The sequence below is a fragment of the Pelophylax lessonae genome, assembly GCF_965119305.1.
Source record: "Pelophylax lessonae genome assembly, chromosome: 2".
Classification (NCBI taxonomy): Eukaryota; Metazoa; Chordata; class Amphibia; order Anura; family Ranidae; genus Pelophylax; species Pelophylax lessonae.
The window spans coordinates 673,422,601-674,576,033 of NC_138769.1; the positions used below are offsets into that span (position 1 = coordinate 673,422,601).

General features: G+C 43.4%; 2 protein-coding genes across 2 annotated transcripts; both read right to left on the reverse strand.

The window, feature by feature from the left end:
- Positions 1 to 21,438: 21,438 nt before the first annotated feature.
- LOC309546743 (indolethylamine N-methyltransferase-like) lies at positions 21,439 to 30,084 on the reverse strand (the record flags this gene model as incomplete). Its single annotated transcript, XM_082246438.1, has 3 exons — positions 21,439 to 21,862; positions 26,070 to 26,277; positions 29,937 to 30,084. 3 exons carry the CDS (start codon positions 30,082 to 30,084, stop codon positions 21,439 to 21,441), a joined length of 780 nt encoding a protein of 259 aa, XP_082102564.1.
- Positions 30,085 to 68,898: 38,814 nt separating this feature from the next.
- Positions 68,899 to 600,717, reverse strand: ARHGAP42 (Rho GTPase activating protein 42). Its single transcript, XM_082244686.1, has 24 exons — positions 600,030 to 600,717; positions 434,871 to 434,966; positions 397,043 to 397,104; positions 308,928 to 308,999; positions 266,220 to 266,321; positions 242,898 to 243,008; positions 177,577 to 177,681; positions 165,180 to 165,309; positions 145,441 to 145,541; positions 134,976 to 135,085; positions 129,410 to 129,488; positions 124,204 to 124,243; positions 121,584 to 121,646; positions 116,687 to 116,761; positions 110,746 to 110,830; positions 107,949 to 108,007; positions 103,698 to 103,803; positions 101,456 to 101,615; positions 91,463 to 91,607; positions 88,622 to 89,005; positions 84,091 to 84,238; positions 80,696 to 80,758; positions 72,236 to 72,315; positions 68,899 to 69,946 (listed from the first exon to the last, which is right to left on the reverse strand). Exons 1-24 carry the CDS (start codon positions 600,181 to 600,183, stop codon positions 69,858 to 69,860), a joined length of 2,619 nt encoding a protein of 872 aa, XP_082100812.1. The 5' UTR covers positions 600,184 to 600,717; the 3' UTR covers positions 68,899 to 69,857.
- Between the last annotated feature and the right edge of the window lie 552,716 nt (positions 600,718 to 1,153,433).

The following is a 1,153,433-nucleotide window of genomic DNA, read 5'->3' on the forward strand; positions in this document are numbered from 1 at the left end:
AGTTTGGGGGAAGCCTTTTTTATGTTCCAACATTACTGTGCGCCTATGCCCAGAGCTGTGTCCATAAAGACAGGGTTTGACAAGTTTGGCGTGAAAGAACTTGACTGGTCTTGACCTCAACTTTGCTCAGTGGCAGAACTACCAGGGTCGCAGCCATTGCACTTACAACTGGGCCCTGGAGTCAGGGCAGGCCCTACCATGGGTCCCGGTGGGACCATGGGACCCAGGCAGCACTAAGAGAGGGGCGGCCCCCGGCCGCCTCTTCTCTTCTTCGGCTATCACTCGATTAAAAAAAAAAAGGTCCGGAAATAGCCGAACATGTTCGGGCTTTACCGAGCGGCGGTGGGGCATGCGCGGTGACGTATTGGCGCCGGGCAGCACCATTTTTAAATCCTAAGGCGCCTTTAGGAACAGGTAAGTGAGGCTGCTCCACACTACCTGCCATTATGCGGGGCTGCAAGCATACTACAGAAGATGCAGTGCTGCACTCAGCCCTGCATTCTCCTGTACCATGCCCGCAGCACTGCAGGGCACTGTGGCACTATAGACAGTAGAAAGCCTGGTGCGCTCATCTGCCAAGTGTCTACTGCTCTGTCCTGCTTCTGCTGTCACTCCGTACACACTCACACCCCTCTGACTGCTTTCATAGTCCTATAGAATGTGGGGGCCTCGTAGAGGGCGTTTTTTTTTATGGGGGGGGCAGCATTTCATTCTTGGAGCCAGGCAGCACAATGTCTTGGGCCAGCCCTGCCTGGAGTTCTGTCACTGTGGTGGGGCCCACCTGCCCCCTGTTCTCCCACCGTGAGGGGCCTGTCAGCCCATTCTGGCTGTACTACTGTTAGGGGCTCACTCTCCCACTTGTCCGTTCGTTCTGCCGCATGCATGGTGGGGGGGGGGGGGGGTGTTTGGTAGGCCGCTGAGGGGAGGCTGAGCTGAGCCTGGACATTATATCACTTGAGTCTGGACCGCCCCGATTATCCTCTCCAAAGAGAGAGAGAGAAGCTAATACATGCACGGAGGCGGAGGTGGACACCAGCTGACACCAATAGAGTGAAGGGAGAAGCTCTCCCCTCTGCTAGGAGACCCCATGACACAGAGGCATCCCTGGAGGCACGGGAATGCTGAGGAGAAATAGACTGACTAAGTAAGTGACAAATTGCCAGTGCAACTGATCTCAAGCTCCACCACCTCTGCCTCTTACTGATCCCACCCCCCTCACCACCACAGTTCTCATAGGGATGAGATCTGTGGTGGTGGTGGGGGAGGATGGTACCACCACTGCCACTAATCCCACCCCCCTCACCGCCACCATTCCCACCCTCCCTCACCACCACAGCTGCCACTAATCCTACCCCCTTGCCACTGATCCCACCCCCCTCACCACCACTGCTGCCACTAATACCACCCCCTCATCACCACCGCCATTGCTTTCACCCCCCCCCCTCACCGCCACCATTGCCATGGATCCCACCCCCCTATTCACCACCTCCGCCACTGATCCTGCCCCCCCTCACCACCACCACTCTCACTAATCCCACCCCCTTTATCACCACTGCAACCACTCCCACCCCCCTCATTATCACTGCCAACACTCCCACCCCTCACCAACACAGCCACCGTTGCCACTGATCCCACCCCCTCACTATCACCACTGCCACCGATCCCACCCCTCTCACTAATGCCACTGATCCCACCCCCCTCACCACCACTGCCACTGATCACACCCCCTCACCACCACCGCTGCCACTGATCCCACCCCCCTCACCACCACTGCTGCTGCCACTGATCCCACCCCCCTGGCAACCACCACCGCTGACACTGATCCCACCCCCCCTTCACCACAGCCACTGCCACTGATTTCACCCCCCCACCACCACCGCTGCCCCTGATCCCACCCCCCTTTACCACCACTGCTGCCACTGATCCCACCTCCCTCACCACCGCTGAAACTGATCCCATCCCCTCCCTCACCACCATCACTGCCACTGATCCCACTCCCCCTCATCACCACTGCTGCCACTGATCCCATCCCCCTTCACCACCACCACCGCTGCCACTGATCCTATCCCCTCTCACCACCGCCACTGCCACTGATTCCACCCCCCTCACCACCACCACTGACACTCATTTAATCATTTAAACCCCCCTTCACCACCACCACCGCTGCCACTGATCCCACCCCTTTCACCACCACTGCTGCCACTGATCCCACTCCCTTACCACCACCGCTGCCACTTATCCCACCCCCCTCACCACCACCACTGCTGCCACTGATCCCACCCCCCTCACCACCACCACTGCCACTCATTTCAACCCCCCTTCACCACCACCACCACTGCTGCCACTGATCCAATCCCCCTTCACCACCACCGCTGCCACTGATCCCATCCCCCTCACCACCACCACTGCTGCCACTGATCCCCCCCTCACCACCACCACTGCTGCCACTGATCCCACCCCCTCACCACCACCACCACTGCATACAGAATGCATTATTTATTTACATATCAGGAAATACAGTGAAGCACACATACAGATAAGTACACCGTCCATAAGGGGTGTTGCTAGGTTGGACAAAGACCAGGGGCTTCAGCCCGAAGGTAAATTTGATAACCCCTCCCACATTTTAAAGTAACTTATAAATAAAGAATTTACAAAAAAATAAAAATAAAAAAAAAAAAGGGACAGATTTAGTGTTCTTTTTCTGCTGTCACTTCTCTATGGGTTTATGTTTCATTGAAAATGTGAAAGAGAAGCAAACTGTTTGCTCGGAGCTGTAACGTTTAGCTGAATTTTACATCCTACCCTCCTATGTTACTATAATTTGTCTTTTTACATTTTTTGTTAAATTTGTTTGCCTATTTATGCCAAATAAAAGAATAAGACATATCAGTTGTGTTCAGTCCAAACATCGTGGCTCTTTTTGACACTGATTCATCATTGTATAGTATTGTGGAAACAACATTTTTGTTGTTGAATTTGTTTGGGCACAATTTCAGCACAAATGTAAAGTTGGTGTTTTTATAAATGCCAGTGCATTTCATCAATCAGTGTTAGAATAACTGTTTCAAGTAAAAGTCCAACTCATTTTTATAGAGTGTGGAAAGTTTTTACTGCTGTCTAGACCAGCCTTTTTCAGCAGGGTTCAATGGAACCCTAGGAGTGCTCCAGAGGTTGGTAGGGGTTTCTTGAACAAAAAGTTAACACTAACCTCAAGGATCTCATTGGGCTTATAGTTCCGTCTCGCCAATGTAATGTGGTCCTTCTCCCACTAACCAACAATCTAAGGGGTTCTTTCTCCACTTACCACCAATGGGAAACATTTCAGTGACCAGTAGTGTAAGGGGACACTTTAGCATGGACCAGCATTGTGATGGAACACTACAATTTTCACTGTCTTCATTTTCTGGCCATTATTATATGTTCCCTTTAATTAGTATTACTGAAAATAATGTTGTTTATAGATCAGCCCTTGGTCAAATTATTAAAGTATGTCTTTTTTTGTTTACCCCAATGTTCCCTGGGTTGTAGATATAGTTATCAGGAGCTCCCTCAGACCCAAAAGGTATTACTAGGGTTCCTTAATGTTAAAAAGGTTGAGAAAGGCTGGTCTAGACAATACAATCTATCTAATGCAGTTCTAGAGTTGCCGGAGTCTTGAAGGAGGAATAACACTCCACTGTAAACAGTTAGGTAGCCTGATGGTGGGAGTCACTGCAGTGACCGAAAGCAGGGTAGCTTAGTTGCTGAAGAGAAGAATGGTGCTCCTAGCTAGGGCGTTTTTCAACCTTTTCTCCATCATGGCACCCTTTAAAAATATGCAAAATCTCAAGACACTCCATTTTAAAATGTAAAAATCGCAGATGTTACTTATCAATGGGAAACCTGAGCCTGGGATGATGCACACAATTGCCTTGATTCGCCTACATTTATCTGGTGAAGCAAAGGGTTCACTACCTCAATGACATGTGAGAACCAGGGACAGTTATGGAAAGGCTAGTGGGATCTGATCATGGACCAGTAAGAGAATTGCTTAAACAGTTAGATTTATGGATTGCAGGAGGAAGTGAGGTAAAACAGGAGATGATCATGGATAGGGAACATGAGAACTGATTGTTTCTGAGGAGTGCAGGGGAGACACTGGTAAGACTGGTGATAGTGTTCATTAATGGCGCTTTTCCACTGCATGGAACCGTACCGGTTCGGCACGCTTTTGTGCTTTTCCACTGCTGGTACCGCATGGTATAGGGTCGGAACGGTTCGGTACGGTACGGTATAGGTTTGCTTTTCCACTGCATGGAACCGAATGGTACGGTACGGTACGGCTCTGAAAAAACAGTACCTACTCGATTGTGGTTCCAACAGGTACCAAACTGGTACCATATCCCACAATCCTTTGCATGCAGTCACTACTAGCCACTGATTGGTCAGATAATCCCACCCACCCCGTTGTTATCCCACCCACTTAACTTAGTACTACTTTAGTGGAAAAGCAAACCTATACCGTACCGTACCGAACCGTTCCGACACTATACCATGCGGTACCAGCAGTGGAAAAGCAAACCGGGCCAAGCAGGGCCGAGTAGAGCCGAGCCAGTACGAGCCGGTACTTGCAGTGGAAAAGTGCCATAAGAGAGGATTGCAGAGGAGGAACAGGTCACTGACTGAAGAGTGAACAGAGAGGAGGCAGAGAAGGAACTGATCATGGAATGGAGCAAAGGGTCATGTATGAACTGTATTTTTCTTTCTCCTGGGATACTAATGGCAGTTCATTTCCTTTGGGCTGTGGCTGTTTGCACTAGACATGACACCCCTTTGACAAGGGGTGGAACTTACCTAAAGGTTTTGCATTGTGGGATGGGGCAAGAATAAGCACATATTGGACTATTGCATATTTAAGAAAAGCCAGGTGGAATTTCACATGACCCTGTCACCACATGGTCAAAACCAAAATTAGTGCAGCCTGTAACAGCCTCCATTTGCCGGAAATGCGTGCTCCACCTCAAAGTCCCAGTGGCAGAATCTATTGCTTACTGGGTGTGGACAAGACAAGAGGAAAGACCTGCAGACTTACATGGCATACTTAACAATACCCACAGATTTTCTGTGAGGTTTAGGTCAAGCAAGTTTGCAGGCCAATTAAGCACAGTGATACCATATTCATTAAACCAGATATTGGTACTTTTGGAAGTGTGGGCAGGTGCCAAGTCCTGCTGAAAAATGAAATCAGCATCTCCATAAAGCTGGTCAGCAGAGGGAAACATGAAGTGCTCTGGAATTTCCTGGTAAAGGGCTGCGCTGACTTTGGACTTGATAAAACACAGCGGACCAACACCAGCAGATGAGATGGCTCCCCAAATCATCAAAGACTGTGGAAGATTCAAACTGTACCTCATGCAACTTGGATTCTGTGCCTCTCCACTCTTAGTCCAGACTCTGGGACCTTGATTTCCAAATGAAATGCAAAATGTTGCACAGTCAGTGATAATTTGGGGAGCCATGTCATCTGGTGTTGGTCCACTGTGTTTTATCAAGTCCAAATTCAGAGCAGCCCTCTACCAGTAAATTCTAGAGCACTTCATGATTTCCTCTGCTGACCAGCTTTATGGAGATGCTGATTTCATTTTCCAGCAGGACTTGACACCTGCCCACACAGTCAAAAGTACCTGGTTTTATGATCATGGTATCACCGTGATTGATTGGCCAGCAAACTTACCTGACCTAAACCTTAAACAAAATCTGTGGGATATTGTCAAAAGGAAGATGAGAGACACCAGACCCAACAATGCAGGCGAGCTGAAGGCCACTATTAAAGCAACCTGGGCTTCCATAACAACTCAGCAGTGCCATAGGCTGATCGCCTCCATGCCACACCGCATTGATGCAGTAATTCATGCAAAAGGAGCCCGGAGCAGTTATTGAGTGTATACTATACTGTACATGGACATACATTTCAGTTAGCCAACATTTCTGTATTATAAATCCTTTTTTATTGGTCTCATGTAATATTCTAATTTTCTGAGATACTGAATTTTGGGTTTTCACTAGCTGTAAGCCATAATCATCAAAATTAGAGGAAAGAAATGCTTGCAATATATCACTCTGTGTGTAACGCATCTATTTGAAATATATGAGTTTCACTTTTTGAATTGAATTACTGAAATAAATAAACATTTTTATGATATTCTAATTTTATGAGATGCACCTGTATATGGCTGGTTCACATCCACAGGCCACAGTTTAGTGTATTTTAAAGGAAACTATGGGGGCCCATCCATGCCTCCTAATATGTATTACCACATGCACTGCAACATGCATTCGTAGGTGTGAATGGGCTCTAAAGCTACCCATAGACTGTTGGGGGAGCTTTTGCCTATTCTGAATGGAGTCTCAGTGTGCCCAGCTGGATCCAGGAGAATGACTTCAGGAAAGAAAGACAGAGATCTCATGTGTGTCTGGAATCAATTCCAATGTATTTATTGATCACACAGCTTTTATACCTTAACGGTATAGTGGAGAAATACATAATGTCAGTTGCATATAAAGAAATAACTTTAAGCAATCTTCTAAGCAATGCCTGCGGTTGTTCTACTAACACTTGAGATATTATAAGCAATGTCTGTGGTGTTCTACTAGCACTTGTAATATTTTAAGCTATGTCTGTGGTGTCCGTGACAAGAAACATGAGTCATTTCTGTTAAGTAACGTATAGGCTGAATTTCATCTCTTTGCTGAAAGAGATTTCATAAACTTAAAGCACAAAGCTGCATAATATGAAGTATAGAGACAAAATGGTGGAGCTCAGGTCCCTATCATAGACAATAGAGGGTAAGTTGATGTGCAGGAACAATAAAACAACCCTGTTTTAGACTGCATATCACCTGCACACTGATCATTGTAGTCAAGGTTAGGAGGGGGATCTAGGATCGCAGGTTGGTTGATATCAACAGTCATTTTCCTTAACCTTCCTAGCGGTATTCCTGAGTGTGGCTCGGGGTTAAATTTCAGTGCCAAAAACGGTAACCCCGAGCCACACTCGGGGTACCGCCAGAAGCATCGCTGGATCCTGGTAGAGGGGTTACTTACCTTGTCACCGGGATCTAGCGATGTATGCGGGCGGTGTGCGGCGGCGGATCTTCCTTCCTGATGCTCTCTGTGCCCCGGCTTCCGTCTCCTGCGACGTGACGCTCGCAGGGGGGTGGAACCGGCGGCAAATTCAAATGTAAAACACACCAAACACACTGATACTTTGCAAAATAAAATAAATTCACATTAGATTGCCCCCCAGTGCCCTTTCCTGCAGTTTTACTGTACTTTTTATGTATATATATATATACACACATATATATGTATATATATATATATACACACATATATACGTATATATACAGTGGGTACGGAAAGTATTCAGACTCCCTTAAATTTTTCACTCTTTGTTATATTGCAGCCATTTGCTAAAATCATTTAGGTTCATTCTTCTTCCTCATGAATGTACACATAGCACCCCATACTGACAGAAAAACACAGAATTGTTGACATTGTTGCAGATTTATTAAAAAAGAAAAACTGAAATATCACATGGTCCTAAGTATTCAGACCCTTTGCTCAGTATTTAGTAGAAGCCCCCTTTTGATCTAATACAGCCAGGAGTCTTTTTGGGAAAGATGCAACAAGTCTTTCACACCTGGATTTGGGGATCCTCTGCCATTCCTCCTTGCAGATCCTCTCCAGTTCTGTCAGGTTGGATGGTAAACGTTGGTGGACAGCCATTTTTAGGTCTCTCCAGAGATGCTCAATTGGGTTTAAGTCAGGGCTCTGGCTGGGCCATTCAAGAACAGTCACGGAGTTGTTGTGAAGCCACTCCTTCGTTATTTTAGCTGTGTGCTTAGGGTCATTGTCTTGTTGGAAGGTAAACCTTCGGCCCAGTCTGAGGTCCAGAGCACTCTGGAGAAGGTTTTTGTCCAGGATATCCCTGTACTTGGCCGCATTCATCTTTCCCTCGATTGCAACCAGTCGTCCTGTCCCTGCAGCTGAAAAACACCCCCACAGCATGATGCTGCCACCACCATGCTTCACTGTTGGGACTGTATTGGACAGGTGATGAGCAGTGCCTGGTTTTCTCCACACATACCGCTTAGAATTAAGGCCAAAAAGTTCTATTTTGGTCTCATCAGACCAGAGAATCTTATTTCTCACCATCTTGGAGTCCTTCAGGTGTTTTTTAGCAAACTCCATGCGGGCTTTCATGTGTCTTACACTGAGGAGAGGCTTCCGTCGGGCCACTCTGCCATAAAGCCCCGACTGGTGGAGGGCTGCAGTGATGGTTGACTTTCTACAACTTTCTCCCATCTCCTGACTGCATCTCTGGAGCTCAGCCACAGTGATCTTTGGGTTCTTCTTTACCTCTCTCCCCAAGGCTCTTCTCACCCGATAGCTCAGTTTGGCCGGACGGCCAGCTCTAGGAAGGGTTCTGGTCATCCCAAACGTCTTCCATTTGAGGATTATGGAGGCCACTGTGCTCTTCGGAACCTTAAGTGCAGCAGAAATCTTTTTGTAACCTTGGCAAGATCTGTGCCATGCCACAATTCTGTCTCTGAGCTCTTCAGGCAGTTCCTTTGACCTCATGATTCTCATTTGCTCTGACATGCATTGTGATCTGGAAGGTCTTATATAGACAGGTGTGTGGCTTTCCTAATCAAGTCCAATCAGTATAATCAAACACAGCTGGACTCAAATGAAGGTGTAGAACCATCTCAAGGATGATCAGAAGAAATGGAAAGCATCTGCGTTAAATATATGAGTGTCACAGCAAAGGGTCTGAATACTTAGGACCATGTGATATTTCAGTTTTTCTTTTTTAATAAATCTGCAACAATGTTAACAATTCTGTGTTTTTCTGTCAGTATGGGGTGCTATGTGTACATTCATGAGGAAGAAGAATGAACCTAAATGATTTTAGCAAATGGCTGCAATATAACAAAGAGTGAAAAATGTAAGGGGGTCTGAATACTTTCCGTACCCACTGTATATATATATATATATATATACATACATAGGTATATATATATATATATATATATATATATATATATATATATATATATATATATATATATATGTGTGTGTGTATATATACAGTATACATATATATATACATACATACATACTTTATAGTCATTTGTTATATTATAATTTATGATTTTGTGTTTCAAACTTTATCATACCCGAGATGTTATAAAGAAGAACGCACAGTAAAAAAAAAAATCATATGTAAATAGTTGGTTTGGGCTGCTCATTTTTAAGAATTGCATGCAAAATAATGGTACCGCTTTCAGCACCTAAAATCGGAAAGAATCATACCGCCAGGGAGGTTAATATTGTATAGGATGGTCAGACATGTATTTTCTAATACCCATCACTGCTGCTTTTCAAAATAAAAAGCCCGAAAGATATAAGAAGAGATTATTGTGGGCAGGGCTGCCATCCTATTTGCAATAAGACGTGCATGCTCTTCACAGAAAAATGATGTCTCTGGAAATTGTTCAGCAGAACATCTTCATAACCAATGTGCAATGCAAAATACACTTTACGTAAATAACTCAAACCATTAGAATAAGTGTTTATTAGCTTTTCAAAGGCAATAGTCACAAATAAGCTTGAATCACCATAACATCGCCATCACATTTGCTTTTTTATTTTATTTTGCAAAATGGCTAAATACACAGTTGCAGCACATACGGTGTATAGAAACTGTTTTACCTGTTGATTTGTTGAAGGGTTTGTTCACCTTTCTCAAAAAACTGTACATGCAGGTAAGGGGCATTTGAACATGAAAACAAAATGTGGAGCATTGACCAAAGTTGGATAAGCCCTTGCCATAGGTGCAGGCAATTTACCTATAGTCCTGGAACCTGGCTGAAAAACTCGCAGAGGTTGTATCTCTCTGTCTTGCCTTGGTGCTAGGACCTCGCTAAGATGATTCCAACCATTACTGATCAGCCCCACCATCACAAGAGTGAGTTTTCTCTCCAATTCAAACCCCCACTCATGAATGGTTCGCTATCTCCTCTGAAGCAGCAGAGCTGAGCTCAGAGATACTGTGATGTGAGAAAGAGTGAGCGTGAATGGGGGTTTCATTTGGTTTGAACGCACTCCTGTGATGATGGGACTGAGCAGTTATAGACAGACATTGTCCTCGCTATGAAGCAGGAGGGGGGTGAATGCCATCTCTGGGAGTTTTTCAGTCCGGCTTTGGGAGGTATCTAAATGTCCTACACCCATAGAAAAGGCATATTTTAACTTTGGTCAAAACTGCACAGTTTGTTTTTATCGACAACGTTTATGGTAAAGGTGAACACACACATCTGTGACCCTGTCCTTCCTCCCATGTTTCCTGTAGGGCAGCAAATTGTTTAGACCACTGTTTCTCAACCTTTTTTCAGTCAAGGCACCCTTTAATATTCTGTACAATCTCGAGGCATCCTATTCTAAAATGTAAAAAAACAAAACTAATAGTTTTACATAACGCAGCAACAACACATACATAGGCATGCACAGGGGGTGTGCCAGGTGTGCCTGGGCACACCCTAATCACTATGTGCAGTGCCAATTCCCCCTACTGCCCAGGCTTCCCCTGTGTTGGTCTCCCTGCCCCACAGTGCTGATGGCTTCTCTTCTCTTCCCCAAGCTGCTGCAGGGGATGTTTCAGGGTGGGGAGTGGGGGAAGGTGCTAGTACATATGTCATTTACTAGCACATTCCTTTTCTAAATAAACACAGTGAACACACTGTCTCACTATGTTTATTCATAACTGAAGCATAGTAAACTGTGTTTATTATGCTTCAGTTTGTGAATGAACAGGAAGCCGCTCAGCACAAAGCACTTCCCATTCATTCACTGTCCAGTGCAGTTGAGGCCGCAGAGAAATGCATGTGTGTTTGAGCTTTGGGGTGCACACCCTAATGCATTAGGATGTGCTGGAGCTGGAGAGATTCCAGAGAAGAGAAACAAAATTAATATGGGGACTGGAAGACCTCAATTAAAAGGAACAACTACAAGCGCTAAATGTATTCTCCCTGGAGAACAGACGTTTGAGAGGAGATATGATATCAATATACAAATATCTCAACGGCGATCCCAGCATAAGTATGAAACTTTTTAGTCTCAGGGAGTGTAAGAGGACAGGGGGCCACACGATAAGACTGGAAGAGAAGCGGTTTAACCTTAAGCTGCGTAGGGGGTTTTTCACTGTCTGAACGGCAAGGGTGTGGAACTCTCTTCCACAATTGGTGATGTCAGCAGAAGTATGGATAGTTTTAAAAGACTCTTGGACGTGCATCTTAGCAAACACCATATACGGGGATATGGGACATTATTTTTAACACGCACACAGACACACCAACACAGGTTGAACTAGATGGACTGTTGTCTTTATTCAACCTTACCAATTATGTAACTATGCAACACCTATGTACACATACATAGGACACCCAACACTAGAAGTGATTTATTCTTCCAAAGCAAACACTCCTTTGCACACTGGTACTGACTGACTAGTATTCCAAAGTTACTCTTCTCCCTTAATTTCTCTACCTTACTCAGCTAATATGACCTGATGGAGAGGGCCAAACAAGGATGCTGTGCATGTGCCATGACATAACCCTTATCCTCTAATGATGTCCTTGGTTGTTAGGACTCTGGCGGCTAGACGGTAGAGATGGCCTTGCGGTTCGCCTGGCGGTTGGTTCACAGCGAACTTTGCTTGTTCGATACCCGCCAGATTTTCGGACACATGGCTTTGTTCGTGGCGGCCATATTTGTTTACAATGGGGAGAACTTTGACCCATGACACAGCCGTCAGGTGGAACGGGACAGCAAATTGAAACATTCCAGCACATGGACAGTCCCCCTATCCTATAAATAGACCCGATCTGGCGGCCATTTCACATTCTGCTTTTTGCCAGTGTAGGGAGAGGTCTGCTGTGCTCGTCAGGGAGAGTTTGCTAGACACATATAGCGCTGTGAAGATCCACAAAAGTCCGTTCCAGGGCTGGTATTTCGGTATAGGCCTTCTACAGTCTCTTTTCAGGTTAGGGACAGGTATCCTGTGGTTGCTTTAGGGGCAGTTAGAGATTGGCTGCAGTCACAAATCGATCCGTCAATGTCCACAAAAGTCCTTCTCAGGGCTGGTATTTCGGTATAGGTCTAGTATCTTTTGAGCTTAGGGAGAGGTATCCTGTGGTTGCTTTAGGGGCAGTTAGAGATCGGCTGCAGTCGCACAGAAATTGCTTTATCAATGTCCACAAAAGTCATTTAAAATGCTCCAATGTCGTTTTAGGGTCTATTACAGTCTCTTTAACATGAGGGCCAGGTATTCTGTGGTTGCTTTAGGGACAGTTAGAGATTGGCTGCAGTCGCACAGAAACCGCTTGGTCAATGTCCACAAAAGTCATTTAAAATGCTCCAATGTCGTTTTAGGGTCCATTACAGTCTGTACAGTTAGCTGTCAGGTAAACGCATGTGGGTTAATTTTTGGGACCTGGAATGGCCGACACTTACTTCTTTATCCTGTGAATGCCTAATTTTTCAGACTGGAAATGAAAAACAATGGGTCTGTAAAGGTTCCGCCAAATTGTGGAATGGATACGGACCCATTTTACAGATGTGTGAATGGACCCTATATGTATTAGACAATGTATTTACCGGCTGCTGTCAATTCTGGCTGATTTATGAAAAAAAAAAAATTATATTTTTTGCTGTAAAAAAAAAATAAAAAAATTTAGGGCAACTTTTTCAATTGCAATACTTCTGTTATGACATTGTCCATGTGCTGGGACTATTTGTGCACAGCTAGTACATCTTTTGTGGCTGCAAATATGACCTAAAGGTTTTTAAAGTTCGCCTCCCATTAAAGTCAATGGGGCCCGCCGCAAACTCGCGGTTCGTGGACTTTTGAGAAAGTTCGCGGCTGGCGTTCGCAAACCGCCCCGGCCGATGTTTGTCCATCACTTCTAGATGGTTGCAATGGTTCACAATGCTAAAAAACCTAAAAAAAAATCGGCGCTAATTTATAGAAGATCGATAAACTGCGTCCGTACAGATGGACAAAAAATAAAAAATATAAAAATATATAATCTTGTAATAAAAGCTAGATAGGTTAAAAATGGTGAATGATACTGACTAAAACTGTGTATTGATAATGAAACAGAATTCAGCGCTAATTCTTAAAATGATAAACTACATCCGTGCAGATGGACAATTCTATATGTTGTGGTGTATAATAAAATTGATAACTCCAAATGGTGCTGAACAAGTTAAAGCGGAGTTCCGGGCACAAAAAACGATTTTATTTTTTTGTGCCCCTCCGCTAGGTAGACCTGACCTGAAAAGGAATTGGATAGTTATTTTTATTTTTTTTGTTTACTCACCTTTTTATTGAAGATCGTAAATACTCACCTCTGACTGCTTCCTCCCTCGGAGCCGCGGCTCACCCCGTCACTTCCTGCGCTGCGATGATTCCTGGGAGCTAAACGTCATTGCTCCCAGGAATCAATGCGCCGCACCGGCCCCGCTCGTCACTTCCAGGCGACGCCGCATTCCCCCGCTAAACAGCTTCTGGGCATGCCCAGAAGCTGTTTAGGAATGCGGTGCCGCGCCGGAAGTGACGAGAGGGGCCGGTGCGGCGCATTCTGGGAGAAGAAGACGCGGAAGAAGACGCAGAAGAGGACCGCGCCGGCTTCAGCTGCCCACAAGAGAGATGGAAACGCTGTGGAAGAAATTTTATAAGTAAGTATTTCTTCTAAAAGGTAAGTGCGAACCGGGACAGATCAGGGGCTAGCCATTGTGGAATGTGCTAGCCCTGACTGTCCCGGGGGTATGTTCATCAAAAAATGACATCTGTGCCAGGAACTCCGCTTTAAGATAAAAATATACTATAATAGGTGCAAGTGTTGGTATGTGTAGTGATAATGAGACAACTGTCTCAATATGTGACAAAATGTTTCAAATGTTGTCAAAATAAATAAACAAATGGATAATACATGTGAATGAGCAGTAGGTGAAAAGAACACTTCTACTATTCCTACAAAAATCATGTATCAACAAGGTGAAGAAATGCTAAAAATCTATTTCAAATAAATCCAAATATAATATAATATGTGCCAATATATATATATATAAACTAATTAGATGCAAATGTAAATTAAAATATATTGCAAGATGTCCCAGTCATGTGTAAAATAAATCGTGCTGAACAGTGAATATCTCAATCAATGTAAAATCTGTTAATCTTATGTATAAAAATGATTGTGCAAAAAAAATTTTTTTTAAAAAAATAAAGTCACTCTTATAAACAAAAAAATGCCAAAATGATCAATATCGATAAATCCAAAATAAATGTAATATCCCAGTGAAATAGATAAGGAAAATAAAAATTGATGTGAAACAAATCAATCCTATTATGCAGATGAAATCAATCGTATTGCACTGTGTATGTCCCAATCTAATATATGTAATGAAAATCTGTGAAAAATTGTCCACTCCTACAAAGCATAAGATTCCACAATAATGTCCAAGATCTGATGCAGGAAAAATGAGGTAGACCAACAGGTAAATTTCCCAATCTTGATGCTCTAAAGTGTGTAGTGGCCGCTTACCTCTAAGACACAAAGTGTTGCACGCTGACAACGCTAATAGCGGTACACAAAAAAACCTCTGGTTACGGCCGTGAACACGAAGGTGACGTCACCTTGGCTCCTCCCGACGCGTTGCGTCACTAACCACGTGACTTTATCAAGGGATTGGGACATACACAGTGCAATTGATAACGTTTTTTTGTGTACCGCTATTAGCGGTGTCAGCGTGCAACGTGTCTATGTGAGTGCATTTCTTTTATTTAAATAAACAAATGTTTACTGAAGATATTGCACCATGAGCGATTGTTTCTTTACATCCCCATGAGATCGATGCTTTGGGCATAAGAGGATAGAGAATCCGTACCATCATAGGCGCATCCCGCCATCCATCCATCAAAGAGAGTGGTCTGTGGAGCGGCGCTGGAGCAAAGCCCTTTTCAGTATCGGATTACACACATGCTTTCTTTGTGTGTGTTAGAGGTAAGCGGCCACTACACACTTTAGAGCATCAAGATTGGGAAATTTACCTGTTGGTCTACCTCGTTTTCCTGCATCAGATCTTGGACATTATTGTGGAATCTTATGCTTTGTGCTCTTATGCTTTGTAGGAGTGGACAATTGTTTACAGATTTTCATTACATATATTGGATTGGGACATACACAGTGCAATACGATTGATTTGTTTCACATCCATTTTTATTTTCCTTATCTATTTCACTGGGATATTACATTTATTTTGGATTTATCGATATTGATCATTTCGGCATTTTTTTGTTTATAAGAGTGACTTAATTTTAAAAAAAAATAATTTTTTTGCACAATCATTTTTATACATAAGATTAACAGATTTTACATTGATTGAGATATTCACTGTTCAGCACAATTTATTTTACACATGACTGGGACATCTTGCAATATATTTTAATCTAATTAGTTTATATATATATATATATTGGCACATATTTTTATATTTGGATTTATTTGAAATAGATTTTTAGCATTTCTTCACCTTGTTGATACATGATTTTTGTAGGAATAGTAGAAGTGTTCTTTTCACCTACTGCTCATTCACATGTATTATCCATTTGTTTATTTATTTTGACAACATTTGAAACATTTTGTCACATATTGAGACAATTGTCTCATTATCACTACACATACCAACACTTGCACCTATTATAGTATATTTTTATCTTAACTTGTTCAGCACCATTTGGAGTTATCAATTTTATTATACACCACAACATATAGAATTGTCCATCTGCACGGATGTAGTTTATCGTTTTAACCACTTAAGCCCCAGAAGATTTTACCCCCATTCCGACCAGGGGGTATTTTGCGATTCGGCACTGCGTGACTTTAACGGACAATTGCGCGGTCGTGCGACGCTGTACCTAAACGAATTTGGCGTCCTTTTTTTCCCACAAACAGAGCTTTCTTTTGGTGGTATTTGATCACCTGTGCGATTTTTTGATCACGCGCTATAAACAAAAAAAGAGCGTCAATTTTGCAAAAATAACAATATTTTTCACATTTTTTTATATGAAATTCCCCCCAAAAAAAATGTAAAAATCAAAATTTTTTAACATTTTCGGCCAATTTGTTTTATGCTACCTATGTTTGGTAAAAAAAATCGCAAAAAGCGTATTTTGATTGGTTTGCGCAAAAGTTATCGCGTTTACTAACAAAGGGAAAGATTTTTGTCATTTTTGTTGTTTTTTTTTTAACGCGTAATGGCGGCGATCTGCGATTTTTTTTGCGGTACTGCGACATTGCGGCGGACAGATCGGACCCTTGACTGACATTTTTGACACTTTTGGGGTTACCAGTGACATTTCTACAGTAATCAGTGCTATATATATGCACTGTTACTGTAAGAATACACTGGTAGTGAAAGGGTTAACTTTATTTGGGAGGGAGGGGCTGTGTGTGTCCCTAGGGGCGTGCTTTCTACTGTGATTGGCTGTGGCTTCAGCTGTAAGGACACTGATCAACGGATCTACATAGTAGATCCATGTGATCAGTGTCTTTGCAGCGAGGAGAATGACAGGCAGCTTGTTTACACAAGCTGCCTGACATTCTCCCTCTCCCCCGCCGATCGCCGAGTGGCCGGCGGACATCGGGTCCGCTGGTCACACGCGCGGGGGGGTCCGTGACCACGCGGGAGCGGGAGCGCGCCTCCGGGGGCGCGCGCTCGCTCCCTAGACCCTCACAAGCAAGCAACGTAGCCCTACGTTAGTTTGCCTGTGAGGGGCTGACCGCCGACGTAGATAGTCGTGCGGCGGTCGGCAAGTGGTTAAGAATTAGCGCTGAATTCTGTTTCATTATCAATACACAGTTTTAGTCGGTATCATTCACCATTTTTAACCTATCTAGCTTTTATTAGAAGATTATATATTTTTATATTTTTTTAATTTTTTGTCCATCTGTACGGACGCAGTTTATCGATCTTCTATGAATTAGCGACGATTTTTTAGGTTTTTTAGTATTTATTGACAGTGGGGACACTGATTAAAATTGGCTGCTTTTTCTTTCTTTCCTTTCCTTTTCCTTCTGACCCCCTAATGGACATTTATTCTCAGTTCAACAATAAAACTGAAGGTCGAAGGGGTGCAGTGGATGTTAAAGTAGAACTAGACTTTATCTGAGCACCACAAACTGAAAATGCTATTTAATGTATTTTTAATATTCAGCACAAACTCACCCATCCATCCATGTCCCCATGTTTTATTTTGTTGAGAAGTCGTTTACAAAAACAACCCCTAGAATTTCTGGCAGCTTGAGTAAGGGCAGATAATTCAAGTAACATTTAATTCCTGAAATCTATCTGCCCTAAGCTTAGACATGTAGGCAGGAGGGTGTGCTTAGCTGAGAAAACCCCTCCTCCAAAAGAAAAACAAAAAGCCATGAAGACTCCTAAGATGTGTGACATCATCTTGGCCTAGGCCAGAAACCAGGAAGCAACTGAAGAAATGTAATGAAAAAGGGCTAAAATAATTAATTACCTGTACACTTTATTACCAAAGGTATTGGGACGCCTGCCTTTATACACACATGAACTTTAATGGCATTTCAGTCTTAGTCCTTAGGGTTCAATATTGAGTTGGCCCACCCTTTGCAGCTATAACATGGGAATGTTTGACAATTCTTCCAGAAGTACATTTGTAAGGTCAGGCATTGATGTTGGAGAAAAGACCTCTTTCTCAATCTCTGCTGTTATTCATCCCAAAGGTGTTCTATCGGGTTGAGGTCAGGACACTGGGCAGGCCAGTCAAGTTCCACACCCCAAACTCACTCATCCATGTCTTTTATGGACCTTGCTTTGTACACTGGTGCGCAGTCATGGAACAGGAAGAGGCCATCCCCAAACTATTCCCACAAAGCTGGGAGCATGAAATTGTCCAAAATGTCTTGGCATGTTGACGCCTAAAGCTGGATACACACTATACAACTTTTGTTGTTAGATTTCCTTTAGATTTACCGTCAAATATGTAGTGGAAGGGCCTGCCCGATTGCATACAAATTGAAAGTGTTTAGATTTGGCCTCATATTATATGGTTTTGGTAAATCTAAGATAATTGTATAGTGTTTATGGCCCATTAGGAGTTCCCTTCACTGGAACTAAGTGGCCACGCCCAACCTAATCTAATTGAGAATCTGTGGCAAGACTTGAAAATTGCTTTTCATAGACGCTCTCCATCCAATCTGACAGAGCTTGAGCTATTTTGCATAAAAGAATGGGCAAAAATCTCACTTTAGATGTGCAAAGCTGGTAGAGACATCCCCAAAAAGACTTGCAACTGTAATTGCAGCGAAATGTGGTTCTACAAAGTATTGACTCAGGGGGGCTGAATACAAATACACACCACACTTTTCACATATTTATTTGTAAAGAATTTGGAAAACCATTTATCATTTTCCTTCCACTTCACAATTATGTGCCACTTTATCACATACAGTAAAATCCCAATAAAATGCATTTACGTTTTTGGTTGTAACATGGCAAAATGTGGAACATTTCAAGGGGTATGAATACTTTTTCAAGGCACTGTAGTTCCACTTTAAAAGGAGTCACAAGACTCTTTATATTTCAGGTTCAGAAAAGATGAAACCATCTCCCTGTTTGCTCCTCTAAACAAATGATAATGGACCCCACACTGCCTTCTATACTGTATTTTATTTGTAGATTTTACTTAAAATAATGACAAGACCCCAGGAGTGGAGCTTGTATAAAAGGGCATCATTCAAGGGTGCAGTGGTCATCGTGATATTTAAAGCTGATGTCCATGTTTCCAGTGACATTAAATAGTTTGACATTAAACGCTTCACTAAGTACAGTACATGTAATATCAGCTTCATACAATACACAATGCTAGGTTTCCGCTGTGAGAGAGAGACGTGTTGTCTCACACCCAGAACAAAACAGAGCCTGGCTGAGTGGTACTGAACTGCTATTCTTAGGCAGTTATGTATTCTGTGAATGAATACAAAGCTTACTCCTGATTGGCTAAGTGGAAGGAGCGGGCTAAGGCTGTCACGCTCTCAGACTCAGAGGGAGCTTTGTATTCATTCACAGAATACAAAGCTGCCTTTGAATAGCTGAGCACTGCTCAGTCAGACTCTGTTTTGTTTCAGGTGTGAGACGGGAAGTCTCTGTATCACAGCCGGAACCCAGCACTGTGTACTGTATGTAGCTGAAGCTACATATACAGTGCTTAGAGCTGCTGCAGCACTTAGTGAAGGAAATAGTTAATTTAGACCAGCTTGTTCTAAACTATATAAGGTGACAAGAAACATGGACATCAGCTTTAAATACAGCCCTGCCTGTATGTCTGCATAGCAAACAGAGGGTCACAACACCTTCTACACTGGCAGCTCTAGCACCCTAGGCCATCCTCAATGTGGCCTAGCATGAAGTCAGGCCCTAGTCTTCATTCATCGCAATTGACTTTACTCCAACAAAATATCAGAGCATTGACCTGCATTTAAAGATGTATTCTGCAGGCTCCGTGGCACCGACCTTCCCCTAGAAAACACACATAAAAGTAAGTACAGTAAAACCTTGGATTAAAAGTAACTTGAATTGAGAGTGTTTTGCAAGAAAAGCAATTTTTTTTTTTATAAATTTTTACTTGATAAACAAGCAATGCCTTGATATACAAGTATTGTCACATCACAACTGAGTATAAAAGAGAAGAGAGGCACCTCTAAGTGTAGCACTATGGTTACATTTAATGAAGGTACAACATTTAGCAACTCACATGGTTGACAATAAAACAGGCACATCTAAATATGCAGGCATCCGGGGTAAGGCTGTCAACATAGACCGTCTTCCGCACCGCCATCAGCGTCACCCCTTCCACGCTGCGATCCTCAAGCGCTTCAAGCCTCACTTTCAGATCGCTCTCCTGCAGAGTAGTCTTCCCGGTCACGATTGCAGACTGACAGCGGTGAGAGTCGGCGGTGCGGAGGACGGTCTATGTGGACAGCTTTACCCCAGATGCCTGCATTTAGATGTTCCTCTTTTAATCATCAATCATGTGAGTTGCTAAATGTTGAACCTTCATTAAATGTAACCATATTACTACACTTAGAGGCGCCTCTCTTCTCTTTTATACTCAGTAGCTCCTGCTGGATTTGGCTTCTCATCCCCTTGTGGAGGCACCATTCGTGGATGGACATTTTATAGTTACACAACCTATCACATTACAATAATCTTTTTATATGGACTACAAACTGAATAAATGGTTGTGGAACGAATCATCCGAGTTTCCATTATTTTTTATGGGGAAATTTGCTTTGATATAAGAGTGATTTGGATTACAAGCATGTTTCATGGAATGAATTATGTTCACAATCCAAGGTTTTACTATACCTCCCTTTCCTGCCGAGCAGATTACAAAAAAGCTCCCTCATTGCAAATCTAATTTCAGCTTTCTGCAGCCATGCAAAAGCTCTATAACTCTTCAGATAGGGCCTAATTCAATTCTCTGGCTATTTGTATATGCTTTCCTATAGTTGTTTAATCCTTTAGGTTATGTTTTTAGAGAAATATTTGCTTACATTTAGGTATATTTTAGTGCCGGTTCACACTGATCTGATTTGGACCCCGACTTGTCAGCATGACAAGTCGCGGTCCGTTGCGCTCCCATTGTTCGGTACAGGAACGGTTCTAATAGGAGCGACACAAGTCGCTCCGACTTAGAAAAAGGTTCCTGTACTACTTCGGGGCGACCTGGAGCGACTTGCATAGACATTCATTTTATGAAGTCCGTGCAAGTCGTGCCGAAGTCTCGCTGCACGCGACTTCACAGGTTGCCCCCTAAGTCGTGCCGCTGCAGTGTGAACCGGCACATAGTGTTGCATAGGGTATTGTATAAAAAAAAAGATATGCAGAGCTATTTGGTTTGCGAAACTGCATGTACAATCATTCTGTGTGAATGCTGGCAAAAATCGAATGTTATTTGGCTTGGTTTTCTCTCCATTTAGGATGTTTTTCACTCATAAGATTACTGTGAATAAGAGTATAACTTTATTATATAGACTAAATGGAGCTGAATATCATAGCAAATAAGTATTTATTTCCTATGAACATCAGCTCCATCTAGTGGTTGTAATGTTGTATTTTCCAAAATACGCTATTCCTATGAATAAAGAACATTCGACCTGAAGAGGAAACAGTTTCTAGTCTGAAACGTTTCCAGTCCAGTTTCCAGTCTAGTTACGATTTTGCCAGCATTCTCACAGAACAAATGTATATGCAGTTTCAGAAGACACATTTTGTTTTTTTAAATAAATGCACCCCTTATTTTTTTTTTACTGCAACAACAAAGAGTACGTGTGATTGGTCACACAAATGACTTCTCATAGCAGACTGGTACTGCTCAGAATGGATGATGGAAAAGCCTGCCTCCATGATCGATTTTATCACAAAGTCGCTATCCACAGACAGAACAGAGTACTTGTGGCAGTCGATCTTGTAGAAGGTCATGTTAAGGGGGACAAACATGACAAGGTGACCTCGGATAACCAGGAGTGACCCCACCTTACTCAAGTTAGCAGTGTAAGTCTCACGATCTTTGCTAACAGACTCCAGGTAGAAAGAAGAGAACACACAGTTCACAGGATTCAGTACCGCTGGCTCCACAGGGTTGTCTTTGGAGAAATCACATTTTAAGACTTGTGTAATGGCTTTTCTCAATTTTTCCTCCTCCTCTTCCCATGTATTCCTGCAAAAGGTAAAGTAGATCTAAACTTCAACTTTAGGACATTTAGTTTGCTAAAGCACTGTGTATTAAAAACAATTATGTTTTTTTTTTTTATCATAAAAAACAATTTTCACCATTTTTGCATTTTTTGTTGCATTTCAGCAGCCTCTTTTAACTACTTCCTGTCTACATGCATACACTCCAGCATCAACTGAATGGAATTTCAGGGTAAAGAGGAAGTAAACTCTCCCTTTTCTTTTTCCCTCCAAGGTAAATGCACAATTTGCTAGTATGCATTGCATACTAGCACATTATGTGAAACTTACCTGCAACGAAGTCTGAATTGTCCCTGCTGGAGGCCACATCTATCTTCGCCCGTCTTCCTTCCGTGTCTGTGGACTTGAGCTGTATTACCAGCCAGAGCAGCGTGACGTCGCTCCCGCACATGCGCACGGGAGCAGCCGGTCACGGCTCTGAGGAAACGGTACGGGCGGCCGTTCCTTTGGAGTGCATGATGTCATCGGCTGTATTCAATGTAAATATCTACTAAACAGTGCAAGTTTAGAAGATATTTAGAGCACCTATAGGTAAGCCTTATTATAGGCTTTCCTATAGGTAAAAGTCATCAAAGTGGGTTTACGACCACTTTAACCACTTGCCGACTGCCGCACGACTATTTATATCTGCAGTCAGCCCCTCACAGGCAGAGCGACGTAGGGCTACGTCGCTAGCCTGTAAGGGTTTTGGGAGCGAGCGAGTGAGCGAGCGAGCGCGCGCCGCCGGATGCGCGCTCCCGCTCGGTCACGGACCCCCTCGCGCGTGTGCCCAGCGGACCCGATGTCCGCCGGGCACTCGCGATCGTCTGTGACAGCGGGAGAAAGGCAGGCGGCTAGTGTAAACAAAGCCGCCTGTCAGTTCTCCCTGTGTAAGAATGGTGATCAAACGGTTCTACTATGTAGGACCATTGATCACTGTTCTTACACATCAAGCCACAGCCAATCACAGTTAGAAACACGCCCCTAGGACACACTTAACCCCTCCCTCTCCAATACAGTTAACTCCTTCACAGCCAGTGTCATTTTTATAGTAACAGTGCATATGTATAGCACTGATTACTGTAGTAATGTCACTTATAACCCCAAAAGGGTCAAAAATGTCAGTCAAGGATCCGATCTGTCCGCCCCAATGTCGCAGTCCCGCAAAAAAAATCGCAGATCGCCGCCATTACGCGTTAAAAAAAAAACAACAAAAATGACAAAAATCTTCCCCTTTGTTAGTAAACGCAATAACTTTTGCGCAAACCAATCAAAATACGCTTTTTGCGATTTTTTTTTACCAAATATATGGTAAAAAAAAATTGGCCTAAAATGTTAAAAAAATTTGATGTTTACATTTTTTTGGGGGAATTTCATATAAAGAAATGTGAAAAATATTGTTATTTTTGCAAAATTGTTGCTCTTTTTTGTTTATAGCGCATGATCAAAAAATCGCACAGGTGATCAAATACCACCAAAAGAAAGCTCTGTTTGTGGGAAAAAAAGGACGAAAAATTTGTTTAGGTACAGCGCCGCACGACCGCGCAATTGTCCATTAAAGTCACGCAGTGCCGAATCGCAAAATAGGCCCTGGTCAGGAGGGGGTAAAATCTTCCGGGGCTTAAGTGGTTAAGCTTCCTGCTAGTGACACTGGTGGACCATGTCTGCACAATGTTTGTCAATACACTCCAAGAGGTGCATGCGGCAGAATGACAATGCAGGAGCACAGTTGAGAGACAGTTACCATCCCATAACAGGAAGTACCAGAATAAAGACCTTCATGGCAGGATCGGCAAATCTTATTTAAATAAAAGCTGTACATTTTAAAAGATTGAAAACAGTTTTTCAAAATACATTAACATAATAATTCTTAGTAATTTGTCTTAAAGCCTCATTCACATGGGTGTATCTACAGTGAGGGAAAAAGTATTTGATCCCCTGCTGATTTTGTACGTTTGCCCACTGACAAAGAAATGATCAGTCTATAATTTTAATGGTAGGTTTATTTTAACAGTGAGAGACAGAATAACCACAAAAATATCCAGAAAAAAATGCATTTCAAAAAAGTTATTAATTGATTTGCATTTTAATGAGTGAAATAATTATTTGATCCCCTATCAATCAGCAAGATTTCTGGCTCCCAGATGTCTTCTATACAGGTAACAAGCGGAGATTAGGAGCACTCCCTTAAAGGGAGTGCTCCTAATCTCAGCTTGTTACCTGTATAAAAGACGTGTCTACAGAAGCAATTACTCATTTGGATTCCAATCTATCCACCATGGCCAAGACCAAAGAGCTGTCCAAGGATTTCAGGGACATGATTGTATACCTACACAAGGCTGGAATGGGCTACAAGACCATCGCCAAGCAGCTTGATGAGAGGGTGACAACAGTTGGTGTGATTATTCGCAAATGGAAGAAAAACAAAATAACTGTCAATCTCCCTCGGTCCTGGGGCTCCATGCAAGATCTCACCTCGTGGAGTTTCAATGATCATGAGAAAGGTGGGGAATCAGCCCAGAACTACACGAGATAATCTTTTCAATGATCTCAAGGCAGCTGGGACCATAGTCACCAAGAAAACAATTGGTAACACACTGCACCGCGAAGGACTGAAATCCTACACAGGTCCCCCTGCTCAAGAAAGCACATGCACAGGTCCGTCTGAAGTTTGCTAATAAACATCTGAATGATTCAGAGGAGAACTGGATGATAGTGTTGTGGTCAGATGAGACAAAAATCGAGTTATTTGGCATCAACTCAACTTGTCATGTTTGGAGGAGGAGGAATTCTGCCTATGACCCCATGAACACCATCACCACCGTCAAACATTGAGGTGGAAACATTATACTTTGGGGGTATTTTTCTGCTAAGGGGACAGGACAACTTCACCTCATCAAAGGGACGATGGATAGGGCCATGTACCATTAAATTGTGGGTGAGATCCTCCTTCCCTCAGCCAGGGCATTGAAAATGTGTCGTGGATGGGTATTCCAGCATGACAATGACCCAAAACACACAGCCAAGGCAACAAAGGAGTGGATCAAGAAGAAGCACATTAAGGTCCTGGAGTGGCCTAGTCAGTCTCCAGACCTTAATCCCACAGAAAATATGTGGAGGGAGATGAAGGTTTAAGTTACCAAACATCAGCCTCAAAATTTTAATGACTTGGAGAGGATCTGCAAAAAGGAGTGGGAGAAAATCCCTCCTGAGATGTGTGCAGACCCCCCCAAGGCTCTGTTCTATCAGGAGATGGTTTGGGGACTGTGGGAGACAGGAATGATGAAATAAGACAGGATCAAACAGCCTTTTTTACACAATGCAGAGGATTAACCACTTAGGTTCCACAGTGAGTATAACAAGCATGCTTTACTGCATATACAGACTGGTTTTCACTGGGGGTATAGTAACTCTTTAACTACTTGCCTATTGGGTCAATTCTGACACTTCTCATATATTTGTAAAATCAACATATTTTAGAACCCCCAAACAGTATATATATATATATTTTCAAGCAGAGGCCCTAGAGGATAAAATGGTGGGCGCTGCAACTTTTTTATATGCACAGCGGTTTTGCAAACACACATTTTTTGGAAAAAATAAAAGATGATGTTATGCCGAGTAAATAGATACCTAACAAGTCATGCTTAAAAAATTGCGTACATTCGTGGAAAGGCGCAAAACTATGGTACCTAAAAAAACTCCATAGGCAGCGTTTTTAAAGACTTACAGTTTACCATTTTAGAGTTACACAGGAGGTCTGGTGCCAGAATCACTGCTTTCACTCCATTTACATATGCATGTGGGATTTACATATGTTTTGTTTGCATTTGCTTGTGAGCACCGGGGGGGGGGGGGGGGGGCTGTATGCACTTACATTTTTTTTATTTTATTTTACACTGTCCCTTTATTTATTTATTTTTATCAACTCTATTGCTATCACAAGGGATGAACAATATCCTTTGTGATAACATGGGTCGTGACAGGTCCTCTTTATGGAGAGATCTGGGGTCTATTAGACTCCAGATCTCTCCTCTGGCCTCCAATGCAGATATGATATGACATTCACCCAACGTAGCCAGTTTCGATCTCATGATCTAAAGGGGCTTGTAGACACAAGAGTTAAAAGTTTGATAAAATGACAATGTTAGGTTGGCAGTTATAGATATAAAACAAAGGTTATCAGATCTTACCTTTCCCCCTTTTGCACACTTATAAGCTTGGCTGCATGAGACCAGTGAACAGCGTCCGGGTCATTTTTCAGCCATCTCTTTATTTCGGATATACTGGCATCCGCTGAATCCAATACAATGATCTCCTTGAAGTAATCAGTAAAAACAAACAAATGGGCAAGGGTCGGGCCAGCGACTAAGTCAATCATTGAGCCTCCCTTCAGAATACCTGCAATCGGTGATATGAATATTTGTGAAAACAGAGCATTTGTTTTGTTCAGTTTTAGACGATTCAATAAATTAGCAAACTGTAAATGCCATCCAGGAAAATACAGTATTCTTTGGGTGATCATTTCAGGGGTAAAGGAAAGGGAATTTGTACATCCTGTATATTATTGTATTTTATTTTGTATGTATTACACACTACACTCATTGTGCACACGGCGCTAATATTGTTTTCATTACGTGTTTGCATTCTTTGGAGTCCTGATTAGAATTAGCCTGCACATGTTACGCCCCTTCTTACCATAAAAGTACAATTGTTATATTGATGTAATACCTACATAATCATGTGTATAAAAGCCTTCAATTGCTTTAAATAAAACAGAACAGTTATTTTGGAAAGATGCGGAGTGTAACTTTTGTGTCTGTTCCCTACTGCAGTAGTTATTAATTTGGAGCCACTAATCAATATGAGGATAGGAGTTGCCTATTTATAAAATATCCAGAACACAGGGCTATTAGGATTCTGCCCATCTGTATGGCACAGTTACCCCTACCCATCCTCCCCCCGTACTGTGCTGAGCAGGGTTGTTATTTATCCAAAAATGTGACAAATGATCAATATCTGTTAAAAAAAAAAAAAAGCCACCCACAGTCAGCCATATGTTTATTCGATTGATTCTCATTATATTTACATTGCTTTTTCAACACTGAATGTTTTTTTATGCTATGCCGCACCCTATGGAGTGATGGATCTCACCACACAGCACCGACGTTACCACAATGCAGTTCTGTGACTGGGCCCTAACCGGCTGTGTTTAACCACTTCAGCCCCAGAAGGTTTTACCCCCTTAATGACCAGGCCATTTTTTGCGATACGGCACTGCGTTACTTTAACTGACAGTTGTGCAGTCATGAGACACTGTATTTAAATAAAATCGATGTCCTTTTTTCTCTATAAATAGAGCTTTCTTTTGGTGGTATTTGATCGCCTCTGCGTTTTTTATTTTTCGCGCTATAAACAAAAAAAGAGCCACAATTTTGAAAAAAAAAACAAACAATTGTTTTTCTTTTCTGCTATAAAACACATCCAGTAAAAAATCTAATTTATTCATCAATTTAGGCTAATATAAATTCTGCTACATATTTTTGGAAAAAAAAAAATCCCAATAAGCATATATTGATTGGTTTGTGCAAAAGTTATCACGTCTACAAACTATGTGATATTTTTATGGCATTTTTATTTATTTATTTATTTTTTATTAGTAATGGTGGCGATCAGCAATTTTTAGCAGGATTGCGACCGTGCAGTCGAAAAATCGGACACCTAACTGACACTTTTGACACTTTTTTGGGGACTACTGACATTTTAATACAGTGATCAGTGCTAAAAATATGCATGGTTACGATACTAATGACACTGGCAGGGAAGGGGTTAACACCAGGGGTAAACAAAGGGTTAAATGTGTCCCTAGGGGGTGCTTGCTACCTGTGGGGGAGATGCTCTGACTGGAGGAAGACAGAGATCTGTGACCCTGCTTAGCAGGAACACAAGATCCCTATCTTCTCCCCTGTCAGAATGGTGATCTGCCTTGTTTTCTTAGGCAGACCGCCACTCTGCCTCTCTCGGGAAGGATTGTGGGTGGCCGGTGGAGAATGGGTCCACCTAGTGGCTACTGCACAAAAACATGTACAGGTACGTGATTTCACATGATAGAGCCAGGGCCGTCTTTAATATTGATTGGACCCTGGACAAATATTTTTTTGGGCCCTCCCAAATCCACTTATCAATTATTTGCAGGCAGTGGGGGCTCAAGGGGCAGCTGCTTTGGGCCCCACAGCAATGACTGGGCCCAGGGCAGCTGCTCCTTTTGCCCTGTGTTAAAGATGGCCCTGGATAGAGCCACTTTGCCGCAGTAACGAGATCCACCCACTCAGCAGGCTCTATGGGCTGTCAGGTGTAAATGGACTGCTTGTCCGTTTCCATCTGACTGTCATCTGATCCGATCCACCAGACAGATAGATGGGGAATGGATTCCCACCTGTCTGTTTTTAGCGAACAAGATTGCATCGAATGTTGGCAGGTGTTAATGGACTCATATGTGTTCACATCTGCTGCTCCATAGAGAGCAGTGGATGGTCCGATTGATTGGGTCCACCTGAAAAACTAACAGGCAGACCTCATCGGTCCGTCGGTGTGGAAGGGGCCTAAGAGAATGTTTCCTCCCCCTGCTCCACCAATCACTCTCCTTTCCTGCTCTGCCTCACTCTGAGCTCCCATTGTATATCATCTTGTGAGTGAGTACAGGCAGGGTGGTGTCTGTTCTTAGGGTTCTGTACAAATTAGAAAACCAAAGTTCCTGCGCTTGAGAGAAATGAGTGCAGCATTTTTTATTGGTATTATTTATGACTTTTATTTAACCGCTTTACCACTGCTCACTGTGCTGCTACTGCAGCACAGTGGCTCGCTATTGTCTGGTGACGTAGGTCTACGTCACCAGACATTCCCCTCTCTCGGCGGCGTGCGCCGCTGCTCTTCCCCGATCGTCTGGGAATCTAGTTTTGAGATCCGCCCGCCTGTGTAAACAGAGCGGGCGGATCTCCTAAGTGACAGGCAGGGTCAGATTTCAGGGTTCAGCATAGCTGAACCTGCGATCTGTCCCTGTGTCACTCAGTCACCTCCCCCCACACACGTCAGTAAGCACCAGGCATACATTAACCCCTCCCTCTCCAATAAAATTAACCTCTTCCCTCCCAGTGTCATTTTTACAGTAACAGTGCATATGTATAGCACTGATTACTGTAGAAATGTCACTGGTACCCCCAAAAGTGTCAAAAATGTCAGTCAAGGGTCCGATCTGTCTGCCGCAATGTCGCAGTCCCGCAAAAAAAATCGCAGATCGCCACCATTACGCGTTTAAAAAAAACCCACCAAAAATGACAGAAATCTTTCCCTTAGTTAGTAAACGCAATAACTTTTGCGCAAACCAATCAAAATACGCTTATTGTGATTTTTTTTACCAAACATATGTAGCAGAAAACAAATTGGCCAAAAATTTAAAAAAAAATTGGTTTTTACATTTTTTTGGGGGGGAATTTCATATAAAAAAATGTTAAAAATGTTGTTTTTTCAAAATAAATGCTCTTTTTTTGTTTATAGCGCAAAAAGTAAAAATCGCACAGGTGATCAAATACCACCAAAAGAAAGCTCTGTTTGTGGGAAAAAAAGGACGCAAATTTCGTTTGGTTACGGCGTCGCACGACAATTGTCAGTTGAAGTCGCACAGCGCCGAATCGCAAAAAGTGGCCTGGACGTAAGACAGCAAAATGATCCGGTGGTAAAGTGGTTAATGAGTTGCATTTACTTGCATTTGTGGTGCGATCTAGTAAGTTTACATGCAAAAAAATGCATGCTGTCTTTTTTTTTTAGATGCACCACATTTGTGTAAACTTAGCTCATTAGAATCCATTTCTTTTCCTTGCAGATGTAATAGTACTACATTTAAAAGCATGCGCGACCACATCTGGTGTAAATGAGCCCTTAGCCAGCTGGAAACCATTGTCATCATTTAATGCGATCTTGATACAGTACACCATCTGTCCCACAAGGAGAGCGAGATACTATGCAAGGTGCTGATGATGGAAATAAAATTATTTTGAACATACCGGAGCTAAATGTCCTTGTCAGCATCCGACCTGGCTGTATCACCAAAGCATCAATAAACTCTTTATTTTCAGGATCATTATATGTGTCCATAAGTGCTATAGGGTCATATAGATCATCGTGGTAATCCTTGTGTGATGAGCTGTCCATATCAGATTTCCTAAATGAAGAAGACACAATTTAATAGTAAAAAAAATGGGCCCTCACTTTAAAGGGTAACTCCACTTTCGTGGGGAAAAAAATAGCAAATAAAGAAAAAAATAATATAACGTATACAATTGTGACACAAGTCATATTTTAATTGAATATTATTAAAAGTTACCTTTCCTTTTCAATCTGCAGCTATGAAATTTTCTGAAAATGCAATGCAATATGGTTATCTGGAGCTGTTCTGTACACAGAATGTATACTGACCACACCCCAGAAACATCATTTCCTGCTTGTGTGATTGGCTCACTGATTTTCCGATATGTTTACACAAATACAAGTCAGATTTCAGGCATCCCCTGCAATTTCATTTTTAGTGAGATACTTCAAACAGGAACACATCTAAAGGGATGCAGGCCCAGCAGATTTCCTCATTAGTGCTCTGCAGGTGCACAGCTGCTTGATAATTATGAAACCACATCTATTTGACTCACTCAGCTCAGAGGAACAAACATTGATTATTCAGATTAACAAAAGGTAGGAATCTGCAACGGTTGTTATAATCCTTCTGATGTACATACAGTATCTCACGATAGTGACTACAACCCTCACATTTTTGTAAATATTTTATTATAACTTTTCATGTGACAACACTGAAGAAATGACACTTTGCTACAATGTAAAGTAGTGAGTGTACAGCTTGTATAACAGTGTAAATTTGCTGTCCCCTCAAAATAACTCAACACACAGCCATTAATGTCTAAACCGCTGGCAACAAAAGTGAGTACACCCCTAAGTGAAAATGTCCAAATTAGGGACAATTAGTCATTTTTCCTCCCTGATGTCATGTGACTCATTAGTGTTACAAGATCTTGGTGTGAATGAGGAGCAGGTGTAGTAAATTTGATGTTATTACTCTCACTTTCTCATGCTGGTCACTGGAAGTTCAGCATGGCACCTCATGGCAAAGAACTCTCTGAGGATCTGAAAAAATGAATTGTTGCTCTACATAAAGAGAGCCTAGGCTATAAGAAGACCCTGAAACTGAGCTGCAGCATGGAAACCATAACCATACAGCGATTTAACAGGACAGGTTCCACTCAGAGCAGCCCTCGCCATGGTCCACCAAAGGGGTTGAGTGCAGGTGTTCAGCGTCATATCCAGAGGTTGTCTTTGGGAAATAGACGTATGAATGCTGCCAGCATTGCTACAGAGGTTGAAGGGGTGGGGGGTCAGCCTGTCAGTGCTCAGACCATACACCGCACACTGCATCAAATTGGTCTGTATAGCTGTTGTTCCATAAGGAAGCCTCTTCTAAAGATGATGCACAAGAAAGCCCACAAACAGTTTGCTGAAGACAAGCAGACTAAAGGCATGGATTACTGGAACCATGTCCTGTGGTCTAATGAGACCAAGATAAACTTATTTGGTTCAGATGGTGTCAAGTGTGTGTGGTGGCAACCAGGTGAGGAATACAAAGACAAGTGTGTCTTGCCTAAAGTCATGCATGGTGGTGGGAGTGTCATGGTCTGAGGCTGCATGAGTGCTGCCGACACTGGGGAGCAACAGTTCATTGAGGGAACCATGAATGCCAACATGTACTGTGACATACTGAAGCAAAGCATGATCCCCTCCCTTCAGAGACTAGCTGCAGGGCAGTATTCCAACATGATAATGACCCCAAACACACCTTCAAGACAACCACTGCCTTGCTAAAGAAGCTGAGGGTAAAAGTGATGGACTGGCCAAGCATGTCTCAAGACCTAAACCCTATTGAGCATCTGTGGAGCATCCTAAAACATAAGGTGGAGGAGCACAAGGCCTCTAACACCAGCCAGCTTCGTGATGTCGTCATGGAGGAGTGGAAGAGGACTTCGTGGCAACCTGTGAAGCTCTGGTGAACTCTGTGCCAAAGAGGGTTAAGGTAGTGCTTGAAAATAATGGTGGCCACACAAAATATTGGCACCTTGGGCTTGGGCCCAATTTGGACATGTTCACTAAAGGATGTACTCACTTTTGTTGCCAGCGGTTTAGACATTAATAGCTGTGAGTTGAGTTTTTTTGAGGGGACAGCAAATGTACAATGTTAGGCCCCTTTCACACAGCGGACCATTCAGATCCACCTGTCTGTTTTTTTGGCGGATCTGAACGGATGTCCCATGCATCTCTATGGGGCATCGGATGTCAGCGGAGACATGTCCGCTGACATTCGATCCGATCCGTTAAATCTGGATGGATGAAAACCCTATTTTCCATCCGTCCAGTGGATGGGATCGGATGGGATTGGATGAGAACGGACAGACGGTCCATTCCCATCCTATTCCCCCATAGAGGACAGTGAGGACCTGACAGCTCTGTCTCTGCACAAAGGGTGGAGACAGAGCAGCCATCTGCCTGCTCAGTGGGGGATCAGCGGATTGATCGCTGCCTGAGAAAAACGGAATTCGCCGACTGACTGTTACACTTTAATGGATAAGTTCACCTTTTTGGGCAGAATTTCAGTTTTTATAATAAATTAGAAGCCTGGCCCAGCCATCACAAAGTGCCTTTCTCTCACTCACCTTATCCACTTTAGGTTTAAAATCCTGCCAGTTTATTTAAATTTTTAGATGTATTCAGAGAAACCAGTAAGGCCCCTTTGACACAAGGGTTTCATCAGTTCAGCCATGTTTTTTTCAAAGAAAAAATGGATAAAGTTTACAACATTTTTTTAAATCTTCCAGATAGAATCCATAAAGCAGTGTTCCATTTAGGAAAAAAATAAATAAAAGTCAGCAGCTACAAATACTGGCCAGCATTAGACCTCATTAGCACACCTTCACCCATCAACTACGTTTTCACAACACTCCTGGCATTCCTCTACACGTGCATTTGCCTGACTTCTCCAGGGCCCCTTGAGGTGGGCTCAAGTTATTAAATTCCCTGGGGCCTCATGCAGCCCAAGGGCAGGGACTGACTGGCAACTTTCAGCCAAGGGGACAAATACAAACCAGAGGCCCATGGTGCAGCGGCTCGGCTCACCTCCCATTCTCTCTCCTCCCAGGCCTCCTCCGAACCCCCATTCCAGGCTGAAACTCCGCTCCAGGTACTCTCTACTCACCGCTCGAATTTGGTTTCCTGACCTGGCCAGCAGGGGCTGTTGGGTTGAGCTGGGACAGCTCGGTCAGGGCTGGCCGGAGGAGGAGAGCCTCCAGTTGGGCATGGAACTGGCCTCTGCTCAGACACAGCTTACACCATGCATGCTGGGGTCGGAGGGCTGTGCTTTGTGCTTGTTTTTATCCCTCACTCAGTAGGTCAGTGGTGGGGACTTTTTACTTCTCTTCACTAGGAATCCTTTAGGCATGTCTGTGACAGAAGCGGTGCATTCTTTTTATGGGGCATTAGCGTGGTGCGGGGGCACCCCTTGCCCCCTGGCCCAGTCCTCCCCTGCCCAAGAGACACCCCTGATGTAGTGTAAGGGCCTGCCTGATTAGATACAGAGTGATTGGATATATAGTGTGTCCTCCTATTATATAGTTTTAGTAAATATAAAGAAGAGTGTACATTCAGATTGTATATTGTATGACCACATTTATACACCTAAAATTACTAGTTGTGCTTTCATTGTCATTAATTGTTAATGGCACACCAAGCACAGAGGCAAACACACATTTTGCCACATGAAAAAACATGTGACAAACACAGTAAATAAATGTTCAACTCGCACCATGCCAAAATGTAACATGAGCTACTTTGTCATGTGTAGCCCAGCCAATTGAATTTAACGGGCTGCCCTATGTGTGTTCCTGGAAAAACGAGCCAAAAAACATGCGCTCCCACTACTCTAGGCCTGAAAGTGAAATTGGTGCGTTTGCCAAGAACATTGGGGCTCCAATCACATCTGTGTGTTTCCAAACACAAGGCAACCTACACAGAAAATACGTGCTTTGTCATGCCGTGCTTGTGAACCCTAAGTACGGCAAATCCACCAAAAACTGCGGTTACGCACCATGCTCCTCTCCAAAAAATGTTCTGGAGCTTCTCTGGGGTGACTGTTGCATGTAGGGCAGCCCATTCAAGTGAATATGCGCGAGGAGTGAAAACGCTCCAAAACACCCAAAACAAACGCATGTGGGAATACACGTGGTGAACACACCCTATCACACCCTCTTCTGTGACGCAACAAAGAAGTGAAGACTTCTGGGATATGCCCTACAGGAAGTGAATGCTGAGAGACAATTTACAGGAAGTGATGGAATCTGAAAATCCTTTGAAAAATTCAAATAAACTGACAAGATTTTAAACCTTCTGTGGATAAAGTAAGTGAGAGAAAAGCACATTGGGATGGCTGGGCCAGAGATGGCATTGGAAAAGGCTTCTATTTATTATGAAAAGTGGAATTCTGTCTGAAAAGGTGAACTTATCTTTTAAGTTAATATGTACTATCGGGTATCCTGCTCATGTTTGTTGTCAATCCCCCTTTTTTAATTTTTGGAGATTAGGTGTGTGGATCGTTTAAACTCAAGACGATTTCTATCCAGACAAAAAAAAATCTGTGGACTTTACTGGCAGTAAATGGGGAACTCATAAATCCTTCTAAAATTGATACTTTATTACAAAGGCCAAAATTGACATCAGGCTGGAAGCCATAAAAACAAATACATAGCACAATTACACCATAACAATTTCAGCTCGTGACTTACTGACCACTACATAAATAATGGATTAATATATTCAACTACTGTATCTAGTATGTATGTAGGTAATAGTCGTGGCCGTAAGTCCTCATGAGTCAACGTGTTTCTCTGTTCTGCTTCCTTAGGACGCATGAGAATTCAGCAGCAATCACTAGACATGTGAAGGAAACACAAAACAGTATAAAGTTATACGTTTTTCAGAGCTTGAACTAAACTTGATAACTATTGTCATTTGGAATAATTCTTGTCAAGGCGGCCGATGTGTCTGGGTGGATGTTGCTTCTGCTGGTCTGGTTCCCCATTTGGGTCTCCACTTTGGGCTTTCTCCTGTAACACCTTCCTAGATAGATTTAATGTTGGCTAACAGTGTATTGTGGAGCTGTTTTTTTATAGGTAAATTTAGCTTGTCATGCTGTATTCAGTATGGTTGTAATTGTTGTGTTAGGTAAATTAAATTGATCACTGTATTCAGTAAAGCTGCATTTGACTAGTTAGGTCTGCTCGGTGTTCTCAATTGCTGTAAGTCTTTTTTAGTCCCTCTGGTATCCAGAAAAGCTGTGACAACTTTCTGGATCATAGGTTTGGAGCTATGTAGATGGCAGCATGAATATTTATGCAGCCCTGGCCAATCCCAGGGATTAGGGCCCTGATGGCATGCTGGGTGTCTGTATATATTCTTTGAGCATACAGGGCTCTGGGTCTTTTCCTGGAGAGGATCAGTCCAGCCTGGAGGACTTGCTGCCCTCCAGGGCAATGCTGTCACATGCTTGCTGTCTGTGAGGCCTCAGGTAGGCGACCTGAGGGCCTGAATGCTGGGATCCTGGAAAACTGACTAAGGATCGGCTGCTGAAGATCTGGTCTGGTATCACTGGAGATAGGCATCACTTGGAAGTTGGAAGGAGGCCACCAGCCATCCTTGGGCCTTGTGTGAATACAGAAGGTTCTGCCACCCCTTTGGTGTTAGAGAGTGTCAGCTGTGTGTCTATTTACCACTTGCTGACCGGTCACGTTGACCGTACTGCGGCACAGTGGCTCGTTATCGTCCAGCGACGTAGTACTACGTCGCTGGACTCCTCCCCCTGTAGGCGGCGCTCGCGCCGCCGGAGATGCGCTCCCGCTGTTTTCATTCACAGCGGGAGTTGGGCCAGGGGAGGAGCGGCGGCGATCGTCGGGGAATCCAGTTTGGAGATCCGCCCGCTTGTGTAAACAGAGCGGGCGGATCTCCTAAGTGACAGGGAGTGACAGATTGAAGTGTTCAGCATAGCTGAACCTGCGATCTGTCCCTGACTCACTCAGTCACCTCCCCCCACACACGTCAGTAAGCACCAGGCATACATTAACCCCTCCCTCTCCAATAAAATTAACCCCTTCCCTGCCAGTGTCATTTTTACAGTAACAGTGCATATATATAGCACTGATTACTGCAGTAATGTCACTGGTAACCCCAAAAGTGTCAAAAATGTCAGTCAAGGGTCCGATCTGTCCGTCGCAATGTCGCAAAAAAAATCGCAGATCACCGCCATTACTCGTTAAAAAAAAAACACCAAAAATGACAGAAATCTTTCCCTTAGTTAGTAAACGCAATAAATTTTGCGCAAACCAATCAAAATACGCTTATTGTGATTTTTTTTTTACCAAACATAGGTAGCAGAAAACAAATTGGCCAAAAATTTAAAAAAATTTTGATTTTTACATTTTTTGGGGGGAATTTCATATAAAAAAATGTTAGAAATATTGTTATTTTTTCAAAATAAACGCTCTTTTTTTTGTTTATAGCGCAAAAAGTAAAAATCGCACAGGTGATCAAATACCACCAAAAGAAAGCTCTGTTTGTGGGAAAAAAGGGACGTCAATTCCTTTGAGTACGGCGTTGCACGACCGCGCAATTGTCAGTTAAAGTAACACAGCATCGAATCGCAAAAAGTGGCCTGGACGTAAGACAGCAAAATCCTCCGGTGGTAAAGTGGTTAAAGGGGACACTGGCTGGTGTCCTGAAGAGCTTAGTCCACTCAGCTTTCTATAAAAGAGACTCTGCTCTTGTGGCACTAAAGAAAGGAATGTGAGTTTACCTACTACTACTATTTCAAATCTGTTGAACTGTCTGTTGCAAGCACAAACTCTACTACAGTTTTTTTTTCCAAGAAAGAATACATAGTCCTCAAGTTGTACATAATTCTTGTTTTTGGAGTATTCCTTTCAATTCCCTCATCCCTATCCAAGTTCTCTCAAACTAAAAACAACACCCCTAGGCTGGTCATTGAAGAAATGTGTGACTGAGCTTGTGTGCCTGGCTGCAGGGCAAAACATCTGGGAAAGACCTTAGCAATATTCCAGCGGCTCCCCAGGGAGAGTGCTGCTGCTGCTGCTGTTAATAGGGACAGTTGTTAGATAGTGTTCTCGGTCCACTCCTGCTGTAAGGACAGCATCCTGACAGCACCCCAAAAAGCCCTTTTTAGGGCTGGTATTTCAGTCAATTTTTTTTTATTATTTATATATATATCTATTGTGCAGTTGCCTGCCTGCCGTGTGTGAGAGGCCACAGACCCACCACAGACTGTACTGTGTGCACACCACACTCATATCGGGTGGCACAGTACCTTGCAGTTTAAAAAATATATTTTTTTCCTCTGTCATAATTGCAGTTGCCTGCCGGCTGCCAGTGAGTGTCAGGTCCACAGAGTGTACTGTGCCCACTGCAGTGCCCACCACTGATTTATACGGTGGCACAGCACCTTGCAAATTAAAAAAATATATATTTTTTATAATTGCAGTTCCATGGCCTGCCAGTGAGTGTCCGGTCCACAGAGTGTAATGTGGCCACTGCAGTGCCCACCACTCATATATACGGTGGCACAGCACCTTGCAAATTAAAAAAATATATATTTTTTAAAATTGCAGTTGCCTGGCCTGCCAGTGAGTGTCAGGTCCACAGAGTGTACTGTGCCCACTGCAGTGCCCACCACTCATATATATGGTGGCACAGCACCTTGCAAATTAAAAAAAATATATATTTTTTATAGTTGCCTGCCAGTGAGTGTCAGGTCCACAGACTGTACTGTACCCACTGCAAATGGACTGTTTGCGGTTGTTTGCGGTGCGTTAAATGGGGAGTTTGGTCTGTCAGAGTTTGGTCTGTCACTGTGAAGCGGGCGTAACCCTTACACTACCTGATCGATACAACATCATACCTGATCGTATACACACACTGGATGTTTTAAAGCACGTTATTCCAAACAATTTAGGAATGTTAGGTGATTTATGCCCTTTATGGATTAAAACCCGACTCTGCGTCAACTACGTAATTTTCCATTGGAATTTTGCCATGGATCCCCCTCCGGCATGCCACAGTCCAGGTGTTAGTCCCCTTGAAACAACTTTTCCATCACTATTGTGGCCAGAAAGAGTCCCTGTGGGTTTTAAAATTCGCCTGCCTATTGAAGTCTATGGTGGTTGGCGAACGGCAAATTTTAGGTTTGCGATGTCTCTATTGAGGCTCTGCAGAGGCTCAGAGGCCTACACCATGTGCTCAAGCTGGATCCTGGGCTTGTCCCTTTGCAAGGGAGTCCTTACCAGCCTTCCAGGATAGAGTGATGAACAGACTTTGCTGTATTACTAAGGAGGAACAGAAGCTTGCTGTCCTATAAGCAGATTTCAGGAAAAATAAATCTCTGCATACTAAGACCAGGAGCAGTAAGAGGGAAAAATCCAAGCTGAAGTCTCTGGAGGAGGCATTGAAACAGCAGGAGAAGTTGGTCGCCTCTCTGAAGGAGAGCAGCGGTGAGTTCAAGGAGAAGTATGAAAATGAGGAGAGATTCCAACAGATGAAGGAGGGTGCCAGTGTGAGTACTAGCCAGAGGGTGGATGCCACAGCAACGGCGACAGTACAGATGGGGGGTAAGGTAGTGGCTTTTCATGGTGGCCCCAGTTCTACCCCTGTCTCAGGATCTGTCATGTCTAAGTCAATATCTGCCCTCCTCCCTCCCCAGCAGCCTGGGTCATCTCAGGAGGAGGTTGAAGAAAATGGCAGATTGCTGCAAGCCATTGAGGAAATGGAAATTCCCTTGAGGGGCAGGAAGTTTTGGTTTTCCACCGACTCGTCAGATGAAGATGAGGAGGAGGATGTCATCCCTCAGCCTGTAAGGGAGAAAGTTACGGAAAATTTTTCATTTAAGTCTGATCAAAAAGGCGACAATGCTACAGTGTCTGCAAATGGTGGACATGCTGGAACTGTTTTAGTTCAGAAAAGTGCTGGTGAAGGAGTGCCAATGGAGAATCTGTCTCCGTTTGTGGAGGACTTTGCTGTGATTGCTGCCACAGACAAGATAGCATCTGTCAATGGATCCTTGCAATCGGCAAGGAATACAGGAGGAGACGGCGAGAATCTAGACAACAATGTTTCTGCTGGCTGTGAGAACAAGGAGCAGGAATCCCACATGGACACTAAGACTGCAGAGAAGGAGTGCCGTATGGACAATAAAACTGCAGACCAGGAGTGCCATATGGACACTAAAACAACTGTTGGTTTTTTTAAGCATAAGACTTTTCCTGATAATGGGACTGCTGGTAATTGTGGTACTGGGACTATGGTGAGCGGGACTGCTGTGTCGGGGAGGGGAGGAGGGAGGATCAGGTGGTGGGTAAATTAGGAACTTAAATTCGGAGGTTTCTATGCAGCCAGTAAATATAACTAAATCCACAAATTCTGTGCCGGGTTGGAGCAATGCTAGGGCTGTGTCGGGACAAAGTCATGCTGCTGCTGGAAGGGAGCCATTTGTGGTTCCCCAGTAAGTGTTATGCCTCGTACACACGCAACGATTATCGGCCGACCGATCGGCTGTCTTTTGTCCAGTGTTGTTGTGTTGGTTGAAATGTGCTCTAGACTGCACACTAATTTTTTCGGCCAACAACAACCAACTTCAGAAGTGATGTCATGTGCTGGTTTACTTTCCGTGTGTTTTTTCTTCTCTGAGCATGCCCAGTCTTGCTCATCTGATTTTTGTCTGCCGAAATCTGTACTGACTGACGAACAATCGGCCGTTCTGATTATAGCATGCACACCAGATTTTGTTCGGCCGAAAAGTCGCAGTCGGTTGTCGGAAGCATCATACTAACAAGCCGACAATCGGACGATCGGACGTTAGCCGAAAATTCATGGCCAACAATCGTTGCGTGTGTACGAGGCATAAGAAAGTGTGGTTGTCAAGTCTGTGTCTGCAACTGTTGTTTTTTTTTTTTTGAGTAGTGAAGGCAATGGAGGGTGCTGGACCAGCGTGTAAAGTTGTGCCAACCCTCCTCCTCGGCATGGCAGAAGTGTGGCTGGAGGTCAGCAGACACTGAGGGGTGGAGTGGAACACAAGATCTCTCTTTCTTCCTGTCTGTCAGAAGGATGGTCTGCTTTGTTTACATAGGCAGACCGCCTTTCCGTCATTCTCCTGAACGATCGCTGGTGGCGGTGGCTCCCACTGTGTCCAATCACAGCGTTTCTAAAAAAATCACGTACGGGTACGTGAATTTGCGCTTAAGGGCCGCCCTGCCGTAGTAAATGTATGTTGGGGCGGTCCTTAAGTGGTTAAAGTCACTTCAGGAAAATAAAACCCGGATACTCAAAGAGCTCCCTCCTAACTGCAAAACTATAGGAAGTAAGTGGATTTTCAAAGTAAAGCCAGACGCAGAAGGGAATATCCACAGCTACAAAGCCAGACTAGTTGCCAAGGATTACTTCGAGAAATTCGGTGAAGATTACGATGAAACATTCGCTCCCTTTGTAAAACACTGCATCAAGAGTGCTTCTTAGCGTTGCAGCCGGGAAGGGCATGCAAGTAAACACTTAGACGTTAAAACTGATTTTTTAAACAATCTGCAAGGATGTGGAATGAGAAAGTGAAGTAAAGCAGACCCCTGTCTCTACTCCAGGATTTAAGAAGACAGATGGGTATACATCCTTATCTATGTCGATGATATTCTACCTTGTTTTGAACAAGAAGATAGTTCACAAGCTGAAAGACAATTTTGAAATTAAAGAGCTAGGGAACATTACTATTATATAAGGAGCATTACTATCTGGGAATCCAAATAGAGAGAGAAGAAAATGGAAGTTATCTTCTCAACCAGTCTCAGAACATCTCCGAAATCTTGGAACAATTCCATATGCAAGATGCAAAGGAAGTGAAAAATTATATGCAACCAGGCTATCAAAAGGGTAGCACGTTATCTGCTTCATTGCTCAACAATGACATGTATCGCAGAGCAATTGGTAAGCTGCTATATGTTGCTGCTGTGACAAGACCAGACATAGCCCCCCTGACCCCTGGGGTGACTCAGCCCCATGTGTTACCCCTGTACACCTAGATAGGAGGGGCGGCATATAGAGGAACTGATCCCCTACATTTCCTTCCTGCAGCAGAGAGGGGATTGAATCCTCTATATGCAGCCCCACCGCCCCTCCTATCCAGGTGTACAAGGGTGAGGCATGGGCCCCCTGGAGCATGGGGTTGGAATGAGTTGCAGCAGTGGTGATAGTGATGGGGGGAATGAAATAGGATCAGTGGCAGCAGTAGTGGTAGTGATGGGGGAATGGAATGGGATCAGTGGCACAGTGGTGGTAGTAGTGGGGGTGTGGGATATAATTAGTGGCAGCGGTAGTGGGGGGAATGGGATAAGTGGCAGCAGTGGTGGTGGGGTGGATGGGATGGGATGAGTGGCAGTGGTGGTTTTAGTGGTGGGCAGACCGGATGAGTGGCAGTGGTGGTGGTAGTGATGGGGGGATGGGATAGGATTTGTGGCAGTGGTAGTGGTGGGATGGGATCAGTGGCAGCAGTGATGGCGGGATGGAATCAGTGGCAATGGTGATGGGATGGCTGGCAGTGGTGGTGGTGGGATGGGATCAATGGCAGCTGTGGTGGGGGGATGGAATCAGTGGCAGCTGTGGTGGGATGGGATTAGTAGCAGTGGTGGTGGTGAAGGGGTGGGATGAGTAGCAGTGGTGGTGGTGGAGGGGGGTGGGATGAGTGGCAGCGGTGGTGGTAAAGGAGGTGGGATGAGAGGCAGCAGTGGTGGTAAAGGGGTGGGATCAGTGACAGCAGTGGTGGTGAAGGGGGTGGGATCAGTGGCAGTGGTGGTGGTAAAAGGGGGTGATCAGTGGCAGCGGTGGTGGTAGGATGAGTAGTAGTGGTGAGGGGGGAGATGAGTGGCAGAAGTGGTGGTGGTGAGGCTGGGTGGGATAAGTGGCAGTGGTGGGGGTGGTGAGGGGGGGTGGGATCAGTGGCAGCAGTGGTGGTGAGGGTGGGTGGATCGGTGGCAGCAGTGGTAGTGGGGGGGTGAGATCAGTGGCATTGCTGGTGGTGAGAGGGCGGTAAATTCAGTGGCAGCGGTGGTGGTAAGGGGGGTGGGATCAGTGGAGGTGGTGGTGGTGAGGGGGTGATGAGTGGCAGCGGTGGTGGTGGTGAGGGTGGGATCAGTGACAGAGCTGGTGGTGAAGGGGGTAGGATCAGTGGCAGTGGTAAAGGGGGGTGATCAGTGGCAGCGGTGGTATTGAGGGGGGTAGGATGAGTGGCGGTGGTGGTGATGAGGGGGGTGATGAGTGGCAGCGGTGGTGTTGGTGAGGGTGGGTGGGATCAGTGGCAGCGGTGGTGAGGGTGGGTGGGATCAGTGGCAGCAGTAGTAGTGAGGGTGGGTGGGAACAGTGACATAAGTGGTGGTGAAGGGGGTAGGATCAGTGGCAGTGGTAAAGGGGGGTGATGAGTGGCAGCGGTGGTGGTGGTGAGGGTGGGTGGGATCAGTGGCAGCAGTGGTGGTGAGGCTGGGTGGGATCAGTGACAGAAGTGGTGGTGAAGGGGTAGGATCAGTGGCAGTGGTAAAGGGGGGTGATCAGTGGCAGCGGTGGTGTTGAGGGGGGTAGGATGAGTGGCGGTGGTGGTGATGAGGGGGGTGATGAGTGGCAGAGGTGGTGTTGGTGAGGGTGGGATCAGTGGCAGCGGTGGTGAGGGTGGGATCAGTGGCAGCAGTAGTGGTGAGGGTGGGTGGGATCAGTGGCAGCAGTGGTGGTGGTGGGGGTGGAATAGGTGGCATTTGTGGTGGTGAGAGGGCGGTAAATTTTAGTGGCAGCAGTGGTGGTGAAGGGGGTGGGATCAGTGGCAGTGGTGGTGGTAAAAGGGGGTGATCAGTGGCAGCGGTGGTGGTAGGATGAGTAGTAGTGGTGAGGGGGGAGATGAGTGGCAGAAGTGGTGGTGGTGAGGCTGGGTGGGATAAGTGGCAGTGGTGGGGGTGGTGAGGGGGGGTGGGATCAGTGGCAGCAGTGGTGGTGAGGGTGGGTGGATCGGTGGCAGCAGTGGTAGTGGGGGGGTGAGATCAGTGGCATTGCTGGTGGTGAGAGGGCAGTAAATTCAGTGGCAGCGGTGGTGGTAAGGGGGGTGGGATCAGTGGAGGTGGTGGTGGTGAGGGGGTGATGAGTGGCAGCGGTGGTGGTGGTGAGGGTGGGATCAGTGACAGAGCTGGTGGTGAAGGGGGTAGGATCAGTGGCAGTGGTAAAGGGGGGTGATCAGTGGCAGCGGTGGTATTGAGGGGGGTAGGATGAGTGGCGGTGGTGGTGATGAGGGGGGTGATGAGTGGCAGCGGTGGTGTTGGTGAGGGTGGGTGGGATCAGTGGCAGCGGTGGTGAGGGTGGGTGGGATCAGTGGCAGCAGTAGTGGTGAGGGTGGGTGGGAACAGTGACATAAGTGGTGGTGAAGGGGGTAGGATCAGTGGCAGTGGTAAAGGGGGGTGATGAGTGGCAGCGGTGGTGGTGGTGAGGGTGGGTGGGATCAGTGGCAGCAGTGGTGGTGAGGCTGGGTGGGATCAGTGACAGAAGTGGTGGTGAAGGGGGTAGGATCAGTGGCAGTGGTAAAGGGGGGTGATCAGTGGCAGCGGTGGTGTTGAGGGGGGTAGGATGAGTGGCGGTGGTGGTGATGAGGGGGGTGATGAGTGGCAGAGGTGGTGTTGGTGAGGGTGGGATCAGTGGCAGCGGTGGTGAGGGTGGGATCAGTGGCAGCAGTAGTGGTGAGGGTGGGTGGGATCAGTGGCAGCAGTGGTGGTGGTGGGGGTGGAATAGGCGGCATTTGTGGTGGTGAGAGGGCGGTAAATTTTAGTGGCAGCAGTGGTGGTGAGGGGGGTGGGATCAGTGGTGGTGAGGGGGGTGGGATTGGTGGCAGTGGTGGTGTCATCCTCCCCCACCACCACCACCACAGATCTCATCCCTATCCCCCCCCCCCATCAACTCTGTTGTAGAGGTGATGGGGATGAGATCTGTGGCGATGGGGGAGGCAGGATCAGTAAGAGGCAGAGGTGGTGGAGAGGTTGGGATCAATTGCACTGGCAATTTGTCACTTACTTAGTGAATCAATCGATTACCCCTCAGCATTCACGTGCCACCAGTAATGTTTCTGTGTCATGGGGTCTCCTCGTAGAGGGGAGACCTCCTCCTCCTTCACTCTGTTGGTGGCAGCTGGTCAGCTGACTTTCCCTTTTAGTGTCCACCTCCGCCTTCCTACATGGATTGATTTCTCTCTCTCTTTGAAGAGGATAGGCGGGGCGGTTCAGACTCAAATGATGTAGTGCTCAGGCTCAGCCTCCTCTCCGCGCGGTGGAATGAAGAGACGGGCAGGAGGGCAAGCCTCTACCAGTGGCACAGCCAAAACGGCGGGCCCCACACAGTGGTGGAACTCCAGAGCCCAGTCACAAGTGCTGCTGCGACCCTGGTAGTTCCGCCACTGTAGCCGCAGCAGTGGGCATACTATGCAGGAAAGTCTCAGCTCCCTGTCAGCGAGACTGGAACGCAGTAAAAAGAGTGATGCAGTACCTCAAAGGAAAAATTCAGATGAAGTTACATTTCCCATCAAATCCAGAACTGGTTGGGTATCTGGATGCTAATTGGGCCGTGGACTGCACATGTGGATTCATCTTCCAGTATGGGGAAGGAACCAGAAGTTGGTCTAGTCAAAAGCAGGTAACTGACGCTCTATATTCAACTGAAGCAGAGTACATTGCAGCACCACACAAGTGTCAAGAAATGATATGGATTCATCAACTTTTTGTGGGACATCATGGTAGACATGTCAAAACGAATTCCCATTTTTGAAGACAACCAGGGATGTATAAAGCTTACGCAATCAGAAAAAGTCAATCTTAGGACCAAACACATCAGTGTCAAGTATCACCTACTGAGGGATAATCCAAAACAAGATGATATTGACATTCAATACTCCCCGTCAGAGGAGATGACCGCTGATGCACTCAAAAAGCCTTTATCGAAGGAACATCATATTTATATCCAGAAGAAGCTGAATGTAATTTGACAAAGCAAATAGTGTTGAGAAGTGGTGTTGGAAGAACAACAGCAAGTTGCTTATGTACTGTGACTACATATATGTCTATACAGCAGGTGGCGCTGTAGTGTTAGTGTAATGTGCATGTAAATCTATGGTATGATGTAAAGAGGGGAAGTGCCTTTCCTCAGTGTTCTGTTGTGTTCCTGTTTCTATGCTGTTAAGACATGTTCTGCTATCCTTTATGCAAGTAAGGTTCTTTCGTGTATTCAAGAAGCTTCCAGCACATCATAATATTACTCTACCAATAAAAATGTCATTTGTGAGGCAGAATTCAATGATCTCTACTCTTCCCAAATTCCTCCTCCTAGCATGAATTCCCCCCATCCCCCAAAACAGAAAGCTGTGTGCTGCCCGACATGTCCTTAGCAACTGATGATGTCATCAATTGGTGGGACTTGGGCGAGTGGCCTGCCCAGCTTTCTGTTTTGCCGACAATAGTACACAGCAGCACGGGGCGTGTTCTCTCTCCTCTCTGTGCACGGAAGTTTATGCAGGGTCACACTTAGACCGGGATGTTGCGGCACCACCCCTATGGACTCTTTGCGGCACCTCAGTTGAAAAACACTGATCTGGCCAGTAATACACCTCCTATATTACACAGAAACCACTCTTGATGAAAGAGCCCAAGGGGCACTTTGGGACAGCATCATTGTCAGTCTGGGGGGAAGATGTTTTAATACATGTAGTGCTACCCCCACAGGGGTCACTGATTTCAATTGGTTCTTCTCCAAAAAGTACAGAGGCCAACAGCCACCCAAGCAACAGTTAATTTACTCCGGCTCTAATAAACAGTGTCTAGGCGGTGTCTTTTTGTGACTTATTGCTGATAAAACTTGTAACAAGAGAGGGGTTGGGGGTACGGGACACCAAAATAGTTATCACATAACAGTTGGAGAATGGTCTTTTCTCTGAGTCTGAACTCTCTACAGCTAAATACCATAAGCTGACCTTTTGAGCAGGCTAAAACCTAAAGTCTCTTCGGTATATGCGATCTTGTCCTTAGAACTTGTTGAGAAATGGGACTGTCTAAGGTCTTATAGCTGAAGACCATAAGTTAAATCTCAGAGCAGTCTAAAGCCTCACAGCTAAAGACCATGAGGCCAATCTCTTTAACGGGCAATCTTCCCTTTAGTAATTGTGAGTACTGGACAATCTTAGCCTCACAGCTGGGGGCCATGAGGTAAGTCTCTGTGGCACCTTGTTACCTTGCACAATTGCAAAGCTGTATGTAACCAGTGCAACTTCAGGAACACTGCACAGTACAGGAAGACACTCTTTATTAAGCTCACAGTCCAGGACAATGCTGAAGATGGGGAATGACCAGTGCCTGAGATCCTATGAGAGCAGTCTCAGTCTGAGCAACATGTGGCATATCCAAAAAGCACACAGTCACCAGGAATCAACTCAGGGTTGTTGCTAAGAACTCCCCAGGACAGCTACCATTTTCCAGCTTTCTCCAGACACCTCCAAGTAAGTGGAACAGTCCTTCTCTAGAGGAGATCCCTTTGGTGAAGTTCTGCAATTAGTTCCAGGTCCCCCCTGCTGAGAGAACAGTAGCACACCCAAAGGCTTGTCTCAGAGGGGCAACAGCCCCCTCTAAGGGTTCATGTACACAGAGCAGTTTAAAACCTCTTCTGAACGCTGGAAACTGACAGCTGGAAGCCAACAGTGAAAAATGTCCATTTTACAGCTTTAACATACTGAGTTTTTGCGGGTTTAGAAGCATTATGAGCATTTGATGGTAGAAGCTTTTTTAAAGATAACCTCAGGAGACCCTCCCAAATGCCCACAATGCATGAAAAACAAATAATTTATTATTTATTTCAGCCATTCTGTGAGAAAAGAGAGAGCAGCAGCAGTATGCTTGTAGATAGCTGTCCTATTTTTTTGTGTTTTCATTATAGATCCCATCATGAGCATGTCTGAGGACATGCTCCTGATGTTGCTGTTACTGAGGCTCTAAACACATAGAACATTTTGTGAGAGGACCTGTGATGAGACCAATCTCACCACTGGGCATTGGAGAAGCCTGGTTGCTCGCCTCCTGCAATGTGACTATGGACCCTTTCATCAGCCCATGCTAAACGTAAACCCCATGGCGATTTGACTGTGTTTGTGGCATCTGAGCGCTGTTTGGATATGTTGAGCGCTCAGATCCAGGCTATCTGGGGATGGGTTGAATGTGGGGGTTCTGTTCAGTAGACTGGGAGTTATGCATTTTTGTGTCTTTTTGTGTTTCTTTAACCATGTGGCTAATGGAGTCTTGCCTCTATCCTGGAAGCTAAACCTTATTCCTGTAAACTGTAAGGCACAGGAAGTGCACTCCTAATATGGTCATTCCAGGAAGTTCAATGAGGAGACGGACTGTCTGAGCTGGCTCTCCATTCACCTATTGTCGGGTGTGCTAATGAACTTGCCTGCTGTCTGCTAAGAGATGTATTGACACTCAGAGTAATGTGCATTGAGGGCTCGTTAGGGAACCATTGTTCTGTGTCTGGCTATTGTGTACATTGATTACCCCCTGGGGGCTTCTGTCTCCTTGCACATGGCAGTCCTTCTGGTCAAGCTATCTGACCAATCACTGCTGACTCATTTTCAAGCCCTCATTTGCATGGCTGGAGAGGACCTTATGGGGAACTGCAGGTACTGTGCAATTGACCAATGGGAAAGCGGTTGTTGGGGGCAGGATGTTCCAAATTCTGTATAAAAGTGTGCTGTGTTCTTCCAATAAATGTTGTTCCTATTTTACCCTCAACACAGAGCCTTGTCTCGTTATTGGGGGGATTTATTGTATACTGTTCCAGTTTGACTGCTAGGAGTGTAAATCCTTCATATGTTTTTTCATATTCAGCTGTATGCAGCATTCATAAGGTTCCAGCTACACTGTTTGCATCATTCCTTAGTTTCCAGTTCGGGAGTTTGGTGTCCTGCAAGTAGCTGTGCCTGTAGCTCTGGAAGGGGAAGATCTCCTAAACGGTTTTAACGGTGTCCGGGGTGCCGTTACAGGACCAGATTTCGTTGCTACTGGACTCATCCATTGATGCAGGCAACAGCATGTGGTCAAATTTGTGTTTTTTCAACATTTTTATATGTTCAAAAGTATCAGAAATGGTTTCCCCTTTTAAAAATGCTTAAAACCCAAACGTGCATAAACGCGGGTTACTGAGTTTACAAGTATTTGGCGTTTGAAATGCTGGTAAACTATAGTCCTGAACGCGATTTTTCTGCTTTCAAAAAATGCCAGTAAGCTCAACTGCCTCTAAACTACTATACATGACTGAGTGTACATGTACACAATACATAACATAGTGGAGAGTTCAGGGTGCCAAATGCTCCTAAACATCAATTTAGCAGCTGCAGTGTATATGAGGCCTAAAACTAGAAACTTCTCCTTGCTAGGGAAGACAATCTCTCTAAGGCTTCAGACTATTTATCAGCATCCCCAGCCACCATCTGGGCATACCTCACCAGGTATTGGCTAGTAGGCCCTGATTAATATTCAGGCTGGTTTATTTGAAATTTCCCTCCCTACGCTCTAATAACTTCTTCCAGAGGCAGGAGGAATGAATTAAACCCCCAGACTGTGAAACCATGAACAGACAAGAGCAAACAATCACTGCTCCCTTGACTACAGAAGGAGCCAAAAAGTATTAGCTGGGGTTCAGCCTAAATTTGTTAGTGTAATTAGCACCCCCCTAGTTAGGCTGTTAGATAAATTTAGCTTTGGCTCACCCATCACCAACTAAAACATTTCAAATGTTTTCAGTTACTTCCTCGTTTCCAGGCCTAGGCAAATGATGTCATGCATCCCAGGAGTCTTCAAGAGAGGAGAATGGGCCTTCATACACACCATCCCGCCTAAAGGAGGGGCAGATAGATTCCAGGAAGTACACAAATTATCTGCCCTTACTCAAGATGGCTGCGGCTAGAAATGCTAGGGGGGTGTTTTTCAGAGTGATTACTCAACACACTAAAGCATAGCGACATGGATGGATGGGTGAGTTGACTTTGAATGCTAATAACAAAAGATATTACTCACATTGATCAATGCCTGAATCACACTCTTAGCATTGCTTGTTAATCTTACTACCAGCTGCATATTCCTTGTAGTCTGGCTAACGTATTATTTGCCACATGGGCATTGTAGTAAATAAACCTGTGTCACAGGAGATAATATTTTATATTTGTCTTCTTTCAGCTGTAGAAAATTAAATACATTCTTTTTATTTACTTCTAAAGTTTTACAAGCACAACATCTCCCACGGGCAAAAAAATGAACCTAATGGTTATAAATAGAAAAAGTCTGCAAGAAAGAGTTTTTTTCATTCATTGAGTTATGGCGTATACTTTAGCTGTATTTACATGTTGCCATGGAGATTGGATACCTGGTACTTGGAAAACATTGCATCCCTGTAGAAGTCAATGAAATGTAGGGAGCGCGTGGGGAACAGGAGGCAGTGACTGCATATGCTGTATTGTGCAGATGGCAACAAAGAGAGCAAGTGATCTTATAATTGTATTTCAGGCACTGAACAATGTGAGTGCTTCTAAAGTTATTTTATACATTGGTGATATTTTTACCTGTTCAAACCACACACATGAGGTATCGCAGCAAACATTAGAGGGAGAGCAATAATTCTAGCACAGGACCTCCTCTGTAACTCTAAACAGGTAACCTATAAAAATGTGCGAAGCGTAGCCTATGGAGATTTTTAAGTACCGAAGTTTGGATGCCATTCCACAAGTGTGCGGAATCTTAAAGCGCGACATGTTAGGTATCTATTTATTGGGTATAACATCAACATCATCTTTCACATTATACAAAAAAATTGGGCTAACTTTAGTGTTTTGTTTTTTAAAAAATCGTGTTTCAAATTATGCTGCGCAAATACTGTGTGACATAAAAAGTTGTGACAGCCACCATTTTATTCCCTAGGGCAGTGATGGCAAACCTTGGCACCCCAGATGTTTTGGAACTACATTTCCCATGATGCTCAACTACACTTCAGAGTGCATGAGCATTATGGGAAATGTAGTTCCAAAACATCTGGGGTGCCAAGGTTTGCCATCACTGCCCTAGGGTCTTTGCTAAAAAATATATACAGTATCTCACATAAGTGAGTACACCCCTTACATTTTTGTAAATATTTTATTATCTTTTCATATGACAACACTGAAGAAATTACACTTTTCTACAATGTAAAGTAGTGAGTGTACAGCTTGTATAACAGTGTAAATTAGCTTTCCCCCTCAAAATAACTCAACACAAAGCCATTGATGTGTTTACTGCTGGCAAGTGAGTACACCCCTAAGTCAAAATGTGCAAATTGGGCCCAATCAGCCATTTCCCTCCCTGGTGTCATGTGACTCATTAGTGTTACAAGGTCTCAGGTGTGAATAGGGAGCAGGTGTGTTAAATTTAGTTTTATCGCTCTCACTCTCTCATACTGGTCACTGGAAGTTCCAAATGGCACTTCATGGCAAAGAACTTTCTGAGGATCTGAAAAAAAGAATTGTTGCTCTACATAAAGCTGGCCTAGGCTATAAGAAGATTGCCAAGACCCTGAAACCAGCACAGTGGTTAAGACCATACGGCGATTTAACAGGACAGGTTCCACTCAGAACAGGCCTCGCCATGGTCGACCAAGAAGTTGAGTGCACGTGCTCAGTGTCATATCCAGAGGTTGTCTTTGGGAAATAGACATATGAGTGCTGCCAGCATTGCTGCAGAGATTGAAGGGGTGGGGGGTCAGCCTGTCAGTGCTCAGACCATACGCCGCACACTGCATCAAACTTGTATGCAGGGCTGTCGTCCCAGAAGGAAACCTCTTCTAAAGATGATGCACAAGAAAGCCCGCAAACAGTTTGCTGAAGACAAGCAGACTAAGGACATGGATTACTGGAACCATGTCTGTGGTCTTATAAGACCAACATAAACTCATTTGGTTCAGATGGTGTCAAGCGTGTGTGGCGGCAACCAGGTGAGGAGTACAAAGACAAGTGTGACTTGCCTACAGTCAAGCATGGTGGTGGGAGTGTCATGATCTGGGGCTGTATGAGTGCTTCCGCCACTGGGAAGCTACAGTTCATTGAGTGAACCATGAATGCCAACATGTACTGCAACATACTGAAGCAGAGCATGATCCCCTCCCTTCGGAAAATGGGCCGTAGGGCAGTATTCCAACATAACGACCCCAAACACCATTCCAAGATGACCACTACCTTGCTAAAGAAGCTGAGGGTAAAGGTGATGGACAACCTTGCATGTCTTCAGACCTAAACCCTATTGAGCATCTGTGGGGCGTCCTCAAACGGAAGGTGGAGAAGCGCAAGGTCTCTAACATCCACCAGCTCTGTGATGTTATCATGGAGGAGTGGAAGAGGACTCCAGTGGAAACCTGTTAAGCTCTGGTGAACTCTATGCCCAGGAGGGTTAAGGCAGTACTGGAAAATAATGGTGGCCACACAAAATATTGACACTTTTGGCTCAATTTAGACATTTTTACTTAGGGGTGTACTCATTTTTGTTGCCAGCGGTTTAGACATTAATGGCTGTGTTGAGTTATTTTGAAGGGACAGCAAATTTACACTGTTATACAAGCTGTACACTCACTACTTTACAATGTAGCAAAGTGTCATTCCTTCAGTGTTGTCACGTGAAAAGATATAATAAAATATTTGCAAAAATGTGAGGGGTGTACTCACTTTTGTGAGATACTGTATATAATGTTTGGGCAATCTGAGAAATTTTGATTTTTACATGTAGGAGAGAAGTGTCAGAATTGGCTTGGGATGGAAGTGGTTAAAAAAACGTCATTTAGCGTGGTTAATATTATTTCCCTGTGTAATTCCATTTTTGTTACACATAATCTAATTTCTGAATTTATCAGTTTTGGTTTCTTTGTATGTATGGATTACATGGGTTGTTACTGTTTCATGTCAATAGCAACTTTAGAAATATATTTATCTAGAAAAATGGTGATGTGTTTAATACTTATTTTACCTGCTGCATATGCAGCCCTATGTAAACATGTTAATGTGCTGAGAGCGTGCTCCTTGTCTGCACCCAGCACAGTAACCATAGGTACCGGAAAGGTCCTGATGCATACTTGGGATTGGTAGTTTTCTGATCATGTGAGCGCCATGACTGCTAACCTCCTGGCATTTAGAACCTATTAAAGGGCTGGGGGGTGGAGGCAGGAAGTGATTAATATATACAGTGGCTTTCCAGGACCCTGCAGGTTATCTAAAGAAACAGCACAGTACAGTAGTAGCCTGCTATCATGCTTACTTTGTCAGATTGAAACATCAGACATTTTTCTGACTTACCTTACCTGTATGTGTAAATTTCAACTTGAGCTACTGAACTCTGTAAACAACAAAGGAGACAAAAGAAAACATTTGAAAGGGAGAATAAAGCTAAATTTGCTTAAACGTTTTTCTTCATTTCGGATGGAGCAGGAAAACACTTGAGTGATTATAAGACTATTTAGTGCCATGAAGGGGGCAATAATGATTGCTTCCCAAAACCTAGAGTACTCATAGTTCACTATTATTATTAACCTTGCTAGAAAGTCTTAATGCAACCTGAGGCTGATCCCTTAGTTGGCCATGCAATTTTCATCACAAACAGCAGCAGGGCCCACCAACAGAGAGGACATGGCAAATTAATTGCTTTCTTGGAGAGGCACTAGCCCCTCGTATCTAGATTAAAGAGAAACTTCAGCGACAAATCATGATCTCAGGGTTTCAATTATATGTTTTACCCTTAGGTGCCCTGAGGAGTTTTTACTGCTATCCATGGTGTCATTAGTACTACGTCACTTTGCGCAGGAGGGGCTAACTGCCGCAGTAAATATACTGTGGGCGGTCGGCAAGTGGTTAAAGCTGCATATGAGCACCACAAGGCAATAACAATATTTAATTCATTTTTAATATTCAAAGCAAACTCTCCCATCCATCCATGTCTTTATGCTTTTTTTTATGAAAAACACCCCGAGCATTTCTGGTTGTGGCCCTCTTGAGTAATGGCAAATTATTCTTGTTGCATTTACTTCCTGCCCTTAACTCAAGTATGCATTTAGCGGAGTGTGCTTAGCTGAGAAAACCCCTCCTCCTTCCCTCTCCTCCTGAAGACTCCTGGGATGTATGACATCATTTGCCTAGGCATGGAAACCAGGAAGTACAGTAGCTAAAGAAATGTAAAAAAAAAAAAGTTTAAAACAAGTAATAACGATATCCTTTCTTATCTTTTTAGTAGTGCTAGCAGCATGAGGATTAAAGATAATCAATGTTGATTGGGAGTGTAAAGTTGCACTTTAACCACTTAAGCTCTGGAAGGTTTTACCCCCTTGTTGACCAGGCCATTTTTTGCGATTTAGCACTGCGTTACTTTAACTAGCAATTGCGCGGTCATGCGATGCTGTACCCTAATACAATTGATGTCCTTTTTTGCCCCACAAATAGAGCTTTTTTTTTGGTGGTATTTGATCAATTTTGAAAAAAACACAATGCTCTTTACTTTCTGCTATAAAACCTTCCCAATACATTTTTTTTAAAAATCCATTTTTTTTATCATTTTAGGCCAATTTGTATTCTGCTACATATTTTTGGTAAAACAAAAACCCCAAAAAGCGTATTTTAATTGGTTTGCGCAAAGGTTATAGCATTTACAAACTATGGGATACATTTTTGGACTTTTTATTTATTTTTTTGTTTTTATTAGTAATGGCTGCGATCAGCGATTTTTAGTGGGACTGCGGCGGACAGATCGGACCCCTAACTGACATTTTTGACACTTTTTGGGGACCAGTGACACTAATACAGTAATCAGTGCTAAATAATATGCACTGTTACTAAATAAATGACACTGGAAGGGAAGGGGTTAACACTTGGGGTGATCAAGGGGTTAAATGTAAGCCCAGTGCTTTAAGTGGGCCGGTATGCACTGGTACTTAGTACCGCCACTTCCAAATATGGCTTTTGAGCATACCGCCACCTCTCCGTGCGCCTTAGCATACCAGTACGCTCATTTTGGACATCTACGCCCTCAATTGCCCCCCCCCCAGAATATTTCCCACTCCAGAGCCAGACCAGTCACCACCAGTGAGTCCCCCTGCTCCAGAGTCCCAGCCCAGGCCAGGGGGGGGGGGTTGCTCTGTGGGGACCCTGATGTGGGGTGGGGACAACAAAATTTATAGGCTATAATAGAGTACCGGCACCTCTTTTGCGCCACTTAAAGCACTGTGTAAGCCTAAATGTGCTTGCTAACTGTGGGGGGGGGCTCTGTGACAGGCACACACAGATCGGTGTTTCAGCTTAGCTGAGACACACAATCTCACTGTGCCTGTCTGACAGGAGAGCCGCCTGCTTTGTTTACATAGGCAGATGGCTCTCCTGTCAGTTTCCCTGAAGATCGCGGGAGGCCGGCGCCGATCGAGCCCGCTCCTACCATGGTCTGGCTCCTGCTGTGTCTAATCACAGCGGGAACGCGGCTCCGGTGGTGCAGCCGAGCCGCCCTGCCACAGTAAATCTGCGTGGGGCAGTCGGCAAGTGGTTAAAATTTTAAAGTAATATATATAAGTACCTGAAATAAAAAAATAAAAATAAAAAAAATAATAGATACATTGTTATTCTTTTGGACAAACTAGACAATATTGTTTCCAAAAATTATTTAATTTTCTATGGCCCCTATAGACAAGAAGATGCAAAAAAAATGTTAAATGTTTCTTTTTTTTATTTTGATCAGTGTTTTTTCCCAACGAGTGAATGCATTTATGCGGCCTCAGAAAAGTGAGTCTTTTCCATAGGGCCGCATATATGGACTGCCATGCTTGTGATGAGAGTGAGTTACACAGCACGCTATCTACACAGCAACCGGGTTCTCCATGAGTCCTGGGTATTGTACTAATGATCCTGAACTGGGTGGCCTTGTTCCAGATCACCTGAATGCTGTGATAGCCTCTGACTGCCTATCACAATGATCAGTCACGGTAAAGCCCCCCTTGTGTTATTTTCTTCTCTTGAAAAGAGAAAAAAATACATTTTACACTAGAGGAAAAAAAGTAAACAAATAAAGGTGAAAAAAAATAGCTGTATCAGGGTTTTATCTAGGTCCGTTTCAGGAATGAGTAAGGGTCAAGGTTAGGATTAAAGCTTAAAGCGGAGTTCCACCCAAAAGTGGAACTTCTGTTTTAGGTAGTAATAACCCCCTGACATGCCACATTTGGCATGTCATTTTTTTTTGGGGGGGGAGCATGTACCTAGTTTTGACAGGTACCCGCTCCTACTTCCGCTCGGAGCGCCACGGCGCCCTGAACGGAAGTTCTCCTCTCCCCCTCCCTCCCTGCAATCTTCTGGGACATGTCAGAGGTCCCAGAAGATTGCCGGCCAATCAAGACGCGCAGCGCAACTCGCGCATGCGCAGTGCGTACCCGGCTGTGAAGCCACAAACTGCCCACACCAGTGATGCTGGCGCCGCCGAGACCAGAGGGAAGAGGATCAAGGCTTCGGGTGGCCGCATCGCTGGACCGTGGGACAGGTGAGTGAAAAGGCTGGAACTCCGCTTTAAGGTCAAAGGGATAGGGGTTTTATTTAGTATTGGTGTCAGGATCAGTGTGTTTTCGGTAGGATAAAAAAGCAATTGTTTCGGATACATACAACAAATAATATACACATATGTGGCATCACTGCGATCATCAGGAAAAGGAGAATTTATTTTAGGCTGTTCTTTGGTGGCCAGTTTTTCTTTGATAATAATAATTTCAAATTGCTGGCTATCCATTACTATTTACCACCAAATGAAAGTCCAATTTGTCCTGAAAAAAACCCAAGGTATAATCCACCTGGATACACTAAGTTGTTGCGATGATATGTACAGTTTTATTAGCACATATTACAGTTGCAAAACTGTGTACAGGAGTTAAGATTTGTTTTACCTTCCATTATGAAAGGGTTTAAGTAGTTTTGCTGTAAAAAAATATATATATATATATAGATGTAGCACCCTAATAGATAGGTGCTAGGCAGGGAGAATAGTTTGCTCTGCCAGCTTAACAGAGGAGTAGCAGGTAAATCATACTCTGCTCCATCTGCTTATCAGGGGAGCCTGATCAGTAGTTTGGCCTGTTACATGTGCTCAGGGTGTGATTCATCTGGGCTGAGGGAGTGTCCCCACTGTATTCAATAGGGGAGCATGTTGGACAGTGGAGGGAACACAGCCAGTGACACACGGGCTTTTATGGCTATCCCAGGGGGTTGTCACAAACAGTGGTGCATCCTGGGATATGTTATAAAAGCCAAGGGCACATGTGACAGGGTGTCTTTGGGTGGGAAGCCAGGTCCCAGGAGGAGGGTGACGGCTGTCTCTCCTCCTGTCTGTATGGAAGGTGGTCACAGCGGTCGGCCTAGTGAGCCAAGAGTGTGGTGCTGAGCCAGGAGGTCCAGGAAGCTGACAAGTGGAGTTGGAGACAGAGCAACCTTGGGAAAAACAGTGTCTGTGAGTACCGGGAAGCTTGCCAAGGGTCTGCATAGGAAAGGGGACCGCTTCAGTGGAGAGTCAGTGGACAGGTGTCAGTGCACACAGCAAGTGAGAAAGGGTGTGCCAAGTTAGAACCCTGAAGAATAACTTAAACAGGATCACATTATCTATATTCACTTTTGTGGCAAGGTGAAGCAGCGGCTTTGCTGCGCACTACACAGCTAGTTGTCCTCAAGATTGTGCATAGTTCATAGTCAGAGTATCTCACTCATCCCTTCTCCTATCCCAGTTCTAAATAAAAACACAAAAAAAACAACATCCCCTGGATTGATTATTGACTGAGCCAAGGACTTTTAATGCTATTTAGAAGAACACACAGAGCGCCTCTAAGTGCAGTATTTATTGATAACAATGGAAGCACAGAATGTAGTAACTCACATAAAAAGTGTGGTATCAACGGCTTGTAATGGCTCCGGTGGTCCGTGGAGGGAGGCTGTAAAGTCCAGGTGTACCGGAAAGATGGATGTAAGCAGCCGGTGAGGTGTAACCGGTAGACGGGAAAGGCCGGCCGGGCATCTTCCGGGTTCAGCTGATGTCCAGGGACCAGGTCAGAACACAGCGTATGCCACGTGACGTCACCGGAGCAAACAAAATCTTTTTTGATCCCACACTTTAAAAAAGAGCACGTATGCCCATTGCAAGCTTGGCGCATGCTCTGAAACGCGTTGTGTCACCCTTTGCTCCGGTGACGTCACGTGGCGTATGCTGCGTTCCAACCTGGTCCCTGGACATCACTGGAAATCCCTGCAAATTAAGGGAATCCATTGAGACCTCCCAGGTCACCAGAACGTATATCCTCATTAGAAGATTTCCCCTCTATTACTGTTCTGGGGACAACCCAAAATTTGCGATTTCCTTCACTTTTACTTTTGATAACAGTAAACAGGACAAATAAAGGGCGTGAATTTCCTTAATGGGGGCACAGACAAAAATAAGTATTCTAATCCATCTCCGCGTTATCCAAAACTAAAAAAAAAGTTTAGACTAGTTGAACTTTTAAATGTGTCTCGTTAAAATTATCAACTTTTTTTTTTTTTTTTTTACACCAATCAATCTAAAATATCAAGTATACCATGGGTCTATTTTCTTTTTATGTCTTTTACTGTTGTTGTCAGGCTTTTTTTGTCCTGTGCAAGCTTCTAATCCTCCATCGATGCACCTCACTACTACTAGTGTAAAGCAAGTATTGCCGATCTATCTAGTCACATGATCTGCAGTAGATGTGTATCTAAAGTGGGGGAGAAGTCCAGACTGTGTGTGCTATTAGTCCACATCCTAGCAGCAAAACATGTACAACTATGGACAGAATATGTATCTGTGGACTTTTTGTGGACATATAGAAGAGGAACCATAAAAACTACCTTATTTTGTACCATTAAAAAACAATTACACAGCACTATAAATTACTCTCTCCATAGGGGCTAACATGGTGCTGGAGAAGGCTCTTGAAAGTCCCTTGGACAGCAAGAAGATCAAACCAGTCAATCCTGAAGGAAATCAACCCTGAATAGTCACTGGAAGGACAGACCCTGAAGCTGAAACTCAAATACTTTAGCCACCTAATGCGAAGAGAGGATTCATTGGAAAGACACTGATGCTGGGAAACATGGAGGGAAAAAGGAGAAAAGGATGACAGAAAACAAGAAGGATAGATGGCATCATCGAAACAATGAACATGAAGTTAAGCAAGCTCCAGGAGGCAGCGGAGGACAGAAGCCTCTTGGAGCCTTGCCCATTATGGTCAATGAGGTCACAAAGAGTTGGACACGACAAAATGACTGAACAACAACAACAACAGGGGTTCACAACATGCAAAGTTTCTGATTACAGTTCACATGTGGACTGAACCCATTTCAGGAATCCTTCTTCATGAGCACATGTGACAGAATCAGTACACTGGAACCCACTCCTAATTTTTAATAGAGTAATATCAGCCGGTAGGGTAGACTGGAATTCATATCATGTGTACTGTGTGTTGCCCATAGAGGTGCAAATGTGTAAGCCAAGGTGAAGCCTTTGCCTCCCAGATGGAAAATTAGGGTACATTCAGCAAATAGCATAGGTGTGCGCACAGGCAGGGCTGCTGTTAGAAATCGCGGGGCCCCGTACAGACTACCTGGCAGGGCCCCCCCCCCCAAGAAAATATAAAAGATATATTTAGCTAAAATGACAACAAAATCACTATTATCAGACACAATAACAGCATAACTCACATAATGCATGCTAAATCTAAAAGAAAAACGATGTTAATAAATAAAAATGAAGATGAGATGAAAAAAATTTACAGGCTGGGCAGTTGGAGCTCTGGGATCAGAGAGACAGAGGAAGAGAAACAAAGTTAGAGATAAACTTAGGAGCAGAGCAAAACATTAGAGCCAGTGCTGGGAGGGGGGCCCACAAAGGGAGGTTGGAAGGACAACTGTCTCTTTCTCAACAGATAAAAGCTGATAGCAGGGAGAGGGACAGAGATCAGATTCAGGTGCTGGAGGAAGATTTCTGTATTTGTTGTCCATCACTAATCCCCCTCTCTGTGTGGGCCCAGGCCCCCTACAAGAGGGCTGGTGGTCCCCCCCTATCAGCGGCCCTGCGCACAGGGCCTGGGCACACGCTAAGCACCCCATGTGCATTAGCATTGTCGCTTTGTGTGCCAGCGGGAAGATAGGAAATATTTCCCTCTTATCGGCTCTGCCATAGGAGAAGTGTTTATGGACTTCTCTTTCACTGTGCTGGGGGCCATATATATGTAGACACACACACACACACGTGTTTTTGAGCAATGCAATAGGCTGGACACCCCTATGGTAAACAGCCAATGGTCTTGTGCATCTTAAAATAAAAGGACCAACTTCCCAATGGGAAACCATCCAGACCCAATGTAAGTAAGTCACCATAAAGATAGCATGGTAGTCAAAATAGTCAAGGCACAAATATTCCAAAGAGGGGGCTTTTGATAAGTATCTTAGAAACAAAGTCAGTTCACATGAATCCAGCCTGTGATGTACAGTAGATGTGTAGTCCATCTCAAGAGGGCATGGAGAATGAGAAGAGCAGAAAATAGCTGGTCATTGAGAGATGAAATAAAAGAAGAGAGAGATAGAAGAAACATTTGTCTTATATTTAGACATATTGCACTTAGAATATATAAAAAAATGTGAGTTTAGTGTCACCCTCCTGAGAAATCTGTAGTGTAACAGGGAAGTTCATTCCGTCTGCTGCACTGCTCCTCATACTATGAATAGGATAATATAAACCTCAGAGACTTCTATAAACAATCCCTTGTGATAGTTAATTACCTGTCAGACTTTAGCTGGTTGTGTTCTGGGTTACGGAGGGTCTCGTCCTCTAAATAAACTCCTGTTTTCTCCTAAGTAGTTGGTAAAATCCAGCAGGAGAGGGATAAATGATGCTTTGCACTTTAGGCAATCGCTGCGGACACGCTCACACTCGGGACACTTGGGGTTCGCACTTGGGGCAAGCTGTGCATGCGCATGTAGTGAATGATGTAGTACTTCTCAGATCCTCAGTTCTACACGTTTCAGGGGTGGACGTCCCCCTTCCTTAGGAATTTGACATCAAATTCCAGGGGCATGCATGGCTTTTCCCTCTGACACGCCACCTCGCTGACACCCAGTGGAACGTGTCTGCAGGGAACACTAAAAGTAAACAGAATCATCCTTCATTCTCCTGCTGGATTTTTACAAAGAAAACAAGAGTACTTTTACGGATGGAGCCCCAAGTAGCCCAGGACAGAACTAGAAAAAAGTTTGACAGGTGATTAACTATCATGGTGGATTGTTCCTATTAAAGCATTTGTTACCCCAAACTTCATATCCCTGATATGTGCCTGCTATACCATGCACTTGTATGAGAAAGTATCCTGTTCTTTTTGTATTGCTTCCATTATGTGAAATCCCTGGTGTTCCTTTGCTTTCCTATAAAACAAAAAAAACTGACCACAATAAGCAGGAGAACACAGCGTGGTCAGTTGCCATAAAGAATCTGTGGGGTATTGTCAAGAGGAAGATGAGACACCAGAGCAAACAATGCAGGCGAGCTGAAGGCCATATTCAAAGCAATCTGGGCTTCTGTAACACCTCAGCATTGCCACAGGCTGATCCCCTTCATGCCACGCCACATTGATACAGTAATTCATGCAAAAGGAGCCTCAACCAAGTATTGAGTGCATACTATACTGTACATGGACAGACTTTTCACTAAGCCACATTTCTGTATAATAATCTTTTTTTTTTTTTTTTTTTTTTTTTTTATTGGTCTTATGTATTATTCTATTTTTTTTGAGATACTACATTTTGGGTTTTTATTAGCTGCAAGCCGTAATCATCACAATTAAAAGAAAGAAATGCTTGAAATATATCACTCTGTGAGTAATGAATCTATACTGAACAGAATTATAAAGGCAACACTTTTGTTTTTGCCCCCATTTTTCATGAGCTGAATTCAAAGCTCTAAGACTTTTTCTATGTACACAAAAGGCCTATTTCTCTCAAATATTATTCACAAATCTGTGTTAGTGAGCACTTCTCCTTTGCTGAGATAATCCATCCACCTCACAGGTGTGGCATATCAAGATGCTGATTAGACAGCATGATTGTTTCACAGGTGTGCCTTAGGCTGACCACAATAAAAGACCACTTGTGCCACAGTTTTATCACACAGCACAATGCCACAGATGTCCCAAGGTTTGATGGAGCGCGCAATTGGCATGCTGACTGCAGGAATGTCCACCAGAGCTGTTGCCCGATAATTGAATGTTCATTTCTCTACCATAAGCCGTCTCCAAAGGTGTTTCAGAGAATTTGGCAGTACATCCAACCGGCCTCACAACCGCAGACCACGTGTAACCACACCTGCCCAGGACCTCCACATCCAGCATCTTCACCTCCAAGATCGAAGACCAGTCACCCGGACAGCTGCTGCAACAATTGGTTTGCATAACCAAAGAATTTCTGCACAAACTGTCAGAAACCATCTCAGGGAAGTTCATCTGCATGCTCATCATCCTCATCGGGGTCTCAACCTGACTGCAGTTCTTCATTGTAACCAACTTGAGTGGGCAAATGCTCACATTCAATGGCATCTGGCACTTTGGAGAGGTGTTCTCTTCATGGATGAATCCTGGTTTTCTTAGATCTTTGAGTTCAGCTCATGAAAAATGGGGGCAAAAACAAGTGTTGCATTTATAATTTTGTTCAGTATATATGATTAACTTTTTGAATTGAATTACTGAAATACATTGATGATATTCTAGTTTTTTGAGATGCACCTGTATGTCCCATAGTTGAGAAGTTGGCATGGTTTTGAGTTAAGGACCATACTCCTCAGAGGTGCTCTCTTGGTCTGCTCCCTGGATTCTATTGTGTGATCTTCTGCTGTTGGTGTCATACAACCTTGGTCCTGTGAATTTTTTCCTACTTCTTTTGGGATTTCATGCCTACATACACATGAGACATGTACACTTCAAACAAATATGATGATATATAAGAAGAGGCACCCATAGATCCTGTTAAGGGATACGATTCTGTGGCCTCTTGAGAGGGTTACTTCTGCGATTCTCCAATACAGTAGTGTTTTTCATGGCTGCCTGTGTGGTGATCTTTGGGTGTTTCTCTACAAATTCTTACTTCACCCGAGGAAGAAAGCAATTTTGAGACATGTTGGGTTAATAGAGAATTATACCCAATATATGTCTATCACTGGATGTACAGTGTTTCCCCGAAAAAAAAAGACCTACCCTGAAAATAAGACCTACTGTTATTTTCGGGGAAGGCTGCAAAATAAACCCTACCACTAAAATAAGCCCTACTTTAGTGTCTGTAAAATCCTACCATCCACTTTATTACTGTGTTATATAATGCCCAGGGTGTTTCTGTAATCTAATAGTGTGAAATACCTTCGGTACAGCGCCGCTCGGCTCTCAGCTGATCTCCCGCTCTGCTCTTCTCCTCCTCTCATAGCCATCAGTAGGGAATCTCAGCCCCTCCCCTCTGCAGTGTTCAGAGCGGGTCATGGAAGCACATATTCCTGTATCTCAGGTCTCTCCTCCCTCTGCTGGCCGCTGTCGGTATCGTGCACATTCCTGTATCTCAGCTATCCCCCTCCCCCTGCTGGCCGCTGTTGGTATCGCACACATTAATGTATCGCGGCTCTCTCCTCCCTCTGCTGGCGCTTCCGTGACCCCCAGCTGTCAGCGGGGGGAGAAGAGAAGGAGAGCAGAGCGGGATAGGAGCTGAGCGCTGAGAGGCACTTTACCAAAGGTATTTCACACAATTATATTACAGAAACACAATGGACATTATATATCACAGTAATAGAGTGGATGCTTGGATTTTAAACCACATTTACTAGGTTCACACAGGGGATTCCTGACAGGCAGGGAGGGAGGAGACAGCACATTACAGATAAGACCTACCCCGAAAATAAGCCCTACTTTGTCTTTTGGTGCCAACAGTGATATAAGACCCGGGCTTATTTTTGGGAAAACACGATATATGCAGCTTGATGTGTGGTTTTTAATGTATTTTCTATTATATACTTTTTCATCAAAACGTTTTTATGGCTTTATTTGTGAATATAAGAATGCCTTAAAGTCCTATCCTTCCATTATGTATATTTTGCCTTCATGCAGCAGTGTAGCTATACCAGTAATAGCAAATGCATGATACAAAAATCATTTTTTTCTCTAAGATAAACAGCTTATTTAGGCTTTGTGTGCAGACAGGTAAAACAATAGGTTACAAATTTCACCATCACAACTTTTCTGCTTATAAATATGGTTTTATTCAACAACTTATACATAACATTTTATACATAGGAATATATGTACAGCGTGTTTTCAGGTGCAATTATTTACAAAGATAGCAATTTATATTTATATAAAATTAAATTGTATGTGTGGGTTAATGGAAATCAAAATTTTGAGAGCCTCTAAATCTGATAACATAGAAGTAATAATTTCTATGTGAACAAAGAAAGGCTGTATTAAAAAAAAATCCTCAGTGGTTTATACAATAAAAGCTGTGTTGATTCCAATAATTATTTTTAATTCATGTTACACCTCCCATCCTGCAGGTGGCGACATTGTCCAACAAAGACCACTTTTGTCCTCCATGATTTTTTATGGGTACATCCACTGTAGAGACTTGACATAGCCCCCCTTTCCCCCCCCAAACAAAACAAAGAACAATACATTTCCCTAAATATCAGATTCTGTTCACCAACTCCTGAGATCCATACTTAATAAAGCGTAAGTCCTGCCAAAAGATTTCTTTTTTGTTTTGGATAGATCTGGGAAGGATTAGAACCCCTGGCAGTTGTCCCATGAAACCATTGTCACGGCGACTGTCTATAAGCATAGCTCCCAACTGTCCCTGTGGATGGACTGTCCCTGATTTGGAACACCATCCCTCTGTCCCTCTTTCCTCCTCATTTTGGTCTGATCTATAACGTTGTATATAAAATTCCCTTTTTATCTTTCAAAAAGTGTTTCACAGTGCTAAACCTTTTATCAAATTTCTAAATTGCTGCATTTCTAAATTCCAAAAGCAAATATAAAGGAGTAGCAGTGGTAAAAAAGCACTTGTGGGTTTAACTAACCATTTTTTTTGTAGAATTTGCCTTTAAGGGGGCATGGCAGGGGTTTGTCATATCCCTACATACTTTTGCTAAAAGGTGTCCCTATTTCTCATTTCAAAAAGTTGGGAGGTATGTATAAGGAGAACTCTCTCTTACAAACCTCTGAATAGTAGTTCAATCCTGACAGGGGTTCTTATCCTTCTCCATTCAATTAAAAAAAAAATCGACTGGACTTACACTTCAACATTTGGACAGGGCTGGCTTTTCTGCATTGTCAACACAAGCCATGGCCTAGGGCATAATGGCTACCAGGGATGGCAGCCACCCATACGTCATGCTGTTAAATGTACCAAAATCTTGATTATAATTAAAATGCTCCAGACACCCCCTGTGTGCCAGTACCATCTAGATTTGTCTTCATTGTTGCAGTCCCTGCACAGATAATGTTGGGAAGTTGGTGGAGTAGTCTATTATGTGTTTACATTTCACCCACTTGGTTCCATCTACTTCTAAGTAGACGGCTAAATTGCACAGTGGTACATTCATGGGAAAGAATGGGCTTGCCTAATGCACCAAAAAGGTGCATGTATCACTTCTTGAAGGGTAACTCAACGCAATAGTGTGAATAGGCCCCAAGTTATTGGTTCTAGATTTCCTGACACAAATGAGAAAATTATAACTGCTGATCTTTATATTTCGATAATACTACTGGGAAATATTTTTTTGGGGTAGGAAGTAATGGCCGAAGATAGTAGCCTAACTTAGAAGGAATTATAAATTCAGTCCTGAGTTCAGTTTTGCTGCCACATGCCTCATGATGTGAAGCACATCTGGACGTGGCACGGGCACATTGAAGTTAAGCCACATTGTATCCAGCAGTTAATAAAAATAAATGTTAAAGATATACTGTACATCACAGAGGGGTACATTCACAAAGCAGGGGCCATAACCCCACTTAAAGAAAAAAAAAAAAGGACCACCACAGATGTGCATTGCACTCAGCTGGCTTCAATAAAATGTATTCAGAAAAAAGCTGGGAGGAGAGCCCAATCACATGACCATTCAAAGTCATGTAACCAGTTGCCCTCCAAACAAAAAGTTCTGCTCTATACTGAAACCTGCATGTTATGAATGATCTGCAAAATGAAGGTCACAGTATGCCATAATCCTTCAGAGCATAATGGAGAGCAGACAGCGATATCTGCTCTCCATAATAAATTAGCCCCTGAGCCTGGGTTCACACAGGGGCGGCTTCAAAGTTGCCCGACTCTCAAGCCGCCCAGTGCAGCGAGACTTCTCAGCGGGGCATGCAAACGACTTCTCTAATAGAAGCCAATGCAAATCGCCCCCAAAGTAGTGCAGGAACCTTTTTCTAAGTCTGAGCGACTAGAGTTGCTCTGATTAAAATGGTTCCATTGCACAGAATGGAGCGCGACTTGTCAGGCGTCTAAGTCACCTGACAAGTTGCCCCAGTGTGAACCGGGACTAAGTATCTGCAAGGAGGGTTGATTCCAATATGTGTAGCACATGTGGCAAATACACTGGTCTGCCTACAATCTAAAAATAACCTTAACCACTCCCTTTTAACAGTACTTCTGCATAGAGGCTATTGTAAGCAGTTTATTGCTTAAACTTTTATGTCATAACTCTTCGTATGGATGGTAGCTGAGACAACTGAAAAAAAAAAAAAACACTTTCAGTTTATCTTCCTCTATCCCTATGTTACTCCTTAGCTAGAATTATTATGTTTTTCTATTGACGGAGCCCACTGACTGCCAACAAAGAGTAATATTTCCAGCCAAACAGGAAGGGAGGGATGATGTCAGTGTGTTCAGGTAAACTAAACACAGAGTTTTCACAGCTGCTATCTAGGGATTGCTAGAACACTGTGGCATGAAAGGGAGCAATAAAGGGCATACAACAGTCTCTATGCATAGGTACTGTTATATGGGATAGCGAAAGGAATGGCATGTGTTTAAAGTAAAACCTGTTCTGAAACAATAAGGAGGTTGCCATTGTTAATCTCACTTTCCAAAAAAGCCAGTTGCCTGGTTTACATTAATTCATTGACTGTAGGTATACAGATAAGATGCTTGTAACCCTAACTTTCTAATATGCTCACTAATGGTCAGTGACTTGGAAAGTATTGGTGTCAGATAGCCAGAGAACAAGCATTATTAGAAGGAGATCAGCAGCTGCACCCTCTATGTCCCTTCAGTGCAAGTCTTCTTTATTTCTTAGCAATTTTCTAAAAAAAATTTTTCAAAATATAAGACATTCAAAAACACCAAATGGGGGTGAACCGCAAGTATAAAAAAAAAACAAAAAAAAAATAGCACCTCAAAACCTTTGTCAACAATATTGTTAGCAACTTCAATAAAAATGACAAAAATGTTATTGTCTGAATGGATTCAAGCAACAAGAAAAGAAGAGTGATTACTGACAAAATGCTACAAGCAACATCAGGGGAAACTGAGTGCCACAAATAGCTTTGCAAGCCTCTGACTGGAGTGACTACTTCATAATATTAGCTGAAAGCTGCTTAGACAGCTGACTGAGGCACAGAGAAGACATAGGCACAGAATCATGCTGAAAAATATTAAAACATGTCTTTTGTGCATGAAGCAGATAAGCAATATGTCCTTACAAATGCATCTTAGGGATCTGCTGCCCTCAACTGTCTGTATTTTTAAATGGCTTTTTGTTAACTACCACAGAGTTGGTTGGTTTTAAACAGGTATTTCCTATCCCTGCTAGTTGGGTTAGAAACCCCAGAGGAAGGAAGTGGAGAGAGAGAGAGAAGAACAGAGACCACATGTCCTGCCCAAGGGAAAGCTGCTGCTGAATCCAGGCAAGAAGCAGGGGTTATTTGGTAAGTGCTCATATTTTTAATAGTTTACTATTGTTGCCTATAGCTTCTGGTTATATATAATATCGAATTGGGGAGAGAAGTATATCTGTTCCTTTGGTGTACACACACACTATACCAGATAGCTAAGTCTGTGATACGGTGTGCGTGTGTAGTAGCCACCTTGCTGTATGTTTTTTTAAGATTTTACTCTGTACCATAACACAGTCACTAAATCTTCTGTTGTATTATATTTTTATTAGCAGTTTAACCACTTGCCGTCTGCTCACTCGAGCACTACTGCGGCAAAGTGGTTCATTATCGTCTGGCGACGAAGACCTACTTCGCCAGACACTTCCCTTTCTTGGCGGCGCGCTGCCGCTGTATTCAGTCACAGCGGGAGTTGGGCCAGGGGAGGAGCAGCGGTGATGGCCGCTGCTCTTCCCGGATCGTCGGGGAATCGAGTGTGGAGATCCGCCCGCTTGTGTAAACACAAGCGGGCGGATCTCCTAAGTGACAGGCAGGGTCAGATTGCAGGATTCAGCATAGCTGAACCCTCGATCTGTCCTTGTGTCACACAGTCACCTCCCCCCACACACGTTAGTAAGCACCAGGCATACATTAACCCCTCCCTCTCCAATAAAATTAACCCCTTCCCTGCCAGTGTCATTTTTACAGTAACAGTGCATATATATATAGCACTGATTACTGTAGTAATGTCACTGGTACCCCCAAAAGTGTCAAAAATGTCAGTCAAGGGTCCGATCTGTCCGCCACAATGTCACAGTCCCGCAAAAAAATCGCAGATCGCCGCCATTACTCGTTAAAAAAAAAAACACCAAAAATGACAGAAATCTTTCCCTTAGTTAGTAAACGCAATAACTTTTGCGAAAACCAATCAAAATACGCTTATTGTGATTTTTTTTACCAAACATAGGTAGCAGAAAACAAATTGGCCAAAAATTTAAAAAAATTTTTATTTTTACATTTTTTTGGGGGGAATTTCATATAAAAAAATTTAAAAAATATTGTTGTTTTTTCAAAATTTACGCTATTTTTTTGTTTATAGCGCAAAAAGTAAAAATCGCACAGGTGATCAAATACCACCAAAAGAAAGCTCTGTTTGTGGGAAAAAAAGGACGTAAATTTTGTTTGGGTATGGCGTCGCAAGACCGCGCAATTGTCAGTTAATGTCGCACACCGCCGAATCGCAAAAAGTGGCCCAGACGTAAGACAGCAAAATGCTCTAGTGGTAAAGTGGTTAAATTGTCTGGGAATTTGTTCAACCTTCAGGACATGTTTGGCAAATTTTCCATGAAATGTTTTTTTCATTATCTCGGTATGGGATTATCAGATGGTATGGTATATGAAACAAGCTGTAACCAATTTGTCACAGAGGGACAATCCAACTGAAGGATATGCCATACAGTCACTGGTAAGCCTTTTTTAGCCTGCCATGGCTGGTAACTCAATAAGATGCTATTAAAGTACACCAGTGCTTTAAGTGGCCCAAAAGAGGTGCTGTTACTCTATTATAGCCTAAAAAAAATGCTGCATCCTCCACCCCCACATCAGGGTCCCCGCAGAGCACCCCCCTGGCCTGGGCTGGGACTCCAGAGCAGGGGGACTCACTGGTGGTGACTGGTCTGGCTCTGGAGTGGGAAATATCCTTGGGGGGGGGGGGGACAATTGTGTATACCGGCCCACTTAAAGCACTGAAGTACACCTACATAAACAAAGCATTCCTAGGTGCAGAAATTTCTCATGTTGCCATAAGTAGTCAGCCTAATATCTTTAGCTGCAAGACTTGACTTTACCTACCAGTAGGACCTTTTCAGCTCTTCAGCACTAGGGTCATTTGTTCTTTGGTTCTTGTCCTTACTGGCACAAATCCTTACTTATCCAGGTGAACTGGCTATAGTAAGTTGTATGTAAACCTGTGGCTATAATGTAGACATGCAAATTATAGAATGTATTGAAAGCATAAGAAGGTGTCTGCTCGTTGTTCAGGCTTTTGCCTACCAATTCTTCTGCTCCTTGTATATTGGCAATAATGGCACAGAGTTAAGGCACTGGAGAGGACAGGCATGAGTCAGTAACCACAAAAGCTGTCACTGTTTGCATCTTAGAACACCAAGGTATACAGAGGCCCAAAGAGCTCTACAAATAACATTATAATCTGTTAAATGTGCTGGTGTATATAGATTGCAGAAAACATAACTTGTCATGGAATCTTCTACAGACAGGACATTTGCATTAAAATTAAATCTCATACACATCAATACCTATAGCCTTCATGGAGGGCAAAGTTAGTGATTTGTTGGCAAAATAAATCACAATTAAATACCCACTTGTACATACAACGTGAAGATAAAATATAGTTATTAAAAAAAGTAAATTACTAATGCAAAGAATATGCACTTAGGTCAACAATCTACCCTCACAATCCATGTCATTCAGAGGTCAACATTGAGTGAGTTAGGTACCGGATAATGGGATCAGTGCAATTCCATCTTGAATTGAGTACCGAATCTCTTAAGCTTCTGGTCACTTTGAACACATACGCAGAAACATGACCATATGATTGTATACAGTATAAGTAAAGTCTTTAACAAGTCTTGGTGGACCACCCTGCCAAGCCATCCTTCAAACAAAGAGGCCTACAAATGCCTACACCCTTCTTCATCTGGCTCATCGCTGTATTTGCTTCTTATTTGTCAACATGGATACCATGAAAATACGGCTATCCACCAACATCATCAGAGGTAGACAACATAATTCTCTGGAACTAATCCGGTTTTGCCCTCGTAGGTTGCCTTTAACCAGCCTGGCTCCACAGACCTGTGCACTGGGTAATATGGAAAAGATGGAGATTAATACGATTTGACACGTGAAATTGGTCAACACAATCAAGTTAAAGTTCAAAATCAGGTTTCATGGTTTTTTGTGTCTTTATAATTGTCTTTTTTGGTTGCAAAGGATTTAAAAAGGGGAATTTTTACTTACCTGTACATGTTGTATCTTAGAGTACAGTACAGGACACAGGCAAAATATTAATAGACCCTGGGTTATAGGCTAATACGTTCAGGTGATGCAAAGTATCCCAGGAATAGGAGGGAGGGTGTCCTGTACTGTACTTAAAAATATTAATTTACTGGTGAGTCAAAAGTCTTCTCGTCTTAACTGTACAGTACAGGACATGGGTAAAGCAATCATAGACCCTGGAACAACCTCAAGCAATGAGGTTAGGCAACAACTAGGGAAACATAACTGTGCCAACAGGTCTAACAGAAAGGGGCAAAAGGTCCAACATCAGAGTCCTGCTGCAATATCATTGCGGCTGAATGCTGCATACACAGAAGACTGGACAATTACCTGGTAGAACTGAGGGAATAGGATGAATAGCTTTGGTACAGTGAACAAGTTTGAATATAAATCTTTTAACCCGTCTTGAGGGGATAATGGCACAACTACTCCCTGGGTGAGACAGTTTAAGAGCATTCTGTAAATCTCACTGTCCTTGGACAGGTTTTGGTTGATTTGAGAGAAGAAACTGGTGAGGGGTTAGGGTTTTGTACTCTATGTTGTACCCCTTGAAACCACTAATTGAACCCACAGGTCTAGGATGTCTGTGACCCAGAGAGAGGCAAACTGTAACAGACATCCTCCCCCCCTCTCTTGCGAGCCACAAGATTCTGCACATGGTAATGGATATTGGAACCATTCTGGAAATTTGTCTTATCACATGTTCTAGGGGATTCACACAAAAGAGCCTAGCAGAAGGTAGTTGCTGTAATTTCTCTGGTAAAGTACGGCCCTGAAACAGGATTATGTTGGTCCACTTTGCTGCAGTTTGACATACTGGCATTGCATTGAGAGCTGGTTGCAGGACTAGGCCTGCATAAGTAAAGAGAGCCTTTAATGCCTCGTTTACACTGAGTGGTACGGTACGGTTCGGTTCAGTACGGTACAGTTAGGAACGGTACACATTGCGTTTCCACTGCCAATAGTAAACTTTCATGATAGGCGTGGTGTAGCAGGAAAGCTGTGATAGACGATTCTCTGTCAACCAATCAAAGTTCTGCAGAGTGTAGCTCCACCCTGTTGGTACGGTACTAATGTGCTTGGTACCCCAACGAAAGGGTCCCAAAAAAGTGGTACGGTACGGTTCGGAATTAGGGTACCATTCACAATGGAAACGGCATAAATAGCGTACCGTACCGAACCGTACCAGAAAGCTCAGTGGAAACGAGCCATAAAAGCATATCAAACTTCCCATCTGGGATGTTTACTGAGATGGGAGGGTCAACTACAGGCACGGACCACATTTTAGTGAACACTTTTTCTATTGGAGTCCGGCAAAGATTTTTTGGAGGGTGAAAATCTTTTCTGGAGTAGTCCATTCATTATAGATTGCGCATTCTATTTGTTCATAAACTGGGAACATCTTTATAGATTTACAGGTCTCTTTGTACACAAAGGGTCCTGGTGAGAATTAAATATTGTAAGTAGAGTGCCAAAGCTTTCGCACACAGCAGTAGTGAGTCTATCTACATTAGCAGGCATGAAGGGCAGAGTCTATTTACACTAGCAGGCATCTAGGGCAGGTATATCGGGATCTGACTTCGCAAGAGATAGAGGAGCTAGAAAAGGGGCATGGTGTTTTGTAGCCCAGGACAACGGTGGATTTATTAAGACTGTTAGTTGTCCAAAGAATTGTGACATAGATGCAGAAAACTATGCTTTTGTCAGGTAGGCCACTTGTTGCATGCCTAAAATAGTTTTTTAATTAAATTTCAATTTTAATTATATTTTATTTAGTATTTATTATACTATTTTCAAACAATTCGTCCAAAACAATAGCAAGGGAGCTATTCATTGTGATTACCTATTACCTAACTGTCTTGAGTGCTCCTTCGCTATAAAAAAAAGACAAATACTGTACAATCATCCCCAATTCAAGAAGAATAGATCAGAACAGTTACTAAAGGCGCTCATAATTATACTGAAATGAAGAAGAAAATTATGTAGTAGAAGATGGGATGTAATAGGACAGATTAAAGAAAATAAATGTTGGCTATGTAACATCCTGAATAAAAGAAAGCCCAAGTGATCCAGTATTAGAGCACAGACTTACCGTTGGAGAATATCGCCCCCTGGGGGAAGGAGAGCTCATGGCTGTGTTCTGCTTTACACGAGTACATTGCTTTTGCTTGCCTTAAAAATGTCATGAAAATAGGAAGTTAGTTAAAAAATGAAAGCATACAATAAAGTAAGCTACATGCACAATAAAATGTTATATTTAAAGTGTAAAACACTTCTGTTTTTCATCAGCAAAACTGATTGGAAATATTGCTCTGTACATTTCTACTATAATAAAAAAAAAAAAGAAAGAAGAAACGTTCTGTCATTTTTTACAGCATGTATGAAAATAAAACTGGCTGCAATGAGGACGTCTATTATTCTCTTGTGCTTCATACACATAAAGAGCAACTCTAGACAAACAGGCAGAAACACAACTGCAACCCATACATAGAAACCTTGCAAAATAATTGTGCTGTGCATGGGATCCGAAAACCTGTGTTGTATTATACAACTGTATATTATAAAGAGGGTGGCAACATTTTTAATGTGGTGCTGCCCTTCTTTCTGCCTGATTTTTTAAGTAAATCTGTACTGAAAAAAATATGAGGCTGCCAAATGCAGTTCGCATACCCAGGGCCAGTTTGGTCACACACCCACAGGGTCAGTTTGGTCATTCACCCACACCAGGGTCAGTGTGGTCATTCACCCACACCAGGGTCAGTGTGGTCATTCACCCACACCAGGGTCAGTTTGGTCATTCACCCACACCAGGGTCAGTTTGGTCATTCACCCACACCAGGGTCAGTTTGGTCGCATATTCACTCCAGGGTCAGGTACCAATTAACATACCAGTATGATATTAAACAAAGAGAACCATATTTAAAAACCACAGAGACATGAGCAGAACATTCATACTCCATGCAGATGTTATTTCTGGTAGGATATGAACTCAAGATAAAAGTAATAACCATTTAGCTCCCATGCATTTCTAAAGCACATATTTATTAATAAACATGACATTGAAAATACAGAAATGAGCTAATGTTCCCATGTGAAAGACATTTCCCAACTAGGCATATAGCGTTCTGTGCCCTGATAGAATCACTGGAGTTGATTTACTAAAGGCAATTAGACTTTGCAAGGTCAGTTGCAGTAATATTTCCACATAGCTTAGTAACTAGGATCAGGGCTGGCCCAAGACTTTGTGCTCCCTGGGTCCAAAAATGAAATGCCGCCCCTCCCACAAATAAAACAATCATGCCCACCAAAGGGCCCCCAGATCAATTATTTTATATCATGATCACTACAACTAAAATAAACGTACCAGGAAGTAAGATTTACATGCAACAGCACCTTGTCTATATGCCAAATTTTATGACATACCACCATGTTACACTCCCCATCTTGGCACCCTAGGGCATCTATGGGTGCAGGCTAGGGCAGTAATGGGGCGGGCTAGGGTAGTATAGGAGCAGGCTAGGATAGTATAGGGAGGGCTAGGGCAGTATAGGGGCTGCTGACGGAGCTCTCGGCTTTCTGTCTCCTGTGGGTACCCAGTCCCCGGCAGCACACACAGGTGAGCTCGGGTGTTTAACAGCCGGTGTTAGACTGTGTAAAAATAAAGGTAAGGGAATGGCACTGTCTACTAAATATAAATTTATGTAAATGGTGATGTATAGTGCAAGAGATGTGTACAGTCAAATAAATACCAAAAATGGATAATGAATAGCACAATAAATAAAATACAATAGCTAAAATATGTGGTAAAAGTGCAATACAAATGAGTGGTAAACAAGTGTTTAGTGACAAATATCAATCAATAAAGGTGACCAAGTGCTATCAGAGAAATAATATGTATAGGTATCAATATCCCAAATGAATCCATAAAGTGACCAAGTGCATACAAATAAATATATAGGTAGCAATGCCCAAGGTACACTAAAAGTGGTGTGTTAAATAAAATGACAACAGATATGAGCAAATAAATGAGAAAAGAAATGCATATATTAGTGAAACCAAAGTATAAAAGTGACTTAGTGACAGGATATTAATCCAATAACGTGACTCAGTGGTATAAAAAGTCCACAGGTGGATAAAGCGACAAAAATCTTCCGTATAAAATATACACTGGAGGTGACCCCGTGGTGGGTAGTGAGGTGAGGGGCTTGGTGACCCCTAAGGTAGGTAGCCAACTCACCAGAAATACCCACCCCACACAGGGGTATAGAGCGGGTATTAAAATGATGGTCTCTCAAATGGATCCTGGTTCCCTCTGGTGATCCCAGATAATGGATATACCGGAAGATCCCTGTAGCGTTCTGGGGTGCACAGGGGTTCCTAAAAAGGATGACCGGGGTCTTGTGGGGTCCGTATTTCAAATGGGGTATTAACTCCAGTAATCCAGAACAATCGTCAGTCAGTCTCAGCGGGACCGGGTGTATACAGGTAGGCCAAAATACAAGTGTAAGGCAAGCGGTGTACAGATCGCTGGAACGCAATGCGTTCCACGTCAGTGCCGTAACCGGAAGTGATGCGACGGCGCTGTACGCGTTTCGTCACCCAACGTCTTCAGCAGCCTACGTTGGATGACGAAACGCGCACAGCGCCGTCGCATCACTTCCTGTACCGGCACTGACGTGGAACGCATTGCATTCCAGCGATCTGTACACCGCTTGCCTTACACTTCTATTTTGGCCTACCTGTATACACCCTGTCCCGCTGAGACAGACTGACAATTTTTCTCGATTACTGGAGTTAATACCCCATTTGAAATACGGACCCCACAAGACCCCGGTCATCCTTTTTAGGAACCCCTGTGCACCCCGGAACCCTACAGGGATCTTCCAGTATATCCATTATCTGGGATCACCAGAGGGAACCAGGATCCATTTGAGGGACCATCATTTTAATACCCGCTCTATACTCCTGTGTGGGTGGGTATTTCTGGTGAGTTGGCTACCTACCTTAGGGGTCACCAAGCACCTCACCTCACTACCCACCACGGGGTCACCTCCAGTGTATATTTTATACAGAAGATTTTTGTCGCTTTATCCACCTGTGGACTTTTTATACCACTGAGTCACTTTATTGGATTAATATCCTGTCACTAAGCCACTTTTATACTTTGGTTTCACTAAGATATGCATTTTTTTTCACTTATTTGCTCATATCTGTTGTCATTTTATTGAACACACACCACTTTTAGAGTACCTTGGACATTGCTACCTATATATTTATTTGTATGCCCTTGGTCACTTTATGGATTCATTTGGGATATTGATACCTATACATATTATTTCTCTGATAGCACTCGGTCACCTTTATTGATTGATATTTGTCAATAAACACTTGTTTACCACTCATTTGTATTGCATTTTACCACATATTTTAGCCCATTGTATTTTATTTATTGTGCTATTCATTATCCATTTTTGGTATTTAAATTGACTGTACACATCTCTTGCACTATACATCACCATTTACATTAATTTATATTTAGTAGACAGCGCCATTCCCTTACCTTTATTTTTACATTTCTGATATAGCCTTTTGGCTATATTTCTGGGGGGGCTGCAGCCTACTTATACACACACTACATATTCCTTAGCGCGGAGACCAATACCTTCATCAGGTATTAGACTGTGTGTCTGGCACTATGAGTATGCGTGTTTAGGGCAGCAGGGCAGCCTTTTTACAGGGCAGTGGAGCGGCCGAGGGGGCAGTTGGAAACAAAAAATCTTTGGCTTCAATTTGCTCCCCCTCTCAAACTGCTGCCTGGGTCCAACTGGGATAAAGCTCTTTTGATTTCATCATCCAATCACGTGCAAAAAAAATGCAGTTTTTTTTATTTTCCTTGCCTGATTGGGTATTCTTTACAAAGTAAAGCTTTACCACATTCACTAAGCTCTGTGGAAAATGAGTGCAACTGTTCTTGCAATGCTCACAATTTATTTACCTTTAGTAAATCATCCCCATTGTGCATGTTGAGTTGTGTTACCCCAGCTAGGCAGTATTGTGAGCCTGGAAATTATTTTGAATTGATTGCAACTATGGAGGAGCTATACAATGAAACTCAACATTGCTTTTCATCAGGCTGACACATGTACAGTATGTACTCTATGTGCCTGCCAAATACCGTGGAGCTGCAAATCCCAGCAAGTGAATGGACAAGTGACTATCCGGAGCTTTGGTCATCTACCTCTATACCCGAATAAAAAAAAAATAAAAAAAGTCCTTCTCCTCCTTCACAGGGAACATGCTACTCTAGTAACCAAGTATAATTACCCCCAGAAGACATAATTAATTGTGAGAATAAACAAATATTAATAATTCATGGAATAGCTGGCATTCACAGAAATGATTTCCCATGCCTCTCTGACCTCCCGTTGTCAGACACATTCTGCGCTGTGTATTTTATGTCAGAGTCATTTTCCTGTTAACCATTTAATTTCAGTATCATTAAAGCGCGGTTCAACTTTTGTAGTCAAGTTTTGGAAACCTCCACTATATGTTTGTTATATATTCCTATTCACACAGCATACCTATAAATAATAAATAAATTCATTTTAAATTGTATATTTTTATCAAACTTTATAAAAATATTTTTTTTTGGAGCAGGATTATATATAGGACTCTGAAGGCAGCTTCTATTGTTCAGAATATGTTTCAATTAGGGGACAGATTAAAGACAGTTTCAAAGCCCAACTCCGTAAGTAAGGCTGGCCATACACTATACAATTTTCTTATTCAATTTCCTTTAGATTTACCTTAAACTATGTAGTGCAAGGGCCGGCCTGCCTGACTGCATACAAATTTAAAGTGTTTAGGTTTGACCCTATATTACATGGTTTTGGTAAATCTAAAGGAAAGTTGAACAAGAAAATTGTATAGTGTATGGCCAGCCTAAGAAAAAAAAATCTTAAATGCTTATGTCTGGAATTAAGAGAAATTATTACTTTATTCCAGCTGGGCCCCTTTATCAGTGCAACCAATCCCCATAGCCTCCTCTGTAAGCCTCTCCTGGCCATGGTCACACTCCTGCCTCCCAAACATAAAATACAGGGTAATAGCCCTGTATTGTACATGATGATGCCCACAAACCAGGAGCTTCTAGGAGAAGATAAGAGTGCTGGAGATGGCCAAAGCAGGGGTGTATGGTAAGTAATAATGGCTGTTATCATACCCCTTAGACTTAACAAGCATTCAACTTTGCAGTATGGTGGAACCCCACAGCAAGAGTAGATTTATTTTTCTTCAAAGGGGCTTTAAAAGTACATTAATATAGAATTTACTACCCAAGCTTCTTGAGGTCACCCTTTGTTGAACAGGCAGTGTGCACACCAAGTTTTAAAACCGATAATGAGATCTGCCAGCACAATACAGACAGGATTATTCTTGGTAATCATCACCCCCCCCCCTCCTTGACATTACATAGAATCATTTTATACAATAAAAGGCAATGTTTCAAATATTTCTTTTATATTTTTGCTATGCGAATGGGAACATATAACAAATACAAAGTAAAAAAATTGTCCCAATTTGGCTGCCAAATCAGAAATACACTTTAAGACTAGATTCACACCTTTCTATGGACATGTTCATGAGTTACCAACAATTGTGCATTTTTATGAGCTGCCACTATCATCAACTGACCCAATAATATTCATTAACGCATCAAAAAAATTGACTGGGCACACCAGCAAATTATTGAAATGGGAATTGGCACCATTTAAAACAATGGCTAACCTGTGTTCCTGCATTGGCGTGTGTTTAAATATATAGTTGTGAATGGGCCCTAATTGTTTTGGTTTTACACATCTAAATTAAAGTACAAATAAAATATTTACGATCACTCTCCCAGGGCAGCTTTGACAAAGATTCTGGATGGCAACAATCAACTTACAGCCAATGACTGGAATTCCATATACACAGAATCATATCCAGAGCTTCTAAGGCCTTATGCACAAGGGTTCATCAGGGACAAACAACATAAAATTCAGTTTTTTACCATGCCCGTGAAGCCCAGGTGCTGCATACAGCTGCCTGTAGACATGAATTGCTGTGTAAAGGTGCACAGACTTACTCGTGCAAACTCACGTATAGGGTCTGGACATTTACAGAATACGTCAGAGTGTAGAAAGGTGTGGTTCAGCCTCCCTTCTGTAGGTAGTGCTGTTCTTGCAGCTGCTGTGAGGAGCTTTTGATCCTCTGAGGCCTCCATAGGTTTCATTAGGGAACAGTCGTCTGATTGGAGGCTGCTGCATTGAATGACCTCCGCAGCCATCTTTAATGAGGGCAATGCTAATAAACAGTGCTGCTCCACTGCAGTTGGTGCGCATTTGCAAAGTGGATAGTGTCAGGACAGGATCCCCTCTGGCTAGGGACAGTGCTAGGAAAAGGTTCCGGTGTTCTATCAGAAAACCATACCCCATCAGAATTCCATACCTCCGTCATTTCCAGTGCGGATCAGCTGTGGCTTCGCCATGCACCAGCTGTAGCCGCGTCACACATCCTAGTGCGCATGCGCGTAATAGGTAGGGAATTTAGATAACATCGTAACGGATCATGCAAAAGTCCTACTGTGCATGCGCACAAACGGGTCAGGCAGCGGCATCTCTTATAACAGACATCCATCCGATCTCCATGCCCCACACTGCACCGACCTGACACTGCACCGACCGGAAAATCCGATCTCAATGCCCCACACTGCACTAACCCGACAATGGCATATAGCTATCAAATGGACAGTGGGCATGCACGTGGAGGTAGGGAATAGGATTGTCCCATTGTCGGGTCGGTGCAGTGTCGGGCCGGTGCAGTGTGGGCCATGGAGATCGTATGCATGTTTGTTATAAGAGATGCCGTGGCCCGACCCGTTGGTGCGCATGCCTGACTCGTTGCGATGTTATCAAAATTCCCTACCTAGTCCGCGCATGCACACTAGGATGTGTGACAAGGCTACAGCTGCCGCATGACGAAGCCACATCTGATCCGCAAACCGGAAATGACGGAGGTATGGTTTTCTGCTAGGGTATGGTATTCTGACAGAACACCGGCCAAGGAGGGATAGTGCAAGATACTACACCTGGCTCCACCATCTGGGAACCATACAGAGTTAGGACGAGGACCTTCCTATCTAGTTTCCAAAGGTGTCTGAACCACTGTTCTGCCTAACAGCCACACCCCCCCCCTCCCTTCATCAGATGCTGTTTTGGTAATGTAGCCTACCAAAGTGTTCTCTTAAGTACAAAGACTGCATTAAAGTACTGCCAATGTTGTTAAGCACTGTTATACCTGGGTTGTCTGTAATATTGAAGCTCTGTTACCATAGTGCAGGGGTGTCAAACTCAATTTAATCGCAGGCCGCATTAGCATTATGGTGACCCTCAAAAGGCTGGTTATATCTATAGGATTAGATGTCCAGAGCCCCCCACGCCCCCTTACACCCTTACATGAGATGTCAAGAGCCCCCCCACCATCAGACGTCAAGAGTCATCCACCCTTACTTACATCACAATGCACCCCCTTACCTTGTGCTACTGCCAGGAAGAAGATGCGGGAGGATCTGGGAAGAAGTGCAGGGTCTGAAGGAGAACTAGAGGAGGGCTGGAGTCAGCTTCCAGAGTCTGAATGCTGAGACCAGGGGAGGCAAAGGCAAGGTGGTGTTGCGGCTGCACAGAGAGGTGCAGGATCTGTAGGAGGAGTTCTGCCCTCTGTTGTGGACTGCTGAGAAGGGAGGGGGGGTGATCTTGCAAAGGAGTTCTATCCTCTCTGCTGCCGGCTACAGAGACAACGTGGGGGCAGAGACAAGGGGGTGCTGCAGCTGCAGGAGAGGTCCGAGGGCCACATGAAATGGCCTGGGGGGGCCGCATTCGGCCCGCGGGCCTTGTGTTTGACACCTGTGCCATAGTGTTTGGCACTATTGTTGCTGTCATCCATGTTTTAATTGTTACTTCTACTTTACTAAATAATAATTGTGTCACCTTAGTTGCTCTCTGTGGTCATTTACTCCATCTCAGGTACCAATCAACTGGCCCAGTCCACAAGTACGCCATACATTGGTGTATTTCAGCACCAAATTATACCACTGTACAGAGGCTATGGCTATGTATGGCTCTATGCAGCACTTGGCCTTCCTAAATCAGAGAAAAAAGCCAGAATTTCATGTTGTAGGTCCCATAACTTAGTGAGACCTCATGTAAAACTCCAGTCCAATCTATGTGTCCTGTGCTATCCCAAATAAGGACTCTTTGAATCAATTCAGCTTAACCTTTCATTCTTAATCCAGAAATCCACCCAAATTAGCACTTTGATGTTTAGCAACAAAAACATTTCCACTGTAATCAGCAATGTGTTCATCCTCTAAATTGTGCCTACACCGAAGCTTATATACAATCACTCCTAAGAGGAATACTGCATGTGAAGTACTGCAGTACAAAACCCCCTGTGCTGTTCTCCCATACATCTATGAAATTACCCCAGACTGTACAATCTAATAGTAGATAATCCTTACCGCCCGATTGTGGACTGTTTCAGTGACCCCGCACTTTCAAAGAGCTGTGCTCTGGCTGCCACTCTGGATAAGAAAAAAAAGAAAAGAAGAACTTGTATTCAATTATAACATTTTAAAAGTATTGGTTTAATAAAATGTAGTTTTGTTTGTATTTTTTTTAATCAAAACTGCAGCTATGTATGTGGAAGGGACACCAGTGTATGTACTCATATCAGCCAATGTAAACTACTTTTAGACTGTCCGTGTTAGTGCCCAAGGGTGCATGATGATATTATCCTCTAGAGATCCTGGGAGGCTTTAAACATGGGCTAATTTGTAAGTATTGAAAAATAAGGGCTGGCCCCACCTCTCACTGGCTCTCTATAGATCCCTTATGTGAAATACAGCCTCACTGACTAATAGATGACTGTGATTTAATATATGCATATTAGATTTCCCCAACTTTAGGGGCTCTGGGGCACTCAAGAAGGAAATGGAGGATTTGTGCCAAGCAGCTTTCCTTCTACATAGTAACCATATGGGGGGTCTCTTATTCAGCACTGCCATCATTCACAAGATGTTTTGCATTCTTCTCTGATTGGACAAGGTGAAGAACATTACACCATTGCTATGACACCAATTAAATAGTCCCAAGGGTATTTGGGCACGCTATGTTTGAGGTAAATGCCCAGGCGTTCACCAGCAAAGAAATCCATACAAATCCAAAACTGGTACAGAAGCATTCACGAGTCTTGCAGAGGAGACAGATCAAGAGACAGCAGCGTTTTTATTGTTGATGTTTCGATAAAGCTCAGTTCTTGAAAAAGAGGAGATCTGTTTTCTCTGCAGGAGCCATGAGTGCCTCTATAACAGATTTGGATTTGTAATGTTTAAATTAATGTAATTTTTTTTCTCTTTTACTACTACTGTATCTGACAATTACAGTATTAAACAGAAGCACATTGCCATCTTCAGGTTGCAGTTCTATTGTGGCTGAAGCAGGTCATACATGGGTCAGTTTTTATTGTTCAATTTGCTGGTTGAAAGAAAAAAACTGTCCCATGTATGGCCAATAGGGATGATCGAACCTTTCAAAAGTTCGGTTTGACCAGAACACTCGAACTTCCCGTAATCAAAAAAAAAACATTTTGAAGCCCTAAAACACAATAAATGCCCCTAAAAAGTGCCTAGGGTTCTGGGTCATGCCCCAGGAACTATTAATCACACAAAAAAAAAGTTCTTAAAAATTGTCATTTTTGATAGAGAGCCAATTATTGAAAAAATTATTGAAAAAAAAAAAGAGATTTCTTTGGATTTAGTGTCTGGGGGGTCTAAAAAGTGTACCTGTGAAGTTTCAGCTCTGTAGCATGTCCAGAACCAGAAAAAAAAAGTTTGTTTGTATTAGAATTGCAATAGAACAGGATAGTGGCTCCGCTATTTTCACGCCTTGCCGGTTTTGTAGCAGGCGTTTTTTTGGGCATTTTTTGGGGGTCTTTGGAGGCAGGCATAACATCAGAACTTCTGTGTAGGGGTATATATACACACACATGTAGGGGTATACACACACACACATGTATGTATATATACACATACACATATATAGGTGTGAAAGTAGCAGAAACCTATGCTTGCGCTAATGAAATAATTAACACCCATAAGGCTTCTCTGCTATAACACCTATATGTGTGTATGTGTATAAATACATATAAGTGTGTGTGTATATATACCCCTATACAGAATTTCATATATTTTGCCTGCCTCCAAAGACCCCCAAAAAATGCCCAAAAAAACGCCTGCTGCAAAAACACACCTGGGCGTTTTTGTAGCTGGCGTTTTTTTGGACATTTTTTGGGCGTCTTTGGAGGCAGGCATAACATCTGAACTTCTGTATAGGGGTATATATACACACACACTTATATGTATTTATACACATACACATATATAGGTGTTATAGCAGAGAAGCCATATGGGTGTTAATTATTTCATTAGCGCAAGCATAGGTTTCTGCTACTTTCACACCTATATATGTGTATGTGTATATATACATATGTGTGTGTGTATATATACCCCTACACAGAAGTACAGATGTTATGCCTGCCTCCAAAGACGCCCAAAAAATGCCCAAAAAAACGCCAGCTACAAAAACGCCCAGGTGTGTTTTTGCAGCAGCCGTTTTTTTGGGCATTTTTTGGGGGTCTTTGGAGGCAGTCAAAACATCTGAAATTCTGTATAGGGGTATATATACACACACATTTATATGTATTTATACACATACACATATATAGGTGTTATAGCAGAGAAGCCATATGGGTGTTAATTATTTCATTAGCGCAAGCATTGGTTTCTGCTACTTTCACACCTATATATGTGTATGTGTATATATATATACATACATGTGTGTGTGTGTATATACCCCTACACAGAAGTTCAGATGTCATGCCGGACTCCAAACATGTCCTCAAAAAAGCCCTATAAACGCCTGCAACAAAAAGCCGGGTGACAGGGGCGAAGCCACTATCTGGTTCTATAAGTGTTCTAAGAGAAACGATCTTTTCTCTATAGCGGTCACCCTGACATGGAAGGGTTTTGTCACCCTGCCATAGCAGTCAGAGTCAGTTAACCCTACACTACGGTCCCCTTACACTTAACACTTTCCCTACAGAAACTAGATTATTAAATCTAACTATAGTGGAAAATAGTACCCTAACTACACTAGATATTCCACTTTCTTCCACAGCCCTGTATTAAAATGGTAGAGATTTGGCAGGGCTATCTTATATACTGGGGGGCGTATTCACTAATAATTGGCCTCTGGACCCCCTAGTCACTCCAATCACATTCCTAGCATTCTCCTGCCCCCTCAATTGGCTTTTACTGATGGTTCTGGTCCAATCACGGGCTTTTAAAGCCCACTTCCTGTCCCATTGCATTTTGGTCGGTTCTGGTTGCCGAATTCCGAACTTTTTCAGCAAAAAGTTTGGAATTCGGCCGAACCTCGAACAGTCAATGTTCGGGTCGAACCGATGGTCGACCCGAACCGTTCGATCATCCCTAATGGCCAACCCACCAGTTGAACGAAAAAAAACTGACCACATACTAACCACGCATTCAATGCGGTTGTGGGAATCGACCCTGCTAAGTCACTGTATCCTGACAGCAGGGAGACTCTTCCGCCATCAGAATACACTTATCAGTGCTGCAGCCTATTATGAGCAAAAATATACCAACAGGGAGGTTGAACAGAGGTCGATTGGTGAAACAACTACAATGACCACACATGGGTTGAAATTAAGCCAGTTCCTGTTGAATCCATGTATGGCCAGCTTAAGCCCCCAGCCTGCAGGTGATCACAACCTCATAGCTCTCATAGCTTATGCATAAACTGTATAACAGCAAACAGGAAATTGAGCGCTTACACTGATCCTGGCCTCTGGTAGCCATTACTGGAGCCGGTGTCCAACCTCCGTCTCATCACCTTTGGCGGCAACTCTGGAAATCCCTTTCCAATGTCTTTTAACTCTACAGATGTTAGGCTCTGAGTAGATGGACTTCTGCTCTTAATACCTAAAGAAAATATAACATCTTCAATACATTTTATTTCTAAGTATTTTACCTCCCAGCACTAAGCTTTACTAGCTTTTGGCCAAATCATCTTCATAATGACCTGCTGGTCTCCTGAAAAAAGGCATCACTTAAAAACTGTTTCCATTTATCAATAGATAACCCCTCTATTTTTGCTTATTTTTCTGTTTTTGTTGAGTTGACCTATGACTACCTCATCTGTCTGTCAACAGTGGCAACCAAACATATGAACACAGAGGAGGAAAGGAGATCTGTTAGGAGTCAGCCCTCAGTTGAATCAAAAACCCTGTGAGGGCACTTATATACAATCATCCCTGTGATTTCATACAGTAGCTGTAATCTGTAAATGCAGACTGGGGATGGAGCGAACAAACTGCTAAAGTAAGGTAGTCCCTACATGACTTAGCCAAGTTCTGCCCATCCTTATATTACACAATTCCAGTCCACATCCAGATCAATCTCTGATGTCTTCCTTGTGGTTCTAATATGTAGACATGTGCTCCCTATACATGAATGGGCTGCCTACTTCTAGCAGTTTGTGATCTCCACTGATTACATGAGTGCAGAGTAGTATTTAGATCATAATTTATGGCAGAGGTAAGTGGTTAATTAGCAAAGCTGCTTGGTATCCCTGGATCTGGTAAAAAAGCTGAAGGTGTGCTTTCCTTACTGAGCTCTTACTATGAGAATATTGGTCTATACTTGCATTGATTGAGACACCCAGACTTAACCACTTAACGCCAAATCACATACATGTACATCATTTGATTTTAAGTGGTTATACTGGGATGATGCCTGCAGCTACAGGCATCGTCCCAGTATTGTTTTTTACAGGAGGCGATCAGCTTTTACGTAAAAGCAATCCTAGCAGCTAATTAGCGAGCCCGAAATGAAAGTCGGCTTACCATAGAGCTCTTCGAGGACTGGAAGGTCTATGGTATAGGAAACCAGATGTGAGGAGCATTGTCTTTTCATCCGGTTTCCCTGTATGTAAACAGCACTATTTTTAAATTGTGAAAGCATCTGAACACACCAATACTGGTGTGATAAGATGCAGAGGAGACATCTGGGAACTAATAGACCCCAGAGCTTTCCATAAAGAGTACATGTCACTGCCATTTGCTGTCACAAGTGATGTTTTCATTAAAAAAAAAAAAAAAAAAAAAAGAAAGAGAGGAACAGTGTAAAAATCAAAAAAATAAATTATAAAAAAAAAAAAAAGATCCCACCTCCCCCTGTGCTTGTGTGCAAAGACTAGTCCAGTGGTCCTCAACCCTGGCCTACAGGGCCCACTAACAGGCCAGGTTTGCAAGATAACTGAAATACATCCCAGGTGATATCATTTGCTGCTCAGTGATTGCAGTATTCTAGTCTGCATCTCCCCAAGGTAATACTTAAAACCTGGCCTGTTAGTGGGCCCTGTAGGCCAGGGTTGAGGACCACTGGACTAACCCACGTATTGGACCTGCACCCATGCGTAATCAGTGATATGGTAAAAAGGTATTGAAGCAAACCGTCAGACCGTCAGAGAGAGATCAATAATTCTAGCACCGGACCTCCTCTGTAACTCTAAACTGGGAACCTGTAAAGGCTTATAAAGCGTTGCCCATGGAGATTTTAAAAAGTTTAGTTTGCCGCCAATCCACAATCGTGCATAATTTTAAAGCGTGACATTCCACGAGCGTGACATGTTAAGTATCTATTTAATCAGCGTAGCACCAAAAAATGGGTGTTATACTGTGTTTGTGCGCATTCAAATTTATTAAAGTGTATTTTTACCAAAACAGTTGCATTCAAAAAACTGCTGCACAAATACCGTGTGACAGAAAAAAATTGCTAATCCCCATTTTATTCTCTAGGGCCTCTGTTAAAAAATATATAATATTTGGGGGTTCTAAGTAATTTTCTAGCAGAAAATACAAATTTTTTTACTTTTAAACAAAAAGTGTCAGAAAAAGGTCTGGTCTTCAAATGGTTTTTGGCGTAGGCTGAATTTGACCCTGCAGGATCTCTATCCTGTATGCTATATTTATAACTCCTCCAAGGCAGCTTATTGTGCACAAAAAAAGCTCCAGAAAATGAAAGAATTTTGCTCTTTGGGTGGCCCTGTTTGCCATCTCCTACCCAACATCCCTCAATTTAAAAATCAATGGAGCCCAGTGGAAAACTGTCCAACTAGATGCAGCTGCTGTTTGGGTATTTTAATAGCTAGCAGGGTCGGCTGTCAAAATACAGTAGCCACAGCGAGAGACTCATCCATTCATGCTGTGTAGCATGGATGAAGGAATCTGTTAGATTCTTTTCTGTTACACCACCAAGCTAAACAGAAAAAATTCTATATGTCTAATCTTTCATCAAATCAGTAGCTTATGAATAAAGTTGATAGGGTTAATTTACTAAAGGTAAATAGTCTGTGCATTGCAAGTGCAGTTGCTCTAGCTCTGAGGGGAACATGCAAGGAAAATAAAAAAAATGCATTTTTGCTTGCACATGATTGTATGATAGAAATCAGCAGAGCTTCCCCTCATTTCAGAGCTTCCCTTCAGATCTAGAGTAACTGCACTTCCAGTGCACTTCTAGTGTACAGTATATTGGCCTTTAGTAAATAGACCTCCCTGTATGGTGTCACCTAAATCATTCACTGTCATTATCTTCTGTGTTGCATTCTGCATCAAATTACAGCAAATTATTTTTGTGGCTGAATAAAGATAGTTTGCAAATCATTGAAGCCAAATCAATAAACAGTGTAACTAATACAAATATTTTTCTAACAGAACTGAATTCTGACATTATACAAAATGTAATGTTAGAAAAATAGGCTCTCTCCTACAAATATCAGAATTCAGCATTGTATTGTACATATTGTTATTAGAATAATATTTTTATACAGGCTTTATATAGATATGATAGAAGTATAAGTCTGGGTTCACACTAGGGACGCTCCGGCTTCGGGGGCGACCTGTGAAGTCGCGTGCACCGCGACTTCGGCGCGACTTGCACTGACTTCATATAATGAATGTCTATGCAAGTCGCTCCGAGGTCGCCCCGAAGTAGTACAGGACCCTTTTTCTAAGTCGGAGCGACTTGTGTCGCTCCTATTCGAACGGGTCCTGTAGCACTGCATGGACCGCGACGGACCGCGACTTGTCAGGCTGACAAGTCGCCTGACAAGTCACGGTAGTGTGAATGGACACTTAAGGCCCGTACACACGTACCGATCGTCGGCATACAAACGTCGGTGGACGAAGGATCTGCCGATTGTACGCGTGTTAGTATGGTGCCTCCGACAGATGTCTGCGCACAATCTGCGGACAAAAGTCTTTCTTGCAAACATGAAAATTTTTGTATGCCGACACCAGAACGGACGATTGTTCGCCTGTCAGTACACAATTCGGCCGACAGACCGCAGATTTGCAAGACTGGGCATGCTCAGAAAATTAAAAACACAGGGAAAGTTAACCATTACATGACATCACTTCTGCAGTCAGCTGAAGTCTGCAGACAAAATTCTTGTGCTGTCCTTGTGCTGTCTTTGCACTTTTCAACAGACACCGACATCCCGGGGAGAAAAGAGGAACATTTGTATGCCGACCATCGGTACGTGTGTACGGGGCTTAACGCTTGTGAATCAAACATAATGAATGGTCCGAACCACGCCAATTTTTCCATTGCTTTCTTCTATTTGTTCCAGGTTTTTCACTTCTCTCTCTCTTTCCTAGTAATGCACTGCTTGTCTCTTAACTGGCCTTTAAGGGTCTAATTACAAAAACTTTGCAATGTTAATGCCTCAGCATTTGCACAGCCGCTACGTAATGGGACTAATATGGATATTTCCTATGATCATCAACACCATAATGCTGTGTTTTCCTGGTTGTAGTATTTCAGGAAAATACTGCATTATGGCCACTAGGTGGAGGTGATGATCATAGGTAATACACATATTAGACATTTTATGGAAATTATTTGCAATGGCTGTGAAAATGTTGAGCCATTCACACAGAACATTTTTTTTATAAACAGACCCCTAAGCATGTGCATACTTCTAAGTAACAGAAGCAAAGCCTTAGAATTTAAAAGCCATCTAGTAGGATAGAAATATGGGGAGTGTGTTCTTCCTCTGACACAGTTATGTGTATTTTCTTTAGTAGACAGTCAAAGGCCACCTGGAGTCTAGCTCTTGCTGTCAACAGCCTTGCCATATAAAGTACAATCTCCCAAATTCTAAATGTGCAGTTTGTGCCCTAAGGTAGTTGACGAGGTAGCTGTCAGATTTCAGGGGGTTGTGTAAAATAAAGTCACATGTGGTGTGTTCCAATAATGCTAGCTTACCCAGTACCGACAACTCAAAAATCATCAAACACTTACCTTCTGTTGAAGTTAAGGAGCGAAGTGAGGGGGCCGCAGAGCGCTTGAGCCCAGAAAGCTCATAGTGTCCTTTTTTGGTGAGGTCAATCGGTGGTGAAACATTTCCAGGGCTGGTCACAGAAGACACACTATGACAATCTGACTCCACATCGGTTTTTGAGGCATCCTCTTTGGAGCTCGACTCGGGACTTGTGGTCCAAAGGCTAGAGCTTTTTTTGCCATTAGAGGAAGGCGTAGAGGTCACCCATGGAATGCTACTCCCTTTCTTGTCTCTTTGTGGTGAAGAAGCTGACCTTGAATTTACATTCTGTTCTGAGGAATGTGAAGATAGCGATTCAACACTGCCCATAGGAGTGCTGGTTGGACTGCTACTATAAGAGTCACCTGCAGGAAAGAAAAAAGTAGATATCAGCCCTCCATGTCAAGACATGCAAACACTTCTGAGAAGGCTGCATTGCATTTCCTGATTGTGAAAACAGTGGACCATGAATGTGCAATGAACATTAAAATGACCACCTGTAGTCTCTATCAGAAGCCCATGGGACAGTATGAAAATGCAGAAGCACAATTCGAAGACAGAGTTGTCACCTTATATTTTATTGCTGGCAATCCATTTTATTCCCATGCCAGACTTATATGCATCCACAAATTAATTTCTGAGGATCTTAGAGAGTTCTATAGATTTTGGCATGATGATATCACACATGCCAATAGCAAAGAGAACACCAACCCTAGATGTCTAAAGGTTTAAATAAGACAGATTCCACTTGCATACTCCCTAATAAGGTTATAATTACTGGAACCTAATCTGGAACCCCTTGATTCATTTCATGGATTTGAAGTAGTGGTAACTGTAGGGGTGCCCTTACTTTCAGTTTGTTTGACAAATCTGTATTTTGATCATTTAAATAATAAAAATGAATACATCATGAATTACTTGTTCATATATATTAGCCTTATTTGCAGGCACCATCTGAATAAAGATCTAATGTTTGCCTGTTCAAGTCAACAATTTCCATAGGATGTACTCACTTTTTCACATGACTGTTTATAGATATATATTACACCTATAATGTATCTAAATTAGTTTTCAAAATGCTAAAATTTTTTGGTAGTATGTGTAAGTCTTCCGAGTAGATTCATCAGGAATCTATAATGGTTTTATACATATTTTCTTTTCATATTTTTTCCTCTTTTATCATGCAGATAAAGATAAAATGTTGCATATGAATATTTTTGTATTCTCATTTCAGCCATCAGATGAAATTCCTTTTTGCATGTTTTCCAGGTTATCCTTAGTTGTTTCTTTTAGGGGCCTTTTGTTTACAGAACTCAATATCGGAAGTTGAATTTTACCCAAGTGAATGAGTCATAGCAGTGATTTCTCACTCTCTTATCTCCTCGAAAGGAAGGTTCAATTAGGTACTTTGAAGACAAACAGCTTCTTTTATGCAAAATCTGTACAGAAAACCCATAATACTCTAAATTTTGTGTCATAAGTTCAGTGTACAACGAATATTCTTTTGTAAAACAAAAGTTATAAATAGCTAAAAAGCAGATATAAGACAGTTTAAAAGTATGTAAGTTTAAAAATGAAAATAAAATTGTCCCCAAATCATTATAGTCTCCCTTTAGTAACAGATACCCTGTATGACATAGGGGGAGATCTACCTAAACTGGAGCACTCAGAATCTGGTGCAGCAGTGCATGGTAACCAATCAGCTTCTAACTTCAGCTTGTTTAATTATGCTTTGACAGTAAGCCCCCGTTGCCGGTTTTATGTCAGAATACCGCTACTTATCAGATTCTGCTATGGGTAGTGCACAGATGTCTATTGAAATCGCTCCTGAGGTCGCCAAAAGTAGTGCAGGAACCAAATGGGCAGTAGCCAGCATTCTTTCAGAATACCGCTACCTATCAGATTCTGCTACCGGAAGTGACGTACGGACTAAAACAACTTACTGCGCATGCGGTCCAACATGGCTGCTATGCGTTCCAGTAGGTTTCCTAATGTGACAGAACATGAAGCAGAGGCGGACATCTTCTTACAGCCAAGCAAGTCCTGAATTTTACATTAATTTTAGCAGTAAACTCACCTTACAGAATAAATAACAGTATTACATTTGTATTATTATTGTATTCTAGTAAGTATAGCAAGAAACCTGCAGGTAGAAGGTGGCGACGGCCATCTTGGTACACCCTGCACTGCTCAGTGAGAAACTGATTATAGAGTGAAATAGACTATTTCACTCGGTTGCAGTGAAATAGCTTATTTTAGTATATAAGGTGAGTTCACATCTAAAATAAATGTAAAATTCAAGACTTACGTGGGTGTAAGAAGATGTCCGCCTCTGCTTGGTGTTCTGTCACATTAGGAAACCTACTGGAACGCATAGCGGCCATGTTGGAACGCATGGCACAAGCGCAGTAAGTTGTTCTAGTCCGTACATCACTTCCGGTAGCAGAATCTGATAGGTAGCGGTATTCTGATAGAACACTGGCAACGGCACTGTCCCAATCGGTTCCTGCACTACTTTTGGTGACTTCAGGGGCGATTTCAATAGATATCTGTGCATGAACCCGCGCAGATGTCTTTCAAATCATCCTCGAACTCACACTGAAATGCAGGCTTGAAATCGTGCAAGTTCAGCTGAACTCGCACAATTACAAACCCGTGTTCAATGTGAACGAGGGCTAAAACCTAGAAGCTATTTGGTTACTATGCACAGCCGCCCCAGATTCTGTGTGCACCAGTTTTAATAAAATCCCCCCCCCCCATAATGTTAGCTTTATAAACGGTGGGGGTGTCCCGATTAAGTCAGCTATTCTAGTCGCACTCACTGTCTTGATCAGCCAGACACGGTGTATATCGCCCCTTGGGCTTTCTTGGTCCAGTGGAAAGACAAATGGCTCTGGTTCTCCTGGAGAAGGAACGTTGTTGTGCCTGGGGGAGAGGAACATTGGGGTCCGGAGCTGTGTGAAAGATCTGTGCAGAGTAAGATTCATTATTAAATGGGAATGCAAACTTCACAATTTTAAGCAACAACCATTCACATTTTAGGAAATTGTCAAAATAGCTTTCATTTCCATTTTCCGAAGCAGGAAAAAATGTCAGCTGGAATCATCTGAACAATTGGCCTCGTGTTTGCCGTATTTGGCACACTAAATATACAGTGAAAGCTCTAATGAATAGGATTGTACCTGTACTGGCTGCCTTCATTTTATAAAGGGCTGTGCAAACTGTTAACACAATATAAATCCTTAATAATAATAATAATAATCCTTTATAATAATAATATAACAATACAGATTGTCACATTGTAAAATGATTACAGCCACACACACCTACACAGGTTGAACTGGATGGACTTTTGCCTTTATTCAACCTCAACTACTATGTAACTATGTAACAGTTCTCGCAGTGGCTCCAAAATGTCACTTTTTCTATGGCAATGAATAGAAGTACTTTTTATTTGATTTTCAAGGTGAAGGCGCCTGGTTTTGATGTATGGCCCTATATAAAATGAAGATACCTGCTGCCCTTTTTATTTCAATGGTACCAGTACCAACAAAATTCCAAATCTTATAATAATAAAAAATGGGCGCTGGTAATGTTGTGGGCTTGTAAAATATATGTTGTGATTGTGGGTAAAATATATCTTCAATGTGAGTGTAGACCTTATATATATAATATCATTACCCAATAAATTGTGACCAGTGTATATATAAAGGTAGACACAAAAAAATATTTTAATACCTTATTGTGTCAAAATTATACTTATGATATTATCACATCACATATTATATTATCACATATTATAAATTATCACAGGAAAATGTGAAAAAATTGTGACTTTTGGTGATAACTAAAATAATACAAATGTGTGACACTTATAATTATATGTGAAAACTGGATTATCATAATATCATTAAAACGCATATAATTGACAATAAAATCTGTGATTTATAAAAGTATTTGTGCAACTGGTGAAATAGTCTGTGCATATCTATTATATCTATACACACATTTGTATTATTTTAATTATCACCAAAAGTCACAATTTTTTCACATTTTCCTGTGATAATTTATTAAGTTGACATCATAAGTATAATTTTGACACAATAAGTTATTATAATAATTTTTTGTGTCTACCTTTATATATGCACTGTTTACAATTTATTGGGTAATGATATTATATATGGTCTACACTCACATTGAAGATATATTTTACCCACAATCACAACATATATTTTACAAGCCCACATCATTACCAGCGCCCATTTTTCATTATTATAAGATAAGTACTTTTTACACTGATTTTGAAGGCTGGTTCAAACCAGGTAAATTCCAGTGTGTTTTTATTCTGCATCCAAAATGCATGGACAGAATTTAACATGGATTCCAATGGACCTTGTTCACACCAGTGCAGTGCTTTCCTCTGCAGCCCACAAAAGTAGAACATGTTGCATTTTTTGTTTGATTGGAACACATCTAGAACATGGCAAAAGGCATAAAACCGTATTGGAATAAACATGTCCTCAATTGCAATGTTAATTTTGATGTCAAATTTCTATTTAGTTTTAGTCATAGTCTTTTGATTAAAATGCCATTTTAGTTTTAGTCGTATTTTAATCATCTGAATTGTTTTAGTTTTAGTCTTATTTAAGTCTACTAAAATCTCAATTACATTTTAGTCAACTAAAATCGAATGGGTTTAGTTAAATTGCAATGCATTATTTAAGCATTTCTCTAGAATTTCCAAACTCATTATATATTCCTGGATTAGAAATCTAATAACATGTTAATTATTTATGGTATTAAGGTATGCAGATACAGATTGAGCCATTGTGATATAAAACCAGTGTTAATTTTGATGACAAATTTCGACATAGTTTTAGTCATAGTCTTGACTAAAATGCCATTTTAGTTTTAGTCGTATCTTAATCATCTGAATTGTTTTAGTCGTATTTTAGTCTAGTAAAATCTCCAGTACATTTTAGTCAAGTAAAATCTAATGGGTTTAGTTAAATTGCAATGTATTATTTAAGCATCTCTCTAGAATTTCCAAACTCATTATATACTCCTGGATTAAAAATCTAATAGCATGTTAATTATTTATGGTATTAGGGTTTGAAGATGAATTGCAGACACAAATTGAGCCATTGGGATATAAAACCAGTGTTAATTTTGATAACCAATTTCAAATTAGTTTTAGTCATAGTCTTTTGACTAAAATGCCATTTTAGTTTTAGTCGTATTTTAATCATCTGAATTGTTTTAGTTTTAGTCGTATTTTAGTCTACTAAAATCTCCAGTACATTTTAGTCAACTAAAATCTAATGGGTTTAGTTAAATTGCAATGTATTATTTAAGCATTTCTCTAGAATTTCCAAACTTATTATATACTCCTGGATTAAAAACTGAATAAGTTAATTATTTGTGGTATTAAGGTATGAACATGAACTTCAGACACAGACTGAGCCATTGTGATATAAAACCAGTATTAATTTTGATGACGAATTTCAAATTCGTTTTAGTCATAGTCTTTTGACTAAAATACCATTTTAGTTTTAGTCGTATTTTAGTCATTTTGAATTGTTTTAGTTTTTGTTGTACTTTAGTCAACTAAAATAGTGTTAATTTTGTTGACGAAAATATTTTCTTTAACAGAATGAACACTGCTCAATTGAGATAAAGAAAAAAAATGGGGAGAGGGGCATGCAGAAACGCATCTGAAACACAGAAAATGAGGTGTGAACTTAAAGGATAAGTCCACCCTAAAAGCAAAATCCCTGCATCTATAGACATCCATGATCTAATACTAACCTATCTAGCCCTATAAGAAGAAACTAGTATACTTACCTTTTTTGAAGCTGATCCGACCCGATCTCCAGCGGAGGAAGCTCTGCAGAAGATGCAGTTGACATTGGCTGTGAAATGAATGGGATGTGATGTCACCCCTAGAGTTACTATGGGGCTTCCGTTGTCGGCTGTGTCCTCTGCATCCGCCTACACAGCAAAGCCATGGCTGACATCTAAGCGTGGGATCGGTTCGGCTTCAAAAAAGGTATGTGTATGGATTTCTTCTTTACAGGGCTAGATAGATTGGTGTTAGATCATAGATGGCTGTAGATGTGGGGATTTTAGTGTTAAGGTGGACTTTTACTTTAATGGCGTGCTGGTGAGACCTCTGTGTTTGGTCTTTGCTTTGGATGGCACCCCCCGTCTCCTCGCTATAGCACCTATAATATCTATAGCTATAACAGTGCACTGGATGATACAAATACAGACTGTTATATTTGGCACACACATGAAATCTTCATCTACCCTATGTGATCGTTTTTTTTTCTTACCTGTGCCATCAATTTTCAATCCATTGAAGCTCTGCTTTAGTCAACATCTTCAGCATTTAACACATTTGGGAGTTGCAGTTGCAACAATCCACAGGGGGGTGCAGGCATTTTGGTATGCCTAATCCCCCCCCCCCCCCATCTGCCTTTTCCCACCCACAGCCGCTATATCACTAGTGTGCATCCTCAGGGCTGCAGGAAAAATTAAAAAAACAAGATTTATGCTTGCACATGATCGGATGATTGAAATCAGCAGTACCTCTCCCCGAACACTAAAGGCCCGTACACACGATAAGAAAATCGGAAGTAAAATTTCATCGAACAATTTTCTGATTTTAGGATTGTTAGTATGGTGCTTTCTGCAGTCGATTACGAATTTTCAGATGACAAAAAACTGGATGTGCAGGCTATAAAATTTTTATAGTATGTAAACACAATGTCTGATTTTCATTTAACCACTTAAGCCCCGGAGGATTTGACTGCCCAAAGGCCAGGCCCTATTTTGCGATTGGGCACTGCGTGAATTTAACTGACAATTGCGCGGTCGTGCGATGCTGTACCCAAATGAAATGGATGTCCTTTTTTTCCCACAAACAGAGCTTTCTTTTGGTGGTATTTGATCCCCTGTGTGATTTTTATTTTTTGCGCTATAAACAAAAAAAGAGCGACAATTTTGAAAAAATAACAATATTTTTCACATTTTTTTTATATGAAATTCTCAAAAAAAAAATTGTAAAAATCTAAATTTTTTAACATTTTAGGTCAATTTGTTTTCTGCTACATATTTTTGGTAAAAAAAAAAATTGCAATAAGCGTATTTTGATTGGTTTGCGCAAAAGTTATTGCGTTTACTAACTACTATGTCATTTTTATTGTTTTTTTTTTTTTTAACTAGTAATGGCGGTGATCTGCGATTTTTTTTAGCGGGACTGCGACATTGCGGCAGACAGATCGGACCCCTGACTGACATTTTTGACACTTTTGGGGTTACCAGTGACATTACTACAGTAATCAGTGCTATAAATATGCACTGTTACTGTAAAAATGACACTGGCAGGGAAGGGGTAACTTTAATGGTGATCAAGGGGTTAAGTGTGTCCCTAGGGGCGTGATTCTAACTGTTAGGGGGCGTGGCTAGTTAAGTAAACACAGAGACATGCGATCCTATACAGCAGGATCATATAGCCTCTGTGCCTACTTCAGTGAGAATGACACACGGCTGTGTTTACATTAGCCGTCTGTCTTTCTCCCTCCCCGATCGTGAGTGACCGGTGGACATTGGGGCCGCCGGTCACTCGCGCTAGGTCCCCAGGGAACGAGCGGGGGCGGGAGCACGCCCCCTACAGGCTTGTGGGCGAGCAACATAGGTCTATATTGCTTTGCCCAGCAGCGGCTGACTGCCGCAGTAAATCCTCGTTAAGCGGTCAGCAAGTGGTTAATTAGTACAGTTTTCGTCCGAAAAAAATCATAAGAGCAAGACTAGGCATGCTCAGAATACATACAAAACAATTCAACACATGACATCACTGCTGAAGTTGAATTCTGTCGTATGAGAATTTTCGTGTGAGAATAACTTCTTCACTTTCCATATGAGAATATCATGCAACAAAAAATGGATGACAATTCATCCGATAATCTGATCGTGTGTACGAGGCCTAAGATAAGTGAAAATTCCCTGTACTAGCTAAACAGCCTAAATGCCTTTAGTGTGTCAACTCCAACGTCTCATTAAAATGCAAATTCACCTCTATGGCAGTTGGTGTTAAAATGTGTTTCCCATATTGTAAAAAATAAGTTTTTGGTAACAAGCTTTGTATTTCTATTATGGAAGCAGCATGCGGTCTTTCTCTTTTTTCTTCAGAAACTACAAAACAAATTCTTCATGAACAAAGTGGACACCAGCTGTGAAATGAAACTGGTTATTTCCTTTTTATTTATTTTTTTTTTTGTATTAGGCTCCATGCACACAGGGCGTCATAAAAACGTGCTCCAAAGCTGTTTACATAACGCCGGGAAACAGCAGCTGTAAAAACGTGCTTTCAGTAGCTTTTCCTACTAGCGTTATTGCACGTTTGGCCACAGTAGCTGTTAGCAGCGTTTTTTTCTGCCTCCATTCAAAATCAATGGTTCCCTATGGGAGCCTATTGATTTGAATGGAAGTCACACCGCAGGTCGGATCAGGGTGATCCGACTTGCGGTGCGACCTGCACTGTGAGAATCTTGAGGGGGAACTCCACGCCAAAATGGGGAAAAAAACGGCGTGGGGTTCCCCCCCAGGTTCCAAACCAGGCCCTTCGGATCTGGTATGGAATTTGAGGGTAGCCCCGCGCCGAAAAAACGGCGTGGGGTCCCCCCCAAAATCCATACCAGACCCTTATCCGAGCATGCAGTCCGGCATGCCAGGAAAGGGGAGGGGACGAGCGAGCGGCCCCACCCCCCCTGGATCATACCAGGCCACACGCCCTCAACATGGGGGGGGTGTGGGTGCTTTGGGGCAGGGGGGGCTCTGCACCCCGCACCTCAAAGCACCTTGCCCCCATGTTGATGAGGACAAGGGCCTCATCCCCACAACCCTGGCCGGTGGTTGTGGGGGTCTGCGGGCAGGGGGCTCATCGGAATCTGGAGGCCCCCTTTAACAAGGGGGGCCCCGATCCCGGACCCCCTCCCTATGTGAATGGGTATGGGGTACACTGTACCCCTACTCATTCACCCCATAAAATGCAGTGTATGGAAATGACGACAGGAGACGTTTTGGAAAATTTATTAAAAATCTTCATCCGGCTCTTGTCCTCTCCGGGGGTCTTCTCCTCTCCGAGGGTCTTCTGCTCTTTTGCTGTCCGCCCTTCTTGTCTTCTCCTCTCCGGGGTCTTCTGCTGTCTTCTTCTCTCCGGGGGTCTTTCTGCTGTCTTCTCTCCGAGGGTCTTCTGCTCTTTTGCTGTCCGCCCTTCTTGTCTTCTCCTCTCCGGGGGTCTTCCGCTGTCTTCTCCTCTCCGAGGGTCTTCTGCTGTCCGCCCTTCTGCTGTCCAATCTTCTTGTCTTCTCCGCTCCGGTCTTCTGCTCTTTTGCTGTCGGCTGTCGGCTGTCCTTCTTCCTCCGGTCCTCCTCCGACGACGTCTTCAGCGATTATGCCGGCCTCTGGTCTCCGCAGCTTATTATATAGCCATTAGGGGCGTGGCCGCCAGATGACGTCATCGGGAGACCACGCCCCTTGTGTCACAGGTGACGTCACCTGTGACACAAGGGGGCGTGGTCTCCTGATGACGTCATCTGGCGGCCACGCCCCTAATGGCTATATAATAAGCTGCGGAGACCAGAGGCCGGCATAATCGCTGAAGACGTCGTCGGAGGAGGACCGGAGGAAGAAGGACAGCCGACAGCCGACAGCAAAAGAGCAGAAGACCGGAGCGGAGAAGACAAGAAGATTGGACAGCAGAAGGGCGGACAGCAGAAGACCCTCGGAGAGGAGAAGACAGCGGAAGACCCCCGGAGAGGAGAAGACAAGAAGGGCGGACAGCAAAAGAGCAGAAGACCCTCGGAGAGAAGACAGCAGAAAGACCCCCGGAGAGAAGAAGACAGCAGAAGACCCCGGAGAGGAGAAGACAAGAAGGGCGGACAGCAAAAGAGCAGAAGACCCTCGGAGAGGAGAAGACCCCCGGAGAGGACAAGAGCCGGATGAAGATTTTTAATAAATTTTCCAAAACGTCTCCTGTCGTCATTTCCATACACTGCATTTTATGGGGTGAATGAGTAGGGGTACAGTGTACCCCATACCCATTCACATAGGGAGGGGGTCCGGGATCGGGGCCCCCCTTGTTAAAGGGGGCCTCCAGATTCCGATGAGCCCCCTGCCCGCAGACCCCCACAACCACCGGCCAGGGTTGTGGGGATGAGGCCCTTGTCCTCATCAACATGGGGGCAAGGTGCTTTGAGGTGCGGGGTGCAGAGCCCCCCCTGCCCCAAAGCACCCACACCCCCCCCATGTTGAGGGCGTGTGGCCTGGTATGATCCAGGGGGGGTGGGGCCGCTCGCTCGTCCCCTCCCCTTTCCTGGCATGCCGGACTGCATGCTCGGATAAGGGTCTGGTATGGATTTTGGGGGGGACCCCACGCCGTTTTTTCGGCGCGGGGCTACCCTCAAATTCCATACCAGATCCGAAGGGCCTGGTTTGGAACCTGGGGGGGAACCCCACGCCGTTTTTTTCCCCATTTTGGCGTGGAGTTCCCCCTCAAGATTCTCACAGTGCAGGTCGCACCGCAAGTCGGATCACCCTGATCCGACCTGCGGTGTGACTTCCATTCAAATCAATAGGCTCCCATAGGGAACCATTGATTTTGAATGGAAGAAAAAAAACGTATAACGTGGCTTAACGCACGTTAAGCAACGTTATGGAGCCTTTAGCAGCGTCAGACGTTTTTTGCAGCTTGACGCTGGAGCTCCTGAACCCACAGTTTCTGGGTTTTTTTTGGAGCTGTAAAACGCCTATGCCACTTGGAGCTCCTAAAAGCTCTATGTGTGCATGAGGCCATAGAATAACATGGATGGGCGTTCTGCAGCTGCAAAAAAAAACGTCTGACGCTGCTAACAGCAGCTGTAAAAACGTCCAGTGTGCATGAGGCCTAAAAATAAGGATTTGTTTAAATTTGGAACTGTTATAAAAGATTTATGTGATTTCAGCCTTCAAGTATTTAATTATGCTGTGACTAAAATGTTTATAATTCAGAAAACAAAGGACAAAATGACAAAGTTTTGTTCCCGCAGTTTAAGGGAATGTATAATGAAAATCATTTTTTTTTTGCTTTCTTTTGAAGGTGAATATGAATACATTTGTACAGACGCGATGCGAATGACAGCGGCTTCCCGCTACTGATTATTACTGGTGTGAGCGACTTCGCCCAGCCAGCGATTACCTGTGATGATCGCTGCTGGATGCCTGTGCAAATATAGTGGAATGTGTTAATATTCCTTTCTAGGTAAGGTCCCAGCTGGTAGTGTACTTGATTACACAAGCAGCAGCCTCGGTCTAGATTCGCACCCTTTCCATTGCATTTATTTGGCTTTGATGCACATTAAATGCACCTGAGCTGACATGTATTGCAATCAGTTTTTTTCATGCATTGCATTGATGTGCATTATTAATGTGTGGGTTTTTCTGCACAGCAGAAGCCAACTTACACTCATTTTCTTTGCTCAACATGCGTTTCAGCACGCTGTAATGTGTTGAAGTGCATTACAATGCAGTGCTTTTAAATGCTTTTAAATGCAGTATGTTCCAGTTTAACAAGTACACACCCATGCACTATAATAAAATCACTGCCAGAGGGCCTAAGGCATTCTCTCTACTAAAAATGTCCCTTTGTCTGTGTTGCTTTTGGAGTGATTTCGCCTCAGTAGCGGCTGCTATGTAAGAACTGGTAGGAAGAGAGGAAAGATCCCTGGTGCCGCACATCCACTGAGTCCTGTGATGGTAATGAGAAAGATAATCACAGCCTGTGCTGCCACAAGGCTATGACCCCCAACAGGTTTCGCTCCTCCCCCGGAGCTTATCCCATGACTAAGCTCTAGGGGCGGAGCGAAACGCATTGGAACCGTGGCCTGGCAGGAGCCCAGGCTGAGGTTGGCTCTCTCATTACCACCATCAGACTCCGTGGATGTGTGGCACCAGGGATCTTTCTTCTCTTCCTTCCAGTGACTACAGGACCCGGGACGAGCTCCATCCCTTGCTGGCACTCCTGCACACTACTCCCCACAGTGATCGAGCCTGAGCGGCACACTGTTGGTCAAGGTAAGAACTGGCAAGCTGCTTAACTTTACCCAAATCCTTCAAACACTGGGATCCATGGTTAAGAGGCCCCCAGATCAGCACCAATACATTGACCGTGCTAGAATAATTGGGATAGCCTCCCACTTTGGGATAGCCTCCCACTTCTGTCGTACCCTTTGACTTTGTGGCCTAGACCTACCAAATTGCCATTTGCGGAAGTCTGCACAGCCCAGCAGTAACTATAAGAGATTGTCTGATGCTTCATTTAGCGATCCCTATCTCTCCGTTCCCACTTTTCTTATTCACACAACCTCTCCTTAGCCTCTGACCACACACTAACGCTCTAAGTTTTGTTGTTCTTCGCATTAAGGTGATAAGCATATGTGAAGTTTTCAGTATCTTTGATGGCATGCAGGTTTCACCCACCAAACCTGTATTTTGTTATTTCTGTAATTACTTGCGGAGGTTGCACCCTCCTACAACCATGAGCCTCTGGGTCCTCTCATTGCTGATAGCATTGGTACTTTGACACATGTACATTGACATTTGTACTCGTAACAACTACTTATGTACTTTTTCCTCCTTACACTTTTAAATCAATAAAATGATAAGTAACCAAAAGAACTGGTAAGCTGCAATTCATAAATATAAAATGTGTTCCTGGGCTTTCATACTCATAAACCAAACATACAGGTACAAATCTTTCACTGTGCTGACTATACCTTTTCATAATGCTCTATTAAAATTTCCACCACAATATTCTGGAACTTGATGTTCATCATGGCTGCTACAGTTTCCTCTTGAGCTCTCATCAAAGTCGGCCCAAAGATCACCCCCAGGTTAGAAACAGTCATAAGATTCTGTTGGCTATGCAGTGAAACCCTATGGGATAAAATATAATTGTCACAACATAATATATCGTGCCTAGAGTAATTGATCACATTGGTGAAACTTATGCTAAATGAGAAAAACTGCAGAAAAGTGCTTTTATGGATTTTTTTTTATTATTATTATTTTAATTTCAGGTTCAAATAAAAAGGAATGCATATTCTAAATTTTCTTTAAGAAATTCAGACACTTCCTTGGTGTGTCAAATCTTGCCCCTCCATCCATCCTAAAGAATTTTATGAGCTCTGCCTGTCAGGAGTTTATTAAGGAAAATTAAGAAGAATTCAGAAAAAATCTGATTGGTAGTTGAAGACAAGAATTGCACTTTTAAAGTAAAAGCTACAAAACAAATGGACAAGAAGGCGCATGCACCTAGTGCAGTACCAATAGCGTTTATTAGCGATATAAAAACTGCTACATATGGATACTCACAAAGTAGCAACTAAAAAAGGCCAATGAATCAAAAGATGCCATATAGTGCAAACATAAATACTCCAATTGCACCATGTAGGGGTGTCAAGCTGACGTGTTTCCGGGGGCACACTCCCCTTCCTCAGATCTAGGCCAATAATAATGGAGTAGCCAGTACACCAGTGTATATAATGCCAGCAGGTGTTATATACATACTGTATCACTTAAACATTCCTGTGTTAGATTCCCTAGGTAATTTTTAAGGGATCCAGCGTGGAGTAGTTACCACTATTGCGTTTATTACCCCACACATCCAGGCAGGTTTCTATGAATGCAAAGTGCTGTAGGAATGGGGGACAGGCAGATTAATAAAAAGGTCCACCTCCTCCATAAATAGAGTGCTTTCAACTAATGGATGCTATAGTACAGCTTCCTTGACTGGAGGAGGGGGTAGAAAAGGTGGGCATAGTTGTCAATCTTGACAAGCGCCAAGGACAGGTCCAGTACCTGTATTATTCCCTGCAGCACATGAAGATTACAGCTGTGGGGGCATGGGGGGAGGGGGGCAGAACACTTTGGATTTCTACGAGGACAGTTGGCCTTAGCACAAGGGACACTCCTCTTTAACCACTTGAGCTCTGGAAGGTTTTACCCCCTTCATGACCAGGCCATTTTTTTGCTACTTTAACTGGTGATTGTTTGATTGCGTGGTCATGCAATGCTGTACGCAAATTACATTTATATCATTTTCTTTCTACCAAATATACCTTTCTTTTGGTGGTATTTGATCACCACTGTTTTGTTTTTTGTTTTTTTTTTAGATATACACAAGAAAAGACCCAACATTTTGAAAAAAAAAATAATATTTCTTATTTTCTGTTATAAAACATATATATATATATATATATATATATATATATACACATTTAATATATTTAGGCCAATATGTATTCTGCTACATGTCTTTGGTAAAAACAAAATCCCAATAAGTGTATATTGACTGATTTGCGTGAAAGTCTACAAACTATGGTATAAATACTGGAACTTTTTTTTTACTACTAATGGCAGTGATCAGTGACTTATAGTGGAACTGTGATAGTGTGGCGGGCAGTCTGATACTAGCTGATGCTAAAGGGAACTGACTAACTGCCATTCACATCTCCAGTGACACTAATACAGTGATCAGTGCTAATAATATACACTGTCTCTGTACTAATGACACTGGCTGGGAAAGGATTATCATCTGGGGCGATCAAGGGTTAAAATGTATGTCTAAATATGTTTGCTGTGTGTACCGTGTGCCGAACTTACTAAGCAATGTTCATTGATTGGCTTGTGCTGCAGTGAATGACAGCACAGTCTTCTGGGTCTGCACGGGCATGCGTGAGCGCGCCTGGACGCATAAGTACATGTTTGGGCCTATACAAGCTGACCTGCCGCAGTAAATGTACTGTGGTGGGTCGGCAATTAGTTAAATTTAATACTGTCCCTTGTGCTGATTTTTAAAAACAAAAAATGACTTAAACCTAGATTTTCACATTTAATGTACACATAGAAGTCAAAAACATAATTGATACACAAGTTCAAAGAGTATCACTTAGTGTATTAGAAAGAAAAATGCATTTAAATCTGGGATAAGCGATACATATATGAATGTCACAGTACTTGACAAGATGCTTGATTAAGATGTCCATCATCTCTCGGTTTTTCTCAGGCAGTTTGTGAACCAAGGCATGAACCGCTTGAACTCTGTAGTTCTGATCATCTGATTCTGTGAGGAAATAAGAACTCCACTGAGCAATTTTCACAACTAACCGGATAGGTTAACTCTAATTTGATTATCAGGAACAACAACACCTTGGACGGTGAGAACATTTCAAAATAGGGAGAACTGTACATGTCATGATGTCAACTCTTCTGATTGCCATAGCTGCCAATGGTTGGGTCTCCTCTATTCTTTAATACCTTCCTTCAGATAAACACAGATTTACAGCTTAACTCTTCACCTTTAGCAGATAAGGAATCCAGTTTTTATTTTGGCTAGGGGATGGGATAACAAAAAATATTGGTTACCTTAATTCAGTGTCCTGAAATCTTCTAGTGATGACTGGCCCCAAAAGGCACTCTTTTATGGCTCTCAGACCAGTAATGTCATCACTGATCTCACCAACATCAGAACATACAATTGAGGACCATAGGCACAGGAAAGGATTAGGATGCTGATATAGGTGCCCGTCCAAATACCAGCACTGGAAATATAAGGGCTTAATAAAAGGGGAATTTCGGCTTTATGCCCCCCTCTTCTAATTTTGGAACTTATTTTGGGAGGGGAATAAATGCTTCCACTTCTGCTTGGATCGCCGAGGCAATTCCGACCATAACCTCCAGAGACATGTTGTAGGTCCCTGAAGGCTGTGGGACCATGCACAAGGAGCAGCGCTGCTTGGGAATGCACAGTGGGAAGACAGCTGTGAAACTGCAAGGAGACACAGCCGGATTCCCACAGCAGGGCCAGTACAGAGGGGGGCAGGAGGGGTACCTGCCCTGGGCGGTGTCCAAATCTGTGATGGGGGTGCACTGGAGCTTCTGCTGCTTCTCCTGCCTGACAGCAGTGACTTTCATTCTCCCTCCTGTTACTGCATAAAGTATCGATTCCCCAACTCCTCCATTCCAGCAACTTCAACTCTGCCTTATCTCTCCTGCACCCATTAATTACGCCTCGTTCTCCTTCCCGGCTAGGTCACTTCAGTCTTCCCTGTTGGACACCAATATGTCTGGCTCATACCACTTCCAGCATGTCTTTTTACCTTCCCGGCACAATCGTAAGTCAGCAACGATTCTTCTGCTCCTCTCTGCAGTTCACATTAACCATTCACCTTCTTCTATCAGCGGCCCCCTCCATATATCTGCAGTGCATTGAATTACATTACACAGTGCGATTTCACAAAAGTGCATCAAAGTCCTGTGTGCTGCATATTTGACGCGGTTTCAGAAAATGCACTGTGTAAAAGAATTCATTGGGAGCGCACTTAAAACCCAGGTAAACCGCACACAAAATCACACTGTGGCCAAACCGCAGTGCACCAGCGTAAGCCCCCTATAAGGCTAGGTTCACACCTTTCCACACATTTGTGACTTTCCTGACACACAGAAACACGCTATCCACACCGACACACAAAAACCCATCTGCTAACACATACATCAAACCACATAGTGTCTCGTAAGTGAAACATCTGGAGTCTGTTTAGAGCCCTGATATTCATCAAAGCCCCCCAACAGGGCAGTTCAAAGTGTAAACAAAAAAAAAAAATGATTACATTCTAAAAACTATATAAAAAAATAAATAATTAAGGGCTTGGTCATGTATTTTGGTCTTTGAAAAGTGATCAGCATTCAGATTTCTCTTCAGAGAGCATTTGACAGGTGATGAAGAGCCATTGTATCCCCTCCTTTATGCCTGCTTTAACCCCCCCAACCCTGCACTAGCATGCTGCAACCATGTGCATTGTACAAAGTTGTGGGGCACCATTCACTTCAATGGGTCAAGTTCAACAAGGAGTATCATTCATGCGGCAGTAGTGAAGCAAAACAGCATGGCCGCAGCATGTGTACTTCCCAAAACTAACCCTCTGCAGTTAAAGGGTGTAGCAAATAAGGCACCTAGGGGGTGGCAGTTTGCCCCCTCCTGGTCATCATAATTTAACCACTTATGGCTATGTGCGCCACATGCCACTTTCTCACTGAAATGTTCCTTATTTCAACTTCAAAAGTCGGATGATATGTTAGTACTATCTCAGTGCATATCTTAAACATTACATGCATATCAAACCTTACACCATTATTAGCCCTATCTAAGAGGATGGGGGGGGGGTGGCAGCTTGCCATGTTCGCCCTGGGCACTGTATGACCTAGCCCTGGCACTGTCCCACTGAAAACATGCCAGTCCTGGGGGCCGGCATAGAACTGGCCCGGGTGAGGACAGCACTGGAAAGGTAAGTGTCCTTTAGTTAAAAGTCAGCAGCTACAGTTTTTTATTTTTACCTGCTGACTTTTAATTTCTTTCAAACAGGATGAAGAACCTCTATAACCAATGGCTGTTGCAGGACAGCAGGTTAAGGTAAGTATTGCTCTGTTTCATCCCATACACTAGGAAAACATGTGCTGCTTCCTTCAACTTTCTGTGAATTTAGGCTTTAAAGCAGACAGATAAAAAAAAATGAATATTCTATCTAAAGATATTGTAATAAAACCAGCAGCTTTTGCTCCAATACTCAACTTAAATCTAGAGTTGTCTTTCTAACATTATGGTGACCTATGGCTTATGGTGACTTGTGACTTATTTTTTCAGATGCAATGAGCTGTCACCATTGAATGGAGACCTAAAAGGACCAAATACTCATAGAAGGAGTCAGTAGAATGTGTTTCATGGGAATGTGAATAGATCTGTCAGTCTATAACTCTCACAGAACTATAAATGTGAGACAGTTAGGCCCCATGCACACAGGGTGTTTTTGCAGCTGCTGCCACAGGTGACGTCATCTGTGACATAAGGGGGCGTGGTCTCCTGATGATGTCACCGGGAGGTCACACCCCTAATGGCTATATAATAAGCTGCATATACCGGAGCTGGCATAATCACCGGAGACAGCGTCAGAGGAGGACCAGAGGAAGAAGAAGACCAGAGGGGAGAAGAGCGGAGGGCAGAAGAGCAGAGGGGAGAAGAACTGAAGAGTGGAGAGGAGAAGACCAGAGCAGAGAAGACCGGATGAAGATTTTTAATAAACTTTTCAAAACGTCTCCTGTCATTATTTACATACACTGCCTTTTATGGGGTGAATGGGTAGGGGTACAATGTACCCCATACCCATTCACATAGGGAGGGGGTCTGGGATCTGGGTGGCCCCCTTGTTAAAGGTGGCTTCCAGATTCCGATAAGCCCCCTGTCCGCAGACCCCCACAACCACCGGTCAGGGTTGTCGGGAAGAGGCCCTTGTCCTCATCAACATGGGGGCAAGCTGATTTGGGGTGGGGGGGTGCAGAGCCCCCCCTGCCCCAAAGCACCCAACCCCCCATGTTGAGTTCATGTGGCCTGGTATGGTCCAGGGGGGGTGGGGCCGCTCGCTCGTCCCCTCCCCTTTCCTGGCCTGCCGGGCTGCATGTTTAGCATAAGGGTCTGGTATGGACTTTGGGGGGGACCCCATGCCATTTTTCGGCGTGAGGCTCCCCTCAAAACCCATACCAGACCCAAAGGGACTGGTTTGGAACCTGGGGGGGGGGGGGACACCCACGCCATTTTTTTTTCCCATTTTGGCATGGCGTTCCCCCTCAAGATTCTCAAAGCGCAAGTCGCACCGCAAGTCGGATGATCCTGATCCGACTTGTGATACGACTTCTATTCAAATCAATGGGCTGAAAGCCGTATCAATGACGGCTCCTAGGCAACCATTGATTTTGAATGGAGGCAGAAAAAACGCTGCTAAAAGCCGACGTGGCCAAACGCGCAATAACGCCAATGGAAAAAGCTACTAAAAGCACGTTTTTACAGCTGCTTTTTCCTGGCGTTAGAAGTGGCTCTGCAGCTCGTTTTTTCTGACGCCCTGTGTGCATGGAGCCTAAAAGACAGAAATAAAAATGAGGGCATTAAGTAAGTAAGAAAAACGACTCTTTATTATGAAAATACAATATATAGTCTACAAAAAAATTCCAAAAAAATACAGACTTCACTGGTCAGACAATGCAAAGAGCTATGAGGGTGTATAAAGTGCAGTAACCCACATCAACCAATCAGAACTTATCTCTAAATCTGCCTGCAAAAATCCTAAATCAGACTGGTTTCTCTGTGTTACTGAAAGTCTCACATCCTTATTCAAACTGTGGCTAGATTCAGCTGTAGTTACTAAAAGCTGATGTACTTACTGACTGCTAGAATAAAATCCTTGTGTAATTTGTACGTCATGAGAGGTTCAGTTAGACATCTGTTGGCACAAAAAAATCTAATTACATCAAAGACATAAATTTCATGAAGAGCTTTCCAATTCAACATATCTCTGGGGGGACTGGTTCACATGTATGTGATAATGCAGCATTTAGTCTAGGTTCACATCTATGCGGGCTGAGTTTGATGCATTTTTCTGGCTCGATTTGTAGTGCGTTTTGCATTTTTAAACCCTTGTTTTTTTTTTTTTTAATGTGTTTTTGCCTGCAGTTTTCATGCATTTTGTGTTTGTTTCTTTTTTTTCCCCTTTAAAAACACTGTATATAGCTGATTGCTAATTAGCAGGCTGGGAAGCCGGCTGCCACATTCTTAACATCCTATGAGTCATCAGCTGTCAGCAGGGTTCTCCGCTGACAGCTGAATGTAAAAAAAAAAAAGAATTGCTGGCAAAAAAAAAAAAAAAAATTGGTAAAAAAAATATCAGGCCCTTCTGGTTTGAATTTGGAGGGGAACCCCATGCCAAAATTAAAAAAAAAATGGCATGGGCCCCCCCAAATCCATACCAGACCCTTATCCGAGCATGCAGCCTGGCATGTCAGGAAAGGCAGGGGATGAGCTAGCGTTTCCCCCCCCCCAAACCATACCAGGCCCTCAACATGGGTGGGTGCTATGGGGTCCACCCCAAAGCACCTTGCTGATGGTGAGAAGCACCTCTTTCCTACAACCCTGGGCAGTGGTTGTGGGGGTCTGCAGGAGGAGGGCTTATCATAATCTGGGAGCCCCCTTTAACAAGAGGACCCCCAGATCCCAGCCCCCCAGAGGCATCACCCGGTACCGGCGTCCATAGCCAACGGTCGGCTGTCTTGTAATGACAACCGATGCGGCTGAGAAGCCGCTCTGCTATCATTACAAGGAGTGGGAGGGGACATCCTCCCCCTCTCCCGCCGCCTCCGCGGCTCGCCGGTGGGAAGGGAGACCCGGGCATCCTACCTGCACGGCCGCCAAAGACTCGATCAAAGCCGCATTCGGCTCTAAACGGGTCTCAATGTAAAAACCCGGAATTTATGTCATGACCTCCCATCTGGGTACTCGGCACCAAATTAAAAAAACTGACAGCATTCAAAACAGCCAAGCTTGGTGTTTTGAATGCTTTTCAGTGCCGAGGAGGGGTTTGGGGTTTTTTAGACCCCCAGATCCCTTCACAAGGAGTACCTGTGAAAAAATAAAAATAAAAAAATAAATGTCCGAAAATATTGGCCGATATCCGATGACCAAAATATCAGTATCGGTATTAGCATTAAAAAAACGATATCGGTCGATCACTAAAGGGGACCACTCCAGAAGCTAGGGTCAGCGGACAGGTGTCAGCACACCGGTATTGAGAGTAAAGGGGTTGTCAGTTTCAGAACCCTAAAGAGAGTAACTAAAGCAGGGACCTTTTAATCTATCTTCACTTCAGCGGCAAGGTGAAGCAGAGGCCTTGCCGCACACTACAGCTAATTGTCCTCAAGATTGTGCATAGTTCATAGTTGGAGTATCCCACCCATCCCTTCTCCTATCCCAGTTCTCAATAAAAACACAAAAAAAAAAACAACATCTCCTGGATTGACTATTGACTGAGCTGTTTGCAGAAATCTGTAGATAACATTTAAAGTAAGCAGAAGAAAATATGTACAAGCAGGACTCTCAGATGGCATTGTGATCTGATGTAAAGCATCAACATATTCCTTAGAATTTTCCATCATTCTCCCCAACTGAAATTTAGGGGTGACACACATAGGCCTGATTCTAATTAGTAACAAAAGGTAAAAAAAGAGATTTGCGCATCTCCCCACAAGAACAGATAGGGCCCAACTTGTTCACTGTGATTGGCTGCCAGATTAAATGGAAACTGTCAGGAAAGGTTTTACCTTTTACGGATCTCTTCAACCAATCACAATTCACTGATCCGTTACCAATAAACTGGAAAAGCAATTGCATTTGAAGTGTGGCTGCACAATGTATAATATACAATTATTGCTCATACACTAAACAAGGGGTAGGGAACCTTTGGCTCACGAGCCAGACGTAGCTCTTTTGATGGCTGCATCTGGCTCGCAGACAAATCTTTAATAAAGGGGGCGTTTCCAGACGTGAGCCGCGCTGGACTTGTAGTCTACCACTCAATCCAGTGCAATCTGCGTAGCTGTGCCCAGTGCCAAGGAGATTTCTGCACCCATCGACGGTACACTTTGTGGTCTACCCACTGCTACCCTCAGTTCGTCTCTGGGTGACCGGATTGCCACACTATGGACCCCTCGGCCTACTCGTGGTACCGCCGCCGGCTCGTGTGCTGTGCATCTGAGGGCCTTGGCAATCACCGCCCGGTAAGGAGACCTGCCATCCGCTCCCTGTGCCCCGACAGACAGTGGGAGCTGCCTCTCAAATATACTTCTGAGACCTTCAGCGGCCGGCTGCCATTTTCTCAGGGCCTATACTCACCTCCACCACTCGCAGGCCTGCAGGCGTTTCACCACTCCGGCCTCATTGCATACCTGCCTGATCTGCTCTCTTCCCGACCGGACTCCAGGCACTTTCACAGGGCTCCATCTACTCATTGTATAGCTGCGGCCCATGAGTATGAATATTAAATAAAGGTTCCCGACCCCTGAAATAAAGTGTATGGCTCTTACGGAATTACATTTGAAAATATGTGGTGTTCATGGCTCTCTCAGCCAAAAAGGTTCCCGACCCCTGCACTAAACTGTAAAGCAACAATGCTACAAGGAATGTACTCACCTGAGGTAGTTTTTCAGAGCGCTGGTTATCGTTTTATTGTCCCATAGCTCTAAATCAAGATCCATATCAGGAGGTGCTTTAGGAGCTTTAAAATTAAAAACAAAATAATAAAAAAAAAGATTCAGATTGATGAGTGGTATAAATCTGTCTTCAGCAAGTCTATTAAATCTGAAATATAAACCCGCTTATTAAACAAACATTTCCCTAAACTGTAGAAATCCTCCACAGGGAGTAAATCCAGCCAAGTCTGACCTGCGTCCTGCTGATGGCTGGCATAGAACAAGTACATTGTGATGTTTAACAACTTTATAGCACACGGGGACAATGATATAATATATCGATCAGCCATAAATTTATGACCTCTGACAAGGGAATAACAGGAATAACACTGATTATCTCATTACAATGGTATCTGAAAGTCGATTGAATATATTAGGCAGCAAGTAAACATGTTGTCCTTAGGCCTCATGCACACGGGACATTTTTACAGCGGCTGTTTTTGGAGTCAGACGTTTTTTTCTACAGCCATTAAATGCCCCAGCATGTTATCCTATGTGTCGATGCACACATTTGCTGTTATCAGCAGTTTTTGTCAGGGGCAGTTTCTGGCTGTAAAAAAAACCCGGGTTTTTAGTGGCGTTTTTCAGCTGTAAAACGCTCTAATGTCTATAAACGCTGACGAACGCCAAAAAACTCTGCTAACTGGCGTTTTTTGACGTTTTTTATTCCATTGCTATTTCTAAGCCTGGGTTATGTTTCAAGGTGTCGTTCATGGAACATAGCCTGGGTTCACACTGGTGCATGCTAAACACCCCATGTGATTTGCACCAAAAACGCACCGCATTCCTGTGCACATCCCATGTGATGTCTGTGCGATGCAATTTGAGCCATATATTTTGTATGGCTCAAATTGCATCACATTTGCACCAAAATGTTGTAGGACCCTTTTTTTCCACACCTAATCGCATTGCATGGGTCTGAACACCCTTGGGATGTGATTCTGGCAAGCGCACTGCATTTTGCAATCTGTTTCGGGGTATTATTCATGGAACTCGAAGCCCTGTTGACATTGTGCTGATTTGGCATGCGATTTGTCATGTTGAATCGCATGTCAAGTCAGAGCCTATTGCTGGCAACAGCACTGGTTCACAGTGAGGGCGGGTTTGAAATCATTTAGCTGAGAGCACATGACTTCAAACTTGCATGTCAATGCGACTTCGAGGGCGATTTGACAGACATCTGTACGGGTTCATGCACAGATGTCTATTGAAATTGCCCTGAAGTCACCAAATGTAGTGCAGAAACTACTTTTGGGAATCTGTTCCATGAACTACACCCCAAAACAGATTTCAAAATGCAGTGAGCTTGATAGAATCGCATCACATGGGTGTTCACACCCACGTAATGCAAATTTGATGCAGGGAAAAAAGGGTCCACATTTGCACCAATATGTTGTAGAACCCTTTTTTCCCTCTAACTACACCCCTTTATTGAAACAGTATTCCTTGATAGTATTGGCCTCTTTCAGCAGGATAATGCGCCCTGCCACACTGCAAAAATTGTTCAAGAATGGTTTGAGAGACACGACAATGAGTTTGAGGTCAAGGTATTTGGCCTCCAAATTCTCCAGCTTTCAGTCCAATTGAGGATCTGTGGGATGTGCTGGAAAAACAAGTACGATTCATGTAGGTCCCATCTCGCAATTTACAGGGGTTAAAGGATCTGCTGCTGGAGGCTTGGTGCCACATACCACAGCATACCTTCAGAGGTCTAGTGGTGTCCATGCCTCAACCGGTCAGGGCTGTTTTGGCGACAAAAGGGGGACCTACTCAATATTAGTTGGGTGGTCATAAATTTGTGGCTGATCGATGTATATACAGTATATATATATTTATTTATTTCAGGTACTTATATAGTGCTGTCAATTTACGCAGCACTTTACATACACATTGCACATTCACATCAGTCCCTGCCCTCAAGGAGCTTACAATCTAAGGTCCCTAACTCACATTCATACAAACACATAGTAAGGCCAATCTTATACAGGATCCAATTAACCTACCAGCATGTCTTTGGAGTGTGGGAGGAAACCGGAGTACCTGGAGGAAACCCACGCAGGCACAGGGAGAACATGCAAACTCCAGGCAGGTAGTGTCATGGTTGGGATTCGAACCAGCAACCCTCTTGCTGCTAGGTGAAAGTACTAACCACTACACCACTGTGCCACCCATTTATATATGAGACTGTGCCACAAGTAGTATTCCAACATGATAACGACCCCAAACACACCTCCAAGGCGACCACTGCCTTGCTAAAGAAGCTGAGAGTAAAGCCCAAGCATGAGAGTAAAGGCCAAGCAAGACTCCAGACCTAAACCCTATTGGGCATCTGTGGGGCATCCTCAAAAGGAAGGTGGAGGAGTGCAAGGTCTCTAACATCCACCAGCTCCGTGATGTCGTCATGGATGAGTGGAAGAGGACTCCAATGGCAACCTGTGAAGCTCTGGTGAACTCCATGCCCAAAGGGTTAAGGCAGTGCTGGAAAATAATGGTGGCCACACAAAATATTGACACTTTGGGCCCAATTTGGCCTTTTTTAACGTAGGGATGTACTCACTTTTGTTGCCAGTGGTTTAGACATTAATGGCTTTGTGTTGAGTTATTTTGAGGGGACAGCAAATTTACACTGTTATACAAGCTGTACACTCACTACTTTACATTGTAGCAAAGTGTCATTTCTTCAGTGTTGTCACATAAAAAGATATAATACAATTTTTACAAAAATGTAAGGGGTGTACTTATTGTTGTGAGATACTGTACCAGTCCAAAGTTATAGAGATGATGGCCAGCAAAATATTACTTTCCAAGATACATTTAATAAAATAAAGCACTTTTTATTATACATTTTATATTATTTTATTATTATTTATATTTTTATTATGGTATATATCATTTTATTATTGTTTTATATCATTTTGGTATAGAGGGGGGCCCCTTCTGTTAGGGGGGCCTGGGGCAATATTCCCCTTTGCCCCCTTATAATTCTGGCTCTGATGGCACCTATAATGTATATGGGGGGGGGGGGGGGAAGGGGTGCTCAACTGAGAAGCTTCAGTAGGAGTTCATGTGCACTTGAAATATTAGCTGTAATATTCATCAATCTGTGTCCTGCATCTCCTCTCATAATGCCCATCTTTTCAGCATTACATTTAAAAGCGACTCTCGCTTCAAAAAGTTTTGAAGATGTTTTTGAATAGTCTATTCATAAAAGCCACGCTTACAAAATCCATATCCTGCAAGAAGAGGCTTGTACTGAGATATGACAATGTCAGCTTGCCCTGAATATTATTTCATGCTTTTACAGCATTCTTGAATGCACCATTTTTATCTAATTAGATGCGTATAGTCGCCCCTTTGCTTTAGCTAGCAAAGTGTAACAAGGTCAGGTGTGCAGACCTATTTTTTACCCAAATGTCCTAAATGAAACACTGATTCATAGGTCACTCTCATTCACAGTTAAATCACCAGTGAGATTATCTTCCAGTTTTTTAAAAGTTTTTTTTTTGTTTTCTTTTTTTTTTTTAAATATAATTGTTATTCAATGGAAAAAATGCATTGACACAGAATGATTAAAAAATATTTTTTTCTTTCACGGCTGATGAACATTAGTAGAACCCCAAACCACCAGGAGTGTAGCTTAATAGTTCAATCCACCTAAAATTATTATTTCATCTCTAGGCCTCTTATATTTATGAAGAATTCCAGTGGTGAGAGCTCTGCCGCTGAAAAAACAAGCAGGCTGTGATACAGTACAGCAGCACCCAGGACAAGGGGTGAGCAGGAGGGGGCAGTTGCCCTCGGCACTGTGGTATCATGTGAGGTGTGTGAAGTGGGAGGGGGTGTGCCACAAGGAGATTGGGGGGGAGGGGATGAGGGGATTTATGTTGGAAGGGAGCATTTGGGGGCCAGCAGGGGGTAAGTATTGTTCTAGGAGAGGAAATTGGGTGGTGCTAAGAGTGATGATCTAGGGGAAATTGTGTTGGAAGGGGGGGATGGGGGAAGATAATTTGTGCTAGGAGGGGGGATTTGGAGTGGGGGGGAGAAGATGTGTACTAGGAAGGGACATTTTAGGGGTAGAGGATTTGTGCTAGGAGGGGGGGATTTTGTTTGGAGGGAGAATTTGAGCTGGGGGGGGGGGTGTGTGAGGGATGGTGGCAAAGATTTGTGCTGAGAGGGGAGTTTCAGCAGGGGGGGCGGACTTGTACTGGGAGGGAGGGGAATATATGCTTAGGGGGTGAGCATGCAGATTGGTGCTCAGTGTTTTTTTTTTTTTTTCTGGGGGGGGGGGGGGGGATTTTGATCATAATTCTCATACATCTTGGGGGGGGGGGTCAGTTTGACATATTCGCCCTGGTCTCTAGATGACCTTGTCCAGGCACTGGCAGCACCCATCCATAACATGTTAGATGTTTTGAATGAATTTAAGCTGAACTCCACAAAAAATGTCTTTACAAATCCAGATACTACCTAGTGAACGTAGAAGCTCCATTATTAGTGCCATCAGTAAGTTGGGGTTGCACACTGTGCATAGCACACCCTTAAACCCTGCACTCTGTATACACAACACCCCTGAATCCTGCGCTCTGTATGTAACACACACCTGGACCCTGCACTCTGTGAATAGGGCACCCTTGGAACTGCACTCTGTACGTAGCGCACCCCTGAACCCTGCACATAACACACTTCTGAACCCTGCACTCTGTATGTAGCCCACCCCTGAACCCTGCACACTGCACATAACACACTTCTGAACCCTGCACTCTGTATGTAGCCCACCCCTGAACCCTGCACACTGCACATAACACACTTCTGAACCCTGCACTCTGTATGTAGCCCACCCCTGAACCCTGCACATAACGCACTCCTGAACCCTGCACTCTGTATGCAGTGCACACGAGATACAACCGCCCCTTTGAGGGCAACCATACTGTTGATGAAGCCTGTGATGAAGCTGAGTTTGACACCCCTGCTTTAAAGGAAAATTATGTTGTCTTTTGCGAGCGGTTGTCTGTGTACAGAGACAAGAAGTGTGGAAGAGCATAGAGAGCAGTTTCCTCTGTTACAAAGAAGATGCCATTTAGCATGAGCCATATACACCAGCAGGGGTAAAACTGGGGAAGGGCATCAGGAGCAGCTGTTTGAGCAAAGAGAACAATATCACATAGAAATAAACAGATCTTTAAAAAAGCTATTATAATTTACATGATTCTTAATAATGATTATGGCATTCAAATAACAAATGTAATGTAATGTGGCAAGGAATACCAAAAATATATACAACGTAAGAAATAGGATAGCATGTCCTGCTTTATTTCCTCTATTGTGCCAGAAGGCCACTGCAAGATCTGTGCCATGGGAACAAATATCCCTAGATAATTCTGCCTACTGGGCTGTTAGTATGTGGGGGTTCTCTGATAGGTCAGCAAAGTCAGGTGAACCCTAAGAACATTCCAGAATCCAGGGGGGTCAATCAGGATAGGTCAAGAAAGGTCACCTGACCTCCTGGAAGGTTTTGGAATTCTTGGGGTCCCCTATAAAAAGGGGCTCTGAACACAGTTGGTTGCAGGTCGCCAGAAGGAAGTAACCAGGACAGCTCCCCGCCCCCCTTGTCGCAGCATGTTATGTGGTGGGACCCCTCTCCTTTTAAGAAAGAGCAATGGGGAAATTGATAACCTGTGTTGAAAGTAAAGGATTTTAGGCTTGAGCCGTACTACTGTTGAACTACTGTATGTCCTTTACTGGCTTTATATTACGCAGGCTTCCATTTTTTTTTTTTTTTTATTAAAAAATAGGAAAATTGAATCTATATAATTTCTATTATTTTGGGATGCGTGCCAGAAACATTCCCATGTCCCCTTATATGTAGAGCAAAAAATACTTACAAAAAACTGTATTCATCAACTTCTGAACTTTAGAGTTCACACCTCCAATTCTGTAGAGTCCCAAAATAGTGATACCTTCAAATGAAGACATAAAATATGAAAATTCTATAAAAGTACTAAAGAGCAAAGAAGTTTTTTTTTGATTTGCATACTCAAAGCGAATACTTCCAGTACATAAATAAAATGCATGCTTCCCTAGGTACACATAAAACAATTCCCCTTTAATACAGACTGACTCCCCTTATTATAATCTGAATTCCTATGTGATTATGACATTAAAAGCTAAAACCGGGAAGTGTTGTTTGAAGCGGTTTGCTTTGTTTACAGAGATCTCACAATAGGTTTGGCAAGATCCTGGAATTTGGTGATGGTTCCATGGTCTGCGTTAGAAGCAGAATTTGTGGTATTTTTTATATGCAGAAGAACAGTAAACAAGTTTTTAGGGCAAAGCTGGTGATGAGTTGCTGGAGCACAGCTAGGAAATAGGTCGCTGTAGTGGAGCTAGAAGATAAGCTACCTGAACAGAGATAGAAGAAGAGAATGAGTTGCTGGAGCAAAGCTATATGAGATATATCACTGTAGTAAAGCTAGAAGATAAGCTGCTGGAACAAAGCTTGGAGAGGAGTCGGTTGGGCTGAGTAAGGAGATACGTCGCTGGAGCAAAGCTAGGAGATGAGTTTCTGGAGCAAAGCTAAGATATGAGCTTCTAGAGCAGAGCTATTAGAGGAGTTGCTTAAGCAGAGCTTGGAGAGGAGTTGCTGGAGCAAAGCTAAGATATGAGTTGCTGGAGCAAAGTTAAGATATGAGTTCCTGGAGCAAAGCAAAGATATGAGTTGCTGTAGTAGAGAGCTAGGAGATGAGTTGCTGGAGCAAATGAGTGGTTACAGCAGAACTAGACGATGAGTTGCTGGAGCAGAGCTAGAAGAGGAGTTGCTAGAGACAGCTAGGGATGAATTGCTGGAGAAAAGTTTAATTTAAAGAATAATTTCAGGTATAACTGTATTATATATAGAACTACTCGTGCAGGGGCCACTGGTAATTGGTTCCCCTTCTCCTGAATAGCCAGGCAACACGCATTCTCCGATTGCATCCAAACAAAAGATTCAGTCCCTTGGCTTTGTTTTTATGTTTTATTAGAGGTGACAACTTGGATGGGGTAAGGGGTATATGGGATGCCCAACTTGAATCAAAGAACAAAAACCAGGGACAACTCCCTGCCTATGTACAAGGTCTTGAACTGTCCTCCTTTCCAGACACTGACAGTCTCTGAAGAAAAATGCAAAAGCCTCTTAAGGACTAGTAAATCTCAGTCCCTTAGAAAGTAGCACAAAATATTGTTGGTTGCATACAGGAGTATCTCCAATTCCATAGTAGACACTGATCCCAGTTCTACTGACTACCAGCCCACCTGGTTGCTTCTTTACAAGCCCACCCGGGTGCTACTGAAGATCTTCCAGGGCAAGGGAAAATAAATATTTAGGTACAATGCTGTCTTCCAGAAAGGGTTGCTACATGTGGCAGTCTTTCCCCTTATAGGTCCCTGACTGTGCTGATGTACTCACACTGTCCTCTGCTCCCACTGCTTCTTAGGTAAGATTCCTTTCAAACTGTACTGCTGTCAGGATCTTCCCAAGGCAGCCCAAGCTCCAGCCCGAAGGCAGAGCCCCCTCCCTGGCAGGGGTTCCCCTCTAGGGCCACCGACAGTCCCCTCAGAGCTCCATCTTCCACTGACTCCCTGCTGGCATGACTCATCCATATTTAAGGACTGGCTCAGCCACCATGCCAGGCCCACCACCTGGGGAGTGGCCAAACTCCACCAAGTATGCAGATCAACCCTCCTGGCCTCCACCCTCCAGCTTCTAGAAATTTCTCCAAACTTCCAGAACCAGGGGAAAGCACTGGGTACCTGCTTGTATGATTTATCCAGTCCGACCTGCAACAAAATTTTGACCCAGATTCAAGACTCATTTTACCATGAGCTAATAAATTTGCCTGCACTATTCTAGTAGCACACTCGAGGGTGTTATATATGTATAGTTACATTGGTCCAGCTAGGCCAATGTAACTATTTATACATCATTTCTAGCTGATGCCACTGGAAGATGGAAATCGCTGAAGAAGACACCCTTGCTAAGTGGCCAGCCCAACGTATTGTGAACACAGGAGGTTGACTGCTCAGTGCAGGCTTCATTAGGAAAAAACTTTGCAATTTCTGAATGAATGCAAAGCATTCTCTGATTAGATGAGGCGGAGAGAGTGATGTCACTGCCCCATCTCTCTGTCTCATTCAATAAGAAAACACTTTGCATTCACTTAGAAAATGCAAAGCATTTTCTGAAGGGTGCCCATGTCAATCAACCGAGCTCCTGTTTTCAGTAAGAAGGAGAGCAGTCACTTGGTGTGAAACCCAGAAGCAAGAGTAGATCTTTGGAATAGCAGTATTTTATTTCAGTGATCTCTAGCTAACTGGGACATTGACCAGGTACTGTATATGCATAGTTACATTGGTCCAAGCTGGATCAATGTATTTATGTATAATATAGCCATGCCTGAAATTATTCTTTAGATCGGAATAATAATATGCTCCAGAAGCTGTTTCAGATAACTCTTGTGCATTTTAAATAGCATGGGCCAGTTTGCAATTAATTTTGTAGTAGCAAAACATGAACACTAAATAAAAACATCTGAATGACTTGAATAAGAAATATTTTAATAGAATTTCTTTCCAGGATCTGTAGTTCCTGGAAATCTCAGAGCACATGTCTTGTGAAACATCTCACGGTCAGATCATTCCATATTCTCTTTTTGTGATACTTCTCAGCTCTGTGAGCAAAATACCCAAAAATGTGGAAATATGTAAGCCCTGCTGAAACTTCATAAATGCCTATTAAAGGTTATTTAGAGCTACAGTCAGGACTCCCGTTAAGTTCCCTATGCAGCACTCCCAGACTGGAGCCATAGGGCGTCTAAAAGGATTTGAGAAAGCTACTTGGAGCTTTTGAAATGCTTATTAAAGGTATGCTGAACAACATGCTTCTCTGACTAGCATTTACCGACAAGGTTTAAACAATGTCAAGATGCTCTTCTTATTGGTATTTACAGACAAGGTTTAAACAATGTCAAGCATAAGGAGCCCTACGGCTGTTGCTAATATAAGTAAGCCTGGCCTGAAATATTTCATTATACCCAAACACAGGCTATTACTAGCAGTTGGCAGACAGCCTTGACATTCCAGAAAACCCCCTCAAAGTGGATTTTCCAATAAAGACCCCATGGTTTACTTGCACCTACAGGTAGGCCTAAAATAAGGCTTACCTGTAGGTCTAGTAAGTGTCTCCTAAACGTTCACCGTATAGAAGATATTTACTATAGTAGCAGCCGGTGACGTAACTGTTAATGGCATGCCATCCATTGAGACAGCTGTGATGCGGCCACGTCTCCCGCATGCATGCACCGGTTTAACGTCATTGAGGCTTGAAAGTCAAACAGCCGAAGCTGTGAACCTGGAAGGAAGACCAGGCAAAGATGGAAGTGCCGGGAGCTGTGACGAGGGCTGCCTTCTAAGGTAAGTTTTTCATATTGTGCTAGTATGTGATGCATACTAACACATTATGCTATTATCCTGTAGGAGCCCAATTTTTTGGATTATTATTTTGCAGTTTACTACTTCTTTAAAGTGGCCAAACATGGCCATACTCTGGCTGAACAAAAAATAAAACATTTGAGGTGGATTGGAGAATCCTCCCTTATTCTGACAGTGGGGACATTACCCAGCTGTCAGAATACACAGATCAGTGCTGCAACCATTGGCTGCCGCCACTGATCGAGAGGCTTTTATCTGACAGGGCGGCTGAACAGAAGTCGATTTGTAAAGTACATTGGTACATTTTTAGATTGACCTCTGTTCAACTGCAGTAGCCACACATGAATAAAAATTTGTCTGGTCCCTGTTGAACTAACTGAATTTTGATCCATCTATAAGCACCTTTACTCTACTGTGATAATGAAAAGCAGGGGTGTCCAAATGATTGACCTTCCAGGGCCACATTGGAAGAAGTGGAATTGTCTTCGGCCACACATAAAATACACTAACAATAAGGATATCTGATGAGCAGAACAAAATGGACAGATCACAAGTTATCGATCACTGATATAGGTAATGTACCTATCTGAGTTATAAAATGCATAAATGGGTGTACTTGCGTGCTGTTATGTTGTGCTACTGAGTGCTAGAAGACTACAAAACTAAAAACTTACAAAGTGGATCGCTCAAACCTATACACGCTCTCTAAACGTGTATCAATGTGCAAAATAATAAAAAGTGGTGCCGCCTTCCCAAATGTTAATGTGCTAGTATCCATTTAAATCTGTTTGCATAGTAATCAAACCATATATTGTATACCATAGACAAGACAAAACAATCAGTCCATAAAGTGTACATATGAATTTGCTTGCATAGGCTCAATCTTTCATAAAAAACAGGCTTGTGTTCACATAACATTAATATCATTTAAGTAATAAAATTTCATTTTTTTGTAATATTTTTTATTATAAAAGTAAAAGAGGGCAACATAAATCTAGTGATATTTGATGGTTGCAGGGGAGGACTGGGCCAGGGGGCAGGGGGGCAATTACCCCCTGGGCCGCTCTGATGCCTCGTAAAAAGGCTGCACCACTTCTGCCACAGACTGCCACAAAACTCCATTTTTTTTTCAGCTGCATCTGTTCGCTGACTATAATTGCATTTTTACAACCCCCCCCCTCGAAAAGCAACATTTTTAAGTAAATTCACAATTTAGTGTCAAGCTGCATCCACAGCTGTATTGGACCGCATGCAACCCGTGGGCCGCAGGTTGAACACCCCTGATGTAAAGGAAGCCCCATATTAAACCCTCACCTCGTAACTCCACAGAATCGATACATTTCTTCACAAAGTTGAAGCCAGCTTCATTTAGGAACACTGTACAGAAAAATGAAAAGGTGGTGTTAAAACAGAATTTCCGGTTAGAAGTGCAATATTAAAACACTTATGCATTTTTTTTTTTTTTAAACAAATAAACCACCAGATTTGAAAGAAGTACTCAGTGACTTATAAGCCTGGCCATACACTAATAGATTTTTTTTTTTTTTTTGCTTAGCTTACAGACTGAATGAATGTCACATTTCGCACAGTGTATGGCCAATTTAGGGTATGAGGCTACTCTTCCCAACTTTCCTCCCTCTAGCGTACTCTAGCTTATCTCATAACTGTCCATGAGTGTGTGCATACTTGGCAGTTATTAAAACAATTATTTGCTTCACTTATTGATTTTCTTAATCTTAAAGTGGTATTAAAAGGTTGAACTTTAAAAAAAACAAAAAACAAACGTGTTATATTTACCTCCTCTGTACACTTGGTTTTGCACAGAGCAGCCCTGATCCTCCCCTTCTCAGGTCCCCCACCAGCGCTCCTGGCTCCTCCCCCATCACCAGTTCTCCCAATAGCAAGCTGCTTGCTATGGTGCTAAGGGGGCACTGGGGCGTGCTCTATACTTAGGATGATTTGGGGGGGGGGCAGAGATATGTGCTAGGGGGCACTAAAGAAGGGGATGACTTCTGCTAGAAGGGGGGTTGGATATGAAATCCATCCTCCCAGCACATATCACATATCCTCTTCCTACCTCCCCAAATCAAAGACATGCTGGCAGAGAAAGCAATCGCGGCACCTGGGACCCCAGGCACCCCGCAAGAGATGGGGAGCAATTGCCCCAGGTGCCGAAGCTAATGCCCCCCTGCTGGGAAAGTTAGCAGAGCCAAGTGCTGGTATTTGTTCCGGCACTGGGCTGCAGGACTCCGGGCTAGTTCACACCATGAATTGCACAGTGCATTCTTGTGTGATTCACATGCGATACAGGTGCAGTGCAATTTCAGCTCATTCATTTATATGAACTGAAATTGCGCCAGACCGCACCAAAAGTAGTGCATGCACTACTTTAATAAAACTGTATCACATGGTAATACTGTACCATGCAACCTGGTGCAGACAAACGCACTGTGTTTGTGACTTACTGTACATTTGAGGTGTTAAGTTAACAAGTTTTTGTGCTGGGGGGATTTGGAGAGGGGGAATTGGGTGGGAGAGGATTTGTACTAGAATTGGGGGTTTTGCTGGGATAAAGGATTTGGGGGGTTAAGACTTGCCAACTGCCATCCACTGTCAAATGGGAGTGCCGTTGCATGTCTCTGAAGCAATCTCATCTGGCAGAAAATAGCTGTAAAACTGGTAAAATTGGACCTCCAGTGAAGCTAAATCAGAGAGGCACACAAAAGACACTTCTCTGGCTAATGAAATGAAAGCAGATATCACGCAGTGTTTAATTTAGGCAGGAAATATCCTTTTAAGGGCTCATATAGGTGGGCGTTGACACTCATTCTGCTTGCTGAGCAGCTGCTTTCTGCGCCTGCATTGGAGATGCTCACGGGCAACCTATAAGGCAAGTGGAAGCAGATGCAGCAGCTGCATGGACACAACCGCACGTCAACATTTGACATGCTGGCATGAGCAGGTGCTCAAGTGCAAACACTTTGCGTTTTAATCCGCACACCCTATCCTGCACGCGTGACACATTTTGACATGTTACTGCATCTGTGCAGCTGCTGCATCTGCTTCCACTTGTAAAGGTTGCCTGTGTGCAGTTTAAAGGCAGATACAGACACAGAGGCTCAGCACACAGGACACCTGACAACGCCCGCCTGAAAGCAAAACAAGTTCATTTGAGGTATTTGGGAAGTTTGTTCTCAAAAAGAATAAATTCAAAAAAATCACGAAACATGTGGTCTTAGTTATTGATTGGAGGAAGGAGAGTTTTCTAAAAGGGGGCTGTAATTCTGTAAAGCATTTTAATTTTTAGGTAGATTCACATTACTCTATATGGTTTTAAATGTTCCCAATCAGTGCAGAATAAAGAGGAACTCTAATACTGTCCTACACAGCCATAGGTGGGCGCAGGGGGTATGCCAGGTGTGCCTGGGCACACCCTAATCTCTATGTGCATTGCCCCCTGTTGGAACCCCCCCCCCCCGCTCTGCAGTGCTGCTGGCTTCCCTCCTCTACCCCCGACTTCTGCAAAGGGATGTTTCAGGATGAAGAGCAGGGGAAGAGGCTAGTAAATAGTTCCTATTTAGTAAATAGTAAATAGTTCCTAATTTACTATGCTTCAGTTTGTGAATGAACAAGAAGCCATTCAGCACAGGGAACTTCCCATTCATGTGTGTTTATGCTTTGGGGTGCACACCCTAATGCATTAGGCTGCGCACACCTATGTGCACAGCTTTGACAGTCCTAGTGTTAGCATTCTAGCAAATACCACTGGTGTCCGCTCATGAAATGTATTTTTAATTTCGTTTCATGAAGAATCCACTAGAGGGCGTGTGATACATTCTGATATATTCTGAGCCAGTTTTCAGCAGAAAAGATAATAAAATTAGCACATTAACAGTAAAAGCAATCAAGTCATTCATCATTTATTCATACTTACTTTCTTCTTTTTTGCTTATGATTGCTGGGAGTGTGTAAATCTAAAAGAGGAAAATAACATAAAACAAAATATTCATTCGTTTACAGGAAGCGTACTGAAACATTTTTTTTTTTTAAGTAAACCCAATCACTAAAATCCCATATAATCTTTAACATATTGATGTCAATGGAAAAGTCATGTTACATTGTTTTTAAAAAATATGCAGCTTCCATTAAAATTATTCCTGCTAATCCTGTCAGGAAGGTAATGGTTAGGAACTGCTTGGTATGGGTGACAACCCGCTGTCCCTGTCTCTCGGTTGCTTTCATGCGTTGTCACCCTTTTAACGCAGTTCTGGTGGAGAATATAAGTGGACATGTTTGTTTTTTTTTTTATTGGTTGAGCCAGATGGACTTGTGTCTTTTTTCAACCTGACTAACTATGTTACTATGTAGGATACCTGAGTACCCAGAAGGATGATGTGGTTCCATCTGCTGACCGCAGGTCACTACTGAGGTACATAGACATCTGACACTCACAGAAGCATCAAATGCTGAAAATCTCGATGGAGACTGTGGTTCTTCAGTCTTTTTGCAAGGAACTGCTTTGGGATTTGTTTTTCGGTGATGACAGTGTCACTTTAAACACTAGAGGGCCTAATGCTAAAAACCTTTTGCATTATGATCAAAAAAGATATAGCAAAAACATAAAATATTAAGAAAAAAAAATACGTGAATAAATGTTACATCAGTAGTTGATAATACACAATACTTATACTTTCTGTCTGAAAAGCTTGAACATAAGCTTTTTTTTTTTTTTTTTGCTTAGTGAGAAATAAACAGAGCGCTATTAATCTGGACAGCATTGCTGTGTCTTGTGCGCCAATTACATAACGGAACCCAGCAGGGAGCCTCAGAGGTATTCTCAGATTTCTCCCACTCGATTAAAGGGCTCTTATCGAATGTACAGTCTTTTAATAAATACACTATTGTTTTATTACAAGAAAACACACATTCCTTCTAGTAGATAATAGGTCAAACTTGCAAGCCATTCTGAGAAAAATAAGGCTGCTATAGGTGGCTGAGAGTCACAAAACCCATTTCCACCCTACTGTAGAACAGGAGGTGAGACAAAAGTCTCAGAGTTTTTTTCCTCTCACTGCTGGGTTTTCCTTTCATTAATCATACATATATACAGTAGGGAAAATAATTATTTGATCCCCTGCAGATTTCGTAAGTTTGCCCACTTACAAAGAAATTAAGGGTCTATATTTTTTATCATAGGTGTATTTTAAATGATAGAGACAGCGTATTAACCAAAAATCCAGAAAATTAAAAAAAAAAAAAAAAAATCCTATACATTAAGTTGTAGTTCAGTGAGTAAAATAAGTATTTGATCCCCAAGCAAAACAAGACTTAGTACTTGGTGGAGAAACCCTTGTTGGCAAGCACAGAGGTAAGACATTTCTTGTAGTTGGTGACCAGGTTTGCACACATCTCAGAAGGGATTTTGGTTCACTCTTCTCTTCTCTGAATCCTTAAGGTTTCTTGGCTGTCGCATGGCAACACGAAATTTCAGCTCCCTCCATAAATTTTCTACAGGATTAAGGTCTAGAGACTGACTAGGCTACTCCATGACCTTAATGTGCTTCTTCTTGAGCCACTTTTTTGTTGCATTGGTGGTATGTTTTGGGTCATTGTCATGCTGGAGGACCCATCCATGACCCATCTTCAGTGTTTTGGCTGAGGGAAGAAGGTTCTCATCCAAGATTTTACAATACGTGGCCCCATCCATTGGCCCCTCAATGCGGCAAAATCAGCCTGTGCCTTTAGCAGAGAAACATACCCAAAGCATCATGTTTACACCCCTGTGCTTGACTGTAGGGATGGTGTTCTTAGGATCATAGTCAGCATTTTTCCTCCTCCAAACACGGCGAGTCGAGTTAATGTCAAAGAGCTCAATTTTGGTCTCATCTGACCACAGCACTTTCTCCCAATCCTTCTCTAAATCATTTAGATGTTTTTTGGCAAACTTCAGATTGGCCTATACATGTGCCTTCTTGAGGATTGGGACTCGCCGTGTTTGGAGGGGAAAAAAAGGTGACTATGACCCTAAGAACACCATCCCTATAGTCAATTACGGAGGTGGAAACATTATGTTTTGGGGTTGTTTCTCTGCTATACGTACAGGCCGACTTTGCCGTACTGAGGGGCCAATGGATGGCCACGTATTGTAAAATCATGGATTGAAAACAATGGATGAGAACCTTCTTCCCTCAGCCAGAACATTGACGATGGGTCTGGATGGGTGCCCCTGATGATGTCACGTATGCCGAAATGTGTCAGAAGAGCTACGCACACATGCTACCATGCATGATCGGTCAATGTCGGCCATTGTGACTACTGGACAAACAATTGTCACCATCATATACTTCTTTTGAAGCTGCTGAAGTGAGTGTTACTCTTTTTTTGAATAAATTATCTCACCATTATTACGCTATGTGAGCCGTTTTTATTACATGATACCCGGGTCTCCTGAGCTTTCCTTTTGTGCATACGTTGTGGTGTGAGGATGCAATTCATGTATATGTCCCCATGGTGCCATTTGTCCGGCTAAGGAAATGATATCCCAGTGATCTGGATCTTGGTTTATTCATTTAAATAAAGCGAGTGAGACCACCCTTACTAAGGGGTCACATTGCACACGGTAAGCGCAGTGTGAGATCACGAGCTGGTGAAACCACCAATATTTTTCATCACTATTCAAGGAGCTTGGGTTCTTTTTATCACTTTGAAATGCTTCAATGGGATTTTATTTATAGTATATGGACATTCATATGTTCACAATATCATTTATTTATAGAGATACCACAGGATACCTTCAGAGGTCTAGTGGTGTCCATACATTGATGGGTCAGGGATTTTTTGGCAGCAAAAAGGGCACCTACTCAATTTTAGGTGGGTGGTCATAAAGTTTTGGCTGATCTATGTATCTGTCTAACAGTCACCCTCTCCGACCAAAAGAGCCCACACCCCCACTCCTTCCCTGGACCAACGCCCCTCTTTTTCTTCCCCCAACCCCCTCCCTCCTTTATCACCCAAATTCCTTCTTTTTTTGCTTTGTTTTTCTACTATTACTCCCCACTGTCTTCTATCTGTCCATACACTGCCCACTTACCCCACCTTGCCATTCACCCTCCTGACATGTGAAAAGCTTATTTACCTAGGTATGGTGATAAACCATCATAATACCCCAACGAATCCTGACATTGTGCCAATTCTCGGGCCCTCCCACCTAGCTGTCATACTTTCTATTAACCCATTTAGGAGATTATATAGATATGTGCTTCATACTAGGACTATATTTTTATTTCTGATCTCATACCTGAATTGTGTACTATTTATACCAAAATCTCAGCTGACATATATTTATTTCTCTGAATTTTCTTGCACTCTCTGTACCAATCTGTTTGATCATCTCCTGTTCTAAACTTTAATTAAAAAATAGATATTATGGAAAATCCTTCTGTTCATTAACTTGTAAATAACCAGCAATTATAAAACTGACCCCAAGAAATACAACATATGGGAAACAAAAAAAAAAAAATGTAATAATAAAAAAAATACTGTATATACATGGACAGAAAATTATAGAACGGATAAAAATGCACTTATATTATAAATGTATAATCAGTATTTGTATATCTGTGTTTATAAAGGGGCTCTGACAAACTTGTCTTTGCCTTCCTGCCCCAGAAACAGCGTTGGGGCATTGGTGTTCTGAAAAATTGGAAGGAGAAAATTTCACTGAATTATGCCTACCCAGATACTGCCATATCAGATACTTCCTCCTGCCAGCCTGGATGCCTGTCCTATGTTCAACGCCAGTGAACAGCATAAAAAAAATGATAGCATGGTCCATGGGGTAATTTTATCATAATGCTTAGTGGCAATTAAATCAATTATCTTTTAATGATCAAAATCAATGTCCTTTAAAAAAGTACAACATAACACATAGAAGCCAACACTGAATAGTTAGCAAGTGTGTGTCCACTGTAGTGAAGGACAGGTCCCTCAAAGCTACACATCACTGCAAATCCACTAATATAGAATGCGGCAATCTCGGCATGGGCTTTAGTCAGGCCATGCTCTGCTTACGGAGCTTAATCATGGGGATCGCCATGATTAAGCTCCAGGGGCAGAGCAAAATGTGTTAGGGTCATGGCTGGAACCCAGGCTGAGACTGTCAGATACCTCTCCAATAATAAATTTGCAGTGATGTGCAGCTCGAGGGACCTCTGCTTCACTATATGCTGATGTTTGGAGCTGAGAAGAGCTCCGTTCCCGGCGGGACCTCGCAGCAGTTGGCGATTGATTGGGATCCTCTAGGTGCCTGAGCGGCACCTACATGTGTGCAAGGGTGTGTCCATTGCCACACTATTGCATGCTAAAAGGTTTCCCTTCTTAGCAGCTTGGGAGATATGTACTCATGGTATTGGATAGTGTGGTGAGTGGTTAGAACCTCTGTCATTGCTCTTTGTGTTCCCGCTAGGGGGATTCCCTATTTTTATTTGCCCAGGTGACCATTGTTATCAGAAAGTAATAGAAAATCCTATTCCTATCTCTTTATAGGTATATAGACTTAAGTAGAATCCTGACTTCATAACTCTTGGGGCCTCCAGACGAGATGTATTTATTGGGGTTGGCCCAGCTGCTATGGCCATCACAAAATCAAATATCGATTTCACACTCCTCAACTGAGTCTCCATTAAATCTTGGATAAATAAATTCTATATATTTTACTCCTATGTGTCATTCTACATGATATAGTACGGTACCACCTGAAAAATTCCATTTAGCCCTCAAACAATTTTTCCATTCTACTCTAACCTGTTCTGTCTTTTTCTTGGAGGTATTCCTCCTACTGCACTTTAGGTCGACAGGCTCTACCACCTGGGTCTGTCTTCCTCTTCTTCTTTTGGGGGGGATTACCACCATTCAAAAGATGAGTCTCTATAATGTTTAATGGATATATATTTGAGGAACTAGCTGTGAGACGGTAACACTCTTAATATGGTCTTGTAGACACAAATTACTGTAGAAAATTTCCCCACAATTCACAATTTCTATATATAAGCTGTCAAAGGATTCAACATTCTGGTGCCTTCAAACAATTAACACATTTGTTTGGTAGAGTTGGCCTGAAGTTTTTAAAAAAAGGTTCTTACTGGCTCTTTTCCATCCATTGCTTCAAGCCATTGTTTTCTGTTGGCCTCAGACAAAGCCTGAAGTGTAATAATCCCCTGTCTGTAGGAAAAAATACAAACAATTATTAGGAGATGAAAGGATGAGAAAAAAATAGTTGCATACAAATAAATACGTATGCAACATACATTCAACAGGAGGTCAGCCATCTGTTATATCCCTCATCTCTCTCGTTACGGTCTTTCAGCAGAGGTTCCTAAAACAGGAGGTTCTACAGAGATGTACGGAGATCAGACGGATTTGTGCAAATCTGATCTTTCCCATGAATTTTGATGTCCCCGTCCTACTGAATGTGTGAATGCAAAATGATCCGATCCTGAGAGAATCACATAATGGAGGAATCCAGGCAATCAATGCTCCTGGAGTTCATAATTATGTGTATATAAGGCAAATCTGTATGCATGTATATAAAATATTTATTTGTTAAAAGAAATATCAGCCTGTATTCGCTTTGTGCAGTAATTTAAATAAATCTTTACCTGTTAAAAAAAAAAAATATATATATATATATATATATATATATATACATACAAACCCGATTCCAAAAAAGACACTGTACAAATTGTGAATAAAAACAGAATGAAATGATGTGGAGGTTTCAAATTTCAATATTTTATTCAGAATACAACCTAGATGACATATCAGATGTTTAAACTGAGAAAATGTTTCATTTTAAGGGAAAAATACGTTGATTTTAAATTTCATGGCATCAACACATCTCAAAAAAGTTGGGACAAGGTCATGTTTATCACTGTGTGGCATCCCCTCTTCTTTTTATAACAGTCTGCAAACATCTGGGGACTGAGGAGACAAGTTACTCAAGTTTAGGAATAGGAATGTTGTCCCATTCTTGTGTAATACAGGCTTCTAGTTGCTCAACTGTCTTAGGTCTTCTTTGTCGCATCTTCCTCTTTATGATGTGCCAAATGTTTTCTATGGGTGAAATATCTGGACTGCAGGCTGGCCATTTCAGTACCCGAATCCTTCTTCTACACAGCCATGATGTTGTAATCGATGCAGTATGTGGTCTGGCATTGTCATGTTGGAAAATGCAAGGTCTTCCCTGAAAGAGACGACGTCTGGATGGGAGCATATGTTGTTCTAGAACTTGGATATACCTTTCAGCATTGATGGTGCCTTTCCAGATGTGTAATCTGCCCATGCCACACGCATTTATGCAACCCCATACCATCAGACATGCAGGCTTCTGAACTGGGCGCTGAGAACAACTTGGGTTGTCCTTGTCCTCTTTAGTCCGGATGACATGGCGTCCCAGTTTTCCAAAAAGAACCTCAAGTTTTCATTCGTCTGACCACAGAACAGTTTTCCACTTTGCCACAGACCATTTTAAATGAGCCTTGGCCCAGAGAAAACGCCTGCGCTTCTGGATTATGTTTAGATATGGCTTCTTTTTTGGCCAATAGAGTTTTAGCTGGCAACAGTGAATGGCACGGTGGATTGTGTTCACCGACAATGTTTTCTGGAAGTATTCCTTAGCCCATGTTGTGATTTCCATTACAGTAACATTCCTGTATGTGATGCAGTGCCGTCTAAGGGCCCGAAGATCACGGGCATCCAGTATGGTTTTCCGGCCTTGACCCTTACGCACAGAGATTGTTCCAGATTCTCTGAATCTTTGGATGATATTATGCACTGTAGATGATGATAACGTCAAACTCTTTGCAAATTTTTCTCTGAGAAACTCCTTTCTGATATTGCTCCACTATTTTTCGCTGCAGCATTGGGGGAATTGGTGATCCTCTGCCCATCTTGCCTTGAGGGACACTGCCACTCTGAGAGGCTCTTTTTATACTCAATCATGTTGCCAATTGACCTAATAATTTGCAAATTGGTCCTCCAGCTGTTCCTTATATGTACATTTAACTTTTCCCGCCTCTTATTGTTACCTGTCCCAACTTTTTTGGAATGTGTAGCTCTCATGAAATCCAAAATGAGCCAATATTTGGCATGACATTTCAAAATGTCTCACTTTCAACATTTGATATGTTATCTATATTATATTGTGAATAAAATATACGTTTATGAGATTTATAAATGAGTCCATTCCTTTTTTGGAATTGGGTTTGTATATATATATAAATCTATCTATATCTATATATCTATCTATATCTATCTATCTATATCTATATATCTATCTATATCTATATATCTATCTATCTATCTATCTATCTATCTATCTATCTATCTATCTATCTATCTATCTATCTATCTATCTATCTATCTATCTATCTATCTATCTATCTATCTATCTATCTATCTATCTATCTATCTATCTATCTATATCTCTATATCTCTCTCTCTCTCTCTCTATATATATATATATATATTAAAATCTCCCATCCTGGCAAATACAACAAAGAACACAAAAAATGACAAAAAATATTGTTCAAAACACACCAATTGAATTTCTTTACTGGAATTCATACTTAACTTGCCATTTAAGTGTAACACAATTATCTTTTTAATGCTGCAACTGTTAAATGAGTTAAATACAGAGATATATGAATTTTAATCTGGCCATTCCTCCTCATCACATCACCATAAAGGAGGTTAGAACCTTAAAAAGTATTAAACCCAAAAACAAAAAATGAACATATTGCAAATGACCAATGCCTAAATGTGATGTCTGCAATCATTTTCTTTTTTTAATTTAATTTTTTTTTTCAACTGGAGATCTGGCCAGTACTTTTCCCGTTTAGGGTATCCCCACTGTACTGGACAAGTAAAGGATACACCTTTAGCCAGCAGCTTTGTTAGTTTGTAGAGATGGTAGCGTTGACTGACAAATGAAAGCCAAACTCCAGCTAACACTTTATAAGCAGTTATAGCAACAGGTTTTTTTCTTCCTTTTTGGGATAAATGTTTTACATAAATGAACAAAAGCCGATTAATGTAAGCACCCCTGTCAGTGTCAAATTCTTTGCCTCAACCTTCTAACTGCTATGTTAGCTGGACAGCTTTGTCTGTTAAAATAAGTTGAACCATAACTATTAACTTAATAACTTAACATTAATAATAATAACTTAATAACTTAACATAACTATTAACTTAATAAATTAACTTACATAACTATTGCTTGAAAAGATCTATTAACAATGTACTTTTATATTGATGTTACAAATGTTTTTTTTTTTGTACTTAAGGCTCCGTTCACATCTAGGCGTTTTGGGGCGTTTTTGGGGCGTTTTTCTGCTCTAGGATCAGCTCTCAAAACGCCCAACAAGACAAATCCTATTAATTTCAATGGCCCCTGTTCACATCTGAGCGTTTTGACGCTGTATACAAAACGCCCAACGCTCAAAAAAGTACATGAGCTTCTTTTTGGGCAGATTACAGGCGTTTTCCATTGATCTCTATTCAATCTAAAAACGCCTGCACAAAAATCGCGGTAAAAATCGCGGTAAAATCGCGGTAAAAAACGCCGCAAAAATCGCGGTAAAATCGCGGTAAAAAACGCGCGAAAAACGCTACGCTCAGGTGTGAATGTAGCCTGAATATACTTTCAATAAACGTTTATAATCAAAAAAATAAATAAATAAATAAGTTGAACCATAACAGACTTATTAGCTGGATAACTAAGTAAAAAATAAAGCAAAATAGCCAAAAAAAAAAAGGAACACTGTAATACAGCCATCACTTTTAACTGCAATATAATAAATTTTTCGCTTTGGGTCTAATACGGTAAGGCCCATTTTTACACAGGGGAGATCTGATTTGTTCAGCAGGGGATCTGTCCCCCGATCCCCTGCTGAGCAGAGTGGGGGAATGACAGATCCATGTCCGCTCAGTTTATACAGAACGGACACGAACAGAGTCTGCTCAGCTCTATGGGCGGTCGGTGTATATGGACTGGCTATCCGTTTACATCAGACTACTTCCAATCCGATCTGCCTACATGGAGGAGGATGGATTCCCTTCTGTTTGTTTTTAGCAGACCGGATTGGATCCCAGGTAGGCGCCAACAAGTCTGTTTACGCCCACTGGGTCCATAAAGATTAATGGACCTTCCGATCAGGTCTGCCTGAAAAACTGACAAGTGGACCTGATCGGAACAGTCATATGAAAAGGTCCTTAACCACCACTTGACCACTGCAGCAGATCGGCAGGTTCCCACGATTTGCCCTACCTGTACGGCACCTCGCGGGAGCGATCATGGAGGGCACGCGTGCGCCCCTTCGCCAGTGGGGAAGCTGATCTGTGAGGCCAATCAAAATACTGTTATTGGAATTTTTTTTTACCAAAATTATGTAGCAAAATACAAATTATATAGCAGAATGTGAAAAATATTGTTTTTTTTCCGAATTGTCGCTCTTTTTTTGTTTATAGCGCAAAAAAATTAAAATCGCACAGATGATCAAATACCACCAAAAGAAAGCTCTATTTGTGAGAAAAAAAAAAGACATCATTTTTATTTGGGTAAGGGGTAAAATCTTCTGGTCCAGAACTGGTTAAAGTGTATCTAAACCCAAAATCAAAAATGGAATATACCGTATAGACCTGTGAGTATACTGTAGAGACCTATGCAGGATCACAGGTCTTTATGTTCATTTCACAAGTCCCTCCCCCATACAGTTAGAAAAACCTCCCTGAGGCTCACATTTAACCCCCTGATCGCCCCTGGGTTAACCCCTTCCCTGCCAGTGTCATTATTACAGTAACAGTCCATATTTATAGCACTGATTACTGTAGTAATGTCACTGGTCCCCCCAAAAGTGTTAAAAATGTCAGTTAAGGGTCCGATCTGTCCGCCGCAATGTTGCAGTCCCGCTAAAAATCGCAGATCACTGCTATTACTAGAAAATAAATAAATAAATAAATAAAAATTACATATATCTTTCCCCTAGTTTGTAGACACGATAACCTTTGCGCAAACCAATCAAAAGACACTTATTGGGATTTATTTTACCAAAAATATGTAGCAGAATACAAATTGGCCTAAAAGGATGAAAATTTTAGATTTAACATTTTTTTTTTTTTTGTTATGTTATGTTATGGAATGTTATATAGCAGAAAGTGAAAAATATTGTTTTTTTTTTCCAGACACAAAAAATAAGAATCGCACAGGTGATCAAAAGAAAGCTCTATTTGTGGAAAATAAAGGACATCAATTTTATTTAGGTACAGTGTACCACAACTGTGCAATTGTCAGTTAAAGTAACGCAGTGCCGAATCGCAAAAAATGGCCTGGTCATTAAGGGGGCAAATCCTTCCGGTCCAGATTTGGTTAAAAAGAGCAGCTCCCATGATGCAATGTTAGTTTTTCCTGCTCTGATCCTACATGAGCTTTCACGCTAAAAAGGTAGAAGAAAGGCGCAACAACCTAGGTTGTGATGGCGCTGGATCCTGGATATGCATAGCAGATGCTCTCCTATTTTACGAAGGAAGTATAATATGGTATAATATAGTATATATAGTATGATATAAAATGCTTCTCATTAAAGAAAATCCCTCCATTAGAGCAGCGAGTAATCTAAGTACTGACACACTGCATGGAACATTTGTACAAACCTTTCTATGACTTCTATGTCAAAGCAAAACCGCTTGTCTATAGAGTCTGTCTTCCGTCTTATGCACATCTTCAGCTTGAACATCTCTGGAGCGCTGGAGACCAGTCCGTTCTGGTGAAAGGAAAGAAGAACGCATAAACATAGATCTTTGGATAAAATACTTTCTAATTTTGATAGAACATAGAAGTGTTAGAACCTTCATCAGTCCCCACTGGGGAAATTCATCCTACTTATCCTGAGAAAAGTGATAGGAAAGCCAAGGTTGTCAGTGTAACCGGACGTGAAGGAAAATTTTCCAATGGTCACACCTGTTCCAATGGCAAGTAAGAGGGGACTTCACTCTCACTTTGGAAAGATTTCCTCTCACTTCCTGTTGTGTCAAATGTAAAGAAAATACCTCCACTAAGAATACGACCGCCAGGGTACTGACCCCTCCCTACTCTATCCAACACTAGTGCTGCCATTAGATAACACCAATAACAATCATCCTTGCATATGCAGTATATGTGCAATATTACATTTTTCTCCACGCTGTTTCAAGAGTTTTTTTTTTTTTTATTTCAGCTTAGTTTTGAAACGGACAGAGGTAAACTTGAACTCTAGGAGAAACTGACAGCATTTAAATGTAATTGTTGGTTTCCGTGGATATACTGTACAGTACATGTGCATGGGAACACAGAGTAATCTATTTTATATTTAAAAAGTTATCAATGCGTTTAGAAAATGTTAAATGCCTTGCTTCTGTGTACAGTTTGCAAACATATAGGTTAATGAAGCGTCCATAATTGTTTACCATCGATACAGGTGGTCCTTGCTTAAAGCCCAACTTTCAGGTAAAAGTGTCACATCATAAAAAACTATCAATAAATGGTGTATTTTATGCTGTTCATACTCATTCAGTCACTATGAGATTTGTTTTTGATATTATGCAAAAAACCTGGTTGATCCTGCTGCTCTCTATCGCCACCTTCTGTCCATGTCCCCAATGCAGCTAGGGATTTTGCAGAGCAATGTTGGCAGCTCTGCACATGCTCAGTTTTCAGTGAGTTTCTATGATGAGCATTTCCTCCCTATCACATCTGAGCAGCCCTTGTGACTATGAAGTCACACATGGGCGTATACACAGTGGTAAAATGACAGCCCACTCCCTCCCTCATCCTCCATGCCAACTAATCAGCTAAACACAATGGGCGTGGGATATTACATGTAGATTGATGGAGGCTTTACCTCCTTTTTCTGGAGGGGCATCAATGTAGATTGATGGAGGCTTCACCTCCTTTTTCTGGAGGGGCATGACATAGCCTGTAAATGGCAGAAATCCGCCCACACCATGTTATTGCCTAAAATAATGAAGATCTGATTTCAAATGTATCTTTGTATGACATTTTAAAACAGTTTATTGATATTTATTTATTTTTTACTCTGTATCACAAAGGCCGTTTTTTTATTTTGATCATCTGACCAGCAGCAGACGACTAGAAGCTCCTCCTGCTTATGTTTCCCTGCAGACAGGCTGAGAAAGATCTGGGTCATGTGACAGCTGCATATTGGTTAGGAAAAAGGAACTTCGATATTTTTATCTTAATAAAATAATTACAGTGCCATCATCCATATACAGAAAGAGAAGAAACAATGTAAATTAAACAGTGTGTGTTTAGTATAACCTAAATCAGCTAAATATATTTATGGTTTATTGGCACAAAAAAGTGAGTGTTAAAAAAGCCTTTTATCTGCCAATACTGCAGAGAAGGACCCATGATCTGTATGTGAAAGCAGCGACCTCTCTGCAAAGGTACACTGTGCCCCCTGCTGAGTCAGAGATAGAGATCTTCAGTTGTGTGAGCGCATGAGCTTTGCTGATTGGAGATGTCTTGTGCTTACTCAGGGGGTGTGTTAGACGTTTTTAGAGAGGCCACTGCTTCCAAACAGACAGAATGGGTCCTTCTCTGCAACATTCTGACAGGAGACAGGTTTTTCTATTCAGGCTGTGGCTACTTTCTAAAGAAAACACACTGCAAGACTTTGGACACCTTTTCTATTAAAGCGTGTGGAATGTATTTAGCCAACTTAAACTGAACATCCAATTAGATTCTAACAATACTGCTCAGTGACTTTGTATATACACTCACCGGCCACTTTATTAGGTACACCTGTTCAATTGCTTGGTAACACAAATTGCTAATCAGCCAATCAAATGCCAGCAACTCAATGCATTTAGGCATCTAGATGTGGGGAAAATAACTTGCTGAATTTCAAACCGAGCATCAGAATGGGGAAGAAAGGGGATTTAGGGGACTTTTAACGTGGTATGGTTGCTGGTGCCATACGGACTGGTCTGAGTATTTCAAGAACTGCTAATCTACTGGGATGTTCACAAACAACCATCTCTTGGGTTTACACAGAATGGTCCGAAAAAGAGACAATATCCAGTGAGCGGCTGTTGTGTGGAGGAAGATGCCTTGTTGTCAGAGGTCAGAGGAGAATGGGCAGACTGGTTCGAGATGACAGAAAGGAAACAGTAACTCAAATAACCACTCAATACAACCAAGGTATGCAGACTACCATCTCTGAACGCACAACACATCGCACCTTGAAGCAGATGGGCTGCAGCAGCAGAAGACCACACTGGGTGCCACTCCTATCAGATAAGAACAAGAAACTGAGGCTACAATTTGCACAGGCTCATCAAAATTGGACAATAGAAGATTGGAAAAATGTTGCCTGGTCTGATAAATCTTGATTTCAGCTGTTACATTCAGATGGTAGAGTCAGAATTTGGGATAGACAACATGAATGCATGGATCCATCCTGCCTTGTATCAACGCTTCAGGCTGATGGTGTAATGGCATGGGGGATATTTTCTTGGCACATTTTGGGCCTCTTAGTATCAACTGAGCATCGTTTAAACGCCATGGCCTACCTGAGTATTGTTGCTGACCATGTTCATCCCTTTATGACTACAGTGTACCCATCAGTGGTGGCCTGTCGATAGGGGGCGCGGGGGCGCCACCCCCCACTCTGTGGCCAGTAAAAAAAGAAGATTAAAAAAAAAAATGTCCATTTTCAGCTCACTAGGGGCGCCGGACCTAGTGGTGGGTATGGGGGGGGGTGGGGTTTTCCACCCCACGTGCGGCGGGCAGAGGCGCCGATTGGCTGCCTTCTGGGGGTCATCGGGGCGCAGAGCAATGTGCCCCGACACTCCCCACTTTACTGATGTCCTGGCTGTGATTGGTCCAGACTCCAGCCTGGACCAATCACAGGAGGACATCCCGGGACGTGACACGTGGGGACGGTGCACCACCCCGGTGTCACGTGATCACCTTCCGTTCCCGCCCACCGGCTCAGAGAGAGGAGAGCGAGAGCCGCGTGAGGACTCGACTGACTGAGGCGAGAGAGTCGGAAGTAAAGTTTGTTAGCAGTCGCAGAAGAAGTCTAGAGGAGTGAGTGACCACCTCAAGTGACACTGTCGGACAGCCGCTGAGAACGTTCTTAGTCCCAGACTCCCCACACACTTCTTCACAGACAGTCCGGACTCCGCAGACTCCGCACTGCAGGCAGGCCACAGGCGCAGAGCCAGCCCAGAGACACTACTCCCGCAGGCCGCAGACGCAGACAGACCCGCACTCAGCAGCAGCAGTGAGCCGGTAAGTGATGCCTGGGGGGGGCCCGGCCCGCACACTGTCCCAGTCTGGTGCTTTGAAGGGGGCACGCACGCACGCTGGTCTTTCTCTGCATTGATGGGGAGGGGGGGGGGCGTGCCAGGCAGACAAGCTGGTGGTCACTGCCGGTCAGGTCACACAAATTTGCCATTGATGATGGGGACACGGCAAGCTGGTGGTCACTCAGTCTGCATTGATGATCATGGGGGCACGGCAAGCTGGTGGTCAGTCTGCATTGATGATCATGGGGGCACAGCAAGCTGGTGGTCAGTCTGCATTGATGATCATGGGGGCACAGCAAGCTGGTGGTCAGTCTGCATTGATGATCATGGGGGCACAGCAAGCTGGTGGTCAGTCTGCATTGATATCATGGGGGCACAGCAAGATGGTGGTCAGTCTGCACTGATGATCATGGGGGCACGGCAAGCTGGTGGTCAGTCTGCATTGATGATCATGGGGGCACGGCAAGCTGGTGGTCAGTCTGCATTGATGATCATGGGGGCACGGCAAGCTGGTGGTCAGTCTGCATTGATGATCATGGGGGCACAGCAAGCTGGTGGTCAGTCTGCATTGATAATCATGGGGGCACAGCAAGCTGGTGGTCAGTTTGCATTGATGATCATGGGGGCACGGAAATCTGGTGGTCAGTCTACATTGATGATCATGGGGGCACAGCAAGCTGGTGGTCAGTCTGCATTGATGATCATGGGGGCACAGCAAGCTGGTGGTCAGTCAAAGTCACGCAATTTTTTACCGCGTTTTGCCGCACATTTTTCTTTTTGCGCCCCCCCAAAACTTTTGAGCACCAGCCGCCACTGGTACCCATCTTCTGATGGCTACTTCCAGCGGGATAATTCACCATGTCACAAAGCTCAAATCATCTCACCACTGGTTTCATGAACATGACAATGAGGTCACTGTACTCCAATGGCCCCCACAGTCACCAGAGCTCAATCCAATAGAGCATTGTTGCGATGTGGTGAAATGGGGGATTGGCATCATGGACGTGCAGCCGACAAATCTTCAGCAACTTCGGGATCCTATCATGTCAATATGGACCAAAATCTCTGAGGAATGTTTCCAACACCTTGTTGAATCTATGCCATGTAGAATTAGGCAGTTCTGAAGGTAAAAGGGGGTCCAAGCCGGTATTAACAAGGTGTACCTAATAAAGTGGCCGGTGAGTGTGTATTCCTTTAGTAGTATCTGACTATCATGGATTCTATGGGTCGGCAATATTGGAACTATGTCTGATAGATTTGAAAGCCTTTTCCATAGAATTCTCTCATTTAATTTTTTTACAGGTAAGTCAACAGGTCTTTCCTCAAGCCCCCTTCCCAAATTGCAGAATATAGTCATATATGTGCATAGCAAATCTGAACACACATAAGGCCAACAAGGATATTTTTTTTGGTTAATTGATTCCACAGAAGTCAACTAACCAACAAAAATTATGGAGGGTGTGTGTGGGAACCCATCAAAAAATCTATGCAGATAGTATCCTTGCCAGGGTCGGCGCTACCTATAGGCAAAGTAGGCACCAGCTTAGAGCGCACATCAGTGGGGGATTGCGCCTGCCCCCCTCTCTTCTTCCCTCTCTCTCCCCCCCCCCCAGCGCCTATCACATTTGGAGCAGCATACCTTCAATCCCAATAGTCCTAAGTCGACAGGTGTACGGCCGCAATGAGAGCGAGTGTGAGTCCATGAATGGAGCTGTCAAATCGAAGCTCTGATGTTGGGGATGGGCGGGGCTAATATGCGGAGCCATCTATTTAGCCAGAGTTTACACTTTGGTGGATGGGAAAGAAGGTGGCAGGGGGTAATTCAGGTTGATTATACACAGCTGTGGGTGTACATGCAGTAGTTGATCCTGCCCTCTGCCACCTTCTTCCCTGCCCACCAATGTATAAACTTTGGCTGTTTTGTCTATGCAGGGGACAAAGGGGCAAAGCCCCGAATATCAGCCCCGCCCTTCTCGACATCAGAGCTTCGCTTTGACAGCTCCACTCACAGACTCACACTCGCTCATTGCGGCTGTACAACCCGCTGGCTTGCCGACCAATCTCTGGCTGTGCTGGATAGAGGTTTACACTGCTGCATGTCCTGCTATAGGCTGCTCTCATTTATTATCCATGATCCATCTGATGCCGCCATTCTTCCCTCAGCTTCTGTATGCTGCTGATCAAGATTTAAGGATGTAAGTGTACTATGTTTAATTAATTGGTGTCTTTGCAGTTTAACAAATTCCTGAACCTTGCACCCTGTACAACGCATTCAGTCCTGAACCTTGCACCATGTACAACGCATTCCTGAATCTTGCACCCTGTACTATGCATTCCTGAACCTTTCACCCTGTACCACACATTCCTGAACCTTGCACCCTGTACACCACTTTCCTGAACCTTGCACCATGTACAATGCATTCCTGAACCTGCACTCTGCACAATGCACTTCTGAACCTTGCACTCTGTATGAAACACACTCCTGAACCTTGCATCTTGTACGAAATGCACTCCTGAACTGTGCATCCTGTACGAAACGCACTCCTGAACCTTGCAGCCTGTATGAAATGCACTCCTGAATCTTGCACCCTGTAGAATGCATTCCTGAACCTTGAAACCCTATACAATGCATTCCTGAACCTTCCACCCTGTAGAATGCATTCCTGAACCTTGTACTCTGTACAACGCATTCCTGCACCTTGTACTCTGTACGAAATGCACTCCTGAACCTTGCACCCTGTACGAAACGCACTCCTGAATCTTGCACCTTGTAGAATGCATTCCTGAACCTTGCACCCTGTACAATGCATTCCTGAAACTTGTACTCTGTACAAAACACACTCCTGAACCTTGTACCCTGTATAATACAGTTCTGAACCTTGCACGCTGTATGAAATGCACCCCTGAACCTTGCACCCTATACAACGCATTTATGAACCTTGCACTCTGTATGAATCCTCCCACAGTAAGCATACCACACTCATGGGCAGGGCAAAGGGGGTGGAGTCAGAGACAGAGGCAAGGGGGGCGGCAAAAAGGGGTTTCGCCTAGGGTGTCCAAAATCCTTGCAGAGCCCTGATCTTGTCCAAAATTTGAACCAAAGACCCCAATGCTGCAAAGCATAAATTCTAACAACTAAACTGATCTTTGCTCCCTGTTATTTGCACAAGCCTATCTGCCCATTTGCCCTATTTGCTTTAAACAGGCGATGCATGTAGCAGCCTGTTGATAGTTGACCTTTCTTAAACTGGCCTTTTAATATTAAAATGTAAATAAGGCATTAAAGCTTTTTTTTTTGCATTATGCATTTTGTTAGTTTTAGTATTCACAGGATATAACACACACAACTCATGCAGATGTGATTTATTCACTCAATATCACATTTTATCTCACTTTACTGCTAATCTACACACACAATTAGTCTGTTTAATGTTATTCTTTACTGCCGCACCGAGACGCTAATAGGAATTATAGATAGCGGAGAAAAGATATGACTGTGTTTTATGTACCCAATTCCAGGTCTTTTTTATTCAGCGACTTGCTAAATTTAATAAATGATTAATCAATGAATTAATTAGATCACCAAAGGATTAAACAGATACTTTTTACTGAGCAATTTCACATAACGCACATAGTGCTGTTTTATTTACCAAAGAGCCTGTATTGTGAAAAGTGAAGAATAATTTTTAAAAAAGTAACAGCTCCCTTGGTGTGATACAGGGGCTTTGCCACTAGGTGGCAACCCTTTCCATTTTACTGCCCTTAAACATTTCACTGCTGGCATTTCTCCATTGTTTTATGCATATTTTGTAACACACATTTTTTTAACCTGAAAATAAACTTAAAACCCCAAACATTATACATTTTCAGAAAAAGGAGGAACCACAGAATAAAAACACGGATGTTTTTATGTTGCATGATATTATTGCAAATGATGTCTATATTTTCAGTAAAAAATACTAAGAAAATAATTTTGAGCACACAAACACAAAAACATTTCTGTCAATTATCAAAGAGACGGTCAAGTAAGTAGACACTACATATATCAAGACTTAAAATGTTATCTGGCTGTGAACGCTAACAAACTAAAGTACCCCAAATTTTAACAGAGATGGTGCTATAAAACCTTTACAACTCATAAATTGAGAGCTAATTGCAAAGAATTGCCCAAGTTTTATTCCTCTTACTACTGTGTGTGTGGTGATACCAAATATATGTATCGCAATCTTCATTTATGTGTGACCATACATTTGTGAAGGAAACTTCCGGTGCCACCCAAGTGTCCCATCTCCAGCTCTGGTGGCTTACACAAAGATGGTTCTAGCGTGGAAAAAACCCTTTCTGGCTCGATGCATGCAGTCAAAAGAAAGAAAAGACCCAAACGCCGCACACCAACAAGAACTGAATGTACTATGAATGAAAGAGGCTTAATACCAGCTCATAACTAAGCCCTGGGGGCAGGGCGACACGCGTCAGGGTGTGGCCTAGGCGGAGCACAGCTGAAGCCGCTTTCATTCATAGTACATTCAGGTCTTGTTGGTGTGCAGCCACTGAGTCTTTTCTTTGACTTTATTTATGTGTGCGCTGTAAGTGCATTTGCGTTCACACTTCTGTGCATGCAGGCACAGGGTAGCTTTACATTTTTTTCAAAATGTATTTTAATTTGTTTGAATTTTTAAACAAGAACAGGTGTGCAGGCAAAGAGGCAAGGGGAACCAAAAAAAAACAGCCACAAGTCGCCTATGTGATCCAATTTCTCTTTAATGAGTCATCAGAGGTCTTTTTTGGCCTGCTGGTTGTCACATGGAGTTCACTGGGCAGTTGTACAGCTGCCTGATCACTTTCGTGCAACCCTGATACATATGTCCCTATGCACTGGTGGGGATGTGTGTACCAGAGGTGCATGGAAGCGATCAGGCGGCTGTACCACTGCACGATCGACTCCATCTGACAGCTGATAGATGGTTTGTCATATTTATACACATTGTAGCAGTTACGAGTTTGTGTAATCAAATGATTACTATTGCCTTTTCATATAAATATACCCTGCCACTGCCGCTTGGCTTCCCTCCAGATGAAGCCACGTGCGTTGGTGGCGTAACACGTAGAGGTTGAACCTGGTGGCTCAACCTCTACGTGTTACATTTTACATTTTAATATAAGCTTGTTTTATACCTAATAAATGTGACTGATTTTTATTAAGTGAGTTCTGTGAGGTGCATTGAACTTAATAACCCAGGTACTGCACTATTGGAGGCTGTTTTTTTCTGTTTGTTGCCTATGACCTATGTGTAAGCTGTGTGGAGCCATCTTGGAGAGGGAATTCCATTGTTCCGAAAGGAACCTGAAAACCTGAGTTTGGTCCATCAGATTGATCTGCTTTGTTGACTCTTAGGGGTCTATAATGGAGGTGAGGCAGTGCAATCACATATTTTAGTATTGATTTATTGCGGATGTGGTAACACATTTGGTGATTGCAGCAGCTGCACCTTGCAATTTCCTAATTTCTATCACTAGGTGGCAGCGTGCTACTACCACATTTATATACGAGTGTGTGTAGCCCACCCAGCTTTATTATTTATTGCATTGGCCTTTTTTTTGCATTATATGTTTTTTTTTATAGAATTAATTTGCACTGGCACTATATATATATATATATATATATATATATATATATATATATATATATATATATATATATAAGACACCTACCTATTTAGTAAATTTTTTGTCACTAGTTACTATTTTTACCCTGATTTAGAGGCAGTGCGATCACATATTTTAGTATTGATTGATTGCGGATGTGGTAACACATTTGGTGATTGCAGCAGCTGCACCCTGTAATTTCCTAATTTCTATCACTAGGTGGCAGCGTACTACTACCACATTTATATACGAGTGTGTGTAGCCCCCCATTGACATATGCCATATGTTGGTGCAGCTAGCAGGTTAAAGTATCCATGAGATCCAATTTGAGAATGTTAATCAAAAATCCTAATAGGATTGTTGATTGTCACTCTAAACAAGCTGCTAGCAGGTTTTAGCAAGTTTCTTTGCTAAAAGTACTAGCAGATCTGCTCAAAGCCTGCCATATACACCATTACAGTACAGGCTGGAGTCCATGTGAACAAGGCTGCATATACAGGGGAAAGGCGACATATCGCCTCCCAGCTGCCTGTCAACTGTTCTCTCCATCTGCAGATCCACTGCAGATCACTTACAGAGGTGCGGCAAGGGCTGCTACCTGTCTGAATGAGGCCTAACCCTCAGTGCAGGCCACATCTGACAAAAACAGACCTAAAATCAAATGACATATTAAAGTGTATTTCCACTTTCACAGCCAAATTGGGATAACACCTACTTAATATTTGTTGCATGTCCCCATACACATAGCATAGCTTTATAAAATGTTTGTAAATTGCTGCTTATCTTTTAACTTGCTCAATGGAAACCTAAGAAGAATACAGCGGCTGCTTTTACTGACTACCTTCTAAAAATATGCTTTGTCCTGCTGTCTTTACCTGGAATACTTTCTAAGCCATTGAGACCGGAAGCAACATGTAGCTAAGGAAAGTCCGAGTGGAATTAGAATCCTGATTTATATACTGACTCTGGGTTACTGGCTCAGAAAATACTCAAGGTCCTGGATCAAAATGACACCCGGGAGACTAACATTTCCAGAGGGAGAGGTCAGCGGTTGGTAAGCCTTCTACATTACAGGCCTGCTTTACATTGATTGTCTTCTGCGCTGTTTGGGTTTATGATGGAACCTCAGTTTTTCACAACAAAGGAAGCCATTACTTACCACTTTTCCTCCTGATTTGGTTTCTGATACACTCATAGTAAATGTTTTGCTGCTTTTGTCATAAGTACAGTAATGCCGCGTCCATGTAAATCCGAGAGGTCCTATATAAAATAAAAAATAAAAAAGGTAGAAGAAGTGTCACATCACGCTGTTCTGATGATTTGTAGATTTTACTGTATATGCAGATGTTGCTGTTAGTGCAAGGATATGTCATACCTGCCAACATATTTGTGCAAGCCCCCAGGACACTGTCACCTCTACCCATAGCCCATGATAACCCACTCTCCCAGCGGTTACAATATCCATTTGGGGAACCACATACTTGCCGCCGCAATCCCCTCAACTAATAAGCTTTTAGGAGTTACTGCGCATGCTTGTAGGCAGGTGCAGTCTATTTTCTCCACCACAGCGGCAGTGCAGAGATAGGGAAGTCAGGAGGAACATGTTTCCTCTATGGTTTTCTGGGTCACTGGGGTAGTGATCCAGTTGGATGCTGACAGCTCATGTGACTCTGGTGGCCATCTTGGGTCAGGCAGAGTCTGTTTAAGACCCTGGCTCCTTGGTTTGGCACCCTTTTAGCGTGTGGATAGTTTAGGGACAGGTTATCCATCTGTCAGGGACTGTATAAGTTGTAGGGAAAGGTTGCAGATGAGCAGGGAAAGTGTGGGGTTCCACATCTCTTCCTGAAAACCTACCCACCTGTGCTTGGACCAGCCGGATTGACTTTCCCCCCCTCCAGATCGCTACACGCTGTCTTCATCCGTAAGTGTCCCCAGTTGGGCGGGCTTGTTGTGAACAGTTTTTCCTTGACTTCAATACAAGCTATTTCAATAACATCTGGACTGAGTGTGTGTTATTGCCACCACACCACGCTACACCCACCCACATGCTGAGTAACTCAAATAAGGATGATGCTGTAATCATAGGACACAGCTTAAAACATAGCATCGTAGACAAAGAGCACCTAGATGTAGGAACATTCAAGCAAACCTGGGATGGTTGGCATCTATGACATCTTAGCTTGTGAAATGCAGGACCTCCGTGCTTGATATGTTTTTACTGAGCTCTGTTCACTGCTCAATGAATGGGCCTAAACTAGTAGTACACCCACCTAGAACCTAGAGCGGCGGTTGTCAACCTGTGGGCTAAAGGGGGGCCCAAATGTGGCACCTAACAGCACCAAAGGGCCGCACATAATATTCAATATATTAAATGCTTGAGAGGACCGTCAGAGACTGCAGACCTAATAGTGGAAATGATGGTCAGACAGTGTGGAAATGTTACATTCTTGGCTGGGGATATGCTGCAGAAGACAATATGAAACTGGGGACATGTTACATGTGGCTAGTAGAGATCAATGCTATTACCCTAATCAGTCTTCCCACTACAGACTGCTATGGTCTGAGGGCCACACATTATATACCAAAGGGTCTGCATGAGGCCCCCAGGGATCAATGGAAATCATTTAAAGAAAGAAAAAAATACTCCCTAATTCCCTAATGCACACACTCGATATGGATAAGAGAATTTTCTCAACTGAGGTATTTTATACACTGAATACACTGATCAGCACTGCCGGTATAGCCTGCAGTGTTGATCGAGTGGGGAACATCCGGCAGGTTTTGTTCTTCAGAAGTTGATTGGTTCCATATATGGATCAGTCCCTGCTTAGCCAGCCAAACTTCAGTCCATGTATTGCCAGCTTTATTGTCTTAAACTAGCTTTGCAACTTTGGCATGTTTTAGTAAAAACCTCTGCAATTACTTAAGCTGGCTATACACTCTACAATCTAATTGTACAACATCCTTTAGACCACCATTGACTATGCAGTACAAGGACATGCCTAATTAAATACAATTGGAATGGATTGTTATGGTTTGTCCTTATAATACATAGCTTTGGTAAACCGAAAGTACATTGTACAGATATTGAACAATCATATTGTATAGTGCAGGGTCAGCCTTAATATATCGAGGAGAATTGCAACTTATTTTTACAGGAACACTGGGCCTTCATTTGGTGGTAAAGGTTAATAGATGTCTCCGAATTTTATTTGAATTATCAACTTTAACCTTGATCCTGACCTGACCTAGATGAACCCCTGATCTAGCAATATTATCTTACAACCCATGTGGCTGCTCTGCAAGACAGAACCTCGGATTGAGTCATAAGCCAGGAGCACCAGGACTGATTTTTGTGTGATAATTGCAATATATTGTTTCAAGGAATTATTTTTAAAGAATAATTATTCACGTTGTACATACTGTTTTTCGTTATCATCACTATTTGTTTAAAAGGTCAAGAGTTTTTTGGTAACACCAACACTTGTTTATGATGACAACACTGCAGCGCACCAGACTTTTTTCACTAATATTATCTTTATTTTATTTTTTTATTTTTTTATTTTGTTGGCATACAGTTCTGTGCAAAGGTTTTAGGTAGGTGTGAAAAATGCTATACATTAAGAATGCTTCCATATAGAAGTGTTGATAGTTTATTTTTTATCAGTTAACAAAATGGAAAGTAAATGAACAGAAGAGTAATCCAAATCAAATCAATATTTGGTGTGATCACCCTTTGCCTTCAAGCCAGCATCTGTTCTTCTAGGTACAGTTGCACACAGTTTTTTAAGGAATTCAGCGGGTAGGTTGTTCCAAACATCTTGGAGAACTAACTACAGATCTTCTTTGGATTTAGGCTGCCTTTAATTCTTCTGTCTCTTCATGTAATCCCAGACAGACTCCATGATGGTGAGATTAGGGTTCTGTGGGGGCCAAACCATCACTTTCAGAGCTCCTTGTTCTTCTTTACGTTGACAGAGGCATAACTAGAACCTTCAGGGCCCAGTGCAAGAAACCATGAAGGGCCTCCCTGACTCCCCCCCCCCCCACCTTCCATCCAAGCCCCTGGCTTCCAGTTCCTGGAGGGCATCCATGGACATCCTTCCAGGACCCTGCCTCCTCAGTAAATGCCTCCTCAGCAGGACTCTGTGCTGAGAGTTTCTCTCTCTCATACAGTCCAGAGCCTGCACTGACAGTACCCCCTCCCTTGCACAGATTAGAGAGGCTGAGATGCTCTCAGCTCAGAGCCCTGCAGCCAGCAACCCCGCTGGGGCCCCCCTGAAAGTGGCAAAACGCCAGGGCCAGGTCGTAAGTGTGACCCTGGTAATTTCCGCCACTGTGCTGATAGTTCCTAATGACATTGGCTGTATGTTTGTGGTCTAAACTTACAAGGAACCTCCACAATGCTTAAATGTAGACACTCATTATTGTATTTTAATTTTTTGACTTATCAGTCCAAAGCAACTGCTGCCATTTTTCTGCACCACAGTTTCTATTTATTCATGCATAGTTGAGTCGCTTAGCCTTGTTTCCACAATTCTTCCATGAAGACCACTTCTGGCCAGTCTTCTCCAAACAGTAGATGGGTACACCTAGGTCCCACTGATTTCTGCCAGTTCAGATGCTGAACATCTTCCAATGTCGAAGGGAAGCATGGTGTGGTTTTCATCTGCTGTATTATTTCCCTGGCCAACCACTGCATCTATGATCCTCAACATTGCCCGTTTTCTTGTGCTTCCTCAAAAAAGCTTGAACAGTATATCTTGAAAGCCCAGTTTGCTTTGAAATCTTTGCTGGGAGAGACCTTGCTGATGCAGTATAACTGCCTTGTATCTTGTTGCTGTGCTCAGTTTTGCCATGGTGTATGACCTGTGAAGTGAAACTGTCTTCCACAACCTCACCTTAGTAGTAGAGTTTGGGTCCTTTCACGCGAGCGGTGCGCTCGGCGGACTCCATTTTGCTCATCGGGGATCGATCCGTCAATCCCCGCTGAGTAGGCGGATGACAGCTCTGTCTCCGCTTACTTTTCAGAGACGGAGCTGTCAGAGCCCCGCTCTCCTCTATGGGAGATCGGATGAAAACGGACCGCCTGTCCGCTTTCATCCTCTCCTTTCCAATCCAATCCTCCAGACGGATGGAAAATAGGGTTTCCATCCATCCAGATTTCACAGACGGGATCGTATCAGAGAGCAGCAGGTGCCAGCGGACATGTCTCCACTGACATCCGCTGCTCCATAGAGATACATGAAGCATCAGATCAGGTCCGACTGAAAAACTGACAGGCGGACCGGATCGGAAAGCCCGTGTGAAAGGGGCCTTTGGCTGTTCCTCACCCATTTTTAAGCCTCCTACACAGCTGTTTCTGTTTTGGTTAATGACTGTGTTTCAACCTGCATATAAAATTGATGATCATTAGTACTTGCTTGGTGTAATTGGGTAATCATTACCTGATAAAAAAACCTAAAAAACCCTGACTTTGTGCAAGTGTGTGGGTATAAGAATCGGTGCTGGTTTGAAGCCAAAAGGTAGTCACACCAAATATTGATTTGATTTAGATTTTTCTTCTGTTTGCTTACTTTGCATTTTGTAAATTGATACATTTTTGCACATCACTGTACTTCTCTTCTAGCAAAAAGAAAAGATACAATGTTTCTTATTCTCCATTCAAAAGGAGAAAGAACACAGGGCAGGTTGTATTGTTACTGATCACTGTAATTGTACGTTTTAATTTCAGAAACCGCGGCTGTCCATGAATATATAGAGAATGTGCGGCATGTGGGCATTAAAGTCCACCCTCTTTCCCACCGCACATATCTGACATGTACATAGCTAGAGCTGAAATAGCCTTTAACCACTTGCCGAATGTCTAACGACGATTTACGTCGGCAATCAGCCCCTCACAGGCAAATCGGTGTAGGTCTACGTCGCTAGCCTGTGAGGCTCTAGGGAGCGAGCGCGCACCGCCGGAGGCACGCTCCAGCTCGCTCACGGACCCCCCCCCCCGCATTTGCGATTGTCCGTTACAGCGGGAGAAAGGCAGGCGGCTAATGTAAACACAGCCGCCTGTCATTCTCCCCTGTGTAGGAATAGTGATCATACGGTTCTGCTATGTAGGACCGTTGATCTCTGTTCTTACACCTCAAGCCACATCCAATCACAGTTAGAAGCACGCCCCTAGGTACACACTTAACCCCTTCTTCTCAAATAAAATTAACTCCTTCCCTGCCAAAAGTGTCAAAAATGTCAGTCAAGGGTCCGATCTGTCTGCCGCAATGTCGCAGTCCCGCAAAAAAAATCGCAGATCGCCGCCATTACTCGTTAAAAAAAAACAACAAAAATGACAAAAATCTTTCCCTTAGTTAGTAAACGCAATAACTTTTGCGCATACCAATCAAAATATGCTTTTTGCAATTTTTTTTTACCAAACATATGTAGCATAAAACAAATTGGCCTAAAATGTTAAAACATTTCGATTTTTACTTTTTTTTTTGTGAATTTCATATAAAAAAATGTGAAAAGTATTGTTATTTTTGCAAAATTTACGCTCTTTTTTTGTTTATAGCGCATGATCAAAAAATCGCACAAGTGATCAAATACCATCAAAAGAAAGCTCTGTTTGTGGGAAAAAAAGGACGTCAATTTCGTTTAGGTACAGCGTCGCATGACCGTGCAATTGTCCGTTAAAGTCACGCAGTGCCGAATCGCAAACTACCCCCTGGTCTTTTAGCAGCCAAATCCTCCGGGGCTTAAGTGGTTAAAGTCCACCCCCTTTGCCACCGTACATATCTGACACGTACATAGCTAGAGCTGAAATACCCTTTAATGATGAATGGCATCTGTCCTGCAAGATATAATGCAAGCAATGCCCATATTATCTTTGCCTTTATGCCAAGATTTACTAAACAACGCAGTATACACCTTTGCCGCTGCCACAGGCAGTTTGACGAAATCACCACTAGAATCGCTAAGAGGCTGCCTGCTTGTCCCAATGGAATCGTGTTCATGTCAGTGACAAAGCAACATCTGGCTGTGTATGGCTATAGAGGGAGCAATTCCATAATAAGGACACACAGGTGGCCCCTTTAATGATCCTGCCCTAGTGGCAAAATCACCTGTCTAACATCAGCCCAACTAAAGTGATAGATGTGTGACCAGTGCTCAATGGCTGTTCAATAAACTAAATCATAGCCAAGTTGCCTTCAGTATTTTTATGTGTAACCGTTTTTCTTTTTATATATATAAAAAAAGAATATCTAATGTTCTTTAATTGGACCGTAGTTCTTCCCAAGCTATAAAGACGATATCTCTGTATCAGGCTATTTCTTCCCTTGAATGTAGTCATTTGGCTATGGATCCCAGCCATCTTGACCTCCAGCTGCACGAATCTCATCAGTATGAGAAAAGTGGCAGCTTAATGAGCTATTCTCCCAGCCACAGAAGTGTAATAACGGCATCCCCGTCCTCAGTTCCAAGACACAAGTAGGACAGCACACACACAACACAACCGGCACACAGCTGTTTCCCCCCCATCGGGGCTCATTAGCTGGAGCTGAGGGCGGATGTGATAAGCGGCGTGCAGGTTACAGGTGTCCGCATATTGATTCCAACTCAACTAAAACACGTCCTGTCTGTCCGGACCATAAATCATTCTCTAAAGACGCTCGAAAGTGACACATTTACAAGTTAAGGCAGACCGGCTGTGTAACCACAAATATCCAAAAGGTTTCCACACCTGTCTCTGAATTCTGAAATAATTCCGCTTTTACTTTTGGGGATTTTTTTATACTTACGCTGCAAACAAGTTTACCAGCAGCGACTCCTCTCCTATAATGTGTAAACCAAGTGACGGCTTTTCCCCTTTCCTTTCCGCATGGACTCTCATATATACTATATATATACAAATGTATACAGTAAAACCTTGGAGTGAGAGTAATTTGGTTTGAGAATGTTTTGCAAGACAAGCAAATTTCTTGACTTGATAAACAAGCGATGCCTTGATATACAAGAAGCGTCAGTTCACGACTGAGTATAAAAGAGAAGAGAGGCGCCTAAGCAGGGCCATCTTTCCGAATGGGCATGCCCGGCGGGTTCCCAGGGGCCCCACTTGCCAAGGGGCCCCACACACAGGGTGGCAATGATCTGTCCCCCCCAGGCCAGATTAGTTTACTTAGTGGTCTAGGCCCCCCCAGACCAGTTTGTCCCCTGGGAACGGGTGTCGGCTGCTTTGCTGTGGCTCTGAGTCTCCGCTGCACTGGTTGCTAGGAAGGCAGCTAAATGGTATCTAGCAACCAGTGATGTCCTGAGCAGAGGGGACTCAGCATGCACAGGGAAGAGGATCCTCCTCGGCTCGTCCTCCTCTGCCCCTAGAATGGCTCCACCCACCTCCGCCCTTCATGTGCTGTGCTGCTGTGGAAGGTAATCAGACTGCTGCAGAATTCTTGATTTTTCTCTCTCCTTCTCTCTCTCTCTCCATCCTCTATGTGCCATCCTGTGTGCCATGTGCATCCTCTGTGTGCCATCCTGTGTGTGCCATGTACATCCTTTGTGTGCCATGTACATCCTCTGTGTGCCATGTACATCATCTGTGTGCCATCCTGTGTGTGCCATGTACATCCTCTGTGTGCCATGTACATCCTCTGTGGGCCATCCTCTGTGTGCCATGTACATCCTCTGTGGGCCATCCTCTGTGTGCCATGTACATCCTCTGTGTGCCATGTACATCTTCTGTGTGCTATCCTCTGTGTGCCATGTACATCCTCTGTGTGCCCCCCCCCCCCTGTGTGCCATGTACATCCTATATGTGACATCCTCTGTAAGCCATGTACATCCTCTGTATGCCATCCTCTGAGTGCCATGTACATCCTCTGTGTGCCATGTACATCCTCTGTGTGCCATCCTCTGTGTGCCATGTACAGTATATTCTCTGTGTGCCATCTTTTGGGTGCCACCCTCTGTGCGCCATGTACATCCTATGTGTGACCTCCTCTGTGTGCCATGTACATCCTCTGTGTTCCATCCTCTGTGTGCCATCCTCTGTGTGCCACCCTCTGTGTGCCATCCTCTGTGTGCCATGTACATCCTATGTGTGACCTCCTCTGTGTGCCATGTACATCCTCTGTGTTCCATCCTCTGTGTGCCACCCTCTGTGTGCCATGTACATCCTATGTGTGCCATCCTCTGTGTGCCATGTACATCCTCTGTGTGCCATGTACATTCTCTGTGTGCCATGTACATCCTCTGTGTGCCACCCTATACCTGCCATGTACATTTTATCTCTGTGCCATCCTTTACCTGCCATGTACATCCTCTGTGTGCCATCCTATACTTGCCATGTACATCCTCTGTCTGTGCCATCCTATACCTGCCATGTACATCCTCTGTCTGTGCCATTCTTTACCTGCCATGTACATCCTCTGTGTGCCATCCTCTGTGTGGCACCCTAAACTTGCCATGTACATCCTCTGTCTGTGCCAGCCTATACCTGCCATGTACATCCTCTGTCTGTGCCATCCTTTACCTGCCATGTGCATCCTCTGTGTGCCATCCTATACTTGCCATGTACATCCTCTGTGTGCCATCCTATACTTGCCATGTACATCCTCTGTGTGCCAGCCTATACCTGCCATGTACATCCTCTGTATGCCATCATCTATGTGCCATCCTATATCTTTCCTGTACATCCTCTGTGTGCCATCCTATATCTGTCCTGTACATCCTCTGTGCCATCCCATACCTGCCATGTACATGCTCTGTCTATGCCATCCCATACCTGACATGTACATCCTCTGTCTGTGCCATCCTATACCTGCCATGTACATCCTCTGTGTGCTATCCTATATCAGTCCTGTACATCCTTATATTGTCCAAACGTTGTGTTAATGTTTAAACACTGATTTTGTTGGAGGTACCAATAAATATCGTCTTATCGATAATTTGCATTTTTATTCTCGTGGGTGATTGTGTAGGCCGGGCCCCAGTGCACTGCATTGCCCGGGGGCCTATAAGGCTCTTAAGATGGCAATGCGCCTAAGTGTAGCAATATGATTACATTTAACCACTTTACCACCGGAGGATTTTGCTGTCTTACGTCCAGGCCACTTTTTGCGATTCGGCGCTGTGCGACTTTAACTGACAATTGCACGGTCGTGCGACGCCGTACCCAAAAGAAATGTACGTCCTTTTTTTCCAAAAACAGAGCTTTCTTTTGGTGGTATTTGATCGCCTGTGCGATTTTTACTTTTTGCGCTATAAACAAAAAAAGAGCGTTTATTTTGAAAAAATAACAATATTTTTAACATTTTTTTATATAAAATTCCCCCCCAAAAGAATGTAAAAATCAAAATTTTTTTAAATTTTTGGACAAAAATTCGTTTTCTGCTACCTAGGTTTGGTAAAAAAAATCACAATAAGCGTATTTTGATTGGTTTGCGCAAAAGTTATTTCGTTTACTAACTAACTAAGGGAAAGATTTCTGTCATTTTTGGTGGGTTTTTTTTTAACACGTAATGGTGGCAATCTGCGATTTTTTTTTGCGGGACTGAGACATTGCGGCGGACAGATCGGACCCTTGACTGACACTTTTGAAACTTTTGGGGGTACCAGTGACATTACTACAGTAATCAGTGCTATACATATGCACTGTTGGCTCCATGTACATGGGACGTTGTTAAAAGTCCTTTTGAATGCTGGAATTTTTAGGACGTTTGAAACGTCCGTTCGGTCGCGTTTGTACCCGCGTTTAGCGGCGTTTGCGGTCGTTTGCGTTTAGAACCGTTCCTAGAGGTAAAAAAAAAATTATTCCCCTTTAAAATGGAAAAACGCGAACGCTAAACGCGGGTCATCGCGTTCGGACGCGTTCAGACGCGTTCGGACGCGTTTGTGCGTTTGAAACGCCGGGAAACACAAGTTCCAACGCAAATAATTGCGTTCTAAAAAAAGTCCCTGAACGCAACTGCCTGCAAATGACTGTAAACGACCTGGGGCTTCTGAAAAAAACGCCCAACTGCTCCTAAACGGCCATTTCCAGCGTCCCGTGTACATGGAGCCTTACTGTAAAAATGACACTGGCAGGGAAGGGGTTAATTTTCTTGGAGAGGGAGGGGTTAATGTATGCCTGGTGCTTACTAACGTGTGGGGGGGGAGTGACACAAGGACAGATCGCATGTTCAGCCAAGCTGAACCCTGCAATCTGTCACTCCTTGTCACTTAGGAGATCCGCCCGCTTTGTTTACACAAGCGGGCGGATCTCCAGACTCGATTCCCCGACGATCGGGGAAGAGCAGCGGCGATTGCCGCTACTCCTCCCCTGGCCCGACTCCCGCTGTGACAGAAAACAGCGGCGAGCGCCGCCTGCTGGGGGAGGAGTCCAGCGACATAGGTCTACGTCGATGGACGATAACGAGCCACTTTGCCGCAGTACGGTCAACGTGAGCGGTCAGCAAGTGGTTAATGAAGGTTCAACATTTAGCAACTCACATGGTTGATGAATAAAGCAGGCACATCTAAATATGCAGGCATCCGGGGTAAAGCTGTCCACATAGACCGTCCTCCGCACTGCCTTCAACGTCATTCCTTCCACACTGTGCTCCATGAGCACTGCTGGTTTTTGCTTCTAGTCCCCTTGTGGAGGCGCCATTTGTGGATGGACATTTTATGGGTACACAACCAATCACATTGCTAAATCTTTTTATATGGAATATAACCTGAAAGACTTATAAGTAAATGGTTGTGGAACGAATCACCTGAGTTTCCATTATTTCCTATGGGGAGATTTGCTTTGATATAAGAATGCTTTGGATTACAAGCATGTTTACTGAACGAATTATGCTCGCAGTCCAAGGTTTTACTGTAATATATATATATATACAGTATCTCACAAAAGTGAGTACACCCCTCACCTTTTTGTAAATATTTTATTATATCTTTTCATGTGACAACACTGAAGAAATGACACTTTACTACAATGTAAAGTAGTGAGTGTACAGCTTGTATAACAGTGTATATTTGCTGCCCCCTCAAAAGAACTCAACACACAGCCATTAATGTCTAAACCGCTGGCAACAAAAGTGAGTACACCCCTAATGTGGAAATGTCCAAATTGGGCCCAAAGTGTCAATATTTTGTGTGGCCACCATTATTTCCCAGCACTGCCTTAACCCTCTTGGTCATGGAGCATGGAGCAGGTTTTCTTGTGCATCATCTTTAGAAGAGGCTTCCTTCTGGGACGACAGCCAATTTGATGTAGTGTGCGGCGTATGGTCTGAGCACTGACAGGCTGACCCCCCACCCCTTCAACCTCTGCAGCAATGCTGGCAGCATTCATACTTCTATTTTCCTAAAGACATCCTCTGGATATGACGCTGAGCACATGCACTCAACTCCTTTGTTCGACCATGGTGAGGCCTGTTCTGAGTGGAACCTGTCCTGTTAAACTGCTGTATGGTTTTGGCCACCATGCTGCAGCTCAATCTCAGAGTCTTGGCAATCTTCTTATAGCCTAGGCCATCTTTATGTAGAGCAACAATTCTTTTTTCAGATCCTCAGAGAGTTCTTTGCCACGAGATGCCATGTTGAACTTTCAGTGACCAGTATGAGAGAGTGAGAGCGATAACACCAAATTTAACACACCTGCTGCCCATTCACACCTGAGACCTTGTAACACTAACGAGTCACATGACACCGGGGAGGGAAAATGGCTAATTTGGACATTTTCATTTTGGGTTAAATGCACCTGAGTTAAATATATGAGTGTCACAGCAAAGGGTCTGAATACTTAGGACCATGTGATATTTCAGTTTTTCTTTTTTAATAAATCTGCAACAATGTCAACAATTCTGTGTTTTTCTGTCAGTATGGGGTGCTATGTGTACATTCATGAGGAAGAAGAATGAACTTAACCTCCCTGGCGGTATGATTATGTCAGGAATTACATACCAAAAGCGGTACAATTGTTTTCATGGAAATTTGGCGTTATGTATTATAGGCCTACAATTCTTAGTAATTACTGACTTAAACCTGACCAAAACAAGACTCTAGTAGACATCCCAGATGTGATAATTTTGAAACACAAACGCATGAATTATAATCGAATCAATAATATAATTTTATTATTTAATATATAATATATATAATAAAATTATATTATTGATTAGATTATAATTCATGCATTATATATTATATATAGATATATGTGTGTGTGTATGTGTATATATATATATATATATATATATATATATATATATATATATATATATATATATAATATATAACGCATGAATTATAATTGAATCAATAATATAATTTTATATATATATATGTGTGTGTGTGCATATATATATATATATATATATATATATACACACACATATATATATATATATGCATATATATATATATATATGCATATATATATATATATATATATATATATATATATATATATATACATATATACACACCGGTATATATATATATATATATATATATATATATATATATATATATATATATATATATATATATGCATATATATATATATATATATATATATAATATAAAATGTGTTTTGTGTTTTGTGCAACGTTTTTTTTTTTTAATTTCCCTCCCTAGTTCCGCTCCCATGCAGCATTGCTGCTGCAGGGAACGGAACTAGGAAGTGATCGTACCGACGGAGGGACGGAGGAGCGGCGGGACTCTCGGCTGGCGATCTCAGCAATGAGAGATCACCGCTGGATCGCCAGGATAAGGTAAGAGAACACCGCTGCGCTCTCTGCAATCCACCCCGAGCGTGACTCGGGGTTACCGCTCCTGCAATGAAAAATCCACCCCGAGTCACGCTCGGGATTACCGCCAAGGTGGTTAAATGATTTTAGCAAATGGCTGCAATATAACAAAGAGTGAAAAATTTAAGGGGGTCTGAATACTTTCCGTACCCACTGTATATATATACACACACACACTATATTACCAAAAGTATTAGCAAGCCTATCTTTACACACACACATGAACTTTAATGGCATCCCAGTCTTAGTCTGTAAGGTTCAATATTGAATTGGCCCACCCATTGCAGCTATACCAGCTTCAACTCTTCTGGGAAGGCTGTCCACAAGGTTTCGGAGTGTGTCTATGGGAATGTTTGACAATTTTTACAGGAGCGCTATTGTGAGGTCAGGCACTGATGTTGGACGAGAAGGCCTGGCTCACAGTCTCCGCTCTAATTCATCCGAAAAGTGATCTATCGGGTTAAGGTTAGGACTCTGTACAGGCCAGTCAAGTTCCTCCACCCCAAACTCGCTTATCCATGTCTTTATGGAGCTTGCTTTGTGCATTGGTGCGCAGTCATGTTGGAACAGGAAGAGGCCATCTCCAAATATCCCATATCCCGAAAAAGAGAATTATTTTTCATTTTAGGACAATGAGCAGCGCCATACAACTCACTCCTTTACAATCCATTAGCCAGGTGCACATTCAGAGTCACTGGTGTAAAGAGCAAATACAGTATAGCCATAATGTTATAGAACCAAAATATTATAATTATATTACTAGGATGAAAAAGCTATATTTGCACTCTATACCAGCAAACCGGCATGTGCATCTGACCAATGCTATGTAAAGGAATAATTTGTGTGGCTCCACTCTTCATTCTGAATTAGTTCTCTTATTTTTGGTGAAAAATGATGGAACGAGAAATATAAATACCTTCTTTTCTAAGAAGGCTTTACTGTGCTATGTACGGATTGCAGCAATTTTAATTGCTTTAGTCCCTTCTCATTGTGATCTGTATGAGTATACTGCCATATATTTATACATATCTATTCTTTCCCACTTATATGAATGTTTTCTGTGTTGTATTGAACTGCATCAGGTTACTATTGTTCTGTAGTATGCTGACATTTAGTGGAGGTTTTGGGACACTACACCTTGATTACTCAAAGAGATTGTTAAGGTTTTTTTTTTTTTAAATGTCATACTCACCTGCTCTGTGCAATGGTTTCGTACAGAGCCGACCCAATCCTCGTCTTCTGGGGCCTCCTGCCGGCGCTCTTGGCTCCTTATTCCTTCCAAGTGCTCCCATAACAAGCCACTTGCTAGGGGGGGGGGGGGGCACTCGTGCTGGATTGATCCCAGGGCAGCACTGTGTGTGTCTATTGACACACACAGTGCGGCTCAGCCCCGCCCGCCCCCCGCTCTCAAGATTTGATTGACAGCAGCAGGAGCCAATGGCTCTCCCTACTGCTGAGCCTCCTGTGAAAAAAGTGGAGTGGACAGGAGAGTAGCACTGCTGCAGACGGGCACATGCTGGACTGGGATCAAGCACAAGTAAGTATTTAAAGGAGGGCTGGGGGGAGCTGACGTGGAAAGGTTTTTTTTTTTACCCTAATGCAGAGAATGCATTAAGGTAAAAAACCTTTCACCTTTACATCCACTTTAGATGATCGTTATCTTCCTCTGTTCCCCCTGCCCCGTTAAAGCAGAACTAAAGGCCCTTTCACACACGGATTCCGTCAGGTGGCATCCGTTTTTCTCAGCGGGGATCAATCTGCCGATCCCCCGCTGAGCAGGAGGATGACAGCTCCACCTCTGCTCTGTGTGCGGAGACAGAGCTGTCAGGTCCCCATACATCTCTATGGGGGAATCAGATTGGAACGGACCGTCTGTCCGTTCTCATCCGATCCCATCCAATCTGATCCACTGGATGGATGGAAAATAGGGTTTCCATCCGTCCAGATTTGACGGATCGGACGTCAGCGGACCGTTCAGATCTGCCTGTAATTTTTTTTTGGGCGGATCTGAACGGTCCACCTGTGTGAAAGGGGCCTAAAGTGTAAATTTAACAAAATGCAAGCAAGCAGGGTTTTTCTTTTTCTTTTTTTGTTATTGCAGAAGAGAGATGCCTGCTGACAGTCTTCTAAAGAATGTACACTGTTTACACAGTTTACTTTCCTGCACAGATTCTTTGTGCTGACATGAATGAACTCTTGCGCGAGAGTGACATCATCCCGCTCCGGCCAATGAAGACAACAGCATCCCAGCATCCGGAAGAAGCCGAGAAGCCAGGTAGAAGATGCTGGCAGCCGCAAGGGACTTTGCACTATTGAAGGAGACCTTCCCAGTTTCTTCCATGTTCCCTCAGTCATTGTTAGTACTTCGCAAAGACAGGGCTTAGGAAGGTCATTGTCTTCTTACACTTCAAAAGACTGTAAAAACATGCTCTGTACTGCAGTTATCTGAAATAAATTGCATTGGATTAGAGATCGACCGATTATTGACAAAGCCGATATATCGAAGGCTGATCTGCACTTTCCCCGATATATCAGAATTGGCCACCAAGGTGACCGATATTGCCGATATTTTGGAAAGTGCTTGTACCAGAGTGATGCCTGCAGCTAGAGGCATCACCCCGGTACCGGCATCCATAGCCGACGGTCGGCTGTGTTGTAATGACAACCTATGCGGCTGACAATATTTTTATTGGCACATCTTGGGCCCCTTAATACCAATTGAGCATTGTTTAAAAAGCCACGGCCTACCTGAGTATTGTTGCTGACCATGTCATCACTTTATGACTGCAGTGTCCCCATCTTCTGATGGCTCCTACCAGCAGGATAATGCACCAAGTCACAAAGCTCAAATCATCTCACCACTGGTTTCTTGAACATGACAATGAGGTCACTGTACTCCAATGGCCTCTACAGTCACCAGATCTCAATCCAATAGAGCACTTTTGGGATGTGGTGGAACGGGAGATTCGCATCATGGATGTGCAGCCGACAATCTGTAGCTACTGTGTGATGCTATCATGTCAGTATGGACCAAAATCTCTGAGGAATGTTTCCAACACCTTGTTGAATCTATGCCATGAAGAAATAAAGAAGTTCTGAAGGCAAAAGGGGGTCAAACTGTGTACTAGAAAGGTGTACCTAATAAAGTGGCTATTAAGTGTATATCAGGGTTGGCTTTACAAAGATACGTCTATTTTCTGAGGTACACCCATTCCCATATAGCAATTATTAATTGTGTATTTCAGGGTTTGGTTAGATTTTTGCTCTAGCTCAGAGCAATAAATACCAGTATGCTTATCTCCTGGTTTTTTTTTTGGTCATGGTTTACTGTACTGGCATTAGATTGTGATGAATTTTAATTGAAAAAAATGTTACAGCTATTTCACAAGGAAGCTTAACCTTCAGCAATGCATGCCATCAGAAAACACAGTAAGCCATTAATAGGAGCAGAGGACGCAGTAATTGCATGGCTTGTAAGATGTAAATGAGACACAGAAAAATAAAAGGAATGTGTTAACATGCTGAACACCCTCTGCAAAGCCTGGAGCCGATCATGCTGAGCCGTACTGGTATAGGCAATGTTTCCTCGTGCCGTTCACTTTCCATAGCTTACAGCAAACATTAACCAGCCATGGAAATGTACCATTTACCTGTCTGTAAATAAAGGGATGAAAGACATCGATTAGCCACTTAAGGACCGGAAGGTTTTACCCCCTTAATGACCAGGCCATTGTTTGCGATTCGGCACTGCGTTATTTGACCGACAATTGCGCAGTCGCGTAACGCTGTTCCCAAATAAAATTGATGTCCTTTTTTCCCCCATAAATAGAGCTTTCTTTTGGTGGTATTTGATCACCTCTGCAATTTTTATTTTTTGTGCTATAATCAAAAAAAGAGCAAAAATGTTGAAAAAAAAAAAACAAGATTTTTTCTTTTTGCAATATAACATTCCCAATAAAAAAAAAAATTATAAATCAAATGTTTTCATCATTTTAGGTCAATTTGTATTCTGCCACATATTTGTATATTGTATACAATGTATTGTATATTGATTGGTTTGCTCAAAATTTATCGCGTCTAAAAACTAGAGGAAAGATTTATGTAATTTTTTTTTTAATAGTAATGGCGGTGATCAGCGATTTTTAGCGGGACTGCGACATTGCCTCAGACAGATTGGACACCTAACTGACATTTTTGATAGTTTTTGGGGGACCAGTGACATTACTACAGTAATCAGTGATAAAAATATGCACTGTTACTGTAATAATGACATTGGCAGGGAAGGGGTTAACCCATGGGCGATCAAAAGGTTAAATGTATGCCTAGGGGGTGTTTTCTAACTGTGAGGGGGGTGGGCTTATGGAATCAACACAGGGACCTGTGATCCTAAGCAGGAAGAACACAGGAGCCCTGTGTTGACTGCTAACAGAACAACTGTCTGTGTTTACAATGGCAGACCGCAATTTTGTCTTCTCGGGGAGCGATCGCGGGTGCCCGGCAGCAGTGGCGGCGGCTGGCCCCACAAATCAGCTTTCCCTCTCACAAATTGCCCCACACACCGGACACCCCTACGCTCGCTCCTGAGGAGTGACATATGGGTACAGCAATTCACGCAGCCGAGCCAGCCTGCCGCAGTATATCTGAGGCGAGCGGTCGGTAAGTGGTTAAAGCGGAGTTCCACCCAAAAGTGGAACTTCCGCTTTAGGGAGTCCTGACCCCCCGACATGCCACATTTGGCATGTCATTTTTTGGGGGGGGGAGCGGGTACCTAGTTTTGACAGGTACCCGCTCCCACTTCCGCTCGGAGCGCCGCGGCGCCCTGAGCGGAAGTTCTCCTCTCCCCCTCCCTCCCTGCAATCTTCTGGGACACGTCAGAGGTCCCAGAAGATTGCCGGCCAATCACGGCTTGCAGCGCGACTCGCGCATGCGCAGTGGGTACCCGGCTGTGAAGCCGCAAACTGTAACAGCCGGGTGCCCACAGCAGTGATGCCGGCGCCGAGGGAGAGGATCGAGGCTTCCGGCGGCCGCATCGCTGGACCGTTGGACAGGTGAGTAAATGGCTGGAACTCCGCTTTAAGAGACACCTAACTGATAAATGCTAAATGTTTGTACCAGTCAACTTTAAAGAGGAACAAAACTCTTTCAATCAACAATAATTATTAATCTTTAGGCCTCAAACACATGATGAGAATAGCAGAAAAATGATTGTTCGTTTTTTTTGCATTTGCATGCTAGTCTTAGTTTGAAAATAATGATTACGCAAATTCCGAAAATTCCCATATGACAGAATACAACTTCAGAAGTGATGTAATTTGTTGTATTGTATTGTAATGTATTCTTTCATTTCAGAGAATGCACGGTCTTGGTCACTTAATTTTTTTCGGACAAATACTGTACGGATTAAAGGAAAATCATTAGTTCTGGTATCGTACGAGAACATTTTTCACGCTTGTCCCTTTGGATAAATTTGCATGAACTGTCATGTTCTGTTCTTAAAAGCTGTGTAGTAACGATCAAATTATCATATGATCTGTTCGAAAGCGGCATTTTTCATCCAATTTTCTCAACGTAGGTACTAGGTATTATGTTTCTAGCATATCTTCAATGGCTTCCTGGTTTCTGACCCAAGCTTAAATGAGGTCATACGTCCCAGGAGTCTTCGCTGGCATTTTTCTAACATCTGGAGGATGAGAGGAGGGGTTTTCTCAGCTAAGCACACCCTCCTGCTTGAATGCCTGAGCTAAATCATCTTTCCCTTACTCAAGATGGCCGCGGCTAAAAATTCTACGGGGGTGTTTTTCAAAGTGTACACGTGTGGCTGCAGGGTGGGGAATGCCCAGTACAGTGTCAGCTTCCTGGTAGGTTTGTTCAGGTGGGTTCAGACTAGGATCCGAACACGCCTAAACTCATCCCTACTCCACTGCTTTGCAGGAGCGCATTCTCTGGATTCCTCAGCTTTCCCAGGATCCAGTGAGAAGAACCATTGACATCATGGGCGTCCGCAGAACTTTTTTCAGGGGGGGGGGCATCATTATAAGGTCACACATGCTCCGCCCCTTTTCAACAATGTCATGAAGGGGAGGGGCTTAGTCATTTTACTTATTTTGAGTATTTATTTGTAAAGAGCAAAAGGCAGCATTTATTTTAAAGCATTTGTTAGCCTAAAAAATATATATATATTGATCCTGTTCCCTTAAAGCATGTTATACAGCACAGTGCTTTGCTGTGTAATTTTGCCCCTTCAATCACCTAAAATACCTGGCTGATCCTGTATGGTTTTGTCCTCCCCTCTGTAAACTGACCACGGTATACCATGGCTGCTGAGCCCTGACACTGTGGTCAGTTTACGTGCCTCCGTCATCTGCAGCCCTCCTGTCCTCCTTTGTCCTCTCTCCCCCTTCCCTCCCTGCCTGTCTGTTCCTGTGTCAGTGCCCCCCCTCCCCCCTCCCCTCCTGCTGCTGTAGTTTCATTTAAAGTTTCATATCCTGTCCACAGTCGGTTTAATAATCCTGTGTGCCCCTGTGTCTGTGTTTTATAAAAATAAGCCATTCTTTACAAGTTTTCAGAGCACCACTCATCGCTCATGTGACCCGCCACCTCTCTCCTCCTCTCCCCCTCCTGAATGACATCAGTGAGGAATCCTCGGCCCCGCCCACTGAAGGCACCTGTCAGATGGGAAGAGGAGAGAGCCGACGGGTCACGTGAGCGACGCTCGGCCCTCTGAAAACTGGTAAAGATGGGCTTATTTTTTTTCAAAACACAGACACAGGGGCACACAGGATTATTAAACAGACCAAACAGGATGGTATAAAGTGGCTTAACAACCACTTGAAAGGGGAAGTTGAGATTCCAGGGGGGGCATTTGCCCCCCCTTGCCCCTATCTGCGGATGCCCATGATTGACATGACCCTAATCTAGGTGGGCCTACCAAAAGCCTGGGTGTAAGGTAAGTACTAATAGAGCCTGCCAAAATCCTGGGTGTAATGGAAGTATTTTTTAAAATATTTCTATGTAGCTGTGTGAGTGATATTTCAAGTCACTAACCCATTTTCAGTTTGGCAGAAATGAAAAACCAAGCTCATGAAGGAAGCCACAGAGCTACACCTGTGAGACTCACTTTTTTCCTGGACGTATAAATATCCCTCCATTGTCCGCTGACCGGGCGGTCTGTAATCTTGGTCTGCAGCTTTCATCCTCTGCATTAGTCGATCCATTTCCTGCCGAGTGCTTTCAAAGTTATTCCTTGTCTGAAAAAGAGTTTGATCTGATGATTTTTAGCTCTTACACCAATACTACAAAGACAAATCATGCAAGACGGTGGTCACCCAGCTGTGCACCAGATGACCTAGAGGTTGAAGGCTTGCATTAAGAGAAACAAATTTATGGACAATGGAAATAAAAATGTAATGGAAATTTAAGACAATTTTGTAATTCTTCCTGAATCCTGGTGTACTTACACACTTACATACAGAACACGTATGCTTACTTATAGTAATATAAATTAGTTAAAGTGATTCTGATGCTGTTGGAGAGATGTTTTAATATACTGATTCAATTGTTTCAAGGTATTTCTCAGCACCAAATCACATTTGTAATTCTATTTCACTTTTTATTTTTCATTCTACTGTAAATTCTTCATGTAAGCAGAAAGAAAGTACAAGGTTTACGGAGAAGAGCTGCAAGACTGTCTGAAGCTGTAATTACAGTCAGCTGTATTCTCTTCACTACTTCTCTGCACTGGTTGGCTATACAATCAAATATACTGCTCAAAAAAATTAAAGGAACACTTTTTAATCAGAGTATAGCATCAAGTCAAGTAGACTCCTGGGATATTGATCTGGTCAGTTAAGTAGCAGAGGGGGTGGTTAATCAGTTTCAGATGCTTTGGGGTTAATGAAATTATAGGGGCACTAGATGGGCAACAATGAGACGATCTCCAAAACAGAATGGTTTTACCGGTGGAGGCCACTGAAATTTTTTCCCAACTCATCTTTTCTGACTGTTTTTCACTAGTTTTGCATTTGGCTAGGGTCAGTGTCACTACTGGTAGCATGAGGCGATACCTGGACTCTATAGAGGTTGCACAGGCAGTACAACTCCTCCAGGATGGCACATCAATATGTGCCATTGCCGGAAGGTTTGCTGTGTCTCCCAGCACAGTTTCAAGAGCATGGAGGCGATACCAGGAGACAGGCAGTTACTCTAGGAGAGATGGACAGGGCCAAAAAAGGTCCTTAACCCATCAGCAGGACCGGTATCTGCTCCTTTGTGCAAGGAGGAACAGGATGAGCACTGCTAGAGACCTACAAAACAAATCTCCAGTAGGACACTGTTGTGAATGTCTCTGACCAAACAATCAGAGCAGACTTCATGACCTCTAGTGGGCCCTGTGCTCATTGCCCGGAACTGTGGAGCTCGATTGGCATTTGCCATTGAACACCAGAATTGGCAGGTCCACCACTGGCGCCCTGTGCTTTTCACAGATCTTAAAAGGAGCATGCCCCGACATTGTCAGGCATGCATACAAGCTCATGAGGGCCATACAAACCATTTTTAGTTGCTTCAATTAAATTTCATCAAAATGGACTAGCCTGCTGCATCATTTTTTCACTTCGATTTTTAGGGTGTCTTTGAATTCAGCCCTCTGCAGGTTAATCATTTTCATTTCCATCAAACAATGTGGCATCCGTATCATAAGCACAATATTTTTTCCCATTGAGATCTGATGTGTTTTCACTGCTTTAATTTTTTGAGCAGTGTATAATTATAATAGTATATAATATAATTAATATACTGTATAATTATAATATTGCCTGCAAAAACAGGCTACTTTTCATCTAATATAGAGGTCTCCAAACCTTCTAAATGTAGGGCCAGCTTACCATCCTTCAGACTTTATGTGGGCCTGATTGTGGCCAGTGGGGATATAAAATAGGGATGCAGCTATACCTTTTTTTTTTTACAAGTACAGATATTTTTTTTTGGTACTTGCCGAACAGTGGCGGCTGATGCTCAAAATTTTTTGGGGGACGCAAACAGAAAAATGTAATAGGCATTGCTTTGCGGCACAAAACGCTGTAAAAAATTGCGTGACTTTGGGGGGGGGGCAGCAGGAAGGGGAGCAAGTTCTCCACCATAAGGATTGGAGGGTCCCAGTCTTATTCCTGCTCTGTTATCTTCCCCTGAAAGGCCTGAAGCAACTGGCCAATCTCAGCTGTTATGCTTGTCAGGTATTGTTGCTACTTCCAATGCTTCTGCCTCATCCTATGTCACAAAGGATGACTTGGCATCTGCCTTGGCTAGTTTGGAGGGTAAAATAGCCACAATGATTGCCTCTGTATCGCAGGGGGGAAAGAATTTGGATAAATCTGCCCCTCCTGAGTCCGAGCCCAGCAGGGATCTGGCTGAGCACCTGGACACTCAGGCCTGAGGGGCGACCCATGGGTTAAAGTGGGTAGAGGATATTGAGAAAGTAGCTGTGAACGACCTGGAAGAGGGGCAGGCTGGAGATTCCTCTTCAGAGGAGTCAGGCTCTGAGGAGCCATTTTCAGCATCTCACTCTCAAAAGTTGCTGATTCAATCTCTTACCGAAATGGTCCAGGCTGGTATTAAATTGCCTCCCTTGGAGGTATCAGAAGCCTCCTTCTCTTCATTGGGCTCCTTACGCCCTCAGCAGAGTTCCCAGGCTTTTCTTTTACACCCTCTACTGGAATAGCTGGTGTTTGCGCATTGCAATCACCCTGATAGGGTGTTTATGCCTCCAAAAAGGATTTCCTTGATATATCCTATGGAGGAAAAGTTCAAAAGAAAGTGGTGTATGCCTTTGGTGGACGCTGCTATTTCTTCTGTGAATAAAAATTTAACCTGTCTGGTTGACAATTACTAAAAGCCTAATTTGCCGTTGCTGGGTCAGCGTTTCAGACAGCAGTAGCGGCAATAGGAATTTGCCAGTCCTTAAAAGATCAATTTAAGGGGTTGGCTAGGAACCTGCCTACCCAAGGGGAAACTACTTAGGAACTGGCGGAACTTCCTTGTGCCTTGTCTTTTGCAACAGATTCTCTCAAAGGTTCCATTCAACAGGTGTCTCGCTTTGCACTTCTCTCAGTACACATGAGCAGGGTCTTGTGGCTGAAGACTGGGTAGGCAGAATTGCCATGTAAGAAGTTACTGATGGGATTCCCATTCTATGGGGAACATCTATTTGGTGAGGATCTGGATAAATATATCCAAAAGATTTCAGGTGGAAAGAGTGGGCTGTTGCCTGTTAAAAGAACGAATAAAAGGGGGCATGGCCTGGCGCAGCATAAAGTGAGACGCTGGTGAAGTGAGCTCCGCCGGATCGATATCCTTACCTGAATATCCTGGGGTCCCACGGCCGTTGAACACCCCGATTACACTCACCTACCTTCCGGGCACCCGCGGCGACATGTCCCCGCCGAAAAAACCCGCGGAAACGGTGGCAAAACTTGATAGATTCCGCCGCCAGGAGAAGGACACTACATCCCAAAATGGCGCTGCCCAGGAACACGAGGCAGGAGCGGCGGCGGGACAGGACACTGCCAGGGTGCTTGAAGCGATATCGGTCTGCCAGACGACCCTCACCGCTAAGATCGAGGAGGTCAAGGTGGACATATCCCTAATCAGGCAAGACATGCAGAAACTTAGGGAGCGTGTCACTGAATCTGAGCACAGGATCAGCGGGCTTGAGGACTCCCTCCCCCCCCTGCAGAACACCACAGACAGGCTGCAGCAGCAAGTACATCAAATCCTACAGAAGCAAGACGATATGGAGAACAGGCTGCGGCGCTGCAACTTACGGTTTATCGGCTTGCCTGAGGGATCAGAGGGCGCTGATCCTACCTCCTACCTTGAAAACCTGTTGATCCAAACCTATGGTAGAGACTCCCTATCACCCACTTTTGTGGTGGAACGTGCCCACCGTTTGTCGGGCCGCCCGCCGCCACAGGGAGCACCGCCTCTCACATTCATAGCAAAGTTCCTAAACTACAAGGACAGGGACGCTATCCTGCGACTGGCACGGGTGAAGGGGAACATACCGATGGGAAATGGAAGGGTTGCGGTCTTCCCGGATTTTTCTGCGGAGGTTCAGAGGCGGCGTAAAAGTTTCCAGGAGGCCAAACGCAGACTGCGTATTAAGAACTTGAAATATGCCATGATGTTCCCGGCTCGCCTCAGGGTGGAAGGAGAAGACAGGGTGCACTTTTTTGAGGACCCAGAGTCTGTCATCACCTAGCTGGAGCACCTTGAAGCCCACGGATGAGGGGGTCGCTGACTTCTCTACCCGACTATCCCCTGTGTTGATACCTGGCTGCTATGAACTGACCTGTCTACTGCCTGGAATCTTCCTGTGTGGAGTATCCTAAATCGCATCCTTGGAACTGTCTACTCTCTTCATGTCAACTTTCTCCTGTGGACTAGGTCTGCTATCTGGCCTCCCTCGGTGAGCCACCGGTCTGCTGTCAAGATTCATTATCGCCGCCCGGCGATTACCCAGTTTTTGCCAGCGGACCCATGATCAGACGCATGTTCCGGCGGAGCGTTGCAACACCAAGTTTGCCCCTTTTTTGTTTTTGTTTTTTTTTTTCTCCCCTTCATCTCCTTTTTTTCCTTCCTATGTTCCATTTGCCTTTTCTCCTCATTTTTATTTCTTCCGTCTGCGCCTCCTGCGGAGCGGACATCTCTCACGGACTGTGCTGCCCAGCGAATTTTTTTTCGCCCCTTGCACCTGTAGTATCAGGTGTATGTTCCCTGTTTCATTTTTTTCTACCCTTCAGTATGCCCCTGTTTGTAACTGGTCGTGCCGTCCCTCTGTGCACAGCGCCTTTCGGGGGGCTGTGTTTGACGGGCGAATGGACCCTGCAATCCTCCTTTTTTTGGTCCTTATGCTGTGTTAAGACTGTCTCAGGGACTCTATTTTTGTTGGTTTTTTTGGGGATCCAAGCCCGCACGAGTTGGGGATGGTGCAGGGCAGGGTGGGGGGCTGAAGTTTTGCAGTTAGTACAACAATTTTGTATATACAAGTACGGACATGTTATTGATGTTTTCACTAAGGTACCACTCGTGTATTTTATCATGACCATGATGTGCCCTCTGTGGCTCCCTGTCTACAGCTGTCCTTTACTGGGTAGCGAGGCTGTGACTGGGATCCCGGGAGCTCAAATATTTGTTTGTCTGGTTCAATGGGTACGGCCACCTTGAAAATTTCAACGTGGAACCTACGGGGTATGAGGGATAAGATTAAGAGGACGGCCATATTTAACACTCTCAAGCAGCTGCGGGCGGACATATTGGTATTAGTCGAGACGCATCTTGATGGCGGTATGCAGCTGTCACTCAAACGCCCATGGGTGGGGTGGGTCTACCACTCGGCTTACACCTCCCATTCCCGAGGAGTGGCTGTATTGGTGGCGAAGCCCATTCATTTTCAGCTTCTGGAGTCTCATGTCGACCCTCATGGTAGATATATTTTTCTACGGGTCTCTATATTTGGTGAACCTATGCTCATACTGGCTTATTATATACCTCCTCCGTTCTGTGGCTCTGTCTTGCTGGAGGGCTTTACCTTTATGGCTCAGCACCCGGCCTTGCCGGCTGTGTGGGTCGGTGACTTCAACAATGTCCTAGATCCCACCCTGGATAGACTAGGTACCGCACTCCAGCCACGGGCCACGGTCGGCGGCACTAGATTTGCCAGGATGATGGATAGTTTTGGTCTTCAGGACACGTGGCGTGCACTGTACCCCTCCCAGCGATCGTTCTCCTGTTTCTCGGCCTCCCATCATACTATGTCTAGAATTGACCTGATACTGGTGTCCCGGCCCCTGCTCCCTAGATTACTTAAGGCTGGGTTTTCCCCTAGATCTCTGTCGGATCACTGTCCTTATTGGGTGGTGTTGTCTTTGCCCCACAGTCGGCCGCCGCTGACATGAAGGCTCAACCCGGCGTGGTTGACCCTGCTGGCTGAGGACGGCGGGCTTGCAGACTCCTGGTGTCAGTTCTTCGCAGACAACGACCGCACTGCCTCCTCGGGGGCCGTGTGGGAAGCCTTCAAGTTGCACGCCAGAACCACCCTGCAGTCTCGAGTCAAGGCTATTAAGGCAGACTCGGCGGCGGCCTACTCCCGGGCAACGGCCAACCTCGCCTCGGCCGAGAGCGCTTATTTGGCGGACCCGTCTCAGGCCAATGAATCACAATACAAGCTGACATCCAAGCTGGTGTCCCAGTTAGAGTATGAACGAGCGAAGACGAAATTATTCTTTCAGAGGCAACGACTGTTCGCTCATGGCGAACGTGCGGGAAAGCTTCTTGCTTACCTAGTTCATTGTGAGGACCGCCCCCGGTTGTAATCTCCCTGACGACTGATTGTGGCGCTCCCCTGACCGACCCCCCACAGGTTGCGGACAGGTTCTGCACTTTTTTCAGTGACCTTTATACCTCTCGTGCCCCAGCTGACCAGCTTCGGACATGCACTCTTTTCTACAGACGGTCCATTTTCCGCAGTTGTCACCCGAACAAGTGGCATTGTTGGAGGCGCCACTCACCGAGCATGAGATTGCGGAGGCTGTGTCCAGGTTCCCTAGATCGAAGTCCCCGGGGCTAGATGGACTCCCAGTGGAATTTTATGCCCAATACTCGGAGCTCCTTTTACCCAAGCTCCTGGCACTTTTTAACCAATTCTTTGAAGACCGAGAGCTCCCCCGACAATGAGAGAGGCGCTGATAGTTCTTATCCCTAAGCCAGGTAAAGATCCCCACCTTCCGGAATCTTATCGCCCCATCTCCCTCTTCCAGGTAGATGTGAAAATCCTTGCTAAAATTCTGTCTATCCGCCTCAATCAAGTTATACTGACCCTCATCCACCCTGATCAGGCAGGTTTTATGCCGGGTAGGAACACTTCTTTTAATCTGCGTCGCCTCTTCATGAACCTTCAAGCCGATCATGACAATTCAGGGAGGAGGGTTGTGGTGACACTGGACACGGCCAAAGCTTTCGATTCGGTTGAGTGGCCCTTCTTGTGGGCATGCCTCGGGAGATATGGCTTTGGACCTAAATTCACGAGGTGGGTTCAGCTACTATACAGTGCGCCGGTCGCAAAGGTCCTGGCTAACGGATGGACCTTGTCTGAGTTTTCCCTTTCCAGGGGCACCCGTCAGGGGTGTCCCTTGTCCCCCCTGCTCTATGCCCTGGCGGCGGAACCTCTAGCAATTGCCATTAGGGACCACCCTGATATCCGTGGCTTCCGTAGAGGCTCCCTCACGGAAAAGATCAGCATGTATGCAGATGATACCCTGCTTTATCTGGAGGACCCGAATAACTCCCTGCAGTCAGCCCTTTTCCTTATTGAACGCTTCGGGAGATTCTCCGGCCTCCAGATCAATTGGGATAAAACACAAGTACTCCCTATAGACGTTGCCCCTTCAGCAGTGACTCCTGCGAACCCGTTCCTTAAATGTGTCCCCCGGTTTAAATATCTGGGGGTACAGGTGACAAAGAACCCGCGGGACTATGTCACGGACAACATCCAGCCTCTGTTCCCTCTGATAAAATCCAAAATTCAGGTATGGTCCAAACTGCCCCTGGGGGTCATGGGTCAAGTAAATTTGATCAAAATGGTTCTCCTCCCCAAAGTATTATATGCTGTGTGGCACTCCCCAGTATATCTAGCCCTGAAACATTTCAAACAACTGGAGTCGCTCCTCAAGGCCTTTGTCTGGGGATCGAGCAGGCATAAGATCTCATGGAGGAAGCTTAAAAACCCAACAGATCTGGGGGGTCTGGCGCTTCCGGATTTCAACCTTTACTATCTGGCATCGCAGCTCTCCCAGATGTTTCATATTGACAAGACTGATAGAGATAGGTTCCTGATCTTGTTGTGCCCGGCGTGGACTCATCACTCCCAGGACCCACTGACTGCCATATTACGAGGTACACGGGGAGCGGTGGAGCAAATGGACCCTGCGTCCTTGCTCTTCCATTACAGCCGGGTTTGGGAGGTGGTGATGCACAGGCTCCAGGGCCCTTCCCTTCATGACTCCACCCCACTGTGGCACAATAGGTCTCTTCAGGAGTTCTGCTCACTGCCTGACTCCTCTTTGTGGAGCGGGCGGGGTGTGTTCCTGTTGAGACATATAATGGCGGGGGGTACCCTGAGGTCTTTCTCCGACCTGCGAGAACAGTTCTCCCTCCCTGCCCACATGTACTATAGGTATTTACAACTGACCCATGCGTTCCGCGCCCAGTTCTCCGGGGCTCCGCCGAGCCTGGACTCTGTGTTGCTACTAGACCTGATCAAATGCCAGGAACCTTCTCACTTAATTTCCCTGTTTTACACCGAGCTGCACAAGCCCTCATCTACTGTGATAGCATATGGCCTGAAGGACCGCTGGACTAGGGAGGTAGGGCCTATAGAGGATGAGGAATGGGGAGAGGCGCTGGAGACCTGTCGGCAGGTGTCACCGAAATTGTCGGATAGACTTACCCAAACGTTTATTATCCATCAGGCCTACCTCACACCTATCAAACTGTCCAGGTTCCACTCTGACCCGAACCCTGACTGTCCACTTTGCAAGGCGGATGCGGGCACCTTTTTCCACCTACTTTGGAGCTGTCCTCGTATTGGAGGGTACTGGCAACAGGTGGTGGCCTTTCTTCACGATAAGATGGGTTCTCCTATACAACTGGACCCCAGGCAGTGTCTCCTTGGTGTTTATCCGGACGGGGAGATGAACAAATTCATGACTATCTTTCTGCAGGAGACGCTGTTTGTGGCCAGGAAATTAATAGCCAGGACATGGATGCGTAGTGACCCTCCAACTTTTAGTGCATGGCTACGGGAGGTTAACACCATTGTCCCCTTCCACAAACTACTTTATAAGCATAGGGGGAATCCTGCCAAGTTCGATAAGATCTGGGACAGATGGGTGAGTTGCCCGGACACCAATGTATAGGATTGTCCAGGATATGGCTGTTGCCACACTGGGCCCTGAGTTCGCATGTCCTCATACCATTGCATCAATATTTGCTACCGGGCATGAATGGACTGTACCTAACATACCAGATGCATATGTTCCTCACATGTCATGATGATTGTTTGAAGTGAAATGCCTGTATTGTTGTACACGATTTATGATGTTGGCTGTTAACCGTACTGCTTTTTTTCATTGCTATCCTGTTTGTACTGCACTTGTTTTTCAATAAACTCGCTGTTTGGAAAAAAAAAAGAAGGAATAAAAATCCATCTTTTAAGGTCCCTAGTGTTCCTGTGCCTCCTAATATGTTGTCTTCCAAACAGTTTTGACGGCCACAGCCATCAGAGTTTAGGAGACCTCAGAGTCAGGGTCAGAAAAAACCCTGGGTCCAGAGGCCTGCCAAGACAGGCTCCAAGTCTGCTTTATACGCCCCCACTCACACGGGTGGGGGGAAGGCTTCTTCAATTCTCAGAGGCTTGGAAATAGGTAGTACAGGACAGGTGGGTCTAGTCCGTGGTGGCTCAGGGATACAACATAGAGTTTCGGGAGTTCCCTCACTCCCTCACAGTTTCTAGGTTCAAATGTTCCCACAAGTCCATTCCTTGTTCCAGGCCCTAGAATGCTTGTGGGTACAGGGTGTGATTGTGGAGGTTCCGACCAGTGAAAGGTTCACAGGTTTTTACTCAAATCTATTTACGGTGCCAAAACCAAACGGCGAGGTGAGAACCATTTTGGATCTCAAAACTCTGAACCAGTTTTTGATCGTTCGGTCCTTCCACATGGAGTCAGTTCATTCAGTGATAGTTTCTCTGAAGGATGGAGAAATTTTGGCATCAGTAGAAATCAAAGATGCATACCTGCATGTGCCAATTTTCAGGCCCCATCAAAAGTTTCTGCGTTTCACAGCGGGGTAGTGTCTTTTTTAGTTTATGGCCTTGCCATTCGGCCTAGCCAAGGCTCCCCGGGTGTTTACAAAGGTCTTAGCCCTATTATCTATTTTCTTTCAGAGACCGATAGCGACACAATTGTTGGTGTGAGCATTTCTGCAAGGTGTGATTCGCATGGTTCCGCCGGTCAACCCGCCCTTATGTCCCTGGGACCTAAATCTTGTGCTCTCTGTGTAACAGAAGCAACCATTTGAGCCAATCAGGCATATTCTCTTGGTTCTCTTGGTAAGGAAATTTGCTTTTTTTTTTGGTTGCTGTAACCTTGGCTAGAAGGGTGCCAGAATTAGCAGCCCTTTCTTGCAAGGAGCCATTTTTGGTCCTGCACCAGGACAGAGTTGTCTTGCGTCCCCATCCAGCCTTTTTCCCTAAAGTGGTTTCCAGTTTTCATCTAAACCAGGATATCACTCTGCCTTCCTTTTTTCCGAATCCTCAAACCACAGAAGAAAAATTAATACATTCTCTCGACGCAGTACGGGCAGTCAAGGTCTATTTGAAAATGTCAGCACTAATTCGGAGCACTGATGCTTTTTTTGTCCTGCCAGAAGGGCCTAAGAGAGGCCAGACAGCAACAAATTAGACTATTTCTAAATGGATTGGTCAGGTCATTGTTCAGGCGTATGGTTTAAAGGGTTAGGTCCCACCCTTTAGGTTAAAGGTGCACTCTACCAAAAGGGTAAGTGTTTCATGGGCAGTGCATCATCAAGTGTTTATGGCTCAGATTTGCAAGGCTGCTACTTGGTCTCCAGTACATACATTCACTAGGTTCTACCAGGTGGATGTTAGAGCTCGAGAGGGGGCTCAATTTAGCTATAGTGTGCTACAAGCAGCAGTATAGATCCTTTTTTTTATGGGGGCGGTCTTGGGATTACTGTGTTTCCCCCCCCCCCTCCCCTCAAGGGCATTGCTTTAGGACATCCAAGATAGTCATTATTATGGCCTGCTCTGTGTCCCGTGATGTACGATAAAGAAAATTGGATTTTTCCTACAACTTACCTGTAAAATCCATTTCTTGAAGTGCATCGCGGGACACAGAGATCCCTCCCCTCTTGTCTGGGATCTTCACTGCTTGCTACAAAAACTGAGTTTCTTCCTGTATGGAAGGGGTTATATAGAGGGAACTTCCTGTCTATTGTTTTGCAGTACATACACCTATAGGTGGCGTTTAAACTAAGAAGTCATTATTATGGCTTGCTCTGTGTCCTGTGATGTACTCCAAGAAAAGGATTTTACTGGTAAGTTGTAGGAAAAATCGAATCATTTGTGATTTGCATTTTTATATAAATATGATTAAATTATTTTAAAAAAATAAATAAATTCAGCTGTTCCCTGCTATCCATAGCTAAAACCACACTAGTACCTAATAGGGCTGGTGTTGAAGATGATTTTGATAGTCTAGTCAAGGGGGTATGGGGGCATATTAGACAACCTGTTGGGGGTATGTAATCATACAAAGCTAAAACATGACTGTTTTAATAGAATATTTATGTTTAATACTCAAAATATTAATTTGCGGACATGGCTGGAAAAGGAAGGGGTGGACACTGTATGAGTGATGGGTCACTTACTGATACCCACCTTCCCCCAATTTTTTCCTCCATCTTAGCCGGGAGTCTTATTCCCCTGAAAGCTGTGTGTTAGCTGGTGTTGAAGCTTAAGCAGGGTCAGCTTTTTCCTACTCCTTGTGTGATAATGTTTAGGGTTGGGGATTGGCCAATCAGGCCCAAAACACTAAATCCTAGGAGGAGGTCATATGCTCCTTCATACCAGGAAGGGTCAAGTATTTACCCATGGCTCCAAGGGTTTAACCTATGTTAAGACTCCTGACTTCAGAAGATCGAAGCAATGGAAAGGTAAGTGCATGAATGGATCTTCTAAGGCTCCATGTACACGGGACGCTGGAAATGGCCGTTTAGGAGCAGTTGGGCGTTTTTTTCAGAAGCCCCTGAACCCATCTACATTTTATCTTATCTGTCCATGTACACCAGGTCATTTACAGTCATTTGCAGGCAGTTGCGTTCAGGGACTGTTTTTAGAACGCAATTATTTGCGTTCGAACGTGTGTTTCCCGGCGTTTCAAATGCACAAACGCGTCCGAACGCGTCTGAACGCGATGACCCGCGTTTAGCGTTCGCGTTTTTCCATTTTAAAGGGGAATAATTTTTATGACCTCTAGGAACGCTTCTAAACGCAAACGCTGCTAAACGCCCGCTAAACGCAGGTACAAACGCGACTAAATGGACGTTTCAAACGTCCTAAAAATTCCAGCATTCAAAGGGACTTTTAACAACGTCCCGTGCACATGGAGCCTTAGAGAAGGACCTAATACTTTGCCCTGAAAATGATATAGCTGTCCAGAAAAATTAATTCTTGGAGCAATGCTTCCTCCCTCCTTACCCTCCAGCCTAACCCCTCCTTTTTGGCATAATGTTTATTATACTATTATACAGTACACAGGGGCTTGCTCTTTAGCTATTTTAATTATCATTTTCAAACCTACTTTTTAATTGGAGTCCACCTTTAAAGAACAAATGCCTTACGTCAATATAAATTTCAAAGGCTCAATTATTCACGAACTTACGTTTTGCAAATTGAATTGCAGCTGCTCTTTGTACGGTGTAAATTCTCTGGCCAGCTCGTATCCCTCATGATAGAAGGTAAAGAGACCCTGGAGGAACGCCAGAAGCTGCGAAGGTAAAAAATAAAAATAAAAAAAACAGGCAATGAATACTCCAGACTGGATAAGGTAAACAGCAGAGCCTCAGATTTACTACAGATAAGCAGCCACTTGCAATTAATGGTATATCATTCGTTTTAAAAGAAGTCGGCTTCAAGGTTCAATTAAGAAGGGGAAAAAAACGTTAAATATGACTTTGGCATGAAGATGAGTAGCCGGCAATTCGTTCCATAGGGAAAGTGTCCTTAAATCCATGATTTCGACTGCAAAGAAAAACGAATGTTATAATTCAACATTTCACCTCAGCAGCCATCCGCAAATAAATTATTTCAAGTGCTCACTGGTTAGATTACAAGATTTTGTTAAGCCTGTAATTGTGAACCATAAATATCGCTCGTCCTCAGCGGTGGAGGACATATTGGTTATCTGCGAGTTGTAAAAGCTGGCAAGCTGGAAAACAACATGCATTTGTCAAGAGGAAGACAGAAAACAAAATACCCAGGGTGGATTTTATTCTGAAATTTGCATCTCTAGAAATATACAAGTCCACAGGAGCACTATTATATTATTATTTTATTTTATTGTATTTTTATTATTTTTATTATAGTTCATTATTTTAAATGTTAAAGCATACAAATACAATATTAGAATATTAATACATATATTTTAAGTAGAACTATAGGAACCATGTTTTATTTCATTAGGGATAGAGCAAAGGTGGGTTATTTATAACCCCGTCAGATTTCTTTTTTGCCATCTGTGTCCCATTGTAGGGGTTTCCCTTCACCTCCTGTCCCATAGCCAAACAGAAAATGAACAGAAATCCTTGTAAATTAAGGGAATCCCTTGGGGATCCCCAGGTCACCAGAACTAGTGTCCCCATTGGAAGATTTCCCCTCTATTACTTTTCTGGGGACAACCCAAAATGTGGGATTTTTTTTTATACTTTCACTTTCAATGATAAGAGTAAACAGGACAAATAGAGAAGGTGAATCTACCTAATGGGGCCACAGACAGCAATAAAAACGGATAGGGGATCTAATCCCTCTCCACTCTATCCAAAACAAAAACACAAGTTTTGCCTTTAGTTAAACCTTAAGGTAAACGTAATGCTGTACATATTGTTTGGTGTATATATATATATACACACACATAAATTTGCAGGGCTTTTTTTAAGCGGGAACATGGGGGAACGCAGTTCCGGCACCTCCAGCACTGAATGTATGTAATAGCAAGGGGTGTAGGGTGTGCTGGAGGGTCTAATAATGCTGAATGCTGGGGAATCTGTTGTCACTGGTGGGGACTTGTTTTTGTGTGAGGGTCTAATTTTGCTGGTGGAGGATCTATTATTGCTGGGGGGGTGTCGTATGTTGCTAGTAAGGATCTACTGTTGAGGTAGAGGTATATTGTTGCTGGCTGCTTGGAGATCTGTTGTTGCTGTTAGGGGATCTATTGATGCTAGCTGCTTGGAGATCTCTTGTTTCTGCTGGAAGGTATATCGATGCTAGCTACTTGGAGATCTCTTGTTGCTGCTGGGAGGGTCTAATGTTGCTTAGTTGGATCTTGCGTTTCTCGGGGTGGTATTTTGTTGTGGGTGGTCCATTGTTGCTGCGTGGGGGGTATTTTGTTTCTGGGGTAGGGTCTATTGTTGCTGTGGTGTTTTATTGTTTCTGGGGTGGAGTCCATTGTTGTTGGGGGGGGGTCTATTATTGTGTGAGGGATCTATTGTTGCTGTGGTGGGGTCTACTTTTGCTGAGGGATCTATTTTACTGCTTTTCTTGTTATTAGACCAGAATAAATTCCATATAAATTATTTAGCACCACAAAATAATACTTGGGACAGTACTGAGAGGAGGGTAGGGGGTGGAATCAAGGCACGGTGCTCAGAGGAGGGTAGACACATGGGGGGGGTGGGGCTCAGAAAGGGAGAGTTCCTGCACCTATTTTCTGAGAAAAAAAGCCCTGTATATGTATATATATATATATATATATATATGTGTGTGTGTATATATATCACAGATTCGGTGAGCAGCACTACAGCATTTGTTTTGTTGATTCATGTGCAAAGCAATCAAGCCATCCCACCGGCTACATATATAGAGAGAAAAGTCCACAGTCCAATACATCTGCAATGTATTTTGGTTTGAGGAAGGGCGTCATCCTACTAGCCCGAAACTGTTACATGATGAAATACTCTGGAATTGTACTGGTATGTACTTTTTGGATGTTTTTCCAATAAAATAAATTATTTGTGCAGCAATCACTGTGGACTTTTCTCTCTATATATGTATATATATATATATATATATATATATATATATATATATATATTCACTATATTAGCAAAAGTATTGGGACACCTGCCTTTACACGCACATGAACTGTAATGGCATCCCAGTCTTAGTCCGTAGGGTTCAGTATTGTGCTGGCATACTCTTTGCAGCTATAACAGCTTCAACTCTTCTGGGAAGGCTGTCCACAAGATTTAGGAGTGTGTCTATAGGAATTTTTGACCATTGATCCAGAAGCGCATTTGTGAGGTCAGGCACTGATGTTGGACAAGAAGGCCTGGCTCACAGTCTCTGCTCTAATTCATCCCAAAGGTGTTCTTTCGGGTTGGGGTCAGGACTATGTAGGCCAGTAAAGTTCCTCAACCTCAAACTTGCTCATCCATGTCTTTATGGACCTTGCTTTGTGCACTGGTGCAAATAATTTGGTTGAGGGGGGATTATGGTGTGGGGTTGTTTTTCAGGGGTTGGGCTTAGCCCCTTAGTTCCAGTAAAGGCATCTGCATACCAAGACATTTTGGATAATTTCATGCTCCCAACTTTGTGGGGACAGTTTGGGGATGGCCCCTTCCTGTTCCAACATGACTGCGCACCAGGGCACAAAGGAAGGCTGAAAAAGACTGGTCTAGCACACTGTGCATATTTGGTTCCTGCATTTCTCTACTATGGCTGCCAAGTGACACCCTCTCTGGTGCTCTTGAAATGTTAGGATTTCATAAATGTGGCAATGGCACATTCCTTGTCTTTCTCTCTCTCACTACAATGCTGGGCAGTGCCTGGTCATAATAAACATGTAGGGTAGTAATTGTCTCACCCATCTTAAGTTGATAAGTTGAAATTTCCACATCTGCTTCTTATGTGAATGCACTAAATGGCACAAAGCTATGCCTCTTTAAATTGTGGCAAGCATTTTATTTTAATTTATTTTTCATTTAAACCAAAAATAGTAATGAATTCTATGTATCACCAACATCTTCTACTAAGCTGTTCAAAAGTAAGAACATAGAAGGGCTATACAGCTAGCATAGACAATAAACACCAATACAATCTGAATACAATCTGAATCAACAGATTCCAAATCTTACAGTCTAAGGCTGGCCATACATTATACAATTTTCTTATTCAATTTCCTTTAGATTTACCTTAAACTATGTAGTGCAAGGGCCTGCCTGACTGCATACAAATTGAAAGTGTTTAGGTTTGACCTCATATTATATGGTTTTGGTAAATCCAAAGGAAAATTGAACAAGAAAATTGTATAGTGTATGGCCAGCCTAAGGCTCCTTGCATCCAGTGCTGATGCCCATACACAATGGGCTATTCCATGTTTCGGTTATCCATTTTTATCCATTTTGGATTATCCATCCCCAGGCAGCAGGACTCAACCGTACCTGCACCGCCTGTCACATTTGGACAAGCAGCCACTGCGTCCTCATAGACATGAATGGGCTGCCTGGACACAGCACCTGCCGGCTAGGGATTGATAACCAAATGGCCCATTTGCCATGTACGGTCATCAGTGCCTTTGTGAACGAGGCCAAAAAGGAAAAGGGACAGCTACACATCAATGCAAGCATTCAAGTATGTATTATTGTATGTGTTAACATGCATGTACCGCACCACACTGTGTATGTGCACCACAATGTACTGTGCAGGGCTTTTTTTCTCAGAGAATAGGTGCAGGGACTCTCCCCTTCTGAGCCCCGACCCCCATGTGTCTGCCCCCTACCCTCCTCTGAGCACTGTCCCTTGATTCCACCCCCTACCCTCCTCTCAGGACTGTCCCAATAATGCTAAATAATTTATATGGAATTTATTCTGGTCTAATAACAAGAAAAGCAGTAAAATAGATCCCCCCCCAGCAAAAGTAGACCCCACCACAGCGACAATAGATCCCTCACACAATAATAGACACCCCCCCAACAACAATGGACCCCACCCCAGAAACAATAAACCACCCACAGCAACAATAGACTCTACCCCAGAAACAATAGTTTCCCCACGCAGCAATAGACCCCCCACGTAGCAACAATGGACCACCCACAACAAAATACCACCCTGAGAAATGCAAGATCCACCTAAGAAACATTAGACCCTCCCAGCAGCAACAAGAGATCTCCAAGTAGCTAGCATCAATAGACCTTCCAGCAGAAACAACAGACCTCCAAGCAGCTAGCATCAATATATCCCCTAACAGCAACAACAGATCTCCAAGCAGCCAGCAACAATATACCTCTATATCAACAGTAGATCCTTACTAGCAAAATAAGACCCCCCCCCAGCAATAATAGATCCTCCACCAGCAAAATTAGACCCTCACACAAAAACAAGTCCCCACCAGTGACAACAGATTCCCCAGCATTCAGCATTATTAGACCCTCCAGCACACCCTACACCCCTTGCCATTACATATATTCAGTGCTGGAGGTGCTGGAGGTGCCGGTACTGCGTTCCCCCACGTTCCCGCTGAAAAAAAGCCCTGGTACTGTGTAAGGCTTCTTTCGCATGGGAGACATAATTTCCTGATTTATGAAAATCAGTGGTGGCTGCCAAACTTAGCAAAGATTCACGGCAGTGGAATATGTACAATCACCTCCTGCTGCTATGTCCGCTTGTAGGTGGGTGGTCAGGCTGGCGGTAGAAATTCAAATCAACTGGCTGTTTTTACTGCCCCCTGGCTGTCTATGTGAACGAGCCCTAAGCGTGCTGTAGTTCATTGCTTTTCATTTTCTATGTAACCCTAATGCACATACACAGAGTAAAAAAATGCACTAGTCTATCAGTGCACTGTAAATAAATGCACCTGCCCATCAATGTAGTGCAAATGAAGCAGGTGCTTTTTTTTATCAATTGAAACACATTGAAGCCCCAATAAAATGAATGGGCAATGCAATGAAATGTGCATGGATGCGTTGAAGACGTGCATGTTGGTCTGATGAAGAGAAACTTGGCTCCCTTCCCCTCTGTCCCTGCAATGTTCCCTAATATAGCACATATGAAGATATGCCTATGGACTGTGACTGGCCTTCGGGTTCTGGCAGAGCCCTTGGCACAGGAGATTTCCAGCATGCCAAGGTTTTTGCAAATGTACAGGGAAACCGTTTGCATGCAGACACGCTGGAAACCCCCATTTGTGCAAATATGCCACAAGGCTCAGTCGGGATCCAAAACCCTGCGGCACACCTGTGCAGGCACAGAATCTGGGAGGGGGGTGAGAAATATAGATGTGCTACTTTGCGGCACAAAAAAAATATTTTAAGAATCAATATACAATTGTGAATGGGGGAAAGGGAAAAAGTAAAGTTAGTTTAGGGCGAAGGTCAACTTTAAGTAAAAACATAATACACCTTCAGCAACAAAACAAAATACCACTAGATGGCAGCAGGTTATAGCATACAGAAATTCTAGCTTTCCAAGATGGCATAAATGCACCAAAATCTATCAAATAAAACAAATGCTATTATCCCCTGCTATTTCCCAGCAGGAAAGATTATGAGGGAGTTTGTTTAACCTCTTACTAGAGCCCTCAACCTAGTTTATTAGCGGAATCTTCAAGTGGGGCTGTCTCCGAAGGCTGTATCTCTGTACCGTGCAGTATTATAGATAGGGTATAACCAACAAGAAATAATGTAGAAAGGGAAGACAGGGCAAGGCCCTGATTGAACGTGAACTTCTTTTGTACATACACTAACAGGCATGGTCCTGCGGGTTTTTATTATATATATATATAAGGTAAAGAACTTCAACAGCACTGTAGGCAATACACAGCCTCAACACAAACAGCAACATGATAATAGTTTAGGTTTCATATAAAACACATGGTGTATGAATAATCCTCAAACGCCTTCTGGATAACTGGCCAGCAGAGAGTTACTAGAGGACAAAATTGCTTGAAATTCCATTTACTTAATATGTAATGACCAATCACATTGCACACTCAAGCCTAAAGTGTATGTAGCAGAACAATAAACGTCTCTTACCTACTCCCTTTCGATCTGTATATACAGAATTAAAAGTGTTTTGTTATGTTTCCTTGATCAATGCAACAAAAATACCCGTTAATCTTGTGTGCTCTCTATCTAAGCTGACTGTTATCAATTACACTGTTCTCAACTATTTCTGAGCGATACAAAACCACATCCCTCTATGGTGGGGATCAGCAAACAGTAGATTGCGTTATACCAGTAGATCGCGGCCAGGTGATTGGTGATCAGGGTCTCGGCTTGCTGACCCGCCATCCCAGAGAATCAAACAGAGTGCAATCCAGAGGGACTGCTTGTAAAGTTAGAGCTGTAGTAGGGAGCAAGAGCCACTTAAGCCGATGCCTCCTCTGTAGTGCCGGCTCCTGTCCCATGAGGAGTGATATGTTGCCTCCTTACCATCTGATTTAAACCCATGATTGCAGTGCAGTGAACGTGACTGCAACATGGTAGTACAACAATTAGAGCTTTACATCAGATGTGGGGAGGCGACACTGTGCCCAGTGATATTTGACTTCTCCCATGTTGTTCAGGTGGATCTCCACCTATTTAAGGTTGCCTATCACTGCTCTATGGTATAGAGCAGGGGTTTCCAAATGTTCTAAACAAAGGGTCAATTTAATGTCCCTTAAGCTGGCCATGCATGGATCAACATTCAGCCAATTCAGCAGGGACTGGCTGAACTTTGATCCATACAACCGGCCTGTTGGAAAATGTTCTCTGGTGATGCCGGTCTCCCCGCTGTCTGAATACAGCGACACAGTGGGAGGGATTCCCCCATCCATATCGAGTGCATAGATGGCGGAATAGAGTCATTTTCCTTCATTCAAACTGCTGGTTGAACGAAAAAAAATGTTTGGACAGCCTAAAGCTAGGTACACACTGGCTGAAAATCAACTTTTGCTCAGTGTGTACAGCGGTCTGTCTAACAAGCCGGTTTAACAACTGGCTTTTGTCGAGGACACATGCTGGAAAACCAGCATCTGATAATCGCTTACAGCCAATGGCTGCAAGTGCGGATCAGTATGTTCTGGTGGGGGTGGGGGGCTTAGAATGTGGCCACCAAGAGTAGAAAATACCCCAGCTTCAGTTGGAGGAGATAATGTCTCAGTCTTGGTAGTTAGTGGGAGTAACAAAAATGACATAGCATCTGTGGTCAGTTGGCTGAGGAATAGTGCCCCATCATTGGTATTTGTTGGAGGAATGGTGCCCCATCATTGGTATTTGTTGGAGGAATGGTGCCCCATCATTGGTATTTGTTGGAGGAATAATGCCCAATCATTGGTATTTGTTGGAGGAATGGTGCCCCATCATTGGTATTTGTTGAAGGAATAGTGCCCCATCATTGGTATTTGTTGGAGGAATAATGCCCAATCATTGGTATTTATTGGAGGAATAATGCCCAATCATTGGTATTTGTTGGAGGAATAGTGCCTCATCATTGGTATTTGTTGAAGGAAAAGTGCCCCATCATTGGTATTTGTTGGAGGAATAATTCCCAATCATTGGTATTTGTTGGAGGAATAGTGCCCCATCATTGGTATTTATTGGGGGAATAGAGCCCTTTTGTAGATGTCGATAAGAGGAATAGTGCCACATCATTGGCATTTGTTGAAGGAATGGAGCGCTGTTGTAGATGTCAGTGGGCGGAATAGTGCCCAAACGTTTTTATCAGTTGTAGGAATATTGCACCACTGTTGGTGTCAGTGGAAGGAATAATTCCTTACTGTTGGCATCAGTGGAAAAAAATGGTGCCTCATTGTTGGTGTCAGAGAGAGTAATAATCATATCAGTGGGAGGAACATTGCCCCAAGGGGCAGGTAAGGGCAATCAAAGGACCGCATCTGGCCCAGTTTGGAAATAAGTGATATGGAGAATAAGAGAGAGGTGGGATTTCCATAGTCTCTTTTTCTGTTTTGCTACAAATGGGTGAATGAGAATTGGGTTAGGGTTAAGATGCAGCCTATGTACAAAGTAATTTATTCAGAATAGATAGAAAAATAAGTCGCGCTGAGTGATATGGAATAAACAAATCAATGTCCAACAATCAAATGTCCCAAAATAAACTTGAATAGTGAATGGTGTTGAAAAACGAGAATCTTGAACAACCTCCAAGGTCTCTTAGGAAATGTGCTTACCGAACGACCACTAAAAATCTGCAAGATTCATATGTCGAGGTGTATTCACAGGCCAAGGAGATTGACTGGAATTCATATGTCAGGATCCTCAATGGGTGATGTCATATATTAAACATGAAAGAAAAAATTCTCCATAGTGTGATACCGTACAGATATTAAGTGAAATATAGTGATCAACTGTATGAATCAGATTGGATTCCACCACCACATGTGTGCAAATCCTTGACCAAATGTGCAGCAGCTTACCAAATAAAAAATTAAGCCAGTGAATAACCCAGTGTTGGGAAAGGATAAAGGGGAAACCACCACCGAATGTGAAGCCTCTTACCAAATGGAAAATAAAGTGAGCAGAATATGGTTATCTCAGATGTACCAAGAAGCCAACACGACACCCAAGAGCACTGCAAGCCTCTTACCAGATAATAAGTAATATGCACAGTATGGTCACTTGTTGCGCTTCCCCATCATAGATAGACTCCGGGACCAAATGGCATCAATAGATAAATGCTGTAGGGTTCTCAGTAACAGGGTATTGAATACACCAGCCCAAGTAGAAAGAAAAAGCGCCAATAGTGTAATATATTCTCACACATTTATTATAAAAAAGGAAAAGCACTTACAAACACAGGTTAAAATTTGCGAAGGATGAGCAGTGCAGGCACAAAATTAGCTCGGCCTTCAGTCAATCAAAATGACCAAATGTTAAGTTCATTCTGCACGGCCGCTGCTTATACAATGTTTATGTTTACATTTTCCTCAGCCCTAAAATTTCCTAGTCAGAGATGGCAATGCATATGGCCATGTCAAATACGTGTTACACATGTAACCATTTGCACAGAAGTTTACATATATACAGAGATGTATAGTAACGAAGTAGAACTACTTAAGTACTGTACTTAAGTACCGAAATGCGGTATCTGTACTTTCCTAGAGTAGAATTTTTTTCTCCTACTTCTACTTTTACTTCACTACATTTTTTCGATGATTTCAATACTTCTACTCAAGTATTTTTTTTTTGTGCTGCATAGTTACTAGTTACTTTTAAAAAAATTACCACTGCCAGAACAGTAGATGGCAGGTTGCATAAAGCTCAAAAAAATGTGTATAATGTCATTTGTAAATCAGCGCATACGAAAATAAAGGCTGTGTATAATAAAAGCTGCTATACCAAATCTTTCCAATAAAAAGAAAATATGAAACAAACAAATAAATGGTGCTACAGCGCTTAAAGTGCATCAAGAAACTGCTAAAAAACACAGGTTAATCATTTGAATAAATCATTTGAAATAATAAAAAACAATATGATGTTCAAACTTTTGACTTCTTTCTTTAATAACTACATAACACAGTACTTGTACTTCTACTTTCAGTACTTGAGTAGAATTTTTTTTTCAAAACTACTGGTACTTTTTACTTTTAGTACTTAAGTAGCAAATTTTTTGAAAAAACTACTTGCAATACTTAAGTAAAAAAAATGTTGAATACTTTAGTACTTCTACTTAAGTAACTTTTTCTGCGAGCACTTCCACTTCTACTCAAGTCACTTTTTGATCGAGCACTTGTACTTTTACTCAAGTAGAAATTTTGAGTACTTTATACAAGTCTGCATATATACTATATAAAATACAGTAAAAATTGTTGATTTTCCAAAACAATTTTTTTTTTTTTGCTTTATACTAACAACAATGCATCTGTGTGAAATGGCCCATAGCCTAAAATATTACTGCAATCATTTCTGTACAAAACCATATGGGTCTGAACATAGCGTTTTATATTCCCATGTGAATGAGACCATAGGGTGACAACATTCTGTTTCTGTGTCACTGCACAGACATGGTCCACTGTTGTAATCTGTATGCCATCACTATAACGCCAGTAGACTGGAAGTTTCTGCATAGAGGCAGCAAGATACCATAGGGATATGCAACAAAGAATTTGAAGAAGGTGAAAACAGCATTTTATGGGAAAAAGAATCTCCATTGTTCATGATATAAAATGCTTTAGCAGGCAAAATGTCATTCAGTTAGGGATTAAATCTACTTTAATGTAGTTAGACATTACTTCATGATTTTCCAGTTGTGTGTTAATCACCATGCATGCTACTTGTGTAGCTTACAGATATGGAACCATTTGTTCCATCTGTTTTTCTGCCAATTACACCAATGAATCAAAAAAGGGAGCTGCTAAAAATCACCTAGACAGCTCTAGCTATCTAAAGTCACCAGGGCCACAATTTATATCAGTTTTTACTGTGCGGAGGTGAAGTTTGGCTTTTTCTGAAGACCTACAGTCATTTTAAAATGAAATACACTCCATGGAAATTGTTGACTTTTTCACTACATTTGAGTAGGCAAACATTGAATCTCTATTTAAAGTGGTTGTAAACCTCAAGAAAAACAAAAAACAAAACCTGTAAGACAAAGGCTTAATGAGCTAGTATGCCATACTAGCTCATTCTAAAATAAAAAAAAACCTAAAAATCTAAAAAAACCTTAGAACTAAGCCTTCCAGTGGCATCCGCGCACCACTGAGACGGCTGACATCTTCCCCGGTGTTTCTTCTGAGTTCGTGGGCTCCGGTGGTGTGAGTGGCCGGAGCCTCGTTGACGTCACTCCCACCCATGCACGCGGGAGCTGCGGTTTGCGGCACGGGCTCTTAAGGTCTGGCAGGGAAGCTGGACCTTCAGAGCGCATGCGCCGATGGCGTCACTCCCACCCATGCGCGCGGGAACTTGATTAGAGTCCACCAGTGGTAAATTCAGTTGATTGCACATGATTTGGAAAGGCACACACCTTTCTATATAAGGTCCCACATTAACAGTGCATGTCAGAGCACAAACCAAGTCCAAGGAATTGTCTGTAGACCTGCAGCGTTAAATATTAAGAAAAAAGAAAATAAGGAAAGCCTTTTTTTTATCTTTCAGCAGCTTAGCAGATGCCCCCTACTTATTCGTATGTGGTGGTGCAGTGTTAATTTTGCTGTAAAATTTAGATTTACTTTTAGTCATAGTCTTGACTAAAACGCAATTTTTGTTTTAGTTGTATTTTAGTCATCTGAATTGTTTTGTTTTAGTTTTAGTCTAATTTTAGTTGACTAAAATAGTGTTAATTTAGTCGATGAAATATTTTAGTACACAAAATTAACACTGCTTCCCATCCTGTCCCTGTATACGTGTTGGTGCAATCTCTTCTGATGGTGGATGCACGCACTTTGGCACCAAACAGCTGCAAGAGTTAGCTGAACACCCCGTAAAGATTTTGGGATACTTTAAGACCACTTTTAGCATCAAACAGTCAGCTCTTTTATCTGTAGCCACTATTTCAAACAAGATCTAATGTTTGCCTGTTCAAATACCTTGAAAAAGTCAATTTCCATGGGATGTGCTTACTTTTTTACATGACTGTAATTCCATTAGGAAGACTAAAACATCTGTAACCACAGGCCTCTACTGTTACGATGCATGAAGGATTTTAAAAGAGAGAACATAACTCAAGCTCATAAAGGCATGAATAGTAGACTGCTGGCCAAAAGCAAACAATCCATACAAAGATTTATTTGGATAGTCAGTGCCTACAGCAATGTATTTGTTACATAACATACAAGTAAGGCCGGTAACACAATGCTGGAGGCACAACTGGAAAAAATTCAATATTTAGACCCTGCCAAAAAATGCAACCTTTCTAATCACTTGCTGGTCAAAAGTGCTAAACGGTATAATCAAACTAACATTATTATTATTATTACTACAGGTGCTTATATAGCACCATTATCTACACAGCTCTTTACACATATACACGATATTACCAAAAGTATTGGGACACTTGTCTTTTCAGACACATGAACTTTAATGGCATTCAGGCCCAACCCCTGAAAAACAACCCCACATCATAATCCCCTCTCCACCAAATGATTTGGACCAGTGCACAAAGCAAGGTCCATAAAGACATGGATGAGCGAGTTTGGGGTGGAGGAACTTGACTGGCCTACACTAGACCAAATCATTTGGTGGAGGGGGGATTATGGTGTGGGGTTGTTTTTTCAGGGGTTGGGCTTGGCCCCCTAGTTCCAGTGAAGGGAACTCCTAGGGCATCAGCATACTAAGACATTTTGGACAATTTCATGCTCCCAACTTTGTGGGAACAGTTTGGGGTTGGCTCCTTCCTGTTCCAACATGACTGCACACCAGTTCACAAAGCAAGGTCCATAAAGACATGGGTGAGTGAGTTTGGGGTGGAAGAACTTGACTGGCCTGCAGAGTCATGATCTCATCTCGATAGAACACCTTTGGGATGAACTAGAGCGGAGACTGTGAGCCAGGCCTTCTCGTTCACATCAGTGCCTGACCTGACCTTCTAGAAGAATGGTCAAACATTCCCATAGACACACTCCTAAACCTTGTGGACAGCTTTCCCAGAAGAGTTGAAGCTGTTATAGCTACAAAAGGTGGGCCAACTCAATATTGAACCCTACGAACTAAGACTGGTATGCCATTAAAGTTCATGTGCATGTAAAAGCGGGCTTTCCAATACTGTTGGTAATATAGTATATATTGTACATTCACATCAGTCCCTCCCCAGAAGAGTTGAAGCTGTTATAGCTGCAAAGGGTGGGCCAACTCAATATTGAACCCTACAGACTAAGACTGGGATGCCATTAAAGTTCATGTGCATGTAAAGGCAGTCTTCCCAATACTGTTGGTAATATAGTATATGCTGTACATTCACATCAGTCCCTGCCCTCAAAGAGCTTACAATCTAAGGTCTCTAATTCACATATACACATACTAGGGCCAATTTAGACAGGAGCCAATTAACCTTCCAGCATGTCTGGAGTGTGGGAGGAAACCCATTCAGACCATGCGAACTCCAGGTAGGTAGTACTGTGGTTGAAATCCAACCGACTACGCCAGTGCTGCTAGGTGGAAGTGCTAACCACTTAGTCACTGTGTTGTCCCTGACATGAAAATAAGATTACTGTAAAGATAATCTACAACAAGATAAAGAGGGGAGGCCATGGGTAACTGTTAAGTTAGTCATGCACAACTTTAACTTCAGCTGATTTCTACTGACTCAAGCTGCGGGTGGCCTTGTTGACACCACCAAGCTTGATAGAAGTCAATTATAAAATTGGCTGAGCTGGGTGGGAAATTATTGACTGCATCCTAAGAAACTGTAGTCACTGTTCAGGTATGCATGCAGTCGCAGGTATTGCACCTGTCTGAATACAATAGCTGGCAGTGCTGTTTAGCGTGGATGGGGGAATTCACTGATTTCTCTCAAAAAGCCCACAGGACTGAACAAGAGAAATTCACATGTGTATGGCTAGGCCAAATGTGTACCTCTGGTAAAACTGTTTCAGAATACCGGATGTACATTTATCGGGCCTTATTTAGAGAGAGGTGGTGATGTCATAATCTTCACCTCATCCAATCAGAGAAAGCTTTGCATTCATTGAGAAGGGAGGGAGTGGTCTCTTGTGGTCACAATGCAGCAGGGCATCCATTTGGCATGGGACCCAGAAGCTAGTGGAGATCACTATAGTAGTGGCGATTTCGAGCTCCCACCTGCCTCCCACAGGTGTGACACATACATACATACTTCCATTGGTCCTAACTGGTCCAATATAACAATGCAAACAAGGCCATACCTAAACTTTAGCTTTATCATAATGTGTGTTAAAAACAGAAAACTATTTTTCCTTTTATGTAGAGGTTACTTGTAAGAGTAGTTTATTTAGGGTGTTCATTCGCTGTTTTTTTTGTTTCAGAATAGTCAATATTTCAGCATAAGAATAGGTCCAGGATAGACTTCCAAGGCCCTTAGGAGCCATTTAAACCAACTGGATCTTTAAAAAAAAAAAAAACAACAAATCACTGCGAATTTCACTGAATTCTCCATATTTTAGCAGAAACTTTGGGAAATTAAAACTCTCAATTTCTCACATCTCTATTAGTTAGAAGCAGATGCTCATTACCACATGCTACAACTTGCTAATATTATGCATTTCGAAAATGATGTTAGCTAAATTTAAAGTAATACTAAACATTATCCCTTCTATTTCTGTATGCGGATGAAGGCACTGTAATTATTTTAATAAAAAAAAACAAAAACAAAATATAAGTATCTTTTTCCTAATCGATATACAGCTGTCACATGGCCCAGATCTTTCCCAGCCTGTCTGTAGGGAAACATAAGCAGGGGGAGCTTCTAGTCCTCTGTTGCTGGTAATATGTTAAAAAAAAAATGCTCATACAAATATATATTTAAAATCAAATCTTTATTATTTTGTGGAAATAACATGGTGTGGGTGGATTTCTGCCAGTCACAGGCTGTGTCACACCCCTCCAGCCTGTGTCTTAAAATAGGAGGGAGGTGAAGCCACCAATAATCTACATGTAATATCCTGCCCCTATTGTGTTTAGCTGGTTAGTGGGCATGAAGGAGGAGGGAGGGAGTGTGCAGTCATTTACCACTGTGTATACACCCACATATGTGACTCTATATTCACATGGGCTGCTCAGATGTGATAGGGAGGAAATGCTCAGCATAGAAACTCACTGAAAACTGAGCATGTGCAGAGCTGCCACCACAGCTACAAAATTATTGGCTGAATTAGGGACATGAACAGAAGGTGGAGACAGAGAGCCGCAGGATCAACCAGGTTTTTTGCAGAATACAGAAAATGAATCTCATAGTGACTAAGTAAGTATGAACCGCATGTAAAACACCATTTGTTTACAGTTTGTGATGTGGATTTAGTGACACTTTAATGGATTACCAGAGGAATTCTGGGGTGCATGGCTATAAGCATACCCCCAACTTTCTGAGATGGGAATGAGGGACACCTTTTAGTAAAAGTATGTTTTTTTAACCATTACTTTTCCCTTATACTGGCTTTTGGAATTTACAAATGCAGCAATTTAGAAATTTGATAAAGGGTTTGGCGCTGGGAAACACTTTTTAATAGATAAGTAGTGAATTTTATATACAACTATATAGATCAGACCAAAATGAGGAAGAAGGAAGAGGGACTTTGTTCCAAATCAGGGACAGTCCCTCGAAATCAGGGGTAGTTGGGAGCTATGATAAAAGGCCTTGTTCACGTCTATTGGGAGTAGCGGCTGCATGAACAAAGCCACTCTGATTTTAACATCCATGAGGGTATGTGTGTCCCTGATGGCACACAGTGTGAGAATCAGCTGCTTCCAAAAGTCATGAATGGGACTGCCTGCTCAATGATGCATGGAACACCTGTGCACCCTGTGCAGGCAAACACATGGGTTAAGTACACTCCAAGTGAATGAATCTTAACCCTTTGGACTTGATAAAACACAGTGGACCAACACCAGAAGATGACATGGCTCCCCAAATCATCACTGGCTGTGGAAACTTCACACTGGACCTCATGCAAATTGGATTCTGTGCCTCTCCACTCTTCCTCCTGACTCTGGGACCTTGATTTACAAATAAAATGCAACATTTTCCACAGTCGGTGATGATTTGGGGAGCCATGTCATCTGCTGGAGTTGGCCCACTGTGTTTTATCAAATCCAAAGTCAGCGCAATCCTCTACCAGGAAATTCTAGAGCACTTCATGCTTCCCTCTACTGACCAGCTTTATGGAGATGCTGATTTCATTTTCCAGCAAGACTCGACACCGCCTACACAGCCAAAACTACCAATACCTGGTTTAATGATCATGGTATCACTGTTTGATTGGCCAGCAAAGCCGCCTGAACTAAACCACATAGAGAATCTGTGGGGTATTATCAAGAGGAAGATGAGAGACACCAGACCTAAGGCTCCGTTCACATCTAGGCGTTTTGGGGCGTTTTTGGGGCGTTTTTCTGCTCTAGGATCAGCTCTCAAAACGCCCAACAAGACAAATCCTATTCATTTCAATGGCCCCTGTTCACATCTGAGCGTTTTGACGCTGTATACAAAACGCCCAACGCTCAAAAAAGTACATGAGCTTCTTTTTGGGCAGATTACAGGCGTTTTCCATTGATCTCTATTAAATCTAAAAACGCCTGCACAAAAATCGCGGTAAAAATCGCGGTAAAATCGCGGTAAAAAACGCCGCAAAAATCGCGGTAAAATCGCGGTAAAAAACGCGGGAAAAACGCTACGCTCAGGTGTGAATGTAGCCTAACAATGCAGAGGAGCTGGAAGCCGCTATCAAAGCAACCTGGGCTTCGATAACACCTCAGCAGTGCCACAGGCTGATCGCCTCCATGCCACACCACATTGATTCAGTAATTCATGCAAAAGGAGCCCAGCCCAAGTATAGAGTGCATACTATATTGTACATGGACAGACTTGTCAGTAATGTGAAAAAACTAATTTATACCCGCGCTTATGGAATAAAATAGCTAAATTATAAATCTCCAAGTGATCAAATGGTGTATAAATTCAGTGCAAAGAAATAATATAATTATAAATGAGCAGCTGCTGCGACACTAAGAAAATCTTAGGAATGATATACAACACAAATTTAAAGCAGCGCTAGCCCTTAAAATTGTATAAATAAATAAATAACACTAGGTATCTCCTAGGTAAAAAATGTGACACTCTCAAGTAAAAAATGTGGATATTAAATTTGGTTAAACAATTTTTAGAAACAACTATATATTAAATAATGTGAAAATGACAATATTTCGGTGCTAAAATACATATACACATTTACAAGGTGAAAAGGTGCCCCTCTTGGTTCGCTACTCACCACAACGCCAATATTTAAGAGCCTCAACAGTATTGCAAATAAGCCTTGACACCAGGATAATTTCCTCTGTACGCCTTTCACTGTATATATGGGTCCGCTTGCGCATCCACCATTAAAAGAAATAAAGGGCGTATATAGTGAAGTAAGTACCTAAGGGTTTATTTCTGCTTAGCAGCTAAGTGCATACTTACAGCAAGTAAAAGATAATTAGGCATATACAAACAGTGCCTCATGGTTACGCCGCTCGGCGTGCGTTCCACGGACAGGAAGTGATGAACCGGAAATGACGTGCCGCTCCGTGCGTGACAGGAAGTGCGTCAAAACGTCACTTCCTGTCCGTGGAACGCACGCCGAGCGGCATAACCACGAGGCACTGTTTGTATATGCCTAATTATCTTTTACTTGCTGTAAGTATGCACTTGGCTGCTAAGCAGAAATAAACCCTTACGTACTTACTTCACTATATACGCCCTTTATTTCTTTTAATGGTGGATGCGCAAGCGGACCCATATATACAGTGAAAGGCGTACAGAGGAAATTATCCTGGTGTCAAGGCTTATTTGCAATACTGTTGAGGCTCTTAAATATTGGCGTTGTGGTGAGTAGCGAACCAAGAGGGGCACCTTTTCACCTTGGAGCACTTTATTGTATAACCGGCACCGGAGCACCTTACTTTGATCACCTAAGGGTTATCATTTCATATTTTTTATGGACTTTAGCACGATGTCACAGCTTTTTATAATTATATATGTATTTTAGCACCGAAATATTGTCATTTTCACATTATTTAATATATAGTTGTTTCTAAAAATTGTTTAACCAAATTTAATATCCACATTTTTTACTTGAGAGTGTCACATTTTTTACCTAGGAGATACCTAGTGTTATTTATTTATTTATACAATTTTAAGGGCTAGCGCTGCTTTAAATTTGTGTTGTATAGACTTGTCAGTAAACCAACATTTCTGTATTAAAAATCCTTTTTTTAATTGGTCTTATGTAATATTCAAATTTTCTGAGATACTGTATTTTGGGTTTTCAAAAGCTGTAAGCCATGATCATCAAAATTAAAAGAAAGAAATGATTGAAATATATCCCTCTGTGTGTAATACATCTATATAAAATATAGAAGTTTTACTTTTTTTAATTGAATTACTGATATAAATTAGCTTTTTGATGATATTCTAATTTTATTAGATGCACCTGTATATTATATATTGGCATGTTGTACATTAGCCAAAGCATCTTGTGTTATCAGATTAGGTCCACTAGAGGCTGCTATAACTGCATAGGAGTGGAATGAGTGTAGGTATTCCACTGAATTCCATTATGCTTCAAAAATTCACGATACGCCAATTTAAAAGGATATGTATTTATTTATACATGCACTGTAAAAAAAAATAAAAAAAAATGTTGTTTGTGTATAAATGTCAACATGACAATTAGATTGGACAAATTAAAATGTAAAGGAAGCCATCTCTAATGAAAGATTTTCAGTAGTGACCTAATTAGCATGATGGACATTCCTGAACAAACAAGAATTGCCGTAAAAAAAACAAGCAATACATCTTGTAGAATTCACTCCCACTTATACAGAAAGAATAATTCATCTTACTGACCCAGATAGATCATCAATACACTCATTGTGTTCGCTGCCATTACTGGCCACTGGAAAGTGAAGGGCTAGGAATGAAGTTTTTTGGCTGGATCTCTTTTAAAGCACTTTAAAGGATTTTGGTCTCATTAAAAGTATGATATCATGACGAGCTATATAACAGATAACTAATAAATGTCCGAGTTGTAACATAAAGAGGTCACATAGAGGGGTCCTCTAACATAGTTGATTACAGTATATAGGGGACTGGAGTCTGACTGGTAAACTACAGTGGCTCCTACAGATAGCAATAAAGCGATAGGCTTGTCTCCAATAATGGAGATCCGGAGAGGATCTCTTAAGTTAAACTCTTGCTCAAGGAGTGTCAATATGACAGGCCTGCCTCTTTGGTTCTGGAAAGGGATTATGGGAAATATCACTCCTCGTCTGACCTTTACCAGAATTGCAAACAAGGTAGAGCAGTTAAGTCAGTTGTAGGCCTGGTTGACAGTACGGGTTCCTTAACAAAGTCTAAGTCGGGGATCCTGGAAACCGCCAGGTCATATTATGTTGACCTCCTGGGCAGGAGGGACCTTGATAAGGCAGCCATTAAAAACCTCCACCGAATGCAGGGCCAGAGTAACCTTAAAGTGCTTGTAAAACTCAGCTGTCAATCCATCTGGCCCAGGTGACTTCTTAACCTTCTTAGCGGTATTCCCGAGGGTGGCTCGAGGTTAAATTTCAGAGCCAAAAGCGGTGACTCCGAGCCACACTCGGGGTACCGCCAGAAGCATCGCTGGATCCTGTAAAAGAGGTTACTTACCTTGTTGCCGCTATCCAGCTATGTATGCGAGCGGTATGCGGCGGCGGATCTTCCTCCCGATCCTCTCCGTACCTCGGCTTCCGTCTCCTGCGATGTGATGCTCACAGGGGGGTGCAACCGGCGGCAAATTCAAATGTAAAACACACCAAACACACTGATAGCATTCCAAATAAAATAAATTCTCATTACATTGCCCCCCAGTGCCCTTTCCTGCAGTTTTACTGTACTTTTTATGTATATATATGTATATATATATATATATATATATATATATATATATATATATATATATATATATACACACACACACACGTGTATATATATATATATAAATATATATATATACTGTGTATATATATATATATATATATATATATGTATACATACATACATACTTAACTTATTTATAGTTTTTTATTATATTATAATTTATGATTTTGTGTCTCAAACTTTATCATACCCAATATGTTCTAAAGAAGAACGCACAGTAAAAAAAAAAAAAAAAAAAATGCAAATAGTTGGTTTGGGCTGCTCATTCTCAAGAATTACATGCAAAATAATGGTACCGCACCACTTTCAGCACCTAAAATCCGAAAGAATCATACCGCCAGGGAGGTTAATGGCAAGCTTATCAATAGCCATACCCACCTTATCTGCAGTGATGTCCTCTGCCAAACTCCCCAAAGAACTGCCATTTCCCAGGTCTGTTGATGTTGGCTGTTGGGGTCTACTGTTGCTGGGGTGGTATTTTGTTACAGGGGGATCATTATTGCCCATGGGGTCTATTGTGAAAAGGATTTTCTGTTGGTAGGAAGAGGGGGGCCTATTGCTGCTGGGTAGGCTATTGTTGCTGGTGGGGTCTATCATTGCTAGCGGCAGCGGATCTATTTTACTGCCATTCTATATATTAATAACAAATTCCATAAACGTTTCCTAGCACCACAAAATAATAATTAGTTCTGTATTCTCTAAAAGGGGTGGTACTGGGAGATGGGTGGAGGTGGAAACAAAGGACGATGCTCCGAGGTGGGTAGAAGGTGGAGACAAGGGGTGGCTCAGAAGGAGAGAGTTCCTGCACTTGTCCTCTGAGAAAAAAAGCCCCGGGCATCCCTTATACCAGGGATTCTCAAACTACGGCCCTCCAGGTGTTGCAGAACTAAACATCCCATGAGGCATTGTAAAACTCTGACATTCGTAGACATGGCTAGGGCATGATGGGAATTGTAGTTCCCGAACAACTGGAGGGCCATAGTTTGAAGACCCTTGCCTTATACCTTCAGAAAGAATATGTCTGTGCCCACTTACCTGCTGAGTCATGCTACGTTGCAGACCAATTCATAAAAAAGACTCCCAGTGCATCATGAGAAATAAACTTTTTTACCGTAGGCCTGCACTAATATGATGCATTGAGGAAGAGGGACAACCTGGATTTGTTCTCATGTGTTCCTTTTCCCAAGGGCGTTCTTTAATTCCATTGTTGACCTGTGATTAGACCTCAATAAAACTGATCTCAATATATCCCAATGGTCAGCTGGAGGTACATGCATTTGCACCGTTTTCATCTGGGTCTGTTCAGGTTCATCAGACCAAATACAATCATTTTGCGTCCAGGTCCGCTGTTGCAGACCTGAACAGGAAGGAATGGATGTCAACATTTGTAAATGGCTACACATCCATGTACACCTGAATTCCCCTTTGGGCACCGAGATCGTCCATTCCTTTTTTACCTGGGGATTTAGAGGGGATTATCCCAAGTTTCTCATTTTGACTGCCCATAGGATCTACATGGGTCAGTTTTTCTGGTATGTCAAGATGGAGGAAAAACAGAACAGAATCGGAATGCACATGGATGTTACAAAGGTTACAAAATCTGTTTCCGTTTTGATATGATTCAGCAGGGATTCCATTGCAGTGCATCCCCTTTTGCACTACAAAAGCTAGAGGATGATGAATGAGGTGATATACTTACCTTATTACTTGCTCCCACAAACTTAATTCTCTGTGTACAACTGCCCCCCCCCCCCAAGGCTGTTTCTCTTCATTGCTCAACTGGTAACAGCTCTTGGATGTCACCCCATATAACGCAGAACACATAGTACATAGGCCCAGTGGAGTATTTAGGTTTTGTGCTGACCTAGGCCTGACTAAACTTGTGCACCCCCTAATTTAAATATGACCCACCCCTTCCTATAAATGCCACACCCCTTCCTGTTTATGACCCGCCCTGTCATCTGTAAACCCCAGACCACAACCACAGTCTATCAGTGCAGCCTCATCAGTTCCCATAAGTTCAGCCTCATCAGTGCAGCCTCATCAGTGACCATCAGTGCAGCATATTAGTGCCCATCAGTGCAGCATATCAGTGCCCAGCAGTGCGGCATATCAGTGCCCATCATTGCAGCATATCAGTGCTGCCTTATCAGTGCAGCCTCATTAGTGACCATCAGTGCAGTTTATCAGTACCCACCATTGTCGCCTCATCAACGGCCATTAGAGCAGCATATTAGTGCCCATAAGTACAGCCTATTACCTCCCATCAGTGCAGCATATGAGTGCCCATCAGTGCCTGGGGGCAGAGGAGAGTAGGCGGAGCATTTGGCTGCAGTGCCACACTTATTAGCATTGGCGGCCGTCGGGCCAGTTGTATTAAGTGTGGTCGGCGGCCTGCGGTCTGTCAAAATGTCCTGACGGGCCGGTATTATCATACTGGTAGTTAGCAGTGTGACCGCTTTATGGGGGAACCAGACAGATTTGCCCAATTCACCACATAAGACTGGCACTATACAAAAAGTGTAGCGCAAGCCGGCGTGGACCCTTTTCGTGCTGGGAGGACGCTGTTTTTTTTTTTTCTGTGCAGGGTGCAGATTTTTGCTACCCCCCCTGGCAAAGTGCCGCCCTAGGCCTGGGCCTTGTTGGCCTAGGCCAAGATACAGCACTGCATAGGCCACCGAAGTCCACCCAAATACAGCGGGAAAAGTGGACAGGTATGGAAAGCACCAGCTTCCGGGGGAAGGAATATTCTTACAAATGATCCCTCTCTCTTCCTTCTACCTATCCTATAGAACTGCGCGATTAATCGATAAAAAATCGCTATCTCGATTCAACCCACCTTTACGATCTTAATTTGGCATTTCTACGATTCATATAACAAGTGCAGAGCCATTCTCTGCTCAGAGCTGTAAAAAAAAAAAGGCAGCTGACACAGTTTATCACAACTTTGCACAGCGCTAAGATAAAAACAGCATTGTATCATTTGGTTCTTTTAGATCAAAGGAAGGATGAACTTGGTCTGCATATGAGGGCAATTTAACCACTTAAAGGAGTTGTAAAGTTTCAAGGTTTTTCACCTTAATGCATTCTATGAATCAAGGTGAAAAACCTTCTTGGTTGCAGCTGCCCCCGAAACCACCCATTATTCTTACCTGAACCCAAATATTCCAGTAATGAGCATGAGCCCAGCAGCTCCAGTTCCATTGGCTCCCACTGCTGTCAATCAAATCCAGTGACATATGAGTGGGGGGTGGGGCCGAGTCCTGCTGTCTGTGTCAATGGACATAGCAGCAGGACTCATTAGCGCACCCGCACTGGGGTCCCCATAGAAGGCGGCTCTCCATGGGGCCACCCGATGAAGAGGAGGAACCAGAAGCTAAGCCGGGGCACCCCAGAAGGGGAGGATCGGGGCTGCTCTGTGCAAAACCCTTGCACAGAGCAGGTAAGTATAACATGTTTTTTTATTTTAAAAAAACAAAAAAAAAAAGAACCTTTACAACTCCTTTAAAAACAAAGCCTTTTTCTGACATTTTTTGCTTACAATTTAAAATTAGTATTTTTTTTGCTAGAAAATTACTTAGAACCCCCAAACATTATATATATATTTTTAGCAGAGACCCTAGAAAAGAAAAATATTGGTCGTTGCAATATTTTGTGTCACACTGTATTTGCGCAGCGGTCTTTCAAAAGCAATTTTTGGGGAAAAAATACACTTCAATGAATTAAAAAAAAACAGTAAAGTTAGCCCAATTTATTTGTATAATGAGAAGGATGATGTGACGCTGAGTAAATAGATACCTAACATGTCATGTTATAAAATTGCACATACTCCTGGAATGGCGAAAAACGACGGTACTTAAAAATCTTCATAGGTGACGCTTTAAAAAATTTAAACGGTTACCTGTTTAGCATTACAGAGGAGGTCTCATGCTAGAATTATTGCAGAGACCCTAGAAAATAAAATGTCGGTCGTTGCAATATTTTGTGTCACACTGTATTTGCGCAGCGGTCTTTCAAAAGCAATTTTTGGGGAAAAAATACACTTCAATTAATTAAAAAAAAAATAAAAATAAACAGAAAAGTTAGCCCAATTTTTATTTATAATGTGAAAGATGATGTTACGCCGAGAATCCTGATCTTTATTCTAAGCAAAAAATAAAAAAGGTAATTCTCATTTTATCCAGAATCGTGCAGCTTTACTATCCTGTATACTCAGCTATATGACGTCACCTATACGTTGTGACTTCATCCATTGGCTCCCATGGCCCCGACGTTGTTGGCGTTCCCTTCTCCCCCTGCACAGGGCTGTCTTTAACACAGGGCAAAAGGGGCAGCTGCCCCGGGTCCAGTCATTGTTGTGGGGCCCAAAGCAGCTGCCCCTTGAGCCCCCAAATAGTTGATAAGTGGATTTAGGAGGGCCCAAGAAAATTTTTGCCCAGGGCCCAATCAATGTTAAAGACGGCCCTGCCCCTGCAGCACCCGCTTATGGACACAGGGGAACCAGAATTGCAGGATCATGGGACTGGATTTAAAAGAGGTAAGTATACAGATCTTCATTTATGAAGGTTAGGCTGGATACGTAGGAGGAGGGGGAAGGGAATATTTTTAGGAATAGCTGGAGTTAGTCTTTTCTTCCACTTTAAGAATACATATTCAGCCCACTCAAAGTATGACACGTGTGACTTATTCATTTTGCAGGCTTCCCATAGATTTTTAAAACTGTTGTAGTCAGAGCAAAGTACTAAGGGGCACAAAACCACAAGTATATTGTAAAGCATTTTCTAAGCATCTATGTATGCAGACGCAGTGGAAATGTCATCCTTGAGTAATTACAGTAGCCGCCAAGCCAACATATTCCAGAAGTGAGATTGCTGTGCAGCACTTAATAACCGGGGAGTCAATTAAGGCATGAACAGTGCGATCCACAATGCTTCTCGCTGTGTCCACACAATGACCTCCCCGGAATGGAGATTATTTATAACATTATTTTAAGCAGATAAATAGCAGTAAGTGGGTTTGGCCCAGTAATTATGCTCAGCGTAGGCTAGTAATCTCTAGACCTATTGATTATAACGGTGTCATGGAAACATATTACATGTATACATTACACCTAATTAAAAGGCTGCTGTAGCAATATATTTGTAAATGCATTGATAATATGCATGGAGACAGAAATATATGCTAGTTGGAGAGATGGTGATATAATCTGACCACTGGGACTAGCCATTTACTGCATGTAAACAACATAAATCATCTATACAGAACTCGTAGGCTACAATGTAAAATGCAACAGCCTCAGAAAGCCCTACTAACGTACATCATTCTGCACAGTAAAGGCATGCCCGAAGCTATGAAAGAAGTGAATAAGGGGGAAGGGCATACATGATTGGGTGGAAGGGGAACCAGGCAGTGTGGGGTTAATTGGGTAATCCGGTACTTACTGAATTGGCCAAAGAAGCAGGGTGTTTGGAAAGAGTCTGAGGCCAGATATATGGAAGATCCAGTCACAGATCAGAAGTCGTTATCGGGTAAATGTCCCCCCCATTCACCCTTATTATTGGTTCATGATGATTAGATATTGGTAGTAGCAGAAGTTTTGACAGTATGGGGATCCTTGTAGGTGGTGTAAATATGGTGCTTTAGGGAAAACGGTAGGGACCCATCTTTGGTATGTGTTCTCTAGTTACATACAGCTACAGTTGGTAAAGTTGAATAAAAAAAAAACAGTCCATCCAGTTCAATAGGTGTGTGTGTGTTTATGCCACTACCATTTCCAGTATCTTTGTATATTGTTATCGCCAAGATGCCCATCTAAAAGTTTTTTTTTTTAAATTATTGACACTAACCACTGACACCACCCACTGTGGAAGGGAGTTCCACATCCATACCGCTCTAACAGAAAGAACCCCTTACGCAGTTTAAAGTTAAACCCCTTCTTGTCAGACTTTACTGAGTGGAGTGTTTTCTTGAAAGACCTGAGATTGAATAATCTCCCTGTGCTAGAATCACCATTTAGATGTTTGTATATTGTAATTCTATCTCTTCTTAAAGAAGAAGAACAGCCAAAGCCTGCTGTCAGCAGAGACACTCCAGGCTGGGGAAAGATCGCATATGTTTGGGATACAACGAGGAGCCTGGACCGGCACCTGGCTCAGCCTCTTAGGCAGCTACTGAAAGCCTGAGCCAGCCGTTCCTGCCCTCTCCACAGGCCAGGCCCTGACAGTCACTAGCTCTCTGCTCATGGAGCACTGAGAACTGAGCGATCAGCGGTGTTTGATTGCTCGGTTCTAAGGTCTTAGGGGGGGTGGAACCGGCGGCAAATTCAAAAATGTAAATACACTAAATGACATGATACAAAGCTGTGATCCTAACAGATCACACTGTATCATGCCATTTCACCACAGGATTGCACCTGGTGACTTTTCCAGTGCCCTGCCTGTGTTTTTCCAGTTCTTTGAGCCTGGAAAATAGAGAACGACCATGGTGTCCAAAAAGCGTTCTTTTTGCGCAATATCGCTTTTAGACGAACTGGAAAACAGCGACAGCGAAACGGAGCTACTTGAAGAAATGAGCGATAGCGATTCATGGGAAGATTCGTCATCAGGTACGGAAAGTGACGACAGTGACGATTCTGATGTCTCTTTCTGGCACATAGCTTGTAGAATTTGGGAAGTATATCAAATGATTCTTCAGAATTTCCAACGGAGCGATGTGCCAGAAAGAGACATCAGAATCGTCACTGTCGTCCCTTTCCGTACCGGATGACAAATTTTTCCCCGAATCGCTATCGCTCAGTTCTTCAAGTAACTCAGTTTTGCAGTTTGTCTAAAATCGCTTTTGCGCAAAAAGAACGATTTTTGTACGCCATGGTCATTCTCTATTTTCCAGGCACAAAGAACTGGAAAAGCACAGGCAGGGCACTGGAAAAGTCACCAGGTGAAATACTGTGGTGAAATGGCATGATACAGTGTAATCCGTTAGGATCACAGCTTTGTATCATCTCATTTAGTGTATCTACACTTTTGAAATTGCCGCCGGTTCCACCCCCTGCGTCGCAACGGTCGCAGGGAGGGAACCAGAACAGAGCTGGAGGACAGCGGGATAACAGCGGGAGGACAGCGGGATGACGGCGGGGGAGGACAGCGGGAGGACGACGGGGATCTCAGGGGGAAGTTGAGTTTTAAAATATGAAAAAACAGATTTTCATGCAAAACAATGTACCGCTTTTAGCACCGAAACCCTGACATAATCAGACCACCAGGGAGGTTAAAGGAATTGTTCATTAAAACCTAAAGTCCAACCCCAGCCACAACTTTTACCGTATATACTCGAGTATAAGCCGACTTTTTCAGCACATTTTTTGTGCTGAAAAAGCACCCCCTCGGCTTATACTCGAGTGAGAAAAAAAATGAAAATGGAGAAATGGCAGGAACGATCAGGAATTACTGTGTATCTCACCCCCGACCCTCCCGCCCCGTATCCGCCGCCGTTAATACAGTAATATGCTGGAATAACATGACCCGCCGCCTGACCGAGCGGAGGAGACAGTCAGCGGAGAGTCAGTAGACGAGCTGCGCCCGCACGTCACACCGTGGGAGGAGCCAGTGCTGGCACCCGCGCTGCTGAAGAAGAAGTAGTGAAGAAGTGAGCTGCCGGGCCGGGAGTGGGAGGCACTGAGGGAACCATTACCCGAACACCTACCACCATTTATTTACCGGTATTTATTATTTATGATTACGGTAACCTGGGTTGGAGTCTTTTTATTATCGTGTGTTCTCCATGGCATCCAGAATCAGCCCTGTAATGACTAAATAAAAGCAAGTAACATCCCCAAGGACAGTGATGTGCTTTCCTCTGTGATGCCACCTATTTGCTGGTGATGGCTCTTTCTGCCACTGATCAAAACTGTTACTGGTATGTGAGTTGAGGGGGGGGGGGGGGTTGGAGGTTGGAGGTGAAGGCCTAATGCTGGTTGAGAGGAAGGGGGGGGGGGGGGAATGGAGGTGAGGTGAATGCCTAATGTGGGCTGAGGGGGGGTTGGAGGTGGAGGTGTAATTTTATTGGTATCTATTTTTATTTTTAAAATTTACCAGTAGCAGCTGCATTTCCCACCCTAGGCTTATACTCGAGTCAATCATTTTTCCCATTTTTTTGTGGTAAAAGTAGGGGTCTCGGCTTATATTCGGGTCGACTTTTTGTTTTGGATAGAACAAAGCAGGGTTAGATTACAGTACAAAGAAAAAGTACAATGTGGGGAGCATTTTAGAATTTACAGTACTATATACATAATGGTTATCAACGTGCAAGAGTCTATTGTGCCATTTAATCTATGGATTACGGATAATCTACATTAATTTGGAATGTTTCTGGCTGAACTCTAGTTGAGTCTGTAAACTAAAAAAAGGTTTTAGTTTGGGGAAAGAATAAGCTGACAACGGATAATAAAACTGACATTTTGTTTATCTATCAGGCTTCATCATAGCAAGGTTTAGGAATTAGAAGAGGGAAATAAGTTAGAAGTTGGGGGGGGGGGGGAGGCAGGGGGGAGGGGTTGTAGTATCCAGCCATAGGCAGAATGGCCGGTTCTGAAAGGTTAGTCCTCTAGACTTTAAAAAATTAGTAGCCAATAGAAGTCAAGGTTACCATGTTTTAAAATGTTTTTTTAAGAGTGTTGTTAAAAAAATTTTTTTTGGTGATAAAGATTGCCTTAATTTTAATGCCATCAAGTGCCAACAGTAATGCCAACTGCCAACAGTAAGAATGATGATAGAGTATAAGTCTACTAGCCACAAAAAGGTAACCCTTAGAGGTAGTGCTGGGATTCCAATGGGAGCAAAATAATGCTGAGTGTGAAAATTGCATCTTTAACTAGCATGTATTGCTACATTGGTGTGATGTTATTCCATTCATTTGAATGCCACCACTTTGCTCCCCATTACATGTAATGCACTTTGCCATGGGTTGCCGTAAAGCAGTAAAGCATGCGCTACTGCAAAGTCATTGTATAAATGGGTATGACCAACATGTGTGGAACAGCAAGAACACGTTAGACTTACATCACACTTCTTAAATATACAGGTAAACTGATTAATGGTGATCTGGGGTATAATACCAGTGAAATAGGAGGGCCTCACATGTTTTTTATATACCATATACGTCGGCGTATAAGATGACCCCCTAATTTTCCAGTTATAACATAGGTTTTAAGCTATACTCGCCGTATTAGACTACCCCCCTACCTCATGATGGGGTCTTTTCTAGCAGCCATTTACACCCACTAATCAAACAGGAGTATAAAATGTGAACCTTAAGAGGAAGAGGACTCCAGGTTCAGGAGCTGGCCCCAAACAAACGTTCCTAATCTGTCAGCCCGCTGGATGTGCGGTAATACTGTATGTATCGTAGCTTCGGCCACATACAGTATACTGTGCTGAGCCAATCACGGTGAGCAGCAGGGACTCAGATACACGGGGCAGGCGGCCAGGGCTGGTGCTAGACTGTTTTACGCCCTAGGCAAGATGAGCTACTTGCGGCCCCCCAAAAAATAAAAATAAAAAGGGAAGGGTTTAAAAACTGCTCTATGTCATATCCAGTGACCCTGATCTGATGGTTCCTCCATGTGATGCTGTCATACGCAGTGACCCCAATGTTCCTCTATGTCACATCAGGGGTCCCTGATGTTCCTCCATGTCATACCCAGAGACCCTGATGTTTTTCCATGTCACACCTGGGGACCCTGATGTTCCTCCATGTCACACCTGGGGACCCTGATGTTCCTCCATGTCACACCTGGGGACCTCAATCCCCCATGGCACACCCAGGGATCCCAATTCCTCAGGGCACACCTGGTGACCCTGAACCCCTGTTACACTTGTGACCCCTCTCCCCCATGTCACACCTGGTGATTCTGATTGCCCATGGCATACCTGGTCACCCCAATTCTCTTTCACACCAGGGATCCTCCATGTCACACCCAGGGACCCTGATTCCCTGTTCTGGGGACACTCACTGGGCAGTATGAAGAGAGTGGCCTGCACTCTGCCCTCCTTCACCGCGATCCTGCTTATTCCTTCTCCCAGGACACTCCTCTCCTGGACCACAGTGCTCACCACAGCTCCAACCGGCTCCTGGTGGAGGGAGAAGCAGCAGTCAGAAAGCTTCGCACCTCCTTCATCACCAACATCCTCAGACCATTCCGGTGCCTCGTCGCTTCTGCTCCAGTAAAGGTGCCGCCCTCCAGTGCAGAGCTCCGGCTTAGGCTCAGCTCTCCTCCACTCCCTGCTTAATACCGACCAGGGAAATGAACGGCTGCCCACCAGCTCAGTGTAGAGAGTCACTTCCCGCCCAGGGTTTAGGCTGCTAAGCTCCAGGAGGAAGAGGATCATTATGCAGGTAGCACTCCGGTGGGCTCCTTTCCTGCCCCTTAGGGCTCACCCAACAATGGTGGAAAGCCAGGGCCTGGTAGTTCTTCCACTGCCCCAGACACCTGGCATCTTCCTCTGTCCATCCTTCCTCCCCCACTGCCACCCCACCCCTCAGCTCACAAGGATCATTCATGACGGAGAGTGAGTGCTGACTCGTGGATGCGCCCCTAGGTGGCAATTCGCCCTAGGCGGCTGCCTAGTTTGCATACTGGAAGCACCGGCTCTGCAGGCGGCTCTGATTGCCACCTGACACCCACGATCACTTGTAAACACAGCTGACCGTTCTTCTCTCCGCAATTGTCACAGAGTGCCTGTGATCCTTCTATATAGGATCACAGGTCTCTATGATCATTTCACAATCCCCTCCCCCCACATTTAGAATCACTCCCCTAGGCTCACATTTAACCCCTTGATCCCCCACAGTATTAACCCCTTCCCTGTCAGTGTCATTATTACAGTAACAGTGCATATTTTTAGCACTGATTACTGTAGTAATGTCACTGGTCCCCCCAAAAGTGTCAAAAATGTCAGTTAGGGGTCCGATCTGTCCGCCCCAATGTCACAGTCCCACTAAAAATTGCAGATTGCCGCCATTACTAGTTAAAAAAAAAATTACATAAATCTTTCCCCTAGTTAGTAGACGCGATAACTTTTGCGCAAACCAATCAAAATACGCTTATTGTGATTTTTTTTTACCAAAAATATGTAGCAAATTGGCCTAAAATATGTTAAAAAATTTAGATTTTTTTTTTTTTATTTGGGAATGTTATATAGCAGAAAGTGAAAAAGGGCTTTCATCCGTCAAAAAAAAAAAGGTGTTGATGTAAGCGGATGAAAACATTTACATCAGTTTTTTGATAGGAATGTATTGATGTCTGTTTTTTATCCGTCAACAGATGGATGAAAAATGGACAAACGGACAGCATGTATGAAAGGGGACTAATTCTTTATTTTGTACTAAATCACTTTTCACCCCCATGTTAATTCCCAACTCCAGCTGACGGAATGATCAGATGAGACACTCCTGGCCTCAGACCAAAAGAAACCAGCCTTTTTTAAACAAAGGTAAACAATTAAAGAACAGATAAAGGAAATACGTTGCGGGCAGAATTAACAGCGGGGATTTAGATTGAACTATAAGGAAGATCTTTTGTCTTTTCCATACATCTGTTCTCCCCTGTGTGCCAACCTCCTTCCTTCACTTTTAAAATGCAGAACAGTGCAAGCCATCCGTCATGTTCCTGCCCAAACCTCCAGTTTATCCAAGTCCTTCTGTGGAGAAATCACTCTCTGATTTTATAACCTTGCATAATTGAGTCCCATCAGCAGGAATTAAACATTTGCTTTCAATGACTAGCTCAAGGTCAATAATAAACATGTTAGGAAGCTTCACCCAAGCTTTAAATCCGACATCGCCACATTCACCGCTCCAGCCGCCTGTGCCTCCTAGTACAGGTAATCTTCTTGTAGATATTACACAGGCATCCAGTACTTAGACATGTATCATTGGGTTTATTGTCCATTTATTATTAGCTGTGCCGCCGTGTAATGAGTACATTATATTTCAGACTGGAAGTGGAATTTGCAGCCAAGCGTTTGTGTTTTGGGTAGCGAGGCAGAGCACTGGAACCTTTGAGTATTTTCATCATTAGAGAGATCCCCCTCACTTCCTGTTACAGAGACACAACAGGAAATGAAATGAAAGAAACTGAATTTGTTTCTTATACATACATGATGTTTCCAAAATATGCTGTAGACCCACTTTAACCACTTCTGGATCGGAAGGATTTGCCCCCATAATGAGCAGGCCATTTTTTGCGATTCGGCACTGCGTTATTTCGTGTGACACTGTACCTAAATAAAATTGATGTTGTTTTTCTTCCCCACAAATAGAGCTTTCTTTTGGTGGTATTTGATCACCTGTGCGATTTTTCTTTTTTGCCCTATAAACAAAAAAAGAGCGACAATTCTGGAAAAAAAAAAAAAACAATATATTTTTCATCCGTTAAAAAAACGGATCAGATGAAAAATGGATGAAAACGGATGACAACAGATAAAAATGAATGACAATGGATGAAAACGGATGACAACGGATGAAAATGGATGAAAAACGGATGAAAACGGATGAAAAACGTATGAAAATGGATGACAACGGATGAAAATGGATGAAAAACGTATGAAAACGGATGAAAAACAGATGAAAACAGATGACAACGGATAAAAACTAATGACAATGGATGAAAACGGATGACAACAGATGAAAACGGATGACAACAGATGACAACGGATGAAAATGGATGAAAAACGGGTGAAAACTGATGAAAAACTCATGACATCGGATAAAAAAACGGATGAAAACGGATGAAAAACAGATGGAAACGAATGAAAACGGATGACAACAGAAGAAAATGGATGACAATGGGTGACAACAGGTGAAAATGGATGAAAAACAGATGACAAATTGATGACAACGGATGAAAAACAGATAAAAAAATAGATGACAACGGATGAAAAACGGATGAAAAACAGATGAAAAATTGATGACAACAGATGATAATGGATGAAAAACAGATGAAAAATTGATGACAACGGGTGAAAATGGATGAAAAACAGATGAAAACAGTTGACAACGGATGAACATGGATGAAAACAGATAACAACGAAATGAAAACGGATGACAACGAATGAAAACGGATGACAACGGATGACAACGAATGAAAACGAATGAAAACGGATGACAACGGATAAAAACAGATGAAAACTGATGACACCGGATGACAACGAATGAAAACGGATGACAACGGATGACAACGGATGACAACGGATGAAAACTGATGAAAACTGATGAAAAACAGATGAAAAACGGATGAAAACAGATGACAACAAATGAAAACGGATGACAATGGATAAAAAACAGATGAAAATGGATGACAACAGATGAAAAATGGATGAAGATGGATGAAAAACTGATGACAACAGATGAAAACGGATGACAACAGATGAAAAACTGATGACAGTGGGGATCGATCCAGCAGGGCAGGTGAATGACAGGTCTATCTCCGCTTACTTTTCAGAGACGGAGCTGTCAGATCCCCGCTCTCCTCTATGGGAGCGGACATGTCACCGTTGACATCCGCTGCTCCATAGGGGTGCATGGAGCATTCGATCAGGTCCACCTGAAAAAACTGACAGGTGGACACCGGATCGGAAAGCCAGTGTAAAAGGGGCCTAAGGATGAAAAACTGATGTTGACTGAAAAAACGGATGGCAAAAAGACGTGACTGAACTGATTAAATGAATGGTCCGTATATGTGAAAGGGGCATAAAAAAAAAAAAAAAGAAATCTGTGCAAATTTCTCAAGCATTAGCACAGCCATCTTGAATAATCCCTGTAATTTGCCTACTATGTTTATTTCTTATGATCGTCAGCTCTGACTAGTGGCCATAATGCTGTACTTTCCTGATTGAGGTATTTAAAAAACACCACATTATGGCCACTAGATGGAGCTGACAAATCATATGTAATAAATGTATTAGGCAAATTGCAGGGATGCGGGGATTATTCATGATGACTGTGGGAATCCATGAGACTTTTGCAAAGCAAATTTTTTTATACGTTGACTCCTCTGAGTATTTACATTTGCAATCGCTATACATTTATCATGTGTTATCATTCATTGAGGGGGAAGAGAATGAGGTCTGCGTTTGGGGGTGCTGTTGCACATTGCAAAGAAAACACATTAGAACGCGTTGGAAATGTGTCGTTCCAGCATCGAGTTTTGGTGTGAACCAGCACTTCAAAGAGAAGTATGGAGTTTTTTTTTTTGTTTAAGAATCATACTGATTCTTATTGATGCTGCATCTGTCCTCTGCCAGCTTCAACACTGTTGAGCTGTCTGCTCTGCCCCCCTGCGCTCACTATAGCGCTGGGCAGTGGAGGGGGCAGGAGTGTCTGGCTCAGGCTCTCAGTGGCACATAATCTGTGCATGCACAGTAGATTTCAATGTTTGCACAAAAATGCCACTGGGTGCTATACCACCCATCCACCAGAAGCTGGCAGCATTTGTGGGCATACGTGGGATTCCGGCCTTCATGCAGAGATGTGTGGCCCATCTCTTCCAGCTCCTAAGTGCCTGAAAGAGACTGGTGGTGCATCTGCTCACTCACATTTTTTTTGTTGTAAAGGGTGGCATGGAAAAAGAGTGGTTGGGGGTAATTCTCGAGTGGTTTAGCCCCACTTTACAGTGGTTCTAAACTCAGAAGATTTTTTACATTAATGCATTTGGGTAAAAAACATGCAGCTACCTCACCCCAATCCTGATCCAGAGATTCCACAATAGCTGCAGCTCTCTGGGTTCTCTCCCTCCTCATTGTCTCAGACATAGCAGTGGGAGCCCCTGGCTGCTGCCAATCAGTCAGTGAAGAGGAAGTGGTGGGGGTGGGTTGGTGGCGGGACCAAGCCACGCTCTTTGTGTCTATGGACACAGACAGCGGGGCTCAGGAGCAAGCACACACAAGTGCCCCCATAGCAAGCATCTAGCTACGGGAACACTCGGCAGGGGGGAGGAACAAGGGGCACCAGCGGGGAACTCAAGAAGAGGAGGATCAGGGCTGCTCTGTGCAAAACCATTACACAGAGCAGGTAAGTATGGCATGTTTGTTATTAAAAAAATAATAAAAAATGTACAATTACTTTAAGGACTGCTTTTTAATTGTAAATAGCACATCATTTCCTAATTAAGATCATACTGGTGCTGTAGGTCATGTCAGGAATTTACTGTTAAGTTCCTGAAAGGTCCAGTTTAATTAATTAGAAAAAAACCAGTAAGAGTAAAAAAAAAAAAAAAAGACGATGTACGCAGCATGTGAATGGAACATTATTCTATGGAAAAGAAAGAAATGCATATTTCACAGTGGGTGTCCTTTAAGACAAAGAATGTGTTTCAGGGCCGGTATCAATCAATCAGCAATCACCTTTCCATTGTTCTTCAGGTGACCTGGTTATTGGGGGTTCCTGTCCATTTACCAGATGGCCGCTCTCCTGCCTTATCAGTCTAAGCAATGATATGAGAAATGTAAATGTGTAATTATTTTGATTAAAATGGACATAACCATAGGGCTGAGGGGCTTCTATACCATGTAAATATTACTGAATATTATAGAAAAAAATCCCTTTTCTGATAACCGTGGCTTTTTCGTTTGTTTGAGAAGAATGGGCATAATAGCTTTATGATTTCATTATTTGAATATTATTTTTTCTCTACCTTTTAATATTAATGGGATAAGTTGGTCATGCTGGGTTCACACAATAGTGCAATAAAAATGCATTTTATCGTGAATCTTTAATGAGTGTTTTAGCACATTTGGCTGTGTTTTAATGTATATATTGCTGTGGGTTTGTGAATTTTAATGTGTTCTGAACATGTTTTGCCATGTTAAATGATTCAGGAAAACATACAAAATTCCATATCATGCAGTAAAATATACCACACATTTGGGCCTAGTAATACACTTATAGTGCCCTCTGAAGAGCGATTTGTGTTTGATTTACTCTTCTTCAGAGCGCATTTGACAGGCGGCGAGAAGGTGTTGTATCACCTCTTTAATGCCTGTTTTAACCTTCTAAATGCCAGACTACCAAGCTGCAACAGTGTACATTGGGCGAGGTTGTGGTGCCCTTCCGTTGTGGCCTAATTCACTTGCATGGGTCACACTTTGTAGGCAATAGTGCCCGCTGAAAGAATCGGGGTGTATAATTCTTTTTGTAGCTGTGAAGCAAAGCATTGCAGCTGCAGCATTTGTACACCCCAGGTTGCAGCCTTTGCAGCTAAAAAGGGAGCTGTTGAGGAGCGTAAAAATAGGAAGTTCAACCACATGGTTTTACCGCCCCCCCCAACCGATAATGTAAACAGCCCCCTAAAATACTTTTTAGGAAGGCACCCAGTCTGAATCCAGCAAACTTTTTTTAAATAAACAGGTGGATCAGACTACAAGCGTTGGAGTTTAAAGGGTTTGGGTAAACTTGTCATGATGGGAAAAGAACAGGTTCTGCCACGGCTTACCTCTTTTTCTGAAAAATGCTAGTTGCCTGGCTGTTATGCTAACCCTTAGGGCTCTTTCACACGGTCCGCCTCCGTAGGCGGATCTGTGCTGCTCAGCGGGGATCGATCTGCGATCCCCGCTGAGCCGGCGGATGACAGCTCCGTCTCCGCTTGCAGTGCGGAGAGGGTGGTGTCACAGCCCCCGCTGCTCTCTATGGGGAATCGGATGAGAGCGGACCGCCTGTCCGCTCTCATCCGATCCCATCCGATCCGATCCCCAGGACGGATGGAAAATAGGGTTTCCATCCGTCCGGATTTCACAGACAGGATCGGATGCGGATGGCAGCGGGTGTCAGCGGACATGTCTCCGCTGACATCCGCTGCTCTATAGGGCTGAATGGGGCATCCGATCAGATCCGCCTAAAAAACTGACAGGCGGATCTGATCGGACCGCCCGTGTGAAAGAACCCTTAAGCAGTTCAGGTCAGAGCAGCGGAACATGGGAGAGTTGCCTGCTTTCCTATACCCAGAACTGATTTATTAGAGCAAAGATGGAGGAGTGTGGTTGGGTGAGTAATGCTGGCCATACACGTACAGAATTTCGCAATTTTCCCAGAAGTCTGTACTAAGATACAAGGCAGATTTCTGGCATCCCCTGCAACAAAAATGTCATTTGAGATACTCCCAATAGGAACACGTCTAAAGGGATGCAGGCCCAGCAGACTACCTCATCAGTGCTCAGCAGCTGCACAGCTGCTTGATAATTATGAAACCACTCCCATTAGACCCACTCAGCACAGAGGAACAAACATTGATTTCTTCAGAATAACAAAAGGTAGGAATCTGCAACAAAGGTTATTATAATTCTTGCAATGTACAGAGATCACCCTGAGGGGAGTTATTTTTCTCAACAAAGTGGAGTTACGCTTTAAAATACACCTCTGATAACAATTATAGACTCTTCATTTCTATGTAAGTGGGAAAAACTTGCAAAATCTGCAGGGGACCAAATGATTATTATTACCACTGTACAGTAAGGGGCCTTACAGATGAGCTTTCTGATCAGATGTGCCTGTCAGTTTTACAGCCAGATTTAAGCAGAAGCTCAATGTTAGTCTGCTCCAACTTTCCCCAAGTCCATCTAGGTGAGAAAAAATAAAAAATTTTGTCCTATTCCATTTTTTTTTTTTGCATCTAAACATGGTAGATAGGACGTAAACGGATGAAATTGGACACAAGTCCATTTATACTGTATCTTTCAGCCCATAGACTTAACATGGGTCTATTACAAGATGCAGAAAAATACTAAAAAGACGTGGATGTCACAAAAGTGACATCTATTCCGTTCTGCTTCGATTCAGCAGGAGGATCTATCTGTTCGCACTCTGGAAAGACCTTCGCACTGAAAATACTGGTGCTCCTGACACTGAGACCAAATGGATTGAAAATTCTGTGCCCTACATTAGATCCTCTGTAGAACTCCGAGGAAGACCCTTTGGTGGACAAATATGCCTATAGCAAACCCAAAATAGAAAATCAACTCTCAAAGTCCAATTCAAACGTCTGCACTGACAAATTAAACATTTTCCAGCACTTGACAAATAGTATTTGCTAAATATATAAAAAATATTAATAATTTCCAGCACTTGTACTGAGTTACAAGCCAGTCTACAGCATTTGTGTTGATTTTAGTCAGGAATAAACAGCTCTCAAGCATCAGATAATATGTTGTGCTTTGGCTAGCTAATGGCCTTCAGTTGTTGTGACGGTACCCACCGTCACTGGGAGTGAGAGACAGATACTTAATGGTTTGGATTGCTTCAAGTGGGACAGTAATATTTGTCAACAATATATGTCAAAGAATATATGAAGACCCTAGGCCTAGCTGCCTATTGCCAATAAGGCTTCACACAGTCAGACTCCTAGCAGATGATATCATCAGCTCAATCACCTGTCTTCCACACCTCGTAATTATGCTGATTTACTCTGTATTTAGACTTCTAATAATGTGTATTCCATGTACTTAGGAGACGGACAGGCTGATACTGAGGGTCTCTTGCCATTGGCTGCATGATAAGGTGTTCTGTTTTTATAATTAGGATAATGTGTCATTTTGTATTTTGTTTTAGCTTTGTTGCCAGGCAGTCTTGTCACCCCAGTCTGGTTTAAGTATGCTGAGTTAATTAGCATGTGAATGGTAACCTTGTCTAGATGGGATTAGCCATGAGTCAGCTGTACCTCGTTAACTAATCATTGTGTGATGTTTTGGATAAATACTCAGGCCATTGTTCATGTAGTGACTGACATAATTTTCAAGTGTATAAAAGTCTGTTTCTTGTTCAATAAAGGAGTTGATGTTTTCAGACACATACACAAGCTATGTTCAGGCTAGTTTTTGTATGTAGGGCGGATGGAATATATATCTATGTACTGGACTGTAGGAAGCCGTATACTGACGGAAGCCCACAAGTACAGTGTGGGTCGGGATTCCGTTACAGTTGTGTCTCAGCATCTCCCTCATCAGTCAGAAGAACACGTGTTCTAGTGAACCATGATTCTCCCTCACCCTAACCTGCTGGCAATGCAATAAAGTCTGAAACGGGGCCTTAGCATCAATCAAAAACCAATTTTGGTGGGTACCAGTAGATCCTCTGTAGAAAGTGACTTCAGGACCTCAGCTGAAAAAGACCTGGTGAACTGACCTGCCTATACCAAACCCAAGATGGAAAATTAGCTCTCAAAGTCCAGTTCAAAGTCCATTGCTGCCCAATGGAGTGTGACCTGAGTACCAATCAAAAATCAACTAAACCAATTTCCGCAGGTACCAATCTGAGTCCCCTTGACCATCATATACAATCTTTTGCAACATCTGTACCTGATTTGGTAATGCAAAGTAGCCTGCAGATGTCACTGTCACTATTCTTCTCCACAAAGAATTTAATTCCTAACATTCTGACATATTGTTCTCATGTAGTAATGTGACATCGGAATACAGTATTGTCTTTCGCTTTTACATGACATACATGCTACAGAATTAGAAAACACAAACGAGTGATCTTTCCACCTTCGGCACTGTTAAAATATTTTACGCTGAACATAAACTGTATTGTAATTAAATGTTTAAAAAGGATCTTTATGTTACTTAGTAACTGCTGCTGGAATATGTTTTAGCTACCTTCTATGTACGAAGTAAAACATAATGGGGTTAATGTTCACAAACTGTAGTCGCCTATGCCTCTGAATCCGATGATCATTTTAATAAGCGGTTTTCCCTGATAAGCTCATTTTGGGAATTTTTTTTAACCATATTTTGCCTTAAATTGCAAATGTTTGTGACATTTACTGTAAAAGAAAAAGTCACATGGAAAAATTAGTGCGAATTTAAAATAGTAAGAAGAACAGACCCCAAGCTGTGTCTTAAAGCATCAAGGTTGGATCTCAGACACACCACCAAAATGCACACCCCCTTTCCCAAATCCCTCAATAGAAATAGTTAACAGCATCAGCATACATCAGCTGACAAGATCAACCTGACTATAATCATATGACTAATTTGGCTACCTAATTAAATATTTAATTAAGGACACTTTTTTGAATGTATTACTGAAATTGTATCTGACAATTGCAGTATTTATCAGCAGCACACACCTATTCAGACTGCAGTGGCATCTGCCAGCCTAAAGGCTTATTTTGTAATTGAGGTCTCCCACCTGCACAAAATCGCTATGTCATAGCTGACATGGTGATTACATAATAGGCAACCACTCTGGTTCACAATCGTTAGTGGGGATCAGAGCTAGCAGTGACAGCCCCAGGTGATAGGCAGCAACTGTACACAATGTAGGCTGCTAGCTGTGAAAAAAGTGATATTGTTTAATGTTCCCTCCACATAGGGGAAAGGTCATCTACATATTACTGGCAGGAAGCAGTTAAAGTGGTTCTCTGTGCTGCTCCTCCCCCCCACAGCCCCTCCCTAATACCTGATCCAGCAATGTACACGGGAGCCTCAGCTGTCCCGAGTCTCTCTCTCTCATTGGTTGGTGCACATCAGATTGGCTCCCACTGCTGTCAATCACAGCCACTGAGCCAATAGGGAGAGATCGGGGGCAGGGCCAACCCACTGCTCTGTGTCTTTTGAATGCATAGAGTGGAGCTCTGGAGCGAGCACCTGTTAGTGCCCCCATACCAACCTGCTTGCTAATGAGGGCACTGGTCAAGCCAGGTGCACCAACGGGGGCCTGAGAAAAGAGGATTGCATGTGTTCTGTGCAATATCATTGCACAGAGCAGGTAAGTATGACATGTATGTTATAAAAAAAAAAAAAAAAAATGTAATATTACTTTAAGCCTCATTAAGATGGCTTGGGTACAGGCTTATAGGTAACCCCACAAATAGGAGTACTTGTCAGTTTTTTTTGAGAAGTTTAGTACCGCACTCCATAGATTTCATTCACTCCAGTAGAAAGACCATACGTCAATAAGTGAGTAATATACCAACTTTTCGATGAGTTAGGTTTGAGCCATACTTGCCTGGGGTGTTGGGCCGACTACAATGATTTTGAAGAAGAGTCTGTGCCACTCTGAACTGGCCACAGTGCTGAAGACAAGTAAGTTATGTGCTCTTATAAAACTAGAGGAGGGGGATCAGGGCCCACTAAGGTGAGTATGCTATGGGCAGTGTTGGGGGTAACGAGTTACAAAGTAACTGATTACAGTAACTACATTACTTTTTTTGGTAACGAAGTAACGTAACTAGTTACAATACTAATATTGGTAACTACACTACTTTACTAGGCTATAGGAAGTAACTGCACTACTTTACTAGGCTATAGGAACGCGCTTTCCTGCGTTACCCAAGCAGTGCGATACAATTGTTATTTCGAAGAATAGGGAGGGATGAATTTTATGACTTTTTGTTGCACTTTATGTTTTATTCTGTTTTTTTCAGGTTTTGTTCTCATGTTTCCCAAAGCCTGTGTTTATACAATAAACTCTATGCAGAAAGAGTGTCATGTATCTTCTTCTACACAGTCAATTAAGAAAGAGGAAAGTAAAGTAATAAGTAGTGAAGTTACTTTTCAAATGCAGTAACTAGTAAAGTAATCTCATTACAATTTACAGAAGTAACTAGTAACTAGTTACATTTTTTGAGTAACTACCCCAACACTGGCTATGGGGTTGATTTACTACAGGCAAATAGACTGTGCACTTTGCAAAGTGCAGTTGCTCCAGAGATAAGTAAATGAGCAGAAGCCCTGCTGACTTCCATCATCCAATCATGTGCAAGCAAAAATGCGTTTTTTTTTTTTATTTTCCTTACATGTGATTGGGTACTCTTTGCAAAGTGAAGTTTTATCTCATTTACTAAGCTCTGGAGTAATTGCTCTTGCATAGTGCACAGTCTGTATGCCTTTAGTAAACTAAACAGACACTAATAGAAGTCACAAGACTGCTATATACTGCTGATGAGAAAAGGTATTTAGCAGTTTATATTTAATAAAATAATTGCATTTCCATGTTCTGTGTACTGTCGGAGACCAGATATAGTGAATCCCAGCTCCTGGGTTTAGTAACACTTTGACCACTTGCCTACTGGGCACTTTTATCCCCTTCCTGCCCAGGCCAGTTTTCAGCTTTCAGTTCTGTCACACTTTGAATAACAATTGAGCGGTCATGCAACACTGCATGAAACTGTTATCATTTGTTTTTCACACAAATAGAGCTTTCTTTTGGTGGAATTAATCACTACTGGGTTTTTTTTTATTCTTTCTGCTAAACAAACCAAAAAAGACCAAAAATTAAAAAAAAAAAAAAAAAAAAATAGATAAAATCATAGTTTTGCTATACAATTTTGCAAACAGGTAATTTTTTCTCCTTCAAAGTGCGCTGATGAGGCTGCACTGATAGGCTTCACAGATAGGTGGCACTGATGGGCACTGATAGGTGGCACTGATGGGCTCTGATAGATGGCACTGATGAACAGCACTGATAGGTGACACTGATGGGCAGCACTGATAGGTGGCCTTGATGGGCAGCCACGGATAGGCAGCACTGATAGGCAGCACTGATGGGCACTGATAGGTAACATTGATGAGAAGGTACTGATTGGCAGCACTGATGGGCAGTAATTGGCAGCACTGGTGGGCAATGTTGGGACTGCACTCATAATTAGGACATTAATAAGTGCCGATGTTATCGGCTCTCTTCTTCTCTTCTCACACTGTCAGCGTGAGGAAAGAAAATTAAATCCAATAACTGTCTTGTGTTTACATCCGCGATCAGCTGTTATCAGACACAGCTGATCGGGTGGTAAAGGGCCACTGTGATTGGCTCTTTACCCTGATTAGAGCGCGATCACAGGAGGACGTCCATGTACGCCCCTTCCGGCAAAGCAAGCCCGCGCTGTAGCCATCTTTTGGCTATAGCGTGGGCAGAAATTGGTTACGGTTTCCAGGTTTCTGTGCCAATAGGCCTCTGAGATGTATTTCTGGCCCTTCTCATAAGCCTATAGAGAGACTGCATTGCGGGTGCTGCGAGGTGAAATTCGGCTATTTTTCACCTAGAAGATAAAGTACGGTAATTCCGGGCACATTGTGTGGTCAGTTGATGTGAGGGCTTACTTTACCAACATATATTACAATATGACAATCAGGCACCGTGGTATAAGCCTTTGTTCCTTATGGAGTGATTCGGAAGATCTGGGAAGGCTTGCTGTTCTGTTTAATTGAACTAAAGGTGGCCTAGCCCTTCTATTCAAACAAAGTGAAGATTGGCGTTTTAGTTTTCGATATGACAGGAATTTCCACTTTGGCCTTTAGCGTTGTATTATGCCTTTGTGCCATGCTGTAAACAGTGTGTCCATAGAACAGAACAGCATGGTATTATGTACGGAAATCTGGACATCACACAATGAAGAGAGAAAACTGCAAAAACATAAAAAAAAATGTCAGATCCTCCGAGAGTTAAAGCCGAGCTAAACTCTCTCAGTCAACATTAACTAGTTTTACTCCTTATACTGCTACCCTTAGTAAATAGATAGGAAGCTTTATTATATTTACTTGTTTTAAACTTTCTTTTCTTTTTTTCAGTTGCTGATTTCTGGCCTAGGACAAAATGATGTCCTACATCCCTGGGATCTTCATGGGCATTTTTTTTTTATACCTTTCATTTGGAGGAGTGAAGGATTGGCTTTCTCAGCTAAGCACACCCTCCTGTCTGCAGGCCTGAGTTAAGGGCAGATGGATTCCAGGAAGTAAATGCTACATGAATCATCTGCCCTTACTCAAGATGGCCTTGGCCAGAAATGCTACGGGGGTGTTTTTGAAAGTGTTTTCTCAAAAAAATAAAGCATGGAGACATGTATGGATGGGTGAGTTTGCTTTGAATATTAAAATGATTTTAAATTGGCTGTGAACACCCAATGCGATCCGATTCTGGTGCAGACCAAAAAAAGGGTCCTGCGCGACCTTGGTCCGAATGCGAATTCAGCCATGAAATCTGTATGGCTGAATTCGCATTGCACAGACATCGCACAGCAGTGCGCTGCAAATCACATGCGATGTCTGACATTGCATATGTGTGAACCGACACTTATTCTAACGACGTATCTCTATTTTCCACATCTGACAGGTTTATTGTGCTCCAGAAAGTTAGGTTTTGGAGCTCCTATCTGCTTACTGTGGTCTCAGTTTCTTCAAAGAGTCTCTGAAACTGCCATGTCCGCCCTGCCCCTCCCCTCCATCTGTCCATTTACAGAAGCCTTGGTAATATGGGAAATGTGGTATGATGTGGTAAATGTGTCTAAATACAAAGGCTTCTGTGAATGGGCAGCAGGGGGAAGGGGCAGATTTGCTGTGTGTGCTTTTCTCCTATTACAGCCGGAATGTGTTCTCTGGAAGTTGAATAAACCTGTCACATATAAGTTCACATATGCTGCAGCCGCGGCTCACTGCAGGGGACCCGATTTGTCCCTGTTCACTAATTCAGGTGCGAATCAGGTCCGAATTTTTGCCTGAATCTAAACCAAAGATGCACAGGACCCCTTTAGAATGCAGACCGCAGCTGCCCTAGGGCTGTGTGAACCGGCTCCATTGGGAGCTGGTCACACTCTCCTGTCAAGCGAATTGGATGCAGGGAAACCCGCATTCAATTTGCATATGTGTGAACCTGGCCTAATAGAGAAAAGTCCTGGAGGTGAGGGCACCTATTAGAGGAGCTCCACCCAAAAGGGGAAGCTCCGCTTGTTTGCACCCCCCCCCCCTCACCTTTGGAACTTTTTGGGGAGGAAGGGGAAGCGGATATGTAGTTTTGACAGGTACCCGCTCCCACATCTGGGTCAGATCATTGCTACGATCTACTAGGAAATATGGCCCCTCCTCCTTTCCTCCGCAGCCTTTTGGAACACACACAAGTCCCGGAAGACTGCACAAAGTGCAGCGCGACTCATGCATGCGCAGTAGAAAAACAGCTGTGAAGCTGGAAGGCTTCACTGCCGGTTTCCCTTACCTAAGATGCCCGGCGCCTGCACCTGAAGCCAATTGAAAAGCAAGGTCCATAAAGACATGTTCCCTCGGCGTCTCTTCCCAGTTCGGTGGCTCCGACGCTGTGAGTGACTGGAGCCCCGATGAAGTCACTCCCGCGCATGCCCCGCAGCCTTCTGGGACACGCACAAGTCCCAGAAGACTGCGGGACCATTCACAAAGTGCAGCGCGACTCACGCATGTGCGCGGGAGTTCACTTTCCGGCAAGGAGTCGGCAAGGAGCTCTGAAGGTCCGGCAAGATACGCTGGACCTTCAGAGCGCATGCGCCACTGGTGTCAGCGGCTGCATCCAGGGTGAATATCTCCTAAACCGTGCAGATTTAGGAGATATTAATTTTACCTACAGGTAGGCCTTATTATAGGCTTACCTGTAGGTAAAAATTTAAAAAGCGTCGTATACTACAGCTTTAAATTTCGTGTGCGTGTAACGGTAGGCGTAACAATACTTTTGACAATATAGTGTATGTGTATTCAGCTGCTTACCTGGAATTTCGTTTTAGAAAGAATGAGATGTTTATTTTATAATAGATGATATGCTGATCTGTGATATTATGCATCCTGCTCATGAACAAAAAACACCTGTTAGTAATTAAAACCACAATTGTCGCAATTATATCCTGTTACATCTAACCGGAGAAGAGAAACCGAAAAGTTGTGTGTGGCTGCACGGCTAGAATTAACAATTGACAAGTGTTCAAATCCCCATCTCAAGATGCTATTTTCTACTTTACACTAATCCAAAGTGCCTGAGGTGATACTAACCGTTCTATCAAAGAGATTTCAGTCATGCTTTATAAAGCTGATATTTTGTATATGACACAGAAAATCAATGCTGTATAAATGGCGTTCATTTTATTCCTGAACTGTACCACGCTGGCAGTTTATATAGAGAGACAAAGGCATGTGAGCCCAACAATTCGCCGTCAGTTACATTCTGTGACATTATTGGAACAGGGGGGTCCCTCATCTAGGATTTTCATCACATTATGCCTAAAATATCCAGAATCTGGCCTATTGTTACCCTCCATTGCTGTTTGGTACTACAAATATGCAATTTTGGAACAGACGCAGTTCTGAACAGGGTAAACATAATCCCTGGAATTCATAAAGAGCGTCGTAGAATTTCCTTAGAAATGTATCTCATGGTAGTGCAACAAATGACCATACCTGGGAACTTCCTGAAATTGACCCAGCAATGCTTAAAGCATAACTCCACTTTCGTAGGGTAAAAAAAACAGCAAATAAAGAAAAAACAATATAGCGTATACAATTGCGACACAAATCATATTGTGATTGAATGTTATTAAAAATTACCTTTCCTTTTCAATCTGCAGCTGTTTGTAATTTTCAGAAAATACAATGCAATATGGCCACCTGGAGCTGTTCTTTACACAGCATGTATACTGACCCCACCCAGGGCGGTGCTAGACTATTTTACGCCCTAGGCAAGACCAGCTACTTGCGCCCCCCCCCCCAAAAAAAGGAAAGGGGTTAAAAACTTCTCTATTACATACCCAGTGACCCTGATCTGATGGTTCCTCCATGTTATGCTTTTATACCCAGTGACCCCCCATATTCCTCCATGTCACACCCGGGGACCCTAATGTCCCTCCTTGTCACACCCAGGGACTTTGATGTTTTTCCATGTCACACCCTTGGACCCCAATATTCCTCCATGTCATGCTGTCATACCCACTGACCCTGATGTTCCTCCATGTCACACCCAGGGACCCCCGTGTTCCTTCATGTCATGCTGTCATACTCAGTGACCCCAATGTTCCTCTATGTCAGACCCTGATGTTTTTCCATGTCACAGTTGGGGACCCCATTTCCCCATGGCACACCCAGGGACCCCTGCTGATTCCTTCTCCCAGGACGCTTCTCTCCTGGACCACAGTGCTCACCACAGCTCCAACTGGCTCCTAGTGGAGGGAAAAGCAGCAGTCAGAGAGCTCTGCATGTCCTTCATTACCAACCTCCTCAAACTATTGCGGTGCCTCGTTGCTTCTGCCCCAGTAAAGGTTCCGCCCTCCAGTGCCGAGCTCCGGCTCAGGTTCAGCTCTCCTCCGCTCCCTGCTTAATACCTACCCAGGGAAATGAACGGCTGCCTACCAGCTCAGTGCAGAGAGTCACTTCATGCCTGGGGTTAAGGCCGTTCAGCTCCAGCTAAAGAGGATCATCATGCAGGCAGCACTCTGGTGGGCTCTATTCCTGCCTCTTGGGGCCCCTCCAACGGGGGTGGAAAGCCAGGGCCTGATAGTTCCCCCAGTGCCCAAGACACCTGGCATCTTTCTCTGTCCCTTCTTCCTCCCCTACCGCCACCTCTCCCCTCAGCTCACAATAATCATTCATAATGGAGAGAGAGTGCCGACTCCTGGCTGCGCCCCTAGGTGGCAATGCGCCCTAGGCAGCTGCCTAGTTTGCCCAGTGGAAGCACCGACCCTGACCACACCCCAGAAACATCATTTCCTGCTTGTGTGGTTGGCTCACCAATTTTCCCATAAGTCTGCCTGAGATACAAGTCAGATTTCTGGCATCCCCTGCAACAAAAATGTCATTTTTGGTGAGATACTCCCAATAGGAACACATCTAATGGTATGCAGGCCCAGCAGCTTTCCTTATTAGAGCCCTGCAGCTGCTACAGCTGATAGATAATTATGAAACCACTCCCATTTGACTATGCACTATGTTCGCTGCCCACCCTGGACCCCTGCACTATGTTTGTTGCCCACCCTAGACCCCTGCACTATGTATTTTGCCCACCCTGGACCTCTGCATTATGTACATTACCCACCCTGGACCTCTGCACTATGTACATTACCCACGCTGGACCTCTGCACTATGTACGTTATCCATTCTGGACCCCTGCACTATGTGCATTACCCATTCTGGACCCCTGCTCTATGTATGTTACTTTATCCACATTTTGTTATGTTACAGCCTTATTTCAAATGGATTAAATTCACCTGTCCAATTCCTTCTGATCAGATCCATTAGATGGATGGAAAATAGAACCACGATCCACCTGGATATTGTGGGCAGGATCGGATTGGATAGAGGCGGATGTCAGCGGACATCTGTCTGCTGACATCCGCCCCACCATAGGGGAGACTGCAAGGTCTGATCAGGTCCACCTAGAAAAACTGACAGGTGGACCTGATCAGACAGCCAGTGTGGAAGGGCCCTAAGGATACAACATTACATGATGAGCCACCTAGGCACTGAATTGTTTTTAATGCATTATACTTCTAAGTTTTATGCAGCGCTAGTAAGCATAATGCACGTATGGGCAACTAGCAGTAGGTCTGCTTTTAATGTAAGGATAGAACTACAATCTATACATAGAGTTTTTTACAGTATTAAATATCTAGATGAGAACACCTATATTGTGCTCAACTTTCCCCCAGCCTTGTCCCGTATATTTCCAATTACCAATGCCGGCAACCTTGGCCAAGCTTGAACATTTGCAAGCTGAAGCATCTCACATCAATATATTTCTCTAGTCCTTATCATAAAACCATCTCTCATCTGAAATGAAGAGTGATCAGCAAATGTGACTATAGCAGAACGCTCCGAGTCTTTCATTTGCTGAGTCTACTTTCTGTATGCAATGCCCTCTAATCCGCTCCAAACACCAACAAAGAAACCCCTACTGCTGTGATTACTGTGGATTAAAAGGCAGTGTGCGGCGGCACGGGTGAAAAATCAATATTTCATGCATGGCGATGCTGTGCAGAACTTGCCAAGTTTAGACTGGAGCACAATGGCTCATTGACAGATCTAAGAAATATAGGGTTGAAAAGTGAAGTATGCCTGGTTTGTCCTTCACTCTACAGAACTCTCTTATTTCTCTTTCCATTACTTCTTTTTTTTTTTTTTTTTTAGCCCTGTAGAGAGCTTATGCCTTCAGTCAGTCTGGGTAATATAGATAATACTGACAGAATAATCCAAGGAGGTTTATTATTGGCTATTTTATATTTTTTAAATCCCTATTTACATTTTTTTTAAAAAGGGATGTCCACTTTTAAGCAAGTCTTAAAAATCCAATTGAGGTAGAGACCTAAATATGAATCATGTATGTGCCTCGGTGTCCACTCTTCTCTTCTGCATTATCTTTAAAGTGATTCTGTTTTAAGGATAATAAAGGGCAAACACAGCTACCCTGTGAAAAAAAAGGTGGTAAATACTTACCTTTCTAATGGAGGCGTTAAATCACTGAAAGCACAACTGTTATTCTGCATGTCTGGGATAGCTGAGTAGTATATCTACTTCTTGATGCCGTGGTTCCTCCTGCCAATCGCTACTAATTGCAGGATACAGCAGTGATGTAGCAGCTGGCAGGAGGAACTGCAATGCCTTGCAGGGGACCAGATGTCCCATACACTTGGAAGTGCTAAATAGCAGTGGTGCTTATAGCTCTGTAACAGAGCAAAGATTTTCCTCACCATCACATTCAGCATATTCTTTAACAGGATGGTTGTGTTTGCAAACAAGGTCACTTTGGCCCAGGGGGTCTTCAATCGTTCTAAGCAAAGGGCCAGTTTACTGTCCTTAAGACTTTGGGGGGGGGGGGGGCAGACTGTGGCCATTGGGGGTAGAAAAGGTCCAGATGTCAGTGGAAAAAAATGCCCTACCTTTGGTGTCAGTGGGAGGAATTGTGCCCCGGCTTAGGCGTCATTGGAGGAATTTTGCCCCATTATTGGTGTCATTGGGAGGAATTTAGACCCATTATTGGTGTCATTGGGAGGATTTATGCCCCTTCGTTGGGGTCAGTGGGGGGGGGGGATTATACCCCATTCTTGGTATCAGTGAATGAAATAATGCCCCAATGGCTATATAAATGCAAGCAAAGGGCCGCAGTTTGGAGACTAGTGCTTTAGCCCTTTCCAGCTGATGCTAGCTGACCCTTTAATGGGTTCTTAAAGATACTGAACACACCCTGTTTAATTTCCTAATTGATATACAGTTGTCACATGACCCAGATCTTTTCCAGCCTGTCTACAGGGAAACCTAAGTAGGAGGAGCTTCTAGTCCTCTGCTGCTAGTCATATGTTCAAAAAAAAAAAAAAAAAAAAAAAACAACCTTTGGGATACAGAGAAAATATAAATAAGTAATATATACTGTATAAACTGTTTTAAACTGTCATACAAATATATATTTAAAATTAAATCTTTATTATTTTTTTGGCAATAACATGGTGTGGGTGGATTTTCGCCACACCCTTCTACAGCCAGTGTTTTAAATGTAGCACCCTCCTAGGTAGGTGCTAGTGAGAGAGTATAGTTTTGAACTCTGTCTGCTTACCAGCAGGATCTGTCAGTGAGGTCTGCTCATTGTGCTCAGCATGCTATTTATTCAGTCTGAAGAGTGTTTCCTGCTGGTCCAATAAGGAGGCATGTTCGACAGTGTGAGGAAACCTGACGAATGGGTGCATAGCCTTTTGATACAGTCCTGATTATTGGCAGAGGGCAGGTCGCCTTGGTGCATTCTGGGATACTGTATAGAAGCCAGGAGCACATGTGCTGCGGAGTCTTTGGCTGGAGAGCGGAGTCCAGGAGGGAGGGGGAGGCTGCCTCCTCGTCTGTAGAGGTTCCATGCGGTCGCAGGAAGTTGTCCTGAGGACCAGAGGAGCGGTGGAAAGGAGCTGAACCTAGGGGTCCAGGAGAGCTGACTGAAAGGGGGAGACACTGGAGACCCAGGGACTACAGTATCGTGAGTACAGGGTCTCGTGTCAATGGGCCTGACCTGAGGGGGGGGGGGGCATCCCTGTTAGTAGGACAGTCAGTGGACGGGTGTCAGCTGAAGAGGAAAGAGAGGATACTAGGGAGAGTGTCCTGAAGATAACCATTTGTTCACCAAGCCATCTTAAGGATAAGAGACTTAATCCACATTCATCCAAAGTGACAGCATGAATCAACAGCCTGGCTGTTCCAAATCTATAGTAAAGCAGAGACGATAGGAGTCCTCAATCACTGTGAATAGTTAAAGTTGGAATATCCCACTATTTCCTTCTCCTATCACCATTATACAATAAACTACAAAAACAACCAAATATCACTGGACTGATTATTGAAGTGTGAGTCAAGGAAAATCAAGGACTGGTCTTTACTTATGGTTGGGTGCTGGTAACTAGGGATGATCTAACGGTTCGGGTCGACCATCGGTTCGGCCCGAACATTGGGTGTTCGAGGTTCGGCCGAATTTAGAACTTTTTGCCCAAAAAGTTCGGAAATCGGCAACCATAACCGACCAAAATGCAATGGTTCAGGAAATGGGCTTTAAAAGCCTGTGATTGGACCAGAACCATTAGTAAAATCCAATTGAGGGGGCAGAAGAATGCTAGGAATGTGATTGGAGTGACTAGGGGGTCCATAGTCCAATTATTAGTGAATACGCCCCCCAGTATATAAGATAGCCCCCCGCCAAATTCCTAGCATTGTTATACAGGACATGGAAGAGAGTGGAAGCAGTTCTGCTAATTTTACTTTAAAAGTGTCATTTAGCATTTATTAGTGTGAGGAAAGGGATATCTAGTGTAGTTAGAGTGCTCTTTTACACTTTAGTTAGCTTCAAAAATTTAGTTTCTGTAGGGAAAGTGTGAAGTGTCAGGGTGACCATAATGTAGTGTAGGGTTAACTGACTGCTATGGCAGGGTGACCGAACTCTTCCATACCAGGGTGACCGTAATGTAGTGTAGGGTGAACTGACAGTGACTGCTATGGCAGGGTGACCAAACCCTTCCATATCAGGGTGACCGCTATAGAGAAAAGCTAGTTTCTCTTGTGTCACTTTCGCTGCAGGGATATGGCTTCACCGCCGCCAGCATTTTTGGCTGCAGGCGTTGCTAGTGCTTTTTTGAGCACATGTTTGGAGTCAGACATGACATCTGAACATGTGTATAGGGGGTAGATATACATACACATGAACATGTCTGTATATATACACCTAGACATATATAGGTGTGAAAGGAGCAGAAAAAACGACTTGCGCTAATGAAATAATTAACACCAATATAGTTACGCTCCTATCACACCTATATATGTCTAGGTGTGTATATACATATAAGTATGTGTGTATATATACCACTATACACAAGTTCAGATGTTTTGCCTGCCTCCAAAGAACCCAAAAAATGCCCAAAAAAACGCGTCAAAAAAAAGAAAGCCCAGGTGTGTTGTTGCAGGCATTTTTTTTGGGGGTTTTGGAGGCAGGCAAAACATCTGAACTTGTTTATAGTGTACCTGTGAAGTTTCAGCTCTGTAGCATGTCCAGAACCAGAAAAAAAGATAATTTTTCAGTAGAGCAGGGATGGTGGGACCCTCCTTTTACACCTATATGATCTTTTTTTGGGGGTTCTGGACATGCTACAGAGCTGAAACTTCACAAGTACACCTTTTAGACCCCCCAGACACAAAATCACACCAAAAAAAGTTCTTAAAAATTGTCATTTTTGATAGATTTTTGATAGAGAGCCAATTATTGAAAAAATAATAAAAAAAAAATTAAAAAAAAAAAATTCTTTGGATTTAGTGTCTGGGGGGTCTAAAAAGTGTACCTGTGAAGTTTCAGCTCTGTAGCATGTCCAGAACCCTAAAAAAAAAGATTGTTTGTATTAGTGCAATTATAGATTTGTAATATGGCTTCTTGCTTTTCACACCTTGCCGGTTTAATAGCAGGCGTTTTTTTGGGCATATTTTTGGGTTCTTTGGAGTCAGGAAAAACATCTGAACTTGTGTATAGTGGTATATATACACAAGTTCAGATGTTTTGCCTGCCTCCAAAAACCCCAAAAAATGCCTTCAACAACACACCTGGGTGTTTTTTTTTTTTTGGCGCTAGCGTTTTTTTGGGCATTTTTTTGGGTTCTTTGGAGGCAGGCAAAACAGCTGAACTTGTGTATACGGGTATATATACACACATACTTATATGTATATATACACACCTAGACATATATAGGTGTGATAGCAGCAGAAATATATGCTTGCGCTAATGAAATCATTTACACTAATATGATTACGCTCCTATAACACCTATATATGTCTAAGTGTAAAATACATATAAGTATGTGTGTGTACACAAGTTCAGATGTTTTGCCTGCCTCCAAAAACCCAAATAAAATGCCTGCAACAACACACCTGGGCGTTTTTTTTTTTTTTGAAGCTAGCGTTTTTTTGGGCATTTTTCTGGGTTCTTTGGAGGCAGGCAAAACATCTGAACTTGTGTATAGTGGTATATATACCACTATACACAAGTTCAGATGTTTTTCCTGCCTCAAAACCCAAAAAAATGCCCAAAAAAACGCCTGCTATTAAACCGGCAAGGTGTGAAAAGCAAGAAGCCAACATCCTGCGCTGAAAGTGTTCTAATACAAACAATCTTTTTTTTGTTTTATGGTTCTGGACATGCTACAGAGCTGAAACTTCACAGGTACACTTTTTAGACCCCCCCCCCCCCCCCCCCCAGACACTAAATCCAAAGAAATTTTTTTTTTTTTTTTAATTTAAAATTTTTTTTTTATTTTTTCAATAATTGTCTCTCTATCAAAAATGACAATTTTTAAGAACTTTTTTTGTGTGATTTTGTGTCTGGGGGGTCTAAAAGGTGTACCTGTGAAGTTTCAGCTCTGTAGCATGTCCAGAACCCCCAACAAAAAGATCATATAGGTGTAAAAGGAGGGTCCCACCATCCCTGCTCTACTGAAAAATTATCTTTTTTTCTGGTTCTGGACATGCTACAGAGCTGAAACTTTACAGGTACACTTTTTAGACCCCCCCAGACACTAATCCAAAAAAAGTCATGCCTGCCTCCAAAAATGCCCGATAAATGCCTGCAAGAAAAAACGCCGTAGAGAAGCCGTATTCCTGTTCTAATAAAAATTATAAGAAAAATGCTAATTTTTGGGGGTTCTGGACATGCTACAGAGCTGAAACTCCACAGGTACACTTTTTAGACCCCCCAGACACTAAATCCAAAGAAATTTTTATTTTTTTTTAATTTTTATTTATTTATTTATTTTTTTTAAATAATTATTTATTTTTTTAAATAATTGGCTCTCTATCAAAAATCTATCAAAAATTACAATTTTTAAGAACTTTTTTTGTGTGATTTTGTGTCTGGGGGGTCTAAAAGGTGTATCAGCTCTGTAGCATGTCCAGAACCCCCCAAAAAAGATCATATAGGTGTAAAAGGAGGGTCCCACCATCCATGCTCTACTGAATAATTATCTTTTTTTCTGGTTCTGGACATGCTACAGAGCTGAAACTTCACAGGTACCCTTTTTAGACCCCCCAGATACTAAATCCAAAGAATTTTTTTATTTTTTTTATTTTATTTTTTTTTTAATTTTTCCAATAATTGGCTCTCTATCAAAAATGACAATTTTTAAGAACTTTTTTTGTGTGATTAATAGTCCCTGGGGTATGACCCAGAACCCTAGGCACTTTTTAGGGGCATTTATTGGGTTTTAGGGCTTCAAAATGGTGTTTTTTGATTACCGAAGTTCGGGTCCCATTGATTTCCATGGGGTTCTGAAATCCGGGCCAAACTTTCGGGTAGTTCGGATGTTCTGGCCGAACCGAACTTTTGAAAAGTTCGATTATCCCTACTGGTAACCAGGGGGAACCTACGGAGTGAATATCCAGCCGTTCCTAAGGGGGCAGTGCTACATAAAAAAGAGGGAGGTGAAGCCTCCATCAATCTTCATGTAATATCCCACTCCCATTGTAGTTAGCCGGTTAATGCGCAAGGAGGAGGAGAGAGGGAATGGGTTGTCATTTACCACTGTGTATACGTCACATGTGTGACTCTATAGTCACATGGGCTGCCCAGATATGATAGGGAGGAAATGCTTAGCACAGAACCTCACTAAAAACTGAGCACGTGCAGAGCTGTCAACATTACTCTGCAAAATCCCTAGCTGAATTGGGGACATGGACCGAAGGTGGAGATATTGAACAGCAGGATCAACCAGGTTTTTTGCCAAATACAGAAAACAAATCTCATAGTTACTGAGTGAGTATGAACAGCATGTAATACACCTTTTATTGATAGTTTTTTTATGATTTGACACTTTAAGTGCCTGGAGGTGGAGGCAGGCTTCCCAATCATGTGATCACTATGATTAGCTGTCATGCGTTCAGGAGCCTGTCCCTGTCTCCTGATTCTAAACAGTGACTGGAAGCTGTCGGTGAGAGTGCGGTCACACTGGTGGGGCGCTATGTAAGTGTGCTTTTAACATAAACAAGGGACACCGGCTGTATGTGTATATAAGGCAGCTCACCAGTAAGGTGCACCACTGTGCTGCCATGTATATGCAGGACCATCTCAACCCTGGAAGCTTCCTGAAGACCGAAGGTGGAAAAGCCACACACCAGAGCCCAGTCACTATACAGAAAGGTGATGATACGGCTATGTTCCTCTAAAATGTTTTGCCCCACCCATGGGGCTCAATCATACAGAATTCAACATGGTTGAGGCGAAACATGTCAGGGGAGTGTAGTCAGGAGGAGCTTAGGCTGGAGCTGTATCTTCATCTTCCTGTAACATGACTGGGCTCTAGTGTGCAGTGTTTCCACCTTCTGTCTTCTGATTTTCTTCTGCTAGACTGAAGGAACTTTTTGTACGGCGGCACATGTTTGTGTTCTTTAAACTGCAGGGGGAGGCTTTGTAGTGCTTTGAACGGAGTTCTTTGTCTGTCTTTTTCTACCACAAAATTAATGTATTTCACTGCAGGAAAATGTCTTTAAAGTCTGAAATTTTCAGTTTTTAAAGAGTAGTAAGAATTTTTTGTCAGGTTTATTTCTCTCTGTCCTTGCAGAGATTTTCCTGCACTATATGTACCTTTGACACCCGTAAGTAATGGTGGAGTACATCACCAAGACAGGACAGCATAGTCAGCAGTTAAAGCATTGCCTGAAGCTCTAAGTTTTTCTCACTCTATGAATTATGTGTTTTTGTCTGTTTTTCTGTAGGAGAGATTTCCCATGACTTCCCATCCTCCACAGGGATGCAAATGGTAATAAAAAGCTAAAAAAAAGCCACAATCTGTGGAGGGGCTGGAAATGTTGATAAAAAAATATCCGCCATAAATGCATCATTATTTTAGGACTATGTTTTTTTTTTTAGGCATCCACCTATTAGATCCAAGCTATCATCTGGGTGTTGGAGCCAATCCTAAGTACCTTTTTATCTGAGCTCAAATTGTCTATGTGGAAGAATTTCTTAAAGATATTTATAAATTTGTTATAATTTTTATCAAATTATTTAAAATATAAAGTATATTCTTAGCTTGGGTGCTTAGGGAAAGATGAATCATTGTGTCACGTTGTAATATACCCTGCATCCAATTATTGTCTAAATCTTGTCTCCTTCACTGCCATAACATTCCCAAAATATGCCCCATCTTAACCAATGACACCATCAAACTACTAATTTACTCTCTTGCTTCAACTACTGCAACCCCCTCGTCAGCCAACCTCGACACTGACTATCCCCTCTGCAGTCTATCATGAATGCTTCTGCCAGGCTCATCTACCTATCCAAATGCTCTGCTACCCAATACCCCTTTCTCCCAATCTCTCCACTAGCTTTTGCATGCCAAAATGTCTAAATCCTAACAACTACATACAAAGCTGCACACAATCCTGCCCCATGCTATATCACTAACCTTGTCCTAAAATATCACGCAAACTGTCCTCTCCACTCCTCCCAAAACCTCTTGCTCTCTAGCTTCTAGCTCCCTCATCACCTCCTCATGTTCCTACCTCTAGGACTTCTCCCTAGCCTCCCCCCCCCCCAATTGAAACTACCTACCCCAAGTTGTCCACCTGTCTTCTACTCTGTCCACCTTTAGGCGATTTCTGAAAAATCATCCCATCAGGGAAGCCTTTCTCACCTTTAACTAACCTCTGAACTTTTACTTTCTCCATCAACTCACCCCCATCTTCATTACCTGTTGTACCACTTGACCCTCCCTTGGCTCCTCCAAACTCTCTTGTCTTGAATTCTAACTGTACTGTCTCCCTTTAAACTGTAAAATGCCAAACTGTTGGTGCTATATAAATCCTGTGTAATAATAATTAACAGATGTGGTGAAATGGGATCCGTGGACTTCCTTTTTCAATGTAAAAAATGTATTGGTACACTGAAAGGGTGGACATTACATATGTATTATTTTTTTATGGACAGGCGTGTGACGAATTATATACAATGTTTTTATATTTATGGTAATTGTGGTGTTTGACATGTGCCTAATCTTGAAAATGAATAAATAGGTAGATTTTCAATATTGATATGGGGTGGTGGCTTTTTAAGCCTTTTTGAGTATATTCTGCTGCAGGCAATAAAACGAAGGCCTCTTGATCCCTTTAGGGAAAGAGAGCCTTGACTGATGGGGGCATGGCCAGGAGCTAGGATTAAGCAGGGGAGTAAGGATTGGATGGAGTTTTGGATATGGGGCTGGGGCTGGGCCTGAGCTCCGTTAAGAGGACCATCCCAAGGGAATTCTGGGTCTTTGAAGAAGAAACGTGGTGAAGTGAATCCGTCCTGTTTTTCGGTTAGTCTGTCACAGCTTTAGTGGCGGTTTTTGACCTTGCCAGCAGTATAAAGTTCCGGTAATGGGCTATGCCCTTGTTTGTAAATTGGGGGGTAGGCTGTCTGCCATGCACTGATGGTAAGGACAGACCTTCCTCCCTTCCCCTTTTTGGAATTTAAGTTGTTAATGACTAAAGCTGGATACACACTATCCAACTTTTGTGGTTAGATTTCCTTCAGATTTACCTTTTCTATGTAGTGCAAGGGCCTGCCAGATTGCATCCAAATTGAAAGTGTTTAGGTTTGACCTCATATTATATGGTTTTGGTAAGTCTAAAGGAAAAAGTCTTCAGAAAATCTTATAGTGTGTATGGCCCATTAGAGTGCTCATAGTACAACTGCTCTAAACGTGTACTGGTTTGGTATTGGAAACTAAATAAAGCTGTGGCATTGCCCTTTCCAACTTAATCATGTTAAGTGCGTTTTTTTATATGGGGAGGGGGCAAGGAGGGGTTTGTACTATGTTATCTTTGTTTTTGGGCCTAGGCGCCTCAGCAGTCAAGCTGTATGAGATTTATAACCTTTCCCTTCCCCTAACGCTAAATACGAATATGGGCCGCATCACCTGCCATTTTCTACATGAGGCTCATACTCGCCTTTTTAATCCATTAAGTTGCCTCCACCTACAAGATGTGCCCTATGGAAGACCATATTCCTCTTAAGCGTATTTACTGTAGTTGTAGACAGGGATAACCGTATGCTTGCACATTACAGCATTCTATGGAATTGCTATACTGCAATTACCATATGTAAAGAGTACAGAAGGCTGACTTTAGACAAATAAATTACAGAAATGTGGTCGAAAGCCACCCATTATCCAGGAAATGTAAGATTTCATTTCTTATAAAAGTGAGTAACATTTTACATATTAATCTAGCGGAAATAGGACTGTCTTTAAAATAATAGTTAACAGTTACAGATTAGATTACAGATAACACTATGAAAACGTCAGCTTCGTTGCTGATAATTATGAAGACGTGGCAGACAGGAAGCCCACAGGAAGGCACAATGATATTCAAAAATAATAATAGATGTATTTAACAAGACAGGACAGAGAGTAATCGTATGAGAATACCAGTTATGTGCCCATGCTTTGGTATTCTATGCATTTATTCAAGAATTATTGCATGTATTTTTTTAATATTTGTAGTAATATTACCTTAGATCTAGGTTTAATTTATCTTTGCATAATACCCTACGAGCCAGAAATCACTACTGCATTAATTTGTGTCTTTTATATCTGCCTATAGTTCATGTTTAACGGCTTGGCGACTGCCTAACATAGTAGTACGGCGGCAGATCGGCCTCCCTGCGCTGGATCACGTACCTATTACATGATTTGCACGCCCGAGCAGGGGGCACGTGCACACGCCCGCCGACCCGGCTGTGCTGTAATTCCTTACAGCACATGCTAATCACCGAGTCCCGCCTGATGACTGACTGTCGGGACCTGCTGATTGGCTCAGTCTTTCACCGAACACAGCTCTGTGATTGTAAACTATACAGAGCTTTGTTCACGGACAGGGGATCTTGCTGTTTTTTTCATTCCCTGCTAAGCAGGACATAAAAACAACAAGATCCTTAGTAAAAGTAGCACATATTGCACACGTTACATGTAACATTATATTATAGTTAGGCACATAGTTAACCCTTTGATAGCCCTAGATGGTAACCCCTTCCTACCCAGTGTCATTAGTACAGTCACCATGCATATTATTAGCACTGGTCACTCTATTATTAAAGGCAATGGCAGTTAGTCAGTTCCCCCCAGCATCAGTTTCAGATTGCCCGTCGCACAATACAAAATTCTTGGCCTTTACAAATAATAAGGTCTCATCTGCACTGAAGACATGGTTGCTGGTACGTACTTGGAGGAATATTGCCAATGCATTGAATTTGGCACATTGGCACAGTTTACTGTTATTTCTTTTTGGTTAGAACTTTATTGAAATGTCACAAGCAACATTTTAATAACTTCTATTGGCCACAGCTCATGCTATGCTGAAAAAAGTACTGCATGCTGTACTTTTTTCAGAGCACACCACCAAGCTGTGCTGCCTTATAGGGAACAAGGTTTTATGCCTTTTACATATAAATTATGAAAAAAAGATCAACTTATTATTTTTGTTATTATTTTATGTAGAGGGAGCAGACAGTCTGAACAGTGCAGAACAGTGACTTTGCTTTCCTTTTATCCAGTCCAAGTCTATGGGTCATCCCGAACCCAAAAGGATTCATTAAAAAAATACATAGCCTCTAGGTGGCTTATTATTAATAAATATTTCATCTCAGCACTTCAGCACGCGCATAGCTGATGTACATATAGCCACTAGCAGCGTCTATTTGCAGCATCTCTAAATAGAGTAGCATCATTAGAATAAGGTACAACAAATAAGCAAATGTTCAGTTTTTTTTTCAAAAAATACCCCCTGGTAATGAATACAACAATTTGAAATGCATTAAAGGGAAACCAAGCTCTAAAAGCTGTCCCCAAATAGGCAAGCAGAGAGCAAAGAACTGGTCACCAGTCACCCAGCAGCTATTTATCCACTGCCGACTTACCATGCTTTGTTCTGCACTGTGTCTCTTTGTGGACGTGGCAATCTTGATAGAGGCAGGACATTGCTTACTCATATCAGTGCCCCCAGCAAGAGGAAAAATGAATAGCATGCAAGCAGGTGAAATTAGCTCATCTGCCACTAGGTGGCTCTGTCCCAGAATGGTGCTGGTAATAGAGAATAGCGTGATCGGGTGCTAGGTCCCTTTTAGCTAGAACCCTCCTGCAGTGATGTCATGTGTGAGCCAGTGCCCATATACAGTGAAGGGAAAAAGTATTTGATCCCCTGCTGATTTTGTAAGTTTTCCCACTGACAAAGAAATAATCAGTCTATAATTTTAATGGTAGGTTTATTATTATTACCAGTGAGAGACAGAATAACTACAAAAAAATCCAGAAAAACGCATTTCAAAAAAGTTATAAATTGATTCGCATTTTATTGAGTGAAAAAAGAATTTGACCCCTACGCAAAACATGACTTAGTACTTGATGGCAAAACCCTTGTTGGCAATCACAGAGAGTTCAGACGTTTCTTGTAGTTGGCCAAAAGGTTTGCACACATCTCAGGAGGGATTTTGTCCCACTCCTCTTTGCAGATCCTCTCCAAGCCATTAAGGGTTCGAGGTTGATGTTTGGTAACTCGAATGTTTAGTTCCCTCCAGATATTTTCTATGCGATTAAGGTCTGGAGACTGGCTAGGCCACTCTAGGACCTTAATGTGCTTCTTCTTGAACCACTCCTTTGTTAGCCTTGGCGGTGTGTTTTTGGTCATTGTCATGCTGGAATACCCATTAATTTCCAATGCCCTGGCTGAGGGAAGGAGGTTCTCACCCAAGATTTGACAGTATATGGCCCCACCCATCGTCCCTTTGATGCGGGGAAGTTGTCCAGTCCCCTTAGCAGAAAAACAAAGCAAATTGTTTCCACCTACATATTTGATGGTGGGGATGGTGTTCTTGGGGCCATAGGCAGCATTCCTTTTCCTCCAAACACGGCGAGTTGAATTAAAGCCAAAGAGCTTGATTTTGGTCTCATCTGACCACAACAGTTTCACCCAGTTCTCTGAAGAATCATTCAGATGTTTATTAGCAAACTTCAGACGGACCTGTGCATGTGCTTTCTTGAGCAGGGGGGCCTTGTTGGCGCTGCAGGATTTCAGTCCTTCACAGCATAGTGTGTTACCAATTGTTTTCTTGGTGACTATGGTCCCAGCTGCCCTGAGATCATTGAAAATATTCTCCCGTGTAGTGCTGGGCTGATTCCTCACCATTCTTATGGTCTTTGAAATTATATGAGGTGAGATCTTGCATAGAGCCCCAGACCGAGGGAGATTGACAGGTATTTTGTGTTTCTTCCATTTGCAAATAGCTGCTTGGCGTTGGTTTAAAATCTTGTCCCTGACATCCTTGGACAGCTCTTTGGTCTTGGCCATGGTGGAGAGATTGGAATCTGATTGCTTGATTGCTTATGTGGACAGGTGCCTTTAATCCAGGTAACAAGCTGAGATTAGGAGCACTCCCTTTAAGAGAGTGATTCTAATCTCAGCTCGTTACCTGCATAGAAGACAAGAAGACACCTGGTAGCCAGCAATCTTGCTGATTGATAGGGGATCAAATACTTATGTCACTCATTAAAATGGAAATCAATATATAACTTTTTTTTAAATGCATTTTTCTGGATTTTTCTTGTTGTTATTCTGTCACTCGCTGTTAAAATAAACCTACCATTAAAATTATAGACTGATCATTTCTTCGTCAGTGGGCAAATATACAAAATCAGCAGGGGATCAAATACTTTTTTTCCCTGACTGTACAGGCCCAGGTTGGGAGAAACAGTGCAGATAGGGCATGGGAGCCAGAGATTGGACCATTAGGCAGATGTTGTCAGCAAGTGGAGACCCTGTAGAGGGCTGGAGAAGCGCTGGGTGTAGACATCCTGATTCTTATGGTGGAGGAGGCTACAGTGGGTCACCCAAGCCAAGTTTTCCTTGTAGTGAGGCTATCTCCCTGAAGGATCTGGGAGAAGTGTACCCAAGCCAGAGGTGAATGAAGTGATCCTGTCTCAGACAGGCTACCTGTATGGAGCGGTGAGCTGGATAATGAATTAAAATTTATTTAATTATTATTAATTATTATTAATATTATTATTAATATATATAATTAATAATAATATAATTAATAATATAAATAATTATTAAAGCTTACGGTGAGGTTCGTCCACTATATGTGACAAAATACTGTCAAATGACTCCGGATAGTATATCTATGTAATGTGACTGAAATGCAATCTTAAAGTAACATCAATAAAGTGCAGCAATCCTAACTTTTCATGTAAACAATCCATCAATGAGATATAAAGGTCAATGGCCGGGAATGTCATGAGGAGGCCTCTGGCAAGGAGGGCAAGGAGATGGGCATAAAATCTCAAGCAGGAGGGTTGTTGTTCTGGTAGGAAGAAGCGGGGCAGGGACTTATACTCTTTGGCTCCAACACTCGGCCATTTACAAGCCCACTTACAAGTGCAGTACTAATGTCACCAAATCTTGTTTAAAAATCTTTAGAGACAACTAGTCAGAGGCAGCAGTGCCCTAGATCTCACAGTGCAGATACACATGAGTGCCTAGGCACATTCACATACCAGTTAGTGCACTGCTATTTTTCAGGAGGAATTCAAGACAAAGGGTACTTTTTAAGGTATAACTTAGGAATAATTAACATGTTAAATTGGAAGTTCAGCTAAATTCTAACTACTTTTAAAATGCTCCTCCCCTCCTAACACCTATTTTGACTAACTTACATAAGAGTGATCAGTATATTATTTTCAGACCACTCCAGTCTGGTCCCATTTCCCCCCTGTGCCAGCCAGCACTGGCTATAAAGTAGAGGGCGAGTAGAACTCGACAATTGCTGGCAATGGCTGGGAGTGGTGACGTCACCCATAGGCTCCTGCTCCTAGCCCATCCGTTGTCGATGCTTCAGCCTCTCCCCTGCAGCCACCGCTGATTGAGGAAGAGGAGTGGGATTTAGTGACGGGAGTGGTGCAGTCTGAAAATAGGTAAGTATACAGATCTTTCTTTTATATATTAGTCAGAATAGGCGTTAAGAGGGAAGAGGGAGCATTTTTAAGAGTAGCTAGGTTTTGCTGGGAATTCTACTTTAACTATGTCATAGGTAATCTTCACTTTTTGAGTTCAGGTACCCCTACAAAAATAAAGAGGGTTATATAAATTACTATATATACAGTGTATATACAGTGGGTACGGAAAGTATTCAGACCCCCTTAAATTTTTCACTCTTTGTTATATTGCAGCCATTTGCTAAAATCATTTAAGTTCATTCTTCTTCCTCATGAATGTACACATAGCACCCCATACTGACAGAAAAACACAGAATTGTTGACATTGTTGCAGATTTATTAAAAAAGAAAAACTGAAATATCACATGGTCCTAAGTATTCAGACCCTTTGCTGTGACACTCATATATTTAACTCAGGTGCTTTCCATTTCTTCTGATCATCCTTGAGATGGTTCTACACCTTCATTTGAGTCCAGCTGTGTTTGATTATACTGATTGGACTTGATTAGGAAAGCCACACACCTGTCTATATAAGACCTTCCAGATCACAATGCATGTCAGAGCAAATGAGAATCATGAGGTCAAAGGAACTGCCTGAAGAGCTCAGAGACAGAATTGTGGCAAGGCACAGATCTGGCCAAGGTTACAAAAAGATTTCTGCTGCACTTAAGGTTCCTAAGAGCACAGTGGCCTCCATAATCCTCAAATGGAAGACGTTTGGGAGGACCAGAACCCTTCCTAGAGCTGGCCGTCCGGCCAAACTGAGCTATCGGGGGAGAAGAGCCTTGGTGAGAGAGGTAAAGAAGAACCCAAAGATCACTGTGGCTGAGCTCCAGAGATGCAGTCAGGAGATGGGAGAAAGTTGTAGAAAGTCAACCATCACTGCAGCCCTCCACCAGTCGGGGCTTTATGGCAGAGTGGCCCGACGGAAGCCTCTCCTCAGTGTAAGACACATGAAAGCCCACATGGAGTTTGCTAAAAAACACCTGAAGGACTCCAAGATGGTGAGAAATAAGATTCTCTGGTCTGATGAGACCAAAATAGAACTTTTTGGCCTTAATTCTAAGCGGTATGTGTGGAGAAAACCAGGCAATGCTCATCACCTGTCCAATACAGTCCCAACAGTGAAGCATGGTGGTGGCAGCATCATGCTGTGGGGGTGTTTTTCAGCTGCAGGGACAGGACGACTGGTTGCAATCGAGGGAAAGATGAATGCGGCCAAGTACAGGGATATCCTGGACAAAATCCTTCTCCAGAGAGCTCTGGACCTCAGACTGGGCCGAAGGTTTACCTTCCAACAAGACAATGACCCTAAGCACACAGCTAAAATAACGAAGGAGTGGCTTCACAACAACTCCGTGACTGTTCTTGAATGGCCCAGCCAGAGCCCTGACTTAAACCCAATTGAGCATCTCTGGAGAGACCTAAAAATGGCTGTTCACCAACGTTTACCATCCAACCTGACAGAACTGGAGAGGATCTGCAAGGAGGAATGGCAGAGGATCCCCAAATCCAGGTGTGAAAGACTTGTTGCATCTTTCCCAAAAAGACTCCTGGCTGTATTAGATCAAAAGGGGGCTTCTACTAAATACTGAGCAAAGGGTCTGAATACTTAGGACCATGTGATATTTCAGTTTTTCTTTTTTAATAAATCTGCAACAATGTCAACAATTCTGTGTTTTTCTGTCAGTATGGGGTGCTATGTGTACATTCATGAGGAAGAAGAATGAACTTAAATGATTTTAGCAAATGGCTGCAATATAACAAAGAGTGAAAAATTTAAGGGGGTCTGAATACTTTCCGTACCCACTGTATATATATATATATATATATATATATATATATATATATATATATATATATATATATATATACACACATACTGTATATATAGACTAGAGCATATATATATATATATATATATATATATATATTATACTAACTTGTTTCTTGCCTTGTGTAAGTATTAAACCAACATGTTGGAGCTTACACAGGATTATGGACGCCCGCATGTGATAGCACTGGGCCAACCACAGGGCACCAGTGCTATCACATGGTGGAAGGGGATTTAGTCACATGCTAACCAATACCTGTTGGGGAGGGATAAAGTGACGGTCTTACTCTTTGCCCTGGAAAAATTTCACTTTATGGTAATAGAAATATTTAATAAGAATTATACTTACAGGCTCAACAAATTCAAACTTCTTCTTTTCTTGTACCTCTTGCACTTTAAAGATATACTCCAGGGAAGCATTGTAGAAGTTCTGGTGCTCTCTGTCAATTAGGGAGTCAGCCTACGACAAAACAAATGAAGGCAATTTGCAGTGAATGTAAGATTTTGTACTTCAGTCCGCTCTCGACATAACAAACACCATAACATAACAAACACCATTCTCTGCACACTACTCAAGTCAATAGTTGGTTCCTATTACTTATTTCATTCCTGTGTTTTCCCGATGTCATGAAATAAAAGGGCAAAGAGATGGAAATACAAGACACGAGGCGTACTACTAAACTAGTAGATTCAGCAAAGGCTTAAATGTTCAATCAATCTGATCCACTCACATTCAGCTGACTTTGTACAAAAAATACACGATAGGTATAGAAATTTTACAGAAAAGGCATGGCACTGGCTTGTATTGAAGAAAAAGGCTGGAATGAGCAGGGAATTGTTAAACCAACATCAGGTTTAATTTTTTACTGTCAGTGTCCCATTCTAGGGAAATCTGGAAGATACAACACAAGTGAGAGGGAACCTCTCCAAAGTGAGGGGGAACTCCCCCCTTAGACCAGTACAGTTGTCCCTATTGAAACATTTCCTCTTATTTCCTGTATCAGTGACAGTAGTTACATTGTGGATTTCCATCACTTTCTGTCTTGGTGACAAGGGTCACCTGTACTAATATAGAGGGTCAATCTGCCCAACAGAGACAGAGACTACAACAAAGCCCAACAAAGGTTCTAACCATTCCCTACACTTTCTAATGGCTCATGTCGACAGGAGTTTTTGTCAAACGCTGTGTTTTTCATTTGAATGCATGAAACTGTGTTCTAATGTAAAACGCAGTGTTTGACAAGCAAATTCTCTGTTTGACCTACGTTACTTGCAGTTTGAAAGCACCTCAGTAGGACATGATGCATCTAAATTCAGCCTCTGAACTGTTATGTCTACTGTTTTTTTTTAACTCAGCATTTTGCTGACCTGGTTCCTAACACCTCGTACACATGCAACGATTGCTGGCCGTGAATTTTCGGCCAACGTCCGATCGGCCGATTGTCGGCTTGTTAGTATGATGCTTCCGACAACCGACTGCGACTTTTCGGCCGAACAAAATCTGGTGTGCATGCTATAAAATTTGTGTTGGCCGTCAGAACGGCCAATTGTTCGTCAGTCAGTACAGATTTCGGCAGACAAAAATCTGATGAGCAAGACTGGGCATGCTCAGAGAAGAAAAAACACACGGTAAGTAAACCAGCACATGACATCACTTCTGAAGTTGTTTTTTGTTGGCCAAGAAAATTTGTGTGCAGTCTAGAGCACATTTCAACCAACACAACAACACTGGACAAAAGACGGCCGGTCGGTCGGCCGATAATCGTTGCGTGTGTACGAGGCATAAGGAAGCAGTATGTGCTGGCACTGGCCCATTGCTTACATGGTCAGGAATTCTTGGCTGCATAGGCAAAGGGGCGGGTATAGCAGTGACATCACTGCCCAAATATGGTCACTGGCAATATGTAGGCAATGATATTGACCAGATTTGGTCATGGCCATATTTGGTCAATTATGTCACTACTATCCCCGCCCCTTCTTTATATAGCCGATTACTTATTTTGGGGAACTTTGGAGGGCTGTGTGTGTGGTTTTTTTTTTAAATAGAAGCCAGAAGGGAAATTCTATTTGCCAGTAATTTAAACCCCCTTTACTTTGTAAATGTCAGTGTTGTAAAAATGCACCCGGCAAAATGGAATTTTGAACATTTTTTTTCAATGTTACTTGTTCCCTAGAGCAGTGCACCCCCACCTTCCACCCCTATTTATGACACCCATTTGCCTACTAGGCAAGACAATGAATAATTTGATTTGACAGACTTGGCTCCCATTAATTAAAATGGGGTTCAGTATCTAAACTTCTTTGAAGTTACCAAAATTATCTGCTGGAACCCGACCAAGGGCAGTTTGGCTCATCAAGCTCCAAGCACATGTCAAATGCAGGAAAATAACCCCCCATCAGCATGAGCCCTAAAACTGCTAAACTCCTGGAATACAGCTGCATGCACAGATGAAATACAAATGGGATCTGTTCTATCTGCAAAAACAATATCACTTTCTGTCCATCTAGTTGTGAAATTTACAAAGCACTTTTACACAGTACAGCCCTGTCGGTTATAGGAGGAGACTTGACTTCTATCTGATACTGTTAGGTAACAACGACAGGTCTTGCTACTTCCCCAGGCTATGACTGGACAGTGAAAGAAGAACCAACAGACTGATTAGCTCATCTCTCTGTAACTCTGCTATGCCCTCCTATCAGCATGTCTCTTTTTATCACATGGGTACTGCAGCACAATTGATTGGTTCCATGTGTTGCTTTTTCCTCTCCCAGTCTGAGCTCGCTGGGAACTGCAAGTGGTTGATTCTGTATACTACTTGCATTTAAAAATGACAGGTAACTATATATTATTAATTACAGAGCTGTATTCATTTTTATATCTGCCTGGAGTTCAGCTTTAAACCTTCACTTGTATGATGTAACACATATCTCCAGGTGCCTGGTCAAATGTCTTATACAGCTTCCCATTCCCCAAATTCAGGAATGCTGTGCTATTTAAAGTTTGGCCACCCCCTTCTGCAGCTTGAAACTTACTATGGACCAATGAGACAAAAGTGGCAGTGATGGGTCAGTAGTGAGGAGCAAAAGGTGGGAGGTGTGGGGCCCAGCTTAATACTCACTTTGAGTATAATAAGGGTGCCCGCAGTTCCTAAGCTGGCCATAGTTGGATCAAAATATGGCTGGCTCAGCAGGGAACAGCCACATTTTGATCCATCTATGGCCTGGCTATTTCTGTTCCAGAAAAGTTGATCTAATGAACTGGCTTGTTTAAAAATGTTCCTTCCATCAGCGCTGCAGCCAAGCATCAGTGTATATCAGTGATCAGTGTAACAGTGCAGCAGAGGGGGATACAATGTGCTATTGTATTCTGACAACAAAAAAAAGGATTCCTCCTTCAACCTTGCTTGTGTGGATGGGATGGGAGAACCGGTTTGTTTAAAAAAAATAATAAAAAAATCCATGTATGACCAGCCTTAACGTGCCATACATGGATTGAAACTTGGTTCAGCAGAGACCAGCCAAATTTTGATCCATGTATGGGCCCCCTGGTTGTCCATCGATTGACTTGTGTACAAAGAGCTTGTCTGTTTTTTCCTGAATGATTAGTGCTGCAAGCTATAAGCCTGCATCACTAATCACTGTGTTCTGCTGGCAAGGAAAAGAAAGAGAGAGAGAGCGCTCTAAGTGCAGACAGTCTTTATTAATAACAAGGCATAGGTGATATAAACTCACTAGAAACCAAAGTCATCGAGCTGTGTCAAGTCATGGACATCAGGAATTTCTCTGGGAGGTGCCATCCACTCGTGTGCAGCAATTCAGAAGCTTGATCGCTGATCAGAGGAGAAAAGGAAGCCGGCTACCTCCTCCAGCAGTCGGCGGTCAGCGTCTAAGGCATCGGCTGCGATGTGCGGTGGAAGCTGGAACGCGGCCTCGTCACCAGGGAATGTATGGTGTGTGGAATATGCACGGTATGCACGACGCGTTTCTGAGCATGCGCTGGGTCACGTACGGCCCTGCGCGCTCTTTCTTCAGGTGCTGTGAAGCCGTGTTTATTCCAGGGAATATATATGGTGCACAATAAAGGATAATTGGACACAGCCCAGGAGAAAGGGAACCTGCATGCTCAGAAACGCGTCGTGCATACCGTGCATATTCCACACACCATACATTCCCTGGTGACGAGGCCGCGTTCCAGCTTCCACCGCACATCGCAGCCGATGCCTTAGACGCTGACCGCCGACTGCTGGAGGAGGTAGCCGGCTTCCTTTTCTCCTCTGATCAGCGATCAAGCTTCTGAATTGCTGCACACGAGTGGATGGCACCTCCCAGAGGAATTCCTGATGTCCATGACTTGACACAGCTCGATGACTTTGGTTTCTAGTGAGTTTATATCACCTATGCCTTGTTATTAATAAAGACTGTCTGCACTTAGAGCGCTCTATCTCTTTCTTTTGTTTAGTTCAGAACTCCTCTTGTCTGTGGAGAGCAGCTCGGTGCCTTGGACATTTTCCATCAGGACTCTGTCATTCATCAATTTATGGTATTTTTTTTATCTCCGTTTTTTCATTTGCGTTTTTTCATCTGCGTTTTTTTTTTTTTTTTGCAGTTTCTATTCCTCATGTTCTCTTCCCCTCCCCCACCCGTTCTAACCCATTTACTCTTCATGTGCTGGAGGTTTTGTTAGCGCTCCTACATTGTTGTTGTTTTTTTGCTGGCAAGGAAGGCTCCCCACTGGCAGAACACAGCAGCCAGGGCTGGCCCAAGACATTGTGCTGACAGGGTCCAAGAATGAAATGCTGCCCCCCCAAAAAAAAAAATCACGCCCAACAAAAGACCCTCACATCCATTATTTTAAATAGATATAACCTTTAGAAAATATTATGTATACCATTATCTTCCTCCATAACTCACCCCCCGGACCGGTCCACCAAACACCCACGGTCAGTCCTCACTCCTCCTGTCACTCCTGTGTCTGCAGTGCCCACCGCCCTAGAAGATCCAGCCTGCCCTGCGTGAGATGGAGTGCGCTGATGTCTGAGGTCATTGTGCTCACCACAATCACGTGAGGGGAGTTCCCCGGAGGAGACACTCCGCCTCCTCATACTCATCAGTTTGCACTACGGGCGGCAGTATGAGATGGGGAAATGCCACCCGTAACATGCCGCAAACTGATGACACACAAAACTGCTGTAAAATCTTGGGAGTCAATTTGCTGCCTCTATCCAAGTACTGCCTTGGTCCAATGGACCCAGCGAGACCCATGGTAGGGCCGGCCCTGACAATAACGCTGCAGGAGGGCTTACCCCATCAACATTAAATGTGTTGATGGGGGAATTGAGCAATTTTTTTTCCTTCCACCCATGGTGAAAGAAAAGAAAATTGCATAATCTCTTGCTGATGTCTCACTTAACCACCTAAGCCACCTTAACCTAAGCCCCGGAAGATTTTACCCCCTCCCTGACCAGGGGGTATTTTGCGATTCTGCACTGCGTGAATTTAACGGACAATTGCACGGTCGTGCGACGCTGTAACTAAACGAATTTGACGTCCTTTTTTTCCCCACAAACAGAGCTTTCTTTTGGTGGTATTTGATCACCTGTGCAATTTTTTGATCATGCGCTATAAACAAAAAAAGAGCGACAATTTTGCAAAAATAACAATATTTTTCACATTTTTTTTATATGAAATTCCCAAAAAAAATGTAAAAATCTAAATTTTTTAACATTTTCGGCCGATTTGTTTTATGCTACATATGTTTGGTAAAAAAAATCACAATAAGTGTATTTTGATTGGTTTGCGCAAAAGTTATTGCGTTTACTAACTAAGGGAAACATTTTTGTCATTTTTTTTTTTTTTAACGAGTAATGGCGGCAATCTGCGATTTTTATGCGGGACTGCGGCGGACAGATCGGACCCTTGACTGACATTTTTGACACTTTTGGGGGTACCAGTGACATTACTCCAGTAATCAGTGCTATACATATGCACTGTTACTGTAAAAATGACACCGGCAGGGAAGGGGTTAACTTTATTGGAGAAGGAGGGGTTAAGTGTGTCCCTAGGGGCGTGTTTCTAACTGTGCAGGGATGTGGCTTGAAGTGTAACAGCAGAGATCAACGGTCCTACATAGCAGGACCATATGATCTCTGCTGTTACACAGGGAAGAATGACAGGCGGTTTTGTTTACATTAGCCGCCTGCCTTTCTACCTTCACAACGAACGATCGCGAGTGACCGGCAGACATCGGGTCCACCGGTCACTCGCGCGGTGGTGTCCGTGAACGAGTGGGGGCGGGAGTGCGCCTCCGGCGGCGCGCGCTCGCCCCCTATTGGCTCACAGGCTAGTGACGTACCGGTACGTCACTTTGCCTGGCCGGGGCTGACCGCCGCAGTATATGTACTTGCGGCAGTCGGCAACCGGTTAAAGTCCCACATAGCCTATATTGTTCATTGCATAATCTCTGGCCTGCTTTAGATGACTGTTCACACTATGATACATAGGGGTACATTTAATAAAAATGGTGCACAACGAATCTGGTGCAGCTGTGCATAGTAACCAATCAGCTTGTTCAATTAAACTTTGACAATAAAACCTGGACGTTAATTGGTTACTATGCAGAGCTGCACCAGATTCTGTGCGCACCAGTTTAAGTAAACCTCCCCCATAATGTAGCATATCTGACATGTTGCAGTTGAGTGTCCAATTCTGCTTGTAGTAATCCAGTTCTATCCCACACCTCTAAAAAGTATTTCTTTAAAAGAACAATTACATTTTGGTGGTTGGACCGCCAAGTACTGTCCGTTGTGGGAGGTAAAGACTCCACGCTTTTACCACAAAGATGTGTCCCAAACAACTCAACCTCTGTTAATCCACTAAAACACATGAGCAACATATATTGAGTGATACTGAAAACTACGGAATGCTTTTCTGACCACCAAGAGCATCTAATCCCTATTGTTTACCTCTTTAGAAGCTTTTGGCTGGTGAGCTCTGAAAAGCACGTCGTTTGTTTGTAAAACATTGGCCAAATTCAAAGACATCAACTTTACCAGATGAGGGGGGAAAACGTCCCATTTACAAGTAGCATTTATTTTCTTTTAAACAAGAAAACACATGTGCAGTATTCCCTATGCTCCGAGAACATGGTTTCTCAATAGCATCCATATGTACATAAGTGAGGATAGGAGTTTTGTGTTTAATCAGATGAAAGTGTCAATGCTCTGCATATACCAACAGCAATAACATCACCTCACATGTTACTTTTGATATTGCAGGTTGTAACCTTCCAAGCCTGGATCTGATTTCTGAGGCGCGGCCTAGGGTGGCAAAAGCACCTAACAACAGACCTAGACTGATAAGCAACAAAAAATACTTCACAGACACTTTAAACCTTCCCGAAGTGTGCTTAACCACATCCCGCCTGCCCTATAGCAAAATGACTGCGGGATTGTGGTTGTATTATCCAGACCGGACGTCATATGACGGCGGCAGGATAATATGCTCTGCGCGCCCCCCCGGGGGTGCGCAGAGCAGCGATCGGTGATGCGAGGTGTCAGTCTGACTCCCTGCATCTCCGATCTCGGTAAAGAGGAACTGACGTAGGCTCTTTACGTCCAATCACGGCTGGTCACATAGTAAACAGGAAGAGCCGTTGATCGGCTTTCCTTAGTTCGTGCCTGACAGGCATCAGATCATTGATTACCAGTGCAGACCCTCAGGGGGGGTGCCACTAGAACCACCAGGGATGCCCACCCATGACCCCAGGGATGCCCACCTATGACCCCAGGGATGCCCACTATGGCCACCAGGGATGGCAATCAGGGCTCAGATTGCCCTCCCCATCAGTGCTGCCCGCCAGTGCCCTCCCTATCAGTGCTGCCAACCAGTGCCCATCATTGCCATCTATCAGTGTCGCCCACCAGTGCCCATTATTGCCCACCAGTGCCCATTATTGCCCACCAGTGCCGCCTATCAGTGCCCATTAGTGCCCATCAGTCCCGCCCATCAGTGCCCATCAGTGCCACCTATCAGTGCCCACCAGTGCTGCCTATCAGTGCCCATTAGTGCCCATCAGTGCCACCTATCAGTGCCCCTCAGTGCCACCTATCAGTGCCCATCAATGCTGCCTATCAGTGCCCAGCAGTACCGCCTATCAGTGCCCATCAGTGCCGCCTATCAGTGCCCACCAGTGCCGCCTATCAGTGCCCATTAGTGCCCATCAGTGCCACCTATCAGTCCCCCTCAGTGCCACCTATCAGTGCCCATCAATGCCGCCTATCAGTGCCCAGCAGTGCCGCCTTTTAGTGCCCACCAATGCTGCATATCAGTGCTACCTATCAGTGCCACCTATTAGTGCCGCCTATCAGTGCCACCCCATCAGTGCCTCCTCATCAGTGCCTGTCAGTGCAGTCTCATCAGTGCTCATCAGTGCAGGAAAAAACGTATTTATTTACAAAATTGCATAACATAAACAAAAAAAACTTTTTTTTTTTTTCAAACTTTTCATTCTTTTTTTATTTGTTTAGCAAAAAGGAAAAAACCCAGAGGTGATCAAATACCACCAAAAGAAAGCTCTATTTGTGGGGGGGGGGGGAAATGACATAAATTTGGTGTAGGTACAGTGTTGCATGACCGCACAATTTTCATTCAAAATGCAACAGCGCTAAAAGGGGAAAATTGGCCTGGGCAGGAAGGGGGTGAAAGTGCCCTGTATTGAAGTGGTTAAAACTCATACAGTGCTTTGAAAAAGTATTCATACCCCTTGAAATGTTCCAAGTTTTGTCATGTTACAACCAAAAACATAAATGTATTTTATTGGGATTTTTTGTAATAGATAATCACAAAGTGGCACATAATTGCAAAGTGGAAGGAAAATGATAAGTCCCCGTTCACACTAAGGCGACCTGTGAGGCGACCTGTAGGTCGCCTCCCATAGGGAAGCTGCGGACCCGTTCTAATAGGAGTGACACAAGTCGCTCCGACTTAGAAAAAGGGTCCGGAGCTTCTTTGGGGCAACCAGGAGGCGACCGCCATAGACTTCAATGTTATGAAGTCCGTGTCGGCCGCTCCGAGGCCGCGGCGCGCTGCTCGCACCGCGACCTCGGAGGTCGCGGTGAGAAGTAGCGTCGCTTGTATGTGAACGGGGTTTTCAAAATTTTTTACAAATAAATATCTGAAAAGTGTGGCATGCATTTGTATTCAGCCCCCTTTGCTCTAAAACCACTTATCTAAAATCTAGTGGAAGGCAGAAAATTGGTGTTAGGCACCAACAGTACCCGCACAGTGGAAACCAATATGTAAATTAAATTAAATTATGTGAATCCAAAAGTGTAAGGAAATTAATCCTGATTGGGAGCCACAACATAAACGTGAAAACGTGAAAAGTGATAAAAATAGTAAATCTCAACTACCAATACGAACGCCTACTGCATGCTAGGACAACCTCGTCCATAGCATCCTTTGATAACAAATGGGCGGCATGGGCCTTATGATACCCCACACAGTAGACCCAATGTTGATGTTTCTTCTGGCATCCATCTTAGTAACGTTGTTTATGCTCTCATTAGACACTGCCGCTCTAGTTTCCTAATGATTATTCTTACACAATGTAGTTTGTATTATTGAACGAGTGACTGTATATTGTACAATGTTTGTAAGTTTTGTTTTGATGCAAAATTCAATAAAAACTATTTGAGAAAAAAAAAAAAAAGTGATAAAAATGTTATAGTGATATATAATAGCTGCGCTCAACCAATCTTATACACTTTAATATTGAGTGCAAATACCAAAATTATCTCTCAAACTATATAATAAATCAATACCAGCTAATTGCCAGGTGCACTAGTGTTAAAGTGCAAGTGCCAAAAAAATTAACACTTAAATATGAAATCATAAGAAAAAAAATCAATATATGCTAGTTGCCAAGTGCACATAAGGATATGCCCAAACACTTAGTGGTATGTGCAAAAGTAAATATAAATATATATAAATAAGCGAATCTAATGAAATGCAGTTATAAATAGTTATTAAATAATTCAATCAATAAAAATGTTAGGTCCTGAGGTGCAAAGTGAATGAAAAGGTGCAGTGTGCAAATAAGATACAATCAAATATGGTAATTGGGAACCGTAAAAACAAAGTAATCAATCCAATAACACCATCCTATAATTAAATAGAGTCTCTGAAAGATCTTGTAATTGCAATTCTTAAGGTCTCCAACACCTCCACCAAGACACAGGACCACCCGGTGTGCACAAAAATGCTTACCAGAATGAACAGACCCCTTGTTAAAGGAGGTCAGTTCAGGCTGTGATTCACAAATTGTAGACAGGGTAATTAGTGGGCGAGAACCAGTAGTTCAATATCCAGTAAGTAGCTCCAAAACAGTTTGCACCATCCACCTTAGAGTATCCTCAAAGCCATGAAATATATCCCTCGATTGGCATAATAAAACAACAAAGAGGGCTCTTATGGTGAAGTACATAGGTATAAGATTTATTTAATATAAAGGATGCACTTACAAAGCGGTTTCTTTCAACCCGACATAAAGAGAAATAAAAGCCCTGGAGTCCAGGTAGGAACGCCGCTTCCGCGTTCCAAATGCGTTCCACCTGGAGCCGGAAGTGGCGTAGTAGCGTGGTTGCGATCCAAAGTCCCGACGCGTTTCGTCAGCACGTAGCTGTCATCATCAAGGGTCATGTGATCGCACTCCCATCTTAGCTATAAATACTAGCCAGTCTCCATTTGATAACCAATCCGCCTCCGTTATTCAGCTGAATACCCAGTTATATTATGTACATTTATGAAAGAATCCAGGCCTTTTTTACATAAGGAATCTACTTAGCTGGCCAGAACCAGCTCTTGAGGAGTCTATTCCACATTTCCACAACTCTTACTGTTAACAAAACCTTTCCATATTTGGTGATTACGTTTCTTTTTCTCCGAGGTAAAGAGTGCCCCCTTGTCCTTAAAGTGAAGAACTCAACACCAATTTCACTATATGGACCCCTTCTGTATTTATACATGTTGATCATATCCCCCCCGTAATCTTCTCTTCTCAAGCGAGAATAAATTCAGTTCCTCCAATCTTATCTCATAGCTGAGCTCCTCCATGCCTCTCGGTTTGTTTGCCCTTTATTTACAGGAAATAAAAACTGCGTTAGATTCAACTATTGAAGAGTTAAGCTGTCTGTGGATGGTGCCAAGTCAACATTTGAAACAGAACAACTGATGAGCTTCAATATATTACATTTTTCATTTTGGGGTTTAGATACTCTTTAGATCCTAATGGTTCCTTACAGTTTTATTAATTAACAACATATAGTACAAAAGCGGTAGTTCTGCCACTTTGGAACTGGTAGAAAACAACACGGTATACCCCCACATTCCTATTTAACGAAGAGCACTCAGTCCACCTATCACTGTCTATGTTGTAACCTGATTAGTGTATGCACCAATGTGATGAGGATGTGTGGCTGACAAATGATGTAGAAATCACTGTATATTTGGCATACTTGTCTTTGAAGGAGCAGCAATTGCACTTGGCTGGGCAAGTAGCCATATTTGGAAATTAAGAACAGAAGCTAAACTGCTAAGATGCTTGTTCATGTCTGTTATATAATTAAAGGCGTACCCAGTAATTACATACTGTATACTCACATCAGCCGACACATTCATTTAAGCTTTGTTATGACAGTGATAAGAGTTTTTCAGATAATAAATAAGACAAATCATTGACATAAACCATATTATACTTGGTCCCTATTTATCGGCCCTTTTCACTGTCTGGAAAATGTATTTTGTGAATGTAGACTATACAGATGGGGATTTTATTTACAGTTGAGGTTCAGAGAGGCAGTTTCATGGACTCTAATGTCTAACCTGACATGTTACTTAAAATAACGATAAACCTTCCTACCTGCACCTACATAAGATGTGCATTGATCATGTAGTCCGGGGGTCTCCAAACTTTCTGAAAAAAGGGCTACTTTACTGTCCTTCAGACTTCAGGGGGGCCAGAACTGTGGACAGCGGAGTAAAGAATGTCCCAGCGTCAGTGGGAGTAAACAAAGCCCTGTCATTGGTTTTAGTGGGAGTAATAGTGCCCAAATGTTGGTATCAGTGGAAGGAATAGTGCCCCGTTGTTGGTGTAAGTGGGAGAAATAGTGCCTTGTTGTTGGTGTAAGTGGGAGAAATAGTGCCTTGTTGTTGGTGTAAGTGGGAGGAATAGTGCCTTGTTGTTGGTGTGTGTGGGAGGAATAGTGCCCCGTTGTTGGTATCAGTGGGATGAATAGTGCCCCGTTGTTGGTGTAAGTGGGAGGAATAGTGCCTTGTTATTGGTGTAAGTGGGAGGAATAGTGCCCCGTTGTTGGTGTAAGTTGAAGGAATAGTGCCCCGTTGTTGGTGTAGGTGGAAGGAATAGTGCCCCGTTGTTAGTGTAAGCGGTAGGAATAGTGCCCCAGTATTGGTAACAGTGGGAGGAATATTGCCCTGTTGTTGGTGTAAGTCAGAGGAATAGTGCCCCATTGTTGGTATCAGTGGGAGGAATAGTGCCCCATTGTTGGTATCAGTGGGAGGAATAGTGCCCTGTTGTTAGTGTAAGTGGGAGGACTAGTGCCTTGTTAGTGTAAATTGGAGGAACAGTGCCTCATTGTTGGTGTAAGTGGGAGGAATAGTTCTCCATTGTTGTTATCAGTGGAAGGAATAGTGCCCCATTGTTGGTATCAGTAGGAATAATAGTGCCCTATTGTTATTGAATAACACCCCATAATTTGTGTCTGTGGGAGGAAAAATGCCCCACCACTGGTGTCAGTGGGAGGAATGGTGCCCCATCATTTGTTCTCAATTGTGGATGGAATAGTGCCCCAAGGGCCAGATAGAGGCATGCAAAGGGCCACATCTGGCCCCAGGGATGCAGCTTGGAGACCACTGATGAAGCTCAATGGTGTCATTTTTTGCACTGTACACACAGCCTATAGTAAAGTAAATCTTCACATTTCCGTGTCAGCAGTTTCTGTGTGTGTTCAAACATTAAGGCATGCCACATATCACTGCACAGGTAATGCATGACCTCTGTATGTAGTCTGAGAACTGACAGTTCCCGTGAAGAAACTACATATCCCACGATCCCTGGGTCTCTCAGTCTAGTGCTCTTCAGCTGAGAGCCGAATAGAGATTAGATCTGACACAGGCACAAATAGGTAGAGCAATTAACAGAGAGCTCACCATGCAGTCTTTTTTATTACATTAGCATTCTCAGATTTGTGATGCAACACAGAAGAAAATGGCGAGGCATGATTGGACAGTACGTGACCTGCAGCAAGAAGTTGCCTCTCCCATTAGTGAATAGGGACAAGCGAGGTGAATGAATATATAGACATAGAATGCTTAGTATCTCCACCAATACCAATACCAGTATTAGTGCAACGCTATTTACAAGCTATTGCTAGCTTGTACAAGCCACGGATCAGACCAATCTTGGTCTGATCTGATACTGTTAAGGGCTGAGGAGACATCTGGGGTCTAATAGATCCCAGTTGTCTCAGTAAAGAGGACCTGTCACTGCTTATTGCCATCACAAGGGATGTTTTTAAAGAAAGTGTAAAAATAAACGAACGTCAGAGCTAGAGAAATAATTCTAGCAGCAAACCTCCTGTGTAACCCTAAACTGGTAACCTGTAAAGGCATTTAAAGTGCCCTCTATAGTGATTTTTAGGTATTGTAGCTTGGCTCTGTTCGACGGGCATATGCAATTTTAAAGCGTGACATGTTAGATATCTGTTTACTTTGCGTAACATCATCTTTGATATTTTACCAACAAAATTGGTATTATTTTGTGTTTATGTGCACCTAAATGCATTAAAGGATATTCTTTCCCAAAAAAAAAAAACCCTGCGCAAATACTGTGTGACAAAACATTGCAACACTCACTATTTTATTCTCTAGGGCCTCTGCTTAAATATATATATAATGTTTGGGGGTTCTAAGCAATATTCTAGCAGAAAGAAAATATTATTTTTACATGTAGTAGAGAAATTTCAGAAATGGCCTGGGTGGCAAGTAGTTAAAACAAACCACAAATTGGACCATACTATATAACCAAATATATGGTTTTAAACGCCAGTTCCAGTTTTCTTTCATAAGCCACCCCCCCCCCCAACCCCTGCTTTTAAGTATAGCAGAGAGAAAAGTTGGGTGGGGTTCCCCTGTTGACAGAGGTGTTAACTGAAGTCCCGGCAATTGGAGCTGTCCAAAAAAAAAGCAGCAAGGCAATGTTTATCAACAACATTGCTCAGCCACTGAAACACTAAGATAAAAAGAAACATTGTTTCTTTTGTAACTTTCTGGTTCTTCATCTACAGATCAAAGGGATGAACTTTGATCTGCAGATGAAAGCCAGTTTAAAACAACCTTTCATGAAAAAAAATATTTAATTTGTTTTATTTTTTTAAATGTTCCTCTGTTTAACCCCCTTATTAACCCTTAATTTACTAATTTACTCTAATCAGCCTTAATTAACTCATCATTCTCCTCCATTTAATTATTTTCCTGCTGATTATTCTTTTGTTCACTTTTATTTTATAAACTTTTAATAATTAAAACTTTTTTTTGTGTATGCCTTGCTCGTTAATATTTTCATGAGTATGGTACTTATACTTGTAAAAAAAATGGTATTGGTGCATTCCTACATAGCAGGAAGGTTTTTATTTTCACACATTGAAACACTAATCTAAGCATTTTTACCAGTATGCCTAAATTCACATTTAGGGAAACTGTGCTATAAATAATTGAACACCCCTCTTAGGATAGCCTGCCATGCTGAAATACTTACCTTGCTCCCAGTTCCAGTGATCTTCCCTGTGGGGCACTGCTCGGTTCCTGCCAGCCTGTCTTCAAAGTATGTATGTGCTTTGTGACCCTATTCATTCCTTCCTATTAGTTAGCGGCATTACTCTGGGTGGCTGGAATACAGATAACCAATGGAAACTTATGGGACCAAGGCAATTGTGCACACAATGAAAATGGGCCATCAGGGCAGCACAGGAAGGCTGCACCAAAGGGGGTGGGCAATTACATACTTTGGGCTCCCCTGTGGCCAAGCACATGATTGGATGAGGAACTGGTCATATGACCTCAACTAAAGGGGACATCAGAGTCCAGGCAACTTGCCATCTGTCTAAATATAGTATCAGCCTCTTAAGCAGCTTCAGCTGAGATTACGGGATTAATTTATTAAAGGCAAATGGGCTGTTCACTCTGCAAGGAAATGTTTACTTTGAATGGGAATGTTCCTTTTGCTTAGTGAATGTGGGTGAATTAATTTTGCAAAGAATACCCAATCTCATGCAAGGAAAAAACGGAATTTTTGTAAAATCTTACCTGTAAAATTCCTTTCTCTGAGTCCTCCGACAGTCGCCGCCCACTTCATATTCATCACCAATGGGGTTATGTCCTTTATTCCGTAGGAGTAGCTAGGCAATAGAATATGTTAGTACAAAGACTTTTAACATATCCCACCCCCAGGGGGTGGTCCCCTCAGTACATAACCCTCCACTTCCTGTATCCAACTCAGTTTCAGTGGAATAGCAGTAGAGAGTACATCAAAACCCCAAAAGAGGGGCGGGGGCGGCGACTGTCGGAGGACTCAGAGAAAGGAATTTTACAGGTAAGATTTTACAAAAATTCCGTTTTCTCTTACGTCCTCCGACAGTCGCCGCCCACTTCATATTCATCACCAATGGGGATGTCCCAAAGCAGTGTAAACATGAGGGGTGGGAAGAACACAGCCGCGCCCAAGGCAACGCCGTCTCCCCATCAGAGAAAGGAACCTTACCAAAGGAAGGAAACCAGTTGGGCATAAGAACAAAACACTCGCTCAACAGGAGCAAGAAAACCCAGGGAAAAAACAAAAAATCCCAAAAAGCCAAAGAACCCGTAACAAGGGCTCTAGGGAACTGCCGCACTAAGAACCTTGCGGCCAAAGGAAGCATCAGCCGATGCTTGAACATCTACTCTGTAGAATATCGTGAAAGTGTGTACGGTCGACCAAGTCGCCGCCTCACACACCTGGGCCACAGAGGCCCCATGACGACAGGCCCAAGACATACTCAGAGATCTGGTAGAGTGCGCCTTCACAGGTACAGGGGGAACTTTCCCCCTCAAAGCATAGGCCTGATCAATGGTCTGTCTGATCCATTTGGCGATTGTAGAAGCCGACGCCGCCATGCCCTTCCGAGGACCTCCCGGAAGAACAAACAAGGCATCCGACTTGCGAGAAGACTCAGTCGATGTGAAATAGACTCTAATCGCCCGGACAACATCCAAGGAGTGAAGCAACACCTCCGTCGGATGCTTTGGCTTCGCGCAAAGCGAAGGTTTGACAATGTCCACATTGAGATGAAAGTCCAAAACCCTTTTTGGAAGAAAAGAAGGGTTAGGTCGCAAGACCACCTTGTCCAAATGCACAACCAGACACGGAGACTTGTAGGACAAGGCTGCCAGCCCCGACACTCGTCGAGTCGAGGTGATAGCCACCAAAAAGGCGACCTTCTTGGATAACAAAGACAGCGAGATCTCCCTGAACCTTTCAAAAGGAGCACGCTGCAACACTGATAGAACTAGATTCAAGTCCCAAGGGGTAAGAGGTTCCCTCCTAGGAGGGATCAGATGACGTACCCCCCGCACAAAAGTGCTAACCAAAGAATCAGATGCCACAGGCCGTCGAAAAAGAACGGCCAAAGCAGACACCTGACCCTTGATCGTGGCCAGCGCCAGACGCTGGTCAACACCCGTCTGAAGGAAGGGCAACACCCTAGACACCGAATAAGTGTCAGGAGAGAAACCCCTGGATACGCACCAGGCAAAATACGCCTTCCAAGTACGGTAATAAACCTTCCCCGAGGAAGACTTCCTCGCATTTATTAAGGTGTGAATGAACTCAGGGGAAAGACCCCTGTTCTTCAGGACCTCGGTTTTAACAGCCAGGCCGTCAAGGCCAGCGACTGTAAAGCAGGATGGAAGATCGGTCCTTGCGACAGAAGATCTTTTCGAAGAGGCAGACGCCACGGGGCGTCGATTGCCAGATTTACGAGGTCTGCGTCCCAGGACCGGCGAGGCCAGTCCGGTGCCACAAGAATCACCGTGGTCGGTTCCGCGAAGGAACCTGGATAGCAATTGAATCGGCGGGAACGCATACATCAGTTGGTACTGATGCCACGGGGCAACCAACGCGTCCGACGCGTCTGCCCGAGGATCGCACTCCTTGCCACGAACCGTGGTACTTTGAAGTTCAGACGAGACGCGAACAGGTCTACCTCCGGAAGACCCCACCTCGCGCACAACATCTGGAAGACAACCGGGTGAAGGGACCATTCTCCCTGGTCCAGGGTTCGACGGCTCAGATAATCCGCCTGCCAAATTTTCACCCCCGGAATGTGACCTGCCGATATTGCCAGGACATGCGTCTCGGCCCAAGACAGAATCGCGGCCACTTCTCGAGCCGCCCGGGCACTCCTGGTGCCCCTTTGGTGATTGATGTAAGTCACCGCCGTGGCATTGTCCGTCTGCACCCGAACCGGGTAGCCGTGAAGATTGTCCGTCCAACGACGAAGACAGAGGAGTATCGCTCGCAGTTCCAGAACGTTGATCGGAAAGGAGGATTCCTCCGTCGACCAAACACCCTGGGTGGACAGAACGCCCAGAACACCACCCCAGCCCGACAGGCTGGCGTCCGTGGTGATCACCGTCCACGAAAGGGGACGAAAAGACTTGCCCCCCGATACTGAGGGGGATAGAAGCCACCACAGAAGATCCCTTCTGGCCTGAGAACTCAATGACATCTGGAGATCCAGAGACTGCGGACGCCCGTCCCACCTGGACAATATCTCCGCTTGGAGATCCCGCGTGTGAAGCTGGGCGAAGGGAAATCGCCTCGAAAGCCGAGACCATCAATCCCAGACACCGCATGCACGTCCGAATGGACGAAGATGGAACGTCCCTGAGGGACCTGACTGCCTCCTGAAGAGCTGCGAGTTTTTCTTCCGGCAGGAAGACCTACGCCTGGACAGAGTCCAGAATCATACCCAGGTAAGAAATCCGAACCGATGGGCACAATGTCGACTTTGGAAAGTTGATCGTCCAACCAAACTCCTGCAGAGTCTGCAACGTGACGGACAGATCCTTCTCCAGACTCTGGCTGGTCGCAGACCGAACCAGAATATCGTCCAGATACCCCAGAACCGAAATGCCCTGGGCCCTCAACAAAGCCAGAACCGGTGCCAGCACTCTGGTGAACACCCTTGGAGCAGAGGCGAGACCAAAAGGCAACGCCACAAATCGGTAATGATCTTCCGCTATGGCGAATCGAAGGTACCTCTGGTGACCCTCGAAAATCGGGATGTGAAGATACGCATCTTGCAAGTCGATGGAAGCCATGAACTCCCCCGGAACCAGGGCAGCCACCACCGACCGCAGGGATTCCATGCGGAACTTGCGCACCCGCACAAGGCGGTACAGCGCCTTCAAGTCCAGAATCGGACGCACCTTGCCCTCCTTCCTGGGCACGGTGAGCAGATTGGAATAGAACCCCCAAAATCTGTCCCGATGAGACACCGGGACCACCACTCCCTGAGCCCTCAGGTCCTGCACCGCTAGATGCAGGTCCCGCAAACGCTCCGGGGATAACAGAAGACTTGAGGGAAAAAATCTGCTCTCCGGCCGAGAGAGAAACTCGATCTAGTGGCCAGATCGAACGATTTCCTGTGAAGTGGGTGAGGGCGCCCCTTCAGGCCGCACTGTAGTGGGCCGCAGAACCGGATTGGCCGGACCTTTGCTTACCTGCCCACAGCTTCTTGCGGGAGCCTTGACCCTTGGACAGCTTGTCCCAAAAATGTGACCGAAAGGCACGAAAGGACCCCTGAGGGGGCCGAAAGAAATCATTCTGTTTTCCAGGAGCCGTCTTAGTCTAGTGGGATTGAGGTAAGAGCGTGTTCTTACCCCCCATGACCCCTTTAATTAGGGCATCCAGGGCTTCGCCAAAAAGGCAAGAACCATCAAACGGCAGATTGGCCAAGGTCCTACGTGAAGATTGATCCACAGACCAACACTCCAACCAAACCAGGCGGCGAGATAACACCGCCACACTGTGTACACGTGTATCCAACGGAACCATATCCAGGTCCGCATCACACAGATACATGACACCCTGGTGGATTTGATCCACCATATCCAAAGTCGCCTGGGGGGCAGAATCAGCCCCCAGGACACGCCTAAGCACCTGCGTCCAGTTCGCGACCGCCTGGGCCGCCATAAGTGAAGCAATAAAGCTTTCAACATAGAACCCATAACAGAATAGGTACGACGGACAAAGGACTCCATCCTCTTGTCCGCGGCATCCCGGAACACCGGGGTGTCTGCAGCAGGAATCGCAGTGGACTTGTTCAAAACTGCTAACGCCTGGTCCACCGGAGGTGGGACACACCAACGCCCATCAGTAGCGGGCGTAAAAGGATAGCGCAGCTTAAACCTACTTGGCACAGCAAAAGGTTTGCGTATATTACGCCATCGTTCTTTCACAGCGCGCTGAAAATCATCAGTGCATGGAAACATCTGCGATGATATGCGCCTTTTCTGCGTCCCATAAGCCGCCAAGGCAGCAGGAGGACATGTGTCCTCCTCCAAACGCAGAGTTTGCTTGATAGAAGCAACCAATTCATCCATGAGCGCAAGCTCTTCAGACGAGCCAGGGGGAGAATTATCAACCCCCTCTACCTCAGCCTCCATTACTGACCCTATAAGGTCCCGGGAGGAACGAGACCCCGATAAGGAGATCTCTGCCCCAGCAGCCCCAGTACCATCACCCTCTTGAAACAGAGGAAATTGAAAACTCTGGGCCTTTTAGAGGATTGAGCAACCACCAGCATTTGCACCTGAGTCGCAAGGCTAGCCCCAATCGCAGCCAAATCCCCCCCCCCCCGGGGGGGGGGGAAACCGCAGTCCCCTGGCTTCCCCCTAAATTGGCAGGAAACTAGTATTCCTGAAAATCCATGCCCTTGTAGCAGCAAAAATAAATGGGTGACCGCCCCTTTAAGAGAGCGCTGCGATCGTAGCCCACTCACACTAAGCATCCCACACAAGGGACCCCCACAGGGACAAGTATACCAAGGCAGGATACAGGGAATAAAAAGAAATGAACCTGGAGAGATCGGTGCTGCTGCTGCTGCCTGCGGTGCTCCTGAAGGAAAGGAAATGCTGGCATACAGGGCGCTCTATGAAAGCCTATGGAGGCTACAAGAAAATGGCCGCCATGCATGTAAAACATGCGGCCGGAGCGATCGCAGTCAAAATGGCGCCGTTTGGCGCCGAAACTGCCGCTCCCACACCCCATGAGGGAGAAGTAAAACACACCATCTGCCCAAAAAAAGGAACATGGTAAACCGCCGCAGCGGCGCTGTAATGTGCCCCAAGCATGAGAAACTCAAGCCCCACAGCACACAGCCGTTCACACAAACAGAAAACTGACACAGAGTGCAGCCAGCCCCCCCTCCTGCAGCCCACAGCTTGCAATGTGAGAGATAGGGAAAACGTAATAGTGTGAACACAGGGCAAGGTACACAGTCCCAGACTGACACCCCCCAGACAGACAGGTCCCCACATAAATGCACTTACCTCTCACATGGCGTGGGGGACCCGCACAGGCGAACAAACCGCTGCACATGAGGCAGGGAGAGTCGCATCCAGGACGCATCAGAAGGTGGGTTGAGAAACCGCAGAGCGTCCGGTGAGGTAGCCACCTCACCTAGCATCCCTGCACCGAACAGGGATGGGTCGTTCAGATAACTCAGGAGCGATACCTGACTGAACGCTCGATGGCGGGCTGAGAAGCCACTGACCCACAGCCTGCTACCAGGGGGGTCAGCCCGAGACGCAGCCCGCATGATCCTCTTCATCAGAAGAACTAACTAACGCTGGTAAAATAACAGCTAACAAGAAAGAGAGAAAAAAACTCAAATAAAATCCAAAGAAAGGAAAGAGAGCTGAGACAAGGTGCCCCAGCACAGAAACTTCCAGCTACTCCTGACAGCTAGACAAATGAAACTGAGTTGGATACAGGAAGTGGAGGGTTATGTACTGAGGGGACCACCCCCTGGGGGTGGGATATGTTAAAAGTCTTTGTACTAACATATTCTATTGCCTAGCTACTCCTACGGAATAAAGGACATAACCCCATTGGTGATGAATATGAAGTGGGCGGCGACTGTCGGAGGACGTAAGAGAAACAGTAGTTTTTGCTTGCACATGATTGGATGATGGAGCTTCAACTCATTCATTAAGCTAAGGGAATTTTCCCTTGAAAAGGAAACAGGCTATTTGCCTTTAGTTTAAGTGATTGCAAAGCTTTGGATTTTGTATTATTAAATTAAAAACATGTCATATTTGGTACAATGGTTTTGCAGAGAGCAGTCCTGAACCTCTTCTTCTGGGGTCGCCCGCCAATGCTCCTGGCTTCTCCTTTTCAGCTGCTTCCTATAGGGGCACCCATGCGGGCCTGATCCTGAGCCCCCCCTGTCTGCATCTATAGACAAAGACAGGGTGGCTCAGCCCCTCTCCCTCATCACAGAATTTGATTGACAGCAGCTGCTGCTGTCAATCTGTCCAGGGAGGAGGGAGAGAGAGGAGAGAGCCGCTGCTCTCGAGCACAGCGCTTGATTGAGAATGGGCTCAGGTAAATATAAGAGAGGCTGGGGAGATCATCTGGCACAGAAGGCATTTTTACCTTAACCACTTCAGCCCGGGAAGGTTTTACCCCCTTAATGACCAGGCCATTTTTTGTGATTCGGCAATGCGTTGCTTTAACTGACAAGTGCGCAGTTGTGCAACGCTGTACCCAAATACAATTGACGTCCTTTTTTTTCCACAAATAGAGCTTTCTTTTGGTGGTATTTGATCACCTTGCGCTATAAACAAAAAAAGAGCGTCAATTTTGAAAAAACACCAATATTTTCTACTTTCTGCTATATAACAATAAAAAAAAATGTAAAAAATCTATTTTTTTTATCAGTTTAGGCCAATTGGTATTCTGCTACATATTTTTGGCAAAAAAAAAAAAATCCCCAAAAAGTGTATAATAATTGGTTTGCACAAACGTTATAGCGTTTACAAATTACGGGATAGATTTATGGACTTTTTATTTTTTAATTTTTTTTATTAGTTATGGCGGGGATTAGCAATTTTTATCAGGACTGAGACGTTGCGGCGGACAAATCTCACACTAAAAGACACTTTTTGGGGACCAGTGACATTAATACGGTAATCAGTGCTAAATAATATGCACTGTTACTGTATAAATGACACTGGCAGGGAAGGGGTTAACATTAACGGTGATCAAGGGGTTAAATGTGTTCCCTATTTGTGCCTAATAACTGTGTGTGTGTGTGTGTGTGTGGGGGGGGAGAATGAATTTAACAGAGGCAGAGAGAGATCGGTGATTCAGCTTAGGTGAATCACACGATCATTCCCTGCCTCTGACAGGAGAGCCGTCTTGCATTGTTTACATTCCAGACGGCTCTCCTGTCAGTATCGCCGAAGATCACCAGAGGCTGGCGGCGATCGAGCCCGCTCCTCCGGCGGTCTGCATCCCGCTGTGTCTAATCAGGGCTTTTACGCCTGCAGAAACCACGTGCACATAATCACGTAGATCTACGTGATAATGCACAGCCGAGCTGCCCTGCCACAGTAAATCTGTGGTCAATTAAGTGGTTAATGCATAAAATGCATTAGGGTAAAAAACCTTAAGACCCCTTTCACACTGACGGACCAATCGGGTCTGGCTGGCAGTTTTTCGGGTGAACCCGATCGGACCATCTATTGCTCTCTATGGAGTGGCAAGTGTGGACACATTGTCAACATCCGATCCAATCCTGTCTGCTAAAAACAGACAGATGGAGAACCGTTCTCCATTTGTCTGGTGGATTGGATCAGATGATAGTCAGATGGACAAGCAGTCTCTTTCCATCCCACAGCCCATAAAAGACAGCAGGCTCTGTCCGTGTCCGCTCTGCATCAGTGAAGCAGACACGGACCTGTCATCTGCCTTCCCAGCGCGGATCAGCGGAGAGATCCCCTGCCGAGCGGGCAGATCCCCAGATGGCCTCCGCCAGTGTTAAAAGGGGCCTAAGGCTTTAGAACCACTTTAAAAGAAACCTAGGTGTCCAGTGCCTCAATATACAGTATCTGCCCACTAGACTATGTGCAGTTTGAGCCCAGAGTAGCTCTTTCTGAAGGACAGGAAAGTAATATAGGACTATTTTCACCATTTTAAGGGTCTATTTTAATAATAATTTGTTCTGAAAATTTTATTCCTTTTTCCATAAAAACTGTAAAACCATACTTGATTATGCATGCCGCATTCTAATTTATGTTGTGCTCTAGCTCCCCTCCCAGCTGCCATCGTCTCTTTCGCTTACTGACCACCATGTAATTAATACATCAGTTCACTGCTGGAGTCATTTGTGCAAGAAATATTACCGTACTCATCTTGTACTCCCATCAGCCCGGATAAGACTTTTCCAGCTCCCCATACACAATTACATAGTAGGCATAGACACATGATTAAACCAGGGAAGACGGCATTTGAAGTCTGTGCCAAGACCAGAAAAATTAAAGAACAATGTACCTCTTGTAAATGCGCCTCTTTCTTCTTTGATGACAAATTCAAGTGTTTCTCTAAGATGGAATAATATTTCTCACTCTCTTTGTCAAACTTCTTCTTTCCTTCCTAGAACATAAAATACATTAAAATTCAGCATGAAATAACAATTACAGACTAACAAGCTTAGCGTGCCTTCCTAAAGGACCACTAAAACCAAAATACAAGTCGATGGAATATGCAGCAACATTTTGTAATATGTAATAAAGAGTGTACACCAATCACTCCCAACCGGAGACACAGGTCTGCAGTGGATGCATGGCGGGACATGCTATGCCTTGTGGTTCCACAGGTTAAGGAGAGCCACAGGTTGGTTGAAGGCTGATGCACATGATCACACACAATTATACTATGACTTCAGAGGCTTGTACCATTGTTATTTAATTGCAAAAAGTCTAGTCATCTAAACCAGTGGTCTCCAAACTGCAGCCCGGAGGACTAGACGCAGCCCTTTGCTTGCTTTTATCTGGCCCTTGGGACACTATTTCATCCACTGATACCCACTATAAAACAATAGGGAATAATTCCTGCCTGGCACCCCCCCCCCCGGATTGACCACGATGAAGGGGCGCAATTACGCCCAATGACTCCAATAATAGGGCACAATACCTCCCAATGACACCATTGATAGGGCACAATTCCTCCCAATAAAACCAATGATAGGGCACTATTCCTCCCAATGACACCAATGATAGGTCACAATTCCTCCCAATGACACCAATGATAGGGCACTATTCCTCCCAATGACACCAATGATAGGGCACAATTCCTCCCAATGACACCAATGATAGGGCACAATTCCACCCAATGACACCATTTATAGGGCACAATTCCTCCCAATGATAGGGCACAATTCCACCCAATGACACCAATGATAGGGCACAATTCCTCCCAATGACACCAATGATGGGGCACAATTCCTCCCAATGACACCAATGATAGGGCACAATTCCTCCCAATGACACCATAGATAGGGCAAAATTCCTCCAAATAAAACCAATGATAGGGCACAATTACACCCAATGACACCATTGATAGGGCACAATTCCTCCCAATTTCACCAATGATAGGGCACAATTCCTGCCAATGACACCATTGATAGGGCACAATTCCTCCCAATGACACCAATGATAGGGCACAATTCCTCCCAATGACACCAATGATAGGGCACAATTCCTCCCAATGACACCAATGATAGGGCACAATTCCTCCCAATAACTTCACTGATAGGGCACAATTCCTCCCAATGACACCATTGATGAGGCTAAATTCCTCTTATTGACACCAAAGGTGGGACATTGTTTTTTCCCACTGACATCGGGATCTTTTCTACTACCAATGGCCGCTGTCTTGACCCCCAAAAGTCTAAAGGACAGTAAACTGGCCCTTTGTTTAGGAAGTTTGGAGACCCCTGATCTAAACCATCAGTGAAGAACTATAATTCAGTGAGCCCTGCTCTTTAACATCTAGTTTTAAAAAGGACTTCAAATTTTTTGGGAGATAGAGCCGGTTTTCCGTCCGTGTTATCACCGGTTCCCAAGATAAGAAGAAGGGTAAGGGCACATGTAGATTGCTGTTGTTTGATGTGCCATTGCAATGAACTTCGGCAGATTCCCATTGACTTCAACCAAGTAGGTGACAATTCAGCACAGTGTGTTCTACTGAGGTGTGTTTGATCTGTAGGTAAAACTATTCAAAACTATTCAAACTAAGCTAATTCGAACTAAGATAAAAGCATTCAAACACATGCGTTTGAGGAGAGTTAAGGCGTTTTTAGACATGTTCAGGCCTGTCAATCATTTGAGCGTTTATGCATTTCATTGGCCAGAATATTGCTACTGTTTAGGCGTGTTTAGGGCTGGTTCACACCCAGGGCCGCTGATAAGGCAGTAAAAAGGGGGGACCATGGCAGCTTTATTGTTATTATCTGCCCTATTGATTAAATAGATTTTATTACAGCACACTCCCACTCCTACTTGTTTACCAGGGCTTAAAGGGGTTGTAAAGTCAGAAGGTTTTGTTATCTTAATGCATTCTACGCATTAAATGAAAAAGCCTTCTGTGTGTAGCAGCCCCCCAACACCCCTAATACTTACCTGAGCCCCATCTCTATCCAACGATGTCCATGAGTCCCTTGGCCATCGATTGGCTCCCGTGGCTGTCAATCAAAGTCAATTGGCCAATCAGGATAGAGAGGGGGCAGGGCAGCACCATTTCTGAATGAACACACAGAGCCGCAGCTCGACTCGGGTGCCCCCATAACAAGCTATTTGCTGTGGTGGCACTTGACAGGAGGGAGGGGCCAGGAGCTGCAACAAGGGACCTGAAAAGAGGAGGATCCAGGCTGCTCTGTGCAAAACCAACTGCACAGAGGAGGGAAGTATAACATGTTTGTTATTTGAAAAAAATAAATAAAATTAGACTTTACAATCACTTTACAATCAAAAATTATATTTCCCTGGGTCCCATCAGGTCAACAGAGGGGCCAAGGAGGTTGGAGCATATAATCAGGGTTTGGAGGGGTGCGGGCATCAGGACGGCTGTAGGGGACCCCATCATTTCTAACAATGGCCCTGTTCACACCTACACTTTTTTTTTTTTTGTGCTTTTTGCAGAAATGCACTACATTCCATTTAACATGTTTATTTATGGGGCACGTTCACATCTATGCTTTATTTCAGCCACTTTATTTTTGGAAGGGGTCATGGACTTTTTTAAATGCAAAACAGTGCGTTTTTGTCAAATAGACTTCAATAGGGAGGCTGCAGAAAAGCATGAAGGGCCAGTTCCCACCACATGCAGTCCAGGGCATTTTTTTTTTCTGCATCAAAAACGCAAGTATAGTAGGTTATATGGTTTTCAGTGACATAGTTCACACCAGTGCAGTCAGTCCCAGTGTGTTCCAGTGCGTCCCAGAAGAAAGGGTAGAACATGCTGCATTTTTTCTGCACTGGACTGTACTGGAACACAGTGCTGTATTTTGGCCAAGGCCAACAAGGCCCAGGCCTAGGGTGGCACTTTGCAGGGGGGGGGGGCGGCAAAAAAGAGCCCCCCCCTGCCTCCAACTGAGACTCTATTGGCCATTGGTTGCTAGTCCTGCCTGGCATATAGCAACCAGTGACATCATGGCCATGACTCCCTGGCCCTGCCCATAATTCAAAGTGAAGGAGGATTTAACTTCCTTCTCTCCATCTCTCCCTCCCTCTCTCTCTCTCCTTCCCCCTCTCTCTCTTCCCCCCCCCCCCTCGGTCTGTCTCTCTCTCTCTCCTCCCCCCTCCCCTCTCTCTCCCCCCCCCCTCACCCTTCTTCTCCCCCCTATCTCTCGCCTCCATCCCCCTCTCCCCCCTCTCATAAGATCTCAGGGGTTCATGCTGGTATTTGCAGTCCTTCAATTGCAAGGAGTCATATCCGTTAAATAGGAAGGGGTGGGGCAAAATTACATAAGAGGGAGAGGAGGGGCGCCCAATTTTACTCTTGCCTAGAGCAGCAGAAAACCAAAATACACCACTGCTGGAACGAAGCTTCACAAATGCACCAAAAATATACTGGAACACACATGTCCGTATTTTAGGTTAAGAAAAAAAAGGGGGGGGTGACTTGGAAGCGACTTCCATTAAAGTCTATGGGCACAAGTCGGATAGAAGTCGCCTTGAAGTAGTACAGGAACCTTTTCTAATGTCAGAGCGACTTCAGTATTGCTAATTAGGACAGCTCTCATTGACTAACACAGGATTTCACATGTCATGCGACTTGGGGTGTCACAAGTCGCAGCAGTGTGAACCGAGCCTTAAACACAAAGAATGAGAAGGAAACCTTCAAATGGTTCATGATTATTTTTTTGTTCCTAATTCACATCTGACATGCTGAAGAGAAGGGCTGACCACACACAGATTCTGTTATTTGAATTCTTTTATACATTTGTAACTGCTGGGAGGACGAGGCTCTCGTAAAAAATTGGGTTTTCCCAAAGAAAAGGAAATTTTCCATAAAAAAAAGTCATTGTGAAACTATATTATAATATGTGACCAGTATATATATATATATATATATATATATATATATAAAGTTTAAACAGTATTTGCAGTGTTCTTCTTTAGCAGAACAACCAATCATCTCTCTCCCACTCAAATGAGAGTGGAATAACGATGTGGAGAGAGAAGACACAATCGGAACTGTATAGATCCACATATATATAGTATATATACAATGTTATAATGAAGCATGCTAAACTGGTGACTGGAAAAGACATTGAGGTCATATGATGAAATGCACAGTATGAATCAATTACTTCACTTGAAAAAGCTTCTCATTAGGAAACAATGTCATCATGGAGAACTTTCCTGCTTTTTTCCATCTTTTCTTTTTAGTTTTAATGAAAGCTGGATGCCACAATGCTGACGTACTATCCAAGGATAAAGAAGAATGCAGCGGAATAGAAAATGGCACTGCTGATATTTGAAGAACCTGAGCTGGCTAGAACTATCTCTTGGGTAAGTCTATTGCACATTTTCACAGCTCTTACTGTGAAGAAGCCTTTCTATATGCAGAGATTAAACCTCTTCCGCCACGCCCTTTGAAAACTTATTAAACTGAACAAATTTGCACCAAGTTTGTCTTTTTGGACTGTTTATGTATTTATACATGGTGATCATATACCTCTCCCCTTAACCACTTGCAGACCGCCTGCCCGCAATGTAGTGCGGATGGGTGGCCAGTATAGGCAAAGTGACGTACTGGTACATTGCTGCCTGTTTCCAGGTTTAGTGCGCGTGCATGCCTGCCCCGCCAACACCTGCTGTGATTGTACACAGCGGGGATCTGTCAGCAGGTCCCAGCCATGATTCAAAGCCGGGACCTGCTGATCGGTTGTGTCCAATCACAGCTCAGAGCCCTGTGTTGACAATCAACACAGGGCTCTGTACCGAAGGAACAATCTCTCTGTTTCTTATCCCTGAGAAACAAAGAGATCATTAGTAATAAGCAGCACACATTACACATTACTAGGCATGCAGTTAACTTTGATCACCCTAGATGTTAACCTCCTCCCAGCCAGTGTCATTAGTATAGTGACAGTGTATAGTATTATCACCGATCACTGTATTAGTGTCACTGGAGCTAGCCAGTTCCGATTCAGTGTTGGCTAGTGTCAGATTGTCCGTCGTACTATCACAGTCCCACTATACTGTCGCTGATCACTGCCAGTATATATACCATAGTTTGTAGACATTATAACTTTGACACAAACCAATAACTATACACTTATTGGGATTTTTTTTTTTTTACCAAAGACATGTAGCAGAATACATTTTGGCCTAAATTTATGAAGCTTTTTTATTTTTTTGGATATCATTTATATGGTATTATAGCAGGCATTTATTTATTTATTTTTTTTTTTATTTAATTTTAGTCTTTTTTGTTTATATAAGAAAAAATAAAGGACCCAGTGGTGAACAAATACCAATAAAAAATAGCTCTATTTGTGTAAAAAAAAAATGACACAAATTTAGTTTGGGTACAGTGTTGCATGACCGGGCAATTTCCAATTATAGTAGTGCAGTGCTAAATAGTAAAACATGGCCTAACTGTTCCCACAAAGTTGGGAGCATGAAATTGTCCAAAATGTCTTGGTATGCTGACGCCTTAAAGAGGATGTAAACCTGATTTTCTTTTTTTCTTTTTTTTTTCACCCTGAAAGAGAAACACATAATGAGCTAGTATGTATCGCATACTAGCTCATTATGAAATACTTACCTTAGAACGAGCCCCCGCCGTGCCGCCCGCTTACCTCTATGAGGGGCGACATGTTCAGTCGCCCGTCTTCCGGGACCGCGGCATCCGGTCATCTGATTGGCCGGAGCCGCGGTGACGTCACTCCCGCGCACACGCGCAGGAGCCGACAGTCACGGCACCAGCGGCCGTTCCTTCAGAGCGAATGCGCTAGTGACGTCAGTGGCTGCATGTCAGGTAAATATCTCCTAAACGGTACATGTTTAGGAGATATTTACAGTACCTATAGGTAAGCCTTATCATAGGCTTACCTATAGGTGCAACTTGCAGAGGAGGGTTTACTTCCTCTTTAAGAATTCCCTTCACTCGAACTAAGGGGCTAAGCCCAATCCCTGAGAAACAACCCCGGCCCACACCATATTCTCCGCTCCACCAAATAATTTGGACCAGTTCTCCCCTGTGTAGGAATGGTGATCATACGGTTCTACTATGTAGGACCGTTGATCACTGTTCCTACACCTCAAGCCACAGCCAATCACAGTTAGAATCACGCCCCTAGGGACACACATAACCCCTCCCCCTAAAAAAAGTTAACCCCTTCACTGCCAGTGTAATTTTACAGTAACAGTGCATATGTATAGCACTTATTACAGTAGTAATGTCACTGGTAACCCCAAAAGTGTCAAAAATGTCAGTCAAGGGTCCGATCTGTCCACCGCAATGTCACAGTACCACAAAAAAAATCGCAGATCGCTGCCATTACGCGTTAAAAAAAAAAACAACAAAAATGACAAAAATCTTTCCCTTTGTTAGTAAACGCGATAACTTTTGCGCAAACCAATCAAAATACGTTTTTTGCAATTTTTTTTACCAAACATATGGTAAAAAAAAAAAAAAATTGGCCCAAAATGTTAAAAAATTTAGATTTTTACTTTTTTTTGGGGGGGGGGGGATTTCATATAAAAAAAAATGTGAAAAATATTGTTATTTTTGCAAAATTGACGCTCTTTTTTTGTTTATAGCGCAAAAAGTAAGAATCGCACAGGTGATCAAATAGCACCAAAAGAAAGCTCTGTTTGTGGGAAAAAAAGGACGTCAAATTAGTTTGGGTACAGCGTCGCACGACCGCGCAATTGTCCGTTAAAGTCACGCAGTGCCGAATCGCAAAATAGGCCCTGGTCAGGAAGGGGGTAAAATTTTCCGGGGCTTAAGTGGTTATATTTCATTTGCATGTAAAGGCAGGCATCCCAATACTTTTGGTAATATAGTGTATAAGAAGATCTTATCTGTCTGTATGTGGCCAGAAATCTTCTCTACCATCACTTCTTGGCGGCATCATCCTGTGAGAAGTTATTGGCCAGCTCCGTGATAAGCAGGGTAGGCACCTGATACAGGCGAGCGGCACTCTCCAGTGTCTCCTCCCACTCTGATAGAGAGATGTTTGACCCATTAAACTTAAGCACTAGGACCAAAGCCGCTCCTATTGGTGCCAAAGTGGCCCCCGCTCCTCCTTCTGTACCAGCTGGGAAGAGAGGGTATCCTGCTGACTGCCACCAAGAGTGAGGCTCTATGTACACGGGACGCTGGAAATGGCCGTTTAGGAGCAGTTGGGCGTTTTTTTCAGAAGCCCCTGAACGCAGCTCCATGTTATCTTAGCTGTCCATGTACACAGGGTCGTTTACAGTCATTTGCAGGCAGTTGAGTTCAGGGACGTTTTTTGGAACGCAATTATTTGCGTTCGAACGTGTGTTTCCCGGCGTTTCAAGCGCAAAAACGCGGCCAAACACGGCCGAACGTGACCCAATGCGATGACCCGCGTTTGGCGCTCACGTTTTTCCATTGTAAAGGGGAATGATTTTTTTGACCTCTAGGAATGGTTTTAAACACAAACGCCCATTAAACGCCCGCTAAACGTGGGTGCAAACGCGACACAACGGACGTTTTAAACGTCCTAAAAAAAATAAAAAGTCCAGCATTCAAGGGACTTTTAACAATGTCCCGTGTACATGGAGCCTTAGCAGGGTGAAGTGTGATGTGTCAGCGCACAGTAAACACACAGAGGCCGAGGTGAATGAGAACAGTGTATTAGGATTTTTTTATTTTTTTGTTTATAGCGCAAAAAATAAAAATTGCAGAGGTGATCAAATACCACCAAAAGAAAGCTCTATTTGTGGGGAAAAAAAGGACGTCAATTTTATTTGGGTACAGCGTCGCACGACCGCACAATTGTCTGTTAAAGTAACATAGTGCCGAATCGCAAAAAATGGCCTGGTCATTAAGGGGGCAAATCCTTCCGGTCCAGAAGTGGTTAAAACTAGTCTTTATACATGTAAGAGAGAGGCATTGTTCCCTTTCTGAGTGGTGGTTGGGTGTCTCAGTCACTGTGTGTGGCCCAGGATATCCATGCACTGAAATAAATATAAAGGCAATATAATAGTAAGCAGTTTCAGAATGATAGAAGAACAGATTTCATTTCTCGCCTCTTCAGAACCCTGCAATGTGATTTTTCGGAGATAAAACTTTAAGCACCTGCTGTTTCAATTCCATCCACACAGTCTGTTTAATATGGGGGAAGTGAGGCAGGCTGGGCCGTTTAGCACATTCCAGGGCTGAATGTTGGATCCACTTCTGCCGCACATCGTTCTGTTATTGCACTTAATGCGAAAACAAAAGGGAATTTTCCTTCGGCTCTTGAAATCCAATCTTCCCTGAATCTTTCAGGAGTCTTGAGGTCACTTGTTAGTCATCAAAGAAAAACATCTAAAGGAGAACTCTACCAAATACACAGCTGGAAAAAGAAACTTGCCACCTTTTTGTAAAAAGCAGTTGTATACATTTTAACCACTTTAAGACCGGAAGGATTTGCCCCCTTAATGACCAGGCCCTATTTTGCGATTTGGCACTGCGTTATTTTAACGGACAATTGCGCGGCCGTGCAACGCTGTACCCAAATAAAATTGATGTTTTTCTTTTCTCACAAATAGAGTTTTCTTTTGGTGGTATTTGATCACCTGTGTGATTTTTATTTTTTGCGCTATAAACAAAAAAAGAGCGACAACTTGGAAAAAAAAAAACAATATTTTTTACATTCTGCTATATAACATTCTCAAAAGAAAAAAATTAAAAATCTAAATTTTTTAACTTTTTACGCCAATTTGTTTTCTGCTACATATTTTTGTTAAGAAAAATCGCAATAAGCGTATTTTGATTGGTTTGCGCTAAAGTTATTGCGTCTACTAACTACGGGAAAGATTTATGGCATTTTTATTGTTTTTATTTTTTAACTAGCAATGGCGGCGATATGCGATTTTTTGCAGGACTACAACCTTGCGGCGGACAGATCAGACCCCTAACTGACATTTTTGACACTTTTGGGGGTACCAGTGACATTACTACAGTAATCAGTGCTAAAAATATGCACTGTTACTGTAATAATGACACTGGCAGGGAAGGGGTTAACACTGTGGGTGATCAAGGGGTTAAATGGGAGCCTAGTGGATTGATTCTAACTGTGGGGGGGGTGTGGCTTGTGAAATGATCATAGAGACCTGTGATCCTATATAGAAGGATCACAGGACCTCTGTGATCATTATAGGGAGAAGAACGGTCAGCTGTGTTTACAATAGCTGACCGTCCTTCTCCCTCAGCGGGGAGCGATTACGGGTGTCAGGCAGCAATCGGAGCAGCCTGCCCCGTGCATCGGAGTCCCCACTGCCGAGTGGGGGCAGGAGCACAGCGGCGGCAGCACACGCTCACCCCCTAGCTGCAGGCGCGCGACTGACGTAGGTCTACGTCGTTTCACACAGGTGGGCCGCCCTGCCGCAGTAAATTGGTGGTGGGCGGTCCGGAACTGGTTAAACAGAAGGGATTTCTGGGTAATACTATGTTGTAAATGATGTGTGAATTCCTTTGAAGCCCAATTGAATGTTGGTTTCAATCAGCTAAATACATTTTAGGTACATCAAAACAAAAGCATTCAAAGTCCCACAGATTGTTTTCTGTAGAAAGTAGCTACAGTCTACTTTAAGCCTATTCTGGACCCTCGCTCTCATTGTAGAAGCAGCGGTCTCTCTACAGAAACACCTCCTGCTCAGTCCGACCTACAGCTCTACAATCAGCAAAGCTCATGATCCCTATTTATTGGCTGTGACTTATCAGGGTACATGTTGGACTTCCGCAGAGAGACTGCTTCTACACAGACAGCCAGGGGAGGACTGGGCCAGGGGGCGGGGGGGGGCAATTGCCCCCTGGGCCGCTTTGATGCCCCGTAAGGCCTCTTGCACACTGCAGCTTGAAAAAGATCATTTTTTTTACTGAGCTAAAATACAGCCCATTAAATGTAATGTGCTAATGCACACAGGCGTGTAAACAAGCGCTGTGCATTTTTCAGTAAAAACAAAATCAAAAAATCTGCATTTTTGGTCAGTAATTTAGGCCTCATGCACGCAAAAAACCATTTACAAATATGCAGAACAAGAACGTAAGATTATGTTTCTGGGCATTTGCGCGAAAATGCATGAAATTACATGCAAATACAAATACATACAAAAAAAAAAAACTGATGATAAAGTAGATGCTCAAACATTAGTATCCTGTGCAAGAGGCCTAAAAAGGCTGCATCGCTTCTGCCACACACATGCCTAAAGGATTCCTTCTCAAGAAAAGTAAAAAGTCCCTGCCGCTGATCTACTGGGTGCGATTTTTAGAAAAGGGCAGAGCGCAGGACCCCTCCCCCACACCAGCATGCATGGTGTAAATTGTGTGTGAGCAGAGGCAGGTTCCATGCCCCACTGGAGCCCCACCCGAGCTCCCCCCAACCACCCCCTGCTGGCTAGGTCAGGAACCCGTTTTCGGCCTGTGAGTATAGAGTACCTGGAGCAGAGCTTCAGATTTGAATGGGGGTCAGGAGGAGGCTGGGAAGAGGGAGAGTGGGAGGGGGCCGAGGTACTGAACCATGGGCCTCTTGGTTTGTTCTTGCCCCTTGGACCAAAAGTTGTCAGTCAGCCCCTGCAGACAGCATGGGTTTTTCCCTGCAGAATGCTGGCAGGTGACAGGATTTCCTACTGAAGCTGTGGCTTTCTAAAGAAAAGCTACTTTTAGACTTTAAACCTCAATAAATAGTGCAGTGCAACTGGTAACAATAAAACAATGTGATATGTGATGATCAAAAAATGTAAAGTGTCAGGAAAAAATATTAAACAGCAAACAATGGGGTTGATTTTCTAAAGGCAAATCCACTGTGCACTACCAGATTCAGAACTGGCTAAAAGGGCGTGTCCAAAGGGTGGTAATAAATAGCACATACTCAGACTGGTCTGGGGTGGTAAGTGGGGTCCCCCAAGGCTCAGTCCTGGGACCAACCTTGTTCAATTTATTCATAAACAGCATTGAGGACGGGATCAGTAGTTCTATATCATTTTTTGCAGATGACACAAAATTGGGCAGGGCAATAACTGCACAGCATGAAGCAGATATCCTACAGAATGACCTGGACAAAATAACAGAGTGGGCAACGACATGGCAAATGAGGTTTAATGTGGTTTAAGAAGTGTAAGGTTTTGCACTTGGAGACTAAAAACATAAAAGCACAATACACTTTAGGAGGGGAACCTTTGGGGGAATCAAAAATGGAGAAAGATCTGGGAGTCTTAGTAGAGGATAGACTAGGCAATAGCATGCAATGTCAAGCGGCAGCTGCCAAAGCCGGCAGAATATTAGCATGCATAAGGAAGGGATGTATTCCAGAGATAAAACTATAATCCTTCCACTTTATAAAACTCTGGTCCGAGCACATCTGGAGTATTCTGTCCAGTTCTGGTCGCCAGTCCTCAGGAGGGATGTGTTAGAGCTGGAGAGAGTCCAGAGAAGGGCAACTAAACTAATTAGGGGATTGGAGGAACTTAATTATGAAGAGCGTCTGCAATCGCTTGATTTATTCTCCCTGGAGAAGAGACGCCTGAGAGGGGACATGATAGCAATTTATAAATACCTCAATGGTGATCTCAGCATAGAAAAAAAGCTATTCAGTCGAAAGTATTGCATGAGGACTCGAGGGCAAACAATGCGATTAGAGGAGAAGCGTTTTAACCTCAGGCAACGTTGGGGGTTCTTTACTGTTAGGGCTACACGATTGTGGAATTCTCTACCACAAGAGGTGGTTTCTGTGGGAAGTATGGTGGCTTTCAAAAGACTCTTAGACTTACATCTCAAGGATCAGAACATTCAGGGCTATATGAGATTATTACGGCCACACACACCCACACAGGTTGAACTGGATGGACAATTGTCTTTATTCAACCTCAACAACCATGTAATACTATGTAAAGTGCACTTAGAAGTGCAGTCGCTGTAGATCTGAGGGGGAAATCTGAAATGAGGGGAAGCTCTGCTGATTTCTATCATCCAATCATGTGCAAGCAAAAATGTGTTTTTCTTATTTTCCTTACATGTCACCCTCAGATCTTACAGTGCCCTTGTAGTGTAGAGTGGATTTACTTTAGTAAATAACCCTCACAGTGTCCAATAATTCCTGATAAATAAAGTCAGTGGGGTTGATTTACTAAGGCTGGAGAGTGCAAAATCTGGTGCCGCTGTGCATAGAAACCAATCAGCTTCCAATTTTTATTGCAAAAGCTTAACTGAACAAGCTCAAGTTAGAAGCTGATCCTATAGATCCTACATAGAAGGATCACAGGAGCTCTGTTTACACGCTCACCCCCTAGCTGCAGGCGCGACCGATGTATACCTACTTCGGTATACATTGCGCAGGAGGGCTGCCCTGCCGCAGTCTTAGGACTCCCTGGCAATTGGGTCTCAAGACCCACTTCTTGTTTGGCCAGGAGGAGAAGCAATGGCCCCGGCTCTTCCATTGGCAAGCTGGAGCAAAAAGCAGCGGGGAGGGGGGGTTGAATGGCAACAGCCTCTTTAGGCTTCCAGGAGCCCTACTCCAGATCCAGCACTATTTTGTCACGGGCCTCCTAAGGAAAAGCCACTGATCGCCGCCTTCCCGCCCGTCTCCCATGGGGTGTTGGGGGGCGGAAGTGCGAGTGAGGGGGCCAGGTTTGTTTGCCACCCCCCCCCCCTCCACAATATTGAGCACCAGTCGCCACTGATCCCTATAGACTTACCTGAGTCCTATCTCAATCTAGAGCTGTACCCATATGCAGAGGCACCAGTCTGTGTTCCTCTCCTCACAGGACACACATACAGCAGCAGGAGGCATTGGTTCCTGCTGCTGTCAATCAAATTCTGTGAGGATTGTGGGGTCAAGCTACTCTGTGTGTGTCTATGGATGCACAGAGCCCGGCTCAAGAGCAAGCCTGCAGGTGTGCTCTTATAGCAAGCATCTTGCTATGGGGGCACACCCAGAAGAAGAGGAGCTGAGAGTGCTGGCGAGGGACCCCAGAAGAGGAGGTTTGGGGTAGCTCTATGCAATAGCATTGCACTGAGCAGGTAAGTCTAACACGTTTAATATTTTAACTTAAATAAATAATCTTTGACAAGGGCTTTAATTTTGCTCTTATTTTTCTCTGAGGCATGTTGATTCACTGGTGTGGTAATTACATACTCATAAAGATTTATAGGCTGTTTGAAATATTTACTGGAATCTGAGTTGTTTGTTAACATAATTTATATATGTGGTCTGCAGTTAGCGGTTTCTGGAATCTGGAGAGTGCTCAGTAATGTATTTGAAAGGGCAACAATACAACAATAAAAAAGCCCCTAATAAGAATCATGAAGCGAACAATGGGCAGGGTCTGCTGTGGTTGGCCTATAGAAAACCCTACCCACTTTTCAGTAGCCTGTAGTGCACCTAATAGGGACAGCAGAGGTGGAGGATGTGCACTTAGGATGTCAAGTAGAGTTGAGCGGACACCTGGATGTCCGTGTTTGACGGGTTCGGCCGAACTTGAAAAAAAAGTCCGGGTCCGTGTCTGGACTTTTTTCGAACTTTACCCGGACACCGAACCCTATTGAAGTCAATGGGGACCCGAACTTTCAGGCACTAAAATGGCTCTAAAAAACCAGTGGAAAGGGCTAGAGTGCTGCAAATGGCAGCAAAATGTAGTTAAGAGCATGGCAATTGCTCTTAAAAAAAATTCCCCTTTAAATTTGTAATTTTTAAATAGCAGATTAGAACAGCAATCTGTAGTAAAATATAGCTGAACGCTGCACACAACAGACTGATAAAAATATATTTTTTTCTCCCTCCTCCTCCTCCTCCTCAGTGGGCTCAAGTGAGGGCAAAAAGATTGTTCACTGCACCACCCCCCACACAGCAAAATCGATGTAGATCGCTAACGGACGATTGTTCTGTCCTGTGTCTCCTAATCTCTCCCTGCCTAATCTCTCCAGCCTGTCCCTAAAATGCTCAAATGTCTTTCCCTGCCTACACTCCGACCTGTCCCTGCATTCTTTTCAGCACAATGTTGTTTTACCCTGTCTGTCCCTAATCAGCAGCAGCCAGCACTGTTTTGTGTGCTCTCTCCCTACACTACAGCAGACTGACGCACTGCGCTGTGTCTCTCGAGCTTATAAAGACCTGGGTCACATGCTTCATCTGGCCAATCACAGCTACTAATACATTAGTAGGCATGGCTGTGATGGCGCACACCAGTTAAACGCTTGTTGATTGGCTGTTGAAAGCCCGCCATTAAAAGCGCGCCATTACATACAAAACAGGAAATAAAATTACCGAACACGGATTTTAAACCCGCACATACAGTAAAGTTTTCAGGTCCGTGTCCGGGTAACAAAAATCCAATTATCCGGTACGGACCCGAATAATACAGTCCGTGTTCGCTCAACACTAATGTCAAGTTCAATATGCCTCTTGCTAAGAAAACAATACACTTATATACCAATTGTTAAAATTATATATACCCTTGTATTCACATCTTGCACAGTTACGCACATTAAAACTCTCATTTTGCTGCAATGCCCTACAATTGCACTGTAAATGTGCATGGTCATTCATTTTGAATGCTTTTCAGTACACCCCAACGTATACAAATTAATATACAGTGCATGTGTTACGATGTGATGCCTTACCCAAAACAAGTGCAGGCACTTTTTTTTCTTTTTAAATTCAGTTTTCCACTGAAAAAGTACAATTTATCAAAACAAAATCACCTGGTCCAGTGGCACAATTATAAACCATATTTACAACTTCCTTAGTAAGATAGAGAAATACAATGTTCATCAGCAACGGCCCACCATCTTTCCTTCACTCAAGTGATAAAAAGAGGAACATGTACCAGATATACAGAGCCCCTGGATCAGGGTTGGTCATTCTGCATAGCCAAAGACCAAAAGGGCGCCTAATGCCTCGTACACACGCAACGATTATCAGCCGACCGATCGGCCGACTTTTGTCCAATGTTGTTTTGTTGGTTGAAATGTGCTCTAGACTGCACACAAATTTTCTCGGCCAACAAAAAACAACTTCAGAAGTGATGTCATGTGCTGGTTTACTTTCAGTGTGTTTTTTCTTCTCTGAGCATGCCCAGTCTTGCTTATCAGATTTTTGTCTGCCGAAATCTGTACTGACTGACGGAAAATCGGCCGTTGTGTTGACGGCCAACCAAAATTTTATAGCCTGCACACCAGATTTTATTCGGCCGAAAAGTCGGAGTCGGTTGTCGAAAGCATCATACTAACAAGCTGAAAATCGGCCGATCGGACGTTGGCCGAAAATTCACGGCCAACTATCGATGCGTGTGTACGAGACATTGCTCAATGTAAGAAGACACAGGGCACAGTCAAGGGAAGCCCTACAGACCTCCAGCTGGGAGCATTAAGCATTATAGGAAAAGAAAGGAAAAAGGTTTGGGACTTTAAATGAGGTGCATGAGAACAACCGGCCTTTAGTAAATATATTATATAATATAAGCATTATAAGAAGCCAATTCAATATATTCAGAGGGCCCCCATCTCAAAAGAGGGATCCACCTAAGTGGGATCCAAATTACCATCTCCAACTACATCCCTACCTCCATCATCTACAAACAACAGGGTGAGGATGCAGAGATACATAAATACACACACACACACTCACTATTTATTTATTAGACCGCACTGAATCTAATCAACTGCTCCAAACCCCAGTGAACTTCTTGGGACATTTCATTCATAATCAGCCTTATAAAGATGAAGTGATGAGTTTATCAAACCCTTCCAGGAGGCCACTGTTGAAGGATTTGGCTTTTTCCAGTTGAGGGTGATCATTCTCCAGGCATAGAACATAAAATGCATAGCAAAGTTCTAGATGCGATGGTAGAAGCTGTTTGTTTTTTATGGATTGAAGCTCCATTGAAGGACAATTCAAAGTAAATGGGTGCCTTAATGCAACAAGGAACAATGAGAAAAAAAATGTGTTGCCGTGCTTAGAGTGATGGGAACAGTCCCCTTATATAAACACTAAGAAAAGCTATTTTAAAAAGATATAAGCAGTGTTAGATGAATAAAGGGAACTTTCATGGGATCCAAGAACACAGCCATTCTTAAGAAGGCACTAAGCATGGCGCTCTGTCATTCTGTAATAAACATGTGTTGACTGAAGCTGTGAATGAGTGTGCGATTACTGTCTGGTGACTGTGAGATATTCCTTTCCAGGGCAGACACCAATTACAGGTATTCATGCTGGCCACAAATGTGTGCAAAGTTCTCCTAGCTGGCTGGGAATCTGATAATTACATAAGTACAGAATAATTCTGTTCCTTCCCAGATAGAAAGGATAACTTGCCACAAATTTGTGGCAATGTTGAATTGTAAGTCTGTCATCTTGTTGCACATTTTCACTAGAAAGTTGTGTACTTGCAAAGCATTGAAGCACAAGTTCTAGTTGGCGCTTTTCTAATTTGTAGAAAATCTGTGTGGCAAGTCTCTAGCAAGGGCAAAGTTGCAGTGGTGAGTTTACAGCAAGAGCTCTGAAAGTCTAGAACACAGGTGCCAAACACAAGGCCCGCGGGCCGAATGCAGCCCCTCAGGCAATTTCATTTGGCCCTCGCACCTCTCCTGCAGCTAAAGCACCCCCCTTGTCTCTTCCCTTACCTTGTCTCTGTAGTCTGCAGCAGAGAGGACAGAACTCCTTTGCCAGATCCTGCACTCCACTGTGCAGCTGCAGAAAGGCTTGTTTTTGCCCACCCTTTCCCCTTCTCAGCAGTCCGCAGCAGAGAGGAGGGCAGCACTCCTCCTACAGATCCTGCACCTCAACACCACCTTGCCTCTCCCTCCCCTGGTCTCAGCATTCAGCAGACTTTGGAAGCTGACTCCAGCCCTCCTCTGGTTCTCCTCCAGACCCTGCACTTCTTCCTAGATCCACCTGCATCTTTTTCCTGGCAGCAGCGCAAGGTAAGGGGGTGCATTGTGATGTAAGGAAGGGTGGGTGACTCTTGGCATCTCATGTAATGGTGTAGGGGGTTGTGAGGTGCTCTGGACATCTAATCTTACAGATATAACAGGCCATTTGAGGGCAACCATAATGCTGATGCGGCCCGCAATGAAATTGAGTTCGACAACCATGGTCTAGAACATGAAAATTCAGCCACAGTGACCCCTGTGGTGGGATGAATATTGCACAACATAACTGAACCAGAACTTGCAGCAGACTTGCAGAATGTTTGCAAAGAAAGTTGATCTGGAGTCATGCAATGTGGACTTGCTGCAATTGTGTAACAAACTAGTGAAGCCTGGCAAGTTTAGCAATAGCTTAGCAAGTAATTTTCAAACTTGCAGCACATTTGCTTGCTATCTGGGTTAATATCCTGCTTGTATGGAGGAGGTGCAGTGCTGAAATACTCTGGAACTCTGTCTCTAGGGGTAGGCACCAGGTGGATACCAACTATAGGAGACCAGAGAAATATTCCCAACACACACATTCCTGGAAAAAGCTGTCACGTAAGTTGGTGCTGCAGCGGCCACCACCTGAAGACCAGATTCTGAGCAAAGACTATGGCACCAGTACACCAAGGATCTCCAAAAAGGTTGCAGTGCTTTATTTGACAAGCACATCACCGCAAAAAAAACAACATTCCGGGGCCTTACAGGAGCCCTTCATCCAGCATATAGGAGAAGCTCAGTTGGTGGAGTACATGTCAGCAGGTAAATATTTACAACAGGCCAGCCTGACATAGGCCATACCTTGCCTATCCCCCTTGAAGGGTGCTACCCACCCCTGGGAGCCCAGTATGGGAATCATGAACCTCAGAACACTGGAAAGCTCACTGAGAAAGAACAAACTCTTCCCTTTTTCAAAATTTCTGAACAGGCCTGCCAAAGCCTGCTGTCTTAAAATAAAACTGGTCCTACTAACATTCTGCACCAGAGCCTAATGGGTTTTAGAGTCACTTCAGTCAGACTCTTTGAAAGAATCAGTAGATCACATTATTACCAACTAAAAATACATTAAGTTATTAGTGCTTAATATAAACATTGATTTAATCATTATTGTTGACCTTTGCTTGAGTCATTCGAATTATATCTGCTGTGTTATTTAATTATTTCAAATCATAAAGCATCTAATGGAAAGGCTGGAGAAAGGATTCTGTCCAATGGCGGATAATAGAGTATCGTGGAGGCCTCATTACATTTAATACTTTACAGATTATTTATTAAGCTGAGATAACACCAGGCTGCGGTATCCCAGTTTAATAAGTAATCCCAGTTTCATATTATGATCTAGCTTTGATTCTGATCTTATAAGTATCATGATACTAAACCGAGATGATTACAGAGGGTCATGTGCAGTTCAGTGTAACAGACTGACAAAAAAAGTGGAAAAACTGTTTATCTTTGAAGAAAAACTATATCTGGTTTTCTTTACATGCTCCTTCTTTAAAGTGAACCTGTCATCTACATACAAAAGAACTTGACACCTCAGTCTGTTTAATAATGACAGGCAAGTTCGATCGCCCAGTGACTTCTTATCTCTCTTATGGATTCCAGCAGAAGAACTCTGCCCCAGAATTCCCAGCTCTGACCCTGCTGTGGCCAGCATGTAGGGATTCTCTATTATTTTAATTTCAGTAACTGTAGCAGAAAGTGTGAACCTAGTAGAGAACAGACTATAAACGATAATGTGAAAAAATTACTTTTTCCAACTTTTAGTGATGCCGTAAAGCACTGCGTAAACTGTTGGCGTTATATAAATCTTGTATAATAATAATACCCAAATATTATCAAGACCTCTCGACAGATGTGGATCTTCCTCTGCGCAGATCACTTTTTTTTTTTTTTAGCTATTTTTGATTCCACAAACTATCACTCATTATGCTATCTGTACCACTATACCTACTGAATAACTGGGCATATTTACTGGGGTCACATTCAGTGCGCTAGTCACATGGGTTGGAGCCTTGGAGCCAGGCTCCAAGAGAACTTGTGCTGTTCACTTTCTATGGTGAAATGGAAGGACCCTCCATTACTTTTGGATCACTATTCTGTAGCACAAGCTGCGTATTCAATATGTTTATGTTTATCCCTGGGTGAGTCTACCTTTTAGGCTTCATTAGGACCACAGTGGTAGTAGAAGGTAGATGGATAGACAGTGGTGGCTGGTGCTCAAAATTTTTTTTTGGGGGGGGGGGGGATCGCAAACAGAAAAATGTAATAGGCATTGCTTTGCGGCAAAAAACGCTGTAAAAAATTGCGTGACTTTGAGGTCGCAAAAGTGTGAAAGGGGCCTTCAGTAATTAAGGTATAGTGTGCCCCCTTTCAATGCAGGGAAACCAGCGTGCCCCCTTTCAATGCAGAGAGACCAGCGTGCCCCCTTTCAATGCACAGTGACCAGCATGCCCCCTTTCAATGCACAGTGACAAGCGTGTCCCCTTTCAATGCACAGTGACCAGCGTGCCCCCTTTCAATGCACAGTGACCAGCGTGCCCCCTTTCAATGCACAGTGACCAGCGTACATGCCCCATTCAATGCAGTGACCAGTGTACATGCCCCCTTCAATGCAGTGACCAGCGTACATGCCCCTTTCAATGCAGTGACCAGTGTACATGCCCCCTTCAATGCAGTGACCAGTGTACATGCCCCCTTCAATGCAGTGACCAGCGTAGTTGCCCTCTTCAATGCAGTGACCAGCGTACATGCCCCCTTCAATGCAGAGACCAGCATACATGCCCCTTTCAATGCAGTGACCAGTGTACATGCCCCCTTCAATGCAGAGATCAGCGTACATGCCCCCAATGCAGAGACCAGCATACATGCCCCCAATGCAGTGACCAGTATACATGCCCCCAATGCAGTGGCCAGTATACATGCCCCCAATGCAGTGACCAGCCTACATTCCCCCAATGCAGTGACCAGTATACATGCCCCCAATGCAGTGACCAGCATACATGCCCCCAATGCAGTGACCAGCATACAAGCCCCCAATGCAGTGACCAGTTTACATGCCCCTAATGCAGTGACCAGCATACATGCCCCCAATGCAGTGACCAGTATACATGCCCCAAATGCAGTGACCAGTATACATGCCCCCAATGCAGTGACCAGCATACATGCCCCCAATGCAGTGACCAGGTCCTCATCACACCTGAGCTCAGGGATCCAGGACCCTCCTCCTCCATTGCTCTGCGCCCCGATGACCCCCAGAAGGGCGCCAATTGGCGCCTCTGCCAGCGGAGGGTGGGGTCAAAAACCCCACCCCCCCCATACCCAGCACTAAGTCTGGCGCCCCTAGTGGGCAAAAAATACTTTTTTTTTTAAAATCTTTTTTTTCTCCCTTTTTTTTTTGGGGGGGTGGCGTCCCTGCGCCCCCTATGGGCAGGCTGCCACTGTGGATAGATAGACAGACACATGACTAGGGCTTTTTTTTTCTCAGAGAATAGGTACAGGTACTCCCTATTCTGAGTCATCCCTTGTATGCCCACCTCTGAGCACTGTCCCTTTGTTCTACCCCCTACCAATCTCCCAGTATTTCCCTTGTTAGAGAATACAGAACCAAGTATTATTTTGTGGTGCTAAGTAGTTTAAATGGAATGTGTTAAACTAGAACTATAGGCAAAACTTTTTTTTTTTTTTTTTTCATTTTGTACAAAGCAAGAGAAGGGTATAACCCCTGTGAGATTTTTTTTTTTTTTTCTTTTCAACATCTGTGTCCCACTGCGGAGATTTCCCTTCCTGTCCCCATAGCCAAACAGGAAGTAAGAGGAAATCCCTGAAAATTAAGTAAATTCCTTGGGGACCCCTAGGTCACCAGAACTAGGGTCCTCATTGGAGGTTTTCCCTCTATGACTTTTCTGGGGACAACACAAATTTTGGGATTTTCTTTTACTTTCACTTTCAATGATAATTGTAAACAGGACAAATAGAGAGAGTGACTCTGCTTAACAGGGGAACAGACAGCAATATAAAATGACAAGTGTTCTAATCCTCTTCTACTCTATCCAAAACAAAAAAAATTGCTTTTAGTTAGACTTTAATGAAAGCAAGAAAAGCAGGAAAATTAATCCCCTGCAGCCAGAAAAGAAAATAAGACCCTCCCCCCCAGGACAATAGAGTCCCCTAAGCAATAATAGACCATCACCAGCAATAATAGATATTCCAGCAGCCAGCATCAGTAGACCTCTCCTTCAACAGTAGGTACCTACCAGCAACAATAGATCCCCAACAACAATAGATTCTCCCTAGCAACAATAAGCCATCCGCAACAATAGATCCCCCCAGTGGCAAAAGATCCCCTAGCAGCCAGCAAGGCCCTCTAGCACACCCCTTAACCTCTTCCCATTAAATACATTCAGTGCTGGAGGTGCATTCCCCCACATTCCTGCTGAAAAAAAGCCCTGCGCCTGACCATCACGCCAACATGCCAGAGTCTGTTGGACATCCCATTTAAAAAACAGGCACTAATATGGAGTTACCCCATGCCTGGTTCTGGCTGTAACAGCCTCCATTTCCACTCCTCTGTGTAGGCTTTCCACAATTTTGGAGTGTGATTGTGGAAATTTGTGCCCTTTCAACCAACAAATCATATATAAGGCCTGACTACCAATCGACATCCCAAAAGTGTTTAAAGTGGTTCTAAAGGCAGAAGGTTTTTTACTTTAATGTATTCTATACATTAAAGCGGAGTTCCACCGTATAAAATTTTTTTTAGATAAAAATACCCCCAGGACAGTCAGGGCTAGTGCATTTAATCAACGATAGCCTCTGAACTGTCCCCTGTTTCACTTACCTTTTAGAAGAAATACTTACCTTGAAAATGTCTTGTCCAGTGCTGCCATCTCAGGTGTGGGCAGCTGTAGCCGGAGCATCCTCTTCGGTGACGTCGGAGTCCCAGAATGCTCTGTTCATCACTTCCGGTGACGCGCCTGCACCGAAAGTGACGAGCAGGGCCGGTGCAGGCGCATTGACTCCTGGGATTGATGACCTCATCTCCCAGGAGTCAATGCAAGGAGGAAGTGAGGGAGGAAGATGAAGGAAGGTAAGTATATTTTATTAAAAATAAGGTAAGTGAAACAAAAAAAAATTTTTAATTATCCAATTTTTTTTCAGGTAAATTAAAGCAAGCGGACGGTGAAAAAAAAATTTTCAGGGTGGAACTCCACTTTAAGGTAAAAAACCTTCTGAGTGCAGCTTGCCACAGCCCCACCCCCCCTTTTATTTGCCTGAGCCCCATTTCGATCAAATGATGTGCATGAGAGCAGCGGCTTGGGGTCTCTCCCTCCTCATTGGCTCGACACAGCAGTGGGAGCCACTGGCACTGGGAAGGATGGTGTCCTGGGGTATTTCCTCCCAGATCTGGACCAGATCATCATTGAGCTCCTAAACAGACTGAGGTGCAACCTGGCGGCGTCCGATGGACCGAAACATAATGTCCCAGAGGTGTTCTATTGGATTTGGGTTAGGGGAGTGTGGGAGTCATTCATTGGTATCAATTCCTTCACTCTCCAGGAACTGGCTGCATACCCTCGCCTCAAAAGGCCGGGCATTGTCATGCACCAGGAGGAACCCAGGACCCACTGCACCAGTGTAGAGTTTGACAATGGGTCAAAGGATTTCATCCCAATACCTAATGGCAGTCAGGGTTCCATTGTCTAGCCTGAGGTGTGTGCGTCCCTCCATGGATATGCCTCCCCAGACCATCACTGACCCACCACCAAACCAGTCGTGCTCAACGATGTTACAGGCAGCATGACATTCTCCACGGTTTTTCCAGACCCTTTCACGTCTGTCACATGTTCTCAGGGTGAACCTGCTCGCATCTGTAAAAAGCACAGGGCGCCAGTGGTGGACCTGCCAATTCTGGTGTCCAATGGCAAATTCCAATCGAGCTCCACGGTGCCAGGCAGTGAGCACAGGGGCCACTAGAGAATATTGGTACCCTCAGGCCACCTTCAAGAAGCCTGTTTCTGATTGTTTGGTCAGAAACATTCCCACCGGTGGCCTGCTGGAGGTCATTTTGTAGGGCTCTTGCAGTGCTCATCCTGGTCGTCCTTGTACAAAGGAGCAGATACCGGTCCTGCTGAAAGGTTAAGGACCTTCTACAGTCCCGTCCAGCTCTCCTAACTGCCTCTCCTGGAATCTCCTCCATGCTCTTGAGACTGTGCTTGGAGACACAGCAAACCTTCTGGCAATGGCACATATTGATGTGCCATCCTGGAGGAGTTGGACTGCCTGTACAACCTCTATAGGAGGAATCGCCTCAGGCTACCAGTAGTGATACTAACCCTAGCCAAATGCAAAACTAGTGAAAAACAGTCAGAAAAAATTAGTAGGGGAAACAAAATGGCAGTGGTCTCCACTTGTAAAACCATTCCTGTTTTGGAGGTTGTCTCGTTGTTGCCCATCCAGTGCACCTGTTGTTAACTTCATTAACACCAAAGCAGCTGAAACTAATTAACAGCCCCCTCTGCTACCTAACTGACCAGATCAATATCTCAGGGATTTATTTGAGTTGATGCTGTACTCTGACTAAAAAGTGTTCCTTTCGTTTTTTTTTAGCAGTATATATATATATATATATATATATATATATATATATATATATATATATATACACATATATATATATATATATATATATATATATATATATATATACAGTGCCTTGCGAAAGTATTCAGCCCCCTTGAACTTTGCAACCTTTTGCCACATTTCAGGCTTCAAACATAAAGATATAAAACTTTAATTTTTTGTGAAGAATCAACAACAAGTGGGACACAATCATGAAGTGGAATGACATTTATTGGATATTTCAAACTTTTTTAACAAATAAAAAACTGAAAAACTGGGCGTGCAAAATTATTCAGCCCCCTTACGTTACTACTTTGTAGCGCCACCTTTTGCTGCGATTACAGCTGTAAGTCGCTTGGGGTATGTCTCTATCAGTTTTGCACATCGAGAGACTGAAATTTTTGCCCATTCCTCCTTGCAAAACAGCTCGAGCTCAGTGAGGTTGGATGGAGAGCGTTTGTGAATAGCAGTTTTCAGTTCTTTCCACAGATTCTCTATTGGATTCAGATCTGGACTTTGACTTGGCCATTCTAACACCTGGATATGTTTATTTGTGAACCATTCCATTGTAGATTTTGCTTTATGTTTTGGATCATTGTCTTGTTGGAAGACAAATCTCCGTCCCAGTCTCAGGTCTTTTGCAGACTCCATCAGGTTTTCTTCCAGAATGGTCCTGTATTTGGCTCCATCCATCTTCCCATCAATTTTAACCATCTTCCCTGTCCTGCTGAAGAAAAGCAGGCCCAAACCATGAAGCTGCCACCACCATGTTTGACAGTGGGGATGGTGTGTTCAGGGTGATGAGCTGTGTTGCTTTTACGCCAAACATAACGTTTTGCATTGTTGCCAAAAAGTTTGATTTTGGTTTCATCTGACCAGAGCACCTTCTTCCACATGTTTGGTGTGTCTTCCAGGTGGCTTGTGGCAAACTTTAAACGACACTTTTTATGGATATCTTTAAGAAATGGCTTTCTTCTTGCCACTCTTCCATAAAGGCCAGATTTGTGCAGTATACAACTGATTGTTGTCCTATGGACAGAGTCTCCCACCTCAGCTGTAGATCTCTGCAGTTCATCCAGAGTGATCATGCGCCTCTTGGCTGCATCTCTGATCAGTCTTCTCCTTGTATGAACTGAAAGTTTAGAGGGATGGCCAGGTCTTCGTAGATTTGCAGTGGTCTGATACTCCTTCCATTTCAATATTATCGCTTGCACAGTGCTCCTTGGGATGTTTAAAGCTTGGGAAATCTTTTTGTATCCAAATCCGGCTTTAAACTTCTCCCCAACAGTATCTCGGACCTGCCTGGTGTGTTCCTTGTTCTTCATGATGCTCTCTGTGCTTTAAACGGACCTCTGAGACTATCAAAGTGCAGGTGCATTTATACGGAGACTTGATTACACACAGGTGGATTCTATTTATCATCATTAGTCATTTAGGTCAACATTGGATCATTCAGAGATCCTCACTGAACTTCTGGAGAGAGTTTGCTGCACTGAAAGTAAAGGGGCTGAATAATTTTGCACGCCCAATTTTTCAGTTTTTTTATTTGTTAACACAGTTTGAAATATCCAATAAATTTCGTTCCACTTCATGATTGTGTCCCACTTGTTGTTGATTCTTCACAAAAATTTACAGTTTTATATCTTTATGTTTTAAGCCTGAAATGTGGCAAAAGGTCGCAAAGTTAAAGGGGGCCGAATACTTTCGCAAGGCACTGTAAATATATATATATATATATATATATATATATATATATTTTTTTTTTTTTTCTCTTTCTTTCCTGTAAAAGCTTTAGTTAACCTTTGCAATGAACAGGTAATTGTTCCGCCTATTAAAAAACCCTGAATTGTCCAATACTTTCATTTTCTAATTGAAGCTTTCATTGCAAAACACCAATTACTATGAAGGAATGTAAAGAACCCGTTGCTTTTGAAAAGCCACAAAGTATCGGCTTGAAAAGGAAAGTCCAATTTTGCTTTATTTCTTTCAGTAGTGTTTAAATACGCCTCTGTTTCCTTTGATCTACGCTGAATGTCAGTCAAGGTCAAGGGGCACTTGAAGGAAATAATGTTTAACAGGCAGGATGGGGATAAAAAGGAACCCAGGAGTTTGGCCTACGCAGAGATGAGCTCATCAATAATACCAGCTGTGGGCCTCAGGCTGCACTGACCAAATAAGGAAACTTTTTACCAGTCCCATCCCTCAGGAGTTCCCAGGATTCCAAGAACTCATTGTGGTGACCATTTTTTTTTGTGTCCCTGGTTCAATAAATCAGACTTAAACTATGTTCCACCAGCTACTACTAAGCTAGTCCCAGCATGTAAGGCTATCACAAGCCTGGGGAGACACAGACTGTCTGAGTTTGCAGACAAATTTTTCAACATTAAAAATGTTTCTCCAACCAGCTGCAAATTTGCACATCAGCTGTTTTCTTTGGCAATAGTGGCATAGAAGGTCAAAGAAGACCCAACTGTGACTACATTCTAAAAGTACAACTAAAGGCTCCAGTATGACGTCTAAAGAAGTCCCAAATCCAGTTACTATGTGATGCACAAGCCTTATGAAGTAAACAAAAAACCTTCTTTGCCTTCTCACACACTTCCCCAAACAAACACTGCAGCTCACAGTAGGAGGGTTTCAGCAGTAGAGGCAGTGTTGTCACTTCAGAAAGTGGTCAGCGGGACTAGGTGTGGCGAGGTGCTGATTGAGAAGCTACAGGCGTATGAATAAGCAGTGTCAATGCCACACCCCCTGCAACATTTGTTCATCCCACTATAGTGTAAGAAAGTACAGCCTATTTGAGAGTAGCAACTCTGCTCTGAATACAGAAGCAGTGCAGCGTTGTTGCCACACCATCACAGGAAGAGGAACTTTCTGGATTTTGCAGGCAGCAACGAAAGGTAATTGTGGGACTTAATAGGGTAACTTACACTGGAATTACAGGAAAATTAGGCGCCTAATATAGGAGCACGGATGCTCCGAAAGCTAGCAACGCCCATCTTTCCCTCCGCCTCACAGGAAGTGATGTCGGGCTGACAGGAAGTAGGAAGTGGAGCCCCACTGAGAGTCCTCCACCACCACAGCACCATCAGACAGGCTGCCAGACAACAGCCTCCACGCACCACCGACACCCCGCTCCCCTCCTTTCTGCAACGGTATCAGGACAAGAAGATGGATGATCCCATTCACCTACTGTACCGGCCTTTACTTACCTAAGAGTAAGTCACTATGTGTTTTTTGTATTAATAAACCTTATGCTTCACTAAGCTGGCGCTGCTTTCTTTTTGTTTATTCTCCTCAGAGCCTCTCCTTGCTCAGGCTGGCAGCTGCTTTTCGTGGGCCCCCTCCCCCCTTCCACCTCATCCCTTTTTATATTTTTCTACCCATTTTTTACTTTCTATATTTTTACCTCTTTACCTCATGGTATGCCACCACCATCAGAGAGCGCCATGTAATTGACTTCATCTTGGAGCCAGAGTTAGTGCTCAGAGCCTCACCCCCCCCCCCAAGGGTGTTAGGGTGTGAAGGGTTCAGTGGGAGGTGCACGTCTGCACCGTGCTGTCCAGGACAGGATAGGCCAAGGCTCGACTGAGAGTCCATGAAGGACAGAGCCGCTGGGAAACTTCAAGAAGAAGCACAGAGCTGAGGTGCAGCAATTGTGCATGAACACTGGGATGTGTTTGATGGTCAGGAGGACCAACAGGTACCAATCAGAGCAGTAAAGCTGCCAAGAGAGCCAGGAGGTTATTATTATTATTATTATACATGATTTATATAGCGCCAACAGTTTGAGCAGCGCTTTACAATGTGAGGGAAGACAATACAGTTCAAAGCAGGAGAAAGTAGAGGGCCCTGCTCGTTAGAGCTTACAATCTAGAAGGGAGGGTCAAGTGAAACAAAAGGCAATAACCGTGGGGGATGGGTTGATGGAGAAAATGGAGGTACATTTGTTAGGTGTTGGTAGGTTGAATCCTGTTTTGGTTGTATGGATGGTGAGAACCCTCTGTGTGGGAAGACATACCTGTATGAACTTTTCTCCACAGTTGCAAGGGGCGACAACAGACACTTTTGCACAAACATCTTCACTCCAAATTGGAGCCACCAGTTTACTGTGCACTCGGACACCCCCTGCAGGCTGAACAAACTTTTTAAACACAACTCCTTTCAAATCAGGAAAATGTTGGCATGCTGTACCTTTCAGACTTTCAGAAACAGTCTCTGGCAACTCAAGGTTTTTGGTATTCGAGGATCTGGAACTTTGCTATTTCTTGCATGCATCAATCCACCAATTGTGACAAGTTGGGGTTTTGTAGCTCAGTGGTAGGGTCAAAACAGTGACCACTTTTATTAAAGAAAGTCAAAAATTCATACAGGTATGTCTTCCCACGCAGGGGGTTCTTACCATCAATACGCCCAAAACATAGGATTCAGCCTTCTGGCTCTCTTGGCGGCTTTATTGGTCTGATTAGTACCTTTTGGTCCTCCTGACCATCAAACATGTCTCAGTGTTTGTGCACAGATGCTGTGCCTCAGCTCTGTGCCTTTCCTTGCAGCTTCCCAGCTGCTCTGTCCCAGGGCCTTGGTCTGCTCTGTCCTGGACAGCATGGTTTAGACATGCACCTATCTGTGCTCCTTTTACACACTGACCCCCTTGGGAGGGTGGAGCTCTGAGCTCTCTGGCTCCAAGATAAATGCACTACACCTGCATCATTAGTGTTCCTACTTCCTAAAAAATCTGGCCTAGACCACCATATTAAACAGTGGCACAAGCTCACCCTGCCATATTCCCCATTGGCATAGCTCCTAATTGTCCCTGATTATGTGGAACAGTCCCTGAATTGGAACAAGTTCCCTCTGTCCCACTTTCCTCCTCATTTCTCCCTAATTTTGGTCTGATCTATATAGTTGTATATAAAATTCAATATTTATCTTTCAAAAAGTGTTATATAACATGACCAATCACAGCAGGTCGCATGACAGTTGTAAACAATGGATGGCTTCCTTTCATGCCATCCATTGTGTACAATTATGTTGCTAGCTGTGATCGGTCAGTGTGATCACATGGTACAGACAGGGCCAATCACAGCCCTTCTGTACCATGGGATTAGCTCTGGCCAATCACAGCTAAACAAAACAAACTGAATGAATCAGTTTGAGTAAAATGCTTGCTCGTAGCAATTAAATATACAAGAAAAAAACAAGCGCTCTGAGTAATAAGTTAGTCGGGGTGAAGTAGGAATGCTAAAAAAAAAAAATATAAACTTTACACTTGACAAAAGAGTGCGCATGCCCGATGGGAGCCAAGCGCGTGCTCTGAAACGCGTGGTGTCATCCCATAGCTTCCGGTGACGTCACGCAGCGTACGCTGCGTTCCAGCTTGGTCCTCTGGCGCCCAGCCGCATCCGGAAGACGGACGATTCCCAGGACAGTGTCGTTCCGCCCTTCAGACCGGCTCTCGGCATCTCTACTCCTCGGGACCCCTGGATTTCCATCAGCCTACCACCGGAGCTTTCATAGCTTGTCTTTTTCCTTTACTATGTGAGTTGCCATTACTATGTGTCTGATAATTGTTCAATAAATGCTGCACTTAGAGGCGCTACATTTCTGTTTTCGTAGCAATTAAATACACTGCTATAAGCAATTATAGTGTGTAAAAAAAATAAAAAAATACTGATCACTTCTCGAGAGTAGTACAATGTTACTATGATATCATTATATTGCTCTGGTCACAGTGTGTTAAAAAAAAAAAATGTCAAAAAAAAAAGAGAAATGTAAGATTAATAAAAAAAATTGAAAAAAAGTTTTTTTTTTTCATAGTGTCAACAGTCAGTGTCCCTGTTCACCGCTACACCAGTTATATGATGAAGACAGTATGTTAAAAAAAAATTCTGACAAAAAAAATACAGCTTCAAAAAACTCGCCATACCTCTTACTAAATACCTTGGACTGTCTATGTTCTTCAAAGGGGTAAATTGTACTGTTTTGGTGTTTTCAGGCCTCGGCACATCAGGATTGATCAATTTTCAGATATATACCATAGATTGTGGACTCTATAACTTTCCTACAGACTAAATAACATACACAGATTTTGGTTATTTTCACCAAAGAAATATAACAGAATACAATTTGACCTAAATTTATGAGGAACAATTATTTATTTGCAAAATTTTCTAACAGAAACAAACAAAAAAAATTTTTTTCTCCAAAATTTTCAGTCTTTGCTTGTTTATTTAGCAAAAAATAAAAAAAAAACCTAGTGGTGGTGATTAAATACCACCAGAAAGCTCTAGTTGTGTGAATAAAATGATAAAAATTTGGTTTGGGCACAGTGTTGCATCACCGCGCAATTGTCATTCAAAGTGCGACAGCGCTCAAAGCTGAAAATTGGCCTGGGCATGAAGGGGGTAAAAGTGCCCAGTAGGCAAGTGGTTAAACGCATTTACCCGTGTCATGTGTTTTTTTTTTTCCCAAAACCTCCTGACTAGAACACACTGGTGATGTTTTTTTTTTTTTTTGTCAGCCTGTAAACGCTCCTCTTCCAATATGCCTGTAGGTGCCTATGTGTGCATGGACACATAGGCTAACATAGAGGTACTTTTACAGGGTGAAAGACCAAACCATTAAACACCTGTAAAAGTGGCGTGTGTTTAGGAGGCCTTATATATGAATTTTATCTGTGTACAGTATTTCGTTATTTTCTTTAAAACGTCTAAGGCTTCCCTTTAACCACTTGCCGACCGCTCACGTTGAGCCTACTGCGGCAAAGTGGTTCGTTATCGTCCAGTGACGTAGGCCTACGTCGCTGGACTCCTCCCCTTGTGGGCAGCGCGCGCGTGCCGCCGGAGGCTCGCTCCCGCTGTATTCAGTCACAGCGGGAGTCGGGCCAGGGGAGGTGCGGCGGTGATGACCGCCGCTCTTCCCCGATCGTCTGGGATCGAGTGTGGAGATCCGCCGCTTGTGTAAACAAAGCGGGCGGATCTCCTAAGTGACAGGCAGGGACAGATTGCAGGATTCAGCATAGCTGAACCTGCGATCTGTGCCTGTGTCACACAGTCCCCTCCCCCCACACATGTCAGTAAGCACCAGGCATACATTAACCCCTTGATCACCAATAAAAGTTAACCCCTTCCCTGCCAGTGTCCTTTTTACAGTAACAGGGCATATTTATAGCACTGATTACTGTAGTAATGTCACTGGTACCCCCAAAAGTGTCAAAAATGTCAGTCAAGGGTCCGATCTGTCCGCCGCAATGTTGCAGTCCCACAAAATAATCACAGATCGCCGCCATTACTAGTTAAAAAAAAAACAATAAAAATGACATAAATTTCCCGTAGTTAGTAGCTGCGATAACTTTTGAGCAAAACAATCAAAATACGCTTATTGCGATTTTTTTTACCAAAAATATGTAGCAGAAAACAAATTGGACTAAAATGTTAAAACATTTTGATTTTTACATTTTTTTTTGGGGGGGGGGGGGGGAATTTCATATACAAAATGTGAAAAATATTGTTATTTTTTCAAAATTGTCACTCTTTTTTTGTTTATAGCGCAAAAAGTAAAAGTCGCACAGGTGATCAAATACCACCAAAAGAAAGCTCTATTTGTGGGGGAAAAATGACATCAATTTAATTTGGGTACAGCATCGCAAGACTGCGCAATTGTCCATTAAAATAATGCAGTGCCGAATCACAAAATATGGCCTGGTCAGGAATGGGGTAAAATCTTCCGGTCTTAAAGCGGTTAAAAATACGCTCATTGAGAATTTTTTTGTCAAAGACATGTAGCTAAATACATTTTGGCCTAAATATATGACAAAAATTGAATATATTGGATATTTTTGAACTGTCAAAGTAGAAAAATATTGTTATTTTTTCAAAATTGGCGCTTTTTTAATTAATATCGCAAAAAATGAAAAGCGCAGAGGTGATCAAATACCACCAAAAGAAATCTCTGTTTGTGGGAAAAAAAGGACGTAAATTTTGTTTTGGAGCGGCCTTGCATGACCGCGCAATTGTCAGTTAAAGTCGCACAGTGCCGAATCGCAAAAAGTGGCCTGGACGTAAGAGAGCAAAATCCTCCGGCGGTAAAGTGGTTAACAACCACTAGTCAGAGGCTTACAGAGCCATGATGAAATGACACAGACTAATGATTGATTTCCTCACTAGAGATAGTTGGAGATATTTTCCCAGGACCATTGGCTCGTCTTGTAGATGGAGGCTTAGAATCGCTCACTCCATCAAACACCACAAGAGCAGAAGATAAATATTTCCATTCATATAAATATATACATTCATTGCATGGCTGCTAAGCCGTACAGTCCTCCAGGGACAAAGGGGAATGATTAAACTACTTATCGCCCAGTTCACAATCGTAGCATCAAATAATTGTGTTTTGCTGCAACATTAAATAACTCTACAGAGGGGGAACTGAGTGATGGCTGGAAACATCCAAATAGCCTTTATTATTCCAAGATAGTGTAAAGACCATTTATAAATGTGTTCTGCAGCATTACCTCCATGACACAGCCAAACACTGCGCTGTGCTGAGACCGATCGGCTCACCTAGGTGCTTCCTGCTTTCTCATATAAATAGTGAGCTACAAGCTACAAGTTGAGTGTTTAACATAGAAGCCAAGAAAAACAAATGATAACTACTTTTTTTTCTAAGATCTTTACATCTTATCTGAATTCCTGAAACGAAAAAGGGCATAAAGTAACAAAAAAAAGTTCTGCAAAACAATTAAAAAAAAATGTATGTTTGGCTAAAACTTTTATTATTTCTTTCAGTTTTGGATAGAATAGGAAAGGGTTCAAACCCTGGTCAGTTTATTTATTTTTTGGCTGTCCCTGTCCCATTAAGGAGCTTTCCCTTCATTTTCTATCCCAGAAACACAACGGGAAGAGAAAGGAAATCTTCCTTCTTAGACAGTTAACCGCATAAAATGTCTCTTACCTGCTATTCTATTGACAATTTGAACGTTTTGGATGTGCTATCATTGTCTTATAGAGGTTGTAAACCCACCTCCCAAACTTTTACCTATAGGTATATTAAGGCTTACCTACAGGTGCTATAAATATCTCCCAAACTTGCACCGTTTAGGAGATATTTAGAGTGCATACTGCCGATGACATCATTGGCGCATGCGCTCTGAAGGAACGGCCACCCGTGCCGTTCTTTCAGATACCAGTGCCATGAACGGCGGCTCCCACGCGCACGCGCGGGAGTGATGTAATCGCGCCTCCGGCCAATCAGATGCGAACTTGGAAGCAGGACGGCCGGACATGTCAGCTGTCCTATCTCTGAGCGGGCGGCACGGCGGCACGGCGGGGGCTTCGTTTTAAGGTAAGTACTTCATAATGAGCTAGTATGCTCATTATGCCTTTCTCTTTACAGGGCTTTTTTTTCTCTTTTTTTTAGGGACTTTACTTCCTCTTTAATAAAGCAGACCCCCCCCCCCCAACTTTCACATCAGCATTTATTTCTGCATGCTCATGTGTAATTGCCTACATAAAAAAAAAAAGAAAATTCTATTTACTTACCATTTTTCTATTGCACTTTCTGGTTTCCCTGACGGCAGTGGTGACTTAGCCCTGGCTGCACAGATGCCCCCTGGGAAGGAAACATCACCTTTGCCTTCAGGGAACTCCCAAACTCCCACACCAAAAGATCTTGCAGTGCTATCATACTGCGCATACGTGAGATGAAACGCGTGGAATACAAAACTACATTTATTTGCTGGGAACATTTGCAGATGCTGGTAGTGTTGTATGGTACATGCGTGAGATGAAGCAGTATCTAGGACATTTTCAAAATGGCGGCACGGGGATCCAGGCAGCACAGAGGCAGGACAAAAATAGATATACTGTATATGAAGAAAAAGTTACATGGACATCAGTAATTAGGATTGTTTATGCCCTCCCTATTCAGATATACAAGCTTTTAGAGTGGGGGGGAGGGGGGTGGTAGGAGGGTCTTTTTAAACAATGGTCACCCACAGAAATAAAAACTTGGTTCTAATCCTTCTCCACTCTGCTAAAAAAAAAAAAAAAGTATATATTAATATATATATACAGTATATATATATATATATATATATATATATATATATATATATATAATTACAAGTACTTATATAGCCCCGTCAATTTATGCAGCACTTATACAGTATATTGTACATTTACATCAGTCCCTGCCCGCAAGGAGCTTACCATCTATATATATATATATATATATACACACACACACACAGTCAAGGCCAAAATGATTGGCTCTGCATTTCTGTCAGATAATGCACCACTTCACCCAGAAGGTTGTTGCAAGTACAAATGTTTAGGCATTCTCATGTTTACTTCTTTTGTTTGTATTGGTATGACACAAAAAAAGTGGAGAAACAAAAAGCCAAATCTGACACATTCTACACTAAGGCTCCGTTCACATGTCAGCGTATGATCGCGGGCAGAACCGCCGCGGTTCCGCCCGCGATCCGGAGATTTATTGCAAATCGCGGGACGCCTAGCGTTGCCCGTTGATTTGCAATAGCCCCCCAAACGCCGAGCGATGTTGCAGCGATTTACGCCCGCCGAATCGCGGCAACATCGCGCAAACAAAATCGCAGGACGCAATACGCTCCAAAGAAGCTTTTGTACTTTTTTGGAGCGTATTGCGTCCCGCGATTTTGTATGCGCGTTGTTGCCGCGATTCGGCGGGCGTAAATCGCGGCAACATCGCTCGGCGTTTGGGGGGCTATTGCAAATCAACGGGCAACGCTAGGCGTCCCGAGATTTGCAATAAATCTCCGGATCGCGGGCGGAACCGCGGCGGTTCTGCCCGCGATCATACACTGACATGTGAACGGAGCCTTAACTCCAAAAATGTACTGGACAAAATTATTGGCACCCTAAATGTAATATTTGGTAGCACATCCCTTGGAAAAAAAAACTAAAATCAACCGCTTCCTGTAACCCTCAATGAGTTTCTTACACCTCTTCTTTCTCCAACTGCTCCAGGTCTCTCAAATTGGTAGGGTTCATTTTCCCAACTGCTGATTTGAGATCTCTCCACAGGTGCTCTATGGGATTTAGATCTGGACTCATTGCTGGCCAGTTCAGCACTCTCCCGGACTTTGTCTTAAATCATTTCTGGGTGCTTTATGACGTGTGCTTTAACCTCCACCATGTTTGACTGTAGGGACTGTATTCTTTTGTTTAAAGGCCTCAATTCTTTTTCTGAAAACCGTAGAATGATGGGCTTTACCAAAAAGCTGTAATTTTGTTTCATCTGTCCACAGCACATTCTCCTAAAAGGTTTTTGGCTTCCTGAGGTAAGTTTTGGCAAACTCCAATCTGGCTTTTTTTATTTTTGTCTGTGAGCAGTGGGGCCCTCCTTGGTCTCCTACCATAGCGTCCCTTTTCATTCAGATGGCGACATATAGTGCGAGCTGACACAGTTGTGCCCTGTGCTTGAAGGTCAGCTTTAATTTGTCTGGAAGCAAGGATCTTTATCCACCAATCGAACAAATCTTTGTTGCAATCTTTGATCAATTTTTATCTTTAGATCAACAAACTATAGAATCAGTGCAAATCTACCCTTCAATCTTATAATATCCTATAATATCTAACATAAAAGTGCAAGCGCAATGGTCTTAATGGATAATATTAATTGTGAAAAATTATGAAAATATAATTTCTATTGATCACTGCAAATATATGATAGTAAAAATAGTGATAAAAAAAAGTGCTATTAGCTTCAAAATCTACAATTTTCTTCTTATCTTTATTAGTTGTACAGCAAGCTTTACACTGATGACACCTATAAAACCCTTTCATGTTGGGGAATAATTGGATCTGTTGGGGAGGGTCTAAAACATAATTAACAATCCTATTACGTACTGATCTTTTTTTCCTATAAACAAATTTAGGGTGTGTAGGAATATTTTTCTCAAAACGTCATCCTGAAGTAGTATGGGTCAATGTTTTCTAATGGCCCCCTCAATATTTTTTGATTGTAGATTGTAATCTGTAATAAAACTAGAACGCTGGACATTACTGTGCATGCTCGATTTGCGCTCGCGGCTCTGATTGTGACAGCCGGAGGCGAAGAGCACACACATATATGCTGGAACACTTAGTGTCTGGAAGACACTTGTTCAATGTGAGTTTTTTTACCTTACTGTTAATAAATGAGGAATTTGTTTTATGGAATTACGCTATGCGGATTCATCTTTCCTCCCCCAATAAGGTACATCTCTACCTGCTCTCATGAGAGTGTCTGTATTTCGGGGACAACATAGAGTGGATTGTGGACCTGTTTGCTGGATATATATATGGAAAAGGCACAGTAAGTGGTTCTAAATTTTACCAGCCACTCCATTCTGGTGAGTCAGTTTGCGGTGATTGGTGAAAGGAGCACACAGGGTGTGGTTTGGCACGCAATTTTGACAGAAGATTTGTTGCACAGAATATATTCACCTTTCTGCACTTTATTTGAATGCTTCTGGGACCTTTAGAAATATTAATTTTTTTTTGATTTTTTAACCACTTGCCGACCGCCGCAAGTAGATATACCCGCGCGGTCACGGACCCCCCCGCGCATGTGACCGGCGGACCCGATGTCCGCCGGTCACTCTGTGATCGTCGGTGGAGAGGGAGAAAGTCAGGCGGCTAGTGTAAACAAGCCGCCTGTCATTCTCCCCTGTGTAGAAACACTGATCATACGGTTCAATTATGTAGGACCATTGATCATTGTTCCTACAGCTCAAGCCACAGCCAATCACAGTTAGAATCACGCCCCTAGGGACACACATAGCCCCTCCCTCTCAAATAAAGTTAACCCCTTCACTACCAGTGTATTTTTACAGTAACAGTGCATATGTATAGCACTGATTACTGTAGTAATGTCACTGGTAACCCCAAAAGTGTCAAAAATGTCAGTCAAGGGTCCGATCTGTCCGCCCCAATGTCGCAGTACCGCAAAAAAATCGCAGATTGCCGCCATTACGCATTAAAAAAAAAACAACAAAAATTACAAAAATCTTTCCCTTTGTTAGTAAATGCGATAACTTTTGCGCAAACCAATCAAAATACGCTTTTTGCGATTTTTTTTACCAAACATATGTAGCATAAAACAAATTGGCCGAAAATGTTAAATTTAGATTTTTACATTTTTTGGGGGGAATTTCATATAAAAAAATTTGAAAAATATTGTTATTTTTGCAAAATTGATGCTCTTTTTTTGTTTATAGCGCATGATCAAAAAATCGCACAGGTGATCAAATACCACCAAAAGAAAGCTCTGTTTGTGGGAAAAAAAGGACATCAAATTCGTTTAGGTACGGCGTCGCACGACCGTGCAATTATCCGTTAAAGTCACGCAGTGCCGAATCGCAAAATACCCCCTGGTCAGGGGCTTAAGTGGTTAATATTTATTTCATTGGACTTTTTCATTGATATGGGTTGTCCACATTTATTTCACTGGATTTTTTCACGACATGAATTGATTTTTATAATACATTTTTTAACTTTTTTATCATTTTATTTTTACTATCATATTTTTTGCACTGATCAATAGAAATCATTTTTTCATAATTTTTCACAATTATTATTATCCATTAAGACCATTGCACTTGCACTTTTTTGTTAGATATTATAGGATATTATAAGATTGAAGGGTAGATTTGCTCTGATTCTATAGTTTGTTGATCCATTTCATGCTGCAGATAGTTAGCTGCAACTACATATTATAGTATTCCTTAATCACAGTTCATAGCCATTGATTGCTCTTGGTGCCAGATCTCTTTTTGGTATAATTTTTCTCTTTAGTCCACCTCCAGGGAAATTAGTTACAGTGCCATGGGCTGTAAACTTTTCGACAATTGGGCACAGTGGACACAAGAACATTAAGATTCCTGGAAATGGACTTGGAACCTTGAGATTGTCCATGCTTTTCCACAACTTTTGTTCTCAAGTCCTCAGACAATTCTTTGCTGCTCTTTCTCTTCTCCATGCTCCATGTGGCACACAGAGACACACAACAGAAAGGGGAGTCCATTTTCCACTATTTAAACTGGTTGCTGGGGTTCTTTCTATATTGTCATCACCTGTTAATTGATACAGGTAAGTTTAAATACAAATTGCAGGAGCTTCAAAAACTTGCAATTATGTCTTACAATTTTGAGAAGGTGCCAATAATTTTGTGTCCACTCCATTTTTGGAGTTTAGTGTGGAATGTGTCAGATTTGGCTTTTTTTTCTCTCCACTGTTTTGTGTCATACCAATGCAAACAAAGAAATAAACACGAGAATGCCTAAACATTTGTAATTGGGGCGAAATGGTGCATTATCTGACAGAAATGCAGGGGTATCAACATTTTTTGGCATGATTACCGTATATATATATTTATAATAAAATAAAAAAAGTCCTGTTTGACAAATTTCCCAGCCAAAAAGATATCCCTATCTCCAATATTTTAGCTTTCGCCTGATTATCTGAGTCAGAATCTAACCATTAAAAGACTTAGGGCTCTTTCACACGGTCCGCCTCCGTAGGCGGATCCGTGCTGCTCAGCGGGGATCAATCTGCCGATCCCCGCTGAGCCGGCGGATGACAGCTCCGTCTCCGCTTGCAGTGCGGAGAGGGAGGTGTCACAGCTCCCGCTGCTCTCTATGGGGGATCGAATGAGAGCGGACCGCCTGTCCGCTCTCATCTGATCCGATCCCTGAACGGATGGAAAAATAGGGTTTACATCCCTCCAGATTTCACGGACAGGATCGGAAGCGGATGGCAGCGTGGAGGTGTAGAGCTGCATGGAGGATCCGATCAGATCCGCCTAAAAAACTGACAGGCGGATCTGATCGGATCGCCCGTGTGAAAGAGCGCTAAAGCTGGATGCTGCACCGCAAGCAAAAACATTGGTTTACTGCAGTGCCATTCATTCCTAATAGCACCCCATCAAAGCTTGCCAACAGCTGTGCATTGCAATGCACGGTAACACAATACATGGTGCATTTATGTTGGTTAGGTTGCCTGTTCAAATGGATTGGCTGCCTTAGTGCAACACATATTAACCCACATTCATTACCATACTGCAGATGTGTGAACCCAGATTTAGTTTTTGCAGTTAATGCTAAGTTCACCCTTTGCAAAAAATAATGAATTCACCCATTTTTGCAACAAAAAAAAAAATAGATTTTTTTTTTTGCAAATAAGCCTGCGAAAAATCACAATCATGGTTAGTGGATCCTGGGTCCAATGCACAGGCTCCTGGGCAAACTCTTCCTCTAGCTGTAAGTTCCTACATTCAGATGGAGAGCCGGAGGTAGTGTCAATAGACTACGAGTGTGGTGATCCACCATTCCATTGTCCTGCAGTGACAGATGGGGACTTGTAATCCATTCATTCACAGATTTCTGTGAATAAATGATGAGGCTGTGTGGTTGGATCCCAGTGCAGCCATGTAAAAATAAAAATTGACAGCTATTGCAAGGGAGAAGAACCCCAATGCAATGTCAGAAGAGAGGCAAGTTTGAGGGGAGGGGTGCAAAGTTAGGGAAGGTGGGTACACTTGCAACCATGTTACACCTTACATCCTAAACATGGCAGTAACATGTAGCATTGTCTAAAAAAGATGGAGTTATTCTTTTATTGTAGCTCTCTGGACCTCACTCTGTAAGATTTAATTTACAACGCCACCTTCTGGTAAGGCTGAGATCTTTAAATCTATTCTTACTCTTCTCCCAATAGACTGCAATCTGCCAACAAGGGATAAGTTAGTAATTTGATAAAAACGGATTTTGATGCAGAATTAAAGATTTCGCCTTCATACGAATTTTGTTGCCCTGAATTTTACCATGTGGAAATTTGCATGAAAAAAAAAAAATAAGTCAAGTGGCTTTGTTTTCTACCAATGTTGATAAACAAAGCCAAGCCACTGTATTTCTTTCTAAGTGCACTCAATGTGCATCTAGAAAAAAAACTTTTTTCTACTTTTTTTGTCCACTTGTCTGTATGAAACATTGTGGTAGGAGTTCCCCTGTTTCTTTGTATCTAACTTCATGTTACCAGATACCGAGGGACTGTATTGGCACTTTTCCACTGCAAGTACCGGCTCGTACCGGCTCGGCTCTACTCGGCCCTGCTTGGCCCGGTTTGCTTTTCCACTGCTGGTACCGCATGGTACGGTGTTGGAACGGTTCGGTTCGGTACGGTACGGTATGGGTTTGCTTTTCCACTAAAGTAGTACTAAAGTTAAGTGGGTGGGATAACAACGGGGTGGGTGGGATTCTCTGACCAATCAGTGGCTAGTAGTGACTGCATGCAAAGGATTGTGGGATATGGTACCAGTTTGGTACCTGTTGGAACCACAATCAAGTAGGTACTGTTTTTTCAGAGCCGTACCGTACAGTACCGGTCGGTTCCATGCAGTGGAAAAGCAAACCTATACCGTACCGTACCGAACCGTTCCGACACTATACCATGCGGTACCAGCAGTGGAAAAGCACAAAACCGTGCCGAACCGTTACGGTTCCATGCAGTGGAAAAGCACCATTTGCGACCAGGATAGTAAAAAGGAGCTTCCCTAACTTTCAGAAGCCATTTAAAATCCACCTTAAGTTTTACCTTTCCTGCAGACTCCAATGCTTGCCAAAATGTCAAATTTTGTTGAAATATCCAGATGTTTTTGCAAAAAAATGTTGGCAAAACAAGAACTCAATATTGCTCTTTCCTAATGTCCCTGCAGGGTCTACTATACACAGGAATGCAAATTATTTTCAATGCCACAAGCTGAACCGTGTATACCTTAACATACTTTTGGAATACAATTAGAAATGAACAATAGGCAACAGCACCAAATGTGTACAATTTCTGCTTTTACATTTTTTATTTGCCTTGTTTGTCTACCTCTAGAGCAGCCTTTTTCAACCAGGGTTCTGTGGAACCCAAGGATTCCTCCGGAGGTTGCTAGAGGTTCCTTGAGCAATGAGCAATTTCTGCCTCGTAGATAATTAACCAATATCAGCATTGATTTTTTAGATTCTTGTAGGGGAATTTTCTTCCCAATGACTGCAACTGTAGGGATTATCCTCTCCAGTTACCATACCATGAATCTACTTTGAGCTGTAGATATAATTATTATTAGCAGTGGTTCCCTGAAACTGGACTGTTAGGCTGGTTATACATTACACAATTTTCTTTATCAATTTCCTTTAGATTTACCTTCAACTATGTAGTGCATGGGCCTGCCTGATTGCATACAGATTGAACGTGTTTAGATTTTTATATTATATGGTTTTGGTAAATCTAAAGGAAAACTGAATAAGAAAATTGTATATTGTATGGCCAGCCTTAGTGCAAGGGTTTCCTCCATCTTAAAAAGGTTGAGAATGTCTGCTCTAGGCACTTGTGGGTGAATTTAGCAGTAGAATGAGGAGGTGAGGCTACTAAGAGCAGTCACATGAGACTTTGTAGCTCAGATCACATGCAAGTTATCTCTTCTTTCATTAACTGTGGGACTGTACAGTCCAAATCTGCATACAAAGCAAACTTTATTCTCCCTGCAAAGATTGTTGGCCAACAGTATAATTGGTATAAATTATAGAGCAATGAACCATATTTATACAGATTCCAGTATTACACAACAGCAAAGGGATGTCGTATATACTCGAGTATAAGCCAAATATTTCAACACATTTTTTATGCTGAAAAAGCCCCCCTCGGCTTATACTCGAGTCACTTACCTGTTCTCCCTCGGGCTGACCGAACTTCAGCAGCGGCCCTTCCGACATGTACACTGCGCCTGTACGCACTCGGCCATTCTCAGGCAGACGGCGCATGTGCAATGCCGGGCGGCGCCATTTTTAAATGTAAGGCGCCTCGGTATTGGGTAAGTAAGACCCCCTGCACAGCCTCTGCATATCCTGCACCATGCCCTCAACCCTGCATCCTGCCCTCAGCCCTGCATCTCCTGCACCATGCCCGCAGCCCTGCATCTCCTGCACCATGCCCACAGCCCTGCATCTCCTGCACCATGCCCTCAGCCCTGCATCTTCTGCACCATGCCCACAGCCCTGCTTCTCCTGCACCATGCCCGCAGCCCTGCATCTCCTGCACCATGCCTCCAGCCCTGCATCTTTTGCACCATGCCCTCAGCCTCTGCATCTCCTGCGCCATGCCCGCAGTCTCTGAATCTCCTGCACCATGCCCGCAGCCTCTGCATCTCCTGCACCATGCCCTCAGCCCTGCATCTTCTGCACCATGCCCTCAGCCCTGCATCTCCTGCACCATGCCCTCAGCCCTGCATCTTCTGCACCATGTCCTCAGCCCTGCATCTTCTGCACCATGCCCTCAGCCCTGCATCTTCTGCACCATGCCCTCAGCCTCTGCATCTCCTGCACCATGCCCTCAGCCTCTGCATCTCCTGCACCATGCCCGCAGCTCCTGCATCTCCTGCACCATGCCTGCAGCCCCTGCATCTCCTGCACCATGTCCGCAGCCTCTACATCTCTTGCACCATGCCCGCAGCCTCTGGTATCTATTTTTGAAATTTACCAGTAGCTGCTGCATTTCCCACCCTAGGCTTATACTCGAGTCAATACGTTTTCACAGTTTTTTGTGGTAAAATTAGGTGCCTCGGCTTATATTCAGGTCGACTTATACTCAAGTATATACGATAATTGAAGTCATGTTAAAATCTGTACTAAAAAAAAAAAAATATACACCTTTGTTCACATCAGTCAATCACACAAAGATCGATATATATGGCAGCAAATTGTAGGGACCAATCACTAGGAATATGTCATTGCTCTGACTACCATGATGTGACAAAAAGGTGAAATATGATTGGTTTCTGCAGGGTATTGCCCATATAATGTAAATGATGCTTTCTGTGCATTTAAATATAATAAGCTCATTGGTCAGACTGGATAAGTTAAAGCGAAATTTTAAGGAAACACACATCCATCTTGAAGGAAGAATAGTGCAGCTAGCTACTTACTTTGGCTGCCCCAATCTGCTCCTTGCGAAACTTTTCAAGTGGTGATATCAGGACATCATTAGCATTCTGGATCTGAAAATGAAAAATACAGCAATTAGAAATACAATAAACGTTTACTGGAAGTCTAAAAAGGATCTACAGGCAAATGCAAAAACTTAATTTAGTCCACTTATTATTTCAATCAAAGATCATTAAAGTGTATAGGAACCCAAACACTGAACATCTCTTATTTTCTCCTTTTTGGTATCATTAATATACCATTTAAAGTCTTTCAGTATACCTGTTCCATAAGTGCCAACATTACCCTTTAATTCTGCAACAAATCCAGTAAGCTTGTAACTTCTTGTTCACTTTGCTACAGTGAAATCCTCACCCTGCCCAGTGCTCTTCTGTAGAGTTCCAAATACCTCCCTCCTATGTTATGTAGATGAGGAGAGGTCAAGGTTTTCTATAGTCTAAATCAGAAACATGTAACCTAGGAGTGATGACACGGATTTTCCAGAGATACAGTACAGTAAGTGATCATTGTCACTCTAGAACAGGAGACATGATAGCGGCAGGATAACCAGGAAAAAAAAAGAGGAAGAAATGCCTGAAACCATGTTCTACAACAGGGGTGTCAAACTTTTATCGTAGGCCGCATCAGAAATATGGTTGCCCTTAAAGGGCCAATTGTATCTGGTGTGCACTACGTACAGAGTGTAGGGTTCAGGAGTGTGTTACGTACAGAATGCAGAGTTCAGGATTACACTATGTACAGAGTGCAGTGTTCAGGAGTACGGTATGTACAGAGTGCAGGGTACAGGGGTGCGCTATATACAGAGTGAAATTCCAGGGGTGTCCTATACACAGTATACAGAGTTCAGGGGTGTGCTATTTACAGAGTGCAGGGTTTAGAGCTGCATTAAATACAGAATGCAGGGTTCAGAAGTGCAGGATGTACAGAGTGCAGAGTTCAGGGGTGTGCTGTGTAAAGTGTGCAGCCTAAACCCCCACCCTCACCAAAGTTTCCTCACATCTCTCTCTTTTACCTGGCCCAGCTCTAGTACCTCCCTGTGTAAGCGGCTCTACTACCCATGTATTCGGCTCTAGAACCTCCCTGTGTAGGCGGCTCTGCCTCACCTTGCATGGAGATCATTCTCTCGCTCAGATATTGGAGATCTGTCCCCACCTTGTCGTTGAGACCAAAGCTGTCCCATGTAAACACAGAAGGCTTCTGTGTTTACAAGTAACAGCGGGGGGGGGGGGGGATAGGAGCAGAGGATGAGAGCTGGAGGTGGTGGAAATGGAGTTCTGCCACCTTCCAGCTGCAAAACTGCATGTGAGGGCCACATGAAAAGGCCTGGTGGGCTGCAGTTGGCATATGTGCTCTACAACATTACACACACAATTTTAGCTGACTAAAAGAAGGCAAGACACTAATTCAGCTGCAGAACAGAGGACTCTGAACAGGATCACAAGAGTGGCTGAACAGCATTGCAAATGTCCCAGTAGATGCATTTATATATACACTATATTGTCAAACGTATTGGGATGCTTTAGGGTTCAATATTGAGTTGGCCCACCCTTTGCAGCTAAAACAGCTTCAGCTATTCTGGGAAGGCTGTCCACAAGGTTTAGGAGTGTGTCTATGGGAATGTTTGACCATTCTTCCAGAAATGTATTTGTGGGGTCAGGCACTGATGTAGGACAAGAAGGCTTAGCTCGCAGTGTCCGCTCTAATTCATCCCAACGGTGTTCTATGGGGTTGAGGTCAGGACTCTGTGCAAGCCAGTCAAGTTCCCCCACCTCAAACTCACTCATCCATGTCTTTATGGACCTTGCTTTGTGCACTGGTCCAGAACATTTGGCGGAGGGGGGATTATGGTGTGGGGTTTTTTCAAGGGTTGGGCTTGGCCCCTAAATTCCAGTGAAGGGAACTCTTAAGGCATCAGCATACTAAGACATTTTGAACAATTTAATTCTCCCAACTTTGTGGGAAAAGTTTGGGGATGGCCTCTTCCTGTTACAACATGACTGCGTACCAGTACACTAAGCAAGCTACATAAAGACATGTATGAGCAAGTCTGGGGTGGAGGAACTTGACCGGCCTGCACAGAGTCCTGACCTCAACCCGATAGAACACCTTTGGGATGAATTAGAGCAGAAAATGCAAGCCAGGACTTCTCGTCCAACATTAGTGCCTGACCTCACAAATGCGCTTCCTAGAAGAATGGTCAAACATTCCCATAGACACACTCCAAAACCTTGTGGACAGTCTTCCCAGAAGAGTTGAAGCTGTTATAGCTGCAAAGGGTGGGCCAACTCAATATTGAACCCTATGGACTAAGACTGGGATGCATGCCTGTAAAGGCAGTCATCCCAATACTTTTGACAATATATTGTACTTACAATCCAGCTGTTTGATGTTCCACTTTAAATTACGAATATTCACTATCTAGACAAACTGAATACAATTGTGATTGTTATTCAATGATTGATTTAATTTACTAACTTTGCTTCACTTCTTTTTTTTTATCCATAATCTTCTATGTAAATTATAAATTACGGTTTTTGCCCTAAAAATTCTCCATGGTCTTTGGAACTGGGGATGCAGCAGGGGTGTGTCCTTTGCCTACATACTTTGTACTATAAGGTATTCCTTTTTCTCATCTCAGAAAGTAGGGAGGTATAATGACTTTTACTGTACATTAATACGTCGGGCTGAGCGCTAAAGCACCAAATAAGTTACATAATGAATCCAATTTGCAGGAAAACAACTTCTATTTGCTGTGGTATTCCCTTCAGATTGCTCTCTCTATAAAAGGCTCAATATATTTTACCTTATTTTACGCCATGTCAAACCCTCTGCGCCTTGGACTGCCTGTATCACAAATCTCACTCGGCACATAAGTGGCGCTCATAATTTCTATACAAAGTATTGATTGAAAATATGGATTTTTCTCCCCCTTACATGATAAATATACAGCTGAGATGACAGATTTGTGGCAGGGCCTCATAACGAAATAAAAACTGTACACTTTCTGGTGAAAACACGTGACCAAAAAATGTCAATGTAACGTGCCGCATTCCTCTGAAAAAGGCATTTCCTGCCTTTGCTGACTATTCCACACAGAAAAGGCCGAAGCGCTAAATGTAGTATTTTATGAACTTAGGGCATTGACCTTCATTTCAACATAAACTAAAATAGACACAGCTGACCTCCATGGGAAATCTGTCAGAGAGGACAAGGACTGCAAATCAGAAATAGGAAGGTTCACTGCCAACTGTACCCAAAATTCCAGGCACAGGCCAAGAATGTAAAAAATAGCTTCAATATTAAATATCATTTATGGTTACTGGGGTTTATTTTGATAAAGTCTGGGCTCTGGTCACATTACATTTAGCCTCGGTTCACACTAGGGCGACCTGTGAGGCGACCTGGTCGCCTCACAGGTCGCCGCAGGTCGCCTCCCATAGGGAAGCTGCGGACCCGTTCTAATAGGAGCGACACAAGTCGCTCCGACCTAGAAAAAGGGTCCGGAGCTTCTTTGGGGCGACCGCCATAGACTTCAATGTTATGAAGTCCGTGGCGCGCCGCGATCTCGGAGGTCGCCCCGGGAAGTAGCGTCGCGGTAGTGTGAACCGGCGCTTAGATGATTTTCTGGGGGAACTCAACAACTCGAACACATTTTAACCACTTTGCCGCTGCTCACTGGAGCTCTACTGCGGCAAAGTGGCTCGTTATCGTCTGGCGACGTAGACCTACGTCGCCAGACATTCCCCTCTCTCGGCGCCGCCGGAGGCTCACTCCCGCTGTATTCAGTCATAGCGGGAGTCGGGCCAGGGGAGGAGCGGCGGCAATCGGCGCTGCTCTTCCCCGATCGTCGGGGAATCGAGTGTGGAGATCCCCCTGCTTGTGTAAACACAAGCGGGCGGATCTCCTAAGTGACAGGCAGGGTCAGATTGCAGGGTTCAGCATAGTTGAACCTGCGATCTGTCCTTGTGTCACATAGTCCCCTCCCCCCACACACGTCAGTAAGCACCAGGCATACATTAACCCCTTGATCACCAATAAAAATTAACCCCTTCCCTGCCAGTGTAATTTTTACAGTAACAGTGCATATTTATAGCACTGATTACTGCAGTAATGTCACTGGTACCCCCAAAAGTGTCAAAAATGTCAGTCAAGGGTCAGATCTCTCTGCCGCAATGTCGCAATTCCCGGGGGGGGAATTTCATACAAAAAAATGTGAAAAATATTGTTATTTTTTCAAAATTGTCACTCTTTTTTTGTTTATAGCGCAAAAAATAAAAATCGCACAGGTGATCAAATACCACCAAAAGAAAGCTTGGTTTGTGGAGAAAATAAAGGATGTAAATTTCGTTTGGGTACGGCTTTGCATGACCGCGCAATTGTCAGTTAAAGTCGCACAGTGCCGAATCGCAAAAAGTGGCCCAGACGTAAGACAGCAAAATCCTCGTTTTGGGTGGTAAAGTGGTTAATTCAAGGTATAGTGTGTACATATAGTGAGCCTGAAAAGTAATATTGCATACCTCCCAACTTCCTGAGATGATAAAGAGGAACATCCTTTGACTCAAAGGGGTTGATTTACTTGTAGCACTGCCCCCTTGAGAGCTTCTGGTTTTTCACACTTTTGGATTCCCCTGGGTTACCCGTAGCAACTGCATGCAGAATCTTAAAGCGGAGTTCCACCCGAAATTTATACTTACCTCCATCTTCTCGCTCCCGGTCACCTGAAAAACAAATGGATAATCGCAATTTATTTTTTTTTTTCACTTACCTTTTAGAGAAAATATACTTACCTTACTTCCTTCTTCCTCCCCTCGGCGGCCACGGCGATTCGTCACTTCCTGGCTTTTGCAATGATTCCTGGGAGCTGAACGTCATCGCTCCCAGGAATCATTGCGCCTGCACCGGCCCCGACGTCAGTTCCGGGGCGCGCGCGTCATTCCCTTCTAAACAGCTTCTGGGCATGCCCAGAAGCTGTGGAGGGATGACGCGCGCGACCCGGAAGTGACGTCGGGGCCGGTGCAGTGCATCGTGGGACCGAAGAAGGAGGAAGAGGACCGAAGAGGACGCGGAAGAGGATCGAGCTGGCTTCAAGCTGCCCACACCCGAGATGGCAGCGCTGGAGAAGACAATTTCAAGGTAAGTATTTCTCCTGAAAGGTAAGTGCAACCCGGGACAGATCAGAGGCTATCCATTGTGGAATGTGCTAGCCCTGACTGTCCCGGGGGTATTTTTATAAAAAAATGTATAACTAGGGTGGAACTCCACTTTAACCACTTAAGCCCCGGAGGATTTTCCTGCTAAACGACCAGGGGGTATTTTGCGATTCGGCACTGCGTGACTTTAACAGACAATTGCGCGGTCGTGCGACGCTGTACCTAAACGAATTTGACGTCCTTTTTTTCCCACAAACAGAGCTTTCTTTTGGTGGTATTTGATCACCTGTGCGATTTTTACTTTTTGCGATATAAACAAAAAAAGAGCGTACATTTTGCAAAAATAACAATATTTTTCACATTTTTTTATATGAAATTCCCCCCCAAAAAAAATGTAAAAATCTAAATTTTTTTAACATTTTCGGCCAATTTGTTTTATGCTACCTATGTTTGGTAAAAAAAATCGCAAAAAGCGTATTTTGATTGGTTTGCGCAAAAGTTATCGCGTTTACTAACAAAGGGAAAGATTTTTGTCATTTTTGTTGTTTTTTTTTTTAACGTGTAATGGCGGCAATCTGCGATTTTTTTTTGCGGTACTGCGACATTGGGGCGGACAGATCGGACCCTTGACTGACATTTTTGACACTTTTGGGGTTACCAGTGACATTTCTACAGTAATCAGTGCTATACATATGCACTGTTACTGTAAAAATACACTGGTATGGAAGGGGTTAACTTTATTTGGGAGGGAGGGGCTGTGTGTATCCCTAGGGGCGTGCTTTCTACTGTGATTGGCTGTGGCTTGAGCTGTAAGGACACTGATCAACGGATCTACATAGTAGATCCATGTGATCAGTGTCTTTACAGCGAGGAGAATGACAGGTGGCTTGTTTACACAAGCTGCCTGACATTCTCCCTCTCCCCCGCCGATCGCCGAGTGACCGGCGGACATCGGGTCCGCTGGTCACACGCGCGGGGGGGGTCCGTGACCGCGCGGGAGCGCGCCTCCGCGGGCGCGCGCTCGCTCCCCAGAGCCTCACAGGCGAGCGACGTAGACCTACGTCACTCTGCCTGTGAGGGGCTGACCGCCGCAGTAAATATACTGTGAGCAGTCGGCAAGCGGTTAACACTTAAAGCGGAGTTCCACCCAAAAGTGGAACTTCCACTTTAGGGAGTCCTGACGCCCCGACATGCCACATTTGGCATGTCATTTTTTGGGGGGGGGAGAGGGTACCTAGTTTTGACAGGTACCCGCTCCCACTTCCGCTCGGAGCGCCGCGGCGCCCTGAGCGGAAGTTCTCCTCTCCCCCTCCCTCCCTGCAATCTTCTGGGACACGTCAGAGGTCCCAGAAGATTGCAGGCCAATCACGGTGCGCAGCGCGACTCGTGCATGCGCAGTGGGTACCCGGCTGTGAAGCCGCAAACTGTAACAGCCGGGTGCCCACAGCAGTGATGCCGGCGCCGAGGGAGAGGATCGAGGCTTCCGGCGGCCGCATCGCTGGACCGTTGGACAGGTGAGTAAATGGCTGGAACTCCGCTTTAACTTTCTTGGCTCAGTCAATGAACAGTCTAGGGGTTGTTGTTTTTGTTGTTTTATTTGATATTGGAATGGGAGAAGGGATGAGTGGGATACTCCAACACTTGAACTATTCACAATGCAGAGGCCTTCTATCTGAGAATGCGGCCAGGCCGCAGCTTCATCCTGCCACTAGATGAATCTGAGATAATGTTCCTTTTAGTACTTATCTTCAGGGCACACACCTAGTACCCCCTTTCTTTCCACCAGCTGACACCCGTCCACTGACTACTCTACTCCGGAGTGGTCCCCTTCCAGGTCAGGCCCTTAGGCATGATCCTCTGTACTCACAATACTGCTTTCCAGGTTCTTCTCCAGTGTTTCAACTCCTTCAATCAGCTCTCCTGGACCTCTGGGTTCAGCTCCACACTTCTGGCTCACCAGGCCGACTGCCTGTGACCACACACCAACTGCTGCAGAAGAGGAGGCAGCCGCCACCCTCCTTCTGGGACTCTGCTCACCAGCCAAAGACCCCAAGCACATGTGCTCCTGGCTTTTTATACTACACCCCAAAATGTACCGATACAGCAGTCTGTGCCCATCTCTGGGGCTGTATCAAAGCCTGTGTACTCATTGGCCAGGTTTCCTCCACTATCCAATGTGCCTCCCAATTGGATCAGTTGGGAACACTCCCTCAGACCAAATGAATCACACACTGAGCACATTGAGCAGACCTAACTCACAGATCCTGCTCCCTGTTAAGCAGAGAGAATATAGAATTTACCTGCTGCTCCTCTGATAGGCAGACAGAGCCAAAAACTATATTCACTCTCTAGCACCTATCTAGGAGGGTTCTACATACTAAAGGCAAATAAGACTGTGCACTTTGCAAAGTCCAGAGATTAATAAATAAGGTAAAGCTTCACTTTGAAATAAGTACCCAACCATGTGCAAGGAAAATTAAAAAAAAAACAGCTATTTTGCTTGCACATTATTGGATAATAGAAGTCAGCAGAGCTTCTGTTCATTTATTAAGCTCTGGAGCAACAGCACTTGCAGAGTGCACAGTCTATTTACCTTTAGTAAACCAACCCCAAAGTATTTAGGGAAAGAACACACTATTGTCGTGCCCTCATCTCTATCCAGCCCACAATTATCTTTTCCAGAAGTCCTGCAGAAATCTTTTGCAACCAGTGATTCCAATAAACCAGCCTTTCTCAACCTATTTTTAGCTCAGAGGATCCCCTAAAATAATTTTTAGGTTTCAAAGGACTATACTAAAGTCAAATAATTTTGAGTCAATGGCCTCTTCCATTGGTGGTCATTAGGAATAATACAACCCTCACAGACAGCTAAAAAAAATAATTCTTGCTTTGCCAAGTGCTATTGGTACTAGAACTACGCAGGCACCATCAAATGGAAGGTCAACCAGCCACAGCTGGTGGCTAAGAACCCCTGGAAAACTCTGGAGCCTTGGTTGAGAATGGCTGTTATAAAGTATGATTTGCTGTAGCAGAGGAATACGAAACGCCACACAAAATATCTAATTGTGGCACATTACATGTCACATAACCTATCATGTTGCCGCACATATAATTTACTAGGTGCAAAAACCATGATCTTAATTGTCTTGCGCTGGTATCCTCTTGGCACAATACTGTATACCACCGTTTGGCCAAAAATTGCTAAATTTATTTTATAAAAAAGTATTTACTTGGTGCAGATCCTGTGATTTTTATGTGTAATGTCAACTTTTGGTATTTTTTAACATTTTTCGCACTAGTAGCATCTTTTTGTTTAAACCCTTCAATTTTTTTGGTGGATTCCATAAATCATTGTTCTGTACGGAAAAATGTTGGTACACCATCAATAGTTTTTTGGGCCCAATGTGTAAAGGGACAGATTACAATTAAATCATGCAGGTCGCTGGACGCATGGATCTTAATGGGTTTTTTTTTTTTTTCAATCACCTGATTAGAGCCAGAGGCTCTAATAGGGTGATGCAAAGGGTGGTCCCGGGACGCAGAGCAGTGCGCTCAGAGCCCACCCATTTTGTGACAATAGCGAATGAAAATTCGCTATTGTCACACTGATCCTCCTCCTGGCCAATCAGGAAGCCGGTCTAATACCGGCTTCCTAAATGGCGGCATGGCAAACCCCATGCCATTGCCTGAGGAGGAGGTGGGAGCGGGAGGAGGACTCAAGAAGACGCGCCGCCGGAGTGAGAAGAAGTCGCCCGCTGAAGTCGTCGCCGAGTGAGGAGAAGCCGCCCGCCGGGACAGAAGACAGAAGCCGTTGCCGAGTGAGAAAAAGCCGCCCCCCGGGACAGAAGCTGTCGTCGAGTGAGGAGAAGCCGCCCGCCGAGACAGAAGACAGAAGCCGTCGTCGAGTGAGGAGAAGCCGCCCGCCAGGACAGAAGACAGAAGCCGTCGCCGAGTGAGGAGAAGCCGCCCGCCGGGACAGAAGCCGTCGCCGCCGGGCTGCTCCAGGGCTCCAGGTAAGTGCACTGGTCTGGGGGGGGGGGGGGCCCACACTGCATTGAAGAGGGCATGCATTGATGGTAGCATGCTGTGGTAACTCTGCATTGATGGGGGCACGCTGTGGTAACTCTGCATTGATGGTGGCATGCTGTGGTAACTCTGCATTGATGGGGGCATGCTGTAGTAACTCTGAATTGATGGTGGCATGCTGTGGTAACTCTGCATTGATGGGGGCACGCTGTAGTAACTCTGCATTGATGGTGGCATGCTATGGTAACTCTGTATTGATGGGGGCACGCTGTAGTAACTCTGCATTGATGGGGGCATGCTGTGGTAACTCTGCATTGATGGGGGCACGCTGTAGTAACTCTGCATTGATGGTGGCATGCTATGGTAACTCTGTATTGATGGGGGCACGCTGTAGTAACTCTGCATTGATGGGGGCATGCTGTGGTAACTCTGCATTGATGGGGGCACGCTGTAGTAACTGTGCATTGATGGTGGCATGCTGTGGTAACTCTGCATTGATGGTGGCATGCTGTGGTAACTCTGCATTGATGGGGGGACGCTGTAGTAACTCTGCATTGATGGTGGCATGCTGTGGTAACTCTGCATTGAAAGGGGGCACACTATACTTTGATTACTGAAGGCCCCTTTCACACTTTTGTGACCTCAAAGTCATGCAATATTTTGCCGCGTTTTTTGCCGCAAAGCAATGCCTATTAGATGTGTTCTGTTTGCGCCCCCCCCCCCAAAATTTTTAGCACCAGCCGCCACTGATGGGACCTGTCACAGAATATAACTGCAGTTGTCTGGCACACCTCCCAACCTTCTGAGATGAAAATAATGGACAGACTTTGGCAAAAAGTATGTAGGTAAAGGACATGCCCCTGTCACACACACCGGGTACATCAGAATAACAAACGAAATGTTCTAGCCCAGCCTTTCGCAGCATTTTTACTATAGACGAATCTCTTGAAAAAATGTTCAGGTCTTGGCGAACCCTTGCAAACAATTCTATCATTATAGAACATTAAGATGATTAGTAAGTTGATGAGCTGATATAATAATAAATGAAAGAATATGAAATGTGGTGCTTATGGTATATTTGAAAAACAGAGAGGATGCCAAACTTTAAAAGACAGTGAAAACTGTAGGATCCCTTTACATTAGAGAACAATTAAAAAGTGTCATCTTACTCAAAAGGCTCCTCTACTCCTTTGTCTCTATCGCTGTCTTCCTATCTCCGCAAATGGTCCTTTTAGGTCTAGACATTGATTTATGGCCACTACATACTCAAACCTTCATATCCCACATCTTTATTGCCACACGTCTGGCGATCGCTAGGCATTGGAAGTCGTTAAATCCCCCTTCTATTTTGAAAGTGATTCTAATTTTGAATGACCACTGCCTAATGGAATACTTGTATGCAAAGGCCCACCTCCAAATTCCTGCATTCCTTAAAAAATGGGCTCCTTGGCTTGAACATCCTAACTGCTCACCTCTGACTTGACTTATTATAATTAGTACCTGTGTAGCTTACTAATATAGTTCTGGCACCTACCAGGACCATCCGCTTACATACACTCATATATGCTTCTGTCCTATTACATTGCAGGTGGCATGTTCTTGGTTTCGTTTTTTTTTTTTCCTTTCTCAAGCTTCTTTTTTCAATACCATATGCTTAAAATTCCTCCTGTTGTTATGTATAAGATTTTGTCTTGTACCCCAATGTAACTGTATGAACATTCTACGTGAACTTACGTTTATGGAAAACATGTTTAATCTGTTTTATCAGAAAACTTGAAATAAAACTGAAAGTTAAAGAAAAAAAAAAAAGTGTGCTCTTACATTGGTGAACCCCTTACATTGGTGGTCAGTCGAGAAGTGACTCCTAGCACTGAGATTACTGTAGAAGCAACATATTACATTGGTGGTCATTGTAGAAGTGGTCCATTACATTGGTGGTCAGTGTGGAAGTAACCCTTACATTAGTGGTCACAGAAGAAATGCCTCCTTATAGTGGTAGTTCACGTAGGAGTGCCCCAGGTACAGAAGTGATCTGTTGAGATCAATCTGTTGCTCAAGGAACCCCCATGGAACCTCTGAAGAAACCCTATAGTTCCAGGGAACGCCTGTTGGGAAAGGCTGATTTATAGGTTGGGTGAAAGGTTTAGTGTAGTAAAACACTTTTGGTAGTTAAACAGTACATTTTAAATGTTATCTATAAATCACACCAAAAAAAAGAAAAACCGGGGAAAGTCGGGTGCTCCAGTTCTAAACTTTGTTAGTTTTCTTTGGTCTAGAGAAATGAATGGCTGGAACCCCTGTCAGTTTTTTTCCTTTTTCTTTTGCTCTGTACTGTTGGAAATGTATTTAGATTCTCTCTAAAGAGGTGTCCCTATTGAAAGATCCAGCTCCCATTTCATGCTTCAAAGACACTATAAACGTATGGATTTTCCATTACTTTCTGTTTCAATGACAATGGTCTCCAGGACAAACAGAGGGATGATGCTCCCTACAAGGGGACACAAACAGTATTACAAGCTTCACAGTGATTAGAACTTTTTAATAATTTATCCAAAGCTAAAACAAAAACATTTTGGCTTTAAATGCACTTAAAGTAATTGTTGAAGTAAATTTCCCTTTTGTAAATGCTTGTTGTTCTCTGTTTTGTTACTGTGTTATGCTGGCCATAGACAACCTAAACTTTTTCCAGTTTCTGCTAAATCAGCCTAAATTCAAGCCATGCAAGAATGACCCAGCTTAACAAACTTGATTTAGAAATCTACTAATTTCGGAGGGAAAGAGGAGTTTGTGACGTCACCCGCAGTCCATCAGTCCGGTCGGAGGACGGAGCCTTGCTCGCTTCCAGCCGTGCTGCAATCACCTGCACTCATTATCCAGAAAGATTACCGATTGTTTTATGCTCCTGGTCTGCTGACATCAAGTAAGAGGCTTTTTACCTGTTGTAAATAAAGTTTTGAAACTTTATTACGCTATGGTGCTGCCTTCTTTTTACTTTATATGGTGGATCATATACTGCTGAGTATCGCGAGGATAAGGAATCCATCCATTGCTTAGTGGAGTCTTGGTGGCTGTACCTGGTCCTAGTGCATGTCTTCAGATGCCAGTGCGTGGTTACAACCTATGCTGTATGTATTGCAGCTTTCAGGTGAGAGGCTAGCAATACCGGTGGAGGATTTTCACAGTGTGTGAGCTCTCTTTGGATTAGGACATTGCACTGTGCACTTTCTCTGGGCTGTTTTTACATGAATGAACTTATCAACTCTTACATATTGGGACTTTCTGTGCATATTTTATCCCATTTCCATGGATTTTTTTAATAGTTCTATGGATCGTATTCAATTTTAATTTATTTATTGTTGATCCTTATTGCATATCTAGCGCTGCACCATATTCTCTATTATAGGAATCTACTAAGCCAGGAAAAAATTATCGATTGACTATGGACTACATTAGTGCCAATGTATTCAGGCAGGTAAAGCAGCTGCTGAGTTCACCAGTGTAGGGGGAGATTCCTTTATTCGCACTGTTTAGCATGGATGGGGACCTATGATTGATTTCCTATCATTCGTCCCGTAGGCTGAACAAGAGTACATCAATCTGTGTATTGCTAACTGTTTATTAACAGTTTGTAGATTACCAGTATAGAAAGTTCTGGTCCTCGCTTAGCTTTCTTCGATCTCTCTGCTTAAAGTGACAATAACCTCTGGTTTAAAAAAAAAAGTATTTTTAAGTATAAATACGTGTTCTTAAAGTGAAGCTCCAGTTCAAAAAATAAATTAAAAGTTTTAATATAAGGACACTTACCTGTCCAGGGATCCCACAATGTTGGCAACCCGAACCAGTTTGTCAATCGGCTTCGGGTGCAGGAACCGGCATTGTAAGTAAGGCTCCGTTCACATAATGGCGTCTCGGATCCTGGGCAGAATCAGCGCAATTCTGTCCGCGAACCCGAATAAGTACAAATCATTGGACGCCCATGCGATTCCCGTGACTTGCAATGGCACCCTAAACACGGCTCGATTTTGCAGCGATTATCGCCCGACGAATCGCGGTAAAATCGTGCAAACAGAATCGCAGGACACCTGTCGGCCAAATAAAGTACAATAACTTCTTTTGGGTGGCAGGAGTCCCGCGGTTCTGTTTGCGTGATTTTACCGTGATTCGTCGGGCGTTTGGGGTGCCGTTGCAAGTCACAGGAATTGCATGGGCGTCCTGTGATTTGCAATGATTCAGGATCGCGGGCAGAATCGTTGCGACTCTGCCCGCTATCCGAGACGCCAATATGTGAACGGAACCCAAGGGAAACTGGCAGTGAAGCCTTCAGGCTTCACAGCCGATTTCCTACTGTGCAGCCGGGATAACAGATAGGGGAAAAGGAGAGATTCAAGAGCTCACAGAGAAAATTACCAGGAGGCTGAAAAACACAGTAATAAGAGATTTAATGAAAATTAAATTACAGGACCATTAAAGCGAATGTAAAGGTAAAAAATTAAAGAAAAACAAAACGAAAAACAAATCTATACCTACCTGCTCTGTGCAATGCAATTGCACAGAGCGTCCGCAAACCCCCACTTCTCTGGTCCCCTGCTGGCACTCCCAGGCCCCTCCTCTCTGTCCACTGCCCCCATGGGAAGTTTGCTCCCAAGCCCGGATGCTGACAGTGGGACTCAAGCCCGACACCCGCTCCCTCGTCACTGGCTTTGATTGACAGCAGCGGGAGCTAATGGCTACCGGTGCCCCAGCAAAGCCCTTGAAACCCGGAAGTGAAGGGAGAGAAGAACTGCAGACGTGCACAGTGCTGGAACCAATGAGGGTTCAGGTAAGTAAAAGGTAATAGGGCTTACCTATAGGTACTATAAATATCTCCCAAACTTGAATCATTTAGGAGATATTTACTGTATACTGTGCTGACAACATCATTGGCGCATGCGCTCTGAAGTAATGGCCGTCCCTGCTGTTTCTTCAGAGCCCTGTGCCATGACCGGTGGCTCCTGCGCGAGTGACGTTGCGCAGCTCCTGCCAGTCACACATTGGGAGTCCACGGACCCAGAAAGAAGATGGGTGAAGATGGATGCGGTCTCCAACAGGGATAAGGAGGGCTTCGTCTGCAGGTAAGTGTCACACAATGTGCAGGTATGTAATGCATACTAGCACATTATGCCTTTACTTTGCAGGTCAGAAAAAAAAGAACAAAAAAAAAACACAGATTTTATTTCCTCTTTCATGGCAATTCCCTAATAGCACTTAGCAATCATTTCAAGAAATGTCATCAGGCTCTTGCAAACATAGTAAACAATACCAAGTTCATTTCAGAGTCCATTCAGATGTTTTTTTTAGTATTAGCAAGCAACTCCCCAAATGTCATTATACTCATCTAAACATAGCCAATAGTACCAAGTCTGTCCCCGGACTTGTTTTCATCTTTGTTTTGATTTGGACTAATAGCCATTGTGAGTGATCGCTGTTTTATTGGATAAATATATTGTGTAATGCATCACAATGCTGCAACTAGGTGATCCTCTGGGGAGAAAGTAGAACAATTTTCTTCTTTATATACGGTACGTGTATGACTCAGACTTGAAAAGCAGTAGTAAATAACAATCATTGTGCTACACAGCAAAGATATTCAATTAAAGTGTTACTAAATCCACAACAGTAAAATCACTCTGTATATGCAGTAAAGCATGCTTGTTATACTCACTGTGGAACTTAAGGGGTTAATCCTCTGCATTATAAAGGCTGTGTAATCCTGTCTTCTCTGATCCTCCCCTTCTTTAACTGACTCCAACCTATCTCCTGATAGAACAGAGCATTAGTAGTCAGGCTGCACATGCTCAGTTCGGTGTGTATTGCTAGAGAGTTTTTTTTTTTCTTGGGAGAGTGCATGTGATTATCACAGGGCCAATCAGCACTGTCCAGACAGTGGGTCATGGGAGAATGAAAACTCCTCCTACAAGCCTTAAGCAGACACTGATAGAAGTCACAAGACTGCTATATACTGCTGATGAGAAAAAGCATTTAGCAGTTTATATTTACTAAAATAATTGCATTTCCATGTTCTGTGTACTGTGGGAGACCAGATATAGTGAATGCAGGGTACTGGGTTTGGTAACACTTTAAGTAAATGGCTGGGAAGCGGGCATGCTGGGTTCATCACCTTACCAACCACCCAGTGGCTGCCGCCCCACTCTGCCAATCCCCCCACTGAGTTTAGATCGCCCAATGAGTAAAATTCAAATACTATCTTCACTAGCTGTGAAAATGTGGAATAGACTCCCTCCCGAGGTGGTTCTGGCCAGTTCACTAGATTGTTTTAAAAAAAGTCTGGATTCTTTCCTGGGTGGACATATTATAAATGGTTACTAATATTTATAGGTAAAGTTGATCCAGGGAACATCCGATTGCCTCTCGGGGGATCAGGAAGGAATTTTCCCCCCTGCTGTAGCAAATTGGATCATGCTTTGCTGGGGTTTTATCGCCTTCCTCTGGATCAACTGCGGATATAGGATTGTGTATATGGGATTGTATGGTTGGGTTTTCATTACTGTTTTTTTATTTTTTTTTTCCATCCAAGCCAGATGGACTTGTGTCTTTTTTCAACCTGACTAACTATGTAACTATCGACAACATGCAAAGCCTTGCAAAACTTTGCCCTGAACAACATCACCTCCTCATCTCAAAATATCACCCCAAGCATCCTCTACACCCCTCCAAAGACCTCCTGCACTCTAGCAAACTAGGAATAAAAAAAACTTAAGCAGCCGCAGCTAGGTAGGCAAACTAAATTATTATTGGTGTGGGCGAGCCTCTGCTATCTATACTGTGCTCTCAGGTGAGCCAATATAGGTGAATAAATGTACAGACAGCGCTTGTTCCACCATAATATAGGTGAATAAATGTACAGACAGTGCTTGCTCCACCATAATATAGGTGAATAAATGTACAGACAGTGCTTGCTCCACCATAATATATGTGAATAAATGTACAGACAGTGCTTGCTCCACCATAATATATGTGAATAAATGTACAGACAGTGCTTGCTCCACCATAATATAGGTGAATAAATGTACAGACAGTGCTTGCTCCACCATAATATAGGTGAATAAATGTACAGACAGTGCTTGCTCCACCATAATATAGGTGAATAAATGTACAGACAGTGCTTGCTCCACCATAATATAGGTGAATAAATGTACAGACAGCGCTTGCTCCACCACAATATAGGTGAATAAATGTACAGATAGCGCTTGCTCCACCATAATATAGGTGAATAAATGTACAGATAGCGCTTGCTCCACCATAATATAGGTGAATAAATGTACAGACATCGCTTGCTCCACCATAATATAGGTGAATAAATGTACAGACAGTGCTTGCTCCACCATAATATAGGTGAATAAATGTACAGATAGCGCTTGCTCCACCATAATATAGGTGAATAAATGTACAGACATCGCTTGCTCCACCATAATATAGGTGAATAAATGTACAGACAGTGCTTGCTCCACCATAATATAGGTGAATAAATGTGCAGACAGTGCTTGCTCCACCATAATATAGGTGAATAAATGTACAGACAGTGCTTGCTCCACCATAATATAGGTGAATAAATGTACAGACAGCGCTTGCTCCACCATAATATAGGTGAATAAATGTGCAGACAGTGCTTGCTCCACCATAATATAGGTGAATAAATGTACAGACAGCCCTTGCTCCACCATAATATAGGTGAATAAATGTACAGACAGCGCTTGCTCCACCATAATATAGGTGAATAAATGTACAGACAGCGCTTGCTCCACCATAATATAGGTGAATAAATGTATAGACAGCGCTTGCTCCACCATAATATAGGTGAATAAATGTACAAACAGTACTTGCTCCACCATAATATAGGTGAATAAATGTACAGACAGTGCTTGCTCCACCATAATATAGGTGAATAAATGTATAGACAGCGCTTGCTCCACCATAATATAGGTGAATAAATGTACAGACAGTGCTTGCTCCACCATAATATAGGTGAATAAATGTACAGATAGCGCTTGCTCCACCATAATATAGGTGAATAAATGTACAGACAGTGCTTGCTCCACCATAATATAGGTGAATAAATGTACAGACAGTGCTTGCTCCACCATAATATAGGTGAATAAATGTACAGATAGCGCTTGCTCCACCATAATATAGGTGAATAAATGTATAGACAGCGCTTGCTCCACCATAATATAGGTGAATAAATGTACAGACAGAGCTTGCTCCACCATAATATAGGTGAATAAATGTACAGACAGCGCTTGTTCCACCATAATATAGGTGAATAAATGTACAGACAGCGCTTGTTCCACCATAATATAGGTGAATAAATGTACAGACAGTGCTTGCTCCACCATAATATAGGTGAATAAATGTACAGACAGCGCTTGCTCCACCATAATATAGGTGAATAAATGTACAGACAGCGCTTGCTCCACCATAATATAGGTGAATAAATGTACAGACAGCGCTTGCTCCACCATAATATAGGTGAATAAATGTACAGACAGCGCTTGCTCCACCATAATATAGGTGAATAAATGTACAGACAGCGCTTGCTCCACCATAATATAGGTGAATAAATGTACAGACAGCGCTTGCTCCACCATAATATAGGTGAATAAATGTACAGACAGCGCTTGCTCCACCATAATATAGGTGAATAAATGTACAGACAGTGCTTGCTCCACCATAATATAGGTGAATAAATGTACAGACAGCGCTTGCTCCACCATAATATAGGTAAATAAATGTACAGACAGTGCTTGCTCCACCATAATATAGGTGAATAAATGTTTTCTCGGACTGTGTTCAGATTCAATGGTTCTGGTCGGACGTGACTTCCTGTCTTGCTGGGGTGCTGCTGACTCCGATTCCACTGACCCCGAGGGTCTGTCTTTTGGGTTTGGTGGAGGAGGTGGTGCCCTCGGTAGCTCATAGAACTTTACTGGTTATTCTTCTCTTTTATGCTAAGAAGGCTATCCTACTACATTGGAAAAAAGTTAATCCCCCCTCGCTCTTGTTCTGGAAGGGCCTAGTAAATGCAGTATTACCTCTTTATAAGGCAACCTACGCTTCCAGGGGTTGCCCAAAAAAATTTGAGAAGGTATGGAGGGTGTGGGTTGAGTCTTTGGATACTTTAAATGAATTACCTCTACTTTGTTAGGCTAAGCACTGGCTTCCCATTTAGCAAACTAGTTATCTCAGCCATGATTGCTTTTATGGTTTTCTAAGTGACTAGGACAGTCTTGTATTAACAGTGTTTGAGAGCTTTATTTCCTCAGGTTGGGGTCTGGCTGCGTGCTTTTTGGCGCCGGCCTAGGCCGACCCATTTGCCTCGGTAATCCTGGACTCTTTATTGGATTGCTGGTGGTAGTTTGGGGGAGGGTGGTGGTTAGAGAGTAGTTTTTTGTATAGTTAGTGCACCTGCGGTTGTCACTGGGGTGCTTTGTTTTTCTTTTCTGTTGATGTCTGTTGTTGTCTTTTTTGCAAAAACTAATAAAAATTATTTTTCAAAAAAAAAAAAAATTATTCGTTTTTATTGAATTATCATCATGCTGGCATTTTTTTAGGCGTATATTTTTTCACTTCAGATTTTATTTGCTCATTTACTGCATTTGATACTAGCACATCATCATTTTACCAATTTAATATTCTATATCTAATTATCAGCACGCCGACACCTTTTTCGATCTTTTTTTTTCCCCCACCTTAGATCATCGTAGCCTCATTTTGTATTGTCGAAGCAAAGGTCCACCTTCTCCATTAATAGACTGAATTTTATTGATGGAAGCTCTAATACAGCTTCTATGAATTATGGAAGGGGGCAGAAAGGGTGGGCGTAGTCGGCACTCTAGATGAGGGTCCTATGATAGGTCCAGCAGCTGAATTATCCCCTCAGCACTGGACAAATACCAGTGTGTGGGTATGAGGGGGCACAGGATGGATGATCTCAACTAGGACAGCAGCCACCAGCACAAGAGCCACTTCTCACTGAATGTAACTACCATCCAGGGCCAGATTAACGTAGGGGCTATTGGAGCTGCAGCTCCAGGCCCCTACCTTTTATATAGGCCCCGGGTTGGCCATATTCACTGTTACCGCTCTTCTGTCACTTGTAAACACAGAAGTCTGGCTTCTATGCTCGCTTCCCCAGGCAGCTCCCTCAGAACCTCCCCACACAGCGCGAAGGCCGGACAAGGAGGGACAGTTGCCGATGCATGGATGTGTTTATGGGCTTCAGAGACAGCATCCCATGTTGAATTAGGCATGCATGGCTGCACCCTTCCTCCTCTGGGTGCATGCCAAGGCACGGCCCTTAACCTCCCTGGCGGTATGATTATGTCTGGAATTACATACCAAAAGCGGTACAATTCTTTTCATGGAAATTTGGCGTTATGTATTATAGGCCTACAATTCTTAGTAATTACTGACTTAAACCTGACCAAAACAAGACTCTAGTAGACATCCCAGATGTGATAAATTTGAAACACAAACGCATGAATTATAATCGAATCAATAATATTATTTTATTATTTAATATATAATATATATAATAAAATTATATTATTGATTAGATTATAATTCATGCATTATATATTATATATAGATATGTGTGTGTGTGTGTGTGTATATATATATATATATATATATATATATACACACACACATATATATATATATATAATATATAACGCATGAATTATAATTGAATCAATAATATAATTTTATATATATGTGTGTGTGTGCATATTATATATATATATATATATATATATATATATATATATATATATATATATGCATATATATATATATATATATATATATATATATATATATATGCATATATATATATATATAATATAATATAAAGTGTGTTTTGTGTAACGTTTTTTTTTTTTTTTTTTGAATTTCCCTCCCTAGTTCCGCTCCCATGCAGCATTGCTGCTGCAGGGAACGGAACTAGGAAGTGATCGTACCGACGGAGGGACGGAGGAGCGGCGGGACTCTCGGCTGGCGGTCACAGCAATGAGAGATCATCGCTGGATCGCCAGGATAAGGTAAGAGAAGCTCCGCTGCGCTCTCTGCAATCCACCCCGAGCGTGACTCGGGGTTACCGCTCCTGCAATGAAAAATCAACCCCGAGTCACGCTCGGGATTACCGCTAAGGCGGTTAAGGCCCTTCAAAATCCTCAGCACCAAGCCCACGATGCTCTTAATCCGGCCCTGCTACCATCCCTTGTGCTGAAAAGAAAATGAAATAAACTTTATCTTTAACTCAACAAGCAAAAAATATACTTATGTTCGACTTTACACACAGCACTATATTACTTACTGGCAAGTACCATAGGGTACAGGCATAAGGCTTCTACTCAGGTGTCTCTTCTCAGTCACTAGCAGTCATCCAAACCTGAATTAACAGCTTTGGACTGAATCTCCTTATCCTATTTCACTCTATAAATGGTTATCGTGAATCTTAACAAGATACAGTCTTATGTGTCCAGGGCAGAGCAAGGACACTTGTAATAAACGTCCAATTAAAATCTCAAAGAATAGAGTGATGAAAATAACTTTAATTACTGCTATTTGATGTTATCAAGCCAAGTGTGGTTCAGTGCGTTCTGAAATCCTTACAAGGCAGTGAAACTCCTTTTGAACAAACATGAATGTCCTAGTGAAGACACCAAGTCCTTAAAACATCGCATAAACATTGACACAAAGGTCTTCTGTCAAGGACGATGTTTCTGTAGTTAACCTCTTAAAGAAGATCTCCAGTCTAAACAGAAACTTGTATACTGTTACTAATGGCAGATCTGTTTATCTGTCTTAACATTACGTGATAACAAGATGTAAGGGCTCCTACCACTGAAAACTGGCTGATCTACCAAAGCAGAATAATGTCATGTTTTTAGGAATAGTTAGACTTAGGTTTTTTTTTTTTTTTTTTTTTTTCACTTTAATTTCTATAATATGTTTACTTCCTATTATCATCAAATTAATATAGTGACCATTTTCCTGATTGAAGTATTTCAGTAAAATACCACATTATGGCCACTAGATGGAGCTGATACTTAAAGGAAATATACATATTGCACAAATGATAGCGAGACAGCTGTGTAAATGCTTAAGACATTCACACAGCAATTTTGTTTTTAAGAATAGATCCCTAATTCCTGTGAGTATGTGTTCATTAAAAATCATTGAGACATATTTATAAAACAGCAGGGCTTTTTTTCAGCAGGAACGCAGGGGAACACAGTTCCGGCACCTCCGGCACTGAATGTATGTAATAGAAAGGGGTGTGGGGTGTGCTGGAGGGTCTATTTATGATGCTGGCTGCTGGGAGATTTATTGTGACTGGTGGGGATCTGTTTTTGTGTGAGGGTCTATTGTTGCTGGTGGGTCTTATGTTGCTGGTAGGTCATTTGCTGCTTGAGGGTCTATTGATGCTGGCTGCTGGGATATCTGTTGTTGCTGCTGGGGGTCTAATGTTGCTCGGGTGGATCTTTTGTTGCTGGGTGTGGTGTTTTGTTGTGTGCGGTCCATTGTTTCTGCGTGATGGGTCTATTGATGTGTAGGGGATCTATTGTTGCTGGGGTGGGGTCTTTTGTTGTGGTTGGATCTATTTTGGAAAGGGGGTATATTGTTGCTGGGGGGGGTGGTCTAATGTTGCTGGCTGCAGAGGATCTACTTTGCTTTTCTTGTTATTATTACCAAACTCCATACAAATTATTTAGTGCCACAAGATGATACTTGGTTCTGTATTCTCTAAAAGGGGCAGTACTGGGAGGCGGGTATGGGGTGAAACTAAGGGACGGTGCTTAGAGGTTGGTAGGGGGCGGAGACATGGGGTGACTCAGAAGGGTGGAGTTCCTGCACCTATTAACTGAGAAAAAAAGCCTTGTAACACAGTAAAAGTAACATTCACCAAACATTCCCTGCAGGTGAATCAATCACTGTAATTTAAAACACATGCACCAGGAAGATACACTTACAGTGACTGTTTAGTGAATATCACATTTGCTGCATTATAAATATACCACAAATGTACTTTGAATAGCAGCCTCTCGCAATCTCGTGAACAGCAGAGGGAGAAGTAGCACAAGGGGTTGTGCTTATGTGCTAACAGGGAATTGAGCAGAATGATAGAGGGATGAACTCATCCATCTGTTGCTTCTCCTTCACTGTCCAATCAAGCTGGAAAAATGATGCAAAGTGCCAAACTCAAAAGAAAAATGTATATTCCAATAACATGAAAAAGGGGGTCCTGCGAGCAACCTCTAAATAGTAAATGTATAAGCAATTTGCTGCAGACACTCCACTTCTCATAACAGTGTGAACAAATCAAATAAATTAATAGTGTTGCGCAAATATATTAAATAATTTAAAACTAACAAAAGGTATAAATAATTGTACCATCAAAATTGTATTCTCACATAAATCTGATAAAGGTCAGATCAAAAAAACGTGCAATGGTGCTCAACCATTAAAGTGCAAATGCAGTAATAGTGCAAACATAAATTATATAAGTAATAAATGTGTAAAACTGTATAAATGTGCAAATAATGCAAAAAAGTCCAGTAATAGATCTACGTGAACAATGGTGCTGAAAAAGGTATAGTCCTAAAACAGTGAATCAGCCCACAGCAAGTGGCTAGTGCTTCCCAGTGACGAGTGACCAGAGTGTCACAGTGAACAGCAACCGTGCACCCCCTTGTGAGTGGGTGCTCACCTTAAAATATATACTTTGAAGCGTATATACAAGAGATCCTAATGACCATCCATCCGGATCCTAAAGGGCCATACATACTATAAGATTTTCTGAAGACTTTTTCCTTCAGATTTACCTTTTCTATGTAGTTCAAGGGCCTGCCAGATTGCATACAAATTGAAAGTGTTTAGGTTTGACCTCATATTATATGGTTTTGGTAAATCTAAAGGAAAAAGTCTTCAGAAAATCTTATAGTGTGTATGGCCCATTATGGCTCCTCTCATCCAAGATAACCCAGGCTGGTTTATCGTATCACTCAATGCATACAATGTCACATATTATATAGCTAATATTCATGATCATGACCATGATTTCGATGCCAAGTTCTTAGAGGCCCAATCTTCCCTTCAGGGTGCATCTGGTATAAAGGCAGACCTGGCAATTTCTTGTGAATAACAAAAGGTTGTGGGCGCCAATTAAAATTTGGGATTGTAGTATGCGGTGGACTAAAGCAAAGACACCCAAGCAGGATATTGAAGAATACAAAGGTTCACAATGAACTAGAAACAGGAAAACATGGTCATGAATATTAGCTATATAATATGTGACATTGTATGCATTGAGTGATACGGTAAACCAGCCTGGGTTATCTTGGATGAGAGGAGCCATAAGGATCCGGATGGATGGTCATTAGGATCTCTTGTATATACGCTTCAAAGTATATATTTTAAGGTGAGCACCCACTCACAAGGGGGTGCAGGGTTGCTGTTCACTGTGACACTCTGGTCACTCATCACTGGGAAGCACTAGCCACTTGCAGTGGGCTGATTCACTGTTTTAGGACTATACGTTTTTCAGCACCATTGTTCACGTGGATCTATTACTGGACTTTTTTGCATTATTTGCACATTTATACAGTTTTACACATTTATTACTTATATAATTTATGTTTGCACTATTACTGCATTTGCACTTTAATGGTTGAGCACCATTGCACGTTTTTTGATCTGACCTTTATCAGATTTATGTGAGATTACAATTTTGATGGTACAATTATTTATACCTTTTGTTAGTTTTAAATTATTTAATATATTTGCGCAACACTATAAATATATTCCAATAACATGTTCCACCTAAAGTCCACAACCAACATGTTTCGGGAGGGTCCTAGGAAAGCCCAAGGGCTAAAATAAACACATACATTTAGAAAAATGTAATAAATAAGTAAATATAAATGTAAATATAAAATATTCCCATTCCAGCATAAGCCCAGTCATGACCGGTCCTCTTTAAGCATGCCAGCCCTGATTCCCTTTCAGGACATAACCTTCTTGTAATAAACTGGTAGATCACCACAGAGAACAAGGTGTCCCAACGTTTACGACCTCTACAAATCAAACCCGTCACATCAGGAAATATCTCTGCTCTCTGGAACATTGTAATCCTTGCCATGCTTTACAATAAATATGGTTTTATATCCTCACAAATATTGTCAGGTCCTGGATTTGACATCTATAAAAAAGTCCGACCTGCCCATACACAACAAACCTGCTTTTAAACCATCAAAGGTCAATGTGTGGGGATGGAAAGCCGAGGACCAACCACATATGAGGAGGCATAGGTCACCAGCGCTTATTTCCAGATGTCAGACACAAAGAATAGGCCCATCAGAAGGGGGAGAAGCTTGAGACTGCATTGGCAATGCATTGCAGACATTAACATTTTAAGAGTTCTGCCCAAAATCTTAGCTCTCTTATCCAGGAACTATGGTTTTAACAGGCAGAAAAGGTAATTTAACCAAAGGTACAGGCCCATCAAGGAAAAAGAAAAAAAAAAAACAATAATAAAGTAGATCTAGCCCTGCCTGGATCAGATTAAAGGCTTGAGTAAGCAGGTGTTTCTGCTAAAAACTGGCTTTTGCATTCAAACACAAAAGCACTGGTGGGTAGGGGCACAGAAGTGCCCAGTGTAGTTCCCCAAAATGACCAGTAGATGTCACTATAGTTAAGATAGGGAACCCTGTAGTGATAAGTAGGTGATGTAGGTTCCTAGGTATCTGCTAGAGGTCCTCAGAGTAGTGAGTGGGGCGTGCCATAGAATGTCAGTGCCAACTGTACCAGTGTGGGGAATCTGCATAAATAGTCTGGAAGGAGTCCACCCAGAGTCTGTTAGAGTCACCATCCAAAATAGCAGGCAGACAAAATCACAATTTGTGGTAAAGCAGGGGCCCTCAAAGGCCCAAGATCTCTGCATGCTGAACACTCATGGGAAGTTGAATGGTCCCTCTTTTAACAACAGGGGGTTTGGAGAGAAAAAACATTTTGGGTATCTTTCTCCCTTTGGGAAAGGATGATTTGATTTTGTCTTCTTGCTATTTTGGATAATCTGAATATGAAGTTACACTTTAATCTCTTACAGCCCACATATGCATTGCAGGGTTAGTGGTCCTTATTGCTGACTGTACGCATATTTATGCCACGCTAGCGAAATTTCAGCACAGCGACTAGCTGTCACTGACTGCTCCTGGTTATCGTTTATAATAAGGGTTTCCAATCATGTAACCGCTACAACCGCCAATCACAGCGCACATACAGTATGATCATAACTATGCCTCCCATATTTCAGAGCCCCTAAACCCTTTCATTGCCATCGCCATAAATGTTACGGCAGCGACAGCAGGGGAATTTATAGAGTGTGTGTACCTTCCACAAGGCGACTGTCAGCTTTTCAATGAAAGGCAGATGAGACATCAGAGGTCAAAAAGACCATGTACACTGATGTGAGAGCAATATTCTGAGGCCTATTACTCACAGTTAAAGTGGTTGTAAACATTCTATGCATGAAGGTAAAACACCTTCAGAGTGCAGCTTCTCCACCCCCATTATACTCACCTGGGCCCAATCCCAAACCAGCGATGTACACAAAAGCAGAAGCTCTCCCTCCATTGGCTTTCACCTTTGCCAATCACAGCCAGTGTGAAGGGAGTGGGCGAGCCATGGTCTGTGTGTCTTATTGACACACAGAGGTGGTTCAGGAGCGAGCACACACGAGTGACCCCACGGCAAGGGCACTCAGCAGGGGGAGGGGCTAGGAGTGCTGGTGGGGGACCCCAGAAGAGGAGGATTGAGGCTGTTGTCTGCAAAACCATTGCACAGAGCACTTAGGTATTTTTTTTTATTTTTTTTATTGCTTTTTGAAACAATTTAACTCTAAACAGATGACCTGTTGGGGTTTTTAGCCTGTCCCCTATAGAAAAAAAAGTTGTACTGAAGTTTGTCATCATTTTGCCGGAACACTCAAATGTAAACCTTGACATGTTGGGTGTTTGTTTACTTAGTACATCCTCATCTTTTATATTTTACCAGCAATTGGGTAATACATTGCATTTGCATACCCTAAAATTAACTTTAGTGTATTTTTTTACTGAAAAGTTGAGATTGATACCATTTTATTCTATATGATGTCTATGTTCAGAAAATATATAGTGTTTGGGAGGGTTTAACTAATTTTCAGGTCTTACATTTTTTTTTTTATGTAGCACCACCCCCGCAGGAGCTGCTGATTAGATTATTGGGTCTACGTCCTGCCTAACAACCCACAGAATTGGCTCGAACCCTCCCTAGGCACAACTGACCCAGAATAGGACTGGAATACCAAATGGCTACACAGATTGGAATATAACACTTCAATAAATAATAATGACCTGTTACCTCTCTCCAGCTGCAGTCCTTCTGGGTAATACAAGGTGACCACACACAAGCTTGCTTTTAAACAGGAAAGTTATTTACTGTAGATCAAATAAACAGTTTTGATACAGTAAAATATGACTTTGTAAAAGGATATACTGATTAATTAATCAAAGATAAGATAAATACTGTGATATCACTCCTCAAGGGCACATTAATGGTTTCAGGGAATGTCTCAGAGCCTATAGGACCACCATCTTAATCACTATTATACTTTTGGAAATAAGGCTCAGCATTCAGTTAGACACAGTACCAGACAGTCAGACCTATCTGAGTCCGCTGTTTCTTCTCTATATCTTCGCTAGCAACGTTGGTGCACTCGCGATTTGTAATCCACATTGAGGATGGGTGATCAATAGAGAGAATGGCAGCAAACAGTTAGTAGTCACCACGGGGTGTCTGTGCAGGATTGGCGGTAAAACTTCTGTGAGAGATGTACTGGGCCTTCTGGTATATTGCCTTCTACTACTCTAAGGCTAATCCTGACTAAAGTTACTTCTTTGATAGATACAGTCAGTTTTTGGGCAGGTGCCCTCTCACCAACAGGACTGTCTCCCAGGAAGCCTCCGCTGCTGTCTCAGTCTCCGGCCTCTGTCACCAGCCGCACTAGGTATTTGGGGTGGATGAGTCTGGTCTCTGTAGAACATCGATGAAACCTCCAGGAGGGATCCTCTACTGGAGATGAAACACTGCAACTTAGTCACTTAAGGCCCAGGAGTTTCGGCCTAGCATGCAGCATCAGCCCACAGCGCTGGCTTCCTGCTTGTCTCACTGTGTCTTTCCCAAGAGAGTGAGCCTGGCTCCTCCCTTCCTTTATAAAGCTTCCCCCAGAAGGCTGTGCGGTGAAGCAGTGCACCCTGGTACTCCAAGAGAATTATAGATGATGTAGAAAATCACAGAACAGCTGCAATGTGTCATTTTGGCCACTAGATGGAGCCGAGTTCCTTCCAAATGTCAAGCAGCAGTCTTTTACAACTTGTGTAATGGAAGACCCCGCTACATTTTAAAAAAACAAGTGTGCAAAAATGGCAAAAGGTCAGCAGTGGGGGCATGGCTGGAGGCCAACCGAGATGGCTACTTGCTGATCCAGCTCCGGACACAGGCGGCTATCCTGGGCACAAGAGAAGAGAGTTCCAGCCAGAAAACACAGCCACAGATACTGTCAGATCCCCACAGCTCTGCAGATCATGTCTAAGCATAGGAAGGAACTAACGGAGCTCTACCCGAGGCCCAGCAAGACAGCCTTTCAAGATGGCGCCAGCGCGCACGAGGCTACATCCTGCGGCAGCCCAGCCTCATCACAGCAGCAAGGAAACGCTTCAGAGGACCCAAGCAGACACCCACAAGCACAAGGCATCAACTTAGTGACTTACACACCAACCCAGCAAAGTCGAACCCTGGGCTGTCCCAGGATCAGATAGATAAGGTGAGACCCACTTCAATGATTTCTTCTAATATACAGTATCTGCTCTAAGCAACTCCATTGCAGCTTATCCTACATAACCAGTCTGTGCTGGACACAACACTGAGAGATATGCTGCTCACCTTACAAACATCCATCCACTCTGACATATCCAGAATGCTGCACCACTTCACCTCTGAAATATCTTACATGGGGGGGGGGGGGGGGAGACACCAGCATAGAAGCTAAAATGGGAAAGGTGACTTCATCCTTTAATGATCTAGTAGAGGCACATGGAGAATAGGCAGAGGATAAAGAATGAAAGCCAAAATAACAGATTTAGAAGTACGTTCCAGAAGTAACTACTTAGAAATAGGAGGTATATCAGAATCATTCAACCAGCTGCCTTTAAAGAAAATTTCACCCAACCGCTGTCAACATTCCTTCCTGATACCCCTCCAGGTGAATTAATAATTGACCGCATTCACTGGTTGCCTAAACTGCCTCATTTACCAGAAACCATACCAAGGGACCCAATAGTTTGTATTCACTTTTTCCACGTAAAAGAAAACCTGATGAGAGCCACGAGGAACCCAGCTGCCTATCCTCAACTATATGTATTAACTTGGCCTTCTTTGCTGACCTATCTAAGTACACTATGCTACACCAAAGTGCTACTCGAAAAATCTGGCCACTATTACAAAACCCCTCCGCAACCACCAAATCCCGAATAAATGGAGCCATCCGGTGAAACTGGTGAATACAAAAGATAACAAGTCCTTTTCCATCCGCACTTTGGATGAAAGCCTGTCACTGTTGCGACAATGGAATATTCTAGAACCTCTAGAACAACTACCTCACCACTATCAGCCTCATACCCACAATCGTGGCAATTGGGATGACTTCGACCCTCCCGACGGTATAGCAGAAGTTAGCCCATTGAATTAGATATTAGATATTAAGGTACCTCATCCCTAGACAAATTCGGAAAGGTAGCAAAGTGTGGGGCCAGGATGGGATTTTAAGGGTACCGTTATATAACTAATAAGAGAGATATATCTACAAAAATAGCTAAAAAGTATATAATTTTATTATATCACATAGAATGAGAAAGATACAAATACAAATACAAGGACATTACTGTTACAGGATAACATGATACATCATCATAGTAACAACAGAGTTAGTAAAATATCGTCAGAGATAATTTCCTTGAGATTGTGGACAGGACTCGTCAGAGGTCACAGTCAGTCTGGAGGTGCCAGAACTGATGTGTGTCCCTCTAGTCGTTCCAAATACCACTACCCGACATGTTTCGCGGTAATACCGCTTCTTCAGGGGTACAAGGGATGTAACTTGATAAAAAGCCACTAAAGAATGACAAAAATAGATACATAGTTATCATACATATATAAAAGCGTATGTACATATACATGTTCGTTTTGCTGTTTCGAATATCGGTGTGTGTCAAGTATCGGTGTGTGTTTAAGTATCACATATATGCTTTGGCCTGCATGCCAGTGTAGATCACTCTTCTTGTATACTCATGTAAGTAAAATGCCTACCATGTGATCGAATAAATGACGGACTAGTGTCAGAAGTAGGAGGGGCTTATCGCCAACTGCTCCATACTTGACACACACCGATATTCGAAACAGCAAAACGAACATGTATATGTACATACGCTTTTATATATGTATGATAACTATGTATCTATTTTTGTCATTCTTTAGTGGCTTTTTATCAAGTTACATCCCTTGTACCCCTGAAGAAGCGGTATTACCGCGAAACATGTCGGGTAGTGGTATTTGGAACGACTAGAGGGACACACATCAGTTCTGGCACCTCCAGACTGACTGTGACCTCTGACGAGTCCTGTCCACAATCTCAAGGAAATTATCTCTGACGATATTTTACTAACTCTGTTGTTACTATGATGATGTATCATGTTATCCTGTAACAGTAATGTCCTTGTATTTGTATTTGTATCTTTCTCATTCTATGTGATATAATAAAATTATATACTTTTTAGCTATTTTTGTAGATATATCTCTCTTATTAGTTATATAACGGTACCCTTAAAATCCCATCCTGGCCCCACACTTTGCTACCTTTCCTCCCGACGGTATGACTACCTGAACCCCTGCAGCTACATTGCCAGCCAGTTATAGAGAATATGATTTCTATGAATCTCCATTTTAGACATTATATATAATAAAAAGCTATAAAAAATATAAAATAAGCTAAATAATATTAAACGTTTATATGCATTCGATCCAAAAGGGTTGTAGAGAATAGAAGGACTGTGTAATTTGGATACAAATAGGAGATAGTTGAACATGATGAAAACAGTAAGGAGATTCCATCCCACCTGATTGGGAAAAAACAAAAAGTCTGCCATGTTTGAACCAATCAAAAGACAAAAATACAACCAGCTGACTTTACTATGACTGTTACCATATGATCTTCCAGCCTGGGGCATGCTGTTTTAGCCATTGAACAAGTGCAATGTACAGCCCCTTCCAGGCACGTTTATTACGGCAGGCATTAGGATGACGGCTACTTAAATAGTCAAAGTTTTCATAGTAGATTAAACTATTTAATAAGCCGATGCCTCTCGCTCGTTGCTGTTGTGCTGTTTTCTCGGTCTTGCACTGCATTATACTTCCTGTCACTGGGCTTTTGATATTTCAAGTGGTTCTAATAAACTGCCACCAGGGATTTCTCATAAATCATTCACAGATCATTACTAGGAATGCTTTTATATGGCAGGAAGAATATTTTCCAGGCCGTTTCCTTCTCTTGTGAAACCTTAAATACTTCATTGAATTCTTTTCCACAGACACTTAATTGCCGGCTATGTAGACTCGTCAAGGCAGTGTGAAATAGCTGTCGAGCTTATTAATGGCGGTTTGTGCCACTTTGTAGATATTAGATAACATGGCATTTAATGGAAGCTAAAAGCCGAAGCATGGATTGCGCACAACTGGATAAATAAGTTTTTCTATCTGCTTCAAAAGTGCCGGCGCTTTAATGTTGAAAAATAATCTTTATGGACTCGTGTGTTGTATTGTTTATACACAAGTAACAATGGTTCCTTTGATTAAGGGTTCTTTACTCTTGTTTTACAAGGATAGTTATTAGATAGAGGGAATTTAGTTAATCCTTTCCTGCCCCCCCCCCCTGATGGCCTTTTAAAGCGGAACTAAACTCTCTCAATCAACATGAACTATTTTTAATCCTTGTACTGCTAGCATTAGTAAATAAATAAAAAGGTACATTATATTTCATTTTTAAACTTTTTTTTACATTTCTTCAGTTGTTTCCCAGTTTCTGGCCTAGGCCAAAATTATGTCATGCTTCCCAGGAATCTTCATGGGAGGAGGGGCTTTCTCAACAAAGTATTCCCTCCTGTCTGCATGCCGCAGATAAAGCGTAACTCCACTTTTGTTTTGCGAAAAAAAAAAACATTCCCCTCCGGGTGATCTATGTACATTACAAGGATTATAACAACCTTTGTTGCACATTCCTACCTTTTGTTATTCTGAAAAAAAATCATTGTTTGTTCCTCTTTGCCGAGTGGGTCTAATGGGAGTGGTTTCATAATTATCAGTCAGCTGTGCAGTTGCAGAGCACTAATGAGGAAATCTGCTGGGCCTGCATCCCTTTAGACATGTTCCTATTGGGAGTATCTCACTTAAAAATGACCTGATGCCTGAAATATGACATGTATCTTAGGCCGACTTTTGGCAAAATCAGTGAGCCAATCACACATGCAGAAAATGATGTTTCTGGGGTGTGGTCAGTACAGAACAACTTCAGGTAGCCATATATATGCATTACATTTTCATAAAATTACAGCGGCTGCAGATTGAAAAGGAAAGTTCATTTTTAATCACATTCAATTACAATATGACTTGTGTCGCAATTGTAAACGCTATGTTATTTTTTCTTTATTTGCAATTTTTTTCCCCCAAGAAAGTGGGATTATCCTTTAAGGCCAAACAGATTCCAGGAAATAAATGCTACATGAATCATCTGCCCTTACTCAGGATAATCACGGTATAAAAATGCAAGGGGGGGGGGTGTATTTTAAAAGTGATTTCTCAGCAAAATAAAGCATGGCAACATGGATGGATGGGTGAGTTTGCTTTGGATATTAAAAAGGAATTAAATAGTGTATCCAGAGCCAAAGTTTCTGGTCAGCACAGCAACAAACAGACAGCTCCTGGTCTGTTAATGATCAGTGCTGATGGGATGGCCTCCTGATCATGTGACCACTGAAAGCCAATCACAGTGATCACATGATCAATAAGTCTATCCCACCTTCTGTCGTTAAAAGGGCAACCAGGAGGAGATGGGAAAGGGTTAATGAAATTTCCTTTATCTAAAATTTGTCCTGTATGGTAAAAAAAAATACATATTAGTCCCTGGGGTCCAGCGTTGCCTTCCTTGCACCTTCCTTCTTGTGCCGCTCTCCTCCCGCACCACCATCTTGAAATATCCCACGAATGTGCAGACATATTACAGATTTCTGCCAGGTTCCAAACACTTGGAAGAGATCAAGGAAAGGAGTTCTGTAAGTGAAAGTAAAACTACAGTGGAGACAGGCAACTCCTGGAACACACATCATTTAAGGGGGGGGGGGGGGGTTCTGTTATGTACGCCACACAGCATCATGTAGCAGCAATTATTTGTACATGATTACACCTTTTCTTACAAAATTGGACAATCAGTGACTAGAGCTGGACATAGACGCTTTCAGCCGGGACCGCCCTAGATTCAAGTCATGTATAGGTTGGCTGAATGTACCCAAGTTGATCGATCAACTTGGGTACAACCAGCCTGCAGGATTTTACATGCGATCACAGTCTGTTGATGGGGTAATCCCTCTCACGGAGCCATTGTGTTCTCCAAGTGGGGAAAAGACAGTGCTGATTGAGGAATCAAGCGATTTTCTTTCCTGAAACGAGCAGTTGCATGAAAGAAAATTGCTCCATCTACAGCCGGCTTAAAATGTACTCGGGTAGGTAAGAGAAACTGGTTTTCTTTAACAACTGTAGAGATAAGATATCAGTCACATAGGGAGTGCCTTGCTTTCAGTTTAACATAGTGATAAGATTATTTAGTGCAGGCAGATTTTTACACATAAAACAAACCATTTAAGTGACACAAAATTAAAAAGGTAAAATTATATTCAATTACAGTATGTACTCTGAACTCAGAAAAGTCCCTACTAGCTGTCAGCCTCCTCCAAATTTTCAAGTTAACTTTTTTTTTGCTCCTATGATCTAACTTCTATTTAGAGCAGGCATGTCCAACCCACGGCCCGGTGTTCCGTGAGAATTACCTACCCTGTGAGAATTACCTACCCCTCGTCACTTCCGGCCAGAAGCATCTGAGCAGCGCAGCAGTGCGCATGCTCAGAGCGCCGGATACCTAATGGCAGAACAGAGGAGCATGCGCACTAGTATAAAACGATCACGGTGTACCGTGAAAAAAACCTACCGACGCGGCACTTACCTAAAACAGCAGTGCTGACATACGAGTCATCCCCGCACCTGTCCCGGTCACTTCCCTGCTCTCGGCAAGTAAATATAAAAGCGGCTTTCGGCTCAGTGATTTATGTTTTCATACAGCCGCCGCCGCTTTTATATTTACTATCCGAGAGCAGGGAAGTGGCCGGGACAGGAGCGGAGATCACTCGTATTTCAGCACAGCTGTTTTAATGTACCCGCTGCATTACATACAGTGCGGAGTACCGGAAGTGACGAGGGGTAGGTTTTTCTCACGGGTAGGTAATTTTCACGGAACACCGGAACCGCAGGCAATGTGGCCCACCGCTGGCAGCTCATTGACACCCGCAAGTGTTGTGCGATCTCCCGGCTGCCATGGGAGACTTAGGATGTCTGCAGTCAGTAACAGAGCCGCTGCTTCCTGTATAGTTCCAGCTCTGTCACAGGCGGAGTGATATGAAATGCACTCCACCTCTGACAGGAGCCATACAGGAAGCAGAGGCTCTGCTCTCTACTGCAGTACTGGCATGACCAGCATTACCCACCAGCAGTGCCAGCAGTACCCACCAGCATTACCCGCCAGCAGTAACCACCAGCATTACCCACCAGCAGTAACCACCAGCATTACCTACCAGCAGTAACCGCCAGAAGTACCCGCTAGCAGTAATTGTCAGTAGTTACTGCCAGCAGTACCCACCAACACTACCCCCCAGCATTACCCGCCAGCATTACCCGCCAGCAGTAATCACCAGCAGTAACTGCCAGCATTACCCACCAGCAGTAACCGCCAGCACTACCTGCCAGCAGTAACCGCCAGCACTACCTGCCAGCAGTAACCACCAGCACTACCCACCAGCAGTAACCACAAGCATTACCCGCCAGCAGTAACCGATAGCAGTAACTGCCAGCATTACCCACCAGCAGTAACCGCCAGCATTACCCACCAGCACTACCCCCCAGCAGTAACCACAAGCATTACCCACCAGCAGTACCCGCCAGCAGTAACTGCCAGCAGTAACCGCACCAGCAGTACCCACCAGCAGTCTGCAAAATAAGTAGAAAAGGTATGTTCATTAGCGTGTGTAAATTGTTGCAACATGTTTTTTAATAACTAGTTGTGTTTTGTCATAATATGTCATGTCCTTGTTCATACATGTATGAATAAGGACATGACATTTTCTGGCTGCCTAAGTCATATGTGCTAGGGGTGCAACTAGCCCCAAGCACATAACTGTAAATATCCCAGCATGTGCAGTGTTTCTGACTCCTACCACCATCACCACTTCAAATCACTGAAGTGGTCATGGTGGTTAGGGTGGTCCTTTAATATCTCTCAGAAAAAATAAACCTCTGTGTACTGATTCCATATTATTTGATCATCCTCTAGTTGTGTTAAATTAGTGCGGGGTGAGGGCAGAGATGTATAGTAACTAAGTAGAACTACTTCACTACTGTACTTAAGTACCGAAAGGCGGTATCTGTACTTTCCTAGAGTAGAATTTTTTTCTCCTACTTCCACTTTTCCTTCACTACATTTTTTCAATGATTTCAATACTTGTACTCCGATATTTTTTTTTTTTTGTGCTGCATAGTTACTAGTTACAATTTTAAAAATTACCACTGCCAGAACAGTAGATGGCAGGTTTCATGAAGCTCAAAACATGTGTATTATCAGCGCATGCGAAAATAAATGCTACTGTATGTATAAATAAAAGCTGCATTTGAAATAATAAAAAAACAATATGATGTTCAAACTTTTGACTTCTTTCTTTAATAACTACATAACACAGTACTTGTACTTTTACTTTCAGTACTTGAGTAGCAAAATTTAAAAAAAAAACTACTTGCAATACTTAAGTACAAAAAATGTTGAGTACTTTAGTACTTCTACTCAAGTCACTTTTTGATCGAGCACTTCCACTTCTACTCAAGTCACTTTTTGATCGAGCACTTGTACTTTTACTCAAGTATGGGTTTTGAGTACTTTATACAACTCTGGGTGGGGGGTGGGGGGAGGGGCGTCGTGGAAAGGGTGCGGCAGCGTTTTATTACTTATATACCTTAACTATGGTACAGTATATATTTTATATGCGGCTCAAGAACATTTCTCGTCTACACTCAATGTGGCCAGGAGAAGTCAAAAGGTTGGACACCCATGGTTTAGAGGATAGCTACATTCGTTCTCCATTGACTCACTGTATGCATAAATGTAGTCACTTAAACAGCAGAACTCCAGTTAAAAAAATAGCTAATTAAAAGTTTATAAAAAAAAAAACAGCTTTCGCTCCAATAGTCACCTTCAACCCAGAGTCTTTACAATTCTTCTCATTACTACTAGGTGTCCTCAGTTTACCTGGCTGAATGAAGCCCAGCATCAGTCAACCCATATCCTCGGGCCATCATAGACCCACCCCAGCCTATGACTAGATAATAAAGATTGCATCTGCACATGAACTGATTGGCTCCTTGTTCTACTTCTTCCTCTCCCACTCTGAACTCTGCTGTACAAGGACTACAAAGGGCTGATACCAGGTCAAATTCAGGTACGTTGCTTCCATTAAGTACATTCCATGAAGAATTAATGAATAAAGACCTATATTATTTTGTGTATTTTTTATCTGAATATGGTTCAGGTATAACAACAGACATTGACATACGTGGGCTGTCTGAGTGTAGCAAGTCTATGCTATGGAGGTGGGAGGGGGGAGCGTCGAGGAGACACCTTATTTTGGGCGGAAATCTATAAATTGGGTTTTTAAGCTCATCAAATCAACCTTGCCCCCATGGGTAATTGTCCAACGGGGGCCGGCTTTTGCCATAAACATGGGACTATTTCCCAATCCAGCCAAAAACCTGACAAATCAGAACATCATCCCATAGCTATTCACACCTCTAGAGATAAAAAGTAGATTGTCCGTGTCAAAAAAGTAAATACAAAGTTACTTAACCAACCTAGCCATACTGTAAATTTAATAATCATGTAAATGTGTGTAAAATAGATGTGAAAGTCATCTTTATTTATTTGCCTATTTGCCTACAAAAGAATCTCTGTCTGTAACAAATCTATTGTCAGATATTCATAATTAAATAGTGTCTGACGTACCGCCATAAAGCACATAGTTTTTTAAAAGCCTATCTGGGGGGGGGGGGGGGTTACAAAAATAAAATTGAAAATGAAAAAAATATGCGTCATCCAGACTCCTGACACTGAGCAGACACAGAGCTATATAAAAACTCTGAAAATGGCTTTGTGTTTTCTCATACATGAAAGACATTTCAGCAGAAATAATAGTTTGTATCACTGAAAGACCTTGCTGAAAATCCAATCCGAGCCTGGGGAATGCACCAGTGCCCTGAACACTGACTCACACTTTACTCCTTCCAATAAACAAATCTTTGATTCAAAGGTGATTAAAAAAATGGGAATCCCCCCCCCCCCATCCCAATTACATGAAGAATGACTAACTTATATGAACAATACATGGAAAACTAAATACCTTATCTTTCCACACTGGGATTGTTCCTCCAAACTTGAGAAAACTATGGGTGTAGGAGGGCATTTGCCCCATTGATTTAATAACCAATAGACTCCGACAGGGCTAGAACATGTCTCATTTTTCACATACACAACATGCTAGGGTGTATGGTCATAGTGATACATACCGATGTCTGCATTATGATATGACCTGTGATGAAATGAAAAATTATGATGTGAGATGAGCCCGGGGGGATGCCAAGATGCAATATGTATCAGAAGCTCTGTATTGTTGTTATGGCAAACTGCAATTTTTCACCCACTGGTTCCTCCTGCCTACTTTCACTTCACTAACCTTTTTCGCACCTTCCAAATGTCCATCATTTGGAGAGACTGCCTCTCTTTTTGGAACCAAATCCCTCTGTCCTTCTTTCTTCTGCAGTTGCCCCTCTTTTGTTTACCTGATAGAAAGATCTCTATAAAAAAATGTATTATTTAAATACCCAAAATTTTAATTTGTTCAGCATTTGATAGAAGATACAATCAACAAAAATGTCAATTGTATTTCATCAGTTTCTGTAAATGGCTCCAATGATATATACAGGGTATACTCACATGGAAGTTAATTAAGCAAAGATTAAGACCACATGGTAAAGGTTAAGAGAGATGACATCTAGATCTCGATGCTGCAAAAAATCCCACAGCAAGAATTCCCCCAGGGAGCTGAGGGTAGATGGGTGGCCAGGAGCCGGGGCACAGAGGCGGGACCCCCACTGCAGGACTCCTATAAAGAAATAGATTGAACCCCTTGTACGTGTTGGATTCTGTGGGTTGGATTCTAGCCTCCATCACATGCATGATTCTGGGTGGTCCTATTGGGGGGGATCCGGGTATAAGAGGGGGCTTTCAACCTGCAGACCCTGTCTGATCACTTAGGTGCATACAGCAGCTTTCCATGCTGATGTGCTCCTTGGATTTTTCACTGTTCCCTTTCCAATAAGGTATGACTTTCCTATTTGGCACTTTATTATCTATGATATATTCAGTACCTATCCTGTTACTATACACAATGATATGATTAATCTCTACTTTTTATGGTGGAATATATACCTGGCATATACACTTCTTTTGGTATCTTATATATACCCTTCTTGTACAATTACCACTTTTAAGGTTATTACTACCTTGAGATTGTAAGCTCTAACGAGCAGGGCCCTCTAGTTCCTCCTGTTTTGAACTGTATTGTAACTGTATTGTCTTCCTTCACATTGTAAAGCGCTGCGCAAACTGTTGGCGCTATATAAATCCTGTATAATAATATAATAATATACTACTGTATACAGAACACTTCTATTCACACACTCATACATGCTTTTCATGCATGGTAATTCCTTATTTTTTTCTCTCCTTTTGCTCACGTTTGTTTTCCCCACTCACTGTTCCATTGTTCAATTTATTCCTTGATAGGGGTCCTGCAGTGGGGGGTCCCGCCTCTGTGCCCCACCTCCTTGTCACCCATCTACCCTAAGCTACCTTGCAGTGGAGTTTTTCGCAGCACTGAGATCTAGATGTCATCTCTCTTAACCTTTACCACGTGGTCTTAAAGTGATTCTAAAGTCTACTTTTTTTTTTTTTTTTAAATAACAAATATGTTACTTATACTTACCTCCTCTGTGCAGTGGTTTTGGATCCTTCTCTTCTTGGGACCCTCTTCTGTGCTCCTGGCCCCTCCCTCCTTTTGAGTGCACCCCAGCCGAGTCACAGCTCCCTGTGTCCATTCAGACACAGAGTCGCGACCCAGCCCCATCTTCTCTCTCTACTGATTGGCTGACTGATTTTGATTGCCAATCGCATCACGTTGCTGTCTCAGCCAATGAGGAGGGGAGTCACAGGGAGCTGAGAAACTCCTGCAACATCGCTGGATAAAGATGGGCTCAGGTAAGTATTAGGGGGGCTGAGAGGGTCTGCTGCACACAGAAGGTTTTTTTTTTTTATCTTCATGCATAGAATGCATTAGGATAAAACAAACCTTCTGCCTTTGCAATCCCTTTAATCTTTACCTATTTAACTTTCATCTGAGTATACCTTGTATATATCATTGGACCCTATTTACAAAAACTGATGTACGATCAAATACAATTTTGTGTTCATTTTTGTTCATTGTATCGTCTGTAAAATACTTAACAATTTAAAATGTATTTGCATACTAACATTAATCCTCCATGTTTTCTCTATAGATCTTATGATATAGTGTTGTACCTTAAAACACTCTCCAGAAGAAGCGCTAGAGCGCGAAACAAGTAGAGAATGTTGTTGCTTTTCAGTGCACCTTCCGCCACCACAGGAGTTACATCACCAAAAGCCTGTACTGTATTATTGTATGGCCCTAATATTAGGTCAAAAGGCCTTTATTGGTTTCAATATTGATACTACGTGGTTGGGTGGGGTCCGCTAATGATCTATTGAACGTGAATTTGTTGCTGATACATTTTAAACAGTGCTTGTTTATATAAGTATTTTGTGAACAAAGAAAGTTTTAAGCTGTTTTCGAAATAAAACTATATTTTTATGACTTATTGTCATGGTGTTGTGCCAGTAAAGTCCATTTTCTATGCAATAGCATTTTTTGGTCTCTCTGTATGGTAGGACGTGGCACGGTCACATATTGGTGTCCATAAAGCCATCTTATGGTGACACTGTTTATTTATAAATATGCATACTAACATAGCTTTTTAATAGATGTACACATAAACCAACTGCGGCTGTCTCCTGATGAAGTGGGCGCTGTCCCGCAAAATGCAAAGAGATTACAGCTTCTGCAAATGAACAATGATTTACTAACCACGCTGGCATTTATAATGTACATTGGTGAAACTGTGTTTTTATTTCTACACAATTAATGTGGACTTGTATTCGTTTTTTTTTTATGTGAATTGAAACTGAAATAAATTTTGTATTTTTATACATTTGTTGTACCATTTAACTTAGCACCACTTCTAAAAGTCCTATAGGCAAACTAGGGGACTAGGCGCTTCTTAGGTCTGAGCACGGGGGGGGGGGGGGGGGGGGGTGTCACTGATATTGGAACAAAAAAATTAAAGCAATCTCCCTAGCAGGAACAAAGACGGACTTCAGAGTTCAACTTTAACCTTGCTAAACCTTTGCACAGGTATCTGATACCAGACACCTGATATTGTCTGTACTGGTGGGTAAGGTGATGGTGGGGAGGTCAGTGGCTTCAATGGCCTCATCCGTTGTCAGTGGCTTCAGCCATTGGGTACTGTATAGCCATGCACATCCAGAATTTGCCTTCGGATATCTTTGGGAAGCTTAAATATAAATTACAGTGTATTTCCAGTGAAGATCTATTTCTGGTTATTGCTGTAATATTCTCCATAAAGAACATTTTTTTAAAATTTCAACCACCTTTAATTCACAGGGAATTGCAACTAATATTGAAAATAATTGACCAAAAACCAAGCAATTAACTGACTAGAGATGAGCTAATGTTTTTTTACTTTAAACCTTCGGTGTTTAGGCTGGTTTATACGGTATATGACAGATTCCCGCTATCACTGGTTCCTAAGAAAGGCTAGTGTTACCATTGGGATAAGCTATATCGTCTGGGTTTTTTTTTTTTTTTTGCGAGTTTGTGGGTTGCATGCATAGTGATTGACGATGGATTTACAATGTCTGAGATTTTTATTGTTTAATAAAGGACACTTCATTCGTCAAACATTTGGGTGTCTTTATTTCAAGATTACTACTTCTTTTTTTGTAAATGAGCACTCATTCATGTGGGGGGCTGGGCTAGATTCTGGGGGGTCCCCTATTACAAAAGGGGGCTTTCAGTTTCTGATAAGCCCCCTGCCTACAGACCCCCACAACCACCGTGTCAAGGTTGGGGACAAGCTGCCTTGCCAGGGGCACCCCCCTCATACTAAGGGCATGTGGCCTGGTATGGTTTAGAAAACGGGGGCGCATTCTAAACCCCCCCCCATTCCCCCTCTACTGGCCAGGCTGCATGTTTGAATTAGGGGTTGGGTATCGTATTTTAGGGGGAACTCACGGATTTCTTTCTATTGAGGTACCTTCTTAAAATCCATACCAGACTCAAAGGGTCTGGTACATATATTTTTTTTTTGGGGGGGGGGGTCTCTACACAATTTTTTCATTCTTGCTGTAGTATGTGCTACAGCAAAAATGACATTTACAATAAAAAAAAATGTTACTGTTTTAATTGCCAGTGTCTAAAAAAAACAAAACAAACAAAAAAAAAAAAAATCAGTTCGCACTTTGCCTATCCAGGTTCCTATTTATGCCATGTGACAGTTTCAAACAAAAATCCTCCACTACATTTGAGGAACTGAACTTTCCAGAATAGCTCAGGCAATAATGTATACTCCTAAGGATTCAGACGGACTAGGTGTGCCTGATTTTAGGAAATATGTGGCTGCACAGCTCGCCCAATTATGCCAACTTCATAGCCGACACTATTGACCGGATTGGGTTTCCATAGAGGCCCAGGCGTGCTCTCCACTTACATTTGATCTTGTTCTTTGGATTCCACCAAAATATTGTAAAGCTATACTATGCCCTACGCTCTCCCACTCATTACATGTGTGGGAGACGAGCTGTAGAAGATGGCCTCTGCGCACTGCACACATCCCGGTAGCTCATCTTTTTGGCAATCCCCTGTTTTCACCAGGCGTGCAACCTTAAAGGTTTGGTGGGGGCCCAACAAAGGATTGTACAGTATAGGCGATTATTTAGATCATAGGGGCATATACCCCCCCCCCCCTTCCTATTTCACAGGAAGTCTGGAGATGCCTCCCACCGAGAGCCTACATTTGCAACAAATGTACTACTTTCTCAAATAATTGCAGAAGGTAAGCTCTGACAGCAGTTCAGTGTTCGAAAACAGATGCATGCAGGATGCTGCTCTGCGAAGGGGCATCTCCATGTTATTTGTCAACTCTACTGCTAGATTATTTTACCAGGTAGCATGGTAAAGGGATCTTTCTATAACCCCTGAGGTTGAGGATTGGTGTTAATGGAGTACGCAAATTAATAAAGGTATCCTTAATGTTGCCTTGATTGAGGCAGGCTACAAAGTACACGCCAGATGGTATTTAATGGTATTTAGAGCGCTTGTTACAAATGTACCCAGGCACAACGGCTACCTGTTTCAAGGGTTGTGGATAGATAGACACACTGTTGCATGTGTGGTTGTCGTCGTGCCCCAAGGTTCGTCATTTTTGGATGAGGGTTCACTCATTTATTTTTTCAGTCATGATGGTCAACATCACCAAAGATGCAAGTATTGCCCTACTAAATAAGCCTGTTGAAAATATTCCGAGACATCCTCAAACATTAATTTACTTCATGTTTATAGCAGCCAAAATCGCTATAGCAATAGAGTGGAAAAGCCCTGTCATAGACATTGCGATAGTAAAATGAAAACTCACATGGATCATGTTGACTGAAAAGATTGTGAGTGTCGTACAAGATAATCAATTTATTTTCGACAAAATATTGTCTCCTACTTACAGGTCCTGGATGAACTAATCTAATCGTACGACAAAGCTGATGCAAAATACCCGGACAGATCCATCTCCTTTCCTCTCCTCTTCTTATCTCTTTCATTGCTTTCTTGACTCCTGCCAGCTTGGCATCACACTCTATTAGCTTTTTTTCTCCTTTTAAGTTTGTTACATCTGGGGGCCTTGAGTCCCTTATGTGGGACCGTTACAATGTTTGGTAATGAGTAGAACTTCGTGAAACATGTTCACTGGATGTGGGCTTTCCAACCTGGTGGGCCTACTACCCGTGATTATGTTTTGCGATGGTCTCAACCTCAAAGTTTTGGGTTTTACTGTACCATATAATGATTCAAGGGATGATCATATGGATGACCCCCTCCCAGTGTTTATAATGTTCTTGTTTTTCTACATCCATGTTATCCTATCATTTTAATCCTGTTCACTTCTGTTGCTGGCCAGATGCTCACCTGTGATCTTAGAGAAGATCTAACTCAATGATTGTTCGCTGCTCTACACGGTGCTCCTTTTACTTTTATTCTTTCAAAATAATAAGAGAAACGATTGAAACAGAAAAAGAAAACACAGCACACAAACCTCTCCAAAGGACCTCCAAAATACATAGCAGACCCTTGGAGAGGTCAGTGAGTTCTTTTTAAGAAACAAAAACAAAAAAAACAAAGAAGCCGGTAATGACAGCCGTCACAAAGTCATTTGCTGGTAATGTAAAACTTTTTTCTTTGTAAATGTCAGCATTGCTACAGCACTTTCTGTACATCACAGAGATGCGCCCCTTCACAGGCAGGATAAGGACAACCCCAGGCATGTTATTTAAAGCAATTTGCCATTTTAATGTTTCACTTTAAGCTTTAAAAAGCCATCTCCTGGCTGAATGGTTCGGGTTCAGCGCCTGAACTTTTTTTAAAGTTCCCTAACCTCTGCTTGAACTGAACCAAGGGCAGTTTGGTTCATCACTAACAGTAACCACCAGAATTCCATTAATGGTGAAGTCAGAACTGGACTTTGTATTGAACGGAAAAGTGAAACACACAGCAAGCTCATAGAAAGCTTGGATTTTAATGCTGAGTTTGATCAGGGTAATTTTGACTCCATCTCCTTGTGGTCAATCAAACCATCAGTTCATGTCCTCAACTGCTTTAGGATTCATCCATAAAATGGAATTAAATGTTTAAATCGCCTTATCAAATTGCCAAGGTTTAGGCTAGGTGAGCAGTTACATTTCTTTGGAAGATAAAGGGCTGGTTCACACCAGCAAAATCAGTAGCTAGTGTGCATTGTGTTGGTGGCAGTGAGGAGGGCTGAAAACAGCATAACGCATTGAAGTGGTTTTTTTTCCCCATAACGTCACCAAAATGTCACAAAGTGACATTTTATTCAGTTCTATTCTCTGCAGCAGCATTACAATGCAGCGTACCACATCGCAACATGCTTTTAACCACTTAACTTCCCTGGCGGTAATCCCGAGCGTGACTCGGGGTGGATTTTTTAGTCCAGGATCGGTATCCCCGAGTCATTAGATTAGATTAGATTAGTTCATCCAGGACTATGTATATATATATATATATATATATATATATATATACACACACATATATATATATAATATATAACGCATGAATTATAATCTAATCAATAATATAATTTTGTGGGTAAACCCGCATCCAATTTGCATAAGTGTGAACCCAGGCTAACAGTTGAGTGGCAATAAAACCCTTGGGGTTAGGCTACATTTTACTTCTCTCTCTTTAGCTGCAGAGGCATCAGCTGGGGGGTGTACACATGCCATGGCCATGGCAAGATTTATACCCCTATCACTTTTGGAGGGTGTAGTGGCCGCTGAATACAACCAAGGCAAGTGGGCAAGGGGCCGTTCTGCAAGCACCCACATTCACATGTAATGCACATGGTTGCGGCATGCTAGTGTGGTGTCCAAGGGGTTAAGCAAGCGGTAAAAAGCAATACAACACCTACTTACCGCATCTGAAGAGCGATCTGTGTGAATGAGCCCTTACTGATTTTTGCTGGTATTTATAGCAACATGAATAACTAAGGCCCCTTTCGTGCGGGCTTTCCGATCATGTACGCCTATCAGTTTTTCAGGCGGACCTGATCGGATGCTCCATGCACCCCTATGGAGCAGCGGATGTCAGCAGTGACATGTCCACTGACAACCGCTGCTATCTGATCTGATCCTGTCCGTGAAATCCAGACAGATAGAAACCCTATTTTCCATCCGTCTGGAGGATCGGATCGGATGAAAACGGACAGGCTGTCCATTTTCATCTGATCTCCCATAGAGGAGAGCGGGGATCTGACAGGCCTGTCTCAGCACAGTAGGCGGAGACGGAGCTGTCATCTGCCTGCTCAGTGGGGATCGGCGGATTGATCCCCGCTGAGCAAAACGGAGTCGGGCAGAAAGCTCGTTTCAAAGGACCCTAAATCATGTTTCCCTAGGCTTGCAGCTGGTCTTGATTCACTAAACAGCGAAGTGCTTCTGAACTAGATTTACTAACGTGGAAATGAAATTGATTTGCTTATTTCAAATATCCAATCACATGTAGAGGAGTTTAAAAAAACAGAGCTTCTTCTTTTTACATTTTTGTGGACTTGGGCATTTTCTCTCTTAGAAGGTATAGTGAGCACTCCCCAAAAATGAGCCAAAATCAAATAATATTATAGAAGCAGCAGTATTACTCCAGGAAAGAAAGACACCAAATTAGTCCTCAGGAAGACAGATGTTGAAAGAAACTAGTTTGTATATTTTACCTGAGACCCCACGGTGCAAGTTTAATGCACAATACTCAGGATGGCTTCCGGACCTACCAGGAAAAAGTGGAGTTTTCATTGAGTCTTTTCAGCCTTCTCGAACAGAGTGCTGATTGCTTCATTCTCCAAAATACAGAACTTCCTCCAACACCTTCTCAAAGGAAATCCCGGATGTGCAAGAGCGCACAAATCTTACAAGAACTCTGCTTGACAGGCCAAGGTACACTAATAAAGCTTGTTTAAAGGGTCAGTCTTGTGTGTGGCCTCTCACCCCTCTGTGACACCTCTACTCCCAGTGAGAGCTGAGTAAGAAAAATAATCACCTTGCAAGGGCTTAAGAAAAACATTTCAAAAACTGAATTAAAGCTGAACTTTAATCTACTTATAGTTTGTCGTTCCTTGTTCCTCCCTTGCCTATATTTTTTAATAAAACCTTTACGTTTCCATTACATACTATATTTTAGACCCAATGATGTCATTACTGGGTTTATATTCTTCTCTATGCAATGCAGACATATCACGGCTGGGGGGATGCAGGGAGGAAAGGGCTAGCTCAGTAGTGTTCTATCTTTTTGATATGGGGTTTCTTAAGTGCACCCCTGACATCACCAAAAGGCCAAACATAAAATTCAGTGAATATGCATTATCAGCGACAGCAGACAAAAAATAAGCTATAGTCAAAGGCTATGGATATAGAGATGGTCAGAGAATGTAGACATAATACAAGAGATGGTCAGAGTCTATGGACATAATACAAGAGATGGTCAGAGACTGTGGATAGGATACAAAAGATGGTCAGAGACTGTGGATAGGGTACAAAAGATGGTCAGAGACTGCAGATAGGATACAAAAGATGGTCAGAGACTGCAGATATTATACAAAAGATTGTCACAGATTGTGAACATGATACAAAAGATAGTCAGAGACTGCAGATACGACACAAAAGATAGTCAGAAACTGTGGATATGATACAAAAGATGGCCAGAGACTGCAGATAGGATACAAAAGATGGTCAGAGACTGCAGATATTATACAAAAGATTGTCACAGATTGTGAACATGATACAAAAGATATTCAGAGACTGCAGATACGACACAAGAGATAGTCAGAAACTGTGGATATGATACAAAAGATGGTCAGAGATTGGGGATATGACACAAAAGATGGTCAGAGATTGTGAACATGATACAAAAGATAGTCAGAGACTGCGGACATGATACAAAGGATGGTCAGAGTCTAAGGACATATTACAAGAGATGGTCAGAGATTGCGAACATGATACAAAAGATGGTCAGAGACTGTGGATAGGATACAAAAGATGGTCAGAGACTGTGGATAGGATACAAAAGATGGTCAGAGGCTACAAATATTATACAAAAGATAGTCAAAGACTGCGGATATGAAACAAAAGATAGTCAGAAACTGCAGACATGATGCAAAACATGGTCAGAGACTGAGGACATGATACAAGAGATGGTCAGAGACAGCAGACATGACACAAAAGATGGTCAGAGACTGCGGACATGATACAAAAGATGGTCAGAGACTGAGGACATGATACAAGAGATGGTCAGAGACTGCAGACATGATACAGAAGATGGTCAGAGACTGAGGACATGATACAAAAGATGGTCAGAGACTGCGGACATGATACAAAAGATGGTCAGAGACTGAGGACATGATACAAGAGATGGTCAGGGACTGCAGAGATTATACAAAAGATTGTCAGAGACTGAGGACATGATGCAAAAGTTGGTCAAAGACTGAGGACATGATACAAGAGATGGTCAGAGACTGAGGACATGATACAAAAGATGGTCAGAGACTGAGGACATGATACAAAAGATGGTCAGAGACTGAGGACATGATACAAAAGAAAAATAGCAAAAAAAGTGGTCTCTCTCTGGCTTGCTGGAAGTTCTAATGGCCACTGTGACAAACTCAAAGTGTGCAGTAAAATCAGAGAATGTTTTCAGTACAGTACAATTGTGCTAGGCTGAAGGTAAGGCTGGAGTTCAGCTTTAAAGGAACCCCATAGGAGCTTCATCTATGGAACCTCATATTCTATATCCCATTCAAACTTTTTCTGCATACTGCCTGAAATTTCAAATCTGATTGAGAAAAACAGGCAGAGACCAGTTCTTTTACAAATTCTCTATTTAACTCTATCTGCAGCTCTGTTAGCTTTGTGTTTCAAGCAACAGAAGATGGAGGAAGGCATAGATGAGTTTTATAACTGCTTTAAAAGACAAATTTGGAGCTGGAGTTCCAGTTTAACCAGTTTGGATCCCGTAAAAAGCTGCAATAAAACTGTAGCCAGCCCCATGACAATGACTCACAGCGGCTGATTCATGTATAATGAATAATTGAATTGCTCAGTGTTGTACAGCTCCTGCGCTCTCATGAGTACCTGTAATCACAAAGTACTCGCTGAAAAACTCAAGGTTATAGGTAACACAACTGGATTTGCTTCTCTGAAAGTCATACCAGGAATATATAAACCATTATTAAAAGATAATATTCCATTTATGATTTGCCTGCATTCTGCCCTCCACTGTCTACAAAAGATCTCTGATGTCAAGGCAAATACTGTCCAGGGAATTTATAGGAAACCTTTAGTATTTCTGAACAGCTGATAGATAACTGCTGCACCATAATTTAAGGAAAACCTGTCACTTTTTAACACTGCTAAAAAACTAAGATTAGGATGAAGCCCCGGTACTCACTGCTACCACTTGCTTGATTGCCAATGAAACCACTTGCTAGATGCCCAAATAACCATGCAACCCTGGCGTGCATGTAGCCTGCAATTTGCTGGTTCCTATATGAATACCAACCCACAGTATCCCTCAATATGCAAAATAGGGAACTTTTCAATAGATTACTGAGACCCCACATTCCATTGTGGGATGTGTTGGAAGCAGTCTTCAATTCTGACTTTTCAGAAAGTCAGCATTTGCAGACCACTAGTGCCTGTGTTTTGGGAGCTCAGTCTAACAAGAGGCTGACAAGAAGTGACTTAGTGGGAAATATTTAGTCTCGGTCCTTGTCCTACAATCTAAGATCCCTACTGAAATCGGAACGAAGGTCAGAATTTTAGGGAATGCGAGCAGGCAGGCCCTTTATTACAGAACAGACATGCAATTTCTCTTCTGTAGTAAAATAAATATATCTGCAGTCTTCTTTAGCGTGTACATCAGGGGTCTTGAATTAAAATTTGCAGAGGTCCGGTCATAAAAATTTCCTGCCAGTAGAGGTCAGATGTTAGTGCTATAAAACATCACGGCCCCCCTTGTACATGTAGCACCCTCCTAGATAGGTGCTAGGTAGGAAGGATAGTTTTGCTCTGCCTGGTTATCAGGAGAGCAGCAGGCAAAACATAGTTGCTCTCTCTACCTATCAAGGGAGCATTAAAAATAGTTAGGCCTGCTCTATGTGCTCAATGTGCAATTCATGTGGGCTGAGGGAGTGTCCCCACTGTATCCAAAGAGGAGGTTCGTTGGACAGTGGAGGAAACATGGCCAATAACGCACAGGCTTTTGTAACTGTCCCAGTGGGTTGGCATAGTGAGAGGTGCATCATGGGATAGGGTATAAGAGCCAAGGGCACATGAGGCAGGGGATCTTTGGGCGGGAAGCCAGGTCCCAGAAGGAGGGTGACGGCTGTCTCTCCTTCTGTTGCTGTGGAATGGTGGTCACAGGTGGTCAGCCTTGTGAGCCAGGAGTGTAAGGCTGAAAACGGAGGTCCAGGAAAGCTGACTGGTGGAGTTGAAAGCAGAGTGACTCTGGAAAAACAGTGTCCATGAGTACAGAGAAGCTTGCCAGGGGTCTGCCCAGGAAGGGGACCACTCCAGTGGATAGAGTCAGTGGACGGGTGTCAGCACACACAGTAAGAGAGAAAGGGGGTGCCAAGTTTAGAACCCTAAAGAGACAATTCAAGCAGGAACACTTCAAGTATTAAAGTATCTTCACTTCAGTGGCAAGGTGAAGCAGCGGCCTTGCCGCATCCTAAGTCAGTTGTCCTCAACATTGTCAATAGTTATTAGTTGGAGTATCCCACTCATCCCTTCTCCTATCCCAGTTCTACAATAAACTACAAAACAACATCCCCTGGACTGTTCATTGTCTGAGCCAAGCATTTAAAGTGATAAGTTTCCATAGACTGTTGCTACGGGTAACCCAGGGGAATCCAGAAAGTGTAATTCTCAGCAGTCCCCTAGGGGGCAGTGCTACACACATCATCGTCTTCAGCGTACCTTTCACATTGTACTCCCCTTTACTTCACAGTCCCACAGTGTCCATTGTGCCCCTAACACAACACAGCGCCCCTTTTAATACAAACCTCCTTTGCACAGTCCTACTGTACCTTTGACAGGGCAGAAGCACTAATCATCCTGCGATGTCCTCTCCCAGGGTGGGAGATGCTGCAGATCTGGTTAGAGGATGGAAGCTGACCAAGCTATTATGTTAACAAGAGGGTGATTAACCAGCTTTATATGAAAAGACTCCCACTCTCTGTGCAGATCTGCAGCACCTCCCGCCCGCTGTAAGAATGACATCAGTGGCCGGGTAAGAGAAGACATGGCCATGGTCTGGACAAGGACAGTCACTCTGTCCGGTTCCAGACCGTGGTCCGCCATTTGGCGTACACTAGACTGTGCAAGTGCAGCTCAGTTTACATTCCGGCACAGATCCTGTGTGCTGCAATGACTGAACTACTATGCATGTGTGACATCACCCCACACTGGTCAATGAAGATGACCGCAGCCCACCACATGGAAGAAGAAGGCAAGAGGCGTCAAACCATTGATGAAGAGGTAAGTATTCCAGGCTTTCGTTGTACTTTAACATGTGTACATACACTTTCTAGGGCCAGTTAGGAAAGGACCCAATTAACTTACCAATATGTCTTTGAAATATAGGACCAAACCCACCCAAGCAGAAGATGAACGTGCAGACTCCATGCAGATAGCATTCTGACCAGGACTGACAGGGCAGAAGTACTAACCACTAAGCCACTGCTTGTTATTCCATAATAATGGATTCTTTATACAATGACTTAACGTACAACTAATACATTTTGGATAGAGAAAAGGAAGGGTTATAACCCCTAGAGACAAACATGTAAGTAGTGGCGCGAGCAGAAATGTATCTAATTTTAAACAAAGTCCATCATTAGTCCTTTGAGCTCTAGGCTCTGTGTGTAACTGAAAAAGAAAATACAGTCCACTGTATCAGAGCCAGCCTTGTGGGGGGAGCAGAAGCGGTCTCCAAACATGATGTTTGTAGACCAGGTTATAACCCCTGTCAGATGTTTTTTGCCCTCTGTGTCCCATTGGGGAGATTTACCTTAATTTCCAAATCCATAGCGAAAATAGGAAGTCAGGGAAACCCCGGTTGTCAACATGGTCACCAGAACTAATGTCCCCATTGGAAGATTTATCCTCTAGTTTTGCCTTTTGGTATGCTTTATTAAATCACTACACAGATGAGTACTATCATTTAAAATTCTTTGGACTCTACTCAAACATGTCCACTCCTCAATTTCTTAGGTAGCTGAATGCCAATAAGATTCTAAGCAGTGTTTGCCACCCATTGTAAAGTATTATGATATGTCACAATACATTTTATTGCTAAGGCCCCTTTCACACAGGTTGACCGATCAGGTGCGCCTGTCAGTTTTTTAGGCAGACCCAATGGCACCATCCATTGCTCTCTATGGAGCGGCGGATGTCAACGGACAGCAGCCAGTCATAGTGGCATTATCTGCAGCGCTTGGAAAAAAACCCCAGTAGCGGTCCTGACTGAAGGACTTGTTCCAGTTCACACATGGTGGATGCTTGTAACATGATTTTATCATCTTTATGTCTGTGAGTATGCATTTGGCTTTTTTTTTTAAATTTTGCAAACAGTGACCACGGGTAATGCACTAGGTGTTTGCGCCTCCTTTTTCTTTTTTTCTATATAACTTTAATTTCTGTCACCCCCTCCTGGTAAAATCTGGTATAGCTACGACCAATGGCAGCTGGACAGTAGTCCTGTAAAAATGGGTGCAGGAGATTTCCATTTGTTTAAAACCACCTTTGAATACATATTATATTTTTTAATATATATATATATATATATATATATATATATTAGTAGATTTATCAGTATATATATATAATATTATCTTTATTAGCATGCCTACATAGAATTATAATCTCATTTGGTAAATACTTGGAGCAGTAAAATCAAAGCCTTTGATGTATTTTTAGAAGTTCAGCACAATATATAATGTGCAACACCATTCATTTAAACATACATGAGAGTAAAGTCAAGACAGCTAAACAGAACCCTACATAAATATACCAAGAGCATGCTGTTTATATAAGACAAAATGAGAATCCTCTCCAAAATCTTTTCTCACGATTAATTCTAACCTCAGATCAGAAGAAGCAGAAGTGTTGTATCTAAACATCCAAAGAAAACAAATTCTCTTTAAAATATTATCCATAGATGCTGAATGCTAGTGTGCATTTTATAAAGGGTATAAATATAATATTTATAACAAATGACTACAAATAATCATTGACATCCTGACAGCCGATGGAATCCATCCAACCACAATATTTCCAAGTACTTCAGATATTCTTCATTTTACATGGAACTAGCACGCTCGGGGCTGTGGCTCATTGTGGATGCTTGGCATTGTGGAGCAATTCATCCTTAAAGCTTAAAGCTACAAGAGAAACAGTGAAGTCGTCCAAGTCAGATCTCTGAACACTTACCTCCCCCTTTGCTCTCCTATTCTGGAACTAATACTCTGTGTTTGTATTATGGATAACAAGGCTCTAAGGCTGCTAAGTCACTCCTGGGAGGGGGAGCAGTGGAAGTTGCTAAGTCACTAGTGAGAGGGAGCTAAAGTATAACTAAAGGCAAAATCTTTTTTTTTTTTTTGGATACAGTGAGGCAGGATTAGAACATCTGTCAGGTTTTTATCACTGTCTAAGCCCCCTCTTTAGGGAGATTCATCCTCTATATTTGTCCTGTTTACCAAAATCACTGAACGTAAAAGTAAAAGAACATTTTGGATTGTCACCAGAACAGTATTAGAAGGGAAATCTTTCAATGGGGACACTAGTTTTAGTGACAACCCATAATTCCCTCACTTTGGAAGGATTTCCTCTCACTTCTTGTTTCAGATATAGGACAGAAAATGAAGGAAAATCTCCACAGTGAGATGCCAAGGGCAAGAAAACTGGCAGGGAGTTATAATCATCTCTAAGGCTGGCCGCACATGGAGCAAATTTCTTTCCTGCAACCACAGGTTGCAGGAAAGATATTTGTTTGATTCCCCCATAAAGACAGACAGATGTGGGAATCCATCCTGCCATTGTCTTCTCCCAGCAGAGGGGCAGGGGAAGCTGTATCGGGTTGAAGTCAGGACTCTGTGCAGGCCAGTCAAGTTCCTCCACCCCAAACTCGCTCATCCATGTCTTTATGGACCTTGCTTTGTGCACTGGTCCAAATCATTTGGTTTGGACCAGCGCACAGTAACTTGAATTGTCCTGGATGGCAAGTGGTTAAGAAAAGGATCCCATCATCATTGGTGGTCAGTGGCACTTTAAGACCCCCTTCCCCACACTAACTTCACTTTGATCAGCCATGATCTTTCTTTCTAACGTACTTACAAATATTCAGCTTATTCACAAATGAGTAAAGGGGAACTTACTTTGTTGTGATTGGGCTGGATTTTTGTAAACATGACACTATATTTTACACTTGTGATAGTAGCGATTGGTTCAAAAGTGATCACAAAGTACAGAGCCACTCTGATATGCTCTGTACATTGTACTTGATCTCAGCTGTCCAATAATATAGATATACAAAAGGTCCTTGAACACAGCTGTATAATACAATGCATTTAGATCCATACTGCTCACAGTTTTAAAAAAATCAATTTTGGACTGTATTTTACTTGGTACGCAGGTAGCATTTGTGCAAAGGTTTACATGCAAAACAATTGCCATATGTACGGCTGCATGCCTAGTCATTTGGGAGATATAAGCATAAATAATGTGGTCAGCTGCTGCAGTGCAGCCACAGAATAACTTCAGCATTCTGTCATTCTGAAAGTATGAATGACTGTGTATATAGTGTACATCTCATATCAACAGACATATGTGTGTGTATGTCCTCTTGAGTTGTGATGCACTATGGACCACTTTTTATGCAGGATCTTTCTGCGAGAAAAATCCTGCGTAATGTTCTACGCCCATTTGCATGAGGCCTTTGGGCTAGGTTCAAACTGCTCCAATCAGATTCTGATTTGACTTTCACTGTGATTATGTATTGGAACTTGCTACTCTGATAGTGGTTTGCATATTCTTTGGGGCCAAAATCATGCTGGAATTACACCAAAGTAGTATAGGAACCCTTTCCAAAATCACGCCGCAAGGAGTCGCATTGATGTGAATTCCCTTGACATGTGATTCTGTGCAACTCAAGTCACATCTGAAATCGCACCTGTGTGAACCAGACCTTAATTGTTCTGTTTTGTTTCCCTGCATGGGTAAAGCACAGGCTTATGTTAACCGGTTCCGAACCGCCAACTGCATATATACTGCGGCAGGCTGGCCCTTCTGCAGGAAACGATGTAGGGCTACACTGGTCGCACGCCGGCAGCTAGTGGGGGAGCGTGTGCCCCCACGGGCGCGCTGGCGCCCCCACTCGGCAGCAGGGACTCTGATGCATGGGACAGGTGGCTCCGATTGCCACCTGGCACCCGCGATCGCTCCTCGCTGAAAGAGAAGAATGGTCAGCTGTTGTAAACACAGCAGACCGTTCTTCTCTCTGGAATGATCACAGAGCGCCTGTGATCCTTCTATTTGGATCACAGGTCTCTATGGTCATTCCATAAGCCCCGTATTATTACAGTAACAGTGCATATTTTTAGCACTGATTACTGTAGTAATGTCCCTGGTCCCCCTAGGGGTCCGATCAGTCCGCCGCAATTTCGCAGTCCCGCAAAAAATCGCAGATCGCCACCATTACTAGTAAAAAATAAAAAATAAAAAACAATATAAATGACATAAATCTTTCCCCTCGTTTTTAGACACAATAATTTTTGCGCAAACCAATCAAAATACGCTTATTGCGATTTTCTTTTTACCAAAAATATGTAGCAGAAAACAAATTGGTCTAAAATGTTAAAATTTAGATTTTTACATTTTTTTGGGGGGGAATGTTAAGAGCCCATTCACATTGAGGCGACACGACTTCGGGGGGCGACCTGTGAAGTCGCGTGCACCGCTGTGCACCACAACTTCGGCGCAACTTGCAGAGACTTCACACAATGGAAATCTATGCAAGTTGCTCCGAGGTCGCCCCAAAGTAGTACAGGACCCTTTTTCCAAGTCGGAGCGACTTGTGTCGCTCCTATTAGAACGGGTCCTGTGCTAATCAATGGACCGCGACATACCGCGACTTGTCAGGCTGACAAGTCGCGCTAATGTTAATGGGCTTTTAATAGCAGAAAGTGAAAAATATATTTTTTTTATTTCAGAATTGACGCTAATTTTTTGTTTATAGCGCAAAAAGTTAAAATCGCAGAGGTGATCAAATACCACCAAAAGAAAGCGTTATTTGTGGGAAAAAAAGGACATCAATTTTATTTGGGTACAGCGTCGCACGACCGCACAATAGTCTGTTAAAATAATGCAGAACCGAATCGTAAAATACGGCCTGGTCATTAAGGGGGAAAATCTTCCGGTCCAGAAGTGGTTAATATACTCATAAAAAATAGATATAATTCCCTTTAAAAATCACGTTGGCCATCATTGTTACCTGAATGGTTCTCTGTAGAAATTTAGCACAGCTGAAAGTTGGAACTGGCCTTGCAGTTTTGCTGTCTAGCTAAAATCATCTGTTAATGGGATCTTTTATTTCCTTTTTACGGTTTTCTTTGATATGTCCTCTATAAAGGAAACTTTACTGTGCTTCAGATTAGCAATTCAAACAGATCTACAAAGTATCATTTTCTGTGCTCGACACTAATTCAAATCCTCAAGGGCCAAATAAAATTAGCTGGTCTTATACGTGCCCTACAAGTCGTATTTGTTCTATTTACAATATATTTATTTTGTGTAAATTGATAACACATCATTCAGCTACAGCATTTTCCCACCAAGCAAAGCTTAGCATTTCCCATCCGCAGCTTGGCAGGGGGGGTTATGTACACAGAGCGTTCATTCAATGGACATATGTTTTCATTTTCATCTGTCAGCCCCCAGAAAAAATAGATGACATTTTCTTACCTAATTGGATGAAATGGTAAATTTTAAGTCAGTGAGAATTTCCTAGTTTTCTATGTTCATAACAATTATTACGATACATAAGAAATTGCACCTGTCCATCCTGCCTAGACCCTGCAATCCACCCCTATAAGTCCAGCTGCATTTACCCCGGCCATTGCCTGCCAGGATGTGACTGCAATTTTTCTCACCATCATCTGTGATATGCAGTGGCTTTTATGGGGCTATCTCCTTAAATGGGAGACGCACAGGATAGAAGTCTAGGACCACCCACTTTATAGAGAAAGACCAGAAACATGTGATGTTTATGGTCTCCCATATCCTCATAGTCTCTGACAGTCACCATTAGGCTAAGGCAGTTTGAAAGGCATTACTGTTTAGCATCTACCAAGCTTCAAGGGCCTCTGACACTAGAAAATAAAACTAAAAATTGCTTCAGATTTGAAGCTGGGTTTTCTTAGCTTCTATGGGGCCATTCTTCTGATACTGGAGACATGTACAAGGAGGCTCCAAAGAATTCTAGAACAACATTCTGCATAGAGGGAGACCAAGAGCATGTGATGTGTATCCCTACTGTATCCCTGTATGCCCCATACTGTCTGTCTATTACCATTAGGCTAAGGAAGTAAATGGTTCAAGAGGCACTACTGTCAGTGCTGTATCTTGGCCTAGGCCAATAAGGCCCAGGCCTAAGGCAGCACTTTGCAGGGGGGGCAGCAAAAAGCTGCACCCTGTACGAAAAAAAAAAAAACAGCCTCCTCCTGGCACAAAAAGGGTCCCCGCCGGCTTGCGCTACACTTTTTGTATAGTGCCAGTCTTATGTGGTGAATTGGGCTGGAGGGCAGGGTCCAGGAGGCAAATCAGTATGGTACCCCCATAAAGCGGTCACACTGCTACCTACCAGTATGATAATACTGGCCGGTCAGGACATTCGGACAGACCGCCGACCACACTTAATACAACTGGCCTGATGGCCGCCAATGCTAATAAGTGTGGCACTGCAGCCAAATGCTCCGCCTACTCTCCTCTGCCCCCAGGCTATGATGGGCACTCATATGCTGCACTGATGGGCGCTAATAGGCTGCACTGATGGGCACTAATATGCTGCTCTGATGGCCACTGATGAGGCGGCAATGGTGTGTACTGATAAACTGCACTGATGGACACTAATAAGGCAGCACTGATATGCTGCACTGATGAGGCTGCACTGATGAGGCTTAACCTCTGGGCACTGATGAGGCTGCACTGATAGACTGTGGTTGTGGTCTGTGGTTTACAGATGACAGGGCGGGTCATAAACAGGAAGGGGTGTGGCATTTACAGGAAGGGGTGGATCATATTTAAATTAGGGGGTGCACAAGTTCAGTCAGGCCTAGGGCAGCACAAAACCTAAATACGCCACTGACTACTGTTACTTACGTACCTTGTGCACAGCTTAGGGACCTCTGACTCTGGAAAAAAAGAACCACAAAAATTGCCTCAGGTATAAAGCTGGGCTTCTTTAGTATCCCAGCCATGGCCTGCCAGGATGTGGCCACAGTTATCCTCACCACTAGTTGTGATATCTAGTGACTTTCATGGGACATCTTCTGAGACTAAAGACACACAGGAGGAGGCTCCATAGAAGTCTAGGACCACGCACTACATAGAAGGAGGCTGGGAACATGTGATGTTTATGGCCTACCATATCCCTGTGTCCCTCATACTCTCTGTCGGTGTCCATTAGGCTAAGGCAGTAAATAACTTGAGATGCACAGGAGGAGACTCCATAGATGTGGAGGACCACCCTCTATAGAGAGGGAGACCAAAAACATGTAATGTTTATGGCCTACCACATCCCTGTGTGCCTCATACTCTCTGATTGTTACCATTAGGGAAGGCAGTAAACAGCTTGAGAGGCATTGCTGTTGTTTACCAGCTGACTGAAAAACAAAAAAAATGCTTCAGGTTTAAAGCTGGGTTTTCTTAGCTTCTATGGGTCCATCTCCAGAGACTGGACACATGCACAAGGAGGCTCCAAGTCTAGGACCACCCACTGCATAGAGGGAGACCAGGAACATTGGATGTTTATGGCCAACTGTATCCCTGTATGCAGGGCCGGGACAAGGGGTAGGTAGGGGGGGGGGCGCTACCCTGGGCACTGTAGTATCATGGGAGGTTCAGGGGCAGCACAAGAAGAGTAAGAATTGTCCAAGGATGGGATCTTTGGGGTGGTGTGCTAGTAGTGGTGATTTGGGAGGGGGGTATTTGTGTTGAGAGGGGAGATGGGGGAAGAGGATCTGTGCTAGGATGGGGGAATTTGTGCTAGAAAAGGTAATATAATGGTGGGGGATTTGTGCTATGAGGATAATTTTTTTCGGGAGGCTGATTTGTGCTTGGATGGGAAATTTGAGGGGTAGAGGGTTTGTGCTAGGAAGAGTGATTTTTTTTTTTTTTTTGGGGGGGGGGGGGGATGGGGGGAATTGTGCTGGGGGCATATGTGGAATTAGAGGATTTGAGCTATGCATGCAGAATAGCAGTCAACTTTTTTTTGGGGGAAGGTTATTTTTCCCGATACATCTTGGGGGGGAGGGCGCAATTTGGTATGTTCGCTCTGGGCTCTAGATGACCTTGTCCCAGCACTGCCTATATGCCTCATACTCTCTACCTGTTACCATTGGGTTGAGGCAGTAAACAGCTTTAGAGGCATTACTGTTGCTTACCTTTTTCCCAGTTTAAAAGGACTCTGGGGTTGATTTACTAAAGGCAAATAGGCTAGGCAGGGTTACCAGAACTACCCTTGTAAGATTTCCCCTATGTTGTTGTTCTGGTAACAACCCAAAAGTTGTGATTTTTTTATTTCACTTTTGGTGAGAATGGTCATTAGGACAAAGAGAGAGTGTAAATCTCCTTAACAGGGACACATACAGCAAAAACAAAAACTGTCAGATGTTCTAATCCCTCTATCCAATGCCCCGTACACGTATTCCGAAAATCAGACCACAAATCAATTTTTTTTTGCATGCTAGTTGCATATCGAACATAAGGAGATTACTAAAGTTATGAAAATTCTCGTATGACAGAAATAAAAATCTGAAGTGATGTCATGTGTTGTAAGATTTAAGTGAACGGATTTACATATACCCAAATGACTGAATAATTTTTTGTTACTTTTACCCTTTTTATTTTACTTTAACATGTGTATCAGGATTTGTAAATCCTTTCTCAACATTAGTTCTTTTTTTTTTTTGTTTCACTCTGTTAACTTTCCCGTGCTTTAACCACAAGCTGCAAAATTATCCAGAATAAGTTCCATATGGTGCCTTGGAATATGTGTCTTCCTGTCCAAGGCATATCTAGGTAAAATAGGCCGAACAAAGAAGTTAGCGTTTTACAGCTGTACGCTGGTCCGCACACTAAGAGACACTTCAAACACTAACAAGATCATTCTGTACTGGCTGACACCATGGGAGAGAGCGCATTAATATTTCTTTTTGATTTCTATGAGGAAACTTTTATCCAAAGGGTCGGTTTCACCTAAAATGATTCCATTTTAGTGGTCACCAGTGAGTGGAATCACACAATGAATTCTGCAATCTTCTGCTAACCCCGGTCAAAACTTTTGATTTCTGTCTGTGACCTCACTGGGGTCTTCAGGAAGCTAAATAAAATATCCATATTCATTGTTTATCCCATGGAGCGATAAGTCTATAAATAAGGTTGGTAGGTCAACACCAGGTAAATGACCACCTTCCATCTTATTAAAGGGTATCAGCAGGTTCCCGTACAGGGCCGGCGCCAGCAATAGGCAGGTTAGGCAGCTGCCTAGAGCGCCAGGGTAGGGAGGGCGGCAAAATAGTTTTTTTTTCCGGCAGTGGCATGGCGTGGCATGGTGTGGCAGTCTCCCGCCTTTGGCCGGCGGCTCGCAGACACCCGCAAGTGGCGTGCAATCTCCCGGCTGCCGCGGGAGTCCTGGAGTCTTATGATATCTGCCGGAGGGGAGACTGAAGGTGATGGAGCCGAATGCTGTAGCAGGAGGATGACGTCACCGCTGTGAGCCGACTGACACCCCGATGCTATGGGACTGCTTGTCCAAGCACCACACAGTGCCTTCAGTAGCGGTGTGCGCCCCGTCCCACTGCCATACCAATACCATCGGAGTGTCGGTCGGCTCACAGCGATGACGTCATCCTCCGGCTGCAGCATTTGGCTGGACATATTCAATGGAGCTCTTGTGGAGTTCAGTCCCGAAGAGGCGCGCAGAAGCATCTGTGGAGTCCCAAAGCCTGGACTCGATCCCCTCCAACCTCCTCTCTGCTCCAGCATCAGCAGTAAGGCCCGGAAGGAGCAGCAGAGCACCTCCAGTATCAATAAGGTATTGGGCATCATACACTGAAACAGACCTAACTGCAGATACAGACTGGAATGAGGGGGCAGAGGAGGGACTGTGGTTAGGGACAGGGTTTGAGGTCTCTCTCTCTCTCATCTTCCCACCCTCTCTGTCACCCACCACAATCTTTGTCCGCCTCCCCATCTCTGTCAACATCCTTTCTCTCTCTCTCTCTCTCTCAGCCCCTCTCTCTATCCACCACCCTCCATCTGAGCCCCCCAGTGTCTCTCTCAGCCGCCCTCTCTGTCATCCACCCTCTCTCTCAGTCCTACCCTCTGTCCACCACCCTCTCTCTAAGCCCCTCTGTCTCTGTCTCTCTCTAGGCCTTCCCCTCTGTCCACCACTCTTTCTCTAAACCCCCTGTCTCTCTCTCTCTCTCTCTCTCAGCCCCCCTCTGTGTCTGCCACCCTCTCTCTGAGGCTCCTCTCTCTCAACCCCCCTTTCTGTCCGCCACCCTTTCTCTGAGCCCCCCTGTATTTCTCTCAGCCTCCCTCTCTTTCTGCCACCCTCTCTCTGAGGCCCCCTGTGTCTCTCTCAGCTCCCCTCTCCATCCACCACCCTCTCTACGAGCCCCCCCTCTCTCTCAGCCCCATCCTCTGTCCACCATCCTCTTTCTAAGCCCCTCTCTCTCTCAACCCCCCCCCCCTCTCTGTCTGCTACCCTCTCTCTGAGCCCCTCTGTGTCTCTCCCAGCCCCCCTCTCTGTATACCGCCCTCTCTCTGAGGCACCCTGTGTCTCAGCCACCCTCTCCATCCGCCACCCTATCTCTGAACCCCCTTCTCTTTCAGCCCCACCCTCTGTTCATCACCCTCCCTTTGTGCCCCCCTCTCTCTCAGTCTCCCTCTCTCTCAGTTCCCACTGTCTCTCAGCCCCCAGTGTCTCTTAGCCCCCCTTCTTTCTCAGTCCCCCCTTCTCTCTCAGCCCCCCTCTCTCTCAGTCCCCCCTTCTCTCTCATGCCCTTTATTTAAACACAGCCCCCCTCTCTGTCAGTCACCCCTCTCTGTTAGCCACCCTTCACTCTCAGCCACTCTCTCTCCAGTAGAGATGTAGTGCTCTTCAGTGTGTAGAGAGGTATCTAGAGGTGTAATCAGGATAGGGGTATCTAGGGAGATGTAACCAGGGTAGGGGTATCTGGGAAGGTGTGATCAAAGTGGGAGTATCTGGGGGGGGGGGGGGAATGATCTGGGAGAAGAGACGCCTGAGAGGGGACATGATAGCAATTTACAAATACCTCAACTGTGATCAGAGCATAGAAAAAAACTATTTAGTCGCAAGGAATGCATTAGGACACAAGGCCATACACTGCATTTAGAGGAGAAGTGTTTTAACCTCTGGCTATGCAGGGGGTTCTTTACAGTAAGGGCTACAAGACTGTGGAATTCTCTACCACAAATGGTAGTAACTGCGGGAAGTATGGCTACTTTTAAAAAACTCTTGGACATACATCTCAAGGATCAAAAATGTAACTATGAAACTATATCCACAGTCTCTGACCATCATCTCCTCTAGTATATCCATTGTATATGACCATCTCCTCTAGTATATTCATTGTCTCTGATCATCTCCTCTAGTATATCCATTGTCTCTGACCATCTCCTCTAGTATATCCATCATCTCTCACCATCTCCTGTATTATGTCCTCAGTCTCTGGCCATTTATTTTATCGTGTCTGCAATCTCTGACCATCTCCTGTATTTTGTTTACAATCTCCTACCATCTTTTTTATCATATCCACAGTCTCTGACCATCTCCTCAACTATATTCATCCTCTCTGACCATCTCCCCTAGTATATCCATCGTCTCTGACTATCTCTTTTATTATGCCCACAGTCTCTGACCATCTCTTTTATTATGTCCACAGTCTCTTACCACCTCCTGTATTATGTCCATAGCCTCTGACCATCTCTTGTATCATGTCTACGGTCTCTGGCAATCTCTTGTATCATGCCCATAGTCTTTGACCATATTGTGTTATGTTCCTGCTGTCTCTGACACTAAAGGTTCACAGAATTTTGTGTGTGGCCCTTTGTGATGTAGGTGGCCGCGCTCAAAGGCCCTCCATAACAAGAAAGTTGAACACCACTGCTATAACCCTTCCATGCCCTATTCAAAACTAAATAACTCTTTTTTTGGCTTGAGGTAGGGCTTTAAAGCAAAGTAGAGCCAAAGCTGTTTTGGCTATGCTTCTGCTATAAATCACAGGCTGACGTCAGCTGACATCACTCTTCCTAACTACCTGGACTGGCATCTGGCTCAGCCTCTCAGCAAGCCAGTGAGCGCTGGAGGGGCAGAGCAGAGAGCTGCTAACTGACAGTTATCATCTTTTTGTAGGCTTAAGACCAAGCTGAGCTATCAACATCCTTTGATCGGTCAGTTCTTGGTCTTAGAGGCGGTGGGGGACAGTTGCAGCTGGGATCAGTGCTGCAGCAAACTAGGTGAGTATGAATGTTTATTTTTTTCAAGCCATACTTCTCTTTTAATTGAGGATATTTCCAGGCAGTATTTTGTATCCCTCTTCCTGTCCCTCCTAACTAGCAGTGATAAAATTGTCTTTCTCTAAGCTAGGCTTCCCAATTAATAATTTATTCTCCATAATGCTAAACTCATTGTAGGAGTGTGATGCTGGCTTTGTGGCGTGTGCAGTTGTAGAGCAAAGGACTCTGGCAGTGCAACCACATCAGGCTTCCCCGCTGTTCAGAAATGATAGACAAGCCATATAAAATGCAAACAAATTAAAGTTCTCCGTAAGCTCTGTCCATAAAAATCTATTATGTTTCTCGTGTATTCGAGTATTATCCAGTTACGGTATTTTATTACTACATCAAAAAAACATAAAGCACAACTGAAAATGTAGCTGTAGCAATCCAAACAGTGGAGACGGCTCTACATATCAAGCACTCCTCCCTGTGATGCCCACTGACATCCACAACAGTTCCCAGAACAGAAAACATGGTTACTAAACTGTTACCTGTAAAAAGTCTCTGAAAAAATGACGCCAAGGTATTATTGTGGCCAGTTTATCATTGTTATACAGTTTTAAGCTAGCAATGATTTTAGGACAAACAAGCTATAAAAAGCTGTATGCCATCAAAGACTCCAACATACTAAAATACAAGAAAAAACAAGCGCTCTAAGTATAAGCTAGATGGGATGCTAGCTATATGCTAAAGTAGAACCAAAAAGTACTGCTCTACTATGGGTATGGGGGACAAGAACAATTCAATGAAGTATAATACAAGGGAGTAAAAGTCCAGTAAATGTCCAACAGGTAGAAATCAATGTAAAACAGATTGCTGCTATAAGGGCTGCTCCATAAACACAGTGAAGTCGGTGCTGTGGGAGAATGCAAGAAAAAACAGACAGAGCGCCTCTAAATGCAGCATTTATTGGTAGGCATCAAATACATAACTGTAGCAACTCACATGGTAGACAGTATAAAAGGCTTGGGAACTCCGGTGGTATGTCCGATGTAAGTCCAGGGGTCCTGGAGAGTGGGATACCTAGAGCCGGTCTGAAGGACGGATAGACGCTGTGCAGGGAATTGTCCGTCTTCCGGATTCGGCTTCGGCTGGGCGCCAAGGACCAGGCTGGAACGCAGGGTGCGCTGCGTGATGTCATCGGAGACTGTGAATGACACAACGCGTTTCAGAGCTCGCGCACGGCTCTCATTGGGCATGCGCGCTCTTTTTTCAAGTGTAGAATAACCTGTGTAAAGAGCACACATGCCCAATGAGAGCCGTGCGCGAGCTCTGAAACGCGTCGTGTCATTCACAGTCTCCGGTAACATCACGCAGCGCACGCTGCGTTCCAGCCTGGTCCTTGGCGCCCAGCCAAAGCTGAATCCGGAAGACGGATGATTCCCTGCACAGCGTCTATCCGTCCTTTAGACCGGCTCTAGGTATCCCACTCTCCAGGACCCCTGGACTTACATCGGACATACCACCGGAGTTCCCAAGCCTTTTATACTGTTTTTGATGATTTGAGGGGGGATATGATATCAATGTACAAATACTGTACTGGCTCCCAGGAATCATTGCAAACCGGAAGTGACGGCGCGGGCCGCAGCCGCCGAGGAAGGAAGTGGAAGAAACAGTGAGTATTTCCTTCTACAATAACAAGGTAAGTAAAAAAAAAAATCGTAACTATCCATTTCCTTTTCAGGTGAATCAAAGCAAGCGGATGGCCACAAAATCGATTATGTCAATTTTGTGGCCGGAACTCCGCTTTAAGTGCAAAAGTGGTAATACACTATAATTGTAGAGGTATAGATCAGTGATTAGGCACTGTGTTAGGGTGGAATGCATCAGATGCTTTTAAGAAAGCATTGGGTTGAATGTACGGTGTTTATATTTTTTTATGTGATGTAAAAAGTTTCTCAGCCAAGTGAATCAACTATAGCTATAGGGCAGTGATGGCAAACCTTGGCACCCCAGATGTTTTGGAACTACATTTCCCATGATGCTCATGCACTCTGCAGTGTAGTTGAGTATCATGGGAAATGTAGTTCAAAAACATCTGGAGTTCCAAGGTTCACCATCACTTCTTTAGGGCATGCAACGTCTCCGAAACTGGCACACAGTCCAGGGGTCAAAGAACAGACGCCTTCATCTGGGATCTCTCAGACAGGCATTTTGCCAAGACAGGTTCCCTTTATGACACCAGCAAAGACTGCCATTGCTGGGCTGAGCTGATGATTGGGAGAACATAGCCTTTTAATTCAGTAGGATTCAGTGACATCCCTGAGGCAAAGAAGCACTTTAAGGCAGTTTGTTCTGTTGCTCACTGTTTTTTATGAAGTCTTCGTTCTATGTCAGTAATAAGATCATCCAGCAGGCCTGCCAAGTCTCTGCACCTTCTAAATAATACACAAAGCTTCCATTCCCTTTTCACACTTCATTTATCTTTGAACAAGCTCAGTCCAATCTAATGCATTTCCAAATACCACGTGTAAAATATTCATAGACTGTTATTTTGTCACCAATAAAAATAAAATGCGATGGTTTGATTTCCAGCCCTATACCATCCGTATAAGAGCCCACACTGCAGCTGTGAACACATTGATAATAAAAGGGCATATTTCTTAAATATATCCAGAAGGCTCCCTTCACTATTGTCATAAAAAAAAAAAAAATAATCCAAATAGAATAAACACTGCATGATGTATTGTTAGTGAGAACTTAGCTTGACGTACACAATATGGCCAAACTAATCTGACTTTCACCTTTAAGGGATTGGTGGACATCCGCATGAAAACCATGGACATTAAGGTGACCCTGCTGGCACTAAACTTAAATAAAAAAGGCACTAACCATGAAAGAAAGTGGTATTCTACATAACTGTCTGTCAGCCTGTTTTTTAAAGGTTCACTCTGTAGCAGGGCTCCCAGCACCTATCCAAGTTGACTCCTCCGGCTGGTCAAATAAGTGGTCCCCTCAAATGACCACTGTGGTTCTTCCTTCTGACCTCTTGCAAGTATAGGATGCAATAGTGGGGTAGAGGGAGGGAACCACATTGCTCAGAAGCATGGACTTAGATCTGCACTGAGAGCTCTGTTATTAAATGCCCTTTGAGCATCTAGGGAAAGAGCCTTGACTGATAGAAGCACAGCTCTAGAAGTGGGCGGTAACATAACTCAAAGTAGCAAGTAGCTCCATTATGATTGGCTACCAAGACATTAGGTGATAGGTTAAAATCCAGGAAAGGCTACACTGAGGCACCTTCTACTGACCTAAGGAATATCAGCCTTTCAAAGAGTTGCCAGCTGTCAGGAGTGTTTAGCACTCCTGCTCAATCACAGCTGCTGGTCTCAATCTAGCCTCCTGGTTTTGGCCCTGATGCACTTTCCCTGTCTGCTTGTTCAGGTGACTGATGTAGCCAGTCTCTGAGTGGAGACCAAACCTGATTTAAGACAGCCAAGCTTTCAGTCTCATGCTTCTTATAGTATGTTTAACATGTGCTTCAAGCTCCCTGTTCGTCTGTGCTGTCTGCTAGTTTAGATTCCCTTGTTAATGACCTTGGATTGAAAATTGAATACGCTCTGAACTCTGCCTGCCTTTTTGACTATGGATTGACCCCGACTATTCTGAACCTTCCCTGACGTGTATCCGGACTGTCAATGCAACACTCTGCCTGTCTGCCAACTGCAAGTACCTGTTTGCTCTGCTTAGTTCGTGCCTGGCAGCCAGGCACTATAGCATTGTGTATGCTGGGGGGCAACTGAGTACCAGAAGGACTGCTTGCCTTTTAGGAAAGGGGGCTGCTATAGGTGAAGAACACAGAAGCCGGCTATAATGCCTGACCACCTACGTTAGGGGAAAGTGTGACACCCGCCCACCCATCCAATTTAAGGATGTATGGCCAAGCTTTATTGGCCATGATTAGGCCTCAAGGGCAGGGCAGAACATGTTGGAGTCATGGTCTGGATGAATCAATTTGAGGCTGCATTTACCTGCAAACCACTCAGGCCAGGTGAGATGTGCGGCGGCCGGGCTATCTCTTCCTATTTCTGCCGTATGCTTTGGGTCCGGATGGACCTTTCCTCAACCTGCACTCTCACTAGTCAGCAGCATCTAACTAATCAGACCTTGATAGCCTGAGCAGGGACCCTTAAGCATTTATTGTGGGTCAAAGCTTTATTGGCAGTTTGATCTTTCCAGCGAAATTGCACTAATGGGCTATGAATTTTAGATCAATCTAAAGCCTGCCTGGCACTAATGATATATTGGGGTATTGTTCATGTGTGCTTACACTATCACTGTGACTGGCCTTGGTTAAGTTGTTATGCTGGAGAATTTTCAATTAAGCTTTGGCACTGCCATTTCAAATGTCTCCATGTCATCTTTGGGAAAGGTTACTTTCTGCATTTGGTCGTGGCTTTAGGCCTATGCTTTTGAGCAGCCAAGAGTGAAAATTTAGCAAATAGTCGAATGCACAGGTATGTATAATACTCGTTCTTCACAGGTCTTTTATTTTGATAACCCTGTGAGAAGGTCACTTTAAAGGGTATGTATACCCTAACAGGTAATTTCTCCCTTTTGGTCTTGTTACTATACCATTGAAAGTGTTTTGCCCCATCTGTCCAAAGAGTCCAAAATACTGATCTTGTTAGCTAATAATTGTCTGTGCTCTCTGCCTGTGCTGTATTACTATGAGTTGGGATTGTTCATAACTATCTCTGCAGATTACAGAACCCCTTGCCTCTTTGTTATTGAAAAGATGGAGAGGCACTTGTAGATCTGTTAAAGCGGAGTTCCGCCTTCCCCTCCAAAATTTAAAAGTCAGCAGCTACTGTAGCTGCTGACTTTTAATATTAGGACACTTACCTGTCCTGGAGTCCAGCAATGTCGGCACCGCAGCTGATGTTTCCTTCGGCAGTCGGGTGCCGCTGCCGCCGCCATTGCCGTTAAGGGAACCCGGCAGTGAAGCCTTGTGGCTTCACAGCCGGGTCCCTACTGCGCATGTGTGAAGCCAGCTGCGCATTTCTATTGGCTCTGCGGCGGGGGAAGGGGAGGAGGGGGCCGAACTTGCGAGACGGACGGCAGTGGCGCCATGTCCCGGAAAATGGGGAAGGGTACCTGTCAAAAACAGGTACCTATTCCCCCTCCCCCCTGAATGGTGCCAAATGTGGCACTGGAGGGGGGGGGGGGCAAAAGAGCGGACGTTCCAATTTTGGGTGGAACTCCACTTTAAATGATGACAATTCTGCTTCTCCCTGGACACAGTGCAGCTGTCACCCTAGGACAGAAAGTATGTTAAGCCTCGTACACACTACTAGTTGGGTTGAATGAAAAAAAAAAAAAACTGACAGCTCAGGTTGGTGCCACTGTACTAACCATCTGATGTTAGTACAGTGATCTCCTCTGCTGTGCTATTGTGTTCTAAAAGGGTGACGGCCCCCTTGCCAGAATAGTCCGGTCAGCGCTCTCAGCCATTGGCTAAGAGAACTGATCGGGACCTTCTCTGGGTATGATCCTTCAGCAGAAGCCGGACGAACGGCCAGATTCTGTCGGACCGGCTGCTGTACACAGTCAAAACTCTGGTCAGAGATTTCCTTTGAGATTTCTTACAAACTGTAGGCAGCAAGTAAAAGAGCAGTGGGGGGCAGCGATTCAGATGTGGATTATTTTAGCACTGTGTCTCTGTGTGTAGCTGGCCTCCTTGGGGGTTTGCTTCCTTGGTTCAGTACCAGCAAGGAAAAGGGGGAGTAGCACAGTAGTGGCATCACCAAGTCTCACCCCAAATTTCCTGAGATTAGTAGTCAGAGGCAGAAGTGCCTTAGATATCACACTACAGATATACAGTTGTGAAGGTACAGGAGTGCCAAGCCATTCTCACAAACCAGGAAGTGTGCTACTATTTTTAGGATTATTTCAAAAAAAAGGTACATTTTTCAGGGGACTTCTTAAAGCGGAGTTCCGGCCACTATTTTTTTTTTCAATAAAAATACCCCCGGGACAGTCAGGGCTAGTACATTCCACAATGGATAGCCTCTGTACTGTCCCGGGTCGCACTTACCTTTTAGAAGAAATACTTACTTTGAAAACTTCTTCTCCAGCGCTGCCATCTCAGATGTGGGCAGCTGAAGCCAACACGTCCTCTTCTGCATCCTCTTCCGTGTCCTCTTCTCCCAGAATGCGCCTGCACCGGCTCCGCTCATCACTTCCGGTGCGGCGCTGCATTCCTCCACAGCTTCTGGGCATGCCCAGAAGCTGTTTGGCAGGGAATGAGGCGCCGCACCGGAAGTGACGAGTGGGGCCGGTGCAGGTGCAGGTGCATTGATTCCTGGGAGCGATGACATTCAGCTCCCAGGAATCAGTGCAAAGAGGAAGTGACAGAGGGAGGAAGTGGAAGAAAGGTGAGTATATTTTTCTTCAATATATCAAGGTAAGTAAACAAAAAAAAAATCGTAACTATCCATTTCTTTTTCAGGTGACCAATAGCAAGCGGATGGCCCAAAATTGATTATGTCAATTTTGTGGCCGGAACTCCGCTTTAAGCACAATTGACATTTCTAGGCATTCCCTATAAGACAGCAAACTTTCACACAAAGTATTACCATGTGCTATGTGTTTTTTCTATCGTGTAACTTTTAAAAAACTCAGATATAAAAGTCTGGTGAGAATTAAAGAACTGGATTGTCTTATTCCTTCTTCATATGGTCTCACAATCTCCACTGGCAGCTGTGCTTAAACACTATTCCACTTTTAACGTCTCCTCCGCAGGCCAATTGTAATCATTCTATTATCTTCTGGCGCACAGATCAAAGGTTCTCCCTTTAAACTTGTAGAATAACACGGGGAAGTATATGGGAAGTATATGTGCAAGTCCTGCGGTAGTTGTTAAATTTGGGCTCTCGCTAGCCTCCTGGATTCTCAAACACTTCTGTCAGCCTGTGTTCTGCTATTCCTCCAAATTACAAAGTAGTTCTATCTGAGCTGAGCTGAGGTAATTGCCGAGTGTGGATAGATGATGGGCCTCTCTGAAGGTTGAAAGAAGGCTAACTTATTTCAGCGCAGATGTTCTGACTCGGAAAGACTAAGATATAATCGAATGATCAACAGTGGCAGTTTCTCACCTTATCTCTGATAAGTCCCATTACTATGTTTCCAGTTCCAGTCAAGAAAAAGACACTGGTAACCAAAATCATTCCAAACAGTCAGTACAGGAGAAATGTAATCTGTGTTGTCTAACATAAATCAACCTCAAACATAGGCTCTGTACATGGCATTGCTGCCCCACGCCTGCTGGCTGCCATGATCTAAACTCATTTTTCCCCTTAGCTGCCTCTTAAGGGAACACACCTAAAAATCTTCAGAATATGGGTATTAAAGTATTTGTATATTCCAAAAAGCCATAAATTATGAATAAATAAATGAAATAATAATTTACAAAAAGCACTTATGACCTCTGTTGTTGCAGCCACTGTGGATTAAACAATCCTCAAATTTTACAGCAGAACCTCTGAATACACTCTGCAGCTCTGCTACCCCTCTAAATTGACATTAGAGACTAGAAAACTGCTGAATGGCTAATAAAATATGGTAACTAAACTCCTCAGGAAACTAAACGGGTGGGATATTATGTGTTTACCCTCGCCTGGAGAGAGCACCGTGTATGTGAGTGGTAGTTGTGTGTGGTTGTGGTTTGGTTGGCTTACCCTTTTATCTTTTAATTTGTTTGTTGGCTGGCTCGGACTGCCCTTTTACATTACTATGTTTCCAGTTCCAGTCAAGAAAAAGACACTGGTAACCAAAATCATTCCAAACAGTCAGTACAGGAGAAATGTAATTTGTGTTGTCTTACATAAACCAACCTCAAACATAGGCTCTGTACATGGCATTGCTGCCCAACGCCTGCTGGCTGCCATGATCTAAACTCATTTTTCCCCTTAGCTGCCTCTTAAGAGGACACACCTAAAAATCTTCAGAATATGGGTATTAAAGTATTTGTATATTCCAAAAAGCCATAAATTATGAATAAATAAATGAAATAATAATTTACAAAAAGCACTCATGACCTCTGTTGTTGCAGCCACTGTGGATTAAACCATCCTCAAAGTTTACAGCAGAACCTCTGAATACACTCTGCAGCTCTGCTACCCCTCTAAATTTGCATTAGAGACTAGAAAACTGCTGAATGGCTAATAAAATATGGTAACTAAACTCCTCAGGAAACTAAATGGGTGGGATATTATGTGTTTACCCTGGCCTGGAGAGAGCACCGTGTATGTGAGTGGTAGTTGTGTGTGGTTGTGGTTTGGTTGGCTTACCCTTTTATCTTTTAATTTGTTTGTTGGCTGGCTCGGACTGCCCTTTTTTAATCTGCCACTGATCTTGGTCATTTGGAGATGAAGGCCTTCTTACCTTGTGGGTAGTTTACCCTTGTACTATCTCATTGCTCTTTGGGCTCTGCGTAGCTAACTTTACTACCATCGCTCTAGTTTTAGATGACAACTGTTTTGTATAATGCAAAATCTTAAATAAATAAACGCTTAAAAAAAAAAAATAATAAAATAATTCATCAGGAATAGTCCTTTAAAAATTCTAAAAGAAGCTCTTGGATATACTGCTTACTCACTGGCAGAGTTAACCTGTCCTCAGACTTCTAGTTTCCTGGTAAATGCACTTGAGATACAGCAATTTCATCCAAGATGTTTCCATCTTAACATCTCTGAGAAGTGGCAGCCAATCTGGAAATGTTCCAGGAATAGGAAAGAGATGGTGAAGCATCCAACTTAGAGGACAGTGACCTAGGCTCACCTGCTTATGATTCCAATAAAAATGACACTGTTATAGTTCTTGAAGCAACTTTACTGTAAAACTAGACTCACTGGTAAATTAAGAAAGTAAAACTGAATATTGTCCTGATCCATGCAACAACCAAGGGATGGAGTCTCAGATATCCACATCGGTCATGTTGAAGACAAGATTCAGCTTGGGATTGTGATATCACTGTTCCACCTCTTCCAGTCAGAAAATGCTTTGCATTCATTGAAAAAATGCACTGCTAGCTAACTGGTGCCCAGGGGAGGACTGGGCCAGGGGGCAGGGGGGCAATTGCCCCCTGGGCCGCTCTGATGTTCTGTAAAAAAGGCTGCACTGCTTCTGCCACAGACATGCTTAAAGGATTCCTAGTGAAGAGAAGTAAAAAGTCCCCACTGCTGATCTACTGAGTGCGGGTTGAAGATAAGGACAGAGCACAGGCTTCCCTCCCCAGCATGGATGGTGTAAACTGTATCTGAGCAGAGGCCGGTTCCATGCCCCACTGGAGATTCTCCTCCACTGGCCAGCCCCAACTGAGCTGTCCCAGCTCCCCCAACTGCCCCCTGCTGGCCAGGTTGGGAACCTGGATTAAGCCAGTGAGTAGGGCTTCAGTCTGGAATGGGGGTCAGGAGGAGGACTGGAAGAGGGAGAGTGGGAGGGGGGCTGAGTCGCTTCTCCATGGGCCTCTGGTTTGTACTTGCCCCCTGGGCCGAAAGTTGCCAGTCTGCCCCTGCTGGTGCCTGTGCCAAGCAAGAAACCTACTCTGTTCACTAAGCAGTATGACAGAGGACCCTGAAGCAAGCGACGATCACTGTAGTAGTGGTGCCTACAACAATGATTTCCAGCTTCCATGAGAAGGTACAGGTATGACGTATGCATACTACCAAGCTTTTTAATGCAAAATAGCCATAATCAGAAATATCATTCTCCATCAAAAAGAGCAACGTTGTCATTAGCCACACAACACTGCCATTACTTCCCCAACTTCTCTGTGAGGGTACAAAAAAAACAACTCATTCATCAAAGTAGAACAACATGACCAAGATGTGTTGGAAATCTAGTTGCAAATAATAGCTAGCTTTTCATTTTTTTATGCAAAAGACAAATTAACTTTCACAAGTGTTCTACAAACATCTGTTGGATACATTGTGGTGGTGTAAGCATCTTTTGAAATTTGCCAGACACTCCCAATAGGACATTTTCCTGGAGACATCAAATGACTTTGGGTGGATACTGGGAAAAAGTATTATCTAATGCTTTGTTTGTGGGCCCTTAGTATTCATGTCCCTATTGCACTTCTTTCTGGAGATGGACCGTAGATAAAGGGTGCTGTAGCAACTGCCGAATGGTTAACGGAATGAAAGATAAAGGAAATTTGTCAACAGCACACCAAGGGTCCAAATTTTTGTTTGCGTAATCACATCACAGTGAAATGCAAGGTTTTAGGTTCCTGTAAAGTTTTATGTAGGCAGTCTTCTCTGCTGTCACAAGTATTGGGAGGATACTGGATTGTATCTGCGCATACAGTATAACCACTCCTTTATCTATCAGCAGACCTGGACACTTTGCTACCCTGGTTTTATATAAAGGGTGGGTCAAAAGTACAGTGGTACGGAAAGTATTCAGACCCCCTTAAATTTTTCACTCTTTGTTATATTGCAGCCATTTGCTAAAATCATTTAAGTTCATTCTTCTTCCTCATGAATGTACACATAGCACCCCATACTGACAGAAAAACACAGAATTGCTGACATTGTTGCAGATTTATTAAAAAAGTAAAACTGAAATATCACATGGTCCTAAGTATTCAGACCCTTTGCTGTGACACTCATATATTTAACTCAGGTGCTTTCCATTTCTTCTGATCATCCTTGAGATGGTTCTACACCTTCATTTGAGTCCAGCTGTGTTTGATTATACTGATTGGACTTGATTAGGAAAGCCACACACCTGTCTATATAAGACCTTCCAGATCACAATGCATGTCAGAGCAAATGAGAATCATGAGGTCAAAGGAACTGCCTGAAGAGCTCAGAGACAGAATTGTGGCAAGGCACAGATCTGGCCAAGGTTACAAAAAGATTTCTGCTGCACTTAAGGTTCCTAAGAGCACAGTGGCCTCCATAATCCTCAAATGGAAGACGTTTGGGACGACCAGAACCCTTCCTAGAGCTGGCCGTCCAGCCAAACTGAGCTATCGGGGGAGAAGAGCCTTGGTGAGAGAGGTAAAGAAGAACCCAAAGATCACTGTGGCTGAGCTCCAGAGATGCAGTCAGGAGATGGGAGAAAGTTGTAGAAAGTCAACCATCACTGCAGCCCTCCACCAGTCGGGGCTTTATGGCAGAGTGGCCCGACGGAAGCCTCTCCTCAGTGTAAGACACATGAAAGCCCGCATGGAGTTTGCTAAAAAAACACCTGAAGGACTCCAAGATGGTGAGAAATAAGATTCTCTGGTCTGATGAGACCAAAATAGAACTTTTTGGCCTTAATTCTAAGCGGTATGTGTGGAGAAAACCAGGCACTGCTCATCACCTGTCCAATACAGTCCCAACAGTGAAGCATGGTGGTGGCAGCATCATGCTGTGGGGGTGTTTTTCAGCTGCAGGGACAGGACGACTGGTTGCAATCGAGGGAAAGATGAATGCGGCCAAGTACAGGGATATCCTGGACAAAAACCTTCTCCAGAGTGCTCTGGACCTCAGACTGGGCCGAAGGTTTACCTTCCAACAAGACAATGACCCTCAGCACACAGCTAAAATAACGAAGGAGTGGCTTCACAACAACTCCGTGACTGTTTTTGAATGGCCCAGCCAGAGCCCTGACTTAAACCCAATTGAGCATCTCTGGAGAGACCTAAAAATGGCTGTCCACCAACGTCTACCATCCAACCTGACAGAACTGGAGAGGATCTGCAAGGAGGAATGGCAGAGGATCCCCAAATCCAGGTGTGAAAGACTTGTTGCATCTTTCCCAAAAAGACTCCTGGCTTTATTAGATCAAAAGGGGGCTTCTACTAAATACTGAGCAAAGGGTCTGAATACTTAGGACCATGTGATATTTCAGTTTTTCTTTTTTAATAAATCTGCAACAATGTCAACAATTCTGTGTTTTTCTGTTAGTATGGGGTGCTATGTGTACATTCATGAGGAAGAAGAATGAACCTAAATGATTTTAGCAAATGGCTGCAATATAACAAAGAGTGAAAAATTTAAGGGGGTCTGAATACTTTCCGTACCAACTGTAGGCATACATTACTGATCTGATCATTTTATTTTATAGTAGGTATACATTACTGATCAGATTGTGGTATTTTATCATAGGTATACATTACTGTACCATACCATTTTATTTATTTTTCATTTATTAATTAGTTCCTTTTACTTTACAGATATTGAGAAGGATATGGCCAACAGTAGGTAAACAGTACTGATCAGGTCATGTTTAGTCCTTTAGATGGAACATCCCTAGAACCTTTCCCTGACACAGTGAAATTAATGCCTCTTAGGTGCTCAAAATGTCCTTCATCAATGTTGCAACAATATGGATATATAACCAGAAATGTCCTCTGTGCAAAAATGAGAGAATCAATAAAATCAATTCAGAATCAAGTTGCTGCTAACACTAAAGTGCGTATTCCTACACCCAATATAATAAGAAGTCAAATCTTTTTTCTACTTCTTAGCGCTGTAACATAGCTGTTTCATGTCCTCCAAACAGTTATAAACATTAACACACAATTACCAGTTCAATGTCTATAAATACTTGTGAGATAAACTCTTTCAACTCCTCTTCAACTCTTCCTCTAAAAAACCTTGACAATCCCTTACTACAACCCAAAAAAGGAAGTCCATAGGTGTCAGATCAGGTGAACGTGGCAGCCAGTCCATGCTGCCATCATACCCAATCCAACGCTGCGGGAAGGCATTGTCAAGGTCATTTCCTACCGACAAATCAAAATGTGTAGGGACCCCTTATAATAGGCAATAATGTATAATATAGATTTAGCACTACTCCCTTGGAAGCTGCTGATTATGGGTTCCCCTGGGTTACCATTAGCAACAACATGACAGTTTGACATTTTTCCCAAGTGTTTTAGCTCAGACAGAAAACAGTCCAGTATCTTTGTTTTTTTTGTGTTTTTATTTGGAACTTGGATAGGAAAAGGGAATGAGTGGGATATTCCAACTTATACAACTATGCATAATTTGCTGGGATGGCTTAATGATGCTGAGTAACGCTAGTCACGGCTAGGCCGCTGCTTCAGTTTGTCACAAGCTGTGATGCAGGACTGAATGAACTTTCTGAGATAATCTGTACTGCACTGCTGAACAACTTCAGGGCCCTTCTTGGCACCGCCTTTGATCCTGATATTCAGGGTCAACTACACGGCACCCCTTTTACTGTAACACTCCCAGTGTGAGCTAGCTCCTCGATCCCCTAACCTCTCTAGAGTGGTCCCCTCTCTTAAGCAGACCCCTAGGCAGAACTCCTGGTACTCACGATACTGTTTTTCCCAACTGCCAGCAACTCCACTTGTCAGCACTCTGGATCCTCTGCAGCTCAGCTCCACACGCTTGGTTCACAAGGCTGACCGCTTGAACCACCTTCCTCATACCTGCAGGAGGAGAGACAGCCATCCACCTCCTCCTGGGACTTTGCCAGGGCCGGATTAAGAGCATCATGGGCTTGGTGCTGAGGATTTTGAAGGGCCTTAAGGGCCGTGCCTTGGCATGCACCCAGAGGAGGAAGGGTGCAGCCATGCATGCCTAATTCAGCATGGGATGCTGTCTCTGAAGCCCATAAACACATCCATGCATCGGCAACTGTCCCTCCTTGTCCGGCCTACGTGCTGTGTGGGGAGGTTCTGAGGGTGCTGCCTGGGGAAGCGAGCATAGAAGCCAGACTTCTGTGTTTACAAGTGACAGAAGAGCGGTAACAGTGAATATGGCCAACCCGGGGCCTATATAAAAGGTAGGGGCCTGGAGCTGCAGCTCCAATAGCCCCTACGTTAATCTGGCCCTGGACTTTGCTCCCGCCAAAAGATGCCCTGCCACATGCTCCCTCCAGGTTTATAGCCAATCCCAGGATGCATTGCAACAATGCCCACCCACTGAGACAGCCACAAACCCTGGTGTCCTACTGGTTAGGTTTCCTCAACTGTCCAATAAGCTCCATTATTGGATACAGTGGGGACACTCCCCCAGGCCCAGTAAATCACACCTGGAAACATGTAACAGGCAAAACTAACTGAACAAGATAAGCAGAATAATAATTGATAAGCAGAATGGAGCCAAGAGATGCTTTTACCTAGCACCTGTCTAGGAGGGTGCTACATAGAAGTAATGGAAAATATGACTTTGAAGGTGGGAGTTAAAGCACATGACTGAAAATTTGTATCCTTTTTTCTTATTTCTGATACAAAATTAGCTAAAAGAAGAAAATCTTCAGGGCAGCCCATAATGCTCAGTTTGTACCACCAATAGTATAGTAAAGAAGAAAGCAGCGCTGTGGAAGTAAAAACTGACTATTAGAGAGGATAACCCACTGAACACAAGCCAAAGAAAACACAAGAATGCAGAAAGCTTCCTGTAGGTCGCTGACATTCCGCTGTGTGGCTGTACGTAATTACATACTGCATGAGATACCGACAACTGCCCGAGCAGCCTCACAGCATTTTTTTTTTTCTCCTCTGGCTGTCTCTACTAAGTAAAAGGTTTAAAGAGCAATTCCAGGCAACAAGTGATAACAACACTAACCCTAAGATACAAGTATTGTGACAAGCTTAATGTATTAAGGGTACAGTGTATAGGCTTGGCGTACATTGTACACCAGTGTGCTGCTTTTCTAGCCTCATAAGGCTCAGGACAGAAAGTTCTTGTTTGCTATCACTCTTTTCTTTGCCAGATGTGTTCTTGGGAATTCATTCAGGCTTTAGATGTTATTTGTGTTAATGGAATATTATTTTGCGTTTTCTTTCAGAAAAGGTCCAAATATCACCATTCTTTCTTAGAAAAGTGGGCACCTTCTAAGCATCATCATAGACAAGTACCACTATGTCTCTCGACGGCAGATTATCTAAACTGTAGCCAATGGCTAAAAAGTACCAATAACCCCATGCTGCAATGAGATCACTGTATTAGGAGATGCCAGAAAATATCTTGCATCAATCACAGACCAGGAAGAACTGGGCACTTGAATTGGCTCCTTCCACAACACAGTGTGATCTGTCGACTTCCCAAAAGCCTGCTTGATAAGGTTCACCGAATGTTTACAAAACTTGTACAAGCTGAGTACTGAGTGTTTCTTGTAAAAATATTACATTTAGCAAACATTTTAGAAACAATAATATGCAGAATTTCTGGACCCACACGTACCAATTGGTATATACAATCCTTAGAATCTCCATCCCCCCAAATCTATAGGAGATGCTTCCCCCCAAAAAAGGGGGGTCAAAGTAACCTGCATTTTCAAACCATAAGTTTCGCTAAAACAAATACCTACAGCTTTAGCCATATCATGTAGCTGTAATGAAGGATGTCTTATGTGTGCAGGGAGCTGGATCCTGTAGAAACCTTCAGTGGAGTGATGCCTGTCCTCTTTCTGTTCATTCTGAACTTCTGGCACTGCAATGGGTAACAGCTTCGGGTGTTTGAGCAGAACAGCAGTACAGATGGTCCAATTTGGAAATCCCCTCCTTCCTCCTCCTCCTTTGAGAAACGTTTTTTAACTGACCCCAGATAGCAAGCAATTGAGCTGCAAGTTTGAAAATAACTTGCTAAGCTATTGCTAGATTGCCAGGTTTCACAAGCTTGTTGCACAATTGCAGCAAGTCTGCATTGCATGACTCCAGATCGACTGCAACTTTCCTCTTGCTAGAGACGTTGTCAGGTCATCTGTGACCAGGTGACAACTGCACCCTGTTGGAGGCAGGGGTGCAACGCAAGGTAGTGAACCTGATAGCAGACTGCCGCGGATGGACCGGAATGTGAACCCAAGATTCCCCAGGGCGCGGAGTCTAAGACGTAGCAGGTGTTCACCAGAGCCTCTAGTGGTGTGGATGGATTTGGCTGCAGCTGGGCCCTGGTCGCGGCCCCTGGGGTCCCCTGGGTCATGCTCCGTAGGGAGAGAAGGGAAGCAGCCACTCAGAACACACGGAATCGTGATGGGTAAGCTGAGGTCGGGGTAACAGGCAGACGAGGGTAACCAAGGGACAGGCCAAAGGTCAGGGTAACAGGCAAACAGGAATATTCAGAGACAAGCCAAAGTCTGTACACAGAAAGGTAGATGAAGCACACGCAGACAGGAAACAAGAAACAAACACTGTTGAACAGCAAAGCAGACCTGCAGTGCACTGGTTAATATAGACTTCCTGTGATGACCTGGGGTGGGGCAGGAACAGGAAGGAGAGATGATAAAAAGGAACCAGAAGTGAAGTCTGACCTCTAATACGGACATGAAGGAACAGGTAAGCTGCAAAACACTATTGCAAGTCCATGACAGACTTGCCACACAAATTTGCTACGAATTGGAAAAGTGTTAACTAGAACCTGTGCTTCAAGTGCTCTGCAAGTGTACAACTTGCCAGTGAAAATGTGCAGCAAGTTACCAGGCTTACAATTCTACACTGCCACAAATCTGTGGCAAGTTATCCTTTCTATCTGGGGTTACACTGCTTGTAACACAATGAGTGAATGGTGGAGAGAATCCTGTGAGTGATAAGACTTTCCCCCTTTCACAGATTGTTTTACAAGCAGTGTAATCAATGAAAGACCATTTCTCAGTGGATTAGGAGGAAGAAGGGTGTGTGTCCATTGGGCCATCTGTACTGCTGTTCTGCCTGAAGACCACAGATCCCCAGAATGTATGAAACAGAAGCAGGGAGTTTTTTGCACTGCAGGTCTTCAGGTATAGCTTTCTTCCCAGCAAGAACTGTAGTGATGTCATCAAATGATGTTCCAAATCTCTTAAAACTAGCAGTAAGAAGCAGCAGTGCCTCAACCTTTACATATATAGCTATGAGGCTCAAGGCACAGGAAGTCTGCTGCTGTTTTTCAGGAGGAATTTTGGGCAAAATGCAGATTTTTTTAGAGTAATGCTTAAGCACAATGAGCATTTCCAGATGTTCCCTATACGATAGGAAATATTTACTTTTTGCGTTCTGGTCCACTGTAAAATATACATCAATGTGCATTGTATATCAAAAGAACTCTCCATGCCAGTAACAAGTGGTTATGGCTTATTTCTGCTTATTCTGCCACAAACAATAAGAAATGATTTGAGTATTTTCCTGTCTGACTGATGCAATGATGCTGAAATCATTTTTAACATTTTCATGACCCAACACTCAGGTTTCATGTTACACTAACGTCATTTCTATCAATTAACCTCTGATTGTATATATAAGACATGGCAGCACCATTTGACATACTGGTGATACAAGAATAGCTGCCTGGTGGAATATAGTCGCTTGCAAAAGATGCAGCTCTAGTACTGTCACTTCTTCAACACCTATGTCAGCAATTAGGAACTGAGTCTTGTTCTTGGGGTGGCTATAGCCTGGTTATCTGTTAATTTGACAATCAAACTATTTATAGCTACCCTATGTTTCCTGCAGAGATCTTCTTGTCTATGAATATTAAAAAAATAAATAAAAAATGGATCAGAATGGCTTCATTCCCATGGGAAGCTGCCACCACCCCTCCTGGCTCCTGTCCCTAAGAGTTCATTCCTTAACCACTTAAGACCCGGAAGATTTTACCCCCATTCCGACCAGGGCTTTTTTTGCGATTTTTTACTGCGTGACTTTAACTGACAATTGCGCGGTCGTGCGACGCTGTACCTAAACGAATTTGACGTCCTTTTTTCCCACAAATAGAGCTTTCTTTTGGTGGTATTTGATCACCTGTGTGATTTTTACTTTTTGCGCTATAAACAAAAAAAGAGCGTAAATTTTGCAAAAATAACAATATTTTTCAAATTTTTTTTATATGAAATTCCCCCCCCAAAAAAATGTAAAAATCTAAATTTTTTAACATTTTTGGCCAATTTGTTTTCTGCTACATATGTTTGGTAAAAAAAATCGCAAAAAGCGTATTTTGCTTGGTTTGCGCAAAAGTTATTGCGTTTACTAACTAAGGGAAAGATTTCTGTCATTTTTGGTGTTTTTTTTTTTAACGCGTAATGGCGGCGATCTGCGATTTTTTTTTGCGGTACTGCAACATTCGCGGTGGACAGAACGAACCCTTGACTGACATTTTTGACACTTTTGGGTTTACCAGTGACATTACTACAGTAATCAGTGCTATACATATGCACTGTTACTGCAAAATGACACTGGCAGGGAAGGGGTTAACTTTATTGGGGAGGGAGGGGTTAAGTGTGTCCCTAGGGGCATGCTTTCTACTGTGATTGGCTGTGGCTACTAGTGTAGGAACAGTGATCAACGGTCCTACATAGTAGAACCGTCTGATCACTGTTTCTACACAGGGGAGAATGACAGGCGGCTTGTTTACATCAGCCGCCTGACTTTCTCCCTCTGTACCGATGATCGGTGAGTGACCGGCAGACATCGGGTCCGCCGATCACACGCACTAACTTCCCTGTGAACGAGCTGCGGCGGGCGCGCGCTCGCCCGCTATTGACTTACAAGGAAGTGACAGGCAAGTGATGTACCGATACGTCACTCTGCCTGGCCGGGGCTGACCGCCGCAGTATATAGTCGTGCGGCGGTCGGCAACCGGTTAAGATCCAGAGGAATTGCTCTGAGGTAAAGGATTTCTTCTCTCAAGCTCAAGAAAAAGAGAGGTTCTGTGATAAGGGATACTCTTCTGAGTATTTACAATCTTTTGTTGAGGAAGTCTTCAGAGTTGATCAGGACTCGCAATTGATCCCCAAGGAGAAAGTGGAATCATCAAGTATCAATAATTTTGGTTAGGCCTTTATTATGTCCTTTTCAGACCAATATGTGAAAATTAAAAGACTGATTTTCAAATATTGGTACATTATTAAAAATTATAGGGTTTTAGGCCCACGTGTGTCAGATAACCCCCAGTTATATTCTGGAAGGGCTATACACTAAGAGATAAAATTGCCCCCAACTTGGTAGATAAACCTATTAAACCTGCCCTTGAATATTTGAAAGGGATTTATCTCTTCTGGCAGTGTATTTTGCAAAATAGTCCAATTAAATAATGTACGGAGTAATATTTTTTTCCTCGCCCAGTACACCTGTACATCCTGTGTGGGCAAACATGGCCCGTCACACAGGTGGTTGCTTAAAGTGGTAGTAAACCCTTACATATAATCAGTGAAGTGACTGGCCTCAGGTTAAATTAAACACAGAGATTAAACACATCCTCCTACATAAGTTGTACCTGTTTATCTGAAGCTGTCTTTTCCCTACATCCATTCAAAGATCAGAATTTACACAGGATTTCTCAGCTCTGAAAAGCAGGGGGCGGATACCTGAAGTTACATCAGTGTGAAGAGCTTTGATAACTGATTGGAGGAAATAGACACACCCCCTCCACACAGGAACAGCTGTCAATCTGCTGGAGACCCCTCCCCTGTCACCTTTTTTCTCTTGGTCTTGATTCATGCTAATAGCAGAGGAACGAGGCAGCAGACAGAAAGGACACTTAGTGCTCTGGACTGAGACAAGCACACACTATAGAGTGATATACTTTGTTCATTTTTCATGTCTGAGGTATACAACCACTTTAAATATTCTTGTGTGAACAAGCTGGCCATACATTATAAACATTTTTTATTCAATTTCCTTTAGATTTACCTTTAACTATGTAGTGCAAGAGCATGCCAGATTGCATACAAATTTAAAGTGTTTAGGTCTGACCTCAGGATATGGTTTTGGTAAATCTAAAGGAAAATTATACAAGAAAATGTTATAATGTATGGCTAGCCTTAAATATAACGCTGAAATGGTTGCTATGCACAGCTCCTCCAAATTCTGGTTGTTTCAGTTTTTACAATTTCCCCTCTATATACTTCTAAATATGCAACTTACTTATAAATTTAAATATATCTTGATCTGCAATATTCTTCCATTGATTTCATAAGCAATAATTTTTCTTTTTTTAAAGAAACCTGGGAATCTACTCAAGTAGCATGTCTATGAGCTTTCCAATAGAATTCAACAATTTTTTAGAATTTCTTACAGAGATTCAAACTGAAATCGAACCATGTATGCAAGCCTTAGTAAAGGGAATGTCCACTTTGCATGGCAAATAAGAATCTGTGTTAATTTCAATCATCCAGTCGTATAAAAAAATAAGATTTTTTTTTTTAATTTGTCTTGCACATGCTTGGATATTCAAAGTGAACACAATTCACGTTTTCACTAAGCTAAGTGGAAATTGATTTTACACGTGTAATTCTCATTCAGCTCATCGAAATTTGCAAACGAATCTAAAACACAAGTTTTGGGTGGACTGACCCTATAAACATTTATGAATGTTTAATATTACGAAGCTGTTTAGTCCCAGTATTACTGTCTGAGGTTGACTGACACCATATGTGGAGTTTTTAGAGAACAATAACCAAAGGAAGTGATAGGATGACAAGGGAAGTAGCCTGACCACATCTAACGTGACTTATAAGAAGGTGTGAAGAAGTGGGATGTTCAAGTTTCACAATGACTTTGAGGGGTGCATATATGAGCAGTGGGGTAGCCATGTTTTGTTACTTACTTACAAGATACTAAATTAAAGAATTGCGGGATTGCATTTCTCTTTACGAGGCAGTTTTACTTTGGAATCCAGTTTCAGTGGCTATGGTGGGTTTTAATGGTATAGGCGCAGGAAATGTGGGTTGTCAGTGAAGTCCAGCACTACATCTAAGAGCTTTAAGCAGTTGTAAAGGCTTTTTTTTCTAAAACAGTGGTCTCCAACCTGTGGCCCTTTGTTAGCCTTTATCCATCCTTGGGGGACTATTCCTCCAAATGAAAAAAGGCACAATTACTCCCACTGACACCAACTATGGGGCAAAACTACTGCCGCTAACGATGGGGCATTATTCCTCCCACAGACACCAACAATGGGGCACTATTCCTCTCAGGGACACCAACAATGGGGCACTATTCCACCCAGGGACACCAACAATGGGGCACTATTCCTCCCACAGACACCAACAATGGGGCACTATTCCACCCAGGGACACCAACAATGGGGCACTATTCCTCCCACAGACACCAACAATGGGGCACTATTTCTCCCAGGGACACCAACAATGGGGCACTATTTCTCCCACAGACACCAACAATGGGGCACTATTCCTCACAGGGACACCAACAATGGGGCATTATTCCTCCCACAGACACCAACAACGGGGCACTATTCCACCCAGGGACACCAACAATGGGGCACTATTCCACCCAGGGACACCAACAATGGGGCACTATTCCTCCCACAGACACCAACAATGGGGCACTATTCCTCCCAGGGACACCAACAATGGGGCACTATTTCTCCCACAGACACCAACAATGGGGCACTATTTCTCCCACAGACACCAACAATGGGGCACTATTCCACCCAGGGACACCAACAATGGGGCACTATTTCTCTCACAGACACCAACAACGGGGCACTATTCCTCCCACAGACACCAACAATGGGGCACTATTCCTCCCACTGACACCAACAATGGGGCACTATTCCTCCCAGGGACACCAACAATGGGGCACTATTTCTCCCACAGACACCAAAAACGGGGCACTATTCCTCACAGGGACACCAACAATGGGGCACTATTCCTCCCAGGTACACCAACAATGGGGCACTATTCCTCCCAGGTACACCAACAATGGGGCACTATTCCTCCCAGGGACACCAACAATGGGGCACTATTCCTCCCAGGTACACCAACAATGGGGCACTATTCCTCCCAGGTACACCAACAATGGGGCACTATTCCTCCCAGGGACACCAACAATGGGGCACTATTCCTCCCAGGGACACCAACAATGGGGCACTATTACTCAGACGGACACCAACATTGGGACAATGATTCCTCTCATGGACACAACAATGGGGCACTATTCCTCCCATGGACATCAACAATGAGGCACTGATTCCTCCCACGGACACAACAATGGGGCACTATTTCTCCCACGGACTCCAACTATGGGACACTATTCGTCCCACTGATACAAATGCTGGGGCACTACTCCTCCTCCTACTGACCACCAACCCTGAGGCAAGGTTTATTCTCACTGATGCTGAGCCCGGGACATTTTCTACCCTCACTAGCCACGCCCCCATAACCACTTGCCGACCGCAAAACGTATATACACATTGCGGTTTGCAAGTGATTTACTGGGATTATGGCTGAAGATATCAGCCATAATCTCGGTACCGTTTTTTTCTGCAGGTGGCCCGATTTCTCATGAAACCAATCCGAGCGGCTCATGAGCCACTGGAACAATTTCTGAAGCGGTGGGGGGACTCCCCCCTCCTCCTGCAGTTTACCGGTGTTTCTCGCAGTTACCATTTCCGCCGGTTCGCCCGAAAAATAATCCGACGGCGCGGCCAACTGCTCCCATAGGCAATCAAAGAGTTAACACTCTGATCGACTCTTTGGTCTTGGAGGACTGGAGCAACGTCATGACGTCACTTCTGGTCCAGGATGGAAGAAAATATATATTTTTTTAAAGCGAAAGATCAAGACTATTTTTAGTTTTTTTGATCTTTTGCTGTTAAAGGTAAAGAAGAGATTTTGGGTCTTTTTGCCCCCAGATCTCTTCAAAAAGAGGACCTGTCCTTCCTATTTCTATTACAAGGGATGTTTACATTTCTTGTAATAGGAATAAAACGTATTAAAAAAATAAAAATAGAAACTAAACAAAATAAAATGTAAAATAAATACTATTAATAAAAAAAAGTTTAAGTGCCCCCATCCCTACGTGCTCACGCACTAAACTGAATGACTACGTTAGTCACGCATGCATATGTAAATATTTACTTGACATAACATCATCTTTCACATTATACAAAAAAATTGGGGTAACTATTGTGTTTTGATTTTTTTTTTCATTAAAATGTTTTTCAAAACCGCTGCGCAAATACCATGTCACATAAAAGATTGCAACAATCGCCATTTTATTTCCTAGGGTCTTTGCTAAAACAAAATGTATAATGTTTGGGGGTTCTAAGTAATTTTTTTAGCAAAATAAACTGATTTAAACTTGTAAACAAAAAGTGCCAGAAAAGGCCGGAGGTTAAATTCTGAAGGACAGTAAACTGGCCCTTTGTTTGAAAACTTTGTACACCCCAAATAACAAACATGTTGTACTTACCTGCTCTGTGCAATGGTTCTGAGAACTGAAAACAAGTGAAATTACTTTAACCACTTCAGCTCCGGAAGGTTTAGGCTTCATTCACATGTCAGTATAGCGATCGCGGGCAGAATCACTGCGATTCTGCCCACGATCCGGAAATCATTGCAAATCGCCTGTGCGTTGCCCGTGATTTGCAGTAGCACCCCAAACGCTGTGCGATGTTGCCGCGATTTGCGCCTGCCGAATTGCGTTAACATCGTGCAAAAAAAATCGCGGGACGCATGACGCCCCAAAGAAGCTCTTGTACTTTTTTTGGGCGTCGTGTGTCCCGCAATTTTTTTGCACGATGTTACAGCGATTCAGCAGGCGCAGGCGCAATGCACAGCATTTGGGGTGCTATTGCAAATCACGGGCAACGCACAGGCGCCCCGTGATTTGAAATGATTTCCGGATCGCTACGCTGGCTGGCCGACATGTGAATGAAGCCTTAGGCTTCATGACTAGGCCATTTAATGATATACTGCACTGCGTTAATTTAAATGACAATTGTGTGGTCGTGCGACACTGTACTCAAATAAAATTGATGTCCTTTTTTCCCCACATATAGAGCTTTCTTTTGGTGGTATTTGATCACCCCTGCAGTTTTTATTTTTTGCGCTATAAACAAAAAAACCCGACATTTTTGGAAAAAAAAAAAAACAATATTTTTTACTTTCTGGTATAAAACATCCAATAAAAAAAATGTAAACAATCTAAATCAAATTTCTTTATCACTTTAGGCCAACATATATTCTGCTACATATTTTTGGTAAGAAAAAATCCCAATAAGCGTATATTCATTGGTTTGCGCAAAAGTTATAGCATCTACAAACTATGGTATAGATTTATGGAATTTTTTTTTTAATATTTTTTTTTTTACTAGTAATGGCAGTGATTACTAAGTGACACTTTTTGGCGACTAGTGACACCAATACAGTGATCAGTGCTAAACAAAAAACAGTCACTGTACTAATGATACTGGCAGGGTAGGGGTCAACATCAGGGGTGATCAAAGAGTTAAATGTGTTCCTAGGGAGTGCTTTCTAACTGTGTGGGGGATGCTTTGACTGGGGGAAGACAGTAATCTGTGGTCCTGCTTAGGATCTACATCCTCCCCTTTTAACATCTTGTTTACATAGGCCCAGAGGATCAAGGGGTCAGCTCACATAGAGTGTCAGATTAAAGGGAGTGCCGTATAGAACCCTGAAGAGTAGGGACAAAGGGGGTGCTGAGTAGGACCTTGAAGAGCGATTCACAGTACAGTACAGTTCATCTAATTCTTCTTCACTTAGTGGCAAGGTGAATCAGGGGCCTTGCCGCTCTCTGGTTTATTTAGAAGTCCCAGCAATTGTGCATAGTTTGTTCAGTTGGAGTATCCCACTCATCCCTTCTCCTATCCCAGTTCTCCAATAAAACAACAAAAATCCAAACCCCTGGACTGTTTTCTGACTGAGCCAAGTATTTACAATATGCTATATTGCCAAGTTGTTGCTATGGGTAACCCAGGGGAATCCATAACCAGCAGCTCCCATGGGAGTAGTGCTACAACTGTTACAATTTTGGGTGGGTGGGTGAAACCACCTAATTTCTGTCGGTGGGTAGATAAAACATGCTTTTTTTTTTTTTTACACAAAGCCACAGGTTTTCATTGTACACCATTACAACTTCTAGCTGCCAACCTCCTAACAACCAATGACATTATCAATTCATAAGGAGGATGTCAGTTGCCTGCATATCATCCTTGTTTGACTCTCCCTTGCCTCTTTCTATCAGCTTTGGGGTCTCATTAGCTGAGTGATGGAAAAAAAACCGAGGGAACAGAGAAACATTGGAATACTAGTCAGGTTGCAAAAGTGTATTTGCCTTGGAAGAATAAATCACCTCTAATGTTGGGTGTCCTACGTGTGTTGATGTTGCTGCATTATGTAAAACTATCAGAATCGTTTTTACATTTTAGAATTGGCCCCCTCAAGCCTGTCCATAATTTTGGAGGGTGCCTTGAGATTGTTAATGATTTTAAAGGGTGCCTTGACCAGTGTTAGGGAATGGTGGACACACACCCCCTTCTCTCATGCTTGTGCATGAGAGAACTATGTAGTCTGTCAGTCACATGCGCCTGGGGGGTGTGGCGACACAAATTTTTGTAATGTGCCGCTTTTTAACCCTGCAAGAAAGCGGAGAGAATTTAACATTGCTGGATGCACTTTTCTGGATGCACTATTTTTCAGGTTTACAACCACTTTAAGGTTTCAGGGTCACCTTTAATAACTAATATCAGTTTTATGTTCACCAAAAAATAAATGTTAAACAAATATAGTTTTCTGTTTGAATACAGTAGTCCTTTTAGGACAAAACCAATAGCAAAGTTAATAAATGACCGGTTGCCATGTGTCACAGTACATTTACACAGTATCAGTACAATCACTGGGTATGATGCAATGCTCTTACCAATCTTCTCCTTTCTTCCTCCACCGTAATGAGTAGGCGAGCAAACTCTTTCAGAGACTGAGCTGGAAGAAAGGAAAGCGAGTTAAGTGCACCTATTCATTAGCTGACAAAAAGGGACTTGTAATGAAAGTATAATCTGCAAAACAACATGACTGGGAAAGTGCTGGATTATTAAAAATGCAAACATTTCATACATTAGTTCAATTTAAGGAGTGGGATAGCAGGCAACCATACAGAGCAACCTAGCTTCCCTTATCAGACGAAGAACTAGGAGTTACCACTGAATCTCTATGCTGTACACATTCCACTTATGGGCTAATACAGAAAAACGCTGCAATTTATTCATGTCTTCCAACCCACTAAGAGCTTGTGGAAATGGGCAAAATGTAGCGTGCATTCATCCAGGCTTGGAGATCATTTTGAGAGTCTTCTGAGGTCACTGACAGATTTAATTGGCCTGCAGTTGAATTTCAAGCTGCGTCAAGTTGCTATTGCATTTCCTTTGACTTGTATTGGGAGAGATACAAACCCTCCAACACAGGTACCAAAGCTAATCATGTACATTAGGCAGAGATGCGGTGCAGTGAGCTGCAATCAGAGATGTATAGTAACTAAGTAGAACTACTTCACTACTGTAGTTAAGTACCGAAAGGCGGTATCTATACTTTCCTGGAGTAGAATTTTTTTCTCCTACTTCCACTTTTACTTCACTACATTTTTTCAATGATTTCAATACTTCTACTCCGATATTTTTTTTTGTGTGCTGCATAGTTACTCGTTACAATTATAAAAATTACCACTGCCAGAACAGTAGATGGCAGATTTCATGAAGTTCAAAAAAATGTGTATAATGTCATGTGTAAATCAGCGCATACGAAAATAAATGCTACTGTATGTATAAATAAAATGGTCTACATATCTGCTGTTAAGGGGAAAGAGAACCTCCCCCAACCAAGGAGAGTCACAAGCGTACATAGACCTTTTTTCTGGTAAGAGGCTGATTTTGCTTTTTTCACTGGAAGTTGAGAGCACAGGTTTTGCAGTTTTGTTTCACTGGAAGAGTCTATTTGGATATTATTTTGCACTTACCTTCATCCGCCGGGTAAGGGGGAAATCCACAAGGTGGGGGGAGTCTGCACCTATTATTTGGAATAGCACCTGTTTGATTCCTGCACCTTTGAAAATATATTCATCTTGTTTTGTCACATATATATGGTATTATGGAATTATATATATGGACTTTTTATTGACTTTGATTTTATACACTCTTCCTTTATTTTATTATTGGAATATATTGTTGTATATCACATTGGTTTATATATGATTTTGCACACCAATAAGCTGTGGAGAAAAAAAAACATGCAGGGAAGAGAAGGAGGGATGCTTTAAAGGGGAAAGGGAGGCACATACTTTATCTGTTTTTGTTTACAAAAAGTTACAGCCAAAGGAATTGTGATTGTCCCTTAGGTTAATCATTTGAAATAATAAAAAACAATATGATGTTCAAACTTTTGACTTCTTTCTTTAATAACTACATAACCCAATACTTGTACTTTTACTTTCAGTACTTGAGTAGCAAATTTTTTTTAAAAACTACTGGTACTTTTACTTTCAGTACTTGAGTAGCAAAATTTAAAAAAACTACTTGCAATACTTAAGTACAAAAAATGTTGAATACTTTAGTACTTCTACTCAAATCACTTTTTGATCGAGCACTTCAACTTCTACTCAAGTCACTTTTTGATCGAGCACTTGTACTTTTACTCAAGTATGGGTTTCGAGTACTTTATACAAGTGTGACATTAGAGCAACCATTCTTACGCATGGAAGCTAGGGATCTTCAGGAGGTTGCTGGGGGTTAAGATGTGGATGAATGACCTTCCATCTAACGGTGACTGCATGGTTCTAGGTCCAATGTCCCTTTTTTAAAGCCAGCAGCATGACACGTATGATTTTTTTAGTGATCTATAAGGGTGGCATTCTGACTACCTCTGTAAAGTGGGCATTCTTCCCACCGACTACCAATGAAAGGAGAACTGACCCCTGATGAAATAATTTTAGCAGATGTTCCATGAGATCCGAAAATTATTTCAAGGGTTCCTCTAAAGGTTAAAAAGGTTGAGCAAAGCTGACCTTACACTTGTAAATTTTCAAAATCATTCATCCGAGCATTTGATGGAGCTTTCATCAACTCAACTAATTTTCTAATTACTTTTCATTCGAGTACCATGTCAATGTCTCCATTTTTGATTGGTGATCTGGATTAACTTTTACTAGTTAGGATTTTTCTTGATCCAATTTAATGGATAGAAATTTGTAGAGTCAATAAACATTTTCCATCCTTCTTCGATTTTTTGGCTCACTATGCTTGAAAGTTATTGATGAATCGGCCACGTAACTTTTAAATAATCAAAAGAATGTTCCAAAATTGGGAGTTTTCCAACGAACATCCACAGGTGTAAGGCCAGCTTAAGGCTTCATTAAAGCATGATTAGTCCATCTCACAATGCTTTTATGGCCAGTTCCTCGTCTAAATTCAACCGTTGCTGCTTAGGGCAATATAGAAGGGAGGGGAATATAGTAACATGAAGCTAACCCATTGCCAAGGAAAACAGTAGCAACTGGGAAATATTTTCAAACCATTTTAAACTTGTTGGGTCATATCCCCCCCAAACACTCGTTAGGTGCTCTCATGTGCTGCTCTATAGACACAGAATCATCACCTGATCAAGCCAAAAAATGCTGGCCCAGCTATCCTCAAATGCACAATGTATGAAAGTTGCAGTGTCAGTGTTCTGCTAGATTTTAAGACGTTATAGCAGACTTTTCCAAGCTTTTTACCCTGGAGGAACTCTTGAAATATTTTCAGGCCTAAGGGGACCCGTGCTAAAATTTATTATAGCAAATGGTGATATAGATCTGTGCCTTTCTTTCCTAGCTTCCAACCCTTCTCTGCTGCTATATGTACATCTAAAGGTATAATATTATAATTCAAAATATAAAGCACTTATATCTATTTTTTCCCGTAATTAATAACTTATCCTTATGCATAAGATTCCCTATTGTACTAAGTGACTAAACAAGTGCTAAACATATTTAAATATACAATATACCCAACCATTATACAATTACAATACATCCAATCAATTTAAACAACACATAAATAAATAAATAAATAATAAATAAACAATAAAATCTAATCAATAATGTCCTTTCTGTGTGAATAAAGTGCAAATTCAGAAATACACAAAAAGTGCATATATGATCATCTGTGTCAAGTCCACACACAATTCATTCATACAACATATGATATGAAGTGACATGTCCTCCATAAAGTGCAGCAAAAATGTGTCTGAAGGGATTTTCAGTAGCTCCTTTATATGGGACACAAATAGGGGTGTGAGCATAGTAGATTTTGCATGCTCCTGCTCTGCAAGATTTTTAATCATAACCCTAAAATGAAATGAATAATACCAAAAACAAACGCAGATAAAAAAATGTAGTGTTCCATAATATTGGTGGCCAGTGCAGAAGTGCCCCTGTGCATTTGTGGGGGTATAATCCTGGCTGAGAAATATTGTGTTATAGGTTTCCTTTCATAGCTGAGCTGTCCATAGCAGGTTTTATCATCACCAACTGCTATTGGTAACATCATAGGTGTGCGCACAGGGTGTGCCAGGTGTGCCTGGGCACACCCTAATCACCTAGGGCACATTAGCATTATCGCTCTGTTTGCCAGTGAGGAGATGGGAAAGATCTCCCTCGGACCTGCTCTGCCATAAGAGAAGTGCCACACACTTCTATTTCACTTTGCCAGCAGGGAGAATAATGTATCGGGGCCATGTACATGTAGGCAAACACATGCATGTGTATTTAAACTTTGGGGTGCACACCCTAATGCAATAGGCTGCGCACACCTATGGGTAACATCAAAGGCTTTTGCTTTGCAAACCTTGTTTGTGATGTGTAGATAATATGTAATGAATGGTGCTGTGCTGCTGAGGTATACAAGACATCTCTATGTGTGTTGTGCAAAATAGGAAATGTGCAACACTATAAGTAAATAAATTGCAAAATATAAGTAATCAAACATTGTGCAGTTCTGCAAATAAATACATGAAATTTCGAAATGCATAAAATTAAATGTCAAATCTTCAGTGACTGGTGTGTATATAAACAAATTGCTGTTAGGTAACTAAAACATGAGTAAAAAAAGAAAAAAATCCTCCACCATGACAAGATTGCTAGAAAAAATTCCTTAGAAATGTAGCACCCTCCTAGGTAGGTGCTAGTGAGGGAAATATAGTTTTGAGCTCTGTCTGCTTACCATAGGGGCTGCAGGTAAATCTATATTGTTCTCTGCCTACCAAAGAGCAGGATCTGTTAGTGAGGTCTGCTTATTGTGCTCAGTATGTGATTAATTTACTCTGAAGAAGTGTTTCAAGCTGGTCCAATAGGGAGGCATGTTGGACAGTGGGAGGAAACCTGACGAATGGGTGCATAGGCTTTGATACAGTCCTGGTGATTGGCAGAAGGCAGGTCGCCTCTGTGCATGCTGGGAGGGAGGGGGCAGCCGCCTCCTCCTCTGTAGAGGTGCCATGCAGTTACAGGAGGTCGTCCCAAGGGCCAGAGGAGCGGTTGAGAGGAGCTGAAGCCAGAGGTCCAGGGAAGCTGACTGAGAGGGGAGACACTGGAGACCCTGTGGCTGCAATACTGTGAGTACATGGACTCGTGTCAAGGGGTTTGACCCGAGGGGGGCCCCCCCTGCTCATAGGATAGTCAGTGGACGGGTGTTAGCAGAGAGAAAGGATACTAGGGAGAGTGTCCTGAAGATGAGAGATTGTTCACCAAGTCGTCTTGAAGGAAACAAGAGACCTAATCCTTATTCATCCAAAGTGGCAGGATGAATTAAAAGCCTAGATGTTCCATACTTAAAAGCGAAGTAGAGAAGATAGAAGTCCTCAAATGCTGTGAATAGTTAAATTGGAGTATCAGACTATTCCCTTCTCTTATCCCCATTATAAAATAAACAACAAAACAACTAAATACCCCTGGACTGATTATTGGAGTGGGAGCCAAGAGGAATTAAGCATTTGTTTTTGGATGTGTGCTGGTAACCAGGGGGACCTGCAAAGTGAATATCTGGCAGTCCTTATGGGGGCAGTGCTACATTTGGGGGCTTGTCCGGGATGTACCCCTGGGTTACAGCAACAATTGCTACTGGCAACGACCGAGTGGTCACACCAAGTAATGCCATGTTTATCTAAGAAATGTGGTGGAGTGTCAGTGAAGGAAGTAATATCTGCTCTACAGTGATCAGTGAAAGTGTGCTGATAAGTCATGATGGTAGAATGGTTGTTATGAGCAACAACCGAACATTTATCAAAGAAACAGTATGTTTTCCCAAGTAAAGTGCTGGAGGAGTGTTGATGGAGAAGGAATGTGCTGTATTGCACAGGAGAACTGTGTCTGCTTTACAGTAATCGATGCAAGTGTTGATAGAGAAAGCAGTGACCTGGGACGCAGGGATCGGTGCATCAGAGGTCATGTCTGTACATGTACTGTAAAGAAAAATGTTGGCCGTGCAGTTAATGACAGTGGGACAATTTTCATTGGCAGTATGGGAGATTGGTTGGCTTGCGAAGGAAAAAGTGCAACTGAGGCCCAAGTACAGGGGAGCCAGAGAGTCAGCTACTGTATTCTGGAGTCGTGGGCGGAGTCGCCACCCGCGAGCTGCCAATCTGAGTAGAGAAATAGGGCTGAGACATCACTTCCGCAATTGGGTGTAGCTGAGGAGCAGACACATGTGTGGAGGAGCAAGATGATGGATGCCGGAGTGAGCCTAGCGCAGGGGCTATCACATGTTTTGGCGGAGTACCTGAGGAGTCAGCGGAATCACCGAATTCGACCCTGTGGGACAAAGGAGTGCGATTGGTGTCCATCAGGAGACTGGCATTGTGCAGCGGAGGGGGACAAGGAGCATCTTGGGTTGGTATGTAGCCGATGCTGGAATGTGTCTATGCAGCTGCGGGCATGGAGTCAGTGTGGGTATTGCGGTGACATGCTGATGCAGGCGGTGCGGAGTCATTGTCGGCCCAGAAGGCTGAGTGTGAGCTGGGAGACAGGAGTCAATCAAGAATTACTGGGGCCTACGATGGGGATCCCTGTGGGCAGAGGAAGAGGAGTGTTGAGAGCACTGCTGAGGCCGGGACCAGCGGCGCAGACCTACCCCTATCCCTTTACCATTAAGTGTGAGAGTCAATCACCTAAGATGCAGCTTCTCTTTAGAGCGCTGTGACACCTCTGTGCTTTCTAGCCTCTAACCTTAGTACTACTTTGATTACAGCATGTAGTTGTTATCTCAGTGTGGTGGTCCTTCTATCTCGGCTCACCTCTAGGGGGTCCTCTAGTGATCCAGCTAACAAAACTCTATTGCAAGTGTGGTCTCCTCTATGATAATCCTAAGTATCCACCCTCAATGTCACCCATGGTTATATAACTATGTGAAAGAGACTTCCCATAGTGCATTACCATTTTAAAAGTATTTATTAACCACTTCTGGACCGGAAGGATCTGCCCCCTTAATGACCAGGCCATTTTTTGCGATTCGGCACTGCCTTACATTTAACGGACAATTGCGTGGTCGTGCGACGCTGCACCTAAATAAAATTGATGTAATTTTTTTCCCACAAATAGAGCTTTCTTTTGGTGGTATTTGATCACCTCTGCAATTTTTATTTTTTGTGCTATAAACAAAAAAAGGGCGACAATTCTGAAAAAAAAAAAACTATATTTTTCACATTCTGCTATATAACATTCCCAAAAAAAACTATTTAAAAATCAAAACTTTTAAAATTTTAGGCCAGTTTGTTTTCTGCTACATATTTTTGTTAAAAAAATTGCAATAAGTGTATTTTGATTGGTTTGCGCAAAAGTTATCGCGTCTACTAACTACGGGAAAGATTTATGTCATTTTTATTTGCGTTTTTTTCCCCACGAAAGTGGAGTTACCCTTTAAGATTAAAAACTGTTCTTACTCACATTCAAAATAATAAAACATCACTTCTGGCATGCCTCCGCTCACGCCCGGGTCACGCAAGGCATACTGGATGTGACGTCAGATTGACTCGCACACTTAATGGTGAAGGGATACACCGTTGCTTATTGGATTTATTTATTTATTTTTGATTCATGTTTTAGTTATCTTGCACTTTATTTCTGCACTGCAATATGTTTATATATACACGAGTCACTGATGATTTGACATTTGATCATCTGCATTCAGAGATTTTGTGTATTTATTTGCGGAATTGCACAATATTTGATTACTTATATTTTGCACTTTATTTACTTATAGTGTTGCACATTGCCTATTTTGCACAACACACATAGACATTTCTTGTCTACCTCAGCATCGCAGCACCATTCATTACATTTAGAGCCCATTCAGACTAGCGCGACTTGTCAGGCGACTTGTCAGTAGGTCACGGTCCATTGAGTAGTACAGGACCCGTTCTAATAGGAGCGACACAAGTAGCTCCGACTTAGAAAAAGGGTCCTGTACTACTTTGGGGCGACCTGGGATTGACTTGCATAGACTTCCATTATGTGAAGTCTCTGCAAGTCACGCCGAAGTCGCGGTGCACAGCGGTGCACGCGACTTCACAGGTCGCCCCCCAAAGTCGGATCGCCTCAGTGTGAACCGGCTCTAAAGCGGAGTTCCGGCCACAAAATTGACATAATCGATTTTGTGGCCATCTGCTTGCTTTTCTTCACCTGAAAAGGAAATGGATAGTTAGGACTTTTTTTTTTTTTACTTACCTTGTTATTGTAGAAATAAATACTCACCTTTCTTCCACTTCCTCCCTCGGCGGCCGCGGCCCACGCCGTCACTTCCGGTTTGCAATGAATCCTGGGAGCTGAACGTCATCGCTCCCAGGAATCAATGCGCCGGCACCGGCCCCGCTCGTCGTCACTTCCGGTGTGACGCTGCATTCCCTGCTAAACAGCTTCTGAGGAATGCGGCGCCGCACCGGAAGTGACGAGAGGGGCCGGTGCAGGCTCATTCTGGGAGAAGAAGACACGGAAGAGGACGCAGAAGAGGATCGCGCTGGCTTCAGCTGCCCACAACAAAGATGGCAACGCTGGAGAAGAAATTTTAAAAGTGAGTATTTCTTCTTGCAGGTAAGTGCGAACCGGGACAGATCAGAGGCTATCCATTGTGGAATGTACTAGCCCTGACTGTCCCGGGGGTATGTTCATTGAAATATTTTTTTTGTGGCCGGAACTCCGCTTTAATATCTATACATCACACTAGCTACAGGTAAGCTACTAGGTGCTTGCAGCAGCTTAAAGGGGAACTCCAGGCACCTATAGAAAAATAAGTCAGCAGCTACAAAAAGTGGGAACGGAAGTTGGAGCAGGTACCTGTCAAAATTGGGTACCTGACCCCCCCCCCCCCCCAAAAAAGTGCCAGTTGTGCAAGAGGAATGGGGAACAAGTCCTTAAGCAGAACTTGCCCTTTAGGGTGAAATTCCGTTATTTATCTTACCCCTTTCTACTAGAAGTGATAGCACGGGAGTACTCACCACACCTTGTTTATGATCCGCTACCTTTTTCTTTTGTTCCACATTTTTATGTCTTATATATTAAAAATAAGAAAAACTGAAAAAGCATTGCTCTTCTGGGATATCAACACCACCAGCCTCCTCACTCTCTGAACATTTGTCACAAAGAGGGTACACCAATGGGGATTAGCTATTAAAATGATTGACAGCAACATAATTGTCTCATTATGTAATAACGTAATTTTCCCAGTAAGGGAGAATACTTCATCCTTATCAGGTTAAAAATGAAATGACTCTGCTGTCAATCTGGAATCAAGAGGGGTGTGGGAGTAAGAATGTAAGAGGTCCAAGCAAATCAGATCATCCAGCAAACCAGACGTCTTTTCAGCTATCTGATTATTTGCTGTACAGGATGCCAGGGTTGGGTCCAGGATGGCAGGTATATTTTCACACTATTTGGGTTGTGGTCCCTTGAAGAGGGATGGTTTGAAGTCAGTGTTGAGTACTCAGGGGTTCTCACACATGTAGGGTGAGGGGTTGCGGGTAATCTGGTTGATAAAGAGAGGCTGATTTTCAGTATTCTCTGGATTGCTAAATCCATTTTAGAGACCTGGAATTTCGGAGACTTGAAGAGTTTTGGGTGGGAAGAACCTCCAAACCCCAATTACAGGAACTTTAGTCTTAAAGGGGTTTCTTAATTTTAAAAAAGTGTGCTGTCCCTTTAAATATCAAACAAAATCATAAATCAATACCAATAATTGAAAGACTTTATAAACCATGTACATAATTCATAAAGGTAAGTAATCACTAAAAAATTCCTTATGTTATACTTATCATTGACTATGTGAATCAATACTCATAGTTGATCAAGGTGCAAAAACTGTAATTTTCAATACAGACTGATTATTACAAAGAACGGAATATCAATAAAAGTAAATAGATATTAAATATAAATATAGTTTATATTGCAACATCCAAGGTGCCTTTCAATTGCTCAGTGTTAAAAATATAAAGGTGCTTCCTAAAAGAGGTTCTCAAATGTTGAGGCCTCCTACCAGACAGGAATGTTCCCGAACTACAGGGATCACATGCACTTTGTATCCAAAAGGAAGACCCACACTCTTACCATCAGACCCTCCAATAGCTCTGTGACCCTGTCATTAACGTGGTAGTAAACCCTCATTTTGATTTTTACCTACAGGTAAGGCTATAATAAAGTTTACCTGCAGGTAACATAAATATATCTTATAAAAATGTACTGTTTAGGAGATATTCCAGCAAGCAGCAGCTGGCTGCTTTAGAGCTGTGTGCCGTGGTCGAGACTCCTGCGCGCAAGCCATTCAACTGCTGGAGCCCATGAACCCGGAAGGAAGACCAGGGGAAGGTGGAAGCCCTGTCAGCACCACTGGAGGGCTTTGTTCTAAGGTAAGTATTTCATAATGTGCTAGTATGTGATGCATAGGATTTTAGGATGCATAGGATTCATAGGATGCATAGGATGCCTTGCAGCAGACTTTTTTTCTTCCAATGCCGTGGTTTACTACCACCTGAAGATACAGTGGTGATGTCCCAACAACAGAATTGTACGTCTTAGTCTCTACTTAAATCAACCCTTTTAATTGTTTTTGTTCCTTCTTACATACTGTATATCAACAAGAAGAAAGATGTGTGCACCCTGGTCATTTTTAATACAGAACTTAATAGAGCGTATCCGGGAGAAGAGCTGGTAATGAACACTGCTTATCCTCTGAGCGTAGGGTGCAGAAGCTGTGGGGAGGGGATTTACCTGGGTACATCAGAATCCAGAAAAGGAATGGGTAACAGTTGGAACCTGGCTGTGAGAGAAAGTGCTGGACACACCTAAATGAGCAGGGTGGCTAATCTTGGGATAGTGCCATGGATGCTGAACTGTGGAAACTTCCTCTTTGGGACCCTTGAAGCAATGTTTGTCATTAAACCATAGTTACAGACTATTTTTTGATGGGTTTAAAGTATTTTAATCTGAGTTCTCGGGTTATACCTTAAAGCCAAAATCCTCAAAGCTATTTACATGTTCAACGGGATGGTCTATTTCCTGATGTCCATGCTGTGGATCTTTCTCTCACTATGTTTGTCCCAACAGCAATTTAGTGTCACACATGCCTGGGCAGTTTGAATATGACTGGTGGAACTTCTAAGCACCCATTATTACATTGGGCTATGAGCATCCAAGAGACAGCTTAGAGCTTGCAGTTGGTGTCTTTGGGAATATCTCTCCTAAATTAAAAAACAAAGAGGGTTCCCAGATTTTCAACAAAAGGAAATTGGGCATACTAGTGCATTTGGCTGTGCGTGGAAGAAAGGAGGACAACCATGGAGCAAAGAGACAACTGGCTTCAAAAAAGATCGGTGAGTTTAAAAGAGAAGACAGTTGGAACCTATAGTGCTATGTTTTGTGTGTTATCAGGATTGTCAGATCCAGCATGGATATACAATGTCCCTATTTTGATATACATGTAGTTATTTGAAGCTAGCAATTTAAAATTAAATACTGCTTGTCAGAGCAATAAAAAAACTCTTTTCAGCAAATTTACATTTGGCATCTATTTAAAGAAAAAAAATTACCATGTAAGTTAAATGTCAAAAAGAACCTCAGTAGGAAACTCATATGAGAAAATTACCAGACAAATATAATAATCGTGCTTAAAGGGGTTTTCTTTGGAAAGGTTCCTTGATGGTGCTATTCAGGCCTTGGGCTGCTAACTTTAAAGCCTAACCCTAGCCAAAAGGGACACAGAAAAAACCAGCAGACATTCTTAACATTACCCATGCTATCCAAAATGAGATAACAAACGTTCTGGCTGGAGTTGGGCTTTGATAAAAAGGTTTTTTAATTTTTAGTACTTCTGTAAATTTAAAAAGCCTATTGAAAAGCACAGTAATAGTCATCTGAGCACAAGTCACCTCTCCTTTGCTACTATAGAGGTACCCTTTTCTTACTCCAGTGCATGTGGAATGGACAGAAAGATGTAAATATTGCACTGTCCCAACCAGGACAGCCAGCATAGAGAAAGCATACCCTGCAGTGTCCTGGATAGTTTGGAACTACCTCAGTATTTAAACAAATCCCTCAGGGTCCTGTGGATCTAGGAGCTATCTCCCACAGCCAAACACTGGAACACTTGTTGCAGCACTTGGCCCTTGGATGTATACTGGTACTGTTGGGCAGTCTGATCTCTGATAATATCCACATAAAAATTGTAGTTTATATGTAAACCATCTCACTTCAACTAAACCAAGTACACAGCTCCCTGCAATGCTCAATTATTGGGCTAGCATCTTAAGGCACTTTTCCACTGCTGGTATCGCATGGTACGGTGTAGGAACGGTACGGTATAGTACGGTACTGAGGCGCTTTTCCACTGCATGGAACCGAATGGTACGGCTCTCAAAAACAGTACCACCTCGATTGTGGTTCCAAGAGGTACCATACCCGGTACCATATCCCACAATCCTTTGCATGCAGTCACTACTAGCCACTGATTGGTCAGAGAATCCCACCCACCCCGTTGTTATCCCACCCACTTAACTTTAGTACTACTTTAGTGGAAAAGCAAACCATACCGTACCGTACCGAACTGTTCCAACACCGTACCATGCGGTACCAGCAGTGGAAAAGCAAACCGGGCCAAGCAGGGGCCGAGTAGACCCGAGCCGGTACTTGCAGTGGAAAAGTGCCATTATATTTGCTGCTGGCAATAATACATCTTAACAAATTCATGATGGGATAATGAAAAAGCTACAGACAGAGGGCCACGCAGACAACAGCCAATGGTACATGAGCTGTACTGAAATCAGTTTACATGCAGCTCGCTCACTTTATTCAAGCACTCAAGGTTACAATATTCTTTTCCACTGAGAAGCGACCCTTGCCTCAGCGTCTACTAAAATGAAATGTTTAACAAATGAGTACTCTCTCGTATATTCCCCAAATCTCTATCTTATATGACAAAATAGGAATGAGAACCTAAATGCACAGATAAAGTCAGGGCCAAATCATGCTTTCTAGCATGTAAAGTTACTATAACTAATGTGGTCCAAGAGAGATCCATGAACTTTGAGATATTTACTAGGTGATATCAATGTCCTTGCCTGCCACGATAAATGTTTTCCAGTGTCTCCTATGTTTGTTGGTGGTGTCATACCAACACTGGCACAGTGACACACCTTTGATGGGAATGGCTGCAGATAGAACCATTTTGGGACAAAGTTTTTAACACATTTAGCTGAGTGCCTACATCTAATGCTCCTTGAAACCCCCACTTACTCACTATGATCAGAGGCTACCTGTCAACTATAAAAATTGACTTCTTTATATCTTTCTCATAGCAGTGAGGGCAGTCATTCCCAGATACTGGACAACCAAAACTACATTAACCATGCAAGAATGGATACACAAACTCAACCTACTGATGGGCATGAAAACACTGCCTAACTATATGATAGATGTTTTCAATTCTCTTCCTGATTGCTCCTACAATAAAACTTGGCTCATCTAGGGAGTTCTATCATAAGAGCCTCCAACTGTGACCATGGGGGTTTCCCTCCTTCCCAACTACTCAGGAACCCCCCCCCCCACCCTTCCTACTCTACACTATTTCTTTATCTATTTTTCTTGCTCTAATAATTTCCTCAATTCATAATCATTTCACTTCACTGTCAGCTCCTTTTTGGTGTAACCTGCTTTCCCTGAGGTGGTCCTATCCAATGAGAAAATCAGTCTGCCATTCAAGTCCTCATGCCTAAAAATGACATGAACAGGTCACATGGTTCACTGACAAAAAGCGATATTACATCGTAATACAGAAGCATCTGAGTGTTGCTTTTGTTACAATACAAATCGGATTGGCCACTGTGATATATCGGAATGGAGCCAGATACCTTGCTTCTATTTATTGGCCTCTCCTACTCTCTATTGTGCATTTTGCATTTGATTGTTTATATTGTAAAATACAAAAAAGATTATAACAGTAAAAAAAAAATGAAATTTTAAATTCTAAAGTTTGCCATACATATATAGGCTAGGGTTGCCCCAATACCGGTATCGGTGCCGATACTAAGCATTTGCACGAGTACTTGTACTCGTGCAAATGCTCCGATACCTAAAACTGATACCTTTGTTGTGTGATTTGAGCCCATACAAAATGAATGGGCTCAAATTGCGCTGCAAAGAATCATGCGTGTTTTCCCACATTCCCATGGGGATATCCCCTTGACTAAGCTCCTGGGGGGCGGAGTGAAATGTGTTGGGGACGTGGCCTGGTGGGACCCCAGGCTGAGTTTGTCTCTCTCTCATACCACCATAGGACTCCATGGATGTGCGGCACCAGGGATCTTTCCTCTCTTCCTTCCAGTGACTACAGGAGCTGGGGCGAGCTCCATCCCTTGCTGGCACTCCTGCAGTGGATGCAACATCATCCGCACTACTCCCCACAGTGATCAAGCCTGAGCGGCACACTAAACAAACCGTGGGTCCCTGTGTGAACCCAGGCTTGTCAAAGTGACTTCAGCCTGGGTTCACACAGGAGCGGAGTGAAAAACCGCATGTGATTCAGATAGAAAAGCCTATTCAATTTGTATAGGCTCAAATCACACCGCACAGTATTGATAATTGGTATCGGCGAGTACTTGAGTACAAGTATCGGTACTCGTACTCGTTCTTACAAAACAGGTTTTGGTGCATCCCTAATATAGACTTCTTTGGTTCAAGGGAACATAACAAAAAAAAAAGGTTTCCCCAACTACAAATCTCCTGCTGCCGCTATTCCGACAGCCCTCGCTGCAGGCTGCAGCCTAACTGGTTTAGCTTAGCTTTAGATAGAGCAGGGAATAGTTAATATTTTTGTGACACCCAATGGGGAGATTTTCTCTCTCTCTCCCTTCCTGTCCCTGTAACATCTATACCAGGGTTTCTCAATCAAGGTTTCGTGGAACCCTAGGGTTCCTCCTAAGTTGCTAGGGGTTCCTTGAGCAATAGGCAATTTCTGCCTATCAGACAAGTTTCCAATGACACAATTGTTCCTTTTAGCTATCTGTAAAGGGGTAATTCTTCCCAATGACGACAAGAGTAAGGAGCATTCTTCACACTGACTGTCACACTAATGTGTCATGAGTTGTAGATTTAAAATTTTTAGCAGGGGCTCCCCAAGACAAGGAATTTATTTCAAGGGTTCCTTTGTGTTGAAAAGGTTGAGAAAGGCTGATCTATACAAATGATAAGAGGTTCAGGATGGCAAAGGCAGCGCTAAAAAAGGTTGCCAAAAGTTCTACCCCTTTACCATTCTACAAAAATGTTTTTGTCTCTTTCCTTTTGGAAAGATCATAACTTTCTGTTCTACAAGAGGCTCTAACCCTTTTCCACTCTTTTATTTACCATTTTTTACTACAGTTGGTTAAAGTAGTTGTAAACCTCAAACATAAAATTTTAACAAATCATATCACTCAATGTGTACATGTCTCAATTAAGAGGACTAATGTCATTTCTGTCTGCTGCTTCATTCCTCTGCTATCAGCATGAGTCACATCTGACAAGTTTTCCTGACATCAAGAGAAAAAAGGTGACCGGGGAGGGACCTCCAGCTGATTGACAGCCTCAGCTCTGTTCCTGTGTGCTGTGTGGAGGGGGGTGTGTCCCTTCCCTCCAATCAGCTCTCAAAGCTCTCCTCACTGAGCTCTGCAGAGTGTGACTTCAGCTCTCCAGAACCTTTTTTGACAGCTCAGACAGGCTTTTTAAATTTTGGACTTTAAACGTTTATAGGGAAGAGAAGACTGCAGATAAACAGGAACAACTGTAAGAGCATGTGTTTCATCTCTGTGTATCACCTGAGGTCAGGCACTTACATAGTAAGTGAGGCTGAAAAAAGACACCAGTCCATCCAGTTCAACCTATGATGTGTGTGTGTGTGTTTGCTGTTAACCATACATTGTATACCCCTGTATGTTGTGGCCTTTAAAGTGCCCATCTAATAGTTTTTTGAAACTATCAATGCTCCCTGCTGATACCACTGCTTGTGGAAGAGAATTCCACATCCTTACTGCTCTGACAGTAAAGAACCATTTACGCAGTTTAAGGTTAAATTGTTTTTCATCTAGTTTTAGTGAGTGGCCCCGTGTCTTATTGAATTCCCTTTCTCTGAAAAGTTTGTTCCCTATGCTAAGGTCACCAGTACAGTATTTGTACATTGATATCAAATCCCCCCCTTAATTGTCTCTTCTCCAGAGAGAATAAGTTCAATGCTTGTTGTCTTTCCTCATAGCTGATGTCCACTCATATGTTTATGTAAGGGTTTACAACCACTTTAGAAATCACATTGAAAAGGATGTCCATGAAAAGAATGGGAATTTAGCTATAATGTTGTAAAATCACTACAGGGTAGTAGCAATCCCTCAAAGAGGCTCTGGAGGGAGTATGCACTTTTAGGATTTTGTGGCTCTTTGAAGCATTTGCTGTCTTGTTATGTTGCTATGTCCTTTACCTGTCAGTGCATGCAGTGTTTTTGTCTTAAAGCTTCAACACACCAGCACAACCTTGCTTAACCTGTACCTGTGTTTTTTCTACAGGATCCTGCAAAATCACAACCTGTATACAAAATCTGTATACATTTTTCTTGTAAACGGCCTGGAGTCAGAAATTCGGAAACAAATATCTAAACATTCTGCCGCAAGACCCAGGGAGACACTTAGTCTAGAGCGTGCCCTACTCTCTCTGCAATTCACGTCACGATGCATTTAGCAATATTATTCTATGTACATTTGCATTTTAAGGCTAATCTTTCATAAACATTGTCTTCTAAATCCAAGATCTCAAGGATTATTATTGAGACACTAATGCAGCATTGAGTAAAATTATACAAAGCATTCAACAGGAGGTTCAGCGAACATGTCCAAAAACCTGCAAATTGCGAGCTTTAAAGCGGTATTAAAGTGATACTAAAGTCTTAGTTTTTTCATTTAAAAATAACAAACATGTTATACTTACCTCCTCTGTGCAGTTGGTTTTGCACAGAGCAGCCCGATCCTCCTCTTCTTGGGTCCTTCGCCGGCGCTCCTGGTCCCTCCCCCCTGAAAAGTGCCCCCACAGCAAGCAGCTTACTATGGGGGCAACCAAGCTGAGCCACTGCTCTGTGTCCATTCAGACACGGGGCCGTGGTTTGGCCCGCCCCCTCTATATTCTGATTGGCTCACTAACTTTGATTGGCAACAACGGGAGCCAATGGCGCTGCATTGTTGTCTCAGTCAATGAGGAGAGAGCACTTGCCAGCCAAGACTCTCCTGCAACATCGCTGGCAAGTATTAGGGGGGCTGGGAGGAGCTGCACATAGAAGTTTCTTTTTATTTTAATGCATGGAATGCATTAAGAAAAAAACATTTCTGACTCTAAAACTACTTTAAACCTAAAAGCAACAACTTAATTTTGTTAGTGTATCTAAATCTGCTAGTACATCTAACAACCCCCTTCCCCCAGACTGACAATGCTACTATCCAAAGGTGCCCCGTGCTCCTTGATCCAGAGTAAGGGCAGTTTAATACAGGAGGTGTCCTAAAAAAAGAAAACAAATGCAGCCACCACATCTAAGAATTGGTAAGCTGCAATAAATTAAATTGTTTGTTTTTTATTTTGTTTGTATTTATTTATATAGTACATTAACATCAGTCCCCACCCTCAAGTCCCTATCCTCCTGCCCTTAAGGAGCTTACAATCTAAGGTCCCTAACTCACATTCATACATACACATAATAGGAGGACCAATTTAGACAGGAGCCAAATAACCTACAGGCATGTCTTTGGTGTGTGGGAGGAAACATCCAAATTGGAGGAAGGAATTAGGAAATACAGCTCTGAAGACTATCCAAAACTCCTTTTTCAAGGGACCAAAGTAATTGGACAATTAAACCAAAAGCGGTTTCATGGCCAGGTGTGGGCTGGCTACTCTTTTGTTATTTCTTCATCGATTAAGCAGGTAAAAGGGTTGATTCTAAGTGTGGTATTTGCATTTGGAATCTATTGCTGTGAACCTACATCATGCGTTCAAAGGAGCTGTCCATTCAAGTTAAACAGGCCATTGTAAGGCTTCAAAAATCCATCAGAGAGATAGCAACAACATTAGAAGTGGCCAAATGAACAGTTTGGTACATTCTGAGGAAAGAAGAATGCACTGGTGAGTTCAGCAACATAAAAAGGCCTGGACTTCCAGGGAAAACAACAGTGGTGGATGATCACAGAATCCTCTCTATGGTAAAGAAAAACCTATTCACAACATCCAGACAAGTGACTGATACTCTCGTATCATTGTCAAAGTCTACAATCAAGAGAAGACTTAACAAGAGCAAGAACAGAGGGTTCACCACAAGGTGCAAACCATTAATAAGCCTGAAGAATAGAAAAACCAGATTAGACTTTGTAAAAAAAAAAACATTTAAAAAAGCCAGACTAGTTCTGGAAAAGCATTCTTTGGACAGATAAAACTAAGATTAATCTGTACCAGAAATGGGAAGAAAAAAGTGTGGAGAAGGCTTGGAACAGCTCATGATCCAAAGCACACAATGTCATCTGTAAAACATAGTGGAGGCAGTGTGAAGCATTGGGCATGCATGGCTTCCAATGGCACTGGGTCATGGCACTGGGTCATTGGTGTTTATTGATGATGTGACTGAAGACAGAAGCAGCTGGATGAATTCTGCAGAGTTTAGAGATTTACTGTCAGTCTAGATTCAACCAAATGCAGCAAAGTTGATTGGATGGCACTTCACAGGACAGATGGACAATGATCCAAAACACACTGCAAAAGCAACCCATGAGCTTTTGAAGGAAAATAAGTAGAATAATTCTGCAATGACCAAGTCAATCACCTGATCTCAACTCAATTGAACATGCATTTCACTTGTTGAAGGCAAAATTAAAGGCAGAAAGACCCACAAACAAAGAGCAACTGAAGCCAGCTGCAATTAGAGCCTGGCAAAGCATCAGAAAGGAGGAAACCCAGTGTTTGGTAATGTCCATGGGTTTCAGACTTCAAGCAATCATTGCCAGTAAAAGATTCTCAACAAAATATTAAAAATGAACATTTTATTTATGATTATATTCATTTGTCCAATTACATTTGGGCCCCTGAAAATGTGTAAAAAAAATGGTTGCAGTTCCTAAAATTTGAACTTGATATTTATGTTCAACTCCCTGAATAAAAGCTGAAAGTCTGAACTTCAAATTCATTTGGATTGTTTAATTTTATTCTGGTGGCATACAGAGCCAAAGTATGTAAATTGTGCCTGTGTTTTAATATATATGGACCTAACTGTATATACAAAACTACTAAACATTGTTCTAAAATAGCACAATTCTTCAGACAGATAAGTGCAATAGTCCTAAAGGATTACAGAGTGTGATAGAGTGACAGAGGGACTTTGGTCCCAAAGAGAGACAGTTGGGAACTGTGAAGCCTTTATGTGGTTTCAGCATTGGCTTGGAGCATGTGAGAGTCATGACGTGTTGGCTCGGTTTCTCCTGTTTTGTGGTTTCTAGTACAAGATGGGTTTTCTGGACAACCCTCATTAATCATTTTGTTAGAGTGAAGTTTATGTACATTTTTTAGGAAAAGTTTTACAATGCTTTGAGCTGCCAAAGTCATTTTTACATTCATCGTGAGATGACAGTTTAAGACCATCAACACCCAATAACATCTACAGTATACATGTTTGAAGAGGCTGGGATGTACCTTTAGAGCTCTCATTACAAACCTAAACTCTTTTGGAGGTCTTAACAAGTCAGCAAGTTAATTTGCCAAAATAGGAATGAAAAGCAGATCAGTTGGGATCGGTATCTGTGCAACTTCTACTGATGGTTTTATCTGTCCCAATGAACCTGACACAATATTGGAATTCATAGCGAGGGAGGCTACATTATGAAAACAGTGAACAAGTAAATGAACAAATGCCAGATCAAAATAGAGTTTGCTAGTTTACCCCTTGGGTAACATTCTACCATACAACCATTTGGCCTTGTTCATATAGGCAGTAAAATGGGTAGTTCAGCCACATTTTTACTGCCCCCTAAACCGCCACCGTTACCTCCAAAGGAATTTACTGGCTGCTCAAGTGAGTGCACACTGCTAGAGCCCCAGTGCTTTGCATTACAGCAATTTTAACTCGGCTAACAAACTAGTCCATTAAAATTATCATTTTTTAAATACTGTATTTTAGGGAGTACTCAGTGAAAGCCAGGCAAACAGCAAACTAATATTTCTCATACCTAAGGCCATCTTCATATAAAAATATTAGTAAAGATCTTTTAATGCAAATAATTTTGTGTAGACATACGGTACATTCTACATTCCTAAAGCCGGCAATAGATGAGTCAAAAATCGAACGTTTTGCGGATCTAAAGATGAAAATGGCGCATACGATTGTGCCATCATTTGTTTTGTTTCTCTAAAAGAAATCCAGCATGTGTGGGCACTTTCAATTGTGGCACAAAAAAATCATGTGTTGCAGCTGGCACATTAATGGTGCAATAAATGAATGACCTGACCATCGACACAAACGTTTGTTTGGTTTTCGACCCATCTGTGGCTGGCTTAATAGTATTGAGCTCCTGAACAGTATGAGATTATTAGCACATAAATGATAGTTTACAGAAACCCAAGTTTACAGTAGCCTTACAGACAATATAAGGAGACAATATCTCCATGCTGTGATTATGTTACCCCCCTTGTCCTTATCAGGACCAAATCAATAGAGCGGAAGCTATGTACATGTCACGGGTTTTCCACTAATTTAATACAGATGTCTCTTCTCAATGGCCTGGTAATGTTATATTCAATGAAGCTGTGTAGCAGATTATTTAAAGTAATCTGTGGGATTGATCAATTTAAGCCCTGTACACACGATCCGAAAATCGGATGAAAAATACCACTTTCGAATCGAAAGGGTAGAGCCTCTGTCAGGATTTAATGCTGCCTGTGTAGCTATTGTGGAGATTTAGAGCCCATTCAGACTAGCGCGACACAACTTTGGGGGGCGACCTGTGAAGTCGTGTGCACCGCTGTGCACCGCGACTTCGACGCGACTTGCAGAGACTTCACATAATGGAAGTCTATGCAAGTCGCTCCGAGGTCGCCCCAAAGTAGTACAGGACCCTTTTTCTAAGTCGAAGCGACTTGTGTCGCTCCTATTAGAACGGGTCCTGTACTACTCAATGGACCGCGACATACCGCGACTTGTCAGGCTGACAAGTCGCACTAATGTGAATGGGCTCTTACCCTCACTTCCTATCAGGCCAGGAAGTGATAAGAAAAATCTTTAACACAAAAAAAAGCAAACACACATTTCTTTATCGTACATCACAGGAAATAGAGCTTCTATAGTAATACAAACAGGGTTATGTACCACCTACAGCTGACTGGACAAAAAAAGCCTTAAGCATAACTCCTCCCCTGCAAGAAAGGCTATCATTTTCTTGTCAGTGTATGAAGGCAAAAGTTCTACAAAAAACCTTCATTTTAGCCTATTTCCGACCTTCCCGTAGTTCCTTTGACGCAGAAGGTTGTGTTCCTGGTTGCTATCACTCTGGCTCATAGGGAGGGCTCATTTTGGAACTGGTGTCCTTTTTCTGTAGGAAGCCCTTTCTGGCACTCTACCATGACAAGATGGTTTTTTAACCACAACCATCTTTTTTGCCTAAGGTGTTTTTGGCCTTCCATCTCAACCAGGATATTGCCTTGCCTTCTTCTTGTCAAAATTTCTATACACTTTGAATGTGGTTTGTGCTATCAGGGTTTACTAGAAGCCCACTGTGGTGATCTTGCAAATGGATCCTCTCTTTGCCCTTCCTGAGGGCCCAAAGAAAGGACATGCAGCCACAAAGTCTACTATTTTCCCAAAACTTCTGAAAAGTTACTGTTAAAGCCCAGATCTGGGCAAAGTCTTGTTTTTATGTTTCTCCCTCTCCTTTTTAACCCATCCTGCCAGGTGTAATGCTTTGCTTACCTGGTGAAGCTACAGTGCATTGCGAAAGTTTGATGGGAAGATGGATGGAGCCAAATACAGGACCATACTGGAAGAAAACCTGATGGAGTCTGCAAAAGACCTGAGACTGGGACGGAGATTTGTCTTCCAACAAGACAATGATCCAAAACATAAAGCAAAATCTACAATGGAATGGTTCACAAATAAACATATCCAGGTGTTAGAATGGCCAAGTCAAAGTCCAGACCTGAATCCAATCGAGAATCTGTGGAAAGAACTGAAAACTGCTGTTCACAAACGCTCTACATCCAACCTCACTGAGCTTGAGCTGTTTTGCAAGGAGGAATGGGCAAAACTGATAGAGACATACCCCAAGTGACTTACAGCTGTAATCGCAGCAAAAGGTGGCGCTACAAAGTATTAACTTAAGGGGGTGTAGTGTATTAACACAGACAGGCTGTACAGGTTGCTTCTTTATTCACTGCACATCAGCATGCAACTAACTTCAGCCACACCCAGCTCCCAGACATATACATAATTGTAACATTTTGCAGACAGCAACTTAACCCGTTGCTTACCATACTACATTCCCTCCTCTCTTTGAATAAAACATAACATGCACAACGTATTAATAAGATTAACAAAATGCATAGATGAACAACTAAAAATTTAAACTATAAACTCCTGACTATACACATAGTCCTTAAGGTAGGCCGGTGGATTTGTTGCTCGTTTTTCTCTTGGCCATTCCGATGTGGATGGTTGTGGATTGAAGTCTGGATCACTGGCAGTATCATCACTACTCTTTGCCTGTTCGCCATCTTCCGATACTTGACCTTCTGACTCAATAAATTTCTTCACAAATGAGGAATTACGCACTTTTGTGTGTCCATCTAAATCCTCTAAAACCACTTGAGTACCTCTTTTCTCCTTTACAACATAAGGCTCAGGTTCAAAGGACGGAGCCAGTTTGTTAAACCGATCATTTTGAAGCAACACCTTATCACCCTGTTGAAGGCCACTAGGTTGACAATGGCGGCGGTGGTTTAAATACTGTTCAGCCCGGATCTTCCTTTCCTCATCAATATGCCGAAAAGGGTTCTGACTTGTAGGAGGACCCCCAATGTCTGGCAATTTTGTCCTGAATTTGCGACCACAAAGAAGTTCCGCAGGACTAACGCCAGTGACAGTATGCGGAGTTGTGCGATAAGCCAAAAGAAAACGCCACAGTTCCTTTTTCCAGTCTCTTCTCTCTAAATGAGCAATCCGCAAAGCTTTCAGCAAGGTTCGATTCTGGCGTTCCACTTCCCCGTTAGCCTGTGGCCAGTATGGAGTTGTACGATGATGTTCAATAGCATTTGATTTCAGATAATCCTGAAATTCCTGAGAAGTAAATTGGGCACCATTATCACTCACAATCCGTGTAGGCAACCCATGAGATGCAAAAATGCTCTCCAACCCCTCAATTACAGTTGATGATGTAGCTTTAGTGAGAACTACCACCTCTTGCCACCTTGAATAATAGTCCACAACAACTAAAAGATGGTGTCCAGATGGAATATCGCACAGATCAATGGCTAAATCTTCCCATGGTCCCTCAGGTAGAACAGTGTGAGTTACTGGTTCTGGTTTAGGTTTGCTGCCCACCAACTGACATGCTCGACATGAAGAAACCAAACGTTCCACATCCTTGTCAATTCCTGGCCACCAGACTTTCTCACGTAATCTTTGTTTGGTGCGTACAATGCCTTGATGGCCCTCATAGGCTAAATGTAATGTACGTTTCCGTAAGCCTTTAGGCATCACAATACGATGGCCACGTAGAACTAGTTGTCCTGCAATACTCAGCTCTTGTTTGATTCTGTGATAGCTTGGGTCACAATCCACCCAAACCCCTTGTCTTACACATTTTCTCAACCGAGCAATTTCCGGATCCACAGATGACAATTCTTCAACCTCCCGCGGTGTCAATGCCTGAGGCATGGCGTTAGTAGCCACAAAACGAATGTACTCTTCTGCCAGGTTATGAACAGGTGCAGAAGACTGAGGCAATCTGGAAAGTGCATCTGCCGCATTAGTCGGTCCAGGTCTGTACCGCACTGTAAAGCGATATGGTAACAATCTGAGAACCCATCTCTCAATTCTGGCGGATGGTTTTGAGCGTGGCGAATATATCACTTCCAGAGGCTTGTGGTCTGTGATGATTTCAAAATCAAGGCCGTAGAGATAGGTGTGAAACCTTTCACATCCCCAAACAACAGCCAAAGCTTCTTTCTCGGTCTGAGAATAACGTCTCTCTACATCAGTGAGGGATCTGCTTGCATACTGAATAGGCCTGTAATCGCCTGTGCATTGTCTCTGAACCAAGATGGCGCCTAACCCCACAGGGCTAGCATCGACAATAACTTGGGTGTGTGCAGTAGGATTGAAATAAGCCAAAGTTGTGGCGCAAGTAAGCCGTCTCTTAAGTTCATCAAATGCACCTTGTTCCAAAAAGCCCCACTTCCAAGGGACTGCTTTGCGAGTCAACACTCTCAAAGGTTCACTGACAGTCGCCATATCTGGAATAAACTTGGCACAGTAATTCACTAGCCCAAGAAAACTGCGTACTTCTGCAGGGTTTTCAGGATTTCTGGCATCAGACACAGCTTTAATTTTACAGTCCTCCGGACCAATGCCCCTGTCAGACAGCACATGGCCCATAAAAGTCATTTTATTCATTTGAAATGTGCACTTCTTCTCATTTAATGTTAACCCTTTCTCCTTCAAGCGATTTAGCACTGCACGGAGACGTTCATCGTGCTCCTGTGTGTTTGTTCCCCACACAATTATATCATCAGAAATGTTATGCGTGCCTTCACAACCATGTAGCACTTGCTGAATCACATGTTGATAGGCCTCCGGTGCGGACGATACGCCAAACATCAACCTCTTGTATCTAAAAAGACCTTTATGGCTTGCAAATGTAGTGATGACTCTAGATGCTGGGGTCAATTCAATCTGATGATAACCCCATTTCAAATCCAGTTTACTGAAGACACTTGCCCCATTCATTGCATGTAGAACATCTTCAATAGTGGGAATTGGATGTCTCTCTCTCTGCACAGCTTGGTTAGCACATCTCATGTCCACACAAATCCGAATATCTGTGCCCTTTGGTACAACAACTAACGGCGATACCCACGGAGTGGGCCCTTCCACAGGTTCAATAATGTCAAGGTCTAGCAGCTCTGCCAGTTTGTGCTCAACAGGTGATCTCAGGCTATAAGGAAGTCTGCGTACTGGCTGTGCAATAGGCTTTACATGTGGATCAATGTGAAGCTCCAACTGAAAATCCTTTAATTTTCCAAACCCAGAGAAGCAATCTTTAAATTCCTCTTTCAATGCAGAAATAGCAGGAGACACCATATTCACTCTTGCGCTGCCTACATCACGGCCAATCTGTAACACCCCTAGTGCCATTGCGGTTTGACGACCAAGCAGAGGCGACCCTGTGCCATCTACAACATAGAATTCGGTCTGCAATGGAGGACCAGTCTCATGTGTTTGAACAGAGGTATAAAATTTGCCTTTAAGTTGCAGTGGTGTACTGGAGCCATAAGTATAAATCTGTTTAGTGGTGTTACACAATTTAAGGTGATTTTCTCTGCCATTAAGACTGTGCCAAGAAGCCAAGTCCATAACATTGCATGTAGCTCCAGAGTCAATCAACACTGACACATCTGTATTTCCAATCTTAATGGTTAATGTCCCGGCTTGCAGAGAACACAGGGAGAATATAAATTCACAGTCAGGAGCACTCTCTTTATCCTCAGCTATAACATTTACTTGTGCAGATTGTCCTTTGGTTTTGTTATCTCTGGTTGTACTTCTACACACAGCTGCAAAATGACCTGTCTTTCCACAAGCAAAGCACATTTTATTCTGTACCACAGTGCAGTCCTGACTTGTGTGTCCCGCCCTGCCACATTTATTGCAGGTGATGTGTAAAATCCTCTTTGGAAAACTCTCTTTCCTACTCCAGATATTCCTATTATTATAGGTAGGTTTGGAGACTGTATTGACAGATGCAGTGTTCTTGGTTTCAATATGCAGAGCCTGGAGCTCAGACAGTTCAATGGCTCTTGCAATCTCCTGCAGACTAGTAAGTGTGAGACTAGGTTCTCTCAATAATCTCCTCCTGAGGTGCACAGATGTGCATTTCTCTATGACCTGATCTCTGATTATCTCCTCAGTTACAGTCCCAAAATCACAAGACTTTGCCAGATATTTCAGCCTAGTCACATAACTGTCTGTGGTTTCTCCCAGTTCTTGCACAGCCTGTCTAAACTTATATCTTTCAAAGGGAATATTTTTCTTTGGCTCAAAGTACTCACTCAGTCTATTCATGGCTGTCTCATAGTCGGAATCTTCCCCTGTTGCTCCCAGGGTTTCAAAAATGTCCTGAACTTGAGGTCCAGCTAGATGCAGCAACATGGCTCTCTTCTGAGCAGGTGCAGTCACTCCTGTGGCTATAACATAGAGCTGAAATCCCTTCTTCCACTTGTCCCAGCGCTGTGAGAGACTAGTGTGGTCTCCAGACACCTCAAACGGTCCGATAGCCGGTAAATCCAGAAAGCTAGCCATCCTCGTCGCCAAAATGTAGTGTATTAACACAGACAGGCTGTACAGGTTGCTTCTTTATTCACTGCACATCAGCATGCAACTAACTTCAGCCACACCCAGCTCCCAGACATATACATAATTGTAACATTTTGCAGACAGCAACTTAACCCGTTGCTTACCATACTACAGGGGGCTGAATAATTTTGCACGCCCAATTTTTCAGTTTTTTATTTGTTAACAAAGTTTGAAATATCCAATAAATTTCGTTCCACTTCATGATTGTGTCCCACTTGTTGTTGATTCTTCCCAAAAAAATTGCAGTTTTATATCTTTATGTTTGAAGCCTGAAATGTGGCAAAAGGTTGAAAAGTTCAAGGGGGCCGAATACTTTCGCAATGCACTGTAAATATATTCACCTGAGTCCCCCCATCCAGATTCCTTGCTGACACAGTTTCTGCCTGCAGGGCCTGCTAATCTAGCACCACATGTTAACCTTCACTGGTCAATTTCCTCTACTCCTCTTGGTCTGATGTCAAATCTTTTCTGGGTCCTGAGAGATGCCTTTTGTTGACCAACCAATGGACACTGGTAGATCACGTGACCATTGCTTAAAGAGGAATTGAACTCCGGAAGGACTTTTATGACAGAAGACACCCTGTTGGAGTCTTCTGTCAAAACAGCTTCTCTCTGCCTGACAGCATTAATGTACACTGAGCCACACATGCGCACAGATTGGCCAATTGCGGTCTGGCCAATAAGGCAGCCAAAGAATCTGAACCCAGAACGAAGGCCAGGAGAAGAAGGAGGTGCTTGTGACAGCTGAGTATGTTGTGCATATATTAGTGCATTATGGCATACAGTTCCCGGGGGCTCATTTTAATTTTTTTATTCCAGGTTTAATTCCAGCGTAAGCTCGGTCAGATGTCAGATCTCTTATGGATCCTGAAAGGATCCTTTTGTTGGCCAAGCAATGGGCACTGGTTGATCATGTGACTTCTGCAGTATTGAACTCCAAAAAAAACAAAAAATCGCTAACAGGTAGGATTTTTATGACAGAAGTGCTTCTCTTTTGCTTGAGGGTTAGAACGTCTGTCACTGGAGAGATTTCCCTTCTGGGCTTGGTGATGCAGCAAGAAATATGAAAAAATGTCTGCAAAGTGAGGGTAATTCACCTCTTAAGAGTTCCACCCGTTTTTGTGCTTATTAAAAGTCAGCAGCTACCAAAAGCCAGAGTGAAAGTGGGAGTGGGTAACTGTAAATCTAGGTACCCCGCCCCCCCCCCCAAAAAAAAAATGACACGCCAAAAGCGGATGTTACATTTTTGGGTGGAACTCTGCTTTAATCAGTAAGTCCCCATTGAAAATTACCACTTCACCACTTCTTCTGGGTACAGCTAGAACATTTTTGATTTCCCATGACTTTTTTTCTTGGAGACAGTGATCACCAGAAGAAATCAGAGAGCGTGAGTCTACGTAACGGGGATACAGACAGTAAAAAACCTAAAGAGATTCTAATGTTTCCACATTCTCTCCAAGCACTCATACAATGCTATTTTAGTCAAATATTTTGTTGAAGGGATATATTAAAAATATTTTTTGGAGTGAATGGGTAGGGGGAGACTCAGTATTGAAAAATACACCGTGGCACTATCCCCAAATAGAACTAGAAGAAGGAGGCCCCCAACACTCCCCCAATTGGAGGAAACGGCAGGAGAAGAATGGGGGATTTTAGAGTGCCTTAATTATATAAAAACATAATCAATTTATTATTCCATCAATTATTAAAAAGGCATACAGGTTATCAACATAACATATACTATCAATCCAAATCCAATACACTCATACAGCAACCTTTATGACTTTTTAATACATGATGGAATAATAAATTGATTGTGTTTCTATATATTTAGGGATCATATTATTAATTACATGTGGTATACCAGTTGTTGGGCACTCTAAAATCCCCCCGTTCTTCTCCTGCCTTTTCCTCCAATTGGGGGAGAGGTGGGGGCCTCCTTCTTCCTAATATATTAAAAATAATTTGGATAAACAGTTTATAATTATGTATTTGCATATTTTACTCAACATCAGTGGTCGCCAAACTGGGCCCACAGGCTAGATGTGATCCTTTCCTTGCCTTTATCTGGCCCCCTGGGGCACTTTTTTTCCCACTGATATGATGCATTATTCCTCATACTGAAATCAACAACGAGACACCATTTCTTCAACTGACACCAACAATGGGGCATAATTCATCCCACTGACACCAATGATGGGGCACATTTGCTTTCACTGACACCAACATTGGGGCACCATTCCTACCACTGATACCAACAATGGGGAGCTATTCCTTCCACTGACACCAATGATGGGACACCATTCTTCCTAAGCACAGGTGCTATGCAATTTTTTTTTATTCCCAATGACCATCAAGCCTGAGAAATGGTTTACTCCCACTGACACTGGGCATTTTCTTCCCTCACTGTTCAAATCCTGGTCTCTCTAAGTCTAAAGGACAGTAAGATGTCACTTTGTTATGAAAATTTGCTCTAGATATTTATCTCCATAGCTTCTCCGTGGACCATTGGTTTGTGAAACGTGCAGATAACTGTGCATCTCCCATTGAGCTACCTTCAGAGTGACTCATGACAACTATGAGTGGCATCTAGAAATGATTGACAGTCACATTTACCATCTTAGGCTCCGTTCACATATATACAAGTTAGAATGCGATTTGAACGGCATCCCATTTGCATGACTTGTGAATCAAGCCGGCTTTCTATGGAGCCAGTATAAAATAGCTGCACTTTTAAAAAGAGTCTTGTGCGTTTTTTGAGCACTGCTGTGCGGTTCAGATGCAAGTTTCAGGCTCATTGCCTTCTATGGGAATGCATCTGAATTGCACATCGGATCAGTTTTGAACGCAAATTTGAGCCGACAAAAAAAAAAAAAAAAACACGTGGGGGATCCCCCCCAATCTATACCAGGCCTTTTTGGGTTTGGTATGGATTTTAGGGGGAAACCCCCACGTAAAAATGTTTAAAAAATCAGCGCGAGGCCCCCCTTAAATCAATACCACACCCTTAGCCTTAGGTCCACTGCCCCCCCTCCCCAAAACACCTTGTCCCCATATTGATGGGGAAAAGGGCCTCTTCCCCACAATCCTACCCGGTGGCTGTTGGGGTCTGTGGGCAGGGGGGTTCTCGGAATCTGGAAGCTCCCTTTAACATGCTTAACATGGGGCTTTGCTGCATCAGTGATGTCGCCGGGTGGCCCAGCCCATCAGCTATTTAGGAACTTTCACATGGCGGAGCAGGCAGACGGTGGGAGCCTTCGGCGCAATCAGACCTTCTTTTTTTTTAACATTTTTTGGGTCAGTGGTGGTGGTGAGCAGTGTGATTAAAAATGGATCTACATTGAGGGACATTGTTTTTTTATTTTTAATAAAGGAATTGTCAAACACTGTCTCTGGTTTTATTTCTTTTTGACACCTTTTTGTCTGAATGTATAGGGGTACAACATACCCCATATTCATTCACATAGAGGAGGGAGTAGGATCTGTTAAAGGGGGCTTCCAGATTCCAATAAGCCCCCTGCCCACAGACCCACATAACTACCGGCCAAATTGTGGGGAGGAGGCCCTTGTCCCCATCAACATGGGGCCAAGGTGCTTTGGTGTGGAGGGGCAGAGCCCCCCCTGCCCCAAAGAATCCCCCCATGTTAAGGGCATGCAGCCTGGTATGGTTTAGGAGGGAGGGTGCTTGCTCGTCCCCCCTTTCCTGGCCTGCCGGGCTGCATACTCGTATAAGGGTCTGGTATGGATTTTGGGGAGGGGGGGGGGTGAAGGGACCTCTCTCCAATTTTTTTTTTATTTCGGCATGGTTTCCCCTCAAAATTCATACCAAAGCTAACACGATCCGTAATGAATTTGGGGGGGGGGGGGGGGGCCCATGCCATTTAAAAAAAATGTTGGTGTGGGGTTCCCCTAAAATCCATACCAGACCTGAACAGGCCTGGTATGGATTGGGGGGGGGACTCCCACAATGTTTTTTTTATGTTTTTTTATTTTGCTGGCAATGGTTTATTTTTTCTACATTAAAGTGGAGTTCCACTCTATTATTTAAGATACAATAAATCAAATGCACATCCCCTTTATATTGTAAAATGGTAACATTTTTTTTCTTCTAATTACCTTTATTTAGGAATCTCCTGGAGCACTTCCAGCTCCGTCCGCCCAGGCGATTACGTCATTAGGCACTTCCCATGGACACGATGGAATATTGGCGTCATGTATCCCAGCAGTCCATGGGAGTAACTTAATGTCGAAATCTCGTGCTGTTTCCTGAACGGAAATGACGTGAACGGGAGGAGTTGCTATGGCAACATGTCAGGAGGAAGGAACCTCACATGGTGGCATTACCACGCAGGCGCGAGATCGGGAGGTGCATGCTGGGTAGCCAGCTGCACCTAATCTCGGAAAGAGATACAGGAGGGCTTCAGATGCCCACAGTGGACATGGACCCTGCCAGCTTCCGAGATCAGGGTATTTATTTTTTATTTAAAAATAAATTGGAAGGACTACACTATATATACTATAGTATAATAGAGTATTTACAAGAAAATGACTTGGGGGACTGGAACTCCACTTTAAGCTGTAAGCTGATAAGTCATCCGTTAGTGACGTGACGGGCAGCTTCCCAGCCCACTCCTTAATAACCAGCTAATGTGAAAGACATCGGTGGTCGCTGTCTGCAAAAAGTCACATCTGAACAGTATTTAAAATTTGAGCTAAACTGTTGTTTAGGAAGTTCACAGTGAAAGCAGAGGGAAATTCACACCGGACATGTGTGAACCTAGCCTAAGTGACATAATGATAGGCATGAGCAATTTTGTCCTAATCATATTCGATGGGTGGATATGGCGGTAGCATAAAACCCTGCATTACAAAAATAGCACATGTATTTTTATACTAAACTTGGATTGTGTGAATTTTTTTACATAGCATAAGGTTGAAGTTTTAAAAAGGATGAAATAAATTATATATATATATATATATATATATATATATATATATATATATATATATATATTATGTGATTTATTTGTAGAATATCTGAAAAGTTCCTTTTTTTTTAATTTATTTCCATATAATTTGGAATGTTGGTACGGTAGAATATTCTTTAATAATAATATGCCATATGAAATATTCTGTTTGATGTACTTTGCAATGTATTGAATAAAAAAATCAAATTAAGCTTCCAAAACTTTGCAATAAAACTTCATATACCTATTATGGGACCCAGTGCAACACACAGATCTAAAAACATGGAATTTAACACAAGTGGATGAGAAAAAAGCTTCCAGCATGGGAATGGGCGGTGTTGAGAAAAATCTGTAGAGTGCTGCGTGAAATTAGACTATAGAGAATAAGAACTCGAGAAGAAATATGCAGAACCAGACAATGTAAAATATAAAAGAATACCAAGTTGAGATGGGTTGAGTTGACGGGGCGCACAGGAGAAAAAAGGAGAGAGGTGTGAAGAAAATTTGTAAAGGAAAACCAGAAGGCAGAAGAGGTGTCAATAGGCTTAAAAAAAAAAGATACAGTATATAGAAGATGTTGAATGAAAGGGGTTGTAAAGTCTTAAGGTTTTTCACCTTAATGCATTCTTTGCATTAAGATGAAAAACCTTCTGTACTATAGCTCTCCCCAGACCCCCCTTTTTCTTGTAGAGAAAACGAAAAGAGGACGCACCAACCTTGCGCATTACCCAAGTGGATAGAAGAAATAAACCTACAAACAAGCCAGTCATAAAAGCATTTCAAAGTCCACAATGGACACAAAGCAAGCAGGTCACCGGGACCATGTCCAGCATGCCGGGGGACCTTCCAGATGGCTGACGTGTTTCGAGGTGAGATCCCCTCTTCCTCAGAGGATCGGTTCTGGGACCCCAGAAGAAGAGGATTGGGGGCTGCTCTGTGCAAAACCATTGCATAGAGCACGTAAGTATAGGCATGTTTGTTTGTTTTTTGCTTTTTTCTAATCAAATGTTTACAACCATTTTAAATTTGAAACAGCTGGGTCATAGATACACATACCTCAAGAGATAAATGTTCTATATGGGATGTGGCACAATAAAGCAACATAGACAACAACTCACCCTAGCTTCACCGCCTCTGAGAAGATAAAGAGCTAAGTGTCGGTGCTCAGACTGAACGTCCAAACCAAATGTTACATGAATAAAGCCGGCACACAAAAAGGCTTCTTCCAAGTAAAATTCTTTATTTCAGCATGGACAGTGTTGACGACATAAAAAATTCTGACGCGTTTTGGCTTTACGCCTCCCTCATAGCTATGAGGAAGGCGTAAAGCCGAAACGCGTCAGCCTTTGTCATGTCGTCACTGCTATCCATGCTGAAATAAAGAATTTTACTTAGGGTTCTTTCACACGGAGCGGACCGCATTGCGATCCGCTCCAGCACTTTTTTTTTTTACGGAGCGGATGACACTTGTGTCATCCGCTCCGTATGTCCGCATTTCATCCCATTCGTTTGCGGATGATATACGGACATAATGTAAGTCTATGGGCATTGCGGATGCCACCGCTGACATCCGATTTTGCTTCCTTTCCGTTTTTTGAACGAAGGAAAAATAGGGTTCTGTTCCATTCCAAAAAACGGAACAGAACTGAAAGGAAGAAAATCGGATGTCAGCGGATGGTATTCCGCTGACATCCGCAATGCCATAGACTTACATTATGTCCGTAAATCATCCGCAAAAAATAGGATGATTTGCGGACATTCGGAACGCCCGTGTGAAAGGGCCCTTAGAAGAAGCCTTTTTGTGTGCCGGCTTTATTCATATAACAATAAACAAATGGTAACATGCGATAACAAGCTTTTTTATTATCTAACCCTGGTTCTCAACCAGGGGCCATAAAGGTCCACAGGTGAAAAACATGGAACAGGGGAGCCACAACATGAGCTAAGGAGGCAATATACAATTAAAGTGTATGATACTGCAAAATATTGTCTTGCTCGATCTGTATCAAACTACAGAGCAATGCATAAGACCAAGCAAGTTTACAGCAAGGCTAACAATATTTTTAGGTAAACAACAGTGCAATTTCCAAAATGTCACAACAACTTTTGACAAAGGTAAAAAGATTATTTTATGGCATTTCCCACATCATACAGTTGAGTAGGTTAATTGTTAACATATATAGGGAAACATTCCAAACAGAAGTGATCTTCACTTATCTCTTAGTGGCATGGACTAGACATAATAAAAATATGATTCTGTTCACCATGCTCAAGGGTCACATTATTCAACTAATATATTATATTAACCACTTCAGCTCCGGAAGGTTTTACCCCCTTAATGACCAGGCCATTTTTAGCGATTTGACACTGCGTTACTTTTACTAACAATTGCGCAGTCATGCAATGCTGTACCGAAATACAATTGATGTCTTTTTTTTCCCCACAAATAAATGTTGGGGACTTGAACATTTGTTCATTATAATGCGGTTATTGTTATTCTAGACGTTATATTTTTAAGGTTGTTGGATTGGGGGGGGGGGGGTGGTCCTGCCCTCCTTCCTGTGGCCCAGTGTGCTTCCAGAGGGGGGTCCGGGGGGGCGGAGTCATTACTCTGTCCCTTCAAGAGTTGGTCGTATTACACCACGCAATGTTTACGGTAATGGTGACTCTTAATATGTAATTATGTCCATATAAGATGCGCAGTTCTGTGATATCCGATATACGCTGTAGAATGTATTATACACCTGAAAGTACTTAAGTTTTCATACCTTTTTGTATTATTGTTTTTCTTTTGTGAAAATTCTCAATAAAAACTATTAAAAAAAAAATCTATTTTTTTTTTATCAGTTTAGGTAAATTTGTATCCTGCTACATATTTTTGGTAAAAAAAATCCCAAAAAGCGTATTTATTTGGTTTGCGCAAAAGTTATAGAATTTACAAACTATAGGATAGATTTGTGGACTTTTTATTTATTTATTCATTTATTTTTTATTAGTAATGACGGCAATCAGCAATTTTTAGTGGGACTGCGACATTGCGGCGGACAGATCGGACCCCTAACTGACATTTTTTGACACTTTTTGGGGACCAGTGACATTAATACAGTAATCAGTGCTAAATAATATGCACTTTTACTGTATAAATGACACTGGCAGGGAAAGGGTTAATACTGGGGGTGATCAAGGGGTTAAATGTAAGCCTAAATGTGCTTACTAACTGTGGGGGGTTCTGTGACAGGCACACAGAGATCAGTGTTTCAGCTTAGCTGAGAAACACAATCTCACTGTGCCTGTCTGACAGGAGAGCCGCCTGCTTTGTTTACATAGGCAGATGGCTCTCCTGTCAGTTTCCCTGAAGATTGCGGGAGGCCGGCGGCGAATGCACCCGCTCCTCCTGCGGCCTGGTTCCCGCTGTGTTTAATCCCACCGGCAGGAGTGCGGTTCCAGCGGCAAGACTGCGTGCGCAGCCGAGCCGTCCTGCCGCAGTAAATCTACGTGGGGCAGTCGGGAAATGGTTAAAAGCAACATTGTTTATACAATTGTGTATTGTAAACTGCATTACTGAAATTATTTTAAATAAAAACATACTTTATATTCCATTTACAAGCTACGTTTGTAAGTGACAACCTTTTCCACTAGTAATGTCATAGTGGACCGGTAGCACAGCAATTATACAAGTGCTGAGGCATTTATCTTTTTGTTTTGTTCTTTTTTTTCTCCTTTCATTAAACACTAGTGATGTGTCTTTGCCTACACATTTAGGCACTTAAAAGTTTTTTCTAGCTCATTAAGTTGGAAGGAACAGGTTGCATCAGTAAAAATAAGTCAGCTGCTACTGGGCAAAGATTAGTGTTCCAGCTCTGATCTAGTATGGGCTACAGAATTAGCATTATATAGGGAGGAGGTGAGCAATGGCACATAATCTCAATCCCAAAATCCCATAATTTGAATATTATCTGCTCTACCACAGCAGTAAAATAAATAGCTCCCAGTTCTAAAACAACAATGGCCTTTTTTTTTTAACAAATTCAATAATTCAATTCAAATTATTTAAAGCTGAACTAAAGATTTACTTTTGCATTGGGTCTCCCTCCATACTGCAAGGCTTAACCACTTAAGCCCCGGAAGATTTTACCCCCTTCCTGACCAGGGCCTATTTTGCGATTCGGCACTGCGTGACTTTAACTGACAATTGCACGGTTGTGCAACGCTGTACCTAAACGAATTTGACGTCCTTTTTTTCTCATAAACAGAGCTTTCTTTTGGTGGTATTTGATCACCTGTGCAATTTTTTGATCATGTGCTATAAACAAAAAAGGAGCGACAATTTTGCAAAAATAACAATATTTTTCACATTTTTTTATATGAAATTCCAAAAAAAATGTAAAAATCAACATTTTTTAACAATTTAGGCCAATTTGTTTTATGCTACATATGTTTGGTAAAAAAAAATTGCAAAAAGCATATTTTGATTGGTTTGCGCAAAAGTTATTGCGTTTACTAACTAAGGGAAAGATTTGTGTCATTTTTGTTGTTTTTTTTTAACGAGTAATGGCGGCGATCTGCGATTTTTTTTTTGCGGGACTGCGACATTGCGGCGGACAGATCGGACCCTTGACTGACATTTTTGACACTTTTGGGGTTACCAGTGACATTACTGCAGTAATCAGTGCTATACATATGCACTGTTGCTATAAAAATGACACTGGCAGTGAAAGGGTTAACTTTATTGGAGAGGGAGGGGTTAAGTTTGTCCCTAGGGGCGTGTTTCTAACTGTGATTGGCTGTGGCTACTAGTGTAAGAACAGAGATCAATGGTCCTATATAGCAGAACCGTTTGATCTCCATTCTTACACAGGGGAGACTGACAGGCGGCTTTGTTTATATTAGCCGCCTGCCTTTCTTCCGGTGTAACGGAAGATCGCGAGTGCCCGGCAGACATCGGGTCCGCCGGGCACACGCGCAGGGGGGTCCGTGACCGTGCGGGAGTGCGCCTCCGGCGGCGCACGCTCGCTCCCTAGACCCTCACAGGCTAGCGACGTAGCCCTACGTCGCTTTGCCTGTGAGGGGCTGACGTAAATCGTCGTCTGGCAGTCGGCAAGCGGTTAAACTATTAGTAAACCCAGGAGCCTGCGTTCCCTATATCTGGTCTCTCACAGTACACAGAACAGGGCAATTCAATTATTTTAGTAAACTTAAACTGCTAAATACATTTTCTTATCAGCAGTATATAGCAGATTTGTGACTTCTATAATTTCCTGGTAAAGCTTGTAGGAGGAGTTTTCATACTGAACTGAGCTGTCCTATCAGGATCCAGGACCCCTGATCTTCTGTCTGGACAGTGCTGATTGGCCCTATGCTGATCACATGCACTCTCCCAAGAAAAAAAAAAAAACTTTCTAGCAATACACACCAAACTGAGCATGTGCAGCCTGACTCCAAAGGCTCTGTCTTATCCAGATATGTTCTGGAGTCAGTGGAAGAAGGGGAGGATCAGAGAAGACAGGATCAAACAGCCTTTTTACACAATGCAGAGGATTAACCCCTATGAATCCACAGTGAGTAAAACAAGCATGCTTTATTGCATATACAGATTGATTTTACTGTTGTGGGTTTAGTAACACTTTAACTTTTCGCTTTGCCTAGGGTATTATGAACAAGATGACCTACTTACCTTATTCTTCACTTCCCCAGCAGCACTTGCCTCTACTGTTAATTGTGGTGGGTTTTGGGCAGGCCCTCTGCCAGCTACCATACAATGCAGGGACTGTTAATTCTGCATTGTACGAGATGATGTCACAGATTGTTAGTCCTGCACTGTATGAGATGATGTCAGGGACTGTTGGTTCTGCATTGTACTAGATGATGTCATAGACTGTTGGCCCTGTATTGTACTAGATGATGTCATGGAATGTTGGTCCTGCACTGTATGAGATGATGTCAGGGACTGTTGGTTCTGCATTGTACTAGATGATGTCAGGGACTGTTGAACCTGCATTATACTAGATGATGTCACGGACTGTTGGTCCTTCACTGTACAAGATGATGTCAGAGACTGTTGGTCCTGCATTGTATGAGATGATGTCATGGACTGTTGGCCCTGTATTGTACTAGATGATGTCATGGACTGTTGGTCCTGCATTGTACGAGATGATGTCAGAGAGCTGTAACAGGTTGGGCAACAAAGGGGGAGGCTTCAGGGGACTAGTCATACAAAGAGGAGGAAGCCTGGAGGAGCAAGAAAAAGTATATCACCTTATTTATCATCTCCTGGGCAAAACGAGCAATGGGGAGGAAGACCCACTGCAAGGGTAAATCTTTCTTTATTGAGTCTGACTGTTACTTAGCATGGGATTGAGTCGCACTGCTGCAGAGAGAAAATAAAAAATGATTTTCCAATCAGGAAAACACGAAGATGTAATTGTGTCTAAAGCCTGATTTTCAGGTTTTCCAAAGTTTTCACTGCTGCTCTCTAGGGATTGCTTTAAAGCTGTGACATGACAGAGCAATAAAGAACTTACAAAAGCCTCTATGCACAGGTATATTTAGATGATATAGCATAGGGAATGGCATGCACCACTTTAACAAACTGTTGGAAAAATGAAAGATATCTTACCAATGTTAATTTCATCGTCTGTCTCTGCATCTCCAATGCATTCAAATTGGAAGTCTTGCAGGGAATGTGAGAATTTCTGAACGGCCATTGATAGATCTAGGACACAAAGACAAAAGAGCACAACGATAAGACTACAGCACTAGTAAGCTAAAAGCTAATTTAAAAACATTTATGTCACATTTGTGCATTTGTCAAAGTGGAACTATAGGCAAAAAAAGTTGTTTTTTTTTTTAATTACATTTTGGAGAGCAAAGTATTCTAATCCACCTCCACTCTATCCAAAACTGAAAAAAAAAGTAATTTAAAGTATAACTGAAGGCAGAATTTTGTTTTTTTAGTCTTGTTTTAATATATTTTTATTAATTATGTTCCGAACACAGAAAAAAAATCAAAAACAATACATTACATGGCATATCATTACATTACAAGTCAATACCCAACATATATATGGCCAAAATATGGTGTTCCCAATGTATACATATTATATCACTTTTCACGTACCCTGAAAATGATTAACTCCCTTCTCCTGCCTGATCAATTTAAAAAGAGACTACCCCCCCCCCCCCACGCCTCAAACCCTGAATTTGTGAATTCGAATAAAATGCATAAATATATTTATTAGTGATTAAGAGGTGTATCCCCAATACTACACCATTCTACCAACTAACCTGTAACTTAATGTGAGACAGAAAAAAAAAAAATAATAATTTTGGATAGAGCAAGGTATTCTAATCCACCTCCACTCTATCCAAACCTGAAAAAAAAAGTTTTGCCTTCACTTATACTTTAAAGTATTTTAAAGTATAACTGAAGGCAAAATGTTTTATCTAGTTTTGGATGGAATGGAGAGGATTTAGAACCTTTGTCAGTTTTTATTGCTGTCTGTGCCCCCATTAAGGAGATTCATCCTCTCTATTGTCCTGTTTACCATTATCATTGAAAACCAAAGTAAATGAAATGCCCGAATTTTAGGTTGTCCCCAGAAAAGTAATACAGTAAACCCCCGTTATATCAGTTTTTGCGGTCCCGGTATATTGCGTTTTTTTTCTGTAAGACCTTTTAATATTATTTTACTAATTAAATCATTGTTAATTAAATATTTTTGTGTTTTCCATTGCTCTTGCTCTGTCTCTCAGTATCTTTTATGTGTTTAGATGAGTTTATATTGTTTTAAAAGTGTTTTTAAAGACCTTAAAATGCTTTTAAAAGTAAAGTGAAAGTTATAAAAACATGCCTAGAGTTTATTTAACCTTCTTAGCGGTATTCCCGAGTGTGGCTCGGGATTACATTTCAGAGCCAAAAGCGGTAACTCCGAGCCACACTCAGGGTACTGCCAGAAGCATCGCTGGATCCTGTAAAAGAGGTTACTTACCTTGTCACCGGGATCCAGCGATGTATGCGCACGGTATGCGGCGGCGGATCTTCCTCCCGATCCTCTCCGTGCCCCGGATTCCGTCTCCTGCGACGTGACGTTCGCAGAGGGGGGGAACCGGCGGCAAATTCAAATGCAAAACACACCAAACACACTGATACTATTCAAAATAAAATAAATTCACATTACATTGCCCCCCAGTGCCCTTTCCTGCAGTTTTACTGTACTTTTTATGTGTGTATATATATATATATATATATATATATATATATATATACATATAATATATATATATATATACATATAATATATATATATATATATATATATATATATATATATACATACTTTAACTTATTTATAGTTTTTTATTATATTAAAATATTTTAATTGTGTTTCAAACTTTATCATACCCGAGATGTTATAAAGAAGAACGCACAGTAAAAACAAAAAAATATGTAAATAGTTGGTTTGGGCTGCTCATTCTCAAGAATTACATGCAAAATAATGGTACCACTTTCAGCACCTAAAATCCTAAAGAATCATACCGACAGGGAGGTTAAATAGGGTCTTTTGCGGATTTTCACTTTTCGTGGGTGGGTCCGGAACGTAACCCCAGCGATGGAGGGAGGGTTTACTGTAGAGGGGAAATCTTCCAAAGTAGGCATTAGTTCTGATGACCTGGGGTCCCCAAAAAATTTCCTTAATTTGCAGGGATTTCCTCTCACTTCCTGTTTGGCTATGGGACAGGAAGTGAAGGGAAATTTCTGCAATGGGACACATATGGTGAAAAAAAAATCTGACAGGGGTTATACCCGTCCCTTACTCTATTTACTTTAAGGAACTGTGCACTGACACAATCTCAGAGAATGTTCTGTGGGCACCAATGGTTTTTTTTTTTTTTCGTTTTTAATCTTGGGTATGCTTACCATGAGGCTCAGGTTATGGTGAGATGAGTCAAAAGCCTGGTGGTATTGTCAAAAATCCCAGACCGGAGCTATATCAAGTCCCAACTCTTAAACTCCCAACTTTAATTTTGCCCTGACATACAGTTTAACTGACAAGTAGAACAGTAGCCTAAAGCTTTCACTGTAAATGCTAAGGGATTATAAGTATAGAGTTCACTCTGGGCATCCAGTAAAAGTAAAAGGATCTTGAAGGACACAACAAAATAAGGCACAATAAGTTGAATGAAAGGGAAAAGCACAAAACTGGAGAGCATCGACATTGAAGGTTTTTTCCTACAATTTATGACACAACATGACGGCAGTGTATAAATAAGGGTCAATAATAGTAATTGCCATCCATCTAAATTTAGACTGCAATTCTGATCAAATTCAGAGGAAGAATTATCATCCATTTATGAGAAAATGTCTCCCAGCGATGAGGTGTCATTTTTCTTCTTGGGCTTTATTAAAGGTCACTTTCCCCTCAAAGCTTTCTCCAGCCATCTGAGACCCGCTGCGTTAAATTGTCATTGATTAAAATAATTAAATACTGAAATAACACACTGGAAATGGCATTCATAAGACTTCCCACTAAATTAAGGAGTAGCTGAGAAGGACAGCAACTCCGATCTGTACTGGGAAATGAATTAGCGCTAATAAAAAAAGGAAGCAGAAGGGGAAAATGTTCACTTTGTTTTGTGTAAGAGATCAGAGTGGAAAACACATAGGTTGTGAAGTCGGTGATATACAAGAAACCTGTTTACCTTGTTAAATGTGTACAAGTTTCTTTTATCTGGTATAAAAAGATCACACCATAGCGGTAACATGGCCACAGTGTCTACAAGTAGGTTAGCAATTTTTGCCCAATTGCACTCCTTGAATGATCCTTTGCTATCTTAACTAGGTGTTCCACAGCACTGGCACTAACATGTACTGTGCCATCAGGGGAGGGCTGGCAGCCTTAGGCCTGGGGGGCAAGTCCAGTCAAGTAGCCCATTGAATCATTGAATCAGCTCACCATCCATGCCCACCTGATTTTATAATATTGATTTTATGAAGCAAGATAAACATGATGCAATGTGGTAACTCGTACTCTGCACATTCATACCGCTCCACTGCAGCTCTGCAAATATAACATTGTGTAGCGGTGACCAGCAGCTGTATACAGTGTCTGGCCCCTACAATAATCCAGCCCTGAGTGCGGCCTTTTTACCCGGCATCAGAGTGGCCCGGGGGGCAATTGCCACCCTGCCCCCCCTTCCCAGTCCTCCCCTGTGTGCCATACATTTACATTACCAGGAGGCAGTTATTGGGCATTTTAGATGTGTAAGAAATGCCTGAAATCCACCCTTTTTGCTGCTAGTGGAGACTGGCCCTTATCCCAGGTGGGTTGCATCAAGGTAGGTGGGGGGGAACGTAATAAAGAACAACTTCACTAAAGGTAAAGTATACAAGAATAGCTCCAACTTTGGAGTTGGAAGCCTACATTTGCACACTAAGAACCACGCATTACGGCGTATTGGGTGCACTAAGAAAGTTAGATATCAGAGCAAATGAATACTTATGTAAAGTCTAATTTCAGACCTTTTTTTACATTTTGGATAAAATAAGGAAAGTTAAAGCCTCTGCTAGGTTTTTATTGCTGTCTGTATCACCCATGGTGGGACATCCTGTTCCAGTGACACAATGTCAAACAGGGAGTCAGTTAGGGCCAGATTTATATTGCCTACCCAACTAGGCCAACTGTCTTGTGTCAGCACATCTAGAGCTGATAACTAGGGTTGAGCGAACACGGACTGTATTGTTCGGGATCGTACCGGACTTTTGGGTTTTCGGTACCCGGACATGGGCCCGAACATTTTACTGCATATTCGGGATACAGTCCATTGTTCGGTAGTTTTGGCGAGGTTTTAACGGCGCGGTTTCAACAGCTGCAGGGCAGCCAATCAACAAGCGTTTAACTAGTGTGTCCTTAGAAGCCATCACAGCCATGCCTACTAATGGCATGGCTGTGATTGGCCAGTGCAGCATGTAACCCAGCCTCTATATAAGCTGGAGTCACGTAGCGCCGCACGTCACACTGCCCTAACTAGTGTAGGGACAGGTTCCTGCTGCTGCTGCTGATTTGAGGGAGAGATCAGAGATTATTGTAGGGACAGGCTGGAGAGATTGCTTTCAGGGAAAGAATAGGACACAGGACAGAAGAATCTTCTTTAATCAGATCTACATCGATTTTATTGTGGGTTGGGTGGGGTGGGGGGGGGGGGGGGCAGTGCACAATCTTTTTGCCCTGACCTGAGCCCAGTGAGGAGGAGGGAGAAAAAAAAATACTTTTATCAGTCTGTTAGGTGGGTGGCGTGCAGCGGACATTTAATGCAAGCTCAGTGCATATGTGTCTGCTTAATCTGGATTTAAAAAAAAACAAAACGTTTTTTCCTTCATATTTTACTGTGACTTACAATGTTTGGACACTGCTGTTCCAATCTGCTATTCAAAAATCACCAATTTAAGGGAAAAATAATTATTTTTCATTTTTTCATTCATACTTTACTGTGACATACAGCCTTTACACACAGTGCTGTTCTAATCTGCTATTCAAAAATCACCAATTTAAAGGGAAAAAAGAATTTCCCTATCTACATTTGTTTGCAGAGCACTTGCCATGCTCTTAACAAGATTTTGCTGCCGTTTGCAGCCCTCTAACCCTTTCCATGTTTTTTTTAGAGCCATTTTAGTGCTCAAAAGTTCGGGTCACCATTGACTTCAATGGGGTTCGGGATCGGGGTCAAGTTCGGGTTAAGTCCGGGTCACGAACCCGGACTTTTTTTTCAAGTTCGGTCGGACCTGCCGAACCCGGACATCCAGGTGTTCAACTCTACTGATAACTAAAATAGCAGGATGAATTGTAGTCCTACTCTGCTAGCAGCTCAGTTATACAGTAGGTGTAGAGCCCCCATGCGCATAAACTGTAAGTACACAGTACACCACACCTTAAAACCTTCTGAGATAAGAAAAACTGACACTTTTTTTAGTACAAGGTCTGTAGGCAAGGGACACACATGGTTATGCCCTACAGACCACAAAGAATCAAGACACAAAAAATGATTCAGTGAAACCATGTGCTTTTTTCCCCACTACTTTTTCCCTTTCCTGGATATTCAATTAATAATTTAGAAGCTAAATAAAAGGATTAATGCATTAGCTTTATAAAGTATATTTTCATGGAGGTAGTGTATCATAGAGTATTGAGGAAGATGGGCTAACTTATTATCTTGGATACAGGCCCACTGCATTCAGAAAATGTTTAGAGTCAGGAAGCACTACTTATTTTGAAACCACAGCGCAAACCCAATTTTACCCCATTTTGAAACTTATTGGTTTCAAAATATGTTTACAAGTTTTCACTGATGAACAGCGGCAGCCACAAAATAGTGAACACATAGACATTTAGCACAGGTTTATTTCCTTTTCTTTTAAGGAAGGACTACTTGCCACAATGTCGTCCTCTTAACGGTAGACAATAGACTGATTAAGTATGCACTTAATACATATGTATGCCCATGCCTGGCCCACGCTCAGATTCTACAATCTCTATAAAATCTCCTTTAGCTTTACCAAAACTACATATTTGGCCAACAAAAATTTTATAGCATGCACACCAGATTTTTTTCGGCCGAAAATTCGCAGTTGGTTGTCGGAAGCATCATACTAACAAGGCTACAATCGGCAGATTGGACGTTGGCCGATAATTTATGGCCAGCAATCTGTGCGTGTGTACGGGGCGATAGATAGATAGATAGATAGATAGATAGATAGATAGATAGATAGATAGATAGATAGATAGATAGATAGATAGATAGATAGATAGATAGATAGATAGATAGATAGATAGATAGATAGATAGATAGATAGATAGATAGATAGATAGATAGATAGATAGATAGATAGTCTTTTAAAACAATAAACTGTCTTATTCTCACTTATTCTCTGAAATAATCAATTTATTGATGAAGAAAAATCTCCCAAATCAATCCTGCAGCCAAGGCTCTGCTGTTCTATAAATCAAATCAATCAAAGCTTTTATTTTACAGCCTTCATTTCGTAACAATAAAATTCCAGCTATTCCATAATTAATCTGCAAGATGCTTTCAGTGACATGGCACCATGGTGACTTCAAGCCCCCCCTAGGAGTAGACCATACTATATCCCTGCAACCTCCATCCGCGAACAATATATATCATACATGACTTGTCATAAAGATTTAAGTTTGCTACACATATTAACTTTCCAATCTTAATGTCCTTCTCTGGAGAGGGGAAAAAAGAGAGAATGCTGAAAGATTTCTCGGTGAGCCAAAGGAACATCTGGTTCAAATGATACATGATTGATTTTAACGGCTTATCTAGCAGACATTCCGCAATATATGCAGAGAATGACGCTCCGTGCCAAGAGAAGCCAGCGTGAAACTCAACCTACAAAATTACCAATAAATGGTAATTCCTTGAAACCTAAAATTGAATGCTTTCCAATGTCTGCAACACCTTTCTAACAAGACATCATGTTTTGAACACGGAGATAAACGCTGACACGTAAGTAATTTCATCCATAAAGGTGGACCAAGTCATTAAGTAAAGAAGCATTCCAATCCCAAGAGGCATTATGAATACTACATGGAAAATCTTATCAATTTTTTCCACAAAATGGTTCGTAGTATGTCTGAAGCTGAATGCTGAAGTGCCGTGCTTGTAAAGTATTGAGCAACTGACAGCACTGAAGGGACTTCAAGTGAAACCTATGCAGATAGAAATACAGAGGCTCTCTTTGGCAATCTCCTAAAAATGGTAGCTGCAGTATGGAACAAGCATGCAGATTAGAGTAAAGTCAGATCTGCATATATTTTCTGGGCTAGTGAAAGTACTGAAGCCATTGGATTTGCAAGGCAGCCAGGGATTACATAATTAAAGTTGTTGTAAACCCTTACATTTACCCAGTGAAGTGACTAGGTTCAAGTGATACACAGAGATGAAACACATCCTACATAAGTTGTTTTAGTTTATCTGCATCTTCTCTTCTCTACAGCTTTACAAAACACACTGATCAAAAGTTTTTTTTCTTTCAGCTTCTGCAGGCAGGTGACAGGGATGTGATGTCACACACTGCACAGTACAGAGAAGAGAGTTGAGTGTAAGCTGAGACCTGGGTGGAGGGGATGGACACCCCTCACCCCTTCCCCTACACAGTCTAATAGGGAAACATGCACAACTGAGGCCATCACCTTCTGTGTGCCGAAGGGGTGGGGCCATCTTTGGTGTCGGGATAACCTGTCAGAAGTGACTAAGGGGAAGTGAGAGGAAACAGAAATTACACTTAGTGCTTTGGATTGAGGCTAGTACACACTATAGAGGAAAATGCCCTGTTCCTTTTTCATTTCAGAACCATGTTAATTTACATTTTTAGAATGCTTTTCTTCCTGAAGATTCAATTGCTTATCAAATTGGTGACCCGTTTTCAGCAGAGTGGGCTAAAGTCCACTCTCTGCCGATGTCACATAAGTCGGTCCAGGCACGGCATCATCACGACCATGGAGTCGGGATCCGCCAGGTGCCTGGACCAACACCCGGCTCAGGCTCTCAGCGAGTGACTGAGAGCCTGAGCCGGCTGCTCCCTACCCCTCCACAGCCCAACGATCCAGTGAGTGAGGAGGGGGCAGGGCAGAGTGCTGCTGATTTACAGTCATCAGCTCTCTGCTCGAGGAGCTGTCAGAACTGAGTGATCAGCGGTGTTCGATCACTCAGTTCTCACTGTAGAAGCGCCGAGGGACAGATGCTGCATCCACCTAGGTAAGTATAAATGGGGAAAAAAAAGTAATCCCACACATCTCCTTTAAGGTCTGGAGACTGGCTAGGCCATTCCAAGACCTTAATGTGCTTCTTCTTGAGCCAATCCTTTTTTGCCGTGTGTTTTGGGTTATTGTCATGCTGGAATACCCATCCACGACCCATTTTCAATGCCCTGGCTGAGAAAGGAGGTTCTCTCCCAAGATTTGATGGTACATGGTGCAGTCTATCGTCCCTTTGATGCAGTGAAGTTGTCCTGTCCCATTAGCAGAAAAACACCCCCAAAGCATAATGTTTCCACCTCCATGTTTGACGGTGGTGATGGTGTTCTTGGGGTTACAGGCAGCATTCCTCCTCCTCCAAACACGGCGAGTTGAGTTGATGCCAGAGAGTTCGATTTTGGTTTTATGTGACCACAACACTTTCACCCAGTTCTCCTCTAATTCATTCAGATGTTCATTAGCAAACTATAGAAGGGCCTGTACATGTGCTTTCTTGACCAGGGGGACCTTGCGAGCGCTGCAGGATTTCAGTCCTTTATGGCGCAGTGTGGTACCAATTGTTTTCTTGGTGACTATGGTCCCAGCTGCCTTAAGATCATTGACAAAATTCTCCCATGTAGTTCTCTGCTGATTCCTCCCCATTCTCATGATCACTGAAACTCTGCGAGATGTGATCTTGCTGAGGGAGATTGACAGTTATTTTGTGTTTCTTCCATTTGAGAATAATCGCACCAACTGTTGTCACCCTCTCACCAATCTGCTTGGCGATGGTCTTGTAGCCCTTTCCAGCCTTGAGTAGGTCTTCAATCGTGTCTCTGACATCCTTGGACAGCTCTTCGGTCTTGGCCATGGTAGAGAGATTGGAATTTGATTGACTGATTGCTTCTGTGGACAGGTGTCTTTTAGACAGGTAACAAGCTGAGATTAGGAGCACTTCCTCTAAGAGAGTGCTCCTAATCTCAGCTCGTTACATGTACAGAAGACACCTGGGAGCCAAAAATCTTGCTGATTAATAGGGGATCAAATACTTATTTCACTCATTAAAATGCAAATTAATTTAAGACTTTTTCTGGATATTTTTGTTGTTATTCTGTCTCTCACTGTTAAAATAAATCTACAGTTAAAATTATAGACTGATCATTTCTTTGTCAGTGGGTAAATGTACAAAATCAGCAGGGGATCAAATACTTTTTTCCCTCACTGTAAATTTCTGCAACTGCTTCAGAGTTGTTGTAGGCCTCTTGGTAGCCTCTCTGCTCAGCTTCCTCCTGGCTCTTTCATCCAGTTTGGAGCAATGTGCTGATCCAGGAAGGGTCTATGTTGTACCAAATACCTTCCACTTCCTAATAATAGACTTCACTGTGCTTCAAGGCATTGATAAAGCCTTTGAAATGTTTTTCTCCTGACTTGTACCTGTTCACAAATTTATCCCGGATATCCCGATGACAGTGCCTTACCACCCATAGTTGATTGTTTGCTTCAGTTGTACTATGAGGGACTGGAATGCTCCAGGAATTTTTTTTTTTTTTATCAATATGACAGCTAATCAAAATGACAGCTGATTACAGTTGAAAGTCAAATGTGTAATTGAGAAGGTGATTAGCTATACCTGATTGAGTTTACAAGTTTTTTTAGGAGGGGTTGATCCTTTTTCCACCTCAGTGATTCTGTTTTTTAATTTTTAAATTTTTCTCTGATATGTTGGTGTTATATCTTTCACTTGGATGTTATAAGTTGCACTGAGTAAACACAGCTGGATAAAACCAAAACTGTGTCTGTCTTCATTTCAGGCTGCAAAGCAACAAAAAGTGATTTTTTTTTTGTTTCTAAAGGGGCTGATTCTATTACAGTGTCTTGCGAAAGTATTCGGCCCCCTTGAACTTTGCGACCTTTTGCCACATTTCAGGCTTCAAACATAAAGATATAAAACTGTATTTTTTTGTGAAGAATCAACAAGTGGGACACAATCATGAAGTGGAACGAAATGTATTGGATATTTCAAACTTTGTTAACAAATAAAAATCTGAAAAATTGGGCGTGCAAAATTATTGAGCCCCTTTACTTTCAGTGCAGCAAACTCTCTCCAGAAGTTCAGTGAGGATCTCTGAATGATCCGATGTGGACCTAAATGACTAATGATGATAAATAGAATCCACCTGCGTGTAATCAAGTCTCCGTATAAATGCACCTGCACTGTGATAGTCTCAGAGGTCAGTTTAAAGTGCAGAGAGCATCATGAAGAACAAGGAACACACCAGGCAGGTCCGAGATACTGTTGTGGAGAAGTTTAAAACCGGATTTGGATACAAAAAGATTTCCCAAGCTTTAAACATCCCAAGGAGCACTGTACAAGCGATTATATTGAAATGGAAGGAGTATCAGACCACTGCAAATCTACGAAGACCTGGCCATCCCTCTAAACATTCAGCTCATACAAGGAGAAGACTGATCAGAGATGCAGCCAAGAGGCCCATGATCACTCTGGATGAACTGCAGAGATCTACAGCTGAGGTGGGAGACTCTGTCCATAGGACAACAATCAGTCGTATACTGCACAAATCTGGCCTTTATGGAAGAGTGGCAAGAAGAAAGCCATTTCTTAAAGATATCCATAAAAAGTGTCGTTTAAAGTTTGCCACAAGCTACCTGGGATACACACCAAACATGTGGAAGAAGGTACTCTGGTCAGATGAAACCAAAATCGAACTTTTTGGCAATAATGCAAAAAGTTATGTTTGGCGTAAAAGCAACACAGCTCATCACCCTGAACACACCATCCCCACTGTCAAACATGGTGGTGGCAGCTTCATGGTTTGGGCCTGCTTTTCTTCAGCAGGGACAGGGAAGATGGTTAAAATTGATGGGAAGATGGATGGAGCCAAATACAGGACCATTCTGGAAGAAAACCTGATGGAGTCTGCAAAAGACCTGAGACTGGGACGGAGATTTGTCTTCCAACAAGACAATGATCCAAAACATAAAGCAAAATCTACAATGGAATGGTTCACAAATAAACATATCCAGGTGTTAGAATGGCCAAGTCAAAGTCCAGACCTGAATCCAATCGAGAATCTGTGGAAAGAACTGAAAACTGCTGTTCACAAACACTCTCCATCCAACCTCACTGAGCTTGAGCTGTTTTGCAAGGAGGAATGGGCAAAAATTTCAGTCTCTCGATGTGCAAAACTGATAGAGACATACCCCAAGCGACTTACAGCTGTAATCGCAGAAGAAGGTGACGCTACAAAGTATTAACTTAAGGGGGCTGAATAATTTTGCACGCCCAATTTTTCAGTTTTTTATTTTTTAAAAAAGTTTGAAATATCCAATAAATTTAGTTCCACTTCATGATTGTGTCCCACTTGTTGTTGATTCTTCACAAAAAATTACAGTTTTATATCTTTATGTTTGAAGCCTGAAATGTGGCAAAAGGTCGAAAAGTTCAAGGGGACCGAATACTTTCGCAAAGCACTGTATATACCCACTGTACATGTTTAGGGCCTTTGCCATTAATTTATTAAAGGGTATGGTCTTTATGAGCTCCTGAATCTGGTGATATGGAACAAAGCTACCTCTATGGATTCCTGCTACTAGCAGCGCCATCTTTGGTTAATCAGAGGTCATCTTCCCCTTACTGCATTCTTATAAGCAATTGGATGGAATTCACCACTTGGATTGTGCTTGCCAAGACTCTTACTGCATCCTTATTTATTATTCTCCTATGTGAGTGTGTGTCCCGTGTTTGTGCATCTCGTTCCATCATCCAGACTGTGACCTTTTCTTGACCAATTTATCTCTTGTTAAAGTGAAAAAATAATGCAATTCAAGGCGAAAAGAGCAAATTCTGTACAAAAAAAGCCCATGGAAGCAAAGCTCAGTATTACCAGACTGCAAAGGACAGCCTTTTCCCCTGGGTTTTAGAAAAATTATAAAAATTATAAATGAAAACACAGACGCTTCTTGAAAGTTAGATGAAGAAACATAAGAAAATCTCAGGTTGGTTGTGCTCATTAGCTGCTGCAAGAACTCCCTAAGAAACAATGCTGACTAGATTAAAATAAGTAACAAATTACCAAAACTATGATTAAAATCCACACTTTCCATGAATCATCGGGTACATTATTTTGGATAAAAGTACTTCTTTCTTACCTGATTAAAACAAAACAGATATGAATAAGACTAGGCTAGAATCACATGGTCTCCAGCAACCTAGAGCATTATAGGCATTGAAAGGAGAACTCTGGGAATTATATTTTCTTGCTTGCTTACATAGGGGCAGCATGGCTCAATATACAGTGGGTACGGAAAGTATTCAGACCCCCTTAAATTTTTCACTCTTTGTTATATTGCAGCCATTTGCTAAAATCATTTAGGTTCATTCTTCTTCCTCATGAATGTACACATAGCACCCCATACTGACAGAAAAACACAGAATTGTTGACATTGTTGCAGATTTATTAAAAAAGAAAAACTGAAATATCACATGGTCCTAAGTATTCAGACCCTTTGCTCAGTATTTAGTAGAAGCCCCCTTTTGATCTAATACAGCCAGGAGTCTTTTTGGGAAAGATGCAACAAGTCTTTCACACCTGGATTTGGGGATCCTCTGCCATTCCTCCTTGCAGATCCTCTCCAGTTCTGTCAGGTTGGATGGTAAACGTTGGTGGACAGCCATTTTTAGGTCTCTCCAGAGATGCTCAATTGGGTTTAAGTCAGGGCTCTGGCTGGGCCATTCGAGAACAGTCACGGAGTTGTTGTGAAGCCACTCCTTCGTTATTTTAGCTGTGTGCTTAGGGTCATTGTCTTGCTGGAAGGTAAACCTTTGGCCCAGTCTGAGGTCTAGAGCACTCTGGAGAAGGTTTTTGTCCAGGATATCCCTGTACTTGGCCGCATTCATCTTTCCCTCGATTGCAACCAGTCGTCCTGTCCCTGCAGCTGAAAAACACCCCCACAGCATGATGCTGCCACCACCATGCTTCACTGTTGGGACTGTATTGGACAGGTGATGAGCAGTGCCTGGTTTTCTCCACACATACCGCTTAGAATTAAGGCCAAAAAGTTCTATTTTGGTCTCATCAGACCAGAGAATCTTATTTCTCACCATCTTGGAGTCCTTCGGGTGTTTTTTAGCAAACTCCATGCGGGCTTTCATGTGTCTTACACTGAGGAGAGGCTTCCGTCGGGCCACTCTGCCATAAAGCCCCGACTGGAGGAGGGCTGCAGTGATGGTTGACTTTCTACAACTTTCTCCCATCTCCTGACTGCATCTCTGGAGCTCAGCCACAGTGATCTTTGGGTTCTTCTTTACCTCTCTCACCAAGGCTCTTCTCCCCCGATAGCTCAGTTTGGCCGGACGGCCAGCTCTAGGAAGGGTTCTGGTCGTCTCAAACGTCTTCCATTTGAGGATTATGGAGGCCACTGTGCTCTTAGGAACCTTAAGTGCAGCAGAAATCTTTTTGTAACCTTGGCCAGATCTGTGCCTTGCCACAATTCTGTCTCTGAGCTCTTCAGGCAGTTCCTTTGACCTCATGATTCTCATTTGCTCTGACATGCATTGTAACTGGAAGGTCTTATATAGACAGGTGTGTGGCTTTCCTAATCAAGTCCAATCAGTATAATCAAACACAGCTGGACTCAAATGAAGGTGTAGAACCATCTCAAGGATGATCAGAAGAAATGGAAAGCACCTGAGTTAAATATATGAGTGTCACAGCAAAGGGTCTGAATACTTAGGACCATGTGATATTTCAGTTTTTCTTTTTTAATAAATCTGCAACAATGTCAACAATTCTGTGTTTTTCTGTCAGTATGGGGTGCTATGTGTACATTCATGAGGAAGAAGAATGAACTTAAATGATTTTAGCAAATGGCTGCAATATAACAAAGAGTGAAAAATTTAAGGGGGTCTGAATACTTTCCGTACCCACTGTAAGTATCTATATCTGATAATGGGAGGACCACTTGGAATGCTGTAAATCACTGCAGAATTCGGCAATACATACAGTGATAGCCAGGATCTTCCAGGTTCTGTGCTAACAGTTTTCCCTTTAGGCTCCGTTCACATACTGGTGTATCGGATCGAGGGGCAGGATCGTTGCGATTCTGCCCACAATCCCGAATCATTGCAAATCGCGGGACGTCTGTGTGCGATTTTTATGATATCTGATAATGGGAGGGCCACTTGGAATGCTGTAAATCACTGCAGAATTCAGCAATACATACAGTGATAGCCGCTATCTTCCAGGTTCTTTGCTAACAGTTTTCCCTTTAGGCCCCGTTCACATACTGGTGTATCAGATCGAGGGGCAGGATCGTTGCGATTCTGCCCACGATCCCGATTTATTGCAAATCGCGGGACGGCTGTGCGATTCCCATGACTTGCAATGGCACCCCAAAGCAGGGCAAGATTTTGGCATGATTGTCGTCTGAGGAGTCATGGTAAAATATCGCAAACAGAATCGCAGAACTCCTGTTGCCCACAAAAAGTACAAGAACTTCTTTTGGGTGACAGGCGCCCCCGGATTTTGTTTGCACAATTTTATGCGATTTGTCAAGTGACAATTGCGGACAAATCACACCGCGTTTGGGGTGCCATTGCAAATCGCGGGAATTGCATGGGCGTCCCGCGATTTGCAATGATTTGGGATCGCGGGAAGAATCGCGGTGATCCGATATGCCAGTATGTGAATGGAGCCTAAAGGGGAAACTGCTTGCACAGAACCTGGAAGATCCTGGCTATCACAGTGTGTATTGCCAACTTCTGCAGTAATTTACAGCATTCCAAGAGGCTTTCCCATTATCAGATATCAAAGGAATCGCACGGGCGTCCCGCGATTTGCAATGATTTGGGATTGCGGGCAGAATCTGATACGCCAGTATGTGAACGGAGCCTTACACTCTGACCACAGAGGCTTAATCATTTGGCACCTCTGCCATTTGTGGAATTCCTGGTGTTTTGTTTTGTGTTTTTTCAGTCAATACAAGGAGTTCTCTTATTGGACAAGATGGAGATCATGACATCACCATCCCTCCTCTCCACCGCATTCAATCACAGAATGTTTTGTATTCACTGGGAGACCATTTAATGTAAAGTGGTTCCTAATGCATTCCAAAAAGAAAAGAAGGAATGCAGACAAATGAAGCAACTTGCCTATTAGATTGTAAGCTCTAACGAGCAGGGCCCTCTGATTCCTCCTGTATTGAATTGTATTGTAACTGTAGTGTCTGCCCTGACATTGTAAAGCGCTGCGCAAACTGTTGGCGCTATATAAATCCTGTATAATAATATTATTAATAATAATAGCAGCCCCATCAACTTGGTAGAGTCAAGTGGGCTAAGTCACCTTATACTTTTTTGGAGGATTCTACCACTTGGGGGTCCATCTATTTCACTATCATTGACTCAGTCTAGACCAGCCTTTTTCAAACAGGGTGCCCAGGTACCCTGGGGTGCCTTGAGGTTTCTTCCGGGGTGCCTTGGTAAAATGCCTAAACATTGCCCCAAAATTGTATACAAGCCAGTGATTGGATTAAACCTGCCTTTTAGTTTAGTTTCTATTGTACACCATTACAACCTTCTATCTGCCAACCTCCTATGGCATCATGAGTTGAAAAGTAGGCTGTCAGTAGCCTGCATATCATCCTTGTTTGACTCTCCATTCCTCTCCCTGTCAGCTTTGGGGTCTCATTGGCTTTGGGGGTCTCAAAACTGAGGAAGAAGAGAAACATTGGAATACTAGACAGTACCAGTTTGCAAAAGTGTATTTGCTTTGAAGAATAAATCAGCTCTAATGTTGGGTGTCCTACTTGTATTGATGTTGCTGTATTAGGCAAAACTATTAGAATGGGGCACCTTAAGACTGTCCATAATTTTGGAGGGTGCCTCGTGATTGTTTATTATTATAAAGGGTGCCTTGACTGAAAAAAAGGTTGAGAAACACTGGTCTAGACCAATGATGCGCAGTTGATGTTGGAGCAAGTAAATGTAGACAGAAAGTGGCTAAAAGAGGGTGCAAGAGATCAGGAGCACTGAGATGTAAAAAGAATAGAAATGGTGAAAACCCCTGAAGACCCTGCATGAAATGACACACAGGTACGTGATTTCGTGCAGGGGAGCTGACTTACCGCAACATTGCGATGACTGGAAATATAACAGTCAGTAGTAAGATATTAAAAAAATTAGAAGTGTGCAAAAACTTAGTCTAAGGGTCCTTTCACACGTTTTTCATCCCATTTGTTTGCGGATGAAAAACGGACATAATGCATGTCAATGGGATTGCGGATGTCAGCGGATGACCATCCGCTGACATCCGATTTGCGTCCTTTCCTATCTGTTCCGTTTTTTGGAACGGAAGAGAACCCTATATTTCTTCCGTTTAAAAAAACGGAACGGACGCAAAAACGAATGTCAGCGGTGTCATCCGCGGACATCCGCAATCCCATTGACATACATTATCTCCGTTTATCATCCGCAAACAGATGGGATAATAAACGGAGATACGGACCGGATGACACAAGTGTCATCCGTGTCCATAAAAAAAAAAGTGCCGGAGCAGATCAAAAAACGGTCCGCCCCGTGTGAAAGGACCCTTAGTAGAAGATAGACTTAGCAATAGCATGGAATGTCAAGCTGCAGCTGCCAAAGCCGGCAGAATATTAGCATGCATAAGGAAGGGGTTGTATTCCAGAGATAAATCTATAATCCTAACACTTTATAAAACTCTGGTCGGACCGCATCTGGAGTATTCTGTCCAGTTCTGGTCGCCAGTCCTCAAAAGGGATGTGTTGGAGCTGGAGAGAGTCCAGAGAAGAGCAACTAAACTAATTAGGGCAGGGATTCCCAAACTAAGGCCCTCCAGTTGTTCGGGAACTACAATTCCCATCATGCCTACTCATGTATGTAAATGTCAGAGTTTTACAATGCCTCATTGGATGTGTAGTTCTGCAACAGCTGCAGCGCCATCGTTTGGGAATCCCTGAATTAGGGGATTGGAGGACCTTAATTATGAAGAGCGCTTACAAGTGCTTGATTTATTCTCCCTAGAAAGGAGACGCCTGAGAGGGGACATGATAGCGATTTACAAATACCTCAATGGTGATCTCAACATAGGAAAAAACTATTCAGTCGCAAGGAATGCATGAGGACAAGAGGTCATACAATGCGATTAGAGGAGAAGCGTTAACGTTTTAACCTCAGGCTACGCAGGCGTTTTTTTTTACAGTAAGGGCTACAAGATTGTGGAACTCTCTACCACAAATGGTAGTAACTGCAGGGAGTATGGCTACTTTTAAAAGACTCTTGGATGTACATCTCAAGGATCAAAACATTCAGGGGTATGTGAAATAATTACGTCCACACACAGCTACACAGGTTGAACTGGATGGACTATCGTCTTTATTCAACTTAAAGCTGAGTTCCGGCCACGAAAATTTTTTTTCAATAAAAATCCCCCGGGACAGTCAGGGCTAGTACATTCCACAATGGATTGCCTCTGTACTGTCCCGGGTCACACTTACCTGCAAGAAGAAATTCTTACCTTTAAAATTTCTTCTCTAGAGCTGCCATCTCGGATGTGGGCAGCTGAAACCAGTGCGATCCTCTTCTGCGTCCTCTTCTCCCAGAATGCTCCTGCACCGGCCCCGCTCGTCGCTTCCGGTGCAGCGCCGCATTCCTCCACAGCTTCTGGGCATGCTCAGAAGCTGTTTGGCAGGGAATGCGGTGCCGCACCGGAAGTGACGAGCGGGGCCGGTGCCGGCGTATTGATTCCTGGGAGCGATGACGTTCAGCTCCCAGGAATCATTGCAAACCGGAAGTGACGCCACGGGCCGCCGAGGGAGGAAGTGGATGAAAGGTGAGTATATTTTTCTACAATAACAAGGTAAGTAAAAAAAAAAAAATCGTAACTATCCATTTCTTTTTCAGGTGACAAATAGGAAGCGGATGCCCACAAAATCGATTATGTTGATTTTGTGGCCGGAACTCCGCTTTAAACTACTATGTAACTATGTAACTTCTCTTCCTCTGCATGCCATGGCCATTCCAGACCGTTGAATGCAATGGTATGGCTTCCACTGACTCATGACTGCTATGGCATACGGAGGCAGGTGGAGCAGTCGCTGCACTCCTAGATTTTTAACACTACCACTGACTGTTAGAGCCATAGGGAAATCCAAGGACAATATGTGCAAGAAGAGTTGTTTTTTCTGTAATAAAACAATATGGCCAGCCTGGATGCAAACTCTGCTAAGCAGAGTACTCCTTTAAAGAATAAGAAGAACTGGATTTTGTTTTTGGCAGCCTGTGTCACACAAAAATGCTTGTTAACACATAAGTAAAAATCCTGTTTAGACAGTATGAACCCCCATACCAGAGAAGAGCACTTTAGGTACGGGGATGTTGTGTGGTTGGGATGTGCCTATACTAGCAGCGCTCAGAAGGTGAACTCTGACCAAAGGTCTTCTGGCAAGGAAACAATGCGTTCCTCCATGGGACCCATGACCTGTATGCAGGAAAGCACAACATTTCTTAGACCTACATCAGGCAAAAGGCTATTAAGTAGCAGCTGTCCAACGGATATAAAATGGCCAGACGCAATTTAACATTTTTTGTTGCTGTGATACACAAATAAAATCAGAGAACACCTGCATGTGGTCGGAGTTGGCTCTGCTTAAAATTACCATATTCTCCAGGGTTTACATACAATTATAAAAAATCAGTAAAATCAGTAAAAACATACCCCAGTAAACTGAGTTTAATGCATTGAAGCTTAGTTTAATCTGCTTAGGTTTTGCATTCTCTGGTGCCTCCTTTCTCCCTAAACAACATGCTAATGACATTTGTAAATACAATTTCTCCAATTTCATATCTTTGGGTCTTCTGTATTTTAGAACCAATTATATATTCACCTGGTCTTTGCACTTCTCTATGTGATGTAGGCAGATCAAGGCTGATGATGCTGGTCATTCAGCTGTGAAATGAGGTTCTATATGACTTGCTGCAGGTTCTAATGCACACTGTTAAAAGCTTATAGTGTGCTATGAAACCAGAATAAGTCATTTCAGTATAGGAGCCTGAACAACTGTGCACGACTGAAGGTACAGCTGCATTTTAGCTTTAAAGTGGTTGTAAACCCAGTTTCCCCAGTGAAGTGACTGCCCTCGGGTGATACATAAAGATTAAACAAATGCTCATACATACGTTGTACCTGTTTATCTACAGTTTCCTCTTCTCTACATCTGTGCTTAATATTTAAAGCTTGTCTAAGTTCAGAAAAAAAGGGGCTGGAGAGCTGAAGTCACACTCTGCAGAGCTCAGTGAGGAGAGCTCTGAGAGCTGATTGGAGGTAATGGACACACCCCCCTTCACACAGCACACAAGAACAGAGCTGAGGCTGTCAATCAGAGGTCCCTGCTCATTAGAGCTTGCAATCTAAGAGGGAGGGTCAAGTGAATTTGAAGGGTAATAACTGTGATGGATGAGCTAATGGAGAAAATAAAAGTACAGTTGTTAGGTGGAGGTAGGATGGGCTTTATTGAAGAGAAGGGTTTTCAGGGATCACCTAAAAGTGGACAGTGTAATGGTATCGTGCGTGAGGACACCATCTTGTCCTCGGCGTCCATTTTGTTTAGTTACCCAGGCTCCTTGAGCGAAAGGAGCCCCCACCTTTCGCTAATCAGTGGAACCAAAAGGCACTCATTCACCCCCACCCCACCTCAACTAGTGTCACTGAATGCAGGTTCCTGCTTAGCTGACACTTTTCACACCTTTAATATACACAAGCAGACTGACCGCACAGACATTCCGTCTCCTCGTCCTTAGAGTTAATTGGGAATCTGAACACAGCATATGGCTCCTAGGTCATTCGAAAAGGACACAGTTAACCACAAAACTTCCTAACTTTATACCAAAGCAAGATATGTCTCTAGAAAGTAGATATTTGGATGCCACATAAAACACTGATCGAATCAAGATCAAACAGGAACACCTTCATGCCTAGGAAATACAAGCTATCGATCAGATGCCTTACAGGTCAGAGGTTATTCCGAGATAACCCATGTTTAGTGTCTAAAGGTAGGACATTCAAAACTGGACCATAAAATATCGGTTTCAAGCATGTAACCGTTACATAACTCAAGATATGAGTGCTTTTAAAAATCTGTCAAACCGGGAGGTCCCTTAGCAGTTTATAGACTCAGAGCCTATTGGCCAAGTACTTCTGGTGACACACCCTGGGGGGTCACCAGATCGAAATCCTTGCGGGCTTCACTATGTCTGGCTCCTTCCCTCTTTTTTTGAGCATCTAACCAAGAGGGGGCTATTATCTAAAGTTGGAGGCTTGCTTGGTGGTGTGCTGATCCATTCATTCCCTGGGCTATCTTGGAGAACTTATTGCTTTTGAGGCTTGATTATTCCTAGCATCTGGTGAGTGGATCCCCAAAAGGGTCGTTTTGGAGCACTTATCACTGTGTGGAGCACTTCAAGCACGTTTTGTCCAGCACTTTATTTGGCAACTCTGTGAACTTATATATTTTTTGGACTGCACTTTATTTTGCACAATTTCACTTTAGCATTTAGTATTTTTGATATATTGTGAAATTTATTTTTATATGTATTATTGATATATGTATATGTATATATATATTTTTCATCATTAAGTGCACTTTATATTTATGAATTAGATTTTTACATATTTATTTTTTGAAGGATTATATCTATCACTTTTATCACTTTCCTGGTAGCGCTGTGTTTTACAATGTTTTGTTCCATAGGATGGGAGAGGCTCGGGAGAAGTCTTTGAGGTATATAAAAAAAGAAACATGTGGTAAGTGGTTTTTGATAAAAGCAAAAGGATGGGATTTTTAAGATGCCAAACAGATAAATCATTGAGGGTCCCCTGGATGGTATTCAAGCGTGTGCATTTCTGAGAAATCCCATTTATTTGTTGTTATGACTTATGCTGGTTTTTCAATATGTTAGTCGCCTGATTGACTAATATGTTATTTTTAATTTGTAGTGATTACACATGCAGTACCTGTTAAAGTCTCCTGAAGAAGCCATCGTTTGGCGAAACATGTAGAGCCAGAGTCATTGCATTTGTTCCATAATCACATGGATATTGTATGATAATGTTACATTCAAATGTTGATTTTAACAAACGTTGAAATAAAATTTTGCTATTTATATACAAATAATTTGTCTATTTGACACCCAAAAAAAAACCCACCCTGGAAACCGGCTAACTGTCACAGTGGTGTAGTGGTCAGCACAATCGCCTAGCAAAAGGGTCGCTGGGTCAAATCCCAACTACAAAATTACCTGCTTGGAGATTGCATGTTCTCCCTGTGCCTGCGTGGGTTTCCCCTGGGCAATCTAGTTTCCTCCCACACTCCAAAGACATTCTGGTAGGTTAATTGGATATGGCCTATATAGGCCCTATTATGGACCTTAGATTGTAAGCTCCTTGAGGGTAGGGACTGATGTGAATGTACAATGTATATGTAAAGCACTGCGTAAAATGACAGTGCTTTATAAGTACCTGAAACAGTGGCGTAGCGTGGGTTGTCAGCGCCCGGGGCAAGGCAAGCAATTTGCGCCCCCTAACCTGCGGAGTTTTAGTACTCCCCGAGTCCCTTCCTACAATAGTACTGACCAGCCTGATTCCTATACTGACCTACCAGTCCACTACGCAAACATACCTGATTCCTGTACTGGCCACTACATTGACCTACCTGCCCCGACACTGACCCTTACAATGACCTACCTGATTCCTACCTGACCACTACACTGCCCACTACACTACACTGCCCACTACTCTGCCCACTACACAGAGGACACCACCGCGTCATCGAGCCCTTACAGGGGGCGGTTCGGGGAGGATTGTGAGAGCTTAGAGGAGGCGGGACGGAGGCACATGCAGGGCTGACTTAGAAGATGGCGAGGCGGGCTCCAGAAGCGAGGCGGGGCTCTGCCACTGGCCAGCCCCGCTGCCACACATGACAATGTTTGCCCAATCACAGGGCGCCGACCGGCCATCATTTAGCCTGAAGATGGCGGCAGCTGAAGTGACACGCTAGGAAGAATTTTTAAAGTTTGCTAGAGTGACACTGGCATGGGATGCGCCCCCCCCAAATGTTGCGCCCGGTGCGGCCGGCCCCCCCTGCACCCCCCACGCTACGCCACTGACCTGAAATAAATTCCTTTTGCTTTTTATCAAAATCTTTTTATCAAGGGATGTGGTGCTGAAGATTCTCTGACACCCAGCAATTTATGTGGTAAGAGGTGGCAAAACAATTGGAAAGCACTGTGAGATGCCTTCTAAATCCATCATAAAACCCATATTAAAGTAACAAGTATTTATAATATTCATCGCATCACCCGTTCCTTGGATCTTTTTTTTTTCCAGAGCAAATACATCAGAACAGTCTTCAATATCTGACACACTTCCGAGTGCTTTGGATACCTGATCCCCCATTCCAGGATTGTGGTCCCCCCCCTCCAGGGCCAGATTAACATAGGGGCTATTGGAGCTGCAGCTCCAGGCCCCTACCTTAATATAGGCCCCGGGTTGGCCATATTCACTGTTACCGCTCTTCTGTCACTTGTAAACACAGAAGTCTGGCTTCTATGCTCGCTTCCCCAGGCAGCTCCCTCAGAACCTCCCCACACAGCGCGAAGGCCGGACAAGGAGGGACAGTTGCCGATGCATGGATGTGTTTATGGGCTTCAGAGACAGCATCCCATGTTGAATTAGGCATGCATGGCTGCACCCTTCCTCCTCTGGGTGCATGCCAAGGCACGGGCCTTAAGGCCCTTCAAAATCCTCAGCACCAAGCCCATGATGCTCTTAATCTGGCCCTGCCCCCCCCCCCCCCACACACACTGGTCACTGGTGCAGTCCCCAAAACAAAGTAGCAACATTGTGCTGCCTGGGTCCAAGAATGAAATGCTGCCCCCCCCCCCCAACACAAAAAAAAAAAATCATGGCCACCGAAAGGCCCCCACATCCATTATTTTATATCATGATAATTAAAACCAAAATCACATTTATCAGGAATTCAGATTTACTGCAACAGAACCTTGTCTATATGCAAAATTTTTGAGGGGCTGCATTGTGGGGGGGGGGGTTTAGGGGCTGCATTGTGGGGGGGTTAAGGGGCTACTTTGTGGGGTATAGGGACAAAAAAAAAAAAAGCAGTAATAACTATTATTATATTATATTATATATTATATATATATTATTATTATATTAAATAAAAAAAATTCGAAAATATAATATATACTGTTATCTTCTTCCATACCTCACCACCGGACCGGTCCACCGAACACCCACTGTCTGTCCTGTTACTCCTGTTTCTGCCACTGTCCAGTGCATCAACTTCCCCCACAGTTAGAAAGCACTCCCTAGGAGCACACCTAACCCCTTGATCACCCCTGGTGTTAACCCCTTCCCTGCCAGTGTAATTTTTCACAGTGACAGTACATTTTTTTTTTTTTTTTTTTTAGCACTGATTACTGCATTGGTGTCACTGGTCTCCAAAAAGTGTCACTCCCGTGTCAGATTTGTCCGCCACAATGTGGCAGTCCCACTAGATCACTAATCGCCGCCATTACTAGTAAAAACAATAAAAAAAATAAAAAGTCCATAAATCTATCCCATAGTTTGTAGACGCTATTACTTTTGCGCAAACCTATACGCTCATAAAAATATATACGCTCATAAAAATATGTAGCAGAATACATATTGGCCTACATTGATGAAGAAATTGGATTTTTTTAAATGTTTTATTGGGTATGATTTATATTATATTTATATATATTTATATTAAAGGAAAAAATGTTTTTTTTTTCTTTTTTAAATTGTGGGTCTTTTTTAGTTTATAGCGCAAAAAAACAAAAACCGCAGAGGTGATCAAATACCACCAAAAGAAAGCTCTATTAGTGGGGAAAAAAGGACATCAATTTTTCTTTGGGTACAGCGTCCCATGACCGCACAATTGTCAATTGTAAACCTTCCGTAGCGGAATTGGTTAAAGTAAACCGGTTCTTTTCCTTGCATGGGTAAATCAGTGTAAAATAACTACAGGTAAACTTTGAATGTCAAGGCTGCAGGAATCCATGGCTTAAGGTGAGAACCTTTTTCTCCTAGATGATGCCACCTGGGACAAAATTCTCACCCTGCCTCATGGAAAGAATGACCTTTTCCTTCCAATAATGGTACAGAAACAAGATAGGCAATACACACTACTGAAAAACTGCATTATATCACAGCTCTGCCTTCCAAAATAAATCTGTCAGAATGTGGACAGAGGAACAGTTGCGGTTTAAACGTTAGTGAAGATAAATTAGACCTGCAAATGAGATCTGGTGCAGAGGACCCCAAAGACAGCTACAGGATAATCCAGGCACAAGCCTGACATGCTTAGAGCATGCATGGGCAATCCACAGGGACATGAAAGCAAACCATTCCAAGGAAAAAGGAACGTTTACATTACTCTCTGTGACTTAGGTGTCACGTTCCATATGCTCTTTTATTCTTACCATATGTTATATCTTAGCACTGGGACAAAAGTGAAAGATTTACTGACAGAATTTAGAGAAGTTGTAAAAAAAAAATCTTTTTGTATGAGACATTTTGAGGGAGCGGATTAACAAAGAACTGAAATCTAAAAAGTAGGAAACAGCATTAAAAAGAGTTGCTGAAATCGATTGACACAGACTATACATTTCATTTCATTGTTTGCTTGAAAAGGGTGAGAAGCTAAGTGGCTTTTCTGTAATTAAGGCTACGTTCACATCTTGGCGTTGCTATTACAGGCGTTTTTATCTGCGTTTTTTCAGGCGTTTTTATGGGTGTTTTTGCAGGCGTTTTTTTGTGCAGGCGTTTTTAGATTAAATAGAGACCAATGGAAAATGCCTGTAATCTGCCCAAAAAGAAGCTCATGTACTTTTTTGAGCGTTGGGCGTTTTGCTCACGGCGTCAAAACGCTCAGATGTGAACAGGGGCCATTGAAATGAATAGGATTTGTCTTGTTGGGCGTTTTGAGAGCTGATCCTAGAGCAGAAAAACGCCCCCAAAACACCCCAAAACGCCTACATGTGAACGGAGCCTAAAGTCAAATACCATGTTTTCTAAATGTTTCAATCTTTATGGATAAAGAAAGGGAAGCCACCCAAGGTTTAAAAGCCCACATTGATATTTATTAAAGAGTCTGGTGCACAGACTGTATGTAAAATATAGAATATATCTCTATATTTTAATCTCTTTAGGCGTTTCGATTTGATTAGCATAGATAGCCAGACTGATTCAAAAACAAAGTGTGATTTTATTCAAACACACTTGGCATCAACATTACAATGTAAAAAGAGAAACAGTTCAGTTCAGTGTAGGTAAAAATATGAAGAATAAAAACAATATTTCATGGAAAAGAAGTGTTCTGCGTGAATTCATGGCAATATAGCCATGTGTGTTCCTCTGTGTGTGTCCTTCTTCCGTGTTAGGGCCCTTTCACACGGGCGCTCCGTATGTCCGCAAATCATCCTATTTTTTTGCGGATGATTTGCGGACACAATGTAAGTCTATGGCATTGCGGATGTCAGCGGAATACCATCCGCTGACATCCGATTTTCCTCCTGTCAGTTCTGTTCCGTTTTTTGGAACTGAAAAAATCCTATTTTTGTTCCGTTCAAAAAACGGAAAGGAAGGAAAATCGTGTCATCCGCTGACATCCGCAATCCCCATAGACTTACATTAGGTCCGCATATCATCCGCAAACGGATGGGATGATATGCGGACCTACGGAGCGGATGACAGAAATGTCATCCGCTCCGTGAAAAAAAAAAAAGTCTCGCAGCGGACCTTTCACACGGAAAGCCCGTGTGAAAGAGCCCTTAATCTTTTCTCGTCTGGGAAGAAGCAGGAAATGACGTTGCTAGGTTTCAGACAGCAAAACACCTGCTTAGGTTGTAAAAAAGGACTATCAATAGATTTGTGTGGAGCAGAAGTAATGTGTGTGATCTTCGCTAGTCTGAGTGTCTGTGTGCTCTAGTCTGTGTATTGAGTGTCCGAATCGCGTGGCAATTTATCTTACATGTATACGTCATGAACTTCCAATACTCCAAGCCTTGTATGGCATCATAACTTCTGCTAACGTCAGTTATTCTATACAAGAGGAGGTACTAAGCCCATAAAGTCATAATTCCTAATATGTATATGACCAAAAAGCTGATTAGTCTTGAACTACTTTGACAAGCCCACATGTAACACCCTATTCTTGACTTCCCATGACATACTATCCCGGCAGATACCTTATATGTCAACTTCCAACTAGCTACATACTCCAGAATTATCTGACATTTTACTGTTTCAGCTCAGATGAAGAATCTCATTGTTAATCACTGGATCAAGGTCATTCACACATATTAATACTATGATTAATCATAAAATCACATATATTTTGCAAGCTTGCTGTGAATATAATATAATTCCAATAAGTGCCGAATTATGAATTTGGAATAAATATTTAACACTGTACCACCTGGCATTTGCAACTCTGACGCATTTCACTCCTGTGAGGAGTTTTTCCGTAGAGTACGGTGACTGTATGAATAAGTGCCAAGCAGGAGTGAAACGGGTTATAAGTGCCAGGTGGTACGGTCTGTGCGCCAGATACTTTAATAAATATAAACATGGGCTTCCCTTTCTTTATCCGCAAGGATTGACCTGCTTTGTATGTGGAGCAATTTGCAACTACCGGGAGCCTGCACCAGATGCTGGAGGTTTAGAGGGATGGCTTGCCTGGAGTGGAACATCATACTTTGAGTAAACCCAAGTTTTATGAGTCCACCACCCTCTTCCTTTCTCCCCCTTCCCTGAAGTTTTTTTTTTAGTTCAATAATTTATATTCAAGCATAACAGTGATACAAGGAAAGTGAACATTGACTGCCTACAAGACATAGTAAATAGTACTACATGAATGAATGCAAATAGCAACATAACCAGTATGAACAGTAAAACAAGTTTTATAAGATAAACATTGGGTAAGGGAATTGTCCGACACCCCCAGAGACCCCCATCTGGGAACAAACTGTGTCTTGAGGGGAGGACAACACGATCAACCCTTAAGTTCCATATTATTCACTACCGTTAAAATAAGCTATCATCATTATCATCTTGCTGTTTGTTGGTTGATACAAGACTAAGTGCTATAGACAGAAATTCACCAAAATCAAATAAATCTTATTGTATAAGGCAGGGGTCTTCAAACTACGGCCCTCCAGTTGTTCAGGAACTACATTTCCCATCATGCCTGGTCACGTCTGTGAATGTCAGAGTTTTACAATGTCTCATGGGATGTGTAGTTCTGCAACAGCTGGAGGGCCGTAGTTTGAGGATCCCTGGTATAAGGGAATGGAACATGGAGGAAAAAAAGGTTAAACATAATGAAAAGCAAGGAAAGGGAAGAAAGCCCTTAGAAGGACTCAACTACTAAGGACAAATTATCTAGAAAGCTGTTTATAAGTTTTTGGGCACAGGATTCATCACTTTAGGAAATGTTATTTTAGTACTTCCTTACAGTGTCTTGTGGGAATTATACCAGTCTATCCAAGGTTGCCAATTTTTGAGAAACTCTGTGTATTTTCCAGTCACCAATGCTAGTATACTCTCATATGTGTAATGAGTAGAGAGTGTGTGTATGGCATCAGTTACTTCTGGGGGATTTGGAGATCTCCATAGTCTGTATGACTTGTTTCGATGCCAGAAAAAGGAGAGTGGTGTATTGCCTAAGGGGTGGTGGTAAATCTTCTATGCTTATGAGGGCCAATGACGGAGAAAGCTGTATAGATATAGTAGGCCTGTCACTTGGTGGAGAATTGTGAATATCCTGGGCCAGAACTTTACTAGTTTACCACGTGACCATAATATATGAAAAATAGTACCTGCTTGAGGGCAATTCCTCCAGCACAGTGGAGGGCTAAACGTGGCAATTCTGTATAGTGTTAGATACCATCTTTGCTTGACTTTGTGAGAGAGCTCCCAGAGATCGGTGCATGCTGTGGCGGAATATGAATATTGTAGAGCTGTACTCCATTGTGTGTCTGAGAAGGAAGCATTAAGGTCCCTCTCCCAGGCTAGCATGGGGTTCCTTTATTTCGAAGATAGATTTCTCATGAACGAAGTTATAACCTAGGCAACAAAAGAAATGCCTCCTCTGCGGCTCTCGGTGGAGGTGAAATAGGTTTTAAGTTGCAAAAATAATTCATATCTCAGGGTAGGGTTATTTCCGAGATATGATGTTACGCGGGCATAAGTAAAGTATTACGAGTTGGGTAACCCGTAATCTCAGAGGCGTAACTAGAACCTTCAGGGCCCCGGTGCAAGAAACCATGAAGGGCCCCCCGGACCCCTGGCCGGGGCCCTTCCCTTCAAGCCTGAGGCTCTTCCCACTGATCCTGGGGCCCTTTCCTCTCGTTGCGGGGCCCTTTATTACGTTCCCTTTCTTACGGTTTCACAAGTTTTGCATTGGGTCCCCTTCCTGCCATCTTGGGGACTCCCCACCACCAATGCCAGTACTCGGTCACTAGTGTGACCTTTGCGATCCTGGAAGTTCACCCACTGGTGTCAGTAGTTTTTATTTTTTGGTATTTTAATTGTATTATTTTATCATTTTATTTTATTTTTTTATAATGTCACTGACTATGACTCTGTCCATTCAGAAAAGGAAGGAGCTGGTAAATTACTGTACATATTTACCGACCCTTCCTGGTTCTCTATTGTGACACATCCCCTGCAGCAGCCGGCAGGAGAGGGGAGGGAGCACAGTGGAGGGGGGGCAGCACAGTAGGGGGGTGGCAGGGGAGCACACAGGGGCCCAGAGACCGCAGAACACAAGTGAACTGGATAGGAGGAGTGGCGAGGGCAGCATACAGAGGAACCAATCTCCTCCATTTTCCTCCTGCAGCTACAGGAGGACAAAGGAGGACAGTGATTTCTCTACATGCTGCCCCCACCGCCCCTCCTATCCAGGTGTAATCTACTTGCAAGGAAGTGAAGGGTTTTACATTGGGACCCAAATATAGGTCCGGCAACCATTTTATTCCTTTTTTTTTTTATATCCACTAGTCTATGCTTAGTTCAAGGATTATTAATGATAGACTGAAAAACGTCAAAGCTCAAAAATGCTGAAAAAAGCCAGAAAAACGCACAAAGATGCTATGCTCAGGTGTGAATGCAGCTTTATAGGGCGATTGCACCCCAATGCACATTGTCAGTGCATCTCTAAGCACATTCATTTTAGAACACCATATAATGCAGAGATGGAAACCATTGTGCCCCAGCACACTGTGGTGTTCTGTGTTGCAAAAAAGGTTCAAAATGTTTTTGAGGTGAATAAGCTGGATTACTGCAGTGTGTGTTAAAGTAGTTGTAAAGCCTTAAATATTCCCAAATAAGGTGATGCAAAGAGATTAAATAAATCCTCCTTCAAAAGTTGAACCTGTTTAACTGCAGCTCTCTCTCCCCTACAGCCTCCTAAAGCACACATTTTACTTAGAATTTCTCTGCTCCAGAAGGCAGGTGGCGGAGATCTGTTATCACGCACTGCTCCGCATAGAGCAGGAAGCTGAGTGTAATCTGAGATTTGAGAGGAGGAAAAGAACACACCCTCTCTACAACGTACAAAGTCTCACAAGGAAACATGCACAGCTTAGATGAATATGCTTTGTTCGTTTTTCATTTCAAAGGTTTACCACGACTTAAACGCGTGTGTGAAAATGTGCTACCTGAAGTGCCCCGAAACAGGGCCCCGAAAATTAGTGACACGGGGAAAACATAAAATGCCTTTTTACAGGCCAAATTTTAAATCTTTCCATAACAGAAGTTTCTCCTTATTACAAATAAATACAAGCTGACATAAAAGTGTAATAGTGATGTTCATCTTAACTGGATTGTTTTTTAATTAGTAAACTCATTTTCATGATTTCAAGATGATACACCAGTTTCTATCTCTGTGATGTATTGGTAAACACTTAAATATTTAATGGAACAGTTTAATACTCTAAAGGATAAAGGAATAGCAAATTTCTGATATAAGGTATCCAACTGACAGCAACATGCAGCAGAACCGCAGGCGTCCCCCATCGTGCACTTGTGATCGCCACCAGCTGCTACACTTCCTGCACTCAATTTATTTTCAAGCCGAACATATCACGCTGGGAAAGCTTTGCCCACACAGCAGATTGTGAACACAGAGCCGGTTATACGATTAACTTTATAAGTCATGACCGTTTAAATGGCATAAAATGATGAACAAGTATGCTGGGATTTTTCATAGATCGTACATGGAAAATAAAGTACAGTGAAAAGTTGTATGCAAAGTAACACAGTTGAAAAGGCTGAAAAAAAAAAAAAAAAAAAAACCTTAAAGCTGAACTCCAAGCAAACAGCTAAATACACAGAATAAAAATTCTATATAAGGGAGCTGTTTTACCTGCTAGAGAATTCGTATTTCCATTCATTTAAATTTGACACCCTAACTTACCTGATCCTCTGCTCTGCTTGTAGATGGTTCTCCCCCACAATTCAGCAGTGGACTGTCCCTCTGTGTCATCACGTCCAATGCAGGGCTTTACATTGGTATTGATGACTTCAGGCGCAGCACCACTGCAAAGGCTCATTATCAAGTTTCCTGGAGTTGGTCTTTAACTATCAGCGATGTCATCCACATGGCTGTGATTTGTGGTAGGACTGATTAATTTTATCATGGGCCACATCAGCAGTTTGGTTGCCATCAAAGAGCTGGCTGTATCTGGGGTGCTCTACGTACAGAATACAGGGTTCTGGAGTGCGTTACCTAGAGAGTGCAGAGTTCATGATTACGTTACGTACAGAGGGCAAGGTTTAGGCCTGTACTATGTACAGAGGGCAGAGTTCAGGAGTGAGCTACTTACAGAGTGCAGAGTTCAGGGGTGCCCTATGTGCTACATACAGAGGGCAGAGTTCAGTAGAAAGCTACGTACAGAGGGCAGAATTCAGTAGTGAGCTACGTACAGAGGGCAGTGTTCAGTAGTGATCTACGTACAGAGGGCAGAGTTCAGTAGTGAGCTACGTACATAGGGCAGAGTTCAGTAGTGAGCTACGTACAGAGGGCAGAGTTCAGGAGTGCACTTCATACAGAGGGCAGACTTCAGGAGTGAGCTACGTACAGAATGCAGAGTTCAAGAGTGCATCATGTACAGAGTGCAGAGTTCAGGGTTATACTATGTACAGAGTGCCAGGTCTAGGGGTGTGCTACATACAGGGTGCAGGGTTCAGGACTACATTACGTACAGAGTGCAGAGTTCAGAAGTGCGCTACATACAGAGTGCAGGATTCAGGATTATGTTACGTACACAGTGCAGAGTTCGGAAGTGCGCTACATATATAGGGCAAAGTTCAGTAGTGAGCGACATACAGAGGGCAGAGTTCAGTAGTGAGCTACATACAGAGGGCAGAGTTCAGTAGGGAACTATGTACGGAGGGCAAAGTTCAGTAGTGAGCTACGTACAGAGGGCAGAGTTCAAGGGTGCACTATGTACAGAGTGCCGGGTCTAGGGGTGTGCTATATACAGAATGCAGGGTTTAGGATTATGTTACGTACAGAGTGCAGAGTTCAAAAGTGCGCTACATACAGAGGGCAGAGTTCAGTAGTGAGCTACGTACTGAGGGCAGAGTTTAGTAGTGAGCTACGTAAAGAGGGCAGAGTTCAGAAGTGAGCTACGTATAGAGGGCAGAGTTCAGGAGTGCACTACGTACAGGAGTGAGCTATGTACAGAGTGCAGAGTTCAGGCAGCATGTACTATGTACAGAGGGCAGAGTTCAGGAGTGCACTACCTACAGAGGGCAGAGTTCAAGAGTAAGTTATGTACAGAGGGCAGAGTTCAGGAGTGCACTACGTACAGAGTGCAGAGTTCAGGGGTACACTATGTGCAGAGTGCCGGATTTAGGGATGTGTCACATACAGAGTGCAGGGTTCAGGATTACGTTATGTACAGAGTGCAGAGTTCAGAAGTGCGCTACATACAGAGGGCAAAGTTCAGTAGTGAGCTACGTACAGAGGGCAGGGTTCAGTAGTGAGCTACGTACAGAGGGCAGAGTTCAGTAGTGAGCTACGTACAGAGGGCAGAGTTCAGGAGTGCACTACCTACAGAGGGCAGAGTTCAAGAGTAAGTTACGTACAGAGGGCAGAGTTCAGGAGTGCACTACGTACAGAGTGCAGAGTTCAGGGGTACACTATGTGCAGAGTGCCGGATTTAGGGATGTGTCACATACAGAGTGCAGGGTTCAGGATTACGTTATGTACAGAGTGCAGAGTTCAGAAGTACGCTTCATACAGAGGGCAAAGTTCAGTAGTGAGCTACGTACAGAGGGCAGGGTTCAGTAGTGAGCTACGTACAGAGGGCAGAGTTCAGTAGTGAGCTACATACAGATGACAGAGTTCAGTATTGAGCTTCATACAAAGGGCAGAGTTCAGTAGTGAGCTACGTACAGAGGGCAGAGTTCAGGAGTGCACTACGTTCAAAAGTGAGTTAAAGCAGAGTTCCGGCCACTAAAATATTTTTTCAATAAAAATACCCCCAGGACAATGAGGGCTAGTACATTCCACGATGGATAGCCTCTGTACTGTCCCGGGTTGCACTTACCTTTTAGAAGAAATACTTACCTTGAAAATTTCTTCTCCAGCGCTGCCATCTCAAGTGTGGGCAGCTGAAGCCAGCGCGTCCTCTTCTGCGTCCTCTTCCGTGTCCTCTTCTCCCAGAATGCACTGCACCGGCCCCGCTCGTCACTTCCGGCGCGGGCGCATCATCCCTCCACAGCTTCTGGCCATGCCCAGAAGCTGTTTAGCAGGAAATGAGGCGCCTGCACCGGAACTGACAAGCGGGGCCGGTGCAGGCGCATTGATTTCTGGGAGCGATGATGTTCAGCTCCCAGGAATCAATGCAAAGAGGAAGTGACGGCGCAGAGGGAGGAAGTGTAAGAAAGGTGAGTATATTTTTCTTCAATAACAAGGTAAGTAAACAAAAAAAAAAATCGTAACTATCCATTTATTTTTCAGGTGACCATAAGCAAGCGGATGGCCCAAAATCGATTATGTCCGGGGGGCCCTTCATGGTTTCTTGCACCGGGGCCCTGAAGGTTCTAGTTACATCTCTGACATGTGCAATTAGTTTCGTTCTGAATACAAATTCAGACTAAATAGTAACAATAGTATTACATCTGTTTGTTTATTTGTTTTTCTAACGAAGTCTAAATTTTCAGAGTGATTCGAATTTGGATTGGATTGGTCAAAAAATTATCGACCAATTCGAATTCTGTGTGAAGAATAGCTGGTTGTTAAGCAGCAGGCCGGGAATCCAGCCACTGCATCCTTAACAACCGATTAGTTATCAGCTGTCAGCTGACTTCCCCACTGACAGCTGAAATGTAAACAAAACAATGCCAGCAATAGAAAAAGAAAAAAAAAAAAACGGCGTGGGGTCCCCCCGAGTCCATACTAGGCTCTTTGGGCCAAAATTAAAATAAAAAGCGACATGTAATCCCCCCCCCCCAAAATCCATACCAGACACTTATCCGAGCATGCAGTACAGCAGGTTGGAAAAGGGGGGGGGGGGGATCGCCCCACCCTACCTGAACCATACCAGGCCACATGCCCTCAACATGGGAGGGTGGGTGCTTTGCCCCCCCCCCCCCGTCCCAAAGCACCTTGATCCCATGTTGATCAGGACAAGGGCCCCATCCTCATAACCACGCACAGTGGTTGTGGGGGTCTGCAGGCAGGGGACTTATTAGAATCTGAAAGCCCACTTTAACAAGTGGCCCCCAGATCCTGCCTCCCCCCCATGTGAATGGGTATGGGGGACTTAGTACCTTACCTTGCTTGCTCCTTTCCTTACCTACCAGGCTGCACGAGTCTGGTATGGATTTCAGGGGGTCCCCACGCTGTTTTTTTTTTAAAAACTTTTGGCATGGAGTTCCCCTTAGAATCCATACCAGACCCGAAGGGCCTGGTATGGACTGGGGGGGTACCCCACGCTGTTTTTTTTTTTTTTTAATTTTCTATTGCCAGCATTATTTTGTTTACATTTCAGCTGTCAGTGGGGAGGCCAGCTGACAGCTGATGAGTCATCGGTCGTTAAGGATGCGGCGGCTGGCTTCCCGGCCAGCTGCTTATCAACCAGCTATTCTTTACACAGAATTAAAAATTTGATCACTTTTCGACCAATCCGAATTCAAATGGTTCTATAAATTTGGAATTCGTTAGAAAAGGAATAAGCAAAATGAAATTTAACGAAAACAAAACTAAATCTAATGTATTTCCGAAACCAAACTTAACAAATTCTAAAACAAAACAAAATTAGTAACATAACGAATATAAATAAAACAAAACAAATTTTTCCATGTCTATCTATTTTGATCAATATTTTAAGTTGATCTCCAAATGATAGATCACTTGATTGCAATCCATTTTTTTTTTTTCTTAACCCCTTATACCAACTTAGCCTATGCTTTTTGTTTTTTGCAATACCCTGGGTCAAACACATAAAATAAAACACACGCACACATTAAACTGGACCTGTGTCTTTTTTCAACCTTATCTACTGTGTAAATTGTACATAAATCTATCACAAATTGCTGCATGCATGGCAACCTTTAGAAGGAATATCAAGAAGAAAAGCAGGGGGCAAAGTGTGGTTGACTTTAAAGTGACTGTATAATTTAGTCTATAACACTGTAGTAATGGTATTGCTACACGCATTAAGATGCTTCCAAGAAAAATAAAAAGTCCCATCCTACTGCTATTGGAAAACCTTGGTAAACTAAGGTCTGATGATAAAAATATAATGATTCCCAAGGGGATATGATCTGTATGTACAAATATTGAAATTATTTGATTACAAATATGGCACCACTCTTGCCTTGCAGTGCTAAGGCCCTGGGTTTGATGTCTTATGAGCAGGGCCCGGACAAGGGGTGGGCAGGAGGGTTAGCTGCCCTGGGCACTGTGGTATCATGTGAGGTGGGTGGGGGGCACCACAAGTAGATTGGGGGTAGGTGATTTATGTTGAAAGGGGGAATTTTGGGGCCGGCAGGGGGTAAGTATTGTTCTAGGAGGGTAAATTGGTGGGGGGGGTGCTAAGAGTGGTGATCTAGGGGGATTTGTGTTGGGAGGGGGGATGGGGGGAAAAAGATCTGTGCTAGGAGGGGGGATTTGGGGGGAATTTAAGCTGGGGGGAGAGATTTGAAGTGTACTAGGAGGGTACATTTTAGGGGTAGAGGATTTGTGCTAGAAAGGATGAATTTGTTTTTTGTTTTTGTTTTTTTTTGGGGGGGGGGCATTTGAGCTGGGGGAATGTGGGGGATGGAGGCAAAGATTTGTGCTGAGCAGGGGGATTTCAGCAGGGGACGGATTTGTACTGGGAGGGAGGGGAATTTATGCTTAGGGGGTAAGCATGCAAATTATTGCTCAGTGTTTTTGTGGGGGGAATTTTCCTGACACATGATGCTCATACATCTTGGGAGGGGGGGGGGGAGTCAGTGGGCGCAGTTTGACATGTTTGCCCTGGGCTCTAGATGACCTTGTCCAGGAACTGCTCATGAGAGCAATATCTGTAGGGAATTTGTATGTCATCCCTCGTGTTTGCATCAATATCTTCTGGTATCCTGCCATGGCCCAATATTACTGATTGCTATCTTCTGTATCCCTGTCCAAAGCATTCCCCCTATTTTGCTGCTTTTGTCAAAACAGCTGACCATTAATTACACATTACATACTTTATTAATACATAAAAAGATGGACCTCATTTATTACGATAAAACATTGTTTCAAAGAACAAACCATAAAAGCTATCATTACTAGAGTTGAGCGGACACCTGGATGTCCGTGTTCGGCGGGTTCGGCCGAACTTGAAAAAAAAGTCCGGGTCCGTGTCCCGGACTTTTTCCGAACTTTACCCGGACACCGAACCCCATTGAAGTCAATGGGGACCCGAACTTTCAGGCACTAAAATGGCTCCTAAAACACCAATGGAAAGGGCTAGAGTGCTGCAAATGGCAGCAAAATGTAGTTAAGAGCATGGCAAGTGCTCTTAAAAAAATTCCCCTTTAAATTTTTAATTTTTAAATAGCAGATTAGAACAGCACTCTGTAGTAAAATATAGCTGAACGCTGCACACAACAGACTGATAAAAATAGATTTTTTTTCTCCATCCTCCTCCTCAGTGGGCTCAAGTGAGGGCAAAAAGATTGTTCACTGCACCACCCCCCACACAGCAAAATCGATGTAGACTGTCCCTGCCTAATCTCTCCAGCCTGTCCCTAAAATGCTCAAAAAGATCGTTCACTGCACCACCCCCCACACAGCAAAATCGATGTAGACTGTCCCTGCCCAATCTCTCCAGCCTGTCCCTAAAATGCTCAAATAACTGTCCCTGCCTACACTCCGACCTGTCCCTGCATTCTTTTCGGGCACAATTTTTCACTGTCTGTCCCTAATCAGCAGCAGCCAACACGTATGATGTGTGCTCTCTCCCTAAACTACAGCAGAATGACGCGCAGCGCTGTGGCTCTCTAACTTATAAAGACATGGGTCACATGTTTCAGATGGCCAATCACAGCTACTAATACATTAGTAGGCATGGCTGTGATGGCGCACACCAGTTAAACGCTTGTTGATTGACTGTTAAAAGCCCGCCATTAAAAGCGCGCCATTACATACAAAACAGGAAATACAATTACCGAACACGGATTTTAAACCCGAACATACAGTAAAGTTTTCGGGTCCGTGTTCGGGTAACAAAAATCCAATTATTCGATACGAACCCGAATAATACAGTCCATGTTCGCTCAACACTAATCATTACTAAAATGTTTCCACCGCGTTGTAGACTTCACAGGGTACACAGGGTAAACTCATAAGTCATAGATAAGGCCTGGACTTTCCTAAAATGCATACTTGTACCAGGTCAATGACTCACAGCAGTGGAACAGTATAAAATTCAGGCAACTAGCAATTTTAGAAGAAGGTCAGCAATGGCAACCCACTTTACATTGTCCTTGTGCCAGGAAATGACTGTAATTACACCATTCATCCTACCCACCCATTGCACCATCCATCCCACCCATTTCTGCTATAGATGCACTGTCCATCCCACCCATTTCTGCTATAATTGCACTGTCCATCCCACCTGTCTCTGCTGTATTTACACAGTCCATCCCAACCATCTCTGCTGTAATTGCACTGCCCATCCCACCCATTTCTGCTGTAATTACACAGTCCATCCCAACCATCTCTGCTGTAATTGCACTGCCCATCCCACCCATTTCTGCTGTAATTGCGCCTTCCATCCCACCCATCTCTGCTGTAATTGCACTGTCCATTCCACCCATTTCTGCTGTAATTGCACCGTCCATCCCACCTGTCTCTGCTATAATTGCACTGTCCATCCCAACCATTTCTGCTATAATTGCACTGTCCATCCCACCTGTCTCTGCTTTAATTACACAGTCCATCCCACCCATCTCCGCTGTAATTGCACTGTCCATCCCAACCATCTCTGCTGTAATTGCACTGTCCATTCCACCCATTTCTGCTGTAATTGCACCGTCCATCCCACCTGTCTCTGCTATAATTGCACTGTCCATCCCACCCATTTCTGCTATAATTGCACTGTCCATCCCACCTGTCTCTGCTTTAATTACACAGTCCATCCCAACCATCTCTGCTATAATTGCACTGTCCATCCCACCCATTTCTGCTATAATTGCACTGTCCATCCCACCTGTCTCTGCTGTAATTACACAGTCCATCCCAACCATCTCTGCTGTAATTGCACTGTCAATCCCACCCGTTTCTGCTACAATTGCACCGTTTATCCCAACCAATTCTGCTATAATTGCATCTTGGCTGTAATTGCACTATCCATCCTACCCATCTCTGATTTTAGTGCCCCATTCACCCACCCATCTGTGCTATAATTGCACCATCCATCCCACACGTCAGCTGTAATTGCATCATCTACCCCACCCATCTCTGATTTTAGTGCACCATCTATCCCATGCATCACTGCTGTAATTGTAAATTTCACCCCACGTATCACTACTGTAACTGCACTGTCCATCCCATGCATTTCTGGTCTAACTGTGCTTCTCCAGCTTACTATATGTGAACTAAAATTAGTAATTTTTTATCAAAAACAACCAGTATATCATTTATCCAAAAGAGCGTGTACCTACGTTATCAACATATGGTCCCACCACCTTAACTGATGAAAACGATGCCATCTAGTGTTGGGGAGGACTTACTGTAGGTGATGGCAGATTTTGCAGCAAAAGGTGGTGGTGTTTTTTTTACCTTTGCTGTCCGTCATATTAACATTATTTTTTATTATTATTATTTTTACAATCCCCTTTTTAAATTCTACATAAATTAAAGTATTACTATAACTTTCTCTGTCTTGTGCAGCTTTGAAAATCCAGAGTAACATGTTTAAATGATTACATTCATAATCACTGAGAACTATTTATAGGCAATTCCCAGCACATCATCTCTATGGATGACGTTAGCACACAGATAGACCACGAGAGTAGTAAAACCGCGCTGCCGAAAGCCCCGGTTATCTTCCCAGCACCGTGCCCCGGTGACACTACAGTTTGCCACAAGCTCTTTTGGGGCACAGATCAAATTCCTGTCACTGGAGTATGCTGGCGAGAGAATTCAAAAAATTAAAGCCGTTATCTAGACATTTCTAAACATCTAGTCCTTGGAACAGCTTGAACCAAAGGGGTCATGGGAAAAAAAACAGCATCTCTTATTCATCTTCATCTTCTGTAACTTCAGTGTGGGAGGAAAAACTATATTCCTTCTGTTTATGACAGGCCGATCTAAAGATAGCATAGTTTTCTTTTCAGACATAAAAAGAAAATGTTTGTGTTAATCGTTCTATATCGGAACTCATTGTGATTTTAGAGCTTCAACCACTTAAAGTTCTAAAATGGTGCTATTCTACATATTTATAACTGATAGCTGTATACACAAAAAATAAGAATTTGTTTTCTTCTCACATCTGGCCACTGCTTCTAAGGATTACATGAATCCGTAAAAACACTCGGTTCCCATGTTGCAGCAGGAGCTTTTTACATTCTGTTCCTGCAAGAACTTTGAAGAACAGACATTAACCACTTTACCACCGGAGGATTTTGCTGTCTTACGTCCAGGCCACTTTTTGCGATTCGGCACTGTGCGACTTTAACTGACAATTGCGCAGTCGTGCGACGCCGTACCCAAACGAAATGTACGTCCTTTTTTTTCCCACAAATAGAGCTTTCTTTTGGTGGTATTTGATCAAGTGTGCGATTTTTACTTTTTGCGCTATAAACAAAAAAAGAGCCTTTATTTTGAAAAAATAACAATATTTTTAACATTTTTTTATATGAAATTCCCCCCAAAAAAATCCAAAAATCAAATTTTTTTTAAATTTTTGGCCAATTTGTTTTCTGCTACCTATGTTTGGTAAAAAAAAATCACAATAACCGTATTTTGATTGGTTTGCGCAAAAGTTATTGCGTTTACTAACTAAGGGAAAGATTTCTGTCATTTTTGGTGTTTTTTTTTTTAATGAGTAAAGGCGGCGATCTGCGATTTTTTTTGCGGGACTGCGACATTGCGGCGGACAGATCGGACCCTTGACTGACATTTTTAACACTTTTGGGGGTACCAGTGACATTACTACAGTAATCAGTGCTATACATATGCACTGTTATTGTAAAAATGACACTGGCAGGGAAGGGGTTAACTTTTATTGGCGAGGGAGGGGTTAATGTATGCCTGGTGCTTACTAACGTGTGGGGGGGGGGGGGGGGAGGTGACTGAATGACACAAGGACAGATCGCATGTTCAGCTATGCTGAACACTGCAATCTGTCACTCCTTGTCACTGAGGAGATCCGCCCGCTCTGTTTACACAGGCGGGCGGATCTCCAAACTACATTCCCCGACGATCGGGGAAGAGCAGTGGCGATCGCCGCCGCTCCTCCCCTGGCCCGACTCCCGCTGTGACTGAAAACAGCGGGAGCGAGCCTCCGGCAGCGCGCGTGCGCCGCCCACAAGGCACTGCTGTATTTTGGCCTAGGCCGACAAGGCCTAGGCCTAGGGCGGCACTTTGTGGGGGGGCGGCAAAAAAGCCGCTGCCCTCGCATAAAAAAAAAAAAACGGTAAGCTCGTAAGCTCTGTGAGGCCCGTCTGCAGTGCTCCCGTCACTTTGCGTGCCGAGTCCCGCCTCATTGTCTGCTCCCCTGGTCCTTGCCTGCCTGTCACCGCCTCTTCCCACACACACAGTCTCCACTCTCCAGCTTTTAGTGAAGGGGCGTCGCCGCGTCAGGGCTCGTACAAGGGGTGGGCGGGAGGGAGGGCGCAGCGGAGGTGAAGTGCTGATAATGTGAGCACCACCTGCAAGGCTTTTGCATGCTTAGGGCTCGGGTTTAGTGTCAGCATCTTCTCTCTGCTTCTGTCCCCGATCGTCAGCCCGCCCACCACCAGCATTGCTTTAGAATTCTTAGCTCTGTGTCCAGGTTGAGTCCCGACGTTTTCTGCATCTTCTGTCCCCGCCCACCTCCTATCAGACCTGTAGTTAATGGTCTAGGGAAGTGCTATACATGGTGGGCGGGCCAGTGGGCGGGGATAGAGGCTGGCAGAAGATGAAGAAAATGTCGGGACTCATGGCAGAGCTAAGGATACTAAAGCAATGCAGGTGGAGGGCAGGCTGACACTCAGATGGGGACAGAAGCAGATAGAAGATGCCCAGATTAAACCCAAGAACTCTGAGAATTACAGGTACAATGCAGTGATGTTCTGCTCTTTTCATCTGAGCACTGTGTACAGTATATGATTGATAAATAGGGGAGTACTCAGCAGAGGTATTTTATAAAGTGACTTTGTGCTATTAAGTAAAATATGTTGGAGGCACCTTGCTGTATGTATTTTCCTTTATGTCAGGTTCACACTAATGTGTTTGCTGTGACTCACATTTGCGCAGGCACAGCAGCACATTCATTTAAATGGACTACTGTATCTGCAGGAAACAGGTCCCTACACCTTTAGGAAAATGCAGCCGAAGGGAAATCGCATGGTGCAAAAGCACCATGCAGTGTCCCGCACCAAAAAATGTGCTGCATTTTCAGATGTGTGGGGGTGCCAATAAGAATAAATGGCAGCCTTGTGCATCTGTAAAAGAGCAGGGAATTTTTCCTGCAGGTGGTTGTGGGTGCGGGAATTGGTGCCATTTACACGCTGTCCCGCACATGCAACCACCTGTAACAGTGTGAACCTAGTCATGGGCTCATTTACACTTGCGGTTGGCAGGCAATAAAACATGCTGCTGAGCCTCATAATACAGCTCCCTATCACTCCTGCCAGAGGCAGCAGCTAGAGGTTTACAGATGCCACTGCTGCAATATTTTGATTTGCAGCAGTGGCAGGAATTATACCGCCCGTCACTTTCAGCATGCACTAACATCTGCTGAAGGCAACCTGTTCAAGTAAATAAGGCCACACTGCAACCTCCCCGGAACTGCGTTAAATGCCTTTGTCTCAGCACAGTGCCACTATAGAGTGAGGGCAGACTGTCTTACCATGTGACATATCACATGACTGGAGACAAGACGACAGAGAAGCTGCCTTCACTCCCAGCGGGTGTCACACTGACACCGAGATGTGAATTGTGAATACACATGGGGGGGGGCGCAGTTTGCCATCTTTGCCCAGGGTGCTGGATGGCCTTGTCCCAGCCTTGAGGGGCGTACATACTTGCCAGGGAGGGAGGGACTGTTGCCCCCATAGAGCGGCAGTGAGTGGCCAGACGGGATGCACCTCAATGTGTGGGTGGGGGCGGAGCCTAATGCTCCACCTACCCACCCTCCGCGTGGCGTGTAAGAGGGACTAACTTCTCCCCGGGACGGGTCTATCTATGTCGAGGAGGAGGAGAGAGAGGAGGAAAAGGGAACCCCCAACCAGGTCAGGACATCCAACAGCAGGTAGGAATCACAATTTTAGGTTACCACCCACTGCTATTGCTACAATTATAAATTAATAATTCCATTACATTTTTGCAGTAAATATATTTTTAACAAATATGGAGCACTTTGCAGTACATGAACTTTCACTGCATGTGAAATGGTAAATGAGTTTGCATTGGTTTCAGCATGTACACAAGTGCTCCATGCACGCTGAAATTAATGCAAACACATTTAACAGTTCACAGGCAGGGAAAGTTCATGTACTGCAAAGTGCTCCAAGCTTTAACCACTTCTGGACTGGAAGATTTTCCCCCTTAATGACCAGGCCATTTTTTGCAATTCAGGACTGCATTACTAACGGACAATTGCGCAGTCGTGCGACGCTGTACACTAAAAAAATTGATGTACTTTTCCCCACAAATAGAGCTTTCTTTTGGTGGTATTTGATCAACTCTGCAATTTTTATTAATTTTGTTATTAAAATTAAAAAAATCTAAATGTTTTTATCCTTTTAGGCCAATTTGGTTTCTGCTACATATTTTTGGTAAAAAAATCCCAATAAGTGTATTTTGATTGGTTTGCGCAAAAGTTATCACGTCTACAAACTAGGAGAAATGTCATTTTCATTTAATTCATTTTTTTTTTTTACTAGTAATGGCGGCAATTGCGATTTTTAGTGGGACTGCAGCGGACAGATGGGACCTCTAACTGACATTTTTGACACTTTTGGGGGGACCAGTGACATTACTACAGTAATCAGTGCTAAAAATATGCACTGTTCCTGTACTAATGACACTGGCAGGGAAGGGGTTAACCCAGGGGTGATCAAGGTGCTAAATGTGAGCCTAGGGGGTGTTTTCTAACTGTATGGGGGGGGGGGGGACTTGTGAAATGACCACAGAGACATGCGATCCTAAATAGGAGGATCACAGGCGCTCTGTGATCATTTCAGAGAGAACAACAGTCTGCCGCGTGTACAACAGCTGACCGCTCTTCTCTCTCAGTGTGGATCGATCGCGGGGGCCCGGCGGCAATTGCAGCCACCGGCCCTGTGGATTGGCATCCCCGCTGCCTAGCGGGGGCCCCCAGGAGCACAAGCTTGCCCCAGGAGCGCTTCTGCGAAATGACGTACCCATACAAAACCACAAAATATACAAGTAGGCACTTTGTACCCACTTTTAAGGTACAGAGAGGAAGAGATGGAGCTCAAAAAAGGAAAAGGTGGAGCCTAATGAGGAAGGGGTGTGGTTTACAGATGACAGGGCGGGTCTGAAACATAATGGGGTGTGGCCTTCACAGGAAGGGGTGGGTCGTAGTTAAATTAGGGGGTGCACGGGTTTAGTCCGGCCTAGGGCAGCACAAAACCTAAATACACCACTGCCACAAGGGGCGGAGTCCAGCGACGTAGGTCTACGTCGCTGGACGATAACGAGCCACATTGCTGCAGTAGCAGCAATGTGAGCAGTGCTAAAGTGGTTACAGCCCCGTACACACGATCAGATTATCGAACGATCTGTCGTCCGCTTTTTGTGGCATGCTAGTCTGATGTGGAAAGTGAAGAGGTTATTTTCATACGAATTTTCCCGTACGACAGAATTCTACTTCAGAAGTGATGTCATGTGTTGGATTGCTTTGTATGTGTTTTTTCGTCTCTGAGCATGCCTAGTCTTGCTCTTAAGATTTTTTTCCGTCGAAATCTGTACTAATGAGACGAAAATCGGACGTTGTTTTGACGGACGACAAAAATTATATAGCCTGCAAATCAGGATTTTGTCAGCCGAAAAGTCGGAGCCGGCTGTCGAAAGCACCATACTAACAATCCGAAAATCGACAGATAGGTTGTCGGACGAATTTTCCCTACAGATTTTCTTATTGTGTGTACGGGCCTTAAGGGCCCCTATAGTGCTGTCCGAGCTGTGGCAGTGAGTGCAATAACGCATGACTATTACCACGTGGCATTTCTTGGGTTAACATACTGTATGTTGTTTTTTGTTAAGGCATCACACAACATGGTGCGTTGTCCTCTACTGCAGTCATATGTTGGGGTGCCATTCTAAATTCTAAATGCCAAATCTGATGTGTAAGCGTATATGGTGGTAACGCGCAGTAAAACACGTGTTTTACCTCGACACACAGGACTGGATGGGGCCTCACAGTGGCTATTTACAAAAATCCACTTCAAGTTTGAAGGCTCATGGCCTCCTGCAATGTTTGGCTAGGGCATGCACAGCACTGTTCTGCCTCGCTCTTCTATATAACAGAGGAATGTGGCCCCACTCATACAGGAGATTTCCCTATGCAATAGTGAGGTCCCCTGCCTGCCAGAAGCACTTGTTATTTTTCCTTAAAAGGTCAGAAATGGTGGCTGAAGTATTGCATAGCTTTCTGCTACCAGGCTAGTTTGTGAGAGGGATTAAAATATATCTATAGCCACATTTTTTATAGGTATGGATAGAGCAGGCAAAGCCCAAATAGAAAATGCCATCCTCTGTCAGCGTACTACAGAAAAGGCTCTCTGTGTGGAAGCAGCGGTCTCTCTGCAGAAATCCAACTCCACTGCTGAGTTTCTCATCTAGCAGGGGAAGCGTGCTTTGCTGATTGCAGACCAGTAGGAGATTGTCTGATCAGATACAAATTAAGTCAAATCTTTAGGTAGACCATAACATGGTAAATCTAAAAGAGAATGTCTACAAACTCTAATAATGTAAAACATCCACAATGCACCTGTTAGCTGAAGACCATTATTACTTTGAATAGGATAAAGATGAGAACCACACCAGAAATTTCAGAATAGCAGTTCATTCTCTTTAATATTAGCTTCAGCAGCATTTACTATGCATCATGACAAAGCGATGTGATAAAAGACTCCACAAACTCCATCGTACTGTGATATATATATTATATATATATATATATATATAAATATATACACACACCATATTACCAAAGGTATTAGGACACCTGCCTTTACACGCACATGAACTTTAATGGCATCCCAGTCTTAGTCTGTAGGGTTCAATATTGAGTTGGCCCACCCTTTGCAGCTATAACAGCTTCAGCTATTCTGGGAAGGCTGTCCACAAGGTTTGCTTTGTACACTGGTCAAAATCATTTGCTGGAGGGGGGATTATGGTGTGGGGTTGTTTTTCAGGAGTTGGGCTTGGTCCCTTAGTTCCAGTGGAGAACTCTTAAGGCTTCAGCATACCAAGACATTTTGGACAATTTCATGCTTCCAACTTTGTGGGAACAGTTTGGGGATGGCCCCTTCCTGTTCCAACATGACTGCACACCAGTGCACAAATCAAGGTCCATAAAGACATGGATGAGCAAGTTTGGGGTGAAGAAACATGACTGGCCTGCACAGAGTCCTGACCTCAATCCAATAGAACACCTTTGGGATGACTGGGAGACTGAGAGCCAGGCCTTCTCGTTCACATCAGTGCCTGATCTCACAAATGTACTTCTGGAAGAATGGTCAAACATTCCCATAGACACACTCCTAAACCTTGTGGACAGCCTTCCCAGGAAGAATTAAAGCTGTTATAGCTGCAAAGAGTAGGCCATTAAAGTTTATGTGCGTGTAAAGGCAGGCACCCCAATACTTTTGGTAATATAGTGTATATTTTATATACAGTATATATATATATATATTAGTATACAGGTTAACAGCCAACATTTCTCAAGCTGGAGCTCCACCACAAGCTTGAGAAAGGGTCACGGTTGACCCAATGCAATACTTGTGGGGAACTTCTCAGTTTTGATGCTCATATGCAGTTCATATGTCTACAGAACTGGACAGACATTCTATTTTATCCTTGCCCTGAGATCAAATTGACATATTAATAATAATATACAGTATTTAGATAGCGTCAACAGCACTTTACAAAATAAAGGGAGACAGTACAGGTACAAATCAATTCCAAGACAAGAGAGTAAAGCCTCGTACACACGCATCGAATATCGGCAGGGAATTTTCGTCCGACGACCGATCTGCCAATTTTCGGCTTGTTAGTATGATGCTTCCGACAACCAACTCCGACTTTTCGGCCAAAAAAAATCTGGTGTGCAGGCTATAAAATTTTTGTCTGCCGTCAAAACACGGCCGATTTTCGTGCAGTCAGTACAGATTTCGACAGGGAAAAATCTGATGAGCAGTCTGGGCATGCTCAGAGAAGAAAGAACACAAAGAAAGCAAACCAACACATGACATCACTTCTGAAGTAGAATTTTGTCGGGCGGGAAAATTTGTGTGCAGTCTAGGCACATTCCAACCAACAAAACACCACTCTGGACAAAAGACGGACGATCGGTCGGCCGATAATCATTGCGTGTGTACGGGGCTTAAGGAGGGCCCTGCTATCAAGAGCTTACAATCTAAAAGATACATATTGGGGTTTAGAGTTTTTTATTAAGAGAAATCCGAGAAACAATATTGTGATGGGTGCCCTGTAGATTCATGTCATTTTTAATTAGAGCTCCACTTTTATGCTTTGGTCCCTTTTTTCTTTTCTCATTCAAGCCCAAACTTTCGCTTTTTGCAACTTTGAGGTCAACAGCAAACATACTTTTTTGTGTCCTGACTTACACAGAGACTGGCATGTGAAGTCATTTTGTCACCCTGTGCTTACACTGAAATAAGAGGGGGAAAAGGTTTTCTGAGAGGTAGAATAATAAACACTGAAGAAGATAACATTGCAGATGCTCTGAGGCATTAGAAAAAAAAAATCCCTTTCTAACACTGTTCAAACATAAAGTCAAAAACAAGCCCCAGCGACCACAATGAACACGTCATGTTCCGGAGGGAAAAAAAAGTTGAAAAGCCTTTCTACTGATTATCCGTAGCTGAGTTTCAATGGTCGACAATCAATTCTTTGTTGCAAAACATTCAAAGAAATTGGGTTTCGTTTGTTCAATGGAAAGGAGGCATGTAACGCCGCAATTCAATTTGGAAGCTTTTTTCCAAGGAATCGGGTGTTGTTCTCAGTTTGCCTTCGCTATTATGTCGTGTCTGAGACAGGAACAGAGACATAATAATGTAAAGATTTTAAATACATCGGCAAGTTAATACTCGCCAAAATAAAGATAAAAATTGCCTGCTATAAAAAGATTATTGTGAAACAAGTGGAGCACAAGGTGACAGGATTCAAAAGCTCTGTGTGTGGGTTTTGGAAGAGCGACTAGGCTTCCTGTATATCATTAAGAAATGATGGCAAATAGAAGGTAACCTGTGTGTACGAATAGCTGCAACTGGTATATTATTTATTTATTACAGGTACTTAATATAGTGTCGTCAATTTACGCAGTGCTTTACATATATATTGTACATTAACTACTTAAGCCCCGGAAGATTTTACCCCCTTCCTGACCAGGGCCTATTTTGCGATTCGGCACTGCGTGATTTTAACAGACAATTGCGTGGTCGTGCGGCGCTGTACCCAAATGAAATTGACGTCCTTTTTTTCCCACAAACAGAGCTTTCTTTTGGTGGTATTTGATCACTTGTGCGATTTTTTGATCATGCGCTATAAACAAAAAAAGAGCGTCAATTTTGCAAAAATAATATTTTTCACATTTTTTTATATGAAATTCCCCCAAAAAAATGTAAAAATCAAAATTTTTTAACATGTTAGGCCAATTTGTTTTATGCTACATATGTTTGGTAAAAAAAATCGCAATAAGCGTATTTTGATTGGTTTGCGCAAAAGTTATCGCAGCTACTAACTACGGGAAAGATTTGTCATTTATGTAATTTTTTATTGTTTTTTTTTTAACGAGTAATGGCGGCGATCTGCGTTTTTTTTTGCGGTACTGCGACATTGCGGAGGACAGATCAGACCCTTGACTGACATTTTTGACACTTTTGGGGGTACCAGTGACATTACTACAGTAATCAGTGCTATACATATGCACTGTTACTGTAAAAATGACACTGGGATGGAAGGGGTTAACTTTATTGGAGAGGGAGGGGTTAACTGTGTCCCTAGGGGTGTGTTTCTTACTGTGATTGGCTGTGGCTACATAGCAAGACCGAGTGATCAGTGCTTTTACACAGGGGAGAGTGACAGGAGGCTTTGTTTACATTAGCCGCCTGCCTTTCTCCCTCTCCACCCGACGATCAGGTCCGCCGGTCACACGGGGCGGCTTCTTCGGGTACGAGCGGGGGCGGGAGCGCGCCTCCGGCGGCGTGCGCTCGCCCCCTATTCGCTCCCAGGCTAGTGACGTACCGGTACGTCACTTTGCCTGGGAGGGGCTGACCGCAGCCGTATATAGTCGGGCGGCGGTCGGCAAGTGGTTAATATCAGTCCCTGCCCCCAAGGAGCTTACAATCTAAGGTCCCTAACTCACATTCATGCAGTACATACATGTAGCACCCTCCTAGGTAGATGCTAGGACAGAGAATAGTTTTTGTGTCTTTCTGCTTACCAGAGAGATTGCCAGGTAAACTCAGATTGCTCTCTGCCTACCAGAGGGCAGGATCCAGTGATAGGGTCTGCTCATGGTGCTCAGATGCAGCTCACCTTGTCTGAAATGTTTCATACTGGTCCAATATTGGACAGTGGGAGGAAACCTGACAAGTGAGGGCACAGGCATTGTTACAGCCCTGGTGATTGACAGAGGAAGATGCCTCGGCACATGCTGGGTGACTGTATAATTGCTAAGGGCACATGTGCTCGGGCTCTTCAGCTTGAGAGCGGGGTCCCGGAGGGAGGGCGCAGCTGCTCCTCCGCTGTAGAAGCTGCCATGCAATGTACCCAAACGAAATTTATGTCCTTTTTTTCCCACAAACAGAGCTTTCTTTTAGTGGTATTTGATCACCTGTGCGATTTTTACTAAACAAAAAAAGAGAGTTTATTTTGAAAAAATAACAATATTTTTAACATTTTTTTATATGAAATTCCCCCCCAAAAAAATGTAAAAATCAAAATTTTTTAAAATTTTTGGCCAATTTGTTTTCTGCTACCTATGTTTGGTAAAAAAAAATCACAATAAGCGTATTTTTATTGGTTTGCACAAAAGTTATTGGGTTTACTAACTAAGGGAAAGATTTCTGTCATTTTTGGTGTTTTTTTTTAACGCGTAATGGCGGCGATCTGCGATTTTTTTTGCGGGACTGCGACATTGCGGCAGACAGATCGAACCCTTGACTGACATTTTTGACACTTTTGGGGGTACCAGTGACATTACTGCAGTAATCAGTGCTATAAATATGCACTGTTACTGTAAAAATGACACTGGCAGGGAAGGGGTTCATTTTATTGGAGAGGGAGGGGTTAATGTATGCCTGGTGCTTACTGACGTGTGTGGGGGGAGGTGACTGAGTGAGTCAGGGACAGATCGCATGTTCAGCTATGCTGAACACTGCAATCTGTCACTGTTTGTCACTTAGGAGATCCGCCCGCTCTGTTTACACAAGTGGGCGGATCTCCAAACTCGATTCCCCGACGATCGGGGAAGAGCAGCGGTGATCGCCGCCGCTCCTCCCCTGGCCCGACTCCCGCTGTGATTGAAAACAGCGGAAGCGCGCCTCCGGAGGCGCGCGAGCGCCGCCTACAGGGGGAGGAGTCCAGCGACGTAGGTATATGTCGCCGGACGGAATCTAGCCACTTTGCCGCAGTAGTGTCAACGTGACCGGTCGGCAAGTGGTTAAATGGTCACAGCCTTCAGTGAATAATTGTTTAAATAAGTGTATAATTCTATAGTTTTACCTCAAAATGGCATAGCTCCATAAAACTCCCAGAGGCCTTTGCTCCGAGGCTTGTTTCAATAAACTGAACTTCATCGTACTCCGTTTTGGTCACTTCAGAAGATGAAAACCAGATTTTGTCAGAAGCCTCACAGTGAGATTCATGTGATATGATTTACCTTGGATTTAGGTAAGAGGTTTCTTTTGTGTATACTCCAATCTGGTACAGTGGGTTAGCTGGATACTGACTATCTGATTAGGAAAATTGTAAACATCTGCTCCACGGTGAAATGCGTTCAGTCATAAAACAAGATGACAAGATGTAACAAAAATAAACATTCCTTTAGAGGTAAATCGCCTAGTCACAAACCCTGGCTTTGTTAGCCCTTTGTGGTATGGATGTGGTAATACAGGGCTTAAAGGAACTGTCCACCTTTGTGAACTTAAGTAGCTGGGAAGCAATAATCACATAGGGGTCCATTCACTAAGAGTTAAATAACGGCAAATAAAATGTGGTAAAATAACGCATGCGGCAAATCAGTTCAATTCACTAAGAATTTAGCGATAGATAACGAATGCAGTATTTTTTTTTTTTTCAATTGTTCGGTAACTACCGCAGTAATTTATCGCATGTGTCGGTGGTTAAGGGTTGTTTAAGGTCACTTCCTTATAACATTTTACATTATAACATATTTGTTATTTTTCTTTTGCAAAAAAAATATAAAATTTTTTACAGGAATCTGTACAGTATTTGGAGGCATTGAAATTTGAACTACCTTCTCAAATTAATAAGAAGGTCTCCTAAAGCTTGCTAATCCAAGCTGTGTCTTTTGCATGCGGATCTGTTGCCTGAAAATACTGAAAATAGCTGTTAAGCTCTTTTGCGCTACTTAATTTATTCCTTCATGCCATACATTCATAAAAATGGGGGTTTTTTTTTATATATGTTTGGCCTACTAGAGCTGTTGAAAGTGCTCTTTACTAGATTATTCTATGTTTTTGGCCCAATTCTGTGCTGCTGCCTATGTTTATATTGTGGAAACTAAAAAAAAAAACTTGACTTTATTTTTTTTTAATAATTTTTTTAAAACATATTAATTAATTTTTTATGTTCTTATCCAAGTTTAACTTGTTGTAATGATGTATATAACCAAAGGTATTACAGTGGACATTTCAAGAGGTCACTTTTAATTGTCATGGCTGACATACTTCATTGTTGCACTTTTGTAGAGGTTTACTTAAAAAAATAAATGTATTATTTAAAAAAAAGTTATTGATATTACATTTTAGCAGATGTTTGCATTTAAAGTGGATGTAAACCCTTACATGTACCCATGTAACAGCCTCAGATGATACACAGAGATGAGACAAATCTCCCTACATAAGTTTTACATGTATATTTGCTGTCTTCGGCTCTCTATATTCTTAGAAAGTGCAATTCATGTTACAAATTGTTCTTCCTGTTTCTGCAATGGGAGAGGAGTCAAGGCATACACTGTGTGTGAGCTGATTAGAGGAAAGGCACACACACACCCTCCACATAGGCAGGGGAATGAAGAAACTTGCATTGCTGTGCTGTGACTAGACAAGCTCTCTGCTTATCTACCTCTAAGTCCCTTCCCCAACACAAATTTCCAGCTGCTTTTATCTCCTGTGTCAGAGAGCTTATCAGAAGCTGATGCTGATAACAGAGGAACAAGGCAGCAGGCAGACACGGGGACTTATGGCTTTGGAGAGATATAGGTAAACACTACAGATATATGTGCCCAGGTCAGATTTCATGCATGGGGTTTACATCCACTTTAATTTGCACTGCACAAAATGCCTTTTTGATTTATTAAAAAAAATAAAATAAAATTGTGTACTTGAAATGGGGTACTTCTGTCCTAGGGTGCTGGTTAATTGTGGCATTGGCAATGTATTTTATGACAAAAGGTCTGGCCATAGGAGTAGTGTTAAACTCCAGGAATTTAAAAAAATATATGTGGGGCTCGACTGCAAGGGTTAAATGGCCTACAAGGTACTGAAACAGGCTATATTACTCCCGCTATCTCCTGTTTCATTGCTGCCCTCTTCTCCCCAAAGGTGTAATCATGTACAATACAGGGCTTTTACCCTACGTTGTATGTGGAGTAGGTGAGTGTGTGACAATGTGCAGCTTAGAGAGGCAGCTGCAGGGGACAGTCCCATTACTTGTGGGACCATGCTGGAAGATGGAAAAAGGTAAATTTTTCCCTTTATATTGGAACCCCTAGACATAATGAGCATTTTATTTTTTGTGCCTGGAGTTGTTTTTTAAATAATAAGCAACCCCTGCCTGAACACTGCCACAACCCATCAATGCTCTAAAGGAGGGGTCTCTAAACTTTCCAAACAAACAGCCAATTTACTGTTCTTCAGACTTTAGGGTGGGAGTAAACAATGCTTCATGTGTGATGTTCAGTTGCATAGTACCTGTGGTCAGTAGGAGGAGGAATACTGCCCTACCAGTGGCATCACTCGGAGGAATAGTGCCCCGTCATAATATTTCCGGGAGGAATAGTACCCCACTGCTGGTGTCAGTAGGAGGAATAGTGTCCAATCACTGCTATCAATGGGAAGAATAGCGCCCCATTACTGCTATCAGCGGGAGAAATAGTGCCCCACCATTGATTTCAGTGGATAAAATAGTGGCCCATCATTGACATTAGTGGGAGGAATAGTGCCCCACCATTGGTGTCAGTTAGAGGGGTTTTGCCCCACTGCTGGTGTCAGTGTTAGGAACAGTGCCTCAAATCAGTAGGAGGAACCCCAAGGGCCAGATAAAGGCTAGCAAAGGACCACAGCCAGCCCTCTAGACTCAGTTTGGAGACCACTGCTCTAAAGACCAGCAATAGAGGGGCAAAAAGGCAAGTATAAAAAGATCTATTTCCTATATGTTGGATGCCCGCAATCAGTAGGAGGAATAGTGCCTCTCCATTGGTTTCAGTGCTTGGAATAGTGCCCCATTGTTGATATTAGTGGGAGGAATAGTGCCCCATTTTTGGTGTCAGTTGGAGGAGTTATCCCCCACTGCTGGTGTCAGTGTTCGGAACAATACCCTAAAGCAGTAGGAGGAATAGTGCCACAAGGGCTGGATAAAGGCTAGCAAAGGGCCATATCTGGCCCTCAGGCCACAGTTTTGAGACTACTGCTCTAAAGACCAGCACTAGAGGGGCAAAAGTATAAGGAGAAAGACAAGTATTATATTATCTGTTTCTTATATGTTGGATGCCGGGTCACCCCCTTGTGGTTCTATCCTTTAGCCTCTACGCCACTACTGTATCCTGTGTGTACCACCAATGGTGGCATGCACAGTGGCGGAGAATTTTTTTTTTTTAACAGGCGTTCATTATTCAAAATGTATCAAAATCTATCATCTACCAACAGTGCATCTTTAAAGTAAAAGAAAACCCTAACTAGAACTATTCTTAAAACTGTTCCCCTCCTATCCTGCCTAAGCCTTAAGAACAGCTATATTTAGGGTTTTCTTCCACTTTAAGATTTTAAAAATAAAACATTTTAAATATTTCTAGCTAGCCAAGAAAAGTGATCACTTTGATAACACCTTTTGCCTTCCATACCTGTATAACTGCCCCATCTAATGCCCCCATTTTTACTCCAGATTCACTATATGCCACAGAACACAGCTTTTACTTAGTAAAATTGAGCTAATATGATTCTGTCTCCAGTCTAGAGGGATACAAGTCGGTATTTTCACAGTGTTCTGTGTGTGGCATCTCCAATTGTAGCTGCTATCTCCGTAGGAGGTTCAAGAAGCAGTTAGGCCTCAGTTGGTGAGAACATATCATGGGTAATGTGTGTTATCCAATTAATTAGGCTGACTCATGCTAATTAGGTTAAAGAAACTACTAGATAATTAGCAGGAACAGAGCAATCTATTGTTGCATAGCACAGCGAAGAAAGACAAAACACTGAAACTGAAGAGGTAAACCACAGTGCGAACAGCTGAACTAAAATTAAGGCCTATTAGTCGCATCACAAATTGTATAAATAGCTAAAATGACACAAAAATAACAAAACTATGTTAATTCTTAAAGATGAACTTTGACAATTGCATAAAAAAAATATATTTTCAGGATGGGGGGCAGCAATACAGTAGCAGTGTACAGGAATAGTTCCCCGAAGCCTATTCTCCAAAGTGCACTGGCCTGCGGTTGCATACTAATGTCATCAAGAACAATGCAGAGCCATGGCAAGGGTGTACTCACAGCCTGGATCTTGAGATAGAAGATAGAACCTGCCAGAGCAAGGAATAAGGTTAGTGCTAGAGCCTATTCCTCTTTCCCCTATAGCAGTGATTGCGAACCTTGGCACCCCAGATTTGGAACTACATTTCCCATGATGCTTAACTACACTACAGAGTGCATGGGCATCATGGGAAATGTAGTTCCAAAACATCTGGGGTGCCAAGGTTTGCCATCACAGCCCTATAGACTCAAGGAGCATTTTATTCTGGCAGTACTGTGTTTTTTTTTTTTTTTTGTAATTTCTGGAAATTAGCTTCAAAGTGAGCAACACTAAAAAGTATAGCTGTTAAAGATTACAAGCATGAATTAACAGTTCTGTTCCCTCTGCCCCAATACTTTAGTGTGCCCAGATCATCCACACTAAAGTATTTGAATATTCTGTTCAAGTAGTAAAATTACTAAAAAAAAAAAAAAAAAACTCATTTATCTATGTAGCTATAGGCATTGTGGAGAAATTTACCTTCAAATTTCTCAACAGAGGCACTGAAAACTAAGCTTTTTTTTCTATTGTACCAAAATCTTGTCAGTGTGCCAGTCCTCCAATGTAAACAAACATCAGGTGCTTCTAAGCTGTTAGAAACCAATCTGAAACCAAACTTTAGAGCTCATGCACACTGCAGTTCAAACAAAACTGCTTTTACAGGCATTTGAGCTTTTATTTCAGCTTGAAGAAGCTTGTATTTGTTTGGGCTCTTTTGCACTTTTTATTGGGCTTCTTTGAGCTCCTTTGAGCTTCTTTGAGCTTTTTTGAGCATAAGCGTTTTTGTTTTTTCACAAACCTCCCCTTAGCTATTTTTTTCTATTTGTTTGTGTGTTTTTAAGCTTCATTGAGCTTTTTCATGCTTTTTTCCTACTCTTTTGCGCTTTTTTGTGCATTTTTGGGCACTTTGGCATCTTTTCTGCTCGAAAGTTCCTCTCAAAAACATGAGTTTGGTGGGGTTTTTTTTTCTGCCTGTTAGAGCATATGCCTGTAAACTCCTGAATAAGCCGTAGTGTGCATGAACACATTGGCTAACATGGAGGGGGAGTTTCCAGGCAGAAAAAAATAAGAGCTCAAAAAAGCTCAAAAGCCTGTTGAAGCCCCTTCTTCAAGCTGCAGTGTGTACGAGCCCTTAGAATCTTTGCGTGATTGTTGAGGATTTTTAAGAATGAAAAACTTCATGCTACAAGCAGCTAGATAAGTCAGGGATGACTTGTTTTATAGGTCTTTCTGTAACAAATGTAATGTCAGTAGTCTAAAGCATTTTGTAAAGCTGAGGGCAGGAAATGAGTGAAATCTCCCTAGTCGGGAAGCAGTCAATGATAAAATCTCAACAATAGTGCCCCTCCATCTTTGAACTTGTTGGAAAAATTGAAATATTTTTTCTATCCAGGAGACTATGTAGGACAGAAACTAGGGGGAAAGCTCCAAAGCAGAGATACAGATGGAGGAAATGGAGGATCAAACTCTAGACCTTACCATACTGCCCCCTGAAATACTCAACTGCAGTAACTAACTAAAATCTGAATTTGTGATAAGCAAATGTTACATAGTTACATAGTAGTTGAGGTTGAATAAAGACAATAGTCCATCCAGTTCAACCTGTGTAGGTGTGTGTGGACGTATTCATTTCACATACCCCTGAATGTTTTGATCTTGGAGATGTACATCCAAGAGTCTTTTAAAAGTAGCCATAGTCCCCGCAGTTACTACCATTTGTGGTAGAGAGTTCCACAATCTTATTGCCCTTACTGTAAAAAACCCTTTGCGTAGCCTGAGGTTAAATCGCTTCTCCTCTAATCACATTGTATGGCCTCGTGTCCTCATGCATTCCTTTCGACTGAATAGTTTTTTTTCTATGCTGAGATCACCGTTGAGGTATTTGTAGATCGCTATCATGTCCCCCATCAAGCATCACTTCTCCAGGGAGAATAAATCGAGCGCTTGTAAATGCTCCTCATAATTTAGGTCCTCCATTTCCCTAATTAGATTAATTGCCCTTATTGGGACTCTTTCCAGTTCCAGCACATCCTTTCTGAGGATTGGCGACCAGAACTGGACAGAATACTCCATGTGTGGCCAGACCAGTGTTTTATAAAGTGGTATTATTATAGTTTTATCTCTGGAATATATCCCCTTCCTTATGCATGCCAATATTCTGCCGGCTTTGGCAGCTGCAGCTTGACATTGCATGCTATTGCTTAGTTTATCTTCTACTAAGACCCCCAGATCTTTCTCCATTTTTGATTCCCCCAGAGGTTCCCCCTAACGCGTATTTTGCGCTTATGTTTTTAGTCCCAAAGTGCAATACCTTACACTTCTCCACATTAAACCTAATTTTCCATGTAGTTGCCCACTCTGTTATTTTGTTCAGGTCATTCTGTAAGATTTCTGCATCATGATGTGAAGTTATTGCCCTGTCTTATTTTGTGTCACCTGCAAAATGTTGTCTAAGTACTGTACTCGAGGCATCTGTAGTGTTGTTTGGAGTAATTTCTGTACAGTAATCCAGTCTTAAATTCTGCCTGTTATAAAGACCGGTCATTGATGATCTCTCTCCTTGTGCAGGGTGTCTGGTCTGGTCTCTGCCCCTCCTGTAGTTTTCTGCAAGCAGCCCACAGTGGGTGGAGCCTGCTGGGCCCCTCCCACAGCTCTACCCTCTGCACAGGCTATGTACAACACAGTGATGATGTCACTGCTATTTTTACAAGGGTTTGCAAAGACATTTGGTGCTCGCAAAGTGAGTTTAAATTCATTGGGACTTGTGAGGAATTTCTTTAAATTAAAGTTTTCAAATCTGGAATTCAGCTTTTATTTTAACATTAAAAATAATATATTTTCCTGGTGCATCATGGCGGCACACAGTGGGTGAACACTCCGCCCCTTTGCGTGCTGCCATGAAGATGGCCCAGGAAAGGAAAATCACGGAAAGGTAAGTATACAATGTTCTGTTTTCGTTTCTGCACAGATTTAGCATATTTAGATGTTTGTTTGCACCAGAGATTTCCAGAAGTTGGCTACTCATAGACACAACATCTGCATTTGTCTGGTAATTGTATCCTGGCTGCCCCATGAGCAGAGGCCTGCCTGAAGGAGGATATCCTGAGAGCTATTTCTCTCTCCTATACAGCCTCAGACAGCTTTATAGCATCCTGGATATGAATGATTATTGTACTATGTAAGGAATCTGCCAGCCTCTAGAACAGTAGCAAAATAATAGTCCTACTATCCAGACACATAAACCACTACAAAGCGATCCCTCATGGAATCTTCAGACTAAGTTCATATCCACACACACATTATATATCACAAATTCTGCACAATACCTTCTCTTATGGTGTTGGTTCAGTAAAATCTAAACCTTGGAACATGAAGTTCATTTTTTTTTTACTTTCAAATGGATGGAGTGCTGGGATTTTAAACCTTGGTTTAGGGATCTTATCACCCAAACCTAAAAATTACAGGTGCATGCAGCTCTGCACACTTCTCTAAATACTGTGCAACCGTATGCAAATAAAATGTATCTTTGTGAAGGTACATATTTGCAGTGGTGGGATTCAGCCGGTTCGCACCGGTTCCATAGAACCGGTTACTAAATTTCTGCAAGTTCGCAGAACCGGCTGATCCCTCTAAGCTGCGCGCCTGACCGCGCAGCCGCAGACGTGACGGCCCGGGGAGCAGAGCAGTGCGCCCCAAGCCCGCCCAATCGGTGACAATAGCGAATGAAAATTCGCTATTGTCACACGGATCCTCCTCCTGGCCAATCAGGGAGCGGGTCCTCCAGCTTCCTGATTGGCCGAAAGGCAAACCCCGTGCCATTGGCCGAGGAGGTGGGAGGACTGAGGAGACGCGGGGAGCCAGGGACTGAAGAGAAGCTGCCGTGACCGTCCGTGAGGTAAGTGCACGGGTCTCGCGGGGGGAACGCTGGCACTCTGCAATGATTGGGGGCAATGCTGTGGCACTCTGCAATGATTGGGGGCAATGCTGTGGCACACTGCAATAATTGGGGGCAATGCTGTGGGTACTCTGCAATGATTGGGGGCAATGCTGTGGCACTCTGCAATGATTGGGGTCAATGCTGTGGTCACTGTGCATTGAAAGGGGGCACGTTGGTCTCTCTGCATTGAAAGGGGGCACGCTGGTCACTTTGCATTGAAAGGGGGCCACGCAGCGCTGGTCACTGTGCATTGAAAGGGGGCATGCTGGTCACTGTGCATTGAAAGGGGGGCACGCTGGTCACTGTGCATTGAAAGGGGGCACGCTGGTCTCTCTGCATTGAAAAGGGGGCACGCTGGTCAGTGTGCATTGAAAGGGGGTCACGCTGGTCACTGTGCATTGAAAGGGGGCACGCTGGTCTCTCTGCATTCAAAGGGGGGCACGCTGGTCACTGTGCATTGAAAGGTGGCACGCTGGTCATTCTGCATTAAAAGGGGGCACGCTGGTCACTGTGCATTGAAAGGGGGCACGCTGGTCATTCTGCTGGGAAAGTCGGAACTGGTTACTAAAATTTTTGAATCCCACCACTGCATATTTGTGATCACTTCCTGGTTCCCGGGATGCTAGTGATGAAGCCAGGGCCTCCCACCTGTCTCCTGAGAAGGCTACATCACCTGTTTATGGTCTGCAGTGGCTCCCATTGTTAAAGCCATGGCAACAACAATAAAACATAGCAGATTTTATATAGCTCATGTGTGAGATCGGATTATGATATCTATAGTGAGCATGCCCAGAAAACCCAGAAGAAGAAGTCAGCCACCAATGACTTCTACTTTAAAATTGTGCAGTGGATGACCAGGGAGCTCAGTAACGTTAAACCTGTGGATACTGAGCTGCACTGATCCAGGCCTTAGTGCATCCATGGGTGGCACCTGGAAATTGGCCTAATTGCTGGCATGGTCCTCCTGGTTGGTACAGATCATTAATATGTGGGAAGATGGAAAAAAAAGTAGCCTCTAGAGCAGGGGTCTTCAAACTACGACCCTCCAGTTGTTTAGGAACTACAATTCCCATCATGCCCTAGTCATGTCTGTGAATGTCAGAGTTTTCCAATGCCTCATGGGACGTGTAGTTCCGCAACAGCTGGAGGGCCGTAGTTTGAGAATCCCTGCTCTAGAGTATGCTACTAGTGTGAGATTAGGAAAAAGCATATTCTGGCCAGGAATAACCTGTCAATAAATTGTGCCAGGGTTAGTAAAGGCCAGGGCTGGATGACTGATTCTGGCAGCTTTCTGTTGCCTCCCCCTGGTATCTGGAAGGTTGGAGAAGTACAACAGAGTACAGAGGTCAGTATTAACATTGAATTTAAAGGTAAGTAGTATTTAACGCAATGTATGCAATGTGGAGTCCAGGGGACAGGAATGACGCAGAGTGCAAGGGCTGGTAGTATGTAATGTACAGTGCAGAGGTAAGGAGTAACAAACACATATCTCCTCCCAGTAAAAAACAGCCCCCTTCCAGTAAAAATAACTACCCCCCTAAACTAAAATCACCCACAGCAAATACACTCTCACTGTAAAATTCACTCAACAGAGAGTGATCCCTGTTTATCAGCAATCTTTGCATTTAGATTTTCTACTATGCTTCACGTTGTCTGCTGTTAGTTGTTGTGACTCTGAGAGTAACAGTAGGCCCCAGCCAAGGAAAAGTAATTCCCTTACGGAGTGCCCTCAACCCCCCCTACTCTGCCACACATCTCTGCAGCCCCCATACCTCCGCACCCCCCCCCCCAACACACATACCCCTGCACCTCCCAGCATCATCTGTATCCCTCTAACACACCAGTGTACATTGCAACAAGCAAACCTGACACCCCAGACATCCCTAAGGCCCCTAAGGATCTGTCTGCGGGATCCACTTGCTCAGCGGGGGATCTCTCTGCTGATCTCCGCTGAGCATGTGGATTACAGGTCTGTGTGCACTCCACGACGCAGGGTGGACATGGACACCGCCTGCTGTTCTTTAAGGGCAGTCGGATGGAAACCGACTCCCTGACTGTTTCCATCTGACTGTCATCCGATCTGTTGGACGAATGCCTGTTTTTAGCAGACAGGATCGGATCAGATGGCGACGGGTGTCAGCGGACACATTCGCTGCTTCATAGAGAGCTATAGATGGCCTGATCGGGTCCACCTGAAAAACTGACCCGATTGGTCCAGCAGTGTGAAAGGGGCCTAACACATTTCTGCTCTGTACCCACTTGATGTGCACCTTCCACCTCCACATTTCTGTACCCCACCCCCACTTTTACCCCATGGCCACTCACCTAAACATTGATGGCACTCTGTGGTGCCTGCATTATCTCCCCCTGCACCTCAGATCACTTCAGTTGTATTTCCTTATGCAGTGGAGGGGACGATCGACAGCTCTGTGGTGCCCACAGGTCATGGAATCTTCCTTTGGCTAGTGAGTTGCTCTGCTTGTACCCTGAAGCTGATACCTGCCCATGTCAGAGCCCCCCCCCCCCCTCTCCACTTTATTGTGAACTGCTAGCCGGAGGGAGATCCTGCAGCCCGCGGGCACAACAGAGATGCTGATCACCCTCTCAACTGCATAGTGAACTGCCAGCCAGAGGTACAGGGGCCCCCCACAGTGGTGGAACGCCAGGGCCCGGTTGCAAGCACGACTGCTGTGACCCTGTTAGTTCCACCACTGAGAACATCTGCTACCATTGTAACAACAAGGACAGGCGAAAGATATAAACAGCACCCTCAGGAAGTTAAACATCCTACTTTGCTTTTCTGGTTAAAAACTTTAAAACTATCAGAGCCTTAAATGCTATCTAAACTCAAGAATAAAACTGTAATATATTGCAGCTTGCAAATCCTTTGATGTGGTGGGTGCATTAGTTTCCTTTGATCAGGCTAAGAACATTTTCAACAAGTACAAAAAATATGTTAAATTGCCAGAAATGAAGTGTCCTTGTCACTTCCTGTGAGCTAACCTGGAAGCATAAAACAATCAGCCTCCAGAAAACTAATAGTCTTCCCATCCACTATATAAAAGAGATGAATAAAGGCAGATATGTTTGAAGTCCAGCAAGCTAAACAAAAACTGGTGTGGGGACAAATTGGACACCAGCTGCCATTGTGCATTGCTGAGCTTCTGGTATGTCATTGCAGTTTAAGGAGTAATGGGGTGCCCTCCGGGCATACCTGTCCTTAATTTAACCATTCCTATACTGTATATCCTCCAACACAGAGACGCTCAAAGATTACAGTTATGAATAAGAGAAAGGGTTTGGGACTTTAAATGAGGTGAGGCTGCTTGAAAACAAGACATAATATAACGTGTATTACTGCATATACATGAAAATAAAATATTGCATAATAAAATGTTTTTCATATATACACATAGTAATAATAGTAGACACATGCTTGGACATTTATTATTTCATATATATACACACACAGAGTAACCAATTCATATATATATATATATATATATATATATGTCAAAAGTGTGAACCGAATGTACCCAATGTCATGGGGTACATGGATGTTACATAAAATGGTATACTAAACAGATGGATCATAGATAAATGGCATAACGACATCCAAAAAGCTTGACGTGTTTCGTGGATACGCTCCACTTCTTCAGGAGCGGATGTGAAACCTTTCTGCATAAAAGTATAAGATTTCCAAGTAGTCTAATAAATAACCCAAACAATAGGGAGAAAAAGATGATAAACAGGAGGAAAGTGTTACTCATCCTTAAAAAACATACATAATGGTTAAAGTTCTTGACATGCGGTGCTGTGAGCTAAGACTGCTGGAAGTGTCTGCCCCGGGATCTGTGGTGGTAAACCCCCACGGAGAGACGGATGGCTAACAATTTCCTCCCGTTTTTCATTTGAAGAGCTTAGCCATCCAAGGACAGGAAGTGATGTTCTCAGGTTTACTAGGTGAAAATAAAGGGACAACCAACCCTGTACAGGTACGTCACTCAACTTCAAGTGGTTATACATCTGGATTGATTTTACAAGCAGCGGGAGGGGATGTCCCCCTCCGGCCTCCTTCGGTGGCTTTCTTGGGATCTCCCATCTCACCAGGAGTCAAAATCATCCAGCTGGCGCTTCCCTTGACTGATCAAAGAAGCAAACAGAAACAGGATCAGCTCTGCTTCCCTTTATAATATAGGAACACAGAAGCGGTGAGCTCTCATTACTTTTGGTTTCCCCAGATGTAAATGGTGCATTTTTAAAAATGAAAATGTGTGATCAAATGCTTTTAAGAGGGGGGGGGGGGAGGGATCTGGGGTCTAATAGACTCGAGATTTCTCCATAAAGAGTACCGATCATTGCCAATTGCTATTACAGGGGATATTTATCTTCCCTGTGATAACAATAAAAGTGATACAGTTTTTTTTTTTTTTAAGTGGCAGTGTAAAAATAAAAATGTATAATAAAAATAATAAATAAATTAATAAATAAATAATAATACAATTTTTTAAAAATGCCCTTGACTGCCCCTCCCATACACCCCCCCCCCCCCCCCGTGCAAAGGCAAACGCATGCATCAGTCCTGCATGCACACAGCAATTGTCCCACACATATGAGGTATCACCCCGAATGTCAGACAATAGGCAGTAATTCTAGCACCAGACCCACTGAGTAAATCTAAGGTAACTGTAAAGGCTTTTAAAGCATCTTCTATGGATAATAAACTTTACATTGTTTGTCGCCGTGACACATTTGATATCTATTTACTCGGAGTAACATCATTTTCAAACTTTACCAAACAATTGGTATTAGACTGTGTTTTTGTGCACTAAAAAGAGTATTTTTTCCAAAATAAAATTGCGTCTGCAAAACCGTGTGTCATTAAAAATTGCAACACCCACCAATTTACTCTCAAGGGCCTCTCTTAAAAAAAAAAAAAAAAAGAAAAAAAAAAAAAATATATATATATATATATATATATATATAATGTTTGGGGTTCTAGGTAATTTTCTAGCAAAAAAAAATAAAACATTTTAATAATAATTTTTTTCATTTCCCAAAGACAATCTCTGGATATGACGCTGAGCATGTTCACTCAACTTCTTTGGTCAACCATGGCGAGGCCTGTTCTAAGTGAAACCTGTCCTGGTAAACCGCTGTTTGGTCTTAGCCACCGCGCTGCAGCTCAGTTTCAGGGTCTTGGTAATCTTCTTATAGCCTAGGCCATCTTTATGTAGAGCAACAATTCCTTTTTTTTCAGATCCTCAGAGGCTTCTTTGCAATGGAACAGAACTGAAAGGATGCAAATCGGATGTCATCGGTGTCATCCGCTGACATCCGCAATCCCATTGACATGCATTATGTCCGTATATCACCCGCAAACGAATGGGGTGATATACGGACATACGGAACGCCCGTGTGAAAGAGGCCTTATACAAGCTGTACACTCACTACTTTACATTGTAGCAAAGTGTCATTTCTTCAGTGTTTTCACATGAAAAGATATAATAAAAAATTTACAAAAATGCAAAGGGTGTACTCACTTTTGTGAGATAATGTACATCATTTAGGGCCTCTTACACACTGGGTTTAAAAAACATCACTTTTACAGGTGTTTGATGTTTTTTTTTTTTTCTGCCTCTGAATGCACCTTTAAGTTAGTCTATGTGTCCATGCGCACATGGGTGTTTAGAGGCATATTAGAAAAGAAGAGATTACAGGCAGAGCCTTAATAAGCAGTGCGGCTGGAGAGTGTAATGTGTTTTCATGCAGGTTCGATATTAATTGTGCTGGGAAAGTTTTTGTTATGTTTCTGAAGTTTGAAGACCATTCGGTTCACATTTTTTGATGTATATAAATGAATTGGTTACTCTGTGTGTGTATATATATGAAATAATCAATGTCGAAGCATGTCTATGTGTCCATGGGCACATTGGTGTTTACAGGCATATTAGAAAAGAACAGTTTACAGGCAGAAAAAAAACCCATCACCGGGACGTTCAGGAGAGCTTTTGGGCAGAAAAAAACAGTGACGTGCCTAAATGTGTGTAAACGCGTCTAAGTGCACCTAAATGCTAGGCATCTTATCGCATAAATACCGGTATTTATTCATTCCAATGGTCAGAATAAATTAATATTCTGGCTTATGGAATCCAAGAACGCTCAAAAGCTTGACACACCTAAAAGCAACTTTAGGCATGTTTTTTAAGCAGCTTTTCTCCTTCCAGGAGAGGAGTTCAGGGGAGCTGAGCAAACACACAGTGTGCATGAGGCCTAAGGACTCCTGTGCTGCAAACAATTTATGTTTCCATATACTTTAACAAGAAACAGATTCTAAAGTTCACTGACCCCTCAGAATGGTGTCATCGAGTAGGATAAGTGACTATGAACAGATATACCATGGATTAGCCATAACATTATGACCACCCACCATAACATGACCACCCACCTAATAATGAGTAGGTCCCACTTTTTCCACCAAAACAGCCCTGACCCATCAATACATGGTCTACACTAGACCTTTAAAGGTATGCTGTGGTATAAAACATCAAGCCATTAGTAACAGGTCCTGTAAACTGTGAAGTGGGGTCGCCATGGATCGGACTTGTTCTTCCAGCAGATCCCCCAAGTGCTCGGTGGATTGAGATCTGGAGATATTTAAGGCTAAATCAACACCTTGAAGACACCTGCTTCCATTGCTCCATGGTCCAGTTGTGATGCTCACATGGAAATGGGTTTACGGTATATGGCCACCTTGACCGGTTTGCAACCATGCAGCCCCATCGTAGCAAACAGCGCTGCACTGTGTATTCTGACACCTTTCTATCGAAACCAGCATTCACTTTTTCAGTAATCTGAGCTACAGTAACTCTTCTATTGGATTGGACTACATGGTTCTGCCTTGCACGCTCATCATTGAACCTGTCATTGGTTTGCCGGTTTTCTGTCCTTGGACCACTTTTGGTAGGTACTGACCACTACAAATACAATCCCCCGGACGACGTCACGTATGACAAAACCGGTCGTACACAGAAGTTCTGATGTTATGCCTGCCTCCAAAGACGCCCAAAAAATGCCCAAAAAAAGCCCAGCTACAAAAACGCCCAGGTGTGTTTTTGCAGCAGGCTTTTTTTGGGCATTTTTTGGGGGTCTTTGAAGGCAGGCAAAACATCTGAAATTCTGTATAGGGCAATATATACACACACACTTATATGTATTTATACACATACACACATATAGGTGTTATAGCAGAGAAGCCATATGGGTGTTAATTATTTCATTAGCGCAAGCATAGGTTTCTGCTACTTATGTGTATGTGTATATATACATACATGTGTGTGTGTATATATACCCCTACACAGAAGTTCAGATGTCATGCCTGACTCCAAACATGTCCTCAAAAAAGGCCTATAAACGCCTGCAGCAAAAAGCAGGGTGACAGAGGCAAAGCCATATGCCTGTTCTATAAGTGTTCTAAGAGAAACAATCTTTTCTCTATAGCGGTCACCCTGACATGGAAGGGTTTTGTCACCCTGCCATAGCAGTCAGAGTCAGTTAACCCTACACTACGGTCCCCTTACACTTAACACTTTCCCTACAGAAAGTAGATTATTAAATCTAACTATAGTGGAAAATAGTACCCTAACTACACTAGATATCTCTTTCCTCACACTAATAATTGCTAAATGACACTTTGAAGCAGAAGTAACAGAACTGCTTCCATTCTCTTCCACGTCCCTGTATTACAATGCTAGCAATTTGGCGGGGCTATCTTATATACTGGGGGGCGTATTCACTAATGATTGGCCTCTGGACCCCCTAGTCACTCCAATCACATTCCTAGCATTCTCCTGCCCCCTCAATTGGCTTTTACTGATGGTTCTGGTCCAATCACGGGCTTTTAAAGCCCATTTCCTGTCCCATTGCATTTTGGTCGGTTCTGGTTGCCGAATTCCGAACTTTTTCAGCAAAAAGTTCAGAATTCGGCCGAACCTCAAACAGTCAATGTTCGGGTCGAACCGATGGTCGACTCGAACCGTTCGATCATCCCTACTGACCACTGCATACTGGAAACATCCCACAAGAGTTGCAGTTTTGGAGTTGCTCTGACCCAGTCATCTAGCAATTACTATTTGGCCCTTGTCACAGTTGCTCAAATCCTTACGCTTGCCCATTTTTTTCTGCTTTCAACACTACAACTTCAGGGATAACATATTCTAGGAGGTTAGCTAGTTCAGGAACTTTTGTACTGTTTAAAAAACAATAAGTTACAACCCAGAATTCCCTTTAAACTATGCAAAAGAAGCAGAAGCTCTCACCCGCCGCTTGCGAGTCTTAGCCCATTAATTGAGACCTGAAAGACTAGAGTTCATAGTGAGAATCATTAAAAATCACAGTTTCATTCTTCTCTAATCCGCCTCCCTGTACTTATTTACCGGCAGAACTACCACTACAGCCTAAATAAAATTTTAATGCTGTTATTTATTTGTCACAATGGTCACATTTAAATTCAGATTTCTGATTTTCTGTTCCCTGATGGAAGGAAGGGAATATGAACAAGATGAAGTTAGATAACCACAGGCTCCCATTTTAAATGAGTCTGCAAAAGTGGTAGAGATTTATAAGAAAAGTGTCTGCAAAAAAAGACATACAATCCCCACTGCATACTGAGACGCTGATCATTTTTCCTCCTGGTGATGTGGAAAAAAAGATTACTACAAAAAAAAAAAGAGATAACTGAAATGAAATATATGTGGGAACATAGGTGAAAAGGACATTCTAAGTTAATAGAATTGGTTGGTAATAGGTATAGATGAACACAAATTATGTCACTTTGCCCATTTAGGTGATAGGCTCACCTTCCCACCCATTGGTACCCTATTTCTCTCACCCTCTGTCTTCTGAAGCTTTGGGTCTAAACCTTGTGTAGGCTTCATGTTGGTCAGTGTTGATCGGGTTTAAGGTCACCATACTGGCAGTATGAGTACCCCCCCCCCCCCCCATGCTCCCCCATAACTGGAAGCATCAGGGAATCCCGATGGCTTCAACAGATGAATGGAATAATGGGGAAAAGCAGCAAAAGTGAGTATAAGCAGGTGGAGTGAGCATTAATGAAGACTTTTCAGGTTCCCCTAAATCTTTAAATACCTTTTTGGGTATTGTATCATGGTGTCTACTTTTCATTTATATTAATAGTCCAAGGAGATGGTCATCACCCCTTCCTGACTGATCCATAAGCAAGGAAGCCAACTGTGTGCAGGGTTGTTATCAAATGTAGAGTAATGCAATTGTTGCACGGCACAAGGCTGTGAGTCCTACCCAGTAGCACATATGATGGCTTGCTGAATCTGGCATACAAAACCCATAATAAAGCAAATCTGTTATGAAATGAAAATGGGGGCTGCCATTAATGACCTCCTTATAAATATGGGCTGGCTGTGTCTCACTTCAGTACAAGCAATGTGAATGAGTGTCAGGGATCCTTATCTCTTCTTCCAGATCACCGACAGAGCAAAACATCAGTGTGACAGCCAAAGAGCTAGCATTCTGAAAAGGAGGTCAGCAATGGCAGACACCATTGTTCTCTCATGACAGTTTTCCTTAAAATTAAACCGGTCTTTCTAAATTTAGCGTGTTGTCAGTGTCTCCAGAAGAGCATTATTAATAACCCCCCTCTCCTGAATAAATTTCAACAGAGGGGAGTGAATGGGGACCAGAAATCTCGGGTTTTACTGCAACACTGGATTCACAGTCCTCTGCAACCATAAATGCCGGTGGAGTATATCTGGCTACACAACAAAAGGGGGGAGAAAAGTATAGCAGGATGGGTTGGGGGCGGTTGGGAGAGAGGGGTGAAGAAATAGTTTTTGGAGTGGGGCTTTAACTCTTAACAGTTATTGCTCACGGGAGAGGAAAGCACAGGAAAGACCTCATGCTGCTCCTTCGCTGTCAAATCATGGGCTGCGGTTGGTCACTAAGCAAGCTGCAATTCTTAGTTGCAGTGGAAAACAAAAGCAGTCACCAACCTTGCTATTCTATCTGGCAGGGGTGAAAAACAAGACTCTACTTAGTAGCAGAATAGGTTGAACACGTGTTTCGGCTATATATTTAGCCGCTTACTTGGAGTTCAGCCTTCAATCCTCAGTCCACTTTTTGGACCATGTTTTAGATTACTTACATACTTAGGGTAAAACATAAATCATGTTCATATTCCCAAGCCCTCCCACCCTCAAACAGGCCCCCCACATACCTTAATCATGGGGTGCTTTCTCCTGTGGACATGTGTTACTTTTTAATTGAGCGTGGCTGTGTGTGGCTGTGCCCGCACAGCTGCATCATCCATTCACAAGGATCTGTGAATGAACAACCTACAAGTCCCATCTGCCACTTTGGAATTTGCTGGTAGCAGGGTAGTGACATCACCACACTTCCATTTAATTGATTACTTTCTCCAGCCAGTACCGGGACAGGTTTGTTCAGTGCCCAGGGCAAAGCTGCAGAACTGTAACACCCTCCTAATGTATGCCCTAGAATGAGTATACAGTAAACCCCCCTCCATTGCGGGGGTTACGTTCCGGACCCAGCCGCGAAAAGTGAAAATCCGCGAAATAGAAAAACCCTATTAAAATGCATTGTAGGCATGTTTTTTTTTACTGTCACTGTACGTGTAGAAGCATTTTAAGGTCTTTAAACACACGTTTAAAACAATAGAAACTCATTTAAACACATAAAAGATACTGAGAGACATAGCAATGGAAAACACAAAAATATTTTTTATTTTTAATGATTTATATAGTAAAATAACATTACAAAAAAAAAACCGCAATATACCGGGACCGCAAAAACTGAACCGTGATGGAGCGGGGGTTTACTGTACCACCTTGTGCCAATTCTTTGCCCCCTTGCTCTAGCTGTCCATGGATGACACATAGGGGTTGATTTACAAAAGGGAAAAAGACTGTGCACTTTGCAAAGTGCAGTTGCTTCAGAGCTTAGTAAATGAGCAGAAACTCTGCTGACTTCCATCGTCCAATCACGTGCAAGCAAAAATATTGTTTTTTTTTTTTTTAATTTTCCTTGCACGTGATTGGGTACTCTTTGCAAAGTGAAGCTTCACCTTGTTTACTAAGCTCTGGAGCAACTGTAATTGCAGAGGGCAAAGTGTACAGTCTATTTGCCTTTAGTACATCAACCTTAAAGTGTGTACCGCCCATGCATGACCAATTGCTTTCTTTCTTGTGGGTATAAGGGTATAAGGGTAGTTACCAATGCATGGTGTGTTTTTCAGTCAGCTGTGGGTAAATGGGGGTAGAGAGCGGGTAGGTTGGAATACAGTGACCCATAATAGAATGTCCATATCTCCTTATTGACGTAGAGCTGGGGGATTAAATAACCACCTGTGATGGACTGCTTTGCAAGCCTGAATGCAAAAATGTAATAAATACACATTTTTCATTTTATCTTTATTGGTTCATTTGTTACATTTTTCCAAAAGGTGGACTATGCCTTCAAACTGGCAATGGTTTGGTTCACAGTTTCAAGTGTTCCCCTGTATTTTAAACATGGAAGAACACCAGGAGAGTTACTATAGCTTGACTTACGCTTCATGACTAAAGCAATCAGCAGCTTTAAGCCAAGTTCATCTTTGTTTATCTAGAAAATCCAACTTTCCCTGCGTCGCTCAGGCCTAATATAGCTTTAATTAGCTCTCACTTCTCAGGTTACTGGAAATAAAACATTTTTCCAGGCGATACATCATCCAGTTATTGGGCCTAAGATACCTGACATAACCTGTGGCATCTCAGACTTGTCATTGTGGATTTTCGGAGAACTGGAAAACTCAAACCCGTTGAGTCTGACAAACCGGGCGGGTGTGCTGCGGCGGCAAGCTGAAGTCTCTCCAACTGGAACGCGCAAGACGAATTACCAGTCTACCTTGTGAAAATAGGAGGTGAAGACCCAGACAGCGATTTCACAATAACGTCAACATAAACTGATCAGCTGGCAATGACAGCAGCCAGCAAAATACAATTACTTCACTCTACAGCTAGTAAAAGACCCAGTAAGCGGCTGAGTGCATAGTAAATTAAAGTATATCCATAACCAAAATGCTCCCTTCTTAGTTTTGTGTGGTTTGGGTAAGGATTAGAGCACCTGTCAGGATTTATTGCAGTTGGAGGCTTTGCTAAGGATAGGAATCGAGAGGAAATCTCTCTAACAACAACACAGACAGAAACACAAATGTCTCTAATAGAGTCCCAAAGAGCAGGGCCATAGATAATGTGTTTTTTGGGGGAGAGTTCAGGTTTGGGCTTTGAATAATTAGGTGGGGTACGCAGCATACTATGGTGAATTGTGTCTATGGTAGTAGAAGCGGGAGAATGCACTTTAGCCACCTCCTGCTCGGCCTATTGTAAAATGACTGCAGATTTGGAGCATTATTTTCCAGGGAGGACATCCTATGACGTCCTCCTACTTGTGCGTCTCATTCACGCCCTAGGAGGTGCGCAGCGGTACAATCTGTCACGGTCACCGGCTGTGTCTACCAGACATCGTGGAAGACTGATAACTGTATCGGGCTGGCCCAGTACCATGTGAAAGCTGTGACCAATCACAGCGATTAAATGTTAATAGTACACAATGGCTTATCATTCATAGCCATTCATGTGTACTATTGTGATCTCTGTGATTGGTCACAGTGATCACATAGTACAAGGGACAAACACAATGGACCTGAACCATGTGATAGCTTTAGCCAATCCCAACTATAACATAAGTACACACTGGCACATGAATGGATAACATTCACAAAAATCATTGCTTATAATAGTGATCAGATCATCACTATAATAAGCAATTGAAAAAAAATCCAGAGGAAAAAAAAAAAGCCCCTACCCAGAGTAGTACAGAGTCACTGTGGTGACAAGGTACTGCTCTAGTCACAGTATGTAAAAAAAAACAAAAACAAAAAACATTTGAATAAAACAAATTGTAAAAAAAAGAAAAAAAAATGTTAAAAAATGATTAAAAATTCATACCAACCAACCTGCTTTCACTGTTGTTCGAATATGGGCACGTTCCTTCACAGTTGGTCGTCCCACCCAATAGCACACAATGTCTGGACAATGTCTTCTGCAGAAATATAAACCTATGCTTCCGTAAGAAGTGCTTCTAAATCTAAAACCTGATGGGATCATTATGCAACAGTTTGTCTTGGAAACCCATGTTCTGACTGCCGCAAAACAAATAGACACAAAAGCATATAAATATCGGAAGTTAAACTCCGTATACACTGGTTGATCAATGAAAAACTCATAGTCAAACTACACTACAGGGTAAACTGATTAACCCAAGTTTCCCAAGTCCATTGACTGTATGTTCCACTTCTATGTTTAAAATAAATATAAGTGATTGTAAAGTCTCACATTTTTTCAATAAAAATAACAAAAAAGTTATACTTACCTCCTTGCTATGGGGGCACCCGTGCCTAGTCACAGCTCCCTGTGTCCATTCAGACACGGAGCTGAGGCCCTACCCCCCTTCTCTTTCCTGATTGGTTGACTGACTTTGATTGACAGCAGTGGGCGCCAATGACGCCACTATTGTGTCTCAGCCAAACAGGAGGAAGAGTCTCGAGTGGCCGAGACACTCATGGACATCGCTGTAGAGTGATGGGGCTCAGCTAAGTATTAGGGGGTGCTGGGGTGGCTGCTGCACACAGAAGGTTTTTTATCTTAATTCATAGAATACATTACGATAAAAACCTTCCGACTTTACAACTCCTTTAATGTACAGAGATATGTAAAGTGGAGCAAGAGGGATGTATAAAAAATATAAAATTAGCAATACATCATGAAAAAATAGGAAAGTCCCTTGTGGAAGTCCATGAGATAAAAAGTAATCAACGAGCACCTGGTGGCAGAACCCTTAGAGCGAAGCAAGTGATTCTGTGACTCTGTGTAGTGGAAACAAGAACAGAGGGGCACCAGACTCAGTGCACTATTAAAACAAAGGATCAAATAAAATCAAAACAAGTGGCAACTCACAAGACTGATGAGTAAAACAGGCTTGAATAGTTAGGACTTGTCAGTTTCCAGGCCTCTCTGAGCTGTTTGGGTATTGTAGCGGCCTCGAGCCCTGGCTGTGTCACTAGATGGAAGCAGGAAGTTGCCGATTGCCGCCGTAACCAGCATGCCAGCATGTCCTCCAAAGCGACGTCACATCCAGCCTGGCTCTACCTTGGGTTCCATGCTGGTTACGGCGGCAGTTAGCGGCTTCCTGCTTCCATCTAGAGACACAGCCAGGGCTCGAGGCTGCTACAATACCAAGACGGCTCAGAGAGACCTGGAAACTGACGAGTCCTAACTATTCAAGCCTGTTTTACTCATCAATCTTGTGAGTTCCCACTGGTTTTGATTTTATTAACATGTTTGTTTTAATACTGCACTGAGTCTGGTGCCCCTCTGTTCCTATTATAATGCTCAGAGTGCATGGTTAGGATTATGAAATAGACAGCATAGTGTATACAATGCAGGGATCAGGAGTATGTAATGTACAGAGTGCATGAGTCAGTCGCATGAAATACACAGTATAGTCTACACAGTGCAGTGATCAGGATTGTGTAACGTACAGAGTGAGGTAGTCAGGGGTAGGAAATACACAGCATAGTGTACACGGTGCGGGAATTGAGGAGTATGTAATGTACAAAGTGCAGAGGTCAGGAATATAAATTACACAGCATAGTGTACAGGGTGCATGGGTCAGTTGCATGAAATACACAGCATAGTATACACATTGAAGGGATCAGGAGTATGTAATGTACAGAGTACAGTGGTGAGGGGTATAACATATACAGCATAGTGTACACCGTGCAGGGATCAGGAGTATGTAATGTACAGAGTACAGTGGTCAGGGTTATGAAATACACAGCATATTGTACACCGTGCAGGGATCAGGAGTATGTAATGTACAGAGTGCAGTGGTCAGGGTTATAAAATATACAGTATAGTGTACACAGTGCGGGGATCAGGAGATGTAATGTACAGAGTGCATTGGTCAGTTGCATAAAATACACAGCATAGTGTACACCACGCAGGGATCAGGAGTATGTAATGTACAGAGTGCAGTGGTCAGGGGTATGAAATACACAGTATAGTGCACACAGTGCAGGGATCACTAGTATGTAATGTACAGAGTGCAGTGGTCAATGGTATGAACTACACAGCATAGTGTACACAGTGCAGGGATCAGGAGTGTGTAATGTACACAGTGCAAAAGGTCAGGAGTATAAAATACACAGTATAGTGTACACTGTGCAGGGATCAGGAGTGTATAATGTACAGGGTGCAGTGGTCAGGGGTATAAAATACACAGCGTGGTGTACACAGTGCAGGGATCAGGAGTATAAAATATACAGTATATTGTGTACACAGTGCAGGGATCAAGAGTGTGTAATGTGCAGAGTGCATGGGTCAGTTGCATAAAATACACAGCATAGTGTACACTGTACAGGGATCAAAAGTATGTAATGTACAGAGTGCAGTGATCAGGGGTATGAAATGCACAGTATAGTGTACCCAGTGCAGAGATCAGGAGTATGTAATGTACAGAATGCAGTGGTCAGTGGTATAAAATACACAGTGTAGTGTACACAGTGCAGGGATCAGGAGTATGTAATGTATAGAGTGCAGTGGTCAGTGGTATAACATACACAGTGTAGTGTACACAGTGCAGGGATCAGGAGTATGTCATGTACAGAGTGCAGTGGTCAGTGGTATAAAATACACAGTGTAGTGTACACAGTGCAGGGATCAGGAGTGTGTAATGTACAGAATGCAGTGGTCAGTGGTATAAAATACACAGTGTAGTGTACACAGTGCAGGGATCAGGAGTATGTCATGTACAGAGTGCAGTGGTCAGTGGTATAAAATACACAATGTAGTGTACACAGTGCAGGGTTCAGGAGTATGTAATGAACAGAGTGCAGTGGTCAGGAGTATAAAATACACAGCATATTGTACACAGTGCAGGCCAGGACTGCATATCAAACAGATTGTATGGATCGAGAGAGTTACAGTACATGCACAGTTCATTAGACAACAAGAAAATTAACCTTCCCTCACTATAATACCAATAATATCCGGAGCTTCTGAGCATGCATAGTAATTAAAAAATTGGTAATAACAAAGGGAATTTCAGCTGCAAGTGGGGGGTTCCAGCTAATTAGGGTAGAACTGCCCTGAAAATAATCATCATCTGTGCAAGACTGCTCGGAAGAGGGTACAGGCACAAGTAACAAATGATTCTGGCTGTGTGGTTTAAAAGATGAGCTAATTTGCATATAAATTACATTGGCACATATAGATGCATATTTAGAAAAAAAAATGTAATGCAGACATATCCCTGTTCCTGGATTTGACTGCATTTGTCCATGTTGTTCACAGGAGTGATAACATTTTGTACCGAGGGATGCAAAAGGACTAATTGACTCCGTATGTAAATTAGGATTCTAAGTTCAAATCCTTATTTGCAGAGCACAGACAAGCAAGGAAGATCTAGCAGCACAGCAGGTCTCCATTTAAACGACTGGTGAGTCACTGATTCTGGACACAGCGAATGTTTTAAAGTGGTCAGTTTGGAAAATGTAACCATGGCCTATTACAAATAAATGTGATGTATCCCACACAAAAAAGAAAAAAAATCATAAATCATTTCCTGCTTTATAAACTTTCCCCATAGAAGTCTGGACAGCTCATTATTTTTTATGTATTCTTTGGAAACATTATATTGGATATAGGTTAATAAGCTCTGCTATGTGCCAAATCCCTAAAATTCAATACAAAAAAGCGAGAATTCCCCTAGTGGTGGGACTTTTTAGGCACTTTAGTCACATAGCATAGAGAGAGTTAAATTCGTAAAAACAATTTTTATTAACACAATACTAGATAAAAAAGACACAAAACAGTGTGTACATGGTACGAAAAACTATTGATAAACCAACTGTGCGAGATAATGATGATACAGTATAGTTTCCTCAACCCGACGCGTTTCAGAGAATATACATCTCCTTCATCAGGGGTATGAGAGGTGTCATTTATAGTGAATCGAATGGTGTAATAGATAAACATTCCATATTTAAATTAAAAACAAAGTTTGAAAATTCTGCTTGTAAACATGTTTTAAGTGTTCAGGCGCATCAAGTGCTCGGGTGTTAATTCATTTCATTGGCCAGAATAATTTTATTCTGTCCATTGAAATGAATTAAATTGTTACTAAACCCCCAGCAGTAAATTCAGTCTGTATATGTAGTAGGGATCGACCGATTATCGGCAAAGCCGATATATCAGGGGCCGATATGCACTTTCCCCGATATATCAGAATTGGCCCCGGAGGTTACCGACATTACTGATATTTCAGGAAAAGTGCTGTACAGGAGAGATGCCTGCAGCTAGAGCGTATCGTTTTCAGGCGTTTTTTTTGGGTGTTTTTTAGGTGCTTTTTCAGGCGTTTGGAGGAAGGCATTGACCTCCTAATAAAAATGATTGTGATCTGCCAAAAAAGAAGCTCATGTACTTTTTTGAGCTTTAGGCGTTTTGCTTCAGGCGACAAAACGCTCATATGTGAACAGGGGCCATTGAAATAAATGAGATTTTGCTTGTTGGGTGTTTTGGGACTTCAGAGATGAGCTTTTTATGAGCTGAAAAATTCTCAGGTGTGAACAGGACCTAAGGCTCCATGCACACCTGAACGTATCGTTTTCAGGCTTTTTTTGGGCGTTTTTCAGGTGTTTTTTCAGGCGTTTGGAGGAAGGCATTGACCTCTAATAAAAACGCTTGTGATCTGCCAAAAAAGAAGCTTGTGTACTTCTTTGAGCTTCAGGCGTTTTGCTTCAGGCGACACAACGCTCATATGTGAACAAGGGCCATTGAAATGAATGGGATTTTGCTTGTTGGGCGTTTTAAGACTTCAGAGATGTGCGTTTTACAAGCTGAAAAATGTTTAGGGCCTAAAGCATCCACAGGAGCACTGACGCATGCTTCCAATGCACACTATCTCTGCCTCTGCAATGGGTCGCGGGAATGTCGTTATGCAGGCTCTTCATGCTGTACAGCCCTGTAAAGTGTCTGTATACATTATACATGTGAACATTATTCCTTAAATTTTCGTAGGAAGCATATACTGTAAATATAACCTGAATGCATTTAAATGTCAACATGCATTTAATGGCAACGCTCAGGAAGTGAACATAAAGCAGCCTAAAACCGAGCGCAAAGCACTTTTCTTTTGCTTCTGTCAACATGCCTCTACACGGTGAGGAAAACCTCTCTGGTGTCAACAAGCCCCGAGGCCTACGCTGGTGTGTATGAAGCCTAAAATGGAACAGCGTGAGGCAGCCCAGCGCCAAATCCACTATACGAGGCCCTGTCTATGAAGGAACACATGCCTTCCAGCTGCTGAATTAATCTTCTATAGTTACACAGATCTTTCCTAATAAACCAGAAAAAACAAACACAGCCCGGCAGGAAGTTTTCATGCTCTTTCTTAGAATTTGTGATTTTTAAGGATTTCTGTCATTGCTGGAGGACCCTGGAGCTGGCTGAGAGGGAAGACATGGCTGGAATGTGGAACTGGACCTCAGTCTGGTTAGTAGACGTATGGAGCAATAACATGCGTTTAACCTAATTACACATCCCGCTGTGTGTTTATATAGTAACCCATAGCATACAATTATACAGTAACCCATAGCAACCTCCTCTTTCATCAGTATGGAGCACTAAGATAAACAAAAGACGTTTGTAAATTGTTTGCGATAGGTTACTGCAATTCTTTGCAAATAACATTAAACGTTATAAATGTTTTTTAACCACTTCCCCTTAACCACTTGCCGACCGCCGCAAGTAGATATGCTGCGGCGGTCAGCCCCTCACAGGCAAAGTGACGTATATAAACGTCACTAGCCTGTGAGACTCTGGGGAGCGGGCGCGCTCCCGCGCGGTCACGGACCCCCCTGCGCATGTGACCGGCGGACCCGATGTCTGCCGGTCACTCTGCGATCGTCGCTGCAGAGGGAGAAAGTCAGGCGGCTAGTGTAAACAAGCCGCCTGTCATTCTCCCCTGTGTAGAAACACTGATCATACGGTTCTACTATGTAGGACCGTTGATCATTGTTCCTACAGCTCAAGCCACAGCCAATCACAGTTAGAATCACGTCCCTAGGGACACACACAGCCCCTCGCTCTCAAATAAAGTTAGCCCCTTCACTACCAGTGTATTTTTACAGTAACAGTGCATATATATAGCACTGATTACTGCAGTAATGTCACTGGTAACCCCAAAAGTGTCAAAAATGTCAGTCAAGGGTCCGATCTGTCCGCCGCAATGTCACAGTACCGCAAACAAAATTTCAGATTGCCGCCATTACACGTTAAAAAAAAAACAACAAAAATGACAAAAATCTTTCCCTTTGTTAGTAAACGCGATAACTTTTGCGCAAACCAATCAAAATACGCTTTTTGTGATTTTTTTTTACCAAACATATGTAGCATAAAACAAATTGGCTGAAAATGTTAAAAAATTTTGATTTATAAATTTTTTTGGGGGGATTTCATATAAAAAAATGTGAAAAATATTGTTATTTTTGCAAAATTGACGCTCTTTTTTTGTTTATAGCGCATGATCAAAAAATCGCACAGGTGATCAAATACCACCAAAAGAAAGCTCTGTTTGTAGGAAAAAAAGGACGTCAAATTCGTTTAGGTACGGCGTCGCACGACCGCGCAATTGTCCGTTAAATTCACGCAGTGCCGTATCGCAAAATACCCCCTGGTCAGGAAGGGGGTAAAATCTTCCGGGGCTTAAGTGGTTAATGACCAGGCCATTTTTTTGCGATTCGGCACTGTGTTGCTTTAACTGACAATTGCGCGGTCGTGGGGCGCCGTACCCGAATACAATTGGTGTCCTTTTTTTTCCCCACAAATAGAGCTTTATTTTGGTTGTATTTGATCGCCTCTGCGGTTTTCTGTTTTTTGCGCTATAAACTAAAAAAGAGCAACATTTGTGAAAAAAAAAAAACAATATTTTCTACTTTCTGCTATAAAACATTCCCAATGAAAAATTTTTAAAAATCTATTTTTTTTTTATCAGTTTAGGCCAATTTGTATTCTCCTACATATTTATGGTAAAAAAAAGAATCCCAAAAAGCATATAATAGGTGGTTTGCGCAAAAGTTATAGCGTTTACAAACTACTGGATAGATTTATGGACTTTTTATTTTATTTTTATTAGTAATGGCGGCATTCAGCAATTTTTATCGGGACTGCGACATTGCAGGGGTCAAATCTGACACTAAGGGGTTAATTTACTAAAACTGGAGCGTGCACAATCTGCTGCAGCTGTGTATGGTAGCCGATCAGCTTCTAACTTCAACTTGTTCAATTAAGCTTTGGCAAAAAAACCTAGAAGCTAATTGGTTTCTTTGCAGAGTTGCACAAGAGTTTGCACTCTCAGGCTTTAGTAAATAAACCCCTAAGTGACACTTTTTGGGGACCAGTGACATTGATCAGTGTTGTACAGTGATCAGTGCTAAATAATATGCACTGTTACTGTATAAATGACACTGGCAGGAAAGGGGTTAACACTGGGGGTGATCAAGAGGTTAAATGCGTTCAATATATGTGCTTACTGTGTGAGGAATGGATTGAACAGAGGCACAGAGAGATCAGTGATTCAGCTTAGCTGAATCACACAATCTTTCCCTGCTTCTCTGACAGGAGAGCTGTTTTACATTGTTTACATTCCAGACGGCTCTCCTGTCAGTTTTGGCGAACATCGCAGGAGGGGGCGGTGATCCAGCCGCTTCTCCTGCGGTCTGCCTGTCACTGTGACTAATCACAGCAGGAGTGTGGCTCAATCAAGTAGATATACATGATTATGCGCAGCTGAGTCACCCTGCCACAGTAAATCTGCGTGGGGCGGTCAGCAGGTGATTAAGCATTTTCAGCAGTTGATTTACAGAGATTGTAAAGTCTCAAAGTTTTTCACCTTAATGCATTCTATGCATTAAGGCTCCAGCCGCTGGCTCTCACCTCATTGGACAGATTGATAGCAGCAGAAGCCATTGGCTCCCGCTGCTGTCAATCAAATCCAGTGACACAGTGAGAGCTGGAGGCGGGGCCGAGTCCCGCTGTCTGTGTCAATGGACGGAGCAGGGCTCGGGAACGTACCTGCACAGGTGCCCCCATGGAAAGCGGCTTCCAGTGGGGCCACCCGATGAAGAGGAGGAGCAAGGAGAGCACCCGGGGCATTTCAAAAGAGGAGGATCGGGGCTGCTCTGTGCAAAACCCTTGCACAGAGCAGGTAAGTATAACATGTTTGTTATTTGTATTTAAAAAAATCTGAACTTTTACAACCCCTTTAAACACTGAGTATATAGCCTTTTTTTCTTCCAATCCCTACCTATGTTTCAGTTGAAGTTGGTGCCATGACTCCTTCTCAAGATTCCGGATTCAGGGAGGCTCCTGTCTTTCTCTTGTACCATCCTATGGAGTCACCCTTGTATGCAGGGACTAGACTTGTGTCTCCCCACACTGTGTGCCTTTATAGAAACACACAGAGCCCATTGAGTAGGATAGCGAGTCATGTTCCTCCCTCCTCCTCCCTTCTGCAAGGTAACAAACTGGCTGATGACTGCAGTGTCTTCTGTTAGGCTCGGCTCACACTGGTGCAAAAAGCGCTCTGACTTTGAGAGCACAAGTCGCATGACATGTAAAAATCAATGTTTCCCTATTACAGGGATGCCCAAACTATGGCCCTCCAGTTGTTCAGGAACTACAATTCCCATCGTGCCTAGTCATGTATGTGAATGTCAGAGTTTTACAATGCTTCATGGGATGTGTAGTTCTGCAACAGCTGCAGGGCCGTAGTTTGGGAATCCCTGCCCTATAAGAACCATCCTAACTGTTTAGACTTGTGTCGGTCTGAAGAACCTGCCCCTTTTTGACGGCATGATGGGTCTGTGACGTCACAAGGGGCGGGCTCCCTGGGTGACGTCACCTCATACAAATGTCCCATAGTTGTATAAGGAATGTCAGACACCAGAGCTGCCAGAATGGCGGGAGACTGTGACAAGGAAGGCAGCGGCAGCAACGGCCATCATGATTCAGGTTGGAGCTACCACAGGGGGGGCATTATTCACTTTTAATAAAGGACTTGTCAAAAACTGCTCCCTGTTTTTCTTACACTACACTGTTTTTTTTTGGGTGAATGGGTAGGGGTACTATGTGCCCCATGCTCATTCACACTGGGGGGGGGGGGGATCTGGTAGCCACCTTTCTTAAAGGCCTCTTCCCGTAGACCCTCACAACCACAGCCAAAGGTTGTGGGGAAGAGGCCCCTGTCCCCATCAATGATGCTCCTTTCCAGCTTCTGTCATTCACAATACAAGCAGAATGCTACTACTGCAGTACTCTCCCCATCAGGGCTGAATGAGCACTTTGGGCAGTTGCCCTGGGGCCCCACCTGCCCAGCAACCCAGCCCAGCTTTAGTCCCGACTCCCGTATGCATCCTGCCGCTGAACTTAGCAGTTGGCAAGCGCCTGTCGGCCCTGCGCTGCTGTCAGGCCACTTGGACCATGGAGGGGGAGCCCACAACTGCTGGAATGCCTGCCCGCCTCCACAGGAACAGGCGCACACAGGACAGTCGAGTCTGACTCCCGTCCGTTTGTGTGTTCACCGGACCCAGCCGCTAAACTTGGAAGCTGTCATAAGCCTGGCACTGCTGCACCAATAAATACTGTATAGCCTTATCGATAATTTGCATTTTTATTCTTGTGGGTGATTGTTTAGACAGGACCCCAGTGCACTGCATTGGCCGGGGCCCTTTAATGCTCTTAAGAGGGCACTGCTCCCCATGTGGATTTACAATGTTCTTGGCACTGATGGTCTCTTCCCTTAATGCAAATATATAAAAGCATAATGACATACTAATGCCTTGATCACACGATCAGATAATCGTACGAATAAAATCGCTTTCAAATTGATTGCACGATAATCTGATTGTTAGTACTCAGCTTTTGACAGCCGATCCCATTTCGTCCAACAAAATCCGAAGGGACAAACACGAAAACTTTTGTCGTACGATAGCCTAGCAAACGACAATCATTTAATCGACACAGTATGCGTCCGCTAAAAATCGATAGACAAAGACCATGCATGATCAGAAACAGGAAAAAAACCCGGAAAAAGCCTGGCTGCCATTGTTTTTGTTTTGCACTGTCTGATAAGTAGCTACACAACCAGGAAGCTTTTCCAGAATCGAACGTAAAAAATCATACCTTTAGTACGCATTGTTGAATTCGCTACTAGTATCATGCAACAAAATGCGAACGATAAGTCGTAAGATTATATCATCGTGTGTACGAGGCATAAGAGGGAGGTGTGCCACGCTCTTGACCTCTGAGCTGTGAAGCTTGCACAGCTGAAACAAATAGGTCATAGAGATTCCCAGGTCTTGCCCAGCAGCTGGGAGACCTGGATATTCCACAAGACGCATAGTTTTGTAAGTATGCATGCTCTACTATTCATTTGCAAAGTTAAATTGCTTGCAAAAAAAAATTAATAAAAAATGTTACTGCTTTATGCAATGCTATTATGATTGCCCTTTAAAACAATACAAAATGGTGGATGTGTTTAATTTTAGCACAGAAAAAGTAAATACAAGATGCAATCTTATCTTCCATCAGAACGAACAATTGCAAGCTCCGGACATTCTCGAGTGACGCTCAGAGCCTAGAGTCCAATCCATGGCTCATTTGCATAGCTATACAAACCAATGTCTTCACCTTGGGACTGCTCTACAACCGTACTAAAGTCTTGTATAAACACCGAGCCACTTACTGTCTCCACTTTCTGGCTATGCAGAAACTGGGAGCAGTGCCAATAATCTGCCTGAACGAGGAACATCGTTCTGTACAACTCTCACGGTGAAAAGAAAAAAAAAAAAATCTCAGTAATTAGCTCAGCTATGAATCCATTAGTCCTGCCCAAGATCCTTCTATTAACATAATTGCTGTGATTCTGCCTTCTGCTTTTAATAAGGATCTGGTGTGATGAATGCTGTCTATGCTGCTGGTATGAAGTCTCATCATAACCCATCATTAAGGCCGCATTCACACTTGACGTTTCCAGAATGCGCGAGAAAGCGCACAGTAAGAGTGCATTTTGCCATGTATTTGGAAAGCTTAATTGATAAAGGCAAACCGAACAGGGTTAGCAGATGCGTGTTTTGTTGTAAGGCAAACGCGCAACAAGCACGCCAAAATGCGCACTTAAAAAACACGTAATGCTTCACCGCCAAAAAGGTTCTTCTTTCGCCCCCAAGGCAAAACTTTATTTTTTATAGTTTTGGGATGGAGTAGAGAGGGATTAGAACACCTACCAAGTCTTTATTGCGGTCAGTGCCCCCGTTATTGAAGATTCCTCCTCTCTGTTTGTCTTGGTTAATATTATCGCTGAGAATGAAAGTAAAAGAAAATCCTAAGAAGAGAGAGCTAATCTTCCGATGGGTACACTAGTTCTGGTGACCACAGACTTCGTTTATATACACTATATTACTAAAAGTATTGGGACGTCTGCCTTTACACACACACATGAAGTTTAATGGCATCCCAATCTTAGTCCGTAGGGTTCAATATTGAGTTGGCCCACCCTTTGCAGCTATAACAGCTTCAACTCTTCTGGGAAGCCTGGCTCGCAGTCTCTGTTCTAATTCATCCCAAAGGTATTGTGTTGGGTTGAGGTGCAGACCAGTCAAGTTCTTCCACACCAAACTCACTCATTCATGTGTTTATGGACCTTGCTTTGTACACTGGTCCAAATCATTTGGTGGAGGTGGGATTATGGTGTGGGGTTGTTTTTTAAGGGTTGGGCTTGGCCCCTTAGTTCCAGTGAAGGGAACTCTTAAGGCTTCAGAATACCAAGACATTTTGGACAATTTCATGTTCCCAACTTTGTTTGGCCACTTCCTGTTCAACATAACTGCGCACCAGTGCACAAAGCAAGGTCCATAAAGACAATGGTTCTCAATCTCAGTCCTCAAGTACCCCCAACGGACCATGTTTTTGGAACTTCCCTTAGATAAAATAGATCTTATCAATACCATGTCATTGATATTGATTTAAAGCAGCTGTGCAAAGTAAAGGAAAACCTGAAAACATGGTCCGTTTAGGGTACTTGAGGACTGAGGTTGAGAACCACTGCATAAAACACATGGATGAGTGAGTTTGGGGTGGAGGAACTTGACTGGGCTGCACAGAGTCCTGACCTCAACCCGATAGAACACCTTTGGGATGAATTTGAGCAGAGACTGAAAGCCAGGCCTTCTCGTGCAACATCAGTGTCTGACCTCACAAATGCACTTCTGGAAGAATGGTCAAACATTCCCATAGACACACTCCTAAACCTTGTGGACAGCCTTCCCAGAAGAGTTGAAGCTGTTATAGCTGCAAAGGGTGGGCCAACTCAATACTGAACCCTACAGACTAAAGCCACGTACACACGCAACGATTATCGGCCGACCGATCGTCCGTCTTTTGTCCAGAGTGGTGTTTTGTTGGTTGGAATGTGCCTAGACTGCACACGAATTTTCTTGCCCAGCAAAATTTTACTTCAGAAGTGATGTCATGTGTTGGATTGCTTTCTTTGTGTTCTTTCTTCTCTGAGCATGCCCAGACTTGCTCATCAGATTTTTCCCTGTCGAAATCTGTACTGACTGCACGAAAATCAGCCGTTGTGTTGACAGCCAACAAAAATTTTATAGTCTGCACACCAGATTTTTTTCGGCCGAAAAGTCGGAGTCGGTTGTCCGAAGCATCATACTAACAAGCCGAAAATCGGCAGATCGGACGTTGGCCGAAAATTCCCTGCCAATTTTCAACGCGTGTGTACGGGGCTTCAGACTGGGATACCATTAAAGTTCATTTCTTTTGCATGTAAAGGCAGACGCCCCAATACTTTTAGAATATAGCGTATATGATGTCTAATAACCCAGTAGTTTTTGTTGACAGCAGAAGTCCAATCGGTTGAACTTGTCTCCTGTGTTGTACCCTGTGCCAGTGTTCCTTCTTTTCTGAACTGGATAGCAGCAGCTGGTGACTCACCGCCAGTAGTACAACCTGAACAAGACAATTAATACAAAGTGAGTTTCACTAAGCAAGGACTGGAACAACCAAATCCTGGGGAGTAAATACCACAGCAACGTACAATGCAATTTGTAAAAATCTTTCCTCCAGCCCCAAGACTCGAGCCCTCAAGCTGCCTGCAGACCTCACTTCTCCATCTACTCTACTCCGTTGGACTTCCATATGAAGAGAAAGAGTGTAGAGGGAAGAAACCATCAGGTTAAAAGAGAAGTATGGGGTCATTTTTTTTTTTTTTTCTGAATCATACTTACGTAGCTGTATGAAGCATGAGTTTGATGTTGCATCTGTCCCCCCACTGGCTCTAACCGTGAGAACCAAGTGATCATACAACGGTGATTGCTCGGTTCTCTCGTGCTCCCTGATCAGAGAGCTGTTGACTAGCTGCTCTGCCCCCCCCCCCCCCCCAGGGCTTCTTTGAGTGCTGGGCTGTGGAGGGGGTGGAAGCCACCAGCTCAGGCTCTCAGTGGCTCGCATGTGGGTGGATCCTGACTTCATTGTCATGATCTTGTCTGAGCCTGGCCCGGCTCTGTTACGTCAGCAGACAGTGGACTTCAGCCCACTGTCTACTGAAAAAGGGTCACAGGAGTGTTGAACAAACTGCACTCCTGTGATCCACGGGATAAGTAAAGCCAAACAAGCCTAATCTGTACTTCTCCTTTAAAGTAGATGTCATGGGGGCACCCTTTGTGCTAGGGGAAGAAGAGGTTTCACCTGTGCATATGGAAAGGCTTCTTTACAGTAAGAGCAATGGTATGTTTATTTAAAAATGCATAAAATATAACTGGCTATCAATATTGATGAATAATAACATCATAGATTGTTGTCCAAGGATTCTTTTTGCCCTAGGGCTAATTCCCATAGATGATGCACCACCTAGATCAGAATATTTCTGGGTGGTTGATACTGTCCACAGCTATTCGCAGGTAATCACACATAACTTGTGGTTAGGGTAGGATGTATAGCTCTGGACACAGACAGTTCATGTCCAGGGGGCACACATCCATCCCTAACCACAGGTACTTGCTACATCTGTATATACATGTGGACAGTGTCAGCCTATCATTGAGCGATCAATGGTGTTTGCTCACTCGGTTCTCAGGTAAATATGAGGGATGATATTAATAATGGAGCTATGGACGAGGCAGAATCCCTATGGGTAGAGCTTCAAAGGGAAGGCACGGTGGGGAAGGTAATATTGGGCGTATGCTATAGGCCCCCCAACCAGAGTGAGGAGGGGGAGGCGGACCTCATGTTACAGATAGGATTGGCAGCAAGGATGGGAAATGTCATTATAATGGGGGACTTTAATTATCCGGATATAGACTGGGCAGAAGGAACCGCGCACTCAGCCAAGGCTAGGCAGTTCCTAAATATTTTGCAGGACAATTTCATGGGTCAGATAGTGAATGCACCGACAAGAAACAATGCGGTACTTGACCTACTGATTACCAACAATGCAGACCTGCTCACGGATATAGAAATACGGGAAAACTTAGGGAGCAGTGACCATAGGTCAATTGGTTTCAGTATTAATTACAATAATAGGAAACACAAGGGTAATATTAAGACGCTGAATTTCAAAAGAGCCAATTTCCCTAAACTGCGCTCGCTGCTAGAAAATATCAAATGGGATAGAACCCTGGGAACAAAGAACACGGAGGAAAAATGGGAGTGCTTCAAGAGCATACTTAACAAGGGGGTGGGCCAGTGCATTCCACTGGGAAATAAATTTAAAAGAACAAAACTAAACCCTGGGTGGCTAAACTCCAACATAAAAATGTATATTAGAGCTAAAGAAAAGGCCTTCAAAAAATACAAGACTGAGGGGTCAGTGGCAGCATTTAAGCATTATAAAGAGTGTAATAAGAAATGTAAAGATGAAATCAGGGCGGCTAAAATAGAACACGAGAGACATATAGCAGAGGAGAGTAAAAAGAACCCCAAGAAGTTCTTTAAGTATATAAACAGTAAGAAAGCGAGGCCAGAACACATTGGCCCCATAAAAGATGATAAAGGAAAAATGGCCACTGAGGACAGAGAAAAGGCGGAAGTGTTAAATAATTTCTTTTCTTCAGTCTTCACAAAGGAATCGGGGGTCTACACGAACCCAGCTTGTAAGGCCGAACTAAATAATACACCTCAGGAAGTGCCGCCATGGCTAACAGAAGATAGACTTAGAGCTAAACTAGAGAAGCTTAACATAAATAAATCCCCGGGACAGGATGGCTTGCACCCAAGGGTTCTTAAAGAGCTCAGCCAGGTGATTGCCAGACCATTATTCTTGATCTTTAAGGATAGTTTACAGACGGGTATGGTGCCAGCTGATTGGAAAAAAGCCAACGTGGTACCAATATTTAAAAAGGGGCCGAGATATATCCCGGGTAACTATAGGCCGATCAGCCTAACATCTGTAGTCTGCAAAATATTGGAGGGGATGTTAAGGGACCACATACAAGACTTTAGTAATGAAAACGGTATTATAAGTATTAATCAGCACGGATTCATGAAAAATCGTTCGTGCCAAACCAATCTATTAACCTTCTATGATGAAGTGAGCTGCCACCTAGATAAAGGTAAGCCTGTGGATGTGGTGTATCTGGACTTTGCAAAGGCCTTCGACACCGTTCCCCACAAACGATTACTGTACAAACTAAGGAAGATAGGTATGGACCATAAGGTGAGTACCTGGATAGAGAACTGGCTCCAGGGGAGAGTACAGAGGGTGGTGATTAATGGGGAGTACTCGGATTGGGCGGGTGTGGAAAGTGGGGTCCCCCAGGGTTCTGTCCTGGGACCAATCCTGTTTAATTTATTCATAAATGATCTAGAGGAGGGGATATCTAGTACAATCTCAGTATTTGCGGATGATACTAAATTAGGCATGCCAATATCTTCTATGCAGGATGTGGAAACCTTGCAAGCGGACCTGAACAAAATAACGGAGTGGGCAACTACATGGCAGATGAGATTTAATGTTGAAAAATGTAAAGTAATGCACTTGGGGGCCAGAAACCAGAAAGCAAGCTACTCGCTAGGGGGGGAACCTCTGGGTGAGTCTAGGATGGAAAAGGACTTAGGGGTACTGGTAGACAACAGGCTTGGCAGTGGCATGCAATGCCAGGCCGCAGCAAGCAAAGCCAACAGAATACTGGGATGTATAAAAAAGGGGATTCACTCCAGAAATAAAGAGATTATTCTCCCGCTCTACAAGACTCTGGTCCGGCCACATCTGGAGTATGCTGTCCAGTTCTGGGCACCGGTCCTCAGAAAGGATGTGCTGGAACTGGAGAAAGTCCAGAGAAGGGCAACAAAAATAATTAGGGGGATGGAGGACATCAGCTATGAGGAAAGACTACAAGCCCTGAACTTATTCTCTCTGGAGAAGAGACGATTGAGGGGGGATATGATATCAATGTACAAATACTGTACTGGCGACCCGAGCATAAGGAACAAACTATTCAGAGAAAGGAGATACAATAAGACACGTGGCCACTCACTAAAACTAGAGGAAAGGCGGTTTAACCTTAAAGTGCGTAAGGGGTTCTTCACTGTAAGAGCGGTAAGGATGTGGAATTCTCTTCCACAAGCAGTCGTATCAGCAGGGAGCATTGATAGTTTCAAAAAACTATTAGATGGACACCTTAAAGACCACAACATACAGGGGTATACAATGTACGGCTAAAAGCAAACACACACACATCATAGGTTGAACTGGATGGACTCATGTCTTTTTTCAACCTCACTAACTATGTAACTATGTAACCATGTAACTATGTAACTATGTAGCCTTAGAGCCGGCGGGGACACATTGCATCGATGCTGCATCCACCTATGTAAGTATGATTAAAAATAAAAAAATAATAATTCCCATACTTCTCTTTGAAAAAGGGTTTTTGGTTTGTGGTGCTCAGATGCAGTGCAGTTCCGCTTTAATGGGTTTCTCTTTTGTCACCCATTTATACCTACCTAGTTGGATGCAGCATCAGTCCGATGCTGCATCTGTCCCCCGGTTACATAGTTACATAGTAGTTGAGGTTGAATAAAGACAATAGTCCATCCAGTTCAACCTTTGTAGGTGTGTGTGGCTGTAATCATCTCTCATACCCCTGAATGTTCTGATCATTGAGATGTACGTCCAAGAGTCTTTTGAAAGCAACCATACTTCCCGCAGAAACCACCTCTTGTGGTAGAAAATTCCACAATCTTGTAGCCCTAACAGTAAAGAACCCCCTGTGTTGCCTGAGATTAAAACGCTTCTCCTCTAATCGCATTGTATGCCCTTGAGTCCTCATGCAATCCTTTCGACTGAATAGCTTTTTTTCTATGCTGAGATCACCATTGAGGTAGTTATAAATTGCTATCATGTCCCCTCTCAGGCGTCTCTTCTCCAGGGAGAATAAATCAAGTAATTGCAGACGCTCTTCATAACTAAGGTCCTCCAATCCCCTAATTATTTTAGTTGCCCTTCTCTGGACTCTCTCCAGCTCCAACACATCCCTCCTGAGGACTGGCGACCAGAACTGGACAGAATACTCCAGATGTGGTCGGACCAGAGTTTTATAAAGTAGTAGGATTATAGTTTTATCTCTGGAATACATCCCATCTACATCCCATCTACACTGAGAACCAAGCGATCAAACACCGCTGATCCTGACAGCTCCCCAAGGAAATAACTGCTGACTGTCAATCAGCAGCTCTCCGCACTGCCCCCTTCCTCACTCATTGGTGCGCTGAGCTGTGGAGGGGCAGGGAGCAGCCGCCTCAGGCTCTTGGCAGGGCGCTGAGAGGCTGAGCCTGGTGTCAGTGCAGGCACCTGGTGGATTCCAACTCCGTGGTTGTGCTGACACGGTGCCTGGACCGACATCTGTGACGTCATCACAGAGTGAACTTCAGACCGCTCTTCGTTGAAAACGGGTCACAGGAGTGCAAAACAAATTGCACTCCTGTGATCCATAGATGTACAGCCAAACAAGCTTTGGCTGTACATCTCCTTTAAGAACTACTTCCTTGGAACTATTTAAAATGTGATCAATAGTTAGTAAAATTTTAAATTGCTGTTATAAGTGTATCAGGAGAACCCCCTGAGATACACCTAGCACTGATTGAGAACCTCTTCTTGTTGAGGTGCCCCCTCCAGTCCTGGCACACAGATAATATAAGCACAGATGACTGTATAATCACACACCATTCCAGGACGGCACTTTATCCTAACTAATGAAATTTCACTGCAGACTGAATGGGGACATGGTGTCTAATGGTATCGTACAGAGGGTTTTGTCACACGTCTCTTACAAATCTCCGCAATAAAATAACACCGACTCTTCTTCTCTGAAATTATGTACACAAGATTTATTCCAAGTCCTGAACTCACATTAGGCTGCTTTTAGCTCAATTAAGCGCCAGCCTCAAGCATGTTTTTACTTATTAATTGTTCCTGCATGCAGAATGAATTTCACGCTCCTAAAATGCTTATAAAATAGATGTCACTGATGCTGTAGATACAGAAAATAATGAATAAAAAAGCAGAAACGCAGGAGGTACGAAATGTTTGTGTTAACTGTCTGGGGCTCTGTAAGGACGTGTATAGGCTTATTAGAAGAAGGCAGTAAAAGAATATGATAAGCATGATGTGTAGCAGCCAATCAAATCGCAGCTGTCCTTGCTTTGCCAAATCAGAAAAGGGCAACGCAACAAATTCTCTTTAAAGCGGAGTTCCGGGCACAAAAACAATTTTTTTTTTTTGTGCCCCTCCGCTAGGTAGAGCTCACCTGAAAAGGAATTGGATAGTTATTTTTTTTGTTTACTCACCTTTTTATTGAAGATCGTAAATACTCACCTATGACTGCTTCCTCCTCCAGCGCCGAGGCTCACCCCGTCACTTCCTGCCTCGCGATGATTCCTGGGAGCTAAACGTCATAGCTCCCAGGAATCAATGCGACGGCACTGGCCCCGCTCGTCATTTCCGGGCCGCACCGGAAGTGACGAGAGGGGCCGCTGCAGTGCATTCTGGGACACGAAAACGTGGAAGAAGACAGAGAAGAGGACCGCGCCGGCTTCAGCTGCCCACAACAGAGATGGAAACGCTGTGGAAGAAATTTTCAAAGTAAGTATTTCTTCTAAAAGGTAAGTGCGAACCGGGACAGATCAGAGGCTAGCCATTGTGGAATGTGCTAGCCCTGACTGTCCCGGGGGTATGTTCAGCAAAAAATCATTTCTGTGCCCGGAACTCCGCTTTAATGTTGACCCCACCAGCTAAGGCCCCTTTCACACTAGTGCGACTTGTCCCGCGACTTTGGACCGCAAAATCGCTTGACAGGTCGTTTTCCATTATTTTCGATGAGCCCCATTCATATCAGTGCGTTTTGAAGTCGCACCGACTTCAAAGTAGTTCCTGCACTACTTTGCCATAGCGTTTTGAGCCATAGCCATAGCCATTGCTTTCAAAATTGCGTTAAAAACGCAGCAAATTTGCGTCAAAATCGCGCCACAAAATCACGGTAAAATCGCGTTGCATAAGTGTAAAAGGGGCCTAATCCTTTCTTTTGCTCCCCTGCAATGCTGTTGGACCACCGGGAGCTAGGAAAAAAAAGAGAGCTAAGAATACTCTTCCTGGAGATGGAACATGAATATCTTCACACCTACACAGGTTGAACTGGATGGACTATTGTCTTTATTCAACCTCACCTACTATGTAACTATATGTTAATGGCCAATTGTCAAGCACTACTTTTGTCACATAGGAGGAAGGGGAGCAAGTCACATGTCACCCATCAGTTCAATGAAGTCCCAGGGAGGCAAAGGGAATATGAGTATGTGCTGCTGGTGGTGTCATTATTAAAGCCCCTTTCACACAGGCGGACCATTCAGATCTGCCTGTCTGTTTTTCTGGCGGATCTTAACGGCCACCCCAAGCATGTCTATGGGGCATCGGATGTCAGCAGAGCCATGTCCGTTGACATCTGATCCGACCCGTCAAATCTGGACGGATGGAAACCCTATTTTCCATCCGTCCAGCGGATCGGATGAGATCGGATGAGAATGGACAGACGGTCCGTTCCCATCCAATTTCCCCATAGAGATGCATGGGGACCTGACAGCTGTGTCTCCGCACACAGCGCAGAGAACAGCTGTCATCCTCCTGCTCAGCGGGGGATCGGCAGATCGATCCCCCCGCCGAGATAAACGGAGTCCGTCTGACGGACGGACCGTGTGAAAGAGCCCTAAAACAGAACTTTACCCATTGACTTAACAGTTTCAAAAAACAGTTACATTCCCGACACGCGCAGGGAATGATAACTGTCACATTGGTTGTGCTCTCAACCAAACTGTCAAACCATGTAATAACTGATTACATGTGCAGCACCATGGAAGTTGCAGATCAAAAAGATGGCAGCTTGGCTAAAAAGGATAGAGGGGTTTAATCAATCTGTTTCTTTGCTCTTCCTCGTTTGCTTTAGCTCCTTTGTATTTGCAATTTGTAGATTAACATTTGCTTGTTTATTGCCCCATGCAGATGGAACAGTAATCTACATTCCATGACAAAAAGCCACAGTCTGACTGTATCCACTATAAGGGTTCGTTTACACTGGTAGTTGGGGGAGATGGTGATAAAACCCTGTGGTTGAGCAACATTTTATTTGCCCCTCAACCACTTCCCATTTAGCTGGAAAGGTAGCGGCTGGGGGTGTACATGTCACAGTGGTGATGCTTTGCTTGATAGTTGCAGCAGAAAATAAACATCCTGACCCATATGGTGGGCACTACCGCTCACCAAATGTGACCCATTCAAGTGAATGGGGCCACACTGCCACCGCACCACAACCATGCCCAATGCCTGTGGATGCGCAGCAGTAATCCCGCATTTAAAGGGTTAAAATGCCTCCTCACCACCGGTCTAATGCTCTCTGAAGAGTGATCCGAATGCAGATAACTCCTCAGAGAGCAGTGGTGCAAACAAGGTCTAGGGGTTTATTGCAACTCCGAGACAATGGAACCCCTCGGGACTCCATCTTCTAACCCAGGGTTTCTCAACTAGGGTTTCTTGGCTGAGTCAGCTTCCACTGACACTGTCCATTGATATTCTTAGCTATCTGTAAGGGGGTCATTCTTCCCAATGGTCACAAGTATGAGGAGCCTTCTTCCCACTGACCATCACACCAATGTATCCTGAGTTGTAGATATAGTCGTTTTTAGCAAGGGTTCCCTGAGACAGGAAGGTTATTTCAAGGGTTCCTCTGTGTTGAAAAGTTTGAGAGAGGCTGTTGTAACCTGCTTCACTTGTAAGGAGCTGACACAGTGCACTCTATGAAACATGTTAGAGGCAGGAGCACTGACAGGTATCCCATGGTCTTGAAGTTACAATGGATTCATACTCTTCATTCATTGGGAGAGTGGTCTTCATTTTTTCTGACACTGCAGAACGAGGCGAGTAATAAGGGTCAATGGGGGGCCTTGTCTTGCACTCAATGTCATGTCATGTGTACAGAGGATATGAACTTTGATCAAACCTGTGGGGAACATCTCTGTGTGAGTGCATCTCATAAAATTAGAATATCATCAACGTTAATTTATTTCAGTAATTCAATTCAAAAAGTGAAACTTCTTTCTTTTAATTTTGATGATTATGGCTTAAAGCTAGTGAAAACCCAAAGTTCAGTATTTCAGAAAATTTGAATATTGTGAAAAAGTTCAATATTGTAGACTCATGGTGTCAGACTCTGATCAGCTAATTAACTCAAAACACCTGTAAAGGTTTCCTGGTCCTTTAAATGGTCTCTCCGTCTGGTTCAGTAGATTGCACAATCATGGGGAAGACTGCTGACTTGACAGTTGTCCAGAAGACAGTCATTGACACCTTTCACAAGAAGGGTAAGTCACAAAAGGTAATTGCTAAAGAAGCTGTCTCTTTACAGAGTGCTGTATCCAAGCATATTAATGGAAAGTTGAGTGGAAGGAAAAAGTATTGTAGAAAAAGGTGCACAAGCAACAGGGATAACTGCAGTCTTGAGAGGATTGTGAAGCAAAAGCCATTCAAGAATTTGGGGGAGATTCACAAGGAGTGGACTACGGCTGGTGTCAGTGCTTCAAGAGCCACCACACACAGAAGAAGCTGGGACATGGGCTACAACTGTTGCAATCCTTGTGTCAAAACACTCCTGAACCAGAGACAACGTTAGAAGCGCCTTATCTTGGCTAAGGAGAAAAAGAAATGGACTGTTGCTCAGTGGTCCAAAGTTCTCTTTTTGGATGAAAGTAAATGTTGCATTTCATTTGGAAATCAAGATCTGGAGGAAGAGTGAAGAGGCACAGAGTCCAAGTTGCATGAGGTCCAATGTGAAGTTTCCACAGTCAGTGATGATTTGGGGAGTCCAAAGTCAGCTCAGCCCTCTTCCAGGAAATTCTAGAGAACTTCATGGTTCCCTCTGCTGACCAGCTTTATGGAGATGCTGATTTAATTTTCCAGCAGGACTTGGCACCTGCCCAAACTGCCAAAAGTACCAATACCTGGTTTAATGATCATGGTATCACTGTGCTTGATTGGCCAGCAAACTCGCCTGACCTAAGCCCTAGAAAAAAGGTGCCAATGATAGGCGCTGAAAAACGCACACGATTTTGCTGCAAATTTACTCTGATTTTACTGCAATTTTGCCACGCTTCCGGTGTGCTTTTTATAGGTCATGTGACTCAAAAACCGCATCAAAAAATGCAACATGGGTGCGTTTTTTTATGCATTTTTACCACATTTTTAATGCATTTCAATTGGGAGGTGTGTTTTTGTAACTAACAAAATATGCACCAAAAATGCAGGATTTTTAACACGCCAATGGAAGCACAATAGATCAGTGTAAAGACATACATAGAATTTAACAGGGTGCATTTTTCTTGAGCTTTTCCTGCTTTTTGTCAACACAAAAGCACTTAAAAAACGATTAAACAAATAAAATGTCAAATATAATCCAATTAAATATAAAACAAATTATATATATTTTTTAAAACTGGCTATTTCAGTTTTGGTTTTTGGCCAAGTGCATCCTGAATTTTCAGTTTCGGTCCTTAATTTTTGTTTCAGTGCCCCACTAGGCAAAATAAAATGTTTTTAGTTGCAGCGTTTCCTAGATAGTATTAGCTATTAGCATTGGTTGACTTTTTCCATATTACGGGACTCTTACACTACTTTTAGCTGCAGAGACTACAAATAAATGGTGCACACACTGCAAGAGAATGACCATACAGTGTTGTATTTCCACACACTGGCTCCAGGGTCACTATGAACATATTCAACCCTTGATACGACACACCTACATGAAGCTATTTTGTTTCAGCAGCAGTAATCATTATGCCATCATTATCTGAGGACACCCTAATGAATCAACATTGGTGGATCAACAAGGATTGGAGTTGTACAGTAAGCAATGTAGGACAAGTTAAAAAGCAATTACCAGTTTTGCTGAAATCTCCTCCTTTTGAAGCCCTCCATGTTACATTGTTGAACAGCATAGCATTTTATGATTTTCCTTATTACCAATGAGACCCTCATCCCTCTGTGATTTATACTGCTCAGGTGACTAATGCTAGCCATACACGAATCAAATATTCTGCTGATCTAGCCAACACCAACAGCTCGATAAACTTTGATTACAAAATCAAAGGAGCTGGGTGGAAAATTATCGACTAAACAGTGACTGTTGAGTCTACAGTATCTCACGAAAGTGAGTACACCCCTTACATTTTTGTATATATTTTATTAAATTTTTTCATGTGACAACACTGAAGAAATTACACTTTGCTACAATGTAAAGTAGTGTGTGTACAACATGAATAACAGTGTAAATTTTCTGTCCCCTCAAAATAACTCAACACACAGTCATTAATGTCTAAACCGCTGGCAACAAAAGTGAGTACACCACTATGTGAAAATGTCCAAATTGGGCCCAAAGTGTCAATATTTTGTGTGGCCAACATTATTTTCCAGCACTTCCTTAACCCTCTTGGTAATGGAGTTCACCAGGTTGCCACTGGATTCTTTTTCCACTCCTCCATGACGACATTACGGAGCTGGTGGATGTTAGAGACCTTGCGCTCCTCCACCTTCCGTTTGAGGATGCCCCACAGATGCTCAATAGGGTTTAGGTCTGGAGACATGCTTGGCCAGTCCATCACTTTTATCCTCAGCTTCTTTATAAAGCCAGTGGTCATCTTGGAGGTGTGTTTAGGGTCATTATCATGTTTGAATACTGCCCTGCAGCCCAGTCTCCGAAGGGAGGGGATCGTGCTCTGCTTCAGTATGTCACAGTACATGTTGGCATTTATGGTTCCCTCAATGAAGTAGCTCCCCAGTTCTGGCAGCACTCATGCAGCCCCAGATCATGACACTCCCACCACCATGCTTCACTGTAGGCAAGACACTCTTGTCTCTGTACTTCTCACCTGGTTGCCGCTACACACGCTTGACACCATCTGAACCAAATACGTTTATCTTGGTCTCATCACAGGACATGGTTCCAGTACTCCATGTGCTTAGTCTGCTTGTCTTCAGCAAACTGTTTGCGGGTTTTCTTGTGCATCATCTTTAGAAGAGGCTTCCTTCTGGGACGACAGCCATGCAGACCAATTTGATGCAGTGTGCGGCGTAAGGTCTGAGCACTGACAGGCTGACACCCCCCACCCCTTCAACCTCTGCAGTAATGCTGGCAGCACTCATACGTCTATTTCCCAAAGACAACTTCTGGATATGATGCTGAGCACGTGTACTCAAATTCTATGGTCGACCACGGCGAGTCCTATTCTGAGTGGAACCTGTCCTGGCAAATCGCTGTATGGTCTAGGCCACCATGCTGCAGCTCAGTTTCAGGGTATTGGCAATCTTCTTAAAGCCTAGGCCATCTTTATGTAGAGCAACAATTATTTTTTTTTCAGATCCTCAGAGAGTTCTTTACCATGAGGTACCATGTTGAACTTCCAGTGACTAGTATGAGAGAGTGAGAGCGATAACACCACATTTAACACATCTGCTCCCCATTCAGACCTAAGACCTGGTAACACTAACGAGTCACATGACACTGGGGAGGGAAAATGGCTAATTGGGCCCAATTTGGACATTTTCACTTAGGGGTGTAGTCACTTTTGTTGCCAGCGGTTGAGACATTAATGGCTGTGTGTTGAGTTATTTTGAGGGGACAGCAAATTTACACTGTTATACAAGCTGTACACTCACTACTTTACATTGTAGCAAAGTGTAATTTCTTCAGTGTTGTCACATGAAATGATTCTCACTTTTGTGAGATACTGTAAATGTTGCATCTTCACTGCCTGTCAAGCGCCTTTAAAATGCAATCCACTGCTGATCGCTTTTCAGATGTATGGCAATACCAGGTGCACATCTTAACGTAGCCTAACTGGAACAATTCTAGGACAATCAGCCTATTTAGTTACGCTGGGAGTATCCTTCATGCGGGCACAAACACTGTTTGTAATTAGTGCTATGGAACAGCTGAAGGAAATAATTATAAAACATTTTGGTTGCTCAACAGATATAATTAGGATATTAACCTGAACTGTAGGTCAGCAGCACAGTGGCTTAGTGGTTAGCACTTACAGTATGCCTTGCAGCACTGGGGTACTTAGTTCAAATCTTGGCCAGGACAGTTTTTTTCTCCATACATGGAAACATTGTGAGACCTCCTCAATCTGCTGGTTCTGAGGGACATCTTTTCCCAAATATTCAGCCTCAAAGCTTCTTTCCTTAAATGTACTGCCTGAGTAGACTAAAGAGAGATGTTTCTAATATGAACATTTCCAGATATTGCAAAATTTCAGCCACATCTCCGCCTCTCACCCCGTATGCAGATTGCAGTGACATCACAGGAAGGACAGAAGCGTTTTGACATGCAATCTGATTGACACACCGGCTTCACCTTTACTGCACTGTGCAAGAGGCAATATGGCAGCATCCGTGGGGGATAACTGGGTCTTGGCAGACAGACCGCAGCTTTACCATGTAAGCATTGAAATTATTTTTCTAACTCGGGAATATGATGCGTTGCGTATATTTTGTGTGTATGTACAGTATGTAATGTATTATGAGGAGGTCTGTATTATGTGTGTATATTTTATAGATTTAGTGTACTTATGCACATTCTTCCTGAAGAAGTGGATAGATCATCCCGAAATGCGTCAAGGTGCTTCACACTTATCTTGGCTATTATTTTCCTGACTTTCTTTTTTGATAGCATATGCATTGATTTGTCATAGTCTATCATTGGCCTGAGGCGGAGAGTCACATGTTGATTGCATCAATGTATATATGTGTATAAAATTTTGTATCTAATAACATTGTTAACTTTTTAACAGTATTTTGAGTTGTCAAACTATTGCAGTACCTTAAAGTGATTGTAAAGTCTTGTTTTGTTTTTTAAATAACAAACATGTTATACTTACCTGCTCTGTGTAATGGTTTACATAGGGTGGCCCAGATCCTCCTCTTCTTGGGTCCCTCCCCTGTGCTCCTGGCCCCCTCCCTCCTGTTGAGTGGCCCTACAGCAAGCAGCTTGCTGTGGGGGCACCCAAGCCAAGTCAAAGCTCTCTGTGTCCATTCAGACACTGAGCTTCGACCCCCACGTCCCTCTGTATCCTGATTGGCTGACTGACATTGATTGACTGCATGGAAGGACTTAAAGTGGTAATAAAGTGGATTTGTTTATGTTTTACCTACAGGCATGCCTACAATATGGCGAGTGTACCACCGCTTTAACCCTTGGATATGCAGTTGGCTAAAGGATAGATGCCAGAGTGTGGTTGTAAGTGGGGTTCAATCAGAACAGAGACCAGTCCCTAGTGGTGTACCACAAGGCTCTGTACTAGGACCTGTTCTATTTAATCCATATGTAAGTGATATAACTAAAGGTTTAATGGGCAAGGTATGTCTTTTCGCTAATGACACAAAAGTGTGTAATAGGGTTGATATCCCTGGAGGTGTCTGTAACATGGAATTTGATTTGGCATCGCTGGAAGATTAGTCAAAGCAGTGGAAACTGTAGTTAAATGTTTCTAAATCTAAAATAATGCACCTACGGAAAAAAGGAATACCTTGAGAGAGTACAACATTGGGGGTACACTGTTGGCCAGCACTACAGAGGAAAATGATTTGGGGGTACTTATTTCAGATGATTGCAAAATGAGCAAACAGTGTGACCAGGTAGTGGAGAAAAAGCAAATAGAATTCTAGGATGCATCACTAGGGTGGTCACCAGCAAGGGTTCTGGAGACCCCACTTTCAAATAGATATTGATAAGATAGAATGAGTCCAGAGACAGGTTACAAAAATTGTGAAAGGTCTGGGGGGGGGGGGGGGGGGGATAAAACATATCGAGAGCGACTTCAGGAGTTTAATAGTCTGGAGGAAAAAAGGGAAAGGGGAGACATGATTGAAACCTTTAAATACATCAAGGGGATGAACAAGGTTCAGGAAGGCAGTTTTTTCAATATAAAACCGAAATCAAGAACAAGGGGACGTAACCTCAAACTACCTGGAGGAAAGTTCTAAACTAATCTTAGAAACTGATCCCCCAAAGTCTGATCTCTAAGGCATTAATGCACTCTTGCCTTCTGTACCTACAATACAGGGTTAATAGCCCAGCATTGTACATGATGATGCTGAGGGACAGCCTGGAGCACTGGAGGGTGTAGGTAAGCTCTGGGTCTGTGCCGAGCAGTGATAAGGTAAGTAGGTAACACAATTTTTTTCAGTTCCCCTAGACTTAATGAGCATCTAAACATTGCAGTGCAAGGGGGTAAGGGCACTACAAGGGTACATTTTGGGAGTTGGGCTTATAAGAGAGGATTATCTGGAATCCATAATTATATATGACATATTTCTAGTCTTTTAATACTTACCTGTCCTTCCATTCATGCTGCTGTTCTCCACTCGTACATATATACCACTGCCTGCAGGCTTTTAGCATCTGGCACACTTCTAGGTGTATCAATCCCTGTTTGGCCACTACATGCTATGGATCCTTCCAATGGCCAATGTCTTGAAGTGATTTAGGAGATGAAAGGAAGAGCCTCAAAAAGCAAAGAGAGAACTGGCATCCAACACTCTTGGAAGTGGCAGAAATAGAGGACATTTTAGGCAGCAGAATCTTTTGCAGGGAGCATTTTTATATCAAGGATGTAGGAGCTGGAAGGAACAGCCCCAGAAATCAAAGGGTGACCAAGCATCAAACACTCCTGAAAGCTTCAGAATTATAAGGCATTTCAGGCAGAGAAATCTTTGCAGGAAGCATTTTTATCACAATGATGTAGGAGCTGGAAGCATCAGAATTAGAAGACATTTTAGGCAGCAGAATCTCTTGCATGGAGGATTTTTATATCGAGGATGTAGGGGTTGAAAGAGGGCTCCGTAAAGCAAAGGGAGATCAAGCATTTAACATGGGGGTCAGCAACCTGTAGATAGCAATCTACTAGTAGATCACAGCCAGGTGACTGGTAGAGCATAATCTGGGCTTGCTGATCCACCATCCCAGAGCATCAAACAGAGTGAAATGTAGAGGGACAACTTGTAAAGTTGGAGCTGTAGGTAGTAGCTGGCTCCTCTGTAGGGCTGGCTTCTGTTCCATGCGGAGTTATACCATCTGCCCTCCACTTCTTTTCCAGGCTAGCTGTCTCCAGAGTGGTGCCAGCAGCAGGAAAGAAGAGATCTTCAGGTCAGTGTGAAGCAGTGGGCATAATAGTATAGGGCTGCTTTCACACTAATGCGCTGTGGTTTACCCACAACGCGGAGGCAGTATACCTGCAGCTTTCCTGCGGGTTTGCTGCACTTAGCCATAGACCTCTTTTTTTGAATGCAGGAGTTTTGGTGCACTTTCAGAAAGTGCCACACACCTGCAGGATATAATAGATCTATGGCAAACTGCAGGTAACCCAGGAAAGTTGAAGATGCTTTGCCCTGCACCCACAGTGCAAGTAAACTGCATCACATCAGTATGAGAGTTTAACCCCTTTGGACCCCACAGAAGCATGCAGTTGTGGGGTGCTTGCAGAGTGGCACTGTTTGGGTCACATTTGGCAGGTGGTAGCACCCACCAAAGCAACAGGAGGTTTATCTCCTGCTGCAGCATTTGTACACCTTTGGCTGCTGCTCCTAGAGAATGGGGACAGTAAAACAGTGATTAAACTGTACCACCCACCAATGGTATTATTACCAAGTGTAGCAGGCATTGCTACTCCTCTGAAAAATAATCCAAGTGTGTTTAACAGGCGGTGAGGAGGCGATATGTTGCTCCCTCATGACCCAATTTTAACCCATGATTGCCGTGCATTGCACGCGATTGCTCGCGGTAGTATGGCAATTAAAATTTTAAATCAGGAATGAACAAGTGACACTGTGCCTGGTGATCTTTGACTTCTCCTATGTTGTTCAGTAGATCTCAACCTCTTTAAAGTGGAGTTCCGGCCAAAAGTTTTTTTCTAGATAAAAATACCCCTAGGACAGTAAGGGCTAGGGCATTTAACCAACGTCCCCTGTTTAGCTTACCTGCAGGATGAAATACTTACCTTGTAAATTTCTCGTCCAGCGCTGCCATCTGCAGTGTGGGCAGCTGAAGCCGCAGTGTCCCTCTTCGTGTCCTCTTCCTTGATTTGGGAGCCCCAGAATGCCATGCCTCATCACTTCCAGTGCAGGCGCGTCATCCCACAGCTGGTTCTGCGCATGCCCAGAAGCTGTTCTCATTTATTCAGCAGGGAATGACACGCCTGCACCGGAAGTGACGAGGGACACCGGTGCAGGCGCACTGACTCCTGGGATTGATGACTCTCATCTCCCAGGAGTCAATGCAAAGGAGGAAGTGACGTTGGGGCTGCGGCCGCATAAGGAGGAAGTAGAAGGAAGGTAAGTTAATTTTCATTAAAAATAAAGTAAGTGAAACAAAAAAAAAATAATAATTATCCAATTCTTTTTCAGGATGTTTTAATGTCATTGATGGTGTAAAGTGTAAAAATAGGGTGGAACTCCGCTTTAAGGTTGCCTACCCCTGATTTAACACTACTGGAACTGTCAGAAATAGAAGACATTTTAGGCAGCAGAATCTTTTGCAGGGAGCATTTGTATATCAGGCAGTGGCGGCTAGTGCTCCATGTTCCGGGGGGGCGGCAGATGGACCGCACCATACAGCCCCCCCCCCCCCCCCGACCACACCAGGCCGAACATCATACCCCCCCCCCCCCGGTCCACAGCAGGACAGGACCACAGCAGGGGGCAGGACAGGACCCGGCTCACATACCCTGCCTGGACATCTGCAACAGCAGGCGACAGCGGCTTTGCCTTCTTCCCCCTGTCTTCTGTGTCTCCTCCCTCCTCCTCCATGCCCAATGGCATGGCTTCTCCTTTCGGCCAATCGGGAAACGGGTCTCAGAACCCCCTTCCTGATTGCCCACAAGGAGGATCCGTGTGACAATAGCAAATTTTCATTCGCTATTGTCACACAACTGGGTGGGCTCAGGGCGCAGTTCTCTGCGCTCCGAGCCCACCTTTTTTTAGCCTATGAGAGCCTCTGGCTCTAATCACATGGTTAAAAAAAAAGCCCCATTGAACTCCATGCATGTAGATTAGGGGTCCGGATGCATGGATGGGGGGTCGGCGCCCCTGCACCCCCAACGCGCCAGCCGCCACTCATATTAGGGATGTAGGGGTCGGAAGATAGAACTCCACAAAGCAAAGGGAGACCAAGCATCCAACATTCCTGTAAGTGTTGGAAATAGAAGACATATTAGGCAGTAGAATCTTTGCAGGGATCATTTTTCTATTGAGTTGGCAGGGTCTCTTTATGTAGTGCACAATCTTGTAGGTAAAAACCACACAGTGCTTTAGGTGGTCTTTTTGGGTCTTCGGGTCCAGTAGCAGTCTCAACCTCTGCTACCCAAACAGACAACCCCAGAGAAGTAGATAGGAGAGGAATAATTTTCACAGTAACTTGCCATCCTATAATCCATTGAAATAAGTGGACACAGACCACACACACACATTCTTCTTCCATGATTCAGCGCAAACAAAATGTTCATTTTCCAGATTACGCCCCCAACAACCATCATATGAAGTATATGAACAGGACAAATCCTGTTTACACATTACATAACAACAGGCACTTTCTGCAGCTTTGCATGTAATAACAGACATACAGTAATCATTATTCAGTGTCACTTTTCAAAAGGCTTTCCTGCCTGAATGATTATCTTTATATCTCCCGGATGCTCTTCTTATGAAACTAAATCTTGTGTTAAATACCTATAGGGCAAATGTGTAGAAAAGGCAGTCATTTCAGTGGCTTCCTCTCCAAGCTTCCTACTCAAACAGTCATGAGCCAAAACAAAAACGAAACGCCAACAAAATAAACAAAGCATTCTATATGGCCTAATTAACAAGAAAAAAAATAGAGTGTACGCCTCCGTTGGCTCATGAGCGAGATTGAGCCGTGCATGGCCACTCTTGTAAACACAAACATTTAACCAGCTGCCCTGGCTGACAACATCCTTTGGTTTTTTGATTTGTGTTGGATGATGACGCGATGATTTACAGGGTGGAACTGATCCTCAAGAAAATATTGCCAAACTGAACGGTATAAATGTAGAAATACATAAAAATAATTAAAATGGGTATTGTCAATTTAAGTAGTACGGGTAGTTAGTGTATGGGTGATTAAAAAATACATCCGAATGCCATATTGTTTGCAAATTGTGGTTGGCCTATAATGAAATTTGTTTGACACGTCCTTACATATAAAATGGAAGAAAATAACCGTGAAGGTTGGCCTAAGCCCCAAAAGGTATATACTGTATTTTCTGGCATATAAGACTACTTTTGAACCTCAAAAAAATACCCCAAAAATGGGGGGTCGTCTTATACGCCGAGTATAATATCTCCAAGGTAACCTAAGTATTACCGGTAGATGTAATCTCTCAAGATGCTGGCTGTGTGGGAATCCTGTACCTGTATACCGTATGTACCGTAGCTTCGGCTACATACAGTGTACCGCACTGAGCCAATCAGGGAGAGCGATGTATTCTATTATTGAATGCAAAGCCTGCTCCGATTGGCGGAGTAACATCAGCCCGCCTCTCTGACTCTGCCAATCCAAGCAGGCTTTGCATTCAATAATAGAATACATCGCTCACTGTGATTGGCCCAGCGCGGTATACTGTATGTAGCCGAAGCTACGGTACATACGGTATACTGGTACAGGATTCCCACACAGCCAGCATCTTGAGAGATTACATCTACTGGTAATTCTTATACTTTGGGTACCTTGGAGATATTATGAGAGATTACATGTATTACAGTACTTGGGGTACCTTGTAGATCTATGAGAAATCTAATGTTTTTCAATGGTGTTGCCTTGCTTCGGAAGGGGGGTAGTCTTATACGGCGAGTATAGCCCAAAACCTATGTTTTAACCTGAAAATTAGGGGGGTCGTCTTATAAGCCCAGTCGTCTTATACGCCGGAAAATACGGTATATAAAAAAAAAAGAGAAAGTATGGGTTTTAAGGGCAGATTGGGAGAAGGAAAACCAAGAATCGATAACTTAAAAATTAAACATTTTATTAGATTGACCATATAAAAATATCTAGTGTGTACATGAGGGACCACCAAACGAACAGGAAATCCCCCATATATTCACCAAAACATTAAAGACAACAGCACAGAAATATATCCCTGGTAGGGAAACAATACATGCTTCAAGCTGATGTTGGTGCAAGAAGTCTTTGTTGATATTCGGTTTGAGGGTCCCAATGAGCCAACGCGTTTCGCATCGGGCTTCGTCAGGGCCAGAGAGACCGAGCAATACCGATATTTCTTGCTGTGTGTGGGAGTATTAATAGTAGGCAGGATATATAAATCCCTATAGTAATAGGTATCTTATGACAAAGGCTGATGATGTAGACCAGTCTGGGTATTATTTCTTCAGCTGATATAGAGCCCCCGTATTGTGGCAGCAATCCTTTGAGTATGACCCTCAATGGAGATAAAGAAATATAAATCAGAGGGCACCGTATCGGCCTTCCAGCAATACAAGGAGGAAAATAAGAAGTGTAAACACGAAATCAAGATGGCTAAAATCAACTTTGAGAGACAAATAGCGGAGGATAGTAAAAAAAACCCAAAGAAATTCTTTAAATATATCAACAGCAAAAAAACTAGGGCAGAGCATATTGCACACATAATTAGCGATGATGGGAGGATGGTTACAGAGGACACTGAAAAAGCAACCGTGCTGAATTCTTTTTTCTCGTCAGTCTTTACGCAGGAAAAGGAAGGGTACACTGACCATGACTGTATGGTTAGTAGTAATACACAGGACTTGCCACTATGGCTAACAGAGGGGGAAATCAGGGAAAGACTGGATAAACTTAACACAAACAAATCACCAGGCCCGGATGGCGTACATCCGAGAGTGCTCAAGGAACTCAGTATGGTTATATCTAGACCACTGTTCCTGATCTTTGCTGACAGTATTAGGACAGGAGATGTACCAGGGGATTGGAGGAAGGCTAACGTGATTCCGATATTCAAAAAGGGCCAGAGACATATCCCGGGAAATTATAGGCCTGTCAGTCTGACATCAATAATATGTAAACTTTTGGAGGGGATGATAAGGGACTATATCGTAGAGTATGCTAAAGACAACAACATCATCAGTAGTAACCAGCACGGGTTTACAAATGGGCGATCTTGTCAAACCAATCTCTTAGCATTCTACGAGGAAGTGAGCTGTGAGCTAGATAGGGGGAGACCAGTGGATGTGGTGTACTTGGATTTCGCTAAGGCGTTTGATACAGTTCCCCACAAGCACTTAATTTATAAAATAAGGTCTGCAGGTATCGACAGCAGGGTTTGCTCTTGGATACGGAATTGGCTAAAAGGCCGTGTCCAAAGGGTAGTAATAAACAGCGCATACTCAGACTGGTCTGAGGTAGTAAGCGGGGTGCCCCAGGGCTCAGTCCTGGGACCAACCTTGTTCAATTTATTCATAAACAGCATTGAGGACGGGATCAGTAGTTCGTTATCAGTTTTTGCAGATGACACAAAATTGGCCAGGGCAATAACTGCACAGCATGAAGCAGATATCCTACAGAATGACCTGGACAAAATTACGGAGTGGGCAACGACATGGCAAATGAGGTTTAATGTGGAGAAGTGTAAGGTTTTGCACTTGGGGACCAAAAACATAAAAACACAATACACGTTAGGAGGGGAACCCTTGGGGGAATCAAAAATGGAGAAGGATCTGGGAGTCTTAGTTGATGATAGATTAGGCAACAGCATGCAATGCCAAGCGGCAGCTTCCAAAGCCAACAGAATATTAGCATGCATAAAGAAAGGGATGTATTCCAGAGATAAGACTATAATCCTTCCACTTTATAAAACTCTGGTCCGACCGCATCTGGAGTATTCTGTCCAGTTCTGGTCGCCAGTCCTCAGGAGGGATGTGTTGGAGCTGGAGAAAGTCCAGAGAAGGGCAACTAAACTGATTAGGGGGTTGGAGGACCTTACCTATGAAGAGCGGCTGCAATCGCTCGATTTATTTTCCCTGGAGAAAAGACGTCTGAGAGGGGACATGATAGCAATTTATAAATATCTTAATGGGGATCTCAGCTTAGAAGAAAAGCTGTTCATTCGAAGGAATTGCATGAGGACTCGAGGACATACAATGCGATTAGAGGAGAAGCGTTTTAACCTCAGGCAACGTGGGGGGTTCTTTACTGTTAGGGCTACAAGATTGTGGAATTGTCTACCACAAGAGGTGGTTTCTGCGGGTAGTATGGTGACTTTCAAAAGACTCTTAGACTTACATCTCAAGGATCAGGAGATTGAGGGCTATGTTAGATGATTACAGTCACACACACCTACACAGGTTGAACTGGATGGACTATTGTCTTTATTCAACCTCACCTACTATGTAACTATGTAACTATGTAACTATGAGATTCCCCCTCTTAGTGACTTATACAGGTCAGAAACGCACTGTATTATGGCTCCTTAATTTATTGTCAAAGGCATAATTCTCCATCCCATACTTGGTGTCCACTTTATTGGAGGAGACCTTTCATAGACAAACCAATATACTACAATATTGTCCAAAAGAGGGTATGGAGACAGGATATTGGATGGTTCCTATTATATACCGTTCACAGCCATGATATGATATTCATGACTTTCGGAGTAAACCTTCCGGGGTAGTATCTGTCCGTGTATCCTGCCTGGAATATTGTTGGTCTCTGACCGCTTTATATGTCGGGGCTCTATAATGAAATTTGTTTGACACGTCCTTACATATAAAATGGATCACCACTCATACAGAACACTTTTCATACAATCCTCCTCCCTTGCCCCCGCAATCTAAAAAAGTTTGTTTTTGTCGAACACTTTACTCTACATTGGTCTCCATTCTCACCAGAGCATGAATGATATCTCCTAAAGCCTCCTGAGATATACTCATCAAAAATTGCAGGAGGAATTGGCTTCGATACAGTGGCTGGATGAGGGTGGTCCTGGTAGTGCGTTATCAGGGGAACCAGGAATAGACAAAAGGGGACCCGGTGTCCAACACAGCAGGACAACAGAATTCGCTGGGTGTGCATTTTTTAGGCCAACCTAGTGGATAAGGTAAGAAAAAAAAAAGAAAAAAAAAAATGTATGAGGGGTGCGAAGCAGATCTTCAGTTTAGAGAACTCCACCCCTGCCTCATATTCCCTCCTCCATGCACCTTCTCCCACACACAATTTTTCATTAACCACCCTTTACATATTTTAGGGCTTGTGTCGACTGGCTTCTCTTCACATCAAATTAATTTTGCATTCCCATATAAGCATACAAACCCTCTTGAAGCAGGTCAAAAAGGGGTCAACTGCAGGCCAAATGCACCAATCAATGAATTTTATATATCTCAGAAGCATCAACAACTGATGTCAAAAAGGTGTCATCAACATTAGCCCAACACATAGTAACACAACCCCTCAAAGGAGAAGTATGGCTATGGCTTTTTTGGCCCTACTTCTTCTATAAATCAAAGGAATGCAGTTTGTTCTGCTCTCCTGTGACTGACTTTCAGCCAGTCCAGGCTCTGGAGGATGACGTCACTTAGGCGCTTTTCCACTGCATGGAACCGAACGGTTCGGCTCGCTTAAACAGTACCACCTCAGTTGTGGTTCCAACAGGGCCGTACCGGTACCATATCCCACAATCCTTTGCATGCAGCCTTGACTGTTTGTCACCACTAGCCACTGATTGGTCAGAGAATCATTGTTATCCCACCCACTTACTTTAGTACTACTTTAGTGTAAAAGCAAACCATATCAAACCGTATCGAACCGTTCCAACACCGTACCATGCGGTACCATGCAGTGGAAAACCAAACCGGGCCAAGCAGGGCCGAGTAGAGCCGAGCCGGTACTTGCAGGGGAAAAGTGCCATTAGCTGGTCCAGGCTCTGGAAAAAACCTGAATTCGTCATGATCCACCCAGATGCCTGGATTGGCAGCTGGCTCAGCCTCTCAGGGAGCTGCTGGGAGGCACTCTCACACCCTACACAGCCCAGTACTCCAGTGTACGTTAGCAGGGCAGAGCAGAAAGCCAGTAATTGTCATTAACTGGCTCTCTGCTCACCGGAAACTGGGAAATGAGCAATCAGCAGCCTTTGATCACTCAGTCTCAGAAGCAGGCCTTGACAGATGCAGCATCAAACTGATGTTGCATCTACCTAGGTGAGTATATATATATATATTGTTTTTTTCTAAAGAACCCCATACTTCTCTTTTAATCCAGCTGTCTTCTAGACGCAGACTTTCTGGCATCCTCTTCCTTCCCCTAGTGGTGGTGTTGTTTTGACATCAGTGCCATGTTATGTAGTATTATACTGTGAGCTTAGGCCTATGTAATCTTACACCACCAGGGGGCTAGTGCATGACAGCCTGGGTTTGCAGGAAGCGGGCAATCATTCAACCCAGGGGACATTGGGCCATGGAAAAACACCAGACAGAAGGAGAGTATTGCAGTAAAAATTTAAATTTTTATTTTTAACACTGCTGGGATATATATCTTTATTTTATTATTTGAAACTAGAATCTTGCTTTAAACCAGTGGTCTCCAAACGGTGGCCCGGCAGCCAGAAGCGGTCCTTTGCTTGCCTTTATCTGGCCCTTTTCCTCTCACTGACACCAAGAACTATTTCTTCCACTGACACCAACAATTGGGTATTGTCATTCCCAGTGATTCCAACAATTGGGCATTATTCCTCCCACAGACACTAACAATCGGGCATTGTTATACCCACTGATACCAACAATGGGGTAGTATTCATCCCACTGACACCAACTATGGGCTACCATTCCTGCCACTGACACCAACAATGCAACAATAGGGTACTATTCCTCCCACTGACACCAACTATGGGCTACCATTCCTGCCACTGACACCAACAATGAGGTACAATTCCTCCCACTGACGCCAACAATGGGGCACTATTTCTCCATCTAATAACAAAGATAGGACATTGTTTACTCACACTGATGTCAATACATTTTCTACTTCTGCTGGCCCCACTCCGGCCATGCTAAAGTCTGTAGGACAGTAAACTTGGCCCTTTGTTTAAAAAATTTGGAGACCCCTGCTTTAAACCAGAAGGCTCATATCACACTGGTGATTATGCCACTGGCAAACTTTGTCAGCAGAAAAAGGTGCAGCTGCCACTTTACCCAATAAATGTTGCTAAATTGCGTCAGAATCTTAATTGCTAACAAGCAGAAGAGTGACCATAATGTTGACCTAAATTTAAGCAAGGGTGACAGCCACAACAGTCACGTGTAACAGGCGATTCTTCCACATGCCTCCATACCGGAGGTTTGCGAAATCTTTCTGGCATTGGAGCACTTAAAATAAAGCCATGTAAACTCACAAAAATGCAGAACATCCTCTATTTGAAAACTCATTAACGGTAGCGTGTATACGTTAACCAGATTTTTTTTTAGTAAATACATGAATTTTACTGTAATAAAATGGATTAGTGTGAATGGGCCCCTAATCATGAATAAGGCTGAATGTGTAAGTCGGCCAATAAAAGGCCAGTTTGAATCCACAGTATAAATGGAGCCCATTATGGTACAGAAGAGGTTACAATGTGAAAACATTTCTGTCTTTAAGTCACAATACTGAAACAGCTTTCTGTTTGTTGTAGCCCGTGGCATCCGCAAAATCAGTCATTAGCAGCAGATACTGAGATCAAGGAATTCAGCGGGGAGCGGACATGGGGAGGTCTTGCTCCAGTTGCGCTGCACTTGGACACGCACAGTTATAAGCCTTAGGTACGCACTTTTTAAATTCCTTTCAAGGCTGGGAATGTTGCCCTGCAGCTAAGCATCTTGTAATGCAAAACCGAGCGCTAGAAATGCAATGCAAATATCTGATCCGGACCAGAGCACCGTGACCGCACAAGCTATTAGACTCCCGCGTCACTCTGTTACTTATAAGCTTTACTTGTTAAAAATTAAGACGACGTACAAATGAAGGCAAAGTTCGATATAACGTACATTGCAATAACCCTTTACAAGTTTTCATCACAACTTTCAGTTAAAGGTGAACTCCGCAATATTACTATCGGAAGAGAACAATCAGACCCAGGGCTTGTGTGGACACAGAATTTTCTATTTGAACACAGTTCTGCTCAAACGCATGCATTCAAATACAAAATGCAGTGTTTGACCTGCTTTGCCTGTAGTCCAGTAAAATATTCCCATCGCAGACGTTCCTGGAGATGGCTTTCTAATAAGTGGGTGCTGTAGTAACTGCCAGCTGGGAACCACTAAAAACACAAGGTTAAGGCATTTATCACCAGTGCTTGCTCCAAAACAATACGGTGACACTTACCACGGGACTCACATAAGGCATCTCAGAAAGGCTAGAGTCTTGCTGCCCACAAAAGGACTGGGGTAGTCCAACGGTACTATAGGCAAAAAGAAACAAAAAAAGGGCGCACCGACCTAGCGCATTATCCTCAATAAGGCTTTATTTGTACAACATATAAAAAATGGCTACTCACAAACAAAGGTAGAAAATAGTCATATCAAGCTCAGTCGCTCGAGTGTCAGGAGTGGTTCATGTATTAGTCCATATTCCTGTTAAGATGACGGTTGACGCGTTTCGAGGCTCAGCCTCTTCCTCAGGGCTCTTATGTTAGACTTATGGCGACTTATGTTATGACTAAGGCCTAGTAGGCTGAAACACGTCAACTGATCTTATCAGCAGTTGTGTTCTGTGGTTCCTGAATAAAGATGAAGATTTTTTAAGAGCAACTATCGGTGTGCGGATCATCTTTCTACATATGTACTCAGTTAAACGGCTGTGGATCAGGCAGCCGGGAGCTCATTTATTGGTTAGCTGTATGGATAGTAGCACTGCTCCTTCTGTTTGTATAAACAAATGGCCCAATTACAGTCTATGGGCCAAACCATCACTCTACTTGGTAGGTATATGCTTCTGGAAATACGTAAGCCTGTCAAGTGAAGTGATAGTTTGGGCCCGATTACTTCAAGATTCCCCTGTCTCGGGAGGGATGCTTTGGTGGAGCATATAAGTTGAAGAATTCTCTGGAGATCTTTTTTTTTTAGAGTTTGGCACTAACCAGATGACTATGCCTCTTGAGTGCTGGAGTGTATATAAATGCTTATTTCTGTACGAACGTTTGAACTGGTATATCACCAGTTTTAGGTCTGACTCACAAGGGCCAAATATCGGCCAGTATTAGCCGGTTCAACAGAAACCATCCAACATTCAGCCTGTGTGTACACCAGCCTGTCTGTCAAGAATCTGGCCGCATGTCCAGCTTCTGTCAAACAGGCATGCTGGAAAACCAATATCTGATCGGTATCCAATGGCCAATGGCTTGCCAGCACTGACTGGTATGTTCTGGTGGGGGGAAGTCCCCCTGTCAGAACACAATAGCTCAGCAAGAAGATCTCTATACTAACATCAGATAGTTAGTTAGTACCCCAAGCTCCTCAGTTTTCTTTTCCGTTCAGCCCGCTGAACTGATAGCGCGTACTTTTAACTTATGGAGTTAGTTCCCATTGCATTTATTAACAGGCCCAGGATACAGGAATCATGACTAGGAGGGCAATAGCCACTTAAACCAGCAAAAATGGAACCAAACTCAGCTGGTTCAGCAGGGACCGGCCGAGATTCAGTCCATGTTTGGGCAGGCTGGTCCATTGATCGACTTGGGTACAACCAGACTGTCTGAATTTTTACATTTGCATATAGCCAATAGCAGTAACACAAAAGCGGCAGAACACAAAAGCTCTGCGGGAGGAATTCCCCCATCAACACTGACTGTGTTGGTAAGGGAATCCAGCCATTTTCTTTCCTTCCACTGGGGAAAATTGAATCATCTATGGCCAGATATACAATCATATTGTAACAATTAACCTTAGATAACATACAAAGACTAAAGCCTGGTACACATTACTATTTTTTTTTTTTTTTGTTCAACCCAGTTGGCTGAACAAAAAAAAACCTGACAAGAGGAGCCACTGTACTAACTATCTGATGTTAGTACAGCAATATCCCCTGCTGTGCTATTGCGTTCTGACAGGGGCGAGGGGGGTCCCCAGCAAAACACACCGGTCAGTGATCTCAGCTATTGGCTTTGAGCACTGATCGGGTGCCGATCGGCAGACCATTTTTGGTCATGCACCTTGGACAGAAGCCGCCCAAACTGTCGAACGGGCCGAATGCCGGCTAATTTTTATTGAACTGGCCGATCCCGCCGATATTTGGCTCGTGTGTACTAGGCTTTAAGCTGAATACACAGGAACTGAAATGAATGTGTAGCCCTCTCTGTTCAACTACAGACTTCAGTTGAATGGTCCTGCTGGAAAACCAGCATTCGATCAGCCGCTGCGGCCATTGGCTGCATTGTTAATCAGTGTATTCTGATGGGGGGGGGGGGGCGGGTCCCTGCTGTCATAATACAATGACACAGAGTCCTGCATCTACATCACTTGTGTGGATGCAGGAAACTGTGACATTTTTTCATTCATCTCACTGTTTGAATGGAAAAAAAAAACTCCTAAAAGTTAGTCCTAAAATAACTAAAGTGTATACCATGCTCAAAGATAATCAGTAGGAATTAAATCACCATTGCAATTGTGAAATCATACAATTGTGGAGACAAATCTTAAAAATGTGTGACCAATCAAAGGCAGTAAGCATGTGACCTGACCACATTTTTAAAGCCATTTGCCTTTTCTCAATGACAGCTATGGCTTCTGTTCTGTACACAATATTGCCGATCATCACGCTGCCTTATTAAACAAATTTCAGAACGTAGACAGGGGCATAATGAAAATGGCTGTTATCTATAAATACTGATTTCTTTTTTCACTCTGGAACCTTTAATTATAGGTGCTTCTGTGTTTAAAAGACAGGAAACAGAACATACTCATTATAAAGTAACATAGACTGTAATTTCATTGCATTGTGAAAAGGCAAAGACAAAGCAGACTGCATATAATGTTTTCTTGCACCAAAAAACCCATTCCTGAATCTGCAAACAATATTATTATTATGATTTCAACTCTTTATTAAAAGTGGAACTGCGAAAACTATTGCAAAGATTTCACTGCAATTATTGATACAGGAATGTGAACTGCTGAAAACAAGGGGATAGTGACTTTTCTCCTATTTATTAAATATTTTGCTAAAAATGTAGTCAACTTTCCTTAATGTTAGGCTGGATCCACACTTTTTTTTAGTGCATTGCATCCATGTAAATGTTTTATTAAACCCCCTTCCCTGGAAAAAAACAAGCAGTTTTAAAGGCAATTTAAAAAAAAAAATGAAAATAAGGCCCCTTTCACACGGGCGATCCGATCTGATCCGCCTGTCAGTTAGTTTTTCAGGCGGACCTGATCAGATGCCCTATGCATCCCTATGGGGCAGCTGATGTCAGCGGAGACATGTCCGCTGACACCCGCTGCTCTCCGATCCGATCCTGTCCGTGAAATCCGGACGGATGGAAACCCTATTTTCCATCCGTCTGTTGGATGGGATCGGATGAGAACGGACAGGCGGTCTGTTCTCATCCGATCTCCCCATAGAGGGCAGCGGGGATCTGACAGCTCCATTTCCGCACACAGAGCGGAGACAGAGCTGTCATCCGCCTGCTCAGCGGGAATCGGCGGATGGATCCCCCACTGAGCAGAGAACGGACCTCGTCGGACGGCGCACTGTGTGAAAGGACCCTAATAAACATGTTATATTCACTTGCTCTGTGCAATGGTATTGCACAGAGCATCCCTGAACCTCCTCCTCTGGTATTCCGTGGCCGTGGTCTTGGCTCCTCCTTTTCTGTGTCTGCTCCAATAGCGAGGGCTTGCTATGGGGCCAGAAATGAAGGCTCGCTCCATGCAAGGAAAATGTAAAAAAAAAAAAAACAGCATTTTTGCTATCATACGATTGGATGATGGAAGTCAGCAGAGCTTCTGCTCATTTACTAAGCTTTGGAGCAGCTGCCCTTTACAAAGTGCACAGTTTATTTGCCTTTGTAGCCAAGTTGAAATATGGCATTACAGTGCAATTTAGGCCTAAAGTAATTGTTCCTTTAAAGCGGTTGTAAACCCTAAAAAAAAAAAAAAAAAACTGCAAGACAAAGGCATAATGAGCTAGTATGCATCGCATACTAGCCCATTATGTGTAACTTACCTTAGAACGAAGCCCCAACTGGGACCCCCGGACATCTCTGCGGGCGCTGCCATGATCCCTCGCCGTCTCTTCCGGGTTCGGCAGCTCCGGCGCGGTGATTGGCCGGAAGAGACGGCTCCGGCGCGATGATTGGCCGGAGCCACGATGACGTCACTCCCGCGCATGCGCGCGGGAGTGATTTTCCGGCAAGCTCCCGGCAAACAAAACTGAAGGTCCCCCCGGACCTTCAGAGCGCATGCGCCGCTCGCGCGAGCAGCTGCATGCACTGCAAATATCTCCTAAACCGTGCCGGTAAGCCTTATTATAGGCTTACCTGTAGTTAAAAGTGAAAAAAAGCGTGATACTACCGCTTTAAGAACTATAGAAGAAGATGGGTGCAAGTGTGTGTAGATAACTTGAGGGTAAAATGTTACCATAATCCCGGAGTAGATGCAAAAGAACACCCCCTGATTAGTGGGACTTTAAGGGTAACCATGAAAAAAATCTTAATAGGTATTTTACAATTTTTTTGTAATTTATTATAGTAGAATTACAAAAAGATATCATCATAGCTATGATGATATCTTTTTGTAATTCTACTATAATAAATTCCAAAAAATTTTAAAATACCTATTAAGATTTTTTTCATGGTTACCCTTAAAGTCCCACTAATCAGGGGGTGTTATTTTGCATAGAAGAAGATGGGTTTCTCCTAAAAGAGCGGTGGGCTGGATTATGGGGGATGTAGTTGTAATGAAAGCAGAGACTATGCATGGATGGATTGAACAGACCACACTCCCAGGGAGCTTTGAGGGATCCGCAGAGGATCATGGGATGGAAAATAAATTGGGGGCGGCGTCGGATGCGGGCTCTCTTGCCTCGGGGAGCTCGTGGAGAGTGGGTGTGCAGAGCTGAATGGACTGACCAGACAGAGAGGCTAGAGGACGAGGCCTGTACTGCAGGGAGAGTGCATCCTGAGAGAGAGAGAGACAGCGGAAGTCACGGTGAGTGGGTGGTCATATGTACATGGCCCGCCTTATGCAGAGCGGACACAGACACAGCCCACTTTCTTCTATGGGTGGTCAGATGTAAATGGCCCGCCTTATACAGAGCGGACACAGACACAGCCCACTTTCTTCTATGGGTGGTCAGATGTAAATGGCCCGCCTTATGCAGAGCGGACACAGACACAGCCCACTTTCTTCTATGGGTGATCAGATGTACATGGCCCGCCTTATGCAGAGCGGACACAGACACAGCCCACTTTCTTCTATGGGTGGTCAGATGTAAAAGTGTCTGCCTTATGCAGAGCGGACACAGACACAGCCCACTTTCTTCTATGGGAGGTCAGATGTAAACGGACCGCCTGTCCGCTTACATCCGACTACCATCCGATCTGATCCGCCAGATTGATGGAGAACGGATCCCCCATTTGTCTGCTTTTGGTAGATAGGATCGGATTGGATGTTGGCGGATGTCAGTGGACACATGCTTGTTTACATCCACCATTTCCATAGAGGGCAATGGATGGTCTGATTGGCCTAAAATATCTGACAGGCGGACCCGATCAGTGCCCCCTTGCGAAATGTGCCTAAGAGGTTTTAAAACATGTTCAAGAATACACTAAACCTTCATTTTAATATGTAAGTTAAAGGAAAATACAACTGGATCATCACATAGGCAAAACCTACTGTAACAGCAAAGTCGATTTTATAGGTTTTTTTTACTAAAAAAAGACAAAGTTCAGACCTATGAATATTTAACTTTCCTCTACTTTCCTGCATTGGATTGCAGGGGATTTTACATCCGTTTTTCATTACCTTTTATATTTTATGGTTCAGGACTGAAAGGAAAGCTGTAAAAAGACACTTGTAACTTTTACAAAAATAAAGCATTCCAGACTATGAGATTTAAAACTAGGTCTCATTAAACCTGTCCTGCTCCCTTACACACATACATAGTAAAAGAAGCAATGGAATACATTGCCTTAATTTAGTCTGCCTACAATGTGGATCACAAATACCAAATACTGGAGGTTTTGTCACATTATCGCACATCCAGGAGACCATCAAAGTTCAGGAGCAGCTGGCCAGCTATATCCATTTTTTTTAAATCAGTTTAGGCCAATTTGTGTTCTGCTGCATATCTTTGGTAAAAAAAAATCCCAGAAAGCGTATTTTAATTGGTTTGCGCAAAAGTTATCATGTTTACAAACTACGGGATAGATTTTTGGACTTTTTATTTATTCATTTTTTTATTAGCAATGGCGGCGATTAGCGATTTTTAGCAGGACTGCAACATTGCGGAGGACAAATCGGACACCTAACTGACATTTTTGACACTTTTTGGGGACCAGTGACATTAATACAGTAATCAGTGCTAAATAATATGCACTGTTACAGTATAAATGTGGTAGAGAATTCCACAGTCTTGTAGCCCTAAGAGTAAAGAACCCCCAGCGCAGCCTAAGGTTAAATCTCTTCTCCTCTAATCGAATTGTATGGCCTTGTGTCCTCATGCATTCATTGCGACTGAACAGTTTTTTTTCCCTATGCTGAGATCACTGTTGAGGTACTTGTAAATTGCTATCATGTCCCCTCTCAGGCGTCTCCTTTCCAGGGAGAATAATTCAAGCACTTGTAAGCGATCTTCATAATTAAGGTCCTCCGATCCCCTAATCAGTTTAGTTTGCTCTCCTCTGGACTCTCTCCGGCTCCAACACATCCCTTCTGAGGACTGGCGACCAGAACTGGACAGAATACTCCAGATGTGGTCGGACCAGTGATTTATAAAGTGGTAGGATTATAGATTTATCTCTGGAATACATCCCTTCCTTATGCAAGCTAATATTCTGCCGGCTTTGGCAGCTGCAGCTTGACATTGCATGCTATTGCTAAGTCTATCTTCCACTAAGACTCCCAGATCTTTCTCCATTTTTGATTCCCCCAGGGGTCCCCCCCCCAAAAGCGTATTGGGCGTTTATGTTTTTAGTCCCCAAGTGCAATACCTTACACTTCTATACATTAAACCTCATTTGCCATGTAGCCATTAGATTGTAAGCTCTTTTGAGCAGGGCCCTCTTAACCTCCCTGGCGGTATGATTCTTTCGGATTTTAGGTGCTGAAAGCGGTACCATTATTTTGCATGTAATTCTTGAGAATGAGCAGCCCAAACCAACTATTTACATATTTCTTTTTTTTTACTGTGCGTTCTTCTTTATAACATCTTGGGTATGATAAAGTTTGAAACACAAAATGTATAAATTATAATATAATAAAAAACTATAAATGAGTTAAAGTATGTATGTATGTATATATATATATATATATATGTGTGTATGTATGTGTAGATATAGATATATATATATATATATATATATATATATATATATATACACACACATAAAAAGTACAGTAAAACTGCAGGAAAGGGCACTGGGGGGCAATGTAATGTGAATTTATTTTGAATGGTATCAGTGTGTTTGGTGTGTTTTACATTTGAATTTGCCGCCGGTTCCACCCCCCTGTGAACGTCACGTCACAGGAGACAGAAGCCGGGGCACGGAGAGGATCGGGAGGAAGATCCGCCCCGGCATACATCGCTGGATCCCGGTGACAAGTTAAGTAACCTCTTTTACAGGATCCAGCGATGCTTCTGGCAGTACCCCGAGTGTGGCTCGGGGTTACCGCTTTTGGCTCTGAAATTTAACCCCGAGCCACGCTCGGGAATACCGCTAATTAGGTTAATCCTCTTGTATTTTATTGTATTGTATATGTACTGTCTCCCTCTAATATTGTAAAGCGCTGCGTAAATTTCTGGCGCTATAGAAATCCTTAATAATAATAATAATAATAATAATAGTTGCCCACTCTGTTATTTTGTTCAGGTCATTCTGTAAGATTTCTGCCTCAAGATGTGAAGTTATTGCCCTACTTAATTTTGTGTCATCTGCAAAAACTGATATCGAGCTACTGATCCCGTCCTCTATGCCATTTATGAATAAATTGAACAAAATTGCATATGGCTTTCTCACTAAGTGGCCTTATATATGTTAAGCCACGGCATCGCACCGTCATTCCTCACCAGTAGAGCACAAGTATTCACCATAGAGGGAAGAGCTGGATCCACACAGACAAAGGCAGTAATTATCTATGTGCTGGGCTGAGCACTATACTATGTAAGTGCATTGACTGTTTTTAACCACATTTTTTAATAAATGGTTTTATGCACTGGAGAGTCTCCTTTTCGGCTTTCTATTTGAATAAGGGGGTTACCTGGGGTGAAGGAGGACGTTTTGCCAGCATTGCCTATAAAAACACACTCAGGCTTTTTGACCTACTTATTGAGAAAGAGGTCAGAGGGAATCTGGGGAATTTATTGCAGATAGGTGAGGTGTTGGCAAGATACGGAGGAAGAGATTACACACTTTTCTTGGCACTTTATTTAAGATTTGCAGTTTTGATGAAGACTGAAGACGTGATTTAAACCTTTAAATACATCAAGGAGCCGAATACAGTCCAGGACGCCTAAGATCAAGAACATCGAGACATGACCTCAAACTAACAGGAGGAAAGTTCAAAAGCCAGCGCCTCCCGGCCCTTTAAGGGGTTTAGGAGTCCAAAAAATATGGTATATGTCTGAAAAAATCCCCCACATTACCAATTTTTGGATAGTAGACAGCCCAAGGTATTTAATAGGAGCCATGGTGAGATTTTGGAAGTTGTAATTTTTTGTCAAACTTTTTTTTGAAAATTAAGGAATTTAAAAAATATATATATATTTTTTTCCAATTTTTAAAAATGTTTTACATCCTGTCTCCAGTGCAGTACAACGTCATCATATAACTGGTGTGGCGGTGATCAGGGACATTGATTGGTGATAGTATGTAAAAAAAAAAAAAAAAATGTAATAATGTTTTTTTTATTTTTTAAATATTTTTTCCTTTTTCTGAATGAGAACTATTCATTCAGTGTTTACTATTGTGATTTGATGGTATTTGTCACATGGTCATCACATGGTACAGATGGGCTGTTATTGGTCCTGTCTGTACCATGTGATGACTGTGACCAATCACAGAGCTCATCACAATAGTACACAATGAATGGCATTATTCAAAGCAAATCATTGTGTACAATTGTTAAGTGATTTGCTGGCCACAGCAGGACAGTACAATGATCACACGCACATGATCCTGGGGGACATCATATGACTTCCTCCCAGGATAACAGGGCTTACGTTTAGCCATAATATTACAATAGGCAGGGTGGGAGGGGGGTTAAAAAAAAAATTTTCTGCCATTATTTTTCTATGCTTATACGATTCAACCTCTTTCACTTTTTACTACAGCACTAGCTGTACTAAAAAGGCAAAGTATCACAGCGCTGAAACCTGAAAAATGACCTGCACAGGAAGAGGGTGTAATGCGGCAGTCCTTAAGTCATTAAACTGCAATGAACTATCTTGGCAACATGGGACTGAAACCATTTTTCAAATCTCCTTTAGTGGCCACTTAGGCCCCTTTCACACTTGTACAACCTGAAAGCCGTGACTTTGACGTGACTTGAAGCAATGCCTGTGTAATCTTGAGGACCATGGATCTCAAGTCCCATCAAAGGCGAAACAAAGTAGTGCAGGGACTACTGTGAAGTCACACAGATATGAATGGTATTCATTGGAAATCATGGGGTATGACTTGTCATGCAACTGTGCAGTCCCAAGTCGCAGGACAAGTCACACAAGTGTGAAAGAGGCCTTAACCTGTGAACAGATTAAAAAGCCAGCAGAGAAGAATGGATTGCCCTTGCAAAGAATTTTGCTCGGCGAAATCACACATTGGCGCGGAGTCCCGTCACAGGCACACGCTGCAGCATCAGAAGGTGACACTTTATCTGATCAATGTGTTGCTTATAGTGACTCTTCATGTTTCACAGTGTCAGCGGCTGAATAATGGACTTGTAAGCAACCAGCCAAGGAAAATCCGTCATTAAGAAAAAAGGACCACAAGAAGTATGTAGAAAGTGTGTCCGCCGCCAGCAACAGACGCAGCTACGCCTATAAATCCCATGTAAGACCACATAAATATATCTCATGAATACAAATCTGTTGGTTCAGCTCTCCAGGAAACTGTTTAAATAAACAATGTATCTTAGTATTCTAGTAAAATCCAAGAATAATACACTCAGATAAAAACTTATTATATGGATTAAAACAGATGCCCTGCGCGTTGCGTCCCGAGAGGAACGGCTTGGCATTTTTTTTTGTCTGAGATGTACAGATTTATGTGCTTTATCCATACTGTAAGACTGAGTCATGAAATTGATGCCAAAAGGTAATCAGTGCCAACAAAACTGAGAAAGGTTTCCAAGGAAAACATTAAAGCAACGTATGTGTATTTGTAACTGTAAGTGGGATGTGCTAGACTGCATATTCCTCCAAGAATTAGCATTTATCCATTAGCCAGGCTGAGACAGCAAGTGCGGCACTTAGGATTAAAATAGGTGTAAACCCAATCAGCAAAATCTCATACAGTATGTAAATCAGGGCTCGGCAAATCCCAGGCGCCAGGTCACCTTAACAACAAGAAATTGTGTCCTCGTGCCTGGGCTTCTTCCCAAATGCTTCCACACACCCCATGTGGGCCCCCCCCCGCTATGTATCCACTTGCCCATCTGCGAGCCCAGGACTGGCACAGCGGGTGCCACCAGGTAAGGGAGGGAGGAGAGTGGACACACGTCCATTCTCCTCCCCTTCTTGTTGCTGACCCGGAAGTGATGTGTATGACCATTGACAGTTTCCCCCGCAATCAAGTCTGGGAAAGAATGTAATACAGTGCAATCTGCATTACATTACATTTGGTGGGGCACAGGGGAGCTATGCAGGGTCTTTTTGTGTCATTAAAGAGAACCTGTCACTAAAAAAAAAAAAAAATCATCACATAGGGGACTTTTTGTACAAGAAAGTTGAGCAAAAAAAAAGAAAAGTTACACCCAAGCACCTAAAATCTCCCTCCAAAAAATTTGAGGCCCCTCCACCCCCACATATACGCACATACAAATGCATGCATCAGGGTGCCTACGCCTGAAAACATTGATTGCAATACACGTTTCATATCACTACACATGCCAAAATGAGAGCAATAATTCTAGCACTAGACCTTCTTTGTAACACTAAACTGATGACCTATGGGGGGCTTTTAAACCCTAACAACAAGAGAAGGGTGTACCAACTAGGGATAGACCGATTATCGGCAACGCCAATATATCGGGGGCCGATATCACTTTCACAGATATATCGGTATCGGCCCCGGAACTGGTTGATATTGCAGATATTTTTGTGATGTTATTCTGCCTTCTTAGGCCACCTCCCTTGCCTTGGACAGCCTTGTCTTGAGTCGGGACTAGTCTCGCGGGAGTGTATCACAGTCATACGCCCACCCACAGCAGCCCGGTGCCAGCCAGCCACCCACATCCACAGGCCCTGTACCAGCCAGCCACAGGCACTGTACCAGCCAGCCACCCACAGGCCCTGTACCAGCCAGCCAGCCACCCACAGGCCCTGTACCTGCCAGCCACAGGCACTGTACCAGCCAGCCACCCACCCACAGGCACTGTACCAGCCAGCCACCCACAGGCTCTGTACCAGCCAGCCAGCCAACCACAAGCACTGTACCAGCCACCCACAGGCACTGTACCAGCCAGCCACCCACAGCCCCTGTGCCAGCCACCCATCACAGGGTGCCAGACAGCCAGCCAACCACAGACAGGGTGCCAGCCAGCCACAGGCCCTGTACCAGCCAGCCACAGGCACTGTGCCAGCCAGCTGCCCAACGGCCCTGCACCAGCCACCCACCCACCACAGGGTGCCAGCAAGCCAGCCATTAAGAATTAAACAAAAATTAACATGTTCAGTACCAGATTTGTGTCAAAAATTATCTTTTTCAAAACTTTAAATGTACAAAATATCGGCCCATATCGGCCAATACCGATGCGTTGTGACCAAAATATCGGTATCGGTATTGGCCCTGAAAAAACCATATTGGTCTATCCCTAGTCAGTACTACCTCCTGAACGCCTGTCAGCCGCTGCTCTACAGCCATCTGAAAAGTGATATACCACAGGTCACTTTTCAGCAGTAAGAACAGCAGTGTATCTAAAAGGATTTATTTAAGATTTTTTTTTTTTTTTTTTTAAACACAGCACAATGACAGGGTACAAAGACGCAATAACTTGGACGAGGGATAAGCCAAGGGAAGTCAGTACAATGAAGGCAGCGTGTCTGAAAGAGGTCCACCTTCCCTCCTTCCGCACATATGCAACAGGCTGTCAGGAAGTGGTAAAGTAATACCTGGTGGTGCTGCCATATTCAGCCACTTCCTGTTATAAGGTGACATTGCTCTTGCCCTGTCTTGCGACTGTGATCCTGCGTTGACTCTGTAACACAGGCTTCCAATGGAGATTATAAGCAGCCTCACTGACATACATGTCCACAGTAGTCGCCCTGAGTAATGCTAAAGCGCAATCACTGGAGTATATGTAGTAAAGAAGTGGCTGCTAGAAGGTTGCAGGAAATTAGCAGCACTGAGATGCTAAAAATGCCATTATTTATGATACACAGTGCTTTGGTAAATTCAATTCTGAAAGGAAAAAAAAAAAATCAACTGAATTTCTATTAGGATGAGGCCAAGTAAATTCACTTTGGAGAGATTTCTTCTAACTTCCTGTTGAGTGAGTGGTTAGGGGTGCCGAGTATACTCTTCAGTCTCACCCGATTTCTGTAAAATCTTTACTTGTTACAATCAGCAGATACAGCCAATGTGTTTTAGGGGAAAGGACCCCACTTTTCTCAGGGCTAACATGTAATGAACATGATTAAAAACAAAGATTTTTGTTAGCCGCAAAGATGAGGCAGTCATTTCACCCGAAACGCATTGGCTGTATTCACTGTTCAAAAAAAATAAAGATTTTAAATGAATTTCAGGTGGGACAGAAGTTTGTACTTGGTGCTTCTAACCACACACTTAAAGCGTGACTCCACTTTTGTTGAGAAAAAAACATTCCCCTCTGGATGATCTCTGTACATTACAGGGGTTTAAGTGTCCATTCACACTAACGCGACTTGTCAGCCTGACAAGTCGCGGTCCCTCGTGGTCCATGCAGTGCTACAGGACCCATTCTAATAGGAGTGACACAAGTTGCTCCGACTTACAAAAAGGGTCCTGTACTACTGCGGGGCGACCTCGGAGCGACTTGCATAGACATTCATTATATGAAGTCTGTGCAAGTCGTGCCGAAGTCACGGTGCACAGGACTTCACAGGTCGCCCCGAAGTCAAAACGACCTAGTGTGAACCGGCACTTAACAAACTTTGTTGCAGATTCCTACCTTTTGTTATTCTGAAGAAATCCCTGTTTGTTCCTCTGTGCTGAGTGGGTCAAATGGGAGTGGTTTCATAATTATCTATCAGCTGTGGCAGTTACAGAGGTCTAATGGGGAAAGCTGCTGGGCCTGCATCCCTTTAGACGTGATCTTATTGGGAGTATCTCACCAAAAATTACATTTTTGTTGCAGGGGATGCCAGAAATCTGACTTGTATCTTAGGCAGACTTCTGGGAAAATTGGGGAGCCAATCACACAAGCAGGAAATGATGTTTCTGGGGTGTGGTCAGTATACATTCTGTGTACAGAACAGCTCCAGGTAGCCAAATTGTATTGTATTTTCAGAAAATTATAACAGCCGCAGATTGAAAAGGAAAGGTCATTTTAATTACCATTCAATTACAGTATGACGTGTATCGCAATTGCATACGCTATATTGTTTTTTCTGTATTTGCTATTTTTTTTCCCCACGAAAGTGGAGTTACCCTTTAAAGTGTAAGTGTAACCCAGGAGACTGCATTCACTATATCTGGTCTCCCACAGTACACAGGACATGGAAATGCAATTATTTTAGTAAATATAAACTACTAAATACCTTTTCTCATCAGCAGTCTTGTGACTTCTATCAGTGCCTGGTTAAAGCTTCTAGAAGGAGTTTTTATTCTACTCTGACTGTCCTATGAGGCTGCAGGACCCCTGACCCTCTGTCTGAACACTGCTGATTAGCCCTGTGCTGATCACATGTACTCTCCCAAGAAAAATAAAAACTCTAGCAATACACACCAAACTGAGCATGTGCAGTGTGCCCCCGGGGCTCTGTTCTATCAGCAGAGGGATTGGGGACAGTAAAAGAAGGGGAGAATCAGAGAAGACAGGATCAAACAGCCTTTTTACACAATGCGGATGATTAACCCCTGAGGTTCCACAGTGAGAATAACAAGCAAGCATTACTGCATATACAGACTGATTTTATGGTTGTGGGTTTAGTAACACTTTAAACATTGTTCATCTGCTGAGAAATTGGATAACCATGATCAGACAGTCAGCAGCCTATGAGAAGAATCAGGTCCTTACCTCTACCATAAACTAAGGTGTAACTATAGGCATTTTTTTTTTTTCATTTTGGATAGAGTAATGGTACATCTATCCCTCCTCCCATACTGACAATGCTCCTGTCTGCTGTGCCTCCTGTGCTCATTCCTGCAGAGTGGTGTCTCACTAATACAGGAGGTGTGTTACTGGCCAAGATCACCATGTGAAAACAGAGCGGAAAAAAAACAAATGCAGCCACCACAGCTATTGATTGGTAAGTTGCAATGTATTACATTTTTGGTTTGGGATTTTACACTTTAAAGTAGATTATTTAAACTGACTTTTCAAGAAACACATCAAAGAACCGAACTGCAATCGCAGACGCTTTGCCTGGAGCTCTCCTTTAAAATCAAGGTAGTAGAAGCCATAAATATTAATAAATTGCATTCCACTGGCTGGACAGCTTTGTGATGTGGACACGGAGTACACTTCAGGATAGCCGGTAGAGATTCCAGCGCGGTCATAAAATGACTGGGGTGGAAAGGATGCCTTAATAGGATTCTTTCACATTGATTAACTAAGTACATTGGTGAAATTACTGAGACTAGATCTAGTGAAGAAGCCTCAAGGTCATATGCAAGAGATAGCTTCTATATCCTGAGTCTTGCTTAGAGAAAAAAATCTTATAGCGCAAAGAAAAACAATCATACTGTATGTTACACCGTATAGGAATAAATAGGGTTTCCATCCTTTTATGGATTTACTGGAAAAAATAATAAATATAGGGCCCAGTTAGATCAATGGATGAGTAGAGGTGTGTTTTAGTTAGGCAGGTGTCTTAATATACACTATATTGCCAAAGTATTGGGACGCCTGCCTACCACGCAGATTAACTTTAATGGCATCCCAGTCTTATGCCTCGTACACACGAAACGATTATCGGCCGACCGATCGGCCGTCTTTTGTCCAGTGTTGTTGTGTTGGTTGAAATGTACTTTAGACTGCACACAAATTTTCTCGGCCAACAACAACCAATTTCAGAAGTGAAGTCATGTGATGGTTGACTTTCCGTGTGTTTTTTCTTCTCTGAGCATGCCCAGTCTTGCTCATCAGATTTTTGTCTGCCGAAATCTGTACTGACTGACGGAAAATCGGCCGTTGTGTTGACGGCCAAGAAAAATTTTATAGCATGCACACCAGATTTTTTTCGGCCGAAAAGTCGGAGTCGGTTGTCGAAAGCATCATACTAACAAGCCGAAAATCGGCCGATCGGACGTTGGCTGAAAATTCCCGGCCAATAATCGATGCGTGTGTACGAGGCATTAGTCTGACTCTGTAGGTTTCAATATTGGGTTGGCCCACCCTTTGCAGCTTTAACAGCTTCAACTCTTCTGGGAAGGCTGTCCACAAAGTTTAGGCGCGTGTCTAAAGGAATGTTTGACTATTCTTCCAGAAGCGCATTTGTGAGGTTAGGCACTGATGTTGGACAAGAAGGCGTTCTATCAGGTTGAGTTTAGACTCTGTGCAAGCCAGTCAAGTTCCTCCACCTCAAACTCACTCATCCATGTCTTTATGGACCTTGCTTTGTGCACTGGTCCAAATCATTTGGTGGAGGATTATGGTGTGGGGTTGTTTTTCAGGGGTTAGTCTTGGCCCCTTAGTTCCAGTGAAGGGAACTCTTAAGGCATCAGCATAGCAAGACATTTTGGACAATTTTATGCTCCCAACTTTGTGGCAATATTTTGGGGATGTTCCCTTCCTGTTCCAACAAGACTGCACACCAGTGCACAAAGTAAGGTCCATAAAGACATGGATGACCTAGTTTGGGGTGGAGAAACTTGACTGGCTTGCACAGTCCTGACCTCAAACTGATAGAACACCTTTGGGATGAATTAGAGCGGAGACTGTGAGCCATGCCTTCTTGTCCAACATCAGTGCCTGACCTCACAAATGCGCTTCTGGAAGAACAAACATTCCCATAGACACACTCCTAAACCTTGTGGACACCTTTCCCAGAAGAGTTGAAGCTGTTATAGCTGCAAAGGGTGGGCCAACTCAATATTGAACCCTACAGACTAATGCCTCGTACACACGCATCGATTATTGGCCGTGAATTTTCGGCCAACGTCCGATCGGCCGATTTTCGGCTTGTTAGTATGATGCTTTCGACAACCGACTCCGACTTTTCGGCCAAATAAAATCTGGTGTGCAGGCTATAAAATTTTTGTTGGCCGTCAACACAACGGCCGTTTTTCGGTCAGTCAGTACAGATTTCGGCAGACAAAAATCTGATGAGCAAGACTGGGCATGCTCAGAGAAGAAAAAACACACAGAAAGTAAACCAACACATGATATCACTTCTGAAGTAGATTTTTGTTGGCCGAGAAAATTCGTGTGCAGTCTAGAGCACATTTCAACCAACACAACACAACTTGGACAAGAGACGGCCGATCGGTCGGCAGATAATCGTTGCGTGTGTACGGGGCTTAAGACTGGGATGCCATTGAAGTTCATGTGTGTGTAAAGGCAGGTGTCCCAATACTTTTGACAATGCAGTGTATTTTTTAATGTAAATTTCAAAGTGAACAGAGTTAACAGTCATTGTGAATGCCTGTTGTCAAGGCATTAAAGCACATGTTTCATGCATGCTATTGACTTCCATTGGCCCCCTAACACAACAAAATGCAGAAAAAATTAAGTATGTCTTATTCTTAAAAATGCACTGCAGTGCGGAGATAGATGAAGACACTATTTGGCGTTTTTACTGCCTCCAACTGATACCCCTTTAGCTAAAAAGGCAGGGGGTGTACACATGCCATGGCGTAATGCTTTGCTTCAATGCTGCGGCAGGATTTAAACCCCCTGTTTTCGGTGGACATAGCATCTGCTGAACCCAACCTGTTCAAGTGAATTGGGGCAACTCTGCCAACCCACCCCCCCTCCCCACGATAATCAGTGCGGGTAGTTTCTGGTGCAGAACGGCGTGTAAGTCGCACCTGCTACATTTGCTGCCCCCCTATTTTATTTATTCAATTATTTGTGGATGTTTGGTTGAGAGTGAGTTGCAGAGTTGCATGAACCTGTATTTGTAGTGTAGGGGGTGGGAAAAGAACTGTTACACGCATGGAAATATTTGATGGGACCCTTTGGAACCTTTCCAGAGTTCACCAGGGGTTCCTAGAGCAATGAGCAACTTCTGCCACTCAAATAAGTAACCACTGACACCAATGATCATTTCAGCTACCTATAAGGACCGGGTTCTTCACAATGTAAGAAGCATTCTTTCCACTGACCACCAATGTAAGGGACATTCTTCCCACTCAACATGAATCTAAGGAACATTCTTCCCAATGACCACCAATGTAAGGAGCAATCTTCCCATTACCCACCAACATAAGTAGCATTCTTCCCACTGAACACAAATATAAGGAGCAATCTTCCCACTGACCACCATTCCCATTGACCACTAACATGAAGAGCATTCTTCCCACTGATCACCAATGTAAGGAGCAATCTTCCCATTACCCACCAACCTAAGTAGCATTCTTCCCACTGAACACAAATATAAGGAGCAATCTTCCCACTGACCACCATTCCCATTGACCACTTACATGAGGAGCATTCTTCCCAATGATCACCACTGTAAGAGACATTCTTTCCACTAAACACCAATCTAAGGGGCATTCTTCCCAATGACCACCAATGTAAGGAACATTTTCCCCATTGACCACCAACATAGGGACTGTTCTTTCCACTGAATAACATTGTTAGGATTAGTACCATTCTTCTCAATGACTATTGGTGTAACGGGGCATTCTTTCCACTGACCACCACTGTAAGGAGCATACCTTCTAATGAACACTAATATAAGAAGCATTCTTCACATTGACCACCTGTTATAAGCACGGGCAATTCCATGGGAACCTATGGGATATTTTCTAGAGTTTGCAAGTTAGCAATGAGCGACTTCTGCCTCCCAAATAAGTAACCACTGACACCAATGATCTTTTCAGCTACCTATAAGGACAGGATTCTTCACAATGACCACCAATGTAAGAAGCATTCTTGCCCCTTACCACCAATGTAAGGGACATTTTCCCCACCCAACACCAGTCTAAGGAGCATTTTTCCCAATTATCACCAGTGTTAGGAGCAATCTTCCATTTTACCCACCAACAAAAGGAAGATTCTTCCCACTGAACACCAGTGTAAGTAGCATTCTTTCCACTAAACACCATTCCCATTGACAACCAACATGAGAAGCATTCTTACCACTGATCACCAATGTAAGGGACATTTTTTTCTACTAAACACCAATCTAAGAGACATTTGTCCCAATGACCACCAATGTAAGGAACATTTTTCCCATTGACCACCAACATAAGGAGCATTCTTCCCACTGAACACCAACGTAAGAAGCATTCTTCCCAAAAACTAACCATTAAGCTGAACCATAAGCAGTAGATGAACATTATAAGCAGGGTATCCCTGAGACCAGAAAGTTATTTCAAGGGTTATTCAGTGTTAAAAAAGTCACGAGTGGATGCTTTAGAGGACAAGAAATGTCTTCTCTTTTTTATTCAAATGAGTATTACTACTGTGTTTTCTCTTCTGTTTTAAATTATTACATCTTTTGCTACTGGTTTTTGTCTTTCCACACTAAGTAAGAGTGGAAAGCTTATGAAGAGCACAGGATCCATATTCTTTCCATTGCTTCTCATCCACTTTTTTTAAGTTCACGCCGTCACAGCTGGTTCAGCCGCCCAGTCATTTCTTGAAACACAAACACTTGGCTCCCTCTCCTGCACTACAACTCAGCATGCAAAACAGGAGCCAACCTACAACAGTGAACGGGTGAAAGACGTGGTCCACCCAAGTAGATATTGAAGGGCTGACCCAAGCAACAGCTTCTTACATCCTCCAGGGGCTTAAGTAGTGAGAGATATGGACTGGCGTTCCCAGGTCACACAACTGCTAAAGCTCTTACAGAAAGATCTAATTTTCCCTGTTGGAATTTTATTTCCCTTTATATTATGGAGAAAGCATTTAGAGCATTGGGAACAGCCCAATGTATGCAGGAAGCCAGGAACTACAGCAAAGGAATCACACTACTGTAATCCCCGATAGATAAAATAAGCCACCATCTGACTTCCCTTTTAAAGTGGAACTTCAGGCAAACTGATGAAAACATACAGTAGGGTCAGCTGTTATATGGTCCACCCTGCGCATGCGCAGTATTGTGCTTAGAATGTGCATGTGCTGGCTGAATTAAGCGCCAGTGCCCATACTACTCATGTGTCCCACAAGCAAGACACCAGGCAGTGTGAATATGCACATCAGGGTGGCACCAGGGAAGACATTGGAGACAAAGGAGAAACCCTATAAGTAGAAACCTGTGTGTCCATTCAGACAGAGAGCCGCAGCTCGGTCCTTCCCGCCCTCTCTCCTCATTTGCTCACTGGCTATGATGGACAGCAGTGGGAGCCAATGGTTCCTGTTGCTGTCTCACTAGTAAGGAAGGAGAATCCCAGAAGAGCCGCACCTCTAGTGCACATCGCTGGATCAAGATGGGGCTCAGGTAAGTATTAGGTGGGGCTGCTGCGCACAGAAAGTTTTTTACCTTCATGACCACTTTAACAAACAGTTTACTGGGAAATATTTATTTTATTGTGCCCAATGTGTCAAGCTAAAAAAACAGTGGAAGTTTAATGCCATACAGATATAGATTTCTCTTGTTCATAGATTTCTCCATCCACTCTAAGCAGTGATTGGATGCAGAGAGAGGGTTGGGGGGAGGTAGGTGAGAGGGGATTGGAGGGAGGTGGTTGAGAGGGGGTTGGAGGGAGGTGGGTAATAGAGGGTTGGAGGGAGGCGAGTGAGAGGGGGTTTGGAGGGAGGTGAGTGGGAGGGGGTTTGGAGAGAGGTGAGTGAGAGGGGGTTGGAGGGAGGTGGGTGAGAGAGGGTTGGGGGGAGGTAGGTGAGAGGGGATTGGAGGGAGGTGGTTGAGAGGGGGTTGGAGGGAGGTGGGTAAAAGAGGTTTGAAGGGAGGCGGGTGAGAGAGGGTTGGAGGGAGGCGGGTGAGAGAGGGTTGGAGGGAGGCGAGTGAGAGGGGGTTTGGAGGGAGGTGGGTGAGAGGGGGTTTGGAGAGAGGTGAGCGAGAGGGGGTTGGAGGGAGGTGGGTGAGAGAGGGTTGGGGGGAGGTGGTGAGAGGGGATTGGAAGGAGGTGGTTGAGAGGGGGTTAGAGGGAGGTGGGTGAGAAGGGTTTGGAGGGAGGTGGGTGAGATGGGGTTGGAGGGAGGTGAGTGAGAGGGAATTGGAGGGAGGTGGTTGAGAGGGGGTTGGAGGGAGGCAGGTAAGACGGGTTTGGAGGGAGGCGGGTGAGAGGGAGGTGGTGTGGAGGGAGGTGGGTGGATAGGGGGTTTGGAGAGAGTTGGATGAGAGGGGGTTGAAGGGAGAGAGTTTTGCCCAGAGCTGGGCTTTACCTGAAAATATCACTTTTGAGGGTTCTGACCCTTTTATTCATTGTATTCCTTGTCAACCCAGGTAAAAATGGTCTTCATCAGTAGCTGTAATAGAACTTGATCTACAAGTCTATAAGTGAAGACAGATGACAGGTCAACTGACTCCTGGACAGAAAACAGCCCTCTACGTAGTTTAACAGCACATATATCTGCTTAGCAATATTCCTGTGTTGATATTTAGCTATACACATCGCTGAATGGTAAATCCCAGCCAACTCTCACACTGAAACAAGGAAGATTTAACAAGCCCCTGGCAGACATGCATGGTCGCATCTTCAATCTCTTTCATGATTTTTGAGGCATGAACACAATTTCACTAATCTTCCCGCAGGAGTAACTGAAATCAGAGTAGTATCAAACATTTTACAGCCGCCCTTGCTGGAACTGTGTTATAATTGAATATGACTGACAGCCTCTGTGTTTTCTACAGCAAGAGTTTGTTATGTTGTCTGAGATCATATAGATTTTGTCACCTCATTAAAAGTTCTTCTAATTAGAGGTGGAAATTTTGGTGCCAAAACCTAAAATTCAGGAGGCTCTTGGCCGAAACCGAAAATTACAGTTATTAAAAAATATATATATTTTTATATATAATTGTATAATATATTCGACTTTTTAACCACTTAAAGCGGGGTTCCACCCAAAAGTGGAACTTCCGCTTTAGGGAGTCCTGACCCCCTGACATGCCACATTTGGCATGTCATTTTTTTGGGGGGGAGCGGGTACCTAGTTTTGACAGGTACCTGCTCCCACTTCTGCTCGGAGCTCCGCGGCGCCCTGAACGGAAGTTCTCCTCTCCCCCTCCCTCCCTGCAATCTTCTGGGACACATCAGAGGTCCCAGAAGATTGCCGGCCAATCAAGACGCGCAGCGCGACTCGCGCATGCGCAGTGGGTACCCGGCTGTGAAGCCGCAAACTGTCACAGCCGGGTGCCCACAGCAGTGATGCCGGCGCCGAGGGAGAGGATCGAGGCTTCGGGCGGCCGCATCGCTGGACCGTTGGACAGGTGAGTGAATGGCTGGAACTCCGCTTTAAGCCCCGGAGGATTTGGCTGCTAAAAGACCAGGGGGTTTTTTTGCGATTTTTTACTGCGTGACTTTAACGGACAATTGCGCGGTCGTGCGACACTGTACCTAAACTAATTTGACTTTCTTTTTTTTCCCACAAACAGAGCTTTCTTTTGGTGGTATTTGATCACCTGTGCGATTTTTTGATCATGCGCTATAAACAAAAAAAGAGCGTCAATTTTGCAAAAATAAAAATATTTTTCACATTTTTTTATATGAAATTCTCCCCCAAAAAAATGTAAAAATCAAAATTTTTTTAACATTTTCAGCCAATTTGTTTTCTGCTACATATGTTTGGTAAAAAAAAATCGCAAAAAGCGTATTTTGATTGGTTTGCGCAAAAGTTATCGTGTTTACTAACAAAGGGAAAGATTTTTGTCATTTTTGGTGTTTTTTTTTAACGCGTAATGGCGGCGATCTGCAATTTTTTTTCGGTACTGCGACATTGCGGCGGACAGATCGGACCCTTGACTGACATTTTTGACACTTTTGGGGCTACCAGTGACATTACTGCAGTAATCAGTGCTATACATATGCACTGTTACTGCAAAAATGACAATGGTAGTGAAGGGGTTAACTGTATTGGAGAGGGAGGGGTTAAGTGTGTCCTAGGGGCGTGATTCTAACTGTATAGGGACATTGCTATTGGTGTAAAAACAAAGATCAACAGTCCTACATAGTAGAACCATCTGATATTCATTTTTACACCAGGGAGAATGACGGGCGGCTTGTTTACATAAGCCGCTCCGCCTTTCTCCCTTCACCGGAGCGATCGTAGTGTGACCGGCGGACATCGGGTCCGCCGGTCACACGCACTGACTTGTCAGTGAACGAGCCGCGGCGGGCGCGCGCCTGCCCACAATTGGCTCACAAGTCAGTGACAGGCGAGTGACGTACCCATACGTCACTCTGCCTGGCCGGGGCTGACCGCCGCAGTATATAGTCGTGCGGCGGTCGGCAACCGGTTAAAGGAGTTGTAAATTCAGAAGGTTTTTTTATTTTAATGTATAGAATGCAAAAAAACTTCTGGGAGTAGCAGCCTCCCCAGCACCCCCCAATACTTACCTGAGCCCCATCTCTTTCCAGCGATGTCCACGAGTCCCTCGGCCGTCCGGGACTCTCCCTCCTGATTGGCTGAGACACAGCCATGGTGCAATTGGCTCCCGCAGCTGTCAATCAAAGTCAGTTAGCCAATCAGGACTCAGGGGGTGGGGCCAAACCACAGCTCTGTGTTTAAATGGACACACAGAGTTGCAGCTCAACTCAGGTGCCCCCATAGCAAGCTGCTTGCTGTGGGGGAACTCGACAGAAGGGAGGGAGAGCTGAAGAGGGACCCGAGAAGAGGAGGATCCAGGCTGCCCTTTGTAAAATCAACTGCACAGAGGAGGTAAGTGTAACATGTTTAAAGAGTAGATGTGCGTGGGCGCTTCCTTGAATCTAGGCAAACGGCATGTGGGTCCCTTCACCTGGACAGCACTTGAGAGAAGAAGCTGCTCTACGAAAAATGGAAGAAGGAGCAAGGCACCTCTAAGTGCAGTAAGGAAAAGGATTAAAAGCACTTACAAAATAGCAAGCTGTAGCAGGTAAAAAAGAGCTGAGGTGATCCAAGATGCCATCCGGAAGAGCCACTGCTCTGATGAGCGGACATCCGGGATTCCGCTTCCTGTATAGGTGTTCTCTATACAGCATATGGCATAGGGCTCCTAGCAACTATGCAGAGACACAGGCGGCCGGTATCCGATGATGCGGGTGGATGGGCGGTTAGATGTTTTGGAGCATGCGCGTCTCCTTCTTCAGACCTTCACCCGCTGAAGATCGGTAAACAGTTATATGGGCAGACACGGTCATAGATGGGAAGGGCCAATGCAATATAGCAGGAGAAAGAGCTGGCTAAACTATCAGCAAGATAAGACAGACATGTTAACTCATAAAAATAAAAACAAGTGCTACAGATATAAAAGCAGTAAAAGCTGTAAAAATATGTAAAAAATACCATAAAAATTGTCAAAAAATTGTAAAAATAACAAAAATGATTTGTATGGAAATATTATAACAAAAAAAAAAAAGGATAGAGTGTTAATAGAGTGTTAATTTCTATTTCTTCATTTATGCCACCAGGTGACAAAGCATCAAGGGCATAAATCCAATAAGTTTCTCTGCGACATAAACACACAAACCTCTCAGCTTCTGAAAAGGTAGGAGGAATAGACTCAATGACTTAGACCTTAAGGCCGGAGCTAGATTTCTCGAGATGCTTGGTGAAATGTCTGGGGAGGCTATGTTTATCTTTGCCAGCCTCAATGGCTCGGCGATATTCTCCGAAACGTTTCCTTAATGTCCGTTTGGTGCGGCCTACATAATGTAGGTCACAGGGACAGGATAGGCAATACACTACATGTTCTGTAGAGTAGGTGTAAAATTATTTTAAAGGGTATGTCCTACCCTTTACAGTGAACTCTTTTTGTCCGTGACGGGCAAAACTGCAGGTGAGGCACAGAGGTTTTTTACACTGATACATCCCAATGTTGGAAAAAAAATGTAATGAAGGGGATATGTATTTCTTAGCTTGGAGCTTACTAGGCGCTATCTTACTCTTGATGTTTGATGCTTTTCTGTATGAAAATCTTGGTCGAGTAGGTATAATATTTTCCAAGTGGGGGTCCTGTTGTAGTATAGACCAATGTTTGCGCATGATGTGTTCCATGTGTTTGTATTGGTTATGAAACTGGGTAGTGAAGCGGATAGTGTTTCCCTGGTTATTGGTTGCAGACTTTTTAGGATCGGAAGTATCATATATGGCACAGGCCTCTTCTATCACTGGAGCTGGATAGTCTTTATCTGCAAACTTCTGCTTTAAGGATAGGGTTTGTGCCTGATAGTCTGTAAGTTTGATACAATTGCGTCGAAGCCTACAGAACTGGCTTTTTGGTATATTGTTTAGCCAGCACGGCTGGTGGCAGCTGTTATAGTGCAGAAAAGAGTTCCCAGAGGTGGGTTTGTAATAGTTCCTGGAATAGATCTGGCCATTATCATGGTACAGATCCAGTTCCAAGAATGCCAGGTGATCCTTGTCTTGGACGGAGGTAAAAGGAAAGGCCCATCTTGTTGTTATTGCAGTGGGTGACAAAATTAGGTATGCCATTCGTATCCCCACGGCAAAATCGCGTGTATTTTCGCAGCCATTATCAGCACCTTTTTCTCTTTCGGCAAAATACTGAAAACACCATTTTCAGCCGATATGTTTCGGCCACCTGCGCTTCTTCATAGCAGCCAGTCAGATTCATAACGTCATTCTCTAGCTGTCTAGCTGATATCTAAACAATGCAGTCTTTTAGGACGTTTTTGTTTAATCTGTCATTCAAGCTGTACAATCCATTTGGCAAGCTTTTCATATTGGTCCTGGTAACGACTACAGCCTCTTTGCTGTCCAACCTCCCTCTCAGGCTCCAGCTGAAAGTAGGTGTGGCTTCTGTTAACAATGCAGAAACGTTGGAACACCCAAGCCTGCATTTTCACAGTCATGGTCGTTCAGAAGGTATAGGTATTTGGATAGCAGAGCAGATAGCTACACATGAAAAATGGTAAGATGGAAGTTAGGGCTATTTCTAAAACTTGTCTACATCTAGGCACTATTGTGTTCCTATATTAGCCTCTATCAGCCAAGGTTTTATGGAATCCTAGTGTTCTTCCAGAGGTTTTTAGAGGCTCCTTTAGCAGTGGGCAATGGCATACTTATCTCTTACCCACAACGCAGAGGGCCACGTCTACACAAACCACAGATGCAAAGGGCCATGTCTACATAGACCACCAATGCAAAGTGACATGTTTACACTGACCACAAAAGCAAAGAAGCATGTCTACACTATCCACCAATGCAAAGGGACATGTCTGCCCTGACCACCAATGCAAAGTGAGATGTTTACACTGACCTCCAAAGCAAAGGGGCATGTCTACACTGACGACTTATGCAAAGGGGCATGTCTACACTGACCACCAATTTCAAAGGGGCATGTCTACACTGACCATCAGTGCAAAAGGACATGTCTACATTGACCACCAGTGCAAACGGGCATGTCTACACTGACCACCAATTTCAAAGGGGCATGCCTACACTGACCACCAGTGCAAAAGGACATGTCTACACTGACCACTAATGCAAAGGGGCATGTCTACACTGACCACAAATTTCAAAGGGCCATGCCTACACTGACCACCAGTGCAAAAGGACATGTCTACATTGATCACCACTCCAAAGGGGCATGTCTTCACTAACCACCAATGTAAAGGGGCATGTCTACACTGGCCACCAATGCAAAGGGCAATGTCTACAATGACCAACATTGCAAAGGAACATGAACACTGACCCTCAATGTAAAGGAGCACTTTTACACTGACCAATAATTTTAGGGGGCACCACAATTTATACACTACATTGACCAACAATGCAGAGCAACATGTCAACACTGACCTGACCACCAATGCAAAGCAACATGTCCACCCTGACCACCAAAGTAAAAGGGCATGCCCACGCTTGCAACCAAAGCATAAGGGCATGTCTACACTGACCACCAATACAAAGAGGAACTTCCACACTAGCCACTAATGTTAGGGGACACCACCATTTTTATTTTCCACATTATTTTCTGTTTTTATTGTTTATTTAGTTTCAAAATAATTAATGAAAATAGTATTGTGAAAATAGTATTGTATTTCTGTACTATGATCTGTATCAAATATGTTAGGTATGTCATATTATTTATTATTATAGATAAAATGTTCTAGAAAGTAGTGGTAACACTAATATACTGCAAACTGTAGGTATCTTATTTTCAGCACGGTTTCCCCAAGGCCTGTAATATAAGTATAGAAGAATTCAGAAAGGCTGCCCTAGATGCTTCTGATTTCACCACCAATTCATGGGCAAGTTAGTAAGTTCTCCAATAGTAAATCAGAGGGCAAATGCAGGCATGTGCAAAGTAGGATTTGAGGCTTGAATTTTCATTTGCTGCGTGGCAGCATTAAAGCAAACTTATTTGGCACACAGATTTGCTTTAAAGAAAGAAAAATATAGCGTACTTTTGATAAGTAGACATTTTAATCATTGCTATAATATTCTTTTAAGTAACTGTTCATTAGGTGCTTACATTTTCTTGCTTGCTTTTCCATAATTTAATTACTGCATGAGATAAACAGATTTGTAAATGCTTCTGCTACTGGACAGCAGTATAACAGGGAATTTGATGCACTCCTCTGCTAAAGGACTGCTAGGAGAAGATACAGGCAGAGAAAGAGGACGTAATTTACTAAAGTGCTAAGTCAGTGAGAAGAAGAAGAGCAGTAAAGTAAGCAGCTCTTTGTTTTTTATTACCCTTGTACATGATTGGACATCTGCATTCACACATGATTAATGAGGCCTTGAGAGTCTGTATTCAGTAGGGTCAGACTAGACCTAGTGACTGACACCTGCAGTGAAGCAATATGTGCAAAGCAGAACTTGCATAAGTAATGAACAAATATGGCTGTCCCCATGTTCTGTCACAGCCCCATCTTCCAGGGGAGGAGACCTGATTTTTCTCTGCTATGGCTAATGACACTTACAGGTCTAGTCCCCTCCCACAGCCTGTGATTGGTCAGTAAAAGGAGAAGCTAACACATATGCAAGTTGCGCCCACATATGTGTTTAAACCACACATGTGAGGTATCACCGCGATTGTTAGAACGAAAGCAATAATTTGAGAGAAATTTTTAAAGTTTACTTTTTTAAAGTGTCGCCTATGGGATTTTTAATTACCAATGTTTGTCGCCATTCCACAAGCATGCGCAATTTTGAAACATCACATGTTGGGTACCTTTTTACTCGGCATAACATTATCTTTCACATTATAGAAAGAAATTGGGCTAACTTTACTGTTTTCTTATTTTTTAATCCAAAAATTTTATTTTTTCTAAAATAATTGCATTTGTAAGACCGCTGCGCAAATACAGTGTGATAAAAAATATTGCAACAATCTCCATTTTATTCTCTAGGGTCTCTGCTAAAAAGAAATATGTAATATTTGGGGGTTCTAAGTAATTTTCTAGCAAAAAAAAATATTTAAACAACAAGTGTCAGAAAAAGGTCTGGTCCTAAAGTGGTTACGTATGTTATTTACCTGTAAAAGCCTCCCTTGTGTAGACACCCAACTGTTGTTGGGTGCCGCCATCTTGGAAGTGATGTTAGCAGCCCAAGCAAAGTCAGAGCTGCCATTCAAATTATATTTTATAGCAGTATTCTCAACCTTTTCAACCCAGAGGAACCCTTGAAATAAACTTCTGGTCCCGGGGGGAACCCCCTGCTAAAAATTAAAAATCTACAACTCATTAGTGTGACAGTCAGTGGGAAGAATGCTCCTTACTCTTGTCATCATTGGGAAGAATTACTCCCTTACAGATAGCTATAAGGAACAATGGTGTCATTGGAAACTTATCTGAGAGGCAGAAATTACCCATTGCTCAAGGAACCCCTAGCAACCTCAGGAGGAACCCTGGCTGAGAAACCCTGCTTTATAGTATTGTTCTCTTTGCCACCCCCAGCAACTGCATATACGATTTTGTAGGAAGGGGAAGGAAGGGGCAGAGGAGCTGGGCCAGCACAAAGTGTAATTAGACAGTCCCAGAAGAGGAAAGGGCTATCATGTGCAAGGAGGGAGGGGGGAATTGACAAGTCACATTTTATAGTGAGTTCAAAGGTACATTATGGGTACCACGCACACTAGGCAGCAGGAACAAATGCCAGGACTGCTGGGAGAAAAAAGCAGCATAATAAAAAACGCTCCTGTTGAGCATATTGTACACATGTTTAGGCACGTTTAGATGTATTTGCGTTTATGAGTATGTATGAATGAAAATTAGGGATTAGGGACCTTAGATTGTAAACTCCTTGAGGACAGGAACTGATATGAATGTACAATATATATGTAAAGCGCCATAAAAGTACCAGCAATAATAATAATAATAATAATAAGCTTTCAGCAAAACACTAGTAACAATGTACACTTAAAAAATGCTTGCTGTGCCTAAACGCCGTGTTTAGGCTCGTCAAGATTTTTTTCTGCCCGAAAGTTCCTCCAAAAACTCACTTGTGATATTTTGGGTTTTTTTTTCAGCCTGTAAACGCTCCTCTACAAATATGCCTGTAAACACCTAAAAATGCATGGACACACAGGCTAAAACAGAGTTGCTGCTACAGGCTGAAAAAAAAGACGCCAAATGCCTCTATATGCAACATTTTTCATGCCCAGTGCGCATGAGTGAATAAAAAAAATAATGGAAAAGAAAATTGCTGCATGTAATCATATGAAATGAATTGATAAATTAAATAATTTAATTTAAATATAATAAATTTTTCTGTTATTTTTACCTGCAATTTTTTTACGTGGGTGACAGAGTCTCGCTAAGTAGCAGTTTGTTGCAACTTTATATAGCACAATAATGTTTCACTGACCAACTTCATATGAGTATCTAAAAAAAATAAATAAAAAAAAAAATAGAAAAGGACTAAAGTTTCCCTTTCAGCCCCAAAGCGTCCAAAATCAGTTTCATGCTGCACGATGCAAAGCTTTGTATTTTCTCAGACGGGTTTCACTGTCGTTTTCTTTTCCGTCTTGCACAATTCTACAGCGCATATTTCTGCTACATTAAAGCAGTGAAAGGGGAAGAAGTGGAATTGATGACAGTTAATAGAAACCAGACATGAACTCTTACATCCTCGATAAACTAGCAACATCTGGACATCCCTTTCTTGAAATTAATTGTAAGTTGAGTAAAGAGAAGGCAGTTCTTCTAAATATATTCTTGGTGTGTGGGAAAGGAAGTAAATGAGGGTAAATCAGAACTATTCCTTTTAGAGTGTTTTGTATAAAAATTGCCAAAAAAGCCGAAACACGCCCACATTTTTAAAGATTCAAAGCCTTTCGTGTTTAGGGTCCACAATGTGTGCGCCAAAGTGCATTTGCATTTTAGAATGCACTACATTACCTTTTTAAATCTTCCTTTTTTATTTAAACTTCACAAAGCTTTATTAGTAAACTAAACTTCAATTAAAAAATATGCATGTTGCAGTGCACTAATGGCGCTTTTCCACTGCATGGTACCGCATGGTACATGTTTGAACAGTTCGGTACGGTTTGGTACAGCAGCGCTTTTCCACTACATGGTGCGGCTCGGTATGGCTCGCTTAAACAGTACCACCTAGGTTGGGGTTCCAAGCGGGCCGTACCTATACCATATCCCATAATCCTTTGCATGCAGCATTGTTTGTTTGTCACTACTAGCCACTGATTGGTCAGAGAATCGTTGTAATCCCACCCACTTACTACTTAGTGGAAAAGCAAACCGAGCCGAATAGAGCCTATACAGTGCTGAAAGGTGCCAACTCGTACCACGCAGTGGAAAAGCAAACTAAGCCGAGCTGGGCCAAGCAGTGCCGAGTGGAGCCGAGCCGGTACTTGCAGTGGAAAAGTGCCACATGTTGGTGGAGGAGAATATAGCCTGGCTGCATTACACATAGTGGTTGAGGATTTATTGATTAGGAAATAAGGACTTTTTCACTCTCTATTCTTAAGTTTTATTATGTAGGATTATGAAACATGCAGTTGACCTGGATTGCTGGATTGGACAACTGTTAGTGCAAAGCTGTCACAGGTCCTGTCCTGCTTCTTTTTGGGCAGAGCGACCACACGTATCTGCCTTTGTATCCACCATCTTTGATATGTTGCTTCCGGCCATAGGTCCAATGATGACATTCCCGACCATAGGCCCACAAAGCAATAAAGGAATGTCCACCTACATGTACGTTTTCAGCACTTTACTGCAATTACTTCTTCATCAACTAATATATTAACATGCTAGCAGATGCAGAATATCAGTGTAGAATATCATCAGGATTATCATGCAGCAGTCTCAGATCACAATTACACATCTTCAGCCATCTTCCCTGTGTTCCTCTTCTAGGAAGCACCACAGAGATTGGACAGTTCCCCCAATAATATGCTGGTCCTTGAGCCCAAGGTCATTGTACTCAATGCCACAGTAACAGTAGCTGAGGGTCAGAGTTGACATCGGATAGTAAACCTCTTATCAGAGGAAGAGACCCCTTGATGAAAGGAGGTCTAATGTGCTTCCCCTAAAACATTAGGTCAAAATAAATAGCAATAAGCCCCACTGGCCAGCTCCTCCACTTCTCTCATGGACTTCACAGCCTCAGTTTATACTAGCGATCGACCGATTATCAGCAATGTTGATATATCGGGGGCTGACATGCACTTTCCTTGATTTATCGGAATCGGCCCCTGAGGTTACCAATATTGCCAATATTTAGGGAAAGTGCTTGTACCGGGGTGATACCTGCAGCTAGAGGCATCACCCCGGTACCGGCATCCATAGCCGACGGTCGGCTGTCTTGTAATGACAGCCCATGCGGCTGAGGAGCCGCTCGGCTGTCATTAAAAGGAGCGGGAGGGGACGTCCCCCCCTCCCGCTGCCTTCCCGGGCATTTCTACCTGCACGGCCGCCGAACAGAAGACCCGATCAAAATCAGCCGATACCGATATCCGATGACCAAAATATCGGTATTGGTATCGGCAATAAAAAACGATATTGGTCGATCACTAGTTTATACCATGACCATATTAAAAAAGAGACATGCCCCACATAGCAAAATACTGTAAAAACAATCCATATGTATTAATCAAAATTATATCTACAAAAAGTAAACCGCAATAGGACCTGTACAGAAAGTTGCACCGTTCTGTAAGCGTGCACGATGAATTCAGATCTCATGTTCTACCCATCGCATTTCATCAAAATTGATGGCATTGGGGCCAAGGAACACTTAATTTATCTGTTTAGTTTAATCTGTTGACTCTGTCACAAAGTGTCAGTCACCCCATATTTGCATTTTAATGTGCAGGGGTCAGGTAGAGTTACTGACACAAAATTAGTTTTAAAGCTAGCTAAAACATCAATACAATGGCATCTGCTAATAAATAAATCAAAGAAAACATCTTCCCAAAATAAATTGCACTTTTTGTTGGAGTAAAGCAGGCCTTGATCCACTAGCAGGTCTCCGCAGCTAATGACTACATCCAAATACCTTCACTGCCAACCCCAAACCCAACAGCCACCATTCCAAGCCAAGATGTCACCACTCTGCTTGCTTCCATAGTTTTAAATGGATACTCCAATATAAGACCAAAAAACATTGTTTCTGTGCCCTGCTCCCACTAGTGTAGAGTTTGCTCAGACTGATGACAAAAGTAGCTTGGCTGAAGGGCTAGTTGTGGGAAAATATACCCGTTAGAATTCCAAGTAGCAGTGAAGACCCAGACACCATACAGCATTCACCCAAGTTGGAGAAATCTCCTGGAATATCACCTTTATGGGATACTGACTTTATGGGCGAATTTCTTTCTTCAACATTCCAGTTAAATTCTGAATTTGGAATGCAGTGGACCACGTACTTGAATTATACTGTACATATAACATTTCAATCCCAGCTCCCAAGATGTCAGAGATAAACCGAATTGACAGCTCTCTTCTACAACTGGCGTCCACCTTTTCTACATGAAGGTTAACTCAATAAAAGTAAAGGTTTATTATTATACGGAGAGATAGGCGCATATTTGTCACGGGTAACATGATTGGGGTTAAACGCAGTTCCAGTAACGGCCTCCATTCTTAGGTCACATTCTACTTAATAATATCTAGCACACAGTAAAGAAGGAAAATCATTATGAAACTTGAGTTGGCTTGTAACTCTAACCAAATTACTGGGTCATTTGAACTACAATAGTCTGCAAGCGGCCAGGAAAAACAATCCTGGCTTTTTGTTTTATTTATTTTAATATGGTTTACCAGGAAATATAAATGAAGATTAATCTTATTTCCTGCTATAATCCCTGATTCATTCTGGAGCCATTCGTAATGACCCATGGAATGGAATCTGCAAAACTGCCCCGGTCTTTAGATCTGTTTTAGCAATGAGGGTCTGTTAAAAAGAAGTTTTCAGTACAGTATTCAAAATTTTGAGTTTAATAATAACAAAGTGTGACATAAAGGACAACTTCACTTCTAATGACTTTAGCCCCATACACACGTAGCGATTGTCGGCCGAACGATCGGCCGTCTTTTGTCCGGTGCTGTCCTGCCGGTTGAAAAGTGCTAAAGACTGCACACGAATTTTGTCGGCCAACAACAGCCGACTGAAGAAGTGATGCCATGTGATGGTTAACTTTCCGTGTGTTTTTTCTTCTCTGAGCATGCCCAGTCTTGCTCATCTGCTGATTGTCGGCCGAATTCTGTACTGACTGAGGAACAATCGGCCTTTCTGGTGTTGGCCAACAAAAATTTTAAAGCCTGCACACCAGATTCTGTTCAGCCGAAAAGTCGCAGTCAGTTGTCGGAAGCATCATACTAACAAGCCAACAATCGGCCGATCGGACGTTGGCCGAATATTTACGTCCGACAATCGCTACGTGTGTACGGGCCTTTAGTCTTTATAGTCTTCCCCATTCACCCCACCATTCACCCAACCACCTTCAAAAATACTTAACCCGCCCCTCAAGCTCTTTCCAGTGCAGCTCTGCCCAGCACCTCAAACCCTTTGTAGAAAAAAAATCATCCATATTCCCATTGCACACGTTCCTGGAAAAGGTTCTAGGATGCTGAGTGCTGCAGCAACCTCCAGCTGGAGACTGGATCATACATAACACGGTGTAGATATTTGCAAGCACACCACAGATCTTCACGTTGAGTCTAAACGGTTTTATCTTAGCTCCCAACTGTCCCTTATTTTGAGGGACTGTCCCTGAATTGGAGCAAAGTCCCTCTGTCCCTCTTTCCTCCTCATTTGTCCCTCATTCTGGTCTCATCTATATAGTTGTTTATAAAATGCACATTTTATCTTTTAAAAAATGTTTCCCAGTGCTAAACCTTTCATTTAGCCCGCATTCACACTGCAGCGGCACGACTCTGTACTACTTTGGGGGCGACTTGTGAAGTCCCGTGCACCGCGACTTCGGCTCAACTTGCACGGACTTCATATAATGAATGTCTATGCAAGTCGCTCCGAGGTCGCCCCGAAGTAGTACAGGACCCTTTTTCTAAGTCAGAGCGACTTGTGTCGCTCCTATTAGAACGGGTCCTGTAGCGGTCAATGGACCGCGAGGGAACGCGACTTGTCAGGCTGACAAGTCGTGCTAATGTGAACCGGCTCTAAATGTCTAAATTACAGTGTTTGTAAATGTCAAAAGCCAATATAAAGGGATAGTAGTGGTATAAAAAAAAGCACTTGTGGGTTTAACTAATAATTTTTTTGTATAATTTTCCTTTAACGGAGGTGGCAGGGGGTGTGCCCTAGGCCTACATACGTTTGCTAATAGGCGTCCCTCGTTACCGTCTCAAAAAGTTGGGAGACATGGCTTTATTGAACTATAATCACACCACAGATCTTCAAGTTGAGCCCAAATGGCTTATTTGAAGTATAATCACACCACAAACAAGAGAGTGCAACGTTTCAGAGTCACTCAATACCCCTTCCTCAGGCATATGATATCACATGCCTGAGGAAGGGGTGTTCCGTGAGAATTACCTACCCCGTGAGAATTACCTACCCCTCGTCACTTCCGGCCAGGAACAGCTGAGCAGCGCAGAAGTGCGCATGCTCACAGGGCCGGATACCTAAAGGGACAACAAAGGAGCAGACTAGTGCGCATGCGCACTAGTATGGAAATAGCACAGTGTACCGTTGAAAAAACCTACCCACGCGGCGGTTAAATAAAACAGCGGGGCTGCAATACGAATCATCTCCGCTCGTGTGCCTGTCACTTCCCTGATCTCGGCAAGTAAATATAAAAGCGGCTGGCGTCTCCGTGATTTATGTTTACATACACCCGCCGCCGCTTTTATATTTAGTTGCCGAGATCAGGGAAGTGACAGGCACACGAGCTGAGATGATTCGTATTGCAGCCCCGCTGTTTTAATGTAAGCGCTGCATTCCATACAGTGCCGTGAACCGGAAGTGACGAGGGGTAGGTTTTTCTCACGGGTAGGTAATTCTCACGGAACAAGGGGTCCTGCGTGACTCCGAAATGTTACACTCTCTTGTTTGTCATGTGATTATAATTCAAAAAAGCCGTTTGGGCTCAACTTGAAGATCTGTGGTGTGCTGGAAAATATCTACACTTTGTAGAAAAAAGACCCAGATGCTTTTAGCCACTACTGCACATGGACCCTACCCAGCCAATGTATTCTCGGATATACCCAACTGGATGGCTAAGGGCTGCCATGAGTACTGACCAGCCATTAAAATAAATGGCGAGTCAAGGCCATACAATAAAGAACGTGGAAGCAGGGCTGAATGAAAGTATTTTGGTCAGTGCCTTCCACTCAGGAATTTGTGGGTACCATAATAAAGCCCAATTCAAAATTCAGTTTGAACCTCCTAACTACATTCCAGGTGCATTAAAAAAAAGTTTTTTTCAAAAGCAGCCACATAGTAGAAAAGCCTGTCCCTTGCCTAATGTTGTACAGTGTGACCCTTGCTCTCTATAGGAAAGCAATAATTTTATTGCAAAATCTAACACATCACCTTTCTGAGTCAGACCTGTATATTTACAATCAGCAAAGTTCATTTTCCTTGCTGATTACACAGCTGAAGGTTTCAGGACCTCTGCATAATTTTATATTGTTACATTGTTCTAGCCTGGACCAATAGAACTATGCAGCATATACCATAATATAACTATGCATATACAGTACCATACTTGTGGGATCCCTGTAGAAGCTAGAAATCACAGTAGTAGACACCACTACACCAGTTATCTACACTAGCTTCCAGGTCTTTTGCCAAGCCATTGCCCTGTTGCATTCTAAACACAGGAGGCCATTCAGAGACAGCTTTGATTTCCTCAAAAACTGCAAAGTATTCTCTGGTTTAACGAGGTGGTGAGGTGTGGAGATAATGTCATGCTGTCCACCTCTTCCAATCAGAGAATGCTTTGCATTCATTGAGAAAATTAAAAGCGCTCTCTGAATAAAAGCTGCTTGGCACTGAACATTGAAGCAAGTGGGGATTACTGAAGTATTGGTGTCCACTACAGTGATTTCCAGCTATTAGAGGGATCCCACTGATATGGTATACGCTTGGTTATGGTTACAGTGGTCCAAGTGGTTACAGTGGTCCAAGTGGTCCAAGCTGGACCAATGTAACCATGTAAAAAAAAAATTAATTCACGAAATTCTGCTTTCTGTACTTCAGCACTGTTCTTACCTGCATTCAGAAACATTTTTGGCCAGACAAGGCATACTTTAACGTATCGCCAGATCAAGTCTCTCTTTGGCTACTGTAGCCCTAACAAAAGGCATGGCGGCAGTTTGAGGGGGGTCACATGCTCTTTGCATTTGCACAGAGACAGATAATCAATGCCAAAAAGGTTCTGAAGCCCAAACCGGTTGACAAGACGTAATTAGGAGTCTTATACACTTGGTGTTTTTCCATGCATTGTACAACTGAATCAATAGTCATGGACATCAGAGAGATTGCTGTTAAAAGGGATCGTTCATAGGAATGAACTGTGTTGCAGTGTCTTGGGAAAATGCCCCACATGTTGAATTCTGGAACATTGACCTGCATTATGTCATTCAATGAATTCCAATGGGGCCCATTGAAACCCAACACAACACAAATGATATACATGTCATGGCACGTGTTCCACGTGTGGGTTCAAGGAAAGTGATGACGTTCCTTACATTACAGAGACACCATCAATACATCCTGATTGCCCACCCCACAGCAAGTTATACTCACCAATTTGCACTCTCTTACCTCCTTCTCGTTGCAGTAGTTCACCCTAAGTAGGCTCAAGATGGATGAGGCTACTTAACTCCCCTCCTGGTCGCTGTGTTTGGGTGGCATCTGTTCGCTCGGGCTTTTGTAATGTCACATGGGAAGGATCAGAAGCTTCCCTATACCTGAGTACAGCAAACCAATAAGGGCTTTGATTAAGCAGGATGGTGATAAGGGAGCGCAAATGGGTGAATATACTGGTGGAATTGGACTATCAAGAGGCACGGTCAGGGTGACAGAGTATCCTTAAAACACAGCCAAACCCAACTACTAACATTTTATAAATAACTGCTCACCATTTGTCAAGGCTGCATTCGTTTTGAATTTTTTAAGCTAAAAACATTTTTAGCAACTATAAAAAATACCCGTTGACCTGGAACTGAACTGGAAGCTTAAAACAATCTTCCTTCAGTAAACTAAACTAATCCCATCTTCCCACATGTAACAGTCATGAAAAAAAGGCAGACATGTGTTAAAGTGGAATTCTAGTTTAACCCATACTAGCAGGGTTTTTTTTCTCATAGAATAGGTGCAAGTACTCCCCTCTTCTGGGTCACCCCTTGTCTCCACCCCCTGCCCACCTCCTAGCAACTTCCCTTGGTTCCACCCCCTGCCCACCTCCTAGCAACGTCCCTTGGTTCCACCCCCTGCCCACCTCCTAGCAACTTCCCTTGGCTCCTCCCCCTGCCCACCTCCCAGCAACGTCCCTTGACTCCACCCCCTGCCCACCTCCTAGCAACGTCCCTTGACTCCACCCCCTGCCCACCTCCTAGCAACGTCCCTTGGTTCCACCCCCTGCCCACCTCCTAGCAACGTCCCTTGGTTCCCCCCCTGCCCACCTCCTAGCAACGTCCCTTGGTTCCACCCCCTGCCCACCTCCTAGCAACGTCCCTTGGTTCCACCCCCTGCCCACCTCCTAGCAACGTCCCTTGGTTCCACCCCCTGCCCACCTCCTAGAAACGTCCCTTGGTTCCACCCCCTGCCCACCTCCTAGCAACGTCCCTTGGTTCCACCTCCTGCCCACCTCCTAGCAACGTCCCTTGGTTCCACCCCCTGCCCACCTCCCACTAACCTCCCTTTTAAAGAATACAGAACCAAGTATTTCTTTGGTACTAAGTTTGTATGGAATTTGCTAATGAAAGGCAATACAATAGGTCCTCTGCAGCCAGCAACAACATAATCCCTCCAGCAACAATAGATTCCCCCAGTAACAATAGACCAATCCCAGCAGCAATAGATCTGTCCAGCAACAATGGATTCCCCCAGCAACAATAGATCCCCCAGCAACAATAGATACCCTAGCAACAATAGATTTCCCTAGCAACAATAGACCCCCTCCAGCAACAATAGATTCCCTCAGTAAGAATAGACCAATCCCTGCAGCAATAGATCTGCCCAGCAACAATGGCTCTCCCCAGCAACAATAGATACCTTAGCAACAATATATCTCCCTAGCAACAACAGACCCCCCCCCAAGCTACAATAGAAATCCCCAGTAATAATAAACCCCCCAACAACATAATACCCTCCAGCAACAATACTTTAGATCCACCCCAGCCACAATAGACCCACCCAGAAGCCAGCATTAATATACCCTTCTCTCAACAGTAGATCTCTCCCATCAACAACTGCCCCCCTCCCCTAAGGAACAAAAAATCTCCCTGAGCAACAATAGATTCACCTCACAGGCAGCAATCTATCTCCCCAGCAACAATAGATCACCCAGCACCACTTAGCATTCTATACATCCAGTACTGGAGGTACCAGAACTGCGTTCCCCTACGTTCCCATTGAAAAAGAGCCATGATAACTAGTTTAAAAACTGTTACCCCTCAACACCCATGCTTACTAATCAGTGTAAGAAAGATGTATATACCTACCTATTTTCAGCCCGCTCTGGTCCAGTCACATGATCGCCTCCCCTCTGTCAGCCATTGGCAGCTGCATCGGAGAGGAGGGAGCTCCAACAACAACTAATGGGCCATAGGAAGTCAATGGGTGACCTCACCACTCCCAGGCATTACCAGCCCTTCTCTCTCCTCTCCCCTGCAGCCAGCACTGGCTGACACTAGGTTTTGCCTGCAGTTCTACCTTAACCACTTTACCACCGGAGGATTTTCCTGCTAAAAGACCAGGGTTTTTTTTGCGATTTTTTATTGCGTGACTTTAATGGACAATTGCGCGGTCGTGCGACGCTGTACCTAAACGAATTTCACGTCCTTTTTTTCCCACAAACAGAGCTTTCTTTTGGTGGTATTTGATCACCTGTGCGATTTTTTGATCACGCGCTATAAACAAAAAAAGAGCGTAATTTTTGCAAAAACAACAATATTTTTCACTTTTTTTTATATGAAATTCCCCCCAAAAAAATGTAAAAATCAAAATTTTTTAACATTTTCGGCCAATTTGTTTTACGCTACCTATGTTTGGTAAAAAAAATTGCAAAAAGCGTATTTTGATTGGTTTGCGCAAAAGTTATCGCGTTTACTAACAAAGGGAAAGATTTTTGTCATTTTTGGTGTTTTTTTTTTTTAACGAGTAATGGCGGCGATCTGCGATTTTTTTGCGGTACTGCGACATTGCGGCGGACAGATCGGACCCTTGACTGACATTTTTGACACTTTTGGGGGTACCAGTGACTGCAGTAATCAGTGCTATATATATGCACTGTTACTGCAAAAATGACACTGGCAGGGAAGGGGTTAACAGTATTGGACAGGGAGGGGTTAAGTGTGTCCTAGGGGCGTGATTCTAACTGTGCAGGGACAGGTCTACTAGTGTAAAAACAAAGATCAACAGTTCTACATAGTAGAACTGTCTGATCTTCACTTTTACACAGGGAGAACTGACAGGCGGCTTGTTTACATAAGCCGCTCTGTCTTTCTCCCGCTGTACCGGCGATCGTAGTGTGACCGACGGACATCGGGTCCGCTAGTCACACTCCCGCACTCCTCCGTGAACGAGCCGAGGCGGGCGTGCGCCTCAGCGGGCGCGCGCCCGCCCGCTATTGGCTCTAGAAGGAGTGACAGGCGAGCGACGTAGACCTACGTCACTCTGCCTGGCCGGGGCCGACTGCCGCAGTAAATATACTGTGCGCAGTCGGCAACCGGTTAAAGAGGTTGTACACTCGTTTAAATTTTTTTTTTTTTTTACAACCTGCAAGAGAAACGCATAATGAGCTAGTATGCATCGCATACTAGCTCATTATGAAATACTTACCTTAGAACAAGCCCCCGCCGTGCCGCTCACTCATCTGTATGACGAGCGACATGGTCAGTCGCCCGTCTTCCGGGATCGCGGCATCCGGCCATCTGATTGGCCGGAGCCGCGGTGACGTCACTCCCGCGCACGCGCGCAGGAGCCGACGGTCACGGCACGGGGCTCTGAAGGAACGGCACGATCAGCCGTTCCTTCAGAGCGCATGCGCCAGTGACGTCACTGGCTGCATTAAAGGTAAATATCTCCTAAACGGTACATGTTTAGGAGATATTTACAGTACCTATAGGTAAACCTTATCATAGGCTTACCTATAGGTACAACTTCCCGAGGAGGGTTTACTTCCTCTTTAAGTCTAGCCTGGGTGACATCCAGGGCTCTCTCCATAGATACAATGGAGAAATGAGCGTAGCACCCAAGGACAGGATGTATGCTATATACAGGATTAATGGGCAAAAATAAAGAGAAAACAGCCTGAAAGGAAGAAAACAAATGCAGCCATCAGATCTAGGGACTGATAAGCTGCAATATCAAAATATTACATTTTCACTTTTGAGTTTACATATGCTTTAAAGCAGTATTAAACCCCAAACCAAAAAATGTAATATATTGCAGCTTACCAAATTACATTACATGTGGTGGCTGCATTCCTTTTCCTTTCTTTGGCCTTTTTCCCCCCCTCTGTCTTTACCTGGTTATCTGGCCAGCAACACACCTCCTGTATAAGTGAGACACAACCCTGGAGGAACGAGCACAGGAGGCACAGCAGACGGGAGCATTATGACTCTGGGGAAGGGGGTGTGTAAAATATATTAGCAGATTTAAATACATTAACAAATTGAAGTCACACTTTATAATCAGTCACAGCAAACATTTTTTTTTCCTCTTGTGATAGAGGTTTTGCATGAATAAATAAAATCTTTATTCACCCCTGCCATTGTCAAGTGGTTTGTCTCGTCCATGTAAACTGATACATTCTGTTGGAGAGTTTGTGCTTTTGAAAAACAGCAGACTTGCTGGCTAGATCACCAGATGAAAATAGAAGAAAAAAAGCCTAAAAAAGAAAAAAATGCAGCCATCACATCTAAGAATTGATAAGCTGCAATATATTAAATGATTGTTTCTGGGTTTAATACTGCTTTAAGTTGATCTCATTTTACATATCCATCTAGAATGCTTTGTACCGGTATATATATATATACTGTATCTCTCACTGAGTATCAGTTCGTAAATCACTGTCTGCAATTAGTGAACAAGGTTAAGTTACTGGCAAAATTCCCACAAGAAGCTGATTCACAAGCAGAGTTCAGTGTCCCACATGGCAGTCAGACTAATGTAAACAATTTGGGGATTTCTCAGCGACTTCTGATGCAATCACTGTTTTGTCTCTTAAGGAACAAAAAGGTCAATAAATGCGTATTACACCGGAATAGCAAAGAGCTCAAAATATATAAAACGTCCAAAGGATTTATGGGGTTGTAAAACTGCGGAAATTGCAAAAAAAAAAATCAAGCCTGCAACACAAAGGCATAATGTGCTAGTATGCATCGCATACTAGCACATTATGAAATACTCACCTTGGAACGAAGCCTTCAAGTGCTGTACTGTCACTGCTGAGAGTGCTGACATGTTCCCCTTGTCTTTCTTCCGGGTTCACGCGCTCCCTCTATTTGATTGGCTGCAGCCACAATGACATCACTCCCGCACATCCGTGCAGGAGCCCTTGGATTCGGCACGAAGCTTCTGGACCTTCAGAGCACATGCGGCAGTGATGTCACTGGCTGCATGCAGGGTAAATATCTCCTAAATGGTGCACGTTTAGGAGATATTCATTTAACCTACAGGTAAGCCTAATTAAAAACGTACCCGTAGATAAAAATTACCAAGCAGGATTTACAACCGCTTTAACTACTTGCCGACCCCTCGCCACACGGGCTGGCTTGGCTTCCTGAACTGGCGTACCTGTACGCCGATTCACAGGAGCGCCACCGGAGGCACGCTCCCGCCCCCCATTAGCAAGAGGGGAAGCTTACCTGTAGGTTAAATGTAGGTCACAGGGTGGGCGGCCGCGATCGCTCCACGTGGAGAGAGAAAACGGCGGTCTGCTGTTGTAAACACAGCTAACCGTTGTTCTCTCTGAAATGAACACAGTGCCCCTGTGATCTTTCTATTTAGGATCACAGGTCTCTGTGTTGATTCCACAAGCCCATCCCCCAACAGTTAGAAAGCACCTCCTAGGCTCACACTTAACCCTTTGATCGTCCCTGAGTTAACCCCTTCCATGCCAGTGTCATTCTTACAGTAACAGTGCATATTTTTTGCACTGATTGCTGTAGTAATATCACTGGTACTCTCAAAAATGTCAGTTAGGGGTCTGTCCGCCGCAATGTCGCAGTCCCACTAAAAAATGCTGATCACCACCATTACTAGTAAAAATAAAAAATAAATAAAAATGACATAAATCTTTCCCCTAGCTTTTAGATGCGATAACTTTTGCGCAAACCAATCAAAATACACTTATTGGGGTTTTTTTTTTACCAAAAATATGTAGCAGAATACAAATTGGCCTAAAATGATGAAAAGATTTGATTTTTACATTTTTTTTTATTGGGAATGTTATATAAAAAATATATATATATTTTTTCAGAATTGTTGCTCTTTTTTTGTTTATAGCGCAAAAAATAAAAATGGCAGAGGTGATCAGATACCACCAAAAGAAAGCTCTATTTGTGGGAAAAAAGACATCAATTTTATTTTGGTACAGCATCGCACGATCGCGCAATTGTCAGTTAAAGTAACTCAGTGCTGAATCGCAAAAAATGGCCTGGTCATTAAGGGGGTAAGACTCGATTCACACCAGCGCGACTTGTCAGGCGACTTGTCAGACTGTCAAGTCGCGCTCCCTCGCGGTCCATTGACCGCTACAGGACCCATTCTAATAGGAGCGACACAAGTCGCTCCGACTTAGAAAAAGGGTCCTGTACTACTTCGGGGCGACCTCGGAGCGACTTGCATAGACTTCCATTATGTGAAGTCCATGCAAGTCGCTCCGAAGTCGTGGTGCATGGGAATGCACAAGTCGCCCCCGAAGTAGTACAGAGTCGTGCCGCCCCAGTGTGAACCGACTCTTAAAGCGGTAGTATCCCGCTTTTTGACACTTTTACCTACAGGTAAGCCTTACTATAATAAGGCTTACCTGTAGGTACAATTAATATCTCCTAAACCGACACAGTATTTGCAGTGCATGCAGCCGCTCACGCGAGCGGCGCATGCGCTCTGAAGGTCCGGGGGGACCTTCAGTTTTCCTTGCCGGGAGCTTGCCGGAAAATCAAATGCATGCGCGGGAGTGACGTCATCGCGGCTCCGGCCAATCATAGCGCCGGAGCCGCCGAACCCGGAAGAAAAGCCGAGGGATCATGGCAGCACCCGCAGCGATGTCCAGGGGTCCGTGTCGGGGCTTCGTTCTAAGGTAAGTAATACATAATGAGCTAGTATGCGATGCATACTAGCTCATTATGCCTTTGTCTTGCAGGTTTTTTTTTTCGGGTTTACAACCGCTTTAAACCTTCCGGTAATGATGTTGTTAAGGACCAGTTCACACCACAAAAAAGCACTCCTGATGCATCCCAGATACATTTTAGTTTACAGTCTAAACCACGCTCTGTTGCAGTGCGTTTATGATTCGTTTTGCTATATTCCAGTACAGTTCTGTGCAGAAAAAAATGCAGCATGTTCTTTTTTCTTTCTGCACCAGAAACTGACTGCACTGGTGTGAACTAGGGCCATTGGAATACCTGGAAAACACTGTGTATGCAGTTTTGAAGCAGAATAAAAACGCACTGGACTACATCTGGTGTGAACTATCCCTAAATTAAAAAAAATCTTCCTACTATCTGATAGCAGAGCCATTTCCATTGATATACTGTATAATTACATTAAGGGCTGATTCACTTCATCTATTTAGTACTAAATTTCTCACTATGTTTGGTGTTAATGCATGCTTTACCGCAATGCATGTTATGTGTGCATAAAAATGGCGGCACAGCGCATTTCCCGATGGACGCACTCTGCAGCCCAACTAAACTGCGGTGTGACGTGCTGCCAAGAAAAAGCGCATGCACTCATCCTAAAACCATTTTTGCACACAAAAAGTATTCCAGCTTAAGTCAGATTTTTTTTTTTTTCTGTGAATTGCTAGGAATGTCATTCCCAGCCTGGGAGACGGTGCCCTCAGGCTGCAAACATTTGGAAAGCTGTATCAAGTTACGAGGCAGTAAACTTCATATTACAGAGCGGCAGCATCCTGCAGGGTGACAATGGCTGTCCACATTCAGCACAGCTCACCAAACTCAGGAAAATCTTCCACTCCAAACTATCTGACCATGCAAATGTCATTGCTTCGTCCAACACCACTTTGTGCCATTGTACAAGAAGTCGGACCATAGAACTGGCACTTATCTTAACTTTTTAAATAAAAAAGTGTGGAAACTTTTTGAAGACTCCTCACCTATATAAATATATATATATATATATTAGTGATCGACCGATATAGTTATTTCATTGCCGATACCGATATTTTGGTCATCGCGTATCGGTATCGGCCGATATGGGCCGATATTTTCGTACATTTAAAAAAAAATGTTTTTTTATTTACTTGACAGGTACTCTTGTGGAGGGATCTGGGGGTCTAAAAGACCCCAAACCCCTCCTCTGCACTTAAAAACATTCAAAACGCCAAGTTTGGCTGTTTGGAATGCAGTCATTTTTTTTAATCTGGCGCCGAGTACCCGGAAGTGATGTCATGACATCACGTCCGGGTTTTTGCATGGAGACCCGATCAGAGCCCAATGCGGCTTTGATCGGGTCTTCGGCGGACGTGCAAGCTGGTTGCCCGGGTCTCCCGGTGGGACAGGAGACCCGGGCGAGCCACAGAAGGCGGCGGGAGGGGGGGTGGACGTCCCCTCCCGCTCCTTGTAATGACAGCCGAGCGGCTTCTCAGCCACATCGGTTGTCGTTACAAGTCAGCTGACCGTCGGCTATGAACGCTAGCTGCAGGCATCACTCCGGTACAAGCACTTTCCGAAATATCGGTAACCTCTGGGGCCAATTCCGATATAACGGGGAAAGTGCATATCGGCCCTCGATATATCGGCTTTGCCGATAATCGGTCGATCCCTAATATATATATATATATACTGTACACATCGATCAGCCCCCCACCTAATATTGAGTATGCCCCCCTTTTGCGAAGACAGCCCTGACCGATTGAGGCATGGACACCAAAGTAACATCCACATGAATGGTAGGACCCAAGGTTTCCCAGCAGAACAATGCCCAAAGCATCACACTGCCTCTGCCGACTTGCCTTCTTATACCACATCCTGGTGCCATCTCTTCCCCAGGTAAGTGGCACACATGCACCCAGGCATCCACATGATGTAAAAGAAAACGTCATTCATCAGACCAGGCCCCCTTCTTCCATTACTCCGTATTCCAGCTCTGATATTCATGTGACGTTCATGTGACCCTTATAAAAGCTTTTGGCTACATGTTTGGCAACATGTTCACTTGCTGCCTAAAATATCCCACCAATTTTCAGATGCCATTGTAATGAGATACTCCCTTTACCTATCAGTGGTCATAATGTTATGGCTGATCGAAACACCTAGGGCCCTTCATTGGGGAAAGTGACATCGATAAGTCGCATTGACTAATAAAGGGACCCTTGGTGGTTCTTAAACATTACACTTTGCTTTTTGACACGCTGAACCACCAATAAAGGTAGCTGGGATAGAAGAAGATTAGGGTGTGCTGGCAACATTTTTTTTTTCATCTGACTTTTGTGGCGTCATCCCTCAGTTGCTGCAGCACCCTCCACTTATACGGGTGCATGGTGCAATGGAGATGTCTGTATGCCATTGAAACCTGTCAGAAGCCTGGGTATGGGAAACTGAGCTAATGATAAAGCAATGCATTAGTGGAGATTGTCTTCAGTGAAAGACACTCATCAAACTATCACTGGAGATATAGCCAGCTCAAGATATATCTAAATCTTGACTTTTTCTGTGAAAGTTCACCTAGGCTCTACTTCTTCTTACCACCCAAGCCTTCCCATTGGTCAGTCAGTCTGCTAGTAAGATTATATTGCCTACTGATTCTCCCTATTGTTTCATGTAATAATCAACCTCACTGGCCAATAAGGGTGTTTAGGTGGTAAAAGAGGTTGGGTCAAGTTTAAAGTTTATTAGTAAAGTTGATATTTGCACATAGTGTAAGCTGACGATATCTTCAGACCTCCTGAGCTTTATGACATGCAGTTTTGCTGAAGGCAACTCTGCTTTATGCATTTTTTTTTTTTGCTCAGTCTGAATTGCCCAGGTATGTGACATGTTTATTATTAAGGGCAACTTTACTTTTAGTGAGGTTTTCAATTTAAAGTGTTACTAAACCCACAACAGGAAGATCCACAGTCTGTACAGTATATGCAGTAAAACATGGCTGACACATAAAAGCAATGACTGACCTCTAGCCCCCTGCACCATGGAAACAAATGATGTGGTGCACCCGTAGTAGCATGACACTGTGCAACTACGCCAACTCAGCATCGCCAAAGGTGAGCACCGCAACTTCCTTACATTGACGTCAATGGGGGGGCACGCCTGAAATCTTGGAGCATTACCCACCCCAGCACCCCCCTAGATCTGTCCATGTTATGACAAGGTGACAAGACAGGAGAACACTGGAAAGAATGTGACAGAGCGTTGCCATCCTTAACAGAAGGTGTCTGAACAAGTACCTTCATCACAGGGTCACCAGGTATCATTTTAGTATCAGAGCTTAATGATCGGGTTTAGGTCTACTTTGATAGGCAAGTTTCTGCTTCAATTACTAAATTGGATGAGAAGCTCAAAAAGTAGGTATGTCTATATATATATATATATATACAGTGCATTGCGAAAGTATTCGGCCCCCTTGAACTTTTCGACCTTTTGCAACATTTCAGGCTTCAAACATAAAGATATAAAACTGTAATTTTTTGTGAAGAATCAACAACAAGTAAGAAACAATCATGAAGTGGAACGAAATTTATTGCATATTTCAAACTTTTTTAACAAATAAAAAACTGAAAAATTGGGCGTGCAAAATTATTCAGTTCCCTTAAGTTAATACTTTGTAGCGCCACGTTTTGCTGCGATTACAGCTGTAAGTCGCTTGGGGTATGTCTCTATCAGTTTTGCACATGGAGAGACTGACATTTTTGCCCATTCCTCCTTGCATAACAGCTCGAGCTCAGTGGGTTGGATGGAGAGCGTTTGTGAACAGCAGTTTTCAGTTCTTTCCACAGATTCTCGATTGGATTCAGGTCTGGACTTTGACTTGACCATTCTAACACCTGGATATGTTTATTTGTGAACCATTCCATTGTAGATTTTGCTTTATGTTTTGGATCATTGTCTTGTTGGAAGACAAATCTCCATCCCAGTCTTAGGTCTTTTGCAGACTCCATCAGGTTTTCTTCCAGAATGGTCCTGTATTTGGCTCCATCCATCTTCCCATCAATTTTAACCATCTTCCCTGTCCCTGCTGAAGGAAAGCAGGCCCAAACCATGATGCTGCCACCACCATGTTTGACAGTGGGGATGGTGTGTTCAGGGTGATGAGCTGTGTTGCTTTTACGCCAAACATAACATTTTGCATTGTTGCCAAAAGTTCGATTTTGGTTTCATCTGACCAGAGCACCTTCTTCCACATGTGCACAAATCTGTTGTTGATTCTTCAAAAAAAATTACAGTTTTATATCTTTGTGTTTGAAGCCTGAAATGTGGCAAAAGGTTGAAAAGTTCAAGGGGGCCAAATACTTTCGCAATGCTGTGTATATATATATATATATATATATAGCTGGGGAGTTGGAGGAGCCGGGCATCATGTCTCAGGTCTCCGGACGTAGGAGAAATGCTGCTTCCCCGGTGAGTCCGCTCTCACCCTGTTGTAATCACCCGCGCCCTAGGCAAGACTACTGCCACCGAGGGTTGGTGTGTGGTGAACCAGGGCACAAAATAGTCAAGCACCGGCCCTGACTATGCCATTGGAAACAATGTACCTATGTTCCTTGTGTTTTTGATGCAGGAAAAAAAAATGCACTGGGCTGCATGTGGTGTGAGAAGGCCCCTAATGGTGCCATGACCGAAAATGGTTGAGAAATGCTGGCCTAATATATACACTTTGAGTCACAACCACATAGAGATTCAGGGAACTAGTATTCCCTGTAAATGCCTGCACCACCCCTGCATTACCTGGAAGTAATATTGGACTTTACTTCCAGTTTGTGACCAATAAAATAACATCCAATCACTGTCCAAATCTTGCCACCTCAATCCCTGCATCATCTCCAAAATACGCTCCTTTCTAACCAATGACACAACAAAGCTCCTAGTTCACTCCCTGGTCATCTCACCCCTTGACTACTGCAATTCCCTTCTCGTTGGCTTACCTCTACACAGGCTATCCCCTCTTCAATCCATCATGAATGCTGCCGCCAGATTCATCCACCTTACCAATCGCTCAGTGTCCGCTACTCCTCTCTATCAAGCCCTCCACTGGCTTCCGCTCACCCACTGAATTAAATTCAAAACACTAACAACAACTTACAAAGCCATCCACAGCTTAGCCCCCAACTACATCACTAGCCTAGTCTCTATTTACCAACCTAATCACTCTCTTCGTTCCTCTCAAGACCTCCTGCTCTCTAGCTCCCTCGTCACCTCCTCCCATGCTCGCCTCCAGGACTTTTCCAGAGCCTCTCCAATCCTATGGAACTCCTTACCCCAATCTGTCTGATTGTCTCCTACTCTATTAGCTTTTAGAAGATCCCTGAAAACCCTCCTCTTCAGAGAGGCCTATCCTACCCACACCTAACAACTGTACTTCCATGTTCTCCAATTTCTCATCCCCCCACAGTTATTGCCTTTTGTTTCACTTGACCCTCCCTTCTAGATTGTAAGCTCTAAGGAACAGGGCCCTCAAATTCCTCCTGTACTGAATTGTATTGTAACTGTATTGACTTCCCTCATATTCTAAAGCGCTGCGCAAACTGTTGGTGCTATATAAATCCTGTATAATAATAATAATAGTACAGATTCACACCAAGTGAACATGGCATACCGGTTCCCTGCATCTCTGTCACAATGTTTACAGACTGTCAGTGACTCACACACAGCCAGTGCCAGCCTGGAGACCTGGAGAGAGAGAGAAACAAGGGGGAGCTAGCCGGGGAGGATAAAACAAAGGTGTGTTGACTTTTTTTTACTGCTCCCCCATATTAGGCTGCATTCACATGTCAGCTTATAATCGCGGGCAGAACCGCCGCGGTTCCGCCCGCGATTCGGAGATTTATTGCAAATCGCGGGACGCCTAGCGTTGCCCGTTGATTTGCAATAGCCCCCCAAACGCCGAGCGATGTTGCCGCGATTTACGCCCGCCGAATCGCGGCAACATCGCGGAAACAAAATCGCGGGACGCAATACGCTCCAAAGAAGCTCTTGTACTTTTTTGGAGCGTATTGCGTCCCGCGATTTTGTTTGCGCGATGTTGCCGCGATTCGGCGGGCGTAAATCGCGGCAACATCGCTCGGCGTTTGGGGGGCTATTGCAAATCAACGGGCAACGCTAGGCGTCCCGCGATTTGCAATAAATCTCCGAATCGCGGGCGGAACCGCGGCGGTTCTGCCCGCGATTATAAGCTGACATGTGAATGCAGCCTTAGACAGGCTGGATCAGGCTGTGTGTTATATGCACTTTAGATGGAGTCTGGTACAAGTGGCCATTTCAACATACATTATGCAGGCATGGTCCACTGTTGTCACCATCAGGAAATTTACATGGAGTACATGCAGATAGTAGGCGACTGCAAGAACACAGCAGGGGAAAAGCAACACTGATAAAAGATGAGAAAAAAATAAAAACCAAAATGATAGCAATTGTTTGAGATACATCATGCGTTAGCAAGCTAAATGTCATTCACTAAAGGGCATACATCTGCTTAAAAGCTGTGCTTCTTTACATAATTTTACAGCCCACTATTACAAAGCCAAACTTCCTGTTTACCTCTTCTGGAGAGCGTTCTTCATAGATTTCCTTGGAGAATCCATGAGCAGCTGGTGACATGTCACTGGTACCAGAAACAGGAAGTTCAACTCACAGCAATGCCCTTGGTGTCACCAAGACAGGAAGTAAGGGACATCTCCCGATCAGTAACACAAACAGCAATAAACACCTGAATGAGGATGGAACCATTGTGCAATCTTCCAAAAACAAAAAGCAAAAAAAGGTACAAGGGATTTCTTGCATCTTTTGAAAATAATAGTTCCTTTATTACCCCTTCTCTCATTCTAATTTTGTATTGTTTGTGTAGCACACTCCTAGGTAGGTGCAAGGAAAAGCATGATCGTGGCCCTATCTGCTTATCAGGGGGGCCTGATCTGTTTGCAATCTGCCACCTGCCTCCAGGTGTGGCCTGTTGAGTCTGGGGAGTCTCCCCACTGTATCCAATGAGGGATCGTGTTGGGCAGTGGAGGAAACCTAGCCAGAAGCACACCAGGGTTTATGATTGTCCCAGTGGGCAGTGTTTGCCGCAGTGCACCATGGGATTGGAAATAAATCTGTGGGGAGCATGTGACAGGGTGTCTTTTGGCGGGAGCATCAGTCCCAAGAGGAGGTGACGGCTGTCCAATGAGTACTGTTCATATTTGTGCGACTTCAAGTTGCAATGACTTCAAAGTAGTCCCTGTACTACTTTGGGTCGACTTTGATGCGTTTTGAGGTCTATGGACCTCAAGATTACACAGGCATTGCATCAAGTCCAGTTAAAATTGTGTCAAAAAATCACGGCAAAAGTCACAGGGGCCTTCTGTGCAGTTTCTGGTATGAATGGGCCCTTATACACCCCAGATAATTTCTACTGCATCAAAATAAACCAAGTGCAATGACACAAACGCAGGTTGCAAATGCAGTACATTTGTCCACACCAGATCCCAGGGTACAGAAGCACCATGTGATCCGGTTGCAGTTTCCAAAAGTAGTGCTCGTGCTACTTTTGGTGCGGTGAGATTTCAGCCCTTTAAAAATGAATGGGCTAAAATCACAACCACGCAGAACTGCATGTGAATCGCATAGGAACGCGCATCCTGTGCAATTCCCGGTGTGAACCGGCCCTCAGTGCGCATTTTTTACGCCTGATTTTTCCAGCAATATGATCCAGCGTAGATGGGAGTATATTAATAATATTTTTTGTTCATGAAGCCTAATTCTCCCCAGATAATTTCCCCTGAATTTGAATAAACCAAGCAAAATGACACCCAAAACGCAGGTCGCAAACACAGTAAGTTTACCCACACTGGATCCCACAGTACAGAAGTACCAGTTTCAGTTTCCAAAAGTTGTGCATGCTCTACATTTGGTATGGTGTGGTGGACTTTTAGCACGTTCAAAATGAATGGGCTGAAATCGCACTGCTCAAAACTACATGTGAATCGCACAGCAAAGCACATCCTGTGCAATTACGAGTGTGAACTGGCGCACTTTATTTTTCCAGCAACATGATCCAGCGTAGATGGAAGTATTTTAATACATTTTGTTGGTGCTATATAAAATCCTGTATAATAATATAATATTAATAATAATAATCTTTGTGCATGAAGCCTAATTCTCCCTAGATAATTTCTCTTGCATTTAAGTAAACCAAGCACAATGACACCCCAAACGCAGGTTCATAAAAGCACTGCATTTGCCCGCATTGGATCAAATGGTACAGAAGTACCACGCGTTTCCGGTTGCAGTTAGTTTCCAAAAGTAGTGTATGCAGGTTCGGGATAAAGGGGTGGGCAGGGGGGGTGGCTGCCCTGGGAACTATGGTTTCATGTAAGGTGGGGTGGGGGGGCTGCAAGAAGATTGGGGGGGTTTGTGTTGTAAGGGGGAATTTGGGGGGCAGCAGGGGGTAAGTATTGTTCTGGGGGGGGTGATCTAGGGGGTAAGTGTGTTAAGTGTGGTGATTTAGGGGGATTTGTGGTGGGAGGAGGGATGGGATTTGTGCAAGGAGGGGAGATTTGAAGAAGTGGGGGGAGGATGTCTACTCGGATGGGAAATTTCAGGGGTATTGGATTTGTGCTAGGAGGGATGATTTTTTTGGGGGGGATAGGGGGCAAAGAGTTGTGCTAGGAGGAGGAATTTAGGCTTAGGGGGTAAGCATGCAGATAAGTGTTCAGCTTTTTTTTAAGGGGGGGGGGGGGGGGGATCTTTGCTGACACATAATACTCTTATATCCTGGAAGATGTGCGCAGCTGCTTCGTGTTCTGTCACATTAGGAAACCTATTGATATGCATAGTGGCCATGCTGACACGCATGGCGCATGCGCAGTAAGTATTTTTCATCCGAATGTCACTTCCGGCTGCAGAATCTTATAGACAGCTATATTCTGATGGAACACCGGCACTGAGTGTATGCACTACTTTTTGTGTGGTGCGGTGCCAGTGGCGGCTGGTGAATGAAAATTTGGGGGGGGTGGCAAAACCAACAACCCCCCCCCCGGCGGGATGGCCAGCTAGCAATCAAATCTACCACCCCCTCCCTCCTCCCCCTCCTGGGATGGATGGCCGGCATCCTTATATCCTCCTTCCCCATTCGGCTATGAGTCTCCTCCGGCCGTACGTCCCCTCCCTCTTCCTGGCCAATGGCCAGTAAAATCGCTTCTCTTTTTAGCCAATCAGGAAAGGGGTCTCATGACCCGCTTTCTGATTGGCTGGGAGGAAAATCAGTGTGATATTAGCGAAAATTAATTTGCTATTGTCATACAACTGAGTGGGCTCGGGGCGCAGTGCTCTGCGCCCCGAGCCCACTTTTTTTTAAGCCTATTAGAGCCTCAGGCTCTAATCACATGCTTAAAAAAAAAAAAAAATCCCCTATTGGAATCCATACGTCCGGCGCCCTGTATGTAGATTAGGGGGCGGGACGCATGCATAGGGGCGGCGGTGCCCCTGCGCCCCCAATGGACAGACCTCCACTGTGTGGTGCGATTTTAGCCCATTCATAACCCTGTGCGATTCTCGGTGTGAACCGGTCCTCAATACACATTTTAACCACTTAAGCCCCAGCCCTATTTCAGACACTTTTTGTTCACAAGTTAAAACCAGTATTTTTTCCTAGAAAACTACTTAGAACCCCCAAACATTATATATATATATATTTTTATCAAAGACTCTGGAGAATAAAATGTCGGTCATTGCAATATTTTTTGTCACGCGGTATTTGCGCAGCGGTCTTTAAAACGCCATTTTTTTGGAAAAATTTTGAAAAATCACATTTCACTGCATTTAAAGAATACTAAACAGTAGAGTTAGCCCATTTCTTTTGTACATTGTGAAAGATGATGTCACGCCGAGTAAATAGATACCCAACATGTTACGGTTCGAAATTGCGGCAAACTACGGTCAATAGAGATCTCAATCAGCGGCGCTTTAAATTTATTGAACGGTTACCAGTTTAGAGGTAGAGTGTAGCTCTTTTTTTTTAATTATTGCACACGCTCTGGCGATCGCGGCGATACCTCACATGTGTGGTTTGAACAGCGGTTTCATTCGCGGCTCGACTTCCGTATACGTTTTTTTTTGTGCGCGAGCTAACGGTGATGGGGGCGGCAAAATTTTTTATTTTTTATTTTTTTCTTATTTATTTTATTTTTTTTAACTTTATTACAGGTTTTTAAAAAAAAAAATCTGATCACTTTTATAGCTATCACAAGCAATGTAAACATCCCTTGTGACACCAATATGTAGTGACAGGTACTCTTTATGGAGGGATCGAGGGTCTAAAAGACCCCAAACCCCTCCACTACACTTCCATGTATGCAAAATGCCGAAAACGGCGTTTTTGCATACAGCCGTTTTTTAAATTTGCCGCTTTTTGCAGCACAGTAACCCGGAAGTGACATCATGGACGCCGCCTCCGGGTTACGTCACCGGAGACCCGATCGATGCCGTTTCCGGCATTCGGGACTCAATCCAGCCGGCGGACGTGCCGGCTGGGTGCTCGGGGCTCCCGGTGGGGCGGGAGCCCCAAGCAAAGTCACGGAAGGCAGCGGGAGGGGGGGGGGGCATCCCCTCCCGCTCACCCGGGTAACGATCAAGCCGCATCGGTAGTTACGGACGGAAAGCCGACCGTTGACACTAAACCACGGTACCGGCATGGTGTCTCTAGCTAGAGGCATCATCCCGGTATAACCCCGCAAAGTTTGCCGACGTAGATCTACGTCACTATGCGGTAAGTGGTTAAGAAGATCTAGCGTAGATTAGAGTATTTTGATCAATTTTTTGTACATTAAACCTAATTCTCCTTTTTTTGAAGCCTATCAGAGCCTCAGGCTCTAATCACGTGCTTAAAAAAAAAAAAAAAAAATTCTTTATTGGAATCCATGCGTCCGGCACTCTGCATGTAGATTAGGGGGCCGGACGCATGGATGAGGGGTGGCGCCCCTGCGCCCACAATGGACGGGCCCCCACTGTGCGGTGTGATTTTAGCCCATTCAAAACCCTGTGTGATTCTCAGTGTAAACCGGTCCTCAATACACATTATAAGAAGATCCAGCATAGATGAGAGTATTTTAATCAATTTTTTGTACATGAAATCTAATTCTCCCTAGATACATTCTTTTTGCATGTAAATAAACCAAGTACAACAGGCTAGTCTATTAGATTGTAAGCTCCCAGGAGCAGGACCCTCCCAGCCCTGTATTGAATTGTCTTCCTTTGCAATATAAAGCTCTGTGCAGACTGCTGGAGGTATATAAATCCTGTATATTAGTCATAAAAATAAGAATGTGAATGTATCCAACATGCCAAAACATCCAACGTGTGTATGATCAACAGAACGACAATAACTTCCTAGAAAAGACAAATATTGTGTGAAATGTGATCAGCATTCTGCAACAATGTAACTCATGCAGGGGAAGGCGATGCAGATCGCTGGAGGGGGGGGTGACTTGCTGCAGCATGCCATGAACTTACTTCTCAGCGCCCCGACCAGCATGTTCCCATCCTTGATCAGCTCTTTAATAAACTTGTTGGTCCGGTCCAGCTCAATCTCATGACATTTCAGCCTTTCCCTGAAGTCGGGACTGTCCAGGTAGGAATCGCTGAACTCCAGAGTCGGCAGCCCCATTGTAACGATCCTGAATGGAGGAGAATGGAGTTGGGGGGAAGTTTATTTTTTTGGAAGAGCAGAGAGTCGCCCGATTCGGGATCCTAGGAGCAGACGGTCCCCCAAGTGTGTCCGGAGCTGTCACCCAGCTGCATTGTCCCCTGTCTGATTGTGCAGTCAGCAGTGTGCAGACATTTCCGGCAGATCTCAGCCTTGTCTTCCCCCCTCCCTCTGTGATCACTATGGCTGATCAAATCCTAGCCATAGACTACAGATCCCCCCCACCCCACCCTTCCCTCCTTCTAGATTGTGCCACTCAGGGACTCCCAGCAAGGTCACCCTTAGGTCACCTCACATTCCTAGATAAAGTCAGTGGAGGGAGGTGGGATCATGGATCTCCTTTTGTCCAAATTCCTTGAAAGCTGCTCTGAAGACAGCAAAAGAATTAGGGACTAGGTGGGGGGGGGTGTGCAGGGTTCAGGATGGAGGAGATCCTGGAGGGACCATGATATGGGCAGCCCCAGGGTGAAGGTCCCACTTCCAGCTGTCTGCGGAACTCCCAGGACAAAAACTGAGAAAAGTTTAGGGAAAGAAAAGAAGTTTGGAAAGTTGAGAAGTTTGTCTCCTGACTGCCGTCTATAGGGGACATGGGGGATAGCCACAGCTGTATGACCTCATCAGGGTCATTGTCTCCTACACAGCCAAAATATCATTCCAAAATCCACATACAGGAGCGGTGCTGGGACAAGGACCCCCCCCCGGAACCCAAGGCGAGGAGGCCATCGTCCACCCCTAACACCCCCACCACTACCTTCCCCTCTAAAGGATTTTTTTTATTTTTATTTTGCACACTCAAGGTAAAATCTGCATTTTGGGTAGAAAATCATATTCACTTCTGGACTGGAAGGATTTCCCCCCTTAACCACTTAAGCCCCGGAGGATTTGGCTGCTAAAAGACCAGGGGGTATTTTGCGATTCGGGACTGCATGAATTTAACGGACCATTGTGCGGTCGTGCGACGCTGTTACTAAACAAATTTGACGTCCTTTTTTTCCCACAAACAGAGCTTTCTTTTGGTGGTATTTGATCACCTGTGCGATTTTTTGATCATGCGCTATAAACAAAAAAAGAGTGTCAATTTGGCAAAAAATAACAATATTTTTCACATTTTTTTATATGAAATTCCCCCAAAAAAATGTAAAAATCAAAATTTTTTAACATTTTTGGCCAATTTGTTTTATGCTACATATGTTTGGTAAAAAAAATCGCAAAAAGCGTATTTTGATTGGTTTGCGCAAAAGTTATCGCGTTTACTAACAAAGGGAAAGATTTTTGTCATTTTTGTTGTTTTTTTTTTTAACGCGTAATGGCGGCGATCTGCGATTCTTTTTGCGGTACTGCGACATTGAGGCGGACAGATCGGACCCTTGACTGACATTTTTGACACTTTTGGGGTTACCAGTGACATTTCTACAGTAATCAGTGCTATATATATGCACTGTTACTGTAAAATTACACTGGCAGTGAAGGGGTTAACTTTATTTGAGAGGGAGGGGCTGTGTGTGTCTCTAGGGGCGTGCTTTCTACTGTGATTGGCTGTGGCTACTAGTGTAGGAACAGTGATCAACGGTCCTACATAGTAGAACCGTCTGATCACTGTTTCCACACAGGGGAGAATGACAGGCGGCTTGTTTACATCTGCTGCCCAACTTTCTCCCTCTGTACCGACAATCGGCGAGTGACCGGCGGACATCGGGTCCGCCGGTCACACGCACTAACTTCCCTGTGAACGAGCCTGCTATTGGCTCACAAGGAAGTGACAGGCAAGTGACGTACCTGTACGTCACTCTGCCTGGCCGGGGCTGACCGCCACAGTATATAGTCGTGCGGCGGTCGGGAACCGGTTAATGACCAGGCCATATTTTGCGATTCGGCACTGTGTTACTTTAATGGACAATTGTGCAATCATGCGATGCTGTACCCAAATAAATTTGTCCTTTTTTTCCCCACAATTAGAGCTTTCTTTTGATGGTATTTGATCACCTGTGCGATTTTTATTTTTTTTGCGCTATAAACAAAAAAAAAAAAGCGACAATTCTGAAAAAAAAAAAATATATATTTTTCACTTTCTGCTATATAACATTCTCAAAAAAAAAAAAATTAAAAAATCAATTTGTTTTCTGCTACATATTTTTGGTAAAAAAAAAATCTCAATAAGTGCCGGTTCACACTACTGCGGGTGTGCTGATCGCATGTAATATCGGAGCGCACTGCTCCTTCATTACATGCGATCTCCTGTGCGGATGCAAATTCAGCCATACACTTTGTATGGCTAAATTCGCACTGCACCCGCACAAAAGTCGCACAGGACCCTTTTTTCAGCCGCATCAGGATCGGATCGCACAGTGGTTAACACTTGTGCGATCCGATCCTGTGCGAACTGTCAGATCGCACTGCGATATGCGATCAAACTGGGGGTGTCGTCAAGATTTTATTGACACCTCCTGTGTATCGCATATGGCAGTGTGAACTGCCAGATGTGCGTTTGCGAAGCGGGAACAGGCTGTAAATTCGCAGCCTTCCCGCATCGCACAAGTGTGACCCGGCACTTACTTTAACAGACAATTGTGCAATCACGCAACGCTGTACCCAAATAAAATTGATGTCCTTGTTTTCCCACAAATAGAGCTTTCTTTTGGTGGTATTTGCTCACTTCTGCAATTTTTATTTTTTTGCACTATAAACACAAAAATAGTGACAATTCTGAAAAAAAGAAAACAATATTTTTCACTTTCTGCTATATAACATTCTCAAAAAAAAAAAAAAAAAAAATTAAAAATCAATTTGTTTTCTGCTACATATTTTTGGTAAAAAAAATCACAATAAGCGTATTTGGTTTTGCACAAAAGTTATTGCGTCTACTAACTATGGGAAAGATTTATGTCATTTTTATTATTTTTTTTTACTAGTAATGGTGGCGATCTGCGATTTTTAGCGGGACTGCGACATTGCAGCGGACAGATCGGACCCCTAACTGACATTTTTGATACTTTTGGGGGGACCAGTGACACTACTACAGTAATCAGTGCTAAAAATGTGCAATGTTACTGTAATAATGACACTGGCAGCGAAGGGGTTAACACTGTGGGTGATCAAGGGCTTAAATGTGAGCCAAGGGGAGTGATTCTAACTGTGTGTGTGGGGGGGGGGTGGCTTGTGAAATGATCATAGAGACCTGTGATCCTATATAGAAGGATTACAGGGGCTCTGTGAGCATTCCAGAGAGAAGAACGGTCAGCTGTGTTTACAACAGCTGACCGTTCTTCTCTCTCAGCAGGGAGCAATGGCGGGTGTCAGGTGGCAATCGGAGCCGCCTGCCCCGTGCATCGGAGTCCCCACTGCCGAGTGGGGGCAGGAGCGCGCCGCCACCGGCGCGCGCTCGCCCCCTAGCTGCAGGCACACGATCGACGTAGGTCTACCTCATTTCGTGCAGGAGGGCCAGCCTGCCACAGTAATTATGCGGTGGGCGCTCCGGAACCAGATATAAAACCCCCAGAACATGATAAATTTCCTGAAAGCAGAGGCCCTGTAGAATAAAACAATGGTAGCTCCAATTTTTTTGAGGTTGCATATTTGCGCAGTTATATGTTCAGGAAAAAACATGCTAAGATGAAGTTTAGTGCAGACAAACTGAATGTGATCCCTATTTTTTTTTGTGCACAATAAAAGATAAAATGATGCCTAGTAAATAAATATCAAATGTGTCAGGCCTCAAAAATGTGTGTGCCTGCAAGATGACGGAAAATTACGGCACCCAAAATTATCAATAGGCGACGCTTTAAGGCTGGGATCATACTAGTGCGAATTGGATGCGGATTTTCCAGCATCCAATTCGTTCCTTCCTATTCATTCACTGTCCAGTGCAGCTGAGGTTGCAGAGAAAGGCATGTGTGTTTCAGCTTTGGGGTGCATATCCTAATGCAATAGGCTGCACACACCTATGCGGATGCTGCATCTGTCCCCCCACTGCCTCTAACATTGATAACTGAGCGATCAAACATTGCCGATTGCTCCATTCTTAGGGATCCATGAGCAAAGAGCTGATGACTGTCAGTCACTGGCTCTCTGCTCTGTCCCCTCTGCTCCCAGGAGCGCTGGGCTGTGGAGGGGTGGGGAGCAGCCTGCTCAGGCTCTCATTGGCTCGCTGAGAGGCTGAGCCAGGTGGCGGTCCAGGCATGTGGGCGGAACCTGACCATATGGTTGTGATCTTTCCCGAGCCTGGTCTGGCTCTGTGACGTCAGCCGACAGTGGGCTTTAGCCCGGTGTCTGCAGGGCCGGTGCAAGGATTTTTGCTGCCCTAGGAAAAATAAAAATTGCTGCCCCCCCCATATGCTGTCCCACCCCCCATCCCAAGTTGCACAAACTGCACTTCTGTGATACTTACCTCAGCGCTGGGTCAGGCTCCGCCTACTCTCCTCCCCCGCCGACGTCAGCCGGCGGGGGGGACCTAATGAGCATGTGTGACAATGGCCGCGCACGTGCATTAGACCTCCGAATAGGAAAGCATTATTCAGTGCTTTTCTATGGGGATTTCTGCAAAGCTGGAGGTCCTCACATAGCGTGGCTTGCTGTAGCACTCAGGCGGCACAGCATGAGGAGTGCCGCCCAGGCCAGCGGCCGGTCCGTTACTGATTCCGGGTGCAAGATGCCGATGCCCCCTCCTAAGTTGCGCCCTAGGCGGCTGCCTAGGTTGCCCTACAGGTAGCGCCGGCCCTGGGTGTCCGCTGAAAACAGATCAAAGAAGTGCAAAATGAACTGCACTTCTGTGATACACAGGAGAAGTGCAGCCAAATGAGCTCCTTATAATGCTTTTATAGTCTGTCTATATAGCAGGGGTGCTCAACCTGTGGCCCTCGGAGCCCTCTGATATGGCACTTTTTTTTATATCCTGCTGTTTTGGTGCGCTTTCAGAAAGTGTACGACACCCGCAAGATATAATAGAAGTCTATGGCAAAGCAAAGCTAACCCATGGGAACATGTGGGTAAATGACAACACATTCGTGTGAAAGCAGCCTTATAGGAGGCTCAGGACAGTGAGGGCTTGTGTACATTTGCGGTTTGGAAGTGGAGGGGGGGGGTGGTAAAACCCCGTAGTTGAAACATATTTTTACTACATCCCCCAACCACGGGTGTAGCATAATGGATCGCAATGGTGACCCCACCCCATGCTCCAGGGGACCTCCCTGTCACATTCTGTTTTACACTTGGACAGGAGGGGCAGAATATACAGAAACCGATCCCCTCCATTTTCCTCCTGCAACCAGTGAAAACTAGCTTCTCCTCCTTTCCCACCTGCTGGCATTCAGCAGCAGCAGGAGGAAAATGTTCATTATGCTATTCTAAATAAAAAATGTGAAATTCTAAACCATTTTATTTCATTGTGGTCTGCGACCGGTTACCAAATCACTTAAGTGGCTCTCATTCTATAAAAGGTTGAGCGCCCCGAGTATATAGTATGCCTATATAGAGTTAAAGGGGAATTTCACCCAAAAGGGAAAGTTGCACTTGTTTGCATCCTCCCCACTTCCACTGCGTCATTGAGCACTTTTTTTTGGGGGGAGGGGGGAACAGGTACCCGGTTTTGACAGGTACCCGCTCCCACGTCCGGTCAGATCGCCGCGGTAAACCGTGCAAGAAGTTTGGCCCCCCTCCTCCTCCCCCCTGCAGCCTCCTGGGACGCATTACAGGTATCAGAAGACTGCAGGACCATTCACAAAGTGCAGGGCAGTATATCTATGATGCTCGCACCTGCACCTGAAGCCGAGGACATCGCTGGATCCCTGAACAGGTGAGTGTTATGCTAAAAGTCACCAGCTACAGTATTTTTTGGGGGAGACTTGGAGCTCCTCCTTAAACGCAAATTAGGGATCTATAATTACTGAACTCACTGTGACATTTGAGATGATATCTTACGTGTGTGGCACAATTGCCATTTGAATTCACATAAGCACATAATGCGTGTATTTGTGTTTTCATTTATAGGAGGAGCGACAGTGTTGTTTCTACATTTTTTAAATGATTTTTCTTTATTTTATTATGTTTAATTTTTTTTCTCACTGTATTTATTTTTATGATGATTATTATTTATTTATTTTGCCTAACTTTATTGCTATCATATAGGGGCTAAAAAGCCCCCATGTGATAGCATTGGGCAGGTGACAGGTTCTCTTTATGGAGATTTCAAGGGTCTATTAGACCCCCAATGTCTCCTCTACCTTTCCCCACTGCAGTACAGCTTTACCCCATTAGTTTAACTCCCCCACAGTACATATCCCCCTCTTAGTACAGCTTCCCAACAGTACAGATTCCCTACCTCTACCGGTACAGCTCCCCCCAGTACAAATCCCCCTCTTAGTACAGCTCCCCAACAGTACAGATCTTCGCCCCCCCACTTCTACCTGTGCAGCTCCCCCCAGTACAAATTCCCCTCCTATTACAGCTCCCCAACAGTACAGATCTGTGCCCCCCACTTCTACCTGTGCAGCTACCCCCAGTACAAATCCCCCTCCTATTACAGCTCCCCAACAGTACAGATCTCTGCCCCCCCCACCTCTACCAGTACAGCACCCCCCAGTACAAATCCCCCTCCTAGTACAGCTCCCCAACACCCAACAGTATAGATCTCCACCCCCACCTCTACCAGTACAGTCCCCCCAACAAATCCCCCTCCTAGTACAGCTCCCCAACAGTACAGATCTACGCCCCCCCCCACCTCTACCAGTACAAATCCTCCTCCTAGTACAGCGCCCCAACAGTACAGATCTTCGCCCCCCACTTCTACCTGTGCAGCTCCCCCCAGTACAAATTCCCCTCCTATTACAGCTCCCCAACAGTACAGATCTGCGCCCCCCACTTCTACCTGTGCAGCTACCCCCAGTACAAATCCCCCTCCTATTACAGCTCCCCAACAGTACAGATCTCTGCCCCCCCCCACCTCTACCAGTACAGCACCCCCCAGTACAAATCCCCCTCCTAGTACAGCTCCCCAACACCCAACAGTATAGATTTTCACCCCCACCTCTACCAGTACAGTCCCCCCAACAAATCCCCCTCCTAGTACAGCTCCCCAACAGTACAGATCTACGCCCCCCCCACCTCTACCAGTACAAATCCTCCTCCTAGTACAGCGCCCCAACAGTACAGATCTCTGCCCCCCACCTCTACCCATAAAGCTCCCCCCAGTTCAAATCCCCCTTCTAGTACAGCTCCCAAACAGTATGGATCTCTGCCCCCCACCTCTACCAGTACAGCTCCCCCCAGTACAAATCCCCCTCCTAGTACAGCGCCCCAACAGTACAGATCTCTGCCTCCCATCTCTACCAGTACAGTTCCCCCAGTACAAATCCCCCTCCTAGCACAGCGCCCCAACAGTACAGATCTCTACCTCCCACCTCTACCAGTACAGCTCCCCCCCCAGTACAAATCCCCCTCCTAGTACAGCTCCCCAACAGTACAGATCTCCGCCACCACCTCTACCAGTACAGCTCCCCCCAGTACAAATCACCCTCCTAGTACAGCTCCCCAACAGTACAGATCTCTGCCCCCGACCTCTACCAGTACAGCTCCCCCCAGTACAGACCTACTTCCAGTACAGCTCCCCCCCCAGTATACCCCGCCCCACCCCTTCGTACAGATCTCCCCTTCCATTTAAGGCTTGCTTCTCACCTACAGGTGAGACCGAGTGCTCATACATTGCCGTGCGTCACATGTAGGACAGCCCATTCATTTTAATTGGCTGCCCTATATGTGGGAAACGCAGAAAAGAAGTCCCTGACTCTTTTTGCAAAAATCCACTGCACCCAACTGCGCCACCGTACGGCTTGGCTCACATTTGCCAATGCGTTTGGGTGCCATAACAGTTAATTCGCACTGCCATGCATCATCTAAAGGGGAAGTGTGTTTCCATGAGTGTTGGAACTGCATACAATTTTGCGCGTGTTCCCTGCATGCATAGATGTGAACCTAGTCTAACACATTCATTGGTCAAACCAAGCATTTCAGATAACGGGTAGTCCTCCCTTGGCTGTGTCATGTGACTAGAAATGAAGAGGAGATAAGGAGAGCCTTCCTTGCCCTGAACTGCAGTGTGTCTATAGCTTGCCAGACATTATGTTCTTATTCAATTTCCTTTAGATGTACCTTCAATTATGTAGTGTAAGAGCCTGCCTGATTGCATACAAATTAAAAGTGTTTAGGTTTGACCTCATATTACTTGGTTTTGGTAAATCTAAAGGAAAATTGTACACAAAAATTGTATAAAGCCAGCCATAGATGGAGTTATCTTCTTTCCTGAAACCCTTGGAAAATCGCTAGATTCCTGACTGTGTTGCTGAGGGAATCTCTCCCGTGGAGCCATTGTGTTCTCCCCAGTGGCGGCTGGTCATATGGGGCGCAGGGGCGCCGTTACCCCCCCCATCCATGCGTCTGGCCCCCTAATCTACATGCTGGGCGCCGGATGCATGGAGTTCAATGGGGCTTTTTTTTTTTACCCACGTGATTAGAGCCAGAGGCTCTCACAGGTTAAAAAAAAGGGTGGGCTCAGGGCGCAGAGCAGTGCGCCCCGAGCCCACCCAGTTGTGTGACAATAGCGAATGAAAATTTGCTGTTGTCACATGGATCCTCCTCCTGGCCAATCAGGAAGCAGGTTTTGAGATCCGTTTCCCAATTGGCCGAAAGGAGAGGCCATGCTATTGGGCATGGAGGAGGAGGGAGGAGACGCAGAAGACAGGGGGAAGAAGCCACCGCCTGCTGCTGCATCCAGGCAGGGTGAGGGAGTGGGGGGGGTCCTGTCTGTCCGTCTGTCCTCAGGGGGGGGGGGTCCTGTCCGTCCATCCTCTCTGTCCGTCCGTCCTCTCTGTCCTCTCCTGTCTCACTGTGGTCCGGGGGGGGATGGTGTGCGGCCTGGTGTGGTCCGGGGGGGGGTATGGTGCGGTCGGTCTGCTGCCCCCCCGGCCCATGGAGCACCAGCCGCCACTGGTTCTCCCGGTGGGGCTGGGGGGAGCCGTCCCCGCCAGGAGAACACAGTGATTACTGCTAGGAGCTATTATAGCCACTGGCAATAATCGCATCTGACAGGCTTGTTGTACAATAAATAATCGATCAATCTACTTGGGTACATTCAGCCTGCGCATACATTTTTCAAATTAGACATGTGCAGAACAAAAAATTTGTTTAGTTTAGTTTTGATTCATTAATAACAAATTTCGTTTAATTAAGTTCATTTTCAGGATTTGTTTAGTTTTCGTTTGTATATTCCTTTTAGAATTTGATTCAAATTTTGCGAATACGACCAAATCTAATTCAGTTCGACCAAATTCAAAAAAATTCAATTCGGTATTTGAATTAAAATTTTTTTTTTTTTAATTTGCGGTTGCCGGATTTTTTACATCTGAGAATTGCAGTATGTTTACATTTTATATTTGTTTTGTTTCGAATTTAAAAATCAAATTTAAATTTCATTATTTTGCATGAATTTAGTTTCATTATTTCAGAGGATTTGTTTACATTTGTTACTCTTGTGATTTAGAATTCGGATACAACTGAATTTCCGAATAATGAAAACTTTGTCCAAATTTCCATTTGGAACAAAACAAATTGCACATGTCTAGTTTAAATCTCGGCCAGTCCCTGCTGAACTGGCATTGGTTTAATGTACTAGTTAATGTATGACCTGACAGGCAGCAGGAGCGGTGGCTGCAGTGCTTTGAGTGATCAGCGACTGTCTGTGCTGGCTGCTGCACCACAGTCATTCTGAAGGAATAAGCTTTAGACCCCCTTATCCCCCCACTTATCTACACCCCTGCAGCTGCTACTACAGAAATGAGCTTGTTTTAACCTGCTCACTCCAAACAACAAATGTTAGGGTTAAAGAAATAATTAGGGTTAACTACCATATTTATTAATGCATTAGACCCATATTTAATGTACAATTTTTTTTTTTTAAATGTTGCGCTACAATTATGAATGAACGCAAATGTAAAACGTTTGCATGCATACCATAGGTTTGCGCACAGGGTGTGCCAGATGTGCTTGGGCACACCCTAATCACCCTGTGTGGCACAGATTCCTCCTGTTTGGACCCCTGATATTTCACCAAAGCCCCCTAACATGGCTCCAAAAACAAAATTGTAAAAAAATAATGTAAAAAATAAAATTGGTAAAAAAAGTAATAACAATAAAAACTACTGACACCATCCACTGCTCTACTGACACCAATCTCTGCCCTAATGACACCAATCTCTGCCCTAATGACACTGTCCACTGCTCTACTGACACCAATCTCTGCTCTACTGACACCGTCCTCTGTCCTACTGACACCAATCTCTGCCCTAATGACACCGTCCATTGTCCTACTGACACCAATCTCTGCCCTAATGACACTGTCCACTGTCCTACTGACACCAATCTCTGCCCTAATGACACCGTCCACTGTCCTACTGACACCAATCTCTGCCCTAATGACACCATCCATTGTCCTACTGACACCAATCTCTGCCCTAATGACACCGTCCATTGTCTTACTGACACCAATCTCTGCCCTAATGACACTGTCCACTGTCCTACTGACACCAATCTCTGCTCTATTGACACCATCCACTGCCCTACTGACACCAATCTCTGCTCTACTGACACTGTCCACTGCCCTACTGACACCAATCTCTGCCCTAATGACACCATCCACTGCCCTACTGACACCAATCTCTGCTCTACTGACACCATCCACTGCCCTACTGACACCAATCTCTGCTCTACTGACACTGTCCACTGCTCTACTGACACCAATCTCTGCTCTATTGACACTGTCCACTGTCCTACTGACACCAATCTCTGCTCTATTGACACCATCCACTGCCCTACTGACACCAATCTCTGCTCTACTGACACTGTCCACTGCCCTACTGACACCAATCTCTGCCCTAATGACACCATCCACTGCCCTACTGACACCAATCTCTGCTCTACTGACACTGTCCACTGCTCTACTGACACCAATCTCTGCTCTATTGACACCGTCCATTGCCCTACTGACACCAATCTCTGCCCTAATGACACTGTCCATTGTTCTACTGACACCAATCTCTGCTCTACTGACACTGTCCACTGCTCTACTGACACCAATCTCTGCTCTATTGACACCGTCCATTGCCCTACTGACACCAATTTCTGTCCTAATGACACCGTCCATTGTCCTACTGACACCAATATCTGCTCTATTGACACCGTCCATTGCCCTACTGACACCAATCTCTGCCCTAATGACACTGTCCATTGTTCTACTGATACCAATCTCTGCCCTTATGACACTGTCTACTGCCCTACTGACACCAATCTCTGCCCTAATGACACTGTCCACTGCTCTACTGGGACTGCCAGTATATAAACACATGCAGACACACGTGTGTTTGAGCTTTGGGGTGCGCACCCTAATGCAATAGACTGTGCACACCTATGATGCATACCATTTTGATAGCTCAGTCCTGGATAGTGCAGGTAATGTCTGGGTGATGCAGAGGCAGGAGAGGCTCCCCCAAAAACACAGTCCTGTATAGGAGTTATACTGCTCATACACCTAGCAATTTCAACCACCTTTGGACTGCCTGCAAAGTAAAGTGGTTCAACCCTCGTTCACATTGGAGCCACTTGTCATGCGATTTGATAGGTCAAATCGCATGACAAGTCACACCCTTTTGTCATCAATGGCCACGTTCAAATCAGTGTGATGCCCACTTTGCGGTGCAGCATTGATTTGAAAAAGTAGTTCCTGCACAACTTTTGGCGATTTCAGATGCAACTTGCATGGACATCTGTGCATGAAGCTGTACAGATCTCTTCAAAGTCGCACCTGAAGTTGCAGTGACATGCGGCTTTGAATGTGTATGATTTCAGATTAAGTCACAGGACTTTAAAGCCGCACTCGATGTGAAGGAGGGGTAAAAGAACGAAGACAACCTCCCATTAATCAGTTCAGTTGACTGCCAAATTTCCATTAATTGCATGCATTAAAAAAATGTAAATTTTTTTTTTAACCACTTAACCACCGGAGGATTTTGCTGTCTTACGTCTGGGCCACTTTCTGCGATTCGGCACTGTGCGACTTTAACTGACAATTGCGCAGTCATGCAACGCCGTACCCAAACAAAATTTACGTCTTTTTTTTCCCACAAACAGAGCTTTCTTTTGGTGGTATTTGATCACCTGTGCGATTTTTACTTTGTGCGCTATAAACAAAAAAAGAGAGACAATTTTGAAAAAGTAACAATATTTTTAACATTTTTTTTATGAAATCCCCCCCCCCCCAAAAATGTAAAAATCAAAATTTTTTATCATTTTTGCCCAATTTGTTTTCTGCTACATATTTTTGGTAAAAAAAATTGCAATAAGCGTATTTTGATTGGTTTTGCGCAAAAGTTATTGCGATTACTAACTAAGGGAAAGATTTCTGTCGTTTTTGGTGTTTTTTTTTTAACGAGTAATGGCGGCGATCTGGGTTTTTTTTCGCGGGACTGCGACATTGCAGCGGACAGATCGGACCCTTGACTGACATTTTTGACACTTTTGGGGGTACCAGTGACATTACTGCAGTAATCAGTGCTATATATATATGCACTGTCACTGTAAAAATTACACTGGCAGGGAAGGGGTTAATTTTTATTGGTGATCAAGGAGTTAATGTATGCCTGGTGCTTACTAACGTGTGTGGGAGGAGGGGACTGAGTGACACAGGGACAGATCGCATGTTCAGCTATGCTGAACCCTGCAATCTGACCCTGCCTGTCACTTAGGAGATCCGCCTGCTTTGTTTACACAAGCGGGCGGATCTCCACACTCGATTCCCCGCCGATCGGGGAAGAGCGGCGATGATTACCGCCGCTCCTCCCCTGGCCCGACTCCCGTTGTGACTGAATACAGCAGGAGCGAGCCTCAGGCGGCGCGCGTGCCGCCAAGAGAGGGGAATGTCTGGTGACATAGGTCTACGTCGTCAGACGTTATCGAGCCACCTTGCCGCAGTAGAGGCTCAGTGAGCAGCGGTAAAGTGGTTAAATAACAAACATGTTATACTTACCTCCTCTGTACAGTTAATTTTAAACAGAGCAGCCTGGATCCTCCTCTTCTTGGGTCCCTCTTCTGCTCTCCTGGCCCCTCCCCTCCTGTCGAGTGCCCCCACAGCAAGCAGTTGCTATGGGGATACCCGAGCTAAGCTTCAGTTCCATGTGTCCATTCAGACACAGAGCTGCTGTTCGGCCACGCCCCCTCTCTCCTGATTGGCTAACTGACCTTGATTGACAGCCACAGAAGCCAATGGTGCCGCAGCTGTGTCTTAGCCAATTTAGGAGGGAGAGCCCTGAACGGCCGAGGGACTCATGGACAGAGATGGGGCTCAGGTAAGTATTAGGGGGTGCTGGGGAGGCTGCTGCACACAGAAGGTTTTTTTATCTTAAAAAAGAAGTATGGGTTTGCTGTTATTAACCATTTATACTTACCTAGGTGGATGCAGCATTGGTCTGATGCTGCATCTGTTCTTCAGCGCCTCTACACTGAGAACCGAGTGATCGAACACTGCTGATCGCTCAGTTCTGATAGCTCCCCGAGCAGAGAGCTGCTGAGTGCTGACTGTCAGCCACAGCTCTCTGCTCTGCCCCCTCCTTGCTCATTGGAGCGCTGGGCTGTGGAGGATCAGGGAGTGGCTGGCTCAGGCTCTCAGCGGCTGAGCCAGGTGGTGTCAGTCCAGGCTGATCCCGACTCCGTGGTTGTGATGGCCTGGACTGACAAAGAATGCATTAAAATGAAAAACCTTCTGCCTTTACAACTCCTTTAAGATTGAGGGCGGACTGGGCCAGTGGGGTATTTTACCCCTTGGCTGCTGCCTCTACATTATGTTGGAATGGTCTGCTTTCACCCAGAGTAGAGACACTCTACCCCTTTCCCTAGAACCCCCCCCCCCCCCCCCATGATTAAGGCAAATTTAATACATTAAAAGAAAAGTTGCATTCACGTAGAAATCGAATAAAACACCAATCTAATAAAAATTGATTTTCCACCATATTCATTTGGGGTTTCTTCAACTTGATTGCACACCGGTAGATCGAAAATAGTGGATTTTTTTTCTTTTTTTTTTTTCAATTTATCTGGAAAACGGATTTAAAAACTGAAATAGATTGATTGCATTTCAACATGTATGGTCAGCTTGATGATTTGACTATTTTTTTTGTTTTAGACAATAAAGCTAGCCGGTAATGGAGAAATCCAATTCTTCAATCCCAATCCCATTTAGATTTCCTTTCAAAATAGAATTGAATAAATAATCCACTATTTTTGTTCACGTTCTTCCGAAGTGCATTAAGCCTTTTAAAGCTTCTCTAAATCCAAGAGTAAAAATGTAATATATTGCAGTTTACCAGTGCTTAGATATAATGGCTGAATTTGTTTTCATTTTTCAGGCTTCTTTTTTTAGCATTGCCACCCTAGCACAGTAGAACTACAGAACCCCTTTCCTCATTTCCATAACATTAGGGGGGGGGGGGGGGGGGTGTTATGTAATTCATACAGAGAGCTGATAAAAGTCATCTGAAGTCTCAGCTAACTGGATTCCAGACAGGATCAACAGATTTATTTATTTTTATTTTTTGCACCAAAAGGAAGCAATGAAGAGATGTTCATTGCTAGGGCCCATGCACAGGGATGGCTGGGGGTCAGTAAAAGCAGGCAGTGGAACCACAGTTTTACAGCTCCCCCCAACTGGCCATCTAAACACAGACATGCAGCCACCTTGAACTGTACACATGCCTTGGCTGTGATGCCTTGCTTTGCAAGGGCAGCAAAAAATATAGGATAAGTCCACCCAAAAACAAAATCCCTGCATCTACAGTGGGGATCAAAAGTTTGGGCACCCCAGGTAAAAATTAGTATTAATGTGCATAAAGAAGCCAAGGAAAGATGGAAAAATCTCTAAAAGGCATCAAATTACAGATTAGACATTCTTATAATATGTCAACAAAAGTTAGATTTTATTTCCATCATTTACACTTTCAAAATAACAGAAAACAAAAAAATGGTGTCTGCAAAAGTTTGGGCACCCTGCAGAGTTAATATCTTGTACTGCCCCCTTTGGCAAGTATCACAGCTTGTAAACGCTTTTTGTAGCCAGCCAAGAGGCATCAGGCTTGTCTATATGTTCATTTGCAAAGTTCAAACGCTGATTTTTGTGGTGAGGATGTAGAAGAGGTTTTCTTCTGATGACTCTTCCATGAAGACCATATTTGTACACGTATCTCTTTATAGTGTAATAGTGTACCACAACTCCAGTGTCTGCCAGATCTTTCTGGAGGGATCGTGCAGTCAAACGTGGGTTTTGAATTGTTTTTCTCACAATCCTGCGAGCTGTTCTGTCTGATATTTTTCTTGGTCTTCCAGATCTTGCTTTAGCTTCCACTCTTCCTGATGACTGCCATTTCTTAATTACATTCCGAACAGAGGATAGTGACATCTGAAAACGCTTTGCTATCTTCTTATAGCCTTCTCCAGCTTTGTATCTTCTAATACAGTGGGGATCGAATGTTTGGGCACCCCAGGTAAAAATGTGTATTAATGTGCATAAAGAAGCCAAGGAATGATGGAAAAATCTCCAAAAGGCATCAAATTACAGATTAGACATTCTTATAATATGTCAACAAAAGTTAGATTTTATTTCCATCATTTACACTTTCAAAATAACAGAAAACAAAAAAATGGCGTCTGCAAAAGTTTGGGCACCCTGCAGAGTTAATATCTTGTACTGCCCCCTTTGGCAAGTATCACAGCTTGTAAACGCTTTTTGTAGCCAGTAAAGAGTCTTTCAATTCTTGTTTGAGGTATCTTTGCCCATTCTTCCTTACAAAAGTCTTCCAGTTCTTTGAGATATCTGGGCTGTCTGTCACGCACTGCTCTTTTAAGGTCTATCCATAGATTTTCAATTATGTTGAGGTCAGGAGATTGTGAAGGCCATGGCAAAACCTTCAGTTTACGCCTCTTGATGTAATCCCCCGTGGATTTCGAGGTGTGTTTAGGATCATTATCCATTTGTAGAAGCCATCCTCTCTTTAACTTCAGCTTTTTCACAGATGGCATCAAGTTACCATCCAAAATTTGCTGAAATTTTATTGAATCCATTTTCCCTTCTACTCGTGAGATGTTCCCTGTGCCACTGGCTGCAATACAACCCCAAAGCATGATTGATCCACCCCCATGCTTAACAGTTGGACAGAGGTTCTTTTCATTAAATTCTGTGCCCCTTCTTCTCCAAAGTACCTTTGCTTATTCCGGCCAAAAAGTTCAATTTTAACCTCATCGGTCCACAGAACTTGTTTCCAAAATGCATCAGGCTTGTCTATATGTTAATTTGCAAAGTTCAAACGCTGATTTTTGTAGTGAGGACATAGAAGAGGTTTTCTTCTGATGACTCTTCCATGAAGACCATATTTGTACAAGTATCTCTTTATAGTGGAATAGTGTACCACAACTCCAGTGTCTGCCAGATCTTTCTGGAGGGATCGTGCAGTCAAACGTGGGTTTTGAATTGTTTTTCTCACAATCCTGCAAGCTGTTCTGTCTGATATTTTTCTTGGTCTTCCAGATCTTGCTTTAACTTCCACTGTTCCTGATGACTGCCATTTCTTAATTACATTCTGAACAGAGGATATTGACATCTGAAAACGCTTTGCTATCTTCTTATAGCCTTCTCCAGCTTTGTGAGCGTCAACTAATTTCAGTTTCAGTTTTCTAGACAACTGCTTAGAAGATCCCATGGTGCTGATTGTTGGGGCAAGGTCAGATGAGTCTGGGCAATTAAAACCTTTGAGATTGACATCACCTGGTCTTCCCAGACGATGATTGAGAACAATCCATGACACTGGCAGGTCTCAGCCTTGTAAAGGGGGCAGTGCATGCTATACATTCTGAAGGATGCCCAAACTTTTGCAGACGCCATTTTTTTGTTTTCTGTAATTTTGAAAGTGTCAATGATGGAAATAAAATCTAACTTTTGTTGACATGTTATAAGAAGTCTAATCTGTAATTTGATGCATTTTGGAGATTTTTCCATCTTCTTTGGCTTCTTTATGCACATTAATACAAATTTTTACCTGGGGTGCCCAAACTTTGGATCCCCACTGTAGAGTGGGGCTCTGGAGCGAGCACACACCAGTGCCCCTATAGCATGTGGCTTCCTATTGGGGATACTGGTCAAGAAGGGGGAGCCAGGAGCACCGGCAGGGGACCCAAGAAGAGGAGGATCTGGGCTGCTCTGTGCAAAACCAACTACACAGCGCAAGTAAGTATGACATGTTTGTTATTTGAAAAACAATAAAAACAAAACTTTAGGATCACTTTAGGCCCCAGATCACAGTTTAATCACTCAAGGACCGCCCGCCGCAGATTTACTCGTGCGCCTGCAGCTAGGGGGCAAGTGCTTGCCACTGGCGCCAACGCTCCTGCCCCCACTCGGCAGCGGGGACTCCGATGCACAGGGCCAATGGCTCAGATTGCCGCGGGGCACAAGCGATCATTCCCCTCTGAGAGAGAAGGACGGTCAGCACACACAGCTGATGGTTCTTCTCTCTGGAATGATCACAGAGCGCCTGTGATCCTTCTATATAGGATCACAGGTCTCTGTGATCATTTCAAAAGCCCATCCCCCATACAGTTAGAATCACTCCCCAAGGCTTACATTTAACCCCATGATCACCCACTGTGTTAACCCCTTCCCTGCCAGTGTCATTATTACAGTAACAGTGTATATTTTTAGCACTGATTACTGTAGTAATGTCACTGGTCCCCCCAAAAGTGTCAAAAATGTCAGTTAGGGGTCTGATCTGTCCACCGCAAGGTCCCAGTCCTGCTAAAAATCTCAGATCGCCGTCATTACTAATATAAAAAAAAACAATAAAAATGACATAAATTTTTCCTGTAGTTAGTAGACGCGATAATAACTTTTGCAATCTTTTTTTTACCAAAAGTATGTAGCAGAATACAATTTAGATTTTTATTTTTTTTTTTTTGGGAATGTTATATAGCAGATTTTTTGTCGCTCTTTTTTTGTTTATAGCGCAAAAAATAAAAATCGCAGAGGGGATCAAATACCACCAAAAGAAAGCTCTATTTGTGGGAAAAAAGGACATCAATTTTATTTTGGGTACAGCGTTGCCCAATTGTCCGTTGAAGTAACGCAGTGCTGAATCGAAAAAAAAAAAATGGCCTGGTCATTAAAGCAGAGTTCCGGGCACAGAACCCATTTTTCAATAAACATACCCCCGGGACAGTCAGGGCTAGCACATTCCACAATGGCTAGCCTCTGATCTGTCCCGGTTCGCACTTACCTGCAAGAAGAAATACTTACTTATAAAATTTCTTCCACAGCGTTTCCATCTCTCTTGTGGGCAGCTGAAGCCGGCGCGGTCCTCTTCTGCGTCTTCTTCCGCGTCCTCTTCTCTCAGAATGCGCCTGCACCGGCCCCTCTCGTCACTTCCGGTGCAGCGCCGCATTCCTCCACAGCTTCTGGGCACGCCCAGAAGCTGTTTAGCAGGGAATGCGACGTCGCCCCGGAAGTGACGAGCGGGGCCGGTGCCGTCGCATTGATTCCTGGGAGCGATGACGTTCAGCTCCCAGGAATCATTGCAAGCCCGGAAGTGACGGCGGAGCCGCGGCGCAGAGGGAGGAAGTGAAGAATAGATGAGTATCTTCGATCTACAATTACAAGGTGAGTACAAAAAAAAAAAAAAACCTAACTATCCAATTCTGTTTCAGGTGAAGGTGAACAAGAGGACGGGCACAAAAAAAAAAAGATCGATTTTGTGCCCGGAACTCCGCTTTAAGGAGGAAAATCCTTCCGGTCCAGAAGTGGTTAAAATCTCATGACAAGTCGCACCCTATTTGTGCCTATGGAACCGTTCAAATTGGTGCAACTCTGATTTGAATCAATTTGAAAAAAGTTCCGGGTTCTATTTTTGGGCAATTTCATGGGTGACTTGCACTGCAACTTCATGAACAAATGTAGGCAAGCCGCACGTGAAATCAAACTGACCAGCCAGCAACTTTGAAATCCTGCTGAAGTAGCACGATTTCAAAGCCCTATTTAGTGTGAATGGGGTGTAAAGCTGTTTTCTATGTTTAGTTAACAGATGATCAGGGGCAATATGCTGCCTCCCTCACACCTGTGTAGCACCCTCCTAGGTAGGTGCTAGAGAGAGAGTATAGTTTTGGATCTTTTCTGCTTACCAGGAGGATTGCCTGGTAAATCTACATTGCCTACCAGAGAGCAGGATCTGCTAGTGAGGTCTGCTCATGGTGCTCAGGTACAGCTCAAATTGTCTGAAGTGTTTCACACTGGTCCAATAGGGAGAAATATTGGACAGTGGGAGGAAACCTGACAAATGAGTGCTCAGGCATTTAGTACAGCCCTGGTGACTGGCAGAGGAAAGTGCCTTGGTGCATGCTGGGGTACTGTATAAATGTCAAAGGCACATGTGCTCAGTGTCACCTTTTGGAGCTGGAGGGCAGGGTTCTGGAGGGGGGAGGCAGCTGCCCCTCTGTAGAAGTTGCTGTGTGGCCTCAGGTGGTTGATCTGACTGGAAGGGAGACACAGAAAGGATCAGATTCTGCCTACAGTGAGTACAGATCTGTTTCATGGGGCCTGACCCGAGGGGGGCCATCCCTTCAGCTAGAAGAGTCAGCGGATGGGTGTCAGTAAAAGGGATGCTAGAGGGTGTCCTGAAGATAATGTACAGTAGTTCATCAAGTCTGTTGGTGGAGTAGACTTAACCCCTTCCATACAAGTGCTAGTATGGTTAAAGCAGTGTGACTGCTTCAACAAGTAATCTGGTGAGGTCAAGTTGTCCTTATCAACTGTAAAAAGTTCAAGTTGGTGTATCCCACTATTCTCTTCTCCCATTCAAGTTCCACAATGAATATCTAACCAAAACCTCTGGACTGTTTATTGAGTAACGAGCCATTGGGAGTAAGGATGGATGAGTGAACTGTCCCTAAGTGACTGACTGCAGGAAATCAGAGGAGGCCCAAGAAGTCATCACACAGCAAGCCCTATGGGGACAGTGCTACACCTGTTTGAAAAGGGATTTGTATACTAAAATCCCTCTTTACTGTGCTGCAACTGTGTCTATTAGATGTGATTGTGGCGAGGCCCCATTCACTTCTATGGGATTCATAAGCAGCTGGTATCTCCCATTGAACACAACCTGTCCTACTTTTTTTGCGGAGGCGTGGCCATGGCAATGTGTCGTAGCCATTGCTGGGTTTTGAAAAGTGGCTGGGGTATATTTAAAGGACAAGTTCACCTTTTGGAACTTTTTTCTTGTTCCACCTGTATTTAGGGTGGAAAATGTAACATATTCCAGCTCCTGCTGCCAATTCTTCCCTGCTCTGTGACAGTGGGTGGGGATCTTCTTCCCTCTCCCGCTGTCACTTTTTGAAAAGAAAGTGCCCATTCGGGGCTCCGCCCACATGGCTGCGTCATTGATTTACAGTTTCCTGTGAATGAGTGAATTACAACTAGGGTTGAGCGGACACCTAGATGTCCGTGTTCGACGGGTTCGGCCGAACTTTAAAAAAAAGTCCGGGTCCGTGTCCCGGACTTTTACCGAACTTTTCCCGGACACCGAACCCCATTGAAGTCAATGGGGACCCGAACTTTAAGGCACTAAAATGGCTCTAAAACACCAAAGGAAAGGGCTAGAGTGCTGCAAATGGCAGCAAAACGTAATTAAGAGCATGGCAAGTGCTCTGCAAACAAATGTGGATAGGGAAATAACTTAAAACAACAAAAAAAAACAGAAAAATAAAACAATGTTCTTCTTCATCTCTGAAGGACGAGGCCCATATGGAGTAGGAGGGAGGTTGAGGTGGTGGTGGATGTGGCGGTGACATAGGCGTGCGCACAGGGTGTGCTGGGTGTGCCTGGGCACACCCTAATCACCTAGGGCACATAGCATTGCCAGTGAGGAGATGGGAAAGATCTCCCTGGGACCTGCTCTGCTCTATTTCTCCTTGCCTACAGGTACATGGCCCCGATACATTACTCTCCCTGCTGGCAAACACATGCATGTGTATTTCAACTTTGGGGTGCACACCTTAATGCAATAGGCTGCGCACACCTATGGGCGGTGTAGGTGGAAGCGGCGGTGGAGGAGGACCAGGGCCGGATTAACAGCATCATGGGCTTGGTGCTGAGGATTTTGAAGGGCCTTAAGGGCCGTGCCTTGCCATGCACCCAGAGGAGGAAGGGTGCAGCCATGCATGCCTAATTCAACATGGGATGCTGTCTCTGAAGCCCATAAACACATCCATGCATCGCCAACTGTCCCTCCTTGTCCGGCCTTCACGCTGTGTGGGGAGGTTCTGAGGGTGCTGCCTGGGGAAGCGAGCATAGAAGCCAGACTTCTGTGTTTACAAGTGACAGAAGAGCGGTAACAGTGAATATGGCCAACCCGGGGCCTATATAAAAGGTAGGGGCCTGGAGCTGCAGCTCCAATAGCCCCTACATTAATCTGGCCCTGAGGAGGAGGACGAGGTAGCCAACACTGCTTCTTTTCAAAAATTTTAAATGAGGGTACACCCCAAAAGAGTGAGAAAGAGCAAAAATGGAACAATGGGTGGGTAAGGTCGGTATCCATTGCTATTCTGCATAAGGTACGGAAAAGTCCCGTGGGATCCATGCCTGGTTCATTTTAATGAACGTGAGCTTGTCCACATTGTCTCTGGACAGGCGGCTGCGCTTGTCTGTTATAACGCCCCCAGCCGTGCTAAATACCCGTTCAGATAATACACTGGCTGCAGGGCACGCCAGCACCTCCAAGGCGTAAAGGGCAAGCTCAGGCCATGTGCCCAATTTGGAGACCCAGAAGTTGAAGGGGGCAGACCCGTCATTCACTACATGTAGGCGTGTGCACACATACTGCTCCACCATGTTGGTAAAATGCTGCCTCCTGCTAAGACGTTCCATCTGAGCTGCTGGTGCTGCTGTTTGTTGTGGCGTGCTGACAAAGCTTTTCCACATTTCGGCCATGCTAACCCTGCCTTCTGAGGTGCTGGCGGTGCCCTGGTTGCGTTGGCGACCTCCTCCTCCTCCTCCTCTGCCTTGTGCTTCCACTGTGGCCCCGCTGTCAGATGGGAATGCCAGCAGCATGGCGTCTACCAGCGTGCGCTTGTACTCGCGCATCTTGCGATCGCGCTCCAGTGAGTGAATTAAGGACGGTACGTTGTCCTTGTAACGGGGATCCAGCAGCGTGGCCACCCAGTAATCAGCACAAGTTAGAATGTGGGCAACTCGGCGGTCGTTGTGGAGACACTGCAGCATGTAATCGCTCATGTGTGCCAGGCTGCCCAGAGGCAACGAAAGGCTGTCCTCTGTGGGAGGTGTATCGTCCGTGTCCTCTGTATCCCCCCAGCCACGCACCAGTGATGGCCATGAGCTGGCCTGGGTGCCACCCTGCTGTGAACATGGTTCCATCTCCTCCTCCAGCTCCTCCTCCTCCTCATCCTCCTCATCCTCCAGAACTGTGCCCCTGCTGGACAATTGCGTCCCTGGCGTTTGCGTGTGCAGGAACCCACCCTCGGAGCCCCTTGCGAATGACTGCCCTGAAAGCCTTGGAAATGTTACCTCTTCATCCTCCTCCTCCTCCTCATCCTGTGCCACATCCTCTTCCATCATCGCCCGAATTGTTTTTTCAAGGAGGCATAGAAGTGGGATAGTTAAGCTGAGAACGGCGTCATTGCCACTGGCCATGTTGGTGGAGTACTCAAAACAGCGCAACAAGGCACACAGGTCTCGCATGGAGGCCCAGTTATTGGTGGTGAAGTGGTGCTGTTCCGCAGAGCGACTCACGCGTGCGTGCTGCAGCTGAAACTCCACTATGGCCTGCTGCTGCTCGCACAGTCTTTCCAGCATGTGCAAGGTGGAGTTCCACCTTGTGGGCACGTCACATATGAGGCGGTGAGCGGGAAGGCCGAAGTTACGCTGCAGCGCTGCCAGGCGAGCAGCAGCAGGGTGAGAACGCCGAAAGTGCGCACAAACGGCCCGCACTTTCTGCAGCAGCTCTGACATATCGGGGTAGTTTTTAAGGAACCTCTGCACCACCAAATTCAGCACATGCGCCAGGCAAGGGATGTGCGTCAAACCGGCTAGGCCCAGAGCTGCTATGAGATTTCGCCCGTTATCGCACACCACCAGGCCGGGCTTGAGGCTCGCTGGCAGCAACCACTCATTTGTCTGCTGTTCCATGCTCCTCCACAACTCCTGCGCGGTGTGTGGTTTGTCCCCCAAACAGGCAAGTTGTAAAACTGCCTGCTGTCGTTTACCCCTGGCCGTGCTGAAGTTGGTGGTGAAGGTGTTACGCTGTCCGGATGAGGAGGCGGTAGAGGATGAGGAAGCGGAGTAGGAGGAGTTAGGAACAGGAGGCAAACTGAAGCGCCCTGCAATCCTCGGTGGTGGAAGGACATGCGCCAAATTGCTATCCGCCTCAGGCCCATCCGCCACTGCATTTACCCAGTGTGCCGTTAGGGAGATATAACGCCCCTGACCGTGCTTACTGGTCCACGTATCCGTAGTTAGGTGGACCTTGGCACAGATGGCGTTGCGCAGTGCACACCTGATATTTTCCCCCACTTGGTTGTGCAGGGAAGGGATGGCTTGCCTGGAAAAGTAGTGGCGGCTGGGCACGACGTACTGTGGGACAGCCACCGACATAAGGTTTTTAAAACTGTGCGTCTCCACCAGACGGAATGACAGCATTTCAAAGGCCAATAATTTTGAAATGCTGGCATTCAGGGCCAGGGATCGCGGGTGGGTAGGGGGGTACTTCCTCTTCCTCTCAAGTGTTTGGGAGATGGAAAGCTGAACGCTTCCACGGGACATTGTGGAGATGGTTGTTGGTGACCCAGGTGGTGGTGTTGCTGACAGATCGTCTGTTTGCGGGGTGGCAGGTGCCGGTATCACTACAGATGTGGCTGGAGCGGCCGAGACTGCAGCAGAAGAGGAAGCAGGATGAGCCAGAGACGTTTCTTGGTTTTGAAGGTGTGTACTCCACTGCAGCTCGTGCTTTGCACTTAGATGCCTGATCATGCAGGTTGTGCTCAGGTTGAGAAGGTTTATGCCTCGCTTCAAGCTCTGATTGCACAGGGTGCAAACCACTCGTGTCCTGTCATCAGCACATTTTCTAAAGAACTTCCACGCTAGAGAACTCCTTTGAGCTGACTTTGGTGCGCTCGTTCCCTTGCTGCGTTGGGCAGTAGCGGGCGTAGTGTCTAGGGCACGGCCGCTCCGCTTCTGCACCCTGCTCCCTCTTCTGCTGTGCTGGTGGCTCTGTGCGACCACCGCCTCTTCCTCCAAACTACTCAGGTCACCTGCATGACGTTCATTCCATGTGGGGTCGAGGACCTCATCGTCCTCCACATCATCTTCCACCCAGTCTTCACCCCTGCCCTCCTTGTCGGTCTCCACAATGCTGAACGCCGCAGCAGTTGGCACCTGCGTTTCGTCATCATCGGAGACGTGCTGCGATGATCCTTGCATGTACTCATCTTGAGAAATAAGTGGTTGGGCATCGCTGCACTCAATCTCTTCCACTTCTGGGGCAGGGCTAGGTGGATGGCCCTGGGAAACCCTGCTGACAGAGTCCTCAAAAAGAATAAGAGACTGCTGTATGGCTTGGGGCTCAGACTGCTGGCCTGATTTGCAAGGGGGTGAGGTGAAAGACGGTTGGACATTGGCTGCAGGTGCCAACTCTGACCTTTCTGCAGTAGACTGGGTGGGAGACAATGTGAAGGAACTGGAGGCACTGTCAGCAGCAAACCAATCTACTATCGCCTCAACTTGTTCTGGCCTCATCACTTCTAGGGGCGTTTGATGCCCTACCAAATACTGATGCAGGTTCTGTCGCCTACTCACACTTGAGGAAGGTGTTTCACTTGTGCGTGTAGCTGGCACAGATCGACCACGTCCTCTCCTTGCAACAGGAGCTCTACCAGCAGCACCACGACCCAGGCCACGGCCCTTATTTGACGGTCTCCTCATATTTCTGTAATTTAAGATCTTGCCCTAGAAAGGTTTTTATTGAATAGCGGAATAGGAAATATGATCCAAAAAAGTGTATGTATCTCGCACGTACAAAACCACACTAGGCCCCAATTACTATTGTTTCTACCCCTAAAAGGATGGATGAGGAGTAGGAGGAGTATGGAACAGACAGCACCCTCAAATCTTCAGAAGTATGAGATGAACCCCAAAAACTTGGAAAGGTGGATCTCACACGTACCGACACAGACTATCCCGCAATTCAATTGATCCTCAAAGGTTTTTATTGAATAGCGGAATAGGAAATATGATCAAAAAAAGTGTATGTATCTCGCACGTACACAACCACACTAGGCCCCAATTACTATTGTTTGTACCCCTAAAAGGATGGTTGAGCAGTAGGAGCAGGAGTATGGAACAGGCAGCACCCTCAAATCTTCAGAAGTATGAGATGAACCCCAACAACTTGGAAAGGTGGATCTCACACGTACCGACACAGACTATCTCGCAATTGAATTGATCCCCAAAGGTTTTAATTGAATAGCGGAATAGAAAATATGATCAAAAAGAAAGTGTATGTATCTCGCACGTACACCACCACACTAGGCCCCAACTACTATTGTTTGTACCCCTAAAAGGATGGTTGAGCAGTAGGAGGAGGAGTATGGAACAGGCAGCACCCTCAAATCTTCAGAAGTATGAGATGAACCCCAAAAACTTGGAAAGGTGGATCTCTCTCACACGTACCAACACAGACTATCCCCCAATTTAACTGATCCCCAAAGGTTTTTGATTAAATAGCGGAATAGAAAATATGATCCAAAAAAAGTGTATGTATATCACACGTACACAACCACACTAGGCCCCAATTACTATTGTTTGTACCCCTAAAAGGCTAGATGAGGAGTAGGGGGGGTATGGAACAGGCAGCACCCTCAAACCTTCAGAAGTATGAGATGAACCCCAACAACTTGGAAAGGTGGATCTCTCTCACACGTACCAACACAGACTATCCCCCAATTTAACTGATCCCCAAAGGTTTTTGATTAAATAGCGGAATAGAAAATATGATCCAAAAAAAGTGTATGTATATCACACGTACACAACCACACTGGGCCCCAATTACTATTGTTTGTACCCCTAAAAGGCTAGATGAGGAGTAGGGGGAGTATGGAACAGGCAGCACCCTCAAACCTTCAGAAGTATGAGATGAACCCCAACAACTTGGAAAGGTGGATCTCTCTCACACGTACCAACACAGACTATCCCCCAATTTAACTGATCCCCAAAGGTTTTTGATTAAATAGCGGAATAGAAAATATGATCCAAAAAAAGTGTATGTATATCACACGTACACAACCACACTAGGCCCCAATTACTATTGTTTGTACCCCTAAAAGGCTAGATGAGGAGTAGGGGGGGTATGGAACAGGCAGCACCCTCAAATCTTCAGAAGTATGAGATGAACCCCAAAAACTTGGAAAGGTGGATCTCTCTCACACATACCAACACAGACTATCCCCCAATTTAACTGATCCCCAAAGGTTTTTGATTAAATAGCGGAATAGAAAATATGATCCAAAAAAAGTGTATGTATATCACACGTACACAACCACACTAGGCCCCAATTACTATTGTTTGTACCCCTAAAAGGCTAGATGAGGAGTAGGGGGAGTATGGAACAGGCAGCACCCTCAAACCTTCAGAAGTATGAGATGAACCCCAACAACTTGGAAAGGTGGATCTCTCTCACACGTACCAACACAGACTATCCCCCAATTTAACTGATCCCCAAAGGTTTTTGATTAAATAGCGGAATAGAAAATATGATCCAAAAAAAGTGTATGTATATCACACGTACACAACCACACTGGGCCCCAATTACTATTGTTTGTACCCCTAAAAGGCTAGATGAGGAGTAGGGGGAGTATGGAACAGGCAGCACCCTCAAACCTTCAGAAGTATGAGATGAACCCCAACAACTTGGAAAGGTGGATCTCTCTCACACGTACCAACACAGACTATCCCCCAATTTAACTGATCCCCAAAGGTTTTTGATTAAATAGCGGAATAGAAAATATGATCCAAAAAAAGTGTATGTATATCACACGTACACAACCACACTAGGCCCCAATTACTATTGTTTGTACCCCTAAAAGGCTAGATGAGGAGTAGGGGGGGTATGGAACAGGCAGCACCCTCAAACCTTCAGAAGTATGAGATGAACCCCAACAACTTGGAAAGGTGGATCTCTCTCACACGTACCAACACAGACTATCCCCCAATTTAACTGATCCCCAAAGGTTTTTGATTAAATAGCGGAATAGAAAATATGATCCAAAAAAAGTGTATGTATATCACACGTACACAACCACACTAGGCCCCAATTACTATTGTTTGTACCCCTAAAAGGCTAGGAGTAGGGGGAGTATGGAACAGGCAGCACCCTCAAACCTTCAGAAGTATGAGATGAACCCCAACAACTTGGAAAGGTGGATCTCTCTCACACGTACCAACACAGACTATCCCCCAATTTAACTGATCCCCAAAGGTTTTTGATTAAATAGCGGAATAGAAAATATGATCCAAAAAAAGTGTATGTATATCACACGTACACAACCACACTAGGCCCCAATTACTATTGTTTGTACCCCTAAAAGGCTAGATGAGGAGTAGGGGGAGTATGGAACAGGCAGCACCCTCAAACCTTCAGAAGTATGAGATGAACCCCAACAACTTGGAAAGGTGGATCTCTCTCACACGTACCAACACAGACTATCCCCCAATTTAACTGATCCCCAAAGGTTTTTGATTAAATAGCGGAATAGAAAATATGATCCAAAAAAGGTGTATGTATATCACACGTACACAACCACACTAGGCCCCAATTACTATTGTTTGTACCCCTAAAAGGCTAGATGAGGAGTAGGGGGGGTATGGAACAGGCAGCACCCTCAAACCTTCAGAAGTATGAGATGAACCCCAACAACTTGGAAAGGTGGATCTCTCTCACACGTACCAACACAGACTATCCCCCAATTTAACTGATCCCCAAAGGTTTTTGATTAAATAGCGGAATAGAAAATATGATCCAAAAAAAGTGTATGTATATCACACGTACACAACCACACTAGGCCCCAATTACTATTGTTTGTACCCCTAAAAGGCTAGGAGTAGGGGGAGTATGGAACAGGCAGCACCCTCAAACCTTCAGAAGTATGAGATGAACCCCAACAACTTGGAAAGGTGGATCTCTCTCACACGTACCAACACAGACTATCCCCCAATTTAACTGATCCCCAAAGGTTTTTGATTAAATAGCGGAATAGAAAATATGATCCAAAAAAAGTGTATGTATATCACACGTACACAACCACACTAGGCCCCAATTACTATTGTTTGTACCCCTAAAAGGCTAGATGAGGAGTAGGGGGAGTATGGAACAGGCAGCACCCTCAAACCTTCAGAAGTATGAGATGAACCCCAACAACTTGGAAAGGTGGATCTCTCTCACACGTACCAACACAGACTATCCCCCAATTTAACTGATCCCCAAAGGTTTTTGATTAAATAGCGGAATAGAAAATATGATCCAAAAAAAGTGTATGTATATCACACGTACACAACCACACTGGGCCCCAATTACTATTGTTTGTACCCCTAAAAGGCTAGATGAGGAGTAGGGGGAGTATGGAACAGGCAGCACCCTCAAACCTTCAGAAGTATGAGATGAACCCCAACAACTTGGAAAGGTGGATCTCTCTCACACGTACCAACACAGACTATCCCCCAATTTAACTGATCCCCAAAGGTTTTTGATTAAATAGCGGAATAGAAAATATGATCCAAAAAAAGTGTATGTATATCACACGTACACAACCACACTAGGCCCCAATTACTATTGTTTGTACCCCTAAAAGGCTAGATGAGGAGTAGGGGGGGTATGGAACAGGCAGCACCCTCAAACCTTCAGAAGTATGAGATGAACCCCAACAACTTGGAAAGGTGGATCTCTCTCACACGTACCAACACAGACTATCCCCCAATTTAACTGATCCCCAAAGGTTTTTGATTAAATAGCGGAATAGAAAATATGATCCAAAAAAAGTGTATGTATATCACACGTACACAACCACACTAGGCCCCAATTACTATTGTTTGTACCCCTAAAAGGCTAGGAGTAGGGGGAGTATGGAACAGGCAGCACCCTCAAACCTTCAGAAGTATGAGATGAACCCCAACAACTTGGAAAGGTGGATCTCTCTCACACGTACCAACACAGACTATCCCCCAATTTAACTGATCCCCAAAGGTTTTTGATTAAATAGCGGAATAGAAAATATGATCCAAAAAAAGTGTATGTATATCACACGTACACAACCACACTAGGCCCCAATTACTATTGTTTGTACCCCTAAAAGGCTAGATGAGGAGTAGGGGGAGTATGGAACAGGCAGCACCCTCAAATCTTCAGAAGTATGAGATTGTGTTCACTGTACCCCACAAAGATTGAGTTCACTGCACCCACAATGATTGTGTTCACTGCACCCCACAAAGATTGTGTTCACTGCACCTCACAAAGATTGTGTTCACTGTACCCCCCAAAGATTGTGTTCACTGCACCCCACAAAGATTCTGTTCACTGTACCCCACAAAGATTGTGTTCACTGCACCCTAAAAGGATGTTGTTCACTGCACCCCACAAAGATTGTGTTCACTGCACCCTAAAAGGATGTTGTTCACTGCACCCCAAAAAGATTGTGTTCACTGTACCCCCCCAAAGATTGTGTTCACTGCACCCCACAAAGATTGTGTTCACTGCACCCCAAAAAGATTGTGTTCACTGTACCCCCCAAAGATTGTGTTCACTGCACCCCAAAAAGATTGTGTTCACTGTACCCCCCAAAGATTGTGTTCACTGCACCCCACAAAGATTCTGTTCACTGTACCCCACAAAGATTGTGTTCACTGCACCCCAAAAAGATTGTGTTCACTGTACCCCCCCAAAGATTGTGTTCACTGCACCCCACAAAGATTCTGTTCACTGCACCCCACAAAGGATTTTGTTCACTGCACCCCAAAAGGATTGTGTTCACTGCACCCCAAAAAGGATTTTGATCACTGCACCCCAAAAAGGATGTTGTTCACTGCACCCCAAAAATGATTTTGTTCACTCCACCCCAAAAAGATTGTGTTCACTGCACCCCACAAAGATTGTGTTCACTGCACCCCAAAAAGATTGTGTTCACTGTACCCCCCAAAGATTGTGTTCACTGCACCCCACAAAGATTCTGTTCACTGTACCCCACAAAGATTGTGTTCACTGCACCCCAAAAAGATTGTGTTCACTGCACCCCAAAAAGGATGTTGTTCACTGCACCCCAAAAAGGATGTTGTTCACTCCACCCCAAAAAGATTGTGTTCACTGCACCCCACAAAGATTGTGTTCACTGCACCCCAAAAAGATTGTGTTCACTGCACCCCAAAAATGATTTTGTTCACTGCACCCCAAAAAGGATTTTGTTCACTGCACCCCAAAAAGGATGTTGTTCACTCCACCCCAAAAAGATTGTGTTCACTGCACCCCAAAAAGATTGTGTTCACTGCACCCCACAAAGGATTTTGTTCACTGCACCCCAAAAAGATTGTGTTCACTGCACCCCAAAAAGGATGTTGTTCACTGCACCCCAAAAAGGATTTTGTTCACTGCACCCCAAAAAGATTGTGTTCACTGCACCCCACAAAGGATTTTGTTCACTGCACCCCACAAAGATTGTGTTCACTGCACACCAAAAAGGATTGTGTTCACTGCACCCCAAAAAGATTTTGTTCACTGCACCCCAAAAAGATTGTGTTCACTGCAGCCCAAAAAGATTGTGTTCACTGCAGCCCAAAAAGATTGTGTTCACTGCAGCCCAAAAAGATTGTGTTCACTGCAGCCCAAAAAGATTGTGTTCACTGCAGCTCACACACAGAAAAATGGATGTGGATCACTGACACCTGCCTATCTCCAATCCCACACCACACAGCAATATCGATTGTAGTTTGTAGAACACAGTTTCCCTAAAATTCAGCAGACTCTGTCCCTAACAGGATTGAGAAGAGATCGTAGATCAGGATTGAGTGCAGATTCACCCCACCCCCCACACAGCAATATCGATTGTAGTTTGTAGAAGACACTGACCCTATAATTCAGCAGACTCTATCCCTAAAATGCCTACAACTCGCCCTGCCTAAACACTCCGACCTGTCCCTCAATTCTATCCGGACACAAATGGTTTTTTCCTGCCTATCTTTCCCTAATCAGCAGCCAGCACATTGATGTGTGCTCTGTCCCTTAGCTAAGCAGCAGAATGACGCTGCTGCGGCGGCTGCCTCGAACTTATAAAGACTTGGTCACATGCTTCAGACGGCCAATCACAGCTACTAAGACATTTGCAGGCATGGCTGGGATGGCTTAAGGCACACCAGTTAAACGATTGTTGATTGGCTGTTGAAAGCCCGCCATGAAAAGAGCGCCAAAGCATGCAAAACCCGGAAATAAAACGACCGAACACGGATTTTTACCCGAACATACAGTAAAGTGTCCGTGTCCGTGTTCGGGTAAAAAAAATCCAATTATTCGGTACGAACACGAATAATACAGTCCGTGTTCGCTCAACACTAATTACAACTACTATGAGCGGCTGAAGGCTTGTAGCTCTCAATGAACTGTGACTAAGCTGGTAAACGCCTTCTTAGTTAATTGATTCTATCTACTGTTAAGCCACTGCCTGCCCAATATGAAGTATGGGCAGACAGCTATCTTGAGAGTCTGCAGGAGCCCTGCATTGCACCTAGGATCTGCTGATCATGGATGCAATGCTCTGTAGGTTCACTAGAAAGAGAATAATAAATGCACATTTTTTTTACCTGCAAAAAAATTATTTTTTATTAAAAGGTGAACTTATCCTTTAAAACATGCCTCAGCTTTCTGGTTAAAGTCTGTTGTTGGCTGATATCACTCAGCAGGTTCAGACTCTTAAGAGTTCCCAACTTTAAAGGATAAGTTCACTTTTTAAAAAACAAATATTAAATGCACATTTTTTTGCAGGTAAAAAAATTTACATTTACAATTTTTTTTTTTTGTTTTTTTTTTTACCCTGGAAAGCATTGCAGCTGCAACCAGCAGATCATTGAAGCCATGCAGATCTGCAGACTGTCAGTGTGAGCTGTCTTCCCGTACTTTGTATGGCTAAGCAGTTTCACATGGACAGGAAGACTTAGGTTGGGTACACACTAGTGATCAACCGATTATCGTCAAAGTCTATATATCGAGGGCCGATATGCACTTTCCCCGATGTATCGGAATCGGCCCCGGAGGTTACCGATATTGCCGATATTTCGGAAAGTGCTTGTACCGGAGTGATGCCTGCAGCTAGAGGCATCACCCCGGTACCGGCGTCCATAGCCGACGGTTGGCTGTCTTGTAATGACAATGATTCGGCTGAGAAGCCGCTCAGCTGTCATTACAGGGAGCAGAAGGGGACATACCCCCCTCCCCCTGCCTTCCGCGGCTCGCCCGGGTCTCCCGTCCCACCGGGAGACCCGGGCAACCAGCCTGCACGGCCACCGAAGTCCGGATCAAAGCCAGATTCGGCTCTGATTAGGTATCCATGTAAAAACCCGGAAGTGATGTAAAAACTTCCGGGTACTCGGCGCTAGATTTAAAAAAATGAAAGCATTCAAAACAGCCAAACTTGCCATTTTGAATGCTTTTAAGTGTAGAGGAGGGGTTTGGGGTCTTTTAGACCCCCAGATCTCTCCACAATAATACCTGTCAAGTAAAAGAAAAATATATATATATTTTTTTAAATGTACAAAAATATCAGCCAATATCGGCCGATAGTGATATGCAATAGCCAAAATATCGGTATCGGTATTGGCAATGAAAAACCAATATCGGTCGATCACTAGTACACACTAGTGCAAATCGGATGTGGATTTCTCTGCATCCAATTCACATGACAGGAGAGTATGACTGGCTCTCGAAGGAGCCAGTTCACACATCTCCAGGGCGGCTGCGGAGCGCACTTGAAGAGTCCTTTGCGTCTTTGGCTTAGTTTCAGGATCCAAAGTCAGTCAGTCGCTCCCGCCCCCTCCACAGCCCAGCATTTCAGTGAGCGCTGGAGGGGCAGGGCAGAGAGCTGCTGACTGACAGTCACCGACTCTCTGCTCACTGAAGACCTAATACTGAGCGATCAGCATTCTTTGGACATAATCACTGCAAGAAGATCGCACGTACATCATCAGCCTTGGAGCCTTGGATCATCAGGTTTTTCCTCTTTCCTGTTCTTGTAACAACTGTAAAAGTTTTGCTTTGCCATCACTGATACCAGTCATCAGAACCAGTGGGTGGCACCAACAGCATTAAAAACCTGACAAAAGCTAATAAACAAAAACAAGACAAATCTCTCTCTCTCTCCCAATGATGTGCTGTCCTGCTGTACAGTGACATGATCTTCTGTACAGAATTTTTTTGCAGCTCACTGCAGAGCAGCTCCGTGCTGTGTGTCAGTATGAATAGGACACATAGAAAACAATTCTTTTCTGTGCATCCTTGCAGTGAATGGTGATTAACAGTGTGGTAAAACACCGGTCACCGCACATACTGTGAATTAGCCCTGGATATTTTTCATTGATTTAAAATGGAAAATACCACATTTGGCCACTAGATGACACTGATTATCACTACATTCCCCTATGATACATTGCACCATCTAGTGGCCAAATGCGGTATTTTCCATTTCAAACCAATGAAAACCCTTTGACTAGCACAGGAATATTACATTTTTAGCCCCATTCGCACAGAATTTATTTGTATTCACTTTCACTAGATAAATTATGTGAATATTTTTTTAATACGCAAGTCTCTTCTATAAAAAAATCTTCGTACCCTCCTGTTCAGACTCTTTTAATTGTTTGTACAGATCTGCTGGAATAATGAATCCCCCTGCATGGGAGTTATATCATTCTGTTCAGGCTGATCAAAATGGGCAAAGATGCTGAACCCAGAAGCTAGGTAATAGATGTCAGCACAAGCATGGGAGCTCACAAACATTGCATTACTGGAGAGTAGGTGAGTATAGTTCTGCTTTAATGCAGGAAAAAAGCCAAATTTCCCAGGCATCCACTAGAGATGTACAGAATATAATGTGCAGACCGAGTACTATTTCAGGGCAGAATAAATCTTTAAGGTCACAACCTGGATATTAAAAATGTAGAATTACTGGTGCGGACCTCTCTCACTATGTAAAATCTGCTTTTTTTTACCCAAATTAGAACTGATATAAATGAGCTAACACTAGAGAACAGAGCTGAGAGTACTCAGGGATAACGTTTATAGCTTAAACTTCTGAACCTGACACTTGAATACACCCAAGTGCAAGATCATTTCCGTACACAGCAATTTCCTCTCACTTCCACCTCTATACACCACATTTATATCAGAACACACAAAACTTCAAATATGTGCATTTATTATTTATTTATCTTATTTATCTTCTGCCTTTTTCTACACTACCATTGCTCCAAAATGTTCCTGTATTCAAAAGACAGTCCCTCTTTTGGACACCAATCCAGTTTTAGCTCTGAGATTTTTCTGTATAAATGAATACAGTAAAACCTTGGATTGAGAGTAACTTGGTTTGATAGTGTTTTGTAAGACAAGCAAAATTATTGTATAAATTTTGACTTGATAAACAAGCGGTGTCTTGATATACAAGTAGCATCATGCCACAACTGAGTATAAAAGAGAAGAGAGACGCCTCTAAGTGTAGCAAAATGGTTAACACTCCCTGCCCGCCCAATAGGCAAATGACAGCGGGAAGGTGGTTGCATTATCCTGACCGGACGTCATATGACGGCGGCAGGATAATTTGCTCTGCGCGCCGATCTCGCCGATAAGGCTCTTTACCATGTAACCAGCTGTGTCCAATCCCAGCTGGTCACATAGTACACAGGAAGAGCCGTTGATCAGCTTTCCTTAGTTTGTGCCTGTCAGGCAAGGGTAGAGGAGAGCCGATCTGCGGCTTTCCTGGCAGGGGGGGCAGGGGTTTGCACTGGTAATCAGATCATTGATTACCAGTGCAGACCCTTGGGGGGGGGGTGCCACTAGAACCACCAGGGATTCCCACCCATGACCCCAGGGATACCCACCCATGACCCAAGGGATGCCCACCATGGACACCAGGGATGGCAATCCCATCAGTGTTGCCCGCCAGTGCCCTCCCCATCAGTGCCCATCATTGCCATCTATTAGTGCCGACCACCAGTGCCCAGTATTGCCCACCAGTGCTGCCTATCAGTGCCCATTAGTGCCGATCAGTGCTGTGCCGCCTATCAGTGCCCATCACTGCCACCTATCAGTGCCCATCAGTGCCGCCTATCAGTGCCCATCAGGGCCGCCTATCAGTGTCCATCAGTGCCGCCTATCAGTGCCACCTATCAGTGCCCATCAATGCCGCCTATCAGTGCCACCTATCAGTGCCCATCAGTGCCGCCTATCAGTGTCCATCAATGCCGCCTATCAGTGCCCAGCAGTGCCGCCTATCAGTGCCCATCAATGCTGCATATCAGTGCTACCTATCGGTGCCACATATCAGTGCCTCCTCATCAGTGCTCATCAGTGCAGAAAAAACGTATCTATTTACAAAATTGTATAACATAAACAAAAAACTTTTTTTTTTTTCAAACTTTTCGGTCTTTTTTTATTTGTGTAGCAAAAAAGAAAAAAACTTGCGGTGATCAAACACCACCAAAAGAAAGCTCTATTTGTGGGAAAAAAAATTACATAAAGTTGGTTTAGGTACAGTGTTGCATCACCGCGCAATTGTCATTCAAAATGCAACAGCGCTAAAAGTTGAAAATTGGCCTGGGCGGGAAGGGGGTGAAAGTGCCCGGTATTGAAGTGGTTAATGAAGGTTCAACATTTAGCAACTTACATTGTTGATGATTAAAAGGCACATCTAAATATGCAGGCATCCAGGGTAAAGCTGTCCACATAGACTGTCCTCTGCACCGCCATCAATGTCATCCCTTCCACACTGCTCTCCATGAGAGCTTCAAGCCTCGCTTTCAGATCGCTCTGCTGCAGGGTAATCTTCCCGGTCACAACTGCAGACTGACTGTAAAAGTTTTGCTTTGCCATCACTGACCAGTCATCACAACCAGTGGGTGGCACCAACAGCATCTTCCTCCACACCGCCATCAACGTCATCCCTTCCACAATGCCACAACTGCAGACTGATAGCGTTGAGAGCCGGCAGAGCGGAGGACGGTCCATGTGGACAGCTTTACCCCGGATGCCTGCATACTTAGATGTGCCTCTTTTAATCATCAACCATGTGAGTTGCTAAATGTTGAGCCTTCATTAAATGTAACCATATTACTACACTTAGAGGCGCCTCTCTTCTCTTTTATACTCTATAGATCCTGCTGGATTTTGCTTCTCATCCCCTTGTGGAGGCGCCATTTGTGGATGGACATTTTATGGTCACGCAACCTATCACATTGCTAAATCTTTTTATATGGACTATAAACTGAAGATAGTTGTGCAACAAATCATCTGAGTTTCCATTATTTCTTCTGGGGGAATTTGCTTTGATATAAGAGTGCTTTGGATTACAAGCGTGTTTCCAGAACGAATTATGCTCACAATCCAAGATTTTATTGTACTTTTACTTTGTTCTTATAGCCCAAATGAGCCTTCAGTCATACTGCATATACAGTAATAAATATGTAGCATCCCCTTTCCTGGTTGGGGAAAGGGGGAACATGCCCCCAATGCAGGAATAGGCTATCATTACCCCAGGGTGCATCTATGGCTGCAGCATAGGCGTGTGCATGGGGTTGTGCCTGGGCACACCCTAATCACTATGTGCAATGCTGATTACCCTACTGCCCAGGCTTCCCCCCTGTTGCCCCCCACCCCCACCCCCCATTTACCAGCCACTTCTTTTTCTAAATAGACACAGTGAACACAGTCACTCACTGTGTTAATTCATAACTGAAGCATAGTAAACATTATTTACTATGCTTCTGTAGCACCCTCCTAGGTAGGTGCTAGTGAGAGAGTATAGTTTTTGGCTCTGTCTGCCTATCAGAGATGCAGCAGGCAAATCTATATTGCTTTCTGTCTACCAGAGAGCAGGATCTGTGAGTGAGGTTTGCTTAGTGTGCTCAGTGTGTGATTCATTGGGTCTAGATTGTGTTTCACACTGGTCCAATAGGGAGGCATTTTGGACAGTGGGAGGAAACCTGACCAATGAGTACACATGCTTGGATACAGTCCCAGTGATTGGTAGAGACTGGCTGTCTCAGTGAATTATGGGATACTGTATAAAAGCCAGGAACACATGTGCTGCGGGGTCTTTGGCTGGTAAAAAGAGTCCCGGAGGGAGGGTGGTGGCTGCCTCCTCCTCTGTAGGGGTGGCACGTGGTCACAGGCAGCCAGCCTGGGGACCAGAGGAAAGGAACTGAACCCAGAGGTCCAGAAGAACTGACTGAAGGGGTAGAGACACTGGAGACCCTCGAAAAACAGTATCGTGAGTATGGGGGATCGTGTCTAGGGGCCTGACCTGAGGGACGGCTGTCAGTGTTTCAAGTGAAAGGGGTACTAGGAGAGTATCCTGAAGATAATTTACCCAATTAAGTTGTCTGTACGGAGACTTAACCTGAATTCATCTAGTGGCAAGGTGAATCTGCAGCCGGGCTGGATCTTCAGACAGAAGTCCTCATCGATTGTGAGTAGTTCAGTTTGGAGTATCCCACTCTTCCCTTCTCCCATCCCTATTTAAAATAAAACACCAAAAACAACTACATACCCCTGGAGACTGATCATTGATCATTGTGTTGCTAACGGTAACCCAGGGGGACCTGAGAGTGTATTATCCAGCAGTCCTCAAGGGGGCAGTGCTTCACTTCAGATTGTGAATGAACAGGAAGTTGCTCAGCACAGATTACTCCCCATTCATTCATTGTCCATTGCAGCTGAGGTTGCAGAAAAGAGCCAGGTGTGTTTGAGCTGTCGGGTGCACACCCTAATGCAATGGGTTATGCACAACTATGGGCTGCAGTGAAGATAGACTGTGATGAAGAAGGGCGAGAGTCACTTTAGTCCTTTATAATTTTATTGCTTCGGCTCAGAGAGAGAGAGAGGGTTAGGGTAAAGGTCTCAATTCAGCATCAGGGCTCCAGACTCCAGCAGACTTCTCCTGTTTATCCAAGGGAGTGCCATGATCATCTCAGGGCAGACACCAACCCCCCTACAGCAGGACTTCCATTCTCTGGCTTTGCCACCCTGGGTGCTGTACCCTCCTTGGCAAGGCAAGGCAGTTTGAGGAATTCAAGGCTGTTTGCCAAAGCATAGTTACATAGTTAGTGAGGTTGAAAAAAGATATCAGTCCATCCTGTTCAACCTACGATGTGTGTGTGTTTTAAGTTAACCATAAATTGTATACCCCTGTATGTTGTGGTCTTTAAGGTGACTGTCTAATAATTTTTTGAAACTATCAATGCTCCCTGCTGATACCACTCCTTGTGGAAGAGAGTTCCACATCCTTACCGCTCTGACAGTGAAGAACCCCTTACGTATTTTAAGGTTAAACCGTTTTTCCTCTAGTTTTAGTGAGTGGCCACGTGTCTTATTGTATTCCCTTTCCCAGCAAGAAAGCATGTAAGCTTTCTTGCTGTAAGTTTACCAATTGTGCATGGACATATGTTGGGTGCGTGCCTTCCTATCTTGGATTAGTAACGCTAGCTTGGGATCTGCATCCTGGACTGCACCACCAAACTCTACACCTACTCCATGTCTGGCATTGAAGGTGGACCATGGTTTTTGGACAGCTTTAGGAATTCTGTGTTAGAACCAAAATGGTCCTAGGTCTACACAGCACAAGCTGCATACACCTCCCCAGGCCACAGTCCAGGGGGAAGAGAACTCTCTTACTCTAAGCTTTTACCTTTAGTTCTACTTGAAAGCATAACTCCATTGTTGTTGAGAAAATAACATTCCCCTCTGGGTGATCTCTGTACATTGCAAGGGTTATAACAACCTTTGTTGCAGATTTCTACCTTTTGTTATTCTGAAGAAATCCCTCTGTGTTTGTCTGGGTCCATTTGGGAAAGTGAGTGTAATGGGAGTGGTTTCATTATCAATCAGCTCCTGCACCTGCAGGGCTCTAATGAGGAAAGCTGCTGGGCCTGCATCCCTATAGATGTAATTTCCTATTGAGAGTATATAGCCACAAATAACATTTTTGTTGCAGGGGATGCCTGAAATCTGACTTAGGCAGACTTCTGGGAAAATCAGTGAGCCAATCACACAAGCAGGAAATGATGTTTCTGGGGTGTGGTCAGTATACATTCTGTGTACAGAGGACTTCCAAGTAACCATATTGCATTGCATTTTCAGAAAATTACAGAGCTGCAGATTGAAAAGCAAAGGTCATTTTTAAAAACTTCCAATTACAATATGACTTGTATCGCAATTGTATACGCTTTATTGTTTTTTTCTGTATTTGCTATTTTGTTTCCCCAGGAAAATGTTACCCTTTAATCATTTTCCGACCCACCGCAGTACGTTTACTGAGGCAGGTTGGCTCATACAGGCACAATCACATACCAGTATGTCACAGTTTTCTTCTGGGTCCGCTCGCACATGCGCACGCAGACCCGGAAGCTTGTGTTGCCATTCGCTGCAGCACAAGCCTATTAGCGGGTCCCAACCAATAATTTATCACCGGCACCCACTGATCGACTCAGGAAACGACAGAAGAGGGCGCCGTGTAAGTAAACACAAAGCTCTCTTCATACAACACGTGCCGTTTTTGTTTCTCCCCATTGCTTAGTAAAACATTCACAGTAAACACTAAACATTGCAGTGATTTTACCGGGTTTGCAGTGCGGTTAAAAGGACATGTGACTCAAAAACCGCACCAAAAACTCATTGCTGGCCAATCACTATGCTAATGATTTGAGCTGAGGAAGGTGATAAATATTTGAGGTGACCTTCTAGAGGAGTCTTTCTTTCCCAGGCTTTGTCTGGAGAGGATGAGCATATGAAGGATTCAAGGATTCAATCATCGCCCCCCCTCCCCAGGCCTGCTTCATCTGGAGAATACAATGTAAGTAAGTTGGCCTATGCTGGGGCCTGGAAATATAGAAAGAGTTCTGCGCAGCCCATTGATGGTCTTGGTTTAAAGGTCCACTATTACAGTTCAGGGGTTTTGGCTTAGAGCTCCACTATTACAAAATGGTTGTTTTGGCTTAGAGGTCCACTATTACAGATTGCTGGTTCTGGTATAGAGGACCACTATTACAGATTGCTGGTTCTGGTATAGAGGACCACTATTACAGATTGCTGGTTCTGGTATAGAGGTCCACTATTACAGATTGCTGGTTCTGGTATAGATGTCCATGATTACAGATTGCGGCTCTTGGCTTAGAGGTTCACTATTACGGATTGATGGTTTTGGTTTAAAGGTCCACTATTACAGTTCAGGAGTTTTGGCTTAGAGCTCCACTATTACAAAATGGTGGTTTTGGCTTAGAGGTCCACTATTACAGATTGCTGGTTCTGGTATAGAAGACCACTATTACAGATTGCTGGTTCTGGTATAGAAGACCACTATTACAGATTGCTGGTTCTGGTATAGATGTCCATGATTACAGATTGCCGCTCTTGGCTTAGAGGTTCACTATCAACTCGGTAAAGGAGGAGAGCATATTTAAAAGAAGAAAAACTACCACAAGAGGACACAGTTTTAAATTAGAGGGGCAAAGGTTTAAAAGTAATATGAGGAAGTATTACTTTACTGAGAGAGTAGTGGATGCATGGAATAACCTTCCTGCAGAAGTGGTAGCTGCAAATACAGTGAAGGAGTTTAAGTATGCATGGGATAGGCATAAGGCTATCCTTCATATAAGATAGGGCCAGGGACTATTCATAGGATTCAGATATATTGGGCAGACTAGATGGGCCAAATGGTTCTTATCTGCCGACACATTCTATGTTTCTATGTTTCTATTACGGGTTGCTGATCTTGGTTTAGAAGTCCACTAATACAGACTGCTGATCTTGGTTTAGAGGTCCACTACTAAACTAAACCCCTGTTTTGAACCTACATTGTTAGACAGGTTGATTTGGTTTGTTAGCAGACTGGTCGGTGAGTATGGTTTTCTTAGGGCCGGTTGTTCTAACGCACCTCATTCAAAGTCCCAACTTTTTTTCTTTATTTTCATCTCAGGGATGGAGACACACAGCTTTACCCAGCTGGTGTCTCATTCAAAGTCCCAAAACTTGCCCATACGTAACATACTATTAGGGATGGAGGTGCGTGCTCTTCAGCAGACTGGTCCGGGAGTATGGTTTCTTAGGGCCGGTTGTTCTTGCGCACCTCATTTAAAGTCCCAACTTTTTTTTTCTTTAATTTTCATCTCAATCTCTCTAAAACTGAGCTGGTAATATTCCCTCCTGCCCGTGCCCCCTCCATGACTTTTCTATCAAAATTAGTTATGAAACCATCAATCCCTTCCCTCATGCCAGGGTACTAGGTGTAATCCTGGACTCTGACCCGTCCTTTCAGCCCCAAATCCAATCATTGTCAAAAACTTGTAGACTTCACCTACGCAACATCTCTAAAATTCGCCCCTTTTTAACAACTGAAACCACCAAGCTACTCATTCACTCCCTTGTTATTTCTCGCCTCGACTATTGCAACTCCCTTCTCATAGGCCTACCACTCCATAGGCTATCCCCTCTTCAGTCTATCATGAATGCTGCTGCCAGGCTTATCCACCTTACCCATGGCTCCGCGTCTGCCTCCCCTCTCTGCCAATCCTTACACTGGCTCCCGATTGCCCAGCGAATTAAATTCAAAATACTAACCACAACATACAAAGACATTCACATCTCTGCCCCGAGCTACATCACCAATCTTGTCTCCAAATATCACACAAATCGTCCTCTCTGCTCCTCTCAAGACCTCCTACTCTCAAGCTCCCATGTCACCTCCTCTCATGCTCATCTGCAGGATTTATCCAGGGCTTCTCCCATCCTCTGGAACGCTCTACCTCAACCTGTATGGCTATCTCCTACTCTAGCTGCTTTCAGGTGATCCCTGAAAACTCATCTCTTCAGGGAAGCCTATCACACCGCCAACTAATCTGCCATCAGCTCATTCCCTACTCTTACCTCTTGTAACACCTGCCCCACCCCATTAGATTGTAAGCTCTTCTGAGCAGGGCCCTCTACATCCTCTTGTATTTTTATTGTATTGTATATGTACTGTCTCCCTCTAATATTGTAAAGCGCTGAGTAAATTGGTGGCGCTATAGAAATCCTTACTAATAATAATAATAATCTCAGGAATGGAGACGCACAGCCTTACCCAGCTGGTGTCTCATTCAAAGTCCCGAAACTTTCCCATACATAGAGGTCCACTACTTGACTGTGAAAGGGCCTTAAGATACTTTAAGGTAGCTGCCTGTCTGACCTTTATTGCCTCTGCCACATTAGCCTGTGGTAGAAGCATAGATACTGCATAAAACTACTGAGTGGAGGGATTTTGCTGCTGTTTTGTGGTATCCTTCACTCCTTACCTTTTCTTTCTTAGACACTGAGCCAGTACATTTTACAAAAGAAGATTGACAGAGTGGATGTCTGTCATTCGGTCACCACTGGGGGGGTTGGTAAGTGGTTTCACACAGCCGTAGGCCAGATCATCAGTAGAAAATCTAGGTTGACCCGGTAAATCCAACAGCAACTAAGGGTCAGTGCCACATACATATGCTGTCTGATTACATTACAGTAATAAATACAGATGAAGCAACTGGACTTTTGTAGCACCCTCCTAGTGTAGGATGCTAGCTAAGTATAGTTATTGGCTCCTCCTGTAGTCAAGGGATTAATGATTGTTTGTTCTTGTCTGTTTAGGATTTTACAGGCTGGGAGTTTAATTGCTTCCCTTGGCCCTGGAAGAAGCTTCCAGAACATAGGGAGGGAGGTTCAGATTTAAACCAGCCTGAATATTTATTATGGCCTGGTCAGTCCCTGGACAGGAGTGTCTAGAAGGTGACTGGAAAGGTGATAATAAGTCTGAGGCCCTGGAGAGATTGTCATCTGTCCTTAGGAGGGTTCCAAACCTTGGAGGGGGTGGGGTTGAGGGCTGCTGCCCCTCTGAGGTAGTCTGTGGACTGTGTAGCTGTTCTTGAGGCTTCAGCGGTGTAAGGGCTGAAGGCCTGGAGTGAACTACCTGACAATCTGGCTGTGGGACTTCATTTTAGGGATCGGGTTTAGAGAAGGATTGTCTCTGGAGGAAGAAGCTGGAAGCAGTGCAGCTGCCCAGGGGACTTGCGAGTAATGACTCTGAGTTGATTCCTGGTGACTGTACTTTTAGGGTATAAGTGGCAGAGGTAACTATGGGCTGAGATGGCAGGCTCTCACAGGTTCTTAGAGTACTGGTCATTTCCCTGTCCTTAGCAAAATCCTGGAGTGGGAGTTTAGAGAAGGGTGTCCTCTTGTTACTGTGTAGAGTTTTGGAGTATCCCATGCCCTAACCCTTCTCCTGTCTATAGTCCTGCAAGCAACAAATTTCAAAAAGACATCCCCTAGGCTGTGTTATTGGAGCGGAAGTGCATAAACTGATGCCTATGACGGTGGGCAGTCTCTTTACTATTAGGGAAGAACCAGATATTACCAGCAGTAGGTCTACACTTTAAAGCAACTCTGTCACTAAACATGAGATAAACCCTGCCCCTGCAAAGAAAAAAATCAAAGGCTTCTACAATCTGAGTCCCCAATCGCTGATCCAATTAAGAGAAATTGTCTCTTAAAGTCTCTTTAAAAGCTGACACTTTTCAGTAGTGCTGATCTGTATCTCTTGCAGCTCTCAGTGGTTCCTCTGACCACCCTGTATGTCATTATGGGACATGGTAGAGGTTTGGCAGGGCGTGAACCATTTTACGCAGGGACACTCCCAGAAGTATTGGTTTCTGGAGAGATATATTTTACCAAACAATTAGGTACAGGGTCGTTGATAAGGCAGTACAGCCAGCCCTCTTGTACTGGGCCATGGCCCCATCAGTTAAAAGGGGGGGGGGGGCAGGCACCAGCTAAGCAGGAGGGCTGGCTGTACTGTTTTATTGCAGACACCAATCCTCTTTTGCCTCCCCCTGAAACACAGCCAGCTTTTCCTCCTCTTTCTCCCTTCGGCTGCACTGCAGGAGGATTGGTCCCAGCAATTGTGCCCCTTTCATCTGCTGTTCAAGCCCACCGTGTGCCCCTTCCCCCCGCCAGCTTCCATTCTCTCTTCTCCCACAGCGAAAACGTGGATGTTTCAGGATGGAGAGTAGGGGGGAGGGGTGGGTAAATTTGTAATTTACTGGCCCCTTCCTTTCCTGAATGAACACGATGAGTGATCGGTACCAGTCACTCCTGTGTCCATTCATCACTGAAGCATTGTATACTGTGTTTACTACACTTCAGTCTGTGAATAAGAGCGCTTCCTATTTATTTATCTGTGCAGCTGAGGCTGCAGAGAAATGGACTGATAAATCTATTCTCTCAGTTATTTATGCCCAGGGGGTTGGGGGCTGTCAGGTAGGCTGTATTGGGCTCCTTAATTGCTAACAGCAGCCCTGGTTAGGTATTATATTGTGTTTTTGTGCATTAAAATTCAATAAAGTATATTGTTTGTTGAAAAACCGCTGCACAAATTCCATGTGACATAAAAAAATTGCAACACCCACTGTTTTATTCTCTAGGGCCTCTGCTTAAAAAATATATAATGTTTGGGGGGTTCTATCTAAGCAATTTTCTAGCAAAAAATACAGATTTTTACATGTAAACGGAAAGTGCCTGAATTAGCCTGGTCTTACCCTAACATATTATACATCAATTTTTTTTTCGCAGGTACAGAAACAGCTTTGATTTGGAAACAGATTTGTATATATATATATATATATATATATATATATATAGTATTTTTCTGTTTTTTTACTGGGAAAAAATATAAATTGAGAAAAATAAATAAATAAATAAAAAAGCATAAAAAAGGCATTTTCCTGTAATTTTTATGGAATTTGTGCACCTTCTTATATTTACCTCAAAATATAATCAACAATGTTGGCTGATTAAGATGATAGCACCTCAATATGTGTTTTACTTTAGGAGAGCTCTACGCCATTTTCAACAGTACATGTATGTGAGCATTTGATGCTTAGGAAGTAAACGTAAATGTCTTCCAGATCATTCAATGCCATTGTTGCGACCTGGGGAATAATCTTTGAAATGGAACCCTTATTTTTTTTTAATATATATATATTTTTTCTGTTTTTAAACTTTTTTTTAATGCATTCAAGGCGGGTGCAATGGGATTTATACACCCAAGGTCTGGGCTCTGCTGTAAAGGAACTGCAGGAAGTTGCTGCCAAGTTAATTACAGGTACTTACCCTGTTTGCAAAAAAAAATTAAATAAAATATATCCTGATTTAATATGAATAGAGGGCTGCATTATTTATGACTTTTACATTTGACCGGAGTTCCATTTGAATTAGCTTTTGTATATGTATGAGAATTTACATTGGAATAACATTTCTGTTTTGTATTATGTTTTATTATTGAAATTGTTAGCTTTTTATTGTTTTGCTTACAAATACCAAAACCCTTTTTTTTTTTTTTTTAACAAACCCTCCCAGATAGTATTTTCTTAACCACTGTATAAACAAAACAAAAAGCTGGAAGAAACATTTTTGAGCTTCTTTGAGCTTCTTGAGCTCTTTGGGGCACTAGCTCCTCTCAAAAACGTGAGTTTGGTGGGGGGGGGGGGGGATTAGTTCCTGCCTATAGGAGCATATGATTGAGAATGTCTGAAAAAAAAACCAAAGTGTGCATGGACATATTGGCTAACATGGATGGGAGTTTCTAGGCATAAGAAAAAGGAGCTCAAAAGCCTTGTTGGAGCCTTCTTTGAGCTCATTTGAGCTTCAGTGTGCATGGGCCCTAAGGTTCCATGAAAAATAATCTTTAGATATTAAAAAATATGAGATCACTAAAAACCCCTTTCAGTGTCTCTTCAAAGTGGACCTGCCAGTAGCTTTACAAGTTCAGTAAATCTCAACCTTTTATAATTAAAAAGCCATCCATGAGCCCCAGTCATCTGAATTTTGCCTAGACTAAGATGATTTCATTTGTCTTCTGTAGGCAAGAAAAAGCGTTTCCTCTGTCTCCTCTTCCCCAATGATCAGATTGCAATATAGTTTATTTATTTCAGGTACTTATATAGTGCTGTCAATTTACGCAGCGCTTTACATATACATTGCACATTCACATCAGTCCCTGCCCTCAAGGAGCTTACAATCTAAGGTCCCTAACTCACATATATACACATACTAAGGCCAATTTTATACAGGATCCAATTAACCTACCAGCATGTCTTTTGGAGTGTGGGAGGAAACCGGAGTACCCGGAGGAAACCCACGCAGGCACAGGGAGAACATACAAACTCTAGGCAGGTAGTGTCGTGATTGGGATTCAAACCAGTGACCCTCTTGCTGCTGGTGAAAGTGCTAACCACTACACAACTGTGCCGCCCAGTTACATAATTAATCAGGTTAAAATAAGAAACAAGTCGATCTAGTTCAACCAATAAAAGGGAAAAAAAGACACACAACACTCAAATAGAAAGCATCCACATACACTATCCTATACCCACAGGTAATCCAAAAAAAAAAGAATAATTAAGCATAATCTAATTTGCTCCAGTGGGGGAAAAAAATCCTTTCTGATCCCCCAGGAGGCAATCAGATACTCCCTGGATCTACTACCCCTGGCATTATTACCTCTAAAAATCAGTATCCGGTTATATTTTGTGGATTCAGCAATGCATCCAGCTCTTTTTTGAAACAATCTACTGATCTTGCCAGAACTAATTCTTCAGGGAGTCTATTTCACATGTTCACAGCTCTTACTGTAAAGAAGCCTTTCCATATTTGGAGATGGGTAATCTCTTTTCCTCCAAATGTAAAGAGTGCCACCTTTAGGGGTGCTAGGTCCCCAGTTATACTTCTGTCAATAAATGCCAAAAAGGCTTTTGACAGGGTGGACTGGGGATTTATGATGGACACAATAAAGCAGGTCGGAATAGGTCCTAAAATGGGCCAATGGATCAAAACACTATATGATCCTCCCACAGCATTAGTAAAGGCGAACGGAAATGTATCCCCATTCTTCAAAATGTTCAATGAAACAAGACAAGGATGCCCACTCTCACCCCTACTATATGTACTGTCACTGGAGCCACTATTAGCCACTATACAAAACAACATGGATATAAGAGGGGTGAAAATAGGAGAGGAAGAACGTAAAGTAGTGGCATATGCGGATGACGTTCTATTTTATGTATTTAACCCTAGAACAACGCTCCCAAAATCTAATGAAAGAACTGAAAAAATACGGAGAACTTGCAAATTTAAAAATCAACCCTGTAAAATTGGTAATCTTGAACATAAACTTAAGTAAAGAAGAAGAGCTAGCGCTACAGAGGGAATTTCCATTTACATGGGGGGGGGGGGGGGATTAAAATACCTGGGGATAAAATGAACATCCCACCTGGGAAATTTATACCAGGCAAACTATATATCATTGCTAAATTAAATAAAAACGGTAATTAAAAAAATATCAACAAGACCACTCTCATGGTTGGGACGTATAAATATATTAACTACTTAAGTTACTGCAATAAGTGGTTGTACTGGGAAAATGCCTGCAGCTAGAGGCATCATCCCAGTACCATTTTTTAGAGCCGGTGGTCGGCTTTCAGGCGGTAATGGGCAATGCGGCTCAGGAGCTGCTCGATCGTTACCCCAGCGAGCGGGAGGGGACACTCCCCCTCCCGCCACCTTCCGCGTCCCACGCGCCGGCTGGTTGGAGTCCCGATCAAAGCTGAATTCAGCTTTGATCGGGTCCCCGATGATGTAGCCCGGAAGCGGCATCCATGACGTCACATCCGGGTTACTTGGTGGCTAAAGTCGCCGAATTTGAAAAGTGATAGTATTCAAAAATACAGTTTTCAGCGTTTTGAATACATGGAAGTGTAGTGGAGGGGTCTACGGTCTTTTAGACCCCAGATCCCTCCATAAAGTGTACCTGTCACTGCATATTGCTGTCACAAGGGATGTTTACATTGCTTGTGACAGCAATAAAAGGGATCAGATTTATTTATTTCTTTAAAACCTGTGCTAAAATTAAAAAAATCAATAAAATAAATAGGAAAAAAAAAGTTTTTAAGTGCCCCCGTTGCCGTGAGCTCACGCACGAAAGAAAGCGTATACGGAAGTTGCGCCCAGGGCCGGCGTTAGGGGGGGCAAACTGGGAAACTGCCCAGGGCCCCGGGCCCCGTGCAGGGCCGGACTGGCCAATCGGCAGGGGTCGGCAAGGTGTCCGCACACGGACACTGGTGTCCGTGAGCGGTCCTTGCAGTGTCCGCCGCGCCGCAAGTGTCACTCTGCCCATCTGCCGAGAAGAATCTCAGTTCAATCCCCGATGCGATGCGAACGCTCGGGCGGAGCCTCAGGCCTCCCTCGGGTTTGTCCGCTCCCGCCTCCCGCTTGGCTCTACCTCTTGGCACCGCCCACAAAGTCGAGTGGTGGGGGAGACTGGAGAGAGACCTGCGTGCGCGGCTGTGCAGTGATCTCTCTCTCTGTGACTGGCTCTGGGCTGGCTGGGGGAGGGACTGTCTGACTGACCAGGAGAACTTCTGACCTGGGGAAGAAAAGGAGGATGGTAACGGTAGGTTGTGTGGACTCACTGAACTGGAGGTCTGGGAAGGGAACCCTGCTTGGCCTGCTCTAAGGGGGATCTATGGGGGACCTGGGATGGCTGACCTGCCTGCTCTTGCCTGCTCTAAAGAGGGACTTATAAATATGGGGGACCCTCACCCTGGCCTAGGCCTGCTCTAAAGGGGGATCTAGGGGGTCCCCCTAGATCCCCTTTTAGAGCAGGCCTAGGCCAGGCTGAGGGTCCACGATATTTATAAATCCCCCTTTAGAGCAGGCAGGTCAGCCATCCCAGGCCCCCCCTAGATCCCCCTTTAGAGCAGGCCTAGGCCAGGGTGAGGGTCCCCCATATTTATAAATCCCCCTTTAGAGCAGGCAGGTCAGCCATCCCAGGCCCCCCCCCTAGATCCCCCTTTAGAGCAGGCCTAGGCCAGGGTGAGGGGGGTCCCCCATATTTATAAATCCCCCTTTAGAGCAGGCAGGTCAGCCATCCCAGGCCCCCCCTAGATCCCCCTTTAGAGCAGGCCTAGGCCAGGGTGAGGGTCCCCCATATTTATAAATCCCCTTTAGAGCAGGCAGGTCAGCCATCCCAGGCCCCCCCCCTAGATCCCCCTTTAGAGCAGGCCTAGGCCAGGGTGAGGGTCCCCCATATTTATAAATCCACCTTTATTGCAGGCAGGTCAGCCATCCCAGGTCCCCCACAGATCCCCCTTTATAGCAGGCCAGGGGGAGGGTCCCCCATATTTATACATCCCCCTTAAGAGCAGGCAAGGGAGTCCCTTGACTGCTCTAAAGGGGGATGTATAAATATGGGAGACCCTCACCCTGGCCTATGCCTGCTCTAAAGGGGGATCTATGGGGGACCTGCCTGCCCTTGCCTGCACTAAAGGGGGATCTATGGGGGATGGTGGACCTGCCTGCCCTTGTCTTCTCTAAATGGGGATCTATGGGGGGCCTGCCTGCCCTTGCCTGCTCTAAAGGGGGATGTATAATTATGGGGCACCCTCACTCTGGCCTGCTCTAAAGGGGGATTTATGGGGGACCTGCCTCCCTTACCTGCTCTAAAGAGGGATGTATAAATATGGGGGACCCTCACCCTGGTCAGGCCTGCTCTAAAGGGGGATCTATGGGGGACCGGCCTGTATGGGGCACGCTGTGGTCACTCTGCATTGAAATGGGGCACGCTGTGGTCACTCTGCATTGAAATGGGGCACGCTGTGGTCACTCTGCATTGAAAGGGGGCACGCTGTGGTCAGTCTGCATTGAAAGGGGGCACGCTGTGGTCAGTCTGCATTGAAAGGGGGCACGCTGTGGTCTCTCTGCATTGAAAGGGGGCACGCTGTGGTCAGTCTGCATTGAAAGGGGGCGCGCTGTGGTCAGTCTGCATTGAAAGGGGGCACGCTGTGGTCAGTCTGCATTGAAAGGGGGCACGCTGTGGTCACTCTGCATTGAAAGGGGGCATGCTGTGGTCAGTCTGCATTGAAAGGGGGCACGCTGTGGTCTCTCTGCATTGAAAGGGGGCATGCTGTGGTCAGTCTGCATTGAAAGGGGCACGCTGTGGTCAGTCTGCATTGAAAGGGGGCACGCTGTGGTCAGTCTGCATTGACGGGGCACGCACTGCATGTTTTTACCTTTTATGAACAAGAAATCAACGTTGTGCTGGTATGACGACGCAATGCTATGGGGCTGGTATGTAATTTTTTCCAGGGCTGGTTTTCATACCCAGTCCGGCCCTGGCCCCGTGTCACTGTCAGCAGCGGGCTCCATTTTACAAAGGGGCCCCGTCACTGTCAGGAGCCGGCTTCATCTTCCAAAGGGCCCCCACCCGCCCCCTGTCAGTGTCACGCTGCCTCCGCTCCACTATGTGCCGGCGGGCGGATACAATGCGCTGCGCAGCGCTGTGCTGCCTGTGGCCTTAAAGCCTTGTCTACACTGAATTTTTTTACAATTCATAGTTGCATTGATTTTGTTATATTTTATTTATTCTATTTAATGTTATTTAATTAAAGCATATTTTCATGTAGTTGTATGTTTTATTTGGCTAAATTGATTAAATGCGCCTATATTTTTGGTAGAATATAAAAAAATTTGGGGCCCCACTTTTAGGTTTGCCCAGGGCCACACTTTGTCTAAAACCGGCCCTGGTTGCGCCCGCAAATGAAATTGCTGTTCAAACCACACATGTGAGGTATCGCCGCGTTTGCCAGAGCAAGAGCAATAATTAAAAAAAAAAGAAAAGAGATACTCTGTAACTCTAAACTGGTAACCAATAAGAAATGTTAAAGCATCGCCTATGGAGATTTTTATTGACCGTAGTTTGTCGCCATCCCACAGGTGTGCGCAATTTTAAACTGTAACATGTTGGGTATCTATTTACTCGGCGTGAAATCATCTTTCACAATATACAAAAAAAAAATGGGCTAACTTTACTGTTTAGTACTTTTTAAATGCAGTGAAATTTAATTTTTCCAAAAAAATGGTGTTTGAAAGACCTCTGCGCAAATACAGCGTGACAAAAAATATTGCAACAACCGCCATTTTATTCTCCAGAGTCTTTGCAAAAAAAAAAAAATATATATATATATGGGGGTCTTCTTTCCCCAGCCAGCTGCACCCACCTGACATTGGGTGGGGTCCAAGGGGGGGCTTGTTACAGGTACAGATAAGAGAGCCCAGCCCTGCACTTGCCTTCAGTAGCTCCACAATGTTCAGTGATGATGCATGCAACCTCTTGCCAGAGCATTGCTTCAATATGGTAGGTCCCATTCATCCACTTTTTTTGTCCTTGCAGACTGGGGATTTGGTGGCTGTGTATTCTCCTTGTTCTTTCTTCCTTATTGCATGCACTAGGATTTCATTTTCATCCTCTCTCTCTCTCCAATTCTCCTTTACCCTTACATTATATGTTGTATCCAATGCACTTAGGGAGCCTTGTTTATATCACTTTGTTGCTACATATTCCCACTTAGGTAGGTCACTTTAATCCACTATTCTTTGCTTTTCGAGGCCTCTGGGCCCTGGGGCTGTTTGGTTTGCTTTTTGTTTTGTCATCTTATTCAACTATCGCACATCATTGATACTCTTTTGCTTTATTGCTCACTTTTAGCATTTAATCTGAGCATCAGATACTGTACATACTTTTTAAACTCAGGCTCACTCTTAGTGTTACCAGTTGATACCCCTACTTACTGCACAGTGCTATACTTCTTTTACTGATTGCTGATATTACTATTCATATACACTCTAGATATGAGTCTGATACATACCGTATTTTTCGCCGTATAAGACGCACCGGCATATAAGACACACCCAATTTTAATGGAGGAAAATCTAGAAAAAAAAGATTCTGAACCAAATCCTGTAGGCTCTCTTAGACCCTAGGTGTGTGTGGGTGTGTATGCACATTTTACATTTCATTTACCCTGTAGTTGGTCCGCCTGAACACTTTCTCACACACACCACACGCTGCCTGTGATCTATCCAGAAGCAACAGTATGACTTAGGGAGGGCGGTGTGTCTTCTCCCTGTGATTCGGGGGCGGAGCTTGTGGAGCCATTCTTCTGCCCATCAATCATGGGCATCCAATAGAGTAGTAGACGAAGTGAGGGCGGAGCAGGAGCAGCAGTATGAGGTAGGGAGGACGGTGTCTTCTCCCCGGGATTCGGGGGGCAGAGCTTGTGCGGATCAATTCTTCTGCCCATCAATCACAGGCATCAAATCAAATAGGAGCGGAAACGTATGGAGCAGGAGGGGCAGACGTGTGGCCCGGGGAGACATGAGGAGGCAAAGCCCGCACTGATGGATACCGGTAAGCTCAGCATTGACATGGTGCCCGGGCAGCACGTGGATGGACTGTCGGGAGGGGGGGACAAGGCGCTATAGGAGGGAGAGGGAAGCCCGAACACACACAGCCTGGCCGTGCAGGGAGGGTCAGAGAAGTCTCCACAGCCCGCAGTACATGCAACAAATCCAGCCTGCAGCACACACAGCATAAAAAGAGGACTGCGAGCAAGCACCACACAAAGTTAGGGGCAGTTTTAATGCAGGCAAAATGTGTATTTGTCGTATAAGACGCACCAACTTTCCCCCCCCAGTTTTGGGGAAGAAAAAGTGCGTCTTATACGGCGAAAAATACGGTAGATATGTCTCCTCTAGCCATCACTGTGGATGCCACACTATGTTGGTCTGTGCTTGCGTTTGACCCTGTTTATCATGCCGGGCACTCGTGGATCCCAGGCCCACAGCTCCCGGGATAGACATTCCCAGCGGCAGCCAATGGATTATGAGCATGTGATTTCTTTTAACAGATTTGTAAGTATGGGCCCCTTGGTGGTCCATTGGTGTTTTGCATCAGCATAACATTATCTACTATCTTTATGTCCTGAAGTGTCCTGTGTCACTCTATCACATATGAACTTTCTATCATCTTTATTTTTGGCATTTTTTGCACTTTCTGCACTTTTTTTGGACTTTGCAATTTTAATGCGACTTATTCATTAGTGCTGTACACTGCTGCGTTTATCCATTTTATTTATTAAGCACTCCAAGTGAATTTCACTGTCACCTATTTTTATTGATATTTTCACTGGCACTTGATTCAGTTATCCTAGATAACTACCTTGCAACTTGATGTTGCAGTTGTTCGCCTTTTTATAATACAGCAATTATTAAGCTTTACTTCATCAAGTTTTAAAACTATATTTTTCACTTTATTTTACTACCACTTTAATATTTTATATTGTGATATAAGGATCATCACTTCTATTATTATTTATACTTATTTTTATCCGGCACGTGAGCACTTGATTGATCACTTTGGCACTTTATACATTATTATTATATGTTTTTATAGAAGATCATTATTGTATATGTTTTTACTCATGCATTAGTGTTTTATGGTCCACCAATTTTAGACATCTTGCGCTGATTCTCTCCTTCCTTATAACTATTTTTGTATGTGGTGACACTACCGAATTAGCCGCAGATTTCTGGTCTTCCATTACATTACTATTTCTCCTCCTTATCCCCTTATTCCTTTTCTCTATTGGAAGCGCATAGGTCCATCTCTCTATTATCTTTATTACATGCTGTTTATTTCTTAGAAACCATGTATTGCACCAATCCCTGAGGAAGTGAACAGTTGTTCACGAAACGTGTCGGGTTACCAGGATGCATTTTCATACCTACCATGGATTGCTCTATGGAATGCTGAACTTGACTGAATATATAATATACAATGTATAACATCACAAATCTGTTTCATAATATGGTACCTGTCTGTGCTTACTTGATAACATTGTTCGAATAAACTTGCTTTTTACATTGTATCATTGGGCGTGTCGCACCTCATTCAAAGTCCCAAGGACAAATCTTTGCAACCTTCTATGTAACTGGGGAGAAGGTCAGAAACCTGGGTGTGGGTGGCTACAGCATTAGAATGTCAACCCGGCAGGAGAGTCGCAGGCTAGGGGCTACACATACATGTGATATAAAAAATATACCTGATGCCAGGTTCATTGTTAATGCCAGAGCAGGTTTATATTCCCAGTTTGACCTTTCTGTACGTAGCTCAGTGCTGCTTGGATCAGTCACACTGCTACTAAAAATGAAGATGTGTTTTCCTGGTTTTATTGGTCTTCTGTGTAAGAAGAAGAACAGAACTCGCTGGAGAGAAGTATAAATCCTGCGTTTTCTATTTAATCTGGGAAAGTACTTTAGTCATTTCTATACACTAGTATAATGTTCTGTAATTAAATAACTGTGGATGAGCTTTACCATTCCCTTATTTGCATGATCATTTATGTGATTACTCTATTGTCTTCAGTGTACAAAATAATATATGCAACAAGCAGAAGGCTGAAAAGAGCTTATTTAAACTTCTTATGAACCCATAATCACTTAGACTGGAATGAAAGTAATATATTAAGGAATGCTGAATGGAAAGAGGGCATCTTCTCCGTATCTTATAATTGCTTTTATGTTTGTGAGATCTGGCACAATTTTCTTTTTCCTACCTAAGGAGTTTAAATATTGCATCTAGACTCTATTCTAGGAGTTATTAAAAATAAATTCTGTACTGAGGTGAAAGATTCATAGAAAAAAATTATGTAATTAACAATTAGAAATTCACTAACCACTTCAGCTCCATAAGGTTTACCCCCCTTCATGACAGGCTATTTTTTGCGATGCTGCACTGCGTAATTTTAACTGACAATTGCGCGGTTGTGTGGCACTGTACCCAAATAAAATTGATATCCTTTTTTTCCCACAAATAGAGCTTTCTTTTGGTGGTATTTGTGGTATAATGAAGATGTGTCTTGGGGAGGATGGAGAGATGCATACTAGGATGAGGGAGAGGAGAGAGATGTATACTGGGTGGGGAAGACATGTGTACTGGGGGAGATGTGTGCTGACCCCTGCAATCTGTGTAATGCATGCTGGCCTGTACATTAGGCACTCCTGACCCCTGCAGTTTGTGCCTTATACATCCCAGACCCCTTCACTATGTGGTTCTGTACTCCTGACCCCTTAATTCTATGCATTATGCACTTCTAATCCCTACTCTATGTGCGTTATGTGCTTCTGACCCCTGCACTCTGTGACTTACACACTTCTGACTCCTGCACTCTGTGCATTATGCACCCCGACCCCTGTACTCTGTGCGTTATCTCCTCCTGACCCCTGTACTCTGTGCATTTTCTCCTCCTGACCCCTATACTCTAATCTCTGTGGTTTACACGTATGATCACTGCACTCTGTGCATTATGTACTCCTGACCACTGCACTCTGTGCATTATTTACTCCTGACCACTGCACTCTGTGCATTATGTACTCCAGACCACTGCACTCTGTGCATTATGTACTCTAGACCACTGCAATCTGTGCATTATGTACTCCAGACCACTGCCCTCTGTGCATTATGTACTCCTGACCACTGCACTTTGTGCATTATGTACTCCAGACCACTGCACTCTGTGCATTATGTACTCCAGACCACTGCACTCTGTGCAGTATGTACTCCAGACCACTGCACTCTGTGCATTATGTACTCCTGACCACTGCACTCTGTGCATTATTTACTCCTGACCACTGCATTCCGTGCATTATGTACTCCTGTCCACTGCACTCTGTGCATTATGTACAGTACTTCTGACTACTGCACTCTGTGCAAAAACAATAAATGTAATATTTTGCAGCTTATCAATTCCTAAACCTGTTGGCTGCATTCATTTTCTTTTGCTTTTTTTTCTTTATTTTCAAAACTCCTGTCTTAGGTTGTCTCCACTCTGGATGGAAGAGCAACAGGGACATTTTTGGACAGCAGCATTATCCATCTGTGGAGAGAGTAGTGTTGGATGCACAAGCATGTAAGCGGGTTGTAAGTTTTAGCCAGTTAGTTTGGTGCTGTCCTGGCTGGAAGGGTAGTATTTAAGACTTTTCCCGGTTCTTTTGCTTTTTGGTGGGGATTTTGATGGGTCCGATCAACTAGTCCTGTGTCATTTAAAAGGGACCATGGTCCGGAACCAAGAGCGCGCTTGGCCTGGGATTCGTCAGTGCCTGTGGAGTATGCTACCTATCACTATTGGGATGTGAAGATATCCAGTGCTAAAATGTGCTTGCTTTATAAGGATTTATACTTGCGTGAGAGTGCCTTGGAAAGACTATGAACTCTGAAGCGCACCTTTTTTCAGGTATGCCGGGGCAACACTTAACCTGTACTATTGGTTAGGGATCTAGGAAGTATCCTGTCTTGCCTGTTGAACTGTAAAAGTGCACAATTTTTGCACTTTTACCAATTAAAGCATTGGAAACCTTGCCTTGCCTGGTCTGACGTTATTGAAAGGAGTGTATTGTAAGTAACTGTCAACCGAGTGGGTCTTAAACACACTGAGGTATGAAGACATTGGTGTAAAATGGAGTAATGGGAAGACACAAGGGGTTACCTAGAGTAACAGAAGTTTACTAAGCAGCCTGTCATTAGCGTGTACCTGTTGTAGCTGGCACAGCTTCCAGCAGCGAGGGAGATGTTGTCAATACTTATTACACTTCCCATCTGTCTCCCATATCAATGGGAGTGGGTTGCACTGCAGAGGTACCCTATCCTGTACAGAGGTATGGAAGTTCAAGAGTTAAGTGAGTGCACATGTAGAGCCTGCTCAGAGTGCAAGATATGGTCCACTCCGCTACTTGGGAGTAGTAGTGGAAAGCGCTGGACAGGTGGATTTGGACATTGGCTCAGCGTGTCCCTCCAAAATGCAAGTTACTATGACGATATACATTGTCATGGGGAACCAAGAGTTACTGTAACTGGAGAACAGTTGCAGTGCAGTGTGTATGGTGTACAATCATCTATAAGAGTAGAGGTCCCCCTTAGTCTTGTCCCAGGGCATTGATGGAGAGGACACAGAACAGAGGGACCCCATCTGTGTGTAAAGTGACCCTTAGCTCAAGCACCTAAAGTAGCCCAGAAGAACCCACCCCAGGGTAGGCCTCTCATGTGACCCACACTTGATGCCCAATGAGTTAATGGGGAAACATGAAGGACATGACAAACAACCACCTCCCTGCTCCCTTACAAACAGATTTGGATGGACTTGACCAACAAATTAGTGTGGTGGCTGAATTAGCTTTCCTTTTTTAAGCATTTCTTTATTTTCATCTGCTGATTGGCCCGTAACACACCTCTTGTGGCTACATTCACTCCTCCACATTGTCAATCAGTTAAATGGAAAAGTACAATGTAGATTTAGATGGACTTTACATGAGTGACTTACTAACGAAAGCCGAACTTCAGCTAATACTTTTCAAGTCATTACAGCAACAGATTCTTTTTTCCTTTTGTCTAAGAATTGGCAAGCTGCAAAATAATGCATTTTTGGTTTTGTGTTCGATACAACTTTAAGCCTTACTGTGTTGGCTTACCCATAAGGCCTCTTGAACACAGTACTGATGTTTGAGCATGCTTTTTTGGATGTAATTTCAGTTGTTTGCTTTGCACGTATTTACGTGTAATCATGCGAGTATTTACATTAGTGATCGACCGATATCGTTTTTTTAGTGCCGATACCGATATTTTGATCATCGGATATTGGTATTGGCCAATATTGGCCGATATTTTCGGACATCAAAATTTTTTACAGGTACTCTGGTGGCGGGATCTGTGGGTCTAAAAGACCCCAAACCCCTCCTCTGCACTTAAAAGCATTCAAAACACCAAGTTTGGCATTAATTTGCTGCCGAGTACCCGGAAGTGTTGTCATGACATCACATCCGGGTTTTTACATGGAGACCTGATCAGAGCCGAACTTGGCTTTGATAGGGTCTTCTGTTCGGCGGCCGTGCAGATAGGATGCCCGGGTCTCCCGGCGGGACGGGAGACCCGGGCGAGCCGCGGAAGGCGGCGGGAGGGGAAAGACGTCCCCTCCCGCTCCTTGTAACGACAGCCGAGCGGTTTCTCAGCCACGTCGTTTGTCATTAAAAAACAGTCGACCATCGGCTATGGACGCCAGTACTGAGGTGATGCCTCTAGCTGCAGGCATCACTCCGGTACAGCACTTTCCCGAAATATCGGCAATATCGGTAACCTCAGGGGCCGATTCCGATATATTGGGGAAAGTGTATATGGGCCCCCGATATATCGGCATTGCTGATAATCGGTCGATCCCTAATTTGCATGTATATATAGGTATGAAGACATTGGTGTAAAATGGAGTAATGTGAAGACACAAGTGGTTACCTAGAGTAACAGAAGTTTACCAAGCAGCCTTTTATTAGCGTGTACCTGTTGTAGGTGGCACAGCTTCCAGCAACGAGGGAGATGTTGTCAATACTCCTTACACTTCCCATCTGTCTCCCATATCAACGGGAGCGGGTTGCACTGCAGAGGTTCCCTATCCTGTACAGAGGTATGGAAGTTCAAGAGTTAAGTGAGGGCACATGTAGAGCCTACTCAGAGTGCAAGACGTGGTCCACTCCGCTACTTGGGAGTAGTAGTGGAAAGAGCTGGACAGGTGGATTTGGACATTGGCTCAGCGTGTCCCTCCAAAATGCAAGTTACTATGAAGATATACATTGTCATGGGGAACCAAGAGTTACTGTAACTGGAGAACAGTTGCAGTGCAGTGTGTATGGTCTAAAAGACCCCAAACCCCTCCTCTGCACTTAAAAGCATTCAAAACACCAAGTTTGGCATTAATTTGCTGCCGAGTACCCGGAAGTGATGTCATGACATCACATCCGGGTTTTTACATGGAGACCTGATCAGAGCCGAACGCGGCTTTGATTGGGTCTTCTGTTCGGCGGCCGTGCAGATAGGATGGCCGGGTCTTCCGGCGGGACGGGAGACCCGGGCGATCCGCTCCTTGTAATGACAGCCGAGCGGTTTCTCAGCCACATCGGTTGTCATTACAAAACAGTCGACCATCGGCTATGGACGCCGGTACCGGGGTGATGCCTCTAGCTGCAGGCATCACTCCGGTACAGCACTTTCCCGAAATATCGGCAATATCGGTAACCTCAGGGGCCGATTCCGATATATCGGGGAAAGTGTATATGGGCCCCCGATATATCGGCATTGCTGATAATCGGTCAATCCCTAATTTGCATGTATATGCACGTTCACGCATTCACACACGCAATACATTCCTAGGGAAAATGAATTCAAATTTATGTGCGTATTTGTGCTCATATGCGAGTATCTGCACTTATCGGCACAAAATACTGACCAGGAATGCAGATTTTTCTATTTTTTTTTTTAATCTCAAGTGTACGCAGCGCTTGTTTATGTGCCTGTGTGTATACCACGTAGTAAACAATGGGCTGCATTCTAGATCAGTAATTTTAGATCAAGCTGCAGTGTGCAAGAGGACCTATTGGCACCATATGTCCATATAAGTGTGCTCAGGTCTTTTTTTTTTTGCGGGAATGTGGGGGAACGCAGTTCTGCCACCTCCAGCACTGAATGCATGCAAAGGCAAAGGGTGCTGGGTAATGATGGAGGGTCTATTGATGCCGGCTGCTGGGGGATCTATTGTTGCTGGAGGGGATTTATTTTTTTGTTGTGGTCAATTGTTACAGGTGGAGGATATTTTGTTGCTGGGGGGTCAATTGTTGCTGGGAGGGATCTACTGTTGATGAAGAGGGTCTATTCTGTCGGCTGCTGTGAGATCCGTTATTGCTGCTGGTGGTCTATTGTTGCTGGGGTGGTATTTTGTTGCATGGTTCCATTGTTGCTTGGGGGGGATCCATTGCTGCTGGCTGTGGGGGATCTCTTCTTTTTATTTTTTTATTGCTTTTTTTGTTATTATCACCAAATTCCATACAAATTACGTAGCACTACAAAATGATACATGTTTCTGTATTCTCCCAAAGGGGCCAAAGTGGGAGGTCGGTAGGGAATGGAACCAAGGGTCGGTGCTTGGAGTTGGTTAGGGATGGAGGCACAAAGTGACTCAGCAGAGGGAGTTCCTGCATCTATTCTCTGAGAAAAAAGTCCCTGAGTGTGCTATATGAATGTATGTCTGATAGAATAGAGACTGTATTTTGCAATATATATAAGAACCAAGAGTCCTCGATGTGTAATAGTGTTTAACAATGTGCAGAGGGTTCATTGAATATATTAGGTAACCAACTACAAGGGTGTAAAGCCCCGTACACACGCAATGATTATCGGCCAACCGATCGTCCGTCTTTTGTCCAGAGTGGTGTTTTGTTGGTTGGAATGTGCCTAGACTGCACACGAATTTCGCCCAACAAAATTCTACTTCAGAAGTGATGTCATGTGTTGGGTTGCTTTCTTTGTGTTCTTTCTTCACTGAGCATGCCTAGTCTTGCTCATCAGATTTTTCCCTGTCGAAATCTGTACTGACTGCACGAAAATCGGCCGTTGTGTTGACGGCCAACAAAAATTTTATAGTCTGCACACCAGATTTTTTTCGGCCGAAAAGTCGGAGTTGGTTGTCGGATGCATCATACTAACAAGCCGAAAATCGGCAGATCGGTCGTCGGACGAAAATTCCCTGCCAATTTTCGATGCGTGTGTACGGGGCTTAAGTCCAGAAACCATGGGAGGACTTGGAACAGTTGGGAGGCAAATACAACCAACTGGCCTTTCGATGGTAGGGACAGCTTCCTGTGGGCTAAAAGTACACCACACAAACCGAAGACCATGACTGAGAAAGATTTATTGAGATTGCCAGAAGGACTAATCTGGCAAAAAGTTCAACAGGTGAGGTTTCAAGAAGAAACCAAAAATAGCCCATGCCAGCTCCCGCTTTCCTCCCAGACCAAGACTACAGATCTTTGGATATCCAAATGGCGTATGGTAAAAATGAACAAACCCTTCCTTTCTCTTTTGATCAAGACTTGATAGAGCTATCAAAATCCTAATTTGAAATTAAAAACATGTTTGGGTTAGTGTAGAGTCCAAAAGAATTTTGCACATCATAAATTATAACGATCAAGAGAACAAGTGCTAAAAAAGTCCATCGCTGGAGCATCTGTCTTTCATCTCATGTTTGAGATCTTCAGATTGCTTTCAGGGTGGGAATGTGCTGATGTACAGCCAAAGACAGTGAACTATTGCTCACTAAAGTGGAATTCTGAAGTAAAACTATCATTTCAGAATCTGAATTGTTTGTCTTGTAGATATGTTAGATATGTCCTTTCTTGCTGTCACAGCAGATCTCCAGCATTAAAGCGTAACTCCACTTTTGTTGAGAAAGAAACATTCCCCTCTGGGTGATCTCTGTACATTACAAGGATTTTAACAAACTTTGTTGCAGATTCCTACCTTTTGTTATTCTGAAGAAATAGTTGTTTCTTCCTCTGTGCCTCTGTGCTGAGTGGGTCAAATGGGAGTGGTTTCATAATTATCTATCAGCTGTGGTGGCTGCAGGGCTCTAATGAGGAAATCTGCTGGGCCTGCATGCCTTTAGACGTGTTCCTATTTGGAGTATCTCACCAAAAAATGACATTTTTGTTGCAGAGGATGCCAGAAATTTGACTTGCATCTTAGGCAGACTTCTTGGAAAATTGATGAGCCAATCACACAAGCAGGAAATGATGTTTCTGGGGTGTGGTCAGTATACATTCTGTGTACAGAACCTCTCCAGGCAGCCATATTGCATTGCATTTTCAGAAAATTACAACAGCTGCAGATTTAAAAGGAAAGGTCATTTTTAATAACATTCAATTACAATATGATTTGTGTCGCAATTACGCTATATTTTTTTCTTTATTCGCTGTTTTTTTCCCCCCACGAAAGAGGAGTTACCCTTTAAATAACCCTGTCACCAAAGGGTCAGTTTTATGAAACAGATTACCTGTAAAAGAATCCTTTATATATTCCCTTTTGCTGCAACCAGTGCAGGGATAAATCACATCTCCACTCCCCAGCAACACAAGTATTTGGCCATTAGATGAATCCAATACTTGTGCCCCTTTGCCATCTGCTGTGATTTCACCCGCTGGCCCATATGTCTTGTAGAGACCCTGTACAAGCTGGCTGGAGAATTCAGAGGCCAAATGTGTGGAAAGTTTGCAGAGGCTGGGCCATGGAGAAACATAAAGGTAACTATATAAATGCTTCTATTTCAGGATACCTGTTTTGGAAAAGAGACCCTGTGGTGATGGAGTCGTACTAAAATATAATAAGCACCTAACACACTTATGTAACATTTAGCAGTCTTCTGTCTTGCAATGTGACCTTCCAGCTTCCTGTCACAGCGGTGGGCTGACTTTTACACTTCCCTGAAATTATAAGGACAGGGCTACTCTCATCAGTATTGTACTGTGAGTCCCGTAATGTACCATGAAAATGCACATCAAGGGGGTGTGTCCATGACAGCCTAGGCTCACAGGAAGTGGGATGAATGACACTGGCATCTGAAATCTTTGGGGTACAGCCCTGGCCAAGAAGTAAATATTGTAGTGACATTACTAGCCAAACCTGCCAAAGCCTGCGCCCACTCGCCAGTGGGGAAGCCAAGCCATGGGGCTGGCGGCCGCGATTGCCACTGGGCACCCGTGTTTTCTCCTAGTGAAGAGAGAACAGCGGTCTGCTGTTGTAAACACAGCAGACTATTGTTCTCTCTACTATCAACACTGACCACCTGTGTTCCCCCGATTTGGGATCACAGGTCTCTGTGTTGATATTACAAGCCCACCCCCCCCCCCCCACAGTTAGAAAACACCCCCTAGGCTCACACTTAACCCTTTGATCGCCCCTGGGTTGATCGCCCTAATGTCCGCCGGGACCCGCTGATTGTTCCCGACAGAGGCAGATCACTGTTCTGTGACAAGGGACGACAGAGATCCTATGTTTCTGCTAAGCAGAAACGTGGATCTCTGTCTTTCCACAGTACAAGCACCCCCCACACACAGTTAGAAAGCACTCCCTAGGGATACGTTTTACTGTTTGATCACCCCTGATGTTAACCTCTTCCCTGCCAGTGTCATTATTACAGTAACAGTGCATATTTTTAGCACTGATTACTGTAGTGATGTCACTGGTCCCCCCAAAAGTGTCAGTTAAGGGTCCGATCTGTCCGCCGCAATGTCGCAGTCCCGCTAAAAAAGGCTGATCGCTGCCATTACTAGTTAAAAAAAAATTAAATAAATAAAAATGACATAAATCTTTCCCCTAGTTTGTAGACGCGATAACTTTTGCGCAAACCGATCAAAATACGCTAACTGGGATTTTTTTTTACCAAAAATATGTAGCAGAATACAAATTGGCCTAAAATGATGAAAACATTAGATTTCTACTTTTTTGGAATGTTATATAGCAGAAAGTGAAATATATATATATATATATATATATATATATATATATATATATATATATATTTCAGAATTGTCGCTCTTTTTTTGTTTATAGCACAAATAATAAAAATCGCACAGGTGATCAAATACCACCAAAAGAAAGCTCTATTTGTGGGAAAAAAGGAAATACATTTTTTTGGGTACGGTGTTGCATAACCATGCACTTGTCCGTTAAAATAACGCAGTGCCTTAACTCAAAAACTGGCCTGGCCATTAAGGGGCTAAATATTTCGGTCCAGACGTGGTTAATACAGGAGTCCTCTGAAGACGTCAATGTGGTGACGAAACGAGTAAGAAGGAACGCACGTTGTGACGTCACAGAAGCGAGTGGAACGTACGCCGAAAATTACCGCTCTCCACTCCTGGCTCCGTCTGTGACTGTTCACTGGACACTATATGCATTGTTTTATTTGCTATTTATCGGTGGAGGAGAAATAAAGATTTTAAAAACGTATTACACCATATGGAGCTCTTTTCTTTACTCTTACCTTGGCCTGACGCTGGGTGAAAGAAAAGGTGGGACCTGCCATATACTAGGAATGGAGGAACTGTACCGAGAGTGGGTACCTACCCTGGCCCTGGTGGCCAACAAGCACTTTTTGGTCTTAATGCTATATGGCATTTAGGACCAACTTCATCTGGTGAGTGACCCATCTACTACCTTTCACACGGTGGAGAGTGACCGGTGCTATTCACATACCACAAGGCTGATTGGCAGATCAGCATTAAGCACCTGCACTTTATTTCTATTTTGGCACAAGGAAAATTCCCTTCTCCCTCAGAAGGGATGTTTTGGAGCTAGAGAGAGTCCAGAGAAGGGCAACTAAACTAATTAGGGGATTGGAAGACCTTAATTATGAAGAGCGCTTACAAGTGCTTGATTTATTCTCCCTGAAGAAGAGACGCCTGAGAGGGGACATGATAGCGATTTACAAGTACCTCAATGGTGATCTCAGCACAGAAAAAAAAGCTATTCAGTCACAAGGATTGCATGAGGACACAAAGCCATACAATGCGATTAGAGGAGAAGCGTTTTAACCTCAAGCAACGCAGGGGGTTCTTTACTGTTAGGGCTACAAGATTGTGGAATTCTCTACCACAAGAGGTGGTTTCTGCGGGAAGTATGGCTACTTTCAAAAGACTCTTGGACATACATCTCAAGGATCAGAACATTAAGGGTTATGAGAGATGATTACGGCCACACACATCTAAACAGGTTGAACTGGATGGACTATTGTCTTTATTCAACCTCAACTACTATGTAACTATGTAACTTCTGAACTGTGATCACTGAAGTCACCTTATATCCATATGGACTTTATAGAGCACTAATGAGACACCAGCACCTTATATATTTTATGCACTTTATTTGAACTGCTTTACTGTGTGCACTTAGAGATATTGATTATCACTGCATAATTTGCACAAAAATATTATTTGATGCACATATTTATATTTCATTGTATTATTTATTACTTACAAGGAATATGGTTTATATGAACTTTTGAGAGTACCACAGTAACATACCTTTATTATTAGCAAGCGCTGTAGGTAGCCCCTATTTATAGTGGCTATACACATTTATTTGTCAATTGTCCTTAGCAGCTGCACATCACATTAATTTATATTCATCTTATTTAATTTAATTTATCACTACACCTATTTATAGTTTACATTGGCGTGGGGGATATACCACAAGTATATTTTTCTGACAATACAGGAGTCCTGTTGTAAGTATTATACATCTTGCTTGGTTCCACACTCTCCTCACTCAAAATACAATTCTTGACTAATAAACATCTCCCCTCTAAATTACCTCTTATTTCCAGGTGGCTGATTGGATATAGTTAAAGCCACTAGTCCTCCCCTCCTGTAAGCAAATCCCCAATGTTAGACAGCACCATGAAGTGCAACAGAACCCTGACAGACTTACTGTATATTGCTGGTCCTTGTCTCAAATTTTTAGTGTGCAAAAGAATTTAGGGTGCCTAATGCTTGAAGTGATTGTAGCTGTATTAGTGCACTTGCAACAAGAACAATTGAGTACTGTCCACCATGATACATTTATATTTGCACTAACATCCAAATCTTCAGGACAAGCTTTCAGGGCAAAGCAGTACCTAATGTAATGTACCTGAACCTGCACAATTTAAAAATACGTAGTACGTAGTACTTAGTACTAACAAAAGTTCCTGAACGAGAAAGTTTGAGGATGCTACAAATTTTTTTTAAATTTAATCAAAATATAATAGTTGGTATATTTTTTTGATCACATCATGCATGACACTGATGTAAGAAAAGTAGCAAAAAAAGAACTTCCCAAAAAACTAGATAACATGATTTTTTTTCATTTGCTGTGTGTTTTTATGTATATTTCTTATGTTTATAGTTACTTGTGTATATTTTTTTTACTAAATATTGTGGTGATAGGAAAAGTGCACTTGTAGGGACATTTGCATTTCACATCATCTGATTGTGCATTAATGCATAATAAGTGCTGCAGTAGTGGACTCACTGCAATATTTTTAATTCACTACTGCAGTGTAGTCAGTGCAAAACTGCTACAAAAAAAGCTAGGCAACAGCTACACAGTGGATTGGACTGGAGTCAGTGGACTACCTCTGCAGTATGGCACTCACTGCAACTGCAACTACTGCATTCAGTGCAAAACTGCTAGAAAAAAGCTAGGCAACAACAACAGCTACACAATACACATACATACACAGTGGATTGGATTGGAGTCAGTGGAGGACTACCTCTGCAGTAAGGCACTCACTGCAACTACTGCAGTCAGTGCAATACTGCTAGAAAAAGAGCAAGGCAACAGCTACACATGTCACAGTGGATCAGACTGGTGTCAGTGGAGGACTACCTCTGCAGTAAGGCACTCACTGCAACTACTGCAGTCAGTGCAATACTGCTAGAAAAAAAGCTATGCAACAGCTACACATTGGATTGGATTGGACTCTTTGCAGTAGGGCACTCACTGCAACTACAGCAGTCAGTGCAAAACTGCTCGAAAAAAAGCTAGACAACAGCTAGACAGTGGATTGGAGTCACACAGTGGACTACCACTGCAGTAGGGCACTTACTGCAACTACAGCAGTCAGTGCAAAACTGCTAGAAAAAAACTAGGCAACAGCTATACATTGGATTGGACTCTTTGCAGTAGGGCACTCACTGCAACTACAGCAGTCAGTGCAAAATTGCTAGAAAAAAACTAGGCAACAGCTATACATTGGATTGGACTCTTTGCAGTAGGGCACTCACTGCAACTACAGCAGTCAGTGCAAAATTGCTAGAAAAAAACTAGGCAACAGCTATACATTGGATTGGACTCTTTGCAGTAGGGCACTCACTGCAACTACAGCAGTCAGTGCAAAACTGCTAGAAAAAAACTAGGCAACAGCTATACATTGGATTGGACTCTTTGCAGTAGGGCACTCACTGCAACTACAGCAGTCAGTGCAAAACTGCTAGAAAAAAAAGCTAGGCAAAAGCTAGACGTTGGATTGGACTTTTAGCAGTAAGGCACTCACTGCAACTACTGCAGAAGTGCAAAACTGCTAGAAAAAAAACTAGGAAACAGCTACACAGTGGATTGGAGTGGAGTGGACACTACTCTTTTTAATACTCCCAGTTAAGTAGAACAATATTATAATGCAGAAAGCAGAACATTTCAGCAAGTCCATGGTCACCTGTTAAAGGTCTTCTGTTTTGTTCATACAATGCTGCCACTTCATAAACATGCTCAGGAGTAGTGGAGGACAGAGCAGCAGAGACAGAGAGGTATCTTCTAGCATGGGAAGCAAGTCTTTTGTAGCGTGCCTAATTTTCTTACCACCACTGAAGAGGATGACTTTGTCTGTCAATTACTGCTTCTTTCAAATAGAGATGAAGTTCATCATCCAAGCTCATAGTTGCAGTTTCAGAAGTAATTGAATCCTCCACATGAGGCCCCAATAAAACACTGAAAATGTCCTGATAAATTCGATCACGATGAAGAAGACTTCTGTTCGTTGACGTATTTTTGGACATTTGTCTGTTTTTGCAGCATGCTGCTCTTCATAAAAATAGTGTTCTGGACTTGTCTTTTCGGCAGGAACCTCCTGTTGAATATCTTCTGTCAGCCATTGTTTCGCCTTAGCCAATACATCATCAGAAGAGAGCATGGTTCTTATATCGAGGATTCAAAAGACTTGCAAGCACAACATTTTTAATCTCTTCATGCTCTTCAAAACATATATCAATCAAAGCTCTTTGGCTTGACAGACTATCATTTGAAAGTTGGAGGGTGTTTTGTGCCATGACACAGAGGTCTGACATACCAGCAAGCCTCATTCCTTTCCACATGTTTGCTTCACTGTCTCGAAGTTGAGCAAGCATCACTCGGTCTTTGTTGATTCCCCATTCTTCAAGCACGCCTAGAAACATTTCTCTACGGTACTCAGTGTGAGATCCTTGCATCACTTTTGTATTCCACACCAATTTCCTTTTTGTCCATCCGCTGTCAATGAACCCCTAAAAAACAGCATTTTTCTTATATTTTCAGGAATACGGCTTCTCTACGGCTGGCTTTTTCTCTTGCAGGCATTTAGCGGGCATTTTTTTAGGCAGGCATGTAATTTTTTGTATTTAGTGTCTGGGGGGTCTAAAAAGTGTACCTGTCAAGTTTCAGCTCTGTAGCATGTCCAGAACCCCTAAAAAAAACAGCATTTTTCTTATATTTTCAGGAATACGGCTTCTCTGCGGCTGGCTTTTTCTCTTGCAGGCATTTAGCGGGCATTTTTTTAGGCAGGCATGTCATTTTTTGTATTTAGTGTCTGGGGGGTCTAAAAAGTGTACCTGTCAAGTTTCAGCTCTGTAGCATGTCCAGAACCCCTAAAAAACAGCATTTTTCTTATATTTTCAGGAATATGGCTTCTCTGCGGCTGGCTTTTTTTCTTGCAGGCATTTATCGGGCATTTTTTTAGGCAGGCATGTCATTTTTTGTATTTAGTGTCTGGGGGGTCTAAAAAGTGTACCTGTCAAGTTTCAGCTCTGTAGTATGTCCAGAACCCCAAAAAAACAGCATTTTTCTTATAATTTTTAGTAGAAAACTAATGCAGTGTCTTTCCAGCTGTCTTTTTTTCTTTCTGGCAAGCTGAAATATGATATGCCAAGGCAAACATGCCTATCAGTTGAGCTATGACACAGACAACACTGCACACATGGGGAAATATGTAAAACAAAAAACAGGAAAAGGAAATTAGGTGACGGTCACAAAACATGATATTGTGATTGGCCAAATAAAAAGTCGCCTCGCGATGAGGTCGCGCCAAAGTCGCGCTAAGTCGCGCCAAAGTCGCACTGGAAGCGACGCTACTTTAGTGGTAGCGGCAGTGTAAACCAGCACTAAAACATCCAGTGTGTGAATACGATCAGGATTGATGTTTTATCGGTCAAGTAGTGTAAGGGTTACGCCCGTCGCCCGCTTCACAGTGACAGACCAAACTCTGACAGACCATACTCCCCGTTTAACAGTCAGTCAGTCCATTTGCACAACCGCAAACTCCCCATTTGCACAAGGTTGGATACCAGCTAGCCATGTCCCGTTCCTTGTCCTCACTGACATCATTGAAGGTCTCTTCCTCCACCCAGCCACGTACAACACCAAGGGTCCCCGAAAGGTGACAACAAGCCCCCTGGGACGCCTGCTGTGGCTGGTATTCCACCTCCTCAAAGCCAACATCCTCCTCTGACTTCTCTTCTTCAGACTCCTCTCTCTGCGTTGCCACAGGTCCAGCAATTGACAACGACAAGGCTGCTTCTGGTGGTGATGGGGACCACAACTCTTCCTCTTCATGCTCATCTACAGCCTGATCCAGTACTCTTCGCAGGGCACGCTCCAGAAAAAACGCATATGGGATGAGGTCGATGATGTTGCCTTGGGTTCGACTGACCACCAGGGTTGTCACCTCCGCAAAAGGACGCATGAGCCTACAGCCATTGTTCATGAGCATTCAGTAACGCGGCCAAAAAATACCCAGCTCCGCAGAAAGAATGAAAGAAAATGAATGTTTTTTCTATGAGAAATTATCCTGCGGATCGCTTTTGGTCTGTTCACAATGAAGCAACGACCTTATCATCTGGGGTGTGCCAACACAATCCTAGAGGTGATCGCTTCATTGTGATGCGCAAGCCCCTTCACCACGACAAGGTAACGATCACGAAGGGGAATTGACACATGTATGTGCCTTTTTTTTTGTTTTTTTGCAGCCACAGTGTAGCACCAGAGGCCAGAAAAATTAGGCATGTAAACATGCATGAAAAAGCAGGTATTGTTGCAGCCGCTGCCATAGCAGCGGCCTGAAAAATTGAGGTTTTAAGGCAGAAAGTGCACTAAAAAATTGCGGCTTGAACCGTAGTTGGTGGCGGAGACGTCACGTAAGTCATCCGGCATGCAGAGAATGATTATATACAGCAGCGTGTGGACCATTTTTAGGCCAAGGCATCTCAGTCATCACCAGGCCTTTTTTAGTCAAATGCATCCCCCACTGTCAGTCCCTTCGGGATCCATGCCTCATTCATCTTAATAAACGTGAGGTAATCAAGACTTTTTTGACCTAGGCGACTTCTCTTCTCAGTGACAATACCTCCTGCTGCGCTGAAGGTCCTTTCTGACAGCACACTTGAAGCGGGGTAGGCCAGAAGTTCAATGGCAAATTGGGATAGCTCAGGCCACAGGTCAAGCCTGCACACCCAGTAGTCAAGGGGTTCATCGCTCCTCAGAGTGTCGATATCTGCAGTTAAGGCAAGGTAGTCTGCTACCTGTCGGTCGAGTCGTTCTCTGAGGGTGGACCCCGAAGGGCTGTGGCGATGCATAGGACTAAAAAAGCTCCGCATGTCCTCTATCAACAAGACGTCTGTAAAGCGTCCTGTCCTTGCCGGCGTGGTTGTGGTGGTAGGAGGAGGATTACTTTCACCTCTTCCCCTGTTGGATTCCCGTTGTGCTGTGACATCACCCTTATATGCTGTGTAAAGCATACTTTTTAACTTATTTTGTAGCTGCTGCATCCTTTGCGACTGCCGGTAATTGGGTAACATATCACAGACTTTCTGCTTATACCGGGGGTCTAGTAGTGTGGCCACCCAGTACAGGTCGTTCTCCTTCAGCCTTTTTATACGAGGGTCCCTCAACAGGCATGACAGCATGAAAGACCCCATTTGCACAAGGTTGGATGCCGAGCTACTCATGTCCAATTCCTCGTCCTCACTGATGTCATTGAAGGTGTGTTCTTCCCCCCAGCCACGTACAACACCACGGGTACCAGATAGGTGACAACGAGCACCCTGGGATGCCTGCTGTGGTTGGTGTTCCTCCTCCTCAAAGCCACATTCCTCCTCTGACTCCTCTTCCTCACACTCCTCTTCCAGTGTTGCCGCAGGTCCAGCAATCGATGGTAAGGCTGTTTCTGGTGGTGGTGATGGTGACCACAACTCTTCCTCTTCCTCTTCACGCTCATCTACGGCCTGATCCAGCACTCTTCGCAGGGCACGCTCCAGGAAAAAAACATATGGGATGATGTCGCTGATGGTGCCTTCGATGCGACTCACTAGGTTTGTCACCTCCTCAAAAGGACGCATGAGCCTACAGGCATTGCGCATGAGCGTCCAGTAACGTGGCAAAAAAATACCCAGCTCCGCAGAGGCTGTCCTAGCACCCCGGTCATACAAATACTCGTTGACCGCTTTTTCTTGTTGGAGCAGGCGGTCGAACATTAGCAGTGTTGAATTCCAACGTGTCGGGCTGTCGCAAATCAAGCGCCTCACTGGCATGTTGTTTCGCCGCTGAATATCTGCAAAGTGCGCCATGGCCGTGTAGGAACGCCTGAAATGGCCACACACCTTCCTGGCCTGCTTGAGGACGTCCTGTAAGCCTGGGTACTTCTGCACAAAACGTTGCACAATCAGATTCAACACATGTGCCATGCACGGCACATGTGTCAACTTGCCCAAATTCAATGCCGCCAACAAATTGCTGCCGTTGTCACACACCACTTTGCCGATCTCCATTTGGTGCGGGGTCAGCCACTGATCCACCTGTGCGTTCAGGGCGGACAGTAGTGCTGGTCCGGTGTGACTCTCTGCTTTCAGGCAAGTCAACCCCAAGACAGCGTGACACTGTCGTATCCGGCATGTGGAATAGCCCCTGGGGAGCTGGGGGGGTGCAGTTGGTGTGGAGCAAGACGCAACAGCAGAAGAGGACTCAGCCGAGGAGGTTAGCAAAGAGGATGGAGTAGGAGGAGTAGAGGAGGTGGCAGCAGGCCTGCCTGCAAGTCGTGGCGGTGTCACCAACTCCTCTGCAGCAGAGCCACGCATTCCATGCTTGGCAGCCGCCAGCAGGTTTACCCAATGCGCAGTGTAAGTTATATACCTGCCCTGACCGTGCTTTGCAGACCAGCTATCAGTGGTCAGATGGACCCTTGCCCCAACACTGTGTGCCAGACGGGACATGATTTCCTTTTCCACAATAGAGTACAGGTTGGGGATTGCCTTTTGTGAAAAATAATTTCGGCCGGGTACCTTCCACTGCGGTGTCCCAATAGCGACAAATTTTTTGAAGGCCTCAGACTCCACCAGCTTGTATGGTAAAAGCTGGCGGGCTAAGAGTTCCGACAAGCCAGCTGTCAGACGCCGGGCAAGGGGGTGACTCTGTGAGATTGGCTTCTTACGCTCAAACATTTCCTTCACAGACACCTGACTGTGGGCAGGTGACGAGCAGGAACTGCTGAAGGTGAGAGGCGGAGGAAGGGGTTGTTGATAGGGGGCATGGAGGACAGCAGTGGTTGACGTGGCTGAAGATGCTGGACCAGGAGGAGGATGGTGGCTTTCAGTTTGTGTGCTGCTTTTACTCATGTGTTGATCCCATAGGCGTTTGTGATGTGAGATCATGTGCCTTCGCAAAGCAGTTGTACCTAGGTGGGTGTTGGACTTCCCACGACTCAGTTTCTTTTGGCACAGGTTACAAATGGCATCGCTGATATCAGAGGCAGACACACAAAAAAAATGCCACACTGCTGAGCTTTGCAAGGACGGCATTCTGGTGGTGGCAACAGCTTGCGTTGATTGGCGTGCTGTCTGGCTGACCCCGGGTGCCGAATCTACATGCTGTCTGACTGCGCCACTAGCTCCTTGCGATGACCTCCTCCCCCTGCTTCCAACTCGTCTCCTCCTCCTCTCTGTCTCCCCATCTGAACTTTCCCCCTCTTCTTCTGCTCTTCGAGCAGGCACCCAGGTGACATCCACAGACACATCGTCATCATCAGCCGCTTCACTTGACAACTCAGCAAAGGCAGCAGCAGCAGGTACAACATCATCATCATCATCATCATCACAATGTACGTCCATGTGTATAATGCTGCCTGACTGAGACATATCCCCGTTATCTACATCCTCTGGCACTAATAGTTGCGCATCACTTATTTCTTCCAACTGATGTGAAAATAACTCCTCTGATGGATCAAGTGAAGCGGCTGTGGTGCTAGTGTTGGTGGTGGTGCCGGCGGGCTGGCGAGTGGTAAATTGAGAGGTGCCCGAAGCTGAGCTGGAGGAGGATGGTACATTAAGGTTCCAAGCGGAAGCTGTAGATGATTGGGTGTCCTGTGTAAGCCAGTCAACTATGGCCTCAGAATTTTTTGAGTTCAGGGTCTGTGGTGGCCTCTGAACACTGGGCATTATTCTAGGGCCTAAGGAAATCACAGCACCACGACCACGACGGCCCTTGCGGGGTGGCCTGCCTCTGCCTGTCATTTTTTTTAATGTGTTGTTACTGTTGTACTATGAGTGCAAGCTGCTGTGCCACCTTATATATCAGTGGTGGGTGGGCAGTGGCACAGTACACTCTCTGTGGACCTGACAGCAGTCACTGGCACCCAGGCAACTGCAATTTAAAAAATATATATATATTTTTTTACTTTGCAAGCTGCTGTGCCACCTTATATATCAGTGGTGGGTGGGCAGTGGCACAGTACACTCTCTGTGGACCTGACAGCAGTCACTGGCACCCAGGCAACTGCAATTTAAAAAAATATATATATTTTTTTTACTTTGCAAGCTGCTGTGCCACCTTATATATCAGTGGTGGGTGGGCAGTGGCACAGTACACTCTCTGTGGACCTGACAGCAGTCACTGGCACCCAGGCAACTGCAATTTAAAAAAAATATATATTTTTTTTTACTTTGCAAGCTGCTGTGCCACCTTATATATCAGTGGTGGGTGGGCAGTGGCACAGTACACTCTCTGTGGACCTGACAGCAGTCACTGGCACCCAGGCAACTGCAATTTAAAAAAAATATATATTTTTTTTTACTTTGCAAGCTGCTGTGCCACCTTATATATCAGTGGTGGGTGGGCACACAGTGGCACTGCAGTGGGCACAGTACACTCTGTGGACCTGACAGTCACTGGCAGCCCAGGCAACTGCAATAATAAAAAATATTTTTTTTTTTCAAGTTATTGCAACAAGATGCTGTGCCACCGTATATATATCAGTGGTGGGCAGTGCACTGCAGTGGGTACAGTGCACTCTGTGGACCTGACACAGCACTCACTGCAATTATGACAGAGGAAAAAAAAAAATATTTTTTAAAATGCCAGGTACTGTGCCTGTGCCACCCGAAATGAGTGTGGTGTGCACACAGTACAGTCTGTGGTAGGTCTTTGGCCTCTCACACACAGCGGGCAGGCAACTGCAGTGTACAATAGATATATATATATATATATATATATATATATATAGGAAAAACTCTATTACCAGTTACCAGCCCTTAAAAGGGCTTTTGGGGACGCTAAATATATATATATGTATATATATAAATAAAAAAAAAAAAACCTCAATTACCAGCCCTTAAAAGGGCTTTTGGGGACACTAGATAGATATATATATATATATATATATATATATAAGAAGAAACAACTCAATTACCAGCCCTTAAAAGGGCTTTTGGGGACGCTAGAAATATATATATATATATATATATATATATATATATATATATATATATATATATAAAAAATTACACAAATACCAGCCCTTAGAAGGGCTTTTTGGGGTGCTGTCCTTACAGCAGTAGTGGACCAAGAACACTGCAAGACCAGGAACACTGACTAACTGTCCCTAGCTTAACAGCAGCAGCAGCAGCAGCAGCAGCAGCAGCTCTCTCCCTATTCTCACTACACACACTGCTTCAGAATGATCTAAGATGGATGCTGCCCTTGCTTATTTATAGGAGGTGGGAGGGTGTGGGAGGGAGGTATGCTGATTGGCTGGAAATGTGTCTGCTGACTGTGAGGTTCAGGGTCAAAGTTTGCCTCAATGATGTATTATGGGGGGCGGACCGAACATCGCATATGTTCGCCCGCAGCGGCGAACGCGAACATGGGAAGTTCGCCGGCGAACAGTTCTATACATCTCTAGTTGGTGGCTGACGCCTGGCAGTGTGGGTTGTTTGCTGGTACCCTGTTGTCAGTTGGTGGCTGACGCCTGGCAGTGCGTGTTGCTTGCTGGCACCCTGTTGTGGGTTGGTGGCTGATGCTTGGCCATGTGGGTTGCTTGCCGGCACCCTGTTGTGGGTTGGTGGCTGACGACTGGCAGTGTGGGTTGGTGGCTGATGTCTGGCAATGTGGGTGGCTTAGTGTAACCCTATTGTGGCTGACTTGCTTGCCAGAACACTGTGATGGCTGGCTTCCTTGGTGTCACGCTGTTCTGGATGGCTGGCTTGCAGTAACAGTCTGTGGTGGGTGGGTGGCTGGCTTGATGTCACCCTGTTATGGGTGACTGGCTTGCAGGAACAATGTGGTGGCTGGCTGGCTTGGTGTCACCCTGTTATGGGTGGCTGGCTTGCAGGGACACAGTGCTGGCTGGTGTGGTGTCACCCTGTTATGGGTGGCTGGCTTGCAGGAACAGTCTGTGGTGGGTGGCTGGCTGGCTTGGTGTCACCCTGTTATGAGTGGCTGGCTTGCAGGAACACTGTGGTGGGTGGCTGGCTTGGTGTCACCCTGTTATGGGTGGCTGGCTTGCAGGAACACTGTGGTGGGTGGCTGGCTGGCTTGGTGTCACCCTTTTCTGGGTGGTTGGCTTGCAGGAACACTGTGGTGGCTGGCTTGCTTGGTGTCACTCTGTTGTGGGTGGCTTGCTTGCTGGAACACTGTGGTGGGTGGGTGGGTGTCTAGCTGGAACACTGTGGTGGGGGGCTGGCTTGCTGGAACACTGTAGTTGGTGGCTGGCTTGGGGTCACCGTGTTGTGTGGGTGGCTGGCTTGGTGTCACTCCCCCTGGCCTGTTGTGGGTAGCTGGCTTGCTGGAACAATGTGTGGTCACTGGTCACGGAGGCGGGTGGGTGGCTTTGTGGTGTCATCTGGGTGGCTGCTTTGCTCGCTGGAACCCTGTTGTGGAGTGGGTGGCTGAATGCTGGCCTGCTGGCACCCTGTTCTGTTGTGAGTCAGATGGCTGGCGGCTGGCAACCTGTGGTGGGTGGCTGAGGCCAGGGCCTGTGGCTGGATGGATGGCTGGATGAATGGCTGGCACCGTGACCGGACCGGACTGCAGCTGGCTGTAACACAAGGCTGTGGGAGGCAGTCTTAAGGTAGAGAACGTGTGCAGCACGTGGTGAAATGGCATCATGTATGGGCTGCGCAGGCGTGGGAGGCGGTGTTAGAAGGCAGAACATGTGCGCGCAACATACGCAATGACGTCACTGCAATATCGGTAAATCCAAAGGCCGATACAGATATATCGGGGGAAGTGCATATCGGCCCCGATATATCGGTGTTGCTGATAATCGGTCAATCTCTAGTTCTAACCCTACCTAATCTATCCAAAACTAAAAAGGGAAAAAATAAAGTTTACAATTTTAAACATACTGTTTCATTTTTATTACTCTTTGCTTTACTTTCTTTTCCTTGCTCTTTAATCATTTCCGAAGGCAATCAAGAAGGTCAGGATAGGCATGTACATAACATATTTGAAGGATATCAGCTGTGGTTCATGCTGAACTGAGACCACCACATGGAGCTAACCTTAGCCAAGCCAAAGACAATATTCTTTCCAGAAATGTGGGTGTGAATAAGACTTTTTTTTTTTTTTTTTTTAAATCACTGATGACACAATCTTTGGCACCAGCAAACTCAGTTACAGATGTTGAGCTCTCTGTTGGCAATTTCTTTAGCACATTTTGACAACAGATTGTTTTTCCCTATTAGCGACTTAGCTTAGCTTAGTTTACTGAAGGGCCTTCAGACTTGAAATGCAAATTATTTAACCGATTCTTCAAGGACCAAAAAATGAAAAAAGATTCTGTTTGTCTAAGAGTAATCCACAACATTTACACATACCTATATACAGTACGTATTCCAGATTGTGTAATACAGTGGTAACGGAATCTTGTTCTGCGGCCCTTGTAGGTGTGTGGGGTTTGTATATTCTGTTTGTGTTTGCATGGGTTTACACTGGGTGCCCCTTCCCACAGCTCAAACAGAAAACATTTCAATACAGTTAGTAATAAAAATAATTGGGAAATCTATCCCCAGCAACCCCACCAAGTCTTACACTTACCCATATATGCCAACTGTCCTGGATTTGCTGGGACAGTCCTATCTCTTGGCCCTGTATTCCACTGATTGTGTGTCCTGGGGATTAGGGCAGCGAGTGGGCAGTCCCCGCATATTTAGAGGCAGGGTCTGGGCAGGACTAACCCACTTCAAGCACTGGAGTTGATCTCTGGCCAACCCCTTTCTACCTTTAGCAACTAACAATTGGTCTGTCACTGTGATGGACAAATTCACTGACCAGTAGTGAGCTGAAGAAGGGGAAAAAATCCTGCCCAAGCTGGGCCACAGTCCATAACGTTGGTAAAGTTCTGTTAAATGCCTTTTAACCACTTAAGCCCCGGAAGATCTTACCCCCTTCCTGACCAGGGGGTATTTTGCGATTTGGCACTGCGTGACTTTAACGGACAATTGCGCGGTCGTGTGAAACTGTACCCAAATGAAATTGACGTCCTTTTTTTTCCCACAAACAGAGCTTTCTTTTGGTGGTATTTGATCACCTGTGCGATTTTTTGATCATGCACTATATACAAAAAAAGAGCGGCAATTTTGCAGAAATAACAATATTTTTCACGTTTTTTATATGAAATTCACAAACAAAAAATGTAAAAATCAAAATTTTTTAACATTTTAGGCCAATTTGATTTCTGCTACATATGTTTGGTAAAAAAATCCCAATAAGCGTATTTTGATTGGTTTGCGCAAAAGTTATTGCGTTTACTAACTAAGGGAAAGATTTTTGTCATTTTTATTGTTTTTTTTAACGAGTAATGGTGGCGATCTGCGTTTTTTTTTGCGGTACTGCGACATTGCGGCGGACAGATCGGACCCTTGACTGACATTTTTGACACTTTTGGGGGTACCAGTGACATTACTACAGTAATCAGTGCTATACATATGCACTGTTACTGTAAAAATGACACTGGCAGGGAAGGGGTTAACTTTATTGGAGAAGAAGGGGTTAAGTGTGTCCCTAGGGGCGTGTTTCTTACTTTGCAGGGATGTGGCTTTTCATGTAACAGCAGAGATCTACGATCCTACATAGCAGGACCGTATGATCTCTGCTGTTACACAAGGAAGAATGACAGGCGGCTTTGTTTACATTAGCCACCTGCCTTTCTCCCTCTGTAACTGAGGATCGCGAGTGACCGGCGGACATCGGGTCTGCCGGTCACACGCGCGGGGATCCCAGTGAGTGAGCGGGGGCGGGAGCGCGCCTCCGGCGGCGCGCGCTCACCCCCTGTTGTCTCGCAGACGAGTGACATACGGGTACATCACTTGCCTTCACGGGGCTGACCGCCGCAGTATATGTACTTGCGGCGGTCGGCAAGCGGTTAATATTGCATTTGGGTAAATGGCTTTTATATACATTTTCGAGTAGACCAATTCTCCGTGTTTTTAGCCTTGTTAAGTAAAAGGAGAAAAAAAAAATGACAGCTGATGACTGATACTTTTTCATATTCATTCATGGGTGATAAATGTTTTTTACGTCAACCTCTTTATGAAAGTTATATCATTTCGGTACAGTGATCCTTTACATATTATAGAGTCTGATGAAACGTTAACTTATTTAGCTCTTTTGTTCTGTACACCTACGCCCCTTGTGAACTGATCACCCTTGGCAACCAGCAAAATTTGAAAAACTAGGAAGGAACAGAAGGACTAAGCAAAGCAAGAAACTATGAGAAGAATAGTAATTTAATATAACTGAGAAAAAGTAGAACAAATAGTAAATACACAGTAGGCTGAATTAGAGAGAAACTTGGCATACAGTATCTCACTTTTTGAAAATATGAGTACATATTGTGAGTACACTTCTCATTTTTTGTAAGTATTTTATTATATCTTTTCATGTGACAACACTGAAGAAATGACACTTTGCTACAATGCAAAGTAGTGAGTGTGCAGCTTGTATAACAATGTAAATTTGCTGTCCCCTCAATACCTCAACACACAGCCATTAATGTCTAAACCGCTGGCAACGAAAGTGAGTACACCCCTAAGTGAAAATGTCCAAATTGGGCCCAAATAGCCATTTTCCCTCCCCGGTGTCATGTGACTCGTTAGTGTTACAAGATCTTAGGTGTGAATGGGGAGCTGGTGTGTTAAATTTGGTGTTATCGTTCTCACTCTCTCATACTGGTCCCTGGAAGTTCAACATGGCACCTCATGGCAAAGGACTCTCTGAGGATCTTAAAAATAAAATGTTTCTCTACATAAAGATGGCCTAGGCTATAAGAAGATTGCCAAGACCCTGAAACTGAGCTGCAGCATGGTGGCCAAGACCATACAGCAGTTTAACAGGACAGGTTTCCCTCCTCATTGGGCACCAAACAAGGGTCACATGAGAGCCCTACCCCAGGGTGGGTTCTTCTGGGCTATGCTAGGCACTTTGGAAAGTGTCATTGACTTACACAAAGGATACCTTTACTGGAACAACTGACTGATCTCGACATTACTGTACATCACCACGTTACTTGTGCAATAAGGAGGGACATGCAGAGACCTGGCCCTCTCCACCTGTCCAGGGTATCACCGCTACCTCACTCCCAGTAACAGTATGGGGTGCACATTGCACCTAGCAGTCTACATGCATGCACTTCACTTAACTTATCCTCTTTCGTACCTGTGTACAGGATGAGGGCTCTGGCAGTGCAGATCTGCTTTAGATGCTAAGGGAGATGGATCACTGCTGAAGGAGTGCTGACAACATCTCCCTCGCTGCAAGAGGCTCTCTCACCTGCCACATGTACAGTGGGTACGGAAAGTATTCAGACCCCCTTAAATTTTTCACTCTTTGTTATATTGCAACCATTTGCTAAAATCATTTAAGTTCATTCTTCTTCCTCATGAATGTACACATAGCACCCCATACTGACAGAAAAACACAGAATTGTTGACATTGTTGCAGATTTATTAAAAAAGAAAAACTGAAATATCACATGGTCCTAAGTATTCAGACCGTTTGCTCAGTATTTAGTAGAAGCCCCCTTTTGATCTAATACAGCCAGGAGTCTTTTTGGGAAAGATGCAACACGTCTTTCACACCTGGATTTGGGGATCCTCTGCCATTCCTCCTTGCAGATCCTCTCCAGTTCTGTCAGGTTGGATGGTAAACGTTGGTGGACAGCCATTTTTAGGTCTCTCCAGAGATGCTCAATTGGGTTTAAGTCAGGGCTCTGGCTGGGCCATTCAAGAACAGTCACGGAGTTGTTGTGAAGCCACTCCTTCGTTATTTTAGCTGTGTGCTTAGGGTCATTGTCTTGTTGGAAGGTAAACCTTCGGCCCAGTCTGAGGTCCAGAGCACTCTGGAGAAGGTTTTTGTCCAGGATATCCCTGTACTTGGCCGCATTCATCTTTCCCTCGATTGCAACCAGTCGTCCTGTCCCTGCAGCTGAAAAACACCCCCACAGCATGATGCTGCCACCACCATGCTTCACTGTTGGGACTGTATTGGACAGGTGATGAGCAGTGCCTTGTTTTCTCCACACATACCGCTTAGAATTAAGGCCAAAAAGTTCTATTTTGGTCTCATCAGACCAGAGAATCTTATTTCTCACCATCTTGGAGTCCTTCAGGTGTTTTTTAGCAAACTCCATGCGGGCTTTCATGTGTCTTACACTGAGGAGAGGCTTCCGTCGGGCCACTCTGCCATAAAGCCCTGACTGTTGGAGGGCTGCAGTGATGGTTGACTTTCTACAACTTTTCCCCATCTCCTGACTGCATCTCTGGAGCTCAGCCACAGTGATCTTTGGGTTCTTCTTTACCTCTCTCACCAAGGCTCTTCTCCCCCGATAGCTCAGTTTGGCCGCACGGCCAGCTCTAGGAAGGGTTCTGGTCGTCCCAAACGTCTTCCATTTGAGGTTTCTGGAGGCCACTGTGCTCTTAGGAACCTTAAGTGCAGCAGAAATCTTTTTGTAACCTTGGCCAGATCTGTGCCTTGCCACAATTCTGTCTCTGAGCTCTTCAGGCAGTTCCTTTGACCTCATGATTCTCATTTGCTCTGACATGCATTGTGATCTGGAAGGTCTTATATAGACAGGTGTGTGGCTTTCCTAATCAAGTCCAATCAGTATAATCAAACACAGCTGGACTCAAATGAAGGTGTAGAACCATCTCAAGGATGATCAGAAGAAATGGAAAGCACCTGAGTTAAATATATGAGTGTCACAGCAAAGGGTCTGAATACTTAGGACCATGTGATATTTCAGTTTTTCTTTTTTAATAAATCTGCAACAATGTCAACAATTCTATGTTTTTCCGTCAGTATGGGGTGCTATGTGTACATTCATGAGGAAGAAGAATGAACTTAAATGATTTTAGCAAATGGTTGCAATATAACAAAGAGTGAAACATTTAAGGGGGTCTGAATACTTTCCGTACCCACTGTACATGTTCATGACAAGCTGCTAGAGAAATCTTCATTACCCTTGGTTACCACGGTATCCTCATGCTGTATTAACTCTTGTACCATTATCTTCATGCTCCAATGTGACCTGAACTGACTATATGTGCCGGTTACTTGCATTACATCCCTTTAGAAACTTCAAAACAGGCAAAGTTTTAAAAGTTTTACATGAATTAATAAACATGCTGACATATGCAGACAACATCCAAAAAATATTTAAAAAAAATAACATTTCTTTGTCAATTTAGGCCAATATGTATTCTGCTACATGTTTTCGGTAAATAAAATCCCAATAAGCGAATATTGATTGGTTTGCGGAAAAATGTATCGCGTCTACAAACTATGGGATAGACTTATGGACTTTTTTTTTTAATATATTTTCTACTAGTAATGGTGGCGATCAGCGATTTTTAGCGGGACTGCGACATAGCGGCGGACAAATCCGACACTAAATGATGCTTTTTAGGGACCAGTGACACCAATACAATGATCAGTGCTAAAAGAATGCACTGTCACTATACTTTTCAAACTGTCAGGAAAGGGGTTAATATCAGGGGCGATCAAAGGGTTAAATGTGTTCCCTGGGAGTGCTTTCCTACTGTGTGGGAGATGGTTACAATGTAGGAAGATAGAGATCCGTGTTCCTGCTTAACAGAAACACAAGATCTCTGTCTTCCTTACTAGCACAATAATGATCTGCCTTGTCTAAAAAGGCAGACAGCTGTTCTGCCCAGTGGCATAACGTGGGGGGTGCTGAGGGGGCCAGCCGCACCGGGCGCAAAATCTGGGGGGGGGGGCGCAGTGTCATGCTGCCATTTAGGAGCCTGCTCAGCCATCCTTAGTGTAGGAATCAGGTAGGTCTCTGTAGTGGTCAGTGTAATTGTCAGGTAGGTTTGTGTAGTGGTCAGGTAGGTCAGTGTAGGAATCAGGTAGGTCTGTGTAGTGCTCAGGTAGGTCTGTGTAGTGCTCAGGTAGGTCAGTGTAGGTGTCAGTATAGAAATTTGGTATGTCAGTGTAGTGATCAGGTTGGTTACTGCAGGAATAAGGTAGGTCAGTGTTGGAATAAGGTAGGTCAGTGTAGGTGTCTGTGTAGTGGTCAGGTAGGTTTGTGTAGTGGTCAGGTAGGTCTGTGTAGGTGTCAGTATAGTAATCAGGTAGGTCAGTGTAGGAATAAGGTAGGTCTGTTTAGTGATCAGCTAGGTCAGTGTAGGTGTCAGTGTAGTGGTCTAGTAGATTTGTGTAGGGGGCGCAAATTACTTACCTTGCCCCGGGCGCTGAAAACCTACGCTACGCCACTGGTTCTGCCTCTCCGAATGATCGCTGGGTTTCCGGCGAACATCGGGTCCGCCAGACCCCTTGATTGGCTCCCACTGTGTCCAATTACAGCGGGGGTGGGTCTGCAGCTGCACCCGCGTGCGCCCCAGACCAGGAAGAAGAAATCATGTACAGATGCGTGATTTTGTGCTTAAGGGCCACCCTGCGGCCGTATATGTACGTGGGGCGGTCCTTAAGTGGTTAAACAAAAAGCTAGATTTGGTGGGGTGGTGGTCTCCAAGTTCCTGACCCTATGGTTCACAATAAATAGTGTTCGCACTGCATATATTGTGAACCACATTGATGTCATATCATCTGTTTATTATCCTCCCAGCACAGCTAGAAAACTGACCACACTGTGCTCCCATGCCTAGCGTGGTCAGTTTTTATAGGGAAATCAGAGGGACTGAGAGGTTCTCTAGGTATTTCACATAAAGGAAGCAATACATTGAAAACAGGATACTTTTTTCACACAAGTATGTCGTACAGCAGGCACATATCAGGAATATGAAATGTTGGATTAGCATATTCTTCAAAGAATGCATCAAATACATGGAACAGACAAGTAAGCATGGAAACTTACTACATTGGATCATAAAAATTTTATGCAATTCTAACTTTTCTTACATTACGAAGGCGTTATGTCATGTTGCCATTTTAGACACATACAATTAATCGGAATTCTTCTTTAGTAGAGTCTGATACAATCTGGAGGCATCAAATTATAGGCGATGCAGTAGTGTCTTCCTGTGCGTACACGGCATGCTGCACAGATGTTGTCTTTAGAATACCATTTCAAAGTCCTTCCTCTATTTGCTGTTCCCAGGAATGTGGAAGGCTTCCAGTCCCGGGGGGAAAAGGACCACAGACACAGGAAATACTCAACTATTTGCAGTCCTATATGGGATTGGCCAGATGGCTGCAGCTATACTTTCCCATACTCTTTTGGGAAAATAAACTCATTCCAGTATTTCTTCTATGGCGCTGTCAGGGTTTATACAGCACCGTGGTCATTAGCGTCGAGTGGCAGATTGGCTCCGTTGTGGCTTGGCCCAGGCAAGGCTGCTGCAGGCTCACTTATGTCACTGGCACAGCTTGTCACTGAGTGTTCCAGCAGTGAGAATGGAATTCCTTATATCTTGTCACCCTATATAAGGAGTTAAAAGTAAATACAGATGTCACATTCAGCATCTGGTCTGTGTGATGAGCCTATTATCCAGAAGATCTTTTCCTGAAAATTGAGCAGGAATGAAACATGAATTCATCAATAAAACTTATCGCATGACGCAGTAGGGGAACTATAGTCTTTTTACTGTTTTTATAGATTACACAGTGTATTTTAACGATTTATGCATGCTTATCTGTACGATTATTTTTGTTAGGTTTCTGGGGGTGATACACTACACCCATTTTTCATAGGAATCCCCTCAGTTTATTTTATTATATGTAGCACCCTCCTAGGTAGGTGCTAGTGATAGAGTATAGTTTTTGGCTCTGTCTACTTACTAGAGTGGCTGCAGATAAATCTATATTGCTCTTTGCTTACCAGAGAGCAGGATCTGTCAGTGAGGTCTGCTCATTGTGCTCAGTATGTGATTCATTGGTCCAATGGGGAGGCATGTTGGACAGTGGGCGGAAACCTGACAAATGGATGCATAGGCTTTGATACAGTCCTGGTGATTGGCAGAGGCGGGTCACCTCAGTGCATACTGTATAAAAGCCAGGAGCACATGTGCTGCAGGTCTTTGGCTGGAGAGCTGAGTCCCGGAGAGAGGGGTGCAGCTGCCTCCTCCTCTGTAGCAGTGGCACGTGGCCGCAGGAGGTCGTTCTTAGGGCCTGAGGAATGGAGTTGAGCCCAGAGGTCCAGGAGAGCTGACTGGAGGGGAGATAGTGGAGACCCTGGAAAAACAGTATTATGAGTACAGGGGCTCATGTCAAGGGGCCTGACTTGAGGGGGGGCCACCCCAAGAGTAAGATAATCAGTGGACGGGTGTTGGCAGTCAAGAGAGAGGATACTAAGGAGAGTGTCCTGAAGATAACACATAGTTCATCAAGTCGTCTTAAGAAAAGAGACTCAAAACAAAATTCACCAGGCAGGGTGAATCTACAGCCTGGCTGTCTCTAAAGATAGAGGTCCTCCAACATTGTGAATAGTTAATTCGGAGTATCCCACCTCTAATTTATAATAAAACACAAAAACAACCACATACCCCTGGACTGGTTATTGGAGTGAGCCGAGGAGGAGAAGAGAGAGACTGTGCATATCAAGGTTGCTAATGGTAACTCAGGGGGACCCGAAAATTTGAAATCTGGCAGTCCTCTAGAGGGCAGTGCTACATATATATATATATACTGTATATATAATGGACTTTAACCTCCTTAGCGGTAATCCCGAGCGTGACTCGGGGTTGGTTTTTCATATCAGGAGCGGTAACCCCGAGTCACGCTCGGGGAGGATTGCAGAGAGCGCAGCGGTGTTCTCTTACCTTATCCTGGCGATCCAGCAATGATCTCTCATTGCTGTGACCGCCAGCCGAGAGTCCCGCCGCTCCTCCGTCGGTCTCCGTCGCTCTGATCACTTCCTAGTTCCGTTCCCTGCAGCAGCAATGCTGCATGGGAGCGGAACTAGGGAGGGAAATTCAAAAAAAAAAAAAAACGTTGCACAAAACACAAAACACATTTTGTATTATATATATATATATATATGCATATATATATATATATATATATATATATATATATATATATATATACATATATATATATATGTATATATATATATATATATATATATATATATGCATGCATATATATATATATATATATATATATATATATATATATATATATATGTATGCATATATATATATATATATATATGTATATGTATGTATATATATATATATATATACACACACACACATATATCTATATATAATATATAATGCATGAATTATAATCTAATCAATAATATAATTTTATTATATATATTATATATTAAATAATAAAATAATATTATTGATTAAATTATAATTCACATGTTTGTGTTTCAAATTTATCACATCTGGGATGTCTACTAGACTCTTGTTTTGGTCAGGTTTAAGTCAGTAATTACTAAGAATTGTAGGCCTATAATACATAACGCCAAATTTCCATGAAAAGAATTGTACCGCTTTTGATATGTAATTCCTGACATAATCATACCGCCAGGGAGGTTAAGCTATTTGCTTGTATAATTGCTATTTATGTTACCATTCCTGGATCCCACACTCACCCGGGAGACTGCCATTATGGCATTGCTATCTCTTGAAATGAGTTGACCCTTGCCCCCCCTTGTGACAATTTCTACCGTCTGGACGAGGACCTTACAGGTGGAGATAAGATTGGGATATACACTCAGAATGTATGCATCCACATGAGATGGTGGAGATGTCTATGTAGATTGTTTGTTTATATATATATATATATATTTTTGTGAATTTATGACACGCATACTATTTGTTATATTGTTGCTTACGATCTGTATTTCTCTATAGATCAATTCCTCTTGAAGAGTACTCCTGATGAAGCGGATCTCCCGCGAAACATGTAGAGTAAGATTGGAGGAACATGGGTGGTCCCCCTGTATGGGAAGTTACACCAATAATCAATGTATGCTGGAGGGATTTTTCATTGTACAAATTGTTTTGTCTAGTCCTTATCTAATGGCCTTGATCCTGAGATTGGACCAGTATACTAGTATGTGTTTTGTCTATTTCCCTCCCTACATGGGTAGTTGTGTTTTTTAATATCTGTATAAATAAAACTTGTATTTTTATAATTATGGTGTTGCAAGTCCTTGCGGTACCATAAAAGTCCTTAGCGCCTCAATCCCATTTTCCAATGATATATGAATTTTGAGGCCGTAGGTAAAAATTTACTGAATACTTATGTAGCACGCATTAAATAATTATCTGTGAGGGTTTATTTTTTTGTGTAGAATTTGTAAGTATATATGTGTGGGCTCATTACATTTACAGGCTGTGCTTCCTGCTTAGTGGCCCTGCATAATGCATAGATATTAGCTCTAGACTTACCACTATCTTTTAATTGCACCACATTCCTATCAAGGATTATATGACTTCAGCACCCTCCTAGTTGGGTTGCTAGGATGTTAGCCAAATTCAGTTTTATTTGCTCTTCTGTAATCTGCTGAGGTGTGTTGATTGCATTGGGCTATTCTGAATCTTCACAGGCTGCAGATTCATTGCTCTTCCCTGCTTTTAGGAGGCTTCAGGAACACAGGAGGTGGGCAAGGCAAATGTGTAACCTGAATATTTATTGTGCTACAGCCAATCCCGGGAGAGGCGTGCCCAGTAGGTGGCTGGAAAGCACATTAATATTCTTGGGTCAGTTGGCTTGCTGTTCTACTGGAGGAGCTCCCAGCCTGAGAGGCTTTGGGCAGACTGCTGGAGTTTATCAAGGTCCCAGCTTTGGCATAGCTGGGGGCTTATTTCTTAAGATCCCTTTTCTGAAAATAATCAACGGAATTCTCACCTAAGTACCTGGTCTGGAGAGTTCACTGAAGTATGCCTAGTGGAAGTTAGAAGGGGTCTGGCTATCCTGGGGCATTATGAACATTATTCTCTCCCTCACTGAAGAGTGTCGGGTGGATACTGGAAGGAGGCATCAGGTGATCCTGTGACATTGTGAGTACTGACCTGAACTCAGGGTCCTAATGACTATGTGTCGTTCATTTCCTTTGGGTGGAAGAGCCAGTGGTAGTCAGTGGCGGCTTGTGCATAGGGGGCGCCAGAGCGCCGCCCCCCCTAAAAAAAATTAAAAAAAATAGAAAAAAAATGACAAAAAGAACAAATAAAGTTTTGAAAAAAAAAATCGTGTTCGCAGGCCTATGCGCTGGGCCTGGTGGCTATGGGGGGGGGGGGGGGGGGTTGGATTTTATGACCCAGAAGAGGCGCCGATTGGCTGCCTTCTGGGGGCGTAACCTGGGCGCAGGAAAAAGCCCTGAGCCACCCCCACCTTCGTGATATCCTGGATGTGATTGGCCCAGTCTCCAGCCTGGACAAATCATCATCCAGGACATCGCTGACTCGCAATGGGGGCGGTGCTGGTGCATGCGTCAGTCACGCACCGTCACCGCCCGATCTCCTTCCCGCCGCCCGGACTGGAAGACAGAAGACTGAAGAGAAGGATGTCCACGGCGCTGCTCGTCTCGGTTCCTGGAATCCCGCCATCCCGCCGCCGTCAGAAGGTAAGTGATTGAAGCCGTCCTGTGCCCTCACCTGTGCCATGCCTGTACCATCACCTGTGCCATGCCTATGCCATCACCTGTGCCATGCCTATGCCATCACCTGTGCCATCACCTGTGCCACGCCTATGCCATCACCTGTGCCATGCCCATGCCATCACCTGTGCCATCACCTGTGCCATGCCTATGCCATCACCTGTGCCATGCCTATGCCATCACCTGTGCCATCACCTGTGCCATGCCTATGCCATCACCTGTGCCATGCCTATGCCATCACCTATGCCATCACCTCTGCCATGCCTATGCCATCACCTGTGCCATGCCTATGCCATCACCTGTGCCATGCCATCACCTGTGCCATGCCTATACCATCACCTGTGCCATCACCTGTGCCATGCCTATACCATCACCTGTGCCATGCCTATACCATCACCTGTGCCATCACCTGTGCCATGCCTATACCATCACCTGTGCCATGCCTATACCATCACCTGTGCCATACCTGTGCCATCACCTGTGCCATGCCTATGCCATCACCTGTGCCATCACCTGTGCCATGCCTATACCATCACCTGTGCCATGCCTATACCATCACCTGTGCCATACCTGTGCCATGCCTGTGCCATGCCTATACCATCACCTGTGCCATGCCTATGCCATCACCTGTGCCATCACCTGTGCCATGCCTATACCATCACCTGTGCCATCACCTGTGCCATGCCTGTACCATCACCTGTGCCATGCCTATACCATCACCTGTGCCATGCCTTTGCCATGCCTATACCATCACCTGTGCCATGCCTGTACCATCACCTGTGCCATGCCTGTACCATCACCTGTGCCATGCCTGTACCATGACCTCAAAGTCATGCAATTTTTTTTACCGTGTTTTTTGCTGCGAAGCAATACCTATTACATTTTTCTTTTTGCACCCCCCCCCCCCAAAAAATTTGGAGCACCAGCCGCCACTGGTGGTAGTTCTTTTAAAAAGGAACCCAATTCTGCCATCTGTACTTGCTCCAGCATAGAGACTGTTCATGGAGGCTTAGCAGAGTTGAGTGTCATCCTGCAAATATTCAGTGTATCTGGAGTATACCATATCTCCCTTCACCCCATCTAAGTTCTTCAGCAATAGAAATCCTAAGGCTCCGTTCACACACGTCCAGTGGTAATTTCCCCTCGGTTTTCACAGGGAATATCCAAAGCAGCTGTTCGGTGGTTCAGCTGTAAATTTAGATGCAGTTCAGATGCAAATTTAGGGTGTCTTTAACAGTAGCTGACGTTCTGGAGCGGGCTGGAAAGCCAGCAGGCACATGTCCTTAACAACAGAATGTAAAAATAACATTGCCAGCAATATAACAATGAGAAATAAACCACTTGCCCCCCCCCCCCATCTATACCAGGCCCTTTTGGGTCTGGTATGGATTTTAGGGGAACCCTTCACCAAAAAAAATTAAATGACTTGCCCCCCCCCCCAATCAATACCATACGCTTAGGTCTGGTATAGATTTTGAGGAGATCCCCACTCCAAAATAGAAATTAAAATGGTGTGGGGTCCCCCAAAATCCATACCAGACCCTTATCCAAGCATGCAGCCTGGCAGGCAAGGAAAGGGGGGGGGGGGGGCAATTGAGGATATATTGCCCTTCCTCCTCCTGAACCATGCCAGGCCACATGCCCTGAACATGGTGGGTGCTTTGGGAAAGAGGGTCTTGCACCCCCCACTCCAAAGCACCTTGTCCCCATGTTGATGGGCCGCTATAGAGGAAACATTGGCTTATGCTGATCTGCTCCCTCCGAAGCCGCTTGCTATGTCTACGGCCGGTTTCATCCACAACACTGAAATGGTGAGTCATCAACCCACAATCTGGGATTGTCAATTAGCCATCCCAGAGCAGGAGGTCACGGCTTTGAAGGGAGTAGATCCCAGAGCAGGAGGTCACGGCTTTGAAGGGAGCAGATCCCAGAGCAGGAGGTCACAGCATCGAAGGGAGCAGATCCCAGAGCAGGAGGTCACAGCATCGAAGGGAGCAGATCCCAGAGCAGGAGGTCATGGCTTTGAAGGGAGTAGATCCCAGAGCAGGAGGTCACGGCTTTGAAGGGAGTAGATCCCAGAGCAGGAGGTCACAGCATCGAAGGGAGCAGATCCCAGAGCAGGAGGTCACAGCATCGAAGGGAGCAGATCCCAGAGCAGGAGGTCACGGCTTCGAAGGGAGCAGATCCCAGAGCAGGAGGTCACATGCCACATCGGCGAGCTCTGGTTACTGGTTTGGCACCCCTGGTGTACAGCTTTGTTGTGGAAAAATGTGGCATGTCATTACATGTCATTGACCCACAGGGCGTTGCAATGCATTGCGGTGCATAGAGATGAATTCAGTGTAATTTTATCAGACATTTATGAGACATTTAATAAAGTTAATAAAAAAAGTAAACACCGGGATTCGTTTTACCAACATAACTCTACATCCCTACACAACACACACTTGTGTACACACCTTATATGCAGAATAACTTATGCAGGCTGGTGTGAATGAGCCACTAATGTTCTGACAAGAAGCATGCTCATAGAAGAAGAGAGCAGAGAGACAGAGAGATAAGCTGTGCTGCTTCTCCTTTGATTGTTAACCACTTCTAGACTGGAAGGATTTGCCCCCTTAATGACCAGGCAGTTTTTTGCAATTCGGCACTGCGTTACTTTAACGGACAATTGCGCTTTCGCACGACACTGTACCGCAATAAAATTGATGTTGTTTTTTTCCCACAAATATAGCTTTCTTTTGGTGGTATTTGATCACCTGTGCAATTATTTTTTGCACTATAAACAAAAAAAGAGCAAAAATTCTGAAAAAAAAAAACAATATTTTTCACAATTTGTATTCTGCTACAAATTTTTGGTTAAAAAAATTGCAATAGGCAAAAGATATCATGTGTACAAACTAGCGGAAAGATGTATGTAATTTTTATTTATTTACTAGAATGGCTCCGATCTGCGATTTTTAGCGGGACTGCAACATTGCGGCGGACAGATCGGACCCCTAACTGACATTTTTTACACTTTTGGGGGGGACCAGTGACATTACTACAGTAATCAGTGCTAAAAATATCCACTGTTACTGTAATAGTGACACTGGCAGGGAAGGACTTAACCTAGGGGTGATTAAAGAGTTAAGTGTGAGCCTAGGGGAGTGTTTTCTAACTGTGGGGGGAGGGACTTGTGAAATGACCATAGAGACCTGTGATCCTATATAGAGAGAACAACGGTCTGCTGTGTTTACAACAACTGACCGTCCTTCTCTCTCAGTGGGGAGCGATCGTGGGTGCCCAGCAGCAATCGTGGCTCCTGGTCCCGTGGATAGGCATCCCCGCTGCCTAATGGGGGCTCACCCCCCAGCACCACTCCCGCGAACCAACGTACCCGTACGTCAATTTGCGCAGCCGAGCCAGCCGGCTGCAGTATATATGTGGCGGGCGGTCAGCAAGTTGTTAAGTCACAGACTTGGGGGTGGGTCAATGATTTACTGGGCTCAGAGGAAGTGGGTTGAATGATACCCACCATCAGACTGAGGACATCCAGTGGCAGAAAAAAAGTACTGCAGTGGAAATCTCTGGATTTGAGTTGTTTATTGCAGTGAAAGCTGCTTTTGGTATTTTAACTTTTAATGGTCTGTTCCCTTTTATATTGTTATTGTTGGCTGCGGTTCTGCTTTAAAGTGTTACTAAACTCGCAACAGTAAAATCAGTCTGTATATGCAGTAAAGAATGCTTGTTGTACTCCCTGTGGAACCTAAGGGGTTATTCCTCCACATTGTGTAAAAAGGCTGTTTGATTTCTGTCTTTTCTGATCCTCCCCTCCTTCCATAGTCCCCAAACCATCTCCTGAGAGCCTTGGGGGCACTCTGCACATGCTCAATTAGGTGTGTATTGCTAGAGAGATTTTTTTTTCTTGGGGGAGTGCATGTGATTAGCACAGGGACAATCAGCACTGTCCAGACAGAGGGCCATCGGTTCTGCAGCCTCATATGACACTTGGGGGAGAATGAAAACTCCTTAACCAGTTCTACACTATATTGTCAAAAGTATTGGGACACCTGCCTTTACTGTACGTGCATATAAATTTTAATGACATCCCAGTCTTAGTCCATAGGGTTTAATATTGAGTTGCCCCCCCCCCCTTTGTAGCGATAACAGCTTAACCACTTTACCACCGGAGGATTTTGCTGTCTTACGTCCAGGCCACTTTTTGCGATTCAGCGCTGTGCGACTTTAACTGACAATTGCGCGGTCGTGCGACGCCGTACCCAAACGAAATTTACGTCCTTTTTTTCCCACAAAGAGAGCTTTCTTTTGGTGGTATTTGATCACCTGTGCGATTTTTACTTTTTGCGCTATAAACAAAAAAAAGAGCGTTTATTTTGAAAAAATAATATTTTTAACATTTTTTTATATGAAATTCCCCCCAAAAAAGATGTAAAAACCAATTTTTTTTTACATTTTTGGCTAATTTGTTTTCTGCTACCCATGTTTGGTAAAAAAAATCACAATAAGCGTATTTTGATTGGTTTGCGCAAAAGTTATTGCGTTTACTAACTAAGGGAAAGATTTCTGTCATTTTTGGTGTTTTTTTTTTTAACGCGTAATGGCGGCGATCTGCGATTTTTTTTGCGGTACTGCGACATTGCGGCGGACAGATCGGACCCTTGACTGACATTTTTGACACTTTTGGGGGTACCAGTGACATTACTGCAGTAATCAGTGCTATAAATATGCACTGTTACTGTAAAAATGACACTGGCAGGGAAGGGGTTAATTTTATTGGAGAGGGAGGGGTTAATGTATGTCTGGTGCTTACTGACGTGTGGGGGGGGGAGGTGACTGAGTGACAGAAGGACAGATTGGATGTCCAGCTATGCTGAACACTCCGATCTGTCACTCCCTGTCACTTCGGAGATCCGCCCGCTTGTGTTTACACAGGCGGGCGGATCTCCACACTAGATCCCCGACGATCGGGGATGAGCGGCGGCGATCGCCGCTGCTCTTCCCCTGGCCCGACTCCCGCTGTGACCGAAAACAGCGGGAGCGAGCCTCCGGCGGCACGCAAGCGCTGCCCAGAAGGGGGAGTGTCTGACGACGTAGTACTACGTCGTCAGACGATAACGAGCCACTCTGCCGCAGTAATATTACTGTGGGCGGAGGTAAAGTGGTTAAACTCTTCTGGGAAGGCGGTCCACACAGTTTAGGAGTGTGTCTATGGGAATGTTTGACCATTCTTCCAAAAGCGCATTTGTGAGCTCAGGCACTGATTTTGGATGAAAAGGCCTGGCTCACAGTCTTCACTCAAATTCATCCCAAAGTTGTTCTATCGGGTTGAGGTCAGGACCAGTCAAGTTTGCTCATCCATGTCTTTATTAACCTTGTTTTGTGGACTGGTCCAAATCATTTAGTGAAGGGGAGATTATGGCGTGGGGTTTTTTAGGGGTTGGGCTTGGCCCCTTAGTTCCAGTGAAGGGAACTCCTAAGGCGTCAGCATACCAAGACATTTTGGACAATTTCATGCTCCAAACTTTGTGGGAACAGTTTGGGGATGGCCCTTCCTGTTCCAACATGACTGCACACCAGTGCACAAAGCAAGGTGGGTGAGCGAGTTTGGGGTGGAGGAACTTGACTGGTCTGAACAGAGTCCTGACTTCAACCCGAACGAACACCTTTGGGATGAATAAGGCTGGCCATACACTATACAATTTTCTTGTTCAACTTTCCTTTAGATTTACCAAAACCATGTAATATAGGGTCAAACCTAAACACTTTCAATTTGTATGCAATCAGGCAGGCCCTTGCACTACATAGTTAAAGGTAAATCTAAAGGAAATTGAATAGGAAAATTGTATAGTGTATGGCCAGCCTTAGAGTGGAGGCCTTTTCTCCAACATCAGTGTCTGACTTCACAAATGCGTTTCTGAAAGAATGGTCAAACAGTCCCATAGACACACTCCTAAACCTTGTGGACAGCCTTCCCAGAAGAGTTGAAGCTGTTATAGCTGCAAAGGGTGGGCCAACTCAATATTGAACCCTACGGACTAAGACTGGGATGCCATTAAAGTTCATGTGCGTGTAAAGGCAGGCGTCCCAATACTTTTGGTAATATAGTGTATATACTGCTGATGAGAAAAGATATTTAGCAGTTTATATTAGGGATGCACCGATCCGATATTAGGATCAGATATCGGCGCCAATACTGCCACAATAGCTGGATCGGGGGATCGGTAAAATTAACCGATCCACGGGCCTATCCGGTTTTGCTGAGTCCCGGCTCAGCCGTCCCTTACTTGGTGTAGTAGTAGTATGAGATGGGAGCCGCTACTTCTTGTATAGGACCGGCTCACAGGCGGAGTGATATCAGATGCACTCCGCCTGTGAATGGAGGAGCCGTACACATGAAGCAGCGGCTTTGCTCTGTACTGCAGCCGCATGCATATTGTGTATGTGTGTAGTTCCGGATCGGTTTCGGTATTGGCAGATACACAATGCCAGATATCGGTATCTGTATTGGGACAAGAAAAGTCGGATCAGTGCACCCCTAGTTTATATTTACTAAAGCTATTGCATCTCCATGTTCTGTGTACTGTGGGAGACCAGATATAGTGAATGCAGGATCCTGGGTTTAGTAACACTTTAAAGAGGAAGTAAACCCTCCTCTGACACTTTTACCCATAGGTAAGCCTATGATAAGGCTTACCTATAGGTACTGTAAATATCTCCTAAACATGTATAGTTTAGGAGATATTTACCTTACATGCAGCCAGTGACGTCACTGGCGCATGCGCTCTGAAGGAACGGCCGCTGGTGCCGTTCCTTCAGAGCCCTGTGCCGTGACCGTCGGCCGTGACCACGCGCGCGGGAGTGATGTCACCGCAGCTCCGGCCAATCAGATGGCCGGATGCCGCGATCCTGAAAGTCGGGCGACATGTTCATAGAGGCAAGCGGGCGGCACGGCGGGGGCTCGTTCTAAGGTAAGTATTTCATAATGAGCTAGTATGCGATCCATACTAGCTCATTATGTGTTTCTCTTTCAGGGTGAAAAAAAAATAAATTTGGGTTTACAACCTCTTTAAACACGCATCATGGGTAATAACGTCAAGTATTTTAGAACCACTAACAGTTTTTATTTTTTAATTTCACTACAGAATCCCCTTGAATCCAATAGGATTAAAAAACACAGAAGGATAACAGAAATCTCAGCATCGGCGGCACTCCGCGGTGGTGTTGTTATGAGATGCGATCTCCCAGCTCTCAGTTTATTTAAGTGTTCTGTTATCACCATATGTTTGTCTTTAGCAGTGATGTCCATTCCGCCACAGTTTTCTTATGCAGGGAATATAAAAAAAGCTCCACAATCCTGTGAAAAGTCAAGAAAAATAAAATCTGCGGATTTCAACATATCGGGTCGTGCAATACACACAGGAATTGCTGATAGCAAAGTCACCATAAGGAAGTTTCAATTTCTTTCAATTTTTTTTTACACAAAACTTAAAATACAGCATTTCTGTTGAGTCGAAAAATGGCCTTTGAAATATTTCTAGAGTACGTTGCTGTGGCTCTTGTCTGCACATAGATAGATAGATGCGCCCTCTAGTGGTTCCATTATTAATAATACCAAGAACACTTGATTAACTACGCTAAATCAGTAAATAGTGCATTTTATTAACTGCTTCAGTCCCAGAGCCTCTTACCACTGTCATGGAAATGTAATCACTAAAAGCTCATAAAAACTTAAAAAATGTTAACAGGATTTCAAAAGTCATTTTAGTTCAATCTTGTTTTATTGAAGTTTTTATAACAGGAGATACAAAGTATATAGAGAGTCCAGAAGTAGTACGATTCAGATCTTCCAATAGCGATAGATTGTATACATCAGAAAATTGTGTATAGATATTTTGATTCCGATGATGAAAGACAAAAGGCACTAGTGAATGAGCCCTACTATCTCGGGTCATCTAGGAGGTAACTGAGAAGGGGACAGCTTGACCATATTGGTCGGATGTCGCCTTCTTCGGGAGACACAGGGGTGTATTTATTAAAGCTAGAGAGGGCAAAATTAGTCACAATTCTGCAGAGAAACCAATCAACTTCCAGATTTTATTGCTAAAGCTTAATTAAACAAGCTGAGGTTAAAAGCTGATTGGTTTCGCTGCAGAATTGTGACTAATTTTGCCCTCTCTAGCTTTAGTAAATACACCCCTTAGTGACAGGTAATACAATTCACCTGTCAGTTTTGTCTGCTAATAGAAAGGGGATGACTGAACCTGTAAGGCTAGAGTCCAATAGTGGATAACTATGAGACTAAATAGAAAACTGATAAGGAAAGAAAGAAAGAAGGAGAAGAATGGCTGGGAGGTTGTAATAGGTAGAAGAGGTAACATGGGCACCCCATCATGGCTAGTTAGGGGTTGGGTAGATATCTTCCCCTAATCCAGTCCTAAGATGCAGATGAATAATGAAACATAGACCAGGAGGTCGACATTTTTTCAATTCTTCTTCCCTGTGTAGGCCAGTGCAGTCTATTTCCTCTACTGTAGGTGGCTCAACCACAGCAGCATTGCAGGGGAGAGGAAGTCAAGAAGAACATGGTTCCTCTATGGTTTCCAGGGTCACTGGGGAAGCTATCCGATTAGCAGGAGGTTGTCTGTTGTGAATTATTGTATTCTGCATTAATACAAACTCTGTTCTCTACAACCAGATTATGTGTAATTACTGCCGCAGCACCACGCTGCACTTCCCCACTCATGCCTACATTTGCATAAGGGGCAGAGACCTTATTCTTGCCCTGTGTTCTTTCTTTTCAGTTATTGACAGTTGCATTTAGTCAAACAAGTGTAGCACCCTCCTACCCTCTTTATTAAACTTTTAAAATGTACACGGTATGTTAAAACAATAAGACACCAGCTAAAAACGGAGCTCACGAGTGGAGAGCGGTGAGTACCAGCATGCATTCCACTCAGCTCTGTGACGTAGACAGTGTGTGTTCCACCTTACACGTGTTTCGTCATAACGTTTACGTCTTCAGACCATTACCATTAGCACTTCATGAGACTTCTTGTAGTATAATATTCAAAGCCTACCTACCATAACTGTCACCCAACCTTTAATGCAACATCTGCACTGGATAAGCACCGTTTTAGCCTCCTACCTACAGCAAGCGCTATAGTTAGCCCCTGCATTTGTGGCTATACTCTACCATATTTCCTTTCCTTTCTATAGCAGCTGCATTTGATTTATTATATAAAAATAAATATACTTGTGCATACCTCATCACCCAGCAAGCCCTACGGGGAAAGTGCTACACAAGTATCAAGTGGATGATAAAAGTTCAAGAAAGTTTGGATATTAGAATATTAGGAAATTAAGATAGGGACAGAACAATTCTATTAAACATCTTGTTCTTGCCGTAGAATAACAGTGGGGTTGATTTACTAAAACTAGAGAGTGAAAAATCTGGTGCAGCTGTGCATGGGAGCTTCTAACTTTGGCTTGTTCAATTAGGCTTTAACAATAAGGCTGGGTTGACATATATGCGAATTAAATGCGTTTTAAACCACATCCAATTCACATGACATGTGACGCTTGAGAGGGGATATGATTTCAATGTACAAATACTGTACGAGTGATGACCCTAGCATAAGGAACAAACTTTTCTGAGAAAGGGAATACAATTAGATACGTGGCAGGATACGTTAGAGGAAAAACAGTTTAACCTTAAAATACGTAAGGGGTTCTTCACTGTTAGAGCATTAAGGATGTGGAATTCTCTTCCACAAGCAGTCGTATCAGCAGGGAGCATCAATAGTTTCAAAAAACTATTAGATGGGCACCTTAAAGACCACAACATACAGGGGAATACAATGTACTGTTAACAGCAAACACACACACATCATAGGTTGAACTGGATGGACTAATGTCTTTTTTCAACCTCACAAACTATGTAACTATGAATGTGACCAGCTGTCAATGGCTTGGTTGGATACCTTTTCTTCACGGATTGGCTGAAAATTGCAGGAGTCGGCTTCATCTCCAGCTAACATTACCCAATCCTGCAGCATGTAAAGAATGTTGGCATAGTGTGTGGGGAACCGGGCAGCCATCAGAAATATTGGGGCCCCTTACATAGCTTTAGGCCTGGGCCCCCTGGGCCTGACCCCCTTACATTAGAGTTTACCTCTTACATGAATAGAGCTGGCTCACACATGTCTGGGTTGCCTGTGGTACAGTTCCAAAAAGGGTGCTGTGCGTCTTTGGGTCCGGTTTAGGTCCAAATTCAGGCAAAAATTTGCTCCTGAATCACACCTGAACTGGTGAGCAGGAACACACCAGACAGCAGCTGCACATATGTGAACCTGGCCTAAAACCTGGAAGCTTAATGGTTTATCTGCGCATCTGCACCACATTTTGCACACTCCACTTTTAGAAAATCAACCCCAATGGTTCCTACAAAGACCTTTTGGAAAGGGGATGATTACATCAATTCCCTCAGAGGGTAGCATTGCCCACATTACCTTCCTCTAATGCTGATGGGCAAAATAGGCAACAATGCAGAAGTTTAATTTGAATTATAGGGAGTGCAAAAAGGTAGCACATATTCACCAATGTGTTTATAAGCACAATTTTTAACTTTCAGTTTAAGAGTGTTTGCATAAAAGGAAAAAAAAAACTTTCACTTCATAGAACCTGTAGAAGCTGAGCCTACTCACTATATACATTAGGTGCTAGACTATTTTGCACCCTAGGAAAGACCAGATACTTGCACCCCCCAAAAAAAATAAAAAAAATAAAGGCTGCAAATGTGTAGGGATGCTTTCTCAACGTTAGCTTCATGTGGAGACTGACTGAGAGGCTGGGAGGAAGTGATGTGGCGCACAGCACGGCTTGCACTGCACCTCATTGGCTGGGTACCTTTTCTTCATGGATTGGCCAAAGTTTGCAGGAGATGGCTTAGTCTCCAGCCAACATCATCCAATCCTCCAGCGTATACAGAATGCAGGTGCAGTGTGTGGGGAACAGGGCAGCCATCAGAAATTCTGGGGCCCCTTACACAGCTTTAGGCCTGGGCCCCCAGATCTGACCCCCTTATATCAGAGTTTATCTCCATCATTAGGGTCCCCAATGTTTCCCCCTTACATTAGGATCCCCAGAGTCCCCTCTCCTTTCATCAGTGTCCCCAGAGCCACCCCCTTACATCAGAGACCCCACTTTCATTAGGGTTCCCAAAGTCTCCCCTTACATTAGGATCCCAAAGTCCTGACTTACATCAGGATCCCCATAGCCAGAATTACATCAGGGTCCCCCAGAGCCCCCTCCTTAAATCAAAGTCCCAAAAGTCCCCCCTTTCATCAGGGTCCCCAGAGCCCCCCCCCTCGTTAAATCATGGATCCCAGAGTTACCTTTTACATCAGAGTCCCCTTTATATTAGGATCCCCAAAGTCACCCCCTTCATATCAGGGTCCGCAGAAACCCTCTTACATCAGAGTCCCTAGAGCCCCCCTTACATCAGGGTCCCTAAAGCCCCATTACAGCAGGGTCCCTACAGCAACCTTACATCTTGGTCACTAGAGCCCATTCCCTTTCAGTAGGTTTGAAGGGAAGAGCAGAGTGGGGTAAGGAGAGGGTAGAGGTTTAAGAGAATAGTTGGGGTAGTGTAAAAGGAGGAGGGAGTATTGTGAAGGCCCCAGCTTAGATCAGGATCTGCTCCTTCTCATTGCAGCAGTCAGCTACAGGACAAATAATAGCTGGAAGGCTGGGCACTGGGACTGAAAAGGTTTGGTGGAGGAACTTCCTCTCCTCCATCTCTTCTGAATGCTGAGGCCTGAGGGAGGGGCAAGCACGTGATTGGTTGCTAGGACTTGGGCGGTCCTAGAAACCAAACCCTAGTGCTGAGAACAGCGGGCGGCAGCGGCGATGGATGCTGTCAGCTGCTGTACATTCAGGGACAGCTCTGATTGCTGCACAACCTGTGCTGTTGCTGAGCAGCGTGGCTGTGGCAGCAGGGACGATGACTGCGTATTTTGGTGGGGGGGTTTTAACCCAGCAACATGTGGCCATGGCTGCGTCCTAGGGGGCAGTGCTCCCTAGACGGCTGCTAGTTCGCACCTAGCGGTAGCACTGGCCCTGGGTGCAGGGATAAGATACATTATTTATCCTACCCCTCGGTCCAACAGACTCCAGCACTGTTCTCTTCTGCACGAAGCTCTGAGTTGTAAGCGGTTCCTTAGCATCATCTCATACAGTGCAGGGCTATTAAAGCAATAATAAACCCAAAAGAAAACATTTTTGTATTGCACCTTACCAGTTCTTAGATGTGATGGCTGCATTCGTTTTCTTTTTTAGGCTTTCTTTCTTCTATTTTCATCTGGTGATCTAGCCACTAAGTCTGTTGCTTTTCAACAGAAAATTTCCCTTGCAGTTACAGGAATGAGACAGACTGACAGGGGTGCTTAAAACGATCAGCTTTTTTTAATGTAAAACTTTTACCCCAAAAGGAAAAAAACTTTTTGCGGTTACTGAATATAAAGTATTAGCTGGAGTTTGGCTCAATTTGTTAGTGTATTTAAATCAGATAATACATCTAACACCCCCCCCCTCCCACCCAGACTGATAATGCTGCTTTCCAATTCTGCCCCCTGTGCTCCTTCATCCAGAGTGGAGTGGAAAACAGAAGGGAACAAAGTGTAGCCAGGTGCAGGGCTACTAAGTAATGGTAGAAGGAGACATAGATGGATAAACAGTAAATAGCCTATTTTCTCCCCCTGGTGTTCATGAACAGATTGCTTCATTGTCTTCCTGCCTTAAGAGGGAGGCCGCCCTTCTTGACCCTGAAGCTGAGGACCATGGGACATATAGTTCCTCAAGCTAACACCTACAGTAAAAGGGATTAGTGCGGAAACTATAACTTTCATCAAAGCCAGTGCAGTGGAGGATGCTGGGAAAGTCTTTAACCACTTGCCGACTGCCTAACTACGATTTACGTCGGCAGTCAGCCCCTCACAGGCAAAGTGACGTAGATCTATGTCGCTAGCCTGTGAGGGTCTAGGGAGCGATCGCGCGCCGCCGGAGGCGCGCTCCCGCGTGGTCACGGACCCCCCCGCGCGTGTGACCGGCGGACCCGATGTCCACCGGTCACTCTGCAATCGCCGCTGCAGAGGGAGAAAGTCAGACGGCTAGTGTAAACAAGCCGCCTGTCATTCTCCCCTGTGTAGAAACTGTGATCACACGGTTCTACTATGTAGGACCGTTGATCACTGTTTCTACAGCTCAACCCACAGCCAATCACAGTTAGAAGCACGCCCCTAGGGACACACACAGCCCCTCCATCTCAAATAAAGTTAACCCCTTCACTACCAGTGTCATTTTGCAGTAACAGTGCATATGTATAGCACTGATTACTGCAGTAATGTCACTGATAACCCCAAACCCCAAAAGTAACCCCAAAAGTGTCCCCCAAAAGTGTCAAAAATGTCAGTCAAGGGTCCGATCTGTCCGCCGCAATGTCGCAGTACCGCAAAAAAATCGCAGATCGCCGCATTACATTAAAAAAAACCAACAAAAATGACAAAAATCTTTCCCTTTGTTAGTAAACGTGATAACTTTTGCGCAAACCAATCAAAATACGCTTTTTGCGATTTTTTTTACCAAACATAGGTAGCATAAAACAAATTGGCCGAAAATGTTAAAACATTTTGATTTTTACATTTTTTTGGGGGGGAATTTCATATAAAAAAATGTGAAAAATATTGCTATTTTTGCAAAATTGACGATATTTTTTTATTTATAGCGCATGATCAAAAAATCGCACAGGTGATCAAATACCACCAAAAGAAAGCTCTGTTTGTGGGAGAAAAAGGACGTCAAATTCGTTTAGGTACAGCGTCGCACGACTTACAATTGTCCGTTAAAGTCACGCAGTGCCGAATCGCAAAATACCCCCTGGTCAGGAAGGGGGTAAAATCTTCCAGGGCTTAAGTGGTTAAATGTGACTATAATTGGGGGGGGGGTTGCGCTCCTGTCCCAGGGGGTGCCTGAGAATCCAGTCAGGCGCTGCCAGCTGTCATGTAGAGATACAGCCTTTCTGCAGCCAGGAGTACCGTGACTGCACTGCACAATCATCAGAGGTCCAGCAGCATAGTTGGTTTCAGCGCCGGTACTTAGCGCCACAGCCTCCACTAGAAGAGCAGAGTCATCTGACCAGCACACAACCAGTGGATTTCCTGACAACTGCAGCCCACTGTGCTTTACTTATATTATATCACTATCAATCCAGAGTCATTCCTTCTTCTCTGAAGTCCTACTTGCTATCAGGATTGGTAATATGGCAGTCTGCTCAGATTTATTCTGTTCTCGCTTATAGACACTGCTAGCAGACATCTTTCCTTTATCTCAGCTAAAGGGGATTCTAGCAGCTTTTATGCACAATATGCAGACCAGACCTCAGCATCTTCTATACTTAAACTCCAAATCTTAAAGGGCCCCAACGGTTGCCGGCAGAAGTCTTCTCAAGAAAGAACTGCATTAACCCCTTGGACCCCTCCCCCCATTGCACGTGGTTGTGGGGTGCTTGCAGAGCAGCTCCATGAACTTGAATGTGTATATTTGCCGAAAGCTGCAAGGAGTATAATACCTGCCACGTCTGTGATGAAAAGTATCACACCTATGAAATATGTACACCCCAAGATGCTGCTTCTGCAGCTAAAAGGGGTAGCTTGGGGCGGTGGTAAAAGCTCATCCATGGGATTTTACTGCTCCCCAACCAATAGTGTAAACAAGCTCTTATACTGACACATTATTTGGAATGCATGAAAAAAAAATATCTGATGCTAGGTCTATTTTAAGTTTGTCTCAATTTCTAACACAGCTCATTCCAACATATTTGAAATATAAATAGGGAATTCAAATGATTACATTTGCATTTGTATAGCAGTATTTTAGAAAAAGATAGGTAAAAAAAAAGATACGTCCCTGTAAAATTAATCTCAGTTACAAAGTACTACTTAAAATAAAATTACAATAGCTTTTTTCCTTTCCATTCCTGCCCTCATTGGTTACAAACCAGGCTGATTTTGCAGAATCTCCTGTGGGCAGACAGAATATACAGCTGCTCAATCTTTAATGGCAGTCCAGAGACCCAGATCCTGTAAACTATGTGTTTCATTATATCGCACAATATACTTTACCTTATTTTTATGTTTTTAGACAAAATAAAGAATTGACAACCATCCTATTTCTTTAGATCTTTTTTATTAGCCTTTATTAAAACCCCAACTTATTCCCTGGCACCATATATTTCTGAGCCATAAAAAGTGCAACAATAGACCTGGCGATGCTCCCCAATGTTTAAACAATAATGAGGAATCTGACAATGTGCCCAAAGGCCAGGAGCGATTATATCATGTTCCTCTTACATCTTTATGTAACTGTTATATAGCACAGAGACCTTTTATTCCCGCATTGGGTGACCAAGCCTATAAATATTGCTACAAAGCTGACCTTTAATTCTTGGGTGTCTTACATGATTCCAAGACTATTGCGTTTGATGACCCAATAACTAAAATCTCACATGATAATGTCATTTCACAGCTTTTAATAAACAAAAAACTGGTGATTCTGCCATAACAGCCCTCATTGAGGCACTTCCCGGTATGGATTGATAACTGTTTTCAAACTGTGTTCTTGTGTCATCACACTGTCACGCACCACCCTGGAGAAGCAGCAGTGCCAACACACATTGCACAAGCATGGTTCACCTATTAGGAAGAACATTTATAAGTGTTTAAAAATAAATAAATAATATTAATAATAAATAAAAAGAAATAAATAATAATAAAAACAATAATAAATAATACAAATTAATAAATAATAATAATAAATAACATAAATGACATAAAGTGAGACATAAAAATGTATGGAAAAAAGGTGAAAACTAGTATTTTATGAAAACAGAAAAAAAATACTATTGTTTTATGATACACATTGCTTTGGCAAACTACATGTTGACCAGGTAGGGTTTACATCTACTTTAAGAGAATAGAGTAATAAGTAAGAAATTATTTATTTAAAAGAAACGTAAGGGAATTTTCTTTTTTTTTTTTTGTTGACTTTTACTTGCCTAGGTGAATGCAGCATCGGAGGAACAAACTACTTTCAGACTTGGTCTAACACTGAGAACTGAGCGATCAAACACCTCTGATCGTTCAGTTCTCACAGTTACCGCTCCCTGCTCTGTGCCCTCCTCGCTCACTGCAAAACTGAGCTGTGGAGGGGGCGGGAGCGGCCTGTTCAGGTTCTCAGCAGCTCGCTGAGAGGCTGAGCCGGGTGTCAGTCCAGGCAATGTGGGCGGATCCCGACCATAAGGTCGTGACCATGCCCGAGCCTGGACCGGCTCTGTGACATCAGTCGACAGCAGGCTTCAGCTCGCTGTCTGCTCAAAATGGGTCACAGGAGTGCAGAGCGATCTGCACTATTGTGATCCACAGGGGAAGTACAGCCAAACAAGCTTTGGTTGTACTTAAGCTTTAATTAGTTTGAACACTTTTCTTTAATGAAGTGAGACAAAATGCTATCAAATGTGCACTTTTAGTCAGTGGTGTATTTTGGTTCTGTGCTGCCCTAGGCAAGACTAAAATTGGGCATCCCCCCCCCCCATTATGTAAATTTGCCCCACTCGTTTTTTAACGAATGTGTCTCCCTCCAAAATTGAAGGACTACAAGCATGAACCCCTGAGATCTCACGAGATAGGGGGTGAGAGGGGGTGGGGGAGAGAGAGAGGGGGTGGGAGAGAGAGAGAGAGAGAGAGGGGAGGGTGAGGGAGGGAGAGAGAGAGAGAGAGAGGGGGGGATGAGAGATAGAGAGAGAGAGGGGGTGGGCGAGGGAGGGAGGAAGGGAGAGAGAGGGGGGATGAGAGAGAGAGAGAGAGAGGGGAGAAGAGAGAGAGGGGGGATGAGAGAGTGTGGGGATAAGACAGAGGGGGATGAGAGAGAAAGGGGGGATGAGAGAGAGGGGAATGAGAGAGAGTGATAGAGAGAGAGGGGGGATGAGAGAGAGAGGGGGGATGAGAGAGAGAGATAGAGAGAGGGGGATGATAGAGAAAGAGAGGGGGGATGATAGAGAAAGAGAGGGGGGGATGAGAGAGAAAGAGAGAGGGAGTGAGAGAGAGAGAGAGAGAGAGAGAGAGAGGGAGGTGAGAGAGGGGGAGAGAGAGGGGGATGAGAGAGAGGCTGGTAAGAGAGGCAGTTCTAGCAACCAATGGCCAATAGAGTCTCAGGTGGAGGGGGTGGCTTTTTTGCTGCCCCCCTGCAAAGTGCCGCCCTAGGCCTGGGCCTTGTTGGCCTAGGCCAAAATACAGCACTGCTTTTAGTGCCTTTATTTTATATAGTGTAGATGTGATGGTCAGGTATTAACAAACATTTGGCCATATTGTAGGTGGGACCAGTTGATTGGCACCCAAGATGGAGTAGACTGAGATTAAGGAAGGTGGCACAATTATTATTTGGTAAGACAGAAGTAACAATTAACACGTGGAAGACAGCGCCAAGGAGTTCTCTTACAGTTCCATATACTCTTGCAGCAGAGCCTCTATATTACAGGAAACCTTGGTATAACAGCGCATAACAATGCTGGCGGTACTTTAACACAGTCTTTGTGTTTGAGAGGGCACTTTGGTATTCTATGTTACCGGAACACCATCTGATGAAAGCCTAGTACTCCCTCACTGAGTTGAACAAAAAAAACCTGACAGCTCCAGTTGGGGTACAGCAATCTCCCCTGCTGTTCTATTGTGTCCTGACAGGGGGACTGCCTCCCGCCAGAACACTCCGGTCAGCGATCTCAGTCATTGGATTTCCAGCATGTTTGTCTGCAGTTCCGGGACAAGGTCAGCTAAAGCCCAGGGCGAATATGCCAAAATTTGCCCCCCCCCCCAATATGTATGAGCATTATCAGCAAAAATCCCCCCCCCCAAAACAAAATCAAGAGCTAATCTGCATGCTTAGCTCAAATCCTCTCATTCAACATATGCTTCCCCCCCAAAAAAAAATTCCCCCTCCCTAGCACAAGTCCTCTACCCCTCAAATTTCCACTCCGAGCACAATTCCCCCCCCCCCCCTCCCTCACTCCGAATCCCCCTTCCTAGCTCAAATTCCCCTCCCCGAAACCCCCATCCTAGCATAAATGCCCCCCAATCATCCCTACTACCCCTCCTTAAAAAATGTCCCCTCTTAGCATGAATCCCCCCCGCACCATATTTCAACAAGCCCCCAAATCTCCAATGCTAGCACAAATCCTCTTACCCCATCCACCCTTTCAACACAAATCTCCCCAAATCCCCACTCCTAGAACACCTTCTCAAATTTCGCCTAGTAGAGCAATTCTTACCTTCAGCTGCCCCCCCCCCCACACCCAAATTTACCTTCCTAACACAACCTAACCTTGTGGTGCCCCTGAGCTTCACATGATACCACTGTGCCCAGGGCAGCCGCTCCTCCTGCCCACCCCTTGTCCCGGCTCTGCTTGTCTGTTTGGCCGTCTTCTGTCACACTGGTTGTCATACACATGGGCTGAATGTTGTCTGGGGTGTTCTAGGCTGAAGGCGGTGGCTGACAAGCAGTACAGTGGTGCAAGGCACCTTTAGTATCCAAGTAAGCAAGTCTTCATCCCAACTCTCCAGGGTTCTCAAAGGGTGGAGCCAGTCATTGTGTCCCTGCACTGTCACTCCTCAACTAGAACCTCTCCCTAGCTGTGTGCACTGTCCTTAGCAACCAGGGTTCCTGTCCCTACACTGTTCACTTTGCAGTAAGACAGTTCTATTTATTAACATTGCCTTCTCTAAAGATGGTTACAGAGGTCAGCCAGGGCAGCAGCTTCCAATCAGACCCCTGCTCCCCTGATGACACCTATGGAGGCTACAGAGGAACAAACTACTTTCAGTCTTCATTCCCCCTCTGCACATTGGCCAGCTGAACAGTGCCACCTACAGTACAGTGGGGATGTTAAGCTGCACCTACATACACTATAGCAAGTACAGTAAATAAATATAACTGAAGTCTGGTAATAGAATAGGAAAATAAAATATACACAACATAAATGCGATCTCAGGTTCTGTGGAATTTTACTTTAAAATGTATTGACTATCCTGTGCATTTAGCAACTTTTTTTCTATCAACAATGTTAGCCTTCCATAATTTCTTTAAAAAATATGCCTCCCAGCAGTGCGACATAAAACTGTGCCCTAACATGCTGGCTTGCAATCACTGCTACGTTCTTTATATAACCAACACTGTTTGTGACTGCTAAGAGTAACTGTTTCAGAGGAAGACCTCCTTCTTTCCAGCTAGTTGGGGGTGGGAGAGCCTGGGCCAAAAATAATCAGTATCTGAAATTTCTTCTTAGATGCCTGTAGTGATGCAAAATGGTTTCAAAATATTTTTTTCTGATTTTGGAAGTTATTGTTAAAGCCCGCATTCACTTGTTTCACATTTGTACCCATTACTCAATATATACTTCATTTTCTCAGTTATATTTAAAGCTGAGCACCAGGCAGAGAATAAAACATCATCATTTATTTATTCCTGTTATGCAATTATTACAAAATCTTTTTTGATTTTAAGTGCATAAAAGGTACAGTAAAGGTAACATCAAAAACCTGTGCTGGAGTTCAGAGTTAAAGGGGACCTTCACTCGAAAATGTGTTTTCTTTCCTTCAGCCCCTAAATTGCTGTTTTTTTTTTTTTTGCTTTCGGGAAGTAAGTACCCTTTTGGATAAAAACTTGCCTCGGCCATAATCATTACATGGGACGAACCATCGTATAACCAATAACTTCCCTAATCCCCCAACCCCGTCTCTACACCCTTCTCCCCCCCCCCCCTTATTAGGGAAGAACCCTTTACCAAATCGCAAGGATTACCCACCGCCGCCACCGGAGGAAGGTGCCATGACATCCCTGGCTTGAAGTCTAATTGAAAAAAGGTATGTACAGTATCTCACAAAAGTGAGTACACCCCTCACATTTTTGTAAATATTTTATTATATCTTTTCATGTGACAACACTGAAGAAATGACACTTTGCTACAATGTAAAGTAGTGAGTGTACAGCTTGTATAACAGTGTAAATTTGCTGTCCCCTCAAAAAAACTCAACACACAGCCATTAATAATAAAAGAAGTGCTCACACGGCCTGCCTCAATAAAAAGTGAACAACCCCAAGCGCTTCAGGACAACCCAACTGCCAATCCTCCGTGCTGCTACTTAAAAGTATAAATATATAAAAACGGCAACAAAGCAATATGTAAAAACATACAGGTGTGACCAGTAGCGCAAAAAGTAGTAATGACCTCACACTACCACAAGGATAGATAGTCCTTCTATTCAACAGTAACACATGAGATCACTTTGGTAGACAAACAACTGTAAAGAGTCCATTATAACATCAGAATGTCCATCCATAAAAAGTGCATCCACACATGTGAAGTGCATCCACACATGTGAATCTTGTAATGGGTCACCTCTTAACACCACCACCGTATAAGCAAGGGGGAGTAGGTCACACTCGGCACACTCTCGTGGATAAGCAAATACACCAAATGTCAGCAATTTTCCACCACGGATAATCCCAAATGCTCGTCAGGATGAGGGGAGATCAGTGTACTCCGTATCATGTGGGAGAAAAAAAAGCACAAAACCCCACTAGTGCAATATTGTTTAAACACTTTATTATTGCATCCACTTAAAAAGAAAGCCACTCACATTTTGACATAATCACAACAGCATGTAAAATCCCATGGAGGATATACTGCACCGTTCGGGGACATTTCCCAGGCTCCACGCCATGGTCCGTGCTCCTTCCGGGTCTGTTATCACTCCTAACGATAATACTGTGTGATAGGCAGGTTGGTTGGCGCCGACAGGTCACGACCCGACTAGTTTCGTCCTTCCGACTTCATCACAGGGGGCGTGACACTGTCGGCGCGGCGTCCAGTTAAATGCACCGACCTCCCTGCCTTCTAGGGAGGAGCCGGCGCATCACCAAGCTCTACACCTATACTGTTCGTCACTTCCTGCTAGGACTGTTGTATGCAAGGAAGGTCATTCCCACAAATCCACAGCCCTCTACCGCATACTACTTTGCAGCAGTGCGAACTTGTAGGTGTAACTCATATCCATCCAGGATGTTTGATTACACTAGCGCCACAAAAATACAGCACCCACCCTAAAAAAGAGGATTAACACCCTCGTCACCATGCGTGACAACATAGCAAGATTCACTGGTGTCACTAGCAGGGAGTGAACTCAATCATCAGCAATGCATTTATAAAATTATAAATTACATCTCTTCAACTTAAAACAATATTAAATATTGTGCAGAAAGTGCTGACAGGATATATACCTGTAGATGTACATAGTGAAACCATACACATATCTCCATATACCACAATTAAAATATATATACCATAATATATGATAAAAGGTTAAAATCCATAAAACACTCAAATAACTCCCAGTGTAATGATCTAAAAATCAATAAAATTAATACAAGATCATACACCTGTGTAAAATGGAGAATAAATGGGAGAATAAAATATTAAAATATTATTACAAGGCCAGTCAAGAATTACTAATGAAACAGTTAAGATCAATTTCAATATTCATTCCAATTGGGCAAAGAGATTGTGTCAGATATATCCATTTTGTCTCACATTTTGACAACTCTCTCACCCAATTGGCACCCCTCCAAGATGGGGATACCCGTTCGACACCCCACAAATGTGGCCCCCTTGGGTCACGATTGTGGTGTTCCCTAAAGTGCGCAGATACACTGTGTTCGCGCTTTCCTTTGATAATATTCGTGATGTGCTCACCGACCCTCACACGTAAATTGAGTTTTGTACGCCCAATGTAAAGCAATGACATGGGCACATCAGCGCATACACCACATGTGTTGTGTCGCAGGTAATCAAATGTTTGATATTGAATTCCCTACCAATGGCATGAACGGTAAAAGAGGTGCGCCTTCTCAAATTAGATTTAGTAAACACACAAGCCCTACACCTGCCACAGGTATGGAAACCCCTGCGTCCTGGAAAAAATGATAGCGTGGTGGGTGGATCCAAAATCTTTTTGACCACTCTGTCCCCCAAGCTAGGGGCCTTTCTATAGATAAACGATGGAGTATCCGGGAGCACTGGTCCCAGGGCTCCATCCAATTTCAAAACGTGCCAATGCTGTTTAAAAATGGCCTCAACTCTCTTAAAACTTTGATTTGGATACAGAAATTAATAAAATCTTGAAGGTTCCGAGAACGTCTTGTTTGGAAAGTACTAACCGATGACAGGTGGCAGATACCAAGGAGTGGAGTTTTTTATCAGATTTTACGGAAGATTTTAAGAGAGTTGAGGCCATTTTTAAACAGCATTGGCACGTTTTGAAATTGGATGGAGCCCTGGGACCAGTGCTCCCGGATACTCCATCGTTTATCTATAGAAAGGCCCCTAGCCCTAGAGGGGCAGAATTGCTCTTTTAGACCTATGCTATGCTTTTAATCTCCATTTTGTCATTTGTTCACATTTGTAATATTCAGCACTATTGCACTTTGTATTTATTGCACACATTTTTGGATTTATTTATTTTCCTCATTTGTTTTGCGCTGCACTTTTTTGTTTTATTCAGCACTCATACATCTATTTCCCAAAGACAACCCCTGTATATGACGCTGAGCATATGCACTCAACTTCTTTGTTTGACCATGGCGAGGCCTGTTCTGAGTGGAACCTGTCCTGTTAAACAGCTGTATGGTCTTGGCCACAGTGCTGCAGCTCAGTTTCAGGGTCTTGGCAATCTTCTTATAGCCTAGGCCATCTTTATGTAGAGAAACAATTCTTTTTTCCTCAGAGAGTTCTTTGCCATGAGGTGCCATGTTGAATTTCCAGTGATCAGTAGGAGAGCGTGAGAGCGATAACATCAAATTTAACACACCTGCTCCCTATTCACACCTGAGACCTTGTAACACTAACGAGTCACATGACACCGGGGAGGGAAAATGGCTAATTGGGCCCAATTTGGACATTTTCACTTAGGGGTGTACTCACTTTTGTTGCCAATGGTTTAGACATTAATGGCTGTGTGTTGAGTTATTTTGAGGGGACAGCAAATTTACACTGTTATACAAGCTGTACACTCATTACTTTACATTGCAGCAAAGTGTAATTTCTTCAGTGTTGTCACATGAAAAGGCATAATAAAATATTTACACAAATGTGAGGGGTGTACTCACTTTTGTGAGATACTGTATGTTTGTGTGTGTGTGTTTTTTAAGTTTGAAGAGGGAAGGGAGGGCAAGTTTTTTTGTTTATGTAGTAAATGAGACGTCAGCATTCTACCCATCAAAGTTCATCATCTAGCATGGCATAGACCAAAGCTAATCGCTGAATACTAAATGTTACTTAACCGGTTGCCGACTGCGCACAGTATATTTACTGCGGCAGTCAGCCCCGGCCAGGCAGAGTGACGTAGGTCTACGTCGCTCGCCTGTCACTCCTTCTAGAGCCAATAGCGGGCGGGCGCGCGCCCGCCGAGGCGCGCGCCCGCCTCGGCTCGTTCACGGAGGAGTGCGGGAGTGTGACTGGCGGACCCGATGTCCGCCGGTCACACTACGATCGCCGGTACAGCGGGAGAAAGACAGAGCGGCTTATGTAAACAAGCCGCCTGTCAGTTCTCCCTGTGTAAAAGTGAAGATCAGACAGTTCTACTATGTAGAACTGTTGATCTTTGTTTTTACACTAGTAGACCTGTCCCTGCACAGTTAGAATCACGCCCCTAGGACACACTTAACCCCTCCCTGTCCAATACTGTTAACCCCTTCCCTGCCAGTGTCATTTTTGCAGTAACAGTGCATATATATAGCACTGATTACTGCAGTAATGTCACTGGTACCCCCAAAAGTGTCAAAAATGTCAGTCAAGGGTCCGATCTGTCCGCCGCAATGTCGCAGTACCGCAAAAAAAATCGCAGATCGCCGCCATTACTCGTTAAAAAAAAAACACCAAAAATGACAAAAATCTTTCCCTTTGTTAGTAAACGCGATAACTTTTGCGCAAACCAATCAAAATACGCTTTTTGCGATTTTTTTTACCAAACATAGGTAGCGTAAAACAAATTGGCCGAAAATGTTAAAAAATTTTGATTTTTACATTTTTTTGGGGGGGAATTTCATATAAAAAAAAGTGAAAAATATTGTTGTTTTTGCAAAAATTACGCTCTTTTTTTGTTTATAGCGCGTGATCAAAAAATCGCACAGGTGATCAAATACCACCAAAAGAAAGCTCTGTTTGTGGGAAAAAAAGGACGTCAAATTCGTTTAGGTACAGCGTCGCACGACCGCGCAATTGTCCGTTAAAGTCACGCAGTAAAAAATCGCAAAAAAAACCCTGGTCTTTTAGCAGGAAAATCCTCCGGTGGTAAAGTGGTTAAAACACATTTATTTTTTATTTTTTTACAGTACTTTTAATTTGTCTTTGTAAATAACATTTTCCCTTTACTCAAAACCTCTGTGGATTTTAGTAAACAATTCAATATAATATAAAAGCAAAAAAAAAAAAAAACAAAAACAAAAACATAAAAACATAATGAACTGTGTTTGTGCTGCCAGAAATGTAATTACATTCATTTCATTTGGCAGAACTGTGTAAGACCAAATAAAATATTAACACCTCCTATTATTTGATTCCCAAGTTCCCATATGTCAAATTACACATTAGGTGCATTGATTGCGCCCTTTAAATAAGCAATTTGCACAATCACACCCTGATTAAAACAGTAATGAGCCAGTTAAAGTTAAAGTGTTTGCTTGTTGTTTAGTAAATCACCTTTGTTTAAGGTGCTGCTGCCAATAACTGTGGTTCAAAAATAGTCAGCGTGGTGCCATTTCAAACATACAGTATAAATATTCTTTCTATCTATCTATCTATCTATCTATCTATCTATCTATCTATCTATCTATCTATCTATCTATCTATCTATCTATCTATAGATAGATAGATAGATAGATAGATAGATAGATAGATAGATAGATAGATAGATAGATAGATAGATAGATAGATAGATAGATAGATATTATAGTATATTTACTCAGAAATGAATCTATATCTTAAAACTGAGTTCCAGGTATGTTTTTTTTTTGCATATATTGGACCAGTGTAAGTATACATATACAATACCTGTGGGATCCCTGTGGCAGAGGATAATGACAAAAGTAGTCACCACTGGCTTCCCAGCTGCATAGTGAAATCAGTGGGTCGTTCCATTGATATGGGTGCCATTCGCAGAACACCTTGCATTATTCTCAATGAATGCAAAGCATTCTCTGATTGATTGAGGTGGACTTGTGATGCCATTGCCCTGCCTCTTTATCTCATCCAATCAGAGAACTCCTTGCATACATTGAGAAAAATGCAAGGTGCTCTGTGAATGGAGGCCATGCCAAGGAACAGGACTTGGAAGATAGAGCTGATCACTGTAGTAGGGATCCTACAGGTATGGCATATGCATACAGTTTGGACCCCTAACTGACATTTTTGACACTTTTGGGGGGACCAGTGACATTCCTACAGTAATCAGTGCTAAAAATATGCACTGCTACTGTACTAATGACACTGGCAGGGAAGGGGTTAACCCAGGGGGGATCAAAGGGTTAAGTGTGAGCCTTGTCCAGCTTCCCCGGCCCCTCTTATGTGTAAGTCACCCTGTGTCTATTGGCACTTTTCCACTGCAAGTACCGGCTAGTACTGGCTCGGCTCTACTCGGCCCTGCTTGGCCCGGTTTGCTTTTCCACTGCTGGTACCGCATGGTATAGGGTCGTAACGGTTCAGTACGGTAAGGTATAGGTTTGCTTTTCCACTAAAGTAGTACTAAGTTAAGTGGGTGGGATAACAACGGGGTGGGTGGGATTCTCTGACCAATCAGTGGCTAGTAGTGACTGCATGCAAAGGATTGTGGGATATGGTACCAGTTTGGTACCTGTTGGAACCACAATCGAGTAGGTACTGTTTTTTCAGGGCCGTACCGTACTGTTCGGTTCCATGCAGTGGAAAAGCAAACCTATACCGTACCGTACCGAACCGTTCCGACCCTATACCATGCTGTACCAGCAGTGGAAAAGCACAAAAGGGTGCCGAACCGGTACGGTTCCATGCAGTGGAAAAGCGCCATATTAGGGGCACAGGGTGACCAAGAACCCCAGTCGGGTCTGCACTAATCAGACTCGCTGTACAACCACACCGGACTCAGCATTTGGTGTTACCCCGGTTATCCCGGGTTCTATATGTGTGGTTTGTGTTGAAAGCGTGAGCGGCTCTTTCACCTAGGACAATAATATTTCTGGACAATATCCCTCAGGAAATATATAAAGATAAACGGTTTGAATTAACAGATTGCTAGAATATTGCAGGAGTGTCTCATAGACCCTTGCTAGTGGGGTGGGGTTTGTTATTGTTAAGTACCTGCGTCCCATTGTTCTTCTATTGTTTCTGTCTGCCTTAAGATAAACTTATTATGGGATGTATATGTGTATGTGGATTGGCTGCTAAGGGGGAGGGGTTGTCCCCAGAGTGTATATCTCTTTGTGCCTGTGTGTTAATAAACAGTTTTGATTCTGGTTGACTCCATAACTTGTACTGTCGAGTTCTTGGGGTAACTATAGCCAGATTCACTGATGTCGTGTTCCAGAGCTTAGGAAGCAAATTCTTGGTGGAGATACCCAGTCGTGGGTGTCCGGATTCCGTCACATGTATCTAGGAGTAGCATATGGCACATAGCATAGGGGTAAAACCTACTGGCTGGATCACAAGATATTTTCTCTTTATTGGAACAATTTTTGATAAAACAAACAGCACGCATAGTTAGACATTATTCATAGGAAGCCTTTATGGAGAAGGTTTTTTTGGGTTTACTGACATTTTAACTGCTTGCCAATTGTATCACTTAGATATGGTGGCGAGGTGGCTCTAATGCGCTGGAGCACATACCTAGGACGTGATCCAGCTCTTCCGGGTTGGGGTGCGCAAGAGCGCCGCCGGTGGCCCGCTTCAGCTTTGATTATTCACAGTGGGAGCTGATCAGTGGGCACTGTGGATTCAATGTCCACTGGCACCCGCCGATTGTTTGTTACACAGGCAGAACGGCAGTCTGCCTATGAAAACAAGGCAGATTGCCATTCTGTCAGTAGGGAAGGCATTGATCCTGTGTTCTCGCAAATCAGGGGCACGGATCTATGGCTTCCCCTATTAAAAGTACCTCCCACAGCCCTGGCTGTCTGCCGCAATATCGTAGTCCCGCTATTACTAGTAAAAAATAAATAAATAAAAATATCCCATAGTTTGTAGACGCTATAACTTTTGCGCAAACCAATCAATATACACTTTTTTTTTTTTACCAAAAATATGTAGCAGAATACATATTAGCCTAAAGTAAGGAAGAAATTAGATTTTTTACATTTTTTTTTTTTATTGGATAGGTTTTATAGCAAAAAGTAAAAAAATATTGTTTTTTTATTTTTCAAAATTGTTGGTATTTTTTTGTTTATAGCGCAAAAAGTAAAAACCACAGAGGTGATCAAATACCACCAAAGAAAGCTCTATTTGTGGGAAAAAAGGACATCAATTTTGTTTGGGTACAGTGTCGCACAACCGTGGAATTGTCAGTTAAAGTAACGCAGTTCAATTTTGCAAAAAATGGCTTGGTCATGAAGGGGGTAAATCTACCGGAGGTCAAGTTTCTAAATTCATTATACAGTGTAGTTGCAATAGGAGTAATATATGGCTTACAAACTTTTCCTGGAAAAAAATGACATTCCAGGCTCCCTCTTGTGCTGGTCATAAGACCAAAAGTCCAAGCTCATCTATCATTCTATATTTAATAACTCCAGGAAAACTATTAGCGTAATTTTGAGTTAACATTTAAGTATAGATTTGCTGTAAGACGTGATCTCTCATGGCTAAAAAGTGGCGACATAGCATTGGTCTTCTACATCTACCTGCAACAATTTTTAATTAGTAACTAGAATTTCATAAAATTTAATTTAATCCAGCCTTTTCTCATTACTGGCTATTTTTCATTGTTTTACAGACCATTAATTTTAATGTTAATTTGCTACGGTACATTTACTTTATGACTATTTCTGGAGAACAAAACGTGAATTTTATTACAGTGCCCCAAATGTATTATGGAAAAAAAAATGTTTATTTACAGTAAATGACCACACGTTCATTATAATGTTACTGAGATGGATTTCAAAGTTACAGTATATAAACATACATTCCTACATATTAACCCCTCTATGACTATATCCAAGATTTTCTATATTGGTAAGTTAGAACTTTTAAGACAACTCCAATACATGACATTGGTGCCAATATTCTATACAGCTAAGATCAATGTATTTTTTATGTGACATCCATTAAAATATGAAAAAGTAAGGTACAACCAATCCAAAAAAGTTGGAACGCTGTGTAAAATCTACATAAAAATAAAATGCAATGGTTTTCAAATCTCTCAAACCCATATTTTATTTACAATAGAAAACAGAAAACATATCAAATGTCTAAGCGCCGGTTCACACTACCGCGACGCTACTTCCCGGGGCGACCTCCGAGATCGCGGTGCGAGCAGCGCGCTGCGACCTCGGAGCGGCCGCCACGGACTTCATAACATTGAAGTCTATGGCGGTCGCCTCCTGGTCGCCCCAAAGAAGCTCCGGACCCTTTTTCTAAGTCGGAGCGACTTGTGTCGCTCCTATTAGAACGGGTCCGCAGCTTCCCTATGGGAGGCGACCTGCGGCGACCTGTGAGGCGACCAGGTCGCCTCACAGGTTGCCTTAGTGTGAACGGGGGCTTAACTGAGAAAATTTACTATTTTGAAAAAGATGGCAGCAACATGGCTCACAAAATTTGGAACAGGGCCTCGTTTACCATGGTGTAGTATCCCCTCTTCTTTTACCAACATGCTGTGAATGTCATTCTAACTGCTCAACAGTCCTGGGTCTTCTTTGTCATATTTATTGTTTAAAGATACATCAAATGTTTTTCAATTGGTGAAAGGTCAGGACTGCAGGCAGGCCAGTTAAGCTCCCAGACTCTTCTACTACGAAGCCATGCTGTTGTCATAGTTGCAGTATTGGGTAAAACCAGGGCTGGCTCAAGACATTGTGCTGACTGGGTCTAAAAATTAAATGCTGCCCCCCACCCCCAAAAAATCACACCCACCAAAAGGCCAATACAATTTTATTTTATATCATGATAATTAAAACTAAAATTAAATGTATCAGGAAAGTCAGATTTATTTGCAACAGCACCTTATAGACAATTATATGACATCCCAATATGTTCAATTCCAAACCACAAACTTCAGTATTATTTTGTCTGAATGTCTGACATTGTTGCGCACACCACAATCACATAAGGAACACTCCCCGGAGGAGACGCTCCGCCTCCCCATACTCATCAGTTTGCCCTACGGGCGGCAGTATGAGATGGGGAAATGCCATCCATAACACGCCGCAAACTGATGACACACAAAACTGCTGGAGAAAAAATTCTTGGGCGTCAATTTGCTGCCCCTCTCAAGGGTCGGCCCTGGGCTGAACATTGTCCTGCTGAAATATGTAAGGCCTTCCCTGAAAAAACGTTGTCTAAATGGGAGCATACTGTATGCTGCTTTAAAACCTGGATATATCTTTCAGCATTGATGGTGCCTTTCCAGATGTGCAAGTTATCTATTCCATATGCATCAACACCATACCATGACGACTTTTGAACAATGAGCTGATAACAAGCTGGAAGGTCCTTCTTTTTTTTTAATCCAAAGGATGTGACGCCCATGGTTGCCCAAAAAAATGTCACATTTTAAATCCTCTAACCACAGAACAGTTTTTCACTTTGCAGCAGACCATTTTAAATGAGCGTTGGCCCAGAGAGGACAGTGGCGTTTCTGGATCATGTTCAGAAATGGCTTCTTCTTTGCATGACAGAGCTTTACCTTGCATTTTTTTTAAAGGCACGGCAAACTGTGGGCAAACAGTGATTTCTGCAAGTATTCCTGAGCCCATGCAGTGATGTCCATCACAGAATCATATGAGTTTTTAATGCAGTGCCGTCTGAGGGCCCGAAGATCACGGGCATCCAATATTGCGTTTTGGCCATGTCCCTTGTGCACACAGATTTCTTCAGATTCTCTGAATCATTTTATATTATTATGTACTGTACATCATGAATGAACATGTTTTCTATTTTCTTTTGGTAATAAAATATGGGTTTAGGAGATTTGCAAATCATTGCATTCTGTTTTTACATCGATTTTACACAGCGCCCAAACTTTTTTGAAATTTGGTTTGTATTTGATCCTATATCTATTTTGATGAACAGAGCGTCCATACGTATTAAATAACTTAGATCACAAATCAAAAACCCATTCTAGTCCATAAATTATTGTCCTCATCCAATTTACTCTCTTGCATGTCTTGACAGTGGACAGGATCACTGCTGTTATAGCTATGCATTATGCATTTCACTAAGCTGCATCTACTTCTTTTGACACATCGATCAATGTGGTTTCCTTAAACTACACATAAAATCCAATTTGTTCATATGATTCCCCAGACTTTTGTAATAAACCAAAAGATGCATGCAGTGACAACACATCAGGAAAGTTCAATAAACTTACGTACATAAGATCTACAGATAAAGATAATGACCATGCTCTACAGCAGGGGTTGGCAATCTACAGCCACGGGCCGCACCCGGCCTTCACTCGCTAAATGTCTGGCCCATCAGTGCCCATGTGCACCCAGCCTGTGGTCATTTTCACCATTTTCTTCTTCATTGGACAGAAGTGATTGGTTGCCGGGTGATCCTAGTAAACCAATAATACGCCTGATAATGGGAAAAGTTAACTTCAGCAGTTCCTGCCCCCATCCAGCCCTGTGATACCGGCTGATATCTGCTCTACTGTACATCTGTGTAAGGTAGGAGAGTTCTACCTACACAGTGTGTGTTTGTGTGTGGGTGGGGTGCAGGAGGGCAGAAGACACTATGGGGTACAGAGGACACTACAGTGGGGGGCACTGGAAACTGCTATGGGGGGGACGGGGCAGAGAAGACACTATGGGAGTGATGTGAAGGGGGACAGAGGACTCTACTATGGGGGTACAGAGGACACTGCAATAAGGGGGACCCTATTAAGGACCCCAAAACCCCTGGGAACAGGGACCCCTTCTCCCCTGGGGAAAGGGACCCCATCACCACTGGAGACAGGGACCCCATCTCATCTGGGGATAGGGACCCCTTCTTATCTGGGGACAGGGACCCCATCTCACCCCTGGGGACAGGGACCCCATCACCCCTGGGGACAGAGACCCCTTCTCACCTGGGGACAGGGACCCCATCTCCCCTGGGGACAGGGACCCCATCTCCCCTGGGGACAGGGACACCATTCACCCCTGGGGACAGTGACTCTCTCTCCCCTGGGGACAGTGACCCTATCAGCCCTGGGGACAGGGACTCCATCTCCCCTGGGGACAGGGACTTCTTCTCTCTTGGGGGTGGGGCCTTATCTCCCCTAGGGACGGAAACCCCACTCACTTGGGGACAAGGACACCATCTCACCTGGGGACAGGGACCCCTTCTTACCTTGGGACAAGGACTCCATCTCCCCTGGGGACAGGGACCCTAGCTCCCTTAAGGGCAGGAACCCCATTTTCCCTAGGAACAGGAACCCTATCTCCAGACGATAATGGTTGGCAGGCCTTGGGTGCCAGGAAGGCGGAGGGGGCAGTAAAATCCAAATCCCCAGCCACATACTCTCTCAGAGTGAGATGGCTTTGTATTAGTGAAGCACCTTAAAGTGAGGTAAATCTGTACTATTATTATTACTATGTTAGGATTATTATTATCTTCAAATATTAGCAGGTGAATGCGGCCCTCCGTGCTTTCACATACATTAAATCCAGCCCTTAAGTGGAAAAAGGTTGCTGACCCCTGCTCTACAGCATATGTATTATAATAAGTACTATATTTATCCCACTAATCACTAATGATGAGCACTATATTCCTCACAATAAACACCTGTGCCTACGTTTCTTCCCATTGACTGACCAGTGATGGGGCTCCATTCCATCCACTAAACACAGATGGGCACTTTATTCCTCAAACTGAACACCAATGATGGTACTCCCTTTTTCCTACAGAGCACCAAGGACGTGGCTCTATTCCTCCTACTGAACACATCTGATGGGGCTGCATTCATCCTACTGATTACCAATGATGGAGCTCCATTCCTCCTAAGGAACACCAAGGGTGGGACTCCATTCCTCCTACTGAACATGAATTATGGTGCTTAATTTCTTTTATATAACATAAATGATGGAGCTCCATACTTCCAACTGAACACCAAGAATGGAGCTCTATTCCTTCTACTGAACACCAAGAATGGAGCTCCATTTCTCCTACTGAACACCAAGGATGTGGCTCCATTCCTCCTACTGAACACCAAGGATGGGGCTCCATTCCTGCTACTGAACATCAAAGACTGAGGCTCCATTCCTCCTACTGAACACCAATGATAGTACTCCATTTCACCTACTGAAAAAAAAAAAGATGGGACTCCATACCTCCTACTGAAGACCAAAAATGAGGCTCCATCACTCCTATTGAAAGCCAAGAACGGGGCTCCATTCCTCCTACTGAACACCAAGGATGAAGCTCCATTCCTCCTACTGAACAACAAAGATGAGGCACAATTACTCCTGTTGAACACCAAAGATAGGGTTTCATTCCTCCTACTGAACAGCAAGGATCAGGGCCCATCTCTCCTACTGAACACCAAGAATGGGGCTCCATTTCTCTTACTGAACACCAAAGATGAGGCTCGATTACTCCTACTTAACGCTAAGAATGGGGCTCTATTCCTCCCACTGAACACCAAGGATGGGTCTCCATTTCTCCTACTGAACACCAAAGATGAGGCTCCATTACTCCTACTGAACCCCCAGGGCTTCATTCCTCCTACTGAACACTAAGGCTTCATTATGGGGCTTTATTCCTCCTACTGAATACTAAAAGTGGGGTTGCAATCCTCCTACCGAACATGAATTATGAGGCTTCATTCCTTTTACTGAACACCAATGATGGAGCTCCATTCTTCCTATTGTTCACCAATAATGGAGCTCCATTCCTCCTACTGATCATGAAAGATAATACTCCTTTCCCCTCACGAAACACTACTGATGGGGCTTTATTCTTCTCACTGAACACCAATGATGGGGCATCATTTCTCTCACTAACCACTGACACAGGAGAATTTATTACTGCTACTTACCATCATTACAGGGGCATTTATTAATTCAACTGATGCAGGGGTATTTATTACTTTTCCTAACCGCTGACGTCAGGGTATTTATTACCTCTGTTGATGCTGGGAACTTTTTTACTCCTACCAACCACTGATGGCAGTATGTTTATTACTCCTACTGACCACAGATGACAGGGCAACTATTACTGCTACTGAACACTGACCCTGGGGCAATTATTACTTCTACTGAACACCGATGCCAGAGATTTTATTACTTCTACCACCGACAATGGGGTATTTATAAATCCTACTGGCCACTAAGGCAGGGGCATTTATTACTTCTACTGGTCACAAATGCCAGGGCATTCAAAGGCTAACTTCATCTTTAAGAACATATTGCATGTTGCACCCATATTTATGTAACTTGTTACAAAGTAGCAAACAGAGCCCCCATCCCTAAAATGGTGCTGCAGCAGCTGTCTGTTTTCAAATCGGCATGGTCGTGACCAACGCACTCATAGTTCATTGACACTTTCTCCAGCTGTCTAACTGAAAGTCCCTTGATACTGACAGAGAGTTGGAGGAAGAGTTTGCAGGAGCCTAGCATTGCATCCACAATCCACTGATGATGGTTGCAATGCTTTGCAGGCTCATTTGCAAAAAAAAATAATTAGTGCACCTTTTTATTTATTTATTGTTTGCAAAAGGTGGATTTAGCATTTCTTACTTACACTGATGCTGGGGCATTTATTTACTCCCACTGATCTTCAACGCTGGGGCATATACAGTATTTATTCCTACTGGTCATAGTCCAACCCACAAACATGTCTGATGGGCATTGTACTGACCCTTTGTTAAAAAAAAGTTTGAGGACCCCCACTTTCAAGTAGCCAAATACCTTTGTTCTTTCATTATCCCATGCTGCAATTTACAATCAGTTTGTTTGCTTTTTTAGACACTTTGATGACAATGGCCTTTCATTTTCCTGGCCATATTATGTTTTATGTATTAATATGGATTCATCAGGGATCCTGGTCCTGTATCAGGCTGTACACGCATTCACATAGTAAGCCAGCCAAGAGGATATTTGCATGCAGCTAGCAATACTAATTACAAAGCTATGCCTTTTGGACTGCCTGCTTCCACGGAAAATGAGAGCTCGCCTGCAGATGTGTATTTAAGATGAGATATATTTGGCATGCTGGGTGCAGAAATGAAAGCCTTATTCTGCGTGACAGTTCATAAACATATGGAATTTGGGTCCATTTTTCTGAAGTTTGAACAAATACATGCATAATGAAGCAAAATGTATGTATGCCAAGGCCTTGCAGGAACAGAGCTAAGGCCTGTTTTAATAAGGAGTGGGGACATATGTTTAGTGGGAGACGTGTCACAGACCTGCAGCCAGGGTTGTCAACTCATTCCGTATGGTGATTGTATGCAGATTGTATGCTTAGTGTTAGTCACTATTTATCTGCGTTTCGTCAGACACATTGGGGTTGATTTACTAAAACTGGAAAGTGTAAAATCTTCTGCACAGAAACCAATCAGCTTCCGGGTTTTATTATCAAAGGTAATTTGGACAGTTAGAAGCTGATTGGCTACCATGCACAGTTGGACCAGATTTTCCACACTTCTGTTTTAGTAAATCAACCCCACAATCTGTATATTTATGTAAGTCAATTAATTAACCCTTTAAAGTAGACCTTGCATCGCATATATTTTTTAAACCTCCACTTCCAAGCCCACACGGCCCCGAAACAAGCCATTAAGCTTGGAAGAGGACCAGCGTTGAACCAAAAACTAGGATGTCTGGAGCGTGAAAAGTGTGAGTAGTGCTTAACAATTGCTTCCCAGATAAGCAGAGGCATGTAAACATGCTGGAAGATGGGCTTCAAGTGCATGCTTGCTAGGTGTTATAAATGCCATTCATGTCCAGCATCTACACAATCTTGTAAATCCTTGTGCCTATGTAGTGCTTGGCTGTGTTCACAAATGTCTGACACAGATCAATCCCTGCTGTAGCCTCGTACCTTTCTCACGTTTAAATGTTAAAGTAATATTAAAACCCCCAAAAATATCATTAAAATGTTACATTGTCATGGCAAAGTGATATTAAACCTGTGCCTGTGTGGGTTTCCTCAAAGTACTCTGGTATTTATATACATACAGTAATCCCCCGCTCCATCGCGGTTCAGTTTTTGCGGTCCCGGTAATTCGCATTTTTTTTTGTAATGTTATTTTACTATATAAATCATTAAAAATGAAATATTTTTGTGTTTTCTATAGCTCTTGCTATGTCTCTTAGTATCTTTTATGTGTTTAAATGAGTTTCTATTGTTTTAAAAGTGTGTTTAAAGACCTTAAAATGCTTTTACACGTACAGTGACAGTAAAAAAAACATGCCTACAATGCATTTTAATAGGGTTTTTCTATTTCGCGGAATTTCACTTTTCGCGGCTGGGTCCGGAACGTAACCCCCGCAATGGAGGGGGGTTTACTGTATACAGTATCTCACAAAAGTGAGTACACCCCTCACATTTTTGTAAATATTTTATTATATCTTTTCATGTGGCAACACTGAAGAAATGATGCTTTGCTACAATGTAAAGTAGTGAGTGTACAGCTTGTATAACAGTGTAAATTTGCTGTCCCCTCAAAATAACTCAACACATAGCCATTAATGTCTAAACCGCTGGCAACAAAAGAGAGAACACCCCTAAGTGGAAATGTCTAAATTGAGCCCAAAGTGTCAATATTTTTTGTGGCCACCATTTTTTTCCAGCACTGCTTTAACCCTATTGGGCATGAAGTTCACCAAAGCTTCACAGGTTGCCACTGGAGTCCTCTTCCACTCCTCCATGATGACATCATGTAGCTGGTGGATGTTAGAGACCTTGCGCTCCTCCACCTTTCATTTGAGGATGCCCCACAGATGCTGGAGACATGCTTTGCCAGTCCATCACCTTTACCTTCAGCTTCTTTAGCAAGGCAGTGGTCGTCTTGGAGGTGTGTTTTGGGTCGTTATCATGTTGGAATACTGCCCTGTGACCCAGTCTCCGAAGGGAGGGGATTATGCTCTGCTTCAGTATCTCACAGTACACGTTGCATTCATGGTTCCCTCAATGAACTGTAGCTCCCCAGTTCCGGCAGCACTCATGCAGCCCCAGACCATGACATTTCCACCACCACGTACTCCTCACCTGGTTGCCGCCACACATGCTTGACACCATCTAAACCAAATAAGTTTATCTTGGTCTCATCAGACCACAAGACATGGTTCCAGTAGTCCATGTCTTTAGTCTGCTTGTCTTCAGCAAGCTGTTTGCGGGCTTTTTTGTGAATTATCTTTAGAAGAGGCTTCCTTCTGGGATGGCAGCCATGCAAACCAATTTGATGCAGTGTGCGGCGTATGGTCTGAGCACTGACAGGCTGACCCCCCACCCTTCAACCTCTGCAGCAATGCTGGCAGCACTCGTGCGTCTATTTCCTAAAGATAACCTCTGGATATGATGCTGAGCATGTGCACTCAACTTTTTTGGTCGACCATGGCGAGGCCTGTTCTGAGTGGAACCTGTCCTGTTAAACCACTGTATGGTCTTGGCCACCGTGCTGCAGCTCAGTTTCAGGGTCTTGGTAATCTGTAGGAGCCTTGCCCCCCACCCGAATGAGTGGGGGTGCTCCTTCATAAGGCGGATTTGGAACCTGTTTTAACAGGCCTTTGGACTCAGGGTTTGTTCTAACCTTGATTCTGAGGTCTTCTAAACCCTGACGACTGAGACCGTCGGAACTGTTTAGAAGCTGACGTGTTAGGAGGTACCGCAACACTTGGAGCTTTAAAAGATGGATTTTTAATCCTTCTTTTAACCGGCAACAATGCACTTTTTCCGCCTGAAATCTTCTGGATGTATTTATCCAGATCCTCACCAAAGAGACATTCACCATGGAAAGGAAAAGCTGTCAATAATTTCTTACAAGGTAATTCTGCTGACCAATTCTTAAGCCATAGTAGAGAGAAGAGCAACTCAGGAAATCTGTTGGATAGAATCCTTAAGGGCATCTCCCGCAAAGCACAAGGCGCGAGGGAACTCCGCCAACTCTTCAGAAGATTCCTCTTGAATAGGCAGACTTTTAGTCACCCTTTAAAAATGATCCTTTAAGGACTAGCAAATCCCTATAGCCGCTATAGCTGGTTGGACAGCAGAGCCAGTGACGGCAAAGGAAGCTTTAAGTAAGGATTCCAACTTTTTATCCGCTGGATCCTTAAAAACTTGGGCATTATCAACCGGACAGGTCAAATTCTTGTTCACTGAAGAAATAGCAGCATCTACTGAAGGCATACACCACTTCCTCTTGAATTTCTCCTCCATAGGATAAAGCAAAAAAAAAATCTCTTTGGAGGCATAAACAACCTGTCAGGATGATCCCAATCTGCATACACCAGCTGTTCCAGCAGGGGGTGTAAAGGAAAAGCCTGGGAATCCTGCTGAGGGCGCTAAGAACCCAAAGAAGAAAAGAAGGCTTCTGTCATTTCCAGAGCAAGAAATTTAAACTCTGTCCGAACCATTTCAGTGAGGGACTGAATCAGTAGCCTCTGAGAGTGAGATGCTGAAAATGGTTCCTCAGAATCTGAGCCCTCAGAAGAGGAACCATCTTCAGCCTGTTCCAAATCATTAACAGCTACCTCTTCAAAGTCTTCTGCCCAATCTGGCTCTAAACCAGCAGCCCCTGCAAGACCTTGAGAGCCTAGGAGCTCTGCTGTATCCCTGCTGGGCCTGGGTACAGGAGAGGGGGATCTATCCCGCTTTCTCCCACCTTGTGAAACAGAAGCAATCATTCCGGCTATTTTACCTTCAAGGCTAGCCAAGGCAGATGCCAAGTCATCCTTAGCAACCTAGGTAGACACTGAGGCATTGGAGGTAGCAACAATATCTGATAAGAATGGCTCAGACTGACCAGTTGCTTCAGGCCTCTCAGGGGAGGATAGCACAGCGGGAGCCAAACTAGGACTATTTAATCCTGATGCAGGAACACTTGTCCCTTTCCCTGCTGCGCCCCCTGCACTCCCCCCACTCCTTTTTCTGGAAGACATTGCTTTACAATAAGTAAGAACCAGAAGTAAGGTAACAACCTGTTGCAGAAAAGGTGGACAAAAACTGTGATCCAGCACTGTACAGCTATCACAGAACAACTACCCTAATCCTACCGTGTAGCCGTGCCCAAGCCTCCAAATTCACATGTCCAAACAGAAACTGCAATCTGCTCTTTGTCCCATAGGTCCCGGTCAGCAGCTCAGCTTAACAGAGAAACAGTCACATCCAGCCAGCAGCACCACTAAGAAGAGTGAGAGGCGATCCACGTGCATGCCTGTGACGTCATCTGTATGTGCCCATAGAGATATATGGAGAAACCAAGCCAAGCTGACCAGACACAGAAGGTACATAGGCACAATACATTTTTGCTGAACACCGACATCTAGTAGCCAAAACATGGTACTACAGCCCAGGAGAGAAAATTTGCAATTCCTTCCCTGCAATCTCTTTTTCTCTTACGTCCTCCGACAGTCGCCGCCACCTCTAAGTCATCACTATTGGGTATTGACTTCCGCTCCGCAGGAGTAGCTAGGCATAAGACTTAGTCAAAAGAACAAAGCATTTAGCATAGACACACCCATGGGGGCTGTCCCACTGGTCAATACCCCCCTGCATTGATCCCTCCCAACTCAGTTTGTTTCTGCCTAGCGTCAGGAGTAGTTAGGCTTTCCCTGTGCTGGGGCTACAGTCTCAGCCTTTTTAATCTTTTTTCTTTGATTTTCTTTAAAAACGTCAGTTTTTTCTTTGATTTACTAGCTGTTTATTTTGTCAGCTTTAGTTTTTAGTCGGATCTTCGGATGAAGATGGATTCTTGCTGAGCTGGGAATCGGACTGACCATCCTGGTTATCCAGGGCAGAGGGTCAGAGGGACCCCCAGCCCGCCATCGAGCGTTCAGCCATGTGTTCGTCCTGGCATTATGAATGACCCATCCCTGCTCGCAGCAGGGATGCAGCCTGTGAGGTGGCTACCTCACTGGACACATCTGCGGTGCTGCAGTGTCCTGTCCTTGGCTAACGGCATTCCCCGTCAGATGAGGACAGCGGCTTTCCGCTCATAGAGGCACCCCACGCCGTCCGGTACAGGTAAGCACTTTCTGTGTGGGGCCTCTGTCTGGGGTAGCAGTCCTGTGTTGCTGTGTGTTCCCCATGTCTGTGCCTGTGTGGGGCTCCCTGATGCGATCCCTGCGGGGGTCTCTTTTTACATGCACTGCGGTGCTGTGTGTTTGGGGGCCCCTTCCCCTGTGTCACTGCGGTGTTTTTGGGGGTGCAGACTGTGTGTGCGGCGGCCGCAGCAGGTAAAAACCGCGCTGTCCGCCATTTTAAGTATGGGCAAGCATGTCTGGCTTCACTGTGGGCTTAACTACATGCTGTTTTGGCGCCATCCGGCGCCATCTTGTGTGTGGCAGAACGATCGTTCCAAGCACATGTTCGGCGGCCTATAGTTCAGAGGCCTATAGTTCAGAGGCTTATAGTTCAGCCTCTGATGACCTCACTTCCTTTTCCTCTGAAGCAGCAATCGATGTGGTAACACTCTGTGTGGGCTCTGCAGACTGTCTCTTCCATAACTCTCTGTTTTGTCCTTCCTGGCTCAGTTTCTTCTCCTTTTGGGGGTCTTTTGTCACTGTATATATAGCGGTGGGCTGCGCACTCCACTGCGATTTTAAAGGGCCAGTACCTTTTATTGCTCTATTGTTTCTGACTTGGGCAATGGATTCTCAGGACTGCAAATTCCCTCCAGCCCTGGTGGGGGACCCCAGTCCTGCTGTGGCCCCTGTTATACCTGATTTGGCCGCCATAGTGGCGTCTTTAGTGTCCAAAATGGAGGTGCTGATGGCTGAACGTGCTGCTAGGAAAAGGCCCAGATTATCTATTTCCTCTGATTCAGATGGTGATGTGGCTGCTGCAGCGGGCGTGCCCTTTTCAGGGTCTCGCTCATCCCTGGACCCTCTGGGGTCTGAGGGGGAGGCGGAGGTGGAGGGGGTTGATGATTCTCCCCCGGGGTCGCCTGAAGAACGCGTGACTATGGATGAGTTATTCTCTTCTGTAAAAGAAACACTACACTTGGAGGATGAGCCCAGTCCTCCGGGCATTGGGACACATAGGACCCGCAAGTCGGCGCAGGTTTTTCCCTGCCCCGCTGAGTTTCATTACACTGTGAATGAACTGTGGCGCACGTTAAAACATCCATTCATGGTTCCTAGTCGGTTTAAGCTGCTTTATCCCTTTGCCCCGGCTACGGAATCGCGATGGTGTGTGCCTCCACAGGTGGATCACACTGTGGCCATGTTAAACAAGGCTACCTTGATTCCTACTGAGGAGACCCTGGTTTTTCGGGATCCCACGGACAGGAGGTTGGAGTCTCTTGCCCGCCATTCCTACACGGTGGCGGGTTCCTTGCTCAAACCTGTTTTCGCATCCGTTTTGGTGGCTCAGGCGGTGGCTGATTGGACTAAGGTGCTTAGACACAACCTCGCGTCTGATTCTGCCCCACCTGCCACACTGGCTATGGTGGACCAAATTCACCAAGGAGTCATGTATTTGTGCGATGCGGCCTTGAATGAGGCCCCTACGGGGGGCAAGAGCACCATGCTGCCCCAGAACCAACCCGAAGAACAAGCCCTTTCGTGGCAAGCGGGGTTCCGCCTCTCGACCCAATCAGGGGTCTTTTCGTGCCTTTTGGAATCAAACCAAGGGCAAGCCCTTCAAGGGCCAAGGTAGCCAGAAGAAGCCCTGGGCGGGCAAGCAGAAGTCCGGCAATGCCGGTACGGCGGGTCAATCCGCCTCTGCCTGAAGGGGCGCCCTCACCCATTTCAGGGGTGGGGGGACGTTTGCGCGGTTTCCTCCAACCTTGGCTGCTCCGAATTCCGGACAGGTGGGTTCAGGAAATTATTCGATCAGGGTACAAGATCGAATTCCTTTACCGGCCGGCGAACAGGTTTTTTTCTCTCAAATCTTCATTTGGCCCCAGGGCGTCTGCAGGACCTGCGTCAAGCAGTGCAGGATATCCTTGCCTCATCGGGACAGGTTTCGGGGGTTTTATTCCAATCTGTTCACTGTTCCCAGAGAGGAGGGCAAGGTGCGTCCTATTCTGGACTTGAAAGCGCTGAACCGCTTTGTGCGCGTTCTGAAGTTCCGTATGGAATCTCTCCGCTCGGTGGTGGCCTCCCTGAGTCCAGGGGAATTCCTGGCCTCTATAGATCTGAAGGATGCGTACCTACACATCCCCATTTTCGAGGGTCACCAGAGGTACCTTCGGTTCGCATTATCGGAGGATCACTATCAGTTTGTGGCGTTACCTTTCGGTCTTGCTTCGGCTCCAAGGGTCTTTACCAAAGTGTTGGCGCCTGTTCTGGCCCTGTTGCGGGCACAATGCATTGCGGATTTTGGGATATCTGGTCGATCTCCTGTTAAGATCGAGTGCCAGCCAGGACCTACTGCGCGATCTGTCCACTACGGTACAGACGCTCCAGGAGTTCGGATGGACCATCAACGTACAGAAGTCGGCCTTGTCTCCTTCGGTTCGTCTTCCCTATCTGGGAATGGTTCTGGACTCTGCTCAAGCAAAGGTGTTCTTGCCGGAGGACAAGCTCCGGACCTTACAGGACGAGATCAGGTCCCTCAGGGACAAGCCATCCTTGTCACTCAGGACCTGCATGCGGTCCCTAGGGTTGATGGTATCGGCCTTCGAGGCAATACCATTTGCTCAGTTTCACTCACGGTCTCTTCAAGCGGAGATCCTGGCCAGGTGGGACAGACTGCCTCAGTCCCTGGATCTGAGTGTCTCCCTGAGTCGCCGGACCAGAATGGATCTTCTGTGGTGGCTTCAGTCCCTGGCTGTGTCAGAAGGAAAATCCTTCCGTCCGTTGCTGTGGACGGTGATTACCACGGATGCCAGCCTGTCGGGCTGGGGTGGAGTCCTGGGCAACCTGTCTGCCCAGGACACTTGGTCGGAGGAGGAATCCTCCCTTCCGATCAACATATTGGAACTGAGAGCGATCAAACTCTGTCTCTTCCAGTGGTCGAATCGCCTTCGGGGCCATCCTGTTCGGGTACAGACGGACAATGCTACCGTGGTGGCTTACATCAACCACCAAGGGGGCACCAGGAGTGCCCGGGCGGCCCGGGAGGTGACCGACATTCTGTCTTGGGCCGAGACTCATGTCCCGGCTATTTCAGCAGTTCATATTCCGGGTGTGGAGAATTGGCAGGCCGACTATCTGAGCCGCCAGACCCTGGACCAGGGGGAATGGTCCCTACACCTGGAGGTCTTCCAAATGCTGTGTGCGAAGTGGGGATCCCCGGACGTGGATCTGTTCATGCCTCGGCTAAATCACAAGGTGGAAAGATTTGTGGCAAGAACGCACGATCCGTGGGCGGACACCTCGGATGCATTGGTGGCCGCTTGGCATCAGTATCGTCTGATGTATGCCTTTCCTCCGATTCAGTTGTTGTCCAGGTTCCTTCGCAGGTTAGCCTCGGAACCGAACTTGGTGATTCTAGTGGCGCCGGACTGGCCATGCCGGTCCTGGTACGCCGACGTTGTTCACCTGGCGGTCGAGCCTCCTTGGCGGCTGCCAATGCGGGAAGATCTGCTGTCTCAGGGACCGATCTTCCATCCTGCTTTACAGTCGCTGGCTTTAACGGCCTGGCTGTTGAAAGCCAGGTCCTGAGAGACAGGGGTCTCTCCTCAGAGGTCATTCCTACTCTTATCAAGGCTAGGAAAGTCTCATCTGGTAAAATCTATTACCGTACCTGGAAAGCTTATTTCGCCTGGTGTGAGTCTAGGGGGTTCTCCCCTTGCTCGTACTCGGTGACGAGAATCTTGGCTTTCCTTCAGACTGGTGTGGACCAGCGCTTGTGGCTGGCCACGATTAAAGGCCAGGTTTCTGAACTGGCTGTTCTTTTTCAACGCCCTGTGGTGTCTCATTCCTTGTTTCGCACCTTTGTCCAAGGTGTGCGGCATTTGGCTCCTCCCCGGAGGGAGCCTTTGCCTCCATGGGACTTGAACTTGGTTCTGTCCGTATTACAGCGTTCTCCCTTTGAAAACATCTGGGAGATATCGTTGCCTCTGCTGTCTAAGAAGGTTGCCTTTCTGGTGGTGATCACTTTGGCTCGCAGAGTGTCAGAATTGGCGGAGTTGTCTTGCTGCTCTCCTTACTTGGTGATTCACAAGGATAAGGTGGTCTTTTCTCCCTAAGGTGGTCTCTGATTTTCACCTTAATGAGGACATTGTTTTGCCTTCACTCTGTGCGAAGCCTAAGCATCCTAAGGAGGTTGCATTGCATTCCTTGGATGTTGTCAGGGCGATCAGGGTGTATCTGTCGTCCGCTGAATCCTTTCGGAAATCGGATTCCCTCTTTGTCCTTCCTGAGGGACCTCGGAAGGGCATGGCCGCGTCTGCGGCGACCATTGCCAAATGGATCAGACAGACCATTGTACAGGCCTATGCTTTGAAGGAACGGGTTCCACCCTTTCCTGTTAAGGCGCACTCTACCAGATCATTGAGTACGTCCTGGGCCTACCGGCATCAGGCCTCGGTGGCCCAGGTGTGCAAGGCTGCGACTTGGTCGTTGGTGCACACCTTTTCCAAATTCTATAAGGTGGATGTTCTGGCATCAGCTGATGCCTCCTTTGACCGCAAAGTTCTCAGTGCGGCAGTGCCATAGGGGACCCTTGTTTTTTTGTGGGTCCCTGGCTGTTGGGGTTGTTTACGCCCTTGGTTATTTGCTTCCTGGGCTGTTGCTCCTGTTGAGCCTTTTCTGTTGCCCAGAAGGTTCTCTTACTGTGCGTGTAAGGTTCCTTTCTCTGATGTGGGTACTGCGTTGCCTTGTCTGTGGTTGCGTCTCCCTCCCCTCATGTCTACACTGCTTTGGGACATCCCAATAGTGATGTCTTAGAGGTGGCGGCGACTGCCGGAGGACATAAGAGAAAACTGAATTTTTGTAAAATCTTACCGTAAAATTCCTTTCACTGAGTCCTCCAACAGTCGCCGCCCCCGCCCCTCTTTTGGGGTTTTTTCTTGTACACCTACTGCTATTCTACCAAACTGAGTTGGGAGGGATCAATACAGGGGGGTATTGACCAGTGGGACAGTCCCCATGGGTGTGTCTATGCTAAATGCTTTGTTCTTTTGACTAAGTCTTATGCCTAGCTACTCCTGCGGAGCAGAAGTCAATACCCAATAGTGATGACTTAGAGGTGGCGGCTGTCGGAGGACTCAGAGAAAACGGAAAATTCCTATCATACTTACCGTAATTTTCCTTTCCTGGTGGTCTCCATGGCAGCCTACGTGTGGGTTAACCCCGCCTCCTCTCCAATGGTATAGGACCCCCCTCTATAAATTTCAGCTTGCAGGCACAGCCAGTGTTCCATATCTTAGCCGAATCCAAGACCAGAGGGTGGGAACTCCGGCTGCCATGGAGACCACCAGGAAAGGAAAATTACGGTAAGTATGATAGGAATTTTCCGTTTTCCTGGCAGTCTCCATGGCAGCCTACGTGTGGGAAATAACTAGCCCAAACCACACGGGTGGGAATGTTTCAAATCAAATTTTACTTCAAATTATTAGCAGACAAAACAGTCAAGCCAAAATTAACTGAAGATAAGGAGGCTGGCTCCACACAATAATGTGTCATAAACGTATTTACAGAAGACCATGAAGCTGCTCTGCAGACTACTTCTGGTGCAACATGATGTGAAGCCGCCCAGGACGTTGAGATGCTTCTCGTCGAGTGGGCTGTCACCGCCTCCGGAGGAGCCAAACCCTCTACACAGTAAGCTCGCTGAATGGCAGACACAATCCAGGCCGCAATGGACCTTGACGAGGCCCGTTTCCCTCTATTCTTGCCTGAGAAAAGGACGAAGAGATTATCCGATTGTCTGAAAGAAGACGTTGACTGGAGATATTCCATAAGAGTTTTCCCTACATCCAAGGGATGAGGTTCATTATCCTCTGAAGAACGAAAGGTAGGAAGTACAATCTCCTGGTTCTCATGAAAAACCGATGATACCTTCGGATTGTAATTGAGCATCGGAATTAGGACTACTCGGTCCGGGAAAAACGTGAGAAAAGGTTCTTTATAACCAAGAGAACTGATCTCAGAAACTCTTTTAGCTGAAGTGATTGCTACTAAAAAAGGCTGTTTTAATGGTAAGATCTTTAATGGAGTCCGACAAACTAGATCTTGAAAGGACGTTAAGGACAAGGGGAAGGTCCCATTTTGGGAACCTTGGCTTCCTCTGAGGTCTGAGTCTGACCGCACCTTTGAAGAATTGTTGTATGAGTATAAGGCCCAGGAGAACCCTGAGAACACCGATAAGGCTGATATTTGCACCCTGAGAGTCCCAACTGATAGGGACTTATCCAGACCTGCTTGAAGGAACTTCAGGACTTCTTGAACTCCGAAATTCAGGGAAGGATTTCCCTCCGGGTACGTGAATTCCAAGAATCTAGACCAGACTCTACAGTAAACTCTGTTCGTGCTAGGTCTCCTAGAGTTCATTAAAGTAGGGATTGCCCCAGGAGGGCATCCGAGTGACTCCAACCTCTCCCTCTCAAGAACCAGACCGTTAACCTGAGCAAGGCGGGGCAGGGGTGTAATGTTGTTCCCTGCGAGAGAAGGTCTGGTTTGATGGGCAGGGGAATCGGGCTCCGATAGCTGAGTTGCAGGAGAAGTGGGAACCAGGGCCTGTTCGGCCAGTGAGGGGCTACCATGACGATCTCCACATCTTCTGCTTGGAGTCTCTGAAGAAATCTGAGGATGATGGGAAATGGGGGAAAAGCATATGCCCTGCTGAATTCCCATCTGTCGGTCAGAGCATCCGTTCCGCATGCTTGGTGACACTTGCTGCGTGTGAAGTACCGGACTAGCTTGTGGTTGCATGGAGATGCAAACAGGTCTACTTCTGGTGAGACCCCTAGGGACAGAATCCACTTGAATGAGTCTATGTGGAGAGACCACTCGTTGTGATTCAACTGAACTCTGGAAAGGAAATCTGCCTGAACATTCTGTGGCCCCGGAATGTAGGCCGCCGAGATGTTGGACAGATGGGCTTGGGCCCATGTCATGATTGGGTCTACTTCTTGAAGAAGGGAGAGACTCCTGGTACCGCCCTGTCTTTTCACATAAGCCACTGCCGTGGTGTTGTCCATTCGAAGAAGTACGGATTTGCCTTCTATTAGATGATGGAAAGCTTGAAGAGCTAGAAAAGCCGCACGAAGCTCCAGGACCTTGGAAACCGGGGAGTGGGCTTGCGGGGGCCATTTCCCTTGAGCCACCTCTGTCATGCAATGGGCTCCCCAGCCAGAGTTGCTGGCGTCGGTTGTAATGATGACCCATGTGATGGGGACTAGAGAATGGCAATTGAGCAGGTTGTTGCGTTGGAGCCACCAAAATAAGCTGCTCCTCATGCTGTGGGAAATAAAGATATGCTGATCGTGATCTTCCGGATTCCACTGCCGAAGGAAGCCCCTCTGAAAGGGCCGCATTCGCCACAGTGCCCACTTGACCATAGGGGCCGTCGAGACCATTGTGCCGATGATCTTGAGACACTGGGATGCCGTCAGAAAAGAGGATGAGAGGGCTGGAAGGATCCTCTCCCGAACCACCGGGATTTTCTCTAGAGGCAGAGAAAGTGTATTCTGAACGGTCTTGAATTGAGCCCCTAGATAGACCAGATGTTGAGAGGGCTCCAGATGACTTTTTTGAAGATTCAACAACCACCCGAACTCCATGAGAGTTGTAGTGACCAGGTCCCTGTGGAACAAAAGTTGATCCCGGTCTTGTGACAACAGTAGAAGATCGTCCAAGTAGTGATGTAGACGTACACCCTTTGTTCTGATTAGAGCCACCACAGCTAGAAGGACCTTGGAAAACACCCTTGGGGATGTGGACAGGCCAAAAGGAAGGCAGATGAACTGGAAGTGTTGATGTTCTAGCGCGAAACGAAGGTACTTGTGGAAGTTTACTGCTATAGGCACATGGAAATACGCGTCTTTGAGATCTATTGACACTAGCCAGTCTCCTGGAAGTACTGCTTTCTGGATAGTAGATAAGGTTTCCATTTTGAACTTTTCGTTCTTGATGAACCTGTTGAGATAGGTGAGATCTATCACAGGGCGCCAGGATCCATTCTTCTTCTGTACTAGAAAGAGGGGCGAGTATACGCCTTGGAATCTTTCCTGCACGGGCACCGGAATTATTGCGCCCTGAGCTACCAAAGTGCTTACATAGTCGAGCAAAACGTTTCTTTTCTCGTCCTGAGAAGGCAAGCGAGTGGGAATAAATCTGGACACGGGATCTGTTGAGAAAGTCCATGTGTGTCCTGTGGACACTGTCCTGATGGTCCAGAAGTCTGAGATTGAGGCCGCCCAGACACGCTGAAAGCGGAGCAGGCGTGCCCCCACCTGGCATGTCTGAACGGGCCCAATCTCAAAAGGACTTCGAGGTTTCTTGACCGGAAGGTGCTGAGCCTCTGACCGGCTTACGAGAGGATGCTTGGCTGCTCTTCCAATTTCTCCTGTAATCTCGCCCAGGCCTATATGAGCGGGCATCCTTTGATCGCTCTGCAAACTGCTTTCTTGGTTGCTGCTTCTTAGGGCCAAAGAGGCGCCTATCTTGGGGAAGGAGACCTGACTTTCCACCCGTCACTTTAGTAATTGCATTATCCAATTTGTTTCCAAATAAAGAGGAACCTTCAAAAGGGATTTTGCACCAAGCCTGTTTAGAGGCTGGGTCTGCCAGCCAGGGACGCAACCACAGGGCCCGTTTGGCTGTGACAGAAGCCAACATGGATCTGGATAAGAGACGTAACACATCAATGGATGCTTCTCCAAGAAACACAGAAGCTAACTTCAGTTCCTGAACAGGAGAGTTCTCTACTGCATCTTCAGACACACTTCTTAATTTTAGTTCAACATCAGAAACCCAGGTTTCCATGGCCTTAGACATGGCTGCTAGTGCTAGCACAGGTTTACAAGCCGCACCGGCTGTGACATAAATTCTTTTTAAATCCAAGTCCATCTTGCTATCCAGAGGGTCTTTAAAGGACACCGCATTATCCAGCGGGAGTGTAACGTGTTTAGCCAGTCTGGAAACTGCAGCATCAACCAGAGGAGCTGATTCCAGGTGACTGACTTCTTCCGATTTAAAAGGATACAACTTGGACAGTTTGGAGGATAAGGAGGTCTTGCTGTCCCCTTTACTCCACTCTTCTAGGATGACATCCTTCAATTCTGACAGGAGCGGAAAGTTTAGCCGCTCTTTCCCCAAATGTTTGAAAAACCTTCTCTGTTTTACTTGTGGGGTACTGGGATCTTCCCATTTCAGAGCCTCTTTGACTGCTCTTATGAGAGGTGCAACAAGGGCAAAATCAAAACCCCCAACTGCACCTTCCTCTTCTTCCGAATCGCTCTCTGAGGATTTCCCGGAAGTGAAGCTTGGCTGAGAGGGACCTTGCTCTTCAGGAGCATCAGCAGGAGAGCTGGGAGTAGCAGATCCAGGTGTGGGACTAGCATTCCACTCTTTCATGGATTGTTGGACAATCCGTTTCACCAGGGATTCCAATCTCTGATCTTCAGACTCTCTTTCACCAGCTGCACGAGCGAAACAGGGCTCGCAAAGGGACTTGTCCTCCGGGACATGCGCCCCACAACCCCAACAGGCTCTCTGGGCCGTATGGCTACTGTGGCGGTGTGTGCGGTGTCTGGAGGAGGAATGTGAGCGTCTCCTCTCATGTCTGCTCCCAGATGGAGACTCACGGCGTCTTGACCTTGAAGATGATTCTCTTCGTGGCCTGACAGGGTCTCTTTCTTGACCAGACCTGGAGGAGCTGGGAGAAAGAGAAATCCAGGGAGACACAGGATTTAGCCATGAATCATGAGCCAGCATCCCTCCCTTCATATCCCTCTAAATGTACCAGCACTCACCTGTTGTGAGAGGGCTGGCCACAAGAGGGCGGTGAAGCAGGATCCATGTTTCAGGCAAAACCACAAACTCACTAGGAAGTAGAGCATACAGGGATCACTACAAAGCAATAAGGAACATTCAGGTGTTGTCCTAATATGCATCCAACCGCTCTCCCCCCCCCTGCATACCACAAAAAGGTATGCAGCATCCGGTCCCCACATACCTGGTAAACAAACGGACAAGGTACCGGGAAGACGTCGCTATGCCCACAGTGCATTCCCAAATGCTCTGGAGCTGACAGGCGTTTAAATTTTCGCGCCAGGATGACGTCAGCGATGGCCGGCCGTGATCGCAAGTGCGCATGCGCGGACCAGGCCTCGCTTCCGATCGCGGCGAAGTGCGCATGCGCAGGCAGCGAGCGGAGCTCCATTACCATACAGCGCATGCGTCCGCCGGACTGAGCGGAGGGGAAGCAGGAAGGAGATGGCTGGAACGCACGGAGCGTTCCAGCCGCCATTGGGCCACCAGGGATAGCAAAGAAAGATAGTTTGGAGACAAACAAACATAACAAAAACACTGCCATGGAGGAGACAAATCTTCAGACCCTGTCAGGATATCCGTCGGCCATCCGAAGCACCGCACAGTTATCAGCCAAAGGGGATTTTGAAATGTCACCGACTTTTCATTCTGAGGTAAGCCGACCAAATTCCAACAGGAAATAATCCAAATAGTTGGTCCTTGGAGGAGGACAAAAAAGGAACACTGGCTGTGCCTGCAAGCTGAAATTTATAGAGGGGGGTCCTATACCATTGGAGAGGAGGCGGGGTTAACCCACACGTAGGCTGCCATGGAGACTGCCAGGAAAGGAATTTTACGGTAAGATTTTACAAAAATTTCGTTTTTTTTTTTTTTTAAAAAGAGAGAGAAAAAGAAACAGACTTACCAGTCCCGCTGCAGGGTCCAATACAGGACTCAAACTTCACCCATTATAGTGGGCTTTGTCAATCAGACCTTTAAGGACCGGGTCCTCGTTTTTCATGGGGTCCACAACCTTGGACCATTAGAGCACCCTGCTGGCAAACTCCTTGGGATTATAAATAACCAGGGTTCCTTTTTTAGGGCCCAGATGGTTCACATTACAGGCAAAACCCCTCGGGTCTTCTTAGCCGAGGCTTGGGTACCATTCCCTTAGTGCTTAGCCATCCAAATGGAACCGATCAAGACGCCCACTTACTGGGGCATCATTTAAGATTGAAGAGTTTTAACAGCCATGACCACCACCATCAAGACACTGGCAAAAAAACTGAGGTTTTTCCTGTATAGGAGGGGTTATATGGGAGGAACTTCCTGTCTATTGATTGTCAGTGTCCAATCACCTAAAGGTAGTGTATAACCAAGATAGTCATTATTACTGTCTCTGTGTCCCGTGATGTACGATTAAGAAGTATATTTTTTTGCCATTTTATTCTCTAGGGTCTCTGCTAATATATACAAATATATATATATATATATATATATATATATATATATATATATATATATATATATAATGTTTGGGGGTTCTAAGTAATTTTTCAGCGGAAAAACACTGATTTTTACAGATAGGAGAGAAGTGGCAGAATTGGCCCCCGGTTGGCAAGTAGTCAAATCTGCTAGTACAACACTACTCTTCCCCTACAAGGACAATGCTGCTGTTCAAAGGTGCCCCTGTGCTCCTTCTTCTAGAGTGGGGGCACTCCAATAGGGGAGATATGTTGCTGGCCAGATCACCAGGTGAAAACAGAAAAATAAATATAATGCAGCCACCACATCTAACGAGCTGCAATATGGTACATTTTTGGTTTTGGGTTTAATACTGTGTTTGTTTAGCGGTTTGCATGAAGTTCAGCCTTAAAAATCATTATAGCATTGTGAGAGGCCACCAGCACATTACCCTAAAGGTAAAGGTTAATTCACCCCATATGTCTCATTTTTACAAATCTCATTAACATACATATATATTATATATATTCACAGTATATATAGTAGTACTACAATATGTTGCACTGTGGGTGGAATATTATTATTTTTTTTTTGTAAGTTTAAAAATGTCATCTTTATTGTGTTGCTGCGTATACTCTGTTGGTTATCTCTATTACTACAGACAGAAATCTCTCCCTGGTGGTATTAATAGAACTGACAGCTGGGAGTTGTTAAGTGCAGCAGATGTTGTATATGATAATAACCGAGAGCACTACTTAATATGATTGAGGGTTATATGCTAGAATATTCTATGTAATAATGAACATTTGGACCTATCTTTATCACTGAAAGGAAGAGATCAGAGAATGATGCTAATTTTTCAAAAGTTAAATTCAAAGTAAACTATTTATTCTTTTTTTACATTTTTTGTTACACCAAGAAAATTTTGAAAAAAAATAAAAAATCCAACTTTCCGTTCTCATAACTTTTTTTGCTGGCAGAGCAATTTTTGAATTCTTTTGCACACATGTTTAATAAATCATTTTAGGCCTAAAGATTACATAAAACCCCCAAAATATTATATGTTTTCTGAAAATAGACACCCTAGAGAATAAAATGACTGTATTTCCAAGTTTTTACATTACACGATATTAGTGTCATGATTTAGAAAATGCTAAATTGCAGTAATAAACACACTAAAGTTTATTTTAGGGCATAAAATGCAATAAATTACCCATTTTTTTTTTGGTAAAATATAAAAGATGAAGATGTGCTAAGTAAATAGTTACCCAACATGTCAAACCTTAAAATTGTGTGCAGTTGTGTGAAATGGCGACAAACTTCAGTCCCCTATATCTTCCATGGGCGATGCCTCAAAAACCCCTACAGGTCATCAGTTTACAGTTACCCAGGAACTCTTGTACTAGAATTTTTTTTTTCACTGGTGTGCACGACAATATGCAACATGCATAGGGCAATCTATGTTTTTGTGCTTAGATACCCCCAATGTGTGCATTTATATTCATACGTGCATTTACAGTATGTGGGAGTTTCGGGGGGGGGGGGGGTGGCCTCAAAACTTTTTGGGGGGGATTTTAGGTGCTTGGGTGGAACTTTTTTGTTTTTACAATTTCATTTCTTTATTTTTTTTTACCTGTAGAATGTGTGAACCCAACATGTCATATTCCTCATATATGCCTGCTGTACCATGTACTTGTATGAAAAAGTAACCTGTTATCTTTGTATTGCTTCCTTTGTGTGAATTCTCTGGGTTTTTTGCCAGTCCATCTGCTTTTCTAATAAAAACTGACCACACCAGGCATGGGAGTACAACATGGTCAGTTCTCTAGCTGTGCTGGGAACTCAGCCTTCTCTCCTCTATTATATAATCCTTATATGTGCCAAGCTCAAAATGTATAAAGTCAGATTCCTCCCACTTATATAACAATTAAAGTGTAACCACTTGAAAAAGTGCAGAGTGCATATAGTGTAAACATCAAACAAATGTGATATGTATCATCGCATAATAGGAAACATAGATCTCCCAATGCATAAAAACTTATACTATTCCTGAATCGGAAGTCACCCTTTTACATTTAAAGACTTCTTCTGGGGTAGAAGAAGTCCCCAGAAGAAGTCTTTCAAGACTAAACGAAGGCTGGGTTAAGAATTACTGTGAATCTACCACCCTATTGCACTATTACCAACTGATTGTGATCACTATTAAGGATGATCGAACTTTTGAAAATTTTGGTTCGGCCAGAACATCCGAACTTCCCGAAAGTTCGGCCCGGATTTCAGAACCCCATTGAAATCAATGGGACCCGAACTTCGGTAATCAAAAAACACCATTTTGAAGCCCCAAAACCCAATAAATGCCCCTAAAAAGTGCCTAGGGTTCTGGGTCATGCCCCATTAACTATTAATCACACAAAAAAAGTTCTTAAACATTTTCATTTTTGATAAAAAAGCCAATTATTGAAAAATTAAAAAAAATAAATAAAAAAAAAAAAAAAAAGAGATTTTTTGATTTTTACTTTGGATTTCAGATCTGGGGGGTCTAAAAAGTGTACATGTGAAGTTTCAGCTCTGTAGCATGTCCAGAACCATAAAAAAAAAAGATTGTTTGTATTAGAAAACTTTAAGCACAGGAATATGGCTTCTCTGCTGTAACACCTTGCCGGTTTAATAGAAGGCATTTTTTTGGGTTCTTTGCAGTCAGGAAAAACATCTGAACTTGTGTATAGTGGTACTGTGCACAAGTTCTGATGTTTTGCCTGCCTCCAAAACCCCCCAAAAAATCCCAGCAAAAACACACCTGGGCATTTTTTTTTGACGCTAGCGTTTTTTTTTGGCATTTTTTGGGGTTCTTTTGAGGCAGGCAAAACATCAGAACTTGTGCACAGTACCACTATACACAAGTTCAGATGTTTTTCCTGACTGCAAAGAACCCAAAAAAATGCCTTCTATTAAACCGACAAGGTGTTACAGCAGAGAAGCCATATTCCTGTGCTTAAAGTTTTCTAATACAAACAATCTTTTTTTTTTTTTTATGGTTCTGGACATGCTACAGAGCTGAAACTTCACATGTACACTTTTTAGACCCCCCAGATCTGAAATCCAAAGTAAAAATCAAAAAATCTCATTTTTTTTTTAAATGTTTTTTTTTAATTTTTCAATAATTGGCTTTTTTATCAAAAATGACAATTTTTAAGAACTTTTTGTTGTGTGATTTTGTGTCTGGGGGGTCTAAAAGGTGTACCTGTGAAGTTTCAGCTCTGTAGCATGTCCAGAACCCCAAAAAGAAGATCATATAAGTGTAAAAGAGGGGTCCCACCATCCCTGCTCTACTGAAAAATGATATTTTTTCTGGTTCTGGACATGCTACAAAGCTGAAACTTCACAGGTACACTTTTTTAGACCCCCCAGACACTAAATCCAAAAAAAGTCATGCCTGCCTCCAAAAATGCAAGAAAAAAAGCCGTAGAGAAGCCGTATACCTGTTCTAATAAAAATTATAAGAAAATGCTAATTTTTGGGGGGTTCTGGACATGCTACAGAGCTGAAACTTCACATGTACACTTTTTAGACCCCCCAGATACTAAATCCAAAGTAAAAATCAAAAAATCTCTTTTTTTTTTTATTTTATTTTTTTTTAATTTTTCAATAATTGGCTTTTTTATCAAAAATGACAATTTTTAAGAACTTTTTTGTGTGATTTTGTGTCTGGGGGGTCTAAAAGGTGTACCTGTGAAGTTTCAGCTCTGTAGCATGTCCAGAACCATAAAAAAAAGGATTGTTTGGATTAGAAAATTTGAGCACAGGAATATGGCTTCGCTGCTGTAACACCTTGCTGGTTTAATAGCAGGCATTTTTTTGGGTTCTTTGCAGTCAGGAAAAACATCTGAACTTGTGTATAGTGGTACTGTGCACAAGTTCAGATGTTTTGCCTGCCTCCAAAACCCCCCACAAAATGCCAGCAAAAACACACCTGGGCATTTTTTTTTTTTGACGCTAGCGTTTTTTGGGCATTTTTTGGGGTCCTTTTGAGGCAGGCAAAACATCTGAACATGTGTATAGGGGGTATACATAGACATATATGTCTGAATATATACCCCTAGACATATATAGGTGTGATAGTAGCAGAAATATATTACTGTAAATGATTTCATTAGCGCAAGCATTTATTTCTGCTACTATCACACCTATATATGTCTAGGGGTATATATTCAGACATATATGTCTATATATACCCCCTATACACATGTTCAGATGTCATGTCTGACATCAAACATGTCCTCAAAAAAGCACTGGCAGTGGCAGCCCCTGCAGCATAAAAAATGCTAGGCTGGTGAGAAGCCATATTCCAGTTCCGAAGCTATTCAGAGAAATGATCATTTCTCTATAGCGGTCACCCTGCTATGGAGGGGTTTTGTCACCCTGCCATAGCAGTCACTGCCAGTTAACCCTACACTACACTACGGTCCCCTGACACTTAACACTTTCCCTACAGAAACTAAATTTTTGAAGCTAACTTAAGTGTAAAGGAGCACTCTAACTACACTAGATATCCCTTTCCTCACACTAATAAATGCTAAATGACACTTTTAAAGTAAAATTAACAGAACTGCTTCCACTCTCTTCCATGTCCAGTATAACAATGCTGGGAATATGGCGGGGGCGATCTTATATACTGGGGGGCGTATTCACTAATGATTGGTCTAGGGACCCCCTAGTCACTCCAATCACATTCCTAGCATTCTCCTGCCCCCTCAATTGGCGTTTTCTAATGGTTCTGGTCCAATCACGGGCTTTTAAATCCCATTTCCTGAAGCATTGCATTTTGGGCGGTTCTGGTTGCCGAATTCCGAACTTTTTGGGCAAAAAGTTCTAAATTTGGCCGAACCTCGAACACCCAATGTTCGGGCCGAACCGATGGTGGACCCGAACCGTTCGATCATCCCTAATCACTATGCATTTCCGTTATTCATCTTCTACTGTGTAAGTTTTCTACTTTTAATAAATATACTTATCCATGCGTTTTTACACCATGTGGAGGCTTTCGTTTGTTTTCTGAGTACCTGGGTCCTGGGGAAAGGACGCATATCTGAGTGAATTGGTCTACCAGAGTAGAAGGTTATCGGTGATGGTCGTTTTCTAGGAGACCTTTAACCAATTGCTTGTATGACTCTGTGCCAAAGGCATAAAGAGTCCACATGTTCCGGTAAGCGCTCCTAAATCTATTGTGGTGGCTGCTACACTGGTGGAGATTTACCTGCTCTTTCACTTGGAATTACACTTGGTGGACTTGGTGCACATACACTAGGAGATCAACATTCCTTCTCTTTGGACACTTTTTCTTCACTAAATGGACTTTACAATTACACTTTAATATAAGTTTTTAACTTGTTTTGGTGGAATATCACATTTATACTGTTTTTGTGTGAGCGGTCTCCAAATTATGGAGGTGGTCAATACTCATTTTCTCTTTAATGAAGACTTCAATGAAAAAAGGGCATCCAAGAGGTGCTGGGACTTTGATATGAGTTGAAACAAGGTAGTGAGAGGGCAAAAAACATTTGAAGAGTCCACTGCTCTCAACAGGCAAGGCTACCCTACTGTGGGTACTCCAGCAGGTTACCAGGAAAAGGCGTGCATATATAGAAGGAGCATCAGACCAAAAGATAAAACAGTTCCAATTCATTTATTGCTATTGTGTTAAAAGACAGCCAACATGTTTCAGGGGTCAAAGGAACTCTTCCTTCATCAGGGCTTCAGTTGAGAACCTTGAGTGGACTCAAAGTAAATAATTTTTACTGCTGATGCAGATACTGCTGGCCAGGAATCCTCAGCCAGCAATCAGCTTCTCTGCACAGATTCAAACAGGAAAGTCTTACTAAATTCACTCTAGGTTCTCATTTTTAACTGAAGCCCTGATGAAGGAGGAGTTCCTTTGACCCCTGAATAAATCAATAAATCGAAAACGAGTAAACCCCAATAAATCAATTTGGATTCTTCTATCTTTCGGTCTGGCGCTCCTTTCATATATGCAGGTTCTCTTTATCAGGTCATCCGGGTTCTAAAACACCGCGAATGTCTCACCTATCCTCCAGTGAATCTAATGGAGCACAGATCACACTGCCTTCACGAGCCATACAGGTTGGTGAATGTGATAGGGGAACCGGAAGTGGTGTTTTACACGTTGCTTCTGGGTCAGCAAGAAGGGGAGGAGAGCGAATGGATGTTCGCTCAAGTCCTTCCCCTCTACCAGGTGGCACCCACCAGGCTCCTCTGTCTAGGAGGATGGGATACATGGCCAAAGTGCCCACACAGGGAGGGCATCTGTTCTTAGAAGCAATTGGGTAGCTGGATTGCTTCAATCTGACAGCTAGCAGTCAGCTAAACTTACCTACCAACCAGAGCTCCCTTTCTGTTTAAACAATGAAGTCCAAAACCACATTAGATGAAGCTTTCTAAAATTGTCTGCAGCTTGTGATGGCTCCATCCCAAATAACTGTAGGGACAGAGCAGCCGTGGGGACCAGCACTAGTGCCACGGGAGGGAATGCCATCCTGTTATTACGTGCAATACATGCACAGTGTGTGCTCGCTCCTTTTGCAGCTGCTGAGCTCATCACACACATGCCAACTAAGAATGGGATTTAAAAATACATAAGAAGATATTTCCTTCAGAGCTTGTTTAGATTGGCAGCCATTTCTAAGGTTGGATGCTTTTTAGGGGAGGGTAGATCAGGGACTGCCAGGCATTCATGAGGCGATGCAGCCTAAGGGGGGTTTTGAATGGGAATACTGCATTACAACCATAAGCAAAGAATTTGGCACACAATTCTGGCATGGCTCAATGCACTTGAAAGCTTGCCAAATGCTACAGGTGGTATCATTTTTAGCAAGCTAAAACCACAGTAATGTGTATTAACATGTATTCTGGCCATATTAACTTGCAGCTAGGATGTCAGGAGCAGTAAAACCGCTGCTCAACTGCCTAATTTTGAACAGGGATTTTTTCTTAGAAAATAGATGCAGGAACTCCTCCTTTCTGAGTCATCCCTTTGACTCCACCCCTATCCACCTCTGAGCACTGTTCTTTAGTTCCATCCCTACCCACCTCCGAGCACCGTTCCTCCCAGTACTGCCCCTTTTAGAGAATACGGAACTAAGTATCATTTTGTGGTGCTAAGTAATTTGTATGGAATTTGTTCATGTACCAATAGACCCCCCCAGCAACAATAGGCCCCCAGCAGCAACATAAGACCTCCTGCGACCATCATCAATAGACCCTCCAGCAGCCAGCAACAATAGATCCCTCCCTTAACAGTAGATCCATCTCAGCAGCAATTGACCCACCCCCCCCAGCAACATAAGAGCCTCCCACAGCAACAATATATTCACCACCAGCAACAATAGACCTTTACAGCAACAATAGATACCTCCTGCAAAAACAGATCCTCCCAGCTACAATAGATCCCCCAGCAGCCAGCACTGATAGACCCTGCAGCACGCCCCAGCACCCCTAGACATCACATACATTCAGTGCTGGAGGTGCCGGAACTGTTTTCCTTCACGTTCTCGCTGAAAAAAAAAAATCCTGATTGCTGAAGACACTATTTTCCTTCACCTCCTCGCTGAAAAAAACCCCCTGATTGCTGAAGACAGCAGAAGTTATATGCAAATTCGGGCTATCTGAAAAATTCAAATTCTATTATTTTGGAGTCTTCAAAGGTAGAAGGGAGTAGGACCAAATTATAACCCTACCAGAACTCTAGGCAAAATATTCAATCCCATCACATTAATTATAATCTTTAAAGTCACAATTAACGTTCATCTTATGTCCCTTCCCAACATGCTGTAGAGAAGGACTCGTGCTCTCTTGATGGAAGCAGTTGTGTCTCTGCAGAGGTCCCACACACTCCCCTGCTAAGTCCAGTCAGCAGGGTGCGTGAAGTTGGTTGAGTCTATAGATTTGGCTATTTTTTTTTTTTTTTTTTTACTCTTCCACTCAGGTGTCTATGGAACCAAAGTTTCTAAGGCTAAAGAAATAGATCACACAATTCAACCCGCAAGAGCTTTTTTTAGGAAGCCAAACACAAAACAGTTACACAAATTGCACAAGGGGATAAATCCATTTGTGGTGAAGATGACCAAGAAGGGGGATTGTATATTGTAAACCATCAACTCACAGAGGATGAAAGACAGGTATTACTTTTCGGATTATCTATTTGCCCTAACAAGGGGATGGATAAAATTAAACAAATAGTCTGGTGCGCTATAAGTATACCCAAACACTATGATGTGTAAAAACACAATATCTCTATGTATAAACCAATAACGTGATCCAATTACATGTGAATTAAATAAAGCTTAATAATGACAATTATCTAAATATAGTCCACAAAAGTCCATAGTGCATAAAAAACACAAATGCTTCAGTGAAGATTGAAATGTGAATCCAAACGTGAACCAGGTGATGTTCAATATGACTGCCGAATAAAGTGCAAGTGCACCCAACCACCTTTCGAGGTATCCTCTTACCAGACGGATAAAAGTAAGGTGCAATGACCTCCCGCAGAGTGGAATCTCTGTATGGTGGACGCGATCCCACACTCTTATTCACCCCGTGATAGAGACAGGTATATCAAGCCTCTTACCAGATGAATATTGTAGGACGCATGAATGTATACCCTTGGGGGACCTTCCTTCCACCGACAACAGCACACCGACCCGGGATATCTCAGAACAAATCTTCTTTGACTCCTGTACTTCTCCATGATGTTCCACAGATTATCCCTGAGCCCTCTCTTGGTCCTGTAAAGTGCATAAACATGTCTCTATCCCCTGTCTCTATCACAAACTTACAAAGAGATTGTAAAAAGAGGATACAGTAAACCCCCGCTCCATCGCGGTTCAGTTTTTGCGGTCCCGGTATATTGCATTTTTTTTTTTGTAATGTTATTTTACTATATAAATTATTAAAAATGAAATAGTTTTGTGTTTTCCATAGCTCTTGCTATGTCTCTCAGTATCTTTTATGTGTTTAAATGAGTTTCTATTGTTTTAAAAGTGTGTTTAAAGACCTTAAAATGCTTCTACACATACAGTGACAGTAAAAAAAAACATGCCTACAATGCATTTTAATAGGGTTTTTCTATTTCGCGGAATTTCACTTTTCGCGGCTGGGTCCGGAACGTAACCCCCGCAATGGAGGGGGGTTTACTGTATACGAAAACCTGTTTAACCACTTCTGTACTGGAAGGATTTGCCCCCTTAATGACCAGGCCATTTTTTGCGATTCGGCACTGCATTACTTTAATGGACAATTGTGCGGTCGTGCAACAATGTACCTAAATAAAATTGATGTCCTTTTTTCCCCACAAATAGAGCTTTCTTTTGGTGGTATTCGATCACCTGTGTGATTTTTATTTTTTTGCGCTATAAACAAAAAAGACAATTCTGAAAAAAAAAAAAAACAATATTTTTCACATTCTGCTATATACAGTATCTCACAAAAGTGAGTACACCCCTCACATTTTAGTGAATATTTTATTAAAAAGTGAGTGTACAGCTTGTATAACAGTGTAAATTTGCTGTCCCCTCAAAATAACTCAACACACAGTCATTAATGTCTAAACCGCTGGTAACAAAAGTGAGTACACCCCTAAGTTAAAATGTCCAAATTGGGACCAATTAGCCATTTTCCTTCCCCGGTGTCATGTGACTCATTAGTGTTACAAGGTCTCAGGTGTGAATGGGGAACAGGAACTCTCTGAGGATCTAAAAAAAAGAATTGTTGCTCTACATAAAGATGGCCTGGGCTCTAAGAAGATTGCCAAGACCCTGAAACTGAGCTGCAGCACAGTGGCCAAGACCATACAATGGTTTAACAGGAGAGGTTCCACTCAAAATAGGCCTCGCCATGGTCGACCAAAGAAGGAGTGCACATGCTCAGCTTCATATCCAGAGGTTGTCTTTGGGTAATAGACGTATTAGTGGCGCCAGCATTGTTCCAGAGGTTAAAGGAATGGAGGGGTCAGCCTTTCAGTTCTTAGACCACACTAGGGATAGACTGATATGTTTTTTTCAGGGCAGATACCGATACCGATATATTGGTCACAACGTATCGTTATTGGCTGATATGGGCCGATATTTTGTACATCCTATGTCAGGGTCCGAGACTAGTTTTCTCCTCCTCCAACCATTAGGTGGTGATGCTCATGTAAGGGTAAAATAATGTCACATAGCATAATTCCGTTTACAAATAATATTGAATATGCCACTCACATATGTATAAAAGATATAAGCAATTCCATGGAGCGTTATCGAGTGGGTGCCGGACGGAGCGGTATCACCCGGGTATCACGAACGGCAAGTGGGTGAGGGATACCGATCTGCCAGCCGATATGCTGATGTGGAATTGCTTATACATTGCTTTTGTACATATGTGAGTAGCATATTCAATAACATTTGTAAATGAAATTATGCTATGTGACATCATTTTACCCTTACAAGAGCAATATTTGGTTAATCGGAAATATCGGCCAGTTCTGGGGCTGATACAGATATATCGGCAAAAGTGAATATCGGCCCTCCGATAATCGGCTTCGCCGATAATCAACTGATCCCTACCACACACTGCATCATATTGGTCTGCATAGCTGTTATCCCAGAAGGAAGCCACTTCTAAGGATGAGGCACAAGAAAGCCCGCAAACAGTTTGCTGAAGACAAGCAGACTAAAGGCATGGATTACTGGAACCATGCCCTGTGGTCTGATGAGACCAAGATAAACTTATTTGGTTCAGATGGTGTGAAGCGTGTGTGGTGGCAACCAGGTGAGGAGTACAAAGACAAGTGTATATTGTATTGCCTACATTTTAACTTAGGGGTGCACTCACTTTTGTTGCCAGCGGTTTAGACATTAAAGGCTGTGTGTTGAGTTATTTTGAGGGGACAGCAAATTTACACTGTTATACAAGCTGTACACTCACTACTTTACATTGTAGCAAAGTGTAATTTCTTCAGTGTTGTCACATGAAAAGATATAATAGAATATTTACAAAAATGTGAGGGGTGCACTCACTTTTGTGAGATACTGTAACATTCCCAATAAAAATTTTTTAAAAATCTGATTTTTTTTAACATTTTAGTCCAATTTTTTTTTCTGCTACATATTTTTGGTAAAAAAAAAAAAAAATCGCAATAAGTGTATTTTGATTGGTTTGCGCAAAAGTTATTGTGTCTACTAACTACGGGAAAGATTTATGTCATTTTTATTGTTTTTTTTTACTAGTAATGGCGGTGACCTGCGATTTTTAGCGGACTGTGACATTGCGGCAGACAGATCGGACCCCTAACTGACATTTTTTACACTTTTTGGGGGACCGGTGACATTACTACAGTAATCAGTGCTAAAATATGCACTGTTACTGTAATAATGACACTTGCAGGGAAGGGGTTAACACTGGGGGTGATCAAGGGTTAAATGTAAGCCTAGGGGAGTGTTCCTAACTGTGGGGGGGGGGGCTTTTGAAATGATCACAGAGACCTGTGATCCTATATAGCAGGATCACAGGCGATCTGTGATCATTTCAGAGAGAAGAACGGCCAGCAGTGTTTACAATAGCTGACCGTCCTTCTCTCTCAGCAGGGAGTGATCGCGGGTGGCTGGGGGGAATCAAAGCCGCTGGCCCCGTGCATCAAAGTCCCCTGGCCGAATGGGGGCGGGAGTGCACCGGTGGCGGCGTGCACTCGCCCCCTAGCAGCAGGCGAGCGACCCACATAGGGCTAAGTCAGTTCACGCAGGAGGGGCTGCCTGCCGCAGTATATTTGCGGCAGGCGGTCCAGAAGAAGTTAAAAAAGGCCTTCAACCATGTTAGGGGCTTAGAAAGACAGGGCTTTTTCTTCAAAAATAAAGGAAAAGACAAAGGACAAAAGATTGAGAAAAGGGATAATCCAACTAGGGTGATACTAAGATTCTCTAATGAACACGATGGGATCCAAAAAATCATAAAAAGACATTGGTCAATTTTGACGAATGATCCGGTGATATGCAGTTTCGTAATATCATTTCCATCTATTATCTATAAAAAAGCAGGTTCAATTAAATAATTCTTAGTTCAGAGTGAATATAAGGGTGAACAGAGAAAAGATCTATGTCGGGACTTGGGAACATTTCCATGTGGGGGATGCGCCCAGTGTCCAGTCATCCAAAAATGTAAAGAAACTCTTACCGAACAGAGAAAGGTTTGTAGCAAAACATTTTGTCAACTGCAGAACAAAAGGCATTGTTTATTTAATGTGACGTGACTGCGGTTCGTTCTATGTGGGTAAGACACGACAGGAATTTGGCAAACGTGTAAATAGACATATGTGTAGTATGAAAATAGGTCATTTATATCTACCACTAGGAAGACACATGGCTAAGACACCCAAATACAGGATGCCTAAGGTCAGTTTTATGGCACTGGACAGATTGTATATTCCATTGAGGGGTGGGGACTGGATTAAGACTCTACTCCAGCAGGAAATTAGCTGGATTGGACGCCTTAATGCCACTCCCCCCCCCCCCCGGATTAAATGAAACTGATAGACCTTTTTTGGAGGGTTTTTCCTCTGGAAAAACAGATTAGGGATATTAGACAACTGAGACAGTTTCAAATAGAAGGGCTTGCTTCCTGCTTCTCGAGTACATTTGGACTGTTTTGGTGAAAGTGGACAAAAGGGACTAAACCCATTTTTTCTTGTGACTATCAGAGTTAACTCTCCTACTGAAGGTTAATTTACTTATTTTACTGATATTTATATGTTATTGTTGAGCCACGGCATCTTGGTATATCCTGATTGATTAGATGATAAAATGCGTGGCATATCGAAACATGAAGAAATGTTGTAAAGTTATTATTTTATTGTATAATTATGTGTTGATTTGCACTTGTAAACATTCAATAATAGCCGGGGGAAGGAGGTTCTAGAGTTCCGCCATAGCCTTTTGCACCCAGCACAGGAAAGCCCCAGTGTTCCTTTGACTGGGGCTTTAACGCTGCTAGAGGAGGGATTATCACCAACCTGTCCCCCCAGATTTCCAGACAATTGCCTGGATATTAGTAGCATGATTTTCCTGTGTCAGCGGCTTTCTCCCATGAGCAAGTGATCCTTGGGTTTCCCATAGGAGACCTGGCAAAGGCATCCAGTTAGTGAGCTGGTCAGCAGACACATGTGCACTAGGTGGGTGGGTGACACATTGCTGGCTGTGTGCGCGCATGCATTGTATGCGGGGACGCATGGGCTTGCTGTAATGTTATCGCACTAGGCAATGTGCCGCGCATGTGCGGCACATATAGGAAGACGCCGGGAGCCTCGAGGAAATGAGTGGTCATCTGCCTCTTGTAAGGAATGCAGCAGAATGGGAGTTGCGATCCCAATGCCTGGAAGTGGACCCCAATGTGAAGGAGATTGAAGCAATTATTGTGTCTCTTTCTCTCTATGTAAGTAGAATAGGGAATTAGACGTTGGCTGGATTGTTTACTCTATATGTTACAGAAGGGAATAGATTAAGATATGTGATATATCCCTTTCCCCTTCAAGGCTAAACCTGAGAGGTTTATTTGACTTCTCATATTTGATCTGGGACCCTTCACTAACATTTTAATATATAAATCAAGAAAATATTGCCTTGTAAGTAGTGATTGACTGATATCGGTTTTTCGTTGCCGATACCGATACCAATATTTTGGCCAATGCATATCGGTATTTTGTACATTTAAAAACCTTTTTTTTTTTTTTTGACAGGTACTTTTGTGGAGGGATCTGGGGGCCCCAAACCCTTCCTCTGCACTTAAAAGCATTCAAAGCGCCAAGTTTGGCTGTTTTGAATGCTGTAATTTTTTTGATTCTGGTGCCAGACAGTACCCGGAAGTGATGTCATTCATGACATCACTTCTGGGTTTTTGCATGGAGTGAATGCGGCTTTGATCGGGTCTTCGGTGGCCGTGCAGGCTGGTTGTCCAGGTCTCCCAGTGAGACGGGAGACCCGGACGAGCCGCGGAAGGGGGTGGGAGGGGGGGACATCCCCACCCGCTCCTTGTAATGACAGCCGCATCAATCGTCATTACAAGATAGCCGACCGTCGGCTATGGAGGCCGGTATCAGGGTGATGCCTCTAGCTGCAGGCATCACTCCAGTACAGCACTTTCCCGAAATATAGGCAATATCGGTAACCTCAGGGCCCGATTCCGATATATCAGGGAAAGTGCATATCAGCCCGCGATATATTGGCTTTGCCGATAATCGGTCGATCCCTACTTGTAAGTATTAGAATTGAATAACTAGTTAGGGGATTGAAGGGGGTTTACATATATATATTCTTCTTTTTAAACAAATCCCCTGGGTGGAATTTTCTAGAACATGCACCTATATATGTTTTTGTATTTTTATTTTCCTTTTTTTATTTGGGGCAAGGATGGAGGAATTACAATTCTTCCTTGAATAGTTATATTATATTTTTGTTGGAAGGTGGAAACACTGGGAAGATATAAGGAACCAGACAAGGCTATTGTGCAATTTGCTTCAGTGTGGAAAGACAGACTTTCTGCCAGAAGGCTGCTGGTATGTCAATGGTATAATGAATTGCCATGTAAACATGAGTATATATTGTATAAAATCATATAGATTTATGTTTAAATGGAAGAATTGTAGCTTATTGTGGAATATTTATTACAGAGTGGCAAATAATTTTAATGTTTTTGAAACGCGTTAAAAAAGATGTTCCAGCTTGGAGCCTGATGTGCATGTAGGATGCCAAAGATCCATAAGTAGTTGGAAACTGCCACCTGTTCAAGAGAATTTTGTATAATGGTTTGATTTGTCCCCTAAGAGGGAATCATATATACTAGATGTTTTATAATTCAATGGAAACTTTGGTTTAGTTTAATGGTTTTTACAAAATGCTAAATAAATATTGATATGTTTTTTGTTTTAAAAAAATTAAACAATATGTGTATAAATCAGAAAATCGCCCTACATAGTCCCTTCGATATAGAGGAGTCTTTTTGATAGTTTCTAAGGCTAACCCACAACTGTCTTATAAGGATCAGCTGACAGAAACCAAAGGCAAAGGGCAGCTGAACATGCCCTCCTTCTACAATCCCATTCTGTTTAGCATTTTCTGCTTCTGTAAGCTCTGCTGAAAGCATGTTGAGTATAGAAAATGTAATTTTGTGCTTGTGGCATCACTGCCATTGCATTAACCGGGTATGGAGGACAACATAGCAATTTATTTTTATTTTTATCACTAAGGTACACTTATCCGTTAATGAATTGTTTTGTATATATAGCCTAGTTCTCTCCCTTGGCCTGGGATTCAAGAGTATAATGAACCAAAGTCAACTTGAAAATGTGTTTTATCTAGAGCAGTGCAGGAAATATGTAATAATTTATTGCTAGAGGGAGGTTAAGCCGTTGAGTTGGATTATTTCTTGGGCCGAGCGTAGTGCATAATTTAAACACATGCACTTGATTAAATGTATTATAATTCCATTTGCTGATAATATTTTCTCTCAGCTTTTTCTGGCACCACTTATTTACTAGAAATTGAATAACACACGTTGCCTGCAATATTTTATTGATTTTCTAAATTTGTTGTGATATCTACAAGCGCGACACAGCCATTCACGACAAGTCCCTACCATAGAGGGATTTCATTACACCCAAATTATAATGTAATTTCAGCCAAACTGCATTTCTGCACATGGAGATTGATCTCCACTTCACATCAAAAGCCTCTGCATGTTAATAAGAGTCGTCTAAAACATTCCTTATATGTTTTCTGAACATTCATGCACAGTGTTCGCAAAATTGATTACTCGCTGGTTGTGTTATAGAAAAAGTATATTGGTTTTGAGTCAGTTTTACTTTAGTTCCCTTTAACTTTTAAAATTTTCATGCTAAAATGATTTCTCTTTTTATATATATATATATATATATATATACAGTATATATATATATATATATATGTATATATACACACACACACTTTATATACACTATATTACTAAAAGTATTGGGACACCTGCCTTTACACGCACATGAACTTTAACCTCTTTACGACCGCCCGCCGCAGATGTCCTGCGACAGGCAGCGCACTCCCAGGCAAATGGCCGTACATGTACGGCGCTCGCTCTGGGGAGTCTTGGGGGCAAGCGTGCTCCTGCCTCCGCTCGTCAGCAGGGAAGCCGCTGCGGGTGTCAGGCGGCTCCGATTGACACCCGCGATCGTTCCCCGCTGAGAGAGAAGGACGGTCGGCTGTTGTAAATACAGCTGACTGTTCTCCCTAAAATGATCACAGAGCTCATGTGATCCTTCTATATAGTATCACAGGTCTCTATGGTCATCTCGGAAGCCATGCCGCCCACAGTTAGACTCACTCCCCTAGGGTCACATTTAACCCCTTGATCACCAGCAGGGTTAACTCCTTCCCTGCCAGTGTCAGTATTACAGTAACAGTGCATATTTTTAGCACTGATTACTGTAGTAATGTCACTGGTACCCCCAAAAGTGTCAAAAATGTCAGTTAGGGGTCCGATCTGTCCGCCGCAATGTCGCAGTGCCGCAAAAAAAATTGCAGATCGCTGCCATTACTATTAAAAAAACAATAAAAATTACACAAATATTTCCCGTAGTTAGTAGACGCGATAACTTTTGCACAAACCAATCAAAATATGCTTATTGCAATTTTATTTACCAAAAATATGTAGCAGAAAACAAATTGGCCTAAAATGTTAAAAAATTTTGATTTTTAATTTTTTTTTGGGAATGTTATATAGCAAATTGTGAAAAATATTGTTGTTTTTTTTTTTTCAAAATTGTCGCTTTTTTTGTTTATAGCGCAAAAAATAAAAATCTCACAGATGATCAAATATCAAATACCACCAAAAGAAAGCTCTATTTGTGGGAAAAAAAGGACGTTAATTTAGTTTGGGTACAGCGTTGCATAACCGTGTAATTGTCCGTAAAAGGTACGCAGTGCTGAATCGCAAAATAGGGCCTAGTTAGGAAGGGGGTAAATTCTTCCGGGGCTGAAGTGGTTAATGGCTTCCCAGTCTTAGTCTGTAGGATTCAAAATTTAGTTGGCCTATCCTTTGCAGCTATAAGAGCTTCAACTCTTCTCGTCCACAAGGTTTAGGAGTGTGTCTAAGGGAATGTTTGACCATTCATCCAGAAGAGCATTTGTGAGGTTAGGCACTGATGTTGGAGAGAAGGCCTGGGTTGCAGTCTGCGCTTTAATTCATCCCAAAGGTTTTCTATAGGGTTGAGATCAGGACCCTGTGCAGGCCAGTCAAATTCCTCCACCCTAAACTCGCTCATCCATGTCTTTATAGACCTTGTTTGTGCACTGGTGTGCAGTCATGTTGGAACAAGAAGGGCCAACCCCAAACCATTCCCACAAAGTTGGGAACATGAAAATGTCCAACATGTCTTGTATGTTGATATGAGTTCCCTTCACTGGAACTAAGGGGCCAAGCCCAACCCCTGAAAAACAACCCCACACCATAATCCCCCCTCCACCAAATGATTCTGACCAGTGCACAAAGCAAGGTCCGAAAAGACATGGATGAGCAAGTTTGGGGTGGAGGAACTTGACTGGCCTGCAAAGAGTCCTGACCTCAACCTGATAGAACACCTTTGGGATGAATTAGAGTACAGACTGTGAGCCAGGTCTTCTCTTCAACATCAGTGTATGACCTCACAAATGCACTTCTGGAAGAATCGTCAAACAATCTCATAGACACACTTGTGGACAGCCTTCCCAGAACAGTTGAAGTTGTTATAGCGGACTAATGGGCCATACACACTATACAATTGTCTTTAGATTTTTTTCCTTCAGATTTACCAAACCATATAATATGAGGTCAAACTTAAACACTTTTAATTTGTATGCAATCTGGCAGGCCCTTGCACTACATAGTAAAGGTAAATCTAAAGGAAATCTAACAATAAAAGTTGTATAGTGTGTATCCAGCTTAAGACTAGGATGCCATTAAAGTTCATGTGCGTGGAAAGGCAGGCGTCCCAATACTTTGGGTAATATTGTGTGTATATATATATATATAATATTGATATATACAGAGTATATATATATATATATATATATATATATATATATATATATATATATATATATATATATATATATATATACTGAATGTACAGGTGCATCTCAAAAAATTTGAATATCATCAAAAAGTTAATTTGTTTTAGTAATTTGAATCAAAAAGTTAAACTCAAATATTTTATTGATTTGTTTCACACAGAGTGATATATTTCAAGCATTTCTTTCTTTTAATTTGAAGTGATTATGGCTTAAAGGTAGTGAAAACCCGAAATGTAGTATCTCAGAAAATTTGAATATTGTGAAAAAGTTCAGTATTGTAGACTTACGGTGTCACGCTCTAATCAGCGAATTAACCCAAAACACCTGTAAAAGTTTCCTGAGCCTGTTAAGGTCTTACCTTGCCCTCCTTTTGGCAGCCATCTTGGACATGTGCAGACTGCTGCCACTTATAAACTCTGATTGCATAATCACTTGCCTGCTCCTTGAATGTCGCACAGTGATAATTCTGCACACCTGACTATATCAATCAGCTGATGGGTTGCAGTCCTTGCCCTTGCATTTGTGCTCCAAGGTGCATCACTGCTAGCAGTCTTCTGTTCTCTGTGTTCCTCCGTGTATGACTAGGCTTGGCTGACAACTCTCCTGGCTCTTGATCCCACATCAGTAGACGCCCAGAACCCAGGAGACTACCCGCTTCTGGACCCGACCCCGGCTTGGCTGACTACACGCTTCTAGACTCGACTCTGGCTTGGATGGGTACCCGCTTCTGGACTTGACTCCGGCTTGTTCCTGATCTCGCTCCTCACTCTTGCTATGCGTTTATTGTTGTTTGCTCCAATAAACTGCTTTATTTTACCTGTATCTCTGTGTGGTCTGGTTTTCGCAAGGGCCATGAATCCTGATGATGCAGGTACTCCCACGCTTCCCACGCTGGTTACCAGGCTCGATCAACAAGATCATATTTTGGGTCAGTTTGCTAAGGCGTTGCAGACGTTGCTTGCACGCACAGCACACCTTGCTCCTGGTGCTGCTAGGCCAGTGGTTCCTCCTGTTGTTGATCCTGCTGCTGCTCCTGTTGCCGCTCCTGCAGTTGCAGCTGAAGTCACTGTTATCAGAGGGATGACTGGTTCAGCCCCCCTTCCACAGCGCTATGGGGGTAAACCGAGTCAGTGCCGTGGCTTCTTAAACCAAGGGGGCATTTGTTATGAAATGGTTCCTTGGGCATTTCCTTCTGATAGGTCCAAGGTGGGCTTCCTAATCTCATTGCTCTCAGACAAGGCCTTGGCCTGGGCGAATCCCTTACGGGAGAACAATAATCCTGTGATATTGGGAAAAACGAATCAAGGGCATAGGCAGACACCAAGAGGAGTTCTGGCTAAGTCCCTGAAGGAGGGGGGATTTGAATGTGCCTCTATAAGTCACAGAACTATGCATATGTTTACATCAGACATAGCAACACATATACAGTGGGTACGGAAAGTATTCAGACCCCCTTAAAATTTCCACTCTTTGTTATATTGCAGCCATTTGCTAAAATCATTTAAGTTCATTCTTCTTCCTCATGAATGTACACATAGCACCCCATACTGACAGAAAAACACAGAATTGTTGACATTGTTGCAGATTTATTAAAAAAGAAAAACTGAAATATCACATGGTCCTAAGTATTCAGACCCTTTGCTGTGACACTCATATATTTAACTCAGGTGCTTTCCATTTCTTCTGATCATCCTTGAGATGGTTCTACACCTTCATTTGAGTCCAGCTTTGTTTGATTATACTGATTGGACTTGATTAGGAAAGCCACACACCTGTCTATATAAGACCTTCCAGATCACAATGCATGTCAGAGCAAATGAGAATCATGAGGTCAAAGGAAATGCCTGAAGAGCTCAGAGACAGAATTGTGGCAAGGCACAGATCTGGCCAAGGTTACAAAAAGATTTCTGCTGCACTTAAGGTTCCTAAGAGCACAGTGGCCTCCATAATCCTCAAATGCAAGACGTTTGGGACGACCAGAACCCTTCCTAGAGCTGGCCGTCCGGCCAAACTGAGCTATCGGGGGAGAAGAGCCTTGGTGAGAGAGGTAAAGAAGAACCCAAAGATCACCGTGGCTGAGCTCCAGAGATGCAGTCAGGAGATGGGAGAAAGTTGTAGAAAGTCAACCATCACTGCAGCCCTCCACCAGTCGGGGCTTTATGGCAGAGTGGCCCGACGGAAGCCTCTCCTCAGTGTAAGACACATGAAAGCCTGCATGGAGTTTGCTAAAAAACACCTGAAGGACTCCAAGATGGTGAGAAATAAGATTCTCTGGTCTGATGAGACCAAAATAGAACTTTTTGGCCTTAATTCTAAGCGGTATGTGTGGAGAAAACCAGGCACTGCTCATCACCTGTCCAATACAGTCCCAACAGTGAAGCATGGTGGTGGCAGCATCATGCTGTGGGGGTGTTTTTCAGCTGCAGGGACAGGACGACTGGTTGCAATCGAGGGAAAGATGAATGCGGCCAAGTACAGGGATATCCTGGACAAAAACCTTCTCCAGAGTGCTCTGGACCTCAGACTGGGCCGAAGGTTTACCTTCCAACAAGACAATGACCCTAAGCACACAGCTAAAATAACGAAGGAGTGGCTTCACAACAACTCCGTGACTGTTCTTGAATGGCCCAGCCAGAGCCCTGACTTAAACCCAATTGAGCATCTCTGGAGAGACCTAAAAATGGCTGTCCACCAACGTTTACCATCCAACCTGACAGAACTGGAGAGGATCTGCAAGGAGGAATGGCAGAGGATCCCCAAATCCAGGTGTGAAAGACTTGTTGCATCTTTCCCAAAAAGACTCCTGGCTGTATTAGATCAAAAGGGGGCTTCTACTAAATACTGAGCAAAGGGTCTGAATACTTAGGACCATGTGATATTTCAGTTTTTCTTTTTTAATAAATCTGCAACAATGTCAACAATTCTGTGTTTTTCTGTCAGTATGGGGTGCTATGTGTACATTCATGAGGAAGAAGAATGAACTTAAATGATTTTAGCAAATGGCTGCAATATAACAAAGAGTGAAAAAGTTAAGGGGGTCTGAATACTTTCCGTACATACTGTATGTTAAAAGAATAACAAATCTTTATTTGTACAAATGATAAAAACAGTAAGTACGTTGTTCTATCTATATAGATAAGAAACATTAATATATGGTACAATGTTTAACAAACATATCAAAAGATGGCTGGAACTACGCGTTTCGCATTATGCGCTTCATCAGGGTCCAGCAATGGAATATATTTAGACAGAAATTCAATCTTTAGTAATCTAGAGGTACATAAAACATTTGTTATAAACATAATCATGTACATACACTATTTTTATTTATTTATAATATATTGCATTTAAACTCTAAATATCAAGCTATTCACTTCACCTCAAGAACATTATAATTATTTTAGAGAAAAACAGATTCACAGTTTATAATAGAAGATATATAGAAGACTTTTCACATATGGCTAATGAGATATTTTACCTCTTCATCTTATGAATTTATTGAGAAGTTTAGAAAGAATCTGAAAGACTTTATTAAAAATTCGAAAATTACGTCTAGACATTGCAGCAGACAACTAAATTAAAAGAAGAAAAGAAAGAAAAAAAAACAACAAAAAAAAAAAAAAAAAACAACAACATAGTAAGGGAAAAGACATAGAGAAAACGGAAAAAGGAAGTGGGGGAAAGAAAAATGGGGGGGGGGGGGGAAAGAAAAAAAGGGGGGGGGATGGGGGAGGGGAAAAGGGGGGAGGCCGTGTGGAGTATGCATTACCACGTAGTCCAAAGGGGGGGGCGGTGAGAGGGATAGATTAATTCCACCAGATCAATAAATCCAGGAAAAAAGTCCATCCACATAGGAGGCATGGAGGGGATATAATACAATGATATATGTGAAACACCATATTTGCTTAAATAGATATGGGATACTCAGATATTGGGTTATCTTACCCTAGTCCCAAGGTGACAGTAGATAGGATGGATCGTACTTATATTGATTTAAAACTCAGCTGTGAAGGAGGGAAGGAGCCAATCGCCCCTGAAGTTAGCATAAAAAGAACAGAGAATAATACCCATTAGTTCTCAATGTAAAAGTGGATTTCACCAAAAGTGTGATAGTTATAGTACTTAGAGAGGCACTTACCGGAGACTCTTTCTACAGAGATAATGCTAGTGATCATATGAGGATAATGGAAGCGTGCAGTGAGGTATGAATTAGAAAAAGGTTCCACACTGGTCATTACCACATATCCCAGTTTTATAGATCAAAAGTAAATAAAATGGTGTATAGAAGAAAAAGATCCCCTTCAAAATTGGGGATAGATATGGTGCCAACAATATGAGGATTGAATAAGGAAGAATCGTTGAGTGCTGACAAGCACTTGACTCCCACCCAGGATCTGAAATATATATGTTTAAAAAAGGGGGGGAATTAGTAAGTGGGAGAGCCAAAAAGAAAAAGAAAAGCCTTTTGATGCAAAGAACAGACTTACCTGACACAGCAGTTCAGAATATAATGTAGCCGTCTGCATGGAGACATGCTATTGAGAGCTGTCTAACATGGGGGCTATATATACTACCTGTTGGGCATTCGGTCTCCTCCTCCTCCGGGTCTCCCGCCCCCCACATCCGCCCGCCAAAGCGTCCACGTGTGGACGCCGCGGGAGGATGTTCCCGCAAACCGGAAGTGACCGTCACTAGATTTATATGTTCGGCCCTTGAGCACTCCCCTTTCGAAAAGTTGGGGATTTACTCCCCTTGAGAGACAAAGAGCAATTAGGTGAAAGGGGAGGTGGGGGCCTATTTAAATAGAGGATATAATGGCACCTTCCCCCAAATGTAAAATTGGGAAAAACGAATCAAGGGCATAGGCAGACACCAAGAGGAGTTCTGGCTAAGTCCCTGAAGGAGGGGGGATTTGAATGTGCCTCTATAAGTCACAGAACTATGCATATGTTTACATCAGACATAGCAACACATATATGTTAAAAGAATAACAAATCTTTATTTGTACAAATGATAAAAACAGTAAGTACGTTGTTCTATCTATATAGATAAGAAACATTAATATATGGTACAATGTTTAACAAACATATCAAAAGATGGCTGGAACTACGGCGGCTAAGGCTCCAAAACTGGGATCCAAAATTCAAAACCAACCTCCATCAAGCCCAACGATGGGTTTGCCTGGTACACCATCATTAAGTGTTCAAGGAACACACTGTGGAACTATTCCAAAAAGAAATCCCCCTAATACTCAGGATAATGCTTTTTTAGAACAGATGACACTAGGACTGCTAGGCCCCCTCAAAATACCTACAATAGAGGAGAAAAATTAAATCAAGAAACTAATTCCTTACAAGTCATTAACATCTCTGATGTTCAATTAAAAGAGGAAGAAATTAAAATACTTGGCCTAGGGCTTAATTTTTGTCCATCAAAGGACATGGATCGTTTTGAATTTGTGAAAGATATAAATCTTTTTGCACATAAGCTTAATTTTAGGAGCCTTATTGAGGGCCCTAAAATCAAGCAAAAAGAAGCCCCAATGGGTGGGCTTCTTCAAACATGGCGTGATTGGTCTAAAAAGGATTATAAGATGCTGAAAATTCTGACCGAGCTTGAGGATGAGTCGGGTCCGATTACTTCCGGACCCGACCCACCCTCGACCTCGGAAGGAGCAACACAACAATCATTACAAACTTTTAAAAAAAAGTCCAAACGGTTCCCCAGTCAAACCAACCCTAAAGTTGACCTTTTTATTCATATGGTAACTAGAGATATCAAACAAATGAATATACGAAAAAACCAGAGTAATCTGTCCGAAACTGAATACCAGGCTCTACGAGATCTGCAACAACGTAAAGATATTGTGATTAAGGCCGCAGATAAAGGCGGAAATGTAGTCGTGTTAAATCAAATACAATACACAGAAATGTGCAATAATATCCTCGACAATAGAGCCTGGTACTCACGAGTAAGCAGTTTACAGTTATTGAAAAATCAAAGAGAATTCCTCAAACTCCTTAATCAATACCATCAATGGGGAATTATAACTAAGGATCTTATGGAATTTTTGATCATCAAAGAACCCACAACGCCGACATTTTATGCACTTCCAAAAATGCATAAAAACCATATCAACCCCCCAGGTCGCCCTATAGTTTCAGGTATTAATAGTCTTACACAGAATGCGAGTTCATATGTGGATGCATACCTCCGCCCACATGTAGAATCTTTGCCTTCATATTTGAAGGACACTATGCATATGTTACTAACACTTGAAAATATACAGATTGAAAAGGATACATACCTGGTATCAATAGATGTTGAGTCACTATACTCAAATATTCCACATATCCGAGGAGTAGAGGTTGTAGAATCCTTTTTGGATGAGAGAGGACTCGACCATAGAAGACTTAATAAGTTCGTTTTGGACCTACTATTCTTTATTTTAACACACAATGTGTTTGTATTCGATGGTTCCCACTACCTCCAGGTACAGGGAGTAGCGATGGGGACCAAATGTGCCCCATCCTACGCTAACCTGTACCTGGGGGGGTGGGAACGATGGCTTTTTTCCCAAGAATCCATGTCGGTGTATTTAGCATACGTAGAAATTTGGAAGAGATATATTGACGACATATTTGTCCTATGGTCGGGTCCTCTCGACATTCTAAAGGAATTTGTAGAAGTCCTGAATGTAAATGACTTCAATTTACATTTCACTTACGTGTATGATAAATCCAAGATCCCTTTTTTGGATCTTGAAATCTATAGAAACATGGATAACACACTAGCAACTACTCTCTATAGAAAACCAACGGCTACAAACGCATTACTACATGCCAACAGTAGCCATCCTAGACACGTAATTGAAGGAATACCAGTTGGTCAATACTACAGGATTCGTAGGAACTGCTCTGAAGACACTGAATTTGAGAAGGAAGCTTCACAGCTGCAGGAGAGATTTCTGCAAAGAGGCTATAGCAGAAAAAGCACCAAAAAAGCATATAAAAAAGCTAAAGATAGCCCAAGAGACCTTCTCCTCTTCCAAGGAGAATGCCAAAATTCCTCTAATCCAACTAAAATGATTACAAGATACTGTTCACAGTCTAAACAACTAAAAAGTATTATAGCTAAGCACTGGCACCTATTGGCAGAGGATAAAGTCCTCAGTAACTTCGTAGATCCAAAACCCAACATGATTTTTAGAAGAAACAAGTCCATCCGAGATATGGTGACGGCCAGTCACTATCAGAGAGACAAGAGGGCAGACCCCTGCATTAAACTACCCCAGGGAACTTTTCCCTGTGGACTTTGTGAATATTGCAAATTTATCGCCAACAGGGCTCAGCAATCTCTGCCAAACGGACGTCCATTCACTTTAAAGCATTTTGTGACATGTCAAACCATAGGCATTGTTTACCTTTGGAAATGTGAATGTCCCGCATTCTATGTGGGCAAAACTAAACGACATTTCTGGGAGAGAATCAAGGATCATGTATCGTACACACGAGGTGGCGATCTAGAAAGTCCGTTGAGCTAGGCATATAGCCCAGACGCATAGATATAAATGTCCAAAATTTAAATTTTTCGCCCTAGATAGGATCCATCCTGGACCTAGAGGGGGACCCTTTGATAATTTAATTTTACAAAGGGAAGCACGTTGGATTTTTTCTTTGAATGCATGTACCCTTCCAGGACTCAATGAACATCTTAGCTTTGCTCCCTTTTTGGGTGACTAACACCTCTATAACGTGTAAAATCACTTGGGAGGTAAATCTTTATCCAACGATTTTAATAATTTTTTTTTTTTTTTTTCTTTTTCCGTTTCCCTCCCTTCTGTTTGTTTTCATGTGGGTCTGACTACCGCGTGTTCCATTGTCCTGCAGATCAGTTGCCGCAGATATATTTTTATTTTTTTTCTTCAATAATTTATATAAACAATCCTTTTTTAATTTATTATTTATTCTTTTATATTTATATTCTAGGAGTATTTCTCTCCATGTTGTTTGGTCATTTAATATGACTATTGGTGACATCCTTTGGAAAACCATCTATCCATGAACATTTATCAAGAATTTGGTCTATCTTCTGTGTAAATTGGATCTTAGGTTTAGATAAATAGTGATTGATGAATTATATATAAATATTGTTCATGTATGTCATTTTTGGCTGTGTTCCTATTGGTTTTCCATATGATATACCCTGGGACGTTTTGCTATCTGAATCTCCTGTATATTAACTTCCATTGCAGACTAGGCTGCGGCGGATCGTCACTTCCGGTCCCGGAACCGGAAGTGACGGTCACTTCCGGTTTGCGGGAACATCCTCCCGCGGCGTCCACACGTGGACGCTTTGGCGGGCGGATGTGGGGGGCGGGAGACCCGGAGGAGGAGGAGACCGAATGCCCAACAGGTAGTATATATAGCCCCCATGTTAGACAGCTCTCAATAGCATGTCTCCATGCAGACGGCTACATTATATTCTGAACTGCTGTGTCAGGTAAGTCTGTTCTTTGCATCAAAAGGCTTTTCTTTTTCTTTTTGGCTCTCCCACTTACTAATTCCCCCCCTTTTTCAAACATATATATTTCAGATCCTGGGTGGGAGTCAAGTGCTTGTCAGCACTCAACGATTCTTCCTTATTCAATCCTCATATTGTTGGCACCATATCTATCCCCAATTTTGAAGGGGATCTTTTTCTTCTATACACCATTTTATTTACTTTTGATCTATAAAACTGGGATATGTGGTAATGACCAGTGTGGAACCCTTTTCTAATCCATACCTCACTGCACGCTTCCATTATCCTCATATGATCACTAGCATTATCTCTGTAGAAAGAGTCTCCGGTAAGTGCCTTTTTTGGTGAAATCCACTTTTACATTGAGAACTAATGGGTATTATTCTCTGTTCTTTTTATGCTAACTTCAGGGGCGATTGGCTCCTTCCCTCCTTCACAGCTGAGTTTTAAATCAATATAAGTACGATCCATCCTATCTACTGTCACCTTGGGACTAGGGTAAGATAACCCAATATCTGAGTATCCCATATCTATTTAAGCAAATATGGTGTTTCACATATATCATTGTATTATATCCCCTCCATGCCTCCTATGTGGATGGACTTTTTTCCTGGATTTATTGATCTGGTGGAATTAATCTATCCCTCTCACCGCCCCCCCTTTGGACTACGTGGTAATGCATACTCCACACGGCCTCCCCCCTTTTCCCCTCCCCCATCCCCCCCCCCCTTTTTTTCTTTTTTCCTCCCCCCCCCATTTTTCTTTCTCCCACTTCCTTTTTCCGTTTTCTCTATGTCTTTTCCCTTACTATGTTGTTGTTTTTTTTTTTTTTTTTTTTTTTTTTTCTTTCTTTTCTTCTTTTAATTTAGTTGTCTGCTGCAATGTCTAGACGTAATTTTCGAATTTTTAATAAAGTCTTTCAGATTCTTTCTAAACTTCTCAATAAATTCATAAGATGAAGAGGTAAAATATCTCATTAGCCATATGTGAAAAGTCTTCTATATATCTTCTATTATAAACTGTGAATCTGTTTTTCTCTAAAATAATTATAATGTTCTTGAGGTGAAGTGAATAGCTTGATATTTAGAGTTTAAATGCAATATATTATAAATAAATAAAAATAGTGTATGTACATTATTATGTTTATAACAAATGTTTTATGTACCTCTAGATTACTAAAGATTGAATTTCTGTCTAAATATATTCCATTGCTGGACCCTGATGAAGCGCATAATGCGAAACGCGTAGTTCCAGCCATCTTTTGATATGTTTGTTAAACATTGTACCATATATTAATGTTTCTTATCTATATAGATAGAACGACGTACTTACTGTTTTTATCATTTGTACAAATAAAGATTTGTTATTCTTTTAACATATATGTATTGCTATGTCTGATGTAAACATATGCATAGTTCTGTGCTTATAGAGGCACATTCAAATCCCCCCTCCTTCAGGGACTTAGCCAGAACTCCTCTTGGTGTCTGCCTATGCCCTTGATTCGTTTTTCCCAATTTTACATTTGGGGAAGGTGCCATTATATCCTCTATTTAAATAGGCCCCCACCTCCCCTTTCACCTAATTGCTCAATAATCCTGTGATACTTATTACCTGAGTTTTGTTTCCACCTTTCGTAGGGGATTCAATGTGCCTGCTTGCTCTGCCTCTGCTGCAAAGCTGCTCCTGTCCATTCAACAGGGTACACAAATTGTTGCCGAGTATGCCATTGAATTTTGTACCCTGACAGCAGAGGTGGGCTGGTATAATGAGGCTCTGGTGGATGCATTGAAGGACGAGATTGTGGTCAAGGATCTCCCTGACGAGCTTGAGGCTCTCATTTCCTTCCTGATTTTGATCGATACCAGGCTCAGGGAGAGACCATTGTTTAAGGAGCGCCTGCAGAGGCCTCCTACAAGCTTGACTCCTAAGTTTTCTTTCCTGCCCATTCCTCCCTCACCTCCCACGCCTCCTGGGGATGGTGCGTCTGGCTGTAAACCCATGCAGCTGGGGTTCACTCGCTTACAGGCCTGTATTGCGGTCTTGGTGGGCATTTCCTGAAATCTTGTCCAGAAAACGCTCGCACCTAAGGTCCTGTCGGGGGCAGATCTTAGGTGGAATTTCCTCGTCCCTGGTTTCCCGTAAAGATAAACCGCTAATCAGTTTCCCTCCCCTGGGCAGCGAGTTCGGTGGTTACTCAGGCATTGGTAGACTCTGGTGCCGGTAGTAATGTTATTGACAGTAAGTTTGCTGTTGCGAATTCCATACCCTTGAAGCCCCGTGTTTCTCCATTGGCTATAGAGGCGATTGATGGCAGACCCCTGCAAGCAACACCGGTTGATATGGCGATAGGGACCCTTTACTGGGAATCGACCTGTTTCCAGGTTATTTTATCCCCACACTACTCCGTTGTTTTGGGGTACCCCTGGCTTCAGAAACACAATCTGACCTTTGATTGCCAGTCGGTTGAGATCCTCTCTTGGACTCCACAGCGTGGCGCTTTTTGTATTTGTGGGCCTGTTAAGATACTTTGTACCTCCTCGGATTCAGTGTTGCCTATCGTGAGTATCAAGATGTATTTTTGACAAGGTGTGTGCTGGTACTCTTCCTCTTCATCGTCCGTAAGATTGTGCTATAGACTTGTAACCCAGTGCCATTCCCCCTAGTGGCAGAGTTTATCCTCTTTCGGTTGTGGAGAATAAAGCCATGGAGGAGTACATTGCGGATGCACTTGTCTGGGGGCACATTCGCAAGTCCACTTCCCCAGCAGGTGCCGTTTTTTTCTTCGTAAAGAAAAAGGGGGGTGAGTTGAGACCTTGCATTGATTATAGGGGCCTCAATCGCATCACGGTCAAGAATGCATACCCGATTCTGTTGATTACTGAGTTGTTCGACGGCCTCAAGGGAGCAACAGTCTTTACCAAGCTTGACCTAAAGGCCGCGTATAATCTCGTAAGGATCAAGGAGCGCGACGAGTGGAAGACCGCGTTTAATAACAGAACTGGTCATTACAAATCTCTGGTTATGCCCTTTGGCTTGTGCAATGTGCCCGCTGTCTTCCAGGAGTTCATTAATGATGTCTTTCATATTTTGCAGCAATGCCTGGTAGTCTATTTGGACTACATCTTGATTTATTCAGACTCCATTAAATCACAATACCTGGATGTCAGACGGGTGCTGCAATGGTTACGTGAGAATGGGCTTTTCTGTAAGCTTGAGAAATGTGAATTCCACCTGTCTCATGTTGCCTTCTTGGGCTACATCATTTCTGCTGAAGGGTTCTCCAAGGATGTTCTACAATGGCCTCGCCCCAGTGGTCTCCGTTCCATTCAGCGTTTCCTTGGGTTTAGCAACTTAATTTATCAGGAACTTTTCCTATTTGGCCAATCTTATCTCTGACCAAGAGGGGCAGAGATTCCCACAATTGGACGCCTGCTGCCATCCAAGATTTAGAGCCCCCCAAGTCTGCTTTTGCTTTGGTTTTTATTCTGTCTCATCCCAATCCTGGTTTGCCCTTTGTCCAAGAGGTGGATGCATGTGAGACAGGAGTAGGTGCCCTCCTGTCTCAGCGTCGGACACATGATGGACACTTACTTCCTTGTGGGTTATACTCCAAGAAGCTGAATGCAATTACGAGATTGGAGACAGAAACCTCTTGGCCATTAGCTCAAGGAGTGGAGACACTTGCTCGAAGGTTCTGTGGTTCCATTTCTCATTCTCACCAATCATAAGAATCTGACATATCTCTCGAAGGCCAAGAGGCTCACACCCCTTAAGGCCAGATGGCCCTTATTTTTGTCTCGTTTTGTGGTCTCCTATTTGCCAGGCTTCAAGAATGTTGATGCCTTGTCTCGCCAGTATTCTGAGTTGTCCAGAGAGGACTCTGTGCCTACACCGGTCATACCTTCAGATCATATCCTGGCTGCCATGCGCACCAACTTAACCTCTCCTCTTGGGGAACAAATCTTGACTGCTTAACCTGATGCTCCCACAGAGAGATCTGCTGGCAAAAGTTTTGTACCTGAGGGGTTGCGCATCAGACTGCTGTGCATGTACCACAATTCCAAGACTCACGGTCATCCTGGTAAGAACCAGAGGTCCTGGGCTATTTCCCATAAGTTCTGATGGCCTGTCTCTCCGTACTGATTTTGCTGCGTATGTGGCTGCTTGTTCGGTCTGTGCCCAGAATAAATCTCCTCTGCACCTTCCCTTGGGCCTACTGCATCCCTGTAACGCTCTAGCGTTTGTTTAGAGAGTTGGATTTGCAGCTGCAGAATCTCCACTCAGTAGTCGTGCAGAGATGTGTTGAATCACCATGTCCAACTCTCCAGACTCATCATTGTGGCCAGCCTGCTTCAGCATACAATATACAAACACTCAATAAGATGTTCCTGGAGTGATAGGTTGTATATGATAGTATAGAGGTGATGTGCTGAAAGGACAGGCGTGAGTTGTGATAGCAATGATGAGTACTCAATAGTAATGTTCAGGAGAGTAGTAGATGATGGTAGATAGGTTAGCAATCATGTGCAATAACAGGTGGTAGGGGACAGCAGATGGAGTGTACAAGAGAGGCTAACTTAGTGCAAGGATATAGATGGTAGTAGACTCAAGAGCTAGCAATCTATGTAACAGTGCAGATGATAGAAATAGTAATGCATAGATAGTAACAGTCCTTAGTATGCAGAAGTAGATAGTGTAAGTTTGATAGGAAGGAATCCCCTGTGGGGTACTTATCACTAGTTAGATTAGTAAGCTGAAGGGTCCGGTAATGAGTGAATGATCGGGTAGCGAGATACGGGATCAATAGCGAGGTTCCGGTCTATCCAGGTATGGCAATAGCTGGAGGCTCCGGCAGCGTAAGACAAGACTGTATACCATGCGGTTTGAACGAACAATTTGTGAGAGAGAAGCCGGCGATTGAAATAGCCGCTCAGAGCGGCGCTTAGTGATGACGTCATGCGGCTTAAAGGTATATGCGTTCCACCTAGCTGAAAAGGTGGGACGCAATATGAAGAAGGAAATGACCTATAAGGGTACCGAAGGTACCAGAATCTTACAGTACCCCCCCCCCCTTAAGGCCGGCTCCGGAAGGCCTATAGCACTGGTCTCTCCGGGTATTTGGAGTAAAACCTTCGTATAAGCCTGGGTGCGTGAACGTCAGAAGTATCCAACCAGGTGTCGTCTTGGGGTCCATAGTTCTTCCATCTTATGAGATATTGGAGTTTTCCTCTGTGGATACGAGAATCCAAAATCTCCCTAATCTCAAATTCCTCTCCGCCTTCAACTTGTACTGGAGGTGGAGGCGAGATGGTAGGCCTTATTCCTTGGTTGGGAACATGTGGTTTCAGTAACGACACGTGAAAGATGGGATGTATTCTAAGATCTGCCGGTAAAGTGAGTTGCACTGCAGCTCTTCCAATGAGCTTTTTAATTGGAAAAGGTCTGAGAAATAGAGGTCCAAGCTTTTTACTGGGTATCTTTAACCTCAATTTTTTTGTAGATAGCCAAACGAGATCCCCAATAGCGTATTGAGGAGAAGGTTTTCTACGAAGGTCGTAATACCTTTTTTGTTGGCTATGAGCATGTGAGATGGTGGTGTTAAGTAAACCCAGAGAGTCTTTTATTTGGGTAAGATAATCTGAGGCTACTGGGTTACTTGATGGAAGGATGCGTGGTGGAAGAAGTGTTGGATGAAACCCATAGTTTAAGTAGAACGAACTCTGCTTAGTAGTACTGTGGGTTGCATTGTTATAAGCAAATTCTGCCAGAGGGAGGAGGTCCACCCAATCATCCTGTAGGTATGAGGTGTAGCAACTTAGGTATTGTTCAATGCACTGGTTGACTCTTTCAGTTTGTCCGTTGGTCTGAGGATGGTAAGGAGAAGTGAGTTTTCGCTCAATACGTAGTATATGACATAGAGCTTGCCAGAACTTGGAGATGAACTGTGAACCTCGGTCAGATAGAAGAGTCTTTGGAATTCCATGTAGCTTGAACACATGTTTCACTAGTAATTCCGCTGTTTGTTTAGATGAAGGTAGTCTGCGAATAGAAATGAAATGTGCCATCTTTGTCAGATGGTCCACTGACACTAGAATGGTATTAAATCCCCTGGAAGGTGGTAATTCTACTATAAAGTCCAAGGATACAACTTCCCATGGAACCTGGGGTATTGGTAGACTGCAAAGTAGACCAGATGGTTTTGTAGTGTCAATTTTGGACCTTGCACAGATGTCACATGAGGAAACAAACTTTTGTACAGACGTTTTCATATCAGGCCACCAAAACTGCCTGGTGAGCAAATTAAATGTCTTAGTCATACCCATATGTCCTGCCATAGGTACGTCATGTGATAATTCCAAGATCTTGGTACGCATACTAGGAGGTATGTAGAGTTTGTCGTTAAAGTAGAGGAAGCCTTCTGCATCAGCACTTAGTTGTGGTGGAGGTGAATCCAGTCCTATACTGTGCAGAATCTCTTCCTTCAGGGAGCGAACAACACCAACAATACGATCATAGGGTATTATAGGAAATGAAGGGATTTCGGCGCAGTTATCTTCGGTTAATCGTGATAGCGCATCCGCTTTTTTGTTTTTGTCTGCAGGCGTGTAGGTCACTAGGAAGTTGAATCTTAGGAAGAATAGTGACCAACGTACCTGCCGGTGGGAAAGGGTCTTGTTAGTCTGAAGGTATTGGAGATTTTTATGATCTGTATATATGAGTATTGGCAATCGAGTACCTTCAAGTAGATGTCGCCAATTCTCTAGTGCCAGTTTTATGGCAAGCAACTCTTTTTCACCCACTGGGTAATTCACCTCTGGGTTGCTTAATGATTTAGAGAAGAAAGCAACTGGGTGAAGTGGTGAAGTATTTGTTGGTCGTTGGGAGAGAACTGCTCCTACTGCCATATTTGACGCATCTACCTCCAGTATATATTGGAGGGATGGGTCTGGATGGCGTAGTATGGGAGCGGAAGTGAAGCTTGATTTTAACAAGCGGAAAGCTCCATTGGCTTCTTCAGACCATTTAAATGGTTTCTTTACACTTGTAAGTTGTGTGAGAGGTCTCACAATAGCAGAGAAGTTCTTGATGAACTTCCTATAGAAGTTTGAGAATCCAAGGAATCGTTGTAATGCTTTATGAGTTGTTGGTACAGGCCAATCCAGAATACACGATATCTTGCTCATATCCATTTTGATTCCGTTCTTAGATATGATGTATCCTAGGAATAGTACTTCTTCTTTATGAAATAGGCATTTTTTTAATTTTACGTATAAATTGTGTGCGAGTAATCTGGACAACACAAGTCTTACATGTTTTATATGTTCAGACAAAGATTGAGAATAAATGAGTATATCATCCAGATATACCACAACACAAACATCAAGTAAGTCTCTGAAGATGTCATTTATGAATCACTGAAAAGCTGCGGGAGCATTACACAACCCGAAAGGCATCACAAGATATTCGAATAATCCGTATCTGGTTCTGAATGCTGTTTTCCACTCATCCCCGTCACGGATTCGGATTAGGTTGTATGCCCCTTTTAGGTCCAATTTAGAGAAGTAGGTAGCTCCGCACACTTGTTCAATGAGTTCAGGAATGAGAGGTAAAGGATAGCGATCCTTTATCGTAATGGTATTTAATTGCCTATAGTCAATAATAGGCCTAAGACTTGAATCCTTATTGCGGACAAAGAAAAGTCCTGCAGCTGTGGAAGAAGTAGAGGGTCTGATGAACCCTTTCGCTAAATTCTCATCCAAGTATTCCTTGAGATGAGAAAGTTCATCCTGAGAAAGAGGATAAACATGACCGAAAGGTAATTTGCTATTAGGGAGTAGATCAATAGAACAATCATAGTCCCTATGGGGAGCCAACACTTGAGCGTTTTTCTCAAGGAAGACTTCTGACAGATCCTGGTAGCATGGTGGTGGTGTAATTTCATCTGACACCATAGACAGGATTTTTTTATATGATTGGAGGTTACACGTGATCTCGCAATAGTGAGAAGGGAAGGTTAGAGTCCGTGTCTTCCAATCAATGTTTGGTTGATGTATGTGTAACCAGGGAAGTCCCAAAATAATGGGAAAATGTGGTGAAGGTAATACATCAAAAGTGGTTGTCTCCGCATGAGACTCGTTAGCAGTAACAAGGAGTGATTGTGTCTGATTGGTGATTGGACCAGAAGATAACGGAATACCGTTAATAAAACTAACAGAGACAGGTTTAGATTTTGAAATAATAGGTATTTTATTTAAAGCAACAAAACTAGTGTCAATGTAGTTCCCACAAGATCCTGTGTCGATCATAGCCATGGTGGTGATCCTAATTTGGTCCCACTGTAGTGTCAAATGAATAAAGAGATAGGGATTAGAAAAGGAAATCGTTAAACCCCCCAGCAAGACATGTGAACACTCACCGTCCTTTTTGCAGACAAGGGGACAGACGCTTATCATATGATCCGAGGAGGCGCAGTACATGCAGAGGTTTTCGGATCTTCTCCTGGCTCGTTCAGTAGTCGATAAAGGTGGGCGTATCGTTCCTACCTCCATAGGAGTAGGGTCAACGGGCGAAAACCGAGAAGGACTGGACAATGGCATTCCCATCTTCTCAGCCTTTCTTTCTCGCAGTCTCCTGTCAATATTGATGCTGAGCTGTATTAAGGCATCCAAAGTGCCAGGTAAATCCGCTCGGGCGAGCTCGTCTTTAACGGCTTCTGATAACCCGAGTCTGAACTGAGTTCGCAGAGATGCATCATTCCACCCAGAATCAAGGGTCCATCTTTTGAACTCTGCTATGAAGTCTTCAACAGGTCTCCTTCCTTGTTTTAAAGCCCTCAATTGGCTATCAGCAGTACTCTGCCTATTGGGGTCTTCATATAAGCTAGCGAGTTCAGCTATGAACAAAGGATAGGAGTTGAGAAGAGGGTCCTCTTTCTCAAAGAGAGAGTCTGCCCAAGCCCGTGGATCACCCGATAAATATGAAATAGTAGTACAGACTTTAATTTGGTCTGTAGTATAAGTACTAGGTTTTAAATTAAAAAGCAATTGACATGCGTTTTTAAATTCACAAAATTTTTTCCGATCACCTGTAAACACTAGAGGAGGGTTTATTTTAGGCTCACGAGGTTGAGCAGCAGTGAGTTGTGAAACACGGGCTATCTGCTGTCTTAAAGTCTGATTTTCATTTTTTACTTCAGTAAGAGCAAGGATTAATGCATCTACCTTTTGTGTTAATTGTATCACTTGAGTGGCTAATTCTGCTGAATCCATTTTTTAAAGGTTTGTTCAATCTGTAACGCTCTAGCGTTTGTTTAGAGAGTTGGATTTGCAGCTGCAGAATCTCCACTCAGTAGTCGTGCAGAGATGTGTTGAATCACCATGTCCAACTCTCCAGACTCATCATTGTGGCCAGCCTGCTTCAGCATACAATATACAAACACTCAATAAGATGTTCCTGGAGTGATAGGTTGTATATGATAGTATAGAGGTGATGTGCTGAAAGGACAGGCGTGAGTTGTGATAGCAATGATGAGTACTCAATAGTAATGTTCAGGAGAGTAGTAGATGATGGTAGATAGGTTAGCAATCATGTGCAATAACAGGTGGTAGGGGACAGCAGATGGAGTGTACAAGAGAGGCTAACTTAGTGCAAGGATATAGATGGTAGTAGACTCAAGAGCTAGCAATCTATGTAACAGTGCAGATGATAGAAATAGTAATGCATAGATAGTAACAGTCCTTAGTATGCAGAAGTAGATAGTGTAAGTTTGATAGGAAGGAATCCCCTGTGGGGTACTTATCACTAGTTAGATTAGTAAGCTGAAGGGTCCGGTAATGAGTGAATGATCGGGTAGCGAAATACAGGATCAATAGCGAGGTTCCGGTCTATCCAGGTATGGCAATAGCTGGAGGCTCCGGCAGCGTAAGACAAGGCTGTATACCATGCGGTTTGAACGAACAATTTGTGAGAGAGAAGCCGGCGATTGAAATAGCCGCTCAGAGTGGCGCTTAGTGATGACGTCATGCGGCTTAAAGGTATATGCATTCCACCTAGCTGAAAAGGTGGGACGCAATATGAAGAAGGAAATGACCTATAAGGGTACCGAAGGTACCAGAATCTTACAATCCCATTCCCAATGGGGAGCATCCCTGGTCTTACCTGACCATAGGTTTTTTTTGTGGAACTTCCCGTGTCTCGAGGTTACATGGTTATCCTCATGGTTGTTAGCCAGTTCTCCAAGATGTGCCACTGCGTTCCATTTAGGAGGCTGTCTACCGCTCAGAAGCTTACCTCAGTGTTTGCCAGGGAAGTCTTCTGTTTACATGGGTTGCCTAAGGGGATTGTCTTGGACTGTGAGAGCCAGTTTGTCTCTAGGTTCTGGCACGCCTTTTGCTCCCAGTTGGGTATTCGACTCTCCTTCTCCTCGGCCTACTATCTGCAGTCCAATAGTGCCGCTGAGTGTTCCAACCAAGCTCTGGAGCTTTTTCTCCGCTGATATATCTCTGACTATCAGGACAAATGGGTTGATCTGCTACCCTGGGTAGAGTTTGCCAGGAACTCTGCCATCAACCTGTATTCCAGAATATCTCCATTCATGGCCAAATATGGGTTCCAATGTGCTGTGTTGCATGAGTCGTTCTCACCACAGGACATCCCGGCTGTGGAGGATCATTTTCGTGCTCTCCGTTCCTCTTGGGTGCAGGTTCAAGAGTCTTTACAGGTCTCTGCATAGTGTCAGAAGCTCTAAGCATACCGGAGACGTTTATTTGCTCCTTCGTACCAGGTCGAGGAGAGGGTGTGGTTGTCGATCCATAATCTCAACCTTATGGCTAAAACCCCCCGTTTTGTGGGGCCTTTTCGCCATAAGGTGAACCCGGTGGCCTATGCCATTGGTCTTCCCCATGTGTATCTCCAATGTCTTTCATGTGTCACTTTTGAAGCCACTGGTTTGCAATCGCTATTCTTTCTCATTTTCATCCCATTCCTGTGGGCAATCAGGAGGAGTATGTGTTTAGCAGCATCTTGGATTCTCCTCTGTTCTGAGGTCAGGTTCAATACCTGGTGCACTGGAAGGGTTATGGTCCTGAGGAGCGCTCCTGAGTTTCCTATGCTGATGTTGAAGCACGTGCCTTTCTCCGCGCTTTCCATGCTTGCTTTCCTCAGAAACCTTTTTTTGCTCCGTGGAGGAGGGGCCGTTGAGGGGAGGGTACTGTCAAGGTCTTACCTTGCCCTCCTGTTGGCAGCCATCATAGACATGTGCAGACTGTTGCCTCTCATAAACTTATGGACTTGACCCTGGCTTGGATGACTACCCGCTTCTGGACTTGACCCCCGGCTGGTTCCTGATCTTGCTCCTCACTCTGGCTGTGCATTTATTGTTGCTAGCTCCAATAAACTGGTTTATTTTACCTGCATCTTTGTTTGGTCTGGTTTCCTGGCACCCTGACATTCAGTAGGTTACACAATCATGGGGAAGACTGCTGACTTGACAGTTGTCCAGAAGACAGTAATTGACTTCCTCCACAAGGAGGGTAAGTCACAAAAGGGCATTGCTAAAGAAGCTGGCTGTTCACAGAGTGCTGTATACAAACATATTAATGGCAAGTTGAATGGAGGAAAAAAGTGTGGTAGAAAATCTGAACAAACAAAAGGGATAACCGCAGCCTTGACAGAATTGTGAAGCAATGGCCATTCAAGAATTTGGGGGAGATTCGCAAGGAGTGGACTATGGCTGGTGTCAGTGCTTCAAGAACCACCACACACAGACGTATCCAGGACATACTGTAAGCTACAACTCTCGCATTCCTTGTGTCAAGCCTCTCCTGATCCAGAGACAACGTCAGAATCGCTTTACCTGGGCTAAGGAGACAAATGACTGGACTGTTGCTCAGTGGTCCAAAGTTCTCTTTTTGGATGAGAGTAAATTTTGCATTTCATTTGGAAATCAATGTCTCAGAATCTGGAGGAAAATTTGAGAGGCACAGAATCTAAGTTGCATGAGGTCCAGAGTGAAGTTTCCACAGTCAGTGCTGATTTTGGGAGTCATGTAAACTGCTGGTGTTGGTCCACTGTGTTTTATCAAGTCCAAAGTCAGCTCAGCCCTCTGGCAGGAAATTCTAGAGCACTTCATGCCTCCCTCTGCTGACCAGCTTTATGGAGATTGTGATTTCATTTTTTCAACAGGACTTGGCACCTGCCCACACTACCAAAAGTACCAATGCCTGATTTAATGATCATGGTATCACTGTGCTTGATTGGGCAGCAAACTCGCCTGAGCTAAACCCCATAGAGAATCTGTGGGGTATTGTCAAGAGGAAGATGAGAGACACCAGACACAACAAACCCATCTGCTGGACATATCTGAAGCCCCAATCCTCTCTCTCTATGAGCTGCAGCAATAGGACTTGAGAAGGGCTAAAGTGACTGGCGCCCATCATCTCTCTACTGCAGCCATGGATCCACCCTGGGGTAATGTAAGACCATCTCTGCACTGTGGATTTTCCCTTCTCCCAGCCAGGGGGATTGCTACATAATTATTACTAATGTACTTTTAAACAATTCTTTTTTAAATGTATTTTTAACAAAAGGGTCACTTTTAAAAAGAATGAAAAGATTATTCCCATCAAGCTGATCACTTTTATTTGCGTGTCTTAAAAAACCCATTTTCAAGGCTGTTGTTTTCTTTTAGCCTTACTTCATCCCTGTAGTGTTTAGCTCAGAGGGACTCTGAGCTAAATCTCAATAAATGGTCCCCTGAGAAAATATTTCCTTTATTACCTGTTTATTTCAATGAAAAAGAAAAAAAAACCACAGTCGGTGTGTTTTATTTACACGACTGCCTAATATTCGGCTTTACGGTCTGTTCTCTTTTTATTGTCTCCATGAAATACATTTCACAGCAAATTAGATCTGATACAGTCTGCAACCAGAATCCTTTAATGCTTTGCAGGATGTCTTCATTAATCCAGCTTTGCATGTTCCTTCATTTACTCATTACAGAAGAAATACATATTTATTGTGAGCTTGATTTAATCTTAGAAGTCTAACAGTTACGCATTTTTAAGAAATTGCAATTTCTTGTTAATCTTCTTATCCAATTTTCTCTTGTTATAAAAGCCCGCTCATTGTAGAGTCTGGGTTTTCATAAGCTCCGTACATAGCAATATATGTTAACCCAACCCAAATATATTTCAGTCTTGCATTATTGTTGCCAAATTGAATTGCATTTTGAATTTAATATCTCCTAAAGATTCCGCACCAGAGCTACCAGGTCCATTTAGGTGCTGTATGTGTTACACTGTCAAATGATGGTGTCACCCACAGTGGTGAAGTCACCAAAGGGCCCCCTTCCCCCTCCATAAATCAACAGTGCAAGTTAATAAAAAAAAAATTAGCCAGTCCTTTTATAATTGTTCCTATGGGACAATTTATAATTTATGGTTTTTTTCATGTGAAGACCGAGCCTGTCCATTGCTGATTTAGCAGTTTAGACTAGCAATTGGTGAATTAAATTGGATATACACAGATCCAGCCTCGCTTCACACATGTGTGTGTCCTAAAGGGTCCCTGTGCTCTCTGTAAAGGACTGACTTTCGTAGAGAAGTAATTGTCATATTATCCCCATCTCATTCACCCTCCACATCATCTAGGCTCCGAGTTTACCAATTTCTCAACTAGGGCTTATAGGCCAGGCAACGTTTTTTGTTCCCCTACCCAGCACAATAATCACACCTCCTTGGGCATAAACTTATGTAAAGCTTATATAGCTTTACAAAATAATTAGCTTCACCAGTACACATTGGTATAGCGATGGTCTTGTTCTTTATAAACATAAAACAACAGGTACAACCAAACTTAACAGTATCATTTCTCAAGGCATCACTCTGGTGATGCTAGTGCAGATTCCCCTTTCTTGTACTTGGATCTTGGTCATCCACCAATTCATCACATCACCCTGCCTGAACTCTGAAGCCTGTGAATGTTTGAAGAATAGAGTACAACTTTTGGGTACGTTAACAAGGTTCTTAAGTAGTAGCACAGACAAACGTTTAGTTTTCTTCAAATAAAATATCCAACATTTATAATTGTAATAAAAACTTCAGTCAGCAAAGCTTTCTATACACATAGTGAGGGAGATTTACTAAAGCTGGTGCACCTGTGTATGGTAGCCAATCATCTTCTAAATTCAGCTTGTTCAATCAAGCTTTGGCAATAAAACCTGGAGCTGATTGGATTCAATGCAGAGCTGCTCCGAATTTTGTACTTTCCAGTTTTAGTAAATAACCCACAATGTAGATTTTTTTCTCTGTTCCGTTCCTTCATCCACACTACAAAGATGGACGAATCTCTCGCTGTGGCTAATATATTTTGAAGGCCAGTCCCATCACCTATCAAAATATCTGTGACAAAAAAATGAATAAAGAAAGGGGACGTTATACTCAATATTACCCGAATCCAATCACAATGTGTGTTTATCACTATATACCATTCAAAATATAAAACTCTTAATAAAACATTTATGCAAATTAACCATGTGTCTTTTATTATAGTGTCCATATTTTATTTTTCTGCAATAAATTTAATATGTGAAATTCTTCAGTGCTTGTATCACTAGTGTTCCTTCACCATAAAACAATTTTTTACCCGGTGATCACTTATAAATAAAACATTCGCCAGACCAATATGACCTCTTTTAAACAAAAAGATTGTAAATTGCGCTTTTGCTTTAAGGTCTTTGTGATCCTCACAATAGCCAGGTCTCTGTATCAGCAGTTAACTCCTCCACTCCACCATATCATCATAAAAACCAGTGGAGTGGAGGAGTTAGCTGAGACAGAGATATGGCTATTGTGAGGATCACAAATGTTTTCTAAACGGTTTATGTTTTAAATGGGTTTTTGTGATTTACCCACATTAATATTGGAATTGGGTAATATTAAGTATAGCGTCCCCTTTCTTGATTAATTTTTTTTGTCACAGTATATTTTTTCACAATTGGGAGGCAGCTTTTCGTATTTGTCACATAACACATTTATTTTTTCCACATTAACTTATTATTAGTTATTATTCTATATTTTTTTCACATATTTTATTTTTCACATATTTGATTTAGTTACCGCATTGGCGCGGAGTCACCTTATTCTCATTTTTTATAAAAATACCTGAACAATGCCTGCATACTGATTGGATGCAAGTACTGTTCAGCCAACAATTTTCTGCTCTTTTGATTTTCAGTTGAAGAATATTGAGTAGTGGGATGTTAAAAGGGCCACTCGTGAATTTTGGCCAGGTTCAATAGGAACTGGTCAAAATGTGATTATTGTATGGCCAGCTTAACTCAATTGAAAGCCGAATGTATAGCATGACAGCCAGGCAAACTATCACTTCTCTCTAACTTAGCAGTTTCTTGTACTGTGCAGAAGCTACAGGTTTTGAGATAGCTCTCTCTTATATATAGCCATTTCTGTCAAGGTAACCTCAAGTGTAAAGATCCCCTGTGTAGGTCTCTATCCATCTCATGTAGTTTTGGGTGGGCCAACCCTCACCATTGTGGTGAGCTTTAGACCTCATAAACACAGGATATTTTTACAGCTCCTCCTAGGGGCGTCAGGTGTTTTTTTTTTTTACAGCCTAAAAATGCCTCTCCATGTTATTCTTTGTGTCCATGCACACAAAAACTTTGAGAAGCTAGCCAAGCAGACTATAGCGAGGGCCTGGAAGTCCCCACACTTACCCATACCTGAGGTAAAGCACAGGATCACTAAGGCGATGATTCATGCCAAAATAGAAGCAGTGTTTCTGGACAAAGTGGATAAATATAACAGGCTTTGGCAACCTTGGGTTGATCATTTCCTCCCACCTGATTTTGATTCCTCTCTTTTGTTGCCGTGATACTCCTCCTTCAGCTTCATTATGTTCCTTAACTGATGCCAGTGCTCTACCCCCCGGCGACATCCCTCCTACCTTTTCTCTTTCCGTTCCCCCTGCTTCTCTCTTTTCCTCCCTCCATCCCTCTTTCTTTCTCCCTCTTCCCTCTCCTCCTCTGTACGTACACTCATGTGTTTACTAAATAAGTCCTAGACGTGATGTGCCTCAATAGCATGGTTATGCTTTTGCACTCACCATAATTACTGTTTACGTTTTCAACCTGTATATGTAACCCCTGTATTTACCACTATAGTTGTTGACTTCACTTTAGTTGATCTGTTTTCTCAATAATATTTTACTTTGGAGGTGAGTGAGTCCCGGAGTCGCCTCTATCTATGTAATAGCGGGCGGGAGGTCGCACTGCCCAGCGCGGGCACAGCTTGTTCCCTTTACGGGGTGCCTGTGTGCCGGCGGCGACAGCCCCACCTCCTCTCATCCTGGTTACTCGCGGCTTGCTCTTGCAACCGCCTGTATGTACAGTTGGGTTTGGTATTGATGGTTCCTGTACCACCATGTTATTCTACACATTGCTGTATTTATTCTTCTGTTCATTGTTCTTCTGACGCTTCTCTTCACCTGTAAACCTTAATAAAACGTTTGAACAAGAAAAAAAACTTTGAGAAGCTGTAAGTGGCATAGTCGTTTTCAAGCTGCAAAAAAAAAAAAAACCCAGGGCCAGTACGTTCTCGAGCATCAGTATTACAGCTGTAAAAACGCCTGATGCGGCTAAACGGGCATTAACGCTGTATACAGCGTTAAGCCGCATCAAGCGTTTTTAGGCTGTGGTAATTGGATTTGGGAGTGGAAAATAGAAGAGGGCAGAGAAACCCTGCTAAACGCTAAAAGGATTAACCGGCACCCCGACTGGGTACCCCCATTGACGGATGCTCCTAGTGCTTCCCGAGGGCTCCAAGCACTCCACCAGACACCATAACCACCTCAGACCCCATGAACAGTTTGGTTGGGGTCTCGCCATCTCCTACCCACCCTGGACCTATGACAAGGCTCCAGGTTCCAGTGGGTGAACCTCTCTTTCCCCAGAGAGTGCAGCAGGCACAGGAACAGGAACAAGCTCTTACAAGAGCTTAGTGATTATTCAAGGGAGTATGAAGAGCATAGCAATCCCTTGTAGCAGATTCCCCCAATAAGAGACAGGACTCTCGATTGAGGGTGAAGTATAACGCAAACTTTAATGGTACAGCTGCTCTTTTATACAGTTTTCCCCCACAAGGTTACAGCCCAGGTGGACCTTGTTGGGAACAGGCCCTGAAATTCACAATCCAATGAAAACAGAGTTTTACACTCCCATACAGTGTACACAATCCCTCCCCTCTGCCTGATTACATTATCATATGCAGATGAAAGTGTATACAGGAACAGAATTAACCTAAACTAATTATCTAGCCATTTGGACAGAACAATTTGAGGTCATTAACATTTAACAATGGGACATGCACATGCCACATTCCATCTCAATACACAAACAATAGGACAAGGCTGTCAATGACAGTCTGTGTGTCTCTCTCCCATTGAAGCTGGAATACACATTATCTCAATACACAAACAATAGGGAAAACCTGCCTGACATTGAGGGACATGTAATACACACATTATTTAGGAGTCACAGACTTCATGGCAATGGTCTACAACAGTCTAAGTCTCCCAGTGTAAAGTGGGAATAAATCTTCATATTTCTATATGAAGATAGTTCTGACAAATATTACTGTCCCATCTGAAGCAATTCAAACCATTAATTATCTGTCTTTCACTCCCAGTGACGGTGAACACTGCACAAATATGAATATGTAAAAAGGGTTGGGTTACAATTTATTGAAGTAAATGATAAAAAACATCATATATTATATAGGACATGAAAATGTCAAACTCATAAATGGTATTACAGTACAGAACTGATATTGTCAAATTGCATGGATATATACATGGTGGTACAATGCATCTTGGTCTCAAAATGAAGTAGGAACATGGTATAGTATAACTGTATAATGCATCTTGGTCTTGACGCGTTTCGCGAGCAAACGCTCCCTTTTTCAAGAGTGGATGCATGAGGAATATATCTAAAGAAAAAAGTCAATATTGGAGTACAAATTTAAAGTATTGAAAAAATGTATCATGAAAAAAATGTCCTGTAAATAATCTGGAACTCCTTAGAGGACCCAATACTCACAGACGAGTTGAACTGGAATCAAAAGACCTATCCCACCACCACTATACGGTCGTGGTGGGATAGTTCTGACCCAGGAGCTGAAGGGTCCAAACAGACGGAAGCCAACAAAGAGGCACAAGGGAGGTATGTGATAGGTGAGAAGGATAAGAGAATGCACCTTCCAAATCTGTCATAAAAGAGTAGGAGCAATAACAGTATAAATATGACTTGTATAGTCCAATGTGTCAGAGTAATAGAATATTATGCTGAACCAGGGAAAACTCTGCTAAACCCTAACACGGCTAAACGCACATTAACGCCACTGCAAATTGCTTCTAAAAGCTTTTTCCTGGCGTCGGTACTGGCTTTTCAGCTCGTTTTTTTTTAATGCCCTGTGTGGATGAGGCCTAGGAAGCAAAAAACGATATGGCTGTAAAACACACTCATTGCCACAGTTTTAGTCATATGCTGATGGCACATTCATTTTTTTTTTTTTTTTTATTCAACACTATGTTGAAATCCAAGAAAATCTATTATCAAGCAGTAGCAAAGTTCAGTTTTATATTTCAAGTTCTATTTGTTTATCAGTGCTTTTAAACAATCGCTTGTGCATGCTGTTTAGTACTGTTGGTCATTGACCCTAAAATTAATTAACCCTAATCAATTCACTGTAATCAGCCCAAAGCTGGTATTGATTCCTTCTCATATGAGCTGCATTTTGAAAAGGCTTCCTATTGACAGATGATAAACGGTTTGACTTTTCGAAAAATCTGCTGTGCGGGGAGGTTTTTTTTTTTTTTTTTTTTTTTTTTTAGCTTTCCCTCAATCTAGACAGGTGCAGCTATTATAAACTCAGAATATTTAACAAGAATTTTAAGTGATATTTAAAGGGAACCTGTCATGAGAAAAATGTGCTGCCATTATCAACTGCCTTTTCAATATGAGGGCTCCTTTAGACTTTTCAGTTGCGGTAACACATTGTTAAACAAATCTGCTACTTATCATTACTGTAATGCAGATTCCATTCACTGTACAGTACAAAGCAACGCACAACACACATACCATGTGTTGTAGTACTATGTGCTGCTAAAAGAAAAAGGTCACATGCATTTTTTGATCAGTTGTGTTATGTTGGCAGCCCATTCACAATCACTATGTTGCCTTAAAGCGTAACCCAACTTTTGTTGAGAAAAACACATTCCCCTCTGGGTGATCTCTGTACATTGCAGGGGATTTACCAACCATTGTTGCAGATTCCTACCTTTTGTTACTCTCAAGAAATCCCTGTTTGTTCCACTGTGCCCCTGTGCATAGTGGGTCTAATGGGAGTGGTTTCATAATTATCAGTCAGCTGTACAGCTGCAGGGCTCTAATGAGGAAAGCTTCTGGGCTTGCATCCCTTTAGATGTGTTCCTATTGGGAGTATCTCACCAAAAATCGCATTTTTGTTGCAGGGGATGCCTGAAATCTACTTGTATCTTAGGCAGACTTCTGGGAAAATTGGTGAGCCAATCACACAAGCAGGAAATTATGTTTCTGGGGATTGTTTAGTACACATTTTGTGTATAGAACATCTCCAAGTAGCCATATTGCATTTTCTGAAAATTACAGCAGCTGCAGATTGAAAAGGAAGGTAATTTTTAATAACATTCAATTGCAATATGATTTGTGTCGCAATTGTATACGCTATATCATCTTTTTCTTTATTTGCTATTTTTTTCCCCCACGAAAGTGAAAATATCCTTTATCACATCCCATGGCAAGAGATCGTAAAAATGGAAATCCAGTCTGCAAGTTTACAGGGCAAAGCAGCACTTACAAGACACTATCAAGAGAAATCTGCATTTTAGAAAATACCCATATAGTAGAATACTAGGTCACAAGAGACGGAAAGCTACAAAAGACTGAACTAAAGAACAACTCAAAAAAGCAGACAGTAGCATCTAGAATAAGAATATTCCTTGATTGAATGCTTGTGTAATCTTGTCGACAACATTGGTTCTCAACCTTTTCAAGACCAAGGCATGGTAAACGTTCCATGTCCCAACAGTAAAGAATACAGTTATACGCACACAATAAATGTATGGGAATGCAAGACATGTACTGAAAGGCTCTGCATGGGGCTAGGTGTCACAGTGGAGCAAAAGGGTGTTGTGGAGTAGGAAAGAGGACATGGCAGCAGACTTGGTGGCCCTGTAGGGGATGAGTTTTCTGGTAGAAGCTGGAAAGAACTGTAGGAGATTGGGGTGGTGGTGGGGGAAACACGGTTGGAGGTTGGGGGCTTGAATCTCTACAGCAGGCTGGGGGAGGGGGCACAGTAGGAGCCTGGGTGGAGTGGCACTGTGGGAGGTTGGGGGGTAGTGTGGAAACTGAAGGCTCTCAGGGACTCTCGGGGCACTGTGGGCCACTATGGGAGGTTGGGGGGCACTGTGGGCCACTATGGGAGGTTGGGGGGCACTGTGGACTATTATGGTAGGTTGGGGAGCACTCTGGGAGGCCAGGGGGCACTGTGGGAAGTTAAGGAATCTGCAGCTGGATAAAGTGGAGGCTGGCAGGGGGCCACAACCCAGTGGTTGAGAACCACTGGTCTACAATAATCAGTAAAGACTTTTATTTGTATGGGACCTTAAAATGTATGTAAACAATCAGTTTCTCTTATTTGGTCACTTTTGGTCTGTCAAATATACAATTGAAAGCATATTATCAAATCTGTGGCCAGAAAAAAAAAATAGCTAGCTGTTCAACCAGACTGAACTCTTGTAAGCTGATGATTTCCTGTAATCTCTGCCTCTGGGCAGTCATCAGTAAGCAATATTCTCTGCTATCCCTGTGAACTACAATCCCCCCCCCCCCATGCTATTGAGAAAAGTGTTAAAGAGATTGTAAAGGTCAAATAAAAAATAGAGAGAGAACATACATGTCTATACTTACCTGCTCTGTGCAACCAAATTGCACAGGGCAGACACAATTCTCCTCTTTTTGGATCCCTCACCAGTGCTCCTGGTCCCTCCTCTCTGTCCAGTGCTCCCACGGGAAACCACTTTCCATGGCGGCACTCATACGTACTCGCTCCTAAGCCCTACTGCTGTGTCCATTGACACAGACAGTGGGACTTGGCCCTGTGCCCCGCTCCCTTGTCACTGACTTTGATTGACAGCACTGGGAGCCAATGGCTCCCAGCACTTTTGTCTTTAGGCCAAACCCAAAGTTAAGAGTCTCTATGAGCAGGCCATGATGAGTGACATCCTTCTTCTCCGGGGCTGTTCATCCTTCTCCATCCCTTACGGACCATCTGGACTTTACTCCACAAACTCTATTCCAACTCCGCGTACCAGACCACTGACCCAATTTATACAGTGTGTCACAGAACAAGTGGACCGGATCAAGAGCAGAACCCGCCAAAAGGCCCAAAGAACCGGGAAAGGCAATAAACTCTTTCATTCCTGGTCAGGTCAGCACCTGTCTAATTATTTCAACCTGCCTACAGGTCCTGTAAAGAACAAATCGCTATACTTGCCTTTCCTGCAACTGCTCCAGTCTGGTCTCCAGTGGCTCCCCCTGTGTGCAGGAGAAAGCTGACAACGGCTGTGAAATGCCTGGGAAGTGAAGTCACTCATAGAGTTACTATGAGGCTTCTGTTGTCGGGTGCCTCTCCTGCACACTCCTACACACTGAAGCCACTGCTGGCAGCTCAGCTTTGGACCAGACCGGAGCAGCTGCAGTGCAGGTAAGTATAGCGATTTTTTCTTTTCAGGGCTAGATAGATTAGGCTTAGAATGTTGCTAATAGTAGTTTTAGACATAGTTAGGTTTTGCCTTTAATTCCACTTTAAAAGGTACTGTAAGTAAACTATTATTATTAACCGGTTGCCGACCGCCGCAAGTACATATACTGAGGCGGTCAGCCCCGGCCAGGCAAAGTGATGTATGGGTATGTCACTCGACTGTCACTTGCATGTGAGCCAATAGCGGGCGAGCACGCGCCCCCTGAGGCGTGCGCCCGCCCCGCCTCGTTCGCGGGGAAGTCCGTGCGTGTGACCGGCGGACCCGATGTCCGCCGGTCACTCGCGATCGTCCGCTGTGAAGGGAGAAAGGCAGACGGCTAATGTAAACAAGCCGCCTGTCATTCTCCCCTGTGTAGGAATAGATATCATACGGTTCTACTATGTAGGACCGTTGATCACTGTTCCTACACCAGTAGCCATGTCCAATCACAGTTAGAAGCATGCCCCTAGGGACACACTTAACCCCTCCTTCCCCAATAAAGTTAACCCCTTCCCTGCCAGTGTCATTTTGCAGTAACAGTGCATATATATAGCACTGATTACTGTAATAATGTCACTGGTAACCCCAAAAGTGTAAAAAATGTCAGTCAAGGGTCCGATCTGTCCGCCGCAATGTCGCAGTACCGCAAAAAAAAAAAAAAAAAAAAATCGCAGATCGCCGAAATTACACGTTAAAAAAAAAAAAACACCAAAAATTACAGAAATCTTTCCGTTAGTTACTAAACGCAATAACTTTTGCAATAACTTTTGCGCAAACCAATCTTTTTTTTACCAAACATATGTAGCATAAAACAAATTGGCCTATAATGTTAAAAGATTTAGATTTTTACATTTTTTTTGGGGAATTTCATAAAAAAAAATGTGAAAAATATTGTTATTTTTGCAAAATTGACGCTCTTTTTTTGATTATAGCACAAAAAGTAAAAATCGCACAGGTGATCAAATACCACCAAAAGAAAGCTCTGTTTGTGGGAAAAAAAGGACGTCAAATTAGTTTAGGTACAGTGTCGCACAACCGCGCAATTGTCTGTTAAAGTCACGCAGTGCCGAATCGCAAAAAAAACCCTGGTCGGAATGGGGGTAAAATCTTCCGGGGCTTAAGTGGTTAAGTATAATTCTTTTTTTTTTTGGATTTGATAAATGTATGCCAAAACATCAAATATTCAAATAGCGAAAAAAAATAAAAAATTACACCGCTACTTTAATGTTAAGAACAATGAAAACTTTCAGTATCTGTACCACAGATTCTGTATCTTTTTTTCTACCGGATGTTGAGAGTAAATGTGGCAATCTGCGACACTGGGTGGTGACCGTGGCTGTGACAGAAAACAGCTGTCTTGACAGGTTCTCTTTAGGCATTAGCTAAACCATTATGAAATTGAAAGATGTTACACAGCAGGTGGGCTCACATAACATATGTAGTGATTTATAATAGTACATCACATTCTGGATTTGCTTTGAATTTTTAAAACTACGCCTGCAGATTTATGACAAGTATAAAAATACACACTGTAGATATTTGGTTCTTTCTGTCAGTAAAGGTTACTTTAAAGGGAACATGTAAGACTGGAAATATAGCGATATCCATTGCTTATTGGATTTTTCAATGTAGTATCCAGATCAGTATCACCATTGTCCTGGCTTCATTGTGATTGTGTGCCACCGACCTGGAGCAAGCCTGCACCCTGTCATGTGAATACTTGTTCCAAGCCAAAGATTCACTAGATAGTGTAGACAAAATGATGAAATCTGCACATTTAAAAACCAAGTGCCATATTGATAAACTTTAATGGGAGAATTTGCTGGTTGGTGTGTTTGCCAGTCACTCGTTTGCCAGACATTCACCTGACCAATGTGACAAAAGGTTAATCTACAGTTTTTTTTTTTTTACACAGTTTAAGGATAATTACAGTTTCTTTTTACTTAGGAATTAAAAAAACAAAAAAAAACATTGTGTGCCCCCTCCACAGTGGAAAGTACCTACATTGGTATCCCCCATTCCACCATCCCATGGCAAGCGAACAGCCTCCTACTATGTTAATACCCACATGCATACCTTCTAGCAAAGGGGAGCATGAAGATGCTCTTAGAGGGGTCCTCCAAAGCATGAGGATACCTCTCACAAAACAAAGCAATGTGGGACAGAGGCATTGCCAGGGCAGGGTGGTATAGAGCAAAGCATTTTGGCAGGAAACTATGAAGGAGCAGAGTGGTGCCAGGTTAAGCAGGGAAGAATGATGTATAGAGAGGTGTCAGTGGTGGCCCAAAATTTGGCAGAGGATGGGAGGATGTTATATATGAGAATAAGGGAAATAATGTACTGTAATGGTGACTTTGTAAATGTAGCACTGTCCCCCAAAGGAGCTGTTGGATTTTTTGGCCCCTTTTAACCTTTCTATTGGTTATTAGGCTAGGAGGGACTGGTTATTAATACAGCTGCACTCAAACACTCGCTGACCCACCAACAGAGACGTCAGACAGACTTCCACTCTGTCAATGTTCTTTATGGGCTCAATCATCTAAGGGATAGAAGGTTTCAGGTTGTAATGTTCCGGTACCTATGGTACCCTTGTTCCCATATTTCTCCTCTCTTTGCGTCCCATCTTGTATAACAAAGGACGCATACACCTTTAAGACCGGATGACATCACTGCCGAGCGCCGCTGTGAGCGGCTATTTCAATCGCCGGTTTGCTCTCACTCATTGCTCGTTCAAACCCACATGTTCATCGCACCTACGCCTGAGAAGTCGGAGCTGCTGACATACCTTCCTTGCTGAACTAAAGCCGGAAACCTCGCTGGTGATCCGTATCTCGCTACGGGATCACCCCTCTCCAATGGACACTGTTATTCCTAACCTATCTAAGTGATAAGTACCCCGCAGGGGATTCTTACTAACCAATCTCCTACTGTCATCTACTGCAATTACCAAGACTATCTGTATCTATCTATTCACTATCATCTGCATAAGACTGTTAGCTCTTGGGACTACCTTGAACTATCCTTGCACTAGGTTACTCTGTCTAAAGTATACTCCATCTGTGTCCTCTTACCATCTGCACTATACTTGACATCAGAACCTATCTGCTTACCATCACCTGCAACTCTCCTATACTACTTCTAGTGCTCACCATACCATAGCCTGTCTCTCATCTATATATCCTCATATACTCTATCCCTCCATTAAACATCTATTAATATATATATAGTATATAACAGGCTGTACACGGTGATGAAGTCCTGAGAGTTGGATATGTTGTTCAACAGATTCTCTACAAGGCTACTGAGTGTAATAATTCTGCAGCTGTAAATCCATCCACAAACAAAAACGCATGAACGTTACACAGGTACAGGACACCCAAAAACAGCAGCAAAAAAATCCCTCCGCTCTGTAGTATCTTTTCAGTGGACCTCAGTATCCGTATGCCTCTGCCACATGCTAATGCAAATTAGATAGGTCAGATGGACAGCTACCTTTAGGTATCTTCAGCCCCTCTCAGAGGTGTAGTGATAATCCCTGAAGGAGCCACTGGAAATAAACTGGGTCCCCCTTACCTGCCCAGAGGCTGCCTGGCCTGTTTCCAGTCTCAAAAGCACACCCAACAAAATTCAGGCTCCAGTCTAAGGGTCTTTTTAAGATTTGTTGCAGGTCTTGAACAAGAATGGAATGAGGAAGACTGAGGGTACAAGAAACCAATGGCACACACAAGTCTTAGAGGACAGCTTTCTAGTACCCCGTTTTCCCGAAAATAAGCCCTACCCTGAAAAAAAAAGCTAGTTTAATTTTTGGGGATAGCTGCAATATAAGCCCTATCCCGAAAATAAGCCCTTGTTAAAATCCTTGTAAAAACATGTAATCTGTTTTCTAAAAAGTTTATATAATCTGCAGTGTGTCTCCTTTTTTTAACTTTATTGTGGAAAATACCTTATTTAAAGCTTCGCTTACAAATGGAGCCTCACTGGATATTATATAATCTTTTTACAAAACAGATTAAAAAATTTCACAATGACTTTAACCAAGGTTTATTTTTGGGATTACAGAATGTCATAATGCTGACTCTTGAGCTGACAGGGGGGGAGGAGAAGAGAAGACAGGGGAGACAAAAATTTTAAAAAATATTTTATTGTTTTATTCCAGGTTTTTTTTAAAACATAGAGAGGGGTAAATGACACAGCACAAAGACTGTGCTGTCTATCATGCTTTAAAGGATCAGGATATATATATATATATATATATATTCTTTTTTTTCAGGGTTACAACCACTTTAAGATCATCCTTGTACATACCGTAAAAAAAAAAAAAAAAAAATCTCCTAAAAAAATAAGCCCTAGAGTTTTTTTGTAGCCAAAATTAATATAAGTCTTATTTTCGGGGAAACAGTAGCTTCTCTGGAACACACATACTTTTCCCTTCCCAGGAAAGAAGTCCCAGAGATGAAAAAGACTGATCAGATCCTCCCAAATATTTATCTTCTCCCCAGCCCCACCTTCTCAGTCAGCCTCTCAGGATTGGCAAAGGTAGATAACTGTTCATAACTCCAGTGACCCACACTATTTCTGGAATATTCTTCCATCAGCAGACAGAAATAATCAGCCACCAGGTTTAGGGAAAAACCTGAGTAGACCTAAAATGTAAATTGCAGCTCAGTTGGTTACAAATTAAATTAAGGATACCTTAAACCACTTAAGCCCCGGAAGATTTTACCCCCTTCCTGACCAGGGTTTTTTTTGCGATTTTTTACTGCGTGACTTTAATGGACAATTGCGCGGTCGTGTGACACTGTACCTAAACAAATTTGACGTCCTTTTTTTCCCACAAACAGAGCTTTCTTTTGGTGGTATTTGATCACCTGTGCGATTTTTTGATCATGCGCTATAAACAAAAAAAGAGCGTAAATTTTGCAAAAATAACAATATTTTTCACATTTTTTTATATGAAATTCCACCCCAAAAAAAAAATGTAAAAATCTAAATTTTTTAACATTTTTTCGGCCAATTTGTTTTATGCTACATATGTTTGGTAAAAAAAAATAAAAATCGCAAAAAGCATATTTTGATTGGTTTGCGCAAAAGTTATCGCGTTTACTAACAAAGGGAAAGATTTTTGTCATTTTTGGTGTTTTTTTTTTAACGAGTAATGGCGGCGATCTGCGATTTTTTTTGCGGGACTGCGACATTGCGGTGGACAGATCGGACCCTTGACTGACATTTTTGACACTTTTGGGGTTACCAGTGACATTACTGCAGTAATCAGTGCTATACATATGCACTGTTACTGTAAAAATGACACTGGCAGGGAAGGGGTTAACTGTATTGGAGAGGGAGGGGTTAAGTGTGTCCTAGGGGCATGTTTCTAACTGTGATGGGACATGTCTACTATTGTAAAAACAGAGATCAACGGTTCTACATAGTAGAACCGTCTGATCTCCATTTTTACACAGGGGAGAATGACAGGCGGCTTGTTTACATTAGCCGCCTGCCTTTCTCCCTTTCTACCGACGATCACCGAGTGACCGGCGCACACGCACTGACTCCTCAGTGAACGAGCCGCGGCGGGCACGCGCCTCAGCGGGCGCGCGCTCGCCCGCTATTGGCTCACAAACCAGTGACAGGCTAGTGACGTACGGATACGTCACTCTGCCTGGCCGGGGCTGACCAAAACAGTATATTTACTTGCGGCGGTCGGCAAGTGGTTAAGCAGCTGAGAAATTAGGAAAGCATGCAATTTCACTCCACCAGCAACTTCTCCTAAGCTCTCCTGCACACTCTTTAGCATAGCAGACACTCCTGAAGATGCCCTCCAATTTGTAGCCACCTTCCCATTTCTCCTGCTCCAGCCTTCTCCTCCAAGCCTAGGAGGCACAGACATTTCCTCAAGAGGACACCCTCCCCAGGCAGCAGGCCTGGGAGGCAAAGACAGGACCTCTTTATACCTATATCCTTTCCAGGCAAAACCTGGGGGTTAAGCACAAGCATCCCTTAAACTGACATACTCTCCAGGTAAAGCCTGGGAAGCAAGGATCCTTCCAGAAGGTCACCTCGAATATTAACAGTATCTCCATCCCCTGACTATTTTACTGAAATAAACTCCTCAGAGACTGGCTAAGGCAGAATAAATACCCATAACCCCTAGATATTGTAACATCTCACTCTATTTGCTGGGGGACATTACCTAGTAGCAGGCGGAGGCAAACGATTTCCTGACCTTAGGGAAAACCCAACAAACCCATATCAGAGTTTAGGCGGTCTACAGCCTAGCTGCAAACACTACATTTATACTAGGGACAATCCATCTTAAGGCATCCTAAATTTTCATGTAAATACAAAGCTGGCTCCATTTACTCCTTTAGTTCGGTTTTCTTTCAGCATGTGTCTCCGCTGGGAAGATTCACCCTATCTGTCCCTGTCACCATTATTACTGGGACAAAAAATGATGGAAAATCCAAAGTTTTACAGTTGCTGGAAGGGGAAATCTTCCAATGGGTACGCTTGTCCTGGTGACAGCTGTCTGAGAAAGAAATTACTCTGATTTTGGATAGATGTCCTCTCACTACCTACTATTTCTTCTTATTGTGACAGAAAGTGAAGGGAAACCTCCCCAAGGGAACATGGACAGCAAAATTAAAAACCTGACAGGAGTTCAAAATATCCCATACTTTATCCAAAACTTAAATCAAAGTTTTGACTTTGAATATACTTTAAGGAACATAGAAACACAATGCACAAGTAAATTTGTTTCTGATCAATTTCATTTTAATCTAACTTTTAAAGTTTAAAATAGTTTTTATAACGATAGTAAGGAAATAAAAAACCCCATCTGTTTCCTTGTCTTTAACTAAAACCAACATTTCCTGGATTAAAATGCATGAGCAACTAGCCAGCATCATTAATGATAAACAACACCACTATGAGGGAGTCTGGAACCCCTGGATCAAACATGTTATCACTCATTAATTCTGCTCATTAACCATTGCCACATTCTTACAACCCTTTCACCTGCTGAACATTGTTTATTTCCTTTTTTTATCTTCCTTGCTCTTCCATTTAGTTTCCTTGTACTGTCTACCCCATTAGACTTTTATGTCTAGAGCATGACCATAATCTCACAGAATATTGTTAGAAAGGTCATGCTATCATTGATGGTCAATAATGTATGCCATGACCTTAATGTATCTTATCTTTTTATGTTAAAAACCTGATAAAAATATTTAAAGTAAAATATATTTTAGACATTTTATAAACTAAGGTATTAGATATTTTTCAGATTATTTAACCACTTCAATACAGAGCACTTTCACCCCCTTCCTGCCCAGGCCAATTTTCAGCTTTCAGCGCTGTCACACTTTGAATGACAATTGCGCGGTCATTCTACACTGTACCCAAATTAAATTTTTATCATTTTTTTTCACACAAATAGAGCTTTCTTTTGGTGGTATTTAATCACTGCTGGGTTTTTTATTTCTTACTATTTACTATTTACATTTTGAAAAAAAAAAAAAATGTTTTTCTTATTTTATGTCAGTAAATTTTGAAAATAAGTAATTTTTCTCCTTCACTGATGTGCACTGATGAGGAGCCACTTATGGGCACTGATGAGGTGGCACTTATGGGCACTGATGAGGTGGCACTTATGGGCACTGATGAGTTGGCACGTATGAGCATTGATGAGGAGGTACTAATATGCCGCACTGATGGGCACTCATAGGTGGCACTGATATGCAGGAACTGATGAGCACTGAAAGGCGGCATTGATGGGCACTGATGGACACTGATGGGCAGCACAGATGAGCAGGCACTGACGGGCAAAACTATAAGCACTGATTGAGGGCACTTTTTGAGCTTTTATGTAATCAGGGCACTGATGACCAGTGCCCTGATTACCTTTTCTGTGTTGCCCTTTGAGGAGGAGCCGCTGATCGGCTCTCCTCGCCACACACTCTGACAATGTGAGGCGAGAAGAGCGGATAAATGGCACTTCCTCATTTACCTGTGACCAGCTGTGATTGGACACAGCTGATCACATGGGTAAAGAGCCAAGTCATTGGCTCTTTACCAAGATCAGGGTCGCGCCGTGTCCTAGCAACACGGCGTGGCCATGATCGCCGATCTGCGAGAGAGGTTGTTTTGCAGCGTCCCAGAACAATAGCCGCACTGCTCTGCCGTCAATTGACGATGGGCGGGATGTAGTTAAAGCAGAGTTCCACCCAAAAGTGGAACTTCCGCTAAAGGTATTCTAACCCCCTGACATGCCACATTTGGCATGTCATTTTTTTTGGGGGGGGGAGCGGGTACCTAGTTTTGACAGGTACCCGCTCCCACTTCCGCTCGGAGCGCCGCGGCGCCCTGAGCGGAAGTTCTCCTCTCCCCCTCCCTCCCTGCAGTCTTCTGGGAAATGTCAGAGGTCCCAGAAGATTGCCGGCCAATCAAGACGCGCAGCGCGACTCGCGCATGCGCAGTGGGTACCCGGCTGTGAAGCCGCAAACTGTCACAGCCGGGTGCCCACAGCAGTGATGCCGGCGCCGAGGGAGAGGATCGAGGCTTCGGGCGGCCGCATCGCTGGACCGTTGGACAGGTGAGTGAAATGGCTGGAACTCCGCTTTAAAGTGATTATAAAGGAAAATAACAAAGATGTCTATACTTAAAGAAACAATAATTGTGGCAGAATCTGCTCTGTGAAAAGAGTTCTAAAAGTAACAGAGAGGTGCTGACACAAAAGTAGTATAGTATATATGTCTATACTTGCTTGCTCTGTGCAATGGAATTGCATAGAGCAGCCCCGAACTGCTGGCACTCCTGGACCCTCCAATCTGTGCCGCTTCCCATGGGGGCACTAGTGTGTGCTCGCTCCCGAGCCCCGCTGCTGTGTCTATTTTTTGCCTAAACTTTTTTTACCTTAATGCAAAGGAATGCTTTAAGGTAAAAAATGTTTTGGCTTTAGAACTACTTTAAATAAAGTCTATTTTTTTACAAGTAAACATTTAATATAGGATGAATCTATGGTATTTTCTAATACGAAAAGCCCACAAATCTGTGTATAACTAACTAAGCTAGGTAGTTTCTGATAGAAAAGGACAAGGTATTTCCTAATTGTGTAATTCCCTCTACAGCTAGTGTAATCTCATCTCCTTACCATTCAGGTCTATTTCACAGAAACACTGTACAATAAGTGTTGCTGTTTCCTTTTTTTAACAATTTATTTTTAAAGCTGAACTCCAGGCAAACAGCCTAAAACATTGCTGAAACACATTTATAGAAGCTGTTTAACCTTCGGAAGGATTTGTGTTCTTATCTATTCAATCCTAAAATGTACACAGCTCTCCCACACAGCACTGCCAGTCAGATCATTTAACCACTTCAGCCCCGGAAAATTTACCCCCCTTCATAACCAGCCCATTTTTTTTACAAAACAGCACTGCAGGAGTTTAACTGACAAATGCGTGGTCGTGCGACGCTGTACCCAAATAGAATTGATGTCCTTTTTTTTCCCACAAATAGAACTTTCTTTTGGTGGTATTTAATCACCTCTGCGGTTTTTGTTTTTTGCGCTATAAATAAAAAAAAACCCAATAAAAAAATTTAAAAAATCACATTTCTTCATCAGTTTAGGCCAATATGCATTCTGCTACATGTTTTTGGTAAACAAAATCCTAATAAGTGTATATTGATTGGTTTGCTCAAAAGTTATAGCGTCTACAAACTATGGGATAGATTTATGGAATTTTTTTTTTTTTTTTTTTTTTTTTTACTAGTATGGTGATGATCAGCAATTTTTAGCAGGACTGCGACATTTCAGCAGTCAAATCTGACATAACTGACACTTTTTGGGGACCAGTGACACCAATACAGTGATTAGTGCTAAAAAAAATGCACTTTCACTGTACAAATGACACTGGAAGGGAAGGGTTAACATCAGGGGCAATCAAAGGGTTAAATGTGCTCCTAGGTAGTGCTTTCTAACTATGGGGGAGGTGCTATGGCTGTGAGAAGACAGAGATCCGTACTCCTGCTTAGCAGAAACACTGGATTTCTGTCTATCCTACTAGCAAACTGCCGTTCTGCTTCTGTCGGAAAAGATCAGCAGACCCAGAAGAGCAAAATCATGTACCTGTATATGATTTCACTCAGGAGAGCCACCACCCCGCAGTATATACTGTATACGTTGGGCAGTCAGCAAGTGGTTAAGCCTGGTATACACTATTAGTACAGCGATCTCCCCTACTGAGCTATTGTATTCACACAGGGGGATGACCCCCCCCCCCCCCCGCCAGAACACTTTGATCAGCGCTCTCCATCATTGGCTGAGAGTGCTGATCGGGAGTTGGTCAGCTGTTGGTTTTTTTTTTTTTAGTATGCACATCCAACAGAAGCTAGCAAAACAGCTTTTAAATTGTCATTTAAATATACCTTTGAAACAAAATCTTTATTATTTTGTGGAAATACCATGGAGTGGGTGCATTTCTTAGTCACAAGCTGTGTTACGCCCCATCCAGCCTGTGTCTTAGAATAAGGCCCCTTTTACGCGAGCGGTCTCAGGTGTGAATGGCGCTCTTCCCTCCTTATCCGATTTAGAGCTGACTTCTCTCTGATTGAATGATCTGGCCCTGAGCTGTGGACTCCCCACGGATTTCCTTCAAAGACTGTTATCATTTGCACATATTAATCCCCCCCTGTGCTTCCCCCTTCTCGTGCTTTCAAGCACTTTTATCCCCTACATTTGTTTTTAGCCATTACCTTGCTATATGAACTCTTAAACCTCTGAGCGCCTACATAACTCTGTATCTACCTCAGGTGTGAATGGGGAGCAGGTGTTGTAAATTTGGTGTTATCGCTCTAACTTTCCCATACTGGTCCCTGGAAGTTCAACATGGCCTTTCAGGGCAAAGAACTCTGGTCCGACCACATCTGGAGTATTCTGTCCAGTTCTGGTCACCAGTCCTCAAGGAGGGATGTGTTGGAGCTGGAGAGAGTCCAGAGAAGGGCAACTAAACTAATTAGGGGATTGGAGGACCTTAATTATGAAGAGCGTCTGCAATCGCTTGATTTATTCTCCCTGGAGAAGAGACGCCCGAGGGGGGACATGATAGCAATTTATAAATATCTCAATGGTGATCTCAGCATAGAAAAAAAGCTATTCAGTTCGGAAGGATTGCATGAGGACTAGAGGGCATACAATGCGATTAGAGGAGAAGCGTTTCAACCTCAGGCAACGAGGGGGGTTCTTTACTGTTAGGGCTAAAAGATTGTGGAATTCTCTACCACAAGAGGTGGTTTCTGCGGGAAGTATGGTGGCTTTCAAAAGACTCTTAGACGTACATCTCAAGAATCAGAACATTCAGGGGTATGCGAGATGATTACGGCTACACACACCTACACAGGTTGAACTGGATGGACTATTGTCTTTATTCAACCTCACCTACTATGTAACTATATGTAACTATGTAACTCTCAGAGGATCTGAAAAAAGAATTGTTGCTCTACATAAAGATGGCATAGGCTATAAGAAGAGTGCCAAGACCATGAAACTGAGCGGCAGCACAGTGGCCAAGACCATACATCAGTTTAACAGGACAGGTCCCCTCAGAACAGGCCTCGCTATGGTCAACCAAAGTAGTTGAGTGCACGTGCTCAGCGTCATATCCAGAGGTTGTCTTTGGGAAATAGATGTATGAGTGCTGCCAGCATTGCTGCAGAGGTTGAAGGGGTGGGGGTGTCAGCCTGTCAGTGCTCAGAGCATATGCTGTACACTGCACCAAATTAGTCTGCATGGCTGTCATCCCAGAAGGAAGCCTCTTCTATAGATGATGCACAAGAAAACCCGCAAACAGTTTGCTGAAGACAAGCAGACTAAGGACATGGTTTACTAGAACCATGTCCTGTGGTCTGATGAGACCAAGATAAACTTATTTGGTTCAGATGGTGTCAAGCGTGTGTGGCGGCAACCAGGTGAGGAGTACAAAGACAAGTGTGTCTTGCCTACAGTCAAGCATGGTGGTGGGAGTGTCATGGTCTGGGGCTGCATGAGTGCTGCCGACACTGGGAAGCTACAGTTCATTGAGGGAACCATGAATGCCAACATGTACTGTGACATACTGACGCAGAGCATGATCCCCTCCCTTTAGAGACTGGGCCGCAGGGCAGTATTCCAACACGATAACAACTCCAAACACACCTTCAAGCCCACCACTGCCTTGCTAAAGAAAATGAGGGTAAAGGTGATGGCCTGGCCAAGCATGTCTCCAGACCTAAACCCTATGAGCATCTGTAGGGCATCCTCAAACAGAAGGTGGAGGAGTGCAAGGTCTCTAACATCCACCAGCTCAGTGATGTTTCATGGAGGTGTGGAAGAGGACTCCAGTGGGAACCTGTGAAGCTCTGGTGAACTCCATGCCCAAGAGGGTTAAGGCAGTGCTGTAAAATAATGGTGGCCACACAAACTATTGACACTTTGGGCCTAATTTGGACATTTTTACTTAGGGGTGTACTCAGTTTTGTTGCCAGCGATTTAGACATTAATGGCTGTGTGTTGAGTTATTTTGAGGGGACAGCTAATTTACACTGTTATACAAGCTGTACACTCACTACTTTACATTGTAGCAAAGTGTCATTTCTTCCTGCCTCATTTTGACAAATATGTGAGGGGTGTACTTACTTTTATGTTTTATGAGATAATATATATATATATATATATATATATACACACATACATACATACATACATACATACATACATACATAGGGCCATACCCATAAAGGCCGCTGGAAGTTGACTGCCCCCAAAGGTTTCCTTGACCTTGCAAGGCCCCCGACACCTCTGACACCCTGGGTTCGGGCATAAATCAAAGAGAGAAAACAACTGCAAAGACCCCAGACTGTAGCAAAGTAGATGCCTAGTTTACTAAGGGTTCTTAAGTCAACAGTAGGAAAGGATTGTTAAAGCAGATATCTTTCAATCCCAAATTTTAGTCTTAGCAAGTATAGAGGATTTACAATGAAAGGGAAACCACAATAAATCAAACAGTAATAACCAATAGGTCCTTTATGTGGAGGGGGGAGGAGAGGAGTCCGTAGGAACGTCTCAAGCCTCTGCCATTTGTTTGATTCGTGCTTTTATGCTGTTATTTACTACAGGATCTTGTAAGTGCAATCATTTATTTTTACCAATAAACTGGCATTTTGATACTGCACTATGGAATCACTTTCTGATTTTGTCTTTTAAGCGTTGATCAAGTTCTCTGAGTGGATCAAGCTTATATGGTCTGAGGGAGACCTATTTCCCTGTACCTGGTCTGGCCAACTGTAATTCAGTGGCCATCTACCTTTGGTAAGCAGCTTTTGTTACTCGCTTCGGGTGCGGAGTAGGAACATCTTGGTCAACTTCTGTTTACATCACTTACTTCCTCCCTCACCTTTGCTGGTTTCTCGTATGGATCAATGATAAGAACTTTTCTGTTTATTGGCTCCTATGGACGTTTTTCTTTTTGCCCCTTTTTTAAATACCTTTTAATATTTGTGTTTTTAAGGATGTATTTATTTATAATTTATTGGTTGTACTTACCCATGTTTAGTTTTACTTATACTAACTTTTTAATTTTAGCGCTGCACTGGTTTTTCTTATATTGATTTGGAGTGTGTATCTTTACTCTGAGTGCTGGCAGCTCTTTTTACTCTATCGCATTGTTTTTCTGTTCCTGAATATTAAAATGTGGCCATTAGATGGAGTCCATAATAAAAAAAAAAACTGTTTTGCAGAAATTAGAAGCTGTTCCGCTTTAATAAAAGTTCCCATCATTCTTCACTCTAAGAAAAAGAAACGGGTGTATCCTAGGAGCTCAAAATCCATCTTAGAAACCAACTATTGGAGCACATGTTGTGGGCTAAAACTGTGGCATCAGCCAAAATGGCGAATGATTAGTAAAAAACAAAATGGTTTGTTTGTGGAACTACAGAGAACAGCGGAAGTGGCAGAGCTGTGTACTTTCAGCCCCCTCAATCTTCCGCCTCTGCCTAACTTCCTCTTCAGCAAAGCACACAGACAAGTGAAAAACTGCAAATCTGAAATAGAAATTTACAGGAAGGAGCTGCATTAAGAGAAGTATGTCTGGCTTAGATAAAGGAAAATGTTGGATTTTTATCTTTTGTATTTGCACTTGTGACGTACCTGCCGATATATATAAGTGATGTGCATGCCTAATTCGGTAACTTAGCAAGCGAGCGTGAGCGGGGCTAAGTTCATTTCGCTAGCGAACAAAAAAAAGTTTTTTTTTTCCTGAAAGTCTGCGTCTGAAAATTCCATCTTTGGTTTCCAAATGACTGAATGCTGCTACAAAACATGCAAATCCTAAAGCAGACTTGTATAAAGTACTCAAAATTTCTACTTGAGTAAAAGTACAAGTGCTCGATCAAAAAGTGACTTGAGTAGAAGTGCTCGCAGAAAAAGTTACTTAAGTAGAAGTACTAAAGTATTCAACATTTTTTTTACTTAAGTATTGCAAGTAGTTTTTTCAAAAAATTTGCTACTTAAGTACTAAAAGTAAAAAGTACCAGTAGTTTTGAAAAAAAATTTCTACTCAAGTACTGAAAGTAGAAGTACTGTGTTATGTAGTTATTAAAGAAAGAAGTCAAAAGTTTGAACATCATATTGTTTTTTATTATTTCAAATGATTTATTCAAATGATTAATCTGTGTTTGTTAGTAGTTTCTTGATGCACTTTAAGCGCTGTAGCACCATTTATTTGTTTGTTTCATATTTTCTTTTTATTGGAAAGATTTGGTATAGCAGCTTTTATTATACACAGCCTTTATTTTCGTATGCGCTGATTTACAAATGACATAATACACATTTTTTTTGAGCTTTATGCAACCTGCCATCTACTGTTCTGGCAGTGGTAATTTTTTTAAAAGTAACGAGTAAGTATGCAGCACAAAAAAAAAAATATCGGAGTAGAAGTATCGAAATCATCGAAAAAATGTAGTGAAGTAAAAGTAGAAGTAGGAGAAAAAAATTCTACTCTAGGAAAGTACAGATACCACATTTCGGTACTTAAGTACCGTACTTAAGTAGTTCTACTTCGTTACTATACATCTCTGTCCTAAAGGCAGCATTGCCGGTGAGCACGAGCTTACTGCCATCTGCAGCCTAATTATTCATTGTGTTTTCTGTATATTTCATATACTGATTATATGTACTTCTTATCTGTTATTTTCTTAAAAGGTTTCACTACTCTGTTTTGTTAATAAAGCTTTTAGATTACATCCAGTCTGGCTTGTTGCAGAATAGGAGGGTTTAGCTGCATGTTGAGTTACACACAGGGAAAGAAACATGTAGTGAGGAGAGAACAGTGATAAAATGGACACATAGAGAGGGTGAACCTCCTTAACCACTAAAGGACCGAAAGGTTTTACCCCCTTAATGACCAGGCCATTTTTTGCAATACGGCACTGCATTATTTTAATTGACAATTTCGCGGTCGTGCGACGATGTACCCAAATAAAATTGATTTCCCCACAAATAGAGCTTTCTTTTGGTGGCATTTGATCACCTCTGCGGTTTTTATTTTTTTTTTTGCGCTATAAACAAAAAAAGAGCGTCAATTCTAAAAAAAAAAAAAAAAAAAAAACTAACAATATTTTTTACTTTCTGCTATAAAACATTCCCAATAAATTTTTTTTTAAAAATCTAATGTTTTCATTAAATTAGGCCAATATGCATTCTGCCACATATTTTTGGTAAAAACAAATCCCAATAAGTGTATATTCATTGGTTTGAGCAAGAATTATCAAGTCTGCAAACTAGGGGAAAGATTAATGTAATTTTTTTTTTTTTTTTTTAATAGTAATGGCGACGATCAGAGATTTTTAGCGGGCCTGCGACATTGCGGTGGACAGATCGGACACCTAACTGACACTTTTGAGGGGATCAGTCACATTACTACAGTAATCAGTGCTAAAAATTTACACTGTTATTATTATTGTTATTATTATACAGGATTTATATAGTGCCAACAGTTTGTGCAGTGCTTTACAATATTTACAACACTGTTACTGTACTAATGAAACTGGCAGGGTTGGGGTTAACACCAGGAGCGATTGCAGTGTTAAATGTGTTCCTAAGGGGTGTTTTCTAACTGTGTGGGGGATTTACTTACTGGATGAACACAGAGACCTGTGTTCCTAAATAGGAGGAACACAGGATCCCTGTGTTCATCACTGACAGAACAGCGGTCTGCCGTGTTTACATAGGCAGACCCCGTTCTGTCTCCATCGCGCTGCCCGGCGGACCTGCTGGTTGGCTCCCGCTCTAGCCAATCGGCACGTGTGTGAGCACCCCCCACTAAATGCTACACAAAACGACATACAGGTAAGTCGTTTCGCGTAACAGAGCCGACCTGCCACAGTATAACTATGGCGGCTGGTCTGCAAGTGGTTAAAGGGGGCACAGACAGCAATAAAAAATGACAGGTGTACTTATTCCTCTCCATCCTATCCAAAACTAAAAAAAAAAGTTTTGCCTTTAAAAATACTTTAAAAAAAAAATGTATGAGAAATAGATGAGACAGCACAGGCTATCAAAGATTACCATTGTTCTTCATTTATTAACACACTGGCCATCTTACTTCCTTTTTTTGCTGAAGATTGCTGACATTGTTTTATAGCAGGCTGTCTGTACGTGGATTTTGTCATGGAGAACAATGGATATCCAAACTGTCATTCTTTATTTCCTGTGTCTCTCGCTTGCAAAAATGTGATGGGGACAGTCAGAGTTTCAGACATCCATGTGAACAAAGACTAAAGGAATCATTTTCACCCTTAGCTGTGCTCACTTCAGATAGTCACTTAAGGTCAAGTAGACATGTTAGCCAAGTCTTTTTGTATATTTTTAATGTGAATGTAGACCAGGGTGAAATGACTCCTTTAGAAGAACATCAGATTTTAATATCTAAAGCTGAAATTTTATTTTTTCATTTTTGGTAAAATCACTGACAGTTTTTTTTTTTTGCCGTCTCATTTGAGAGATTTCCCTTCATTTTCCTCTGTGTAGATACAAAGTGAAATGACAGGTAATCTCTACAAAGGGAGAGTATTCCTTCTTAAATTGGGTAAACACGGTTCAAAATCCATCTGGTTTAACAGGATTTGCGTGTAGCCTTCTCTGTTCAACCAAAGCTGACCGTTAGACTGGCTTCTGTTGAATAGTCCTGATGGAAAACCACCATTTAATCAGCCACTATAGCCAGGGCTGCTGATGGGGGGGGGGGTCGGAGACCACCAGTCCTCTTGTAGGGGGGCCCACACAGGGAGGGGGATTAGTGATGAACGACACTTACAGAAATCTTCCTCCAGCACCTGACAGCTAGTCTCTCCCCCTCTCCCTGCTGCCAGCTTTTATCTGCTGAGAAAGAGACAGTTGTCCCTCACGAATCCCCCTCCCTGTGTGGACACCCCCCCTCCCAGTCCTGGCTGTAATGCTAACTCTGCTCCTGAGTTTGTTATCTCTGTAACTTTGTTCCTTTCCCTGCTGTTCTTCCTATACTCCTTGTCCCAGTCTGTATATTTTTTTCATCTCTCTCCCCCATTGCTCTGTCTTCCTGACACAGTCACTGCTGATCATCTGCATTCCCATGGGGTGAAGAATTTACTGTTTTAGTGGTTCCATATCTGCCTGTTATCTTGTTCTTGTGTAGTTTAGTGTGCTTTATGTAGCTGGGCTTCCCACTCCTCTCCCCCAGACTGCTTCCTGATCTATGCAACCTTGCTTCTTCTCCCCTACACTGTCAGTTCCCTCTGCAAATCCATTTATCAACTCCTTCTATTTAACCATTTACTTACTGATCTGGCAGTAGTAAACTCAATCATCTTGTATCTACAGGTAAGCCTATACTAGGGCTTACCTGCATGTACAGTGAATATCTCCAATGTGCACTGCGCTCTCAATGGATGACATACCATCTATTGAGAGCTGAGCTGTGACCATGACTCCCGCGTACATGCATGTGAGGTACATCATCGCAGTTTGGCCAAACAACTGGAGCCCAAGAAACCAGAGAAAAGACCAGAGGAAGATGGAATAATAATATAAGGAAGAGAAAGGCACCTAAGTCTCAAAGTTCAGTCCACAGAAAAAAAAGAGGTGGAGCTGTAAAAAGAGCCAAATATAAAAAAAAAAAAAATATGGGCAGCCAAAGCATAAATCACCAAAAGCTTTCATTATACAATTAAATAAATATAAAGTCAGAATAGCCGATAAACAACAAAAATAAAGTGCAGCACTGGCTGCAATCTAGCAGCAATTAGAGATTTTTTTTTGTTTGTGAAAGGTACGAAAAACTGCACCTTGTGATATTAAAAAAAAATAAAAGGAAAAAAGAAAGAAAAAAGCACCCAGTCTAAAGATAAAACAATATACCAGTGAAAGGAAGTAGATCAGCAAGAACCCAAAACCAAATGCAAAGGCATGATATAGGCAGCCAAAACATAACCCACCATGAATCAAGATCTGCGAGCCAAAGTGTTGCTTCTCAGTATCCTCATTAAAAAAAAAAAAAAAAAAAAAAAAAAAAAACACACCTCCTTTCACTTCCACTCTGCTTCCACTATTTATCCCCAGGGGCAAATCGCTAGTCCCTCCTGACACCATGTATGTGCAGTCAAAGAGGGGAAGCGCTCAACAACAAGTCGGTGTCCACCGCCACTTAGGCAACATGGCATTGTGAGCACAATACCCCTCCAGGCTGCAACAAGATGGAACAGAGTGCACCGGTGTGATGATTCTGCAACACGCTGACATCACAAACAATGGGCGCAGACATAGGGCCAATGCGGTGTCTCACACGATCAGGCATGGGCAGCGAAAAGAGGCATAAGCGTCCTCAATGCATCGCAGCTGTCAGGGTCCGGACTGACGGCAGGTGACTGCACTGGAGGTGGATCCTCTGTGTCAGTGAGGGATTGGCGTGGACCGTACCAGGGGACCGGTTCTAAATTACTACCGGTTTTCACCAGAGCCCGCCGCAAGGCGGGATGGACTTGCTGCGGCGGTAGCAACCAGGTCGTATCCTCCGGTAACGGCTCAACCTCAAAGACAGCTGATTCAGGCGTGGTGCAGAAGGACAAGGCAAAGGCAGGGTCAGACGGAGCAAAAGGTCAAGGCAGGCGGCAACGGTTCGTAGTCAGGGGCAACAGCAGAAGGTCTGATACACAGGCAGGGAAAAATACACCAAAAGCTTTCTCAAGGCACCAAAGGCAACAAGATCCGGCAAGGACAGGAAGGGGAAGTGGGTTTTTATAGCATTTGGACTGATTGGACCAGGCACCAATTAGTGGTGCACTGGCCCTTTAGATTTCAGAACAGCGGCGCAGAGGAAGCCAGGGCAAGAGCCGAGCGGGAGGTGAGTGGAGTCCGCGGGCGGGAACGTCCCGCCGCGCGGACCGACTGTGTGAGAAGTGCGGGGGAGCGGCGCTCACGGTCGGGGAAGGTGACCGGAGCGTCGCTACCCGCAGCATGCCTCGAGTGCTCCGGGGACGCTGCAGGACCCAGAGCGCTCGGCGTGACAGTACCCCCCCTTTGGTCTCCCCCTCTTTTTGGAGCCCAGGAATCTGTGGATGAGCTCTTTGTCGAGGATATTGGACTCAGGCTCCCATGACCTCTCTTCCAGACCACAATTCTCCCAGTCAACAAGACATTTTTTTTTACCTCTGACGACTTTGGAGGCGAGGATGTCTTTCACCGAGAAGATGTCAGAGGACCCAGAGACAGGAGCAGGAACGATGACCTTGGAGGAAAATCGGTTAAGAATGAGGGGTTTGAGGAGGGATACATGAAAGGAGTTAGGAATACGGAGAGAGGGAGGAAGATGGAGTTTGTAAGAGACAGCATTAATTTGGCTTTTGATTTTAAAAGGCCCGAGATAACGCGGACCCAGTTTGTAGCTGGGGACCCGAAACCTGATGTATTTGGCAGAGAGCCACACTCTGTCCCCAGGGGCAAAGACAGGAGGAGTTCTTCTTTTCCTATCTGCATGTCTCTTCATGCGAGAAGAGGCCAAGGTGAGCGACTTTTGAGTCTCGTTCCATATGGAGGAGAAGTCCAGGGTCAAGTCATCAACGGCAGGAACTCCAGAAGAAGTGGGAATGGGGAGGGGGGGCAGCGGGTGACGGCCGTACACCACAAAAAACTGAGATTTAGTGGATGACTCAGAGTCTCTAAAGTTGTAAGAAAATTTGGCCCAGGGCAACAGGTCGACTCAATCATCCTGACAGGAGGAGAAGAAATGTCGCAGATAGTCACCAAGGATCTGGTTAACCCTCTCCACTTGTCCATTGGACTGAGGGTGGTAGGCAGAAGAAAAGTTCAATTTGATCTTTAATTGGGTGCAGAGAGCTCTCCAAAACTTTGAGATAAACTGAACGCCTCTATCGGAGACGATATGTGTTGGGAGACCATGGAGACGAAAAATGTGCAAAAAGAATTGCTTCGCCAGCTGTGGCACAGAAGGGAGACCAGAAGCGGGACAAAAGGTGCCATTTTTGAAAACCTGTCAACCACCACCCATATGACTGTGTTGCCATGGGATACGGGAAGATCCGTGACGAAGTCCATTGCTATGTGGGACCAAGGCTGTTCAGGAACTGGCAGAGGGAGGAGAAGACCTGCAGGCTTCTGGCGGGGAGTTTTATCACGTGCGCAGACAGTGCAGGCCTGAACGAACTCCGTTACGTCTTTCTCAAAGGAAGGCCACCATTAGTGTCTGGCAAATAACTGAGTCGTCTTTTTAATTCCAGCGTGACCCGCCAGGTGAGAGGAGTGACCCCATTTGAGAGTCCGTAGGCGAAGACGTGGAGGAACAAATGTTTTCCCTGGAGGGACTGATACCAGCGAAGCAGGGGCAGTTGAAATCAGACACTCAGGAGGAATGATGTGTTGAGGAACGGTTTCGTCTTCAGAGGCATCGGTGGAGCGTGATAGGGCTTCCGCCCTAATGTTCTTATCAGCAGGACGAAAATGGATTTGGAAAGTGAATCGGGCAAAGAACAAAGACCACCTGGCCTGGCGCGGATTAAGGCGCTGGGCAGACTGAAGGTACGAGAGATTTTTGTGGTCAGTGTAGATAGTGATCGGATGAGGGGATCCTTCCAGAAGATGTCTCCATTCTTCTAGTGCCAACTTAATGGCTAGTAGTTCACGATCTCCGATGGCATAATTCTTTTCAGGAGGAGAAAAAGTTTTTGAGAAGAAGCCGCAGGTGACGTTTTTTCCTTTAGCAGACTTTTGAAGAAGAACACCCGCTCCGGCTCCAACAGAGGAGGCATCCACCTCCAGGAAGAAAGGTTTCAGAGGATCGGGCCTATTCAAGACTGGAGCGGAGGCTTTAAGGCGAGTAAAGGCTTCTTCAGCTTGGGGAGGCCAGGATTTCGGATTCGCTTCTTTCTTGGTTAGTGCCACGATAGGCGCCACGATAGTGGAGAAGTGGGGAACAAACTGGCGGTAATAGTTGGCGAATCCAAGGAAGCGCTAAATAGAGCGAAGTCCTGAGGGGCGTGGCCAATCCAAAACTGCAGAGAGTTTGTCGGGGTCCATTTGAAGACCTTGTCCAGAAACTAGGTATCCCAGAAACGGAAGACAGCTGCGTTCAAAAAGACATTTTTCCATTTTGGCGTAAAGATGGATGGCACGAAGGCGCTGGAGCACTTGACGAACATGGCGACGGTGTTCCTCCAGGGTGGAGGAGAAGATTAGAATGTCGTCAAGATAGACCACAACACAGGTATACAACATGTCCCGGAAGATCTCATTGACAAAGTCTTGAAAGACTGCAGGAGCGTTGCACAGGCCGAAAGGCATGACGAGATACTCAAAGTGGCCATCTCTGGTATTAAAAGCGGTTTTCCACTCATCTCCATCACGGATTCTGATGAGATTATAAGCGCCCCTGAGGTCAAGCTTAGTGAAGACCTTTGCTCCGCGCAGACGGTCAAAGAGCTCCGAGATGAGAGGCAAAGGGTAGCGATTCTTTACCGTGATTTTGTTAAGACCGCGGTAGTCAATACATGGGCGTAGTGAGCCATCCTTTTTGGCAACAAAGAAAAATCCTGCTCCGGCAGGAGAAGATTTCCTGATGAAACCTTTCTTGAGATTCTCCTGAACTTACTCCGACATGGCCTTGGTTTCAGGAATGGAGAGAGGGTAAATCCTGCCACGAGGTGGTGTGGTACCGGGAAGCAAATCGATGGGACAGTCATAGGGTCTATGTGGTGGTAAGACCTCCGCCTGTTTCTTGCAGAAAACGTCAGTAAAGTCCTGATAAGCCTTAGGAAGGCTGAGCAATGGTGAGGAGATGGAGACTTGTCTAGTAGGTACCGATTTGAGGCAATGAGTGTGGCAGGTAGACCCCCATGATTTAATGTCCCCAGAGGTCCAGTCGAGGGTAGGAGAGTGGCGCTGGAGCCAGGGCAGGCCAAGAAGGACGTCAGAAGTGCAATTCGGTAGAACAAAAAATTCAATGGTCTCTTGGTGGAGGACTCCTATGGTCATGAGCACAGGTTCTGTGCGATAACGCACGGTACAGTTTAGATTCTCTCCGTTAACTGTAGTATCAGAATAGAGGTACTCACCGAGGCCGAGATGCCGAGAGCGGTTCGCTGTTGCGACTAAGCGCACTCCGCCCCTCTGGAGGTGATACAGAGGGTGGATGGCACAAAGAGGCACAAGCTACCAGCAGGCAGGGTAGAGCTTGCGTGGAGGTCCTGTAGAGCTGGAGCAGAGACTGATCAGGATCCAGCAGTAAAAGTCCGGAGCAGGCTGAGGGTCAAACACAGGTAAGCAGACAATCCAGGTCACAGGCTGAGGGTCAAGGCACTGGAGATAGGAGACAAGACTTGGTCACAAGCAGAGGGTCAAGGCACAGGAGACTGAAGGTAAATCCGGGTCGCAGGCAGAGGGTCAAACACAGGTAAGCAAAAGCAAAGTCCGTAAAACAAGCCAAGGTCGGGTCCAGGAGAAGAGCAGAGCAGGTCAGGGTCAATCCGGGTCACAGCAGGTAAACGATCACACAGGAAACAGGAACTCAGGTACAGGAAGCTGAAAGACAAACCAGCAATTCCTCTGAGCACTTGCTCAGCTTTTATAGGCAGCCAGGAAGTCATGTGGAAGTCATGTGGTGCTTGTCATGTGATGACCAGTCTGCAGCTGAAGGTTTCTCTGACAGTGCCCCCCCCCGAGGGGCGGCCTCTGGACGCCCAAACTGGACATCAATTCCGGGTGATTCACATGAAAAGCTCGGATCAAGCGAGGGGCGTGTATGTTTCTTGAGGGTTCCCAAGAGTTGTTTTCAGGTGGGTACCCCTTCCACTTGATTAGGTATTGGAGAAGTCTACCCCTCTTCCTGCAGTTCAGTATGGCTTCAACCTCAAATTCATTTTCTCCATCCACCTGGACCGGTGGAGGAGGCGGCTCCTCTCTTCCTGGGAAGGGGCTAGGAATCACTGGTTTTAGTAAGGATGCATGAAAGACAGAATGAATCCTGTAAGAGCTGGGTAAGGCCAATTCAAAGGCCACAGGGTTAACCATCCTCTTGATTTTGAACGGCCCTATGAACTTTGGGCCCAACTTCCGTGAGGGAAAAGGTAATTTGAGGTTAGCTGAAGATAACCAAACTTCCTCACCGACCTTGAAAACCGGGTTCTCCTTCCTTCCCCTGTTGTAGTACTTCTTATAGTCATCCTGGGCCTTTTGCATGGTTTCCTGAATCCTTTGAAAGTTCTGTTGGATGGAGGCTATGCGATCTTGGACAGCAGGAACAGATAATTCAGGGGTAGCGTTTGGAAGGAAAGAAGGGTGAAACCCAAAGTTAGACCAGAAGGGCGTTTGGTTGGTGGCTGAATGAACTGAATTATTATACGCAAACTCCGCGTAGGGTAGCAGAGAGGACCAGTCATCCTGAGAGCCAGAAGAGAAACAGCGGAGATACTGCTCCAGAGTTTGGTTCGTTCTCTCTGTCTGGCCATTGCTTTGAGGGTGATACGCAGAGGAGAGACAGACCTTTATTTGTAGTGCTTTACAAAGTTCTTTCCAAAATTTGGAGGTGAACTGAACCCCTCTGTCAGAAACAACACTGTCGGGTACTCCATGTAGCCTTATTATTTCTTTGATAAAAATGTTAGCTGTCTCCAAAGCAGAGGGGGTGCCCACCATGGGCAAGAAGTGTGCCATTTTGGAAAGGCGGTCGACAACAACCAGAATGGAGGTGAAACCTTCCGAGGGAGGAAGATCAACAATGAAGTCCATAGAAACTTCAGCCCATGGGCGTTCTGGAATGGGTAAAGGTCTAAGTAATCCCCAAGATTTGGTGTTAGCCACTTTACTGCGCTGGCAAGAAATACAAGAGAGGACATACTCTTTACAGTCCTGCCTCCAACCAGGCCACCAAAAAGAACGGGCAACCAATTCCAAAGTCTTTTGAGTCCCAAAGTGACCAGCCAGTTTATGGTCATGAAGCAACTTTAACGTCATGGGTCTAGCCTCCGGTGGGACGAAAATTCTTCCTTGGGACCAGAACAAGTCATCTCGTTTCTCCAAGGAGGATATTTCTGGGTCAGTACAATGGCTGGATGCCAACTTGATGGTGGTCATAAGATCAGTGTCTGTGAGCAGAAGGAAGTTTTGTGGAGATAAGATGGTGCTAGGTTCCGTTGACTGGGGAGATTCAGGGAACATCCGGGAGAGTGCGTCTGCTTTCCCATTTTTGAGGCCAGGTCTATAAGAGATATGAAAGTTGAACCTAGAAAAGAAGAGGGCCCACCGGGCTTGCCTGGGTCTTAAGCGTTTGGCTGTCCTGAGGTATTCTAGGTTTTTATGATCGGTGAAGATCATGATGGAATGGGAAGCACCCTCCAACAGATATCTCCACTCCTCCAGAGCGAACTTGATGGCCAACAGCTCCCGGTCTCCCACATCATAATTCCTTTCCGGGGAACTTAGTTTCCGAGATGCGAAAGCTACAGGATGGAGGAGAGCCTTGGGGCCCTGTCTCTGGGAGAGGATGGCTCCAGTGGCGGTTTCCGAGGCATCTACCTCCAACACAAATGGCAGGGCTGGATCCGGATGCCGTAGGATTGGTGCAGAGGTGAACAGGGCTTTGAGCTTGGTAAAAGCTTCCTGGGCCTCTTGGGACCACTGAAAACGACTATGTTGGCGGGTTAGTTGGGTGATGGGTGCAACAATGGATGAGAAGCCAACGATAAACCTCCGGTAAAAATTAGCGAATCCGATAAACCGCTGTACCCCCTTTTTGTCTACTGGAGCCGGCCACTCCTGAATTGCCTTGACCTTCTGTGGATCCATTGCGACCCCGTTGGTAGAAATGATAAAGCCTAGGAATTGCACAACAGATTTTTCGAATTCGCATTTCTCTGCTTTAAGGTACAATTTGTGTCTCCTGAGAATTGCAAGGACTGTCTTTACATGAACCCGGTGTAGCTCAATGGTGGCAGAAAAAATAAGAATGTCGTCCAGGTAAACAACTAGGAAATTGTCCAGATATTCTCGAAAGATGTCGTTTACCAGGTGCTGAAATGTGGCCGGGGCGTTACACAACCCAAAGGGCATTACCAAATATTCATAATGTCCAAACCTGGACCTGAAGGCAGTCTTCCATTCGTCTCCAGGCCTGATTCGGATGAGGTTATAGGCACCTCGCAGATCCAACTTGGAGAAGATTCGGGCAGAACGGAAACGCTGAAACAACTCTGGGATAAGTGGAAGAGGATAGCGATTTTTTATCGTTATTTTGTTCAGTTCTCTATAGTCTATGCATGGTCTTAGGGAACCATCTTTCTTTTCCACAAAGAAGATGCCGGCTCCGGCCGGTGAAGATGATGGACGAATGAAACCCTTATCCAAGTTCTCATCAATATACGTTTTAAGAGCCGCTAGTTCAGTCTCTGATAGTGGAAAGATACGGCCAAAGGGTATTTCAGAACCAGGTAGCAAATCAATGGGGCAGTCGTAAGACCGATGAGGTGGTAGGCAATCAGCTTTTTGTTTATCGAAGACATCTCTAAATTCAAGATATACCGGAGGGACGTGCTGGAGATTGTCAGGTGTAGGTGCTACGGTTAAACAGGCGGCTGGAGCTGGAGGAAGGCAATGCTGGGAACAGTAGGGAGAGGAAAAGGAGACTTTCTTCTTGTTCCAATTGATGTCAGGTTCATGTGCCTGTAGCCAGGGGAGCCCCAAAATGATGGGGAACATGGGGGAGAAGATGATGTCAAAGCTTAGAAGCTCCTGGTGGCCGGAGTCCGTGGTGACAAGGATGGGCCTTGTCTGTTGTGTGACAAATCCAGAGCGAGGGAGAGACCCATCAGCCAGGTAGACTTGGAGGCCTTGTTCTTTGGTTTGCAGTGGAATGTGCAGTTTTTGGGCCAGTGAAGTGTCTAGAAAACAACTACAGGCTCCGGAATCAATAATTGCTGGTAGATGAACTTCCTTTTCCATTAGCTGTAAGGAGACAGAGAGGGTGACATAAGTCTGGGATAAACCAGGGTTCTGAAAGTTCATAAAAAACTGCGAGCGTGACTTACTGGGTCTCACGGGGCAGGTACGCAGAAAATGTCCAGTTCCCCCACAGTACAGACAGAGATTGGCCTGTCGCCGTCGTTGCTTCTCTTCAGGGGTAAGAGGAGCACGGACCAATCCAAGCTGCATGGGCTCAGCCTCTGGAGCAGAGGTGACAGGAGTCACTGGAAAGGATGGGTGAACGGGAGAAGGTTTAGGGAGCATCCAACTAGGTCGGGGACCCTGGGAGCGCTCAGAGCGCCGCTCGCGCATGCGCCTGTCTAGCTTGGTAGCGGATTGGATTAAATCCTCCAAAGTGGCAGGGGTTTCAATCCTGGCCAACTCATCTTTCAAAGCTTCTGACAGCCCCTGGCGGTACTGGTATTTAAGAGCGGGTTCGTTCCACCCTGTGTCAGCTGACCATTTTCGAAATTCAGCAGTGTAGTCCTCCACTGGTCTCTTTCCTTGGGACAGGGAGTGTAGCACGGCTTCTGCAGTAGCGGTGCGTTGGGGGTCATCATATAGTTGAGACATACTTTCAAAGAAAAGGTCCAAAGAGTTCAGAAGAGAGCTCCTCTGTTCCATCAGGCTGTGGGCCCAGGCCTGCGGCTCTTCGGTCAACAGGGAGATGACAAATCCCACCTTAACTACTTCGGACGAAAAAGTCCTGGGCTGAAGGGCTAAGTACAAGGAGCATGCATTTTTGAAGGCCCGGAACTTTTTGCGATCGCCTGAAAAACGCTCCGGTGTGGGAACCCTGGGCTCAGGGGTAGCCATGATCACTGTGGGGCTTGATGCAACTTGAGAAGAGGAGGCTCCGCTGGTGGGCGCAGGGGCTGCGGCTGTTGATGCAGATGACCCTGAAAGTTGCTGGAGACGACCGTCAATCTGGGCATAGCCTTCCTGCAGTTTCTGGACTGCATCAGTGAGGGTTGTGACCTGCTGGCACAGGATCTCAAGAGGAGAACGCGCTCTGTCGGCCTCTGACATGGCTGGTTTGTACTATCAGAATAGAGGTACTCACCGAGGCCGAGATGCCGAGAGCGGTTCGCTGTTGCGACTAAGCGCACTCCGCCCCTCTGGAGGTGATACAGAGGGTGGATGGCACAAAGAGGCACAAGCTACCAGCAGGCAGGGTAGAGCTTGCGTGGAGGTCCTGTAGAGCTGGAGCAGAGACTGATCAGGATCCAGCAGTAAAAGTCCGGAGCAGGCTGAGGGTCAAACACAGGTAAGCAGACAATCCAGGTCACAGGCTGAGGGTCAAGGCACTGGAGATAGGAGACAAGACTTGGTCACAAGCAGAGGGTCAAGGCACAGGAGACTGAAGGTAAATCCGGGTCGCAGGCAGAGGGTCAAACACAGGTAAGCAAAAGCAAAGTCCGTAAAACAAGCCAAGGTCGGGTCCAGGAGAAGAGCAGAGCAGGTCAGGGTCAATCCGGGTCACAGCAGGTAAACGATCACACAGGAAACAGGAACTCAGGTACAGGAAGCTGAAAGACAAACCAGCAATTCCTCTGAGCACTTGCTCAGCTTTTATAGGCAGCCAGGAAGTCATGTGGAAGTCATGTGGTGCTTGTCATGTGATGACCAGTCTGCAGCTGAAGGTTTCTCTGACATGTAGTAATGAAGAAGGGCTTGACGAGACGGATCACAGGAATGTTAAAGCGGTTGATGAAGGAGGCTTTAATGAAGTTTCCTGCAGAACCAGAGTCCAAGAAGGCCTCTGCAGGGAAGGAGACTTTAGCGGCAGAAGAAATCCGTACCGGAACAATCAAGCGTGGAGAGGAAGACTTTACACCCAGCGACGCCTCTCCTACAGTCACTAGGTGCGAGCATTTCCCTGACGCTGTGGACGAACTGGACAGTCCTTTAAGAAGTGTTCGGAACTCGCACAGTATAAGCATAAATTCTCGTTCCTCCGGCGAGACCTTTCTTGCTGGGTCAGGCGAGCCCGATCCACTTGCATGGCCTCCTCGGCGGAAGGCACAGTAACCGGCTGCAAAGGTTGCTGGAAGAGAGGTGCCAAGCGTGGAAATCGCCTGTTGCGAACCAGATTCTTTTCTTGGCGAAGTTCCTGACGTCTTTCGATGAAACGCATATCTATGCGAGTAGCCAACTGGATGAGTTCCGTCAGGGAGTCAGGTATCTCTCGTGCGGCCAGAGAATCCTTGATATGGCTGGATAAACCTTTTTTAAAAGTTGCGCAGAGGGCGTCATTGTTCCAAGTCAGTTCGGAGGCCAGTGTGCGAAATTGTATAGCATATTCGCCTACTGTAGCGTCTCCTTGGACGAGGTTTAGCAAGGCCGTTTCTGCTGACGAGGCACGGGCAGGTTCCTCAAAGACACTGCGGACTTCAGAGACGAAAGACTGGACGGAGGCAGTGGCAGGATCGTTGCGGTCCCAGAGTGGCGTGGCCCAGGCCAAGGCCTTCCCAGACAATAAGCTGACCATGAAGGCCACCTTAGATCGTTCCGTAGGAAACTGGTCGGCCAACATCTCCAGGTGCAGGGAACATTGGGACAAGAATCCCCGGCTGTAAGATTCTGGTACCTTTGGTACCCTTATTTCCCATTTCTACCTTAATATTGCGTCCCACCTTGCTAACTAGGTGGAACGCATACACCTTTAAGGACGATGACATCATCGCCGAGCGCCGATATGAGCGGCTATTTCAATCGCCGGTTTTCTCTCACTCATTGCTCGTTCAAACCGCATGCTTGACCAGTCTTGTCCTATGCTGCCGGAGCTTCTAGCTATTCCTTTGCCTGAACAAAATCCGAACCTTGCTACCGATCCCGTATCTCGCTACCGGATCACTCTCTTGCTACTGGACCTTGCTACTACTAACCCAACTTGTGATAAGTACCCCACAGGGGATTTCTTCCTAACTAACTTACACTATCTACCTCTGCATACTAAGGACTGTTACTATGTAAGCACTATTCCTATCATCTGCATAACTTCATAGATTGCTAGCTTTTGAGCCTACCATCATCTACATCATTGCACTAGGTTACTCTCTCTTGTATACTTCATCTGCTGTCCCCTACCACCTGTTACTATACATGATTGCTAAACCTATCTGCATACTACCTATCATCACCTACCACTCTCCTGAATATTACTACTGAGTGCTCACCATTTCTAACGCCTGTCTCTCACCTCTATACTATCATATTCATCCTATCACTCCAGGAACATCATATTGAGTGTATGTATATTTGCATAAAACAGGCTGTGCACGGTGATGAGTCCTGAGAGTTGGATATGTTTGTTCAACACATCTCTACATGACTACTGAGTGTAATAATTCTGCAGCTGCAAATCCATTCACTAACAAAAAACGCAAGAGCGTTACACCGGCACATCTTAGAATCCCCATCAAACTTGTCCGGGAGAGACAAATGGATTCTAGCGGAGGTGGCGGCCACCGGCTGCGGAGGTGGAGCGGAAGCAGAAGCAGAAGCAGGTGGCTGCTGCCGTGCGGGAAGAAGCTGTTGCAGCATGGCGGTCAACTGTGCCAACTGTTGACCTTGCTGAGCAATCTGCTGGGACTGCTGGGCAACCACGGTAGAGATGTCAGCGAGACTAGGCAGGGGCACATCAGCGGGATCCATGGCCGGATCTACTGTCAGGGTCCGGACTGACGGCAGGTGACTGCACTGGAGGTGGATCCTCTGTGTCAGTGAGGGATTGGCGTGGACCGTACCAGGGGACCGGTTCTAAGTTACTACCGGTTTTCACCAGAGCCCGCCGCAAGGCGGGATGGACTTGCTGCAGCGGTAGCAACCAGGTCGTATCCTCCAGTAACGGCTCAACCTCAAAGACAGCTGATTCAGGCGCGGTGCAGAAGGACAAGGCAAAGGCAGGGTCAGACGGAGCAAAAGGTCAAGGCAGGCGGCAACGGTTCGTAGTCAGGGGCAACAGCAGAAGGTCTGATACACAGGCAGGGAAAAATACACCAAAAGCTTTCTCAAGGCACCAAAGGCAACAAGATCCGGCAAGGACAGGAAGGGGAAGTGGGTTTTTATAGCATTTGGACTGATTGGACCAGGCACCAATTAGTGGTGCACTGGCCCTTTAAATTTCAGAACAGCAGTGCGCGCGCGCCCTAGAGAGCGGGGCCGCGCGCGCCGGGAGGAAGCCAGGGCGAGAGCCGAGCGGGAGGTGAGTGGAGTCCGCGGACGGGAACGCCCCGCCGCGCGGACCGACTGTGTGAGAAGTGCGGGGGAGTGGCGCTCATGGTCGGGGAAGGTGACCGGAGCGTCGCTACCCGCAGCATGCCTCGAGTGCTCCGGGAACGCTGCAGGACCCGGAGCATTCGGCGTGACAGCAGCTCCCGAGATGAGGCAAACCCTGGCTATTAATCCCAAAACGTAAATGTCATATTGAGGTAGTTTACATAATCTGTATAGTAATGTAATACAATCTAATCAATTTATCAAAATGTCATTGTTATATATCCACATGATGCAGGAGGCCACTATGGACCAGGGTGTCTTCCACCCAAATTAATGTACCAAAATAGAATGTAGCCTGGTACACCCAGTGATGTTCCTCCATCCCATCATTAATATACCTATACAAACAAAGTATTTGTCCTGGGAATTTAAATGAGACACAACACATATGGCCAATGAATAAATAGTTTCCAACATTGTTGTTTAATAATTAAATAAATATTGCATTCAAAAAGATTATAACGTGGTAACAAGCTTTTTGTAATGAATCCATATTAAAGCATTTCATACATACAGTATTTAAATGTAATGTTGACCATATACAATTCAACTGTCAATAAATTATTAAAACAAAAGTTGCATCCAAAAACTCGAGCATTCCATGACTCTTTGTTCACTTCTTCAGGAGTAGTATCTGTAAGATATAACATCAGGCATGTAGCATACCTCATGGTATCTTGTAATACATAGAGTATTTCCATCCTCAAAAGCCTCCAGAGGGGCTTTAATACTCTAATTAGCTAAGAATAGATATGACAATATTTTCAAATGGTGATTGCCAGGGGAGTCTCACCCAAGTGGTGTGGAAGTGTGACTTAGCGAGAACTCAAGTGGACAATCAGGAAGCAGATTCAACATGGGTAGGTAATCCATGGTGACATCCAAAGTTGTTGCTATAGAAAGAAGTTAAAGCGTTTCTAACCCTAAAAAAAAAAAAAAAAAAAAAAAAAAAAACCCAGATCCTTTTCCCTTAACCACTTTAGACCTAGAGCATTTTGCTGTCTTACGTCTGGGCCACTTTTTGCGATTCGGCGCTGTGCGACTTTAACTGACAATTGCGCGGTCGTGCGACGCCGTACCCAAACGAAATTGACGTACTTTTTTTCCCATAAACAGAGCTTTCTTTTGGTGGTATTTGATCACCTGTGCGATTTTTACTTTTTGCGCTATAAACAAAAAAAGAGCGTTTATTTTGAGAAAAAAAACAATATTTTTCACATTTTTTTATATGAAATTCCCCCCAAAAAAGATGTAAAAAACATTTTTTTTTAAATTTTTGGCCAATTGGTTTCTGCTACCCATGTTTGGTAAAAAAAATCGCAATAAGCGTATTTTGATTGGTTTGCGCAAAAGTTATCGCGTTTACTAACAAAGGGAAAGATTTATGTCATTTTTGGTGTTTTTTTTTAACGAGTAATGGCGGCGATCTGCATTTTTCTTTGCGGGACTGCGACATTGCGGCGGACAGATCGGACCCTTGACTGACATTTTTGACACTTTTGGGGGTACCAGTGACATTACTGCAGTAATCAGTGCTATAAATATGCACTGTTACTGTAAAAATGACACTGGCAGGGAAGGGGTTAACTTTATTGGAGAGGGAGGGGTTAATGTATGCCTGGTGCTTACTGACGTGTGGGGGGGGGGGAGGTGACTGTGTGAGACAGGGACAGATCGGATGTCCAGCTATGCTGAACACTCCGATCTGTCACTCCCTGTCACTGAGGAGATCCGCCCGCTTGTGTTTACACAGGCGGGCAGATCTCCACACTAGATCCCCGACGATCGGGGCAGAGCAGCAGCGATCGCCGCTGCTCCTCCCCTGGCCCGACTCCCGCTGTGAATGAAAACAGTGGGAGCGTGCCTCCGGCGGCGCGGGAGCGTGCCTCCGGCGGCGCGCGAGCGCCGCCTACAGGGGAGGAGTCTGGCGACGTAGGTCTACGTCGTCAGACAGGAACGAGCCACTTTGCCGCAGTACTATTACAGTACTTAGTGGTAAAGTGGTTAAAGCATGATATACAGCTCAATGCATGTGCTGTGTAATTTGGCCCCCTGTATCACCTAAAATACCTGGCTTATCCTGCCAGTTTCTACCCTCCTCCCTGTACACTGACCATGGTGTATCATGGCTGCTGAGCCCTGACACCATGGTCAGCATACGTGTCTCTGTCATCCGCAGCTCTCTGCGGCTCTCCTCTGTCTCCCTCTGTCCTCCATCCCCCTCCCTGCCTTTCAGATCACTAGTGCCGCTCTGCTCTCCTCCCCGCTGCTACAAAACTATGTGATATTTACATCATCCCCTCTGTTAGATTACAAACTGTATCCTAGTGCCTGTCCTTTATTAAAAAAAAAGATGATTTCTACCTGTTTTCACAGCGCTGCTCGGCCGTCATGTGACTCCTGACTCTCTCCTCCTTGCCTCCCCAGCTGACATCAGAGGAATATTTTGGACCCGCCCCCTGGAGCTGTGAAAACAGGTAGAAATCAGCCTTTTTTAAATAAAGCACGGGAACTAGGATACAGTTTGTAATCTAACAGATGGGATGATGTAAAGATAACATGGTGGCTTAACAACCACTTTAAAGTATGCATATTGTATATGCAGCCTTGTAGGCTTTGTGTTTCTTCTGTTGGCTACATAGATTTTCTCTGAAACATTTACTTGCTGGATAGTAATTTAGTTCTATATGGCTGAATTCCAATATTGCTGTTTTAATGGTAATTATTTTTTTTTTCTTCAAACAAAATTATCATTTTAAAATAGGTACTGTCTTAACGTCAGTTATAATAAAATCCATCTGCAGAATGTGAAATAATACACTTTGATTAATGGAAGCGCAGAGCGCAGAGAAGCCTGTTCACATTCAGCAGTTATTAAACAGCTCTCCTTTTAAAACAAGAGACGCTATTAGGATAATTAGCCTCCCTTATTCATAATTCTCTAATAGTAGCCACTTCCACACTTCTGCACTCACAATTAAAGGAGAATTCCAGGGTTAACTTTAAAATTATGAAGAAATGCAAATATAGGAATTTCTCATATCCGGGCTTCAGTCACATACATGTGGATCCAAATGCAAAGAAAAATGCAGAGGCCATTTTTTTTCCAAACATAAGATTTTGTCTGGTAACTCACTACACTAAAGATTAGGTAATATTTTAAAAAATTTACTACAGCTATGTTTTATTGAGAACTACTAAATATTTTGTACACATGAGTATCAATCTACTAGGTGCCACCGGAAATAGCTTCACATGACCATCATGGCACACATGCTCCAAGTCAGCCTCTCTCAACCGGGGTGCCGCGGCACCCTGGGGTGTCGCCAGAGGTCTTCAGGGGTTCCACAGGATCATGGTAGAGAAGGGCTGTCAGATGAGCCTGGGCTCCCGATCCCCGATCCTGTACATCGGCACTGTGAGGGAGCTCCACCAGCCTTAGCAAAGTGAAAGTAAAGGGAGGGGGAGTGTGCTGTGCTCTCTGCTTCTCCCTACAGTGCAGTACCGGGCTGTATAAAGGAAGGTACTGTGCTAGAACTTTTTAAAAGGTTGTATGCATGTATTTGTATGTGTGTACATGTGTCTGTGTGTGTGTACATGTGTCTGTATGTGTGTGTGTGTACATGTGTTTGTATGTGTGTGTGTGTGTGAGTACATGTGTCTGTATGTGTGTACATGTGTCTGTATGTGTGTGTGTGTACATGTGTTTGTATGTGTGTGTGTGTGTGTGTGAGTACATGTGTCTGTATGTGTGTACGTGTGTCTGTATGTGTGTCTATGTGTGTGTATGTGTGTGTGTGTGTGTGTGTGTGTGTGTGTGTGTGTGTACGTGTGTCTGTATGTGTGAGTGTGTCTGTATGAATGGGACCTCCACCTTCCATTTGAGGATGTCCCACAGATGCTCAATAGGGTTTAGGTCTGGAGATATGCTTGGCCAGTCCATCACCTTTCCCTCAGCATCTTTAGCAAGGCAATGGTTGTCTTGGAGGTGTGTTTGGGGTGGTTATCATGTTGGAATACTGCCCTGTGGCCCAGTCCTCGAAGGGAGGGGATCATGCTCTGCATCAGTATGTCACAGTACATGTTGCCATTTATGGTTCCCTCAATGAACTGTAGCTCCCAAGTGCCGGCAGCACTCATGCAGCCCCAGACCATGACACTCCCACCACCATGCTTGACTGTAGGCAAGACACACTTGCCTTTGTACTCCTCACCTGGTTGCTGCCACACACGCTTGACACCATCTGAACCAAATACGTTTATCTTGGTCTCATCACACCACAGGACATAGTTCCAGTAATCCATATCCTTAGTCTGCTTGTCTTCAGCAAACTGTTTGCGGGCTTTCTTGTGCATCATCATTAGAAGAGGCTTCCTTCTGGGACGAGAGCCACGCAGACCAATTTGATGCAGTGTGTGGCGCATGGTCTGCGCACTGACAGGCTGTCCCCCCACCCCTTCAACCTCTGCAGCAATGCTGGCAGCACTCATACATCTATTTCTCAAAGACAACCTCTGGATATGACGCTGAGCACATGCACTCAACTTCTTTGGTCGACCATGGCAAGGCCTGTTCTTAATGGAACCTGTCCTGTTAAACCGCTGTATGGTCTTGGCAACCGTGCTGCAGCTCAGTTTCGGGGTCTTGGCAATCTTCTTAAAGCCTAGACCATCTTTATGTAGAGCAACATTTCTTTTTTCAGATCTTCAGAGAGTTCTTTGCCATGAGGTGCCATGTTGAACTTCCAGTGACCAGTATGAGAGAGTGAGAGTGATAACACCAAATTGAACACACCTGCTCCCCATTCACACCGGAGACCTTGTAACACTAATGAGTCACATGACACCGGGGAGGGAAAATGGCTAATTGGGCCCAATTTGGACATTTTCACTTAGGGGGGTCCTCACTTTTGTTGCCAGCGGTTTAGACATTAATGGCTGTGTGTTGAGTTATTTTTAGGGGACAGCAAATTTACACTGTTATACAAGTTGTACACTCACTACTTTACATTGTAGCAAAGTGTCATTTCTTCAGTGTTGTCACATGAAAGATATAATATAGTTACAAAAATGTAAGGGGTGTACTCTCTTTTGTGAGATACTGTATATATCCCAGTAGTGTTAAAAAATATAAATTGTAATTGTAATTTTACTGCAATACTCCCCCCGTCTGGTGTTTTTCCCTGGTCAAACGCCCCCTGGGTTGAATGATGGCCCACTTCCTGCCCACTTCACTACTTTACATTGTAGCAAAGTGTCATTGCTTCAGTGTTGTCACATGAAAAGATATAATAAAATATTTACAAAAATGTGAGGGGTGTACTCACTTTTGTAAGATACTGTATTTGCCAATTTCTTGCAGAATTCAGGCCATCTTGGATGCCTAAGGTGGTCCAACACCATATTAGGTGACAATATCGTTCTTTTACCTGGTGTTTCCATATCTTTGTCTAGCCTCTGTACGTGAACTGACCCTTTAAATACTCTGGGTAATATCAGGATGCTGTTTGCAGGATCCTGTTTCTGAAGAAACCTGCTCCCCTGTGTGACATCAATTTATATCACAAAGACGTCTGCTTCTTCGAAGTGGTTCATGAAAAGTAAAGAAAGCCCTTAATTTGCCCTGACAAAGCGTGACAACTATAAAGCAATGAAATATACATAGTAGTGTCTTGGTGCATTCAGTGCTGGGATAATGGGGAAATGATTCTGTGCTGTATGAATAGTGCGGAATGAATATATTGTGCATGATTTCGGAATGCAGATGCCTCCCTTGTCCTAGCAAGTTACTTTTCTCATTTAATCCCTTCAACTGTGCAGATTTCAGTGCAGCCAAATGTATTATTCAGCGCTAGAATTAAACTGGCGTAAATTACAATTTTTGAAAAGGTTAAAAATGATTTTCGGGAAATAATAGGAGCAATTAGAAAGATGTATTGATAGAGTAACACGCACAGCAAAACAGCCAAAACAGAAATAACAAGTGAGAATTGGGTGCATTAAAGAGGCACTCTGATTAAAACATAAAAACGTGTTTTCCAGTGCTTATAATAGACATTGCCAACTTCTAAATGTGCTTCTTTTTTAAAAAAAATGCAAGTTCTTGGATCCATCAGACTCTCGTATCCTGTATGGCTGCTTCAGATGCACGCTGCAGCTAAACTAAATTAAAGTCGGTCAACTCAAAAAAAAAAATATTTAGACTCAGTTCCTGCAAAAACATTTTTATAATCTTAAAAAAGTGTGTGGAAGGACTAGAACTTCTCCTCTGACACCCACTGAACAACCCTTATTAACCACTTCCAGACCGCTTACGTTATATTTACTGCAGCAGGCTGGCTCATACAGGCAAAACGATGTAGATCTGGGGGCAGCTAGGGGAACGAGCCCCCATTGTCAGTGGGGAAGCCGATGCGGGTGTCAGGCAGCTCCGATTGCCGCCTGACACCCGCGATCGCTCCCCGCTGAGAGAGAAGGACAGTCAGCTGTTGTAAACACAGCTGACAGTTCTTCTCTCTGGAATGATCACAGAGAGCCTGTGATCCTTCTATATAGGAACACAGATCTCTATAATCATTTCACAAGTCCCTCCCCCATACAGTTAGAAAACACCCCCCTAGGCTCACATTTAACCCTTTGATCACCCACAGGGTTAACCCCTTCCCTGCCAATGGCATTATTACAGAAACAGTGCATATTTGTAGCACTGATTACTGTAGTAATGTCACTGGTACCCCCAAAAGTGTAAAAAATGTCAGCTAGGGGTCCGATCTGTCCGCTGCAATGTCACAGTCCCGCAAAAAAACGCAGATCGCCGCCATTACTAGTAAAAAAAAAAACAAATAACAATAAAAATGACATAAATATTTCCCGTAGTTAGTAGACGCGATAACTTTTGCGCAAACCAATCAAAATACGCTTATTGCGATTTTTTTTAACAAACATATGTAGCAGAAAACAAATTGGTCTAAAATGTTAAAAAGTTTTATTTAAATTTTTTTTTTTTTGAGAATGTTATATAGCAGAATGTGAAAAATATTTTTTTTTTCTTCAAAATTGTCGCTGTTTTTTTGTTTATAGCGCAAAAAATAAAAATAACAGAGGTGATCAAATACCACCAGAAGAAAGCACTATTTGTGGGAAAAAAAGGACATAAATTTTGTTTGGGTACAGTGCTGCACAACCGTGCAACTGTCTGTTAAATTAACGCAGTGCCGAATCGCAAAATAGGACCTGGTCATTAAGGGGGCAAATCCTTCCGGTTTTAAAGTGGTTAAAGATGATTTAAACCCAATAAATCAGTGCCAGGACAAGGTAATCTAGAGCACAGGGTGAATATATCAAAGTGCGCCCCCCTAGCTATGTGATCATTATGTGTCAGCAAAAATCTCCCCCCCCCCCCAAAAAAAATGAAGCACTAATCTGCATGCTTACCCCCTAAGCATACATCCCCCCCCTCCTTGTACAAATTTGCCCCCTGCTGAAATCCCCCCTCTCAGCTCAGATTTTTGCCCCCCCATCCCCCAAATTCCCCAGCTCAAATGCCCTCCCCCCCTCAAAAAAATTCACCCCCCCTCTTAACACAAATCCTCTACCCCTAAAATGTCCCCTCCTAGTACACATCTTCTCCCCCCACTTCAAACCTCCCCCAGCATAAAAAATCCCCACTCCTAGCAAAAATCTTCTCCCCCTCATTCCCTCCCAACACAAATCCTTCTAAATCACAACTCTTAGCACTCCCTCCCCCAGATTTTCCCTTCTAGAACAAAACTTGCCCCTTGCCACCCTCCAAATTGCCCCTTCCAACACAAATCCCTTCCCCCAATCTCCTTGTGGTGACCCCCCCCACCTCACATGATACCACAGTACCCAGGGCTGCCGACCCCCCTGCCCACACCTTGTTTTGGCCCTGCAATAAATCTTATTTAAGCTGTAACATTATAGTGTCCCATCTACGTTGTTATTTTCTGTTACTGCTATGTAGCTCAATACTGTTATTAATGTTCTGACCTTTGCTGACATCCAGTCATAGTCCAGAGCTACAGCAGATTTTTGTGTTACTTTGGTATGTCCCTTTGTTCCCCCTCCTGTTTAGAGCGAGCTAGTTTAGCCTTTCGATGGAGTCTTCCTTCCTCTTCCATGTTCCCTCAGTTAGTCTTTATAACAGACACCAAGCTGGGCTGCACTTCAAGTGACTGGAAAAACATCCTTTGTATTATATAATTTATAAGTAAAACTGTATTGGATCAGCTTCGGTGTCATATTAGAAATGTTAAAGTGGATCTAAATCTTAAAGTGGCCCTTAAGGCAGAATGTTTTTCACCTTAATGCATTCTTTTCATTAAGGTAAAAACCTTCTGGGTGCAGCCCCCCCCCCCTTTCTTAATCCAGCAATGTGCAAGAGTAGCAGCTCTCCCAGGTCTCCTGGGAGCAGCAGCTCTCCTCATTGGCTGCTGCTGCTGTCAGTCACAGCCAGTGAGCCAATGAGGAGAGAGAGGGGGACGGGTCTGAGTGACACTCTGTGTGTAAATGGACAATACTCATTCACAGGAGCAGAGCTCTGGAGTGAGCATGCTTGAGTGCCCCCTTAGCAAGAGGCATGCTATTGGTGGCACTCGGCAGGGGGAAGGAGCCAGGCCCGCCATGGGGGGACCCAAAAAGAAGGGGATCCGGGAGTAGATAAGTATGAAATGTTTTATTTTTTAATTTTTATTAAAACCTTTAGAATCACTCTACGAAACTGCTGACAGGTAGGATTTTTATTACAGAAGAGATCTTTTGGTCTAGGTGTGCCTATTTTAAAGGGTGTGGCTTAAATTGTACCATACCAAAGAGGACTACACAGAGAAATTGGGCCGACATAGGAAATTGCCCAGTGCACCTAGCAAATAAGAACAAATGGCAACTATCATTCCCATCATGCATAGGAAGTGACACCATGCAGTATCTAAGCAGGTATATTAACCTATATAATTACAGCCAGCATACACAACAGATACTGAGAATCATACCCAATATATAGAACAAGTAGTACTGTGTTACATTTACATACAAAGAACAGAAACGGATTTACTGTAACAAAATAAATGGCATTATGCAACAATACGTCAACCTTTCAGAGCTATAGCTATATGTAGCTATAACAGCAAAATATGTGTTTAGCCACTTATGCGGTGTGATATGACTGAGGTTTTAGGTGTGATTGCAAGGATAATGTCAAGTGTGACTTAAAGTTGGTTCAGGTGCGATTCCAATGCAATTTGGATATAGCTGCGATTCTCTCTATCTCTCTCTTTCCGGAAATCAGCTCAATAAAGACACTATAAGCCTGCTAGTAATTGCACTGGAATGCTTAATCTTTAACCACTTCCCATAAAATCACATACCTGTACATCATTTTGAGAAAGTGGTTGTACCGTGGTGATGTCTGCAGCCAGGGGCATCACCCCGGTACCGTTTTTTAGAGCAAACCGTTGGCTTTCATGTGATAATAACCGATGCAGCTAGGCAGCCGCTCGACCATTATCACAAGCAGCACATCACACATGTGAGGTATCGCCACGATCATTAGAGTGGGAGGAATAATTCTAGCAAAAGACCTCTTCTTAAATTCTGAACAGGTAACCATTAAAATCTTTTAAAGCGTCGCTATGGAGATTTGTACTGTAGTTTGTCGCCATTCCACGAGTGCGTGCAATTTTAAAGTGTGACATGTTAGGTATCTATTTACTTAGCGTAACATCATCTTTCACAATATACAAAACAACTTTACAGGTTTTTTTTTTTTTTTGGTTTTTTTTCATTAATTGAAGTGTATTTTTTTCCAAAAAAATTGCATTTGAAAGACTGGTGAACAAATACTGTGTGACAAAAATAGTGCAATACCCACCATTGCATTCTCCAGAGTCTCTGCTAAAAAATTATATATAATGTTTGGGGGTTCTAAGTAATTTTCTAGCAAAAAATACTAATTTAACTTGTAAGCAGCAAATGTCAGAAATAGGCCTGGTGGTAAAACAGAGATGGAAATTGCATCGCAATGCCCCAAACACGCGCAGGACCCTTTTTAAAATCGCACTGCGATTGGACTGCATATATGTGAGCGGCCACTATAGAAAGTCATTTTATTTCAGTTGCCGTGCGATTCCATGCGTTCTGTAATGCATACGAAATTGCATCAGTGTGAACCAGGGCTTACTGCATTTTATACATCGGAATGTGTCGGTTGTCACTTGGCAACTATGCAGGTACGAGGGCTGAGTCTGGTGAATAGGGTTGAAATTTCATTGTGTGCCTTTGCAAAACTCCTTCTTGATTTTAGCTTTGAATTAGAAAAATAGATATTTAGACAGACTAAAGCATTGTTTTGGTTTTTATGCATTTGTATAATACAGTATAATAAAATTATTTTTCCATTAAATGAAAATTTGAGCAATGCAGATTTTTTTTTAATTATTATTATTATTATTATCATTATTATTATTATATGAAATTTATATAGCACCAATAGTTGGTGCAAAGCTTTACAGAGTTCAATTAAAATATATTTCAATATGAAGGTTAGGAGGGTTCTGCTCATGTGAGGTTACAATCTAAAGATAGGGGCAAGTTATACAAAAGGTTATACCTGTGAGGGGATGAGATGATAGAGAAAAAAAAATGTTTATTTTGTAGATAGACGTAGGATAGGCTTCCCTGAAGAAATTAATTTACAGAGATCGTCTAAATATGGACAGTAGAAGAGTAGGAAATAACCATCAGATTGGGTTAGGAAGGTCCAGAGGATGGGCGAGGCTCTAGTCCTGGAGGGGATCATGGCAGAAAGTGACAAAGACACCAGAAAGCAGAGAGCAGGAGGTATTGGGAGGAGCGGAGAGGACAGTTTGGGTCATATTTGCCGACAACATTGGAAGATTATCTTGGGGCAAAGATGTCCATGAAATTGTATGCTGTTAGTAGTTTTCATTTTATTCATTGGGTTAACAGAAACCAGTGTTGGGGAAGGTGAATGAGTCTGGCAGAAGCATTTATGATGGACTAAATGGGGGAAATCCTATGTTGGGGTAGGCCAAAAGGAAAGGAGTTGCAGTACCGTCATTGGTTAAGAGGGGGTGAATTTTGAAGATGTAAGATGCAAGATTTGGCCAGTGGTTGGATGAGAGACCAAAGTGCAGGATTACAACCAGAACCCTAGTGTAGCACCCTCTTTTGTAGTATGCTAGAAACGTATATAGGTTTTTTGTAGTGTAGGTAAATTGATTGGCTTAGCTGGCAGCCAAGCCTGTGTTTTGAATCGGGGTCAGGGTGAGTGACTCAGAGAGGCTTGATGACTCATCAGGCAGCACCTCTGATACCTCCCCCTACTTGGTGGAACCTTGAAGAAGCTTCCAGAAGAATGATAGGGAAGTTCGAGGGAGCTGCCTAGAGTATTCAGCCAATCCCTAGAAGGACTAGAAGGGGCTTGCACCTCATAGATACTCAGGACCAATCCAGCAGGGGCAGTGGAGTTTGGGTGGAAGTTTAGAGATGGAGTGCTGAGGAGGCTGTCAGAGGCCCTTGAGGGTAGTCCCCTAGTCTGCGGGGTGGGGGGTGACCTCAGGCTTGGGGCTCGGGTGCTGGAAGGATTCTCTCAAGACACATAGAGGAGTCATGTCCTGGATGCACGGGAGCAGGTATGAGGACAGCAGGAGAGAGAGTCAGCACGTCCGGGAGATCTCGAGGGAGAAGCAAGCCAAAAGGGCTGGTGAGTGAGCAGTCTGGCAGGATTGTGGGAAGAATAGCCAGCATGGCTAGGAATGGGGCAGCTTCAGCCAGGTGGGCTGTCAGTGCCTGGAGAGGTGGTGCTGGGATCAGTAGCCACAGTAATGTAGCTGGACACTGGACTATTTCTACATACCAATAGGGGCCCTCAGTTCCTGCCTGCAAAGGGCTTTTGTTGAATCTGGCTGAGTTCCTTGCTAGGTTCCCTAAACCAAAGTTTCTCAACTCCGTTCCTCAGGGCACACATAACAGGCCAGGTTTGCAAGAAAACTGAAATACATCACAGTTGATATAATTTGCTGCTCAGTGATTGCAGTATTCTAGTCTGCATCTCCCCAAAGTAATACTTAAACTCTGGCCTGTTAGTGTGCCCTGAGGACCGGAGTTTAGAAACACTGTCCTAAACGGTGTTCCAGTTGGGCTGTGGCTGTTCTTAAAGCAAATGATGTACTGGAGGAAGATGAGTAGTGTATATAGCTGTATATAGGAAAGTTGTCCCTGAAGAACTGTTCTTTAAAGTCAAGTGGGAATTCCATATTACCCCTATCCCCATCCAAGTTTTTTGTTTATCCCTAATAAACAAGGAAACAACAATGTTGCTGGGCTGTTTCCTGACTCGAGTGTGCTGTGGGCATTCAGTGTGCCTGACTGTGCAGGGTGGGGGATCCTAGTTCACTTAGGCTCCTACGTAGTGTGCGCTACACTAGTATAAAGCTATTAAGTAAATGATAGTCAATATCTGGTGGACAGTGTGTTAAATCTTCTCTCTCTTAAAGCCATGTTCACATATAGTGTGGTGACCTGCATTTTACCACACTGGGTGAAGGCAGATTACCGCTAGAAAACACAGAAAATGTATGTGTCCTGTTCACACTCCAGAGATGCGGTGCAGTGAGCTGCAATCAGAGATGTATAGTAATTAAGTAGAACTACTTCACTACTGTACTTAAGTACCGAAAGGCGGTATCTGTACTTTCCTAGAGTAGAATTTTTTTCTCCTACTTCCACTTTTACTTCACTACATTTTTTCGATGATTTCAATACTTCGATATTTTTTTTTTTTGTGCTGCATAGTTACTCGTTACAATTATAAAAATTACCACTGCCAGAACAGTAGATGGCAGGTTTCATGAAGTTCAAAAAAATGTGTATAATGTCATGTGTAAATCAGCGCATACGAAAATAAATGCTATGTATGTATAAATAAAATGGTCTACATATCTGCTGTTAAGGGGAAAGAGAACCTCCCCCAACCAAGGAGAGTCACAAGCGTACATAGACCTTTTTTTCTGGTAAGAGGCTGATTTTGCTTTTTTCACTGGAAGTTGAGAGCACAGGTTTTGCAGTTTTGTTTCACTGGAAGAGTCTATTTGGATATTATTTTGCACTTACCTTCATCCGCCGGGTAAGGGGGAAATTCACAAGGTGGTGGGAGTCTGCACCTATTATTTGGAATAGCACCTGTTTGATTCCTGCACCTTTGAAAATATATTCATATTGTTTTGTCACATATATATGGTATTATGGTATTATTGCATTATATATATTGACTTTTTATTGACTTTGATTTCATACACTCTTCCTTTATTTCATTATGGGAATATATTGTTGTATATCCCATTGGTTTATATATGATTTTGCGCACCAATAAGCGGTGGAAAAAAAAAACATGCAGGGAAGAGAAGGAGGGATGCTTTAAAGGGGGAAGGGAGGGACATACTTTATCTGTTTTTGTTTACAAAAAGTTACAGCCAAAGGAATTGTGATTGTCCTTTAGGTTAATCATTTGAAATAATAAACAATATGATGTTCAAACTTTTGACTTCTTTCTTTAATAACTACATAACACAGTACTTGTACTTTTACTTTCAGTACTTGAGTAGCAATTTTTTTTTAAAAAACTACTGGTACTTTTACTTTCAGTACTTGAGTAGCAAAATTTAAAAAAAACTACTTGCAATACTTAAGTTCAAAAAATGTTGAATACTTTAGTACTTCTACTCAAGTCACTTTTTGATAGAGCACTTCCACTTCTACTCAAGTCACTTTTTGATAGAGCACTTCCACTTCTACTCAAGTCACTTTTTGATCGAGCATTTGTACTTTTACTCAAGTATGGGTTTTGAGTACTTTATATAAGTGTGGCTGCAATAAAAGGCAGACATGCCGCATTTTATTGCAATGTACAGGAAAGGATCACACGTCTGTCAGTGCAGAATAGCACAATGCACTGCATTGCTCTACAGCAGGCATCACTAAATGGCGGCCCGCGGTCCGTTTCCGGCCCCCCTCCTTCCCCCTCCCGGACCGCAGCTGTCTCGCCATTTATCAGCCTGCTCTCCTTTCAGCTGTGATGATTTCTTTGCAGAGCCGACAGCGTGAGGCAGGACAGCTCTGAAGGGAGGGCGGGAACTGCCCGAGGTAAACAGCCAGTGATTGGTTGCCAAGATGAATGGCAGTCTAAGCAACCAATCACCATCTTGCAGCTTCCTTCCTCCAGACCTGCTATGCCTCGAGTGCTCCTGGCTGTGTAAGGTAGGGGAGAGACACTGAGTACAGCAAAGAAGAGTACTCTAATGTGTATGGGGGCTATGTACTCTAATGTGTGTGGGGGCTATGTACTCTAATGTGTATGGGGGCTATGTACTCTAATGTGTGTGGGGGCTATGTACTCTAATGTGTGTGGGGGCTATGTACTCTAATGTGTGTGGGGGCTATGTACTCTAATGTGTATGGGGGCTATGTACTCTAATGTGTATGGGGGCTATGTACTCTAATGTGTGTGGGGGCTATGTACTCTAATGTGTATGGGGGCTATGTACTCTAATGTGTATGGGGGCTATGTACTCTAATGTGTGTGGGGGCTATGTACTCTAATGTGTATGGGGGCTATGTACTCTAATGTGTGTGGGGGCTATGTACTCTAATGTGTATGGGGGCTATGTACTCTAATGTGTGTGGGGGCTATGTACTCTAATGTGTATGGGGGCTATGTACTCTAATGTGTGTGGGGGCTATGTACTCTAATGTGTGTGGGGGCTATGTACTCTAATGTGTATGGGGGCTATGTACTCTAATGTGTATGGGGGCTATGTACTCTAATGTGTATGGGGGCTATGTACTCTAATGTGTGTGGGGGCTATGTACTCTAATGTGTGTGGGGGGGCTATGTACTATAATGTGTGTGGGGGCTATGTACTCTAATGTGTGCGAGGGCTGAGGACTCTGATATGTGTGTGTGGGGGCTGAGGACTCTATGTGTGTGGGGCTGAGGACTCTGATATGTGTGTGTGGGGGCTGAGGACTCTGATATGTGTGTGGGGCTGAGGACTCTGATATGTGTGTGGGGCTGAGGACTCTGATATATGTGTGTGTGGGGGCTGAGGACTCTGATATATGTGTGTGGGGGCTGAGGACTCTGATATATGTGTGTGGGGGCTGAGGACTCTGATATATGTGTGTGGGGGCTGAGGACTCTGATATATGTGTGGGGGGCTGTGGACTCTGATATGTGTGTGGGGGCTGAGGACTCTATGTGTGGGGGGCTGAGGACTCTATGTGTGGGGGCTGAGGACTCTGATGTGGGGGGAATGGGGGTTAAGGCTGAGTACTCTAATGTCGGGGGGGGGGTGAATACTGTAATGGGGAACTGAGGACAATGTGGGGGAGCTGAGTACTGTGATGAGGGGCTGAGGATAGTAATGTAGGGGAGTTGGGTTCTGTAATGAGGGGATAAGAAGGGTGTTGATGTTAAGGGGGTATGATAACACAAAGGGGGGAGGGAACTGTGATGTGCAGTGGACAATGTGGAATAGATGTAAGGATGGGATTGTGATATGGGGCTCAGTGTCACAGGTAGGTCAGCCCATTCATTTTAATGGGCTGCACTACCCATGAGAAATGCAGGAAAACAAGTCCCTGACCCTTTTTTTAAATTGCGCATTACCAAGCTGTGCTGAAGTGTGGCGTGTTCCTCTGCGGGCCGGGAACATGTGCAGTTTCACCTGCATTCCCCAGCTGCAGAGATGGGACCGCCTAGGAGAGGGTGCTGTAATGTAAAGGATCTGAATCAAATCACAAACATGATTCGGACCTCCGCTGGAAGAAGATTTTACTAAGCGGACCTCCATGAATTTTAATGTGGTGGGTGGTTGGCTGGCACCCTATGGTGGGTGGCTGGATGGCACCCTGTGGTGGGTGGTTGGCTGGCACCCTGTGGTGGGTGGCTGGATGGCACACTGTGGTGGGTGGCTGGCTGGCTGACACCCTATGGTGGGTGGGTGGCAGGCACCCTGTGGTGGGTGGCTGGCTGTCTGGCACCCTGTGGTGGGTGGGTGGCTGGCTGGCTGGCACAGGGCCTGTGGGTGGCTGGCTGGTACAGGGCCTGCGGGCGGCTGGCTGGTACAGTTCCTATGGCTGGCTGGTACAGGGCCTGTGGGTGACTGGCTGTCTGGCACCCTGTCTGTGGGTAGCTGGCTGTCTGGCACCCTGTGGTGGGTGGCTGGCTGCCTGGCACCCTTTGGTGGGTGGCTGGATGTCACAAAAATATCGGCAATATCGGCCAGTTCCTGGCCGATACCGATATATCGAGGAAAGTGCATATCGGCCCCCAATATATCGACCTTGCTGATAATCGGTCCATCCCTAGTGTATATAAAGTATACTGACGGTGTCAGCAGAGCAATAGATGGTGTCAGTAAGGTAGAGATTGGTGTCAGTAGGGCAGTGGACAGTGTCAGTAGTTTTTAGTTTTATTATTTTTTTTACAATTTTTTGGGAGCCCTGTTAGGGGGCTTTGATGAAATGGCACACCCTATGCACACCCTTATGCTTCCAATGTCCAATATGCCTCTCTATTGGACCAGTGGGAAACACTTCAGACAAGCTGAGCTGCACCTGAGCACAATGAGCGGACCTCACTAGCAGATCCTGTTCTCTGGTAGGCTGAGAGCAATATAAACTTACCTGGCAATCTCTCTGGTAAGCAGAAAGATCCAAAAACGATATTCTCTTTTCTAGCACCTACCTAGGAGGATGCTACATCAACAAGAATACACGTCTTTAGTATTTAGACTTTTTTGCTTATCACTGATTTCATGATTTCAGCTTTAGGCTTTACAAACATTTCTTAATTCTTTATTTTACTCAGTCTTAGTTAAGGATTTCTCTTCCCTTAGCTCTGTGGTGTTATGAAGTGTATATCAGGCAGGAAAAACATGTCATTTCACATCCTTGACGTGTGAAGTTTTAGCCCAAATGTTCACAGCTAGTGTAATGTACTGAAGAAGTATATCTGATTATGAGTTGACAGAAAAAAAATCCAGACCTGTTATTTGGAGCAAAGACAAATCTTCACAGTATAAATCCCAAGCTACTTCTTTTTTCCTTTTTGTAGCAACAGTTCTGGAATAGTGGGAATAGATACAGCTGCGCCGGAATACATTTTTATTTTATTTTATGTTTTTTTTACATAAATTAATTTTAGCAACAGTTGTACTCTGAAGTGAAATGAATTGCACGGTAGGGCTGGAGATTTAATAAGATGCCAGGATTTGTTTGTTGTGAGCTAATATGCAGAATTGTCTTGAGGAAGAGAAGTAAACAGACAGATTTGTGGGAATTGGAGCTGGCACCGGCTATAGAGGCATCAAAGCTGTCTCTTTTCTATTCACATTAAACATTGTGTGTAGACGGCAGATCTAGGAGCCAGCAACAATACATGCCTAACGGAAGCCATAGGGGGGGGGGGGGGGGAATAAAAGTGGATTTAAAAGAAAATCTATACTCTTTTCAAAGGCAATCTTGAATTCTAATAAAATGCAAACAATGCTCAAACTCCCAATGTCCTATAACCTAGTTTGGTAAGCAAAGTTCTGTCACACTTGCAGGCAAGTCCCTAGGTGCCCCAAGTAGTTGTCACGGTGTTAGGGGCCTACAGAAGTTCAAAGTTATTCAGCGGCCTCCTGCTTCACTTTATAACCACCCACAGCCCACACAGACCTAAGTTGTCTACTAACGTGTACAGATGGTGGACTAGAAATCCTGAGCTACCCCATCTTCCAGGTCCACAGCGGCACTGTCTCATAAGTGGTTAAGGGTACACACATTGCAAAACCTGAAATTCTTCCATGTCTCCAGGTTTGGGTTTTGGGTTGGGTTGGGTTCATGAAATCGCTTCTTGCTATGTTTATCTGCCTCCTTTTTAAGTGATTGTAAAGTCATTTTAAATAACAAACATGTTATACTTACCTGCTCTGTGCAGAGTGGTTTTGCACAGAGCAGCCCAGATCCTCCTCTTCTTGGGTCCCTCTTCTGTGCTCCTGGCCCCTCCCTCCTGTTAACCACTTAAGCCCCAGCCCTATTTCGGACACTTTTTGTTTACAAGTTAAAAACCAGTATTTTTTCCTAGAAAACTACTTAGAACCCCCAAACATTATATATATATATTTTTTAGCAAAGACTCTGGAGAATAAAATGTCGACCATTGCAATATTTGTTGTCGTGCGGTATTTGCGCAGCGGTCTTTAAAACTCAATTTTTTTGGAAAAATTTTGAAAAATCACATTTCACTGCATTTAAAAAATACTAGACAGTAAAGTTAGCCCATTTTTTTTGTATATTGTGAAAGATGATGTCACGCCGAGTAAATAGATACCCAACATGTTACAGTTTAAAATTGCGCCCCCCCCGTGGGATGGCGACAAACTACGGTCAATAGAGATCTCAATAGGCGACGCTTTAAATGTATTTAACGGTTACCAGTTTGGAGTTAGAGTGTAGCTCTTTTTCTTAATTATTGCCCACGCTCTGGTGATTGCGGCGATACCTCACATGTGTGGTTTGAACAGCGATTTCATTCGCGGCTCAACTTCAGTATACGTTTTTTTTGTGCGCGAGCTAACGGTGACGGGGGCGGCTAAAATTATTTTTTTTTCCTATTTATTTTATTTTTTTTTTAACTTTATTACAGGTTTAAAAAAAAAAGAAATCTGATCACTTTTATTGCTGTCACAAGCAATGTAAACATCCCTTGTGACACCAATATGCAGTGACAGGTACTCTTTATGGAGGGATCGAGGGTCTAAAAGACCCTAGACCCCTCCACTACACTTCCATGTATGCAAAACGCCGAAAACGGCATTTTTGCATACAGCCGTTTTTTAAATTTGCCGCCTTTTGCAGCACATTAACCCGGAAGTGACGTCATGGACGCCGCCTCCGTGTTACGTCATCAGAGACCCGATCGAAGCCGGGGCACAGACAGCAATAAAAATGGACAGGGGTTCTAATCCCTTTCCATTCTGTTCAAAACTAAATAAAATGTTTTGCCTTTAGTTATACTTTAAGAATACATATTAGAAGAGAATCTTTATTTTTTAAACTAGATTGTAGTATCACTGTAACCCCTTACTCATAGTTGCCAACGATCCCCATTTGCCCGGGACATTCCCGGAAGTCAGACCATTGTCCTGGTATGAGTCTGATGAATGATGAAGAGAGATAACAACGCTCAGGCTAGTCAAAGTCCACGATTCAAGGTGGGTGCTGAACCTCGGCTCACCACCAGGAGAAGCATGAAAGAAGAAAATGGTCGCACGCCACCACGGAATCCAATGAAGAAAAGTTCTTTATTCACATAAGTGGTACAAGGCACAGCAAAGTAGGACAATAGACACGTTTCACACGACTGCTACGTGCTTGTTCATTAAGACATCAGTCTGTCCCGGGCGAAATCCAGAAAATCAGGATCTGTCACAGACATCGGGACTTTTGTCACTGACACAGTTATGATTTAAGAGATGATCCTCCCCCTACCCCCTCCGATTGATCAATACTAGTGAGCAGAGGCATGGCTAGCTGTAGGTTATGACGCTAGCCGAGCGCTGCTTTGAGTGGATCACACATGGAGACGAGAGGCAGCAGATGTCAGAGCGGGAGACGGCAGCACTTGTGAGCCAGCGGATGGTTAGCGTAGTTTGGCTGATCGGGACCAGGTAGTTCCTTCTCCTCACTAGGCCAGGGTTGTAGAGAAACCCTAACCCGGGCACTGATAGACTGCACTGATGAGACTAACTGCTCTAATGAAACTGCATTTATGAGGCTGCACTGATGCGACTGCACTGATGGTAAAGGAGTGCTCTGATGGTAAAGGGGGACTCTGGAGGTAATGGGGGACTTTAAAAACAACCCTATTTCGGAAGGAAACAGCAGGTAATTCCATATTACATGCATCCAGTTTCCATCCATCTTCACTCAAAAGTGCAATCCCATATAGCCAATTTCTTAGGTTAAGGAGAAATTGCACCACCGAACAGGATTTTCAGAAGGAAGCTGATTCCCTGACAGCTAGACTTATGAAGAGGGGATACACTAAGACAACCCTACGAAAAGCGTTTAATAGGGTTAAGAAACAAGAAAGACATGACATTCTGTTCAAAAAGAAAAAGAAACAGACACCAGAGGAACCAGAAAATTTGACAAGGGTTATCATGAGATTCACGAATGACCACCCCAAAATAAGGAATATCATAGCCAAAAATTGGCTAATCCTAAGGGAGGACTCTACGATAAAACCGTTTATACCGGAAAATCCTCAGATCACATATAGAAAAGCAGGATCCATGAAACAGTCGCTCACTCACAGTGAGTATAATGCCCCATACACACGTGCAGATTATCTGCAGACTTTTGTCTGCAGACTTACCTTTTCTATGTAGTGCAAGGGCCTGCCGGATTGCATACAAATTGAAAGTGTTTAGGTTTGACCTCATATTATATGGTTTTGGTAAGTCTGCAGATAATCTGCACGTGTGTATGGGGCATAAGGAAACAAGAAGGGATCCCTGCAAGCAGAAGGGCACATTCCCCTGCGGTAACTGTGGGCAATGTAATGTTATAAAAAAAATGTATAAACACAATACTCCCCAATGGAGATCTTTTTACACCCCGGCATTTTGTGAACTGTCGTACAAGAGGGGTGGTCTACCTTATGAGATGCCAATGTGAATCCTACTATGTAGGTAAGACCAAACAGGAATTTGGCAAACGTGTCAATCAGCACATTAACAGTATGGAGATGTGTAATTTTTACGTACCTCTGGGCAGACACGTAGCACATCACCACAAGAATATCATGCCAAAAGTAACATTTACAGCCCTTGAAAGGATTCATATACTGTATAGAGGGGGGGATTGGAACAAACGTCTGTTACAAATGGAAATGAGGTGGATAAGACGCCTCCAAGCCACGAAACCACCCGGACTTAACGAAAACGAGAGTTTTCGCCCCTTTTAGGAGGGCTTTGCATCGGGAAAGACGGATTAATAATCAACATCAACTCTCCTCTTACTCCATAAAAACAAACTTCTGTACAGACATGCATCAAAATATAGTCCTACATACGGTGCTCCTATTCCCATACCTCCTTTAGACTCGGTATGGATTATGATGATTGACTCAGATGATCCAATTATCATCCATCCATCCCTTATCCCCTCTTTCTCATTCTATGTTTAGAAACAATCCTATGTGGGATCGCAACATCTTCCCACACATTTAGGAGGTCTCAACTCCTTCATGACAATATCTCATATGTGCTGATTGCCTATGTCCGACCCTGCTGAGCATGGCCCCACGATAACCCTGGAGTACCCGGGTATCGGGACTGCTCCGTGTCGATCCATCAATACCCTGAAGTGGGATCAATATGTTGATTGCTTAAAACATCTTTATTTATTTATTCGTGCACTATCTTTTTTGTATCACCAATTTATTCTTACTTTCATGAATTTTGCTTTGTTATTATGTTCTGTTGCTCTTGGTAACGGCACATGCACAATTCTGTGTTTACATGTTTAATTAACTGTACTACGATAATCCACACACATGAACTATAGCTGTCAGTTCTGCAGATCAGCTTGCCTTGGTCCCAATAGTCACACCCAGCACGGGTAGCCCCTACGTATCCACCAATCACCTGCGGGGAAAGGTGGGCTCCTCCTTTCGTGCTGGCGGCCAGAAAAGCGTCCTTTACTACGAGCCGTAGCAACCTGCGCGCGCATCCGGCGAGCGCAGGAACACGTACTGGTGCCTCATCACGCTCGAAGCTAAAGCCGTCCCACATGCAGAAGTCACTGCGCATGTGCGGAGGGCTTTAAAAGGCCTATCTTCACTTCTCTCGAGCAGAGAGAAGGAGACGGACGTAACCTGCGCCAGGCGGATGGACCATTTTTTTCACAACAGATCCTCAACCAAATGTAAGTCTTAAAGGGAACTCCTTATCAATAAAACCTTGGCACAATAAAGTCACATCTTTTACTGTTCAAACACAATTGGACCACATCATTATATATGGAAGTACTTACAAGTGATACCAGCTACTTGGTAGACCCTCTGATACGCCATACTATACTATATATTATATCCTACATCCACAATAGACCAAGACTCTGGCACGAATAGAGGGAGAAAAACCACCAACCCCCCCCCCCCCCCTGGAGGAAGCGTTTTTTAACCCCCGTCAGCCCACAAAACTGTAAGTGGTCACCATATATATATATATACATTGGACACACCGTATCCAAAAAACCACATCATTAAAACTTCTTTTGTCACTACCATCCCAGGCTACACGCAGAATATGATCTCGCTGTGACTACAACAAGGACAGGGGAGCCCATTGCAGTCACTGCCAGCTACTCTCATGTATGTGGAATTGTTTTTTCCTACCTGTAAAATTACTTGTATCAAAATTGATGACAATATCGAGGACCTAAACAAACCTATATATATATATTTTCCTTTATAGAACAAGCACAGAGTGACCTTAATGCTTTGAGAAAGGCCTGTGAGCCGAAACGCGTCAGAAAATAATTGGGATCTTTTTGGGGGGACCAATGTCCCTTTAAATATCTATTGGAAAACAGCCCAAAAAATCCTCAAGAATATGTCACCTATGCACCATTGTCACTGATTCTCTTCAGAATCAACCTCTTTTTTACTTCCTCACACTTGGGCTCTTCACCCCAAGCACATTACTCACCATTACGTTATTAACAATACCTGGAATTTCTGCTGAATTTTTTATTATTATTTTTTTCTACTATTATTTGTGTCTCTATGTTGTATATTTATATACATATAACTTCATTTACCTGCGCGTAAAGTCCCACCCCCTCTTGGTTTGAGGCACCAGAAAACCCCAATATACTTTATTAGGGACGGTGGCAACATCTACTTACTTTGTGTGCAAAAGGAAAAAAACTCCCTTCACCTTTAAAGGTAAAGGTTTTTATATTCAGCAGTCACTGGACTGCAAGAAATTGGGTTTAAAACTGCACTGGCCAATTTCTCACAGTCAGGACAGTGCTACATGTCAGCTATCAGCACTCTTTTACTTCTATCTTTTAGATAGAAGTAAAATAAATGCTGTTAGCTGAAAAAGATGGTATCGCCTGTTTTCATGTAGCACTGTCCTGACTGTAAGAAATTGGGCAGTGCAGTTTTTAACTCAGTTTCTCACAATCACTTCTTGCTGACACTATTACTAAGGCCCCTTTCACACAATGGGTCCCATCAGGTCTGCCTGTCAATTTTTCAGGCGGACCTGATCGGAAGGTCCATGCATACCTATCAGGTACGGAAAGTGACGACAGCGACGATTCTGATGTCTCTTTCTGGCACATAGCTTGTGGAATTTGGGAAGTATATCAAATGATTCTTCAGAATTTCCAACATGCAGGGCACTGGAAAAGTCACCAGGTGCAATCCTGTGGTAAAATGGAATGATACAGTGAAATCCGTTAGGATGGTATCATGTCATTTAATGTATTTACATTTTTTAATTTGCCGCCGGTTCCACCCCCCCTGCGTCACAACGCTCGCAGGGAAGGGAACCGGAAGACATTTGCCGGGAATCGGCCGAGCACACAGCGGGAGGACAGCGGAAGGACGGCGGGGGAGGACGGTGGGGAAGGACAGCGGGGGATCGCAGGGGAAGGTAAGTTTTAAAATGTAAAACAACAGATTTCTATGCAAAACAATTTACCGCTTTTAGCAGAGAAATCTGGACATAATCAGACCGCCAGGGAGGTTAAGACACGTCTAACATTTTGCGTACTTCATTTTCGCCTTGGCGCGCTCCATCCGCTGCAATTTTGTAATGCCCCATCCCTAATAAATATACTACTCCGCCTACACTGGCTTTCTAGTGATAGCTCGGCCACCGCACACCTCACCCAGCCCAAGTACTGAGCAGGTAAGAGCAGCCTCAGCTCGATTCATCCAAGCCAAGCCCCCAACATGTTTTGCCTCGCCCCCCTTCCCCCAGGGCTTAATCATGGAGGTCCAATGGCCCCCACTACTGCCTCCATGTCCAATAAGGAGAGAGAGAGAGAGCTGCTGCTGCTGCTCTCAGGTAAAGTGCTGGATGGAGATCAACCTCAGGTAAGTATCCAGTGCTGGCTGGGGGGAGCATTTAAAAGGTTGTTTACCTTAATGTAGAATGCATTAGGGTAAAAAAAAATCTTTAGCCTTTAGAACATCTTTAAAACTTGCATCAGATTCTTATTTTTTTTGCTATTTGTGTGATAATTTATATATCCTAAAAAAAAAAAAGAAAAAAAAAAAAGAGTATTATTCGGAGTTAAGTATTCTTTGGATAAACGTATACTACCCGACATGTAGACAAAAGTTTCTCCAACTAGTGTCTATGACAGCATTGAGGATATCACATCTCACCTCCTGTCCGTGTGACACATGGACCAGAAATGGTAGGAGTGGTTGCCACTGAGACCAGAAAACACAGACAGTAATAAGAGCATTGTCAGATGTTTTTGCATTTGTTTGCATCCCCATTAGAAAGATTTAACATTTCTTCCTTTCCTAACAGGAAGTGAGGGAATATCTTCTCAATGGGGGGCACAAACGGCGATAAAAACCTAACAGAGACTCTAACCCAGCCTCTTTCAAACTTTTTAACCCCTTGTTGATGAATGTACGCACATATGCAGCCTCAACGAGTTATGCCGTCTTCCACGGGGCCACATATACGGTATTCATACCTGCGTTCGTGCTTGGAGCATGCAGCAGAGCATCAGTCATCAACAGCTCTGGGATTCATACTATTAAATGCTGTGATAACCTGAGATGGGTTATTACTCAGTAAAACCAGTCCCAATAATTGCATTCTCTTGTGAATTGAGAAAAAGATACATTGTGGCGAATTTACCAATGGTGGCAAATTATACTTCGATAAATAATTGCTTTATTTTCCGATCAATCACTTCTAATAGGAATGATCAATCAATAGTCAACAACACAAACAATCAATATGCCACACATGGGAAAGTGGAACTTGATCGATAGCTGGAAGATGCAATCATAACTCTGTTTCCACCAATGCAACCTCATAATCTGATTAATCGAAATAGGATCGAATTTGTGACTAAATCAGCTCAGTGCTTTCCATTGATGCAAAACAAATGATTATTTTCTGCTCTGGCAAATCGACTCTGTTTGATGGAATCGGATCGAAATCAATCGATTTTCAATTAGGTGTACATGTTCCATAACTTTATTGTTCGGTGGCTGTGGCCTCTCACTTTGTCTGTATTCTAGCCAATAAAAATGCAGTGCCGCGCTTTTGCCACCTGCAAACTGTACAAACTGTCCATGCACTTTAAGATGTCAAAGGAACAGGAGGTTAGAAAAAAAGTGTTCTGGTGACTACTGTCTAGGAGGGGATATCCACATGTTTTAGTTACATTTCCTCCTTCTTCCTGCTGTGACTCTGGGACAGGAAGTCAACTAAAACCTCCCCAACGAGAGAAAAAACTGCCACCATAATTGTACTTTACTGCTATTTTTTTCTCTCAAAAGATGTCTAGGAGTCTATTCAGATTGACTGAAAATAGAACCTCTGTATGGCTTATCTTGTAATTGCTATGATTTTGGCAGTTGTTTACCAGGATTGTATGAAGGACAATCTGATTATTTGGCAGGGAAGTGATATACCTTTTTACAAGGTCCTTTTCTTCCATCATGCACATCCAATATTCAGTGCATATCAGACGATCTCCAATCGATTGCCTATACCTCTGTAGTGACTAACAAGGGGGGAATAATGCCTCTGCAGAATTCACTAGGAGATCAAACATAAATGTCCATTGTGGCCATTGCGTTTTTTTTTTTTTTTTTCTTGAGTTGCTTGTTTGCTGGCTGTCATCCATTTTTTATTGCTTTACTAATTAAATAGAAACTTTACTCATTGGTTTATTTTAATGTTAACACCCTCTTACCTAGGCTGCTGGTGTGAGATGAAATAAAATACTCACCCACCCAGCAAATTTTAGCTCTGTCCTATTATCCTCGAAAAGCTGCATGCCACTGGTTCTGGTGCTGCCATTTTGTTGTCTCCTCCAGATCTTAGAAGCTGGCCTCCTGAATCCTGATGATGCTGCACTGCGTATGTGCAATGTGTAGTACTATCCCAGCAGGAACTGCTTGTTAAATTGGGTTCTCTGTTCTTCTGCCTCCACTCTGAGAACAACCTCAGCCCCACTGACACACCAGGTTATGCAAACGGATAATGCACCACTACTAGAAGCACAAATGTAGATACCCTGCTCACAACTAAGGTTCAGAATAAAAGAAGCAAAAATCAAAATGATTAGCGGTAAGTGAAATCAATATATTGGGTTGCAGTAAATAGCAGTATGCACATAAATGAGTAAGTAAAAGATTGGGTCAATCACAGTTCACTAGACAATATGTTCACTAGGCTATAGCAGCACAGAATGGATCTATAGTTCTTTGCAGCTAAAGTAGAGTAAACTTGGTAATTCACAAAATCAACAATAAGTAATGGCATTAGAAAACATTAACAGCAATGCTAATCAATACTGGGATACCTCCTCTGTAAACAGGAGGCTATTCCATTTTAGAGTGCACTCTAAATAAATGGCAGTGAGGAGATTTAAAACTCCCTATGTCTATAGATAATAATTATGAACAATAGGAAAAGTTTTTGTGAAGCAGCTATTTCAGTGAGCAATCGGTAGCTCTACTTCTTCAGCCAGTTAGGTTTGGGGCCCATTCTTTATTGTGGTGCACATGAGTATAGTTCCATAAAAGTCTGCATGCAGTAAATAATGCTGCTAGTTAGATTTCCAGTCCCTATGTGCTCAGTCTCTGCTAGCAGCAATAGGCTCATGGCAGCGGTGTCTTCTCACCAGTCCAAGCGATACAGCAACAGGGGTCTCACTGTTCAGATGCCAGCTCACTTCTGGATCTATGTGGAGTGTGTTGAAGTGCACACAGCGATGTACATACCTTGATCTCCTCACAGCAAAGAGGAAATCCCTTGGTATTCAGCCTGTGAAAATACAGCTCTCTCTCTCTTTATACTTGTATTGAGAATTGTAGTCCAATAGTCTATTAACTACCTTAGTAAATTTTCTTTTGTGATAAAAGCTAAAATAAATATTTAACACAGATTTTTCACATTTGAAGTGGACTATTCATTAATCACCTTTCACTGGGTGGTGAAATAGTGCTCGTTCATAGCACTATTGGCACTTTTCAAGAGTGTGCATTGTTTACCAGATAATTTGGATTTTATATATATTGAGTGATTATGCATATTTATTCACAAGTTTTGATCACTGCTGTGCATGTGTTTTAACACTTTGGTTAGTTTGGCACTTTTATATATGTTTCATATTCTACAATCACCTAATATTATTTATTTATTTATTTATCTATACATGTATTAGAAGCACTTTAAGACCCCGTTCACACTGGGGCAACCTGTCAGGCGACCTGGTCGCCTGACAGGTCGCCGTAGGTCGCCTGCCATAGAGAAGCTGTGGACACAAGTCGCTCCGACTTAGAAAAAGGGTCCAGAGCTTCTTTGGGGCGACCCGGAGCGACCGTCATAGACTTCAATGTTATGAAGTCCGTGCCGGCCGCTCCGAGGTCGCGGTGCGACCTGTGAGGTCGCCCCGGCAAGTAGCGTCGCCCCAGTGTGAACGGGGTCTAATTGCGCGACACTATTTATTTATTTAAAGTTTCTTTTGTGAACTTTATCTCCCATGATTCAATGCTGCCAACCATGAAGTCTCTAGAGCTCCTTCTGCTTTTCAGTTCCCCCTGGTGGAGGTAGTGTTACCTTATTCAGCTGAAAACCATTGAGAAACACAGAAAGCACTGCAGCAAAGTGCCCTAAATTACTTTCTTTCTCTAGCCAAGCCAGGCATTCCAGGAGGCTTTTTGGGGGGCTACTAGGCTAGAAAGACAGAAGCGCTGGTTGGATGTGGCTAAAAAAAAAAGTTCCTCCTCCAGACAATGTTTTTTTTTTGCAATTTGCTGAAAGGGATGGTTGGAGGGAGCCAATCTAGTTGAAGCAAAAAACAAAAAGGAAAAAAAAAGGGGGGGTAAAGTTCTGCTTTAATGAGTCAACCAAGCATGCAGCCACTGAAGTTGCATGTCCCAAACGGCATGCTTCTTGCAGGTCAGTAGTAAAGCCTTAGTATAAACATGATATTCACAGAACAGTCAAAAACAGCAGCTCTCAAATATAGTTAAGGACAAATTCTCTTTGTGAAATCCAGCATCACCACCACTGTTGTTAGGGTGATTTTATACAAAAAACAGCTACTGTAAATGCAGCATGTTCTTTCACAGCATATAATAAAACCACCTAGTAAATAAAGACATTTTCACATGTTATTCCACCCAAAGCTTCAACAATAAGCAATAGAATTAGTTCTTGGCCTTAAATATAGATTAAGCACCGTGCAGCAAAGCTGGCAGCACAAAGGCAAACAAAAGGCTCGCAGAGTTCCCCCTTGCCAGAAAATGATTTTACTTTCTACAACATCTGTCCGCTGGCTTTAATTTATAAAAGAAAAACACATTCAGCAAAGTCACACTGTATGAAATATTTAGAAGGGCTGAGTACAATATAAATTACTATTGATTGCTCTCCTGAAATTCTTTTAAAAGTAAAGAGTACTTCCAAGCTCTATGTTAATAAAACAGATATCAAAGGTTTAGTTTATTGTTCGAACAATGCAGGTTAGAATCATTTTAAATATGTTATTTCAAGTGTAAAACACATATTGACGCAGAACATAATATTGCTCCCAGACAGGTATATCCAATGCCAGACTTGGCACTTCAAGAGAGCCTGTCATAGATTATAGATTTTTTTTAACTAATGCTATTGGAGTAAAGCTGACTTGGATAAAAAAGGTGACTCGGGTAACAACAGTGCTGAAGGATTTGTTCCTTTATAAGGCTAAATACATATCCCCGGGCCTAAAATATCTTCTGTGTGGCCTTAGATCCCCTAGCCCTGGCTGTACTTAAGGCCTCATTCACACGGGCGCTGAGGCCTGGGGTTTTTGAATGGGCCATGTGTAAATTAGGTTTGAGTCACCAGTTGTTGCATGCAGGTGGTTTTTGTAAGTGTATGGGGATGTAGCGGCTGCACAGGCGCAGGCGCTCATGGTTATTTGACAGACGTTTCAGTGCAGATGAGCAGACAATATGCGCTCGCTCACTCCCCCATGCGTTCCTGTCAAATTTGGATGAGCAGCTGTGTCCCCATATATTTACATGGACTACCTGCCTGTAGTACCTGTTGGCACAAGCCACACATACACATGGCGCATTCTCGAACTACAGGCCTGGGCGCCAATGTGAATGAGGCGTAAAACCCATCTCCAGGTAAACTTTAAAATTCCCTATCCATTACTTATACCAATCCAAAAAAATCCTTTATAATCCCCTTTTTTTCAACTTAATCCTCCTTCACCTGACCCACTGTGGTACCTTTTTGGAGAGTGAAAGCTGATAAGCTAATGCTGCAGTCCAGGCCCACTGTTGACTGGTCTTGGTACTATCCTAAATCTTATCATGCTGCCGCTAGAGTTTTCAGGACCTTGTGAAGACCTCACTGAGGGACCCAATGGTGGGTGTTCAAGTCACCTAGCAGTGTATGTACCTAAAGAAGCTACTGAGCTACTATACATGATGCTGATCACAACCAGTCATATATCCAGTCTGGGTATGTGTTGCTGACCGTGTCATGGTCAGATCAGACCCTGGATCCAGAGCTTGATGGTCCAGCATTGGCGGTTCTTATGGCACTTTTCCACTGCAAGTACCGGCTCGGCTCTACTCGGCCCTGCTTGGCCCTGCTTGCTTTTCCACTGCTGGTACCGCATGGTACGGTGTTGGAACGGTTCGGTACGGTACGGTATGGTTTGCTTTTCCACTAAAGTAGTACTAAAGTTAAGTGGGTGGGATAACAACGGGGTGGGTGGGATTCTCTGACCAATCGGTGGTTAGTAGTGACTGGATGCAAAGGATTGTGGGATATGGTACCGGTATGGTACCTCTTGGAACCACAATTGAGGTGGTACTGTTTTTGAGAGCTGTACCGTTCGGTTCCATGCAGTGGAAAAGCCCCACCGTACCGTACCGTACCAAACCCTTCCTACACCATACCATGGGGTACCAGCTGTGGAAAAGCACAAAAGCGAGCCGAATCGTTCAGTTCCATGCAGTGGAAAAGCGCCTTTTGTCTCCTCCCTCCCCTATCTGAATATCATTGTTGATTAAATATAGGAGATATTGCTCTCTGACCCTGAGTCACAATGTGGTGGCTTTCTTAACCCCTTGTTCTGAGTTGAAGGAATTATGGGGATGGCGACAGTAAAGTCTTCTGGTTTTTAATATGGCGGCCTCTTTCTTCCACATATCTCTTACAGATGAGTTATTTGTACTCAGATTCAAAAATGAGGGTTTTCTAAAAATGATGTACCTAATGAAGAACCATCTTACTCTCAACATTAGAAGCAAGAAGATTTGGGACACGGGTCAAGTGACCACAGATTTTGGTTCCTTTTTTTCACATTTATCTTGTTCTTTTCTTTAATGCCTAGGTAGATATAAGTAAAGGTAACCCCATGAACCCTAACTTGAACCCTAAGACCCTTTATACACGACTATTCCAATCAAGGTCACTTGTCAGTTTTTCAGGCGGACCTGATCGGATGATCTATTCACCCCTTTGGACTGGCCTATGTCCAATCTGATCCAGGTCCGCTAAAAAACAAAAGGAAGTGGATCCATCCTCCTGCATGTGGGTGGATCGGATTGGAGGTAGTCAGGTGTATATAGACAGCAGAGTCCATTTACACTCAGCCACTCAAAGAGCAGCGCAACCTCTGCCCATGTCCGCTCTGCATTAACTGAATGGACTTGGACCTGTCATCCTCCCACTCTGCTCTGATCAGCAGTGGATCTGTAAAAGAATCCCCTGCTGATCTAAATGAAGTCTGCCTCATGTGAAAGGGGCACTCACTAACATGTCAGACTGCTGGATGTGCAGTATAAACTGTATGTAGCTGAGGCCCTTGTCCCGGCCCTGGCTAAAATGACATTGCTTTCTCGGAATTTAAAGTGTATCTATTGGTTGAACTAGATGGACCTGTGTCTTTTTCAACCTGACTAACTATGTAACTTTGTATTGATAGCTAAAGTTTTGCTTAAAGTACAAATCCAGCCTCAACCTAACTACTCCTTAAAATGTCCCCTCCTCCCTCCTAGCACCTAACCTGCGTAAAAAAAAAAATGTGTATACTTGCCTACTTTCAGGCCACTGGTCATGTGATCCCCTCTGACAGCCAGTGCGGGTACAGGGAAATTGAGAGGGAATAGAGCCCTCGACAATGGCTGGGCTGGGAATGCCTGGGGACAGTAATGTCACCCTTAGGCTCCTATGTGCCATTGTTGGGTCACCCTGCTCTCCCCTGCATGCTGCCACTGGCTGACATGGGAAGCCAGATCACATGACCAGACTACAGTAGGCTGAGAATAGGTAAATATATACATATTTTTTATACATGTTAGTCATCATAGGTGTTAGGAGGGGTAGAGGACCTGTTTAAGACTAATTAGGGTGAGGCTGAAATTTTACTTTAATCTAGGACTTAACCCTAGCATTCAAGCCCTTATCTAACCTTTAAAGCCTAATCATAGATTATTTTTAAATGATGTAAATACATTTAGGGTGCATCAACAAATGAACAAAGTCATACTGCTGGTTTTGTTTGTAAAGTACCACCAGCTCCTTTCAAACAGTCTGTCTTCTGCCAGTGGTCAGAAAGCTAAGGACTGCTGCTCTCTGTAAGTAGTAGTCTCTCTGCAGCGGTCTGACATACCCCCTGCTGAATCAGTCCTACAGCTCAACGGGACTGATGTCTAACTAGGTTTTTATTTATTTGTAATATTTGATAGGTTTTATAGTATGGTGTTGATATGTGTTGATATGGTGCAAAATGGCTCACCATATCACATATGCTAACACGAGCATTACGGTCATGTGCTGGCATGCGTTTTTACCTTGTGCTGCGCTGTACTCTTTAATATGCATTGCAGTATGTTGCACCATGTTATAATGTGTTGGAACATGCTGCAGGAAAATATCACATGTCCCAGTACGCACTAGTACAGCGTATTTGTGTTAACTAAACTCACAGTACGTAAGGTAAATTGCCTTGTTCTTTCATTGGGGCTGCTTTGGGCAACACAACCCAACACTGCTGGTGTAACAAGCCAGGGGCAACTTGCATGCAATAGTTATGTACTATATACCATGCAACCATGCTTCTTTTATCAGTTGCCATTGGGTCAGAACCTTGTTTTAGGAAACGTGGTTGGTTAAAAGATAACTAAAATGAAGAACCCACTCGTCACTTCCGGCGCAGCGCCGCATTCCCTGCTAAACAGCTTCTGGGCATGCCCAGAAGCTGTGGAGGAATGCGGCGCCGCACGGGAAGTGATGAGCGGGACCGGAGCAGGCACATTCTGGAAGAAGAGGACACGGAAGAGGATGCAGAAGAGGATCGCGCTGGCTTCAGCTGCCCACATCCGAGATGGCAATGCTGGAGAAGAAATTTTAAAGGTAAGTATTTCTTCTTGCAGGTAAGTGGGACCCGGGACAGTTTAGAGGCTATCCATTGTGGAATGTACTAGCCCTGACTGTCCCGGGGGTATTTTTATTGAAAAAAAATTTTCATGGCCGGAACTCCTCTTTAAGCTGAGATGTGGTGGCTGCATTTGTTTTAATTTTTAGCAAGTACAGAAAATACCTGATAATCTTGCCAAAATGCAAATTCAGTCCTTGCCACTTCCTGATAGCTTCACAGAAAACACAAGCATCCTTATCTTTACTCTACAATCTAATCTATAAATCTATTAATTATACTGAATAAAGGAAAAGTACAGCAAAAGCTCATTTGGATCTTCTTCTCCTGTGGACCCATTTTCAGCAGACAGCATAGGCTGAAGCCCACATTGGCTGAAGTCACAGAGCCGGTCCAGGCTTGGGGAAGATAACGACCATATGGTCGGGATCTGCCCACATGCCTAGACAGTCACATGGCTCATCCTCTCAGCAAGACGCTGAGAATCTGAGCTGGCTGCTGTCGCCCCCTCACAGCCTATCGCTCCAGTGAGCATGGGGGGTGTTGGCAGAGCAGAGAGCCGGTGACTGACAGTCACCAGCTCTCTGCTCAGGGAGCTCTGAGAACTGAGCAAACAGCAATGTTTTGATCGCTCAGGTCTCAGCCTTAGAGCCAGCAGGGAACAGATGCAGCATTGGACCGATGCAGCATCTACCTAGGTAAGTATGATTAAAAGAAAAAAAAAACAATACCCATACTTCTCTTTTAAGTTCTACTGAATTATTTTTTTTGCCAGTTTGGTTTACTGTATTTAAGCCTGCATTTGGGGAGGGGGTTATACAGCCTAATCCTCAAAGAATATCTATTACCAGAAGAAAAAACAACTTGTTAACCCTCAGGGTATCCTGTGTGCATCATGTGCCCATCTAAACCCCTGCAGGGATTGCTGAGCTGTGTTATCAGATAGCTAGCCATGCCCACCTGCTTAGTTATCTGACAACACAGATCAAAGGTAATAGAGTTCTGAGTGACAGGTGAGGAGGAGAAGCGGTGTAACAGGCAATGCACACAGAGCACTTATGCCCCCTCCTCCTAAGCTGCCAGACAAACATCACTGTGCTGTCTTCTCATCTCTCTGGTTTAGTTTGCTCTGAGTCCGGAGCTGCAACCCCCTATTTAAGGGCAAGGAAAGAGTGAGAACTTTAAGATTGCATAGTCAATGATTGTGGCTCAAGAAGAGTTTTCATTCACAAAAACACAATCTGACAATAGCACAAACCAGGTACTACACTGGGCTGTCTTGAGATAGTGTAGTACCCAACTTATGCTATTGTCAGCTTGTGTTTTTTAAATAAATGTGCTCTCTTTTTGAGCTGCAATCATTCACAACACAAGCTGACAGTTTACACTCTTTCTGTGTCCCTGAATAGCTCTGGACTAAAAAGCAGAGACGAGGAGACATTTTTCTGCACCACACCTCCCTTCACACCAGCATTGTGATATGAATGGCACACACAGAAAAAAATGTTTACTTTTTTCCTTGTAGTGACTGACATTGATCAGTTGCATAAAAATGCCAGTCTCTATACATAAGGTTGTATTTATAAAACACTCACTGAACAATTTCCCCCAGATTTTCTATAATTACTTATTTCCTATGATCGTCAGCTCCATCTAATGGGCAAAATGTGGTATCGTTTTCTGAAATACCTCAATGAAACAATATTCTGCATTTTGGCCACTAGATGTAGCTAACCCTCATAAGGAATAAATCTGTTACAGAAAATACAGGGAACATTCATCCAGCCTGAATGAATTTGTAACATTCGTCCAACAAATATTTTAAAACTAGACCCCATAGTGTAAACAGGCCATAAAGAAACAAATGTTTCACTATGCGCTCATGTGATTTGAATCATTAGGCAGCAAACATTTTGACGCCTGGCGTAGGGGGTTGCTTGCTGTAAGTTAGGAATTTGGGCAAGGGCCCTATTTGTACACCAATGTGCACAAGGCCTTAGGCACTTGGCACTATAAAAGACTGATGTAGCTTGCTACCACCTAATGTTTTAGATGGATTAATCCTGTAACATAAAACCAGACGCAGCACTCAGAATAAGTCAACAGAGCATGAAATACCTCATTATGTTAAGAAACTAAAACTTCCACAGGTTTCCCCATACTTCACTGATAGATTATGACTCATCGCCAGGTAAAATCCTTCAAAACTAATTCCTTCATGCAGCCTGCTCAGTGTGGAATTTTTAGGTGTCACTTTCAAGGTCATACAAATCAACCACAATCCTCTCTGTAAATCTTAAACTACACAAATAATTAACACATTCTCATTAGGAACAAAGAGGTTAATTAGCACCATAAAAGATTTATTGAAAGTGTTATTTCAAGCGTCAAATAAATGCCTCCTTGTGAAACTATAGAAAAGTCTTTAACAAAGAACTTGTATGAAACCACGTAAAGCATGCCTTGCAATATATGCAAAGCAAGATCCACTCAAATTGCCAAGGTTCCCTCCTCCTCCTTTACCAATAACATAATATTACAAGGTGTAAAATGTTGCTTTTAAAAAACAGTAGACGTATAATTGTTTTATGCCATGTTCCACATCGTTGGACGTGACATCATCAACTTTCCGGGAAGAATCTTGGGGAATGCAGAACAGGCCCAATGTCATGAGAAGACAGGCTTCTTGTAAATTATGGCTGCTCTTAGTGGTGTCAGGAGGGGGCCCCCTCAAAAAGCCCCAGGTTTTGTATTGCTCATTAAGAATTATTAGCTCAGAGTCCCAAGGCTTGCGGTTGGCCAGGAACTCGGGCCAATTTGAGATGTGGCTGCAGCGGGGCTGATCCTGGGCAGCTCAGGCGCTGAAGCTCAAGTTCCAAAGTCCTCCCCTCCCTCATTCTCTACTTGTTTACATCACACACAGCGGGAATCTCCCACTGTGTCATGAAGATTAGGTCTGAAATATTCGGAGGCCGCTGTAACAAACTCCCGCCCCCTAGACCGGCTCCTGTGATAGACGGAACACTGATCCAATTGAATCAGTGTGACATGTATCATAGGAGCCGGTCTAGGAGATGGGACTTTGTTACAGTGGCTGCCAGGATAATAAAATTCAAGCTCCGACGGTGACACAGCGGGAGATGCCGCTCTGTGTGTGATCAATCCAGGCACTAGTAGGCTGCATTGGTGGGGACTGGTAGGCTGCATTGGCGGTGAGCACTGGTAGGCTGCATTTATGGGCATTTGTAAGCTGCATTGATGAGCACTGGTTGGCTGCATTAATTGGTACTGGTAGGCTGCATTGATTGGTACCGGTAGGCTGCATTGATGGGCCCTGGTTGGCTGCATTAATGGGAATTTGTAGACTGCATTGATGGGCACTGGTAGGCTGCATTGATGGTCACTGGTAGGCTGCATTGGTGTGCGCTGGTAGGCTGTATTGGTGGGCACTAGTAGGATGCATTGATGGGCACTGATAGGCTGCATTGATGGGCACTAGTAAGCTGAATTGGTGGGCACTGGTAGGCTGCATTGATGGGCACTTGTAGGCTGCATTGATGGGCAGTGGTAGGCTGCATTGGTGGGCAGGGGTAGGCTGCATTGGTGGGCAGTGGTAGGCTGCATTGATAAGCACTGGTAGGCTGCAATAATGGGCATTTGTAGGCTGTATGGTGGGCACCAGTAGGCTGCATTGATGGGCACTAGTAGGCTCTATTGATGGGCACTTGTATAGGCTGCATTGATGGGCACTGGTAGGCTGCATCGGTAGGCACCGGTAGGCTGTATTGGTGGGCACTGGTAGGCTGAATTGGTGGGCACTTTTAGGCTGCATTGGTGGGCACTTGTAGGTTGCATTGGTGGGCACTGGTAGGCTGCATTGGTGGGCACTAGGAGGCCTCATTTGATGGGCACTGGTAGGCTGCATTGATGGCACTAGTGGGCAGTGGAGGCTGATGCTCGGTAATTCAGGGAGGGGACAAACCAATGCGCACCGCCACCCCCCCTGGTCAGTCGGTCTGTTGGTCAGTCTCAGTCAGTCTCAGTCAGTCAGTTGGCAGGCGATACGTTCCTCCCCTCCCCAACAGTCTGCCTCCTTACCTTCTCCTTCCTCCTGTCCGAGCCGGGGAGTGCTGGATGGCTGAGCCGCTGTCCTTCTCCTCCAGCCGTGTCTCTTCTGCCTCTTCCTGGCCACTGGCCAGAAAGATCGCTTCTCCTTTTGGCCAATCAGGAAAGGGGTCTCACAACCCTCTTCCTGATTGGCTGGGAGGAGAGTCAGTGTGACGATAGTGAATAATCATTCGTTTGCAGTCTCTTAGGGGGAGTTTGGAGAGAAGTCAAGAGTGTGAGTGCCACGGGATGGGGGTCATGGGAGAAGTCAGAATTGTGTGAACTGTGGAGAGGAGACTATAGGATAAAACCAGAGACATGAACCTGGAGCCTTCTGAGTGAAATCTGCATGGGGCACCAGAGAGGAGGTCAGTGACAGCGCTGCCAGGCCAGTCTGAGGGGAGGTCACTGATGTGAGGGTGGAGTGGATACAATAATGTAAGGGGGCAATGATATAAAGGTTTCCCCCTTATAGTAGTAACCCTCCCCCCTTACCTTAGTATATTCTTTCTGCAGGAGGTGGTCTCTCACCAGAGTCCGCCCCCCCCCTACATTACCAGAGTTCCTGGGGTCCCCCTTGATAATTGCTCCACTTATACCACTTGTAACCGGAATTTGCTCATATATATATATATGTATATATATATATATATATAGCCATACAGTAAGTGCGTTTATATATGTCTTATCTATATATAACACACTCTTGAAATGTGCTTTAAAAATGCATGGTTTTCCCTTTTATGAAAAAGAAAATAATGGCGTTATGCTGTTGGGCTGGTATAATAATGCTATGGGGCTGATATTAAATTATTTTCAAGGCGGGTGTTTATTCCCAGTCTGGCCCTGCACACATCACCGCTCACTCACTAGGATTTTCCCAGAATAAGAACGTCAGAAACCAAAATAATAATTTATTGGGAGTGAGGGTGGCCTGTCACACAGCGGCTTTAGTGTGGCCTCTATCCAGTTCTGGTTCCGGCTTCTGGGTCTGTTTTAAAGCCCTCCCCTCTGCAGTGCTGTGGTTGCTGCCCACAGGACAGCACAGCAACAGGCCACAGCAGCAGCAGCACACACTCCACAGCCAGCTCAAGTGAGCCCCCAGCCCAGACTCAATGTGCTGTCACTGAGGCCCACCGGACAGCACTGGAAAAGGCTGCAGCCCAGCCAGCATTGGGCACGGGTGAGGGGGGCATTGGGTGAAGCTTGGGCTGGACTTACTTTAAAATGTGGGAGAGGTTATCAAATTTACCTTCGGGGTGAAGCCCCTGGTCTTTTTCCCACCTACCAACACCCCTGGCTGCTCTGTATTCCCAAAGACCTAGTTAGAAGGAATGTGATGTCATCTCCTCCTAGGCACAATAGGAAGAAGATGGTGTCGAGGTAAGTATGAACCCACACAGTTTTCCTTGGGGGGAAATTTGTATTGCTTTGTAAGCAGACTTTACATTTTACTGCAAAGTCTACTTTAAACTGTTTTTTTTTTGCATATTGGTTTTCTTTTAGACCTCCTGCACATGGATGTAATAATTTACTGATGTTTATACTTAGTATTTTGTTGACAGAGTATAATATTCCATAAAGAAAATGTGCGTATATGTGTGCTGTGTATACATGCTGTCAGGGGCAGACTGGCAACTTTCGGCCCAGGGGGCAAGTACAAACCAGAGGCCCATGGTGCAGCGACTCGGCCCCCCTCCCACTCTCCCTCTTCCTGTTCTCCTCCTTACCCAAAACCAGGCTAAAGTCCTGCTCCAGGTACTCTATATTCACCGGCTGAATCCGGGTTCCCAGCCTGGCCAGCAGGGGGCGGTTGGGGGGAGCTGGGACATCTCGGTTTGGGCTGGCCAGCAGAGGAGAGTCTCCAGTGGGGCATGGAACCCGCCTCTGCTCAGACAGTTTAAACCATCTATGCTGGGGAGGGAGGCCTGCACTCTGTCCTTGTCTTCAACCCGCACTCAGTAAGTTAGTGGCGGGGACTTTTTACTTCTCTTCACCAGGAATCCTTTAGGCATGTCTGGGGCAGAAGCAGTGCAGCCTTTTTACAGGACATCAAAGCGGCCCAGTCCTCCCCTGCATGCTGTGATAGTCGTTTTTTTGTTAGCTCAATGGTAGCACCAACACAGTGAGTTTACTCCACTCCAGGAATGGTTTTCAGGGCTTTTCTGCCCACTTTTATTTAATCAAACATCAAAAACGTCACACAGGTATGTCTTCCTATGCAGGGGTTTCTCAATATTACGGCAAAACAAACATTCAGCCTCCTTGCTCTCTTGCGGTAGCTTTACTGCTCCAAGTACCTCTTCAGGGTCCCATCTGAACTTTAGTACCTTTCTGGTCCTCTTGACCAGGAGTCTCCAAACTATGGCCCTCCAGTTATTCAGGAGCTACAATCCCATCATGCCTAGTCATGTCTGTGAATGTCAGAGTTTTACAATGCCTCATGGACGTGTAGTTCCACAACAGCTGGAGGGCTGTAGTTTGGAGATCCCTGCTCTTGACAATGAAATACATCCCAGTGTTTATACACAAATGCTGCACCTCAGTTTTGCAGCTTCCATGTGCTTCCTAGCTTTTTCTGTACTCTTGAACTCTCTCTATAGCTTCCCAGCGGCTCCTGTCCCTTTTGGACTTTCTCTAAAGCTTCCTAGCTGCTTCTATTCCACATGGACATTCTCTACAGCTTCCCAGCTGCTTCTGTCACACATGGACTTTCTCTACAGCTTCCCAGCTGCTTCTGTCACACATGGACTTTCTCTACAGCTTCCCAGCTGCTTCTGTCACACATGGACTTTCTCTCAGGTCAGGTCTCTCGGGTCTTCCTCTGTCCCGACCTGGACACCATTGGTGCACAACAGCATTTCACATGGCTCTCTTCACACACACACTGACATCCCTCAGGAGGGTGCTGCTCTAAACCCTATCTCTGGTTTCCATATGAATGCAGCACACACCTGCATTATTTTTGTTCTTGCTAACACTAAAATCTGGCATAAAACACCATTTTACATAGTAGCATGGGGTCACCTTGCTATGGTAATGGTTATCTCCTGATTTTTTTTATTATATAAGGAAAACTGGCCAAAAATAGTAATTAAAAAAAAAATTTTTAACTGTATATTTCTTGCTACTACCATAACCTACCACCGAAGAACAACCAAAATAAATTCTCCTGCTCCTGACGATCGCAGGGATACCACATATGTACATGTTAGTTATTGTTTGTACCTGTAGCACAGCCCAGAAACAATAGTGCACATTTTTTAATCCTACCTAAAACACACTGACACTGATAGTAATTAAAAATAGTAAAAAAAAAATACTGTTCAAAAAATACTGACCTTTGACCTTTGACCTTGACCCAAACACTACTCCTGGCACTGACCTAGATCAAACCTTGATCTAGGTATCTTTTTTTTAATTATTATCATTTTTATTATTTTTTTCAACATAAACTTTTTTCCTTCTATCTCTGCAAGGACAGAGAGTGATATGGAGGAGTTTATTTACTAAAGGCAAATCCACTGTGCACTACAAGTGCCCTTGGAAGTGTAGTCGCTGTAGATCTGGAAATAAAAAAAAAAACACAGCATTTTTTTGCTTGCACATGATTGGATAAAAGAAATCAGCAGAGATTCCCCTCATTTAAGATCTTCCCCTCAGATCTACTGCGACTGAACTTCCAAGTACACTTGCAGTGCACAGTGGATTTTCCTTTAGTAAATAAACCCCTCCGTATCACTCTCTGTCCTTGCAGCGATAGAAGAAAAAAAAAAAAATAGAATGGACAAGAGAGGTATCATATTTATAGCACTGATTATTGTAGTAATGTCACTAGTACCCCCAAAAGTGTCAAAAATGTCAGTCAAGGGTCCGATCTGTCCGCCGCAATGTCGCAGTCCTGCAAAAAAAATCGCAGATCGCCGCCATTACTCGTTAAAAAAAAAAACACCAAAAACGACAGAAATCTTTCCCTTAGTTAGTAAACGCAATAACTTTTGCGCAAACAACTCAAAATACACTTATTGCGATTTTTTTTTTTACCAAAAATATGTAGCAGAAAACAAATTGGCCTAAAATGATAAGAAAATTAGATTTTTACATTTTTTTTTGGGGGGGGGGGGGGGAATATGTGAAAAATATTGTTATTTTTTCAAAATTGTCGCTCTTTTTTTGTTTATAGCGCAAAAATAAAAAATCGCACAGGTGATCAAATACCACCAAAAGAAAGCTCTATTTGTGAGAAAAAAGGACGTAAATTTCGTTTGGGTACGGCGTTGCATGACCGCGCAATTGTCAGTTAAAGTCGCACAGTGCCGAATCGCAAAAAGTGGCCCAGACGTAAGACAGCAAAATCCTCCGGTGGTAAAGTGGTGAAACCTGCTCCACAAATGCCTATTTTTTTTTTTTTTTTTTTTAAAGGGAAGTGACATTACAGGAAATAAACAATGTGAGGTGTGTCTTGTTATGCTGAATGTTTCCTGTGCACACTCCATTAGAAGGGAAGGCAGCAGCATGGACTACTTATCTCATTATTGGCCTCCTGCAGAGGATGTTGATGTATGAGCAATTTGCTGAGCAGAGGAAGTGGAGAAGGGCATCATATTGGGCACTTTCATGCCCTGTATCATGATTTATGCACCTATCCTCAGAAGTTGATGTCAGCCATCTTCAAGCAGCACAAACAGGAAAGGCATGGAAGGAAGTGTATAAATGTAAAACAACCTTCCGTACTATCCCTGTGTATAAACCACCTATTCCCCAACTCTGTATACTATAGGAAACAGCTAGCACCACTATGCATCCAACCACCTGTACAAAATGCAATAAATATACAGTATGTAGCACTGCCCCCTTGAGGGCTTCTGTATTTCTCACCCTTCTGGGTCCCTCTGGGTCACCGTTAGCAACTTCATGTAGAAACTTAACACTTTATTATCCGGCTCAGTCAATGAACAGTCTAGGGGTTTTGAATGTTTTTGTTGTTTTATTATAAATAGGGATGGGAGAAGGGAATAGTGGGATACTCTGGAGTTTGAGCTATTCACAATTCTGAGGACTTCTATCTGTAGATGCAGCCAGGCTGCGAATTTCACCTTAACACTAGATGAATTGTAGATACCGAGTCTCTCAACAAAAGACTTGGTTGCACACTATCTGCAGGGTACTCGCCTAGCACCTCCTTTCTGGTCAACCAGCTGACACCCGTCCTCTGACTACTCTACTCCGGGGTGGCCCTCTTCCTGGTCAGGCCCTTAGACACGATCCCCTGTACTCATGATACTGTTTTTCCAGGTTCTCCAGTGTCTCAACCCCTCTAGTCAGCTCTCCTGGACCTCTGGGTTCAGCTCCTTCCTTCTGGCTCACCAGGCCGACCACCTGTGACCATACACCAACTGTTGCAAAAGAGGAGGCAGACACACGTACAGGGCTGCTGCACACAGAAGTTTTTTTATATTACTTTTTATCTATTGTATTTTTGTATTGTGCATATCTCTTGAAATAGTTGCAGCTCACTTTTTAATTTTCTTTTTTTGCACTAGCGTGGTATTTCTCTTTCAGCCTCTTGGCAGTCCCAGGAAGCCCCCTAAGAGCATCGGCTGCCTGGGACTCTCACTCCTGATTGGCTGAGGCTATTGGCTGTCAATCAAAGTCAGTGAGCCAATGAGGAGAGATAGGGGGCAGGACCGAGCCACGGCTCTGTGTCTGAACGGACACACAGAGAAGCGACTCGGCTCGGGTGCGCCCATAGCAAGCTGCTTACTGTGGGGGGCACTGAGCAGGAGGGAGTGGCCAGGAGCACCGGCAATAGACACAAGAAGAGGAGGATCTGGGCTGCTCTTTGCAAACGACTGCACAGAGCAGGTAAGTATAACACATTTGTTATTTTTAAACAAACAAAAAAAAGACTTTAATATCTCTTTGAATATCTATAAATATATGTAAAAGCCTTGTGTCTGCCTTCCCTTTGCCCCCTCCTTTATGGCACTACTTGTAATGGTAAGGTACAGGTGTGCTTTGTTTAACCCACTTATTTTTCCGTTTCAGAGATCTGAAATCTGTCGCCTTTAGTGAATTAAACTTCGAGACAAACGTCTACAAAAGATTGCATTTACAGTACACAAGATTGTATATTATAAGCAATCTGTATGCAGAGGAAGCAAGGATAAAACAAATGATTTTGTTTTGAAGATAAGATCACTTGCCATCTGAATATATGTAAGCAAACATAGCACTTGGAAGCATTACATTCTGTATAATTAACACCAATTTGCAGCCATTAAACAAACACATCATTCTTGTGCAGTTTAAGATTTGTAAATTGTTACTAGGCATTTTGGAAACCACTTGGGAAGGATTTGTTTAGAGATACAGAATATACTGTTTTTTACTATAAAAGTCTATTTTGTTTTTTTACCTGGGATTGTAGCAGCAGCGTGTCTCCCTTTTGTCCACTAGATGGCAGCTGACTCTAAGCATCAGAATTGCATCTTGGAAGATTTTCGCAAGGTCGAAACCGTTAAAAAAGTACATTGTGATACGTGTTTTCTGGTGGGTTCAGGATATGATTTTAGCCGTATGTTGTCAGTTTTTTTTAATTTTTTTATTGATGTAATGTGCACCTGGAGCATTACATGGATTTGAAATCTAAAAATACAAATAAGTATTCTTTCTTAAAAGAGAGAGTGCCTGTGTGCTTTAAAGTCTTATTAAATTTAATAGTATGCATTTCTTTTGAAAGATGTGTACGTGTTCTTAGCTTAGTACAAATGATAGCCTTGTCAAAACCGACCTTTAAATATTTTATCTGTTTGTTCTTTTTGATGCTGTAGGTTCACACCCATTTTTACTCATTCCAAAGTAAGAATTATCCTATCGATGTGCTACTTGTGTTACATCAACTAACTAAGGTGTTAACTGCTCTGTGTAATGACTTTTTGATTGAAGTTTTTTTTTTTGGGGGGAGCAGCGCTGAGATATATTGTATATATATTTTTCACATATAGGGTGCTACTCGTACTTCAGGACACTTGATTGGCTCCTTGTCCTGCTTCTCCCTTCCCCTCTCTGAGCTCTGCTGTAGACATCTGGAAGGTCAAAAAAAAAAAAAAGTTAATATGATTCCTGTTTTAAATTGTACATAGGGGACAAGGAAAGACATTAGAGTCCAATAAGTGTAACTTTAACAGAAAGTTAAGTTACATTTTTTGGGATCCAATGTCTTACCTAATCCCCCCTGACAAGTCTCATATGTGCCAGTACCCTGGTCTTCTTTATGCAGCCAGCTTGGCACCATACAGCCTCATCTTCCAAATCTACACTATTGAGATCTTTTCTTCTAAGGGAGTGCCGGATGTAAGAGTAATCCCCATTGTAATACCCTTGGGCCTCCACAAGCCATTCCCATAACAGGAGTTATTGTCCTGGGTAGTGATAGTCCTTCAGTTGCCAGCCCGCTCCTAGGTAATTGGCAATGGGACCCTGTCTGCAGGCAGTGAGTGCCCTCTAGGGTCAGGTATAAAAATATAGGTTTGTAGGAGGCCGATTGCTGGATTGTCTTTTGAGGGGGGGGGGGTCATGGAGGGAAACTCCCTCCAGATGAAGCCACATGCATTGGTGGCATAACGCGTAGAGGTTGACACTGGCGGCGGGAGTTTTTACTGGTTTATCTGAGAATTAGAAAAAGGAGAAGGTGCCAATGTAGGTCATATATATATATATATATATAATGGGTACCTATGTCCTATCAGAGTATAGAAACAAATGTTTTTTGAGGCATGTGTGGACTTTCATGGTACCATACAAAACTCAGCAGTTGCTTTCAATAAAATTCAGTTTTATTCAAACCGTATTAAAACATGCATTTTTTTTGTATAAAAGACATATGCACAAAATATATTGTGTCTTTCACATTAAGCTCTATACAAAATGTAAATCACAGATGGAGCCAAATAACCACTAACGATGGTGACAGATACTATCTTGTTGTTGGATGGTAATATTACTATTACCATCTCCTTTTTTGCCAGATAAGGGACTCTTGATGGTCCTCTTTTCTCCCCCCCCCCTTTTCTTTGTTGGGTGGAATTCCCACATTCGCCGGGTGAGACGGTCTTTTCTGGGTTCCCTATATGAGATCCCATTCTGGGTAAGAACGTGCATGGGCTATCATCACACCAGTGTCGCTCTATATAAATTTATACACGTGTTTAACCGCTTGCCGACTGCGCACAGTATATTTACTGCGGCAGTCGGCCCCGGCCAGGCAGAGTGACGTAGGTCTACGTCGCTCGCCTGTCACTCCTTCCAGAGCCAATAGCGGGCGGGCGCGCGCCCGCCGAGGCGCGCGCCCGCCTCGGCTCGTTCACGGAGGAGTGCGGGAGTGTGACTGGCGGACCCGATGTCCGCCGGTCACACTACGATCGCCGCTACAGCGGGAGAAAGACAGAGCGGCTTGTGTAAACAAGCCACCTGTCAGTTCTCCCTGTGTAAAAGTGAAGATCAAACAGTTCTACTATGTAGAACTGTTGATCTTCGTTTTTACACTAGTAGCCATGTCCCTACACAGTTAGAATCACGCCCCTAGGACACACTTAACCCCTCCCTGTCCAATACTGTTAACCCCTTCCCTGCCAGTGTCATTTTTGCAGTAACAGTGCATATATATAGCACTGATTACTGCAGTAATGTCACTGGTACCCCCAAAAGTGTCAAAAATGTCAGTCAAGGGTCCGATCTGTCCGCCGCAATGTCGCAGTACCGCAAAAAAAATCGCAGATCACCGCCATTACTCGTTAAAAAAAAAAACACCAAAAATGACAAAAATCTTTCCCTTTGTTAGTAAACGCGATAACTTTTGCGCAAACCAATCAAAATACGCTTTTTGCGATTTTTTTTACCAAACATAGGTAGCGTAAAACAAATTGGCCGAAAATTTTAAAAAATTTTGATTTTTACATTTTTTTTTGGGGGAATTTCATATAAAAAAAAGTGAAAAATATTGTTGTTTTTGCAAAAATTACGCTCTTTTTTTGTTTATAGCGCGTGATCAAAAAATCGCACAGGTGATCAAATACCACCAAAAGAAAGCTCTGTTTGTGGGAAAAAAAGGACGTGAAATTCGTTTAGGTACAGCGTCGCACGACCGCGCGATTGTCCGTTAAAGTCACGCAGTAAAAAATCGCAAAATAACCCCTGGTCTTTTAGCAGGAAAATCCTCCGGTGGTAAAGTGGTTAAACATGTTTTGAACTAATCCTCTTATTATTTTATATTATTACAGTCTTAGATGTAAATTGCTCTATACTGTAATTGTGCTAAAAGCTCCTGAAGAAGCGGTGGTATCTCCATGAAACATGTCGAGCGTCCAACATCCAGATAGTATCTGCCACCATCGATAGTGGTTTATCTGAGAAGCTGGATTTTTTTAATATGCTTGTATTGTTACCTAATAAATGTGAGTGCATTTTTTGAAGTGGGTTCTGTGCAGTGTATTGAGCTTAGTAACCCAGATACTAGACTATTGGATGCTGTTTTTTCTGTTTGTTGTCTATGACCTATGTGTGAGCTATGTGGAGCCATCTTAGAGAGGGAATTTAATTGTTCTTAAAGGAACCTGAACACCAGAGTTTGATCCATTAGATTGATCTTTTCTTTATTGACCCTTAGGGGTCTACAATGGAGGTGAGCTTGCATTTCACCTGGTGAAAGAAGCACGAGTGGAAAATTGGCATTACACTGTGGTGTCATCTCTATGAAGCACCTTATCAAATAGAGACTTTTTTGATTGCACAATCTAGAAGAAGTTTTATTATTTATTGCATGGGCCTTTTTTTGCAGTATTTTTGCATGTTTGTTTATGGACTTAATTTGCAATGGCAATTTTTATATATGAAATACTTACTTTAGTAATTTTTTGTCACTTTTTAGTTATTATTTTTAACTTGAGGCAGCACGATCACACCTTTTAGTTTTGAGTTGGCAGGACATCTCACGTGGGCGGTTAGGGTAGAAAGCATATGGACTTTTCCATTATAGGTGTCTGCATTTTTGCATTCATCGCCAGGGGCAGACAAAGGAGTCAGCCCATGCTATGCAAAGATCCAGTACAAATAAGAGGGTTGCACACTGATTACATCACTCTTGTTGACAAGCTTAATGCCATGCCACAAATTATTTTCTGGAGGATGTCCCTCACTGACGGGTTACACCCTTACAAACTTTTTCATAGAGATGGGGGAGGTCAGGCTGTGGTCTTGGAATGGTCATCTATATTATTTTCCCTATGTGAACTTGAGTTATTCTATTTCCCCGAGAACTACTTATGGACATGGATCGTTGTAGTGTGGCATGCACTTTAAGGGGTAGAAATGGTAAAGAGATGGAACTGTACTATGACCACCCAGTCTGTATTTACCCCAGAGTCCTTTAAGCAGTGATGTCTATCTGTGTTCCGCTGCATGCTCATGCAGACTTTGGGGCTTCCCCACACTACCAAGGACTACGCATTTTCTTATGTTGATCTACAATAGTAAAGAAAGAGTTATTGTTGCGGCCTATTCCACAATCTGCATAGGAATGAATGAGGGTTGCAACACATATGAATGTGAGTGTGAATTTTGAACATAATGCTGTGTGATACCCAGCATGCCACACATTTGGACTTGCAGTAAAAGGTGAGTATGAGACTTGTCAGTGGGGGAAGAGGGAAGGCATCAAAGCCTAAAAAGGCTAATTCTTCTAAAAGCACATAAAAAAGTAATTTCCAGGAATCCTTTTTTTGTGTTTTTGATTCCTTAATATAATGATAACCGCAGTGAGCTACCTCCTGCAGGTCAATCCAGATGGATGCGTAAATTCACAGCGCTTTATAAGTACCTGTAATAAATAAAAAACATAAATTGGAATCTGAAGCTTCAAAGTCTGTAAGTACTTGTAGGTACTACTTGGTCCTTAGAAGAAGGAGGTACACCCGAAAGCTTATCCTGATAATTTAACTGTTAATGTAAATTTTAAAAAAATATAAACAATATCATAGATAGTACTCAACTGTGGTATTATTATTGTAATTGTAAGTTACCAGAAAATAATTTTATTGATGATGGTGTCCCATTTCTTTGCATGCTGTAACACATCTTATTAGAACTCTGGAATTGTGAAGAATAAGGGCCACAACCATCAAATTTTGAACCTCCAACTCCTTTAAAGACAAAAATCTTTATTAAAACTAAAGCACAGGACATATCACAAAAAAGAAGTTGAGTACCAGAAGATCCCTATGGCTTTTAATTACACTTCTGATTCTACACATTTTATATTCTATCATCGGGTTTCAACAACATCTGTCTTCTGTCTTTCTCTTTACGTTTCAGATTTTCTCCCGCTGCCCTATAATCATCGTTGGAATCATTTCAGTTTTAATTGGCGTGATATAGTATCATGATACCAAGCACGCTTCCATGATTTCTGCACAGCGCGGTAGAAGAAAAGAATACATGAAAAAAAAAAACAGGAAAGACTGTCTTATCCTCATCGTTCCACTTCAGAATTTCTGAAAGCTATTACCAGCAGTGAAACACAGAAGCTGGTTGTTTACTGACTCTGGAAATAGGAGAGAAAGAGCCGTGTACAGCACAGATAGCAATCTACACTGATACTCTCCATTTATGATGAAAGTCTTCCTTCTAGGCCAAACCTACACTTTTCCTTTACAAGGCTTCCCAAGGATAGCGTCGCCTAAAAAAAACGTTTACTTTTTCCTTATGTGTTATAAAGTAAAAGCTTCCTTGTAATCAACTGTTGGGAACAAAACAAGTCTATTGTAACAGGGTGTTAATGGATCTGACTATACGTGTTACCGTTCAATAAAGCTTGATGGGATATTTTTGATTGTCTGTTTTTAAAGTAATTCTGTTGCAAATTTTAGAAATTGAAATTGAATATGATAAAAAGTGCAAGACATGGTAAATGCCCAAGAGGCTTACAGAGGCTGTAGCACCACTGGGTTCAAATATTTAGAATCTCTCTTCAAAGTGTATGACCATTCCTGCAATGAGCTTCTCTTATTTGCTTACTTTTGGTCTATTAACCACTTCAATACACTGCACTTTTGCCCAGGCCAATTTATAGCTTTTAGCACTGTTGCATTTTGAATGACAATTGCGCGGTCATGCAACACTGTAGCTAAACCAAATTTATGTCAATTTTCCCCACAAATAGAGCTTTCTTTTGGTGGTATTTGATTACCGCAAGGTTTTTTCTGTTTTGCTAAACAAATAAAAAAAGACCGAAAAGTTTGAAAAAAAAAGTTTTTTTGTTTATGTTATAAAATTTTGTAAATGGATATTTTTTTTCCTGCACTGATGAGCACTGATGAGGCCGCACTGACAGGCACTGATGAGGAGGCACTAATATGTGGCACTGATATGCAGCACTGATAGGCACTGTTATGTGGTACTAATAGGTACCACTGATATGCAGCATTGGTTGGCACTGATAGGCAGCACTGATGGGCACTGATAGGCGCACTGTTTGGCACTGATGGGCACTGATAGGCAGCACTTATGGGCAATGATGGGCACTGGTGGGCAGCACTGATGGGGAGGGCACTCGCAGGCAGCACTGATGTGGAGGGCACTGGTGGGCTCCCTGAGCCCTGATTGCCATCCCTGGTGGCCATGGTGGGCATGCCTGGGGTCATGGGTGGGCATCCCTGGGGTCATGGGTGGGCATCCCTAGTGGCTCTAGTGGCACCCCCCACAAGGGTCTGCACAGGTAATCAATGCTCTGATTACCAGTGCAGACCCCCCCTGTCAGGAGAGCTGCAGATTGGCTCTCCTCTACTCGTGCCTGTCAGGCGGGAACTGAGGAAAGCCGATCAACGGCACTTCCTATTTACTATGTGACCAGCTGTGATTGAACACAGCTGGTCACATAGTAAAGAGCCTACATCAGTAGGCTCTTTACCGAGATCGGAGATGCGGTGTGTCAGAGTGACACACTGCAGCACCGATCGCCACTCATATGACGGCGTGTCAGGATAATACAACCACCTTCCCGCCGTAAATTCCCTATAGGGTGGGCGGAAAGTGGTTAAAGTGGTTCCCCTCAAGGCTGAAGGTTTATTTTACCTTAGTGCAGCTCTCTCCCCCAGTCCCCTACCGTTTACTTACAGTACCTGAGCCTGATCTCGATTCAGCAATGATATGAGAGCAGCAGCTCTCTCCCTCCTTATAGGCTCAGAGACAGCAGCGAGAGTAATTGGCTCTTGCTGCTGTCAATCATAGCCAAGTCAATGAGGAGGGAGCAGGGCAGTGGGTCTATGGACACACAGATGGTGAGCACTCTGTGAATGGGGGGGGGGGGGAACAGGAGCGTCTACAGGGGACCCAGGAAGAGGAGGATTGGGGCTGCTCTGTGCAAAACCATTGCACAGAGCAGGTATGTATGTTATTAAAAAAAAAAACGAAGGGTTTACAATCACTTTAAATATTAATATATATATGAGTGTTGTGTTATATTTGTTTAATAAGTATATAAATACCTGTGATTCTACCATAAATCCACTTTAGGTGCACAAGATTGGATGTCGTTGCAGCAGCACCTGGAATAGGACAGTGTTGACAGCACAAGATACTACAGTAAATTTCAGCATCCTCAGTGGCCCTCTAAATGTGATTTATTGATAATTACATATAACCAAGCTTGACCAAAGTTATTTTTATAGATAGATTACTCCAGGAGATCAGCTGTAAAGTAACAGTTTCACCTAACTACCACCATCCCCAGTTACATGACATTCCACTTTTTTGTTACTCCGTTGACCAGAAGGTAGTGAGTCACATGCTCCCACAAGACCTGGAAGTACCAGCATTTTTTTTTTTTGGATGAATGAAGTGATGGAGGAGCTCAGCATAGCTTGGTGTGCTGCCGGGGGAATGTAGAGCACAGGTTTGAATGCTTCTGACTGAATAATTGATATGAACAGTTTAAAAGCGGAAGGGGAATGGAATTTTGGAGAAGTTTAGCCTAGATGGATAATTAGTATTTGGATAACTTGTGCTGTGGATATTGGGAAACACATGACTGGTCCCAGTAAGATTGAGGATGTTTTTGAAAGCTGTGTGCAGAAAAGCTGTGATTGTGCATTGAATGGTTCACTGGGAATTGGAGAGTCCAAATGCAGTGAAGTATTATCTAATTGAACTATTAATCCAATTCGCTTTTGCAGTTGATTACTGTATGTCTTCTGACATTTGGTGCAAGGTAAATGCAAAATGAATAGTGTTTCACAGGCTCACCTCGAGCTATTAAGATGGGAAGGAGCACTTTTTCTTCTGTAACTTCTTTTACAATACAAATGCTATGGCTGTTGCTTTCCTTCTTATGAATTAGTTTACTTCTAACTAGTAATGTATCTCTGTATCCATGTAATCTCAACCTGTGACCTAGCTTGTCTGCATGCAACCTCAACTTGTCTTGGTCAAAGAAGCCTGCACCTTGGCCAGGTTACAAACAGCGTCTGCCTGGGTTTCTGCTTGCTTATGTGTAGGTTTTGCTTGTGCATCTGTTTGTATGCACATTTCTTGCCTTCCTTGTAAGCTTATGCTTCTGTTTCTGAACTAGGTTTCAATTAGCTGACTACTTGGTGATGATTTCTGAGAGTGGAATGGAATCGTAGTGATTTTGATGATCCCCCAGAGCCTCTGGAGGACATACAGTATAGTACAATATCAGTATGTAGTTTCATGTAGTTCTGATATTTTCCTTTCTACTTGGAACATAGCTTCCAGAAATGTATTGCATCTGTACTACTCAAGAAACATGACATCTTTAAACTTTTGCAAAGATTCTTTTTAGTATTTGTCAAGAAGGGATGAAAATGCTTTTTGACAGTGTCTCCAAGTTTTCAAATTAAATTTTAGGCTAGCAAATGCATTGTGTATTATTTTGTGCCGCTGACGAAGTCCCACCTACGGACGTAACGCATATGGGGGGAGGAGCTACATATGATGTCACCCTCACCCATCTTTATGGTTTGACTGTTTGTATACTACGATGCCTTTCGACATGCACTTGTTACAAGTGCCCCACTTGTAAGTGAGTTTTCATCTTTTTGAATAAACTAGTGGTTTTATGTTGAGAGCACTAGATCGTTTTGCTTTTTCATTTACATGCAGGGCCGGTGCAAGGATTTTTGCTCCCCCCCCCCATATGCTCTCCCACCCCCATCCAAAGTTGCTGAAGGGGTTAAAAACCCCTTCAGTGACTTACCTCTGCGCTGGGTCAGGCTCCGCCTACTCTCCTCCCCCGCCGACTTCAGACGGCAGGGGAGACCTAAGGTGCATGTGCGGCAATGGCCTCGCACGCGCATTAGACCTCCCCATTGGAATGCATTATTCATTGCTTTCCTATGGGGATTTCGGCGAAGCTGGAGGTCCTCACATAGCGTGGCTTGCTGTAGTGCTCAGGGGGCACAGCATGAGGAGTGCCGCACCGGCCGGTCCATTACTGATTCCGGGTGCAGGATGCCAGCGCCCTCTAGGTGTCCTTGTGGTCATGTCTTTTTTGGTCTTTGTGAAGACCCTACCGAATAACCAATGATCGGTATCTAATATCACCATACAGTGAAATGGGTACCTGAAGAAGGACCCTGCCAGTGTGCAGTGAAGAAACAAGACATGGCATCACTTAACTGTGAATATAGGCAAGTACTTTAGGTATTTATATATATATATATATATATACGTATTTATTAATATTGCAATGAATGGGGTTGATAGTTAGAGGGGAGTGAAAATCGTTTTTATGGTGGGGAGGTGGAGGAGGGTGGGAGGGGACTTCCCTGGCTTGGAGTTTAACTTTAAAGTGGTTATAAAGGCAGAAGATTTTTTTTAGCTTACTGCATTTTTTGCAGAAATGTAAGAAAACCTGCACACAACTCCCCCTGCAGCCCCCTCTAAATACAGTGCCTTGCGAAAGTATTCGGCCCCCTTGAACTTTGCGACCTTTTGCCACATTTCAGGCTTCAAACATAAAGATATAAAACTGTAATTTTTTGTGAAGAATCATCAACAAGTGGGACACAATCATGAAGTGGAATGAAATTTATTGGATATTTCAAACTTTTTTAACAAATAAAAACCTGAAAAATTGGCCGTGCAAAATTATTCAGCCCCTTTAATTTCAGGGAACACACCAGGCAGGTCCGAGATACTGTTGTGGAGAAGTTTAAACCCGGATTTGGATACAGAAAGATTTCCCAAGCTTTAAACATCCCAAGGAGCACTGTGCAAGCGATAATATTGAAATGGAAGGAGTATCAGACCACTGCAAATCTAGAAAACAGATACTTATCGGTGAATGGGGTCCAGCACTGTCTTCCTGCAGCCAGTTCCTCATACTGCAGGTCCCTGGCTTCATCTTGGACATGGGAACCCATTGTAGCTTCCTGAGAAATCACAGCCAGCCCCCTGATGGATTTGCACAAGCTCACACGGCACTTTGTGAATGGTTCTGCATCCTCCTGGGACAGGTGAAGTGTCCCAGGAGGCTACGGGAGGAGAGGGGGTGGAGTAAAGGACATCATCTTCACCTACTCGAGAATTGCAAAAGTGAAAGCAAGTATCGATATATATCAATACACGCCCCCCCCCCCCAAAAAAAAAATGGTGCAGCTCAACTACAGTCTGGTGGGACAGAAACAACCAGCGAGACTTCACTTTTTGAGTGACATCCCTCTTTAAGTAGGCCTAATTAAGTATTATTAGGTTACCTTGCTCCATTACCTCTAATAATTGCCATTAATGTCATGAGTCACTGGCAGAAAGATCTCTTTTCTATAATCGTTGAAAGGAGAAATCTGCTGAGCTGAGGAAAGTCAGAGAGGGCAGGAATAGGCGGAGCACAGAGGGAAGAGGCAAGGTCACTCGTAATATGCACTTCTTCTAAATTAGGCAGCCTTGACACTATCACGTTTGTACATATTGATTGAACTGCAAGTTGGCATTGAGAAGACCAGCCACTCAGCTCAAGGCCAGGCAGGAGTAAGTAACGGTTTTCTCAACAAGAAATACTGGCCCTCACACACTCTGCAGCCTTTAATTTGAATAGACTGCCAAAATAACCTGAATATACAAAAAAATAAAAATAAATGCATGTACCATCTTTGACACCTCGATGCACGTTCATCCACAAGGTGTGTTGGGGTGCCATTCAGAAAGAAAGGTACCTCTTTACAAAAACACATGTAACATACACAAGTGTGAATGGGCCCCCGTACTTTCTGTGTCCTTGACCCAAAACAAGTATGCAAATCCAGAAAGTTGGAAAAAAGTCCTTATCTGCATGTGGGTCACTGAATTATTGAAACAAGAGGGTCAGCCCGACAGGCAGGCAGCTAGCATTTTATAGATGACAAAAAAATGGGGAAAGGCCAAAGAGCGATATATGTGAAAAAATATGCACTAAAATAGTATTCAAAAATAAAAATAATAAAGTTAAGTGAATAATAGGTGAATCTGCCAACCCCTGTAGTATCACCACGTACAGTCGCTAATATAATTCAGTAAAGTGGAGCGGCACTAATTCCCTAAGTGTTACCATAATACAAATGTGAAAAACAGAGCATGACCCCCTTCCTTCTGAGACTGGGCCGCAGGGCAGTATTCCAACATGATAATGACCCCAAACACACCTCCAAGGTGACCACTGCCTTGCTAAAGAAGCTGAAGGTAAAGGTAATGGACTGGTCAAGCATGTTTCCAGACCTAAACCCTATTGAGCATCTGTGAGCCATCCTCAAATGTAAGCTGTAGGAGTGCAAGGTCTCTAACATCCACCAGCTCTGTGATGTCGAAATGGAGGAGTGGAAGAGGACTCCAGTGGCAACCTGTGAAGCTCTGGTGAACTCCATGCCCAAGAGGGTTAAGGCAGTGCTGTAAAATAATGGTGGCAACACAAAATATTGACACTTTGGGTCCAGTTTAGACATTTTCACTTAGGGGTGTACCCACTTTTGTTGCCAGCGGTTTAGACATTAATGGCTGTGTGTTGAGTTATTTTGAGGGGACAGCAAAGTTACACTGTTATACAAGCTGTACGCTCACTACTTTACATCGTAGCAAAGTGTAATTTCTTCAGTGTTGTCACATGAAAGGATAGAAAGAAATATTTACAAAAATGTGAGGGGTGTACTCACTTTTGTGAGATACTGTATGGTGATCAATTTGTGCTGTCTTTATGTTAGGAGGACTTATCTGCATAAATAAAATGGTGATGTTTGTAACCACATGTGGTACAAGAAATAACACTCCTTTTTTAAAGGAAATCAGGGGCTACCATTGTAGACTTCTTTCTAAAACTACTAGTTGCCTGGTTGTTATGCTGACCCTTTGGCTTTGAAGCTGATTTTTAACTTTAATACATTTTTTTTAGTGATTAGTGCTCGCTCTCTCCCTTAATGAGGAACTTCAGACTCTTTTTGAATTTTACAAAGTCAGCAGCTACAAATACTGTAGCTGCTGACATTTAGAAAACAGGTACTGTTTTCTAAATCGGTGAGTGGGGTCCAGCACTGTCTTGAGTTCACAGGCATTTGGTACAGCCCTGGTGATTTTATAGAGGAGAATGCATCGGTGCATGCTGGGATACTGTATAAATGCCAGGAGCACATGTGCTTGGGGTCTTTCAGCTGGAGAGTTGAGTCCTGGAGGGAGGGGAGGCTACCTCCTCTACTGTAAAAGTGCCATGTGGCCTCAGTTGGTTGACCTTAGGGCCTAAAGAGTTAGAGAGGAACTGAACCTGGAGGTCCTGTTAAGTTGACTAGGAGGGGAGACACTGGAAGGATCTGATTCTGCAGTACAGTGAGTATAGATCTATGTCAAGGGGCCTGACCTGAGGGGGGCCACACCTGCAGCTAGAAGAGTTGGTGGACGGGTGTCAGTAAAGGGGATGCTAGAGAGTATCCTGAAGATAACGTAGATCACCAAGACTATTGCTGGAGAAAGAGCAAGGAGACTTGACCCTTTCCATAAATGTGGCAGTATGGTTTAAGCAGTGAGACTGCTTCAACAAGTAACCTGGTGAGGCCAAGTGGGAGTGGTCCTTATCCAATGTATAAAGTTCCAGTTAGCGTATCCCACTATTCCCTTCTTCTATCCAAGTTCCACAATAAATACTAAAAACCAACACCCCTGGAGTGTTAATTGAGCAACGAGCCATTGGGAGTAAGGATGAATGTGTGTACTCTAAGTGACTGTTTGCTGGTAATCAGAGGAGGTCCAACAAGTCATCATACAGCAAGCCCAACAGGGACAGTGCTACACTAGTTTACTGGCCTGTGCGATCACTGCTTTGTAAATACCTGAGAGAATGGTCAGAACATTCTGTCAGCTAAGCATAGACACAAAAAATTGACCTGTGAAGATTTTAATTCATCAAGGTCTCGATATACAGTCAGTAGTAGTCAGTCACATGCAACAAGACTTGCCATGCTGAATATGTTTTTTCACTTATCTAAGCATAACTGAGGAAGCCACTTGGATGAGTAGTGAAACTTTTACAACTTTACAGGACAAGTTCTGGCTGAATCAGCTGATAGTTTGAGTTAGTCCACTATTTCTGTATAAATATGTCTCTGTAGGTTTGGCAGAGATATACTAAATTGTTAGCAATTAGGAGAGCAGGCCTGAAGAGAAAGCTCTGTACTTCATAAAGTGTGGTGGAAAATGTCAGCGCTTTATAAAATGAATAAAATAAATTACAAAAATAAGCTGGAACAGAAGAAAAAAGAGCATCAAATTGAAAGCACTTACTACAAGTCACACAAACATGTTTTTAAATAGTTTTCTTAGGCTGAACTAGTCATACAAGATTTGTAGAAGTCACATCTGTTGCCTTGTTCATCTAATCAAAAACCACAGGAAATCTCATCGTATTGAAAAGTAATATTATAAAAATAAAACACAATTGTGTGCCTTTTGTGTCCATACATATATTGTTTTATATTGTCTTCTGTTTTGGCCATTTTGACATTTTTTTATAGGCAAGATAACAGCTGGAAGATGCCATGGGAGTCTAAAGTATTTATCATCAGTACAAAATTTTGCTCTTGGTGGATAACCTTTGAATCCTGTACATTCAATTCAGATATTCACATACTGTAGTTATTGCAAAGCAGTGTTGGGACCCAAACTTGGTCGTGGACATGACAGATAAGAGCAGAAGATCCCTGGGATCCCTGCCAGGCCATGCCCCAACACGTTTCACTCCTCCCACTGCAGCTTACTCATGGGTAAGCTGGCCTGGCGGGGATCCAAGCTGAGACTGCCACTTGTCTACACGCAGCAGGTCTTGTTCTGATGTGCAGCTCCTAGGATATTCTCAGAGTTGTATAAAGTACTCGAAACCCATACTTGAGTAAAAGTACAAGTGCTCGATCAAAAAGTGACTTGAGTAGAAGTGGAAGTGCTCGATCAAAAAGTGACTTGAGTAGAAGTACTAAAGTATTCAACATTTTTTGTACTTAAGTATTGCAAGTAGTTTTTTAAAAAATTTTTTTTTAAAAAGTACAGAAAGTAAAAGTACCAGTAGTTTTGAAAAAAAAATTGCTACTCAAGTACTGAAAGTAAAAGTACAAGTACTGTGTTATGTAGTTATTAAAGAAAGAAGTCAAAAGTTTGAACATCATATTGTTTTTTATTATTTCAAATGCAGCTTTTATTTATGCATACAGTAGCATTTATTTTCGTATGCGCTGATAATACACATGTTTTGAGCTTCATGAAACCTGCCATCTACTGTTCTGGCAGTGGTAATTTTTATAATAGTAAAAAATAACTATGCAGCAAAAAAAAAAAAAAATATTGGAGTAGAAGTATTGAAATCATCAAAAAAATGTAGTGAAGTAAAAGTGGAAGTAGGAGAAAAAAATTCTACTCTAGGAAAGTACAGATACCGCCTTTCGTAGTGAAGTAGTTCTACTTAGTTACTATACATCTCTGGATATTCTGTTCTTATCTGTCATTGTCTGGAGAGTGAGGGGACTCCTTCTTAGCCAGCACTCACAGCAGCAGGCACAGGACTACACTTCCTAGCAGCCTGATCGGCTCACATACATACCATGGGTTCGCAGTGAGTGGTGGACATGTCTGAGATGGTTTGCCACTTGACCTTGTTTCCAAGCACAAAATCAGTAGATCGATATGAAAGTACAATGAGTATGACTGACAGCACAGACCTGTATAGGGGACCTTGTGAGGAAGTTTTTGAAAATTAAAGCCTTAGGTTTTACAAGCATGCAAGCATGACAACAAACCCAAGGAATTCTTCACTTGGCGTGGTGAAAAGTTTCCAAAAATAGTGTTTAAACTGTAGAAGGGCAAGTCGTTTGAGGCAAAATCAGCTTGTGAGACCATAGCTCAAGATAGCCAGGTAACATCAAACCACCAGTTTAGGCATTTATATGCAGTGGTTCTCCTGTGCAGGGTCGCTGATAGGGGGGGGGGGGGCACCAGTCCTCCTGTAGGGGGCCCAGGCACACAGGGGGTCCCAACAGCACAGGGAATCGGTGCGGACAGCCGGAGGGACAATTACAGAAGGAAGCCCTGTGCTGCTCTCTGCAGCAGCTCAAAGCCAGTTTCTCCCCCTCCTGCCAGCTTTCAGCTGCTGCGGGGAGAGAGACACAGACACAGAGAATCGTTCCTGTAATTACTTCTCTGACACTGATACCCCTCCCTGTTCTGCCTGCTTATGATCCCCCCCCCCTCCGTGTGCCCCCCTTTCACTGTGCCACCCCCCTCCTAGAGCACCGCAGGTTTCCCTGTCCTGTAAAAAAATAACACATTGTAAAAAAACATTGTAATAAATCATTTAAAATAATTGTAAAACATTTTTAACATTTAACATTTTTTTTTTTTTTTTTTTATGTAAAAAACAGTGGAAAAGGGATAACTCACACAAGTTCTCTGTTACTGTAGGTTTGTGTCCATTAATAATGATTTTAGTGTATTTTAGTGAAAATATTGTCTTGATATATATTGGGGGCCCTGCCAGATAGGCTGTACAGGGCCCCATGATTTCTAGCAGCAGCCCGGCTCCTGTGCACTCTGTGTCCCTCTACAACAATGACATATTACGTAAAACATATTATCGTTTTTTCTCTATATGGCTTTGCTGTCATTTTGGTAAATATTTGCTTCTTGGGTCCCAGTACATAAGCAGTTTTCTTATTTTTTTTTTTTTCAATCTAAAATACTTAGGAACCCCTGCTTTAAAGGTGTGACATGCCACCATGTACTACTTCATGTATGTGATATCCTGGTCAGAAGACCTGGTGTAAGATATAATATCTCAATCTACCTTGCAGTTTAGACCTATAGAAAAGCCAACATGCTGAAAAACCTGTAAGGTTTTTCTTCTGCTAGATTGTCTCCAGAATCTAAGTCAAACATACAGTATATTATACCTGGGCAAATGGAGACCATATGACTTGACCAGTGTAATGAGTACAGAGATAAGTAAATTCGTTTTAGAGTCAGGGCCAGATCAAGAACAGAGGTTGGTCAGAAGTGAGATGGGGTCAAATCAGAAAAGTTTACAAACAAACAATTAATCTAGACGAGCAGAGGAGAATCATAGTAAAAAATGTTGATCAAGGCAGCAGGGGGTTCAATGGGTAGAGCAAGCTAAGATCAGTAATTGCAATATGTACAGTAAGCAATAATGATTCTGTAGATGATGCTCCATTTCCAATTCTCAAGACCTAATTGGTCTCTGGGGATGGGGGGGATTCTCTCCATTAAAGGTCATGGTGGGGAGGATAATGAGGAAATGTTCCCATTGCAGGTTACGGTTGAGGAGGGTAAAGAGGGAACTTGTTCTAGTCTGGTGCATCCTAACTTGGATGTGTCCAGTGGTGCATTTGGCACCGCCCAAATGCAGGATCCTACTTTGAAAAATGCTAGAGTACAGATTACTGTTATGAATGGATTCCACAAATGCCTGATGCAGACAAAAGTTTTCCTCATTTTGTGCCCGTGGAGACTTGCCTTTTGGGGTGACAGAAGTCCGAGGGGTGACTATAGAGCAATTGCTGGTTCCCCAGCCATACAGGTGGCTGGTCATTAATCTAGCTGACAATGATGCACTGGGAGGACACGTGTCCTTACTGGCTAGGGGAAAATGCCAAGCTTAAAAGGTAATGTGCCTCCTGTCCCAATTGCCAGCTAACCACCCCGGTGTCACACTGCAGAAACCCCCTGGTATCCTTGCCAATAATTGGGGTACAATTTAAGCTAATTGCTATGAATCTGGTGGGTCCTCTGGTAAAGTCAGCAAGGGGACATATTAGTGGTCCTGGATTACGAAACTAGGTATCCAGTGCGGACCATGTAAAGCAGTGGTTCGCAACTCAGGTCCTCGGGACCCACTAATACACCAGATTTTAGGTATTACCTTGGGGGGATGCAGACTAGAATACTGCAATCACTGAGCAGCAAATGAGATCACCTGTGATGTAATTTAGTTATCTTGCAAACCTGGCCTGTTAGTGGGTCCCGAGGATCGGAGTTGAGAACCACTGGTGTAAAGTGACAGGTGCTAGCTACTCCGTCCGACGCGTTTCCTGCTCTGGCAGATGTCAACTGGGAATGGAGTGTAGCGCACGCCGTCACTTTTCAATATTTATACACTGAAGGAGGAGAATTTCTGGCTGGGATACAAAGATCCCCTGGGGAGCTGAAGAGCATTGCTTCCGCCCGTATACCTAAGACCTATACTTCCAAGACAGCCTGATGTAGCAAATAATTAACTTCTGGGACCTGACAGTGGATACATTGTATCACTTAAAATGAAGAGATTTTGCCACAGCGGAGCTTCAAAAGAAAGTGTATGGTGCAAAGTCAATGCAAATTAATAAAAGTTAATAACGTTTATAAAAATTCTTATAATAGGACGGGTCTTATTTCGTTTTATTTGGAGCTTATCTATAAAAACAGAATCTAATAGGGACTTTATAACCAATCAGACTTTATATATGTATATGCAGCTAAAAAACTTGCTGATACATAAAAAAATTATAAAAATTATGTATAAACAAATCTATAAAAGGTTTTTGTAAAAAATTATATATATATAAAAAAAAAAACAATATTTAAATGTGAAAAGATTGTCCATAAGTTTTAATCATGTATTACTACAAGAATAACTGCAATTTTGTTATGAGTAAAGAACCCAACAGTTCACTATGACGAATTGTTATAAAAATACCTTTAAAAATGAATTGTTAATATTGAATATGGGCTGATTTAAAACTAATAAATCATTTTATCATGTGTCATTATGACTTTATCTTTCAGTATTTAAAAATAGTCACCCATAGTGTTATCAAAACCAAAACCCTATAATGTTTACAAAAAATGATGAGGTTCTATGTATTCTATCGGAGAAATTCTGTACATAAACATTATTTTAACAACACATATGTGGAAACCACTATAAATTGTGATTAAACTACCCCCTATACACATTCCCCTACCTTTCTATCATTATAGCTCAGGATGGTACTTACACAATAAATCCCTAATGATTACATAGATCAAAAGCCCCCAATATTATGATATAATATCACAAACCTGTGAAAGTCATGGTATGACTAAACGATAAGTGATCACAGACTAGAGGGGGGGGGGGATAAGGATAATTAGCCAATGCGCAAGTTATGCGTTTTCAAGTTTGCACGCATTGATCCAGACGTTTTGGCACCAAAGAAGGCCTATTTAAAGGCAGCTGGTGCATTTGCACTTTGCTGTCTTGTCTACAGCTCTTGCCTTTGTTCCTGAACCTGTGACTTGTTTCCTGCTGATTTCCTGTTGCCGCCGAGAGAGGGGAGAGTCTGGTGACGTAGGTCTACGTCGCCAGACGATAGCGAGCCACTTTTCCGCAGTACCAGCTCAGTGAGTGATCGGCAAGTGGTTAAAACTTTCCAATGTTTCTTTATTATTTGGTTTATTAACCCATATTGTTTCGAAAAGGAAGTGATAACGGCTGTTTCATAGTTAGAGGCTGTGACGGTATTTGTTTCATAGTTAGAGGCTGTGACGGTATTCACCGTCACTGGAAGTGAAAAACAGATAATTAATGGTTTGAATTGCTTCAGATGGGACAGTAATATTTGTCAGCAATATCTTCATATAGAAATATGAAGATTTATTCCCACTGTACACTGGGAGACTTAGACTGTTATAGACCATTGCCATGAAGTCTGAATCCTAGATAATGTGTATTCCGTGTGCTTGTCTGTGAGAGAGAGACACAGACTGTCATTGACAGGCTTCCCTATTGTTTGTGTATTGAAATGGAATGTGGGTTGTGTCTGTTCCATTGTTAAATGTTAATGACCTCACATTGTTCTGTCCAGATGGCTAGATAATTAGTTTAGGTTTATTGTGTTCCTGTATACACTTTCATCTGCATATGATACTGTAATCAGCCAGAGGCGAGGGATTGTGTACACTGTTTGGGAGTGTAAAATTCTGTTTTCATTGGATTGTGAATGTCATGTCCTGTCCCCAGCAAGGTCCACCTGGGCGGTAACCTTGTGGGGAAAACTGTATAAAAGAGCAGCTGTACCATTAAAGTTTGAGTTTTACTTCACCCTCAATCTAGAGTCCTGTCTCTCATTGGGGGAAGGTGCTACAAGGGATTTCTATGCACTTCATACTCCCTTGGAAAATCACTATGCTCTTGTAAGAACTTGTGTAAGAGCTTGTTCCTGCTTTACTCTCTAGGGAAAGAGAGGTTCACCCACGGGAACCTGGAGCCTTGTCGTAGATCCAGGGTGGGTAGGAGACGGCGAGACCCCAACCAAGCTGCACGGTTCGTGGGGTCTGACATGGTTATGGTATCTGGTGGAGTGCTTGGAGCCCTCGGGAAGCACTAGGAGCATCCGTCAACGGAGGTACCTAGTCGGGGTGCCGGTTGATTCGTTACAGAGACATTGTATTTCTTCTTCTTACTAAGGGCTAGTAGGTCTTTACATTCCATTGTTGCAATACTAACTTTGTCTTTTTCCAAAGTTTACCCGCTTTGTTACCATGTACATTAAAATGCATCTTTAGGCGTCGCTGTGTTTTTTCAAAATTCTCAAGAAGCGCCATGCATAAATCAAGTTTCAGTCTCAGGAGTTTGGATTTTAGGTCCAAACTCGGTGTTTGTTTGTTTAAATCGTTGGTGGTTTGAATGGCCTCTCTAATGCCTGAAATGCGCTGCCTCCTCTGCCTTTTAATCCTGGCCCCCAACTCAATCAGCACCCCCGCATGAAAGCTTTGGGAGAAGACCAAAGAATAAAAGGGTCTGATACCGAGTCTTTGTTCAACTGAAATAATTCCTCCAATTTTAGGCAGAGGTAGTTCAGATCCAATTCTGATTTCAGCAAAGCAGGGTTCATTGTTTATTGTTGATGGAACAGATCAAAATGAGAAACCACCCGTCAGGGTCCGCGGTGCAAGAGTCCAGTTGGAAATTGAAAGAGTTTTTGATGGCAATGAGTATTCCTCTTTTTTTAGCTGGGGCATTTGCAGTGTACATTTTGTTGAAGTGTTTATCAGAGCATGGGGGAGGAAAGGAGGCATGAAAGTGAGTCTCTTGAGCGCAAAGTATTTCACATTGCGTTTCTCTCGCCAATTTCCACAAGGAGGCTCTCTTGGCAGGATGATTTTGCCCATTAGCGTTGATGGATACTATTGTAATCATTATGATCCCCGATGTAGCAGGTGACACAGACAGTGGTAGAGAGTATCAGTGGAGTAGGATGAACTGAGTGGGGAGGTTAAGACCGAGGGTGTAAGTGTATCCGTGTTTGTATGCGGTCTGAAATAGCGAGTGTTTGTTGCCTTCTGAGCACCAAAGACGCAAAGTAGATAGGGCTGTGGCAGAGTTCTAGTCAGAGAGCAACAGGAAGGGTGAACAGGGGGGTATCCTCTGAAGGCACAACCGGTGCAAGGATAGGTGTGGGGTAAAAAGTCTATACGGCCATAGAACAACTGTAGGTAGAATGGGCATAGCAGCTGTGAAGCTCGACTAGGTGTGTTCATCTATTGCAAGGGTTTCGGTTGTTGCGTTGTGGCATAGGAGGTTTTTGGGGTAATTGACCATAACCCCCTTTGTGAGATGCCGGGGAGTCCAGGACAGGATTTATCCCCTAGGTGTGCAGGCGCTGGAGGCCTTCCTCAGCCGAGGCTATGAGGTGTTTAACACCTTGGTAGGTGATCAAAAGCTTGGCCGGGTTGATCCATTGGTAAATGATCTTATGGTTGCGGAGTGCCTTTGTAATATTATTTAATTGTCTGCGTTTTTGCAGGGTGTGCTGCGAGAGGTCTGCGTAGATTTGTAGGTGCGCATATGGCTCAGGTAGGGGGCCCAGGGCTCTTGCCTTTTGCATCAGCTGGTTTTTGACATGAAATGTATACGAAGGATAACATCTCTAGGGATTGCGTCAGGTAAATGTGACGGCTTAGGGAGCCTATGGATTCTGTCAATTACTAATTCAATATTTTTGAGCTCTGGTATCAGGGTCTTTATTGGGTTTTTGACATACGCTGATAAATCTTGGGTTGAACTTCCTCTGAGTGCCCTTATCTTTATATTGTTGCAACGAGATCTGTCCTCCAGATCAGCAATCTTATCTCTAATCCATACGTGGTCTTGGACATGGTCAGATTGGGAGTCAGTGATTTCATGTACAGCTTGGGCACAGGCATCCATCTTAGATTCCACCTGTGTGATTCTGTCATTCATATGAATGACCTGTATCGTGAAAGACAGCATGTCAGATTGCAGTGTGTGTCTCAGGGAAAGCATCATGTCCTTCAGGGCAGTGTCCATAATTGGTTGATTAGCGGTCGGGTATGATGAGATGGAGTCAGGCTGTGGAGCGTGGGGTCCTGTCATGCTGTGTGTCAGGCTCACCTCATGAGTGCCAGGCAGCGGGGGATCCATTCTCATCCTCGCCTTAGCAGGGCTCCCAGAAGTCGGGGTGTGTGGGGATGACTCTCCATCTTCTGCTGGGTCGAATGACATCTCTATGGAAGCCTCCAGACCGGAGGAAGCCGCCTCAGGACGGGAGGTCTGATGCTGGATGGAGCTGCTATGCAAGGCCGCAGCGCTGGCGCCATCTTGGCCGCGCCAATCCATGGGTTGAAACAGGTATGCTGTCATCTTTTGTGTCAGTCTTCCTTCCGCTTCACCGACATGCCGCCGGGTGACTGGGGAGGGTGATGGGGTTACTTCTGTGGAGCGCTGATGAGTGGAGCTGCGGTAAAAGCCGATGGTGTCTGTTCTATTCCACAGAGCCTCAGAGCAGAGCGTCCATCTCTGTCTTTAGCCGGCCACGCCCCCCCCCCCCCCCCAAAAAAAAAAAGATATATATAAAGTGTACTATCCTGAAGTTCCACTCAGTGACACATATTGAATATTGGCTAATAAAATAATCTGCTCTGAATGTGAATTAAGGTGGTGGCTGCTTACCAGCAAGCAGCTATGAATAACCCGACTTCCTAATGCAGGAATACAATCCCCCTCAGTTTGAATTCTCAAGCGGACATCATCTACACATAAGCAGCTGATTAGAAGGTAAAACTAACAGGCTCTTCAGAGTACGATCCCGATCCCTTTTCACTCTCTGCTCAAGTTGACATCTTCAACACAGCAGCTGGTGAGCTCCATAAACAAGAACCGTGTATGGAAAGAAAGGGGACTCGTAGTGCAATATTCTCTATAGTATTGTTTATTTAAATAAAGGTGCACTTACATCAGGTCGTTAAAAAAGAAGCAAACAAAGTCGATGATAAACAAACACGGCTGCCTGCAGTGCGGACCGTGTAAAGTGACAGGCGCTAGCTACTCCGTCCGATGCATTCCCCCCCCCCCCCCTTGGCAGGCATCAACTGGGAATGGAGTCTAGCGCCTGCGTTCACTTTTCAATATTTACACACTGAAGGAGGGGGATTTCCAGCTGGAATACAAAGAACCCCCAGGGAGCTAAAGAACATTGCTTCCGCCCCTATAATTAAGACCTATACTCCGAGGACAGCCCGATGATATATACGCACATTCAGGATAGCCCACTTTATATATATCTTTTTCACTACCATTTTCCAGTATTCAGGAATTTTAAGTGCAGCAATCCCCACCTCTAATCAGCGCATCTTTATTAATTTTTCCATTGATTCTTCCTGTCAGTGCATCTGCTTGCCCATACAGGATGCATGGCACCAGGCAAGAAAAATTAAATAAATAAATGCACATTTTTTTACCTGCAAAAGAATGTACATTTATTATTAGTGTTGAGCGAACACGGACTGTATTATTCGTGTTCGTACCGAATAATTGGATTTTTTTTACCCGAACACGGACACGGACACTTTACTGTATGTTCGGGTAAAAATCCATGTTCGGTCGTTTTATTTCCGGGTTTTGCATGCTTTGGTGCTCTTTTCATGGTGGGCTTTCAACAGCCAATCAACAATCGTTTAACTGGTGTGCCTTAAGCCATCCCAGCCATGCCTGCAAATGTCTTAGTAGCTGTGATTGGCCGTCTGAAGCATGTGACCAAGTCTTTATAAGTTCGAGGCAGCCGCCGCAGCAGCGTCATTCTGCTGCTTAGCTAAGGGACAGAGCACACATCAATGTGCTGGCTGCTGATTAGGGAAAGATAGGCAGGAAAAAACCATTTGTGTCCGGATAGAATTGAGGGACAGGTCGGAGTGTTTAGGCAGGGCGAGTTGTAGGCATTTTAGGGATAGAGTCTGCTGAATTATAGGGTCAGTGTCTTCTACAAACTACAATCGATATTGCTGTGTGGGGGGTGGGGTGAATCTGCACTCAATCCTGATCTACGATCTCTTCTCAATCCTGTTAGGGACAGAGTCTGCTGAATTTTAGGGAAACTGTGTTCTACAAACTACAATCGATATTGCTGTGTGGTGTGGGATTGGAGATAGGCAGGTGTCAGTGATCCACATCCATTTTTCTGTGTGTGAGCTGCAGTGAACACAATCTTTTTGGGCTGCAGTGAACACAATCTTTTTGGGCTGCAGTGAACACAATCTTTTTGGGCTGCAGTGAACACAATCTTTTTGGGGTGCAGTGAACAAAATCTTTTTGGGGTGCAGTGAACACAATCCTTTTTGGTGTGCAGTGAACACAATCTTTGTGGGGTGCAGTGAACAAAATCCTTTGTGGGGTGCAGTGAACACAATCTTTTTGGGGTGCAGTGAACAAAATCCTTTTTGGGGTGCAGTGAACAACATCCTTTTTGGGGTGCAGTGAACACAATCTTTTTGGGGTGCAGTGAACAAAATCCTTTGTGGGGTGCAGTGAACACAATCTTTTTGGGGTGCAGTGAACACAATCTTTTTGGGGTGGAGTGAACAACATCCTTTTTGGGGTGCAGTGAACAAAATCCTTTTTGGGGTGCAGTGAACAAAATCATTTTTGGGGTGCAGTGAACACAATCTTTTTGGGGTGCAGTGAACACAATCTTTGTGGGGTGCAGTGAACACAATCTTTTTGGGGTGGAGTGAACAACATCCTTTTTGGGGTGCAGTGAACAACATCCTTTTTGGGGTGCAGTGAACACAATCTTTTTGGGGTGCAGTGAACACAATCTTTGTGGGGTACAGTGAACAGAATCTTTGTGGGGTGCAGTGAACACAATCTTTGGGGGGTACAGTGAACACAATCTTTTTGGGGTGCAGTGAACACAATCTTTGTGGGGTGCAGTGAACACAATCTTTTTGGGGTGGAGTGAACAAAATCATTTTTGGGGTGCAGTGAACAACATCCTTTTTGGGGTGCAGTGATCAAAATCCTTTTTGGGGTGCAGTGAACACAATCTTTTTGGGGTGCAGTGAACAAAATCCTTTGTGGGGTGCAGTGAACAGAATCTTTGTGGGGTGCAGTGAACACAATCTTTGGGGGGGTACAGTGAACACAATCTTTTTGGGGTGCAGTGAACACAATCTTTGTGGGGTACAGTGAACAGAATCTTTGTGGGGTGCAGTGAACACAATCTTTGGGGGGTACAGTGAACACAATCTTTTTGGGGTGCAGTGAACACAATCTTTGGGGGGTACAGTGAACACAATCTTTTTGGGGTGCAGTGAACACAATCTTTGTGGGGTGCAGTGAACACAATCTTTGGGGGGGTACAGTGAACACAATCTTTTTGGGGTGCAGTGAACAACATCCTTTTAGGGTGCAGTGAACACAATCTTTGTGGGGTGCAGTGAACAACATCCTTTTAGGGTGCAGTGAACACAATCTTTGTGGGGTACAGTGAACAGAATCTTTGTGGGGTGCAGTGAACACAATCTTTGGGGGGTACAGTGAACACAATCTTTGTGAGGTGCAGTGAACACAATCTTTGTGGGGTGCAGTGAACACAATCATTGTGGGGTGCAGTGAACTCAATCTTTGTGGGGTACAGTGAACACAATCTCATACTTCTGAAGATTTGAGGGTGCTGCCTGTTCCATACTCCCCCTACTCCTCATCTAGCCTTTTAGGGGTACAAACAATAGTAATTGGGGCCTAGTGTGGTTGTGTACGTGTGATATACATACACTTTTTTTGGATCATATTTTCTATTCCGCTATTTAATCAAAAACCTTTGGGGATCAGTTAAATTGGGGGATAGTCTGTGTTGGTACGTGTGAGAGAGATCCACCTTTCCAAGTTGTTGGGGTTCATCTCATACTTCTGAAGGTTTGAGGGTGCTGCCTGTTCCATACCCCCCCTACTCCTCATCTAGCCTTTTAGGGGTACAAACAATAGTAATTGGGGCCTAGTGTGGTTGTGTACGTGTGATATACATACACTTTTTTTGGATCATATTTTCTATTCCGCTATTTAATCAAAAACCTTTGGGGATCAGTTAAATTGGGGGATAGTCTGTGTTGGTACGTGTGAGAGAGATCCACCTTTCCAAGTTGTTGGGGTTCATCTCATACTTCTGAAGGTTTGAGGGTGCTGCCTGTTCCATACCCCCCCTACTCCTCATCTAGCCTTTTAGGGGTACAAACAATAGTAATTGGGGCCTAGTGTGGTTGTGTACGTGTGATATACATACACTTTTTTTGGATCATATTTTCTATTCCGCTATTTAATCAAAAACCTTTGGGGATCAGTTAAATTGGGGGATAGTCTGTGTTGGTACGTGTGAGAGAGATCCACCTTTCCAAGTTGTTGGGGTTCATCTCATACTTCTGAAGGTTTGAGGGTGCTGCCTGTTCCATACCCCCCCTACTCCTCATCTAGCCTTTTAGGGGTACAAACAATAGTAATTGGGGCCTAGTGTGGTTGTGTACGTGTGATATACATACACTTTTTTTGGATCATATTTTCTATTCCGCTATTTAATCAAAAACCTTTGGGGATCAGTTAAATTGGGGGATAGTCTGTGTTGGTACGTGTGAGAGAGATCCACCTTTCCAAGTTGTTGGGGTTCATCTCATACTTCTGAAGGTTTGAGGGTGCTGCCTGTTCCATACCCCCCCTACTCCTCATCTAGCCTTTTAGGGGTACAAACAATAGTAATTGGGGCCTAGTGTGGTTGTGTACGTGTGATATACATACACTTTTTTTGGATCATATTTTCTATTCCGCTATTTAATCAAAAACCTTTGGGGATCAGTTAAATTGGGGGATAGTCTGTGTTGGTACGTGTGAGAGAGATCCACCTTTCCAAGTTGTTGGGGTTCATCTCATACTTCTGAAGGTTTGAGGGTGCTGCCTGTTCCATACCCCCCCTACTCCTCATCTAGCCTTTTAGGGGTACAAACAATAGTAATTGGGGCCTAGTGTGGTTGTGTACGTGTGATATACATACACTTTTTTTGGATCATATTTTCTATTCCGCTATTTAATCAAAAACCTTTGGGGATCAGTTAAATTGGGGGATAGTCTGTGTTGGTACGTGTGAGAGAGATCCACCTTTCCAAGTTGTTGGGGTTCATCTCATACTTCTGAAGGTTTGAGGGTGCTGCCTGTTCCATACTCCCCCTACTCCTAGCCTTTTAGGGGTACAAACAATAGTAATTGGGGCCTAGTGTGGTTGTGTACGTGTGATATACATACACTTTTTTTGGATCATATTTTCTATTCCGCTATTTAATCAAAAACCTTTGGGGATCAGTTAAATTGGGGGATAGTCTGTGTTGGTACGTGTGAGAGAGATCCACCTTTCCAAGTTGTTGGGGTTCATCTCATACTTCTGAAGGTTTGAGGGTGCTGCCTGTTCCATACCCCCCCTACTCCTCATCTAGCCTTTTAGGGGTACAAACAATAGTAATTGGGGCCTAGTGTGGTTGTGTACGTGTGATATACATACACTTTTTTTGGATCATATTTTCTATTCCGCTATTTAATCAAAAACCTTTGGGGATCAGTTAAATTGGGGGATAGTCTGTGTTGGTACGTGTGAGAGAGATCCACCTTTCCAAGTTGTTGGGGTTCATCTCATACTTCTGAAGGTTTGAGGGTGCTGCCTGTTCCATACCCCCCCTACTCCTCATCTAGCCTTTTAGGGGTACAAACAATAGTAATTGGGGCCCAGTGTGGTTGTGTACGTGTGATATACATACACTTTTTTTGGATCATATTTTCTATTCCGCTATTTAATCAAAAACCTTTGGGGATCAGTTAAATTGGGGGATAGTCTGTGTTGGTACGTGTGAGAGAGATCCACCTTTCCAAGTTGTTGGGGTTCATCTCATACTTCTGAAGGTTTGAGGGTGCTGCCTGTTCCATACCCCCCCTACTCCTCATCTAGCCTTTTAGGGGTACAAACAATAGTAATTGGGGCCTAGTGTGGTTGTGTACGTGTGATATACATACACTTTTTTTGGATCATATTTTCTATTCCGCTATTTAATCAAAAACCTTTGGGGATCAGTTAAATTGGGGGATAGTCTGTGTTGGTACGTGTGAGAGAGATCCACCTTTCCAAGTTGTTGGGGTTCATCTCATACTTCTGAAGGTTTGAGGGTGCTGCCTGTTCCATACCCCCCCTACTCCTCATCTAGCCTTTTAGGGGTACAAACAATAGTAATTGGGGCCTAGTGTGGTTGTGTACGTGTGATATACATACACTTTTTTTGGATCATATTTTCTATTCCGCTATTTAATCAAAAACCTTTGGGGATCAGTTAAATTGGGGGATAGTCTGTGTTGGTACGTGTGAGAGAGATCCACCTTTCCAAGTTGTTGGGGTTCATCTCATACTTCTGAAGGTTTGAGGGTGCTGCCTGTTCCATACCCCCCCTACTCCTCATCTAGCCTTTTAGGGGTACAAACAATAGTAATTGGGGCCTAGTGTGGTTGTGTACGTGTGATATACATACACTTTTTTTGGATCATATTTTCTATTCCGCTATTTAATCAAAAACCTTTGGGGATCAGTTAAATTGGGGGATAGTCTGTGTTGGTACGTGTGAGAGAGATCCACCTTTCCAAGTTGTTGGGGTTCATCTCATACTTCTGAAGGTTTGAGGGTGCTGCCTGTTCCATACTCCCCCTACTCCTCATCTAGCCTTTTAGGGGTACAAACAATAGTAATTGGGGCCTAGTGTGGTTGTGTACGTGTGATATACATACACTTTTTTTGGATCATATTTTCTATTCCGCTATTTAATCAAAAACCTTTGGGGATCAGTTAAATTGGGGGATAGTCTGTGTTGGTACGTGTGAGAGAGATCCACCTTTCCAAGTTGTTGGGGTTCATCTCATACTTCTGAAGGTTTGAGGGTGCTGCCTGTTCCATACTCCCCCTACTCCTAGCCTTTTAGGGGTACAAACAATAGTAATTGGGGCCTAGTGTGGTTGTGTACGTGTGATATACATACACTTTTTTTGGATCATATTTTCTATTCCGCTATTTAATCAAAAACCTTTGGGGATCAGTTAAATTGGGGGATAGTCTGTGTTGGTACGTGTGAGAGAGATCCACCTTTCCAAGTTGTTGGGGTTCATCTCATACTTCTGAAGGTTTGAGGGTGCTGCCTGTTCCATACCCCCCCTACTCCTCATCTAGCCTTTTAGGGGTACAAACAATAGTAATTGGGGCCTAGTGTGGTTGTGTACGTGTGATATACATACACTTTTTTTGGATTATATTTTCTATTCCGCTATTTAATCAAAAACCTTTGGGGATCAGTTAAATTGGGGGATAGTCTGTGTTGGTACGTGTGAGAGAGATCCACCTTTCCAAGTTGTTGGGGTTCATCTCATACTTCTGAAGGTTTGAGGGTGCTGCCTGTTCCATACTCCCCCTACTCCTAGCCTTTTAGGGGTACAAACAATAGTAATTGGGGCCTAGTGTGGTTGTGTACGTGTGATATACATACACTTTTTTTGGATCATATTTTCTATTCCGCTATTTAATCAAAAACCTTTGGGGATCAGTTAAATTGGGGGATAGTCTGTGTTGGTACGTGTGAGAGAGATCCACCTTTCCAAGTTGTTGGGGTTCATCTCATACTTCTGAAGGTTTGAGGGTGCTGCCTGTTCCATACCCCCCCTACTCCTCATCTAGCCTTTTAGGGGTACAAACAATAGTAATTGGGGCCTAGTGTGGTTGTGTACGTGTGATATACATACACTTTTTTTGGATCATATTTTCTATTCCGCTATTTAATCAAAAACCTTTGGGGATCAGTTAAATTGGGGGATAGTCTGTGTTGGTACGTGTGAGAGAGATCCACCTTTCCAAGTTGTTGGGGTTCATCTCATACTTCTGAAGGTTTGAGGGTGCTGCCTGTTCCATACTCCCCCTACTCCTAGCCTTTTAGGGGTACAAACAATAGTAATTGGGGCCTAGTGTGGTTGTGTACGTGTGATATACATACACTTTTTTTGGATCATATTTTCTATTCCGCTATTTAATCAAAAACCTTTGGGGATCAGTTAAATTGGGGGATAGTCTGTGTTGGTACGTGTGAGAGAGATCCACCTTTCCAAGTTGTTGGGGTTCATCTCATACTTCTGAAGGTTTGAGGGTGCTGCCTGTTCCATACCCCCCCTACTCCTCATCTAGCCTTTTAGGGGTACAAACAATAGTAATTGGGGCCTAGTGTGGTTGTGTACGTGTGATATACATACACTTTTTTTGGATCATATTTTCTATTCCGCTATTTAATCAAAAACCTTTGGGGATCAGTTAAATTGGGGGATAGTCTGTGTTGGTACGTGTGAGAGAGATCCACCTTTCCAAGTTGTTGGGGTTCATCTCATACTTCTGAAGGTTTGAGGGTGCTGCCTGTTCCATACCCCCCCTACTCCTCATCTAGCCTTTTAGGGGTACAAACAATAGTAATTGGGGCCTAGTGTGGTTGTGTACGTGTGATATACATACACTTTTTTTGGATCATATTTTCTATTCCGCTATTTAATCAAAAACCTTTGGGGATCAGTTAAATTGGGGGATAGTCTGTGTTGGTACGTGTGAGAGAGATCCACCTTTCCAAGTTGTTGGGGTTCATCTCATACTTCTGAAGGTTTGAGGGTGCTGCCTGTTCCATACTCCCCCTACTCCTCATCTAGCCTTTTAGGGGTACAAACAATAGTAATTGGGGCCCAGTGTGGTTGTGTACGTGTGATATACATACACTTTTTTTGGATCATATTTTCTATTCCGCTATTTAATTTAACTGGGCCTCCATGCGAGACCTGTGTGCCTTGTTGCGCTGTTTTGAGTACTCCACCAACATGGCCAGTGGCAATGACGCCGTTCTCAGCTTAACTATCCCACTTCTATGCCTCCTTGAAAAAACAATTCGGGCGATGATGGAAGAGGATGTGGCACAGGATGAGGAGGAGGATGAAGAGGTAACATTTCCAAGGCTTTCAGGGCAGTCATTCGCAAGGGGCTCCGAGGGTGGGTTCCTGCACACGCAAACGCCAGGGACGCAATTGTCCAGCAGGGGCACAGTTCTGGAGGATGAGGAGGATGAGGAGGAGGAGGAGCTGGAGGAGGAGATGGAACCATGTTCACAGCAGGGTGGCACCCAGGCCAGCTCATGGCCATCACTGGTGCGTGGCTGGGGGGATACAGAGGACACGGACGATACACCTCCCACAGAGGACAGCCTTTCGTTGCCTCTGGGCAGCCTGGCACACATGAGCGATTACATGCTGCAGTGTCTCCACAACGACCGCCGAGTTGCCCACATTCTAACTTGTGCTGATTACTGGGTGGCCACGCTGCTGGATCCCCGTTACAAGGACAACGTACCGTCCTTAATTCACTCACTGGAGCGCGATCGCAAGATGCGCGAGTACAAGCGCACGCTGGTAGACGCCATGCTGCTGGCATTCCCATCTGACAGTGGGGCCACAGTGGAAGCACAAGGCAGAGGAGGAGGAGGAGGAGGTCGCCAACGCAACCAGGGCACCGCCAGCACCTCAGAAGGCAGGGTTAGCATGGCCGAAATGTGGAAAAGCTTTGTCAGCACGCCACAACAAACAGCAGCACCAGCAGCTCAGATGGAACGTCTTAGCAGGAGGCAGCATTTTACCAACATGGTGGAGCAGTATGTGTGCACACGCCTACATGTAGTGAATGACGGGTCTGCCCCCTTCAACTTCTGGGTCTCCAAATTGGGCACATGGCCTGAGCTTGCCCTTTACGCCTTGGAGGTGCTGGCGTGCCCTGCAGCCAGTGTATTATCTGAACGGGTATTTAGCACGGCTGGGGGCGTTATAACAGACAAGCGCAGCCGCCTGTCCAGAGACAATGTGGACAAGCTCACGTTCATTAAAATGAACCAGGCATGGATCCCACGGGACTTTTCCGTACCTTATGCAGAATAGCAATGGATACCGACCTTACCCACCCATTGTTCCATTTTTGCTCTTTCTCACTCTTTTGGGGTGTACCCTCATTTAAAATTTTTGAAAAGAAGCAGTGTTGGCTACCTCGTCCTCCTCCTCAGGGCCAGATTAATGTAGGGGCTATTGGAGCTGCAGCTCCAGGCCCCTACCTTTTATATAGGCCCCGGGTTGGCCATATTCACTGTTACCGCTCTTCTGTCACTTGTAAACACAGAAGTCTGGCTTCTATGCTCGCTTCCCCAGGCAGCACCCTCAGAACCTCCCCACACAGCGTGAAGGCCGGACAAGGAGGGACAGTTGGCGATGCATGGATGTGTTTATGGGCTTCAGAGACAGCATCCCATGTTGAATTAGGCATGCATGGCTGCACCCTTCCTCCTCTGGGTGCATGGCAAGGCACGGCCCTTAAGGCCCTTCAAAATCCTCAGCACCAAGCCCATGATGCTGTTAATCCGGCCCTGGTCCTCCTCCACCGCCGCTTCCACCTACACCGCCCATAGGTGTGCGCAGCCTATTGCATTAAGGTGTGCACCCCAAAGTTGAAATACACATGCATGTGTTTGCCAGCAGGGAGAGTAATGTATCGGGGCCATGTACCTGTAGGCAAGGAGAAATAGAGCAGAGCAGGTCCCAGGGAGATCTTTCCCATCTCCTCACTGGCAATGCTATGTGCCCTAGGTGATTAGGGTGTGCCCAGGCACACCCAGCACACCCTGTGCGCACGCCTATGTCACCGCCACATCCACCACCACCTCAACCTCCCTCCTACTCCATATGGGCCTCGTCCTTCAGAGATGAAGAAGAACATTGTTTTATTTTTCTGTTTTTTTTTGTTGTTTTAAGTTATTTCCCTATCCACATTTGTTTGCAGAGCACTTGCCATGCTCTTAATTACGTTTTGCTGCCATTTGCAGCACTCTAGCCCTTTCCTTTGGTGTTTTAGAGCCATTTTAGTGCCTTAAAGTTCGGGTCCCCATTGACTTCAATGGGGTTCGGTGTCCGGGAAAAGTTCGGTAAAAGTCCGGGACACGGACCCGGACTTTTTTTTAAAGTTCGGCCGAACCCGTCGAACACGGACATCTAGGTGTCCGCTCAACCCTATTTATTATTATTTTTAAAAAGTGAACTTATCCTTTAAGCTTTGACAATAAAAAAAAAAAAAAAAAAAAGTAAGCTGATTGGCTTCATGGAAAGCTGCACCTGATTTTACACTCCCCAGTTTTAGTAGATCAACCGCGTAGTGTCCAAGGAATTGCAGAGAATGCTTGAGCTTGATGTCATTGGTGAGTCCCAAAATGGGTGGTCAAGCCCAGTAGCGTTCATATGAAAGCCTAACTACACCCTGTACTTCCAGAATGACTTTAGGAAACTTGTTGACATTTCCATATTTGATACATATTGCTGCACTATTGACTGACTTGATGAAAGAGCACATTCTCTTGTACATGTTTGGGTAACTCTCCAGACCATGGTACAGTCACAATACAATGCTCGCTAATCCCTGCGCTCACAGGCTGAGGTCACATGAAATCATTGTTAAGGAAGCACTCTAACTTAGAGTGAAGCGAGCCTGTTTTTATTGCACAGTTAACTCTTTGTATTTATTCCACTTCTTCCAATGGATGCAGCACTGCTGATTGGGTACTGTGAAGCCTGTACCCACCGAGCCCGACATGTCACCTCATTGCCATGACACTATGAGATTTCTCCCTGACACAAGATATCATCTCTTCACATGTTCCCTAATTTCTTCATTCCTGAGGCCTCTCACACTCTTTACTTCCCTTCAGTGACACTTCTCCTTATTTCCCTTCTAAGCCCTGTTCTTTGATACACCATGCATGCACCCCTTTACTGACTTCAGACCAGGCAGATTGGTTTAACAATAAAGTTCTTTACTGAAGTAGTTATTTAACAGATAAACAATTCTCAGCAACTTCTTCCATTCCTGTAGAAAATCGTTTAAGTGCCCATTTAGTGTGTTCCTGGTTCTCCCTTTTTCTCAGTAGGAAACTGATAGCGGCTGGGAAAAACTAAACTGTGGTGGTACAAGAGTGTTTTGCCATAAAGTGAGCTCTGGACTCTCTGCGGTACTTTCTACTAGGCGGGAGGTTCCGTCTACTGTTGGACAATGCTCCACTGACCTAGATAAGACAAAACAAGCTGGCTAATGCCAAGGTGACCAGGTGGTTCCTATCAATCTAAAAATTAAATTTTGTGGTAGAGCACAGACCCGGAAGACAGTATGGTGTTGGATGTTACCTCCAACACCTGTGCAGAGGCAGAGGGGAGATATATGCAGGAAGTTGAGGATGGGTCCTGGATAGTTGCTATGTTTCACCCATATTTAGGTTGTGGTCTTTTAAGGGGTTGATTGGTGTTCAGTTGATATTCAGGGGTTTAACTTCTCACCCACACAGAGTGAGGGGTTTTGGGACAGTCTGATTAGAGAGGAGAGGGCTGACTTACAGGTTTAAAGAGATATTAGGGTGAAAAAGAACCTCTACTCCTAAATATGGGGACTTTGGTTCCAAAAGGGTTCAGGAAGAAGCACTTAAAGATAGGAAGCTCCTAAAGAAGGGTGTGGAGTAGTAAAAATTTCGGAGGGGAGACACCTGTCTGAAATGCTGCATGTCCACTGGAAGCTGCCATAATGGCTAATGCCTTGTACACACGCAATGATTATCGGCCGACCGATCGTCCGACTTTTGTCCAGAGTGGTGTTTTGTTGGTTGGAATGTGCCTAGACTGCACACAAATTTTCTCGTCCAACAAAAATCTACTTCAGAAGTGATGTCATGTGCTGGTTTACTTTCCGTGTGTTTTTTATTCTCTGAGCATGCCCAGTCTTACTCATCAGATTTTTGTCTGCCGAAATCTGTACTGACTGATGGAAAATCGGCTGTTGTGTTGATGGCCAACAAAAATTTTATAGCCTGCACACCAGATTTTTTTCGGCCGATAAGTCGGAGTCGGTTGTCGGAAGCATCATACTAACAAGCTGAAAATCGGCCAATTATCGACGCGTGTGTACGGGGCTTTAGTCTTGCCTTTTCTACCTGTGGGTAAAACCCTTGTGTGGCAGATTTGTTTATTTGTCCTGAAGGAGAATGGACTTTTGTTTTCCATTTTGCTGGCGTTAAGCTATTTACGTTTGCTCCTGAAAGCGCTGTTTTTTTTGCCTTGCAGAAAATAAAGACTTTTTGTTTATGGAAAATGATGTCTCATGTGACCCTGAAGCTATTACCCCTGAACCTCACAATACCTATCTAAATATATACTGTATATGTTTACAAGTGATACATAGGGTGTGATTTACTAAAGCTGGTGCACACAGAATCTGGGGCAGCTGTGCAAAGTAACCAATTCTAGGTTTTTTTGTCAAAGCCTAACTTAACAAGCTGAAATTAGAAGCTGATTGGTTACTATTTACAGCAGCATCATCAGATTCTGCGTGCATCAGTTTTAGTAAACCCCCCCCCATTGTAACTAATTTAACTAATGTTACCACTCGTAGCTATTCACATTAACATTAATGGTTATTCATATTATTTAAAGTAAGCAATCGGATTCAAGTGTACATCTATAACAAACAGTAAAAAGACTATAACTTCTGTTTAATTTAACAGAAGAACCACCAGAATGTGACAGAAGTGCTCCATGGTGTACACCATGCCACTAGCTGAGACACTGTACCTTAGTCTAATATTGATGCTTTACTTTCCTCTAAAGTGTGTGAAGATTCGGAAGTCACAGAGCTACGGATCTCTCAGGTAAAAACTGAAAGAGCATATAATATACATTTCAAAGAAGCCTGATAGAGCATCTGAGGCAATCCAATAGACTTTCTGCAAAACCCACAAACGACAGTGGAGCCATCACAGTAGCATCTCGCAGTCAGACATGGAAAAAAAAAATTCCTGAAGCCCTTTGCAGCTTAGAGACTTGTGAACTGCATATGTTGTAGAGGTCAGAATGACAGCTTAAAGGAGTTTTCTGCTTTACTCATAAATTTATCCAATCCCCTCTTGACTCTCTTAATAGTTCAAAGGTAAAGATGCAATATGTGATATTTTTCTAATGGCTGAATATTTAAGAGCAAAGACACTGGATGTAAAGATAATTCCAAGATCATTATAACACTTCCAGCAGTCCTGGTTGTAGCGTTTAGAGCCTTTCTTGAGAAACCCTTGACCTGTTGGGGATTTTTGGAAATTATTCTTGAGTCCTCTTGTCTCTAGCTAAAATTTACTGGCACTTGGTGGGGATATTTCCCATAATTAAAATATATTAGATTGTCTGAATCCTAATGTAACTTCTCTTATTCTTATTTTAGGAGTTGCACCTCTATATACAGGTGCATCTAAAAAAATGAGAATATCATCAAAAAGGTCACTTATTTTAGTACAAGTGAAGATAAATAATCAGCGCAAAATCCAAGCTAAATATAAATATAAATAGCAGCTGAACACTAAGTGCCCATTCACACTACCGCGACTTGTCAGGCGACTGGTCAGCCTGACAAGTCACGGTCCATGCAGTGCTACGGGAACCGTTCTAATAGGAGCGACTGAAGTTGCTCCGACTTCGAAAATAGTTCCTGTACTACTTCGGGGCGACATCGGAGCGACTCACATTGACATTCATTATATGAAGTCTGTGCAATTCGCGCCGAAGTCGCGGTGCACGTGACTTTACAGGTCGTCCCCGAAGTCGTGCCGCGGTAGTGTGAACCGGCTCTAAAGGTCACGCCTAAACCTCAAAAGTGAATAACAAAATAAAACAGGGCAGCGCATATCCAAATCAGTAAAGATAAGTGAGTAAATGAATGATCAAAAAACATTAATTAGTAAAGTCCATAAATAAAGTAGAATTCAGCCTCTTGTGGAAAGGAGTGATTCCAAATATCATGCAGTAGTGTATGGTAAAAAGCAGCCCATCCACCAAGGCAAACACTGCCTCTCACCTCACGTATTCTACCTTAATAAGGATCAAAAAGCCAAATTCCAAGATAACTAGTGATATACTCCAAGTAGGAAATCCTGAATGGAGAAGGGATCCTCTAATGGCTCCGTATGGATAAAAGGAAAGAGACAGATCTAGTGCTCTCTGTATACTTAAAATAATAATAATAATAAATAATATAACAGCAAATGTACTTACAAACAAAGCACTGTACCAGTGCAAAATAAACAGCATGTATCAGAATGTGATGGCCGCGGGTGACATCATGCGTAACTCCTTCCCCATATGCGTTACGTCTGTGGGCGGGACTTCTTCAGCGGGATCGGAAGTAACCTCGGATACCCGCTTATTAAATCCACGCTATCCTAACAACAAGATGGCAGGTATTATCACTAGGGAAGAGAGGAAAAAACGCCCCATCGATCTGCCCACAGAGGCGCTCTGTCTACAGATAGGAGGCCGTATAATCTCCAAAATAATGTAAATGCCAGCACGGGCCAGCTAGAAGACATCACCTGCCTTATAAGTAGGGATGATCGAAAGGTTCGGGTCAAATTGGCTGTTCGAAATTCGGCCAAATTCCGAACTTTTTGCGGTAAAAGTTCGGAATCCGGCCACCAGAACCGCCCAAAATGCAATGGGACAGGAACTGGGCTTTAAAAGCCTGTGATTGGCCCAGAAACATCAGTAAAAGCCGATTGGAGTGACTAGGGGGTCCAGAGGCCAATTAGGAGTGAATACGCCCCCCATACGCCCCCCAGTATATAACATAGCCCCGCCAAATCTCTAGCACTGTAATAGAGAGGCTGTGCAATAGAGTGGAAGCATTTCTGTTACCCCTGCTGCTCCAGTGTCATTTTGCAATTATTACTGTGAGGAAAGGGATATCTAGTGTAGTTAGGCTACTATATACCACTATAGTTAGATTCAATAATCTAGTTTTTGTAGGGAAAGTAGTAGGTGTCAGAGTGGCCATAGTGTAGTTTAGAGCTTTCTTTTGGTGGTATTTGATCACCTCTGTGATTGAGATTTTGTGCTATAAACAAAAAAAAAGAGCGACAATTTTGAAAAAAAACTCCATATTTTTTACTTTCTGCTATAAAACATTCCCAATAAAAAAAATATTAAAAATAAAAATTTTTTATCAGTGTATGCCAATTTGTATTCTGCTATGTATTTTTGGTAAAACAAAGTGCCAAAAAGCGTATTTTAATTGGTTTGCACAAAAGTTATAGTGTTTACAAACTACGGGATAGATTTTTTGACTTTTTTTTATTAGTAATGGCTGCGATTTTTAGCGGGACTGTGACATTGTGGCGGACAGAACGGACCCCTAACTGACATTTTTGACACTTTTTGGGGACCAGTGACACTAATACAATAATCAGTGCTAAATAATATGCACTGTTACTGTATATATTACCCTGGCAGGGAAGGGGTTAATACTGGTGGTGGGGGTGATCAAAGGGGTAAAATGTATGCCTGTGCTTACTCACTGTGTGTGTGTGTGTGTGTGTGTGTGAGACCCACCCATAGATTCTCTATCGAGCAGGTCAGTCCAGCGCAGCCATCAACTTTTCAAAAAAACTATTATTAAATTGCTGGCTGCCTTACACTTTTTTTTAGAAAAGCATCATATCAAATGCTTGCATTACCTAATGTAGCACTACCCCCGCAGGAGCCGCTTGAATCTTGGTGCCTGAGCCTTCCACTGATTGATCCACAGCCAGTCACAGGGTATTTTCACACAGCCAGGTGCACACACTCTTCTGCTCTTAATCCCCAATGACCAGGGGATCTAGGGGATTTGTTTTTATGCTTTTTTTGGAGAATTTGGATAGAAGAAGGGAATTAGTAGGATACTCCAAATTAACTATTCATAGGTGAGGACAATTTTCTCAGTAGAACTGTGTAGTAGACAGTACAACATTCAGCAGCTGTAGGAAATAAACAAGTCCCTTTGTAGCTAAAGGAACTCAGTGAAATTTGTCTCTTCAAGACACTAGCCAGTGTACCCTTTAGTTTGCAGCCAGTAGATGACTTCTAGCACCCAGAGGGTTGATCTAACAGCACAAGTCCCAGGGATCCCCTATGGGGGGTCTGTACTCACAAGGCTCCTGAAGCATCAGCGGCAGCCTTCCTCGGTAGTACCAGACATGATCCTTGAACATCCTCCCTCAGTCAGCTCTCTCAAGAACCATGGGGTGCAGCTTCAATATTTCAGTCCCTCTGGTCACCCAACTGAGGCCGCATGGCAGCTTGCGCAGGGGAGAGGCAGCAGCCCCCTCCCCACCTGGACCTCTATCTCTAGAGGAAGACCCAGAGCCCATGTGCTCTTCAGATATAAATACAGTTACCCAGCATGGCTTGAGGCACATCCCCTTCTTTATCGGCTACTCAGTACCCTGGTATAAATGAATCCATTAGTTTCAAACCCTTTCTTGGTTAGGTGGTGTCAATAGCATTTATTGCGGACTAAGCACATTCCAGATGCTGGTCAGCATTTTGGATTTTGAACTATTGTTACAAAGTCCCTTGTTTTTTCATGGTGCCGATATGGGCACATGATGCATATTCTAGTAGGATTGCCTTTAGCAATTATATGTTTGTTTTTTCAGATGTAGTTCTTCTACTTTTCAAGAACAAGAGTATCTTGTGATTTGTCGATTGGATATCTTATTCCAGATCCCTGCCGTCATGTGGATGTGACTGTGGGTGGCGGATCCTAAGGTAAGCGCAGTGGGGGCCATCACTGGATCCGAGCTCTTTCCCAGCCTCTGTCTTTGTTGCCCATATGGGCACCCGCGGTGCCCTACCCTTATTTTCCAGGAAAATTGGTCCAACCTGGCTAGTAGTAGCACCGCCTTTTAACTCCTAGGTGTTCCTTAATGGAGTCTCATACAACCCTCTCTTTCCAATTCTTTTCTCTATCTGACTGATCTATTAATCGGGCTATTTTTCCTTTATGACCAATTGTGTCTTTGGATTTTTTCCATTTAACATAGGCATTGTGGATATATCTTTTGATGTCCGGTCTTTGGTAAAGCTGTCAGTGTCATTTGGATCCATTTCAGTTTGTTTCCGTGAATTTTTACCTCCTCTGCATACATTACGTCCGGACCGGATGTTGTCATCCCCGAACTTCCGGTTCCGGCGGAACAATGAGATGCGGTCGCGTCTTGATGACGCACTTCCTCCTCGATCTCCATTGGACCACTGGGTGTATCCTGCTCTCACTCCCTCGGTGACGTCAGACGCCGAGGGAGTGGAGAGGGTGTATAAATGCCGGCGCCATGCGGTCAGTATTACACTAGACCACCGGGGAACGACACCTGAGCCTTGGAACCAGTTGTGGTAAACGAAATCTTCCAAACCTTGCTTTTCTCATTGCTTCTTCCATACATTAGATGCTGATCATGTCCCTCCATGCCTTTTTTCTTTTTCCTTTTGTTTCTGTGCAGTCCCTTCATTCTGAGCGTACTATTGGAAAATTTGGTCAATTACATTGGCGGTGAATTTTTGAATACTGCATGATAATCCATGTGCCCAATTTGTCAATTTTGGGTAAGTACTCATACCCTCAATATCTGACAAACCCCTACTATGGTTGTCAATGTCATTAATAAATTCAATTTTATTCTCTTTAAGGGATACCTCATATTCTGGGATACTAAGGAAACTTTGTTTTTCCCTCCCTGTTCTCATATATTGAGGTACTCAGTGAACTAACTGCACCTTTACTATGATCAGGTGAATATTTCAGTAATTTTCCAACCTGTTTATTCATATACAACTGGGGCTATAGCAATTCTGGTTTGAAGTGTATTTCTATGCTCTGGTCTCATTGCCTTTATCCATCATTCCTAGCTTGGCTATCACCCTCTCTATGGGTCAACTTTAAGAGGTTGGACGTCTCGGTCCCTCCCCCCCTCTGTGCGTGCCTGGGTGGCATCACTTTTGTTACCTCCACTTTCGGCTTAAGAAAGGGTTCTGGTCATCTTAAGGTATCTTTATTTTAGTATCATTGTCTTACCAATATGTAAACTAATTGGGCACTCAATTGTAGGACTATTGAGATAAGCCCTATGTATATACACGTACTATGTCTTTTATGTTTTTTCTTTTTTGCTACTTAGAAATGTTCACTCTCGAGAAATATCTATGAAAACTCCTGAAGAAGCTATTATGAAGATGGCGAAACATGTAGAGTTGATATTTTCGAGTGCATTCTTTGATTTTATCATTTTATATTGATGTATTGTCTTGTCCTCACTTTCTATGTGTAATAAAATGTACAATTTTTGAGAATTCAGATTTTTCTCTATCATTTTGCACCGTTAAAGTCCCACTTTGCCCCCCTCCATTGTAGTTACTTTAATCAAAGGGATGTGGTGCTCTTTACTTCATCTCTAGCAATAATTCTTTAAAATTCCCCCTTCTGCAAGGTTTCCTCCCACTGTCCAGTAAAACCCATAGCTTCCATATGAGTGTGAAACTTTCAAGACAGCATGAGTAGCAACAGAGCACACTGAGCAGAATCTCAGCTCTCTGTTATGCAGACAGTCTATCATTTTTCCTAGCTGTCTCCCTGTTAAGCAGAGATACCAATAACTATATACACTCACTCTAGCATCTAGGAGGGTGCTACATCAACGCATGGTTTAAGACTTCGGAAAGACAACGCATGCAAGATTTTGAGGAGAGTTTCTTTGTGAACTACACAGTTTTTTTTCTGAGCGTTGTGCGTTATTTTACCGCATACTCGGTTACGGTAAAATATTGCTTAGTGAATTGTGCCCAATGTGAGTTGCCATTTGTCTTTTCATCACAATAAATCTGTTAATATACTACACTTAGATTGCACCATGCTGTTCTTCTCATCTGTTTGCATGGAAATTAAGGATGCGACTCCAACATCGGGTGTTCATGTGTTCGCTGAAAGTTACCCTGAATGCTCCAATTGGACTCTATAAACTTTTTGCTGTCCTGCGTTGACATTTATGTACACACAATCATTTATTGCACCAAATACTCCAATGCTACAAATATTAATCATGCCTGGCAGTGATCGAGGTTTACAACGACGACTGGAGTTCTGCCTGCATTCAGCACTAAACCCTAAGATGAAATGTTATTTGATTGGAAGGTTTGGGGCACATTTACACTGTCGTCAAACTCAGCATATACTTTGCACCAGACATTAATAAACATAAATGTCATTTCCGTTTCTTTATTTGTACATTCAAACGAAATTATCCAAATTAAAGTGATTGCCAATCATTGTATATTTGTTTCAATGTAATCTCTAGAGCAATAAGAACCTTTATTACATATCAAGGAACAAAAAAGAAAAATGTTGAGAGCTGTTCTTGAAGAGAATAAAATCAAATTAAATACTGTGCGAAGGCTTGTATCTTCGTAGCTGAATTTCTGGAGTAGCCTTGTAGATTTTATTAGTTTTTGGTCGTGTAAATAAATCAAGACTTGAGAACTCATAAAAGCACTTAGAAAAAAGGAATGGTCATAAAGCATAAGTAGTAGTTTTCAATTCACTCTTTCCTGTGTCTGGCTAAACTTGCAGTAGGTTTTGTGTAACTCACTTATGGCCTTTTGAAGTGCCTTGTAAGCTACAGCAGGCAAACAAATTAACGCTATATATATATATATATATATATATATATATATATATAGATGTCATTTATAGGATATTACACAGCTAAAGCATATGGAAATGTAGAATTTGCTGAAAAGATTATGAATCAGTTGGAAGGGTTGCTTTTAATTTAATGTACAGTTTTTCAATGTTGCTTTTTTATACATAGAAAAGATCTCTTGATGTAAATGTTATTACTGGGTGTTTATCTTTTTTTAAACGTATTTCTATGTATAGCCTGTAATTGCAAATGGAGGCAGCCGTATTTGCTTACTACATGGGCAAGTTGCATTGCAATGCCACACAATGTTTTTTTTTTTCTACTTGTCCCTCTGTCAATGTAAGTGTTGGCTTAATGTGATTGTAAACGATCACCTTGTAAAACTGCTAATTCAGTTTAAATTATAAATTAAAGGCAAAACATTTGTGTATAGATATATAAAAAAAAACTATAAAAATAACTTTTTTAACCTTTTTTATAAGTGATCAAATATTCTCTGTTCTAAGCTGCATACGCTGTGGGAGGAGAAACAGCAGCACACTGAACTTCTCAGTGAAAGCATCTGCAAGGCAGGTGTGTCAGCACAAGTCTGATCATTGGAGGAGAGCGGGCTGAGTTTCCAGCATAGCTAAAGAACTGGCCATGGTGTGTACTCCTGCTTAGTGTGGTCAGTTTTTAATAGGAAAGCAGAGGGACTGGCAGGAACACCAGGGATTTCACACAAAAGAAGCAAAACAAAGAGAACAGGATACTTTTTCATACAAGTAAATGGCACAGCAGGCACATATCAGGAATATGATATTCCCTATTTTCCTATTTAACATTACCACATTCTGTAAGTCATCTTAGACTCTATTAAACCACATCCCTTTAAGTGATTTAGTACATGAGGGCAGGGTAGTTCAAAGCATTTTTTGGGGGGGTTTAAGTTTCCATTTTCCCAAAGTCAGTGTTAGCTATTCACAGAGACAGGGCCTGGTCATTGCCATCCTACACTTCAAAAAACTGAACATACATCCTCTGTACTGCAATTAACTGAAGTCAAAGTTAGATTCAACTTCTGCACCTTTTTGAAGAGGAAACTATCACTGGTCACTTGAAGTAAATGTTACAGCTGGATGGTACCCAGGGCTCCACACTCACCATTTGGCTACATTTGGCCCAGAGAGGGTCTCCAATTCTGGTGAGTGGGGGAGAAAGAGGGGAGAGTGGCATCTTTACATGGATGAGCACCTTCCAGCACTAAGAAAATAAGGCACTTGAGCACCTTCTTTGAGCACCTTTGCACAGCCTTTTTGAACATTCTATGAACTTTATTACTGTATGCATTTATTTATGAATTGGATTATTTTTTCTCTAGAGCACATTGTGCATTTTGCACATTTATTTATTTATTTACCATAGAAATGTTCTTATTTATTTACCATAGAAATTTTCTGCACCTGTATTTTTAAATGCTGATATATTCCATCTAGCACATTTTTTCAAGCACGTGAAGCACTTTATTTGTTATATATTTTCCTAGCAAGCACTGTTTTTATATATTTTTTTCACATAGTCACTATGCCCTGTGAGTAGGCACTGCAATGTCACACATTTCACAAAGCCGCCTTCTGAACTCCAGAGATGCTAAGAAAGAGTTTCAGGAGGCGGAGTCAGTACAAGAATCACTGCTTGAGGGCAGCAAAGTACCATGGGGTATGCAGTCTTTAGAAATTTAAAGTAAACCAAAGGAATTATATTGATAATAATATAACCCTTCCTGCACTATCTAAATCTAATTTTACCAATAAACAAGTTGCAGCAGCTGTAAAAGTGAAGCACCTCCCATCGTGTCTTACTGTCTAATTAATAAATGTGTTCCAGCACTACAGAGCAATCTCACAAATTCTACAATGTACTTATAATAAAGCATTAACATGAAAAGAGAATGATAAGATATCTATAAAGTGATGTGAGAGCAGTGCAAATGATCAGTAAATGAAGTCCAAATAATAAATAAGTTATTCTCAAATATGCTCTCTCCTCAAGCATGATTTTTTGTGAATTTGGTATATAGATGGAAGCTCATCAAAAATATTATCCCCTTACGAAGAAGTGAATCAAGAAACACTTTCCCAGACAGGTTTTGGAGAGGCTGGATGATCACATACAGTGTAGTTCTTTACTGGATGGATACACTTCACAGTCATAAACACACCCAGTTTTATCCACTCCTCAGTTCAGAGATCTCAATGACTCAAAAAATTTAGTCATAACCGCGTTTCTCAACCATACACGTGAATGTGAGGAGGACTGTCACCAGAACTATCCATTTTCTCCCTCTTCTGATTCAGTTGTTATGCAGTGTCATTCAACGTTTGCTCAGAACAGGTGTTGGAACCAAAAGATAATATTTGACGTAAACCAAAAATTTTCACCAAAAATGTTATACCCAAAAAAGCATAACATCAAACAAATTCATTCCAAATGCGGTTATGACTATATTTTGAGTCAATCATGTCTGGTGAGCATTTAAATATAATACATTAAGAGACCTTATATAGTCTTGATTAGATAATGATATCAGTTTGCTTTCTGAGTACAATAGCTTGTTTTTTTCAGACTATTTACAATATAATACACCATGGAGATGTTTTTTCTTCTAACCTGTCTCTAAACCAAAGAGTGGATCAAACTGAGCCTGTTTATGACTGTGAATTAATCCAATGAGGAAGTATGTTATCATCCTGCCTTTTCCACACCCGGCTGGGAAAGTGTTTTTTGACTCGCATATTCTTAAGGGGTCAATATTTTTTTGGTGAGGTTCCATCTAGATACCAAATTCAAGAGAATCATGGTGGAGGAGTGGAGGTGATTGCCTGCCAGGAATTCATTCATTCTGGACATTAAACACCTGCTTAAAATCTGTACCCAGAGCAGGGCAATAAGAAAATCTAACTAGCCTCCGGTATTGTCCAAGGCCACCTCTCCAGTGATTCTTATAGTAAAGAACTGTTTCAGCTTTCTTAAAGCGGATTTCCGGTCACAAAATCGACATAGTCGATTTTGGGCCACCCGCTTCCTATTTGTCACCTGAAAAAGAAATGGGTAGTTACGATTTTTTTTTTACTTACCTTGTAATTGCAGAAAAATATACTCACCTTTCTTCCACTTCCTCCCTCGGCCGCACGGTCCGTGCCGTCACTTCAGCTTTGCAATGATTCCTGAGAGCTGAACATCATCGCTCCCAGGAATCAATGCGCCTGCACCGGCCCTGGCGTCAGTTCTGGTTCAGGCGTGTCATACCTTGCTAAACAGCTTCTGGGCATGCCCAGAAGCTGTGCAGGGATGACGCTGCGGCCCTGGAAGTGACGGCGGGGCTGGCGCAGTGCATCGTGGGACCGAAGAGGATGGAAGAGGACGCAGAAGAGGATCGCGCTGGCTTTAAGCTGCCCACACCTGAGATGGCAACCCTGGAGAAGAAATTTTAAAAGTGAGTATTTCTTCTAAAAGGTAAGTGCGAACCGGGACAGATCAGAGGCTAGCCATTTTGGAATGCACTAGCCCTGACTGTCCCGGGGGTATGTTCATTGAAATTTTTTTTTTTTTTTTTTTTTTTGTGGCCGGAACTCCGCTTTAACCTGCCTCACTTAAAATGAGGGCCCATATAGAGGTACAATTCCTAACAACATGAATACGTTTTAGTTGCACAAAACAGTTAAAATGCAAACATAGGAGAGCCAAACACCTGCACAGTCATTGAGGTGACACTGGCAGTCTCAACCACCCTCATACTGACTCAATAAATGTTTAATTGACAACCTCAGAATTTGTAGCACCATATTTATCCACTGCCACCAACATAGGAAAAGGCTGCTTTATTTTATTCTGGGGAAAGCAATATTCCAAGATCTAATTATCAAACCTAAAACTTCATTACTTGGTTTCCATCAAAGGTCTTTGGTTTTCTCCTGGATCAATGTGAGTTTACCACATCACATCCCATTCCTTCCACAAAAATACTAAACAGTTTTGAAAACAAGAAATTGAATGGCCCTTTAAAATGCATTATTCAACAAAGTACTATCATTTAATGAAATAGGTGACTTTCAAGATGAACTGGTAAAAGTGCTGATTTTGTTTTATGCTATCAATAACACTTGATCATATCTCTGAATCACACCCAGTATCAACAAATGAATATACACACTGGGAATCTTTTCAAATGTGCATACCATAGGGTTTGTTTCTTATCAAATATCTAACATAGGCTAGGAATTCTGAAGTGCAGACTTAACGTGTTTGAGAACAAAAAGATGGGCTGATATGAAAGTACGGCCCCCAGTGCACATCTTTCCATTTGGATATTTATTTAAATGCTAAAAATTCATGTAAAATTGTTTTAAATATTGTCGATTTTGCCAACAGGTTTGTTAGATTGCTAAATTAGGCCCTCCCTGTAGACTGTAAGCATATGAATCTTTTTGAAATCATTGTTTAAACCCAACTATCTCTGTCACTGAAATAACAGAAAGACCCTTACTTTTAGCTAAAGCCAGACATCTATTCTAAGTAAGGTGAGGTTCAAGTTCACCACTACCAAGGGTTTGAGATTCCCGGCCCTTGCGAAATTATGTATAGATTCTGTGAGGGGAATATTTAAAACTACAATGCACTGAATGGCCATTGAACCATAACAGCAGGCTTAGATGAGCCAATGGGAGGGTGGGCAGGGTGTTGAAAGCTGTTGTAGTGAAAGCTGTAGAGAAGCTGACAAACTGCATGGGGAGACATTTTGGTTAGTTAGGAAACTGTACTTTAATTCCGATAGCTAGCTTGTTGGGCAACCGACCCCCTTTTTCATTTCTTATCATTGGGGGCTTTTTATCTTATCTTTCATTTTATTTTGTGGTTGAATTGAAGTCACTGGTCACATTTAGATGCTATCCTTTCCTTAGCAAACTTTTTTTTCACAAAAAGGGGGGCTTATTTTAGTGGGAGTCGTATTTGGAGTTATTAATTTTGTGGGTGTATACAGTATTTATTATTTTATACAGCAATTCCAATCTATAAAGGGAAGCAAACGCAAACCTCAGGCAATAACGCTTTATTATAGGACAATAACACAGTACAGTAGAAATGCACTCACACTTTGTCTTTATGGCAATCGCATTACGGCATTCCAACAGTAGCTGCTCACTCCTCCCGTCCCTCCAGATGGTGACTCTCTGGTCTTCTCATCCGCGGCTGCCGCCGCTGTTACCCCGCTCTCCTCCACTTCCTGTATGGCCGAGTCACCAGGTGCCTGCGCACTATACCAACGTAATCTACGGCGACTCAGGGGAGCCTCAGCCGGAGCTGAAGCCACAGGCTGTACGGAGCTGCGAGGTGGAGAGTTCAAAACACGGGTACACTGCCTCTGCTGTTGCTATGGACAACGCATTTCGGAGGCAGAGCCTCCTTCCTCAGGTCCCACCTTGCTTCCTGCTGACACCCCTCCCTATATACCCGGAATACCTTTGGCCCTAATTAGTATGTATGGACAGCGCCATGGGCTGGTGAAGTACTCCTCCATGCATATGTTGTTTATCATCATGTGCAGGAGCTGTTCTTTTTTGGTTGTAATTATTTTATATAGGAAGCAGTCACTCTAAACCATCCTGTGGCACTACCCCACAGTTACAAGCCACTTTTATCTCTAGGGCCAGTTCAGGAACCTCTGCAGTAAATAATGTATCTGCTGGTGGAGTGGAAGAATAAAATATTCCCAAGACACCTTCTTGGCCTGTGTCTTAATCACAGCTTGAAAAACTGCAGGCTGTTTAGATGCTCCCATTCCAGCTCCTGGAATCAGTTGCCGTCTGCAAGATTATGGCCTGTGCACACCACAGTGGCAGGAAATGTGTCTGTGTTGCTGGACTAGGCTGTTGAGGCAAAGTACACATGACTACAGACATGTGGTTCAGGAAGCATGGGAAAATACACTATCCATCACAACACAAAATACACTATCCATCAAAACACACTAAGTGGATCTTTTGGTGGCTGAGAAGGAGGAATACCCAATCCAACTCTAGTAACAGCCTGTTGCCAGATTTTTGCGTGAATGGAACAAAAAAATGTCCCCATTCCCCCCCCCCCCCCCTCCACATGCCTTCACACCAGCTAATGAAAACAACCCCTTTCCCCTTTTTTATGACCTGGGTATGTTCCAAATTAACATTTTCCTACCTGCCATCAGTCATTTTTATGTGTTTTCTTGTTATATCTTTTCTTTTCCTTGTAATGCTCTCCCTGCCTTGGTCAAGAGGCAGGGACAGCAAGGCTGTAACTAGAACACTTACAAGTAGTGTTGAGCGAACACAGACTGTATTATTCGTGTTCGTACCGAATAATTGGATTTTTTGTACCCGAACACGGACACGGACACTTTACTGTATGTTCGGGTAAAAATCCGTGTTCGGTCGTTTTATTTCCGGGTTTTGCATGCTTTGGCGCTCTTTTCATGGCGGGCTTTCAACAGCCAATCAACAATCGTTTAACTGGTGTGCCTTAAGCCATCCCAGCCATGCCTGCAAATGTCTCAGTAGCTGTGATTGGCCGTCTGAAGCATGTGACCAAGTCTTTATAAGTTCGAGGCAGCCGCAGCGGCGTCATTATGCTGCTTAGATTCAGGGACAGAGCACACATCAACGTGCTGGCTGCTGATTAGGGAAAGATAGGCAGGAAAAAACCATTTGTGTCCGGATAGAATTGAGGGACAGGTCGGAGTGTTTAGGCAGGGCGAGTTGTAGGCATTTTAGGGATAGAGTCTGCTGAATTATATAGGGTCAGTGTCTTCTACAAACTACAATCGATATTGCTGTGTGGGGGGTGGGGTGAATCTGCACTCAATCCTGATCTACGATCTCTTCTCAATCCTGTTAGGGACAGAGTCTGCTGAATTTTAGGGAAACTGTGTTCTACAAACTACAATCGATATTGCTGTGTGGGGGGTGGGGTGAATCTGCACTCAATCCTGATCTACGATCTCTTCTCAATCCTGTTAGGGACAGAGTCTGCTGAATTTTAGGGAAACTGTGTTCTACAAACTACAATCGATATTGCTGTGTGGGGGGTGGGGTGAATCTGCACTCAATCCTGATCTACGATCTCTTCTCAATCCTGTTAGGGACAGAGTCTGCTGAATTTTAGGGAAACTGTGTTCTACAAACTACAATCGATATTGCTGTGTGGTGTGGGATTGGAGATAGGCAGGTGTCAGTGATCCACATCCATTTTTCTGTGTGTGAGCTGCAGTGAACACAATCTTTTTGGGCTGCAGTGAACACAATCTTTTTGGGCTGCAGTGAACACAATCTTTTTGGGCTGCAGTGAACACAATCTTTTTGGGCTGCAGTGAACACAATCTTTTTGGGCTGCAGTGAACACAATCTTTTTGGGGTGCAGTGAACAAAATCTTTTTGGGGTGCAGTGAACACAATCCTTTTTGGTGTGCAGTGAACACAATCTTTGTGGGGTGCAGTGAACAAAATCCTTTGTGGGGTGCAGTGAACACAATCTTTTTGGGGTGCAGTGAACAAAATCCTTTTTGGGGTGCAGTGAACAACATCCTTTTTGGGGTGCAGTGAACACAATCTTTTTGGGGTGCAGTGAACAAAATCCTTTGTGGGGTGCAGTGAACACAATCTTTTTGGGGTGCAGTGAACACAATCTTTTTGGGGTGGAGTGAACAACATCCTTTTTGGGGTGCAGTGAACAAAATCCTTTTTGGGGTGCAGTGAACAAAATCATTTTTGGGGTGCAGTGAACACAATCTTTTTGGGGTGCAGTGAACACAATCTTTGTGGGGTGCAGTGAACACAATCTTTTTGGGGTGGAGTGAACAACATCCTTTTTGGGGTGCAGTGAACAAAATCCTTTTTGGGGTGCAGTGAACAACATCCTTTTTGGGGTGCAGTGAACACAATCTTTTTGGGGTGCAGTGAACACAATCTTTGTGGGGTACAGTGAACAGAATCTTTGTGGGGTGCAGTGAACACAATCTTTGGGGGGTACAGTGAACACAATCTTTGTGAGGTGCAGTGAACACAATCTTTGTGGGGTGCAGTGAACACAATCATTGTGGGGTGCAGTGAACTCAATCTTTGTGGGGTACAGTGAACACAATCTCATACTGAAGGTTTGAGGGTGCTGCCTGTTCCATACTCCCCCTAATCCTCATCTAGCCTTTTAGGGGTACAAACAATAGTAATTGGGGCCTAGTGTGGTTGTGTACGTGTGATATACATACACTTTTTTGGGATCATATTTTCTATTCCGCTATTTAATCAAAAACCTTTGGGGATCAGTTAAATTGGGGGATAGTCTGTGTTGGTACGTGTGAGAGAGATCCACCTTTCCAAGTTGTTGGGGTTCATCTCATACTTCTGAAGGTTTGAGGGTGCTGCCTGTTCCATACTCCCCCCTACTCCTAGCCTTTTAGGGGTACAAACAATAGTAATTGGGGCCTAGTGTGGTTGTGTACGTGTGATATACATACACTTTTTTGGGATCATATTTTCTATTCCGCTATTTAATCAAAAACCTCTGGGGATCAGTTAAATTGGGGGATAGTCTGTGTTGGTACGTGTGAGAGAGATCCACCTTTCCAAGTTGTTGGGGTTCATCTCATACTTCTGAAGGTTTGAGGGTGCTGCCTGTTCCATACTCCCCCTACTCCTAGCCTTTTAGGGGTACAAACAATAGTAATTGGGGCCTAGTGTGGTTGTGTACGTGTGATATACATACACTTTTTTGGGATCATATTTTCTATTCCGCTATTTAATCAAAAACCTCTGGGGATCAGTTAAATTGGGGGATAGTCTGTGTTGGTACGTGTGAGAGAGATCCACCTTTCCAAGTTGTTGGGGTTCATCTCATACTTCTGAAGGTTTGAGGGTGCTGCCTGTTCCATACTCCCCCCTACTCCTAGCCTTTTAGGGGTACAAACAATAGTAATTGGGGCCTAGTGTGGTTGTGTACGTGTGATATACATACACTTTTTTGGGATCATATTTTCTATTCCGCTATTTAATCAAAAACCTCTGGGGATCAGTTAAATTGGGGGATAGTCTGTGTTGGTACGTGTGAGAGAGATCCACCTTTCCAAGTTGTTGGGGTTCATCTCATACTTCTGAAGGTTTGAGGGTGCTGCCTGTTCCATACTCCCCCCTACTCCTAGCCTTTTAGGGGTACAAACAATAGTAATTGGGGCCTAGTGTGGTTGTGTACGTGTGATATACATACACTTTTTTGGGATCATATTTTCTATTCCGCTATTTAATCAAAAACCTCTGGGGATCAGTTAAATTGGGGGATAGTCTGTGTTGGTACGTGTGAGAGAGATCCACCTTTCCAAGTTGTTGGGGTTCATCTCATACTTCTGAAGGTTTGAGGGTGCTGCCTGTTCCATACTCCCCCTACTCCTAGCCTTTTAGGGGTACAAACAATAGTAATTGGGGCCTAGTGTGGTTGTGTACGTGTGATATACATACACTTTTTTGGGATCATATTTTCTATTCCGCTATTTAATCAAAAACCTCTGGGGATCAGTTAAATTGGGGGATAGTCTGTGTTGGTACGTGTGAGAGAGATCCACCTTTCCAAGTTGTTGGGGTTCATCTCATACTTCTGAAGGTTTGAGGGTGCTGCCTGTTCCATACCCCCCCTACTCCTCATCTAGCCTTTTAGGGGTACAAACAATAGTAATTGGGGCCTAGTGTGGTTGTGTACGTGCGAGATACATACACTTTTTTTGATCATATTTCCTATTCCGCTATTCAATAAAAACCTTTGAGGATCAATTGAATTGCGGGATAGTCTGTGTCGGTACGTGTGAGAGAGATCCACCTTTCCAAGTTGTTGGGGTTCATCTCATACTTCTGAAGGTTTGAGGGTGCTGCCTGTTCCATACCCCCCCTACTCCTCATCTAGCCTTTTAGGGGTACAAACAATAGTAATTGGGGCCTAGTGTGGTTGTGTACGTGCGAGATACATACACTTTTTTTGATCATATTTCCTATTCCGCTATTCAATAAAAACCTTTGGGGATCAATTAAATTGCGGGATAGTCTGTGTCGGTACGTGTGAGATCCACCTTTCCAAGTTTTTGGGGTTCATCTCATACTTCTGAAGCTTTGAGGGTGCTGCCTGTTCCATACTCCTCCTCCTCCTCATCCATCCTTTTAGGTGTACAAACAATAGTAATTGGGGCCTAGTGTGCTTCTGTACATGTGAGATACATACACATTTTTTGATCATATTTCCTATTCCGCTATTCAATAAAAACCTTTGGGGATCAATTAAATTGCGGAATAGTCTGTGTCGGTACGTGTGAGATCCACCTTTCCAAGTTTTTGGGGTTCATCTCATACTTCTGAAGCTTTGAGGGTGCTGCCTGTTCCATACTCCTCCTCCTCCTCATCCATCCTTTTAGGTGTACAAACAATAGTAATTGGGGCCTAGTGTGTTTCTGTACGTGTGAGATACATACACTTTTTTTGATCATATTTCCTATTCCGCTATTCAATAAAAACCTTTGGGGATCAATTGAATTGCGGGATAGTCTGTGTCGGTACGTGTGAGAGAGATCCACCTTTCCAAGTTGTTGGGGTTCATCTCATACTTCTGAAGGTTTGAGGGTGCTGCCTGTTCCATACTCCCCCTACTCCTCATCTAGCCTTTTAGGGGTACAAACAATAGTAATTGGGGCCTAGTGTGGTTGTGTACGTGTGATATACATACACTTTTTTTGGATCATATTTTCTATTCCGCTATTCAATAAAAACCTTTCTAGGGCAAGATCTTAAATTACAGAAATATGAGGAGACCGTCAAATAAGGGCCGTGGCCTGGGTCGTGGTGCTGCTGGTAGAGCTCCTGTTGCAAGGAGAGGACATGGTCGATCTGTGCCAGCTACACGCACAAGTGAAACACCTTCCTCAAGTGTGAGTAGGCGACAGAACCTGCATCAGTATTTGGTAGGGCATCAAACGCCCCTAGAAGTGATGAGGCCAGAACAAGTTGAGGCGATAGTAGATTGGTTTGCTGCTGACAGTGCCTCCAGTTCCTTCACATTGTCTCCCACCCAGTCTACTGCAGAAAGGTCAGAGTTGGCACCTGCAGCCAATGTCCAACCGTCTTTCACCTCACCCCCTTGCAAATCAGGCCAGCAGTCTGAGCCCCAAGCCATACAGCAGTCTCTTATTCTTTTTGAGGACTCTGTCAGCAGGGTTTCCCAGGGCCATCCACCTAGCCCTGCCCCAGAAGTGGAAGAGATTGAGTGCAGCGATGCCCAACCACTTATTCCTCAAGATGAGTACATGCAAGGATCATCGCAGCACGTCTCCGATGATGACGAAACGCAGGTGCCAACTGCTGCGGCGTTCAGCATTGTGGAGACCGACAAGGAGGGCAGGGGTGAAGACTGGGTGGAAGATGATGTGGAGGACGATGAGGTCCTCGACCCCACATGGAATGAACGTCATGCAGGTGAACTGAGTAGTTTGGAGGAAGAGGCGGTGGTCGCACAGAGCCACCAGCACAGCAGAAGAGGGAGCAGGGTGCAGAAGCGGAGCGGCCGTGCCCTAGACACTACGCCCGCTACTGCCCAACGCAGCAAGGGAACGAGCGCACCAAAGTCAGCTCAAAGGAGTTCTCTAGCGTGGAAGTTCTTTAGAAAATGTGCTGATGACAGGACACGAGTGGTTTGCACCCTGTGCAATCAGAGCTTGAAGCGAGGCATGAACCTTCTCAACCTGAGCACAACCTGCATGATCAGGCATCTAAGTGCAAAGCACGAGCTGCAGTGGAGTACACACCTTCAAAACCAAGAAACGTCTCTGGCTCATCCTGCTTCCTCTTCTGCTGCAGTCTCGGCCGCTCCAGCCACATCTGTAGTGATACCGGCACCTGCCACCCCGCAAACAGACGATCTGTCAGCAACACCACCACCTGGGTCACCAACAACCATCTCCACAATGTCCCGTGGAAGCGTTCAGCTTTCCATCTCCCAAACACTTGAGAGGAAGAGGAAGTACCCCCCTACCCACCCGCGATCCCTGGCCCTGAATGCCAGCATTTCAAAATTATTGGCCTTTGAAATGCTGTCATTCCGTCTGGTGGAGACGCACAGTTTTAAAAACCTTATGTCGGTGGCTGTCCCACAGTACGTCGTGCCCAGCCGCCACTACTTTTCCAGGCAAGCCATCCCTTCCCTGCACAACCAAGTGGGGGAAAAAATCAGGTGTGCACTGCGCAACGCCATCTGTGCCAAGGTCCACCTAACTACGGATACGTGGACCAGTAAGCACGGTCAGGGGCGTTATATCTCCCTAACGGCACACTGGGTAAATGCAGTGGCGGATGGGCCTGAGGCGGATAGCAATTTGGCGCATGTCCTTCCACCACCGAGGATTGCAGGGCGCTTCAGTTTGCCTCCTGTTCCTAACTCCTCCTACTCCGCTTCCTCATCCTCTACCGCCTCCTCATCCGGACAGCGTAACACCTTCACCACCAACTTCAGCACGGCCAGGGGTAAACGACAGCAGGCAGTTTTACAACTTGCCTGTTTGGGGGACAAACCACACACCGCGCAGGAGTTGTGGAGGAGCATGGAACAGCAGACAAATGAGTGGTTGCTGCCAGCGAGCCTCAAGCCCGGCCTGGTGGTGTGCGATAACGGGCGAAATCTCATAGCAGCTCTGGGCCTAGCCGGTTTGACGCACATCCCTTGCCTGGCGCATGTGCTGAATTTGGTGGTGCAGAGGTTCCTTAAAAACTACCCCGATATGTCAGAGCTGCTGCAGAAAGTGCGGGCCGTTTGTGCGCACTTTCGGCGTTCTCACCCTGCTGCTGCTCGCCTGGCAGCGCTGCAGCGTAACTTCGGCCTTCCCGCTCACCGCCTCATATGTGACGTGCCCACAAGGTGGAACTCCACCTTGCACATGCTGGAAAGACTGTGCGAGCAGCAGCAGGCCATAGTGGAGTTTCAGCTGCAGCACGCACGCGTGAGTCGCTCTGCGGAACAGCACCACTTCACCACCAATAACTGGGCCTCCATGCGAGACCTGTGTGCCTTGTTGCGCTGTTTTGAGTACTCCACCAACATGGCCAGTGGCAATGACGCCGTTCTCAGCTTAACTATCCCACTTCTATGCCTCCTTGAAAAAACAATTCGGGCGATGATGGAAGAGGATGTGGCACAGGATGAGGAGGAGGAGGAGGATGAAGAGGTAACATTTCCAAGGCTTTCAGGGCAGTCATTCGCAAGGGGCTCCGAGGGTGGGTTCCTGCACACGCAAACGCCAGGGACGCAATTGTCCAGCAGGGGCACAGTTCTGGAGGATGAGGAGGATGAGGAGGAGGAGGAGCTGGAGGAGGAGATGGAACCATGTTCACAGCAGGGTGGCACCCAGGCCAGCTCATGGCCATCACTGGTGCGTGGCTGGGGGGATACAGAGGACACGGACCATACACCTCCCACAGAGGACAGCCTTTCGTCGCCTCTGGGCAGCCTGGCACACATGAGCGATTACATGCTGCAGTGTCTCCACAACGACCGCCGAGTTGCCCACATTCTAACTTGTGCTGATTACTGGGTGGCCACGCTGCTGGATCCCCGTTACAAGGACAACGTACCGTCCTTAATTCACTCACTGGAGCGCGATCGCAAGATGCGCGAGTACAAGCGCACGCTGGTAGACGCCATGCTGCTGGCATTCCCATCTGACAGCGGGGCCACAGTGGAAGCACAAGGCAGAGGAGGAGGAGGAGGAGGTCGCCAACGCAACCAGGGCACCGCCAGCACCTCAGAAGGCAGGGTTAGCATGGCCGAAATGTGGAAAAGCTTTGTCAGCACGCCACAACAAACAGCAGCACCAGCAGCTCAGATGGAACGTCTTAGCAGGAGGCAGCATTTTACCAACATGGTGGAGCAGTATGTGTGCACACGCCTACATGTAGTGAATGACGGGTCTGCCCCCTTCAACTTCTGGGTCTCCAAATTGGGCACATGGCCTGAGCTTGCCCTTTACGCCTTGGAGGTGCTGGCGTGCCCTGCAGCCAGTGTATTATCTGAACGGGTATTTAGCACGGCTGGGGGCGTTATAACAGACAAGCGCAGCCGCCTGTCCAGAGACAATGTGGACAAGCTCACGTTCATTAAAATGAACCAGGCATGGATCCCACGGGACTTTTCCGTACCTTATGCAGAATAGCAATGGATACCGACCTTACCCACCCATTGTTCCATTTTTGCTCTTTCTCACTCTTTTGGGGTGTACCCTCATTTAAAATTTGTGAAAAGAAGCAGTGTTGGCTACCTCGTCCTCCTCCTCAGGGCCAGATTAATGTAGGGTCTATTGGAGCTGCAGCTCCAGGCCCCTACCTTTTATATAGGCCCCGGGTTGGCCATATTCACTGTTACCGCTCTTCTGTCACTTGTAAACACAGAAGTCTGGCTTCTATGCTCGCTTCCCCAGGCAGCACCCTCAGAACCTCCCCACACAGCGTGAAGGCCGGACAAGGAGGGACAGTTGGCGATGCATGGATGTGTTTATGGGCTTCAGAGACAGCATCCCATGTTGAATTAGGCATGCATGGCTGCACCCTTCCTCCTCTGGGTGCATGGCAAGGCACGGCCCTAAGGCCCTTCAAAATCCTCAGCACCAAGCCCATGATGCTGTTAATCCGGCCCTGGTCCTCCTCCACCGCCGCTTCCACCTACACCGCCCATAGGTGTGCGCAGCCTATTGCATTAAGGTGTGCACCCCAAAGTTGAAATACACATGCATGTGTTTGCCAGCAGGGAGAGTAATGTATCGGGGCCATGTACCTGTAGGCAAGGAGAAATAGAGCAGAGCAGGTCCCAGGGAGATCTTTCCCATCTCCTCACTGGCAATGCTATGTGCCCTAGGTGATTAGGGTGTGCCCAGGCACACCCAGCACACCCTGTGCGCACGCCTATGTCACCGCCACATCCACCACCACCTCAACCTCCCTCCTACTCCATATGGGCCTCGTCCTTCAGAGATGAAGAAGAACATTGTTTTATTTTTCTGTTTTTTTTTGTTGTTTTAAGTTATTTCCCTATCCACATTTGTTTGCAGAGCACTTGCCATGCTCTTAATTACGTTTTGCTGCCATTTGCAGCACTCTAGCCCTTTCCTTTGGTGTTTTAGAGCCATTTTAGTGCCTTAAAGTTCGGGTCCCCATTGACTTCAATGGGGTTCGGTGTCCGGGAAAAGTTCGGTAAAAGTCCGGGACACGGACCCGGACTTTTTTTTAAAGTTCGGCCGAACCCGTCGAACACGGACATCTAGGTGTCCGCTCAACCCTACTTACAAGTGATTATATTCATGGACTACTGGCTGGAGATGACCTGATATGCACTCAAGGTACTAACCTGCCCAGCTTCAAATGTTTTATCTAGATCACAGAGGGCTACCAAATACCCACTGCAGATGTTACTAATAAAATCAATACATTTTTATATACATTTACTGCAATTCAAATGACTCAAGGATAGTTTGTATAATTGCCGTTTATGTGCAGTGGCTGGGTGGGAGCTTCATTTTTCTGATTGAAGGTACCCGTATGTCCCATCAGAACATGCACCCCTACACGGCCTCAGGGCCATGCAGTGGCATGACCCTGTGATAGCTGTGTGCCTCAGACACAGCACATCACACATTGGGACATGTGCGCTGTGATAGGCCCTCTCAATCAGGTGATGTCTATGTCCAATAACAGACTTCACACAGTGTAAACAGAGACATATGTGTCCTCGCTGAGCTCAGTGAGAGTTCAGTGTGGGGGAGGGGGATGCTGCAGCCTGTCACATTCTCTGTGTAGCTGATGGTTTTAGTGTTCAGCTACACAGGTCATTCAGACTGCAGCCATGTCAACACAGTACATGAAGCACCATCTGTCCCTGTCCAAGTGTCCCATCAACATCTGTACCAATGTCCCATCAACATCTGTACCAGTGCACAAAACATCTGTACCAGTGTCCCATCAATATCTGTACAAGTGCACAAAACATCTGTACCAGTGTCACATCAGCATCTGTCATCTGTCAACATATGTCACAGTGTACAAATTTAAAGTGCCCCCCTTCCCCCGTGCTCGCATGCAAAGGCGAACGCACACACTGGTCCCATACACATACATAAATGGCGCATGCACTGCATGTGAGGTATTGCCACAAACGTCAGAGCTAAATACCTTGGACTGATTGCTTTCCAAAAAATGGTCATTTGGGGGATATTTGTACTGTCTTGGCATGTTAGGTCCTCAAGAAACGAAATAGGTCATTAGTACATCAGATGTGATTAATTTTCAGTGGTTGGCACCATAGCTTGTAGACTCTACAACTTTCACACAGACTAAATAATAACCACTAATTTGGGTTATTTTTACTAAAGAAATGTAAATGTAGCGTTTAAATTTTGGTCAAAATTTATGAAATAAAAATAGCTATTTGCAAACTTTTATAACAGAAACTAAGGGAAACATCCTTTTTATCAACATTTTCAGTCTTTTTTCATTTAAAGTGCAAAAAATAAAAAAAAAACAAAAGTGCTTAAACACCACCATAAGAAAGCTCTATTTGTGTGAAAAAAATTATACAACTTTCATATGGGTACAGTGTTGCATGACTGCGTAATTATCATTCAAAGTGCGACAGTACTGAAAACTGAAAACTGGCCTGGGCAGGAAGTTGAAGTATTAAGGTTGTTAACCACGTACCCACTGGGCACTTATACTCCCTTCCTAACTAGACAAATTTTCAGCTTTCAGTGCTCTCACATTTTGAATGACAATTACTCATGCAATAGTCATGCAACACTGTACCCATATGAAATTCTTGTCCTATTTTTCAAACAAATAGAGCTTACTTTTAGTGGCTTACTTTTAGTGGTATTTAATCATCACAGCTTTTTTTTTTTGTGCTATAAATGAAAAAAGACCAAATATTTTGTAAAAAAAAATGCATTTTTTCTTCATTTCAGTTATAACACTTTGCAAATTTAGTAATTTTTCTTCATACATTTTGGCCAAAAGTTATACTGCCACATATCTTTGGTAAAAAATATAACCCAAATAAGTATATATTATTTGGTCTTTGTGAAGGTTATAGAGTCTGCAAGCTATGGTGCCAATCATTAAAAATTGATCACACCTGACGTAATGCCTTTCTCATCTCTTGAGACACTAACAAGCCAGGAAAGTACCAATACCCCCCAAATTACCCTTTTTTGGAAAGTAGACATTCCAAGGTATTTAGTAAGAGGCATGGTGAGTTTTTTGAAGTTGTATTTTTTTCTCACAATTCTTTGCAAAATTAAGATTTTGTTTTTCTTTTTCTCAAAATTGTCATATTAACAAGTAATTTTTTACACGGTGTATAAGCATACTTGCAACTACACCCTGTTAGTGATTTGGTCAATCCCATCCCCACTATAGTTAAGTCTAATCTGTTATATGTAAGAGCGGAGCCTCCGGAAGAGTCCTTTGCCACTGTAATAAACACAAGTAGTCTGCGTGTGGTACAAAGGACATCTCGTCTGTTTAATACATATCCAGAGATCTTTATACAAAGAATACAGGATGCACAGTAAAAGGGGGGGTGTCTAGGGTATATTCCTTATAAGGGGGTATAAACTAATCAATTTCGAGCTATAGGAAACACGCTCCATTTACAGGCATTAATGTATTAAGTAGATTCTATTGGTTAATAAAGAAAGCTTAGACATTTCTGATCTCATCCTCATAAAGAGGAACTAAACTATAAGGCGACAATATTCTACAGGAAACATGATATTATAATTAGAACTTGCTTATAATGTCAATTGCGAGATACGTGCAGAATGGAGTTTAAACACATAGATATACAAAATGGATACTAAATGGATACTAAAGATGGAGGACCATGTCCCACGCTCCTACAATCCCCTCTAAAAAATCATAATTTCATATGCATGATTTTTCTTCCTATCATTTATACGGTGTCATCAGAGGACACAAAGGTCTCTCTGGAAAGGGATAGCAGGTTAGGCGACAATGTCCTTGGCTTCCTTAGTATAATCAAATAAGGACCTAAACCTGCCCACCTAAATGGTAGACTTAGCTTTCTTGGCTTTATAAAACTTTACATATTCCTGATAATCAAAAGGGGTTTGGGTTTGTTGGATCAGCACACCTTGTCTAGCTGTTAGAAATGTGTCAACATTTTCAGCATCTCTGTTAAAGTACAAACTTACATAAGATCCCCCTCTGCTAGCTGAGTCTGGGTTCTTTGTGGTTTTAGCGATTAGGCACATAATAAGCTTAAAACATGCATATAAAAATAATAGAAAAAGTAAAATCATCACAATCATCATAGCAATGTCTTTTAACCAGGAAAACACTCCTCCAAACCCAGAACCCCCCATACTTGCAAAGGGGTCCCAGTGAAAACGGTCTTTGGGCAATATATTCTTGTAGGAATTTACTTTGTATTGTGACCACAAGCTGGTCAAATATTCTTTGTATATTCTGGGAGAAATTCTGGTAATTACTCATTATAGTCTTATTTAAACTAGGACTTGATATGTCAAACATAGAACATGATTTTCCTAATGGGACTTGGCAGGAAGTAATATTAAAAATTGACTCTTTGAAAATGGAAGGATTAACACGTGTGTTATTTCCCAGGCTGAAACACCAGTCTGGGAAATGGCTCCTACCATCTACTGGAAAGGTGATATTATTATTACTTGATACATTGGTTAAAGTAGCAGAGGTCTCTTTAAGAAACTGGGTAATATTCAAAGGGACGGCAATAAGAGGGATGCGGGCTGTTTCTGGATGGAGTTTGCTACATATCCAACATTTCTAAAAACCTGACTTCTTAGCATAAGCATATTTAAATTTTGTTAATAACATTTCACTATGAAAAGTGGGTGGATTCTCATCTACACCATGCTCAATACTCAATTCTCTCTTTGTTCTATTATGTGTCTCATGTGCAGGGTATGGTCCGCGTATACTTCTCATGACACCCAAATCTTCTGGGTGATAGATGCAGTTAGTAACAGTCCATACAAGGTAAAACACTGAAAATGGAATCAGGATTATCAGCAGCCATAGTTTTCCCGAGTCTGGTGAAACTAGAAAAGTCATTTTCTACAGGGTCTGGGCGGTCTGCCCCTGTCAGTACCCCCTTTTCTTGACTCTCCTGTTCAAGGTCAGGGCAGTCTGCCCCAGTTAGTACCTCCTTTCTTTGACTTTCCTGTTCAAGGTCAGGGCGGTCTGCCCCCGTTAGTACCTTCTTTCTTGCTTCTGGATCTTCCGGCTCAGGTCCTGTCCGCACCAACTTCACTCTAGTGGCATGGATCCAAGTAGGGCTGTGTTCGGTCAAGACAGCGGTCCTGGTAACTGCTACCATGGTGGTCTCTGGGCCGTAGGCGAAATCCTTTTATTTCTTTCCTTTGATCAGCAGCTTCATCACCACTACGTCTCCTTCTCTGAAGGGATGGGTATTTTCCTGTAAAAAGAAAAGAAAGGTGCGAGCAACTTTTCGTTCCATTCCACTTGATTCAAAGTTTCAATTACTCTTTATTTGTGCTATTCACTCTTTCCATTATACCTGAACTCTGCGGATAATAATCTATTTTCAAGATTTTAACTAGTTCCTGGCATATTTTTTTTTATATGAAAGTTAGAGCATTATTAGAACTAATTCAAAGCAGGCACCCCCATCCAGGAATAAACTCCTGATTGAGAATGCACGCCACCGTGTGGGCATCTCCCTTTTTGTGGTCCTAAATGCTTCCACTTATCTGCTGAACACGTCCACTATTTGACTAAAAAGAACTCTTACTTCTTCCCTGCTTTGGGCCTATATGTGAAATCTATTTGTAGATGTGTGAATGGGTTTGATGGGTATTGGAGATGCTCATGTGTGGATTGTTTGTTCCTAATACAGGTGATGCACCTAGCAACATATGCTTGCACTAAACTGTCAGTAATACTTCATATGTTCTTTCCCACCCCCTGTGTCCTAGTCCATAATACTAGGCAATAAACAGTGGGGCGCTAGCTGCGGGGATACACACAAGAGCTCCCCTCTTTTAGAAAAAGGCTACTCTCAACTTTTTCTAAAACATCACCCAAGTCCTTAAAACCTGTTCTGTAGCATGCGTTTGTAGCTTCAATAATGTGTGATCTTTTGGCTTGGAGCAGGAATTTAACCACAAAAACATCCTCTGCTCCCTCTATGGCTGCCTATATATCATGTTGTGGTGTAACACAACCTTTAATACCAGTAGCCCATTTAAAACTGGGGCCTACCTAGGTCAAATGATGTGGCCATCTCTATTACCATCTCACAAGATGCTATGTACTATGTTCGGAGTCACTTCAGGCATGCCTTTAGACCTGGACTGCGACCATCTTTGGACAAAAACTATAGGGCAAAGTTTACCACCATACTCCTGGGCAAGTACACCTGTCATGGTCTTACAATTGTCCCTTGCACAAACACAAAACATTTTTCCATGATTTGGGAGGCCCAGTGCAGGCGCTACAACCATAGCATTTTTCAGATAAATAAACGCATTTAACATTTCTTGTGATATTTCTGGACCTGTGGTTTGTCTCAAAATGTTATTATAGATAGGAGCAGTCCGGATCCATAACAAGCAATGATCCTGTGGGCGGGCAAGACCCACTGTGGGCTGGCAAGACCCACTAGAGCAGCAGCTCTTATGTGACTGACTCTACTATCACCCTCTGTGAGAACAAAACCAAGGTAAACAACACTTTCCTGACACCACTGTCATTATTCCTGTGACACTTTGTGTCCACATACATGTCCATTTCAATAAACTCACTCGCTCTGACTGGCCTCCACAGAGTGACTACATATGTGATGTACATATTGTAGCGGGACTGACGCATGAGCAGGTGTTCATCCCCTCTTGCATGGTCTGGAGAACTATAGAGCGGACAATCAAATTGTCTACTTGACCCTAAGGCATTTCTACACCAGGTCAGTTACCTGGACTGAAAAACAAGGAACAAAGATGGCTGTGTCTCCTCGTCCAATAGGACGCTTTAAAAAAAAAACACATTACTTAAACCAATCACTATAAAGTGGGTAGCATCGGATGGTATGGCTGTCAGTAGAGATGGCACATCAGATACCTCTTGCATGCTATTATCAGATAAAGAACTAAAAAACTTTTTGGCTTAGTGACAATTTTTTTTTTTTGTGCCATTCTAACAAAAATCTGGCCAGAGGTTCCCCTCTTTTAATAGAGGATACCTATAAAATATAATTTAAGAACTATAATTAGATAAAAAGTTAATCTGATTTGAAACTTTTGGCTCTGTGCCAACAGGGTCCAATGGTCACACTAATTGCGGTAACTCTTTCTGTCCAAAAATAAATTCCATAGCTATAACAGGAATAAAGATATGACGTTTGAACGCTTTCTTGGCAAGTAGCCAATTTTCAAAATTTTGCAGGAAGGCTCCCCTTCACATAGGGGATCATTTGCCAAATATAATTTTTCATTATCTATAATTCTATAAAAAAATAACTTCAAAATATCCTGCCGACAACGGCAATTTATGTTTTTTTTTTTAAATAGTGTTTTTATTCATTATTACTACGCTCATGCAAGATGGGCACAAATGTATAAATGGCAAAACTTCTAAAAAATTCTATAAAAATAATTGCATATGTATGGGGATTCTACAACTGTTCTGAATTAGGGAACTAATGTAGAAGTGCATTTGCAGAAGTGACCCCCCCTCTTTTCCCCTCGCGTAAGGAAATGTAGTAGTTTTAAATGTATCTGACACATAAACATTTTCTGCTTGTCTGACATTACGAAGAAAACTACACCTGCCTTGGAGAATGAAACTGTGGGGTGCAGGTGTGGTCAGGGGTATTTGTAAGGTAATATTATTATTGTAGGGGGGCCTATGTTGAAAATGTCCTACTCTTTGATTTGCCTCTTCTGATAAGGCTCTTGGAAATGCACGCTGTCAGGCTGTTTTTCTTTAGACAGATCAAAAAAACCAGCAGCATCGCTCTCTGTTATGGTTTTTTTTTTTTTTTTTTAAAACCTTCCAAGGTTTTAGTAGCCCAATCAGAAACTTGCTGTTTTACAATTAACATGTACTGTGACTTTAAATTAACGGCAAATGTTTAAATTAGAAGACTTTGCTACTCAGCAATGACACTTAACTGCAGCCCAAAACTCTTAAAGTTTCACCCATCTTCTGTCTATAGGCAATCGCTGGGGTCTATATCTGCGTGTTTAAAGACTTTCACTTTCACTGCTAATAGCTCTATGTAGCATTTTTCCTATTCTATTGTACTAATATGGGGCATAAATAAACCAATTCTCCCTGCTTTTTCCATGTACTTTACATTACAACTAAACATTTACTAAAAGATTTACTTATATCCTAATATCTCTAAGGCTGGCCACACATGTCCGGACAACTCTTTATTGTACAATTTTCTGTTAGATCCACCACAAACCACATAAGAGGTCAAAATTAAACACATTCATTTGTATTCAATTAAGCAGACGTTTGTACTACCTAGCTGAAGGTAAATTTCAAGAAAACTGTACTGAAAATTGTAAGAAAATTGTATCATGTATGGCCAGCATCAGACCTAAACCTTCAGTATAATTTCACAAAACCATAAACAAAACACGTCTCTAAGATTTACACATTCACAAAATCATTTAAATGTATCTGGGTCCTTAGACCTTCTTTATGGTTAAAAACCCTCCTGAAAAGCCACTTGGTATATGTATATTAAACCTTATTGTTTTTAGACTCTGAATGACCCCTCTTGGAACAACCCAAAAAAAAAAACCCTTTCAGAGTCTTGACTGATACTCCCAGGTATAATGGCTATCAAGAAGGCTTTCCTACTATTATAGACAAACAAACAATACACATAATAAACATTCATCTTGATTTGTCTGATAACCTACGATCGGTCAGTTAATTTTTACAGTAATAATGAAACTGTCGCTATCAGGAACACTGTGTTATATTAACAGTCAGCAGGCGCAATTTTTACAAGTCATATATAATTAGAAATGTCAAAAATGGGTGGTGCGCTTTATCAATAAATGTGAATGCATAAACTGTGCATGAAAAATGAATGTGCAAATCAATATACAAACATATAAGGCACATATAACAAAATCAAAGTCCCAAAGTTTTCTTGATGAGAATCCAAATGAATATTCAGTGACTGATGTAAACTGGTGATGACAAATCAAAAGTAACAGTGATTCCCTCCACCAGTGTGAATTCCTCCTTACCGGACGGATAAAATAAGTGCTCCTCTATACAAATATTAGATGTCTGTGCTCAAGCCCAAAAAAACGATCCGTGTTCACCACCGTGCATGCTTATAAGCCTGCTTGGCCCCTTACCAGATCGATATGGAAAAGCACTTTGCCACAAATTCCTGGACCGCAATGGCTGTCTCTCAGAATGTCCAAGCAACCGTAGGGAGGACTCGGCAGGAAGATGGTATCATCCAACAATTGCATGTAAGAGAATGACCGCTATAGTGCATTACCTTTTAAAATTATTTATTAAAAGAAAGATACACTTACAAGTATGCGGATTAGACACAGCGAATGAATGTAGAGGAGCAATGAGGAATTCTAATGAGCCCGGGTCCGGCTGCAGCTCAGATCCCGAGCGACGTCGTGACGGCACGCCTCCTGTCTAACGCGTTTCCACCGATTGGTTATCTTCAGAGATAGGAGGTTCAACCTCCTGTGTGGGACTTTTTCACAGCCTGGCCATATACAAAGGCCCAACATCCAAATAGCACCTCCAGGCATTCTAGGAGCATAAATTACACATATAATTTCCTGACAACTTATCACACTTTTGAAGACCCTGGAGCACCAGGACAATGGAAATACCCACTTAATAACCCCATTTTGGAAAGCAAACACCTCAACAGTCACATAATCTATAAAGGCATTATGAGTCTTTTGAACATGTCATTTTTTTCCAAGTTTTTGTAAAATATGGAAGGAAGATGGAAGGCATATTCCTCCATTGACACTATTTAAAAAAGGCCTGGGGAAAAAAAAAAAAAAAAAAACAATTACAGCCAGAAACAATTAGGAAATATGCCCTGTGAAAACCATATGTAGACTGTTATTACTGTTATTATTATTACTGTTTTTACTGTTATTACTGTGATGACAGCATGTTGAGGCTGCAGAGCATCAGCAGCAGTAAGATGTAACAACATATACAAAAGCTAAACATCCTTAAAGATCCCCTCACACAATTCATACACAGCATTGTGCTATTTACATTCAGTAAAGGTTTACATATACTATAAGGGACCTGTCAGTGCAGAGAGGCCCTACACTGATCTTTTCTTATACACTTTGTCATAAGAACTCCCTGAGAATTCCAGGTATCCCCTTAAAAAGGGGTACTGAGACTTCCGGTTCCGGCGCCGCATGGATTAGTCGCTCTCCTCACTAGCTCCCGCACCCGGCCGATATATCCGCCTATACGCCCACTGACTTGAAATCTATCAGCTCCCCGGGGACCCAGTACTTGCCCGCTATCACCATGGATCGATTCCTGGAAAAACCCGCCCAGCGGCCGTCCCCGGAGCCAGCGCCTGACCCGCCCGAATCTTCTCCACAGGCCGCAGCAGAGGCCTCGCAGTCTGTCATGGAGGTAGGCGCTCCCTCCTCCCCCTCCCCTCCACCGCTGGATGCAGGCTTTACAGAGCGGATCGCTCAGGCGGTCGCATTCCCTGCTCTCCCCCACCATCCAAGCCACAGTGGAAAAGGCAGTGCAGGCAGGGATGCTGATGATCCGGAGGGATCTGGATGAGCACGCTACCAGGCTCAATGAGGCAGAGCAGAGAATCTCAAGCCTGGAGGAGGACATGTACCAGCTACAAGCTCAAGAGCAGCAGCAGGATAAAATCAATGCTTTCCTGTCCCAGAAATTGGAGGACCTGGAGAACCGTGCCAGGCGCAGTAACCTGCGGTTTGTGGGGGTCCCTGAATCCCTCCCTGCTATGGAGCTCAGTGACTTTTGTGCCCACAGAGTCCCAGAGGCCCTTGGTATACCCGGTATACGTGTGGTAGAAAGGGCTCACCGCATAGGAGCGCCATCTACAGAACGCACAACCCCTAGACCCATCATCGCAAAGTTTCTGAACTATGCTGACAAAAACCTTATTCTACAAAAATACAGACAGTCCAAATCTCTTCAAATTGATGGGGTGAAGATTCTGCTTTTTGCCGACTACTCCATAGATGTCTCCAGAAAACGTAAAGCGTTCCAGCAGATCTGCACGCAGTTATACCAGCTACAGGTTAAATTCACCTTAGCCTACCCAGCTATACTCCGCCTGAAATCCAACACGGGTGAGCAGCTGTCTTTTCAGGATCCCTCTGAGGCAGAAGCTTATGTACGCTCCTTACAACCTGATGCCCCCCAATCCGCCCCGTCCTCCAGACCATCGACCTTCCCCAGGTCCTTCGATCAACGGAGCCCACGAAAGGAATCTCCGAAACGCCAGCGCCTATTCGGGCCTTCCCACCGCAACAAGTACCGCTGAACTGACACCCATGCCACATTGCTGCCCGCTCTGCATTGTGATTCCTTTTCTCCCCACACCTTTTTTTCTTTTTTTTTCTATCTCAAGGATGTTGGACTGAGCCCATGTGGCTTCACCCAGGCTACAATTGATGCCTGACAGCCCTCCGTGGGCCTGGCCTGTCAGTCATGTGAGGTACTCTCTGATGGTTTATTTATTTTTATTGTAGTATTATATTGCATAGTTCACTGTTAGACTCAGCATACATCTGACCTCTTAGGCCACCTATGAGCTATGTGTGGGTCCTACATTACAGGTTTGCTTCTTCTCCCTCCAGGGGTCGCTTGATACGCTGCTTAGGCAATTTTCCCCGGGCAGCGCAGACTCCCCTCTTGACATGGTTGCTGTCAGGGGCAATCCTGTATATGCCTAGGTGGGCCGTTGAGGGCGGTGAGCTCCCTCTGACAGCGACCCCTTGCGGAAAAAAGCGAAGTTGTTGGATTTTTGTTGGTTTGTTTTGGTTACCCTTTCACTCCCTTCTATGTCCCCCGTTCATCGTTCCCAATCTATCCATGCTGATTTCCTACCCCCTTTTGCAATGAGACACGGGTTTTCCTCGTATGACTCCTCCTATGGTGACACACATGACACTCCACTCCCCGATGCTATAATATCCCATTTCAGTATCCCTCTCCTCATTACCTATGTCTATACAAATAACCTCCTGGAATGTGAAGGGACTTCGGTCGCCTCTTAAACGTATGAAAATTCTCCGTCACCTTCGTCGGCTGAAAACTGACATAGCCCTTCTTCAAGAGACGCACCTCTCCTCCGCAGACTTCTACCGCTTGCGGAGGCTCTGGGTGGGAGAGGTCCTTGGTTCCTCAGCAGTAGGCCGTAAGGCGGGGGTCATAATACTCCTTCGTAAAAATCTTCCCTATCAAATTCTATCTACATCCACTGACCAGCACGGCAGGATGTGTTCCATACATATCCGCCTTCACTCCAGAGAATTTTTAGTAACTAATATCTATTCCCCTAACTCCCCCCCTAAATCCTTCTACAGCGACCTCACGTCTCACATACTACAACTCCCGCATCTTCCTCATCTTGTGGGTGGGGATTTTAATGCCCTAATGCACCCCTCTGATGACCGATCCCCCTCAACTCCACATGCTCCTGCCCAAAAAGACGCGGCCCGCTCTCTGCTAAATACGGCCATTGAATCCATGCATCTTATTGATATATGGAGATTACACCACCCGGTAGACAGAGATTTCACCTTTTTTTCCCCTCCACACAATGTTTTTACCAGGATTGATTACTTCTTCTGCACTGACGATATGGCCCGCACTCTCACTGACCCCCTTATCCATGAGATCGCAATCTCAGACCATGCCCCCATATCCGTTTCCTTAGACGTGCCTGACTCGCCCACCCCCCCAAACATCTGGAGGTTCCCCGCATTTTTGGCCGACAACAAAGACTTCCATTCATATCTCACGACGGCTTGGGAAGAATATTCCGTGAATAACGCTTCCTCCGCTGACAACCCACATTTATTTTGGGAAGCCGGTAAGGCTTTCCTTCGGGGGAAAATACTCTCCTACGCGAGCTCCTATAAGAGACAGTCCCAGAGCAAATATCGGTCAGCAAGCAAGCGATTGACTGAGGCCCAGAGATTGCTTCTTGCTCAGCCCACCCCATCCTCTAAACGGGAATGGGAGGAAGCCAAGCGGGCTTTCGACTCCTGGGCGACCACCATAGAACTAATCAAATACAACCGCTATGCAGCTCACCTCCACAAATCTGGAAATAAGGCCGGAAAGCTCCTGTCCCGCCTCTGTAGACCCCCCTATAGCCCCACCAACATTACTGCTCTCCGTAATTCCCAAGGACAGACGGTAAAATCCCCGGAAAAAATTAGCGAAGTGATGCTGGATTTCTATTCCTCCCTGTATGCTAAAGACCCTATGGACCCCCAGGTGGCCCACTCTTTCCTTTCCAACAATTCCCTACCCCATTTGACCGAATCTCAACGCTTGGAGTTAAACGCTCCAATAACTTTAGATGAACTGGAATCCACCATTAGTCATTTAGCCTCCAACAAAGCCCCCGGCCCGGATGGGTTTACTGGGGAATTTTATAAGTCCTTCCAGGAGGAACTATTGCCCACGTTGCACAAGGTATATACCCACATATGGGAAGGGGGTGACTACCTCCCGACAGGTAATCAAGCCCTGATAAAACTTCTAGCGAAGAAGGGGAAGGATCCATTAGACCCGGGGGCCTACCGCCCGATTTCGCTCCTAAATCTGGATGTGAAGATCCTATCCAAATTGATTGCCAACCGCTTGGCAAATATTATGCCCTCCCTTATTCACCCAGCACAGTCGGGTTTTGTTAAAGGTAGGACGGCCATGCTAAACATTCGCAAAGTTCTTTTGGTCTTGGAACAGGCGCGTCTCCGCCCGGGGGGGGGATCTAGCCATCCTCACATTAGACGCAGAGAAGGCCTTCGACAACGTGGGCTTTCCCTGGTTGTCGATGGTCCTGGCCAAAATGGGATTCACCGGAGCCTTTGCCCATTTCATAGATGTTATGTACAAGGCTCCCTCGGCCAAATTGGTGGTGGCGGGCCTCCTCTCGGGGAAATTCCGTCTGCATAAAGGAACCCGACAGGGGTGCCCATTATCGCCTTTACTTTTCAATCTAGCACTGGAACCCTTATCCCGCTACCTGGCCGACCACGCACCTCTACACGGAGTTAAAATTGGGGCCCATGAACTTCGCACGGCGTTATTCGCCGACAACGTCCTTATCTTCACTTCTGATCCCTCCTCAGACAATGCTCTTATACAATCCACTTTTGAGAACTTTAAGAAATGTTCAGGTCTATGAATTAACTTTCAGAAGAGTGAAATACTATCCCTCTCGGACTCCCCTTCCTGTAAATGGTTTTCTTCCTCCATCTTTCAAATAGCTAAAACCTCCATCACATACCTAGGTATAAAAATTGGTAAATCCCCCTCATCTCTATATTCCCTCAACTATCCCCCGCTGATCTCCAAGATAGTACAGGAACTGGGCACTTGGATGAACCTTCCTCTCTCTCTCCTTGGGAGGTGCCATCTCGTCAAAATGGTCAGCTTCGCTAAGTTATTGTATCCAATGCAGACCCTGCCCCTCCTGTTGAAGCATGCTGATGTGCAACTGCTGAACACCTCTATTTCCAAATTCCTCTGGAGGGGTGAACGATCCAGAATCTCCTTGCAAAAGCTGTACCTCCCCAGGAGAGAGGGGGGCATAAGCCTTCCCAACATCAGATTGTATAATTTAACCTGTTTACTACGTATATGTATTGATTGGACCACGCAATCTCAAAGCTATTCTTCTTATGTGCTGGAGACCTCAATGGTGACACCTTTCTTGCTACCGGGCTTTCTTCACTGCCATTGGAAGTCTGTCCCACCGGCCTTTCAACACAATGTCCTACTCAGGGATACTGCAATAGCATGGAGGGAAATCCCGAAAGCTGCTCCGTCTCCCTCCCTACATTTCTACTCACCTCCCGATAAGGGGCACTCCAATGTTCCAACCAGGACTGGACTCCAACCATTTCGTGCTCTGGGAACAACGGGGTCTGACCAAGTTTGCGGACTTATGTGATGTTGCTACGGGCGCCCTGCGCACGTTCTCGTCTATATCTAATGCCTACTCTCTCCCACCGACCCATTTTTTCAGCTATAGTCACTGTGCTCACTTTCTTCGTGATTCATGCAGAGACAAAACACGGAGATTCACTCCCTCTATCCTGGACTCGTTTTATGCTGAGGGCATGAACAACATATCAAACATGTACAAGCCACTCCTACTGAAATCCACGCCCCCCTTTGGCTGCCTCTTCTGTTGCAAACTGGGGCAAGTTCTTCCCCCATCCAGACCTGCTGCCAAGGTTGAAGTCGGGTCTTGCCACCACCCTTCGTCTGACCACTAGTGAACTTTGGCGGGAAACTCAAATGAGGATATTTCACCAGGCATACTTCCCGTTCACCACGGACCCTGGCAACCCACAAGGAGCAATTTGCCCCCATTGTAAGCTGCCTCGGCCTACACTGGCCCACCGCTTCTGGGAATGTCCAGCCATATCCACATTTTGAGACCAAACTTTGGCCTTTGTCTTTGGAATCACTCAATTGACTTTCCCTAAGGACCGTTTTCTTCTACTCTTTGGTTATTGGGACTCCCAGATCCATTCCAGACCACCGGAACCAAAAACTCCTCATAAAGAATGGACTTTGCTGTGTTTTTTGACGGCCAGGAGATGCATTCTGCAAAATTGGATCTCCCCACAGTGTCCTAAAATTTACCAACTTAAGCAAGCCCTGTTACTGCTACTATACAATGAACTACTTGGTATTGATCCTGGTAATCTCAAGGCCCGTGCTCGTTTTAATTTTCGATGGGACACTTTTGTCAAAGCTGTGTTGTCACCCCAGGAATTGTTAGAGTTGCTAGACCGCCCCACCTACCATACCGGATACTTAGCCAAACTTCAAAGGTCATCTTCACCTCAATCACCTGCATCATCTGCCTCGTCACAATGACTCATCCCCCCCCCCACTAAGGTGGTTCATCCTGCTGCCCATTGGTGTTTGGTAATGCTATGATGTCATGCTCGCCTTCCTTGTCCCTCCCCCCCTATCCACCCCCCCTCCCTCCCACCCCACTTTATGTTTGTTCTGCACCTATTTCATTGTACTGATGGTTATCCCTTGATTGTTACAGACTTTGCCTTGTTGTCATTGTGCTATGGTTAACCATGGTTGTTTTCGGCTATTTGTATTGCGAAAAAAAAAAAAAAAAAGGGGTACTGTTTTAGGTAGAACACCCCATACCCCTAAGACATGTCCTTTTCTGAAGGGATGATGGTATTGCAGCTTTCCTCATTACAACACAGACTTTGCTCAAATGATTATAATTAAGGCTGTAAATGGACATGGTAAAACAGTCATCTCTTTTCCAACACAGAATGGTAAAATCTGCAAAAAACATTTGCTAAAACTCTTTCAAAGTACATAGTTTTCATAAAGCAGATTTTTTTTCAATTTTGGCTCAATAATTGAAGTTACTCTTTAAAAGCAATCTTTCACTTTCAGGGGAAAAAAAATTACTTGATGTTCTAATTTAAGGCCCAATGATCTACTGTTTTAACAGAGCAGCCAAGCAGCTGACAGACATTAACAACAGTCTTATAGTTTTGGATATAATTGGTATGGTTTAGACCAGAGGTCAGCAACCTTTTTCCACTTAACGGCCGGATTCAATGTATGTGAATGCATGGAGGGCCACATTCACCTGCTAATAAATGAAGATAACATTACACATTCCCCCACACCTCTGGTCCCCTTTACATTACACAGCCCCCTGCTACTCTGGACCCCTTTACATTACACAGTCCCCTGCACCTCTGGACCCCTTTACATTACACAGCCCCCTGCACCTCTGGACCCCTTTACATTACACAGCCCCCTGCACCTCTGGACCCCTTTACATTACACAGCCCCCTGCACCTCTGGACTCCTTTACACTACACAGCCCCATGCACCTCTGGATCCCTTTAAATAACACAGCCCCCTGCACCTCTGGACCCCTTTACATTACACAGCCCCCTGCACCTTTGGACCCCTTTACATTACACAGCCCCCTGCACCCTTGGACCCCTTTACATCACACAGCCCCACACCTCTGGACCCCTTTTACATTACACAGCCTCTGTCCCTCTTGACCCCTTTACATTACACAGCCCCCCTACATATTGCACAGCCTCCCTACCCAGCCCCCCCCTGCATATTACACAGCCCCCCCCCTCAAGCTGCTTAAGCTACTACTTTAACCACTTTGTTATGTTTACACAAATGTCCCCGTTTGCTAATGACAAGTGTCCCAGTGCCTGTGCTTTATTAAATAAATGCCGCTATATACCTGATTTCCGAATGCCGCTCAGCGCTCACATGACAGGCCGGCTCTCTCCTCCTCTACTCCTTCCCACAGGGGACTCTCAGCCCCTCCCGCTCTAGCAGTTAGGTCGGGAGAGGGGAGAGCCAGCCGGTCTCGGCTCTCGGATATCAGGTATATAGCAATATTTTATTAATAAAGCAAAGGCACTGGGACACTTGTCATTAGCAAACAGGGACATTTGTGTAAACATAAAAAAAGTGGCTTAACAATCACTTTAAAATGCCTGAAGGCCAGGTGCACGTAAATTCATCACGTGCATTGATGGGCCTGACATTTAGCGGTAGGCTAAGGTAGGTAGGTAGGAGGTTGCAGACCCCTGGTTTAGACCTTCTGTCAAGTTTTTATTGCTGTCTCTTAGTCACCCTTCCAGTATTGGGTTGAGTTGTCCCAAGTTGTCCCAAGAACATGAGGTGAAGAGAAATCATGTAATAGGGACATCATTGGGACATGCACAACTTTCTAAGGAGGGAATTCCCCTAATTTTAGAAAACTTCTCTGACTTCCTGCTGCATCTCTGGTACAGAAAATGAAGGGAAATTTCCCCTGGTACACTAGAAGCAAAAAATAGTTTTAACTCTTTCCTACGCTATCCAAAAATTTGCCTATACACTTAAAGCTCCTTTTAGAAGTTCAGTTTCTTGCATTAAAAAAAACAATGGTTTCTGAGGGAGGATGAAGAAAACTGAGCAGCTCCCTGAGTAGTGCTAGCCTTATAACTGCTTGATTGCTCTGCCAAAACTGCTGATTTGGCAACTGAGTAAAAAAACACTGATCAGCAGTGGTTTGGAAAAGGGTGAGAATTTTATCTCTTCTTCTGAAAGAAGAAAACCTCTTTAAATCTTTATTACATACTTCTTAATGATATATCCACTAAAGAGGTCTATATATCAGCAACATGAACACTTTTATCATGGCTTGTGATCTACAAATCTTGTGATATCACACACAGTATGTCCTAGTTATTGTTTCCAGGAATTTGATGTTAACTAGTACCTTGAGGGCATTCTGCTGCAGTGCTTTCTTTGATCTTCTGACATAAGTACAGCGCCAGTCAAAGAAAACCCTATGCCAATTACAAAGAATAAAATTTGTGACACATTACACAAATCCATCAGCTTTTAGGGAAACTAAGATCCTTTTCTACAGGTATCTGCAATTATGCCATTGTCTCTGTTCTACATTTAGCATTGAAATCAAAATTATTTTGTTCTTTCTTTTAGTTTGTAATTTTAGAATATAAGAGCCCTGGGGGATTATCATTTAATATTTGATACAGTCCAACCTGACAAAGATCCCTCTTAAAAAGGAGCTTCCACTAGCTATGGGAATACCAAAAGCCGACATCTACAAGTATTGTAGCTGGTGGGTTCTAAGAAATACATACTTTCCAGCCCATGAGGTCCAGCGCTGTCTTCCGTGCACCTGATATTTTCCAGTACTTCTGATCTTCTGCGCCACCATCTTGGATTTGGAAACCATCTGCCACTTCCTGATGACTCACAGTTCGCCTCCAACTGCACATACGCGAGACAAGAGACTGCAGGAAGACTGGTGCTGCATCCTCCTGGGATGTGTGATGTGTATCCCAGGGGGCTGCAGGTGTGGTGATGGCCCAAGGATATGTCATCCTCACCTAAGGATGAGGAAGTGGGAACAAGTAAAAGTACATTTCTAAGAGCTGGTGGAGAGGGAAGGTTCAGGGGGGCGAGGAAGAAAATTATACTGAGTTTAATTTTTGGGTAAAGGCCCACTTTAAAATCCAAGATTAGTGACAGACCATATTTCTTTTGCTATCAAACAATGGTTGAACTGATGTATGGTCCTCCCTTCCAATGGTATCTCAAGAAATAAATAATACTCATTCTATTCTCAAATGGAATATTTGTTTTCTGTAGCACATCCCAAAAAATAACTTTTACACCCATATATAATTTCTTTCTTAATGCCTTAGCACTAATATATTCTCTGTTGACAAGGTAATTTTTCACAATGATAGCACTTCTTAAATACATACAAACAGACAGACAAAGATACACCTTTTCTATTCACCCTATCCCTTCACAGTCCAGTTGTGCATAGAAAGCAAACCCCCAACATTATTCTCTATTTTGCATTGCAGATTTCTGGCATTTTTTACACTTTAAACCCTGATAATATTCTGCATTATTATTATTATTTTTTTTTTTGTTGTGTGCATTTGAAATTGTAGTTGGCAGTGTTTGTTTTTAACATAAGGATCTCCATGTCACCTACCACCAATCTTTCCCCACTCTTTCCCATTTCTCTGGTATTGACTGGCCTTTGTCTGACCTATTTGCTCCATTATTTTAACACCTGTTTCAACCTAGTTTAAAGTTAAACTCTGAAAAAATTTTTGGACATTTGATACTTAAAAATAAATGACATCTAATGAATGGTTTCCTACTGTGTGGATGCTCCTGTGTTAGGTAAAACACTCAGCCTGTAAACTAATATAGGTGTCAAACTCCTGGTGATGATTATTGTGGGTGGCTCGTTCTCCACATCGTCCATTCATAAAAAAATGTATATTCTCTTGCAGTGGCGGCTGGTGCTCCATGGGCCGGGGGGCGGTATGACGGGCCACACAATATCCCCCCCCCCCGGACCACACCAGGCCACACACTATACCCCCCCCAGGACCACAGCAGGACAGGGGACAGGACACAGGGGACAGGATAGGACAAAGGACAGGACCCCCCCTCTGTTCATTCACCCTGCCTGGATATCTGCAGCAGCAGGCGGCGGCTTCGGCTTCTTCCTCCTGTCTTCTGCGTCTCCTCCCTTCTCCTCCATGCCCATTGGTATGGCTTCTTCTTTCGGCCAATCGGGAAACGGTCTCAAGACCCGCTTCCTGATAGGCCAGGAGGAGGATCCATGTGGCAATAGCGAATTTTCATTCGCTATTGTCACACAACTGGGTGGGCTCAGGGGGCGCAGTGCTCTGTGCCCCGAGCCTGCCCTTATTTTAGCCTATTAGAGCCTCTGGCTCTAATCACATGGCTTAAAAAAAAAAAAAAGCCCCATTGAAGTCCATGCGTCCGGCGCCCTGCATGTAGATTAGGGGGCGGACGCATGGATAGGGGCGGCGCCCCTGCGCCTTCAATGCACCAGCCGCCACTGTTCTCTTGTATTCTCTGTTCTGAAAACAGACAAAGCAAGATCGTGACATTCATGTGCCCTGCCCCTCCCTTCTTCTGTGAAAAGAATACAAGACGTAATTCACAGTAGGTAAAAAATGTAACAGTAGTAAGTAAAAATGTGACAGTAATGAACAAATTACAGACTGCATCTATAAAATGTGTTTACGGAAAATGTTCTTTAGCTTTCCATTAATGGCATGCTGTTTGAGGTTTGTGTCCCTTTGCATTATAAAGCAATGAGCTGTCGGTCTTTCTTCCCCCCCTGCGTATTGAGATGTACTGATCAAGTTATAGCTGTGAGCTATTGACCATCAAGCTCTGCAGTGCGACATGGAAAAACTATAATAACCTTATTTTATTTTAAATATTGATAATTGATTCATTGCTTTATGATACATTTGGCTAGGTTACCACCCCAGCGAACTTTGTCCAAAGTAAAAAAAAATACTCTTTAAGTATACCAGTTAAAAAAATAATAATTTTCAATGACAAACAGAATATTTTAGATCAGAGTGTTCCTTTATTATTGTTGTTCAATAACTACACAATGAGCTCAGTGTGTGAGTTCCCAAACTATCAGAGCTACTCATCTTGAGTTTTGTAAATTCATAAGAAATTGAACATATTGAAAATGCCAACAGGGGACTAGATACATAGCTCAGCCATTCGGAGGCTGTATTGCATTTACAAATTAAACAGCAGTGCTATGTTTGACAGAATGGGGATTTTCATCTTAAACCACCTTCTTGATGGGAAAGATTAAAGCGGGCTGAGGAAAAGTGGACGCAGTCTATCTTGGCTTTTTCTTAGTAAGGAGATGGAATACACCAGTAAGCCGTATAATTATACTCTGAAATCACTCAGGATTTCACACACTGCATGAAAGAAAAGACAGAGATAATTCAGCTTATTATCACATTGCATTATTGACAGGAGCACTCCAGCTGTATCCCACCATAATATTTACCATTCTTTTCAGTTGTGATAAAGAAAAAAAGAATGCTGTCATGTATAATTATCAAAATGTAATTATACGTTTATAGGTCTAAAAAACATATTTAAAGGCTTGAAGGGAAGAGAAGCAGCGCTCAATTTCTGAAATGGTGGTCCACGGAGATAATAAATTAGAATATAAGAAAAGCAAATCAATGATGTGAAGGATGTCCCAAAATAGGGAGATAATAGATGTAGTAAATGACAATGTGGATAACAATTCAAAATATACACTTAAATATAATACAAATATTCACAAAAGTGCTGAAGTGATGATAAATAAATAAAGTGATCAGTGAATCAATCAAATAGGATAAAAGTGCTAAAAGAACACAAGCAAATACTGTATATTGCTGCAATCTGCTAACAGCAAAAAGGAAGAAAAGAGTCCTTGTGCAAATAAGCAATGTGCACAAAATAATTATCACGCATTAACGAAAGTAGTGATAATGGTGAATAGTTCATAAGTGGTCCAGTGAACAAAATCACATCTAGTGACAATCATGTGCGATATTTCGTGAGCTATATCCAAAATCAAGTGCAATGGCCGCTCACCTCCATTAACACTCAAATGAGCGTTCTGGTGTATAAAATCACCACAAGGAACATCAGGAAGTTATCCAACGGTATGGGGGCTTTAGGATGTGAAGGGGCTCATCAGATCCTTGGTAAATAGTATCCTTGGTGGATGTTCCCTCTCCTTCCTTCTATGGAGTGATTACAGGTCTGTGTTCTGGCGTATTCCTAAGTCAATCACTCATCCCAAAGACAAGAGGGGGCTCTCATAGTGTAGTATAGCAAAGTTTAATGAATAAAAAAATCATAAAGCACTTACAGTTAGGCAATAATAAACAAACAGGAACCCAAAACAAGCCGCAGATGTGGTGTCTGACCGATGCTTACGATCTCGGCCGTAGACCGGAAGTGACGTCACCCGGCTTCCCCCGACGCATTGCGTCACAACAAAACACGTGACTTTCTCAAGGGTATATTTAAAGGCTTCATTTTTTGCCCAGAGTAAATATAAACCATGGGAATACATTGTATATACTGTATATGTATTATTTTTATTATCATTATTATTCAGGATTTATATAGCGCCAGCAGTTTACGCAGCACTTTACAATATAAAAGGGAGACAATACAGTTACAATACAATACTGTAAAATACAAGAAGATTAGGAGGGCCCTGCTCAGAAGAGCTTACAATCTAATGGGGTGGGGCAGGTGTTACAAGGTGTTACAAGAGGTTGTAACAGTAGGGAATGAGCTGATGGTAGATTAGTGATAGGCTTTCCCCGAAGAGATGAGTTTTCAGGGATCGCCTGAAAGCAGCTAGAGTAGGAGATAGCCGTACAGGTTGAGGTAGAGCATTCCAGAGGATGAGAGAGGCCCTGGAGAAATCCTGGAGACGAGCATGGAAGGAGGAGACAAGGGAGCTTGAGAGTAGGAGGTCTTGAGAGGAGCGGATAGGACGGTTTGGGTGATATTTGGAGACAAGATTGGTAATGTAGCTCGGGGCAGAGTTGTGAATGGCTTTGTATGTTGTGGTTAGTATTTTGATTTCAATTTGCTGGGGAATTGGGAACCAGTGTAGGGATTGGCAGAGAGGGGAGTCAGACTCTGAGCGGTTGGTAAGGTGGACCAGCCTGGCAGCAGCATTCATGATAGACTGAATAGGGCATAGTCTATGGAGTGGTAGGCCTATATATAAATGAGCAGAGGCATGCACTTCCTGATGACGCCACTTCCGGTGAAATGCATTGAGGTATCTGAGTGACATCACTTTTTTTGCGGCAAGTCTGAGTGGGGTGGAACGCAGGTGGAACGCAATAGCGGAGCGGCGGTTCCCTGTTCCTATCGTTTTTGTTTGCAAAGAGTGCCACTGGAGGCACTCAAAAATTTAAGTGATTCCTTTATATTGTTTTTATTTCAAAATAAAAAACATTGCACAATGAAGGGCTTTCATATTTTCCTTTGAGAATACGTTCTTTTGGATTGTGACTTTCCTACATGAGACCCTGGCTACCCTTAGAAAGATGTGCTTCTCAGACCGAGGAATACTACAGGCACTATAGGTCCTTGGTGGCCTGAGTGCTTCTGGTGAGTGGCCAATCTTTAACTAGGTGGCGGACAAGCAACTTCCGCACCAGTGTGGAAAATAGGAACACCTATCACCTGGCACAACTTTTTCTCTATGGACTGGAAGCATTGACTATTTTACTGTTTATTTACAGCATACTTGGTTTGAGGAAACAGTCACTGAGCACTTATATCTACTTTCTTAATAGAGATATTGGATGGTGCATGTAGTATATATATATTTTTGCACTTTATATCAATTGATTTTTGCACAATTTTTCTCTTTTTATAGCTTTGTTGCACTTTATAGGCATATATCTCTATGCAGTATATTGCACTTTAATATATATTTATTTGCCTTTTTGCACAACTAGCTACTATTCTATGTTTTGTAAGCACCTTTGATTGAGCACAGATTGCACAGCACTTTAGCATCTATTCTATATAGAGCATTATTTAGCACGTACATACCAATTTTTTTGCACCAACTAGTAGTAGCGCCTCACTGTTCATCTCCACTGTTCAATGTACTGCATTTATTCAGTATCCATGCTCAACATCCAGCAGACTCCCACATACCACTCTGTGTATAACCCAACAAATGAATAGGATGAAGCACCAATCTTTCTACATTTCTACAAGAACTGAGAACAACAGTTTTGGGTAACACTGCCCTTTCTTATGCACACTAGAGGAAGGGCAGTGTTGCCTGAAACTGTTGTTCTCAGTTCTTTTGTAATATTGAATTTTAAATTAAAAAGAATCCAAAAGATTTGTGCTCTATTCTATTCATTTTCACACACACACACACACACATAAAGGCAATTGTAAAGATTGGTGAATCAATAAGCTGCACTGTTAATGACTGTAATGGTGTCCCGAAATAAAGGGTAACAACAATATCTTGTGTGCGCAAAATATAACAAGAATGATATCCAAATGTCTGAAACAATTATTATAATAAAACCGAAGCATATCAAATTGCCAAAGAGATAATTGGTAGAAAACCTACTAATAAAAACCGGGTGTTCAAAAAGTGGATAGATCCGTGCTTCACAGTTCATATATTTGCATGGAAAAAAAGTGATTCCAACTTTCCACATGCAGATCCAACAAAGTACTCATGGTGCAAATGGAATATTCCACATTAAAGGTGCATTACCACTGTGCTTAGTGCATAAGATTGGCCACTTACCAAATGTAATGATCCCACCAAGAGATCATATGTGTGTATGTATAAGCGCCTCTGAAGGCAAGTGGTCAGCTAGCTCCAGGAATTGTATCCAAGCTTGTGTTTCTCCTTGATCTTGTGTCTCACATCAATGCTATGAAGAGTAATGAAAGAGGCTCATAATGCATTAACTTATAAAAGCTAGTTTATTGTATAAAAAATGCACTTACATCAAAGACATTAGAATCATGCACAGCCACCTGAAGAATGGTCCATGTATGTTGATGTCACATTGCTAGCTCCAATCCAATGTATTTCCTCGCAGAAGGCATTGACATTTTAAAAATGAGTGAGAGACTGCTAGGTGTGGGAAGGGGGAACTGGAGATTCCTAATGTTGGTATTTAGGAAAACTGATAATGCAAGTATAACAGGTTACCAATGGCAGGTCTAGGATTACAAGGATGGGGGTTGACTTCCTAAAGGAAAATAGGCTGTTTACTTTGCAAGGGAAGTTACACTGTGCTTGGGAATCTGCTGACTGCCATCATTCACACATGTTAGCATAAAAATGCTGTTTTTTTTACATTTTCCTAGCTCATTATTTGGGGTTCAATGCAAAGTCAAATTTCATCACATTCACTAAGCTCTAAAGAAAGTACCCATGCAAAGTACAACTTCACTTGCACAGCCTATTTGCCTGTAATAAATTAACCCCAAAGAGTCAACAGTAAGAATGTTGAGTCAGTCATTACAGGGGTCAAAACAGAGGATCCATGGTCTAAGCAATGTCGTCTATCTAAAGCAGTGTTTCTCAACTCATGTCCTTAGGACACACTAAGGCTGCATTCACATATCAGCGTATGGATCGCGGGCAGAACCGCCGCGATTCCGCCCGCGATCCGGAGATCGTTGCAAATCGCGGGACGCCTGTGCATTGCCCGTGATTTGCAATAGCACCCCAAGCTCTGAGCGATGTTGCCGCGATTTCCACCTGCCGAATCGTGGTAACATTGCGCAAAAAAAAATCGCGGGACGCAATACGCTCCAAAGAAGCTCTTGTACTTTTTTGGGCGTAATGCGTCCCGCAATTTTTTTTTGCGCAATGTTACCGCGATTCGGCAGGTGGAAATCGCGGCAACATCACTCAGCATTTGGGGTGCTATTGCAAATCACGGGCAACGCACAGGCGTCCCGCGATTTGCAACGATCTCCGGATCGCGGGAGGAATCGCGGCGGTTCTGCCCGCGATCCATACGCTGACATGTGAATGCAGCCTAACAGACCAGATTTTAGGTATTACCCCTATTAGGGGAGACACAGACTAGAGTACTGCAATCACTGAGCAGCAAATTATATCACCTGTGATGCATTTCAGTTATCTTGCAAACCTGGCCTGTTAGTGGGTCCTGAGGACAGGAGTTGAGAACCACTGATCTAAAGCAATCCTTGTTCCAAGGAACCTGCTTTGTTAATTTGCATTTGGTTGCCTTCAGTAATTATTGCTCTAGGAACCTTTACCTCTATCTAAAAGGGCAGGGCTTAAAGCATAAATAGACACATCTGGAGAGTAAATGTTAGATGGGTTTTATGAACCCCAACCTGTATTTGAAAAAGTTAAGGTATTAGGGATCTGAAGCATCTTTGGAGAGCAGGGGCTGGATGAGAAAATATAAATAACAGCTTTTAAACAGAAAATGCAGAGGGAATGGGACCTGCAGGGCTAGGCGACACAGAAACAAGTATGTAAGGAAAATATAGCACAACAGGAAGAGTAGGCCTACCAAGAACCCAGGACTAATTTCAAGAAGACTTTCACAGAAGAGCCAATCTGCGTAGTTCCAGATAGCTAATAAATGTATTCACAGTCAAGAATATCTTTGTAAATAAAACTTGACTCTTTAGTTAGCCCAGCTTTCCAACTTGTCAGATCCTCCTGGTCTATGAAAAAGTAATGTTTGTTCCCATTTCGTAACAGTAAAACAAAAATAAGCAGCGACATATGTTATATAACATTTTTTATAGGAAGAACAACAAAAACTGTACTGTTTCATGCTTCTCATTCAACTAAAAGCACTACCTAATCTGTTTTTATATAAGGCCAAATGTAGAGTATCTTGCAGTAAGGGGGACTAGACATTTAAAAAAAGGTATAGACATTTCATTAAAAAGAGTTACAACATTAAAAGCCAATGCAGACATTACCAAACATGTCCTATAACAAAAAATAAAAAAATATTGAAAACTAAAAACAGAAATTGGTCCATATCAGACAATTATATGCACTTTATGATGAAAATCAGTTCCAAAAAGGTTTAATGATGCTTTGATTGTTCATTAAGATCACAAGGTAACATAAAACTTGATGAAAAAAAAAATATAAATATTAATAGTAATAATGCAATAAGATTGTTAGCATTATTTTACAGATACACTTATAGCCTGATTTATAAGATATTGGATTGTATTACTGTTGAATCAAACTATTGGAGATCCATTATATGGTTAGTTAAAGATCCATTATATTGTTATATGGAGGCAACACAAGAGCTGACTGGGGACAGTAGGGGAGGGAGTGCAAAAATAGGAAGCGGAATAGTAGCTTACTGGGAACTGGGAATATTTTTGGGCTGGGGGCATCTCAGAAGTGAATCTTGTCATACATTGTGCAACTTTTGTTCAGTTTATAAGGAACCTGCTTAAATTTTATTCAAGGGTGGCCAGGTTGGCACCCTCCTGCCCGACATTTTTCAACTGAAAAATCAAAGAAGCCAGATGGAAATCTTCAATCAATCAATCAGCTTGCTGGCTGACTGAAAAAAAAAAACTATCCGTATATGGCCAGCTGTAGTCATGACATGGGTTGTAGAGAGAAGAGAATGGCAGCTAACCATTAAACAGTGTGATGTAAGCAAGGCAGTTTCTAAAGATGGCCATGGTGATAGGAGAAACAGACATACCAGCATAAAGAGAAAGAGAATGAGTGAGCAGATCATGAACTGATCAAGGTTTGTGAGAGAGATGAGAAAAGGCAAACGAGGAGCTAATTGTAGACCACAGATAAAGGAGGTCTTAAAGCGGAGTTTCGGCCACAAAATCGACATAATCGATTTTGTGGCCATCCGCTTGCTTTTCGGCACCTGAAAAGGAAATGGATAGTTAAGATTTTTATTTTTTTTTACTTACCTTGCTATTGTAGAAAAATATACTCACCTTTCTTCCACTTCCTCCCTCGGCAGCCGCAGCCCGCGCCGTCACTTCCGGTTTGCAATGATTCCTGGGAGCATTGCTCCCAGGAATCAATTCTGGGAGAAGAGTACACGGAAGAGGACGCAGAAGAGGATCGTGCTGGCTTCAGCTGCCCACATCTGAGATGGCAACGCTGGAAAAGAAATTTTAAAGGTGAGTATTTCTTCTTGCAGGTAAGTGGAACCCAGGACAGTACAGAGGCTATCCATTGTGGAATGTACTAGCCCTGACTGTCCCGGGGGTATTTTTATTGAATTTTTTTTTCATGGCCGAAACTCCGCTTTAAGGGATGGAAGAGTGGGGCTTAGACAACAAGGGCATACATCTTAAATGTTTCATGACATTTCATATGAAATTTGGAAATTATTAACACTATATCAGCTAGGACACAGAGGGGACAGCATTTGAAGACAAAATAATGCAGAGAGGATAGCCAGAGGGCTCAATGTTCAGGTGACATACAAAACATAGCGGATATCCTAGTGTGACAGTGCCGCTGCTCCATTGTGAAAGTACTATAAGTGAGCGTTGTCCCTGTAGGACAGACAGTGTGGCAGCACCCCAGGTGAAAATAAAAGAAACAAAGCCTTTCAAAAAGAAAACAAATGCAGCTACCACATCTACGTACTGGTAAGTTATTAGGCTTCTACATTTTTTTTACTTTTCTTAGATATACTTAACTAAATATTACTTAAGTGCCACTCATGGCCACTATCCATACTGTATAGCTGGGAAAACAGATAAGAAAGGATTTCAGCCTGTACAGGCCACACATGGAGTAAACAATTTGTAATAAATCATACAATTTATTGAAAACCATAAGTTAAAGAATTGTATCCAATGTACATGTAGCACTGCCCCCTAGAGGACTGCTGAGAATTGCACTTTCTGGATTCCCCTGCGTTACACTTAGCAACTGATAGCAGACAAATAGCATTTAAAGTCCTTGGATCAGTCAATAATCAATCCAGGGGATTTGGTTTTGTTGTATTTTATTTAGAACTGGGGTAGGAGAAGGGATGAGTGGGATACTCCAACTATGAACTGTGCACAATTCTGAGGACACAAGCTGCAATGTGTGTGGCAAGGCCGCTGCTTCACCTTGCCACTGAAGTGAAGATAGAAAGTATGGTCCTGTTTAAGTTACTCTTCAGGGTTTAACTTGGCTCCCACTTGCTGTGTGTGTTGAACTCCTCTCCGCTGACACTCCACTGGAGCTGTCCCCCTTCCTGGGCAGACCCATGGCAAGCTTCCCTGTACTCACGGACACTGTTTTTCCCAAGGTTGCTTCTGCCTCAAACTCCACTTGTCAGCTTCCTGGACCTCCTGGCTCAGCACCACACTCCTCGTTCACTAGGCTGACCGCCTGTGACCACCTTCCACATCAGACAGGAGGAGAGACAGCCGTCACCCTCCTCCTGGGACCTGGCTTCCTGCCCAAAGACACCCTGTCACATGTTCCCTTGGCTTTTATAACATATCCCAGGATGCACCACTGTTTGTGCCAACCCACAGGGATAGCCATAAAAGCCTGTGTGTCACTGGCTGGGTTTCCTCCACTGTCCAACATGCTCCCCTATTGGCTACTGTGGGGACACTCCCTCAGCCCAGATGAATAACACCCTGGACACATGTAACAGGCCTAACTACTGATCAGGCTCCCCTGATAAGCAGATCTAGCAAACTATGCTTTACCTGCTTCTCCCCTGCCTAGCACCTATCTAGGAGGGTGCTACATACATATTGATTGTAAAAAACAATACTAGTGCTGATATATCACTGTGCACATTCATACACCAAAAAGGAATGCCGGTAAAGTAAGTGCTCATCTGCTGTTGTGTTTTACCAGGCTTTGCTTCATCAGGGCTTATGAAGACATTACAACACTCATTGGACGTATCCCATAGACTCAGCTCTATTCTCTGCGTGTTGATTTTAAAACTGCCCATGTAAGTCATTGGGCATGTAATTCTCTGGGAGGGAATCCTTGGTGAACACATACAGTAGCGCAGTAGTCCTACATGCGCTGTACCTCACCACCATGATCTTACATTTGAAATTCTGGTTGCGATCCCTCATGAATTTGCTGGCCATTTTCTGGTTGCTCCTTCTCTCCTTCATTGAGGTGAACTTATTTCTCTCGCTCCAGGAATAACAAAACTTCTATAGACAGGGGCGGAGCTATTCCCTGTCTGCAGCACTCACTGCTACATCCCTAGCTCCCGTCCCGCACTGCTCTCCCATCCATTGCAGAGGTGACTGGCGAAACGCGTCAGTATATGAGGACTTACTTTACCAGCATTCCTTTTTGGTGTATGCATAAACACAGTGATCAATCAAAATAGTATTGTTTTCAACAATCAATATTTACATTGGATAAAATTCATTTAACTTTTGTCATTAATAAATTCTATGATTTGATTACAAATTGTTTACTCTTTGTGTGGCCTGTACAGTCCAAAATCCTTTCTTATCTGCTTTCCCAACTATACTTTAACAAATGTTTACAATAGAACGCTATGGCACAATTCTGTACAGACTCTGAGCCTTTCAAATGCACAGTTCTTGTGCAGTAAGAAGTCAACATTTGACTTTGCTGAATCTTAAATCTGATTGTGGACAGGGAATGAAGAATGAGCTTATCATGGTTCAATGGAACTGTATATGGTCAGGGAGGAAGGTTGCTGAGTAGTAGAAGGTACAAGGAAGCTACAACTGACTAACCGTGTATAATTGCAAAGAAAAGCTGACCATGATAAGGTCATTAATTAGCAAGGTAGAAACAGAAAATGTAAAATGGGAGCTGATCATGGACTGGGGGAAGGAGTAGGAAAAGACAAATGAGGAGCTAATTGTAGACCAGAGATAAAGGAGGCCAGCAAAGATGGGTCTTTGTGGGAAGGGTGGGGCTTAGACAGTAAGGGCATACATCTCAAATGCTATACGACAATTTATCTTTACTTCGGAAACTGTTGGCACTATGGCAGCCAGTTGTAACGCTCCTGCGTTTTACGTATGATGTGGATTTTCAGCTGCAGAAATATTCCACTTTAGTAGTCATGTAGAGAAACGCTGAGACACCAATCCCAACTCTCAATGACTCATCATGTGTGGATGATCTCAATTCAGCAAGTAAATACACACACTCAATAAGATGTTTCCTAGAGTGACTTATGTATATAGTAACACAGTGATGATAGGCTGAAGAGACAGGTTGGGTAGAGATGGTAGATGACAGACACTTGAAAGGAAATGTTCTTGAAAGTAAGATAGTAGCAGATGGGATGCAGATAGGTTTAGCAATCATGTATGGTAGCAGATGACAGAGTAGCAGGTGGATATACAAGAGAGATCAACCCAGTGCAAGAACAGGTGGTAGTAGGCTCAAGAGCTAGCAATCTTAGATAATGCAGATGTAGTAATAGTCCTTAGTATGCAGAGCTAGATAGTGTAAGCTTTAGTATAAAGGTTATAGAGGTTTCCCCTGTGGGGTACTTATCACTAATAGCAATGTAGCAGAGGAGAGGTTCGGCAAGAGCGGATGATCCGGTAGCGGGATACAGGGATCAGCGCAGCGTGGTTCCGACAGCGAGGCATGCTTGCAAGCATGAGAGCTTTAAGACAGGTTAGCATCAAGGCACAAAGCAGTTTGAACGAACACATGTGAGTGAGAGCCGGCGATCTAAATAGCCATCCAGTCCGGCGCTCAGTGATGACAGCATCAGTCTTAAAGGTGTATGCGCACCTTACCAAAAGAGAATGGTGGGGCGCATACACTTATGAAAGAGTAATTAGGGTACCCAAAGGTACCAGAACATTAAAGTACCCCCCCCTTAAGGCCGGCTCCTGAAGGCCTCTGGAGCTGGTTTGTCTGGGTACTTCGCATGAAAATTGCGGATTAATCTAGAGGCATGTATGTCAGAGGTGTTTAGCCAGGTGTCGTCTTGGGGCCCATAGTTCTTCCATCGAACCAAGTACTGAAGTCTTCCTCTGTGGATACGAGAATCCAGAATCTCTTTTATCTCATATTCTTCTCCACCTTCAACTTGTACAGGAGGAGGAGGTGGGATAGTAGGCCTTATTCCTTGGTCAGGAACATGGGGCTTCAGTAGCGACACATGGAAAATGGGATGTATTTTGAGGTCTATTGGCAATGTAAGCTGTACTGCAGCTTTTCCAATAAGTTTCTTGATTGGGAAAGGTCCCAAGAACAGAGGTCCAAGCTTTTTGCTAGGGATTTTCAGTCTTAAATTTTTTGTTGAGAGCCAAACGAGGTCCCCGATAGCGTACTGAGGAGAAGGTCTTCTGCGAAGATCATAGTACTTCTTTTGTTGACTATGAGCGTGTGCAATGGTAGTATTAAGCAAACCCAGAGAGTCCTTTATTTGGGTAAGATAGTCTGAAGCTACTGGGTTATTTGAAGGAAGGATGCGTGGTGGAAGAATAGAGGGATGAAACCCATAGTTCAAGTAGAACGGACTCTGCTTGGTCGTACTGTGGGTTGCGTTGTTGTAGGCAAATTCTGCCAGAGGGAGAAGATCCACCCAATCATCCTGTTGGTAAGAAGTGTAACAACGTAAATATTGCTCGATGCATTGGTTGACTCTTTCAGTCTGTCCGTTGGTCTGCGGATGGTAAGGAGAAGTGAGCTTCCGCTCTATCCGTAGTATGTGACATAGTTCTTGCCAGAACTTGGAAATAAATTGTGATCCACGGTCAGACAGAAGAGTTTTTGGGATACCATGTAACTTAAAGACATGTTTCATCAGGAGTTCTGCCATTTGTTTGGACGAAGGTAGTCTGCGAATAGCAATGAAATGTGCCATTTTTGTCAGATGGTCCACTGACACTAAGATGGTATTAAATCCTTTGGAAGGAGGCAATTCCACTATAAAGTCCAAGGACACAACTTCCCATGGAGTTTGGGGTATTGGTAGACTGCATAGTAGACCGGATGGTCTCGTAGTGTCAATTTTGGACCTGGCACAGACATTGCATGAAGAGACGAATTTTTGTATAGATGTTTTCATGTCAGGCCACCAGAATTGCCTGGTAATCAGATTAAGAGTCTTTGTCATACCCATATGTCCTGCCATAGGCACATCATGCGATAATTCCAAGATCTTGGTGCGTATGATAGGTGGTATGTAAAGTTTGTCGTTGTAGTAGAGGAAGCCTTCTGCATCAGTATTTAGTTGTGGTGGGGGTGAATCCAAACTTATACCATGCAAAACCTCTTCCTTCAAGGAACGGACAACTCCAATAATGCGTTTGTGAGGTATTATAGGAACGGAAGGGATTTCGAAGTAGTTTTCTTCAGTTAGTCGTGATAGTGCATCCGCATTTTTGTTCTTATCTGCAGGTGTGTAGGTCACTAGGAAGTTAAACCTTAGAAAGAATAGTGACCATCGTACCTGTCGGTGAGAGAGAGTTTTGTTAGTCTGAAGATATTGGAGATTTTTATGGTCCGTGTATATAAGTATTGGTAATTGGGTGCCTTCGAGTAGATGTCGCCAATTCTCCAGAGCCAATTTTATAGCAAGCAGTTCCTTTTCACCCACGGGGTAATTTATCTCTGGACTGCTTAGGGATTTAGAAAAAAAGGCGACTGGATGAAGTGGTGAAGTGTGAGTTGGTCGTTGGGAGAGTATTGCTCCTACTGCCATGTTTGACGCATCCACTTCCAGAATGTATTGGAGGGATGGGTCTGGATGGCGTAACATGGGAGCAGAAGTAAACCTTGTCCTTAACAGGTGAAAAGCTTTATTTGCTTCATCTGACCATTTGAATGGTTTTTTAATGCTAGTGAGCTGTGTGAGGGGTCTCACAATGGCAGAGAAGTTTCTGATGAACTTCCTGTAGAAATTCGAAAATCCAAGGAATCGCTGTAGCGCCTTGCGTGTGGTTGGTGTAGGCCAATCCTGAATGCAGGATATCTTACTCATGTCCATCTCGATTCCTGTTTTGGATATGATGTAGCCTAGAAACAGTACCTCTTCTTTATGAAACAAGCATTTTTTCAGTTTCACATAAAGGTTGTGTGCAAGCAATCTCGATAATACTAGTCTTACATGTCTTACATGTTCAGACAGGGATCGTGAATATATAAGTATATCGTCCAGATATACCACAACACAGACATCTAGTAAGTCTCTGAAAATATCGTTTATAAATCATTGAAAAACTGCAGGGGCGTTGCATAGCCCGAATGGCATTACAAGATATTCGAACAATCCGTATCTGGTTCTGAATGCAGTCTTCCACTCGTGTCCAGCACGGATTCGAATGAGATTGTATGCTCCTTTCAGATCCAACTTTGAAAAATAGGTAGCTCCACGCACCTGCTCAATGAGCTCAGGGATAAGCGGTAGAGGATAGCGATCTTTTATTGTAATAGCATTCAATTGCCTATAGTCGATGATAGGCCTGAGACTTGAGTCCTTATTGCGGACAAAAAAGAGTCCTGCTGCTGTGGAAGAAGTGGAAGGTCTAATAAAACCTTTCTTCAAATTCTCATCCAAATAGTCTTTGAGATGGGAAAGTTAATCCTGTGAAAGAGGATAAACATGACCGAACGGCAATTTGCTATTTGGGAGTAGATCAATGCTACAATCATAGTCTCGATGGGGAGATAGTGCTTGAGCATTTTTTTTAAGAAAAACCTCAGAGAGATCCTGATAACAGGACAGGATCTTCCCGAAAGACGGGAGGTTACACGTACCCTCGCAATAGCAAGAGAGGAAGGCCAGGGTCCGTTCCTTCCAATCTATGGTTGGTTGATGTGTGTGCAACCAGGGAAGTCCCAACACAATGGGAAAGTGGGGTGAAGGTATTAGATCGAAGGTAGTGGTCTCCATATGAGACCCGTTAGTAGTGACTAGGAGTGCCTGTGTCTGATCAGTGATTGGACCAGAGGATAAAGGAACACCGTTAATAAGACTTACTGAGACAGGTTTAAGTTTAGAAATAATAGGAACTTTATTTAAAGCAGCAAAACGTATGTCAATATAATTTCCACAAGATCCTGTGTCAATCATGGCCTTAGTTGTAATCCTGTTCTGGTCCCACTGTAATGTTAAGCAAACAGAATGGTAAGGGTTAGTGATTGAAGTTGTCAATCCCCCTAGGAGGACGTGTGAACACTCACCCTTCTTTTTGTAGACTAGGGGACAGACGTTTATCTTGTGATCCGGGGATGCACAGTACAAGCAGAGATTACCAGATCGTCTTTTGGCTCTTTCCATAGTTGATAGAGGTGGGCGTATGGTTCCTACCTCCATAGGAACGGGGTCAACGGCCGAAATCCGAGAAGAACTGGATAATGGCATTCCCATTTTCTCAGCCTTTCTTTCTCGTAGTCTTCTATCTATGGTGATACTGAGTTGTATCAATGCATCCAGGGTTTTTGGCAGATCCGCTCGGGCGAGCTCGTCTTTAACGGCCTCTGATAGGCCAAGCCTAAATTGGGTTTTCAGAGATGCATCATTCCATTCTGAATCAAGGGTCCATCTCTTGAATTCTGCGACAAAGTCTTCTACAGGTCTCCTACCTTGTTTCAAGGATCTTAATTGAAGATCGGCAGTACTCTGCCTATTAGGATCATCATATAGGCTAGTGAGTTCTGCTAGGAACAAGGCATAGGAGTTGAGAAGCTGGTCGTTTTTCTCAAAAAGAGAGTCTGCCCAGGCCCGAGGATCGCCTGTTACGTAAGAAATAATAGTACAAACCTTAATGTGATCAGTAAGGTAGGTACGGGGTTTTAGCAAGAAAAGTAACTCACATGCGTTTTTAAATTCGCAAAATTTTTTGCGATCGCCTGTAAATACCAAAGGAGGATTTATTTTGGGTTCAGGGGACTGAGCAGTGGTAAGTTGTGTCAGTCTAATTACCTGCTGCGACAGAGCCTGATTGTCTTCTTTTAATTCAGCAAGTGCGTGTATTAACGCAGTTACTTGCTGTTTTAATTGTGTCATCTGAGTGGTTATTTCTGCTGAATCCATTTGTGGTTCGTTCAATCTGTAACGCTCCTGCGTTTTACGTATGATGTGGATTTTCAGCTGCAGAAATATTCCACTTCAGTAGTCATGTAGAGAAACGCTGAGACACCAATCCCAACTCTCAATGACTCATCATGTGTGGATGATCTCAATTCAGCAAGTAAATACACACACTCAATAAGATGTTTCCTAGAGTGACTTATGTATATAGTAACACAGTGATGATAGGCTGAAGAGACATGTTGGGTAGAGATGGTAGATGACAGACACTTGAAAGGAAATGTTCTTGAAAGTAAGATAGTAGCAGATGGGATGCAGATAGGTTTAGCAATCATGTATGGTAGCAGATGACAGAGTAGCAGGTGGACATACAAGAGAGATCACCCCAGTGCAAGAACAGGTGGTAGTAGGCTCAAGAGCTAGCAATCTTAGATAATGCAGATGTAGTAATAGTCCTTAGTATGCAGAGCTATATAGTGTAAGCTTTAGTATAAAGGTTATAGAGGTTTCCCCTGTGGGGTACTTATCACTAATAGCAATGTAGCAGAGGAGAGGTTCGGCAAGAGCGGATGATCCGGTAGCGGGATACAGGGATCAGCGCAGCGTGGTTCCGACAGCGAGGTATGCTTGCAAGCATGAGAGCTTCAAGACAGGTTAGCATCAAGGCACAAAGCATTTTGAACGAACACATGTGAGTGAGAGCCGGCGATCTAAATAGCCATCCAGTCCGGCGCTCAGTGATGACAGCATCAGTCTTAAAGGTGTATGCGCACCTTACCAAAAGAGAATGGTGGGGCGCATACACTTATGAAAGAGTAATTAGGGTACCCAAAGGTACCAGAACATTACACCAGTACACAGAGGAGACAGCATTGGTAGACAAGATAATGGTGTCATACAAAACATAGGGGACGTCCAACTGTGGCAAAGACACTGCTCCATTGCCAAAGTACTGTAAGTGAGGATTGCCACTGGCAGTACCCCTGGTGAAAATAAAAGAAACAAAGCCTATTAAGAAGAAAACGAATGCAGCTAACACATCTAAATACTAGGGAGCTGTTAAAGACGTTGTAAACGCTCTCTTATAACTTGTACCTATAGGTAAGCCTTTAATAAGAGTTTACAATACAACGCTATGGCACAATTCTGTACAGACTCTGAGCCGCTTAAATGCACAACCGTTGACAAAGCCCTCAATTTATCACAGTTCTTGTGCAGAAAGAAGTCAACATTTGACTTCACTGAAAGAATCTTTACAGTACACGGATTACTGGTCTGTTTTACATTCTGGTTTGCCAAAAATGCTAAGTTATATCAGTGAGCTCCCGCTGGTTGTAAACTTGTCATATAAGTGACGTTGTCCCTAAAAATTGTTTGCTTTGCAGTGGCAGAGGAGAAATTACAGAATCCAATTCTTGGGATGCTCAGAAACTAAACTTAAAATTTATGAGCTATGTGACTTCCACTACACACTATAAAGTTCACACTAGTTTTATACCGTAATAAAAAGACTGTATTATCAGTTTTTTTCCAAGTGGCTTTAAAATTTATTTCAAGATTTATCTTTGAGACAATTTTATAGTGTTTTGGAGGCCAAGATGAAAGCATTTTGCTTTTTTGGTAGTATTTGCTTTAAAGGACCTTTCTTTTGTATAATAGCTATTTTCAGTAATGATACAGACCGTTTCTGGCCCAGATATTTTCTGATAGTATTAATGATTTATACAGTGCCAATATCTTCAGTAACATTTTGCAAAGTGAGAATGTACAGGAGCTATAAGCATACCTTTGTAACATAAATGCACAGAACCTTTCGTATGTTAGCTATGTGCAGCACCCTAATCTATTTGAGCTTCAAGGTACATTTAGTTTTTGGCTTCACTGAAGTGAGTGAAGACGTGATTGTTTTCTCAAGGTTTCCTGAGCTTAGGGTTTGATTTCTCCCACATGCCTCTGAAAAAAAGAAATTTCTAGAGCATAGGGCAGGGAGATATAAATGATCAGTGTAAATATTTTTTCATGCACCAGCCAATCATTGGAAGTAGGTGTCCAGAAGGTAACTGGGGAGGTAATAAATGTTTGGGAAGCTTTTTCAGTGTGTTCTTTTCCCTTTAGGGAAGGATCCAGTTCTCTTGGGGCTGCTGTTCCTGGAGCAGCTCTACTGAGACAAGAAGTTTCAGTCTGGACCTCAGCAGGGGCTGGCTTTGGTGAGGGCATGGAGAAGATTGCCAAAGGATTTTTACTGGAGGACACTATATTGAAATCCTGGACTTGAGAAGTATCTTGTTATCTTCCTAACTAAGGACCTACGTGTGGATGCTAGGGGGCAGACAGCTTCTGGGACACTGTGAGTAAAGACTTTACTGGGGACTATTAGTTGTGAAAGTGCCAGAAGGGAACTAAGTGCTAAGAAGTGGCTATATGGACTGCTGCTGCAGGGTCCAAGAGATACTGGTAATCAGGGGCGGACTGACCCATCGAGCACTTGGGCACTGCCAAAGGTCCCGGGACCAGTAGGGGGCCTCATCCATGTTGTCAACCGTCCATAAATATAGGGATGTCTGCTGTATTTATCACACCACTGTATGTCTCTGTTACATTCTAACAAAGCCCAGTGAGCACAGCTTCCCCCTCCACACAAATGGGAGAGGCTAGATCATCTGCTCTGCATTCTCATGTCCCTCTCTCCCTGTGTCCATCCACACTCTGTGCAGCCCTTGTACTGCATCAGAAGGGGATGTGGGGGGTTGAAATTTTATACAAGTAGCCAACAGCTACATTGTAAACATAAAGCTGCCGACTGAGCCAGTGAGCCTACCGGGACCATCCAAGTGAGTAAGTACTGTCATTGTGACCGGACACTTTCCCCGTCCTCCCTTCCTGCCCTCTCTCTGCCAAATCCCTCTCACTTTCCCTTTTCCTATGTTGTCCTCAAGCAGAACCTTTCATTAACTCTAGCCAAAGAGTTTTCTTTAACCAGCCTATGCTAGTAGTTGTCCCCATCATGTTCCTTTAAGTGGGTTCACACTGGTGTGCTGCAGTTTGTCGCAGTGCTGGCATATATGCAGTTTTCCTACATTTAACCTTGTTTTAGCCACAGTCCCAAAGACGTCTATTAGGTTGCACATTTTTGCCACATTTTCTGACAGCACACCAAATGTCTTGCATGCTGCATCTTTGGTGCGCTTTCAGGAAACACAGTAAAATTACGCAACTTAATAGAAGTCTATGGGACTGCGCTTACTGCTCCTGATCTGATGGTTCTCCTGTCTCCTCAGAAACGCATCACCAGCTGCAAGTCCCCAGGTCTACACCTACAGGCACTGGTGTTCCTCCTGTGCCTCGGCACCCTCTGTTTCACTCTCAGTGGGTCCTGGGTTGGAGACGCAAGAGAGGTCGACCTCGTCATTTCAGTCTCCCTTCAGGTACGTGACAGAAAAGCTAATGACAAGTACAATGTAATGGCTGCATCAGCAGGGCCACCATCAGGGGGGTACAGCCAGTACTCTTGTATGGGGCCCCGGCACATAGGGGGGCCCGGACAGCAGGAAGATCGGTAGAATGACAGCATACCTCCCAAGAAAAAAATTGAACAGTCCCAGGTATGGGAATTAAAGTAAAAAAGCACCACGTCCCAAATATTGCATAGAAAAAGGGGGGGTTTTTTGGAAAGGGCGACTTTTCTATTTGGGTGCCATACTAAGACAATGAATGTTTAGAAACATATAATAAAAGAATCTGATTTTTATTGAAAAACACACAATTAAAATTATATCCACTGTATTTCATCAAAGGAATCAGTGTCACAACAAAGCTTGGTTTGGAAGCCACAAATGTTAAGAGAAAGATGCACAGTTATAATATGTTAACATATTATAACTGTGCATCTTTCTCTTAACATTTGTGGATATAATTTTAATTGTGTGTTTTTCAAAAAAATCAGATTCTTTTATTATATGTTTCTAAACATTCATTGTCTTAGTATGGCACCCAAATAGAAAAGTCCCCAACAGACGCCCTTTCCAAAAAACCCCCCCTTTTTCTAAGCATACCTCCCAACCTGGGCAGGACTGTCCTGCTGTACAGAGGCTTTGTCCGGCATAATTCTGGTGATAAATGTTCCCTTCTAGCTCAGAAGGACCTGCAGCAGTGGGAGCATTTAGAACAGCCAGGGATTGGCTAACAAAACAGCTGGGTGTGCACTATGCAGCCACAATGAGAGACTGCAACTGTCAAATTCATGCTGTGATGTCGGTAATGGGTGGGACTGCTACTCAGACCCGCCCCCTTTGTCAAGCAACACGTGCATAGGGAAGAAGGAGAAGGAAGATATGGCAGCCAGCAACAGAAAGGTATTTTAAAAAGGTAATCATGTGGAAGATGGGGGACTTTTGGGGAAGATAAGGGCAGAGGAGAGGTGTGTGTGTGTTGCAGAGGTTGTAGCAGCTGGGAAAAGGTGCAGTACAGAGGCATTTACATACATTCGCTACTATGGACATCTTGGTATGGCACTACTCCCAATTTTTCTGTTTCAAAGATTTTATTGGAGTTAACAAATGTAGTACAACGTTTAACACGCACTGGAGAATTACAGAGATACAACTAATAACCCATAGGGTACAGAGAGCAAACAATATACTCCCAATTTTTAACATTGGCCTCAATGGGAAATCTTGGTCACCTTGGTATAGCACTACTCCCGATTTTTAATATTGTCCTCAATGGAGAATCTTGGTCACCTTGGTATAGCACTACTCCCAATTTTTAACATTGGCCTCAATGGAGAATCTTGGTCAATTTGGTATGGCACTGCTCCCTGTCTAACATTTGCATCTATGGGAAATCTTGGTCAGCTTAGTAAGGCACTACTCCCTATCTAGCACTCTCCTGAACCCTGTGCATAATGCACTCCAGAACCCTGCATTCTGTATCTAGCATTCTCCTGAAGGTATTCCTGACCCCTGCACTCTGTATGGGGATGGGGTTGTGAATTTGTGGAGGGATTTGGGGGGTTGCGCTGTGAGGGGTGATTGGGAGGGATTTCTGCTAGGAAGAGGGATTGGGGGAGGGGGTGATAATATAATTTTGATATTTTCGGTGGGGGGCCCTGTCAGGTAGGCTGTATGGGGCCCCAGGATTTCTGGCGGCAGCCCTGGCTGCATGTGAACGAAATGGCAGCTACACATACAGCTATTGTTACCCAGTACGCATGACCATACACTGGGTACATTCTGAGTGGCCGCTTCAGGGGTACGCACTATGCATAAAAGATCATGCAAAAGAGAATACCTTGATACAAAACATATAGAAAATTAGACAGTGGTAAATTTATGGTTAAAAAACTATGTTGCAATGGGAGAAATGGGATAGCAGAGTCCCAGAGAATAAATGAGTACTAGTAAAATCAAAGAGAAGTACTTACAAGTGCAAAAATGTATGCAACTAAAGACTCTAAATGAGCTTCTAGGGGCATCAGGGCATTGGCGGGGTACAAAAAGCACTGTATTGTCAAAAGTATTGGGACACCTGCCTTACACGCACATTATATTATATCTTATATATATATTATCTTATGCTGGCCATACACTATATGAAAAATCAGCTGAAATTCAGTCATTTGGACAGTTCTTTCATTTTTCAACCAGTTAAGGGGCACAAATCGGTAATCGGTTGTGACATTTTTGAGCCGAAACAACGAAGGACAAGTTTGGAAATGTTCTGCTGAACGAACGATAAATTGAAAGGTTAATGTGTTTTTTTGTCTAAACTGTTTGCACTAGGTATATGTGAAACCCCATTCATTGTGAAAACTGATTCATTTATGTCCATTGGAAGATTTATTGGTCATTACATGATGGCATGATCTTCGCTCTAATGGCCGAGTGTTCCTTTTTCAAAAATGAGTTAGAACAAGTTTTCGTATAGTGTATGGCCAGCATAAGTCCATAGGGTTCAAGACTGAGTGGGCCTCCTTTTGCAGCTATAATAGCTTCAACTCTTCTAGGAAGGCTGTCCACAAGGTTTAGGAGTGTGTCTATGGGAATGTTCGACCATTCTTCCAGAAGCACATTTGTGTGGTCTCTGCTCTATTTCACCCCAAAGGTGTTTTATCAGCTGGAGGTCAGGACTGGCCAGAACTGAGGTGCAGGCCAGTCAAGTTCCTCCACCCCAAACTCGCCTATCCATGTCTTTATGGACCTTGCTTTGTGCACTGGTCCAAACCATTTGGTGGAGGGGAATTATGTGGGGTTGTTTTTTAGAAGTTGTGCTTGGCCCCTTAATTCCAGTGAAGGGAATGCTGGAAGCGTCAGCATACCAAGATATTTTGGACAATTTCATGCTCCCAACTTTGCAGGAACAGTTTGGGGATGGCCCCTTCCTGTTACAACATGACTGTGCACCAGTGCACAAAGTAAGGTCCATAAAGACATAATAGAGTGAATTTGGGGTGGAGGAACTTGACTGGCCTGCACAGAGTCCTGATCTCAACTCGATAAAACATTTTTGGGATGAATTAGAGCGGAGACTGTGAGCCCTTTTTGTCCAACATCAGTGCCTGACCTCACAAATGCACTTCTGGAAGAATGGTCAAATATTCCCATAGATACACTCCTAAACCTTGCGGACAGCCATCCCAGAAGAGCTGTAAGCTGTTATAGCTGCAAAGGGTGGGCCACCTCAATATCGAACCTTAAAGACTGGGATGCAATTAAAGTTCTTGTGCATGTAAAGGCAGGTGTCCCAAAACTTTTGACAATATAGTGTATACCATGCCTGGAATTATTATTTAAATTATTACTAGTGGTCAATACCCAGGGCTAGCAATAGAAAAGAAAAATGGCCATAAACCTCAGGGGTAAATATCTGCTATAAATGCTCTCCAAGAAACATTTTGGTGAGTGATCACCTTCATTCCCCTTTCTAATCCTTTTGGAAACAAAGGTTAAACAAGATAACATCAAACAGGATTGACTAAGCTGAAGGAAGACAATAGCGTTATTAACAGGATGTGACTTAATCTTTATCCACTGGATGAGAATTTTATTTTCAGACAGCCAGACATAAACTTGCTGATACTCCCTGCCCTAAAGTGGAAACTATCAAATGAATCTGAGTCCTTTGCAGCAGCATCTATTATTACCTTAGTTTAAAACAGACGGTTGTTGAGCTCACATCTGAAGGAAACATATTATTTCAGGATATTACAGAGCTTAGAGGAGTTCTTGAACAAGTTAAGCATCAAGGCAACCACTGCAGAACTAGAAGTGTTAAACCTTTGCCATGTTTTACACATATTAAAGACAAATTGCACAAAAAGGTTTCAAGCAATATTTGATGCCACATAGACAGCCAGTAATATGTTATATGAGGGTACAGTGCCTTGCAAAAGTATTCGGCCCCCTTGAACTTTGCGACCTTTTGCCACATTTCAGGCTTTAAACATAAAGATATAAAACTGTAATTTTTTGTGAAGAATCAACCACAAGTGGGACACAATCATGAAGTGGAACAAAATTTATTGGATATTTCAAACTTTTATAACAAATAAAAAGCTGAAAAATTGGGCGTGCAAAATTATTCAGCCCCCTTAAGTTAATACTTTTGCTACGATTACAGCTGTAAGTCGCTTGGGGTATGTCTCTATCAGTTTTGCACATCGAGAGACTGAAATTTTTGCCCATTCCTCCTTGCAAAACAGCTCGAGCTCAGTGAGGTTGGATGGAGAGCGTTTGTGAACAGCAGTTTTCAGTTCTTTCCGCAGATTCTCGATTGGATTCAGATCTGGACATTGACTTGGCCATTCTAACACCTAGATATGTTTATTTGTGAACCATTCCATTGTAGATTTTGCTTTATGTTTTGGATCATTGTCTTGTTGGAAGACAAATATCCGTCCCAGTCTCAGATCTTTTGCAGACTCCATCAGGTTTTCTTCCAGAATGGTCCTGTATTTGGCTCCATCCATCTTCCCATCAATTTTAACCATCTTCCCTGTCCCTGCTGAAGAAAAGCAGGCCCAAACCATGAAGCTGCCACCACCATGTTTGACAGTGAGGATGGTGTGTTCAGGGTGATGAGCTGTGTTGCTTTTACACCAAACATAACGTTTTGCATTGTTGCTAAAAAGTTTGATTTTGGTTTCATCTGACCAGAGCACCTTCTTCCACATGTTTGGTGTGTCTCCCAGGTGGCTTGTGGCAAACTTCAAACAACACTTTTTATGGATATCTTTAAGAAATGGCTTTCTTCTTACTACTCTTCCATAAAGGCCAGATTTGTGCAGTATACGACTGATTGTTGTCCTATGGACAGAGTCTCCCACCTCAGCTGTAGATCTCTGCAGTTCATCCAGAGTGATCATGGGCCTCTTGGCTGCATCTCTGATCAGTCTTCTCCTTGTATGAGCTGAAAGTTTAGAGGGATGGCCAGGTCTTCGTAGATTTGCAGTGGTCTGATACTCCTTCCATTTCAATGTTATCGCTTGCACAGTGCTCCTTGGGATGTTTAAAGCTTGGGAAATCTTTTTGTATCCAAATCCAGCTTTAAACTTCTCCACAACAGTATCTCGGACCTGCCTGGTGTGTTCCTTGTTCTTCATGATGCTCTCTGCGCTTTAAACTGACCTCTGAGACTATCACAGTGCATGTGCATTTATACAGAGACTTGATTAAACACAGGTGGATTCTATTTATCATTATTAGTCATTTAGGTCAACATTGGATCATTCAGAGATCCTAACTGAACTTCTGGAGAGAGTTTGCTGCACTTAAAGTAAAGGGGCTGAATAATTTTGCACGCCCAATTTTTCAGTTTTTTTATTTGTTAACAAAGTTTGAAATATCCAATAAATTCAGTTCCACTTCATGATTGTGTCCCACTTGTTGTTGATTCTTCACAAAAAATTACAGTTTTATATCTTTATGTTTAAAGCCTGAAATGTGGCAAAAGGTTGCAAAGTTCAAGGGGGCCGAATACTTTTGCAAGACACTGTATATATAGCTCTGTTAAAAGTAAGTTCTCATCAAACTTAACAATGAAAATATCAGGGAACACACCGGGCCAATCTGCCTGGAGCTTTTGCTTTATCTTCTTGGTATTGCGTTCATAAACTATGTAAAAGTGGCCTAACTACAACCTTATAAGCAACAGTTCCATCCCCTTTTTTTGGACATCCTATCCTCTTTCACTCCCTCATTGGCCTTTTGAAATAATTGATTTGATCTTGACCTACAAGATGACCAGAGTTTAGCCATACTTGCAGAGGCACACAACCATGTCTAATTCTTAATGGCAGGTGCACTGGTGCAGCCCAATCCAAGGTTCCAAGAATTATCACTGATAAATACTTAAATGGTAGAGCCCAGCATATCAGGTCACCTGCTCCTCCTGCTGCTTCACCTGCTGTTCTGCTTGCACTGTGAATTCCACATAGTCCTAAATAGAGTATAGAGTGGCCAATCATATTTTTCATTACGGAATAGAAAGAAAGCTACTAAGGACAGCTGCAGAGAGGGGTGACGTATCCTATAGGTCCCCTGTGCTTGGTCATGTGGCATCACATGTACTGGTGAGAGTCAAAATCAGGTCAAATACAGAATCCACCATTATTTCCACAATTAAAAATGTGTATCCAACATTTGGCTGAGTTTGTGGTGAAAAAAAAAACATAATTCCTGTACACAATTTCATTTCAATACATTTATATACTGTGTACAGTATACAGTATCTCACACAAGTGAGTACACCCCTCACATTTTTGTAAATATTTTATTATATCTTTTCATGTGACAACACTGAAGAAATGACACTTTGCTACAATGTAAAGTAGTGAGTGTACAGCTTGTATAACAGTGTAAATTTGCTGTCCCCTCAAAATAACTCAACAGACAGCCATTAATGTCTAAACCGCTGGCAACAAAAATGAGAACACCCCTAAGTGCAAATGTCCAAATTGGGCCCAATTAGCCATTTTCCCTCCCTGGTGTCATGTGACTCGTTAGTGTTACAAGGACCCAGGTGTGAATGGGGAGCAGGTGTATTACATTTGGTGTTATCCCTCTCACTCTCTCAAACTGGCAACTGGAAGTTCAACATGGCACCTCATGGCAAAGAACTCTCTGAGGATCTGAAAAAAGAATTGTTGCTCTACATAAAGATCGCCTAGGCTATAAGAAGATTACCAAGATCCTGAAACTGAGCTGCAGCACGGTGGCCAAGACCATACAGCGTTTTAACAGGCCTCACCATGGTCGACAAAAGAAGTTGAGTGCACATGCTGAGCGTCATATCCAGAAGTTGTCTTTGGGAAATAGACATATGAGTGCTGCTAGCATTGGGACCTATGTGTTTCCCAGAAGATGGCGGAGCCATTCAGAAATCGCACCGTAACTCGTGCATGTCTGAAGGCTTCACCGCCAATTTTCCTTACTTGCAATGCTGGCGCTTGCACCCGAAGCCGATGGACAAATTGGCTTGGGGTGCCGACATTGTGGGATCCCTGGACAGGTAAGTGTCCCTATATTAAAAGTTAGCAGCTACAGTATTGGTAGCTGCTGACTTTTAATTTTTTTTTCCCCAGAACTCCGCTTTAATCATTATACTCTTACATTCTCAGAAATTATGACTTGGATCAGTATGTGCAATTGTTATGGGCTTTACTTAAATTGGAACTTTACACATAACAAATGGATTTAAAATAATGTTCTTTAGCAAGCAACATACAGTACATTCCACATTAATAATTATACTACAAAATTAGTGTGTGCTGTAAATTGCCCCTAGCACTGCTCCTGGTTCTTCTCGCTGGAGATATCCATTTTGCTGAAGCCCAGAGCCCCTGAACAGCAATAAATCATAAACCTATTGATTTAACAATTCCAAAAAACAGTTACATTCCTGGAATGCCAGGATTGCTAACTGTCACATTTGCTTGTGTTCTTAACCAAACTGTTAAACCATCAAATGGCTGCTGTCATAACTGATCACCTGTGCAGCGCCATGGCACTTGCAGATCAAACAGAAGCAGCTTCCTTGGCTGTAAAGGATAGGAGGGTTTAATTCCACTTTAAGGCTGTCAGCAGATCGGCCTCTACAAACTCCGTAGTGCCTAAAAGTAGAGAGCTACAGAGCAGGGAGAGAAAGTGTATTACAGGATTTTAAACAGTATAGTCACCTATTTTTAATGTTTTAAATAGCTATACCTGCAAAAGGGGCCAGCTTGAAGGGATCTAGCAGATCTTAATTTTCTGACTTGCACTTCAAGGCTTTTTATAGTTATTAATTGGGTTTACGGGCTAAGCCATTAACAATTATGATATATAAAAAACGCTTGTTAAACAGAAACATAAACACAAAAATTAATTAATAAGGACTCAGAGCTTGTTAGTCATGGGTCTGGGGAAATGTACCTTCACTTCCATAGCCACAAAAGGTAGTGAAATGGATCCCTTGAAAATTAAGAATTTCCTCGCAACCAGGGTCATCAGAATTGGTGTTCCTCCTGTTGGGAGATTTCCCCTCTATTGCATTTCTGGGAACAGCCCAAAACGTGGGATTTTCTATCACTTTCACTTTCAACCATAACAGAACAAAGATAGAAGGTGAATCTCCCCCAATTGGGGCACATGCAACAATTAAAAAAACTGATAGGGGTTCTATTCCTTCTCCAAGCTATCTAAAACTAAAATAAAGTTTGACTTTAATTAGGATTCAGCCAATTTTTTTTTTAAGGATTGGGAAAAGACCCCAGCCATAATTGCATTTCTGTATGGGGCTCTATAAATGAGTTTTAGGCCCCTTTCATATGGGACAGACTCTGATTATATCAGCAGGGGATCTGTTTGCATATCCCCCGCTGATCTGAGCAGAGCAGGTGGGCGAAAGATCCATGTTCACTCAGTTTATGCAGAGCAGACACAACCGAGCCCACTCTTCTAAATGGACTGGCGGGTGTAAACGGACTCCACTGTCCATTTACACCCTACTGCCCTTCGATCTGATCCACCTAAATGAAGGAGGATGGACACAAGTCATTTTTCACCTGCCTGTCCATAGGTGTGAATATAGGCTCCATTCAGTTCCTAGTGAAAAACTGATAGGTGGACCTAACCAGACCCTTCGGGTCTGTGAGGGGCCTTATTCTTACTTTTTTTTCTTGATGACATTGGAATTACCAGGCAGAAACTGAGTGCTCACATGCCAGGGCTGTGGTTGGTTTTCTACCCCCCCCCCCCCCCCCGGTCGCTTTAAGTGGATAGGGCCGTCCTGTGGTTGGGGTGCGATAGTGCAGAGATCAAGGGATTAAAGCAAGTGGTGAGGGGAAGTTACAACACCTTCTCATCACCTGTCTAGTGCTCTCTAAAGGGTGAGATCTCTCTTTAACCGGTTTACGACCGCCCGCCGCAGATGTACTGTGGCAGGCCGCCGCTCCCAGGCAAAACGCCGTACATGCTCTCAGGAGTCTAGGGGGCGAGCGCATGCCACGCTCCTGCCTCCGCTCGTCAGCGGGGAAGCCGATACAGCGGGCAGGCGGCTCAGATTGCCGTCTGACACCCGCGACCATTCCCCGCTGAGAGAGAAGAACGGTCAGCTGTTGTAAACACAGCCGACCGTCCTCCCTGGGAAGAGCATAGAGCCCATGTGATCCTTCTATATAGGATCACATGACTCTATGGTAATTTCAGAAGCCACGCCCCCCACAGTTAGAATCACTCCCCTAGGCTCACATTTAACCCCTTGATCACCCACAGGGTTAACCCCTTCCCTGCCAATGGCATTATTACAGTAACAGTGCATATTTTTAGCACTGATTACTGTAATAATGTCACTGGTACCCCCAAACGTGTCCAAAATGTCAGTTAGGGGTCCGATCTGTCTGCCGCAATGTCGCAGTCCCGCAAAAAAACGCAGATCACTGTCATTACTGGTATAAAATATATATATATATATATATATATATAAAAATGACATAAATCTTTCCCCTAGTTTGTAGACGCGATAACCTTTGCGCAAACCAATAAAAATACACTTATTGTGATTTTATTTACCAAAAATATGTAGCAGAAAGCAAATTGGCCTCAATTGTTAAAAAAATTAGATTTTTAATTTTTTTGGGAGGAATTTACTATGGCAGAATGTGAAAAATATATATATTTTTTTCAAAATTTTTGCTCTTTTTTTGTTTATAGCGCAAAAAATAAAAATCGCACAAGTGATCAAATACCACCAAAAGAAAGCTCTATTTGTGGGAAAAATGGAGGTAAACTTTGTTTGGGTACAGCGTCGCACGACTGCGCAATTGTCCGTTAAAGTAACACAGTGCCAAATCACAAAATAGGGCCTGGTCGGGAAGGGGGTAAAATCTTCCGGGGCTGAAGTGGTTAGGAGACCGGAGCCAGAACAAACGAGCCCTAGCGGAGATCCCGATATTAGTCAAAACTTAACAGGGAGTTCTAATCATTATTTAAAAAAATTATTTGGTAAGCCTTTGGTGTATTGTACATAAGTGATAACATACAAATATATTTGGTATATGAAATATCGTCAGAACTCTTTTGTTACTTACTTTATTTTGCTTCGTATGCATAGTGGAATCCATGGCACCCAAGTGCACCTTGGCATATTTTCTCTATAGCTAGTGCTAATCATTGGTGTATATAACCACCTAGTGCTATCTGCACTTTATGTGCTTGTTTCCTGGACTGCATTAACAGTTTACTTGATTTTCCTTGTTGGCAAAATCTTATTTTGCATATTCAGAATAATAAATGTTTAACAGAGCAAGAATCCCTTAAAATGTCATGGCAATCTGGGAAAATCTATTTTATCATTCATTAGGTGCAATTAGCACCTCAGGAAGCAACTCCTATCTCTCTCCAACCCACTTTATAGTGACCCTGTCACCACCAGTCAACTGGAAACTTCACATAACTGGATTGTTTACTTTGCACATTTCAATGTTGGCTGTCAGTCACTCTTAGAAGTGTCAGAGGAAGCTGAAAATAGAACAGCTTCATTGATAAAAAGAGAAGTACTGATTGGCCACATGGCTGAAGTTAAATTAGGGAATTTAACCTTGTCACTTGTTCTTCAATGATCGTTCTAATAACATTACTTATTAAAAAAAAAAAAAAACATTTGGGACAACTGTTAACTTACTGTCGAAAAAGGGGTACCAGCAAATTTACAATATCTAATATTTGCATACATTACATTGTTTTTTCTTTTAAAAAAAAAAATATGTACCATATATTCCTTCAACACTTAGAAAATGTGTCCAAAAACCTATACTCTGAGGTTATACAAATTAAAAAAATATATAAAAATAATAGAAAAGAAACACTTCTTAAAGAGTATGTCAGTGCTAAATTTAAAAATGTACATCACTGCAATACATTCACAATTTCTTCTGTTTTATCCCTTTATAGACCCTTCAAGTACAGACAAATGCATGACCATCTGCCAACAATAAACTCAGGTCCTAAGTCATGTTAAGGGCTGACAACATAGTATTTTTGTGGACTAGGTGGTGTCAGCTCTGTCCAGATTTCTTCTGCCAAACTACTTAGACCCACCCATTCTCCCGCATCTCCACAACAGATAAACTAATTCTTCTGTAGCCCAAGATAAGAACTATGAAGGTTAATAAGACTCCTTAACAGTGGCAGCCCATCCATTAGGGGCGCAGGGGTGCCACCCCCCCATCCATGCATCCAGTCCCCTAATCTACATGCAGGGAGCCGAATGCATGGATTCCAATAGGGTTTTTTTTAAGCACCTAAATAAGAGCCAGAGGCTCTAATAGGCTTCAAAAAAGGGTGGGCTCAGGGCGTAGCACACTGCGCCCTGATCCCACCCAGTTGTATGACAATAGCGAATGAACATTCGCTATTATCACACTGATTCTCCTCCCAGCCAATCTGAAAGCGGGTCATGAATCCCCTTTCCCGATTGGCTGAAAAGAGAAGAGATTTTACTGGCCAATGGCCAGTAAGAGGGAGGAGACTCACAGTCACTCGGGGAAGGAGGAAATAAGGATGCTGGCTGCCAAATTTTCATGCACCAGCTGCCACTGCTCCTTAAGATAACATGGGAAGAGTGCATAGGAATATGAATTTCTGAAAATGATCAACAGGAATATATATATATTTTTTGTACTTATTGAACTGATATAACAAAAGACTTTCAATGGCATGTTTAAAGTATAACTAAAGCCAAAACTTTTTGTTTTGTTTTGAATAGAGTGGAGAGGAATTAGAACACCTGTCAGGTTTTTATTGCTGTCTGTGCCCCCCCCCCCCCCCAGTTAAAGAGATTCACCTTCACTATTTGTCCTGTTTACCATTATCAGTGAAAGTTAAAGAAAATCACAAACTCTGAAAAGAAAAGTAATAGAGAGGTAATCTTCCAATGGGGACACTAGTTCTGGTGACCTGGGGGTCCCCAAGAAATTCCCTTAATTTGCAGGAATTTTCTCTTACTTCCCATTTGGCTATGGGACAGGAAGTGAGAGGAAATCTCTGCAATGGGACACAGATAGCAAAAACAAATCTGACAGGGGTTATATCTATATATCTATTCAAAAGGAAAAAAAAAGGTTTTGCCTAAAGTTCCACTTTAACAGACCAAAAAGACACAAATAGTTAATTGTTAGTGATTACATACACTTTATGACAATTGTCAGTTATTAATTGTATTTTATTAGCTATAAACAGCAGCTACATTGATTCTCAAATTAGGAGGCAGAATGAAATCATTCCTTCACAAAAGAAGAAAGAAAAGTCATTCTTTAAAATCCACTCAGGATTTATGAAAGTTCCAAATTTGAAGTGCAGCAAGCACATGACACTTAGGTGGCACTTGGTGCCTACTGCAATTAAAAAATATAATGAAACATTACTATGTGCAGGAGATGCAATAAGGATGTAGACAATTATTGCCATATCTGGTTTAATTGCTCTAAAGTTAATAAGTTATGGAGGGAAATATCAGAATTTATACCTAGTTATTATGAAACCTTTAAAACTGGAAAAAAAATTGGCACATATTTAATGACACATTTTCTAAACAAAACATTAATTCATTCAGTGTTATTGTCCACCAAATCACGTATCACTAAATACTGGAAGTCCGTGGATATCTATTTATTTACAGAATTATCCAACTCAAGACATAAAAAATAACATAACAAAATAAACATGTTTTTGGCATTTTGGAATCCCTATATAAAAATAAAAACTTTAAATAGAACTTGTCTTAGTAATTCTGTATCATTTATTTATTGAGTTTAATACCTTTAGTGAATCATTACTTTTTGTGTACTCATGTAACAGCATGCTTTACGTTTTCATTGTTAAAATGTAGCGTCTATATACCCAACCTCATTGTAATTACTCTACTTGTCTTTCTTTACAACTCCCAAGGAACGTCAACAAGTCTGTAACTTTTCCAGTACAGTAGGTGTTCTTACTATGCGTTAATTGGAAAACGTATTTCTGGAACACTAGTCAAATTCAACTCTTTGTTCTACTTTCTTTTGATGTATTTCTTGCAAAACATGAAAAAAGAAAATATACGAAAAAAAAAAAAAAAATAAGAAACAATTGGTAGCAGAAACAGAGCTGTAGTAACTATTCAGTGACTACATTAAAAGAGAAGTAGACCCAAAGCTTGTTTGGCTGTACTTCTATTGTGGATCACAGAAGTGCAGTTCTTTCTGCACTCTTGGGACCCATATTCAGCAGACAGCGGGCTAGAGCCCGCTGTTGGCTGATGTCACAGAGCTGATCCAGGTTTAGGAATGATTCCGACTATATGGCTGGGCCGGAACCAGGCTAAGCCTCTCAGTGAGCCACTGAGAGCCTGAGCCGGCCGCCCCCACCCCCTCCACAGCCCAGCGCTCCAGTGAGCGGGGGGTGGGGGAGAAAAAGACCAGAGAGCAGCTGACTGACAGTCACCAGCTCTCTGCTCAGGGAGCTCTGAGAACTGAGTGTTTGGCAATATTTAATTGCTCGGTTCTCAGTGTTAGAGCCAGTAGGGGGACCTAGGTAAGTAGGATTTAAAAAAAATATCCCTTACTTCTCTTTTAATAAGGTAGAAAAGCCATTTTGGCCAAACCCACTGTAACATATTAAACATACAGTATATTCATATTTAAGAAAGTAAGCATAGCGATCTGAAATATTCTTAACAGATGGAGAACATATAACCTCAAAGCTAAACAGCTCTAGATGTAAACCCCAAATCTCAAAGCTGCTGCAACAATATTGGCTTCACTTGATGCACTAGATCATTAAATCATGCTGCAATATATATTGCAAAGTCTCAATACTGAGAGTTTGAAGAATGAAGAATACTTGAAGAGGGAAGAGTTTTTTACTCATCCAGAAGGGATAATTTCTTTAAAAAGGAACACAAAACTGGAGCCAAAGTGGGACTGCTATTTACATCAACCAGTCACAGGTTCTCTTTACAATGAATCAAGCAAACTGATTGGCTACTGTGCCCAACAACTCAGTGTTTTGCTATGTTTTTCTTTGCAGCTGCTTTCATAAATCTTTTTAATGCCTCCCATTCATTCTTCTATACTGTATAATGAAAACTTTTTTGACTTGTTGCACCAAAAATACTCCTATCTATCTTCTGAAAATGTTATCACCAAGGTCCACTTAAGGTTCACTTTGGCAAGTCCACTTTATAAAAAGATCTACTTTATGACAAGGTCTATTCTTAGGCCAATGTGGTAATGGTGCTTTCTGTCTGGACACTTGAAATTGTATTTATTTCTAGGCCAGCCTTTATCAACCAGGGTTCCTCTTGCGGTTGTTTAGGATTTACTGAGCAGTGAGAAAAGGCAAATTGATCTCATACCTACAATGACCACCAGTGCAAGGGGGTGCTTCTACAATCAAATGGGGGGAAAAAACACATGTTTTACTGTCTGCATTTCTTGACTATTATTATTCACTTAATTTCTAAAAATGCTGCAAAAAATGCTGTTGTACAGAGCAAGAGGGTGTAAAATAATCTGCTCAGGGTTTATGTCATATTATATATTTATTCATATATTTAAAATATTCAGACATTTAGTGACAATGATATTGCATAATATACTATATGCATACTCTACTCTACTCTACTCTACTCTACTCTACTCTACTCTACTCTACTCTACTCTGCTATGCTATGCTATACTATACTATACTATACTATACTATACTATACTATACTATACTATACTATACTATACTATACTATATAATATAGGTATAATTCCCCAAGACCTGAAAAATATTTCAAAGGGTTTTCTTGGGTAAAAATGTTGAGAAGGCCTGATCATCTGGATTGTGGGGGCTATGGCTTCCATTGCTCAGCTTTCGACCCCGAAAATGTTAAAATATATTGTACAATGTTACACCTTCTTTTTACATGTATCGCACATTGACTTTAATAAAGTTTCTTTAAAAAAAAAAAAAATAAATAATATTTTGTATAGCATTTACGTTCCCCACACCTTTTCCTTAGGGCCAAGTTAATATGCCATTTTTTACATTGTGTCTCAATATGGCAGCACACATCTTTGCAGAGGATTTCTTGCCTCAAGTCAGACCTGACAGGACAGTACTGTCAGAAGAGAATAATATAGGCTAACATTACCAACCTCCCCTGCTGAAAAAATAGTTTCATGGTTGTCAAGCTGACCTCCTGACATCACTACTTTACTCTATAAAGTAAACTGTATTTCCACTTTTATAGGTACATTTGAGAAAACCCCACTCTATGTTTCCTATGTATCGCCATTTACACAGCATACCAAAAATATTTTTTACATAGTTACTTGGTTAATCTGGTTGAAAAAAAGACACAAGTCCATCCAATTTAACCAACATAGAAAAAAAAAAAACACAAATAGAAAACCTCTATATTTACAATCCTATACCTACATTTGATCCAAAAGAAGGCAAAAAAAAAAAAACAATAAAAGCAATCAGATATTCCCTGAATAAACTTAACCTATAAATATCAGTATCCAGTTATATTATGTGCATTTAGGATAAATAGGGTGTTTTTTAAACTCAAACCCAAAAATGTAATATATTGCGGCTTACCAATCATTAGATGCGGTGACTGCATTTGTTTTCTTCGCCTTTTTTCCCCTCTATCTTCACCTGTTGATCTGGACAGTAACACACCTAACTGGTGTAGCTATAAGAGTTGCAGGAGCTGCCTTTGCAACCCGGCCCGTACTCCAGGGGGCCCATGTGGCCTCCCTGTTTTACACCTGGACAGGAGGGGCAACATATACTGGAACCGATCCTCTCCATTTTCTTCCTGCAGCCCCTGAAAGCCTGCTTCTCCTCCTCTTCCTTTTACCCTACATTTAGTTGCTGCAGGAGGATTGGTTCATGTGCCGCCCCTCCTGTCTGGATTATTCATTGGTGACTGCTACAAATCCATCTTTAACCACTTCTGGACCGGAAGGATTTGCCCCCTTAATGACCAGGCCATTTTTTGCAATTCGGCACTGTGTTACTTTAACAGACAATTGTGCAGTCGTGCAACACTGTACCTAAATAAAATTGATGTAATTTTTTTTTTCTACAAACAGAGCTTTCTTTTGGTGGTATTTGATCACCTGTGCAATTTTTTTTTTTTCCGCTATAAACAAAAAAAATACGACAATTCTGAAAAAAAAAAAAAAAAAAAACAATATTTCTGCTATATAACATTCCCAAAAAAAAAAATTTAAAAATATATTTTTTCATAATTTTAGGCCAATTTGTATTCTGCTACATATTTTTGGTAAACAAAAATCACAGTAAGCGTATTTTGATTGGTTTGCGCAAAAGTTATCGCATCTACAAACTAGGGGAAAGATTTATGTCATTTTTATTTTTTATTTTATTTTACTAGTAATGGTGGCGATCTGCGATTTTTAGTGAGACTTGCGGCGGACAGATCGGACCCCTAACTGACATTTTTGACACTTTTGTGGGGGACCAGTGACATTACTACAGTAATCAGTGCTAAAAACATGCACTGATACTGTAATAATGGCACTGGCAGGGAAGGGGTTAACCTAGGGGTGATCAAAGGGTTAAGTGTGAGCCTAAGGGGGGGTGTTTTCTAACTGTATGGGGGAGGGACTTGTGGAATCAACACAGAGACCTGTGATCCTAAATAGAAGGATCACAGGCACTCTGTGATCATTTCAGAGAGAACAACGGTCTGCTGTGTTTACAACAGCTGACCATTGTTCTCTCTCAGCGGGGAGCGATCGCGGGTGGCCGGGGGCAATCGGTGCCGCCGGTCCCGTGGATTGGCATCCCCGCTGCCTAGTGGGGGTAGGGGCTCGCCCCCAGGACCGCTCCCGTAGAACAGGTACAGGTACGGCGATTTGCGCAGCCGAGCCAGCCTGCCGCAGTATATATGTGGCGGGAATTCGGCAAGTGGATAATATGTCTTTCTTTCTTTCCTTTTCTTTCTTTCCTTTCGTTGTTTCCTTTATTTCTTTCTCTTTCTTTCTTTCCTTTCCTTTCCTTTCTTTCTTTCCTTTCCTTTCTTTCTTTCTTTCTTTCTTTCTTTCTTTCTTTCTTTCTTTCTTTCTTTCTTTCTTTCTTTCTTTCTTTCTTTCTTTCTTTTTTTCTTTCTTTCTTTCTTTCCTTTTCTTTCTCTTCTTCCTTCCAAGTAAATTGTGCTGAGACTCCCTGCTCTGTAGTTTAATTTTTCATGTCTCGATCTTTCTTAAAAGGTTTTCATCAAAATCTCTGGATTCTCATTACTGTAACCGAAAATTAATTTGTTTCGTAAGGAACAATGAGCTTTAAATTATTCCAACTCCGTTTCCTGCGGGTGAGTAAACCTAGCCCTTAAGGTAACTGAACCTTTAGATGTTTTTAGAAACAAACATTTTCAGATCATCAGTTGCGCTTGGGTCCTCACCCTGTGCAATGTAAATCATGTTCCTTCTGACAAAATGAGACAATTTATTGTCGGACTTGTGATGTGAATCTCAATGACCTCCCCACTATTTTAATCAGTTGCAGACCCTTTAGAACTTTCTTTTTCAGCTGCATAATGTGTCCAAAGCATAAATTCAAACAGACTCAATCAGCATCCCCAGTAAAACAGCAGAAACACTATGTAATCTTCAAAGTGCAGTGCTTTGCCAAAATATTTCTTAGGGGAATATAATACATGACAAGGATGGAAAAAGTAAACATGACAGGTAAAATGGGAAAGATTATAAACCACTGCTAAAACAAAAATAAAAAAAAAAAACATAAAAAAAAGTCAAAGCACGTACAATCCCAAGTACAAAAAAAGTAAACATTTTTAAATAAATACCAGAGAAATGATAATAAAATAATATATTTCCTCAAGAAAATACACATTTATGTGTAGCACCCTCCTAGGTAGGTGCAAGGTAAAGGCATTGTTTTGCTCCATCTGCTTATCAGGGGAGCCTGAGCAGTAGTTTTGCCTGTTACATCTGTCCATGTGTGATTCACTTGGTCTGAGGGAGTGTCCCCACTGTATCCAATAGGAGAGCCTGTTGGACAGTGGAGGAAACCCAGCCAGTGACACACAGGCTTTTGTGGCTGTCCCAGTGGGAGGGCACAAGAGTGGTGCATCCTGGGATAGGCTATAAAAGCCAGGGGCACATGTGACAGGGTGTCTTTGGGCGGGAAGCCAGGTCCCAGGAGGAGGGTGACAGCTGTCTCTCCTCCTGTCAGCATGGAAGGTGGTCACAGCCTAGTGGACCAAGTGTGTGATGCTGAGCCAGGAGGTCCAGGATACTGACAAGTGGAGCTGAAGACAGAGCAACCCAGGGAAAAAAACAGTGTCCGTGAGTACCGGGAAGCTTGCCAGGGGTCTGCCCAGGAAGGGGACCACTCCAGTGGAGAGTCAGTGGACAAGGGGCTAGCATGCATGGGAAGTAAGAAAGGGGGTGCAAAGTCAGGACCCTGAAGATAAATTCAGTCAGGAACCTATTTTCTACATCACTTCAGTGGCAAGGTGAAGCAGTGGCCTTGCCGCACTCATTACAATTAGCGTCCTCAGAAATTGTGCATAGTTCAAGTTGGAGTATCCCACTCATCCCTTCTCCCATCCAAGTTCTAAAATAAAACACAAAAACCAAATCCCCTGGACTGTTCATTGTCTGAGCCAAGTCTTAAAGTGATACTTTTTACGGACTGTTGCTATGGGTAACCCAGGGGAATCCACACTCAGCAGCTCCCAAGGGGGCAGTGCTACATATGTATTACTGGTACTTACAGTCAATTTACGTAGCACACACATATATATTGTACATTTATATCAGTCCCTGCCCTGAAGGAGCTTACAATCTAAGGCCCCTAACTCACATTCATGCACCTGTTTCTGTACATATACTTGGGACAATTTAGACATGAGTCAGTTAACCTACCAGCATGTCTTTGGAGTGTGGGGGGAACCCATAGAGGCACAGGGGAAACAAGCAAACTCTAGGCAGGTAGTGGCGTGGTTGGGATTTGAATCAATAATCCAAGTGCTGCTAGGCGAAAAGCACTAACAACTTAGCCACTGAGCTGCCCGCATAAAATGTTTCTTGAGATTTGAAATAATTGTGTATTATTGTGTTTCTATAGCATATAAGAGTGATACATATCAGTAATTTTCACACATAATTTTAATTATTACTACGGCAGTGTCAAGTTTTAGATATAATTTAATACAATCACGAGAAGTAATATAATTCTATAGACTCAGACATTGCTATTTATCGGGATGGGGGTAATTGGAATGCTAGATCAGAAAGTAAAGATCAGTGATGTTTAAAGTGGATGTAAACCCTTTTCATGAAATTTGACCTAGGCACATATATCTGTAGCATTTACTTATCTCTCTCCAAAGCCCTAAGTCCTGTATCTTTCTGCTGCTCCGTTCCTCTGTTATAAGCATGGATAACTTCTGACAAGTTCTCAGACTCAGGAGATAAAAGCAGCTGGAAATTTGTGTGTTGGTGGGTGGGTGCATAGAGATAGAATAACAGAGAGCTTGTCTATTCACAGTACAGCCCTGCATTGTTCTTCCTTCCTCTGCCTATGTGGAGGGGGGGGGTGCCTTTTTCCATTTAGCTGTCACCAAGTGTATGCCAAAACTTCACACCCTGTGCTGGAACAGGAAGAAAAAATTCTTACATGATGTTCACTTTCTAAACAGCGTAGAAAGCTGAAGACAGCAGATACAAAAATAAAACGTATGTGTATCATCTGAGGTTGCTCACTTCACTGTGTATATGTGAGGGGTTACATCCACTTTAAGGAGTGATTAGTAAAGATGAGATGTCAGTAAAAGTGATATTAAAGTCTTGTTTTTTTTTTTTTGGTTAAAAATAACAAACATTTTTTACTTACCTGCTCTGTGCAGTGTTTTGCACAGAGCAGCCCCGATCCTCCTCTTCTCAGGTCCCTCGGGGCACTCTTGGCCCCTTCCTCCTGCTGAGTGCCCCCACAGCAAGCAGCTTTCTATGGGGATGCCCTAGCCGAGCCGCAGCTCGGTGTGTCCATTCAGACACGAAGCGGCAGGTCAGCCTCACCCCCTCTCTCTCCTCATTGGCCCACTGTCTTTGATCAACAGCAGCGGGAGCAATGTCATCTGCTGCACTTACAGCAAATGAGAAGGGAGAGTCCCTGACAGCCGAGGCTTTCACGCAACATCGCTGGATTGAGATGGGGCTCAGGTAAGTGTTAGGGGGGCTGCTGCACACAGAAGTTTTTTATCTTAATGTATAGAATGACTTTATATGAAGTCCTCTTTAGTCTATACTTGTGGATATGTGGGTGAGTAAGTTGGTATGGGTTTCCTGCGGTCCAATCCTTGCCTCCCGACCGGTCTGATTAAGTGGGTGTAGTAGAAGAGTGAAATTGACAGATTAAAGCCCAACTAAACTTTCAGTTTAAATCACCTGAATACAGTTCAGGTGCAGCAAAACAAAAGATGTGCAAAGTTTTACAGTTTGTTTCCTTTAGAAGCAGCCACAGCCTGAGCAGAAAAGCCTGTCCCCTGCCAGCATGCTGCAGAGAAAGATTGTTTTGCCCTCTGTGTGAAAGCGATATTCAGCGTGCTTTTCAAAGCATACATTTTAGATTAATAATGTGTTGTTCTAATTTTTGCTCTTAAAATGGATCGGTACTCAAAAAGTGAACACATAGGGAACACCTAAAAATGACTGTGGCTAAGCAGTTCCCTGAAAATTAAACCTTATTGCCCTAAATTCTTCCTATAAAATAGTAGAGCACTTCCTCACATGTGACAGTGCCTGGGCACTAATGTTCTGTAGCTTAAAAGCTGTAAATCTTCGGTGTAAGATCATAATAGGCATACCTTCCAACCATACCTTCGCTGGGACCATCACGAGATTTCAAGTAAATCCCGGTATCCCGCAAATCTAGGCTGAATCCCGCAGCAGAGCCCAATGCCGGAACAATTTCCAGCACTTGACTCCACTAATCTACCTGACAGGAGCTTGCCGCACTGCAACTGGCAAGGCTGAGACTCGGTGACACACTCAGTGCCCAGCCAGCACAGTTCCCCTACCTCTGGCGCCCACTCACCTGTTCACTCGCCCATCAGCTCTACATCCCATAAAAATGGAAGAGGAGGCAGTGTGGATCTGCTCCACCTCCTCTCTATGTCCCCCTATATCTGCCCAAAGCCCCCGGCGTGAAGCCAATGTTGTGCCTGTGAAGGGGTTGTGTGCTTGGGAATTTTGAAACAATGCTTTTGATGTCACTGTCTGAGCCTCTGGTGACAAGCCAGCCTTGGGTGAGTGAACACAGTCTGTAACTGAACTCTCATCTCTCTCTCTCTCTTCCTTCCATCTAATCCTTCCTTCCACATTATATAGTGATTCATCTTGCCTTCCATGTACCAGATTGATCCTTCTATACTGCCTTCAATTTACCATAGTGATCCATCCTTCCTGTCTTCCATGTGTCATAATGATCCTTCCTGCCTTCCATGTACCTTAGTGATCCTTCCTGCCTTCTACATGCCAAAGTGATCCTTCTTGCCTTATATACAACATAGTGATCCTTCCTGCCTTCCATGTGCCATAGTGGTCTTTCTTGCCTTCCATGTGCCATAGTGATCCTTCTTGCCTTCCATGTGCCATAGTGATCCTTCCTGCCTTCAATTTACCATAGTGATCCTTCTTGCCTTCTGTGTGCCATAGTGATCCTTCCTGTCTTCCATGTTCCAAAGTGATCCTTCCTGCTTTCTGTGTGCCATAGTGATCCTTCTTCCCTTCAATGTACAATAGTCATCCCTCTTTCCTTTCATGTACCATAGTGACCCCCTCTTTCCTCTCCTCCATATACCATAGTGATCCTTCTTGCCTTCCATGTACCATAGTGATGCTTCATTCCTGCCTTCCATATACTATCCCAAATAGCAAGGACAACTTGCCACAAACTTGTGGCAGTGTTGAATTGTAAGTCTTGTTAACTTGCTAACCATCCACACTAGCAAATTGTACACTTGTAGAGCACTTGAAGCACAAGTTCTAGCTGACACTTTTCCAAATTCACTCACAGTTACGCCTGTGGTGGGATGACTATTGCACAGCATAACTGAATCAAGGCTTGCAGAAAGTTTTGCAAAGAAAGTTGATCTGGAGTCATGCAATGTGGACTTGCTGCAATTGTGCAATAAACTTGTGAAGCACGGCAGGTCTAGCAATAGCTTAGCAAGTCATTTTCAAACTTGTAGCTCAATTGCTTGCTATCTGGGATAGTGATCCTTTCTTCCTGCCTTCCATGTACCATAATGATCCTTTCCTCTCTCTCTCCCGAACAGTTGGTTTGCACTGGAACACAGTGCAGGAAAGGCACGCTCTACACACATTTTCCACACTTCATGCATCCATGCTGCCCTTGTTAGAGAAACATGGGTGCCATTTATTGTTAATGGCAGTGTGTTTAAAGCCATCAAGCCACATAGTACTGTAGCACTATGTGGTATGTTGTGGTACGAATTAAAAAAAGGAGTGCTTTGCAGAGCATCCCCATTCACTTTAATGGGTCATGGCCAGTGCGCAGTTGTTTATCACGGCCCTTAAACCCCTCCCAATATTATGTTTGGTCACATCTACTTTTTGCAGCGGAGCGCGTTGCGTGCCCCAGTTCACTATCTCACTGAAATGTCCCTCATTCTTAAGTTCAGAAGTTGGGAGGTATGTCAAAGGTGCTGCTATCTCTGTTAGTCTCATGAGATTTGGTGATGCCACTACTATTCTCCTTGCTGGAGAGGAAACTGTACCTGAGGACCTGCAGTGCAAGGATCTCCCTGCTTCTGGTCTCTTAATTTTGTGGATCTGTGCTTTCTCCATCTCTTGATTCGTCTTGTGTATCTGTGCATCCTCTGTTTGTCCAGCTGCTTCTTGAATACAACCCATCACTCATTAGATGAGCAATTCTGAAATGAGCAGTACAGAAATGGTCCTTTGCTTGTCTTTTTTGGCTAGGATTCAGGACAGTACAAGTGCTCTTTAACCGCCTCCGGACCCCCGCCGCATATGTACTGCGGCAGGCTGGCCCTCCTGCGTGAACCGACGAAGGGCTACGTCAGTCGTGCGCCTGCAGTCAGGACCGGAAGATTTTCCCCCTTAATGACCAGGCCATTTTTTGCGATTCAACACTGCGTTACTTTAACAGACAATTGTGTGGTCGTTTGAGGCTGTACCTAAATACAATTGATGTCCTTTTTTCCCCAGAAATATAGCTTTCTTTTGGTGGTATTTGATCACCTGTGCGATTTTAAATTTTAGCGCTATAAACAAAAAAATAGCAAAAATTCTGAAAAAAAAAACAATATTTTTCACTTTCTGCCATATAACATTCCCCTGAAAAAAATCTAATTTTTTTAACATTTTAGGCCAATTTGTTTTCTGCTACATATTTTTGTTAAAAAAATAGCAATAAGCGTATTTTTGGTTTGCACAAAAGCTATCGTATCTACAAACTAGGGGAAAGATTTATGTAATTTTTATTATTATTTTTTTTTTTTACTAGTAATGGTGGCAATCTGCGATTTTTTGTGGTACTGCAACATTGACAGATCGGACCCCTAACTGACATTTTTGACACTTTTGGGGGGACCAGTCACATTACTACAGTAATCAGTGCTAAAAATATGCACTGTTACTGTAACAATGACACTGGCAGGGAAGGGGTTAACCCAGGGGCGATCAAAGGTTTAAATTTGAGCCTCGGGGGTGTTTTCTAACTGTGAGGGGGATGGGCTTATGGAATCAATACAGAGACCTGTGTTCCTAAATAGGAGAAACACAGGAGCTCTGCATTGATTCCCGAGAGAAAAACGGTCTGCTGTGTTTACAAAAGCAGACCGCTGTTCTCTCTTCACGGGGAGCGATCGCGGGTGCCCGGTGACAATCGAGGCCGCCGCCCCTGTGCATCTGCTTCCCCACTAGCGAGTGGGCGCACGTGTGCCGCCGGAGGCGCACTCCCAGGTTCACATTACCGCGAACTGCCATACATAGGTGACGGTTGGTCACCAAGTGGTTAAAGTGATTTTGAAATCTTGTATTTTATTAATTAAAAAATAACAAACATGTTATACTTACCTCCTCTGTGCAGTGGTTTTGCCCACAGCAGCCCCAATCCTCCTCTTCTCAGGTCCTTCTTCAGTGCTTCTGACCCTTCTCTCCTCCCGAGTGAACCCACAGCAAGCAGCTTGCTATAGGGGCACCCGAGCTGAGCCACTGCTCCTTGTGTCCATTCAGACACAGAGCCACGGCTTGGCCCTGCTCCTTCTCTCTTCTCATTAGGTGACTGACTTTGATTGACAGCAGCCGGAGCCAATGGCGCCTGCTGCTGTCTCAGCCAATGAAGAGGGAGAGTCCTGGACAGCCGAGGCTCCTGTGTAACATCGTTGGATAAAGATGGGGCTCAGGGAAGTATTAGGGGGGCTGAGGGGGGCTGCTGCACACAGAACTTTTTTATCTTAATTCATAGAATGCATTAATTTTTATCATAGGTGTATTTTAAATGATAGAAACAAAATATCAACCGAAAATCCAGAAAAAAACATGATACAAATGTTATAAATTGAAGCTTCGTGAGAAGGAGACAACTGTTGGAGCAATTATTTGCAAATGGAAGAAATACAAAAAAACAATAACAACATCAATCACCCTCGGTCTGGAGCTCCATGCAAGATACCACCCCATGGGGTAAGTATGACCATGAGAAAAGTAAGGATCAGTCCAGAACTACACGGGAGGAGCTTGTGAATGATCTCAAGGCAGTTGAGCTCACCAATCACCAAACCATTGGTAACACAATCCATAAATAAAAATGGGGATTTGGTCCCACCATATGTCCATATCATGCTCAAGCCCACCACTACGTCAAAGTACCCCATTGTCAGTGGGTCCTACACTATCCATAAAAAAGGATGAATCCAGCCTCTCTAACCCTTGGAGATAACACTCCTTGCTGGGAGAGATGTGCAACTGCACTACAAGGGACTTCTCCTATATCTACTTGATAGTGGACACTGATGGACTACAGGTGTGTGTGGGGGGTGGGGTTCTCAACCTCAGAAGTCTGGTCAGACCGAATACATAATAAACAAGCAAAAAATTGGGGGAGCAAACCCTGAACATGTATATCTAAAGCCGGTGCAGCTATGAACCAAGCGACATGTATATTAAAAAAGAATAGCGCACACATGCAAAAGAAACGACTATCAAATATTTATGGATTGTCTCCATATTTGATAGTCATTTCTTTTGCATGTGTGCGCTATTCTTTTTTAATATACATGTCGCTTGGTTCATAGCTGCACCGGCTTTAGATATACATGTTCAGGGTTTGCTCCCCCAATTTTTTGCTTGTTTATTGGTAACACAATACCAAACCATTGGTAACACAATACTCCGCCATGGATTGAAATGCAAGGTCCCCCTCTTCAAGAAGGCACATGTAAAGACCTGTCTAAAGTTTGCCTATGAACATCTAAATGATGAAGAGAAGGATTGGAAGAAAGTGCTATGGTCAGATGAGACCATAATTGAGCTCTTTGGCATTAACTCGACTCACTGTGTTTGGAGGAAAATAAATGCTGACTATGACCCTAGGAACACCATTCCTACAGTCAAGCACGGAGATGGAAACAATATGCTTTGGGGCTGTTTCTCTGCTAACGTTATAGACCGACTTTTCCACATTGAGGGGCCAATGGACCGGGCCATGTATTGTAAAATCTTGGATGAGAACCTTCTTCCCAGAACACTAAGGATGGGTCACGGGTGGGTCTTCGAGCATGACAATGACCCAAAACATACCGCCAAGGCAACAAAGTATTGGCTCAAGAAGAAGCCAGTTAAGGTCATGGAGTGGCCTAGCCAGTTTTCAGGCATTAATCCTATAGACAATTTATGGAGGAAGCTGAAACTTCGAGTTGCCAAGCGACAGCCAAGAAACCTTAAGATTTAGAGAAGTTCTTTAAGAAGAGTGGACCAAAATCCCTCCTGAGATGTGTGCAAACCTGGTAACCAAATACAAGAAACATCTTACCTCTGTGCTTGCCAACAAGAGTTTCTCCACCAAGAGCTAAGTCCTGTTTTTCTTGGGGATCAAATACTTATTTTACTCACTGAACTGCAACTCAATTTATAACATTTGTATCATGTGTCTTTTCTGGATTTTTGGTTGATATTCTGTCTCTATCATTTAAAATACACTTATGATAAAAATGATAGACCTTTCATTTCTTTGTAAGTGGGTAAACTTACAAAATCTGCAGGGGATCAAATACTTATTTTCCCCACTGTACAACCTTTGCGGCTGTCTGCTTGTACTCAGTGGTGTATTTTGGTTTTGTGCTGCCCTAGGCAAGACTAAAATTGGGCGCACCCTTCTATTTAAATTTGCACACCCCTTCCTGTTTAATGAATGCGACACCCTCCAAAATTGAAGGACTACAAGTCCCAGAAAGAACCACTGAGATCTCATGAAAGGGGGGGTGAGAGAGAGAGGGGGGTGGGAGAGAGAGAGAGGGGGGTGGGTGAGGGAGGGTGAGAGAGGGGGGATGAGAGAGAGAGGAGGGTGAGAGAGAGAGAGGGGGGTGAGAAAGAGTGGGGGGAGAGAGAGAGAGGGGGGAGGGTGAGAGAAAGCGGAGGGAGAGAGAGAGGAGGGAGTGAGACAGAGAGGGGGTGAGAAAGAGTGGGGGGAGAGAGAGAAGGGGGGAGGTTGAGAGAGAGCAGGGGGAGACAGAGAGGGGGGACAGAGACAGAGAGGGGGAGGGAGACCCCCTAGCCCTGCCTGTCCCTGCCAGTCCCTCCTGTTCCCCCCTGTCTGTGGGTAGGTGTGTGTGATGCACCTATCTCCCACCCGTGCTTGTCTTTTGGGCCCTCGGTCGGCCTGTTGATGTCCCAGCTGGGAGCGGAGAGAAGGTTTGAGAAGGAGTGCAGGCTCTGGGAGGCGCCAGGGATGCTGCACCCACTGCTGCTTAGGACAGGGTGGCGCCGTGGCAGTAGAGGTCTTCTCCCTCGCAGGCTCACAGTTCTTGCCAGCTTCCAGGGCTGGCCGGCTGCCCGCTCGGTGTGTTAAGATCTCCCAGCTTAGCAGCAGCTGCTGTCGGCGGTGGATTGGTGGATTTTGCTTTGTTGCACTGCACCACACTGTCATCGGACCGGCAGGACTCTTTGGGCCCCACGAACACTAGGTGCAGAGGAGGAGGAAGTTAAATCCTCCTCCACTTTGAATCATGGCCAGGGCTAGGGAGTCACGGCTGTGACGTCACTGGTTGCTAGATGCCAGCCGGCTCTAGCAAACAGTGGCCAATAGACTCTCAGGTGGAGGTGGGGGCAGCTATTTTGCTGCCCCCCCCTGCAAAGTGCCGCCCTAGGCCTGGGCCTTGTTGGCCTAGGCCAAAATACAGCACTGCTTGTACTTCTAAATGAACTGTCACGCAGCTGTGGAGTGCCATGATAGTTTATTCATACTTCCTGTCAATGTATCTGCTTGCCTGTACAGGGTGTAGGGGCACAAAGATACACAGAAAGATCTGCAGGAGACCCGCATGGCAACAGCGATCTGCTGATCACTGGTGCAATGCTTCACAGGCTCACAAAAAAATTATAATAAATGCACAAATTTTTAACCTGCAAAAAATGTGCATTTATTTATTTATTTTTAATGAACTTTTCCTGTAATAATTTGGGAATAAATATTAAGAAATTGTCCTGAGGGCAACTCCCAGGTGGCAGTGCAGGAACCCAGTAATTGTAAAATGTGCTACATCCTAATTATGGAGCAATAGTAACATTGACATTAATTGTTAATGTTAGTCTAACCATTTGTGAACCTTCTGTTCCTAGGCTGTGCCCGCCTATTGCTTGCCCACAAGTTCCAGCAGTGAGTTTTACATCTGGGAGTTGCTATGCAAATACAGCAGCTGTAGAAGCTGCTGCTATACAAAAACAGACCATCTGACACATTGGGGTAGATTAACTCAAGGCAAAAAGACTGCGAGCTTTGCAAGTGAAGTTGCACTTATTTTCCCCAGAGCTTATCGAATGTGGTGAAGCTTCAATTTAGTAAAGAATTCCCAGTCAGGTACAAGGAGATTTTAAAAACAGCATTTTTGCTAGCACATGATTGGATGATGGAAATCAGCAGAGCTTTACTATGTTCACTAAGCTCTGTGGAGAATTAGTGCAACTGCACTTGCAAAGTGCACAGTCTATTTGCCTTTAGTAATTCCACACCATTGTTACTTTTGTATTCACTCTGTTTCATGTACAGTATCTGAAGATCAAAGGGAAAAGCTTTATCCGAAACATGATGTTATGTTTATAGTTAACGCAACCTGCTAAGTAATCAAAATAAAAAATAGTTTAAATTTAAATTGTGTCCCTATTTATTAACCCCCTAATAAAAATATTTAACTCCATTTAACTATTATTTTCCTGCCAATTTTTTTTCTACCCATTTCATTATTATTTATTCTGTTCATTCTTTTTTTTAAGTACTGCAAAATTGAAAACAAAATGTACACATCTTTGCAATGTTTTGTGCCAGAATATTTATTTTAGTGTAATTTTAAACATGACCCAATATCAAATAAAATGTATGTATTTTATCCACAGTTTTAACTAACACTGATCAATGTAGAAAAACAGTGCATTCTTATAGTTTTGTTACTTTTTTCTGTATACATTTGTGTATGCATTGCATAAAAAATAAAAAGGGGAAGAAAAAATAAATAAATAAATAAAAAGGAACTTGACTGGCCTGCACAGCGTCCTGACCTCAACCCGATAAAACCCCTTTGGGATGAATTAGACTGCAGGCTGTGAGCCAGGCCTTTTCTCCAACATCAGTGCCTGACCTAACAAATGCACTTCTGGAAGAATAGTCAAACATTCCCATAGACAAAGTCCTAAAACCTTGTGTACAGCCTTCCCAGGAGAGTTGAAGCTGTTATAGCTGCAAAGGGTGGGCCAACTCAATATTGAACCCTACAGACTAAGACTGGGATGCCATTAAAGTTCATGTGCATCTAAAGGCAGGCGTCCCAATACTTTTGAAAATATAGTGTTTATCCACTTCCCCACCAGGCCTATTTCGGACACTTTTTGTTTACAAGTTAAAACCAGTATTTTTTCCTAGAAAACTACTTAGAACCCCCAAACATTATATATATTTTTTTAGCAAAGACTCTGGAGAATAAAATGGCGGTCATTGCAATATTTTTTGTCACGTGGTATTTGCGCAGCGGTCTTTAAAACGCAATTTTTTGGGGAAAAATTACATTTCACTGCATTTAAAAAATACTAAACAAACTAAATAGATACCCAACATGTTACGGTTTAAAATTGCGCCCCTCCCCCCCGTGGGATGGCGACAAACTACGGTCAATAGAGATCTCAATAGGCGACACTTTAAATTTATTTAACGGTTACCAGTTTAGAGTTAGAGTGTAGCTCTTTTTTAAAATTATTGCTCACGCTCTGGCGATCGCGACAATATCTCACATGTGTGGTTTGAACAGCGATTTCATTTGCGGCTCGACTTCCGTATACGTTTTTTTTTTGTGTGCGAGCTAACGGTGATCGGGGCGGCTAAATTTTTTTTTTCCCATTTATTTTATTTATTTTTTTAACTTTATTACAGTTTTTTTTTTAAAAAAAAAATCTGATCACTTTTATTGCTGTCACAAGCAATGTAAACATCCCTTGTGACAGCAATATGCAGTGACAGGTACACTTTATGGAGGGATCGAGGGTCTAAAAGACCCTAGATCCCTCCACTACACTTCCCTGTATGCAAAACGCCGAAAACTGCGTTTTTGCATACAGCCGTTTTTCAAATTTGCCGCCGTTTTGCAGCACACTAACCCGGAAGTGACGTCATGGACGCCGCCTCCGGGTTACGTCATCAGAGACCCGATTGATGCCGTTTCCGGCATTCACCGGGACTCCATCCAGCCGGCGGAAGCACCGGCTGGGTGCTCGGGGCTCCCGGTGGGACGGGAGCCCCGGTAAAAGCCGCGGAAGGCGGCGGGAGGGGGGGGGACGTCCCCTCCCGCCCCCGGGTAACGATCGAGCAGCTCCCGAGCCGCATCGATCGGTACCGACGGAAAGCCGAGCGTCGGCTTCAAACAACGGTACCGGGATGATGCCTCTAGCTAGAGGCATCATCCCGGTATACCCCCGCAAAGTTTACGACGTCATATGACGTCCACCCAGGGGGAAGTGGTTAATGCAACCAGTCACTAACATAACCATAACAACTTATGTTGTTCTTATGTTGTTATGTTGTTCCTGCCATTGTCACTGCAGCTTTGTGACCCTGTACATAGACCTTTTATACAATGACCCTGTACATAGACCTTTGATACAATGACCCTGTACATAGACCTTTGATATTAATTAATTGCACCGCACACCTTAAATGTTTTTGGGTTGAATACCGCTTTAAGGTTCTAACTTGGAAAAAAGAGAGCATTCCCTTTGTTATAAACATGCAGTATGTCCAGTATGACAGTGCTGGCATGTAAACATACTTCTCCCATGTGAAGTATGGGCCTAGAAGCGCTAAGTTCTGATAACTTCCGGGTTCAGAGCTGACAGCTATAGATGCTGGGGAAGAAGCGGATCTATGCCTGGTCTAAAATTTCAGGGGGACACTAGGGGTCTAAAAGTCCTTTGACATCTCCCTAAAGAGAACTTGTAACTAGGGTTGAGCGGACACCTAGATGTCCGTGTTCGACGGGTTCGGCCGAACTTTAAAAAAAAGTCCGGGTCCGTGTCCCGGACTTTTACCGAACTTTTCCCGGACACCGAACCCCATTGAAGTCAATGGGGACCCGAACTTTAAGGCACTAAAATGGCTCTAAAACACCAAAGGAAAGGGCTAGAGTGCTGCAAATGGCAGCAAAACGTAATTAAGAGCATGGCAAGTGCTCTGCAAACAAATGTGGATAGGGAAATAACTTAAAACAACAAAAAAAAACAGAAAAATAAAACAATGTTCTTCTTCATCTCTGAAGGACGAGGCCCATATGGAGTAGGAGGGAGGTTGAGGTGGTGGTGGATGTGGCGGTGACATAGGCGTGCGCACAGGGTGTGCTGGGTGTGCCTGGGCACACCCTAATCACCTAGGGCACATAGCATTGCCAGTGAGGAGATGGGAAAGATCTCCCTGGGACCTGCTCTGCTCTATTTCTCCTTGCCTACAGGTACATGGCCCCGATACATTACTCTCCCTGCTGGCAAACACATGCATGTGTATTTCAACTTTGGGGTGCACACCTTAATGCAATAGGCTGCGCACACCTATGGGCGGTGTAGGTGGAAGCGGCGGTGGAGGAGGACCAGGGCCGGATTAACAGCATCATGGGCTTGGTGCTGAGGATTTTGAAGGGCCTTAGGGCCGTGCCTTGCCATGCACCCAGAGGAGGAAGGGTGCAGCCATGCATGCCTAATTCAACATGGGATGCTGTCTCTGAAGCCCATAAACACATCCATGCATCGCCAACTGTCCCTCCTTGTCCGGCCTTCACGCTGTGTGGGGAGGTTCTGAGGGTGCTGCCTGGGGAAGCGAGCATAGAAGCCAGACTTCTGTGTTTACAAGTGACAGAAGAGCGGTAACAGTGAATATGGCCAACCCGGGGCCTATATAAAAGGTAGGGGCCTGGAGCTGCAGCTCCAATAGCCCCTACATTAATCTGGCCCTGAGGAGGAGGACGAGGTAGCCAACACTGCTTCTTTTCACAAATTTTAAATGAGGGTACACCCCAAAAGAGTGAGAAAGAGCAAAAATGGAACAATGGGTGGGTAAGGTCGGTATCCATTGCTATTCTGCATAAGGTACGGAAAAGTCCCGTGGGATCCATGCCTGGTTCATTTTAATGAACGTGAGCTTGTCCACATTGTCTCTGGACAGGCGGCTGCGCTTGTCTGTTATAACGCCCCCAGCCGTGCTAAATACCCGTTCAGATAATACACTGGCTGCAGGGCACGCCAGCACCTCCAAGGCGTAAAGGGCAAGCTCAGGCCATGTGCCCAATTTGGAGACCCAGAAGTTGAAGGGGGCAGACCCGTCATTCACTACATGTAGGCGTGTGCACACATACTGCTCCACCATGTTGGTAAAATGCTGCCTCCTGCTAAGACGTTCCATCTGAGCTGCTGGTGCTGCTGTTTGTTGTGGCGTGCTGACAAAGCTTTTCCACATTTCGGCCATGCTAACCCTGCCTTCTGAGGTGCTGGCGGTGCCCTGGTTGCGTTGGCGACCTCCTCCTCCTCCTCCTCTGCCTTGTGCTTCCACTGTGGCCCCGCTGTCAGATGGGAATGCCAGCAGCATGGCGTCTACCAGCGTGCGCTTGTACTCGCGCATCTTGCGATCGCGCTCCAGTGAGTGAATTAAGGACGGTACGTTGTCCTTGTAACGGGGATCCAGCAGCGTGGCCACCCAGTAATCAGCACAAGTTAGAATGTGGGCAACTCGGCGGTCGTTGTGGAGACACTGCAGCATGTAATCGCTCATGTGTGCCAGGCTGCCCAGAGGCAACGAAAGGCTGTCCTCTGTGGGAGGTGTATGGTCCGTGTCCTCTGTATCCCCCCAGCCACGCACCAGTGATGGCCATGAGCTGGCCTGGGTGCCACCCTGCTGTGAACATGGTTCCATCTCCTCCTCCAGCTCCTCCTCCTCCTCATCCTCCTCATCCTCCAGAACTGTGCCCCTGCTGGACAATTGCGTCCCTGGCGTTTGCGTGTGCAGGAACCCACCCTCGGAGCCCCTTGCGAATGACTGCCCTGAAAGCCTTGGAAATGTTACCTCTTCATCCTCCTCCTCCTCCTCATCCTGTGCCACATCCTCTTCCATCATCGCCCGAATTGTTTTTTCAAGGAGGCATAGAAGTGGGATAGTTAAGCTGAGAACGGCGTCATTGCCACTGGCCATGTTGGTGGAGTACTCAAAACAGCGCAACAAGGCACACAGGTCTCGCATGGAGGCCCAGTTATTGGTGGTGAAGTGGTGCTGTTCCGCAGAGCGACTCACGCGTGCGTGCTGCAGCTGAAACTCCACTATGGCCTGCTGCTGCTCGCACAGTCTTTCCAGCATGTGCAAGGTGGAGTTCCACCTTGTGGGCACGTCACATATGAGGCGGTGAGCGGGAAGGCCGAAGTTACGCTGCAGCGCTGCCAGGCGAGCAGCAGCAGGGTGAGAACGCCGAAAGTGCGCACAAACGGCCCGCACTTTCTGCAGCAGCTCTGACATATCGGGGTAGTTTTTAAGGAACCTCTGCACCACCAAATTCAGCACATGCGCCAGGCAAGGGATGTGCGTCAAACCGGCTAGGCCCAGAGCTGCTATGAGATTTCGCCCGTTATCGCACACCACCAGGCCGGGCTTGAGGCTCGCTGGCAGCAACCACTCATTTGTCTGCTGTTCCATGCTCCTCCACAACTCCTGCGCGGTGTGTGGTTTGTCCCCCAAACAGGCAAGTTGTAAAACTGCCTGCTGTCGTTTACCCCTGGCCGTGCTGAAGTTGGTGGTGAAGGTGTTACGCTGTCCGGATGAGGAGGCGGTAGAGGATGAGGAAGCGGAGTAGGAGGAGTTAGGAACAGGAGGCAAACTGAAGCGCCCTGCAATCCTCGGTGGTGGAAGGACATGCGCCAAATTGCTATCCGCCTCAGGCCCATCCGCCACTGCATTTACCCAGTGTGCCGTTAGGGAGATATAACGCCCCTGACCGTGCTTACTGGTCCACGTATCCGTAGTTAGGTGGACCTTGGCACAGATGGCGTTGCGCAGTGCACACCTGATTTTTTCCCCCACTTGGTTGTGCAGGGAAGGGATGGCTTGCCTGGAAAAGTAGTGGCGGCTGGGCACGACGTACTGTGGGACAGCCACCGACATAAGGTTTTTAAAACTGTGCGTCTCCACCAGACGGAATGACAGCATTTCAAAGGCCAATAATTTTGAAATGCTGGCATTCAGGGCCAGGGATCGCGGGTGGGTAGGGGGGTACTTCCTCTTCCTCTCAAGTGTTTGGGAGATGGAAAGCTGAACGCTTCCACGGGACATTGTGGAGATGGTTGTTGGTGACCCAGGTGGTGGTGTTGCTGACAGATCGTCTGTTTGCGGGGTGGCAGGTGCCGGTATCACTACAGATGTGGCTGGAGCGGCCGAGACTGCAGCAGAAGAGGAAGCAGGATGAGCCAGAGACGTTTCTTGGTTTTGAAGGTGTGTACTCCACTGCAGCTCGTGCTTTGCACTTAGATGCCTGATCATGCAGGTTGTGCTCAGGTTGAGAAGGTTCATGCCTCGCTTCAAGCTCTGATTGCACAGGGTGCAAACCACTCGTGTCCTGTCATCAGCACATTTTCTAAAGAACTTCCACGCTAGAGAACTCCTTTGAGCTGACTTTGGTGCGCTCGTTCCCTTGCTGCGTTGGGCAGTAGCGGGCGTAGTGTCTAGGGCACGGCCGCTCCGCTTCTGCACCCTGCTCCCTCTTCTGCTGTGCTGGTGGCTCTGTGCGACCACCGCCTCTTCCTCCAAACTACTCAGTTCACCTGCATGACGTTCATTCCATGTGGGGTCGAGGACCTCATCGTCCTCCACATCATCTTCCACCCAGTCTTCACCCCTGCCCTCCTTGTCGGTCTCCACAATGCTGAACGCCGCAGCAGTTGGCACCTGCGTTTCGTCATCATCGGAGACGTGCTGCGATGATCCTTGCATGTACTCATCTTGAGAAATAAGTGGTTGGGCATCGCTGCACTCAATCTCTTCCACTTCTGGGGCAGGGCTAGGTGGATGGCCCTGGGAAACCCTGCTGACAGAGTCCTCAAAAAGAATAAGAGACTGCTGTATGGCTTGGGGCTCAGACTGCTGGCCTGATTTGCAAGGGGGTGAGGTGAAAGACGGTTGGACATTGGCTGCAGGTGCCAACTCTGACCTTTCTGCAGTAGACTGGGTGGGAGACAATGTGAAGGAACTGGAGGCACTGTCAGCAGCAAACCAATCTACTATCGCCTCAACTTGTTCTGGCCTCATCACTTCTAGGGGCGTTTGATGCCCTACCAAATACTGATGCAGGTTCTGTCGCCTACTCACACTTGAGGAAGGTGTTTCACTTGTGCGTGTAGCTGGCACAGATCGACCATGTCCTCTCCTTGCAACAGGAGCTCTACCAGCAGCACCACGACCCAGGCCACGGCCCTTATTTGACGGTCTCCTCATATTTCTGTAATTTAAGATCTTGCCCTAGAAAGGTTTTTATTGAATAGCGGAATAGAAAATATGATCCAAAAAAAGTGTATGTATATCACACGTACACAACCACACTAGGCCCCAATTACTATTGTTTGTACCCCTAAAAGGCTAGATGAGGAGTAGGGGGAGTATGGAACAGGCAGCACCCTCAAACCTTCAGAAGTATGAGATGAACCCCAACAACTTGGAAAGGTGGATCTCTCTCACACGTACCGACACAGACTATCCCGCAATTCAATTGATCCTCAAAGGTTTTTATTGAATAGCGGAATAGGAAATATGATCAAAAAAAGTGTATGTATCTCGCACGTACACAACCACACTAGGCCCCAATTACTATTGTTTGTACCCCTAAAAGGCTAGATGAGGAGTAGGGGGGGTATGGAACAGGCAGCACCCTCAAACCTTCAGAAGTATGAGATGAACCCCAACAACTTGGAAAGGTGGATCTCTCTCACACGTACCGACACAGACTATCCCGCAATTCAATTGATCCTCAAAGGTTTTTATTGAATAGCGGAATAGGAAATATGATCAAAAAAAGTGTATGTATCTCGCACGTACACAACCACACTAGGCCCCAATTACTATTGTTTGTACCCCTAAAAGGCTAGATGAGGAGTAGGGGGGGTATGGAACAGGCAGCACCCTCAAACCTTCAGAAGTATGAGATGAACCCCAACAACTTGGAAAGGTGGATCTCTCTCACACGTACCGACACAGACTATCCCGCAATTCAATTGATCCTCAAAGGTTTTTATTGAATAGCGGAATAGGAAATATGATCAAAAAAAGTGTATGTATCTCGCACGTACACAACCACACTAGGCCCCAATTACTATTGTTTGTACCCCTAAAAGGCTAGATGAGGAGTAGGGGGGGTATGGAACAGGCAGCACCCTCAAACCTTCAGAAGTATGAGATGAACCCCAACAACTTGGAAAGGTGGATCTCTCTCACACGTACCGACACAGACTATCCCGCAATTCAATTGATCCTCAAAGGTTTTTATTGAATAGCGGAATAGGAAATATGATCAAAAAAAGTGTATGTATCTCGCACGTACACAACCACACTAGGCCCCAATTACTATTGTTTGTACCCCTAAAAGGCTAGATGAGGAGTAGGGGGGGTATGGAACAGGCAGCACCCTCAAACCTTCAGAAGTATGAGATGAACCCCAACAACTTGGAAAGGTGGATCTCTCTCACACGTACCGACACAGACTATCCCGCAATTCAATTGATCCTCAAAGGTTTTTATTGAATAGCGGAATAGGAAATATGATCAAAAAAAGTGTATGTATCTCGCACGTACACAACCACACTAGGCCCCAATTACTATTGTTTGTACCCCTAAAAGGCTAGATGAGGAGTAGGGGGGGTATGGAACAGGCAGCACCCTCAAACCTTCAGAAGTATGAGATGAACCCCAACAACTTGGAAAGGTGGATCTCTCTCACACGTACCGACACAGACTATCCCGCAATTCAATTGATCCTCAAAGGTTTTTATTGAATAGCGGAATAGGAAATATGATCAAAAAAAGTGTATGTATCTCGCACGTACACAACCACACTAGGCCCCAATTACTATTGTTTGTACCCCTAAAAGGCTAGGAGTAGGGGGAGTATGGAACAGGCAGCACCCTCAAACCTTCAGAAGTATGAGATGAACCTCAACAACTTGGAAAGGTGGATCTCTCTCACACGTACCAACACAGACTATCCCCCAATTTAACTGATCCCCAAAGGTTTTTGATTAAATAGCGGAATAGAAAATATGATCCCAAAAAAGTGTATGTATATCACACGTACACAACCACACTAGGCCCCAATTACTATTGTTTGTACCCCTAAAAGGCTAGGAGTAGGGGGAGTATGGAACAGGCAGCACCCTCAAACCTTCAGAAGTATGAGATGAACCCCAACAACTTGGAAAGGTGGATCTCTCTCACACGTACCAACACAGACTATCCCCCAATTTAACTGATCCCCAAAGGTTTTTGATTAAATGGCGGAATAGAAAATATGATCCCAAAAAAGTGTATGTATATCACACGTACACAACCACACTAGGCCCCAATTACTATTGTTTGTACCCCTAAAAGGCTAGGAGTAGGGGGAGTATGGAACAGGCAGCACCCTCAAACCTTCAGAAGTATGAGATGAACCTCAACAACTTGGAAAGGTGGATCTCTCTCACACGTACCAACACAGACTATCCCCCAATTTAACTGATCCCCAAAGGTTTTTGATTAAATAGCGGAATAGAAAATATGATCCCAAAAAAGTGTATGTATATCACACGTACACAACCACACTAGGCCCCAATTACTATTGTTTGTACCCCTAAAAGGCTAGGAGTAGGGGGAGTATGGAACAGGCAGCACCCTCAAACCTTCAGAAGTATGAGATGAACCCCAACAACTTGGAAAGGTGGATCTCTCTCACACGTACCAACACAGACTATCCCCCAATTTAACTGATCCCCAAAGGTTTTTGATTAAATAGCGGAATAGAAAATATGATCCCAAAAAAGTGTATGTATATCACACGTACACAACCACACTAGGCCCCAATTACTATTGTTTGTACCCCTAAAAGGCTAGGAGTAGGGGGAGTATGGAACAGGCAGCACCCTCAAACCTTCAGAAGTATGAGATGAACCCCAACAACTTGGAAAGGTGGATCTCTCTCACACGTACCAACACAGACTATCCCCCAATTTAACTGATCCCCAAAGGTTTTTGATTAAATAGCGGAATAGAAAATATGATCCCAAAAAAGTGTATGTATATCACACGTACACAACCACACTAGGCCCCAATTACTATTGTTTGTACCCCTAAAAGGCTAGGAGTAGGGGGAGTATGGAACAGGCAGCACCCTCAAACCTTCAGAAGTATGAGATGAACCCCAACAACTTGGAAAGGTGGATCTCTCTCACACGTACCAACACAGACTATCCCCCAATTTAACTGATCCCCAAAGGTTTTTGATTAAATAGCGGAATAGAAAATATGATCCCAAAAAAGTGTATGTATATCACACGTACACAACCACACTAGGCCCCAATTACTATTGTTTGTACCCCTAAAAGGCTAGGAGTAGGGGGAGTATGGAACAGGCAGCACCCTCAAACCTTCAGAAGTATGAGATGAACCCCAACAACTTGGAAAGGTGGATCTCTCTCACACGTACCAACACAGACTATCCCCCAATTTAACTGATCCCCAAAGGTTTTTGATTAAATAGCGGAATAGAAAATATGATCCCAAAAAAGTGTATGTATATCACACGTACACAACCACACTAGGCCCCAATTACTATTGTTTGTACCCCTAAAAGGCTAGGAGTAGGGGGAGTATGGAACAGGCAGCACCCTCAAACCTTCAGAAGTATGAGATGAACCCCAACAACTTGGAAAGGTGGATCTCTCTCACACGTACCAACACAGACTATCCCCCAATTTAACTGATCCCCAAAGGTTTTTGATTAAATAGCGGAATAGAAAATATGATCCCAAAAAAGTGTATGTATATCACACGTACACAACCACACTAGGCCCCAATTACTATTGTTTGTACCCCTAAAAGGCTAGGAGTAGGGGGAGTATGGAACAGGCAGCACCCTCAAACCTTCAGAAGTATGAGATGAACCCCAACAACTTGGAAAGGTGGATCTCTCTCACACGTACCAACACAGACTATCCCCCAATTTAACTGATCCCCAAAGGTTTTTGATTAAATAGCGGAATAGAAAATATGATCCCAAAAAAGTGTATGTATATCACACGTACACAACCACACTAGGCCCCAATTACTATTGTTTGTACCCCTAAAAGGCTAGGAGTAGGGGGAGTATGGAACAGGCAGCACCCTCAAACCTTCAGAAGTATGAGATGAACCCCAACAACTTGGAAAGGTGGATCTCTCTCACACGTACCAACACAGACTATCCCCCAATTTAACTGATCCCCAAAGGTTTTTGATTAAATAGCGGAATAGAAAATATGATCCCAAAAAAGTGTATGTATATCACACGTACACAACCACACTAGGCCCCAATTACTATTGTTTGTACCCCTAAAAGGCTAGATGAGGAGTAGGGGGAGTATGGAACAGGCAGCACCCTCAAACCTTCAGTATGAGATTGTGTTCACTGTACCCCACAAAGATTGAGTTCACTGCACCCCACAATGATTGTGTTCACTGCACCCCACAAAGATTGTGTTCACTGCACCTCACAAAGATTGTGTTCACTGTACCCCCCAAAGATTGTGTTCACTGCACCCCACAAAGATTCTGTTCACTGTACCCCACAAAGATTGTGTTCACTGCACCCCAAAAAGATTGTGTTCACTGCACCCCAAAAAGGATGTTGTTCACTGCACCCCAAAAAGGATGTTGTTCACTCCACCCCAAAAAGATTGTGTTCACTGCACCCCACAAAGATTGTGTTCACTGCACCCCAAAAAGATTGTGTTCACTGCACCCCAAAAATGATTTTGTTCACTGCACCCCAAAAAGGATTTTGTTCACTGCACCCCAAAAAGGATGTTGTTCACTCCACCCCAAAAAGATTGTGTTCACTGCACCCCAAAAAGATTGTGTTCACTGCACCCCACAAAGGATTTTGTTCACTGCACCCCAAAAAGATTGTGTTCACTGCACCCCAAAAAGGATGTTGTTCACTGCACCCCAAAAAGGATTTTGTTCACTGCACCCCAAAAAGATTGTGTTCACTGCACCCCACAAAGGATTTTGTTCACTGCACCCCACAAAGATTGTGTTCACTGCACACCAAAAAGGATTGTGTTCACTGCACCCCAAAAAGATTTTGTTCACTGCACCCCAAAAAGATTGTGTTCACTGCAGCCCAAAAAGATTGTGTTCACTGCAGCCCAAAAAGATTGTGTTCACTGCAGCCCAAAAAGATTGTGTTCACTGCAGCCCAAAAAGATTGTGTTCACTGCAGCCCAAAAAGATTGTGTTCACTGCAGCTCACACACAGAAAAATGGATGTGGATCACTGACACCTGCCTATCTCCAATCCCACACCACACAGCAATATCGATTGTAGTTTGTAGAACACAGTTTCCCTAAAATTCAGCAGACTCTGTCCCTAACAGGATTGAGAAGAGATCGTAGATCAGGATTGAGTGCAGACCCCACCCCCCACACAGCAATATCGATTGTAGTTTGTAGAAGACACTGACCCTATATAATTCAGCAGACTCTATCCCTAAAATGCCTACAACTCGCCCTGCCTAAACACTCCGACCTGTCCCTCAATTCTATCCGGACACAAATGGTTTTTTCCTGCCTATCTTTCCCTAATCAGCAGCCAGCACGTTGATGTGTGCTCTGTCCCTGAATCTAAGCAGCATAATGACGCCGCTGCGGCTGCCTCGAACTTATAAAGACTTGGTCACATGCTTCAGACGGCCAATCACAGCTACTGAGACATTTGCAGGCATGGCTGGGATGGCTTAAGGCACACCAGTTAAACGATTGTTGATTGGCTGTTGAAAGCCCGCCATGAAAAGAGCGCCAAAGCATGCAAAACCCGGAAATAAAACGACCGAACACGGATTTTTACCCGAACATACAGTAAAGTGTCCGTGTCCGTGTTCGGGTACAAAAAATCCAATTATTCGGTACGAACACGAATAATACAGTCCGTGTTCGCTCAACACTACTTGTAACCTACACTATGCTATTACATAGGGTATGTATATACAAAAGACGAAGGACCCCACTCCGGCATGAAAGAATGAATGGATTTATTCATAACTCCATATAACAGACATACAACATCATTGACAAGGACCAGAATAGTACATAGGGTACACATGAACCCCAAATCCTATGGACTAAGACTTGGATTCCGTTAAAATTCATGTGCGTGTAAAGGCAGGCATCCCAATGCTTTTGGTAATATATATATATATATAGAGTGGGTACGGAAAGTATTCAGACCCCCTTAAATTTTTCACTCTTTGTTATATTGCAGCCATTTGCTAAAATCATTTAAGTTCATTCTTCTTCCTCATGAATGTACACATAGCACCCCATACTGACAGAAAAACACAGAATTGTTGACATTGTTGCAGATTTATTAAAAAAGAAAAACTGAAATATCACATGGTCCTAAGTATTCAGACTAATGTTGAGCGAACACGGACTGTATTATTCGTGTTCGTACCGAATAATTGGATTTTTTGTACCCGAACACGGACACGGACACTTTACTGTATGTTCGGGTAAAAATCCGTGTTCGGTCGTTTTATTTCCGGGTTTTGCATGCTTTGGCGCTCTTTTCATGGCGGGCTTTCAACAGCCAATCAACAATCGTTTAACTGGTGTGCCTTAAGCCATCCCAGCCATGCCTGCAAATGTCTCAGTAGCTGTGATTGGCCGTCTGAAGCATGTGACCAAGTCTTTATAAGTTCCAGGCAGCCGCAGTCTTCATTCTGCTGCTTAGATCAGGGACAGAGCACACATCAACGTGCTGGCTGCTGATTAGGGAAAGACAGGCAGGAAAAAACCATTTGTGTCTGGATAGAATTGAGGGACAGGTCGGAGTGTTTATTCAGGGCGAGTTGTAGGCATTTTAGGGATAGAGTCTGCTGAATTATAGGGTCAGTGTCTTCTACAAAGTACAATCGATATTGCTGTGTGGGGGGTGGGGTGACTCTGCACTCAATCCTGATCTACGATCTCTTCTCAATCCTGTTAGGGAGAGGCTGCTGCTGCTGAATTTTAGGGAAACTGTGTTCTACAAACTACAATCGATATTGCTGTGTGGTGTGGGATAGGAGATAGGCAGGTGTCAGTGATCCACATCCATTTTTCTGTGTGTGAGCTGCAGTGAACACAATCTTTTTGGGCTGCAGTGAACACAATCTTTTTGGGGTGCAGTGAACAACGTCCTTTTTGGGGTGCAGTGAACAAAATCTTTTTGGGGTGCAGTGAACAAAATCCTTTTTGGGGTGCAGTGAACAACATCCTTTTTGGGGTGCAGTGAACACAATCTTTTTGGGGTGCAGTGAACAAAATCCTTTGTGGGGTGCAGTGAACACAATCTTTGTGGGGTGCAGTGAACACAATCTTTTTGGGGTGCAGTGAACAACATCCTTTTTGGGGTGCAGTGAACAAAATCCTTTTTGGGGTGCAGTGAACACAATCTTTTTGGGGTGCAGTGAACAAAATCCTTTGTGGGGTGCAGTGAACACAATCTTTGTGGGGTGCAGTGAACACAATCTTTTTGGGGTGCAGTGAACAAAATCCTTTTTGGGGTGCAGTGAACAACATCCTTTTTGGGGTGCAGTGAACAAAATCCTTTTTGGGGTGCAGTGAACAACATCCTTTTTGGGGTGCAGTGAACAAAATCCTTTGTGGGGTGCAGTGAACACAATCTTTGTGGGGTACAGTGAACAGAATCTTTGTGGGGTGCAGTGAACACAATCTTTGGGGGGTACAGTGAACACAATCTTTTTGGGGTGCAGTAAACAAAATCCTTTGTGGGGTGCAGTGAACACAATCTTTGGGGGTACAGTGAACACAATCTTTTTGGGGTGCAGTGAACAAAATCCTTTGTGGGGTGCAGTGAACACAATCTTTGTGGGGTGCAGTGAACACAATCTTTTTGGGGTGCAGTGAACAAAATCCTTTTTGGGGTGCAGTGAACAACATCCTTTTTGGGGTGCAGTGAACACAATCTTTTTGGGGTGCAGTGAACAAAATCCTTTGTGAGGTGCAGTGAACACAATCTTTGTGGGGTACAGGGAACAGAATCTTTGTGGGGTGCAGTGAACACAATCTTTGGGGGGTACAGTGAACACAATCTTTTTGGGGTGCAGTGAACAAAATCCTTTTAGGGTGCAGTGAACACAATCTTTGTGGGGTGCAGTGAACAAAATCCTTTTTGAGGTGCAGTGAACACAATCTTTGTGGGGTGCAGTGAACACAATCTTTGTGGGGTACAGTGAACACAATCTCATACTTCTGAAGATTTGAGGGTGCTGCCTGTTCCATACTCCTCCTCCTACTGCTCAACCATCCTTTTAGGGGTACAAACAATAGTAATTGGGGCCTAGTGTGGTGGTGTACGTGTGAGATACATACACTTTCTTTTTGATCATATTTTCTATTCCGCTATTCAATTAAAACCTTTGGGGATCAATTAAATTGCGTGATAGTCTGTGTCGGTACGTGTGAGATCCACCTTTCCAAGTTTTTGGGGTTCATCTCATACTTCTGAAGATTTGAGGGTGCTGCCTGTTCCATACTCCTCCTCCTACTGCTCAACCATCCTTTTAGGGGTACAAACAATAGTAATTGGGGCCTAGTGTGGTGGTGTACGTGTGAGATACATACACTTTCTTTTTGATCATATTTTCTATTCCGCTATTCAATTAAAACCTTTGGGGATCAATTAAATTGCGTGATAGTCTGTGTCGGTACGTGTGAGATCCACCTTTCCAAGTTTTTGGGGTTCATCTCATACTTCTGAAGATTTGAGGGTGCTGCCTGTTCCATACTCCTCCTCCTACTGCTCAACCATCCTTTTAGGGGTACAAACAATAGTAATTGGGGCCTAGTGTGGTGGTGTACGTGTGAGATACATACACTTTCTTTTTGATCATATTTTCTATTCCGCTATTCAATTAAAACCTTTGGGGATCAATTAAATTGCGTGATAGTCTGTGTCGGTACGTGTGAGATCCACCTTTCCAAGTTTTTGGGGTTCATCTCATACTTCTGAAGATTTGAGGGTGCTGCCTGTTCCATACTCCTCCTCCTACTGCTCAACCATCCTTTTAGGGGTACAAACAATAGTAATTGGGGCCTAGTGTGGTGGTGTACGTGTGAGATACATACACTTTCTTTTTGATCATATTTTCTATTCCGCTATTCAATTAAAACCTTTGGGGATCAATTAAATTGCGTGATAGTCTGTGTCGGTACGTGTGAGATCCACCTTTCCAAGTTTTTGGGGTTCATCTCATACTTCTGAAGATTTGAGGGTGCTGCCTGTTCCATACTCCTCCTCCTACTGCTCAACCATCCTTTTAGGGGTACAAACAATAGTAATTGGGGCCTAGTGTGGTGGTGTACGTGTGAGATACATACACTTTCTTTTTGATCATATTTTCTATTCCGCTATTCAATTAAATCCTTTGGGGATCAATTAAATTGCGTGATAGTCTGTGTCGGTACGTGTGAGATCCACCTTTCCAAGTTTTTGGGGTTCATCTCATACTTCTGAAGATTTGAGGGTGCTGCCTGTTCCATACTCCTCCTCCTACTGCTCAACCATCCTTTTAGGGGTACAAACAATAGTAATTGGGGCCTAGTGTGGTGGTGTACGTGTGAGATACATACACTTTCTTTTTGATCATATTTTCTATTCCGCTATTCAATTAAATCCTTTGGGGATCAATTAAATTGCGTGATAGTCTGTGTCGGTACGTGTGAGATCCACCTTTCCAAGTTTTTGGGGTTCATCTCATACTTCTGAAGATTTGAGGGTGCTGCCTGTTCCATACTCCTCCTCCTACTGCTCAACCATCCTTTTAGGGGTACAAACAATAGTAATTGGGGCCTAGTGTGGTGGTGTACGTGTGAGATACATACACTTTCTTTTTGATCATATTTTCTATTCCGCTATTCAATTAAAACCTTTGGGGATCAATTAAATTGCGTGATAGTCTGTGTCGGTACGTGTGAGATCCACCTTTCCAAGTTTTTGGGGTTCATCTCATACTTCTGAAGATTTGAGGGTGCTGCCTGTTCCATACTCCTCCTCCTACTGCTCAACCATCCTTTTAGGGGTACAAACAATAGTAATTGGGGCCTAGTGTGGTGGTGTACGTGTGAGATACATACACTTTCTTTTTGATCATATTTTCTATTCCGCTATTCAATTAAATCCTTTGGGGATCAATTAAATTGCGTGATAGTCTGTGTCGGTACGTGTGAGATCCACCTTTCCAAGTTTTTGGGGTTCATCTCATACTTCTGAAGATTTGAGGGTGCTGCCTGTTCCATACTCCTCCTCCTACTGCTCAACCATCCTTTTAGGGGTACAAACAATAGTAATTGGGGCCTAGTGTGGTGGTGTACGTGTGAGATACATACACTTTCTTTTTGATCATATTTTCTATTCCGCTATTCAATTAAAACCTTTGGGGATCAATTAAATTGCGTGATAGTCTGTGTCGGTACGTGTGAGATCCACCTTTCCAAGTTTTTGGGGTTCATCTCATACTTCTGAAGATTTGAGGGTGCTGCCTGTTCCATACTCCTGCTCCTACTGCTCAACCATCCTTTTAGGGGTACAAACAATAGTAATTGGGGCCTAGTGTGGTTGTGTACGTGCGAGATACATACACTTTTTTTGATCATATTTCCTATCCCGCTATTCAATAAAAACCTTTGAGGATCAATTGAATTGCGGGATAGTCTGTGTCGGTACGTGTGAGATCCACCTTTCCAAGTTTTTGAGGTTCATCTCATACTTCTGAAGATTTGAGGGTGCTGTCTGTTCCATACTCCTCCTACTCCTCATCCATCCTTTTAGGGGTAGAAACAATAGTAATTGGGGCCTAGTGTGGTTTTGTACGTGCGAGATACATACACTTTTTTGGATCATATTTCCTATTCCGCTATTCAATAAAAACCTTTCTAGGGCAAGATCTTAAATTACAGAAATATGAGGAGACCGTCAAATAAGGGCCGTGGCCTGGGTCATGGTGCTGCTGGTAGAGCTCCTGTTGCAAGGAGAGGACGTGGTCGATCTGTGCCAGCTACACGCACAAGTGAAACACCTTCCTCAAGTGTGAGTAGGCGACAGAACCTGCATCAGTATTTGGTAGGGCATCATACGCCCCTAGAAGTGATGAGGCCAGAACAAGTGGAGGCGATAGTAGATTGGTTTGCTGCTGACAGTGCCTCCAGTTCCTTCACATTGTCTCCCACCCAGTCTACTGCAGAAAGGTCACAGTTGGCACCTGCAGCCGATGTCCAACCGTCTTTCACCTCACCCCCTTGCAAATCAGGCAAGCAGTCTGAGCCCCAAGCCATACAGCAGTCTCTTCTTCTTTTTGATGACTCTGTCAGCAGGGTTTCCCAGGGCCATCCACCTAGCCCTGCCCCAGAAGTGGAAGAGATTGAGTGCAGCGATGCCCAACCACTTATTTCTCAAGATGAGTACATGCAAGGATCATCAAAGCACGTCTCCGATGATGACGAAACGCAGGTGCCAACTGCTGCGGCGTTCAGCATTGTGGAGACCGACAAGGAGGGCAGGGGTAAAGACTGGGTGGAAGATGATGTGGAGGACGATGAGGTCCTCGACCCCACATGGAATGAACGTCATGCAGGTGACCTGAGTAGTTTGGAGGAAGAGGCGGTGGTCGCACAGAGCCACCAGCACAGCAGAAGAGGGAGCAGGGTGCAGAAGCGGAGCGGCCGTGCCCTAGACACTACGCCCGCTACTGCCCAACGCAGCAAGGGAACGAGCGCACCAAAGTCAGCTCAAAGGAGTTCTCTAGCGTGGAAGTTCTTTAGAAAATGTGCTGATGACAGGACACGAGTGGTTTGCACCCTGTGCAATCAGAGCTTGAAGCGAGGCATAAACCTTCTCAACCTGAGCACAACCTGCATGATCAGGCATCTAAGTGCAAAGCACGAGCTGCAGTGGAGTACACACCTTCAAAACCAAGAAACGTCTCTGGCTCATCCTGCTTCCTCTTCTGCTGCAGTCTCGGCCGCTCCAGCCACATCTGTAGTGATACCGGCACCTGCCACCCCGCAAACAGACGATCTGTCAGCAACACCACCACCTGGGTCACCAACAACCATCTCCACAATGTCCCATGGAAGCGTTCAGCTTTCCATCTCCCAAACACTTGAGAGGAAGAGGAAGTACCCCCCTACCCACCCGCGATCCCTGGCCCTGAATGCCAGCATTTCAAAATTATTGGCCTTTGAAATGCTGTCATTCCGTCTGGTGGAGACGCACAGTTTTAAAAACCTTATGTCGGTGGCTGTCCCACAGTACGTCGTGCCCAGCCGCCACTACTTTTCCAGGCAAGCCATCCCTTCCCTGCACAACCAAGTGGGGGAAAAAATCAGGTGTGCACTGCGCAACGCCATCTGTGCCAAGGTCCACCTAACTACCGATACGTGGACCAGTAAGCACGGTCAGGGGCGTTATATCTCCCTAACGGCACACTGGGTAAATGCAGTGGCAGATGGGCCTGAGGCGGATAGCAATTTGGCGCATGTCCTTCCACCACCGAGGATTGCAGGGCGCTTCAGTTTGCCTCCTGTTCCTAACTCCTCCTACTCCGCTTCCTCATCCTCTACCGCCTCCTCATCCGGACAGCGTAACACCTTCACCACCAACTTCAGCACGGCCAGGGGTAAACGACAGCAGGCAGTTTTACAACTTGCCTGTTTGGGGGACAAACCACACACCGCGCAGGAGTTGTGGAGGAGCATGGAACAGCAGACAAATGAGTGGTTGCTGCCAGCGAGCCTCAAGCCCGGCCTGGGCGAAATCTCATAGCAGCTCTGGGCCTAGCCGGTTTGACGCACATCCCTTGCCTGGCGCATGTGCTGAATTTGGTGGTGCAGAGGTTCCTTAAAAACTACCCCGATATGTCAGAGCTGCTGCAGAAAGTGCGGGCCGTTTGTGCGCACTTTCGGCGTTCTCACCCTGCTGCTGCTCGCCTGGCAGCGCTGCAGCGTAACTTCGGCCTTCCCGCTCACCGCCTCATATGTGACGTGCCCACAAGGTGGAACTCCACCTTGCACATGCTGGAAAGACTGTGCGAGCAGCAGCAGGCCATAGTGGAGTTTCAGCTGCAGCACGCACGCGTGAGTCGCTCTGCGGAACAGCACCACTTCACCACCAATAACTGGGCCTCCATGCGAGACCTGTGTGCCTTGTTGCGCTGTTTTGAGTACTCCACCAACATGGCCAGTGGCAATGACGCCGTTCTCAGCTTAACTATCCCACTTCTATGCCTCCTTGAAAAAACAATTCGGGCGATGATGGAAGAGGATGTGGCACAGGATGAGGAGGAGGAGGAGGATGAAGAGGTAACATTTCTAAGGCTTTCAGGGCAGTCATTCGCAAGTGGCTCCGAGGGTGGGTTCCTGCACACACAAACGCCAGGGACACAATTGTCCAGCAGGGGCACAGTTCTGGAGGATGAGGAGGAGGAGGAGGAGCTGGAGGAGGAGATGGAACCATGTTCACAGCAGGGTGGCACCCAGGCCAGCTCATGGCCATCACTGGTGCGTGGCTGGGGGGATACAGAGGACACGGACGATACACCTCCCACAGAGGACAGCCTTTCGTTGCCTCTGGGCAGCCTGGCACACATGAGCGATTACATGCTGCAGTGTCTCCACAACGACCGCCGAGTTGCCCACATTCTAACTTGTGCTGATTACTGGGTGGCCACGCTGCTGGATCCCCGTTACAAGGACAACGTACCGTCCTTAATTCACTCACTGGAGCGCGATCGCAAGATGCGCGAGTACAAGCGCACGCTGGTAGACGCCATGCTGCTGGCATTCCCATCTGACAGCGGGGCCGCAGTGGAAGCACAAGGCAGAGGAGGAGGAGGTTGCCAACGCAACCAGGGCACCGCCAGCACCTCAGAAGGCAGGGTTAGCATGGCCGAAATGTGGAAAAGCTTTGTCAGCACGTCACAACAAACAGCAGCACCAGCAGCTCAGATGGAACGTCTTAGCAGGAGGCAGCATTTTACCAACATGGTGGAGCAGTATGTGTGCACACGCCTACATGTAGTGAATGAGGGGTCTGCCCCCTTCAACTTCTGGGTCTCCAAATTGGGCACATGGCCTGAGCTTGCCCTTTACGCCTTGGAGTGTATTATCTGAACGGGTATTTAGCACGGCTGGGGGCGTTATAACAGACAAGCACAGCCGCCTGTCCAGAGACAATGTGGACAAGCTCACGTTCATTAAAATGAACCAGGCATGGATCCCACGGGACTTTTCCGTACCTTATGCAGAATAGCAATGGATACCGACCTTACCCACCCATTGTTCCATTTTTGCTCTTTCTCACTCTTTTGGGGTGTACCCTCATTTAAAATTTGTGAAAAGAAGCAGTGTTGGCTACCTCGTCCTCCTCCTCAGGGCCAGATTAACATAGGGGCTATTGGAGCTGCAGCTCCAGGCCCCTACCTTTTATATAGGCCCCGGGTTGGCCATTCACTGTTACCGCTCTTCTGTCACTTGTAAACACAGAAGTCTGGCTTCTATGCTCGCTTCCCCATACAGCACCCTCAGAACCTCCCCACACAGCGCGAAGGCCGGACAAGGAGGGACAGTTGCCGATGCATGGATGTGTTTATGGGCTTCAGAGACAGCATCCCATGTTGAATTAGGCATGCATGGCTGCACCCTTCCTCCTCTGGGTGCATGGCAAGGCATGGCCCTTAAGGCCCTTCAAAATCCTCAGCACCAAGCCCATGATGCTCTTAATCCGGCCCTGGTCCTCCTCCACCGCCGCTTCCACCTACACCGCCCATAGGTGTGCGCAGCCTATTGCATTAAGGTGTGCACCCCAAAGTTGAAATACACATGCATGTGTTTGCCAGCAGGGAGAGTAATGTATCGGGGCCATGTACCTGTAGGCAAAGAGAAATAGAGCAGAGCAGGTCCGAGGGAGATCTTTCCCATCTCCTCACTGGCAATGCTATGTGCCCTAGGTGATTAGGGTGTGCCCAGGCACACCCGGCACACCCTGTGCGCATGCCTATGTCACCGCCACATCCACCACCACCTCAACCTCCCTCCTACTCCATATGGGCCTCGTCCTTCAGAGATGAAGAAGAACATTGTTTTATTTTTCTGTTTTTTTTTGTTGTTTTAAGTTATTTCCCTATCCACATTTGTTTGCAGAGCACTTGCCATGCTCTTAATTACGTTTTGCTGCCATTTGCAGAAATCTAGCCCTTTCCTTTGGTGTTTTAGAGCCATTTTAGTGCCTTAAAGTTCGGGTCCCCATTGACTTCAATGGGGTTCGGTGTCCGGGAAAAGTTTGGTAAAAGTCCGGGACACGGACCCGGACTGTTTTTTAAAGTTCGGCCGAACCCGTCGAACACGGACATCTAGGTGTCCGCTCAACCCTAATTCAGACCCTTTGCTCAGTATTTAGTAGAAGCCCCTTTTGATCTAATACAGCCAGGAGTCTTTTTGGGAAAGATGCAACAAGTCTTTCACACCTGGATTTGGGGATCCTCTGCCATTCCTCCTTGCAGATCCTCTCCAGTTCTGTCAGGTTGGATGGTAAACGTTGGTGGACAGCCATTTTTAGGTCTCTCCAGAGATGCTCAATTGGGTTTAAGTCAGGGCTCTGGCTGGGCCATTCAAGAACAGTCACGGAGTTGTTGTGAAGCCACTCCTTCGTTATTTTAGCTGTGTGCTTAGGGTCATTGTCTTGTTGGAAGGTAAACCTTCGGCCCAGTCTGAGGTCCAGAGCACTCTGGAGAAGGTTTTTGTCCAGGATATCCCTGTACTTGGCCGCATTCATCTTTCCCTCGATTGCAACCAGTCGTCCTGTCCCTGCAGCTGAAAAACACCCCCACAGCATGATGCTGCCACCACCATGCTTCACTGTTGGGACTGTATTGGACAGGTGATGAGCAGTGCCGGGTTTTCTCCACACATACCGCTTAGAATTAAGGCCAAAAAGTTCTATTTTGGTCTCATCAGACCAGAGAATCTTATTTATCACCATCTTGGAGTCCTTCAGGTGTTTTTTAGCAAACTCCATGCGGGCTTTCATGTGTCTTACACTGAGGAGAGGCTTCCGTCGGGCCACTCTGCCATAAAGCCCCGACTGGTGGAGGGCTGCAGTGATGGTTGACTTTCTACAACTTTCTCCCATCTCCTGACTGCATCTCTGGAGCTCAGTCACAGTGATCTTTGGGTTCTTCTTTACCTCTCTCACCAAGGCTCTTCTCCCCCGATAGCTCAGTTTGGCCGGACGGCCAGCTCTAGGAAGGGTTCTGGTCGTCCCAAACGTCTTCCATTTGAGGATTATAGAGGCCACTGTGCTCTTAGGAACCTTAAGTGCAGCAGAAATCTTTTTGTAACCTTGGCCAGATCTGTGCCTTGCCACAATTCTGTCTCTGAGCTCTTCAGGCAGTTCCTTTGACCTCATGATTCTCATTTGCTCTGACATGCATTGTGATCTGGAAGGTCTTATATAGACAGGTGTGTGGCTTTCCTAATCAAGTCCAATCAGTATAATCAAACACAGCTGGACTCAAATGAAGGTGTAGAACCATCTCAAGGATGATCAGAAGAAATGGAAAGCACCTGAGTTAAATATATGAGTGTCACAGCAAAGGGTCTGAATACTTAGGACCATGTGATATTTCAGTTTTTCTTTTTTAATAAATCTGCAACAATGTCAACAATTCTGTGTTTTTCTGTCAGTATGGGGTGCTATTTGTACATTCATGAGGAAGAAGAATGAACTTAAATGATTTTAGCAAATGGCTGCAATATAACAAAGAGTGAAAAATTTAAGGGGGTCTGAATACTTTCCGTACCCACTGTATATATATATAAATAAATATACAGTGTATATAGAGTAAATATCCTCTATCTATCTATCTATCTATCTATCTATCTATCTATCTATCTATCTATCTGTCTGTCTGTCTGTCTGTCTGTCTGTCTGTCTGTCTGTCTGTCTGTCTGTCTGTCTGTCTGTCTGTCTGTCTGTCTGTCTTTCTATCTATCTATCTATCTATCTATCTATCTATCTATCTATCTATCTATCTATCTATCTATCTATCTATCTATCTATCTATCTATCTATCTATCTATCTATCTATCTATCTATCTATCTATCTATCTATCTATCTATCTATCTATCTATCTATCTATCTATCTGTCTACCTGTCTATCTGTCTACCTGTCTATCTATCTATCTGTCTATCTATCTATCTGTCTATCTGTCTGTCTGTCTGTCTGTCTGTCTATCTAGATATTATTTTGCTTTCTTAAGTAATGATAAAGTTATTGCAGATTAAACAGGCTCATAGCAGAAAAGAATAATAGACTGCTCTGATCTGTGATGTATGGTGTAAGGTGTAAGAGATGAAACAGTTAAATAAACTTTTTGTGCCCGGAGTTTAGCTTTAACGCTATCAGCGGATAAACATTGTGGATGTATACTGATAATCAGAGAAAAGCTGAAATTGCCCATAGACAAAGGAGAGCGGTTGGCCAAGCAAGCACCATCCAACCTCCCTCCATCACCTCTGGCAGCCGGTTGTACAGTTAACAAAAGCTTCTGGTTGGTATAAAAATAATAATAAGGATGACTATGAAGCATGCTGGAGGCTGTTCTTGTTATTTCGAAGTTCAAAATATTTTTGGTTATGTATTTGTCAATTCTATAGCTGCTAAGCTTGGTTTGCGTAGGGGAAGGACATACAGGAGGTGCAGATTTCGAAGCCAAGTGGATGAATTCTTGCTGTTATTTTATAGACCCATTATATCAGCTTTAATGTGTTTCACATAGCACAATGTTTTTGTCAACGCATGTTCTGAGAACTCAGCTTGACTGTTTCCATTGTGATTCTCTGCATGTTAGACTTAAATGGATACCTTGTTAGGATATTTCATAAATACAGATGCTGAGTTGATTAGACTGGGCCAGACTAGCAGTGTTTATCATGTTGAGTCTTGTATTGTTATATCATGGCATGTACAATGAATTCAAAACTTCAGGATCTTTTTGTGTGTTTTACTTTCAACAAATATATATTTAAAATTGCCAAGGCCTTTATGCATCCCGGGTGTTTGGCAAATCACTGATGTTGCAAGAGGGGGTTGGTTTCTCAAAAACTCATACATTATAATCAAAAATTGTTTTACAGTTATGGTAGCAGAAGTTTGAGTATATTTTGAACAGCTGTGCTCTAAATGTATATTTATTTGAATAAAAAGTTTCAACGCTACAATGTAAAAAAAAAATTCGACTCAGGATTCTCATCCAGGCATTCTCATTCAGGACTTGTATCAATCAGAGGAAACTGGCTTTTCAGTTTTTTTTCTATTGGTTGGTTAATTCCGGTTTGGGGCCTGGTGCCCAGAGACCTGGGAGGGATGAAATCTCCAGTCCTGGGTTTGTGTTTTGTGAATAACTGGCACACTGATTGGACAGGTCTTTGCTGGGCTCTTCGTAGAGTCAGGACTAGGGTAAATGTGACTGTAAATGTGAGTGTAATGATTTTAATACATTTTAATAAAGTCTAAACAATATCACGCCATGGACATCTCTTTATAATATTTTCATGATACCCTACGAGTTTATCTGTTGATATCATTGGAGGAGATAAGAAAGAAGAGACGACATTCACCATACGAGGATACCACTAGTGAGATGTGCTTCTGACTCTGAAAGTCAGCGCCGGTTCACATATATGCGATGTGGGAATCCTGCAAATCCACTGCGGGTTCCCGCATCACATTCAAATTGCAAGCAGTTCACACTGTCATATGCAAATCACTGGGGGTGTCAATACAAAGTTAACAACACCCCCAGATCAGTTCACATATTACAGTGTGAACTGTCCGTTCGGACATGAATTGGATTGCATAGATGTGAACCACCATGCGATCCGATTATGCTGTGGACCCAAAAAAGGGTCCTGTGCGAGTTGTGTCCAAATCTGATGCAAATTCAACCATACAATCTGTATGACTGAATTCGCATCGCACAGACATCGCATGTGATTTTCAGAGCAGTGCGCTCCGTATCACATGCAATGTCTGTCACCGCACTAATGTGAACCGGGGCTCAGTGAGTGGGTAGTGAAGGCGGGGAGCATAGAGGAACGGAAACTGCACATTAAGGAATTTATTTGCAGAAGCACTTTACAAGATTTTTTGCACAATGGACTGCTTATTTTGCACTATGGACTTATGATTTGTTTGATAAATATTAGCCCTTTATTAGCACAGTTTACATTTGAATATGTATTGTTGAGATATTGTTGAGATTTAGCTTATTTATTTATGTAGTGTTTGAGCACAGTATACTCTTGGTAAGAGCAGCACTTGGAATAACATTTAATAATATCAAGGTTATATACCCCATTCCAAACTGCAGCTCTATTATATACATTTCTTTTTTTAAATTAATAATATTTAGTACACTACTAAAGCGCGGGTGCACTACACAGTTTAAGTACAAAACATTAACGCAAATGACAAAAAAGGATAGATACCATTTAGGCATAATATGATAATGTATGCAAATATAAGTCATTACATCTCTAGACATTGGGACATTATATACAGAGGTCATTCCTTAGAAAAATAACTTTGTTATCCATTGATATAACCTTGAAGTACTATACGAATGTACAGTGCCTTGCGAAAGTATTCGTCTCCCTTGAACTTTTCGACCTTTTGCCACATTTCAGGCTTCAAACATAAAGATATAAAACTGTAATTTTTTTTGAAGAATCAACAACAAGTGGGACACAATCATGAAGTGGAACGAAATTTATTGGATATTTCAAACTTTTTTAACAAATAAAAAACTGAAAAATTGGGCATGCAAAATTATTCAGCTCCCTTCAGTTAATACTTTGTAGCGCCACATTTTGCTGCGATTACAGCTGTAAGTCACTTGGGGTATGTCTCTATCAGTTTTGCACACCGAGAGACTGAAATTTTTGCCCATTCCTCCTTGCAAAACAGCTCGAGCTCAGTGAGGTTGGATGGAGAGTGTTTGTGAACAGCAGTTTTCAGTTCTTTCCACAGATTCTCGATTGGATTTAGGTCTGGACTTTGACTTGGCCATTCTAACACCTGCATATGTTTATTTGTGAACCATTACATTGTAGATTTTGCTTTATGTTTTGGATCATTGTCTTGTTGGAAGACAAATCTCCGTCCTAGTCTCAAGTCTTTTGCAGACTCCATCAGGTTTTCTTCCAGAATGGTCCTGTATTTGGCTCCATCCATCTTCCCATTAATTTTAACCATCTTCCCTGTCCCTGCTGAAGAAAAGCAGGCCCAAACCATGATCCTGCCACCACCATGTTTGACAGTGGGGGTGGTGTGTTCAGGGTGATGAGCTGTGTTGCTTTTACGCCAAACATAACATTTTGCATTGTTGCCAAAAAGTTTAATTTTGGTTTCATCTGACCAGAGCACCTTCTTCCACATGTTTGGTGTGTCTCCCAGGTGGCTTGCGGCAAACTTTAAACAACACTTTTTATGGATATCTTTAAGAAATGGCTTTCTTCTTGCCACTCTTCCATAATGGCCAGATTTGTGCAGTATACGACTGATTGTTGTCCTATGGACAGAGTCTCCCACCTCAGCTGTAGATCTCTGCAGTTCATCCAGAGTGATCATGGGCCTCTTGGCTGCATCTCTGATCAGTCTTCTCCTTGTATGAGCTGAAAGTTTAGAGGGATGGCCAGGACTTTGTAGATTTGCAGTGGTCTGTACTCCTTCCATTTCAATATTCTTCTTCAAAGAAGCTGGTCTAATATAGGAAAGTGAAAGCACAGTGTGTGCTGTGCTCTCTGCCTCCCCCTACAGTGGGATTCGTAGGCTGTGGAAAAATCATTGAAGTTTGAGAGAGGCTTATATGAAAAGGACTTTTAAATAGCAAGGAAGTGGATTAACCATCTACCAGTAACATTATTGTCATTGAAGTGAGCGACTGATAAGGGAACATATGGGAAATGTCTCTAGGCATGAGTGGGTTTTCATTTTTTCTAACAGCCCTGGTAATAAAATCTGTGAAGTGGGAAGTAAAGTTAGCGCCAATTAAGGTAGATAGTCATATAAGGAAATGAGGAACCTTATATACTGTATATATGTTAAAACAGTTTTGTTTGGTCCACACCATGTACAGCCTGCCAGGGTGTTCTAAAACTGCATCTTCCACCCACAAAGGACTTAAACACTTTGTGTCATGATGGTAATATGCCAACCATGTTAGACCCTAGACAGGGTTATTATTAGAAATCATTGGACCCTGTCATGAATAGGTGCCCTCCGACATGAAGGGAGGGTCTCTGACATCAGGGGGGGGGGGGTCTCTGACATGAAGCAGGACATCTGACGTGATGGGGGTCTCTGAGGTTATGGGGGGACCTCTGACATAATAGGAGGACCTCTGATGTCAAGTGGGGCTTCTGAAGTGAAGGTAATTTCATCAAGGCAGTTCTGCACATTATTTCAGGCTCTGGTTTCCCATTCATAAGTAACATTTGAAGTGTTTGTAAAGGTTTTTTGTTTTAAATGACAAACATTTCCCACTTACCTGCTCTGTGCAATGATTTTTCACAGAGCAGCCCTGATCCTCCTCTTTTCGGGTCCCTGCTGGCGCTCTGGGCCCCTCCTCCCTTCTGAGTACTCCCAAAGCAAGTCGCTGGCTATTGGGGCACTTGTGAATGCGCGCCCCTGAGACCCGCTCTCTGTGTCCATAAGGCATGACTAAGCCTCGCCCCCAGTCCTTCCTTACTGGCTGTGATTGTTCCTGCATCTCAGCCAATGAGGAGGTAGAGACGCTGCTCTCCTGTACATCGACGGATCAAGATCAGACTCAGGTAAGCATTGGGGGGGCTGAAGGAGGAGCTGCACACTGAGAGTTTTTTATTAGCTTCATGCATAGAATGCATAAAGGTAAAAAAAAAAAATCTTCAGACTTTAGAGCTACTTTAAGTATACATTTTAAACTGGGGTGCCTCGAGATTTACAGGGTGCCACAACTGAAAAAAGGTTGAGAAATGCTGCCTTTGAAAAGTTTTCTTTGTAGATCAGGGTTCTTCTTCAATGCCTGGTGTTCTCTGTTACACGTGATTCAGTTTATCATAACACCGCTTATACCTCCATCATCTCTCAAGTCGAGGCACTGTCTGAACATCTCTCTGCACCAATACCCCCGGCTTTTTTGGCTAACACCTTGATAAAAATCAATTCTCTGTCTGTCACTCTGCTGATAAATGCATGCATATAATCATTATCCACAACCTTCTGTTCCCAGGTACCAGTACAAACGTGTGACAATATTTTCACTTTTTATAGTTCATTACAAATGCGATTTTTACAGAGCACCTCTTGGCGGGATGTTATATTTCCAGATTCAAATGAATACAGGTTTTTTTTAACCTGTGAATGATGCTTTTTATGTGATTTAAGGTGCCCATAAATGTGCAGACTTTCTTTATAAAAGGCTGTTAGACCGGTTCTACTGATAATCAGTGCATGTACGAATTTCCCTTGAATTTACTTCTTGATCATTTAAGACTCAGATATTATTTAAGCAAGGCAGAAGACTCAGCCCTTTTGTGGTTCATATCAACATATACAGTACATTCATCTTCCATATAATCATTCCTTGCCTTCTGAATTATAATGGCCTCTGGTCATGTTATACGGTACTTGTTCTTACCTCTGTGAAACTGGTGGTGGCAGGTTTTCAAAAGATAGCTTGGCGCCAGGGCCCTGCCTCCCATGAGGCCATCCTCAGTGCGTTTATTAACACTACGCCTGGTAAAACCAAAGGCTCATAATTACTGAGCTCCCTGCCCAGCCACTGCACCTGTTACACAGGCAGGAGCATTGACAAGACTACTCAGTGATAGGAAGCCTTATGAGAGTGCAGGCTCAGCTTCTCTGAGCAGAGCTCCTAACTTTTGTGCCTGCCTATGTGAGAGGTGCTCTGCTTATCAAGGGCTCTGCTTATTGAGGCTGAGCCTGAATATTCATTACACTTAGCATCAGTGAGCTTACTGCTTGAGAGATCCATTTTTACTCCACAGGAAAGTAGGGAAAGGGGTGGCAATTAAATTAGACATGCTCCCCCAACTGAACTTTAGTCCCTAAGAGAGTCCCTTTTGTCCACTCCAAGAGGGTTCTGCATCCCCACACAAGTCCATGGGAATGCAAAACCCACTTGAAGCAGGTGAAATCTCATGAATAGACATTTTTACAAATCACAGTCTTTTTTTAAACTGCAATGAATAAGCACCACTTACATCAAACTGTCAATGTAAAACTGGGATGTTACCTGTAAACCTAAAGCTGGCCATAGATGGATTTAATTTCTTCAGAAAATTCTTAGGAAAAATGTGTACAGAAATTCCCAGAACGTTCTCTTCAAATGTTCTTAGAAACTTTTTTATAACCTTCTTTTCCTAAGAATATTCATTTGAAATTCTACACATCTATCTGCATATCTATCAGCCTTTGTCACCGTTCCCCACAAACGCTTACTGTACAAACTAAGGAATGTAGGTATGGACCATAGGGTGAGTACCTGGATAGAGAACTGGCTCCAGGGGAGAGTCAAGAGGGTGGTGATAAATGGGGAGTACTCGGATTGGGCAGGTGTGGAAAGTGGGGTCCCCCAAGGGTATGTCCTGGGACCAATCTTGTTTAATTTATTCATAAATTATCTAGAGGAGGGGATATCTAGCACAATCTCTGTATTTGCGGATGATACTAAACTAAGCATGCCAATATCTTCTGTGCAGGATGTGGAAATATTACAAGCGGACCTGAACAAAATAACGGGGTGGGCAGCTACATGGCAGATGAGGTTTAATGTTGAAAAATGTAAAGTAATGCACTTGGGCATTAGAAACACGAAAGCAAGCTACTCAATGGGGGGGAAACCTCTGGGTGAATCTAAGATGGAAAAGGACCTGGGGGTCCTAGTGGACAACAGGCTTGGCAGTGGCATGCAATGCCAAGCCGCTGCAAGCAAAGCCAACAGAATACTGGCATGTATAAAAAAGGGGATTCACTCCAGAAATAAAGAGATTATTCTCCCACTCTACAAGACTCTGGTCCGGCCACATCTGGAGTATGCTGTCCAGTTCTGGGCACCGGTCCTCAGGAAGGATGTGCTGGAACTGGAGAGAGTCCAGAGAAGGGCAACAAAAATAATTAGGGCAATGGAGGGCATCGGCTATGAGGAAAGACTACAAGCATTGAGGGGGGATATGATATCACTGTACAAATACTGTACTGGTGAGGACCCTAGCATAAGGAACAAACTTTTTAGAGAAAGGAAATACAATAAGACACATGGCCACTCACTAAAACTAGAGGAAAAACGGTTTAACCTTAAAATACGTAAGGGGTTCTTCACTGTCAGAGCAGTAAGGATGTGGAATTCACTTCCACAAGCAGTCGTATCAGCAGGGAGCATTGATAGTTTCAAAAAACTATTAGATGGGCACCTTAAAGACCACAACATACAGGGGTATACAATGTACTAACACACACACACATCATAGGTTGAACTGGATGAACTGATGTCTTTTTTCAACCTCACAAACTATGTAACTATGTATGTAACTATGTGACCATAACTGTCTGGAGGGAAGTACGAAAAAAGTTGGGGCCATCTCCCTGTATATCTACAGTAGGTTTTTGTCTATTCATGGCAACCCAATGTTCCCACAAAGCATGCAACATGATGTCATCTCTCTATGGAGATTGAACGGGCTTACACAGGGATTACATAGGCAATTTAAATCTTTCCAAGTTCTAGCGACTGAATTCAAGCAACCAAACCACCATTTCCTATACCTAATACAATCTGCAGTTTATACGAAGGCTTTTTGTCCAGACAGGAATCAAAGATTTCGGCTTTCCTTGATAAACAGACTGATCCGAGACCATTCAGCTCTTTCTTTATAAAACTATCTGCCATTACGTCCCTAAAAAAAATTGGAACAAGGAAGGACTTTCCGACTGACAACCTGGTCGATAAATTCCTAGAGGGCTATAAAAAATCCAGAGACCGGTCATTAATTAAACTTGAAGAGAATACCAATTTAGGTAAATACACAGAGCCTTCACCCCTTTTCTCTCAAACAAAGGACTCACCCCAGGCTCCAACCTGCCCTCTGTGTGACACTTTTTGACCTTATCTCTACCATGGCTTTTGGTTGTGCCCATCAATGTCAGCCTCCTGAGACCAAGTGATTAGCTACATATATGGAGTAATGAACTGTCTCAACCCTAAGATCCTCTTTGATTTTTTTATTCAGCTGTTAGACAGCTACCTCCCTAACTTCCCAAGGTCAACCTACTAGACCACATTTTTATCCACAATAGATCCATCTCTGCCTTCCACAATGTCAGGTAGAAGAACCACTCACAAAGCAAATTTCGTCCAGTTCCTGATGAATAAATTTGCTCTAACTGGTTTTCTGTAGTAGGAAAGTGAAAATATAAATCATTTTATTTAGAACAGCTGGCAGAACAAAAACTGGAATTCACCATTTTCTTTTTGTTTTTGTTTTAATGCACTGCATCTGAGTGCACAGTATGTATGCAAGTAGGACCCTGAATTGCTAAAGGCAATAACCATGCTGACCAAGGGCCCCCACCACCATCCTCAAGACAGAGGAAAGAAATAGGGTACACACACCTGTAATGTGGAGGGACTCCGCCATCTTGGAACTTACTTTCACCCAGACTGAGGCCAACCTTTGGAAATTAGTAATGACCACACGTTCAGGATTTTTTACCATTTTGTTGTTGCAGAAACATGATGTACTGTTCTTTGACAAAATACACTTCGCCTTTGCCTCTTTACTCTCAAGATCGGTAACTCTGCACAGTTCAAGTTCAACCATAACATAGGATTGCCAACCAATACTTCCTGTTTCCTTTTTGTAGGTCTGCATGGGTCTCTAGTGAAGCTTGTACCGCATCTACCCCAATTAGTTCAAGCTTAGATGAAAAGTATACTAGGGGTAGTCTTTTCACATCACTGTCTACCCCTGGTTCTTCTGGCTCTAGATTAAAGGGGTCCATGATAGCCCCACCCACAATATCCACTCGGGGGTGGTTTTTCTTAAAGGGGTACTAACTAGGGATGGACCAATAACGGTTTTTCGTTGCCAATACCTATATTTTGGCCATCGCATATTGGTATCGGCCGATATGGGCCAATAATTTGTACATTCTATGTCAGGCTGCCAGACTAGTCTTCTCCTCCTCCAACCATTAGGTGGTGATGCTCATGTAAGGGTAAAATTATGTCACATAGCATAATTCAGTTTACAAATGTTATTGAATATGCCACTCACATATGTATAAATTAAAGATATAAGCAATTCCACATTAGCAGATCTGCTGGCAGATCAGTATCTCTCACCCACTTGCCGTAAGTGATACCCGGGTGATACCACTCCGTTCGACATCCGCTCAATACTGCTCTGTCTCTCACCCGCTCCATCTCCCACCCACCCGATACCAATCCATCTCTCAACCACTTGCTGTAAGTGACACCAGGGTGATACTGCTCCGTCCGGCATAGGATAACGATATCGGAGATCATGTGGTCACACCTGGTGTGACCACGCACGTGATCTCTGAGATCGTATGCCGGACAGAGCGGTATCACCCGGGTGTCACTTACGGCAAGTGGGTGAGAGATACCGATCTGCCAACAGATCTGCTAATGTGGAATTGCTTGTATCTTTCATTTGTAAATATGTGAGTGGCATATTCAATAACATTTGTAAACGGAATAATGCTATGTGACATCATTTTACTTTTACATGAGCAATATTTGGAATATTGGCAATATCGGCCAGTTCCAGGGCCGATACAGATATATCGGCAAAAGTTAATATCGGCCCTCGATATATCGGCCTTGCCGATAATCGGTCGATCCCTAGTACTAACCTCCACTTACATGTGCTTTATAGTGCACTACAATGTGGGTCCATCTGCACCTATTGTACAGAGTGTTGGGTGCCATTCAAAACATACTGTACATGGAAACATCTTTTTCGGGAGAGTTTATAAAGTGCAGATTGTGGTAGGGAGGACCCTTAATAGGGACACCCTTGACTTGTGAAAATCCAGCCTCATAACTTTCTATATGCTTACTGGGCTACGGTGATCATTATTTGCCATAACTATCATTTTCTGAAATGTCAGTCAGCTCACAACAGGCTGAAAATTATAATTGTCATGGCAAATGATACATGTGTTATAAATTTGTGAATTGATCATATATCTGAATAAACTTTGACCATTTGTGACACTCCCAGCCATGCTTTTTTTTTTTTTGGTCCAGCCAAAATCTGGAGGCATGGGATACAAAGGAACCTAATTATTTATGGCGCAGTTTAGAAATATTTGTATTGATTAACTTTATAGGCCTGGTGAGGGAGTTAATGTTTGTCTTTCAACAACTAGCTGTGTCAGGTCTTAGAGAACACATGTACACCATGATATAAATAGGTTCAATCAGCTCCAAACATGTCAAGCTAAAAAATAAATCCGTTGTGAAAAATATGATGCTTGTTTTTTAGCTCTATGAAAACGAGCAGAAAAGGTCACTTCATTTGTGCTCTTTGGCCCGTCTCAAATGGCAGTCACTGCAGAAATGTCACCATCTTCTCTCTTTTGCCACTTTATTTTTTTGCACTAAATTTGGACATTTCTATAGGTGTCTGGTGTCAACAGGTAAAGTATTGGCAAAGAAAGGTAATTTGGGAAGAAAACCGGCCAATGGGTGACCCATTGTGATCTTCTGAGTAATATGTTTTTGGCTTCAGAAAATCTCTTTGGTTATTTTAAGTGTTGGGGACACAAATTGCAGCATCTATTTATTTTCATAATTAACGTTTTGTTACACCTTTATTATATCTGAGAAATCATTTTGTTACTCCTGAAAAAGAAATAGCCAATTCCTGAATTTAATATAGCTGCTGAACCTAGCAGTAAACTCAAAACCTAACTTAAAGCCCAAGGCCATGCACCCAATGACCCCTTCTTTCCCTTGAAGTCTCCTTAGGAGTATTTTAATTTTTTAAATACATTTCTATGTTGAGACTGGTCATGTCTGCAGCCTATTGCATTAGGGTGCCCGCTGGGGGGCTTTGGTGAAATGTCAATGGTCTAACTCTAAACAGAGAGGAAGGGACTGGGGACAGAGCTTACCCAGTCCCTTTCTCGGCAGCCTCAGTTGCACTAGACAGTGAACAAATAGGAAGTGCTCTGTGCTCAGCGGCTTTCTGTTCATTCACAGAGGCATAGTAAATAGTTTACTATGCTTCAGTGAAGAATGAAAACAGGAGCAATACTGATCATTCAGTGTTCAATCATCCCCAACACAAGCTGGTGGGAGAAACGAGGAGAGAAGCAGGCAGCACTGCAGGGGGCACGGAGGGGAACCAGGAAGCAGGGGGAATCATCATCACACAGGGTGATTAGGGTGTGCCCAGGCACACCTGGGTCGACATGAGTGGGTTAAAAGGGGTTTGGCACAGGAGGCTTTATTTTCCTAGGTTAAAGTAAATAGGAGTCAAAGGTACTGGATTAGTGGGTCAGGCAAGAACAGATTTGGCTTCAGAGGACAGTCAGTAGGAGGGTCCTAGAAAGCCTTCAGTCAGAAAAGGGCTGGTGTCAGAAAAACTTGCTATGCTCCCTCCCTTAGTTTTGGTATGATTTTTCATTTTGTTGGGACAGGTATGGGTTTTGTGTGAATATGTCATATGTAGGGTTGAGCGGACACCTAGATGTCCGTGTTCGACGGGTTCGGCCGAACTTTAAAAAAAAGTCCGGGTCCGTGTCCCGGACTTTTACCGAACTTTTCCCGGACACCGAACCCCATTGAAGTCAATGGGGACCCGAACTTTAAGGCACTAAAATGGCTCTAAAACACCAAAGGAAAGGGCTAGAGTGCTGCAAATGGCAGCAAAACATAATTAAGAGCATGGCAAGTGCTCTGCAAACAAATGTGGATAGGGAAATAACTTAAAACAACAAAAAAAAACAGAAAAATAAAACAATGTTCTTCTTCATCTCTGAAGGACGAGGCCCATATGGAGTAGGAGGGAGGTTGAGGTGGTGGTGGATGTGGCGGTGACATAGGCATGCGCACAGGGTGTGCCGGGTGTGCCTGGGCACACCCTAATCACCTAGGGCACATAGCATTGCCAGTGAGGAGATGGGAAAGATCTCCCTCGGACCTGCTCTGCTCTATTTCTCTTTGCCTACAGGTACATGGCCCCGATACATTACTCTCCCTGCTGGCAAACACATGCATGTGTATTTCAACTTTGGGGTGCACACCTTAATGCAATAGGCTGCGCGCACCTATGGGCGGTGTAGGTGGAAGCGGCGGTGGAGGAGGACCAGGGCCAGATTAAGAGCATCATGGGCTTGGTGCTGAGGATTTTGAAGGGCCTTAAGGGCCGTGCCTTGCCATGCACCCAGAGGAGGAAGGGTGCAGCCATGCATGCCTAATTCAACATGGGATGCTGTCTCTGAAGCCCATAAACACATCCATGTATCGGCAACTGTCCCTCCTTGTCCGGCCTTCGCGCTGTGTGGGGAGGTTCTGAGGGTGCTGCCTGGGGAAGCGAGCATAGAAGCCAGACTTCTGTGTTTACAAGTGACAGAAGAGCGGTAACAGTGAATATGGCCAACCCGGGGCCTATATAAAAGGTAGGGGCCTGGAGCTGCAGCTCCAATAGCCCCTACGTTAATCTGGCCCTGAGGAGGAGGATGAGGTAGCCAACACTGCCCCCAGCCGGTAGGGTAGGTAGGGACCCGTCTTAGGTATGGCTCCCTTTATCTTGTATTGTTCAGTGACAGTGAACTGTGGATTGTTCAGGTTGTATGTGTGATTATTGGGGTTATGTGTGTGTGCGGCTGGAGGCCTACCTTTTGGTTTTACACAGAAACACTGTTAAGAGATGCCTACAAGGACTTTGGGACACCATTCTTACTACATTGAATATTATTATGTTTATGTATACAATTTCTTAATAAATGGCTGCTTTGTCTACTCAATTCCAATTTGTGTCTACAAGGACCTTGGAACTCCATTCATACTGTACTGAATGTTAATATGTTATTTATACAATTTGTTAATAAAAGGCTGCTATGGCCATTAAACTTCAATTTGTGTCATGTGTGGATACTTAGGTATGAGTAAGTAGTGAAGTGGTGGTCAAGCAGTACTGGAGAAAAATTATCTTTTTTTTTAATATTTTTATTATCAGATAATAAGGATCACAGACAAAAATGTTGTACATTTGAAACAAAGCATATTGACGTTAGACATTCAAAGGGCCAGCACCTCAGAAGCATAGAAGACCCCATCTGGGGCCTCATACTAGAAACCTTATTCCTGAGAGTCTGATACTTGTTTTTTTTTTTTTTTTTTAAAGCAAGGAAAATATATATCCCATCATTACTAAAATAGGATGATACCATAACTACCAAACTTCCCCTACCCTCCCTCCCTCCCTCCCTCCCCCTTGAAAAACCCCAACATCCTGTATGAACAAAGAGGAAACAGGCTTCATCCTTTGGATATACCAACAATTTACAATAAACATTGGGCAGATGCGGACTGGGCAAGGGAGCCTAAGCCCTGTGAATCACTGTGCAGCACTTAACCATGTTAAGGGCCTATCAAGACACGTTACTCATGCAGCAGTCCTCCCCCCATGTATTCATCTCAATTATCCATCTCTCCTCCAAGAGTGTCATTAGAGTCCACCCAACGAAACCACACCTTTCTGAACTTCTTGAGGGAACCCCATGCCTTATATTTCATTCAGGATAACAGAATGTCATAATTTATTACTTTCATCCACATCCGTAACGTCAATTCTCCATAGATACCCCCCTCCTTGCTATGAGCTTTCGTAACCCAAAATAAAAATTCTAATGAATAGATGGGTATATATATATACATCCAACTCCTCTTATTCCAAAATTCTCAATAGACATCGCAAGGGGGAACATATGTTAGGAAGATCAAATTTATCAGCTACAGACTGTGTCACCATTGATTACAGGGGCCTTATCTTGGTACACTCCCATACCATATGAAAAAGTCCCTTCAGCCCCCAGGCATTTATGACAGGTTGCAGAGTCTCTCTTATGCATGTGGAACAACCTTACCAGTGTATAATAAATCTGATGAAGGAACCTAAGCTGAAATATCCTATCTGTTGAGGAGATAACAGTGGTAAGGTAAGTGTTAAGCACCTCCTGCCACAACTCTTTCCATAACTCCGGTTATGCCAGCCATCTAGTCCTTGCTCATGCTATCAACCTGGGATCCCCGGGTCCCAATGCTAGGTAATACCTTGAAATCCTCTTGACTGGATCAGGGTCCAACAAAGTAGTCTCCAAAGAGGTATTTTTAACCTGGACCTCTCCACTTCCAAACTAAGCTATGGCCGTATGACGAAGCTAAGCATATCTAAAGTGCCAGGTCCTGGGTATCCCGAACTGCCCGCGTAACTGGTCAAAAGAGCATAGCTTACCTTTCTGATATATGTGATTTCGGTACTTTATCCCAAAACTGGCCGATATGGATCCATCCCCCTGTTTAAAGAACTCCCCCAGACACTTATTGTACCATAGCGGGCTATTTGGAGAAAGCATTAAGGGTGTATCCCCTACATTTTGGTATATACAGTATATAAATATATGAAAAAATCCTCCCAGGGAATGCCAACACTGAGCCAACCCTCCTACCCGGGACTCCCTTCCTAAAAATCATATTTAAAAGGGTCTCCTGGGAAGTCGCTACCGCAGCTTCCAACAAAATGTTTGCATTTGAAATCTGGGGAAAAATCTCCAATGTAAAAAGATCAGTTGAGAGGTAAAATAATAGGAGCGCAAATCCGGTAGAGCCTGACCTCCCAATTTCAGTACTGCTATAGACAACCTAGGAGGATGTGAATCCCAAAGGAAACCAACCATGATAGAATCTATACCCTGGAAGACTCGTTTCGGCACAAAAACAGGTGAGTTGGATAGTGTGTACAAAAACTTTGGCAGACAAATTATTTTAGATGGATTTATTGGCCCTATCACAGTTAGTGGTAGAGTCTGCCATTTATGTACTGTCTCACGAAAAAACCCCTATTATCGGTGGCAAGTTAAACTCCATGAATTTAGAAATATGGAGCTGAACTTGAAACCCCAGATACCTAAAAGATTCAGACAATGAAATGGGGCAGTCCCCAGGAATCATTACATCCTCCTCAATAGGGAACAGGGACGACTTGACCCAATTATTGCGGAAGCCAGAATAGTCCTCAAACTCTTGAATCAGAGCAAATGCGGCTGAATGTGAGTCCTTGAGATACAGGAGCATATCGTCTGCATATAATGAGACGCGTTCCTCCATCTGCCCCACCCAAAGACCGTAAAAGGAGTCACTTACCGTAATTTTGCAGCTAGGGGCTCTATGGCCAGGATGAACAGAAGGGGCGACAATGGGCACCCTGCCCCCTGAAAACAGGAAAGGGCTCAGAGATAAAACCATTTAACCGTAGCCTTACCATCGGCTCAGTATACAGCAGTCTCACACAAGAGACAAAAATGGGTCCAAAACGATAGGACTCCAATGACTGAATAGATAGGGCCACTCCACCGAGTTAAAGGCTTTCTTAGTATCTAACAAAGCCACTACCCTTGCCCCGGAGTTATCGTGTGAAGTTTGAAAGGTTTACAAAGAGTCTCCTCACATTCATCTGGGCACATCTGACTGGCATAAATCCCATTTGATTTGCATTAATAAGTTTTAGTATAACAGCCTGAAGTCTATCCGCTAGAATCTTAGCAAGAATCTTTGTGTCAACATTCATCAGCGGGATCGGGCGGTAGGAGTCACACTCCTTAGGATCCTTCCCACTTTTAGGGTTTAAAACTACCAGGGCCAGGGCTTCTCGCACAGAGGGTGGCTATCTACCATCCTCTCTCGCCGATGTAAAGACCTGTCCCAAGCGGGGAGCTAAAAGGTCTCTAAATGTGCCGTACCACTCCGAAGGTAGACCATCAAGACCAGGAGACCCCCGGGGAGCAAAAGATGACATTTCTCCCTCAATCTCCTCTATAGTAATATCCTTTCAAGCAGTTCTCTGTCTTTATGTGTTAGTACAGGAAGTTCCAAGTCTGCTAAGTAGGCCAGCGATGCATCTTACACCGAAGAGGCACACGACACGTACAGCTTCCTATAAAACTGGGTAAAGACTTGCAAGATCTCCAGCGAGTCATTAACCTGTGTTTTGTATTGGTCCCGTATGGTACTTATATAAACAGGGACATATTCAGGTCTGGCCAGGTATACTAGCAAGCCACTATTATTATCCCTAAACTCGAATATACGTCTGGTCAGTCAGGATAGATCGGTAGTCACGAGTCTTCCTCTGCCACTCCAAGAGCCTACTCTGAGTTGGTTCCCTACCATACGCAGCTTTAGCCAAATATACCACTGTTTCCTTCTCCTTCACAGAGAAGGCCAACTGCTGTTTGAAGCCACACACCTCTGACATAAACACCCCTCTCAAAGAAGCCTTAAAAGCCTCCCATTGAAGAAGATGGGACTCAATTGTCCCATTTTCAGTGCAGAAGATGAAGAATAGCCTGCATGCATTTTATCTTGACATATTCCTCCTGTAACCAATTGGCTTTCATACGCCAGTGACGGAACTCGGCGTTAACCCCCATATTGAGATCAAACATGATAGAGGAAGGGTCTGAAAGCGCTCTGGATAAGTATTTAACCTCCTGAACTCAATCCAGGCCCTCAGCCAAGACGGTGTCTAATCTGGATAGCGACTTATGCGTCTCCGAGTAACACAAATATTCCTTAAGGTCCGCATGCTTGAAACACCAAACATTCTGGAATCCATAAGTTGACAACCATCCAGCCAGAGGAGCCAGAGCGCTTGAAGGTGCCCCCAACCTATCCATGGTCGTGTCCGTCACCGTGTTAAAGTCCCCCATAAGAAAAATCTTCCCTTCTGCTATCTCATAGGTTGCCTGAAACATATCATCTAGATGAGAGAGCGAGAAGGGAGGAGGTACATATATATTAGCTAATGTAAGGAATTTATTAAACCCTCTGATGACCAGAACTACATATCGGCCCTTCAAGTCAGTTTTCACCGCATGTATGGTTATGGGTAGTGTTTTTGTAACCAATGTAGACACCCCCCTAGCATATGAGCAAAAAGTGGCATGATAGGCCTCAGCAATATGGACCCTTTTTAGAGAGAGAATCCTGGAGCCCTCCAAATGAGTCTCTTGCAGAAGAATTAAATGTGGCTTATACTTCTTGAGATAATCAAAGATCAGGGATTGTTTAAATTTAGAATTAAGTCTCCGTACATTCCAGGACACCACGCTATAATTTACCTCCATCTCCAGCAGCCAAGGTACAGATAGTAGATACCCTGCACTCCACCACCTCCAGTGAAGGGAAACAGACAGAGCCCCAGGATTGTCAGCAAGACATAGGCTATCACAAAACAGGTGAGAAACGCAACACTGCATATCAAAAATCTTAGATGTAGTACACACACTGTCCAGATACAAAGAAATTGCTCAAAAAAAAAAAAAAAAAATTCAATAACTCCCCACCCTGCACCCAGCCCCAACCTGCCAAGTGCTTCGACCCCATAACCAAAAACAGATGCAGAGAAAAGGTGAGACTCAATTAGAGCCTCACAGGCCCTAATGTCCGCAAGGAACCAAGTCCAAAAAAATTACCAAAGAAGATAAGAGAAAAAAATGTCAAACCAAAGATATATTAGGGACCTCCACAGAATGACAAGTTCCAATAAAAATACAGTATAAAGAACATAGGTCTGCAGGTCTCCATTCTTCACAAGTAATTATGAACAGGAGAATTGGCCCTTTGAAGAACTTATTAAACAGTCCAAAGGAGCCCTCCCCCCCCCCCCAAAAAAAAAGAAAAAAAAAGGGGGAGAAGGGGGGATTCAGAGCAATGGAGAAACAAAACAGAACCATCACACTCCCTCCATCAGCAGGACAGAACCATTACATTCCCTCCATCCAGCATCCAGCCATCTGGAAGCATCAGTAGGGGTTGTGAAAGAATTAACTTTTCCTTTATCCACGATTTGCAGTTTAGCCGGATAAAGCATAGTATAGGCCATACTCAGATCCCTTAGGCGTTTCTTTGCTTGCTAAAAGCTGGTCTGCTGCTTCTGAATGGCCACAGAAAAATCAGGATAGATAGAGATCCGATATCCACTAAACTCTGAACCCTCTAGCTGGAATGCGATGGGCCCTCTCAATGGCCAACATACTGGTAAAAGTAGAAGGATCTAGATGTGTTTTAAGCCATCCCTCCAAGAACTCCTCAGGGTGTCTCCCTTCAACGCCTTCTGGAAATCCCACCAGTTGGATGTTATTCCTACGCATACGGTCTTCCATATCTGCCATTTTCAGTGTATGTTCAGAAAGTGTCTTTTTTTCCACCTGTACTTCAGTATCCATGGGTCTGACAACCTCCTCCAGAGATGTAATACATTTTTCTGCAGAAGCTGTTCTTTCCCCCACCTTCTGAACATCATGCTTCAGGAGTGAGAACATCTTCACCCCTTCAATGTGATCAGTCAACGTAGTCTGACAGAAATGTATGGGTGCCTGTCCTGTGTTCACTGACTGGACATCTAGTCTGTCCAATGATTTCTCCCTGCGTGCCCTCGGGCCCTTTGGGGTCTAGGACTCATGGTCTCAAGCACAGGGGAGTCAGGCTGTCCAGAGTCCAACGCCCATTCGAGCAGGGGCTATACATCTCCCTCCACATGGCTGCCGGTGCCATCTTGGCACCCCCAAGCAAATCGGGCCAGCGGATCACCCGGCGTCTCAGGGAGAGGCGGCCGTATTTTACCATCACTGAAGCCTCCAGTGGTGTTCCTCCGGTACATGCCCAAGCAGTTAGGGTCAGGATCAAGCACTCTGCTCGCAGGATTAAGCCAGGATCTGAGACTTACAGACAGAGCCCTATCCCTGCAGTCTTCACATGCCACGAGCTAACTGACAAATGATCTTTAATACCCTAATCACGACCCTTATTAAAACTGAGGAAGCCTCTTGGATGAGTGATGAATGGACTATAAAAATACAGAACAAGTCAAGTTAAATGTGTCTAAACACTATAAGCTAAAGAAATTTAAACATTTATGACTGGAGTGTCACTTTAGGAGCCTGTGTTAATACACTGGGAGTGATTTATATATACATTTGCATGGCAATACACCCAGTAAAAGTGCATGTACATTTGTTTTGTGCAAAAAAAACAAAACAAAAATAAAACAACTGTTATTATGTTATTGCCTTTGCTAAAGTATGTTTTTCATTGATTTAAAATGTAAAATATCACATTTGGCCACTAGATGGTTTTAAGTATTTCCTATAATACTTAGAGCCATCTAGTGGCCAAATGCTGTCTTTTCCATTTAAAATCAACGAAGAACATTCATCCGGCACATTAAATACACGAATACTATTTGGTATTTGCCCCATTCATACGAAATTAATATATATGCACTTTCACTGGGCAAATTACTATGCATTTTTATTTTTTTTCAAATACACCTGATGGTGTGTGTTTCCCATGGGAATGCAAAAATGGCTAAAGCAGGTAAAATGCAGGTCAGTTACATCTGTAATGGATTCTGAATGATCTCAGAAATGTCCCAAGCTGACGTCAAAAGCAAAGTGCATTTGCCCATTATCCCCATCCCAAAGCCTGTCTACAGTGGCCTTAAATTATTTTAATTTAGAGTGAAACATTTATGTTAATGAAGAAATTATACAGGTTTTATATATTTCTACGATAGATCCTAGGCTAAAATTGTAAAATATGGCATGCTTTCATTATTTGCCTAGAAGAAATACCATTCTTTCTTTTTATTATGTCGGAACATGTTTTAAGAAGCCACAGAAAATAACCTCTTACAATGAATTTCTTTAACTCCTTCTCTTAAATCCAAGGATCAAACATTTTCATATTGTAGAAGCCGGGCTCCACAGTGGACGATGCCAGGTTACCTTGGTATACATGGCAATGCATCTCTTATGAAGTATTTGAGATTTGCATGTAAACATAATTAAATGTCCATGACTATTTTCATTATTACTAAAATAACAACAGTATGCTACAATACAGAATATAAAATATGGAACTAGAAACAAAGAAATCCCTGTTAACAATACTTTACAATTTATTGCTGTGTTTCAGATGTTAGTGACGTTCTAAATAGGTGACCATTTCATCCATAATGAACTATTCTGCCTCTTCTGACATTAAAGCCAGTATGTTTTTTTAGTTTGGATAGAATGGGGAATAGTTAACCTCTTTCTAGTCTCTGTGAGACCTATAGAAGTAATGAGGGTTTGTCATTTTGGGAGAGGAAGGTGCAGACAGCAATATAAATATTGTCAGCCTGTCATTACCTTCCTCACTCATCTAAAAATGTATATTTAATCTTTTCTGTGCCCCTGTTCTGTCCCCGCTACTCATTTCCCTGTGTGTAGCTCGATATGCAGCTAAACCCTCCTATTCTGCAATAAGCCAGACTGAGTGTCATTTTGAAGCTTTATTCACAAAACAGGGTGGGTGAAACTATTGAGAAAAAAAAAAAAATACAAATACATATAATCAGTATAAGAAGTATACAGAAATACAATAATTAAACTAGGCTGTGAATGCAAATAAGTAATTCTCACCAGCGATGTTGCATTTAGGAGATGCAAGCGTATGCAAATTATAGTCCAACATGTGTTCAGATAGCTGGTTCTGTCTTTCAGTCTCTAAAATGGAGTCTGAGCTCCCATGATGCATCTGCTTCCTTTCCTTGGACTGAAAAATGATGGGAAGTTTTATTAAAGGTGAACTAGTTTCTGCAAAAAGAGTAAATTTACCACCAGCTCCATATTGTGGTCAAATCTGATATTGCAGGTAAAACAACTTAATACCGTATCTTTCTGGAAGCAAAACAGCACCATTGGAGAGATCTCCCTGTTGGGGCAGGAAGTTAGGAGAAATATTTCCAACAGGAATACAGACCACAAATAAAAACCTGATGGAGGTTCTAAAACTTCCACCATCATTACCTGCCCTAACAAATTTACTAACAGTTCCTAAGCCCTCCCTACCTAATCAATGATCCCTAATACACAATGTGGATGATTTACTAAAGGTAGTCTGTGCACTGGAAGTACACCCACGAGTGCACTTCAAGTGCTCTGCAAGTACAATTGCTGTAGATCTGAGGGGAACATGCAAGGAAAATAAAAAACTGCATTTTTGCTTGCACATGGTTGGATGATAGCAATCAGCAGATCTTACCTTAATTTCAGAGCTTTCCTTTAGATCTAGAGCTTCTAGTGCAAAGTATATTTGCCTTTAGTAAATCAACCTCAATGGCTGCTCTATAGCCAGCATTTTGCAGTGAGGAGCAGGGTTATCTAGAGAACCCCCCTTCCCTATTATTGGCTATCATCTAAGTATTTCCAATTTCCTCCAGCCACTACCTGTTTACAGGCTTGTGCTCTGGTTTAAGATGAATGTCATTGATAAGGGTCGGCTTCCTAGTGGTGACTGTGATGGAGGTGTGGGCAGTCGAGATGAAGGGTAGTTTTAGGACCCGGGGCCAAGAGATTCTTTATTAATGTTCAATAGTTAGAGATTTAGCAAAAGAGTACATTCCGCAGGGCAGCAGGCAGCTATACGATACAACAAAAGGATTAGTCCAAGGGGCATGCAGGGAAGCAGTCTAAGGGCCGTATGAGGTAATGCAGCAGATCACAGGCAGCAAAAAGGTACAGCAAAGGGATAAGTCCAGCCAGCACAGGGTAACACTGTAGCAATCCGATGTGCATTAAGAGTTATTCCAGCAAGTCAAAGATAGCAATGAGGCGCAGCAAAGGACTATATCCAGCAGGTCAAGGGCAGCAATCTGATGTGTGGTAAGAAATAATCCAGTGGGTCATGGGCAGCAATAAGGTGCAGCAAAAGGGTAAGTCAAGGGGACACTGGGCAACAATTTGAGGTGTGGTAAAACATAATCAAATGGGGTCACAAGCAGCAATAAGGTATGGCTAAGGAATAAATCCAAGGATCACTGGGCAGCAATCTGTGGTGTGGAATAAATTAATCTAGTGAGGTCACAGGCAACAATTAGGGACAGCTAAGAGATAAGCACAGGAGGTACAGGGCAGCAATCTAAGGTGTGCAAAGAGGTAATCCAGTGGGGTCACAAGCAGCAATAAGATACAGCTAAGGGGTAAGCCCAGGGGGTGCAAGGCAGTAATCTGAGGTGTAATAAAAGGTAATCCATTAGAGTCACAAGCAGCAATAAGATACAGCTAAGGGATAAGCCCAGGGGGCACAGGGCAGCAATCTAAGGTGTGGTAAGAGTTAATCCAGCAGGGTCACGGGCAATAATAACAGGACAATAGTTTGCAGGATACAGATCACTAGCAGATAGCAAGCTTGTGACAGTGGCGATGGTGGAACATGCCTGTATAAGAGGTGCCTCTTATGATGTCATCTGGGAGCACATGGGTGAGGGTGACAACACAGAAGAACAAATGGGAGACAGGGAAAGAGCCTCATCTCTCTATAAAAGAAAGTACCTGAACAAGGACTTTAATGGGGATCACCAGACATTATTTTATATAACAAGCTGTAGATTTTTTAAAAATGAAATTACGTTAACAGGTTAAGGATTATAGAAGATCGGAATGTTCAGGTGTACCTCTATGTTAGGGTGGAAGAAAAATAATCTTCAAGTATAACCTTTGTTTTTGAGTCATGGAGAAAAACCAATGCAAAGAAGAGGAACCACATAAACAGCAAGAAGATATAAAATCCGTGAAGTGTCCCTGGTGAGAGTTATACACCAGACCCTAGCAGTGTAAGCAATCTAGCATCTGCTCTTGGCTACCTTTATCTCCTGTATTCCATGACCATATTAACTGAGAAAGGAGGGGGGAGTGCCTAATTTAAACCATTCTATATTACATTCTGTATTATCTGGAGTGTTTGACTTGATTGCAGAAGAATCTGTGAAGATTTCTGATGGTAACAAAGCATTAATTATGAATTAATTCTGAACGGATGCCTTACAGTTTGTGTACATTGGTCTAATTTTCTCACTTAAATTGAATCTGATCCCAACTAATTTCCTATTCATTAACTGAAACAATGGATATCGCTCTCAGGCCATTGCATTCCCCACAGTCCCAGTGGGTTGTATAGATTTACATAAGTAGCTGCTACAAGGGCAACTGTGTCCCTTGAAAGCGTTGGTGCCAATGAACAAAGAATGGCTTCGACTAAAAATAATGCCCCAGAGCAAAAGACTTACAGCAAACACAAACATTAAAAAAAAAACAATTTTTACTTGCTTACAATACGCTGAATTTCAGTTGAGTTTTATCTTTTAATGCCTTTTCTTTGTCAGCTTCTTTCTACTATTCCTCAGAGAGAAAATTCAGGATATAGAAGTGTCATTGAAATCAGACGGCTTGAAATATTCTGTCATTTAACCTATTTATTGCCTTGCTTGTGTGCAATGTGTGTGACTAAAATGTGAGCGAATATTTTCCCTAAGCAACAGCTAAGATAATGGAGATGTTCCAACAATCCAATTGATGGTATGTCCAGTTATGTAACCTATTGATTGCCTTTCATCTGGGCAATGCAATTTACTGCAAAGTTGCAGAACTTTTATACTAGAAAAGAATAGAAATGAAAAGATGTCATTGAATTACATATATTGTTTGTGTGTGTGTGTCTATATCCAGTATGTATACAGTATATATTTATGATCAGAGTCAAGACAGACACAGATACAACTAACAACAAAGACTTACAGATGAGACACAGACCTGAGGTGTGCTCTGGTCAGCTGGTCAGTACGCCTAAAAGGGGGCATACTCAATAATAATAATAATAAAGAAACTAAAGATTGTTGTACTGGACTGGGTAGGAAAATAAATGTTTATTGAAGAGCAATTTACATCACTGGCCAAACTTAGCGAATGCTAGTGACATTTCAACCTGAGGGTTTGGAATGTACTGGGCAAAGCAAGAGGACTTCCACTTGCCCAACCTCCTGATGACATGAGCCAGAACTCTGTTTCTGTATGCAGCTGATGCCACACTTATGCGGAATGAGTGACCCAAATACTGACAGGGGTTCAGCCAAGGGCCGGCCCTACCATGGGTCCCACTGGGTCCATTGGACTCAGGCTGCACTTAGAGAGGGGCAGCAATTTACCTCCCAAGATTTCTCTTCCAGCAGTTTTGTGTGTCATCGGTTTGCGGTGCCTTACGGGTGTCAATTCCCCATCTCATACTGTCGCCCGTAGTGCAAACTGATGAGTATCAGCGTCTCCTCTGGGGAACATTCCTCGCGTGATCCTGGTGTGCACAATGACATCAGACATCAGCGCACTCCATCTCACGCAGGGCAGGCTGGATCTTCTGGGGCAGTGGCAGACACAGGAGTGATAGGAGGACTGAGGACAGTGGGTGTTTGGTGGACCGGTCTTGTGGTGAGTTATGTAAGAATATAACAGTGTATATAATATTTTCAAAATGTTATATTTATATAAAATAATTGAAGTGCGGGCCTTTTGGGCGTGATTTTTTTTGGGGGGTGGGGCAAAATTTTATTCTTGGACCCAGGCAGCACAATGCCTTGGGTCAGCCCTGCTTAAGCCCTAAGTTAACGAGAAGAATACATACATGTCTACTGAACTGACCAGTACCAAAAGGACCAGAAGGGAATGGTAACAATGGACTATCCCTGGATTTATTGGGTAAGTGAGCCAACAACTGGTCCAAAACTGCATCTGGGCCCATTCTTTGAAAGTCTGGAACAACTAAATAGCCTGCTGCGTCTTGGATATTGTTGAATGTAACCCAAAATGATACTGGCTTTGGGACAGGTGGCCCACATGCATTATCTGTGAATCGTAGCCTCCATATGTAAACTCGCTGGGGTACAGGAAACCATAAAACGCCAAGTAAATGACAGCTTTGATAACTAGACTGGGAAGGAAACCAAAAGGTAACTGTGAAAGCATGACAGACATATCCCTGAACAGGGCACTGGATACAGGTAACCGTTTAGCCCTAGCCACTGGTTGGCACTTCTGAATGCCATAAAGAATAGCTCTGATCGTGTGGGACCCAAACAGGGAAGGCTTCTCTGGGTTTTGTAAGGACAGGAAGTGTTGTATGCCGGCCAGGTACAACCTGATAGTATTATGGGACAATGCCAAATCCGTATGAAAATACAACACAAATGGCAAAACATATTTAATGTTACCTACATCCAACCTGAGGTAAGAGACTTGAAACCTACTGAAAGTGTTCCATGCGGTATGATATCCTTTAAAGGTATTGCGGGACAGGGATTGAATGATCAGATAAGTGGCATTGTACAACTGACTGTTTAGTTCATAATCAGCCAAGACCAATGTGGGATGGGTGACGCTGTTGTATTGGCTCCTGGGTTCTGTTGGAAAACAATGGAGAGTTAAAACAAGATAATACATCTGCTGCGATATTGTACTTTCCAGAGATAAAGGAGCCGAGAACGTTAAATGCTGACCCAGTCTGCGCAAAAAGGACATTATGGCCAAAGACTTAGACTTACCTTTATTGACAATCTCAGCTGTAGCCGGATTGTCAGTGGTGAAAACAACCATTTGCCCTACCCAGGTGTGATCCCAAACCTGAGCTGTTGCTACAATGGGATACAACTCAAACATGGAGAACATCTGACTAAACCTAGGGATCCACAAAATCTCTTGAGGCCATTGATCTGTGAACCATTGGGGGCCACAAATGGCTGTGAATCTAGTGGAAGCCACAGCTTCCGTAGCTACATCGGGAGAAGAAGCAGAAGCTACCGGAATAAACATCGATAAGCTGTTCCAGTTATTTAGGAACTCATCCTACATGGCCAGATCAGCGATAGCCGATTGATCTAATCTAAGGACCTGGTCCAGATCCTGAGCCAGAGGTAAAAAAGCCAGAAGCCAAGAAATGAAAGATCGACCCCAAAGAATGATCCTCACGGCAAAATAAGCATGCCCAAAAAGGAATGTAACTCCTATTTTGTAGAAACCTGTGAACGGGCAAAAGCGTGGATAACTAACCTAATGGGAGTCAACTTGTCAAGTAGAAGGCTGGCCTGCATGGAACAAGTGTTTAATGAAATGCCTAAAAAGATGATGGACTGTGAAGGACCTTCTACTTTATGTTCTGCAATAGGCACGTTGAGATTAACAAGACTTCTTTTATGTTCATTGGTTTTTATTAAATTTTCTTAAGATAACAGTACAAAATCGTGTAAACAGATTACAAATCGTAACAAATTATAAATTGAGAAGAAATTACCGCATCGAACCACAGTGTGCAGTATAAATAACATCGTACATGAATGAACAGCATCGTAGGGTAGCGTAAAGGGAGAACAGTGAAAAAGAAGCAATTATGGTTCCTACCGCAGCAATGAATTGATTTATGGATAGAATGTCGCGGAGGTGACCCCCCAGGTCCCGGCACCCCAAATGGGACCAGTCTTCTTTTAATCTGTGCAAGTCTGTGGGGGGTTTGTCAGGCCTCTCGATCAAGAGAAAATCATCCAAGTAATGGATGACCTTCTGACAATGAGCTCTTTGGGAAAAAATCCAAGTGAGTGACTGAGGGACTACCTATATCGAAGTTTGATGGTGAAATAATATAATTCCTTCTATTTAATGCAATGCCACTGCCACAAGGATGGATCTATGGGCAACAGCTTGAAGGCATCTGAAATATGTTGTTAGGTAGGAAAGTGCGCTGATTCGGATAAGGGTGTGCCGCTACCTTAGAGTAAATAATGTGGAATGTGTAAAAAATCAGGTGCGCTACCCAAATGTGTATATTGAAATACAACAATAGTGTAAAAAATATACTAATTGTGAAATAAATAATGGAAACAATACAAATCGTGCTAACAAAATAGTCCGAAATGTGACTGGTGAATCACCAATGTGCAATAAACGTCCATATTAAAAGTCCATAAATAAAGGTGAAAATGTGGTGATATAAACTTCAAACTCAGGAAGATGTGAACTGTGATTGGAAGGTGCAAGGTCCCACCACCAGCTTAGCCTCTTACCAAAAGTTGAACTTTAAGGGCATATACGGATGTGACCGCTCCAGGGGTCATGCAACCAGGTGGAGGGATTCCCCAAAAAAAATTCAGAAGGCACTCTAGCACACTCGTGCTCCCTGGACTCTTACCGGACATAAGCCAGACAAGAAGCTTGGAATAATATTGATGAGTGATCCTGCCGGGAATTGCTGGGCTCGAGGATGGTTTCTGTAGTTGCTTGTGTCCAAGAGTAGTGTTGAGCGAACACGGACTGTATTATTCGTGTTCGTACCGAATAATTGGATTTTTTTTACCCGAACACGGACACGGACACTTTACTGTATGTTCGGGTAAAAATCCGTGTTCGGTCGTTTTATTTCCGGGTTTTGCATGCTTTGGCGCTCTTTTCATGGCGGGCTTTCAACAGCCAATCAACAATCGTTTAACTGGTGTGCCTTAAGCCATCCCAGCCATGCCTGCAAATGTCTTAGTAGCTGTGATTGGCCGTCTGAAGCATGTGACCAAGTCTTTATAAGTTCGAGGCAGCCGCCGCAGCAGCGTCATTCTGCTGCATAGCTAAGGGACAGAGCACACATCAATGTGCTGGCTGCTGATTAGGGAAAGATAGGCAGGAAAAAACCATTTGTGTCCGGATAGAATTGAGGGACAGGTCGGAGTGTTTAGGCAGGGCGAGTTGTAGGCATTTTAGGGATAGAGTCTGCTGAATTATAGGGTCAGTGTCTTCTACAAACTACAATCGATATTGCTGTGTGGGGGGTGGGGTGAATCTGCACTCAATCCTGATCTACGATCTCTTCTCAATCCTGTTAGGGACAGAGTCTGCTGAATTTTAGGGAAACTGTGTTCTACAAACTACAATCGATATTGCTGTGTGGTGTGGGATTGGAGATAGGCAGGTGTCAGTGATCCACATCCATTTTTCTGTGTGTGAGCTGCAGTGAACACAATCTTTTTGGGCTGCAGTGAACACAATCTTTTTGGGCTGCAGTGAACACAATCTTTTTGGGCTGCAGTGAACACAATCTTTTTGGGGTGCAGTGAACAAAATCTTTTTGGGGTGCAGTGAACACAATCCTTTTTGGTGTGCAGTGAACACAATCTTTGTGGGGTGCAGTGAACAAAATCCTTTGTGGGGTGCAGTGAACACAATCTTTTTGGGGTGCAGTGAACAAAATCCTTTTTGGGGTGCAGTGAACAACATCCTTTTTGGGGTGCAGTGAACACAATCTTTTTGGGGTGCAGTGAACAAAATCCTTTGTGGGGTGCAGTGAACACAATCTTTTTGGGGTGCAGTGAACACAATCTTTTTGGGGTGGAGTGAACAACATCCTTTTTGGGGTGCAGTGAACAAAATCCTTTTTGGGGTGCAGTGAACAAAATCATTTTTGGGGTGCAGTGAACACAATCTTTTTGGGGTGCAGTGAACACAATCTTTGTGGGGTGCAGTGAACACAATCTTTTTGGGGTGGAGTGAACAACATCCTTTTTGGGGTGCAGTGAACAACATCCTTTTTGGGGTGCAGTGAACACAATCTTTTTGGGGTGCAGTGAACACAATCTTTGTGGGGTACAGTGAACAGAATCTTTGTGGGGTGCAGTGAACACAATCTTTGGGGGGTACAGTGAACACAATCTTTTTGGGGTGCAGTGAACACAATCTTTGTGGGGTGCAGTGAACACAATCTTTTTGGGGTGGAGTGAACAAAATCATTTTTGGGGTGCAGTGAACAACATCCTTTTTGGGGTGCAGTGATCAAAATCCTTTTTGGGGTGCAGTGAACACAATCTTTTTGGGGTGCAGTGAACAAAATCCTTTGTGGGGTGCAGTGAACAGAATCTTTGTGGGGTGCAGTGAACACAATCTTTGGGGGGGTACAGTGAACACAATCTTTTTGGGGTGCAGTGAACACAATCTTTGTGGGGTACAGTGAACAGAATCTTTGTGGGGTGCAGTGAACACAATCTTTGGGGGGTACAGTGAACACAATCTTTTTGGGGTGCAGTGAACACAATCTTTGGGGGGTACAGTGAACACAATCTTTTTGGGGTGCAGTGAACACAATCTTTGTGGGGTGCAGTGAACACAATCTTTGGGGGGGTACAGTGAACACAATCTTTTTGGGGTGCAGTGAACAACATCCTTTTAGGGTGCAGTGAACACAATCTTTGTGGGGTGCAGTGAACAACATCCTTTAAGGGTGCAGTGAACACAATCTTTGTGGGGTACAGTGAACAGAATCTTTGTGGGGTGCAGTGAACACAATCTTTGGGGGGTACAGTGAACACAATCTTTGTGAGGTGCAGTGAACACAATCTTTGTGGGGTGCAGTGAACACAATCATTGTGGGGTGCAGTGAACTCAATCTTTGTGGGGTACAGTGAACACAATCTCATACTTCTGAAGATTTGAGGGTGCTGCCTGTTCCATACTCCCCATACTCCTCATCTAGCCTTTTAGGGGTACAAACAATAGTAATTGGGGCCTAGTGTGGTTGTGTACGTGTGATATACATACACTTTTTTTGGATCATATTTTCTATTCCGCTATTTAATCAAAAACCTTTGGGGATCAGTTAAATTGGGGGATAGTCTGTGTTGGTACGTGTGAGAGAGATCCACCTTTCCAAGTTGTTGGGGTTCATCTCATACTTCTGAAGGTTTGAGGGTGCTGCCTGTTCCATACTCCCCCTACTCCTAGCCTTTTAGGGGTACAAACAATAGTAATTGGGGCCTAGTGTGGTTGTGTACGTGTGATATACATACACTTTTTTTGGATCATATTTTCTATTCCGCTATTTAATCAAAAACCTTTGGGGATCAGTTAAATTGGGGGATAGTCTGTGTTGGTACGTGTGAGAGAGATCCACCTTTCCAAGTTGTTGGGGTTCATCTCATACTTCTGAAGGTTTGAGGGTGCTGCCTGTTCCATACCCCCCCTACTCCTCATCTAGCCTTTTAGGGGTACAAACAATAGTAATTGGGGCCTAGTGTGGTTGTGTACGTGTGATATACATACACTTTTTTTGGATCATATTTTCTATTCCGCTATTTAATCAAAAACCTTTGGGGATCAGTTAAATTGGGGGATAGTCTGTGTTGGTACGTGTGAGAGAGATCCACCTTTCCAAGTTGTTGGGGTTCATCTCATACTTCTGAAGGTTTGAGGGTGCTGCCTGTTCCATACTCCCCCTACTCCTCATCTAGCCTTTTAGGGGTACAAACAATAGTAATTGGGGCCCAGTGTGGTTGTGTACGTGTGATATACATACACTTTTTTTGGATCATATTTTCTATTCCGCTATTTAATCAAAAACCTTTGGGGATCAGTTAAATTGGGGGATAGTCTGTGTTGGTACGTGTGAGAGAGATCCACCTTTCCAAGTTGTTGGGGTTCATCTCATACTTCTGAAGGTTTGAGGGTGCTGCCTGTTCCATACTCCCCCTACTCCTCATCTAGCCTTTTAGGGGTACAAACAATAGTAATTGGGGCCTAGTGTGGTTGTGTACGTGTGATATACATACACTTTTTTTGGATCATATTTTCTATTCCGCTATTTAATCAAAAACCTTTGGGGATCAGTTAAATTGGGGGATAGTCTGTGTTGGTACGTGTGAGAGAGATCCACCTTTCCAAGTTGTTGGGGTTCATCTCATACTTCTGAAGGTTTGAGGGTGCTGCCTGTTCCATACCCCCCCTACTCCTCATCTAGCCTTTTAGGGGTACAAACAATAGTAATTGGGGCCTAGTGTGGTTGTGTACGTGTGATATACATACACTTTTTTTGGATCATATTTTCTATTCCGCTATTTAATCAAAAACCTTTGGGGATCAGTTAAATTGGGGGATAGTCTGTGTTGGTACGTGTGAGAGAGATCCACCTTTCCAAGTTGTTGGGGTTCATCTCATACTTCTGAAGGTTTGAGGGTGCTGCCTGTTCCATACCCCCCCTACTCCTCATCTAGCCTTTTAGGGGTACAAACAATAGTAATTGGGGCCTAGTGTGGTTGTGTACGTGTGATATACATACACTTTTTTTGGATCATATTTTCTATTCCGCTATTTAATCAAAAACCTTTGGGGATCAGTTAAATTGGGGGATAGTCTGTGTTGGTACGTGTGAGAGAGATCCACCTTTCCAAGTTGTTGGGGTTCATCTCATACTTCTGAAGGTTTGAGGGTGCTGCCTGTTCCATACCCCCCCTACTCCTCATCTAGCCTTTTAGGGGTACAAACAATAGTAATTGGGGCCTAGTGTGGTTGTGTACGTGTGATATACATACACTTTTTTTGGATCATATTTTCTATTCCGCTATTTAATCAAAAACCTTTGGGGATCAGTTAAATTGGGGGATAGTCTGTGTTGGTACGTGTGAGAGAGATCCACCTTTCCAAGTTGTTGGGGTTCATCTCATACTTCTGAAGGTTTGAGGGTGCTGCCTGTTCCATACTCCCCCTACTCCTCATCTAGCCTTTTAGGGGTACAAACAATAGTAATTGGGGCCTAGTGTGGTTGTGTACGTGTGATATACATACACTTTTTTTGGATCATATTTTCTATTCCGCTATTTAATCAAAAACCTTTGGGGATCAGTTAAATTGGGGGATAGTCTGTGTTGGTACGTGTGAGAGAGATCCACCTTTCCAAGTTGTTGGGGTTCATCTCATACTTCTGAAGGTTTGAGGGTGCTGCCTGTTCCATACTCCCCCTACTCCTAGCCTTTTAGGGGTACAAACAATAGTAATTGGGGCCTAGTGTGGTTGTGTACGTGTGATATACATACACTTTTTTTGGATCATATTTTCTATTCCGCTATTTAATCAAAAACCTTTGGGGATCAGTTAAATTGGGGGATAGTCTGTGTTGGTACGTGTGAGAGAGATCCACCTTTCCAAGTTGTTGGGGTTCATCTCATACTTCTGAATGTTTGAGGGTGCTGCCTGTTCCATACCCCCCCTACTCCTCATCTAGCCTTTTAGGGGTACAAACAATAGTAATTGGGGCCTAGTGTGGTTGTGTACGTGTGATATACATACACTTTTTTTGGATCATATTTTCTATTCCGCTATTTAATCAAAAACCTTTGGGGATCAGTTAAATTGGGGGATAGTCTGTGTTGGTACGTGTGAGAGAGATCCACCTTTCCAAGTTGTTGGGGTTCATCTCATACTTCTGAAGGTTTGAGGGTGCTGCCTGTTCCATACTCCCCCTACTCCTAGCCTTTTAGGGGTACAAACAATAGTAATTGGGGCCTAGTGTGGTTGTGTACGTGTGATATACATACACTTTTTTTGGATCATATTTTCTATTCCGCTATTTAATCAAAAACCTTTGGGGATCAGTTAAATTGGGGGATAGTCTGTGTTGGTACGTGTGAGAGAGATCCACCTTTCCAAGTTGTTGGGGTTCATCTCATACTTCTGAAGGTTTGAGGGTGCTGCCTGTTCCATACTCCCCCTACTCCTAGCCTTTTAGGGGTACAAACAATAGTAATTGGGGCCTAGTGTGGTTGTGTACGTGTGATATACATACACTTTTTTTGGATCATATTTTCTATTCCGCTATTTAATCAAAAACCTTTGGGGATCAGTTAAATTGGGGGATAGTCTGTGTTGGTACGTGTGAGAGAGATCCACCTTTCCAAGTTGTTGGGGTTCATCTCATACTTCTGAAGGTTTGAGGGTGCTGCCTGTTCCATACCCCCCCTACTCCTCATCTAGCCTTTTAGGGGTACAAACAATAGTAATTGGGGCCTAGTGTGGTTGTGTACGTGTGATATACATACACTTTTTTTGGATCATATTTTCTATTCCGCTATTTAATCAAAAACCTTTGGGGATCAGTTAAATTGGGGGATAGTCTGTGTTGGTACGTGTGAGAGAGATCCACCTTTCCAAGTTGTTGGGGTTCATCTCATACTTCTGAAGGTTTGAGGGTGCTGCCTGTTCCATACTCCCCCTACTCCTCATCTAGCCTTTTAGGGGTACAAACAATAGTAATTGGGGCCCAGTGTGGTTGTGTACGTGTGATATACATACACTTTTTTTGGATCATATTTTCTATTCCGCTATTTAATCAAAAACCTTTGGGGATCAGTTAAATTGGGGGATAGTCTGTGTTGGTACGTGTGAGAGAGATCCACCTTTCCAAGTTGTTGGGGTTCATCTCATACTTCTGAAGGTTTGAGGGTGCTGCCTGTTCCATACTCCCCCTACTCCTAGCCTTTTAGGGGTACAAACAATAGTAATTGGGGCCTAGTGTGGTTGTGTACGTGTGATATACATACACTTTTTTTGGATCATATTTTCTATTCCGCTATTTAATCAAAAACCTTTGGGGATCAGTTAAATTGGGGGATAGTCTGTGTTGGTACGTGTGAGAGAGATCCACCTTTCCAAGTTGTTGGGGTTCATCTCATACTTCTGAAGGTTTGAGGGTGCTGCCTGTTCCATACTCCCCCTACTCCTCATCTAGCCTTTTAGGGGTACAAACAATAGTAATTGGGGCCCAGTGTGGTTGTGTACGTGTGATATACATACACTTTTTTTGGATCATATTTTCTATTCCGCTATTTAATCAAAAACCTTTGGGGATCAGTTAAATTGGGGGATAGTCTGTGTTGGTACGTGTGAGAGAGATCCACCTTTCCAAGTTGTTGGGGTTCATCTCATACTTCTGAAGGTTTGAGGGTGCTGCCTGTTCAGTACTCCCCCTACTCCTAGCCTTTTAGGGGTACAAACAATAGTAATTGGGGCCTAGTGTGGTTGTGTACGTGTGATATACATACACTTTTTTTGGATCATATTTTCTATTCCGCTATTTAATCAAAAACCTTTGGGGATCAGTTAAATTGGGGGATAGTCTGTGTTGGTACGTGTGAGAGAGATCCACCTTTCCAAGTTGTTGGGGTTCATCTCATACTTCTGAAGGTTTGAGGGTGCTGCCTGTTCCATACTCCCCCTACTCCTCATCTAGCCTTTTAGGGGTACAAACAATAGTAATTGGGGCCCAGTGTGGTTGTGTACGTGTGATATACATACACTTTTTTTGGATCATATTTTCTATTCCGCTATTTAATCAAAAACCTTTGGGGATCAGTTAAATTGGGGGATAGTCTGTGTTGGTACGTGTGAGAGAGATCCACCTTTCCAAGTTGTTGGGGTTCATCTCATACTTCTGAAGGTTTGAGGGTGCTGCCTGTTCCATACCCCCCCTACTCCTCATCTAGCCTTTTAGGGGTACAAACAATAGTAATTGGGGCCTAGTGTGGTTGTGTACGTGTGATATACATACACTTTTTTTGGATCATATTTTCTATTCCGCTATTTAATCAAAAACCTTTGGGGATCAGTTAAATTGGGGGATAGTCTGTGTTGGTACGTGTGAGAGAGATCCACCTTTCCAAGTTGTTGGGGTTCATCTCATACTTCTGAAGGTTTGAGGGTGCTGCCTGTTCCATACCCCCCCTACTCCTCATCTAGCCTTTTAGGGGTACAAACAATAGTAATTGGGGCCTAGTGTGGTTGTGTACGTGTGATATACATACACTTTTTTTGGATCATATTTTCTATTCCGCTATTTAATCAAAAACCTTTGGGGATCAGTTAAATTGGGGGATAGTCTGTGTTGGTACGTGTGAGAGAGATCCACCTTTCCAAGTTGTTGGGGTTCATCTCATACTTCTGAAGGTTTGAGGGTGCTGCCTGTTCCATACCCCCCCTACTCCTCATCTAGACTTTTAGGGGTACAAACAATAGTCATTGGGGCCTAGTGTGGTTGTGTACGTGTGATATACATACACTTTTTTTGGATCATATTTTCTATTCCGCTATTTAATCAAAAACCTTTGGGGATCAGTTAAATTGGGGGATAGTCTGTGTTGGTACGTGTGAGAGAGATCCACCTTTCCAAGTTGTTGGGGTTCATCTCATACTTCTGAAGGTTTGAGGGTGCTGCCTGTTCCATACCCCCCCTACTCCTCATCTAGCCTTTTAGGGGTACAAACAATAGTAATTGGGGCCTAGTGTGGTTGTGTACGTGTGATATACATACACTTTTTTTGGATCATATTTTCTATTCCGCTATTTAATCAAAAACCTTTGGGGATCAGTTAAATTGGGGGATAGTCTGTGTTGGTACGTGTGAGAGAGATCCACCTTTCCAAGTTGTTGGGGTTCATCTCATACTTCTGAAGGTTTGAGGGTGCTGCCTGTTCCATACTCCCCCTACTCCTCATCTAGCCTTTTAGGGGTACAAACAATAGTAATTGGGGCCCAGTGTGGTTGTGTACGTGTGATATACATACACTTTTTTTGGATCATATTTTCTATTCCGCTATTTAATCAAAAACCTTTGGGGATCAGTTAAATTGGGGGATAGTCTGTGTTGGTACGTGTGAGAGAGATCCACCTTTCCAAGTTGTTGGGGTTCATCTCATACTTCTGAAGGTTTGAGGGTGCTGCCTGTTCCATACCCCCCCTACTCCTCATCTAGCCTTTTAGGGGTACAAACAATAGTAATTGGGGCCTAGTGTGGTTGTGTACGTGTGATATACATACACTTTTTTTGGATCATATTTTCTATTCCGCTATTTAATCAAAAACCTTTGGGGATCAGTTAAATTGGGGGATAGTCTGTGTTGGTACGTGTGAGAGAGATCCACCTTTCCAAGTTGTTGGGGTTCATCTCATACTTCTGAAGGTTTGAGGGTGCTGCCTGTTCCATACCCCCCCTACTCCTCATCTAGCCTTTTAGGGGTACAAACAATAGTCATTGGGGCCTAGTGTGGTTGTGTACGTGTGATATACATACACTTTTTTTGGATCATATTTTCTATTCCGCTATTTAATCAAAAACCTTTGGGGATCAGTTAAATTGGGGGATAGTCTGTGTTGGTACGTGTGAGAGAGATCCACCTTTCCAAGTTGTTGGGGTTCATCTCATACTTCTGAAGGTTTGAGGGTGCTGCCTGTTCCATACCCCCCCTACTCCTCATCTAGCCTTTTAGGGGTACAAACAATAGTAATTGGGGCCTAGTGTGGTTGTGTACGTGTGATATACATACACTTTTTTTGGATCATATTTTCTATTCCGCTATTTAATCAAAAACCTTTGGGGATCAGTTAAATTGGGGGATAGTCTGTGTTGGTACGTGTGAGAGAGATCCACCTTTCCAAGTTGTTGGGGTTCATCTCATACTTCTGAAGGTTTGAGGGTGCTGCCTGTTCCATACTCCCCCTACTCCTCATCTAGCCTTTTAGGGGTACAAACAATAGTAATTGGGGCCTAGTGTGGTTGTGTACGTGTGATATACATACACTTTTTTTGGATCATATTTTCTATTCCGCTATTTAATCAAAAACCTTTGGGGATCAGTTAAATTGGGGGATAGTCTGTGTTGGTACGTGTGAGAGAGATCCACCTTTCCAAGTTTTTGGGGTTCATCTCATACTACTGAAGATTTGAGGGTGCTGCCTGTTCCATACTCCTCCTCCTACTGCTCAACCATCCTTTTAGGGGTACAAACAATAGTAGTTGGGGCCTAGTGTGGTGGTGTACGTGCGAGATACATACACTTTCTTTTTGATCATATTTTCTATTCCGCTATTCAATTAAAACCTTTGGGGATCAATTCAATTGCGAGATAGTCTGTGTCGGTACGTGTGAGATCCACCTTTCCAAGTTGTTGGGGTTCATCTCATACTTCTGAAGATTTGAGGGTGCTGCCTGTTCCATACTCCTGCTCCTACTGCTCAACCATCCTTTTAGGGGTACAAACAATAGTAATTGGGGCCTAGTGTGGTTGTGTACGTGCGAGATACATACACTTTTTTTGATCATATTTCCTATTCCGCTATTCAATAAAAACCTTTGAGGATCAATTGAATTGCGGGATAGTCTGTGTCGGTACGTGTGAGATCCACCTTTCCAAGTATTTGGGGTTCATCTCATACTTCTGAAGATTTGAGGGTGCTGCCTGTTCCATACTCCTCCTCCTACTCCTCATCCATCCTTTTAGGGGTACAAACAATAGTAATTGGGGCCTAGTGTGGTTGTGTACGTGCGAGATACATACACTTTTTTTGATCATATTTCCTATTTCGCTATTCAATAAAAACCTTTGAGGATCAATTGAATTGCGGGATAGTCTGTGTCGGTACGTGTGAGATCCACCTTTCCAAGTTTTTGGGGTTCATCTCATACTTCTGAAGATTTGAGGGTGCTGTCTGTTCCATACTCCTCCTACTCCTCATCCATCCTTTTAGGGGTAGAAACAATAGTAATTGGGGCCTAGTGTGGTTTTGTACGTGCGAGATACATACACTTTTTTGGATCATATTTCCTATTCCGCTATTCAATAAAAACCTTTCTAGGGCAAGATCTTAAATTACAGAAATATGAGGAGACCGTCAAATAAGGGCCGTGGCCTGGGTCGTGGTGCTGCTGGTAGAGCTCCTGTTGCAAGGAGAGGACGTGGTCGATCTGTGCCAGCTACACGCACAAGTGAAACACCTTCCTCAAGTGTGAGTAGGCGACAGAACCTGCATCAGTATTTGGTAGGGCATCAAACGCCCCTAGAAGTGATGAGGCCAGAACAAGTTGAGGCGATAGTAGATTGGTTTGCTGCTGACAGTGCCTCCAGTTCCTTCACATTGTCTCCCACCCAGTCTACTGCAGAAAGGTCAGAGTTGGCACCTGCAGCCAATGTCCAACCGTCTTTCACCTCACCCCCTTGCAAATCAGGCCAGCAGTCTGAGCCCCAAGCCATACAGCAGTCTCTTATTCTTTTTGAGGACTCTGTCAGCAGGGTTTCCCAGGGCCATCCACCTAGCCCTGCCCCAGAAGTGGAAGAGATTGAGTGCAGCGATGCCCAACCACTTATTTCTCAAGATGAGTACATGCAAGGATCATCGCAGCACGTCTCCGATGATGACGAAACGCAGGTGCCAACTGCTGCGGCGTTCAGCATTGTGGAGACCGACAAGGAGGGCAGGGGTGAAGACTGGGTGGAAGATGATGTGGAGGACGATGAGGTCCTCGACCCCACATGGAATGAACGTCATGCAGGTGACCTGAGTAGTTTGGAGGAAGAGGCGGTGGTCGCACAGAGCCACCAGCACAGCAGAAGAGGGAGCAGGGTGCAGAAGCGGAGCGGCCGTGCCCTAGACACTACGCCCGCTACTGCCCAACGCAGCAAGGGAACGAGCGCACCAAAGTCAGCTCAAAGGAGTTCTCTAGCGTGGAAGTTCTTTAGAAAATGTGCTGATGACAGGACACGAGTGGTTTGCACCCTGTGCAATCAGAGCTTGAAGCGAGGCATAAACCTTCTCAACCTGAGCACAACCTGCATGATCAGGCATCTAAGTGCAAAGCACGAGCTGCAGTGGAGTACACACCTTCAAAACCAAGAAACGTCTCTGGCTCATCCTGCTTCCTCTTCTGCTGCAGTCTCGGCCGCTCCAGCCACATCTGTAGTGATACTGGCACCTGCCACCCCGCAAACAGACGATCTGTCAGCAACAACACCACCTGGGTCACCAACAACCATCTCCACAATGTCCCGTGGAAGCGTTCAGCTTTCCATCTCCCAAACACTTGAGAGGAAGAGGAAGTACCCCCCTACCCACCCGCGATCCCTGGCCCTGAATGCCAGCATTTCAAAATTATTGGCCTTTGAAATGCTGTCATTCCGTCTGGTGGAGACGCACAGTTTTAAAAACCTTATGTCGGTGGCTGTCCCACAGTACGTCGTGCCCAGCCGCCACTACTTTTCCAGGCAAGCCATCCCTTCCCTGCACAACCAAGTGGGGGAAAATATCAGGTGTGCACTGCGCAACGCCATCTGTGCCAAGGTCCACCTAACTACGGATACGTGGACCAGTAAGCACGGTCAGGGGCGTTATATCTCCCTAACGGCACACTGGGTAAATGCAGTGGCGGATGGGCCTGAGGCGGATAGCAATTTGGCGCATGTCCTTCCACCACCGAGGATTGCAGGGCGCTTCAGTTTGCCTCCTGTTCCTAACTCCTCCTACTCCGCTTCCTCATCCTCTACCGCCTCCTCATCCGGACAGCGTAACACCTTCACCACCAACTTCAGCACGGCCAGGGGTAAACGACAGCAGGCAGTTTTACAACTTGCCTGTTTGGGGGACAAACCACACACCGCGCAGGAGTTGTGGAGGAGCATGGAACAGCAGACAAATGAGTGGTTGCTGCCAGCGAGCCTCAAGCCCGGCCTGGTGGTGTGCGATAACGGGCAAAATCTCATAGCAGCTCTGGGCCTAGCCGGTTTGACGCACATCCCTTGCCTGGCGCATGTGCTGAATTTGGTGGTGCAGAGGTTCCTTAAAAACTACCCCGATATGTCAGAGCTGCTGCAGAAAGTGCGGGCCGTTTGTGCGCACTTTCGGCGTTCTCACCCTGCTGCTGCTCGCCTGGCAGCGCTGCAGCGTAACTTCGGCCTTCCCGCTCACCGCCTCATATGTGACGTGCCCACAAGGTGGAACTCCACCTTGCACATGCTGGAAAGACTGTGCGAGCAGCAGCAGGCCATAGTGGAGTTTCAGCTGCAGCACGCACGCGTGAGTCGCTCTGCGGAACAGCACCACTTCACCACCAATAACTGGGCCTCCATGCGAGACCTGTGTGCCTTGTTGCGCTGTTTTGAGTACTCCACCAACATGGCCAGTGGCAATGACGCCGTTCTCAGCTTAACTATCCCACTTCTATGCCTCCTTGAAAAAACAATTCGGGCGATGATGGAAGAGGATGTGGCACAGGATGAGGAGGAGGAGGAGGATGAAGAGGTAACATTTCCAAGGCTTTCAGGGCAGTCATTCGCAAGGGGCTCCGAGGGTGGGTTCCTGCACACGCAAACGCCAGGGAAGCAATTGTCCAGCAGGGGCACAGTTCTGGAGGATGAGGAGGATGAGGAGGAGGAGGAGCTGGAGGAGGAGATGGAACCATGTTCACAGCAGGGTGGCACCCAGGCCAGCTCATGGCCATCACTGGTGCGTGGCTGGGGGGATACAGAGGACACGGACGATACACCTCCCACAGAGGACAGCCTTTCGTTGCCTCTGGGCAGCCTGGCACACATGAGCGATTACATGCTGCAGTGTCTCCACAACGACCGCCGAGTTGCCCACATTCTAACTTGTGCTGATTACTGGGTGGCCACGCTGCTGGATCCCCGTTACAAGGACAACGTACCGTCCTTAATTCACTCACTGGAGCGCGATCGCAAGATGCGCGAGTACAAGCGCACGCTGGTAGACGCCATGCTGCTGGCATTCCCATCTGACAGCGGGGCCACAGTGGAAGCACAAGGCAGAGGAGGAGGAGGAGGAGGTCGCCAACGCAACCAGGGCACCGCCAGCACCTCAGAAGGCAGGGTTAGCATGGCCGAAATGTGGAAAAGCTTTGTCAGCACGCCACAACAAACAGCAGCACCAGCAGCTCAGATGGAACGTCTTAGCAGGAGGCAGCATTTTACCAACATGGTGGAGCAGTATGTGTGCACACGCCTACATGTAGTGAATGACGGGTCTGCCCCCTTCAACTTCTGGGTCTCCAAATTGGGCACATGGCCTGAGCTTGCCCTTTACGCCTTGGAGGTGCTGGCGTGCCCTGCAGCCAGTGTATTATCTGAACGGGTATTTAGCACGGCTGGGGGCGTTATAACAGACAAGCGCAGCCGCCTGTCCAGAGACAATGTGGACAAGCTCACGTTCATTAAAATGAACCAGGCATGGATCCCACGGGACTTTTCCGTACCTTATGCAGAATAGCAATGGATACCGACCTTACCCACCCATTGTTCCATTTTTGCTCTTTCTCACTCTTTTGGGGTGTACCCTCATTTAAAATTTTTGAAAAGAAGCAGTGTTGGCTACCTCGTCCTCCTCCTCAGGGCCAGATTAATGTAGAGGCTATTGGAGCTGCAGCTCCAGGCCCCTACCTTTTATATAGGCCCCGGGTTGGCCATATTCACTGTTACCGCTCTTCTGTCACTTGTAAACACAGAAGTCTGGCTTCTATGCTCGCTTCCCCAGGCAGCACCCTCAGAACCTCCCCACACAGCGTGAAGGCCGGACAAGGAGGGACAGTTGGCGATGCATGGATGTGTTTATGGGCTTCAGAGACAGCATCCCATGTTGAATTAGGCATGCATGGCTGCACCCTTCCTCCTCTGGGTGCATGGCAAGGCACGGCCCTTAAGGCCCTTCAAAATCCTCAGCACCAAGCCCATGATGCTGTTAATCCGGCCCTGGTCCTCCTCCACCGCCGCTTCCACCTACACCGCCCATAGGTGTGCGCAGCCTATTGCATTAAGGTGTGCACCCCAAAGTTGAAATACACATGCATGTGTTTGCCAGCAGGGAGAGTAATGTATCAGGGCCATGTACCTGTAGGCAAGGAGAAATAGAGCAGAGCAGGTCCCAGGGAGATCTTTCCCATCTCCTCACTGGCAATGCTATGTGCCCTAGGTGATTAGGGTGTGCCCAGGCACACCCAGCACACCCTGTGCGCACGCCTATGTCACCGCCACATCCACCACCACCTCAACCTCCCTCCTACTCCATATGGGCCTCGTCCTTCAGAGATGAAGAAGAACATTGTTTTATTTTTCTGTTTTTTTTTGTTGTTTTAAGTTATTTCCCTATCCACATTTGTTTGCAGAGCACTTGCCATGCTCTTAATTACGTTTTGCTGCCATTTGCAGCACTCTAGCCCTTTCCTTTGGTGTTTTAGAGCCATTTTAGTGCCTTAAAGTTCGGGTCCCCATTGACTTCAATGGGGTTCGGTGTCCGGGAAAAGTTCGGTAAAAGTCCGGGACACGGACCCGGACTTTTTTTTAAAGTTCGGCCGAACCCGTCGAACACGGACATCTAGGTGTCCGCTCAACCCTATCCAAGAGGAACAGACCCAAACAGAAACTTGATGGTAAACGATCCTGCCAAAAGTGCCTGGACTCTGATAGGCTACTATGACTTCTGTGTCTGGTTAACCTTAATGATAGGGGACACAACATAGGGGACCGCCATAGTGCATTATCAACAGTAAGATTTTATTAAATACAAGTGATTGCACTTACAGTTATGAAGACAATTATAGCGAGTTCCCTCAAGGTGGAGCTGTATGGCGGGGTCCACCTGCAGTGCGGACCACTGCCTAGGTCTAGTTGTGATGACGCGGCGCCTCCTCTCTAACGACGTTTCTCCCGATTGGGCATCCACTGAGATAGGAGGTGGGGCCAGCGTCATCACTTCCGCCTTTAAATATGCCCTTTAACCAGCACTTCCGGGGTTCGGGACCCTCCCATTCCTTCCTAAGGACTAGCAACCGATCATATTTGTATGTAAATGTGACCATATCAACCTCAAAGGGATGAAGGGAGTTTTAAATGTCGCCAAATGTTATTATGATATATATTTACAGTCCGGAGGGTCTGGATGTCCACCGGAAGTGCTCGCTATGTTCATTTCCTGCTGTCCCTTATCTATGACGCTGCAGTTTATGCTAATACTGAGGACACTTCCGCTGTCAGCAGAGTATGTTCTCTTCTCCTTTTTAGGCACAGCGGCCAATGAGGAAAAAGGAACGATCTCCAACATCTGCTTATTGTGCACAAAGCTGATGTGACGCATAGCTCCTCAAACTTTTTTCTTTTTGCAGCGAGATAGATGGGAAAAAAACATTCAAACATTCAAAACCTTTAATTACAATAAATTACCGGGCTTTTAACCATTTGTGGTATATAGTGCTGTATGATGCTTAATCTTCTTAAGATTTTGAGTTTTTACACACTAGAGCTGTTGGGAGGTTCACCAGTTCATCCCACAGCTTTTTTATTCACATAAGCATCATACAACACTAACTGGAACACCAATTAGCCGTGTGAGTGTAAGATTGGCATACAGAGCAGAATGGAGAAGGTAAGGCAGCGAAATGGCGTCAGAAAAGCTCCATATCTATGCTGCTCCAATTGGTAACGACCTTGAACTGCGTGAGCTTGGCTGCTGCTTTAGCTGCAAATAAACTATGATAGCTGTACGACTGAAATGTCCCCGCAAGCATAAGACTTATTATCCTCAAAATCCATTGCTGAAATGAGGAGTGAGGCCAAATTTACATCCTTGCCCTCTTGAATATCTTTTTTGATGTTGGCTGGGATGAAGTGTTCTGGATAAACAGTGGGATTGGGACCTGTAATTGGGCTTGCTGACGCTGCAACTGCTACTACCCCTGGTTTAGCAAATGCAGGATGGGATTCTAAGACCTCCACTCTAGCTTGGATATCAGAGATAGATGCGAATAAGGTGTTGATCATCACGTGTAAATGAGTGAGTGCTGTGGATATGGACTCAAGAGAAACTGCTCTTAAGCTAGGTCCGGCTACTGATGGGGGCAGAAACAACAACAATTTAAACAGCTCTGCTTTCCGAGCTGTGGCCAGGAAGGAAATGCCTCTATGCTGTAGCTCTGCCATAAGCTTCAGAATGGTCCAGCTTCTTAGGTTTTGAGCATTGCTGTGCTCTGAACCCCTGGTAGGTATAGGAGGGGCAGAAGTGGAATTGTCGCTGTGAGAAGCTCAGGACATGATCTAGCTACAAAAAGGTATTTGTTGGAGTAAGTTGAGAGTAAATGTAGTCAGAAAAAGAAAGAAACAGAGCAGAAAAGCTAGAAATGCATATGAGTTGAACAAAGGATGATATGGAAAATTTGGAAGAATCACTAGGGATCGGGGCAACCTAGATTTGCCATATATATACTGTATATATATATATATATATATATATATATATATATATATATATATATACATAAAAATGGATTTTTGTCTTACCGTAAAATCCTTATCTCTGATGTGCATTGACGGACACAGCTCCACATCTTCTTTGACCCTTGGGTTATGCTGCTCTCATTAGGAGTGGGACACTAGGCATAAAAGAGTTAAAAGAGTTTGACTACGCCCAGAGTTGTATAAAGTACTCGAAACCCATACTTGAGTAAAAGTACAAGTGCTCGATCAAAAAGTGACTTGAGTAGAAGTGGAAGTGCTCGATCAAAAAGTGACTTGAGTAGAAGTACTAAAGTATTCAACATTTTTTGTGCTTAAGTATTGCAAGTAGTTTTTTTTTAAATTTTGCTACTCAAGTACTGAAAGTAAAAGTACCAGTAGTTTTGAAAAAAAAATTGCTACTCAAGTACTGAAAGTAAAAGTACTGTGTTATGTAGTTATTAAAGAAAGAAGTCAAAAGTTTGAACATCATATTGTTTTTTATTATTTCAAATGCAGCTTTTATTTATACATACATTTATTTTCGTATTCGCTGATAATACACATGTTTTGAGCTTCATGAAACCTGCCATCTACTGTTCTGGCAGTGGTAATTTTTAAAATAGTAATGAGTAACTATGCAGCACAAAAAAAAAATATCGGAGTAGAAGTATTGAAATCATCGAAAAAATGTAGTGAAGTAAAAGTGGAAGTAGGAGAAAAAAATTCTACTCTAGGAAAGTACAGATACCGCCTTTCGGTACTTAAATACAGTAGTTCTATTTAGTTACTATACATCTCTGACTATGCCCATAGGGCAGTCCCAGGGGGTATACTCCCACTTCCTGCTCTAGCTCTTCAGTTTTGTAACAAACAGTGTCAGAAGACCATAAACCCCAACTCATTAGAGGGGCGGGGGCTGTGTCCGTCATTGAACATCAGAGAAAAGGATTTTATGGTAAGGCAAAAATCCAGTTTTCTATTTCGTTCATTGAGGGACACAGCTCAATATCTTCTTTGACCCGTGGGACGTCCCAAAGCAGTGTCAATATGAGATGGGCTCCATTCAAAACATCTGTACCCGCACAAAAATGGTTCAGAACTGGAGTTCCAAGATTGGACATACTACACTTTCCTTCCTAGGACCTGCGGACATGTTTGAAATAAAAGCCATGAAACAAACGTTCCGATTATGAGACCGGAACAATCACCCCTTGTAGTAGTAAGTTTTGCACCACCCGAAGTGACCTCACAGGCGGTCTGGAGATAAACGCAGGTTTCAAGGAGAGAACCGCACTAGAGTAGAAGATCAAAAACTCGATCTTGTAGCCGGGCTGATAAGATCATGGACCCACCTGTCTGATCAGGGAGGTCCACCGGTTCAGAGGAAGCAAAGATGTCCTCCCCCACCCCAAACACAGGTAATGGCACCCCTTTAAGGCAGAAGAGACATTGTCTAAAGTTCTGCAAGGACCTGCTCTCCGTATATTAGACCGGGTTCGCAAGGAACCTCCGGAGGAGGTCCTTCCAGGGAGACTCCAAACAGACGATTCCCCCAAAAGGAAGATCACACAAGGCCCTCTAGACAGCCTGGTCTACAGACCAGTATATTCGCCATATCATGCGACAAAGGATATTGATGTCACGGACAACCTGGACACTAAGGGAGCCGCATCAAGAGAGGCATCACAGACAAACTGCAACCCCTGGACCAAAAAGCCTGCAAGCTCCGCAAAGGCAGGTGGAGGCAGTCCCCCCTTCCAGATCCCAGCGCAAAAGCTGCGCCCATTTGGGAAAGTCAGGGACACCAATGCTATGGTGAATACCAGCCCCAAGGACTGAACCGACCACAGAAAAACATGTGGCAGACCAAAGTCTCGGCTCTCCTGACAAAAGGATTTTTTATTTTTTTTCTAAAACCGGAGATAACTCCACTAGAAATATGGTGAATTTATTCAGCCTGGAAACCTTAGAGTCCCCCAGAGGTGGGACTGCCTCGTACCCAACAGTGACTACTCAAGGTATACCATCAATCAAAACGCTCCATATTGCGTTTATAAAAAGTCCTCTGATTCACAACAACTTTGTCACAGTAGGCAGGAAAAGGGGAATACCTTTGCCGCTTTTGAGGAACTGCGGGCCCCAAGGGGGTGCCTCTGACGCAGCACTGCTTCATCCCATATTTAAATTACTGAAGAGCTAGAGCAGGAAGTGGGAGTATACCTCCTGGGACTGCCCTATGGGCGTAGACAAACTCTTTTAACTCTTTTTCGCCTAGTGTTCTACTCCTAATGAGAGCAGCATAATTCAAGGGTCAAAGAAGATATGGAGCTGTGTCCGTTAATGAACGAAAGAGAAATATATATATATATATATATATATATATATATATATATATATATATATATATATATATACACAGATATGTATATATTGCTTGCACAGCACTTTATAAAATAAAGGGAGACACAGGAGATGGAGATTAGATGAGTTTTCAAGGATTTCCTCAAAAGACAGAGCAGAAGATCACCCCACAGATTGGGTTAAAGAATTCCAGAGGTCTTATATCCTTGCTTTACTCTAGACTTTCTGAACCCCTAGTCCATGCTCTTCCCTCATATGCGACTAACTGGGTACGGGACTTGGGCATTACACTTGACCCCGAGGACTGGTCCAAGATCTGGCAGACGACAAAGGCAGCCTCACAAAATATTGTGGCCTCCAAAACTAATTATAAGGTGCTTATGTGTTGGTACCTTGTGCCAGCTCGTATTGCTAAATTCCAACCATCATACTCTCTGGCCTGTTTCTGAGGATGCCAGGATGCGGGCACTCATATGCATATCTGGTGGTCATGCTCCGTGGTCCAACAATTTTAGAAGGCTATCTTTCGCATTCTCTCTATCCTCATGGACACACACATCCAACCTGACCCCGGTCTCGTCCTCTTAAACATGAAACCAGATGACGTTTCCAAACGTCATCACAAATTGTTTTTACAAGTCACGACAGCGGCTAAACAAACCATAGCTAATGCTTGGAAAACCCCCCAACTGCCTCTTCCCGAAGTGAAACACAGAATCACCAATGCCACGATTCATGCAAAGATTGAAGCTGTCCTGCTGGACAAGGTCGAGAAATTTGACAAACTTTGGCAACCATGGGTAGATCACTTTCTTCCCCTGAACTTTGATAGCTCTCTCTTATTGCCCTGAACGGCATCTTCACGATGCTTGTATCTACCAGTGGTAATCCTGCTCCCCCCCGGTGACCCCCTTTTCCCCCTCCACCTTCCTACCTCCCCCCCCCCATACCTTTCCTCTTCCTTCCCCCCGTTTCGTTCCCCCGCCTCCCCCCTTCCTCCCTGTTCTTACTCCTCTTTCTTACAACTATATCCCGCCATATGTACAATGCTCTGTCTTTTAATCCCCCCTACAGCGGTTACTTCTCCCCACATTCCTTACACCAATCATTTCACCTTTCTGCTAGGTTTGTATCCCTTTTGTCCCACTGCTAAGGTCTCTTGACCTTACCATGTTTCCTTCAGTGCTCTAGGCCATGTATTGTGACTTCTGGTGACATTACTTTCATGCATGCTATATGGACCACCGACGGCGCAGTTACACGCGGGCACAGCAAGTTCACTTTTAGGGGTGCCCAGTTGTTCGCTGTGCTGAATGGGTCTACCTTCTGGGTCACCACCCACATGGTTCTTGAACCTGTGCGTTAACTTGGTTTGCTTTGTTACTATCACCGGTTTACCTTGTTACCAATTGTACGAATGTAACCTCTTCTACTTCGATTGTACATGTTGCGTTGTACCTATTTCTGATTTTCAATAAAATGTTTGAACGAGAAAAAAGAATTCCAGAGGATGGGATAGGTTCCGGAGAAGTCCTGGAGATGAGCATGGGAGAATGAGACAAGGGAGCTGGAGAATAGGAGAGAAATTACCCATTTTGGTGATATTTCAAGATGAGGTTGGTGATATAGCTGTACGTAGGGTTGTGGATGGCTTTGTATGTTGTAATTTGTATTTTGAATTTTAAATTGGGAAAGAGGAACAGCAGCCACAAGATGGATGAGTCTAGAAGCATCATTCATGATAGACTGAAAGGCAGGAGATAATATATACAGTGTGTGTGTGTGTGTGTATATACAGTATATATATATATATATATATATATATATATATATATATATATATATATATATATTAGGGATGCACCAATAGCGATATCGGTGCTGATACCAAGCATTTGCACAGGTATTGGTACCTGCCCAAATGCTTCAGATACAGAGGGAAAAATGCCACCTAGTGGGCCGTTTAAAAAATGTTAGAACTCACGGTACATATATACCCACATGCATACTGTTATGTCATCAGTATCCCTGATCACATACCAGCATACCAGTCATATGAAAATGCTGAACTGCACTGGTGACAGTATGTAAAAAAAAATGTGAAAAAGAAAATGTATTTAATTTGTTCATATTCCTATAAATGTTGACAAAAAAATTACAACTTTAAAACACTTGCCATGCCTCATAATAAATGCCTCAGACTGTCTAGTTTTCAAAAAGGGGCAATTTTGTGGGGTACTTTTACTGTCCTGGCATTTTAGGACCTCAAGAAATTACATCAGTACATCAGGATTGATCAATTTTCAAATATATTGTATACATCATAGTTTGTAGACACTATAATGTTCACTCAAACTAATTAATATACACATTTTGGATTTTTTTTTTTTATTACCACAAACATGTAGCAGAATACATTTTGGCATAAATTTATGAAGAAATTTGATTTTATTGGACATGTTTTATAACAGAAAGTATAAAGTATTGTTTTTTTTTTTTTTTTTTCAAATTTTCTGTCTTTTTTCATTTATATAATAAACAATAAGAAAAAACTCAGTGGTGATCAAATACCACCAAACTAAAGCTTTATTTGTGCGAAAACAAATGATAAAAAATTTAATTGTCAATTAACAGTGTTATATGACCGAGCAATTGCGAGTTAAAGTAGCATAATGCTGAGTAGCAAAAAATGCTCCAGTCATGATGGCAGTAAAACCTTCCGGAGATAAAGTGGTTAAAGGACTCAAAACAATAACATTAGATTGTAAGCTCCTAACAGTGAGGGACTAATGTGAATTAATTGTATGTAAAGTGCTGTGTACATTGACAAATTGAAATAAATAAATTACTAATACAGGCAGTCCCTGAGTTACATGCATTTGATTTACATTGAACTTATACTTACAGACAGAGGGAGACAACAGGAAGTGAAAGGAAATCTACCCCTAGGAAGGGAAATTCAGTCCTGTAAGAGTTATCATAGGAAAAGGTGTCTCCACTGAAGCTTTGTCACAAATCCCTGTTTCCATGACAACCCAAAATTTTCAAAATCCAATTGTCACAGGGACAGAAAGTGAGGTGAAATCTTCTGAATAGGGGCACAGACAGCAAAACAAACATTATAGGGGGTTTAATCCTTCCCTATGTGTAGCACTACTCCCGTAGGAGCTGCTGGTATTTTCCCAGGTCTTCCCTTGTTTCAGCCCCGCAGCCAGGCACACATTATTTACCACAACCAGATGCACAAGTTCAACTTGTAACTCCAATGACCAGCCTAGAGGTTGTAGTGTGTGTGTGTGTTTTTTTTTTTCTACAGCAGTTAAGGAACTTGGATAGGACAAGGGGGTATAGTAGGATACTCAAATTCAACTATTCACACTTGAGGACAACTTTCTTGGTAGAACTGTGCAGCAGACTGTACAGAATGGAACAAAGTCCCTTTCTAGTAGAAGGGATTGAGAGGACCCTGCTCTTCAAGACACCCACCAGTGTCCCCTTTAGCTTACACCCAGCAGTTGACTTCTAGCACCCAGGGGGGGTTCAGCAACACCTATCTCTAGAATCCCTTTAGGGGGTCTGTACTCACAATGTCGGACTTCAATTATTTCGACATTGACTGGGAAGAGGGGACTGCACACTCACTAAAGGCTCATCTTTTCATGAATATCTTACAGGACAACTACATGTTTCAGTTGGTGGATTCTCCTACTAGAAAGAATGCAGTGTTAGATCTATTAATTACTAATGACCCAGATTTAATAACAGATGTAGGAGTCCGGGACAACTTAGGTTCTAGCGATCACAGGATGATCACATTTAACGTAAATCACAAGATAGCAAGGCAAGAGGGGAATATAAGAACCCTAAACTTCAGAAAGACAACCTTTCCTAAACTGTGCTCAATAATAGAGAAAATAAACTGGAACCAAACCCTAGAAACACTGACCATGGAGGAAAAATCAGAATGCTTTAGGAGCATATTAAATAAAAGCATATCACAATGCATTCCTATGGGAAATACATTTTGAAGAGCCAAGGCCAAACCAGGGTGGCTAAACCGTAATGTAAAAAAACTGATTAGGGGGAAAAAATGGCCTTTAAGAGTTATAAATTGTGGGGACTTTATCAGCTTTCCACCAATACAAGGAATCGAATAAGAAATGTAAATATGAAATCCAGAAGGCTAAAATCGACTTCGAGAGACATATAGCAGAGGAAAGTAAAAGGAACCCTAAGAAATTCTTTAAATATATCAATAGCAAAAACAAGAGGTCAGAGCATGTTGCACACATAATTAATGATGAGAGGAGGATGGTTACAGAGGACACAGAGAAGGCAACTGTGCTAAATGCTTTCTTCTCCTCAGTCTTTACACAGGAAAAGGAGGGGTACACTGACCATGACTGTATGGTTAGCAGTACTTCACTGGACTTGCCGCTATGGCTAACAGAGGGTGAAATCATGAAAAGGCTTGATAACATTAATACAAATAAATCACCAGGACCGGATAGCGTGCATCCGAGAGTACTCAAAGAACTCAGTAAGGTTATATCTAGACCACTGTTCCTGATCTTTGCAGATAGTATTTTGACAGGAACTGTACCAGGTGACTGGAGGAAAGCTAACATGATACCAATATTCAAAAAAGGGAAGAGGCATATCCAATTATAGGCTGGTCAGCCTGATGCCAATAGTATGTAAATTACTGGAAGGGATGATAAGGGACTATATCCAAGAATTTGCTAAAGTCAACAGTATCATCAGCAGTAATCAGCATGGGTTTTCAAAAGGACGTTCTTGTCAGACCAATCTGTTAACATTCTACGAGGAGGTGAGCTGTGAGCCTGATAGGGGGAGACCTGTGGATGTGGTGTATCTGGATTTTGCTAAGGCATTCAATACAGTCCCCCACAAACGATTAATTTACAAAATAAGGTCTGCAGGCTTAGACTACAAGGCTTGCTCTTGGATAGAAAAGTGGTTAAAGGGGCGTGTCCAAAGGGTGGTAATAAATAACGCATACTCAGACTGATCTGGAGTGATAAGTGGGGTCCTCCAAGGCTCAGTCCTGGGACCAATTTTGTTCAATTTATTCATAAATAGCATTGAGGACGGGATTGTTAGCTCAATCTCAGTCTTTGCAGTTGACACAAAATTAAGCAGGGCAATAACTTCACATCATGATGCAGAAATCTTACAAAATGACCTGAACAAAATAACAGAGTGGGCAACTATGTGGCAAATGAGGTTTAATGTGGAGAAATGTAAGGTATTGCACTTGGGGACTAAAAACAAACGCAAAATATGCTTTAGGGGGGGAACCTATGGGGAAATCAAGAATGGAGAAAGATCTGGGAGTCTTAGTAGGAGATAGACTAAGCAATGACATGCGATGTCAAGATGCAACAGCCAAAGATGGCAGATTATTAGGATGCAAAGGAAGGGGATATATTCCAGAGATAAAACTATAATCCTGCCACTTTATAAAACTCTGGTCTGGCCACATCTGGAATATTCTGTCCAGTTCTGGTCGCCAATCCTCAGAAAGGATGTGCTGGAACTGGAAAGAGTCCAAAGAAGGGCAACTAAGCTAATTAGGGGATTGGATGACCTAAATGATGAGAAGCATTTACAAGCGCTCAATTTATTCTCTCTAGAGAAGAGACACCTGAGAGGAGACATGATAGCAATTTACAAACACCTCAACGGTGATCTCAGCTAGAAAAAAAATGATTCAGTCGCAAGGAGTGCAAGAGGACATGAGGCCATACAATGCGATTAGAGGCGAATCAATTTAACCTCAGGCTACGCAAGGGTTTTTTTTTTACAGTAAGGGCAATAAGATTGTGGAACTCTCTTCCACAAATAGTAGTAACTGTGGGAAGTATGGCTACTTTTAAAAGACTCTTGGACATACATCTCCAAGATCGAAACATTCAGGGGTATGGGAAATGAATATGTCCACACCCACCTATACAGGTTGAACTGGATGGACTATTGTCTTTATTCAACCTCAACTACTATGTAACTATGATTTAACATTTTGCTGTCCACCCTCTAAACCTTGTCATGTGAGTTTAAGAACAAAGACTCCAGCTGATCAAGTTTTACTTCAAGCAACCAGGCTTAGAGCTCGTTTACACAGGCATTGACCCTCGGAATAGCAATCAGCGATGGGTTGCCCTTCTGAAAGTGTTTGCAGGTAATGAGCAGGTGTTATGTCACCTCCTCACCATCTGATTAACTCATAAAAACCCCCACCACTGCATGCAGATATGACGAGTTGGCCTCTTTCAGGTGAACGGGTCATATTCGGTGAACAGTAGTGCCAAGCATAACATACACCCCACCCCAACTGCTAATGTAAGCAAAGCCATAGAGTATACCTAAAGTCGAGACCCTTGTTATTGGATAGAACCTCTTTCAGGCATTTATTCTTGTCTGTGTCCTCACTAACAAAACTCACCCTCTTTTTTGGTCCTTTATTGGTCCTGGTAAGCCTGCCTCTGTTACAAAATGTGATATGAACAGAGTGGATTTATTTTCCAAAGGAGACACCTAGTCTGATGACAACTTTAAAAGTTGGAATCTCCTCTTCCCTCCAGCAGAGTAATTGGGACAGGAACTAAAGGGAAACTTCCCTATGACAAGTGTCTTAACCATTACCTATAGCTATTGCTATTCCTATTGTAATTACTCTATTCAAAACTTAAAAAAAAGTTTTGCTTTTACATGCACTATATATTGTTAACACTTTTCCCTGTCTATTCTTCCCTGCTTATTCAAATTTTTCTATTTCATTTCTTATCCTTGTTTTCTGCATTCATCATTACCATATTGACTTATTTGTATGCTGATGCTTTGAAAAGCTGCAAGCATAGTTGTTAATATATAAATCAAACAGTAATAATTGGTGTAGTAAATCTTAAAAGGTACATAGCGCAATTCATCAAAGATTTTGTTTCTTAATTGGATCTTCAACAGGAAGAAAAACGCATGTATAATTCTGTGAAAATGAATAGTCCTCTTCATGCCAGGAAAAAGAAATGAAATTGCTTTCTATAAAGTACACAACATGTTTTAAGTTATTATACCACCAAGACATTAAACTGCAGTGACTCTCCATTAACTACCCTAGCTAGCAGAATAACCATGTGTAATAGACAATTAGGCATTATATCAAACTCCGACAAAGGAAGGATTTATCAGGAAATGTTAATGTCTTCTGAAGAAGTTCACCACTACGGGCCTAAAGCTCAACTCCAGCCAAAGCGTTTAATATTCTTTGGATAAAGTGTGAAAGGTGTAGAACCTTTCCTAAGTTTTTATAGCTGTCCGTGTCCTCCAATGGCAAGATTTTCCGCACTAAATACATTGTCACCACAACAGGAACAGAGGAAAATATTTCAATAGGGATGCAGACTGTTCTAATTGTACTTTTTTGAACTGCTCACAAGCAACTGTTCGATCCTGCTAGACCCCCAGAAGAGTTCACCAAAGCTTTGAAATGATGGGAGTCCCAAACCAGCTTGTATACTCCTTTGAAATATTTTAGGCTGCTTTCACCTTGGCGGCATGAACAGGCCGGACCTGTCAGCTTTTCTTACGGACATGATCTGACCAACCATTGTTCTCTATGGAGAGGCACATGTCCATGGATCCAGCCTGCTAAAAACAGACAGTTTGGGATACGTTCGTCACCTGTCCGACGGATCGGATCAGCTGACAGTCAGATGGAGATGAACAGGTGGTCCGTTTCCATCTTACAGCTCCATAGAGAACAGCGGGCTGTGTCTGTGTCTGCTCTGCATAGTGGAACGGACATGGACCTGTCATCTTCCTGCTCAGCAGGGATAAGTGGAGAGATCCCCTGCTGAGCAGGCAGATGTGCACTACAGTCACCGCCCGTATGAAACCTAATTTTGTCTAATTAGGTCTAATTTTGCAACATAATGGCTAACTTTGACTTTCATCTTTTCATTGGAGTATAGAAGAGTGAACAGAAGAATATATTTTGAAACTATACAACATAAACCGCCATCTCACAGTCCCTGTGGAATCAATTATGGATTGAGGTGAATGTGTTTTTTTAAGTTATTTATTATTGTAGGAAATTATATCATCAACTAGCAGTTACCATCAAGTCTACTTTCCTTGGTTTCCTAACATTTACATTGTGAACTTTAATTTATGAAATTTGTGGCGAAGAATAATATAGCAAAGCATTGAGCTCTTGACCACAGTAGCCAAAAACCTTACTTGAAGACCAGGCCTTTTCTGACACTTTTTGTTTACCTGTAAAAACCAGCTAGAAACTTACTTAGAGCCCCCAAATGTTATATATATATATTTTTTTAGCAGAGGCCCTAGAGAATAAAATAGTGAGTTTTGCAATTTTTTACTTTGCATAGTATTTGCACAGTGTTTTTTTTTTAAATGCACATTTTGGGGGAAAATAAAATTTAATGTACTGTGTTTTTAATGCACACAAACACAATATAATACCCAATTTTTTGATAAAATATTAGGCCCCCTCTGTCCTTAAATGCATTTGAATTTGTCCAAAATTCTGTACGGTGTTAAATCTATATTATTTAGGGTAGCTAACACATAGGTAGTATAGCAAACCTAAAAGCATGTCGATATAAAGCTTAGCGCCATATACTAATAGTAATACTACTAATATGAACAATCGCACAGCGGCAAGATGTCAGTGACAAATGTCCCACCAAATGCATTTCATCCAATAGGACATTATCCAATAGGCCATTATCAATGGGTCTAAATAACGTCCTATTGGACGAAACACCTCTGGCGGTACATCTGGCACTGACGTTTTGCCACTGTGCAATTCCAGGTCACCAGCGGCTGTCTATGTGTGTTATTTTTATCTTTGTTTTATGCTGTTTTTTTACCATTAGAACATTTACCACAGTATGAAAATCTATCTGGGCTCCTGGTGAGATCTTATCATTCTCAGTTGGACTCCTTTTAGAGCTGTCTGCAGGAGTTGCATGCTGCGGTACTTCCACTTATGTTATAAAATGACTTGCTGCTGTAATGGCAGCCATTTGTTCCGGTGAGTTTGTAATTCACTCGATAGTGGCGGATCAGTCATTTGGACACTATTTGATATAAACCTTCAAGTTCACTATGGTGGCATCACTTTCATGCTTCTTATGAATTTCTGCATTTGGACTATGCTTTGGTATTAAATGCACCTTTTTATGGACTACCTGCACCTAAGACTTTCACTTTTAATTCAGTGATTTAGATACCATATTTACTTTGTCACTTTTCATGCAATGTGATCGTGTTTTGATATTTATGTCTATTTTTATTTTTGAATCCTTTGTACTCTTGATTGCCCATATTAATATTATGGTTTAGACATTATCTGGCGGTACACTTTATAACCACAACCTCAAAAGCATCTCATCACACCAAGATCAATGTGAACAGATGCTTTCAATTTTTCAAAATGGCACTGTTTACTTCCGGGGGAAACTGGAAGTGATGAAAACAATCATCGCCTCCGGTGTCCTATACAATAAAGCTGATCGGGGACCTTCTGGCCCTCAAAATATTCTATGGTAACCACGGCTTCATAGCCCAGAAAGGCACCCCTCCTGCCACCTGTAAAAGCAATCCAGCGTCTAATTAGCTACTCAGATAACTTTTACAAAAAATCTGATCACCTCCTGGAAAAAACAATACTGGCATCATCCCGGTATAACCACTCTAAGTACCGACATAAAAGTACGTACTGCAGTCTTTGAGTGGTTAATTGTAAAGAGGAAATCAAATTGCTTGCTGTGGATAGCAGCCCCACTTTTGTTCTATCTTTCTTTATTACCCTTTCTGGATGAGCAACAATATATTTCTTCCTTCATGTATTCTTATGTGTCGGGCTCAAAACAAACACATAGAAATAAAAAGCGTCAAAAGAAATAGCTCCATTACTGGAAGCTTGCCATCTGTATTGCAGCATGATTTGATGATCTAGCTAGCAATCAACCTTCATGAAGAAAAGCCAACATTGCTGGCAGCAGCTCTAAGGTCTAAGGTTCACATCAAGACTAAGATCTTATTAGCTTGGAGTTTAGATGATCTCCATCTATGGAGAATATGTCTGCATGCTATATTCCTTAAACTGAATATATATTACTATTTTACAGCCTAACTCCAGGCAGGTAAAAGCAAAAGTGTTAAATCCATTTAAGAAGAATCTATTGCTTGTTTTTAGGGAATGGGCAAACACATTACCAGCTTGCCATCCGCCCTATAGCAGTTTTACTGCTACAGGGCGGCAGCTGTGCGCCGGATCACGTGATTCCACTCTTCCAGGTTGGGGACACGGATGCGTGCTGCCTCCTTCCCCAGGGAACACATTTCATCTCTTCTCCTAGTAAAAGCACCTCACACACTATAGTATAGGCACACATTTAAACAGACAAAGAGTGCAGCGCTACAATAACAAATGAAGAAATGTTGCTTGAAAAGTCCAAAGAGGTGAGTAAAAACACTGGATCCACAGAAGTAGTAACAGCAGGGTAAGAACCACCGGTGTGACAGATGTAAATGACTGCAGGATAAAGGGGAACATTCAAATCTGCCCACCAGATTGCAAGACCACTAGATTATAGGTGGTCTAATAGAGCATGACAAGAAGGACCTCTCACGGATCGTGATAGATGGGAACCACTCAGATGATAAAGTTGAATCCCAAAAAATATAAAACACAAAGCGCTCCCATAGTGAGATAAAGGATAACACTTTAATGGTATACAAAATATTGCACTTACAGGCTCCAAGATACAAATAGGCATGTAAACAAAAAGTTGTGGCGTTCCTGCGGGCTTCTCCTTGTACTTTCAGCTCCAAAACAAGGAACCATCTAATCGGGTATAGATTGCGTGATGACGTGACTGTCATAGACCCTGCCCTATGCGTTTCGTCACATATTACGTCTTCTGGGGTTTGTCCAAACGGCACGGCATCATGCATGCCAGCATTTATAGGCACTAATGCCATCTTAACTGCTGGCCAATACCCACTCCTAATAAAAATGAATGAAGAAAGAAAATACAGAGCCCAAAACAGGAACAAATACATATGTCTGCCATCTAGTGGTGAGATAAAAGTATACCATGCAATGTAATTAAACAATGGGAGGTATATAGAAACAAAAAGATAATTAAAAAATACATTGAGTGTACATTAAATATAAACCCCCGGGGAGAAACCAAAGACGCAGGAACACCGCAATAAATGACAAATAAACTGCCAAATAAAATTATAATAAAAACATTATAAAAAAAACTAAAGGAAAGACAATTCAGGCATTATTAATAAAACAATTTATGTCCCAATTGACATTTAAGCCAAAGGGGGCATAAGATTTCATGTCAAAAAGCCACTGAGTTTCTCTGTCTCTGTCTAGGGTGAAAAATTGTGTGCCTACTAGTTTCTTATCATGATGTTTGACAAAATGTTTGGACAGGTTGTGTCCCTTGAACCCTCGTTTCATATTGTTAACATGTTCAGAGAGACGTATATGCAACTGGATCACGTGATTCCACACTTGCAGGTAGGGGGCGTGGATGGGTGCTGCTGGCAGCTCACTTCCCCAGGGAATAAATTACATCTCTTCCCCTAGTAAAGGCCCCTCACACAGTATAGTAAAACACTGGCTAGGCACACAGTTAATCCTTTAATTGTCCCTGATGTTAACCCTTTCCCAGCCAGTGTCATTAGTACAATGAAAGTGCTTATTTTTAGTACTGTGTCACTGGTTCCCACAAAGTGTCAAAAGTGTCAGAATGTCCACCGCAATATTGCAGTCCCGCTATAAGTCGCGGATCGCCACCATTACTAGTAATAAATAAATGAAAACATCCCATTGTTTGTAGATGTAGATTTTATTTTCCGCAGTGGTGCAAAAACCTCAACGAAAAAACCCGCAAGTGAACAAAAAACGTGCATGTGAACACGCACTAAAAAGTGCAGTTAAGGGTGTGCTTTTAGTCCACCCCCTGAAAGGGTAGGACTTCTACCCTGATCACCCGGGGCACAAGGCTCCTGACAGGGACAAAGTTTTACATGGTCTGCCTAGCCAGAAGGCCTGACAGACCCCGTTCTTCTGGGCAGCCGAAGCCACACCCAAATACTAGGTCAAGGGGTTCTCCGGAAGAGAGACCCCCCAGGGGCAGGGGAGGAAGGAACCTGAGAGACACACATCCTCCCCCTAGACTTCAGGGTAAGCCCGAGGACTCACACCCTCCATCCAAGTGAGAAAAAAAACACACAAAAGGGAAAGAGTGACAAACATGGGAGAACATTAATAACTCACTAGGACAAAGATTATTCACCTTTAAATATAACTAAAGGCAAAAGGTTTTGGATAGGTTTTCATTACAGCCCATACCCATTAGGGAGATTCACCCTCTCTGTTTGCTCTGATATAACCTAGTCTACAATGAACAAAAAAAAAAACTTGGCCTTTAGTTGTACTTTAAATTGGATCAAAAGCCCAAACATTTTTAGTTTATCTTTTTTAATTTGATAAAGAGTGGTGAAGGGGTTATCGCTCCCTTCAAGTGTTTATTGCGGTCTGTGTTCCCGTTAGCGAGAACTCCTTCTTTAGGATGTCTGCAGTCCCTAACTGACTCCTGTAGAATGTCCCTAATGGCTCATACACATGAAGAGTATATCGGATGGATGAACGTCTGGGTTTTTTGCATGCTAATCTCAGATCAAAACTGAAGAGGTTAATAAAGTCATGAAAATCTTCGTACGACAGAATAAAAACTCGGACGTGATGTAATGCATTGTAGTATATTTGTATTGTATTTTCGAACAACAACTGTACTGATTAAATGAAAATCATACGATCTTGTATCATAGAAGAAAAAATGTCATGCTTGTCTGATTGGACAATATTGGATGAACTGTCGTGATTGGCTCTCGAAAGCTGTGCACTAATGATCAGATTATCGTGCGATCGCTTCAAACACAGTATTTTTCGTATGATTTTTGGATCGTGAGTACAGACCATAACTGTCCCCTGTAATATATGTGCAGTACCTCACTTTCCCCTGTAATATTTGTGCAGTACCTTAGTTTCCCTTGTAAAATACTGTATGTGCAGTACCCAAGTGTCTCCTGTAATATGTGTGCAGTACCCAAGTGTCTCCTGTAATATATGCGTAGTACCTAACTGTCTCCTGTAATATATGTGTAGTACCCGAGTGTCTTCTGTAATATATGTGTAGTACCTAACTGTCTCCTGTAATATATGTGTAGTACCCAAGTGTCTCCTGTAATATATGTGTAGTACCCAAGTGTCTCCTGTAATATATGTGTAGTACCCAACTGTCTCCTGTAATATATGTGTAGTACCTAACTGTCCCCTATAATATATGTGTAGTACCTAACTGTCTCCTGTAATATATGTGTAGCACCTAACTGTCTCCTGTAATATATGTGTAGTACCTAACTGTCTCCTGTAATATATGTGTAGTACCTAACTGTCTCCTGTAATATATGTGTAGTACCCAAGTGTCTTCTGTAATATATGTGTAGTACCTAACTGTCTCCTGTAATATATGTGTAGTACCCAAGTGTCTCCTGTAATATATGTGTAGTACCCAAGTGTCTCCTGTAATATATGTGTAGTACCCAACTGTCTCCTGTAATATATGTGTAGTACCTAACTGTCCCCTATAATATATGTGTAGTACCTAACTGTCTCCTGTAATATATGTGTAGCACCTAACTGTCTCCTGTAATATATGTGTAGTACCTAACTGTCTCCTGTAATATATGTGTAGTACCTAACTGTCTCCTGTAATATGTGTGCAGTACCCAAGTGTCTCCTGTAATATATGTGTAGTACCTAACTGTCTCCTGTAATATATGTGTAGTACCCAAGTGTCTCCTGTAATATATGTGTAGTACCCAAGTGTCTCCTGTAATATATGTGTAGTACCCAAGTGTCTCCTGTAATATATGTGTAGTACCTAACTGTCCCCTATAATATATGTGTAGTACCTAACTGTCCCCTATAATATATGTGTAGTACCTAACTGTCTCCTGTAATATATGTGTAGTACCTAACTGTCTTCTGTAATATATGTGTAGTACCTAACTGTCCCCTATAATATATGTGTAGTACCTAACTGTCTCCTGTAATATATGTGTAGTACCTAATTGTCTCCAGTTATATATGTGTAGTACCTAACTGTCTCCTGTAATATATGTGCAGTACCCAAGTGTCTCCTGTAATATATGTGTAGTACCCAAGTGTCTCCTGTAATATATGTGTAGTACCCAACTGTCTCCTGTAATATATGTGTAGTACCTAACTGTCCCCTATAATATATGTGTAGTACCTAACTGTCTCCTGTAATATATGTGTAGCACCTAACTGTCTCCTGTAATATATGTGTAGTACCTAACTGTCTCCTGTAATATATGTGTAGTACCTAACTGTCTCCTGTAATATGTGTGCAGTACCCAAGTGTCTCCTGTAATATATGTGTAGTACCTAACTGTCTCCTGTAATATATGTGTAGTACCCAAGTGTCTCCTGTAATATATGTGTAGTACCCAAGTGTCTCCTGTAATATATGTGTAGTACCCAAGTGTCTCCTGTAATATATGTATAGTACCTAACTGTCCCCTATAATATATGTGTAGTACCTAACTGTCTCCTGTAATATATGTGTAGTACCTAACTGTCTTCTGTAATATATGTGTAGTACCTAACTGTCCCCTATAATATATGTGTAGTACCTAACTGTCTCCTGTAATATATGTGTAGTACCTAATTGTCTCCAGTTATATATGTGTAGTACCTAACTGTCTCCTGTAATATATGCGTAGTACCCAAGTGTCTCCTGTAATATATGTGTAGCACCTAACTGTCTCCTGTAATATATGTGTAGTACCTAACTATCTCTGTAACATATGCGCAGTACCCAAGTGTCTCCTGTAATATATGTGTAGTACCTAACTGTCTCCTGTAATATGTGTGCAGTACCCAAGTGTCTCCTGTAATATATGTGTAGTACCTAACTGTCTCCTGTAATATATGTGTAGTACCTAACTGTCTCCTGTAATATATGTGTAGTACCCAAAGTGTCTCCTGTAATATATGTGTAGTACCTAACTGTCTCCTGTAATATATGTGTAGTACCTAACTGTCTCCTGTAATATATGTGCAGTACCCAAGTATCTCCTGTAATATATGTGTAGTACCTAACTGTCTCCTGTAATATATGTGCAGTACCCAAGTATCTCCTGTAATATATGTGCAGTACCCAAGTATCTCCTGTAATATATGTGTAGTACCTAACTGTCTCCTGTAATATATGTGCAGTACCCAAGTATCTCCTGTAATATATGTGTAGTACCTAACTGTCTCCTGTAATATATGTGCAGTACCCAAGTATCTCCTGTAATATATGTGTAGTACCTAACTGTCTCCTGTAATATATGTGCAGTACCCAAGTATCTCCTGTAATATATGTGTAGTACCTAACTGTCTCCTGTAATATGTGTGCAGTACCCAAGTGTCTCCTGTAATATATGTGTAGTACCTAACTGTCTCCTGTAATATATGTGTAGTACCCAAGTGTCTCCTGTAATATATGTGTAGTACCCAAGTGTCTCCTGTAATATATGTGTAGTACCCAAGTGTCTCCTGTAATATATGTGTAGTACCTAACTGTCCCCTATAATATATGTGTAGTACCTAACTGTCTCCTGTAATATATGTGTAGTACCTAACTGTCTTCTGTAATATATGTGTAGTACCTAACTGTCCCCTATAATATATGTGTAGTACCTAACTGTCTCCTGTAATATATGTGTAGTACCTAATTGTCTCCAGTTATATATGTGTAGTACCTAACTGTCTCCTGTAATATATGCGTAGTACCCAAGTGTCTCCTGTAATATATGTGTAGCACCTAACTGTCTCCTGTAATATATGTGTAGTACCTAACTATCTCTGTAACATATGCGCAGTACCCAAGTGTCTCCTGTAATATATGTGTAGTACCTAACTGTCTCCTGTAATATGTGTGCAGTACCCAAGTGTCTCCTGTAATATATGTGTAGTACCTAACTGTCTCCTGTAATATATGTGTAGTACCTAACTGTCTCCTGTAATATATGTGTAGTACCCAAAGTGTCTCCTGTAATATATGTGTAGTACCTAACTGTCTCCTGTAATATATGTGTAGTACCTAACTGTCTCCTGTAATATATGTGCAGTACCCAAGTATCTCCTGTAATATATGTGTAGTACCTAACTGTCTCCTGTAATATATGTGCAGTACCCAAGTATCTCCTGTAATATATGTGCAGTACCCAAGTATCTCCTGTAATATATGTGTAGTACCTAACTGTCTCCTGTAATATATGTGCAGTACCCAAGTATCTCCTGTAATATATGTGTAGTACCTAACTGTCTCCTGTAATATATGTGCAGTACCCAAGTATCTCCTGTAATATATGTGTAGTACCTAACTGTCTCCTGTAATATATGTGCAGTACCCAAGTATCTCCTGTAATATATGTGTAGTACCTAACTGTCTCCTGTAATATGTGTGCAGTACCCAAGTGTCTCCTGTAATATATGTGTAGTACCTAACTGTCTCCTGTAATATATGTGTAGTACCCAAGTGTCTCCTGTAATATATGTGTAGTACCCAAGTGTCTCCTGTAATATATGTGTAGTACCCAAGTGTCTCCTGTAATATATGTGTAGTACCTAACTGTCCCCTATAATATATGTGTAGTACCTAACTGTCTCCTGTAATATATGTGTAGTACCTAACTGTCTTCTGTAATATATGTGTAGTACCTAACTGTCCCCTATAATATATGTGTAGTACCTAACTGTCTCCTGTAATATATGTGTAGTACCTAATTGTCTCCAGTTATATATGTGTAGTACCTAACTGTCTCCTGTAATATATGCGTAGTACCCAAGTGTCTCCTGTAATATATGTGTAGCACCTAACTGTCTCCTGTAATATATGTGTAGTACCTAACTATCTCTGTAACATATGCGCAGTACCCAAGTGTCTCCTGTAATATATGTGTAGTACCTAACTGTCTCCTGTAATATGTGTGCAGTACCCAAGTGTCTCCTGTAATATATGTGTAGTACCTAACTGTCTCCTGTAATATATGTGTAGTACCTAACTGTCTCCTGTAATATATGTGTAGTACCCAAAGTGTCTCCTGTAATATATGTGTAGTACCTAACTGTCTCCTGTAATATATGTGTAGTACCTAACTGTCTCCTGTAATATATGTGCAGTACCCAAGTATCTCCTGTAATATATGTGCAGTACCCAAGTATCTCCTGTAATATATGTGTAGTACCTAACTGTCTCCTGTAATATATGTGCAGTACCCAAGTATCTCCTGTAATATATGTGTAGTACCTAACTGTCTCCTGTAATATATGTGCAGTACCCAAGTATCTCCTGTAATATATGTGTAGTAACTAACGGTCTCCTGTAATATGTGTGCAGTACCCAAGTATCTCCTGTAATATATGTGTAGTACCTAACTGTCTCCTGTAATATATGTGCAGTACCCAAGTATCTCCTGTAATATATGTGTAGTAACTAACGGTCTCCTGTAATATGTGTGCAGTACCCAAGTGTCTCCTGTAATATATGAGTAGTAACTAACGGTCTCCTGTAATATATGTGTAGTACCCAAGTGTCTCCTGTAATATATATGTAGTACCTAACTGTCTCCTGTAATATATGTGTAGTACCTAACTGTCTCCTGTAATATATATGTAGTACTTAACTGTCTCCTGTAATATATGTGTAGTATCCAAGTGTCTCCTGTAATATATATGTAGTACCTAACTGTCTCCTGTAATATATGTGTAGTACCTAACTGACTCCTGCAATATATGTACAGTACCCAAGTGTCTCCTGTAACATAGGTGTAGTACCTACAGTAACTGTCTCCTGTAATATATGTGTAGTACCTAACTGTCTCCTGTAATATATGTGTAGTACCCAAGTGTCTCCTTTAACATATGTGTAGTACCTTACTGTCTCCTGTAACATATGTGTAGTATCTAATTGTGTCCTGTAACATTTGTGCCGTACCTTACTGTCTCCTGTAATATATGTGCAGTACCTAACTGTCTCCTGTAATATTACTGTCTCCTGTAGGATATGCACAGTTGCTGAATGCCTCCTTTAGAATGTGTACAGTCCCTAACTGTCACCTGTAGAATGTGTTCAAACTCTGTCTAATGTGGAATTATGATGGGCGCAGTCCTTTTCTATCTCCTTGAAGAATGTGTGCAGTCCCTAACTGTCTCCTGTAAAATGTGTACAGTTCATAATTCCCTCCTTTAGGATGTGAACAGTCCCTACGTGTCTCCTGTATAATGTCTACAGTTCCTGTCTCTTTTATAACACGGTGCAAGCCCTAACTGTCTCCTTTAGGACGTATGCAGCCCCATACTGCCTCCTTGTAGAATGTGTGCAGTTCCTAAATGGCTACTTTTGAATATGTGCAGTTCCTAACTGCATAGCCCCAATTGTCCCTGCTTCGAGGGACTGTCCCTGATTTAGAAGAAAGTCCCTCTGTCCCTCCTCATTTGCCCCTCATTTTGGTTTGATCTACGGTATATAGTTGTATATAAAATGCAATTTATATCTTTTAAAAAGTGTTTCCCAGTGCCAAACCTTTTATTTAATTTCTAAATTGCTGCATTTGTAAGTTTCAAAAGCTAATATAAAGGAATAGCAAAAAAAAAAACACTTGTATGTTTAATTATTATTATTATTTTTTTTTTTGTATAATTCTCCTTTAGGGGGATGTGGCATGGGGTGTGTCCTATACCTACATACTTTTCCTAATAGGTGTCCTTCATTCCCATCTTAAAAATGTATCTATTTCAAGGGATGTTTACATTCCTGGTAATAGGAATAAAAGTGATAAAAACAAAATGAAAGGGACAAAAAAAAAAAAAATGTAAAAGTTAAAAAAATAAGGAAAAAATAAATAAAGTGCCCCTTTCCCTCCGTGCTTACGCGCAGAAGTGAGCGCATACGCAAGTCACGCACGCATATGTAAACGGTGTTCGCAACACACTTGTGAGGTATCCCAGCAAATGTTAGAGCGAGAACAATAATTCTAGATCTAGACCCCCTCTGTAACTATAACCAGGTAACCTGTAAAGGTGTTTAAATCATTGCCTATGGATATTTTTAAGTACTGTAGTTTGTCGCAATTCCACAAAAATGCGCAATTTTAAAATGTGACATGTTAGGTATCTATTTACTCGGTATAACATCATTTTACATATTGTACAAAACAATTGGGCTAAATATTGTTTTTTTTTTTTTTTTTTAATTCATTAATATGTATTTGAATATACAGTAATCGGTGTCCCTTGTTCCCATGTTAAAAAGTTGGGAGGTAAGCCTAAGGCCCCTTTCACACAGGCGGACCATTCAGATCCGCCTGTCCGTTTTTCAGGCGTATCTGAACGGATGCCCCATGCATCTATCTCTATGGGGCATCGAATGTCAGTGGAGACATGTCTGCTGACATCCGATCCTATCCGTCAAATTATATCAGCCATAACCCCAGAATTGTTTTTTGTAGCGGCTGGCTTTCTCATGAAAGCGTTCCGAGTGGCTCATGAGCTCAGGGGACGCCCCAAACCACCGCTCACCAGTGTTTCTTTGGTTTACTGTTTCCGCCCGTTCTCCCGAGAAAGGATCTGGCGGTGTGGCCGGCTGCTCCCATAGGTTCTATGGCCTTGGAGGACCGGTGCAACGTGATGACTTTACTTTTGGTCCAGGCTGAAAGTAAATTATTTTTTTTGTTTTTTTTAAAGCAAAAGTTTAAAAACATTTTTATTTTTTATTTATTTTGCTTTTAAAGCTAAAGATGAGATTTGGGGTCTTTTTGACCCTAGATTTCTCCATAAAAAAGGACCTGTCATACTTATTGTTATTTCAAGGGATGTTTACATTTGTGGCAATAGGAATAAAAGTGATAAAAATAAAAAGTAAAATAAAAAAAAAAAAAAAAAAAATTAAATTGCCCCCTATCCCTCCTCAGTAAAAGCGAACACATATGCAAGTCACGCATGCATATGTAAAACGGTGTTCACACAACACATGTGAGGTATGACCGCGAACGTTAGAGCGAGAGCAATAATTCTAATGCTGGACCTCCTCTGTAACTATAAACAGGTTACCTGTAAAGGCATTTTAAGAGTTGCTTATGGAGATTTTCAAGTTTGTCGCCATTCCACGAGTGTGCGCAAATGTAACGTGTGACATGTAAGCTATTTACTTACTCAGCGTAACATTATCTTTCATATTTAAAAGAAAAAAAGTTGGGTAAATATTGTGCTTTGTTTTCTTTTTTTTTTATTCATCTAAATGTATTTTTTCTCAAAAACCATGTGACATAAAAAATTGCAGCGATTGCTATTTTATTCCTTAGGGTCTCTGCTAAAAAAAAAAAAAAAAATGTATAATGTTTGGGGGTTCTAAGTAATTTTCTAGTAAAAAATACTGATTTAAACTTGAAAACAAAAAGTGTTAGAAAAAGTGGTTAATATCTGTCTGTGGGCAAGACATGACCCCCCACCATCCTTAAGGCTACATTCACACCTGAGCGTATCGTTTTTGCGCGTTTTTTACCGCAATTTACAGGCGTTTTTTGTGCAGGCGCTTTTAGATTGAATAGAGACCAATGGAAAACGCCTGTAATCTGCCCAAAAAGAAGCTCATGTACTTTTGTAAGCGTTGGGCGTTTTGCTCACAGCGTCAAAACGCTCAGATGTGAAACAGGGGCCATTGAAATGAATAGGATTTGTCTTGTTGGGCGTTTTGAGAGCTGATCCTAGAGCAGAAAAACTCCCCAAAAACGCCCCAAAACGCCTACATGTGAATGGAGCCTAACCCCCTCATCCTGCATGTTTTTTTTTTTTTTTACTTTGTGAGGTCAGATGTATGCACCAAAATCTGCCATATGGGTCCCTTGCGGGGACTGTTTCCAGGTGCTGCATATATGCCACTGCTGCTGACTCCTTTTCTGGATCCCTAGAGGACCCCACCACTGGGCAACCGTGCCACGCAGGCAGTGACGTGGACACCTAAATAAGGACCCCGAGTAATGTAAACAGAAGAGAAGTCTAGCGACTGGAGCGTCATATCAGTTAGGTGAGTAAAAAGGACATTTGGATTTATTTTTTTAATGCTGGCGATTAGTTAGAGGGGAGAAATCACCTTTACGTTTCTATTCATTTTACTGAATTTGATTGCTGTAGAGATATGTGCGTAATAAAATGCAGAGACGAAGGCTACAAGAGCGATTGTTAGGCCTCATTCACATCGGTGCGCAGTGTTTTACTGTGTAGACGGCTGTCCATTGTGTACCGGCAAAAAGGGGGCACCATATGCTTTAGTGTGTCTTGTGAGAACAAGGCCTAGGTCGGCTGTAAAGGAGAGGAGGGTTTCGTGCCGCTACAACCAGAAGGTTTTGCCCCCTTTCATGACCAGGCCATTTTTTTAAGATACATCACTGCGTTACTTTAACTGACAATTGTGCGGTCGTGCGACACTGTACCCAAATAAAATTATTGTCCTTTTATGCCCACGAATAGAGCTTTCTTTTGGTGATATTTGATCATCTCTGCGTTTTTAAATGTTTGCGCTATACACAAAAATGGCAATTAAAAAAAAAAAAAACAATGCTTTTTACTTTCTGCTGTAAAACACTTCCAATAAAAAAAAAAAAATTCAAAAATCGAATTTCTTCATAAATTTAGGCCAATATGTATTCTGCTACATATTTGTGATAAAAAAAAAAATCCCAATAAGTGCATATTGATTGGTTTGCGCAAATGTTATATCATCTACAAACAATGGAATATATTTATTGATTTTTTATTTATTTTTTATTTATTTTTTTTTACTAGTAATACCGGTGATCAGCAACTTATAGCAGCACTGCGACATTGCGGTGGACAAATCGGACACTAAGTGCCGGTTCACATTTGTGCGATCACAGAGATCGCATGTAATTCGGAGCGCACTGCTCCTAAAATTACATGCGATGTTTGTGCGGTGCAAACTCAGCCACACAGTTTGTATGGCTGAATTCGCACCGCAGTCACACTGAAACACGCACAGGACCCTTTTTTTTGGTCCGCAGCAGAATCGGATCGCATGGTGGTTCACACTAGTGCGATCTGATTCTGTGCGAACTTTCAGATCGCATCTGATCTGGGGGTGTCCTTAACTTTGAATTGACACCCCCAGCATATTGCATATGGCAGTGTGAATGTCCTGTGCTGCGGATGCAATGCGGGAACATGCTGTATATTTGCAGCGTTCCCGCATCGCAGAAATGTGAACCGACACTAAGGGATTCTTTTGACACTTTTTTGGGGACCAGTGGCACTAATACAGTGATCAGTGCTAAAAATATGTACTGTCACTGTACTAATGACACTGGCAGGGAAGGGGTTAACATCAGGGGCTATCAAAGGGTTAAATGTGTGCCTAAGGAGTGATTACTAACTGTGCGGGAGGTTCTTGTACTATGGAAAGGCAAAGATCCATGTTCTTGCTTTGCAGAAACACAGAATTACTACCTTCCCTTCTTACAGAACGGCGATCTGCCTTGTTTACATAGGAAGACCGCCGTTCTGCTTCTCTCCTGAATGATCGGCAAGTCACGGTAGACATTGAGTCTGCTGGACCCACTGATTGGCTCCCACTGTGTCCATTAACAGCGGGAGCAGGTTGCCGGCGGGACACGAGTGTGTGCTCCAGACCTGGGAGTGCAGATTGTACGCGATTCTACACAGGAGGGCCACTGTATATGTACAGTAAACGGTCAGCAATCAGTTAAAGTGTTAGTTCACCTTTACCAAAAAAATGCCTATGCAGATAAGGGGCGTCTGTAGATAAAAAACACTGTGCAGCTCCGACCACAACTGAATAATGCCCTTGCTATAAGTGTAAGACATTTACATACCTCATAACCCTGACAGGAAAACTCCCAGTACGTTGCTAAGGATGTTGCTAAGAGAGGCCTAGCTATTACTGTTCCCCTTCACCATCAAAGGAGCGAGCTCTTTCTCTGATTAAACCCCCTCACATTCACTTTCTCTCCTCTGATGCAGTAGCTCTGAGCTCAGCGATTGAGAAGTCACTCCTGTGATGGCGGAGGTGAGCAGTAACAGCTGGGGGTGTCTTAACAACACCCTTGGAGTTTTCCAGTCAGGCTTCATAAGGGACATATATGGCCTACACCTATTTCAAGAGCTTTATTACATTTTTTAGTCAAAGTTGCAGTTTGTTTTTATCTACAGACGCCCCTTATCTGCATAGGCAGTTTTTCTGTAAAGGTGAACAATGCCTTTAAATTTTATGCACCATGGCTGAACTGCAAAGCAGTGGCATGCGGTGTGATGAGTTTTAGGCCTCTTGCACACGGGACGTTTTTACAGCGGCTGTTTTTGGCATTAGATGTTTTTTTTCTACAGCCAGTAAACTCCCCAGCATGTTATCCTATGTGTCCATGCACACACAGGCTGTTATCAGCAGTTTTTTGGCAGGGGCAGTTTCTGGCTGTAAAAATGAAACGAAAATTAGTGGGTTTTGAGTGGCGTTTTTCAGCTGTAAAAACGCTCTAAAGTCAATAAACGCTGATAAATGCCAAAAACACTGCTAACTGGCGTTTTTGTGACGCTTTTGATTCCATTTCTTTTTTTAAGCCTGGGTTCTGTTTTGGGGTGTCGTTCATGGAACATACACATGCAAAAGAAATGACTATCAAATATGGAGACAATCCATAAATACAAATGGGGATTTAGTCCCACCATATGGCCATATCGTGCTCAAGCCCACCACTGCGTCAAAGTACCCCATTATCAGTGGGTCCTACACTATCCATAAAAAAGGGGTGAATCCAGCCTCTCTAACCCTTGGAGACAACACTCCTTGCTGGGAGAGATGTGCTAATGCACTACAAAGGACTCCTCCTATATCTACTTGATAGTGGACACTGATAGAGTACAGGTGTGTGTACTCTATCAGTACACACACCTGTACTCTATCAGTACACCGCACAGATTTTGGGAATCTGTGCGGCGCCAAAAAGTCAGGGTTGCATCAATTCGGACAGTGACATTGCCGGCAATAGGCTCTGATTTGGCATGCGATTTTGACATGTCAAATCGCATGTCAAATCTGCCCGATGTGAACGGGGGCTTAATGTTCCATGAACAACAACCCGAAACAGATTGCAAAATGCAGTGAGCTTGACAGAATCGCATGGTTGTTCACACCCAGGGGAGGACTGGGCCAGGGGTCAGGGGGGAATTGCCCCCTGGGCCGCTCTGATGCCCTGTAAAAAGGCTGCACCGCTTCTGCCACAGACATGCCTAAATGATTCTTGGTGAAGAGAAGTAAAAAGTCCCCATTGCTGACATACAGAGTGCAGCCCCTCCCCCAGCATAGATGGTGTAAACTGTGTCTGAGCAGAAGCCAGTTCCATGCCCCACTGGAGACTCTCCCCTGGCCAGCCCTAACCAAGCTGTCCCAGCTTTCCCCCAACCGCCTCCTGCTGGCCAGTGGTTAGAGAGTACCTGGAGCGGAGCTTCAGCCTGGAATAGGGGCAGAAGGAGAGCGGGAAGAGGGAGAGTGGGGAGTCGATGCACCATGGGCCTCTGAATTGTACTTGCCCCCTAGGCCGAAATTTTCCAGTCAGCCCCTGTTCACACCCATGCAATGCGATTTTGATGCGGGGAAAAAAGGGTCCACATTTGCACCAAAAAGTTGTAGGACCCTTTTTTCCCCACACCTAAATCTTACCACATGAGTGTGAACACCCATGCGATGCAATTCTGGCAAGCATTGCTTTTTGGGAAAGTCAGAGTTACTAAAATAGCAGAGAGGTGATTTTTAGCTAAAAATGCCCAAAAACGCTAATGCCAAAAAACACTAAAAAACGCTGAAAAACTCACTACAAAGCTACTGGCGTTTTTATAACGTCCAGTGTGCATGAGGCCTAACTGTTGAAAAATGCAGCATATCTGTATCTATGAGTCTGAAAAGCTAAAAAAAGGTTATAAAACACCCCATACACATGAGGATATACATGTGCACCGAGTGCGCAGCGTCAGTACTGTCGCCTGGATGTCATTGCAAGGAAAACGGATCAGTGTGAAGGGGGCCTAAAATGAAGATGTAGCCTAGAGGATCGCGCCCCAGGAATTACACTAGGGGTGACGGTGAATATAGTTGTCAAGGGGTGTTCTACTTACTTTGGTTACCCTTAATTCACACAGTTAAAGCGGAGTTCCACCCTAAAAATTTTTTTTAACAAAAGCTACCCCTAGAACAGTCAGGGCTAGTGCATTTAAGCAACGATAGCCTCTGAACTGTCCCCTGTTTAACTTACCTGTATGAAGAAAAACTTACCTTGAAAATGTCTTGTCCAGCGCTGCCATCTCCGCTGTGGGCAGCTGAAGCCGGAGCGTCCCTCTTCGTGTCCTCTTCTGTGATGTGGGAGACCCAGAATGCACTGCTCGTCACTTCTGGGGCAGGCGCGTCATCCCACAGCTGGTTCTGCGCATGCCCAGAAGCTGTTCGGCACCGGAAGTGACGAGTGACACCAGTGCAGGCGCATTGACTCCTGGGATCGATGACGCTCATCTCCCAGCAGTCAATGCAAAGGAGGAAGTGACGTTGGGGGCCGCGGCCGCAGGAGGAGGAAGTGGAAGGAAGGTAAGTTAATTTTCTGAAAAAATATTGTAAGTGAAAAAAAAAAAAAAAATAACTATCCAATTCTTTTTCAGGTTATTTAATGCTAACAGAAAATGCAAAGTTGAAAAATAGGCCGGGAACTCCGCTTTAACCTCCTGGGCGGTAATCCCGAGCGTGACTCGGGGTGGAGTTTTTTAGGTAAGGATCAGTATCCCCGAGTCACGCTCGGGGTGGATGTGCAGAGAGCGCAGCGGTGTCTCTTACCTTCTCCTGGCGATCCAGCGATGATCTCTCATTGCTGTGACCGCCAGCCGAGAGTCCCGTCGCTCGTCTGTCGGTCAGATGACTTCCTAGTTCCGTTCCCTGCAGCAGCAATGCTGCATGGGAGCGGAACTAGGGAGGGAAATTCAAAAAAAAAAAAAAACGTTGCACAAAACACAAACACATAACACATTTTATATTATATATATATATATATATATATATATATATATATACCTATATACACGTATATATATATATATATATATATAATATATATATATATATATAAAATTATATTATTGATTTGACTATAATTCATGCGTTATATAATATATATATATATATGTGTGTGTGTGTATATATATACATATATATATATATATATATATATATATATATATATATATATAATATATAACGCATTAATTATAATCTAATCAATAATATAATTTTATTATATATATTATATATTATATAAAAAAATTATATTATTGATTCGATTATAATTCATGCGTTTGTGTTTCAAATTTATCACATCTGGGATGTCTACTAGAGTCATGTTTTGGTCAGGTTTAAGTCAGTAATTACTAAGAATTGTAGGCCTATAATACATAACGCCAAATTTCCATGAAAAAAATTGTACCACTTTTGGTACATAATTCCTGACATAATCATACCGCCAGGGAGGTTAAGGTAATGCTGCGGCAGGAAATTTTATCCTTGTTTACATCTAAAATGCAGATGCTGTTACTAAAAAGCCTGGGGGGGGCGCTTCAGCAATAATTAAAAAAAAGTAAGAGGGGAAGGAAGAGCACAGTGCAAGCCGCATATAGGTTAGTAATTCAAATCTTCCAATTTTTTTCTTGGAATGTATAAAACTCACTCACGCGGAGATGATAGTAAGTCAGCAGTACAGCGGTGCATGGGCACCATGGATCAATCGTCACACCGGTGAAGACAGGTCTCCTGATTACCTGTATCTTTGCGCACCACGCGTTGCTGATGCGTTGGGGTGTGCTCAAAACACAATTGCTCCCTGTGTGGCCTAGCGTTGACCTGGGTTCAGAAAAATACAGATTGACTCATATAGTGTGATCAAACCTTCACAATTGAGCGGTTTTCTGATTGAAGCTTGTAGCTCTAAAACACTCAACAAGCAAAATCCCATTCATTTCAATGGCCCCTGTTCACATAGAAATGTTCTGTTGCTTGAAGCAAAACGCCTGTTACTGTAAAAATTTAAAAATTTAATGAGCTTTCTTTTTGGCAGATTACAAGCATTTTTGGCCCTATAGACTTCAATAGAAACGTTGAGCGTTTTCTGCTCAAATAGCAGCTCTCCACCCTTAATTTCCTCCCTCTCTCCTCCCTTTAGTGCTTTCTATTGGCTAAACAAAATGCCTTAAGCTGTAAAATGCTTACAAAAATTCCCGAAAAAACAATAGTACTGTAAATCGCTACGCTGAGGTGTGAATGGAGCCTAAAACAGGAAAAACAAAAAACATCTCCTGGTGTAAAAATCGATTTTGGGTGCAGGAGATTGTTGGTTCATCTCTAAAGCAGTGTTTCTCAACTGGGGTGCTGTGATGAGTTCTCAGGGGTGCCATGGCAATCTTGTTGGCTACTGTGCTACAGGATGGAGAGAGCATTAGGGATAGGGATATAATTTGTGCTAGAAAGATAGGGCTATGAGAGGGGTTTTGTTAGGTGGGGGATTTGGGATCAGGAGGGGGGTTGTGCTAGGAGGGTGGATTTGGTGGATTTGGGGGGGGGGGGGTTGTGCTGGGAGAGTGATTTTGATGGGAGGGTTGGGAGGTGGTATTCTAGGAAGGGGGATTTGGGGGTTTGTTCTGGGAGGGAGATCTGGGGGTGCTATTCTTTTAGGGGGGATTTAGGGAGGTTTGCGCTAGGAGGGGAATTGGGGGAGAGGGGAGTTTACAACCTACAGACCACTGAACGCTACAATTTAGGGCTTGTATTCCTGTACCACACAAAAATGTGCCGCCGTTTGTAGACACGCGTGGGTGCCATTAATTGTTAATGACATCCCCACCCATCTAGCAAATGTGCATACTTTTGAGCCTGCTAAAACACATGGTACCAATGTGCAAAAAAAACACATGCACTCAGACAGCAGTGTCACTATGGGGGTGTGGACCACATCTGGATGACACCGGCCAGAGGGGTGACACCATCAGATGTTAGGGTGTCACCCCTCTGGTGTTGGCCCGCCGATCCAACCACATAATTTACCGGAGCGGAAAGGGGGATATATGGGCAGCTGAAGGGGTATGTGGAGAGGAGAGGGTGGGTATAGGGGCAGTTGATGGGGTATGTGGAGAGGAGAGGGTGGGTACTGGGGCAGCAGAATGGGTATGTGAAAAGGAGAGGTGGGATATATGGGTAGTAGAGGGGGTATGTGGAGAGGAGGGGGTGGGTATAGGGGCAGTTGAAGGGGTATGTGGAGAGGAGGGGGTGGGTATAGGGGCAGTTGGATGGGTATGTGGAGAGCAGGGGGTGGGTATAGGGGCAGTTGATGGGGTATGTGGAGAGGAGGGAGTGGGTATTGGGGCAGCAGAATGGGTATGTGAAAAGTAGAGGTGGGTAATGGGGATGGTAGAATGGGTATGTGGAGGAGAGGTGGGTATAGGGCTGGTAGAAGTGTTAGGGAGGTAGTGGGAGGGGGGTATGACAACACAATGTTTTACTAGCCTGGGAGGGGGGTGACACAATGTTTTTACAAAACCAGGTGACACCAACCCAATGTGACACCACTGTGCTCAAATGCACCTCCTGGTGTTTACAAGCCTTTAGACTGGGGTGTCCTGGGATTGTGCGTGGTTCTAAAGGGTGCCTTGACTGAAAAAAGGTTAAAAATCACTGATCTAAGGAAAGCCAAATAAGCAGGTAAATATAAACTGGTCACAGATAACACTGGAGAATTCTAATGTCATTTTTGATGTAAGAGATGATGTCTGAGACGTAGAATGAAGGATAGTCATGAGAGTACAGTGCCAGCAGCAGCCTCCACCTTCCATTTCTCAGCCTGAACCCAACAAACCAATATACTGCAACAGAGAGCCGTAACCCAGGGCAACCAGAAAACCGCCCTCAGCTCTTGCCTTCTGACTGGTTGCTACATTGCTGCTCTTCCCATAGATGACCTTACACAGGCCTATCTCTACTAAGGATAGGTTCACACATAGTGCAGCGACTGGCATTTTATTCCGCACTGGAAGAAGGGCAGATGCCGCTAGAGCACATAGAAGACAATTGTTTTCCATGTGCCCTGTTCACACTTCAACTCAGCCTGGATGTACATTGCAGTGAGCACTGGATGGCACTGCATGTCAACACACAGCAATGCACATCTCTGCTGAGTGGTGACATGAATGAAATGTCATTATGTAGTTGAGAAAAAAAAAAGGGGAACTGTGTGGTGCGCTGAAATGGCCATCACACCGCCCCCTCATTGCAGGTCACTGCAGCCAAAACTGACAGCTGCCCACACACTAAACTGCGTTCCATTTTAGTGTGCGGGTAGTATCAGGGCCATCTTATCGAATGGGCACGCTGGGCAGTTGCCCGGGGGCCCCACTTGTCCAGCCCCAGCCAAGCATTAGTCCCGATCCCCTGGTGGCAAGCGCCTGTCGGCCCTGTGCTGCTGTCAGGCCACTTGGACCATGGTGGGGGAGCCCACAACTGCAGGAATGCCTGTCCACCTCCATGGGAATAGGCACACACAGGACAGTCGAGTCTGACTCCTGTCCGTGTGTGTGTTCACCGGACCCAGCCGCCGAATTTAGCAGCTGTCATTACCCTGGCACTGCTGTACCAATAAATATCGCCTTATCGATAATTTGCATTTTTATTCTTGTGGGTGGTTGTGTAGGCAGGGCCCCAGTGCACTGCATTGCCCCGGGCCCTTTAACGCTCTTAAGATGGCACTGGGTAGTATGATTGCATTTTTGATGAACCTTTTATGCCTTTTTCCCATCAAAGTCTATAGGACCAAGGCACGGTATGCTGCACCTAAAGAAGCGCCTACAACCTTTTTCCAAGCTGATTGGAAGGGAATTACATTAGTGTGAACAGGCCCTATCTAATAGATAATAATGGGATTCCTCTTATCATGCATGCGATGGCTGAAGCACGACTAATCGCACAGATGTGAACGGGGAATAAGGCTCCATTCACATTAGCATGTTTCCAAAGTCACACGGTTTCAAATGCGACTTCAGAGCGCGATTTTGATCCGACATTACACTCAATGGATCTAAGTTGCATCAAAAGTCACACCAAAGTAGTGCAGGCACCTTTACAAAGTCACTGAGTCTTTAGGTCGCACCGACTTGAATGAGTAATATCAAAAATAATGGGGTGTGACTTGATGTCCAAAGTTGCACGGCAAATCGCACAAGTGTGTTTGGAGCCTAAAGTGGGTATAGAAGGATAGAGCAACTCAGTCTGGGGGAATAACTTATGGTTGCACGTGCTGATGATGCCCACCAGAACAAAAAATATTCCAGATCTCAGGCATTTAGTTAGTCACTTGCATTTAGGGACCGTTCACGCTGCGGCTGTTTGTTTTGCCGAGCAGGGAGGGGGACAGTGAAGTGCGCCATTTCAGTGTGTCAGTTCATTTTCCTTCTTATGTTTCGTTTTTTTTTTAACTTTATTGAAAAAGTGCAAAGTTACACTCCATTAAATTTTCCACAATGCGGTGCAGTGACTTGGTGCCTTCCGATTCACTGCAAATGAGAGCAGCCTTGTGGTGTGAAAGGGGCACCTAGGAAACAACTGCTTTTTCTGTCCCCTTGCAGTGACTTGTTGAAGTTTTGAAAGGATGGGAGTGCCAGACCAGCTTGTACAGGCTTTTTAAAGGATTTTTTTTGTGTAACAGCCACTGTGTTTCAGGGGCTCAGCATTCAACCTTCATCAGGGCTAAAAACAGGATGATGCAGGCACTTGGATTGGAAAAATATGTTTAAAAGTCTGTACAAGCTGGTGTGGCGATCCCAACCTTTCAAAACTTCAACAAACTTTCTAGGGGTCCCCACAGTTGTTGGTGAGCAGCCTCTAGGACCACAATTCACCCATCCTGTTAAAATGCATCTACATAAGGTTCAGCGTCTTTACATCACAAACCCTTGCAGTGATTGGCATTGATAAGGTGCTGATAACACAGTGACCACGCATAGTGTGATTGGGCCCTTACTTTTCTTGGGTCATTTTACATTTATTGGCGAATCAACAGAAACAATTAACAATAGCTCCTTTAAAGCCTCAACCACCATGATGAGATCAGCTTTTATTCATTCATGTAAAACCTTTATTCCAAAAGGAAAAAAAACTTGTTGTAACTGATTATAAAGCCTGAGCTGGAGTTTGGCTTCAGTTTGTTAGTGCATTTAAATCTGTTAGTACATCTAACGCTCCATTCCCCCAGACTGACAGTGCTGCTGTCCAAAGGTGCCCCCTGTGCTCCTTCATCCAGAGTGGAGGTACTCTAATACTGGAGGTGTGTTACATGCCAAATCAAAGGGAAAACAGCCTTAAAAATAAAACAAATGCAGCCACCACATCTAATGATTGGCAACATGCATTATATTACATTTTTGGCTTTGGGTTTAAAACTGCTTTAAGCTTTTATCTGTGTTGATATGTCATTGCCATTGTCATTTACAGCTGTTTGGTTCAGTGTATGCACACCTTAAGACTTCCATCTCTCAGACATTGTCATCAGACTCTGTATCTTCCTCCAGGTCAGCAAGTTCAGGGGAGGCAGCGGCATCCAGTGAGCAGGACATACAAATTGCCTTTTCAGACCTGAAGTGGTGGAGATGTCCAAAGCCGAGTTTACCCAACTTCAGCAGGTCCCGTATTCCCAAATAGATCCTCAGTCTAAGGAAGGCGTTGAGATCAAGATGATAATGCTTGGTGAATCTAGCCTGCCTGTAATTAGCAGCAACGCAGCTAACAAAGCTCCAAATAAGACTGGAGAAGATTCCTCGGGGGTGGTCAATTTGCAGGTGAGGACTGATGGCAGCACCACTGGATCCAATAAGGAAAACCAGGTGGGTACTTCCAGATTGAGGACCTCTGTTCGTGTACGTCTAGAAGACAGATTTAACATGCTCAAGTCTGAGGAATCCGAGAGTCAGAAGAGACGGCACTTCTCAAATGAGTAAGTCATTAATATATTTTAATTGCTCACAAATGTATTATTGTTTTGAATGTGAAATCATGGTGGTTGCAATTATTTTATGTCACACAATGGTTGTGCTACTGTTTATCAAATCTGTGTTTTCAGATTTACATTCAAATACATTTGATTGCACACAAAAATAATATATTACCCATTTTTTTGTAAAATATAAAATATGAGGTTGTGTAGCAGAAATTGATAAATAAATATGTCAGACCTAAAAATTGCAGGCCCCCGATGAAATGGCAAAGAAAACAACGGCAAAATAAATTACCCATAGGAAAGACTTTTAAAGCCTTTACAAGCTCATTCATTTAGAAATATTGTTCTCACTCTAATGTACAGGACAGTACCCAAAATGTCTTTTCAAATTCTCGTGCACCCAAAAAATTCCTATGTGTGTGAATGTGGGGGGCAGGGGGCGCACAAACAAAAGTGTGTTTTTTCATCTTTTTTATTAAATATTATTTTCTTAAAACATTTTTTCAACTGATTTATAAATTATATGGGGTGAGTCAAGCGCTGTCTGGGGGAATGTACAATCTAAACAAACTTTTCCCTAATGCTGCATGTACCAGTACTGAAAACCATGCAGTAAAAAGCTGATATAAAGGGGTGGGGGGTACTGCGCTTCTGGGAAATGTTAAGATAAGTCGATCGCTTTATCATCTCAACTTTACTCCAGTAATAGATAAAATTGTTGCAGAACTGCATAATTGGGCCAACCTCCCCCTGTCGCTATTTGGTAGGTGCCATTTGTATAAAATGTCAAGCTTCCCGAAATTACTCTACCCCCTCCAGACCATCCCTCTCCTCCTCAAACATGCGGATGTCAAAAGGTTAGATAAATCTCTGAATACCTTTCTATGGAAGGGTAGACGCCCTTGCATTGCTTTAAGTAAGCTCCACCTCACTAAACGAGAGGGAGGTATCGACCTCCCTAACACTAGACTGTATAATATTTCCTGCCTTCTACGGGACTGTCTGGACTGGATAGAGGCCAAATCGAGGTATACCAACCTTAATCTGGAGACGCAAATGGTCGCTCCGTATAATTTGGTCGCCTTGCTGCACTGCGGTTTCAGGGATCTCCCTTCCTCTTTACGCCACAATGTACTCATCAGAGCCACGGTACTGGCTTGGAGGGAGGTGAGGAAACGGATGGGGGCCCCTCTAACCCTCTCTCGTTATCTACCTATCCGTCATCATCCCCTGTTTCTGCAGGCTCAGCAATCCGCTGCCTTCCAGACGTGGTCGGGACTGGGCATTACAATGTTTTCACAGTTATTTGACATGGCATCGGGGAGACCCCTTCCCGTCGCTGACCTCTCTCGCAAATATGGTTTTCCTACATCTCATCACTTATATATTAGTCAATGTCTGGGCTTTGTGGACTCCCTCTGCAGCTCCCCAAGTCAACGCATCAAAGGTACAATCTTGGACACTTGGATCACCCAAGGCAGGCACAAAATCTCACAATTATACAAACCGTTGCTCGGGGAATTCAGTGCCAGTCTCTCCCGATCTATCGCTGGATCATGGAACAAGGCCCTCAACTCTGACCTAGGGTCAGATTATCAGGTTACATATATTCCCCATCTCAGATGGTCCCAAGATACTCAACACCACTTCTGTACTCTCTGCAAGGCTTCTCACCCTTCCCTTCTCCACAAGCTATGGCTATGCCCATCAATCTCCACCTTCTGGGACCGTCTCCTTCGTCACATCTCACGTTCACTGGGTCTCCTGCTCCCAAAAAATATCTATGGTTTGCTCTTTGGCCATTTGGACTCCCTAACCTCCTCACTATCCCGACAACAGCGTCTCCTCTTCACCCAAAACCAACGCTGGCTGATTACATGTTTTATGGTTGCCCGCAGAGTTATTCTCCGATGCTGGCTGGATACGTCTCCGCCCACCATGGCGGAACTCCTTTCTGATCTTCTATCCCTGCGCAACACGGAACTATTAGGATTGACTCTGTCTCCCCCATCCCAACCCTAAAGCCTTTCATCTCAGATGGAAAAACTCTGCTGCCCTAACTGACCCCTCCCTTTTACCATTACTATGAGAACTCGAGCATCTTTCCTATCATCACCATCATCTATCGTCCCCCTCACCACATATTCAACCAGCGGCACCCCCGTGGGTCGCCATACTTTGAGCGTCCTTCTAAAGTGTGGCTGCTTGTAGCATTCTGACTCAGCAATTGTTCACGCCTACAGATTTTGTTGTACTTTTAAGGATAATGATCTTGCACCTTGTCTTCCCTCCCCCCTCTCCCACCCCCCCCCCCCTCTCCACCCCCTTCCCTTCCCTTACTCCTCACATCTTTTCCTGCCCCCCCCCCATGCTCCACCCCTATCTACTCTCCCCTCTTCCCTCACACTGAGTTCATTAACTATAAAAGAGTTATTCGTACTGGTATTTTTGCTGTATGATCCTAAGATATGAGTGGTCACCTCAATAAGTTTATATGTTCTGTGACTCATCTTGTCTGATGTTTATCATATGTTTGTTAAACTTTGCTTTCACGATCAAGTTTTTGTTACGTTTGGTGAACTCCAATAAAAATCTTGATTAAAAAAGATAAGTCGATCAATAAATAAATAAAACTCAAATATGTGATAAAAGAATGTGCATAGGTATAGAAAAAGATCCCTCACAAAAGTGGGGAAAATAAATAATATTAATATATAAGATAGTAGGGTATATTCAGTGTAAGCAATCCATATATAGATAATAAAAATAAGTAATCAAATCCTCATAAAAAACATTAGTTGTAAAGTGAATAGGTGTAGTTCATAATTTAAATAAATAATGCAATACTCTAATCTTAAAATTTAAATAAATCAAGTGACGGGTAAAGTGCTCAGTGCTTTAGACAAATTGTGCATAAGATCACTCAGTTCATTAAAAACGTCACTGGTGACCAAAGAGATTCACAAAGTTAAAATTAATAGTCCAATGATGTATCCAAATCAACAAAGTATCAAAAAATGGTGTTGACCTAACACCGTGAACAAATCGTGGGGTGCTTCTTCTCTCAAAGATTAAAACGTGTTACGCCACTTCCGCTCACGTGGCTTCCTCAGGGGAAACCCCTGAAGAAGCCACATGAGCGGAAGTGGCGTAATGCGTAGGGACGCTAGACCGGAAGTGACGTAGGTGCGCGGAAGTGAGGACCGCGATCTTCCCTCTTATTGTATGCGCACGATTTGAGCAACAAATGTGAGTTCTTTTAATCTTTGTTGAAATGTTTTTTATGATGATTTGATTACTTATTTTTATTATCTATATATGGATTGTTTACACTGAATATACCCTACTATCTTATATATTAATATTATTTATTTTCCCCACTTTTGTGAGGGATCTTTTTCTATACCTATGCACATTCTTTTATCACATATTTAAGTTTTATTTATTTATTGATCGACTTATCTTAACATTTCCCAGAAGCGCAGTACCCCCCACCCCTTTATATCATTTTTTCAACTGAATTTTATTGCTATGACCAGGGGGTTAATATGTCCACTATGTGATAGCATAATGTAGGTTTTTTTTTAATAGCTAACATGTCACACCTACTTTGTGCAGTGGTTTTGCACAGAGCAGCCCCATATCTTCTCTTCTCAGGTCCCCTGCCAGCACTCTTAGCCCCTGTATAAGCCCATCCCCAAGGCTACATTCAGATCTAAGCATCAAATTTTTAAGCATTGTTTTCAAGCGTTTTTGAGTGTTTTTTTTGGAGCAGAATTGCACCTTTTTGCAGCTTCTGTCAGGGTCTTTTCTGGCATTTTTCAATAAAAAAGTGTGGAGTGGTGCTGAAAAAGGGGCAGAAAGCCTCTGTTTGAGAAGAAAACTTGCAACAAAACGCTTTGAAAAAGCTCATGTCATGCTTTTTAGGCATTTTTTATTGAAGTCTTTGGGGACAAGAATGCTCAATTCTGCCTGAAAAGTAGCTCATTTACTTTTTTGAGTTGTGAACAAGGGCCATTAAAAACATTATTTTTTTTTCTCGTTGAGCGTTTTCGAGCTACAAACTATAAAATGCTCCAGTGTGAACGGGCCCTAAAAGTGGAAGAAATGCCTATTCCCAAAAATGTTCCCTCTCCCTCCTCCTACCGATCTGACCTAACCTGCATAAAAAAAGATCTGTTTACTTACCAATTTTGAATCCGCTCCGGTACAGTCACATGATCCCACAGCTCCATCTCCCTTGTGTCAGCAGACAGCTGCTGCAGGGGAGATGAGGGAGCTTTGACAATAACTGGGCTACAGGAGCCTATGAATGACATAACAGCTCCTCAAATTCCCAGCTGTTGTCAAACACTCCCTGAATCGGATCTGCAGGATAACATGACCAGACCAGAGTGGATGAAAAATAGGTAAGAACATGTATCTTTTTTTTTTTTTACAGGTTAGGCAGGATAGGTAGGAGGGGGAGGTGGACATTTTTAAGAATAGCTAAGCAGGCCATAGATGGTTCAAATCTCAGCCAGTGCAGGGGCATAAATATGAATCTGATAGACAGTCTTGTAGTCATCATCTAAGTAATTGAAATGCTTTTGCAATGACGGGAAGTGCACTCTGGGCTTTAGAGTCTATCACTGTCCTGCTAATTGTTCGCTGTGCTCGTTTTAATATGAAGCGTCCGTCGTTGCCTTGACTACTGTAGGCGGTACCTTTCCTGCTGGCTGTGTCTGCCTCTGGCGTAGTGTTTTTGGGCAGTGCTCCATTAAGTACTCAACCCTTTATATCGGGTTGCGTCCTCCTCCCTCATATCCGCTGATGAAGTCCCGGATTTGGGGACGTAACACATACAGAGGGAGGAGGAGTTGATGACGTCACCCACCATCCATCTTGGAGCTTACATTGTAACAACGCTGTTTACCATGCACTGGGCTCAGTGCCATTTTGGTAATTTTATATTTATATACTTATCAAATATAGCCCTTTTAGTACAATACACACTATGTGCTGCATTTTGCCTTTCCCCAAATGATGTTATGGATCGTCCTGACTGAGGAATCCAGGTCTGTCAATAGAGTGTCCCTGCTGTGAACACCATTGCAAACCTTTCCCAGGATTTAGCTTGTTTGACCCGTCTGGTAACACAGGGGTCAAACCTGGAGGTGAGGAGCTAGTGTGGCTGGTGGAGGATTCGCACTGTGGAGCACTTCTTGTTTATTTATATGTCCGCATGAGCACCCTTATCCTCTTGGGACTTTAATTACTACTGTACTGAATAGTGATTGACCGATATTGATTTTTCGTTGCCGATAACGGTATTTTGGCCAATGCATATCGATATCGGCAGATATTGACTGATATTTTCGTACATTTAAAAAATGTTGAATGCTGTCATTTTTTTTAATCTGGTCGCCAGTACCCAGAAGTGATGTCATGACATTCCTTCATTGCTTATATCTTTAAGTTGTACATATGTGAGTGGCATATTCAATAACATTTGTAAACGGAATTATGCTATGTGACATCATTTTACCCTCAAATGAGCAATATTTGGAATATCGGCCATTTCCGGGGCCGATACAGATATATCGGCAAAAGTCAATATCGGCCCTCGATATATTGGCCTTGCAGATAATCCGTCGATCCCTATTACTGAATACATCACATTTGTTGTTTCATCCATTTATATTATTTTAAAGCGCTGCACTGTGATTTTTTCATGTAGTAGTATTGCTTCAGTTCAGCTTTTATGTTTGGTTGTCTAAATGTTTTTTTGTTTTTGTCTGCTAGCCCGGTGACCCTCATCCACCACCCATTCTCACACATGAAAACCCAACACCACAAATGCACCACTGAAGATTCAACCGACACAAGGACTCTTCAGTTCCCGAGTGCCTGCAACAGAATGTCCACTAACAATGGATCCTCCCACGCACAGGTGATCAGCCTTTGCAGTGCCCCCCCCCCCCCCCCCCCGGTTGTGTCAGTAGAGATGTTGCCAGCACTAACCAATCAGGTTTCTTTTCTAATTTGTTACAATGAGTATTCAGTACAGCATTGGCCTCCAAATCTTCTCTTTATTATAAGAGCACTTTAAAAAGCAACCCACTGACATGTTTCTGCTTAACATGGCCAACTAAGTCTAAATGAGGCAGAAACGCATCAGTGGGTTGCTTTTTAAAGTGCTGTTATATTAGGGAGAATATCAGGAGTAGGGTTGAGCGAACACCTAGATGTCCGTGTTCGACGGGTTCGGCCGAACTTTAAAAAAAAGTCCGGGTCCGTGTCCCGGACTTTTACCGAACTTTTCCCGGACACCGAACCCCATTGAAGTCAATGGGGACCCGAACTTTAAGGCACTAAAATGGCTCTAAAACACCAAAGGAAAGGGCTAGAGTGCTGCAAATGGCAGCAAAACGTAATTAAGAGCATGGCAAGTGCTCTGCAAACAAATGTGGATAGGGAAATAACTTAAAACAACAAAAAAAAAACAGAAAAATAAAACAATGTTCTTCTTCATCTCTGAAGGACGAGGCCCATATGGAGTAGGAGGGAGGTTGAGGTGGTGGTGGATGTGGCGGTGACATAGGCGTGCGCACAGGGTGTGCTGGGTGTGCCTGGGCACACCCTAATCACCTAGGGCACATAGCATTGCCAGTGAGGAGATGGGAAAGATCTCCCTGGGACCTGCTCTGCTCTATTTCTCCTTGCCTACAGGTACATGGCCCCGATACATTACTCTCCCTGCTGGCAAACACATGCATGTGTATTTCAACTTTGGGGTGCACACCTTAATGCAATAGGCTGCGCACACCTATGGGCGGTGTAGGTGGAAGCGGCGGTGGAGGAGGACCAGGGCCGGATTAACAGCATCATGGGCTTGGTGCTGAGGATTTTGAAGGGCCTTAAGGGCCGTGCCTTGCCATGCACCCAGAGGAGGAAGGGTGCAGCCATGCATGCCTAATTCAACATGGGATGCTGTCTCTGAAGCCCATAAACACATCCATGCATCGCCAACTGTCCCTCCTTGTCCGGCCTTCACGCTGTGTGGGGAGGTTCTGAGGGTGCTGCCTGGGGAAGCGAGCATAGAAGCCAGACTTCTGTGTTTACAAGTGACAGAAGAGCGGTAACAGTGAATATGGCCAACCCGGGGCCTATATAAAAGGTAGGGGCCTGGAGCTGCAGCTCCAATAGCCCCTACATTAATCTGGCCCTGAGGAGGAGGACGAGGTAGCCAACACTGCTTCTTTTCAAAAATTTTAAATGAGGGTACACCCCAAAAGAGTGAGAAAGAGCAAAAATGGAACAATGGGTGGGTAAGGTCGGTATCCATTGCTATTCTGCATAAGGTACGGAAAAGTCCCGTGGGATCCATGCCTGGTTCATTTTAATGAACGTGAGCTTGTCCACATTGTCTCTGGACAGGCGGCTGCGCTTGTCTGTTATAACGCCCCCAGCCGTGCTAAATACCCGTTCAGATAATACACTGGCTGCAGGGCACGCCAGCACCTCCAAGGCGTAAAGGGCAAGCTCAAGCCATGTGCCCAATTTGGAGACCCAGAAGTTGAAGGGGGCAGACCCGTCATTCACTACATGTAGGCGTGTGCACACATACTGCTCCACCATGTTGGTAAAATGCTGCCTCCTGCTAAGACGTTCCATCTGAGCTGCTGGTGCTGCTGTTTGTTGTGGCGTGCTGACAAAGCTTTTCCACATTTCGGCCATGCTAACCCTGCCTTCTGAGGTGCTGGCGGTGCCCTGGTTGCGTTGGCGACCTCCTCCTCCTCCTCCTCTGCCTTGTGCTTCCACTGTGGCCCCGCTGTCAGATGGGAATGCCAGCAGCATGGCGTCTACCAGCGTGCGCTTGTACTCGCGCATCTTGCGATCGCGCTCCAGTGAGTGAATTAAGGACGGTACGTTGTCCTTGTAACGGGGATCCAGCAGCGTGGCCACCCAGTAATCAGCACAAGTTAGAATGTGGGCAACTCGGCGGTCGTTGTGGAGACACTGCAGCATGTAATCGCTCATGTGTGCCAGGCTGCCCAGAGGCAACGAAAGGCTGTCCTCTGTGGGAGGTGTATCGTCCGTGTCCTCTGTATCCCCCCAGCCACGCACCAGTGATGGCCATGAGCTGGCCTGGGTGCCACCCTGCTGTGAACATGGTTCCATCTCCTCCTCCAGCTCCTCCTCCTCCTCATCCTCCTCATCCTCCAGAACTGTGCCCCTGCTGGACAATTGCGTCCCTGGCGTTTGCGTGTGCAGGAACCCACCCTCGGAGCCCCTTGCGAATGACTGCCCTGAAAGCCTTGGAAATGTTACCTCTTCATCCTCCTCCTCCTCCTCATCCTGTGCCACATCCTCTTCCATCATCGCCCGAATTGTTTTTTCAAGGAGGCATAGAAGTGGGATAGTTAAGCTGAGAACGGCGTCATTGCCACTGGCCATGTTGGTGGAGTACTCAAAACAGCGCAACAAGGCACACAGGTCTCGCATGGAGGCCCAGTTAAATTAAATAGCGGAATAGAAAATATGATCCAAAAAAAGTGTATGTATATCACACGTACACAACCACACTGGGCCCCAATTACTATTGTTTGTACCCCTAAAAGGCTAGATGAGGAGTAGGGGGAGTATGGAACAGGCAGCACCCTCAAACCTTCAGAAGTATGAGATGAACCCCAACAACTTGGAAAGGTGGATCTCTCTCACACGTACCGACACAGACTATCCCGCAATTCAATTGATCCTCAAAGGTTTTTATTGAATAGCGGAATAGGAAATATGATCAAAAAAAGTGTATGTATCTCGCACGTACACAACCACACTAGGCCCCAATTACTATTGTTTGTACCCCTAAAAGGCTAGATGAGGAGTAGGGGGGGTATGGAACAGGCAGCACCCTCAAACCTTCAGAAGTATGAGATGAACCCCAACAACTTGGAAAGGTGGATCTCTCTCACACGTACCGACACAGACTATCCCCCAATTTAACTGATCCCCAAAGGTTTTTGATTAAATAGCGGAATAGAAAATATGATCCAAAAAAAGTGTATGTATATCACACGTACACAACCACACTGGGCCCCAATTACTATTGTTTGTACCCCTAAAAGGCTAGATGAGGAGTAGGGGGGGTATGGAACAGGCAGCACCCTCAAACCTTCAGAAGTATGAGATGAACCCCAACAACTTGGAAAGGTGGATCTCTCTCACACGTACCGACACAGACTATCCCCCAATTTAACTGATCCCCAAAGGTTTTTGATTAAATAGCGGAATAGAAAATATGATCCCAAAAAAGTGTATGTATATCACACGTACACAACCACACTGGGCCCCAATTACTATTGTTTGTACCCCTAAAAGGCTAGATGAGGAGTAGGGGGAGTATGGAACAGGCAGCACCCTCAAACCTTCAGAAGTATGAGATGAACCCCAACAACTTGGAAAGGTGGATCTCTCTCACACGTACCAACACAGACTATCCCCCAATTTAACTGATCCCCAAAGGTTTTTGATTAAATAGCGGAATAGAAAATATGATCCAAAAAAAGTGTATGTATATCACACGTACACAACCACACTAGGCCCCAATTACTATTGTTTGTACCCCTAAAAGGCTAGATGAGGAGTAGGGGGAGTATGGAACAGGCAGCACCCTCAAACCTTCAGAAGTATGAGATGAACCCCAACAACTTGGAAAGGTGGATCTCTCTCACACGTACCGACACAGACTATCCCGCAATTCAATTGATCCTCAAAGGTTTTTATTGAATAGCGGAATAGGAAATATGATCAAAAAAAGTGTATGTATCTCGCACGTATACAACCACACTAGGCCCCAATTACTATTGTTTGTACCCCTAAAAGGCTAGATGAGGAGTAGGGGGGGTATGGAACAGGCAGCACCCTCAAACCTTCAGAAGTATGAGATGAACCCCAACAACTTGGAAAGGTGGATCTCTCTCACACGTACCGACACAGACTATCCCCCAATTTAACTGATCCCCAAAGGTTTTTGATTAAATAGCGGAATAGAAAATATGATCCCAAAAAAGTGTATGTATATCACACGTACACAACCACACTGGGCCCCAATTACTATTGTTTGTACCCCTAAAAGGCTAGATGAGGAGTAGGGGGAGTATGGAACAGGCAGCACCCTCAAACCTTCAGAAGTATGAGATGAACCCCAACAACTTGGAAAGGTGGATCTCTCTCACACGTACCAACACAGACTATCCCCCAATTTAACTGATCCCCAAAGGTTTTTGATTAAATAGCGGAATAGAAAATATGATCCAAAAAAAGTGTATGTATATCACACGTACACAACCACACTAGGCCCCAATTACTATTGTTTGTACCCCTAAAAGGCTAGATGAGGAGTAGGGGGAGTATGGAACAGGCAGCACCCTCAAACCTTCAGAAGTATGAGATGAACCCCAACAACTTGGAAAGGTGGATCTCTCTCACACGTACCGACACAGACTATCCCGCAATTCAATTGATCCTCAAAGGTTTTTATTGAATAGCGGAATAGGAAATATGATCAAAAAAAGTGTATGTATCTCGCACGTACACAACCACACTAGGCCCCAATTACTATTGTTTGTACCCCTAAAAGGCTAGATGAGGAGTAGGGGGGGTATGGAACAGGCAGCACCCTCAAACCTTCAGAAGTATGAGATGAACCCCAACAACTTGGAAAGGTGGATCTCTCTCACACGTACCGACACAGACTATCCCCCAATTTAACTGATCCCCAAAGGTTTTTGATTAAATAGCGGAATAGAAAATATGATCCAAAAAAAGTGTATGTATATCACACGTACACAACCACACTGGGCCCCAATTACTATTGTTTGTACCCCTAAAAGGCTAGATGAGGAGTAGGGGGAGTATGGAACAGGCAGCACCCTCAAACCTTCAGAAGTATGAGATGAACCCCAACAACTTGGAAAGGTGGATCTCTCTCACACGTACCGACACAGACTATCCCGCAATTCAATTGATCCTCAAAGGTTTTTATTGAATAGCGGAATAGGAAATATGATCAAAAAAAGTGTATGTATCTCGCACGTACACAACCACACTAGGCCCCAATTACTATTGTTTGTACCCCTAAAAGGCTAGATGAGGAGTAGGGGGGGTATGGAACAGGCAGCACCCTCAAACCTTCAGAAGTATGAGATGAACCCCAACAACTTGGAAAGGTGGATCTCTCTCACACGTACCGACACAGACTATCCCCCAATTTAACTGATCCCCAAAGGTTTTTGATTAAATAGCGGAATAGAAAATATGATCCCAAAAAAGTGTATGTATATCACACGTACACAACCACACTGGGCCCCAATTACTATTGTTTGTACCCCTAAAAGGCTAGATGAGGAGTAGGGGGAGTATGGAACAGGCAGCACCCTCAAACCTTCAGAAGTATGAGATGAACCCCAACAACTTGGAAAGGTGGATCTCTCTCACACGTACCAACACAGACTATCCCCCAATTTAACTGATCCCCAAAGGTTTTTGATTAAATAGCGGAATAGAAAATATGATCCAAAAAAAGTGTATGTATATCACACGTACACAACCACACTAGGCCCCAATTACTATTGTTTGTACCCCTAAAAGGCTAGATGAGGAGTAGGGGGAGTATGGAACAGGCAGCACCCTCAAACCTTCAGAAGTATGAGATGAACCCCAACAACTTGGAAAGGTGGATCTCTCTCACACGTACCGACACAGACTATCCCGCAATTCAATTGATCCTCAAAGGTTTTTATTGAATAGCGGAATAGGAAATATGATCAAAAAAAGTGTATGTATCTCGCACGTACACAACCACACTAGGCCCCAATTACTATTGTTTGTACCCCTAAAAGGCTAGATGAGGAGTAGGGGGGGTATGGAACAGGCAGCACCCTCAAACCTTCAGAAGTATGAGATGAACCCCAACAACTTGGAAAGGTGGATCTCTCTCACACGTACCGACACAGACTATCCCCCAATTTAACTGATCCCCAAAGGTTTTTGATTAAATAGCGGAATAGAAAATATGATCCCAAAAAAGTGTATGTATATCACACGTACACAACCACACTGGGCCCCAATTACTATTGTTTGTACCCCTAAAAGGCTAGATGAGGAGTAGGGGGAGTATGGAACAGGCAGCACCCTCAAACCTTCAGAAGTATGAGATGAACCCCAACAACTTGGAAAGGTGGATCTCTCTCACACGTACCAACACAGACTATCCCCCAATTTAACTGATCCCCAAAGGTTTTTGATTAAATAGCGGAATAGAAAATATGATCCAAAAAAAGTGTATGTATATCACACGTACACAACCACACTAGGCCCCAATTACTATTGTTTGTACCCCTAAAAGGCTAGGAGTAGGGGGAGTATGGAACAGGCAGCACCCTCAAACCTTCAGAAGTATGAGATGAACCCCAACAACTTGGAAAGGTGGATCTCTCTCACACGTACCAACACAGACTATCCCCCAATTTAACTGATCCCCAAAGGTTTTTGATTAAATAGCGGAATAGAAAATATGATCCCAAAAAAGTGTATGTATATCACACGTACACAACCACACTAGGCCCCAATTACTATTGTTTGTACCCCTAAAAGGCTAGGAGTAGGGGGAGTATGGAACAGGCAGCACCCTCAAACCTTCAGAAGTATGAGATGAACCCCAACAACTTGGAAAGGTGGATCTCTCTCACACGTACCAACACAGACTATCCCCCAATTTAACTGATCCCCAAAGGTTTTTGATTAAATAGCGGAATAGAAAATATGATCCCAAAAAAGTGTATGTATATCACACGTACACAACCACACTAGGCCCCAATTACTATTGTTTGTACCCCTAAAAGGCTAGGAGTAGGGGGAGTATGGAACAGGCAGCACCCTCAAACCTTCAGAAGTATGAGATGAACCCCAACAACTTGGAAAGGTGGATCTCTCTCACACGTACCAACACAGACTATCCCCCAATTTAACTGATCCCCAAAGGTTTTTGATTAAATAGCGGAATAGAAAATATGATCCCAAAAAAGTGTATGTATATCACACGTACACAACCACACTAGGCCCCAATTACTATTGTTTGTACCCCTAAAAGGCTAGGAGTAGGGGGAGTATGGAACAGGCAGCACCCTCAAACCTTCAGAAGTATGAGATGAACCCCAACAACTTGGAAAGGTGGATCTCTCTCACACGTACCAACACAGACTATCCCCCAATTTAACTGATCCCCAAAGGTTTTTGATTAAATAGCGGAATAGAAAATATGATCCCAAAAAAGTGTATGTATATCACACGTACACAACCACACTAGGCCCCAATTACTATTGTTTGTACCCCTAAAAGGCTAGGAGTAGGGGGAGTATGGAACAGGCAGCACCCTCAAACCTTCAGAAGTATGAGATGAACCCCAACAACTTGGAAAGGTGGATCTCTCTCACACGTACCAACACAGACTATCCCCCAATTTAACTGATCCCCAAAGGTTTTTGATTAAATAGCGGAATAGAAAATATGATCCCAAAAAAGTGTATGTATATCACACGTACACAACCACACTAGGCCCCAATTACTATTGTTTGTACCCCTAAAAGGCTAGGAGTAGGGGGAGTATGGAACAGGCAGCACCCTCAAACCTTCAGAAGTATGAGATGAACCCCAACAACTTGGAAAGGTGGATCTCTCTCACACGTACCAACACAGACTATCCCCCAATTTAACTGATCCCCAAAGGTTTTTGATTAAATAGCGGAATAGAAAATATGATCCCAAAAAAGTGTATGTATATCACACGTACACAACCACACTAGGCCCCAATTACTATTGTTTGTACCCCTAAAAGGCTAGGAGTAGGGGGAGTATGGAACAGGCAGCACCCTCAAACCTTCAGAAGTATGAGATGAACCCCAACAACTTGGAAAGGTGGATCTCTCTCACACGTACCAACACAGACTATCCCCCAATTTAACTGATCCCCAAAGGTTTTTGATTAAATAGCGGAATAGAAAATATGATCCCAAAAAAGTGTATGTATATCACACGTACACAACCACACTAGGCCCCAATTACTATTGTTTGTACCCCTAAAAGGCTAGGAGTAGGGGGAGTATGGAACAGGCAGCACCCTCAAACCTTCAGAAGTATGAGATGAACCCCAACAACTTGGAAAGGTGGATCTCTCTCACACGTACCAACACAGACTATCCCCCAATTTAACTGATCCCCAAAGGTTTTTGATTAAATAGCGGAATAGAAAATATGATCCCAAAAAAGTGTATGTATATCACACGTACACAACCACACTAGGCCCCAATTACTATTGTTTGTACCCCTAAAAGGCTAGGAGTAGGGGGAGTATGGAACAGGCAGCACCCTCAAACCTTCAGAAGTATGAGATGAACCCCAACAACTTGGAAAGGTGGATCTCTCTCACACGTACCAACACAGACTATCCCCCAATTTAACTGATCCCCAAAGGTTTTTGATTAAATAGCGGAATAGAAAATATGATCCCAAAAAAGTGTATGTATATCACACGTACACAACCACACTAGGCCCCAATTACTATTGTTTGTACCCCTAAAAGGCTAGGAGTAGGGGGGAGTATGGAACAGGCAGCACCCTCAAACCTTCAGAAGTATGAGATGAACCCCAACAACTTGGAAAGGTGGATCTCTCTCACACGTACCAACACAGACTATCCCCCAATTTAACTGATCCCCAAAGGTTTTTGATTAAATAGCGGAATAGAAAATATGATCCCAAAAAAGTGTATGTATATCACACGTACACAACCACACTAGGCCCCAATTACTATTGTTTGTACCCCTAAAAGGCTAGGAGTAGGGGGAGTATGGAACAGGCAGCACCCTCAAACCTTCAGAAGTATGAGATGAACCCCAACAACTTGGAAAGGTGGATCTCTCTCACACGTACCAACACAGACTATCCCCCAATTTAACTGATCCCCAAAGGTTTTTGATTAAATAGCGGAATAGAAAATATGATCCCAAAAAAGTGTATGTATATCACACGTACACAACCACACTAGGCCCCAATTACTATTGTTTGTACCCCTAAAAGGCTAGGAGTAGGGGGAGTATGGAACAGGCAGCACCCTCAAACCTTCAGAAGTATGAGATGAACCCCAACAACTTGGAAAGGTGGATCTCTCTCACACGTACCAACACAGACTATCCCCCAATTTAACTGATCCCCAAAGGTTTTTGATTAAATAGCGGAATAGAAAATATGATCCCAAAAAAGTGTATGTATATCACACGTACACAACCACACTAGGCCCCAATTACTATTGTTTGTACCCCTAAAAGGCTAGATGAGGAGTAGGGGGAGTATGGAACAGGCAGCACCCTCAAACCTTCAGAAGTATGAGATTGTGTTCACTGTACCCCACAAAGATTGAGTTCACTGCACCCCACAATGATTGTGTTCACTGCACCCCACAAAGATTGTGTTCACTGCACCTCACAAAGATTGTGTTCACTGTACCCCCCAAAGATTGTGTTCACTGCACCCCACAAAGATTCTGTTCACTGTACCCCACAAAGATTGTGTTCACTGCACCCCAAAAAGATTGTGTTCACTGCACCCCAAAAAGGATGTTGTTCACTGCACCCCAAAAAGGATGTTGTTCACTCCACCCCAAAAAGATTGTGTTCACTGCACCCCACAAAGATTGTGTTCACTGCACCCCAAAAAGATTGTGTTCACTGCACCCCAAAAATGATTTTGTTCACTGCACCCCAAAAAGGATTTTGTTCACTGCACCCCAAAAAGGATGTTGTTCACTCCACCCCAAAAAGATTGTGTTCACTGCACCCCACAAAGGATTTTGTTCACTGCACCCCAAAAAGATTGTGTTCACTGCACCCCAAAAAGGATGTTGTTCACTGCACCCCAAAAAGGATTTTGTTCACTGCACCCCAAAAAGATTGTGTTCACTGCACCCCACAAAGGATTTTGTTCACTGCACCCCACAAAGATTGTGTTCACTGCACACCAAAAAGGATTGTGTTCACTGCACCCCAAAAAGATTTTGTTCACTGCACCCCAAAAAGATTGTGTTCACTGCAGCCCAAAAAGATTGTGTTCACTGCAGCCCAAAAAGGATGTTGTTCACTGCACCCCAAAAAGGATTTTGTTCACTGCACCCCACAAAGGATTTTGTTCACTGCACCCCACAAAGATTGTGTTCACTGCACACCAAAAAGGATTGTGTTCACTGCACCCCAAAAAGATTTTGTTCACTGCAGCCCAAAAAGATTGTGTTCACTGCAGCCCAAAAAGATTGTGTTCACTGCAGCCCAAAAAGATTGTGTTCACTGCAGCCCAAAAAGATTGTGTTCACTGCAGCCCAAAAAGATTGTGTTCACTGCAGCTCACACACAGAAAAATGGATGTGGATCACTGACACCTGCCTATCTCCAATCCCACACCACACAGCAATATCGATTGTAGTTTGTAGAACACAGTTTCCCTAAAATTCAGCAGACTCTGTCCCTAACAGGATTGAGAAGAGATCGTAGATCAGGATTGAGTGCAGATTCACCCCACCCCCCACACAGCAATATCGATTGTAGTTTGTAGAAGACACTGACCCTATAATTCAGCAGACTCTATCCCTAAAATGCCTACAACTCGCCCTGCCTAAACACTCCGACCTGTCCCTCAATTCTATCCGGACACAAATGGTTTTTTCCTGCCTATCTTTCCCTAATCAGCAGCCAGCACGTTGATGTGTGCTCTGTCCCTGAATCTAAGCAGCATAATGACGCCGCTGCGGCTGCCTCGAACTTATAAAGACTTGGTCACATGCTTCAGACGGCCAATCACAGCTACTGAGACATTTGCAGGCATGGCTGGGATGGCTTAAGGCACACCAGTTAAACGATTGTTGATTGGCTGTTGAAAGCCCGCCATGAAAAGAGCGCCAAAGCATGCAAAACCCGGAAATAAAACGACCGAACACGGATTTTTACCCGAACATACAGTAAAGTGTCCGTGTCCGTGTTCGGGTACAAAAAATCCAATTATTCGGTACGAACACGAATAATACAGTCCGTGTTCGCTCAACACTAATCAGGAGCATAATATTGTGCTGCATGCTCTTTTGCAATATTGCATCTTGCTGAGAGAGGCCTGGGTTACGTGCACACCTAGGACTGGAAGGTCTGCGGAACAAGGGTGAGCTGTAAACTTTTTTACTTCTTTTCTAAATTCCCTGGGGACAAAAAACAAGTCTTTTGATTAGTTGCCAGTTTTGGTCTGGCTTTTAGAAGATCAACCTTGGCTCTCTCTTTACCTTGCTCCAGGGAAGTGCGGCTGAACACTACGGATGCTCGACCCCCGTGCAGGAGGAAACCAAGCTCCAGGACACGTCACTTTCCGGAGACTTCTCATTCTGTTACCAGCAGGAATGGCAATCTGCGAAGCTGAGATTTGGCTCACAGAGTAAACTGGTACCCAAGCAGTTCTGCAGTAAAATTGAAGGTGAGAGCCAATGCTATGTGCATCCTAGGGGGACTATACAGAAGTATTACATGAATGTAGAACTAGTATCAGATATATTATATTTGTGCATGTTACCTGTATGCATGCTACGTAATGTACAAATGCAACACTTTCTTTCACAATGGTTACAGTACCCTACCTTCTTCCCTGACAATGCCTTCATCTGCTTTACTCTCCAGATGGACAGAGCCATTTTTGTTCAGGCTTTTTCCAGGGTCAGCACCTACCAGAGGTGGGGGACTTGAGTCAAATGACTTGACTTAAGTTACCAGTTTGAGGACTTGAGACTTGCTTGACTAAAATTAATAAAAGACTCGACTTGACTTTGACTTGGTATTCATGACTTGAGACTTGACTTTGACTTGAGACATATGACTCGAAATGACTTTACTTTTTTAAGTTATTAAATATTTGCATTTTCTCAAGATGTTTTAAAGAAAAATTAATGTTCCTGTTATGTTTCTGACACCACACTCACTTAAAACACCTCAGTGTGTTCTGATTTTTAGGACACTGGCTGTTTAACAATGGAAATACTTAACATGTTTTTAGTGACTGTGGTGTTGAAACATGACCGGACAAAGGACTTTGAGCTGTTTGGGCATTCAAAGTATGCAAAGAAAAAACACTAAGCAGTTTTGTTAATGTTGAAAATAAAACAAAACCTTTCCTGACCACTGACTTAACTGATTTAAAGGTGAAAATTGGGGTAGATTAGTATTTTGACTTGATTTGTGACTTGACCAAAATAAATGACTCGACTTGACTTGCTTGCTTTTCGCCACATTAACTTGGGACTTGCTTGAGACTGGAAGGTTAAGACTTGAGACTTGCTTGTGACTTGCACATGTGTGACTTACTCCCATGTCTGGCATCTACTTCTTGGACTGAGCAGTTGGCTCAGGGATGACACGGCATTTAAATCCTGTTGCCTGTGCAATTGTTGGTTATGTTTACATAGTTACATAGTTACATAGTTAGTGAGGTTGAAAAAAGACATCAGTCCATCCAGTTCAACCTATGATCTGAGTGTTTGTTTGCTTTTAACCGTACATTGTGTACCCCTGTATGTTGTGGTCTCTAAGGTACCCATCTAATAGTTTTTTTAAACTATCGATGCTCCCTGCTTATACGACTGCTTGTGGAAGAGAATTCCACATCCTTACCGCTCTTACAGTGAAGAACCCCTTACGCATTTTAAGGTTAAACCGCCTTTCCTCTAGTTTTAGTGAGTGGCCACGTGTCTTATTGTATTCCCTTTTTCTGAATAGATTGTTCCTTGTGCTCGGGTCGCCAGTACAGTATTTGTACATTGATATCATATCCCCCCTCAATCGTCTCTTCTCCAGAGAGAATAGGTTCAGTGCTTGTAGTCTTTCCTCATAGCTGATGTCCTCCATTCCCCTAATTATTTTTGTTGCCCTTCTCTGGACTCTTTCCAATTCCAGCACATCCTTCCTGAGGACCGGTGCCCAGAACTGGACAGCATACTCCAGATGTGGCCAGACCAGAGTCTTGTAGAGCGGGAGAATAATTTATTTATTTCTGGAGTGAATCCCCTTTTTTATACATCCCAGTATTCTGTTGGCTTTGCTTGCAGCGGCTTGGCATTGCATGCCACTGCCAAGCCTGTTGTCTACCAGTACCCCCAAGTCTTTTTGCTTTCTGGTTTCTGGCCCCCAAGTGTATTACTTTACATTTTTCAGCATTAAACCTCATCTGCCATGTAGTTGCCCACCCCGTTATTTTGTTCAGGTCCGCTTGTAAGGTTTCCACATCCTGCCCAGAAGATATTGGCAAGCTTAGTTTAGTATCATCCGCAAATACTGAGATTTTACTCGATATCCCCTCCTCTAGATCATTTATGAATAAATTAAACAGGATTGGTCCAAGGACAGAACCCTGGGGGACCCCACTTTCCACATCCGCCCAATCCGAGTACTCCCCATTAATCATCACCCTCTGGACTCTCCCCTGAAGCCAGTTCTCTATCCAGGTACTCACCTTATGGTCCATACCTACCTTCCTTAGTTTGTACAGTAAGCGTTTGTGGGGAACGGTGTCAAAGGCCTTTGCAAAGTTCAGATACACCACATCCACAGGCTTTCCTTTATCTAGATGGCAGCTCACTTCATCATAGAAGGTTAATAGATTGGTTTGGCAAGAATTATTTTTCATGAATCCATGCTGATTACTACTAATAATACAGTTTTCATTACTAAAGTCTTGTATGTGGTCCCTTAACATCCCCTCCAAAATCTTGCAGACTACAGATGTTAGGCTGACTGGCCTATAGTTACCCGGGATACATCTCGGCCCCTTTTTAAATATTGGTACCACGTTGGCTTTTTTCCAATCAGCTGGCACCATACCCGTCTGTAAACTATCCTTAAAGATCAAGAATAATGGTCTGGCAATCACCTGGCTGAGCTCTTTAAGAACCCTCGGGTGCAAGCCATCCGGTCCCGGGGATTTATTTATGTTAAGTTTCTCTAGTTTAGTTTTAAGTCTATCTTCTGTTAGCCATGGCGGTATTTCCTGAGGTGTGTTGTTTAGTTCGGCCTTACAAGCTAGGTTCGTGTAGCCCCCGATTCTTTTGTGAAGACTGAAGAAATGTTTACAAATGTCAGCCTCCTTCTGCAGCCTCTCATTTGGTGACGTGCTACAAAGTTACAATGTACAGTCTGATCCATGGGGGAGGGAAGAATGGGGCAGTGCTTTCTACTGCCTGAAGCACACTGATGACATCATCTAATGCCCCGTACACACGTGCAGATTATCTGAAGACTTTTGTCTTCAGATTTACCTTTTCTATGTAGTGCAAGGGCCTGCCGGATTGCATACAAATTGAAAGTGTTTAGGTTTGACCTCATATTATATGGTTTTGGTAAGTCTGCAGACAAAAGTCTTCAGATAATCTGCACGTGTGTATGGGGCATTAGTCTAGGCAAAGTTACTGGACTGGAACATAAAGCGGAGTTCCGGCCTCGGAAACGTTTTTTAGATAAAAATACCCCCGAGACAGTCAGGGCTAGTGCATTTCATAATGAATAGCCTCTGAACTGTCCTGGGTTGCACTTACCTTTTAGAAGAAATACTTACCTTGAAAATGTCTTGACCAGCCCTGCCATCTCAGGTGTGGGTAGCTGAAGCCAGAGCGTCGTCTTTGGTGTCCTCTTCCGTGTCCTCTTCAGTCCCAGAATGCCCTGCACCGGCCCCACTCGTCACTTCCGGGGCAGGCGCGTCATCCCTGCACAGCTTCTGGGCATGCCCAGAAGCTGTTTAGCAGGGAATGATGCACCTGCACCGGAAGTGACGAGTGGGGCCGGTGCAGGTGCATTGATTCCTGGGAGCGATGACGTTCAGCTCCCAGGAGTCAATGCAAAGAGGAAGTGATGGCGCGGGCTGTGGCAGCAGAGGGAGGAAGTGGAAGATAGGTAAGTATATTTTTTTCAATAACAAGGTAAGTAAACAAAAAAAAAAAAAATGGGGACTATCCATTTCTTTTTCTGTTATTGTCAGCAAGCGGATGGCCCAAAGTGGTTTTTGAGGCCAGAACTCCACTTTAAGGATAGCACTATAAAATGTTAAAGTTGGGTGCTTTTTTGAATAAATAAGCTGCTGTATATTGTGATAAGTCAGGAATTTACTTATACAGTACATACTTGGCTTAAAGTTACTGAAAGCTGACCCCTTTCTGAAAATGTTAGTTGCCTGTCTGTTTTAAACCTTGTGAGTCACTAACAAAGGATAACCATGCAGCAAGGAAAGTCAGATTAAGGCCCTTTTCGCATGAGCCAGATCCGGTTTTTGTCAGCCGGGGATCCGTCCACTGATTCCCTGCTGAGCTGAGCAGAGTGGCTGGATGACACAGAGTGCTCGGCTCTATGGGAAGTCCGATGTAAGCCGACCAGCTGTTAGTTTACATCAGAATGCCCTTTGATCACATCGGGCCAGATGGAAGGGAATGGATCCCCTTCCATTTGTTTTTGCCGGATCAGAGGTAGCTGGGTGTAAATGGACACAAAGTCCATTTACATCTGACTGCCTATAGAGGAGAATGAAGGGTCTAAAATCAACGGCTTGTGTAAAAGGGGTCTAAAATCAATACTTCTGGTCTGTGACCCCAAAAAAATAGGGAAGCTTTTGGATCATTTTTATTTTTAATATAAGAGGTCAACCATGACAGTCAATGCATTGTCTCTTTATGGATTTCCTTTAAAATGTTTCCCCACCTTTCTGGTTGGTGATAATTGCAGTGTTGATAAACTTTTTTTAGCTAGACATCATTGAGTGCCGGTTCACACTTGTGCGATGCGGGAAGGCTGCCTGTTCCCGCATCGCATCCGCACAAGAGGCAGTTCACACTGCCATATGCGATACGCAGGGGGTGTCAATTAACCACTTTACCACCGGAGGATTTTGCTGTCTTACGTCCAGGCCACTTTTTGCGATTCGGCGCTGTGCGACTTTAACTGACAATTGCGCGGTCGTGCGGCGCCGTACCGAAACGAAATTTACGTCCTTTTTTTTCCCACAAACAGAGCTTTCTTTTGGTGGTATGTGATCACCTGTGCGATTTTTACTTTTTGCGCTATAAACAAAAAAAAGATGTAAAAAACTATTTTTTTTTAAATTTTTGGCCAATTTGTTTTCTGCTACCCATGTTTGGTAAAAAAAATCACAATAAGCGTATTTTGATTGGTTTGCGCAAAAGTTATTGCGTTTACTAACAAAGGGAAAGATTTCTGTCATTTTTGGTGTTTTTTTTTTTAACGCGTAATGGCGGCGATCTGCGATTTTTTTTGCGGTACTGCGACATTGCGGCGGACAGATCAGACTCTTGACTGACATTTTTGACACTTTTGGGGTTACCAGTGACATTACTGCAGTAATCAGTGCTATAAATATGCACTGTTACTGTAAAAATGACACTGGCAGGGAAGGGGTTAATTTTATTGGAGAGGGAGGGGTTAATGTATGCCTGGTGCTTACTGACGTGTGGGGGGGGGGAGGTGACTGTGTGAGACAGGGATAGATCGGATGTCCAGCTATGCTGAACACTCCGATCTGTCACTCCCTGTCACTTGGGAGATCCGCCCGCTTGTGTTTACACAGGCGGGCGGATCTCCACACTAGATCCCCGACGATCGGGGCAGAGCTGCGGCGATCGCCGCTGCTCCTCCCCTGGCCCGACTCCCGCTGTGACCGAAAACAGCGGGAGCGAGCCTCCGGCGGCGCGCAAGCGCCGCCCAGAAGGGGGAGTGTCTGACGACGTACTACGTCGTCAGACGATAACGAGCCACTCTGCCGCAGTAATATTACTGTGGGCGGTGGTAAAGTGGTTAAATGTTAACAACACCCCAAGTTTGATCGCATATCGCAGTGCGATCTGACAGTTCGCACAGGATCGGATCACACAAGTGTGAACCACTGTGCGATCCAATCCTGATGCGGCTGAAAAAAAGGGTCCTGTCTGTGTTTTGTGCGGGTGCAGTGCGAATTTCAGCTATACAAAGTGTATGGCTGAATTCGCATCCGCACAGGAGATCGCATGTAATGAAGGAGCAGTGCGCTCCGAATTACATGCGATCAGCTCACCCGCAGTAGTGTGAACCCGCACTTAACCAAGAAGACTGGCGCTTGATCACAGAGTAGGCTGCTGAAGAGGAAATGAGTATCATAGACAGAGCAGTATTATTCTTAAAAACAGCAGGAGGTATATATTTGCAATTTAAAAAGTAGCCTAAGGCCCCTTTCACCCAAGCGGACCGTTCAGATACGCCTGTCATTTTTTTGGCGGATCTGAACGGTCACCCCATGCATCTCTATGGGGCATCAGATGTCAGCGGAGACATGTCCGCTGACATCCCATCCGATCCGTCAAATCTGGACGGATGGAAACCCTATTTTCATCCGTCCAGCGGATCGGATGAGAATGTACAGACGGTCCATTCGCATCCGATTCCCCCATAGAGATGCATGGGGAACTGACAGCTGTGTCTCTGCACACAGCGCAGAGACACAGCTGTCATCCTCCTGCTCAGTGGGCGATTGGCAGATCGATCCCCCGCTGAGAAAAACTGAGTCTGCCGACGGACTCCTTAGTGTGAAAGAGCCCTTACACATTACAATTTAATTCTATAATTTCTTTTAGACCTACCAACAACTATTTAGCACAAGGGCCGGCCTATTTGGATTGTTTTCTTTTTACAGTGCTGACAATCTAAAGAGAGCTTTTCATTTATTTATATAATTTAATTTAGTCATAGCACTGACAATTTACACAGTTCTTTATATACTGTATTATTTAAAGGAGATTGTACACATTGTCCTAAAGGAGCTTACAATCTAAGATCCTTAACTCACATTCATTATACTAGAGGTAATTTAGACAAGAGCCTTTTAACCTTGGAGCATGTCTTTGGAGTGTGGGATGAACCCAGAGTACCCTGAGGAAACCCAAGCAAGCACAAGGAGAACATGCAAACTCCATGCAGGTGTTGTGGTTGGAATTCTTAGTACCCTAATGCTATCAAGCAGAAGCTCTGACCACTAAAGGGCCTTACACACTATAAGATTTTCTGAAGACTTTTTCCTTCAGATTTACCTTTTCTATGTAGTGCAGGGGCCTGCCAGATTGCATACCAATTGAAAGTGTTTAGGTTTGACATCATATTATATGATTTTGGTAAGTCTGAAGGAAAAAGTCTTCATAAAATCTTATAGCATGTATAGCCCATAAGTCACTGTGCTTCCCTGGGCAGGTGGACTCTCACCTTACTAAGTTTTGGTACATTTAACCACTTAAGCCCCAGAAGATTTTACCCCCTTCCTGACCAGGGCCTATTTTGCGATTCGGCACTGCGTGACTTTAATGTACAATTGCGCGGTCGTGCGACGCTGCACCTAAACTAATTTGACGTCCTTTTTTTCCCACAAACAGAGCTTTCTTTTGATGGTATTTGATCACCTGTGTGATTTTTTGATCATGCGCTATAAACAAAAAAAGAGCGTCAATTTTGCAAAAATAGCAATATTTTTCACATTTTTTTATATGAAATTCTCCAAAAAAAAAAAGGTAAAAATCAAAATTTTTTAACATTTTCAGCCAATTTGCTTTATGCTACATATGTTTTGTAAAAAAAAAAAAAATCGCAAAAAGCGTATTTTGATTGGTTTGCGCAAAAGTTATCGCATTTACTAACTAAGGGAAAGATTTTTGTCATTTTTTTTTAACGCGTAATGGCGGCGATCTGCGATTTTTTTGCGGTACTGCGACATTGCGGCGGACAGATCGAACCCTTGACTGACATTTTTGACACTTTTGGGGTTACCAGTGACATTTCTACAGTAATCAGTGCTATACATATGCACTGTTACTGTAAAAATACACTGGCAGTGAAGGGGTTAACTTTTTTTTGAGAGGGAGGGGTTATGTGTGTCCCTAGGGGCGTGATTCTAACTGTGATTGGCTGTGGCTTGAGCTGTAGAAACAGTGATCAACGGTCCTACATAGTAAAACCGTGTGATCACTGTTTCTACACAGGGGAGAATGACAGGCGGCTTGTTTACATCAGCCGCCTGCCTTTCTCCCTCTGCAGCGACGATCGCCGAGTGACATCGGGTCCGCCTATCACGCGCGCGGGGGGGTCCGTGACCACGCGGGAGCGCGCCTCCGGGGGCGCGCGCTCGCTCCCTAGACCCTCACAGGCTAGCGACATAGATCTACGTCACTCTGCCTGTGAGGGGCTGACTGCCGACGTAAATAGTCGTGTGGCAGTCGGCAAGTGGTTAAAGTGATTCAAAAGGTTATTTTTAAATTTAAAAAGCAAATATGTTATACTTACCTGCTCTGTGAGATGCTTTTGCACAGAGAAGCCCCGATCCTTCTCTTCTCAGGTCCCCAGCCAGTGCTCCTCTTCTCCCCGCTGTGCCCCCATAACACGCCACTTGCTATGGGGGCCCACTAGCATGCTCGCCCTGATCCCCATTCTCTGTGTCTATAAGACACACAGAGCATGGCTTGGTAAGTATAAGGGTGGACTGGTGGTGGGGGGGGGGGGGCAGAGAAGTTGCTTGCAGAAGGTTTTTTTTACCTTTATGGATAGAGTTAACAGGAAAAAACTGAAACAAAATTAGCTTGTGTGTTGGCCAGTATAGGGCCCTTTTCACATAGGGCGGGCTCTGCCAGGAGTCTACCTTGCTTGTACTTGTCCGCTTATGCAGAGCAGACACAGACGCAGCCTGCTGTCCTCTATGAGCGATCTGTTGTAAACGGACTGCCTGTCCGTTTACATTCAACTGTCATCCAATCCGCCAGATAGATGGGGAATGGATCCCCCATCTGTCTGTTTTTAGCAGATAGGATTGGCTGTCAGCAGGCATCAACGGACACATGTCCATTGACACCAACGCTCCATAGAGGGCAATGGATGGTCTGACAAGCAGTCTAAGGCCCCTTTCACACGGGCTGACCGATCAGGTCCGCCTGTCAGTTTTTTAGGCAGACCTGATTGCTCTGCCCATGTGAAAGGGGCCTTAGGCTGTCCACAAGGTTTAGGAGTGTGTCTATGGGAATGTTTGACCATTCTTCCAGAAGCACATTTGTGAGGTCAGGCACTGATGTTGGACAAGAAGGCCTGGCTCGCAGTCTCCACTCTAATTCATCCCAAAGGTATTCTATCAGGTTGAGGTCAGGACTATGTGCAGACCAGTCAAGTTACACCACCCAAAACTCACTCATCCATGTATTTATGGACCTTGCTTTGTGCACTTGGGGGGGGGGGGGAGGGATTATGGTGTGGGGTGGTTTTGCAGGGGTTGGGCTTGGCCCCTTAGTTCCAGTGAAGGGAACTCCTAAGGCGTCAGCATACCAAGACGTTTTGGACAATTTCATGCTTTCACCTTATTGGGAACAGTTTGGGGATGGCCCCTTCCTATTCCAACATGACTGCGCACCAGTGCAAAAACAAGGTCCATAAAGACATGGATGAGTGAGTTTGGGGGGGAGGAACTTGACTGGCCTGCACAGAGTCCTAACTTCTGACCTCAACCCGATAGAACACCTTTGGGATAAATGAGAACGGAGACTGAGAGCCAGGCCTTCTCGTCCACATCAGTGACTGACCTTACAAATGCGCTTCTGGAAGAATGGTCAAATATTCCCATAGACACACTCCTAAACCTTGTGGACAGCCTTTCCAGAAGAGTTGAAGCTGTTATAGCTGCAGGGGGGGGCAACTCAATATTGAACTTTACGGACCAGGACTGGGATTCCATTAAAGTTCATGTGCGTGTAAAGGCAGGTGTCCCAATACTTTTGGTAATATAGTATATATATATATATATATTACATGCACACTTTAAAAAAAATATATATATATAAATTATATTTGTTATATTTTAAAACGTATTAAAACATTTTTTAACTTGAGAAAAATAAGACTTCCGCGCCACGGACTATGTGGATGGGTGAACACTCAGTGTGTAAGTAAAATGTATAGGTATAAATTAAATATGAGATATATCTAAAAATAGGCTGCAGCCTCCCTGAATGATAGTCCGGAGACTATACAATGGATGTGAAAAAAAGTAGGGATGGTGGCGCTGCCTATATGGCTTTAGATATAGTGTGGTAAAAACTCTAGTGATTAAAAATGTGTAAAGTGTCTAAGTGCTGACATTAATATGTGCAATAATATAATATAAATACACCAATACAAAAATATAATCCTAAACATCAAATTAGTGCAAATACGCAAGTGCAAAGTGTTAACGTGCCTTCAAGAATGTTGAAAGTGACTGGTGCAAAAGATTATATGTGATGGGTAACATACATGAACAATAAGTTCCCAATTGATATAACCAATAATAATAAATACATGCAATCTTAAGGTGCTTAGAAAAAAGTGCTATATGGTGTAACAAACCCCAATTTTACCACCTACACTAGTAAAGGGGTAATAAAATGTGCCAACAGAAACCAGTCCAAAATCTATACAGCTCGCAAAGTCCAATAAATGATCTAGTAAAAAAGTCTATATGTCACATGCAGTTTTAACTTGAGCTCTGGAAAGTTTTAGACCCCGTTCACACTGGGGCGACCCGACTTGCCAGGGCGACCTGTGACCTGTGAAGTCGCGGTGCGCAGCTCGCACCGCGACCTCGGAGCGGCCGGCAGGGACTTCATATCATTGAAGTCAATGCAGGTCGCTCCAGGTCGCCCCAAAGAAGCTCCGGACCCTTTTTCTAAGTCGGAGCGACTTGTGTCGCTCCTATTAGAACAGGTCCTGTGCTGCTCTATGGCAGGCCCCCACGATGACTTGTCAGGCGACCAGGTCGCCTGACAGGTCGCCCCAGTGTGAACGGGGTCTTACCCCCTTCATGACCAGGCTATTTTTTGCTATTCAGCACTGCACTACTTCAACTGGCAATCACGCAGTAATGCAACACTGTACCCAAATGCCATTTTTATACATTTTTTTCCAACAAATAGAGCTTTCTTTTTGGTGGTATTTCACCACCACTGGGTTTTTTATTTCTTGCAATATAAACAAAAAAAAAAAAAAAAAAAGACTGGGAGCAGTTCTCTAGTCCATTGTGTGCAGTGTAGGGGCTTATATCAGATGGAACATCAGAGATGTATAGTAACTAAGTAGAACTACTTCACTACTGTACTTAAGTACCGAAAGGCGGTATCTGTACTTTCCTAGGGTAGAATTTTTTTCTCCTACTTCCACTTTTACTTCACTACATTTTTTCGATGATTTCAATACTACTACTCCGATATTTTTTTTTTGTGCTGCATAGTTACTCGTTACAATTATAAAAATTACCACTGCCAGAACCGTAGATGGCAGGTTTCATGAAGCTCAAAACACGTGTATTATCAGCGCATACGAAAATAAATGCTACTGTATGCATAAATAAAAGCTGCATTTGAAATAACAAAAAACAATATGATGTTCAAACTTTTGACTTCTTTCTTTAATAACTACATAACACAGTACTTGTACTTTTACTTTCAGTACTTGAGTAGCAATTTTTTTTTTTCGAAACTACTGGTACTTTTACTTTCAGTACTTGAGTAGCAACATTTTCAAAAAAACTACTTGCAATACTTAAGTACAAAAAATGTTGAATACTTTAGTACTTCTACTCAAGTCACTTTTTGATCGAGCACTTGTACTTTTACTCAAGTATGGGTTTCGAGTACTTTATACAACTCTGCTTATAATATAAACAATCAGCAGGTGCTGTAAGCAGTTAGCCAACCAACTGGAACCTAATTTTAGTGTGTCTGTTGTGGGCTTTGAAAAATAATTTCTCCAGAGTACCTGCAGCTACAGAGGTCAGTGAGGAGTTTTAAAGCCCTTTTACTGCTAGTTTTTAAATGCAAATACTTTAAATCCCTTCTTACATATCCTCCTCCAAAAATCCCAGATTTGTTTTAGTCTCTTGGCTGGTCCACTGATGTCCTTCCTTTTGTTCCCTGATGGTAGTGGTCAATGGTCTCTAATAAGCATTATGCTGTCCAGGAGTACTGTAAGCATGAGTCCAGTCTGGATTGAGTATGCATCTCAAGAGGCGTGTCCATAATGTCCTGGGCTCACAAGAAGTGGGTTAGATGACACTGGGCATTATTTAACCCAGAAGACTGCAGGGTTTTGAAGTGTCAAAGAAGTATAGCAGGAGGAGATAGCTGTGGATTGAAGGTATGCATTGTAGCCATTGCTATTTTGTTACTTTAAAACCTGCTGTTAATGTCCATAGCCTAGGCTTAGGTGCACCTACATAAATATTAAGCTGGAAGACATTGTACAGGTGGTTGACAAGGTAGCATCAGTCATCACTTCAGATGACCACTGACCTCTGTCAGGCTCAGACAATTTAAGTAAAACTTAATAAATCTTCCATAGGTATTATTGCATAATTATAATCTTTTAAAATAAATGGAATATTCTTGCATAATCCCAGTTATGACTTGTTCTTTTTAGCAAGGATGATGCAGACTACCATCAGACTGTAACTACTATGGTTTATAGATGGGAAGGGAAGTAGTTTATCATTGCAAGATATGCAGTATTGGCTGAAAGTTGTACTTTGCTTGTAGGTTCCAGACTAGGGTTTATCAGTTGACATAGGCAAATTTGATTAGGAAATTAAAGAGACTTTCATTTGGTCCATTCAGGAGTGACCCACTTACACTGATCAGACGTAACGTTATGACCATTGACAATTTAAGTAAATAACTTTGAATATCTTGTTACAATGGCATCTGAAAATCGGTGGGATATAATAGGAAGCAGTGGAATATAGTAGAAAGCAAGTAAACATGCTGTCCATGAATTTGATATGTTGAGAGTGGAAAACATGGGCATCACAGTTTGTTGTATATAGGGCTACATAGCCGCAGACCGGTCAAGATACCCATGTTGACCCATGTCCACAGCCAAAAGCACCTACAATGAACGCGTGAGCATCAGAACTAGACAACGGAGCAATGGAAGAAAGTGGCATGATTTTCTGAAAATTTGTTTTCTTTTACATCATGCGGATGGCTGGGTGTATGTGCATCGCTTACCTGGGGAAGAGATGGCACAAGGATGCAGTATTAGAAGAAGGCAACCCGGCAGAGGCAGTGTGGTGCTTTGGGCCATGTTCTGTGGGAAACCTTGGGCCCTGCCATTCATGTGGCTGATACTTTGACCTGTACCACGTACCTATATCTTGTTGCTGACCAAGTACATCCCTTCATGAAAATGGTATTCCCTGGTGGCAGTGGCCTCTTTCAGCAGGATAATGCACCCTGCCACATTGCACAAATGGTTCAAGAATGATTTGGGAAACCCAACAAGGAATTTGAGGTGTTGATGTGGTCTCCAGCTTCTCCAGATCTCAGGTCTAGTCAAGCATATGTGGGATGTGCTGGAAAAACAAGTCTGATCCATGGACGCCCCACCTCACAAATTTGCAGGACTTAAAGTGTTACTAAACCCAAAACAGTAAACTCAGTCTGTATATGCATATGCAGTAAAGCATGCATGTTATACTTACTAAGTGGAACCTAAGGGGTTAATTCTCTTGTGTAAAAAGGCTATTTGATCCTGTCTCCTCTAATCCTATCCTACTTCCTACTTCCACTGTCCCCAATATACTGTATTTCCTGATAACACAGAGCCAGGGGACAGGCTGCACATGCTCAGTTTGAGGTGTATTGCTAGAGAATTGTATTTATTTATTTATTTTTTGTTAGAGGATGCATGTGATCAGTACTGTCCAGATAGAGAGTCAGGGGTTCTGCATCCTGATAGGACAGTCAGTGCAGAATGAAAACTCCTACTCATAGAAGTCACAAGACTGCTATATACTGCTGATAAGAAACGGTTTAGCAGTTTCAGCAAATATATTTAGCAGTTTATATTTACTAAAATAGTTGCATTTCCATGTTCTGTGTTCTGTGGGAGACCAGATATAGTGAATGCAGGATCCTGGGTTTAGTAACACTTTAAATGATTTGCTACTGACATCTTGGTGCCAGATACCTCAGCATACCTTAAGAGGTCTAGTGGTGTCCATGCCTTGACAGGCCAGGGCTGTTTTGGCAGCAGCAGGGGGACCTACTCAATATTGGGTCATAAGGTTATTGCTGATCGGTTTATACTTGCCTTTGCAGTGCTATCCTGCAGCTCCCTCCTTCATGGCAGTCTCTGCAATATACTCTGTGCATCTGGGCAGTTGCGGCCTGTCCATTGGAGGTGCAGGGGCGCTGCCCCCCTATCCATGCATCCGGCCCCCTAATCTACATGCAGGGCGACGGATGCATGGATTCCAATAGGGTTGTTTTTTTGTTTTTTTTAAGCACCTGATTAGAGCCAGAGGCTCTAATAGGCTTCAAAAAAGGGTGGGCTCAGGGCGCAGAGCACTGCGCTCTGAGCCCACCCAGTTGTATGACAATAGCAAATTAATATTTGCTATTATCACACTGATACTCCTCCCAGCCAATCAGGAAGCGGGCAGTGAGACCCCCTTTCCTGATTGGCTGAAAAGAGAAGCGATTTTAGTGGCCAGGAAGAGGGAGGAGATGCACGGCCAGAGGAGGTAAGAATGCTGGCTGTCCGGCCGGCCATCTGTCCCGCTGGGTGGGGGGTGGTGTATTTGCCATCCATCCGTCCCGCTGGGGGGGGTGTATACGCCAGCCATCCCGCTGAGGGGGGGGGGTGGAGGTTTTGCCGCCCCCCCCACCCAAATTATCATGCATCAGCCGCCACTGCCTCTGGGTATGGGAAACCTTTGACCACCACCCACACCCATGATGTAGTTCTTGCAACTGCGGCCAACTGTCCGGCCTGAACACTATCTCTTGACAGAGAGTATGACTTAATCAAACCTTTGTAAGCTCCAACACAGAGACTACATTAGGCATTTGCTTCTGCTGTGAAAAGGAAGGAGCAACAGTGAAACACTGTAACAGTTTGAATTAGTCCCCACATTAGGTCGCTCTGACTTCGGGGCGACCTGTGAAGTCGCGTGCACCGTGACTTCGGCGCGACTTGCACGGACTTCATCTAATGAATGTCTATGCAAGTTTCCTCCAGGTCGCCCCGAAGTAGTACAGGACCCTTTTTCTAAGTCGGAGCGACTTGTGTCGCTCCTATTAGAACCGGTCCTGTACTACTCAATGGACCCGACGGTGCGCGACTTGCCAGGCTGACCAAGTCGCCTGGCAAGTCGTAATAGTGTGAACCGGCTCTTAAGGGCTCTGGGGAAGGATTCAGAGACATTTGGAGACAGAGTGTTTGTTTACATTTTAAACTGCAAAGGCCTACTCTGGATAAGGCTGTCAACGGGTCTCCAGAGTGCCTTTGCTATAGTATCTATTTCTGGCTTTCTTTTGGTTGGAAAAAATTGAGATACTGTTCCACATTTGAGTATAAAACATTTGTATTGGGCAACAGTCAACCTGATTAATATTTAAAATACCTGATTATTTGTACAGCCAGTGCTATTAGAAATGTTAACACGCTTACCAACATTGCCTTTCTTTCACAGATACTTTAGGAAAGCAAGTGATTAATGAAGGCAGCCAAAGCTCCCATGAACAGGTAGACACTGGCATGAAACAGAATGTCCTGAGTGATCTTCAGAATTTAAAGAATGAGCGGACCATCGAAGAAACAAAGGGGGTAGCATGGTCATCTGAACAGTATAACGGTGAATCAGAACTGAGCAACAAGTCTATTACACAATCCCAGAGCAAAGCAAAAAAGAACCTCTTGGAAAGAGAACGAAGGTGAGGCTCCCTGCTCAGTCTGCTGTAAGCAAGATCTGGTACTGGAAGGGGATTTCAAATTTAAAGTTTATCTACAGCCAAAGCTTTTTAAAATCACTGTCAGTTTTTTTTTTTCCCATCTGCAAATCATTGCAGAGTTTTTCTTTAGCTTGCTGTCCTGCAGACATAATGACAGATGACAGAATCTCTCATCAAAGTGGGATGAAATCCCCTCTTGTACAGTTTTCACCAGAATAGGATCCTTATCATAGGACTCCCCCACTATTCCAGTTTCAGTGACATTAGTAAAATTTTCCATCCTTCTGACAATGGTCACCATGATAAACTGAGAAGGTGGCTCTCCTAAGTAGAGACATAGACAGGAATAAAAACCTGACAAGCATTCCTCTCACTACTCCACCCAAAACTAAAGAGATTTGGCTTTAGATGTGCTTTACATAAACACCCAATGAAAAGGGCATTTTTTTTTTTAAAGTAGTGACTGCAGGCGCATTTCGGCACTGGTATCCTTTCTTCTAGCTGTCATTCTTTGGAATCCATTGCTGCTGTTATTGACTGATTTGGAAAAAGCTATGTGTTTCTTATTCTTAAATGTTATTTATTGCTTATTCCATTAATTTGTGCTGAGTACATGGTTGATACATGCTAGATACATGGATGTGCTAGAGCTGCTTTTTACCCCATTTATTGTATGTCAAAGGGACAGTAAAAGCAGCTCAGATAAAAGTCTGAGGCAGCCCAGATGAAGTTCAAGTATCTCAAATGCAAGCTGAATGCTCATGATAGGAATTGCATGTATATACAGTATACTGTATATGTTTATAGTGAACCTAGTGGATATGCTCACAGCTAAATTCTTGTCAGGGTTGGGGTAACACAAACTGCTTTGTCTAGGTGAGCATTCCATGGGAACTTGAACATTAGTCTTTGAGCACAATGGTCAATGGCCATTCTGAGAGCAGTGCTGGAAATGGACACGTGGCCCCATAGGAAATGGGCCTCCAGACTACCAACGTAGTAGTGACTTTCCTTTACCACAGTGGCTTTTTCATTGGGTGCCCGTTACCTACAGTTTTTTGTATACCTGATAATAGTCTTTAGTACATCATCCCTTAGATGAGCCTCTATAAGTGTTGGTGGCCAGTAACTCCTATAGCACACTACTAATAGCTGATACCATTGGGAACCAGATTAAAACCGAGCACAGTCACATCATGTATGTCTGTTGCCTCTGATTTCCTTACCCATCTGTGTCTCGCATCACCAGTACGCCCCTCTCCTTATCCATGGCAGCCTGTTGGAATTAGGCTGACTGTGGCAGGTGGATCAAGGCTCAGGAATAAATTTATATCTTTCAATGCCAGCTTTTTGTAAGCCGTAGGGAACAATGAATTGAGCAGGTGGATAGTTCTTTACAAACTCTGATGGCTGCAGACCTTCATATCCACCAGGCCTCATAGCAGCCTCATGAGCAGCTACAGTTATCATTATGCAGGAGCCTATTTCATCATAAAGGAAGAAGATGAATGCTGAATACTGTATCCAAAGTGGAAGACTTCACTGTCTTGTCATAACCTGGTCATACACTAAAATTTTGTTAAAAAATGTTCATAATAAGAACGTTAGTTAGATTTTATAATCGTTAGTGGGGAAGGGAAACATTTCTCTTGAACAAACACATTTCCAACAAAGTGTGTGGTTTTCGCTTGGTAAAGTCCATCCGTTCCAAAAAAAAAATGATAAAAGCAAAGGGAATTTTTAAGTTATTTTAAACAACATTTGCAAAGTCATTAAATGTTGTTGGTCTCTGCCAAAAACTATCACACCTTTTTATTCAACACTCTACCTATAGGAAGCCAGCACAACTTTTTGCATAGGGTAGGCCAGACCTGCTTTGTCCCAAGTGTAATGCTCATATTCATGACTATATATATATATATATATATATATAGATAGATAGATAGATAGATAGATAGATAGATAGATAGATAGATAGATAGATAGATAGATAGATAGATAGATACCATATCTCACAAAAGTGAGTACACCCCTCACATTTTTGTAAATATTTTATTAAATCTTTTCATGTGACAACGCTGAAGAAATGACACTTTGCTACAATGTAAAGTAGTGAGTGTACAGCTTCTATAACAGTGTAAATTTGCTGTCCCCTTAAAATAACTCAACACACTGCTATTAGTGTCTAAACCGCTGGCAACAAAAGTGAGTACACCCCTAAGTGAAAACGTCAAAAATGGGCCCAACGTGTCAATATTTTGTGTGGCCAACATTATTTTCCAGCAATGCCTTAACCCTCTTGGGCATGGAGTTCACCAGAGCTTAACAGCTTGCCACTGGTGTCCTCTTCCACTCCTCCATGGCAACATCACAAAGCTGGTGGATGTTAGAGACCTTGTGCTCCTCCACCTTCCATTTGAGGATGCCCCACAGATGCTCAATAGGGTTTAGGTCTGGAGACATGCTTGGCCAGTCCATCACCTTCAACCTCAGCTTCTTTAGCAAGGCAGTGGTCGTCTTGGAGGTGTGTTTGGGGTGGTTATCATGTTGGAATACTGCCCTGTTGCCCAGTCTTCGAAGGAAAGGCATCATGCTCTGCTTCAGATTGTCACAGTACATGTTGCCATTCATTATTCCCTCAATGAGCTGTAGCTCCCCAGTGCCGGCAGCACTCATGCAGCCCCAGACCATGACACTCCCACCACCATGCTTGACTGTAGGCAAGACACGCTTGTCTTTGTACTCCTCACCTGGTTGCTGCCAGACACACTTGACACCATCTGAATGAAATATGTTTATCATTTATCACCTGGTTCCAGTAATCCATGTCCTTAGTCTGTTTGTCTTCAGTAAACTGTTTGCAGGCTTTCTTCTGCATCATCTTTGAAAGAGGCTTCCTTCTGGGATGACAGCCATGCAGACCATATGGATGCAGTGTGCGGTTTATGGTCTGAACTCTGACAGGCTGACCCCCCTCCCCTTCAACCTCTATAGCAATGCTGGCAGCACTCAAACGTCTATTTCCCAAAGACAACCTCTGGATATGATGCTGAGAACATGCACTTAACTCCTTTGGTTGACCATGGCGAGACCTGTCCTGAGTGGAACCTGTCCTGTTAAACCGCTGTATGGTCTTGGCCACCATGCTGCAGCTCAGTTTCAGGGTCTTCGCAATCTTCTTATAGCCTAGGCCATCTTTATGTAGAGCAACAGTTCTTTTTTCCAGATTCTCAGAGAGTTCTTTGCCAAGATGTGACATGTTGAACTTCCAGTGATCAGTATGAGAGAGTGAGAGTGATAACACTAAATTTAACACAGCTGCTCCCTATTCACACCTGAGACCTTGTAACACTAATGAGTCACATGACACCAGGGAGGGAAAATGGCTAATTGGGCCCAATTTGGACATTGTCACTTAGGAGTGTACTCACTTTTGTTGCCAGTGGTTTAGACAATAATGGCTGTGTGTTGAGTTATTTTTTTTTTTGTGTTGAGTTATTTTGAGGGGACAGCAAATTTGCACTGTTATACAAGCTGTGCTCTCACTACTTTACATTATAGCAAAGTGTCATTTCTTTAGTGTTCTCACATGAAAAGATATAATAAAATATTTACAAAAATGTGAGGGGTGTACTCACGTTTGTGAGATACTGTATATGTTATGGAAATGTCCTACATTAGTAAGGTACTGGAGGGATGTGGTCACTGTTAAACCTATGCTGTGCAACTTTCACTTTACCCTCTGATATGTCTTCTTGGTGCATTAGATGAAGAAATGTATACCCCAGCTCTTTACATAGCCCATACCTGGCTTTTGTACCTTGCCAGAAAACTTATAGCATTCTTTTGGCTGTCCTCTTCCCCTTCCTGCAAGAAATGGATTAACCAGGTGAATTCCATCCTCATACGAGAGAAAAACACCTATAAGCATAGAAATTCTTCCAAAAAAAAAAAAAATGATGAACATATGGCAATGCTGGCTGGATACCCCTGGTTTAGCCCCCTCAACACACACTGCAATGTTTATCACAACTTTATTATGTATGTTGTCTAACATACTATATTACATTGGCCTTGACCCATACTGTCATTCCAAATGGTCTCAGATGCAGATGACACCTCTTCACTGATTTGTATACCAAAGGTTCTTACCCATGACTTAATGGTTTAGATATTTCTAGCTGCTGAAATGTTCATAACTCACTCCAGGTTGTTTTTATTGCTTAAGTATTGTTATATTGTAACTGTCTGGTGTAACAGTATACAGTTCTCACTTTTATAAGTTACATGTGAAACGGATCGTATCATTGTTCCCTCCGATATTCTGTAGCGATATGAACTTGTATGCTGTACCCTTTATATACTTGAATAAACAAGCACTTGATTTAAAAAAAAGTAATCAAAGGTACTGTACTGATAACTTCCATACAAATGTTCCTATGTTCCTTCTTCATGTGAACGTTCATTTGAAAATCTACTAGTGTATGGCTAACATTACTGTATTGTATTTGTTGGGAAAGTTTTGAAAGGTTACTAGCTCCCTTTTTTTCACCAGGCGCAAAATACGGGTGTGCTGTGATAAGCTGAATGCGTTGGTTCCTTTTTGTACCGCGGGGACGGATAAAACCACAACATTGCAATGGACAGTGACCTTTCTGAAATACATCCAAAAGCATCACGGAGATTCTATGAAGAAGGTACAGTGAGTTTTAATATGCATGGCTTTGTGCCACTGTACTGAAATATGCTAGACTTTTTCATAGTTAAAGTAGATCTAAACCAATTCACTAAACTTTCACATAAGCTTAATATGGCAATGTATTTCCAAAGGTTGTTTTCAATCCTAATAAATCAGCTAATTTCATTAACCACTTGCCGACCGCTCACGTTGAGCCTACTGCGGCAAAGTGGATCGTTATCATCCAGCGACGTAGACCTACGTCGCTGGGCTCCTTCCCTTGTGGGCGGCGTGCGGGCGCCGCCAGAGGCTCGCTCCCGCTGTATTCAGTCACAGCGGGATTCGGGCCAGGGGAGGAGCGGCGGTAATCGCCGCTCTTCCCCGATCATCGGGGATCGAGTGTGGAGATCCGCCCGCTTGTGTAAACAATGCGGGCGGATCTCCTAAGTGACAGGCAGGGACAGATTGCAGGATTCAGCATAGCTGAACCCTGGATCTGTGCCTGCGTCACACAGTCCCCTCTCCCCACACATGTCTGTAAGCACCAGGCATACATTAACCCCTTGATCACCAATAAAAGTTAACCCCTTCAGTGCCAGTGTAATTTTTACAGTAACAGTGCATATCTATGTCACTGATTACTGTAGTAATGCCGCCGCAATGTCGCAGTCCCGCAAATAAAATCGCAGATCGCCGCCATTACTAGTTTAAAAAAAAAACAATAAAAATGACATAAATTTCCCGTAGTTAGTAGCTGCGATAACTTTTGCGCAAACCAATCAAAATACGCTTATTTCGATTTTTTTTTTACCAAAAATATGTAGCAGAAAACAAATTGGCCTAAACTGTTTAAAAAATTAGATTTTTACATTTTTTGGGGGGGGATTTTCATATAAAAAAATGTGAAAAATATTGTTATTTTTTCAAAATTGTCGCTCTTTTTTTGTTTATAGCGCAAAAAGTAAAAATCGCACAGGTGATCAAATACCACCAAAAGAAAGCTCTAATTGTGGGGAAAAAAAGGACGTCAATTTATTTTGGGTACAGGATCGCACGACCGCGCAATTGTCCATTAAATTAACGCAGTGCCGAATCACAAAATATGGCCTGGTCAGTAATGGGGTAAAATCTTCTGGTCCTCAAGCGGTTAAAAATATGCTCATTGAGAATTTTTTTGTCAAAGACATGTAGCTAAATACATTTTGGCCTAAATATATGACAAAAATTTAATATATTGGATATTTTTTAACTGTCAAAGTAGTAAAATGTTGTTATTTTTTCAAAATTGTCGCTTTTTTTTATTAATATCGCAAAAAGGCGATAATAAAAAAAAAAGGCGCAGAGGTGATCAAATACCACCAAAAGAAAGCTCTGTTTGTGGGAAAAAAGGACGTCAATTTCGTTTGGGTACGGCGTTGCATGACCGCACAATTTTCAGTTAAAGTCGCACAGTGCCGAATCGCAAAAAGTGGCCTGGACGTAAAGCAGGAAAATCCTCCGGTGGTAAAGTGGTTAAAAGAATACCTGATAATCGCGCCAGGAAGGTCCTTGTTCAGACACATCCTGGGTGACAGATGTCTCTTAACTGTACTTACACTGTGTTTTAATACTGATGTCAGGTCCATCTCGGGAACATGCAATGAGAAAGCCACTGGTCAACTATTACACTCCATTGCTGTTCCATGGCAGGGGAAGGTATTTACCACTTATATCATTGGAGTGGAAAGATCCAGGGATTCATTTATAAAGCAAGAAAAGATAATGTACTGTGTAAACCAGGGATACATAGAGAGGTACAGAAGGCAAAATATACAGTATATCTAGGTGTCCCTGTTTTGGCATGGTTTACCACTGAGCACATCCCACTTTAAATATAATAATAGCTAGCCCTCTTTTAGAGGAGTTATAGAAAATGTTTTTTTTTCCCCCAAGAAGTCTTTGGCACTAAACCTGCAGGTAATTAGGAGAACCAGAACCTTTTCTAAGTGGAAAAGTGGGTTTGTCGGCAGTGCTTGTATCCAGAACAGAACAATTTGTAAGCAGAGGGGATTCCCTTCCTGGGAGATTAATTTAAGCAAAGAAATTGCAGGCAAAAAAACACTGTAGCCAGCATATAGCAATAACCATCAGCAGGGCTTTTTTTTCTCTCAGAGAATAGGTGCAGGAACTCTCTCTTTCTGAGTCAATTTTTGTCTCTGCCCCCTACCCAGCACCATTTCTTGATTCCACGCACCTCTCAGTACCACCCCTTTTAGAGAATACAGAGCCAAGTATCATTTTGTGGTGCTAAGTAATTTGTATGGAATTTGTTAACAAGAAAAGCAGAAACAGATTTCCCCCAGCAACAATAGACCCCTGCAGAAAAATACCACCCCAGCAACAATAGACAATGAGCAGCAACAACAGATCTCCCAGCAGCAAGCATCAATACACTCCTCCTACAACAGCAGATCCCTTACAGCAACAATTGACCCCCAGGAAACATAAGCACACCCCAGCAAATAGCAACAACAGATCTCCTCAGCAACAATAGATCACCATGCAAAAAGGATCCTCTCCAGCAACAATAGATACCCCAGCAGCCATGATTAGTAGACCCTCCAGCACACCTCAGCATCCCTTGTCATTACATACCGCACATTTATTACTATGTACAGATACACACCAGTATGAAATAATACAAACTTTAGAAGATAAAAGGTTAAAAATAGTATGTACAATGATCCCAGGTATGTTTTTTTTTTTTTGCATAGTTACATTGGTTAAGTTTGGACCAATAATAGTATGCATATTCCATACCTGGCTAACTCTGTGAAGGGGATAATCACTGTAGTAGTCACCACTACTACAGTGATCCTCTCTGTCTTCCGGTTTCCATTCTCAAGGAATCCAAAGTGTTCTATGATTGGACAAGGTGGAGACTTTGACATCACCACCTACCTCTGCACTTCATGAAAAACGTTCTCTAAATGGCACCCATGCCAAGTGAGCAACCCACTGTGGGTACCATGCAGCAGGACAGCTGTTTGGCTCTACTATAATTATCTGTTTCTACTACAGCTGAGTCTACCCCATTACAGTATACTGTATATAAATATATATATATATATATATATATTTCTCTACCTCAGAGTTTTTTGTTTTGATTACAATTTCTGAATTTCTGATTTCAATCTTGTTAATAGATCATATAAAATGTATTAAATGTATGTACATGTATTTTCTGATTTTCCTTCATTGTTCTTTGTTAACTTGCAGGAGTTTGAAAGCATTCACCGTAAAAAACAAAATTAGATACATTGAAGGCCTTTTAGGAAATCTCAAACATCACCTGACTGTAGGATGTCCAGTGATCCCATTGCGAAATGTTCAGCTGAACTATACTACCCAACATGTGAACAGAGCAGTCACATGACCACATGTATTGACGGTTCGATGTACTCATTTTGTGTTTAGATGTACTGTATGTTTTACAGATTATCCAGTATAGTGTCAGTTTTTAAAGGTCCTTTTAGATGTAGTGTTTTTTTTTTTTTTTTGTTCTTTGTTTTGTGTTGACTTATAGAATGTCCTTCATTGCAGACTGACAATCGGATATAAGCTTCCTAATCCAAGAGATCACATTTAGGACTTTAGTGTAAATTTGTCATGAGAAAACTACAGGGACTGCCATTGTTTACCCACTAGCTTTAATATCTGTACATTGATGCAAGAGATTCACAATGAAAACTATCAATTTCAGAATGAAAGCTAAGCATGTTTTACGCTTGACAGGCTTCCTTTACCAAACATATGACAAGAGAACAACCTCTAAACTACTGAATCGCTGAACCAGCCTATCATTTATTGGTTATTTAGGTCATGGGGCCTGCAATTGGTTAGATGTGGGTTATATAGCTAAAATAATCAATGAAAATCAAGCAAAAGATTCTTCATATTTCCAGAAAACCCATCCCTTGGATTGCATGGTTTTCTATGCTGGATTTGATTCTGAAAAGGTGATGGGCAGGCAAAACACTTATTTATTTCAAACTTATAAAAATGTGGGGATATTTTGGGCACCCAAACCTGTGTACTTTATGCATCTTCCTGTGACAACACTAGGAGCTTAGGATGTACCTGCATTAAATAGAAAGTTCTGTTATTGTTCTGTAATTTCTTGTCTGTTTTTAGCATCTGCAGTAGTAGCAGATCCTGCTCGTTCTCACTAGTTTATCTAGAATACACTCATAACTATCCCTGAACCTATCCTAAAATTGCTGTGAAAAAAGCTTTAAAGGCTGGGCCAAGAATTCAATGGATTTAAATCGCAAAGCTACCCTACAAGCCTTTTCTGACCAAAAAAAAACAAGGTTGTGTCTGCTAGAAATTGAAAGGGCTTTGGGCCTGAGGCAACCCGTAAAATAAGTTCTTAACCTGTCCAACAGGGGATTTTTTATTTTTTTTTTAGTCTTTTTTTCTTTATCAGCACTCAGAGATTGGGAAGAAAGCAAAGAATAACCTCACTTCCCGCCACACAGGTAAGTACTCAACTTCTTTTTTTACAGGCTGTTTAAGGCCCAGATATTTAATTCTTGCGACTTGGTTAGTTTAATGCAAATCTAAAGTCTAACCCTTTTGTAATGTTTTTGATATAGTGGGGAAGGGATGGATTCTCAAGTTGTTATTGCTGTCTGTCTCCGTTAGGTAGATTCACTCTTTCTATATGCCATGGAGACCACTATTTTTGGGACAGACAGTGATGGGATATACATAAGAAATGGTATATGTTTTGCCTGGAACTGGTATGTTCACTGTGGACTCAGATAGGGAAAGATTTTTGAGTACAGATTCATAAAGATGATTTAAAGGCCATATAAAGCCTGTCAAATTTACTGAGACTAAAGGTATGGTCTGAAAAGGATTAGCCCATCAGCCCAAAGAAATAATGAAATAGCATAAAAAGACCTCCCTACGGTACTTTGAAGACCCAAGTATACAGATAGTATATAAATAGTAGTGGAAATGACAATTACGTGATGTAAAATCTCAAATACAAAATTTTATTAAACATTATTTAAAAACAAATTAGGGCTGGTATATTATTTTGGCAACCAAAGACGAAATATATACGTGAACAATGTTCTACAATTTCTGTTGACATCATGATGGACCAGTCAAAACAGAGTTACCCGAGAAGCCACTTAATTGTCATTTTACACTACTATTTGTGTACAATCTGTTTACTTCAATGTCATGTAGGGGTCTTTCTCTGTTATTTCATTTGAGTCCTATCAGGGCCTCTGCCCACCTATCATGACCCTGCCCTATGAGAGCCTTTTAGTGTTTACTAGAGGTATTCTTACTGGAGAAGATGCTCTGAAAACTCAGGATTATAGAGGAGGGTTTTTCCAGATAAAAAAGGTAATAGCAGGTACCTAGCAATGTTCAGTCTTCGGCAGAAGTATTTTAAATGTCTGACTTTCTTTCAAGATGCAGGTTATGGCATTTACAAAAAGATGAAAAAAAAAATTCAATTCAGATGAAAAAAGTTTGCTTCACTCTGCACTGGCTGTTGCTGGCTTCAACTAGGCCTCCGCAATACTGTCTGTGGCTGGAGACGGTACCTACTATCCAGGAACAGAGATTTTAGGGGCAGGGCTGACTAGTATACAATTAATACAATTTCTAAGCTTTGTATGCAAATAGTAAGAACAGCAATATTTAAAAATTATATATTATTTATTATATGTGTCTTTAGATTCTTAGATGTAGCAACTTTGAATAGTATCACTCCTTTTGTTATTAGGGACACTTTGTTTTATTAAAGCTGTATCCCTGTAGTAAAGCAATAAATTGTAAGACGTCTTGACCAATGGATTTCTATGTGGTAAATGTGACTGTATTTATTTCTTAAACCAGACAAAAGTCATCAAAATAAATAATACATTTAAATCAATGAGACTCACATTGTTGGCAGTGTTTGTCAGTGGCATGCTAAAGAAAGAGGACATTCAAATCACATTTTAAAAATATATATTTTTTTAATTTTACAATACGTGTCTTGCTTTTGAAATAGGAGTTATTACAACCAGTCATATTTAGAGTGTAAGATTTCACCAAATGTCGAGGGTGGTGTAGAAAAAAAAAGACAGGAAATTGGGAAGGTCTTTCTTATAACAAAGGGCTTAATTAAAAAAAAAAATCTTTCTCTTAGTTCACTGTCATATTTGTGTCTTTCTGGAATCTTTTTCTGCAGTCATAGCACCATTACAAGAGGTGTCAAATATTCCAAGTGTACTTTGTGCACCTGTGGCACCAGATCTTCCATTCTCTCCAGGCTACCCAAGCTCACCGTATAAAACAAATGCGCAGGCACAGCTTAACCTCCCTGGCGGTCTAATTATGTCCAGATTTCTGTGTTAAAAGCGAGACATTGTTTTGCATAGAAATCTGTTGTTATACATTTTAAAACTCACCTTCCCCTAAGATACTCTGCCGTCCTCCCCCGCCGTCCTCCCCCCCCCCCTCCTCCTCCCACTGTCCTCCTGCTGTGTGCTTGGCCGATGCCAGCAGCTGTCTTCCGATTCCCTTCCCTGCGAGCGTTGCGACGCATGGGGTTGAACCGGCGGCAATTTAAAAAATGTAAATACACTAAATGACATGATACAAAGTCGTGATCCTAACGGATTACACTGTATCATGCCATTTCACCACAGGATTGTACCTGGTGACTTTTCCAGTGCTCTGCCTGTGCTTTTCCAGTTCTTTGTGCCTGGAAAATAGAGAACGACCATGGCGTCCAAAAAGTGTTCTTTTTGCGCAAAAGCACTTTTAGACGAACTGGAAAACAGCGACAGCGAAACTGAGTTACTTGAAGAACTGAGCAATAGCGATTCGTGAGAAAATTTGTCATCAGGTATGGAAAGCGACGACAGCGACGATTCTGGTGTCTCTTTCTGGCACATCGCTCCATTGGAAATTCTGAAGAATCATTTGATATACTTCCCAAATTCCACAAGCTATGTGCCAGAAAGAGACATCGGAATTGTCGCTGTCATCACTTTCTGTACCTGATGATGAATTTTCCCACAAATCGCTATTGCTCAGTTGTTCAAGTAACTCCGTTTCGCTGATGCTGTTTTCCAGTTTGTCTAAAAGCACTTTTGCGCAAAAAGAAAGATTTTTGGACGCCATGGTCGTTTTCTATTTTCCAGTCACAAAGCGCTGGAAAAGCACAGACAGGGCACTGGAAAAGTCACCAGGTGCAATCCTGTGGTGAAATGGCATGATACAGTGTAATCCGTTAGGATCACAGCTTTGTATTATCTCATTTGTGTATTTACACTTTTGAATTTGCTGCCGGTTCCACCCGCCTGCGTCGCAACGCTTGCAGGGAAGGGAACCGTAAGGCAAGTGCCGACAATCAGCCATGGGAAACGGGAAACTTCCATCCCAGACAGTTGAACTTAGAACAGGTGCCCATTGGAAGATTTCTACTTACCTCTTGTTCTGGGGGATCCACGCTAAGGACTTCTGAACTCATTAGGAATTTACTACCTCCCAAGAACAAAAACATAATTTTCCTTTTTCAGAGGCACAAGGAGTAAACTACACAAATATAAAAAAGAGAAATAATACCTGTGCCCTTATAAAGCAGCGAACTCCTAAACTCCTGGTAAGTATAAAAAGCAATAGAAAACAAAGGGAGTCGCGCTAAAATAGACAGAAAATACCTGGCCAATATTTTCACATACCTAACAACAATCTAACAGAACCTTATAGTTGGAAGTGAATGGCACTGATCAATCAAGATCGTAGAGTTGAAGATACAACGCTGTACAGTCCACTCTAAGGTTAGAAATCCAACAGAAGTGTAAATAAAGTTCATGTCATGAGATAATAAGATGGAAAGCTTCCACCCAGGTGAACGTTACGATGACAAAACAGCTTGTGATCCCATCCACCACACAGAGTCTCTTACCAGAGAGAAATAGGCAATGCGCAGCGAGTAGTTAAGGACTATTACAGCCTACTCCCAGCGTGACAGCTCCGGTGAGGTCCAGCCACAAGATATGCACCGACACAGGCTCCCCTCCAAACTTGATGGAAAATCTCTCATGAAGGCAATATGTAGTGGGGAATAGTAAGAAAACGGGACAAGCCCATAGCGTGATACCGCCAAAAACACAAGTTTATTGCTAAAAATAGGAATTACACTCACCCACAGATCGAAAAAACAGGCATGTGATTGCTGTAATGCACCAGAGACTTGAGGCAAAAGCGATCTTCTTGGATCCACCAAAAAGATGGCCGAATTCCGGTTTCCGGGTATGACGAGGTGACGCTGGATTAGCTCCTCCCAAAGCGTTTCGTCATTACGACGTTGTCAAGGGGGCGTAGCCAGCGTCTGCATCACACCCCTATAAATAGTGAATGAAAAAACGGGCGATATCACACAGCTGGAACTTTCGGCGTGTCCACTCACACAGGAAGTGACCTAAGCGCTCCAACCGGAGCGCAAACAGTGTTTAGCCTGGAAATATTACAATTAGCGACCCGAACCGCTGCGCTTATTTTTTCCAAAAGGAACCAATCCATGTATCCATTAACCAATAGAAACATGTGGTCCAGGTCAAAAAGGCTGTCAATCAATATAGCATTCAATTTGGTATATATAGCGTCACATCCAAAAATCCGGAGCGCCAAACGCGAACCATTGCAACACAGCAGGCACATATACACAAATATTAAATATACAATATAAACATGTGAAATGACAATCAAAAATACATAAAATCAATTAAAAAAATCTATGAATACTGAAATAACATAAATGCACATAGAGGAGCCCTAATGAATTCTAGACAGCAAGATAAAATCATATAATCCATAAATACCTAAGACTAAAACCAAGGTCACAGCATAAATGGATATTAGCTAAAAAAAATATATATATAAAAGATATATATAAAAAATATATAAAAAATATAAAAAAATATATAGATATATGTACTGAGGCTCAAAAACAGGAGAGCAATTAGGTAGGTAACAGGACCGTGTTGAATGGGCAAAACTCAGCTTTTGTTAATGAAGGTATTAACATCCCACTCAATGTTCAAACCGAACGGCCTGTATACCTTGAGTAGGTAGATCCATTTGGTCTCAAGCTTTGATACCTCCCTCCTAATATGGCAACCCCTCCAATGCGGCTGTAATACATCTATAATCATAAAAGAGGTGCCACTGGGATCCTTATCATGTTTCAGATCAAAATGTTTCGATAAAGAATGCTTAGGAAAGCCCTTTCTGATGTTGGCCACATGTTCATTCATCCGTATATGAAAAGGACGGATGGTGCGGCCTACATAATGCAGGCCACATGGGCAAGTAATATGATACACAACATTCTTAGTTGCACAAGTGGCAAAATGCTCTACCTCATAGGATTTCCCAATGACATTAGAAGAAAAACTACATGGGTAGAAACCATTCATCTGGAAAAATGGAATTGGCTTCCAGGGGGGATCCACAATGTTGGGTGCAATCGATAGTCTCAAAGGGGGCAAACCCCTATAGGTAACCGCAGGCGTCTCAGGTAAGAGTGGCCCCAAAACCCTATCGCTTTTGAGGATGCCCCAATGCTTCCTCAAAAGCCTCTTTACCATAAAGTGTTGGGAAGAGTAACTGGTAAAGAATGTGAACTTAGGTGGGGCTTTGGGAGTCTTGGAAGGTTCATCAGGATTCAGGGGCCTAGACGTCGGGTCCAAAATATGTCCCCGATCCATAGAACCCACATCCTGGGCGATTGAATCCAGTTCCTCCAAACTGTAGCCTTTAGAAATAAAACGTCCCTTCAACAGATCAGCTTCCACCCAATAATCTTCCAATTTAGAACAGTTCCTCCTAATACGCCTGAATTGGCTCTTGGGCACCCCCTTGAGCCACGGGTGATGGTGGCAACTATCCAAATGTTGGATGTAACCATTACGGTCAGTTTCCTTGAAATGTGTGGAAGTGATCAGTTGATTACCTTCAACTCTAATGCGTAGATCTAAGAAATTGATTTCTATCTCACTGGCCACGTATTTGAGTTCGATGCCCTTATCATTGGCATTTAGAGTACCCATGAATGTATCCAGAGATACCAAATCACCTCTCCATAGGATAAACTACACAGAACATTGTATCCCTTGCATCCCACCTACTAAAGTAATGGAAACATTGATGGCCCATACACAGAATTTTCTTGCATTATCGTAATTATATAGGAAACATACGTTAAAGAGGTATCTCTTTATCTCCAGTTGCCTAAGGAGATTCTGGCATACGTTTAGATAGTGGAGATGGTGCTCTCCTGATATGCCTGAGCTTTGGCCATCATGTAGGTCTCATCAATTATTCAATTGTAAACAAGAAAGGTGATATGGGGGGACAATAAATCGGATGTAGTTACACCACTGTGGTACACTGAACTCATATAATGTCAAGAGGAAAAACAAAAGCTCTGGACAGCGTCCACCAGTATTTTAATTTTAACCTTTGAAATGTGTGTGCTTTAACAGAGCTATAGAACTTTGAGAAATTAATGGCATCAAAAGTGCATGCAACATTGTTTTTTACATAGTTAATTAGGCAGGTTGAAAAAAGACATGCCCACCGAGTTAGTGTTTGATACAAATATTTGTGCAGCTTATTCTGTAAAGCAAAGATTTAACAGCTCTAGTACTGCAGCTGTCTACTTCATATCTATCTTGTTCACGGACCTGCTCTAAGCTTTGTAAAATTCTAAAATAATATGTTTCTTTCAGCAGTGAGCTCAGCACCTGCCCGTTTTAAACCGAGGTAATAACAGATGGCGCTGCAAAGGACTAAGATTCATTTAATAGTTTTCTCTTTGGGGCAAGGAGTCTCTGCAAGTTTATGTTTGTCTGCCAGAAAATATTTTCATGGAGTGGATGAAAATTAAAGTGATACTAAACCCACCTTTTTACATTTTAATTGAGGAAGTACAGACTTGCATTAGTTTAGACAATTTAAACAATTTGTTTAATCTGCTTTCTTGAAACAACACCATTTATATATGCACAGATTGTCCCAAAACCATTGCCCCCTTCCCAACCTGTTTTAGGTTGTCTACCTGCCTAGCCAGTTGCAAAGAAGACGCCTGTCAGTGAGCACTTCCAGCAAGGGCTGTGAGCATTCATCTTGACAAACAGTTGCTGGAGTCAATCTTTCACCTTTCTCCTACAACAAGGAAGTTTTGGGGGGGTGGCATAGATCATGAGGGACCTGGCTATGGTGGCAAGGACAGCAGGTAAGTATTTGGGGATGAGGGAGGGTTTTACTGGGGTGTGTTTTACCCTAATGTTGTGACTGTATTAAGATAACAAATGCTCAGCCTTTAGTACTGCTTTAAGGCACAACCTCTTCATAAAGCTTATGCCCCAAAAGGTCTAAGTCTGAATTAAAACGTTAAAGGAGAAGTTTGGAGTTTAAATAAACCTTGACCCAGCACTTACAATCAAAAACACCCTAAAGCACACCAAGAGAGAATCGAGGTCAGTATTCATAATTTACAGAGCAGTGTCGGGAGCGAGCTGGGTCAGCAATGGGAGATCAGTCAGCAAGATCAAAAACACAGAAGCATGGATCACAGAGAAGTGGAAGAACATCCACCAATTACCTGACATCAATACTTTCTTTAAATAGGCAGTTTGGCACCATTCCATTCCTGGATTTTTGTGTGCGCGGGCATGCGCCAATGTGCACACGTGTCCCACATGGTCGTATACAGATTCACCGACATGTGAGTGCACGCAGCTACTGGCAAAAGTCCTCCCGATGCATGCTTGCACATGCACACAGCTATTAGCTTCTTGACAAGCATCTTGCACTAAATATTGCAATGGTTTTCATGTGGGTTTTCTCAAGATTTACATTCTGCAAAAATTTGTTGCTGATAAAGGAAGTTTGGAATTTCTAGAGACCCAGTACACTTAGAAATATACTATAAGTCTAGGGAACTGCTAGGAGTGCTCATATATCCCCAGAAACCTGCTGTATGTTTGCCAATACTCCTAATGGGTGCTCCAGGGCAAATGTACATAGGCAAGATTACACTCATGCCACTGAGCAATTTCACCTCTGGAAATGAGGTCATATGTGGCACATTGAGATCAATGGTTTGCACAAGAGCCAGTTGCCAACAAATGGTTAAATCATGCAACAGCATGAAATAACTCTGCAATGTTGTTTAGGCCTTGAGGTCATTTTATATTATCCCCAGCATAAAGCCATCTAAAAACATACTTACAGTATTGTATATCAACAAACAATGCTTTATTAACATCTAATGCTAAATTGTCTCATTGATGTACATATTGCCATATACCTTTGATTTTACTTACAAATAGAAGCAGGATAATTATTCATAGCAACCATTTTTACATTATAAGCAAAAATAAAAACCCCTATGGATATGCTGTTAGAATTATGACTGCAACATTGAGTTTGCTTTTTCAAACAATTATTTGCTACTCATTATTAAAGCCAAGTAATTTTTTTTAAATGCATTCCCAAGATGATGTAAAAATAAAGCTCTGGCTCCAATATATATCCTCTCTGGAGTTGTCATCCATTGCCACGCCTGTCATGGGTGGAATATAGATAGTTCCTGTGCAGGGCATAATGGCCTTGGGAGAGCACCATCAATGCACATCGAACTTATACAGTGGTGATCGAAAGTTTGGGCATCTCACGTAAAAATTTGTATTAATGTGCATAAAGAAGCCAAGGAAAGATGGAAAAAACTCCAAAAGGCATCACATTACAGATTAGACATTCTTATAATATGTCAACACAAAAGTTAGATTTTATTTTCATCATTCACACTTTCAAAATAACAGAAAACAAAAAAATGGCGTCTGCAAAAGTTTAGGCACCCTGCAGAGTTAATATCTTGTACTGCCCCCTTTGGCAAGTATCACAGCTTGTAAACGCTTTTTATAGCCAGCCAAGAGTCTTTCAATTCTTGTTTGAGGTATCTTTGCCCATTCTTCCTTACAAAAGTCTTCCAGTTCTTTGAGATTTCTGTTCATATGTTCATTTGCAAAGTTCAAACACTGATTTTTGTGGTGAGGACGTAGAAGAGGTTTTCATCTGATGACTCTTCCATGAAGACCATATTTATACAAGTATCTCTTTATAGTGGAATAGTGTACCACAACTCCAGTGTCTGCCAGATCTTTCTGGAGGGATCATGCAGTCAAACGTGGGTTTTGAATTGTTTTTCTCACAATCCTGCGAACTGTTCTGTCTGATATTTTTCTTGGTCTTCCAGATCTTGCTTTAACTTCCACTGTTCCTGATGACTGCCATTTCTTAATTACATTCGGAACAGAGGATATTGACATCTAAAAACGCTTTGCTATCTTCTTATAGCCTTCTCCAGCTTTGTGAGCGTCAACTATTTTCAGTTTCAGTTTTCTAGACAACTGCTTAGAAGATCCCATGGTGCTGATTGTTGGGGCAAGGTCAGATGAGTCTGGGCATTTAAAACCTTTGAGATTGACATCACCTGGTCTTCCCAGACGATGATTGAGAACAATCCATGACACTGGCAGGTCTAAGCCTTGCAAAAGGGGCAGTGCATGCTATAAATTCTGCAGGGTGCCCAAACCTTTGCAGACGCCTTTTTTTGTTTTCTGTAATTTTGAAAGTGTCAATGATGGAAATAAAATCTAACTTTTGTTGACATATTATAAGAATGTCTAATCTGTAATTTGATGCCTTTTGGAGATTTTTCCATCTTTCCTTGGCTTCTTTATGCACATTAATACAAATTTTTACCTGGGGTGCCCAAACTTTCGATCCCCACTTTCGTATGATGATGACATTGACGTCATTACATTAGCAACTCTCCGTGCAACATTAGGGAGAGAGCAAGCAAAGCTGGATGCTGCACATCATGTGACTGTCCAGAAAACATCAGAAAAAATATACAAAATAAATTATGAGAAATTTAATGTTGGGGCTTTTTGGGGCCATTTCAAAAACACTGTCTCCTTCCCTCCCATCTCCTGCAAATATTGTGCTATGTAAGGGCAATGGTGGGAGTTGAAAGTGTGTATGGGTATGCTATATGGCCATTTTACTGTGCTCTGCACGAGTTAGTGGATGGAAATCACAAAGAATGCTCATATCCTCAAATCTGGACATCAAAAGAGTTAGCCAAATATGTTGCAGATTAGGAAACTTACTGCTGATATGAAGAAGGATGCTTTTACAGGCCCAACATTTCTTTTTTTCTTTTTTGTCGTTTTCATGTCGTTTTCAATTGAATTTTTTTAGGTCAAAGGAAAAAGCAGAAGTTACAAAGTACAATATCATATCATGTGAAAGGGATGGATATCCTCCCACATATGGGGTTGCAAATAGGTAACAAACCCCTTTACGACCGCCCGCCGCAGATTAACTGCGGCAGGCAGCTGCTCCTGGGTGAATCGACGTAGCTCTACGTCACTCACTCCAAGGGTTCTGGGGCACGCTCCCGCGTGCCCCTGGTCCCTGCGATGGTCTCATTCGGTACAGAACCGATCAGTCATCAGATCCAGGCCAATGATTTTTTGTAAAAAATAAATGTACGTAGTTTGTTGCCGCTGCACGGACGTGCACAATTTTAAAGCATGTCATGTTTGGTATCTATGTAATCGGCATAAGATCCTCTTGTAAATTAGGAAATATATCGTGTTTTGTGCATTATATTAAAAAAATATATTTTTTTCGCAAACATTGCGTTTGGAAAATCTGTGCGCAAATACCATGTGACAAAAAAATTTGCAACATCCACCATCTTGTTTTGTAGGGCCTCTGCTTTAAAAAAATATATAATGTTTGGGGGTTCAAAGTACTTTTCTAGTAAAAAAAATGTTTTTCATGTAAACAAAAAGTCACAGAAAAGGCTTGGTTTTCAAGTGGTTAGAAGAGTGGGTGATGTGTGGTAAGATTGAGCATAAAATGCCAGGACAGTTCAAACACCCCCCAAATGACCCCTTTTTGGAAAGTAGACACCCAAAGCTATTTGCTGAGAGGCATATTGAGTCCATGGAGTATTTCATATTTTGCCCTAAGTTTCGGGAAGATGACAATTTGTTTTTTTTTTTTGTTTTTTTTTTTACACAGTTTCACTAAATGATATATTGCTCACACATGCCATGGGTATATGTGACATGACACCCCAAAATACATTCTGCTGCTTCTCCTGAGTACAGGGATACCACATGTGAGACTTTTTGGGAGCCTAGCTGTGTATGGAACCCCGAAATCCAATCACCACCTTCAGGTTTTCTAAGGGCGTAAATGGCTTATTTTACTTCCTCATTACCTGTCACAGTTTCGGAGGCTCTGAAATTTCAAGATAGCACACCCCCCCCCCTCATATAACCCCATTTTGCAAAGTAGAGCTATTTTGCTGAGAGGCATGGTGAGTCCATGGAATATTCTATATTTTGCCACATGTTTTGGGAAAATAATTTTTTTATTTTATTTTAATCCTTTTTTTTTTACACAAAGTTGTCACAAAGTGATAAATTGCTCACACATGCCATGAATATATTTGAAATGACATGCCAAAATACATTCTACCGCTTCTCCTGAGTATGGGGATACCCCATGTGTGAGACTTTTTGGCAGTCTAGCCGCTTACAGGACCCCGAAAATGAATCACTGCCCCCCCCCAAATGACCCCTTTTCGAAAAGTAGACACCCCATGTAATGGTATCATACACTGAATATCCTGTGCTGGGATACGAAAGCAACCATTTTGTGTTTCAGAGCTCAGCTGACAGTTTTCAAAACCAAAAAGGTCATTCCTTTACCAGCCCCTCACCCCAGCTCCTTTTTTGCAGTGTTAATTACCCCCTGGGTCCCTTTTGCATTAGTATGCAAGGCTTCAAACAACTCTTATCTAAACAGCAGACAGACCTCGTAGCCGATATGTCTCTTCAGGGCCAGAGCTCTGTTATTCGGACACAGTTACCCACAAAATCATAACTTTACACACAACCAAGATATGTCTCTAGAAATTATATATTTGAATGCCAAATAAAATACTTATCGAATTAAGATCAAACACGATTACATGCGATTCTAGGGAAGACAAACTAGCGATCAGATGCCTTACGGGTCAGAGATTCGGAGATAACCCGTGTTTAGTGTCTGTGGATAATAAATTTAATGCCAGACAATAAAATATCAGTTCCAAGAATGTAACCATTACATATTTTGAGATATGAGTTCTGTTAGTAATCTGTCTAAGCGGGAGGTGTCTTGGCATTTTGCTAAGCTTCCGGGGCCGCCCATGGCCCCAGTGTTTATTGGTCAAGTACTTCTGGTGACACCCCCCTGGGGGTCAGAGAAAAAAGACAGATTAACCCCTTTGGTTTTCTGTGACTGTGACCATGTGCTGATGTTTTTTTCTTTTCAATAAAAAACTAACATTAAAAACTCTGTTATTGTGTTTTACTTTTACTTTTAAGACCGCAGATGTTAGGACAACTGTAAGAGTTGTTTATTTTTCTAATTAAAAACCTCGATATTCAGGTTTAATTGCAGTGTTGGCACTTTGAAACAAAAAAGTTGGTTTTCCGCTGCAGTTTGGGCACTCGGGCTCAAAAAGGTTCGCCATCACTGGTATAGAATAAATCCCCTGAACATTCCTGTCTGAGGTGACAGTGTGTGTTACAGATGATTATTCTAAAGTCATAATTGGTATTTCTAAAATTACGAGCGTCCGCTGGGCTCATTTTAACGTAGCGGTGGTGGCAGAGAAAGGGTTAATTGTTTAATTAGCCCGGTGACAATCGCTCTCAGCCTGCTGGCATCTAGATTGTGGTCCCACAAGCTGGACAATCTGTGTGTCGGGTGCAGCTGAGAGTGGCATTGTTACGCAAGTGACGGCAGTGTGTGAGATTGCCTGGTCTTTGGTCATGAGTTGGATGAGAAGGCCAGGGGTCTGATACCCGCCACCGTCACACCCCATGGTGAATATATTGCAGCTCTCATTTATTTTGGAAAATGAAGAAAAAAAAGGAAAATGCATATTTTTTCAATTTTCAAAACTTTGTGACAAAAAGTGAGAGCTGCAAAACACTCTCAGCAAATAGCTTAGGGTGTCTACTTTTCGAAAAGGGGTCATTTGGGGGGGGGGGGGTTATGCTGTCTTGGCATTTCGTGGCCTCCGAAACTGTGATAGGTAGTGAGGAGTGAAATCAACAATGTACGTCCTCAGAAAGCCTGAAGGTGGTGATTGGATTTCGGGGTCCTGTACGTGGCTACACTGCCAAAAAGTCTCACACATGGGGTATCCCCATACTCAGGAGAAGCAGCAGAATGTATTTCGGGGTGTCATTCTACATATACCCATGGCATGTGTGAGCAATTTATCTTTTAGTGACAACTTTGTGTTTTAAAAAAACATAATAATTTTTCCAAAACTTGTGGCAAAATATAATTGATTGGTTTTTGGTGTTTCCGTATACAGCTAGACTCCCTAAAAGTCTCACATATGTGGTATCTCTGTACTCAGAAGAAATAGCAGAATGTATTTCGGGGTGTCATTCCACATATACCCATGGCATGTGTGAGCAATTTAGCTTTTAGTGACAACTTTGTGTTTAAAAAAAAAGGGTCATTTTCACAAAACTTGTGCCAAAATATAACATTTTCCATGGACTCACCATGCCTTTCAGCAAATAGCTTGGAGTGTCTACTTTGCAAAATGGGGTCATTTGGGGGGGGGGGGGGGTTGTGCTATCTTGACATTTCAGGGCCTCAGAAACTGTGAAAGGTAGTGAGAAAGTGCAATGAGCAATTTACGCCCTTTGAAATTATGAAGGCAGTGATTGGTTTTTGGGGGTCCCGTACACAGCTAGGCTCCCAAAATGTCTTACACATGTGGTATCCCTGTACTCAGGAGAAGCAGCAGAATGTATTTTGGGGTTTAATTACACATATACCTATGGCATGCGTGAAAAATATATCATTTCAATGACAACTTTTTGTAAAAAAAAAAACATTTTTTTTTTTAGTCGTTTTTTAAACACCCATGACAAAAAAATGAAATTTTCAATGGGCTCAAATGCCTCTCAGGACATTCCTTAAGAAGTATAGTTTCCAAAAAGTGATAATTTGGGGGGGGGGGGGGTTGTACTGCCCTGCCATTTTAGCACTTCAAGAAGTGAGATAGGCAGTCAGAAAGTAAAAGCTGCGTAAATTCCAGTATTTACACCATAGTTTGTAGACGCTATAACTTTGCACAAACCAATAAAAATACGCTTATTGAGATTTTTTTTGTCAAAGACATGTAGCTAATAATATTTTGGCCTAAATATATGAAAACATTTAATATATTGGATATTTTTTTAAAAGACAAAGTAGAAAATGTCAATTTTTCGCAAAATTTTTGCTCTTTTTTTATTAATATCGCAAAAAATAAAAAGCGCAGATGTGATCAAATACCACCAAAAGTAAGCTCTGTTTGTGGGGGGAAAAAGGACATACATTTCAATTGAGTACAGCATTGCATGTCCACACAATTGTCAGGTAAATTCACGCAGTGCCAAGTGGAAAAAAGTGGCCTGGTCAGGAAGGGGGTAAAACCTTCCGGGGCTGAAGTGGTTAAGGCTCATCACACATGTTACATTTTAATTGTACAATCTTTGCTAGAACTAACATCAAGTATGCAGTGCAAGGGTCTGCAAGATTGTATACAGGTAGATTAGGTGGATCCTCATATTACATAGTTTTGGTATATCTAAAGTTAATTGTACAGTACATAGATTGTTTGGTCAGATTGTAATGAGTGTGGTGAGGTTAAGACAGCATCTGGGTAAATATTAAACTGCTGGGGTAGACAATGCAGGATCACTAGATCTAATATGGCTTTATGATTACAGCTTAACTGAACCAATCTCCATAAAACCTTTTATGTGTTTCCTACTTATTTCCCCCCCATGTGGCATCTCATGCTTAACTCTGTTAAAAAATAAAACCAAATATATGAAATAATCATCATTATTACAATTATGATTATTAATGTACAAGTTGTCACACTTAAGTGAGAAATCCAATAATAGGCTCATTAGGCTAATTCAGATATTGGAGCAAATTGTGTCTGGGTGGTATTTGCTTCATGAGCGCTTTGCCATTACGCTCAAACTCTGCTGTGCAAAATGGCCTATTAGCCATTTAATACAAACATGACATGTTTGCGACAGTGTTATGCAGCTTAATACTGCATATCATTAGTCACTAAACATTTTATTATTCGCTAAGGAGCGCTTCCAAGCTTCAATTTATTGTGTGTTAAAAAAATGCAAAATAGATAATGATCTTAAATTGTAGGTTATAATAATAAGGCATTCTTATTATGCTGAATGATAACAGGTATAAGTTTAACATGATCTCTACTTATCTGTTCTTTTCATATATAAAGAAAAAAAAATCTATGAATTTTACAGCTTGATGCATACAAATTGTTTCCATGACTTAAGCCTAGGTTCACATTGATGCAGTTGCTGGTTTCAGGCAAGTTTTGTGTTTTTAAACCAGTGTTTTTGATGTGTTTTTGCATGCATTTTACATGCGTTTTGCATTTTTTTTCTCCTTAAACACACTGTATGTAGCTGGTTGCTAAGCAGCGGTCCAGGAAGCAGCTAGCACCACTATTCGATGAGTCATCAGCTACCAGTGGGGTTCCCCCATGACAGCTGAATGTAGAAAAAAGACTTGCTGGCAAAAACAAATCAGGAAAAAAATGCTGTAGGGTCCCCCCCCAAAATCAGGTCAGGAATGGGGAGGGGACGAGCGAGCGCCCACCTCCTGAACCATACCAGCCACATGCACTCAACATGGGGGGGTGCTTTGGGGCAGGTGGAGCTTCTTCAGGGTTGTGGGGGCATGTGGGGGGGAGGGCTTTTTGGAATCTAGAAGCCCCCTTTAACAAAGGGTCCCCAGATCTCGCCCCCTCATGTGAATAAGGAAGGGGTACATAGTACCCCTACCCATGCACCAAAAAAGTGTTAAAGCGAATAAAGGCAGTGAAAGAGTTTTTGGCAAGTCCTTTATTAAAGAACAATATCCCCCGATGTAGATCCATCGCCAATCACGACGCCCGCCACACCACCGAACACAAAAAAAAGCTCTGTTTGTGACAAACGCTTCCAAGGTCTGCCTTCTCCACAACATTTCTTAAATAGCTAAGGGGTGGGGCCACCCCGCAATCTCACCTGGTGACACCACCCCCCCCCCCCTTTGATGTCGGCAGCCCAGCATGCACCGGTTGATGACGTAACAGGAGGGCTGTGCCCACAACTACAGCCCAGGGTTGGGGGGAAGAGGCCTTTGTCCCCATCCACATGACGACAAGATGCATTGGGGTGGAGGGGCAGAGAAAAAAACAGAAGGCAAAGCACCCCCCCATGTTGAGGGCATGTGGCCTAAAATGGTTCAGGAGGGAGGCCCTCACTCGTCCCCTCCCTTTCCTGACCTGCCAAGCTGCATGCTCGGATAAGGGTCTGGTATAGATTTTGTGGGGACCCCACACCATTTTTTTTTTTGCCGTGGGGTCCCCCTCCGTACCAGCTCTGAAGGGATTTTTTTTTTTACATTCAGCCGTCAGCTTGGAACCCCACTGACACCTGATAACTCATTGGCTGTTTAGGAAGCGGCGACTGGCTTCTCGGCCCACTTCTAGGCAACCAGTGTGGTGAAGTGAAAAAAAAAAAAAAGCAAAATGCATCAAAAAAACACTTGCATTTTCTCAAGCCCATTGGGCGCTACGCGTGATGTGGGCGGTGACATAATCATGCTGGGACTAGGTTGAGCTGTGTATGGAGAGGATTGTATTGTGAAATGCTTGTTTTTTTACTTCTGAAATGTGAGTGGATTTTTATATGGAAATAAATGCTTTTCATTAGCGATTTGCACTATGGTTCCTTCCTCTTGCCTCCTATATGATTGAAACCACGCTGAGAGCTGCTGAGAACCACAGATTTGGAGTGTACGGTCAGTGGGAGTGGTGCCACTTATAACACTGCAAAGTGCATATAGACCTCCTTTAATTAGGGAGGTCCATTCAAGCAGGTGAGAAGACACCCATAGGTGGGTTGAAGGGCACTGTGGTGATCAGAGACAATCATTTATTGATGGATTGTATATATATTTAAAAGAAAAGATGGACTCATGTTATTAATTAATTTATTATACAAAGATGATTTTTTACACTGTTTTCAGATATCTATTTATGCACCATAATTTGAATGCACTTTATTGAAGGAGAGCGCTGCACTTTTTTGTGACTATATATATGACTATATATATTTATTGCATTTTGTACAGGCGGTTGGATGCATAGTGGTGCTAGCTGCTTCCTATAGTACACAGAGTTGAGTAATAGGTGGTTAATACAGGGATAGCACAGAAATGTTTTTTTTTTTTCACATTTATACGTATTATGCACTGCAATCTGCAAATCGGCACTGCAGCCATCCCACAGCATCTCATCGCACACCAGCCACAGCGGCTAGTGTGCTAGGCCCTAAAGGTGTATGTAAATATAGCCTCCCACGGCTTCCAATACCATCTCTACGCTGACGATGTCCAAATCTATCTATCCACCCCTCAGCTCTTTCCCTCAGTCTCCTCACGTATCACTAATTTACTATCAGATATATCGGTCTGGATGTCTCACCACTTCCTCAAACTCAATCCATCCAAAACCGAGCATATAATTTTTCCTCCACCACGTGCCCCTTCCCCTGACTTCTCCGTCAATATCAATGGCATTACTATCAGCCCATCCCCGCATGCCAAGGTCTTAGATGTTGTCCTGGACTCTGAACTCTCCTTCAAACCCCACATCCAATCGCTGTCCAAATCTTGCCGCCTCAGCCTCCGCAACATCTCCAAAATACGCCCCTTTCTAACCAAAGACACAACAAAACTCCTAGTTCACTCTATGGTCATCTCGCGCCTCAACTACTGCAATTCCCTTCTTGTTGGCATACCTCTACACAGGCTATCCCCCCTTCAATCCATCATGAATGCTGCCGCCAGACTCATCCACCATACCAATCGCTCAGTGTCCGCTGCTCCTTTCTGTCAAGCCCTCCACTGGCTTCCGCTCACCCAACAAATTAAATTCAAAATACTTACAACATCTTATAAAGCAATCCACAGCTTAGCCCCTAGCTACATCACCAGCCTTGTCTCAAAATACCAACCTAATCGCTCTCTTCGTTCCTCTCAAAACCTCCTGCTCTCTAGCCCCCTCGTCACCTCCTCCCATGCTCGCCTCCAGGACTTTACCAGAGCCTCTCCAATCCTATGGAACTCCTTACCCTTATCTGTCTGATTATCTCCTACTCTATTAGCTTTTAGGCAATCTCTGAAAACCCTCCTTTATAGAGAAGCCTATCCTACCAACACCTAACAAATGTACCTCCATTTTCTCCATCAACCCATCCCCCACGGTTATTGCCTTTTGTTTCACTTGACCCTCCCTTCTAGATTGTAAGCTCTAACGAGCAGGGCCCTCTAGTTACTCCTGTTTTGAACTGTATTGTAACTGTATTGTCTTCCCTCACATTGTAAAGCGCTGAGCAAACTGTTGGCGCTATATAAATCCTGTATAATAATAATAATAATAATAATAAACCCTAAGGAACCTAATCCATAGACATCTTTTCTGGGCAATTCGATGATGCAGCTCCAACACACATACATTACAGCACAACACTACTGTGCATTATGGTGCGCTGCATTACCAAAAATGGGGCATATCCTTTGTTTTATGCATTTGCTACATTGCCAGCCCATTCATTTGAATGGACTCCCTTAATGCAATGCAATTTAACACACTAAAAAAGCATGTTAACCCATGTCAATTAACGAACTGCACCAGGATGCCAAGAACTGAAAGGGCCTCAACAATGAACTGTTATGTCCTCTCTTTTGGTTTGTTTGATCAACAAGTGCAAAAAAAATAGCTGTTGATCCTTCAAGTAATCCAGTCCCATCCTGTGTCATGTGTACTCTGCAGTGTTAACTTTTTTTTTTTCGCCCAAGGAGCTTGCAAAGAATTGCACCCATGGTCAGTGGATTGCAGACGCAATGTCAGGCTCCTGCAGAGAAGTCCTACTGATTTCTGACTGTACCTTTGTATGAGCTGTCAGTGTGAAAGCTGCTGGGCTTGTAAATGCACTATGAAGGTGCTCATCCAGGCACTCACAGTTCATTGAGGACTACAAGCCGTTTGCTACGGTGGAAGATGGGAGTTATAGTTTTCTCATTCACAGCTTGCTGTGAATGAATCTCTCCGCCCCCACACAACTGTGCCAACTTTGAAATGTGACAGTGGCTGTGGGGGAGAGGATCCCCTGTTAGTTGTCACAGGGAAGGGGGGTGCTTGGAACAGGTTACATGTTACACCCTAAATATGGGTGAGCTTATTCTTTAAGGACTTGTAAGCTACAATCATTAACATTTTTGTTCTGAGGATACACTTTAACAAGCTTTATAATCTTAAGAGTTGTTTCTATATGGAAGATGTATTGAGAATATTAGCAATGAGATTAGAAGTTTTATTTTTATGGGCCACAGCCAAAGCTGGCATTTCATTTTTTCATGGTTTTTACATTGTTACTTGTAGGAAGGGCCCAACTTATTCCCTAGCTAAGGAAGTGACCTGTTGTCCCTGCCATTCTGGCAGGATCCCTGTATGAGGAGGTTGTTGGAGCTGCTGTGTACCTTGGACAGGAAGAATTTAGCAGAGGGTTAAGGGAACAGTTTTGGCTTCCCCTCATGTGCTTAGTTATGGGCCTTAAGATTCCAGCTGTGACCTTAACCACTTATCTATCAAGGTATGTTTATAAACGTCATGATAGACAAAGTGGTTAAACTGTAAGCTGGGAGCATGCTACCAACTTTAAGATATGGAAATATGTGAGGGGCCCTTAAATGAATTCTATATCACTATTTTTCTTGGCACTGGAGGCACTTTAATTACAATATTTTCTAGTTTAGCACTGCCAGCTTTGACCTCTCTAGCACTTCAAGTCAATTTATATTTATTATTCAGTGTATTTATTGTACCTATTTTGAGTATTTTTTTTTTCATACTTGCTTGCTGTTACTTACTGGATCAGTGCAGCTTCATTTATTTACTATTACAGCTTTAAGATATGGTAAAGACATAATTGGTGTTTCCTGGGCTCTCCCATTCCACAGGGAAGACCGGGACTGTGGGACACAGCTTCCTTGGAGTAAGCAGGAGGAACTTTGGGAACATCAGTTCCCTCCTGAAACTACTGACCCTGGAAGCAATGTATATTATGTCACTTCTGGGGTCGCAGCTGTCATTCCTCGGCTAGTGTAGCAGAGGATGAAGCTATTGCAGAGCGATCTGTGCTTTAATAGTTGCATTGGAGGACAGGGAAGACATTGGGGTTCTAATAGACCAAAATATGTTTCCATAAAGAGGACCTATCACCTTCCCATGCTATCACAGAGAAGGCTTGTTAGCACCCCTTGTGATGACAATAAAAGTAAAAAAACAACTATAAAAATAATTTAAAAAAATGTAAAGTACCCCTGTCACCCCTGCAGACACCCCATATAAAAAGCATAGCGTAGGGAAACATGTTTATGTAAACATTATTAACATCACAAATGTGAGGTATTGTCACATACCTGTGTAGCACTGTCCCCGCAGGGCCTGCTGAATAGTGTCTTGACGGGCTCTCCTGATTAACAGCGCACGGTTACCTTTAGATAAAGTCCCTGGATCCCTCCTTGCTTCTAATGGCTCGTCACACAAATGAACAGTCTAGGGGTGTTGGTTTTTTGTTGTTTTTTTGTAATTGGGATAAGAGAAGGGAAAAGTGGGATACTCACACTGAACTATTCACATTGGTTGAGGACTTCTATCGTCAATACTTTCATATCAATTAGGAACAGCCAGGCTGTTAATCCACACTGCCACAAGTGTAGAAAGGGTTAAGTCTCTTGCTCTCTTTTCTCTCTGACAAGATGCCTTGGTGGATGATAACTTATCTTCAGGACACTCTCACTAGCATCCCCTTTCAACTGACAACCGTCCACTCTCTATCCTAGGAACAGAGGTGGCTCCCCTCATGTCAGGCCCCTTGACACAAGGTACGGTACTCACTGAACTGCAGAGGCAGATCCTCCAGTGTCTCCCCTCTGAGTCAGCTTCTCTGGACCTCTGGTTTCAGTTCCTCACTACTACTCTCCAGGCCCTCAGAAGGACTCCCTGAGGCTGCATGGCACCTCTACAGAGGAGAAGGCAGCCGCCTCCCTCCCTCCAGGACTTTGCTACCCAGAGGAAAGACCTCGAGCACATGTGCTCCTGGCTTTTATACAGTATCCCAACATGCACCAAGGCACTTTCCCTCTGCCAATCATCAGGACTGTATCAAAGCCCATGCACCCATTTATCAGGTTTCCTTCCACTGTCCAACATGCCTCTTTATTGGACCAGTGTGAAACACTCTCTAGACAGAATAAGCTGCATCCTGAACACAACGAGCAGAACTCACTAACAGATCCTGCTCTCTGGTAGGCAGAGAACAATATAGATTTACCTGCAGCTCTTCTGGTAAGCAGACAGAGCTCAAACTATACTTTCTCACTAGCTCCTACCTAGGAGGATGCTACACCTGTATGCAGAGCCTGAGATGACGAGGGTGGCCCCTTGCATAGTTCCTGTCCGAGCAACGCTGCATTTTGAGAAAGGGTTTGCAGGGGCAAAGAAAAGGCATAAGTGCCAAGGTGTTAACACTGTGAGCAGGAACTTGGGAGCTCTGGTATCTGATAAGCAGAGGTACAACTCACAATGCACCATGGGGACGCCAAATTCCATGGGGAGTCAGGTCCCACACTTGGTAAGGCCCAGTAGAAGGACACCAGGACACGAGCAGAATAAGAGTCAGGCACAGGCAAAAGTCAGAAACAATGAGGCAGGTAGGTACAGATTAGACTAAAGCATTATTAGTAATCCAAGCCAGATAGCAAACATGAGCAGACAAGGATAATCCAAGAGTCAAAGGAGCCAAATAGTCAAGGTCAAAGAGGAAACTGATTCAGCAACAGGATCAAAATGCATATCAAGAACACAATAACGGGAACAAGACTGAAGACCATTCAGCCAAAGAGCTAGTGCAGAGTTCAAGTTTAAATAGGCTGCTTGTTGGCAGTGGATTTGCAGGCAAGTCTACGCGTGCACATGCTCGTACATGCGAGCAATAATGTATGTGGGAGCAACAAATTATATGCTATCCATCTTTTATGCTCATAGGAATGTGCACGTCTATGCATTAGCCAGACTGCACATCTTATCCTAATGGTTACCACCATGTACCTGACAGGTATCATCGTAAATGTCAGAAGGAGAGCAATGATTTTAGGGCCTTAGTTCACATTTAATTTTAAACTGATGACATGTAAAGGTGTTTAAAGTTTTTCCTATGGAGAAATTTGGGTACCAAAGTTTTTAACAATTCCACAGGCATGCATAAATTTAAAACTTGACATGTTTAGTATCTATTTACTTGAGGCAACGCCATCTTTGATTGTTTATTTCTTTGCACTAAAATGAATTTTAACCACTTTACCACCGGAGGATTTTGCTGTCTTACGTCCAGGCCACTTTTTGCGATTCGGCGCTGTGCGACTTTAACTGACAATTGCGCGGTCGTGCGATGCCGTACCCAAACGAAATTTTCGTCCTTTTTTTCCCACAAACAGAGCTTTCTTTTGGTGGTATTTGATCACCTGTGCGCTTTTTACTTTTTGCGCTATAAACAAAAAAAGAGCGTTTATTTTGAAAAAATAACAATATTTTTAACATTTTTTTATATGAAATTCCCCCCAAAAAAAATTTAAAAATCAAATTTTTTTAAAATTTTTGGCCAATTTGTTTTCTGCTACCTATGTTTGGTAAAAAAAAAATCACGATAAGCGTATTTTGATTGGTTTGCGCAAAAGTTATTGCGTTTACTAACTACGGGAAAGATTTCTGTCATTTTTGGTGTTTTTTTTTAACGCGTAATGGCGGCGATCTGCGATTTTTTTTGCGGGACTGCGACATTGCGATGGACAGATCGGACCCTTGACTGACATTTTTGACACTTTTGGGGGTACCAGTGACATTACTGCAGTAATCAGTGCTATATATATGCACTGTTACTGTAAAAATGACACTGGCAGTAAAGGGGTTAATTTTATTGGAGAGGGAGGGGT

What these genes read in the sequence shown, in the direction of transcription:
- ARHGAP42 (XM_082244686.1), bottom strand. Translation starts at nt 600,183, where the DNA reads ATGGGGCTGCCGACTCTGGAGTTCAGCGATTCCTACCTGGACAGTCCC. An exon ending in CATAAGCAAAAAAGAAGAAA is followed by an intron (nt 121,647 to 124,203) that starts GTAAGTATGAAT and finishes TTTTCTGTACAG; the next exon opens with TGTTCCTAAATGAAGCTGGC. An exon ending in TAATAGAGCATTATGAAAAG is followed by an intron (nt 91,608 to 101,455) that starts GTATAGTCAGCA and finishes TACTCTGCACAG; the next exon opens with ATCTTTCACACAGCTCCGGA.